Raw genomic sequence first — 1,061,349 nt, forward strand, 5'->3', positions numbered from 1 at the left:
AAACTTGTTGAGCTAACCTTTTTAATAGATATAAAACATCTAGTTGTCAGTAAATGTGTATTTTATTTTAAAGTGGCCTCGCCTAATAAACTAAATATTTTGCCAGTTCATTAATTTTATTTTGTATTGTGTGTCTATAGGTCTTTCTTTTCTTAGAATTAAAACTTTTTTTCTCAACTCTAACTTTTTTTTTTTTCAGGGCCTTACTAGAAGCAACTCAGTCTCCTGTTGTGTTTTGTCACAATGACTGTCAAGAAGGTAAATGCTGGTTGATTTAGTTGGATCTCTTTCTAAATTGAGTTGTTTCAGTTAAGTTTAGTACAGTTTTTACTGCGTATTTTTTATACAGAAAGCAGAAACTTTTGCATTAGTTTTGCTGGCCCTTTGTAGCTGAGCTGCTCGGTGGTCATATGGGTACAGAAATGCCCTTGAAAAAGACATATATGACGAGCAGGGTCATGTTTTGGGCTGTTTTATTCAACTGACCAACAATTTATTCTGCCTTCCGTATAAACATGCACTTTTCAATTAGTTGATCCTGTAGGTTTTAGTTAAGGGGAAACGTCACCACCAAGCGTCTTATATTCCTGTGAGGGGGAAATGGACTGGATAATTTAAAATGCTTAAAATGTGCTTGAAGGCTATTCGTCTCATTGCTTTTAGGAGAGCAGGTTTGCCCTTACCCAGTAAATTATTTGATTCTGGCAACATCAACTTCCACCTGGGTACCTGCACTTATAATAAACTTTTGTGCATAACTCAGTAGTAGACAAACGTTGGTAGGTGGATTAAAAATACTTCTCTGGTCCTCCCCTTCTGTCTCCTTGTTTCATAATCTGGTCATTCAGTTTTCTGGTAAATATAATTACATGCGTTTCTAGCAGTCTATGCAGAGGTTAGGATGGAAGACAAACCGAGATACTCAGACGGGCCATAATGTCTTTAATAGTGGTGGTACTGCTATTTCTAGTGAGGAAATTGGGAGCAGCACCTTCTGTGTTCTAGGTTTTTCTTTTTTCTTCTGTGCATTGTATGGGAAGACTACACATCTAGGCTCCAACCACTAGCTCAGGGACTATTGACAATTGGGGTGATCGCCTGCAGAGTGAAGAACCACTAATATTGCAGGACACATGTTGTATACTGATTGTTTCTTTATGAAGGCATGTCCTAAAAAGTTCCCTGTAAAAGTGCAGGTATACTTTTATGATGTAAATGATAGGTGGGTTACATCACTGTCACAGCTTGTTGTCGCTTAATGTGCCATCTTATTTATTTATTTATTTTTTTTGCACATTTTCTGTATTTCCAGGAAATATCCTTTTATTGGATGGAAGGGAGAATTCTGAAAAGCAAAAACTAATGCTTATCGATTTCGAATACAGCAGTTACAATTATAGGTAGGTTAAGGCTTCACTGAATGGAATGCCTCAAGTCTGTGGAAGAATTTTCCAGCAATTCATGACACAATATATGTTTGCCATTTCTCTTTGGATTGATTTAGACTTAAGTGATCAGTTCATCACACAGCACCAAGTGTTAAAAATCCACTACTTTATGGATTACCCATTTACGGCTGTGATGCCTCATTACCAGATGGAGAACATTTTACCCTATATTAGCCTTGCTACAGCTTATGTTCATGTGGAATAAGTTGAATCACAGCATAGGCTTTTGGAACCTGGTGTGTTAATCTTAAAAATGCATTCTGAATGCTGCCACTACATTATAAAAAATATTTCATATGAACTGGCTCTCTCTCGGCAGCATGTGTAGAGTCCCAGTAGTCCATCTTCTAATAGGGAAATTGTGGGGAGGAGAGGAAGAGTGCATGAAGGTAACCCTATGATGCCATTTGCAATCAGTAGCATTCAGTAAACAGTCTACACCAGGATGTTACAAATAAAGTGTAAACACATGATTCCTAAAGTGTATCCCCAGAGGTTTTCCTAGAGAAAAATTAGCAGCGTCTACCTGGCGGTTTAGTGCCTTGTTCTTGTTCCTATGTTTATTTTGGGAATAGCCCTCTTTGCTTTAAACTCCAGTCTATACATTGATATGGGTCCTCTCAGTTTCCCAGGACCCTGTAGAGTAGCATCATTAAACGTGTTAGTTACTCTACTTTAAGCAGCTTAGTCTCAGAGCTGCCTTTGCGCAGGTTTTGGTGATGCTTGCATGCGGTGATCAGATTACAGCTCTGCACGTTTGCTAAATAATCCATTCCATGAAACAAGCCCTTAAGAGCCTTTCACCCCCTCTGCTTTTCAGCTGTTGACCATTCATCATCTGTGTCGTTCTAATGGCCTACTGTAATTATATTTAGTTGTCTGACTGCTAACAATCGCGTGCCTCTTTCCTTTATAGGGGATTTGACATTGGCAATCATTTTTGTGAATGGATTTATGATTATACCTATCAGAATTTCCCTTTTTTCAAAGCAAACTTTTCAAACTATCCCACAAAGAAACAGCAGGTAACTATTTTGGCTTCTGCTAAGGCAAAGTTTTTTAAAAAAATTTTCTCCATTAAACTTATTGCTCTACTTTTTTTTTCTTTTTCTCCTCTAGCTTCACTTTATATCTAGTTATATGGCAGAATTTCAACCTGGTTTTGAAAATCTAAGCAATGAAGAGAGAAGTATAGTTGAGAATGAAATGCTAATTGAAATTAACAGGTAAGTGTTGTGTACATTAGTTTTGAAATTGTGTGCTACTTTTTTGACTAATCCCATTTCATTTGGGTTTCCCTATAAGCTTTAAGAAAATCAAAGCTTCTTGTAATTTCAAATACTGTTTTTGTGGATTATCCAAGAAATTTCAATATTTTTTTTTTTTTTCCCCAACACAAAGAAAATAAATACATGCATGCATACATAAACTTCCATCCCATTCCCCCCAACACTTCCACCATACCTGATGAATTAACCACAAGGTTGTCAGATTGCCCGGGTACAATAAATCTATGGGCCTAGGGCGGCACGGTGGCTCAGTGGGTAACACTTCTGCCTTGCAGCACTGGGGTCCTGGGTTCGAATCCCACCCAGGTCAACATCTGCAAAGAGTTTGTATGTTCTCTCCGTGTTTGCGTGGGTTTCCTCCGGGTACTCCGGTTTCCTCCCACACTCCAAAACATACTGTTAGGTTGTTTAGATTGTGAGCCCCAGGGGGACAGGGACCAATTTGACATGCTTGTGCAGCGCTACGTAATCTGTGTGCGCTATATAAATAAAGAATTATTATTATTATTATGGCCAATAAAGATGTAGGCCCCAACAAATGTTGCAATATCCGTCCCGATGAACCCCTTTGTGTTCCCTCCTCCCAGCCCTTAAAATGCTGAAGCTGAACCGCAAGAAAGTATGCCTGGGGATTGGGTACAGCCAGACCACCCTCATCCATAGGGAGCAGTAAAGTTTCTAGCTTTATTCTCAGGACTACTTGTCCCCAGATGAAGTTTCTGAACATATGATTAACGGTTTGAAACCTATACTAAGGAATCCAAATGGGGGGTCAGTTCAGTTTTTCACACAAGTTTTTGATCAGTTTTTTTCCCCCCACAGTAAAAAGTAATGTTTGTTTTTTCTTTGAACTCTGAGATGTAAGCAGGTGCCATACCTTTCTCACTGATCCATTGCCAATTAGTTTTTGGTGCTTTCCCATAGACTTGTATGCAGTAATTTTTCCGGCATGCCACTTGCCAAAGCAGTGCATGCTGAGTTTCCCACACATTAGAAAAATGTGTGTATGTGGGGAGAATTCACATCTGACAAACCATTTGAATACAATGGGTCAGGGTCCAATGCAAGTACCACGTGTCAGAAATGTGTGTTCGTGTTAAAGGAGCCCAAGTGTTATCTAGAAATGGCACATGCATACTAAATGATTATGTATCTTTTGTTTTGTTTAGATTTGCTCTTGCTTCCCATTTCTTCTGGGGTTTGTGGTCTATTGTTCAAGCAAAAATCTCATCTATTGAGTTTGGGTATATGGTGAGTTACTTTTTTTTTCCCTTAACAATGCATCAGAAGACTTATTTTACAGAAATATGACTATAGCTTGTATATCTACACACATCTGTTTGCTGCATCCAGATTTTGCTAGAGTTGGCAATGACTTTTTTGACTGTTGCCTAGTAGAGATAAGTGGAGCCATACTTTAGGCATTCATGCATGTTGTTGCCTGTCGGCTTGACTGACATAAATGGCCTGTTGAATAATAAAGGCAGATTTCTTAATGAGATTATACCAAAACCATTTTGGTTGGGAGCATTGGCTCTGTGTCATGAACATCACAAAGTATTTGTGTAAGAATGGATACACAGCCCATCTGAACAAACCTCTGGACTGTAATGGTGTGTACATTACAGTAGCTAGCATCTATTGTTGCTCAACGTTCCCTAGTTCATACTTGTGTAAAATTTGTATTAATTTCTTTTTTGTTTGGCCAGGAATATGCCATGGCGAGGTTTGAAGCCTATTTTCTACATAAGAAGAAGTTAGGACTGTGAGTCGACCTGCATGGAAAAATGACCCAGCTTTAAAACATTTCAGTACCAAGTTCTTCTGTAAAACATCCTTCAAATGAATCACGTGGGATGTTGGCAGAGTATTTTGAACCCGTAATGTGAGTCCGTATCATTTGGATCTGAGCACAAAGGGGCAGCCACCTGCTCTACTGTATAACAATGGATTCTATCGATTTATTAGGTTGCTGAGGGCTGCGATTTGTTGTAGCGCCTCTGATTCCACTTCATGGATTGAACGGACAGTTTTTTTTTTTGTTTTGTTTTTTTTTTTCAATGCAATTTCTCTTTGAAAATCATGACAATGTAATAAGTGTTATTTAGTCTCTAAACTTGTGAATGTATATACTGTAAAATGGTTTACTATTTTGTAGTAGTAAGATTTTTTTTTTTTTTCCCCACTTTGCACACATTCCTGCTTTTAAGACACATCTGGTCATTGTTCTATGTATTTTTTTTTTTTTTGCGCTTGGCCATGTTTACCACTAATATGGCTGTCAAATACATAAAGTCCAATGTCCTCTTTTAAGATTGGAAATGGCTAAACAGGGTTTCTTGCTGCAAGGGATGCTTAAAAAATCGACTAGACTATCATCTTGACTTTTCTAATGAGGCAACTAAAAATGTGATCCACTGAATGTCACATGTATAATATTAGAGTGGGCAGCTTGTTATATAGTATTAGTCACATAAAAGGGAAAGTCTGCAACGATACTGCACATTTTACAAAAAGTTACATGCTGTAGTGTATAGTAATACACTAGATAAGTTTAACATGACTTTTGTGATTCTATATGCCAAATACTTGCAGAGTAAGCTTAAATAACAAATGATCACTGTTGGTGTTAAAGGGGTTGTCCAGTGCCGATGCTATGGTTATCCCCGCCACATGTCGACTTTATTTATCATTGTCCTTTGGTGTCGTGTGTTACATGCCTTAACAACACCACTGAGCCTGTAATTGGTTACATGACAGTCTATTTTTTTTTTTTTTTTTATTTTATGGCATTTTATTTTCTTTAATGCCTCAAACCCTCATCTGTCCATTGGTTGTCTGGTATTCCAGCTAATGCCTACTGACATGGATATGGTTGAGCTGCAATATTGGCTGTACCCTACGAACAGGTTTTCTTTTTTTTTTAGAAGATCGTGACAATGTATTTCAAGTCCTGGACAACCCCTTTAATTCTCAGTATAAAGTAAATTCCACAATAAGATGGTTGGTCAGTAAATGGCTGGACCGTGTCATTGCTTTTTTATTTTAGTTTTTTTTTCTCATTTATAAAAAAATGTGAAGTAAATATATTTAGACAATTGATTCTTTATGAGAATTCCTTTAATGAATCTCTCAGTGGGGTTGTGATGCTGGTACCAATTAAAGAAATACTATGTATTGATATTAACATACTAAATTGATTTAACAATGTGATCAACTTCCTAAAAAAAATACCATTTATGGGTAGGATTTAGTAATGCATAAACCCTACAGGCACACTTAGTGTGTTGGGAACATGCAGACACATACTGTGAGCGGAAGTTGTCCAAACTGTGCTGAAAGAGCATGACATGTATTCCAACCACAGGTCTATCCTGTTTGCTGCTTCCCTAATGTGATTTATGATGCTGTAGCACACTAAAACACTATGAACTAATAATTAGATTTTTAGAGCTTGTTTACACACATGTATTTATGTTCATATACACTTTTTTTTTTTTTGGCAAAGGCTATAGGTTTCCTTTTTCCTCCAGTGTGGAGAGGATATACGTTCATATGCTCATGTAAATAAGTGCTTTTTTAAATCTATGGTCGGAATACAAAAGTTAAATTTTTATGTTTTCGCTTTGTGTGTAATGTAAAACAAAATGGCCTTGCACTTTTTTATTTTACATCTAATGTAAAAGCTGTATTTTTATAATAAAATATATTGATGGTTACTGTCTTTATTTAAAAAAAAAAACGTCTAACTTAGTTTTTTGTTTCAATAATTTGAGCAATATGCATCTGTTTAAAATGGTGACCTGTAGTTTTCATATATGGCTGCACAGCAATAGATTTTCCACGGTGTGGGGGAGACACTGCTTTCCACATCATGACTGGGTTCTATAGACCTCCATTGGGACTGATCTGCCTGCAAACTGTGTAGCCATATCACTGCCCCCCCCCCATGTGGGCATTTAATTGGGGCTTTAGTATGATTCAAACAGGCCTTCGCCCCATCCCCCCCCCCTCTCTCACCTCTCATGCATGAACCTCTGCTACAGGCTTCGGTTGACCATATCGCATCTCTCGGCAGATAATTCGGTCTGCAAAGTCCTGCTTCTTCTACAGCATAGCTGTCCCCAAGGACAGGAAACCTGAGACTATAAGCGCACAACTCCTCGCCCCCCGTCCTCAGTGGTTTCCTCTCCCTGAGTAGTGCAGGGAATTTGGGGTGCTGATTAAACTGTTATATTACCAGTCATGGCCATCTGGGGGGGGGGGGGGGTTGTGAGTGTGCATGCTCACGCAGAGAACCTGGCTTCCGGTTTGGAAGTAAAGACTCGCGTCACCAGGTCTCAACACTGGGATTTTAAAAATGTGTGCAGATGCTGTACACTCCATGGCTTTGGGTGCCCGAGTACAAAAACCCACTTAGCTTATTGCCCTCAAGTCCGATGTGGTGTAGTTTTGTGTTAAAACCAGCGAACAGAAATTTGGTGGCTTTTCAAAAGAACGCAGGCAACAGCCTTAGGTTCTGGGTGTCCTAAGAATCCCTCGAATAACAAAAAAAGCTGAATAGGCTATGCAGTAATCTCTGATGGTAAATACTTTGGCCCTATTTAAGAAGATCTTTTAGAAAAAGTGGCAAGAGGATTTACTTCTAAAGTATCCTTACCAATTCATTATAAGTCCTCTCAGCCCATTTGCTGGCAGTCCTTGCCTCAGTGAAAGGGTATATAAGATGGGGGGTGGGGAAGGGAGGCTCCTCCATAGTCTAGGATTCTTTTTTTGGTCAGCACCAGATTCGTACAGAAAGCCCAGTTCTCAATGACACAAGAGGTCCTGTGGGAGGGAGGCTGTCAGTTTTTTTTCCAGGAGTGGGAGAAAAATTCAAATGGGTTCTACCACAAAGGAGGGCTTAGTTTTGGATCTTTTTCCCTTCCTCAAGACTAAAAAATTGCTTTGGTAGACTCTCAAAAGAAAGATGCCATACTGTTTCTACACTTCTTGCAAAATGAGTCTTCAAGTAAAAACCTTGGCCTACTTATCTGGGATAAACACTATTTGGCTGATCAGTAGGGGTCTCGGCAATTAGACCCCTTACAGATCATGAAAACGAGCAGTCCGATGGGGTCAGACTAATGCATGACCATTCTGATCCATTAATCTCTATGAAGATGATGGAAAGTGGAGATGATGGAAGTGCTGCCACTGATCTGCAAGTTTGGAGGCCAGATGCTTGCTTCATGGCTTACACATTTGAAAGAGATTCTTATGATGACTATTAGATCCCTGCAATGTTCTGCAACCTTAGAGCTATTATATTTGGTCTGTTGAAATGATTTATAAAATATTGTCAACTTTTACTTTTTTGCTGGTGTTTCTGGGAAAACCCCTTTAAAGCCCAATGGAAAATTAACCTCTATACTGATTTCTAATACCAAAGTTCAAAATGGAAACCCTAAGGTCCACTGTGAACTTATTGTATCAAAATTGTTTCGTGGCGTCAGTGGATTTACTCAGCTGCTATTGTCGTTGGTTAATTTTTTGGATCAGGACCTAGCATTCCATCTTTGGATTGTCCAATTCATCAAGACTGCTGTTAGAATTCTATGGCTAGGTCCTGAGTTCCCCCGTGGGACCTATCTCCTGTCCTGGAAGTCCTTTCCAGGCCGCCCTGAGCCTACTTGGGATACTACGGACAAACTCTTGACATTAACCCCTGAAGGACGCAGCCATTTTGTAGCTTAAGACTCAGCCCTGTTGTTTGTAATCAGACTTGTGTCTCTTTTATATGTTTAACTTTTGAACACTGTTACTTATCAAAACTATTCTGAGGTTTGTTTTTTTTTCTCCCCTCACGTGTTGTACTTCATTTTGGTGGTAAATTGTGGCTGATAAGTTTTTGCTTTTATTTACAAAAAAAGAGAAAACAATGAATTTTTTGAAAAATTTGCCATTATCATTGCATTTTCAGGCCGTTTTACCACCAAAATAAGTTGCTGAATAACATTTTCCCATATGTATCTTGCATTTTCATAATTTTTGAAATGTCTGGATAATTTATTTTGTCTCACGGCTTACAAATTGAATATATCTAATTATTATACAGATACAGATATACCCATTATTATATCTGTACCCTACAAACTGCTTTTAGGAAGATTGTTAACCCCTTGAGATCTTCATAGTAATTCAATCTAAATGGAGGTGAAATTTGGTCAAATTTTGTCAGTTATACGTTCATTTAGCCCTAAAATTGACACATTTCCAAAAAAAAAAACTCTTACAATTTGTTATGCAATTTCTCCCCATAGAGACCCCCCACATGTGACCGTTACTTGTTTTATGGGCGCACACCGAGGCGCAGAAGGGAATAAGCGTCCCGCAGATGCTAGGGTTTTCTCATTGGCTCCTCTTGTTGGCTAAAATTTTTTAGCTTTTTTGCTATTGTTTCCACATGATGGCATTTTTTTGCAGGATGTGATGCTTTTTCCATTTACCATTTTGAGGTTGGTATCCCCCTATTGTTGAAAATTTATGAACTTCTTTTCGGTGCAGGAGTAGGTGTTTTTGTGTGTTCATTGAGTAGCCCAATTATCATGTTTTCTTTATTCTATGGGTCAATACAATTACAGGGATACCATACTTGAATATTTTTTTTTTTCTTACATTTTACTAAATTTGCCAAATAAAACCCTAATGTTGGCAAAAATCTATCATGTTTGCATCGCCGTCTTCTAAGTGCCATAACATTTTTGGCTATGGAGCTGGTTAATGGCTTGTTTTGTGCAGGACATGTTGTAATTTGCAACATTATCCTTCCGGAGTACATATGTTTTTTAAATGTGCATATGTAGATGTCTGTTACAATATCTGCTCAAGGTAAGTTCATGAAAAATGTCCAATAAGCGGTTTTGACCTGTTTTTGGGGAAAAATAAAAGAGCTAGTGCCTCTTCTATTAGAATAGCTAGGTGGATTAGATTAACTATTCAAACTGCTTACTCTTCTGGCAGTCTCCCTCCCCCTTCGGTTCTTTATGCCCATTCAACTAGAGCCATGGTAGCTTCATGGGCAGAGTTTAGGGAGGCCCCACAAATCGGATTTGTAGGCCTATTACCTGGTCTACACTGCATATATTCTTCAAGCACTATAGTTTGGAATAATATTTATTATCCCTAAGTATGTTAATATCTATAATTATTTCTGTTCATATTTTCTTGTAGCTTTTTCCTGTGCATTCTTTTGTGAATATTTAAACTTGGCTCTCGACAGTCTATGTAATCCACTGAGGCAGGTGGGGAGGAGTTGGGCTTTTATAGTCTCAGATCCCTGGGGGCGCACCCTCTTTTGGTGACTACTGTTTTTCCTGAGCCACTCCCCAATACACTGATAAGTGTGTTTCTTCTTCCATGTGTGTGGGTAAAATCTCTTGGTATCTATTGACCTCCAGTGTAGTGTGCCTGTGAGGTTCAGACAGAAGATGAGTCAACCAGTGCCCCATTGCATAGTCTGAATGTAGTAGTTTTAACATAAATGTTAAAGCGAACCTGTCACGTGTGACCTAATTTTCACTAAAGACATTTGCATTAAATCTGTAATGGACTTCTGCAACCTATGTCTTTCTGCCTTTTCTAAGCTTTCACATTACAATATAATTGTGTCTTTCAACTTACTTTTCACCATAAAAAAAAAACCCTGTTAAGTCCCAGGGGTCAAGCTTTGGTTTGCATGCATATTAAAAAAAAAACAAAAAACATGACATGTCTGTGCTGCAGACTCCTCATCTCTCAGCCCCCACCTTCGTGCTCCTGTACTGCTCCTCCAAAGCCAACACCTGGAACTTAAAGGGGTACTCCAATTTCAGCAATGAAATGTTACTGTTTGTATACTGAAAAGTTATGCAATTTTCCTATATACTTTCTGTATCAATTCCTCACAGTTTCCAGGATCTCTGCTTGCTGTCCTTCTATAGAAATCTTGATTGTTTTTTTTTCCTGTGGACAGAAATCTGACCTTGGTCACACAGGTGCACGGCTCCTTATAACACACAGATCGGATTTATCTCTATGATATTAACGAGCCATGCACCTGTGTTACCATGGTTAGATTTCTGTCCACTGGAAGTAAACTTAGAAGCTTTTATAGAATGACAGCAAGCAGAGATCTTGAAAACCATGAGGTTTTGTAATCAGTGTAATGCAAATGCTTAAAGAAAGCAGAAATACATGACACTGTCCCTCATAGACGCCTGATGGGTAAAAAAGGTATATTGGTTTGGCTGAAATTATTTACAATTGGATTGAAAACCGGAGGATCCAGAGATTTGTGGTCAATGATTCCTACTCGGAATGGTCACCAGTGGTGTAGCCCAGGGTTCTGTGCTTGGCCCACTACTATTTAATATATTTATTAATGATATAGAGGTAGGAATTAATAGCACCGTGTCTATTTTTACAGATAACACCAAACTGTGTAGTGTAATACAGTCCATGGAGGATGTTCATAGGCTGCAGGGTGACTTGGACAAACCCAGTGTTTGGTCATCCACTTGGCAAATGAGGTTCAATGTGTATAAATGTAAGGTTATGCACCCGGGGGCTAATAATCCACAGGCAAAATATGTCCTTGGGGGAGTAAATCTGGGAGAGTCCCTCGTTGAGATGGACCTGGGGGTACTAGTAGATCATAAATTGAATAACAGCATTCAATGTCAATCAGCTGCCTCTAAAGCCAGCAAGTTCTTGTCATGTAACAAAAGTGGTATGGACTCTTGTGATAGGGATGTAATATTACCACTATACAAGGCATTGGTTCTGCCTCACCTGGAATATGCTGTCCAGTTCTGGGCACCGGTCCATAAAAAAAGATGCCCTGGAGCTGGAGAGGGTTCAACGAAGAGCTAGAAAAATGATAAGGGGTATGGAGGGTCTCAGTTATGAGGAAAGATTTAAAACAACTTGATTTATTTAGTCTGGAAAAGAGATGACTACGAGGGGACATGATTAATTTATATAAATATATGAATGGTCCATACAAAAAATATGGTGGTAAGTTGTTTCAGATTAAATCAAATCAAAAGATGAGGGGGCACTGTCTCCGTCTGGAGAAAACAAGGTTTAATCACCAGAGGTCACAGGGCTTTTTACTATGAGAACTGTCAATCTGTGGAATAGCCTGCCTCAGGCGCTAGTCACAGCAGGGACAGCAGAAAGTTTCAAGAAGGGTCTAGATGCGTTTTTACACCTAAATAACATTGATGGTTATGTTATATAGAATTGTTTCCCATAAATCTCTTCCTCATCCAATCCCTTCCCTTCCTTGGTTGAACTTGATGGACATGTGTCTTTTTTCAACCGTATAAACTATGATAGTATGATACATACTTGCAATGCAGTTGTAATGGGCTTACGTAACTGAGGTCCATGGTGACAGGTTCCCTTTAACACTAATATGATTAGGCAGATCTCCTCTCCTCAGCTATAGTACCTAAAAGTAACCTATTAGAAATGTGAGGGCAGTGTCATGACCCAGTGTCTAATCAATTCTATACTTCGGGGGGACAGTGTAAAATATAAACTTTATAGATGAATGTGTGTGTGTACAACATGGTTATTACATCTTTTTTAATGCTGCTTCCAAATTCTGGTGAACCTCTGGGTTGTGCCATCAACACTTAGCCTAGTTAGGTGTAGAGCAGTGATAAGCTGAGCAAATGCTTAAGCAATCCTTTACCGAAAGACAATATGTGCCCTTTGAATGTTCTGTGACAGGGAAATGAAACCGTTAGTAACATGAAAATCTGCAGCTCATGCCCTTGGCTACTGAAATGCCCTCCTGCCAGAAAAGGATTAGTGGGTACAAGACTGAAATTATGTGTCAAGTAATTATGCAAAGTGTTCTTTTACAGAATGTTCAGGCATGCCTGTTATATTTCATTAACGTCAACACAACTTGTCGTCTATCTTAATATGCTTAACTCCTGCTCACTCCTAAGTGAGGTTTTTTACAGAGATTGCTAAGGGGCCTTTGGCTAGACTACCATTGCAGTGTATGATTCAAGTGATGTATTGGCAGGCCACAACTCAGTTAATGGAATATGGAAAGGGTTCATGGGCTGTGCCCTCTTTATTCGAGAGGGGTGCTTGCTGCATATTGCATCAAATACCCACCGGTGATATATAATAGGAGACATAAGACTCCCTAGGGCAGTGATAGCAAACCTTTTGGTGGCCGAGTGCCCAAACTGCAAGCCAAAACCCCCCTTATTTTTTGCAAAGTGCCAACCACAAATGAAAGCAGTAACTTATTGCTCCCTGTTCTTCAACAACTTTCGATCGTATTGGCCTCCTGAGGACAAGATGGAAAATTTGCATCATTTTAGCTTCATTCCAGTGTCCCTCTGCACACAGAGAATCGTGGGGCCAGCAGAAGATCCTCCAAAGATAATTCGGCCCTATCTACTCATTCTCCCTCTTCCTAAAGTTCCAAGCAGCGAAGTAAGTATCACTTTAATATAGGACCGAAAGCAGCATCTTTTAAGTTGCTTGGAACTGCAGGAAGAGGAACTGCAGGTGCCCACAGAAAGGCTCTGAGTGCTACCTCTGGCACCTGCGACATAGGTTTGCCACCACTGCCCTAGGGTTAAAGTCCTCTAAGGGGTCTAAACAATAGTTAAAAAAAATGAAGTCTGTTCCTGGAAACACTACTATCGGCACTGATCGCATTGCTTCTCTTTCTCCATAGGTTAGTTGCATGAATGTTCGTTCTATGTTTTATAATGATTTATGCCTATGCACTGCTGTGGTAATATACTCCATTGTATTAACTCTCATTAATCACCTCTGCAGCAAGAATGAAATTACTGTTTTAACCATGATGCTCTTTATCGTTCACTCAATAAACAAGTTTAACTCCTCTTGGACCGCCCGCTGACTTTAGACGTCGGTGGGCACAGGTCCGTAGTCTGCAGCGACGTCTTTAGACGTCACTGCAGTTATCTACTGCTCCCACGCTTATCGTGGGAGCAGGTCCTAGTCTCCGGTTGTCAGAGACACCCAGGGTCCCTAGGGAGAAGTGGTTTATTACTGCTTTTCCCTTTTCTGCTCCTCACAGCATCATGCTGAAGTAGCGTGATGCATAGAGGAGTGAATTAACCATTAAAACCAACCTTTTTTAGCATTTATAATTAGTCCATTTTGTAGTGTTTATGTGCACAATGTTATAGAACATTTATCTCATTGATTACCTTTTTTTTAATGTTTTAAATCTTGCACCAATCTCTATGCAGTTTAAAGAAAACCTGTAAACCCCCCCCCCCCCCTACACACTCGCGCAGTAACTATTAGATGTCTTTACACATGCTCCACTCTATCTGTGGGATTAGAGAAACCACTATTCTAAAAACACTTTTAGAACTTTTAGTTCTAGAACTCCCAAACTCCTCATAAATATGTTACCAAATTGTGCTACTAAACATGTCAGATTTTCTGGCAAAAAAGCCCCACTCGCTAATGTTAACTATACCTTTCTTATGTTATTTAAAGCAAATCTGTCAACAGCAACCACAAAACACACAGTACATTTTAAATGTCTTTATACATGATCCACTGATGCCTCTATCCATGGGATTAGAGCCACTATTCTTCTAAGGACTTTTATAGATTTCCTCTGTTCCAGTCATGGAGGTGGGGAGCTTTAGAATATAGTCAAGCTACCTTGCCTCCTTACTGACGCTGACATTGCTAACCCAGGTGAAGAGAATTCCTGAAGATGGGGTGAGGAGAAAGGTTGATTTCTCTTCACATAGTCAGTGTCACTCTACACCCCCTTTCTGAGGCAGCTGTTAATCATGTAGTAGAACCAAGTCACACAGAGCCACTGTTTCTTTCACCTCCTAATCATTTCTCTTCAGCCGAGTTAGCAGTGTCGGGGTCAGTGAGAAAGTGGGGTAGCTTCACTATATGCTGAAGCTCCCCCACCTCCATGACTGGAACAGAGAAAATCTATAAAAGTCCTTAGAAGAATAGTGGCTCTAATCCCATGGATAGAGGCATCAGTGGATCATGTATAAAGACATACTAGGGCAGATTTACTTACCCGGTCCATTCGCGATCCAGCGCTGCGTTCTCTGTGGAGGATTCGGGTCTTCCGGCGATTCACTAAGGCAGTTCCTCCAACCAGAGTTCACAATCCTATTCCTGGCAAAGGTAAGCGCGTGTGTAGCAACACTTTTTTTTTTTAAATGCGACGGTTTCTCCGAATCCGTCGGGTTTTCGTTCGGCCACACCCCCCAATTTCCGTCATGTGCGCGCCGGCGCACTTTGTAGTTTATAGTTAACATTAGCGAGTGGGACTTTTTTTGCCGGAAAATCTGACATGTTTATTAGCACAATTTGGTGACACATTTATGTTTTGGAGTTCTCGAACTGCAAAAGTGGTGCGGCCTTGGAAAATGGGCATTCCTTTACTGTGAAAAGTCCCTGAAATTATGAGAGTGTACACTCAAGTATAAGCCAAGGCCCCTAATTTTACTACAAATAACTTGACTTGAGTCACAGCCTTCCACAGCAATGTAATACCCAAGAGACTTCCCTCACTTAAAAAAATCTCAGGCAACCTGCCCACTTAATGAAATCCCTCATGCAACTTTTGCCAACAATGAAATACCCCTGCAGCCCCCCAAGTAATGAAATGAGTGTCCATACTACAAATAAAGCCCACTTATTTACTAAAAAGTGTCAACATGGCTTTTTTATTCCTCCCTGCTCTGTCACATCTTTCAATCGTATTGGCATACTGCAGACACCAACGAAGTATAAAGGAAGGTAAAATATATGTTAATATAATTTAGCTACCCTTCATTTTCCCCTGAATTGTGGGGCCCAGAGAAGAAGGTCCAATGATAGTCCTGCCCCGTGCACATCTCCTTGCTCTTTCTGCAGTCCCAAAGAGCCAAGGATGCATCAAAATTAAATAGCACTGAGCACAGTACATCCTGGTTTTCCTCAGACTGCAGGAGGAGGCCTTGAGTCCTGTCTGTAATGGGGGTAACAACTCAGTCCCACAGAGAGGGCTTTCAATGCCACCTCTGGCACGCATGCCATAGGTTTGCCACGACTGACCTCGGAGATTTCAAATGGTTTGATCACTTACATAGGCAATAATCGGATGCTGTGTACTAAACTGTCAGTGTAAAACTTTTAGGCTTCACCAGCCACCTAGGTCCTGTGCCAGATGTGGTCATAAAAAAGTACATATGTGTAACAACCGTGCCAAAGCCTGAACTATAGCTAAGGTTGCTGCTGTATTGGAACACCCAGTTCGGTACACATCGGAAATCGTCGGATATCCCAATGATAGTGCGGTCCGTGGACCCTTAGTGAATGAGCCCTTATATCCTCCTCACAAGGAGGATTGGTATGTAGCTTGTTCAGGTCACACTACCCTAAGGCCCTTATCATAACTCCCCAACAACAGGGTGCGAAATGTACATCGGGGTGTCCAGACTCAAGGCTTCCTCCTGTGATCCAAGACAGCCAAGGACGTGCTATGCCCAGCCCTATTTTAAAGCGACATCCTTGGCTGCCAGGACTACAGGAGGAGCGAGACGGTATGGATAGAGACAGATTGTCATTGGAGCTCCTGCCCTGGGTCCCCTGATTCTTCCTCTTCAGGGGACCCTGGAGAGAAGCTACTATCCAATTTTCTCCATCATCTTTCTATTGTATTGGTGAACTCAGGACACAAACACGATTAAGACCTGTGATACAGCAGGGATCAATATGTTACTGCTTAAATTGTCATTTTGGCACTTTATGACATATAAGTGGGTTTTGGTTGTAGTTTGGGCACTCTGTCACCAAAAGGTTCGTCATCACTGATATAGTAAGCATTCAGAATTTTCAGAATTTTCGTGATATGTATATGTTCAATGATTGTTTGTATTTTCTGCTTTTTGGATTTGTTATTGTCGTAAAATTTAAAAAAAAAATGAAAAAAACTTCAGTGCAGGGCTCCCCAGCGTCATGAACTTGCACAACTAATTTGCATCTCACTTTGAAGTTAAAGGGGTTGTCCGAGTTTTGAAAAAAAAACTATATGTGGCCGGGAGCGGGCTGCCTAAAACAATAAAGCTGTACTTACCTTCTGGTGCCCTCTGGTGCCCTCTGTCGCATTCAGCTTCCGACCTTCCAGCATTGTGTATGGGGGCCGGAAGCTTGTCGGGTCCGGCCGGAAGCTGAATGCAGCGCTCCTCTGGCGGCCATGTTTGTTTACATGGTGCCTGGAATGGAGCGACAGCAGCGCTGGATACCGGAGGGCACCGGAAGGTAAGTACATCTTTATTGTTTTAGGCAGCCCGCTCCCGGCCACATATATTTTTTTTTCAAAACTCGGACAACCCCTTTAATGTTTTGGAGGATGCATTTACACCTGCCCATAAAAGGAATGCAATCTGCAAAGGTACTAGTAGTGGTGAATAGGTTAATTTCGGCTGTTGGTACTTGACCTGGGTTGATGTGACTTTGTAACTGATCTTTGTACTGAGCTTGTTTTTTTTAGATTTTATTTGCTTTTAATTTCCAGTTTCACAATTGATACATATCCAAAATACTTTCAATTCATATTAACATTGAATTATGCCCACTCATTTATTTTTTATCAGTTCTTTAGTAATGGATTCAGTTCTTGTACTCTATTTATGTAGTGATTTGGTTTCTTGCGCTGTATTTATGTGTTGAGCTTAGTTTGGGTAAAAATGATAGCTTGATTCAAGTGATTTATTACAACCTTGTTGAAATCATGTACTCACCTTGTTTCTGTTACGGTATTTATGTTATGAATTTGGTTCTGTATTTATGATATTGCCTTGTTTCTGGTGCAGTGTTAATGTACTAAGCTTGGTTCTGGTGTTTTATTCATGTTTAGGGCTCGGTTCGTGTGTTGTGTATATGCTATAAACTTGGTTCTGGTTATGTATTTATAAAAATTATTTCAATTCTGGTGCTGTACTTATGTTCTTATATTTATTTATGAGCTTGGTAGAGGGCAACTTGTTTCATTTCCATGTGTGTTTGACCAGAGTTTCACATAGTCCTGGACTTTTTGTTTGGAAAGTTTTTGTGACGATACAAAATCACAGCTAACACAATATTTGCTGCCTTTTCACTCTCATCACTGAAAGTATGAAAACTGGATCGTAACAACAGGAATCTTTCAAAGGAATTGACCATACAAAACTGCAGACATTGTTAGGTAGCAGTACTATAGAGCTATGCAATCATACTTTTATGTGTGCTGTTATCAGGGCCGGCGCCAACACTGGGCATACCATGTAAGCGGCCCACAGAAGGCTGTACATAAGGAATTCATGGGAGGTGAGAGGGGCTTTATATAAAATAATCATATGGGGGCTGTATATAAAATAATCCATGAGGATGCTGATTGGTATGATAAGCTTTGAAATATTTTATGGAACAGGAGACTGTTTTAGTTTCTGAATTTTTAATACCACCACGTGAGTTCACTGCAAAGGAGGGGCCCACTGAGGCTGCGTCGCCAAGGGGCCTACTGAAACCTGGAGCCCACCCTGGGTCTTATTAGTAGCAAGCCTCAAAAGTAGAAAATTTAGAACTTTGAAAATTTCCATTTTTTTTCCCAATATTTAAAACAAAAGATATCAACCAAATTTTTAAAGTAATTTTAAGTACAATGTGTTATGAGAGAAAAATCTCCAATTTTCCAGGATAGAATTAAGCGTTCCAAAGCTATAACCACTTATAGTGTCACAGGGCAGATTTGAGAAATGGGGCTGTGTCCTTGAGTCCTGAAGGAACAACTTGTTACACTAATACCTCGTATTTGTGAAAGGCAAAATACCCTATCTGACACTCCAGGCAGTGTTGAATAAATGTATTGCTGTTGGGACTAACACATTTATAAACATCCAGGTTTTCAGCTTGTGCAATGGCTCTGGGTGGGTCTCTCATCCTATGGAGCTCTTGAACGTTGGAGCATTTAACGACTAACAGACCCTCCTTTCTCTCCTTAGTAACTGCTCTAGTGTTGAACCATAATCTAGCTGCAGCTCTTACTCATAGCTGAAGGACATGACTAGAGCACCTGCAGGAGCTGGAGACCTGGATTATGAATTTACTGGATTTCATTATACAACTCTACGGGACTGCTACCTACCACTAACTGCAGTTTTGCATGGTCAAAAAACGCTAACAGATTCATTTTAAAGAGGCTTTACAATGCGACTTCATCAGGGCCCAACCCAGCCAGGCAGATTTTTCTGTTCACATTTTTTACCAATATGTATATTATCTTATACCACTACGCCCTGTGATCAGGACGCCTTCTATGATGTTTGGATTTGTATTTACATACTGAAAATTTTTTGATCCTTGTGTATGGTGTCAGATGTCAGTTGGCAGGTGTTCATATGAGCCAGGTCTGTATAATGTTACCTATTGTATAGTGCCACACTCATCATTACACGGGGTAAGTTCATTGATATTTTGATTTTGTTGGGGGCTGTTTTATAGATTGGTGCAACTTTACCTGCTAAACTCCTACAGGCTGGGGGTGGTGGATCACACTGGACGGGACTCACAAAATCCATATTTGAATGTGTACTTACTTCTGCACTTTTAATTGTTTTTAGATGTCACATGTATTTGGGTTTTTTTGCAATAAAGATGTTGGGGCAGATTTGCAAAAAGTGTCCTAAGGTTAGACAGTGTAGAGTTAGACTAGACTCATAAAAGTCACCAGATTTATAAAAGTGTCTAATGCTGGATGATAAATCTGTCCTAGTAAAGTGTGTCTAGTCGTACTCTGCACCTCCTATTAGTTGGCTTACTTTACGACAGAAAGTTAGGACAAAATTCTGTTGGATCAGCTTTTTTTTTTGGCGCACTGACCTTTTTGGTTCGATGCCATGCCCCCTTTTCACACCTCTTTTGTCGAGCTAGTTGTAGGAGAGCCAGAAAACTGTCTAAAACTGTGTGGTGCAAACACTTTTAAAGCAAACTACGACAGAATTCTGTTGTTGACAGATTAATAAATGTCCCCCATTATTTTCACTGTGTCACTTGTGTCCGTTATAGCACACCTCTTTTCAGAAATGTTATAGAATAAAGAACATCCTGTTATTACGCAAATCCAAGCTGCCCTATGAGAGGAATCATATTCACATGGTCCATTGCAGTGTAGAATTTCAAGAATGCAACACACCAGCCTGGAATCTAATCACAGAGAGGCCAGATTGTTCTTACCAGACATAAACAAACTTATTAAGGGATTTGAGTAGAATTTCAGTTATATGAATATTTTATTCTCAGGACTGATTTTGAAGATAGGTATGTGCTTTTCATATTAAAATGAGTGTTAAAATACTGAAGGATCGACCCTGGAAAAACTAGGAACCCCATTTAAGGGCTTGATTTTGACATAGAAAAATCTTTATAATACTAATTCCATTTATTACAATAGAAGGGAAATCATTGCTGCTCACATGTTGTATGTTCAGCTATAAACTGCACACAAATTCCTACTGATGAATTGGAGACGCTTTACATAACTGACTCAAGAACAAAACTGTGTCAAATCTATTCTGTTTTCCCGAGGCTTTTTTTTCCAGCACAAATGTTACCCTATACAGGCAGTCCCCGGGTTACATACAAGATATTATCATTCTATTTCCAGACAAATTTTTTTTTTTGTGACAATTCGGGTTTCAACATTTTTTGCTGTAATTGGACCAAGGATTATCAATAAAGCTTCATTACAGGCACCTTACAGCTGATCATTGCAACCTGGGACTATAGTAACATCCAGAGAGCTTCACCAGAGGGCACAGGGGGCAGACGGGTCCGTCTTTAACTAGGGGTCATCTGTAAGTCAAGTGTCCTTAAGAAGGGGGCTGTCTGTAGTTGTTTAAAATCAAAGTCAAGTTTAGGGTCTCCTTGCTTTTTCACTAGTTACTGTAACATTGCAGAATGACCTCAAACATTAATAATTACCTATTGTACAGTTAGAAGTGAATCTCAGTCCATAACAAGAAATGTTGCCAGCATAGAATTTTTGTAATATTTGTGATTGTGATTGTTTTTTCATAAGAAAACATTGATCTTCTCAGTCATGGCAATCTGGTGCTATTGTACTGTAGATTGCTTTCTGAAACAGATATGGTTTTCCAAATCACATCCAAAGTCATATCAAATAAGCATAGAAACGTTTCTTTCTGCTTTAGATGAACCACTTTTAGAGGTTGAAGACTCTTTTAGGCTTTAGTATCATATTGAAGAAAATACATGTAGTCCCCGACTTAAGGACACCTGACTTACAGACGGACCTCTCTGCACACGGTGACCTCTGGTGAAGCTCTCTGGATGCTTTACTTTAGTCCCAGGCTGCAGTGATCTGCTGTAAGGTGTCTGTAATGAAGCTACATTGATCATCCTTTTTCCCCATGACAGCACAAAATTTTAAAAACTGGATTGTCACAGGGACAAATTTTTTTTATCTGCATTTAAAATTAAAAAATATGCCTGTTCCGACTTACATGCAAATTCAACTTAAGAACAAACCAAAAGAACCTATCTTGTACATAACCAGTGGACTTCCTGCATCACATCTTTCAAATCACATCAGTATTCTCTTTCTGTAAGCTCCAGAAATGGAGATACAGTTCAGTTAAACCCTTAACGACTATATCAGTTCTAGGGAAAGGGGGGTGATTTTCACTGAAGTTATTTTTAACTTTTTTAACAATTTTTTTATTACTTTTTAATTTTTGTTTTAACTGTTTTTAAGGCCCCCGAGGGCACTTTAACCCTAGACTTTCTGATTGATCTTACCCTATTCTGCCATACTACAGTATGGCAGTATATGTGAATTTTGCACATCATCTGTTGTTACAATAGGTACAAAGTACAAAGGTTGTTTAGATTAACAGCTGCAGTAGAAATGAGCCATTTTAGACTGGTTCTGCTGCAGTTTGTATCACTGCAGACATTTCACGTTGATTCAATCACATGTGTCTTCAGCCTATGCCTTCCTGCGCACACCATGTGACACAAACAGTGGTCCACGGACCCGCCGATGACAGTTGAAAAAGAGTCACAAATCCGGGCAGGAATAGGACTGACTACTGGGCAGTCGGCTCATGTTTGGGGTCCTGTGCATGAGCTGATAGAATTGAATTGGGACATGTGCTAGTGGTTGAAACAATAACTATCACACATCCTAAATTCATGTGCATGAGACCTAAGGAAAGTTTATTGTATCAATATATTTATTACCAGTTGTCTGGTATCAATACATTGAAAAGCATTTAGAATTAGCAGCATTTTTAAAAAGCCTCGGGAGGTTTTGGGAGTTACTACATTCTCATGCAATTGCTTTAAACTATTTTTGGAGCACAATAATAATAATCATTTTTGGGTGTAAGGATATTTTAAATTGTAAAACAAATGCTAAGCTACAGGGGATACAGTTCTGCGCACCAGGACGAAAACCAGTTTTCTGTGTTAAAACATGTTTTGCAGTGATCACAGCAATGTTTTACTGACATTTGAGGGATGTGTTCTTTCGTGCTATGTTTTGTGAACATTGACCTAAAAGAGTGGAATAACATAAGGTACTATTGATTTATGCACATCTATCTATGCTTGTAAAAACAAGAATGTTTTCCACAGCATTATTTGAAAGCGTTTTTTTTTTGAAGAGCAGAATAAAATAATTTCAGCATGTCAGGAATAGCTTTGCCACCAAGTTTTATTTCCAATAATTAAAACAGTATATAAACTAGAAATCGACCACTAAGGAGTCCATAAAAAGTACCTGAAGATGGCTACATCTACTTTTCTTTACATAAACTTGAAGAAGGCTTTCTCTACAATGCTATTTTTTATTGTATGGTCTGTTTTGGAACTGGAGTGTGCAAACAAATGGATGAAGTGATCAGAAAGGCCGCTGGTGTAGTTGGCTCTAAACTTGAATGCTTTACCAGTGTGAATGAAATGAGGGAGTTTAGGAAATTTAAAGTGGTATTCCCATAAAGACAAGATGCTGAAATAAATTCTGGATAACAAAATAACACATTCTCTAATTCATTGTTATTAACAGAAATACAGCATTTTACAGATAAAATTCAAACCTGTCTCTATCAGTCCTGGTCTGTACAATTTTGGTTACCGCTGGATCCGACCATAAATCTTCTATCTTTTACGGTTGGGCACACCAGATTCTTCTATTGTACTGCTTCTCCTACCTGCAGGATGCAGTGAGCTCCCTGCCCAACCCCACCTCCCCCTTTGCAAGACAAGCTTAAACGTAGCCACACACATACACTTCCTGACGGCAAGCAGCAGCATGCACAGACTTACTCTGCAAGCTTCAGGAAAGATAAGGTCTTTTTAGCTGGTGAAGGAGGCATATTGCAGAGCTGACTGTGTGTATGAGATATAGTGTGTGCTATAGGTGAGTTAGCAGAGTGTCATTGTGTGTTATATCCATCTCATGGATCCCTTCATCTTTGATCTGTCTCATCACTCTTTTTCTATAGGCAGATACTAGTGAATGTTCAGAAGCTAAATAAAAGTGTAGATAAACCCTGTATTTTGGTCATCTAAGCACATTGTCAGCACACAGGGATCACAATGTGTATGTTTAGAGAGTCCACCCACACTCTGGAATGTTACAATGACCATGACAGAGTGATAGGAGCTAAAACATCAATAAAACTGAGTGAAATTGTAAAGTAAGGGGGTTAACATTGTAGAAATTTCTTTCATGGGCAAACTTCTTTTCCGTTCTGTTTCAACTTTGTACTCCATCCACTCCAAAAGCCATGTGAGGGTAAAATTGTACTTTTCACTGCAATAAACTGGGAATACATGGGATATTGCTGAATAAGATGCCTCTCCAGCTAAAAGCTACACAGCCCTTGGTTGACACGGGTGCCCCTGCGACCCATGTCTTGGGTCACAGGTGCACCCGTGTGCCCCTTCATGTCCCGGCAGCCTGGCCATGGCGCCTCTCACATCTCCCTGCTCCAGCGATAACTTCTGTGCTTCGGTACGTGCGTCCCAGCTCCCTAATGCTTGGACGTGCCGGCTCGACGAGATTTAAAGGGCCAGCGCACAGCTAATGGCTTCACTGTACAAGTGTCGTAGGTATGGCACATGCGCAGTGAAGCCGAGATACTGGCTGCATCGCAAAAGTAGGCACCAGTGCGGGATCTTATTATTTGAGCCCGTTGTATTTAAGTATAAAAGTTTATTTATTGTCACGCTTGCTCCCGCGACCCTTATCACTGGTCACATGCTCACCAATGCCCCTTGCTGCCCGCCGGTGCCATGCTCACGCCACTTACCCGTCCTCGCTTCGGGCCCGGCTCCAGCATTCCACCGCGGACAAAGTTGCACCTGTGCAACGACCAGGTGGCACCACGCCGCAGCAAGTCCAACTCGCTTTGCGGCAGGCTCTGCTGAAAACCGGGTGCCACTTAGACTCCTGTCCCACGTGTCGGCTTACGTCATCGTTCGCAGTGGTCCAGTGGGTCCATTACTCCTGGAGCCTGACATTTATTTGTATTTTTTATACATATTAAGACTTCAAAAAGGTCGATTTAGGACCCTAAACCACAGGTCCCTGAGGAACTGTAGTTGGTTTAGAGTTCCAAATCGACCTGACAGCTCTTCTTTATAGACCTAACCAGCAGAAGCCCTAAATTAAGCTTTTTTCTCTACTATATTTTGAAGATTGCAGCACAAATGATGGGTAGAGGTGAAATTTAGTATAAGAGGTACATTTCACATCCATTTTTGCTGTGGTGTTTTTGAAAATGTTTCTCCAACACTCTAACTTTTTTACTTAATGAAGCACTGTTAAATATTTTTTTTTTTTAAAGTGTGTTTGTATTTTAAACCACTAGCCAATTGACTTTCTTTTGACTATTTTGAGGTCAAAATGTCAAATGTCATTGTCATATGGTTAATAAAACACATATTAAAACAAGTGTGAGTTATTTAACAGATGACTGTAAGCTGTAAAATGAAGTGACACTTGCAGAACCTGCTAATGACCGCCAAATTCCAGTAATTTTCCAGGCGTGAGAAAAGGCACTTCCACTGGGTGTTATCAAAGAAGATAAGACATTGTTATAATGGAATGGCTGCAAACACCGTAACACTACAACACATTGTGTTTCAAAGTACAAGGTTTGGAATATTTTCACAGCGGGCAACGTACAAGACGGAAAGCCATTTATCACCAGAGAATATTTAAAAGGAAGGATGTAACTATGCTATTATTTACACAGAAATCACAGATCTACTAGAAAACTAGTGTATTAGTAATCTGGAAAGTACAGCTAATATCTGCAGTGCAGAGAGTTCATAGGAGAGGCAGGAATATGGAGGCCAGTATGATTGGACTTTGCCAGGAGAGGATTGGTCAGTTTGAAGAAGGTGGTCGAATAGTTTAGAGTGGTGTTATAGGGCCAATTAGGTTCAAGGCTCCTCAAGATTTTCAGATGGCGAGTGTACTCAAATGAGACAGGGACCATGTCCCGCATTAAAAAATAGATTCAGGCCGATTTTTTCGAGGTTGGGTGAACCAATGAGAGTGTGCATACCAAAACATAGGTTAGAAAGGTTATAGTAGCTTTAATTATATAAAATAGGCATAAAAAAGCTGAGTGGATATGTGTATGGACGATTGTATTGATCTGTATACAGGGTGTAGGTATATAGATATATGCATATAGGTATATTTATAATGTTCTTTATTTACATACTCATCCTTTTTCCTTATAAAATGTTCAATTTGCTCCATTTTTCTGGGATGTTGCAGTGGCCATATTGGCGGATATAGGGTCCTTTAAGTTGGTGGAAATTGGTGGGGAGATGGAATCACAGGGCATGGCCCACCTCCAATTTTATAGTGTGAACAGTTTTATTGGTCATGAGCATTGTGGAGATTCAAGATAATGAGGCAGAGCCTCTTATTGTAGTTTTGGTTCCACCCAACCAGTTGGTGGTAAAGACACAACAGTTATTGTTTGGTGTTTGACCTTTTTGGAACTTCAAGGACCATCTTCTGTTATTGCTTGCATTAAAAAAATTGTACATTATATTGTGGTTGTTAATAAATTATTTGGCTGCTGTGGCCAAACCATTCTAAAGAAATTCTTGTTGTGTCTTTTATGGGAGAGGGGAATAAGGGAGGAGGAAAAAAATAGTGGGCAGCTTTGGATGCTGGTCACAGTGGTGACTGAGTCGGTAATAACTAGTCATGTACAGCATCAGGTTTGTCCCTGTGCCCCAGAAACCCTACGAACATTTACATCACCATTACAGGATAGTTTTCAGCTCTGCCCCCTTGCTAAAATCTACCTTTCTCATATAGATCCATTTAACATTTCATGAGGAGTTAGGCCTAAAACCTGTTATCCAAAAAGTATTTATCATGTTATTTTGGTAATGTCATGGGATAATTGTTTTAATATTTTGATAGATCGGGTATTTGGGATGCAGGGATACCTAACATGTTCTTGATTTTATTTATTTATTTGTATATATGTTCTAGGGAAAGGAGGGCAATTTAAACCTTTAAACATTTAAAAAAAAAACTTTAACCCTTGTGGGTCTGTTTGCTCAGACAGTATACTGCAATTATACTTTCCTGTTGTATATTGTGCACATGCTGGTGATCTGTAACAGTGTGCCTCTGGGGCACTGTTACAGATCTACCTGAGTGACAGGCCTAGGAGTCACTATGAGACTTCAAGCTGTCATGGCGATCAATCATCTAAGATGGCGGTGTCCTCCGGCGGCACTGTCAGATGCAACTGATTGCTGGCAGTTAAGGGCAGGTGCCAGCTGATTAATAATGTATGGAGAGAAGTCAGCCCTTTAGCTCTCTTCATTCTATCCTTAAGATTACAAGGCGAAAATTGTGTACATGGCACCAGATTCATAAATATGGTTGTTGTTCACAAACTTTGGAAAGAGCTAAATGTCTCCCCCATTCTTCATGGCAGACAGACACAAAACACCTGATACACTGTTCTAATACCAGGTGGCCTTGCTTTGTCGGCCCATTAGTCTCTGGATGACAGGATGATGAAAATGACAGTTGTACTCCCAACTTCAGAAACTAGATACAAATGGTAAATTTGATTTGAGACACTAGATCCGGATACACCATGCAACCTGAGGAAATTGTAAATAAAGAGAGTGGCTAATTCCTTGTAATTAGGCAGTTTCTCAAACAACATAACTTTCAGGTGACATGAACATGTTACAGGTATCGTTATTACTGGTGCATTGTTATTGGCAGCCTTTACCCACTGTACATGCGAAGACTGGAAATTAATTCCCATGTATTTACCTACAGAAAGATGCATTGTGGACACGGTAAAGGGTACCTACAATGTTTTGTTTTTAACCACAGTAACAAATGTTTAACATGGAACAAGAGGACTGTGTAGAAAGTGCTGCATACAGAAATGCTGCATATGCTATACTTATCACTGTGTGCCTCCATGCTGGCTTCAAGGGCCCACTGACACTTTTGGCCCTTTCTCTCATTGCATGGTGCTTTTGGATTAATGGAAAAAAGATCATCATCATCATCATCTGATGGTAGAAAATGGGGCACATTTACTTACCTGGTCCTGCGTTGTACGACGAGGATTCGGGTCCAACGCAATTCACTAAGGTTGTGCGTCAAATTTCCTGCAGGTGTCGCTTCCGCGCTTAGGTCAGACGGAGTTCACCTTCTTCTTCCTGGTGCATGTGATTGCGGGATCTTGCAACACATTTAGTTTTTTAAATTCCGTGGTTTTTCGGAATCCATCGGGTTGTCCGACAGCCACACCCCCAATTTCGGTCGTGTGCAAGCCGGCGCCGATGCGCCACAATCCGATCGTGTGAGCCAAAAACCCAGTCCAATTTGGCGCAAAACGAAAATATTCGGGAAATCGGGGTCCGTGGACCCTTAGTAAGTGTGCCTAATGAGTTGCCAATAGTGGATTTTATGTTACTGGAAATGCCTTCCTGTTCACCTGTGAGATGTTTCTCACTCTGACAGATAGTTTGGCACTGTATTTCCATTGAAGGTCTTTGCGTCCATTCACACCTGTTGATATGCATCTTTCTGACTATATTTATACAAACCATTGTCTCAGACATCAGTAATCTGAGTCTACTCCTGAGGTAGTAACTTTAGACAAAAAAAAATGTTCTGGAATTCTAGGGAGAGAACCTACCAGAGCAATTTGGGCCAAGAAACCAACTACAAGACCTTGTGGACCTTTGGTTGCAGCTCTATGTAAACATTTATAACTACTTAGAGATGAGCACATAAGACTTATTTCGGATTAGGGCAAGTATATAATAAATTTTTCTTTTTACATGAACATGGAAGGAAAAACTAGAGGGCAATTTAGAAGTCTTAGTACCTGTGGGTGATGTCTGTATTTTTATGTTTAATCATTAAAACCAATGTGGTATATGCTTGTACTTTGAGCCCTCATTGACAACTGGACATGATTTCGAAATTTGGCCTTTGAAGATTTTCTTCAGACAAACACTAAGGCCCCATTCACACAACCATCGGGGGAATGTATGTACGTGCCATTCACACGTGTGGCACTGTACCGCTTTGTACACGGGGAAAAGATAGGACATATCCTATCTTTCGCAATGTTATGGCGCCGTGCACCATGCATCGCTATAGAGAGGGGAGAGGTGCAACACAACAAGATGAATGTTTATATCCGATTGCTGTTTTTAGCTTTTGAATGCGGAAACTATAAGCTAAAGCTGTAGTTCTTGTAGAGTTTAATCTGTTCATTGTTCAGAGCAGTCAAGAAAAAAATATATTCCTTGAATACAAATAACACATTCACATGTACATTTTTTTCTCAAGCATGTGTCTGTGGAATGTAAATATATACTGTGAAAGTAATAGGAACATATTTTTCAAGGCGTATATTTTTCTCAGAGGAAACATGGGGAACAGAACTGCTGAACTCTGCCTGAGGAATGTGAAATAAACAGACCTTGTTGTGGGAATTTAAAGCCCTTGGGTCAGTGAGAGGGGCCCAGGCTTGATTTCTAAAGCTGAAGTTAAGGTTCTGAGTAGGTTCTTTAAGTAGTCTTGAAATGCATACATCCTTCCTGGAATAAATTATAAGTCTTTTGTAGTTTTGATTCTTAGCAAAGTCAAACTATTTATGAGGACATGCAAACATGTTTCCCCTTGCTGGTATATCTAAGTAATCTGATGTAAACATTGGAGGAACCTTCAGTAAGTATAATTGTCACTGGAATTTAATAAAGGAATGTCAGAAGTTAAAACGTGCTAAGATTTCCACAGGTTCCTAAAAGGAAATGTGGTCATCCAAGCAGAAATAATTTATGTTTATCTATGCTGAGTTCTCTTCAGAGACCAAGGGATATACAGGCTCATAGTACATCTATAGACTATTTGAGAGCTGCGAAGGGCCAAACACAACAAAGTAGTACAGCAGATAGGTGATTGATTCTGCCCCATCAGTAATTTATATTATGTAAACATGGGCTTCCACCTATCATAATGATATGTTAAATATTTTTCATATATTTTATGTTCTTTAAGCATTGATGGATTACTTGTGTAATGTAGGACTTTACTGGTCCTACAAAGTGAGAGACACTCTTTTATAAATACCTTCCATGCTAGTCCACTTACTTAAAGGGGTATTTCCCATGAAGACAAGTTTCTTAAATGTACTCAGGATAACAAAATAACACATTCTCTAACTCAATGTTGTTAACATAAATATAGTACAGGCAGTCCCCGGGTTACATACAAGATAGGGTCTGTAGGTTTGTGCTTAAGTTGAGTTTGTATGTAAGTCGGAACTGTATGTTTTATCATTGTTATCCCAGCCAGGACTTTTTTGGTCTTTGTGACAATTGGATTTTAAAAATGTTGGTTTGTCATAAGAATCAATATTAACACTAAAGCTTCATTACAGACACATTTGATAACTGTTACAGCTGATCATTGTAGCCTAGAACTAAAGTACAATAAATTACCAATATCCAGGGGTCCGTTTGTAACTAGGGGTCATATGTAAGTGGAGTGTTCTTAAGTAGGGAACCGCCTGTAATTCCAACCTGTCTCTATCAGTCCTGGTGTACACAATTTTGGTTTCCCCTAGACCCGATCCTGTATTTTCTGACTTTAGGGTCGGCAGCCATCTTGCCTGACGCTTCACTGAGGTCGAGCTCTCACACACTGACACAGACACTAACTTCCTGTCGGCATTTACACATGTGAGGAGTGTAAAGCTACAGGCTACAAGCAGATAAGTTCTTTATCCAGGGCAGAGGTAGGGAAGTATATAGTAGAGCCCACAGTATGAAATGGCTTTGATAGCAGAGGGGAGAAAGTCATGTGTAATATGCATCTCATGGATATAGTCATCTCTCATCTCTGATCTGTCTCATCTCTCTTTCCGAGTGTCAGATACTAGTACAATGTTAAGAAACAAAATGAAAGTGTATGCAAACCTTGTACCCTGATTATCTAACCACATTGTCAGGACATAGAACTAGAAAGATCAGGAAGTGCCTTCTTAGAGAATCTTTGCCCATACTCTGGTATTTAACACTGACCATCACTGAGAAATAGGAGCTTAAACATCAATAAAACTGACTAAAATTGTAAAGTAAGGGGTTAAAAATTATCACTATGGCATTGAAATTTGAGAATTTTCTTTCATGGGCAAATCCCTTTAAAGAAGTGCTGTGAGGTGTATTTGGGACCCTAAATTCCATATGGAACAGGGGTTTGGGGTACCAATACAACCTGTTTATTATTGTTGCGTGGCCTGAGTGAAAACAAACATTAATAATACCTAGCTATGAGTCTGATGAAGCACATCGGACTCACATGAGCAGATCCCACACTGGCGCCTTGTCTTGCAATAGATATATATATATATATCTATAGGGGGCTGGCTGGCTGTATACTATATGGGGCTGGCTGGCTGTATACTACTTGGGGCTGGCTGTATACTACATGGGGCTGGCTGTATACTAGTTGGGGCTGGCTGTATACTATACCCTCAGCTTATATTTGAGTCTACAGGTTTTCCCATTTTTTGGTGGTAAAATTAGGGGTCTTGGCTTATACTCGGGTCAGCTTACTCGAGTATGGTGCATTACAGAATATAAACAGTCATATGGAAAAATAGGAGTGAGTCTATATTAGGAATCCAGATGTTAATGTTTTAAAAAGTGACAATTTTCCAAATTAGATTTGTGTCCTCAAAAATATGAAAAACTAGCAAGCCCAAAAGAGACAGGTACATATTTACACACTAAAGACAAATGACCCACATGATCTGGAAGATGCAAACTGCTTGATAATTACCTGGTAGTATTTTATACATTTCTGCTGACAAGTTCCCTTTCAAGCACACTGAGCGTGTGAATTTTTAGAATTATCCAAAAGAAGACAGGCATTAAGTTTTCAACATCAGTGAAGCCTCTCTATGCTGAGGGAGCGAGGCCAGGAAACTGTTTAAGCTGTGTAGGCAACAGTTTTAATAAAGGAAGGAGTAGCAGCTCCTCTGTTGTAGTCCAGTGAATCAACTCTCTTCTCTTTATTCATCAGAAAAATATGCAACGTTTAATAATAATTCCTTTATTTATATAGCACACACAGCTTACCAAATCCATCCCTGACCCCAATGGGGTTCACAATGTCATCAACCTACCAGTATGTTCTGGAGTGTGGGAGAAAACCCATGCAAACACAGAGAGAACATACAAACTCTTTGCAGATGTTGACCCTGGGACTTGATGGTATGGTAGTGCTGCTGCATCTTCCTTTATTGCATCTTTCTGGATCTATTTAACTGGGATCTTCCTGCTGTGGGCACTCATCATGATGTAAAAAGGTCCAGATTGGGCAGATTTGGAATCAGTTCCACACCTTGTGTTGTATTAGGACAGTGATGGCGAACCTTTTAGGGACCAAGTACAACCCATACCCACCTGTTTATCACAAAGTGCTATCACAATTTATTCCATAACTTATTGCGCTGTTGTGACTTTCAATCGTATCAGTTTTCCGAGGACACCAATACAATAAATAAGAGGACCAATCCTTCCTGTTCCCCAAAACAGGAAGACATTTTTGCCTAAAGAAGGAGCACCAGTGGTAATTCTGATCTGTCCACACCTTCCCACTCCTCCTGTAGTCCCAGGCAGCATTGTTACTTTATAATAACATTGAGCGTGACAAGTCCTGGGCTGTATGGGAGTGCAAGTAGATACCTCTTTAGTGATGGCCTGGGTGCCCAGAGAGAGGGCTCTGCGTGCCACCTCTGGCACCCGTGCCATAGGTTGGCCACCACTGTTTTAGGAGAAGCACCAAAAACTCTCTGAAATGCCTTCTGACACATTTATCAATGCTTTTAGACCATTGTTTTGACACTTTCCTGACTTTCCCAACAAGGAAAAGGGTGTGCGACCTACTGTAAAGAGGGTGCGTGAAAAATAGTCTTTGTGCCAAAATTACCAGCTAAAAGCAGATCTAAAATAGACAGTATTAAACTGCACCAGGATTCATCATCACAATGGTTAGCTATTACAATGGTTAGCTCTTGCATTTTGAACAATAGGACAATAGGAAATATCTGGCGGAGGTGGACTTTCCTACATTGTCCAAGGAACTTGCTGCCCCCTTGCTAATGGCCCCCATACATTGGAAGTGGAGGTTATTCTTCTAATAAAACCCATTGAAACTAAATAATAACCAATCTCTGGACCCAGACTGACTGCTCAAGGTGGTCTATGATAAATATAGAGACTATTTTCTTATACATTTATTGCACATATGTCTCAGTCTGAGAGAAGGTTTCGCCAGAGTCACTCAATGATGCCACGATAGTGTTGTAGTTGAAACCTGTTGAGGACCTCATTCATTCCCTAACTAAACCCTTACTATAAGCTGATTATTGTAATCTTTGCTTCTAGGAACAATGTAATTGTTCCATTGTACACCTTGATCAGAAGTTAATCTACCTCTTCTTATATCAAGATTGAGAAGGTAATTGATCAGCTGGGACAGAAGAGTGATTGGGAATGGGTTTTGCCGAAGTATTTCATTCAGTTGAATGCCACGTTTCCTGGTGTGTCTGCAGTGTTTTGATTTAAGGCACAAAGTTCTGTCCCTGGGTTAGTACCCTATACCAATTGCCTAAAAGCTGATTAATGGAGAATTGTCTAAAATCAGAGTCAAAGCACAGTCTCCAAAATTTCTAGTATCCAAAGGATATTGTGGGGATGACCCTCACAGAATTTTATCTATGTTACAGATTAAAATGTACACACTAAATTGTGATACTTTTTACACTGGGTACCAATTCTTAACATCATTTTTGCCATTGTTTACCACTGAACACTTTAATGTTGATACTGGAAAGTAACCAGCGCACAGGTTAACCTTTAAGGTGTGTTAGGTGGCTAAATTGCTTTTTACATTTTAAAGCTGTGATGGCTGAGATTCCCCTTTGATGAAACACTGCACTCACACACTTGGAGGGGGCAGAGGGCTGGTTGGAGCCAGGAGTGTGTTGTATAGGGCATCTACTGTACTTACTCTTTATGTATTGTCCTCATTCTCGGAGCTATAACAGCAATTTATCTTGGACTAAACCTGGTTTTGCATTTGCCTTTAGTTTATAGAACAGTTTCCCTCTCCCCTCATCTATTTCTAAATTACCTTCTCTTTAGTGTGTATAAAACGCATGCCCCGAGATATCTCAACGCTCACTTGATCGTGCAGAAGGTGGAGAGCACCCTCTTGAGGATGGTTATTAAATGGAAGGAACATATCCACACTCTGGAAGATAATCTGACTCCAGATTTATTGGCATCACATTTTAGGCTGTCCCCATCAATAAATTAAAACCCAATTGTATATAGTACAACAAGTAGAATGAGGAAGATGTAGTTTCTGAGATGCTAGGGGTGGATTTCTGGTGTATGTGTTTGTTCTGCCCACCCCATTGAGTTATTGAGTGCATTGCGGTGCACTTTTTGTTAGATCTTGCTTTCGTTCTTTTGCTCTCTGAAGAGGAAATGGCACTTTGGGGGACATTTATCAGGAGTGGTGAGCCAAAACTGCCTGTAATTGTGATTACTTTCCCCTTCACACCATCTCTACTGGTGCAAAGGGGGCACCAGTATGTGGCAGAGTACCCAATGCATAAGTGCTCACATAGCCTGCAAACATTCACCCAATGTTGCCACCAGTGCAGGGGAACAGGCAGGGCTAAATCTAGGGTTTTTGCTGACTGTGGCGAAAATTAAAATTAAAATAAGCAGCTCCCGTATTTTATAATATACAACCCCCTTTAAAGGAAACCTACCACTTGAAGTGGCAGGTTTCAGATGGAAATACCGAGCACCAGCTCAGGGTGAGCTGGTGGCGGAGCTTGTTTTTGTTAGTGTTTTAAACCGCTGTCTTGCGGTTTAAAACACTAAAACCGCAAAAATCCGCTGTCATCCCCGGGGTCTGCCAGTGCCCCGGGGATACGCAGCTTCTTCCGGGAGCCAGGTTCTCCCTTCTGGCAGGACCCGGCTGTGACACACTGGGCATGTGCAGCAGATGTGGCACATAATACAGTGTACTACATCTATACATCCTAATACATTAGGTGAAGAAGTGCTTTGACAAGCGATCAGAGGATCGCTTGTTCAAGCCAACCTGTAAAAAAAAAAGTTAACACTTCATATAAACATTAATAAAAATAATTAATTAAAGTTCAAGTCCCCTAAACACAAACATTCCCTATACATATCCAATAAAGTAAAAAAAAAAAAAAAAAAAAAAAAAAAACACTAAATCACCAGAAAAAAGCAACATATTTGGTATCTCCGCAACAATCTGTACAATAACTCAGTAACATTACTGGATCCGCTTGGTGAGCGCCGTAAAAACGAAACCCGAAAAACTTTAATTCGCTTTACAAAACGGTTCTAAAAAGTGATTAAAAAAAAAAGTTATGAACGCCAAAATGGTATCACTGAAAAGAACAACTCAACACGCAAAAAATGAGCCCTAAAATAGCTGTCAACTGAAAAATATTAGCGTTATATCTCCATAAAATGGCGATACAAAAATAAATGAGATTTTATCTGTATTAGTTTTAATTCAGTAAAATTGTAAAAATATATAAAAATAACTATATAAATGAGGTATCACCATAACCGTAGTGATCCATAGAATAAAGTTAATGTTATTTTTATGGAACGGGGAATGACCCCAAAATAATACAAGAAGAAAGGAAATCAAAATTTTCAATTTTTTTTCCTACATATCGATGAGCTAATGACCCACTTAAATGAAGTATTGGTAAAGTATCTAATTTCGCAAAAAATAAGCCCTTATTTGTCCAAATTTCCCAAAAAATAAAGATTGTATAGCCAATAAAAAAAGGACAAGGCATAATCTGCTCTGAATGGCGCAGCTTCCCTTCGATGCCCTGGGGTGTGCCCATACAGCAGGTTACCACCACATATGAGGTATTGTTACACTCAGGAGAAATTGGGTATAAAACTTTGTGGACAGTTTTGGTATTTTATCGACTGAGAATTTGTATATGTTTTGAAAAACACATTCATTTAGCCAAAAAAATTTACATTTCAAAATTGCATCCGATCTGGTTTTATCCCCTGTAAAATAATTAAAGGGTTAACAACCTTGATGAAAGTTGTTTTACATACACTAAGGGGTGTAGTTTTTATGATGGGGTTTTACTTTTATTTAGGCCTCTTAAAGTGACTTGAAATCTAAGCAAATCCTACAAAAGCGTGATTTTGTGTTTTTATGACAATTTGAGAAATTGTAACCAAAGTTCAAAGCCCCATAACATGTTACAAAAATGAGAGAATGCATAAAAAACCATGGATACATAAAGCAGACATTCGGTTAATGTTATCAAGTTTTTTTGCTGTTATTACTACGTATGGAAAAAGTAGGAAATTTTCAATTTCAAAAATCGAGACTTTTTCCAAATTTTCACCAAATATCTGTTTTTTTTATAAATAAACACAACACACACCACCAAAATTTTTAAACTAACGCGAAGTACAAAGTGTCACGAAAAAACAATTTCAAAATCACTTGGATATGTTAAAGCGTTCCAAAGTTTTAACCACTTATAGTCACACAGGGCAGATGGAAAAAAATGGACCGTGTCAGGAAGATGAAAAGTGGCTGCAACGGTAAGGGTTTAAATAATATGAAGCTCCCTTATTATGATGTACAGCCCCCCTTATATTACATACAGCCCCCATTATTATATAGTTCCCTTTCTAATATATACTGCCCCCCTTTCTTATATATGGCCCACTATTCTATTATATACAGCCCCACTATTCTATTATATACAGCCCCTCTGTCAGCACCAGTCCAGAAAATGCGCAACCACAACCAGACTTAGCGCTAGCTGTCAGACTATGTAAGTGGTGGCGAACTCACCCTGCGACGTCCCTGCGGACTAAGGCCCTGCCTAAAGCAGATAAACCACCCTGATAAGGGTGAACCCACTATCAGGAACCTAACCTACAACAGGACAGGGGACACTTACTTTGTCTGGCAGCTGCTGGATGGTGGAGCGGACAGGTAACGGAAATACAGGTATAGACCAATGTTCACACTGGTGCACAGAAACCAACTAAAGACTGAACAGGTAACCGGAATACAGGAATAGACCAGTATTCACACTGGTGCACAGAATACAAACACAGGACTGAGACAGGGACAGATATATACAGGTCTTCAGGCAGATAATCACAGGTCAGATCCAGATACAGATACAGGCAGGATATACAAAGGTCAGGTCAAGATCAAACGGGTTATATACAGGTCAGGAACAGATCAAGATCAAGCGGGTATGTATATAGGTCAGGTACAGATACAGGCAGACAAACAGAGACAGGTAAAACTGAACTAGATACACAGGTAAGACAAGACTCAAAATAACCAGCAAGCCTGATGGATACAGGTACAGGCGGGCTATACACAGGACAGACTCAAAATAACCAGCCAGGTAAGATGGGAATGGGCAGGTATATAAAGCCGATCCCAGACACGCCCCCAGCAGCACACTGGAGGAACTGTCCATCAGGCCAGTAACCCTTGCTGCGCAGGACAGAAATGCAAGGAGCCGGGTGTGGCTCAGTTAATCCAAACACAAGAATATGCCACAGTTCACACACAACTAAACGCCTCTATTCCGCCAACTGCGGATAGAGCGACATTCAGGCACGGACGTTACACCCTCTTTTATTATATATACAGCCCCCCGTTTTCTATTATATACGGCCCCCCGTTTTCTATTATATAAGCCTCCCCGTTTTCTATTATACACAGCCTCCCTTTTATAAAAATAATAAAGCAATCAACTCACCTCGACTCCTGTCACACTCCCCCGCCGGTGTTCGCGTCCTCTTCCCGGGTCTTTTAATGCCTTGTGCTCTGTGAAGGGACGCAGGGACGTCATCCTTTAATTGTTTTGGATTTTCTGAATTAAATCACATTGGGGCACATTTACTTACCCGGTTCAGTCGCGATCCAGTGGCGGGTTCTCCGACGCTGATTCGGGTCCGGCCGGGATTCACTAAGGTCAGTGCGCCGATATCAACTAGGTTTCGCTGCTGCGCCGAGGTCTGCTGGAGTTCACCGGAGTTCACCTTCTATTTCTTGGTGCAGGTAAGTGCGTGTCAAGCCACACTTTTTTTTTTAATACCACGGTTTTTCCGAATCCGTCGGGTTTTCCGACAGCCCTGCGCCCCGCTTTCCGTCGCATGCAACCCGGCTGAAATATGATCGGCGCAAATCGGAAATCGTTGGGATACCCGACGGATTTGCACGATTCGGATCCTTAGTAAATGAGCCCCATTATTTTCCATTATATGAGCTGCTATTCTTTGGCTGCTCTGTCATTTTATTTGCTTATGATTAGCTTTGTTTGCATTATCTGGTTTGTTATATTTTGAGGTGCTTGATACGTAAAGTGTATGTTGCATTAATGTTCAGTGTCCTTGCGCTGTGGTGTAATGTTTTTACATGTCACATTACCTCTTATGCACATGTATTTTGTTACATATTTTTCTTCTTCCATAAACATAGATTAAGAAAATATGGATAATATACAATGAAATAATATTAACATAATGAATGATCTTAGGCCAGATAGTTGTTTTTCATCACTTAGGAGAATGATATTTTGGGATCTGGTTAAAGGCCTTGTATGAGTTTTTATGGGTACTATTTTATCTCTCTTGATTTAGGAAAAAAGATTTGGCACTATCTGTAGAAAGAAGGAACCTGTGCAGAGCCCAGGCTTCTATGTTTTGCGTCCATTCTGAAAGATTAAGTCAGTGACACAAAACCCTCAGTATTTTGACACTTCTATTCTCCTTTTTTTTGTCCAAATTTTTGTTGCACATTTAGAACAGCAAAAAACAGGTCTACCAACTTCTTAATGTCACAGGTGTTTCCCCAAACCATATCGCGAGTCGTGGGCTCACCCGTGCTCCTCTTACCGCGCTTGCGTGCCGCTAGCACTTCTCACCGCCCCCGGCTCCTGTTCCATCCTCTTAGGCCGTGCGCGTGCGTTCCCGACTCCAAGGGTGCGCGTGCTGGCTTCAGAAGATTTAAAGGGCCAGCGTGGGGTTATTTGGCGCTGCCCATTTCCTGGGAAACTATTTAAGTCTGCCTCTTCCTGCAAGCCCTGCCGGATCTTTGTGCATAGAGCCCTAGAGAAAGCTGTGTTTAATGCCTTGCACTATTTCTGTAAATACCCGTTTTGACCCCGGTTCCGTTTCTGACTTCGATCCTCTGCTGCCTGCCCTTACCTGTTGCTACGTCTCTGACTTTGATCCAGTGCTGCCCGTCCTGACCTCCTGCCTGTCCCCGACAATGAGATTGCCTGCCATTTCTGTACCTCGACTTTGACTGCCTCTGTGGACAAGTCATGCCTGTGGAATGACCTGGTGATACCACGCTGCAGTAAGTCCAACCCACTTTGCGGCGGGCTCTGGTGAAAACCGAGTGCCACTTAGACTCCGGTCCCAGTTGCGGCTTGTGTCATCGTTCACAGTGGTTCAGAGGATCCACTACCTCTGAGCCTGACAGTAAGATCCGGCCATGGATCCCGCTGACGTCCTGTTTCCCATCTGCACCCAGCTCCAGGTCCCGACTTTTTTGGACTCTGGTTCTGCGGGGAACTTTGTGGATGCCGTCTTGGTCTCCCGGCACCACATTCCTGTGATCCTTCTCGACAAGCCTTTGGTTATCTCCTCGGTCAGCGGACAAATCCTCTCTGATCCGCTCCGATACCACACAGAGCCGATATCCATGCAAGTTGGTGCTATGCATGGAGAGACTGTCCTTCTTGGTGTTGCAACGCTCTACCTCCTCCCTCCTGCTAGGTCTTCCATGGTTACAGCTCCATGCACCCGTCCTTAATTGGGAGACGGGGGAGATTCTCCGTTGGGGACCAGACTGCCAATTCGTTGCATGAAAGTTCCTCATACTGTGCCAGTCATGCTCTCTTCCATGCTCCACAAGTCTCTGGAGGGTCTTCCATCCTGCTACCAGGACTTTGCAGACGTCAAAGAAGTAGAGACCTAACCTCCACAGCATCCCTACAATTTCCCTATTGATCTGCTGCTGGGTAGTTCTCCTCCTCGGGGTCGGGTGTATCCGCTTTCTGTGCCTGCGACAGCAGCCATGTCAGACTACATTAAAGAGAACCTGCAAAGGGGTTTTATACATAAAACCTCTTCACCGGCTAGTGCAGGCTTCTTCTTTGTGACCAAAAAGGATGGGTCACTCCGTCCATGTATTGACTAACAAGATAACAGTTAAGAACCGCTACCCCCTGCTGTTGATCACAGAACTTTTTGATCGCTTGTGCGGCTCCAAGAATTTCTCCAAGCTGGACCTACGTGGGGCCTACAACCTCATCCGGATCCGCAAGGCTGACTAATGGAAGACAGCGTTTAACACTCGTGATGATCATTTTGAGTACTTTGTAATGCCATTTGGACTTTGTAATGCTCCAGCTGTCTTCCAGGACTTGGTCAATGATATCTTCCAAGACCTGCTGTATACGTGTGTCATAGTCTACCTTGACGACATTTTCGTGTTCTCCCCTGACCTCTACACCAAGCTCGAGAAGTGTCAGTTCCACCAACAAAGTCTACCTTTCCTTGGTTACATTATCTCCGACAAAGGTCTTCAAATGGATCCAGCTAAACTGTCTGCGGTTCTGCAGTGGCCTTGTCCAGAAGGCCTCCGAGCCATCCAAAGGTTCCTAGGCTTCTCAAACTACTATCGGCAATTCATTCCACAATTCTCTACTCTGGTGTATCCCATTGTGGCGCTCACCAAGAAGGGTTCCAATTAGAGATGAGCGAACACACTCGTCCGAGCTTGATGCTCGTTCGAGCATTAGCATACTAGAAACTGCTCGTTGCTCGGACGAGTATTTCGCCAGCTCGAGAAAATGGCATCTCCCGCCGTTTTGATTTTTGGCGGCCAGAAACAGAGCCAATCACAAGCCAGGAGACTCTGCACTCCACCCAGCATGACGTGGTACCCTTACACATCGATAGCAGTGGTTGGCTGGCCTGATCAGGTGACCCTGGAATAGACTAGCCCTGCTCGGATCATTCTCTGTCTGGATGCCGTTAGGGAGAGAGCTGCTGCTGGTCAGGAAAAATGTTAGGGTGTTCTATTAGAATAGTGTTAGGCAGGAGTGATTCTACAAGAACCCAACAGCGCTTCTTAGGGCTACAATAACGTTATATTTTTTTTAATTTGCTTGTGACTGGGCTTGCTGGCACTAGTAGTGCAGCTAGTACCATATTGTGAGGAATTTGCAGGGAGACTTGCGACCGTTGTGTTTAGCTCTTAGTGACACACATATCCATCTCAAACACCTAAGTGGGACAATTTATTAGGGGTTTGATTTGAATTAGGCACAGTCTGCTGATTTATTTTTTTTTACGTTTATTTACTTTTATAACTCAAAGTCATCTGGCATAGCAGTGTGCTTTCAGTGTAGGCTAGAAAATAGCCATAGGAGAACCCCAACGGCTTACTTAGGCCTACAATAGCGTTATATTTTACTTTTTTTTGTTTGCTTGTGGCTGGGCTTGCTGGCACTAGTAGTGCAGCTAGTACCATATTGTGAGGAATTTGCAGGGAGACTTGCGACCGTTGTGTTTAGCTCTTAGTGACACACATATCCATCTCAAACACCTAAGTGGGACAATTTATTAGGGGTTTGATTTGAATTAGGCACAGTCTGCTGATTTTTTTTTTTTATAACTCAAAGTCATCAGGCACAGCACAAAATCCAGTTGTGTGCTGTCAGTGTAGGTTAGAAACTAGCCATAGCAATAGGATAGCATCGTTTTGTTTAAAAAAAAAAAAAAAAAACAACCACAAAAAAACAAAAAACAAAAAAAATTTACAGTTTACACTTTAATTTAGAAAATGTTTAACCCGAGGGCTAGGGGTAGAGGACGAGGGCGTGGACGTGGGCGTCCAAGTACTGCAGGGGTCAGAGGCCGTGGTCCTGGGCGGGGTGAGACACCACCTGCTGATGAGGGAGCAGGGGAACGCCGCAGAGCTACACTCCCTAGGTTCATGTCTCAAGTTACTGGGACTCGTGGTAGAGCACTGTTGAGGCCAGAACAGTGCGAACAGGTGATGTCGTGGATTGCGGACAATGCTTCTAGCCATTTGTCCACCAGTCAGTCTTCCACGCAGTCCACCCATGTCACCGAAATCAGCACTCCTCCAGCTCCTCCACCACAGCCTCCTTCCCCCCAGTCTGCCCCCTCCCAGGAAAATTTGGCATTTGAACCGGCATACTCTGAGGAACTGTTTTCTGGACCCTTCCCAGAGTCACAAACCACTTGTCCGGTTGCTGCTGAGCTATTTTCCGATGCCCAGGTTTTCCAGTCTGTGGGTGATGATGACATTATTGACGTAGTGGAAGAAGTGTGTAAAGATGTGTCGGACAATGAGGAGACACGGTTGTCAGACAGTGGTGAAGTTGTTGTCAGGGCAGGAAGTCCGAGGGGGGAGCAGACTGAGGGATCGGAGGATGATGAGGTGACAGACCCAAGCTGGGTTGATAGGCCGGGTGAACACAGTGCTTCTGAGATGGAGGCGAGTCCTATACCAGAACAGGTTGGAAGAGGCAGTGGTGGGGCCAGACAGAGAGGCAGGGCCAGAGCTGGTGCATCAGCGCCAAATGTTTCCCGTAGTCAAGCTCCCGTGGCGAGGACTAGATTTTCAGAAGTCTGGAGGTTCTTTAAAGAAACACCGGATGACCGACGGACTGTGGTGTGCAACCTGTGCCAAACCAGGATCAGCAGGTGTTCCACCACTACTAGCTTAACTACCACCAGTATGCGCAGGCATATGAATGCTAAACACCCCACTCAATGGCACCAAGCCCGTTCACCTCCGGCCGGGCACACCACTGCTCCTTCCCCTGTGTCATCTGCTAGTCAGCCCCCTGCCCAGGACCCTGGCCCAAACACCTCTTCGCCTCCACGATCCTCCACAGCATCCACCAGTGTTCAGCTCTCCATACCCCAGACGCTGGAGCGCAAAAGGAAGTATAGTGCAACCCACCCACACGCCCAAGCCCTCAACGTCCACATCTCCAAACTGCTTAGCCTGGAGATGCTGTTCTATAGGCTGGTAGAGACCGAGGCCTTTCGAAACCTCATGGCGGCGGCCGCCCCTCGGTATTCGGTCCCCAGCCGCCACTACTTTTCCCGATGTGCCATCCCAGCCCTGCACAAGCACGTGTCAGACAAAATCATCCGTGCCCTGACCAACGCCGTTTCTGACAAGGTCCACCTGACCATGGACACGTGGACGAGTGCTGCCGGGCAGGGCCACTATATATATAGCTAACGGCACCTTGGATTAACTTGGTGGAGGCTGGGACCGAGTCTGACCCTGGTGCTGGTCATATACTGCCGACGCCGAGGATTGCAGGACCTACCTCGGTCCAGGTCTCTCAGGCCTACTATGCCTCCTCCTCCTCCCACCCCTCCTCCACCTCCTCCTCCGAATTACCATCCATGGGCATGGCGCCATCAGGTGGTAGCTATAGGCACAGCAGCAGTGCCGTCGCTAAGCGACAGAAGGCGGAGCTCAAACTGCTGAGCCTAGGCGATAAAAGGCACACCGCCCAAGAGCCATTACAGGGCATCACGGCGCAGACTGATCTGTGGCTGGCACCGCTGAACCTGAACCAGGCATGGTTGTGTGTGACAACGGCCGAAACCTGGTGGCGGCTCTGCAACTCGGCAGACTGACACATGTGCCATGCCTGGCCGATGTGTTAAATCTCATAGTTCAGCGTTTCCTCAAGACATACCCCAATCTGTCTGATTTACTCACGAAGGTGCGCCGCATCTGTGCGCATTTCAGGAAGTCCAGCACAGATGCTGCCACTCTCAGGGCAGCGCAGCGCCGCCTCCAACTGCCCGCTCACCGACTGTTGTGCGACGTGCCCACGAGGTGGAATTCAACATTAACCATGTTATCCAGAGTTTACCAGCAGCGCAGAGCGATTGTAGACTGCCAGATGTCAACTTCCACCAGAACTGGTAGTCAGGTCAGTCAGCTTCCTCAAGTCTACAATGAGGAGTGGACGTGGATATCTGATATCTGTCAGGTGCTGAGTAACTTTGAGGAGTCAACACAGATAATCAGTGGCGATGCCGCCATCATCAGCCTCGCCATCCCGCTGCTTGGCCTGTTGAAAAACTCTCTGGTCAGCATGAAGTCAGAAGCTTTGTGCTCGTCACAAGAGACTGGGGAAGAAGATTCCCTTGTTGATAGCCAAAGCACCCTCAGTTCTGTTTCTCAGCGCATATCAGAGGAGGTGGAGGAGGATGAGGAGGAAGAGGAGGAGAATGTTGGCGAGACAGAAGAGGGGACCATTGTTGAGTCCTTCACTGTTCAGCGTGTATGGGCAGAAGAAGAGGAGTTGGAGGAGTTGGAGGAGGAGGAAATGGAGAGTCAGGCCAGTGAGGGGAGTGAATTCTTGTGCGTTGGTACAGATTTCATGCTAGGCTGCCTATCCCGTGACCCTCGCGTTCAAAGAATTTATTCCAGCACCGATTACTGGGTATTCACTCTCCTGGACCCACGGTACAAGCAAAATCTTTCCACTCTCATCCCATGAGAGGAAAGGAGTGTGAGAATGCATGAATACCAGCAGGCCCTGGTGCACAAGCTGAAACAGTATTTCCCTTCTGACAGCGCTAGCGGCAGAGGGCGTACTTCTGCGGGACAAGTAGCGAGGGAGAGTAGGCGAGCAGGCAGCTTGTCCAGCACTGGCAGGGGTACGCTTTACAAGGCCTTTGCCAGTTTTATGTCACCCCAGCAAGACACTGTCACCTGTCCCCAGTCTTGGCAGAGTAGGGCTGATCTTTACAGAAAGATGGTGAGGGAGTACGTAGCTGACCATACCCTCATCCTAAATAATCACACAGCTCCCTACAACTACTGGGTTTCAAAGCTGGACATGTGGCATGAACTGGCGCTGTACGCCTTGGAGGTTCTTGCCTGCCCTGCCGCTAGGGTGTTGTCCGAGCGTGTTTTTAGTGCAGCTGGTGGCATCATCACCGATAAGCGTACACGCCTGTCGACTGACAGCGCTGACAGGCTTCAAGATGAATAAAGCCTGGATTTCTCAGGATTTCCATTCTCCACCAGGTGAAAGAAGCTCAACCTGAATAATTTATGCACTCCTCCTCCTCATTTTCCTCCTTCTCCTCCTCTTTGTACACTAAAGCAGAGGAAACTGGCTATTTTTTGCCAGGGCCAACTGGCTCTAGCTATAGTACTATGTATTTAATTTTTCTGGAGGGCCACCTACCCGGTCCTCTGTTTTAAACAATTTTTGGGAGTGCCACATACAGGCACTCAATCTATTTAATTTTTCTGGAGGACCACCTACCTGCTCCTCTGGTTTGAAAACTTTTTTGGACTACCACATACAGGCACTCAATCTATTTAATTTTTCTGGAGGACCACCTACCTGCTCCTCTGGTTTGAAAACTTTTTTGGACTGCCACATACAGGCACTCAATCTATTTAATTTTTCTGGAGGACCACCTACCTGCTCCTCTGGTTCGAAAACTTTTTTGGACTGCCACATACAGGCACTATCCAAATTAAATTGTCTCCATAGCAGCCTCCACACGTCGTCTTTTTAGCTGCCTCCACACGTTGTCCATATAGCTGCCTCCATACATCGTCCCCTTATCAAACGAGCTCTGTCAGGCAAAATTTTGGGTTGTTTTCATGGCTTCCACATCAAACTTGTTAACTTTGTCGCCACCCTGTTGTGTTATCCACAAAATATACTGGCAAACTTTTACCATTTACCGATATTATTTCAGCGCTTCCTGCGCATCTGTTTACATTCCCCTCACCCGCCATAACCCAAACTTATAAGAACACTACTACACTTGATCTTATACAAAAGGTTCTTAGAAGTGCTGTTTGGGGAGTAGCCTAGAGACAGGGGCTTGGATTAGCGAAAGCTCGCCTGGCAGTGGAGCGCCAGCTCCATCTCAAGATCCAACTAACATAGTTTTAACTGCAGCACCTTTAATCTACTACTAGTTCACTGCCTCCATAAATCCTCCCCTTATCAAACGAGCTGTGTCAGGCAGAATTTTGGGTTGATTTCATGGCTTCCACATCAAACTTGTTAACTTTGTCGCCACCCTGCTATGTTATCCACAAAATATACTGGCAAACTTTTATCATTTACCGATATTATTTCAGCGCTTCTTGCGCATCTGTTTACATTACCCTCACCCGCCATAACCCAAACTTATAAGAACACTACTACACTTGATCTTATACAAAAGGTTCTTAGAAGTGCTGTTTGGGGAGTAGCCTAGAGACAGGGGCTTGGATTGGCAAAAGCTCGCCTGGCAGCGGAGCGCCAGCTCCATCCCAAGATCCAACTAACATAGTTTTAACTGCAGCACCTTTAATCTACTACTAGTTCACTGCCTCCATACGTGGTCCCCTTATCAAACGAGCTGTGTCAGGCAGAATTTTGGGTTGTTTTCATGTTGCTTCCATGTTAACTTTGTCGCCACCCTGCTGTGTTATCCACAAAATATACTGGCAAACTTTTATCATGTACCGATATTATTTGAGCGCTTCTTGCTCACCTCCTTTGGTTCCTCTCTGCCACCCATTGGTTTGAAGCCTGAGTCCATTTAGGGTATGTCGCCATGCCACTCTCTAGCCTGCTGCCGCTGCCTCTGCATGCTGTCCCCTATAGTGTCAGGGTCAATTATTGGATGTTTTAGATGCTATCTAGCTTCATTCTGTCACTCTGTCATGGCCATGCTGTTGCCCATAATTTTGGCATAATGGTGCGATTATGCAGCCTCAGAGGCATCCATGCATGCTGCCCCTGCTGTTTCCTGTCCATTTCCGTGGTGTTTCCATCCTTTTCTGAGGTTCCCAGGTGTTTGGCCAAGCTTCCCTGTGCAGAGCCTTGGTCCCCTTGAAAAATGCTCGAGTCTCCCATTGACTTCAATGGGGCTCGTTATTCGAGACGAGCACTCGAGCATCGGGAAAAGTTAGTCTCGAATAACGAGTACCCGAGCATTTTAGTGCTCGCTCATCTCTAGCTATGAACAATCCATTCTAAATTAAAATACTATGCCCTGAAAGAATGTAATGAAGATAATAATGTATAATGTGCACTGTACATCCAAGATTAAGTGTATATGTTCTCTAACAGACAATCGTTGTAAATAATAGAGACTTTACACACTTTCACATTGTTTCACAGTTGTTGCAACATTTTAAAGGAAACCTACCACTTGAAGTGGCAGGTTTAAGAAGAAAACACCGAGCACCAGCTCATGCGGTTTTGAATAACCGATACATTAAAATTGCGGTTTAAAACTCACCGCGTCCTGGATACATACTCACGTTGCTCCTCCCCTCAACTGATGCAAAGGAGGGAGCAGCCACAGTTTGGATGCCACACCTCCTGGAGGCGTGACCTGGCAGCTTACTCCGCTGTGGCCGCGCCATCTTGGGAATGGCGGAAGTCTGCCACTCCACTCCCGACGTCAGGCCAGCTTTGAGTGAGATGCACCGTGGAACGATCCAGCATATCCATGTGAGTATTTGCTTTGTAAAATAAGTAAGCTTGAAAAGACACAATGGCTATACGGGAAGTTTTAAAGTGGAGATTTAAAGAGGACCTTTCACCACCTCACTTATATGGAGATTAGCATGCCATTCAGTAGGGGCTGCTACATAGATTCACGTTATTAGTCCCGAAATGTGACCATTACAATCTGTGTTTGGTCAGAGAGGAGGAGCTGGGGCTGGAGCTGGGGGCGTGTCTTATGCTAATCTTCTCTCATACTGTCAGTCGTGAGATGTAATTTCTCTATGTGTATCTAAAATCCTCATAAATGTGATGCAAACGCTGCGTGAGCGTAAACATGACACAAAAGTGTAAAAGTAAACGTAATTCAAACGCCACATAAGAGTAAACGTGACACAAACGGCTAGTAAGTGTAAACGTGATGCAAGCGCGGCGTAAGTGTAAACGTGATGCAAGCGCGGCGTAAGTTTAAATGTGATGCAAATGCAGAATAAGTGTAACCGTGATACAAACGGCGCGTGACCATGCCGCAAGGGCTGTGTAAGTGTAGCTGTGCTGCAACCGCTGCGTAAATGTAACCATGCCGCAAGCGCTGGGTAAGCATAACCGTGATGCAAATGCCGCATAAGCATAACCGTGACGCGAATGCTGCGTAAATGTAACCGTGACGCAAATGCCGCATAAGCGTATCCATGACGTAAATGCCACATAAGCACAAATGTGACGCAAATGCCGGATAAGCGCAAACGTGACGCAAGTGGCGTGTAAGTGTAAATGTGATGCAAAGGCCTCGTAAACGTAATGCAAACGGCGTGTAAACGTGATGCAAATGTTGCGTAAGCATAACCGTGATGCAAACGCCGCGTAAGTGTATGCATAACGCAAACGCCACATAAGCGCAAACGGGATGCAAGCAGCGTGTAAGCGTAAATGTGACGCAAATGCCTCATAAAAGTGATGCAAACGGTGCATACACGTGATGCAAATGCTGCGTAAGCATAAATGTGACGCAAACGCCTTGTAAATGTGAGGCAAAAGGCGCGTAAACATGATGCAAATGCTGCAAAAGCATAACCGTGACACAAACGCCACATAAGCGCAAACGTGACGCAAGCGCTGCATAAGCGCAAACGTGACGCAAGTGGCGTGTAAGCGTAAATGTGATGCAAATGCCTTATAAACGTGATGCAAACGGTGCATACACATGATGCAAATGCTGCGTTAACGTAAATGTGCCACAAACGCCTCATTTACATGATGCAATTGGCGTGTAAACGTGATGCAAAGCTCCACACTCTATGATTGTGCCTCTCCATGGCTTACCATGTTTCCTCCACCTCCACTCATTGTACCACTCTGTGGGCTCCTGCTGCTACTGCCACCCCCACATTCTGTTATTGTGCCACTGTCTAACCTCCTGCTGCTGCTGCTGCCGCCGCAAGCTCCACACTCTATGATTGTGCCACTCTGTTGCTTACCCTGTTGCCACCACCTCCACTCTGTCATTGTGCCACTTTCTGACCTGCTGCTGCCGCCACCTCAACACTCAAATTCAAGTTGAAAATTTCAAACTTCAAATTAATTTCAAACTTCAAATCCATTTCAAACTTTGCCACTGTGCTACACTGTGGCCTACCATGTTGCTGCCACCTAAAGAATTTGTCATTTTGCTACATTCTGACCTCCTGCTGCTGCTGCCACCTCCACAGTCTTTGTCATTGTGCCACTACCTACACACTGATAAATTCACAAGAAAAGATGTGCCATATTAACCCAAAAAATTACTTTATTCATACAAAAAAACAACAAAGACCAGACATGGAATATAAAAACATTTAAAAAGTGTAGCAAGCTACACTAGAAACTCAGTGTGGTGAGTAGGATATGCTCACCAACATCGATCCCTGATTGCACTAATCTTAAGGGTGTCTGCTCAAAAGTAAGCACAACATAAGAAACAAAGATGGAACATCCCTAACCTGCACAATTCAGTAAATTCAAAAAGATACATGCAATGGTACACAAATCAGTATAATGAATGGAAATCAATACAGTGTATACTTAACACAGCCAAGGCATAATAACCCCAATATCCATCCTGTGTAGGAAACCTAAAACCAGTGTGGCTGTGAGCAGGGGAGCAAAACACCCAAGCAACCAGGGAACATGCGTGTCCACCCTATGCGTTCCGTCACTCACGGTGACTACATCAGGGGAAGTGAAGACTAGGAGTTTCAATGGCGCTTTTATGTGCATATGTTGGGGGCGTGACTCACCCACCCGCGACATCCATCTCACCTGTGTAACTAAGTACGGCATACCGTTAGTTTCCGGTGGATTGCCTCTGGATGAGCGCGTTCAGAGGACTTGCTGTGTATTGCGCATGCGCCAAAGCCGAACAAAGTAAGTATCAAAGCGCATGCGCTCATAACGCAATGTTATTGGTAAAGGATACTCTAAGTGCCGGCGATACAATTGTAACATAGTGTCAGTTCACACTCTGCATAATTTAAGAGACGCCAATAGAAAATTAGATGGTAACAAACATTAAAGATTATTATAAAGTGCTACATAGAGACTGATAACCTCTTTGTAGTGAAGTGTTTGCATCAAAAGCGACGTCAGATGCACCATTCCTACGTAAAATTTTTTAATAATAATAAAGAGGTGAAAAACAATAGCACGAAATAAATAATAGTGTATAAAATAGATATTTTAAAAATACATTTAATTCATAATATTACTATGTAGAAAATGAGAGTATATGCATCAAGCAGCAACCAATATGGTGCAAGACATCTAGAAATTCATCAGGTGAGCAAAATATCTGGACTGCTACCAGCAAGAATGCACTATTAAGTGTCCACAGTCACAGAGTGAAAAACATGAAAAAGGTACATTACAATGAAAGTGTGCTCAAAAGCATAACGTTACAAATAGAGATGAGCGAGCACTAAAATGCTCGGGTACTCGTTATTCGAGACAAACTTTTCCCGATGCTCGAGTGCTCGTCTCGAATAACGAGCCCCATTGAAGTCAATGGGAGACTCGAGCATTTTTCAAGGGGACCAAGGCTCTGCACAGGGAAGCTTGGCCAAACACCTGGGAACCTCAGAAAAGGATGGAAACACCACGGAAATGGACAGGAAACAGCAGGGGCAGCATGCATGGATGCCTCTGAGGCTGCTTAATCGCACCATTATGTAAAAATTATGGGCAACAGCATGGCCATGACAGAGTGACCGAATGAGGCTAGATAGCATCTAAAACATGCAATAATTGACCCTGACACTATAGGGGACGGCATGCAGAGGCAGTGGCAGGCTAGAGAGTGTCATGGCGACATACCCTAAATGGACTCAGGTTTCACCAAAGGAGGTGAAATGATTTCCTATGTGAACAAAAGGTTGACGGTATATTTAGTCGATAACACAGCATGGTGGCGACATAGTGACCAAGTTCCATAACGTATCTGGTAAAACACCCGAAAAATGAGCCTGACACAGCTCTTTTGATAAGGGGACGACATGTGGAGGCAGCCATGGAGACGACTTCCATGATTAAGAGCGACAGTATGGGGCATTCATATTGCGCTGCTATGATTGCAACTTCAGGTCTCCAGCATGGCGGCAACAGATGGGCCGAGTTCCACTATGTATCTGGTGAAACACCTGAAAATTCTGCCTGACACAGCTCGTTTTATAAGGGGACGATGTATGGAGGCAGTGAACTAGTAGTAGATTAAAGGTGCTGCAGTTAAAACTATGTTAGTTGGATCTTGGGATGGAGCTGACGCTCCGCTGCCAGGCGAGCTTTCGCCTATCCAAGCCCCTGTCTCTCGGCTACTCCCCAAACAGCACTTCTAAGAACCTTTTGTATAAGATCAAGTGTAGTAGCGTTCTTATAAGTTTGGGATATGGCGGGTGAGGGGAATGTAAACAGATGCGCAAGAAGCGCTGAAATAATATCGGTAAATGATAAAAGTTTGCCAGTATATTTTGTGGATTACACAGCAGGGTGGCGACAAAGTTAACAAGTTTGATGTGGAATCCATGAAAACAACCCAAAATTCTGCCTGACACAGTTCGTTTGATAAGGAGACCATGTATGGAGGCAGCTATATGGACGACTTTTGGAGGCAGCTATGGCGATGACGTGTGGAGGTAGCAATGGAGACAACGTGTGGAGCCAGCTAAAAAGACGACATGTGGAGGCTGCTATGGAGACAATTTAATTCGGATAGTGCCTGTATGTGGCAGTCCAAAAAAGTTTTCAAACCAGAGGAGCAGGTAGGTGGTCCTCCAGAAAAATTAAATAAATTGAGTGCCTGTATGTGGCAGTCCAAAAAAGTTTTCAAACCAGAGGACCGGGTAGGTGGTCCTCCAGAAAAATTAAATACATAGAGTACTATAGCTAGAGCCAGTTGGCCCTGGCAAAAAATAGCCAGTTTCCTCTGCTTTAATGTACAAAGAGGAGGAGAAGGAGGACAATGAGGAGGAGGAGTGCATACATTATTCAGGTTGAGCTTCTTTCACCTGGTGGAGAATGAAAATCCGGAGAAATCCAGGCTTTATTCATCTTGATAATCGTCAGCCTGTCAGCGCTGTCAGTCGACAGGCGTGTACGCTTATCGGTGATGATGCCACCAGCTGCACTGAAAACCCGCTCGGACAACACGCTAGCGGCAGGGCAGGCAAGAACCTCCAAGGCGTACAGCGCCAGTTCGTGCCACATGTCCAGCTTTGAAACCCAGTAGTTGTAGGGAGCTGTGTGATCATTTAGGACGATGGTATGGTCAGCTAAGTACTCCCTCACCATCTTTCTGTAAAGATCAGCCCTACTCTGCCGAGACTGGGGACAGGTGACAGTGTCTTGCTGGGGTGACATAAAACTGGCAAAGGCCTTGTAAAGCGTACCCCTGCCAGTGCTGAAAAAGCTGCCTGCTCGCCCACTCTCCCTCGCTACTTGGCCTGCAGAAGTACGCCCTCTGCCGCTAGCGCTGTCAGAAGGGAAATACTGTTTCAGGTTGTGCACCAGGGCCTGCTGGTATTCATGCATTCTCACACTCCTTTCCACTCCAGGGATGAGAGTGGAAAGACTTTGCTTGTACCGTGGTTCCAGGAGAGTGAATACCCAGTAATCGGTGCTGGAATAAATTCTTTGAACGTGAGGGTCACGGGATAGGCAGCCTAGCATGAAATCTGCCATATGCGCCAGAGTCCCAACGGGGAAGAATTCACTCCCCTCACTGGCCTGACTGCCCATTTCCTCCTCCTCCAACTCCTCCAACTCCTCTTCTTCTGCCCATATACGCTGAACAGTGAAGGACTGAACAATGGTCCCCTCTTCTGTCTCGCCAACATTCTCCTCCTCTTCCTCCTCATCCTCCTCCACCTCCTCCGATATGCGCTGAGAAACAGACCTAAGGGTGCTTTGGCTATCAACAAGGGAATCTTCTTCCCCCGTCTCTTGTGACGAGCGCAAAGCTTCCGACTTCATGCTGACCAGAGAGTTTTTCAACAGGCCAAGCAGCGGGATGGTGAGGCTGATGATGGCGGCATCGCCACTGACCATCTGTGTTGACTCCTCAAAGTTACTCAGCACCTGACAGATATCAGACATCCACGTCCACTCCTCATTGTAGACTTGAGGAAGCTGACTGACCTGACTACCAGTTCTGGTGGAAGTTGACATCTGGCAGTCTATAATCGCTCTGTGCTGCTGGTAAACTCTGGATAACATGGTTAATGTTGAATTCCGCCTTGTGGGCACGTCACACAACAGTCGGTGAGCGGGCAGTTGGAGGCGGCACTGCCCTGAGAGTGGCAGCATCTGTGCTGGACTTCCTGAAATGCGCACAGATGCGGCGCACCTTCATGAGCAAATCAGACAGATTGGGGTATGTCTTGAGGAAACGCTGAACTATGAGATTTAACACATGGGCCAGGCATGGCACATGTGTCAGTCTGCCGAGTTGCAGAGCCGCCACCAGGTTACGGCCGTTGTCACACACAACCATGCCTGGTTTCAGGTTCAGCGGTGCCAGCCACAGATCGGTCTGCGCCGTGATGCCCTGTAATAGCTCTTGGGCGGTGTGCCTTTTATCACCTAGGCTCAGCAGTTTGAGCACCGCCTGCTGTCGTTTAACGACGGCACTGCTGCTGTGCCTAGAGCTACCGACTGATGGCGCCATGCCCACGGATGGTAATTCGGAGGAGGAGGGGTGGGAGGAGGAGGAGGCATAGTAGGCCTTTGAGACCTGGACCGAGGTAGGCCCTGCAATCCTTGGCGTCGGCAGTATATGAGCAGCCCAAGGGTCAGACTCGGTCCCAGCCTCCACCAAGTTAACCCAATCTGCCGTCAGCGATATATAGTGGCCCTGCCCGGCAGCACATGTCCACGTGTCCGTGGTCAGGTGGACCTTGTCAGAAACGGCGTTGGTCAGGGCACGGATGATGTTCTCTGACTCGTGCTTGTGCAGGGCTGGGACGGCACATCGGGAAAAGTAGTGGCGGCTGGGGACCGAATACCGAGGGGCGGCCGCCGCCATGAGGTTTGAAAGGCCTCGGTCTCTACCAGCCTATAGGGCAGCATCTCCAGGCTAAGCAACTTGGAGATGTGGACGTTGAGGGCTTGGGCGTGTGGGTGGGTTGAGCTATACTTCCTTTTGCGATCCAGCGTCTGGGGTATGGAGAGCTGAACGCTGGTGGATGCTGTGGAGGATCGTGGAGGCGAAGATGGGGTTTTCGCATGGGAGGTGTTTGGGCCGTGGTCCTGGGCAGGGGGCTGACTAGCAGATGACACAGGGGAAGGAGCATTGGTGTGCCCAGCCGGAGGTGAACGGGCTTGGTGCCATTGAGTGGGGTGTTTAGCATTCATATGCCTGCGCATACTGGTGGTAGTTAAGCTAGTAGTGGTGGAACCCCCGCTGATCCTGGTTTGGCAAAGGTTGCATACCACAGTCCGTCGGTCATCTGGTGTTTCTTTAAAGAACCTCCAGACTTCTGAAAATCTAGCCCTCGCCATGGGGGCTTGACAACGGGCAACATTTGGCGCTGATGCACCAGCTCTGGCCCTGCCTCTCCATCTGGCCCCACCACTGCCTCTTCCAACCTCTTCTGCTATAGGACTCGCCTCCGTCTCAGAAGCACTGTGTTCACCCAGCCTATCAACCCAGCTTGGGTCTGTCACCTCATCATCCTCCGATCTCTCAGTCTGCTCCCCCCTCGGACTTCCTGCCCTGACAACAACTTCACCACTGTCTGACAACCGTGTCTCCTCATCGTCCGACACCTCTTTACACACGTCAATAATGTCATCATCACCCACAGACTGCGACCGGTGGAAAACCTGGGCATCGGAAAATTGCTCAGCAGCAACCGGACAAGTGGTTTGTGACTGTGGGAAGGGTCCAGAAAACAGTTCCTCAGAGTATGCCGGTTCAAATGCCAAATTTTGCTGGGAGGGGGCAGACTGGGGGGAAGGAGGCTGAGGTGGAGGAGCTGGAGGAGTGCTGATTTCGGTGACATGTGTTTTTTGTGTTTTTTTTTAAACAAAACGATGCTATCCTATTGCTATGGCTAGTTTCTAACCTACACTGACAGCACACAACTGGATTTTGTGCTGTGCCAGGTGACTTTGAATTATAAGAGAAATAAACGTAAAAAAATAAATAAATCAGCAGACTGTGCCTAATTCAAATCAAACCCCTAATAAATTGTCCCACTTCGGTGTTTGAGGTGGATATGTGTGTCACTAAGAGCTAAATACAACGGTAGCAAGTCTCCCAGCAAATTCCTCACAATATGGTACTAGCTGCACTACTAATGCCAGCAAGCCCAGCCACAAGCAAATAAAAAAAAAAAGGAAAATATAACGCTATTGTAGGCCTAAATAAGACGTTGGGGTTCTCCTATGGCTATTTTCTAGCCCACACTCAAAGCACACTGCTTTGGCAGATTACTGTGTGTTCTAAAAAGAAATAAACGTAAAAAAGTGCAGAGTCTCCTGGCTTGTGATTGGCTCAGTTTCTGGCCGCCAAAAAGCAAAACGGCGGGAGATGCCATTTTCTCGAGCTGGCGAAATACTCGTCCGAGCAACGAGCAGTTTCGAGTACGCTAATGCTCGAACGAGCATCAAGCTCGGACGAGTATGTTCGCTCATCTCTAGTTACAAATAATGAAAGAGTGTGATCGGATTACATGTGTGGACTAGCAAAGAATAAACTTAGTTATATACAAAGATATGTCATGGATGGTAGGTAAGTAGAACCTATGCAAATAGACAAGAGTGTCACTCGAGAAACATTAAAATCTATATATGTGACGCACGCGCAATAGGCCAAGGTGGCCACAGCCCTCCACATGAAGCACACCTTGACTGTAAAATAGTCAGAAGGTGCTGCAATAGTATATAAGGTGCCGCAGGCGGGTGCCCCCACACATATGCACAAATGCCAAAAAAATAAAGGGGAGTTAGTCAGGTCAAGGCTTTAGTATTAACAATGCAAGTGCTAAATATATGCAACAAAGACATATGCATAATCAACAAAGAGGGATGAAGTTGATCCACTCTGGTTATTCTCGATGTCAGAAAGTGGTCTGAAACTTGATCCACATACACACAGTCATTGTGCCACTCTGTGGCCTACCCGGTTGCTGCCACCTCCACACTGTCATTGTGCCAATTTGTGGCCTCTTGCTGCTGCCGCCACCTCCGCACTCTATCATTGTGCCACTCTGTGGACTACCATGTTTCCGCCACCTCCACAGCGTTCTTCCGTATGAGCTCTCTGCAGCCAGGAAATATCTGTTTTTAATGTGATTCGTCATGATTCGATTCGGGTCAATTTAAATTTTTTTTAAAAAATTCGGCAAATTGGGTCGAACCAAATTTCAACCAATTCGCCCATCTCTAATGATAGGTATTGCCGAGTCTCAATAAAAGTTATCAAAAGCCAGTGCAGTCCTCAATATGGTAACCTTGAAAACGTCATCTCATCTAGCAAAAACCAAACACAGCTCTGTACAATTAGAGGTAGAAGATGGCAAAATAAAGAATTTTTTTTTTTTTTACAAGAGGTTTAAATCTTTGTAAATGTATGAAAACATTATAAAACCTCTATAAATGTGGTATTATCGTGATTGTACCGACCCAAAGAATAAACGAGACATGTCATCGTACCGACCCAAAGAATAAAGGAGACATGTAATTTGGGAACAAAGTGAAAGCCGTAAAAATACAAGCCCACAAGAAAATGGCATGAATTGATTTTTTTTACCAATTTTGCTGCATTTGGATTTTTTTTCCCTCTTCCCAGTACACTGCATGTGATATTAAATACTGTCACTGTGAATTGCAATTTGTTATGCAAAAACAAGAGCTCACATAGCTCTTTACATGAAAAAATAATAACGTTATAGATATTTGAGGGTGGGGAGTAAAAAATTAAGACTCAGAAAACAAAAAAGCCTGGTTGTTAAGGATCTAGAGAGGCAGAGGCAGCACTGGAGCTGCTTAAGATCCTCTTAATGCTTGAGGAATTGGGTGTCCATTGTCCCTTCTTCTTAGATTGAGGTCTCATAGACACAAGAAGGAGAGAGGAGCATTGAGGTAGGCAAATACCCCGTGGGTCATGGCAGGAGTTTAGCCCATGTGTATCCTACTCCGCCATGTTAGCCTGCTCTGCCACGTACTGTGTTAGCCAGTTGAAAAAATTCCTGTTGCTTTTGATAGGTCAAATAAAGTCACCTTCTTGTGATTGTGATACCTTTTAATGGCTAACTGAAATATATATATATATATATATATATATATATATATATATATATATATATATATATATGTTATAGGCAAGCAAGCTTTCAGGATATCTTAGGTCCCTTCATCAGGCATGGTATAACAGACTTGAGAGGAGAAGAGAGTTTGTCCAATGGGAACAATACCACCCATTTGTCACATAAAATGTAACTTTTATTTCTGATTTGCTTAAAAAGAGATGGATCAGAGATCATTCAACTATAAGTGAAATTTTAAAACTAACAGACAGTAGTGCACAGTGAATGAGACATTAGGAATATGGGGCATATAGGGCAAATAGTCATAGGTCCTATCAGGTATAAGGCTATGTATGAGCTGTCCGGACCATCGGTTTGTTTCCCAGCTGGGTAACCTCACCCCAATGTGACCCCTCAAGCCTCCTGTATGTAAGCTATGGTAAGGCACATTCAGAGCCCAACATCATTTCTATTACATAGCCTCAACCAGCTAAGGGGAGGAGGGGGGGTGGGGGGGGTGGAAATAAGGGAGGATTCCTACATCTTGCCCTATAGTTGGTCTCCAGTCATTCCATCACACATACAAATTGTATAGTCGCTGATTTGCGAAACGCTTTGGCACACTGCTGAATCTAAAATGGTAGAGTGAGAACTAGCCCCCCCCCCCGACATGTTTCGCCACTAAACGTGGCGTCCTCAGGGGTACCGGGGCTATAATATATTATAGCCACTAAATGTGGCTTCCTCAGGGGTACCGGAGCTATAGCCCCGGTACCCCTGAGGACGCCACATTTAGTGGCGAAACATGTCGGGGGGGCTAGTTCGCACTCTACCATTTTAGATTCAGCAGTGTGCTAAAGCGTTTCGCAAATCAGCGAATATATAATTTGTATGTGTGATGGAATGACTGGGACCAACTATAGGGCAAGATATAGGAATCCTCCCTTATTCCCCCCTCCCCTCCTTCCCTTAGCTAGTTGAGGCTATGTAATAGAAATGATGTTGGGCTCTGAATGTGCCTTACCATAGCTTACATACAGGAGGCTTGAGGGGTCACATTGGAGTGAGGTTACCCAGCTGGGAAACAAACCGATGGTCCGGACAGCTCATACATAGCCTTATACCTGATAGGACCTATGACTATTTGCCCTATATGCCCCATATTCCTAATGTCTCATTCACTGTGCACTATTGTCTGTTAGTTTTAAAATTTCACTTATAGTTGAATGATCTCTGATCCATCTCTTTTAAGCAAATCAGAAATAAAAGTTACATTTTATGTGACAAATGGGTGGTATTGTCCCCATTGGACAAACTCTCTTCTCCTCTCGATACTGAATATAATATACACCCAGTCACTCCGGTCATAATAGGTAGCTTTATTATTAGAGATGAGCGAACATACTCGTCCGAGCTTGATGCTCGTTCGAGCATTAGCGCACTCGAAACTGCTCGTTGCTCGGACAAATACTTCGCCAGCTCGAGAAAATGGCAGCTCCCGCCGTTTTGCTTTTTGGCGGCCAGAAACAGAGCCAATCACAAGCCAGGAGACTCTGCACTCCACCCAGCATGATGTGGCACCCTTACACGTCGATAGCAGTGGTTGGCTGGCCTGATCAGGTGACCCTGGAATAGACTAGCCCCTGCCCGCGCTGCTCGGATCATTCTCTGTCTGGATGCCGCTAGGGAGAGAGCTGCTGCTGGTCAGGGAAAGCGTTAGGGTGTTATATTAGAATAGTGTTTGGCAGGAGTGATTCTACAAGAACCCAACAGCCCTTCTTAGGGCTAAAATAACGTTTTATTTTACTTTTTTTTGGTTTGCCTGTGGCTGGGCTTGCTGCCATTAGTAGTGCAGCTAGTACCATATTGTGAGTAATTTGCAGGGAGACTTGCAACCGTTGTGTTTAGCTCTTAGTGACACACATATCCACCTCAAACACCGAAGTGGGACAATTTATTAGGGGTTTGATTTGAATTAGGCAGAGTCTGCTGATTTATTTTTTTTTTACGTTTATTTCTTTTTATAACTCAAAGTCATCTGGCAAAGCAGTGTGCTTTCAGTGTAGGCTAGAAAATAGCCATAGGAGAACCCCAACGGCTTATTTAGGCCTACAATAGCGTTATATTTTCCTTTTTTTTGGTTTGCTTGTGTCTGGGCTTGCTGCCATTAGTAGTGCAGCTAGTACCATATTGTGAGTAATTTGCAGGGAGACTTGCTACCGTTGTGTTTAGCTCTTAGTGACACACATATCCACCTCAAACACCGAAGTGGGACAATTTATTAGGGGTTTGATTTGAATTAGGCACAGTCTGCTGATTTATTTTTTTTTTACATTTATTTCTTTTTATAACTCAAAGTCATCTGGCAAAGCAGTGTGCTTTCAGTATAGGCTAGAAAATAGCCATAGGAGAACCCCAACGGCTTATTTAGGCCTACAATAGCGTTATATTTTCCTTTTTTTTGGTTTGCTTGTGGCTGGGCTTGCTGCCATTTGTAGTGCAGCTATCACCATATTGTGAGTAATTTGCAGGGAGACTTGCTACCGTTGTGTTTAGCTCTTAGGGACACACATATCCACCTCAAACACCGAAGTGGGACAATTTATTAGGGGTTTGATTTGAATTAGGCAGAGTCTGCTGATTTATTTTTTTTTACTTTTATTTCTTTTTATAGCTCAAAGTCATCAGGCACAGCACAAAATCCAGTTGTGTGCTGTCAGTGTAGGTTAGAAACTAGCCATAGCAATAGGATAGCATCGTTTTGTTTAAAAAAAAAACAATTTTTTAAAGTTTACACTTTAATTTGGAAAATGTTTAACCGGAAGGCTAGGGGTAAAGGACGAGGGCATGGACGTGGGCGTCCAACTACTGCAGGAGTCACAGGCTGTGGTCCTGGGCGGAGTGAGACACCATCTGCTGATGAGGGAGCAGGGGAACGCCGCAGACTTACACTCCCTAGGTTCATCATGTCTCAAGGCCAGAACAGTGCGAAGAGGTGATGTCGTGGATTGCGGACAATGCTTCTAGCCATTTGTCCACCAGTCAGTCTTCCACGCAGTCCACCCATGTCACCGAAATCAGCACTCCTCCAGCTCCTCCACCTCAGCATCCTTCCCCCCAGTCTCCCCCTCCCAGCAAAATTTGGCATTTGAACCGGCATACTCTGAGGAACTGTTTTCTGGACCCTTCCCACAGTCACAAACCACTTGTCCGGTTGCTGCTGAACTATTTTCCGATGCCCAGGTTTTCCACCGGTCGCAGTCTGTGGGTGATGATGACATTATTGACGTAGTGGAAGAAGTGTGTAAAGAGGTGTCGGACGATGAGGAGACACGGTTGTCAGATAGTGGGGAAGTTGTTGTCAGGGCAGGAAGTCCGAGGAGGGAGAAGACTGAGGGATCGGAGGATGATGAGGTGACAGACCCAAGCTGGGTTGATAGGCCGAGTGAACACAGTGCTTCTGAGCTGGAGGCGAGTCCTATAGCAGAACAGGTTGGAAGAGGCAGTGGTGGGGCCAGACGGAGAGGCAGGGCCAGAGCTGGTGCATCAGCGCCAAATGTTTCCCGTAGTCAAGCTCCCGTGGCGAGGGCTAGATTTTCAGAAGTCTGGAGGTTCTTTAATGGTGCAACCTGTGCCAAACCAGGATCAGCAGGGGTTCCACCACTACTAGCTTAACTACCACCAGTATGCGCAGGCATATGAATGCTAAACACCCCACTCAATGGCACCAAGCCCGTTCACCTCCGGTCGGGCACACCACTGCTCCTTCCCCTGTGTCATCTGCTAGTCAGCCCCCTGCCCAGGACCCCGGCCGAAACACCTGTGAAAACCCCATCTTCGCCTCCACGATCCTCCACAGCATCCGCCAGCGTTCAGCTCTCCATACCCCAGACGCTGGAGCGCAAAAGGAAGTATAGTGCAACCAACCCACATGCCCCAGCCCTCAACGTCCACATCTCCAAACTGCTTAGCCTGCAGATGCTGCCCTATAGGCTGCTAGAGACCGAGGCCTTTCGAAACCTCATGGCAGCGGCCGCCCCTCGGTATTCGGTCCCCAGCCGCTACTACTTTTCCCGATGTGCCGTCCCAGCCCTGCACAAGCACGTTTCAGACAACATCATCCAACACCAACGCCATTTCTGACAAGGTCCAGCTGACCATGGACACGTGGACGAGTGCTGCCGGGCAGGGCCACTATATATTGCTGACGGCACATTGGGTTAACTTGGTGGAGGCTGGGACCAAGTCTGACCCTTTGGCTGGTCATATACTGCCGACGCCGAGGATTGCGGGGCCTACCTTGGTCCAGGTCTCTCAGGCCTACGATACCTCCTACTCCTCCCACCCCTCCTTTACCTCCTCTTCCGAACTACCATCCGTGGGCATGGCGCCATCAGTCGCTAGCTCTAGGCACAGCAGCAGTGCCGTCGCTAAGCGACAGCAGGTGGTGCTCAAACTGCTGAGCCTAGGCGATAAAAGGCACTCCGCCCAAGAGCTATTACAGGGCATCACGGCGCAGACTGATCTGTGGCTGGCACCGCTGAACCTGAAGCCAGGCATGGTTGTGTGTGACAACGGCCGTAACCTGGTTGCGGCTCTGCAACTTGGCAGACTGACATGCCTGGCCCATGTGTTAAATCTCATAGTTCAGCGTTCCCGAAAGACTTACCCCAATCTGTCTGATTTGCTCACGAAGGTGCGCCGCATCTGTGCGCATTTCAGGAAGTCCAGCACAGATGCTGCCACTCTCAGGGCAGCGCAGCGCCGCCTCCAACTGCCCACTCACCGACTGTTGTGCGACGTGCCCACGAGGTGGAATTCAACATTAACCATGTTATCCAGAGTTTACCAGCAGCGCAGAGCGATTGTAGACTGCCAGATGTCAACTTCCACCAGAACTGGTAGTCAGGTCAGTCAGCTTCCTCAAGTCTACAATGAGGAGTGGACGTGGATGTCTGATATCTGTCAGGTGCTGAGTAACTTTGAGGAGTCAACACAGATGGTCAGTGGCAATGCCGCCATCATCAGCCTCACCATCCCGCTGCTTGGCCTGTTGAAAAACTCTCTGGTCAGCATGAAGTCGGAAGCTTTGCGCTTGTCACAAGAGACGGGGGAAGAAGATTCCCTTGTTGATAGTCAAAGCACCCTTAGGTCTGTTTCTCAGCGCATATCGGAGGAGGTGGAGGGGGATGAGGAGGAAGATGAGGAGAATGTTGGCGAGACAGAAGAGGGGACCATTGTTCAGTCCTTCACTGTTCAGCGTATATGGGCAGAAGAAGAGGAGTTGGAGGAGGAGGAAATGGACAGTCAGGCCAGTGAGGGGAGTGAATTCTTCCCCGTTGGGACTCTGGCGCATATGGCAGATTTCATGCTAGGCTGCCTATCCCGTGACCCTCGCGTTCAAAGAATTTATTCCAGCACCGATTACTGGGTATTCACTCTCCTGGACCCACGGTACAAGCAAAATCTTTCCACTCTCATCCCTGGAGAGGAAAGGAGTGTGAGAATGCATGAATACCAGCAGGCCCTGGTGCACAAGCTGAAACAGTATTTCCCTTCTGACAGCGCTAGCGGCAGAGGGCGTACTTCTGCGGGACAAGTAGCGAGGGAGAGTAGGCGAGCAGGCAGCTTGTCCAGCACTGGCAGGGGTACGCTTTACAAGGCCTTTGCCAGTTTTATGTCACCCCAGCAAGACACTGTCACCTGTCCCCAGTCTCGGCAGAGTAGGGCTGATCTTTACAGAAAGATGGTGAGGGAGTACATAGCTGACCATACCATCGTCCTAAATGACCACACAGCTCCCTACAACCTATGGGTTTCAAAGCTGGACATGTGGCACGAACTGGCGCTGTATGCCTTGGAGGTTCTTGCCTGCCCTGCCGCTAGCGTGTTGTCCGAGCGGGTTTTCAGTACAGCTTGTGGCATTATCACTAATAAGCGTACACGCCTGACAGCGCTGACAGGCTGACGATTATCAAGATGAATAAAGCCTGGATTTCTCCAGATTTTCATTCTTCACCAGGTGAAAGAAGCTCAACCTGAATAATGTATGCACTCCTCCTCCTCATTGTCCTCCTTCTCCTCCTCTTTGTACACTAAAGCAGAGGAAACTGGCTATTTTTGGCCAGGACCAACTGGCTCTAGCTATAGTACTCTATGTATTTAATTTTTCTGGAGGGCCACCTACCCGGTCCTCTGTTTTAAACAATTTTTGGGAGTGCCATATACAGGCACTCAATATATTTAATTTTTCTGGAGGACCACCTACCTGCTCCTCTGGTTTGAAAACTTTTTTGGACTGCCACATACAGGCACTCAATTTATTTAATTCTACTGGAGGACCACCTACCTGCTCCTCTGGTTTGAAAACTTTTTTGGACTGCCACATACAGGCACTATCCACATTAAATTGTCTCCATAGCTGCCTCCACAGGTCGTCTCCATTGCTACCTCCACACGTCATCTCCATAGCTGACTCCAAAAGTCGTCCATACAGCTGCCTCCATACATGGTCCCCTTTTCAAACGAACTGTGTCAGGCAAAATTTTTGGTTGTTTTCATGGCTTCCACATCAAACTTGTTAACTTTGTCGCCACCCTGCTGTGTAATCCACAAAATATACTGGCAAACTTTTATCATTTACCGATATTATTTCAGCGCTTCTTGCGCATCTGTTTACATTCCCCTCACTTGCCATAACCCAAACTTATAAGAACACTACTACACTTGATCTTATACAAAAGGTTCTTAGAAGTGCTGTTTGGGGAGTAGCCTAGAGACAGGGGCTTGGATTGGCGAAAGCTCGCCTGGCAGCGGAGCGCCAGCTCCATCCCAAGATCCAACTAACATAGTTTTAACTGCAGCACCTTTAATCTACTTCTAGTTCACTGCCTCCATACATGGTCCCCTTATCAAACGAGCTGCGTCAGGCAGAATTTAGGGTTGTTTTCATGGCTTCCACATCAAACTTGTTAACTTTGTTGCCACCCTGCTGTGTAATCCACAAAATATACTGGCAAACTTTTATCATTTACCGTTATTATTTCAGCGCTTCTTGCGCATCTGTTTACATTCCCCTCACCCGCCATAACCCAAACTTATAAGAACACTACTACACTTGATCTTATACAAAAGGTTCTTAGAAGTGCTGTTTGGGGAGTAGCCGAGAGACAGGGGCTTGGATAGGCGAAAGCTCGCCTGGCAACGGAGCGCCAGCTCCATCCCAAGATTCAACTAACCTAGTTTTTACTGCAGCACCTTTAATCTACTACTAGTTCACTGCCTCCACACATCGTCCCCTTATCAAACAAGCTGTGTCAGGCAGAATTTTCAGGTGTTTCACCAGATACATAGTGGAACTCGGCCCATCTGTCACCGCCATGCTGGAGACCTGAAGTTGCAATCATAGCAGCGCAATATGGATGCCCAATACTGTCGCTCTTAATCATGGAACCATTTCCGAAAAAACAATTAAAAATAGAACCACTATGCTATTCCATTATTCCTAGGTGAAATATTCAAACGACCCGGCCTGCTTTGAAAATTATAATTTTTTCAAAGTAAACGCTTCTGGCCCCCAGGCTTATTTTGGGTCGGGAGGAGCCGAGAGACAGGGGCTTGGACAGGCGAAAGCTCGCCTGGCAGTGGACCGCCAGCTCCATCCCAAGATTAGGCAGCCTCAGAGGCATCCATGCATGCTGCCCCTGCTGTTTCCTGTCCATTTTGCCTCCACGATCCTCCACAGCGTCCACCAATGTCTCCATGCGCAACTTTCAACTCTCTATACCCCAGACGCTGGAGCACGAAAGGATATGCAACACATCACCCCCTTATCAAACGAGCTGTGTCAGGCAGAATTTTCAGATGTTTCACCAGATACATAGTGGAACTCGGCCCATCTGTCGCCGCCATGCTGGAGACCTGAAGTTGCAATCATAGCAGTGCAATATGAATGCCCCATACTGTCGCTCTTAATCATGGAAGTCGTCTCCATGGCTGCCTCCACAAGTCGTCCCCTTATCAAAACAGCTGTGTCAGGCTCATTTTTCGGGTGTTTCACCAGATACGTTATGGAACTTGGTCACTATGTCGACACCATGCTGTGTTATCGACTAAATATACCGTCAACCTTTTGTTCACATAGGAAATCATTTCAGCACTTCTTGCTCACCTCCTTTGGTGAAGCCTGAGTCCATTTAGGGTATGTCACCATGACACTCTCTAGCCTGCTGCCGCTGCCTCTGCATGCCGTCCCCTATAGTGTCAGGGTCAATTATTGCATGTTTTAGATGCTATCTAGCCTCATTGGGTCACTCTGTCATGGCCATGCTGTTGCCCATAATTTTGGCATAATGGTACGATTAAGCAGCCTCAGAGGCATCCATGCATGCTGCCCCTGCTGTTTCCTGTCCATTTCCGTGGTGTTTCCATCCTTTTCTGAGGTTCCCAGGTGTTTGGCCAAGCTTCCCTGTGCAGAGCCTTGGTCCCCTTGAAAAATGCTTGAGTCTCCCATTGACTTCAATGGGGCTCGTTATTCGAGACGAGCACTCGAGCATCGGGAAAAGTTTGTACATTTATTATCTTTCTTGTATAACAGACTTGACACTGATCTTATACACCATGGACAGAGAAGAAATGCAAACAAAATGTAAACAGAAAAAGGACAATAGCAATAACAAAGTTGAGACAGCAGGTCCTTAATTAGATGACTTGGGCAGTGTGATGGTTTAATGACTCCAAGTTAAAGTGTAATGGCAGACAATACAGACACACAAATACAATACAGACAAACAAACACAATAAGGCGAGGTATACAATCCGAGTCAGGATTAGTGGGGAATAACAATAACCAAATCACAATCCAAATAGAGTAGTCGCGACACCGACAGAAATCAGAATCCAGAACTAGAGAATGCAAGAGAAGTTGAAACACAGCAAGATAGCAGTTTGACCATCAAGGAGTCAAGGCTAAACTGGTGGAAGGAGCAAGCAATTACAGATCCACAGTGTTAACTTTTGCAAGACAGAACCAGTGAGGGGAGTGGCAGACATCAGGTCAGACAGTCATTGAAACTAGCACAGACTGCAGGATGACAAAAAACTCTGTGTCTCCTTATCCTACCAGCACGGATAAAGGAGACAGAAAGCGCAGACGTGACATAAAGACTCTGGAGTCTCTGATGACCCATTATCTCAAGATAACATCGGTTAGAGGTTGTAGTGGGCCATGTATCCCTTTGATAGACATTTTAAAAATTAGGAAAACATAAAGCAGACATATGGGAAATGTTAGTTAGTAACTAATTTGGTTGTTAAATTTTTCACCATATTTTCATTTCTCCAATAAATAAATGTGAAACACATCTACCAAGATGTACCCCAGACATGAAGTACAACATGTCACAAAAAACAATATTTAAATTACTTTGGAAAGTTAAAGTGATCAAAGTTATAACCATTTAAAGTGACACAATGGTTGAGCCTTAAAATATAAACCGGCTTTGTCCTAAAGGGGTTAACAAAAATACTGAATTTCACTGATGAGATTTCAACCTGTTTCTATCAGTCCTGGTGTTTAGATTTTAGTTGTCTCCGGACACAACCATAAACAACTGACTATAGTATGAATGTCTACTGTTGTAGTGAAGGGGGAGGGGCAGGAGGCAGAGAGCACTACAGACCAACACTTCCTGTATAGCACCATGCATCGGAGACAGCAGCAGCTTTACAGACAAGATAAGGTATTGATCCGAGGGGAGAGGGAGCAAAGCAGTGCTGACTGTGTGTTTTATAGATGAGGTTGCAGTGTGTTATTGTGTCTTTTAAAGATTATATCGTTTTATATAGATTACCTTTCTCATCTTTCGTTTTTTTATGTGTCCAATACTAGTAGAATGTTCATAAGCTAAATTAAAGTGTAGATAAACCCTGTACCATGTGTGGGGAATTGCTCTAGTAGATGCTTTGTAGCAGTGCAGGAAGCAGGGACACATGCAAAGTGCAAACCAAGTGTTTTATTCACACTTCTTTGTCAAAACACAAATTCAGCGTGGCTAAGGCACATACAAAATAAACCCTGCCCGGCTGGGCACTGCCTATTACAACAATAACAACTAACTATACATGTACCAGGCTGCCAGGCACTTGAACAGCAGAATATCAGGAGACACTCAGTTACCTTTGCTGTGTGAACACAGTCCAGCCTTCCACTCTCGGGGTAGTGCCTCACCTACTGCTTCTGGCCTGCAGTGTAAATCAGGTTCTAACGAGGTCTGTGACCCGCACCTGTGGGGTATACAGAAACCCAGGACCGAAGCTGGGAGTTAGTGCAGACAAATCCAGGGCTTTTACCATGTACCTTTTATCTGCTTGTAGGACAGATAGAGGTTCTCCCAAACAACACCTCTTACTTTCTCACACATTATAATCTACACAGATTGTCAGTACACAGCATCTCATAACACAGAGGAAGCTGAATTTTACACTGAGAGATAGGATCAAAAACAGCAATAAACTGACTAAAATTTTAAACTAAGGGGTTAAAAATGATCTTTATTGCATAAGTATTACCAGGGGTTTAAAATTTGAGAACTTTCTTTCATGGGCAAACCCCTTTAACACATAGTTGGGTCCTCTTAAATACATTGTAAAAGGCCACTCCACCAGGCAGAAAATCTATTTTGTGCTAGTTGAGCAATGATTTGATCTCTGCCATAGGGAACACCGCTTAGGGTGGATACCTCTATAGACAGTAAATCATACTAAAGAAGGGGCATAAAGAAAACTGAGTATTAAAACACTGGACATAAAGAAGAAGAAGCGCTTAGTAAATCAATCTGTAGGGTTCATAGGCCCGTTATTAGGATTTGCATGATGAAATTTCTAGTATTTTACACTTGCTGAATGATGTGAAATTGAAAAGGTAGGCTAATATACTGCAGAGATACTTGATACTTGCTAAACAAGACGCAAAAGAAATAGCAACTTTAAATCTACTCAATATGACTCAAAATCACACTTTAATCAAAAACATCTGGTTGAGAAAGATTTATGCATGATATGGCTATTAAATATATTGTTTATAGGGCAATTCAACTACAAAAAATAATGCGGAAGAATTTAAACTGTCACTGAACAATCCATTCGGTATAAAGCACCCCTGCGACTGTTTATTCCATCTACACCGATAGGAATGGGAGTTTACTCCAGAAACAAAGGACTCTACCCTAATTACAAACTGCTTGGATAACTCAGTAAGTATTAATCTCTGTAAATACTGATAATATGGAATATTAATAAGCGGGCTATTTTATTAGTTTTATACATTTATAATTTGTCAATCATGTTATTATTCTTTCATGTATACCTTGTTTTCAATAAAGCTTTTAAAGGACATCTATTATCAGTTTACATAACAACTGTCCACCAGGAGGGGATTCGAACCCATGCATGTAGAGGCCAAAGGATTAGCAGTCCATCACCTTAAACACTTGGCCACTTCGTTCTGGTGAGCGCCGTTATTCCCTTTGACAAACACCGAAATAAAGTGTACCTAGTCGGTGCCTGCAGAGTTTTGCTGAGAAGATCCAAGAAGATGCATGGAAAACCCTTGAAAGGTGGACCTATGCTAAGGGATGCCAAACCATTTCCAGACATCCCTGGCATGTCTTCCATCCATCTATTCTGCCTTATGCATGGAAAGCAGAGCAGGTAACAATTCTTGCTTTGCTAAGAAGCGACTCAATCACCTATGGAACCGCAAACCTCTAGCTCTCCACAAAGTTCCAGCTGCTATTGTCGTCTGCAAATTTGTCGGTGTGGATGCCTTTTTGGAAGCCTGAAAGCTTCATCCTTTTACAAGTTGCTGCCAAGTATGGAACAGAACTCCAGCACCGTTTGGGCCCTTAAAGAAAGCAGTGGAAAACGACTGCGGATAAAGGGACACACCTCAGTTGTCTACCTAGTATCTTCCTTCCTTTTTCCAGCCCTGAAAAGAAAAACCATGAAGGTTTGAGCCACCTCATCAGGTCATGAAAGGTTGCAGGAATTGGAAACATCCAATAGCAGTGGCGTTTTTTTTAAGCTGCACAGCTGTGCCAGCTTTGCCATCACAAGGCGCTGTGGCTTAGTTGGTTGAAGCGCCTGTCTAGTAAACAGGAGATCCTGAGTTTGAATCTCAGCAGTGCCTTTCTTTTTTCTCTTTTGAGCTTCTGAAGCAAACCAAAAAAAAGTTATTCGCTCACGTCTGACATCTTACTTGTCTTTCACATAGTCCTAAGGAAGACCAGGTAATGAAAGCAAAAAAAGATGGGGCTAGAGGTGGGGCGCTAAACTAGCCTCATCTCGGTGGAGTGTCTACACCAGAAATGCCAAAATTAACTGATTCGACTTGCACCATAAGGCAAAATTACCCTTCCAAATTTCATGCTTATTGTCCAGAATAAGAGACGCGTTTCGGGAGTATTCCCTTCATCAGACTGAAAAAACATGGACAGTGATAGCTGTAGTGGTGAGGAGACTATAAAGCCACATAATTAGCATAAGCAGGGAGTGGTAGAGCAATTCAGCCAATTAGATTAGACATAATAGTAAACAGCATCAGCATGGAAAAAAGGAAACACCTGGTAATGCAGAGTAAACTTACGTGTATAGTCAGACTCTATGCGATGGTGTGGGGATATAAACAATGAAGTAGATGCCCTGCCTTAATGATAGAAACGACTTAAGTGTTTTCTTGGGCACAGTTTGAACACAAAACATTAAAAGGATCCCTATATACATTACTGCAGGAAAAAAACCCCAATCATGACCGGAGGGTCCAAGCACGACTAGGAGTAGCCGTACAAAACAGACAAAAAATAGAAGTACAATAAGAGAATAAAATGCTATATATCCTAAAGACGAATTTTCAAAAAAAAGGGAGTAAGCATGATTACAGTACCCCTATTTGTCTCTGTACCCAGCCCTCCATTTACCTGACTTACTAGATAAACTAGAACAAGTCATGATGCTATATACCAGTATATATTTTGTGCTTTTGACACCTGGCATTATCTGTCTCCTTGGTTTGCCCACTGTTCATCGAGATCGCCCCATTTTTTATCACATTCTATGTACTTTTCATATCACCTTTTCCTTTTCACTGTCACTGCACCATTATTGGTGACTTTTTTAATGTTTAATTATGCTAGGATAATATTAACATACAGGCATGATTGTCGAGAGGGAGGACAGCAATCCACACTTATCCCTTCAGGGATTTGGTGCCCGCAGCCAGAAGTCCAGGCGTTCAGGACTTCAAAAATGGCTCATTGGAAGGAGGAAGCCACAGCACCGAAGAGTAAAATATGAAGAAATCTTTATTGGTGCATCATCAAGGTATAAAACAGCGACGTTTCGATTCTAATGCGAATCTTTTTCAAGCATAAAAAGCATGACCAAAACAAACATATATATAGGGAAATTAGTGATGACATCATTTCCTATAGTGACGTAAACAGAGTTTAAAAGTGCATATTTATTATATAAATTCATATATACATAGTTTTAACAAGAAGTATAAATAGATTATAACAATCCAAGGTGCAATTTATTGTGCAATACAGTATAGAACAGAGAAGTATAGGGCCGTAATCAAAGCTCTACAGGTGTATCTCATTAGTGACGCAAAAAAAAAGGTCCTCAATACGATCGGGGCCGACTGCCCCCACTACGCATGCGTGGTTATTGTGGTAGTCAAGACAACTTCCTTCCTTCATTTTCAGTTTCTTTGCCGGCTTTGTTTGTCCCGATCATGTGATCTATAATCACGTGACCCGAGCCTCGGACACGTGACCCTCTGAACATCAGAGGGGACGACGATTGTAATACCAGCATCAACAACATATTAGGTAAGTATATTATACGAATATATTGCAAAAAGGACCACAAGTATCTGGAGCAATTAGACAATGTATATCGATAATCAACCAATATTTAAACAGTATCTTTATGTGTAATGTCCATATAATCCCCACATCCGGAGGTCTATCAATTGTATATCATAATTTAAAACTGTCACGTATTAGTATCGGATGGCACATCCATGTATCCCCACAACAGAAAAATAATTTACCATAAAAAGATATAATAAACTCGGAGGTCCACTCATCCATCTCATAGATTCCATTCCGATTTATTGAGTACCATAGGGGATTTATAACGTACATTGAATATTAAAGCCAAATTTTAGCCAGATCATATAGATCAGTATGTGTAACCCCTCAATGTTTGGTACCAAATAGAAGAAACCGATCAAACCACACATAACAGACATATATAAATAAATTCGTGAGGACACCGTAGGAGTATATCACTACTTGGGTCGACCAATAGGTCCAAAACAATATATCTGTCCGGGTGTGGTATAATAGATCATCATATAATAGTTCTTTCAACATAGACATACATGCACCTCCATGCTATAAAAAAATCAAAAATCAAAACCAAAGGAGAGAAAAAAAGGGGGGGGTTTTAAATTGATGTGCCATACTGGTACCTGAAACACGTAACAGTCTCTATCTAGGAAGGGGATGGAACCACATAAGGAAGTAGAAGAGTGTCAGATATCGATCTATGAGGTAATAAGTTCATATGATATGTCTGGAAAAAAACATATACAGGTGATTAGGTATGTGAGTATAGTGTAAAATCATTTCGCATAAAAACAAAGGAGCATAATAATCCGATGGTCACTGAGAATAATAGTTTAAATCGGTCAGAAGAAACTTATTTGGTACGGACAAGATGCATATATCCCTCAGGAGAGCCTAAATAACCCCTCCCATCTTGAATTCCCTGTTTAGCCCATTGGGTTCAAGTGAGTCCAATTCATAAATCCATCTCAGTTCAAGTCGTTTTAATGATCTTTCCCTATCGCCTCCTCTACGATGTTTCTGTACTCCGTCTATAATCCGAAATCGGAGTTGTGAGACGTGGTGATGGTTCTTGAGAAAGTGGTCTGGAAGGGGTAGATCTGTTTTACCAGTTCTAATTGTCGATTTGTGTTGATTTATGCGCATGCGACACTCTTGTGTAGTCTCGCCTACGTATAGGTAACCACATGGGCATTGGATTAAGTAAATAACAAATTTAGAGGTACATGTAAAGTGTTGCTTAATGTGATATCTCCTACCCGTACGAGGGTGACAGAATGTGTCTCCTTTTAACATGTTATTACAATTACAGCAGTTTAAACATGGAAAACTGCCAGTTTTCCCATTAGTTAACTGGCCCAGACCTGCACAGATATCAGCATGCACTAGACGATCCCCAAGATTTTTTGGTCTCCTATATGCCATAATCGGAGGATTTTGAAACTCTGTTATGTTTGGTAAGGAGTCCCTGACAATTGACCAATTATTCCTCAAGATGTTTGCCACTTTATTGCTTAAGGAGCAAAAGGTGGATATGAATGGAATTCTATTGGATGTTGTTCTTTTCTTGTTTTTTGGTTGTAAGAGTGTATACCTTTCACAGTCTCTGACCCTTTTTCTTGTATGGCCCAGAAGTGGTCGTGGATAACCTCTTTTTTCAAATTTTGCGCACATCTCATCAAGTCGTGGATCAACCCTATCTTCATCGGCGACAATCCTTCTCACTCTCAGTAGCTGGCTATAGGGAAGAGATTCAAGCATGTTACGTGGGTGATTACTGTGAAATGACAATAGACTATTCTTGTCGGTTGTCTTTGTATACAAATCAGTGGTTAGGTGGTTACCCTGAATTTTAACCACAGTGTCCAGGAATTGTAAATATTCCTTGGATCTAACCATTGTAAATTGTAACTCCGGAATGTGTAAGTTAATCTCTTCAGCGAACTCCAGTAACTCACCCTCGCTACCCCTCCACAAGAAGAATATGTCATCTATGTACCTCATCCAGCCCCCCACATTGTGGAAGTGGCTGGATGGGTACACAAACCTCTCTTCAAACCAGGCCATAAAGATATTCGCATATGTGGGTGCAACATTCGACCCCATGGCGACGCCACGCTTTTGAATATAGAAATCTGTTTGGAAAAGAAAGTAATTATACTGTAAAACTATTTCTAAAAGAGAAATAATAAATTCCTTGCCATTATCATCAAGTGTCCAGTCACGTATGGTTTCAGCTACCGCTCTTACCCCTTTCTCATGGTCAATACTGGTATATAGAGATACTACGTCAAAAGATACCAACATATCATTGTTGCCAACATCCAGTGTGTCAATTTTGTTAATAAAGTCTGTAGTGTCCCGAACATATGAACGTGTAGAGATAGCAGCTTTTCTAAGTATCTTATCTAAAAACCGGGATAGTGGAGAGAGGATAGACCCCATCCCTGCCACTATTGGTCTACCTGGCGGGTTTTTAAGGTCTTTATGGATTTTAGGGAGTAAGTATAGCACAGGTGTGACTGGATGCTGTGTCAGGAGGAATGAGTGTAGTTTCTTATCTATCAGATCTGTAGCAAATGCGTGGTCTACCAAAATCTTAATTTTCTTAAGGATATCAAATTTCGGATCATGAGTGCATCTCACATATATGTCTGGATCATTTAGTTGGCGCATCGCTTCCTGGACATACTGGGCAGTGTCCATCACCACGATCGCTCCGCCCTTATCGGCCGGTTTGATCGTAAGGTGATGGGCACCGGCCAGCCTGCCCAGGGCATCAATCTCATCAGAGGTCATATTGGGACGAACCAACGTCTGGGTAGCCTCATGTTTCAATGCATCAAACTTGTTTTTTACAATTTGAACATATGTTTCAATACCTCTATTAGTTTGGGGTGGCTGAAATTCGCTTGGGTTAGCAAGTCCCACCCGTTCAGAGCTAAAGGTACAGGTGGATTTCTGTGGAATTTGTAAAACCTCCATAGACAGATTAGAGACACTTGTAGAGGTGGGTACAATGGAAACATCATCGGGGATAACAGTAGTATTTCTGACATCAGATTGATGTACCTTGATGATGCACCAATAAAGATTTCTTCATATTTTACTCTTCGGTGCTGTGGCTTCCTCCTTCCAATACAGGCATGATTGTCATTCAATTTCCCCATTGACTATGCCTCCGTCGATCTATTATTACTTCCGTTATATTGATCAGATATAGCATAATTATGGCGATCTCGATGTTACACCGGCATTCCTATTAACATTGTTTTAATGCTTGCTTTGTTGCTATGTTGCTAAACAACGAGCGCGTCACTGAGGGCGTTCACCTCTTCGCGGCTCATGTGTCACATGACCGGCGTGTTACCGGAAGTCGACCTATAAGAGGGACAGCCCCAGAGACGTGCCTTTGTAGGCTTGAAAAAGCGCCACACAGGCGCGAAACGGCCCGTCGCTTGCCGCGGTCTGCACCATGTCCACGTCTATACTCTGTGTATCCGAATAAACTTTCTGCACGAATCCGGTGAGTGCCGCCTTTTGCTATTTCTACTACAGTGATGGTGTGGGGATGCCGACACCTGCGCAGTAAGGAGGCAGACTGGCGCGCGACCGGGAAAAAAGTGGCGCATGCGCCTAGGGGAGAGCCGGAGTGTGGTGGAGCGCCTGCGCACATCGGCTCGCATCCCGGCCAAGCCGTGAAGTAGTGCGCATGCGCGGTTGTATAGGGAGAAAATATATAGCTGCTGTTTGCCAAGAGTAATATGCCTGCGTGCAAGGGGGAAATTTGTATATTGGCAGGCTGCCCAGTGTTGTATTTGCAACATCGAATGCTTGTGGGTTACACAAATAGTTAAGCCAATAATGAACAGGATGAATATATGGATAAATAGATAACTATCACCATAAAGAAAATATTAAATAATAACGTCTAATAGACATTCGATAGGATCGCATAATTGGTGATAAAATATAAAGTGATACAGATAAAAAAATATTGAATGATATAGAGATGCTAAAATACAATATATAGACATATGACAATTTCCCATGAGGTAGATCGAAAAAGATATCATACATAAAAGATAAAAATAGTAAAAATAATAAATATATAAAATAGATGAACAGATGATATTAAATAAATAATTTAGCATAGTGATTAGGGCAGGTAAAACTAAACCATGTTTATGGTCGGAGATATAATATATAAAAAGGTAAAAATATAATAATATAATATAATATTGGATAAACCATATGTATAGGACCGATGAAATGTGATATTAAGAACTAGTATGATAAACATACTATACACCAATATTCCACACAACCTTGGTATCCATGCCGTTTCACAGTACCTCAGTAAAGATCCCGATATGCCGGTTATTCAAAGCAATTTCATCACTAGGGCCATCGCTTTCATTTTAGAACATAACTTTTTCTCCTTTCTTGATAAAATTTATTTACAACGGAGGGGCACTGCCATGGGCAGTAAATGTGCACCAAGTTACGCAAATCTATTTGTAGGACTCTTCGAAGAGCAGAATATTTATACCCATGAATTATTCAAAAACTAAATTTATCATTTAGAAGGGCAGTAAGGAAGAAGCTGTTGATTTTATCAGAGACATTAATGAGAACGAATGGTGCCTGAGCTTTACCTCTAACATTACATCTAATGAAGCTGAGTTTTTGGATATTGTAGTCTACCATAAAGAAGGTAAAGTGTATACTAAAACACACTTCAAAACTGTTGACAGCAATAGTTATCTCAATTTTTCAAGTAATCATTTTAAAAAATTGAAAACCAATATTCCATACGGTCAGTTTAAGAGAATAAGACGAAATTGCACCACCACCGAAGATTTTAACATACAGAGCAGACAGGTTCAGAGCCAAAGGCTACCCCGCAAGACTTATCACAACAGCACACAGTAAAGCGGGTGCCCTTACACAACGTGAGTGTTTGTTACCTTCAAAGAGGGGAAATACTAATGATTCCGTTGCGATCAACTTTATAACCACCTATTCCAATGATGGTCTAGTAATTCGAAAAATCCTCCAAAAACACTGGGACCTTTTATTGCATGACCAATATCTTAATGACATTATTCCTAAGAACCCGAGACTGACGTTCAGAAGACCCCGTACCGTTAGAAATATATTGGCCCGAGTCGCCTGCGCACTCAAACAACAGTCCAACCCTCCTTTTTTCCCCGTACTATAGGCAGTTTCATACAAGTGCAACCATACCCTGTGTAAATGCTGCGAAAAAATTACACACAGAAGAACGAGCTTTCAGTCAAACACAACTGGAGAAACGTTTGAGATAAAAAGTTTTCTCAATTGTAGCACAGACTATGTGATCTATATGATAGAGTGCACATGCAAGCTGCAATATTTAGGACGCACTATACAGCCATTAAGGGAAAGGCTCAACAAACACAGTGTCAGGATCAGTGGATCCTCTGGACCACCGCGGGAGATGGAACTAGCCGACACCTGGGACCGGAATCCAAGTGGCACCTGGTTTTCACCAGAGCCCGCCGCAAAGCGGGTTGGACTTGCTGAGGCAGGATACCACCGGGTTGTTCCCAGGTGTGACCAGCCCGTGGTGGCAGCCGAGGTCGAGGTACCTTAGCAGAAGACAGTCTCGTAGTCAGGTCCAGGCTCGGGGTCAGGGCAGGCGGCAGAGATGCGAGGTCAAATCCAAATCCGCGGTCAGCAACGGGAGGTCCAGGCAGGTGGGAACGGGAACACAGGCACATGGAACACAGCAACACGGAGGAACTCGGGTAACACAGGACTCGGGAGCGGAGACACACAGGAACGCAGGAATACACAGGAACGCAGATTATCACCAGGAAGCTTTCTCTTAGTCTGTGAGGCACAAAGATCCGGCAGGGAACACAGGAAGAGGCAGGATTCTTAAAGGTGAGGTGTTCAGCCAGTGCACCAATTAGCGGTGCGCTGGCCCTTTAAATTTCCGGAAGGAGCCCCGCGCGCGCCCTAGGAGGCGGGGACGCGTGTGCGCACGGCAGTCCGGGCACGAGCAGGAGCCGTGAGAGGTGAGTGAGACCGGGCAGCAGCGGGGGCACACGGAGGAGCACGGATGCGCCCGCGATCCGAGACTGGGATCGCGGGAGCACCCGTGACAGTACCCCCCCCTTCGGCCTCCCTCTCTTCTTGGGCCCGAGAAAACGTTGGAGCAGGCTCTTGTCCAGGATGTTATCCTCTGGCTCCCAAGATCTCTCCTCAGGACCAAATCCTTTCCAGTCTACCAGAAACAACCGCCTACCTCTCACTGTCTTAGTATCCAGGATCTCCTTCACCTCGAAGACATCGGTGGAATCAGCTTGTGGTGCCGGTGGAGGAGTAATTTGTCGGTTGAAGCGGTTGAAGATGACTGGCTTAAGGAGAGAAACGTGAAAAGAGTTAGGAATGCGCATGCTGGGAGGCAGACGCAACTTGTAAGCCACCGGGTTGATGCGGCTGAGAATTTCAAATGGACCCAAGAAGCTGTAGCTGGGGATCTTCAACCGAACATACTTGGCGGACAGCCAGACCCTGTCACCAGGAGCTAAAACAGGAAATGGTCGGCGTCCTTTGTCTGCTTGACGCTTGGTCTGAGCTGTAGCTTGGAGCAATGAGGTGTGGACTTGCTCCCAGATGGCTTTCAGATCACGTACCAGGTCCTCCACCGCAGGAACATCTGCAGACATGGGTAACGGAAGAGGAGGCCGAGGATGCAGTCCGTAGTTAATAAAAAAGGGAGCAGAACCAGCAGAAGTGGAGTCCAGGTGTAACGGGTCACACAGACAACGGAACTAAAAGTCTCTATGGGAAGAGTCCGGAGGGAGGAGTCTGTGGACCAGTGGACCCTCTGGTCCACCGCAGGAGATGGTATGAGGCCTGCGGTGGCAGCCAAGGTACAGGGAAGTGCAGGAAACAGTCCAAGCCTGGGATGACAGCAGCAACACAGAGGAACACTGGTAACGCTGGCACGGACTGTAGACACAGCTGGACTGGAACCCTGGAGGGCACAGCAGGAAGCGTATGGGAACGCTGGAGACGGGAAACACGGAGGCGTCTGGAAATGCTGGAAGACAGGACACACCAGGAGCGTATGGGAACGCTGGAGACACACAGAAACACAGGAAAGCGCCTGGAAACGCTAGTGGGCTTTCTATTCCACAGGAACGACTTAGGGAAGCCTGGCATGGAAACCATAGGAGATCCTAGGAGAAGATCCGGCAGGGAGAGAAGGGAGGTGGCGGATTATAAGGGCGAGCCGGATTAGCAGGAGCCAATCAGGAGGACGCTGGCCCTTTAAGGCATGAGAAGTCCGCGCGCGCGCCCTCTAGTGGTGAGAGCGTGCGGCTGCAGGCAAGGAGGCGTTCGGCCTACACGCCGGAAGCCGGAGCACAGACAGGTGCCAGGAGAGGTAAGTGAGGTCAGGGAGACGGGGACCGGCAGGCAGCGGAGCACGGGTGTACCCGCGATCCGCGACATGGATAGCGGGAGCACCCGTGACAGTACCCCCCCCTTTAGGGCCCCTCTTCTCTTCTTCTTCAGCCTCTTCTTTCGCCTCCTCCAATTCATCTCGGTGACGGAACACCTAAGGAGAAAAGCAGAAACAGCACAAACTTGCATAGACTCCTCTGCAAGCAGTACAACCAGAGGCTGAAGTGGCTCTTGGGGGGCCGGAGCAGCACTGGGAAGCTGCGGAGGCAGGAGCGGCTCTTGGAAAGCTGGAACAGCTTTAGGAAGCTGCGGAGGCTGGAGCGGCTCTTGGAAGCTGGAGGCCAGAGTGGCTTCTAGGAAAGCCGGAGAATCTGGAGCGGTCACTGGGAAGGCCGGTGGAGACACTGGAGCGACCTCTGGGAAGGCCGGTGGAGACACTGGAGCGACCTCTGGGAAGACCAGTGGAAACACTGGAGCGACCTCTGGGAAGGCCGGTGGAGACACTGGAGCGACCTCTGGGAAGGCCGGTGGAGACACTGGAGCGACCTCTGGGAAGGCCGGTGGAGACACTGGAGCGACCTCTGGGAAGGCCGGTGGAGACACTGGAGCGACCTCTGGGAAGGCCGGTGGAGACACTGGAGCGACCTCTGGGAAGGCCGGAGGCTCTGGAGCGGCTTCTGGAAAAGCCGGAGGAGAACTTGGAAGCGGTGGAAGCATGGCGGCCGGCTGGAGTGGTTCTTGGAAAACCGGATTAGAGCTTGGAAGCTGAGGAAGCACGGCGGCCGGCTTTTGGAACACCGGAGCCAAGCGAGGCCGACATGGAAGCCGGACTTGTGGTTGCTGGCAATCAAACAGCTGCAGAGGCATAGAGGCAGGCTGGAGTGGCTCTTGGAAAGCCGGAGCAGCACTGAGAAGCTGCGGAAGTAGAGTCTGCGGTAGCCGGGAGTCTGTCGGAGCAGGGTGGTAACCCCGTTCAGATCCTTTCTCCAAGAAAAAATCAGTTGAGACTGCTGGGAGAGGACCTCTGCCAGCAATTGGTCTGAGTCATTAGAACAGTCCATGTCCTTGACGGGATCCGTGGCCTTGGCAGGGTCCATGGCCGGATCTTGCTGTAACGGGTCACACAGACAACGGAACTAAAAGTCTCTATGGGAAGAGTCCGGAGGGAGGAGTCTGTGGACTAGTGGACCCTCTGGACCACCGCGGGAGATGGTATGAGGCCCGCGGTGGCAGCCAAGGTACAGGGAAGTGCAGGAAACAGTCCAAGCCTGGGATGACAGCAGCAACACAGAGGAACACTGGTAACGCTGGCACGGACTGTAGACACAGCTGGACTGGAACCCTGGAAGGCACAGCAGGAAGCGTATGGGAACGCTGGAGACGGAAAACACGGAGGCGTCTGGAAATGCTGGAAGACAGGACACACCAGGAGCGTATGGGAACGCTGGAGACACACAGAAACACAGGAAAGCGTCTGGAAACGCTAGTGTGCTTTCTCTTCCACAGGAACGGCTTAGGGAAGCCTGCCATGGAAACCATAGGAGATCCTAGGAGAAGATCCGGCAGGGAGAGAAGGGAGGTGGCGGATTATAAGGGCGAGCCGGATTAGCAGGAGCCAATCGGGAGGACGCTGGCCCTTTAAGGCTTGAGAAGTCCACGCGCGCGCCCTCTAGTGGTGAGAGCGTGCGGCTGCAGTCAAGGAGGCGTTCGGCCTACACGCCGGGAGCCGGAGCACAGACAGGAGCCAGGAGAGGTAAGTGAGGGCAGGGAGACGGGGACCGGCAGGCAGCGGAGCACGGGTGTACCCGCGATCCGCGACATGGATCGCGGGAGCACCCGTGACACCAAGGAATTGTAAGAGAACTCCGTCCATGGTAGGAGAGAGGCCCAGTCGTCCTGACGGGCAGAGACAAAGTGGCGGAGATAGCAACCTAAAGTCTGATTCACCCTCTCCACTTGGCCGTTAGTCTGTGGGTGATAGGCAGAAGAGAAGTCCAAGTTCACCTGCAACTGGTTGCACAGAGATCTCCAGAATTTGGACACAAACTAAACTCCTCGATCCGAGACGATGTGCCGAGGGAGACCATGAAGCCGGAAAATATGCTGGAAGAAGAGGCTGGCGAGACGTGGAGCAGAAGGCAAACCTGGTAGAGGGACAAAGTGGGTCAGTCACCACCCAGATAACGGTGTTGCCAGAAGATGGCGGCAGATCTGTAACAAAGTCCATAGCCACATGAGACCATGGGCTGGTAGGCACGGGTAACGGCAACAGAAGACCAGCAGGTTTTAGTCGTGAGGGCTTGTTGCGGGCACAAGAGGCACAGGAACCCACAAAATCCCGAACGTCCTTGACCAAATCAGGCCACCAATAGAATCGGGAAATTAAGGCCACAGAGCGCTGCACCCCAGGGTGCCCAGCCACACGAGAGGAATGTCCCCAGGTCAGGATCTTCTTTCGGAGACCAGGTCGCACATAAGTCTTGCCGGGAGGCAGCTGCCGGAGGTCCACTGGCGCGGCAAGCACAAGTCTCTCTGGAGGAACAATATGCCTCGGAGCAGAGTCCTCCCCCATAACATCAGAAGCACTGGACAAGGCATCACCCTTTATGTTTTTCTCTGCAGGACGAAAATGGATTCGGAAGTCAAAGCGAGAAAAGAAGAGGGACCACCGGGCTTGACGTGGATTCAAACGCTGAGCCGTCTGCAGATACTGAAGGTTTTTGTGGTTCGTGAAAATGCTGACTGGAAAACGGGCTCCCTCCAGCAGATGGCGCCACTCCTCCAAAGCCAGCTTGATGGCTAGAAGCTCCCGATCTCCAATGGAAGAAACCACAAGTGAGTGTTCGTCCCCTGGGACCCTTCTGGGTAAGCACTGCCCCAGCGCCCACGGAGGAGGCATCAACCTCCACCTGGACCGGCTTTTCAGTATCCGGTCGGGTAAGGACTGCAGCGGAGGAAAAGGCAGTTTTTAATTTCGTGAAGGCTTCTTCTGCCGCTGGTGGCCAGACACGGGGATTAGCACCCTTTTTCTTAAGCGCCACCATCGGCGCTACCAGAGATGAGAAATGTGGGATAAATTGTCTATAATATTTAGCAAAGTCCAGAAATCTTTGTATAGCTCGCAGTCCCACTGGGCGTGGCCACTGAAGAACCGCAGATAACTTGGCAGGATCCATCTGCAAACCTTTATCAGAAATTATGTAGCTGAGGAACGGAAGGCTCTTCTGAAAACTGGCACTTCTCCAGCTTGGCATAGAGGTGGTTCTTCCTGAGGCGGCTGAGAACTTGCCGTACATGAGACTGGTGGGACTCCAAATCGGCAGAATACACAAGGATGTCATCCAGATAAACCACAACACAACTGTACAATAAGTCCTGGAAAATATCATTCACAAAGTCCTGGAAAACGGCTGGCGCATTACAAAGTCCGAAGGGCATAACTAGATCTTCAAAATGCCCATCACGGGTGTTAAAGGCGGTCACCCTTCCTGATGCGGATGAGGTTGTAGGCCCCACGAAGATCCAATTTGGAAAAAATTCTTGCACCCCGCAGACAATCAAATAGCTCCGTGATAAGCGGCAGAGGATAGCAATTCTTAACGGTGACCTTGTTAAGACCGCGATAGTCAATACAGGGGCGGAGAGAGACATCCTTTTTAGCGACATAAAAGAAACCAGCACCAGCTGGAGAGGAGGATTTGCGGATGAAACCTCTTTGCAGATTTTCCTTAACATATTCCGACATAGCGGCTGTCTCAGGAACCGAGAGCGGATACACCAGACCCCGTGGTGGAGAAGATCCAGGCAGCAGATCAATGGGACAATCATAGGGACGATGTGGAGGAAGGGTCTCGGCTTGTTTTTTTAGAAAACACATCTGCAAAGTCCCAGTACGCAGCTGGAAGTCCCTCCAGAGGCTTGGGAAACAAGGTAGCAGTCCCGATAGGGAGCGGAAGTGGAACCGTCATGCAGCGTGAGGAACAATCCGGACCCCAACGGAGAATCTCCCCAGAAGACCAGTCCAGAACAGGGGCATGATGCTGCAACCAGGGGAGACCCAGCAGGAGAGTGGAAGTGCACTGTGGCAGCACAAAAAAGGAGAGTCTCTCTTTATGTAATGCTCCAACTTGAAGGAGCAGGGGTTCAGTGCGAAACCAGATGGGCACGGAGAGAATCTGGCCACTGATTGAGGCAATGGACAAGGGCTTCTCAAGGCGAACCACCGGGAAGTGATGCAGGGCGACCTGTGCAGCATCTACAAAGTTCGCTGTGGAGCCCGAATCCAGGAAAGCGGAAACCTGGACCGGAGTACCGGTGCCAATGCTGAGGAGCACGGGGAGAATCAAGCGTGGAGAAGCTTTATTCACACCTAGGGACGCTTCTCCTGAGAAGCCTAGGTGCTGGCGTTTCCCGGGCATTGGGGACGTACAGGACAGGTCCCGAGGAAGTGCTGTGGGCTGGCACAAAACATGCACAAGTTCTCCTGACATCGTCTGGAACGCTCTTGTAGAGTGAGCCGGGTTCGGTCAACCTGCATGGGTTCCTCAGTAGAAGATTCAGGTGGGAGCTGGAGCGGCCTTTGGAAGACTGGTGCCAGGCGAGGAAGGCGTCTATAACACGGCCTTGGGGATACTCAGAGCGTAGTTCCTCAGCGCGCTCCTTAAACCGAACGTCAATTCGAGTAGCCAAGGTGATGAGGCCACTCAGGGTAGATGGAAGGTCCCGAGCTGCCAGAGCGTTCTTGACCTGCGCAGAGAGCCCTTTCTTAAATGTAGCGATGAGGGCTGCATCTTTCCAAGCAAGTTCGGAAGCCAGGGTGCGGAATTGAACTGTGTACTCTCCCACAGATGAGTTGCCCTGACGCAGGTTCAACAATGCAGACTCCGCAGAGGAGGCTCGTGCTGGTACCTCAAAGACTGACAGAAACGCGGTGAGGCTAGACATAACCGGGTCGTCTCTGTCCCAAAGCGGAGTAGCCCAGGCCAGGGCTTTCCCGGAAAGAAGGCTGAGGACAAATGCCACCTTGGACCGCTCTGTGGCAAATTGCGACGGCATGAGTTCTATGTGCAAGGAGCACTGGGTTATGAAGCCCCTGCACATCTTGGGAGCTCCATAATACTTGCCGGGCAACGAGAGGCGTAACCTGGGTTCAGCAGCAGGAAGATAAGCCGGGGTAGCAGGAGTCTCAGCGGCCGCTTCAGGAGACTGTTGCTGATGCTGGGTAGCTAGTAGCTGTTGTAGCATGGCGGTGACTTGCTCTAGCTGGTTCCGCTGTGCTGCAATCTGCTGGGACTGGTGGATCACGATGGTGGCGAGATCAGGCTGACTGGGAGGAGGAGCCTCGGCGGGATCCATGGCCGGATCTTACTGTCAGGATCAGTGGATCCTCTGGACCACCGCGGGAGATGGAACTAGCCGACACCTGGGACCGGAATCCAAGTGGCACCTGGTTTTCACCAGAGCCCGCCGCAAAGCGGGTTGGACATGCTGTGGCAGGATACCACCGGGTCGTTCCCAGGTGTGACCAGCCCGCGGTGGCAGCCGAGGTCGAGGTACCTTAGCAGAAGACCGTCTCGTAGTCAGGTCCAGGCTCGGGGTCAGGGCAGGCGGCAGAGATGCGAGGTCAAATCCAAATCCGGGGTCAGCAACGGGAGGTCCAGGCAGGTGGGAACGGGAACACAGGCACACGGAACACAGCAACATGGAGGAACTCGGGTAACACAGGACTCGGGAGCGGAGACACACAGGAACGCAGGAATACACAGGAATGCAGATAATCACCAGGAAGCTTTCTCTTAGGCTGTGAGGCACAAAGATCCGGCAGAGAACACAGGAAGAGGCAGGATTCTTAAAGGTGAGGTGTTCAGCCAGTGCACCAATTAGTGGTGTGCTGGCCCTTTAAATTTTCGGAAGGAGCCACGCGTGCACCCTAGGAGGCGGGGACGCGCACGCACGGCAGTCCGGGCAAGAGCAGGAGCCGTGAGAAGTGAGTGAGACCGGGCAGCAGCGGGGGCACACGGAGGAGCACGGATGCGCCCGCGATCCAAGACAGGGATCGCGGGAGCACCCGTGACACACAGATCCAATATCACAAATGGTTTCTGCCAACATAGTGTGTCCAGACATGCCGCAGTACATCACAATAAAAATTATAAATAATTCACAATTACGCCTATAGAACAAATCAACCCCTCTGCTCCCCAACGTTTCAACAAACTCAAACATCGCGAAATGTACTGGATCTTTAAACTACACACTTTAGTTCCCGCTGGACTCAATGAGAGTTTGGAACATGTATTCTAAACGTCAGTATTTGGATAATTCCTTATTGTGTTTTCCCCCCTTTTTCCCCCCCCTTGTTTATCATACTAGTTCTTAATATCACATTTCATCGGTCCTATACATATGGTTTATCCAATATTATATTATATTATTATATTTTTTCCTTTTTATATATTATATCTCCGACCATAAACATGGTTCAGTTTTACCTGCCCTGATCACTATACTAAATTATTTATCTAATATCATCTGTTCATCTATTTTATATATTTATTATTTTTACTATTTTTATCTTTTATGTATGATATCTTTTTCGATCTACCTCATGGGAAATTGTCATATGTCTCTATATTGTATTTTAGCATCTCTATATCATTCAATATTTTTTTATCTATATCACTTTATATTTTATCACCAATTATGCGATCCTATCGAATGTCTATTAGTCATTATTATTTAATATTTTCTTTATGGTGATAGTTATCTATTTATCCATATATTCATCCTGTTCATTATTGGCTTAACTATTTGTGTAACCCACAAGCATTCGATGTTGCAAATACACCACTACAGCTATCACTGTCCATGTTTTTTCAGTCTGATGAAGGGAATACTCCTGAAACGCATCACTTATTCTGGACAATAAGGTCTTATTTTTATTTATTTATTCATTTATTACCGCATGAAATTTGTAAGTGTTATTTTTATCCTCAATAAAACGTCCTTTGCCTTATGGTGCAAGTCGAATCAGTTAATTTTGGCATTTCTGGTGTAGACACTCCACCGAGATAAGGCTAGTTTAGCGCCCCACCTCTATCCCCATCTTTTTTTGCTTTCATTACCTGAACTACTACCGGTCCATTTCCGTGGGCACCGGCTTCTCTGGGGACTGTGGAGCTGCAGGAACGACCTGGACTGTGAGGATTTCCCTTTGGATTGTACATTGCATACCACCAAGTGGTAAACAGGTGAGCAGTATTGCTTACCCTTCACATAAGGGTTGTTGTTCTCTCTTTTTCTCTTTTTGAATATACTAAGGTAGACCAGTCAGGGGATCTAGAATCAGTACCAGCTAAAGGCTGCAGGGACAAAGAGGCCTTCATCTTCATGAGAAAGCCGAGGATGCCATCAAGCATGAAAAATAAAAAGAGTGGACTTAACCCGTTGATATGCCACATAACAAATATGAGTCTTTCCAAGTTTTAATATGAGCCGTCTTGAGAGGTCACAGTTAATGTCCACCGTGGAGGGGACAATCACTGCTTGTCCAGTAAAAAGAGGATTAGCAAACGAAAATTTCTGCTTGAACAAAGCCGAAGAAATATACGAGGATGGGTTTCGAACCAATGCATGCAGAGCACAATGGATTAGCAGTCCATCGCCTTAACCACTCATGAGTGCCGTTGTTCCCTTTGACAAACTCCCAAACAAAGTGTACCTAGTCGGTGCCTGCAGAGTTTTGCTGATCGGTCATGGGCTGAGTGGGTCATACCTCGCCTCCTACAGTAAGTAATGCCTCAAGAAGATGCATGGAAAACCCTTGAAAGGTGGACCTATGCTAAGGGATGCCAAACCATTTCCAGACATCCCTGGCATGTCTTGCATCCATCTATTCTGCCTTATGCATGGAAAGCAGAGCAGGTAACAATTCTTGCTCTGCTAAGAAGCGGCTCAATCACCTATGGAACCACAAACCTCTAGCTCTCCACGAAGTTCCAGCTGCTATTGTCATCTGCAAATTTATCGGTGTGGATGCCTTTTTCAAAAAGTTTTTGCTTTTCTAATAGTCATGACTGAAAGCTTCATCCTTTTACAAGTTGCTGCCAAGTAGAGATGGGCGAATTTGTTAAAATTCGTTTCGTCCCGATTTGGCAAATTTTTCGGAAAAATTTGATTCAACCCGAATCGAATCAAAACGAATCGTGTTAAAAAACAGGCATTTCCTGGCTGAAGAGAGACTGTAAAGTGTTGTAGAATGTTGTGCCAGGCTTAAATATGCATAGGGAGCGTGGTTTGGTCTTCAAACAATGCTGTATTTTAGTATGACACGCATATGACAGCCGCGGCTCTTAGAATCGCTTCACTCTTCACTTCCATGTGCACTTACATAGGCCAGCTTCCCCAAATAAGCGAAGCGGGAACGCAGTCTGACAAGGTTACGTCTGTGCCAGCTCGAAAGGACCGAGCTGAGGGCCAAGATCCCACTATAACATCAAAGAGTGTACTCTTTTTACACTGACATCAGATGATTCCATAGATTGCGACAGAACCTGTTCTGTTAAACGCGGATACATGTGGAAAGCCCCCCAAAAGAGTGCAGAGGATGTCAGCAGTAATTTTGCATTGACGTCACTTTTGATCATTTTGCCCTTCTTTTCACGCGTCAGTGTCCTCTTTCAATCGGTCAATAATCCATCAGTATTGCTAAAGCCAAAAACAAACAGGAGTTGATCTAGAATAGAGATGAGCAGCAAATGGGATACTTGCATGTCCTCTGTGTTCTGTATCCACTCCTGCTTTTAGCTATCAATCCTGAAGCTTTTCATCCTTCTGACAGATGAAATGAAGGGGAAAACCAAACATAGTGGCAACATCATAGAGTGATGGAGGGTGAAAACAGCATTATGGAAATCACAGGGTGTTCCAGGGGACAGCGGTCAGTTGGCAGCAGCATGAGTAGGCTGTAGAGGGCACAATGACAAATTATGGAGGTTGCAGAAACATGGTAGGCCACAAAGTGGCACAATGATAAGAATGTGGAGGTGGCGGCAGCAGAAGCAGAAGCAGGAGCCCACAGGTGGCAGCAACATGGTGGCAGCAACAGGGATAGCCACAGAGTGGCACAATGATTTAGTGTGGAGGTGGCATCAGCAGCAGGATCCCACAGGTGGCAGCAACATGGTGGCAGTAACAGGAAAAGCCACAGAGTGGCACAATTATATGGTGTGGGGGCGGCATCAGCAGCAGCAGCAGCAACAGGAGGCCACAAAGTGGCACAATGATAAGAGTGTGGAGGTGGTGACAGAAGAAGCAGCAGCAGGATCCCACAGGTGGCAGCAACATGGTGGCAGTAACAGGAAAAGCCACAGAGTGGCACAATTATATGGTGTGGGGGTGGCATCAGCAGCAGCAGCAGCAACAGGAGGCCACAAAGTGGCACAATGATAAGAGTGTGGAGGTGGCGACAGAAGAAGCAGCAGCAGGAGTCCACAGGTGTCAGCAACATGGTGGCAGCAACAGGGAAAGCCACAGAGTGGCACAATGATATAGTGTGGAGGTGGCATCAGCAGCAGCAACAAGAGGCCACAAAGTGGCACAATGATAAGAGTGTGGAGGTGACGACAGAAGAAGCAGCAGCAGGAGTCCACAGGTGTCAGCAACATGGTGGCAGCAACAGGGAAAGCCACAGAGTGGCACAATGATATCGTGTGAAGGTGGCATCAGAAGCAGCAGGAGCCTGCAGAGTGGCACAATGATATAGTGTGAAAGTGACATCAGAAGCAGCAGCAGGAGCCTGCAGAGTGGCACAATGGTATATTGTGAAGGTGGCATCAGAAGCCTGCAGAGTGGCACAATGATATAGTGTGAAGGTGGCATCAGAAGCAGCAGGAGCCTGCAGAGTGGCACAATGATATAGTGCAACGGTGGCATCAATAGCAGCAGCAGCAGGAGCCAGCAGAGAGGCACGATGATATAGTGTGAAGGCGGCATCAGAAGCAGCAGGAGCCTGCAGAGTGGCACAATAATATAGTGCATGGTGGCATCAGTAGCAGCAGCAGCAGGAGCCCACAAAGTGGCACAATGATATAGTGTGAAGGTGGCATCAGTAGCAGCAGCAGGAGGAGCCCACAGAGTGGCACAATGATATAGTGTGTTGGTGGCATCAGCAGCAGCAACAGGAGGCCACAAAGTGGCACAATGATAAGAGTGTGGAGGTGGCAACAGAAGAAGCAGCAGCAGGAGTCCACAGGTGTCAGCAACATGGTGGCAGCAACAGGGAAAACCACAGAGTGGCACAATGATATCGTGTGAAGGTGGCATCAGAAGCAGCAGGAGCCTGCAGAGTGGCACAATGATATAGTGTGAAGGTGGCATCAGAAGCAGCAGCAGCAGGAGCCTGCAGAGTGGAACAATGATATAGTGTGAAGGTGGCATCAGAAGCAGCAGGAGCATGCAGAGTGGCACAATGATATAGTGTGAAGGTGGCATGAGAAGCAGCAAGAGCCTGCAGAGTGGTACAATGATATAGTGCATTGGTGGCATCAGTAGCAGCAGCAGGAGCCCACAGAGTGGCACGATGATATAGTGTGAAGGTGGCATCAGAAGCAGCAGGAGCCTGCAGAGTGGCACAATGATATAGTGCATGGTTATTTACGACTCTGTAAATAACCCCCTCAGATCTACAATTAATAAATGTCAAAATATCGATGTTTTCACTTTTGACATTGGAGGTAAATTTACAGGTTTTAATAAAAGGGCACGCAGTGCAGCCGCTACAGCGATATGTGCCCTTCATAATATGTCGCTCAAGCCAAGTGCCTTGTCTGGATGGAATAAAGTGACTATGGACTAGGCGGTCCCGTAGGGTCTGACCCCTTCTATATGTGATGGACGGAGAGGGTCCTACAACATCCTTAATGTCAGGATCCATATGTAGGATATCCCAATGCCTAGTTACAATATCACTTGCTGCTCGGGCCCCGTTATTGAAAGTCATAATGAGTCTAATCTGAGCATCACTTTCTGTGCGTGTCTTCGTCTCCAACAGGTCTGTACGATTTTGTGCCAATGCAAATCTATAGGCTTTTTTCAACACCCAATCAGGATAGCCCTGATGTCTAAATCTCAATCGTAGATCATCGGCTTGTCTTTTAAATGTTTGATCACTGGAGCAGTTACGTCTCAGACGTAATTATTGACCGCGCGGTATGCCACGTTTAAGAGGGAAGGGGTGGCTGCTCTCCCACCTGAGCAACGAATTTGTGGCCGTTTGTTTACGGTACACCTCTGTTTCCAGTGGTCCAGCTGGATGTCTAGATATCCTAACATCCAAAAAAGCAAGACTTTCAGATTGGGTCTCAAAAGTGAACGTCAGGCCTATCAGATTGTGATTAAGACTCTGCACATAAGATTTAAAGGTTTCTTCCGTACCGTTCAATACGATAGAAATATCGTCGATATAGCGCAGCCAGATGTCAATGGCTGCGCTGATGGGATCCGGGGAATCGGAGAAAACCACAGTCTCCTCCCACCAGCCAAGGAGCAAGTTGGCATAGGTTGGCGCACAAGGCCAACCCATTGCCGTGCCCCTGAGCTGGTGGTAATAATGACTGTTAAAGAGGAAAACATTGCTCTTTAGACAGAATTCTAATGTTTTTAAAATGAATTCGTTATGTCTTTGGAATTGTGTCCCTCTTGAGCGTAAGTAGTGGGCAATTGCTGTAATGCCTGCAGGATGTGGTATTGGTATTGAGGAGTACAGAGCCTCCACATCTATACTCCCCAATATGGTACCTTACTGTAGATGGATGCCCTCCAGGTGGCGTAGAAGATCTGGTGATTCCCTAATATAAGAAGGGAGGGCTGTTACAAAGGGACGGAGGACTTTGTCCAAATAAATTCCTAGGTTCTGTGTCAAACTGTCTACTACTGACACAATTGGTCGTCCCTTAAGGGGATTATACCCCTTATGGACCTTAGGGAGTGCATAAAAGGTAGCCATCACAGGGGTAGGGGGCAAAAGGAACTTATATTTGTTATCATCTATTATACCATCACGTTTGGCCTCTAGCAGGATTTTTCCAAGTTCTTTTACATAAGTGGGAGTAGGGTCGGTCGGTAGAATCTCATAGGATGATCTATCCGTTAGGAGATCAGTACATAGTTTGCAATAGTCTGAACTGTTCATCACTACAGTGTTACCCCCCTTGTCCGATGGTTTTATGGTCAAATTTTTATTTTTTTCAAGAGTGATCAGTGCGGTCATTTCTTCTTTCGTACAATTAAATGGTACATGGGGGGCATCCATGGTTTTGATATCATCTGTAACTAATCTTAGAAATACATCTATCGGTGAGATGTCCATAAGTGGAGGAGGTTTTTTGCTTTTAGTTTTAAGGTCTGTAAACGGTCCCTTCCCGTTGACCACAGGTAGTTCTTCTGCAAGATCAAATAACAATCTTACATCCGGTAGAAGATCAACTGGTATCCCAAGATCTCTACTTTCTTTCTTGGCCTGATTAGCAAAATATTTCCTCCACTTAATTTTCCTGACAAATAGATGCAAGTCTTTAATAAAATTAAATTTATCAAAGTTTGAACTTGGGGCAAAGGAAAGACCCTTCTGTAATAAAGTGGTTTCGGACGGGGTAAGTGTGTGTTGGGAGAGATTTATTATCTGGGTGTTGTTGGGTGGTTGTCCCTTGGTCCTTAACTGGTAGGGGTGTTCTAAAAAATCGGAAGTGCCTGCTTGGCGACCCCTAGATTGGCCCCTCCCTCTTCCTCTCCCCCTAGTTTTACGTGAAGTTTGTTTCACCGAGGTGTCTGTATCGGAATAATCCGTCTCGGTCGAGGATAAATCAGTGTCAGTCATCCCTTTTGTGCTGATAGAGGTGTACACTTTATTGTCCCTAAAGTCCTGGAGGTCTCTCAGGAATTGTCTATGTTTCCTGTCTTTTAGATGATATTGAAAACGTTCAATAGTAGTCTTTGTCTTAAACTCAGGTTCGTTCTCAAATTTTCTAGTTAGTTCGATTTGTTCAGTCAGTTTACACTCTAAAGTAGTCAGAGTTACCTTCTCCACTTCGAGGAGGATTTGCATCAACCTTAATGAGCTTTCCGTTGCCTCTTTCTCCCATTTTTTCATTACTGATGTGCTACGGCATCTCTTTGCTGGTAGCAAAATAAGTCGTAGACCTCTGGGAACAACTTTGTTTTTGATGTAATTATCGAGAGATTGGATCTCCCACCAGGAGGTGATTTTTTCTTTGTACAGTTTAGTAAGTTCCTTAAAAGCTGTGTTAAAAGTAGGTGTATATCTCTTCTGTGTAAATTCCCTCTCAGAGAAGAAGCAGCAGCAGGAGCCCGCAGAGTGGCACAATCATATAGTGTGAAGGTGGCATCAGAAACAGCAGCAGCAGGAGCCCGCAGAGTTGCACAATGATATAGTGTGAAGGTGGCATCAGAAGCAGCAGCAGGAGCCCGCAGAGTGGCACAATCATATAGTGTGAAGGTGGCATCAGAAGCAGCAGCAGGAGCCCGCAGAGTGGCACAATGATATAGTGTGAAGGCAGCATCAGAAGCAGCAGCAGGAGCCCGCAGAGTGGCACAATGATATAGTGTGAAGGTGGCATCAGAAGCAGCAGCAGGAGCCCACAGAGTGGCACAATCATATAGTGTGAAGGTGGCATCAGAAGCAGCAGGAGCCTGCAGAGTGGCACCATGATATAGTGTGGAGGTGGCGGACAATTCCAGTCCCTGGTAAAGATGGTAGGAGGCAGATGGTGCAGCTAGCAGTAGATGTGTGGCATCAGGCGGGTTGCAGCATCAGAATAGTAGCTGAGGCAGGTAGTTAGAACCCCGACTCATTTCTCAACGTTTGGAGGAGGTGTCATGGCTGATCTAATCTGATACATTAGGCATGGGTGAGTTGAAATCCTGGCCGATCCAAGCCTGATTCATCTTGACAAAGGTCAGTCTCTCCACATTACGGGTGGACAAGCGGGTTCTCCTTGTAGTAACGATGGCCCCCGCCGCACTGAACACCCACTCTGATGCCACAATACTGGCCGGGCAGGACAGCTTCTCTACTGCAAACTCTGCAAGTTGCTGCCACGCATCATGTTTGGCTGCCCAGTAGTCCATGGGATCCTCTACCTCAGGTGGTAAAGTGCTGTCCAAGTAGGCCACCACCTGCTGGTGCAGGGTCTGCTTCATGTCCTGCTGCTGCTGCTGGTGGCGGCTACCCTCCTCACTAGGCGGGTGAAGGAAATTGCTCATTAAGGAATCCAGACTTAAGTGACTGTTGATGGAACTGCTACTGCTCCTACCCCCCCAGTTCCCCACAGCAGCCGTGGTAGTCGTAGGTGAGCAATGACTGCCAGGAATCCCCCGGTCAGACCTGACAGAGGATGGACAATGGCGCACATAGGCAGCGGCCAACTGTGTGCTCAGTATTTCTCTATAGTATGCCAGTTGTTCCTTCCTCTCAGCAGCGGGAAAAAAGTCACCCATTTTGGACCGGTAACGAGGGTCCAAGAGGCTGGAGAGCCAAAAGTCATCCCTATGTCAGATGTTGACTATTCGGCTGTCACTAGTTAGGTCACTGAGGGACTCCCGGTCTCCATAACCACAGTATACTGCCACAGTGCTTCTGGATCATCTGCCTCGTCTTCTACCTCCTCCGCATGCTCCTGCTCCTCCTCTCCTGTCACTTGAGTAGAAAAACCACAAATTGCACCAGACTCTGCTTGTGCTCCAATGTCCTCCTCCTCCTCTTCCAGTTCAGCCCCCACCGGAATCATGTGGCCATGAGATGTAGTCTCCACTTCTCCAGTGCCCTGACTAACAGATTTTGCAGCATGAGTTCCAGGACATGAAGCAGTGGAATGACGTTATTATGTTATGTTTAGCGCGGACACCATGTTCCTCCCATTGTCTGTCACCATGGTTCCAATTTTCTTTTGTCGCGGAGAAAGCCACACATTGATTTCTTCTTGCATGGCGCGGAGCAGTTCCTCCCCTGTGTGACTTCGTTCGCCCAGGCAAACCATGTAGAACTGCGTGACACTGCTGTGCCCTGCACATGTGGTATGATGGAACAGCACTTGTGGAGGCTGAGGTGGTGGTGGAGAAGGCGGAGGCGGACACTGGCGCAGGAGCAGCAGTTTAACAACAGGAGGAGAAAGCGCCGTCTCTCGTGGAAGTTGTTGGTGTGGCTGAGCGGGAAGCACATTCACCCAGTGGGCCGTAAAGGATATATACTGGCCCTGACCATAATTACAGCTCCACACGTCCGCGCTGTCGTGCACCTTGGAATAAACTGATAAGCTCAAGGACTGGCCCACCTTCAGTTGTACTTATTGGTGAAGGGCTGGCACAGCCGTTTTGGGAAAAAAATTGCGGCTTGGAACTCTCCACCTCGGTTCGGCACAAGCCATTAGTTCTCTGAAGGGTGCAGAGTCCAAGACTAGGAAAGGGAGAGACTGCAATACCAACAACTTCGACAAGAGCATGGTCAGCTTCTGCACCTTAGGATGGCTGGACGCATAGGGGCAGATTTACTTACCCGGTCCATTCGCGATCCAGCAGCGCGTTCTCTGCGGTGGATTCGGGTCCGGCCGGGATTCATTAAGGCAGTTCCTCCGACGTCCACCAGGTGGTGCTGCTGCACTGAAGAGCATCGGAACGCACTCAAGTTCACCGGCCTATTCCTAGTGAAGGTAAGTGCAAGCTCCGCGACACTTTTCTATTTTTAAATGCGGCGGTTTTTCCGAATCAGTCGGGTTTTCATTCGGCCACGCCCCCTGATTACCATTGCGTGCATGCCAGCGCCGATGCGCCACAATCAGATCGCGTGCGCGCAAATCCCGGGGCAAATGAGGGGAAATCGGCGCAAATCAGAAATAGTCTGGTAAAACGTCGGGAAAAACCGAATCGGGCACTTAGTAAATGACCCCCATAGAGTTGTCTTTTTGTAATCGCCTCGCTCAACGACTGCTGGTGCCATGCGTAGCGAGGAGCAGGAGCATCTGAACCGGGAGATGTTGTCAAAGACAAACAGCTCCCTTTGGCCGAGGTGCTGGAGCCTTGACTTGCTGAAACAGCATGTGTGCCACTAGCTTCTGCTGCTGTTGCTGCACCTGCAGGATGGACTGTATCTGACACCCTTTTCTCCCAGGCCACTGGATGGTGACGCTGCATATGTTTGCGCAGGGCCGTGGTGCCAAGGTTAGCTCCCTGGCCACGCTTCACTTTCTGCCCGCAGATACGATATATACCCACGCTCGGCTCTTCTCGTTTCTTTACAAAAAACTGCCACACCGCTGAGGTGGTAATTTTACCGCCAACACTCTACACTGAGTGACTACTACTGCCGCTGCCTCGCTGAGCCCCTGTGCCACTGCTTATTTGGGCCTGCGAATCGGGATTTGTACCCCGCGGACGTTTGGCTCCCGTCCTCGCACTGCTGCCACCCTGCTGACTCACAGCCACAGTAGCGACTTGCTGCCTGCTCCGCAAGCTGACACTCTCTTCGCCCGACGATGATGAATCCCCTGCTACACCCGGCTCCCAAGTGTGATCGGCTACATCATCGTCAATTTGCGTTTCCCGGTCACTGCTACTCTCCTCACCGATGTCAGTATGCACAGACTGCCTACTGCAGGAAGCAGCGGAAGTCTGCCCCACCTCTTCACTGCAAAGCAGCTGCTGACTGTCCTCAAACACTTCGTCCTCGCTGAATAGTGGCGCTGAGCCCAGACCACCTAGTAGCTCTCTGGCTGCGGGAAAGGAACAGGACAGAGCCTGGTTGAGGACAGGTGAGGGCCGCTGACCTGCTCCTGGGCCATGCCAACTAATTGTTGTATCAGAGGAACCTACGGACTCTGGGCTGGGGTTGTCAGATTTTATATTTGAGGAATTGGATGACCTAGTCAACCATTCAACAACCTTTGGGTTGTTGATCAACACACTGCCACTAGATGACAACAGCAGTTCTGGCCTCACAGAGTCACTCCTGCTGCGACATCCCCTTACTGTGCTGCCACCTCTGCCTGCTCCACCTGCCACCTTTCTGTCTGACATAGTGGTTTATAAACTATGTGGATTTCACAAGTAAATCTGGCTGTAAACTAGAGCCCCCAAAAGGTATTGCAATGTGCGTTATACAGAAACCCCACAACTGACAGTGTAATTTCAGCGACAATCACTGTATAAACTATGTGGATTTCACAAGTAAATCTGGCTATAAACTAGAGCCCCCAAAAGGTATTGCAATGTGCGTTATACAGATACCCCACAACTGACAGTGTAATTTCAGCGAAAATCACTGTATAAACTATGTGGATTTTACATGTAAATCTGGCTGTAAACTAGAGCCCCCAAAAGGTATTGCAATGTGCGTTATACAGATAACCCACAACTGACAGCTCACTACTGCAGATGCATGCATATTTGGGGTATACAGATCCCCCTTAGAAAACAGCGAGGGATTTCAGAAAGAATTGCACAGCACAAGTGTGAAGTGCTGAGATAGAAAATGGCTGGGTTTTATAGGGCTGTGTGACGTCACATAAGCCTGCCGGTCACTGATTGGCTTACAGGTCTGCAGATGTCATCGGGGGTGTTCCTTTCTCCTTCCCAGAGTTCTCTGCCCCATGTAAAACGTTGTTGTCACGCCAATTTAGTAGAAACATGAGGGGAAAAAAAACAACTTCATTCCCTCGAATCAGCATAAACTTCGGCTTCGCGCAAATCGATTTTTTCCTGAAATTCTAACCGAAGTTAGAATTGATTCGCCCATTTCTACTGCCAAGTATGGAACAGACCTCAAGTACTGTGTGGGCCCTTAAAGAAAGCAGTGGAAAACGACTGCGGATAAAGGGACACACCTCAGTTGTCTACCTAGTATCTGCTCACCTTCCTTTTTCCAGCCCTGAAAAGAAAAACCATGAAGGTTTGAGACACCCCATCAGGTCATGAAAGGTTGCAGGAATTGGAAACATCCAATAGCAGTGGCGTTTTTTTTAGCTGCACAGCAGTGCCGGCTTTGCCATCACAAGGCGCTGTGGCTTTGTTGGTTAAAGCGCCTGTCTAGTAAACAGGAGATCCTGAGTTCGAATCTCAGCAGTGTCTTTCTTTCTTCTCTTTTGAGCTTCTGAAGCAAACCAAAAAAAAGTTATTCGCTCACGTCTGACATCTTACTTGTCTTTCACACAGTCCTAAGGTAGACCAGTCAGGGGATCTGGAATCAGTACCAGCTAAAGGCTGCAAAGGACAAAGAGGCCTTCATCTTCATGAGAAGGCTGAGGATGCCATCAAGCATGAAAAATTAATAGAGTTGACTTAACTAGAGTTGAGCGAACATACTCGTTCGAGCATTAGCGTACTCGAAACTGCTCGTTGCTCGGACGAATACTTCGCCCGCTCGAGAAAATGGCATCTCCCGACATTTTGCTTTTTGGCGGCCAGAAACAGAGCCAATCACAAGCCAGGAGACTCTGCACTCCACCCAGCATGACGTGGTACCCTTACACGTCGATAGCAGTGGTTGGCTGGCCAGATCAGGTGACCCTGGAATAGACTAGCCCCTGCCTGCGCTGTGTCTGGATGCCGCTAGGGAGAGAGCTGCTGCTGGTCAGGGAAAGCGTTAGGCTGTTCTATTAGAATAGTGTTAGGCAGGAGTGATTCAACAAGAACCCAACAGCCCTTCTTAGGGCTACAATAACGTTATACATTTTTTTTTTTTATTTGCAGCTAGTACCATATTGTGAGGAATTTGCAGGGGGACTTGCTACCGTTGTGTTTAGCTCTTAGTGACACACATATCCACCTCAAACACCAAAGTGGGACAATTTATTAGGGGTTTTATTTCAATTAGGCACAGTCTGCCAGTTTCTTTTTATTTTACGTTTATTTTTTGCTAACTCAGCGTCATCTCATCTGGCATAGCAGTGTGCTTTCATACTTGGCTAGAAAATAGCCATAGGAGAATCCAAACGGCTTACTTAGGCCTACAATAGCGTTATATATTTTATTTCTGGTTGATCTGCTGGTGGCTGGCCTTGCTGTAGTGCATCTACTACCATATTGTGAGGAATTTGCAGTGAGACTTGCGACCGTTGTGTTTAGCGCTTAGTGACGCACATATCCATCGCAAAGACCGAAGTGGGACAATTTATTAGGGGTTGGATTTCAATTAGGCACAGTCTGCCATTTACTTTTTATTTTACGTTTATTTTTTGATAACTCAGCGTCATCTCATCTGGCATAGCAGTGTGCTTTCATAGTTGGCTAGAAAATAGCCATAGGAGAATCCAAACAGCTTACTTAGGCCTACAATAGCGTTATATATTTTATTTCTGGTTGATCTGCTGGTGGCTGGCCTTGCTGTAGTGCATCTACTACCATATTGTGAGGAATTTGCAGTGAGACTTGCGACCGTTGTGTTTAGCGCTTAGTGACGCACATATCCATCGCAAAGACCGAAGTGGGACAATTTATTAGGGGTTGGATTTCAATTAGGCACAGTCTGCCATTTACTTTTAATTTTACGTTTATTTTTTGATAACTCAGCGTCATCTCATCTGGCATAGCAGTGTGCTTTCATAGTTGGCTAGAAAATAGCCATAGGAGAATCCAAACGGCTTACTTAGGCCTACAATAGCGTTATATGTTTTATTTCTGGTTGATCTGCTGGTGGCTGGCCTTGCTGTAGTGAATCTACTACCATATTGTGAGGAATTTGCAGTGAGACTTGCGACCGTTGTGTTTAGCGCTTAGTGACGCACATATCCATTGCAAAGACCGAAGTGGGACAATTTATTAGGGGTTGGATTTCAATTAGGCACAGTCTGCCATTTACTTTTTATTTTACGTTTATTTTTTCATAACTCAGCGTCATCTCATCTGGCATAGCAGTGTGCTTTCATACTTGGCTAGAAAATAGCCATAGCAATAGGATAGCATCGTTTGGTTTTAAAAACTAAAAAACACAAAAAAAAACCACAAAAAAAAAGTAAAAAAAAAAATTAAAGTTATAACTTTCATTTTCAAAATGTTTAACCCGGGGGCTAGGGGTAGAGGACGAGGGCGGGGACGTGGGCGTCCAACTACTGCAGGGGTCAGAGGCCGTGGTCCTGGGCGGGGTGAGACACCACCTGCTGATGAGGGAGCAGGGGAACGCCGCAGAGCTACACTCCCTAGGTTCATGTCTGAAGTTACTGGGACTCGTGGTAGAGCACTGTTGAGGCCAGAACAGTGCGAACAGGTGATGTCGTGGATTGCCGACAATGCTTCGAGCAATTTGTCCACCAGTCAGTCTTCCACGCAGTCCACCCATGTCACCGAAATCGGCACTCCTCCAGCTCCTGCACCTCAGCCTCCCCCCCCCCCCCAGTCTGCCCCCTCCCAGGAAAATTTGGCATTTGAACCGGCATACTCTGAGGAACTGTTTTCTGGACCCTTCCCACACTCACAAACCACTTGTCCAGTTGCTGCTGAGCAATTTTCCGATGCCCAGGTTTTCCACCAGTCGCAGTCTGTGGGTGATGATGACCTTCTTGACGTAGTGGAAGAAGTGTGTAAAGAGGTGTCCGACGATGAGGAGGCACGGTTGTCAGACAGTGGTGAAGTTGTTGTCAGGGCAGGAAGTCCGAGGGGGGAGCAGACTGAGGGATCGGAGGATGATGAGGTGTGCAACCTTTGCCAAACCAGGATCAGCAGGGGTTCCACCACTACTAGCTTAACTACCACCAGTATGCGCAGGCATATGAATGCTAAAGACCCCACTCAGTGGCACCAAGCCCGTTCACCTCCGGCCATGCACACCACTGCTCCTTCCCCTGTGTCAGCTGATAGTCAGCCCCCTGCCCAGGACCCTGGCCCAAAAACCCCATCGCCGCCTCCACGATCCTCCACAGCATCCACCAGTGTTCAGCTCTCCATACCACAGACGCTGGAGCGGAAAAGGAAATATAGTGCAACCCACCCGCACGCCCAAGCCCTTAATGTCCACATCTCCAGATTGCTTAGCCTGGAGATGCTGCCCTATAGGCTGGTAGAGACCGAGGCCTTTCGCAACCGCATGGCGGCGGCCGCCCCTCGGTATTCGGTCCCCAGCCGCCACTACTTTTCCCGATGTGCCGTCCCAGCCCTGCACCAGCACGTATCAGACAACATCATCCGTGCCCTGACCAACGCCGATTCTGACAAGGTCCACCTGACCACGGACACGTGGACGAGTGCTGCCGGGCAGGGCCACTATATATCTCTGACGGCACATTGGGTTAACTTGGTGGAGGCTGGGACCGAGTCTGACCCTGCGGCTGGTCATATACTGCCGACGCCGAGGATTGCGGGGCCTACCTCGGTCCAGGTCTTTCAGGCCTACTATGCCTCCTACTCCCACCCCTCCTCCACCTCCTCCTCCGAACTACCATCCGTGGGCATGGCGCCATCAGTCGCTAGCTCTAGGCACAGCAGCAGTGCCGTCGCTAAGCGACAGCAGGAGGTGCTCAAACTGCTGAGCCTAGGCGATAAAAGGCACACCGCCCAAGAACGATTACAGGGCATCACGGCGCAGACTGATCTGTGGCTGGCACCGCTGAACCTGAAGCCAGGCATGGTTGTGTGTGACAACGGCCGTAACCTGGTGGCGGCTCTGCAACTCGGCAGACTGACACATGTGCCATGCCTGGCCCATGTGTTAAATCTGATAGTTCAGCGTTTCCTCAAGACATACCCCAATCTGTCTGATTTGCTCACGAAGGTGCGCCGCATCTGTGCGCATTTCAGGAAGTCCAGCACAGATGCTGCCACTCTCAGGGCAGCGCAGCGCCGCCTCCAACTGCCCGCTCACCGACTGTTGTGCAACATGCCCACGAGGTGGAATTCAACATTAACCATGTTATCCAGAGTTTACCAGCAGCGCAGAGCGATTGTAGACTGCCAGATGTCAACTTCCACCAGAACTGGTAGTCAGGTCAGTCAGCTTCCTCAAGTCTACAATGAGGAGTGGACGTGGATGTCTGATATCTGTCAGGTGCTGAGTAACTTCGAGGAGTCAACACAGATGGTCAGTGGCGATGCCGCCATCATCAGCCTCACCATCCCGCTGCTTGGCCTGTTGAAAAACTCTCTGATCAGCATGAAGTCGGAAGCTTTGCGCTCGTCACAAGAGACGGGGAAAGAAGATTCCCTTGTTGATAGCCAAAGCACCCTCAGGTCTGTTTCTCAGCGCATATCGGAGGAGGTGGAGGAGGATGAGGAGGAAGAGGAGGAGAATGTTGGTGAGACACAAGAGGGGACCATTGTTCAGTCCTTCACTGTTCAGCGTGTATGGGCAGAAGAAGAGGAGTTGGAGGAGTTGGAGGAGGAGGAAATGGACAGTCAGGCCAGTGAGGGGAGTGAATTCTTGCGCGTTGGGACTCTGGCGCATATGGCAGATTTCATGCTAAGCTGCCTATCCCGTGACCCTCGCGTTCAAAGAATTTATTCCAGCACCGATTACTGGGTATTCACTCTCCTGGACCCACGGTACAAGCAAAATCTTTCCACTCTCATCCCTGGAGAGGAAAGGAGTGTGAGAATGCATGAATACCAGCAGGCCCTGGTGCACAAGCTGAAACAGTATTTCCCTTCTGACAGCGCTAGCGGCAGAGGGCGTACTTCTGCGGGACAAGTAGCGAGGGAGAGTAGGCGACCAGGCAGCTTGTCCAGCACTGGCAGGGGTACGCTTTACAAGGCCTTTGCCAGTTTTATGTCACCCCAGCAAGACACTGTCACCTGTCCCCAGTCTCGGCAGAGTAGGGCTGATCTTTACAGAAAGATGGTGAGGGAGTACGTAGCTGACCATACCATCGTCCTAAATGATCACACAGCTCCCTACAACTACTGGGTTTCAAAGCTGGACATGTGGCACGAACTGGCGCTGTACGCCTTGGAGGTTCTTGCCTGCCCTGCCGCTAGCGTGTTGTCCGAGCGGGTTTTCAGTGAAGCTGGTGGCATCATCACCGATAAGCGTACACGCCTGTCGACTGACAGCGCTGACAGGCTGACGCTTATCAAGATGAATAAAGCCTGGATTTCTCCGCATTTCCATTCTCCACCAGGTGAAAGAAGCTGAACCTGAATAATGTATGCACTCCTCCTCCTCATTGTCCTCCTTCTCCTCCTCTTTGTACACTAAAACAGAGGAGACTGGCTATTTTTTTGCCAGGGCCAACTGGCTCTGGCTATAGTACTCTATGTATTTAATTTTTCTGGAGGGCCAACTACCCTGTCCTCTGTTTTAAAAATTTTTGGGAGTGCCACATACAGGCACTCAATCTATGTAATTTTTCTGGAGGACCAGCTACCTGCTCCTCTGGTTTGAAAACTTTTTTGGACTGCCACATACAGGCACTCAATTTATTTAATCTTTTTGGAGGACCAGCTACCTGCTCCTCTGCTTTGAAAACTTTTTTGGACTGCCACATACAGGCATTCAATCTATATAATTTTTCTGGAGGACCAGCTACCTGCTCCTCTGTTTTGAAAACTTTTTTGGACTGCCACATACAGGCACTCAATTTATTTAATCTTTTTGGAGGACCAGCTACCTGCTCCTCTGGTTTGAAAACGTTTTTGGACTGCCACATACAGGCACTCAATCTATGTAATTTTTCTGGAGGACCAGCTACCTGCTCCTCTGGTTTGAAAACTTTTTTGGACTGCCACATACAGGCACTCAATCTATGTAATTTTTCTGGAGGACCAGCTACCTGCTCCTCTGGTTTGAAAACTTTTTTGGACTGCCACATACAGGCACTCAATCTATGTAATTTTTCTGGAGGACCAGCTACCTGCTCCTCTGGTTTGAAAACTTTTTTGGACTGCCACATACAGGCACTATCCAAATTAAATTGTCTCCATAGCAGCCTCCACACGTCGTCTTTGTAGCTGCCTTCACACGTTGTCTCCATTGCTACCTCCACACGTCATCGCCATAGCTGCCTCCAAAAGTAGTCCATATAGCTGCCTCCATACATGGTCCCCTTATCAAACGAGCTGTGTCAGGCAGACTTTTGGATTGTTTTCATGGCTTCCATGTTAACTTTGTCGCCACCCTGCTGTGTAATCCACAAAATATACTGGCAAACTTTTATCATTTACCAATATTATTTCAGTGCTTCTTGCGCATCTGTTTACATTCCCCTCACCCGCCAGAACCCAAACTTATAAGAACGCTACTACACTTGATCTTATACAAAAGGTTCTTAGAAGTGCTGTTTGCGGAGTAGCCTAGAGACAGGGGCTTGGATTGGCGAAAGCTCGCCTGGCAGCGGAGCGCCAGCTCCATCCCAAGATCCAACTAACATAGTTTTAACTGCAGCACCTTTAATCTACTACTAGTTCACTGCCTCCATACATGGTCCCCTTATCAAACGAGCTGTGTCAGGCAGAATTTTGGGTTGTTTTCATGGCTTCCACATCAAACTTGTTAACTTTGTTGCCACCCTGCTGTGTAATCCACAAAATATACTGGCAAACTTTTATCATTTACCGATATTATTTCAGCGCTTCTTGCGCATCTGTTTACATTCCCCTCACCTGCCAGAACCCAAACTTATAAGAACGCTACTACACTTGATCTTATACAAAAGGTTCTTAGAAGTGCTGTTTGCGGAGTAGCCTAGAGACAGGGGCTTGGATTGGCGAAAGCTCGCCTGGCAGCGGAGCGCCAGCTCCATCCCAAGATCCAACTAACATAGTTTTAACTGCAGCACCTTTAATCTACTACTAGTTCACTGCCTCCATACATGGTCCCCTTATCAAACGAGCTGTGTCAGGCAGAATTTTGGGTTGTTTTCATGGCTTCCACATCAAACTTGTTAACTTTGTCGCCACCCTGCTGTGTAATCCACAAAATATACTGGCAAACTTTTATCATTTACCGATATTATTTGAGCGCTTCTTGCTCACCTCCTTTGGTTCCTCTCTGCCACCCACTGATTTTAAGCCTGAGTCCATTTGGGGTATGTTGCCAAGACACTCTCTAGCCTGCCGCTGCTGCCGCTGCCTCGGCATAGTCCCCTATAGTGTCAGGGTCAATTATTGGATGTTTTAGATGCTATCTAGCCTCATTCGGTCACTCTGTCATTGCCAAGCTGTTGCCCATACTTTTGGCATAATGGTGCGATTAAGCAGCCTCAGAGGCATCCATGCATGCTGCCCCTGCTGTTTCCTGTCCATTTCCGTGGTGTTTCCATCCTTTTCTGAGGTTCCCAGGTGCTTGGCCAAGCTTCCCTGTGCAGAGCCTTGGTCCCCTTGAAAAATGCTCGAGTCTCCCATTGACTTCAATGGGGCTCGTTATTCGAGACGAGCACTCGAGCATCGGGAAAAGTTCGTCTCGAATAACGAGTACCCGAGCATTTTAGTGCTCGCTCATCTCTAATGGACACTACATACTACTAAGATACCTGCGACAACTCCACAGTGACAAAAGTTTAGTAGGTCCCTTGATATATACTACCTCCTTATACACTAGACATTCACAATTCACGCCCAACCTATTGTGAATTAATTTCGGTAAAATGAATAATTGTAACAACTGTTATGTCCCGTTGCTCCCTATACCCCTCCATTATTTCATAAGGGGCGCCACATAACGGGCACTGAACTTTCCAGAAATAATTGAAATTTCCATCTTGGACTCCATTGCACATCATATTTGGAAACCACCTGTATGTTCAAAATGCTCATTTCACCACGTGTATTACACTACACCACATATTACAACTTGCTATATTCCCCAAGGGGTCTACATTCAACAATTAGGGTCACTTTTCGGGTTTTCCTCTGTTTTGGTACCACTACGGCTCTCCAAATGTATCCTGACACATGTGAAGGATTTCTTGCAAATTTGGCCTCTAAAAGACAAACATCCCTCTTTTCCTCTACTGTGCGCCCATAAAGCATTTTATATGCACATGTGGGGTACTTCTACACTCGGGAGAAATAGTTTTACACCTTTTTTGGGGTTATTTAATATATTATCCCTTGTGGCTTACATAAATTAGGGGTAAAGTGACATTTATAGGAAAATTTTCACCTTTTTAATGATTAGGGCCTAATTGGATCATTCACCTGTAGGGGCAAATACATATATTACACATTGCAAAATTCTCTAAGGGGTGTGCATTTAAAGATTAGGGTCACTTTTCGGATTCTTCTCTGTTTTATACCACTAGGGTTCTCCAAATGCATGTCAAACATTACTGTTAAATTTGGCTTCTAAAAGGCAAACATTCCCCTTTCCTTTTACTGTGCGCCCATACAACATTTTATATACACATGTGGGGTACTTCTACACTTGAGAGAAATAGGTTTACACATTTTGGGGGGTTATTACAATTTTTTTTATCCCTTGTGGCTATATAAAATTAGGAGTAAAATGACCTTTATAAGAAAATGTTCACCTTTTATCTATTTAAGTCCTAATTAAATCAAACACCTTTACGGACAAATACACATATTACACCTTGCTAAATTCTCTACGGGGTGTGCTTGTTGGGGTTACGCTCTGTTTTGGTACCACTATGGCTCTCTAAATGCATCCTGACATATGTAAAGGATGTCTGTCAAATTTGGCTTCTAAAAGGCCAACGCCCCTCTTTCCTTTCTGAGCTTCACTGCGTACCCATACAACATTTTATTTGCATGTGTGGGGCAATTTTATACTCGGGAGAAATGCTAGTACACATTTTTTGGGGTTGTTTCATCTTTAATGCCTTATGGGATACAAACATTAGCTGTAAAAGTGACTTTTTTGGGAAAATGTTCACCTTTTTCCTTTTAGGGACCTAATTGAAGCAAACACCTGTAGGGGAAAATACACATATTACACCTTGCTGAATTCTCCAAAGGGTGCACTTTACAAAATGGTGACACTTGTTGGGGTTCCCCTCTGTTTTGGTACCACTAGGGCTCTCCAAATGCATCCTGACACATGTAAAGGATGATTGTCAAATCTGGCTTCTAAAAGGCCAACGGCCCTCTTTCCCTTCTGAGCCCTACTGTGTACCCATACAACACTTTATATGCAAAAGTGGTGCAGTTCTGTGCTTAGGAGAAATAGTTATACACATTTATGGGGTTGTTTCATCTTTTATCCCTTGTGGCTTACAAAAATTTGGGGTAAAAGTGACTTTTTTGAGAAAATTTTCACCTTTTTTCCCTTTTGGGGCCTAATTGAATCAAACACCTGTTGGGGAAAATACACAAATTACACGTTGCTAAACTCTCCAAGGGGTGTACTTTCCAAAATGGTGTCTCATGTTGGGGCTTTCCTCTGTTTTGGTACCATTATGGCTCTCCAAATGGATCCTGACACATGAAAATTTTTTCAGCCATATTTGCCCTGCAAAAATGAAACAACGCACTTTCCATTCCAAGTGCCCCCATGTGCCCGCAAAGCAGGGTACAGTGACAAAATGGGTACTGGCATACACAAGCGGAATTGCCCTCAACATTTTAAAATGCATTTTCCTTTTTAACCCATTGTGAAGGTGCAAATTTTAGTGTTCAATGAATCTATAGTGAGATAAAATTACATTTCTCTAATTTCACTTTCATTTATCTTTCACCCTCATGAAACGCTCAAAGGGTTAACAAAATTCCCAAAGGTTGTTTTGAATATTTTGAGGGGTGTAGTTTCTAAAATGGTGTCATTGTGGGGGTTTTCTGTCATGTGGGCCTTATAAAGTCACTTCTAACTAAATTGACCCTCCAAAAGTAGGTTTTGATGATTTTCGTGAAAATCTGAAAAATTGCACCTAAAGTTATAAGCCTCCTAACATCCTAAATAAAGGAAAAGATGTTTGAAAAATGATGCCAAGTTAAAGCAGACATATGGAAAATGTTAGTTATCAAGTTATTTTAGTGATATGACCAACTTTACAAAAAGTAGAAAATTTTGAATTTGGAAAACATTGTTTTTCACAAAATTTTTGCCAAATTTCCATTTATTTCATAAATAAATACTAAATATATTGATTAAATTTCTAAACCAGCATGAAGTACAATGTGTCACGAAAAAAACAGTCTCAAAATCAACTGGATATGTTAAAGCGTTCCAAAGTTATAACCACTTAAATAGACACATGTCAGATTTTAAAAAATGGGCCGTGTCAGGAAGGTGAAAAGTGGCTTCAGCGTTAAGGGGTTAAAGAAAGCAGTGGAAAACGACTGCGGATAAAGGGACACACCTCAGTTGTCTACCTAGTATCTGCTCACCTTCCTTTTTCCAGCCCTGAAAAGAAAAACCATGAAGGTTTGAGCCACCCCATCAGGTCATGAAAGGTTGCAGGAATTGGTAACATCCAATAGCAATGGCGTTATTTTTAAGCTGCACAGCTGTGCCAGCTTTGCCATCACAAGGCGCTGTGGCTTAGTTGGTTAAAGCGCCTGTCTAATAAACAGGAGATCCTGAGTTCGAATCTCAGTAGTGCCTTTCTTTCTTCTCTTTTGAGCTTCTGAAGCAAACCAAAAAAAAGTTATTCGCTCACGTCTGACATCTTACTTGTCTTTCACACAGCCCTAAGGTAGACCAGTCAGGGGATCTAGAATCAGTACCAGCTAAAGGCTGCAAAGGACAAAGAGGCCTTCATCTTCATGAGAAGGCCGAGGATGCCATCAAGCATGAAAAATAAAAAGAGTGGACTTAACCCGTTGATATGCCACGTAACTTGTATGCCACATAACAAATATGCGTCTTTCCTAGCTTTAATAAGAGCCGTCTTGAGAGGTCACAGTTAAAGTCCACCATGGAGGGGACAATCACTGCTTGTCCAGTAAAAAGAGGATTAGCAAACAAAGATTTCAGCTTGGACAAAGCAGAAGAAATCGACGAGGATGGGATTCAAACCCATGCATGCGGAGCACAATGGATTAGCAGTCCATCACCTTAACCACTCGGCCACCTCGTCCTGGTGAGCGCCGTGGTTCCCTTTGACAAACTCCCAAACAAAGTGTGCCTAGTCGGTGCCTGCAGAGTTTTGCTGATCGGTCATGGGCTGAGTGGGTCATACCTTGCCTCCTACAGTAAGTAATGCCTCAAGAAGATGCATGGAAAACCCTTGAAAGGTGGACCTATGCTAAGGGATGCCAAACCATTTCCAGACATCCCTGGCATGTCTTCCATCCATCTATTCTGCCTTATGCATGGAAAGCAGAGCAGGTAACAATTCTTGCTCTGCTAAGAAGCGGCTCAATCACCTATGGAACCGCAAACCTCTAGCTCTCCACGAAGTTCCAGCTGCTATTGTCGTCTGCAAATTTGTCGGTGTGGATGCCTTTTTCAAAAAGTTTTTGCTTTTCTAATTGTCATGACTGAAAGCTTCATCCTTTTACAAGTTGCTGCCAAGTATGGAACAGAACTCCAGTACCGTGTGGGCCCTTAAAGAAAGCAGTGGAAAACGACTGCGGATAAAGGGACACACCTCAGTTGTCTACCTAGTATCTGCTTACCTTCCTTTTTCCAGCCCTGAAAAGAAAAACCATGAAGGTTTGAGCCACCTCATCAGGTCATGAAAGGTTGCAGGAATTGGAAACATCCAATAGCAGTGGCGTTTTTTTTAAGCTGCACAGCTGTGCCAACTTTGCCATCACAAGGCGCTGTGGCTTAGTTGGTTAAAGCACCTGTCTAGTAAACAAGAGATCCTGAGTTCGAATCTCAGCAGTGCCTTTCTTTCTTCTCTTTTGAGCTTCTGAAGCAAACCAAAAAAAAGTTATTCGCTCACGTCTCACATCTTACTTGTCTTTCACACAGTCCTAAGGTAGACCAGTCAGGGGATCTAGAATCAGTACCAGCTAAAGGCTGCAAAGGACAAAGAGGCCTTCATTTTCATGAGAAGGCCGAGGATGCCATCAAGCATGAAAAATAAAAAGAGTGGACTTAACCCGTTGATATGCCACGTAACTTGTGTGCCACATAACAAATATGCGTCTTTCCTAGCTTTAATAAGAGCCGTCTTGAGAGGTCACAGTTAAAGTCCACCATGGAGGGGACAATCACTGCTTGTCCAGTGAAAAGAGGACTAGCAAACAAAGATTTCAGCTTGGACGAAGCAGAAGAAATCGACGAGGATGGGATTCAAACCCATGCATGCAGAGCACAATGGATTAGCAGTCCATCGCCTTAACCACTCGGCCACCTCATCCTGGTGAGCGCCATGGTTCCCTTTGACAAACTTCCAAACAAAGTGTGTCTAGTCGGTGCCTGCAGAGTTTTGCTGATCGGTCATGGGCTGAGTGGGTCATACCTCGCCTCCTACAGTAAGTAATGCCTCAAGAAGATGCATGGAAAACCCTTGAAAGGTGGACCTATGCTAAGGGATGCCAAACCATTTCCAGACATCCCTGGCATGTCTTCCATCCATCTATTCTGCCTTATGCATGGAAAGCAGAGCAGGTAACAATTCTTGCTCTGCTAAGAAGCGGCTCAATCACCTATGGAACCGCAAACCTCTAGCTCTCCACGAAGTTCCAGCTGCTATTGTCGTCTGCAAATTTGTCGGTGTGGATGTCTTTTTCAAAAAGTTTTTGCTTTTCTAATTGTCATGACTGAAAGCTTCATCCTTTTACAAGTTGCTGCCAAGTATGGAACAGAACTCCAGTACCGTGTGGGCCCTTAAAGAAAGCAGTGGAAAACGACTGCGGATAAAGGGACACACCTCAGTTGTCTACCTAGTATCTGCTCACCTTCCTTTTTCCAGCCCTGAAAAGAAAAACCATGAAGGTTTGAGACACCCCATCAGGTCATGAAAGGTTGCAGGAATTATGGGGCGTGGCCTGACTGAGCAGCGAGACGGACGCACATCCCTGAGCTCCGTCTCAATACCTTCAGAAGCTACTAAAATGCAGCACCCTCACCGCTCTTTTTTGCCAAAAACCCCTCACCACTGAAGGGAGATGGTCACCAGGCGCAAAGCGTCCAAACCGGGACCGAAAAAACTCACGGACTTCTTCCCGGGAGGTAGCACACGCAGCAGCGGCTCTTCCCGCCACTCCGGAGGGTCTTCTCCCTCAGGTTCCAGCACCGCCAACTCCAGGAGTGGGAGAAGTCCACCACTCTCCAGCCGCACGGATGCAGGGGAGAAGACAGGAGAGGAGAGAGGCCTAATTTCACCGAGAAGCAGCCCGGGAAGTCAATGCTTGGAACAACGGGCCCAATCCAAGATGGCGCCGAGAGAGTGTGCCGAGGCGGGAACAAACGATTACCAGAGATCCCCAGCTAACAGCCCGGCAAAGCAGCGCCCGAGACTTGAGATACAAGGGGTAAGCACACCTTTACTTACCTCAGACATCGGGGGAGATATATTAGACCCTTTTGCAAACATACATCCCACTGGCCAGGCCGCATCAGAGTCCTTTATGAAAGATATGATGGTGCGACTGTGGGGATCTTTTCAAGCTGACATGGCATCATTAGCCCATAAACTGGACTCCTCAATGGAGGAATTAGGAGGGAGAGTTGACCATGTAGAAAGCAAAATGGGAGAACTAATAGGATCCCACAATGAACTAGTGGACGGTCATTATCAACTGGAGGAAGAAGTACAAGTGCTCAGGAATAAGCTATCTGACCTGGAAGACCGCAACAGGCGGAATAATGTTAAATTTAGGGGGATCCCTGAATCGGTAACCCAAAAAGAGCTTAAGCAGTACATTGCTAAACTAATAAAAGATCTACTACCTGACTTGCCAGATCAGGATTTGATTATCGACAGGGCACACAGATTGCCTAGACCTAAAAATATACCAGAAGAGACCCCGAGGGATTCTATAATAAGAATGCATTTCTACCATGCAAAAGAAGCTCTCATGTTGTCAGCTCGTGAATTAAAAGAATTACCAGCTCCATATGAAGAAATACATCTTTACGCTGACCTATCACAGGCAACTCTCCAGACAAGAAGGCAGTTCCACACGATCACCACGACCCTCCGGGAAGCAGGAGTTCAATACAGATGGGGATACCCAACAAAGCTCTTAATACATAAAGAAGGAAGGCTGGTGATAATCCGAAATCCGGAAGAAGGGGTTACTATGCTCAACACCCTAGGATTGAAAATAAAAGCCACAAAAGAGAACACAACGAGGAAAGGTCCGAGCCAAGTGCAGCAGGAATGGCAGGAGATGCGGCGAGGAAGATGAAGCCTATATATGAAGGTTGGTCGTAATAGCAGGCGAACTTTGTTTCCTCAGACAAAAGGCAGGAAGTGCATTAGAAATCTGCCTAATAGAACTTTCTTAATGCTGAGTGGAATATCACTCGGAGTTATAGTTATGTTTGTTAATTATTCTGTTATATGCTATGCTAAGGGGACACAATCTGAACTAATATCAGTTTGGGACTATGTCACTTAAAATAAGATCTATAAATGTCAAGGGACTAAATGTACCTTATAAAAGATATGCGTTTTGGAAGGATGCAATATCAGCACACGCGGATGTCCTGTTTGCCCAGGAAACTCATTTTAAGAGCCAAAAAGCTCCCAAAATGACACATAAAAATTTCCAGCCAATTGACCTAAAAAAACAGCTGGGGTCTTGATAGCTATCAAAGACTCAGTGGTTTTTAAGGAATTAGAAGTAATTTTAGATCCAAACGGCAGATATGCCATCCTAGTGTGCGAAATCAATAAAGCTATCTTTACGATGGTTAATGTGTATGCACCCAACACATCACAGATTAGATTCATAAACAAGTTAATAAAAAAAAATAGGAAGATACAAAAAGGCAACTTATTAATTGGAGGAGACTTCAACTTAATCCCTCATAATACCTTAGACACCACAGCCATAAGACAACGTACATCACAGACTCTAGGACCATGGATTCACTCCTAGGAACTATACGACACATTTAGATGTATGAATGCAAGTTCAAAAGAATTTACCTTTTACTCACCTAGACATCACTCCTTTTCTCGCATAGACCTTTTCCTCACAGGCAGAAACACCCTATCAATGGTTAAAGCGTCTGAAATTCATACAACCTCTTTGTCAGACCACTCACCTATCACGGTAGAGCTAATACCTTACCCATTAACCACAAACCCCAGACCGTGGCGAAATAACACCTTTTTAATGTCCCTCCCGAGTCAGAAGGAGCAAATTAAAACAGAACTAGTAGAATATTTTAAAATCAACGATACACCAGAGGTGGATATTTTTTCCCTATGGTCGCTTCACAAACTAAATATCAGTGCATTTATGAAAGAACAAGCGGCAAGACACCGTAGAAAGAAAGAGGCACAACTAACTAATGTAATAAAACAACTGGAGGCCACCGAGCAGCTGCTATTAGTAAGCCAAACACATGCACTGCAGGATAAACTGTTCTCATTGAGACAAGAAATAAGATCTCTTATGATAGGGGAATATGATAAGATGCTAACAAGCAGAAAAGCAACACACTACGCAGCATACAATAAACCTACTAGATTAATGGCTAACAAAGTCAAACCTAAGGCCGCAAAATCAAGAATTGCCTCCATCACAAGGGTGCAGGGGCGTAACGGCATGACGTAGCACGCAGCACGTCACGCTGCACAGCCGCCCTCCACACCTCCCGTTCCCCCACGCTGACCTGGCCCTTGGACCCGGCTCGGGACGGGAAGGGAGGACCCGGGCTTGCCCGCCCTGCCCCGCGGCGGTAGCAGCACCGCCGGGCATGCTGATTTTTTTTAGCCACGGCGCTCACCATTGAAGGAGGCTGGCCGCTCGCGGCACATCTTTGGCGCATCTTTGGCGCTCAGGCGCCGAAACAGCTGGGCGCCTGCACGGCTATGTGAGCTGAGCTGGGAGGACTGAGAAGACGAGCGGGGATCTGACGAAGTCCGGTGGGGGATGCAAGCTGACCCGGAGGAGGGCGTTCTGAGATCGCGGCCGAGGCGGTGTGGCTGGTGTGCTATCCTGGGTGTCGGCGTGACCGGAGACAAAGGCTACAAGAAGTTCGTCGTGTTTGGTCCCTGCTCTTCAAGCCTGTGATGACTGCATTCTGAAGCCGTTCGTTTAGATGGGTGAGATGTACCTGGCCTGAGATGTCGGCCGCTCGCAGCAGTTCGTTTGGATGGGTGAGATGTACCTGGCCCTAACCTTCCTCTCCCATGTATTAAGCTGACTGCATATGGTACTAACTCTGCCTTTTTTCTAACCAACTTAACATCTGCATGACTTCTGCCTGCTATCTCTTTGCCATTTGTCCGCTATACGTCAGCCATTTGTACCCCTTTACCTAACTTTTTTAACATTGTCAGTCGCAAGCTATATCTCTGCAACTGCTTCCCACGGGGATAACATGCTATCAAGATCGCAGAAGATAAACTAATAACCACAACGTGGCATTTGTGTTATACTAACTCCGCACACAAAACTTTCTAACAATTGGACAATCCATTGGGGTGAACGGACCCTGCTTTTGGTTATGCCTGCCTTTTAGGACTCGTTTTCCTGGCTTGCAGAACATTCTGTGTTTTTCGATTAATCTAAATCTCTTTTGGTTTCAGCTTTCTATATTGCTTGCTATTTTTCAGTGGCTTGTATCTCGCCTACCGTACCAATTTAATACTGATCATTGTCAATCGTGCAGTATATGTTGTGATACCGTTAGGTTGCTGTATTTGGGTCCTTGGTTATTTGCCCAGTGGTATAATACTTTGGTTTAGAGGGTATTTATTTTGATATCAGGTATGCCTCCTAAAAATACCTCAAGGAAGTCCTTGGGGGCAGCCTCCCCCAAGGAGAAAGAGAAAGGAGGGGCTAAAGGAGACAATTCCACAAAGTTGGATAAATTATGGAAATCCCCCCCAGTTAAAACACGTACAGGTTCGACTATACAGAAAAATCCTGAAAATGAGGCTCAAGACCCCAAAAATAAACCACAAGGCTCGAGATTGGCTACGGTAGAGGGGGAGGAACAGGACGGGGACGAGTCAAATATGGGGGGAGAAAACGTAATGTTAAAAGAGATCTTAGACTCCATAAAAACATGCAACGCAGCAATACTGGGTCTGACAAATCAGGTTGGGGCCTTGAGAGGAGATGTCTCTCTTATGAGAGAAGAGCTGAATAGGGTAAGAGATAAACAAAAAACAGCAGAAGACAAAATTATTAATATTGAGAAGGAGAAGGAAAAAATCACCTCCCGTCTGGAGGTAGAGAATAAGGCCCTTAAAGGAAAAATTGCGGATATGGAGGACCGCTCAAGAAGAGCCAACCTAAGACTAATAGGGGTTCCAGAAAAAGCTGAGGGGGAGAACCCTGTAAGTTATATTAAAGAATGGTTCTTGAAGGAAATAGGGAAGGAGCATCTCTCCCCGCATTTTGACATTGAGCGGGCTCACAGAATCCCGGCAGGTCCCTATATTCCGGGGAATACTCCCCGCACCCTTATTTGTAAAACGTTACTCTCGAGAGATCGGGATATGATATTGAAACGGGCACGTGATTTAAAAGTTCTATCAATCCAAGGGGCTAAAGTTGCAATATACCCGGACTTTTCTAAGGACACCCTCCAGAAGAGGAAGAGTTTTCTGGAGGTGAAAAAAAGGTTGAGAGACAAGGGAATCATTTATTCATTAATGTTTCCGGCCAAATTAAAAATTATTTTTCAAGGCCAGTCCCAGTTTTTTAGTACGCCAGAACAAGTCTCGGACTGGTTAGATCTTAAGGGACTATGAATATGGATATTTAGGCCATCATATCTTGTTTCAGGTCAGCAATGGGGGGGATGGGGGTGAGGGGGGGGCGGGAAAGTGGCTGAAGTAGGTAGAGTTGTACTACGGTAGAACAGGTGGGGGGATTTGGGGAGGGAGGGATGATCCGATGCTGGGGATGTTGTTTGGTCGCTATGTGGTTTTTTTCTTTTTTTTTTTCTTTTTTTTTTTTCTTCTCTTTTTTTTTTCCCTTTTGGGTCTGTTCGTGCTCCTTTTCCCCCGTCTTTTGTGTAGATATAATATATGGGTACTAGGTTTATATTATGGAACATAAGAGGTTTAAAAGATCGCCTGAAACGCTGCATTATTTTTGATTATATTGTTAAACAACTACCAGCAATCGTTATTTTATTGGAGACACATCTCGATAAGGAATCTTTGGCTCTTGTAGAAAGGAGGTGGGCCAGTCAGGCGTATAATTCAGTTTTTTCATCATTTTCTAGAGGAGTCTCCATCCTGGTGCATAGATCAGTTGGTTTCCAAGTATTAGAAGCAAGGTGTGATCCAGACGGAAGATATGTATTTTTGTTAGGTATACTAGATGGCATTAAATGTGTTGTGGCAGGAGTCTATATACCTCCCCCCTTTAGATATGACGTCCTGATAAGTCTACTACGGTTTATGGAAAAGGTGGGTGATTGCCCGGTTCTGGTCCTTGGTGACTTTAATGCTGTTATGTCGGATAAGAAAGATCGTATAGGGAAAAAAAACCCGGCAAGTATAGAGAAGGGAGACACCCCCTTCGCTAGGTTTTGCCAGGAAGTGGGTTGGAGAGATGTGTGGAGATCTTTAAAGGGGGATCAACCGATATTTTCATGTTACAATCGCTCCCATAATACTTTTTCCCGGATTGACTTAGCGTTGGCTAATGATCTTGCCATCGATTGGGTGGGGAAAATTCGGTACGATAACCGTTCCATCTCTGATCACTCCCCGTTGGTTCTTGAGTTGTTCGGATCTGGGAAACCTGCTCTTAAGTTCTGGAAGCTCAATGCGCATTGGTTAGTGCTATTGACAGACGAGGATAAAATCAAGGAAGAGATATGTAGATTTATTGCGATGAATAGAACCGGGGCCAACCTTGGGTTAATGTGGGACGCTTTGAAATCCTTTCTTAGAGGGATATTAAATTCAGAAATTATATACCTGAGTAAGCAATGGGCCAGAAAGGAGAGGCTATTAAAAAAGGAGGTAAAAGAAAAAGAGGGGGCCTTTCTAGAGTGCGGCTCGAGAGAGCGGCACGATAGCTTTATTAGGGTACAAGAGGAATATAATAGACTTATGGCAGATAAGGCGACGCAGAAACTATTTTTTTTGGATCAGAGGGCACATTGTGAGAGTGGGGTACCCTCAAAGGGGCTTTTGCAGAAAGTTAAAAAACAACAGGAGGAAAATAGAATAACAGCCATTAAAAATAATTTTGGGGACATAACTTCTAATGCCGAGGAGATTAGAGATACTTTTTTAAAATTCTTTCAAGGTATTTACTCCTCAGATTTGGAGGTGTCAATAGGGGACATAAGACACTTTCTAGATAATATTCAATTCCCTTCTCTCTCGAGGGAAAGGTCAGATGTGCTATCGTGCCCTATTACGAGTGCAGAGCTTGAGGAGTCCCTCGCATCCTCCAGACGTAATTCCGCCCTGGGACTGGATGGGCTTCCCCTAGAAATTTATAGTAGATTTGGTTCTATTCTTCTACCTCTTATGGTGGAGATTTGGGAATCTGCGCAAAGGGAGGGTAGGTTGCCAGATTCGTGGTATGAGGCAAGTATAGTGCTGATCCAAAAAAAAAATAAAGACCCATTGGAAGCGGAATCTTATAGACCGATCTCGCTTATTAATGCTGATGCCAAGCTGGTGGCCAAATTAATGTCAAATAGATTAAAAGAGTTTGCGCCAGTACTGATACATGAAGACCAATGTGGTTTTCTGACTGGTCGTCAGAGTAAGACCAATATAAGACGGCTCTTCGCGGGTCTGCAGATGGGCCGGGGTGGGTCGCGCTCCATCCTGTCACTGGATGCCTCTAAGGCCTTTGATAGGGTGGAGTGGGACTTCCTCTGGGAGGTCTTGTATAGATTTGGGTTGGGTGCCCCGTTCGTGGATTGGGTCAGACTTTTTTATAAGTCCACGAGGGTCTGTATTAAGGTCAATAGCGACTTCTCCCCTTTTTTTACACTGTCTAGGGGTACTAGGCAGGGATGCCCCCTGTCCCCGTTGTTATTTGCGTTCTTTATAGAACCTCTAGCAATAAAACTTAGGGCAGACAGGGAGATAGAGGGGGGAGGATTAGCTGGTTTCGAGGATAAGATAATGCTATATGCTGATGATGTTCTCCTATTCCTCAAAGACTCCGAAATATCGGCCCCAAAAGCCCTGAAGGTCATTCAGGAATATGGCAGATTTTCAGGCTTTCAGATAAATACCCATAAGTCGATTTTGGTCCCTTTGGATGATGACCCTCATCCCAATTATTTGCAGTCTGAACTGAAGGTCTCCTCGTCATGTGAATATCTCGGCTTAAAGTTCACGGCCAAGGTTGATGATTATATTACTCTAAATCTTGTTCCCTTATTAACAAAAATAAAAAATAAGGTGAATACATGGAATATGCTACCACTAAATCGTGCAGAGAGAGTTATACTTATAAAGAGTGTATTGCTACCTCAAATATTATATGTATTATCTAATTCTCCTTGTTGGATAGGTAAGAGATGGTTTGGGTTTATTCGTGCGATTTTAAATAAACTACTTTGGGGGAGAAAAAGGGTGCGCATTAAACAAGAAACTTTAATGCTTAATAAGGAAAGGGGCGGTCTTTCGCTCCCATCCTTCTATCATTATTTTTTGGCGGCACAGACCCAGTTTATCTTGGAAAACAGACAGTCTAACATATTCCATGCGATTACTTTGCAGTTGGAGCGAAGATTTGATTCAATGCTGGCTCTATTGGAGTCAGGCCAATTGAAGTGCCTTAACGTTAAAAGATTCCCCTTGGCACGGTTATTGGAGTATACTTGGAGAGATCTTAGGAGTTTATTCGGCATTAAGGGAGGATTTAAATTTACTCCTCTGTGGGGTAACCTTAACTTTTCGGAGCTAGCTAAAATGGAAGATGTTGGGTTTTGGGAAAGAAAGGGGATTAAGTCCTAGGAGCAGTTGGAAGAAGATGGGACATTGCCCTCCTTTCAGGATTGGTGCCTTAGGGATATTTTGGAGGAAAGGGATTTTCTTAGGTATTGCCAAATTGTGCACGCATATAGGAAAGAATTACATCATGATAGGTTCACGATACACTTAGGGGGTAAATTTACGGAATTATTAGATTTAGATGTATCACAACTTAATTTAGCAAGTATTTATTGTCGACTTAGGTCTATTATAGACCAGAAGTTTAGTCATGTTACTCAATTGAAATGGTCAAACCAGGTCGGTTTTATCACTGTGGCACAATGGCGAGATATTTATAAGAATGTGGTCAGATCAACGATCAATTTAAATCACAGATGCACACAACTACACATATTATATAGAATTTATTTTTCACCATATTTAATGTTTAAAATTGGTTTAAGTGAAAATTCTAACTGTAGGAGGTGTAACTGTTCCCAAGCCGATATCCTACATGTTTTATGGGACTGTCCGAAGATCAACCCTTATTGGGAGGAGATATTCAGGAGATTAGAGGATCAGCTTCAATGCTCTTTCCCGCGTGTCGCCACCTTTGGGGTCCTGGGCCTGCTCCCGATTTCCTTAGATGATAGATTAAAAAGTGACTTGGCCTTGAAGATTATCTTCCTCGCAAGACTAGTATTAGTCAAACATTGGTTAGATGATAAGTCCCCAACAGTGAATGAATGGAATAATTTAGTTAATCGTATAAAATCATACGAATGTGCGTACGAGAAACGTTATAGGAAGGGCAGCAGACTTAAGGATATTTGGAATCAGTGGAGTTTATAGAGGTTTTCTCTGTACTCCACTGTGTATCTACTGTGTCCTCTCAGCGTCTCCAGCATCGGTAGAGGGTGGGGAGGGAGGGGGGGTTTGGGGGGGGATTATGCTTATTGATTTTTGGACATTCTTTGCGATAGGATGATGGCTCTTAATATGATGTTATTTACAACATGACATGTAATGATTCAATGTATTTTGGATTTTGTGTGATATTGCAAAAGATGTCTTGTAACATGTATGGATAACTGATAATATAAAAATAAAAATATAATAAAAAAAAAAAAAAAGAATTGCCTCCATTCAAGACCTAAAAAACCCGTCTGTCCACGTTACTCACCCGTTGGACATAGCAAATAGTTTTAGCGCTTACTATAGCCAGCTCTATAATCTTAAAGATGATCCCAATACCCCTCAACCCACAACAGATTCAATTACCTCCTTTTTGGAGAAGCTAAAACTTCCATCCCTTTCGGTAACTCAACTAGAGGAGTTAAATTCTCCATTCACAGAGGAGGAATTAGGGAAAATCATAACGAAAGCGAAAAGACAAAAGGCCCCGGGCCCAGATGGCCTAAGTAATGAATACTACCAGAATTTTAAAGATACTCTCTTACCCTACCTCCCAAAAATATTCAACAAAGCAAGCAACATGGGGGCCCTTCCCCCTGAGATGCTCCAGGCCACAATAGTGACAATCCCCAAACCTGGGAAATCAACGCAAAACACAGCCAACTACAGGCCGATTTCACTCTTAAATTGTGATACCAAACTTTATGCTAAGGCCATAGCACAAAGATTACTCCTCATTCTCCCCAATTTAGTACACAATGACCAAGTAGGTTTCACTACTGGTTGGCAAGCTCCAGATGGAACAAGAAGAATGGTGACCTTGATGTCAGTGATGGAGACCTCTCGAGCGCCTTCTCTGCTCCTTACTCTGGATGCAGAGAAGGCGTTCGACAGGATTAATTGGCAATTTGCCTTCTCTACGCTCCACAAATTCGGTTTCTCAGGACATATTCTATCGGCGATCCAATCTCTATATAGTAAACCATCAGCTAGGGTGTTGGCAAACGGAGTGCTATCAGCAGTGGCGTACCGACCGCGGTCGCAGCGGTCGCCATTGAGACCGGGCCCATCGGACGGGGGGGCCCGGGCGACTGTCTCAATGGCGACCGCGGTCGGTACGCCACTGGCAGTCGGGCAGGAGCCTCCGTCCGTCCGGACAGGAAGCTCCTGCCCGTCACTGAATAGTGCTCGATGCGGCAGTAAGCGGCCGCTCGAGCACTATACTGGAGCGATGTGGCCGGAAGACAACCCCGGCGCACATCGCTCCATGAACTGGGATGCGCGGCTGCGTGATGACGTCATCACGCGGCCGCGCACCCCTTCCTGCCCGCCCGCGGCAAGAGGATAGAAGACGCGGGACCCGCTGCCAGAGGTGAGTATAGGTTTTTTTTTAAATGGGGCTTATTGTATAATTAATTAATTGTGTGTGTCTGTGGGGGAAATATAATAATTAATTGTGGGGGGGGGGGGGGGGAGAATGTGTAATAATTCATTATGGGGGGAGAGTATATTTAATTATTCATTGTGGGGGGATAGAATATGTAATAATTCATTATGGAGGGAGAGTATATGTAATAATTCATTGTGGGGGGATAGAATATGTAATAATTCATTATGGAGGGAGAGTATATGTTATAATTCATTGTGGGGGGATAGAATATGTAATAATTCATTATTGGGGGAGAGTATATTTAATAATTCATTGTGGGGGCAGAATATGTAATAATTCATTGTGGGGGGCAGAATATGTAATTATTCATTGTGTGGGGGGCAGAATATGTAATAATTGTGGGGGGGCAGAATATTTAATAATTCATTGTGGGGGGAGAGAATATTAAATAATTAATTGTGGGGGGCAGAATATGTAATAATCACTGAAATATCGGTTAGCAGAAAGGGTGTTGAGGGTTTTTTTTACGTATAATTGGGGGGGGGCCCCATTAGGAATTTTGTCCCGGGGCCCAGTGGACTCTAGTTACGCCACTGGCTATCAGCCCCTTTCACTATCACCAATGGGACGAGACAAGGGTGCCCCTTGTCCCCTTTAATATTCACTCTTATTATGGAACCATTTGCAGAAACCATAAGGATGAACCTTGAGATAAAAGGCATCCCCGTAGGGGGTAGACAGCATAAAATAGGTCTCTTTGCGGATGACACAATACTAGCTATTACAAATCCGTTACAATCACTCAGGGAAATCACCAAAACAATCCAACAATTCGGACAAGCTTCATACTATAAAATTAATGAATCTAAATCGTCCATCCTAGGGTTTCACATTGACCCCATACTTAAACCCCAAATACAAATAGAATTCCCCTTCCAATGGGCTAAGACGACCATCCCTTACCTCGGTATCCATCTAACCTCCCCGTTAAATAAAATGGCAGAAACAAATATTAACCCACTACTACAAAACCTCCAAAAAGAGTTGGATGTGATGCATAAAAAAGAATTCTCATGGCTGGGCAGAATGGTCATGTATAAAATGATGATCCTCCCTAAAATCCTGTATTTTTTTAGAACACTAACGATACCTATTCCCATAGCACTTCTGAATAAGCTGCAGAATCAACTTATGTCCTTTATTTGGGGAAAATCCAAGCTAAGAGTAGCATGTAATATTCTCCAGGCCACAAGGCTAGAAGGAGGCATGGGAGTTCCCAACCTTAAAGCATATTATTACGCTTCCATTATCAAACAAATAAAGCCATGGTAGTCACACACCTCAGCCTCTAGTTGGCCAGAAATGGACAAGGAGCTGAACAGTAACAGACCCTTACGCTGCCTTCTCCTGGCCCAATCACTTCCGAAACCACCACCTCTCCTAGACCCCCATCCCTAAGATTGTCAGTCATAGCTTGGAGATATTTATTAAAAGAAACAAAACAAAGTACAGAAACCTCAAACATAGACATACCTCTTCAAACATTAAACCTGTGCTACGATCATATCCCACACAAAAAGCTCAGGGAGCTAGGAATTATGGGAATCTCTGATCTTATAGAAAACCATGAAATACTGAGCACCAAAGATATAATGGAAAAGTTTGCCATTCCTGCCAAATATGGTATATACATATCCCAACTAAGAGAACTCATACATAAAAATAGATTACATGAGATAAGTATTCCCACAGTCCTACACAATTACCTACATAAGGAAGGTTGCAAAGATTTCCATTCCACAAGGCCCATTTATGAAATACTAGTTGGGGGAGGCAGACAGGAGGAGAAAAAAGCACACATGCTTAAATGGGAGAAAGAACTGAAAGCAGAATATGAATACAAGCACTGGATTAAAGCGTTCAGATGGGGTAGCTCTGCATCAAAATGTACCAGTCTCACAGAAGTGCATTACAAATGCCTGACCAGATGGTACCAAACACCGACTAAGATAGCAAAAATCTTCCCAGGTAGTACAGATTTATGCTGGAGAGAATGCGGACACAAAGGCACGCTCCTACATATATTCTGGGATTGTCCCAAGATCAAAACCCTCTGGAATGAAGCGTTTACACTGATATACACATTGACAGGGACACAGATACCGAAAGAACCTCATAGAGCAATTTTACTAATGGAATTAGAAGAGATGAAGATTCAACATCGCAAACTCACAGCACACATTCTTCTCACTGCCAAACTATTAATAGCCAGGAAATGGAAATCAGTAACAACGTTGGGTTTACAAGATCTAAAGGAACTTTTAGATCATCAATGTACTTATGAAAAAATTTACGCCATAAGGATTGGCAAACTCCAAACCTTTTTCAAGGTATGGGATCCATGGCTGAGAGTATACCCTACATCCACATAAATAATGCCAATCAGCCCTTGACATTTTACCCTGTCATTTACCACACTTAGTATATCAGGTGTGACATCCTACTCTATATTCTAAGAGAGTCCCCGAAGTAACTTAGCAGAAGTTTTGGAAAAAATTTTAAAGTTATGGTTGTGTTATAAGAAGTTAAACTTGACTGCTTTATAAAGCACATATTTCTTACTTTGAAAGTAACATTACTTTATTTGCTTAGAATTGTTAAAACTGAAAAAAAAAATGTAAAACGAGTCCATGCAAATGTGATGACTAAATTTATGTAATATGCCTTATTTCTGACTCAATAAAAAGAATTGAAAAAAAAAAAAAAAAAAAAAAGGTTGCAGGAATTAAAAACATCCAATAGCAGTGGCGTTTTTTTTAAGCTGCACAGCTGTGCCAGCTTTGCCATCACAAGGCGCTGTGGCTTAGTTGGTTAAAGCGCCTGTCTAGTAAACAGGAGATCCTGAGTTCGAATCTCAGCAGTGCCTTTCTTTCTTCTCTTTTGAGCTTCTGAAGCAAACCAAAAAAAAGTTTTTCGCTCACGTCTGACATCTTACTTGTCTTTCACACAGTCCTAAGGTAGACCAGTCAGGGGATCTAGAATCAGTACCAGCTAAAGGCTGCAAAGGACAAAGAGGCCTTCATCTTCATGAGAAGGCCGAGGATGCCATCAAGCATGAAAAATAAAAAGAGTGGACTTAACCCGTTGATATGCCACGTAACTTGTATGCCACACAACAAATATGCGTCTTTCCTAGCTTTAATAAGAGCCGTCTTGAGAGGTCACAGTTAAAGTCCACCATGGAGGGGACAATCACTGCTTGTCCAGTAAAAAGAGGATTAGCAAACAAAGATTTCAGCTTGGACGAAGCAGAAGAAATCGACGAGGATGGGATTCGAACCCATGCATGCAGAGCACAATGGATTAGCAGTCCATCGCCTCAACCACTCGGCCACCTCGTCCTGGTGAGCACGTGGTTCCCTTTGACAAACTCCCAAACAAAGTGTGCCTAGTCGGTGCCTGCAGAGTTTTGCTGATCGGTCATGGGCTGAGTGGGTCATACCTCGCCTCCTACAGTAAGTAATGCCTCAAGAAGATGCATGGAAAACCCTTGAAAGGTGGACCTATGCTAAGGGATGCCAAACCATTTCCAGACATTCCTGGCATGTCATCCATCCATCTATTCTGCCTTATGCATGGAAAGCAGAGCAGGTAACAATTCTTGCTCTTCTAAGAAGCGGCTCAATCACCTATGGAACCGCAAACCTCTAGCTCTCCACGAAGTTCCAGCTGCTATTGTCGTCTGCAAATTTGTCGGTGTGGATGCCTTTTTCAAAAAGTTTTTGCTTTTCTAATTGTCATGACTGAAAGCTTCATCCTTTTACAAGTTGCTGCCAAGTATGGAACAGAACTCCAGTACCGTGTGGGCACTTAAAGAAAGCAGTGGAAAACGACTGCGGATAAAGGGACACACCTCAGTTGTCTACCTAGTATCTGCTCACCTTCCTTTTTCCAGCCCTGAAAAAAAAAGCCATGAAGGTTTGAGCCACCCCATCAGGTCATGAAAGGTTGCAGGAATTGGAAACATCCAATAGCAGTGGCGTTTTTTTTAAGCTGTACAGCTGTGCCAGCTTTGCCATCACAAGGCGCTGTGGCTTAGTTGGTTAAAGCGCCTGTCTAGTAAACAGGAGATCCTGAGTTCGAATCTCAGCACTGCCTTTCTTTCTTCTCTTTTGAGCTTCTGAAGCAAACCAAAAAAAAGTTATTCGCTCACGTCTGACATCTTACTTGTCTTTCACACAGTCCTAAGGTAGACCAGTCAGGGGATCTAGAATCAGTACCAGCTAAAGGCTGCAAAGGACAAAGAGGCCTTCATCTTCATGAGAAGGCCGAGGATGCCATCAAGCATGAAAAATAAAAAGAGTGGACTTAACCCGTTGATATGCCACGTAACTTGTATGCCACACAACAAATATGCGTCTTTCCTAGCTTTAATAAGAGCCGTCTTGAGAGGTCACAGTTAAAGTCCACCATGGAGGGGCCAATCACTGCTTGTCCAGTAAAAAGAGGATTAGCAAACAAAGATTTCAGCTTGGACGAAGCAGAAGAAATCGACAAGGATGGGATTCGAACCCATGCATGCAGAGCACAATGGATTAGCAGTCCATCGCCTTAAGCACTCGGCCACCTCGTCCTAGTGAGCGCCGTGGTTCCCTTTGACAAACTCCCAAACAAAGTGTGCCTAGTCGGTGCCTGCAGAGTTTTGCTGATCGGTCATGGGCTGAGTGGGTCATACCTCGCCTCCTACAGTAAGTAATGCCTCAAGAAGATGCATGGAAAACCCTTGAAAGGTGGACCTATGCTAAGGGATGCCAAGCCATTTCCAGACATCCCTGGCATGTCTTCCATCCATCTATTCTGCCTTATGCATGGAAAGCAGAGCAGGTAACAATTCTTGCTCTGCTAAGAAGCGGCTCAATCACCTATGGAACCGCAAACCTCTAGCTCTCCACGAAGTTCCAGCTGCTATTGTCGTCTGCAAATTTGTCGGTGTGGATGCCTTTTTCAAAAAGTTTTTGCTTTTCTAATTGTCATGACTGAAAGCTTCATCCTTTTACAAGTTGCTGCCAAGTATGGAACAGAACTCCAGTACCGTGTGGGCCCTTAAAGAAAGCAGTGGAAAACGACTGCGGATAAAGGGACACACCTCGGTTGTCTACCTAGTATCTGCTCACCTTCCTTTTTCCAGCCCTGAAAAGAAAAACCATGAAGGTTTGAGCCACCCCATCAGGTCATGAAAGGTTGCAGGAATTGGAAACATCCGATAGCAGTGGCGTTTTTTTTAAGCTGCACAGCTGTGCCAGCTTTGCCATCACAAGGCGCTATGGCTTAGTTGGTTAAAGCGCCTGTCTAGTAAACAGGAGATCCTGAGTTCGAATCTCAGCAGTGCCTTTCTTTCTTCTCTTTTGAGCTTCTGAAGCAAACCAAAAAAAAGTTATTCGCTCACGTCTGACATCTTACTTGTCTTTCACACAGTCCTAAGGTAGACCAGTCAGGGGATCTAGAATCAGTACCAGCTAAAGGCTGCAAAGGACAAAGAGGCCTTCATCTTCATGAGAAGGCCGAGGATGCCATCAAGCATGAAAAATAAAAAGAGTGGACTTAACCCGTTGATATGCCACGTAACTTGTATGCCACACAACAAATATGCGTCTTTCCTAGCTTTAATAAGAGCCGTCTTGAGAGGTCACAGTTAAAGTCCACCATGGAGGGGCCAATCACTGCTTGTCCAGTAAAAAGAGGATTAGCAAACAAAGATTTCAGCCTTGACGAAGCAGAAGAAATCCACGAGGATGGGATTCGAACCCATGCATGCAGAGCACAAAGGATTAGCAGTCCATCGCCTTAACCACTCGGCCACCTCGTCCTGGTGAGCGCCGTGGTTCCCTTTGACAAACTCCCAAACAAAGTGTGCCTAGTCGGTGCCTGCAGAGTTTTGCTGATCGGTCATGGGCTGAGTGGGTCATACCTCGCCTCCTACAGTAAGTAATGCCTCAAGAAGATGCATGGAAAACCCTTGAAAGGTGGACCTATGCTAAGGGATGCCAAACCATTTCCAGACATCCCTGGCATGTCTTCCATCCATCTATTCTGCCTTATGCATGGAAAGCAGAGCAGGTAACAATTCTTGCTCTGCTAAGAAGCGGCTCAATCACCTATGGAACCGCAAACCTCTAGCTCTCCACGAAGTTCCAGCTGCTATTGTCGTCTGCAAATTTGTCGGTGTGGATGCCTTTTTCAAAAAGTTTTTGCTTTTCTAATTGTCATGACTGAAAGCTTCATCCTTTTACAAGTTGCTGCCAAGTATGGAACAGAACTCCAGTACCGTGTGGGCCCTTAAAGAAAGCAGTGGAAAACGACTGCGGATAAAGGGACACACCTCAGTTGTCTACCTAGTATCTGCTCACCTTCCTTTTTCCAGCCCTGAAAAGAAAAACCATGAAGGTTTGAGCCACCCCATCAGGTCATGAAAGGTTGCAGGAATTGGAAACATCCGATAGCAGTGGCGTTTTTTTTAAGCTGCACAGCTGTGCCAGCTTTGCCATCACAAGGCGCTGTGGCTTAGTTGGTTAAAGCGCCTGTCTAGTAAACAGGAGATCCTGAGTTCGAATCTCAGCAGTGCCTTTCTTTCTTCTCTTTTGAGCTTCTGAAGCAAACCAAAAAAAAGTTATTCGCTCACGTCTGACATCTTACTTGTCTTTCACACAGTCCTAAGGTAGACCAGTCAGGGGATCTAGAATCAGTACCAGCTAAAGGCTGCAAAGGACAAAGAGGCCTTCATCTTCATGAGAAGGCCGAGGATGCCATCAAGCATGAAAAATAAAAAGAGTGGACTTAACCCGTTGATATGCCACGTAACTTGTATGCCACACAACAAATATGCGTCTTTCCTAGCTTTAATAAGAGCCGTCTTGAGAGGTCACAGTTAAAGTCCACCATGGAGGGGCCAATCACTGCTTGTCCAGTAAAAAGAGGATTAGCAAACAAAGATTTCAGCTTGGACAAAGCAGAAGAAATCGACGAGGATGGGATTCGAACCCATGCATGCAGAGCACAATGGATTAGCAGTCCATCGCCTTAACCACTCGGCCACCTCGTCCTGGTGAGCGCCGTGGTTCCCTTTGACAAACTCCCAAACAAAGTGTGCCTAGTCGGTGCCTGCAGAGTTTTGCTGATCGGTCATGGGCTGAGTGGGTCATACCTCGCCTCCTACAGTAAGTAATGCCTCAAGAAGATGCATGGAAAACCCTTGAAAGGTGGACCTATGCTAAGGGATGCCAAACCATTTCCAGACATCCCTGGCATGTCTTCCATCCATCTATTCTGCCTTATGCATGGAAAGCAGAGCAGGTAACAATTCTTGCTCTGCTAAGAAGCGGCTCAATCACCTATGGAACCGCAAACCTCTAGCTCTCCACGAAGTTCCAGCTGCTATTGTCGTCTGCAAATTTGTCGGTGTGGATGCCTTTTTCAAAAAGTTTTTGCTTTTCTAATTGTCATGACTGAAAGCTTCATCCTTTTACAAGTTGCTGCCAAGTATGGAACAGAACTCCAGTACCGTGTGGGCCCTTAAAGAAAGCAGTGGAAAACGACTGCGGATAAAGGGACACACCTCAGTTGTCTACCTAGTATCTGCTCACCTTCCTTTTTCCAGCCCTGAAAAGAAAAACCATGAAGGTTTGAGCCACCCCATCAGGTCATGAAAGGTTGCAGGAATTGGAAACATCCGATAGCAGTGGCGTTTTTTTTAAGCTGCACAGCTGTGCCAGCTTCGCCATCACAAGGCGCTGTGGCTTAGTTGGTTAAAGCGCCTGTCTAGTAAACAGGAGATCTTGAGTTTGAATCTCAGCAGTGCCTTTCTTTCTTCTCTTTTGAGCTTCTGAAGCAAACCAAAAAAAAGTTATTCGCTCACGTCTGACATCTTACTTGTCTTTCACACAGTCCTAAGGTAGACCAGTCAGGGGATCTAGAATCAGTACCAGCTAAAGGCTGCAAAGGACAAAGAGGCCTTCATCTTCATGAGAAGGCCGAGGATGCCATCAAGCATGAAAAATAAAAAGAGTGGACTTAACCCGTTGATATGCCACGTAACTTGTATGCCACACAACAAATATGCGTCTTTCCTAGCTTTAATAAGAGCCGTCTTGAGAGGTCACAGTTAAAGTCCACCATGGAGGGGCCAATCACTGCTTGTCCAGTAAAAAGAGGATTAGCAAACAAAGATTTCAGCTTGGACGAAGCAGAAGAAATCGACGAGGATGGGATTCGAACCCATGCATGCAGAGCACAATGGATTAGCAGTCCATCGCCTTAACCACTCGGCCACCTCGTCCTGGTGAGCGCCGTGGTTCCCTTTGACAAACTCCCAAACAAAGTGTGCCTAGTCGGTGCCTGCAGAGTTTTGCTGATCGGTCATGGGCTGAGTGGGTCATACCTCGCCTCCTACAGTAAGTAATGCCTCAAGAAGATGCATGGAAAACCCTTGAAAGGTGGACCTATGCTAAGGGATGCCAAACCATTTCCAGACATCCCTGGCATGTCTTCCATCCATCTATTCTGCCTTATGCATGGAAAGCAGAGCAGGTAACAATTCTTGCTCTGCTAAGAAGCGGCTCAATCACCTATGGAACCGCAAACCTCTAGCTCTCCACGAAGTTCCAGCTGCTATTGCCGTCTGCAAATTTGTCGGTGTGGATGCCTTTTTCAAAAAGTTTTTGCTTTTCTAATTGTCATGACTGAAAGCTTCATCCTTTTACAAGTTGCTGCCAAGTATGGAACAGAACTCCAGTACCGTGTGGGCCCTTAAAGAAAGCAGTGGAAAACGACTGCGGATAAAGGGACACACCTCAGTTGTCTACCTAGTATCTGCTCACCTTCCTTTTTCCAGCCCTGAAAAGAAAAACCATGAAGGTTTGAGCCACCCCATCAGGTCATGAAAGGTTGCAGGAATTGGAAACATCCGATAGCAGTGGCGTTTTTTTTAAGCTGCACAGCTGTGCCAGGTTTGCCATCACAAGGCGCTGTGGCTTAGTTGGTTAAAGCGCCTGTCTAGTAAACAGCAGATCCTGAGTTCGAATCTCAGCAGTGCCTTTCTTTCTTCTCTTTTGAGCTTCTGAAGCAAACCAAAAAAAAGTTATTCGCTCACGTCTGACATCTTACTTGTCTTTCACACAGTCCTAAGGTAGACCAGTCAGGGGATCTAGAATCAGTACCAGCTAAAGGCTGCAAAGGACAAAGAGGCCTTCATCTTCATGAGAAGGCCGAGGATGCCATCAAGCATGAAAAATAAAAAGAGTGGACTTAACCCGTTGATATGCCACGTAACTTGTATGCCACACAACAAATATGCGTCTTTCCTAGCTTTAATAAGAGCCGTCTTGAGAGGTCACAGTTAAAGTCCACCATGGAGGGGCCAATCACTGCTTGTCCAGTAAAAAGAGGATTAGCAAACAAAGATTTCAGCTTGGACGAAGCAGAAGAAATCGACGAGGATGGGATTCGAACCCATGCATGCAGAGCACAATGGATTAGCAGTCCATCGCCTTAACCACTCGGCCACCTCGTCCTGGTGAGCGCCGTGGTTCCCTTTGACAAACTCCCAAACAAAGTGTGCCTAGTCGGTGCCTGCAGAGTTTTGCTGATCGGTCATGGGCTGAGTGGGTCATACCTCGCCTCCTACAGTAAGTAATGCCTCAAGAAGATGCATGGAAAACCCTTGAAAGGTGGACCTATGCTAAGGGATGCCAAACCATTTCCAGACATCCCTGGCATGTCTTCCATCCATCTATTCTGCCTTATGCATGGAAAGCAGAGCAGGTAACAATTCTTGCTCTGCTAAGAAGCGGCTCAATCACCTATGGAACCGCAAACCTCTAGCTCTCCACGAAGTTCCAGCTGCTATTGTCGTCTGCAAATTTGTCGGTGAGGATGCCTTTTTCAAAAAGTTTTTGCTTTTCTAATTGTCATGACTGAAAGCTTCATCCTTTTACAAGTTGCTGCCAAGTATGGAACAGAACTCCAGTACCGTGTGGGCCCTTAAAGAAAGCAGTGGAAAACGACTGCGGATAAAGGGACACACCTCAGTTGTCTACCTAGTATCTGCTCACCTTCCTTTTTCCAGCCCTGAAAAGAAAAACCATGAAGGTTTGAGCCACCCCATCAGGTCATGAAAGGTTGCAGGAATTGGAAACATCCGATAGCAGTGGCATTTTTTTTAAGCTGCACAGCTGTGCCAGCTTTGCCATCACAAGGCGCTGTGGCTTAGTTGGTTAAAGCGCCTGTCTAGTAAACAGGAGATCCTGAGTTCGAATCTCAGCAGTGCCTTTCTTTCTTCTCTTTTGAGCTTCTGAAGCAAACCACAAAAAAGTTATTCGCTCACGTCTGACATCTTACTTGTCTTTCACACAGTCCTAAGGTAGACCAGTCAGGGGATCTAGAATCAGTACCAGCTAAAGGCTGCAAAGGACAAAGAGGCCTTCATCTTCATGAGAAGGCCGAGGATGCCATCAAGCATGAAAAATAAAAAGAGTGGACTTAACCCGTTGATATGCCACGTAACTTGTATGCCACACAACAAATATGCGTCTTTCCTAGCTTTAATAAGAGCCGTCTTGAGAGGTCACAGTTAAAGTCCACCATGGAGGGGCCAATCACTGCTTGTCCAGTAAAAAGAGGATTAGCAAACAAAGATTTCAGCTTGGACGAAGCAGAAGAAATCGAAGCGCCGTGGTTCCCTTTGACAAACTCCCAAACAAAGTGTGCCTAGTCGGTGCCTGCAGAGTTTTGCTGATCGGTCATGGGCTGAGTGGGTCATACCTCGCCTCCTACAGTAAGTAATGCCTCAAGAAGATGCATGGAAAACCCTTGAAAGGTGGACCTATGCTAAGGGATGCCAAACCATTTCCAGACATCCCTGGCATGTCTTCCATCCATCTTTTCTGCCTTATGCATGGAAAGCAGAGCAGGTAACAATTCTTGCTCTGCTAAGAAGCGGCTCAATCACCTATGGAACCGCAAACCTCTAGCTCTCCACGAAGTTCCAGCTGCTAATGTCATCTGCAAATTTGTCGGTGTGGATGCCTTTTTCAAAAAGTTTTTGCTTTTCTAATTGTCATGACTGAAAGCTTCATCCTTTTACAAGTTGCTGCCAAGTATGGAACAGAACTCCAGTACCGTGTGGGCCCTTAAAGAAAGCAGTGGAAAACGACTGCGGATAAAGGGACACACCTCAGTTGTCTACCTAGTATCTGCTCACCTTCCTTTTTCCAGCCCTGAAAAGAAAAACCATGAAGGTTTGAGCCACCCCATCAGGTCATGAAAGGTTGCAGGAATTGGAAACATCCGATAGCAGTGGCGTTTTTTTTAAGCTGCACAGCTGTGCCAGCTTTGCCATCACAAGGCGCTGTGGCTTAGTTGGTTAAAGCGCCTGTCTAGTAAACAGGAGATCCTGAGTTCGAATCTCAGCAGTGCCTTTCTTTCTTCTCTTTTGAGCTTCTGAAGCAAACCAAAAAAAAGTTATTCGCTCACGTCTGACATCTTACTTGTCTTTCACACAGTCCTAAGGTAGACCAGTCAGGGGATCTAGAATCAGTACCAGCTAAAGGCTGCAAAGGACAAAGAGGCCTTCATCTTCATGAGAAGGCCGAGGATGCCATCAAGCATGAAAAATAAAAAGAGTGGACTTAACCCGTTGATATGCCACGTAACTTGTATGCCACACAACAAATATGCGTCTTTCCTAGCTTTAATAAGAGCCGTCTTGAGAGGTCACAGTTAAAGTCCACCATGGAGGGGCCAATCACTGCTTGTCCAGTAAAAAGAGGATTAGCAAACAAAGATTTCAGCTTGGACGAAGCAGAAGAAATCGACGAGGATGGGATTCGAACCCATGCATGCAGAGCACAATGGATTAGCAGTCCATCGCCTTAACCACTCGGCCACCTCGTCCTGGTGAGCGCCGTGGTTCCCTTTGACAAACTCCCAAACAAAGTGTGCCTAGTCGGTGCCTGCAGAGTTTTGCTGATCGGTCATGGGCTGAGTGGGTCATACCTCGCCTCCTACAGTAAGTAATGCCTCAAGAAGATGCATGGAAAACCCTTGAAAGGTGGACCTATGCTAAGGGATGCCAAACCATTTCCAGACATCCCTGGCATGTCTTCCATCCATCTATTCTGCCTTATGCATGGAAAGCAGAGCAGGTAACAATTCTTGCTCTGCTAAGAAGCGGCTCAATCACCTATGGAACCGCAAACCTCTAGCTCTCCACGAAGTTCCAGCTGCTATTGTCGTCTGCAAATTTGTCGGTGTGGATGCCTTTTTCAAAAAGTTTTTGCTTTTCTAATTGTCATGACTGAAAGCTTCATCCTTTTACAAGTTGCTGCCAAGTATGGAACAGAACTCCAGTACCGTGTGGGCCCTTAAAGAAAGCAGTGGAAAACGACTGCGGATAAAGGGACACACCTCAGTTGTCTACCTAGTATCTGCTCACCTTCCTTTTTCCAGCCCTGAAAAGAAAAACCATGAAGGTTTGAGCCACCCCATCAGGTCATGAAAGGTTGCAGGAATTGGAAACATCCGATAGCAGTGGCGTTTTTTTTAAGCTGCACAGCTGTGCCAGCTTTGCCATCACAAGGCGCTGTGGCTTAGTTGGTTAAAGCGCCTGTCTAGTAAACAGGAGATCCTGAGTTCGAATCTCAGCAGTGCCTTTCTTTCTTCTCTTTTGAGCTTCTGAAGCAAACCAAAAAAAAGTTATTCGCTCACGTCTGACATCTTACTTGTCTTTCACACAGTCCTAAGGTAGACCAGTCAGGGGATCTAGAATCAGTACCAGCTAAAGGCTGCAAAGGACAAAGAGGCCTTCATCTTCATGAGAAGGCCGAGGATGCCATCAAGCATGAAAAATAAAAAGAGTGGACTTAACCCGTTGATATGCCACGTAACTTGTATGCCACACAACAAATATGCGTCTTTCCTAGCTTTAATAAGAGCCGTCTTGAGAGGTCACAGTTAAAGTCCACCATGGAGGGGCCAATCACTGCTTGTCCAGTAAAAAGAGGATTAGCAAACAAAGATTTCAGCTTGGACGAAGCAGAAGAAATCGACAAGGATGGGATTCGAACCCATGCATGCAGAGCACAATGGATTAGCAGTCCATCGCCTTAACCACTCGGCCACCTCGTCCTGGTGAGCGCCGTGGTTCCCTTTGACAAACTCCCAAACAAAGTGTGCCTAGTCGGTGCCTGCAGAGTTTTGCTGATCGGTCATGGGCTGAGTGGGTCATACCTCGCCTCCTACAGTAAGTAATGCCTCAAGAAGATGCATGGAAAACCCTTGAAAGGTGGACCTATGCTAAGGGATGCCAAACCATTTCCAGACATCCCTGGCATGTCTTCCATCCATCTATTCTGCCTTATGCATGGAAAGCAGAGCAGGTAACAATTCTTGCTCTGCTAAGAAGCGGCTCAATCACCTATGGAACCGCAAACCTCTAGCTCTCCACGAAGTTCCAGCTGCTATTGTCGTCTGCAAATTTGTCGGTGTGGATGCCTTTTTCAAAAAGTTTTTGCTTTTCTAATTGTCATGACTGAAAGCTTCATCCTTTTACAAGTTGCTGCCAAGTATGGAACAGAACTCCAGTACCGTGTGGGCCCTTAAAGAAAGCAGTGGAAAACGACTGCGGATAAAGGGACACACCTCAGTTGTCTACCTAGTATCTGCTCACCTTCCTTTTTCCAGCCCTGAAAAGAAAAACCATGAAGGTTTGAGCCACCCCATCAGGTCATGAAAGGTTGCAGGAATTGGAAACATCCGATAGCAGTGGCGTTTTTTTTAAGCTGCACAGCTGTGCCAGCTTTGCCATCACAAGGCGCTGTGGCTTACTTGGTTAAAGCGCCTGTCTAGTAAACAGGAGATCCTGAGTTCGAATCTCAGCAGTGCCTTTCTTTCTTCTCTTTTGAGCTTCTGAAGCAAACCAAAAAAAAGTTATTCGCTCACGTCTGACATCTTACTTGTCTTTCACACAGTCCTAAGGTAGACCAGTCAGGGGATCTAGAATCAGTACCAGCTAAAGGCTGCAAAGGACAAAGAGGCCTTCATCTTCATGAGAAGGCCGAGGATGCCATCAAGCATGAAAAATAAAAAGAGTGGACTTAACCCGTTGATATGCCACGTAACTTGTATGCCACACAACAAATATGCGTCTTTCCTAGCTTTAATAAGAGCCGTCTTGAGAGGTCACAGTTAAAGTCCACCATGGAGGGGACAATCACTGATTGTCCAGTAAAAAGAGGATTAGCAAACAAAGATTTCAGCTTGGACGAAGCAGAAGAAATCGACGAGGATGGGATTCGAACCCATGCATGCAGAGCACAATGAATTAGCAGTCCATCGCCTTAACCACTCGGCCACCTCGTCCTGGTGAGCGCCGTGGTTCCCTTTGACAAACTCCCAAACAAAGTGTGCCTAGTCGGTGCCTGCAGAGTTTTGCTGATCGGTCATGGGCTGAGTGGGTCATACCTCGCCTCCTTCAGTAAGTAATGCCTCAAGAAGATGCATGGAAAACCCTTGAAAGGTGGACCTTTGCCAAACCATTTCCAGACATCCAGACACCTTTGCCAAACCATTTCCAGACATCCCTGGCATGTCTTCCATCCATCTATTCTGCCTTATGCATGGAAAGCAGAGCAGGTAACAATTCTTGCTCTGCTAAGAAGCGGCTCAATCACCTATGGAACCGCAAACCTCTAGCTCTCCACGAAGTTCCAGCTGCTATTGTCGTCTGCAAATTTGTCGGTGTGGATGCCTTTTTCAAAAAGTTTTTGCTTTTCTAATTGTCATGACTGAAAGCTTTATCCTTTTACAAGTTGCTGCCAAGTATGGAACAGAACTCCAGTACCGTGTGGGCCCTTAAAGAAAGCAGTGGAAAACGACTGCGGATAAAGGGACACACCTCAGTTGTCTACCTAGTATCTGCTCACCTTCCTTTTTCCAGCCCTGAAAAGAAAAACCATGAAGGTTTGAGCCACCCCATCAGGTCATGAAAGGTTGCAGGAATTGGAAACATCCGATAGCAGTGGCGTTTTTTTTAAGCTGCACAGCTGTGCCAGCTTTGCCATCACAAGGCGCTGTGGCTTAGTTGGTTAAAGCGCCTGTCTAGTAAACAGGAGATCCTGAGTTCGAATCTCAGCAGTGCCTTTCTTTCTTCTCTTTTGAGCTTCTGAAGCAAACCAAAAAAAAGTTATTCGCTCACGTCTGACATCTTACTTGTCTTTCACACAGTCCTAAGGTAGACCAGTCAGGGGATCTAGAATCAGTACCAGCTAAAGGCTGCAAAGGACAAAGAGGCCTTCATCTTCATGAGAAGGCCGAGGATGCCATCAAGCATGAAAAATAAAAAGAGTGGACTTAACCCGTTGATATGCCACGTAACTTGTATGCCACACAACAAATATGCGTCTTTCCTAGCTTTAATAAGAGCCGTCTTGAGAGGTCACAGTTAAAGTCCACCATGGAGGGGACAATCACTGCTTGTCCAGTAAAAAGAGGATTAGCAAACAAAGATTTCAGCTTGGACGAAGCAGAAGAAATCGACGAGGATGGGACTCGAACCCATGCATGCAGAGCACAATGGATTAGCAGTTCATCGCCTTAACCACTCGGCCACCTCGTCCTGGTGAGCGCTGTGGTTCCCTTTGACAAACTCCCAAACAAAGTGTGCCTAGTCGGTGCCTGCAGAGTTTTGCTGATCGGTCATGGGCTGAGTGGGTCATACCTCGCCTCCTTCAGTAAGTAATGCCTCAAGAAGATGCATGGAAAACCCTTGAAAGGTGGACCTATGCTAAGGGATGCCAAACCATTTCCAGACATCCCTGGCATGTCTTCCATCCATCTATTCTGCCTTATGCATGGAAAGCAGAGCAGGTAACAATTCTTGCTCTGCTAAGAAGCGGCTCAATCACCTATGGAACCGCAAACCTCTAGCTCTCCACGAAGTTCCAGCTGCTATTGTCGTCTGCAAATTTGTCGGTGTGGATGCCTTTTTCAAAAAGTTTTTGCTTTTCTAATTGTCATGACTGAAAGCTTCATCCTTTTACAAGTTGCTGCCAAGTATGGAACAGAACTCCAGTACCGTGTGGGCCCTTAAAGAAAGCAGTGGAAAACGACTGCGGATAAAGGGACACACCTCAGTTGTCTACCTAGTATCTGCTCACCTTCCTTTTTCCAGCCCTGAAAAGAAAAACCATGAAGGTTTGAGCCACCCCATCAGGTCATGAAAGGTTGCAGGAATTGGAAACATCCGATAGCAGTGGCGTTTTTTTTAAGCTGCACAGCTGTGCCAGCTTTGCCATCACAAGGCGCTGTGGCTTAGTTGGTTAAAGCGCCTGTCTAGTAAACAGGAGATCCTGAGTTCGAATCTCAGCAGTGCCTTTCTTTCTTCTCTTTTGAGCTTCTGAAGCAAACCAAAAAAAAGTTATTCGCTCACGTCTGACATCTTACTTGTCTTTCACACAGTCCTAAGGTAGACCAGTCAGGGGATCTAGAATCAGTACCAGCTAAAGGCTGCAAAGGACAAAGAGGCCTTCATCTTCATGAGAAGGCCGAGGATGCCATCAAGCATGAAAAATAAAAAGAGTGGACATAACCCGTTGATATGCCACGTAACTTGTATGCCACACAACAAATATGCGTCTTTCCTAGCTTTAATAAGAGCCGTCTTGAGAGGTCACAGTTAAAGTCCACCATGGAGGGGACAATCACTGCTTGTCCAGTAAAAAGAGGATTAGCAAACAAAGATTTCAGCTTGGACTAAGCAGAAGAAATCGACAAGGATGGGATTCGAACCCATGCATGCAGAGCACAATGGATTAGCAGTCCATCGCCTTAACCACTCGGCCACCTCGTCCTGGTAACCGCCGTGGTTCCCTTTGACAAACTCCCAAACAAAGTGTGCCTAGTCGGTGCCTGCAAAGTTTTACTGATCGGTCATGGGCTGAGTGGGTCATACCTCGCCTCCTACAGTAAGTAATGCCTCAAGAAGATGCATGGAAAACCCTTGAAAGGTGGACCTATGCTAAGGGATGCCAAACCATTTCCAGACATCCCTGGCATGTCTTCCATCCATCTATTCTGCCTTATGCATGGAAAGCAGAGCAGGTAACAATTCTTGCTCTGCTAAGAAGCGGCTCAATCACCTATGGAACCGCAAACCTCTAGCTCTCCACGAAGTTCCAGCTGCTATTGTCGTCTGCAAATTTGTCGGTGTGGATGCCTTTTTCAAAAAGTTTTTGCTTTTCTAATTGTCATGACTGAAAACTTCATCCTTTTACAAGTTGCTGCCAAGTATGGAACAGAACTCCAGTACCGTGTGGGCCCTTAAAGAAAGCAGTGGAAAACGACTGCGGATAAAGGGACACACCTCAGTTGTCTACCTAGTATCTGCTCACCTTCCTTTTTCCAGCCCTGAAAAGAAAAACCATGAAGGTTTGAGCCACCCCATCAGGTCATGAAAGGTTGCAGGAATTGGAAACATCCGATAGCAGTGGCGTTTTTTTTAAGCTGCACAGCTGTGCCAGCTTTGCCATCACAAGGCGCTGTGGCTTAGTTGGTTAAAGCGCCTGTCTAGTAAACAGGAGATCCTGAGTTCGAATCTCAGCAGTGCCTTTCTTTCTTCTCTTTTGAGCTTCTGAAGCAAACCAAAAAAAAGTTATTCGCTCACGTCTGACATCTTACTTGTCTTTCACACAGTCCTAAGGTAGACCAGTCAGGGGATCTAGAATCAGTACCAGCTAAAGGCTGCAAAGGACAAAGAGGCCTTCATCTTCATGAGAAGGCCGAGGATGCCATCAAGCATGAAAAATAAAAAGAGTGGACTTAACCCGTTGATATGCCACGTAACTTGTATGCCGCACAACAAATATGCGTCTTTCCTAGCTTTAATAAGAGCCATCTTGAGAGGTCACAGTTAAAGTCCACCATGGAGGGGACAATCACTGCTTGTCCAGTAAAAAGAGGATTAGCAAACAAAGATTTCAGCTTGGACGAAGCAGAAGAAATCGACAAGGATGGGATTCGAACCCATGCATGCAGAGCACAATGGATTAGCAGTTCATCGCCTTAACCACTCGGCCACCTCGTCCTGGTGAGTGCTGTGGTTCCCTTTGACAAACTCCCAAACAAAGTGTGCCTAGTCGGTGCCTGCAGAGTTTTGCTGATCGGTCATGGGCTGAGTGGGTCATACCTCGCCTCCTTCAGTAAGTAATGCCTCAAGAAGATGCATGGAAAACCCTTGAAAGGTGGACCTATGCTAAGGGATGCCAAACCATTTCCAGACATCCCTGGCATGTCTTCCATCCATCTATTCTGCCTTATGCATGGAAAGCAGAGCAGGTAACAATTCTTGCTCTGCTAAGAAGCGGCTCAATCACCTATGGAACCGCAAACCTCTAGCTCTCCACGAAGTTCCAGCTGCTATTGTCGTCTGCAAATTTGTCGGTGTGGATGCCTTTTTCAAAAAGTTTTTGCTTTTCTAATTGTCATGACTGAAAGCTTTATCCTTTTACAAGTTGCTGCCAAGTATGGAACAGAACTCCAGTACCGTGTGGGCCCTTAAAGAAAGCAGTGGAAAACGACTGCGGATAAAGGGACACACCTCAGTTGTCTACCTAGTATCTGCTCACCTTCCTTTTTCCAGCCCTGAAAAGAAAAACCATGAAGGTTTGAGCCACCCCATCAGGTCATGAAAGGTTGCAAGAATTGGAAACATCCGATAGCAGTGGTGTTTTTTTTAAGCTGCACAGCTGTGCCAGCTTTGCCATCACAAGGCGCTGTGGCTTAGTTGGTTAAAGTGCCTGTCTAGTAAACAGGAGATCCTGAGTTCGAATCTCAGCAGTGCCTTTCTTTCTTCTCTTTTGAGCTTCTGAAGCAAACCAAAAAAAAGTTATTCGCTCACGTCTGACATCTTACTTGTCTTTCACACAGTCCTAAGGTAGACCAGTCAGGGGATCTAGAATCAGTACCAGCTAAAGGCTGCAAAGGACAAAGATGCCTTCATCTTCATGAGAAGGCCGAGGATGCCATCAAGCATGAAAAATAAAAAGAGTGGACTTAACCCGTTGATATGCCACGTAACTTGTATGCCACACAACAAATATGCGTCTTTCCTAGCTTTAATAAGAGCCGTCTTGAGAGGTCACAGTTAAAGTCCACCATGGAGGGGACAATCACTGCTTGTCCAGTAAAAAGAGGATTAGCAAACAAAGATTTCAGCTTGGACGAAGCAGAAGAAATCGACGAGGATGGGATTCGAACCCATGCATGCAGAGCACAATGGATTAGCAGTCCATCGCCTTAACCACTCAGCCACCTCGTCCTGGTAAGCGCCGTGGTTCCCTTTGACAAACTCCCAAACAAAGTGTGCCTAGTCGGTGCCTGCAAAGTTTTACTGATCGGTCATGGGCTGAGTGGGTCATACCTCGCCTCCTACAGTAAGTAATGCCTCAAGAAGATGCATGGAAAACCCTTGAAAGGTGGACCTATGCTAAGGGATGCCAAACCATTTCCAGACATCCCTGGCATGTCTTCCATCCATCTATTCTGCCTTATGCATGGAAAGCAGAGCAGGTAACAATTCTTGCTCTGCTAAGAAGCGGCTCAATCACCTATGGAACCGCAAACCTCTAGCTCTCCACGAAGTTCCAGCTGCTATTGTCGTCTGCAAATTTGTCGGTGTGGATGCCTTTTTCAAAAAGTTTTTGCTTTTCTAATTGTCATGACTGAAAGCTTCATCCTTTTACAAGTTGCTGCCAAGTATGGAACAGAACTCCAGTACCGTGTGGGCCCTTAAAGAAAGCAGTGGAAAACGACTGCGGATAAAGGGACACACCTCAGTTGTCTACCTAGTATCTGCTCACCTTCCTTTTTCCAGCCCTGAAAAGAAAAACCATGAAGGTTTGAGCCACCCCATCAGGTCATGAAAGGTTGCAGGAATTGGAAACATCCGATAGCAGTGGCGTTTTTTTTAAGCTGCACAGCTGTGCCAGCTTTGCCATCACAAGGCGCTGTGGCTTAGTTGGTTAAAGCGCCTGTCTAGTAAACAGGAGATCCTGAGTTCGAATCTCAGCAGTGCCTTTCTTTCTTCTCTTTTGAGCTTCTGAAGCAAACCAAAAAAAAGTTATTCGCTCACGTCTGACATCTTACTTGTCTTTCACACAGTCCTAAGGTAGACCAGTCAGGGGATCTAGAATCAGTACCAGCTAAAGGCTGCAAAGGACAAAGAGGCCTTCATCTTCATGAGAAGGCCGAGGATGCCATCAAGCATGAAAAATAAAAAGAGTGGACTTAACCCGTTGATATGCCACGTAACTTGTATGCCACACAACAAATATGCGTCTTTCCTAGCTTTAATAAGAGCCATCTTGAGAGGTCACAGTTAAATTCCACCATGGAGGGGACAATCACTGCTTGTCCAGTAAAAAGAGGATTAGCAAACAAAGATTTCAGCTTGGACGAAGCAGAAGAAATCGACGAGGATGGGATTCGAACCCATGCATGCAGAGCACAATGGATTAGCAGTTCATCGCCTTAACCACTCGGCCACCTCGTCCTGGTGAGCGCTCTGGTTCCCTTTGACAAACTCCCAAACAAAGTGTGCCTAGTCGGTGCCTGCAGAGTTTTGCTGATCGGTCATGGGCTGAGTGGGTCATACCTCGCCTCCTTCAGTAAGTAATGCCTCAAGAAGATGCATGGAAAACCCTTGAAAGGTGGACCTATGCTAAGGGATGCCAAACCATTTCCAGACATCCCTGGCATGTCTTCCATCCATCTATTCTGCCTTATGCATGGAAAGCAGAGCAGGTAACAATTCTTGCTCTGCTAAGAAGCGGCTCAATCACCTATGGAACCGCAAACCTCTAGCTCTCCACGAAGTTCCAGCTGCTATTGTCGTCTGCAAATTTGTCGGTGTGGATGCCTTTTTCAAAAAGTTTTTGCTTTTCTAATTGTCATGACTGAAAGCTTCATCCTTTTACAAGTTGCTGCCAAGTATGGAACAGAACTCCAGTACCGTGTGGGCCCTTAAAGAAAGCAGTGGAAAACGACTGCGGATAAAGGGACACACCTCAGTTGTCTACCTAGTATCTGCTCACCTTCCTTTTTCCAGCCCTGAAAAGAAAAACCATGAAGGTTTGAGCCACCCCATCAGGTCATGAAAGGTTGCAGGAATTGGAAACATCCGATAGCAGTGGCGTTTTTTTTAAGCTGCACAGCTGTGCCAGCTTTGCCATCACAAGGCGCTGTGGCTTAGTTGGTTAAAGCGCCTGTCTAGTAAACAGGAGATCCTGAGTTCGAATCTCAGCAGTGCCTTTCTTTCTTCTCTTTTGAGCTTCTGAAGCAAACCAAAAAAAAGTTATTCGCTCACGTCTGACATCTTACTTGTCTTTCACACAGTCCTAAGGTAGACCAGTCAGGGGATCTAGAATCAGTACCAGCTAAAGGCTGCAAAGGACAAAGAGGCCTTCATCTTCATGAGAAGGCCGAGGATGCCATCAAGCATGAAAAATAAAAAGAGTGGACTTAACCCGTTGATATGCCACGTAACTTGTATGCCACACAACAAATATGCGTCTTTCCTAGCTTTAATAAGAGCCGTCTTGAGAGGTCACAGTTAAAGTCCACCATGGAGGGGACAATCACTGCTTGTCCAGTAAAAAGAGGATTAGCAAACAAAGATTTCAGCTTGGACGAAGCAGAAGAAATCGACGAGGATGGGATTCGAACCCATGCATGCAGAGCACAATGGATTAGCAGTCCATCGCCTTAACCACTCGGCCACCTCGTCCTGGTGAGCACTGTGGTTCCCTTTGACAAACTCCCAAACAAAGTGTGCCTAGTCGGTGCCTGCAAAGTTTTACTGATCTGTCATGGGCTGAGTGGGTCATACCTCGCCTCCTACAGTAAGTAATGCCTCAAGAAGATGCATGGAAAACCCTTGAAAGGTGGACCTATGCTAAGGGATGCCAAACCATTTCCAGACATCCCTGGCATGTCTTCCATCCATCTATTCTGCCTTATGCATGGAAAGCAGAGCAGGTAACAATTCTTGCTCTGCTAAGAAGCGGCTCAATCACCTATGGAACCGCAAACCTCTAGCTCTCCACGAAGTTCCAGCTGCTATTGTCGTCTGCAAATTTGTCGGTGTGGATGCCTTTTTCAAAAAGTTTTTGCTTTTCTAATTGTCATGACTGAAAGCTTCATCCTTTTACAAGTTGCTGCCAAGTATGGAACAGAACTCCAGTACCGTGTGGGCCCTTAAAGAAAGCAGTGGAAAACGACTGCGGATAAAGGGACACACCTCAGTTGTCTACCTAGTATCTGCTCACCTTCCTTTTTCCAGCCCTGAAAAGAAAAACCATGAAGGTTTGAGCCACCCCATCAGGTCATGAAAGGTTGCAGGAATTGGAAACATCCGATAGCAGTGGTGTTTTTTTTAAGCTGCACAGCTGTGCCAGCTTTGCCATCACAAGGCGCTCTGGCTTAGTTGGTTAAAGCGCCTGTCTAGTAAACAGGAGATCCTGAGTTTGAATCTCAGCAGTGCCTTTCTTTCTTCTCTTTTGAGCTTCTGAAGCAAACCAAAAAAAAGTTATTCGCTCACGTCTGACATCTTACTTGTCTTTCACACAGTCCTAAGGTAGACCAGTCAGGGGATCTAGAATCAGTACCAGCTAAAGGCTGCAAAGGACAAAGAGGCCTTCATCTTCATGAGAAGGCCGAGGATGCCATCAAGCATGAAAAATAAAAAGAGTGGACTTAACCCGTTGATATGCCACGTAACTTGTATGCCACACAACAAATATGCGTCTTTCCTAGCTTTAATAAGAGCCGTCTTGAGAGGTCACAGTTAAAGTCCACCATGGAGGGGACAATCACTGATTGTCCAGTAAAAAGAGGATTAGCAAACAAAGATTTCAGCTTGGACGAAGCAGAAGAAATCGACGAGGATGGGATTCGAACCCATGCATGCAGAGCACAATGGATTAGCAGTCCATCGCCTTAACCACTCGGCCACCTCGTCCTGGTGAGCGCCGTGGTTCCCTTTGACAAACTCCGAAACAAAGTGTGCCTAGTCGGTGCCTGCAGAGTTTTGCTGATCGGTCATGGGCTGAGTGGGTCATACCTCGCCTCCTACAGTAAGTAATGCCTCAAGAAGATGCATGGAAAACCCTTGAAAGGTGGACCTATGCTAAGGGATGCCAAACCATTTCCAGACATCCCTGGCATGTCTTCCATCCATCTATTCTGCCTTATGCATGGAAAGCAGAGCAGGTAACAATTCTTGCTCTGCTAAGAAGCGGCTCAATCACCTATGGAACCGCAAACCTCTAGCTCTCCACGAAGTTCCAGCTGCTATTGTCGGCTGCAAATTTGTCGGTGTGGATGCCTTTTTCAAAAAGTTTTTGCTTTTCTAATTGTCATGACTGAAAGCTTTATCCTTTTACAAGTTGCTGCCAAGTATGGAACAGAACTCCAGTACCGTGTGGGCCCTTAAAGAAAGCAGTGGAAAACGACTGCGGATAAAGGGACACACCTCAGTTGTCTACCTAGTATCTGCTCACCTTCCTTTTTCCAGTCCTGAAAAGAAAAACCATGAAGGTTTGAGCCACCCCATCAGGTCATGAAAGGTTGCAGGAATTGGAAACATCCGATAGCAGTGGCGTTTTTTTTAAGCTGCACAGCTGTGCCAGCTTTGCCATCACAAGGCGCTGTGGCTTAGTTGGTTAAAGCGCCTGTCTAGTAAACAGGAGATCCTGAGTTCGAATCTCAGCAGTGCCTTTCTTTCTTCTCTTTTGAGCTTCTGAAGCAAACCAAAAAAAAGTTATTCGCTCACGTCTGACATCTTACTTGTCTTTCACACAGTCCTAAGGTAGACCAGTCAGGGGATCTAGAATCAGTACCAGCTAAAGGCTGCAAAGGACAAAGAGGCCTTCATCTTCATGAGAAGGCCGAGGATGCCATCAAGCATGAAAAATAAAAAGAGTGGACATAACCCGTTGATATGCCACGTAACTTGTATGCCACACAACAAATATGCGTCTTTCCTAGCTTTAATAAGAGCCGTCTTGAGAGGTCACAGTTAAAGTCCACCATGGAGGGGACAATCACTGCTTGTCCAGTAAAAAGAGGATTAGCAAACAAAGATTTCAGCTTGGACTAAGCAGAAGAAATCGACGAGGATGGGATTCGAACCCATGCATGCAGAGCACAATGGATTAGCAGTCCATCGCCTTAACCAATCGGCTACCTCGTCCTGGTAAGCGCCGTGGTTCCCTTTGACAAACTCCCAAACAAAGTGTGCCTAGTCGGTGCCTGCAAAGTTTTACTGATCGGTCATGGGCTGAGTGGGTCATACCTCGCCTCCTACAGTAAGTAATGCCTCAAGAAGATGCATGGAAAACCCTTGAAAGGTGGACCTATGCTAAGGGATGCCAAACCATTTCCAGACATCCCTGGCATGTCTTCCATCCATCTATTCTGCCTTATGCATGGAAAGCAGAGCAGGTAACAATTCTTGTTCTGCTAAGAAGCAGCTCAATCACCTATGGAACCGCAAACCTCTAGCTCTCCATGAAGTTCCAGCTGCTAGTGTCGTCTGCAAATTTGTCGGTGTGGATGCCTTTTTCAAAAAGTTTTTGCTTTTCTAATTGTCATGACTGAAAGCTTCATCCTTTTACAAGTTGCTGCCAAGTATGGAACAGAACTCCAGTACCGTGTGGGCCCTTAAAGAAAGCAGTGGAAAACGACTGCGGATAAAGGGACACACCTCAGTTGTCTACCTAGTATCTGCTCACCTTCCTTTTTCCAGCCCTGAAAAGAAAAACCATGAAGGTTTGAGCCACCCCATCAGGTCATGAAAGGTTGCAGGAATTGGAAACATCCGATAGCAGTGGCGTTTTTTTTAAGCTGCACAGCTGTGCCAGCTTTGCCATCACAAGGCGCTCTGGCTTAGTTGGTTAAAGCGCCTGTCTAGTAAACAGGAGATCCTGAGTTCGAATCTCAGCAGTGCCTTTCTTTCTTCTCTTTTGAGCTTCTGAAGCAAACCAAAAAAAAGTTATTCGCTCACGTCTGACATCTTACTTGTCTTTCACACAGTCCTAAGGTAGACCAGTCAGGGGATCTAGAATCAGTACCAGCTAAAGGCTGCAAAGGACAAAGAGGCCTTCATCTTCATGAGAAGGCCGAGGATGCCATCAAGCATGAAAAATAAAAAGAGTGGACTTAACCCGTTGATATGCCACGTAACTTGTATGCCACACAACAAATATGCGTCTTTCCTAGCTTTAATAAGAGCCGTCTTGAGAGGTCACAGTTAAAGTCCACCATGGAGGGGACAATCACTGATTGTCCAGTAAAAAGAGGATTAGCAAACAAAGATTTCAGCTTGGACGAAGCAGAAGAAACCGACGAGGATGGGATTCGAACCCATGCATGCAGAGCACAATGGATTAGCAGTCCATCGCCTTAACCACTCGGCCACCTCATCCTGGTGAGCGCCGTGGTTTCCTTTGACAAACTCCGAAACAAAGTGTGCCTAGTCGGTGCCTGCAGAGTTTTGCTGATCGGTCATGGGCTGAGTGGGTCATACCTCGCCTCCTACAGTAAGTAATGCCTCAAGAAGATGCATGGAAAACCCTTGAAAGGTGGACCTATGCTAAGGGATGCCAAACCATTTCCAGACATCCCTGGCATGTCTTCCATCCATCTATTCTGCCTTATGCATGGAAAGCAGAGCAGGTAACAATTCTTGCTCTGCTAAGAAGCGGCTCAATCACCTATGGAACCGCAAACCTCTAGCTCTCCACGAAGTTCCAGCTGCTATTGTCGTCTGCAAATTTGTCGGTGTGGATGCCTTTTTCAAAAAGTTTTTGCTTTTCTAATTGTCATGACTGAAAGCTTCATCCTTTTACAAGTTGCTGCCAAGTATGGAACAGAACTCCAGTACCGTGTGGGCCCTTAAAGAAAGCAGTGGAAAACGACTGCGGATAAAGGGACACACCTCAGTTGTCTACCTAGTATCTGCTCACCTTCCTTTTTCCAGCCCTGAAAAGAAAAACCATGAAGGTTTGAGCCACCCCATCAGGTCATGAAAGGTTGCAGGAATTGGAAACATCCGATAGCAGTGGTGTTTTTTTTAAGCTGCACAGCTGTGCCAGCTTTGCCATCACAAGGCGCTCTGGCTTAGTTGGTTAAAGCGCCTGTCTAGTAAACAGGAGATCCTGAGTTTGAATCTCAGCAGTGCCTTTCTTTCTTCTCTTTTGAGCTTCTGAAGCAAACCAAAAAAAAGTTATTCGCTCACGTCTGACATCTTACTTGTCTTTCACACAGTCCTAAGGTAGACCAGTCAGGGGATCTAGAATCAGTACCAGCTAAAGGCTGCAAAGGACAAAGAGGCCTTCATCTTCATGAGAAGGCCGAGGATGCCATCAAGCATGAAAAATAAAAAGAGTGGACTTAACCCGTTGATATGCCACGTAACTTGTATGCCACACAACAAATATGCGTCTTTCCTAGCTTTAATAAGAGCCGTCTTGAGAGGTCACAGTTAAAGTCCACCATGGAGGGGACAATCACTGATTGTCCAGTAAAAAGAGGATTAGCAAACAAAGATTTCAGCTTGGACGAAGCAGAAGAAATCGACGAGGATGGGATTCGAACCCATGCATGCAGAGCACAAAGGATTAGCAGTCCATCGCCTTAACCACTCGGCCACCTCGTCCTGGTGAGCGCCGTGGTTCCCTTTGACAAACTCCGAAACAAAGTGTGCCTAGTCGGTGCCTGCAGAGTTTTGCTGATCGGTCATGGGCTGAGTGGGTCATACCTCGCCTCCTACAGTAAGTAATGCCTCAAGAAGATGCATGGAAAACCCTTGAAAGGTGGACCTATGCTAAGGGATGCCAAACCATTTCCAGACATCCCTGGCATGTCTTCCATCCATCTATTCTGCCTTATGCATGGAAAGCAGAGCAGGTAACAATTCTTGCTCTGCTAAGTAGCGGCTCGATCACCTATGGAACTGCAAACCTCTAGCTCTCCACGAAGTTCCAGCTGCTATTGTCGGCTGCAAATTTGTCGGTGTGGATGCCTTTTTCAAAAAGTTTTTGCTTTTCTAATTGTCATGACTGAAAGCTTTATCCTTTTACAAGTTGCTGCCAAGTATGGAACAGAACTCCAGTACCGTGTGGGCCCTTAAAGAAAGCAGTGGAAAACGACTGCGGATAAAGGGACACACCTCAGTTGTCTACCTAGTATCTGCTCACCTTCCTTTTTCCAGCCCTGAAAAGAAAAACCATGAAGGTTTGAGCCACCCCATCAGGTCATGAAAGGTTGCAGGAATTGGAAACATCCGATAGCAGTGGCGTTTTTTTTAAGCTGCACAGCTGTGCCAGCTTTGCCATCACAAGGCGCTGTGGCTTAGTTGGTTAAAGCGCCTGTCTAGTAAACAGGAGATCCTGAGTTCGAATCTCAGCAGTGCCTTTCTTTCTTCTCTTTTGAGCTTCTGAAGCAAACCAAAAAAAAGTTATTCGCTCACGTCTGACATCTTACTTGTCTTTCACACAGTCCTAAGGTAGACCAGTCAGGGGATCTAGAATCAGTACCAGCTAAAGGCTGCAAAGGACAAAGAGGCCTTCATCTTCATGAGAAGGCCGAGGATGCCATCAAGCATGAAAAATAAAAAGAGTGGACATAACCCGTTGATATGCCACGTAACTTGTATGCCACACAACAAATATGCGTCTTTCCTAGCTTTAATAAGAGCCGTCTTGAGAGGTCACAGTTAAAGTCCACCATGGAGGGGACAATCACTGCTTGTCCAGTAAAAAGAGGATTAGCAAACAAAGATTTCAGCTTGGACTAAGCAGAAGAAATCGACGAGGATGGGATTCGAACCCATGCATGCAGAGCACAATGGATTAGCAGTCCATCGCCTTAACCACTCGGCCACCTCGTCCTGGTAAGTGCCGTGGTTCCCTTTGACAAACTCCCAAACAAAGTGTGCCTAGTCGGTGCCTGCAAAGTTTTACTGATCGGTCATGGGCTGAGTGGGTCATACCTCGCCTCCTACAGTAAGTAATGCCTCAAGAAGATGCATGGAAAACCCTTGAAAGGTGGACCTATGCTAAGGGATGCCAAACCATTTCCAGACATCCCTGGCATGTCTTCCATCCATCTATTCTGCCTTATGCATGGAAAGCAGAGCAGGTAACAATTCTTGCTCTGCTAAGAAGCGGCTCAATCACCTATGGAACCGCAAACCTCTAGCTCTCCACGAAGTTCCAGCTGCTATTGTCGTCTGCAAATTTGTCGGTGTGGATGCCTTTTTCAAAAAGTTTATGCTTTTCTAATTGTCATGACTGAAAGCTTCATCCTTTTACAAGTTGCTGCCAAGTATGGAACAGAACTCCAGTACCGTGTGGGCCCTTAAAGAAAGCAGTGGAAAACGACTGCGGATAAAGGGACACACCTCAGTTGTCTACCTAGTATCTGCTCACCTTCCTTTTTCCAGCCCTGAAAAGAAAAACCATGAAGGTTTGAGCCACCCCATCAGGTCATGAAAGGTTGCAGGAATTGGAAACATCCGATAGCAGTGGTGTTTTTTTTAAGCTGCACAGCTGTGCCAGCTTTGCCATCACAAGGCGCTCTGGCTTAGTTGGTTAAAGCGCCTGTCTAGTAAACAGGAGATCCTGAGTTTGAATCTCAGCAGTGCCTTTCTTTCTTCTCTTTTGAGCTTCTGAAGCAAACCAAAAAAAAGTTATTCGCTCACGTCTGACATCTTACTTGTCTTTCACACAGTCCTAAGGTAGACCAGTCAGGGGATCTAGAATCAGTACCAGCTAAAGGCTGCAAAGGACAAAGAGGCCTTCATCTTCATGAGAAGGCCGAGGATGCCATCAAGCATGAAAAATAAAAAGAGTGGACTTAACCCGTTGATATGCCACGTAACTTGTATGCCACACAACAAATATGCGTCTTTCCTAGCTTTAATAAGAGCCGTCTTGAGAGGTCACAGTTAAAGTCCACCATGGAGGGGACAATCACTGATTGTCCAGTAAAAAGAGGATTAGCAAACAAAGATTTCAGCTTGGACGAAGCAGAAGAAATCGACGAGGATGGGATTCGAACCCATGCATGCAGAGCACAATGGATTAGCAGTCCATCGCCTTAACCACTCGGCCACCTCGTCCTGGTGAGCGCCGTGGTTCCCTTTGACAAACTCCGAAACAAAGTGTGCCTAGTCGGTGCCTGCAGAGTTTTGCTGATCGGTCATGGGCTGAGTGGGTCATACCTCGCCTCCTACAGTAAGTAATGCCTCAAGAAGATGCATGGAAAACCCTTGAAAGGTGGACCTATGCTAAGGGATGCCAAACCATTTCCAGACATCCCTGGCATGTCTTCCATCCATCTATTCTGCCTTATGCATGGAAAGCAGAGCAGGTAACAATTCTTCCTCTGCTAAGTAGCGGCTCGATCACCTATGGAACCGCAAACCTCTAGCTCTCCACGAAGTTCCAGCTGCTATTGTCGGCTGCAAATTTGTCGGTGTGGATGCCTTTTTCAAAAAGTTTTTGCTTTTCTAATTGTCATGACTGAAAGCTTTATCCTTTTACAAGTTGCTGCCAAGTATGGAACAGAACTCCAGTACCGTGTGGGCCCTTAAAGAAAGCAGTGGAAAACGACTGCGGATAAAGGGACACACCTCAGTTGTCTACCTAGTATCTGCTCACCTTCCTTTTTCCAGCCCTGAAAAGAAAAACCATGAAGGTTTGAGCCACCCCATCAGGTCATGAAAGGTTGCAGGAATTGGAAACATCCGATAGCAGTGGCGTTTTTTTTAAGCTGCACAGCTGTGCCAGCTTTGCCATCACAAGGCGCTGTGGCTTAGTTGGTTAAAGCGCCTGTCTAGTAAACAGGAGATCCTGAGTTCGAATCTCAGCAGTGCCTTTCTTTCTTCTCTTTTGAGCTTCTGAAGCAAACCAAAAAAAAGTTATTCGCTCACGTCTGACATCTTACTTGTCTTTCACACAGTCCTAAGGTAGACCAGTCAGGGGATCTAGAATCAGTACCAGCTAAAGGCTGCAAAGGACAAAGAGGCCTTCATCTTCATGAAAAGGCCGAGGATGCCATCAAGCATGAAAAATAAAAAGAGTGGACATAACCCGTTGATATGCCACGTAACTTGTATGCCACACAACAAATATGCGTCTTTCCTAGCTTTAATAAGAGCCGTCTTGAGAGGTCACAGTTAAAGTCCACCATGGAGGGGACAATCACTGCTTGTCCAGTAAAAAGAGGATTAGCAAACAAAGATTTCAGCTTGGACTAAGCAGAAGAAATCGACGAGGATGGGATTCGAACCCATGCATGCAGAGCACAATGGATTAGCAGTCCATCGCCTTAACCACTCGGCCACCTCGTCCTGGTAAGTGCCGTGGTTCCCTTTGACAAACTCCCAAACAAAGTGTGCCTAGTCGGTGCCTGCAAAGTTTTACTGATCGGTCATGGGCTGAGTGGGTCATACCTCGCCTCCTACAGTAAGTAATGCCTCAAGAAGATGCATGGAAAACCCTTGAAAGGTGGACCTATGCTAAGGGATGCCAAACCATTTCCAGACATCCCTGGCATGTCTTCCATCCATCTATTCTGCCTTATGCATGGAAAGCAGAGCAGGTAACAATTCTTGCTCTGCTAAGAAGCGGCTCAATCACCTATGGAACCGCAAACCTCTAGCTCTCCACGAAGTTCCAGCTGCTATTGTCGTCTGCAAATTTGTCGGTGTGGATGCCTTTTTCAAAAAGTTTTTGCTTTTCTAATTGTCATGACTGAAAGCTTCATCCTTTTACAAGTTGCTGCCAAGTATGGAACAGAACTCCAGTACCGTGTGGGCCCTTAAAGAAAGCAGTGGAAAACGACTGCGGATAAAGGGACACACCTCAGTTGTCTACCTAGTATCTGCTCACCTTCCTTTTTCCAGCCCTGAAAAGAAAAACCATGAAGGTTTGAGCCACCCCATCAGGTCATGAAAGGTTGCAGGAATTGGAAACATCCGATAGCAGTGGTGTTTTTTTTAAGCTGCACAGCTGTGCCAGCTTTGCCATCACAAGGCGCTCTGGCTTAGTTGGTTAAAGCGCCTGTCTAGTAAACAGGAGATCCTGAGTTTGAATCTCAGCAGTGCCTTTCTTTCTTCTCTTTTGAGCTTCTGAAGCAAACCAAAAAAAAGTTATTCGCTCACGTCTGACATCTTACTTGTCTTTCACACAGTCCTAAGGTAGACCAGTCAGGGGATCTAGAATCAGTACCAGCTAAAGGCTGCAAAGGACAAAGAGGCCTTCATCTTCATGAGAAGGCCGAGGATGCCATCAAGCATGAAAAATAAAAAGAGTGGACTTAACCCGTTGATATGCCACGTAACTTGTATGCCACACAACAAATATGCGTCTTTCCTAGCTTTAATAAGAGCCGTCTTGAGAGGTCACAGTTAAAGTCCACCATGGAGGGGACAATCACTGATTGTCCAGTAAAAAGAGGATTAGCAAACAAAGATTTCAGCTTGGACGAAGCAGAAGAAATCGACGAGGATGGGATTCGAACCCATGCATGCAGAGCACAATGGATTAGCAGTCCATCGCCTTAACCACTCGGCCACCTCGTCCTGGTGAGCGCCGTGGTTCCCTTTGACAAACTCCGAAACAAAGTGTGCCTAGTCGGTGCCTGCAGAGTTTTGCTGATCGGTCATGGGCTGAGTGGGTCATACCTCGCCTCCTACAGTAAGTAATGCCTCAAGAAGATGCATGGAAAACCCTTGAAAGGTGGACCTATGCTAAGGGATGCCAAACCATTTCCAGACATCCCTGGCATGTCTTCCATCCATCTATTCTGCCTTATGCATGGAAAGCAGAGCAGGTAACAATTCTTCCTCTGCTAAGTAGCGGCTCGATCACCTATGGAACCGCAAACCTCTAGCTCTCCACGAAGTTCCAGCTGCTATTGTCGGCTGCAAATTTGTCGGTGTGGATGCCTTTTTCAAAAAGTTTTTGCTTTTCTAATTGTCATGACTGAAAGCTTTATCCTTTTACAAGTTGCTGCCAAGTATGGAACAGAACTCCAGTACCGTGTGGGCCCTTAAAGAAAGCAGTGGAAAACGACTGCGGATAAAGGGACACACCTCAGTTGTCTACCTAGTATCTGCTCACCTTCCTTTTTCCAGCCCTGAAAAGAAAAACCATGAAGGTTTGAGCCACCCCATCAGGTCATGAAAGGTTGCAGGAATTGGAAACATCCGATAGCAGTGGCGTTTTTTTTAAGCTGCACAGCTGTGCCAGCTTTGCCATCACAAGGCGCTGTGGCTTAGTTGGTTAAAGCGCCTGTCTAGTAAACAGGAGATCCTGAGTTCGAATCTCAGCAGTGCCTTTCTTTCTTCTCTTTTGAGCTTCTGAAGCAAACCAAAAAAAAGTTATTCGCTCACGTCTGACATCTTACTTGTCTTTCACACAGTCCTAAGGTAGACCAGTCAGGGGATCTAGAATCAGTACCAGCTAAAGGCTGCAAAGGACAAAGAGGCCTTCATCTTCATGAGAAGGCCGAGGATGCCATCAAGCATGAAAAATAAAAAGAGTGGACATAACCCGTTGATATGCCACGTAACTTGTATGCCACACAACAAATATGCGTCTTTCCTAGCTTTAATAAGAGCCGTCTTGAGAGGTCACAGTTAAAGTCCACCATGGAGGGGACAATCACTGCTTGTCCAGTAAAAAGAGGATTAGCAAACAAAGATTTCAGCTTGGACTAAGCAGAAGAAATCGACGAGGATGGGATTCGAACCCATGCATGCAGAGCACAATGGATTAGCAGTCCATCGCCTTAACCACTCGGCCACCTCGTCCTGGTAAGTGCCGTGGTTCCCTTTGACAAACTCCCAAACAAAGTGTGCCTAGTCGGTGCCTGCAAAGTTTTACTGATCGGTCATGGGCTGAGTGGGTCATACCTCGCCTCCTACAGTAAGTAATGCCTCAAGAAGATGCATGGAAAACCCTTGAAAGGTGGACCTATGCTAAGGGATGCCAAACCATTTCCAGACATCCCTGGCATGTCTTCCATCCATCTATTCTGCCTTATGCATGGAAAGCAGAGCAGGTAACAATTCTTGCTCTGCTAAGAAGCGGCTCAATCACCTATGGAACCGCAAACCTCTAGCTCTCCACGAAGTTCCAGCTGCTATTGTCGTCTGCAAATTTGTCGGTGTGGATGCCTTTTTCAAAAAGTTTTTGCTTTTCTAATTGTCATGACTGAAAGCTTCATCCTTTTACAAGTTGCTGCCAAGTATTGAACAGAACTCCAGTACCGTGTGGGCCCTTAAAGAAAGCAGTGGAAAACGACTGCGGATAAAGGGACACACCTCAGTTGTCTACCTAGTATCTGCTCACCTTCCTTTTTCCAGCCCTGAAAAGAAAAACTATGAAGGTTTGAGCCACCCCATCAGGTCATGAAAGGTTGCAGGAATTGGAAACATCCGATAGCAGTGGTGTTTTTTTTAAGCTGCACAGCTGTGCCAGCTTTGCCATCACAAGGCGCTCTGGCTTAGTTGGTTAAAGCGCCTGTCTAGTAAACAGGAGATCCTGAGTTTGAATCTCAGCAGTGCCTTTCTTTCTTCTCTTTTGAGCTTCTGAAGCAAACCAAAAAAAAGTTATTCGCTCACGTCTGACATCTTACTTGTCTTTCACACAGTCCTAAGGTAGACCAGTCAGGGGATCTAGAATCAGTACCAGCTAAAGGCTGCAAAGGACAAAGAGGCCTTCATCTTCATGAGAAGGCCGAGGATGCCATCAAGCATGAAAAATAAAAAGAGTGGACTTAAGCCGTTGATATGCCACGTAACTTGTATGCCACACAACAAATATGCGTCTTTCCTAGCTTTAATAAGAGCCGTCTTGAGAGGTCACAGTTAAAGTCCACCATGGAGGGGACAATCACTGATTGTCCAGTAAAAAGAGGATTAGCAAACAAAGATTTCAGCTTGGACGAAGCAGAAGAAATCGACAAGGATGGGATTCGAACCCATGCATGCAGAGCACAATGGATTAGCAGTCCATCGCCTTAACCACTCGGCCACCTCGTCCTGGTGAGCGACGTGGTTCCCTTTGACAAACTCCCAAACAAAGTGTGCCTAGTCGGTGCCTGCAGAGTTTTGCTGATCGGTCATGGGCTGAGTGGGTCATACCTCGCCTCCTTCAGTAAGTAATGCCTCAAGAAGATGCATGGAAAACCCTTGAAAGGTGGACCTATGCTAAGGGATGCCAAACCATTTCCAGACATCCCTGGCATGTCTTCCATCCATCTATTCTGCCTTATGCATGGAAAGCAGAGCAGGTAACAATTCTTGCTCTGCTAAGAAGCGGCTCAATCACCTATGGAACCGCAAACCTCTAGCTCTCCACGAAGTTCCAGCTGCTATTGTCGTCTGCAAATTTGTCGGTGTGGATGCCTTTTTCAAAAAGTTTTTGCTTTTCTAATTGTCATGACTGAAAGCTTCATCCTTTTACAAGTTGCTGCCAAGTATGGAACAGAACTCCAGTACCGTGTGGGCCCTTAAAGAAAGCAGTGGAAAACGACTGCGGATAAAGGGACACACCTCAGTTGTCTACCTAGTATCTGCTCACCTTCCTTTTTCCAGCCCTGAAAAGAAAAACCATGAAGGTTTGAGCCACCCCATCAGGTCATGAAAGGTTGCAGGAATTGGAAACATCCGATAGCAGTGGCGTTTTTTTTAAGCTGCACAGCTGTGCCAGCTTTGCCATCACAAGGCGCTGTGGCTTAGTTGGTTAAAGCGCCTGTCTAGTAAACAGGAGATCCTGAGTTCGAATCTCAGCAGTGCCTTTCTTTCTTCTCTTTTGAGCTTCTGAAGCAAACCAAAAAAAAGTTATTCGCTCACGTCTGACATCTTACTTGTCTTTCACACAGTCCTAAGGTAGACCAGTCAGGGGATCTAGAATCAGTACCAGCTAAAGGCTGCAAAGGACAAAGAGGCCTTCATCTTCATGAGAAGGCCGAGGATGCCATCAAGCATGAAAAATAAAAAGAGTGGACTTAACCCGTTGATATGCCACGTAACTTGTATGCCACACAACAAATATGCGTCTTTCCTAGCTTTAATAAGAGCCGTCTTGAGAGGTCACAGTTAAAGTCCACCATGGAGGGGACAATCACTGATTGTCCAGTAAAAAGAGGATTAGCAAACAAAGATTTCAGCTTGGACGAAGCAGAAGAAATCGACGAGGATGGGATTCGAACCCATGCATACAGAGCACAATGGATTAGCAGTCCATCGCCTTAACCACTCGGCCACCTCGTCCTGGTGAGAGCCGTGGTTCCCTTTGACAAACTCCCAAACAAAGTGTGCCTAGTCGGTGCCTGCAGAGTTTTGCTGATCGGTCATGGGCTGAGTGGGTCATACCTCGCCTCCTACAGTAAGTAATGCCTCAAGAAGATGCATGGAAAACCCTTGAAAGGTGGACCTATGCTAAGGGATGTCAAACCATTTCCAGACATCCCTGGCATGTCTTCCATCCATCTATTCTGCCTTATGCATGGAAAGCAGAGCAGGTAACAATTCTTGCTCTGCTAAGAAGCGGCTCAATCACCTATGGAACCGCAAACCTCTAGCTCTCCACGAAGTTCCAGCTGCTATTGTCGTCTGCAAATTTGTCGGTGTGGATGCTTTTTTCAAAAAGTTTTTGCTTTTCTAATTGTCATGACTGAAAGCTTCATCCTTTTACAAGTTGCTGCCAAGTATGGAACAGAACTCCAGTACCGTGTGGGCCCTTAAAGAAAGCAGTGGAAAACGACTGCGGATAAAGGGACACACCTCAGTTGTCTACCTAGTATCTGCTCACCTTCCTTTTTCCAGCCCTGAAAAGAAAAACCATGAAGGTTTGAGCCACCCCATCAGGTCATGAAAGGTTGCAGGAATTGGAAACATCCGATAGCAGTGGCGTTTTTTTTAAGCTGCACAGCTGTGCCAGCTTTGCACTCACAAGGCGCTGTGGCTTAGTTGGTTAAAGCGCCTGTCTAGTAAACAGGAGATCCTGAGTTTGAATCTCAGCAGTGCCTTTCTTTCTTCTCTTTTGAGCTTCTGAAGCAAACCAAAAAAAAGTTATTCGCTCACGTCTGACATCTTACTTGTCTTTCACACAGTCCTAAGGTAGACCAGTCAGGGGATCTAGAATCAGTACCAGCTAAAGGCTGCAAAGGACAAAGAGGCCTTCATCTTCATGAGAAGGCCGAGGATGCCATCAAGCATGAAAAATAAAAAGAGTGGACTTAACCCGTTGATATGCCACGTAACTTGTATGCCACACAACAAATATGCGTCTTTCCTAGCTTTAATAAGAGCCGTCTTGAGAGGTCACAGTTAAAGTCCACCATGGAGGGGACAATCACTGCTTGTCCAGTAAAAAGAGGATTAGTAAACAAAGATTTCAGCTTGGACGAAGCAGAAGAAATCAACAAGGATGGGATTCGAACCCATGCATGCAGAGCACAATGGATTAGCAGTCCATCACCTTAACCACTCGGCCACCTCGTCCTGGTGAGCGCCATGGTTCCCTTTGACAAACTCCCAAACAAAGTGTGCCTAGTCGGTGCCTGCAGAGTTTTGCTGATCGGTCATGGGCTGAGTGGGTCATACCTCGCCTCCTACAGTAATTAATGCCTCAAGAAGATGCATGGAAAACCCTTGAAAGGTGGACCTATGCTAAGGGATGCCAAACCATTTCCAGACATCCCTGGCATGTCTTCCATCCATCTATTCTGCCTTATGCATGGAAAGCAGAGCAGGTAACAATTCTTGCTCTGCTAAGAAGCGGCTCAATCACCTATGGAACCGCAAACCTCTAGCTCTCCACGAAGTTCCAGCTGCTATTGTCGTCTGCAAATTTGTCGGTGTGGATGCCTTTTTCAAAAAGTTTTTGCTTTTCTAATTGTCATGACTGAAAGCTTCATCCTTTTACAAGTTGCTGCCAAGTATGGAACAGAACTCCAGTACCGTGTGGGCCCTTAAAGAAAGCAGTGGAAAACGACTGCGGATAAAGGGACACACCTCAGTTGTCTACCTAGTATCTGCTCACCTTCCTTTTTCCAGCCCTGAAAAGAAAAACCATGAAGGTTTGAGCCACCCCATCAGGTCATGAAAGGTTGCAGGAATTGGAAACATCCGATAGCAGTGGCGTTTTTTTTAAGCTGCACAGCTGTGCCAGCTTTGCACTCACAAGGCGCTGTGGCTTAGTTGGTTAAAGCGCCTGTCTAGTAAACAGGAGATCCTGAGTTCGAATCTCAGCAGTGCCTTTCTTTCTTCTCTTTTGAGCTTCTGAAGCAAACCAAAAAAAAGTTATTCGCTCACGTCTGACATCTTACTTGTCTTTCACACAGTCCTAAGGTAGACCAGTCAGGGGATCTAGAATCAGTACCAGCTAAAGGCTGCAAAGGACAAAGAGGCCTTCATCTTCATGAGAAGGCCGAGGATGCCATCAAGCATGAAAAATAAAAAGAGTGGACTTAACCCGTTGATATGCCACGTAACTTGTATGCCACACAACAAATATGCGTCTTTCCTAGCTTTAATAAGAGCCGTCTTGAGAGGTCACAGTTAAAGTCCACCATGGAGGGGACAATCACTGCTTGTCCAGTAAAAAGAGGATTAGCAAACAAAGATTTCAGCTTGGACGAAGCAGAAGAAATCGACGAGGATGGGATTCGAACCCATGCATGCAGAGCACAATGGATTAGCAGCCCATCGCCTTAACCACTCGGCCACCTCGTCCTGGTGAGCGCCGTGGTTCCCTTTGCCAAACTCCCAAACAAAGTGTGCCTAGTCGGTGCCTGCAGAGTTTTGCTGATCGGTCATGGGCTGAGTGGGTCATACCTCGCCTCCTACAGTAAGTAATGCCTCAAGAAGATGCATGGAAAACCCTTGAAAGGTGGACCTATGCTAAGGGATGCCAAACCATTTCCAGACATCCCTGGCATGTCTTCCATCCATCTATTCTGCCTTATGCATGGAAAGCAGAGCAGGTAACAATTCTTGCTCTGCTAAGAAGCGGCTCAATCACCTATGGAACCGCAAACCTCTAGCTCTCCACGAAGTTCCAGCTGCTATTGTCGTCTGCAAATTTGTCGGTGTGGATGCCTTTTTCAAAAAGTTTTTGCTTTTCTAATTGTCATGACTGAAAGCTTCATCCTTTTACAAGTTGCTGCCAAGTATGGAACAGAACTCCAGTACCGTGTGGGCCCTTAAAGAAAGCAGTGGAAAACGACTGCGGATAAAGGGACACACCTCAGTTGTCTACCTAGTATCTGCTCACCTTCCTTTTTCCAGCCCTGAAAAGAAAAACCATGAAGGTTTGAGCCACCCCATCAGGTCATGAAAGGTTGCAGGAATTGGAAACATCCGATAGCAGTGGCGTTTTTTTTAAGCTGCACAGCTGTGCCAGCTTTGCCCTCACAAGGCGCTGTGGCTTAGTTGGTTAAAGCGCCTGTCTAGTAAACAGGAGATCCTGAGTTCGAATCTCAGCAGTGCCTTTCTTTCTTCTCTTTTGAGCTTCTGAAGCAAACCAAAAAAAAGTTATTCGCTCACGTCTGACATCTTACTTGTCTTTCACACAGTCCTAAGGTAGACCAGTCAGGGGATCTAGAATCAGTACCAGCTAAAGGCTGCAAAGGACAAAGAGGCCTTCATCTTCATGAGAAGGCCGAGGATGCCATCAAGCATGAAAAATAAAAAGAGTGGACTTAACCCGTTGATATGCCACGTAACTTGTATGCCACACAACAAATATGCGTCTTTCCTAGCTTTAATAAGAGCCGTCTTGAGAGGTCACAGTTAAAGTCCACCATGGAGGGGACAATCACTGCTTGTCCAGTAAAAAGAGGATTAGCAAACAAAGATTTCAGCTTGGACAAAGCAGAAGAAATCGACGAGGATGGGATTCGAACCCATGCATGCAGAGCACAATGGATTAGCAGTCCATCGCCTTAACCACTCGGCCACCTCGTCCTGGTGAGCGCCTTGGTTCCCTTTGCCAAACTCCCAAACAAAGTGTGCCTAGTCGGTGCCTGCAGAGTTTTGCTGATCGGTCATGGGCTGAGTGGGTCATACCTCGCCTCCTACAGTAAGTAATGCCTCAAGAAGATGCATGGAAAACCCTTGAAAGGTGGACCTATGCTAAGGGATGCCAAACCATTTCCAGACATCCCTGGCATGTCTTCCATCCATCTATTCTGCCTTATGCATGGAAAGCAGAGCAGGTAACAATTCTTGCTCTGCTAAGAAGCGGCTCAATCACCTATGGAACCGCAAACCTCTAGCTCTCCACGAAGTTCCAGCTGCTATTGTCGTCTGCAAATTTGTCGGTGTGGATGCCTTTTTCAAAAAGTTTTTGCTTTTCTAATTGTCATGACTGAAAGCTTCATCCTTTTACAAGTTGCTGCCAAGTATGGAACAGAACTCCAGTACCATGTGGGCCCTTAAAGAAAGCAGTGGAAAACGACTGCGGATAAAGGGACACACCTCAGTTGTCTACCTAGTATCTGCTCACCTTCCTTTTTCCAGCCCTGAAAAGAAAAACCATGAAGGTTTGAGCCACCCCATCAGGTCATGAAAGGTTGCAGGAATTGGAAACATCCGATAGCAGTGGCGTTTTTTTTAAGCTGCACAGCTGTGCCAGCTTTGCCCTCACAAGGCGCTGTGGCTTAGTTGGCTAAAGCGCCTGTCTAGTAAACAGGAGATCCTGAGTTCGAATCTCAGCAGTGCCTTTCTTTCTTCTCTTTTGAGCTTCTGAAGCAAACCAAAAAAAAGTTATTCGCTCACGTCTGACATCTTACTTGTCTTTCACACAGTCCTAAGGTAGACCAGTCAGGGGATCTAGAATCAGTACCAGCTAAAGGCTGCAAAGGACAAAGAGGCCTTCATCTTCATGAGAAGGCCGAGGATGCCATCAAGCATGAAAAATAAAAAGAGTGGACTTAACCCGTTGATATGCCACGTAACTTGTATGCCACACAACAAATATGCGTCTTTCCTAGCTTTAATAAGAGCCGTCTTGAGAGGTCACAGTTAAAGTCCACCATGGAGGGGCCAATCACTGCTTGTCCAGTAAAAAGAGGATTAGCAAACAAAGATTTCAGCTTGGACGAAGCAGAAGAAATCGACGAGGATGGGATTCGAACCCATGCATGCAGAGCACAATGGATTAGCAGTCCATCGCCTTAACCACTCGGCCACCTCGTCCTGGTGAGCGCCGTGGTTCCCTTTGCCAAACTCCCAAACAAAGTGTGCCTAGTCGGTGCCTGCAGAGTTTTGCTGATCGGTCATGGGCTGAGTGGGTCATACCTCGCCTCCTACAGTAAGTAATGCCTCAAGAAGATGCATGGAAAACCCTTGAAAGGTGGACCTATGCTAAGGGATGCCAAACCATTTCCAGACATCCCTGGCATGTCTTCCATCCATCTATTCTGCCTTATGCATGGAAAGCAGAGCAGGTAACAATTCTTGCTCTGCTAAGAAGCGGCTCAATCACCTATGGAACCGCAAACCTCTAGCTCTCCACGAAGTTCCAGCTGCTATTGTCGTCTGCAAATTTGTCGGTGTGGATGCCTTTTTCAAAAAGTTTTTGCTTTTCTAATTGTCATGACTGAAAGCTTCATCCTTTTACAAGTTGCTGCCAAGTATGGAACAGAACTCCAGTACCGTGTGGGCCCTTAAAGAAAGCAGTGGAAAACGACTGCGGATAAAGGGACACACCTCAGTTGTCTACCTAGTATCTGCTCACCTTCCTTTTTCCAGCCCTGAAAAGAAAAACCATGAAGGTTTGAGCCACCCCATCAGGTCATGAAAGGTTGCAGGAATTGGAAACATCCGATAGCAGTGGCGTTTTTTTTAAGCTGCACAGCTGTGCCAGCTTTGCCCTCACAAGGCGCTGTGGCTTAGTTGGTTAAAGCGCCTGTCTAGTAAACAGGAGATCCTGAGTTCGAATCTCAGCAGTGCCTTTCTTTCTTCTCTTTTGAGCTTCTGAAGCAAACCACAAAAAAGTTATTCGCTCACGTCTGACATCTTACTTGTCTTTCACACAGTCCTAAGGTAGACCAGTCAGGGGATCTAGAATCAGTACCAGCTAAAGGCTGCAAAGGACAAAGAGGCCTTCATCTTCATGAGAAGGCCGAGGATGCCATCAAGCATGAAAAATAAAAAGAGTGGACTTAACCCGTTGATATGCCACGTAACTTGTATGCCACACAACAAATATGCGTCTTTCCTAGCTTTAATAAGAGCCGTCTTGAGAGGTCACAGTTAAAGTCCACCATGGAGGGGACAATCACTGCTTGTCCATTAAAAAGAGGAGTAGCAAACAAAGATTTCAGCTCGGACGAAGCAGAAGAAATCGACGAGGATGGGATTCGAACACATGCATGCAGAGCACAATGGATTAGCATTCCATCGCCTTAACCACTCGGCCACCTCGTCCTGGTGAGCGCCGTGGTTCCCTTTGCCAAACTCCCAAACAAAGTGTGCCTAGTCGGTGCCTGCAGAGTTTTGCTGATCGGTCATGGGCTGAGTGGGTCATACCTCGCCTCCTACAGTAAGTAATGCCTCAAGAAGATGCATGGAAAACCCTTGAAAGGTGGACCTATGCTAAGGGATGCCAAACCATTTCCAGACATCCCTGGCATGTCTTCCATCCATCTATTCTGCCTTATGCATGGAAAGCAGAGCAGGTAACAATTCTTGCTCTGCTAAGAAGCGGCTCAATCACCTATGGAACCGCAAACCTCTAGCTCTCCACGAAGTTCCAGCTGCTATTGTCGTCTGCAAATTTGTCGGTGTGGATGCCTTTTTCAAAAAGTTTTTGCTTTTCTAATTGTCATGACTGAAAGCTTCATCCTTTTACAAGTTGCTGCCAAGTATGGAACAGAACTCCAGTACCGTGTGGGCCCTTAAAGAAAGCAGTGGAAAACGACTGCGGATAAAGGGACACACCTCAGTTGTCTACCTAGTATCTGCTCACCTTCCTTTTTCCAGCCCTGAAAAGAAAAACCATGAAGGTTTGAGCCACCCCATCAGGTCATGAAAGGTTGCAGGAATTGGAAACATCCGATAGCAGTGGCGTTTTTTTTAAGCTGCACAGCTGTGCCAGCGTTGCCCTCACAAGGCGCTGTGGCTTAGTTGGTTAAAGCGCCTGTCTAGTAAACAGGAGATCCTGAGTTCGAATCTCAGCAGTGCCTTTCTTTCTTCTCTTTTGAGCTTCTGAAGCAAACCAAAAAAAAGTTATTCGCTCACGTCTGACATCTTACTTGTCTTTCACACAGTCCTAAGGTAGACCAGTCAGGGGATCTAGAATCAGTACCAGCTAAAGGCTGCAAAGGACAAAGAGGCCTTCATCTTCATGAGAAGGCCGAGGATGCCATCAAGCATGAAAAATAAAAAGAGTGGACTTAACCCGTTGATATGCCACGTAACTTGTATGCCACACAACAAATATGCGTCTTTCCTAGCTTTAATAAGAGCCGTCTTGAGAGGTCACAGTTAAAGTCCACCATGGAGGGGACAATCACTGCTTGTCCAGTAAAAAGAGGATTAGCAAACAAAGATTTCAGCTTGGACGAAGCAGAAGAAATCGACGAGGATGGGATTCGAACCCATGCATGCAAAGCACAATGGATTAGCAGTCCATCGCCTTAACCACTCGGCCACCTCGTCCTGGTGAGCGCCGTGGTTCCCTTTGCCAAACTCCCAAACAAAGTGTGCCTAGTCGGTGCCTGCAGAGTTTTGCTGATCGGTCATGGGCTGAGTGGGTCATACCTCGCCTCCTACAGTAAGTAATGCCTCAAGAAGATGCATGGAAAACCCTTAAAAGGTGGACCTATGCTAAGGGATGCCAAACCATTTCCAGACATCCCTGGCATGTCTTCCATCCATCTATTCTGCCTTATGCATGGAAAGCAGAGCAGGTAACAATTCTTGCTCTGCTAAGAAGCGGCTCAATCACCTATGGAACCGCAAACCTCTAGCTCTCCACGAAGTTCCAGCTGCTATTGTCGTCTGCAAATTTGTCGGTGTGGATGCCTTTTTCAAAAAGTTTTTGCTTTTCTAATTGTCATGACTGAAAGCTTCATCCTTTTACAAGTTGCTGCCAAGTATGGAACAGAACTCCAGTACCGTGTGGGCCCTTAAAGAAAGCAGTGGAAAACGACTGCGGATAAAGGGACACACCTCAGTTGTCTACCTAGTATCTGCTCACCTTCCTTTTTCCAGCCCTGAAAAGAAAAACCATGAAGGTTTGAGCCACCCCATCAGGTCATGAAAGGTTGCAGGAATTGGAAACATCCGATAGCAGTGGCGTTTTTTTTAAGCTGCACAGCTGTGCCAGCTTTGCCCTCACAAGGTGCTGTGGCTTAGTTGGTTAAAGCGCCTGTCTAGTAAACAGGAGATCCTGAGTTCGAATCTCAGCAGTGCCTTTCTTTCTTCTCTTTTGAGCTTCTGAAGCAAACCAAAAAAAAGTTATTCGCTCAAGTCTGACATCTTACTTGTCTTTCACACAGTCCTAAGGTAGACCAGTCAGGGGATCTAGAATCAGTACCAGCTAAAGGCTGCAAAGGACAAAGAGGCCTTCATCTTCATGAGAAGGCCGAGGATGCCATCAAGCATGAAAAATAAAAAGAGTGGACTTAACCCGTTGATATGCCACGTAACTTGTATGCCACACAACAAATATGCGTCTTTCCTAGCTTTAATAAGAGCCGTCTTGAGAGGTCACAGTTAAAGTCCACCATGGAGGGGACAATCACTGCTTGTCCAGTAAAAAGAGGATTAGCAAACAAAGATTTCAGCTTGGACGAAGCAGAAGAAATCGACGAGGATGGGATTTGAACCCATGCATGCAGAGCACAATGGATTAGCAGTCCATCGCCTTAACCACTCGGCCACCTCGTCCTGGTGAGCGCCGTGGTTCCCTTTGCCAAACTCCCAAACAAAGTGTGCCTAGTCGGTGCCTGCAGAGTTTTGCTGATCGGTCATGGGCTGAGTGGGTCATACCTCGCCTCCTACAGTAATTAATGCCTCAAGAAGATGCATGGAAAACCCTTGAAAGGTGGACCTATGCTAAGGGATGCCAAACCATTTCCAGACATCCTTGGCATGTCTTCCATCCATCTATTCTGCCTTATGCATGGAAAGCAGAGCAGGTAACAATTCTTGCTCTGCTAAGAAGCGGCTCAATCACCTATGGAACCGCAAACCTCTAGCTCTCCACGAAGTTCCAGCTGCTATTGTCGTCTGCAAATTTGTCGGTGTGGATGCCTTTTTCAAAAAGTTTTTGCTTTTCTAATTGTCATGACTGAAAGCTTCATCCTTTTACAAGTTGCTGCCAAGTATGGAACAGAACTCCAGTACCGTGTGGGCCCTTAAAGAAAGCAGTGGAAAACGACTGCGGATAAAGGGACACACCTCAGTTGTCTACCTAGTATCTGCTCACCTTCCTTTTTCCAGCCCTGAAAAGAAAAACCATGAAGGTTTGAGCCACCCCATCAGGTCATGAAAGGTTGCAGGAATTGGAAACATCCGATAGCAGTGGCGTTTTTTTTTAAGCTGCACAGCTGTGCCAGCTTTGCCCTCACAAGGCGCTGTGGCTTAGTTGGTTAAAGCGCCTGTCTAGTAAACAGGAGATCCTGAGTTCGAATCTCAGCAGTGCCTTTCTTTCTTCTCTTTTGAGCTTCTGAAGCAAACCAAAAAAAAGTTATTCGCTCACGTCTGACATCTTACTTGTCTTTCACACAGTCCTAAGGTAGACCAGTCAGGGGATCTAGAATCAGTACCAGCTAAAGGCTGCAAAGGACAAAGAGGCCTTCATCTTCATGAGAAGGCCGAGGATGCCATCAAGCATGAAAAATAAAAAGAGTGGACTTAACCCGTTGATATGCCACGTAACTTGTATGCCACACAACAAATATGCGTCTTTCCTAGCTTTAATAAGAGCCGTCTTGAGAGGTCACAGTTAAAGTCCACCATGGAGGGGACAATCACTGCTTGTCCAGTAAAAAGAGGATTAGCAAACAAAGATTTCAGCTTGGACGAAGCAGAAGAAATCGACGAGGATGGGATTCGAACCCATGCATGCAGAGCACAATGGATTAGCAGTCTATCGCCCTAACCACTCGGCCACCTCGTCCTGGTGAGCGCCGTGGTTCCCTTTGACAAACTCCCAAACAAAGTGTGCCTAGTCGGTGCCTGCAGAGTTTTGCTGATCGGTCATGGGCTGAGTGGGTCATACCTCGCCTCCTATAGTAAGTAATGCCTCAAGAAGATGCATGGAAAACCCTTGAAAGGTGGACCTATGCTAAGGGATGCCAAACCATTTCCAGACATCCCTGGCATGTCTTCCATCCATCTATTCTGCCTTATGCATGGAAAGCAGAGCAGGTAACAATTCTTGCTCTGCTAAGAAGCGGCTCAATCACCTATGGAACCGCAAACCTCTAGCTCTCCACGAAGTTCCAGCTGCTATTGTCGTCTGCAAATTTGTCGGTGTGGATGCCTTTTTCAAAAAGTTTTTGCTTTTCTAATTGTCATGACTGAAAGCTTCATCCTTTTACAAGTTGCTGCCAAGTATGGAACAGAACTCCAGTACCGTGTGGGCCCTTAAAGAAAGCAGTGGAAAACGACTGCGGATAAAGGGACACACCTCAGTTGTCTACCTAGTATCTGCTCACCTTCCTTTTTCCAGCCCTGAAAAGAAAAACCATGAAGGTTTGAGCCACCCCATCAGGTCATGAAAGGTTGCAGGAATTGGAAACATCCGATAGCAGTGGCGTTTTTTTTAAGCTGCACAGCTGTGCCAGCTTTGCCCTCACAAGGTGCTGTGGCTTAGTTGGTTAAAGCGCCTGTCTAGTAAACAGGAGATCCTGAGTTCGAATCTCAGCAGTGCCTTTCTTTCTTCTCTTTTGAGCTTCTGAAGCAAACCAAAAAAAAGTTATTCGCTCAAGTCTGACATCTTACTTGTCTTTCACACAGTCCTAAGGTAGACCAGTCAGGGGATCTAGAATCAGTACCAGCTAAAGGCTGCAAAGGACAAAGAGGCCTTCATCTTCATGAGAAGGCCGAGGATGCCATCAAGCATGAAAAATAAAAAGAGTGGACTTAACCCGTTGATATGCCACGTAACTTGTATGCCACACAACAAATATGCGTCTTTCCTAGCTTTAATAAGAGCCGTCTTGAGAGGTCACAGTTAAAGTCCACCATGGAGGGGACAATCACTGCTTGTCCAGTAAAAAGAGGATTAGCAAAGAAAGATTTCAGCTTGGACGAAGCAGAAGAAATCGACGAGGATGGGATTCGAACCCATGCATGCAGAGCACAATGGATTAGCAGTCCATCGCCTTAACCACTCGGCCACCTCGTCCTGGTGAGCGCCGTGGTTCCCTTTGCCAAACTCCCAAACAAAGTGTGCCTAGTCGGTGCCTGCAGAGTTTTGCTGATCGGTCATGGGCTGAGTGGGTCATACCTCGCCTCCTACAGTAATTAATGCCTCAAGAAGATGCATGGAAAACCCTTGAAAGGTGGACCTATGCTAAGGGATGCCAAACCATTTCCAGACATCCTTGGCATGTCTTCCATCCATCTATTCTGCCTTATGCATGGAAAGCAGAGCAGGTAACAATTCTTGCTCTGCTAAGAAGCGGCTCAATCACCTATGGAACCGCAAACCTCTAGCTCTCCACGAAGTTCCAGCTGCTATTGTCGTCTGCAAATTTGTCGGTGTGGATGCCTTTTTCAAAAAGTTTTTGCTTTTCTAATTGTCATGACTGAAAGCTTCATCCTTTTACAAGTTGCTGCCAAGTATGGAACAGAACTCCAGTACCGTGTGGGCCCTTAAAGAAAGCAGTGGAAAACGACTGCGGATAAAGGGACACACCTCAGTTGTCTACCTAGTATCTGCTCACCTTCCTTTTTCCAGCCCTGAAAAGAAAAACCATGAAGGTTTGAGCCACCCCATCAGGTCATTCATGAAAGGTTGCAGGAATTGGAAACATCCGATAGCAGTGGCGTTTTTTTTAAGCTGCACAGCTGTGCCAGCTTTGCCCTCACAAGGCGCTGTGGCTTAGTTGGTTAAAGCGCCTGTCTAGTAAACAGGAGATCCTGAGTTCGAATCTCAGCAGTGCCTTTCTTTCTTCTCTTTTGAGCTTCTGAAGCAAACCAAAAAAAAGTTATTCGCTCACGTCTGACATCTTACTTGTCTTTCACACAGTCCTAAGGTAGACCAGTCAGGGGATCTAGAATCAGTACCAGCTAAAGGCTGCAAAGGACAAAGAGGCCTTCATCTTCATGAGAAGGCCGAGGATGCCATCAAGCATGAAAAATAAAAAGAGTGGACTTAACCCGTTGATATGCCACGTAACTTGTATGCCACACAACAAATATGCGTCTTTCCTAGCTTTAATAAGAGCCGTCTTGAGAGGTCACAGTTAAAGTCCACCATGGAGGGGACAATCACTGCTTGTCCATTAAAAAGAGGATTAGCAAACAAAGATTTCAGCTTGGACGAAGCAGAAGAAATCGACGAGGATGGGATTCGAACCCATGCATGCAGAGCACAATGGATTAGCATTCCATCGCCTTAACCACTCGGCCACCTCGCCCTGGTGAGCGCCGTGGTTCCCTTTGCCAAACTCCCAAACAAAGTGTGCCTAGTCGGTGCCTGCAGAGTTTTGCTGATCGGTCATGGGCTGAGTGGGTCATACCTCGCCTCCTACAGTAAGTAATGCCTCAAGAAGATGCATGGAAAACCCTTGAAAGGTGGACCTATGCTAAGGGATGCCAAACCATTTCCAGACATCCCTGGCATGTCTTCCATCCATCTATTCTGCCTTATGCATGGAAAGCAGAGCAGGTAACAATTCTTGCTCTGCTAAGAAGCGGCTCAATCACCTATGGAACCGCAAACCTCTAGCTCTCCACGAAGTTCCAGCTGCTATTGTCGTCTGCAAATTTGTCGGTGTGGATGCCTTTTTCAAAAAGTTTTTGCTTTTCTAATTGTCATGACTGAAAGCTTCATCCTTTTACAAGTTGCTGCCAAGTATGGAACAGAACTCCAGTACCGTGTGGGCCCTTAAAGAAAGCAGTGGAAAACGACTGCGGATAAAGGGACACACCTCAGTTGTCTACCTAGTATCTGCTCACCTTCCTTTTTCCAGCCCTGAAAAGAAAAACCATGAAGGTTTGAGCCACCCCATCAGGTCATGAAAGGTTGCAGGAATTGGAAACATCCGATAGCAGTGGCGTTTTTTTTTAAGCTGCACAGCTGTGCCAGCTTTGCCCTCACAAGGCGCTGTGGCTTAGTTGGTTAAAGCGCCTGTCTAGTAAACAGGAGATCCTGAGTTCGAATCTCAGCAGTGCCTTTCTTTCTTCTCTTTTGAGCTTCTGAAGCAAACCAAAAAAAAGTTATTCGCTCACGTCTGACATCTTACTTGTCTTTCACACAGTCCTAAGGTAGACCAGTCAGGGGATCTAGAATCAGTACCAGCTAAAGGCTGCAAAGGACAAAGAGGCCTTCATCTTCATGAGAAGGCCGAGGATGCCATCAAGCATGAAAAATAAAAAGAGTGGACTTAACCCGTTGATATGCCACGTAACTTGTATGCCACACAACAAATATGCGTCTTTCCTAGCTTTAATAAGAGCCGTCTTGAGAGGTCACAGTTAAAGTCCACCATGGAGGGGACAATCACTGCTTGTCCAGTAAAAAGAGGATTAGCAAACAAAGATTTCAGCTTGGACGAAGCAGAAGAAATCGACGAGGATGGGATTCGAACCCATGCATGCAGAGCACAATGGATTAGCAGTCCATCGCCTTAACCACTCGGCCACCTCGTCCTGGTGAGCGCCGTGGTTCCCTTTGCCAAACTCCCAAACAAAGTGTGCCTAGTCAGTGCCTGCAGAGTTTTGCTGATCGGTCATGGGCTGAGTGGGTCATACCTCGCCTCCTACAGTAAGTAATGCCTCAAGAAGATGCATGGAAAACCCTTGAAAGGTGGACCTATGCTAAGGGATGCCAAACCATTTCCAGACATCCCTGGCATGTCTTCCATCCATCTATTCTGCCTTATGCATGGAAAGCAGAGCAGGTAACAATTCTTGCTCTGCTAAGAAGCGGCTCAATCACCTATGGAACCGCAAACCTCTAGCTCTCCACGAAGTTCCAGCTGCTATTGTCGTCTGCAAATTTGTCGGTGTGGATGCCTTTTTCAAAAAGTTTTTGCTTTTCTAATTGTCATGACTGAAAGCTTCATCCTTTTACAAGTTGCTGCCAAGTATGGAACAGAACTCCAGTACCGTGTGGGCCCTTAAAGAAAGCAGTGGAAAACGACTGCGGATAAAGGGACACACCTCAGTTGTCTACCTAGTATCTGCTCACCTTCCTTTTTCCAGCCCTGAAAAGAAAAACCATGAAGGTTTGAGCCACCCCATCAGGTCATGAAAGGTTGCAGGAATTGGAAACATCCATAGCAGTGGCGTTTTTTTTTAAGCTGCACAGCTGTGCCAGCTTTGCCCTCACAAGGCGCTGTGGCTTAGTTGGTTAAAGCGCCTGTCCAGTAAAAAGAGGATTAGCAAACAAAGATTTCAGCTTGGACGAAGCAGAAGAAATCGACGAGGATGGGATTCGAACCCATGCATGCAGAGCACAATGGATTAGCAGTCCATCGCCTTAACCACTCGGCCACCTCGTCCTGGTGAGCGCCGTGGTTCCCTTTGCCAAACTCCCAAACAAAGTGTGCCTAGTCGGTGCCTGCAGAGTTTTGCTGATCGGTCATGGGCTGAGTGGGTCATACCTCGCCTCCTACAGTAAGTAATGCCTCAAGAAGATGCATGGAAAACCCTTGAAAGGTGGACCTATGCTAAGGGATGCCAAACCATTTCCAGACATCCCTGGCATGTCTTCCATCCATCTATTCTGCCTTATGCATGGAAAGCAGAGCAGGTAACAATTCTTGCTCTGCTAAGAAGCGGCTCAATCACCTATGGAACCGCAAACCTCTAGCTCTCCACGAAGTTCCAGCTGCTATTGTCGTCTGCAAATTTGTCGGTGTGGATGCCTTTTTCAAAAAGTTTTTGCTTTTCTAATTGTCATGACTGAAAGCTTCATCCTTTTACAAGTTGCTGCCAAGTATGGAACAGAACTCCAGTACCGTGTGGGCCCTTAAAGAAAGCAGTGGAAAACGACTGCGGATAAAGGGACACACCTCAGTTGTCTACCTAGTATCTGCTCACCTTCCTTTTTCCAGCCCTGAAAAGAAAAACCATGAAGGTTTGAGCCACCCCATCAGGTCATGAAAGGTTGCAGGAATTGGAAACATCCGATAGCAGTGGCGTTTTTTTTTAAGCTGCACAGCTGTGCCAGCTTTGCCCTCACAAGGCGCTGTGGCTTAGTTGGTTAAAGCGCCTGTCTAGTAAACAGGAGATCCTGAGTTCGAATCTCAGCAGTGCCTTTCTTTCTTCTCTTTTGAGCTTCTGAAGCAAACCAAAAAAAAGTTATTCGCTCACGTCTGACATCTTACTTGTCTTTCACACAGTCCTAAGGTAGACCAGTCAGGGGATCTAGAATCAGTACCAGCTAAAGGCTGCAAAGGACAAAGAGGCCTTCATCTTCATGAGAAGGCCGAGGATGCCATCAAGCATGAAAAATAAAAAGAGTGGACTTAACCCGTTGATATGCCACGTAACTTGTATGCCACACAACAAATATGCGTCTTTCCTAGCTTTAATAAGAGCCGTCTTGAGAGGTCACAGTTAAAGTCCACCATGGAGGGGACAATCACTGCTTGTCCAGTAAAAAGAGGATTAGCAAACAAAGATTTCAGCTTGGACGAAGCAGAAGAAATCGACGAGGATGGGATTCGAACCCATGCATGCAGAGCACAATGGATTAGCAGTCCATCGCCTTAACCACTCGGCCACCTCGTCCTGGTGAGCGCCGCGGTTCCCTTTGCCAAACTCCCAAACAAAGTGTGCCTAGTCGGTGCCTGCAGAGTTTTGCTGATCGGTCATGGGCTGAGTGGGTCATACCTCGCCTCCTACAGTAAGTAATGCCTCAAGAAGATGCATGGAAAACCCTTGAAAGGTGGACCTATGCTAAGGGATGCCAAACCATTTCCAGACATCCCTGGCATGTCTTCCATCCATCTATTCTGCCTTATGCATGGAAAGCAGAGCAGGTAACAATTCTTGCTCTGCTAAGAAGCGGCTCAATCACCTATGGAACCGCAAACCTCTAGCTCTCCACGAAGTTCCAGCTGCTATTGTCGTCTGCAAATTTGTCGGTGTGGATGCCTTTTTCAAAAAGTTTTTGCTTTTCTAATTGTCATGACTGAAAGCTTCATCCTTTTACAAGTTGCTGCCAAGTATGGAACAGAACTCCAGTACCGTGTGGGCCCTTAAAGAAAGCAGTGGAAAACGACTGCGGATAAAGGGACACACCTCAGTTGTCTACCTAGTATCTGCTCACCTTCCTTTTTCCAGCCCTGAAAAGAAAAACCATGAAGGTTTGAGCCACCCCATCAGGTCATGAAAGGTTGCAGGAATTGGAAACATCCATAGCAGTGGCGTTTTTTTTTAAGCTGCACAGCTGTGCCAGCTTTGCCCTCACAAGGCGCTGTGGCTTAGTTGGTTAAAGCGCCTGTCTAGTAAACAGGAGATCCTGAGTTCGAATCTCAGCAGTGCCTTTCTTTCTTCTCTTTTGAGCTTCTGAAGCAAACCAAAAAAAAGTTATTCGCTCACGTCTGACATCTTACTTGTCTTTCACACAGTCCTAAGGTAGACCAGTCAGGGGATCTAGAATCAGTACCAGCTAAAGGCTGCAAAGGACAAAGAGGCCTTCATCTTCATGAGAAGGCCGAGGATGCCATCAAGCATGAAAAATAAAAAGAGTGGACTTAACCCGTTGATATGCCACGTAACTTGTATGCCACACAACAAATATGCGTCTTTCCTAGCTTTAATAAGAGCCGTCTTGAGAGGTCACAGTTAAAGTCCACCATGGAGGGGACAATCACTGCTTGTCCAGTAAAAAGAGGATTAGCAAACAAAGATTTCAGCTTGGACGAAGCAGAAGAAATCGACGAGGATGGGATTCGAACCCATGCATGCAGAGCACAATGGATTAGCAGTCCATCGCCTTAACCACTCGGCCACCTCGTCCTGGTGAGCGCCGCGGTTCCCTTTGCCAAACTCCCAAACAAAGTGTGCCTAGTCGGTGCCTGCAGAGTTTTGCTGATCGGTCATGGGCTGAGTGGGTCATACCTCGCCTCCTACAGTAAGTAATGCCTCAAGAAGATGCATGGAAAACCCTTGAAAGGTGGACCTATGCTAAGGGATGCCAAACCATTTCCAGACATCCCTGGCATGTCTTCCATCCATCTATTCTGCCTTATGCATGGAAAGCAGAGCAGGTAACAATTCTTGCTCTGCTAAGAAGCGGCTCAATCACCTATGGAACCGCAAACCTCTAGCTCTCCACGAAGTTCCAGCTGCTATTGTCGTCTGCAAATTTGTCGGTGTGGATGCCTTTTTCAAAAAGTTTTTGCTTTTCTAATTGTCATGACTGAAAGCTTCATCCTTTTACAAGTTGCTGCCAAGTATGGAACAGAACTCCAGTACCGTGTGGGCCCTTAAAGAAAGCAGTGGAAAACGACTGCGGATAAAGGGACACACCTCAGTTGTCTACCTAGTATCTGCTCACCTTCCTTTTTCCAGCCCTGAAAAGAAAAACCATGAAGGTTTGAGCCACCCCATCAGGTCATGAAAGGTTGCAGGAATTGGAAACATCCGATAGCAGTGGCGTTTTTTTTTAAGCTGCACAGCTGTGCCAGCTTTGCCCTCACAAGGCGCTGTGGCTTAGTTGGTTAAAGCGCCTGTCTAGTAAACAGGAGATCCTGAGTTCGAATCTCAGCAGTGCCTTTCTTTCTTCTCTTTTGAGCTTCTGAAGCAAACCAAAAAAAAGTTATTCGCTCACGTCTGACATCTTACTTGTCTTTCACACAGTCCTAAGGTAGACCAGTCAGGGGATCTAGAATCAGTACCAGCTAAAGGCTGCAAAGGACAAAGAGGCCTTCATCTTCATGAGAAGGCCGAGGATGCCATCAAGCATGAAAAATAAAAAGAGTGGACTTAACCCGTTGATATGCCACGTAACTTGTATGCCACACAACAAATATGCGTCTTTCCTAGCTTTAATAAGAGCCGTCTTGAGAGGTCACAGTTAAAGTCCACCATGGAGGGGACAATCACTGCTTGTCCAGTAAAAAGAGGATTAGCAAACAAAGATTTCAGCTTGGACGAAGCAGAAGAAATCGACGAGGATGGGATTCGAACCCATGCATGCAGAGCACAATGGATTAGCAGTCCATCGCCTTAACCACTCGGCCACCTCGTCCTGGTGAGCGCCGCGGTTCCCTTTGCCAAACTCCCAAACAAAGTGTGCCTAGTCGGTGCCTGCAGAGTTTTGCTGATCGGTCATGGGCTGAGTGGGTCATACCTCGCCTCCTACAGTAAGTAATGCCTCAAGAAGATGCATGGAAAACCCTTGAAAGGTGGACCTATGCTAAGGGATGCCAAACCATTTCCAGACATCCCTGGCATGTCTTCCATCCATCTATTCTGCCTTATGCATGGAAAGCAGAGCAGGTAACAATTCTTGCTCTGCTAAGAAGCGGCTCAATCACCTATGGAACCGCAAACCTCTAGCTCTCCACGAAGTTCCAGCTGCTATTGTCGTCTGCAAATTTGTCGGTGTGGATGCCTTTTTCAAAAAGTTTTTGCTTTTCTAATTGTCATGACTGAAAGCTTCATCCTTTTACAAGTTGCTGCCAAGTATGGAACAGAACTCCAGTACCGTGTGGGCCCTTAAAGAAAGCAGTGGAAAACGACTGCGGATAAAGGGACACACCTCAGTTGTCTACCTAGTATCTGCTCACCTTCCTTTTTCCAGCCCTGAAAAGAAAAACCATGAAGGTTTGAGCCACCCCATCAGGTCATGAAAGGTTGCAGGAATTGGAAACATCCGATAGCAGTGGCGTTTTTTTTTAAGCTGCACAGCTGTGCCAGCTTTGCCCTCACAAGGCGCTGTGGCTTAGTTGGTTAAAGCGCCTGTCTAGTAAACAGGAGATCCTGAGTTCGAATCTCAGCAGTGCCTTTCTTTCTTCTCTTTTGAGCTTCTGAAGCAAACCAAAAAAAAGTTATTCGCTCACGTCTGACATCTTACTTGTCTTTCACACAGTCCTAAGGTAGACCAGTCAGGGGATCTAGAATCAGTACCAGCTAAAGGCTGCAAAGGACAAAGAGGCCTTCATCTTCATGAGAAGGCCGAGGATGCCATCAAGCATGAAAAATAAAAAGAGTGGACTTAACCCGTTGATATGCCACGTAACTTGTATGCCACACAACAAATATGCGTCTTTCCTAGCTTTAATAAGAGCCGTCTTGAGAGGTCACAGTTAAAGTCCACCATGGAGGGGACAATCACTGCTTGTCCAGTAAAAAGAGGATTAGCAAACAAAGATTTCAGCTTGGACGAAGCAGAAGAAATCGACGAGGATGGGATTCGAACCCATGCATGCAGAGCACAATGGATTAGCAGTCCATCGCCTTAACCACTCGGCCACCTCGTCCTGGTGAGCGCTGTGGTTCCCTTTGACAAACTCCCAAACAAAGTGTGCCTAGTCGGTGCCTGCAGAGTTTTGCTGATCGGTCATGGGCTGAGTGGGTCATACCTCGCCTCCTACAGTAAGTAATGCCTCAAGAAGATGCATGGAAAACCCTTGAAAGGTGGACCTATGCTAAGGGATGCCAAACCATTTCCAGACATCCCTGGCATGTCTTCCATCCATCTATTCTGCCTTATGCATGGAAAGCAGAGCAGGTAACAATTCTTGCTCTGCTAAGAAGCGGCTCAATCACCTATGGAACCGCAAACCTCTAGCTCTCCACGAAGTTCCAGCTGCTATTGTCGTCTGCAAATTTGTCGGTGTGGATGCCTTTTTCAAAAAGTTTTTGCTTTTCTAATTGTCATGACTGAAAGCTTCATCCTTTTACAAGTTGCTGCCAAGTATGGAACAGAACTCCAGTACTGTGTGGGCCCTTAAAGAAAGCAGTGGAAAACGACTGCGGATAAAGGGACACACCTCAGTTGTCTACCTAGTATCTGCTCACCTTCCTTTTTCCAGCCCTGAAAAGAAAAACCATGAAGGTTTGAGCCACCCCATCAGGTCATGAAAGGTTGCAGGAATTGGAAACATCCGATAGCAGTGGCGTTTTTTTTAAGCTGCACAGCTGTGCCAGCTTTGCCCTCACAAGGCGCTGTGGCTTAGTTGGTTAAAGCGCCTGTCTAGTAAACAGGAGATCCTGAGTTCGAATCTCAGCAGTGCCTTTCTTTCTTCTCTTTTGAGCTTCTGAAGCAAACCAAAAAAAAGTTATTCGCTCACGTCTGACATCTTACTTGTCTTTCACACAGTCCTAAGGTAGACCAGTCAGGGGATCTAGAATCAGTACCAGCTAAAGGCTGCAAAGGACAAAGAGGCCTTCATCTTCATGAGAAGGCAGAGGATGCCATCAAGCATGAAAAATAAAAAGAGTGGACTTAACCCGTTGATATGCCACGTAACTTGTATGCCACACAACAAATATGCGTCTTTCCTAGCTTTAATAAGAGCCGTCTTGAGAGGTCACAGTTAAAGTCCACCATGGAGGGGACAATCACTGCTTGTCCAGTAAAAAGAGGATTAGCAAACAAAGATTTCAGCTTGGACGAAGCAGAAGAAATCGACGAGGATGGGATTCGAACCCATGCATGCAGAGCACAATGGATTAGCAGTCCATCGCCTTAACCACTCGGCCACCTCGCCCTGGTGAGCGCCGTGGTTCCCTTTGACAAACTCCCAAACAAAGTGTGCCTAGTCGGTGCCTGCAGAGTTTTGCTGATCGGTCATGGGCTGAGTGGGTCATACCTCGCCTCCTACAGTAAGTAATGCCTCAAGAAGATGGATGGAAAACCCTTGAAAGGTGGACCTATGCTAAGGGATGCCAAACCATTTCCAGACATCCCTGGCATGTCTTCCATCCATCTATTCTGCCTTATGCATGGAAAGCAGAGCAGGTAACAATTCTTGCTCTGCTAAGAAGCGGCTCAATCACCTATGGAACCGCAAACCTCTAGCTCTCCACGAAGTTCCAGCTGCTATTGTCGTCTGCAAATTTGTCGGTGTGGATGCCTTTTTCAAAAAGTTTTTGCTTTTCTAATTGTCATGACTGAAAGCTTCATCCTTTTACAAGTTGCTGCCAAGTATGGAACAGAACTCCAGTACCGTGTGGGCCCTTAAAGAAAGCAGTGGAAAACGACTGCGGATAAAGGGACACACCTCAGTTGTCTACCTAGTATCTGCTCACCTTCCTTTTTCCAGCCCTGAAAAGAAAAACCATGAAGGTTTGAGCCACCCCATCAGGTCATGAAAGGTTGCAGGAATTGGAAACATCCGATAGCAGTGGCGTTTTTTTTAAGCTGCACAGCTGTGCCAGCTTTGCCCTCACAAGGCGCTGTGGCTTAGTTGGTTAAAGCGCCTGTCTAGTAAACAGGAGATCCTGAGTTCGAATCTCAGCAGTGCCTTTCTTTCTTCTCTTTTGAGCTTCTGAAGCAAACCAAAAAAAAGTTATTCGCTCACGTCTGACATCTTACTTGTCTTTCACACAGTCCTAAGGTAGACCAGTCAGGGGATCTAGAATCAGTACCAGCTAAAGGCTGCAAAGGACAAAGAGGCCTTCATCTTCATGAGAAGGCCGAGGATGCCATCAAGCATGAAAAATAAAAAGAGTGGACTTAACCCGTTGATATGCCACGTAACTTGTATGCCACACAACAAATATGCGTCTTTCCTAGCTTTAATAAGAGCCGTCTTGAGAGGTCACAGTTAAAGTCCACCATGGAGGGGACAATCACTGCTTGTCCAGTAAAAAGAGGATTAGCAAACAAAGATTTCAGCTTGGACGAAGCAGAAGAAATCGACGAGGATGGGATTCGAACCCATGCATGCAGAGCACAATGGATTAGCAGTCCATCGCCTTAACCACTCGGCCACCTCGCCCTGGTGAGCGCCGTGGTTCCCTTTGACAAACTCCCAAACAAAGTGTGCCTAGTCGGTGCCTGCAGAGTTTTGCTGATCGGTCATGGGCTGAGTGGGTCATACCTCGCCTCCTACAGTAAGTAATGCCTCAAGAAGATGCATGGAAAACCCTTGAAAGGTGGACCTATGCTAAGGGATGCCAAACCATTTCCAGACATCCCTGGCATGTCTTCCATCCATCTATTCTGCCTTATGCATGGAAAGCAGAGCAGGTAACAATTCTTGCTCTGCTAAGAAGCGGCTCAATCACCTATGGAACCGCAAACCTCTAGCTCTCCACGAAGTTCCAGCTGCTATTGTCGTCTGCAAATTTGTCGGTGTGGATGCCTTTTTCAAAAAGTTTTTGCTTTTCTAATTGTCATGACTGAAAGCTTCATCCTTTTACAAGTTGCTGCCAAGTATGGAACAGAACTCCAGTACCGTGTGGGCCCTTAAAGAAAGCAGTGGAAAACGACTGCGGATAAAGGGACACACCTCAGTTGTCTACCTAGTATCTGCTCACCTTCCTTTTTCCAGCCCTGAAAAGAAAAACCATGAAGGTTTGAGCCACCCCATCAGGTCATGAAAGGTTGCAGGAATTGGAAACATCCGATAGCAGTGGCGTTTTTTTTAAGCTGCACAGCTGTGCCAGCTTTGCCCTCACAAGGCGCTGTGGCTTAGTTGGTTAAAGCGCCTGTCTAGTAAACAGGAGATCCTGAGTTCGAATCTCAGCAGTGCCTTTCTTTCTTCTCTTTTGAGCTTCTGAAGCAAACCAAAAAAAAGTTATTCGCTCACGTCTGACATCTTACTTGTCTTTCACACAGTCCTAAGGTAGACCAGTCAGGGGATCTAGAATCAGTACCAGCTAAAGGCTGCAAAGGACAAAGAGGCCTTCATCTTCATGAGAAGGCCGAGGATGCCATCAAGCATGAAAAATAAAAAGAGTGGACTTAACCCGTTGATATGCCACGTAACTTGCATGCCACACAACAAATATGCGTCTTTCCTAGCTTTAATAAGAGCCGTCTTGAGAGGTCACAGTTAAAGTCCACCATGGAGGGGACAATCACTGCTTGTCCAGTAAAAAGAGGATTAGCAAACAAAGATTTCAGCTTGGACGAAGCAGAAGAAATCGACGAGGATGGGATTCGAACCCATGCATGCAGAGCACAATGGATTAGCAGTCCATCGCCTTAACCACTCGGCCACCTCGCCCTGGTGAGCGCCGTGGTTCCCTTTGACAAACTCCCAAACAAAGTGTGCCTAGTCGGTGCCTGCAGAGTTTTGCTGATCGGTCATGGGCTGAGTGGGTCATACCTCGCCTCCTACAGTAAGTAATGCCTCAAGAAGATGCATGGAAAACCCTTGAAAGGTGGACCTATGCTAAGGGATGCCAAACCATTTCCAGACATCCCTGGCATGTCTTCCATCCATCTATTCTGCCTTATGCATGGAAAGCAGAGCAGGTAACAATTCTTGCTCTGCTAAGAAGCGGCTCAATCACCTATGGAACCGCAAACCTCTAGCTCTCCACGAAGTTCCAGCTGCTATTGTCGTCTGCAAATTTGTCGGTGTGGATGCCTTTTTCAAAAAGTTTTTGCTTTTCTAATTGTCATGACTGAAAGCTTCATCCTTTTACAAGTTGCTGCCAAGTATGGAACAGAACTCCAGTACCGTGTGGGCCCTTAAAGAAAGCAGTGGAAAACGACTGCGGATAAAGGGACACACCTCAGTTGTCTACCTAGTATCTGCTCACCTTCCTTTTTCCAGCCCTGAAAAGAAAAACCATGAAGGTTTGAGCCACCCCATCAGGTCATGAAAGGTTGCAGGAATTGGAAACATCCGATAGCAGTGGCGTTTTTTTTAAGCTGCACAGCTGTGCCAGCTTTGCCCTCACAAGGCGCTGTGGCTTAGTTGGTTAAAGCGCCTGTCTAGTAAACAGGAGATCCTGAGTTCGAATCTCAGCAGTGCCTTTCTTTCTTCTCTTTTGAGCTTCTGAAGCAAACCAAAAAAAAGTTATTCGCTCACGTTTGACATCTTACTTGTCTTTCACACAGTCCTAAGGTAGACCAGTCAGGGGATCTAGAATCAGTACCAGCTAAAGGCTGCAAAGGACAAAGAGGCCTTCATCTTCATGAGAAGGCCGAGGATGCCATCAAGCATGAAAAATAAAAAGAGTGGACTTAACCCGTTGATATGCCACGTAACTTGTATGCCACACAACAAATATGCGTCTTTCCTAGCTTTAATAAGAGCCGTCTTGAGAGGTCACAGTTAAAGTCCACCATGGAGGGGACAATCACTGCTTGTCCAGTAAAAAGAGGATTAGCAAACAAAGATTTCAGCTTGGACGAAGCAGAAGAAATCGACGAGGATGGGATTCGAACCCATGCATGCAGAGCACAATGGATTAGCAGTCCATCGCCTTAACCACTCGGCCACCTCGCCCTGGTGAGCGCCGTGGTTCCCTTTGACAAACTCCCAAACAAAGTGTGCCTAGTCGGTGCCTGCAGAGTTTTGCTGATCGGTCATGGGCTGAGTGGGTCATACCTCGCCTCCTACAGTAAGTAATGCCTCAAGAAGATGCATGGAAAACCCTTGAAAGGTGGACCTATGCTAAGGGATGCCAAACCATTTCCAGACATCCCTGGCATGTCTTCCATCCATCTATTCTGCCTTATGCATGGAAAGCAGAGCAGGTAACAATTCTTGCTCTGCTAAGAAGCGGCTCAATCACCTATGGAACCGCAAACCTCTAGCTCTCCACGAAGTTCCAGCTGCTATTGTCGTCTGCAAATTTGTCGGTGTGGATGCCTTTTTCAAAATGTTTTTGCTTTTCTAATTGTCATGACTGAAAGCTTCATCCTTTTACAAGTTGCTGCCAAGTATGGAACAGAACTCCAGTACCGTGTGGGCCCTTAAAGAAAGCAGTGGAAAACGACTGCAGATAAAGGGACACACCTCAGTTGTCTACCTAGTATCTGCTCACCTTCCTTTTTGCAGCCCTGAAAAGAAAAACCATGAAGGTTTGAGCCACCCCATCAGGTCATGAAAGGTTGCAGGAATTGGAAACATCCGATAGCAGTGGCGTTTTTTTTAAGCTGCACAGCTGTGCCAGCGTTGCCCTCATAAGGCGCTGTGGCTTAGTTGGTTAAAGCGCCTGTCTAGTAAACAGGAGATCCTGAGTTCAAATCTCAGCAGTGCCTTTCTTTCTTCTCTTTTGAGCTTCTGAAGCAAACCAAAAAAAAGTTATTCGCTCACGTCTGACATCTTACTTGTCTTTCACACAGTCCTAAGGTAGACCAGTCAGGGGATCTAGAATCAGTACCAGCTAAAGGCTGCAAAGGACAAAGAGGCCTTCATCTTCATGAGAAGGCCGAGGATGCCATCAAGCATGAAAAATAAAAAGAGTGGACTTAACCCGTTGATATGCCACGTAACTTGTATGCCACACAACAAATATGCGTCTTTCCTAGCTTTAATAAGAGCCGTCTTGAGAGGTCACAGTTAAAGTCCACCATGGAGGGGACAATCACTGCTTGTCCAGTAAAAAGAGGATTAGCAAACAAAGATTTCAGCTTGGACGAAGCAGAAGAAATCGACGAGGATGGGATTCGAACCCATGCATGCAGAGCACAATGGATTAGCAGTCCATCGGCTTAACCACTCGGCCACCTCGCCCTGGTGAGCGCCGTGGTTCCCTTTGACAAACTCCCAAACAAAGTGTGCCTAGTCGGTGCCTGCAGAGTTTTGCTGATCGGTCATGGGCTGAGTGGGTCATACCTCGCCTCCTACAGTAAGTAATGCCTCAAGAAGATGCATGGAAAACCCTTGAAAGGTGGACCTATGCTAAGGGATGCCAAACCATTTCCAGACATCCCTGGCATGTCTTCCATCCATCTATTCTGCCTTATGCATGGAAAGCAGAGCAGGTAACAATTCTTGCTCTGCTAAGAAGCGGCTCAATCACCTATGGAACCGCAAACCTCTAGCTCTCCACGAAGTTCCAGCTGCTATTGTCGTCTGCAAATTTGTCGGTGTGGATGCCTTTTTCAAAAAGTTTTTGCTTTTCTAATTGTCATGACTGAAAGCTTCATCCTTTTACAAGTTGCTGCCAAGTATGGAACAGAACTCCAGTACCGTGTGGGCCCTTAAAGAAAGCAGTGGAAAACGACTGCGGATAAAGGGACACACCTCAGTTGTCTACCTAGTATCTGCTCACCTTCCTTTTTGCAGCCCTGAAAAGAAAAACCATGAAGGTTTGAGCCACCCCATCAGGTCATGAAAGGTTGCAGGAATTGGAAACATCCGATAGCAGTGGCGTTTTTTTTTAAGCTGCACAGCTGTGCCAGCTTTGCCCTCACAAGGCGCTGTGGCTTAGTTGGTTAAAGCGCCTGTCTAGTAAACAGGAGATCCTGAGTTCGAATCTCAGCAGTGCCTTTCTTTCTTCTCTTTTGAGCTTCTGAAGCAAACCAAAAAAAAGTTATTCGCTCACGTCTGACATCTTACTTGTCTTTCACACAGTCCTAAGGTAGACCAGTCAGGGGATCTAGAATCAGTACCAGCTAAAGGCTGCAAAGGACAAAGAGGCCTTCATCTTCATGAGAAGGCCGAGGATGCCATCAAGCATGAAAAATAAAAAGAGTGGACTTAACCCGTTGATAAGCCACGTAACTTGTATGCCACACAACAAATATGCGTCTTTCCTAGCTTTAATAAGAGCCGTCTTGAGAGGTCACAGTTAAAGTCCACCATGGAGGGGACAATCACTGCTTGTCCAGTAAAAAGAGGATTAGCAAACAAAGATTTCAGCTTGGACGAAGCAGAAGAAATCGACGAGGATGGGATTCGAACCCATGCATGGATTCTGCCTTATGCATGGAAAGCAGAGCAGGTAACAATTCTTGCTCTGCTAAGAAGCGGCTCAATCACCTATGGAACCGCAAACCTCTAGCTCTCCACGAAGTTCCAGCTGCTATTGTCGTCTGCAAATTTGTCGGTGTGGATGCCTTTTTCAAAAAGTTTTTGCTTTTCTAATTGTCATGACTGAAAGCTTCATCCTTTTACAAGTTGCTGCCAAGTATGGAACAGAACTCCAGTACCGTGTGGGCCCTTAAAGAAAGCAGTGGAAAACGACTGCGGATAAAGGGACACACCTCAGTTGTCTACCTAGTATCTGCTCACCTTCCTTTTTGCAGCCCTGAAAAGAAAAACCATGAAGGTTTGAGCCACCCCATCAGGTCATGAAAGGTTGCAGGAATTGGAAACATCCGATAGCAGTGGCGTTTTTTTTTAAGCTGCACAGCTGTGCCAGCTTTGCCCTCACAAGGCGCTGTGGCTTAGTTGGTTAAAGCGCCTGTCTAGTAAACAGGAGATCCTGAGTTCGAATCTCAGCAGTGCCTTTCTTTCTTCTCTTTTGAGCTTCTGAAGCAAACCAAAAAAAAGTTATTCGCTCACGTCTGACATCTTACTTGTCTTTCACACAGTCCTAAGGTAGACCAGTCAGGGGATCTAGAATCAGTACCAGCTAAAGGCTGCAAAGGACAAAGAGGCCTTCATCTTCATGAGAAGGCCGAGGATGCCATCAAGCATGAAAAATAAAAAGAGTGGACTTAACCCGTTGATATGCCACGTAACTTGTATGCCACACAACAAATATGCGTCTTTCCTAGCTTTAATAAGAGCCGTCTTGAGAGGTCACAGTTAAAGTCCACCATGGAGGGGACAATCACTGCTTGTCCAGTAAAAAGAGGATTAGCAAACAAAGATTTCAGCTTGGACGAAGCAGAAGAAATCGACGAGGATGGGATTCGAACCCATGCATGCAGAGCACAATGGATTAGCAGTCCATCGCCTTAACCACTCGGCCACCTCGCCCTGGTGAGCGCCGTGGTTCCCTTTGCCAAACTCCCAAACAAAGTGTGCCTAGTCGGTGCCTGCAGAGTTTTGCTGATCGGTCATGGGTTGAGTGGGTCATACCTCGCCTCCTACAGTAAGTAATGCCTCAAGAAGATGCATGGAAAACCCTTGAAAGGTGGACCTATGCTAAGGGATGCCAAACCATTTCCAGACATCCCTGGCATGTCTTCCATCCATCTATTCTGCCTTATGCATGGAAAGCAGAGCAGGTAACAATTCTTGCTCTGCTAAGAAGCGGCTCAATCACCTATGGAACCGCAAACCTCTAGCTCTCCACGAAGTTCCAGCTGCTATTGTCGTCTGCAAATTTGTCGGTGTGGATGCCTTTTTCAAAAAGTTTTTGCTTTTCTAATTGTCATGACTGAAAGCTTCATCCTTTTACAAGTTGCTGCCAAGTATGGAACAGAACTCCAGTACCGTGTGGGCCCTTAAAGAAAGCAGTGGAAAACGACTGCGGATAAAGGGACACACCTCAGTTGTCTACCTAGTATCTGCTCACCTTCCTTTTTGCAGCCCTGAAAAGAAAAACCATGAAGGTTTGAGCCACCCCATCAGGTCATGAAAGGTTGCAGGAATTGGAAACATCCGATAGCAGTGGCGTTTTTTTTTAAGCTGCACAGCTGTGCCAGCTTTGCCCTCACAAGGCGCTGTGGCTTAGTTGGTTAAAGCGCCTGTCTAGTAAACAGGAGATCCTGAGTTCGAATCTCAGCAGTGCCTTTCTTTCTTCTCTTTTGAGCTTCTGAAGCAAACCAAAAAAAAGTTATTCGCTCACGTCTGACATCTTACTTGTCTTTCACACAGTCCTAAGGTAGACCAGTCAGGGGATCTAGAATCAGTACCAGCTAAAGGCTGCAAAGGACAAAGAGGCCTTCATCTTCATGAGAAGGCCGAGGATGCCATCAAGCATGAAAAATAAAAAGAGTGGACTTAACCCGTTGATATGCCACGTAACTTGTATGCCACACAACAAATATGCGTCTTTCCTAGCTTTAATAAGAGCCGTCTTGAGAGGTCACAGTTAAAGTCCACCATGGAGGGGACAATCACTGCTTGTCCAGTAAAAAGAGGATTAGCAAACAAAGATTTCAGCTTGGACGAAGCAGAAGAAATCGACGAGGATGGGATTCGAACCCATGCATGCAGAGCACAATGGATTAGCAGTCCATCACCTTAACCACTCGGCCACCTCGCCCTGGTGAGCGCCATGGTTCCCTTTGACAAACTCCCAAACAAAGTGTGCCTAGTCGGTGCCTGCAGAGTTTTGCTGATCGGTCATGGGCTGAGTGGGTCATACCTCGCCTCCTACAGTAAGTAATGCCTCAAGAAGATGCATGGAAAACCCTTGAAAGGTGGACCTATGCTAAGGGATGCCAAACCATTTCCAGACATCCCTGGCATGTCTTCCATCCATCTATTCTGCCTTATGCATGGAAAGCAGAGCAGGTAACAATTCTTGCTCTGCTAAGAAGCAGCTCAATCACCTATGGAACCGCAAACCTCTAGCTCTCCACGAAGTTCCAGCTGCTATTGTCGTCTGCAAATTTGTCGGTGTGGATGCCTTTTTCAAAAAGTTTTTGCTTTTCTAATTGTCATGACTGAAAGCTTCATCCTTTTACAAGTTGCTGCCAAGTATGGAACAGAACTCCAGTACCGTGTGGGCCCTTAAAGAAAGCAGTGGAAAACGACTGCGGATAAAGGGACACACCTCAGTTGTCTACCTAGTATCTGCTCACCTTCCTTTTTGCAGCCCTGAAAAGAAAAACCATGAAGGTTTGAGCCACCCCATCAGGTCATGAAAGGTTGCAGGAATTGGAAACATCCGATAGCAGTGGCGTTTTTTTTAAGCTGCACAGCTGTGCCAGCTTTGCCCTCACAAGGCGCTGTGGCTTAGTTGGTTAAAGCGCCTGTCTAGTAAACAGGAGATCCTGAGTTCGAATCTCAGCAGTGCCTTTCTTTCTTCTCTTTTGAGCTTCTGAAGCAAACCAAAAAAAAGTTATTCGCTCACGTCTGACATCTTACTTGTCTTTCACACAGTCCTAAGGTAGACCAGTCAGGGGATCTAGAATCAGTACCAGCTAAAGGCTGCAAAGGACAAAGAGGCCTTCATCTTCATGAGAAGGCCGAGGATGCCATCAAGCATGAAAAATAAAAAGAGTGGACTTAACCCGTTGATATGCCACGTAACTTGTATGCCACACAACAAATATGCGTCTTTCCTAGCTTTAATAAGAGCCGTCTTGAGAGGTCACAGTTAAAGTCCACCATGGAGGGGACAATCACTGCTTGTCCAGTAAAAAGAGGATTAGCAAACAAAGATTTCAGCTTGGACGAAGCAGAAGAAATCGACGAGGATGGGATTCGAACCCATGCATGCAGAGCACAATGGATTAGCAGTCCATCGCCTTAACCACTCGGCCACCTCGCCCTGGTGAGCGTCGTGGTTCCCTTTGACAAACTCCCAAACAAAGTGTGCCTAGTCGGTGCCTGCAGAGTTTTGCTGATCGGTCATGGGCTGAGTGGGTCATACCTCGCCTCCTACAGTAAGTAATGCCTCAAGAAGATGCATGGAAAACCCTTGAAAGGTGGACCTATGCTAAGGGATGCCAAACCATTTCCAGACATCCCTGGCATGTCTTCCATCCATCTATTCTGCCTTATGCATGGAAAGCAGAGCAGGTAACAATTCTTGCTCTGCTAAGAAGCGGCTCAATCACCTATGGAACCGCAAACCTCTAGCTCTCCACGAAGTTCCAGCTGCTATTGTCGTCTGCAAATTTGTCGGTGTGGATGCCTTTTTCAAAAAGTTTTTGCTTTTCTAATTGTCATGACTGAAAGCTTCATCCTTTTACAAGTTGCTGCCAAGTATGGAACAGAACTCCAGTACCGTGTGGGCCCTTAAAGAAAGCAGTGGAAAACGACTGCGGATAAAGGGACACACCTCAGTTGTCTACCTAGTATCTGCTCACCTTCCTTTTTGCAGCCCTGAAAAGAAAAACCATGAAGGTTTGAGCCACCCCATCAGGTCATGAAAGGTTGCAGGAATTGGAAACATCCGATAGCAGTGGCGTTTTTTTTAAGCTGCACAGCTGTGCCAGCTTTGCCCTCACAAGGCGCTGTGGCTTAGTTGGTTAAAGCGCCTGTCTAGTAAACAGGAGATCCTGAGTTCGAATCTCAGCAGTGCCTTTCTTTCTTCTCTTTTGAGCTTCTGAAGCAAACCAAAAAAAAGTTATTCGCTCACGTCTGACATCTTACTTGTCTTTCACACAGTCCTAAGGTAGACCAGTCAGGGGATCTAGAATCAGTACCAGCTAAAGGCTGCAAAGGACAAAGAGGCCTTCATCTTCATGAGAAGGCCGAGGATGCCATCAAGCATGAAAAATAAAAAGAGTGGACTTAACCCGTTGATATGCCACGTAACTTGGATGCCACACAACAAATATGCGTCTTTCCTAGCTTTAATAAGAGCCGTCTTGAGAGGTCACAGTTAAAGTCCACCATGGAGGGGACAATCACTGCTTGTCCAGTAAAAAGAGGATTAGCAAACAAAGATTTCAGCTTGGACGAAGCAGAAGAAATTGACGAGGATGGGATTCGAACCCATGCATGCAGAGCACAATGGATTAGCAGTCCATCGCCTTAACCACTCGGCCACCTCGCCCTGGTGAGCGCCGTGGTTCCCTTTGACAAACTCCCAAACAAAGTGTGCCTAGTCGGTGCCTGCAGAGTTTTGCTGATCGGTCATGGGCTGAGTGGGTCATACCTCGCCTCCTACAGTAAGTAATGCCTCAAGAAGATGCATGGAAAACCCTTGAAAGGTGGACCTATGCTAAGGGATGCCAAACCATTTCCAGACATCCCTGGCATGTCTTCCATCCATCTATTCTGCCTTATGCATGGAAAGCAGAGCAGGTAACAATTCTTGCTCTGCTAAGAAGCGGCTCAATCACCTATGGAACCGCAAACCTCTAGCTCTCCACGAAGTTCCAGCTGCTATTGTCGTCTGCAAATTTGTCGGTGTGGATGCCTTTTTCAAAAAGTTTTTGCTTTTCTAATTGTCATGACTGAAAGCTTCATCCTTTTACAAGTTGCTGCCAAGTATGGAACAGAACTCCAGTACCGTGTGGGCCCTTAAAGAAAGCAGTGGAAAACGACTGCGGATAAAGGGACACACCTCAGTTGTCTACCTAGTATCTGCTCACCTTCCTTTTTCCAGCCCTGAAAAGAAAAACCATGAAGGTTTGAGCCACCCCATCAGGTCATGAAAGGTTGCAGGAATTGGAAACATCCGATAGCAGTGGCGTTTTTTTTAAGCTGCACAGCTGTGCCAGCTTTGCCCTCACAAGGCGCTGTGGCTTAGTTGGTTAAAGCGCCTGTCTAGTAAACAGGAGATCCTGAGTTCGAATCTCAGCAGTGCCTTTCATTCTTCTCTTTTGAGCTTCTGAAGCAAACCAAAAAAAAGTTATTCGCTCACGTCTGACATCTTACTTGTCTTTCACACAGTCCTAAGGTAGACCAGTCAGGGGATCTAGAATCAGTACCAGCTAAAGGCTGCAAAGGACAAAGAGGCCTTCATCTTCATGAGAAGGCCGAGGATGCCATCAAGCATGAAAAATAAAAAGAGTGGACTTAACCCGTTGATATGCCACGTAACTTGTATGCCACACAACAAATATGCGTCTTTCCTAGCTTTAATAAGAGCCGTCTTGAGAGGTCACAGTTAAAGTCCACCATGGAGGGGACAATCACTGCTTGTCCAGTAAAAAGAGGATTAGCAAACAAAGATTTCAGCTTGGACGAAGCAGAAGAAATTGACGAGGATGGGATTCGAACCCATGCATGCAGAGCACAATGGATTAGCAGTCCATCGCCTTAACCACTCGGCCACCTCGCCCTGGTGAGCGCCGTGGTTCCCTTTGACAAACTCCCAAACAAAGTGTGCCTAGTCGGTGCCTGCAGAGTTTTGCTGATCGGTCATGGGCTGAGTGGGTCATACCTCGCCTCCTACAGTAAGTAATGCCTCAAGAAGATGCATGGAAAACCCTTGAAAGGTGGACCTATGCTAAGGGATGCCAAACCATTTCCAGACATCCCTGGCATGTCTTCCATCCATCTATTCTGCCTTATGCATGGAAAGCAGAGCAGGTAACAATTCTTGCTCTGCTAAGAAGCGGCTCAATCACCTATGGAACCGCAAACCTCTAGCTCTCCACGAAGTTCCAGCTGCTATTGTCGTCTGCAAATTTGTCGGTGTGGATGCCTTTTTCAAAAAGTTTTTGCTTTTCTAATTGTCATGACTGAAAGCTTCATCCTTTTACAAGTTGCTGCCAAGTATGGAACAGAACTCCAGTACCGTGTGGGCCCTTAAAGAAAGCAGTGGAAAACGACTGCGGATAAAGGGACACACCTCAGTTGTCTACCTAGTATCTGCTCACCTTCCTTTTTCCAGCCCTGAAAAGAAAAACCATGAAGGTTTGAGCCACCCCATCAGGTCATGAAAGGTTGCAGGAATTGGAAACATCCGATAGCAGTGGCGTTTTTTTTAAGCTGCACAGCTGTGCCAGCTTTGCCCTCACAAGGCGCTGTGGCTTAGTTGGTTAAAGCGCCTGTCTAGTAAACAGGAGATCCTGAGTTCGAATCTCAGCAGTGCCTTTCTTTCTTCTCTTTTGAGCTTCTGAAGCAAACCAAAAAAAAGTTATTCGCTCACGTCTGACATCTTACTTGTCTTTCACACAGTCCTAAGGTAGACCAGTCAGGGGATCTAGAATCAGTACCAGCTAAAGGCTGCAAAGGACAAAGAGGCCTTCATCTTCATGAGAAGGCCGAGGATGCCATCAAGCATGAAAAATAAAAAGAGTGGACTTAACCCGTTGATATGCCACGTAACTTGTATGCCACACAACAAATATGCGTCTTTCCTAGCTTTAATAAGAGCCGTCTTGAGAGGTCACAGTTAAAGTCCACCATGGAGGGGACAATCACTGCTTGTCCAGTAAAAAGAGGATTAGCAAACAAAGATTTCAGCTTGGACGAAGCAGAAGAAATCGACGAGGATGGGATTCGAACCCATGCATGCAGAGCACAATGGATTAGCAGTCCATCGGCTTAACCACTCGGCCACCTCGCCCTGGTGAGCGCCGTGGTTCCCTTTGACAAACTCCCAAACAAAGTGTGCCTAGTCGGTGCCTGCAGAGTTTTGCTGATCGGTCATGGGCTGAGTGGGTCATACCTCGCCTCCTACAGTAAGTAATGCCTCAAGAAGATGCATGGAAAACCCTTGAAAGGTGGACCTATGCTAAGGGATGCCAAACCATTTCCAGACATCCCTGGCATGTCTTCCATCCATCTATTCTGCCTTATGCATGGAAAGCAGAGCAGGTAACAATTCTTGCTCTGCTAAGAAGCGGCTCAATCACCTATGGAACCGCAAACCTCTAGCTCTCCACGAAGTTCCAGCTGCTATTGTCGTCTGCAAATTTGTCGGTGTGGATGCCTTTTTCAAAAAGTTTTTGCTTTTCTAATTGTCATGACTGAAAGCTTCATCCTTTTACAAGTTGCTGCCAAGTATGGAACAGAACTCCAGTACCGTGTGGGCCCTTAAAGAAAGCAGTGGAAAACGACTGCGGATAAAGGGACACACCTCAGTTGTCTACCTAGTATCTGCTCACCTTCCTTTTTGCAGCCCTGAAAAGAAAAACCATGAAGGTTTGAGCCACCCCATCAGGTCATGAAAGGTTGCAGGAATTGGAAACATCCGATAGCAGTGGCGTTTTTTTTAAGCTGCACAGCTGTGCCAGCTTTGCCCTCACAAGGCGCTGTGGCTTAGTTGATTAAAGCGCCTGTCTAGTAAACAGGAGATCCTGAGTTCGAATCTCAGCAGTGCCTTTCTTTCTTCTCTTTTGAGCTTCTGAAGCAAACCAAAAAAAAGTTATTCGCTCACGTCTGACATCTTACTTGTCTTTCACACAGTCCTAAGGTAGACCAGTCAGGGGATCTAGAATCAGTACCAGCTAAAGGCTGCAAAGGACAAAGAGGCCTTCATCTTCATGAGAAGGCCGAGGATGCCATCAAGCATGAAAAATAAAAAGAGTGGACTTAACCCGTTGATATGCCACGTAACTTGTATGCCACACAACAAATATGCGTCTTTCCTAGCTTTAATAAGAGCCGTCTTGAGAGGTCACAGTTAAAGTCCACCATGGAGGGGACAATCACTGCTTGTCCAGTAAAAAGAGGATTAGCAAACAAAGATTAGCAGAAGAAATCGACGAGGATGGGATTCGAACCCATGCATGCAGAGCACAATGGATTAGCAGTCCATCGGCTTAACCACTCGGCCACCTCGCCCTGGTGAGCGCCGTGGTTCCCTTTGACAAACTCCCAAACAAAGTGTGCCTAGTCGGTGCCTGCAGAGTTTTGCTGATCGGTCATGGGCTGAGTGGGTCATACCTCGCCTCCTACAGTAAGTAATGCCTCAAGAAGATGCATGGAAAACCCTTGAAAGGTGGACCTATGCTAAGGGATGCCAAACCATTTCCAGACATCCCTGGCATGTCTTCCATCCATCTATTCTGCCTTATGCATGGAAAGCAGAGCAGGTAACAATTCTTGCTCTGCTAAGAAGCGGCTCAATCACCTATGGAACCGCAAACCTCTAGCTCTCCACGAAGTTCCAGCTGCTATTGTCGTCTGCAAATTTGTCGGTGTGGATGCCTTTTTCAAAAAGTTTTTGCTTTTCTAATTGTCATGACTGAAAGCTTCATCCTTTTACAAGTTGCTGCCAAGTATGGAACAGAACTCCAGTACCGTGTGGGCCCTTAAAGAAAGCAGTGGAAAACGACTGCGGATAAAGGGACACACCTCAGTTGTCTACCTAGTATCTGCTCACCTTCCTTTTTGCAGCCCTGAAAAGAAAAACCATGAAGGTTTGAGCCACCCCATCAGGTCATGAAAGGTTGCAGGAATTGGAAACATCCGATAGCAGTGGCGTTTTTTTTAAGCTGCACAGCTGTGCCAGCTTTGCCCTCACAAGGCGCTGTGGCTTAGTTGGTTAAAGCGCCTGTCTAGTAAACAGGAGATCCTGAGTTCGAATCTCAGCAGTGCCTTTCTTTCTTCTCTTTTGAGCTTCTGAAGCAAACCAAAAAAAAGTTATTCGCTCACGTCTGACATCTTACTTGTCTTTCACACAGTCCTAAGGTAGACCAGTCAGGGGATCTAGAATCAGTACCAGCTAAAGGCTGCAAAGGACAAAGAGGCCTTCATCTTCATGAGAAGGCCGAGGATGCCATCAAGCATGAAAAATAAAAAGAGTGGACTTAACCCGTTGATATTCCACGTAACTTGTATGCCACACAACAAATATGCGTCTTTCCTAGCTTTAATAAGAGCCGTCTTGAGAGGTCACAGTTAAAGTCCACCATGGAGGGGACAATCACTGCTTGTCCAGTAAAAAGAGGATTAGCAAACAAAGATTTCAGCTTGGACGAAGCAGAAGAAATCGACGAGGATGGGATTCGAACCCATGCATGCAGAGCACAATGGATTAGCAGTCCATCGGCTTAACCACTCGGCCACCTCGCCCTGGTGAGCGCTGTTGTTCCCTTTGACAAACTCCCAAACAAAGTGTGCCTAGTCGGTGCCTGCAGAGTTTTGCTGATCGGTCATGGGCTGAGTGGGTCATACCTCGCCTCCTACAGTAAGTAATGCCTCAAGAAGATGCATGGAAAACCCTTGAAAGGTGGACCTATGCTAAGGGATGCCAAACCATTTCCAGACATCCCTGGCATGTCTTCCATCCATCTATTCTGCCTTATGCATGGAAAGCAGAGCAGGTAACAATTCTTGCTCTGCTAAGAAGCGGCTCAATCACCTATGGAACCGCAAACCTCTAGCTCTCCACGAAGTTCCAGCTGCTATTGTCGTCTGCAAATTTGTCGGTGTGGATGCCTTTTTCAAAAAGTTTTTGCTTTTCTAATTGTCATGACTGAAAGCTTCATCCTTTTACAAGTTGCTGCCAAGTATGGAACAGAACTCCAGTACCGTGTGGGCCCTTAAAGAAAGCAGTGGAAAACGACTGCGGATAAAGGGACACACCTCAGTTGTCTACCTAGTATCTGCTCACCTTCCTTTTTGCAGCCCTGAAAAGAAAAACCATGAAGGTTTGAGCCACCCCATCAGGTCATGAAAGGTTGCAGGAATTGGAAACATCCGATAGCAGTGGCGTTTTTTTTTAAGCTGCACAGCTGTGCCAGCTTTGCCCTCACAAGGCGCTGTGGCTTAGTTGGTTAAAGCGCCTGTCTAGTAAACAGGAGATCCTGAGTTCGAATCTCAGCAGTGCCTTTCTTTCTTCTCTTTTGAGCTTCTGAAGCAAACCAAAAAAAAGTTATTCGCTCACGTCTGACATCTTACTTGTCTTTCACACAGTCCTAAGGTAGACCAGTCAGGGGATCTAGAATCAGTACCAGCTAAAGGCTGCAAAGGACAAAGAGGCCTTCATCTTCATGAGAAGGCCGAGGATGCCATCAAGCATGAAAAATAAAAAGAGTGGACTTAACCCGTTGATAAGCCACGTAACTTGTATGCCACACAACAAATATGCGTCTTTCCTAGCTTTAATAAGAGCCGTCTTGAGAGGTCACAGTTAAAGTCCACCATGGAGGGGACAATCACTGCTTGTCCAGTAAAAAGAGGATTAGCAAACAAAGATTTCAGCTTGGACGAAGCAGAAGAAATCGACGAGGATGGGATTCGAACCCATGCATGCAGAGCACAATGGATTAGCAGTCCATCGCCTTAACCACTCGGCCACCTCGCCCTGGTGAGCGCCGTGGTTCCCTTTGACAAACTCCCAAACAAAGTGTGCCTAGTCGGTGCCTGCAGAGTTTTGCTGATCGGTCATGGGCTGAGTGGGTCATACCTCGCCTCCTACAGTAAGTAATGCCTCAAGAAGATGCATGGAAAACCCTTGAAAGGTGGACCTATGCTAAGGGATGCCAAACCATTTCCAGACATCCCTGGCATGTCTTCCATCCATCTATTCTGCCTTATGCATGGAAAGCAGAGCAGGTAACAATTCTTGCTCTGCTAAGAAGCGGCTCAATCACCTATGGAACCGCAAACCTCTAGCTCTCCACGAAGTTCCAGCTGCTATTGTCGTCTGCAAATTTGTCGGTGTGGATGCCTTTTTCAAAAAGTTTTTGCTTTTCTAATTGTCATGACTGAAAGCTTCATCCTTTTACAAGTTGCTGCCAAGTATGGAACAGAACTCCAGTACCGTGTGGGCCCTTAAAGAAAGCAGTGGAAAACGACTGCGGATAAAGGGACACACCTCAGTTGTCTACCTAGTATCTGCTCACCTTCCTTTTTGCAGCCCTGAAAAGAAAAACCATGAAGGTTTGAGCCACCCCATCAGGTCATGAAAGGTTGCAGGAATTGGAAACATCCGATAGCAGTGGCGTTTTTTTTTAAGCTGCACAGCTGTGCCAGCTTTGCCCTCACAAGGCGCTGTGGCTTAGTTGGTTAAAGCGCCTGTCTAGTAAACAGGAGATCCTGAGTTCGAATCTCAGCAGTGCCTTTCTTTCTTCTCTTTTGAGCTTCTGAAGCAAACCAAAAAAAAGTTATTCGCTCACGTCTGACATCTTACTTGTCTTTCACACAGTCCTAAGGTAGACCAGTCAGGGGATCTAGAATCAGTACCAGCTAAAGGCTGCAAAGGACAAAGAGGCCTTCATCTTCATGAGAAGGCCGAGGATGCCATCAAGCATGAAAAATAAAAAGAGTGGACTTAACCCGTTGATATGCCACGTAACTTGTATGCCACACAACAAATATGCGTCTTTCCTAGCTTTAATAAGAGCCGTCTTGAGAGGTCACAGTTAAAGTCCACCATGGAGGGGACAATCACTGCTTGTCCAGTAAAAAGAGGATTAGCAAACAAAGATTTCAGCTTGGACGAAGCAGAAGAAATCGACGAGGATGGGATTCAAACCCATGCATGCAGAGCACAATGGATTAGCAGTCCATCGCCTTAACCACTCGGCCACCTCGCCCTGGTGAGCGCCGTGGTTCCCTTTGCCAAACTCCCAAACAAAGTGTGCCTAGTCGGTGCCTGCAGAGTTTTGCTGATCGGTCATGGGTTGAGTGGGTCATACCTCGCCTCCTACAGTAAGTAATGCCTCAAGAAGATGCATGGAAAACCCTTGAAAGGTGGACCTATGCTAAGGGATGCCAAACCATTTCCAGACATCCCTGGCATGTCTTCCATCCATCTATTCTGCCTTATGCATGGAAAGCAGAGCAGGTAACAATTCTTGCTCTGCTAAGAAGCGGCTCAATCACCTATGGAACCGCAAACCTCTAGCTCTCCACGAAGTTCCAGCTGCTATTGTCGTCTGCAAATTTGTCGGTGTGGATGCCTTTTTCAAAAAGTTTTTGCTTTTCTAATTGTCATGACTGAAAGCTTCATCCTTTTACAAGTTGCTGCCAAGTATGGAACAGAACTCCAGTACCGTGTGGGCCCTTAAAGAAAGCAGTGGAAAACGACTGCGGATAAAGGGACACACCTCAGTTGTCTACCTAGTATCTGCTCACCTTCCTTTTTGCAGCCCTGAAAAGAAAAACCATGAAGGTTTGAGCCACCCCATCAGGTCATGAAAGGTTGCAGGAATTGGAAACATCCGATAGCAGTGGCGTTTTTTTTTAAGCTGCACAGCTGTGCCAGCTTTGCCCTCACAAGGCGCTGTGGCTTAGTTGGTTAAAGCGCCTGTCTAGTAAACAGGAGATCCTGAGTTCGAATCTCAGCAGTGCCTTTCTTTCTTCTCTTTTGAGCTTCTGAAGCAAACCAAAAAAAAGTTATTCGCTCACGTCTGACATCTTACTTGTCTTTCACACAGTCCTAAGGTAGACCAGTCAGGGGATCTAGAATCAGTACCAGCTAAAGGCTGCAAAGGACAAAGAGGCCTTCATCTTCATGAGAAGGCCGAGGATGCCATCAAGCATGAAAAATAAAAAGAGTGGACTTAACCCGTTGATATGCCACGTAACTTGTATGCCACACAACAAATATGCGTCTTTCCTAGCTTTAATAAGAGCCGTCTTGAGAGGTCACAGTTAAAGTCCACCATGGAGGGGACAATCACTGCTTGTCCAGTAAAAAGAGGATTAGCAAACAAAGATTTCAGCTTGGACGAAGCAGAAGAAATCGACGAGGATGGGATTCGAACCCATGCATGCAGAGCACAATGGATTAGCAGTCCATCACCTTAACCACTCGGCCACCTCGCCCTGGTGAGCGCCATGGTTCCCTTTGACAAACTCCCAAACAAAGTGTGCCTAGTCGGTGCCTGCAGAGTTTTGCTGATCGGTCATGGGCTGAGTGGGTCATACCTCGCCTCCTACAGTAAGTAATGCCTCAAGAAGATGCATGGAAAACCCTTGAAAGGTGGACCTATGCTAAGGGATGCCAAACCATTTCCAGACATCCCTGGCATGTCTTCCATCCATCTATTCTGCCTTATGCATGGAAAGCAGAGCAGGTAACAATTCTTGCTCTGCTAAGAAGCAGCTCAATCACCTATGGAACCGCAAACCTCTAGCTCTCCACGAAGTTCCAGCTGCTATTGTCGTCTGCAAATTTGTCGGTGTGGATGCCTTTTTCAAAAAGTTTTTGCTTTTCTAATTGTCATGACTGAAAGCTTCATCCTTTTACAAGTTGCTGCCAAGTATGGAACAGAACTCCAGTACCGTGTGGGCCCTTAAAGAAAGCAGTGGAAAACGACTGCGGATAAAGGGACACACCTCAGTTGTCTACCTAGTATCTGCTCACCTTCCTTTTTGCAGCCCTGAAAAGAAAAACCATGAAGGTTTGAGCCACCCCATCAGGTCATGAAAGGTTGCAGGAATTGGAAACATCCGATAGCAGTGGCGTTTTTTTTAAGCTGCACAGCTGTGCCAGCTTTGCCCTCACAAGGCGCTGTGGCTTAGTTGGTTAAAGCGCCTGTCTAGTAAACAGGAGATCCTGAGTTCGAATCTCAGCAGTGCCTTTCTTTCTTCTCTTTTGAGCTTCTGAAGCAAACCAAAAAAAAGTTATTCGCTCACGTCTGACATCTTACTTGTCTTTCACACAGTCCTAAGGTAGACCAGTCAGGGGATCTAGAATCAGTACCAGCTAAAGGCTGCAAAGGACAAAGAGGCCTTCATCTTCATGAGAAGGCCGAGGATGCCATCAAGCATGAAAAATAAAAAGAGTGGACTTAACCCGTTGATATGCCACGTAACTTGTATGCCACACAACAAATATGCGTCTTTCCTAGCTTTAATAAGAGCCGTCTTGAGAGGTCACAGTTAAAGTCCACCATGGAGGGGACAATCACTGCTTGTCCAGTAAAAAGAGGATTAGCAAACAAAGATTTCAGCTTGGACGAAGCAGAAGAAATCGACGAGGATGGGATTCGAACCCATGCATGCAGAGCACAATGGATTAGCAGTCCATCGCCTTAACCACTCGGCCACCTCGCCCTGGTGAGCGTCGTGGTTCCCTTTGACAAACTCCCAAACAAAGTGTGCCTAGTCGGTGCCTGCAGAGTTTTGCTGATCGGTCATGGGCTGAGTGGGTCATACCTCGCCTCCTACAGTAAGTAATGCCTCAAGAAGATGCATGGAAAACCCTTGAAAGGTGGACCTATGCTAAGGGATGCCAAACCATTTCCAGACATCCCTGGCATGTCTTCCATCCATCTATTCTGCCTTATGCATGGAAAGCAGAGCAGGTAACAATTCTTGCTCTGCTAAGAAGCGGCTCAATCACCTATGGAACCGCAAACCTCTAGCTCTCCACGAAGTTCCAGCTGCTATTGTCGTCTGCAAATTTGTCGGTGTGGATGCCTTTTTCAAAAAGTTTTTGCTTTTCTAATTGTCATGACTGAAAGCTTCATCCTTTTACAAGTTGCTGCCAAGTATGGAACAGAACTCCAGTACCGTGTGGGCCCTTAAAGAAAGCAGTGGAAAACGACTGCGGATAAAGGGACACACCTCAGTTGTCTACCTAGTATCTGCTCACCTTCCTTTTTGCAGCCCTGAAAAGAAAAACCATGAAGGTTTGAGCCACCCCATCAGGTCATGAAAGGTTGCAGGAATTGGAAACATCCGATAGCAGTGGCGTTTTTTTTAAGCTGCACAGCTGTGCCAGCTTTGCCCTCACAAGGCGCTGTGGCTTAGTTGGTTAAAGCGCCTGTCTAGTAAACAGGAGATCCTGAGTTCGAATCTCAGCAGTGCCTTTCTTTCTTCTCTTTTGAGCTTCTGAAGCAAACCAAAAAAAAGTTATTCGCTCACGTCTGACATCTTACTTGTCTTTCACACAGTCCTAAGGTAGACCAGTCAGGGGATCTAGAATCAGTACCAGCTAAAGGCTGCAAAGGACAAAGAGGCCTTCATCTTCATGAGAAGGCCGAGGATGCCATCAAGCATGAAAAATAAAAAGAGTGGACTTAACCCGTTGATATGCCACGTAACTTGGATGCCACACAACAAATATGCGTCTTTCCTAGCTTTAATAAGAGCCGTCTTGAGAGGTCACAGTTAAAGTCCACCATGGAGGGGACAATCACTGCTTGTCCAGTAAAAAGAGGATTAGCAAACAAAGATTTCAGCTTGGACGAAGCAGAAGAAATTGACGAGGATGGGATTCGAACCCATGCATGCAGAGCACAATGGATTAGCAGTCCATCGCCTTAACCACTCGGCCACCTCGCCCTGGTGAGCGCCGTGGTTCCCTTTGACAAACTCCCAAACAAAGTGTGCCTAGTCGGTGCCTGCAGAGTTTTGCTGATCGGTCATGGGCTGAGTGGGTCATACCTCGCCTCCTACAGTAAGTAATGCCTCAAGAAGATGCATGGAAAACCCTTGAAAGGTGGACCTATGCTAAGGGATGCCAAACCATTTCCAGACATCCCTGGCATGTCTTCCATCCATCTATTCTGCCTTATGCATGGAAAGCAGAGCAGGTAACAATTCTTGCTCTGCTAAGAAGCGGCTCAATCACCTATGGAACCGCAAACCTCTAGCTCTCCACGAAGTTCCAGCTGCTATTGTCGTCTGCAAATTTGTCGGTGTGGATGCCTTTTTCAAAAAGTTTTTGCTTTTCTAATTGTCATGACTGAAAGCTTCATCCTTTTACAAGTTGCTGCCAAGTATGGAACAGAACTCCAGTACCGTGTGGGCCCTTAAAGAAAGCAGTGGAAAACGACTGCGGATAAAGGGACACACCTCAGTTGTCTACCTAGTATCTGCTCACCTTCCTTTTTCCAGCCCTGAAAAGAAAAACCATGAAGGTTTGAGCCACCCCATCAGGTCATGAAAGGTTGCAGGAATTGGAAACATCCGATAGCAGTGGCGTTTTTTTTAAGCTGCACAGCTGTGCCAGCTTTGCCCTCACAAGGCGCTGTGGCTTAGTTGGTTAAAGCGCCTGTCTAGTAAACAGGAGATCCTGAGTTCGAATCTCAGCAGTGCCTTTCATTCTTCTCTTTTGAGCTTCTGAAGCAAACCAAAAAAAAGTTATTCGCTCACGTCTGACATCTTACTTGTCTTTCACACAGTCCTAAGGTAGACCAGTCAGGGGATCTAGAATCAGTACCAGCTAAAGGCTGCAAAGGACAAAGAGGCCTTCATCTTCATGAGAAGGCCGAGGATGCCATCAAGCATGAAAAATAAAAAGAGTGGACTTAACCCGTTGATATGCCACGTAACTTGTATGCCACACAACAAATATGCGTCTTTCCTAGCTTTAATAAGAGCCGTCTTGAGAGGTCACAGTTAAAGTCCACCATGGAGGGGACAATCACTGCTTGTCCAGTAAAAAGAGGATTAGCAAACAAAGATTTCAGCTTGGACGAAGCAGAAGAAATTGACGAGGATGGGATTCGAACCCATGCATGCAGAGCACAATGGATTAGCAGTCCATCGCCTTAACCACTCGGCCACCTCGCCCTGGTGAGCGCCGTGGTTCCCTTTGACAAACTCCCAAACAAAGTGTGCCTAGTCGGTGCCTGCAGAGTTTTGCTGATCGGTCATGGGCTGAGTGGGTCATACCTCGCCTCCTACAGTAAGTAATGCCTCAAGAAGATGCATGGAAAACCCTTGAAAGGTGGACCTATGCTAAGGGATGCCAAACCATTTCCAGACATCCCTGGCATGTCTTCCATCCATCTATTCTGCCTTATGCATGGAAAGCAGAGCAGGTAACAATTCTTGCTCTGCTAAGAAGCGGCTCAATCACCTATGGAACCGCAAACCTCTAGCTCTCCACGAAGTTCCAGCTGCTATTGTCGTCTGCAAATTTGTCGGTGTGGATGCCTTTTTCAAAAAGTTTTTGCTTTTCTAATTGTCATGACTGAAAGCTTCATCCTTTTACAAGTTGCTGCCAAGTATGGAACAGAACTCCAGTACCGTGTGGGCCCTTAAAGAAAGCAGTGGAAAACGACTGCGGATAAAGGGACACACCTCAGTTGTCTACCTAGTATCTGCTCACCTTCCTTTTTCCAGCCCTGAAAAGAAAAACCATGAAGGTTTGAGCCACCCCATCAGGTCATGAAAGGTTGCAGGAATTGGAAACATCCGATAGCAGTGGCGTTTTTTTTAAGCTGCACAGCTGTGCCAGCTTTGCCCTCACAAGGCGCTGTGGCTTAGTTGGTTAAAGCGCCTGTCTAGTAAACAGGAGATCCTGAGTTCGAATCTCAGCAGTGCCTTTCTTTCTTCTCTTTTGAGCTTCTGAAGCAAACCAAAAAAAAGTTATTCGCTCACGTCTGACATCTTACTTGTCTTTCACACAGTCCTAAGGTAGACCAGTCAGGGGATCTAGAATCAGTACCAGCTAAAGGCTGCAAAGGACAAAGAGGCCTTCATCTTCATGAGAAGGCCGAGGATGCCATCAAGCATGAAAAATAAAAAGAGTGGACTTAACCCGTTGATATGCCACGTAACTTGTATGCCACACAACAAATATGCGTCTTTCCTAGCTTTAATAAGAGCCGTCTTGAGAGGTCACAGTTAAAGTCCACCATGGAGGGGACAATCACTGCTTGTCCAGTAAAAAGAGGATTAGCAAACAAAGATTTCAGCTTGGACGAAGCAGAAGAAATCGACGAGGATGGGATTCGAACCCATGCATGCAGAGCACAATGGATTAGCAGTCCATCGCCTTAACCACTCGGCCACCTCGCCCTGGTGAGCGCCGTGGTTCCCTTTGACAAACTCCCAAACAAAGTGTGCCTAGTCGGTGCCTGCAGAGTTTTGCTGATCGGTCATGGGCTGAGTGGGTCATACCTCGCCTCCTACAGTAAGTAATGCCTCAAGAAGATGCATGGAAAACCCTTGAAAGGTGGACCTATGCTAAGGGATGCCAAACCATTTCCAGACATCCCTGGCATGTCTTCCATCCATCTATTCTGCCTTATGCATGGAAAGCAGAGCAGGTAACAATTCTTGCTCTGCTAAGAAGCGGCTCAATCACCTATGGAACCGCAAACCTCTAGCTCTCCACGAAGTTCCAGCTGCTATTGTCGTCTGCAAATTTGTCGGTGTGGATGCCTTTTTCAAAAAGTTTTTGCTTTTCTAATTGTCATGACTGAAAGCTTCATCCTTTTACAAGTTGCTGCCAAGTATGGAACAGAACTCCAGTACCGTGTGGGCCCTTAAAGAAAGCAGTGGAAAACGACTGCGGATAAAGGGACACACCTCAGTTGTCTACCTAGTATCTGCTCACCTTCCTTTTTGCAGCCCTGAAAAGAAAAACCATGAAGGTTTGAGCCACCCCATCAGGTCATGAAAGGTTGCAGGAATTGGAAACATCCGATAGCAGTGGCGTTTTTTTTAAGCTGCACAGCTGTGCCAGCTTTGCCCTCACAAGGCGCTGTGGCTTAGTTGGTTAAAGCGCCTGTCTAGTAAACAGGAGATCCTTAATTCGAATCTCAGCAGTGCCTTTCTTTCTTCTCTTTTGAGCTTCTGAAGCAAACCAAAAAAAAGTTATTCGCTCACGTCTGACATCTTACTTGTCTTTCACACAGTCCTAAGGTAGACCAGTCAGGGGATCTAGAATCAGTACCAGCTAAAGGCTGCAAAGGACAAAGAGGCCTTCATCTTCATGAGAAGGCCGAGGATGCCATCAAGCATGAAAAATAAAAAGAGTGGACTTAACCCGTTGATATGCCACGTAACTTGTATGCCACACAACAAATATGCGTCTTTCCTAGCTTTAATAAGAGCCGTCTTGAGAGGTCACAGTTAAAGTCCACCATGGAGGGGACAATCACTGCTTGTCCAGTAAAAAGAGGATTAGCAAACAAAGATTTCAGCTTGGACGAAGCAGAAGAAATCGACGAGGATGGGATTCGAACCCATGCATGCAGAGCACAATGGATTAGCAGTCCATCGGCTTAACCACTCGGCCACCTCGCCCTGGTGAGCGCCGTGGTTCCCTTTGACAAACTCCCAAACAAAGTGTGCCTAGTCGGTGCCTGCAGAGTTTTGCTGATCGGTCATGGGCTGAGTGGGTCATACCTCGCCTCCTACAGTAAGTAATGCCTCAAGAAGATGCATGGAAAACCCTTGAAAGGTGGACCTATGCTAAGGGATGCCAAACCATTTCCAGACATCCCTGGCATGTCTTCCATCCATCTATTCTGCCTTATGCATGGAAAGCAGAGCAGGTAACAATTCTTGCTCTGCTAAGAAGCGGCTCAATCACCTATGGAACCGCAAACCTCTAGCTCTCCACGAAGTTCCAGCTGCTATTGTCGTCTGCAAATTTGTCGGTGTGGATGCCTTTTTCAAAAAGTTTTTGCTTTTCTAATTGTCATGACTGAAAGCTTCATCCTTTTACAAGTTGCTGCCAAGTATGGAACAGAACTCCAGTACCGTGTGGGCCCTTAAAGAAAGCAGTGGAAAACGACTGCGGATAAAGGGACACACCTCAGTTGTCTACCTAGTATCTGCTCACCTTCCTTTTTGCAGCCCTGAAAAGAAAAACCATGAAGGTTTGAGCCACCCCATCAGGTCATGAAAGGTTGCAGGAATTGGAAACATCCGATAGCAGTGGCGTTTTTTTTAAGCTGCACAGCTGTGCCAGCTTTGCCCTCACAAGGCGCTGTGGCTTAGTTGATTAAAGCGCCTGTCTAGTAAACAGGAGATCCTGAGTTCGAATCTCAGCAGTGCCTTTCTTTCTTCTCTTTTGAGCTTCTGAAGCAAACCAAAAAAAAGTTATTCGCTCACGTCTGACATCTTACTTGTCTTTCACACAGTCCTAAGGTAGACCAGTCAGGGGATCTAGAATCAGTACCAGCTAAAGGCTGCAAAGGACAAAGAGGCCTTCATCTTCATGAGAAGGCCGAGGATGCCATCAAGCATGAAAAATAAAAAGAGTGGACTTAACCCGTTGATATGCCACGTAACTTGTATGCCACACAACAAATATGCGTCTTTCCTAGCTTTAATAAGAGCCGTCTTGAGAGGTCACAGTTAAAGTCCACCATGGAGGGGACAATCACTGCTTGTCCAGTAAAAAGAGGATTAGCAAACAAAGATTTCAGCTTGGACGAAGCAGAAGAAATCGACGAGGATGGGATTCGAACCCATGCATGCAGAGCACAATGGATTAGCAGTCCATCGGCTTAACCACTCGGCCACCTCGCCCTGGTGAGCGCCGTGGTTCCCTTTGACAAACTCCCAAACAAAGTGTGCCTAGTCGGTGCCTGCAGAGTTTTGCTGATCGGTCATGGGCTGAGTGGGTCATACCTCGCCTCCTACAGTAAGTAATGCCTCAAGAAGATGCATGGAAAACCCTTGAAAGGTGGACCTATGCTAAGGGATGCCAAACCATTTCCAGACATCCCTGGCATGTCTTCCATCCATCTATTCTGCCTTATGCATGGAAAGCAGAGCAGGTAACAATTCTTGCTCTGCTAAGAAGCGGCTCAATCACCTATGGAACCGCAAACCTCTAGCTCTCCACGAAGTTCCAGCTGCTATTGTCGTCTGCAAATTTGTCGGTGTGGATGCCTTTTTCAAAAAGTTTTTGCTTTTCTAATTGTCATGACTGAAAGCTTCATCCTTTTACAAGTTGCTGCCAAGTATGGAACAGAACTCCAGTACCGTGTGGGCCCTTAAAGAAAGCAGTGGAAAACGACTGCGGATAAAGGGACACACCTCAGTTGTCTACCTAGTATCTGCTCACCTTCCTTTTTGCAGCCCTGAAAAGAAAAACCATGAAGGTTTGAGCCACCCCATCAGGTCATGAAAGGTTGCAGGAATTGGAAACATCCGATAGCAGTGGCGTTTTTTTTTAAGCTGCACAGCTGTGCCAGCTTTGCCCTCACAAGGCGCTGTGGCTTAGTTGGTTAAAGCGCCTGTCTAGTAAACAGGAGATCCTGAGTTCGAATCTCAGCAGTGCCTTTCTTTCTTCTCTTTTGAGCTTCTGAAGCAAACCAAAAAAAAGTTATTCGCTCACGTCTGACATCTTACTTGTCTTTCACACAGTCCTAAGGTAGACCAGTCAGGGGATCTAGAATCAGTACCAGCTAAAGGCTGCAAAGGACAAAGAGGCCTTCATCTTCATGAGAAGGCCGAGGATGCCATCAAGCATGAAAAATAAAAAGAGTGGACTTAACCCGTTGATATGCCACGTAACTTGTATGCCACACAACAAATATGCGTCTTTCCTAGCTTTAATAAGAGCCGTCTTGAGAGGTCACAGTTAAAGTCCACCATGGAGGGGACAATCACTGCTTGTCCAGTAAAAAGAGGATTAGCAAACAAAGATTTCAGCTTGGACGAAGCAGAAGAAATCGACGAGGATGGGATTCGAACCCATGCATGCAGAGCACAATGGATTAGCAGTCCATCGCCTTAACCACTCGGCCACCTCGCCCTGGTGAGCGCCGTGGTTCCCTTTGCCAAACTCCCAAACAAAGTGTGCCTAGTCGGTGCCTGCAGAGTTTTGCTGATCGGTCATGGGTTGAGTGGGTCATACCTCGCCTCCTACAGTAAGTAATGCCTCAAGAAGATGCATGGAAAACCCTTGAAAGGTGGACCTATGCTAAGGGATGCCAAACCATTTCCAGACATCCCTGGCATGTCTTCCATCCATCTATTCTGCCTTATGCATGGAAAGCAGAGCAGGTAACAATTCTTGCTCTGCTAAGAAGCGGCTCAATCACCTATGGAACCGCAAACCTCTAGCTCTCCACGAAGTTCCAGCTGCTATTGTCGTCTGCAAATTTGTCGGTGTGGATGCCTTTTTCAAAAAGTTTTTGCTTTTCTAATTGTCATGACTGAAAGCTTCATCCTTTTACAAGTTGCTGCCAAGTATGGAACAGAACTCCAGTACCGTGTGGGCCCTTAAAGAAAGCAGTGGAAAACGACTGCGGATAAAGGGACACACCTCAGTTGTCTACCTAGTGTCTGCTCACCTTCCTTTTTGCAGCCCTGAAAAGAAAAACCATGAAGGTTTGAGCCACCCCATCAGGTCATGAAAGGTTGCAGGAATTGGAAACATCCGATAGCAGTGGCGTTTTTTTTTAAGCTGCACAGCTGTGCCAGCTTTGCCGTCACAAGGCGCTGTGGCTTAGTTGGTTAAAGCGCCTGTCTAGTAATCAGGAGATCCTGAGTTCGAATCTCAGCAGTGCCTTTCTTTCTTCTCTTTTGAGCTTCTGAAGCAAACCAAAAAAAAGTTATTCGCTCACGTCTGACATCTTACTTGTCTTTCACACAGTCCTAAGGTAGACCAGTCAGGGGATCTAGAATCAGTACCAGCTAAAGGCTGCAAAGGACAAAGAGGCCTTCATCTTCATGAGAAGGCCGAGGATGCCATCAAGCATGAAAAATAAAAAGAGTGGACTTAACCCGTTGATATGCCACGTAACTTGTATGCCACACAACAAATATGCGTCTTTCCTAGCTTTAATAAGAGCCGTCTTGAGAGGTCACAGTTAAAGTCCACCATGGAGGGGACAATCACTGCTTGTCCAGTAAAAAGAGGATTAGCAAACAAAGATTTCAGCTTGGACGAAGCAGAAGAAATCGACGAGGATGGGATTCGAACCCATGCATGCAGAGCACAATGGATTAGCAGTCCATCACCTTAACCACTCGGCCACCTCGCCCTGGTGAGCGCCGTGGTTCCCTTTGACAAACTCCCAAACAAAGTGTGCCTAGTCGGTGCCTGCAGAGTTTTGCTGATCGGTCATGGGCTGAGTGGGTCATACCTCGCCTCCTACAGTAAGTAATGCCTCAAGAAGATGCATGGAAAACCCTTGAAAGGTGGACCTATGCTAAGGGATGCCAAACCATTTCCAGACATCCCTGGCATGTCTTCCATCCATCTATTCTGCCTTATGCATGGAAAGCAGAGCAGGTAACAATTCTTGCTCTGCTAAGAAGCGGCTCAATCACCTATGGAACCGCAAACCTCTAGCTCTCCACGAAGTTCCAGCTGCTATTGTCGTCTGCAAATTTGTCGGTGTGGATGCCTTTTTCAAAAAGTTTTTGCTTTTCTAATTGTCATGACTGAAAGCTTCATCCTTTTACAAGTTGCTGCCAAGTATGGAACAGAACTCCAGTACCGTGTGGGCCCTTAAAGAAAGCAGTGGAAAACGACTGCGGATAAAGGGACACACCTCAGTTGTCTACCTAGTATCTGCTCACCTTCCTTTTTCCAGCCCTGAAAAGAAAAACCATGAAGGTTTGAGCCACCCCATCAGGTCATGAAAGGTTGCAGGAATTGGAAACATCCGATAGCAGTGGCGTTTTTTTTAAGCTGCACAGCTGTGCCAGCTTTGCCCTCACAAGGCGCTGTGGCTTAGTTGGTTAAAGCGCCTGTCTAGTAAACAGGAGATCCTGAGTTCGAATCTCAGCAGTGCCTTTCTTTCTTCTCTTTTGAGTTTCTGAAGCAAACCAAAAAAAAGTTATTCGCTCACGTCTGACATCTTACTTGTCTTTCACACAGTCCTAAGGTAGACCAATCAGGGGATCTAGAATCAGTACCAGCTAAAGGCTGCAAAGGACAAAGAGGCCTTCATCTTCATGAGAAGGCCGAGGATGCCATCAAGCATGAAAAATAAAAAGAGTGGACTTAACCCGTTGATATGCCACGTAACTTGTATGCCACACAACAAATATGCGTCTTTCCTAGCTTTAATAAGAGCCGTCTTGAGAGGTCACAGTTAAAGTCCACCATGGAGGGGACAATCACTGCTTGTCCAGTAAAAAGAGGATTAGCAAACAAAGATTTCAGCTTGGACGAAGCAGAAGAAATCGACGAGGATGGGATTCGAACCCATGCATGCAGAGCACAATGGATTAGCAGTCCATCGCCTTAACCACTCGGCCACCTCGCCCTGGTGAGCGCCGTGGTTCCCTTTGACAAACTCCCAAACAAAGTGTGCCTAGTCGGTGCCTGCAGAGTTTTGCTGATCGGTCATGGGCTGAGTGGGTCATACCTCGCCTCCTACAGTAAGTAATGCCTCAAGAAGATGGATGGAAAACCCTTGAAAGGTGGACCTATGCTAAGGGATGCCAAACCATTTCCAGACATCCCTGGCATGTCTTCCATCCATCTATTCTGCCTTATGCATGGAAAGCAGAGCAGGTAACAATTCTTGCTCTGCTAAGAAGCGGCTCAATCACCTATGGAACCGCAAACCTCTAGCTCTCCACGAAGTTCCAGCTGCTATTGTCGTCTGCAAATTTGTCGGTGTGGATGCCTTTTTCAAAAAGTTTTTGCTTTTCTAATTGTCATGACTGAAAGCTTCATCCTTTTACAAGTTGCTGCCAAGTATGGAACAGAACTCCAGTACCGTGTGGGCCCTTAAAGAAAGCAGTGGAAAACGACTGCGGATAAAGGGACACACCTCAGTTGTCTACCTAGTATCTGCTCACCTTCCTTTTTCCAGCCCTGAAAAGAAAAACCATGAAGGTTTGAGCCACCCCATCAGGTCATGAAAGGTTGCAGGAATTGGAAACATCCGATAGCAGTGGCGTTTTTTTTAAGCTGCACAGCTGTGCATGCTTTGCCCTCACAAGGCGCTGTGGCTTAGTTGGTTAAAGCGCCTGTCTAGTAAACAGGAGATCCTGAGTTTGAATCTCAGCAGTGCCTTTCTTTCTTCTCTTTTGAGCTTCTGAAGCAAACCAAAAAAAAGTTATTCGCTCACGTCTGACATCTTACTTGTCTTTCACACAGTCCTAAGGTAGACCAGTCAGGGGATCTAGAATCAGTACCAGCTAAAGGCTGCAAAGGACAAAGAGGCCTTCATCTTCATGAGAAGGCCGAGGATGCCATCAAGCATGAAAAATAAAAAGAGTGGACTTAACCCGTTGATATGCCACGTAACTTGTATGCCACACAACAAATATGCGTCTTTCCTAGCTTTAATAAGAGCCGTCTTGAGAGGTCACAGTTAAAGTCCACCATGGAGGGGACAATCACTGCTTGTCCAGTAAAAAGAGGATTAGCAAACAAAGATTTCAGCTTGGACGAAGCAGAAGAAATCGACGAGGATGGGATTCGAACCCATGCATGCAGAGCACAATGGATTAGCAGTCCATCGCCTTAACCACTCGGCCACCTCGCCCTGGTGAGCGCCGTGGTTCCCTTTGACAAACTCCCAAACAAAGTGTGCCTAGTCGGTGCCTGCAGAGTTTTGCTGATCGGTCATGGGCTGAGTGGGTCATACCTCGCCTCCTACAGTAAGTAATGCCTCAAGAAGATGCATGGAAAACCCTTGAAAGGTGGACCTATGCTAAGGGATGCCAAACCATTTCCAGACATCCCTGGCATGTCTTCCATCCATCTATTCTGCCTTATGCATGGAAAGCAGAGCAGGTAACAATTCTTGCTCTGCTAAGAAGCGGCTCAATCACCTATGGAACCGCAAACCTCTAGCTCTCCACGAAGTTCCAGCTGCTATTGTCGTCTGCAAATTTGTCGGTGTGGATGCCTTTTTCAAAAAGTTTTTGCTTTTCTAATTGTCATGACTGAAAGCTTAATCCTTTTACAAGTTGCTGCCAAGTATGGAACAGAACTCCAGTACCGTGTGGGCCCTTAAAGAAAGCAGTGGAAAACGACTGCGGATAAAGGGACACACCTCAGTTGTCTACCTAGTATCTGCTCACCTTCCTTTTTCCAGCCCTGAAAAGAAAAACCATGAAGGTTTGAGCCACCCCATCAGGTCATGAAAGGTTGCAGGAATTGGAAACATCCGATAGCAGTGGCGTTTTTTTTAAGCTGCACAGCTGTGCATGCTTTGCCCTCACAAGGCGCTGTGGCTTAGTTGGTTAAAGCGCCTGTCTAGTAAACAGGAGATCCTGAGTTTGAATCTCAGCAGTGCCTTTCTTTCTTCTCTTTTGAGCTTCTGAAGCAAACCAAAAAAAAGTTATTCGCTCACGTCTGACATCTTACTTGTCTTTCACACAGTCCTAAGGTAGACCAGTCAGGGGATCTAGAATCAGTACCAGCTAAAGGCTGCAAAGGACAAAGAGGCCTTCATCTTCATGAGAAGGCCGAGGATGCCATCAAGCATGAAAAATAAAAAGAGTGGACTTAACCCGTTGATATGCCACGTAACTTGTATGCCACACAACAAATATGCGTCTTTCCTAGCTTTAATAAGAGCCGTCTTGAGAGGTCACAGTTAAAGTCCACCATGGAGGGGACAATCACTGCTTGTCCAGTAAAAAGAGGATTAGCAAACAAAGATTTCAGCTTGGACGAAGCAGAAGAAATCGACGAGGATGGGATTCGAACCCATGCATGCAGAGCACAATGGATTAGCAGTCCATCGCCTTAACCACTCGGCCACCTCGCCCTGGTGAGCGCCGTGGTTCCCTTTGACAAACTCCCAAACAAAGTGTGCCTAGTCGGTGCCTGCAGAGTTTTGCTGATCGGTCATGGGCTGAGTGGGTCATACCTCGCCTCCTACAGTAAGTAATGCCTCAAGAAGATGCATGGAAAACCCTTGAAAGGTGGACCTATGCTAAGGGATGCCAAACCATTTCCAGACATCCCTGGCATGTCTTCCATCCATCTATTCTGCCTTATGCATGGAAAGCAGAGCAGGTAACAATTCTTGCTCTGCTAAGAAGCGGCTCAATCACCTATGGAACCGCAAACCTCTAGCTCTCCACGAAGTTCCAGCTGCTATTGTCTGCTGCAAATTTGTCGGTGTGGATGCCTTTTTCAAAAAGTTTTTGCTTTTCTAATTGTCATGACTGAAAGCTTCATCCTTTTACAAGTTGCTGCCAAGTATGGAACAGAACTCCAGTACCGTGTGGGCCCTTAAAGAAAGCAGTGGAAAACGACTGCGGATAAGGGGACACACCTCAGTTGTCTACCTAGTATCTGCTCACCTTCCTTTTTCCAGCCCTGAAAAGAAAAACCATGAAGGTTTGAGCCACCCCATCAGGTCATGAAAGGTTGCAGGAATTGGAAACATCCGATAGCAGTGGCGTTTTTTTTAAGCTGCACAGCTGTGCCAGCTTTGCCCTCACAAGGCGCTGTGGCTTAGTTGGTTAAAGCGCCTGTCTAGTAAACAGGAGATCCTGAGTTCGAATCTCAGCAGTGCCTTTCTTTCTTCTCTTTTGAGCTTCTGAAGCAAACCAAAAAAAAGTTATTCGCTCACGTCTGACATCTTACTTGTCTTTCACACAGTCCTAAGGTAGACCAATCAGGGGATCTAGAATCAGTACCAGCTAAAGGCTGCAAAGGACAAAGAGGCCTTCATCTTCATGAGAAGGCCGAGGATGCCATCAAGCATGAAAAATAAAAAGAGTGGACTTAACCCGTTGATATGCCACGTAACTTGTATGCCACACAACAAATATGCGTCTTTCCTAGCTTTAATAAGAGCCGTCTTGAGAGGTCACAGTTAAAGTCCACCATGGAGGGGACAATCACTGCTTGTCCAGTAAAAAGAGGATTAGCAAACAAAGATTTCAGCTTGGACGAAGCAGAAGAAATCGACAAGGATGGGATTCGAACCCATGCATGCAGAGCACAATGGATTAGCAGTCCATCACCTTAACCACTCGGCCACCTCGCCCTGGTGAGCGCCGTGGTTCCCTTTGACAAACTCCCAAACAAAGTGTGCCTAGTCGGTGCCTGCAGAGTTTTGCTGATCGGTCATGGGCTGAGTGGGTCATACCTCGCCTCCTACAGTAAGTAATGCCTCAAGAAGATGCATGGAAAACCCTTGAAAGGTGGACCTATGCTAAGGGATGCCAAACCATTTCCAGACATCCCTGGCATGTCTTCCATCCATCTATTCTGCCTTATGCATGGAAAGCAGAGCAGGTAACAATTCTTGCTCTGCTAAGAAGCGGCTCAATCACCTATGGAACCGCAAACCTCTAGCTCTCCACGAAGTTCCAGCTGCTATTGTCGTCTGCAAATTTGTCGGTGTGGATGCCTTTTTCAAAAAGTTTTTGCTTTTCTAATTGTCATGACTGAAAGCTTCATCCTTTTACAAGTTGCTGCCAAGTATGGAACAGAACTCCAGTACCGTGTGGGCCCTTAAAGAAAGCAGTGGAAAACGACTGCGGATAAAGGGACACACCTCAGTTGTCTACCTAGTATCTGCTCACCTTCCTTTTTCCAGCCCTGAAAAGAAAAATCATGAAGGTTTGAGCCACCCCATCAGGTCATGAAAGGTTGCAGGAATTGGAAACATCCGATAGCAGTGGCGTTTTTTTTAAGCTGCACAGCTGTGCCAGCTTTGCCCTCACAAGGCGCTGTGGCTTAGTTGGTTAAAGCGCCTGTCTAGTAAACAGGAGATCCTGAGTTCGAATCTCAGCAGTGCCTTTCTTTCTTCTCTTTTGAGCTTCTGAAGCAAACCAAAAAAAAGTTATTCGCTCACGTCTGACATCTTACTTGTCTTTCACACAGTCCTAAGGTAGACCAGTCAGGGGATCTAGAATCAGTACCAGCTAAAGGCTGCAAAGGACAAAGAGGCCTTCATCTTCATGAGAAGGCCGAGGATGCCATCAAGCATGAAAAATAAAAAGAGTGGACTTAACCCGTTGATATGACACGTAACTTGTATGCCACACAACAAATATGCGTCTTTCCTAGCTTTAATAAGAGCCGTCTTGAGAGGTCACAGTTAAAGTCCACCATGGAGGGGACAATCACTGCTTGTCCAGTAAAAAGAGGATTAGCAAACAAAGATTTCAGCTTGGACGAAGCAGAAGAAATCGACGAGGATGGGATTTGAACCCATGCATGCAGAGCACAATGGATTAGCAGTCCATCGCCTTAACCACTCGGCCACCTCGCCCTGGTGAGCGCCGTGGTTCCCTTTGACAAACTCCCAAACAAAGTGTGCCTAGTCGGTGCCTGCAGAGTTTTGCTGATCGGTCATGGGCTGAGTGGGTCATACCTCGCCTCCTACAGTAAGTAATGCCTCAAGAAGATGGATGGAAAACCCTTGAAAGGTGGACCTATGCTAAGGGATGCCAAACCATTTCCAGACATCCCTGGCATGTCTTCCATCCATCTATTCTGCCTTATGCATGGAAAGCAGAGCAGGTAACAATTCTTGCTCTGCTAAGAAGCGGCTCAATCACCTATGGAACCGCAAACCTCTAGCTCTCCACGAAGTTCCAGCTGCTATTGTCGTCTGCAAATTTGTCGGTGTGGATGCCTTTTTCAAAAAGTTTTTGCTTTTCTAATTGTCATGACTGAAAGCTTCATCCTTTTACAAGTTGCTGCCAAGTATGGAACAGAACTCCAGTACCGTGTGGGCCCTTAAAGAAAGCAGTGGAAAACGACTGCGGATAAAGGGACACACCTCAGTTGTCTACCTAGTATCTGCTCACCTTCCTTTTTCCAGCCCTGAAAAGAAAAACCATGAAGGTTTGAGCCACCCCATCAGGTCATGAAAGGTTGCAGGAATTGGAAACATCCGATAGCAGTGGCGTTTTTTTTAAGCTGCACAGCTGTGCCAGCTTTGCCCTCACAAGGCGCTGTGGCTTAGTTGGTTAAAGCGCCTGTCTAGTAAACAGGAGATCCTGAGTTCGAATCTCAGCAGTGCCTTTCTTTCTTCTCTTTTGAGCTTCTGAAGCAAACCAAAAAAAAGTTATTCGCTCACGTCTGACATCTTACTTGTCTTTCACACAGTCCTAAGGTAGACCAGTCAGGGGATCTAGAATCAGTACCAGCTAAAGGCTGCAAAGGACAAAGAGGCCTTCATCTTCATGAGAAGGCCGAGGATGCCATCAAGCATGAAAAATAAAAAGAGTGGACTTAACCCGTTGATATGCCACGTAACTTGTATGCCACACAACAAATATGCGTCTTTCCTAGCTTTAATAAGAGCCGTCTTGAGAGGTCACAGTTAAAGTCCACCATGGAGGGGACAATCACTGCTTGTCCAGTAAAAAGAGGATTAGCAAACAAAGATTTCAGCTTGGACGAAGCAGAAGAAATCGACGAGGATGGGATTTGAACCCATGCATGCAGAGCACAATGGATTAGCAGTCCATCGCCTTAACCACTCGGCCACCTCGCCCTGGCGAGCGCCGTGGTTCCCTTTGACAAACTCCCAAACAAAGTGTGCCTAGTCGGTGCCTGCAGAGTTTTGCTGATCGGTCATGGGCTGAGTGGGTCATACCTCGCCTCCTACAGTAAGTAATGCCTCAAGAAGATGCATGGAAAACCCTTGAAAGGTGGACCTATGCTAAGGGATGCCAAACCATTTCCAGACATCCCTGGCATGTCTTCCATCCATCTATTCTGCCTTATGCATGGAAAGCAGAGCAGGTAACAATTCTTGCTCTGCTAAGAAGCGGCTCAATCACCTATGGAACCGCAAACCTCTAGCTCTCCACGAAGTTCCAGCTGCTATTGTCGTCTGCAAATTTGTCGGTGTGGATGCCTTTTTCAAAAAGTTTTTGCTTTTCTAATTGTCATGACTGAAAGCTTCATCCTTTTACAAGTTGCTGCCAAGTATGGAACAGAACTCCAGTACCGTGTGGGCCCTTAAAGAAAGCAGTGGAAAACGACTGCGGATAAAGGGACACACCTCAGTTGTCTACCTAGTATCTGCTCACCTTCCTTTTTGCAGCCCTGAAAAGAAAAACCATGAAGGTTTGAGCCACCCCATCAGGTCATGAAAGGTTGCAGGAATTGGAAACATCCGATAGCAGTGGCGTTTTTTTTAAGCTGCACAGCTGTGCCAGCTTTGCCCTCACAAGGCGCTGTGGCTTAGTTGGTTAAAGCGCCTGTCTAGTAAACAGGAGATCCTGAGTTCGAATCTCAGCAGTGCCTTTCTTTCTTCTCTTTTGAGCTTCTGAAGCAAACCAAAAAAAAGTTATTCGCTCACGTCTGACATCTTACTTGTCTTTCACACAGTCCTAAGGTAGACCAGTCAGGGGATCTAGAATCAGTACCAGCTAAAGGCTGCAAAGGACAAAGAGGCCTTCATCTTCATGAGAAGGCCGAGGATGCCATCAAGCATGAAAAATAAAAAGAGTGGACTTAACCCGTTGATATGCCACGTAACTTGTATGCCACACAACAAATATGCGTCTTTCCTAGCTTTAATAAGAGCCGTTTTGAGAGGTCACAGTTAAAGTCCACCATGGAGGGGACAATCACTGCTTGTCCAGTAAAAAGAGGATTAGCAAACAAAGATTTCAGCTTGGACGAAGCAGAAGAAATCGACGAGGATGGGATTCGAACCCATGCATGCAGAGCACAATGGATTAGCAGTCCATCGCCTTAACCACTCGGCCACCTCGCCCTGGTGAGCGCCGTGGTTCCCTTTGACAAACTCCCAAACAAAGTGTGCCTAGTCGGTGCCTGCAGAGTTTTGCTGATCGGTCATGGGCTGAGTGGGTCATACCTCGCCTCCTACAGTAAGTAATGCCTCAAGAAGATGCATGGAAAACCCTTGAAAGGTGGACCTATGCTAAGGGATGCCAAACCATTTCCAGACATCCCTGGCATGTCTTCCATCCATCTATTCTGCCTTATGCATGGAAAGCAGAGCAGGTAACAATTCTTGCTCTGCTAAGAAGCGGCTCAATCACCTATGGAACCGCAAACCTCTAGCTCTCCACGAAGTTCCAGCTGCTATTGTCGTCTGCAAATTTGTCGGTGTGGATGCCTTTTTCAAAAAGTTTTTGCTTTTCTAATTGTCATGACTGAAAGCTTCATCCTTTTACAAGTTGCTGCCAAGTATGGAACAGAACTCCAGTACCGTGTGGGCCCTTAAAGAAAGCAGTGGAAAACGACTGCGGATAAAGGGACACACCTCAGTTGTCTACCTAGTATCTGCTCACCTTCCTTTTTCCAGCCCTGAAAAGAAAAACCATGAAGGTTTGAGCCACCCCATCAGGTCATGAAAGGTTGCAGGAATTGGAAACATCCGATAGCAGTGGCGTTTTTTTTAAGCTGCACAGCTGTGCCAGCTTTGCCCTCACAAGGCGCTGTGGCTTAGTTGGTTAAAGCGCCTGTCTAGTAAACAGGAGATCCTGAGTTCGAATCTCAGCAGTGCCTTTCTTTCTTCTCTTTTGAGCTTCTGAAGCAAACCAAAAAAAAGTTATTCGCTCACGTCTGACATCTTACTTGTCTTTCACACAGTCCTAAGGTAGACCAGTCAGGGGATCTAGAATCAGTACCAGCTAAAGGCTGCAAAGGACAAAGAGGCCTTCATCTTCATGAGAAGGCCGAGGATGCCATCAAGCATGAAAAATAAAAAGAGTGGACTTAACCCGTTGATATGCCACGTAACTTGTATGCCACACAACAAATATGCGTCTTTCCTAGCTTTAATAAGAGCCGTCTTGAGAGGTCACAGTTAAAGTCAACCATGGAGGGGACAATCACTGCTTGTCCAGTAAAAAGAGCATTAGCAAACAAAGATTTCAGCTTGGACGAAGCAGAAGAAATCGACGAGGATGAGATTCGAACCCATGCATGCAGAGCACAATGGATTAGCAGTCCATCGCCTTAACCACTCGGCCACCTCGCCCTGGTGAGCGCCGTGGTTCCCTTTGACAAACTCCCAAACAAAGTGTGCCTAGTCGGTGCCTGCAGAGTTTTGCTGATCGGTCATGGGCTGAGTGGGTCATACCTCGCCTCCTACAGTAAGTAATGCCTCAAGAAGATGCATGGAAAACCCTTGAAAGGTGGACCTATGCTAAGGGATGCCAAACCATTTCCAGACATCCCTGGCATGTCTTCCATCCATCTATTCTGCCTTATGCATGGAAAGCAGAGCAGGTAACAATTCTTGCTCTGCTAAGAAGCGGCTCAATCACCTATGGAACCGCAAACCTCTAGCTCTCCACGAAGTTCCAGCTGCTATTGTCGTCTGCAAATTTGTCGGTGTGGATGCCTTTTTCAAAAAGTTTTTGCTTTTCTAATTGTCATGACTGAAAGCTTCATCCTTTTACAAGTTGCTGCCAAGTATGGAACAGAACTCCAGTACCGTGTAGGCCCTTAAAGAAAGCAGTGGAAAACGACTGCGGATAAAGGGACACACCTCAGTTGTCTACCTAGTATCTGCTCACCTTCCTTTTTCCAGCCCTGAAAAGAAAAACCATGAAGGTTTGAGCCACCCCATCAGGTCATGAAAGGTTGCAGGAATTGGAAACATCCGATAGCAGTGGCGTTTTTTTAAGCTGCACAGCTGTGCCAGCTTTGCCATCACAAGGCGCTGTGGCTTAGTTGGTTAAAGCGCCTGTCTAGTAAACAGGAGATCCTGAGTTCGAATCTCAGCAGTGCCTTTCTTTCTTCTCTTTTGAGCTTCTGAAGCAAACCAAAAAAAAGTTATTCGCTCACGTCTGACATCTTACTTGTCTTTCACACAGTCCTAAGGTAGACCAGTCAGGGGATCTAGAATCAGTACCAGCTAAAGGCTGCAAAGGACAAAGAGGCCTTCATCTTCATGAGAAGGCCGAGGATGCCATCAAGCATGAAAAATAAAAAGAGTGGACTTAACCCGTTGATATGCCACGTAACTTGTATGCCACACAACAAATATGCGTCTTTCCTAGCTTTAATAAGAGCCGTCTTGAGAGGTCACAGTTAAAGTCCACCATGGAGGGGACAATCACTGCTTGTCCAGTAAAAAGAGGATTAGCAAACAAAGATTTCAGCTTGGACGAAGCAGAAGAAATCGACGAGGATGGGATTCGAACCCATGCATGCAGAGCACAATGGATTAGCAGTCCATCGCCTTAACCACTCGGCCACCTCGCCCTGGTGAGCGCCGTGGTTCCCTTTGACAAACTCCCAAACAAAGTGTGCCTAGTCGGTGCCTGCAGAGTTTTGCTGATCGGTCATGGGCTGAGTGGGTCATACCTCGCCTCCTACAGTAAGTAATACCTCAAGAAGATGCATGGAAAACCCTTGAAAGGTGGACCTATGCTAAGGGATGCCAAACCATTTCCAGACATCCCTGGCATGTCTTCCTTCCATCCATCTATTCTGCCTTATGCATGGAAAGCAGAGCAGGTAACAATTCTTGCTCTGCTAAGAAGCGGCTCAATCACCTATGGAACCGCAAACCTCTAGCTCTCCACGAAGTTCCAGCTGCTATTGTCGTCTGCAAATTTGTCGGTGTGGATGCCTTTTTCAAAAAGTTTTTGCTTTTCTAATTGTCATGACTGAAAGCTTCATCCTTTTACAAGTTGCTGCCAAGTATGGAACAGAACTCCAGTACCGTGTGGGCCCTTAAAGAAAGCAGTGGAAAACGACTGCGGATAAAGGGACACACCTCAGTTGTCTACCTAGTATCTGCTCACCTTCATTTTTCCAGCCCTGAAAAGAAAAACCATGAAGGTTTGAGCCACCCCATCAGGTCATGAAAGGTTGCAGGAATTGGAAACATCCGATAGCAGTGGCGTTTTTTTTAAGCTGCACAGCTGTGCCAGCTTTGCCATCACAAGGTGCTGTGGCTTAGTTGGTTAAAGCGCCTGTCTAGTAAACAGGAGATCCTGAGTTCGAATCTCAGCAGTGCCTTTCTTTCTTCTCTTTTGAGCTTCTGAAGCAAACCAAAAAAAAGTTATTCGCTCACGTCTGACATCTTACTTGTCTTTCACACAATCCTAAGGTAGACCAGTCAGGGGATCTAGAATCAGTACCAGCTAAAGGCTGCAAAGGACAAAGAGGCCTTCATCTTCATGAGAAGGCCGAGGATGCCATCAAGCATGAAAAATAAAAAGAGTGGACTTAACCCGTTGATATGCCACGTAACTTTTATGCCACACAACAAATATGCATCTTTCCTAGCTTTAATAAGAGCCGTCTTGAGAGGTCACAGTTAAAGTCCACCATGGAGGGGACAATCACTGCTTGTCCAGTAAAAAGAGGATTAGCAAACAAAGATTTCAGCTTGGACGAAGCAGAAGAAATTGACGAGGATGGGATTCGAACCCATGCGTGCAGAGCACAATGGATTAGCAGTCCATCGCCTTAACCACACTGCCACCTCGCCCTGGTGAGCGCCGTGGTTCCCTTTGACAAACTCCCAAACAAAGTGTGCCTAGTCGGTGCCTGCAGAGTTTTGCTGATCGGTCATGGGCTGAGTGGGTCATACCTCGCCTCCTACAGTAAGTAATGCCTCAAGAAGATGCATGGAAAACCCTTGAAAGGTGGACCTATGCTAAGGGATGCCAAACCATTTCCAGACATCCCTTGCATGTCTTCCTTCCATCCATCTATTCTGCCTTATGCATGGAAAGCAGAGCAGGTAACAATTCTTGCTCTGCTAAGAAGCGGCTCAATCACCTATGGAACCGCAAACCTCTAGCTCTCCACGAAGTTCCAGCTGCTATTGTCGTCTGCAAATTTGTCGGTGTGGATGCCTTTTTCAAAAAGTTTTTGCTTTTCTAATTGTCATGACTGAAAGCTTCATCCTTTTACAAGTTGCTGCCAAGTATGGAACAGAACTCCAGTACCGTGTGGGCCCTTAAAGAAAGCAGTGGAAAACGACTGCGGATAAAGGGACACACCTCAGTTGTCTACCTAGTATCTGCTCACCTTCCTTTTTCCAGCCCTGAAAAGAAAAACCATGAAGGTTTGAGCCACCCCATCAGGTCATGAAAGGTTGCAGGAATTGGAAACATCCGATAGCAGTGGCGTTTTTTTTCAGCTGCACAGCTGTGCCAGCTTTGCAATCACAAGGCGCTGTGGCTTAGTTGGTTAAAGCGCCTGTCTAGTAAACAGGAGATCCTGAGTTCGAATCTCAGCAGTGCCTTTCTTTCTTCTCTTTTGAGCTTCTGAAGCAAACCAAAAAAAAGTTATTCGCTCACGTCTGACATCTTACTTGTCTTTCACACAGTCCTAAGGTAGACCAGTCAGGGGATCTAGAATCAGTACCAGCTAAAGGCTGCAAAGGACAAAGAGGCCTTCATCTTCATGAGAAGGCCGAGGATGCCATCAAGCATGAAAAATAAAAAGAGTGGACTTAACCCGTTGATATGCCACGTAACTTGTATGCCACCCAACAAATATGCGTCTTTCCTAGCTTTAATAAGAGCCGTCTTGAGAGGTCACAGTTAAAGTCCACCATGGAGGGGACAATCACTGCTTGTCCAGTAAAAAGAGGATTAGCAAACAAAGATTTCAGCTTGGCCGAAGCAGAAGAAATCGACGAGGATGGGATTCGAACCCATGCATGCAGAGCACAATGGATTAGCAGTCCATTGCCTTAACCACTCGGCCACCTCGTCCTGGTGAGCGCCGTGGTTCCCTTTGACAAACTCCCAAACAAAGTGTGCCTAGTCGGTGCCTGCAGAGTTTTGCTGATCGGTCATGGGCTGAGTGGGTCATACCTCGCCTCCTACAGTAAGTAATGCCTCAAGAAGATGCATGGAAAACCCTTGAAAGGTGGACCTATGCTAAGGGATGCCAAACCATTTCCAGACATCCCTGGCATGTCTTCCATCCATCTATTCTGCCTTATGCATGGAAAGCAGAGCAGGTAACAATTCTTGCTCTGCTAAGAAGCGGCTCAATCACCTATGGAACCGCAAACCTCTAGCTCTCCACGAAGTTCCAGCTGCTATTGTCGTCTGCAAATTTGTCGGTGTGGATGCCTTTTTCAAAAAGTTTTTGCTTTTCTAATTGTCATGACTGAAAGCTTCATCCTTTTACAAGTTGCTGCCAAGTATGGAACAGAACTCCAGTACCGTGTGGGCCCTTAAAGAAAGCAGTGGAAAACGACTGCGGATAAAGGGACACACCTCAGTTGTCTACCTAGTATCTGCTCACCTTCCTTTTTCCAGCCCTGAAAAGAAAAACCATGAAGGTTTGAGCCACCCCATCAGGTCATGAAAGGTTGCAGGAATTGGAAATATCCGATAGCAGTGGCGTTTTTTTTAAGCTGCACAGCTGTGCCAGCTTTGCCATTACAAGGCGCTGTGGCTTAGTTGGTTAAAGCGCCTGTCTAGTAAACAGGAGATCCTGAGTTCGAATCTCAGCAGTGCTTTTCTTTCTTCTCTTTTGAGCTTCTGAAGCAAACCAAAAAAAAGTTATTAGCTCACGTCTGACATCTTACTTGTCTTTCACACAGTCCTAAGGTAGACCAGTCAGGGGATCTAGAATCAGTACCAGCTAAAGGCTGCAAAGGACAAAGAGGCCTTCATCTTCATGAGAAGGCCGAGGATGCCATCAAGCATGAAAAATAAAAAGAGTGGACTTAACCCGTTGATATACCACGTAACTTGTATGCCACACAACAAATATGCGTCTTTCCTAGCTTTAATAAGAGCCGTCTTGAGAGGTCACAGTTAAAGTCCACCATGGAGGGGACAATCACTGCTTGTCCAGTAAAAAGAGGATTAGCAAACAAAGATTTCAGCTTGGACGAAGCAGAAGAAATCGACGAGGATGGGATTCGAACCCATGCATGCAGAGCACAATGGATTAGCAGTCCATGGCCTTAACCACTCGGCCACCTCGTCCTGGTGAGCGCCGTGGTTCCCTTTGACAAACTCCCAAACAAAGTGTGCCTAGTCGGTGCCTGCAGAGTTTTGCTGATCGGTCATGGGCTGAGTGGGTCATACCTCGCCTCCTACAGTAAGTAATGCCTCAAGAAGATGCATGGAAAACCCTTGAAAGGTGGACCTATGCTAAGGGATGCCAAACCATTTCCAGACATCCCTGGCATGTCTTCCATCCATCTATTCTGCCTTATGCATGGAAAGCAGAGCAGGTAACAATTCTTGCTCTGCTAAGAAGCGGCTCAATCACCTATGGAACCGCAAACCTCTAGCTCTCCACGAAGTTCCAGCTGCTATTGTCGTCTGCAAATTTGTCGGTGTGGATGCCTTTTTCAAAAAGTTTTTGCTTTTCTAATTGTCATGACTGAAAGCTTCATCCTTTTACAAGTTGCTGCCAAGTATGGAACAGAACTCCAGTACCGTGTGGGCCCTTAAAGAAAGCAGTGGAAAACGACTGCGGATAAAGGGACACACCTCAGTTGTCTACCTAGTATCTGCTCACCTTCCTTTTTCCAGCCCTGAAAAGAAAAACCATGAAGGTTTGAGCCACCCCATCAGGTCATGAAAGGTTGCAGGAATTGGAAACATCCGATAGCAGTAGCGTTTTTTTTAAGCTGCACAGCTGTGCCAGCTTTGCCATCACAAGGCGCTGTGGCTTAGTTGGTTAAAGCGCCTGTCTAGTAAACAGGAGATCCTGAGTTCGGATCTCAGCAGTGCCTTTCTTTCTTCTCTTTTGAGCTTCTGAAGCAAACCAAAAAAAAGTTATTCGCTCACGTCTGACATCTTACTTGTCTTTCACACAGTCCTAAGGTAGACCAGTCAGGGGATCTAGAATCAGTACCAGCTAAAGGCTTCAAAGGACAAAGAGGCCTTCATCTTCATGAGAAGGCCGAGGATGCCATCAAGCATGAAAAATAAAAAGAGTGGACTTAACCCGTTGATATGCCACGTAACTTGTATGCCACACAACAAATATGCATCTTTCCTAGCTTTAATAAGAGCCGTCTTGAGAGGTCACAGTTAAAGTCCACCATGGAGGGGACAATCACTGCTTGTCCAGTAAAAAGAGGATTAGCAAACAAAGATTTCAGCTTGGACGAAGCAGAAGAAATCGACGAGGATGGGATTCGAACCCATGCATGCAGAGCACAATGGATTAGCAGTCCACCGCCTTAACCACTCGGCCACCTCGCCCTGGTGAGCGCCATGGTTCCCTTTGACAAACTCCCAAACAAAGTGTGCCTAGTCGGTGCCTGCAGAGTTTTGCTGATCGGTCATGGGCTGAGTGGGTCATACCTCGCCTCCTACAGTAAGTAATGCCTCAAGAAGATGCATGGAAAACCCTTGAAAGGTGGACCTATGCTAAGGGATGCCAAACCATTTCCAGACATCCCTGGCATGTCTTCCTTCCATCCATCTATTCTGCCTTATGCATGGAAAGCAGAGCAGGTAACAATTCTTGCTCTGCTAAGAAGCGGCTCAATCACCTATGGAACCGCAAACCTCTAGCTCTCCACGAAGTTCCAGCTGCTATTGTCGTCTGCAAATTTGTCGGTGTGGATGCCTTTTTCAAAAAGTTTTTGCTTTTCTAATTGTCATGACTGAAAGCTTCATCCTTTTACAAGTTGCTGCCAAGTATGGAACAGAACTCCAGTACCGTGTGGGCCCTTAAAGAAAGCAGTGGAAAACGACTGCGGATAAAGGGACACACCTCAGTTGTCTACCTAGTATCTGCTCACCTTCCTTTTTCCAGCCCTGAAAAGAAAAACCATGAAGGTTTGAGCCACCCCATCAGGTCATGAAAGGTTGCAGGAATTGGAAACATCCGATAGCAGTGGCGTTTTTTTTAAGCTGCACAGCTGTGCCAGCTTTGCCATCACAAGGCGCTGTGGCTTAGTTGGTTAAAGCGCCTGTCTAGTAAACAGGAGATCCTGAGTTCGAATCTCAGCAGTGCCTTTCTTTCTTCTCTTTTGAGCTTCTGAAGCAAACCAAAAAAAAGTTATTCGCTCACGTCTGACATCTTACTTGTCTTTCACACAGTCCTAAGGTAGACCAGTCAGGGGATCTAGAATCAGTACCAGCTGAAGGCTGCAAAGGACAAAGAGGCCTTCATCTTCATGAGAAGGCCGAGGATGCCATCAAGCATGAAAAATAAAAAGAGTGGACTTAACCCGTTGATATGCCACGTAACTTGTATGCCACCCAACAAATATGCGTCTTTCCTAGCTTTAATAAGAGCCGTCTTGAGAGGTCACAGTTAAAGTCCACCATGGAGGGGACAATCACTGCTTGTCCAGTAAAAAGAGGATTAGCAAACAAAGATTTAAGCTTGGACGAAGCAGAAGAAATTGACGAGGATGGGATTCGAACCCATGCATGCAGAGCACAATGGATTAGTAGTCCATCGCCTTAACCACTCGGCCACCTCGTCCTGGTGAGCGCCGTCTTTCCCTTTGACAAACTCCCAAACAAAGTGTGCCTAGTCGGTGCCTGCAGAGTTTTGCTGATCGGTCATGGGCTGAGTGGGTCATACCTCGCCTCCTACAGTAAGTAATGCCTCAAGAAGATGCATGGAAAACCCTTGAAAGGTGGACCTATGCTAAGGGATGCCAAACCATTTCCAGACATCCCTGGCATTTCTTCCATCCATCTATTCTGCCTTATGCATGGAAAGCAGAGCAGGTAACAATTCTTGCTCTGCTAAGAAGCGGCTCAATCACCTATGGAACCGCAAACCTCTAGCTCTCCACGAAGTTCCAGCTGCTATTGTCGTCTGCAAATTTGTCGGTGTGGATGCCTTTTTCAAAAAGTTTTTGCTTTTCTAATTGTCATGACTGAAAGCTTCATCCTTTTACAAGTTGCTGCCAAGTATGGAACAGAACTCCAGTACCGTGTGGGCCCTTAAAGAAAGCAGTGGAAAACGACTGCGGATAAAGGGACACACCTCAGTTGTCTACCTAGTATCTGCTCACCTTCCTTTTTCCAGCCCTGAAAAGAAAAACCATGAAGGTTTGAGCCACCCCATCAGGTCATGAAAGGTTGCAGGAATTGGAAACATCCGTTAGCAGTGGCGTTTTTTTTAAGCTGCACAGCTGTGCCAGCTTTGCCATCACAAGGCGCTGTGGCTTAGTTGGTTAAAGCGCCTGTCTAGTAAACAGGAGATCCTGAGTTCGAATCTCAGCAGTGCCTTTCTTTCTTCTCTTTTGAGCTTCTGAAGCAAACCAAAAAAAAGTTATTCGCTCACGTCTGACATCTTACTTGTCTTTCACACAGTCCTAAGGTAGACCAGTCAGGGGATCTAGAATCAGTACCAGCTAAAGGCTGCAAAGGACAAAGAGGCCTTCATCTTCATGAGAAGGCCGAGGATGCCATCAAGCATGAAAAATAAAAAGAGTGGACTTAACCCGTTGATATGCCACGTAACTTGTATGCCACACAACAAATATGCGTCTTTCCTAGCTTTAATAAGAGCCGTCTTGAGAGGTCACAGTTAAAGTCCACCATGGAGGGGACAATCACTGCTTGTCCAGTAAAAAGAGGATTAGCAAACAAAGATTTCAGCTTGGACGAAGCAGAAGAAATCGACGATGATGGGGTTCGAACCCATGCATGCAGAGCACAATGGATTAGCAGTCCATCGCCTTAACCACTCGGCCACCTCGTCCTGGTGAGCGCCGTGGTTCCCTTTGACAAACTACCAAACAAAGTGTGCCTAGTCGGTGCCTGCAGAGTTTTGCTGATCGGTCATGGGCTGAGTGGGTCATACCTCGCCTCCTACAGTAATTAATGCCTCAAGAAGATGCATGGAAAACCCTTGAAAGGTGGACCTATGCTAAGGGATGCCAAACCATTTCCTGACATCCCTGGCATGTCTTCCATCCATCTATTCTGCCTTATGCATGGAAAGCAGAGCAGGTAACAATTCTTGCTCTGCTAAGAAGCGGCTCAATCACCTATGGAACCGCAAACCTCTAGCTCTCCACGAAGTTCCAGCTGCTATTGTCGTCTGCAAATTTGTCGGTGTGGATGCCTTTTTCAAAAAGTTTTTGCTTTTCTAATTGTCATGACTGAAAGCTTCATCCTTTTACAAGTTGCTGCCAAGTATGGAACAGAACTCCAGTACCGTGTGGGCCCTTAAAGAAAGCAGTGGAAAACGACTGCGGATAAAGGGACACACCTCAGTTGTCTACCTAGTATCTGCTCACCTTCCTTTTTCCAGCCCTGAAAAGAAAAACCATGAAGGTTTGAGCCACCCCATCAGGTCATGAAAGGTTGCAGGAATTGGAAACATCCGATAGCAGTGGCGTTTTTTTTAAGCTGCACAGCTGTGCCAGCTTTGCCATCACAAGGCGCTGTGGCTTAGTTGGTTAAAGCGCCTGTCTAGTAAACAGGAGATCCTGAGTTCGAATCTCAGCAGTGCCTTTCTTTCTTCTCTTTTGAGCTTCTGAAGCAAACCAAAAAAAAGTTATTCGCTCACGTCTGACATCTTACTTGTCTTTCACACAGTCCTAAGGTAGACCAGTCAGGGGATCTAGAATCAGTACCAGCTAAAGGCTGCAAAGGACAAAGAGGCCTTCATCTTCATGAGAAGGCCGAGGATGCCATCAAGCATGAAAAATAAAAAGAGTGGACTTAACCCGTTGATATGCCACGTAACTTGTATGCCACCCAACAAATATGCGTCTTTGCTAGCTTTAATAAGAGCCGTCTTGAGAGGTCACAGTTAAAGTCCACCATGGAGGGGACAATCACTGCTTGTCCAGTAAAAAGAGGATTAGCAAACAAAGATTTCAGCTTGGACGAAGCAGAAGAAAGCGACGAGGATGGGATTCGAACCCATGCATGCAGAGCACAATGGATTAGCAGTCCATCGCCTTAACCACTCGGCCACCTCGTCCTGGTGAGCGCCGTGGTTCCCTTTGACAAACTCCCAAACAAAGTGTGCCTAGTCGGTGCCTGCAGAGTTTTGCTGATCGGTCATGGGCTGAGTGGGTCATACCTCGCCTCCTACAGTAAGTAATGCCTCAAGAAGATGCATGGAAAACCCTTGAAAGGTGGACCTATGCTAAGGGATGCCAAACCATTTCCTGACATCCCTGGCATGTCTTCCATCCATCTATTCTGCCTTATGCATGGAAAGCAGAGCAGGTAACAATTCTTGCTCTGCTAAGAAGCGGCTCAATCACCTATGGAACCGCAAACCTCTAGCTCTCCACGAAGTTCCAGCTGCTATTGTCGTCTGCAAATTTGTCGGTGTGGATGCCTTTTTCAAAAAGTTTTTGCTTTTCTAATTGTCATGACTGAAAGCTTCATCCTTTTACAAGTTGCTGCCAAGTATGGAACAGAACTCCAGTACCGTGTGGGCCCTTAAAGAAAGCAGTGGAAAACGACTGCGGATAAAGGGACACACCTCAGTTGTCTACCTAGTATCTGCTCACCTTCCTTTTTCCAGCCCTGAAAAGAAAAACCATGAAGGTTTGAGCCACCCCATCAGGTCATGAAAGGTTGCAGGAATTGGAAACATCCGATAGCAGTGGCGTTTTTTTTAAGCTGCACAGCTGTGCCAGCTTTGCCATCACAAGGCACTGTGGCTTAGTTGGTTAAAGCGCCTGTCTAGTAAACAGGAGATCCTGAGTTCGAATCTCAGCAGTGCCTTTCTTTCTTCTCTTTTGAGCTTCTGAAGCAAACCAAAAAAAAGTTATTCGCTCACGTCTGACATCTTACTTGTCTTTCACACAGTCCTAAGGTAGACCAGTCAGGGGATCTAGAATCAGTACCAGCTAAAGGCTGCAAAGGACAAAGAGGCCTTCATCTTCATGAGAAGGCCGAGGATGCCATCAAGCATGAAAAATAAAAAGAGTGGACTTAACCCGTTGATATGCCACGTAACTTGTATGCCACCCAACAAATATGCGTCTTTCCTAGCTTTAATAAGAGCCGTCTTGAGAGGTCACAGTTAAAGTCCACCATGGAGGGGACAATCACTGCTTGTCCAGTAAAAAGAGGATTAGCAAACAAAGATTTCAGCTTGGACGAAGCAGAAGAAATCAACGAGGATGGGATTCGAACCCATGCATGCAGAGCACAATGGATTAGCAGTCCATCGCCTTAACCACTCAGCCACCTCGTCCTGGTGAGCGCCGTGGTTCCCTTTGACAAACTCCCAAACAAAGTGTGCCTAGTCGGTGCCTGCAGAGTTTTGCTGATCGGTCATGGGCTGAGTGGGTCATACCTCGCCTCCTACAGTAAGTAATGCCTCAAGAAGATGCATGGAAAACCCTTGAAAGGTGGACCTATGCTAAGGGATGCCAAACCATTTCCAGACATCCCTGGCATGTCTTCCATCCATCTATTCTGCCTTATGCATGGAAAGCAGAGCAGGTAACAATTCTTGCTCTGCTAAGAAGCGGCTCAATCACCTATGGAACCGCAAACCTCTAGCTCTCCACGAAGTTCCAGCTGCTATTGTCGTCTGCAAATTTGTCGGTGTGGATGCCTTTTTCAAAAAGTTTTTGCTTTTCTAATTGTCATGACTGAAAGCTTCATCCTTTTACAAGTTGCTGCCAAGTATGGAACAGAACTCCAGTACCGTGTGGGCCCTTAAAGAAAGCAGTGGAAAACGACTGCGGATAAAGGGACACACCTCAGTTGTCTACCTAGTATCTGCTCACCTTCCTTTTTCCAGCCCTGAAAAGAAAAACCATGATGGTTTGAGCCACCCCATCAGGTCATGAAAGGTTGCAGGAATTGGAAACATCCGATAGCAGTGGCGTTTTTTTTAAGCTGCACAGCTGTGCCAGCTTTGCCATCACAAGGCGCTGTGGCTTAGTTGGTTAAAGCGCCTGTCTAGTAAACAGGAGATCCTGAGTTCGAATCTCAGCAGTGCCTTTCTTTCTTCTCTTTTGAGCTTCTGAAGCAAACCAAAAAAAAGTTATTCGCTCACGTCTGACATCTTACTTGTCTTTCACACAGTCCTAAGGTAGACCAGTCAGGGGATCTAGAATCAGTACCAGCTAAAGGCTGCAAAGGACAAAGAGGCCTTCATCTTCATGAGAAGGCCGAGGATGCCATCAAGCATGAAAAATAAAAAGAGTGGACTTAACCCGTTGATATGCCACGTAACTTGTATGCCACCCAACAAATATGCGTCTTTCCTAGCTTTAATAAGAGCCGTCTTGAGAGGTCACAGTTAAAGTCCACCATGGAGGGGACAATCACTGCTTGTCCAGTAAAAAGAGGATTAGCAAACAAAGATTTCAGCTTGGACGAAGCAGAAGAAATCGACGAGGATGGGATTCGAACCCATGCATGCAGAGCACAATGGATTAGCAGTCCATCGCCTTAACCACTCGGCCACCTCGTCCTGGTGAGCGCCGTGGTTCCCTTTGACAAACTCCCAAACAAAGTGTGCCTAGTCGGTGCCTGCAGAGTTTTGCTGATCGGTCATGGGCTGAGTGGGTCATACCTCGCCTCCTACAGTAAGTAATGCCTCAAGAAGATGCATGGAAAACCCTTGAAAGGTGGACCTATGCTAAGGGATGCCAAACCATTTCCAGACATCCCTGGCATGTCTTCCATCCATCTATTCTGCCTTATGCATGGAAAGCAGAGCAGGTAACAATTCTTGCTCTGCTAAGAAGCGGCTCAATCACCTATGGAACCGCAAACCTCTAGCTCTCCACGAAGTTCCAGCTGCTATTGTCGTCTGCAAATTTGTCGGTGTGGATGCCTTTTTCAAAAAGTTTTTGCTTTTCTAATTGTCATGACTGAAAGCTTCATCCTTTTACAAGTTGCTGCCAAGTATGGAACAGAACTCCAGTACCGTGTGGGCCCTTAAAGAAAGCAGTGGAAAACGACTGCGGATAAAGGGACACACCTCAGTTGTCTACCTAGTATCTGCTCACCTTCCTTTTTCCAGCCCTGAAAAGAAAAACCATGAAGGTTTGAGCCACCCCATCAGGTCATGAAAGGTTGCAGGAATTGGAAACATCCGATAGCAGTGGCGTTTTTTTTCAGCTGCACAGCTGTGCCAGCTTTGCCATCACAAGGCGCTGTGGCTTAGTTGGTTAAAGCACCTGTCTAGTAAACAGGAGATCCTGAGTTCGAATCTCAGCAGTGCCTTTCTTTCTTCTCTTTTGAGCTTCTGAAGCAAACCAAAAAAAAGTTATTCGCTCACGTCTGACATCTTACTTGTCTTTCACACAGTCCTAAGGTAGACCAGTCAGGGGATCTAGAATCAGTACCAGCTAAAGGCTGCAAAGGACAAAGAGGCCTTCATCTTCATGAGAAGGCCGAGGATGCCATCAAGCATGAAAAATAAAAAGAGTGGACTTAACCCGTTGATATGCCACGTAACTTGTATGCCACCCAACAAATATGCGTCTTTCCTAGCTTTAATAAGAGCCGTCTTGAGAGGTCACAGTTAAAGTCCACCATGGAGGGGACAATCACTGCTTGTCCAGTAAAAAGAGGATTAGCAAACAAAGATTTCAGCTTGGACAAAGCAGAAGAAATCGACGAGGATGGGATTCGAACCCATGCATGCAGAGCACAATGGATTAGCAGTCCATCGCCTTAACCACTCGGCCACCTCGTCCTGGTGAGCGCCGTGGTTCCCTTTGACAAACTCCCAAACAAAGTGTGCCTAGTCGGTGCCTGCAGAGTTTTGCTGATCGGTCATGGGCTGAGTGGGTCATACCTCGCCTCCTACAGTAAGTAATGCCTCAAGAAGATGCATGGAAAACCCTTGAAAGGTGGACCTATGCTAAGGGATGCCAAACCATTTCCAGACATCCCTGGCATGTCTTCCATCCATCTATTCTGCCTTATGCATGGAAAGCAGAGCAGGTAACAATTCTTGCTCTGCTAAGAAGCGGCTCAATCACCTATGGAACCGCAAACCTCTAGCTCTCCACGAAGTTCCAGCTGCTATTGTCGTCTGCAAATTTGTCGGTGTGGATGCCTTTTTCAAAAAGTTTTTGCTTTTCTAATTGTCATGACTGAAAGCTTCATCCTTTTACAAGTTGCTGCCAAGTATGGAACAGAACTCCAGTACCGTGTGGGCCCTTAAAGAAAGCAGTGGAAAACGACTGCGGATAAAGGGACACACCTCAGTTGTCTACCTAGTATCTGCTCACCTTCCTTTTTCCAGCCCTGAAAAGAAAAACCATGAAGGTTTGAGCCACCCCATCAGGTCATGAAAGGTTGCAGGAATTGGAAACATCCGATAGCAGTGGCGTTTTTTTTCAGCTGCACAGCTGTGCCAGCTTTGCCATCACAAGGCGCTGTGGCTTAGTTGGTTAAAGCGCCTGTCTAGTAAACAGGAGATCCTGAGTTCGAATCTCAGCAGTGCCTTTCTTTCTTCTCTTTTGAGCTTCTGAAGCAAACCAAAAAAAAGTTATTCGCTCACGTCTGACATCTTACTTGTCTTTCACACAGTCCTAAGGTAGACCAGTCAGGGGATCTAGAATCAGTACCAGCTAAAGGCTGCAAAGGACAAAGAGGCCTTCATCTTCATGAGAAGGCCGAGGATGCCATCAAGCATGAAAAATAAAAAGAGTGGACTTAACCCGTTGATATGCCACGTAACTTGTATGCCACCCAACAAATATGCGTCTTTCCTAGCTTTAATAAGAGCCGTCTTGAGAGGTCACAGTTAAAGTCCACCATGGAGGGGACAATCACTGCTTGTCCAGTAAAAAGAGGATTAGCAAACAAAGATTTCAGCTTGGACGAAGCAGAAGAAATCAACGAGGATGGGATTCGAACCCATGCATGCAGAGCACAATGGATTAGCAGTCCATCGCCTTAACCACTCGGCCACCTCGTCCTGGTGAGCGCCGTGGTTCCCTTTGACAAACTCCCAAACAAAGTGTGCCTAGTCGGTGCCTGCAGAGTTTTGCTGATCGGTCATGGGCTGAGTGGGTCATACCTCGCCTCCTACAGTAAGTAATGCCTCAAGAAGATGCATGGAAAACCCTTGAAAGGTGGACCTATGCTAAGGGATGCCAAACCATTTCCAGACATCCCTGGCATGTCTTCCATCCATCTATTCTGCCTTATGCATGGAAAGCAGAGCAGGTAACAATTCTTGCTCTGCTAAGAAGCGGCTCAATCACCTATGGAACCGCAAACCTCTAGCTCTCCACGAAGTTCTAGCTGCTATTGTCGTCTGCAAATTTGTCGGTGTGGATGCCTTTTTCAAAAAGTTTTTGCTTTTCTAATTGTCATGACTGAAAGCTTCATCCTTTTACAAGTTGCTGCCAAGTATGGAACAGAACTCCAGTACCGTGTGGGCCCTTAAAGAAAGCAGTGGAAAACGACTGCGGATAAAGGGACACACCTCAGTTGTCTACCTAGTATCTGCTCACCTTCCTTTTTCCAGCCCTGAAAAGAAAAACCATGAAGGTTTGAGCCACCCCATCAGGTCATGAAAGGTTGCAGGAATTGGAAACATCCGATAGCAGTGGCGTTTTTTTTAAGCTGCACAGCTGTGCCAGCTTTGCCGTCACAAGGCGCTGTGGCTTAGTTGGTTAAAGCGCCTGTCTAGTAAACAGGAGATCCTGAGTTCGAATCTCAGCAGTGCCTTTCTTTCTTCTCTTTTGAGCTTCTGAAGCAAACCAAAAAAAAGTTATTCGCTCACGTCTGACATCTTACTTGTCTTTCACACAGTCCTAAGGTAGACCAGTCAGGGGATCTAGAATCAGTACCAGCTAAAGGCTGCAAAGGACAAAGAGGCCTTCATCTTCATGAGAAGGCCGAGGATGCCATCAAGCATGAAAAATAAAAAGAGTGGACTTAACCCGTTGATATGCCACGTAACTTGTATGCCACCCAACAAATATGCGTCTTTCCTAGCTTTAATAAGAGCCGTCTTGAGAGGTCACAGTTAAAGTCCACCATGGAGGGGACAATCACTGCTTGTCCAGTAAAAAGAGGATTAGCAAACAAAGATTTCAGCTTGGACGAAGCAGAAGAAATCGACGAGGATGGGATTCGAACCCATGCATGCAGAGCACAATGGATTAGCAGTCCATCGCCTTAACCACTCGGCCACCTCGTCCTGGTGAGCGCCGTGGTTCCCTTTGACAAACTCCCAAACAAAGTGTGCCTAGTCGGTGCCTGCAGAGTTTTGCTGATCGGTCATGGGCTGAGTGGGTCATACCTCGCCTCCTACAGTAAGTAATGCCTCAAGAAGATGCATGGAAAACCCTTGAAAGGTGGACCTATGCTAAGGGATGCCAAACCATTTCCAGACATCCCTGGCATGTCTTCCATCCATCTATTCTGCCTTATGCATGGAAAGCAGAGCAGGTAACAATTCTTGCTCTGCTAAGAAGCGGCTCAATCACCTATGGAACCGCAAACCTCTAGCTCTCCACGAAGTTCCAGCTGCTATTGTCGTCTGCAAATTTGTCGGTGTGGATGCCTTTTTCAAAAAGTTTTTGCTTTTCTAATTGTCATGACTGAAAGCTTCATCCTTTTACAAGTTGCTGCCAAGTATGGAACAGAACTCCAGTACCGTGTGGGCCCTTAAAGAAAGCAGTGGAAAACGACTGCGGATAAAGGGACACACCTCAGTTGTCTACCTAGTATCTGCTCACCTTCCTTTTTCCAGCCCTGAAAAGAAAAACCATGAAGGTTTGAGCCACCCCATCAGGTCATGAAAGGTTGCAGGAATTGGAAACATCCGATAGCAGTGGCGTTTTTTTTCAGCTGCACAGCTGTGCCAACTTTGCCATCACAAGGCGCTGTGGCTTAGTTGGTTAAAGCGCCTGTCTAGTAAACAGGAGATCCTGAGTTCGAATCTCAGCAGTGCCTTTCTTTCTTCTCTTTTGAGCTTCTGAAGCAAACCAAAAAAAAGTTATTCGCTCACGTCTGACATCTTACTTGTCTTTCACACAGTCCTAAGGTAGACCAGTCAGGGGATCTAGAATCAGTACCAGCTAAAGGCTGCAAAGGACAAAGAGGCCTTCATCTTCATGAGAAGGCCGAGGATGCCATCAAGCATGAAAAATAAAAAGAGTGGACTTAACCCGTTGATATGCCACGTAACTTGTATGCCACCCAACAAATATGCGTCTTTCCTAGCTTTAATAAGAGCCGTCTTGAGAGGTCACAGTTAAAGTCCACCATGGAGGGGACAATCACTGCTTGTCCAGTAAAAAGAGGATTAGCAAACAAAGATTTCAGCTTGGACGAAGCAGAAGAAATCGACGAGGATGGGATTCGAACCCATGCATGCAGAGCACAATGGATTAGCAGTCCATCGCCTTAACCACTCGGCCACCTCGTCCTGGTGAGCACCGTGGTTCCCTTTGACAAACTCACAAACAAAGTGTGCCTAGTCGGTGCCTGCAGAGTTTTGCTGATCGGTCATGGGCTGAGTGGGTCATACCTCGCCTCCTACAGTAAGTAATGCCTCAAGAAGATGCATGGAAAACCCTTGAAAGGTGGACCTATGCTAAGGGATGCCAAACCATTTCCAGACATCCCTGGCATGTCTTCCATCCATCTATTCTGCCTTATGCATGGAAAGCAGAGCAGGTAACAATTCTTGCTCTGCTAAGAAGCGGCTCAATCACCTATGGAACCGCAAACCTCTAGCTCTCCACGAAGTTCTAGCTGCTATTGTCGTCTGCAAATTTGTCGGTGTGGATGCCTTTTTCAAAAAGTTTTTGCTTTTCTAATTGTCATGACTGAAAGCTTCATCCTTTTACAAGTTGCTGCCAAGTATGGAACAGAACTCCAGTACCGTGTGGGCCCTTAAAGAAAGCAGTGGAAAACGACTGCGGATAAAGGGACACACCTCAGTTGTCTACCTAGTATCTGCTCACCTTCCTTTTTCCAGCCCTGAAAAGAAAAACCATGAAGGTTTGAGCCACCCCATCAGGTCATGAAAGGTTGCAGGAATTGGAAACATCCGATAGCAGTGGCGTTTTTTTTCAGCTGCACAGCTGTGCCAGCTTTGCCATCACAAGGCGCTGTGGCTTAGTTGGTTAAAGCGCCTGTCTAGTAAACAGGAGATCCTGAGTTCGAATCTCAGCAGTGCCTTTCTTTCTTCTCTTTTGAGCTTCTGAAGCAAACCAAAAAAAAGTTATTCGCTCACGTCTGACATCTTACTTGTCTTTCACACAGTCCTAAGGTAGACCAGTCAGGGGATCTAGAATCAGTACCAGCTAAAGGCTGCAAAGGACAAAGAGGCCTTCATCTTCATGAGAAGGCCGAGGATGCCATCAAGCATGAAAAATAAAAAGAGTGGACTTAACCCGTTGATATGCCACGTAACTTGTATGCCACCCAACAAATATGCGTCTTTCCTAGCTTTAATAAGAGCCGTCTTGAGAGGTCACAGTTAAAGTCCACCATGGAGGGGACAATCACTGCTTGTCCAGTAAAAAGAGGATTAGCAAACAAAGATTTCAGCTTGGACGAAGCAGAAGAAATCGACGAGGATGGGATTCGAACCCATGCATGCAGAGCACAATGGATTAGCAGTCCATCGCCTTAACCACTCGGCCACCTCGTCCTGGTGAGCGCCGTGGTTCCCTTTGACAAACTCACAAACAAAGTGTGCCTAGTCGGTGCCTGCAGAGTTTTGCTGATCGGTCATGGGCTGAGTGGGTCATACCTCGCCTCCTACAGTAAGTAATGCCTCAAGAAGATGCATGGAAAACCCTTGAAAGGTGGACCTATGCTAAGGGATGCCAAACCATTTCCAGACATCCCTGGCATGTCTTCCATCCATCTATTCTGCCTTATGCATGGAAAGCAGAGCAGGTAACAATTCTTGCTCTGCTAAGAAGCGGCTCAATCACCTATGGAACCGCAAACCTCTAGCTCTCCACGAAGTTCTAGCTGCTATTGTCGTCTGCAAATTTGTCGGTGTGGATGCCTTTTTCAAAAAGTTTTTGCTTTTCTAATTGTCATGACTGAAAGCTTCATCCTTTTACAAGTTGCTGCCAAGTATGGAACAGAACTCCAGTACCGTGTGGGCCCTTAAAGAAAGCAGTGGAAAACGACTGCGGATAAAGGGACACACCTCAGTTGTCTACCTAGTATCTGCTCACCTTCCTTTTTCCAGCCCTGAAAAGAAAAACCATGAAGGTTTGAGCCACCCCATCAGGTCATGAAAGGTTGCAGGAATTGGAAACATCCGATAGCAGTGGCGTTTTTTTTAAGCTGCACAGCTGTGCCAGCTTTGCCATCACAAGGCGCTGTGGCTTAGTTGGTTAAAGCGCCTGTCTAGTAAACAGGAGATCCTGAGTTTGAATCTCAGCAGTGCCTTTCTTTCTTCTCTTTTGAGCTTCTGAAGCAAACCAAAAAAAAGTTATTCGCTCACGTCTGACATCTTACTTGTCTTTCACACAGTCCTAAGGTAGACCAGTCAGAGGATCTAGAATCAGTACCAGCTAAAGGCTGCAAAGGACAAAGAGGCCTTCATCTTCATGAGAAGGCCGAGGATGCCATCAAGCATGAAAAATAAAAAGAGTGGACTTAACCCGTTGATATGCCACGTAACTTGTATGCCACCCAACAAATATGCGTCTTTCCTAGCTTTAATAAGAGCCGTCTTGAGAGGTCACAGTTAAAGTCCACCATGGAGGGGACAATCACTGCTTGTCCAGTAAAAAGAGGATTAGCAAACAAAGATTTCAGCTTGGACGAAGCAGAAGAAATCGACGAGGATGGGATTCGAACCCATGCATGCAGAGCACAATGGATTAGCAGTCCATCGCCTTAACCACTCGGCCACCTCGTCCTGGTGAGCGCCGTGGTTCCCTTTGACAAACTCCCAAACAAAGTGTGCCTAGTCGGTGCCTGCAGAGTTTTGCTGATCGGTCATGGGCTGAGTGGGTCATACCTCGCCTCCTACAGTAAGTAATGCCTCAAGAAGATGCATGGAAAACCCTTGAAAGGTGGACCTATGCTAAGGGATGCCAAACCATTTCCAGACATCCCTGGCATGTCTTCCATCCATCTATTCTGCCTTATGCATGGAAAGCAGAGCAGGTAACAATTCTTGCTCTGCTAAGAAGCGGCTCAATCACCTATGGAACCGCAAACCTCTAGCTCTCCACGAAGTTCCAGCTGCTATTGTCGTCTGCAAATTTGTCGGTGTGGATGCCTTTTTCAAAAAGTTTTTGCTTTTCTAATTGTCATGACTGAAAGCTTCATCCTTTTACAAGTTGCTGCCAAGTATGGAACAGAACTCCAGTACCGTGTGGGCCCTTAAAGAAAGCAGTGGAAAACGACTGCGGATAAAGGGACACACCTCAGTTGTCTACCTAGTATCTGCTCACCTTCCTTTTTCCAGCCCTGAAAAGAAAAACCATGAAGGTTTGAGCCACCCCATCAGGTCATGAAAGGTTGCAGGAATTGGAAACATCCGATAGCAGTGGCGTTTTTTTTCAGCTGCACAGCTGTGCCAGCTTTGCCATCACAAGGCGCTGTGGCTTAGTTGGTTAAAGCGCCTGTCTAGTAAACAGGAGATCCTGAGTTCGAATCTCAGCAGTGCCTTTCTTTCTTCTCTTTTGAGCTTCTGAAGCAAACCAAAAAAAAGTTATTCGCTCACGTCTGACATCTTACTTGTCTTTCACACAGTCCTAAGGTAGACCAGTCAGGGGATCTAGAATCAGTACCAGCTAAAGGCTGCAAAGGACAAAGAGGCCTTCATCTTCATGAGAAGGCCGAGGATGCCATCAAGCATGAAAAATAAAAAGAGTGGACTTAACCCGTTGATATGCCACGTAACTTGGATGCCACACAACAAATATGCGTCTTTCCTAGCTTTAATAAGAGCCGTCTTGAGAGGTCACAGTTAAAGTCCACCATGGAGGCGACAATCACTGCTTGTCCAGTAAAAAGAGGATTAGCAAACAAAGATTTCAGCTTGGACGAAGCAGAAGAAATCGACGAGGATGGGATTCGAACCCATGCATGCAGAGCACAATGGATTAGCAGTCCATCGCCTTAACCACTCGGCCACCTCGTCCTGGTGAGCGCCGTGGTTCCCTTTGACAAACTCCCAAACAAAGTGTGCCTAGTCGGTGCCTGCAGAGTTTTGCTGATCGGTCATGGGCTGAGTGGGTCATACCTCGCCTCCTACAGTAAGTAATGCCTCAAGAAGATGCATGGAAAACCCTTGAAAGGTGGACCTATGCTAAGGGATGCCAAACCATTTCCAGACATCCCTGGCATGTCTTCCATCCATCTATTCTGCCTTATGCATGGAAAGCAGAGCAGGTAACAATTCTTGCTCTGCTAAGAAGCGGCTCAATCACCTATGGAACCGCAAACCTCTAGCTCTCCACGAAGTTCCAGCTGCTATTGTCGTCTGCAAATTTGTCGGTGTGGATGCCTTTTTCAAAAAGTTTTTGCTTTTCTAATTGTCATTACTGAAAGCTTCATCCTTTTACAAGTTGCTGCCAAGTATGGAACAGAACTCCAGTACCGTGTGGGCCCTTAAAGAAAGCAGTGGAAAACGACTGCGGATAAAGGGACACACCTCAGTTGTCTACCTAGTATCTGCTCACCTTCCTTTTTCCAGCCCTGAAAAGAAAAACCATGAAGGTTTGAGCCACCCCATCAGGTCATGAAAGGTTGCAGGAATTGGAAACATCCGATAGCAGTGGCGTTTTTTTTCAGCTGCACAGCTGTGCCAGCTTTGCCATCACAAGGCGCTGTGGCTTAGTTGGTTAAAGCGCCTGTCTAGTAAACAGGAGATCCTGAGTTCGAATCTCAGCAGTGCCTTTCTTTCTTCTCTTTTGAGCTTCTGAAGCAAACCAAAAAAAAGTTATTCGCTCACGTCTGACATCTTACTTGTCTTTCACACAGTCCTAAGGTAGACCAGTCAGGGGATCTAGAATCAGTACCAGCTAAAGGCTGCAAAGGACAAAGAGGCCTTCATCTTCATGAGAAGGCCGAGGATGCCATCAAGCATGAAAAATAAAAAGAGTGGACTTAACCCGTTGATATGCCACGTAACTTGGATGCCACACAACAAATATGCGTCTTTCCTAGCTTTAATAAGAGCCGTCTTGAGAGGTCACAGTTAAAGTCCACCATGGAGGCGACAATCACTGCTTGTCCAGTAAAAAGAGGATTAGCAAACAAAGATTTCAGCTTGGACGAAGCAGAAGAAATCGACGAGGATAGGATTCGAACCCATGCATGCAGAGCACAATGGATTAGCAGTCCATCGCCTTAACCACTCGGCCACCTCGTCCTGGTGAGCGCCGTGGTTCCCTTTGACAAACTCCCAAACAAAGTGTGCCTAGTCGGTGCCTGCAGAGTTTTGCTGATCGGTCATGGGCTGAGTGGGTCATACCTCGCCTCCTACAGTAAGTAATGCCTCAAGAAGATGCATGGAAAACCCTTGAAAGGTGGACCTATGCTAAGGGATGCCAAACCATTTCCAGACATCCCTGGCATGTCTTCCATCCATCTATTCTGCCTTATGCATGGAAAGCAGAGCAGGTAACAATTCTTGCTCTGCTAAGAAGCGGCTCAATCACCTATGGAACCGCAAACCTCTAGCTCTCCACGAAGTTCCAGCTGCTATTGTCGTCTGCAAATTTGTCGGTGTGGATGCCTTTTTCAAAAAGTTTTTGCTTTTCTAATTGTCATTACTGAAAGCTTCATCCTTTTACAAGTTGCTGCCAAGTATGGAACAGAACTCCAGTACCGTGTGGGCCCTTAAAGAAAGCAGTGGAAAACGACTGCGGATAAAGGGACACACCTCAGTTGTCTACCTAGTATCTGCTCACCTTCCTTTTTCCAGCCCTGAAAAGAAAAACCATGAAGGTTTGAGCCACCCCATCAGGTCATGAAAGGTTGCAGGAATTGGAAACATCCGATAGCAGTGGCGTTTTTTTTCAGCTGCACAGCTGTGCCAGCTTTGCCATCACAAGGCGCTGTGGCTTAGTTGGTTAAAGCGCCTGTCTAGTAAACAGGAGATCCTGAGTTCGAATCTCAGCAGTGCCTCTCTTTTGAGCTTCTGAAGCAAACCAAAAAAAAGTTATTCGCTCACGTCTGACATCTTACTTGTCTTTCACACAGTCCTAAGGTAGACCAGTCAGGGGATCTAGAATCAGTACCAGCTAAAGGCTGCAAAGGACAAAGAGGCCTTCATCTTCATGAGAAGGCCGAGAATGCCATCAAGCATGAAAAATAAAAAGAGTGGACTTAACCCGTTGATATGCCACGTAACTTGTATGCCACCCAACAAATATGCGTCTTTCCTAGCTTTAATAAGAGCCGTCTTGAGAGGTCACAGTTAAAGTCCACCATGGAGGGGACAATCACTGCTTGTCCAGTAAAAAGAGGATTAGCAAACAAAGATTTCAGCTTGGACGAAGCAGAAGAAATCGACGAGGATGGGATTCGAACCCATGCATGCAGAGCACAATGGATTAGCAGTCCATCGCCTTAACCACTCGGCCACCTCGTCCTGGTGAGCGCCGTGGTTCCCTTTGACAAACTCCCAAACAAAGTGTGCCTAGTCGAAGCCTGCAGAGTTTTGCTGATCGGTCATGGGCTGAGTGGGTCATACCTCGCCTCCTACAGTAAGTAATGCCTCAAGAAGATGCATGGAAAACCCTTGAAAGGTGGACCTATGCTAAGGGATGCCAAACCATTTCCAGACATCCCTGGCATGTCTTCCATCCATCTATTCTGCCTTATGCATGGAAAGCAGAGCAGGTAACAATTCTTGCTCTGCTAAGAAGCGGCTCAATCACCTATGGAACCGCAAACCTCTAGCTCTCCACGAAGTTCCAGCTGCTATTGTCGTCTGCAAATTTGTCGGTGTGGATGCCTTTTTCAAAAAGTTTTTGCTTTTCTAATTGTCATGACTGAAAGCTTCATCCTTTTACAAGTTGCTGCCAAGTATGGAACAGAACTCCAGTACCGTGTGGGCCCTTAAAGAAAGCAGTGGAAAACGACTGCGGATAAAGGGACACACCTCAGTTGTCTACCTAGTATCTGCTCACCTTCCTTTTTCCAGCCCTGAAAAGAAAAACCATGAAGGTTTGAGCCACCCCATCAGGTCATGAAAGGTTGCAGGAATTGGAAACATCCGATAGCAGTGGCGTTTTTTTTCAGCTGCACAGCTGTGCCAGCTTTGCCATCACAAGGCGCTGTGGCTTAGTTGGTTAAAGCGCCTGTCTAGTAAACAGGAGATCCTGAGTTCGAATCTCAGCAGTGCCTTTCTTTCTTCTCTTTTGAGCTTCTGAAGCAAACCAAAAAAAAGTTATTCGCTCACGTCTGACATCTTACTTGTCTTTCACACAGTCCTAAGGTAGACCAGTCAGGGGATCTAGAATCAGTACCAGCTAAAGGCTGCAAAGGACAAAGAGGCCTTCATCTTCATGAGAAGGCCGAGGATGCCATCAAGCATGAAAAATAAAAAGAGTGGACTTAACCCGTTGATATGCCACGTAACTTGTATGCCACCCAACAAATATGCGTCTTTCCTAGCTTTAATAAGAGCCGTCTTGAGAGGTCACAGTTAAAGTCCACCATGGAGGGGACAATCACTGCTTGTCCAGTAAAAAGAGGATTAGCAAACAAAGATTTCAGCTTGGACGAAGCAGAAGAAATCGACGAGGATGGGATTCGAACCCATGCATGCAGAGCACAATGGATTAGCAGTCCATGGCCTTAACCACTCGGCCACCTCGTCCTGGTGAGCGCCGTGGTTCCCTTTGACAAACTCCCAAACAAAGTGTGCCTAGTCGGTGCCTGCAGAGTTTTGCTGATCGGTCATGGGCTGAGTGGGTCATACCTCGCCTCCTACAGTAAGTAATGCCTCAAGAAGATGCATGGAAAACCCTTGAAAGGTGGACCTATGCTAAGGGATGCCAAACCATTTCCAGACATCCCTGGCATGTCTTCCATCCATCTATTCTGCCTTATGCATGGAAAGCAGAGCAGGTAACAATTCTTGCTCTGCTAAGAAGCGGCTCAATCACCTATGGAACCGCAAACCTCTAGCTCTCCATGAAGTTCCAGCTGCTATTGTCGTCTGCAAATTTGTGGATGCCTTTTTCAAAAAGTTTTTGCTTTTCTAATTGTCATGACTGAAAGCTTCATCCTTTTACAAGTTGCTGCCAAGTATTGAACAGAACTCCAGTACCGTGTGGGCCCTTAAAGAAAGCAGTGGAAAACGACTGCGGATAAAGGGACACACCTCAGTTGTCTACCTAGTATCTGCTCACCTTCCTTTTTCCAGCCCTGAAAAGAAAAACCATGAAGGTTTGAGCCACCCCATCAGGTCATGAAAGGTTGCAGGAATTGGAAACATCCGATAGCAGTGACGTTTTTTTTCAGCTGCACAGCTGTGCCAGCTTTGCCATCACAAGGCGCTGTGGCTTAGTTGGTTAAAGCGCCTGTCTAGTAAACAGGAGATCCTGAGTTCGAATCTCAGCAGTGCCTCTCTTTTGAGCTTCTGAAGCAAACCAAAAAAAAGTTATTCGCTCACGTCTGACATCTTACTTGTCTTTCACACAGTCCTAAGGTAGACCAGTCAGGGGATCTAGAATCAGTACCAGCTAAAGGCTGCAAAGGACAAAGAGGCCTTCATCTTCATGAGAAGGCCGAGGATGCCATCAAGCATGAAAAATAAAAAGAGTGGACTTAACCCGTTGATATGCCACGTAACTTGGATGCCACACAACAAATATGCGTCTTTCCTAGCTTTAATAAGAGCCGTCTTGAGAGGTCACAGTTAAAGTCCACCATGGAGGCGACAATCACTGCTTGTCCAGTAAAAAGAGGATTAGCAAACAAAGATTTCAGCTTGGACGAAGCAGAAGAAATCGACGAGGATGGGATTCGAACCCATGCATGCAGAGCACAATGGATTAGCAGTCCATCGCCTTAACCACTCGGCCACCTCGTCCTGGTGAGCGCCGTGGTTCCCTTTGACAAACTCCCAAACAAAGTGTGCCTAGTCGGTGCCTGCAGAGTTTTGCTGATCGGTCATGGGCTGAGTGGGTCATACCTCGCCTCCTACAGTAAGTAATGCCTCAAGAAGATGCATGGAAAACCCTTGAAAGGTGGACCTATGCTAAGGGATGCCAAACCATTTCCAGACATCCCTGGCATGTCTTCCATCCATCTATTCTGCCTTATGCATGGAAAGCAGAGCAGGTAACAATTCTTGCTCTGCTAAGAAGCGGCTCAATCACCTATGGAACCGCAAACCTCTAGCTCTCCACGAAGTTCCAGCTGCTATTGTCGTCTGCAAATTTGTCGGTGTGGATGCCTTTTTCAAAAAGTTTTTGCTTTTCTAATTGTCATGACTGAAAGCTTCATCCTTTTACAAGTTGCTGCCAAGTATGGAACAGAACTCCAGTACCGTGTGGGCCCTTAAAGAAAGCAGTGGAAAACGACTGCGGATAAAGGGACACACCTCAGTTGTCTACCTAGTATCTGCTCACCTTCCTTTTTCCAGCCCTGAAAAGAAAAACCATGAAGGTTTGAGCCACCCCATCAGGTCATGAAAGGTTGCAGGAATTGGAAACATCCGATAGCAGTGGCGTTTTTTTTCAGCTGCACAGCTGTGCCAGCTTTGCCATCACAAGGCGCTGTGGCTTAGTTGGTTAAAGCGCCTGTCTAGTAAACAGGAGATCCTGAGTTCGAATCTCAGCAGTGCCTCTCTTTTGAGCTTCTGAAGCAAACCAAAAAAAAGTTATTCGCTCACGTCTGACATCTTACTTGTCTTTCACACAGTCCTAAGGTAGACCAGTCAGGGGATCTAGAATCAGTACCAGCTAAAGGCTGCAAAGGACAAAGAGGCCTTCATCTTCATGAGAAGGCCGAGGATGCCATCAAGCATGAAAAATAAAAAGAGTGGACTTAACCCGTTGATATGCCACGTAACTTGGATGCCACACAACAAATATGCGTCTTTCCTAGCTTTAATAAGAGCCGTCTTGAGAGGTCACAGTTAAAGTCCACCATGGAGGCGACAATCACTGCTTGTCCAGTAAAAAGAGGATTAGCAAACAAAGATTTCAGCTTGGACGAAGCAGAAGAAATCGACGAGGATGGGATTCAAACCCATGCATGCAGAGCACAATGGATTAGCAGTCCATCACCTTAACCACTCGGCCACCTCGTCCTGGTGAGCGCCGTGGTTCCCTTTGACAAACTCCCAAACAAAGTGTGCCTAGTCGGTGCCTGCAGAGTTTTGCTGATCGGTCATGGGCTGAGTGGGTCATACCTCGCCTCCTACAGTAAGTAATGCCTCAAGAAGATGCATGGAAAACCCTTGAAAGGTGGACCTATGCTAAGGGATGCCAAACCATTTCCAGACATCCCTGGCATGTCTTCCATCCATCTATTCTGCCTTATGCATGGAAAGCAGAGCAGGTAACAATTCTTGCTCTGCTAAGAAGCGGCTCAATCACCTATGGAACCGCAAACCTCTAGCTCTCCACGAAGTTCCAGCTGCTATTGTCGTCTGCAAATTTGTCGGTGTGGATGCCTTTTTCAAAAAGTTTTTGCTTTTCTAATTGTCATGACTGAAAGCTTCATCCTTTTACAAGTTGCTGCCAAGTATGGAACAGAACTCCAGTACCGTGTGGGCCCTTAAAGAAAGCAGTGGAAAACGACTGCGGATAAAGGGACACACCTCAGTTGTCTACCTAGTATCTGCTCACCTTCCTTTTTCCAGCCCTGAAAAGAAAAACCATGAAGGTTTGAGCCACCCCATCAGGTCATGAAAGGTTGCAGGAATTGGAAACATCCGATAGCAGTGGCGTTTTTTTTCAGCTGCACAGCTGTGCCAGCTTTGCCATCAGAAGGCGCTGTGGCTTAGTTGGTTAAAGCGCCTGTCTAGTAAACAGGAGATCCTGAGTTCGAATCTCAGCAGTGCCTCTCTTTTGAGCTTCTGAAGCAAACCAAAAAAAAGTTATTCGCTCACGTCTGACATCTTACTTGTCTTTCACACAGTCCTAAGGTAGACCAGTCAGGGGATCTAGAATCAGTACCAGCTAAAGGCTGCAAAGGACAAAGAGGCCTTCATCTTCATGAGAAGGCCGAGGATGCCATCAAGCATGAAAAATAAAAAGAGTGGACTTAACCCGTTGATATGCCACGTAACTTGTATGCCACCCAACAAATATGCGTCTTTCCTAGCTTTAATAAGAGCCGTCTTGAGAGGTCACAGTTAAAGTCCACCATGGAGGGGACAATCACTGCTTGTCCAGTAAAAAGAGGATTAGCAAACAAAGATTTCAGCTTGGACGAAGCAGAAGAAATCGACGAGGATGGGATTCGAACCCATGCATGCAGAGCACAATGGATTAGCAGTCCATGGCCTTAACCACTCGGCCACCTCGTCCTGGTGAGCGCCGTGGTTCCCTTTGACAAACTCCCAAACAAAGTGTGCCTAGTCGGTGCCTGCAGAGTTTTGCTGATCGGTCATGGGCTGAGTGGGTCATACCTCGCCTCCTACAGTAAGTAATGCCTCAAGAAGATGCATGGAAAACCCTTGAAAGGTGGACCTATGCTAAGGGATGCCAAACCATTTCCAGACATCCCTGGCATGTCTTCCATCCATCTATTCTGCCTTATGCATGGAAAGCAGAGCAGGTAACAATTCTTGCTCTGCTAAGAAGCGGCTCAATCACCTATGGAACCGCAAACCTCTAGCTCTCCACGAAGTTCCAGCTGCTATTGTCGTCTGCAAATTTGTCGGTGTGGATGCCTTTTTCAAAAAGTTTTTGCTTTTCTAATTGTCATGACTGAAAGCTTCATCCTTTTACAAGTTGCTGCCAAGTATGGAACAGAATTCCAGTACCGTGTGGGCCCTTAAAGAAAGCAGTGGAAAACGACTGCGGATAAAGGGACACACCTCAGTTGTCTACCTAGTATCTGCTCACCTTCCTTTTTCCAGCCCTGAAAAGAAAAACCATGAAGGTTTGAGCCACCCCATCAGGTCATGAAAGGTTGCAGGAATTGGAAACATCCGATAGCAGTGGCGTTTTTTTTCAGCTGCACAGCTGTGCCAGCTTTGCCTTCACAAGGCGCTGTGGCTTAGTTGGTTAAAGCGCCTGTCTAGTAAACAGGAGATCCTGAGTTCGAATCTCAGCAGTGCCTTTCTTTCTTCTCTTTTGAGCTTCTGAAGCAAACCAAAAAAAAGTTATTCGCTCACGTCTGACATCTTACTTGTCTTTCACACAGTCCTAAGGTAGACCAGTCAGGGGATCTAGAATCAGTACCAGCTAAAGGCTGCAAAGGACAAAGAGGCCTTCATCTTCATGAGAAGGCCGAGGATGCCATCAAGCATGAAAAATAAAAAGAGTGGACTTAACCCGTTGATATGCCACGTAACTTGTATGCCACCCAACAAATATGCGTCTTTCCTAGCTTTAATAAGAGCCGTCTTGAGAGGTCACAGTTAAAGTCCACCATGGAGGGGACAATCACTGCTTGTCCAGTAAAAAGAGGATTAGCAAACAAAGATTTCAGCTTGGACGAAGCAGAAGAAATCGACGAGGATGGGATTCGAACCCATGCATGCAGAGCACAATGGATTAGCAGTCCATCGCCTTAACCACTCGGCCACCTCGTCCTGGTGAGCGCCGTGGTTCCCTTTGACAAACTCACAAACAAAGTGTGCCTAGTCGGTGCCTGCAGAGTTTTGCTGATCGGTCATGGGCTGAGTGGGTCATACCTCGCCTCCTACAGTAAGTAATGCCTCAAGAAGATGCATGGAAAACCCTTGAAAGGTGGACCTATGCTAAGGGATGCCAAACCATTTCCAGACATCCCTGGCATGTCTTCCATCCATCTATTCTGCCTTATGCATGGAAAGCAGAGCAGGTAACAATTCTTGCTCTGCTAAGAAGCGGCTCAATCACCTATGGAACCGCAAACCTCTAGCTCTCCACGAAGTTCTAGCTGCTATTGTCGTCTGCAAATTTGTCGGTGTGGATGCCTTTTTCAAAAAGTTTTTGCTTTTCTAATTGTCATGACTGAAAGCTTCATCCTTTTACAAGTTGCTGCCAAGTATGGAACAGAACTCCAGTACCGTGTGGGCCCTTAAAGAAAGCAGTGGAAAACGACTGCGGATAAAGGGACACACCTCAGTTGTCTACCTAGTATCTGCTCACCTTCCTTTTTCCAGCCCTGAAAAGAAAAACCATGAAGGTTTGAGCCACCCCATCAGGTCATGAAAGGTTGCAGGAATTGGAAACATCCGATAGCAGTGGCGTTTTTTTTAAGATGCACAGCTGTGCCAGCTTTGCCATCACAAGGCGCTGTGGCTTAGTTGGTTAAAGCGCCTGTCTAGTAAACAGGAGATCCTGAGTTCGAATCTCAGCAGTGCCTTTCTTTCTTCTCTTTTGAGCTTCTGAAGCAAACCAAAAAAAAGTTATTCGCTCACGTCTGACATCTTACTTGTCTTTCATACAGTCCTAAGGTAGACCAGTCAGGGGATCTAGAATCAGTACCAGCTAAAGGCTGCAAAGGACAAAGAGGCCTTCATCTTCATGAGAAGGCCGAGGATGCCATCAAGCATGAAAAATAAAAAGAGTGGACTTAACCCGTTGATATGCCACGTAACTTGTATGCCACCCAACAAATATGCGTCTTTCCTAGCTTTAATAAGAGCCGTCTTGAGAGGTCACAGTTAAAGTCCACCATGGAGGGGACAATCACTGCTTGTCCAGTAAAAAGAGGATTAGCAAACAAAGATTTCAGCTTGGACGAAGCAGAAGAAATCGACGAGGATGGGATTCGAACCCATGCATGCAGAGCACAATGGATTAGCAGTCCATCGCCTTAACCACTCGGCCACCTCGTCCTGGTGAGCGCTGTGGTTCCCTTTGACAAACTCACAAACAAAGTGTGCCTAGTCGGTGCCTGCAGAGTTTTGCTGATCGGTCATGGGCTGAGTGGGTCATACCTCGCCTCCTACAGTAAGTAATGCCTCAAGAAGATGCATGGAAAACCCTTGAAAGGTGGACCTATGCTAAGGGATGCCAAACCATTTCCAGACATCCCTGGCATGTCTTCCATCCATCTATTCTGCCTTATGCATGGAAAGCAGAGCAGGTAACAATTCTTGCTCTGCTAAGAAGCGGCTCAATCACCTATGGAACCGCAAACCTCTAGCTCTCCACGAAGTTCCAGCTGCTATTGTCGTCTGCAAATTTGTCGGTGTGGATGCCTTTTTCAAAAAGTTTTTGCTTTTCTAATTGTCATGACTGAAAGCTTCATCCTTTTACAAGTTGCTGCCAAGTATGGAACAGAACTCCAGTACCGTGTGGGCCCTTAAAGAAAGCAGTGGAAAACGACTGCGGATAAAGGGACACACCTCAGTTGTCTACCTAGTATCTGCTCACCTTCCTTTTTCCAGCCCTGAAAAGAAAAACCATGAAGGTTTGAGCCACCCCATCAGGTCATGAAAGGTTGCAGGAATTGGAAACATCCGATAGCAGTGGCGTTTTTTTTCAGCTGCACAGCTGTGCCAGCTTTGCCATCACAAGGCGCTGTGGCTTAGTTGGTTAAAGCGCCTGTCTAGTAAACAGGAGATCCTGAGTTCGAATCTCAGCAGTGCCTTTCTTTCTTCTCTTTTGAGCTTCTGAAGCAAACCAAAAAAAAGTTATTCGCTCACGTCTGACATCTTACTTGTCTTTCACACAGTCCTAAGGTAGACCAGTCAGGGGATCTAGAATCAGTACCAGCTAAAGGCTGCAAAGGACAAAGAGGCCTTCATCTTCATGAGAAGGCCGAGGATGCCATCAAGCATGAAAAATAAAAAGAGTGGACTTAACCCGTTGATATGCCACGTAACTTGTATGCCACCCAACAAATATGCGTCTTTCCTAGCTTTAATAAGAGCCGTCTTGAGAGGTCACAGTTAAAGTCCACCATGGAGGGGACAATCACTGCTTGTCCAGTAAAAAGAGGATTAGCAAACAAAGATTTCAGCTTGGACGAAGCAGAAGAAATCGACGAGGATGGGATTCGAACCCATGCATGCAGAGCACAATGGATTAGCAGTCCATCGCCTTAACCACTCGGCCACCTCGTCCTGGTGAGCGCCGTGGTTCCCTTTGACAAACTCCCAAACAAAGTGTGCCTAGTCGGTGCCTGCAGAGTTTTGCTGATCGGTCATGGGCTGAGTGGGTCATACCTCGCCTCCTACAGTAAGTAATGCCTCAAGAAGATGCATGGAAAACCCTTGAAAGGTGGACCTATGCTAAGGGATGCCAAACCATTTCCAGACATCCCTGGCATGTCTTCCATCCATCTATTCTGCCTTATGCATGGAAAGCAGAGCAGGTAACAATTCTTGCTCTGCTAAGAAGCGGCTCAATCACCTATGGAACCACAAACCTCTAGCTCTCCACGAAGTTCCAGCTGCTATTGTCGTCTGCAAATTTGTCGGTGTGGATGCCTTTTTCAAAAAGTTTTTGCTTTTCTAATTGTCATGACTGAAAGCTTCATCCTTTTACAAGTTGCTGCCAAGTATGGAACAGAACTCCAGTACCGTGTAGGCCCTTAAAGAAAGCAGTGGAAAACGACTGCGGATAAAGGGACACACCTCAGTTGTCTACCTAGTATCTGCTCACCTTCCTTTTTCCAGCCCTGAAAAGAAAAACCATGAAGGTATGAGCCACCCCATCAGGTCATGAAAGGTTGCAGGAATTGGAAACATCCGATAGCAGTGGCGTTTTTTTTAAGCTGCACAGCTGTGCCAGCTTTGCCCTCACAAGGCGCTGTGGCTTAGTTGGTTAAAGCGCCTGTCTAGTAAACAGGAGATCCTGAGTTCGAATCTCAGCAGTGCCTTTCTTTCTTCTCTTTTGAGCTTCTGAAGCAAACCAAAAAAAAGTTATTCGCTCACGTCTGACATCTTACTTGTCTTTCACACAGTCCTAAGGTAGACCAGTCAGGGGATCTAGAATCAGTACCAGCTAAAGGCTGCAAAGGACAAAGAGGCCTTCATCTTCATGAGAAGGCCGAGGATGCCATCAAGCATGAAAAATAAAAAGAGTGGACTTAACCCGTTGATATGCCACGTAACTTGTATGCCACACAACAAATATGCGTCTTTCCTAGCTTTAATAAGAGCCGTCTTGAGAGGTCACAGTTAAAGTCAACCATGGAGGGGACAATCACTGCTTGTCCAGTAAAAAGAGGATTAGCAAACAAAGATTTCAGCTTGGACGAAGCAGAAGAAATCGACGAGGATGAGATTCGAACCCATGCATGCAGAGCACAATGGATTAGCAGTCCATCGCCTTAACCACTCGGCCACCTCGCCCTGGTGAGCGCCGTGGTTCCCTTTGACAAACTCCCAAACAAAGTGTGCCTAGTCGGTGCCTGCAGAGTTTTGCTGATCGGTCATGGGCTGAGTGGGTCATACCTCGCCTCCTACAGTAAGTAATGCCTCAAGAAGATGCATGGAAAACCCTTGAAAGGTGGACCTATGCTAAGGGATGCCAAACCATTTCCAGACATCCCTGGCATGTCTTCCATCCATCTATTCTGCCTTATGCATGGAAAGCAGAGCAGGTAACAATTCTTGCTCTGCTAAGAAGCAGCTCAATCACCTATGGAACCGCAAACCTCTAGCTCTCCACGAAGTTCCAGCTGCTATTGTCGTCTGCAAATTTGTCGGTGTGGATGCCTTTTTCAAAAAGTTTTTGCTTTTCTAATTGTCATGACTGAAAGCTTCATCCTTTTACAAGTTGCTGCCAAGTATGGAACAGAACTCCAGTACCGTGTAGGCCCTTAAAGAAAGCAGTGGAAAACGACTGCGGATAAAGGGACACACCTCAGTTGTCTACCTAGTATCTGCTCACCTTCCTTTTTCCAGCCCTGAAAAGAAAAACCATGAAGGTTTGAGCCACCCCATCAGGTCATGAAAGGTTGCAGGAATTGGAAACATCCGATAGCAGTGGCGTTTTTTTTAAGCTGCACAGCTGTGCCAGCTCTGCCATCACAAGGCGCTGTGGCTTAGTTGGTTAAAGTGCCTGTCTAGTAAACAGGAGATCCTGAGTTCGAATCTCAGCAGTGCCTTTCTTTCTTCTCTTTTGAGCTTCTGAAGCAAACCAAAAAAAAGTTATTCGCTCACGTCTGACATCTTACTTGTCTTTCACACAGTCCTAAGGTAGACCAGTCAGGGGATCTAGAATCAGTACCAGCTAAAGGCTTCAAAGGACAAAGAGGCCTTCATCTTCATGAGAAGGCCGAGGATGCCATCAAGCATGAAAAATAAAAAGAGTGGACTTAACCCGTTGATATGCCACGTAACTTGTATGCCACACAACAAATATGCATCTTTCCTAGCTTTAATAAGAGCCGTCTTGAGAGGTCACAGTTAAAGTCCACCATGGAGGGGACAATCACTGCTTGTCCAGTAAAAAGAGGATTAGCAAACAAAGATTTCAGCTTGGACGAAGCAGAAGAAATCGACGAGGATGGGATTCGAACCCATGCATGCAGAGCACAATGGATTAGCAGTCCATCGCCTTAACCACTCGGCCACCTCGCCCTGGTGAGCGCCGTGGTTCCCTTTGACAAACTCCCAAACAAAGTGTGCCTAGTCGGTGCCTGCAGAGTTTTGCTGATCGGTCATGGGCTGAGTGGGTCATACCTCGCCTCCTACAGTAAGTAATACCTCAAGAAGATGCATGGAAAACCCTTGAAAGGTGGACCTATGCTAAGGGATGCCAAACCATTTCCAGACATCCCTGGCATGTCTTCCTTCCATCCATCTATTCTGCCTTATGCATGGAAAGCAGAGCAGGTAACAATTCTTGCTCTGCTAAGAAGCGGCTCAATCACCTATGGAACCGCAAACCTCTAGCTCTCCACGAAGTTCCAGCTGCTATTGTCGTCTGCAAATTTGTCGGTGTGGATGCCTTTTTCAAAAAGTTTTTGCTTTTCTAATTGTCATGACTGAAAGCTTCATCCTTTTACAAGTTGCTGCCAAGTATGGAACAGAACTCCAGTACCGTGTGGGCCCTTAAAGAAAGCAGTGGAAAACGACTGCGGATAAAGGGACACACCTCAGTTGTCTACCTAGTATCTGCTCACCTTCATTTTTCCAGCCCTGAAAAGAAAAACCATGAAGGTTTGAGCCACCCCATCAGGTCATGAAAGGTTGCAGGAATTGGAAACATCCGATAGCAGTGGCGTTTTTTTTAAGCTGCACAGCTGTGCCAGCTTTGCCATCACAAGGTGCTGTGGCTTAGTTGGTTAAAGCGCCTGTCTAGTAAACAGGAGCTCCTGAGTTCGAATCTCAGCAGTGCCTTTCTTTCTTCTCTTTTGAGCTTCTGAAGCAAACCAAAAAAAAGTTATTCGCTCACGTCTGACATCTTACTTGTCTTTCACACAATCCTAAGGTAGACCAGTCAGGGGATCTAGAATCAGTACCAGCTAAAGGCTGCAAAGGACAAAGAGGCCTTCATCTTCATGAGAAGGCCGAGGATGCCATCAAGCATGAAAAATAAAAAGAGTGGACTTAACCCGTTGATATGCCACGTAACTTGTATGCCACACAACAAATATGCATCTTTCCTAGCTTTAATAAGAGCCGTCTTGAGAGGTCACAGTTAAAGTCCACCATGGAGGGGACAATCACTGCTTGTCCAGTAAAAAGAGGATTAGCAAACAAAGATTTCAGCTTGGACGAAGCAGAAGAAATTGACGAGGATGGGATTCGAACCCATGCATGCAGAGCACAATGGATTAGCAGTCCATCGCCTTAACCACTCGGCCACCTCGCCCTGGTGAGCGCCGTGGTTCCCTTTGACAAACTCCCAAACAAAGTGTGCCTAGTCGGTGCCTGCAGAGTTTTGCTGATCGGTCATGGGCTGAGTGGGTCATACCTCGCCTCCTACAGTAAGTAATGCCTCAAGAAGATGCATGGAAAACCCTTGAAAGGTGGACCTATGCTAAGGGATGCCAAACCATTTCCAGACATCCCTGGCATGTCTTCCATCCATCTATTCTGCCTTATGCATGGAAAGCAGAGCAGGTAACAATTCTTGCTCTGCTAAGAAGCGGCTCAATCACCTATGGAACCGCAAACCTCTAGCTCTCCACGAAGTTCCAGCTGCTATTGTCGTCTGCAAATTTGTCGGTGTGGATGCCTTTTTCAAAAAGTTTTTGCTTTTCTAATTGTCATGACTGAAAGCTTCATCCTTTTACAAGTTGCTGCCAAGTATGGAACAGAACTCCAGTACCGTGTGGGCCCTTAAAGAAAGCAGTGGAAAACGACTGCGGATAAAGGGACACACCTCAGTTGTCTACCTAGTATCTGCTCACCTTCCTTTTTCCAGCCCTGAAAAGAAAAACCATGAAGGTTTGAGCCACCCCATCAGGTCATGAAAGGTTGCATGAATTGGAAACATCCGATAGCAGTGGCGTTTTTTTTAAGCTGCACAGCTGTGCCAGCTTTGCCATCACAAGGCGCTGTGGCTTAGTTGGTTAAAGTGCCTGTCTAGTAAACAGGAGATCCTGAGTTCGAATCTCAGCAGTGCCTTTCTTTCTTCTCTTTTGAGCTTCTGAAGCAAACCAAAAAAAAGTTATTCGCTCACGTCTGACATCTTACTTGTCTTTCACACAGTCCTAAGGTAGACCAGTCAGGGGATCTAGAATCAGTACCAGCTAAAGGCTGCAAAGGACAAAGAGGCCTTCATCTTCATGAGAAGGCCGAGGATGCCATCAAGCATGAAAAATAAAAAGAGTGGACTTAACCCGTTGATATGCCACGTAACTTGTATGCCACACAACAAATATGCGTCTTTCCTAGCTTTAATAAGAGCCGTCTTGAGAGGTCACAGTTAAAGTCCACCATGGAGGGGACAATCACTGCTTGTCCAGTAAAAAGAGGATTAGCAAACAAAGATTTCAGCTTGGACGAAGCAGAAGAAATCGACGAGGATGGGATTCGAACCCATGCATGCAGAGCACAATGGATTAGCAGTCCATCGCCTTAACCACTCGGCCACCTCGTCCTGGTGAGCGCCGTGGTTCCCTTTGACAAACTCCCAAACAAAGTGTGCCTAGTCGGTGCCTGCAGAGTTTTGCTGATCGGTCATGGGCTGAGTGGGTCATACCTCGCCTCCTACAGTAAGTAATGCCTCAAGAAGATGCATGGAAAACCCTTGAAAGGTGGACCTATGCTAAGGGATGCCAAACCATTTCCAGACATCCCTGGCATGTCTTCCATCCATCTATTCTGCCTTATGCATGGAAAGCAGAGCAGGTAACAATTCTTGCTCTGCTAAGAAGCGGCTCAATCACCTATGGAACCGCAAACCTCTAGCTCTCCACGAAGTTCCAGCTGCTATTGTCGTCTGCAAATTTGTCGGTGTGGATGCCTTTTTCAAAAAGTTTTTGCTTTTCTAATTGTCATGACTGAAAGCTTCATCCTTTTACAAGTTGCTGCCAAGTATGGAACAGAACTCCAGTACCGTGTGGGCCCTTAAAGAAAGCAGTGGAAAACGACTGCGGATAAAGGGACACACCTCAGTTGTCTACCTAGTATCTGCTCACCTTCCTTTTTCCAGCCCTGAAAAGAAAAACCATGAAGGTTTGAGCCACCCCATCAGGTCATGAAAGGTTGCAGGAATTGGAAACATCCAATAGCAGTGGCGTTTTTTTTAAGCTGCACAGCTGTGCCAGCTTTGCCCTCACAAGGCGCTGTGGCTTAGTTGGTTAAAGCGCCTGTCTAGTAAACAGGAGATCCTGAGTTCAAATCTCAGCAGTGCCTTTCTTTCTTCTCTTTTGAGCTTCTGAAGCAAACCAAAAAAAAGTTATTCGCTCACGTCTGACATCTTACTTGTCTTTCACACAGTCCTAAGGTAGACCAGTCAGGGGATCTAGAATCAGTACCAGCTAAAGGCTGCAAAGGACAAAGAGGCCTTCATCTTCATGAGAAGGCCGAGGATGCCATCAAGCATGAAAAATAAAAAGAGTGGACTTAACCCGTGGATATGCCACATAACTTGTATGCCACACAACAAATATGCGTCTTTCCTAGCTTTAATAAGAGCCGTCTTGAGAGGTCACAGTTAAAGTCCACCATGGAGGGGACAATCACTGCTTGTCCAGTAAAAAGAGGATTAGCAAACAAAGATTTCAGCTTGGACGAAGCAGAAGAAATCGACGAGGATGGGATTCGAACCCATGCATGCAGAGCACAATGGATTAGCAGTCCATCGCCTTAACCACACTGCCACCTCGCCCTGGTGAGCGCCGTGGTTCCCTTTGACAAACTCCCAAACAAAGTGTGCCTAGTCGGTGCCTGCAGAGTTTTGCTGATCGGTCATGGGCTGAGTGGGTCATACCTCGCCTCCTACAGTAAGTAATGCCTCAAGAAGATGCATGGAAAACCCTTGAAAGGTGGACCTATGCTAAGGGATGCCAAACCATTTCCAGACATCCCTGGCATGTCTTCCTTCCATCCATCTATTCTGCCTTATGCATGGAAAGCAGAGCAGGTAACAATTCTTGCTCTGCTAAGAAGCGGCTCAATCACCTATGGAACCGCAAACCTCTAGCTCTCCACGAAGTTCCAGCTGCTATTGTCGTCTGCAAATTTGTCGGTGTGGATGCCTTTTTCAAAAAGTTTTTGCTTTTCTAATTGTCATGACTGAAAGCTTCATCCTTTTACAAGTTGCTGCCAAGTATGGAACAGAACTCCAGTACCGTGTGGGCCCTTAAAGAAAGCAGTGGAAAACGACTGCGGATAAAGGGACACACCTCAGTTGTCTACCTAGTATCTGCTCACCTTCCTTTTTCCAGCCCTGAAAAGAAAAACCATGAAGGTTTGAGCCACCCCATCAGGTCATGAAAGGTTGCAGGAATTGGAAACATCCGATAGCAGTGGCGTTTTTTTTCAGCTGCACAGCTGTGCCAGCTTTGCCCTCACAAGGCGCTGTGGCTTAGTTGGTTAAAGCGCCTGTCTAGTAAACAGGAGATCCTGAGTTCGAATCTCAGCAGTGCCTTTCTTTCTTCTCTTTTGAGCTTCTGAAGCAAACCAAAAAAAAGTTATTCGCTCACGTCTGACATCTTACTTGTCTTTCACACAGTCCTAAGGTAGACCAGTCAGGGGATCTAGAATCAGTACCAGCTAAAGGCTGCAAAGGACAAAGAGGCCTTCATCTTCATGAGAAGGCCGAGGATGCCATCAAGCATGAAAAATAAAAAGAGTGGACTTAACCCGTTGATATGCCACGTAACTTGTATGCCACCCAACAAATATGCGTCTTTCCTAGCTTTAATAAGAGCCGTCTTGAGAGGTCACAGTTAAAGTCCACCATGGAGGGGACAATCACTGCTTGTCCAGTAAAAAGAGGATTAGCAAACAAAGATTTCAGCTTGGACGAAGCAGAAGAAATCGACGAGGATGGGATTCGAACCCATGCATGCAGAGCACAATGGATTAGCAGTCCATTGCCTTAACCACTCGGCCACCTCGTCCTGGTGAGCGCCGTGGTTCCCTTTGACAAACTCCCAAACAAAGTGTGCCTAGTCGGTGCCTGCAGAGTTTTGCTGATCGGTCATGGGCTGAGTGGGTCATACCTCGCCTCCTACAGTAAGTAATGCCTCAAGAAGATGCATGGAAAACCCTTGAAAGGTGGACCTATGCTAAGGGATGCCAAACCATTTCCAGACATCCCTGGCATGTCTTCCATCCATCTATTCTGCCTTATGCATGGAAAGCAGAGCAGGTAACAATTCTTGCTCTGCTAAGAAGCGGCTCAATCACCTATGGAACCGCAAACCTCTAGCTCTCCACGAAGTTCCAGCTGCTATTGTCGTCTGCAAATTTGTCGGTGTGGATGCCTTTTTCAAAAAGTTTTTGCTTTTCTAATTGTCATGACTGAAAGCTTCATCCTTTTACAAGTTGCTGCCAAGTATGGAACAGAACTCCAGTACCGTGTGGGCCCTTAAAGAAAGCAGTGGAAAACGACTGCGGATAAAGGGACACACCTCAGTTGTCTACCTAGTATCTGCTCACCTTCCTTTTTCCAGCCCTGAAAAGAAAAACCATGAAGGTTTGAGCCACCCCATCAGGTCATGAAAGGTTGCAGGAATTGGAAACATCCGATAGCAGTGGCGTTTTTTTTCAGCTGCACAGCTGTGCCAGCTTTGCCATCACAAGGCGCTGTGGCTTAGTTGGTTAAAGCGCCTGTCTAGTAAACAGGAGATCCTGAGTTTGAATCTCAGCAGTGCCTCTCTTTTGAGCTTCTGAAGCAAACCAAAAAAAAGTTATTCGCTCACGTCTGACATCTTACTTGTCTTTCACACAGTCCTAAGGTAGACCAGTCAGGGGATCTAGAATCAGTACCAGCTAAAGGCTGCAAAGGACACAGAGGCCTTCATCTTCATGAGAAGGCCGAGGATGCCATCAAGCATGAAAAATAAAAAGAGTGGACTTAACCCGTTGATATGCCACGTAACTTGGATGCCACACAACAAATATGCGTCTTTCCTAGCTTTAATAAGAGCCGTCTTGAGAGGTCACAGTTAAAGTCCACCATGGAGGGGACAATCACTGCTTGTCCAGTAAAAAGAGGATTAGCAAACAAAGATTTCAGCTTGGACGAAGCAGAAGAAATCGACGAGGATGGGATTCGAACCCATGCATGCAGAGCACAATGGATTAGCAGTCCATCGCCTTAACCACTCGGCCACCTCGTCCTGGTGAGCGCCGTGGTTCCCTTTGACAAACTCCCAAACAAAGTGTGCCTAGTCGGTGCCTGCAGAGTTTTGCTGATCGGTCATGGGCTGAGTGGGTCATACCTCGCCTCCTACAGTAAGTAATGCCTCAAGAAGATGCATGGAAAACCCTTGAAAGGTGGACGTATGCTAAGGGATGCCAAACCATTTCCAGACATCCCTGGCATGTCTTCCATCCATCTATTCTGCCTTATGCATGGAAAGCAGAGCAGGTAACAATTCTTGCTCTGCTAAGAAGCGGCTCAATCACCTATGGAACCGCAAACCTCTAGCTCTCCACGAAGTTCCAGCTGCTATTGTCGTCTGCAAATTTGTCGGTGTGGATGCCTTTTTCAAAAAGTTTTTGCTTTTCTAATTGTCATGACTGAAAGCTTCATCCTTTTACAAGTTGCTGCCAAGTATGGAACAGAACTCCAGTACCGTGTGGGCCCTTAAAGAAAGCAGTGGAAAACGACTGCGGATAAAGGGACACACCTCAGTTGTCTACCTAGTATCTGCTCACCTTCCTTTTTCCAGCCCTGAAAAGAAAAACCATGAAGGTTTGAGCCACCCCATCAGGTCATGAAAGGTTGCAGGAATTGGAAACATCTGATAGCAGTGGCGTTTTTTTTCAGCTGCACAGCTGTGCCAGCTTTGCCATCACAAGGCGCTGTGGCTTAGTTGGTTAAAGCGCCTGTCTAGTAAACAGGAGATCCTGAGTTCGAATCTTAGCAGTGCCTTTCTTTCTTCTCTTTTGAGCTTCTGAAGCAAACCAAAAAAAAGTTATTCGCTCACGTCTGACATCTTACTTGTCTTTCACACAGTCCTAAGGTAGACCAGTCAGGGGATCTAGAATCAGTACCAGCTAAAGGCTGCAAAGGACAAAGAGGCCTTCATCTTCATGAGAAGGCCGAGGATGCCATCAAGCATGAAAAATAAAAAGAGTGGACTTAACCCGTTGATATGCCACGTAACTTGTATGCCACCCAACAAATATGCGTCTTTCCTAGCTTTAATAAGAGCCGTCTTGAGAGGTCACAGTTAAAGTCCACCATGGAGGGGACAATCACTGCTTGTCCAGTAAAAAGAGGATTAGCAAACAAAGATTTCAGCTTGGACGAAGCAGAAGAAATCGACGAGGATGGGATTCGAACCCATGCATGCAGAGCACAATGGATTAGCAGTCCATCGCCTTAACCACTCGGCCACCTCGCCCTGGTGAGCGCCATGGTTCCCTTTGACAAACTCCCAAACAAAGTGTGCCTAGTCGGTGCCTGCAGAGTTTTGCTGATCGGTCATGGGCTGAGTGGGTCATACCTCGCCTCCTACAGTAAGTAATGCCTCAAGAAGATGCATGGAAAACCCTTGAAAGGTGGACCTATGCTAAGGGATGCCAAACCATTTCCAGACATCCCTGGCATGTCTTCCATCCATCTATTCTGCCTTATGCATGGAAAGCAGAGCAGGTAACAATTCTTGCTCTGCTAAGAAGCGGCTCAATCACCTATGGAACCGCAAACCTCTAGCTCTCCACGAAGTTCCAGCTGCTATTGTCGTCTGCAAATTTGTCGGTGTGGATGCCTTTTTCAAAAAGTTTTTGCTTTTCTAATTGTCATGACTGAAAGCTTCATCCTTTTACAAGTTGCTGCCAAGTATGGAACAGAACTCCAGTACCGTGTGGGCCCTTAAAGAAAGCAGTGGAAAACGACTGCGGATAAAGGGACACACCTCAGTTGTCTACCTAGTATCTGCTCACCTTCCTTTTTCCAGCCCTGAAAAGAAAAACCATGAAGGTTTGAGCCACCCCATCAGGTCATGAAAGGTTGCAGGAATTGGAAACATCTGATAGCAGTGGCGTTTTTTTTCAGCTGCACAGCTGTGCCAGCTTTGCCATCACAAGGCGCTGTGGCTTAGTTGGTTAAAGCGCCTGTCTAGTAAACAGGAGATCCTGAGTTCGAATCTTAGCAGTGCCTTTCTTTCTTCTCTTTTGAGCTTCTGAAGCAAACCAAAAAAAAGTTATTCGCTCACGTCTGACATCTTACTTGTCTTTCACACAGTCCTAAGGTAGACCAGTCAGGGGATCTAGAATCAGTACCAGCTAAAGGCTGCAAAGGACAAAGAGGCCTTCATCTTCATGAGAAGGCCGAGGATGCCATCAAGCATGAAAAATAAAAAGAGTGGACTTAACCCGTTGATATGCCACGTAACTTGTATGCCACCCAACAAATATGCGTCTTTCCTAGCTTTAATAAGAGCCGTCTTGAGAGGTCACAGTTAAAGTCCACCATGGAGGGGACAATCACTGCTTGTCCAGTAAATAGAGGATTAGCAAACAAAGATTTCAGCTTGGACGAAGCAGAAGAAATCGACGAGGATGGGATTCAAACCCATGCATGCAGAGCACAATGGATTAGCAGTCCATTGCCTTAACCACTCGGCCACCTCGCCCTGGTGAGCGCCATGGTTCCCTTTGACAAACTCCCAAACAAAGTGTGCCTAGTCGGTGCCTGCAGAGTTTTGCTGATCGGTCATGGGCTGAGTGGGTCATACCTCGCCTCCTACAGTAAGTAATGCCTCAAGAAGATGCATGGAAAACCCTTGAAAGGTGGACCTATGCTAAGGGATGCCAAACCATTTCCAGACATCCCTGGCATGTCTTCCATCCATCTATTCTGCCTTATGCATGGAAAGCAGAGCAGGTAACAATTCTTGCTCTGCTAAGAAGCGGCTCAATCACCTATGGAACCGCAAACCTCTAGCTCTCCACGAAGTTCCAGCTGCTATTGTCGTCTGCAAATTTGTCGGTGTGGATGCCTTTTTCAAAAAGTTTTTGCTTTTCTAATTGTCATGACTGAAAGCTTCATCCTTTTACAAGTTGCTGCCAAGTATGGAACAGAACTCCAGTACCGTGTGGGCCCTTAAAGAAAGCAGTGGAAAACGACTGCGGATAAAGGGACACACCTCAGTTGTCTACCTAGTATCTGCTCACCTTCCTTTTTCCAGCCCTGAAAAGAAAAACCATGAAGGTTTGAGCCACCCCATCAGGTCATGAAAGGTTGCAGGAATTGGAAACATCCGATAGCAGTGGCGTTTTTTTTAAGCTGCACAGCTGTGCCAGCTTTGCCATTACAAGGCGCTGTGGCTTAGTTGGTTAAAGCGCCTGTCTAGTAAACAGGAGATCCTGAGTTCGAATCTCAGCAGTGCTTTTCTTTCTTCTCTTTTGAGCTTCTGAAGCAAACCAAAAAAAAGTTATTCGCTCACGTCTGACATCTTACTTGTCTTTCACACAGTCCTAAGGTAGACCAGTCAGGGGATCTAGAATCAGTACCAGCTAAAGGCTGCAAAGGACAAAGAGGCCTTCATCTTCATGAGAAGGCCGAGGATGCCATCAAGCATGAAAAATAAAAAGAGTGGACTTAACCCGTTGATATGCCACGTAACTTGTATGCCACCCAACAAATATGCGTCTTTCCTAGCTTTAATAAGAGCCGTCTTGAGAGGTCACAGTTAAAGTCCACCATGGAGGGGACAATCACTGCTTGTCCAGTAAAAAGAGGATTAGCAAACAAAGATTTCAGCTTGGACGAAGCAGAAGAAATCGACGAGGATGGGATTCGAACCCATGCATGCAGAGCACAATGGATTAGCAGTCCATCGCCTTAACCACTCGGCCACCTCGTCCTGGTGAGCGCCGTGGTTCCCTTTGACAAACTCCCAAACAAAGTGTGCCTAGTCGGTGCCTGCAGAGTTTTGCTGATCGGTCATGGGCTGAGTGGGTCATACCTCGCCTCCTACAGTAAGTAATGCCTCAAGAAGATGCATGGAAAACCCTTGAAAGGTGGACCTATGCTAAGGGATGCCAAACCATTTCCTGACATCCCTGGCATGTCTTCCTTCCATCCATCTATTCTGCCTTATGCATGGAAAGCAGAGCAGGTAACAATTCTTGCTCTGCTAAGAAGCGGCTCAATCACCTATGGAACCGCAAACCTCTAGCTCTCCACGAAGTTCCAGCTGCTATTGTCGTCTGCAAATTTGTCGGTGTGGATGCCTTTTTCAAAAAGTTTTTGCTTTTCTAATTGTCATGACTGAAAGCTTCATCCTTTTACAAGTTGCTGCCAAGAATGGAACAGAACTCCAGTACCGTGTGGGCCCTTAAAGAAAGCAGTGGAAAACGACTGCGGATAAAGGGACACACCTCAGTTGTCTACCTAGTATCTGCTCACCTTCCTTTTTCCAGCCCTGAAAAGAAAAACCATGAAGGTTTGAGCCACCCCATCAGGTCATGAAAGGTTGCAGGAATTGGAAACATCCGATAGCAGTGGCGTTTTTTTTAAGCTGCACAGCTGTGCCAGCTTTGCCATCACAAGGCGCTGTGGCTTAGTTGGTTAAAGCGCCTGTCTAGTAAACAGGAGATCCTGAGTTCGAATCTCAGCAGTGCCTTTCTTTCTTCTCTTTTGAGCTTCTGAAGCAAACCAAAAAAAAGTTATTCGCTCACGTCTGACATCTTACTTGTCTTTCACACAGTCCTAAGGTAGACCAGTCAGGGGATCTAGAATCAGTACCAGCTAAAGGCTGCAAAGGACAAAGAGGCCTTCATCTTCATGAGAAGGCCGAGGATGCCATCAAGCATGAAAAATAAAAAGAGTGGACTTAACCCGTTGATATGCCACGTAACTTGTATGCCACACAACAAATATGCGTCTTTCCTAGCTTTAATAAGAGCCGTCTTGAGAGGTCACAGTTAAAGTCCACCATGGAGGGGACAATCACTGCTTGTCCAGTAAAAAGAGGATTAGCAAACAAAGATTTCAACTTGGACGAAGCAGAAGAAATCGACGAGGATGGGATTCGAACCCATGCATGCAGAGCACAATGGATTAGCAGTCCATCGCCTTAACCACTCGGCCACCTCGCCCTGGTGAGCGCCGTGGTTCCCTTTGACAAACTCCCAAACAAAGTGTGCCTAGTCGGTGCCTGCAGAGTTTTGCTGATCGGTCATGGGCTGAGTGGGTCATACCTCGCCTCCTACAGTAAGTAATGCCTCAAGAAGATGCATGGAAAACCCTTGAAAGGTGGACCTATGCTAAGGGATGCCAAACCATTTCCAGACATCCCTGGCATGTCTTCCTTCCATCCATCTATTCTGCCTTATGCATGGAAAGCAGAGCAGGTAACAATTCTTGCTCTGCTAAGAAGCGGCTCAATCACCTATGGAACCGCAAACCTCTAGCTCTCCACGAAGTTCCAGCTGCTATTGTCGTCTGCAAATTTGTCGGTGTGGATGCCTTTTTCAAAAAGTTTTTGCTTTTCTAATTGTCATGACTGAAAGCTTCATCCTTTTACAAGTTGCTGCCAAGTATGGAACAGAACTCCAGTACCGTGTGGGCCCTTAAAGAAAGCAGTGGAAAACGACTGCGGATAAAGGGACACACCTCAGTTGTCTACCTAGTATCTGCTCACCTTCCTTTTTCCAGCCCTGAAAAGAAAAACCATGAAGGTTTGAGCCACCCCATCAGGTCATGAAAGGTTGCAGGAATTGGAAACATCCGATAGCAGTGGCGTTTTTTTTAAGCTGCACAGCTGTGCCAGCTTTGCCATCACAAGGCGCTGTGGCTTAGTTGGTTAAAGCGCCTGTCTAGTAAACAGGAGATCCTGAGTTCGAATCTCAGCAGTGCCTTTTTTTCTTCTCTTTTGAGCTGCTGAAGCAAACCAAAAAAAAGTTATTCGCTCACGTCTGACATCTTACTTGTCTTTCACACAGTCCTAAGGTAGACCAGTCAGGGGATCTAGAATCAGTACCAGCTAAAGGCTGCAAAGGACAAAGAGGCCTTCATCTTCATGAGAAGGCCGAGGATGCCATCAAGCATGAAAAATAAAAAGAGTGGACTTAACCCGTTGATATGCCACGTAACTTGTATGCCACACAACAAATATGCATCTTTCCTAGCTTTAATAAGAGCCGTCTTGAGAGGTCACAGTTAAAGTCCACCATGGAGGGGACAATCACTGCTTGTCCAGTAAAAAGAGGATTAGCAAACAAAGATTTCAGCTTGGACGAAGCAGAAGAAATTGACGAGGATGGGATTCGAACCCATGCATGCAGAGCACAATGGATTAGCAGTCCATCGCCTTAACCACTCGGCCACCTCGCCCTGGTGAGCGCCGTGGTTCCCTTTGACAAACTCCCAAACAAAGTGTGCCTAGTCGTTGCCTGCAGAGTTTTGCTGATCGGTCATGGGCTGAGTGGGTCATACCTCACCTCCTACAGTAAGTAATGCCTCAAGAAGATGCATGGAAAACCCTTGAAAGGTGGACCTATGCTAAGGGATGCCAAACCATTTCCAGACATCCCTGGCATGTCTTCCATCCATCTATTCTGCCTTATGCATGGAAAGCAGAGCAGGTAACAATTCTTGCTCTGCTAAGAAGCGGCTCAATCACCTATGGAACCGCAAACCTCTAGCTCTCCACGAAGTTCCAGCTGCTATTGTCGTCTGCAAATTTGTCGGTGTGGATGCCTTTTTCAAAAAGTTTTTGCTTTTCTAATTGTCATGACTGAAAGCTTCATCCTTTTACAAGTTGCTGCCAAGTATGGAACAGAACTCCAGTACCGTGTGGGCCCTTAAAGAAAGCAGTGGAAAACGACTGCGGATAAAGGGACACACCTCAGTTGTCTACCTAGTATCTGCTCACCTTCCTTTTTCCAGCCCTGAAAAGAAAAACCATGAAGGTTTGAGCCACCCCATCAGGTCATGAAAGGTTGCAGGAATTGGAAACATCCGATAGCAGTGGCGTTTTTTTTAAGCTGCACAGCTGTGCCAGCTTTGCCATCACAAGGCGCTGTGGCTTAGTTGGTTAAAGCGCCTGTCTAGTAAACAGGAGATCCTGAGTTCGAATCTCAGCAGTGCCTTTCTTTCTTCTCTTTTGAGCTTCTGAAGCAAACCAAAAAAAAGTTATTCGCTCACGTCTGACATCTTACTTGTCTTTCACACAGTCCTAAGGTAGACCAGTCAGGGGATCTAGAATCAGTACCAGCTAAAGGCTGCAAAGGACAAAGAGGCCTTCATCTTCATGAGAAGGCCGAGGATGCCATCAAGCATGAAAAATAAAAAGAGTGGACTTAACCCGTTGATATGCCACGTAACTTGTATGCCACACAACAAATATGCATCTTTCCTAGCTTTAATAAGAGCCGTCTTGAGAGGTCACAGTTAAAGTCCACCATGGAGGGGACAATCACTGCTTGTCCAGTAAAAAGAGGATTAGCAAACAAAGATTTCAGCTTGGACGAAGCAGAAGAAATCGACGAGGATGGGATTCGAACCCATGCATGCAGAGCACAATGGATTAGCAGTCCATCGCCTTAACCACTCGGCCACCTCGCCCTGGTGAGCGCCGTGGTTCCCTTTGACAAACTCCCAAACAAAGTGTGCCTAGTCGTTGCCTGCAGAGTTTTGCTGATCGGTCATGGGCTGAGTGGGTCATACCTCACCTCCTACAGTAAGTAATGCCTCAAGAAGATGCATGGAAAACCCTTGAAAGGTGGACCTATGCTAAGGGATGCCAAACCATTTCCAGACATCCCTGGCATGTCTTCCATCCATCTATTCTGCCTTATGCATGGAAAGCAGAGCAGGTAACAATTCTTGCTCTGCTAAGAAGAGGCTCAATCACCTATGGAACCGCAAACCTCTAGCTCTCCACGAAGTTCCAGCTGCTATTGTCGTCTGCAAATTTGTCGGTGTGGATGCCTTTTTCAAAAAGTTTTTGCTTTTCTAATTGTCATGACTGAAAGCTTCATCCTTTTACAAGTTGCTGCCAAGTATGGAACAGAACTCCAGTACCGTGTGGGCCCTTAAAGAAAGCAGTGGAAAACGACTGCGGATAAAGGGACACACCTCAGTTGTCTACCTAGTATCTGCTCACCTTCCTTTTTCCAGCCCTGAAAAGAAAAACCATGAAGGTTTGAGCCACCCCATCAGGTCATGAAAGGTTGCAGGAATTGGAAACATCCGATAGCAGTGGCGTTTTTTTTAAGCTGCACAGCTGTGCCAGCTTTGCCATCACAAGGCGTTGTGGCTTAGTTGGTTAAAGCGCCTGTCTAGTAAACAGGAGATCCTGAGTTCGAATCTCAGCAGTGCCTTTCTTTCTTCTCTTTTGAGCTTCTGAAGCAAACCAAAAAAAAGTTATTCGCTCACGTCTGACATCTTACTTGTCTTTCACACAGTCCTAAGGTAGACCAGTCAGGGGATCTAGAATCAGTACCAGCTAAAGGCTGCAAAGGACAAAGAGGCCTTCATCTTCATGAGAAGGCCGAGGATGCCATCAAGCATGAAAAATAAAAAGAGTGGACTTAACCCGTTGATATGCCACGTAACTTGTATGCCACACAACAAATATGCGTCTTTCCTAGCTTTAATAAGAGCCGTCTTGAGAGGTCACAGTTAAAGTCCACCATGGAGGGGACAATCACTGCTTGTCCAGTAAAAAGAGGATTAGCAAACAAAGATTTCAGCTTGGACGAAGCAGAAGAAATCGACGATGATGGGGTTCGAACCCATGCATGCAGAGCACAATGGATTAGCAGTCCATCGCCTTAACCACTCGGCCACCTCGTCCTGGTGAGCGCCGTGGTTCCCTTTGACAAACTACCAAACAAAGTGTGCCTAGTCGGTGCCTGCAGAGTTTTGCTGATCGGTCATGGGCTGAGTGGGTCATACCTCGCCTCCTACAGTAAGTAATGCCTCAAGAAGATGCATGGAAAACCCTTGAAAGGTGGACCTATGCTAAGGGATGCCAAACCATTTCCTGACATCCCTGGCATGTCTTCCATCCATCTATTCTGCCTTATGCATGGAAAGCAGAGCAGGTAACAATTCTTGCTCTGCTAAGAAGCGGCTCAATCACCTATGGAACCGCAAACCTCTAGCTCTCCACGAAGTTCCAGCTGCTATTGTCGTCTGCAAATTTGTCGGTGTGGATGCCTTTTTCAAAAAGTTTTTGCTTTTCTAATTGTCATGACTGAAAGCTTCATCCTTTTACAAGTTGCTGCCAAGTATGGAACAGAACTCCAGTACCGTGTGGGCCCTTAAAGAAAGCAGTGGAAAACGACTGCGGATAAAGGGACACACCTCAGTTGTCTACCTAGTATCTGCTCACCTTCCTTTTTCCAGCCCTGAAAAGAAAAACCATGAAGGTTTGAGCCACCCCATCAGGTCATGAAAGGTTGCAGGAATTGGAAACATCCGATAGCAGTGGCGTTTTTTTTAAGCTGCACAGCTGTGCCAGCTTTGCCATCACAAGGTGCTGTGGCTTAGTTGGTTAAAGCGCCTGTCTAGTAAACAGGAGATCCTGAGTTCGAATCTCAGCAGTGCCTTTCTTTCTTCTCTTTTGAGCTTCTGAAGCAAACCAAAAAAAAGTTATTCGCTCACGTCTGACATCTTACTTGTCTTTCACACAGTCCTAAGGTAGACCAGTCAGGGGATCTAGAATCAGTACCAGCTAAAGGCTGCAAAGGACAAAGAGGCCTTCATCTTCATGAGAAGGCCGAGGATGCCATCAAGCATGAAAAATAAAAAGAGTGGACTTAACCCGTTGATATGCCACGTAACTTGTATGCCACCCAACAAATATGCGTCTTTCCTAGCTTTAATAAGAGCCGTCTTGAGAGGTCACAGTTAAAGTCCACCATGGAGGGGACAATCACTGCTTGTCCAGTAAAAAGAGGATTAGCAAACAAAGATTTCAGCTTGGACGAAGCAGAAGAAATCGACGAGGATGGGATTCGAACCCATGCATGCAGAGCACAATGGATTAGCAGTCCATCGCCTTAACCACTCGGCCACCTCGTCCTGGTGAGCGCCGTGGTTCCCTTTGACAAACTCCCAAACAAAGTGTGCCTAGTCGGTGCCTGCAGAGTTTTGCTGATCGGTCATGGGCTGAGTGGGTCATACCTCGCCTCCTACAGTAAGTAATGCCTCAAGAAGATGCATGGAAAACCCTTGAAAGGTGGACCTATGCTAAGGGATGCCAAACCATTTCCTGACATCCCTGGCATGTCTTCCATCCATCTATTCTGCCTTATGCATGGAAAGCAGAGCAGGTAACAATTCTTGCTCTGCTAAGAAGCGGCTCAATCACCTATGGAACCGCAAACCTCTAGCTCTCCACGAAGTTCCAGCTGCTATTGTCGTCTGCAAATTTGTCGGTGTGGATGCCTTTTTCAAAAAGTTTTTGCTTTTCTAATTGTCATGACTGAAAGCTTCATCCTTTTACAAGTTGCTGCCAAGTATGGAACAGAACTCCAGTACCGTGTGGGCCCTTAAAGAAAGCAGTGGAAAACGACTGCGGATAAAGGGACACACCTCAGTTGTCTACCTAGTATCTGCTCACCTTCCTTTTTCCAGCCCTGAAAAGAAAAACCATGAAGGTTTGAGCCACCCCATCAGGTCATGAAAGGTTGCAGGAATTGGAAACATCCGATAGCAGTGGCGTTTTTTTAAAGCTGCACAGCTGTGCCAGCTTTGCCATCACAAGGCACTGTGGCTTAGTTGGTTAAAGCGCCTGTCTAGTAAACAGGAGATCCTGAGTTCGAATCTCAGCAGTGCCTTTCTTTCTTCTCTTTTGAGCTTCTGAAGCAAACCAAAAAAAAGTTATTCGCTCACGTCTGACATCTTACTTGTCTTTCACACAGTCCTAAGGTAGACCAGTCAGGGGATCTAGAATCAGTACCAGCTAAAGGCTGCAAAGGACAAAGAGGCCTTCATCTTCATGAGAAGGCCGAGGATGCCATCAAGCATGAAAAATAAAAAGAGTGGACTTAACCCGTTGATATGCCACGTAACTTGTATGCCACCCAACAAATATGCGTCTTTCCTAGCTTTAATAAGAGCCGTCTTGAGAGGTCACAGTTAAAGTCCACCATGGAGGGGACAATCACTGCTTGTCCAGTAAAAAGAGGATTAGCAAACAAAGATTTCAGCTTGGACGAAGCAGAAGAAATCGACGAGGATGGGATTCGAACCCATGCATGCAGAGCACAATGGATTAGCAGTCCATCGCCTTAACCACTCGGCCACCTCGTCCTGGTGAGCGCCGTGGTTCCCTTTGACAAACTCCCAAACAAAGTGTGCCTAGTCGGTGCCTGCAGAGTTTTGCTGATCGGTCATGGGCTGAGTGGGTCATGCCTCGCCTCCTACAGTAAGTAATGCCTCAAGAAGATGCATGGAAAACCCTTGAAAGGTGGACCTATGCTAAGGGATGCCAAACCATTTCCAGACATCCCTGGCATGTCTTCCATCCATCTATTCTGCCTTATGCATGGAAAGCAGAGCAGGTAACAATTCTTGCTCTGCTAAGAAGCTGCTCAATCACCTATGGAACCGCAAACCTCTAGCTCTCCACGAAGTTCCAGCTGCTATTGTCGTCTGCAAATTTGTCGGTGTGGATGCCTTTTTCAAAAAGTTTTTGCTTTTCTAATTGTCATGACTGAAAGCTTCATCCTTTTACAAGTTGCTGCCAAGTATGGAACAGAACTCCAGTACCGTGTGGGCCCTTAAAGAAAGCAGTGGAAAACGACTGCGGATAAAGGGACACACCTCAGTTGTCTACCTAGTATCTGCTCACCTTCCTTTTTCCAGCCCTGAAAAGAAAAACCATGAAGGTTTGAGCCACCCCATCAGGTCATGAAAGGTTGCAGGAATTGGAAACATCCGATAGCAGTGGCGTTTTTTTTAAGCTGCACAGCTGTGCCAGCTTTGCCATTACAAGGCGCTGTGGCTTAGTTGGTTAAAGCGCCTGTCTAGTAAACAGGAGATCCTGAGTTCGAATCTCAGCAGTGCTTTTCTTTCTTCTCTTTTGAGCTTCTGAAGCAAACCAAAAAAAAGTTATTCGCTCACGTCTGACATCTTACTTGTCTTTCACACAGTCCTAAGGTAGACCAGTCAGGGGATCTAGAATCAGTACCAGCTAAAGGCTGCAAAGGACAAAGAGGCCTTCATCTTCATGAGAAGGCCGAGGATGCCATCAAGCATGAAAAATAAAAAGAGTGGACTTAACCCGTTGATATGCCACGTAACTTGTATGCCACCCAACAAATATGCGTCTTTCCTAGCTTTAATAAGAGCCGTCTTGAGAGGTCACAGTTAAAGTCCACCATGGAGGGGACAATCACTGCTTGTCCAGTAAAAAGAGGATTAGCAAACAAAGATTTCAGCTTGGACGAAGCAGAAGAAATCGACGAGGATGGGATTCGAACACATGCATGCAGAGCACAATGGATTAGCAGTCCATGGCCTTAACCACTCGGCCACCTCGTCCTGGTGAGCGCCGTGGTTCCCTTTGACAAACTCCCAAACAAAGTGTGCCTAGTCGGTGCCTGCAGAGTTTTGCTGATCGGTCATGGGCTGAGTGGGTCATACCTCGCCTCCTACAGTAAGTAATGCCTCAAGAAGATGCATGGAAAACCCTTGAAAGGTGGACCTATGCTAAGGGATGCCAAACCATTTCCAGACATCCCTGGCATGTCTTCCATCCATCTATTCTGCCTTATGCATGGAAAGCAGAGCAGGTAACAATTCTTGCTCTGCTAAGAAGCGGCTCAATCACCTATGGAACCGCAAACCTCTAGCTCTCCACGAAGTTCCAGCTGCTATTGTCGTCTGCAAATTTGTCAGTGTGGATGCCTTTTTCAAAAAGTTTTTGCTTTTCTAATTGTCATGACTGAAAGCTTCATCCTTTTACAAGTTGCTGCCAAGTATGGAACAGAACTCCAGTACCGTGTGGGCCCTTAAAGAAAGCAGTGGAAAACGACTGCGGATAAAGGGACACACCTCAGTTGTCTACCTAGTATCTGCTCACCTTCCTTTTTCCAGCCCTGAAAAGAAAAACCATGAAGGTTTGAGCCACCCCATCAGGTCATGAAAGGTTGCAGGAATTGGAAACATCCGATAGCAGTGGCGTTTTTTTTCAGCTGCACAGCTGTGCCAGCTTTGCCATCACAAGGCGCTGTGGCTTAGTTGGTTAAAGCGCCTGTCTAGTAAACAGGAGATCCTGAGTTCGAATCTCAGCAGTGCCTCTCTTTTGAGCTTCTGAAGCAAACCAAAAAAAAGTTATTCGCTCACGTCTGACATCTTACTTGTCTTTCACACAGTCCTAAGGTAGACCAGTCAGGGGATCTAGAATCAGTACCAGCTAAAGGCTGCAAAGGACAAAGAGGCCTTCATCTTCATGAGAAGGCCGAGGATGTCATCAAGCATGAAAAATAAAAAGAGTGGACTTAACCCGTTGATATGCCACGTAACTTGGATGCCACACAACAAATATGCGTCTTTCCTAGCTTTAATAAGAGCCGTCTTGAGAGGTCACAGTTAAAGTCCACCATGGAGGCGACAATCACTGCTTGTCCAGTAAAAAGAGGATTAGCAAACAAAGATTTCAGCTTGGACGAAGCAGAAGAAATCGACGAGGATGGGATTTGAACCCATGCATGCAGAGCACAATGGATTAGCAGTCCATCGCCTTAACCACTCGGCCACCTCGTCCTGGTGAGCGCCGTGGTTCCCTTTGACAAACTCCCAAACAAAGTGTGCCTAGTCGGTGCCTGCAGAGTTTTGCTGATCGGTCATGGGCTGAGTGGGTCATACCTCGCCTCCTACAGTAAGTAATGCCTCAAGAAGATGCATGGAAAAACCCTTGAAAGGTGGACCTATGCTAAGGGATGCCAAACCATTTCCAGACATCCCTGGCATGTCTTCCATCCATCTATTCTGCCTTATGCATGGAAAGCAGAGCAGGTAACAATTCTTGCTCTGCTAAGAAGCGGCTCAATCACCTATGGAACCGCAAACCTCTAGCTCTCCACGAAGTTCCAGCTGCTATTGTCGTCTGCAAATTTGTCGGTGTGGATGCCTTTTTCAAAAAGTTTTTGCTTTTCTAATTGTCATGACTGAAAGCTTCATCCTTTTACAAGTTGCTGCCAAGTATGGAACAGAACTCCAGTACCGTGTGGGCCCTTAAAGAAAGCAGTGGAAAACGACTGCGGATAAAGGGACACACCTCAGTTGTCTACCTAGTATCTGCTCACCTTCCTTTTTCCAGCCCTGAAAAGAAAAACCATGAAGGTTTGAGCCACCCCATCAGGTCATGAAAGGTTGCAGGAATTGGAAACATCCGATAGCAGTGGCGTTTTTTTTCAGCTGCACAGCTGTGCCAGCTTTGCCATCACAAGGCGCTGTGGCTTAGTTGGTTAAAGCACCTGTCTAGTAAACAGGAGATCCTGAGTTCGAATCTCAGCAGTGCCTTTCTTTCTTCTCTTTTGAGCTTCTGAAGCAAACCAAAAAAAAGTTATTCGCTCACGTCTGACATCTTACTTGTCTTTCACACAGTCCTAAGGTAGACCAGTCAGGGGATCTAGAATCAGTACCAGCTAAAGGCTGCAAAGGACAAAGAGGCCTTCATCTTCATGAGAAGGCCGAGGATGCCATCAAGCATGAAAAATAAAAAGAGTGGACTTAACCCGTTGATATGCCACGTAACTTGTATGCCACCCAACAAATATGCGTCTTTCCTAGCTTTAATAAGAGCCGTCTTGAGAGGTCACAGTTAAAGTCCACCATGGAGGGGACAATCACTGCTTGTCCAGTAAAAAGAGGATTAGCAAACAAAGATTTCAGCTTGGACAAAGCAGAAGAAATCGACGAGGATGGGATTCGAACCCATGCATGCAGAGCACAATGGATTAGCAGTCCATCGCCTTAACCACTCGGCCACCTCGTCCTGGTGAGCGCCGTGGTTCCCTTTGACAAACTCACAAACAAAGTGTGCCTAGTCGGTGCCTGCAGAGTTTTGCTGATCGGTCATGGGCTGAGTGGGTCATACCTCGCCTCCTACAGTAAGTAATGCCTCAAGAAGATGCATGGAAAACCCTTGAAAGGTGGACCTATGCTAAGGGATGCCAAACCATTTCCAGACATCCCTGGCATGTCTTCCATCCATCTATTCTGCCTTATGCATGGAAAGCAGAGCAGGTAACAATTCTTGCTCTGCTAAGAAGCGGCTCAATCACCTATGGAACCGCAAACCTCTAGCTCTCCACGAAGTTCCAGCTGCTATTGTCGTCTGCAAATTTGTCGGTGTGGATGCCTTTTTCAAAAAGTTTTTGCTTTTCTAATTGTCATGACTGAAAGCTTCATCCTTTTACAAGTTGCTGCCAAGTATGGAACAGAACTCCAGTACCGTGTGGGCCCTTAAAGAAAGCAGTGGAAAACGACTGCGGATAAAGGGACACACCTCAGTTGTCTACCTAGTATCTGCTCACCTTCCTTTTTCCAGCCCTGAAAAGAAAAACCATGAAGGTTTGAGCCATCCCATCAGGTCATGAAAGGTTGCAGGAATTGGAAACATCCGATAGCAGTGGCGTTTTTTTTCAGCTGCACAGCTGTGCCAGCTTTGCCATCACAAGGCGCTGTGGCTTAGTTGGTTAAAGCGCCTGTCTAGTAAACAGGAGATCCTGAGTTCGAATCTCAGCAGTGCCTTTCTTTCTTCTCTTTTGAGCTTCTGAAGCAAACCAAAAAAAAGTTATTCGCTCACGTCTGACATCTTACTTGTCTTTCACACAGTCCTAAGGTAGACCAGTCAGGGGATCTAGAATCAGTACCAGCTAAAGGCTGCAAAGGACAAAGAGGCCTTCATCTTCATGAGAAGGCCGAGGATGCCATCAAGCATGAAAAATAAAAAGAGTGGACTTAACCCGTTGATATGCCACGTAACTTGTATGCCACCCAACAAATATGCGTCTTTCCTAGCTTTAATAAGAGCCGTCTTGAGAGGTCACAGTTAAAGTCCACCATGGAGGGGACAATCACTGCTTGTCCAGTAAAAAGAGGATTAGCAAACAAAGATTTCAGCTTGGACGAAGCAGAAGAAATCGACGAGGATGGGATTCGAACCCATGCATGCAGAGCACAATGGATTAGCAGTCCATCGCCTTAACCACTCGGCCACCTCGTCCTGGTGAGCGCCGTGGTTCCCTTTGACAAACTCACAAACAAAGTGTGCCTAGTCGGTGCCTGCAGAGTTTTGCTGATCGGTCATGGGCTGAGTGGGTCATACCTCGCCTCCTACAGTAAGTAATGCCTCAAGAAGATGCATGGAAAACCCTTGAAAGGTGGACCTATGCTAAGGGATGCCAAACCATTTCCAGACATCCCTGGCATGTCTTCCATCCATCTATTCTGCCTTATGCATGGAAAGCAGAGCAGGTAACAATTCTTGCTCTGCTAAGAAGCGGCTCAATCACCTATGGAACCGCAAACCTCTAGCTCTCCACGAAGTTCTAGCTGCTATTGTCGTCTGCAAATTTGTCGGTGTGGATGCCTTTTTCAAAAAGTTTTTGCTTTTCTAATTGTCATGACTGAAAGCTTCATCCTTTTACAAGTTGCTGCCAAGTATGGAACAGAACTCCAGTACCGTGTGGGCCCTTAAAGAAAGCAGTGGAAAACGACTGCGGATAAAGGGACACACCTCAGTTGTCTACCTAGTATCTGCTCACCTTCCTTTTTCCAGCCCTGAAAAGAAAAACCATGAAGGTTTGAGCCACCCCATCAGGTCATGAAAGGTTGCAGGAATTGGAAACATCCGATAGCAGTGGCGTTTTTTTTAAGCTGCACAGCTGTGCCAGCTTTGCCATCACAAGGCGCTGTGGCTTAGTTGGTTAAAGCGCCTGTCTAGTAAACAGGAGATCCTGAGTTCGAATCTCAGCAGTGCCTCTCTTTTGAGCTTCTGAAGCAAACCAAAAAAAAGTTATTCGCTCACGTCTGACATCTTACTTGTCTTTCACACAGTCCTAAGGTAGACCAGTCAGGGGATCTAGAATCAGTACCAGCTAAAGGCTGCAAAGGACAAAGAGGCCTTCATCTTCATGAGAAGGCCGAGGATGCCATCAAGCATGAAAAATAAAAAGAGTGGACTTAACCCGTTGATATGCCACGTAACTTGTATGCCACCCAACAAATATGCGTCTTTCCTAGCTTTAATAAGAGCCGTCTTGAGAGGTCACAGTTAAAGTCCACCATGGAGGGGACAATCACTGCTTGTCCAGTAAAAAGAGGATTAGCAAACAAAGATTTCAGCTTGGACGAAGCAGAAGAAATCGACGAGGATGGGATTCAAACCCATGCATGCAGAGCACAATGGATTAGCAGTCCATCGCCTTAACCACTCGGCCACCTCGTCCTGGTGAGCGCCGTGGTTCCCTTTGACAAACTCACAAACAAAGTGTGCCTAGTCGGTGCCTGCAGAGTTTTGCTGATCGGTCATGGGCTGAGTGGGTCATACCTCGCCTCCTACAGTAAGTAATGCCTCAAGAAGATGCATGGAAAACCCTTGAAAGGTGGACCTATGCTAAGGGATGCCAAACCATTTCCAGACATCCCTGGCATGTCTTCCATCCATCTATTCTGCCTTATGCATGGAAAGCAGAGCAGGTAACAATTCTTGCTCTGCTAAGAAGCGGCTCAATCACCTATGGAACCGCAAACCTCTAGCTCTCCACGAAGTTCCAGCTGCTATTGTCGTCTGCAAATTTGTCGGTGTGGATGCCTTTTTCAAAAAGTTTTTGCTTTTCTAATTGTCATGACTGAAAGCTTCATCCTTTTACAAGTTGCTGCCAAGTATGGAACAGAACTCCAGTACCGTGTGGGCCCTTAAAGAAAGCAGTGGAAAACGACTGCGGATAAAGGGACACACCTCAGTTGTCTACCTAGTATCTGCTCACCTTCCTTTTTCCAGCCCTGAAAAGAAAAACCATGAAGGTTTGAGCCACCCCATCAGGTCATGAAAGGTTGCAGGAATTGGAAACATCCGATAGCAGTGGCGTTTTTTTTCAGCTGCACAGCTGTGCCAGCTTTGCCATAACAAGGCGCTGTGGCTTAGTTGGTTAAAGCACCTGTCTAGTAAACAGGAGATCCTGAGTTCGAATCTCAGCAGTGCCTTTCTTTCTTCTCTTTTGAGCTTCTGAAGCAAACCAAAAAAAAGTTATTCGCTCACGTCTGACATCTTACTTGTCTTTCACACAGTCCTAAGGTAGACCAGTCAGGGGATCTAGAATCAGTACCAGCTAAAGGCTGCAAAGGACAAAGAGGCCTTCATCTTCATGAGAAGGCCGAGGATGCCATCAAGCATGAAAAATAAAAAGAGTGGACTTAACCCGTTGATATGCCACGTAACTTGTATGCCACCCAACAAATATGCGTCTTTCCTAGCTTTAATAAGAGCCGTCTTGAGAGGTCACAGTTAAAGTCCACCATGGAGGGGACAATCACTGCTTGTCCAGTAAAAAGAGGATTAGCAAACAAAGATTTCAGCTTGGACAAAGCAGAAGAAATCGACGAGGATGGGATTCGAACCCATGCATGCAGAGCACAATGGATTAGCAGTCCATCGCCTTAACCACTCGGCCACCTCGTCCTGGTGAGCGCCGTGGTTCCCTTTGACAAACTCACAAACAAAGTGTGCCTAGTCGGTGCCTGCAGAGTTTTGCTGATCGGTCATGGGCTGAGTGGGTCATACCTCGCCTCCTACAGTAAGTAATGCCTCAAGAAGATGCATGGAAAACCCTTGAAAGGTGGACCTATGCTAAGGGATGCCAAACCATTTCCAGACATCCCTGGCATGTCTTCCATCCATCTATTCTGCCTTATGCATGGAAAGCAGAGCAGGTAACAATTCTTGCTCTGCTAAGAAGCGGCTCAATCACCTATGGAACCGCAAACCTCTAGCTCTCCACGAAGTTCCAGCTGCTATTGTCGTCTGCAAATTTGTCGGTGTGGATGCCTTTTTCAAAAAGTTTTTGCTTTTCTAATTGTCATGACTGAAAGCTTCATCCTTTTACAAGTTGCTGCCAAGTATGGAACAGAACTCCAGTACCGTGTGGGCCCTTAAAGAAAGCAGTGGAAAACGACTGCGGATAAAGGGACACACCTCAGTTGTCTACCTAGTATCTGCTCACCTTCCTTTTTCCAGCCCTGAAAAGAAAAACCATGAAGGTTTGAGCCACCCCATCAGGTCATGAAAGGTTGCAGGAATTGGAAACATCCGATAGCAGTGGCGTTTTTTTTCAGCTGCACAGCTGTGCCAGCTTTGCCATCACAAGGCGCTGTGGCTTAGTTGGTTAAAGCGCCTGTCTAGTAAACAGGAGATCCTGAGTTCGAATCTCAGCAGTGCCTTTCTTTCTTCTCTTTTGAGCTTCTGAAGCAAACCAAAAAAAAGTTATTCGCTCACGTCTGACATCTTACTTGTCTTTCACACAGTCCTAAGGTAGACCAGTCAGGGGATCTAGAATCAGTACCAGCTAAAGGCTGCAAAGGACAAAGAGGCCTTCATCTTCATGAGAAGGCCGAGGATGCCATCAAGCATGAAAAATAAAAAGAGTGGACTTAACCCGTTGATATGCCACGTAACTTGTATGCCACCCAACAAATATGCGTCTTTCCTAGCTTTAATAAGAGCCGTCTTGAGAGGTCACAGTTAAAGTCCACCATGGAGGGGACAATCACTGCTTGTCCAGTAAAAAGAGGATTAGCAAACAAAGATTTCAGCTTGGACGAAGCAGAAGAAATCGACGAGGATGGGATTCGAACCCATGCATGCAGAGCACAATGGATTAGCAGTCCATCGCCTTAACCACTCGGCCACCTCGTCCTGGTGAGCGCCGTGGTTCCCTTTGACAAACTCACAAACAAAGTGTGCCTAGTCGGTGCCTGCAGAGTTTTGCTGATCGGTCATGGGCTGAGTGGGTCATACCTCGCCTCCTACAGTAAGTAATGCCTCAAGAAGATGCATGGAAAACCCTTGAAAGGTGGACCTATGCTAAGGGATGCCAAACCATTTCCAGACATCCCTGGCATGTCTTCCATCCATCTATTCTGCCTTATGCATGGAAAGCAGAGCAGGTAACAATTCTTGCTCTGCTAAGAAGCGGCTCAATCACCTATGGAACCGCAAACCTCTAGCTCTCCACGAAGTTCCAGCTGCTATTGTCGTCTGCAAATTTGTCGGTGTGGATGCCTTTTTCAAAAAGTTTTTGCTTTTCTAATTGTCATGACTGAAAGCTTCATCCTTTTACAAGTTGCTGCCAAGTATGGAACAGAACTCCAGTACCGTGTGGGCCCTTAAAGAAAGCAGTGGAAAACGACTGCGGATAAAGGGACACACCTCAGTTGTCTACCTAGTATCTGCTCACCTTCCTTTTTCCAGCCCTGAAAAGAAAAACCATGAAGGTTTGAGCCACCCCATCAGGTCATGAAAGGTTGCAGGAATTGGAAACATCCGATAGCAGTGGCGTTTTTTTTCAGCTGCACAGCTGTGCCAGCTTTGCCATCACAAGGCGCTGTGGCTTAGTTGGTTAAAGCGCCTGTCTAGTAAACAGGAGATCCTGAGTTCGAATCTCAGCAGTGCCTTTCTTTCTTCTCTTTTGAGCTTCTGAAGCAAACCAAAAAAAAGTTATTCGCTCACGTCTGACATCTTACTTGTCTTTCACACAGTCCTAAGGTAGACCAGTCAGGGGATCTAGAATCAGTACCAGCTAAAGGCTGCAAAGGACAAAGAGGCCTTCATCTTCATGAGAAGGCCGAGGATGCCATCAAGCATGAAAAATAAAAAGAGTGGACTTAACCCGTTGATATGCCACGTAACTTGTATGCCACCCAACAAATATGCGTCTTTCCTAGCTTTAATAAGAGCCGTCTTGAGAGGTCACAGTTAAAGTCCACCATGGAGGGGACAATCACTGCTTGTCCAGTAAAAAGAGGATTAGCAAACAAAGATTTCAGCTTGGACGAAGCAGAAGAAATCGACGAGGATGGGATTCGAACCCATGCATGCAGAGCACAATGGATTAGCAGTCCATGGCCTTAACCACTCGGCCACCTCGTCCTGGTGAGCGCCGTGGTTCCCTTTGACAAACTCCCAAACAAAGTGTGCCTAGTCGGTGCCTGCAGAGTTTTGCTGATCGGTCATGGGCTGAGTGGGTCATACCTCGCCTCCTACAGTAAGTAATGCCTCAAGAAGATGGATGGAAAACCCTTGAAAGGTGGACCTATGCTAAGGGATGCCAAACCATTTCCAGACATCCCTGGCATGTCTTCCATCCATCTATTCTGCCTTATGCATGGAAAGCAGAGCAGGTAACAATTCTTGCTCTGCTAAGAAGCGGCTCAATCACCTATGGAACCGCAAACCTCTAGCTCTCCACGAAGTTCCAGCTGCTATTGTCGTCTGCAAATTTGTCGGTGTGGATGCCTTTTTCAAAAAGTTTTTGCTTTTCTAATTGTCATGACTGAAAGCTTCATCCTTTTACAAGTTGCTGCCAAGTATGGAACAGAACTCCAGTACCGTGTGGGCCCTTAAAGAAAGCAGTGGAAAACGACTGCGGATAAAGGGACACACCTCAGTTGTCTACCTAGTATCTGCTCACCTTCCTTTTTCCAGCCCTGAAAAGAAAAACCATGAAGGTTTGAGCCACCCCATCAGGTCATGAAAGGTTGCAGGAATTGGAAACATCGGATAGCAGTGGCGTTTTTTTTCAGCTGCACAGCTGTGCCAGCTTTGCCATCACAAGGCGCTGTGGCTTAGTTGGTTAAAGCGCCTGTCTAGTAAACAGGAGATCCTGAGTTCGAATCTCAGCAGTGCCTCTCTTTTGAGCTTCTGAAGCAAACCAAAAAAAAGTTATTCGCTCACGTCTGACATCTTACTTGTCTTTCACACAGTCCTAAGGTAGACCAGTCAGGGGATCTAGAATCAGTACCAGCTAAAGGCTGCAAAGGACAAAGAGGCCTTCATCTTCATGAGAAGGCCGAGGATGCCATCAAGCATGAAAAATAAAAAGAGTGGACTTAACCCGTTGATATGCCACGTAACTTGGATGCCACACAACAAATATGCGTCTTTCCTAGCTTTAATAAGAGCCGTCTTGAGAGGTCACAGTTAAAGTCCACCATGGAGGCGACAATCACTGCTTGTCCAGTAAAAAGAGGATTAGCAAACAAAGATTTCAGCTTGGACGAAGCAGAAGAAATCGACGAGGATGGGATTCGAACCCATGCATGCAGAGCACAATGGATTAGCAGTCCATCGCCTTAACCACTCGGCCACCTCGTCCTGGTGAGCGCCGTGGTTCCCTTTGACAAACTCCCAAACAAAGTGTGCCTAGTCGGTGCCTGCAGAGTTTTGCTGATCGGTCATGGGCTGAGTGGGTCATACCTCGCCTCCTACAGTAAGTAATGCCTCAAGAAGATGCATGGAAAACCCTTGAAAGGTGGACCTATGCTAAGGGATGCCAAACCATTTCCAGACATCCCTGGCATGTCTTCCATCCATCTATTCTGCCTTATGCATGGAAAGCAGAGCAGGTAACAATTCTTGCTCTGCTAAGAAGCGGCTCAATCACCTATGGAACCGCAAACCTCTAGCTCTCCACGAAGTTCCAGCTGCTATTGTCGTCTGCAAATTTGTCGGTGTGGATGCCTTTTTCAAAAAGTTTTTGCTTTTCTAATTGTCATGACTGAAAGCTTCATCCTTTTACAAGTTGCTGCCAAGTATGGAACAGAACTCCAGTACCGTGTGGGCCCTTAAAGAAAGCAGTGGAAAACGACTGCGGATAAAGGGACACACCTCAGTTGTCTACCTAGTATCTGCTCACCTTCCTTTTTCCAGCCCTGAAAAGAAAAACCATGAAGGTTTGAGCCACCCCATCAGGTCATGAAAGGTTGCAGGAATTGGAAACATCCGATAGCAGTGGCGTTTTTTTTCAGCTGCACAGCTGTGCCAGCTTTGCCATCACAAGGCGCTGTGGCTTAGTTGGTTAAAGCGCCTGTCTAGTAAACAGGAGATCCTGAGTTTGAATCTCAGCAGTGCCTTTCTTTCTTCTCTTTTGAGCTTCTGAAGCAAACCAAAAAAAAGTTATTCGCTCACGTCTGACATCTTACTTGTCTTTCACACAGTCCTAAGGTAGACCAGTCAGGGGATCTAGAATCAGTACCAGCTAAAGGCTGCAAAGGACAAAGAGGCCTTCATCTTCATGAGAAGGCCGAGGATGCCATCAAGCATGAAAAATAAAAAGAGTGGACTTAACCCGTTGATATGCCACGTAACTTGTATGCCACCCAACAAATATGCGTCTTTCCTAGCTTTAATAAGAGCCGTCTTGAGAGGTCACAGTTAAAGTCCACCATGGAGGGGACAATCACTGCTTGTCCAGTAAAAAGAGGATTAGCAAACAAAGATTTCAGCTTGGACGAAGCAGAAGAAATCGACGAGGATGGGATTCGAACCCATGCATGCAGAGCACAATGGATTAGCAGTCCATCGCCTTAACCACTCGGCCACCTCGTCCTGGTGAGCGCCGTGGTTCCCTTTGACAAACTTCCAAACAAAGTGTGCCTAGTCGGTGCCTGCAGAGTTTTGCTGATCGGTCATGGGCTGAGTGGGTCATACCTCGCCTCCTACAGTAAGCAATGCCTCAAGAAGATGCATGGAAAACCCTTGAAAGGTGGACCTATGCTAAGGGATGCCAAACCATTTCCAGACATCCCTGGCATGTCTTCCATCCATCTATTCTGCCTTATGCATGGAAAGCAGAGCAGGTAACAATTCTTGCTCTGCTAAGAAGCGGCTCAATCACCTATGGAACCGCAAACCTCTAGCTCTCCACGAAGTTCCAGCTGCTATTGTCGTCTGCAAATTTGTCGGTGTGGATGCCTTTTTCAAAAAGTTTTTGCTTTTCTAATTGTCATGACTGAAAGCTTCATCCTTTTACAAGTTGCTGCCAAGTATGGAACAGAACTCCAGTACCGTGTGGGCCCTTAAAGAAAGCAGTGGAAAACGACTGCGGATAAAGGGACACACCTCAGTTGTCTACCTAGTATCTGCTCACCTTCCTTTTTCCAACCCTGAAAAGAAAAACCATGAAGGTTTGAGCCACCCCATCAGGTCATGAAAGGTTGCAGGAATTGGAAACATCCGATAGCAGTGGCGTTTTTTTTCAGCTGCACAGCTGTGCCAGCTTTGCCATCACAAGGCGCTGTGGCTTAGTTGGTTAAAGCGCCTGTCTAGTAAACAGGAGATCCTGAGTTCGAATCTCAGCAGTGCCTTTCTTTCTTCTCTTTTGAGCTTCTGAAGCAAACCAAAAAAAAGTTATTCGCTCACGTCTGACATCTTACTTGTCTTTCACACAGTCCTAAGGTAGACCAGTCAGGGGATCTAGAATCAGTACCAGCTAAAGGCTGCAAAGGACAAAGAGGCCTTCATCTTCATGAGAAGGCCGAGGATGCCATCAAGCATGAAAAATAAAAAGAGTGGACTTAACCCGTTGATATGCCACGTAACTTGTATGCCACCCAACAAATATGCGTCTTTCCTAGCTTTAATAAGAGCCGTCTTGAGAGGTCACAGTTAAAGTCCACCATGGAGGGGACAATCACTGCTTGTCCAGTAAAAAGAGGATTAGCAAACAAAGATTTCAGCTTGGACGAAGCAGAAGAAATCGACGAGGATGGGATTCGAACCCATGCATGCAGAGCACAATGGATTAGCAGTCCATGGCCTTAACCACTTGGCCACCTCGTCCTGGTGAGCGCCGTGGTTCCCTTTGACAAACTCCCAAACAAAGTGTGCCTAGTCGGTGCCTGCAGAGTTTTGCTGATCGGTCATGGGCTGAGTGGGTCATACCTCGCCTCCTACAGTAAGTAATGCCTCAAGAAGATGCATGGAAAACCCTTGAAAGGTGGACCTATGCTAAGGGATGCCAAACCATTTCCAGACATCCCTGGCATGTCTTCCATCCATCTATTCTGCCTTATGCATGGAAAGCAGAGCAGGTAACAATTCTTGCTCTGCTAAGAAGCGGCTCAATCACCTATGGAACCGCAAACCTCTAGCTCTCCACGAAGTTCCAGCTGCTATTGTCGTCTGCAAATTTGTCGGTGTGGATGCCTTTTTCAAAAAGTTTTTGCTTTTCTAATTGTCATGACTGAAAGCTTCATCCTTTTACAAGTTGCTGCCAAGTATGGAACAGAACTCCAGTACCGTGTGGGCCCTTAAAGAAAGCAGTGGAAAACGACTGCGGATAAAGGGACACACCTCAGTTGTCTACCTAGTATCTGCTCACCTTCCTTTTTCCAGCCCTGAAAAGAAAAACCATGAAGGTTTGAGCCACCCCATCAGGTCATGAAAGGTTGCAGGAATTGGAAACATCCGATAGCAGTGGCGTTTTTTTTCAGCTGCACAGCTGTGCCAGCTTTGCCATCACAAGGCGCTGTGGCTTAGTTGGTTAAAGCGCCTGTCTAGTAAACAGGAGATCCTGAGTTTGAATCTCAGCAGTGCCTTTCTTTCTTCTCTTTTGAGCTTCTGAAGCAAACCAAAAAAAAGTTATTCGCTCACGTCTGACATCTTACTTGTCTTTCACACAGTCCTAAGGTAGACCAGTCAGGGGATCTAGAATCAGTACCAGCTAAAGGCTGCAAAGGACAAAGAGGCCTTCATCTTCATGAGAAGGCCGAGGATGCCATCAAGCATGAAAAATAAAAAGAGTGGACTTAACCCGTTGATATGCCACGTAACTTGTATGCCACCCAACAAATATGCGTCTTTCCTAGCTTTAATAAGAGCCGTCTTGAGAGGTCACAGTTAAAGTCCACCATGGAGGGGACAATCACTGCTTGTCCAGTAAAAAGAGGATTAGCAAACAAAGATTTCAGCTTGGACGAAGCAGAAGAAATCAACGAGGATGGGATTCGAACCCATGCATGCAGAGCACAATGGATTAGCAGTCCATCGCCTTAACCACTCGGCCACCTCGTCCTGGTGAGCGCCGTGGTTCCCTTTGACAAACTCCCAAACAAAGTGTGCCTAGTCGGTGCCTGCAGAGTTTTGCTGATCGGTCATGGGCTGAGTGGGTCATACCTCGCCTCCTACAGTAAGTAATGCCTCAAGAAGATGCATGGAAAACCCTTGAAAGGTGGACCTATGCTAAGGGATGCCAAACCATTTCCAGACATCCCTGGCATGTCTTCCATCCATCTATTCTGCCTTATGCATGGAAAGCAGAGCAGGTAACAATTCTTGCTCTGCTAAGAAGCGGCTCAATCACCTATGGAACCGCAAACCTCTAGCTCTCCACGAAGTTCTAGCTGCTATTGTCGTCTGCAAATTTGTCGGTGTGGATGCCTTTTTCAAAAAGTTTTTGCTTTTCTAATTGTCATGACTGAAAGCTTCATCCTTTTACAAGTTGCTGCCAAGTATGGAACAGAACTCCAGTACCGTGTGGGCCCTTAAAGAAAGCAGTGGAAAACGACTGCGGATAAAGGGACACACCTCAGTTGTCTACCTAGTATCTGCTCACCTTCCTTTTTCCAGCCCTGAAAAGAAAAACCATGAAGGTTTGAGCCACCCCATCAGGTCATGAAAGGTTGCAGGAATTGGAAACATCCGATAGTAGTGGCGTTTTTTTTTAGCTGCACAGCTGTGCCAGCTTTGCCATCACAAGGCGCTGTAGCTCAGTTGGTTAAAGCGCCTGTCTAGTAAACAGGAGATCCTGAGTTCGAATCTCAGCAGTGCCTTTCTTTCTTCTCTTTTGAGCTTCTGAAGCAAACCAAAAAAAAGTTATTCGCTCACGTCTGACATCTTACTTGTCTTTCACACAGTCCTAAGGTAGACCAGTCAGGGGATCTAGAATCAGTACCAGCTAAAGGCTGCAAAGGACAAAGAGGCCTTCATCTTCATGAGAAGGCCGAGGATGCCATCAAGCATGAAAAATAAAAAGAGTGGACTTAACCCGTTGATATGCCACGTAACTTGTATGCCACCCAACAAATATGCGTCTTTCCTAGCTTTAATAAGAGCCGTCTTGAGAGGTCACAGTTAAAGTCCACCATGGAGGGGACAATCACTGCTTGTCCAGTAAAAAGAGGATTAGCAAACAAAGATTTCAGCTTGGACGAAGCAGAAGAAATCGACGAGGATGGGATTCGAACCCATGCATGCAGAGCACAATGGATTAGCAGTCCATCGCCTTAACCACTCGGCCACCTCGTCCTGGTGAGCGCCGTGGTTCCCTTTGACAAACTCCCAAACAAAGTGTGCCTAGTCGGTGCCTGCAGAGTTTTGCTGATCGGTCATGGGCTGAGTGGGTCATACCTCGCCTCCTACAGTAAGTAATGCCTCAAGAAGATGCATGGAAAACCCTTGAAAGGTGGACCTATGCTAAGGGATGCCAAACCATTTCCAGACATCCCTGGCATGTCTTCCATCCATCTATTCTGCCTTATGCATGGAAAGCAGAGCAGGTAACAATTCTTGCTCTGCTAAGAAGCGGCTCAATCACCTATGGAACCGCAAACCTCTAGCTCTCCACGAAGTTCCAGCTGCTATTGTCGTCTGCAAATTTGTCGGTGTGGATGCCTTTTTCAAAAAGTTTTTGCTTTTCTAATTGTCATGACTGAAAGCTTCATCCTTTTACAAGTTGCTGCCAAGTATGGAACAGAACTCCAGTACCGTGTGGGCCCTTAAAGAAAGCAGTGGAAAACGACTGCGGATAAAGGGACACACCTCAGTTGTCTACCTAGTATCTGCTCACCTTCCTTTTTCCAGCCCTGAAAAGAAAAACCATGAAGGTTTGAGCCACCCCATCAGGTCATGAAAGGTTGCAGGAATTGGAAACATCCGATAGCAGTGGCGTTTTTTTTCAGCTGCACAGCTGTGCCAGCTTTGCCATCACAAGGCGCTGTGGCTTAGTTGGTTAAAGCGCCTGTCTAGTAAACAGGAGATCCTGAGTTCGAATCTCAGCAGTGCCTTTCTTTCTTCTCTTTTGAGCTTCTGAAGCAAACCAAAAAAAAGTTATTCGCTCACGTCTGACATCTTACTTGTCTTTCACACAGTCCTAAGGTAGACCAGTCAGGGGATCTAGAATCAGTACCAGCTAAAGGCTGCAAAGGACAAAGAGGCCTTCATCTTCATGAGAAGGCCGAGGATGCCATCAAGCATGAAAAATAAAAAGAGTGGACTTAACCCGTTGATATGCCACGTAACTTGTATGCCACCCAACAAATATGCGTCTTTCCTAGCTTTAATAAGAGCCGTCTTGAGAGGTCACAGTTAAAGTCCACCATGGAGGGGACAATCACTGCTTGTCCAGTAAAAAGAGGATTAGCAAACAAAGATTTCAGCTTGGACGAAGCAGAAGAAATCGACGAGGATGGGATTCGAACCCATGCATGCAGAGCACAATGGATTAGCAGTCCATCGCCTTAACCACTCGGCCACCTCGTCCTGGTGAGCGCCGTGGTTCCCTTTGACAAACTCACAAACAAAGTGTGCCTAGTCGGTGCCTGCAGAGTTTTGCTGATCGGTCATGGGCTGAGTGGGTCATACCTCGCCTCCTACAGTAAGTAGTGCCTCAAGAAGATGCATGGAAAACCCTTGAAAGGTGGACCTATGCTAAGGGATGCCAAACCATTTCCAGACATCCCTGGCATGTCTTCCATCCATCTATTCTGCCTTATGCATGGAAAGCAGAGCAGGTAACAATTCTTGCTCTGCTAAGAAGCGGCTCAATCACCTATGGAACCGCAAACCTCTAGCTCTCCACGAAGTTCCAGCTGCTATTGTCGTCTGCAAATTTGTCGGTGTGGATGCCTTTTTCAAAAAGTTTTTGCTTTTCTAATTGTCATGACTTAAAGCTTCATCCTTTTACAAGTTGCTGCCAAGTATGGAACAGAACTCCAGTACCGTGTGGGCCCTTAAAGAAAGCAGTGGAAAACGACTGCGGATAAAGGGACACACCTCAGTTGTCTACCTAGTATCTGCTCACCTTCCTTTTTCCAGCCCTGAAAAGAAAAACCATGAAGGTTTGAGCCACCCCATCAGGTCATGAAAGGTTGCAGGAATTGGAAACATCCGATAGCAGTGGCGTTTTTTTTCAGCTGCACAGCTGTGCCAGCTTTGCCATCACAAGGCGCTGTGGCTTAGTTGGTTAAAGCGCCTGTCTAGTAAACAGGAGATCCTGAGTTCGAATCTCAGCAGTGCCTCTCTTTTGAGCTTCTGAAGCAAACCAAAAAAAAGTTATTCGCTCACGTCTGACATCTTACTTGTCTTTCACACAGTCCTAAGGTAGACCAGTCAGGGGATCTAGAATCAGTACCAGCTAAAGGCTGCAAAGGACAAAGAGGCCTTCATCTTCATGAGAAGGCCGAGGATGCCATCAAGCATGAAAAATAAAAAGAGTGGACTTAACCCGTTGATATGCCACGTAACTTGTATGCCACACAACAAATATGCGTCTTTCCTAGCTTTAATAAGAGCCGTCTTGAGAGGTCACAGTTAAAGTCCACCATGGAGGCGACAATCACTGCTTGTCCAGTAAAAAGAGGATTAGCAAACAAAGATTTCAGCTTGGACGAAGCAGAAGAAATCGACGAGGATGGGATTCGAACCCATGCATGCAGAGCACAATGGATTAGCAGTCCATCGCCTTAACCACTCGGCCACCTCGTCCTGGTGAGCGCCGTGGTTCCCTTTGACAAACTCCCAAACAAAGTGTGCCTAGTCGGTGCCTGCAGAGTTTTGCTGATCGGTCATGGGCTGAGTGGGTCATACCTCGCCTCCTACAGTAAGTAATGCCTCAAGAAGATGCATGGAAAACCCTTGAAAGGTGGACCTATGCTAAGGGATGCCAAACCATTTCCAGACATCCCTGGCATGTCTTCCATCCATCTATTCTGCCTTATGCATGGAAAGCAGAGCAGGTAACAATTCTTGCTCTGCTAAGAAGCGGCTCAATCACCTATGGAACCGCAAACCTCTAGCTCTCCACGAAGTTCCAGCTGCTATTGTCGTCTGCAAATTTGTCGGTGTGGATGCCTTTTTCAAAAAGTTTTTGCTTTTCTAATTGTCATGACTGAAAGCTTCATCCTTTTACAAGTTGCTGCCAAGTATGGAACAGAACTCCAGTACCGTGTGGGCCCTTAAAGAAAGCAGTGGAAAACGACTGCGGATAAAGGGACACACCTCAGTTGTCTACCTAGTATCTGCTCACCTTCCTTTTTCCAGCCCTGAAAAGAAAAACCATGAAGGTTTGAGCCACCCCATCAGGTCATGAAAGGTTGCAGGAATTGGAAACATCCGATAGCAGTGGCGGTTTTTTTCAGCTGCACAGCTGTGCCAGCTTTGCCATCACAAGGCGCTGTGGCTTAGTTGGTTAAAGCGCCTGTCTAGTAAACAGGAGATCCTGAGTTCGAATCTCAGCAGTGCCTTTCTTTCTTCTCTTTTGAGCTTCTGAAGCAAACCAAAAAAAAGTTATTCGCTCACGTCTGACATCTTACTTGTCTTTCACACAGTCCTAAGGTAGACCAGTCAGGGGATCTAGAATCAGTACCAGCTAAAGGCTGCAAAGGACAAAGAGGCCTTCATCTTCATGAGAAGGCCGAGGATGCCATCAAGCATGAAAAATAAAAAGAGTGGACTTAACCCGTTGATATGCCACGTAACTTGTATGCCACCCAACAAATATGCGTCTTTCCTAGCTTTAATAAGAGCCGTCTTGAGAGGTCACAGTTAAAGTCCACCATGGAGGGGACAATCACTGCTTGTCCAGTAAAAAGAGGATTAGCAAACAAAGATTTCAGCTTGGACGAAGCAGAAGAAATCGACGAGGATGGGATTCGAACCCATGCATGCAGAGCACAATGGATTAGCAGTCCATGGCCTTAACCACTCGGCCACCTCGTCCTGGTGAGCGCCGTGGTTCCCTTTGACAAACTCCCAAACAAAGTGTGCCTAGTCGGTGCCTGCAGAGTTTTGCTGATCGGTCATGGGCTGAGTGGGTCATACCTCGCCTCCTACAGTAAGTAATGCCTCAAGAAGATGCATGGAAAACCCTTGAAAGGTGGACCTATGCTAAGGGATGCCAAACCATTTCCAGACATCCCTGGCATGTCTTCCATCCATCTATTCTGCCTTATGCATGGAAAGCAGAGCAGGTAACAATTCTTGCTCTGCTAAGAAGCGGCTCAATCACCTATGGAACCGCAAACCTCTAGCTCTCCACGAAGTTCCAGCTGCTATTGTCGTCTGCAAATTTGTCGGTGTGGATGCCTTTTTCAAAAAGTTTTTGCTTTTCTAATTGTCATGACTGAAAGCTTCATCCTTTTACAAGTTGCTGCCAAGTATGGAACAGAACTCCAGTACCGTGTGGGCCCTTAAAGAAAGCAGTGGAAAACGACTGCGGATAAAGGGACACACCTCAGTTGTCTACCTAGTATCTGCTCACCTTCCTTTTTCCAGCCCTGAAAAGAAAAACCATGAAGGTTTGAGCCACCCCATCAGGTCATGAAAGGTTGCAGGAATTGGAAACATCCGATAGCAGTGGCGTTTTTTTTCAGCTGCACAGCTGTGCCAGCTTTGCCATCACAAGGCGCTGTGGCTTAGTTGGTTAAAGCGCCTGTCTAGTAAACAGGAGATCCTGAGTTCGAATCTCAGCAGTGCCTTTCTTTCTTCTCTTTTGAGCTTCTGAAGCAAACCAAAAAAAAGTTATTCGCTCACGTCTGACATCTTACTTGTCTTTCACACAGTCCTAAGGTAGACCAGTCAGGGGATCTAGAATCAGTACCAGCTAAAGGCTGCAAAGGACAAAGAGGCCTTCATCTTCATGAGAAGGCAGAGGATGCCATCAAGCATGAAAAATAAAAAGAGTGGACTTAACCCGTTTATATGCCACGTAACTTGTATGCCACCCAACAAATATGCGTCTTTCCTAGCTTTAATAAGAGCCGTCTTGAGAGGTCACAGTTAAAGTCCACCATGGAGGGGACAATCACTGCTTGTCCAGTAAAAAGAGGATTAGCAAACAAAGATTTCAGCTTGGACGAAGCAGAAGAAATCGACGAGGATGGGATTCAAACCCATGCATGCAGAGCACAATGGATTAGCAGTCCATCGCCTTAACCACTCGGCCACCTCGTCCTGGTGAGCGCCGTGGTTCCCTTTGACAAACTCCCAAACAAAGTGTGCCTAGTCGGTGCCTGCAGAGTTTTGCTGATCGGTCATGGGCTGAGTGGGTCATACCTCGCCTCCTACAGTAAGTAATGCCTCAAGAAGATGCATGGAAAACCCTTGAAAGGTGGACCTATGCTAAGGGATGCCAAACCATTTCCAGACATCCCTGGCATGTCTTCCATCCATCTATTCTGCCTTATGCATGGAAAGCAGAGCAGGTAACAATTCTTGCTCTGCTAAGAAGCGGCTCAATCACCTATGGAACCGCAAACCTCTAGCTCTCCACGAAGTTCCAGCTGCTATTGTCGTCTGCAAATTTGTCGGTGTGGATGCCTTTTTCAAAAAGTTTTTGCTTTTCTAATTGTCATGACTGAAAGCTTCATCCTTTTACAAGTTGCTGCCAAGTATGGAACAGAACTCCAGTACCGTGTGGGCCCTTAAAGAAAGCAGTGGAAAACGACTGCGGATAAAGGGACACACCTCAGTTGTCTACCTAGTATCTGCTCACCTTCCTTTTTCCAGCCCTGAAAAGAAAAACCATGAAGGTTTGAGCCACCCCATCAGGTCATGAAAGGTTGCAGGAATTGGAAACATCCGATAGCAGTGGCGTTTTTTTTCAGCTGCACAGCTGTGCCAGCTTTGCCATCACAAGGCGCTGTGGCTTAGTTGGTTAAAGCGCCTGTCTAGTAAACAGGAGATCCTGAGTTCGAATCTCAGCAGTGCCTTTCTTTCTTCTCTTTTGAGCTTCTGAAGCAAACCAAAAAAAAGTTATTCGCTCACGTCTGACATCTTACTTGTCTTTCACACAGTCCTAAGGTAGACCAGTCAGGGGATCTAGAATCAGTACCAGCTAAAGGCTGCAAAGGACAAAGAGGCCTTCATCTTCATGAGAAGGCCGAGGATGCCATCAAGCATGAAAAATAAAAAGAGTGGACTTAACCCGTTGATATGCCACGTAACTTGTATGCCACCCAACAAATATGCGTCTTTCCTAGCTTTAATAAGAGCCGTCTTGAGAGGTCACAGTTAAAGTCCACCATGGAGGGGACAATCACTGCTTGTCCAGTAAAAAGAGGATTAGCAAACAAAGATTTCAGCTTGGACGAAGCAGAAGAAATCGACGAGGATGGGATTCGAACCCATGCATGCAGAGCACAATGGATTAGCAGTCCATGGCCTTAACCACTCGGCCACCTCGTCCTGGTGAGCGCCGTGGTTCCCTTTGACAAACTCCCAAACAAAGTGTGCCTAGTCGGTGCCTGCAGAGTTTTGCTGATCGGTCATGGGCTGAGTGGGTCATACCTCGCCTCCTACAGTAAGTAATGCCTCAAGAAGATGCATGGAAAACCCTTGAAAGGTGGACCTATGCTAAGGGATGCCAAACCATTTCCAGACATCCCTGGCATGTCTTCCATCCATCTATTCTGCCTTATGCATGGAAAGCAGAGCAGGTAACAATTCTTGCTCTGCTAAGAAGCGGCTCAATCACCTATGGAACCGCAAACCTCTAGCTCTCCACGAAGTTCCAGCTGCTATTGTCGTCTGCAAATTTGTCGGTGTGGATGCCTTTTTCAAAAAGTTTTTGCTTTTCTAATTGTCATGACTGAAAGCTTCATCCTTTTACAAGTTGCTGCCAAGTATGGAACAGAACTCCAGTACCGTGTGGGCCCTTAAAGAAAGCAGTGGAAAACGACTGCGGATAAAGGGACACACCTCAGTTGTCTACCTAGTATCTGCTCACCTTCCTTTTTCCAGCCCTGAAAAGAAAAACCATGAAGGTTTGAGCCACCCCATCAGGTCATGAAAGGTTGCAGGAATTGGAAACATCCGATAGCAGTGGCGTTTTTTTTAAGCTGCACAGCTGTGCCAGCTTTGCCATCACAAGGCGCTGTGGCTTAGTTGGTTAAAGCGCCTGTCTAGTAAACAGGAGATCCTGAGTTCGAATCTCAGCAGTGCCTTTCTTTCTTCTCTTTTGAGCTTCTGAAGCAAACCAAAAAAAAGTTATTCGCTCACGTCTGACATCTTACTTGTCTTTCACACAGTCCTAAGGTAGACCAGTCAGGGGATCTAGAATCAGTACCAGCTAAAGGCTGCAAAGGACAAAGAGGCCTTCATCTTCATGAGAAGGCCGAGGATGCCATCAAGCATGAAAAATAAAAAGAGTGGACTTAACCCGTTGATATGCCACGTAACTTGTATGCCACCCAACAAATATGCGTCTTTCCTAGCTTTAATAAGAGCCGTCTTGAGAGGTCACAGTTAAAGTTCACCATGGAGGGGACAATCACTGCTTGTCCAGTAAAAAGAGGATTAGCAAACAAAGATTTCAGCTTGGACGAAGCAGAAGAAATCGACGAGGATGGGATTCGAACCCATGCATGCAGAGCACAATGGATTAGCAGTCCATCGCCTTAACCACTCGGCCACCTCGTCCTGGTGAGCGCCGTGGTTCCCTTTGACAAACTCCCAAACAAAGTGTGCCTAGTCGGTGCCTGCAGAGTTTTGCTGATCGGTCATGGGCTGAGTGGGTCATACCTCGCCTCCTACAGTAAGTAATGCCTCAAGAAGATGCATGGAAAACCCTTGAAAGGTGGACCTATGCTAAGGGATGCCAAACCATTTCCAGACATCCCTGGCATGTCTTCCATCCATCTATTCTGCCTTATGCATGGAAAGCAGAGCAGGTAACAATTCTTGCTCTGCTAAGAAGCGGCTCAATCACCTATGGAACCGCAAACCTCTAGCTCTCCACGAAGTTCCAGCTGCTATTGTCGTCTGCAAATTTGTCGGTGTGGATGCCTTTTTCAAAAAGTTTTTGCTTTTCTAATTGTCATGACTGAAAGCTTCATCCTTTTACAAGTTGCTGCCAAGTATGGAACAGAACTCCAGTACCGTGTGGGCCCTTAAAGAAAGCAGTGGAAAACGACTGCGGATAAAGGGACACACCTCAGTTGTCTACCTAGTATCTGCTCACCTTCCTTTTTCCAGCCCTGAAAAGAAAAACCATGAAGGTTTGAGCCACCCCATCAGGTCATGAAAGGTTGCAGGAATTGGAAACATCCGATAGCAGTGGCGTTTTTTTTCAGCTGCACAGCTGTGCCAGCTTTGCCATCACAAGGCGCTGTGGCTTAGTTGGTTAAAGCGCCTGTCTAGTAAACAGGAGATCCTGAGTTCGAATCTCAGCAGTGCCTTTCTTTCTTCTCTTTTGAGCTTCTGAAGCAAACCAAAAAAAAGTTATTCGCTCACGTCTGACATCTTACTTGTCTTTCACACAGTCCTAAGGTAGACCAGTCAGGGGATCTAGAATCAGTACCAGCTAAAGGCTGCAAAGGACAAAGAGGCCTTCATCTTCATGAGAAGGCAGAGGATGCCATCAAGCATGAAAAATAAAAAGAGTGGACTTAACCCGTTGATATGCCACGTAACTTGTATGCCACCCAACAAATATGCGTCTTTCCTAGCTTTAATAAGAGCCGTCTTGAGAGGTCACAGTTAAAGTCCACCATGGAGGGGACAATCACTGCTTGTCCAGTAAAAAGAGGATTAGCAAACAAAGATTTCAGCTTGGACGAAGCAGAAGAAATCGACGAGGATGGGATTCAAACCCATGCATGCAGAGCACAATGGATTAGCAGTCCATCGCCTTAACCACTCGGCCACCTCGTCCTGGTGAGCGCCGTGGTTCCCTTTGACAAACTCCCAAACAAAGTGTGCCTAGTCGGTGCCTGCAGAGTTTTGCTGATCGGTCATGGGCTGAGTGGGTCATACCTCGCCTCCTACAGTAAGTAATGCCTCAAGAAGATGCATGGAAAACCCTTGAAAGGTGGACCTATGCTAAGGGATGCCAAACCATTTCCAGACATCCCTGGCATGTCTTCCATCCATCTATTCTGCCTTATGCATGGAAAGCAGAGCAGGTAACAATTCTTGCTCTGCTAAGAAGCGGCTCAATCACCTATGGAACCGCAAACCTCTAGCTCTCCACGAAGTTCCAGCTGCTATTGTCGTCTGCAAATTTGTCGGTGTGGATGCCTTTTTCAAAAAGTTTTTGCTTTTCTAATTGTCATGACTGAAAGCTTCATCCTTTTACAAGTTGCTGCCAAGTATGGAACAGAACTCCAGTACCGTGTGGGCCCTTAAAGAAAGCAGTGGAAAACGACTGCGGATAAAGGGACACACCTCAGTTGTCTACCTAGTATCTGCTCACCTTCCTTTTTCCAGCCCTGAAAAGAAAAACCATGAAGGTTTGAGCCACCCCATCAGGTCATGAAAGGTTGCAGGAATTGGAAACATCCGATAGCAGTGGCGTTTTTTTTCAGCTGCACAGCTGTGCCAGCTTTGCCATCACAAGGCGCTGTGGCTTAGTTGGTTAAAGCGCCTGTCTAGTAAACAGGAGATCCTGAGTTCGAATCTCAGCAGTGCCTTTCTTTCTTCTCTTTTGAGCTTCTGAAGCAAACCAAAAAAAAGTTATTCGCTCACGTCTGACATCTTACTTGTCTTTCACACAGTCCTAAGGTAGACCAGTCAGGGGATCTAGAATCAGTACCAGCTAAAGGCTGCAAAGGACAAAGAGGCCTTCATCTTCATGAGAAGGCCGAGGATGCCATCAAGCATGAAAAATAAAAAGAGTGGACTTAACCCGTTGATATGCCACGTAACTTGTATGCCACCCAACAAATATGCGTCTTTCCTAGCTTTAATAAGAGCCGTCTTGAGAGGTCACAGTTAAAGTCCACCATGGAGGGGACAATCACTGCTTGTCCAGTAAAAAGAGGATTAGCAAACAAAGATTTCAGCTTGGACGAAGCAGAAGAAATCGACGAGGATGGGATTCGAACCCATGCATGCAGAGCACAATGGATTAGCAGTCCATGGCCTTAACCACTCGGCCACCTCGTCCTGGTGAGCGCCGTGGTTCCCTTTGACAAACTCCCAAACAAAGTGTGCCTAGTCGGTGCCTGCAGAGTTTTGCTGATCGGTCATGGGCTGAGTGGGTCATACCTCGCCTCCTACAGTAAGTAATGCCTCAAGAAGATGCATGGAAAACCCTTGAAAGGTGGACCTATGCTAAGGGATGCCAAACCATTTCCAGACATCCCTGGCATGTCTTCCATCCATCTATTCTGCCTTATGCATGGAAAGCAGAGCAGGTAACAATTCTTGCTCTGCTAAGAAGCGGCTCAATCACCTATGGAACCGCAAACCTCTAGCTCTCCACGAAGTTCCAGCTGCTATTGTCGTCTGCAAATTTGTCGGTGTGGATGCCTTTTTCAAAAAGTTTTTGCTTTTCTAATTGTCATGACTGAAAGCTTCATCCTTTTACAAGTTGCTGCCAAGTATGGAACAGAACTCCAGTACCGTGTGGGCCCTTAAAGAAAGCAGTGGAAAACGACTGCGGATAAAGGGACACACCTCAGTTGTCTACCTAGTATCTGCTCACCTTCCTTTTTCCAGCCCTGAAAAGAAAAACCATGAAGGTTTGAGCCACCCCATCAGGTCATGAAAGGTTGCAGGAATTGGAAACATCCGATAGCAGTGGCGTTTTTTTTAAGCTGCACAGCTGTGCCAGCTTTGCCATCACAAGGCGCTGTGGCTTAGTTGGTTAAAGCGCCTGTCTAGTAAACAGGAGATCCTGAGTTCGAATCTCAGCAGTGCCTTTCTTTCTTCTCTTTTGAGCTTCTGAAGCAAACCAAAAAAAAGTTATTCGCTCACGTCTGACATCTTACTTGTCTTTCACACAGTCCTAAGGTAGACCAGTCAGGGGATCTAGAATCAGTACCAGCTAAAGGCTGCAAAGGACAAAGAGGCCTTCATCTTCATGAGAAGGCCGAGGATGCCATCAAGCATGAAAAATAAAAAGAGTGGACTTAACCCGTTGATATGCCACGTAACTTGTATGCCACCCAACAAATATGCGTCTTTCCTAGCTTTAATAAGAGCCGTCTTGAGAGGTCACAGTTAAAGTTCACCATGGAGGGGACAATCACTGCTTGTCCAGTAAAAAGAGGATTAGCAAACAAAGATTTCAGCTTGGACGAAGCAGAAGAAATCGACGAGGATGGGATTCGAACCCATGCATGCAGAGCACAATGGATTAGCAGTCCATCGCCTTAACCACTCGGCCACCTCGTCCTGGTGAGCGCCGTGGTTCCCTTTGACAAACTCCCAAACAAAGTGTGCCTAGTCGGTGCCTGCAGAGTTTTGCTGATCGGTCATGGGCTGAGTGGGTCATACCTCGCCTCCTACAGTAAGTAATGCCTCAAGAAGATGCATGGAAAACCCTTGAAAGGTGGACCTATGCTAAGGGATGCCAAACCATTTCCAGACATCCCTGGCATGTCTTCCATCCATCTATTCTGCCTTATGCATGGAAAGCAGAGCAGGTAACAATTCTTGCTCTGCTAAGAAGCGGCTCAATCACCTATGGAACCGCAAACCTCTAGCTCTCCACGAAGTTCCAGCTGCTATTGTCGTCTGCAAATTTGTCGGTGTGGATGCCTTTTTCAAAAAGTTTTTGCTTTTCTAATTGTCATGACTGAAAGCTTCATCCTTTTACAAGTTGCTGCCAAGTATGGAACAGAACTCCAGTACCGTGTGGGCCCTTAAAGAAAGCAGTGGAAAACGACTGCGGATAAAGGGACACACCTCAGTTGTCTACCTAGTATCTGCTCACCTTCCTTTTTCCAGCCCTGAAAAGAAAAACCATGAAGGTTTGAGCCACCCCATCAGGTCATGAAAGGTTGCAGGAATTGGAAACATCCGATAGCAGTGGCGTTTTTTTTCAGCTGCACAGCTGTGCCAGCTTTGCCATCACAAGGCGCTGTGGCTTAGTTGGTTAAAGCGCCTGTCTAGTAAACAGGAGATCCTGAGTTCGAATCTCAGCAGTGCCTTTCTTTCTTCTCTTTTGAGCTTCTGAAGCAAACCAAAAAAAAGTTATTCGCTCACGTCTGACATCTTACTTGTCTTTCACACAGTCCTAAGGTAGACCAGTCAGGGGATCTAGAATCAGTACCAGCTAAAGGCTGCAAAGGACAAAGAGGCCTTCATCTTCATGAGAAGGCAGAGGATGCCATCAAGCATGAAAAATAAAAAGAGTGGACTTAACCCGTTGATATGCCACGTAACTTGTATGCCACCCAACAAATATGCGTCTTTCCTAGCTTTAATAAGAGCCGTCTTGAGAGGTCACAGTTAAAGTCCACCATGGAGGGGACAATCACTGCTTGTCCAGTAAAAAGAGGATTAGCAAACAAAGATTTCAGCTTGGACGAAGCAGAAGAAATCGACGAGGATGGGATTCAAACCCATGCATGCAGAGCACAATGGATTAGCAGTCCATCGCCTTAACCACTCGGCCACCTCGTCCTGGTGAGCGCCGTGGTTCCCTTTGACAAACTCCCAAACAAAGTGTGCCTAGTCGGTGCCTGCAGAGTTTTGCTGATCGGTCATGGGCTGAGTGGGTCATACCTCGCCTCCTACAGTAAGTAATGCCTCAAGAAGATGCATGGAAAACCCTTGAAAGGTGGACCTATGCTAAGGGATGCCAAACCATTTCCAGACATCCCTGGCATGTCTTCCATCCATCTATTCTGCCTTATGCATGGAAAGCAGAGCAGGTAACAATTCTTGCTCTGCTAAGAAGCGGCTCAATCACCTATGGAACCGCAAACCTCTAGCTCTCCACGAAGTTCCAGCTGCTATTGTCGTCTGCAAATTTGTCGGTGTGGATGCCTTTTTCAAAAAGTTTTTGCTTTTCTAATTGTCATGACTGAAAGCTTCATCCTTTTACAAGTTGCTGCCAAGTATGGAACAGAACTCCAGTACCGTGTGGGCCCTTAAAGAAAGCAGTGGAAAACGACTGCGGATAAAGGGACACACCTCAGTTGTCTACCTAGTATCTGCTCACCTTCCTTTTTCCAGCCCTGAAAAGAAAAACCATGAAGGTTTGAGCCACCCCATCAGGTCATGAAAGGTTGCAGGAATTGGAAACATCCGATAGCAGTGGCGTTTTTTTTCAGCTGCACAGCTGTGCCAGCTTTGCCATCACAAGGCGCTGTGGCTTAGTTGGTTAAAGCGCCTGTCTAGTAAACAGGAGATCCTGAGTTCGAATCTCAGCAGTGCCTTTCTTTCTTCTCTTTTGAGCTTCTGAAGCAAACCAAAAAAAAGTTATTCGCTCACGTCTGACATCTTACTTGTCTTTCACACAGTCCTAAGGTAGACCAGTCAGGGGATCTAGAATCAGTACCAGCTAAAGGCTGCAAAGGACAAAGAGGCCTTCATCTTCATGAGAAGGCCGAGGATGCCATCAAGCATGAAAAATAAAAAGAGTGGACTTAACCCGTTGATATGCCACGTAACTTGTATGCCACCCAACAAATATGCGTCTTTCCTAGCTTTAATAAGAGCCGTCTTGAGAGGTCACAGTTAAAGTCCACCATGGAGGGGACAATCACTGCTTGTCCAGTAAAAAGAGGATTAGCAAACAAAGATTTCAGCTTGGACGAAGCAGAAGAAATCGACGAGGATGGGATTCGAACCCATGCATGCAGAGCACAATGGATTAGCAGTCCATGGCCTTAACCACTCGGCCACCTCGTCCTGGTGAGCGCCGTGGTTCCCTTTGACAAACTCCCAAACAAAGTGTGCCTAGTCGGTGCCTGCAGAGTTTTGCTGATCGGTCATGGGCTGAGTGGGTCATACCTCGCCTCCTACAGTAAGTAATGCCTCAAGAAGATGCATGGAAAACCCTTGAAAGGTGGACCTATGCTAAGGGATGCCAAACCATTTCCAGACATCCCTGGCATGTCTTCCATCCATCTATTCTGCCTTATGCATGGAAAGCAGAGCAGGTAACAATTCTTGCTCTGCTAAGAAGCGGCTCAATCACCTATGGAACCGCAAACCTCTAGCTCTCCACGAAGTTCCAGCTGCTATTGTCGTCTGCAAATTTGTCGGTGTGGATGCCTTTTTCAAAAAGTTTTTGCTTTTCTAATTGTCATGACTGAAAGCTTCATCCTTTTACAAGTTGCTGCCAAGTATGGAACAGAACTCCAGTACCGTGTGGGCCCTTAAAGAAAGCAGTGGAAAACGACTGCGGATAAAGGGACACACCTCAGTTGTCTACCTAGTATCTGCTCACCTTCCTTTTTCCAGCCCTGAAAAGAAAAACCATGAAGGTTTGAGCCACCCCATCAGGTCATGAAAGGTTGCAGGAATTGGAAACATCCGATAGCAGTGGCGTTTTTTTTAAGCTGCACAGCTGTGCCAGCTTTGCCATCACAAGGCGCTGTGGCTTAGTTGGTTAAAGCGCCTGTCTAGTAAACAGGAGATCCTGAGTTCGAATCTCAGCAGTGCCTTTCTTTCTTCTCTTTTGAGCTTCTGAAGCAAACCAAAAAAAAGTTATTCGCTCACGTCTGACATCTTACTTGTCTTTCACACAGTCCTAAGGTAGACCAGTCAGGGGATCTAGAATCAGTACCAGCTAAAGGCTGCAAAGGACAAAGAGGCCTTCATCTTCATGAGAAGGCCGAGGATGCCATCAAGCATGAAAAATAAAAAGAGTGGACTTAACCCGTTGATATGCCACGTAACTTGTATGCCACCCAACAAATATGCGTCTTTCCTAGCTTTAATAAGAGCCGTCTTGAGAGGTCACAGTTAAAGTTCACCATGGAGGGGACAATCACTGCTTGTCCAGTAAAAAGAGGATTAGCAAACAAAGATTTCAGCTTGGACGAAGCAGAAGAAATCGACGAGGATGGGATTCGAACCCATGCATGCAGAGCACAATGGATTAGCAGTCCATCGCCTTAACCACTCGGCCACCTCGTCCTGGTGAGCGCCGTGGTTCCCTTTGACAAACTCCCAAACAAAGTGTGCCTAGTCGGTGCCTGCAGAGTTTTGCTGATCGGTCATGGGCTGAGTGGGTCATACCTCGCCTCCTACAGTAAGTAATGCCTCAAGAAGATGCATGGAAAACCCTTGAAAGGTGGACCTATGCTAAGGGATGCCAAACCATTTCCAGACATCCCTGGCATGTCTTCCATCCATCTATTCTGCCTTATGCATGGAAAGCAGAGCAGGTAACAATTCTTGCTCTGCTAAGAAGCGGCTCAATCACCTATGGAACCGCAAACCTCTAGCTCTCCACGAAGTTCCAGCTGCTATTGTCGTCTGCAAATTTGTCGGTGTGGATGCCTTTTTCAAAAAGTTTTTGCTTTTCTAATTGTCATGACTGAAAGCTTCATCCTTTTACAAGTTGCTGCCAAGTATGGAACAGAACTCCAGTACCGTGTGGGCCCTTAAAGAAAGCAGTGGAAAACGACTGCGGATAAAGGGACACACCTCAGTTGTCTACCTAGTATCTGCTCACCTTCCTTTTTCCAGCCCTGAAAAGAAAAACCATGAAGGTTTGAGCCACCCCATCAGGTCATGAAAGGTTGCAGGAATTGGAAACATCCGATAGCAGTGGCGTTTTTTTTCAGCTGCACAGCTGTGCCAGCTTTGCCATCACAAGGCGCTGTGGCTTAGTTGGTTAAAGCGCCTGTCTAGTAAACAGGAGATCCTGAGTTCGAATCTCAGCAGTGCCTTTCTTTCTTCTCTTTTGAGCTTCTGAAGCAAACCAAAAAAAAGTTATTCGCTCACGTCTGACATCTTACTTGTCTTTCATACAGTCCTAAGGTAGACCAGTCAGGGGATCTAGAATCAGTACCAGCTAAAGGCTGCAAAGGACAAAGAGGCCTTCATCTTCATGAGAAGGCCGAGGATGCCATCAAGCATGAAAAATAAAAAGAGTGGACTTAACCCGTTGATATGCCACGTAACTTGTATGCCACCCAACAAATATGCGTCTTTCCTAGCTTTAATAAGAGCCGTCTTGAGAGGTCACAGTTAAAGTCCACCATGGAGGGGACAATCACTGCTTGTCCAGTAAAAAGAGGATTAGCAAACAAAGATTTCAGCTTGGACGAAGCAGAAGAAATCGACGAGGATGGGATTCGAACCCATGCATGCAGAGCACAATGGATTAGCAGCCCATCGCCTTAACCACTCGGCCACCTAGTCCTGGTGAGCGCCGTGGTTCCCTTTGACAAACTCACAAACAAAGTGTGCCTAGTCGGTGCCTGCAGAGTTTTGCTGATCGGTCATGGGCTGAGTGGGTCATACCTCGCCTCCTACAGTAAGTAATGCCTCAAGAAGATGCATGGAAAACCCTTGAAAGGTGGACCTATGCTAAGGGATGCCAAACCATTTCCAGACATCCCTGGCATGTCTTCCATCCATCTATTCTGCCTTATGCATGGAAAGCAGAGCAGGTAACAATTCTTGCTCTGCTAAGAAGCGGCTCAATCACCTATGGAACCGCAAACCTCTAGCTCTCCACGAAGTTCCAGCTGCTATTGTCGTCTGCAAATTTGTCGGTGTGGATGCCTTTTTCAAAAAGTTTTTGCTTTTCTAATTGTCATGACTGAAAGCTTCATCCTTTTACAAGTTGCTGCCAAGTATGGAACAGAACTCCAGTACCGTGTGGGCCCTTAAAGAAAGCAGTGGAAAACGACTGCGGATAAAGGGACACACCTCAGTTGTCTACCTAGTATCTGCTCACCTTCCTTTTTCCAGCCCTGAAAAGAAAAACCATGAAGGTTTGAGCCACCCCATCAGGTCATGAAAGGTTGCAGGAATTGGAAACATCCGATAGCAGTGGCGTTTTTTTTCAGCTGCACAGCTGTGCCAGGTTTGCCATCACAAGGCGCTGTGGCTTAGTTGGTTAAAGCGCCTGTCTAGTAAACAGGAGATCCTGAGTTCGAATCTCAGCAGTGCCTTTCTTTCTTCTCTTTTGAGCTTCTGAAGCAAACCAAAAAAAAGTTATTCGCTCACGTCTGACATCTTACTTGTCTTTCACACAGTCCTAAGGTAGACCAGTCAGGGGATCTAGAATCAGTACCAGCTAAAGGCTGCAAAGGACAAAGAGGCCTTCATCTTCATGAGAAGGCCGAGGATGCCATCAAGCATGAAAAATAAAAAGAGTGGACTTAACCCGTTGATATGCCACGTAACTTGTATGCCACCCAACAAATATGCGTCTTTCCTAGCTTTAATAAGAGCCGTCTTGAGAGGTCACAGTTAAAGTCCACCATGGAGGGGACAATCACTGCTTGTCCAGTAAAAAGAGGATTAGCAAACAAAGATTTCAGCTTGGACGAAGCAGAAGAAATCGACGAGGATGGGATTCGAACCCATGCATGCAGAGCACAATGGATTAGCAGTCCATCGCCTTAACCACTCGGCCACCTCGTCCTGGTGAGCGCCGTGGTTCCCTTTGACAAACTCCCAAACAAAGTGTGCCTAGTCGGTGCCTGCAGAGTTTTGCTGATCGGTCATGGGCTGAGTGGGTCATACCTCGCCTCCTACAGTAAGTAATGCCTCAAGAAGATGCATGGAAAACCCTTGAAAGGTGGACCTATGCTAAGGGATGCCAAACCATTTCCAGACATCCCTGGCATGTCTTCCATCCATCTATTCTGCCTTATGCATGGAAAGCAGAGCAGGTAACAATTCTTGCTCTGCTAAGAAGCGGCTCAATCACCTATGGAACCGCAAACCTCTAGCTCTCCACGAAGTTCCAGCTGCTATTGTCGTCTGCAAATTTGTCGGTGTGGATGCCTTTTTCAAAAAGTTTTTGCTTTTCTAATTGTCATGACTGAAAGCTTCATCCTTTTACAAGTTGCTGCCAAGTATGGAACAGAACTCCAGTACCGTGTGGGCCCTTAAAGAAAGCAGTGGAAAACGACTGCGGATAAAGGGACACACCTCAGTTGTCTACCTAGTATCTGCTCACCTTCCTTTTTCCAGCCCTGAAAAGAAAAACCATGAAGGTTTGAGCCACCCCATCAGGTCATGAAAGGTTGCAGGAATTGGAAACATCCGATAGCAGTGGCGTTTTTTTTCAGCTGCACAGCTGTGCCAGCTTTGCCATCACAAGGCGCTGTGGCTTAGTTGGTTAAAGCGCCTGTCTAGTAAACAGGAGATCCTGAGTTCGAATCTCAGCAGTGCCTTTCTTTCTTCTCTTTTGAGCTTCTGAAGCAAACCAAAAAAAAGTTATTCGCTCACGTCTGACATCTTACTTGTCTTTCACACAGTCCTAAGGTAGACCAGTCAGGGGATCTAGAATCAGTACCAGCTAAAGGCTGCAAAGGACAAAGAGGCCTTCATCTTCATGAGAAGGCCGAGGATGCCATCAAGCATGAAAAATAAAAAGAGTGGACTTAACCCGTTGATATGCCACGTAACTTGTATGCCACCCAACAAATATGCGTCTTTCCTAGCTTTAATAAGAGCCGTCTTGAGAGGTCACAGTTAAAGTCCACCATGGAGGGGACAATCACTGCTTGTCCAGTAAAAAGAGGATTAGCAAACAAAGATTTCAGCTTGGACGAAGCAGAAGAAATCGACGAGGATGGGATTCGAACCCATGCATGCAGAGCACAATGGATTAGCAGTCCATGGCCTTAACCACTCGGCCACCTCGTCCTGGTGAGCGCCGTGGTTCCCTTTGACAAACTCCCAAACAAAGTGTGCCTAGTCGGTGCCTGCAGAGTTTTGCTGATCGGTCATGGGCTGAGTGGGTCATACCTCGCCTCCTACAGTAAGTAATGCCTCAAGAAGATGCATGGAAAACCCTTGAAAGGTGGACCTATGCTAAGGGATGCCAAACCATTTCCAGACATCCCTGGCATGTCTTCCATCCATCTATTCTGCCTTATGCATGGAAAGCAGAGCAGGTAACAATTCTTGCTCTGCTAAGAAGCGGCTCAATCACCTATGGAACCGCAAACCTCTAGCTCTCCACGAAGTTCCAGCTGCTATTGTCGTCTGCAAATTTGTCGGTGTGGATGCCTTTTTCAAAAAGTTTTTGCTTTTCTAATTGTCATGACTGAAAGCTTCATCCTTTTACAAGTTGCTGCCAAGTATGGAACAGAACTCCAGTACCGTGTGGGCCCTTAAAGAAAGCAGTGGAAAACGACTGCGGATAAAGGGACACACCTCAGTTGTCTACCTAGTATCTGCTCACCTTCCTTTTTCCAGCCCTGAAAAGAAAAACCATGAAGGTTTGAGCCACCCCATCAGGTCATGAAAGGTTGCAGGAATTGGAAACATCCGATAGCAGTGGCGTTTTTTTTCAGCTGCACAGCTGTGCCAGCTTTGCCATCACAAGGCGCTGTGGCTTAGTTGGTTAAAGCGCCTGTCTAGTAAACAGGAGATCCTGAGTTCGAATCTCAGCAGTGCCTTTCTTTCTTCTCTTTTGAGCTTCTGAAGCAAACCAAAAAAAAGTTATTCGCTCACGTCTGACATCTTACTTGTCTTTCATACAGTCCTAAGGTAGACCAGTCAGGGGATCTAGAATCAGTACCAGCTAAAGGCTGCAAAGGACAAAGAGGCCTTCATCTTCATGAGAAGGCCGAGGATGCCATCAAGCATGAAAAATAAAAAGAGTGGACTTAACCCGTTGATATGCCACGTAACTTGTATGCCACCCAACAAATATGCGTCTTTCCTAGCTTTAATAAGAGCCGTCTTGAGAGGTCACAGTTAAAGTCCACCATGGAGGGGACAATCACTGCTTGTCCAGTAAAAAGAGGATTAGCAAACAAAGATTTCAGCTTGGACGAAGCAGAAGAAATCGACGAGGATGGGATTCGAACCCATGCATGCAGAGCACAATGGATTAGCAGTCCATCGCCTTAACCACTCGGCCACCTAGTCCTGGTGAGCGCCGTGGTTCCCTTTGACAAACTCACAAACAAAGTGTGCCTAGTCGGTGCCTGCAGAGTTTTGCTGATCGGTCATGGGCTGAGTGGGTCATACCTCGCCTCCTACAGTAAGTAATGCCTCAAGAAGATGCATGGAAAACCCTTGAAAGGTGGACCTATGCTAAGGGATGCCAAACCATTTCCAGACATCCCTGGCATGTCTTCCATCCATCTATTCTGCCTTATGCATGGAAAGCAGAGCAGGTAACAATTCTTGCTCTGCTAAGAAGCGGCTCAATCACCTATGGAACCGCAAACCTCTAGCTCTCCACGAAGTTCCAGCTGCTATTGTCGTCTGCAAATTTGTCGGTGTGGATGCCTTTTTCAAAAAGTTTTTGCTTTTCTAATTGTCATGACTGAAAGCTTCATCCTTTTACAAGTTGCTGCCAAGTATGGAACAGAACTCCAGTACCGTGTGGGCCCTTAAAGAAAGCAGTGGAAAACGACTGCGGATAAAGGGACACACCTCAGTTGTCTACCTAGTATCTGCTCACCTTCCTTTTTCCAGCCCTGAAAAGAAAAACCATGAAGGTTTGAGCCACCCCATCAGGTCATGAAAGGTTGCAGGAATTGGAAACATCCGATAGCAGTGGCGTTTTTTTTCAGCTGCACAGCTGTGCCAGGTTTGCCATCACAAGGCGCTGTGGCTTAGTTGGTTAAAGCGCCTGTCTAGTAAACAGGAGATCCTGAGTTCGAATCTCAGCAGTGCCTTTCTTTCTTCTCTTTTGAGCTTCTGAAGCAAACCAAAAAAAAGTTATTCGCTCACGTCTGACATCTTACTTGTCTTTCACACAGTCCTAAGGTAGACCAGTCAGGGGATCTAGAATCAGTACCAGCTAAAGGCTGCAAAGGACAAAGAGGCCTTCATCTTCATGAGAAGGCCGAGGATGCCATCAAGCATGAAAAATAAAAAGAGTGGACTTAACCCGTTGATATGCCACGTAACTTGTATGCCACCCAACAAATATGCGTCTTTCCTAGCTTTAATAAGAGCCGTCTTGAGAGGTCACAGTTAAAGTCCACCATGGAGGGGACAATCACTGCTTGTCCAGTAAAAAGAGGATTAGCAAACAAAGATTTCAGCTTGGACGAAGCAGAAGAAATCGACGAGGATGGGATTCGAACCCATGCATGCAGAGCACAATGGATTAGCAGTCCATCGCCTTAACCACTCGGCCACCTCGTCCTGGTGAGCGCCGTGGTTCCCTTTGACAAACTCACAAACAAAGTGTGCCTAGTCGGTGCCTGCAGAGTTTTGCTGATCGGTCATGGGCTGAGTGGGTCATACCTCGCCTCCTACAGTAAGTAATGCCTCAAGAAGATGCATGGAAAACCCTTGAAAGGTGGACCTATGCTAAGGGATGCCAAACCATTTCCAGACATCCCTGGCATGTCTTCCATCCATCTATTCTGCCTTATGCATGGAAAGCAGAGCAGGTAACAATTCTTGCTCTGCTAAGAAGCGGCTCAATCACCTATGGAACCACAAACCTCTAGCTCTCCACGAAGTTCCAGCTGCTATTGTCGTCTGCAAATTTGTCGGTGTGGATGCCTTTTTCAAAAAGTTTTTGCTTTTCTAATTGTCATGACTGAAAGCTTCATCCTTTTACAAGTTGCTGCCAAGTATGGAACAGAACTCCAGTACCGTGTAGGCCCTTAAAGAAAGCAGTGGAAAACGACTGCGGATAAAGGGACACACCTCAGTTGTCTACCTAGTATCTGCTCACCTTCTTTTTTCCAGCCCTGAAAAGAAAAACCATGAAGGTTTGAGCCACCCCATCAGGTCATGAAAGGTTGCAGGAATTGGAAACATCCGATAGCAGTGGCGTTTTTTTTCAGCTGCACAGCTGTGCCAGCTTTGCCATCACAAGGCGCTGTGGCTTAGTTGGTTAAAGCGCCTGTCTAGTAAACAGGAGATCCTGAGTTCGAATCTCAGCAGTGCCTTTCTTTCTTCTCTTTTGAGCTTCTGAAGCAAACCAAAAAAAAGTTATTCGCTCACGTCTGACATCTTACTTGTCTTTCACACAGTCCTAAGGTAGACCAGTCAGGGGATCTAGAATCAGTACCAGCTAAAGGCTGCAAAGGACAAAGAGGCCTTCATCTTCATGAGAAGGCCGAGGATGCCATCAAGCATGAAAAATAAAAAGAGTGGACTTAACCCGTTGATATGCCACGTAACTTGTATGCCACCCAACAAATATGCGTCTTTCCTAGCTTTAATAAGAGCCGTCTTGAGAGGTCACAGTTAAAGTCCACCATGGAGGGGACAATCACTGCTTGTCCAGTAAAAAGAGGATTAGCAAACAAAGATTTCAGCTTGGACGAAGCAGAAGAAATGGACGAGGATGGGATTCGAACCCATGCATGCAGAGCACAATGGATTAGCAGTCCATCGCCTTAACCACTCAGCCACCTCGTCCTGGTGAGCGCCGTGGTTCCCTTTGACAAACTCCCAAACAAAGTGTGCCTAGTCGGTGCCTGCAGAGTTTTGCTGATCGGTCATGGGCTGAGTGGGTCATACCTCGCCTCCTACAGTAAGTAATGCCTCAAGAAGATGCATGGAAAACCCTTGAAAGGTGGACCTATGCTAAGGGATGCCAAACCATTTCCAGACATCCCTGGCATGTCTTCCATCCATCTATTCTGCCTTATGCATGGAAAGCAGAGCAGGTAACAATTCTTGCTCTGCTAAGAAGCGGCTCAATCACCTATGGAACCGCAAACCTCTAGCTCTCCACGAAGTTCCAGCTGCTATTGTCGTCTGCAAATTTGTCGGTGTGGATGCCTTTTTCAAAAAGTTTTTGCTTTTCTAATTGTCATGACTGAAAGCTTCATCCTTTTACAAGTTGCTGCCAAGTATGGAACAGAACTCCAGTACCGTGTGGGCCCTTAAAGAAAGCAGTGGAAAACGACTGCGGATAAAGGGACACACCTCAGTTGTCTACCTAGTATCTGCTCACCTTCCTTTTTCCAGCCCTGAAAAGAAAAACCATGAAGGTTTGAGCCACCCCATCAGGTCATGAAAGGTTGCAGGAATTGGAAACATCCGATAGCAGTGGCGTTTTTTTTCAGCTGCACAGCTGTGCCAGCTTTGCCCTCACAAGGCGCTGTGGCTTAGTTGGTTAAAGCGCCTGTCTAGTAAACAGGAGATCCTGAGTTCGAATCTCAGCAGTGCCTTTCTTTCTTCTCTTTTGAGCTTCTGAAGCAAACCAAAAAAAAGTTATTCGCTCACGTCTGACATCTTACTTGTCTTTCACACAGTCCTAAGGTAGACCAGTCAGGGGATCTAGAATCAGTACCAGCTAAAGGCTGCAAAGGACAAAGAGGCCTTCATCTTCATGAGAAGGCCGAGGATGCCATCAAGCATGAAAAATAAAAAGAGTGGACTTAACCCGTTGATATGCCACGTAACTTGTATGCCACCCAACAAATATGCGTCTTTCCTAGCTTTAATAAGAGCCGTCTTGAGAGGTCACAGTTAAAGTCCACCATGGAGGGGACAATCACTGCTTGTCCAGTAAAAAGAGGATTAGCAAACAAAGATTTCAGCTTGGACGAAGCAGAAGAAATCGACGAGGATGGGATTCGAACCCATGCATGCAGAGCACAATGGATTAGCAGTCCATCGCCTTAACCACTCGGCCACCTCGTCCTGGTGAGCGCCATGGTTCCCTTTGACAAACTCTCAAACAAAGTGTGCCTAGTCGGTGCCTGCAGAGTTTTGCTGATCGGTCATGGGCTGAGTGGGTCATACCTCGCCTCCTACAGTAAGTAATGCCTCAAGAAGATGCATGGAAAACCCTTGAAAGGTGGACCTATGCTAAGGGATGCCAAACCATTTCCAGACATCCCTGGCATGTCTTCCATCCATCTATTCTGCCTTATGCATGGAAAGCAGAGCAGGTAACAATTCTTGCTCTGCTAAGAAGCGGCTCAATCACCTATGGAACCGCAAACCTCTAGCTCTCCACGAAGTTCCAGCTGCTATTGTCGTCTGCAAATTTGTCGGTGTGGATGCCTTTTTCAAAAAGTTTTTGCTTTTCTAATTGTCATGACTGAAAGCTTCATCCTTTTACAAGTTGCTGCCAAGTATGGAACAGAACTCCAGTACCGTGTGGGCCCTTAAAGAAAGCAGTGGAAAACGACTGCGGATAAAGGGACACACCTCAGTTGTCTACCTAGTATCTGCTCACCTTCCTTTTTCCAGCCCTGAAAAGAAAAACCATGAAGGTTTGAGCCACCCCATCAGGTCATGAAAGGTTGCAGGAATTGGAAACATCCGATAGCAGTGGCGTTTTTTTTCAGCTGCACAGCTGTGCCAGGTTTGCCATCACAAGGCGCTGTGGCTTAGTTGGTTAAAGCGCCTGTCTAGTAAACAGGAGATCCTGAGTTCGAATCTCAGCAGTGCCTTTCTTTCTTCTCTTTTGAGCTTCTGAAGCAAACCAAAAAAAAGTTATTCGCTCACGTCTGACATCTTACTTGTCTTTCACACAGTCCTAAGGTAGACCAGTCAGGGGATCTAGAATCAGTACCAGCTAAAGGCTGCAAAGGACAAAGAGGCCTTCATCTTCATGAGAAGGCCGAGGATGCCATCAAGCATGAAAAATAAAAAGAGTGGACTTAACCCGTTGATATGCCACGTAACTTGTATGCCACCCAACAAATATGCGTCTTTCCTAGCTTTAATAAGAGCCGTCTTGAGAGGTCACAGTTAAAGTCCACCATGGAGGGGACAATCACTGCTTGTCCAGTAAAAAGAGGATTAGCAAACAAAGATTTCAGCTTGGACGAAGCAGAAGAAATCGACGAGGATGGGATTCGAACCCATGCATGCAGAGCACAATGGATTAGCAGTCCATCGCCTTAACCACTCGGCCACCTCGTCCTGGTGAGCGCCATGGTTCCCTTTGACAAACTCTCAAACAAAGTGTGCCTAGTCGGTGCCTGCAGAGTTTTGCTGATCGGTCATGGGCTGAGTGGGTCATACCTCGCCTCCTACAGTAAGTAATGCCTCAAGAAGATGCATGGAAAACCCTTGAAAGGTGGACCTATGCTAAGGGATGCCAAACCATTTCCAGACATCCCTGGCATGTCTTCCATCCATCTATTCTGCCTTATGCATGGAAAGCAGAGCAGGTAACAATTCTTGCTCTGCTAAGAAGCGGCTCAATCACCTATGGAACCGCAAACCTCTAGCTCTCCACGAAGTTCCAGCTGCTATTGTCGTCTGCAAATTTGTCGGTGTGGATGCCTTTTTCAAAAAGTTTTTGCTTTTCTAATTGTCATGACTGAAAGCTTCATCCTTTTACAAGTTGCTGCCAAGTATGGAACAGAACTCCAGTACCGTGTAGGCCCTTGAAGAAAGCAGTGGAAAACGACTGCGGATAAAGGGACACACCTCAGTTGTCTACCTAGTATCTGCTCACCTTCCTTTTTCCAGCCCTGAAAAGAAAAACCATGAAGGTTTGAGCCACCCCATCAGGTCATGAAAGGTTGCAGGAATTGGAAACATCCGATAGCAGTGGCGTTTTTTTTCAGCTGCACAGCTGTGCCAGCTTTGCCATCACAAGGCGCTGTGGCTTAGTTGGTTAAAGCGCCTGTCTAGTAAACAGGAGATCCTGAGTTCGAATCTCAGCAGTGCCTTTCTTTCTTCTCTTTTGAGCTTCTGAAGCAAACCAAAAAAAAGTTATTCGCTCACGTCTGACATCTTACTTGTCTTTCACACAGTCCTAAGGTAGACCAGTCAGGGGATCTAGAATCAGTACCAGCTAAAGGCTGCAAAGGACAAAGAGGCCTTCATCTTCATGAGAAGGCCGAGGATGCCATCAAGCATGAAAAATAAAAAGAGTGGACTTAACCCGTTGATATGCCACGTAACTTGTATGCCACCCAACAAATATGCGTCTTTCCTAGCTTTAATAAGAGCCGTCTTGAGAGGTCACAGTTAAAGTCCACCATGGAGGGGACAATCACTGCTTGTCCAGTAAAAAGAGGATTAGCAAACAAAGATTTCAGCTTGGACGAAGCAGAAGAAATCGACGAGGATGGGATTCGAACCCATGCATGCAGAGCACAATGGATTAGCAGTCCATCGCCTTAACCACTCGGCCACCTCGTCCTGGTGAGCGCCGTGGTTCCCTTTGACAAACTCCCAAACAAAGTGTGCCTAGTCGGTGCCTGCAGAGTTTTGCTGATCGGTCATGGGCTGAGTGGGTCATACCTCGCCTCCTACAGTAAGTAATGCCTCAAGAAGATGCATGGAAAACCCTTGAAAGGTGGACCTATGCTAAGGGATGCCAAACCATTTCCAGACATCCCTGGCATGTCTTCCATCCATCTATTCTGCCTTATGCATGGAAAGCAGAGCAGGTAACAATTCTTGCTCTGCTAAGAAGCGGCTCAATCACCTATGGAACCGCAAACCTCTAGCTCTCCACGAAGTTCCAGCTGCTATTGTCGTCTGCAAATTTGTCGGTGTGGATGCCTTTTTCAAAAAGTTTTTGCTTTTCTAATTGTCATGACTGAAAGCTTCATCCTTTTACAAGTTGCTGCCAAGTATGGAACAGAACTCCAGTACCGTGTGGGCCCTTAAAGAAAGCAGTGGAAAACGACTGCGGATAAAGGGACACACCTCAGTTGTCTACCTAGTATCTGCTCACCTTCCTTTTTCCAGCCCTGAAAAGAAAAACCATGAAGGTTTGAGCCACCCCATCAGGTCATGAAAGGTTGCAGGAATTGGAAACATCCGATAGCAGTGGCGTTTTTTTTAAGCTGCACAGCTGTGCCAGCTTTGCCCTCACAAGGCGCTGTGGCTTAGTTGGTTAAAGCGCCTGTCTAGTAAACAGGAGATCCTGAGTTCGAATCTCAGCAGTGCCTTTCTTTCTTCTCTTTTGAGCTTCTGAAGCAAACCAAAAAAAAGTTATTCGCTCACGTCTGACATCTTACTTGTCTTTCACACAGTCCTAAGGTAGACCAGTCAGGGGATCTAGAATCAGTACCAGCTAAAGGCTGCAAAGGACAAAGAGGCCTTCATCTTCATGAGAAGGCCGAGGATGCCATCAAGCATGAAAAATAAAAAGAGTGGACTTAACCCGTTGATATGCCACGTAACTTGTATGCCACCCAACAAATATGCGTCTTTCCTAGCTTTAATAAGAGCCGTCTTGAGAGGTCACAGTTAAAGTCCACCATGGAGGGGACAATCACTGCTTGTCCAGTAAAAAGAGGATTAGCAAACAAAGATTTCAGCTTGGACGAAGCAGAAGAAATCGACGAGGATGGGATTCGAACCCATGCATGCAGAGCACAATGGATTAGCAGTCCATCGCCTTAACCACTCGGCCACCTCGTCCTGGTGAGCGCCGTGGTTCCCTTTGACAAACTCCCAAACAAAGTGTGCCTAGTCGGTGCCTGCAGAGTTTTGCTGATCGGTCATGGGCTGAGTGGGTCATACCTCGCCTCCTACAGTAAGTAATGCCTCAAGAAGATGCATGGAAAACCCTTGAAAGGTGGACCTATGCTAAGGGATGCCAAACCATTTCCAGACATCCCTGGCATGTCTTCCATCCATCTATTCTGCCTTATGCATGGAAAGCAGAGCAGGTAACAATTCTTGCTCTGCTAAGAAGCGGCTCAATCACCTATGGAACCGCAAACCTCTAGCTCTCCACGAAGTTCCAGCTGCTATTGTCGTCTGCAAATTTGTCGGTGTGGATGCCTTTTTCAAAAAGTTTTTGCTTTTCTAATTGTCATGACTGAAAGCTTCATCCTTTTACAAGTTGCTGCCAAGTATGGAACAGAACTCCAGTACCGTGTGGGCCCTTAAAGAAAGCAGTGGAAAACGACTGCGGATAAAGGGACACACCTCAGTTGTCTACCTAGTATCTGCTCACCTTCCTTTTTCCAGCCCTGAAAAGAAAAACCATGAAGGTTTGAGCCACCCCATCAGGTCATGAAAGGTTGCAGGAATTGGAAACATCCGATAGCAGTGGCGTTTTTTTTAAGCTGCACAGCTGTGCCAGCTTTGCCCTCACAAGGCGCTGTGGCTTAGTTGGTTAAAGCGCCTGTCTAGTAAACAGGAGATCCTGAGTTCGAATCTCAGCAGTGCCTTTCTTTCTTCTCTTTTGAGCTTCTGAAGCAAACCAAAAAAAAGTTATTCGCTCACGTCTGACATCTTACTTGTCTTTCACACAGTCCTAAGGTAGACCAGTCAGGGGATCTAGAATCAGTACCAGCTAAAGGCTGCAAAGGACAAAGAGGCCTTCATCTTCATGAGAAGGCCGAGGATGCCATCAAGCATGAAAAATAAAAAGAGTGGACTTAACCCGTTGATATGCCACGTAACTTGTATGCCACACAACAAATATGCGTCTTTCCTAGCTTTAATAAGAGCCGTCTTGAGAGGTCACAGTTAAAGTCCACCATGGAGGGGACAATCACTGCTTGTCCAGTAAAAAGAGGATTAGCAAACAAAGATTTCAGCTTGGACGAAGCAGAAGAAATCGACGAGGATGGGATTCGAACCCATGCATGCAGAGCACAATGGATTAGCAGTCCATCGCCTTAACCACTCGGCCACCTCGTCCTGGTGAGCGCCGTGGTTCCCTTTGACAAACTCCCAAACAAAGTGTCCCTAGTCGGTGCCTGCAGAGTTTTGCTGATCGGTCATGGGCTGAGTGGGTCATACCTCGCCTCCTACAGTAAGTAATGCCTCAAGAAGATGCATGGAAAACCCTTGAAAGGTGGACCTATGCTAAGGGATGCCAAACCATTTCCAGACATCCCTGGCATGTCTTCCATCCATCTATTCTGCCTTATGCATGGAAAGCAGAGCAGGTAACAATTCTTGCTCTGCTAAGAAGCGGCTCAATCACCTATGGAACCGCAAACCTCTAGCTCTCCACGAAGTTCCAGCTGCTATTGTCGTCTGCAAATTTGTCGGTGTGGATGCCTTTTTCAAAAAGTTTTTGCTTTTCTAATTGTCATGACTGAAAGCTTCATCCTTTTACAAGTTGCTGCCAAGTATGAAACAGAACTCCAGTACCGTGTGGGCCCTTAAAGAAAGCAGTGGAAAACGACTGCGGATAAAGGGACACACCTCAGTTGTCTACCTAGTATCTGCTCACCTTCCTTTTTCCAGCCCTGAAAAGAAAAACCATGAAGGTTTGAGCCACCCCATCAGGTCATGAAAGGTTGCAGGAATTGGAAACATCCGATAGCAGTGGCGTTTTTTTTAAGCTGCACAGCTGTGCCAGCTTTGCCATCACAAGGCGCTGTGGCTTAGTTGGTTAAAGCGCCTGTCTAGTAAACAGGAGATCCTGAGTTCGAATCTCAGCAGTGCCTTTCTTTCTTCTCTTTTGAGCTTCTGAAGCAAACCAAAAAAAAGTTATTCGCTCACGTCTGACATCTTACTTGTCTTTCACACAGTCCTAAGGTAGACCAGTCAGGGGATCTAGAATCAGTACCAGCTAAAGGCTGCAAAGGACAAAGAGGCCTTCATCTTCATGAGAAGGCCGAGGATGCCATCAAGCATGAAAAATAAAAAGAGTGGACTTAACCCGTTGATATGCCACGTAACTTGTATGCCACCCAACAAATATGCATCTTTCCTAGCTTTAATAAGAGCCGTCTTGAGAGGTCACAGTTAAAGTCCACCATGGAGGGGACAATCACTGCTTGTCCAGTAAAAAGAGGATTAGCAAACAAAGATTTCAGCTTGGACGAAGCAGAAGAAATCGACGAGGATGGGATTCAAACCCATGCATGCAGAGCACAATGGATTAGCAGTCCATCGCCTTAACCACTCGGCCACCTCGTCCTGGTGAGCGCCGTGGTTCCCTCTGACAAACTCCCAAACAAAGTGTGCCTAGTCGGTGCCTGCAGAGTTTTGCTGATCGGTCATGGGCTGAGTGGGTCATACCTCGCCTCCTACAGTAAGTAATGCCTCAAGAAGATGCATGGAAAACCCTTGAAAGGTGGACCTATGCTAAGGGATGCCAAACCATTTCCAGACATCCCTGGCATGTCTTCCATCCATCTATTCTGCCTTATGCATGGAAAGCAGAGCAGGTAACAATTCTTGCTCTGCTAAGAAGCGGCTCAATCACCTATGGAACCGCAAACCTCTAGCTCTCCACGAAGTTCCAGCTGCTATTGTCGTCTGCAAATTTGTCGGTGTGGATGCCTTTTTCAAAAAGTTTTTGCTTTTCTAATTGTCATGACTGAAAGCTTCATCCTTTTACAAGTTGCTGCCAAGTATGGAACAGAACTCCAGTACCGTGTGGGCCCTTAAAGAAAGCAGTGGAAAACGACTGCGGATAAAGGGACACACCTCAGTTGTCTACCTAGTATCTGCTCACCTTCCTTTTTCCAGCCCTGAAAAGAAAAACCATGAAGGTTTGAGCCACCCCATCAGGTCATGAAAGGTTGCAGGAATTGGAAACATCCGATAGCAGTGGCGTTTTTTTTAAGCTGCACAGCTGTGCCAGCTTTGCCCTCACAAGGCGCTGTGGCTTAGTTGGTTAAAGCGCCTGTCTAGTAAACAGGAGATCCTGAGTTCGAATCTCAGCAGTGCCTTTCTTTCTTCTCTTTTGAGCTTCTGAAGCAAACCAAAAAAAAGTTATTCGCTCACGTCTGACATCTTACTTGTCTTTCACACAGTCCTAAGGTAGACCAGTCAGGGGATCTAGAATCAGTACCAGCTAAAGGCTGCAAAGGACAAAGAGGCCTTCATCTTCATGAGAAGGCCGAGGATGCCATCAAGCATGAAAAATAAAGAGTGGACTTAACCCGTTGATATGCCACGTAACTTGTATGCCACCCAACAAATATGCGTCTTTCCTAGCTTTAATAAGAGCCGTCTTGAGAGGTCACAGTTAAAGTCCACCATGGAGGGGACAATCACTGCTTGTCCAGTAAAAAGAGGATTAGCAAACAAAGATTTCAGCTTGGACGAAGCAGAAGAAATCGACGAGGATGGGATTCGAACCCATGCATGCAGAGCACAATGGATTAGCAGTCCATCGCCTTAACCACTCGGCCACCTCGTCCTGGTGAGCGCCATGGTTCCCTTTGCCAAACTCCCAAACAAAGTGTGCCTAGTCGGTGCCTGCAGAGTTTTGCTGATCGGTCATGGGCTGAGTGGGTCATACCTCGCCTCCTACAGTAAGTAATGCCTCAAGAAGATGCATGGAAAACCCTTGAAAGGTGGACCTATGCTAAGGGATGCCAAACCATTTCCAGACATCCCTGGCATGTCTTCCATCCATCTATTCTGCCTTATGCATGGAAAGCAGAGCAGGTAACAATTCTTGCTCTGCTAAGAAGCGGCTAAATCACCTATGGAACCGCAAACCTCTAGCTCTCCACGAAGTTCCAGCTGCTATTGTCGTCTGCAAATTTGTCGGTGTGGATGCCTTTTTCAAAAAGTTTTTGCTTTTCTAATTGTCATGACTGAAAGCTTCATCCTTTTACAAGTTGCTGCCAAGTATGGAACAGAACTCCAGTTCCGTGTGGGCCCTTAAAGAAAGCAGTGGAAAACGACTGCGGATAAAGGGACACACCTCAGTTGTCTACCTAGTATCTGCTCACCTTCCTTTTTCCAGCCCTGAAAAGAAAAACCATGAAGGTTTGAGCCACCCCATCAGGTCATGAAAGGTTGCAGGAATTGGAAACATCCGATAGCAGTGGCGTTTTTTTTAAGCTGCACAGCTGTGCCAGCTTTGCCCTCACAAGGCGCTGTGGCTTAGTTGGTTAAAGCGCCTGTCTAGTAAACAGGAGATCCTGAGTTCGAATCTCAGCAGTGCCTTTCTTTCTTCTCTTTTGAGCTTCTGAAGCAAACCAAAAAAAAGTTATTCGCTCACGTCTGACATCTTACTTGTCTTTCACACAGTCCTAAGGTAGACCAGTCAGGGGATCTAGAATCAGTACCAGCTAAAGGCTGCAAAGGACAAAGAGGCCTTCATCTTCATGAGAAGGCCGAGGATGCCATCAAGCATGAAAAATAAAAAGAGTGGACTTAACCCGTTGATATGCCACGTAAATTGTATGCCACCCAACAAATATGCGTCTTTCCTAGCTTTAATAAGAGCCGTCTTGAGAGGTCACAGTTAAAGTCCACCATGGAGGGGACAATCACTGCTTGTCCAGTAAAAAGAGGATTAGCAAACAAAGATTTCAGCTTGGACGAAGCAGAAGAAATCGACGAGGATGGGATTCGAACCCATGCATGCAGAGCACAATGGATTAGCAGTCCATCGCCTTAACCACTCGGCCACCTCGTCCTGGTGAGCGCTGTGGTTCCCTTTGACAAACTCACAAACAAAGTGTGCCTAGTCGGTGCCTGCAGAGTTTTGCTGATCGGTCATGGGCTGAGTGGGTCATACCTCGCCTCCTACAGTAAGTAATGCCTCAAGAAGATGCATGGAAAACCCTTGAAAGGTGGACCTATGCTAAGGGATGCCAAACCATTTCCAGACATCCCTGGCATGTCTTCCATCCATCTATTCTGCCTTATGCATGGAAAGCAGAGCAGGTAACAATTCTTGCTCTGCTAAGAAGCGGCTCAATCACCTATGGAACCGCAAACCTCTAGCTCTCCACGAAGTTCCAGCTGCTATTGTCGTCTGCAAATTTGTCGGTGTGGATGCCTTTTTCAAAAAGTTTTTGCTTTTCTAATTGTCATGACTGAAAGCTTCATCCTTTTACAAGTTGCTGCCAAGTATGGAACAGAACTCCAGTACCGTGTGGGCCCTTAAAGAAAGCAGTGGAAAACGACTGCGGATAAAGGGACACACCTCAGTTGTCTACCTAGTATCTGCTCACCTTCCTTTTTCCAGCCCTGAAAAGAAAAACCATGAAGGTTTGAGCCACCCCATCAGGTCATGAAAGGTTGCAGGAATTGGAAACATCCGATAGCAGTGGCGTTTTTTTAAAGCTGCACAGCTGTGCCAGCTTTGCCCTCACAAGGCGCTGTGGCTTAGTTGGTTAAAGCGCCTGTCTAGTAAACAGGAGATCCTGAGTTCGAATCTCAGCAGTGCCTTTCTTTCTTCTCTTTTGAGCTTCTGAAGCAAACCAAAAAAAAGTTATTCGCTCACGTCTGACATCTTACTTGTCTTTCACACAGTCCTAAGGTAGACCAGTCAGGGGATCTAGAATCAGTACCAGCTAAAGGCTGCAAAGGACAAAGAGGCCTTCATCTTCATGAGAAGGCCGAGGATGCCATCAAGCATGAAAAATAAAAAGAGTGGACTTAACCCGTTGATATGCCACGTAACTTGTATGCCACCCAACAAATATGCGTCTTTCCTAGCTTTAATAAGAGCCGTCTTGAGAGGTCACAGTTAAAGTCCACCATGGAGGGGACAATCACTGCTTGTCCAGTAAAAAGAGGATTAGCAAACAAAGATTTCAGCTTGGACGAAGCAGAAGAAATCGACGAGGATGGGATTCGAACCCATGCATGCAGAGCACAATGGATTAGCAGTCCATCGCCTTAACCACTCGGCCACAGAGTCCTGGTGAGCGCCGTGGTTCCCTTTGACAAACTCACAAACAAAGTGTGCCTAGTCGGTGCCTGCAGAGTTTTGCTGATCGGTCATGGGCTGAGTAGGTCATACCTCGCCTCCTACAGTAAGTAATGCCTCAAGAAGATGCATGGAAAACCCTTGAAAGGTGGACCTATGCTAAGGGATGCCAAACCATTTCCAGACATCCCTGGCATGTCTTCCATCCATCTATTCTGCCTTATGCATGGAAAGCAGAGCAGGTAACAATTCTTGCTCTGCTAAGAAGCGGCTCAATCACCTATGGAACCGCAAACCTCTAGCTCTCCACGAAGTTCCAGCTGCTATTGTCGTCTGCAAATTTGTCGGTGTGGATGCCTTTTTCAAAAAGTTTTTGCTTTTCTAATTGTCATGACTGAAAGCTTCATGCTTTTACAAGTTGCTGCCAAGTATGGAACAGAACTCCAGTACCGTGTGGGCCCTTAAAGAAAGCAGTGGAAAACGACTGCGGGTAAAGGGACACACCTCAGTTGTTTACCTAGTATCTGCTCACCTTCCTTTTTCCAGCCCTGAAAAGAAAAACCATGAAGGTTTGAGCCACCCCATCAGGTCATGAAAGGTTGCAGGAATTGGAAACATCCGATAGCAGTGGCGTTTTTTTTAAGCTGCACAGCTGTGCCAGCTTTGCCCTCACAAGGCGCTGTGGCTTAGTTGGTTAAAGCGCCTGTCTAGTAAACAGGAGATCCTGAGTTCGAATCTCAGCAGTGCCTTTCTTTCTTCTCTTTTGAGCTTCTGAAGCAAACCAAAAAAAAGTTATTCGCTCACGTCTGACATCTTACTTGTCTTTCACACAGTCCTAAGGTAGACCAGTCAGGGGATCTAGAATCAGTACCAGCTAAAGGCTGCAAAGGACAAAGAGGCCTTCATCTTCATGAGAAGGCCGAGGATGCCATCAAGCATGAAAAATAAAAAGAGTGGACTTAACCCGTTGATATGCCACGTAACTTGTATGCCACACAACAAATATGCGTCTTTCCTAGCTTTAATAAGAGCCGTCTTGAGAGGTCACAGTTAAAGTCCACCATGGAGGGGACAATCACTGCTTGTCCAGTAAAAAGAGGATTAGCAAACAAAGATTTCAGCTTGGACGAAGCAGAAGAAATCGACGAGGATGGGATTCGAACCCATGCGTGCAGAGCACAATGGATTAGCAGTCCATCGCCTTAACCACACTGCCACCTCGTCCTGGTGAGCGCCGTGGTTCCCTTTGACAAACTACCAAACAAAGTGTGCCTAGTCGGTGCCTGCAAAGTTTTACTGATCGGTCATGGGCTGAGTGGGTCATACCTCGCCTCCTACAGTAAGTAATGCCTCAAGAAGATGCATGGAAAACCCTTGAAAGGTGGACCTATGCTAAGGGATGCCAAACCATTTCCAGACATCCCTGGCATGTCTTCCATCCATCTATTCTGCCTTATGCATGGAAAGCAGAGCAGGTAACAATTCTTGCTCTGCTAAGAAGCGGCTCAATCACCTATGGAACCGCAAACCTCTAGCTCTCCACGAAGTTCCAGCTGCTATTGTCGTCTGCAAATTTGTCGGTGTGGATGCCTTTTTCAAAAAGTTTTTGCTTTTCTAATTGTCATGACTGAAAGCTTCATCCTTTTACAAGTTGCTGCCAAGTATGGAACAGAACTCCAGTACCGTGTGGGCCCTTAAAGAAAGCAGTGGAAAACGACTGCGGATAAAGGGACACACCTCAGTTGTCTACCTAGTATCTGCTCACCTTCCTTTTTCCAGCCCTGAAAAGAAAAACCATGAAGGGTTGAGCCACCCCATCAGGTCATGAAAGGTTGCAGGAATTGGAAACATCCGATAGCAGTGGCGTTTTTTTTTAAGCTGCACAGCTGTGCCAGCTTTGCCATCACAAGGCGCTGTGGCTTAGTTGGTTAAAGCGCCTGTCTAGTAAACAGGAGATCCTGAGTTCGAATCTCAGCAGTGGGTTTCTTTCTTCTCTTTTGAGCTTCTGAAGCAAACCAAAAAAAAGTTATTCGCTCACGTCTGACATCTTACTTGTCTTTCACACAGTCCTAAGGTAGACCAGTCAGGGGATCTAGAATCAGTACCAGCTAAAGGCTGCAAAGGACAAAGAGGCCTTCATCTTCATGAGAAGGCCGAGGATGCCATCAAGCATGAAAAATAAAAAGAGTGGACTTAACCCGTTGATATGCCACGTAACTTGTATGCCACACAACAAATATGCATCTTTCCTAGCTTTTATAAGAGCCGTCTTGAGAGGTCACAGTTAAAGTCCACCATGGAGGGGACAATCACTGCTTGTCCAGTAAAAAGAGGATTAGCAAACAAAGATTTCAGCTTGGACGAAGCAGAAGAAATCGACGAGGATGGGATTCGAACCCATGCATGCAGAGCACAATGGATTAGCAGTCCATCGCCTTAACCACTCGGCCACCTCGTCCTGGTGAGTGCCGTGGTTCCCTTTGACAAACTCCATAACAAAGTGTGCCTAGTCGGTGCCTGCAGAGTTTTGCTGATCGGTCATGGGCTGAGTGGGTCATACCTCGCCTCCTACAGTAAGTAATGCCTCAAGAAGATGCATGGAAAACCCTTGAAAGGTGGACCTATGCTAAGGGATGCCAAACCATTTCCAGACATCCCTGGCATGTCTTCCATCCATCTATTCTGCCTTATGCATGGAAAGCAGAGCAGGTAACAATTCTTGCTCTGCTAAGAAGCGGCTCAATCACCTATGGAACCGCAAACCTCTAGCTCTCCACGAAGTTCCAGCTGCTATTGTCGTCTGCAAATTTGTCGGTGTGGATGCCTTTTTCAAAAAGTTTTTGCTTTTCTAATTGTCATGACTGAAAGCTTCATCCTTTTACAAGTTGCTGCCAAGTATGGAACAGAACTCCAGTACCGTGTGGGCCCTTAAAGAAAGCAGTGGAAAACGACTGCGGATAAAGGGACGCACCTCAGTTGTCTACCTAGTATCTGCTCACCTTCCTTTTTCCAGCCCTGAAAAGAAAAACCATGAAGGTTTGAGCCACCCCATCAGGTCATGAAAGGTTGCAGGAATTGGAAACATCCGATAGCAGTGGCGTTTTTTTTCAGCTGCACAGCTGTGCCAGCTTTGCCCTCACAAGGCGCTGTGGCTTAGTTGGTTAAAGCGCCTGTCTAGTAAACAGGAGATCCTGAGTTCGAATCTCAGCAGTGCCTTTCTTTCTTCTCTTTTGAGCTTCTGAAGCAAACCAAAAAAAAGTTATTCGCTCACGTCTGACATCTTACTTGTCTTTCACACAGTCCTAAGGTAGACCAGTCAGGGGATCTAGAATCAGTACCAGCTAAAGGCTGCAAAGGACAAAGAGGCCTTCATCTTCATGAGAAGGCCGAGGATGCCATCAAGCATGAAAAATAAAAAGAGTGGACTTAACCCGTTGATATGCCACGTAACTTGTATGCCACACAACAAATATGCGTCTTTCCTAGCTTTAATAAGAGCCGTCTTGAGAGGTCACAGTTAAAGTCCACCATGGAGGGGACAATCACTGCTTGTCCAGTAAAAAGAGGATTAGCAAACAAAGATTTCAGCTTGGACGAAGCAGAAGAAATCGACGAGGGTGGGATTTGAATAGAGATGAGCGAACATGCTCGTCCGAGCTTGATGCTCGGTCGAGCATTAGGGTACTCGAGACGGCTCGTTGCTCGGACGAGTATTTCCCCTGCTCGAGATCGAGCATTTAATTAAAAAAAACACAGTGAAGAACAATAAAGAATAGAATAAAAACAGTGAACACAGGATCATTTAAGATAAAAACACAGTGCAGAACACAGTGCAGAATAGATTACAGATGTTCGGCACATCTGCTTACTTGTCGGGAGATACGCGCGGAACGGCGCGAACAAAATAGCATGTGAAGAACAATATATATGTGTGAAGAACACATTGCAGATGTATTTAAACATCTGCAATGTGTTCTTCACACACATATATATTGTTCTTCACATGCTATTTTGTTCGCGCCGCTCCGCGCGTATCTCCCGACAAGTAAGCAGATGTGCCGAACATCTGTAATCTATTCTGCACTGTGTTCTGCACTGTGTTTTTATCTTAAATGATCCTGTGTTCACTGTTTTTATTCTATTCTTCACTGTTCTTTACATCTGCTAACTTGTCGGGAGATAATATACGCGCGGAACAGTGAAGAATAGATCGCAGATGTTTGCAAATTATCAGAAGACATTATTTTTCAATTAAATAACACATTTTATTCCTGAACCATGGTCCCTTTGAAAAATGCTCGGGTCTCCCATTGACTTCAATGGGGCTCGTTACTCGAAACGAGCACTCGAGCATCTGGAAATGTTCGGCTCGAGTAACGAGCACCCGAGCATTTTAGTGCTCGCTCATCTCTAGATTTGAACCCATGCATGCAGAGCACAATGGATTAGCAGTCCATCGCCTTAACCACTCGGCCACCTCGTCCTGGTGAGCGCCGTGGTTCCCTTTGCCAAACTCCCAAACAAAGTGTGCCTAGTCGGTGCCTGCAGAGTTTTGCTGATCGGTCATGGGCTGAGTGGGTCATACCTCGCCTCCTACAGTAAGTAATGCCTCAAGAAGATGCATGGAAAACCCTTGAAAGGTGGACCTATGCTAAGGGATGCCAAACCATTTCCAGACATCCCTGGCATGTCTTCCATCCATCTATTCTGCCTTATGCATGGAAAGCAGAGCAGGTAACAATTCTTGCTCTGCTAAGAAGCGGCTCAATCACCTATGGAACCGCAAACCTCTAGCTCTCCACGAAGTTCCAGCTGCTATTGTCGTCTGCAAATTTGTCGGTGTGGATGCCTTTTTCAAAAAGTTTTTGCTTTTCTAATTGTCATGACTGAAAGCTTCATCCTTTTACAAGTTGCTGCCAAGTATGGAACAGAACTCCAGTACCGTGTGGGCCCTTAAAGAAAGCAGTGGAAAACGACTGCGGATAAAGGGACACACCTCAGTTGTCTACCTAGTATCTGCTCACCTTCCTTTTTCCAGCCCTGAAAAGAAAAACCATGAAGGTTTGAGCCACCCCATCAGGTCATGAAAGGTTGCAGGAATTGGAAACATCCGATAGCAGTGGCGTTTTTTTTAAGCTGCACAGCTGTGCCAGCTTTGCCCTCACAAGGCGCTGTGGCTTAGTTGGTTAAAGCGCCTGTCTAGTAAACAGGAGATCCTGAGTTCGAATCTCAGCAATGCCTTTCTTTCTTCTCTTTTGAGCTTCTGAAGCAAACCAAAAAAAAGTTATTCGCTCACGTCTGACATCTTACTTGTCTTTCACACAGTCCTAAGGTAGACCAGTCAGGGGATCTAGAATCAGTACCAGCTAAAGGCTGCAAAGGACAAAGAGGCCTTCATCTTCATGAGAAGGCCGAGGATGCCATCAAGCATGAAAAATAAAAAGAGTGGACTTAACCCGTTGATATGCCACGTAACTTGTATGCCACCCAACAAATATGCGTCTTTCCTAGCTTTAATAAGAGCCGTCTTGAGAGGTCACAGTTAAAGTCCACCATGGAGGGGACAATCACTGCTTGTCCAGTAAAAAGAGGATTAGCAAACAAAGATTTCAGCTTGGACGAAGCAGAAGAAATCGACGAGGATGGGATTCGAACCCATGCATGCAGAGCACAATGGATTAGCAGTCCATCGCCTTAACCACTCGGCCACCTCGTCCTGGTGAGCGCCGTGGTTCCCTTTGACAAACTCACAAACAAAGTGTGCCTAGTCGGTGCCTGCAGAGTTTTGCTGATTGGTCATGGGCTGAGTGGGTCATACCTCGCCTCCTACAGTAAGTAATGCCTCAAGAAGATGCATGGAAAACCCTTGAAAGGTGGACCTATGCTAAGGGATGCCAAACCATTTCCAGACATCCCTGGCATGTCTTCCATCCATCTATTCTGCCTTATGCATGGAAAGCAGAGCAGGTAACAATTCTTGCTCTGCTAAGAAGCGGCTCAATCACCTATGGAACCGCAAACCTCTAGCTCTCCACGAAGTTCCAGCTGCTATTGTCGTCTGCAAATTTGTCGGTGTGGATGCCTTTTTCAAAAAGTTTTTGCTTTTCTAATTGTCATGACTGAAAGCTTCATCCTTTTACAAGTTGCTGCCAAGTATGGAACAGAACTCCAGTACCGTGTGGGCCCTTAAAGAAAGCAGTGGAAAACGACTGCGGATAAAGGGACACACCTCAGTTGTCTACCTAGTATCTGCTCACCTTCCTTTTTCCAGCCCTGAAAAGAAAAACCATGAAGGTTTGAGCCACCCCATCAGGTCATGAAAGGTTGCAGGAATTGGAAACATCCGATAGCAGTGGCGTTTCTTTTAAGCTGCACAGCTGTGCCAGCTTTGCCCTCACAAGGCGCTGTGGCTTAGTTGGTTAAAGCGCCTGTCTAGTAAACAGGAGATCCTGAGTTCGAATCTCAGCAGTGCCTTTCTTTCTTCTCTTTTGAGCTTCTGAAGCAAACCAAAAAAAAGTTATTCGCTCACGTCTGACATCTTACTTGTCTTTCACACAGTCCTAAGGTAGACCAGTCAGGGGATCTAGAATCAGTACCAGCTAAAGGCTGCAAAGGACAAAGAGGCCTTCATCTTCATGAGAAGGCCGAGGATGCCATCAAGCATGAAAAATAAAAAGAGTGGACTTAACCCGTTGATATGCCACATAACTTGTATGCCACACAACAAATATGCGTCTTTCCTAGCTTTAATAAGAGCCGTCTTGAGAGGTCACAGTTAAAGTCCACCATGGAGGGGACAATCACTGCTTGTCCAGTAAAAAGAGGATTAGCAAACAAAGATTTCAGCTTGGACGAAGCAGAAGAAATCGACGAGGATGGGATTCGAACCCATGCGTGCAGAGCACAATGGATTAGCAGTCCATCGCCTTAACCACACTGCCACCTCGTCCTGGTGAGCGCCGTGGTTCCCTTTGACAAACTCCCAAACAAAGTGTGCCTAGTCGGTGCCTGCAAAGTTTTACTGATCGGTCATAGGCTGAGTGGGTCATACCTCGCCTCCTACAGTAAGTAATGCCTCAAGAAGATGCATGGAAAACCCTTGAAAGGTGGACCTATGCTAAGGGATGCCAAACCATTTCCAGACATCCCTGGCATGTCTTCCATCCATCTATTCTGCCTTATGCATGGAAAGCAGAGCAGGTAACAATTCTTGCTCTGCTAAGAAGCGGCTCAATCACCTATGGAACCGCAAACCTCTAGCTCTCCACGAAGTTCCAGCTGCTATTGTCGTCTGCAAATTTGTCGGTGTGGATGCCTTTTTCAAAAAGTTTTTGCTTTTCTAATTGTCATGACTGAAAGCTTCATCCTTTTACAAGTTGCTGCCAAGTATGGAACAGAACTCCAGTACCGTGTGGGCCCTTAAAGAAAGCAGTGGAAAACGACTGCGGATAAAGGGACACACCTCAGTTGTCTACCTAGTATCTGCTCACCTTCCTTTTTCCAGCCCTGAAAAGAAAAACCATGAAGGGTTGAGCCACCCCATCAGGTCATGAAAGGTTGCAGGAATTGGAAACATCCGATAGCAGTGGCGTTTTTTTTTAAGCTGCACAGCTGTGCCAGCTTTGCCATCACAAGGCGCTGTGGCTTAGTTGGTTAAAGCGCCTGTCTAGTAAACAGGAGATCCTGAGTTCGAATCTCAGCAGTGGGTTTCTTTCTTCTCTTTTGAGCTTCTGAAGCAAACCAAAAAAAAGTTATTCGCTCACGTCTGACATCTTACTTGTCTTTCACACAGTCCTAAGGTAGACCAGTCAGGGGATCTAGAATCAGTACCAGCTAAAGGCTGCAAAGGACAAAGAGGCCTTCATCTTCATGAGAAGGCCGAGGATGCCATCAAGCATGAAAAATAAAAAGAGTGGACTTAACCCGTTGATATGCCACGTAACTTGTATGCCACACAACAAATATGCATCTTTCCTAGCTTTAATAAGAGCCGTCTTGAGAGGTCACAGTTAAAGTCCACCATGGAGGGGACAATCACTGCTTGTCCAGTAAAAAGAGGATTAGCAAACAAAGATTTCAGCTTGGACGAAGCAGAAGAAATCGACGAGGATGGGATTCGAACCCATGCATGCAGAGCACAATGGATTAGCAGTCCATCGCCTTAACCACTCGGCCACCTCGTCCTGGTGAGTGCCGTGGTTCCCTTTGACAAACTCCCAAACAAAGTGTGCCTAGTCCGTGCTTGCAGAGTTTTGCTGATCGGTCATGGGCTGAGTGGGTCATACCTCGCCTCCTACAGTAAGTAATGCCTCAAGAAGATGCATGGAAAACCCTTGAAAGGTGGACCTATGCTAAGGGATGCCAAACCATTTCCAGACATCCCTGGCATGTCTTCCATCCATCTATTCTGCCTTATGCATGGAAAGCAGAGCAGGTAACAATTCTTGCTCTGCTAAGAAGCGGCTCAATCACCTATGGAACCGCAAACCTCTAGCTCTCCACGAAGTTCCAGCTGCTATTGTCGTCTGCAAATTTGTCGGTGTGGATGCCTTTTTCAAAAAGTTTTTGCTTTTCTAATTGTCATGACTGAAAGCTTCATCCTTTTACAAGTTGCTGCCAAGTATGGAACAGAACTCCAGTACCGTGTGGGCCCTTAAAGAAAGCAGTGGAAAACGACTGCAGATAAAGGGACGCACCTCAGTTGTCTACCTAGTATCTGCTCACCTTCCTTTTTCCAGCCCTGAAAAGAAAAACCATGAAGGTTTGAGCCACCCCATCAGGTCATGAAAGGTTGCAGGAATTGGAAACATCCGATAGCAGTGGCGTTTTTTTTAAGCTGCACAGCTGTGCCCTCACAAGGCGCTGTGGCGTAGTTGGTTAAAGCGCCTGTCTAGTAAACAGGAGATCCTGAGTTCGAATCTCAGCAGTGCCTTTCTTTCTTCTCTTTTGAGCTTCTGAAGCAAACCAAAAAAAAGTTATTCGCTCACGTCTGACATCTTACTTGTCTTTCACACAGTCCTAAGGTAGACCAGTCAGGGGATCTAGAATCAGTACCAGCTAAAGGCTGCAAAGGACAAAGAGGCCTTCATCTTCATGAGAAGGCCGAGGATGCCATCAAGCATGAAAAATAAAAAGAGTGGACTTAACCCGTTGATATGCCACGTAACTTGTATGCCACACAACAAATATGCGTCTTTCCTAGCTTTAATAAGAGCCGTCTTGAGAGGTCACAGTTAAAGTCCACCATGGAGGGGACAATCACTGCTTGTCCAGTAAAAAGAGGATTAGCAAAAAAAAATTTCAGCTTGGACGAAGCAGAAGAAATCGACGAGGATGGGATTCGAAGCGGCTCAATCACCTATGGAACCGCAAACCTCTAGCTCTCCATGAAGTTCCAGCTGCTATTGTCGTCTGCAAATTTGTCGGTGTGGATGCCTTTTTCAAAAAGTTTTTGCTTTTCTAATTGTCATGACTGAAAGCTTCATCCTTTTACAAGTTGCTGCCAAGTATGGAACAGAACTCCAGTACCGTGTGGGCCCTTAAAGAAAGCAGTGGAAAACGACTGCGGATAAAGGGACACACCTCAGTTGTCTACCTAGTATCTGCTCACCTTCCTTTTTCCAGCCCTGAAAAGAAAAACCATGAAGGTTTGAGCCACCCCATCAGGTCATGAAAGGTTGCAGGAATTGGAAACATCCGATAGCAGTGGCGTTTTTTTTAAGCTGCACAGCTGTGCCAGCTTTGCCATCACAAGGCGCTGTGGCTTAGTTGGTTAAAGTGCCTGTCTAGTAAACAGGAGATCCTGAGTTCGAATCTCAGCAGTGGGTTTCTTTCTTCTCTTTTGAGCTTCTGAAGCAAACCAAAAAAAAGTTATTCGCTCACGTCTGACATCTTACTTGTCTTTCACACAGTCCTAAGGTAGACCAGTCAGGGGATCTAGAATCAGTACCAGCTAAAGGCTGCAAAGGACAAAGAGGCCTTCATCTTCATGAGAAGGCCGAGGATGCCATCAAGCATGAAAAATAAAAAGAGTGGACTTAACCCGTTGATATGCCACGTAACTTGTATGCCACACAACAAATATGCGTCTTTCCTAGCTTTAATAAGAGCCGTCTTGAGAGGTCACAGTTAAAGTCCACCATGGAGGGGACAATCACTGCTTGTCCAGTAAAAAGAGGATTAGCAAACAAAGATTTCAGCTTGGACGAAGCAGAAGAAATCGACGAGGATGGGATTCAAACCCATGCATGCAGAGCACAATGGATTAGCAGTCCATCGCCTTAACCACTCGGCCACCTCGTCCTGGTGAGCGCCGTGGTTCCCTTTGACAAACTCTCAAACAAAGTGTGCCTAGTCGGTGCCTGCAGAGTTTTGCTGATCGGTCATGGGCTGAGTGGGTCATACCTCGCCTCCTACAGTAAGTAATGCCTCAAGAAGATGCATGGAAAACCCTTGAAAGGTGGACCTATGCTAAGGGATGCCAAACCATTTCCAGACATCCCTGGCATGTCTTCCATCCATCTATTCTGCCTTATGCATGGAAAGCAGAGCAGGTAACAATTCTTGCTCTGCTAAGAAGCGGCTCAATCTAGCTCTCCACGAAGTTCCAGCTGCTATTGTCGTCTGCAAATTTGTCGGTGTGGATGCCTTTTTCAAAAAGTTTTTGCTTTTCTAATTGTCATGACTGAAAGCTTCATCCTTTTACAAGTTGCTGCCAAGTATGGAACAGAACTCCAGTACCGTGTGGGCCCTTAAAGAAAGCAGTGGAAAACGACTGCGGATAAAGGGACACACCTCAGTTGTCTACCTAGTATCTGCTCACCTTCCTTTTTCCAGCCCTGAAAAGAAAAACCATGAAGGTTTGAGCCACCCCATCAGGTCATGAAAGGTTGCAGGAATTGGAAACATCCGATAGCAGTGGCGTTTTTTTTAAGCTGCACAGCTGTGCCAGCTTTGCCCTCACAAGGCGCTGTGGCTTAGTTGGTTAAAGCGCCTGTCTAGTAAACAGGAGATCCTGAGTTCGAATCTCAGCAGTGCCTTTCTTTCTTCTCTTTTGAGCTTCTGAAGCAAACCAAAAAAAAGTTATTCGCTCACGTCTGACATCTTACTTGTCTTTCACACAGTCCTAAGGTAGACCAGTCAGGGGATCTAGAATCAGTACCAGCTAAAGGCTGCAAAGGACAAAGAGGCCTTCATCTTCATGAGAAGGCCGAGGATGCCATCAAGCATGAAAAATTAAAAGAGTGGACTTAACCCGTTGATATGCCACGTAACTTGTATGCCACCCAACAAATATGCGTCTTTCCTAGCTTTAATAAGAGCCGTCTTGAGAGGTCACAGTTAAAGTCCACCATGGAGGGGACAATCACTGCTTGTCCAGTAAAAAGAGGATTAGCAAACAAAGATTTCAGCTTGGACGAAGCAGAAGAAATCGACGAGGATGGGATTCAAACCCATGCATGCAGAGCACAATGGATTAGCAGTCCATCGCCTTAACCACTCAGCCACCTCGTCCTGGTGAGCACCGTGGTTCCCTTTGACAAACTCCCAAACAAAGTGTGCCTAGTCGGTGCCTGCAGAGTTTTGCTGATCGGTCATGGGCTGAGTGGGTCATACCTCGCCTCCTACAGTAAGTAATGTCTCAAGAAGATGCATGGAAAACCCTTGAAAGGTGGACCTATGCTAAGGGATGCCAAACCATTTCCAGACATCCCTGGCATGTCTTCCATCCATCTATTCTGCCTTATGCATGGAAAGCAGAGCAGGTAACAATTCTTGCTCTGCTAAGAAGCGGCTCAATCACCTATGGAACCGCAAACCTCTAGCTCTCCACGAAGTTCCAGCTGCTATTGTCGTCTGCAAATTTGTCGGTGTGGATGCCTTTTTCAAAAAGTTTTTGCTTTTCTAATTGTCATGACTGAAAGCTTCATCCTTTTACAAGTTGCTGCCAAGTATGGAACAGAACTCCAGTACCGTGTAGGCCCTTAAAGAAAGCAGTGGAAAACGACTGCGGATAAAGGGACACACCTCAGTTGTCTACCTAGTATCTGCTCACCTTCCTTTTTCCAGCCCTGAAAAGAAAAACCATGAAGGTTTGAGCCACCCCATCAGGTCATGAAAGGTTGCAGGAATTGGAAACATCCGATAGCAGTGGCGTTTTTTTTCAGCTGCACAGCTGTGCCAGCTTTGCCATCACAAGGCGCTGTGGCTTAGTTGGTTAAAGCGCCTGTCTAGTAAACAGGAGATCCTGAGTTCGAATCTCAGCAGTGCCTTTCTTTCTTCTCTTTTGAGCTTCTGAAGCAAACCAAAAAAAAGTTATTCGCTCACGTCTGACATCTTACTTGTCTTTCACACAGTCCTAAGGTAGACCAGTCAGGGGATCTAGAATCAGTACCAGCTAAAGGCTGCAAAGGACAAAGAGGCCTTCATCTTCATGAGAAGGCCGAGGATGCCATCAAGCATGAAAAATAAAAAGAGTGGACTTAACCCGTTGATATGCCACGTAACTTGTATGCCACACAACAAATATGCGTCTTTCCTAGCTTTAATAAGAGCCGTCTTGAGAGGTCACAGTTAAAGTCCACCATGGAGGGGACAATCACTGCTTGTCCAGTAAAAAGAGGATTAGCAAACAAAGATTTCAGCTTGGACGAAGCAGAAGAAATCGACGAGGATGGGATTCGAACCCATGCATGCAGAGCACAATGGATTAGCAGTCCATCGCCTTAACCACTCGGCCACCTCGTCCTGGTGAGCGCCGTGGTTCCCTTTGACAAACTCCCAAACAAAGTGTGCCTAGTCGGTGCCTGCAGAGTTTTGCTGATCGGTCATGGGCTGAGTGGGTCATACCTCGCCTCCTACAGTAAGTAATGCCTCAAGAAGATGCATGGAAAACCCTTGAAAGGTGGACCTATGCTAAGGGATGCCAAACCATTTCCAGACATCCCTGGCATGTCTTCCATCCATCTATTCTGCCTTATGCATGGAAAGCAGAGCAGGTAACAATTCTTGCTCTGCTAAGAAGCCGCTCAATCACCTATGGAACCGCAAACCTCTAGCTCTCCACGAAGTTCCAGCTGCTATTGTCGTCTGCAAATTTGTCGGTGTGGATGCCTTTTTCAAAAAGTTTTTGCTTTTCTAATTGTCATGACTGAAAGCTTCATCCTTTTACAAGTTGCTGCCAAGTATGGAACAGAACTCCAGTACCGTGTGGGCCCTTAAAGAAAGCAGTGGAAAACGACTGCGGATAAAGGGACACACCTCAGTTGTCTACCTAGTATCTGCTCACCTTCCTTTTTCCAGCCCTGAAAAGAAAAACCATGAAGGTTTGAGCCACCCCATCAGGTCATGAAAGGTTGCAGGAATTGGAAACATCCGATAGCAGTGGCGTTTTTTTTAAGCTGCACAGCTGTGCCAGCTTTGCCCTCACAAGGCGCTGTGGCTTAGTTGGTTAAAGCGCCTGTCTAGTAAACAGGAGATCCTGAGTTCGAATCTCAGCAGTGCCTTTCTTTCTTCTCTTTTGAGCTTCTGAAGCAAACCAAAAAAAAGTTATTCGCTCACGTCTGACATCTTACTTGTCTTTCACACAGTCCTAAGGTAGACCAGTCAGGGGATCTAGAATCAGTACCAGCTAAAGGCTGCAAAGGACAAAGAGGCCTTCATCTTCATGAGAAGGCCGAGGATGCCATCAAGCATGAAAAATAAAAAGAGTGGACTTAACCCGTTGATATGCCACGTAACTTGTATGCCACCCAACAAATATGCATCTTTCCTAGCTTTAATAAGAGCCGTCTTGAGAGGTCACAGTTAAAGTCCACCATGGAGGGGACAATCACTGCTTGTCCAGTAAAAAGAGGATTAGCAAACAAAGATTTCAGCTTGGACGAAGCAGAAGAAATCGACGAGGATGGGATTCAAACCCATGCATGCAGAGCACAATGGATTAGCAGTCCATCGCCTTAACCACTCGGCCACCTCGTCCTGGTGAGCGCCGTGGTTCCCTTTGACAAACTCCCAAACAAAGTGTGCCTAGTCGGTGCCTGCAGAGTTTTGCTGATCGGTCATGGGCTGAGTGGGTCATACCTCGCCTCCTACAGTAAGTAATGCCTCAAGAAGATGCATGGAAAACCCTTGAAAGGTGGACCTATGCTAAGGGATGCCAAACCATTTCCAGACATCCCTGGCATGTCTTCCATCCATCTATTCTGCCTTATGCATGGAAAGCAGAGCAGGTAACAATTCTTGCTCTGCTAAGAAGCGGCTCAATCACCTATGGAACCGCAAACCTCTAGCTCTCCACGAAGTTCCAGCTGCTATTGTCGTCTGCAAATTTGTCGGTGTGGATGCCTTTTTCAAAAAGTTTTTGCTTTTCTAATTGTCATGACTGAAAGCTTCATCCTTTTACAAGTTGCTGCCAAGTATGGAACAGAACTCCAGTACCGTGTGGGCCCTTAAAGAAAGCAGTGGAAAACGACTGCGGATAAAGGGACGCACCTCAGTTGTCTACCTAGTATCTGCTCACCTTCCTTTTTCCAGCCCTGAAAAGAAAAACCATGAAGGTTTGAGCCACCCCATCAGGTCATGAAAGGTTGCAGGAATTGGAAACATCCGATAGCAGTGGCGTTTTTTTTCAGCTGCACAGCTGTGCCAGCTTTGCCCTCACAAGGCGCTGTGGCTTAGTTGGTTAAAGCGCCTGTCTAGTAAACAGGAGATCCTGAGTTCGAATCTCAGCAGTGCCTTTCTTTCTTCTCTTTTGAGCTTCTGAAGCAAACCAAAAAAAAGTTATTCGCTCACGTCTGACATCTTACTTGTCTTTCACACAGTCCTAAGGTAGACCAGTCAGGGGATCTAGAATCAGTACCAGCTAAAGGCTGCAAAGGACAAAGAGGCCTTCATCTTCATGAGAAGGCCGAGGATGCCATCAAGCATGAAAAATAAAGAGTGGACTTAACCCGTTGATATGCCACGTAACTTGTATGCCACCCAACAAATATGCGTCTTTCCTAGCTTTAATAAGAGCCGTCTTGAGAGGTCACAGTTAAAGTCCACCATGGAGGGGTCAATCACTGCTTGTCCAGTAAAAAGAGGATTAGCAAACAAAGATTTCAGCTTGGACGAAGCAGAAGAAATCGACGAGGATGGGATTCGAACCCATGCATGCAGAGCACAATGGATTAGCAGTCCATCGCCTTAACCACTCGGCCACCTCGTCCTGGTGAGCGCCATGGTTCCCTTTGCCAAACTCCCAAACAAAGTGTGCCTAGTCGGTGCCTGCAGAGTTTTGCTGATCGGTCATGGGCTGAGTGGGTCATACCTCGCCTCCTACAGTAAGTAATGCCTCAAGAAGATGCATGGAAAACCCTTGAAAGGTGGACCTATGCTAAGGGATGCCAAACCATTTCCAGACATCCCTGGCATGTCTTCCATCCATCTATTCTGCCTTATGCATGGAAAGCAGAGCAGGTAACAATTCTTGCTCTGCTAAGAAGCGGCTAAATCACCTATGGAACCGCAAACCTCTAGCTCTCCACGAAGTTCCAGCTGCTATTGTCGTCTGCAAATTTGTCGGTGTGGATGCCTTTTTCAAAAAGTTTTTGCTTTTCTAATTGTCATGACTGAAAGCTTCATCCTTTTACAAGTTGCTGCCAAGTATGGAACAGAACTCCAGTACCGTGTGGGCCCTTAAAGAAAGCAGTGGAAAACGACTGCGGATAAAGGGACACACCTCAGTTGTCTACCTAGTATCTGCTCACCTTCCTTTTTCCAGCCCTGAAAAGAAAAACCATGAAGGTTTGAGCCACCCCATCAGGTCATGAAAGGTTGCAGGAATTGGAAACATCCGATAGCAGTGGCGTTTTTTTTAAGCTGCACAGCTGTGCCAGCTTTGCCCTCACAAGGCGCTGTGGCTTAGTTGGTTAAAGCGCCTGTCTAGTAAACAGGAGATCCTGAGTTCGAATCTCAGCAGTGCCTTTCTTTCTTCTCTTTTGAGCTTCTGAAGCAAACCAAAAAAAAGTTATTCGCTCACGTCTGACATCTTACTTGTCTTTCACACAGTCCTAAGGTAGACCAGTCAGGGGATCTAGAATCAGTACCAGCTAAAGGCTGCAAAGGACAAAGAGGCCTTCATCTTCATGAGAAGGCCGAGGATGCCATCAAGCATGAAAAATAAAAAGAGTGGACTTAACCCGTTGATATGCCACGTAAATTGTATGCCACCCAACAAATATGCGTCTTTCCTAGCTTTAATAAGAGCCGTCTTGAGAGGTCACAGTTAAAGTCCACCATGGAGGGGACAATCACTGCTTGTCCAGTAAAAAGAGGATTAGCAAACAAAGATTTCAGCTTGGACGAAGCAGAAGAAATCGACGAGGATGGGATTCGAACCCATGCATGCAGAGCACAATGGATTAGCAGTCCATCGCCTTAACCACTCGGCCACCTCGTCCTGGTGAGCGCTGTGGTTCCCTTTGACAAACTCACAAACAAAGTGTGCCTAGTCGGTGCCTGCAGAGTTTTGCTGATCGGTCATGGGCTGAGTGGGTCATACCTCGCCTCCTACAGTAAGTAATGCCTCAAGAAGATGCATGGAAAACCCTTGAAAGGTGGACCTATGCTAAGGGATGCCAAACCATTTCCAGACATCCCTGGCATGTCTTCCATCCATCTATTCTGCCTTATGCATGGAAAGCAGAGCAGGTAACAATTCTTGCTCTGCTAAGAAGCGGCTCAATCACCTATGGAACCGCAAACCTCTAGCTCTCCACGAAGTTCCAGCTGCTATTGTCGTCTGCAAATTTGTCGGTGTGGATGCCTTTTTCAAAAAGTTTTTGCTTTTCTAATTGTCATGACTGAAAGCTTCATCCTTTTACAAGTTGCTGCCAAGTATGGAACAGAACTCCAGTACCGTGTGGGCCCTTAAAGAAAGCAGTGGAAAACGACTGCGGATAAAGGGACACGCCTCAGTTGTCTACCTAGTATCTGCTCACCTTCCTTTTTCCAGCCCTGAAAAGAAAAACCATGAAGGTTTGAGCCACCCCATCAGGTCATGAAAGGTTGCAGGAATTGGAAACATCCGATAGCAGTGGCGTTTTTTTTAAGCTGCACAGCTGTGCCAGCTTTGCCCTCACAAGGCGCTGTGGCTTAGTTGGTTAAAGCGCCTGTCTAGTAAACAGGAGATCCTGAGTTCGAATCTCAGCAGTGCCTTTCTTTCTTCTCTTTTGAGCTTCTGAAGCAAACCAAAAAAAAGTTATTCGCTCACGTCTGACATCTTACTTGTCTTTCACACAGTCCTAAGGTAGACCAGTCAGGGGATCTAGAATCAGTACCAGCTAAAGGCTGCAAAGGACAAAGAGGCCTTCATCTTCATGAGAAGGCCGAGGATGCCATCAAGCATGAAAAATAAAAAGAGTGGACTTAACCCGTTGATATGCCACGTAACTTGTATGCCACACAACAAATATGCGTCTTTCCTAGCTTTAATAAGAGCCGTCTTGAGAGGTCACAGTTAAAGTCCACCATGGAGGGGACAATCACTGCTTGTCCAGTAAAAAGAGGATTAGCAAACAAAGATTTCAGCTTGGACGAAGCAGAAGAAATCGACGAGGATGGGATTCGAACCCATGCATGCAGAGCACAATGGATTAGCAGTCCATCGCCTTAACCACTCGGCCACAGAGTCCTGGTGAGCGCCGTGGTTCCCTTTGACAAACTCCCAAACAAAGTGTGCCTAGTCGGTGCCTGCAGAGTTTTGCTGATCGGTCATGGGCTGAGTGGGTCATACCTCGCCTCCTACAGTAAGTAATGCCTCAAGAAGATGCATGGAAAACCCTTGAAAGGTGGACCTATGCTAAGGGATGCCAAACCATTTCCAGACATCCCTGGCATGTCTTCCATCCATCCATTCTGCCTTATGCATGGAAAGCAGAGCAGGTAACAATTCTTGCTCTGCTAAGAAGCGGCTCAATCACCTATGGAACCGCAAACCTCTAGCTCTCCACGAAGTTCCAGCTGCTATTGTCGTCTGCAAATTTGTCGGTGTGGATGCCTTTTTCAAAAAGTTTTTGCTTTTCTAATTGTCATGACTGAAAGCTTCATGCTTTTACAAGTTGCTGCCAAGTATGGAACAGAACTCCAGTACCGTGTGGGCCCTTAAAGAAAGCAGTGGAAAACGACTGCGGGTAAAGGGACACACCTCAGTTGTCTACCTAGTATCTGCTCACCTTCCTTTTTCCAGCCCTGAAAAGAAAAACCATGAAGGTTTGAGCCACCCCATCAGGTCATGAAAGGTTGCAGGAATTGGAAACATCCGATAGCAGTGGCGTTTTTTTTAAGCTGCACAGCTGTGCCAGCTTTGCCCTCACAAGGCGCTGTGGCTTAGTTGGTTAAAGCGCCTGTCTAGTAAACAGGAGATCCTGAGTTCGAATCTCAGCAGTGCCGTTCTTTCTTCTCTTTTGAGCTTCTGAAGCAAACCAAAAAAAAGTTATTCGCTCACGTCTGACATCTTACTTGTCTTTCACACAGTCCTAAGGTAGACCAGTCAGGGGATCTAGAATCAGTACCAGCTAAAGGCTGCAAAGGACAAAGAGGCCTTCATCTTCATGAGAAGGCCGAGGATGCCATCAAGCATGAAAAATAAAAAGAGTGGACTTAACCCGTTGATATGCCACGTAACTTGTATGCCACACAACAAATATGCGTCTTTCCTAGCTTTAATAAGAGCCGTCTTGAGAGGTCACAGTTAAAGTCCACCATGGAGGGGACAATCACTGCTTGTCCAGTAAAAAGAGGATTAGCAAACAAAGATTTCAGCTTGGACGAAGCAGAAGAAATCGACGAGGATGGGATTCGAACCCATGCGTGCAGAGCACAATGGATTAGCAGTCCATCGCCTTAACCACACTGCCACCTCGTCCTGGTGAGCGCCGTGGTTCCCTTTGACAAACTACCAAACAAAGTGTGCCTAGTCGGTGCCTGCAAAGTTTTACTGATCGGTCATGGGCTGAGTGGGTCATACCTCGCCTCCTACAGTAAGTAATGCCTCAAGAAGATGCATGGAAAACCCTTGAAAGGTGGACCTATGCTAAGGGATGCCAAACCATTTCCAGACATCCCTGGCATGTCTTCCATCCATCTATTCTGCCTTATGCATGGAAAGCAGAGCAGGTAACAATTCTTGCTCTGCTAAGAAGCGGCTCAATCACCTATGGAACCGCAAACCTCTAGCTCTCCACGAAGTTCCAGCTGCTATTGTCGTCTGCAAATTTGTCGGTGTGGATGCCTTTTTCAAAAAGTTTTTGCTTTTCTAATTGTCATGACTGAAAGCTTCATCCTTTTACAAGTTGCTGCCAAGTATGGAACAGAACTCCAGTACCGTGTGGGCCCTTAAAGAAAGCAGTGGAAAACGACTGCGGATAAAGGGACACACCTCAGTTGTCTACCTAGTATCTGCTCACCTTCCTTTTTCCAGCCCTGAAAAGAAAAACCATGAAGGGTTGAGCCACCCCATCAGGTCATGAAAGGTTGCAGGAATTGGAAACATCCGATAGCAGTGGCGTTTTTTTTTAAGCTGCACAGCTGTGCCAGCTTTGCCATCACAAGGCGCTGTGGCTTAGTTGGTTAAAGCGCCTGTCTAGTAAACAGGAGATCCTGAGTTCGAATCTCAGCAGTGGGTTTCTTTCTTCTCTTTTGAGCTTCTGAAGCAAACCAAAAAAAAGTTATTCGCTCACGTCTGACATCTTACTTGTCTTTCACACAGTCCTAAGGTAGACCAGTCAGGGGATCTAGAATCAGTACCAGCTAAAGGCTGCAAAGGACAAAGAGGCCTTCATCTTCATGAGAAGGCCGAGGATGCCATCAAGCATGAAAAATAAAAAGAGTGGACTTAACCCGTTGATATGCCACGTAACTTGTATGCCACACAACAAATATGCATCTTTCCTAGCTTTTATAAGAGCCGTCTTGAGAGGTCACAGTTAAAGTCCACCATGGAGGGGACAATCACTGCTTGTCCAGTAAAAAGAGGATTAGCAAACAAAGATTTCAGCTTGGACGAAGCAGAAGAAATCGACGAGGATGGGATTCGAACCCATGCATGCAGAGCACAATGGATTAGCAGTCCATCGCCTTAACCACTCGGCCACCTCGTCCTGGTGAGCGCCGTGGTTCCCTTTGACAAACTCCCAAACAAAGTGTGCCTAGTCGGTGCCTGCAGAGTTTTGCTGATCGGTCATGGGCTGAGTGGGTCATACCTCGCCTCCTACAGTAAGTAATGCCTCAAGAAGATGCATGGAAAACCCTTGAAAGGTGGACCTATGCTAAGGGATGCCAAACCATTTCCAGACATCCCTGGCATGTCTTCCATCCATCTATTCTGCCTTATGCATGGAAAGCAGAGCAGGTAACAATTCTTGCTCTGCTAAGAAGCCGCTCAATCACCTATGGAACCGCAAACCTCTAGCTCTCCACGAAGTTCCAGCTGCTATTGTCGTCTGCAAATTTGTCGGTGTGGATGCCTTTTTCAAAAAGTTTTTGCTTTTCTAATTGTCATGACTGAAAGCTTCATCCTTTTACAAGTTGCTGCCAAGTATGGAACAGAACTCCAGTACCGTGTGGGCCCTTAAAGAAAGCAGTGGAAAACGACTGCGGATAAAGGGACGCACCTCAGTTGTCTACCTAGTATCTGCTCACCTTCCTTTTTCCAGCCCTGAAAAGAAAAACCATGAAGGTTTGAGCCACCCCATCAGGTCATGAAAGGTTGCAGGAATTGGAAACATCCGATAGCAGTGGCGTTTTTTTTCAGCTGCACAGCTGTGCCAGCTTGGCCCTCACAAGGCGCTGTGGCTTAGTTGGTTAAAGCGCCTGTCTAGTAAACAGGAGATCCTGAGTTCGAATCTCAGCAGTGCCTTTCTTTCTTCTCTTTTGAGCTTCTGAAGCAAACCAAAAAAAAGTTATTCGCTCACGTCTGACATCTTACTTGTCTTTCACACAGTCCTAAGGTAGACCAGTCAGGGGATCTAGAATCAGTACCAGCTAAAGGCTGCAAAGGACAAAGAGGCCTTCATCTTCATGAGAAGGCCGAGGATGCCATCAAGCATGAAAAATAAAAAGAGTGGACTTAACCCGTTGATATGCCACGTAACTTGTATGCCACACAACAAATATGCGTCTTTCCTAGCTTTAATAAGAGCCGTCTTGAGAGGTCACAGTTAAAGTCCACCATGGAGGGGACAATCACTGCTTGTCCAGTAAAAAGAGGATTAGCAAACAAAGATTTCAGCTTGGACGAAGCAGAAGAAATCGACGAGGATGGGATTCGAACCCATGCGTGCAGAGCACAATGGATTAGCAGTCCATCGCCTTAACCACACTGCCACCTCGTCCTGGTGAGCGCCGTGGTTCCCTTTGACAAACTCCCAAACAAAGTGTGCCTAGTCGGTGCCTGCAAAGTTTTACTGATCGGTCATAGGCTGAGTGGGTCATACCTCGCCTCCTACAGTAAGTAATGCCTCAAGAAGATGCATGGAAAACCCTTGAAAGGTGGACCTATGCTAAGGGATGCCAAACCATTTCCAGACATCCCTGGCATGTCTTCCATCCATCTATTCTGCCTTATGCATGGAAAGCAGAGCAGGTAACAATTCTTGCTCTGCTAAGAAGCGGCTCAATCACCTATGGAACCGCAAACCTCTAGCTCTCCACGAAGTTCCAGCTGCTATTGTCGTCTGCAAATTTGTCGGTGTGGATGCCTTTTTCAAAAAGTTTTTGCTTTTCTAATTGTCATGACTGAAAGCTTCATCCTTTTACAAGTTGCTGCCAAGTATGGAACAGAACTCCAGTACCGTGTGGGCCCTTAAAGAAAGCAGTGGAAAACGACTGCGGATAAAGGGACACACCTCAGTTGTCTACCTAGTATCTGCTCACCTTCCTTTTTCCAGCCCTGAAAAGAAAAACCATGAAGGGTTGAGCCACCCCATCAGGTCATGAAAGGTTGCAGGAATTGGAAACATCCGATAGCAGTGGCGTTTTTTTTTAAGCTGCACAGCTGTGCCAGCTTTGCCATCACAAGGCGCTGTGGCTTAGTTGGTTAAAGCGCCTGTCTAGTAAACAGGAGATCCTGAGTTCGAATCTCAGCAGTGGGTTTCTTTCTTCTCTTTTGAGCTTCTGAAGCAAACCAAAAAAAAGTTATTCGCTCACGTCTGACATCTTACTTGTCTTTCACACAGTCCTAAGGTAGAACAGTCAGGGGATCTAGAATCAGTACCAGCTAAAGGCTGCAAAGGACAAAGAGGCCTTCATCTTCATGAGAAGGCCGAGGATGCCATCAAGCATGAAAAATAAAAAGAGTGGACTTAACCCGTTGATATGCCACGTAACTTGTATGCCACACAACAAATATGCATCTTTCCTAGCTTTTATAAGAGCCGTCTTGAGAGGTCACAGTTAAAGTCCACCATGGAGGGGACAATCACTGCTTGTCCAGTAAAAAGAGGATTAGCAAACAAAGATTTCAGCTTGGACGAAGCAGAAGAAATCGACGAGGATGGGATTCGAACCCATGCATGCAGAGCACAATGGATTAGCAGTCCATCGCCTTAACCACTCGGCCACCTCGTCCTGGTGAGCGCCGTGGTTCCCTTTGACAAACTCTCAAACAAAGTGTGCCTAGTCGGTGCCTGCAGAGTTTTGCTGATCGGTCATGGGCTGAGTGGGTCATACCTCGCCTCCTACAGTAATTAATGCTTTAAGAAGATGCATGGAAAACCCTTGAAAGGTGGACCTATGCTAAGGGATGCCAAACCATTTCCAGACATCCCTGGCATGTCTTCCATCCATCTATTCTGCCTTATGCATGGAAAGCAGAGCAGGTAACAATTCTTGCTCTGCTAAGAAGCGGCTCAATCACCTATGGAACCGCAAACCTCTAGCTCTCCACGAAGTTCCAGCTGCTATTGTCGTCTGCAAATTTGTCGGTGTGGATGCCTTTTTCAAAAAGTTTTTGCTTTTCTAATTGTCATGACTGAAAGCTTCATCCTTTTACAAGTTGCTGCCAAGTATGGAACAGAACTCCAGTACCGTGTGGGCCCTTAAAGAAAGCAGTGGAAAACGACTGCGGATAAAGGGACACACCTCAGTTGTCTACCTAGTATCTGCTCACCTTCCTTTTTCCAGCCCTGAAAAGAAAAACCATGAAGGTTTGAGCCACCCCATCAGGTCATGAAAGGTTGCAGGAATTGGAAACATCCGATAGCAGTGGCGTTTTTTTTAAGCTGCACAGCTGTGCCAGCTTTGCCATCACAAGGCGCTGTGGCTTAGTTGGTTAAAGTGCCTGTCTAGTAAACAGGAGATCCTGAGTTCGAATCTCAGCAGTGGGTTTCTTTCTTCTCTTTTGAGCTTCTGAAGCAAACCAAAAAAAAGTTATTCGCTCACGTCTGACATCTTACTTGTCTTTCACACAGTCCTAAGGTAGACCAGTCAGGGGATCTAGAATCAGTACCAGCTAAAGGCTGCAAAGGACAAAGAGGCCTTCATCTTCATGAGAAGGCCGAGGATGCCATCAAGCATGAAAAATAAAAAGAGTGGACTTAACCCGTTGATATGCCACGTAACTTGTATGCCACACAACAAATATGCGTCTTTCCTAGCTTTAATAAGAGCCGTCTTGAGAGGTCACAGTTAAAGTCCACCATGGAGGGGACAATCACTGCTTGTCCAGTAAAAAGAGGATTAGCAAACAAAGATTTCAGCTTGGACGAAGCAGAAGAAATCGACGAGGATGGGATTCGAACCCATGCATGCAGAGCACAATGGATTAGCAGTCCATCGCCTTAACCACTCGGCCACCTCGTCCTGGTGAGCGCCGTGGTTCCCTTTGACAAACTCTCAAACAAAGTGTGCCTAGTCGGTGCCTGCAGAGTTTTGCTGATCGGTCATGGGCTGAGTGGGTCATACCTCGCCTCCTACAGTAAGTAATGCCTCAAGAAGATGCATGGAAAACCCTTGAAAGGTGGACCTATGCTAAGGGATGCCAAATCATTTCCAGACATCCCTGGCATGTCTTCCATCCATCTATTCTGCCTTATGCATGGAAAGCAGAGCAGGTAACAATTCTTGCTCTGCTAAGAAGCGGCTCAATCACCTATGGAACCGCAAACCTCTAGCTCTCCACGAAGTTCCAGCTGCTATTGTCGTCTGCAAATTTGTCGGTGTGGATGCCTTTTTCAAAAAGTTTTTGCTTTTCTAATTGTCATGACTGAAAGCTTCATCCTTTTACAAGTTGCTGCCAAGTATGGAACAGAACTCCAGTACCGTGTGGGCCCTTAAAGAAAGCAGTGGAAAACGACTGCGGATAAAGGGACACACCTCAGTTGTCTACCTAGTATCTGCTCACATTCCTTTTTCCAGCCCTGAAAAGAAAAACCATGAAGGTTTGAGCCACCCCATCAGGTCATGAAAGGTTGCAGGAATTGGAAACATCCGATAGCAGTGGCGTTTTTTTTAAGCTGCACAGCTGTGCCAGATTTGCCATCACAAGGCGCTGTGGCTTAGTTGGTTAAAGCGCCTGTCTAGTAAACAGGAGATCCTGAGTTCGAATCTCAGCAGTGGGTTTCTTTCTTCTCTTTTGAGCTTCTGAAGCAAACCAAAAAAAAGTTATTCGCTCACGTCTGACATCTTACTTGTCTTTCACACAGTCCTAAGGTAGACCAGTCAGGGGATCTAGAATCAGTACCAGCTAAAGGCTGCAAAGGACAAAGAGGCCTTCATCTTCATGAGAAGGCCGAGGATGCCATCAAGCATGAAAAATAAAAAGAGTGGACTTAACCCGTTGATATGCCACGTAACTTGTATGCCACACAACAAATATGCATCTTTCCTAGCTTTTATAAGAGCCGTCTTGAGAGGTCACAGTTAAAGTCCACCATGGAGGGGACAATCACTGCTTGTCCAGTAAAAAGAGGATTAGCAAACAAAGATTTCAGCTTGGACGAAGCAGAAGAAATCGACGAGGATGGGATTCGAACCCATGCATGCAGAGCACAATGGATTAGCAGTCCATCGCCTTAACCACTCGGCCACCTCGTCCTGGTGAGCGCCGTGGTTCCCTTTGACAAACTCTCAAACAAAGAGTGCCTAGTCGGTGCCTGCAGAGTTTTGCTGATCGGTCATGGGCTGAGTGGGTCATACCTCTCCTCCTACAGTAATTAATGCTTTAAGAAGATGCATGGAAAACCCTTGAAAGGTGGACCTATGCTAAGGGATGCCAAACCATTTCCAGACATCCCTGGCATGTCTTCCATCCATCTATTCTGCCTTATGCATGGAAAGCAGAGCAGGTAACAATTCTTGCTCTGCTAAGAAGCGGCTCAATCACCTATGGAACCGCAAACCTCTAGCTCTCCACGAAGTTCCAGCTGCTATTGTCGTCTGCAAATTTGTCGGTGTGGATGCCTTTTTCAAAAAGTTTTTGCTTTTCTAATTGTCATGACTGAAAGCTTCATCCTTTTACAAGTTGCTGCCAAGTATGGAACAGAACTCCAGTACCGTGTGGGCCCTTAAAGAAAGCAGTGGAAAACGACTGCGGATAAAGGGACACACCTCAGTTGTCTACATAGTATCTGCTCACCTTCCTTTTTCCAGCCCTGAAAAGAAAAACCATGAAGGTTTGAGCCACCCCATCAGGTCATGAAAGGTTGCAGGAATTGGAAACATCCGATAGCAGTGGCGTTTTTTTTAAGCTGCACAGCTGTGCCAGCTTTGCCATCACAAGGCGCTGTGGCTTAGTTGGTTAAAGTGCCTGTCTAGTAAACAGGAGATCCTGAGTTCGAATCTCAGCAGTGGGTTTCTTTCTTCTCTTTTGAGCTTCTGAAGCAAACCAAAAAAAAGTTATTCGCTCACGTCTGACATCTTACTTGTCTTTCACACAGTCCTAAGGTAGACCAGTCAGGGGATCTAGAATCAGTACCAGCTAAAGGCTGCAAAGGACAAAGAGGCCTTCATCTTCATGAGAAGGCCGAGGATGCCATCAAGCATGAAAAATAAAAAGAGTGGACTTAACCCGTTGATATGCCACGTAACTTGTATGCCACACAACAAATATGCGTCTTTCCTAGCTTTAATAAGAGCCGTCTTGAGAGGTCACAGTTAAAGTCCACCATGGAGGGGACAATCACTGCTTGTCCAGTAAAAAGAGGATTAGCAAACAAAGATTTCAGCTTGGACGAAGCAGAAGAAATCGACGAGGATGGGATTCAAACCCATGCATGCAGAGCACAATGGATTAGCAGTCCATCGCCTTAACCACTCGGCCACCTCGTCCTGGTGAGCGCCGTGGTTCCCTTTGACAAACTCTCAAACAAAGTGTGCCTAGTCGGTGCCTGCAGAGTTTTGCTGATCGGTCATGGGCTGAGTGGGTCATACCTCGCCTCCTACAGTAAGTAATGCCTCAAGAAGATGCATGGAAAACCCTTGAAAGGTGGACCTATGCTAAGGGATGCCAAACCATTTCCAGACATCCCTGGCATGTCTTCCATCCATCTATTCTGCCTTATGCATGGAAAGCAGAGCAGGTAACAATTCTTGCTCTGCTAAGAAGCGGCTCAATCACCTATGGAACCGCAAACCTCTAGCTCTCCACGAAGTTCCAGCTGCTATTGTCGTCTGCAAATTTGTCGGTGTGGATGCCTTTTTCAAAAAGTTTTTGCTTTTCTAATTGTCATGACTGAAAGCTTCATCCTTTTACAAGTTGCTGCCAAGTATGGAACAGAACTCCAGTACCGTGTGGGCCCTTAAAGAAAGCAGTGGAAAACGACTGCGGATAAAGGGACACACCTCAGTTGTCTACCTAGTATCTGCTCACATTCCTTTTTCCAGCCCTGAAAAGAAAAACCATGAAGGTTTGAGCCACCCCATCAGGTCATGAAAGGTTGCAGGAATTGGAAACATCCGATAGCAGTGGCGTTTTTTTTAAGCTGCACAGCTGTGCCAGCTTTGCCATCACAAGGCGCTGTGGCTTAGTTGGTTAAAGCGCCTGTCTAGTAAACAGGAGATCCTGAGTTTGAATCTCAGCAGTGCCTTTCTTTCTTCTCTTTTGAGCTTCTGAAGCAAACCAAAAAAAAGTTATTCGCTCACGTCTGACATCTTACTTGTCTTTCACACAGTCCTAAGGTAGACCAGTCAGGGGATCTAGAATCAGTACCAGCTAAAGGCTGCAAAGGACAAAGAGGCCTTCATCTTCATGAGAAGGCCGAGGATGCCATCAAGCATGAAAAATAAAAAGAGTGGACTTAACCCGTTGATATGCCACGTAACTTGTATGCCACACAACAAATATGCGTCTTTCCTAGCTTTAATAAGAGCCGTCTTGAGAGGTCACAGTTAAAGTCCACCATGGAGGGGACAATCACTGCTTGTCCAGTAAAAAGAGGATTAGCAAACAAAGATTTCAGCTTGGACGAAGCAGAAGAAATCGACGAGGATGGGATTCGAACCCATGCATGCAGAGCACAATGGATTAGCAGTCCATCGCCTTAACCACTCGGCCACCTCGTCCTGGTTAGCGCCGTGGTTCCCTTTGACAAACTCCCAAACAAAGTGTGCCTAGTCGGTGCCTGCAAAGTTTTACTGATCGGTCATGGGCTGAGTGGGTCATACCTCGCCTCCTACAGTAAGTAATGCCTCAAGAAGATGCATGGAAAACCCTTGAAAGGTGGACCTATGCTAAGGGATGCCAAACCATTTCCAGACATCCCTGGCATGTCTTCCATCCATCTATTCTGCCTTATGCATGGAAAGCAGAGCAGGTAACAATTCTTGCTCTGCTAAGAAGCGGCTCAATCACCTATGGAACCGCAAACCTCTAGCTCTCCACGAAGTTCCAGCTGCTATTGTCGTCTGCAAATTTGTCGGTGTGGATGCCTTTTTCAAAAAGTTTTTGCTTTTCTAATTGTCATGACTGAAAGCTTCATCCTTTTACAAGTTGCTGCCAAGTATGGAACAGAACTCCAGTACCGTGTGGGCCCTTAAAGAAAGCAGTGGAAAACGACTGCGGATAAAGGGACACACCTCAGTTGTCTACCTAGTATCTGCTCACATTCCTTTTTCCAGCCCTGAAAAGAAAAACCATGAAGGTTTGAGCCACCCCATCAGGTCATGAAAGGTTGCAGGAATTGGAAACATTCGATAGCAGTGGCGTTTTTTTTAAGCTGCACAGCTGTGCCAGCTTTGCCATCACAAGGCGCTGTGGCTTAGTTGGTTAAAGCGCCTGTCTAGTAAACAGGAGATCCTGAGTTTGAATCTCAGCAGTGCCTTTCTTTCTTCTCTTTTGAGCTTCTGAAGCAAACCAAAAAAAAGTTATTCGCTCACGTCTGACATCTTACTTGTCTTTCACACAGTCCTAAGGTAGACCAGTCAGGGGATCTAGAATCAGTACCAGCTAAAGGCTGCAAAGGACAAAGAGGCCTTCATCTTCATGAGAAGGCCGAGGATGCCATCAAGCATGAAAAATAAAAAGAGTGGACTTAACCCGTTGATATGCCACGTAACTTGTATGCCACACAACAAATATGCGTCTTTCCTAGCTTTAATAAGAGCCGTCTTGAGAGGTCACAGTTAAAGTCCACCATGGAGGGGACAATCACTGCTTGTCCAGTAAAAAGAGGATTAGCAAACAAAGATTTCAGCTTGGACGAAGCAGAAGAAATCGACGAGGATGGGATTCGAACCCATGCATGCAGAGCACAATGGATTAGCAGTCCATCGCCTTAACCACTCGGCCACCTCGTCCTGGTGAGCGCCGTGGTTCCCTTTGACAAACTCCCAAACAAAGTGTGCCTAGTCGGTGCCTGCAAAGTTTTACTGATCGGTCATGGGCTGAGTGGGTCGTACCTCGCCTCCTACAGTAAGTAATGCCTCAAGAAGATGCATGGAAAACCCTTGAAAGGTGGACCTATGCTAAGGGATGCCAAACCATTTCCAGACATCCCTGGCATGTCTTCCATCCATCTATTCTGCCTTATGCATGGAAAGCAGAGCAGGTAACAATTCTTGCTCTGCTAAGAAGCGGCTCAATCACCTATGGAACCGCAAACCTCTAGCTCTCCACGAAGTTCCAGCTGCTATTGTCGTCTGCAAATTTGTCGGTGTGGATGCCTTTTTCAAAAAGTTTTTGCTTTTCTAATTGTTATGACTGAAAGCTTCATCCTTTTACAAGTTGCTGCCAAGTATGGAACAGAACTCCAGTACCGTGTGGGCCCTTAAAGAAAGCAGTGGAAAACGACTGCGGATAAAGGGACACACCTCAGTTGTCTACCTAGTATCTGCTCACCTTCCTTTTTCCAGCCCTGAAAAGAAAAACCATGAAGGTTTGAGCCACCCCATCAGGTCATGAAAGGTTGCAGGAATTGGAAACATCCGATAGCAGTGGCGTTTTTTTTAAGCTGCACAGCTGTGCCAGCTTTGCCATCACAAGGCGCTGTGGCTTAGTTGGTTAAAGCGCCTGTCTAGTAAACAGGAGATCCTGAGTTCGAATCTCAGCAGTGGGTTTCTTTCTTCTCTTTTGAGCTTCTGAAGCAAACCAAAAAAAAGTTATTCGCTCACGTCTGACATCTTACTTGTCTTTTACACAGTCCTAAGGTAGACCAGTCAGGGGATCTAGAATCAGTACCAGCTAAAGGCTGCAAAGGACAAAGAGGCCTTCATCTTCATGAGAAGGCCGAGGATGCCATCAAGCATGAAAAATAAAAAGAGTGGACTTAACCCGTTGATATGCCACGGAACTTGTATGCCACACAACAAATATGCGTCTTTCCTAGCTTTAATAAGAGCCGTCTTGAGAGGTCACAGTTAAAGTCCACCATGGAGGGGACAATCACTGCTTGTCCAGTAAAAAGAGGATTAGCAAACAAAGATTTCAGCTTGGACGAAGCAGAAGAAATCGACAAGGATGGGATTCGAACCCATGCATGCAGAGCACAATGGATTAGCAGTCCATCGCCTTAACCACTCGGCCACCTCGTCCTGGTGAGCGCCGTGGTTCCCTTTGACAAACTCTCAAACAAAGTGTGCCTAGTCGGTGCCTGCAGAGTTTTGCTGATCGGTCATGGGCTGAGTGGGTCATACCTCGCCTCCTACAGTAAGTAATGCCTCAAGAAGATGCATGGAAAACCCTTGAAAGGTGGACCTATGCTAAGGGATGCCAAATCATTTCCAGACATCCCTGGCATGTCTTCCATCCATCTATTCTGCCTTATGCATGGAAAGCAGAGCAGGTAACAATTCTTGCTCTGCTAAGAAGCGGCTCAATCACCTATGGAACCGCAAACCTCTAGCTCTCCACGAAGTTCCAGCTGCTATTGTCGTCTGCAAATTTGTCGGTGTGGATGCCTTTTTCAAAAAGTTTTTGCTTTTCTAATTGTCATGACTGAAAGCTTCATCCTTTTACAAGTTGCTGCCAAGTATGGAACAGAACTCCAGTACCGTGTGGGCCCTTAAAGAAAGCAGTGGAAAACGACTGCGGATAAAGGGACACACCTCAGTTGTCTACCTAGTATCTGCTCACCTTCCTTTTTCCAGCCCTGAAAAGAAAAACCATGAAGGTTTGAGCCACCCCATCAGGTCATGAAAGGTTGCAGGAATTGCAAAACATCCGATAGCAGTGGCGTTTTTTTTAAGCTGCACAGCTGTGCCAGCTTTGCCATCACAAGGCGCTGTGGCTTAGTTGGTTAAAGCGCCTGTCTAGTAAACAGGAGATCCTGAGTTCGAATCTCAGCAGTGCCTTTCTTTCTTCTCTTTTGAGCTTCTGAAGCAAACCAAAAAAAAGTTATTCGCTCACGTCTGACATCTTACTTGTCTTTCACACAGTCCTAAGGTAGACCAGTCAGGGGATCTAGAATCAGTACCAGCTAAAGGCTGCAAAGGACAGAGAGGCCTTCATCTTCATGAGAAGGCCGAGGATGCCATCAAGCATGAAAAATAAAAAGAGTGGACTTAACCCGTTGATATGCCACGTAACTTGTATGCCACACAACAAATATGCGTCTTTCCTAGCTTTAATAAGAGCCGTCTTGAGAGGTCACAGTTAAAGTCCACCATGGAGGGGACAATCACTGCTTGTCCAGTAAAAAGAGGATTAGCAAACAAAGATTTCAGCTTGGACGAAGCAGAAGAAATCGACGAGGATGGGATTCAAAACCATGCATGCAGAGCACAATGGATTAGCAGTCCATCGCCTTAACCACTCGGCCACCTCGTCCTGGTGAGCGCAGTGGTTCCCTTTGACAAACTCTCAAACAAAGTGTGCCTAGTCGGTGCCTGCAGAGTTTTGCTGATCGGTCATGGGCTGAGTGGGTCATACCTCGCCTCCTACAGTAAGTAATGCCTCAAGAAGATGCATGGAAAACCCTTGAAAGGTGGACCTATGCTAAGGGATGCCAAACCATTTCCAGACATCCCTGGCATGTCTTCCATCCATCTATTCTGCCTTTTGCATGGAAAGCAGAGCAGGTAACAATTCTTGCTCTGCTAAGAAGCGGCTCAATCACCTATGGAACCGCAAACCTCTAGCTCTCCACGAAGTTCCAGCTGCTATTGTCGTCTGCAAATTTGTCGGTGTGGATGCCTTTTTCAAAAAGTTTTTGCTTTTCTAATTGTCATGACTGAAAGCTTCATCCTTTTACAAGTTGCTGCCAAGTATGGAACAGAACTCCAGTACCGTGTGGGCCCTTAAAGAAAGCAGTGGAAAACGACTGCGGATAAAGGGACACACCTCAGTTGTCTACCTAGTATCTGCTCACCTTCCTTTTTCCAGCCCTGAAAAGAAAAACCATGAAGGTTTGAGCCACCCCATCAGGTCATGAAAGGTTGCAGGAATTGGAAACATCCGATAGCAGTGGCGTTTTTTTTAAGCTGCACAGCTGTGCCAGCTTTTCCCTCACAAGGCGCTGTGGCTTAGTTGGTTAAAGCGCCTGTCTAGTAAACAGGAGATCCTGAGTTCGAATCTCAGCAGTGCCTTTCTTTCTTCTCTTTTGAGCTTCTGAAGCAAACCAAAAAAAAGTTATTCGCTCACGTCTGACATCTTACTTGTCTTTCACACAGTCCTAAGGTAGACCAGTCAGGGGATCTAGAATCAGTACCAGCTAAAGGCTGCAAAGGACAAAGAGGCCTTCATCTTCATGAGAAGGCCGAGGATGCCATCAAGCATGAAAAATAAAAAGAGTGGACTTAACCCGTTGATATGCCACGTAACTTGTATGCCACACAACAAATATGCGTCTTTCCTAGCTTTAATAAGAGCCGTCTTGAGAGGTCACAGTTAAAGTCCACCATGGAGGGGACAATCACTGCTTGTCCAGTAAAAAGAGGATTAGCAAACAAAGATTTCAGCTTGGACGAAGCAGAAGAAATCGACGAGGATGGGATTCGAACCCATGCATGCAGAGCACAATGGATTAGCAGTCCATCGCCTTAACCACTCGGCCACCTCGTCCTGGTGAGCGCCATGGTTCCCTTTGACAAACTCCCAAACAAAGTGTGCCTAGTCGGTGCCTGCAAAGTTTTACTGATCGGTCATGGGCTGAGTGGGTCATACCTCGCCTCCTACAGTAAGTAATGCCTCAAGAAGATGCATGGAAAACCCTTGAAAGGTGGACCTATGCTAAGGGATGCCAAACCATTTCCAGACATCCCTGGCATGTCTTCCATCCATCTATTCTGCCTTATGCATGGAAAGCAGAGCAGGTAACAATTCTTGCTCTGCTAAGAAGCGGCTCAATCACCTATGGAACCGCAAACCTCTAGCTCTCCACGAAGTTCCAGCTGCTATTGTCGTCTGCAAATTTGTCGGTGTGGATGCCTTTTTCAAAAAGTTTTTGCTTTTCTAATTGTCATGACTGAAAGCTTCATCCTTTTACAAGTTGCTGCCAAGTATGGAACAGAACTCCAGTACCGTGTGGGCCCTTAAAGAAAGCAGTGGAAAACGACTGCGGATAAAGGGACACACCTCAGTTGTCTACCTAGTATCTGCTCACCTTCCTTTTTCCAGCCCTGAAAAGAAAAACCATGAAGGTTTGAGCCACCCCATCAGGTCATGAAAGGTTGCAGGAATTGGAAACATCCGATAGCAGTGGCGTTTTTTTTAAGCTGCACAGCTGTGCCAGCTTTGCCATCACAAGGCGCTGTGGCTTAGTTGGTTAAAGCGCCTGTCTAGTAAACAGGAGATCCTGAGCTCGAATCTCAGCAGTGCCTTTCTTTCTTCTCTTTTGAGCTTCTGAAGCAAACCAAAAAAAAGTTATTCGCTCACGTCTGACATCTTACTTGTCTTTCACACAGTCCTAAGGTAGACCAGTCAGGGGATCTAGAATCAGTACCAGCTAAAGGCTGCAAAGGACAAAGAGGCCTTCATCTTCATGAGAAGGCCGAGGATGCCATCAAGCATGAAAAATAAAAAGAGTGGACTTAACCCGTTGATATGCCACGTAACTTGTATGCCACACAACAAATATGCGTCTTTCCTAGCTTTAATAAGAGCCGTCTTGAGAGGTCACAGTTAAAGTCCACCATGGAGGGGACAATCACTGCTTGTCCAGTAAAAAGAGGATTAGCAAACAAAGATTTCAGCTTGGACGAAGCAGAAGAAATCAACGAGGATGGGATTCAAACCCATGCATGCAGAGCACAATGGATTAGCAGTCCATCGCCTTAACCACTCGGCCACCTCGTCCTGGTGAGCGCCGTGGTTCCCTTTGACAAACTCTCAAACAAAGTGTGCCTAGTCGGTGCCTGCAGAGTTTTGCTGATCGGTCATGGGCTGAGTGGGTCATACCTCGCCTCCTACAGTAAGTAATGCCTCAAGAAGATGCATGGAAAACCCTTGAAAGGTGGACCTATGCTAAGGGATGCCAAACCATTTCCAGACATCCCTGGCATGTCTTCCATCCATCTATTCTGCCTTATGCATGGAAAGCAGAGCAGGTAACAATTCTTGCTCTGCTAAGAAGCGGCTCAATCACCTATGGAACCGCAAACCTCTAGCTCTCCACGAAGTTCCAGCTGCTATTGTCGTCTGCAAATTTGTCGGTGTGGATGCCTTTTTCAAAAAGTTTTTGCTTTTCTAATTGTCATGACTGAAAGCTTCATCCTTTTACAAGTTGCTGCCAAGTATGGAACAGAACTCCAGTACCGTGTGGGCCCTTAAAGAAAGCAGTGGAAAACGACTGCGGATAAAGGGACACACCTCAGTTGTCTACCTAGTATCTGCTCACATTCCTTTTTCCAGCCCTGAAAAGAAAAACCATGAAGGTTTGAGCCACCCCATCAGGTCATGAAAGGTTGCAGGAATTGGAAACATCCGATAGCAGTGGCGTTTTTTTTAAGCTGCACAGCTGTGCCAGCTATGCCATCACAAGGCGCTGTGGCTTAGTTGGTTAAAGCGCCTGTCTAGTAAACAGGAGATCCTGAGTTCGAATCTCAGCAGTGCCTTTCTTTCTTCTCTTTTGAGCTTCTGAAGCAAACCAAAAAAAAGTTATTCGCTCACGTCTGACATCTTACTTGTCTTTCACACAGTCCTAAGGTAGACCAGTCAGGGGATCTAGAATCAGTACCAGCTAAAGGCTGCAAAGGACAAAGAGGCCTTCATCTTCATGAGAAGGCCGAGGATGCCATCAAGCATGAAAAATAAAAAGAGTGGACTTAACCCGTTGATATGCCACGTAACTTGTATGCCACACAACAAATATGCGTCTTTCCTAGCTTTAATAAGAGCCGTCTTGAGAGGTCACAGTTAAAGTCCACCATGGAGGGGACAATCACTGCTTGTCCAGTAAAAAGAGGATTAGCAAACAAAGATTTCAGCTTGGACGAAGCAGAAGAAATCGACGAGGATGGGATTCGAACCCATGCATGCAGAGCACAATGGATTAGCAGTCCATCGCCTTAACCACTCGGCCACCTCGTCCTGGTGAGCGCCATGGTTCCCTTTGACAAACTCCCAAACAAAGTGTGCCTAGTCGGTGCCTGCAAAGTTTTACTGATCGGTCATGGGCTGAGTGGGTCATACCTCGCCTCCTACAGTAAGTAATGCCTCAAGAAGATGCATGGAAAACCCTTGAAAGGTGGACCTATGCTAAGGGATGCCAAACCATTTCCAGACATCCCTGGCATGTCTTCCATCCATCTATTCTGCCTTATGCATGGAAAGCAGAGCAGGTAACAATTCTTGCTCTGCTAAGAAGCGGCTCAATCACCTATGGAACCGCAAACCTCTAGCTCTCCACGAAGTTCCAGCTGCTATTGTCGTCTGCAAATTTGTCGGTGTGGATGCCTTTTTCAAAAAGTTTTTGCTTTTCTAATTGTCATGACTGAAAGCTTCAACCTTTTACAAGTTGCTGCCAAGTATGGAACAGAACTCCAGTACCGTGTGGGCCCTTAAAGAAAGCAGTGGAAAACGACTGCGGATAAAGGGACACACCTCAGTTGTCTACCTAGTATCTGCTCACCTTCCTTTTTCCAGCCCTGAAAAGAAAAACCATGAAGGTTTGAGCCACCCCATCAGGTCATGAAAGGTTGCAGGAATTGGAAACATCCGATAGCAGTGGCGTTTTTTTTAAGCTGCACAGCTGTGCCAGCTTTGCCATCACAAGGCGCTGTGGCTTAGTTTGTTAAAGCGCCTGTCTAGTAAACAGGAGATCCTGAGTTCGAATCTCAGCAGTGGGTTTCTTTCTTCTCTTTTGAGCTTCTGAAGCAAACCAAAAAAAAGTTATTCGCTCACGTCTGACATCTTACTTGTCTTTCACACAGTCCTAAGGTAGACCAGTCAGGGGATCTAGAATCAGTACCAGCTAAAGGCTGCAAAGGACAAAGAGGCCTTCATCTTCATTAGAAGGCCGAGGATGCCATCAAGCATGAAAAATAAAAAGAGTGGACTTAACCCGTTGATATGCCACGTAACTTGTATGCCACACAACAAATATGCGTCTTTCCTAGCTTTAATAAGAGCCGTCTTGAGAGGTCACAGTTAAAGTCCACCATGGAGGGGACAATCACTGCTTGTCCAGTAAAAAGAGGATTAGCAAACAAAGATTTCAGCTTGGACGAAGCAGAAGAAATCAACGAGGATGGGATTCAAACCCATGCATGCAGAGCACAATGGATTAACAGTCCATCGCCTTAACCACTCGGCCACCTCGTCCTGGTGAGCGCCGTGGTTCCCTTTGACAAACTCTCAAACAAAGTGTGCCTAGTCGGTGCCTGCAGAGTTTTGCTGATCGGTCATGGGCTGAGTGGGTCATACCTCGCCTCCTACAGTAAGTAATGCCTCAAGAAGATGCATGGAAAACCCTTGAAAGGTGGACCTATGCTAAGGGATGCCAAACCATTTCCAGACATCCCTGGCATGTCTTCCATCCATCTATTCTGCCTTATGCATGGAAAGCAGAGCAGGTAACAATTCTTGCTCTGCTAAGAAGCGGCTCAATCACCTATGGAACCGCAAACCTCTAGCTCTCCACGAAGTTCCAGCTGCTATTGTCGTCTGCAAATTTGTCGGTGTGGATGCCTTTTTCAAAAAGTTTTTGCTTTTCTAATTGTCATGACTGAAAGCTTCATCCTTTTACAAGTTGCTGCCAAGTATGGAACAGAACTCCAGTACCGTGTGGGCCCTTAAAGAAAGCAGTGGAAAACGACTGCGGATAAAGGGACACACCTCAGTTGTCTACCTAGTATCTGCTCACATTCCTTTTTCCAGCCCTGAAAAGAAAAACCATGAAGGTTTGAGCCACCCCATCAGGTCATGAAAGGTTGCAGGAATTGGAAACATCCGATAGCAGTGGCGTTTTTTTTAAGCTGCACAGCTGTGCCAGCTTTGCCATCACAAGGCGCTGTGGCTTAGTTGGTTAAAGCGCCTGTCTAGTAAACAGGAGATCCTGAGTTCGAATCTCAGCAGTGCCTTTCTTTCTTCTCTTTTGAGCTTCTGAAGCAAACCAAAAAAAAGTTATTCGCTCACGTCTGACATCTTACTTGTCTTTCACACAGTCCTAAGGTAGACCAGTCAGGGGATCTAGAATCAGTACCAGCTAAAGGCTGCAAAGGACAAAGAGGCCTTCATCTTCATGAGAAGGCCGAGGATGCCATCAAGCATGAAAAATAAAAAGAGTGGACTTAACCCGTTGATATGCCACGTAACTTGTATGCCACACAACAAATATGCGTCTTTCCTAGCTTTAATAAGAGCCGTCTTGAGAGGTCACAGTTAAAGTCCACCATGGAGGGGACAATCACTGCTTGTCCAGTAAAAAGAGGATTAGCAAACAAAGATTTCAGCTTGGACGAAGCAGAAGAAATCGACGAGGATGGGATTCGAACCCATGCATGCAGAGCACAATGGATTAGCAGTCCATCGCCTTAACCACTCGGCCACCTCGTCCTGGTGAGCGCCATGGTTCCCTTTGACAAACTCCCAAACAAAGTGTGCCTAGTCGGTGCCTGCAAAGTTTTACTGATCGGTCATGGGCTGAGTGGGTCATACCTCGCCTCCTACAGTAAGTAATGCCTCAAGAAGATGCATGGAAAACCCTTGAAAGGTGGACCTATGCTAAGGGATGCCAAACCATTTCCAGACATCCCTGGCATGTCTTCCATCCATCTATTCTGCCTTATGCATGGAAAGCAGAGCAGGTAACAATTCTTGCTCTGCTAAGAAGCGGCTCAATCACCTATGGAACCGCAAACCTCTAGCTCTCCACGAAGTTCCAGCTGCTATTGTCGTCTGCAAATTTGTCGGTGTGGATGCCTTTTTCAAAAAGTTTTTGCTTTTCTAATTGTCATGACTGAAAGCTTCATCCTTTTACAAGTTGCTGCCAAGTATGGAACAGAACTCCAGTACCGTGTGGGCCCTTAAAGAAAGCAGTGGAAAACGACTGCGGATAAAGGGACACACCTCAGTTGTCTACCTAGTATCTGCTCACCTTCCTTTTTCCAGCCCTGAAAAGAAAAACCATGAAGGTTTGAGCCACCCCATCAGGTCATGAAAGGTTGCAGGAATTGGAAACATCCGATAGCAGTGGCGTTTTTTTTAAGCTGCACAGCTGTGCCAGCTTTGCCATCACAAGGCGCTGTGGCTTAGTTTGTTAAAGCGCCTGTCTAGTAAACAGGAGATCCTGAGTTCGAATCTCAGCAGTGGGTTTCTTTCTTCTCTTTTGAGCTTCTGAAGCAAACCAAAAAAAAGTTATTCGCTCACGTCTGACATCTTACTTGTCTTTCACACAGTCCTAAGGTAGACCAGTCAGGGGATCTAGAATCAGTACCAGCTAAAGGCTGCAAAGGACAAAGAGGCCTTCATCTTCATGAGAAGGCCGAGGATGCCATCAAGCATGAAAAATAAAAAGAGTGGACTTAACCCGTTGATATGCCACGTAACTTGTATGCCACACAACAAATATGCGTCTTTCCTAGCTTTAATAAGAGCCGTCTTGAGAGGTCACAGTTAAAGTCCACCATGGAGGGGACAATCACTGCTTGTCCAGTAAAAAGAGGATTAGCAAACAAAGATTTCAGCTTGGACGAAGCAGAAGAAATCAACGAGGATGGGATTCAAACCCATGCATGCAGAGCACAATGGATTAACAGTCCATCGCCTTAACCACTCGGCCACCTCGTCCTGGTGAGCGCCGTGGTTCCCTTTGACAAACTCTCAAACAAAGTGTGCCTAGTCGGTGCCTGCAGAGTTTTGCTGATCGGTCATGGGCTGAGTGGGTCATACCTCGCCTCCTACAGTAAGTAATGCCTCAAGAAGATGCATGGAAAACCCTTGAAAGGTGGACCTATGCTAAGGGATGCCAAACCATTTCCAGACATCCCTGGCATGTCTTCCATCCATCTATTCTGCCTTATGCATGGAAAGCAGAGCAGGTAACAATTCTTGCTCTGCTAAGAAGCGGCTCAATCACCTATGGAACCGCAAACCTCTAGCTCTCCACGAAGTTCCAGCTGCTATTGTCGTCTGCAAATTTGTCGGTGTGGATGCCTTTTTCAAAAAGTTTTTGCTTTTCTAATTGTCATGACTGAAAGCTTCATCCTTTTACAAGTTGCTGCCAAGTATGGAACAGAACTCCAGTACCGTGTGGGCCCTTAAAGAAAGCAGTGGAAAACGACTGCGGATAAAGGGACACACCTCAGTTGTCTACCTAGTATCTGCTCACATTCCTTTTTCCAGCCCTGAAAAGAAAAACCATGAAGGTTTGAGCCACCCCATCAGGTCATGAAAGGTTGCAGGAATTGGAAACATCCGATAGCAGTGGCGTTTTTTTTAAGCTGCACAGCTGTGCCAGCTTTGCCATCACAAGGCGCTGTGGCTTAGTTGGTTAAAGCGCCTGTCTAGTAAACAGGAGATCCTGAGTTCGAATCTCAGCAGTGCCTTTCTTTCTTCTCTTTTGAGCTTCTGAAGCAAACCAAAAAAAAGTTATTCGCTCACGTCTGACATCTTACTTGTCTTTCACACAGTCCTAAGGTAGACCAGTCAGGGGATCTAGAATCAGTACCAGCTAAAGGCTGCAAAGGACAAAGAGGCCTTCATCTTCATGAGAAGGCCGAGGATGCCATCAAGCATGAAAAATAAAAAGAGTGGACTTAACCCGTTGATATGCCACGTAACTTGTATGCCACACAACAAATATGCGTCTTTCCTAGCTTTAATAAGAGCCGTCTTGAGAGGTCACAGTTAAAGTCCACCATGGAGGGGACAATCACTGCTTGTCCAGTAAAAAGAGGATTAGCAAACAAAGATTTCAGCTTGGACGAAGCAGAAGAAATCGACGAGGATGGGATTCGAACCCATGCATGCAGAGCACAATGGATTAGCAGTCCATCGCCTTAACCACTCGGCCACCTCGTCCTGGTGAGCGCCATGGTTCCCTTTGACAAACTCCCAAACAAAGTGTGCCTAGTCGGTGCCTGCAAAGTTTTACTGATCGGTCATGGGCTGAGTGGGTCATACCTCGCCTCCTACAGTAAGTAATGCCTCAAGAAGATGCATGGAAAACCCTTGAAAGGTGGACCTATGCTAAGGGATGCCAAACCATTTCCAGACATCCCTGGCATGTCTTCCATCCATCTATTCTGCCTTATGCATGGAAAGCAGAGCAGGTAACAATTCTTGCTCTGCTAAGAAGCGGCTCAATCACCTATGGAACCGCAAACCTCTAGCTCTCCACGAAGTTCCAGCTGCTATTGTCGTCTGCAAATTTGTCGGTGTGGATGCCTTTTTCAAAAAGTTTTTGCTTTTCTAATTGTCATGACTGAAAGCTTCATCCTTTTACAAGTTGCTGCCAAGTATGGAACAGAACTCCAGTACCGTGTGGGCCCTTAAAGAAAGCAGTGGAAAACGACTGCGGATAAAGGGACACACCTCAGTTGTCTACCTAGTATCTGCTCACCTTCCTTTTTCCAGCCCTGAAAAGAAAAACCATGAAGGTTTGAGCCACCCCATCAGGTCATGAAAGGTTGCAGGAATTGGAAACATCCGATAGCAGTGGCGTTTTTTTTAAGCTGCACAGCTGTGCCAGCTTTGCCATCACAAGGCGCTGTGGCTTAGTTGGTTAAAGCGCCTGTCTAGTAAACAGGAGATCCTGAGTTCGAATCTCAGCAGTGCCTTTCTTTCTTCTCTTTTGAGCTTCTGAAGCAAACCAAAAAAAAGTTATTCGCTCACGTCTGACATCTTACTTGTCTTTCACACAGTCCTAAGGTAGACCAGTCAGGGGATCTAGAATCAGTACCAGCTAAAGGCTGCAAAGGACAAAGAGGCCTTCATCTTCATGAGAAGGCCGAGGATGCCATCAAGCATGAAAAATAAAAAGAGTGGACTTAACCCGTTGATATGCCACGTAACTTGTATGCCACACAACAAATATGCGTCTTTCCTAGCTTTAATAAGAGCCGTCTTGAGAGGTCACAGTTAAAGTCCACCATGGAGGGGACAATCACTGCTTGTCCAGTAAAAAGAGGATTAGCAAACAAAGATTTCAGCTTGGACGAAGCAGAAGAAATCAACGAGGATGGGATTCAAACCCATGCATGCAGAGCACAATGGATTAGCAGTCCATCGCCTTAACCACTCGGCCACCTCGTCCTGGTGAGCGCCGTGGTTCCCTTTGACAAACTCTCAAACAAAGTGTGCCTAGTCGGTGCCTGCAGAGTTTTGCTGATCGGTCATGGGCTGAGTGGGTCATACCTCGCCTCCTACAGTAAGTAATGCCTCAAGAAGATGCATGGAAAACCCTTGAAAGGTGGACCTATGCTAAGGGATGCCAAACCATTTCCAGACATCCCTGGCATGTCTTCCATCCATCTATTCTGCCTTATGCATGGAAAGCAGAGCAGGTAACAATTCTTGCTCTGCTAAGAAGCGGCTCAATCACCTATGGAACCGCAAACCTCTAGCTCTCCACGAAGTTCCAGCTGCTATTGTCGTCTGCAAATTTGTCGGTGTGGATGCCTTTTTCAAAAAGTTTTTGCTTTTCTAATTGTCATGACTGAAAGCTTCATCCTTTTACAAGTTGCTGCCAAGTATGGAACAGAACTCCAGTACCGTGTGGGCCCTTAAAGAAAGCAGTGGAAAACGACTGCGGATAAAGGGACACACCTCAGTTGTCTACCTAGTATCTGCTCACCTTCCTTTTTCCAGCCCTGAAAAGAAAAACCATGAAGGTTTGAGCCACCCCATCAGGTCATGAAAGGTTGCAGGAATTGGAAACATCCGATAGCAGTGGCGTTTTTTTTAAGCTGCACAGCTGTGCCAGCTTTGCCATCACAAGGCGCTGTGGCTTAGTTGGTTAAAGCGCCTGTCTAGTAAACAGGAGATCCTGAGTTCGAATCTCAGCAGTGCCTTTCTTTCTTCTCTTTTGAGCTTCTGAAGCAAACCAAAAAAAAGTTATTCGCTCACGTCTGACATCTTACTTGTCTTTCACACAGTCCTAAGGTAGACCAGTCAGGGGATCTAGAATCAGTACCAGCTAAAGGCTGCAAAGGACAAAGAGGCCTTCATCTTCATGAGAAGGCCGAGGATGCCATCAAGCATGAAAAATAAAAAGAGTGGACTTAACCCGTTGATATGCCACGTAACTTGTATGCCACACAACAAATATGCGTCTTTCCTAGCTTTAATAAGAGCCGTCTTGAGAGGTCACAGTTAAAGTCCACCATGGAGGGGACAATCACTGCTTGTCCAGTAAAAAGAGGATTAGCAAACAAAGATTTCAGCTTGGACGAAGCAGAAGAAATCGACGAGGATGGGATTCGAACCCATGCATGCAGAGCACAATGGATTAGCAGTCCATCGCCTTAACCACTCGGCCACCTCGTCCTGGTGAGTGCCATGGTTCCCTTTGACAAACTCCCAAACAAAGTGTGCCTAGTCGGTGCCTGCAAAGTTTTACTGATCGGTCATGGGCTGAGTGGGTCATACCTCGCCTCCTACAGTAAGTAATGCCTCAAGAAGATGCATGGAAAACCCTTGAAAGGTGGACCTATGCTAAGGGATGCCAAACCATTTCCAGACATCCCTGGCATGTCTTCCATCCATCTATTCTGCCTTATGCATGGAAAGCAGAGCAGGTAACAATTCTTGCTCTGCTAAGAAGCGGCTCAATCACCTATGGAACCGCAAACCTCTAGCTCTCCACGAAGTTCCAGCTGCTATTGTCGTCTGCAAATTTGTCGGTGTGGATGCCTTTTTCAAAAAGTTTTTGCTTTTCTAATTGTCATGACTGAAAGCTTCATCCTTTTACAAGTTGCTGCCAAGTATGGAACAGAACTCCAGTACCGTGTGGGCCCTTAAAGAAAGCAGTGAAAAACGACTGCGGATAAAGGGACACACCTCAGTTGTCTACCTAGTATCTGCTCACCTTCCTTTTTCCAGCCCTGAAAAGAAAAACCATGAAGGTTTGAGCCACCCCATCAGGTCATGAAAGGTTGCAGGAATTGGAAACATCCGATAGCAGTGGCGTTCTTTTTAAGCTGCACAGCTGTGCCAGCTTTGCCATCACAAGGCGCTGTGGCTTAGTTGGTTAAAGCGCCTGTCTAGTAAACAGGAGATCCTGAGTTCGAATCTCAGCAGTGGGTTTCTTTCTTCTCTTTTGAGCTTCTGAAGCAAACCAAAAAAAAGTTATTCGCTCACGTCTGACATCTTACTTGTCTTTCACACAGTCCTAAGGTAGACCAGTCAGGGGATCTAGAATCAGTACCAGCTAAAGGCTGCAAAGGACAAAGAGGCCTTCATCTTCATGAGAAGGCCGAGGATGCCATCAAGCATGAAAAATAAAAAGAGTGGACTTAACCCGTTGATATGCCACGTAACTTGTATGCCACACAACAAATATGCGTCTTTCCTAGCTTTAATAAGAGCCGTCTTGAGAGGTCACAGTTAAAGTCCACCATGGAGGGGACAATCACTGCTTGTCCAGTAAAAAGAGGATTAGCAAACAAAGATTTCAGCTTGGACGAAGCAGAAGAAATCGACGAGGATGGGATTCAAACCCATGCATGCAGAGCACAATGGATTAGCAGTCCATCGCCTTAACCACTCGGCCACCTCGTCCTGGTGAGCGCCGTGGTTCCCTTTGACAAACTCTCAAACAAAGTGTGCCTAGTCGGTGCCTGCAGAGTTTTGCTGATCGGTCATGGGCTGAGTGGGTCATACCTCGCCTCCTACAGTAAGTAATGCCTCAAGAAGATGCATGGAAAACCCTTGAAAGGTGGACCTATGCTAAGGGATGCCAAACCATTTCCAGACATCCCTGGCATGTCTTCCATCCATCTATTCTGCCTTATGCATGGAAAGCAGAGCAGGTAACAATTCTTGCTCTGCTAAGAAGCGGCTCAATCACCTATGGAACCGCAAACCTCTAGCTCTCCACGAAGTTCCAGCTGCTATTGTCGTTTGCAAATTTGTCGGTGTGGATGCCTTTTTCAAAAAGTTTTTGCTTTTCTAATTGTCATGACTGAAAGCTTCATCCTTTTACAAGTTGCTGCCAAGTATGGAACAGAACTCCAGTACCGTGTGGGCCCTTAAAGAAAGCAGTGGAAAACGACTGCGGATAAAGGGACATACCTCAGTTGTCTACCTAGTATCTGCTCACCTTCCTTTTTCCAGCCCTGAAAAGAAAAACCATGAAGGTTTGAGCCACCCCATCAGGTCATGAAAGGTTGCAGGAATTGGAAACATCCGATAGCAGTGGCGTTTTTTTTAAGCTGCACAGCTGTGCCAGCTTTGCCCTCACAAGGCGCTGTGGCTTAGTTGGTTAAAGCGCCTGTCTAGTAAACAGGAGATCCTGAGTTCGAATCTCAGCAGTGCCTTTCTTTCTTCTCTTTTGAGCTTCTGAAGCAAACCAAAAAAAAGTTATTCGCTCACGTCTGACATCTTACTTGTCTTTCACACAGTCCTAAGGTAGACCAGTCAGGGGATCTAGAATCAGTACCAGCTAAAGGCTGCAAAGGACAAAGAGGCCTTCATCTTCATGAGAAGGCCGAGGATGCCATAAAGCATGAAAAATAAAAAGAGTGGACTTAACCCGTTGATATGCCACGTAACTTGTATGCCACCCAACAAATATGCGTCTTTCCTAGCTTTAATAAGAGCCGTCTTGAGAGGTCACAGTTAAAGTCCACCATGGAGGGGACAATCACTGCTTGTCCAGTAAAAAGAGGATTAGCAAACAAAGATTTCAGCTTGGACGAAGCAGAAGAAATCGACGAGGATGGGATTCGAACCCATGCATGCAGAGCACAATGGATTAGCAGTCCATCGCCTTAACCACTCGGCCACCTCGTCCTGGTGAGCACCGTGGTTCCCTTTGACAAACTTCCAAACAAAGTGTGCCTAGTCGGTGCCTGCAGAGTTTTGCTGATCGGTCATGGGCTGAGTGGGTCATACCTCGCCTCCTACAGTAAGTAATGCCTCAAGAAGATGCATGGAAAACCCTTGAAAGGTGGACCTATGCTAAGGGATGCCAAACCATTTCCAGACATCCCTGGCATGTCTTCCATCCATCTATTCTGCCTTATGCATGGAAAGCAGAGCAGGTAACAATTCTTGCTCTGCTAAGAAGCGGCTCAATCACCTATGGAACCACAAACCTCTAGCTCTCCACGAAGTTCCAGCTGCTATTGTCGTCTGCAAATTTGTCGGTGTGGATGCCTTTTTCAAAAAGTTTTTGCTTTTCTAATTGTCATGACTGAAAGCTTCATCCTTTTACAAGTTGCTGCCAAGTATGGAACAGAACTCCAGTACCGTGTGGGCCCTTAAAGAAAGCAGTGGAAAACGACTGCGGATAAAGGGACACACCTCAGTTGTCTACCTAGTATCTGCTCACCTTCCTTTTTCCAGCCCTGAAAAGAAAAACCATGAAGGTTTGAGCCACCCCATCAGGTCATGAAAGGTTGCAGGAATTGGAAACATCCGATAGCAGTGGCGTTTTTTTTAAGCTGCACAGCTGTGCCAGCTTTTCCCTCACAAGGCGCTGTGGCTTAGTTGGTTAAAGCGCCTGTCTAGTAAACAGGAGATCCTGAGTTCGAATCTCAGCAGTGCCTTTCTTTCTTCTCTTTTGAGCTTCTGAAGCAAACCAAAAAAAAGTTATTCGCTCACGTCTGACATCTTACTTGTCTTTCACACAGTCCTAAGGTAGACCAGTCAGGGGATCTAGAATCAGTACCAGCTAAAGGCTGCAAAGGACAAAGAGGCCTTCATCTTCATGAGAAGGCCGAGGATGCCATCAAGCATGAAAAATAAAAAGAGTGGACTTAACCCGTTGATATGCCACGTAACTTGTATGCCACACAACAAATATGCGTCTTTCCTAGCTTTAATAAGAGCCGTCTTGAGAGGTCACAGTTAAAGTCCACCATGGAGGGGACAATCACTGCTTGTCCAGTAAAAAGAGGATTAGCAAACAAAGATTTCAGCTTGGACGAAGCAGAAGAAATCGACGAGGATGGGATTCGAACCCATGCATGCAGAGCACAATGGATTAGCAGTCCATCGGCTTAACCACTCGGCCACCTCGTCCTGGTGAGCGCCGTGGTTCCCTTTGACAAACTCTCAAACAAAGTGTGCCTAGTCGGTGCCTGCAGAGTTTTGCTGATCGGTCATGGGCTGAGTGGGTCATACCTCGCCTCCTACAGTAAGTAATGCCTCAAGAAGATGCATGGAAAACCCTTGAAAGGTGGACCTATGCTAAGGGATGCCAAACCATTTCCAGACATCCCTGGCATGTCTTCCATCCATCTATTCTGCCTTATGCATGGAAAGCAGAGCAGGTAACAATTCTTGCTCTGCTAAGAAGCGGCTCAATCACCTATGGAACCGCAAACCTCTAGCTCTCCACGAAGTTCCAGCTGCTATTGTCGTCTGCAAATTTGTCGGTGTGGATGCCTTTTTCAAAAAGTTTTTGCTTTTCTAATTGTCATGACTGAAAGCTTCATCCTTTTACAAGTTGCTGCCAAGTATGGAACAGAACTCCAGTACCGTGTGGGCCCTTAAAGAAAGCAGTGGAAAACGACTGCGGATAAAGGGACACACCTCAGTTGTCTACCTAGTATCTGCTCACATTCCTTTTTCCAGCCCTGAAAAGAAAAACCATGAAGGTTTGAGCCACCCCATCAGGTCATGAAAGGTTGCAGGAATTGGAAACATCCGATAGCAGTGGCGTTTTTTTTAAGCTGCACAGCTGTGCCAGCTTTGCCCTCACAAGGCGCTGTGGCTTAGTTGGTTAAAGCGCCTGTCTAGTAAACAGGAGATCCTGAGTTTGAATCTCAGCAGTGCCTTTCTTTCTTCTCTTTTGAGCTTCTGAAGCAAACCAAAAAAAAGTTATTCGCTCACGTCTGACATCTTACTTGTCTTTCACACAGTCCTAAGGTAGACCAGTCAGGGGATCTAGAATCAGTACCAGCTAAAGGCTGCAAAGGACAAAGAGGCCTTCATCTTCATGAGAAGGCCGAGGATGCCATCAAGCATGAAAAATAAAAAGAGTGGACTTAACCCGTTGATATGCCACGTAACTTGTATGCCACACAACAAATATGCGTCTTTCCTAGCTTTAATAAGAGCCGTCTTGAGAGGTCACAGTTAAAGTCCACCATGGAGGGGACAATCACTGCTTGTCCAGTAAAAAGAGGATTAGCAAACAAAGATTTCAGCTTGGACGAAGCAGAAGAAATCGACGAGGATGGGATTCGAACCCATGCATGCAGAGCACAATGGATTAGCAGTCCATCGCCTTAACCACTCGGCCACCTCGTCCTGGTGAGCGCCGTGGTTCCCTTTGACAAACTCCCAAACAAAGTGTGCCTAGTCGGTGCCTGCAAAGTTTTACTGATCGGTCATGGGCTGAGTGGGTCATACCTCGCCTCCTACAGTAAGTAATGCCTCAAGAAGATGCATGGAAAACCCTTGAAAGGTGGACCTATGCTAAGGGATGCCAAACCATTTCCAGACATCCCTGGCATGTCTTCCATCCATCTATTCTGCCTTATGCATGGAAAGCAGAGCAGGTAACAATTCTTGCTCTGCTAAGAAGCGGCTCAATCACCTATGGAACCGCAAACCTCTAGCTCTCCACGAAGTTCCAGCTGCTATTGTCGTTTGCAAATTTGTCGGTGTGGATGCCTTTTTCAAAAAGTTTTTGCTTTTCTAATTGTCATGACTGAAAGCTTCATCCTTTTACAAGTTGCTGCCAAGTATGGAACAGAACTCCAGTACCGTGTGGGCCCTTAAAGAAAGCAGTGGAAAACGACTGCGGATAAAGGGACATACCTCAGTTGTCTACCTAGTATCTGCTCACCTTCCTTTTTCCAGCCCTGAAAAGAAAAACCATGAAGGTTTGAGCCACCCCATCAGGTCATGAAAGGTTGCAGGAATTGGAAACATCCGATAGCAGTGGCGTTTTTTTTAAGCTGCACAGCTGTGCCAGCTTTGCCCTCACAAGGCGCTGTGGCTTAGTTGGTTAAAGCGCCTGTCTAGTAAACAGGAGATCCTGAGTTCGAATCTCAGCAGTGCCTTTCTTTCTTCTCTTTTGAGCTTCTGAAGCAAACCAAAAAAAAGTTATTCGCTCACGTCTGACATCTTACTTGTCTTTCACACAGTCCTAAGGTAGACCAGTCAGGGGATCTAGAATCAGTACCAGCTAAAGGCTGCAAAGGACAAAGAGGCCTTCATCTTCATGAGAAGGCCGAGGATGCCATAAAGCATGAAAAATAAAAAGAGTGGACTTAACCCGTTGATATGCCACGTAACTTGTATGCCACCCAACAAATATGCGTCTTTCCTAGCTTTAATAAGAGCCGTCTTGAGAGGTCACAGTTAAAGTCCACCATGGAGGGGACAATCACTGCTTGTCCAGTAAAAAGAGGATTAGCAAACAAAGATTTCAGCTTGGACGAAGCAGAAGAAATCGACGAGGATGGGATTCGAACCCATGCATGCAGAGCACAATGGATTAGCAGTCCATCGCCTTAACCACTCGGCCACCTCGTCCTGGTGAGCACCGTGGTTCCCTTTGACAAACTCCCAAACAAAGTGTGCCTAGTCGGTGCCTGCAGAGTTTTGCTGATCGGTCATGGGCTGAGTGGGTCATACCTCGCCTCCTACAGTAAGTAATGCCTCAAGAAGATGCATGGAAAACCCTTGAAAGGTGGACCTATGCTAAGGGATGCCAAACCATTTCCAGACATCCCTGGCATGTCTTCCATCCATCTATTCTGCCTTATGCATGGAAAGCAGAGCAGGTAACAATTCTTGCTCTGCTAAGAAGCGGCTCAATCACCTATGGAACCACAAACCTCTAGCTCTCCACGAAGTTCCAGCTGCTATTGTCGTCTTCAAATTTGTCGGTGTGGATGTCTTTTTCAAAAAGTTTTTGCTTTTCTAATTGTCATGACTGAAAGCTTCATCCTTTTACAAGTTGCTGCCAAGTATGGAACAGAACTCCAGTACCGTGTGGGCCCTTAAAGAAAGCAGTGGAAAACGACTGCGGATAAAGGGACACACCTCAGTTGTCTACCTAGTATCTGCTCACCTTCCTTTTTCCAGCCCTGAAAAGAAAAACCATGAAGGTTTGAGCCACCCCATCAGGTCATGAAAGGTTGCAGGAATTGGAAACATCCGATAGCAGTGGCGTTTTTTTTAAGCTGCACAGCTGTGCCAGCTTTGCCATCACAAGGCGCTGTGGCTTAGTTGCTTAAAGCGCCTGTCTAGTAAACAGGAGATCCTGAGTTCGAATCTCAGCAGGGGGTTTCTTTCTTCTCTTTTGAGCTTCTGAAGCAAACCAAAAAAGAGTTATTCGCTCACGTCTGACATCTTACTTGTCTTTCACACAGTCCTAAGGTAGACCAGTCAGGGGATCTAGAATCAGTACCAGCTAAAGGCTGCAAAGGACAAAGAGGCCTTCATCTTCATGAGAAGGCCGAGGATGCCATCAAGCATGAAAAATAAAAAGAGTGGACTTAACCCGTTGATATGCCACGTAACTTGTATGCCACACAACAAATATGCATCTTTCCTAGCTTTTATAAGAGCCGTCTTGAGAGGTCACAGTTAAAGTCCACCATGGAGGGGACAATCACTGCTTGTCCAGTAAAAAGAGGATTAGCAAACAAAGATTTCAGCTTGGACGAAGCAGAAGAAATCGACGAGGATGGGATTCGAACCCATGCATGCAGAGCACAATGGATTAGCAGTCCATCGCCTTAACCACTCGGCCACCTCGTCCTGGTGAGCGCCGTGGTTCCCTTTGACAAACTCCCAAACAAAGTGTGCCTAGTCGGTGCCTGCAGAGTTTTGCTGATCGGTCATGGGCTGAGTGGGTCATACCTCGCCTCCTACAGTAAGTAATGCCTCAAGAAGATGCATGGAAAACCCTTGAAAGGTGGACCTATGCTAAGGGATGCCAAACCATTTCCAGACATCCCTGGCATGTCTTCCATCCATCTATTCTGCCTTATGCATGGAAAGCAGAGCAGGTAACAATTCTTGCTCTGCTAAGAAGCGGCTCAATCACCTATGGAACCGCAAACCTCTAGCTCTCCACAAAGTTCTAGCTGCTATTGTCGTCTGCAAATTTGTCGGTGTGGATGCCTTTTTCAAAAAGTTTTTGCTTTTCTAATTGTCATGACTGAAAGCTTCATCCTTTTACAAGTTGCTGCCAAGTATGGAACAGAACTCCAGTACCGTGTGGGCCCTTAAAGAAAGCAGTGGAAAACGACTGCGGATAAAGGGACACACCTCAGTTGTCTACCTAGTATCTGCTCACCTTCCTTTTTCCAGCCCTGAAAAGAAAAACCATGAAGGTTTGAGCCACCCCATCAGGTCATGAAAGGTTGCAGGAATTGGAAACATCCGATAGCAGTGGCGTTTTTTTTAAGCTGCACAGCTGTGCCAGCTTTGCCATCACAAGGCGCTGTGGCTTAGTTGGTTAAAGCGCCTGTCTAGTAAACAGGAGATCCTGAGTTCGAATCTCAGCAGTGGGTTTCTTTCTTCTCTTTTGAGCTTCTGAAGCAAACCAAAAAAAAGTTATTCGCTCACGTCTGACATCTTACTTGTCTTTCACACAGTCCTAAGGTAGACCAGTCAGGGGATCTAGAATCAGTACCAGCTAAAGGCTGCAAAGGACAAAGAGGCCTTCATCTTCATGAGAAGGCCGAGGATGCCATCAAGCATGAAAAATAAAAAGAGTGGACTTAACCCGTTGATATGCCACGTAACTTGTATGCCACACAACAAATATGCATCTTTCCTAGCTTTTATAAGAGCCGTCTTGAGAGGTCACAGTTAAAGTCCACCATGGAGGGGACAATCACTGCTTGTCCAGTAAAAAGAGGATTAGCAAACAAAGATTTCAGCTTGGACGAAGCAGAAGAAATCGACGAGGATGGGATTCGAACCCATGCATGCAGAGCCCAATGGATTAGCAGTCCATCGCCTTAACCACTCGGCCACCTCGTCCTGGTGAGCGCCGTGGTTCCCTTTGACAAACTCCCAAACAAAGTGTGCCTAGTCGGTGCCTGCAGAGTTTTGCTGATCGGTCATGGGCTGAGTGGGTCATACCTCGCCTCCTACAGTAAGTAATGCCTCAAGAAGATGCATGGAAAACCCTTGAAAGGTGGACCTATGCTAAGAGATGCCAAACCATTTCCAGACATCCCTGGCATGTCTTCCATCCATCTATTCTGCCTTATGCATGGAAAGCAGAGCAGGTAACAATTCTTGCTCTGCTAAGAAGCGGCTCAATCACCTATGGAACCGCAAACCTCTAGCTCTCCACAAAGTTCCAGCTGCTATTGTCGTCTGCAAATTTGTCGGTGTGGATGCCTTTTTCAAAAAGTTTTTGCTTTTCTAATTGTCATGACTGAAAGCTTCATCCTTTTACAAGTTGCTGCCAAGTATGGAACAGAACTCCAGTACCGTGTGGGCCCTTAAAGAAAGCAGTGGAAAACGACTGCGGATAAAGGGACACACCTCAGTTGTCTACCTAGTATCTGCTCACCTTCCTTTTTCCAGCCCTGAAAAGAAAAACCATGAATGTTTGAGCCACCCCATCAGGTCATGAAAGGTTGCAGGAATTGGAAACATCCGATAGCAGTGGCGTTTTTTTTAAGCTGCACAGCTGTGCCAGCTTTGCCATCACAAGGCGCTGTGGCTTAGTTGGTTAAAGCGCCTGTCTAGTAAACAGGAGATCCTGAGTTCGAATCTCAGCAGTGGGTTTCTTTCTTCTCTTTTGAGCTTCTGAAGCAAACCAAAAAAAAGTTATTCGCTCACGTCTAACATCTTACTTGTCTTTCACACAGTCCTAAGGTAGACCAGTCAGGGGATCTAGAATCAGTACCAGCTAAAGGCTGCAAAGGACAAAGAGGCCTTCATCTTCATGAGAAGGCCGAGGATGCCATCAAGCATGAAAAATAAAAAGAGTGGACTTAACCCGTTGATATGCCACGTAACTTGTATGCCACACAACAAATATGCATCTTTCCTAGCTTTTATAAGAGCCGTCTTGAGAGGTCACAGTTAAAGTCCACCATGGAGGGGACAATCACTGCTTGTCCAGTAAAAAGAGGATTAGCAAACAAAGATTTCAGCTTGGACGAAGCAGAAGAAATCGACGAGGATGGGATTCGAACCCATGCATGCAGAGCACAATGGATTAGCAGTCCATCGCCTTAACCACTCGGCCACCTCGTCCTGGTGAGCGCCTTGGTTCCCTTTGACAAACTCCCAAACAAAGTGTGCCTAGTCGGTGCCTGCAGAGTTTTGCTGATCGGTCATGGGCTGAGTGGGTCATACCTCGCCTCCTACAGTAAGTAATGCCTCAAGAAGATGCATGGAAAACCCTTGAAAGGTGGACCTATGCTAAGGGATGCCAAACCATTTCCAGACATCCCTGGCATGTCTTCCATCCATCTATTCTGCCTTATGCATGGAAAGCAGAGCAGGTAACAATTCTTGCTCTGCTAAGAAGCGGCTCAATCACCTATGGAACCGCAAACCTCTAGCTCTCCACGAAGTTCCAGCTGCTATTGTCGTCTGCAAATTTGTCGGTGTGGATGCCTTTTTCAAAAAGTTTTTGCTTTTCTAATTGTCATGACTGAAAGCTTCATCCTTTTACAAGTTGCTGCCATTATGGAACAGAACTCCAGTACCGTGTGGGCCCTTAAAGAAAGCAGTGGAAAACGACTGCGGATAAAGGGACACACCTCAGTTGTCTACCTAGTATCTGCTCACCTTCCTTTTTCCAGCCCTGAAAAGAAAAACCATGAAGGTTTGAGCCACCCCATCAGGTCATGAAAAGTTGCAGGAATTGGAAACATCCGATAGCAGTGGCGTTTTTTTTTAGCTGCACAGCTGTGCCAGCTTTGCTATCACAAGGCGCTGTGGCTTAGTTGGTTAAAGCACCAGTCTAGTAAACAGGAGATCCTGAGTTCGAATCTCAGCAGTGCCTTTCTTTCTTCTCTTTTGAGCTTCTGAAGCAAACCAAAAAAAAGTTATTCGCTCACGTCTGACATCTTACTTGTCTTTCACACAGTCCTAAGGTAGACCAGTCAGGGGATCTAGAATCAGTACCAGCTAAAGGCTGCAAAGGACAAAGAGGCCTTCATCTTCATGAGAAGGCCGAGGATGCCATCAAGCATGAAAAATAAAAAGAGTGGACTTAACCCGTTGATATGCCACGTAACTTGTATGCCACACAACAAATATGCGTCTTTCCTAGCTTTAATAAGAGCCGTCTTGAGAGGTCACAGTTAAAGTCCACCATGGAGGGGACAATCACTGCTTGTCCAGTAAAAAGAGGATTAGCAAACAAAGATTTCAGCTTGGACGAAGCAGAAGAAATCGACGAGGATGGGATTCGAACCCATGCATGCAGAGCACAATGGATTAGCAGTCCATCGCCTTAACCACTCGGCCACCTCGTCCTGGTGAGCGCCATGGTTCCCTTTGACAAACTCCCAAACAAAGTGTGCCTAGTCGGTGCCTGCAAAGTTTTACTGATCGGTCATGGGCTGAGTGGGTCATACCTCGCCTCCTACAGTAAGTAATGCCTCAAGAAGATGCATGGAAAACCCTTGAAAGGTGGACCTATGCTAAGGGATGCCAAACCATTTCCAGACATCCCTGGCATGTCTTCCATCCATCTATTCTGCCTTATGCATGGAAAGCAGAGCAGGTAACAATTCTTGCTCTGCTAAGAAGCGGCTCAATCACCTATGGAACCGCAAACCTCTAGCTCTCCACGAAGTTCCAGCTGCTATTGTCGTCTGCAAATTTGTCGGTGTGGATGCCTTTTTCAAAAAGTTTTTGCTTTTCTAATTGTCATGACTGAAAGCTTCATCCTTTTACAAGTTGCTGCCAAGTATGGTACAGAACTCCAGTACCGTGTGGGCCCTTAAAGAAAGCAGTGGAAAACGACTGCGGATAAAGGGACACACCTCAGTTGTCTACCTAGTATCTGCTCACCTTCCTTTTTCCAGCCCTGAAAAGAAAAACCATGAAGGTTTGAGCCACCCCATCAGGTCATGAAAGTTTGCAGGAATTGGAAACATCCGATAGCAGTGGCGTTTTTTTTAAGCTGCACAGCTGTGCCAGCTTTGCCATCACAAGGCGCTGTGGCTTAGTTGGTTAAAGCACCTGTCTAGTAAACAGGAGATCCTGAGTTCGAATCTCAGCAGTGCCTTTCTTTCTTCTCTTTTGAGCTTCTGAAGCAAACCAAAAAAAAGTTATTCGCTCACGTCTGACATCTTACTTGTCTTTCACACAGTCCTAAGGTAGACCAGTCAGGGGATCTAGAATCAGTTCCAGCTAAAGGCTGCAAAGGACAAAGAGGCCTTCATCTTCATGAGAAGGCCGAGGATGCCATCAAGCATGAAAAATAAAAAGAGTGGACTTAACCCGTTGATATGCCACGTAACTTGTATGCCACACAACAAATATGCGTCTTTCCTAGCTTTAATAAGAGCCGTCTTGAGAGGTCACAGTTAAAGTCCACCATGGAGGGGACAATCACTGCTTGTCCAGTAAAAAGAGGATTAGCAAACAAAGATTTCAGCTTGGACGAAGCAGAAGAAATCGACGAGGATGGGATTCGAACCCATGCATGCAGAGCACAATGGATTAGCAGTCCATCGCCTTAACCACTCGGCCACCTCGTCCTGGTGAGCGCCGTGGTTCCCTTTGACAAACTCCCAAACAAAGTGTGCCTAGTCGGTGCCTGCAAAGTTTTACTGATCGGTCATGGGCTGAGTGGGTCATACCTCGCCTCCTACAGTAAGTAATGCCTCAAGAAGATGCATGGAAAACCCTTGAAAGGTGGACCTATGCTAAGGGATGCCAAACCATTTCCAGACATCCCTGGCATGTCTTCCATCCATCTATTCTGCCTTATGCATGGAAAGCAGAGCAGGTAACAATTCTTGCTCTGCTAAGAAGCGGCTCAATCACCTATGGAACCGCAAACCTCTAGCTCTCCACGAAGTTCCAGCTGCTATTGTCGTCTGCAAATTTGTCGGTGTGGATGCCTTTTTCAAAAAGTTTTTGCTTTTCTAATTGTCATGACTGAAAGCTTCATCCTTTTACAAGTTGCTGCCAAGTATGGAACAGAACTCCAGTACCGTGTGGGCCCTTAAAGAAAGCAGTGGAAAACGACTGCGGATAAAGGGACACACCTCAGTTGTCTACCTAGTATCTGCTCACATTCCTTTTTCCAGCCCTGAAAAGAAAAACCATGAAGGTTTGAGCCACCCCATCAGGTCATGAAAGGTTGCAGGAATTGGAAACATCCGATAGCAGTGGCGTTTTTTTTAAGCTGCACAGCTGTGCCAGCTTTGCCATCACAAGGCGCTGTGGCTTAGTTGGTTAAAGCACCTGTCTAGTAAACAGGAGATCCTGAGTTCGAATCTCAGCAGTGGGTTTCTTTCTTCTCTTTTGAGCTTCTGAAGCAAACCAAAAAAAAGTTATTCGCTCACGTCTGACATCTTACTTGTCTTTCACACAGTCCTAAGGTAGACCAGTCAGGGGATCTAGAATCAGTACCAGCTAAAGGCTGCAAAGGACAAAGAGGCCTTCATCTTCATGAGAAGGCCGAGGATGCCATCAAGCATGAAAAATAAAAAGAGTGGACTTAACCCGTTGATATGCCACGTAACTTGTATGCCACACAACAAATATGCATCTTTCCTAGCTTTTATAAGAGCCGTCTTGAGAGGTCACAGTTAAAGTCCACCATGGAGGGGACAATCACTGCTTGTCCAGTAAAAAGAGGATTAGCAAACAAAGATTTCAGCTTGGACGAAGCAGAAGAAATCGACGAGGATGGGATTCGAACCCATGCATGCAGAGCACAATGGATTAGCAGTCCATCGCCTTAACCACTCGGCCACCTCGTCCTGGTGAGCGCCGTGGTTCCCTTTGACAAACTCCCAAACAAAGTGTGCCTAGTCGGTGCCTGCAAAGTTTTACTGATCGGTCATGGGCTGAGTGGGTCATACCTCGCCTCCTACAGTAAGTAATGCCTCAAGAAGATGCATGGAAAACCCTTGAAAGGTGGACCTATGCTAAGGGATGCCAAACCATTTCCAGACATCCCTGGCATGTCTTCCATCCATCTATTCTGCCTTATGCATGGAAAGCAGAGCAGGTAACAATTCTTGCTCTGCTAAGAAGCGGCTCAATCACCTATGGAACCGCAAACCTCTAGCTCTCCACGAAGTTCCAGCTGCTATTGTCGTCTGCAAATTTGTCGGTGTGGATGCCTTTTTCAAAAAGTTTTTGCTTTTCTAATTGTCATGACTGAAAGCTTCATCCTTTTACAAGTTGCTGCCAAGTATGGAACAGAACTCCAGTACCGTGTGGGCCCTTAAAGAAAGCAGTGGAAAACGACTGCGGATAAAGGGACACACCTCAGTTGTCTACCTAGTATCTGCTCACATTCCTTTTTCCAGCCCTTAAAAGAAAAACCATGAAGGTTTGAGCCACCCCATCAGGTCATGAAAGGTTGCAGGAATTGGAAACATCCGATAGCAGTGGCGTTTTTTTTAAGCTGCACAGCTGTGCCAGCTTTGCCATCACAAGGCGCTGTGGCTTAGTTGGTTAAAGCGCCTGTCTAGTAAACAGGAGATCCTGAGTTCGAATCTAAGCAGTGCCTTTCTTTCTTCTCTTTTGAGCTTCTGAAGCAAACCAAAAAAAAGTTATTCGCTCACGTCTGACATCTTACTTGTCTTTCACACAGTCCTAAGGTAGACCAGTCAGGGGATCTAGAATCAGTACCAGCTAAAGGCTGCAAAGGACAAAGAGGCCTTCATCTTCATGAGAAGGCCGAGGATGCCATCAAGCATGAAAAATAAAAAGAGTGGACTTAACCCGTTTATATGCCACGTAACTTGTATGCCACACAACAAATATGCGTCTTTCCTAGCTTTAATAAGAGCCGTCTTGAGAGGTCACAGTTAAAGTCCACCATGGAGGGGACAATCACTGCTTGTCCAGTAAAAAGAGGATTAGCAAACAAAGATTTCAGCTTGGACGAAGCAGAAGAAATCGACGAGGATGGGATTCGAACCCTTGCATGCAGAGCACAATGGATTAGCAGTCCATCGCCTTAACCACTCGGCCACCTCGTCCTGGTGAGTGCCGTGGTTCGCTTTGACAAACTCCCAAACAAAGTGTGCCTAGTCGGTGCCTGCAGAGTTTTGCTGAACGGTCATGGGCTGAGTGGGTCATACCTCGCCTCCTACAGTAAGTAATGCCTCAAGAAGATGCATGGAAAACCCTTGAAAGGTGGACCTATGCTAAGGGATGCCAAACCATTTCCAGACATCCCTGGCATGTCTTCCATCCATCTATTCTGCCTTATGCATGGAAAGCAGAGCAGGTAACAATTCTTGCTCTGCTAAGAAGCGGCTCAATCACCTATGGAACCGCAAACCTCTAGCTCTCCACGAAGTTCCAGCTGCTATTGTCGTCTGCAAATTTGTCGGTGTGGATGCCTTTTTCAAAAAGTTTTTGCTTTTCTAATTGTCATGACTGAAAGCTTCATCCTTTTACAAGTTGCTGCCAAGTATGGAACAGAACTCCAGTACCGTGTGGGCCCTTAAAGAAAGCAGTGGAAAACGACTGCGGATAAAGGGACACACCTCAGTTGTCTACCTAGTATCTGCTCACCTTCCTTTTTCCAGCCCTGAAAAGAAAAACCATGAAGGTTTGAGCCACCCCATCAGGTCATGAAAGGTTGCAGGAATTGGAAACATCCGATAGCAGTGGCGTTTTTTTTAAGCTGCACAGCTGTGCCAGCTTTGCCATCACAAGGCGCTGTGGCTTAGTTGGTTAAAGCGCCTGTCTAGTAAACAGGAGATCCTGAGTTCGAATCTCAGCAGTGCCTTTCTTTCTTCTCTTTTGAGCTTCTGAAGCAAACCAAAAAAAAGTTATTCGCTCACGTCTGACATCTTACTTGTCTTTCACACAGTCCTAAGGTAGACCAGTCAGGGGATCTAGAATCAGTACCAGCTAAAGGCTGCAAAGGACAAAGAGGCCTTCATCTTCATGAGAAGGCCGAGGATGCCATCAAGCATGAAAAATAAAAAGAGTGGACTTAACCCGTTGATATGCCACGTAACTTGTATGCCACACAACAAATATGCATCTTTCCTAGCTTTTATAAGAGCCGTCTTGAGAGGTCACAGTTAAAGTCCACCATGGAGGGGACAATCACTGCTTGTCCAGTAAAAAGAGGATTAGCAAACAAAGATTTCAGCTTGGACGAAGCAGAAGAAATCGACGAGGATGGGATTCGAACCCATGCATGCAGAGCACAATGGATTAGCAGTCCATCGCCTTAACCACTCGGCCACCTCGTCCTGGTGAGCGCCGTGGTTCCCTTTGACAAACTCCCAAACAAAGTGTGCCTAGTCGGTGCCTGCAGAGTTTTGCTGATCGGTCATGGGCTGAGTGGGTCATACCTCGCCTCCTACAGTAAGTAATGCCTCAAGAAGATGCATGGAAAACCCTTGAAAGGTGGACCTATGCTAAGGGATGCCAAACCATTTCCAGACATCCCTGGCATGTCTTCCATCCATCTATTCTGCCTTATGCATGGAAAGCAGAGCAGGTAACAATTCTTGCTCTGCTAAGAAGCGGCTCAATCACCTATGGAACCGCAAACCTCTAGCTCTCCACGAAGTTCCAGCTGCTATTGTCGTCTGCAAATTTGTCGGTGTGGATGCCTTTTTCAAAAAGTTTTTGCTTTTCTAATTGTCATGACTGAAAGCTTCATCCTTTTACAAGTTGCTGCCAAGTATGGAACAGAACTCCAGTACCGTGTGGGCCCTTAAAGAAAGCAGTGGAAAACGACTGCGGACAAAGGGACACACCTCAGTTGTCTACCTAGTATCTGCTCACCTTCCTTTTTCCAGCCCTGAAAAGAAAAACCATGAAGGTTTGAGCCACCCCATCAGGTCATGAAAGGTTGCAGGAATTGGAAACATCCGATAGCAGTGGCGTTTTTTTTAAGCTGCACAGCTGTGCCAGCTTTGCCATCACAAGGCGCTGTGGCTTAGTTGGTTAAAGTGCCTGTCTAGTAAACAGGAGATCCTGAGTTCGAATCTCAGCAGTGGGTTTCTTTCTTCTCTTTTGAGCTTCTGAAGCAAACCAAAAAAAAGTTATTCGCTCACGTCTGACATCTTACTTGTCTTTCACACAGTCCTAAGGTAGACCAGTCAGGGGATCTAGAATCAGTACCAGCTAAAGGCTGCAAAGGACAAAGAGGCCTTCATCTTCATGAGAAGGCCGAGGATGCCATCAAGCATGAAAAATAAAAAGAGTGGACTTAACCCGTTGATATGCCACGTAACTTGTATGCCACACAACAAATATGCATCTTTCCTAGCTTTTATAAGAGCCGTCTTGAGAGGTCACAGTTAAAGTCCACCATGGAGGGGACAATCACTGCTTGTCCAGTAAAAAGAGGATTAGCAAACAAAGATTTCAGCTTGGACGAAGCAGAAGAAATCGACGAGGATGGGATTCGAACCCATGCATGCAGAGCACAATGGATTAGCAGTCCATCGCCTTAACCACTCGGCCACCTCGTCCTGGTGAGCGCCGTGGTTCCCTTTGACAAACTCCCAAACAAAGTGTGCCTAGTCGGTGCCTGCAGAGTTTTGCTGATCGGTCATGGGCTGAGTGGGTCATACCTCGCCTCCTACAGTAAGTAATGCCTCAAGAAGATGCATGGAAAACCCTTGAAAGGTGGACCTATGCTAAGGGATGCCAAACCATTTCCAGACATCCCTGGCATGTCTTCCATCCATCTATTCTGCCTTATGCATGGAAAGCAGAGCAGGTAACAATTCTTGCTCTGCTAAGAAGCGGCTCAATCACCTATGGAACCGCAAACCTCTAGCTCTCCACAAAGTTCCAGCTGCTATTGTCGTCTGCAAATTTGTCGGTGTGGATGCCTTTTTCAAAAAGTTTTTGCTTTTCTAATTGTCATGACTGAAAGCTTCATCCTTTTACAAGTTGCTGCCAAGTATGGAACAGAACTCCAGTACCGTGTGGGCCCTTAAAGAAAGCAGTGGAAAACGACTGCGGATAAAGGGACACACCTCAGTTGTCTACCTAGTATCTGCTCACCTTCCTTTTTCCAGCCCTGAAAAGAAAAACCATGAATGTTTGAGCCACCCCATCAGGTCATGAAAGGTTGCAGGAATTGGAAACATCCGATAGCAGTGGCGTTTTTTTTAAGCTGCACAGCTGTGCCAGCTTTGCCATCACAAGGCGCTGTGGCTTAGTTGGTTAAAGTGCCTGTCTAGTAAACAGGAGATCCTGAGTTCGAATCTCAGCAGTGGGTTTCTTTCTTCTCTTTTGAGCTTCTGAAGCAAACCAAAAAAAAGTTATTCGCTCACGTCTGACATCTTACTTGTCTTTCACACAGTCCTAAGGTAGACCAGTCAGGGGATCTAGAATCAGTACCAGCTAAAGGCTGCAAAGGACAAAGAGGCCTTCATCTTCATGAGAAGGCCGAGGATGCCATCAAGCATGAAAAATAAAAAGAGTGGACTTAACCCGTTGATATGCCACGTAACTTGTATGCCACACAACAAATATGCATCTTTCCTAGCTTTTATAAGAGCCGTCTTGAGAGGTCACAGTTAAAGTCCACCATGGAGGGGACAATCACTGCTTGTCCGGTAAAAAGAGGATTAGCAAACAAAGATTTCAGCTTGGACGAAGCAGAAGAAATCGACAAGGATGGGATTCGAACCCATGCATGCAGAGCACAATGGATTAGCAGTCCATCGCCTTAACCACTCGGCCACCTCGTCCTGGTGAGCGCCGTGGTTCCCTTTGACAAACTCCCAAACAAAGTGTGCCTAGTCGGTGCCTGCAAAGTTTTACTGATCGGTCATGGGCTGAGTGGGTCATACCTCGCCTCCTACAGTAAGTAATGCCTCAAGAAGATGCATGGAAAACCCTTGAAAGGTGGACCTATGCTAAGGGATGCCAAACCATTTCCAGACATCCCTGGCATGTCTTCCATCCATCTATTCTGCCTTATGCATGGAAAGCAGAGCAGGTAACAATTCTTGCTCTGCTAAGAAGCGGCTCAATCACCTATGGAACCGCAAACCTCTAGCTCTCCACGAAGTTCCAGCTGCTATTGTCGTCTGCAAATTTGTCGGTGTGGATGCCTTTTTCAAAAAGTTTTTGCTTTTCTAATTGTCATGACTGAAAGCTTCATCCTTTTACAAGTTGCTGCCAAGTATGGAACAGAACTCCAGTACCGTGTGGGCCCTTAAAGAAAGCAGTGGAAAACGACTGCGGATAAAGGGACACACCTCAGTTGTCTACCTAGTATCTGCTCACCTTCCTTTTTCCAGCCCTGAAAAGAAAAACCATGAATGTTTGAGCCACCCCATCAGGTCATGAAAGGTTGCAGGAATTGGAAACATTTAATAGCAGTGGCGTTTTTTTTAAGCTGCACAGCTGTGCCAGCTTTGCCATCACAAGGCGCTGTGGCTTAGTTGGTTAACGCGCCTGTCTAGTAAACAGGAGATCCTGAGTTCGAATCTCAGCAGTGCCTTTCTTTCTTCTCTTTTGAGCTTCTGAAGCAAACCAAAAAAAAGTTATTCGCTCACGTCTGACATCTTACTTGTCTTTCACACAGTCCTAAGGTAGACCAGTCAGGGGATCTAGAATCAGTACCAGCTAAAGGCTGCAAAGGACAAAGAGGCCTTCATCTTCATGAGAAGGCCGAGGATGCCATCAAGCATGAAAAATAAAAAGAGTGGACTTAACCCGTTGATATGCCACGTAACTTGTATGCCACACAACAAATATGCGTCTTTCCTAGCTTTAATAAGAGCCGTCTTGAGAGGTCACAGTTAAAGTCCACCATGGAGGGGACAATCACTGCTTGTCCAGTAAAAAGAGGAATAGCAAACAAAGATTTCAGCTTGGACGAAGCAGAAGAAATCGACGAGGATGGGATTCGAACCCATGCATGCAGAGCACAATGGATTAGCAGTCCATCGCCTTAACCACTCGGCCACCTCGTCCTGGTGAGCGCCTTGGTTCCCTTTGACAAACTCCCAAACAAAGTGTGCCTAGTCGGTGCCTGCAAAGTTTTACTGATCGGTCATGGGCTGAGTGGGTCCTACCTCGCCTCCTACAGTAAGTAATGCCTCAAGAAGATGCATGGAAAACCCTTGAAAGGTGGACCTATGCTAAGGGATGCCAAACCATTTCCAGACATCCCTGGCATGTCTTCCATCCATCTATTCTGCCTTATGCATGGAAAGCAGAGCAGGTAACAATTCTTGCTCTGCTAAGAAGCGGCTCAATCACCTATGGAACCGCAAACCTCTAGCTCTCCACGAAGTTCCAGCTGCTATTGTCGTCTGCAAATTTGTCGGTGCGGATGCCTTTTTCAAAAAGTTTTTGCTTTTCTAATTGTCATGACTGAAAGCTTCATCCTTTTACAAGTTGCTGCCAAGTATGGAACAGAACTCCAGTACCGTGTGGGCCCTTAAAGAAAGCAGTGGAAAACGACTGCGGATAAAGGGACACACCTCAGTTGTCTACCTAGTATCTGCTCACCTTCCTTTTTCCAGCCCTGAAAAGAAAAACCATGAAGGTTTGAGCCACCCCATCAGGTCATGAAAGGTTGCAGGAATTGGAAACATCCGATAGCAGTGGCGTTTTTTTTAAGCTGCACAGCTGTGCCAGCTTTGCCATCACAAGGCGCTGTGGCTTAGTTGGTTAAAGCGCCTGTCTAGTAAACAGGAGATCCTGAGTTCGAATCTCAGCAGTGCCTTTCTTTCTTCTCTTTTGAGCTTCTGAAGCAAACCAAAAAAAAGTTATTCGCTCACGTCTGACATCTTACTTGTCTTTCACACAGTCCTAAGGTAGACCAGTCAGGGGATCTAGAATCAGTACCAGCTAAAGGCTGCAAAGGACAAAGAGGCCTTCATCTTCATGAGAAGGCCGAGGATGCCATCAAGCATGAAAAATAAAAAGAGTGGACTTAACCCGTTGATATGCCACGTAACTTGTATGCCACACAACAAATATGCGTCTTTCCTAGCTTTTATAAGAGCCGTCTTGAGAGTTCACAGTTAAAGTCCACCATGGAGGGGACAATCACTGCTTGTCCAGTAAAAAGAGGATTAGCAAACAAAGATTTCAGCTTGGACGAAGCAGAAGAAATCGACGAGGATGGGATTCGAACCCATGCATGCAGAGCACAATGGATTAGCAGTCCATCGCCTTAACCACTCGGCCACCTCGTCCTGGTGAGCGCTGTGGTTCCCTTTGACAAACTCCCAAACAAAGTGTGCCTAGTCGGTGCCTGCAGAGTTTTGCTGATCGGTCATGGGCTGAGTGGGTCATACCTCGCCTCCTACAGTAAGTAATGCCTCAAGAAGATGCATGGAAAACCCTTGAAAGGTGGACCTATGCTAAGGGATGCCAAACCATTTCCAGACATCCCTGCCATGTCTTCCATCCATCTATTCTGCCTTATGCATGGAAAGCAGAGCAGGTAACAATTCTTGCTCTGCTAAGAAGCGGCTCAATCACCTATGGAACCGCAAACCTCTAGCTCTCCACGAAGTTCCAGCTGCTATTGTCGTCTGCAAATTTGTCGGTGTGGATGCCTTTTTCAAAAAGTTTTTGCTTTTCTAATTGTCATGACTGAAAGCTTCATCCTTTTACAAGTTGCTGCCAAGTATGGAACAGAACTCCAGTACCGTGTGGGCCCTTAAAGAAAGCAGTGGAAAACGACTGCGGACAAAGGGACACACCTCAGTTGTCTACCTAGTATCTGCTCACCTTCCTTTTTCCAGCCCTGAAAAGAAAAACCATGAAGGTTTGAGCCACCCCATCAGGTCATGAAAGGTTGCAGGAATTGGAAACATCCGATAGCAGTGGCGTTTTTTTTAAGCTGCACAGCTGTGCCAGCTTTGCCATCACAAGGCGCTGTGGCTTAGTTGGTTAAAGCGCCTGTCTAGTAAACAGGAGATCCTGAGTTCGAATCTCAGCAGTGCCTTTCTTTCTTCTCTTTTGAGCTTCTGAAGCAAACCAAAAAAAAGTTATTCGCTCACGTCTGACATCTTACTTGTCTTTCACACAGTCCTAAGGTAGACCAGTCAGGGGATCTAGAATCAGTACCAGCTAAAGGCTGCAAAGGACAAAGAGGCCTTCATCTTCATGAGAAGGCCGAGGATGCCATCAACCATGAAAAATAAAAAGAGTGGACTTAACCCGTTGATATGCCACGTAACTTGTATGCCACACAACAAATATGCGTCTTTCCTAGCTTTAATAAGAGCCGTCTTGAGAGGTCACAGTTAAAGTCCACCATGGAGGGGACAATCACTGCTTGTCCAGTAAAAAGAGGATTAGCAAACAAAGATTTCAGCTTGGACGAAGCAGAAGAAATCGACAAGGATGGGATTCGAACCCATGCATGCAGAGCACAATGGATTAGCAGTCCATCGCCTTAACCACTCGGCCACCTCGTCCTGGTGAGCGCCGTGGTTCCCTTTGACAAACTCCCAAACAAAGTGTGCCTAGTCGGTGCCTGCAAAGTTTTACTGATCGGTCATGGGCTGAGTGGGTCATACCTCGCCTCCTACAGTAAGTAATGCCTCAAGAAGATGCATGGAAAACCCTTGAAAGGTGGACCTATGCTAAGGGATGCCAAACCATTTCCAGACATCCCTGGCATGTCTTCCATCCATCTATTCTGCCTTATGCATGGAAAGCAGAGCAGGTAACAATTCTTGCTCTGCTAAGAAGCGGCTCAATCACCTATGGAACCGCAAACCTCTAGCTCTCCACGAAGTTCCAGCTGCTATTGTCGTCTGCAAATTTGTCGGTGTGGATGCCTTTTTCAAAAAGTTTTTGCTTTTCTAATTGTCATGACTGAAAGCTTCATCCTTTTACAAGTTGCTGCCAAGTATGGAACAGAACTCCAGTACCGTGTGGGCCCTTAAAGAAAGCAGTGGAAAACGACTGCGGATAAAGGGACACACCTCAGTTGTCTACCTAGTATCTGCTCACCTTCCTTTTTCCAGCCCTGAAAAGAAAAACCATGAAGGTTTGAGCCACCCCATCAGGTCATGAAAGGTTGCAGGAATTGGAAACATCCGATAGCAGTGGCGTTTTTTTTAAGCTGCACAGCTGTGCCAGCTTTGCCATCACAAGGCGCTGTGGCTTAGTTGGTTAAAGCACCTGTCTAGTAAACAGGAGATCCTGAGTTCGAATCTCAGCAGTGCATTTCTTTCTTCTCTTTTGAGCTTCTGAAGCAAACCAAAAAAAAGTTATTCGCTCACATCTGACATCTTACTTGTCTTTCACACAGTCCTAAGGTAGACCAGTCAGGGGATCTAGAATCAGTACCAGCTAAAGGCTGCAAAGGACAAAGAGGCCTTCATCTTCATGAGAAGGCCGAGGATGCCATCAAGCATGAAAAATAAAAAGAGTGGACTTAACCCGTTGATATGCCACGTAACTTGTATGCCACACAACAAATATGCGTCTTTCCTAGCTTTAATAAGAGCCGTCTTGAGAGGTCACAGTTAAAGTCCACCATGGAGGGGACAATCACTGCTTGTCCAGTAAAAAGAGGATTAGCAAACAAAGATTTCAGCTTGGACGAAGCAGAAGAAATCGACGAGGATGGGATTCGAACCCATGCATGCAGAGCACAATGGATTAGCAGTCCATCGCCTTAACCACTCGGCCACCTCGTCCTGGTGAGCGCCTTGGTTCCCTTTGACAAACTCCCAAACAAAGTGTGCCTAGTCGGTGCCTGCAAAGTTTTACTGATCGGTCATGGGCTGAGTGGGTCCTACCTCGCCTCCTACAGTAAGTAATGCCTCAAGAAGATGCATGGAAAACCCTTGAAAGGTGGACCTATGCTAAGGGATGCCAAACCATTTCCAGACATCCCTGGCATGTCTTCCATCCATCTATTCTGCCTTATGCATGGAAAGCAGAGCAGGTAACAATTCTTGCTCTGCTAAGAAGCGGCTCAATCACCTATGGAACCGCAAACCTCTAGCTCTCCACGAAGTTCCAGCTGCTATTGTCGTCTGCAAATTTGTCGGTGTGGATGCCTTTTTCAAAAAGTTTTTGCTTTTCTAATTGTCATGACTGAAAGCGTCATCCTTTTACAAGTTGCTGCCAAGTATGGAACAGAACTCCAGTACCGTGTGGGCCCTTAAAGAAAGCAGTGGAAAACGACTGCGGATAAAGGGACACACCTCAGTTGTCTACCTAGTATCTGCTCACCTTCCTTTTTCCAGCCCTGAAAAGAAAAACCATGAAGGTTTGAGCCACCCCATCAGGTCATGAAAGGTTGCAGGAATTGGAAACATCCGATAGCAGTGGCGTTTTTTTTAAGCTGCACAGCTGTGCCAGCTTTGCCATCACAAGGCGCTGTGGCTTAGTTGGTTAAAGCGCCTGTCTAGTAAACAGGAGATCCTGAGTTCGAATCTCAGCAGTGCCTTTCTTTCTTCTCTTTTGAGCTTCTGAAGCAAACCAAAAAAAAGTTATTCGCTCACGTCTGACATCTTACTTGTCTTTCACACAGTCCTAAGGTAGACCAGTCAGGGGATCTAGAATCAGTACCAGCTAAAGGCTGCAAAGGACAAAGAGGCCTTCATCTTCATGAGAAGGCCGAGGATGCCCTCAAGCATGAAAAATAAAAAGAGTGGACTTAACCCGTTGATATGCCACGTAACTTGTATGCCACACAACAAATATGCGTCTTTCCTAGCTTTAATAAGAGCCGTCTTGAGAGTTCACAGTTAAAGTCCACCATGGAGGGGACAATCACTGCTTGTCCAGTAAAAAGAGGATTAGCAAACAAAGATTTCAGCTTGGACGAAGCAGAAGAAATCGACGAGGATGGGATTCGAACCCATGCATGCAGAGCACAATGGATTAGCAGTCCATCGCCTTAACCACTCGGCCACCTCGTCCTGGTGAGCGCCGTGGTTCCCTTTGACAAACTCCCAAACAAAGTGTGCCTAGTCGGTGCCTGCAAAGTTTTACTGATCGGTCATGGGCTGAGTGGGTCCTACCTCGCCTCCTACAGTAAGTAATGCCTCAAGAAGATGCATGGAAAACCCTTGAAAGGTGGACCTATGCTAAGGGATGCCAAACCATTTCCAGACATCCCTGGCATGTCTTCCATCCATCTATTCTGCCTTATGCATGGAAAGCAGAGCAGGTAACAATTCTTGCTCTGCTAAGAAGCGGCTCAATCACCTATGGAACCGCAAACCTCTAGCTCTCCACGAAGTTCCAGCTGCTATTGTCGTCTGCAAATTTGTCGGTGTGGATGCCTTTTTCAAAAAGTTTTTGCTTTTCTAATTGTCATGACTGAAAGCGTCATCCTTTTACAAGTTGCTGCCAAGTATGGAACAGAACTCCAGTACCGTGTGGGCCCTTAAAGAAAGCAGTGGAAAACGACTGCGGATAAAGGGACACACCTCAGTTGTCTACCTAGTATCTGCTCACCTTCCTTTTTCCAGCCCTGAAAAGAAAAACCATGAAGGTTTGAGCCACCCCATCAGGTCATGAAAGGTTGCAGGAATTGGAAACATCCGATAGCAGTGGCGTTTTTTTTAAGCTGCACAGCTGTGCCAGATTTGCCATCACAAGGCGCTGTGGCTTAGTTGGTTAAAGCGCCTGTCTAGTAAACAGGAGATCCTGAGTTCGAATCTCAGCAGTGCCTTTCTTTCTTCTCTTTTGAGCTTCTGAAGCAAACCAAAAAAAAGTTATTCGCTCACGTCTGACATCTTACTTGTCTTTCACACAGTCCTAAGGTAGACCAGTCAGGGGATCTAGAATCAGTACCAGCTAAAGGCTGCAAAGGACAAAGAGGCCTTCATCTTCATGAGAAGGCCGAGGATGCCCTCAAGCATGAAAAATAAAAAGAGTGGACTTAACCCGTTGATATGCCACGTAACTTGTATGCCACACAACAAATATGCGTCTTTCCTAGCTTTAATAAGAGCCGTCTTGAGAGTTCACAGTTAAAGTCCACCATGGAGGGGACAATCACTGCTTGTCCAGTAAAAAGAGGATTAGCAAACAAAGATTTCAGCTTGGACGAAGCAGAAGAAATCGACGAGGATGGGATTCGAACCCATGCATGCAGAGCACAATGGATTAGCAGTCCATCGCCTTAACCACTCGGCCACCTCGTCCTGGTGAGCGCCGTGGTTCCCTTTGACAAACTCCCAAACAAAGTGTGCCTAGTCGGTGCCTGCAGAGTTTTGCTGATCGGTCATGGGCTGAGTGGGTCATACCTCGCCTCCTACAGTAAGTAATGCCTCAAGAAGATGCATGGAAAACCCTTGAAAGGTGGACCTATGCTAAGGGATGCCAAACCATTTCCAGACATCCCTGGCATGTCTTCCATCCATCTATTCTGCCTTATGCATGGAAAGCAGAGCAGGTAACAATTCTTGCTCTGCTAAGAAGCGGCTCAATCACCTATGGAACCGCAAACCTCTAGCTCTCCACGAAGTTCCAGCTGCTATTGTCGTCTGCAAATTTGTCGGTGTGGATGCCTTTTTCAAAAAGTTTTTGCTTTTCTAATTGTCATGACTGAAAGCTTCATCCTTTTACAAGTTGCTGCCAAGTATGGAACAGAACTCCAGTACCGTGTGGGCCCTTAAAGAAAGCAGTGGAAAACGACTGCGGATAAAGGGACACACCTCAGTTGTCTACCTAGTATCTGCTCACCTTCCTTTTTCCAGCCCTGAAAAGAAAAACCATGAAGGTTTGAGCCACCCCATCAGGTCATGAAAGGTTGCAGGAATTGGAAACATCCGATAGCAGTGGCGTTTTTTTTAAGCTGCACAGCTGTGCCAGCTTTGCCATCACAAGGCGCTGTGGCTTAGTTGGTTAAAGCACCTGTCTAGTAAACAGGAGATCCTGAGTTCGAATCTCAGCAGTGCATTTCTTTCTTCTCTTTTGAGCTTCTGAAGCAAACCAAAAGAAAGTTATTCGCTCACATCTGACATCTTACTTGTCTTTCACACAGTCCTAAGGTAGACCAGTCAGGGGATCTAGAATCAGTACCAGCTAAAGGCTGCAAAGGACAAAGAGGCCTTCATCTTCATGAGAAGGCCGAGGATGCCATCAAGCATGAAAAATAAAAAGAGTGGACTTAACCCGTTGATATGCCACGTAACTTGTATGCCACACAACAAATATGCGTCTTTCCTAGCTTTAATAGGAGCCGTCTTGAGAGGTCACAGTTAAAGTCCACCATGGAGGGGACAATCACTGCTTGTCCAGTAAAAAGAGGATTAGCAAACAAAGATTTCAGCTTGGACGAAGCAGAAGAAATCGACGAGGATGGGAATCGAACCCATGCATGCAGAGCACAATGGATTAGCAGTCCATCGCCTTAACCACTCGGCCACCTCGTCCTGGTGAGCGCCTTGGTTCCCTTTGACAAACTCCCAAACAAAGTGTGCCTAGTCGGTGCCTGCAAAGTTTTACTGATCGGTCATGGGCTGAGTGGGTCCTACCTCGCCTCCTACAGTAAGTAATGCCTCAAGAAGATGCATGGAAAACCCTTGAAAGGTGGACCTATGCTAAGGGATGCCAAACCATTTCCAGACATCCCTGGCATGTCTTCCATCCATCTATTCTGCCTTATGCATGGAAAGCAGAGCAGGTAACAATTCTTGCTCTGCTAAGAAGCGGCTCAATCACCTATGGAACCGCAAACCTCTAGCTCTCCACGAAGTTCCAGCTGCTATTGTCGTCTGCAAATTTGTCGGTGTGGATGCCTTTTTCAAAAAGTTTTTGCTTTTCTAATTGTCATGACTGAAAGCGTCATCCTTTTACAAGTTGCTGCCAAGTATGGAACAGAACTCCAGTACCGTGTGGGCCCTTAAAGAAAGCAGTGGAAAACGACTGCGGATAAAGGGACACACCTCAGTTGTCTACCTAGTATCTGCTCACCTTCCTTTTTCCAGCCCTGAAAAGAAAAACCATGAAGGTTTGAGCCACCCCATCAGGTCATGAAAGGTTGCAGGAATTGGAAACATCCGATAGCAGTGGCGTTTTTTTTAAGCTGCACAGCTGTGCCAGCTTTGCCATCACAAGGCGCTGTGGCTTAGTTGGTTAAAGCGCCTGTCTAGTAAACAGGAGATCCTGAGTTCGAATCTCAGCAGTGCCTTTCTTTCTTCTCTTTTGAGCTTCTGAAGCAAACCAAAAAAAAGTTATTCGCTCACGTCTGACATCTTACTTGTCTTTCACACAGTCCTAAGGTAGACCAGTCAGGGGATCTAGAATCAGTACCAGCTAAAGGCTGCAAAGGACAAAGAGGCCTTCATCTTCATGAGAAGGCCGAGGATGCCCTCAAGCATGAAAAATAAAAAGAGTGGACTTAACCCGTTGATATGCCACGTAACTTGTATGCCACACAACAAATATGCGTCTTTCCTAGCTTTAATAAGAGCCGTCTTGAGAGTTCACAGTTAAAGTCCACCATGGAGGGGACAATCACTGCTTGTCCAGTAAAAAGAGGATTAGCAAACAAAGATTTCAGCTTGGACGAAGCAGAAGAAATCGACGAGGATGGGATTCGAACCCATGCATGCAGAGCACAATGGATTAGCAGTCCATCGCCTTAACCACTCGGCCACCTCGTCCTGGTGAGCGCCGTGGTTCCCTTTGACAAACTCCCAAACAAAGTGTGCCTAGTCGGTGCCTGCAAAGTTTTACTGATCGGTCATGGGCTGAGTGGGTCCTACCTCGCCTCCTACAGTAAGTAATGCCTCAAGAAGATGCATGGAAAACCCTTGAAAGGTGGACCTATGCTAAGGGATGCCAAACCATTTCCAGACATCCCTGGCATGTCTTCCATCCATCTATTCTGCCTTATGCATGGAAAGCAGAGCAGGTAACAATTCTTGCTCTGCTAAGAAGCGGCTCAATCACCTATGGAACCGCAAACCTCTAGCTCTCCACGAAGTTCCAGCTGCTATTGTCGTCTGCAAATTTGTCGGTGTGGATGCCTTTTTCAAAAAGTTTTTGCTTTTCTAATTGTCATGACTGAAAGCGTCATCCTTTTACAAGTTGCTGCCAAGTATGGAACAGAACTCCAGTACCGTGTGGGCCCTTAAAGAAAGCAGTGGAAAACGACTGCGGATAAAGGGACACACCTCAGTTGTCTACCTAGTATCTGCTCACCTTCCTTTTTCCAGCCCTGAAAAGAAAAACCATGAAGGTTTGAGCCACCCCATCAGGTCATGAAAGGTTGCAGGAATTGGAAACATCCGATAGCAGTGGCGTTTTTTTTAAGCTGCACAGCTGTGCCAGCTTTGCCATCACAAGGCGCTGTGGCTTAGTTGGTTAACGCGCCTGTCTAGTAAACAGGAGATCCTGAGTTCGAATCTCAGCAGTGCCTTTCTTTCTTCTCTTTTGAGCTTCTGAAGCAAACCAAAAAAAAGTTATTCGCTCACGTCTGACATCTTACTTGTCTTTCACACAGTCCTAAGGTAGACCAGTCAGGGGATCTAGAATCAGTACCAGCTAAAGGCTGCAAAGGACAAAGAGGCCTTCATCTTCATGAGAAGGCCGAGGATGCCATCAAGCATGAAAAATAAAAAGAGTGGACTTAACCCGTTGATATGCCACGTAACTTGTATGCCACACAACAAATATGCATCTTTCCTAGCTTTTATAAGAGCCGTCTTGAGAGGTCACAGTTAAAGTCCACCATGGAGGGGACAATCACTGCTTGTCCAGTAAAAAGAGGATTAGCAAACAAAGATTTCAGCTTGGACGAAGCAGAAGAAATCGACGAGGATGGGATTCGAACCCATGCATGCAGAGCACAATGGATTAGCAGTCCATCGCCTTAACCACTCGGCCACCTCGTCCTGGTGAGCACCGTGGTTCCCTTTGACAAACTCTCAAACAAAGTGTGCCTAGTCGGTGCCTGCAGAGTTTTGCTGATCGGTCATGGGCTGAGTGTGTCATACCTCGCCTCCTACAGTAAGTAATGCCTCAAGAAGATGCATGGAAAACCCTTGAAAGGTGGACCTATGCTAAGGGATGCCAAACCATTTCCAGACATCCCTGGCATGTCTTCCATCCATCTATTCTGCCTTATGCATGGAAAGCAGAGCAGGTAACAATTCTTGCTCTGCTAAGAAGCGGCTCAATCACCTATGGAACCGCAAACCTCTAGCTCTCCACGAAGTTCCAGCTGCTATTGTCGTCTGCAAATTTGTCGGTGTGGATGCCTTTTTCAAAAAGTTTTTGCTTTTCTAATTGTCATGACTGAAAGCTTCATCCTTTTACAAGTTGCTGCCAAGTATGGAACAGAACTCCAGTACCATGTGGGCCCTTAAAGAAAGCAGTGGAAAACGACTGCGGATAAAGGGACACACCTCAGTTGTCTACCTAGTATCTGCTCACCTTCCTTTTTCCAGCCCTGAAAAGAAAAACCATGAAGGTTTGAGCCACCCCATCAGGTCATGAAAGGTTGCAGGAATTGGAAACATTTAATAGCAGTGGCGTTTTTTTTAAGCTGCACAGCTGTGCCAGCTTTGCCATCACAAGGCGCTGTGGCTTAGTTGGTTAACGCGCCTGTCTAGTAAACAGGAGATCCTGAGTTCGAATCTCAGCAGTGCCTTTCTTTCTTCTCTTTTGAGCTTCTGAAGCAAACCAAAAAAAAGTTATTCGCTCACGTCTGACATCTTACTTGTCTTTCACACAGTCCTAAGGTAGACCAGTCAGGGGATCTAGAATCAGTACCAGCTAAAGGCTGCAAAGGACAAAGAGGCCTTCATCTTCATGAGAAGGCCGAGGATGCCATCAAGCATGAAAAATAAAAAGAGTGGACTTAACCCGTTGATATGCCACGTAACTTGTATGCCACACAACAAATATGCATCTTTCCTAGCTTTTATAAGAGCCGTCTTGAGAGGTCACAGTTAAAGTCCACCATGGAGGGGACAATCACTGCTTGTCCAGTAAAAAGAGGATTAGCAAACAAAGATTTCAGCTTGGACGAAGCAGAAGAAATCGACGAGGATGGGATTCGAACCCATGCATGCAGAGCACAATGGATTAGCAGTCCATCGCCTTAACCACTCGGCCACCTCGTCCTGGTGAGCGCCGTGGTTCCCTTTGACAAACTCTCAAACAAAGTGTGCCTAGTCGGTGCCTGCAGAGTTTTGCTGATCGGTCATGGGCTGAGTGTGTCATACCTCGCCTCCTACAGTAAGTAATGCCTCAAGAAGATGCATGGAAAACCCTTGAAAGGTGGACCTATGCTAAGGGATGCCAAACCATTTCCAGACATCCCTGGCATGTCTTCCATCCATCTATTCTGCCTTATGCATGGAAAGCAGAGCAGGTAACAATTCTTGCTCTGCTAAGAAGCGGCTCAATCACCTATGGAACCGCAAACCTCTAGCTCTCCACGAAGTTCCAGCTGCTATTGTCGTCTGCAAATTTGTCGGTGTGGATGCCTTTTTCAAAAAGTTTTTGCTTTTCTAATTGTCATGACTGAAAGCTTCATCCTTTTACAAGTTGCTGCCAAGTATGGAACAGAACTCCAGTACCGTGTGGGCCCTTAAAGAAAGCAGTGGAAAACGACTGCGGATAAAGGGACACACCTCAGTTGTCTACCTAGTATCTGCTCACCTTCCTTTTTCCAGCCCTGAAAAGAAAAACCATGAAGGTTTGAGCCACCCCATCAGGTCATGAAAGGTTGCAGGAATTGGAAACATCCGATAGCAGTGGCGTTTTTTTTAAGCTGCACAGCTGTGCCAGCTTTGCCATCACAAGGCGCTGTGGCTTAGTTGGTTAAAGCGCCTGTCTAGTAAACAGGAGATCCTGAGTTCGAATCTCAGCAGTGCCTTTCTTTCTTCTCTTTTGAGCTTCTGAAGCAAACCAAAAAAAAGTTATTCGCTCACGTCTGACATCTTACTTGTCTTTCACACAGTCCTAAGGTAGACCAGTCAGGGGATCTAGAATCAGTACCAGCTAAAGGCTGCAAAGGACAAAGAGGCCTTCATCTTCATGAGAAGGCCGAGGATGCCATCAAGCATGAAAAATAAAAAAAGTGGACTTAACCCGTTGATATGCCACGTAACTTGTATGCCACACAACAAATATGCGTCTTTCCTAGCTTTAATAAGAGCCGTCTTGAGAGGTCACAGTTAAAGTCCACCATGGAGGGGACAATCACTGCTTGTCCAGTAAAAAGAGGATTAGCAAACAAAGATTTCAGCTTGGACGAAGCAGAAGAAATCGACGAGGATGGGATTCGAACCCATGCATGCAGAGCACAATGGATTAGCAGTCCATCGCCTTAACCACTCGGCCACCTCGTCCTGGTGAGCGCCTTGGTTCCCTTTGACAAACTCCCAAACAAAGTGTGCCTAGTCGGTGCCTGCAAAGTTTTACTGATCGGTCATGGGCTGAGTGGGTCCTACCTCGCCTCCTACAGTAAGTAATGCCTCAAGAAGATGCATGGAAAACCCTTGAAAGGTGGACCTATGCTAAGGGATACCAAACCATTTCCAGACATCCCTGGCATGTCTTCCATCCATCTATTCTGCCTTATGCATGGAAAGCAGAGCAGGTAACAATTCTTGCTCTGCTAAGAAGCGGCTCAATCACCTATGGAACCGCAAACCTCTAGCTCTCCACGAAGTTCCAGCTGCTATTGTCGTCTGCAAATTTGTCGGTGTGGATGCCTTTTTCAAAACGTTTTTGCTTTTCTAATTGTCATGACTGAAAGCTTCATCCTTTTACAAGTTGCTGCCAAGTATGGAACAGAACTCCAGTACCGTGTGGGCCCTTAAAGAAAGCAGTGGAAAACGACTGCGGATAAAGGGACACACCTCAGTTGTCTACCTAGTATCTGCTCACCTTCCTTTTTCCAGCCCTGAAAAGAAAAACCATGAAGGTTTGAGCCACCCCATCAGGTCATGAAAGGTTGCAGGAATTGGAAACATCCGATAGCAGTGGCGTTTTTTTTAAGCTGCACAGCTGTGCCAGCTTTGCCATCACAAGGCGCTGTGGCTTAGTTGGTTAAAGCGCCTGTCTAGTAAACAGGAGATCCTGAGTTCGAATCTCAGCAGTGCCTTTCTTTCTTCTCTTTTGAGCTTCTGAAGCAAACCAAAAAAAAGTTATTCGCTCACGTCTGACATCTTACTTGTCTTTCACACAGTCCTAAGGTAGACCAGTCAGGGGATCTAGAATCAGTACCAGCTAAAGGCTGCAAAGGACAAAGAGGCCTTCATCTTCATGAGAAGGCCGAGGATGCCATCAAGCATGAAAAATAAAAAGAGTGGACTTAACCCGTTGATATGCCACGTAACTTGTATGCCACACAACAAATATGCGTCTTTCCTAGCTTTAATAAGAGCCGTCTTGAGAGGTCACAGTTAAAGTCCACCATGGAGGGGACAATCACTGCTTGTCCAGTAAAAAGAGGATTAGCAAACAAAGATTTCAGCTTGGACGAAGCAGAAGAAATCGACGAGGATGGGATTCGAACCCATGCATGCAGAGCACAATGGATTAGCAGTCCATCGCCTTAACCACTCGGCCACCTCGTCCTGGTGAGCGCCGTGGTTCCCTTTGACAAACTCCCAAACAAAGTGTGCCTAGTCGGTGCCTGCAGAGTTTTGCTGATCGGTCATGGGCTGAGTGGGTCATACCTCGCCTCCTACAGTAAGTAATGCCTCAAGAAGATGCATGGAAAACCCTTGAAAGGTGGACCTATGCTAAGGGATGCCAAACCATTTCCAGACATCCCTGGCATGTCTTCCATCCATCTATTCTGCCTTATGCATGGAAAGCAGAGCAGGTAACAATTCTTGCTCTGCTAAGAAGCGGCTCAATCACCTATGGAACCGCAAACCTCTAGCTCTCCACGAAGTTCCAGCTGCTATTGTCGTCTGCAAATTTGTCGGTGTGGATGCCTTTTTCAAAAAGTTTTTGCTTTTCTAATTGTCATGACTGAAAGCTTCATCCTTTTACAAGTTGCTGCCAAGTATGGAACAGAACTCCAGTATCGTGTGGGCCCTTAAAGAAAGCAGTGGAAAACGACTGCGGATAAAGGGACACACCTCAGTTGTCTACCTAGTATCTGCTCACCTTCCTTTTTCCAGCCCTGAAAAGAAAAACCATGAAGGTTTGAGCCACCCCATCAGGTCATGAAGGGTTGCAGGAATTGGAAACATCCGATAGCAGTGGCGTTTTTTTTAAGCTGCACAGCTGTGCCAGCTTTGCCATCACAAGGCGCTGTGGCTTAGTTGGTTAAAGCGCCTGTCTAGTAAACAGGAGATCCTGAGTTCGAATCTCAGCAGTGCCTTTCTTTCTTCTCTTTTGAGCTTCTGAAGCAAACCAAAAAAAAGTTATTCGCTCACGTCTGACATCTTACTTGTCTTTCACACAGTCCTAAGGTAGACCATTCAGGGGATCTAGAATCAGTACCAGCTAAAGGCTGCAAAGGACAAAGAGGCCTTCATCTTCATGAGAAGGCCGAGGATGCCATCAAGCATGAAAAATAAAAAGAGTGGACTTAACCCGTTGATATGCCACGTAACTTGTATGCCACACAACAAATATGCGTCTTTCCTAGCTTTAATAAGAGCCGTCTTGAGAGGTCACAGTTAAAGTCCACCATGGAGGGGACAATCACTGCTTGTCCAGTAAAAAGAGGATTAGCAAACAAAGATTTCAGCTTGGACGAAGCAGAAGAAATCGACGAGGATGGGATTCGAACCCATGCATGCAGAGCACAATGGATTAGCAGTCATCGCCTTAACCACTCGGCCACCTCGTCCTGGTGAGCGCCGTGATTCCCTTTGACAAACTCCCAAACAAAGTGTGCCTAGTCGGTGCCTGCAGAGTTTTGCTGATCGGTCATGGGCTGAGTGGGTCATACCTCGCCTCCTACAGTAAGTAATGCCTCAAGAAGATGCATGGAAAACCCTTGAAAGGTGGACCTATGCTAAGGGATGCCAAACCATTTCCAGACTTCCCTGGCATGTCTTCCATCCATCTATTCTGCCTTATGCATGGAAAGCAGAGCAGGTAACAATTCTTGCTCTGCTAAGAAGCGGCTCAATCACCTATGGAACCGCAAACCTCTAGCTCTCCACGAAGTTCCAGCTGCTATTGTCGTCTGCAAATTTGTCGGTGTGGATGCCTTTTTCAAAAAGTTTTTGCTTTTCTAATTGTCATGACTGAAAGCTTCATCCTTTTACAAGTTGCTGCCAAGTATGGAACAGAACTCCAGTACCGTGTGGGCCCTTAAAGAAAGCAGTGGAAAACGACTGCGGATAAAGGGACACACCTCAGTTGTCTACCTAGTATCTGCTCACCTTCCTTTTTCCAGCCCTGAAAAGAAAAACCATGAAGGTTTGAGCCACCCCATCAGGTCATGAAAGGTTGCAGGAATTGGAAACATCCGATAGCAGTGGCGTTTTTTTTAAGCTGCACAGCTGTGCCAGCTTTGCCATCACGAGGCGCTGTGGCTTAGTTGGTTAAAGCGCCTGTCTAGTAAACAGGAGATCCTGAGTTCGAATCTCAGCAGTGCCTTTCTTTCTTCTCTTTTGAGCTTCTGAAGCAAACCAAAAAAAAGTTATTCGCTCACGTCTGACATCTTACTTGTCTTTCACACAGTCCTAAGGTAGACCAGTCAGGGGATCTAGAATCAGTACCAGCTAAAGGCTGCAAAGGACAAAGAGGCCTTCATCTTCATGAGAAGGCCGAGGATGCCATCAAGCATGAAAAATAAAAAGAGTGGACTTAACCCGTTGATATGCCACGTAACTTGTATGCCACACAACAAATATGCGTCTTTCCTAGCTTTAATAAGAGCCGTCTTGAGAGGTCACAGTTAAAGTCCACCATGGAGGGGACAATCACTGCTTGTCCAGTAAAAAGAGGATTAGCAAACAAAGATTTCAGCTTGGACGAAGCAGAAGAAATCGACGAGGATGGGATTCGAACCCATGCATGCAGAGCACAATGGATTAGCAGTCCATCGCCTTAACCACTCGGCCACCTCGTCCTGGTGAGCGCCGTGGTTCCCTTTGACAAACTCCCAAACAAAGTGTGCCTAGTCGGTGCCTGCAGAGTTTTGCTGATCGGTCATGGGCTGAGTGGGTCATACCTCGCCTCCTACAGTAATTAATGCCTCAAGAAGATGCATGGAAAACCCTTGAAAGGTGGACCTATGCTAAGGGATGCCAAACCATTTCCAGACTTCCCTGGCATGTCTTCCATCCATCTATTCTGCCTTATGCATGGAAAGCAGAGCAGGTAACAATTCTTGCTCTGCTAAGAAGCGGCTCAATCACCTATGGAACCGCAAACCTCTAGCTCTCCACGAAGTTCCAGCTGCTATTGTCTTCTGCAAATTTGTCGGTGTGGATGCCTTTTTCAAAAAGTTTTTGCTTTTCTAATTGTCATGACTGAAAGCTTCATCCTTTTACAAGTTGCTGCCAAGTATGGAACAGAACTCCAGTATCGTGTGGGCCCTTAAAGAAAGCAGTGGAAAACGACTGCGGATAAAGGGACACACCTCAGTTGTCTACCTAGTATCTGCTCACCTTCCTTTTTCCAGCCCTGAAAAGAAAAACCATGAAGGTTTGAGCCACCCCATCAGGTCATGAAGGGTTGCAGGAATTGGAAACATCCGATAGCAGTGGCGTTTTTTTAAGCTGCACAGCTGTGCCAGCTTTGCCATCACAAGGCGCTGTGGCTTAGTTGGTTAAAGCGCCTGTCTAGTAAACAGGAGATCCTGAGTTCGAATCTCAGCAGTGCATTTCTTTCTTCACTTTTGAGCTTCTGAAGCAAACCAAAAAAAAGTTATTCGCTCACGTCTGACATCTTACTTGTCTTTCACACAGTCCTAAGGTAGACCAGTCAGGGGATCTAGAATCAGTACCAGCTAAAGGCTGCAAAGGACAAAGAGGCCTTCATCTTCATGAGAAGGCCGAGGATGCCATCAAGCATGAAAAATAAAAAGAGTGGACTTAACCCGTTGATATGCCACGTAACTTGTATGCCACACAACAAATATGCGTCTTTCTTGGCTTTAATAAGAGCCGTCTTGAGAGGTCACAGTTAAAGTCCACCATGGAGGGGACAATCACTGCTTGTCCAGTAAAAAGAGGATTAGCAAACAAAGATTTCAGCTTGGACGAAGCAGAAGAAATCGACGAGGATGGGATTCGAACCCATGCATGCAGAGCACAATGGATTAGCAGTCCATCGCCTTAACCACTCGGCCACCTCGTCCTGGTGAGCGCCGTGGTTCCCTTTGACAAACTCCCAAACAAAGTGTGCCTAGTCGGTGCCTGCAGAGTTTTGCTGATCGGTCATGGGCTGAGTGGGTCATACCTCGCCTCCTACAGTAAGTAATGCCTCAAGAAGATGCATGGAAAACCCTTGAAAGGTGGACCTATGCTAAGGGATGCCAAACCATTTCCAGACTTCCCTGGCATGTCTTCCATCCATCTATTCTGCCTTATGCATGGAAAGCAGAGCAGGTAACAATTCTTGCTCTGCTAAGAAGCGGCTCAATCACCTATGGAACCGCAAACCTCTAGCTCTCCACGAAGTTCCAGCTGCTATTGTCGTCTGCAAATTTGTCGGTGTGGATGCCTTTTTCAAAAAGTTTTTGCTTTTCTAATTGTCATGACTGAAAGCTTCATCCTTTTACAAGTTGCTGCCAAGTATGGAACAGAACTCCAGTATCGTGTGGGCCCTTAAAGAAAGCAGTGGAAAACGACTGCGGATAAAGGGACACACCTCAGTTGTCTACCTAGTATCTGCTCACCTTCCTTTTTCCAGCCCTGAAAAGAAAAACCATGAAGGTTTGAGCCACCCCATCAGGTCATGAAGGGTTGCAGGAATTGGAAACATCCGATAGCAGTGGCGTTTTTTTTAAGCTGCACAGCTGTGCCAGCTTTGCCATCACAAGGCGCTGTGGCTTAGTTGGTTAAAGCGCCTGTCTAGTAAACAGGAGATCCTGAGTTCGAATCTCAGCAGTGCCTTTCTTTCTTCTCTTTTGAGCTTCTGAAGCAAACCAAAAAAAAGTTATTCGCTCACGTCTGACATCTTACTTGTCTTTCACACAGTCCTAAGGTAGACCAGTCAGGGGATCTAGAATCAGTACCAGCTAAAGGCTGCAAAGGACAAAGAGGCCTTCATCTTCATGAGAAGGCCGAGGATGCCATCAAGCATGAAAAATAAAAAGAGTGGACTTAACCCGTTATTTTGCCACGTAACTTGTATGCCACACAACAAATATGCGTCTTTCCTAGCTTTAATAAGAGCCGTCTTGAGAGGTCACAGTTAAAGTCCACCATGGAGGGGACAATCACTGCTTGTCCAGTAAAAAGAGGATTAGCAAACAAAGATTTCAGCTTGGACGAAGCAGAAGAAATCGATGAGGATGGGATTCGAACCCATGCATGCAGAGCACAATGGATTAGCAGTCCATCGCCTTAACCACTCGGCCACCTCGTCCTGGTTTGCGCCGTGGTTCCCTTTGACAAACTCCCAAACAAAGTGTGCCTAGTCGGTGCCTGCAGAGTTTTGCTGATCGGTCATGGGCTGAGTGGGTCATACCTCGCCTCCTACAGTAAGTAATGCCTCAAGAAGATGCATGGAAAACCCTTGAAAGGTGGACCTATGCTAAGGGATGCCAAACCATTTCCAGACATCCCTGGCATGTCTTCCATCCATCTATTCTGCCTTATGCATGGAAAGCAGAGCAGGTAACAATTCTTGCTCTGCTAAGAAGCGGCTCAATCACCTATGGAACCGCAAACCTCTAGCTCTCCACGAAGTTCCAGCTGCTATTGTCCTCTGCAAATTTGTCGGTGTGGATGCCTTTTTCAAAAAGTTTTTGCTTTTCTAATTGTCATGACTGAAAGCTTCATCCTTTTACAAGTTGCTGCCAAGTATGGAACAGAACTCCAGTACCGCGTGGGCCCTTAAAGAAAACAGTGGAAAACGACTGCGGATAAAGGGACACACCTCAGTTGTCTACCTAGTATCTGCTCACCTTCCTTTTTCCAGCCCTGAAAAGAAAAACCATGAAGGTTTGAGCCACCCCATCAGGTCATGAAAGGTTGCAGGAATTGGAAACATCCGATAGCAGTGGCGTTTTTTTTAAGCTGCACAGCTGTGCCAGCTTTGCCATCACAAGGCGCTGTGGCTTAGTTGGTTAAAGTGCCTGTCTAGTAAACAGGAGATCCTGAGTTCGAATCTCAGCAGTGCCTTTCTTTCTTCTCTTTTGAGCTTCTGAAGCAAACCAAAAAAAAGTTATTCGCTCACGTCTGACATCTTACTTGTCTTTCACACAGTCCTAAGGTAGACCAGTCAGGGGATCTAGAATCAGTACCAGCTAAAGGCTGCAAAGGACAAAGAGGCCTTCATCTTCATGAGAAGGCTGAGGATGCCATCAAGCATGAAAAATAAAAAGAGTGGACTTAACCCGTTGATATGCCACGTAACTTGTATGCCACACAACAAATATGCGTCTTTCCTAGCTTTAATAAGAGCCGTCTTGAGAGGTCACAGTTAAAGTCCACCATGGAGGGGACAATCACTGCTTGTCCAGTAAAAAGAGGATTAGCAAACAAAGATTTCAGCTTGGACGAAGCAGAAGAAATCGACGAGGATGGGATTCGAACCCATGCATGCAGAGCACAATGGATTAGCAGTCCATCGCCTTAACCACTCGGCCACCTCGTCCTGGTGAGCGCCGTGGTTCCCTTTGACAAACTCCCAAACAAAGTGTGCCTAGTCGGTGCCTGCAGAGTTTTGCTGATCGGTCATGGGCTGAGTGGGTCATACCTCGCCTCCTACAGTAAGTAATGCCTCAAGAAGATGCATGGAAAACCCTTGAAAGGTGGACCTATGCTAAGGGATGCCAAACCATTTCCAGACATCCCTGGCATGTCTTCCATCCATCTATTCTGCCTTATGCATGGAAAGCAGAGCAGGTAACAATTCTTGCTCTGCTAAGGAGCGGCTCAATCACCTATGGAACCGCAAACCTCTAGCTCTCCACGAAGTTCCAGCTGCTATTGTCCTCTGCAAATTTGTCGGTGTGGATGCCTTTTTCAAAAAGTTTTTGCTTTTCTTATTGTCATGACTGAAAGCTTCATCCTTTTACAAGTTGCTGCCAAGTATGGAACAGAACTCCAGTACCGTGTGGGCCCTTAAAGAAAGCAGTGGAAAATGACTGCGGATAAAGGGACACACCTCAGTTGTCTACCTAGTATCTGCTCACCTTCCTTTTTCCAGCCCTGAAAAGAAAAACCATGAAGGTTTGAGCCACCCCATCAGGTTAATGAAAGGTTGCAGGAATTGGAAACATCCGATAGCAGTGGCGTTTTTTTTAAGCTGCACAGCTGTGCCAGCTTTGCCATCACAAGGCGCTGTGGCTTAGTTGGTTAAAGCGCCTGTCTAGTAAACAGGAGATCCTGAGTTCGAATCTCAGCAGTGCCTTTCTTTCTTCTCTTTTGAGCTTCTGAAGCAAACCAAAAAAAAGTTATTCGCTCACGTCTGACATCTTACTTGTCTTTCACACAGTCCAAAGGTAGACCAGTCAGGGGATCTAGAATCAGTACCAGCTAAAGGCTGCAAAGGACAAAGAGGCCTTCATCTTCATGAGAAGGCCGAGGATGCCATCAAGCATGAAAAATAAAAAGAGTGGACTTAACCCGTTGATATGCCACGTAACTTGTATGCCACACAACAAATATGCGTCTTTCCTAGCTTTAATAAGAGCCGTCTTGAGAGGTCACAGTTAAAGTCCACCATGGAGGGGACAATCACTGCTTGTCCAGTAAAAAGAGGATTAGCAAACAAAGATTTCAGCTTGGACGAAGCAGAAGAAATCGACGAGGATGGGATTCGAACCCATGCATGCAGAGCACAATGGATTAGCAGTCCATCGCCTTAACCACTCGGCCACCTCGTCCTGGTGAGCGCCGTGGTTCCCTTTGACAAACTCCCAAACAAAGTGTGCCCAGTCGTTGCCTGCAGAGTTTTGCTGATCGGTCATGGGCTGAGTGGGTCATACCTCGCCTCCTACAGTAAGTAATGCCTCAAGAAGATGCATGGAAAACCCTTGAAAGGTGGACCTATGCTAAGGGATGCCAAACCATTTCCAGACATCCCTGGCATGTCTTCCATCCATCTATTCTGCCTTATGCATGGAAAGCAGAGCAGGTAACAATTCTTGCTCTGCTAAGAAGCGGCTCAATCACCTATGGAACCGCAAACCTCTAGCTCTCCACGAAGTTCCAGCTGCTATTGTCGTCTGCAAATTTGTCGGTGTGGATGCCTTTTTCAAAAAGTTTTTGCTTTTCTAATTGTCATGACTGAAAGCTTCATCCTTTTACAAGTTGCTGCCAAGTATGGAACAGAACTCCAGTACCGTGTGGGCCCTTAAAGAAAGCAGTGGAAAACGACTGCGGATAAAGGGACACACCTCAGTTGTCTACCTAGTATCTGCTCACCTTCCTTTTTCCATCCCTGAAAAGAAAAACCATGAAGGTTTGAGCCACCCCATCAGGTCATGAAAGGTTGCAGGAATTGGAAACATCCGATAGCAGTGGCGTTTTTTTTAAGCTGCACAGCTGTGCCAGCTTTGCCATCACAAGGCGCTGTGGCTTAGTTGGTTAAAGCGCCTGTCTAGTCAACAGGAGATCCTGAGTTCGAATCTCAGCAGTGCCTTTCTTTCTTCTCTTTTGAGCTTCTGAAGCAAACCAAAAAAAAGTTATTCGCTCACGTCTGACATCTTACTTGTCTTTCACACAGTCCTAAGGTAGACCAGTCAGGGGATCTAGAATCAGTACCAGCTAAAGGCTGCAAAGGACAAAGAGGCCTTCATCTTCATGAGAAGGCCGAGGATGCCATCAAGCATGAAAAATAAAAAGAGTGGACTTAACCCGTTGATATGCCACGTAACTTGTATGCCACACAACAAATATGCGTCTTTCCTAGCTTTAATAAGAGCGTCTTGAGAGGTCACAGTTAAAGTCCACCATGGAGGGGACAATCACTGCTTGTCCAGTAAAAAGAGGATTAGCAAACAAAGATTTCAGCTTGGACGAAGCAGAAGAAATCGACGAGGATGGGATTCGAACCCATGCATGCAGAGCACAATGGATTAGCAGTCCATCGCCTTAACCACTCGGCCACCTCGTCCTGGTGAGCGCCGTGGTTCCCTTTGACAAACTCCCAAACAAAGTGTGCCCAGTCGTTGCCTGCAGAGTTTTGCTGATCGGTCATGGGCTGAGTGGGTCATACCTCGCCTCCTACAGTAAGTAATGCCTCAAGAAGATGCATGGAAAACCCTTGAAAGGTGGACCTATGCTAAGGGATGCCAAACCATTTCCAGACATCCCTGGCATGTCTTCCATCCATCTATTCTGCCTTATGCATGGAAAGCAGAGCAGGTAACAATTCTTGCTCTGCTAAGAAGCGGCTCAATCACCTATGGAACCGCAAACCTCTAGCTCTCCACGAAGTTCCAGCTGCTATTGTCCTCTGCAAATTTGTCGGTGTGGATGCCTTTTTCAAAAAGTTTTTGCTTTTCTAATTGTCATGACTGAAAGCTTCATCCTTTTACAAGTTGCTGCCAAGTATGGAACAGAACTCCAGTACCGTGTGGGCCCTTAAAGAAAGCAGTGGAAAACGACTGCGGATAAAGGGACACACCTCAGTTGTCTACCTAGTATCTGCTCACATTCCTTTTTCCAGCCCTGAAAAGAAAAACCATGAAGGTTTGAGCCACCCCATCAGGTCATGAAAGGTTGCAGGAATTGGAAACATCCGATAGCAGTGGCATTTTTTTTAAGCTGCACAGCTGTGCCAGCTTTGCCATCACAAGGCGCTGTGGCTTAGTTGGTTAAAGCACCTGTCTAGTAAACAGGAGATCCTGAGTTCGAATCTCAGCAGTGCCTTTCTTTCTTCTCTTTTTTTTCAACAATAAGTTTTTATTGAAATTTTTTTAGTATAGTATATACATTAAACATAAGCAGAGAGTATCATGGGTGATCGCAGTCACTCTATTCCTTAAGACAAGCATGTTATACACAGTGATATAGATTAAGATGGTGTTTCAAGTGTACATTATGTTCAGCAGTTATCGCTCTTGTTGCTGAGTGCATTGCATAGACCACGTCGAATTTCAAAGATAAAGAATAAAGAATAAGAACGTCTATACTGCTATCTTATTCCTCCGAAGAGAATATGTCTATCGCGTCCCTTACTTGTCTCTGCATTTTATGTATCTCTATACTCTCATTTAACACTTGTAGTATAACAGAACATTCATAATATCAACCTTGGTAACATTATGCTCTTGTGTTTCTGGGCAGTATCCTAAGCGCATATCCCAGTGAATGGGCGGCGCGAGGGGTGAGGTGGGGGGGTGTTTGTTTTTCCTCTAAATCCTAATGTGTGCTACGTGTCCAGTCCAGGAGTCCCAGATCTCCTGTAATTTGGTTATAGTACCATTTCCCCATGCAATAGTTTTCTCATAGCTATATGTGACATTAATCTCTTTATGTAGATCACCTATAGTGGGTACCGTAGTGCTCTTCCAATTTCGAGCTAATATTAGTTTTGCCATGGTAAGTATTTTGCTTACCAAGATTCTATGGGATTTATGCATTCCACTTAAATCTAATGACAACAAAGCTATAGCTAGGTTGCCTTTGATTGTTTTCCCTACCAGGGAGGATAATAAATGAAATGTATCTATCCAATATTTCTGTATATAAGGGCACTCCCAAAAAATGTGTGCCAGGGTACCCTTTAGACCGCACCCTCTCCAGCATCTATCTGTAGTTTGTGGGAATATGTTGTGTAGTATATCAGGTGTTCTATACCATCGCAAGAGAACTTTAGTTGCTACTTCTATATGCGTTATGCATGCGAGTGCTTTGGCATTTATCGCTATGGCGCTCACCCATTCTTCTTCTGATATTGATCTTTGCAAGGCTCTCTCCCAGCTTTTATATGGGTGTGATTTATGAAAGAGTCTGGTTTGTGAGATCATATCATAGTATATGCGTAAGTTTTGTGATTGCTTCCGGATTTGGTCTAAAAGTCCATGGTGGAATAATTGCTTTATGTTTCTGTATTTCCTAGTGTAGTGCTGGATACGTGTTTTTGTGAAGTTGTCTATGTGTGTGGATTCTAACACCTGTTTGATATTGTTCATTCCTTTACTTTCCCATGATATAGTCTGGATATCTGGAATACTCATCTTAGCTATATCCAGGCTTATGGAGCTAGTATCTACTTGGGTTGGGCTACCAATTAGTTTGTGGGTTGTTCGCCATATTTCTACTGAGGTTTTGGTTAGGGGGGAAGTTAATGGTGGGTATGGGTTGTTTGTGAAGGCTATTGACGTCAAAGACGTAAGTTTTAGTGGTAAGGCAAGATATTTCTCTATTTGGAGCCATGGCTTATCCGTTTGGTCTTGATACCAACAAGACATCTGTTTGATGCTTGATGCTAAATAGTAGTGATATATGTTAGGTAATCCTATTCCACCCACTAGTCTGTGTTTGTATAATATAGCTTTATTCAGTCGGGGTGGTTTATTGGCCCACACGTATTTTGTGAGAGCTGCTTGCATGGAGATAAAAAAGCTTCTGGGAACCTGGACTGGAAGCGTGTTGAAAAGATAAAGCAACCTGGGCAATAATAACATTTTAAAAGCTGCTATTCTTCCTAGCCACGAGACTTCAGTTTTAGATAGTCTTAACATTTCCCCTTTGACAGATTCCAACAGCGGAACATAGTTCTGTTTATATATAGAGTTAAAAGGGGTGGATATGGAGGTTCCTAGATATGTTATTTTCTGAGATTGCCAATCAAACTTGTATTTTTCTTTCATGGCATATTGTGTTTCTTCATCTATATTCAGGGGGAGGGCCTGAGTTTTTTGTGTGTTTAGTTTATAGAGAGAGAGCCTGCCAAAGTGGTTTATGAGCTCCATCGCTGCTTCTAAGGATCTCTCTGGATCTGCCAGGGTGAGAATTATATCATCTGCATATAGTGATATAGTGTGATATTGGCCTCCTATCTCCACTCCCTTAATCCGACTATCCATTCTGAGAAGTTGTGCTAATGGTTCAATGGAGAGAATAAATACTAAAGGGGACAGGGGACACCCCTGTCTAGTTCCATTGGTTATTTCAAATGTGTCAGATATGGTTCCATTTACAAAAACCCTAGCTGAGGGGGAGGAATATAACGCTTTAATAGCATCCAATATACTTCCGGTTATACCCATTTCCTCAAGTGCCGAGAAGGCGAATGACCATTGTACTCGGTCAAACGCCTTCTCAGCATCCAAAGCCAACATGACTGTCGGAGTCCCTTTCTTTTCTACAAAATGTTGTATATTTAAAATTCTCCTCGTGTTGTCCTGGGCCAACCGCCCCTTTACGAATCCTGTTTGATCGGCCTTAATTAGATTGGGGATCATCGGTGCCAATCTCCATGCTAATAGCTTTGCATAAATTTTCAGGTCTGAATTTAGTAATGATATGGGTCTGAAGTTTTGTGGGATATTTGATGCTTTCCCCGGTTTAGGGATTGTGACCACTAATGCTTCTTGGTTTTCTGATGGAAGGACACCTGTTTGCATTGCATTCTGCATAGCTTGGCACAATGGGGACATGAAAATGTGTTGAAATATTTTATAGAATTCATTGCGAATTCCATCTGGGCCTGGAGCTTTCCCTGCTGGCAGTGAGTTAATGATTTTGGAGACTTCCTCAGATGTAATGGGTTTGTTCAGTGAGTCTAATTGTTCTGGTGTTAGCTTGGGTAATTTAGCAGATCTCAAAAAGGATCTAATTTCTGTTAACTCCGGTTCAGCCGTAAAAGGGTCTTGTTTTAGATTATATAGTGAGGAGTAAAACTCTTTAAATCTATTGGCGATATCCCTAGAGCCATATAATTTAGACTTGCCATCCTTTTGTAGCATGTATGGAATTCTAGTTTGCGTTTGTTTGGCCTTCAGTTTTGCCGCTAGTAATTTCCCTGCCTTATTTCCTTGTGCATAATGTTGTGTTTTGGTTTTCCTCAATTTGAACTCATAGGCATGTAACAAAAGGTGTTGTAGTTTATGTCGTACTTCCATCAGTTGGGTAGCTATTGCAGGAGATGGGGATATTTTGTTAGAGGACTCCAATGTTTGTAGTTTACTAAGGAGGTTAGATATTTCTTGTGATCTGATTTTTTTATCAATGTGACCATATTTTCTTAGAATGCCTCTCACAAACATCTTATATGCGTTCCAGAAAATCTCAGGTTTTACTGAGCCCTCATTAAATTTTATGAATTCTCTCATATCCCTTTCTATTAGTGGTCTGTATTTAGTATGTGACATAATATACGTATTGCTCCTCCACATGAAGGCTCGAGGCTGGTCGTCTTGTTCTGCCAAGGTTAATGTAATCGCGGCATGATCCGACCATTTTATAATTTCAATTGTAGCTGCTGTAGCTAATGGCAATATTTGTCTGTCCACTAGGAATAAGTCTATGCGGGAGTAACTGTTATGGACTGCAGAATGGAAAGAGTAGTCTCGTTCTGTGGTGTGTAGTATCCTCCACACATCATATAACTCTGCTTTCCAGATCCAGTTATTTAAACAGTATCGCTTAGAAAACGCTAAGGGGGTACAATCTATGGAGGAGTCTGGAATACCATTGAAATCTCCGCAGAACACAGTGCGACCTTGCTTCACAGTTTCGACCAGCCTTAAGACCTTCTGGAGGAAACCCTGTTGTCCTTTATTAAGAGCATTAATATTTACGATTGTATGTTGGACATTATTCAATGTTCCCACAAAAATAATATACCTTCCTTTAGTATCTAGTAGCACTTTCTCCTCATGTACTGCCACATTATTTTTTATCATTAGCATCACTCCCCTTTTTTTGGTATTGAAATGGGAATGGTATATCAAAGGGAATCCTGGATGTGAGATACGGTGCGCATCTTTTGAAATCAGGTGCGTTTCCTGAGCACAAAATATGTCACATGCAAGATTTTTTGTTTCAGACCACAGGTATGATCTCTTTTGTGGGGTGTTTAATCCTTTAACATTTAGTGAAGCAAATTTAAGAACCATCTTACTTCGTTTTATATATATTCTTATCCCTCAGGCACTTTATGCATATACATCGGATCAGTAGGAGTTTCGCTACCTTATTTCTTAAGAGGTTCCCCCCTCCCCCTGCCCCCCTGTTTTGAACATACACATCCCAAAAACCAAGTGAGTAAACAGTAACAAAAATCAAAAGAGCACTATGCACTCTAGAAAAGGATATAACGCGCACCCAATGGTGCGGGATCAGGGTACCAGTCATGTAGAGGCCGGTTCCAGTGAAAGAGAGGATTCTCCATCCTCCAGGGCAAACAATCCATTCATCTGCAATCCCTCTTCTTCCTCTGCTGCCATTCTGCTTCCAGCGGTGGCTTCTGCTTCTCTTTTGGAGGATCTGCTACCACTTGCACATTCCAACGACTCAGGAGAGCTTTGCCTTCTTCCAGATTGTGTATGATGTAGGTTTTATTATCTCTGGAGATGATGAGACGTGTAGGGAACCCCCATTTGTAGGCGAGTTGCTTATCACGTAGAGCTTTTGTTATCGGGAGTAATGACCTGCGATGTTGTAGGGTTGCAGCTGATAGGTCAGCATATATCGCCAGATTGTGATATGGGGCTGGTAGCTGGGCTATCTTCCTTGCAGCTAGCATTATGCGATCCTTTGTTTGGTAAAAATGGATCCTGGCAAGGACATCCCTCGGGATATTTTCCGGCAGGTGGCTTGGTCTCGGTACCCTGTGTATTCTATCTACTGCCATCTCTTGTGCTGTTATGTCTGGAAGAAGGATTTTCATTAGTTGATGTAGGTACTGCATTAAATCTTTGGGGGAGATAGACTCTGGTATACCTCGCAGCTTAATGTTGTTTCTCCGAGATCTATCCTCTAGATCCGCCACTTTTGCTCTCAACTGTGTCATCTCATCTTCTAGCTCATAGTGTGCGTCTATTAACTCGTTGTGGGAAGACACAACATCCCCCATTTTATTTTCAATGTGGTCTACTCTGCTGCCTAGGTGTGTTACAGATTCCTGTAATGGTCTTACGAGCTGTGCCACATCGTCTTTAAATGTGCGTCTTAATATCAATAACATGCCCCTCATAGAGGCCTCGGTTATACTTGCATCTGAGGCTGGTAAATTGTCAAAGATATCAGAGTTCTCACCTTCTGCCTCGTTTTTCTTTGGGCTTTGTTCTGGGGAGTTCTCACTGCCACTATCCGACCAGAGTCGCGGTTTCTGTTTTGCGGGACTTCCACTTTGTGAAGATGGCGCCGAGCGTGGTGATGAGCGGGAGGAGGTCAATGGCGGGAAATGGTCTGCTATGGCTTCTCCTGCGCCTATGGTATACCCGTCGGTCTCCGCTATCTCCGCTGCTCCAGCCAGTCGGGGCAGCGACGGGGCTGAGCTCGTTCTCCGCAATTCCGCGGGACTCTGACTTTGCGACTCCGGAGGAGGTTGAGATGCTGTTACCATCTGCGCACATGTCCCATCGCCATGTTGGATAGGGTCCCGGTCTGCGGCGCCAAAGAACTCCGTAAGTTTTCGTGGTTTCGCCCCTTGCTTTTTCCTTTTGGTCACCATGGTAGGTATTCCACCTCTTCCCCTGCTAGGATCGTCAACTTTTGTGCTTTGTTAGTCGCTTTGGGCCCTGTTCTCGGAGCGGAGCTCAGCTAGTGTGCGACCATTCACTCCGGCTGCCTAGCCACGCCCCTCTTTCTTCTCTTTTTTTTAGCTTCTGAAGCAAACCAAAAAAAAGTTATTCGCTCACGTCTGACATCTTACTTGTCTTTCACACAGTCCTAAGGTAGACCAGTCAGGGGATCTAGAATCAGTACCAGCTAAAGGCTGCAAAGGACAAAGAGGCCTTCATCTTCATGAGAAGGCCGAGGATGCCATCAAGCATGAAAAATAAAAAGAGTGGACTTAACCCGTTGATATGCCACGTAACTTGTATGCCACACAACAAATATGCGTCTTTCCTAGCTTTAATAAGAGCCGTCTTGAGAGGTCACAGTTAAAGTCCACCATGGAGGGGACAATCACTGCTTGTCCAGTAAAAAGAGGATTAGCAAACAAAGATTTCAGCTTGGACGAAGCAGAAGAAATCGACGAGGATGGGATTCGAACCCATGCATGCAGAGCACAATGGATTAGCAGTCCATCGCCTTAACCACTCGGCCACCTCGTCCTGGTGAGCGCCGTGGTTCCCTTTGACAAACTCCCAAACAAAGTGTGCCTAGTCGGTGCCTGCAGAGTTTTGCTGATCGGTCATGGGCTGAGTGGGTCATACCTCGCCTCCTACAGTAAGTAATGCCTCAAGAAGATGCATGGAAAACCCTTGAAAGGTGGACCTATGCTAAGGGATGCCAAACCATTTCCAGACTTCCCTGGCATGTCTTCCATCCATCTATTCTGCCTTATGCATGGAAAGCAGAGCAGGTAACAATTCTTGCTCTGCTAAGAAGCGGCTCAATCACCTATGGAACCGCAAACCTCTAGCTCTCCACGAAGTTCCAGCTGCTATTGTCGTCTGCAAATTTGTCGGTGTGGATGCCTTTTTCAAAAAGTTTTTGCTTTTCTAATTGTCATGACTGAAAGCTTCATCCTTTTACAAGTTGCTGCCAAGTATGGAACAGAACTCCAGTACCGTGTGGGCCCTTAAAGAAAGCAGTGGAAAACGACTGCGGATAAAGGGACACACCTCAGTTGTCTACCTAGTATCTGCTCACCTTCCTTTTTCCAGCCCTGAAAAGAAAAACCATGAAGGTTTGAGCCACCCCATCAGGTCATGAAAGGTTGCAGGAATTGGAAACATCCGATAGCAGTGGCGTTTTTTTTAAGCTGCACAGCTGTGCCAGCTTTGCCATCACAAGGCGCTGTGGCTTAGTTGGTTAAAGCGCCTGTCTAGTAAACAGGAGATCCTGAGTTCGAATCTCAGCAGTGCCTTTCTTTCTTCTCTTTTGAGCTTCTGAAGCAAACCAAAAAAAAGTTATTCGCTCACGTCTGACATCTTACTTGTCTTTCACACAGTCCTAAGGTAGACCAGTCAGGGGATCTAGAATCAGTACCAGCTAAAGGCTGCAAAGGACAAAGAGGCCTTCATCTTCATGAGAAGGCCGAGGATGCCATCAAGCATGAAAAATAAAAAGAGTGGACTTAACCCGTTGATATGCCACGTAACTTGTATGCCACACAACAAATATGCGTCTTTCCTAGCTTTAATAAGAGCCGTCTTGAGAGGTCACAGTTAAAGTCCACCATGGAGGGGACAATCACTGCTTGTCCAGTAAAAAGAGGATTAGCAAACAAAGATTTCAGCTTGGACGAAGCAGAAGAAATCGACGAGGATGGGATTCGAACCCATGCATGCAGAGCACAATGGATTAGCAGTCCATCGCCTTAACCACTCGGCCACCTCGTCCTGGTGAGCGCCGTGGTTCCCTTTGACAAACTCCCAAACAAAGTGTGCCTAGTCGGTGCCTGCAGAGTTTTGCTGATCGGTCATGGGCTGAGTGGGTCATACCTCGCCTCCTACAGTAAGTAATGCCTCAAGAAGATGCATGGAAAACCCTTGAAAGGTGGACCTATGCTAAGGGATGCCAAACCATTTCCAGACATCCCTGGCATGTCTTCCATCCATCTATTCTGCCTTATGCATGGAAAGCAGAGCAGGTAACAATTCTTGCTCTGCTAAGAAGCGGCTCAATCACCTATGGAACCGCAAACCTCTAGCTCTCCACGAAGTTCCAGCTGCTATTGTCGTCTGCAAATTTGTCGGTGTGGATGCCTTTTTCAAAAAGTTTTTGCTTTTCTAATTGTCATGACTGAAAGCTTCATCCTTTTACAAGTTGCTGCCAAGTATGGAACAGAACTCCAGTACCGTGTGGGCCCTTAAAGAAAGCAGTGGAAAACGACTGCGGATAAAGGGACACACCTCAGTTGTCTACCTAGTATCTGCTCACCTTCCTTTTTCCAGCCCTGAAAAGAAAAACCATGAAGGTTTGAGCCACCCCATCAGGTCATGAAAGGTTGCAGGAATTGGAAACATCCGATAGCAGTGGCGTTTTTTTTAAGCTGCACAGCTGTGCCAGCTTTGCCATCACAAGGTGCTGTGGCTTAGTTGGTTAACGCGCCTGTCTAGTAAACAGGAGATCCTGAGTTTGAATCTCAGCAGTGCCTTTCTTTCTTCTCTTTTGAGCTTCTGAAGCAAACCAAAAAAAAGTTATTCGCTCACATCTGACATCTTACTTGTCTTTCACACAGTCCTAAGGTAGACCAGTCAGGGGATCTAGAATCAGTACCAGCTAAAGGCTGCAAAGGACAAAGAGGCCTTCATCTTCATGAGAAGGCCGAGGATGCCATCAAGCATGAAAAATAAAAAGAGTGGACTTAACCCGTTGATATGCCACGTAACTTGTATGCCACACAACAAATATGCGTCTTTCCTAGCTTTAATAAGAGCCGTCTTGAGAGGTCACAGTTAAAGTCCACCATGGAGGGGACAATCACTGCTTGTCCAGTAAAAAGAGGATTAGCAAACAAAGATTTCAGCTTGGACGAAGCAGAAGAAATCGACGAGGATGGGATTCGAACCCATGCATGCAGAGCACAATGGATTAGCAGTCCATCGCCTTAACCACTCGGCCACCTCGTCCTGGTGAGCGCCGTGGTTCCCTTTGACAAACTCCCAAACAAAGTGTGCCTAGTCGGTGCCTGCAGAGTTTTGCTGATCGGTCATGGGCTGAGTGGGTCATACCTCGCCTCCTACAGTAAGTAATGCCTCAAGAAGATGCATGGAAAACCCTTGAAAGGTGGACCTATGCTAAGGGATGCCAAACCATTTCCAGACATCCCTGGCATGTCTTCCATCCATCTATTCTGCCTTATGCATGGAAAGCAGAGCAGGTAACAATTCTTGCTCTGCTAAGAAGCGGCTCAATCACCTATGGAACCGCAAACCTCTAGCTCTCCACGAAGTTCCAGCTGCTATTGTCGTCTGCAAATTTGTCGGTGTGGATGCCTTTTTCAAAAAGTTTTTGCTTTTCTAATTGTCATGACTGAAAGCTTCATCCTTTTACAAGTTGCTGCCAAGTATGGAACAGAACTCCAGTACCGTGTGGGCCCTTAAAGAAAGCAGTGGAAAACGACTGCGGATAAAGGGACACACCTCAGTTGTCTACCTAGTATCTGCTCACCTTCCTTTTTCCAGCCCTGAAAAGAAAAACCATGAAGGTTTGAGCCACCCCATCAGGTCATGAAAGGTTGCAGGAATTGGAAACATCCGATAGCAGTGGCGTTTTTTTTAAGCTGCACAGCTGTGCCAGCTTTGCCATCACAAGGCGCTGTGGCTTAGTTGGTTAAAGCGCCTGTCTAGTAAACAGGAGATCCTGAGTTCGAATCTCAGCAGTGCCTTTCTTTCTTCTCTTTTGAGCTTCTGAAGCAAACCAAAAAAAAGTTATTCGCTCACGTCTGACATCTTACTTGTCTTTCACACAGTCCTAAGGTAGACCAGTCAGGGGATCTAGAATCAGTACCAGCTAAAGGCTGCAAAGGACAAAGAGGCCTTCATCTTCATGAGAAGGCCGAGGATGCCATCAAGCATGAAAAATAAAAAGAGTGGACTTAACCCGTTGATATGCCACGTAACTTGTATGCCACACAACAAATATGCGTCTTTCCTAGCTTTAATAAGAGCCGTCTTGAGAGGTCACAGTTAAAGTCCACCATGGAGGGGACAATCACTGCTTGTCCAGTAAAAAGAGGATTAGCAAACAAAGATTTCAGCTTGGACGAAGCAGAAGAAATCGACGAGGATGGGATTCGAACCCATGCATGCAGAGCACAATGGATTAGCAGTCCATCGCCTTAACCACTCGGCCACCTCGTCCTGGTGAGCGCCGTGGTTCCCTTTGACAAACTCCCAAACAAAGTGTGCCTAGTCGGTGCCTGCAGAGTTTTGCTGATCGGTCATGGGCTGAGTGGGTCATACCTCGCCTCCTACAGTAAGTAATGCCTCAAGAAGATGCATGGAAAACCCTTGAAAGGTGGACCTATGCTAAGGGATGCCAAACCATTTCCAGACATCCCTGGCATGTCTTCCATCCATCTATTCTGCCTTATGCATGGAAAGCAGAGCAGGTAACAATTCTTGCTCTGCTAAGAAGCGGCTCAATCACCTATGGAACCGCAAACCTCTAGCTCTCCACGAAGTTCCAGCTGCTATTGTCGTCTGCAAATTTGTCGGTGTGGATGCCTTTTTCAAAAAGTTTTTGCTTTTCTAATTGTCATGACTGAAAGCTTCATCCTTTTACAAGTTGCTGCCAAGTATGGAACAGAACTCCAGTACCGTGTGGGCCCTTAAAGAAAGCAGTGGAAAACGACTGCGGATAAAGGGACACACCTCAGTTGTCTACCTAGTATCTGCTCACCTTCCTTTTTCCAGCCCTGAAAAGAAAAACCATGAAGGTTTGAGCCACCCCATCAGGTCATGAAAGGTTGCAGGAATTGGAAACATTTAATAGCAGTGGCGTTTTTTTTAAGCTGCACAGCTGTGCCAGCTTTGCCATCACAAGGCGCTGTGGCTTAGTTGGTTAACGCGCCTGTCTAGTAAACAGGCGATCCTGAGTTCGAATCTCAGCAGTGCCTTTCTTTCTTCTCTTTTGAGCTTCTGAAGCAAACCAAAAAAAAGTTATTCGCTCACGTCTGACATCTTACTTGTCTTTCACACAGTCCTAAGGTAGACCAGTCAGGGGATCTAGAATCAGTACCAGCTAAAGGCTGCAAAGGACAAAGAGGCCTTCATCTTCATGAGAAGGCCGAGGATGCCATCAAGCATGAAAAATAAAAAGAGTGGACTTAACCCGTTGATATGCCACGTAACTTGTATGCCACACAACAAATATGCATCTTTCCTAGCTTTTATAAGAGCCGTCTTGAGAGGTCACAGTTAAAGTCCACCATGGAGGGGACAATCACTGCTTGTCCAGTAAAAAGAGGATTAGCAAACAAAGATTTCAGCTTGGACGAAGCAGAAGAAATCGACGAGGATGGGATTCGAACCCATGCATGCAGAGCACAATGGATTAGCAGTCCATCGCCTTAACCACTCGGCCACCTCGTCCTGGTGAGCGCCGTGGTTCCCTTTGACAAACTCTCAAACAAAGTGTGCCTAGTCGGTGCCTGCAGAGTTTTGCTGATCGGTCATGGGCTGAGTGTGTCATACCTCGCCTCCTACAGTAAGTAATGCCTCAAGAAGATGCATGGAAAACCCTTGAAAGGTGGACCTATGCTAAGGGATGCCAAACCATTTCCAGACATCCCTGGCATGTCTTCCATCCATCTATTCTGCCTTATGCATGGAAAGCAGAGCAGGTAACAATTCTTGCTCTGCTAAGAAGCGGCTCAATCACCTATGGAACCGCAAACCTCTAGCTCTCCACGAAGTTCCAGCTGCTATTGTCGTCTGCAAATTTGTCGGTGTGGATGCCTTTTTCAAAAAGTTTTTGCTTTTCTAATTGTCATGACTGAAAGCTTCATCCTTTTACAAGTTGCTGCCAAGTATGGAACAGAACTCCAGTACCGTGTGGGCCCTTAAAGAAAGCAGTGGAAAACGACTGCGGATAAAGGGACACACCTCAGTTGTCTACCTAGTATCTGCTCACCTTCCTTTTTCCAGCCCTGAAAAGAAAAACCATGAAGGTTTGAGCCACCCCATCAGGTCATGAAAGGTTGCAGGAATTGGAAACATCCGATAGCAGTGGCGTTTTTTTTAAGCTGCACAGCTGTGCCAGCTTTGCCATCACAAGGCGCTGTGGCTTAGTTGGTTAAAGCGCCTGTCTAGTAAACAGGAGATCCTGAGTTCGAATCTCAGCAGTGCCTTTCTTTCTTCTCTTTTGAGCTTCTGAAGCAAACCAAAAAAAAGTTATTCGCTCACGTCTGACATCTTACTTGTCTTTCACACAGTCCTAAGGTAGACCAGTCAGGGGATCTAGAATCAGTACCAGCTAAAGGCTGCAAAGGACAAAGAGGCCTTCATCTTCATGAGAAGGCCGAGGATGCCATCAAGCATGAAAAATAAAAAGAGTGGACTTAACCCGTTGATATGCCACGTAACTTGTATGCCACACAACAAATATGCGTCTTTCCTAGCTTTAATAAGAGCCGTCTTGAGAGGTCACAGTTAAAGTCCACCATGGAGGGGACAATCACTGCTTGTCCAGTAAAAAGAGGATTAGCAAACAAAGATTTCAGCTTGGACGAAGCAGAAGAAATCGACGAGGATGGGATTCGAACCCATGCATGCAGAGCACAATGGATTAGCAGTCCATCGCCTTAACCACTCGGCCACCTCGTCCTGGTGAGCGCCGTGGTTCCCTTTGACAAACTCCCAAACAAAGTGTGCCTAGTCGGTGCCTGCAGAGTTTTGCTGATCGGTCATGGGCTGAGTGGGTCATACCTCGCCTCCTACAGTAAGTAATGCCTCAAGAAGATGCATGGAAAACCCTTGAAAGGTGGACCTATGCTAAGGGATGCCAAACCATTTCCAGACATCCCTGGCATGTCTTCCATCCATCTATTCTGCCTTATGCATGGAAAGCAGAGCAGGTAACAATTCTTGCTCTGCTAAGAAGCGGCTCAATCACCTATGGAACCGCAAACCTCTAGCTCTCCACGAAGTTCCAGCTGCTATTGTCGTCTGCAAATTTGTCGGTGTGGATGCCTTTTTCAAAAAGTTTTTGCTTTTCTAATTGTCATGACTGAAAGCTTCATCCTTTTACAAGTTGCTGCCAAGTATGGAACAGAACTCCAGTACCGTGTGGGCCCTTAAAGAAAGCAGTGGAAAACGACTGCGGATAAAGGGACACACCTCAGTTGTCTACCTAGTATCTGCTCACCTTCCTTTTTCCAGCCCTGAAAAGAAAAACCATGAAGGTTTGAGCCACCCCATCAGGTCATGAAAGGTTGCAGGAATTGGAAACATTTAATAGCAGTGGCGTTTTTTTTAAGCTGCACAGCTGTGCCAGCTTTGCCATCACAAGGCGCTGTGGCTTAGTTGGTTAACGCGCCTGTCTAGTAAACAGGCGATCCTGAGTTCGAATCTCAGCAGTGCCTTTCTTTCTTCTCTTTTGAGCTTCTGAAGCAAACCAAAAAAAAGTTATTCGCTCACGTCTGACATCTTACTTGTCTTTCACACAGTCCTAAGGTAGACCAGTCAGGGGATCTAGAATCAGTACCAGCTAAAGGCTGCAAAGGACAAAGAGGCCTTCATCTTCATGAGAAGGCCGAGGATGCCATCAAGCATGAAAAATAAAAAGAGTGGACTTAACCCGTTGATATGCCACGTAACTTGTATGCCACACAACAAATATGCATCTTTCCTAGCTTTTATAAGAGCCGTCTTGAGAGGTCACAGTTAAAGTCCACCATGGAGGGGACAATCACTGCTTGTCCAGTAAAAAGAGGATTAGCAAACAAAGATTTCAGCTTGGACGAAGCAGAAGAAATCGACGAGGATGGGATTCGAACCCATGCATGCAGAGCACAATGGATTAGCAGTCCATCGCCTTAACCACTCGGCCACCTCGTCCTGGTGAGCGCCGTGGTTCCCTTTGACAAACTCTCAAACAAAGTGTGCCTAGTCGGTGCCTGCAGAGTTTTGCTGATCGGTCATGGGCTGAGTGTGTCATACCTCGCCTCCTACAGTAAGTAATGCCTCAAGAAGATGCATGGAAAACCCTTGAAAGGTGGACCTATGCTAAGGGATGCCAAACCATTTCCAGACATCCCTGGCATGTCTTCCATCCATCTATTCTGCCTTATGCATGGAAAGCAGAGCAGGTAACAATTCTTGCTCTGCTAAGAAGCGGCTCAATCACCTATGGAACCGCAAACCTCTAGCTCTCCACGAAGTTCCAGCTGCTATTGTCGTCTGCAAATTTGTCGGTGTGGATGCCTTTTTCAAAAAGTTTTTGCTTTTCTAATTGTCATGACTGAAAGCTTCATCCTTTTACAAGTTGCTGCCAAGTATGGAACAGAACTCCAGTACCGTGTGGGCCCTTAAAGAAAGCAGTGGAAAACGACTGCGGATAAAGGGACACACCTCAGTTGTCTACCTAGTATCTGCTCACCTTCCTTTTTCCAGCCCTGAAAAGAAAAACCATGAAGGTTTGAGCCACCCCATCAGGTCATGAAAGGTTGCAGGAATTGGAAACATCTGATAGCAGTGGCGTTTTTTTTAAGCTGCACAGCTGTGCCAGCTTTGCCATCACAAGGCGCTGTGGCTTAGTTGGTTAAAGCGCCTGTCTAGTAAACAGGAGATCCTGAGTTCGAATCTCAGCAGTGCCTTTCTTTCTTCTCTTTTGAGCTTCTGAAGCAAACCAAAAAAAAGTTATTCGCTCACGTCTGACATCTTACTTGTCTTTCACACAGTCCTAAGGTAGACCAGTCAGGGGATCTAGAATCAGTACCAGCTAAAGGCTGCAAAGGACAAAGAGGCCTTCATCTTCATGAGAAGGCCGAGGATGCCATCAAGCATGAAAAATAAAAAGAGTGGACTTAACCCGTTGATATGCCACGTAACTTGTATGCCACACAACAAATATGCATCTTTCCTAGCTTTTATAAGAGCCGTCTTGAGAGGTCACAGTTAAAGTCCACCATGGAGGGGACAATCACTGCTTGTCCAGTAAAAAGAGGATTAGCAAACAAAGATTTCAGCTTGGACGAAGGAGAAGAAATCGACGAGGATGGGATTCGAACCCATGCATGCAGAGCACAATGGATTAGCAGTCCATCGCCTTAACCACTCGGCCACCTCGTCCTGGTGAGCGCCGTGGTTCCCTTTGACAAACTCTCAAACAAAGTGTGCCTAGTCGGTGCTTGCAGAGTTTTGCTGATCGGTCATGGGCTGAGTGTGTATTACCTCGCCTCCTACAGTAAGTAATGCCTCAAGAAGATGCATGGAAAACCCTTGAAAGGTGGACCTATGCTAAGGGATGCCAAACCATTTCCAGACATCCCTGGCATGTCTTCCATCCATCTATTCTGCCTTATGCATGGAAAGCAGAGCAGGTAACAATTCTTGCTCTGCTAAGAAGCGGCTCAATCACCTATGGAACCGCAAACCTCTAGCTCTCCACGAAGTTCCAGCTGCTATTGTCGTCTGCAAATTTGTCGGTGTGGATGCCTTTTTCAAAAAGTTTTTGCTTTTCTAATTGTCATGACTGAAAGCTTCATCCTTTTACAAGTTGCTGCCAAGTATGGAACAGAACTCCAGTACCGTGTGGGCCCTTAAAGAAAGCAGTGGAAAACGACTGCGGATAAAGGGACACACCTCAGTTGTCTACCTAGTATCTGCTCACCTTCCTTTTTCCAGCCCTGAAAAGAAAAACCATGAAGGTTTGAGCCACCCCATCAGGTCATGAAAGGTTGCAGGAATTGGAAACATCCGATAGCAGTGGCGTTTTTTTTAAGCTGCACAGCTGTGCCAGCTTTGCCATCACAAGGCGCTGTGGCTTAGTTGGTTAAAGCGCCTGTCTAGTAAACAGGAGATCCTGAGTTCGAATCTCAGCAGTGCCTTTCTTTCTTCTCTTTTGAGCTTCTGAAGCAAACCAAAAAAAAGTTATTCGCTCACGTCTGACATCTTACTTGTCTTTCACACAGTCCTAAGGTAGACCAGTCAGGGGATCTAGAATCAGTACCAGCTAAAGGCTGCAAAGGACAAAGAGGCCTTCATCTTCATGAGAAGGCCGAGGATGCCATCAAGCATGAAAAATAAAAAGAGTGGACTTAACCCGTTGATATGCCACGTAACTTGTATGCCACACAACAAATATGCGTCTTTCCTAGCTTTAATAAGAGCCGTCTTGAGAGGTCACAGTTAAAGTCCACCATGGAGGGGACAATCACTGCTTGTCCAGTAAAAAGAGGATTAGCAAACAAAGATTTCAGCTTGGACGAAGCAGAAGAAATCGACGAGGATGGGATTCGAACCCATGCATGCAGAGCACAATGGATTAGCAGTCCATCGCCTTAACCACTCGGCCACCTCGTCCTGGTGAGCGCCTTGGTTCCCTTTGACAAACTCCCAAACAAAGTGTGCCTAGTCGGTGCCTGCAAAGTTTTACTGATCGGTCATGGGCTGAGTGGGTCCTACCTCGCCTCCTACAGTAAGTAATGCCTCAAGAAGATGCATGGAAAACCCTTGAAAGGTGGACCTATGCTAAGGGATACCAAACCATTTCCAGACATCCCTGGCATGTCTTCCATCCATCTATTCTGCCTTATGCATGGAAAGCAGAGCAGGTAACAATTCTTGCTCTGCTAAGAAGCGGCTCAATCACCTATGGAACCGCAAACCTCTAGCTCTCCACGAAGTTCCAGCTGCTATTGTCGTCTGCAAATTTGTCGGTGTGGATGCCTTTTTCAAAAAGTTTTTGCTTTTCTAATTGTCATGACTGAAAGCTTCATCCTTTTACAAGTTGCTGCCAAGTATGGAACAGAACTCCAGTACCGTGTGGGCCCTTAAAGAAAGCAGTGGAAAACGACTGCGGATAAAGGGACACACCTCAGTTGTCTACCTAGTATCTGCTCACCTTCCTTTTTCCAGCCCTGAAAAGAAAAACCATGAAGGTTTGAGCCACCCCATCAGGTCATGAAAGGTTGCAGGAATTGGAAACATCCGATAGCAGTGGCGTTTTTTTTAAGCTGCACAGCTGTGCCAGCTTTGCCATCACAAGGCGCTGTGGCTTAGTTGGTTAAAGCGCCTGTCTAGTAAACAGGAGATCCTGAGTTCGAATCTCAGCAGTGCCTTTCTTTCTTCTCTTTTGAGCTTCTGAAGCAAACCAAAAAAAAGTTATTCGCTCACGTCTGACATCTTACTTGTCTTTCACACAGTCCTAAGGTAGACCAGTCAGGGGATCTAGAATCAGTACCAGCTAAAGGCTGCAAAGGACAAAGAGGCCTTCATCTTCATGAGAAGGCCGAGGATGCCATCAAGCATGAAAAATAAAAAGAGTGGACTTAACCCGTTGATATGCCACGTAACTTGTATGCCACACAACAAATATGCATCTTTCCTAGCTTTTATAAGAGCCGTCTTGAGAGGTCACAGTTAAAGTCCACCATGGAGGGGACAATCACTGCTTGTCCAGTAAAAAGAGGATTAGCAAACAAAGATTTCAGCTTGGACGAAGCAGAAGAAATCGACGAGGATGGGATTCGAACCCATGCATGCAGAGCACAATGGATTAGCAGTCCATCGCCTTAACCACTCGGCCACCTCGTCCTGGTGAGCGCCGTGGTTCCCTTTGACAAACTCTCAAACAAAGTGTGCCTAGTCGGTGCCTGCAGAGTTTTGCTGATCGGTCATGGGCTGAGTGTGTATTACCTCGCCTCCTACAGTAAGTAATGCCTCAAGAAGATGCATGGAAAACCCTTGAAAGGTGGACCTATGCTAAGGGATGCCAAACCATTTCCAAACATCCCTGGCATGTCTTCCATCCATCTATTCTGCCTTATGCATGGAAAGCAGAGCAGGTAACAATTCTTGCTCTGCTAAGAAGCGGCTCAATCACCTATGGAACCGCAAACCTCTAGCTCTCCACGAAGTTCCAGCTGCTATTGTCGTCTGCAAATTTGTCGGTGTGGATGCCTTTTTCAAAAAGTTTTTGCTTTTCTAATTGTCATGACTGAAAGCTTCATCCTTTTACAAGTTGCTGCCAAGTATGGAACAGAACTCCAGTACCGTGTGGGCCCTTAAAGAAAGCAGTGGAAAACGACTGCGGATAAAGGGACACACCTCAGTTGTCTACCTAGTATCTGCTCACCTTCCTTTTTCCAGCCCTGAAAAGAAAAACCATGAAGGTTTGAGCCACCCCATCAGGTCATGAAAGGTTGCAGGAATTGGAAACATCCGATAGCAGTGGCGTTTTTTTTAAGCTGCACAGCTGTGCCAGCTTTGCCATCACAAGGCGCTGTGGCTTAGTTGGTTAAAGCGCCTGTCTAGTAAACAGGAGATCCTGAGTTCGAATCTCAGCAGTGCCTTTCTTTCTTCTCTTTTGAGCTTCTGAAGCAAACCAAAAAAAAGTTATTCGCTCACGTCTGACATCTTACTTGTCTTTCACACAGTCCTAAGGTAGACCAGTCAGGGGATCTAGAATCAGTACCAGCTAAAGGCTGCAAAGGACAAAGAGGCCTTCATCTTCATGAGAAGGCCGAGGATGCCATCAAGCATGAAAAATAAAAAGAGTGGACTTAACCCGTTGATATGCCACGTAACTTGTATGCCACACAACAAATATGCATCTTTCCTAGCTTTTATAAGAGCCGTCTTGAGAGGTCACAGTTAAAGTCCACCATGGAGGGGACAATCACTGCTTGTCCAGTAAAAAGAGGATTAGCAAACAAAGATTTCAGCTTGGACGAAGGAGAAGAAATCGACGAGGATGGGATTCGAACCCATGCATGCAGAGCACAATGGATTAGCAGTCCATCGCCTTAACCACTCGGCCACCTCGTCCTGGTGAGCGCCGTGGTTCCCTTTGACAAACTCTCAAACAAAGTGTGCCTAGTCGGTGCTTGCAGAGTTTTGCTGATCGGTCATGGGCTGAGTGTGTATTACCTCGCCTCCTACAGTAAGTAATGCCTCAAGAAGATGCATGGAAAACCCTTGAAAGGTGGACCTATGCTAAGGGATGCCAAACCATTTCCAGACATCCCTGGCATGTCTTCCATCCATCTATTCTGCCTTATGCATGGAAAGCAGAGCAGGTAACAATTCTTGCTCTGCTAAGAAGCGGCTCAATCACCTATGGAACCGCAAACCTCTAGCTCTCCACGAAGTTCCAGCTGCTATTGTCGTCTGCAAATTTGTCGGTGTGGATGCCTTTTTCAAAAAGTTTTTGCTTTTCTAATTGTCATGACTGAAAGCTTCATCCTTTTACAAGTTGCTGCCAAGTATGGAACAGAACTCCAGTACCGTGTGGGCCCTTAAAGAAAGCAGTGGAAAACGACTGCGGATAAAGGGACACACCTCAGTTGTCTACCTAGTATCTGCTCACCTTCCTTTTTCCAGCCCTGAAAAGAAAAACCATGAAGGTTTGAGCCACCCCATCAGGTCATGAAAGGTTGCAGGAATTGGAAACATCCGATAGCAGTGGCGTTTTTTTTAAGCTGCACAGCTGTGCCAGCTTTGCCATCACAAGGCGCTGTGGCTTAGTTGGTTAAAGCGCCTGTCTAGTAAACAGGAGATCCTGAGTTCGAATCTCAGCAGTGCCTTTCTTTCTTCTCTTTTGAGCTTCTGAAGCAAACCAAAAAAAAGTTATTCGCTCACGTCTGACATCTTACTTGTCTTTCACACAGTCCTAAGGTAGACCAGTCAGGGGATCTAGAATCAGTACCAGCTAAAGGCTGCAAAGGACAAAGAGGCCTTCATCTTCATGAGAAGGCCGAGGATGCCATCAAGCATGAAAAATAAAAAGAGTGGACTTAACCCGTTGATATGCCACGTAACTTGTATGCCACACAACAAATATGCGTCTTTCCTAGCTTTAATAAGAGCCGTCTTGAGAGGTCACAGTTAAAGTCCACCATGGAGGGGACAATCACTGCTTGTCCAGTAAAAAGAGGATTAGCAAACAAAGATTTCAGCTTGGACGAAGCAGAAGAAATCGACGAGGATGGGATTCGAACCCATGCATGCAGAGCACAATGGATTAGCAGTCCATCGCCTTAACCACTCGGCCACCTCGTCCTGGTGAGCGCCTTGGTTCCCTTTGACAAACTCCCAAACAAAGTGTGCCTAGTCGGTGCCTGCAAAGTTTTACTGATCGGTCATGGGCTGAGTGGGTCCTACCTCGCCTCCTACAGTAAGTAATGCCTCAAGAAGATGCATGGAAAACCCTTGAAAGGTGGACCTATGCTAAGGGATACCAAACCATTTCCAGACATCCCTGGCATGTCTTCCATCCATCTATTCTGCCTTATGCATGGAAAGCAGAGCAGGTAACAATTCTTGCTCTGCTAAGAAGCGGCTCAATCACCTATGGAACCGCAAACCTCTAGCTCTCCACGAAGTTCCAGCTGCTATTGTCGTCTGCAAATTTGTCGGTGTGGATGCCTTTTTCAAAAAGTTTTTGCTTTTCTAATTGTCATGACTGAAAGCTTCATCCTTTTACAAGTTGCTGCCAAGTATGGAACAGAACTCCAGTACCGTGTGGGCCCTTAAAGAAAGCAGTGGAAAACGACTGCGGATAAAGGGACACACCTCAGTTGTCTACCTAGTATCTGCTCACCTTCCTTTTTCCAGCCCTGAAAAGAAAAACCATGAAGGTTTGAGCCACCCCATCAGGTCATGAAAGGTTGCAGGAATTGGAAACATCCGATAGCAGTGGCGTTTTTTTTAAGCTGCACAGCTGTGCCAGCTTTGCCATCACAAGGCGCTGTGGCTTAGTTGGTTAAAGCGCCTGTCTAGTAAACAGGAGATCCTGAGTTCGAATCTCAGCAGTGCCTTTCTTTCTTCTCTTTTGAGCTTCTGAAGCAAACCAAAAAAAAGTTATTCGCTCACGTCTGACATCTTACTTGTCTTTCACACAGTCCTAAGGTAGACCAGTCAGGGGATCTAGAATCAGTACCAGCTAAAGGCTGCAAAGGACAAAGAGGCCTTCATCTTCATGAGAAGGCCGAGGATGCCATCAAGCATGAAAAATAAAAAGAGTGGACTTAACCCGTTGATATGCCACGTAACTTGTATGCCACACAACAAATATGCATCTTTCCTAGCTTTTATAAGAGCCGTCTTGAGAGGTCACAGTTAAAGTCCACCATGGAGGGGACAATCACTGCTTGTCCAGTAAAAAGAGGATTAGCAAACAAAGATTTCAGCTTGGACGAAGCAGAAGAAATCGACGAGGATGGGATTCGAACCCATGCATGCAGAGCACAATGGATTAGCAGTCCATCGCCTTAACCACTCGGCCACCTCGTCCTGGTGAGCGCCGTGGTTCCCTTTGACAAACTCTCAAACAAAGTGTGCCTAGTCGGTGCCTGCAGAGTTTTGCTGATCGGTCATGGGCTGAGTGTGTATTACCTCGCCTCCTACAGTAAGTAATGCCTCAAGAAGATGCATGGAAAACCCTTGAAAGGTGGACCTATGCTAAGGGATGCCAAACCATTTCCAGACATCCCTGGCATGTCTTCCATCCATCTATTCTGCCTTATGCATGGAAAGCAGAGCAGGTAACAATTCTTGCTCTGCTAAGAAGCGGCTCAATCACCTATGGAACCGCAAACCTCTAGCTCTCCACGAAGTTCCAGCTGCTATTGTCGTCTGCAAATTTGTCGGTGTGGATGCCTTTTTCAAAAAGTTTTTGCTTTTCTAATTGTCATGACTGAAAGCTTCATCCTTTTACAAGTTGCTGCCAAGTATGGAACAGAACTCCAGTACCGTGTGGGCCCTTAAAGAAAGCAGTGGAAAACGACTGCGGATAAAGGGACACACCTCAGTTGTCTACCTAGTATCTGCTCACCTTCCTTTTTCCAGCCCTGAAAAGAAAAACCATGAAGGTTTGAGCCACCCCATCAGGTCATGAAAGGTTGCAGGAATTGGAAACATCCGATAGCAGTGGCGTTTTTTTTAAGCTGCACAGCTGTGCCAGCTTTGCCATCACAAGGCGCTGTGGCTTAGTTGGTTAAAGCGCCTGTCTAGTAAACAGGAGATCCTGAGTTCGAATCTCAGCAGTGCCTTTCTTTCTTCTCTTTTGAGCTTCTGAAGCAAACCAAAAAAAAGTTATTCGCTCACGTCTGACATCTTACTTGTCTTTCACACAGTCCTAAGGTAGACCAGTCAGGGGATCTAGAATCAGTACCAGCTAAAGGCTGCAAAGGACAAAGAGGCCTTCATCTTCATGAGAAGGCCGAGGATGCCATCAAGCATGAAAAATAAAAAGAGTGGACTTAACCCGTTGATATGCCACGTAACTTGTATGCCACACAACAAATATGCGTCTTTCCTAGCTTTAATAAGAGCCGTCTTGAGAGGTCACAGTTAAAGTCCACCATGGAGGGGACAATCACTGCTTGTCCAGTAAAAAGAGGATTAGCAAACAAAGATTTCAGCTTGGACGAAGCAGAAGAAATCGACGAGGATGGGATTCGAACCCATGCATGCAGAGCACAATGGATTAGCAGTCCATCGCCTTAACCACTCGGCCACCTCGTCCTGGTGAGCGCCTTGGTTCCCTTTGACAAACTCCCAAACAAAGTGTGCCTAGTCGGTGCCTGCAAAGTTTTACTGATCGGTCATGGGCTGAGTGGGTCCTACCTCGCCTCCTACAGTAAGTAATGCCTCAAGAAGATGCATGGAAAACCCTTGAAAGGTGGACCTATGCTAAGGGATACCAAACCATTTCCAGACATCCCTGGCATGTCTTCCATCCATCTTTTCTGCCTTATGCATGGAAAGCAGAGCAGGTAACAATTCTTGCTCTGCTAAGAAGCGGCTCAATCACCTATGGAACCGCAAACCTCTAGCTCTCCACGAAGTTCCAGCTGCTATTGTCGTCTGCAAATTTGTCGGTGTGGATGCCTTTTTCAAAAAGTTTTTGCTTTTCTAATTGTCATGACTGAAAGCTTCATCCTTTTACAAGTTGCTGCCAAGTATGGAACAGAACTCCAGTACCGTGTGGGCCCTTAAAGAAAGCAGTGGAAAACGACTGCGGATAAAGGGACACACCTCAGTTGTCTACCTAGTATCTGCTCACCTTCCTTTTTCCAGCCCTGAAAAGAAAAACCATGAAGGTTTGAGCCACCCCATCAGGTCATGAAAGGTTGCAGGAATTGGAAACATCCGATAGCAGTGGCGTTTTTTTTAAGCTGCACAGCTGTGCCAGCTTTGCCCTCACAAGGCGCTGTGGCTTAGTTGGTTAAAGCGCCTGTCTAGTAAACAGGAGATCCTGAGTTCGAATCTCAGCAGTGCCTTTCTTTCTTCTCTTTTGAGCTTCTGAAGCAAACCAAAAAAAAGTTATTCGCTCACGTCTGACATCTTACTTGTCTTTCACACAGTCCTAAGGTAGACCAGTCAGGGGATCTAGAATCAGTACCAGCTAAAGGCTGCAAAGGACAAAGAGGCCTTCATCTTCATGAGAAGGCCGAGGATGCCATCAAGCATGAAAAATAAAAAGAGTGGACTTAACCCGTTGATATGCCACGTAACTTGTATGCCACACAACAAATATGCGTCTTTCCTAGCTTTAATAAGAGCCGTCTTGAGAGTTCACAGTTAAAGTCCACCATGGAGGGGACAATCACTGCTTGTCCAGTAAAAAGAGGATTAGCAAACAAAGATTTCAGCTTGGACGAAGCAGAAGAAATCGACGAGGATGGGATTCGAACCCATGCATGCAGAGCACAATGGATTAGCAGTCCATCGCCTTAACCACTCGGCCACCTCGTCCTGGTGAGCGCCGTGGTTCCCTTTGACAAACTCCCAAACAAAGTGTGCCTAGTCGGTGCCTGCAGAGTTTTGCTGATCGGTCATGGGCTGAGTGGGTCATACCTCGCCTCCTACAGTAAGTAATGCCTCAAGAAGATGCATGGAAAACCCTTGAAAGGTGGACCTATGCTAAGGGATGCCAAACCATTTCCAGACATCCCTGGCATGTCTTCCATCCATCTATTCTGCCTTATGCATGGAAAGCAGAGCAGGTAACAATTCTTGCTCTGCAAAGAAGCGGCTCAATCACCTATGGAACCGCAAACCTCTAGCTCTCCACGAAGTTCCAGCTGCTATTGTCGTCTGCAAATTTGTCGGTGTGGATGCCTTTTTCAAAAAGTTTTTGCTTTTCTAATTGTCATGACTGAAAGCTTCATCCTTTTACAAGTTGCTGCCAAGTATGGAACAGAACTCCAGTACCGTGTGGGCCCTTAAAGAAAGCAGTGGAAAACGACTGCGGATAAAGGGACACACCTCAGTTGTCTACCTAGTATCTGCTCACCTTCCTTTTTCCAGCCCTGAAAAGAAAAACCATGAAGGTTTGAGCCACCCCATCAGGTCATGAAAGGTTGCAGGAATTGGAAACATCCGATAGCAGTGGCGTTTTTTTTAAGCTGCACAGCTGTGCCAGCTTTGCCATCACACGGCGCTGTGGCTTAGTTGGTTAAAGCGCCTGTCTAGTAAACAGGAGATCCTGAGTTTGAATCTCAGCAGTGCCTTTCTTTCTTCTCTTTTGAGCTTCTGAAGCAAACCAAAAAAAAGTTATTCGCTCACGTCTGACATCTTACTTGTCTTTCACACAGTCCTAAGGTAGACCAGTCAGGGGATCTAGAATCAGTACCAGCTAAAGGCTGCAAAGGACAAAGAGGCCTTCATCTTCATGAGAAGGCCGAGGATGCCATCAAGCATGAAAAATAAAAAGAGTGGACTTAACCCGTTGATATGCCACGTAACTTGTATGCCACACAACAAATATGCGTCTTTCCTAGCTTTAATAAGAGCCGTCTTGAGAGGTCACAGTTAAAGTCCACCATGGAGGGGACAATCACTGCTTGTCCAGTAAAAAGAGGATTAGCAAACAAAGATTTCAGCTTGGACGAAGCAGAAGAAATCGACGAGGATGGGATTCGAACCCATGCATGCAGAGCACAATGGATTAGCAGTCCATCGCCTTAACCACTCGGCCACCTCGTCCTGGTGAGCGCCGTGGTTCCCTTTGACAAACTCCCAAACAAAGTGTGCCTAGTCGGTGCCTGCAGAGTTTTGCTGATCGGTCATGGGCTGAGTGGGTCATACCTCGCCTCCTACAGTAAGTAATGCCTCAAGAAGATGCATGGAAAACCCTTGAAAGGTGGACCTATGCTAAGGGATGCCAAACCATTTCCAGACTTCCCTGGCATGTCTTCCATCCATCTATTCTGCCTTATGCATGGAAAGCAGAGCAGGTAACAATTCTTGCTCTGCTAAGAAGCGGCTCAATCACCTATGGAACCGCAAACCTCTAGCTCTCCACGAAGTTCCAGCTGCTATTGTCGTCTGCAAATTTGTCGGTGTGGATGCCTTTTTCAAAAAGTTTTTGCTTTTCTAATTGTCATGACTGAAAGCTTCATCCTTTTACAAGTTGCTGCCAAGTATGGAACAGAACTCCAGTACCGTGTGGGCCCTTAAAGAAAGCAGTGGAAAACGACTGCGGATAAAGGGACACACCTCAGTTGTCTACCTAGTATCTGCTCACCTTCCTTTTTCCAGCCCTGAAAAGAAAAACCATGAAGGTTTGAGCCACCCCATCAGGTCATGAAAGGTTGCAGGAATTGGAAACATCCGATAGCAGTGGCGTTTTTTTTAAGCTGCACAGCTGTGCCAGCATTGCCATCACAAGGCGCTGTGGCTTAGTTGGTTAAAGCGCCTGTCTAGTAAACAGGAGATCCTGAGTTCGAATCTCAGCAGTGGGTTTCTTTCTTCTCTTTTGAGCTTCTGAAGCAAACCAAAAAAAAGTTATTCGCTCACGTCTGACATCTTACTTGTCTTTCACACAGTCCTAAGGTAGACCAGTCAGGGGATCTAGAATCAGTACCAGCTAAAGGCTGCAAAGGACAAAGAGGCCTTCATCTTCATGAGAAGGCCGAGGATGCCATCAAGCATGAAAAATAAAAAGAGTGGACTTAACCCGTTGATATGCCACGTAACTTGTATGCCACACAACAAATATGCGTCTTTCCTAGCTTTAATAAGAGCCGTCTTGAGAGGTCACAGTTAAAGTCCACCATGGAGGGGACAATCACTGCTTGTCCAGTAAAAAGAGGATTAGCAAACAAAGATTTCAGCTTGGACAAAGCAGAAGAAATCGACGAGGATGGGATTCGAACCCATGCATGCAGAGCACAATGGATTAGTAGTCCATCGCCTTAACCACTCGGCCACCTCGTCCTGGTGAGCGCCGTGGTTCCCTTTGACAAACTCCCAAACAAAGTGTGCCTAGTCGGTGCCTGCAGAGTTTTGCTGATCGGTCATGGGCTGAGTGGGTCATACCTCGCCTCCTACAGTAAGTAATGCCTCAAGAAGATGCATGGAAAACCCTTGAAAGGTGGACCTATGCTAAGGGATGCCAAACCATTTCCAGACTTCCCTGGCATGTCTTCCATCCATCTATTCTGCCTTATGCATGGAAAGCAGAGCAGGTAACAATTCTTGCTCTGCTAAGAAGCGGCTCAATCACCTATGGAACCGCAAACCTCTAGCTCTCCACGAAGTTCCAGCTGCTATTGTCGTCTGCAAATTTGTCGGTGTGGATGCCTTTTTCAAAAAGTTTTTGCTTTTCTAATTGTCATGACTGAAAGCTTCATCCTTTTACAAGTTGCTGCCAAGTATGGAACAGAACTCCAGTATCGTGTGGGCCCTTAAAGAAAGCAGTGGAAAACGACTGCGGATAAAGGGACACACCTCAGTTGTCTACCTAGTATCTGCTCACCTTCCTTTTTCCAGCCCTGAAAAGAAAAACCATGAAGGTTTGAGCCACCCCATCAGGTCATGAAGGGTTGCAGGAATTGGAAACATCCGATAGCAGTGGCGTTTTTTTTAAGCTGCACAGCTGTGCCAGCTTTGCCATCACAAGGCGCTGTGGCTTAGTTGGTTAAAGCGCCTGTCTAGTAAACAGGAGATCCTGAGTTCGAATCTCAGCAGTGCCTTTCTTTCTTCTCTTTTGAGCTTCTGAAGCAAACCAAAAAAAAGTTATTCGCTCACGTCTGACATCTTACTTGTCTTTCACACAGTCCTAAGGTAGACCAGTCAGGGGATCTAGAATCAGTACCAGCTAAAGGCTGCAAAGGACAAAGAGGCCTTCATCTTCATGAGAAGGCCGAGGATGCCATCAAGCATGAAAAATAAAAAGAGTGGACTTAACCCGTTGATATGCCACGTAACTTGTATGCCACACAACAAATATGCGTCTTTCCTAGCTTTAATAAGAGCCGTCTTGAGAGGTCACAGTTAAAGTCCACCATGGAGGGGACAATCACTGCTTGTCCAGTAAAAAGAGGATTAGCAAACAAAGATTTCAGCTTGGACGAAGCAGAAGAAATCGACGAGGATGGGATTCGAACCCATGCATGCAGAGCACAATGGATTAGCAGTCATCGCCTTAACCACTCGGCCACCTCGTCCTGGTGAGCGCCGTGATTCCCTTTGACAAACTCCCAAACAAAGTGTGCCTAGTCGGTGCCTGCAGAGTTTTGCTGATCGGTCATGGGCTGAGTGGGTCATACCTCGCCTCCTACAGTAAGTAATGCCTCAAGAAGATGCATGGAAAACCCTTGAAAGGTGGACCTATGCTAAGGGATGCCAAACCATTTCCAGACTTCCCTGGCATGTCTTCCATCCATCTATTCTGCCTTATGCATGGAAAGCAGAGCAGGTAACAATTCTTGCTCTGCTAAGAAGCGGCTCAATCACCTATGGAACCGCAAACCTCTAGCTCTCCACGAAGTTCCAGCTGCTATTGTCGTCTGCAAATTTGTCGGTGTGGATGCCTTTTTCAAAAAGTTTTTGCTTTTCTAATTGTCATGACTGAAAGCTTCATCCTTTTACAAGTTGCTGCCAAGTATGGAACAGAACTCCAGTACCGTGTGGGCCCTTAAAGAAAGCAGTGGAAAACGACTGCGGATAAAGGGACACACCTCAGTTGTCTACCTAGTATCTGCTCACCTTCCTTTTTCCAGCCCTGAAAAGAAAAACCATGAAGGTTTGAGCCACCCCATCAGGTCATGAAAGGTTGCAGGAATTGGAAACATCCGATAGCAGTGGCGTTTTTTTTAAGCTGCACAGCTGTGCCAGCTTTGCCATCACAAGGCGCTGTGGCTTAGTTGGTTAAAGCGCCTGTCTAGTAAACAGGAGATCCTGAGTTCGAATCTCAGCAGTGCCTTTCTTTCTTCTCTTTTGAGCTTCTGAAGCAAACCAAAAAAAAGTTATTCGCTCACGTCTGACATCTTACTTGTCTTTCACACAGTCCTAAGGTAGACCAGTCAGGGGATCTAGAATCAGTACCAGCTAAAGGCTGCAAAGGACAAAGAGGCCTTCATCTTCATGAGAAGGCCGAGGATGCCATCAAGCATGAAAAATAAAAAGAGTGGACTTAACCCGTTGATATGCCACGTAACTTGTATGCCACACAACAAATATGCGTCTTTCCTAGCTTTAATAAGAGCCGTCTTGAGAGGTCACAGTTAAAGTCCACCATGGAGGGGACAATCACTGCTTGTCCAGTAAAAAGAGGATTAGCAAACAAAGATTTCAGCTTGGACGAAGCAGAAGAAATCGACGAGGATGGGATTCGAACCCATGCATGCAGAGCACAATGGATTAGCAGTCCATCGCCTTAACCACTCGGCCACCTCGTCCTGGTGAGCGCCGTGGTTCCCTTTGACAAACTCCCAAATAAAGTGTGCCTAGTCGGTGCCTGCAGAGTTTTGCTGATCGGTCATGGGCTGAGTGGGTCATACCTCGCCTCCTACAGTAAGTAATGCCTCAAGAAGATGCATGGAAAACCCTTGAAAGGTGGACCTATGCTAAGGGATGCCAAACCATTTCCAGACTTCCCTGGCATGTCTTCCATCCATCTATTCTGCCTTATGCATGGAAAGCAGAGCAGGTAACAATTCTTGCTCTGCTAAGAAGCGGCTCAATCACCTATGGAACCGCAAACCTCTAGCTCTCCACGAAGTTCCAGCTGCTATTGTCTTCTGCAAATTTGTCGGTGTGGATGCCTTTTTCAAAAAGTTTTTGCTTTTCTAATTGTCATGACTGAAAGCTTCATCCTTTTACAAGTTGCTGCCAAGTATGGAACAGAACTCCAGTATCGTGTGGGCCCTTAAAGAAAGCAGTGGAAAACGACTGCGGATAAAGGGACACACCTCAGTTGTCTACCTAGTATCTGCTCACCTTCCTTTTTCCAGCCCTGAAAAGAAAAACCATGAAGGTTTGAGCCACCCCATCAGGTCATGAAGGGTTGCAGGAATTGGAAACATCCGATAGCAGTGGCGTTTTTTTAAGCTGCACAGCTGTGCCAGCTTTGCCATCACAAGGCGCTGTGGCTTAGTTGGTTAAAGCGCCTGTCTAGTAAACAGGAGATCCTGAGTTCGAATCTCAGCAGTGCCTTTCTTTCTTCTCTTTTTTTTTTTTTTTTTTTTTTTTTTTTTTGATTTTTAAAAGTTTTTATTGAGAAATTTTTAACATAACATATCAAAAAGCAGGGAAGGAGGAAGGTATACTCGCAGGTATCCCCTCTTATCCCGACAGTGTAATTTATACAAACTTGCTCTACATGAATCACCTGCTGAGCAGAATATTTCACATTAAACTTTTCATATATAGTAAAAGTGAGATCTTGTCATAAGAGGGGGGGGTTGGAGGAGGGGTGGGGGGGGAGGGTTAAAAGAGGAGGGGGGGAAGGGGGGGGGGAGAGGGAGGGGGATACAGATGTCAGATCTAATGTAACATAAGTTATTCAACGTAAGTTATTTATCAGGAACTAGGTATAGACCACTATGGGATCTTATGTCCAGAGATTTAGTTGTAATCAGAGTACAAGGGTTAAACTGTAAGCAATATAGCTGTCAGTGTAAGTATCTACTCGGCAGAAATGCCAATATTAAGAAAAAGAATTTTGGAAGATCCTAGGTCAAGATGGATTGAAAGGCAAGTACCTCAATTTGTATAGTTTTATACTAGTTTCCTAAAATCGCGCCATGGGGCCCATAGTTTTATAAATGTATCATGTTTTCTATCCGACCAGCTCGTTAATTCTTCTAATCTGCACATCTGATCTACTTTGTTTAGCCATTCTGGAATTGTAGGGGGGATTTTACTAAGCCAGTGAAGAGGAATAAGCAGTTTGGCTGTTTGGACTAAGGTTGTGGCCAGGTTATGTTTGCCTGGGGTCCAGGTTTTGTTAGGTAACCAAAGAAGTACACTACTTGGAGTGAGGTGCAAGGTTTGAGAGCAGATTTGATTGGTGATTCTAGAAACATCATTCCAGAACTTCTGGATACTTGGGCAGTACCAAAAGATGTGGGCATGTGACCCATTTTTATTTCCGCATCTCCAACAGTCCTCATTAGAGGATAGACCCATCTGCTTAAGAGTTTTTGGGGTTCTGTACCACCTAGTCATTAGTTTATATGAATTCTCCTGCACTCTCACACAATTGGAGAATCCATGTGAATTTTTATGTATTTTAGAGATTTCATCATTACTAAATGTGACACTTAAGTCTTTTTCCCAGTTAGCAACATAATCAGGTTTTACGTCACCCAAAGACTCTTCTAGTAATTTGTTATAGATAAAGGAGATCAGACCCTTAGGTTTAATTGGTTTACACATCGTTTCCTCAGTCCATGTTAATTCCTTAGGGTTATATGGTTTGGCAGATATTTGTCTCACAAAATTGTTTAATTCTAGCTTATGTAAAAAATGTAGATCAGGTAAAAGATTATTTAGGTATGTCAATAATTCCTCTTGATTCCCTAATTTTTCCATTATCTTCCCTGTTGGGATATGTTCTAGTCTAGCCCAAATACCAGGTATGTTGTTAGAATGTGGTCTTATATGATAAGGGAGTAGGCGAGCTGGCATTGCCGGCGATGGAGAAGAAAAAAGAGAGGTGTTGTTTCTTATAACAGTTAACGTGCCCCTAGTCAATAAGTTGTCTATCGTTTCACCCTGATTCTGAGTGAGTCCCCACGCCCACGCTAACTGGGAGTCTGTGGTATTCTTAAGCTCAATGTCTACCCCTATGTGTCTACCCAGAGGAGAATTAATCTGGCACCATCTCTTAATGTGGACTGCCGTATAATATAGTAGAGGATCTGGGAGCCCTATACCCCCCTTCCTCCTCTGTTGAGTAAGTCTTTTGTAAGTCACTCTGGCCCTTTTACCTTGCCATAGGAATCTACGGAAGGATGCCTGAACTAATTGGAAGAAGTGCTTCGGGACATATAGAGGTAACATTTGGAGCAAATAAAGTAGCTTTGGCATAATGTACGTTTTTAGGAGGTTTTTCCTACCCATCCATGAGACAAAGGGGATTTTCAAAGATGTCAGATGTTGATCGATTGCTCTCAGAAGAGTTTTGTAGTTAGAATCAAAAAGATTTGTTGGGTCTCTAGTGATTTTTATCCCAAGGTATTTAATATAGTCGGGTTGCCACTTGAAAGGAAATTTCTTTTGTAAATCCGAAATTAAAGCACCATGGGCTGTGATGTTCAGTGCCTCTGATTTAGTAAAATTAATTTTAAAATTAGAGAGCGTGCCAAACTCTTGGAATAATTTCATTACGTGTGGGAAGGCCTCTTTGGGATTGGTGATGAGTAATAGAAGATCATCGGCGAACGCCGCATTAAGGTGGGTTGTGTTTCCCACTTTCAATCCTTTTATATTTGGATATTCTCTCAGGGCTTGGAGTAGCGTTTCCATTATTAGGACAAACAATGCTGGGGAGAGGGGGCAGCCTTGTCTCGTTCCCTTTTTGATTGAAAAGGGAGCAGAGAAATGGTTATTTACTCTAACTCTCGCATTAGGACGGGAATATAGAACCATTACTGAGTTTATAAATTGTTGAGGCAGCCCGAATTTCTCTAGAGTGGCAGTCATATAATCCCAATTAATCCTATCAAATGCCTTCTCGGCATCTGTGCCGAGAAGGATTAGAGGAATTCTATGTTTTTTAGCATGGGAAATAGCATGTATTATTCTAGTAGAGTTCTGGTTGCCTTCCCTCCCTGGGACGAACCCCGTCTGTTCAGCATCAATTAAGTATGGTAGCACTTTATTCAGGCGTGTGGAAAGAATTTTAGCCCAAATTTTTGCATCGACGTTAATAAGTGATATCGGGCGATAACTGCTGCATTGTTCAGGATCTTTCCCTTCCTTGGGTATTACTGTAATAATAGCCTCCAGAGCTTGTGCTGGTAGGGGGGCCCCTTTCATCAACGCATTGCACCAATCTGTTAGATATGGTAGCAGAACATGCGCCAGCTTGCGATAATAGAAAATCGGAAGCCCATCTGGTCCAGGTGTTTTGTGTAATGGTAAGGAGTTTAGGATTTTTTCTACCTCCTCTTTCGTAACTGGCCTAATTAAGTCTTCTAAGTCAGACTGTGCTACTGTGGGTAATTTGAGCTTGTTCAAAAATAAATGGATAGCCTCTTTGGTTTGGGTACTATTTGGTGGGTAGTGAGGTGTCAAATTATATAGATTCTCATAGTAGCGTCTAAACTCTTCGGCAATTTCTAGAGTTTTGTCAGTGCTTTTGGTGGGGGATTGGGCAATACTAGAGATTAAAGATGTAGCTTTTTGCTTTTTTATCAAAAGCGTCATCAGTTTGTTACCCTTGTCGCCATGGGCATAATGCCTGAATTTGGCATATAAGTATCCCTTAGCTGCTTTAGCATTTAGTATGTCCGCTAGTTTGCTTCTTTCAGAGCAGAGTTCTGAATATACAGAATCCCTTTTAGATTTTTTAAAAGTGGCTTCTAACTTGTAAATTTTGGCTAAGATTTCGTCTAATACTCTCGCTTTCTCTTTCTTATAATGTGCACCCAATGCCCTGAACTCTCCCCCAATAAAAACTTTGTGTGCTTGCCAATTAATCTGTATGGACGTATCCTCCGCAATATTTCTTTCGAAATAGGAGCTAAGTTTGTCGCTTATTACTTTGACTTTTTCTTCAGAGTCTAATAAAGACTCGTTTAGTCTCCAATTACCTGCTGGAGGAGGCAGTGATTGTATGCATATGGAGAATGATATAGGTGCATGGTCAGAGACCGTGATTGAACCTATTTCTGTCTTACTGATATAGTCAATGCAATTATCAGTAACAAACAAGTAATCTAGTCGTTGGAATGAATGATGCACTCTTGAATAAAAGGAGTAGTCCTTCTCTGAAGGGTGCATGAGTCTCCAAGTATCGACTAGAGAGAGAGTATATAGCGTTTTTGTGAGACTAGCCAGAGTTCTTTGTGAGTGTACTGATTTATTAGTGGATGAATCCAGCAATGGATTAATTGTAAGGTTCAAGTCACCTCCCACAATCCAGATTCCTTCTGCGAAGGTGTGTAGTTTCTCAAGTGTGTCCTTAATCCAATTCACTTGATTAACATTGGGGGCATATAAATTGGCAAGTGTAATTTTGGTTGAACCCATTTTACCAAGTATAAATAAAAAGCGTCCTTCTGGATCTTGATAGGTTGATATATGTTTAAATGGAACTTTTTTACTAATAGCAATGGTGACACCTCTTTTTGCCTGAGTGTGACAGCTGTGAAACCATTGGTTAAAATAACGTAAGGGTAAGTTTGGTAGTTTGTTGCACTTGAAGTGCGATTCTTGAAAAAAGCAAATATCTGAGCCCATTTTCCTAACTAGAGTAAAAATTTGTGACCGTTTTTGGGGTATGTTTAGACCCTTGACATTAAATGAAGATATTTTAAAAATCGTCATTATTCCTGATATATTCTGCAAGAGTTTCAAAATCTATATGATTACTTAAAGTTCTTCTCCCAGTGACATCTGTGGGGTTTGGGGGTGTAGGCGTGGAACAATTAAATGTAAAACAACCCATTGGATAACAAGTGACAAAAAATACAATAGTCAATGCCAGGGTAACCTCGTGTACCAACATCTATAGTATCTTTCCAGTATTGAAAAAGTGATAAAGTCCGCTCACTCTCTCCACTAATACGGAGGGAGGTAAGGGGAGGAGGGGGGAGATCTAGTGTCCTGATCGAGGTGGAAATTGTATGACCCATCAGGAGACTACAGCTGAGAGGGGGGGGGGGGTTTACTGAGTAACTAGCGATTGTTATCTTGTATGATAAGAGAGGACCACTTAATGTTTGGATGTGTAAATCCAATAAACTGTGGTAAGTCTGTTGAAAACCACCGATAAAGTTCTAAGTGTTACTAAACAGAACTAGCGCGTAATACATCTTAACTACATATGTTAAGGGCAACATGGTTAAACAGTAAGGTCATTTCTGTGACAGACAGTACATCACCCTTAGTGCACTTGAGGAGAGAAAACTTGACGCATCTGTGAGGCTTTTTTCACCCTTGGTGACTTCTTAGAACCCGCTACTGACCACTGCTGGAGTTGCGGAAGGTCAGGAAGGTCCATTAAATGTTCCGGTACCGCGTGCCAGGATTGAATCTCCAGGGGGTTGATATCAAGAATGTCCCAGGCTTGTGGAAGATCCTCTGGGGTTCTTATGGTTCCTCTTTTCCCTCTAAATTGGAAGGTAAGTCCGAATGGATAAAGCCAGCGGAATAGGATTTTATGATGTTTTAAATAGTCCGTTAGCGGTTTCAATATTCTCCTCTTGTTCAGTGTGGAAGAGGAAAGGTCCTGGAAAAGGGTAATCTTGTCTCCTTTGAAGACGAAATCTCCTCTCTCTCGTGCTGCTTTCAAAATGGCCGCCGTATCTACATAGCTCAGCAAACCACAGATAACATCCCTTGGGGGATCATCTTGTTTAGGAGCAGGTCTTAGGGCTCTATGAATACGTTCTATCTGAATAGAATTCACTCTTTCAGGAGATAGGAGATCAGCGAAGATTTCTAACGCAAATTTTTGCAGATCTTCATAGAGTATAGACTCAGGGATCCCCTTAATTCTAATGTTTTTGCGTCTGCTGCGGTTCTCTTGGTCCTCTAGCAATGAGAACGCAGTGTTGATTGCCCTTAATTGCGCTTTGTAACCTTCCTCCATTGCAGCACTGTGGGTAATAATGGTTTCCTGAGTCTCTTCTAGGGCTTCTACTCTTCTCCCTATTTGTTTGAACTCTGCTTTGAGCTCTGCAAGCTCTTTGGCTACAGGGGTAAGAGCTTGGAATAGGGTTTTCTTAAGAAAAGCTCTGGAGAGAGGTACCTCTGATGGTGCAGCAAAATCGCTGTTGCCTGCCACACTTTCTAGGTCCGACTCGTCTGGAGCGTCGGATTCGCGCGCTTCCTCCCGCGCCATATTGCGTCCCAGGGCCGGCGGTGTTATGAGCTTCTTTTTGAGGAATTTATCCAGGTCTCCCTGGCTTTTCCTCGCTCTAGGGGTTTCCAGTTTGTCCCCGGTTCTCTCCTTATTCGGTTTGCCCATCTCAGCTGGAAGAAGACTGCTGCTATATGCTGGATCAAACAACTCCACAGCGGGAGCTCACTCACATGCGGCCGTCTCGCTCAACGGTCAGGCTCCGCCCCCCTTTCTTTCTTCTCTTTTGAGCTTCTGAAGCAAACCAAAAAAAAGTTATTCGCTCACGTCTGACATCTTACTTGTCTTTCACACAGTCCTAAGGTAGACCAGTCAGGGGATCTAGAATCAGTACCAGCTAAAGGCTGCAAAGGACAAAGAGGCCTTCATCTTCATGAGAAGGCCGAGGATGCCATCAAGCATGAAAAATAAAAAGAGTGGACTTAACCCGTTGATATGCCACGTAACTTGTATGCCACACAACAAATATGCGTCTTTCTTGGCTTTAATAAGAGCCGTCTTGAGAGGTCACAGTTAAAGTCCACCATGGAGGGGACAATCACTGCTTGTCCAGTAAAAAGAGGATTAGCAAACAAAGATTTCAGCTTGGACGAAGCAGAAGAAATCGACGAGGATGGGATTCGAACCCATGCATGCAGAGCACAATGGATTAGCAGTCCATCGCCTTAACCACTCGGCCACCTCGTCCTGGTGAGCGCCGTGGTTCCCTTTGACAAACTCCCAAACAAAGTGTGCCTAGTCGGTGCCTGCAGAGTTTTGCTGATCGGTCATGGGCTGAGTGGGTCATACCTCGCCTCCTACAGTAAGTAATGCCTCAAGAAGATGCATGGAAAACCCTTGAAAGGTGGACCTATGCTAAGGGATGCCAAACCATTTCCAGACTTCCCTGGCATGTCTTCCATCCATCTATTCTGCCTTATGCATGGAAAGCAGAGCAGGTAACAATTCTTGCTCTGCTAAGAAGCGGCTCAATCACCTATGGAACCGCAAACCTCTAGCTCTCCACGAAGTTCCAGCTGCTATTGTCGTCTGCAAATTTGTCGGTGTGGATGCCTTTTTCAAAAAGTTTTTGCTTTTCTAATTGTCATGACTGAAAGCTTCATCCTTTTACAAGTTGCTGCCAAGTATGGAACAGAACTCCAGTATCGTGTGGGCCCTTAAAGAAAGCAGTGGAAAACGACTGCGGATAAAGGGACACACCTCAGTTGTCTACCTAGTATCTGCTCACCTTCCTTTTTCCAGCCCTGAAAAGAAAAACCATGAAGGTTTGAGCCACCCCATCAGGTCATGAAGGGTTGCAGGAATTGGAAACATCCGATAGCAGTGGCGTTTTTTTTAAGCTGCACAGCTGTGCCAGCTTTGCCGTCACAAGGCGCTGTGGCTTAGTTGGTTAAAGCGCCTGTCTAGTAAACAGGAGATCCTGAGTTCGAATCTCAGCAGTGCCTTTCTTTCTTCTCTTTTGAGCTTCTGAAGCAAACCAAAAAAAAGTTATTCGCTCACGTCTGACATCTTACTTGTCTTTCACACAGTCCTAAGGTAGACCAGTCAGGGGATCTAGAATCAGTACCAGCTAAAGGCTGCAAAGGACAAAGAGGCCTTCATCTTCATGAGAAGGCCGAGGATGCCATCAAGCATGAAAAATAAAGAGTGGACTTAACCCGTTGATATGCCACGTAACTTGTATGCCACACAACAAATATGCGTCTTTCCTAGCTTTAACAAGAGCCGTCTTGAGAGGTCACAGTTAAAGTCCACCATGGAGGGGACAATCACTGCTTGTCCAGTAAAAAGAGGATTAGCAAACAAAGATTTCAGCTTGGACGAAGCAGAAGAAATCGACGAGGATGGGATTCGAACCCATGCATGCAGAGCACAATGGATTAGCAGTCCATCGCCTTAACCACTCGGCCACCTCGTCCTGGTGAGCACCGTGGTTCCCTTTGACAAACTCCCAAACAAAGTGTGCCTAGTCGGTGCCTGCAGAGTTTTGCTGATCGGTCATGGGCTGAGTGGGTCATACCTCGCCTCCTACAGTAAGTAATGCCTCAAGAAGATGCATGGAAAACCCTTGAAAGGTGGACCTATGCTAAGGGATGCCAAACCATTTCCAGACTTCCCTGGCATGTCTTCCATCCATCTATTCTGCCTTATGCATGGAAAGCAGAGCAGGTAACAATTCTTGCTCTGCTAAGAAGCGGCTCAATCACCTATGGAACCGCAAACCTCTAGCTCTCCACGAAGTTCCAGCTGCTATTGTCGTCTGCAAATTTGTCGGTGTGGATGCCTTTTTCAAAAAGTTTTTGCTTTTCTAATTGTCATGACTGAAAGCTTCATCCTTTTACAAGTTGCTGCCAAGTATGGAACAGAACTCCAGTACCGTGTGGGCCCTTAAAGAAAGCAGTGGAAAACGACTGCGGATAAAGGGACACACCTCAGTTGTCTACCTAGTATCTGCTCACCTTCCTTTTTCCAGCCCTGAAAAGAAAAACCATGAAGGTTTGAGCCACCCCATCAGGTCATGAAAGGTTGCAGGAATTGGAAACATCCGATAGCAGTGGCGTTTTTTTTAAGCTGCATAGCTGTGCCAGCTTTGCCATCACAAGGCGCTGTGGCTTAGTTGGTTAAAGCGCCTGTCTAGTAAACAGGAGATCCTGAGTTCGAATCTCAGCAGTGCCTTTCTTTCTTCTCTTTTGAGCTTCTGAAGCAAACCAAAAAAAAGTTATTCGCTCACGTCTGACATCTTACTTGTCTTTCACACAGTCCTAAGGTAGACCAGTCAGGGGATCTAGAATCAGTACCAGCTAAAGGCTGCAAAGGACAAAGAGGCCTTCATCTTCATGAGAAGGCCGAGGATGCCATCAAGCATGAAAAATAAAAAGAGTGGACTTAACCCGTTGATATGCCACGTAACTTGTATGCCACCCAACAAATATGCGTCTTTCCTAGCTTTAATAAGAGCCGTCTTGAGAGGTCACAGTTAAAGTCCACCATGGAGGGGACAATCACTGCTTGTCCAGTAAAAAGAGGATTAGCAAACAAAGATTTCAGCTTGGACGAAGCAGAAGAAATCGACGAGGATGGGATTCGAACCCATGCATGCAGAGCACAATGGATTAGCAGTCCATCGCCTTAACCACTCGGCCACCTCGTCCTGGTGAGCGCCGTGGTTCCCTTTGACAAACTCCCAAACAAAGTGTGCCTAGTCGGTGCCTGCAGAGTTTTGCTGATCGGTCATGGGCTGAGTGGGTCATACCTCGCCTCCTACAGTAAGTAATGCCTCAAGAAGATGCATGGAAAACCCTTGAAAGGTGGACCTATGCTAAGGGATGCCAAACCATTTCCAGACATCCCTGGCATGTCTTCCATCCATCTATTCTGCCTTATGCATGGAAAGCAGAGCAGGTAACAATTCTTGCTCTGCTAAGAAGCGGCTCAATCACCTATGGAACCGCAAACCTCTAGCTCTCCACGAAGTTCCAGCTGCTATTGTCGTCTGCAAATTTGTCGGTGTGGATGCCTTTTTCAAAAAGTTTTTGCTTTTCTAATTGTCATGACTGAAAGCTTCATCCTTTTACAAGTTGCTGCCAAGTATGGAACAGAACTCCAGTACCGTGTGGGCCCTTAAAGAAAGCAGTGGAAAACGACTGCGGATAAAGGGACACACCTCAGTTGTCTACCTAGTATCTGCTCACCTTCCTTTTTCCAGCCCTGAAATGAAAAACCATGAAGGTTTGAGCCACCCCATCAGGTCATGAAAGGTTGCAGGAATTGGAAACATCCGATAGCAGTGGCGTTTTTTTTAAGCTGCACAGCTGTGCCAGCTTTGCCATCACAAGGCGCTGTGGCTTAGTTGGTTAAAGCGCCTGTCTAGTCAACAGGAGATCCTGAGTTCGAATCTCAGCAGTGCCTTTCTTTCTTCTCTTTTGAGCTTCTGAAGCAAACCAAAAAAAAGTTATTCGCTCACGTCTGACATCTTACTTGTCTTTCACACAGTCCTAAGGTAGACCAGTCAGGGGATCTAGAATCAGTACCAGCTAAAGGCTGCAAAGGACAAAGAGGCCTTCATCTTCATGAGAAGGCCGAGGATGCCATCAAGCATGAAAAATAAAAAGAGTGGACTTAACCCGTTGATATGCCACGTAACTTGTATGCCACACAACAAATATGCGTCTTTCCTAGCTTTAATAAGAGCCGTCTTGAGAGGTCACAGTTAAAGTCCACCATGGAGGGGACAATCACTGCTTGTCCAGTAAAAAGAGGATTAGCAAACAAAGATTTCAGCTTGGACGAAGCAGAAGAAATCGACGAGGATGGGATTCGAACCCATGCATGCAGAGCACAATGGATTAGCAGTCCATCGCCTTAACCACTCGGCCACCTCGCCCTGGTGAGTGCCGTGGTTCCCTTTGACAAACTCCCAAACAAAGTGTGCCTAGTCGGTGCCTGCAGAGTTTTGCTGATCGGTCATGGGCTGAGTGGGTCATACCTCGCCTCCTACAGTAAGTAATGCCTCCAGAAGATGCATGGAAAACCCTTGAAAGGTGGACCTATGCTAAGGGATGCCAAACCATTTCCAGACATCCCTGGCATGTCTTCCATCCATCTATTCTGCCTTATGCATGGAAAGCAGAGCAGGTAACAATTCTTGCTCTGCTAAGGAGCGGCTCAATCACCTATGGAACCGCAAACCTCTAGCTCTCCACGAAGTTCCAGCTGCTATTGTCCTCTGCAAATTTGTCGGTGTGGATGCCTTTTTCAAAAAGTTTTTGCTTTTCTAATTGTCATGACTGAAAGCTTCATCCTTTTACAAGTTGCTGCCAAGTATGGAACAGAACTCCAGTACCGTGTGGGCCCTTAAAGAAAGCAGTGGAAAATGACTGCGGATAAAGGGACACACCTCAGTTGTCTACCTAGTATCTGCTCACCTTCCTTTTTCCAGCCCTGAAAAGAAAAACCATGAAGGTTTGAGCCACCCCATCAGGTTAATGAAAGGTTGCAGGAATTGGAAACATCCGATAGCAGTGGCGTTTTTTTTAAGCTGCACAGCTGTGCCAGCTTTGCCATCACAAGGCGCTGTGGCTTAGTTGGTTAAAGCGCCTGTCTAGTAAACAGGAGATCCTGAGTTCGAATCTCAGCAGTGCCTTTCTTTCTTCTCTTTTGAGCTTCTGAAGCAAACCAAAAAAAAGTTATTCGCTCACGTCTGACATCTTACTTGTCTTTCACACAGTCCAAAGGTAGACCAGTCAGGGGATCTAGAATCAGTACCAGCTAAAGGCTGCAAAGGACAAAGAGGCCTTCATCTTCATGAGAAGGCCGAGGATGCCATCAAGCATGAAAAATAAAAAGAGTGGACTTAACCCGTTGATATGCCACGTAACTTGTATGCCACACAACAAATATGCGTCTTTCCTAGCTTTAATAAGAGCCGTCTTGAGAGGTCACAGTTAAAGTCCACCATGGAGGGGACAATCACTGCTTGTCCAGTAAAAAGAGGATTAGCAAACAAAGATTTCAGCTTGGACGAAGCAGAAGAAATCGACGAGGATGGGATTCGAACCCATGCATGCAGAGCACAATGGATTAGCAGTCCATCGCCTTAACCACTCGGCCACCTCGTCCTGGTGAGCGCCGTGGTTCCCTTTGACAAACTCCCAAACAAAGTGTGCCCAGTCGTTGCCTGCAGAGTTTTGCTGATCGGTCATGGGCTGAGTGGGTCATACCTCGCCTCCTACAGTAAGTAATGCCTCAAGAAGATGCATGGAAAACCCTTGAAAGGTGGACCTATGCTAAGGGATGCCAAACCATTTCCAGACATCCCTGGCATGTCTTCCATCCATCTATTCTGCCTTATGCATGGAAAGCAGAGCAGGTAACAATTCTTGCTCTGCTAAGAAGCGGCTCAATCACCTATGGAACCGCAAACCTCTAGCTCTCCACGAAGTTCCAGCTGCTATTGTCGTCTGCAAATTTGTCGGTGTGGATGCCTTTTTCAAAAAGTTTTTGCTTTTCTAATTGTCATGACTGAAAGCTTCATCCTTTTACAAGTTGCTGCCAAGTATGGAACAGAACTCCAGTACCGTGTGGGCCCTTAAAGAAAGCAGTGGAAAACGACTGCGGATAAAGGGACACACCTCAGTTGTCTACCTAGTATCTGCTCACCTTCCTTTTTCCATCCCTGAAAAGAAAAACCATGAAGGTTTGAGCCACCCCATCAGGTCATGAAAGGTTGCAGGAATTGGAAACATCCGATAGCAGTGGCGTTTTTTTTAAGCTGCACAGCTGTGCCAGCTTTGCCATCACAAGGCGCTGTGGCTTAGTTGGTTAAAGCGCCTGTCTAGTCAACAGGAGATCCTGAGTTCGAATCTCAGCAGTGCCTTTCTTTCTTCTCTTTTGAGCTTCTGAAGCAAACCAAAAAAAAGTTATTCGCTCACGTCTGACATCTTACTTGTCTTTCACACAGTCCTAAGGTAGACCAGTCAGGGGATCTAGAATCAGTACCAGCTAAAGGCTGCAAAGGACAAAGAGGCCTTCATCTTCATGAGAAGGCCGAGGATGCCATCAAGCATGAAAAATAAAAAGAGTGGACTTAACCCGTTGATATGCCACGTAACTTGTATGCCACACAACAAATATGCGTCTTTCCTAGCTTTAATAAGAGCCGTCTTGAGAGGTCACAGTTAAAGTCCACCATGGAGGGGACAATCACTGCTTGTCCAGTAAAAAGAGGATTAGCAAACAAAGATTTCAGCTTGGACGAAGCAGAAGAAATCGACGAGGATGGGATTCGAACCCATGCATGCAGAGCACAATGGATTAGCAGTCCATCGCCTTAACCACTCGGCCACCTCGCCCTGGTGAGTGCCGTGGTTCCCTTTGACAAACTCCCAAACAAAGTGTGCCTAGTCGGTGCCTGCAGAGTTTTGCTGATCGGTCATGGGCTGAGTGGGTCATACCTCGCCTCCTACAGTAAGTAATGCCTCAAGAAGATGCATGGAAAACCCTTGAAAGGTGGACCTATGCTAAGGGATGCCAAACCATTTCCAGACATCCCTGGCATGTCTTCCATCCATCTATTCTGCCTTATGCATGGAAAGCAGAGCAGGTAACAATTCTTGCTCTGCTAAGAAGCGGCTCAATCACCTATGGAACCGCAAACCTCTAGCTCTCCACGAAGTTCCAGCTGCTATTGTCGTCTGCAAATTTGTCGGTGTGGATGCCTTTTTCAAAAAGTTTTTGCTTTTCTAATTGTCATGACTGAAAGCTTCATCCTTTTACAAGTTGCTGCCAAGTATGGAACAGATCTCCAGTACCGTGTGGGCCCTTAAAGAAAGCAGTGGAAAACGACTGCGGATAAAGGGACACACCTCAGTTGTCTACCTAGTATCTGCTCACCTTCCTTTTTCCAGACCTGAAAAGAAAAACCATGAAGGTTTGAGCCACCCCATCAGGTCATGAAAGGTTGCAGGAATTGGAAACATCCAATAGCAGTGGCGTTTTTTTTAAGCTGCACAGCTGTGCCAGCTTTGCCATCACAAGGCGCTGTGGCTTAGTTGGTTAAAGCGCCTGTCTAGTAAACAGGAGATCCTGAGTTCGAATCTCAGCAGTGCCTTTCTTTCTTCTCTTTTGAGCTTCTGAAGCAAACCAAAAAAAAGTTATTCGCTCACGTCTGACATCTTACTTGTCTTTCACACAGTCCTAAGGTAGACCAGTCAGGGGATCTAGAATCAGTACCAGCTAAAGGCTGCAAAGGACAAAGAGGCCTTCATCTTCATGAGAAGGCCGAGGATGCCATCAAGCATGAAAAATAAAAAGAGTGGACTTAACCCGTTGATATGCCACGTAACTTGTATGCCACCCAACAAATATGCGTCTTTCCTAGCTTTAATAAGAGCCGTCTTGAGAGGTCACAGTTAAAGTCCACCATGGAGGGGACAATCACTGCTTGTCCAGTAAAAAGAGGATTAGCAAACAAAGATTTCAGCTTGGACGAAGCAGAAGAAATCGACGAGGATGGGATTCGAACCCATGCATGCAGAGCACAATGGATTAGCAGTCCATCGCCTTAACCACTCGGCCACCTCGTCCTGGTGAGCGCCGTGGTTCCCTTTGACAAACTCCCAAACAAAGTGTGCCCAGTCGTTGCCTGCAGAGTTTTGCTGATCGGTCATGGGCTGAGTGGGTCATACCTCGCCTCCTACAGTAAGTAATGCCTCAAGAAGATGCATGGAAAACCCTTGAAAGGTGGACCTATGCTAAGGGATGCCAAACCATTTCCAGACATCCCTGGCATGTCTTCCATCCATCTATTCTGCCTTATGCATGGAAAGCAGAGCAGGTAACAATTCTTGCTCTGCTAAGAAGCGGCTCAATCACCTATGGAACCGCAAACCTCTAGCTCTCCACGAAGTTCCAGCTGCTATTGTCGTCTGCAAATTTGTCGGTGTGGATGCCTTTTTCAAAAAGTTTTTGCTTTTCTAATTGTCATGACTGAAAGCTTCATCCTTTTACAAGTTGCTGCCAAGTATGGAACAGAACTCCAGTACCGTGTGGGCCCTTAAAGAAAGCAGTGGAAAACGACTGCGGATAAAGGGACACACCTCAGTTGTCTACCTAGTATCTGCTCACCTTCCTTTTTCCATCCCTGAAAAGAAAAACCATGAAGGTTTGAGCCACCCCATCAGGTCATGAAAGGTTGCAGGAATTGGAAACATCCGATAGCAGTGGCGTTTTTTTTAAGCTGCACAGCTGTGCCAGCTTTGCCATCACAAGGCGCTGTGGCTTAGTTGGTTAAAGCGCCTGTCTAGTCAACAGGAGATCCTGAGTTCGAATCTCAGCAGTGCCTTTCTTTCTTCTCTTTTGAGCTTCTGAAGCAAACCAAAAAAAAGTTATTCGCTCACGTCTGACATCTTACTTGTCTTTCACACAGTCCTAAGGTAGACCAGTCAGGGGATCTAGAATCAGTACCAGCTAAAGGCTGCAAAGGACAAAGAGGCCTTCATCTTCATGAGAAGGCCGAGGATGCCATCAAGCATGAAAAATAAAAAGAGTGGACTTAACCCGTTGATATGCCACGTAACTTGTATGCCACACAACAAATATGCGTCTTTCCTAGCTTTAATAAGAGCCGTCTTGAGAGGTCACAGTTAAAGTCCACCATGGAGGGGACAATCACTGCTTGTCCAGTAAAAAGAGGATTAGCAAACAAAGATTTCAGCTTGGACGAAGCAGAAGAAATCGACGAGGATGGGATTCGAACCCATGCATGCAGAGCACAATGGATTAGCAGTCCATCGCCTTAACCACTCGGCCACCTCGCCCTGGTGAGTGCCGTGGTTCCCTTTGACAAACTCCCAAACAAAGTGTGCCTAGTCGGTGCCTGCAGAGTTTTGCTGATCGGTCATGGGCTGAGTGGGTCATACCTCGCCTCCTACAGTAAGTAATGCCTCAAGAAGATGCATGGAAAACCCTTGAAAGGTGGACCTATGCTAAGGGATGCCAAACCATTTCCAGACATCCCTGGCATGTCTTCCATCCATCTATTCTGCCTTATGCATGGAAAGCAGAGCAGGTAACAATTCTTGCTCTGCTAAGAAGCGGCTCAATCACCTATGGAACCGCAAACCTCTAGCTCTCCACGAAGTTCCAGCTGCTATTGTCGTCTGCAAATTTGTCGGTGTGGATGCCTTTTTCAAAAAGTTTTTGCTTTTCTAATTGTCATGACTGAAAGCTTCATCCTTTTACAAGTTGCTGCCAAGTATGGAACAGAACTCCAGTACCGTGTGGGCTCTTAAAGAAAGCAGTGGAAAACGACTGCGGATAAAGGGACACACCTCAGTTGTCTACCTAGTATCTGCTCACCTTCCTTTTTCCAGCCCTGAAAAGAAAAACCATGAAGGTTTGAGCCACCCCATCAGGTCATGAAAGGTTGCAGGAATTGGAAACATCCGATAGCAGTGGCGTTTTTTTTAAGCTGCACAGCTGTGCCAGCTTTGCCATCACATGGCGCTGTGGCTTAGTTGGTTAAAGCGCCTGTCTAGTAAACAGGAGATCCTGAGTTCGAATCTCAGCAGTGCCTTTCTTTCTTCTCTTTTGAGCTTCTGAAGCAAACCAAAAAAAAGTTATTCGCTCACGTCTGACATCTTACTTGTCTTTCACACAGTCCTAAGGTAGACCAGTCAGGGGATCTAGAATCAGTACCAGCTAAAGGCTGCAAAGGACAAAGAGGCCTTCATCTTCATGAGAAGGCCGAGGATGCCATCAAGCATGAAAAATAAAAAGAGTGGACTTAACCCGTTGATATGCCACGTAACTTGTATGCCACCCAACAAATATGCGTCTTTCCTAGCTTTAATAAGAGCCGTCTTGAGAGGTCACAGTTAAAGTCCACCATGGAGGGGACAATCACTGCTTGTCCAGTAAAAAGAGGATTAGCAAACAAAGATTTCAGCTTGGACGAAGCAGAAGAAATCGACGAGGATGGGATTCGAACCCATGCATGCAGAGCACAATGGATTAGCAGTCCATCGCCTTAACCACTCGGCCACCTCGTCCTGGTGAGCGCCGTGGTTCCCTTTGACAAACTCCCAAACAAAGTGTGCCTAGTCGGTGCCTGCAGAGTTTTGCTGATCGGTCATGGGCTGAGTGGGTCATACCTCGCCTCCTACAGTAAGTAATGCCTCAAGAAGATGCATGGAAAACCCTTGAAAGGTGGACCTATGCTAAGGGATGCCAAACCATTTCCAGACATCCCTGGCATGTCTTCCATCCATCTATTCTGCCTTATGCATGGAAAGCAGAGCAGGTAACAATTCTTGCTCTGCTAAGAAGCGGCTCAATCACCTATGGAACCGCAAACCTCTAGCTCTCCACGAAGTTCCAGCTGCTATTGTCGTCTGCAAATTTGTCGGTGTGGATGCCTTTTTCAAAAAGTTTTTGCTTTTCTAATTGTCATGACTGAAAGCTTCATCCTTTTACAAGTTGCTGCCAAGTATGGAACAGAACTCCAGTACCGTGTGGGCCCTTAAAGAAAGCAGTGGAAAACGACTGCGGATAAAGGGACACACCTCAGTTGTCTACCTAGTATCTGCTCACCTTCCTTTTTGCAGCCCTGAAAAGAAAAACCATGAAGGTTTGAGCCACCCCATCAGGTCATGAAAGGTTGCAGGAATTGGAAACATCCAATAGCAGTGGCGTTTTTTTTAAGCTGCACAGCTGTGCCAGCTTTGCCATCACAAGGCGCTGTGGCTTAGTTGGTTAAAGCGCCTGTCTAGTAAACAGGAGATCCTGAGTTCGAATCTCAGCAGTGCCTTTCTTTCTTCTCTTTTGAGCTTCTGAAGCAAACCAAAAAAAAGTTATTCGCTCACGTCTGACATCTTACTTGTCTTTCACACAGTCCTAAGGTAGACCAGTCAGGGGATCTAGAATCAGTACCAGCTAAAGGCTGCAAAGGACAAAGAGGCCTTCATCTTCATGAGAAGGCCGAGGATGCCATCAAGCATGAAAAATAAAAAGAGTGGACTTAACCCGTTGATATGCCACGTAACTTGTATGCCACACAACAAATATGCATCTTTCCTAGCTTTAAAAAGAGCCGTCTTGAGAGGTCACAGTTAAAGTCCACCATGGAGGGGACAATCACTGCTTGTCCAGTAAAAAGAGGATTAGCAAACAAAAATTTCAGCTAGGACGAAGCAGAAGAAATCGACGAGGATGGGATTCGCACCCATGCATGCAGAGCACTATGGATTAGCAGTCCATCGCCTTAACCACTCGGCCACCTCGTCCCGGTGAGCGCCGTGGTTCCCTTTGACAAACTCCCAAACAAAGTGTGCCTAGTTGGTGCCTGCAGAGTTTTGCTGATCGGTCATGGGCTGAGTGGGTCATACCTCGCCTCCTACAGTAAGTAATGCCTCAAGAAGATGCATGGAAAACCCTTGAAAGGTGGACCTATGCTAAGGGATGCCAAACCATTTCCAGACATCCCTGGCATGTCTTCCATCCATCTATTCTGCCTTATGCATGGAAAGCAGAGCAGGTAACAATTCTTGCTCTGCTAAGAAGCGGCTCAATCACCTATGGAACCGCAAACCTCTAGCTCTCCACGAAGTTCCAGCTGCTATTGTCGTCTGCAAATTTGTCGGTGTGGATGCCTTTTTCAAAAAGTTTTTGCTTTTCTAATTGTCATGACTGAAAGCTTCATCCTTTTACAAGTTGCTGCCAAGTATGGAACAGAACTCCAATACCGTGTGGGCCCTTAAAGAAAGCAGTGGAAAACGACTGCGGATAAAGGGACACACCTCAGTTGTCTACCTAGTATCTGCTCACCTTCCTTTTTCCAGCCCTGAAAAGAAAAACCATGAAGGTTTGAGCCACCCCATCAGGTCATGAAAGGTTGCAGGAATTGGAAACATCCAATAGCAGTGGCGTTTTTTTTAAGCTGCACAGCTGTGCCAGCTTTGCCATCACAAGGCGCTGTGGCTTAGTTGGTTAAAGCGCCTGTCTAGTAAACAGGAGATCCTGAGTTCGAATCTCAGCAGTGCCTTTCTTTCTTCTCTTTTGAGCTTCTGAAGCAAACCCAAAAAAAGTTATTCGCTCACGTCTGACATCTTACTTGTCTTTCACACAGTCCTAAGGTAGACCAGTCAGGGGATCTAGAATCAGTACCAGCTAAAGGCTGCAAAGGACAAAGAGGCCTTCATCTTCATGAGAAGGCCGAGGATGCCATCAAGCATGAAAAATAAAAAGAGTGGACTTAACCCGTTGATATGCCACGTAACTTGTATGCCACACAACAAATATGCGTCTTTCCTAGCTTTAATAAGAGCCGTCTTGAGAGGTCACAGTTAAAGACCACCATGGAGGGGACAATCACTGCTTGTCCAGTAAAAAGAGGATTAGCAAACAAAGATTTCAGCTTGGACGAAGCAGAAGAAATCGACGAGGATGGGATTCGAACCCATGCATGCAGAGCACAATGGATTAGCAGTCCATCGCCTTAACCATTCGGCCACCTCGTCCTGGTGAGCGCCGTGGTTCCCTTTGACAAACTCCCAAACAAATTGTGCCTAGTCGGTGCCTGCAGAGTTTTGCTGATCGGTCATGGGCTGAGTGGGTCATACCTCGCCTCCTACAGTAAGTAATGCCTCAAGAAGATGCATGGAAAACCCTTGAAAGGTGGACCTATGCTAAGGGATGCCAAACCATTTCCAGACATCCCTGGCATGTCTTCCATCCATCTATTCTGCCTTATGCATGGAAAGCAGAGCAGGTAACAATTCTTGCTCTGCTAAGAAGCGGCTCAATCACCTATGGAACCGCAAACCTCTAGCTCTCCACGAAGTTCCAGCTGCTATTGTCGTCTGCAAATTTGTCGGTGTGGATGCCTTTTTCAAAAAGTTTTTGCTTTTCTAATTGTCATGACTGAAAGCTTCATCCTTTTACAAGTTGCTGCCAAGTATGGAACAGAACTCCAGTACCGTGTGGGCCCTTAAAGAAAGCAGTGGAAAACGACTGCGGATAAAGGGACACACCTCAGTTGTCTACCTAGTATCTGCTCACCTTCCTTTTTCCAGCCCTGAAAAGAAAAACCATGAAGGTTTGAGCCACCCCATCAGGTCATGAAAGGTTGCAGGAATTGGAAACATCCAATAGCAGTGGCGTTTTTTTTTAAGCTGCACAGCTGTGCCAGCTTTGCCATCACAAGGCGCTGTGGCTTAGTTGGTTAAAGCGCCTGTCTAGTAAACAGGAGATCCTGAGTTCGAATCTCAGCAGTGCCTTTCTTTCTTCTCTTTTGAGCTTCTGAAGCAAACCAAAAAAAAGTTATGCGCTCACGTCTGACATCTTACTTGTCTTTCACACAGTCCTAAGGTAGACCAGTCAGGGGATCTAGAATCAGTACCAGCTAAAGGCTGCAAAGGACAAAGAGGCCTTCATCTTCATGAGAAGGCCGAGGATGCCATCAAGCATGAAAAATAAAAAGAGTGGACTTAACCCGTTGATATGCCACGTAACTTGTATGCCACACAACAAATATGCATCTTTCCTAGCTTTTATAAGAGCCGTCTTGAGAGGTCACAGTTAAAGTACACCATGGAGGGGACAATCACTGCTTGTCCAGTAAAAAGAGGATTAGCAAACAAAGATTTCAGCTTGGACGAAGCAGAAGAAATCGACGAGGATGGGATTCGAACCCATGCATGCAGAGCACAATGGATTAGCAGTCCATCGCCTTAACCACTTGGCCACCTCGTCCAGGTGAGCGCCGTGGTTACCTTTGACAAACTCCCAAACAAAGTGTGCCTAGTCGGTGCCTGCAGAGTTTTGCTGATCGGTCATGGGCTGAGTGGGTCATACCTCGCCTCCTACAGTAAGTAATGCCTCAAGAAGATGCATGGAAAACCCTTGAAAGGTGGACCTATGCTAAGGGATGCCAAACCATTTCCAGACATCCCTGGCATGTCTTCCATCCATCTATTCTGCCTTATTCATGGAAAGCAGAGCAGGTAACAATTCTTGCTCTGCTAAGAAGCGGCTCAATCACCTATGGAACCGCAAACCTCTAGCTCTCCACGAAGTTCCAGCTGCTATTGTCGTCTGCAAATTTGTCGGTGTGGATGCCTTTTTCAAAAAGTTTTTGCTTTTCTAATTGTCATGACTGAAAGCTTCATCCTTTTACAAGTTGCTGCCAAGTATGGAACAGAACTCCAGTACCGTGTGGGCCCTTAAAGAAAGCAGTGGAAAACGACTGCGGATAAAGGGACACACCTCAGTTGTCTACCTAGTATCTGCTCACCTTCCTTTTTCCAGCCCTGAAAAGAAAAACCATGAAGGTTTGAGCCACCCCATCAGGTCATGAAAGGTTGCAGGAATTGGAAACATCCGATAGCAGTGGCGTTTTTTTTAAGCTGCACAGCTGTGCCAGCTTTGCCATCACAAGGCGCTGTGGCTTAGTTGGTTAAAGCGCCTGTCTAGTAAACAGGAGATCCTGAGTTCGAATCTCAGCAGTGCCTTTCTTTCTTCTCTTTTGAGCTTCTGAAGCAAACCAAAAAAAAGTTATTCGCTCACGTCTGACATCTTACTTGTCTTTCACACAGTCCTAAGGTAGACCAGTCAGGGGATCTAGAATCAGTACCAGCTAAAGGCTGCAAAGGACAAAGAGGCCTTCATCTTCATGAGAAGGCCGAGGATGCCATCAAGCATGAAAAATAAAAAGAGTGGACTTAACCCGTTGATATGCCACGTAACTTGTATGCCACACAACAAATATGCGTCTTTCCTAGCTTTAATAAGAGCTGTCTTGAGAGGTCACAGTTAAAGTCCACCATGGAGGGGACAATCACTGCTTGTCCAGTAAAAAGAGGATTAGCAAACAAAGATTTCAGCTTGGACGAAGCAGAAGAAATCGACGAGGATGGGATTCGAACCCATGCATGCAGAGCACAATGGATTAGCAGTCCATCGCCTTAACCACTCGGCCACCTCGTCCTGGTGAGTGCCATGGTTCCCTTTGACAAACTCCCAAACAAAGTGTGCCTAGTCGGTGCCTGCAGAGTTTTGCTGATCGGTCATGGGCTGAGTGGGTCATACCTCGCCTCCTACAGTAAGTAATGCCTCAAGAAGATGCATGGAAAACCCTTGAAAGGTGGACCTATGCTAAGGGATGCCAAACCATTTCCAGACATCCCTGGCATGTCTTCCATCCATCTATTCTGCCTTATGCATGGAAAGCAGAGCAGGTAACAATTCTTGCTCTGCTAAGAAGCGGCTCAATCACCTATGGAACCGCAAACCTCTAGCTCTCCACGAAGTTCCAGCTGCTATTGTCGTCTGCAAATTTGTCGGTGTGGATGCCTTTTTCAAAAAGTTTTTGCTTTTCTAATTGTCATGACTGAAAGCTTCATCCTTTTACAAGTTGCTGCCAAGTATGGAACAGAACTCCAGTACCGTGTGGGCCCTTAAAGAAAGCAGTGGAAAACGACTGCGGATAAAGGGACACACCTCAGTTGTCTACCTAGTATCTGCTCACCTTCCTTTTTCCAGCCCTGAAAAGAAAAACCATGAAGGTTTGAGCCACCCCATCAGGTCATGAAAGGTTGCAGGAATTGGAAACATCCGATAGCAGTGGCGTTTTTTTTAAGCTGCACAGCTGTGCCAGCTTTGCCATCACAAGGCGCTGTGGCTTAGTTGGTTAAAGCGCCTGTCTAGTAAACAGGAGATCCTGAGTTCGAATCTCAGTAGTGCCTTTCTTTCTTCTCTTTTGAGCTTCTGAAGCAAACCAAAAAAAAGTTATTCGCTCACGTCTGACATCTTACTTGTCTTTCACACAGTCCTAAGGTAGACCAGTCAGGGGATCTAGAATCAGTACCAGCTAAAGGCTGCAAAGGACAAAGAGGCCTTCATCTTCATGAGAAGGCCGAGGATGCCATCAAGCATGAAAAATAAAAAGAGTGGACTTAACCCGTTGATATGCCACGTAACTTGTATGCCACACAACAAATATGCGTCTTTCCTAGCTTTAATAAGAGCCGTCTTTAGAGGTCACAGTTAAAGTCCACCATGGAGGGGACAATCACTGCTTGTCCAGTAAAAAGAGGATTAGCAAACAAAGATTTCAGCTTGGTCGAAGCAGAAGAAATCGACAAGGATGGGATTCGAACCCATGCATGCAGAGCACAATGGATTAGCTGTCCATCGCCTTAACCACTCGGCCACCTCGTCCTGGTGAGTGCCGTGGTTCCCTTTGACAAACTCCCAAACAAAGTGTGCCTAGTCGGTGCCTGCAGAGTTTTGCTGATCGGTCATGGGCTGAGTGGGTCATACCTCGCCTCCTACAGTAAGTAATGCCTCAAGAAGATGCATGGAAAACCCTTGAAAGGTGGACCTATGCTAAGGGATGCCAAACCATTTCCAGACATCCCTGGCATGTCTTCCATCCATCTATTCTGCCTTATGCATGGAAAGCAGAGCAGGTAACAATTCTTGCTCTGCTAAGAAGCGGCTCAATCACCTATGGAACCGCAAACCTCTAGCTCTCCACGAAGTTCCAGCTGCTATTGTCGTCTGCAAATTTGTCGGTGTGGATGCCTTTTTCAAAAAGTTTTTGCTTTTCTAATTGTCATGACTGAAAGCTTCATCCTTTTACAAGTTGCTGCCAAGTATGGAACAGAACTCCAGTACCGTGTGGGCCCTTAAAGAAAGCAGTGGAAAACGACTGCGGATAAAGGGACACACCTCAGTTGTCTACCTAGTATCTGCTCACCTTCCTTTTTCCAGCCCTGAAAAGAAAAACCATGAAGGTTTGAGCCACCCCATCAGGTCATGAAAGGTTGCAGGAATTGGAAACATCCGATAGCAGTGGCGTTTTTTTTAAGCTGCACAGCTGTGCCAGCTTTGCCATCACAAGGCGCTGTGGCTTAGTTGGTTAAAGCGCCTGTCTAGTAAACAGGAGATCCTGAGTTCGAATCTCAGTAGTGCCTTTCTTTCTTCTCTTTTGAGCTTCTGAAGCAAACCAAAAAAAAGTTATTCGCTCACGTCTGACATCTTACTTGTCTTTCACACAGTCCTAAGGTAGACCAGTCAGGGGATCTAGAATCAGTACCAGCTAAAGGCTGCAAAGGACAAAGAGGCCTTCATCTTCATGAGAAGGCCGAGGATGCCATCAAGCATGAAAAATAAAAAGAGTGGACTTAACCCGTTGATATGCCACGTAACTTGTATGCCACACAACAAATATGCGTCTTTCCTAGCTTTAATAAGAGCCGTCTTTAGAGGTCACAGTTAAAGTCCACCATGGAGGGGACAATCACTGCTTGTCCAGTAAAAAGAGGATTAGCAAACAAAGATTTCAGCTTGTTCGAAGCAGAAGAAATCGACGAGGATGGGATTCGAACCCATGCATGCAGAGCACAATGGATTAGCAGTCCATCGCCTTAACCACTCGGCCACCTCGTCCTGGTGAGCGCCGTGGTTCCCTTTGACAAACTCCCAAACAAAGTGTGCCTAGTCGGTGCCTGCAAAGTTTTACTGATCGGTCATGGGCTGAGTGGGTCATACCTCGCCTCCTACAGTAAGTAATGCCTCAAGAAGATGCATGGAAAACCCTTGAAAGGTGGACCTATGCTAAGGGGTGCCAAACCATTTCCAGACATCCCTGGCATGTCTTCCATCCATCTATTCTGCCTTATGCATGGAAAGCAGAGCAGGTAACAATTCTTGCTCTGCTAAGAAGCGGCTCAATCACCTATGGAACCGCAAACCTCTAGCTCTCCACGAAGTTCCAGCTGCTATTGTCGTCTGCAAATTTGTCGGTGTGGATGCCTTTTTCAAAAAGTTTTTGCTTTTCTAATTGTCATGACTGAAAGCTTCATCCTTTTACAAGTTGCTGCCAAGTATGGAACAGAACTCCAGTACCGTGTGGGCCCTTAAAGAAAGCAGTGGAAAACGACTGCGGATAAAGGGACACACCTCAGTTGTCTACCTAGTATCTGCTCACCTTCCTTTTTCCAGCCCTGAAAAGAAAAACCATGAAGGTTTGAGCCACCCCATCAGGTCATGAAAGGTTGCAGGAATTGGAAACATCCGATAGCAGTGGCGTTTTTTTTAAGCTGCACAGCTGTGCCAGCTTTGCCATCACAAGGCGCTGTGGTTTAGTTGGTTAAAGCGCCTGTCTAGTAAACAGGAGATCCTGAGTTCGAATCTCAGCAGTGGGTTTCTTTCTTCTCTTTTGAGCTTCTGAAGCAAACCAAAAAAAAGTTATTCGCTCACATCTGACATCTTACTTGTCTTTCACACAGTCCTAAGGTAGACCAGTCAGGGGATCTAGAATCAGTACCAGCTAAAGGCTGCAAAGGACAAAGAGGCCTTCATCTTCATGAGAAGGCCGAGGATGCCATCAAGCATGAAAAATAAAAAGAGTGGACTTAACCCGTTGATATGCCACGTAACTTGTATGCCACACAACAAAAATGCATCTTTCCTAGCTTTTATAAGAGCCGTCTTGAGAGGTCACAGTTAAAGTCCACCATGGAGGGGACAATCACTGCTTGTCCAGTAAAAAGAGGATTAGCAAACAAAGATTTCAGCTTGGACGAAGCAGAAGAAATCGACGAGGATGGGATTCGAACCCATGCATGCAGAGCACAATGGATTAGCAGTCCATCGCCTTAACCACTCGGCCACCTCGTCCTGGTGAGCGCCGTGGTTCCCTTTGACAAACTCTCAAACAAAGTGTGCCTAGTCGGTGCCTGCAGAGTTTTGCTGATCGGTCATGGGCTGAGTGGGTCATACCTCGCCTCCTACAGTAAGTAATGCCTCAAGAAGATGCATGGAAAACCCTTGAAAGGTGGACCTATGCTAAGGGATGCCAAACCATTTCCAGACATTCCTGGCATGTCTTCCATCCATCTATTCTGCCTTATGCATGGAAAGCAGAGCAGGTAACAATTCTTGCTCTGCTAAGAAGCGGCTCAATCACCTATGGAACCGCAAACCTCTAGCTCTCCACGAAGTTCCAGCTGCTATTGTCGTCTGCAAATTTGTCGGTGTGGATGCCTTTTTCAAAAAGTTTTTGCTTTTCTAATTGTCATGACTGAAAGCTTCATCCTTTTACAAGTTGCTGCCAAGTATGGAACAGAACTCCAGTACCGTGTGGGCCCTTAAAGAAAGCAGTGGAAAACGACTGCGGATAAAGGGACACACCTCAGTTGTCTACCTAGTATCTGCTCACCTTCCTTTTTCCAGCCCTGAAAAGAAAAACCATGAAGGTTTGAGCCACCCCATCAGGTCATGAAAGGTTGCAGGAATTGGAAACATCCGATAGCAGTGGCGTTTTTTTTAAGCTGCACAGCTGTGCCAGCTTTGCCATCACAAGGCGCTGTGGCTTAGTTGGTTAAAGTGCCTGTCTAGTAAACAGGAGATCCTGAGTTCGAATCTCAGCAGTGGGTTTCTTTCTTATCTTTTGAGCTTCTGAAGCAAACCAAAAAAAAGTTATTCGCTCAAGTCTGACATCTTACTTGTCTTTCACACAGTCCTAAGGTAGACCAGTCAGGGGATCTAGAATCAGTACCAGCTAAAGGCTGCAAAGGACAAAGAGGCCTTCATCTTCATGAGAAGGCCGAGGATGCCATCAAGCATGAAAAATAAAAAGAGTGGACTTAACCCGTTGATATGCCACGTAACTTGTATGCCACACAACAAATATGCATCTTTCCTAGCTTTTATAAGAGCCGTCTTGAGAGGTCACAGTTAAAGTACACCATGGAGGGGACAATCACTGCTTGTCCAGTAAAAAGAGGATTAGCAAACAAAGATTTCAGCTTGGACGAAGCAGAAGAAATCGACGAGGATGGGATTCGAACCCATGCATGCAGAGCACAATGGATTAGCAGTCCATCGCCTTAACCACTTGGCCACCTCGTCCAGGTGAGCGCCGTGGTTACCTTTGACAAACTCCCAAACAAAGTGTGCCTAGTCGGTGCCTGCAGAGTTTTGCTGATCGGTCATGGGCTGAGTGGGTCATACCTCGCCTCCTACAGTAAGTAATGCCTCAAGAAGATGCATGGAAAACCCTTGAAAGGTGGACCTATGCTAAGGGATGCCAAACCATTTCCAGACATCCCTGGCATGTCTTCCATCCATCTATTCTGCCTTATTCATGGAAAGCAGAGCAGGTAACAATTCTTGCTCTGCTAAGAAGCGGCTCAATCACCTATGGAACCGCAAACCTCTAGCTCTCCACGAAGTTCCAGCTGCTATTGTCGTCTGCAAATTTGTCGGTGTGGATGCCTTTTTCAAAAAGTTTTTGCTTTTCTAATTGTCATGACTGAAAGCTTCATCCTTTTACAAGTTGCTGCCAAGTATGGAACAGAACTCCAGTACCGTGTGGGCCCTTAAAGAAAGCAGTGGAAAACGACTGCGGATAAAGGGACACACCTCAGTTGTCTACCTAGTATCTGCTCACCTTCCTTTTTCCAGCCCTGAAAAGAAAAACCATGAAGGTTTGAGCCACCCCATCAGGTCATGAAAGGTTGCAGGAATTGGAAACATCCGATAGCAGTGGCGTTTTTTTTAAGCTGCACAGCTGTGCCAGCTTTGCCATCACAAGGCGCTGTGGCTTAGTTGGTTAAAGCGCCTGTCTAGTAAACAGGAGATCCTGAGTTCGAATCTCAGCAGTGCCTTTCTTTCTTCTCTTTTGAGCTTCTGAAGCAAACCAAAAAAAAGTTATTCGCTCACGTCTGACATCTTACTTGTCTTTCACACAGTCCTAAGGTAGACCAGTCAGGGGATCTAGAATCAGTACCAGCTAAAGGCTGCAAAGGACAAAGAGGCCTTCATCTTCATGAGAAGGCCGAGGATGCCATCAAGCATGAAAAATAAAAAGAGTGGACTTAACCCGTTGATATGCCACGTAACTTGTATGCCACACAACAAATATGCGTCTTTCCTAGCTTTAATAAGAGCTGTCTTGAGAGGTCACAGTTAAAGTCCACCATGGAGGGGACAATCACTGCTTGTCCAGTAAAAAGAGGATTAGCAAACAAAGATTTCAGCTTGGACGAAGCAGAAGAAATCGACGAGGATGGGATTCGAACCCATGCATGCAGAGCACAATGGATTAGCAGTCCATCGCCTTAACCACTCGGCCACCTCGTCCTGGTGAGTGCCATGGTTCCCTTTGACAAACTCCCAAACAAAGTGTGCCTAGTCGGTGCCTGCAGAGTTTTGCTGATCGGTCATGGGCTGAGTGGGTCATACCTCGCCTCCTACAGTAAGTAATGCCTCAAGAAGATGCATGGAAAACCCTTGAAAGGTGGACCTATGCTAAGGGATGCCAAACCATTTCCAGACATCCCTGGCATGTCTTCCATCCATCTATTCTGCCTTATGCATGGAAAGCAGAGCAGGTAACAATTCTTGCTCTGCTAAGAAGCGGCTCAATCACCTATGGAACCGCAAACCTCTAGCTCTCCACGAAGTTCCAGCTGCTATTGTCGTCTGCAAATTTGTCGGTGTGGATGCCTTTTTCAAAAAGTTTTTGCTTTTCTAATTGTCATGACTGAAAGCTTCATCCTTTTACAAGTTGCTGCCAAGTATGGAACAGAACTCCAGTACCGTGTGGGCCCTTAAAGAAAGCAGTGGAAAACGACTGCGGATAAAGGGACACACCTCAGTTGTCTACCTAGTATCTGCTCACCTTCCTTTTTCCAGCCCTGAAAAGAAAAACCATGAAGGTTTGAGCCACCCCATCAGGTCATGAAAGGTTGCAGGAATTGGAAACATCCGATAGCAGTGGCGTTTTTTTTAAGCTGCACAGCTGTGCCAGCTTTGCCATCAGAAGGCGCTGTGGCTTAGTTGGTTAAAGCGCCTGTCTAGTAAACAGGAGATCCTGAGTTCGAATCTCAGTAGTGCCTTTCTTTCTTCTCTTTTGAGCTTCTGAAGCAAACCAAAAAAAAGTTATTCGCTCACGTCTGACATCTTACTTGTCTTTCACACAGTCCTAAGGTAGACCAGTCAGGGGATCTAGAATCAGTACCAGCTAAAGGCTGCAAAGGACAAAGAGGCCTTCATCTTCATGAGAAGGCCGAGGATGCCATCAAGCATGAAAAATAAAAAGAGTGGACTTAACCCGTTGATATGCCACGTAACTTGTATGCCACACAACAAATATGCGTCTTTCCTAGCTTTAATAAGAGCCGTCTTTAGAGGTCACAGTTAAAGTCCACCATGGAGGGGACAATCACTGCTTGTCCAGTAAAAAGAGGATTAGCAAACAAAGATTTCAGCTTGGTCGAAGCAGAAGAAATCGACAAGGATGGGATTCGAACCCATGCATGCAGAGCACAATGGATTAGCTGTCCATCGCCTTAACCACTCGGCCACCTCGTCCTGGTGAGTGCCGTGGTTCCCTTTGACAAACTCCCAAACAAAGTGTGCCTAGTCGGTGCCTGCAGAGTTTTGCTGATCGGTCATGGGCTGAGTGGGTCATACCTCGCCTCCTACAGTAAGTAATGCCTCAAGAAGATGCATGGAAAACCCTTGAAAGGTGGACCTATGCTAAGGGATGCCAAACCATTTCCAGACATCCCTGGCATGTCTTCCATCCATCTATTCTGCCTTATGCATGGAAAGCAGAGCAGGTAACAATTCTTGCTCTGCTAAGAAGCGGCTCAATCACCTATGGAACCGCAAACCTCTAGCTCTCCACGAAGTTCCAGCTGCTATTGTCGTCTGCAAATTTGTCGGTGTGGATGCCTTTTTCAAAAAGTTTTTGCTTTTCTAATTGTCATGACTGAAAGCTTCATCCTTTTACAAGTTGCTGCCAAGTATGGAACAGAACTCCAGTACCGTGTGGGCCCTTAAAGAAAGCAGTGGAAAACGACTGCGGATAAAGGGACACACCTCAGTTGTCTACCTAGTATCTGCTCACCTTCCTTTTTCCAGCCCTGAAAAGAAAAACCATGAAGGTTTGAGCCACCCCATCAGGTCATGAAAGGTTGCAGGAATTGGAAACATCCGATAGCAGTGGCGTTTTTTTTAAGCTGCACAGCTGTGCCAGCTTTGCCATCACAAGGCGCTGTGGCTTAGTTGGTTAAAGCGCCTGTCTAGTAAACAGGAGATCCTGAGTTCGAATCTCAGTAGTGCCTTTCTTTCTTCTCTTTTGAGCTTCTGAAGCAAACCAAAAAAAAGTTATTCGCTCACGTCTGACATCTTACTTGTCTTTCACACAGTCCTAAGGTAGACCAGTCAGGGGATCTAGAATCAGTACCAGCTAAAGGCTGCAAAGGACAAAGAGGCCTTCATCTTCATGAGAAGGCCGAGGATGCCATCAAGCATGAAAAATAAAAAGAGTGGACTTAACCCGTTGATATGCCACGTAACTTGTATGCCACACAACAAATATGCGTCTTTCCTAGCTTTAATAAGAGCCGTCTTTAGAGGTCACAGTTAAAGTCCACCATGGAGGGGACAATCACTGCTTGTCCAGTAAAAAGAGGATTAGCAAACAAAGATTTCAGCTTGGTCGAAGCAGAAGAAATCGACGAGGATGGGATTCGAACCCATGCATGCAGAGCACAATGGATTAGCAGTCCATCGCCTTAACCACTCGGCCACCTCGTCCTGGTGAGCGCCGTGGTTCCCTTTGACAAACTCCCAAACAAAGTGTGCCTAGTCGGTGCCTGCAAAGTTTTACTGATCGGTCATGGGCTGAGTGGGTCATACCTCGCCTCCTACAGTAAGTAATGCCTCAAGAAGATGCATGGAAAACCCTTGAAAGGTGGACCTATGCTAAGGGGTGCCAAACCATTTCCAGACATCCCTGGCATGTCTTCCATCCATCTATTCTGCCTTATGCATGGAAAGCAGAGCAGGTAACAATTCTTGCTCTGCTAAGAAGCGGCTCAATCACCTATGGAACCGCAAACCTCTAGCTCTCCACGAAGTTCCAGCTGCTATTGTCGTCTGCAAATTTGTCGGTGTGGATGCCTTTTTCAAAAAGTTTTTGCTTTTCTAATTGTCATGACTGAAAGCTTCATCCTTTTACAAGTTGCTGCCAAGTATGGAACAGAACTCCAGTACCGTGTGGGCCCTTAAAGAAAGCAGTGGAAAACGACTGCGGATAAAGGGACACACCTCAGTTGTCTACCTAGTATCTGCTCACCTTCTTTTTTCCAGCCCTGAAAAGAAAAACCATGAAGGTTTGAGCCACCCCATCAGGTCATGAAAGGTTGCAGGAATTGGAAACATCCGATAGCAGTGGCGTTTTTTTTAAGCTGCACAGCTGTGCCAGCTTTGCCATCACAAGGCGCTGTGGTTTAGTTGGTTAAAGCGCCTGTCTAGTAAACAGGAGATCCTGAGTTCGAATCTCAGCAGTGGGTTTCTTTCTTCTCTTTTGAGCTTCTGAAGCAAACCAAAAAAAAGTTATTCGCTCACATCTGACATCTTACTTGTCTTTCACACAGTCCTAAGGTAGACCAGTCAGGGGATCTAGAATCAGTACCAGCTAAAGGCTGCAAAGGACAAAGAGGCCTTCATCTTCATGAGAAGGCCGAGGATGCCATCAAGCATGAAAAATAAAAAGAGTGGACTTAACCCGTTGATATGCCACGTAACTTGTATGCCACACAACAAAAATGCATCTTTCCTAGCTTTTATAAGAGCCGTCTTGAGAGGTCACAGTTAAAGTCCACCATGGAGGGGACAATCACTGCTTGTCCAGTAAAAAGAGGATTAGCAAACAAAGATTTCAGCTTGGACGAAGCAGAAGAAACCGACGAGGATGGGATTCGAACCCATGCATGCAGAGCACAATGGATTAGCAGTCCATCGCCTTAACCACTCGGCCACCTCGTCCTGGTGAGCGCCGTGGTTCCCTTTGACAAACTCTCAAACAAAGTGTGCCTAGTCGGTGCCTGCAGAGTTTTGCTGATCGGTCATGGGCTGAGTGGGTCATACCTCGCCTCCTACAGTAAGTAATGCCTCAAGAAGATGCATGGAAAACCCTTGAAAGGTGGACCTATGCTAAGGGATGCCAAACCATTTCCAGACATTCCTGGCATGTCTTCCATCCATCTATTCTGCCTTATGCATGGAAAGCAGAGCAGGTAACAATTCTTGCTCTGCTAAGAAGCGGCTCAATCACCTATGGAACCGCAAACCTCTAGCTCTCCACGAAGTTCCAGCTGCTATTGTCGTCTGCAAATTTGTCGGTGTGGATGCCTTTTTCAAAAAGTTTTTGCTTTTCTAATTGTCATGACTGAAAGCTTCATCCTTTTACAAGTTGCTGCCAAGTATGGAACAGAACTCCAGTACCGTGTGGGCCCTTAAAGAAAGCAGTGGAAAACGACTGCGGATAAAGGGACACACCTCAGTTGTCTACCTAGTATCTGCTCACCTTCCTTTTTCCAGCCCTGAAAAGAAAAACCATGAAGGTTTGAGCCACCCCATCAGGTCATGAAAGGTTGCAGGAATTGGAAACATCCGATAGCAGTGGCGTTTTTTTTAAGCTGCACAGCTGTGCCAGCTTTGCCATAACAAGGCCCTGTGGCTTAGTTGGTTAAAGTGCCTGTCTAGTAAACAGGAGATCCTGAGTTCGAATCTCAGCAGTGGGTTTCTTTCTTATCTTTTGAGCTTCTGAAGCAAACCAAAAAAAAGTTATTCGCTCAAGTCTGACATCTTACTTGTCTTTCACACAGTCCTAAGGTAGACCAGTCAGGGGATCTAGAATCAGTACCAGCTAAAGGCTGCAAAGGACAAAGAGGCCTTCATCTTCATGAGAAGGCCGAGGATGCCATCAAGCATGAAAAATAAAAAGAGTGGACTTAACCCGTTGATATGCCACGTAACTTGTATGCCACCCAACAAATATGCATCTTTCCTAGCTTTTATAAGAGCCGTCTTGAGAGGTCACAGTTAAAGTACACCATGGAGGGGACAATCACTGCTTGTCCAGTAAAAAGAGGATTAGCAAACAAAGATTTCAGCTTGGACGAAGCAGAAGAAATCGACGAGGATGGGATTCGAACCCATGCATGCAGAGCACAATGGATTAGCAGTCCATCGCCTTAACCACTCGGCCACCTCGTCCTGGTGAGCGCCGTGGTTCCCTTTGACAAACTCCCAAACAAAGTGTGCCTAGTCGGTGCCTGCAGAGTTTTGCTGATCGGTCATGGGCTGAGTGGGTCATACCTCGCCTCCTACAGTAAGTAATGCCTCAAGAAGATGCATGGAAAACCCTTGAAAGGTGGACCTATGCTAAGGGATGCCAAACCATTTCCAGACATCCCTGGCATGTCTTCCATCCATCTATTCTGCCTTATGCATGGAAAGCAGAGCAGGTAACAATTCTTGCTCTGCTAAGAAGCGGCTCAATCACCTATGGAACCGCAAACCTCTAGCTCTCCACGAAGTTCCAGCTGCTATTGTCGTCTGCAAATTTGTCGGTGTGGATGCCTTTTTCAAAAAGTTTTTGCTTTTCTAATTGTCATGACTGAAAGCTTCATCCTTTTACAAGTTGCTGCCAAGTATGGAACAGAACTCCAGTACTGTGTGGGCCCTTAAAGAAAGCAGTGGAAAACGACTGCGGATAAAGGGACACACCTCAGTTGTCTACCTAGTATCTGCTCACCTTCCTTTTTCCAGCCCTGAAAAGAAAAACCATGAAGGTTTGAGCCACCCCATCAGGTCATGAAAGGTTGCAGGAATTGGAAACATCCGATAGCAGTGGCGTTTTTTTTAAGCTGCACAGCTGTGCCAGCTCTGCCATCACAAGGCGCTGTGGCTTAGTTGGTTAAAGCGCCTGTCTAGTAAACAGGAGATCCTGAGTTCGAATCTCAGCAGTGCCTTTCTTTCTTCTCTTTTGAGCTTCTGAAGCAAACCAAAAAAAAGTTATTCGCTCACGTCTGACATCTTACTTGTCTTTCACACAGTCCTAAGGTAGACCAGTCAGGGGATCTAGAATCAGTACCAGCTAAAGGCTGCAAAGGACAAAGAGGCCTTCATCTTCATGAGAAGGCCGAGGATGCCATCAAGCATGAAAAATAAAAAGAGTGGACTTAACCCGTTGATATGCCACGTAACTTGTATGCCACACAACAAATATGCGTCTTTCCTACCTTTAATAAGAGCCGTCTTGAGAGGTCACAGTTAAAGTCCACCATGGAGGGGACAATCACTGCTTGTCCAGTAAAAAGAGGATTAGCAAACAAAAATTTCAGCTTGGACGAAGCAGAAGAAATCGACGAGGATGGGATTCGAACCCATGCATGCAGAGCACAATGGATTAGCAGTCCATCGCCTTAACCACTCGGCCACCTCGTCCTGGTGAGCGCCGTGGTTCCCTTTGACAAACTCCCAAACAAAGTGTGCCTAGTCGGTGCCTGCAGAGTTTTGCTGATCGGTCATGGGCTGAGTGGGTCATACCTCGCCTCCTACAGTAAGTAATGCCTCAAGAAGATGCATGGAAAACCCTTGAAAGGTGGACCTATGCTAAGGGATGCCAAACCATTTCCAGACATCCCTGCCATGTCTTCCATCCATCTATTCTGCCTTATGCATGGAAAGCAGAGCAGGTAACAATTCTTGCTCTGCAAAGAAGCGGCTCAATCACCTATGGAACCGCAAACCTCTAGCTCTCCACGAAGTTCCAGCTGCTATTGTCGTCTGCAAATTTGTCGGTGTGGATGCCTTTTTCAAAAAGTTTTTGCTTTTCTAATTGTCATGACTGAAAGCTTCATCCTTTTACAAGTTGCTGCCAAGTATGGAACAGAACTCCAGTACCGTGTGGGCCCTTAAAGAAAGCAGTGGAAAACGACTGCGGATAAAGGGACACACCTCAGTTGTCTACCTAGTATCTGCTCACCTTCCTTTTTCCAGCCCTGAAAAGAAAAACCATGAAGGTTTGAGCCACCCCATCAGGTCATGAAAGGTTGCAGGAATTGGAAACATCCGATAGCAGTGGCGTTTTTTTTAAGCTGCACAGCTGTGCCAGCTTTGCCATCACAAGGCGCTGTGGCTTAGTTGGTTAAAGCACCTGTCTAGTAAACAGGAGATCCTGAGTTCGAATCTCAGCAGTGCCTTTCTTTCTTCTCTTTTGAGCTTCTGAAGCAAACCAAAAAAAAGTTATTCGCTCACGTCTGACATCTTACTTGTCTTTCACACAGTCCTAAGGTAGACCAGTCAGGGGATCTAGAATCAGTACCAGCTAAAGGCTGCAAAGGACAAAGAGGCCTTCATCTTCATGAGAAGGCCGAGGATGCCATCAAGCATGAAAAATAAAAAGAGTGGACTTAACCCATTGATATGCCACGTAACTTGTATGCCACACAACAAATATGCGTCTTTCCTAGCTTTAATAAGAGCCGTCTTGAGAGGTCACAGTTAAAGTCCACCATGGAGGGGACAATCACTGCTTGTCCAGTAAAAAGAGGATTAGCAAACAAAGATTTCAGCTTGGACGAAGCAGAAGAAATCGACGAGGATGGGATTCGAACCCATGCATGCAGAGCACAATGGATTAGCAGTCCATCGCCTTAACCACTCGGCCACCTCGTCCTGGTGAGCGCCGTGGTTCCCTTTGACAAACTCCCAAACAAAGTGTGCCTAGTCGGTGCCTGCAAAGTTTTACTGATCGGTCATGGGCTGAGTGGGTCATACCTCGCCTCCTACAGTAAGTAATGCCTCAAGAAGATGCATGGAAAACCCTTGAAAGGTGGACCTATGCTAAGGGATGCCAAACCATTTCCAGACATCCCTGGCATGTCTTCCATCCATCTATTCTGCCTTATGCATGGAAAGCAGAGCAGGTAACAATTCTTGCTCTGCTAAGAAGCGGCTCAATCACCTATGGAACCGCAAACCTCTAGCTCTCCACGAAGTTCCAGCTGCTATTGTCCTCTGCAAATTTGTCGGTGTGGATGCCTTTTTCAAAAAGTTTTTGCTTTTCTAATTGTCATGACTGAAAGCTTCATCCTTTTACAAGTTGCTGCCAAGTATGGAACAGAACTCCAGTACCGTGTGGGCCCTTAAAGAAAGCAGTGGAAAACGACTGCGGATAAAGGGACACACCTCAGTTGTCTACCTAGTATCTGCTCACATTCCTTTTTCCAGCCCTGAAAAGAAAAACCATGAAGGTTTGAGCCACCCCATCAGGTCATGAAAGGTTGCAGGAATTGGAAACATCCGATAGCAGTGGCATTTTTTTTAAGCTGCACAGCTGTGCCAGCTTTGCCATCACAAGGCGCTGTGGCTTAGTTGGTTAAAGCACCTGTCTAGTAAACAGGAGATCCTGAGTTCGAATCTCAGCAGTGCCTTTCTTTCTTCTCTTTTTTTTCAACAATAAGTTTTTATTGAAATTTTTTTAGTATAGTATATACATTAAACATAAGCAGAGAGTATCATGGGTGATCGCAGTCACTCTATTCCTTAAGACAAGCATGTTATACACAGTGATATAGATTAAGATGGTGTTTCAAGTGTACATTATGTTCAGCAGTTATCGCTCTTGTTGCTGAGTGCATTGCATAGACCACGTCGAATTTCAAAGATAAAGAATAAAGAATAAGAACGTCTATACTGCTATCTTATTCCTCCGAAGAGAATATGTCTATCGCGTCCCTTACTTGTCTCTGCATTTTATGTATCTCTATACTCTCATTTAACACTTGTAGTATAACAGAACATTCATAATATCAACCTTGGTAACATTATGCTCTTGTGTTTCTGGGCAGTATCCTAAGCGCATATCCCAGTGAATGGGCGGCGCGAGGGGTGAGGTGGGGGGGTGTTTGTTTTTCCTCTAAATCCTAATGTGTGCTACGTGTCCAGTCCAGGAGTCCCAGATCTCCTGTAATTTGGTTATAGTACCATTTCCCCATGCAATAGTTTTCTCATAGCTATATGTGACATTAATCTCTTTATGTAGATCACCTATAGTGGGTACCGTAGTGCTCTTCCAATTTCGAGCTAATATTAGTTTTGCCATGGTAAGTATTTTGCTTACCAAGATTCTATGGGATTTATGCATTCCACTTAAATCTAATGACAACAAAGCTATAGCTAGGTTGCCTTTGATTGTTTTCCCTACCAGGGAGGATAATAAATGAAATGTATCTATCCAATATTTCTGTATATAAGGGCACTCCCAAAAAATGTGTGCCAGGGTACCCTTTAGACCGCACCCTCTCCAGCATCTATCTGTAGTTTGTGGGAATATGTTGTGTAGTATATCAGGTGTTCTATACCATCGCAAGAGAACTTTAGTTGCTACTTCTATATGCGTTATGCATGCGAGTGCTTTGGCATTTATCGCTATGGCGCTCACCCATTCTTCTTCTGATATTGATCTTTGCAAGGCTCTCTCCCAGCTTTTATATGGGTGTGATTTATGAAAGAGTCTGGTTTGTGAGATCATATCATAGTATATGCGTAAGTTTTGTGATTGCTTCCGGATTTGGTCTAAAAGTCCATGGTGGAATAATTGCTTTATGTTTCTGTATTTCCTAGTGTAGTGCTGGATACGTGTTTTTGTGAAGTTGTCTATGTGTGTGGATTCTAACACCTGTTTGATATTGTTCATTCCTTTACTTTCCCATGATATAGTCTGGATATCTGGAATACTCATCTTAGCTATATCCAGGCTTATGGAGCTAGTATCTACTTGGGTTGGGCTACCAATTAGTTTGTGGGTTGTTCGCCATATTTCTACTGAGGTTTTGGTTAGGGGGGAAGTTAATGGTGGGTATGGGTTGTTTGTGAAGGCTATTGACGTCAAAGACGTAAGTTTTAGTGGTAAGGCAAGATATTTCTCTATTTGGAGCCATGGCTTATCCGTTTGGTCTTGATACCAACAAGACATCTGTTTGATGCTTGATGCTAAATAGTAGTGATATATGTTAGGTAATCCTATTCCACCCACTAGTCTGTGTTTGTATAATATAGCTTTATTCAGTCGGGGTGGTTTATTGGCCCACACGTATTTTGTGAGAGCTGCTTGCATGGAGATAAAAAAGCTTCTGGGAACCTGGACTGGAAGCGTGTTGAAAAGATAAAGCAACCTGGGCAATAATAACATTTTAAAAGCTGCTATTCTTCCTAGCCACGAGACTTCAGTTTTAGATAGTCTTAACATTTCCCCTTTGACAGATTCCAACAGCGGAACATAGTTCTGTTTATATATAGAGTTAAAAGGGGTGGATATGGAGGTTCCTAGATATGTTATTTTCTGAGATTGCCAATCAAACTTGTATTTTTCTTTCATGGCATATTGTGTTTCTTCATCTATATTCAGGGGGAGGGCCTGAGTTTTTTGTGTGTTTAGTTTATAGAGAGAGAGCCTGCCAAAGTGGTTTATGAGCTCCATCGCTGCTTCTAAGGATCTCTCTGGATCTGCCAGGGTGAGAATTATATCATCTGCATATAGTGATATAGTGTGATATTGGCCTCCTATCTCCACTCCCTTAATCCGACTATCCATTCTGAGAAGTTGTGCTAATGGTTCAATGGAGAGAATAAATACTAAAGGGGACAGGGGACACCCCTGTCTAGTTCCATTGGTTATTTCAAATGTGTCAGATATGGTTCCATTTACAAAAACCCTAGCTGAGGGGGAGGAATATAACGCTTTAATAGCATCCAATATACTTCCGGTTATACCCATTTCCTCAAGTGCCGAGAAGGCGAATGACCATTGTACTCGGTCAAACGCCTTCTCAGCATCCAAAGCCAACATGACTGTCGGAGTCCCTTTCTTTTCTACAAAATGTTGTATATTTAAAATTCTCCTCGTGTTGTCCTGGGCCAACCGCCCCTTTACGAATCCTGTTTGATCGGCCTTAATTAGATTGGGGATCATCGGTGCCAATCTCCATGCTAATAGCTTTGCATAAATTTTCAGGTCTGAATTTAGTAATGATATGGGTCTGAAGTTTTGGGGGATATTTGATGCTTTCCCCGGTTTAGGGATTGTGACCACTAATGCTTCTTGGTTTTCTGATGGAAGGACACCTGTTTGCATTGCATTCTGCATAGCTTGGCACAATGGGGACATGAAAATGTGTTGAAATATTTTATAGAATTCATTGCGAATTCCATCTGGGCCTGGAGCTTTCCCTGCTGGCAGTGAGTTAATGATTTTGGAGACTTCCTCAGATGTAATGGGTTTGTTCAGTGAGTCTAATTGTTCTGGTGTTAGCTTGGGTAATTTAGCAGATCTCAAAAAGGATCTAATTTCTGTTAACTCCGGTTCAGCCGTAAAAGGGTCTTGTTTTAGATTATATAGTGAGGAGTAAAACTCTTTAAATCTATTGGCGATATCCCTAGGGCCATATAATTTAGACTTGCCATCCTTTTGTAGCATGTATGGAATTCTAGTTTGCGTTTGTTTGGCCTTCAGTTTTGCCGCTAGTAATTTCCCTGCCTTATTTCCTTGTGCATAATGTTGTGTTTTGGTTTTCCTCAATTTGAACTCATAGGCATGTAACAAAAGGTGTTGTAGTTTATGTCGTACTTCCATCAGTTGGGTAGCTATTGCAGGAGATGGGGATATTTTGTTAGAGGACTCCAATGTTTGTAGTTTACTAAGGAGGTTAGATATTTCTTGTGATCTGATTTTTTTATCAATGTGACCATATTTTCTTAGAATGCCTCTCACAAACATCTTATATGCGTTCCAGAAAATCTCAGGTTTTACTGAGCCCTCATTAAATTTTATGAATTCTCTCATATCCCTTTCTATTAGTGGTCTGTATTTAGTATGTGACATAATATACGTATTGCTCCTCCACATGAAGGCTCGAGGCTGGTCGTCTTGTTCTGCCAAGGTTAATGTAATCGCGGCATGATCCGACCATTTTATAATTTCAATTGTAGCTGCTGTAGCTAATGGCAATATTTGTCTGTCCACTAGGAATAAGTCTATGCGGGAGTAACTGTTATGGACTGCAGAATGGAAAGAGTAGTCTCGTTCTGTGGTGTGTAGTATCCTCCACACATCATATAACTCTGCTTTCCAGATCCAGTTATTTAAACAGTATCGCTTAGAAAACGCTAAGGGGGTACAATCTATGGAGGAGTCTGGAATACTATTGAAATCTCCGCAGAACACAGTGCGACCTTGCTTCACAGTTTCGACCAGCCTTAAGACCTTCTGGAGGAAACCCTGTTGTCCTTTATTAAGAGCATAAATATTTACGATTGTATGTTGGACATTATTCAATGTTCCCACAAAAATAATATACCTTCCTTTAGTATCTAGTAGCACTTTCTCCTCATGTACTGCCACATTATTTTTTATCATTAGCATCACTCCCCTTTTTTTGGTATTGAAATGGGAATGGTATATCAAAGGGAATCCTGGATGTGAGATACGGTGCGCATCTTTTGAAATCAGGTGCGTTTCCTGAGCACAAAATATGTCACATGCAAGATTTTTTGTTTCAGACCACAGGTATGATCTCTTTTGTGGGGTGTTTAATCCTTTAACATTTAGTGAAGCAAATTTAAGAACCATCTTACTTCGTTTTATATATATTCTTATCCCTCAGGCACTTTATGCATATACATCGGATCAGTAGGAGTTTCGCTACCTTATTTCTTAAGAGGTTCCCCCCTCCCCCTGCCCCCCTGTTTTGAACATACACATCCCAAAAACCAAGTGAGTAAACAGTAACAAAAATCAAAAGAGCACTATGCACTCTAGAAAAGGATATAACGCGCACCCAATGGTGCGGGATCAGGGTACCAGTCATGTAGAGGCCGGTTCCAGTGAAAGAGAGGATTCTCCATCCTCCAGGGCAAACAATCCATTCATCTGCGATCCCTCTTCTTCCTCTGCTGCCATTCTGCTTCCAGCGGTGGCTTCTGCTTCTCTTTTGGAGGATCTGCTACCACTTGCACATTCCAACGACTCAGGAGAGCTTTGCCTTCTTCCAGATTGTGTATGATGTAGGTTTTATTATCTCTGGAGATGATGAGACGTGTAGGGAACCCCCATTTGTAGGCGAGTTGCTTATCACGTAGAGCTTTTGTTATCGGGAGTAATGACCTGCGATGTTGTAGGGTTGCAGCTGATAGGTCAGCATATATCGCCAGATTGTGATATGGGGCTGGTAGCTGGGCTATCTTCCTTGCAGCTAGCATTATGCGATCCTTTGTTTGGTAAAAATGGATCCTGGCAAGGACATCCCTCGGGATATTTTCCGGCAGGTGGCTTGGTCTCGGTACCCTGTGTATTCTATCTACTGCCATCTCTTGTGCTGTTATGTCTGGAAGAAGGATTTTCATTAGTTGATGTAGGTACTGCATTAAATCTTTGGGGGAGATAGACTCTGGTATACCTCGCAGCTTAATGTTGTTTCTCCGAGATCTATCCTCTAGATCCGCCACTTTTGCTCTCAACTGTGTCATCTCATCTTCTAGCTCATAGTGTGCGTCTATTAACTCGTTGTGGGAAGACACAACATCCCCCATTTTATTTTCAATGTGGTCTACTCTGCTGCCTAGGTGTGTTACAGATTCCTGTAATGGTCTTACGAGCTGTGCCACATCGTCTTTAAATGTGCGTCTTAATATCAATAACATGCCCCTCATAGAGGCCTCGGTTATACTTGCATCTGAGGCTGGTAAATTGTCAAAGATATCAGAGTTCTCACCTTCTGCCTCGTTTTTCTTTGGGCTTTGTTCTGGGGAGTTCTCACTGCCACTATCCGACCAGAGTCGCGGTTTCTGTTTTGCGGGACTTCCACTTTGTGAAGATGGCGCCGAGCGTGGTGATGAGCGGGAGGAGGTCAATGGCGGGAAATGGTCTGCTATGGCTTCTCCTGCGCCTATGGTATACCCGTCGGTCTCCGCTATCTCCGCTGCTCCAGCCAGTCGGGGCAGCGACGGGGCTGAGCTCGTTCTCCGCAATTCCGCGGGACTCTGACTTTGCGACTCCGGAGGAGGTTGAGATGCTGTTACCATCTGCGCACATGTCCCATCGCCATGTTGGATAGGGTCCCGGTCTGCGGCGCCAAAGAACTCCGTAAGTTTTCGTGGTTTCGCCCCTTGCTTTTTCCTTTTGGTCACCATGGTAGGTATTCCACCTCTTCCCCTGCTAGGATCGTCAACTTTTGTGCTTTGTTAGTCGCTTTGGGCCCTGTTCTCGGAGCGGAGCTCAGCTAGTGTGCGACCATTCACTCCGGCTGCCTAGCCACGCCCCTCTTTCTTCTCTTTTTTTTAGCTTCTGAAGCAAACCAAAAAAAAGTTATTCGCTCACGTCTGACATCTTACTTGTCTTTCACACAGTCCTAAGGTAGACCAGTCAGGGGATCTAGAATCAGTACCAGCTAAAGGCTGCAAAGGACAAAGAGGCCTTCATCTTCATGAGAAGGCCGAGGATGCCATCAAGCATGAAAAATAAAAAGAGTGGACTTAACCCGTTGATATGCCACGTAACTTGTATGCCACACAACAAATATGCGTCTTTCCTAGCTTTAATAAGAGCCGTCTTGAGAGGTCACAGTTAAAGTCCACCATGGAGGGGACAATCACTGCTTGTCCAGTAAAAAGAGGATTAGCAAACAAAGATTTCAGCTTGGACGAAGCAGAAGAAATCGACGAGGATGGGATTCGAACCCATGCATGCAGAGCACAATGGATTAGCAGTCCATCGCCTTAACCACTCGGCCACCTCGTCCTGGTGAGCGCCGTGGTTCCCTTTGACAAACTCCCAAACAAAGTGTGCCTAGTCGGTGCCTGCAGAGTTTTGCTGATCGGTCATGGGCTGAGTGGGTCATACCTCGCCTCCTACAGTAAGTAATGCCTCAAGAAGATGCATGGAAAACCCTTGAAAGGTGGACCTATGCTAAGGGATGCCAAACCATTTCCAGACATCCCTGGCATGTCTTCCATCCATCTATTCTGCCTTATGCATGGAAAGCAGAGCAGGTAACAATTCTTGCTCTGCTAAGAAGCGGCTCAATCACCTATGGAACCGCAAACCTCTAGCTCTCCACGAAGTTCCAGCTGCTATTGTCGTCTGCAAATTTGTTGGTGTGGATGCCTTTTTCAAAAAGTTTTTGCTTTTCTAATTGTCATGACTGAAAGCTTCATCCTTTTACAAGTTGCTGCCAAGTATGGAACAGAACTCCAGTACCGTGTGGGCCCTTAAAGAAAGCAGTGGAAAACGACTGCGGATAAAGGGACACACCTCAGTTGTCTACCTAGTATCTGCTCACCTTCCTTTTTCCAGCCCTGAAAAGAAAAACCATGAAGGTTTGAGCCACCCCATCAGGTCATGAAAGGTTGCAGGAATTGGAAACATCCGATAGCAGTGGCGTTTTTTTTAAGCTGCACAGCTGTGCCAGCTTTGCCATCACAAGGCGCTGTGGCTTAGTTGGTTAAAGCGCCTGTCTAGTAAACAGGAGATCCTGAGTTTGAATCTCAGCAGTGCCTTTCTTTCTTCTCTTTTGAGCTTCTGAAGCAAACCAAAAAAAAGTTATTCGCTCACGTCTGACATCTTACTTGTCTTTCACACAGTCCTAAGGTAGACCAGTCAGGGGATCTAGAATCAGTACCAGCTAAAGGCTGCAAAGGACAAAGAGGCCTTCATCTTCATGAGAAGGCCGAGGATGCCATCAAGCATGAAAAATAAAAAGAGTGGACTTAACCCGTTGATATGCCACGTAACTTGTATGCCGCACAACAAATATGCGTCTTTCCTAGCTTTAATAAGAGCCGTCTTGAGAGGTCACAGTTAAAGTCCACCATGGAGGGGACAATCACTGCTTGTCCAGTAAAAAGAGGATTAGCAAACAAAGATTTCAGCTTGGACGAAGCAGAAGAAATCGACGAGGATGGGATTCGAACCCATGCATGCAGAGCACAATGGATTAGCAGTCCATCGCCTTAACCACTCGGCCACCTCGTCCTGGTGAGCGCCGTGGTTCCCTTTGACAAACTCCCAAACAAAGTGTGCCTAGTCGGTGCCTGCAGAGTTTTGCTGATCGGTCATGGGCTGAGTGGGTCATACCTCGCCTCCTACAGTAAGTAATGCCTCAAGAAGATGCATGGAAAACCCTTGAAAGGTGGACCTATGCTAAGGGATGCCAAACCATTTCCAGACATCCCTGGCATGTCTTCCATCCATCTATTCTGCCTTATGCATGGAAAGCAGAGCAGGTAACAATTCTTGCTCTGCTAAGAAGCGGCTCAATCACCTATGGAACCGCAAACCTCTAGCTCTCCACGAAGTTCCAGCTGCTATTGTCGTCTGCAAATTTGTCGGTGTGGATGCCTTTTTCAAAAAGTTTTTGCTTTTCTAATTGTCATGACTGAAAGCTTCATCCTTTTACAAGTTGCTGCCAAGTATGGAACAGAACTCCAGTACCGTGTGGGCCCTTAAAGAAAGCAGTGGAAAACGACTGCGGATAAAGGGACACACCTCAGTTGTCTACCTAGTATCTGCTCACCTTCCTTTTTCCAGCCCTGAAAAGAAAAACCATGAAGGTTTGAGCCACCCCATCAGGTCATGAAAGGTTGCAGGAATTGGAAACATCCGATAGCAGTGGCGTTTTTTTTAAGCTGCACAGCTGTGCCAGCTTTGCCATCACAAGGCGCTGTGGCTTAGTTGGTTAAAGCGCCTGTCTAGTAAACAGGAGATCCTGAGTTTGAATCTCAGCAGTGCCTTTCTTTCTTCTCTTTTGAGCTTCTGAAGCAAACCAAAAAAAAGTTATTCGCTCACGTCTGACATCTTACTTGTCTTTCACACAGTCCTAAGGTAGACCAGTCAGGGGATCTAGAATCAGTACCAGCTAAAGGCTGCAAAGGACAAAGAGGCCTTCATCTTCATGAGAAGGCCGAGGATGCCATCAAGCATGAAAAATAAAAAGAGTGGACTTAACCCGTTGATATGCCACGTAACTTGTATGCCACACAACAAATATGCGTCTTTCCTAGCTTTAATAAGAGCCGTCTTGAGAGGTCACAGTTAAAGTCCACCATGGAGGGGACAATCACTGCTTGTCCAGTAAAAAGAGGATTAGCAAACAAAGATTTCAGCTTGGACGAAGCAGAAGAAATCGACGAGGATGGGATTCGAACCCATGCATGCAGAGCACAATGGATTAGCAGTCCATCGCCTTAACCACTCGGCCACCTCGTCCTGGTGAGCGCCGTGGTTCCCTTTGACAAACTCCCAAACAAAGTGTGCCTAGTCGGTGCCTGCAGAGTTTTGCTGATCGGTCATGGGCTGAGTGGGTCATACCTCGCCTCCTACAGTAAGTAATGCCTCAAGAAGATGCATGGAAAACCCTTGAAAGGTGGACCTATGCTAAGGGATGCCAAACCATTTCCAGACATCCCTGCCATGTCTTCCATCCATCTATTCTGCCTTATGCATGGAAAGCAGAGCAGGTAACAATTCTTGCTCTGCTAAGAAGCGGCTCAATCACCTATGGAACCGCAAACCTCTAGCTCTCCACGAAGTTCCAGCTGCTATTGTCGTCTGCAAATTTGTCGGTGTGGATGCCTTTTTCAAAAAGTTTTTGCTTTTCTAATTGTCATGACTGAAAGCTTCATCCTTTTACAAGTTGCTGCCAAGTATGGAACAGAACTCCAGTACCGTGTGGGCCCTTAAAGAAAGCAGTGGAAAACGACTGCGGATAAAGGGACACACCTCAGTTGTCTACCTAGTATCTGCTCACCTTCCTTTTTCCAGCCCTGAAAAGAAAAACCATGAAGGTTTGAGCCACCCCATCAGGTCATGAAAGGTTGCAGGAATTGGAAACATCCGATAGCAGTGGCGTTTTTTTTAAGCTGCACAGCTGTGCCAGCTTTGCCATCACAAGGCGCTGTGGCTTAGTTGGTTAAAGCACCTGTCTAGTAAACAGGAGATCCTGAGTTCGAATCTCAGCAGTGCCTTTCTTTCTTCACTTTTGAGCTTCTGAAGCAAACCAAAAAAAAGTTATTCGCTCACGTCTGACATCTTACTTGTCTTTCACACAGTCCTAAGGTAGACCAGTCAGGGGATCTAGAATCAGTACCAGCTAAAGGCTGCAAAGGACAAAGAGGCCTTCATCTTCATGAGAAGGCCGAGGATGCCATCAAGCATGAAAAATAAAAAGAGTGGACTTAACCCGTTGATATGCCACGTAACTTGTATGCCACACAACAAATATGCGTCTTTCCTAGCTTTAATAAGAGCCGTCTTGAGAGGTCACAGTTAAAGTCCACCATGGAGGGGACAATCACTGCTTGTCCAGTAAAAAGAGGATTAGCAAACAAAGATTTCAGCTTGGACGAAGCAGAAGAAATCGACGAGGATGGGATTCGAACCCATGCATGCAGAGCACAATGGATTAGCAGTCCATCGCCTTAACCACTCGGCCACCTCGTCCTGGTGAGCGCCGTGGTTCCCTTTGACAAACTCCCAAACAAAGTGTGCCTAGTCGGTGCCTGCAGAGTTTTGCTGATCGGTCATGGGCTGAGTGGGTCATACCTCGCCTCCTACAGTAAGTAATGCCTCAAGAAGATGCATGGAAAACCCTTGAAAGGTGGACCTATGCTAAGGGATGCCAAACCATTTCCAGACATCCCTGGCATGTCTTCCATCCATCTATTCTGCCTTATGCATGGAAAGCAGAGCAGGTAACAATTCTTGCTCTGCTAAGAAGCGGCTCAATCACCTATGGAACCGCAAACCTCTAGCTCTCCACGAAGTTCCAGCTGCTATTGTCGTCTGCAAATTTGTCGGTGTGGATGCCTTTTTCAAAAAGTTTTTGCTTTTCTAATTGTCATGACTGAAAGCTTCATCCTTTTACAAGTTGCTGCCAAGTATGGAACAGAACTCCAGTACCGTGTGGGCCCTTAAAGAAAGCAGTGGAAAACGACTGCGGATAAAGGGACACACCTCAGTTGTCTACCTAGTATCTGCTCACCTTCCTTTTTCCAGCCCTGAAAAGAAAAACCATGAAGGTTTGAGCCACCCCATCAGGTCATGAAAGGTTGCAGGAATTGGAAACATCCGATAGCAGTGGCGTTTTTTTTAAGCTGCACAGCTGTGCCAGCTTTGCCATCACAAGGCGCTGTGGCTTAGTTGGTTAAAGCACCTGTCTAGTAAACAGGAGATCCTGAGTTCGAATCTCAGCAGTGCCTCTCTTTTGAGCTTCTGAAGCAAACCAAAAAAAAGTTATTCGCTCACGTCTGACATCTTACTTGTCTTTCACACAGTCCTAAGGTAGACCAGTCAGGGGATCTAGAATCAGTACCAGCTAAAGGCTGCAAAGGACAAAGAGGCCTTCATCTTCATGAGAAGGCCGAGGATGCCATCAAGCATGAAAAATAAAAAGAGTGGACTTAACCCGTTGATATGCCACGTAACTTGTATGCCACACAACAAATATGCGTCTTTCCTAGCTTTAATAAGAGCCGTCTTGAGAGGTCACAGTTAAAGTCCACCATGGAGGGGACAATCACTGCTTGTCCAGTAAAAAGAGGATTAGCAAACAAAGATTTCAGCTTGGACGAAGCAGAAGAAATCGACGAGGATGGGATTCGAACCCATGCATGCAGAGCACAATGGATTAGCAGTCCATCGCCTTAACCACTCGGCCACCTCGTCCTGGTGAGCGCCGTGGTTCCCTTTGACAAACTCCCAAACAAAGTGTGCCTAGTCGGTGCCTGCAGAGTTTTGCTGATCGGTCATGGGCTGAGTGGGTCATACCTCGCCTCCTACAGTAAGTAATGCCTCAAGAAGATGCATGGAAAACCCTTGAAAGGTGGACCTATGCTAAGGGATGCCAAACCATTTCCAGACATCCCTGGCATGTCTTCCATCCATCTATTCTGCCTTATGCATGGAAAGCAGAGCAGGTAACAATTCTTGCTCTGCTAAGAAGCGGCTCAATCACCTATGGAACCGCAAACCTCTAGCTCTCCACGAAGTTCCAGCTGCTATTGTCGTCTGCAAATTTGTCGGCGTGGATGCCTTTTTCAAAAAGTTTTTGCTTTTCTAATTGTCATGACTGAAAGCTTCATCCTTTTATAAGTTGCTGCCAAGTATGGAACAGAACTCCAGTACCGTGTGGGCCCTTAAAGAAAGCAGTGGAAAACGACTGCGGATAAAGGGACACACCTCAGTTGTCTACCTAGTATCTGCTCACATTCCTTTTTCCAGCCCTGAAAAGAAAAACCATGAAGGTTTGAGCCACCCCATCAGGTCATGAAAGGTTGCAGGAATTGGAAACATCCGATAGCAGTGGCGTTTTTTTTAAGCTGCACAGCTGTGCCAGCTTTGCCATCACAAGGTGCTGTGGCTTAGTTGGTTAAAGCGCCTGTCTAGTAAACAGGAGATCCTGAGTTTGAATCTCAGCAGTGCCTTTCTTTCTTCTCTTTTGAGCTTCTGAAGCAAACCAAAAAAAAGTTATTCGCTCACGTCTGACATCTTACTTGTCTTTCACACAGTCCTAAGGTAGACCAGTCAGGGGATCTAGAATCAGTACCAGCTAAAGGCTGCAAAGGACAAAGAGGCCTTCATCTTCATGAGAAGGCCGAGAAGGCCGAGGATGCCATCAAGCATGAAAAATAAAAAGAGTGGACTTAACCCGTTGATATGCCACGTAACTTGTATGCCACACAACAAATATGCGTCTTTCCTAGCTTTAATAAGAGCCGTCTTGAGAGGTCACAGTTAAAGTCCACCATGGAGGGGACAATCACTGCTTGTCCAGTAAAAAGAGGATTAGCAAACAAAGATTTCAGCTTGGACGAAGCAGAAGAAATCGACGAGGATGGGATTCGAACCCATGCATGCAGAGCACAATGGATTAGCAGTCCATCGCCTTAACCACTCGGCCACCTCGTCCTGGTGAGCGCCGTGGTTCCCTTTGACAAACTCCCAAACAAAGTGTGCCTAGTCGGTGCCTGCAGAGTTTTGCTGATCGGTCATGGGCTGAGTGGGTCATACCTCGCCTCCTACAGTAAGTAATGCCTCAAGAAGATGCATGGAAAACCCTTGAAAGGTGGACCTATGCTAAGGGATGCCAAACCATTTCCAGACTTCCCTGGCATGTCTTCCATCCATCTATTCTGCCTTATGCATGGAAAGCAGAGCAGGTAACAATTCTTGCTCTGCTAAGAAGCGGCTCAATCACCTATGGAACCGCAAACCTCTAGCTCTCCACGAAGTTCCAGCTGCTATTGTCGTCTGCAAATTTGTCGGTGTGGATGCCTTTTTCAAAAAGTTTTTGCTTTTCTAATTGTCATGACTGAAAGCTTCATCCTTTTACAAGTTGCTGCCAAGTATGGAACAGAACTCCAGTACCGTGTGGGCCCTTAAAGAAAGCAGTGGAAAACGACTGCGGATAAAGGGACACACCTCAGTTTTCTACCTAGTATCTGCTCACCTTCCTTTTTCCAGCCCTGAAAAGAAAAACCATGAAGGTTTGAGCCACCCCATCAGGTCATGAAAGGTTGCAGGAATTGGAAACATCCGATAGCAGTGGCGTTTTTTTTAAGCTGCACAGCTGTGCCAGCTTTGCCATCACAAGGCGCTGTGGCTTAGTTGGTTAAAGCGCCTGTCTAGTAAACAGGAGATCCTGAGTTCGAATCTCAGCAGTGCCTTTCTTTCTTCTCTTTTGAGCTTCTGAAGCAAACCAAAAAAAAGTTATTCGCTCACGTCTGACATCTTACTTGTCTTTCACACAGTCCTAAGGTAGACCAGTCAGGGGATCTAGAATCAGTACCAGCTAAAGGCTGCAAAGGACAAAGAGGCCTTCATCTTCATGAGAAGGCCGAGGATGCCATCAAGCATGAAAAATAAAAAGAGTGGACTTAACCCGTTGATATGCCACGTAACTTGTATGCCACACAACAAATATGCGTCTTTCCTAGCTTTAATAAGAGCCGTCTTGAGAGGTCACAGTTAAAGTCCACCATGGAGGGGACAATCACTGCTTGTCCAGTAAAAAGAGGATTAGCAAACAAAGATTTCAGCTTGGACGAAGCAGAAGAAATCGACGAGGATGGGATTCGAACCCATGCATGCAGAGCACAATGGATTAGCAGTCCATCGCCTTAACCACTCGGCCACCTCGTCCTGGTGAGCGCCGTGGTTCCCTTTGACAAACTCCCAAACAAAGTGTGCCTAGTCGGTGCCTGCAGAGTTTTGCTGATCGGTCATGGGCTGAGTGGGTCATACCTCGCCTCCTACAGTAAGTAATGCCTCAAGAAGATGCATGGAAAACCCTTGAAAGGTGGACCTATGCTAAGGGATGCCAAACCATTTCCAGACTTCCCTGGCATGTCTTCCATCCATCTATTCTGCCTTATGCATGGAAAGCAGAGCAGGTAACAATTCTTGCTCTGCTAAGAAGCGGCTCAATCACCTATGGAACCGCAAACCTCTAGCTCTCCACGAAGTTCCAGCTGCTATTGTCGTCTGCAAATTTGTCGGTGTGGATGCCTTTTTCAAAAAGTTTTTGCTTTTCTAATTGTCATGACTGAAAGCTTCATCCTTTTACAAGTTGCTGCCAAGTATGGAACAGAACTCCAGTACCGTGTGGGCCCTTAAAGAAAGCAGTGGAAAATGACTGCGGATAAAGGGACACACCTCAGTTGTCTACCTAGTATCTGCTCACCTTCCTTTTTCCAGCCCTGAAAAGAAAAACCATGAAGGTTTGAGCCACCCCATCAGGTCATGAAAGGTTGCAGGAATTGGAAACATCCGATAGCAGTGGCGTTTTTTTTAAGCTGCACAGCTGTGCCAGCTTTGCCATCACAAGGCGCTGTGGCTTAGTTGGTTAAAGCGCCTGTCTAGTAAACAGGAGATCCTGAGTTCGAATCTCAGCAGTGCCTTTCTTTCTTCTCTTTTGAGCTTCTGAAGCAAACCAAAAAAAAGTTATTCGCTCACGTCTGACATCTTACTTGTCTTTCACACAGTCCTAAGGTAGACCAGTCAGGGGATCTAGAATCAGTACCAGCTAAAGGCTGCAAAGGACAAAGAGGCCTTCATCTTCATGAGAAGGCCGAGAAGGCCGAGCATGCCATCAAGCATGAAAAATAAAAAGAGTGGACTTAACCCGTTGATATGCCACGTAACTTGTATGCCACACAACAAATATGCGTCTTTCGTAGCTTTAATAAGAGCCGTCTTGAGAGGTCACAGTTAAAGTCCACCATGGAGGGGACAATCACTGCTTGTCCAGTAAAAAGAGGATTAGCAAACAAAGATTTCAGCTTGGACGAAGCAGAAGAAATCGACGAGGATGGGATTCGAACCCATGCATGCAGAGCACAATGGATTAGCAGTCCATCGCCTTAACCACTCGGCCACCTCGTCCTGGTGAGCGCCGTGGTTCCCTTTGACAAACTCCCAAACAAAGTGTGCCTAGTCGGTGCCTGCAGAGTTTTGCTGATCGGTCATGGGCTGAGTGGGTCATACCTCGCCTCCTACAGTAAGTAATGCCTCAAGAAGATGCATGGAAAACCCTTGAAAGGTGGACCTATGCTAAGGGATGCCAAACCATTTCCAGACATCCCTGGCATGTCTTCCATCCATCTATTCTGCCTTATGCATGGAAAGCAGAGCAGGTAACAATTCTTGCTCTGCTAAGAAGCGGCTCAATCACCTATGGAACCGCAAACCTCTAGCTCTCCACGAAGTTCCAGCTGCTATTGTCGTCTGCAAATTTGTCGGTGTGGATGCCTTTTTCAAAAAGTTTTTGCTTTTCTAATTGTCATGACTGAAAGCTTCATCCTTTTACAAGTTGCTGCCAAGTATGGAACAGAACTCCAGTACCGTGTGGGCCCTTAAAGAAAGCAGTGGAAAACGACTGCGGATAAAGGGACACACCTCAGTTGTCTACCTAGTATCTGCTCACCTTCCTTTTTCCAGCCCTGAAAAGAAAAACCATGAAGGTTTGAGCCACCCCATCAGGTCATGAAAGGTTGCAGGAATTGGAAACATCCGATAGCAGTGGCGTTTTTTTTAAGCTGCACAGCTGTGCCAGCTTTGCCATCACAAGGTGCTGTGGCTTAGTTGGTTAAAGCGCCTGTCTAGTAAACAGGAGATCCTGAGTTTGAATCTCAGCAGTGCCTTTCTTTCTTCTCTTTTGAGCTTCTGAAGCAAACCAAAAAAAAGTTATTCGCTCACGTCTGACATCTTACTTGTCTTTCACACAGTCCTAAGGTAGACCAGTCAGGGGATCTAGAATCAGTACCAGCTAAAGGCTGCAAAGGACAAAGAGGCCTTCATCTTCATGAGAAGGCCGAGGATGCCATCAAGCATGAAAAATAAAAAGAGTGGACTTAACCCGTTGATATGCCACGTAACTTGTATGCCACACAACAAATATGCGTCTTTCCTAGCTTTAATAAGAGCCGTCTTGAGAGGTCACAGTTAAAGTCCACCATGGAGGGGACAATCACTGCTTGTCCAGTAAAAAGAGGATTAGCAAACAAAGATTTCAGCTTGGACGAAGCAGAAGAAATCGACGAGGATGGGATTCGAACCCATGCATGCAGAGCACAATGGATTAGCAGTCCATCGCCTTAACCACTCGGCCACCTCGTCCTGGTGAGCGCCGTGGTTCCCTTTGACAAACTCCCAAACAAAGTGTGCCTAGTCGGTGCCTGCAGAGTTTTGCTGATCGGTCATGGGCTGAGTGGGTCATACCTCGCCTCCTACAGTAAGTAATGCCTCAAGAAGATGCATGGAAAACCCTTGAAAGGTGGACCTATGCTAAGGGATGCCAAACCATTTCCAGACATCCCTGGCATGTCTTCCATCCATCTATTCTGCCTTATGCATGGAAAGCAGAGCAGGTAACAATTCTTGCTCTGCTAAGAAGCGGCTCAATCACCTATGGAACCGCAAACCTCTAGCTCTCCACGAAGTTCCAGCTGCTATTGTCGTCTGCAAATTTGTCGGCGTGGATGCCTTTTTCAAAAAGTTTTTGCTTTTCTAATTGTCATGACTGAAAGCTTCATCCTTTTACAAGTTGCTGCCAAGTATGGAACAGAACTCCAGTACCGTGTGGGCCCTTAAAGAAAGCAGTGGAAAACGACTGCGGATAAAGGGACACACCTCAGTTGTCTACCTAGTATCTGCTCACATTCCTTTTTCCAGCCCTGAAAAGAAAAACCATGAAGGTTTGAGCCACCCCATCAGGTCATGAAAGGTTGCAGGAATTGGAAACATCCGATAGCAGTGGCGTTTTTTTTAAGCTGCACAGCTGTGCCAGCTTTGCCATCACAAGGTGCTGTGGCTTAGTTGGTTAAAGCGCCTGTCTAGTAAACAGGAGATCCTGAGTTTGAATCTCAGCAGTGCCTTTCTTTCTTCTCTTTTGAGCTTCTGAAGCAAACCAAAAAAAAGTTATTCGCTCACGTCTGACATCTTACTTGTCTTTCACACAGTCCTAAGGTAGACCAGTCAGGGGATCTAGAATCAGTACCAGCTAAAGGCTGCAAAGGACAAAGAGGCCTTCATCTTCATGAGAAGGCCGAGAAGGCCGAGGATGCCATCAAGCATGAAAAATAAAAAGAGTGGACTTAACCCGTTGATATGCCACGTAACTTGTATGCCACACAACAAATATGCGTCTTTCCTAGCTTTAATAAGAGCCGTCTTGAGAGGTCACAGTTAAAGTCCACCATGGAGGGGACAATCACTGCTTGTCCAGTAAAAAGAGGATTAGCAAACAAAGATTTCAGCTTGGACGAAGCAGAAGAAATCGACGAGGATGGGATTCGAACCCATGCATGCAGAGCACAATGGATTAGCAGTCCATCGCCTTAACCACTCGGCCACCTCGTCCTGGTGAGCGCCGTGGTTCCCTTTGACAAACTCCCAAACAAAGTGTGCCTAGTCGGTGCCTGCAGAGTTTTGCTGATCGGTCATGGGCTGAGTGGGTCATACCTCGCCTCCTACAGTAAGTAATGCCTCAAGAAGATGCATGGAAAACCCTTGAAAGGTGGACCTATGCTAAGGGATGCCAAACCATTTCCAGACATCCCTGGCATGTCTTCCATCCATCTATTCTGCCTTATGCATGGAAAGCAGAGCAGGTAACAATTCTTGCTCTGCTAAGAAGCGGCTCAATCACCTATGGAACCGCAAACCTCTAGCTCTCCACGAAGTTCCAGCTGCTATTGTCGTCTGCAAATTTGTCGGCGTGGATGCCTTTTTCAAAAAGTTTTTGCTTTTCTAATTGTCATGACTGAAAGCTTCATCCTTTTACAAGTTGCTGCCAAGTATGGAACAGAACTCCAGTACCGTGTGGGCCCTTAAAGAAAGCAGTGGAAAACGACTGCGGATAAAGGGACACACCTCAGTTGTCTACCTAGTATCTGCTCACATTCCTTTTTCCAGCCCTGAAAAGAAAAACCATGAAGGTTTGAGCCACCCCATCAGGTCATGAAAGGTTGCAGGAATTGGAAACATCCGATAGCAGTGGCGTTTTTTTTAAGCTGCACAGCTGTGCCAGCTTTGCCATCACCAGGTGCTGTGGCTTAGTTGGTTAAAGCGCCTGTCTAGTAAACAGGAGATCCTGAGTTTGAATCTCAGCAGTGCCTTTCTTTCTTCTCTTTTGAGCTTCTGAAGCAAACCAAAAAAAAGTTATTCGCTCACGTCTGACATCTTACTTGTCTTTCACACAGTCCTAAGGTAGACCAGTCAGGGGATCTAGAATCAGTACCAGCTAAAGGCTGCAAAGGACAAAGAGGCCTTCATCTTCATGAGAAGGCCGAGAAGGCCGAGGATGCCATCAAGCATGAAAAATAAAAAGAGTGGACTTAACCCGTTGATATGCCACGTAACTTGTATGCCACACAACAAATATGCGTCTTTCCTAGCTTTAATAAGAGCCGTCTTTAGAGGTCACAGTTAAAGTCCACCATGGAGGGGACAATCACTGCTTGTCCAGTAAAAAGAGGATTAGCAAACAAAGATTTCAGCTTGGTCGAAGCAGAAGAAATCGACAAGGATGGGATTCGAACCCATGCATGCAGAGCACAATGGATTAGCTGTCCATCGCCTTAACCACTCGGCCACCTCGTCCTGGTGAGTGCCGTGGTTCCCTTTGACAAACTCCCAAACAAAGTGTGCCTAGTCGGTGCCTGCAGAGTTTTGCTGATCGGTCATGGGCTGAGTGGGTCATACCTCGCCTCCTACAGTAAGTAATGCCTCAAGAAGATGCATGGAAAACCCTTGAAAGGTGGACCTATGCTAAGGGATGCCAAACCATTTCCAGACATCCCTGGCATGTCTTCCATCCATCTATTCTGCCTTATGCATGGAAAGCAGAGCAGGTAACAATTCTTGCTCTGCTAAGAAGCGGCTCAATCACCTATGGAACCGCAAACCTCTAGCTCTCCACGAAGTTCCAGCTGCTATTGTCGTCTGCAAATTTGTCGGTGTGGATGCCTTTTTCAAAAAGTTTTTGCTTTTCTAATTGTCATGACTGAAAGCTTCATCCTTTTACAAGTTGCTGCCAAGTATGGAACAGAACTCCAGTACCGTGTGGGCCCTTAAAGAAAGCAGTGGAAAACGACTGCGGATAAAGGGACACACCTCAGTTGTCTACCTAGTATCTGCTCACCTTCCTTTTTCCAGCCCTGAAAAGAAAAACCATGAAGGTTTGAGCCACCCCATCAGGTCATGAAAGGTTGCAGGAATTGGAAACATCCGATAGCAGTGGCGTTTTTTTTAAGCTGCACAGCTGTGCCAGCTTTGCCATCACAAGGCGCTGTGGCTTAGTTGGTTAAAGCGCCTGTCTAGTAAACAGGAGATCCTGAGTTCGAATCTCAGCAGTGCCTTTCTTTCTTCTCTTTTGAGCTTCTGAAGCAAACCAAAAAAAAGTTATTCGCTCACGTCTGACATCTTACTTGTCTTTCACACAGTCCTAAGGTAGACCAGTCAGGGGATCTAGAATCAGTACCAGCTAAAGGCTGCAAAGGACAAAGAGGCCTTCATCTTCATGAGAAGGCCGAGGATGCCATCAAGCATGAAAAATAAAAAGAGTGGACTTAACCCGTTGATATGCCACGTAACTTGTATGCCACACAACAAATATGCGTCTTTCCTAGCTTTAATAAGAGCCGTCTTGAGAGGTCACAGTTAAAGTCCACCATGGAGGGGACAATCACTGCTTGTCCAGTAAAAAGAGGATTAGCAAACAAAGATTTCAGCTTGGACGAAGCAGAAGAAATCGACGAGGATGGGATTCGAACCCATGCATGCAGAGCACAATGGATTAGCAGTCCATCGCCTTAACCACTCGGCCACCTCGTCCTGGTGAGCGCCGTGGTTCCCTTTGACAAACTCCCAAACAAAGTGTGCCTAGTCGGTGCCTGCAGAGTTTTGCTGATCGGTCATGGGCTGAGTGGGTCATACCTCGCCTCCTACAGTAAGTAATGCCTCAAGAAGATGCATGGAAAACCCTTGAAAGGTGGACCTATGCTAAGGGATGCCAAACCATTTCCAGACTTCCCTGGCATGTCTTCCATCCATCTATTCTGCCTTATGCATGGAAAGCAGAGCAGGTAACAATTCTTGCTCTGCTAAGAAGCGGCTCAATCACCTATGGAACCGCAAACCTCTAGCTCTCCACGAAGTTCCAGCTGCTATTGTCGTCTGCAAATTTGTCGGTGTGGATGCCTTTTTCAAAAAGTTTTTGCTTTTCTAATTGTCATGACTGAAAGCTTCATCCTTTTACAAGTTGCTGCCAAGTATGGAACAGAACTCCAGTACCGTGTGGGCCCTTAAAGAAAGCAGTGGAAAATGACTGCGGATAAAGGGACACACCTCAGTTGTCTACCTAGTATCTGCTCACCTTCCTTTTTCCAGCCCTGAAAAGAAAAACCATGAAGGTTTGAGCCACCCCATCAGGTCATGAAAGGTTGCAGGAATTGGAAACATCCGATAGCAGTGGCGTTTTTTTTAAGCTGCACAGCTGTGCCAGCTTTGCCATCACAAGGCGCTGTGGCTTAGTTGGTTAAAGCGCCTGTCTAGTAAACAGGAGATCCTGAGTTCGAATCTCAGCAGTGCCTTTCTTTCTTCTCTTTTGAGCTTCTGAAGCAAACCAAAAAAAAGTTATTCGCTCACGTCTGACATCTTACTTGTCTTTCACACAGTCCTAAGGTAGACCAGTCAGGGGATCTAGAATCAGTACCAGCTAAAGGCTGCAAAGGACAAAGAGGCCTTCATCTTCATGAGAAGGCCGAGAAGGCCGAGGATGCCATCAAGCATGAAAAATAAAAAGAGTGGACTTAACCCGTTGATATGCCACGTAACTTGTATGCCACACAACAAATATGCGTCTTTCGTAGCTTTAATAAGAGCCGTCTTGAGAGGTCACAGTTAAAGTCCACCATGGAGGGGACAATCACTGCTTGTCCAGTAAAAAGAGGATTAGCAAACAAAGATTTCAGCTTGGACGAAGCAGAAGAAATCGACGAGGATGGGATTCGAACCCATGCATGCAGAGCACAATGGATTAGCAGTCCATCGCCTTAACCACTCGGCCACCTCGTCCTGGTGAGCGCCGTGGTTCCCTTTGACAAACTCCCAAACAAAGTGTGCCTAGTCGGTGCCTGCAGAGTTTTGCTGATCGGTCATGGGCTGAGTGGGTCATACCTCGCCTCCTACAGTAAGTAATGCCTCAAGAAGATGCATGGAAAACCCTTGAAAGGTGGACCTATGCTAAGGGATGCCAAACCATTTCCAGACATCCCTGGCATGTCTTCCATCCATCTATTCTGCCTTATGCATGGAAAGCAGAGCAGGTAACAATTCTTGCTCTGCTAAGAAGCGGCTCAATCACCTATGGAACCGCAAACCTCTAGCTCTCCACGAAGTTCCAGCTGCTATTGTCGTCTGCAAATTTGTCGGTGTGGATGCCTTTTTCAAAAAGTTTTTGCTTTTCTAATTGTCATGACTGAAAGCTTCATCCTTTTACAAGTTGCTGCCAAGTATGGAACAGAACTCCAGTACCGTGTGGGCCCTTAAAGAAAGCAGTGGAAAACGACTGCGGATAAAGGGACACACCTCAGTTGTCTACCTAGTATCTGCTCACCTTCCTTTTTCCAGCCCTGAAAAGAAAAACCATGAAGGTTTGAGCCACCCCATCAGGTCATGAAAGGTTGCAGGAATTGGAAACATCCGATAGCAGTGGCGTTTTTTTTAAGCTGCACAGCTGTGCCAGCTTTGCCATCACAAGGTGCTGTGGCTTAGTTGGTTAAAGCGCCTGTCTAGTAAACAGGAGATCCTGAGTTTGAATCTCAGCAGTGCCTTTCTTTCTTCTCTTTTGAGCTTCTGAAGCAAACCAAAAAAAAGTTATTCGCTCACGTCTGACATCTTACTTGTCTTTCACACAGTCCTAAGGTAGACCAGTCAGGGGATCTAGAATCAGTACCAGCTAAAGGCTGCAAAGGACAAAGAGGCCTTCATCTTCATGAGAAGGCCGAGGATGCCATCAAGCATGAAAAATAAAAAGAGTGGACTTAACCCGTTGATATGCCACGTAACTTGTATGCCACACAACAAATATGCGTCTTTCCTAGCTTTAATAAGAGCCGTCTTGAGAGGTCACAGTTAAAGTCCACCATGGAGGGGACAATCACTGCTTGTCCAGTAAAAAGAGGATTAGCAAACAAAGATTTCAGCTTGGACGAAGCAGAAGAAATCGACGAGGATGGGATTCGAACCCATGCATGCAGAGCACAATGGATTAGCAGTCCATCGCCTTAACCACTCGGCCACCTCGTCCTGGTGAGCGCCGTGGTTCCCTTTGACAAACTCCCAAACAAAGTGTGCCTAGTCGGTGCCTGCAGAGTTTTGCTGATCGGTCATGGGCTGAGTGGGTCATACCTCGCCTCCTACAGTAAGTAATGCCTCAAGAAGATGCATGGAAAACCCTTGAAAGGTGGACCTATGCTAAGGGATGCCAAACCATTTCCAGACTTCCCTGGCATGTCTTCCATCCATCTATTCTGCCTTATGCATGGAAAGCAGAGCAGGTAACAATTCTTGCTCTGCTAAGAAGCGGCTCAATCACCTATGGAACCGCAAACCTCTAGCTCTCCACGAAGTTCCAGCTGCTATTGTCGTCTGCAAATTTGTCGGTGTGGATGCCTTTTTCAAAAAGTTTTTGCTTTTCTAATTGTCATGACTGAAAGCTTCATCCTTTTACAAGTTGCTGCCAAGTATGGAACAGAACTCCAGTACCGTGTGGGCCCTTAAAGAAAGCAGTGGAAAACGACTGCGGATAAAGGGACACACCTCAGTTGTCTACCTAGTATCTGCTCACCTTCCTTTTTCCAGCCCTGAAAAGAAAAACCATGAAGGTTTGAGCCACCCCATCAGGTCATGAAAGGTTGCAGGAATTGGAAACATCCGATAGCAGTGGCGTTTTTTTTAAGCTGCACAGCTGTGCCAGCTTTGCCATCACAAGGTGCTGTGGCTTAGTTGGTTAAAGCGCCTGTCTAGTAAACAGGAGATCCTGAGTTTGAATCTCAGCAGTGCCTTTCTTTCTTCTCTTTTGAGCTTCTGAAGCAAACCAAAAAAAAGTTATTCGCTCACGTCTGACATCTTACTTGTCTTTCACACAGTCCTAAGGTAGACCAGTCAGGGGATCTAGAATCAGTACCAGCTAAAGGCTGCAAAGGACAAAGAGGCCTTCATCTTCATGAGAAGGCCGAGGATGCCATCAAGCATGAAAAATAAAAAGAGTGGACTTAACCCGTTGATATGCCACGTAACTTGTATGCCACACAACAAATATGCGTCTTTCCTAGCTTTAATAAGAGCCGTCTTGAGAGGTCACAGTTAAAGTCCACCATGGAGGGGACAATCACTGCTTGTCCAGTAAAAAGAGGATTAGCAAACAAAGATTTCAGCTTGGACGAAGCAGAAGAAATCGACGAGGATGGGATTCGAACCCATGCATGCAGAGCACAATGGATTAGCAGTCCATCGCCTTAACCACTCGGCCACCTCGTCCTGGTGAGCGCCGTGGTTCCCTTTGACAAACTCCCAAACAAAGTGTGCCTAGTCGGTGCCTGCAGAGTTTTGCTGATCGGTCATGGGCTGAGTGGGTCATACCTCGCCTCCTACAGTAAGTAATGCCTCAAGAAGATGCATGGAAAACCCTTGAAAGGTGGACCTATGCTAAGGGATGCCAAACCATTTCCAGACATCCCTGGCATGTCTTCCATCCATCTATTCTGCCTTATGCATGGAAAGCAGAGCAGGTAACAATTCTTGCTCTGCTAAGAAGCGGCTCAATCACCTATGGAACCGCAAACCTCTAGCTCTCCACGAAGTTCCAGCTGCTATTGTCGTCTGCAAATTTGTCGGCGTGGATGCCTTTTTCAAAAAGTTTTTGCTTTTCTAATTGTCATGACTGAAAGCTTCATCCTTTTACAAGTTGCTGCCAAGTATGGAACAGAACTCCAGTACCGTGTGGGCCCTTAAAGAAAGCAGTGGAAAACGACTGCGGATAAAGGGACACACCTCAGTTGTCTACCTAGTATCTGCTCACATTCCTTTTTCCAGCCCTGAAAAGAAAAACCATGAAGGTTTGAGCCACCCCATCAGGTCATGAAAGGTTGCAGGAATTGGAAACATCCGATAGCAGTGGCGTTTTTTTTAAGCTGCACAGCTGTGCCAGCTTTGCCATCACCAGGTGCTGTGGCTTAGTTGGTTAAAGCGCCTGTCTAGTAAACAGGAGATCCTGAGTTTGAATCTCAGCAGTGCCTTTCTTTCTTCTCTTTTGAGCTTCTGAAGCAAACCAAAAAAAAGTTATTCGCTCACGTCTGACATCTTACTTGTCTTTCACACAGTCCTAAGGTAGACCAGTCAGGGGATCTAGAATCAGTACCAGCTAAAGGCTGCAAAGGACAAAGAGGCCTTCATCTTCATGAGAAGGCCGAGAAGGCCGAGGATGCCATCAAGCATGAAAAATAAAAAGAGTGGACTTAACCCGTTGATATGCCACGTAACTTGTATGCCACACAACAAATATGCGTCTTTCCTAGCTTTAATAAGAGCCGTCTTGAGAGGTCACAGTTAAAGTCCACCATGGAGGGGACAATCACTGCTTGTCCAGTAAAAAGAGGATTAGCAAACAAAGATTTCAGCTTGGACGAAGCAGAAGAAATCGACGAGGATGGGATTCGAACCCATGCATGCAGAGCACAATGGATTAGCAGTCCATCGCCTTAACCACTCGGCCACCTCGTCCTGGTGAGCGCCGTGGTTCCCTTTGACAAACTCCCAAACAAAGTGTGCCTAGTCGGTGCCTGCAGAGTTTTGCTGATCGGTCATGGGCTGAGTGGGTCATACCTCGCCTCCTACAGTAAGTAATGCCTCAAGAAGATGCATGGAAAACCCTTGAAAGGTGGACCTATGCTAAGGGATGCCAAACCATTTCCAGACTTCCCTGGCATGTCTTCCATCCATCTATTCTGCCTTATGCATGGAAAGCAGAGCAGGTAACAATTCTTGCTCTGCTAAGAAGCGGCTCAATCACCTATGGAACCGCAAACCTCTAGCTCTCCACGAAGTTCCAGCTGCTATTGTCGTCTGCAAATTTGTCGGTGTGGATGCCTTTTTCAAAAAGTTTTTGCTTTTCTAATTGTCATGACTGAAAGCTTCATCCTTTTACAAGTTGCTGCCAAGTATGGAACAGAACTCCAGTACCGTGTGGGCCCTTAAAGAAAGCAGTGGAAAACGACTGCGGATAAAGGGACACACCTCAGTTGTCTACCTAGTATCTGCTCACCTTCCTTTTTCCAGCCCTGAAAAGAAAAACCATGAAGGTTTGAGCCACCCCATCAGGTCATGAAAGGTTGCAGGAATTGGAAACATCCGATAGCAGTGGCGTTTTTTTTAAGCTGCACAGCTGTGCCAGCTTTGCCATCACAAGGCGCTGTGGCTTAGTTGGTTAAAGCGCCTGTCTAGTAAACAGGAGATCCTGAGTTCGAATCTCAGCAGTGCCTTTCTTTCTTCTCTTTTGAGCTTCTGAAGCAAACCAAAAAAAAGTTATTCGCTCACGTCTGACATCTTACTTGTCTTTCACACAGTCCTAAGGTAGACCAGTCAGGGGATCTAGAATCAGTACCAGCTAAAGGCTGCAAAGGACAAAGAGGCCTTCATCTTCATGAGAAGGCCGAGGATGCCATCAAGCATGAAAAATAAAAAGAGTGGACTTAACCCGTTGATATGCCACGTAACTTGTATGCCACACAACAAATATGCGTCTTTCCTAGCTTTAATAAGAGCCGTCTTGAGAGGTCACAGTTAAAGTCCACCATGGAGGGGACAATCACTGCTTGTCCAGTAAAAAGAGGATTAGCAAACAAAGATTTCAGCTTGGACGAAGCAGAAGAAATCGACGAGGATGGGATTCGAACCCATGCATGCAGAGCACAATGGATTAGCAGTCCATCGCCTTAACCACTCGGCCACCTCGTCCTGGTGAGCGCCGTGGTTCCCTTTGACAAACTCCCAAACAAAGTGTGCCTAGTCGGTGCCTGCAGAGTTTTGCTGATCGGTCATGGGCTGAGTGGGTCATACCTCGCCTCCTACAGTAAGTAATGCCTCAAGAAGATGCATGGAAAACCCTTGAAAGGTGGACCTATGCTAAGGGATGCCAAACCATTTCCAGACTTCCCTGGCATGTCTTCCATCCATCTATTCTGCCTTATGCATGGAAAGCAGAGCAGGTAACAATTCTTGCTCTGCTAAGAAGCGGCTCAATCACCTATGGAACCGCAAACCTCTAGCTCTCCACGAAGTTCCAGCTGCTATTGTCGTCTGCAAATTTTTCGGTGTGGATGCCTTTTTCAAAAAGTTTTTGCTTTTCTAATTGTCATGACTGAAAGCTTCATCCTTTTACAAGTTGCTGCCAAGTATGGAACAGAACTCCAGTACCGTGTGGGCCCTTAAAGAAAGCAGTGGAAAATGACTGCGGATAAAGGGACACACCTCAGTTGTCTACCTAGTATCTGCTCACCTTCCTTTTTCCAGCCCTGAAAAGAAAAACCATGAAGGTTTGAGCCACCCCATCAGGTCATGAAAGGTTGCAGGAATTGGAAACATCCGATAGCAGTGGCGTTTTTTTTAAGCTGCACAGCTGTGCCAGCTTTGCCATCACAAGGCGCTGTGGCTTAGTTGGTTAAAGCGCCTGTCTAGTAAACAGGAGATCCTGAGTTCGAATCTCAGCAGTGCCTTTCTTTCTTCTCTTTTGAGCTTCTGAAGCAAACCAAAAAAAAGTTATTCGCTCACGTCTGACATCTTACTTGTCTTTCACACAGTCCTAAGGTAGACCAGTCAGGGGATCTAGAATCAGTACCAGCTAAAGGCTGCAAAGGACAAAGAGGCCTTCATCTTCATGAGAAGGCCGAGAAGGCCGAGGATGCCATCAAGCATGAAAAATAAAAAGAGTGGACTTAACCCGTTGATATGCCACGTAACTTGTATGCCACACAACAAATATGCGTCTTTCGTAGCTTTAATAAGAGCCGTCTTGAGAGGTCACAGTTAAAGTCCACCATGGAGGGGACAATCACTGCTTGTCCAGTAAAAAGAGGATTAGCAAACAAAGATTTCAGCTTGGACGAAGCAGAAGAAATCGACGAGGATGGGATTCGAACCCATGCATGCAGAGCACAATGGATTAGCAGTCCATCGCCTTAACCACTCGGCCACCTCGTCCTGGTGAGCGCCGTGGTTCCCTTTGACAAACTCCCAAACAAAGTGTGCCTAGTCGGTGCCTGCAGAGTTTTGCTGATCGGTCATGGGCTGAGTGGGTCATACCTCGCCTCCTACAGTAAGTAATGCCTCAAGAAGATGCATGGAAAACCCTTGAAAGGTGGACCTATGCTAAGGGATGCCAAACCATTTCCAGACATCCCTGGCATGTCTTCCATCCATCTATTCTGCCTTATGCATGGAAAGCAGAGCAGGTAACAATTCTTGCTCTGCTAAGAAGCGGCTCAATCACCTATGGAACCGCAAACCTCTAGCTCTCCACGAAGTTCCAGCTGCTATTGTCGTCTGCAAATTTGTCGGTGTGGATGCCTTTTTCAAAAAGTTTTTGCTTTTCTAATTGTCATGACTGAAAGCTTCATCCTTTTACAAGTTGCTGCCAAGTATGGAACAGAACTCCAGTACCGTGTGGGCCCTTAAAGAAAGCAGTGGAAAACGACTGCGGATAAAGGGACACACCTCAGTTGTCTACCTAGTATCTGCTCACCTTCCTTTTTCCAGCCCTGAAAAGAAAAACCATGAAGGTTTGAGCCACCCCATCAGGTCATGAAAGGTTGCAGGAATTGGAAACATCCGATAGCAGTGGCGTTTTTTTTAAGCTGCACAGCTGTGCCAGCTTTGCCATCACAAGGTGCTGTGGCTTAGTTGGTTAAAGCGCCTGTCTAGTAAACAGGAGATCCTGAGTTTGAATCTCAGCAGTGCCTTTCTTTCTTCTCTTTTGAGCTTCTGAAGCAAACCAAAAAAAAGTTATTCGCTCACGTCTGACATCTTACTTGTCTTTCACACAGTCCTAAGGTAGACCAGTCAGGGGATCTAGAATCAGTACCAGCTAAAGGCTGCAAAGGACAAAGAGGCCTTCATCTTCATGAGAAGGCCGAGGATGCCATCAAGCATGAAAAATAAAAAGAGTGGACTTAACCCGTTGATATGCCACGTAACTTGTATGCCACACAACAAATATGCGTCTTTCGTAGCTTTAATAAGAGCCGTCTTGAGAGGTCACAGTTAAAGTCCACCATGGAGGGGACAATCACTGCTTGTCCAGTAAAAAGAGGATTAGCAAACAAAGATTTCAGCTTGGACGAAGCAGAAGAAATCGACGAGGATGGGATTCGAACCCATGCATGCAGAGCACAATGGATTAGCAGTCCATCGCCTTAACCACTCGGCCACCTCGTCCTGGTGAGCGCCGTGGTTCCCTTTGACAAACTCCCAAACAAAGTGTGCCTAGTCGGTGCCTGCAGAGTTTTGCTGATCGGTCATGGGCTGAGTGGGTCATACCTCGCCTCCTACAGTAAGTAATGCCTCAAGAAGATGCATGGAAAACCCTTGAAAGGTGGACCTATGCTAAGGGATGCCAAACCATTTCCAGACATCCCTGGCATGTCTTTCATCCATCTATTCTGCCTTATGCATGGAAAGCAGAGCAGGTAACAATTCTTGCTCTGCTAAGAAGCGGCTCAATCACCTATGGAACCGCAAACCTCTAGCTCTCCACGAAGTTCCAGCTGCTATTGTCGTCTGCAAATTTGTCGATGTGGATGCCTTTTTCAAAAAGTTTTTGCTTTTCTAATTGTCATGACTGAAAGCTTCATCCTTTTACAAGTTGCTGCCAAGTATGGAACAGAACTCCAGTACCGTGTGGGCCCTTAAAGAAAGCAGTGGAAAACGACTGCGGATAAAGGGACACACCTCAGTTGTCTACCTAGTATCTGCTCACCTTCCTTTTTCCAGCCCTGAAAAGAAAAACTATGAAGGTTTGAGCCACCCCATCAGGTCATGAAAGGTTGCAGGAATTGGAAACATCCGATAGCAGTGGCGTTTTTTTTAAGCTGCACAGCTGTGCCAGCTTTGCCATCACAAGGCGCTGTGGCTTAGTTGGTTAAAGCGCCTGTCTAGTAAACAGGAGATCCTGAGTTCGAATCTCAGCAGTGCCTTTCTTTCTTCTCTTTTGAGCTTCTGAAGCAAACCAAAAAAAAGTTATTCGCTCACGTCTGACATCTTACTTGTCTTTCACACAGTCCTAAGGTAGACCAGTCAGGGGATCTAGAATCAGTACCAGCTAAAGGCTGCAAAGGACAAAGAGGCCTTCATCTTCATGAGAAGGCCGAGGATGCCATCAAGCATGAAAAATAAAAAGAGTGGACTTAACCTGTTGATATGCCACGTAACTTGTATGCCACACAACAAATATGCGTCTTTCCTAGCTTTAATAAGAGCCGTCTTGAGAGGTCACAGTTAAAGTCCACCATGGAGGGGACAATCACTGCTTGTCCAGTAAAAAGAGGATTAACAAACAAAGATTTCAGCTTGGACGAAGCAGAAGAAATCGACGAGGATGGGATTCGAACCCATGCATGCAGAGCACAATGGATTAGCAGTCCATCGCCTTAACCACTCGGCCACCTCGTCCTGGTGAGCGCCGTGGTTCCCTTTGACAAACTCCCAAACAAAGTGTGCCTAGTCGGTGCCTGCAGAGTTTTGCTGATCGGTCATGGGCTGAGTGGGTCATACCTCGCCTCCTACAGTAAGTAATGCCTCAAGAAGATGCATGGAAAACCCTTGAAAGGTGGACCTATGCTAAGGGATGCCAAACCATTTCCAGACATCCCTGCCATGTCTTCCATCCATCTATTCTGCCTTATGCATGGAAAGCAGAGCAGGTAACAATTCTTGCTCTGCAAAGAAGCGGCTCAATCACCTATGGAACCGCAAACCTCTAGCTCTCCACGAAGTTCCAGCTGCTATTGTCGTCTGCAAATTTGTCGGTGTGGATGCCTTTTTCAAAAAGTTTTTGCTTTTCTAATTGTCATGACTGAAAGCTTCATCCTTTTACAAGTTGCTGCCAAGTATGGAACAGAACTCCAGTAACGTGTGGGCCCTTAACCCCATAGCGCAATAAGACGTACCCTTACGTCTTACTGCGCATGGGGGAGTATGAAGAGGGCTCACAGGCTGAGCCCTCTTCATACTCACCGGGCATTTGCTTCATAATGAAGCAAACGCCCGTCGCTAACACCCGCGATCGGTGCTTGCACCGATCGCGGGTGTTAACCCTTTGATTGCCGCCGGCAAAGCTGCCGGCGGCATTAAAGAGCCGGCGGCGCATGGGCGCCGCCATCTTGGCTCCGATCGTCACTGCCCGTGACGTCACCGGGGATCGGCGATCCGTTGCCATGACAGCCTGGGATCACACAAAGATCCCAGACCGTCAGGATCGAGGCTGTCTATTATAATGTGCGATCTGCACATTATAATAGATGGTATGCAAAATCCCCATATACTGCCATACTGTAGTATGGCAGTATATGGTAGGATCAATCAGACAACCTAGGGTTAAAGTACCCTAGGGAGTCTGTAAAATAGTAAAAAAAATAAATAAAAAAAAGTAAAAAAAAAAAAAATTATATTAAAAAAACATAAAAATTCAAATCACCCCCCTTTCCCTAGAACTGATATAAATATAAATAAACAGTAAAAATCATAAACACAATAGGTATCGCCGTGTCCGAAAATGCCCGATCTATCAAAATATAATAACCGTTTTTCACTGCGTTAAACCGCGTAGCGGAAAATAGCGCCCGAAGTCGCAAATGGCATTTTTTTGCCATTTTGAAAAATAGAAAAAATTCTATAAAAAGTGATCAAAATGTCAAACAGTCCTAAAAATAGAAGCGTTGAAAACGTCATCAGAAGTCGCAAAAAATGACACCAACCACAGCTCCATACACTAAAGTATGAAAAAGTTATTAGCGCAAGAACACGGCAAAATGAAGAATTTTTTTTCTGTACAGGAGGTTTTAATTTTTGTAAATGTATGAAAACATTATAAAACCTATACAAATTTGGTATCCCCGTGATCGTATTGACCCAATGAATGAAATAGACATGTCATTTGGGGTGCACAGTGAAAGCTGTAAAAACCAAGCCCACAAGAAATGGCGCAAATGTGTTTTTTCATCATTTTCACTGCATTTAGAATTTTTTTCCCGCTTCCCAGTACAGGGCATGGAATATTTAATACCATCGCTACGTAGTGCAATTTGTTACGCAGAAAATAAGCCATCATACAGCTCTGTACATGGAAAAATAAAAAAGTTCTAGATTTTTGAAGGTGGGGAGTGAAAAATAAAAACGCAAAAACGAAAAAGGGCCTGGTCCTTAAGGGGTTAAAGAAAGCAGTGGAAAACGACTGCGGATAAAGGGACACACCTCAGTTGTCTACCTAGTATCTGCTCACCTTCCTTTTTCCAGCCCTGAAAAGAAAAACCATGAAGGTTTGAGCCACCCCATCAGGTCATGAAAGGTTGCAGGAATTGGAAACATCCGATAGCAGTGGCGTTTTTTTTAAGCTGCACAGCTGTGCCAGCTTTGCCATCACAAGGCGCTGTGGCTTAGTTGGTTAAAGCGCCTGTCTAGTAAACAGGAGATCCTGAGTTCGAATCTCAGCAGTGCCTTTCTTTCTTCTCTTTTGAGCTTCTGAAGCAAACCAAAAAAAAGTTATTCGCTCACGTCTGACATCTTACTTGTCTTTCACACAGTCCTAAGGTAGACCAGTCAGGGGATCTAGAATCAGTACCAGCTAAAGGCTGCAAAGGACAAAGAGGCCTTCATCTTCATGAGAAGGCCGAGGATGCCATCAAGCATGAAAAATAAAAAGAGTGGACTTAACCCGTTGATATGCCACGTAACTTGTATGCCACACAACAAATATGCGTCTTTCCTAGCTTTAATAAGAGCCGTCTTGAGAGGTCACAGTTAAAGTCCACCATGGAGGGGACAATCACTGCTTGTCCAGTAAAAAGAGGATTAGCAAACAAAGATTTCAGCTTGGACGAAGCAGAAGAAATCGACGAGGATGGGATTCGAACCCATGCATGCAGAGCACAATGGATTAGCAGTCCATCGCCTTAACCACTCGGCCACCTCGTCCTGGTGAGCGCCGTGGTTCCCTTTGACAAACTCCCAAACAAAGTGTGCCTAGTCGGTGCCTGCAGAGTTTTGCTGATCGGTCATGGGCTGAGTGGGTCATACCTCGCCTCCTACAGTAAGTAATGCCTCAAGAAGATGCATGGAAAACCCTTGAAAGGTGGACCTATGCTAAGGGATGCCAAACCATTTCCAGACATCCCTGCCATGTCTTCCATCCATCTATTCTGCCTTATGCATGGAAAGCAGAGCAGGTAACAATTCTAGCTCTGCAAAGAAGCGGCTCAATCACCTATGGAACCGCAAACCTCTAGCTCTCCACGAAGTTCCAGCTGCTATTGTCGTCTGCAAATTTGTCGGTGTGGATGCCTTTTTCAAAAAGTTTTTGCTTTTCTAATTGTCATGACTGAAAGCTTCATCCTTTTACAAGTTGCTGCCAAGTATGGAACAGAACTCCAGTACCGTGTGGGCCCTTAAAGAAAGCAGGGGAAAACGACTGCGGATAAAGGGACACACCTCAGTTGTCTACCTAGTATCTGCTCACCTTCCTTTTTCCAGCCCTGAAAAGAAAAACCATGAAGGTTTGAGCCACCCCATCAGGTCATGAAAGGTTGCAGGAATTGGAAACATCCGATAGCAGTGGCGTTTTTTTTAAGCTGCACAGCTGTGCCAGCTTTGCCATCACAAGGCGCTGTGGCTTAGTTGGTTAAAGCGCCTGTCTAGTAAACAGGAGATCCTGAGTTCGAATCTCAGCAGTGCCTTTCTTTCTTCTCTTTTGAGCTTCTGAAGCAAACCAAAAAAAAGTTATTCACTCACGTCTGACATCTTACTTGTCTTTCACACAGTCCTAAGGTAGACCAGTCAGGGGATCTAGAATCAGTACCAGCTAAAGGCTGCAAAGGACAAAGAGGCCTTCATCTTCATGAGAAGGCCGAGGATGCCATCAAGCATGAAAAATAAAAAGAGTGGACTTAACCCGTTGATATGCCACGTAACTTGTATGCCACACAACAAATATGCGTCTTTCCTAGCTTTAATAAGAGCCGTCTTGAGAGGTCACAGTTAAAGTCCACCATGGAGGGGACAATCACTGCTTGTCCAGTAAAAAGAGGATTAGCAAACAAAGATTTCAGCTTGGACGAAGCAGAAGAAATCGACGAGGATGGGATTCGAACCCATGCATGCAGAGCACAATGGATTAGCAGTCCATCGCCTTAACCACTCGGCCACCTCGTCCTGGTGAGCGCCGTGGTTCCCTTTGACAAACTCCCAAACAAAGTGTGCCTAGTCGGTGCCTGCAGAGTTTTGCTGATCGGTCATGGGCTGAGTGGGTCATACCTCGCCTCCTACAGTAAGTAATGCCTCAAGAAGATGCATGGAAAACCCTTGAAAGGTGGACCTATGCTAAGGGATGCCAAACCATTTCCAGACATCCCTGCCATGTCTTCCATCCATCTATTCTGCCTTATGCATGGAAAGCAGAGCAGGTAACAATTCTTGCTCTGCAAAGAAGCGGCTCAATCACCTATGGAACCGCAAACCTCTAGCTCTCCACGAAGTTCCAGCTGCTATTGTCGTCTGTAAATTTGTCGGTGTGGATGCCTTTTTCAAAAAGTTTTTGCTTTTCTAATTGTCATGACTGAAAGCTTCATCCTTTTACAAGTTGCTGCCAAGTATGGAACAGAACTCCAGTACCGTGTGGGCCCTTAAAGAAAGCAGTGGAAAACGACTGCGGATAAAGGGACACACCTCAGTTGTCTACCTAGTATCTGCTCACCTTCCTTTTTCCAGCCCTGAAAAGAAAAACTATGAAGGTTTGAGCCACCCCATCAGGTCATGAAAGGTTGCAGGAATTGGAAACATCCGATAGCAGTGGCGTTTTTTTTAAGCTGCACAGCTGTGCCAGCTTTGCCATCACAAGGCGCTGTGGCTTAGTTGGTTAAAGCGCCTGTCTAGTAAACAGGAGATCCTGAGTTCGAATCTCAGCAGTGCCTTTCTTTCTTCTCTTTTGAGCTTCTGAAGCAAACCAAAAAAAAGTTATTCGCTCACGTCTGACATCTTACTTGTCTTTCACACAGTCCTAAGGTAGACCAGTCAGGGGATCTAGAATCAGTACCAGCTAAAGGCTGCAAAGGACAAAGAGGCCTTCATCTTCATGAGAAGGCCGAGGATGCCATCAAGCATGAAAAATAAAAAGAGTGGACTTAACCCGTTGATATGCCACGTAACTTGTATGCCACACAACAAATATGCGTCTTTCCTAGCTTTAATAAGAGCCGTCTCGAGAGGTCACAGTTAAAGTCCACCATGGAGGGGACAATCACTGCTTGTCCAGTAAAAAGAGGATTAGCAAACAAAGATTTCAGCTTGGACGAAGCAGAAGAAATCGACGAGGATGGGATTCGAACCCATGCATGCAGAGCACAATGGATTAGCAGTCCATCGCCTTAACCACTCGGCCACCTCGTCCTGGTGAGCGCCGTGGTTCCCTTTGACAAACTCCCAAAGAAAGTGTGCCTAGTCGGTGCCTGCAGAGTTTTGCTGATCGGTCATGGGCTGAGTGGGTCATACCTTGCCTCCTACAGTAAGTAATGCCTCAAGAAGATGCATGGAAAACCCTTGAAAGGTGGACCTATGCTAAGGGATGCCAAACCATTTCCAGACTTCCCTGGCATGTCTTCCATCCATCTATTCTGCCTTATGCATGGAAAGCAGAGCAGGTAACAATTCTTGCTTTGCTAAGAAGCGGCTCAATCACCTATGGAACCGCAAACCTCTAGCTCTCCACGAAGTTCCAGCTGCTATTGTCGTCTGCAAATTTGTCGGTGTGGATGCCTTTTTCAAAAAGTTTTTGCTTTTCTAATTGTCATGACTGAAAGCTTCATCCTTTTACAAGTTGCTGCCAAGTATGGAACAGAACTCCAGTACCGTGTGGGCCCTTAAAGAAAGCAGTGGAAAACGACTGCGGATAAAGGGACACACCTCAGTTGTCTACCTAGTATCTGCTCACCTTCCTTTTTCCAGCCCTGAAAAGAAAAACCATGAAGGTTTGAGCCACCCCATCAGGTCATGAAAGGTTGCAGGAATTGGAAACATCCGATAGCAGTGGCGTTTTTTTTAAGCTGCACAGCTGTGCCAGCTTTGCCATCACAAGGCGCTGTGGCTTAGTTGGTTAAAGCGCCTGTCTAGTAAACAGGAGATCCTGAGTTCGAATCTCAGCAGTGCCTTTCTTTCTTCTCTTTTGAGCTTCTGAAGCAAACCAAAAAAAAGTTATTCGCTCACGTCTGACATCTTACTTGTCTTTCACACAGTCCTAAGGTAGACCAGTCAGGGGATCTAGAATCAGTACCAGCTAAAGGCTGCAAAGGACAAAGAGGCCTTCATCTTCATGAGAAGGCCGAGGATGCCATCAAGCATGAAAAATAAAAAGAGTGGACTTAACCCGTTGATATGCCACGTAACTTGTATGCCACACAACAAATATGCGTCTTTCCTAGCTTTAATAAGAGCCGTCTTGAGAGGTCACAGTTAAAGTCCACCATGGAGGGGACAATCACTGCTTGTCCAGTAAAAAGAGGATTAGCAAACAAAGATTTCAGCTTGGACAAAGCAGAAGAAATCGACGGGGATGGGATTCGAACCCATGCATGCAGAGCACAATGGATTAGCAGTCCATCGCCTTAACCACTCGGCCACCTCGTCCTGGTGAGCGCCGTGGTTCCTTTGACAAACTCCCAAACAAAGTGTGCCTAGTCGGTGCCTGCAGAGTTTTGCTGATCGGTCATGGGCTGAGTGGGTCATACCTCGCCTCCTACAGTAAGTAATGCCTCAAGAAGATGCATGGAAAACCCTTGAAAGGTGGACCTATGATAAGGGATGCCAAACCATTTCCAGACATCCCTGCCATGTCTTCCATCCATCTATTCTGCCTTATGCATGGAAAGCAGAGCAGGTAACAATTCTTGCTCTGCAAAGAAGCGGCTCAATCACCTATGGAACCGCAAACCTCTAGCTCTCCACGAAGTTCCAGCTGCTATTGTCGTCTGCAAATTTGTCGGTGTGGATGCCTTTTTCAAAAAGTTTTTGCTTTTCTAATTGTCATGACTGAAAGCTTCATCCTTTTACAAGTTGCTGCCAAGTATGGAACAGAACTCCAGTACCGTGTGGGCCCTTAAAGAAAGCAGTGGAAAACGACTGCGGATAAAGGGACACACCTCAGTTGTCTACCTAGTATCTGCTCACCTTCCTTTTTCCAGCCCTGAAAAGAAAAACCATGAAGGTTTGAGCCACCCCATCAGGTCATGAAAGGTTGCAGGAATTGGAAACATCCGATAGCAGTGGCGTTTTTTTTAAGCTGCACAGCTGTGCCAGCTTTGCCATCACAAGGCGCTGTGGCTTAGTTGGTTAAAGCGCCTGTCTAGTAAACAGGAGATCCTGAGTTCGAATCTCAGCAGTGCCTTTCTTTCTTCTCTTTTGAGCTTCTGAAGCAAACCAAAAAAAAGTTATTCGCTCACGTCTGACATCTTACTTGTCTTTCACACAGTCCTAAGGTAGACCAGTCAGGGGATCTAGAATCAGTACCAGCTAAAGGCTGCAAAGGACAAAGAGGCCTTCATCTTCATGAGAAGGCCGAGGATGCCATCAAGCATGAAAAATAAAAAGAGTGGACTTAACCCGTTGATATGCCACGTAACTTGTATGCCACACAACAAATATGCGTCTTTCCTAGCTTTAATAAGAGCCGTCTTGAGAGGTCACAGTTAAAGTCCACCATGGAGGGGACAATCACTGCTTGTCCAGTAAAAAGAGGATTAGCAAACAAAGATTTCAGCTTGGACGAAGCAGAAGAAATCGACGAGGATGGGATTCGAACCCATGCATGCAGAGCACAATGGATTAGCAGTCCATCGCCTTAACCACTCGGCCACCTCGTCCTGGTGAGCGCCGTGGTTCCCTTTGACAAACTCCCAAACAAAGTGTGCCTAGTCGGTGCCTGCAGAGTTTTGCTGATCGGTCATGGGCTGAGTGGGTCATACCTCGCCTCCTACAGTAAGTAATGCCTCAAGAAGATGCATGGAAAACCCTTGAAAGGTGGACCTATGCTAAGGGATGCCAAACCATTTCCAGACTTCCCTGGCATGTCTTCCATCCATCTATTCTGCCTTATGCATGGAAAGCAGAGCAGGTAACAATTCTTGCTCTGCTAAGAAGCGGCTCAATCACCTATGGAACCGCAAACCTCTAGCTCTCCACGAAGTTCCAGCTGCTATTGTCGTCTGCAAATTTGTCGGTGTGGATGCCTTTTTCAAAAAGTTTTTGCTTTTCTAATTGTCATGACTGAAAGCTTCATCCTTTTACAAGTTGCTGCCAAGTATGGAACAGAACTCCAGTACCGTGTGGGCCCTTAAAGAAAGCAGTGGAAAACGACTGCGGATAAAGGGACACACCTCAGTTGTCTACCTAGTATCTGCTCACCTTCCTTTTTCCAGCCCTGAAAAGAAAAACCATGAAGGTTTGAGCCACCCCATCAGGTCATGAAAGGTTGCAGGAATTGGAAACATCCGATAGCAGTGGCGTTTTTTTTAAGCTGCACAGCTGTGCCAGCTTTGCCATCACAAGGCGCTGTGGCTTAGTTGGTTAAAGCGCCTGTCTAGTAAACAGGAGATCCTGAGTTCGAATCTCAGCAGTGCCTTTCTTTCTTCTCTTTTGAGCTTCTGAAGCAAACCAAAAAAAAGTTATTCGCTCACGTCTGACATCTTACTTGTCTTTCACACAGTCCTAAGGTAGACCAGTCAGGGGATCTAGAATCAGTACCAGCTAAAGGCTGCAAAGGACAAAGAGGCCTTCATCTTCATGAGAAGGCCGAGGATGCCATCAAGCATGAAAAATAAAAAGAGTGGACTTAACCCGTTGATATGCCACGTAACTTGTATGCCACACAACAAATATGCGTCTTTCCTAGCTTTAATAAGAGCCGTCTTGAGAGGTCACAGTTAAAGTCCACCATGGAGGGGACAATCACTGCTTGTCCAGTAAAAAGAGGATTAGCAAACAAAGATTTCAGCTTGGACGAAGCAGAAGAAATCGACGAGGATGGGATTCGAACCCATGCATGCAGAGCACAATGGATTAGCAGTCCATCGCCTTAACCACTCGGCCACCTCGTCCTGGTGAGCGCCGTGGTTCCCTTTGACAAACTCCCAAACAAAGTGTGCCTAGTCGGTGCCTGCAGAGTTTTGCTGATCGGTCATGGGCTGAGTGGGTCATACCTCGCCTCCTACAGTAAGTAATGCCTCAAGAAGATGCATGGAAAACCCTTGAAAGGTGGACCTATGCTAAGGGATGCCAAACCATTTCCAGACTTCCCTGGCATGTCTTCCATCCATCTATTCTGCCTTATGCATGGAAAGCAGAGCAGGTAACAATTCTTGCTCTGCTAAGAAGCGGCTCAATCACCTATGGAACCGCAAACCTCTAGCTCTCCACGAAGTTCCAGCTGCTATTGTCGTCTGCAAATTTGTCGGTGTGGATGCCTTTTTCAAAAAGTTTTTGCTTTTCTAATTGTCATGACTGAAAGCTTCATCCTTTTACAAGTTGCTGCCAAGTATGGAACAGAACTCCAGTACCGTGTGGGCCCTTAAAGAAAGCAGTGGAAAACGACTGCGGATAAAGGGACACACCTCAGTTGTCTACCTAGTATCTGCTCACCTTCCTTTTTCCAGCCCTGAAAAGAAAAACCATGAAGGTTTGAGCCACCCCATCAGGTCATGAAAGGTTGCAGGAATTGGAAACATCCGATAGCAGTGGCGTTTTTTTTAAGCTGCACAGCTGTGCCAGCTTTGCCATCACAAGGCGCTGTGGCTTAGTTGGTTAAAGCGCCTGTCTAGTAAACAGGAGATCCTGAGTTCGAATCTCAGCAGTGCCTTTCTTTCTTCTCTTTTGAGCTTCTGAAGCAAACCAAAAAAAAGTTATTCGCTCACGTCTGACATCTTACTTGTCTTTCACACAGTCCTAAGGTAGACCAGTCAGGGGATCTAGAATCAGTACCAGCTAAAGGCTGCAAAGGACAAAGAGGCCTTCATCTTCATGAGAAGGCCGAGGATGCCATCAAGCATGAAAAATAAAAAGAGTGGACTTAACCCGTTGATATGCCACGTAACTTGTATGCCACACAACAAATATGCGTCTTTCCTAGCTTTAATAAGAGCCGTCTTGAGAGGTCACAGTTAAAGTCCACCATGGAGGGGACAATCACTGCTTGTCCAGTAAAAAGAGGATTAGCAAACAAAGATTTCAGCTTGGACGAAGCAGAAGAAATCGACGAGGATGGGATTCGAACCCATGCATGCAGAGCACAATGGATTAGCAGTCCATCGCCTTAACCACTCGGCCACCTCGTCCTGGTGAGCGCCGTGGTTCCCTTTGACAAACTCCCAAACAAAGTGTGCCTAGTCGGTGCCTGCAGAGTTTTGCTGATCGGTCATGGGCTGAGTGGGTCATACCTCGCCTCCTACAGTAAGTAATGCCTCAAGAAGATGCATGGAAAACCCTTGAAAGGTGGACCTATGCTAAGGGATGCCAAACCATTTCCAGACTTCCCTGGCATGTCTTCCATCCATCTATTCTGCCTTATGCATGGAAAGCAGAGCAGGTAACAATTCTTGCTCTGCTAAGAAGCGGCTCAATCACCTATGGAACCGCAAACCTCTAGCTCTCCACGAAGTTCCAGCTGCTATTGTCGTCTGCAAATTTGTCGGTGTGGATGCCTTTTTCAAAAAGTTTTTGCTTTTCTAATTGTCATGACTGAAAGCTTCATCCTTTTACAAGTTGCTGCCAAGTATGGAACAGAACTCCAGTACCGTGTGGGCCCTTAAAGAAAGCAGTGGAAAACGACTGCGGATAAAGGGACACACCTCAGTTGTCTACCTAGTATCTGCTCACCTTCCTTTTTCCAGCCCTGAAAAGAAAAACCATGAAGGTTTGAGCCACCCCATCAGGTCATGAAAGGTTGCAGGAATTGGAAACATCCGATAGCAGTGGCGTTTTTTTTAAGCTGCACAGCTGTGCCAGCTTTGCCATCACAAGGCGCTGTGGCTTAGTTGGTTAAAGCGCCTGTCTAGTAAACAGGAGATCCTGAGTTCGAATCTCAGCAGTGCCTTTCTTTCTTCTCTTTTGAGCTTCTGAAGCAAACCAAAAAAAAGTTATTCGCTCACGTCTGACATCTTACTTGTCTTTCACACAGTCCTAAGGTAGACCAGTCAGGGGATCTAGAATCAGTACCAGCTAAAGGCTGCAAAGGACAAAGAGGCCTTCATCTTCATGAGAAGGCCGAGGATGCCATCAAGCATGAAAAATAAAAAGAGTGGACTTAACCCGTTGATATGCCACGTAACTTGTATGCCACACAACAAATATGCGTCTTTCCTAGCTTTAATAAGAGCCGTCTTGAGAGGTCACAGTTAAAGTCCACCATGGAGGGGACAATCACTGCTTGTCCAGTAAAAAGAGGATTAGCAAACAAAGATTTCAGCTTGGACGAAGCAGAAGAAATCGACGAGGATGGGATTCGAACCCATGCATGCAGAGCACAATGGATTAGCAGTCCATCGCCTTAACCACTCGGCCACCTCGTCCTGGTGAGCGCCGTGGTTCCCTTTGACAAACTCCCAAACAAAGTGTGCCTAGTCGGTGCCTGCAGAGTTTTGCTGATCGGTCATGGGCTGAGTGGGTCATACCTCGCCTCCTACAGTAAGTAATGCCTCAAGAAGATGCATGGAAAACCCTTGAAAGGTGGACCTATGCTAAGGGATGCCAAACCATTTCCAGACTTCCCTGGCATGTCTTCCATCCATCTATTCTGCCTTATGCATGGAAAGCAGAGCAGGTAACAATTCTTGCTCTGCTAAGAAGCGGCTCAATCACCTATGGAACCGCAAACCTCTAGCTCTCCACGAAGTTCCAGCTGCTATTGTCGTCTGCAAATTTGTCGGTGTGGATGCCTTTTTCAAAAAGTTTTTGCTTTTCTAATTGTCATGACTGAAAGCTTCATCCTTTTACAAGTTGCTGCCAAGTATGGAACAGAACTCCAGTACCGTGTGGGCCCTTAAAGAAAGCAGTGGAAAACGACTGCGGATAAAGGGACACACCTCAGTTGTCTACCTAGTATCTGCTCACCTTCCTTTTTCCAGCCCTGAAAAGAAAAACCATGAAGGTTTGAGCCACCCCATCAGGTCATGAAAGGTTGCAGGAATTGGAAACATCCGATAGCAGTGGCGTTTTTTTTAAGCTGCACAGCTGTGCCAGCTTTGCCATCACAAGGCGCTGTGGCTTAGTTGGTTAAAGCGCCTGTCTAGTAAACAGGAGATCCTGAGTTCGAATCTCAGCAGTGCCTTTCTTTCTTCTCTTTTGAGCTTCTGAAGCAAACCAAAAAAAAGTTATTCGCTCACGTCTGACATCTTACTTGTCTTTCACACAGTCCTAAGGTAGACCAGTCAGGGGATCTAGAATCAGTACCAGCTAAAGGCTGCAAAGGACAAAGAGGCCTTCATCTTCATGAGAAGGCCGAGGATGCCATCAAGCATGAAAAATAAAAAGAGTGGACTTAACCCGTTGATATGCCACGTAACTTGTATGCCACACAACAAATATGCGTCTTTCCTAGCTTTAATAAGAGCCGTCTTGAGAGGTCACAGTTAAAGTCCACCATGGAGGGGACAATCACTGCTTGTCCAGTAAAAAGAGGATTAGCAAACAAAGATTTCAGCTTGGACGAAGCAGAAGAAATCGACGAGGATGGGATTCGAACCCATGCATGCAGAGCACAATGGATTAGCAGTCCATCGCCTTAACCACTCGGCCACCTCGTCCTGGTGAGCGCCGTGGTTCCCTTTGACAAACTCCCAAACAAAGTGTGCCTAGTCGGTGCCTGCAGAGTTTTGCTGATCGGTCATGGGCTGAGTGGGTCATACCTCGCCTCCTACAGTAAGTAATGCCTCAAGAAGATGCATGGAAAACCCTTGAAAGGTGGACCTATGCTAAGGGATGCCAAACCATTTCCAGACTTCCCTGGCATGTCTTCCATCCATCTATTCTGCCTTATGCATGGAAAGCAGAGCAGGTAACAATTCTTGCTCTGCTAAGAAGCGGCTCAATCACCTATGGAACCGCAAACCTCTAGCTCTCCACGAAGTTCCAGCTGCTATTGTCGTCTGCAAATTTGTCGGTGTGGATGCCTTTTTCAAAAAGTTTTTGCTTTTCTAATTGTCATGACTGAAAGCTTCATCCTTTTACAAGTTGCTGCCAAGTATGGAACAGAACTCCAGTACCGTGTGGGCCCTTAAAGAAAGCAGTGGAAAACGACTGCGGATAAAGGGACACACCTCAGTTGTCTACCTAGTATCTGCTCACCTTCCTTTTTCCAGCCCTGAAAAGAAAAACCATGAAGGTTTGAGCCACCCCATCAGGTCATGAAAGGTTGCAGGAATTGGAAACATCCGATAGCAGTGGCGTTTTTTTTAAGCTGCACAGCTGTGCCAGCTTTGCCATCACAAGGCGCTGTGGCTTAGTTGGTTAAAGCGCCTGTCTAGTAAACAGGAGATCCTGAGTTCGAATCTCAGCAGTGCCTTTCTTTCTTCTCTTTTGAGCTTCTGAAGCAAACCAAAAAAAAGTTATTCGCTCACGTCTGACATCTTACTTGTCTTTCACACAGTCCTAAGGTAGACCAGTCAGGGGATCTAGAATCAGTACCAGCTAAAGGCTGCAAAGGACAAAGAGGCCTTCATCTTCATGAGAAGGCCGAGGATGCCATCAAGCATGAAAAATAAAAAGAGTGGACTTAACCCGTTGATATGCCACGTAACTTGTATGCCACACAACAAATATGCGTCTTTCCTAGCTTTAATAAGAGCCGTCTTGAGAGGTCACAGTTAAAGTCCACCATGGAGGGGACAATCACTGCTTGTCCAGTAAAAAGAGGATTAGCAAACAAAGATTTCAGCTTGGACGAAGCAGAAGAAATCGACGAGGATGGGATTCGAACCCATGCATGCAGAGCACAATGGATTAGCAGTCCATCGCCTTAACCACTCGGCCACCTCGTCCTGGTGAGCGCCGTGGTTCCCTTTGACAAACTCCCAAACAAAGTGTGCCTAGTCGGTGCCTGCAGAGTTTTGCTGATCGGTCATGGGCTGAGTGGGTCATACCTCGCCTCCTACAGTAAGTAATGCCTCAAGAAGATGCATGGAAAACCCTTGAAAGGTGGACCTATGCTAAGGGATGCCAAACCATTTCCAGACTTCCCTGGCATGTCTTCCATCCATCTATTCTGCCTTATGCATGGAAAGCAGAGCAGGTAACAATTCTTGCTCTGCTAAGAAGCGGCTCAATCACCTATGGAACCGCAAACCTCTAGCTCTCCACGAAGTTCCAGCTGCTATTGTCGTCTGCAAATTTGTCGGTGTGGATGCCTTTTTCAAAAAGTTTTTGCTTTTCTAATTGTCATGACTGAAAGCTTCATCCTTTTACAAGTTGCTGCCAAGTATGGAACAGAACTCCAGTACCGTGTGGGCCCTTAAAGAAAGCAGTGGAAAACGACTGCGGATAAAGGGACACACCTCAGTTGTCTACCTAGTATCTGCTCACCTTCCTTTTTCCAGCCCTGAAAAGAAAAACCATGAAGGTTTGAGCCACCCCATCAGGTCATGAAAGGTTGCAGGAATTGGAAACATCCGATAGCAGTGGCGTTTTTTTTAAGCTGCACAGCTGTGCCAGCTTTGCCATCACAAGGCGCTGTGGCTTAGTTGGTTAAAGCGCCTGTCTAGTAAACAGGAGATCCTGAGTTCGAATCTCAGCAGTGCCTTTCTTTCTTCTCTTTTGAGCTTCTGAAGCAAACCAAAAAAAAGTTATTCGCTCACGTCTGACATCTTACTTGTCTTTCACACAGTCCTAAGGTAGACCAGTCAGGGGATCTAGAATCAGTACCAGCTAAAGGCTGCAAAGGACAAAGAGGCCTTCATCTTCATGAGAAGGCCGAGGATGCCATCAAGCATGAAAAATAAAAAGAGTGGACTTAACCCGTTGATATGCCACGTAACTTGTATGCCACACAACAAATATGCGTCTTTCCTAGCTTTAATAAGAGCCGTCTTGAGAGGTCACAGTTAAAGTCCACCATGGAGGGGACAATCACTGCTTGTCCAGTAAAAAGAGGATTAGCAAACAAAGATTTCAGCTTGGACGAAGCAGAAGAAATCGACGAGGATGGGATTCGAACCCATGCATGCAGAGCACAATGGATTAGCAGTCCATCGCCTTAACCACTCGGCCACCTCGTCCTGGTGAGCGCCGTGGTTCCCTTTGACAAACTCCCAAACAAAGTGTGCCTAGTCGGTGCCTGCAGAGTTTTGCTGATCGGTCATGGGCTGAGTGGGTCATACCTCGCCTCCTACAGTAAGTAATGCCTCAAGAAGATGCATGGAAAACCCTTGAAAGGTGGACCTATGCTAAGGGATGCCAAACCATTTCCAGACTTCCCTGGCATGTCTTCCATCCATCTATTCTGCCTTATGCATGGAAAGCAGAGCAGGTAACAATTCTTGCTCTGCTAAGAAGCGGCTCAATCACCTATGGAACCGCAAACCTCTAGCTCTCCACGAAGTTCCAGCTGCTATTGTCGTCTGCAAATTTGTCGGTGTGGATGCCTTTTTCAAAAAGTTTTTGCTTTTCTAATTGTCATGACTGAAAGCTTCATCCTTTTACAAGTTGCTGCCAAGTATGGAACAGAACTCCAGTACCGTGTGGGCCCTTAAAGAAAGCAGTGGAAAACGACTGCGGATAAAGGGACACACCTCAGTTGTCTACCTAGTATCTGCTCACCTTCCTTTTTCCAGCCCTGAAAAGAAAAACCATGAAGGTTTGAGCCACCCCATCAGGTCATGAAAGGTTGCAGGAATTGGAAACATCCGATAGCAGTGGCGTTTTTTTTAAGCTGCACAGCTGTGCCAGCTTTGCCATCACAAGGCGCTGTGGCTTAGTTGGTTAAAGCGCCTGTCTAGTAAACAGGAGATCCTGAGTTCGAATCTCAGCAGTGCCTTTCTTTCTTCTCTTTTGAGCTTCTGAAGCAAACCAAAAAAAAGTTATTCGCTCACGTCTGACATCTTACTTGTCTTTCACACAGTCCTAAGGTAGACCAGTCAGGGGATCTAGAATCAGTACCAGCTAAAGGCTGCAAAGGACAAAGAGGCCTTCATCTTCATGAGAAGGCCGAGGATGCCATCAAGCATGAAAAATAAAAAGAGTGGACTTAACCCGTTGATATGCCACGTAACTTGTATGCCACACAACAAATATGCGTCTTTCCTAGCTTTAATAAGAGCCGTCTTGAGAGGTCACAGTTAAAGTCCACCATGGAGGGGACAATCACTGCTTGTCCAGTAAAAAGAGGATTAGCAAACAAAGATTTCAGCTTGGACGAAGCAGAAGAAATCGACGAGGATGGGATTCGAACCCATGCATGCAGAGCACAATGGATTAGCAGTCCATCGCCTTAACCACTCGGCCACCTCGTCCTGGTGAGCGCCGTGGTTCCCTTTGACAAACTCCCAAACAAAGTGTGCCTAGTCGGTGCCTGCAGAGTTTTGCTGATCGGTCATGGGCTGAGTGGGTCATACCTCGCCTCCTACAGTAAGTAATGCCTCAAGAAGATGCATGGAAAACCCTTGAAAGGTGGACCTATGCTAAGGGATGCCAAACCATTTCCAGACTTCCCTGGCATGTCTTCCATCCATCTATTCTGCCTTATGCATGGAAAGCAGAGCAGGTAACAATTCTTGCTCTGCTAAGAAGCGGCTCAATCACCTATGGAACCGCAAACCTCTAGCTCTCCACGAAGTTCCAGCTGCTATTGTCGTCTGCAAATTTGTCGGTGTGGATGCCTTTTTCAAAAAGTTTTTGCTTTTCTAATTGTCATGACTGAAAGCTTCATCCTTTTACAAGTTGCTGCCAAGTATGGAACAGAACTCCAGTACCGTGTGGGCCCTTAAAGAAAGCAGTGGAAAACGACTGCGGATAAAGGGACACACCTCAGTTGTCTACCTAGTATCTGCTCACCTTCCTTTTTCCAGCCCTGAAAAGAAAAACCATGAAGGTTTGAGCCACCCCATCAGGTCATGAAAGGTTGCAGGAATTGGAAACATCCGATAGCAGTGGCGTTTTTTTTAAGCTGCACAGCTGTGCCAGCTTTGCCATCACAAGGCGCTGTGGCTTAGTTGGTTAAAGCGCCTGTCTAGTAAACAGGAGATCCTGAGTTCGAATCTCAGCAGTGCCTTTCTTTCTTCTCTTTTGAGCTTCTGAAGCAAACCAAAAAAAAGTTATTCGCTCACGTCTGACATCTTACTTGTCTTTCACACAGTCCTAAGGTAGACCAGTCAGGGGATCTAGAATCAGTACCAGCTAAAGGCTGCAAAGGACAAAGAGGCCTTCATCTTCATGAGAAGGCCGAGGATGCCATCAAGCATGAAAAATAAAAAGAGTGGACTTAACCCGTTGATATGCCACGTAACTTGTATGCCACACAACAAATATGCGTCTTTCCTAGCTTTAATAAGAGCCGTCTTGAGAGGTCACAGTTAAAGTCCACCATGGAGGGGACAATCACTGCTTGTCCAGTAAAAAGAGGATTAGCAAACAAAGATTTCAGCTTGGACGAAGCAGAAGAAATCGACGAGGATGGGATTCGAACCCATGCATGCAGAGCACAATGGATTAGCAGTCCATCGCCTTAACCACTCGGCCACCTCGTCCTGGTGAGCGCCGTGGTTCCCTTTGACAAACTCCCAAACAAAGTGTGCCTAGTCGGTGCCTGCAGAGTTTTGCTGATCGGTCATGGGCTGAGTGGGTCATACCTCGCCTCCTACAGTAAGTAATGCCTCAAGAAGATGCATGGAAAACCCTTGAAAGGTGGACCTATGCTAAGGGATGCCAAACCATTTCCAGACTTCCCTGGCATGTCTTCCATCCATCTATTCTGCCTTATGCATGGAAAGCAGAGCAGGTAACAATTCTTGCTCTGCTAAGAAGCGGCTCAATCACCTATGGAACCGCAAACCTCTAGCTCTCCACGAAGTTCCAGCTGCTATTGTCGTCTGCAAATTTGTCGGTGTGGATGCCTTTTTCAAAAAGTTTTTGCTTTTCTAATTGTCATGACTGAAAGCTTCATCCTTTTACAAGTTGCTGCCAAGTATGGAACAGAACTCCAGTACCGTGTGGGCCCTTAAAGAAAGCAGTGGAAAACGACTGCGGATAAAGGGACACACCTCAGTTGTCTACCTAGTATCTGCTCACCTTCCTTTTTCCAGCCCTGAAAAGAAAAACCATGAAGGTTTGAGCCACCCCATCAGGTCATGAAAGGTTGCAGGAATTGGAAACATCCGATAGCAGTGGCGTTTTTTTTAAGCTGCACAGCTGTGCCAGCTTTGCCATCACAAGGCGCTGTGGCTTAGTTGGTTAAAGCGCCTGTCTAGTAAACAGGAGATCCTGAGTTCGAATCTCAGCAGTGCCTTTCTTTCTTCTCTTTTGAGCTTCTGAAGCAAACCAAAAAAAAGTTATTCGCTCACGTCTGACATCTTACTTGTCTTTCACACAGTCCTAAGGTAGACCAGTCAGGGGATCTAGAATCAGTACCAGCTAAAGGCTGCAAAGGACAAAGAGGCCTTCATCTTCATGAGAAGGCCGAGGATGCCATCAAGCATGAAAAATAAAAAGAGTGGACTTAACCCGTTGATATGCCACGTAACTTGTATGCCACACAACAAATATGCGTCTTTCCTAGCTTTAATAAGAGCCGTCTTGAGAGGTCACAGTTAAAGTCCACCATGGAGGGGACAATCACTGCTTGTCCAGTAAAAAGAGGATTAGCAAACAAAGATTTCAGCTTGGACGAAGCAGAAGAAATCGACGAGGATGGGATTCGAACCCATGCATGCAGAGCACAATGGATTAGCAGTCCATCGCCTTAACCACTCGGCCACCTCGTCCTGGTGAGCGCCGTGGTTCCCTTTGACAAACTCCCAAACAAAGTGTGCCTAGTCGGTGCCTGCAGAGTTTTGCTGATCGGTCATGGGCTGAGTGGGTCATACCTCGCCTCCTACAGTAAGTAATGCCTCAAGAAGATGCATGGAAAACCCTTGAAAGGTGGACCTATGCTAAGGGATGCCAAACCATTTCCAGACTTCCCTGGCATGTCTTCCATCCATCTATTCTGCCTTATGCATGGAAAGCAGAGCAGGTAACAATTCTTGCTCTGCTAAGAAGCGGCTCAATCACCTATGGAACCGCAAACCTCTAGCTCTCCACGAAGTTCCAGCTGCTATTGTCGTCTGCAAATTTGTCGGTGTGGATGCCTTTTTCAAAAAGTTTTTGCTTTTCTAATTGTCATGACTGAAAGCTTCATCCTTTTACAAGTTGCTGCCAAGTATGGAACAGAACTCCAGTACCGTGTGGGCCCTTAAAGAAAGCAGTGGAAAACGACTGCGGATAAAGGGACACACCTCAGTTGTCTACCTAGTATCTGCTCACCTTCCTTTTTCCAGCCCTGAAAAGAAAAACCATGAAGGTTTGAGCCACCCCATCAGGTCATGAAAGGTTGCAGGAATTGGAAACATCCGATAGCAGTGGCGTTTTTTTTAAGCTGCACAGCTGTGCCAGCTTTGCCATCACAAGGCGCTGTGGCTTAGTTGGTTAAAGCGCCTGTCTAGTAAACAGGAGATCCTGAGTTCGAATCTCAGCAGTGCCTTTCTTTCTTCTCTTTTGAGCTTCTGAAGCAAACCAAAAAAAAGTTATTCGCTCACGTCTGACATCTTACTTGTCTTTCACACAGTCCTAAGGTAGACCAGTCAGGGGATCTAGAATCAGTACCAGCTAAAGGCTGCAAAGGACAAAGAGGCCTTCATCTTCATGAGAAGGCCGAGGATGCCATCAAGCATGAAAAATAAAAAGAGTGGACTTAACCCGTTGATATGCCACGTAACTTGTATGCCACACAACAAATATGCGTCTTTCCTAGCTTTAATAAGAGCCGTCTTGAGAGGTCACAGTTAAAGTCCACCATGGAGGGGACAATCACTGCTTGTCCAGTAAAAAGAGGATTAGCAAACAAAGATTTCAGCTTGGACGAAGCAGAAGAAATCGACGAGGATGGGATTCGAACCCATGCATGCAGAGCACAATGGATTAGCAGTCCATCGCCTTAACCACTCGGCCACCTCGTCCTGGTGAGCGCCGTGGTTCCCTTTGACAAACTCCCAAACAAAGTGTGCCTAGTCGGTGCCTGCAGAGTTTTGCTGATCGGTCATGGGCTGAGTGGGTCATACCTCGCCTCCTACAGTAAGTAATGCCTCAAGAAGATGCATGGAAAACCCTTGAAAGGTGGACCTATGCTAAGGGATGCCAAACCATTTCCAGACTTCCCTGGCATGTCTTCCATCCATCTATTCTGCCTTATGCATGGAAAGCAGAGCAGGTAACAATTCTTGCTCTGCTAAGAAGCGGCTCAATCACCTATGGAACCGCAAACCTCTAGCTCTCCACGAAGTTCCAGCTGCTATTGTCGTCTGCAAATTTGTCGGTGTGGATGCCTTTTTCAAAAAGTTTTTGCTTTTCTAATTGTCATGACTGAAAGCTTCATCCTTTTACAAGTTGCTGCCAAGTATGGAACAGAACTCCAGTACCGTGTGGGCCCTTAAAGAAAGCAGTGGAAAACGACTGCGGATAAAGGGACACACCTCAGTTGTCTACCTAGTATCTGCTCACCTTCCTTTTTCCAGCCCTGAAAAGAAAAACCATGAAGGTTTGAGCCACCCCATCAGGTCATGAAAGGTTGCAGGAATTGGAAACATCCGATAGCAGTGGCGTTTTTTTTAAGCTGCACAGCTGTGCCAGCTTTGCCATCACAAGGCGCTGTGGCTTAGTTGGTTAAAGCGCCTGTCTAGTAAACAGGAGATCCTGAGTTCGAATCTCAGCAGTGCCTTTCTTTCTTCTCTTTTGAGCTTCTGAAGCAAACCAAAAAAAAGTTATTCGCTCACGTCTGACATCTTACTTGTCTTTCACACAGTCCTAAGGTAGACCAGTCAGGGGATCTAGAATCAGTACCAGCTAAAGGCTGCAAAGGACAAAGAGGCCTTCATCTTCATGAGAAGGCCGAGGATGCCATCAAGCATGAAAAATAAAAAGAGTGGACTTAACCCGTTGATATGCCACGTAACTTGTATGCCACACAACAAATATGCGTCTTTCCTAGCTTTAATAAGAGCCGTCTTGAGAGGTCACAGTTAAAGTCCACCATGGAGGGGACAATCACTGCTTGTCCAGTAAAAAGAGGATTAGCAAACAAAGATTTCAGCTTGGACGAAGCAGAAGAAATCGACGAGGATGGGATTCGAACCCATGCATGCAGAGCACAATGGATTAGCAGTCCATCGCCTTAACCACTCGGCCACCTCGTCCTGGTGAGCGCCGTGGTTCCCTTTGACAAACTCCCAAACAAAGTGTGCCTAGTCGGTGCCTGCAGAGTTTTGCTGATCGGTCATGGGCTGAGTGGGTCATACCTCGCCTCCTACAGTAAGTAATGCCTCAAGAAGATGCATGGAAAACCCTTGAAAGGTGGACCTATGCTAAGGGATGCCAAACCATTTCCAGACTTCCCTGGCATGTCTTCCATCCATCTATTCTGCCTTATGCATGGAAAGCAGAGCAGGTAACAATTCTTGCTCTGCTAAGAAGCGGCTCAATCACCTATGGAACCGCAAACCTCTAGCTCTCCACGAAGTTCCAGCTGCTATTGTCGTCTGCAAATTTGTCGGTGTGGATGCCTTTTTCAAAAAGTTTTTGCTTTTCTAATTGTCATGACTGAAAGCTTCATCCTTTTACAAGTTGCTGCCAAGTATGGAACAGAACTCCAGTACCGTGTGGGCCCTTAAAGAAAGCAGTGGAAAACGACTGCGGATAAAGGGACACACCTCAGTTGTCTACCTAGTATCTGCTCACCTTCCTTTTTCCAGCCCTGAAAAGAAAAACCATGAAGGTTTGAGCCACCCCATCAGGTCATGAAAGGTTGCAGGAATTGGAAACATCCGATAGCAGTGGCGTTTTTTTTAAGCTGCACAGCTGTGCCAGCTTTGCCATCACAAGGCGCTGTGGCTTAGTTGGTTAAAGCGCCTGTCTAGTAAACAGGAGATCCTGAGTTCGAATCTCAGCAGTGCCTTTCTTTCTTCTCTTTTGAGCTTCTGAAGCAAACCAAAAAAAAGTTATTCGCTCACGTCTGACATCTTACTTGTCTTTCACACAGTCCTAAGGTAGACCAGTCAGGGGATCTAGAATCAGTACCAGCTAAAGGCTGCAAAGGACAAAGAGGCCTTCATCTTCATGAGAAGGCCGAGGATGCCATCAAGCATGAAAAATAAAAAGAGTGGACTTAACCCGTTGATATGCCACGTAACTTGTATGCCACACAACAAATATGCGTCTTTCCTAGCTTTAATAAGAGCCGTCTTGAGAGGTCACAGTTAAAGTCCACCATGGAGGGGACAATCACTGCTTGTCCAGTAAAAAGAGGATTAGCAAACAAAGATTTCAGCTTGGACGAAGCAGAAGAAATCGACGAGGATGGGATTCGAACCCATGCATGCAGAGCACAATGGATTAGCAGTCCATCGCCTTAACCACTCGGCCACCTCGTCCTGGTGAGCGCCGTGGTTCCCTTTGACAAACTCCCAAACAAAGTGTGCCTAGTCGGTGCCTGCAGAGTTTTGCTGATCGGTCATGGGCTGAGTGGGTCATACCTCGCCTCCTACAGTAAGTAATGCCTCAAGAAGATGCATGGAAAACCCTTGAAAGGTGGACCTATGCTAAGGGATGCCAAACCATTTCCAGACTTCCCTGGCATGTCTTCCATCCATCTATTCTGCCTTATGCATGGAAAGCAGAGCAGGTAACAATTCTTGCTCTGCTAAGAAGCGGCTCAATCACCTATGGAACCGCAAACCTCTAGCTCTCCACGAAGTTCCAGCTGCTATTGTCGTCTGCAAATTTGTCGGTGTGGATGCCTTTTTCAAAAAGTTTTTGCTTTTCTAATTGTCATGACTGAAAGCTTCATCCTTTTACAAGTTGCTGCCAAGTATGGAACAGAACTCCAGTACCGTGTGGGCCCTTAAAGAAAGCAGTGGAAAACGACTGCGGATAAAGGGACACACCTCAGTTGTCTACCTAGTATCTGCTCACCTTCCTTTATCCAGCCCTGAAAAGAAAAACCATGAAGGTTTGAGCCACCCCATCAGGTCATGAAAGGTTGCAGGAATTGGAAACATCCGATAGCAGTGGCGTTTTTTTTAAGCTGCACAGCTGTGCCAGCTTTGCCATCACAAGGCGCTGTGGCTTAGTTGGTTAAAGCGCCTGTCTAGTAAACAGGAGATCCTGAGTTCGAATCTCAGCAGTGCCTTTCTTTCTTCTCTTTTGAGCTTCTGAAGCAAACCAAAAAAAAGTTATTCGCTCACGTCTGACATCTTACTTGTCTTTCACACAGTCCTAAGGTAGACCAGTCAGGGGATCTAGAATCAGTACCAGCTAAAGGCTGCAAAGGACAAAGAGGCCTTCATCTTCATGAGAAGGCCGAGGATGCCATCAAGCATGAAAAATAAAAAGAGTGGACTTAACCCGTTGATATGCCACGTAACTTGTATGCCACACAACAAATATGCGTCTTTCCTAGCTTTAATAAGAGCCGTCTTGAGAGGTCACAGTTAAAGTCCACCATGGAGGGGACAATCACTGCTTGTCCAGTAAAAAGAGGATTAGCAAACAAAGATTTCAGCTTGGACGAAGCAGAAGAAATCGACGAGGATGGGATTCGAACCCATGCATGCAGAGCACAATGGATTAGCAGTCCATCGCCTTAACCACTCGGCCACCTCGTCCTGGTGAGCGCCGTGGTTCCCTTTGACAAACTCCCAAACAAAGTGTGCCTAGTCGGTGCCTGCAGAGTTTTGCTGATCGGTCATGGGCTGAGTGGGTCATACCTCGCCTCCTACAGTAAGTAATGCCTCAAGAAGATGCATGGAAAACCCTTGAAAGGTGGACCTATGCTAAGGGATGCCAAACCATTTCCAGACTTCCCTGGCATGTCTTCCATCCATCTATTCTGCCTTATGCATGGAAAGCAGAGCAGGTAACAATTCTTGCTCTGCTAAGAAGCGGCTCAATCACCTATGGAACCGCAAACCTCTAGCTCTCCACGAAGTTCCAGCTGCTATTGTCGTCTGCAAATTTGTCGGTGTGGATGCCTTTTTCAAAAAGTTTTTGCTTTTCTAATTGTCATGACTGAAAGCTTCATCCTTTTACAAGTTGCTGCCAAGTATGGAACAGAACTCCAGTACCGTGTGGGCCCTTAAAGAAAGCAGTGGAAAACGACTGCGGATAAAGGGACACACCTCAGTTGTCTACCTAGTATCTGCTCACCTTCCTTTTTCCAGCCCTGAAAAGAAAAACCATGAAGGTTTGAGCCACCCCATCAGGTCATGAAAGGTTGCAGGAATTGGAAACATCCGATAGCAGTGGCGTTTTTTTTAAGCTGCACAGCTGTGCCAGCTTTGCCATCACAAGGCGCTGTGGCTTAGTTGGTTAAAGCGCCTGTCTAGTAAACAGGAGATCCTGAGTTCGAATCTCAGCAGTGCCTTTCTTTCTTCTCTTTTGAGCTTCTGAATCAAACCAAAAAAAAGTTATTCGCTCACGTCTGACATCTTACTTGTCTTTCACACAGTCCTAAGGTAGACCAGTCAGGGGATCTAGAATCAGTACCAGCTAAAGGCTGCAAAGGACAAAGAGGCCTTCATCTTCATGAGAAGGCCGAGGATGCCATCAAGCATGAAAAATAAAAAGAGTGGACTTAACCCGTTGATATGCCACGTAACTTGTATGCCACACAACAAATATGCGTCTTTCCTAGCTTTAATAAGAGCCGTCTTGAGAGGTCACAGTTAAAGTCCACCATGGAGGGGACAATCACTGCTTGTCCAGTAAAAAGAGGATTAGCAAACAAAGATTTCAGCTTGGACAAAGCAGAAGAAATCGACGGGGATGGGATTCGAACCCATGCATGCAGAGCACAATGGATTAGCAGTCCATCGCCTTAACCACTCGGCCACCTCGTCCTGGTGAGCGCCGTGGTTCCCTTTGACAAACTCCCAAACAAAGTGTGCCTAGTCGGTGCCTGCAGAGTTTTGCTGATCGGTCATGGGCTGAGTGGGTCATACCTCGCCTCCTACAGTAAGTAATGCCTCAAGAAGATGCATGGAAAACCCTTGAAAGGTGGACCTATGCTAAGGGATGCCAAACCATTTCCAGACATCCCTGCCATGTCTTCCATCCATCTATTCTGCCTTATGCATGGAAAGCAGAGCAGGTAACAATTCTTGCTCTGCAAAGAAGCGGCTCAATCACCTATGGAACCGCAAACCTCTAGCTCTCCACGAAGTTCCAGCTGCTATTGTCGTCTGCAAATTTGTCGGTGTGGATGCCTTTTTCAAAAAGTTTTTGCTTTTCTAATTGTCATGACTGAAAGCTTCATCCTTTTACAAGTTGCTGCCAAGTATGGAACAGAACTCCAGTACCGTGTGGGCCCTTAAAGAAAGCAGTGGAAAACGACTGCGGATAAAGGGACACACCTCAGTTGTCTACCTAGTATCTGCTCACCTTCCTTTTTCCAGCCCTGAAAAGAAAAACCATGAAGGTTTGAGCCACCCCATCAGGTCATGAAAGGTTGCAGGAATTGGAAACATCCGATGGCAGTGACGTTTTTTTTAAGCTGCACAGCTGTGCCGGCTTTGCCATCACAAGGCGCTGTGGCTTAGTTGGTTAAAGCGCCTGTCTAGTAAACAGGAGATCCTGAGTTCGAATCTCAGCAGTGCCTTTCTTTCTTCTCTTTTGAGCTTCTGAAGCAAACCAAAAAAAAGTTATTCGCTCACGTCTGACATCTTACTTGTCTTTCACACAGTCCTAAGGTAGACCAGTCAGGGGATCTAGAATCAGTACCAGCTAAAGGCTGCAAAGGACAAAGAGGCCTTCATCTTCATGAGAAGGCCGAGGATGCCATCAAGCATGAAAAATAAAAAGAGTGGACTTAACCCGTTGATATGCCACGTAACTTGTATGCCACACAACAAATATGCGTCTTTCCTAGCTTTAATAAGAGCCGTCTTGAGAGGTCACAGTTAAAGTCCACCATGGAGGGGACAATCACTGCTTGTCCAGTAAAAAGAGGATTAGCAAACAAAGATTTCAGCTTGGACGAAGCAGAAGAAATCGACGAGGATGGGATTCGAACCCATGCATGCAGAGCACAATGGATTAGCAGTCCATCGCCTTAACCACTCGGCCACCTCGTCCTGGTGAGCGCCGTGGTTCCCTTTGACAAACTCCCAAACAAAGTGTGCCTAGTCGGTGCCTGCAGAGTTTTGCTGATCGGTCATGGGCTGAGTGGGTCATACCTCGCCTCCTACAGTAAGTAATGCCTCAAGAAGATGCATGGAAAACCCTTGAAAGGTGGACCTATGCTAAGGGATGCCAAACCATTTCCAGACTTCCCTGGCATGTCTTCCATCCATCTATTCTGCCTTATGCATGGAAAGCAGAGCAGGTAACAATTCTTGCTCTGCTAAGAAGCGGCTCAATCACCTATGGAACCGCAAACCTCTAGCTCTCCACGAAGTTCCAGCTGCTATTGTCGTCTGCAAATTTGTCGGTGTGGATGCCTTTTTCAAAAAGTTTTTGCTTTTCTAATTGTCATGACTGAAAGCTTCATCCTTTTACAAGTTGCTGCCAAGTATGGAACAGAACTCCAGTACCGTGTGGGCCCTTAAAGAAAGCAGTGGAAAACGACTGCGGATAAAGGGACACACCTCAGTTGTCTACCTAGTATCTGCTCACCTTCCTTTTTCCAGCCCTGAAAAGAAAAACCATGAAGGTTTGAGCCACCCCATCAGGTCATGAAAGGTTGCAGGAATTGGAAACATCCGATAGCAGTGGCGTTTTTTTTAAGCTGCACAGCTGTGCCAGCTTTGCCATCACAAGGCGCTGTGGCTTAGTTGGTTAAAGTGCCTGTCTAGTAAACAGGAGATCCTGAGTTCAAATCTCAGCAGTGCCTTTCTTTCTTCTCTTTTGAGCTTCTGAAGCAAACCAAAAAAAAGTTATTCGCTCACGTCTGACATCTTACTTGTCTTTCACACAGTCCTAAGGTAGACCAGTCAGGGGATCTAGAATCAGTACCAGCTAAAGGCTGCAAAGGACAAAGAGGCCTTCATCTTCATGAGAAGGCCGAGGATGCCATCAAGCATGAAAAATAAAAAGAGTGGACTTAACCCGTTGATATGCCACGTAACTTGTATGCCACACAACAAATATGCGTCTTTCCTAGCTTTAATAAGAGCCGTCTTGAGAGGTCACAGTTAAAGTCCACCATGGAGGGGACAATCACTGCTTGTCCAGTAAAAAGAGGATTAGCAAACAAAGATTTCAGCTTGGACGAAGCAGAAGAAATCGACGAGGATGGGATTCGAACCCATGCATGCAGAGCACAATGGATTAGCAGTCCATCGCCTTAACCACTCGGCCACCTCGTCCTGGTGAGCGCCGTGGTTCCCTTTGACAAACTCCCAAACAAAGTGTGCCTAGTCGGTGCCTGCACAGTTTTGCTGATCGGTCATGGGCTGAGTGGGTCATACCTCGCCTCCTACAGTAAGTAATGCCTCAAGAAGATGCATGGAAAACCCTTGAAAGGTGGACCTATGCTAAGGAATGCCAAACCATTTCCAGACTTCCCTGGCATGTCTTCCATCCATCTATTCTGCCTTATGCATGGAAAGCAGAGCAGGTAACAATTCTTGCTCTGCTAAAAAGCGGCTCAATCACCTATGGAACCGCAAACCTCTAGCTCTCCACGAAGTTCCAGCTGCTATTGTCGTCTGCAAATTTGTCGGTGTGGATGCCTTTTTCAAAAAGTTTTTGCTTTTCTAATTGTCATGACTGAAAGCTTCATCCTTTTACAAGTTGCTGCCAAGTATGGAACAGAACTCCAGTACCGTGTGGGCCCTTAAAGAAAGCAGTGGAAAACGACTGCGGATAAAGGGACACACCTCAGTTGTCTACCTAGTATCTGCTCACCTTCCTTTTTCCAGCCCTGAAAAGAAAAACCATGAAGGTTTGAGCCACCCCATCAGGTCATGAAAGGTTGCAGGAATTGGAAACATCCGATAGCAGTGGCGTTTTTTTTAAGCTGCACAGCTGTGCCAGCTTTGCCATCACAAGGCGCTGTGGCTTAGTTGGTTAAAGCGCCTGTCTAGTAAACAGGAGATCCTGAGTTCGAATCTCAGCAGTGCCTTTCTTTCTTCTCTTTTGAGCTTCTGAAGCAAACCAAAAAAAAGTTATTCGCTCACGTCTGACATCTTACTTGTCTTTCACACAGTCCTAAGGTAGACCAGTCAGGGGATCTAGAATCAGTACCAGCTAAAGGCTGCAAAGGACAAAGAGGCCTTCATCTTCATGAGAAGGCCGAGGATGCCATCAAGCATGAAAAATAAAAAGAGTGGACTTAACCCGTTGATATGCCACGTAACTTGTATGCCACACAACAAATATGCGTCTTTCCTAGCTTTAATAAGAGCCGTCTTGAGAGGTCACAGTTAAAGTCCACCATGGAGGGGACAATCACTGCTTGTCCAGTAAAAAGAGGATTAGCAAACAAAGATTTCAGCTTGGACGAAGCAGAAGAAATCAACGAGGATGGGATTCGAACCCATGCATGCAGAGCACAATGGATTAGCAGTCCATCGCCTTAACCACTCGGCCACCTCGCCCTGGTGAGCGCCGTGGTTCCCTTTGACAAATTCCCAAACAAAGTGTGCCTAGTCGGTGCCTGCAGAGTTTTGCTGATAGGTCATGGGCTGAGTGGGTCATACCTCGCCTCCTACAGTAAGTAATGCCTCAAGAAGATGCATGGAAAACCCTTGAAAGGTGGACCTATGCTAAGGGATGCCAAACCATTTCCAGACTTCCCTGGCATGTCTTCCATCCATCTATTCTGCCTTATGCATGGAAAGCAGAGCAGATAACAATTCTTGCTCTGCTAAGAAGCGGCTCAATCACCTATGGAACCGCAAACCTCTAGCTCTCCACGAAGTTCCAGCTGCTATTGTCGTCTGCAAATTTGTCGGTGTGGATGCCTTTTTCAAAAAGTTTTTGCTTTTCTAATTGTCATGACTGAAAGCTTCATCCTTTTACAAGTTGCTGCCAAGTATGGAACAGAACTCCAGTACCGTGTGGGCCCTTAAAGAAAGCAGTGGAAAACGACTGCGGATAAAGGGACACACCTCAGTTGTCTACCTAGTATCTGCTCACCTTCCTTTTTCCAGCCCTGAAAAGAAAAACCATGAAGGTTTGAGCCACCCCATCAGGTCATGAAAGGTTGCAGGAATTGGAAACATCCGATAGCAGTGGCGTTTGCCATCACAAGGCGCTGTGGCTTAGTTGGTTAAAGCGCCTGTCTAGTAAACAGGAGATCTTGAGTTCAAATCTCAGCAGTGCCTTTCTTTCTTCTCTTTTGAGCTTCTGAAGCAAACCAAAAAAAAGTTATTCGCTCACGTCTGACATCTTACTTGTCTTTCACACAGTCCTAAGGTAGACCAGTCAGGGGATCTAGAATCAGTACCAGCTAAAGGCTGCAAAGGACAAAGAGGCCTTCATCTTCATGAGAAGGCCGAGGATGCCATCAAGCATGAAAAATAAAAAGAGTGGACTTAACCCGTTGATATGCCACGTAACTTGTATGCCACACAACAAATATGCGTCTTTCCTAGCTTTAATAAGAGCCGTCTTGAGAGGTCACAGTTAAAGTCCACCATGGAGGGGACAATCACTGCTTGTCCAGTAAAAAGAGGATTAGCAAACAAAGATTTCAGCTTGGACGAAGCAGAAGAAATCAACGAGGATGGGATTCAAACCCATGCATGCAGAGCACAATGGATTAGCAGTCCATCGCCTTAACCACTCGGCCACCTCATCCTGGTGAGCGCCGTGGTTCCCTTTGACAAACTCTCAAACAAAGTGTGCCTAGTCGGTGCCTGCAGAGTTTTGCTGATCGGTCATGGGCTGAGTGGGTCATACCTCGCCTCCTACAGTAAGTAATGCCTCAAGAAGATGCATGGAAAACCCTTGAAAGGTGGACCTATGCTAAGGGATGCCAAACCATTTCCAGACATCCCTGGCATGTCTTCCATCCATCTATTCTGCCTTATGCATGGAAAGCAGAGCAGGTAACAATTCTTGCTCTGCTAAGAAGCGGCTCAATCACCTATGGAACCGCAAACCTCTAGCTCTCCACGAAGTTCCAGCTGCTATTGTCGTCTGCAAATTTGTCGGTGTGGATGCCTTTTTCAAAAAGTTTTTGCTTTTCTAATTGTCATGACTGAAAGCTTCATCCTTTTACAAGTTGCTGCCAAGTATGGAACAGAACTCCAGTACCGTGTGGGCCCTTAAAGAAAGCAGTGGAAAACGACTGCGGATAAAGGGACACACCTCAGTTGTCTACCTAGTATCTGCTCACCTTCCTTTTTCCAGCCCTGAAAAGAAAAACCATGAAGGTTTGAGCCACCCCATCAGGTCATGAAAGGTTGCAGGAATTGGAAACATCCGATAGCAGTGGCGTTTGCCATCACAAGGCGCTGTGGCTTAGTTGGTTAAAGCGCCTGTCTAGTAAACAGGAGATCTTGAGTTCAAATCTCAGCAGTGCCTTTCTTTCTTCTCTTTTGAGCTTCTGAAGCAAACCAAAAAAAAGTTATTCGCTCACGTCTGACATCTTACTTGTCTTTCACACAGTCCTAAGGTAGACCAGTCAGGGGATCTAGAATCAGTACCAGCTAAAGGCTGCAAAGGACAAAGAGGCCTTCATCTTCATGAGAAGGCCGAGGATGCCATCAAGCATGAAAAATAAAAAGAGTGGACTTAACCCGTTGATATGCCACGTAACTTGTATGCCACACAACAAATATGCGTCTTTCCTAGCTTTAATAAGAGCCGTCTTGAGAGGTCACAGTTAAAGTCCACCATGGAGGGGACAATCACTGCTTGTCCAGTAAAAAGAGGATTAGCAAACAAAGATTTCAGCTTGGACGAAGCAGAAGAAATCAACGAGGATGGGATTCAAACCCATGCATGCAGAGCACAATGGATTAGCAGTCCATCGCCTTAACCACTCGGCCACCTCATCCTGGTGAGCGCCGTGGTTCCCTTTGACAAACTCTCAAACAAAGTGTGCCTAGTCGGTGCCTGCAGAGTTTTGCTGATCGGTCATGGGCTGAGTGGGTCATACCTCGCCTCCTACAGTAAGTAATGCCTCAAGAAGATGCATGGAAAACCCTTGAAAGGTGGACCTATGCTAAGGGATGCCAAACCATTTCCAGACATCCCTGGCATGTCTTCCATCCATCTATTCTGCCTTATGCATGGAAAGCAGAGCAGGTAACAATTCTTGCTCTGCTAAGAAGCGGCTCAATCACCTATGGAACCGCAAACCTCTAGCTCTCCACGAAGTTCCAGCTGCTATTGTCGTCTGCAAATTTGTCGGTGTGGATGCCTTTTTCAAAAAGTTTTTGCTTTTCTAATTGTCATGACTGAAAGCTTCATCCTTTTACAAGTTGCTGCCAAGTATGGAACAGAACTCCAGTACCGTGTGGGCCCTTAAAGAAAGCAGTGGAAAACGACTGCGGATAAAGGGACACACCTCAGTTGTCTACCTAGTATCTGCTCACCTTCCTTTTTCCAGCCCTGAAAAGAAAAACCATGAAGGTTTGAGCCACCCCATCAGGTCATGAAAGGTTGCAGGAATTGGAAACATCCGATAGCAGTGGCGTTTTTTTTAAGCTGCACAGCTGTGCCAGCTTTGCCATCACAAGGCGCTGTGGCTTAGTTGGTTAAAGCGCCTGTCTAGTAAACAGGAGATCCTGAGTTCGAATCTCAGCAGTGCCTTTCTTTCTTCTCTTTTGAGCTTCTGAAGCAAACCAAAAAAAAGTTATTCGCTCACGTCTGACATCTTACTTGTCTTTCACACAGTCCTAAGGTAGACCAGTCAGGGGATCTAGAATCAGTACCAGCTAAAGGCTGCAAAGGACAAAGAGGCCTTCATCTTCATGAGAAGGCCGAGGATGCCATCAAGCATGAAAAATAAAAAGAGTGGACTTAACCCGTTGATATGCCACGTAACTTGTATGCCACACAACAAATATGCGTCTTTCCTAGCTTTAATAAGAGCCGTCTTGAGAGGTCACAGTTAAAGTCCACCATGGAGGGGACAATCACTGCTTGTCCAGTAAAAAGAGGATTAGCAAACAAAGATTTCAGCTTGGACGAAGCAGAAGAAATCGACGAGGATGGGATTCGAACCCATGCATGCAGAGCACAATGGATTAGCAGTCCATCGCCTTAACCACTCGGCCACCTCGTCCTGGTGAGCGCCGTGGTTCCCTTTGACAAACTCCCAAACAAAGTGTGCCTAGTCGGTGCCTGCAGAGTTTTGCTGATCGGTCATGGGCTGAGTGGGTCATACCTCGCCTCCTACAGTAAGTAATGCCTCAAGAAGATGCATGGAAAACCCTTGAAAGGTGGACCTATGCTAAGGGATGCCAAACCATTTCCAGACATCCCTGGCATGTCTTCCATCCATCTATTCTGCCTTATGCATGGAAAGCAGAGCAGGTAACAATTCTTGCTCTGCTAAGAAGCGGCTCAATCACCTATGGAACCGCAAACCTCTAGCTCTCCACGAAGTTCCAGCTGCTATTGTCGTCTGCAAATTTGTCGGTGTGGATGCCTTTTTCAAAAAGTTTTTGCTTTTCTAATTGTCATGACTGAAAGCTTCATCCTTTTACAAGTTGCTGCCAAGTATGGAACAGAACTCCAGTACCGTGTGGGCCCTTAAAGAAAGCAGTGGAAAACGACTGCGGATAAAGGGACACACCTCAGTTGTCTACCTAGTATCTGCTCACCTTCCTTTTTCCAGCCCTGAAAAGAAAAACCATGAAGGTTTGAGCCACCCCATCAGGTCATGAAAGGTTGCAGGAATTGGAAACATCCGATAGCAGTGGCGTTTTTTTTAAGCTGCACAGCTGTGCCAGCTTTGCCATCACAAGGCGCTGTGGCTTAGTTGGTTAAAGCGCCTGTCTAGTAAACAGGAGATCCTGAGTTCGAATCTCAGCAGTGCCTTTCTTTCTTCTCTTTTGAGCTTCTGAAGCAAACCAAAAAAAAGTTATTCGCTCACGTCTGACATCTTACTTGTCTTTCACACAGTCCTAAGGTAGACCAGTCAGGGGATCTAGAATCAGTACCAGCTAAAGGCTGCAAAGGACAAAGAGGCCTTCATCTTCATGAGAAGGCCGAGGATGCCATCAAGCATGAAAAATAAAAAGAGTGGACTTAACCCGTTGATATGCCACGTAACTTGTATGCCACACAACAAATATGCGTCTTTCCTAGCTTTTATAAGAGCCGTCTTGAGAGGTCACAGTTAAAGTCCACCATGGAGGGGACAATCACTGCTTGTCCAGTAAAAAGAGGATTAGCAAACAAAGATTTCAGCTTGGACGAAGCAGAAGAAATCGACGAGGATGGGATTCGAACCCATGCATGCAGAGCACAATGGATTAGCAGTCCATCGCCTTAACCACTCGGCCACCTCGTCCTGGTGAGCGCTGTGGTTCCCTTTGACAAACTCCCAAACAAAGTGTGCCTAGTCGGTGCCTGCACAGTTTTGCTGATCGGTCATGGGCTGAGTGGGTCATACCTCGCCTCCTACAGTAAGTAATGCCTCAAGAAGATGCATGGAAAACCCTTGAAAGGTGGACCTATGCTTAGGGATGCCAAACCATTTCCAGACATCCCTGGCATGTCTTCCATCCATCTATTCTGCCTTATGCATGGAAAGCAGAGCAGGTAACAATTCTTGCTCTGCTAAGAAGCGGCTCAATCACCTATGGAACCGCAAACCTCTAGCTCTCCACGAAGTTCCAGCTGCTATTGTCGTCTGCAAATTTGTCGGTGTGGATGCCTTTTTCAAAAAGTTTTTGCTTTTCTAATTGTCATGACTGAAAGCTTCATCCTTTTACAAGTTGCTGCCAAGTATGGAACAGAACTCCAGTACCGTGTGGGCCCTTAAAGAAAGCAGTGGAAAACGACTGCGGATAAAGGGACACACCTCAGTTGTCTACCTAGTATCTGCTCACATTCCTTTTTCCAGCCCTGAAAAGAAAAACCATGAAGGTTTGAGCCACCCCATCAGGTCATGAAAGGTTGCAGGAATTGGAAACATCCGATAGCAGTGGCGTTTTTTTTAAGCTGCACAGCTGTGCCAGCTTTGCCATCACAAGGCGCTGTGGCTTAGTTGGTTAAAGCGCCTGTCTAGTAAACAGGAGATCCTGAGTTCGAATCTCAGCAGTGCCTTTCTTTCTTCTCTTTTGAGCTTCTGAAGCAAACCAAAAAAAAGTTATTCGCTCACGTCTGACATCTTACTTGTCTTTCACACAGTCCTAAGGTAGACCAGTCAGGGGATCTAGAATCAGTACCAGCTAAAGGCTGCAAAGGACAAAGAGGCCTTCATCTTCATGAGAAGGCCGAGGATGCCATCAAGCATGAAAAATAAAAAGAGTGGACTTAACCCGTTGATATGCCACGTAACTTGTATGCCACACAACAAATATGCGTCTTTCCTAGCTTCAATAAGAGCCGTCTTGAGAGGTCACAGTTAAAGTCCACCATGGAGGGGACAATCACTGCTTGTCCAGTAAAAAGAGGATTAGCAAACAAAGATTTCAGCTTGGACGAAGCAGAAGAAATCGACGAGGATGGGATTCGAACCCATGCATGCAGAGCACAATGGATTAGCAGTCCATCGCCTTAACCACTCGGCCACCTCGTCCTGGTGAGCACCGTGGTTCCCTTTGACAAACTCCCAAGCAAAGTGTGCTTAGTCGGTGCCTGCAGAATTTTGCTGATCGGTCATGGGCTGAGTGGGTCATACCTCGCCTCCTACAGTAAGTAATGCCTCAAGAAGATGCATGGAAAACCCGTGAAAGGTGGACCTATGCTAAGGGATGCCAAACCATTTCCAGACATCCCTGCCATGTCTTCCATCCATCTATTCTGCCTTATGCATGGAAAGCAGAGCAGGTAACAATTCTTGCTCTGCAAAGAAGCGGCTCAATCACCTATGGAACCGCAAACCTCTAGCTCTCCACGAAGTTCCAGCTGCTATTGTCGTCTGCAAATTTGTCGGTGTGGATGCCTTTTTCAAAAAGTTTTTGCTTTTCTAATTGTCATGACTGAAAGCTTCATCCTTTTACAAGTTGCTGCCAAGTATGGAACAGAACTCCAGTACCGTGTGGGCCCTTAAAGAAAGCAGTGGAAAACGACTGCGGATAAAGGGACACACCTCAGTTGTCTACCTAGTATCTGCTCACCTTCCTTTTTCCAGCCCTGAAAAGAAAAACCATGAAGGTTTGAGCCACCCCATCAGGTCATGAAAGGTTGCAGGAATTGGAAACATCCAATAGCAGTGGCGTTTTTTTTAAGCTGCACAGCTGTGCCAGCTTTGCCATCACAAGGCGCTGTGGCTTAGTTGGTTAAAGCGCCTGTCTAGTAAAGAGGAGATCCTGAGTTCGAATCTCAGCAGTGCCTTTCTTTCTTCTCTTTTGAGCTTCTGAAGCAAACCAAAAAAAAGTTATTCGCTCACGTCTGACATCTTACTTGTCTTTCACACAGTTCTAAGGTAGACCAGTCAGGGGATCTAGAATCAGTACCAGCTAAAGGCTGCAAAGGACAAAGAGGCCTTCATCTTCATGAGAAGGCCGAGGATGCCATCAAGCATGAAAAATAAAAAGAGTGGACTTAACCCGTTGATATGCCATGTAACTTGTATGCCACACAACAAATATGCGTCTTTCCTAGCTTTAATAAGAGCCGTCTTGAGAGGTCACAGTTAAAGTCCACCATGGAGGGGACAATCACTGCTTGTCCAGTAAAAAGAGGATTAGCAAACAAAGATTTCAGCTTGGACGAAGCAGAAGAAATCGACGAGGATGGGATTCGAACCCATGCATGCAGAGCACAATGGATTAGCAGTCCATCGCCTTAACCACTCGGCCACCTCGTCCTGGTGAGCGCCGTGGTTCCCTTTGACAAACTCTCAAACAAAGTGTGCCTAGTCGGTGCCTGCAGAGTTTTGCTGATCGGTCATGGGCTGAGTGGGTCATACCTCGCCTCCTACAGTAAGTAATGCCTCAAGAAGATGCATGGAAAACCCTTGAAAGGTGGACCTATGCTAAGGGATGCCAAACCATTTCCAGACATCCCTGGCATGTCTTCCATCCATCTATTCTGCCTTATGCATGGAAAGCAGAGCAGGTAACAATTCTTGCTCTGCTAAGAAGCGGCTCAATCACCTATGGAACCGCAAACCTCTAGCTCTCCACGAAGTTCCAGCTGCTATTGTCGTCTGCAAATTTGTCGGTGTGGATGCCTTTTTCAAAAAGTTTTTGCTTTTCTAATTGTCATGACTGAAAGCTTCATCCTTTTACAAGTTGCTGCCAAGTATGGAACAGAACTCCAGTACTGTGTGGGCCCTTAAAGAAAGCAGTGGAAAACGACTGCGGATAAAGGGACACACCTCAGTTGTCTACCTAGTATCTGCTCACCTTCCTTTTTCCAGCCCTGAAAAGAAAAACCATGAAGGTTTGAGCCACCCCATCAGGTCATGAAAGGTTGCAGGAATTGGAAACATCCGATAGCAGTGGCGTTTTTTTTAAGCTGCACAGCTGTGCCAGCTTTGCCATCACAAGGCGCTGTGGCTTAGTTGGTTAAAGCGCCTGTCTAGTAAACAGGAGATCCTGAGTTCAAATCTCAGCAGTGCCTTTCTTTCTTCTCTTTTGAGCTTCTGAAGCAAACCAAAAAAAAGTTATTCGCTCACGTCTGACATCTTACTTGTCTTTCACACAGTCCTAAGGTAGACCAGTCAGGGGATCTAGAATCAGTACCAGCTAAAGGCTGCAAAGGACAAAGAGGCCTTCATCTTCATGAGAAGGCCGAGGATGCCATCAAGCATGAAAAATAAAAAGAGTGGACTTAACCCGTTGATATGCCACGTAACTTGTATGCCACACAACAAATATGCGTCTTTCCTAGCTTTAATAAGAGCCGTCTTGAGAGGTCACAGTTAAAGTCCACCATGGAGGGGACAATAACTGCTTGTCCAGTAAAAAGAGGATTAGCAAACAAAGATTTCAGCTTGGACGAAGCAGAAGAAATCGACGAGGATGGGATTCGAACCCATGCATGCAGAGCACAATGGATTAGCAGTCCATCGCCTTAACCACTCGGCCACCTCGTCCTGGTGAGCACCGTGGTTCCCTTTGACAAACTCCCAAACAAAGTGTGCTTAGTCGGTGCCTGCAGAGTTTTGCTGATCGGTCATGGGCTGAGTGGGTCATACCTCGCCTCCTACAGTAAGTAATGCCTCAAGAAGATGCATGGAAAACCCTTGAAAGGTGGACCTATGCTAAGGGATGCCAAACCATTTCCAGACATCCCTGCCATGTCTTCCATCCATCTATTCTGCCTTATGCATGGAAAGCAGAGCAGGTAACAATTCTTGCTCTGCAAAGAAGCGGCTCAATCACCTATGGAACCGCAAACCTCTAGCTCTCCACGAAGTTCCAGCTGCTATTGTCGTCTGCAAATTTGTCGGTGTGGATGCCTTTTTCAAAAAGTTTTTGCTTTTCTAATTGTCATGACTGAAAGCTTCATCCTTTTACAAGTTGCTGCCAAGTATGGAACAGAACTCCAGTACCGTGTGGGCCCTTAAAGAAAGCAGTGGAAAACGACTGCGGATAAAGGGACACACCTCAGTTGTCTACCTAGTATCTGCTCACCTTCCTTTTTCCAGCCCTGAAAAGAAAAACCATGAAGGTTTGAGCCACCCCATCAGGTCATGAAAGGTTGCAGGAATTGGAAACATCCAATAGCAGTGGCGTTTTTTTTAAGCTGCACAGCTGTGCCAGCTTTGCCATCACAAGGCGCTGTGGCTTAGTTGGTTAAAGCGCCTGTCTAGTAAACAGGAGATCCTGAGTTCGAATCTCAGCAGTGCCTTTCTTTCTTCTCTTTTGAGCTTCTGAAGCAAACCAAAAAAAAGTTATTCGCTCACGTCTGACATCTTACTTGTCTTTCACACAGTCCTAAGGTAGACCAGTCAGGGGATCTAGAATCAGTACCAGCTAAAGGCTGCAAAGGACAAAGAGGGCTGCAAAGGACAAAGAGGCCTTCATCTTCATGAGAAGGCCGAGGATGCCATCAAGCATGAAAAATAAAAAGAGTGGACTTAACCCGTTGATATGCCATGTAACTTGTATGCCACACAACAAATATGCGTCTTTCCTAGCTTTAATAAGAGCCGTCTTGAGAGGTCACAGTTAAAGTCCACCATGGAGGGGACAATCACTGCTTGTCCAGTAAAAAGAGGATTAGCAAACAAAGATTTCAGCTTGGACGAAGCAGAAGAAATCGACGAGGATGGGATTCGAATCCATGCATGCAGAGCACAATGGATTAGCAGTCCATCGCCTTAACCACTCGGCCACCTCGTCCTGGTGAGCGCCGTGGTTCCCTTTGACAAACTCCCAAACAAAGTGTGCCTAGTCGGTGCCTGCAGAGTTTTGCTGATCGGTCATGGGCTGAGTGGGTCATACCTCGCCTCCTACAGTAAGTAATGCCTCAAGAAGATGCATGGAAAACCCTTGAAAGGTGGACCTATGCTAAGGGATGCCAAACCATTTCCAGACATCCCTGGCATGTCTTCCATCCATCTATTCTGCCTTATGCATGGAAAGCAGAGCAGGTAACAATTCTTGCTCTGCTAAGAAGCGGCTCAATCACCTATGGAACCGCAAACCTCTAGCTCTCCACGAAGTTCCAGCTGCTATTGTCGTCTGCAAATTTGTCGGTGTGGATGCCTTTTTCAAAAAGTTTTTGCTTTTCTAATTGTCATGACTGAAAGCTTCATCCTTTTACAAGTTGCTGCCAAGTATGGAACAGAACTCCAGTACCGTGTGGGCCCTTAAAGAAAGCAGTGGAAAACGACTGCGGATAAAGGGACACACCTCAGTTGTCTACCTAGTATCTGCTCACCTTCCTTTTTCCAGCCCTGAAAAGAAAAACCATGAAGGTTTGAGCCACCCCATCAGGTCATGAAAGGTTGCAGGAATTGGAAACATCCGATAGCAGTGGCGTTTTTTTTAAGCTGCACAGCTGTGCCAGCTTTGCCATCACAAGGCGCTGTGGCTTAGTTGGTTAAAGCGCCTGTCTAGTAAACAGGAGATCCTGAGTTCGAATCTCAGCAGTGCCTTTCTTTCTTCTCTTTTGAGCTTCTGAAGCAAACCAAAAAAAAGTTATTCGCTCACGTCTGACATCTTACTTGTCTTTCACACAGTCCTAAGGTAGACCAGTCAGGGGATCTAGAATCAGTACCAGCTAAAGGCTGCAAAGGACAAAGAGGCCTTCATCTTCATGAGAAGGCCGAGGATGCCATCAAGCATGAAAAATAAAAAGAGTGGACTTAACCCGTTGATATGCCACGTAACTTGTATGCCACACAACAAATATGCGTCTTTCCTAGCTTTAATAAGAGCCGTCTTGAGAGGTCACAGTTAAAGTCCACCATGGAGGGGACAATAACTGCTTGTCCAGTAAAAAGAGGATTAGCAAACAAAGATTTCAGCTTGGACGAAGCAGAAGAAATCGACGAGGATGGGATTCGAACCCATGCATGCAGAGCACAATGGATTAGCAGTCCATCGCCTTAACCACTCGGCCACCTCGTCCTGGTGAGCACCGTGGTTCCCTTTGACAAACTCCCAAACAAAGTGTGCTTAGTCGGTGCCTGCAGAGTTTTGCTGATCGGTCATGGGCTGAGTGGGTCATACCTCGCCTCCTACAGTAAGTAATGCCTCAAGAAGATGCATGGAAAACCCTTGAAAGGTGGACCTATGCTAAGGGATGCCAAACCATTTCCAGACATCCCTGCCATGTCTTCCATCCATCTATTCTGCCTTATGCATGGAAAGCAGAGCAGGTAACAATTCTTGCTCTGCAAAGAAGCGGCTCAATCACCTATGGAACCGCAAACCTCTAGCTCTCCACGAAGTTCCAGCTGCTATTGTCGTCTGCAAATTTGTCGGTGTGGATGCCTTTTTCAAAAAGTTTTTGCTTTTCTAATTGTCATGACTGAAAGCTTCATCCTTTTACAAGTTGCTGCCAAGTATGGAACAGAACTCCAGTACCGTGTGGGCCCTTAAAGAAAGCAGTGGAAAACGACTGCGGATAAAGGGACACACCTCAGTTGTCTACCTAGTATCTGCTCACCTTCCTTTTTCCAGCCCTGAAAAGAAAAACCATGAAGGTTTGAGCCACCCCATCAGGTCATGAAAGGTTGCAGGAATTGGAAACATCCAATAGCAGTGGCGTTTTTTTTAAGCTGCACAGCTGTGCCAGCTTTGCCATCACAAGGCGCTGTGGCTTAGTTGGTTAAAGCGTCTGTCTAGTAAACAGGAGATCCTGAGTTCGAATCTCAGCAGTGCCTTTCTTTCTTCTCTTTTGAGCTTCTGAAGCAAACCAAAAAAAAGTTATTCGCTCACGTCTGACATCTTACTTGTCTTTCACACAGTCCTAAGGTAGACCAGTCAGGGGATCTAGAATCAGTACCAGCTAAAGGCTGCAAAGGACAAAGAGGCCTTCATCTTCATGAGAAGGCCGAGGATGCCATCAAGCATGAAAAATAAAAAGAGTGGACTTAACCCGTTGATATGCCATGTAACTTGTATGCCACACAACAAATATGCGTCTTTCCTAGCTTTAATAAGAGCCGTCTTGAGAGGTCACAGTTAAAGTCCACCATGGAGGGGACAATCACTGCTTGTCCAGTAAAAAGAGGATTAGCAAACAAAGATTTCAGCTTGGACGAAGCAGAAGAAATCGACGAGGATGGGATTCGAACCCATGCATGCAGAGCACAATGGATTAGCAGTCCATCGCCTTAACCACTCGGCCACCTCGTCCTGGTGAGCGCCGTGGTTCCCTTTGACAAACTCCCAAACAAAGTGTGCCTAGTCGGTGCCTGCAGAGTTTTGCTGATCGGACATGGGCTGAGTGGGTCATACCTCGCCTCCTACAGTAAGTAATGCCTCAAGAAGATGCATGGAAAACCCTTGAAAGGTGGACCTATGCTAAGGGATGCCAAACCATTTCCAGACATCCCTGGCATGTCTTCCATCCATCTATTCTGCCTTATGCATGGAAAGCAGAGCAGGTAACAATTCTTGCTCTGCTAAGAAGCGGCTCAATCACCTATGGAACCGCAAACCTCTAGCTCTCCACGAAGTTCCAGCTGCTATTGTCGTCTGCAAATTTGTCGGTGTGGATGCCTTTTTCAAAAAGTTTTTGCTTTTCTAATTGTCATGACTGAAAGCTTCATCCTTTTACAAGTTGCTGCCAAGTATGGAACAGAACTCCAGTACCGTGTGGGCCCTTAAAGAAAGCAGTGGAAAACGACTGCGGATAAAGGGACACACCTCAGTTGTCTACCTAGTATCTGCTCACCTTCCTTTTTCCAGCCCTGAAAAGAAAAACCATGAAGGTTTGAGCCACCCCATCAGGTCATGAAAGGTTGCAGGAATTGGAAACATCCGATAGCAGTGGCGTTTTTTTTAAGCTGCACAGCTGTGCCAGCTTTGCCATCACAAGGCGCTGTGGCTTAGTTGGTTAAAGCGCCTGTCTAGTAAACAGGAGATCCTGAGTTCGAATCTCAGCAGTGCCTTTCTTTCTTCTCTTTTGAGCTTCTGAAGCAAACCAAAAAAAAGTTATTCGCTCACGTCTGACATCTTACTTGTCTTTCACACAGTCCTAAGGTAGACCAGTCAGGGGATCTAGAATCAGTACCAGCTAAAGGCTGCAAAGGACAAAGAGGCCTTCATCTTCATGAGAAGGCCGAGGATGCCATCAAGCATGAAAAATAAAAAGAGTGGACTTAACCCGTTGATATGCCACGTAACTTGTATGCCACACAACAAATATGCGTCTTTCCTAGCTTTAATAAGAGCCGTCTTGAGAGGTCACAGTTAAAGTCCACCATGGAGGGGACAATCACTGCTTGTCCAGTAAAAAGAGGATTAGCAAACAAAGATTTCAGCTTGGACGAAGCAGAAGAAATCGACGAGGATGGGATTCGAACCCATGCATGCAGAGCACAATGGATTAGCAGTCCATCGCCTTAACCACTCGGCCACCTCGTCCAGGTGAGCACCGTGGTTCCCTTTGACAAACTCCCAAACAAAGTGTGCTTAGTCGGTGCCTGCAGAGTTTTGCTGATCGGTCATGGGCTGAGTGGGTCATACCTCGCCTCCTACAGTAAGTAATGCCTCAAGAAGATGCATGGAAAACCCTTGAAAGGTGGACCTATGCTAAGGGATGCCAAACCATTTCCAGACATCCCTGCCATGTCTTCCATCCATCTATTCTGCCTTATGCATGGAAAGCAGAGCAGGTAACAATTCTTGCTCTGCAAAGAAGCGGCTCAATCACCTATGGAACCGCAAACCTCTAGCTCTCCACGAAGTTCCAGCTGCTATTGTCGTCTGCAAATTTGTCGGTGTGGATGCCTTTTTCAAAAAGTTTTTGCTTTTCTAATTGTCATGACTGAAAGCTTCATCCTTTTACAAGTTGCTGCCAAGTATGGAACAGAACTCCAGTACCGTGTGGGCCCTTAAAGAAAGCAGTGGAAAACGACTGCGGATAAAGGGACACACCTCAGTTGTCTACCTAGTATCTGCTCACCTTCCTTTTTCCAGCCCTGAAAAGAAAAACCATGAAGGTTTGAGCCACCCCATCAGGTCATGAAAGGTTGCAGGAATTGGAAACATCCGATAGCAGTGGCGTTTTTTTTAAGCTGCACAGCTGTGCCAGCTTTGCCATCACAAGGCGCTGTGGCTTAGTTGGTTAAAGCGCCTGTCTAGTAAACAGGAGATCCTGAGTTCGAATCTCCGCAGTGCCTTTCTTTCTTCTCTTTTGAGCTTCTGAAGCAAACCAAAAAAAAGTTATTCGCTCACGTCTGACATCTTACTTGTCTTTCACACAGTCCTAAGGTAGACCAGTCAGGGGATCTAGAATCAGTACCAGCTAAAGGCTGCAAAGGACAAAGAGGCCTTCATCTTCATGAGAAGGCCGAGGATGCCATCAAGCATGAAAAATAAAAAGAGTGGACTTAACCCGTTGATATGCCACGTAACTTGTATGCCACACAACAAATATGCGTCTTTCCTAGCTTTAATAAGAGCCGTCTTGAGAGGTCACAGTTAAAGTCCACCATGGAGGGGACAATCACTGCTTGTCCAGTAAAAAGAGGATTAGCAAACAAAGATTTCAGCTTGGACGAAGCAGAAGAAATCGACGAGGATGGGATTCGAACCCATGCATGCAGAGCACAATGGCTTAGCAGTCCATCGCCTTAACCACTCGGCCACCTCGTCCTGGTGAGCACCGTGGTTCCCTTTGACAAACTCCCAAACAAAGTGTGCTTAGTCGGTGCCTGCAGAGTTTTGCTGATCGGTCATGGGCTGAGTGGGTCATACCTCGCCTCCTACAGTAAGTAATGCCTCAAGAAGATGCATGGAAAACCCTTGAAAGGTGGACCTATGCTAAGGGATGCCAAACCATTTCCAGACATCCCTGCCATGTCTTCCATCCATCTATTCTGCCTTATGCATGGAAAGCAGAGCAGGTAACAATTCTTGCTCTGCAAAGAAGCGGCTCAATCACCTATGGAACCGCAAACCTCTAGCTCTCCACGAAGTTCCAGCTGCTATTGTCGTCTGCAAATTTGTCAGTGTGGATGCCTTTTTCAAAAAGTTTTTGCTTTTCTAATTGTCATGACTGAAAGCTTCATCCTTTTACAAGTTGCTGCCAAGTATGGAACAGAACTCCAGTACCGTGTGGGCCCTTAAAGAAAGCAGTGGAAAACGACTGCGGATAAAGGGACACACCTCAGTTGTCTACCTAGTATCTGCTCACCTTCCTTTTTCCAGCCCTGAAAAGAAAAACCATGAAGGTTTGAGCCACCCCATCAGGTCATGAAAGGTTGCAGGAATTGGAAACATCCAATAGCAGTGGCGTTTTTTTTAAGCTGCACAGCTGTGCCAGCTTTGCCATCACAAGGCGCTGTGGCTTAGTTGGTTAAAGCGCCTGTCTAGTAAACAGGAGATCCTGAGTTCGAATCTCAGCAGTGCCTTTCTTTCTTCTCTTTTGAGCTTCTGAAGCAAACCAAAAAAAAGTTATTCGCTCACGTCTGACATCTTACTTGTCTTTCACACAGTCCTAAGGTAGACCAGTCAGGGGATCTAGAATCAGTACCAGCTAAAGGCTGCAAAGGACAAAGAGGGCTGCAAAGGACAAAGAGGCCTTCATCTTCATGAGAAGGCCGAGGATGACATCAAGCATGAAAAATAAAAAGAGTGGACTTAACCCGTTGATATGCCATGTAACTTGTATGCCACACAACAAATATGCGTCTTTCCTAGCTTTAATAAGAGCCGTCTTGAGAGGTCACAGTTAAAGTCCACCATGGAGGGGACAATCACTGCTTGTCCAGTAAAAAGAGGATTAGCAAACAAAGATTTCAGCTTGGACGAAGCAGAAGAAATCGACGAGGATGGGATTCGAATCCATGCATGCAGAGCACAATGGATTAGCAGTCCATCGCCTTAACCACTCGGCCACCTCGTCCTGGTGAGCGCCGTGGTTCCCTTTGACAAACTCCCAAACAAAGTGTGCCTAGTCGGTGCCTGCAGAGTTTTGCTGATCGGTCATGGGCTGAGTGGGTCATACCTCGCCTCCTACAGTAAGTAATGCCTCAAGAAGATGCATGGAAAACCCTTGAAAGGTGGACCTATGCTAAGGGATGCCAAACCATTTCCAGACATCCCTGGCATGTCTTCCATCCATCTATTCTGCCTTATGCATGGAAAGCAGAGCAGGTAACAATTCTTGCTCTGCTAAGAAGCGGCTCAATCACCTATGGAACCGCAAACCTCTAGCTCTCCACGAAGTTCCAGCTGCTATTGTCGTCTGCAAATTTGTCGGTGTGGATGCCTTTTTCAAAAAGTTTTTGCTTTTCTAATTGTCATGACTGAAAGCTTCATCCTTTTACAAGTTGCTGCCAAGTATGGAACAGAACTCCAGTACCGTGTGGGCCCTTAAAGAAAGCAGTGGAAAACGACTGCGGATAAAGGGACACACCTCAGTTGTCTACCTAGTATCTGCTCACCTTCCTTTTTCCAGCCCTGAAAAGAAAAACCATGAAGGTTTGAGCCACCCCATCAGGTCATGAAAGGTTGCAGGAATTGGAAACATCCGATAGCAGTGGCGTTTTTTTTAAGCTGCACAGCTGTGCCAGCTTCGCCATCACAAGGCGCTGTGGCTTAGTTGGTTAAAGCGCCTGTCTAGTAAACAGGAGATCCTGAGTTCGAATCTCAGCAGTGCCTTTCTTTCTTCTCTTTTGAGCTTCTGAAGCAAACCAAAAAAAAGTTATTCGCTCACGTCTGACATCTTACTTGTCTTTCACACAGTCCTAAGGTAGACCAGTCAGGGGATCTAGAATCAGTACCAGCTAAAGGCTGCAAAGGACAAAGAGGCCTTCATCTTCATGAGAAGGCCGAGGATGCCATCAAGCATGAAAAATAAAAAGAGTGGACTTAACCCGTTGATATGCCACGTAACTTGTATGCCACACAACAAATATGCGTCTTTCCTAGCTTTAATAAGAGCCGTCTTGAGAGGTCACAGTTAAAGTCCACCATGGAGGGGACAATCACTGCTTGTCCAGTAAAAAGAGGATTAGCAAACAAAGATTTCAGCTTGGACGAAGCAGAAGAAATCGACGAGGATGGGATTCGAACCCATGCATGCAGAGCACAATGGATTAGCAGTCCATCGCCTTAACCACTCGGCCACCTCGTCCTGGTGAGCCTGTGGTTCCCTTTGACAAACTCCCAAACAAAGTGTGCTTAGTCGGTGCCTGCAGAGTTTTGCTGATCGGTCATGGGCTGAGTGGGTCATACCTCGCCTCCTACAGTAAGTAATGCCTCAAGAAGATGCATGGAAAACCCTTGAAAGGTGGACCTATGCTAAGGGATGCCAAACCATTTCCAGACATCCCTGCCATGTCTTCCATCCATCTATTCTGCCTTATGCATGGAAAGCAGAGCAGGTAACAATTCTTGCTCTGCAAAGAAGCGGCTCAATCACCTATGGAACCGCAAACCTCTAGCTCTCCACGAAGTTCCAGCTGCTATTGTCGTCTGCAAATTTGTCGGTGTGGATGCCTTTTTCAAAAAGTTTTTGCTTTTCTAATTGTCATGACTGAAAGCTTCATCCTTTTACAAGTTGCTGCCAAGTATGGAACAGAACTCCAGTACCGTGTGGGCCCTTAAAGAAAGCAGTGGAAAACGACTGCGGATAAAGGGACACACCTCAGTTGTCTACCTAGTATCTGCTCACCTTCCTTTTTCCAGCCCTGAAAAGAAAAACCATGAAGGTTTGAGCCACCCCATCAGGTCATGAAAGGTTGCAGGAATTGGAAACATGAAATAGCAGTGGCGTTTTTTTTAAGCTGCACAGCTGTGCCAGCTTTGCCATCACAAGGCGCTGTGGCTTAGTTGGTTAAAGCGCCTGTCTAGTAAACAGGAGATCCTGAGTTCGAATCTCAGCAGTGCCTTTCTTTCTTCTCTTTTGAGCTTCTGAAGCAAACCAAAAAAAAGTTATTCGCTCACGTCTGACATCTTACTTGTCTTTCACACAGTCCTAAGGTAGACCAGTCAGGGGATCTAGAATCAGTACCAGCTAAAGGCTGCAAAGGACAAAGAGGGCTGCAAAGGACAAAGAGGCCTTCATCTTCATGAGAAGGCCGAGGATGCCATCAAGCATGAAAAATAAAAAGAGTGGACTTAACCCGTTGATATGCCATGTAACTTGTATGCCACACAACAAATATGCGTCTTTCCTAGCTTTAATAAGAGCCGTCTTGAGAGGTCACAGTTAAAGTCCACCATGGAGGGGACAATCACTGCTTGTCCAGTAAAAAGAGGATTAGCAAACAAAGATTTCAGCTTGGACGAAGCAGAAGAAATCGACGAGGATGGGATTCGAATCCATGCATGCAGAGCACAATGGATTAGCAGTCCATCGCCTTAACCACTCGGCCACCTCGTCCTGGTGAGCGCCGTGGTTCCCTTTGACAAACTCCCAAACAAAGTGTGCCTAGTCGGTGCCTGCAGAGTTTTGCTGATCGGTCATGGGCTGAGTGGGTCATACCTCGCCTCCTACAGTAAGTAATGCCTCAAGAAGATGCATGGAAAACCCTTGAAAGGTGGACCTATGCTAAGGGACGCCAAACCATTTCCAGACATCCCTGGCATGTCTTCCATCCATCTATTCTGCCTTATGCATGGAAAGCAGAGCAGGTAACAATTCTTGCTCTGCTAAGAAGCGGCTCAATCACCTATGGAACCGCAAACCTCTAGCTCTCCACGAAGTTCCAGCTGCTATTGTCGTCTGCAAATTTGTCGGTGTGGATGCCTTTTTCAAAAAGTTTTTGCTTTTCTAATTGTCATGACTGAAAGCTTCATCCTTTTACAAGTTGCTGCCAAGTATGGAACAGAACTCCAGTACCGTGTGGGCCCTTAAAGAAAGCAGTGGAAAACGACTGCGGATAAAGGGACACACCTCAGTTGTCTACCTAGTATCTGCTCACCTTCCTTTTTCCAGCCCTGAAAAGAAAAACCATGAAGGTTTGAGCCACCCCATCAGGTCATGAAAGGTTGCAGGAATTGGAAACATCCGATAGCAGTGGCGTTTTTTTTAAGCTGCACAGCTGTGCCAGCTTTGCCATCACAAGGCGCTGTGGCTTAGTTGGTTAAAGCGCCTGTCTAGTAAACAGGAGATCCTGAGTTCGAATCTCAGCAGTGCCTTTCTTTCTTCTCTTTTGAGCTTCTGAAGCAAACCAAAAAAAAGTTATTCGCTCACGTCTGACATCTTACTTGTCTTTCACACAGTCCTAAGGTAGACCAGTCAGGGGATCTAGAATCAGTACCAGCTAAAGGCTGCAAAGGACAAAGAGGCCTTCATCTTCATGAGAAGGCCGAGGATGCCATCAAGCATGAAAAATAAAAAGAGTGGACTTAACCCGTTGATATGCCACGTAACTTGTATGCCACACAACAAATATGCGTCTTTCCTAGCTTTAATAAGAGCCGTCTTGAGAGGTCACAGTTAAAGTCCACCATGGAGGGGACAATAACTGCTTGTCCAGTAAAAAGAGGATTAGCAAACAAAGATTTCAGCTTGGACGAAGCAGAAGAAATCGACGAGGATGGGATTCGAACCCATGCATGCAGAGCACAATGGATTAGCAGTCCATCGCCTTAACCACTCGGCCACCTCGTCCTGGTGAGCACCGTGGTTCCCTTTGACAAACTCCCAAACAAAGTGTGCTTAGTCGGTGCCTGCAGAGTTTTGCTGATCGGTCATGGGCTGAGTGGGTCATACCTCGCCTCCTACAGTAAGTAATGCCTCAAGAAGATGCATGGAAAACCCTTGAAAGGTGGACCTATGCTAAGGGATGCCAAACCATTTCCAGACATCCCTGCCATGTCTTCCATCCATCTATTCTGCCTTATGCATGGAAAGCAGAGCAGGTAACAATTCTTGCTCTGCAAAGAAGCGGCTCAATCACCTATGGAACCGCAAACCTCTAGCTCTCCACGAAGTTCCAGCTGCTATTGTCGTCTGCAAATTTGTCGGTGTGGATGCCTTTTTCAAAAAGTTTTTGCTTTTCTAATTGTCATGACTGAAAGCTTCATCCTTTTACAAGTTGCTGCCAAGTATGGAACAGAACTCCAGTACCGTGTGGGCCCTTAAAGAAAGCAGTGGAAAACGACTGCGGATAAAGGGACACACCTCAGTTGTCTACCTAGTATCTGCTCACCTTCCTTTTTCCAGCCCTGAAAAGAAAAACCATGAAGGTTTGAGCCACCCCATCAGGTCATGAAAGGTTGCAGGAATTGGAAACATCCAATAGCAGTGGCGTTTTTTTTAAGCTGCACAGCTGTGCCAGCTTTGCCATCACAAGGCGCTGTGGCTTAGTTGGTTAAAGCGTCTGTCTAGTAAACAGGAGATCCTGAGTTCGAATCTCAGCAGTGCCTTTCTTTCTTCTCTTTTGAGCTTCTGAAGCAAACCAAAAAAAAGTTATTCGCTCACGTCTGACATCTTACTTGTCTTTCACACAGTCCTAAGGTAGACCAGTCAGGGGATCTAGAATCAGTACCAGCTAAAGGCTGCAAAGGACAAAGAGGCCTTCATCTTCATGAGAAGGCCGAGGATGCCATCAAGCATGAAAAATAAAAAGAGTGGACTTAACCCGTTGATATGCCATGTAACTTGTATGCCACACAACAAATATGCGTCTTTCCTAGCTTTAATAAGAGCCGTCTTGAGAGGTCACAGTTAAAGTCCACCATGGAGGGGACAATCACTGCTTGTCCAGTAAAAAGAGGATTAGCAAACAAAGATTTCAGCTTGGACGAAGCAGAAGAAATCGACGAGGATGGGATTCGAACCCATGCATGCAGAGCACAATGGATTAGCAGTCCATCGCCTTAACCACTCGGCCACCTCGTCCTGGTGAGCGCCGTGGTTCCCTTTGACAAACTCCCAAACAAAGTGTGCCTAGTCGGTGCCTGCAGAGTTTTGCTGATCGGACATGGGCTGAGTGGGTCATACCTCGCCTCCTACAGTAAGTAATGCCTCAAGAAGATGCATGGAAAACCCTTGAAAGGTGGACCTATGCTAAGGGATGCCAAACCATTTCCAGACATCCCTGGCATGTCTTCCATCCATCTATTCTGCCTTATGCATGGAAAGCAGAGCAGGTAACAATTCTTGCTCTGCTAAGAAGCGGCTCAATCACCTATGGAACCGCAAACCTCTAGCTCTCCACGAAGTTCCAGCTGCTATTGTCGTCTGCAAATTTGTCGGTGTGGATGCCTTTTTCAAAAAGTTTTTGCTTTTCTAATTGTCATGACTGAAAGCTTCATCCTTTTACAAGTTGCTGCCAAGTATGGAACAGAACTCCAGTACCGTGTGGGCCCTTAAAGAAAGCAGTGGAAAACGACTGCGGATAAAGGGACACACCTCAGTTGTCTACCTAGTATCTGCTCACCTTCCTTTTTCCAGCCCTGAAAAGAAAAACCATGAAGGTTTGAGCCACCCCATCAGGTCATGAAAGGTTGCAGGAATTGGAAACATCCGATAGCAGTGGCGTTTTTTTTAAGCTGCACAGCTGTGCCAGCTTTGCCATCACAAGGCGCTGTGGCTTAGTTGGTTAAAGCGCCTGTCTAGTAAACAGGAGATCCTGAGTTCGAATCTCAGCAGTGCCTTTCTTTCTTCTCTTTTGAGCTTCTGAAGCAAACCAAAAAAAAGTTATTCGCTCACGTCTGACATCTTACTTGTCTTTCACACAGTCCTAAGGTAGACCAGTCAGGGGATCTAGAATCAGTACCAGCTAAAGGCTGCAAAGGACAAAGAGGCCTTCATCTTCATGAGAAGGCCGAGGATGCCATCAAGCATGAAAAATAAAAAGAGTGGACTTAACCCGTTGATATGCCACGTAACTTGTATGCCACACAACAAATATGCGTCTTTCCTAGCTTTAATAAGAGCCGTCTTGAGAGGTCACAGTTAAAGTCCACCATGGAGGGGACAATCACTGCTTGTCCAGTAAAAAGAGGATTAGCAAACAAAGATTTCAGCTTGGACGAAGCAGAAGAAATCGACGAGGATGGGATTCGAACCCATGCATGCAGAGCACAATGGCTTAGCAGTCCATCGCCTTAACCACTCGGCCACCTCGTCCTGGTGAGCACCGTGGTTCCCTTTGACAAACTCCCAAACAAAGTGTGCTTAGTCGGTGCCTGCAGAGTTTTGCTGATCGGTCATGGGCTGAGTGGGTCATACCTCGCCTCCTACAGTAAGTAATGCCTCAAGAAGATGCATGGAAAACCCTTGAAAGGTGGACCTATGCTAAGGGATGCCAAACCATTTCCAGACATCCCTGCCATGTCTTCCATCCATCTATTCTGCCTTATGCATGGAAAGCAGAGCAGGTAACAATTCTTGCTCTGCAAAGAAGCGGCTCAATCACCTATGGAACCGCAAACCTCTAGCTCTCCACGAAGTTCCAGCTGCTATTGTCGTCTGCAAATTTGTCGGTGTGGATGCCTTTTTCAAAAAGTTTTTGCTTTTCTAATTGTCATGACTGAAAGCTTCATCCTTTTACAAGTTGCTGCCAAGTATGGAACAGAACTCCAGTACCGTGTGGGCCCTTAAAGAAAGCAGTGGAAAACGACTGCGGATAAAGGGACACACCTCAGTTGTCTACCTAGTATCTGCTCACCTTCCTTTTTCCAGCCCTGAAAAGAAAAACCATGAAGGTTTGAGCCACCCCATCAGGTCATGAAAGGTTGCAGGAATTGGAAACATCCAATAGCAGTGGCGTTTTTTTTAAGCTGCACAGCTGTGCCAGCTTTGCCATCACAAGGCGCTGTGGCTTAGTTGGTTAAAGCGCCTGTCTAGTAAACAGGAGATCCTGAGTTCGAATCTCAGCAGTGCCTTTCTTTCTTCTCTTTTGAGCTTCTGAAGCAAACCAAAAAAAAGTTATTCGCTCACGTCTGACATCTTACTTGTCTTTCACACAGTCCTAAGGTAGACCAGTCAGGGGATCTAGAATCAGTACCAGCTAAAGGCTGCAAAGGACAAAGAGGGCTGCAAAGGACAAAGAGGCCTTCATCTTCATGAGAAGGCCGAGGATGACATCAAGCATGAAAAATAAAAAGAGTGGACTTAACCCGTTGATATGCCATGTAACTTGTATGCCACACAACAAATATGCGTCTTTCCTAGCTTTAATAAGAGCCGTCTTGAGAGGTCACAGTTAAAGTCCACCATGGAGGGGACAATCACTGCTTGTCCAGTAAAAAGAGGATTAGCAAACAAAGATTTCAGCTTGGACGAAGCAGAAGAAATCGACGAGGATGGGATTCGAATCCATGCATGCAGAGCACAATGGATTAGCAGTCCATCGCCTTAACCACTCGGCCACCTCGTCCTGGTGAGCGCCGTGGTTCCCTTTGACAAACTCCCAAACAAAGTGTGCCTAGTCGGTGCCTGCAGAGTTTTGCTGATCGGTCATGGGCTGAGTGGGTCATACCTCGCCTCCTACAGTAAGTAATGCCTCAAGAAGATGCATGGAAAACCCTTGAAAGGTGGACCTATGCTAAGGGATGCCAAACCATTTCCAGACATCCCTGGCATGTCTTCCATCCATCTATTCTGCCTTATGCATGGAAAGCAGAGCAGGTAACAATTCTTGCTCTGCTAAGAAGCGGCTCAATCACCTATGGAACCGCAAACCTCTAGCTCTCCACGAAGTTCCAGCTGCTATTGTCGTCTGCAAATTTGTCGGTGTGGATGCCTTTTTCAAAAAGTTTTTGCTTTTCTAATTGTCATGACTGAAAGCTTCATCCTTTTACAAGTTGCTGCCAAGTATGGAACAGAACTCCAGTACCGTGTGGGCCCTTAAAGAAAGCAGTGGAAAACGACTGCGGATAAAGGGACACACCTCAGTTGTCTACCTAGTATCTGCTCACCTTCCTTTTTCCAGCCCTGAAAAGAAAAACCATGAAGGTTTGAGCCACCCCATCAGGTCATGAAAGGTTGCAGGAATTGGAAACATCCGATAGCAGTGGCGTTTTTTTTAAGCTGCACAGCTGTGCCAGCTTTGCCATCACAAGGCGCTGTGGCTTAGTTGGTTAAAGCGCCTGTCTAGTAAACAGGAGATCCTGAGTTCGAATCTCAGCAGTGCCTTTCTTTCTTCTCTTTTGAGCTTCTGAAGCAAACCAAAAAAAAGTTATTCGCTCACGTCTGACATCTTACTTGTCTTTCACACAGTCCTAAGGTAGACCAGTCAGGGGATCTAGAATCAGTACCAGCTAAAGGCTGCAAAGGACAAAGAGGCCTTCATCTTCATGAGAAGGCCGAGGATGCCATCAAGCATGAAAAATAAAAAGAGTGGACTTAACCCGTTGATATGCCACGTAACTTGTATGCCACACAACAAATATGCGTCTTTCCTAGCTTTAATAAGAGCCGTCTTGAGAGGTCACAGTTAAAGTCCACCATGGAGGGGACAATCACTGCTTGTCCAGTAAAAAGAGGATTAGCAAACAAAGATTTCAGCTTGGACGAAGCAGAAGAAATCGACGAGGATGGGATTCGAACCAATGCATGCAGAGCACAATGGATTAGCAGTCCATCGCCTTAACCACTCGGCCACCTCGTCCTGGTGAGCACCGTGGTTCCCTTTGACAAACTCCCAAACAAAGTGTGCTTAGTCGGTGCCTGCAGAGTTTTGCTGATCGGTCATGGGCTGAGTGGGTCATACCTCGCCTCCTACAGTAAGTAATGCCTCAAGAAGATGCATGGAAAACCCTTGAAAGGTGGACCTATGCTAAGGGATGCCAAACCATTTCCAGACATCCCTGCCATGTCTTCCATCCATCTATTCTGCCTTATGCATGGAAAGCAGAGCAGGTAACAATTCTTGCTCTGCAAAGAAGCGGCTCAATCACCTATGGAACCGCAAACCTCTAGCTCTCCACGAAGTTCCAGCTGCTATTGTCGTCTGCAAATTTGTCGGTGTGGATGCCTTTTTCAAAAAGTTTTTGCTTTTCTAATTGTCATGACTGAAAGCTTCATCCTTTTACAAGTTGCTGCCAAGTATGGAACAGAACTCCAGTACCGTGTGGGCCCTTAAAGAAAGCAGTGGAAAACGACTGCGGATAAAGGGACACACCTCAGTTGTCTACCTAGTATCTGCTCACCTTCCTTTTTCCAGCCCTGAAAAGAAAAACCATGAAGGTTTGAGCCACCCCATCAGGTCATGAAAGGTTGCAGGAATTGGAAACATGAAATAGCAGTGGCGTTTTTTTTAAGCTGCACAGCTGTGCCAGCTTTGCCATCACAAGGCGCTGTGGCTTAGTTGGTTAAAGCGCCTGTCTAGTAAACAGGAGATCCTGAGTTCGAATCTCAGCAGTGCCTTTCTTTCTTCTCTTTTGAGCTTCTGAAGCAAACCAAAAAAAAGTTATTCGCTCACGTCTGACATCTTACTTGTCTTTCACACAGTCCTAAGGTAGACCAGTCAGGGGATCTAGAATCAGTACCAGCTAAAGGCTGCAAAGGACAAAGAGGGCTGCAAAGGACAAAGAGGCCTTCATCTTCATGAGAAGGCCGAGGATGCCATCAAGCATGAAAAATAAAAAGAGTGGACTTAACCCGTTGATATGCCATGTAACTTGTATGCCACACAACAAATATGCGTCTTTCCTAGCTTTAATAAGAGCCGTCTTGAGAGGTCACAGTTAAAGTCCACCATGGAGGGGACAATCACTGCTTGTCCAGTAAAAAGAGGATTAGCAAACAAAGATTTCAGCTTGGACGAAGCAGAAGAAATCGACGAGGATGGGATTCGAATCCATGCATGCAGAGCACAATGGATTAGCAGTCCATCGCCTTAACCACTCGGCCACCTCGTCCTGGTGAGCGCCGTGGTTCCCTTTGACAAACTCCCAAACAAAGTGTGCCTAGTCGGTGCCTGCAGAGTTTTGCTGATCGGTCATGGGCTGAGTGGGTCATACCTCGCCTCCTACAGTAAGTAATGCCTCAAGAAGATGCATGGAAAACCCTTGAAAGGTGGACCTATGCTAAGGGACGCCAAACCATTTCCAGACATCCCTGGCATGTCTTCCATCCATCTATTCTGCCTTATGCATGGAAAGCAGAGCAGGTAACAATTCTTGCTCTGCTAAGAAGCGGCTCAATCACCTATGGAACCGCAAACCTCTAGCTCTCCACGAAGTTCCAGCTGCTATTGTCGTCTGCAAATTTGTCGGTGTGGATGCCTTTTTCAAAAAGTTTTTGCTTTTCTAATTGTCATGACTGAAAGCTTCATCCTTTTACAAGTTGCTGCCAAGTATGGAACAGAACTCCAGTACCGTGTGGGCCCTTAAAGAAAGCAGTGGAAAACGACTGCGGATAAAGGGACACACCTCAGTTGTCTACCTAGTATCTGCTCACCTTCCTTTTTCCAGCCCTGAAAAGAAAAACCATGAAGGTTTGAGCCACCCCATCAGGTCATGAAAGGTTGCAGGAATTGGAAACATCCGATAGCAGTGGCGTTTTTTTTAAGCTGCACAGCTGTGCCAGCTTTGCCATCACAAGGCGCTGTGGCTTAGTTGGTTAAAGCGCCTGTCTAGTAAACAGGAGATCCTGAGTTCGAATCTCAGCAGTGCCTTTCTTTCTTCTCTTTTGAGCTTCTGAAGCAAACCAAAAAAAAGTTATTCGCTCACGTCTGACATCTTACTTGTCTTTCACACAGTCCTAAGGTAGACCAGTCAGGGGATCTAGAATCAGTACCAGCTAAAGGCTGCAAAGGACAAAGAGGCCTTCATCTTCATGAGAAGGCCGAGGATGCCATCAAGCATGAAAAATAAAAAGAGTGGACTTAACCCGTTGATATGCCACGTAACTTGTATGCCACACAACAAATATGCGTCTTTCCTAGCTTTAATAAGAGCCGTCTTGAGAGGTCACAGTTAAAGTCCACCATGGAGGGGACAATCACTGCTTGTCCAGTAAAAAGAGGATTAGCAAACAAAGATTTCAGCTTGGACGAAGCAGAAGAAATCGACGAGGATGGGATTCGAACCCATGCATGCAGAGCACAATGGATTAGCAGTCCATCGCCTTAACCACTCGGCCACCTCGTCCTGGTGAGCACCGTGGTTCCCTTTGACAAACTCCCAAACAAAGTGTGCTTAGTCGGTGCCTGCAGAGTTTTGCTGATCGGTCATGGGCTGAGTGGGTCATACCTCGCCTCCTACAGTAAGTAATGCCTCAAGAAGATGCATGGAAAACCCTTGAAAGGTGGACCTATGCTAAGGGATGCCAAACCATTTCCAGACATCCCTGCCATGTCTTCCATCCATCTATTCTGCCTTATGCATGGAAAGCAGAGCAGGTAACAATTCTTGCTCTGCTAAGAAGCGGCTCAATCACCTATGGAACCGCAAACCTCTAGCTCTCCACGAAGTTCCAGCTGCTATTGTCGTCTGCAAATTTGTCGGTGTGGATGCCTTTTTCAAAAAGTTTTTGCTTTTCTAATTGTCATGACTGAAAGCTTCATCCTTTTACAAGTTGCTGCCAAGTATGGAACAGAACTCCAGTACCGTGTGGGCCCTTAAAGAAAGCAGTGGAAAACGACTGCGGATAAAGGGACACACCTCAGTTGTCTACCTAGTATCTGCTCACCTTCCTTTTTCCAGCCCTGAAAAGAAAAACCATGAAGGTTTGAGCCACCCCATCAGGTCATGAAAGGTTGCAGGAATTGGAAACATCCGATAGCAGTGGCGTTTTTTTTAAGCTGCACAGCTGTGCCAGCTTTGCCATCACAAGGCGCTGTGGCTTAGTTGGTTAAAGCGCCTGTCTAGTAAACAGGAGATCCTGAGTTCGAATCTCAGCAGTGCCTTTCTTTCTTCTCTTTTGAGCTTCTGAAGCAAACCAAAAAAAAGTTATTCGCTCACGTCTGACATCTTACTTGTCTTTCACACAGTCCAAAGGTAGACCAGTCAGGGGATCTAGAATCAGTACCAGCTAAAGGCTGCAAAGGACAAAGAGGCCTTCATCTTCATGAGAAGGCCGAGGATGCCATCAAGCATGAAAAATAAAAAGAGTGGACTTAACCCGTTGATATGCCACGTAACTTGTATGCCACACAACAAATATGCGTCTTTCCTAGCTTTAATAAGAGCCGTCTTGAGAGGTCACAGTTAAAGTCCACCATGGAGGGGACAATCACTGCTTGTCCAGTAAAAAGAGGATTAGCAAACAAAGATTTCAGCTTGGACGAAGCAGAAGAAATCGACGAGGATGGGATTCGAACCCATGCACGCAGAGCACAATGGATTAGCAGTCCATCGCCTTAACCACTCGGCCACCTCGTCCTGGTGAGCGCCGTTGTTCCCTTTGACAAACTCCCAAACAAAGTGTGCCTAGTCGGTGCCTGCAGAGTTTTGCTGATCTGTCAGGGGCTGAGTGGGTCATACCTCGCCTCCTACAGTAAGTAATGCCTCAAGAAGATGCATGGAAAACCCTTGAAAGGTGGACCTATGCTAAGGGATGCCAAACCATTTCCAGACATCCCTGGCATGTCTTCCATCCATCTATTCTGCCTTATGCATGGAAAGCAGAGCAGGTAACAATTCTTGCTCTGCTAAGAAGCGGCTCAATCACCTATGGAACCGCAAACCTCTAGCTCTCCACGAAGTTCCAGCTGCTATTGTCGTCTGCAAATTTGTCGGTGTGGATGCCTTTTTCAAAAAGTTTTTGCTTTTCTAATTGTCATGACTGAAAGCTTCATCCTTTTACAAGTTGCTGCCAAGTATGGAACAGAACTCCAGTACCGTGTGGGCCCTTAAAGAAAGCAGTGGAAAACGACTGCGGATAAAGGGACACACCTCAGTTGTCTACCTAGTATCTGCTCACCTTCCTTTTTCCAGCCCTGAAAAGAAAAACCATGAAGGTTTGAGCCACCCCATCAGGTCATGAAAGGTTGCAGGAATTGGAAACATCCGATAGCAGTGGCGTTTTTTTTAAGCTGCACAGCTGTGCCAGCTTTGCCATCACAAGGCGCTGTGGCTTAGTTGGTTAAAGCGCCTGTCTAGTAAACAGGAGATCCTGAGTTCGAATCTCAGCAGTGCCTTTCTTTCTTCTCTTTTGAGCTTCTGAAGCAAACCAAAAAAAAGTTATTCGCTCACGTCTGACATCTTACTTGTCTTTCACACAGTCCAAAGGTAGACCAGTCAGGGGATCTAGAATCAGTACCAGCTAAAGGCTGCAAAGGACAAAGAGGCCTTCATCTTCATGAGAAGGCCGAGGATGCCATCAAGCATGAAAAATAAAAAGAGTGGACTTAACCCGTTGATATGCCACGTAACTTGTATGCCACACAACAAATATGCGTCTTTCCTAGCTTTAATAAGAGCCGTCTTGAGAGGTCACAGTTAAAGTCCACCATGGAGGGGACAATCACTGCTTGTCCAGTAAAAAGAGGATTAGCAAACAAAGATTTCAGCTTGGACGAAGCAGAAGAAATCGACGAGGATGGGATTCGAACCCATGCACGCAGAGCACAATGGATTAGCAGTCCATCGCCTTAACCACTCGGCCACCTCGTCCTGGTGAGCGCCGTGGTTCCCTTTGACAAACTACCAAACAAAGTGTGCCTAGTCGGTGCCTGCAGAGTTTTGCTGATTGGTCATGGGCTGAGTGGGTCATACCTCGCCTCCTACAGTAAGTAATGCCTCAAGAAGATGCATGGAAAACCCTTGAAAGGTGGACCTATGCTAAGGGATGCCAAACCATTTCCAGACATCCCTGGCATGTCTTCCATCCATCTATTCTGCCTTATGCATGGAAAGCAGAGCAGGTAACAATTCTTGCTCTGCTAAGAAGCGGCTCAATCACCTATGGAACCGCAAACCTCTAGCTCTCCACGAAGTTCCAGCTGCTATTGTCGTCTGCAAATTTGTCGGTGTGGATGCCTTTTTCAAAAAGTTTTTGCTTTTCTAATTGTCATGACTGAAAGCTTCATCCTTTTACAAGTTGCTGCCAAGTATGGAACAGAACTCCAGTACCGTGTGGGCCCTTAAAGAAAGCAGTGGAAAACGACTGCGGATAAAGGGACACACCTCAGTTGTCTACCTAGTATCTGCTCACCTTCCTTTTTCCAGCCCTGAAAAGAAAAACCATGAAGGTTTGAGCCACCCCATCAGGTCATGAAAGGTTGCAGGAATTGGAAACATCCGATAGCAGTGGCGTTTTTTTTAAGCTGCACAGCTGTGCCAGCTTTGCCATCACAAGGCGCTGTGGCTTAGTTGGTTAAAGCGCCTGTCTAGTAAACAGGAGATCCTGAGTTCGAATCTCAGCAGTGCCTTTCTTTCTTCTCTTTTGAGCTTCTGAAGCAAACCAAAAAAAAGTTATTCGCTCACGTCTGACATCTTACTTGTCTTTCACACAGTCCAAAGGTAGACCAGTCAGGGGATCTAGAATCAGTACCAGCTAAAGGCTGCAAAGGACAAAGAGGCCTTCATCTTCATGAGAAGGCCGAGGATGCCATCAAGCATGAAAAATAAAAAGAGTGGACTTAACCCGTTGATATGCCACGTAACTTGTATGCCACACAACAAATATGCGTCTTTCCTAGCTTTAATAAGAGCCGTCTTGAGAGGTCACAGTTAAAGTCCACCATGGAGGGGACAATCACTGCTTGTCCAGTAAAAAGAGGATTAGCAAACAAAGATTTCAGCTTGGACGAAGCAGAAGAAATTGACGAGGATGGGATTCGAACCCATGCACGCAGAGCACAATGGATTAGCAGTCCATCGCCTTAACCACTCGGCCACCTCGTCCTGGTGAGCGCCGTGGTTCCCTTTGACAAACTCCCAAACAAAGTGTGCCTAGTCGGTGCCTGCAGAGTTTTGCTGATTGGTCATGGGCTGAGTGGGTCATACCTCGCCTCCTACAGTAAGTAATGCCTCAAGAAGATGCATGGAAAACCCTTGAAAGGTGGACCTATGCTAAGGGATGCCAAACCATTTCCAGACATCCCTGGCATGTCTTCCATCCATCTATTCTGCCTTATGCATGGAAAGCAGAGCAGGTAACAATTCTTGCTCTGCTAAGAAGCGGCTCAATCACCTATGGAACCGCAAACCTGTAGCTCTCCACGAAGTTCCAGCTGCTATTGTCGTCTGCAAATTTGTCGGTGTGGATGCCTTTTTCAAAAAGTTTTTGCTTTTCTAATTGTCATGACTGAAAGCTTCATCCTTTTACAAGTTGCTGCCAAGTATGGAACAGAACTCCAGTACCGTGTGGGCCCTTAAAGAAAGCAGTGGAAAACGACTGCGGATAAAGGGACACACCTCAGTTGTCTACCTAGTATCTGCTCACCTTCCTTTTTCCAGCCCTGAAAAGAAAAACCATGAAGGTTTGAGCCACCATATCAGGTCATGAAAGGTTGCAGGAATTGGAAACATCCGATAGCAGTGGCGTTTTTTTTAAGCTGCACAGCTGTGCCAGCTTTGCCATCACAAGGTGCTGTGGCTTAGTTGGTTAAAGCGCCTGTCTAGTAAACAGGAGATCCTGAGTTCGAATCTCAGCAGTGCCTTTCTTTCTTCTCTTTTGAGCTTCTGAAGCAAACCAAAAAAAAGTTATTCGCTCACGTCTGACATCTTACTTGTCTTTCACACAGTCCAAAGGTAGACCAGTCAGGGGATCTAGAATCAGTACCAGCTAAAGGCTGCAAAGGACAAAGAGGCCTTCATCTTCATGAGAAGGCCGAGGATGCCATCAAGCATGAAAAATAAAAAGAGTGGACTTAACAAGTTGATATGCCACGTAACTTGTATGCCACACAACAAATATGCGTCTTTCCTAGCTTTAATAAGAGCCGTCTTGAGAGGTCACAGTTAAAGTCCACCATGGAGGGGACAATCACTGCTTGTCCAGTAAAAAGAGGATTAGCAAACAAAGATTTCAGCTAGGACAAAGCAGAGGAAATCGACGAGGATGGGATTCGAACCCATGCATGCAGAGCACAATGGATTAGCAGTCCATCGCCTTAACCACTCGGCCACCTCGTCCCGGTGAGCGCCGTGGTTCCCTTTGACAAACTCCCAAACAAAGTGTGCCTAGTTGGTGCCTGCAGAGTTTTGCTGATCGGTCATGGGCTGAGTGGGTCATACCTCGCCTCCTACAGTAAGTAATGCCTCAAGAAGATGCATGGAAAACCCTTGAAAGGTGGACCTATGCTAAGGGATGCCAAACCATTTCCAGACATCCCTGGCATGTCTTCCATCCATCTATTCTGCCTTATGCATGGAAAGCAGAGCAGGTAACAATTCTTGCTCTGCTAAGAAGCGGCTCAATCACCTATGGAACCGCAAACCTCTAGCTCTCCACGAAGTTCCAGCTGCTATTGTCGTCTGCAAATTTGTCGGTGTGGATGCCTTTTTCAAAAAGTTTTTGCTTTTCTAATTGTCATGACTGAAAGCTTCATCCTTTTACAAGTTGCTGCCAAGTATGGAACAGAACTCCAGTACCGTGTGGGCCCTTAAAGAAAGCAGTGGAAAACGACTGCGGATAAAGGGACACACCTCAGTTGTCTACCTAGTATCTGCTCACCTTCCTTTTTCCAGCCCTGAAAAGAAAAACCATGAAGGTTTGAGCCACCCCATCAGGTCATGAAAGGTTGCAGGAATTGGAAACATCCAATAGCAGTGGCGTTTTTTTTAAGCTGCACAGCTGTGCCAGCTTTGCCATCACAAGGCGCTGTGGCTTAGTTGGTTAAAGCGCCTGTCTAGTAAACAGGAGATCCTGAGTTCGAATCTCAGCAGTGCCTTTCTTTCTTCTCTTTTGAGCTTCTGAAGCAAACCAAAAAAAAGTTATTCGCTCACGTCTGACATCTTACTTGTCTTTCACACAGTCCTAAGGTAGACCAGTCAGGGGATCTAGAATCAGTACCAGCTAAAGGCTGCAAAGGACAAAGAGGCCTTCATCTTCATGAGAAGGCCGAGGATGCCATCAAGCATGAAAAATAAAAAGAGTGGACGGGTTAACGTTGATATGCCACGTAACTTGTATGCCACACAACAAATATGCGTCTTTCCTAGCTTTAATAAGAGCCGTCTTGAGAGGTCACAGTTAAAGTCCACCATGGAGGGGACAATCACTGCTTGTCCAGTAAAAAGAGGATTAGCAAACAAAGATTTCAGCTTGGACGAAGCAGAAGAAATCGACGAGGATGGGATTCGAACCCATGCATGCAGAGCACAATGGATTAGCAGTCCATCGCCTTAACCACTCGGCCACCTCGTCCTGGTGAGCGCCGTGGTTCCCTTTGACAAACTCCCAAACAAAGTGTGCCTAGTCGGTGCCTGCAGAGTTTTGCTGATCGGTCATGGGCTGAGTGGGTCATACCTCGCCTCCTACAGTAAGTAATGCCTCAAGAAGATGCATGGAAAACCCTTGAAAGGTGGACCTATGCTAAGGGATGCCAAACCATTTCCAGACATCCCTGGCATGTCTTCCATCCATCTATTCTGCCTTATGCATGGAAAGCAGAGCAGGTAACAATTCTTGCTCTGCTAAGAAGCGGCTCAATCACCTATGGAACCGCAAACCTCTAGCTCTCCACGAAGTTCCAGCTGCTATTGTCGTCTGCAAATTTGTCGGTGTGGATGCCTTTTTCAAAAAGTTTTTGCTTTTCTAATTGTCATGACTGAAAGCTTCATCCTTTTACAAGTTGCTGCCAAGTATGGAACAGAACTCCAGTACCGTGTGGGCCCTTAAAGAAAGCAGTGGAAAACGACTGCGGATAAAGGGACACACCTCAGTTGTCTACCTAGTATCTGCTCACCTTCCTTTTTCCAGCCCTGAAAAGAAAAACCATGAAGGTTTGAGCCACCCCATCAGGTCATGAAAGGTTGCAGGAATTGGAAACATCCAATAGCAGTGGCGTTTTTTTTAAGCTGCACAGCTGTGCCAGCTTTGCCATCACAAGGCGCTGTGGCTTAGTTGGTTAAAGCGCCTGTCTAGTAAACAGGAGATCCTGAGTTTGAATCTCAGCAGCGCCTTTCTTTCTTCTCTTTTGAGCTTCTGAAGCAAACCAAAAAAAAGTTATTCGCTCACGTCTGACATCTTACTTGTCTTTCACACAGTCCTAAGGTAGACCAGTCAGGGGATCTAGAATCAGTACCAGCTAAAGGCTGCAAAGGACAAAGAGGCCTTCATCTTCATGAGAAGGCCGAGGATGCCATCAAGCATGAAAAATAAAAAGAGTGGACTTAACCCGTTGATATGCCACGTAACTTGTATGCCACACAACAAATATGCGTCTTTCCTAGCTTTAATAAGAGCCGTCTTGAGAGGTCACAGTTAAAGTCCACCATGGAGGGGACAATCACTGCTTGTCCAGTAAAAAGAGGATTAGCAAACAAAGATTTCAGCTAGGACGAAGCAGAGGAAATCGACGAGGATGGGATTCGAACCCATGCATGCAGAGCACAATGGATTAGCAGTCCATCGCCTTAACCACTCGGCCACCTCGTCCCGGTGAGCGCCGTGGTTCCCTTTGACACACTCCCAAACAAAGTGTGCCTAGTCGGTGCCTGCAGAGTTTTGCTGATCGGTCATGGGCTGAGTGGGTCATACCTCGCCTCCTACAGTAAGTAATGCCTCAAGAAGATGCATGGAAAACCCTTGAAAGGTGGACCTATGCTAAGGGATGCCAAACCATTTCCAGACATCCCTGGCATGTCTTCCATCCATCTATTCTGCCTTATGCATGGAAAGCAGAGCAGGTAACAATTCTTGCTCTGCTAAGAAGCGGCTCAATCACCTATGGAACCGCAAACCTCTAGCTCTCCACGAAGTTCCAGCTGCTATTGTCGTCTGCAAATTTGTCGGTGTGGATGCCTTTTTCAAAAAGTTTTTGCTTTTCTAATTGTCATGACTGAAAGCTTCATCCTTTTACAAGTTGCTGCCAAGTATGGAACAGAACTCCAATACCGTGTGGGCCCTTAAAGAAAGCAGTGGAAAACGACTGCGGATAAAGGGACACACCTCAGTTGTCTACCTAGTATCTGCTCACCTTCCTTTTTCCAGCCCTGAAAAGAAAAACCATGAAGGTTTGAGCCACCCCATCAGGTCATGAAAGGTTGCAGGAATTGGAAACATCCAATAGCAGTGGCGTTTTTTTTAAGCTGCACAGCTGTGCCAGCTTTGCCATCACAAGGCGCTGTGGCTTAGTTGGTTAAAGCGCCTGTCTAGTAAACAGGAGATCCTGAGTTCGAATCTCAGCAGTGCCTTTCTTTCTTCTCTTTTGAGCTTCTGAAGCAAACCAAAAAAAAGTTATTCGCTCACGTCTGACATCTTACTTGTCTTTCACACAGTCCTAAGGTAGACCAGTCAGGGGATCTAGAATCAGTACCAGCTAAAGGCTGCAAAGGACAAAGAGGCCTTCATCTTCATGAGAAGGCCGAGGATGCCATCAAGCATGAAAAATAAAAAGAGTGGACTTAACCCGTTGATATGCCACGTAACTTGTATGCCACACAACAAATATGCGTCTTTCCTAGCTTTAATAAGAGCCGTCTTGAGAGGTCACAGTTAAAGTCCACCATGGAGGGGACAATCACTGCTTGTCCAGTAAAAAGAGGATTAGCAAACAAAGATTTCAGCTTGGACGAAGCAGAAGAAATCGACGAGGATGGGATTCGAACCCATGCATGCAGAGCACAATGGATTAGCAGTCCATCGCCTTAACCACTCGGCCACCTCGTCCTGGTGAGCGCCGTGGTTCCCTTTGACAAACTCCCAAACAAAGTGTGCCTAGTCGGTGCCTGCAGAGTTTTGCTGATCGGTCATGGGCTGAGTGGGTCATACCTCGCCTCCTACAGTAAGTAATGCCTCAAGAAGATGCATGGAAAACCCTTGAAAGGTGGACCTATGCTAAGGGATGCCAAACCATTTCCAGACATCCCTGGCATGTCTTCCATCCATCTATTCTGCCTTATGCATGGAAAGCAGAGCAGGTAACAATTCTTGCTCTGCTAAGAAGCGGCTCAATCACCTATGGAACCGCAAACCTCTAGCTCTCCACGAAGTTCCAGCTGCTATTGTCGTCTGCAAATTTGTCGGTGTGGATGCCTTTTTCAAAAAGTTTTTGCTTTTCTAATTGTCATGACTGAAAGCTTCATCCTTTTACAAGTTGCTGCCAAGTATGGAACAGAACTCCAGTACCGTGTGGGCCCTTAAAGAAAGCAGTGGAAAACGACTGCGGATAAAGGGACACACCTCAGTTGTCTACCTAGTATCTGCTCACCTTCCTTTTTCCAGCCCTGAAAAGAAAAACCATGAAGGTTTGAGCCACCCCATCAGGTCATGAAAGGTTGCAGGAATTGGAAACATCCGATAGCAGTGGCGTTTTTTTTAAGCTGCACAGCTGTGCCAGCTTTGCCATCACAAGGCGCTGTGGCTTAGTTGGTTAAAGCGCCTGTCTAGTAAACAGGAGATCCTGAGTTCGAATCTCAGCAGTGCCTTTCTTTCTTCTCTTTTGAGCTTCTGAAGCAAACCAAAAAAAAGTTATTCGCTCACGTCTGACATCTTACTTGTCTTTCACACAGTCCTAAGGTAGACCAGTCAGGGGATCTAGAATCAGTACCAGCTAAAGGCTGCAAAGGACAAAGAGGCCTTCATCTTCATGAGAAGGCCGAGGATGCCATCAAGCATGAAAAATAAAAAGAGTGGACTTAACCCGTTGATATGCCACGTAACTTGTATGCCACACAACAAATATGCGTCTTTCCTAGCTTTAATAAGAGCCGTCTTGAGAGGTCACAGTTAAAGTCCACCATGGAGGGGACAATCACTGCTTGTCCAGTAAAAAGAGGATTAGCAAACAAAGATTTCAGCTTGGACGAAGCAGAAGAAATCGACGAGGATGGGATTCGAACCCATGCATGCAGAGCACAATGGATTAGCAGTCCATCGCCTTAACCACTCGGCCACCTCGTCCTGGTGAGCTCCGTGGTTCCCTTTGACAAACTCCCAAACAAAGTGTGCCTAGTCGGTGCCTGCAGAGTTTTGCTGATCGGTCATGGGCTGAGTGGGTCATACCTCGCCTCCTACAGTAAGTAATGCCTCAAGAAGATGCATGGAAAACCCTTGAAAGGTGGACCTATGCTAAGGGATGCCAAACCATTTCCAGACATCCCTGGCATGTCTTCCATCCATCTATTCTGCCTTATGCATGGAAAGCAGAGCAGGTAACAATTCTTGCTCTGCTAAGAAGCGGCTCAATCACCTATGGAACCGCAAACCTCTAGCTCTCCACGAAGTTCCAGCTGCTATTGTCGTCTGCAAATTTGTCGGTGTGGATGCCTTTTTCAAAAAGTTTTTGCTTTTCTAATTGTCATGACTGAAAGCTTCATCCTTTTACAAGTTGCTGCCAAGTATGGAACAGAACTCCAGTACCGTGTGGGCCCTTAAAGAAAGCAGTGGAAAACGACTGCGGATAAAGGGACACACCTCAGTTGTCTACCTAGTATCTGCTCACCTTCCTTTTTCCAGCCCTGAAAAGAAAAACCATGAAGGTTTGAGCCACCCCATCAGGTCATGAAAGGTTGCAGGAATTGGAAACATCCAATAGCAGTGGCGTTTTTTTTAAGCTGCACAGCTGTGCCAGCTTTGCCATCACAAGGCGCTGTGGCTTAGTTGGTTAAAGCGCCTGTCTAGTAAACAGGAGATCCTGAGTTCGAATCTCAGCAGTGCCTTTCTTTCTTCTCTTTTGAGCTTCTGAAGCAAACCAAAAAAAAGTTATTCGCTCACGTCTGACATCTTACTTGTCTTTCACACAGTCCTAAGGTAGACCAGTCAGGGGATCTAGAATCAGTACCAGCTAAAGGCTGCAAAGGACAAAGAGGCCTTCATCTTCATGAGAAGGCCGAGGATGCCATCAAGCATGAAAAATAAAAAGAGTGGACTTAACCCGTTGATATGCCACGTAACTTGTATGCCACACAACAAATATGCGTCTTTCCTAGCTTTAATAAGAGCCGTCTTGAGAGGTCACAGTTAAAGTCCACCATGGAGGGGACAATCACTGCTTGTCCAGTAAAAAGAGGATTAGCAAACAAAGATTTCAGCTAGGACAAAGCAGAGGAAATCGACGAGGATGGGATTCGAACCCATGCATGCAGAGCACAATGGATTAGCAGTCCATCGCCTTAACCACTCGGCCACCTCGTCCCGGTGAGCGCCGTGGTTCCCTTTGACAAACTCCCAAACAAAGTGTGCCTAGTTGGTGCCTGCAGAGTTTTGCTGATCGGTCATGGGCTGAGTGGGTCATACCTCGCCTCCTACAGTAAGTAATGCCTCAAGAAGATGCATGGAAAACCCTTGAAAGGTGGACCTATGCTAAGGGATGCCAAACCATTTCCAGACATCCCTGGCATGTCTTCCATCCATCTATTCTGCCTTATGCATGGAAAGCAGAGCAGGTAACAATTCTTGCTCTGCTAAGAAGCGGCTCAATCACCTATGGAACCGCAAACCTCTAGCTCTCCACGAAGTTCCAGCTGCTATTGTCGTCTGCAAATTTGTCGGTGTGGATGCCTTTTTCAAAAAGTTTTTGCTTTTCTAATTGTCATGACTGAAAGCTTCATCCTTTTACAAGTTGCTGCCAAGTATGGAACAGAACTCCAGTACCGTGTGGGCCCTTAAAGAAAGCAGTGGAAAACGACTGCGGATAAAGGGACACACCTCAGTTGTCTACCTAGTATCTGCTCACCTTCCTTTTTCCAGCCCTGAAAAGAAAAACCATGAAGGTTTGAGCCACCCCATCAGGTCATGAAAGGTTGCAGGAATTGGAAACATCCAATAGCAGTGGCGTTTTTTTTAAGCTGCACAGCTGTGCCAGCTTTGCCATCACAAGGCGCTGTGGCTTAGTTGGTTAAAGCGCCTGTCTAGTAAACAGGAGATCCTGAGTTCGAATCTCAGCAGTGCCTTTCTTTCTTCTCTTTTGAGCTTCTGAAGCAAACCAAAAAAAAGTTATTCGCTCACGTCTGACATCTTACTTGTCTTTCACACAGTCCTAAGGTAGACCAGTCAGGGGATCTAGAATCAGTACCAGCTAAAGGCTGCAAAGGACAAAGAGGCCTTCATCTTCATGAGAAGGCCGAGGATGCCATCAAGCATGAAAAATAAAAAGAGTGGACTTAACCCGTTGATATGCCACGTAACTTGTATGCCACACAACAAATATGCGTCTTTCCTAGCTTTAATAAGAGCCGTCTTGAGAGGTCACAGTTAAAGTCCACCATGGAGGGGACAATCACTGCTTGTCCAGTAAAAAGAGGATTAGCAAACAAAGATTTCAGCTTGGACGAAGCAGAAGAAATCGACGAGGATGGGATTCGAACCCATGCATGCAGAGCACAATGGATTAGCAGTCCATCGCCTTAACCACTCGGCCACCTCGTCCTGGTGAGCGCCGTGGTTCCCTTTGACAAACTCCCAAACAAAGTGTGCCTAGTCGGTGCCTGCAGAGTTTTGCTGATCGGTCATGGGCTGAGTGGGTCATACCTCGCCTCCTACAGTAAGTAATGCCTCAAGAAGATGCATGGAAAACCCTTGAAAGGTGGACCTATGCTAAGGGATGCCAAACCATTTCCAGACATCCCTGGCATGTCTTCCATCCATCTATTCTGCCTTATGCATGGAAAGCAGAGCAGGTAACAATTCTTGCTCTGCTAAGAAGCGGCTCAATCACCTATGGAACCGCAAACCTCTAGCTCTCCACGAAGTTCCAGCTGCTATTGTCGTCTGCAAATTTGTCGGTGTGGATGCCTTTTTCAAAAAGTTTTTGCTTTTCTAATTGTCATGACTGAAAGCTTCATCCTTTTACAAGTTGCTGCCAAGTATGGAACAGAACTCCAGTACCGTGTGGGCCCTTAAAGAAAGCAGTGGAAAACGACTGCGGATAAAGGGACACACCTCAGTTGTCTACCTAGTATCTGCTCACCTTCCTTTTTCCAGCCCTGAAAAGAAAAACCATGAAGGTTTGAGCCACCCCATCAGGTCATGAAAGGTTGCAGGAATTGGAAACATCCAATAGCAGTGGCGTTTTTTTTAAGCTGCACAGCTGTGCCAGCTTTGCCATCACAAGGCGCTGTGGCTTAGTTGGTTAAAGCGCCTGTCTAGTAAACAGGAGATCCTGAGTTCGAATCTCAGCAGTGCCTTTCTTTCTTCTCTTTTGAGCTTCTGAAGCAAACCAAAAAAAAGTTATTCGCTCACGTCTGACATCTTACTTGTCTTTCACACAGTCCTAAGGTAGACCAGTCAGGGGATCTAGAATCAGTACCAGCTAAAGGCTGCAAAGGACAAAGAGGCCTTCATCTTCATGAGAAGGCCGAGGATGCCATCAAGCATGAAAAATAAAAAGAGTGGACTTAACCCGTTGATATGCCACGTAACTTGTTAGCCACACAACAAATATGCGTCTTTCCTAGCTTTAATAAGAGCCGTCTTGAGAGGTCACAGTTAAAGTCCACCATGGAGGGGACAATCACTGCTTGTCCAGTAAAAAGAGGATTAGCAAACAAAGATTTCAGCTAGGACGAAGCAGAGGAAATCGACGAGGATGGGATTCGAACCCATGCATGCAGAGCACAATGGATTAGCAGTCCATCGCCTTAACCACTCGCCCACCTTGTCCCGGTGAGCGCCGTGGTTCCCTTTGACAAACTCCCAAACAAAGTGTGCCTAGTTGGTGCCTGCAGAGTTTTGCTGATCGGTCATGGGCTGAGTGGGTCATACCTCGCCTCCTACAGTAAGTAATGCCTCAAGAAGATGCATGGAAAACCCTTGAAAGGTGGACCTATGCTAAGGGATGCCAAACCATTTCCAGACATCCCTGGCATGTCTTCCATCCATCTATTCTGCCTTATGCATGGAAAGCAGAGCAGGTAACAATTCTTGCTCTGCTAAGAAGCGGCTCAATCACCTATGGAACCGCAAACCTCTAGCTCTCCACGAAGTTCCAGCTGCTATTGTCGTCTGCAAATTTGTCGGTGTGGATGCCTTTTTCAAAAAGTTTTTGCTTTTCTAATTGTCATGACTGAAAGCTTCATCCTTTTACAAGTTGCTGCCAAGTATGGAACAGAACTCCAGTACCGTGTGGGCCCTTAAAGAAAGCAGTGGAAAACGACTGCGGATAAAGGGACACACCTCAGTTGTCTACCTAGTATCTGCTCACCTTCCTTTTTTCAGCCCTGAAAAGAAAAACCATGAAGGTTTGAGCCACCCCATCAGGTCATGAAAGGTTGCAGGAATTGGAAACATCCAATAGCAGTGGCGTTTTTTTTAAGCTGCACAGCTGTGCCAGCTTTGCCATCACAAGGCGCTGTGGCTTAGTTGGTTAAAGCGCCTGTCTAGTAAACAGGAGATCCTGAGTTCGAATCTCAGCAGTGCCTTTCTTTCTTCTCTTTTGAGCTTCTGAAGCAAACCAAAAAAAAGTTATTCGCTCACGTCTGACATCTTACTTGTCTTTCACACAGTCCTAAGGTAGACCAGTCAGGGGATCTAGAATCAGTACCAGCTAAAGGCTGCAAAGGACAAAGAGGCCTTCATCTTCATGAGAAGGCCGAGGATGCCATCAAGCATGAAAAATAAAAAGAGTGGACTTAACCCGTTGATATGCCACGTAACTTGTATGCCACACAACAAATATGCGTCTTTCCTAGCTTTAATAAGAGCCGTCTTGAGAGGTCACAGTTAAAGTCCACCATGGAGGGGACAATCACTGCTTGTCCAGTAAAAAGAGGATTAGCAAACAAAGATTTCAGCTAGGACGAAGCAGAGGAAATCGACGAGGATGGGATTCGAACCCATGCATGCAGAGCACAATGGATTAGCAGTCCATCGCCTTAACCACTCGGCCACCTCGTCCCGGTGAGCGCCATGGTTCCCTTTGACAAACTCCCAAACAAAGTGTGCCTAGTTGGTGCCTGCAGAGTTTTGCTGATCGGTCATGGGCTGAGTGGGTCATACCTCGCCTCCTACAGTAAGTAATGCCTCAAGAAGATGCATGGAAAACCCTTGAAAGGTGGACCTATGCTAAGGGATGCCAAACCATTTCCAGACATCCCTGGCATGTCTTCCATCCATCTATTCTGCCTTATGCATGGAAAGCAGAGCAGGTAACAATTCTTGCTCTGCTAAGAAGCGGCTCAATCACCTATGGAACCGCAAACCTCTAGCTCTCCACGAAGTTCCAGCTGCTATTGTCGTCTGCAAATTTGTCGGTGTGGATGCCTTTTTCAAAAAGTTTTTGCTTTTCTAATTGTCATGACTGAAAGCTTCATCCTTTTACAAGTTGCTGCCAAGTATGGAACAGAACTCCAATACCGTGTGGGCCCTTAAAGAAAGCAGTGGAAAACGACTGCGGATAAAGGGACACACCTCAGTTGTCTACCTAGTATCTGCTCACCTTCCTTTTTCCAGCCCTGAAAAGAAAAACCATGAAGGTTTGAGCCACCCCATCAGGTCATGAAAGGTTGCAGGAATTGGAAACATCCAATAGCAGTGGCGTTTTTTTTAAGCTGCACAGCTGTGCCAGCTTTGCCATCACAAGGCGCTGTGGCTTAGTTGGTTAAAGCGCCTGTCTAGTAAACAGGAGATCCTGAGTTCGAATCTCAGCAGCGCCTTTCTTTCTTCTCTTTTGAGCTTCTGAAGCAAACCAAAAAAAAGTTATTCGCTCACGTCTGACATCTTACTTGTCTTTCACACAGTCCTAAGGTAGACCAGTCAGGGGATCTAGAATCAGTACCAGCTAAAGGCTGCAAAGGACAAAGAGGCCTTCATCTTCATGAGAAGGCCGAGGATGCCATCAAGCATGAAAAATAAAAAGAGTGGACTTAACCCGTTGATATGCCACGTAACTTGTATGCCACACAACAAATATGCGTCTTCCCTAGCTTTAATAAGAGCCGTCTTGAGAGGTCACAGTTAAAGGTCACAGTTAAAGTCCACCATGGAGGGAACAATCACTGCTTGTCCAGTAAAAAGAGGATTAGCAAACAAAGATTTCAGCTTGGACGAAGCAGAAGAAATCAACGAGGATGGGATTCAAACCCATGCATGCAGAGCACAATGGATTAGCAGTCCATCGCCTTAACCACTCGGCCACCTCGTCCTAGTGAGCGCCGTGGTTCCCTTTGACAAACTCCCAAACAAAGTGTGCCTAGTCGGTGCCTGCAGAGTTTTGCTGATCGGTCATGGGCTGAGTGGGTCATACCTCGCCTCCTACAGTAAGTAATGCCTCAAGAAGATGCATGGAAAACCCTTGAAAGGTGGACCTATGCTAAGGGATGCCAAACCATTTCCAGACATCCCTGGCATGTCTTCCATCCATCTATTCTGCCTTATGCATGGAAAGCAGAGCAGGTAACAATTCTTGCTCTGCTAAGAAGCGGCTCAATCACCTATGGAACCGCAAACCTCTAGCTCTCCACGAAGTTCCAGCTGCTATTGTCGTCTGCAAATTTGTCGGTGTGGATGCCTTTTTCAAAAAGTTTTTGCTTTTCTAATTGTCATGACTGAAAGCTTCATCCTTTTACAAGTTGCTGCCAAGTATGGAACAGAACTCCAATACCGTGTGGGCCCTTAAAGAAAGCAGTGGAAAACGACTGCGGATAAAGGGACACACCTCAGTTGTCTACCTAGTATCTGCTCACCTTCCTTTTTCCAGCCCTGAAAAGAAAAACCATGAAGGTTTGAGCCACCCCATCAGGTCATGAAAGGTTGCAGGAATTGGAAACATCCAATAGCAGTGGCGTTTTTTTTAAGCTGTACAGCTGTGCCAGCTTTGCTATCACAAGGCGCTGTGGCTTAGTTGGTTAAAGCGCCTGTCTAGTAAACAGGAGATCCTGAGTTCGAATCTCAGCAGTGCCTTTCTTTCTTCTCTTTTGAGCTTCTGAAGCAAACCAAAAAAAAGTTATTCGCTCACGTCTGACATCTTACTTGTCTTTCACACAGTCCTAAGGTAGACCAGTCAGGGGATCTAGAATCAGTACCAGCTAAAGGCTGCAAAGGACAAAGAGGCCTTCATCTTCATGAGAAGGCCGAGGATGCCATCAAGCATGAAAAATAAAAAGAGTGGACTTAACCCGTTGATATGCCACGTAACTTGTATGCCACACAACAAATATGCGTCTTTCCTAGCTTTAATAAGAGCCGTCTTGAGAGGTCACAGTTAAAGTCCACCATGGAGGGGACAATCACTGCTTGTCCAGTAAAAAGAGGATTAGCAAACAAAGATTTCAGCTTGGACGAAGCAGAAGAAATCGACGAGGATGGGATTCAAACCCATGCATGCAGAGCACAATGGATTAGCAGTCCATCGCCTTAACCACTCGGCCACCTCGTCCTGGTGAGCGCCGTGGTTCCCTTTGACAAACTCCCAAACAAAGTGTGCCTAGTCGGTGCCTGCAGAGTTTTGCTGATCGGTCATGGGCTGAGTGGGTCATACCTCGCCTCCTACAGTAAGTAATGCCTCAAGAAGATGCATGGAAAACCCTTGAAAGGTGGACCTATGCTAAGGGATGCCAAACCATTTCCAGACATCCCTGGCATGTCTTCCATCCATCTATTCTGCCTTATGCATGGAAAGCAGAGCAGGTAACAATTCTTGCTCTGCTAAGAAGCGGCTCAATCACCTATGGAACCGCAAACCTCTAGCTCTCCACGAAGTTCCAGCTGCTATTGTCGTCTGCAAATTTGTCGGTGTGGATGCCTTTTTCAAAAAGTTTTTGCTTTTCTAATTGTCATGACTGAAAGCTTCATCCTTTTACAAGTTGCTGCCAAGTATGGAACAGAACTCCAGTACCGTGTGGGCCCTTAAAGAAAGCAGTGGAAAACGACTGCGGATAAAGGGACACACCTCAGTTGTCTACCTAGTATCTGCTCACCTTCCTTTTTCCAGCCCTGAAAAGAAAAACCATGAAGGTTTGAGCCACCCCATCAGGTCATGAAAGGTTGCAGGAATTGGAAACATCCAATAGCAGTGGCGTTTTTTTTAAGCTGCACAGCTGTGCCAGCTTTACCATCACAAGGCGCTGTGGCTTAGTTGGTTAAAGTGCCTGTCTAGTAAACAGGAGATCCTGAGTTCGAATCTCAGCAGTGCCTTTCTTTCTTCTCTTTTGAGCTTCTGAAGCAAACCAAAAAAAAGTTATTCGCTCACGTCTGACATCTTACTTGTCTTTCACACAGTCCTAAGGTAGACCAGTCAGGGGATCTAGAATCAGTACCAGCTAAAGGCTGCAAAGGACAAAGAGGCCTTCATCTTCATGAGAAGGCCGAGGATGCCATCAAGCATGAAAAATAAAAAGAGTGGACTTAACCCGTTGATATGCCACGTAACTTGTATGCCACACAACAAATATGCGTCTTTCCTAGCTTTAATAAGAGCCGTCTTGAGAGGTCACAGTTAAAGTCCACCATGGAGGGGACAATCACTGCTTGTGCAGTAAAAAGAGGATTAGCAAACAAAGATTTCAGCTTGGACGAAGCAGAAGAAATCGACAAGGATGGGATTCGAACCCATGCATGCAGAGCACAATGGATTAGCAGTCCATCGCCTTAACCACTCGGCCACCTCGTCCTGGTGAGCGTCGTGGTTCCCTTTGACAAACTCCCAAACAAAGTGTGCCTAGTCGGTGCCTGCAGAGTTTTGCTGATCGGTCATGGGCTGAGTGGGTCATACCTCGCCTCCTACAGTAAGTAATGCCTCAAGAAGATGCATGGAAAACCCTTGAAAGGTGGACCTATGCTAAGGGATGCCAAACCATTTCCAGACATCCCTGGCATGTCTTCCATCCATCTATTCTGCCTTATGCATGGAAAGCAGAGCAGGTAACAATTCTTGCTCTGCTAAGAAGCGGCTCAATCACCTATGGAACCGCAAACCTCTAGCTCTCCACGAAGTTCCAGCTGCTATTGTCGTCTGCAAATTTGTCGGTGTGGATGCCTTTTTCAAAAAGTTTTTGCTTTTCTAATTGTCATGACTGAAAGCTTCATCCTTTTACAAGTTGCTGCCAAGTATGGAACAGAACTCCAGTACCGTGTGGGCCCTTAAAGAAAGCAGTGGAAAACGACTGCGGATAAAGGGACACACCTCAGTTGTCTACCTAGTATCTGCTCACCTTCCTTTTTCCAGCTCTGAAAAGAAAAACCATGAAGGTTTGAGCCACCCCATCAGGTCATGAAAGGTTGCAGGAATTGGAAACATCCAATAGCAGTGGCGTTTTTTTTAAGCTGCACAGCTGTGCCAGCTTTGTCATCACAAGGCGCTGTGGCTTAGTTGGTTAAAGCGCCTGTCTAGTAAACAGGAGATCCTGAGTTCGAATCTCAGCAGTGCCTTTCTTTCTTCTCTTTTGAGCTTCTGAAGCAAACCAAAAAAAAGTTATTCGCTCACGTCTGACATCTTACTTGTCTTTCACACAGTCCAAAGGTGGACCAGTCAGGGGATCTAGAATCAGTACCAGCTAAAGGCTGCAAAGGACAAAGAGGCCTTCATCTTCATGAGAAGGCCGAGGATGCCATCAAGCATGAAAAATAAAAAGAGTGGACTTGACCCGTTGATATGCCACGTAACTTGTATGCCACACAACAAATATGCGTCTTTCCTAGCTTTAATAAGAGCCGTCTTGAGAGGTCACAGTTAAAGTCCACCATGGAGGGGACAATCACTGCTTGTCCAGTAAAAAGAGGATTAGCAAACAAAGATTTCAGCTTGGACGAAGCAGAAGAAATCGACGAGGAAGGGATTCGAACCCATGCATGCAGAGCACAATGGATTAGCAGTCCATCGCCTTAACCACTCAGCCACCTCGTCCTGGTGAGCGCCGTGGTTCCCTTTGACAAGCTCCCAAACAAAGTGTGCCTAGTCGGTGCCTGCAGAGTTTTGCTGATCGGTCATGGGCTGAGTGGGTCATACCTCGCCTCCTACAGTAAGTAATGCCTCAAGAAGATGCATGGAAAACCCTTGAAAGGTGGACCTATGCTAAGGGATGCCAAACCATTTCCAGACATCCCTGGCATGTCTTCCATCCATCTATTCTGCCTTATGCATGGAAAGCAGAGCAGGTAACAATTCTTGCTCTGCTAAGAAGCGGCTCAATCACCTATGGAACCGCAAACCTCTAGCTCTCCACGAAGTTCCAGCTGCTATTGTCGTCTGCAAATTTGTCGGTGTGGATGCCTTTTTCAAAAAGTTTTTGCTTTTCTAATTGTCATGACTGAAAGCTTCATCCTTTTACAAGTTGCTGCCAAGTATGGAACAGAACTCCAGTACCGTGTGGGCCCTTAAAGAAAGCAGTGGAAAACGACTGCGGATAAAGGGACACACCTCAGTTGTCTACCTAGTATCTGCTCACCTTCCTTTTTCCAGCCCTGAAAAGAAAAACCATGAAGGTTTGAGCCACCCCATCAGGTCATGAAAGGTTGCAGGAATTGGAAACATCCAATAGCAGTGGCGTTTTTTTTAAGCTGCACAGCTGTGCCAGCTTTGCCATCACAAGGCGCTGTGGCTTAGTTGGTTAAAGTGCCTGTCTAGTAAACAGGAGATCCTGAGTTCGAATCTCAGCAGCGCCTTTCTTTCTTCTCTTTTGAGCTTCTGAAGCAAACCAAAAAAAAGTTATTCGCTCACGTCTGACATCTTACTTGTCTTTCACACAGTCCTAAGGTAGACCAGTCAGGGGATCTAGAATCAGTACCAGCTAAAGGCTGCAAAGGACAAAGAGGCCTTCATCTTCATGAGAAGGCCGAGGATGCCATCAAGCATGAAAAATAAAAAGAGTGGACTTAACCCGTTGATATGCCACGTAACTTGTATGCCACACAACAAATATGCGTCTTCCCTAGCTTTAATAAGAGCCGTCTTGAGAGGTCACAGTTAAAGGTCACAGTTAAAGTCCACCATGGAGGGAACAATCACTGCTTGTCCAGTAAAAAGAGGATTAGCAAACAAAGATTTCAGCTTGGACGAAGCAGAAGAAATCGACGAGGATGGGATTTGAACCCATGCATGCAGAGCACAATGGATTAGCAGTCCATCGCCTTAACCACTCGGCCACCTCGTCCTAGTGAGCGCCGTGGTTCCCTTTGACAAACTCCCAAACAAAGTGTGCCTAGTCGGTGCCTGCAGAGTTTTGCTGATCGGTCATGGGCTGAGTGGGTCATACCTCGCCTCCTACAGTAAGTAATGCCTCAAGAAGATGCATGGAAAACCCTTGAAAGGTGGACCTATGCTAAGGGATGCCAAACCATTTCCAGACATCCCTGGCATGTCTTCCATCCATCTATTCTGCCTTATGCATGGAAAGCAGAGCAGGTAACAATTCTTGCTCTGCTAAGAAGCGGCTCAATCACCTATGGAACCGCAAACCTCTAGCTCTCCACGAAGTTCCAGCTGCTATTGTCGTCTGCAAATTTGTCGGTGTGGATGCCTTTTTCAAAAAGTTTTTGCTTTTCTAATTGTCATGACTGAAAGCTTCATCCTTTTACAAGTTGCTGCCAAGTATGGAACAGAACTCCAATACCGTGTGGGCCCTTAAAGAAAGCAGTGGAAAACGACTGCGGATAAAGGGACACACCTCAGTTGTCTACCTAGTATCTGCTCACCTTCCTTTTTCCAGCCCTGAAAAGAAAAACCATGAAGGTTTGAGCCACCCCATCAGGTCATGAAAGGTTGCAGGAATTGGAAACATCCAATAGCAGTGGCGTTTTTTTTAAGCTGTACAGCTGTGCCAGCTTTGCTATCACAAGGCGCTGTGGCTTAGTTGGTTAAAGCGCCTGTCTAGTAAACAGGAGATCCTGAGTTTGAATCTCAGCAGTGCCTTTCTTTCTTCTCTTTTGAGCTTCTGAAGCAAACCAAAAAAAAGTTATTCGCTCACGTCTGACATCTTACTTGTCTTTCACACAGTCCTAAGGTAGACCAGTCAGGGGATCTAGAATCAGTACCAGCTAAAGGCTGCAAAGGACAAAGAGGCCTTCATCTTCATGAGAAGGCCGAGGATGCCATCAAGCATGAAAAATAAAAAGAGTGGACTTAACCCGTTGATATGCCACGTAACTTGTATGCCACACAACAAATATGCGTCTTTCCTAGCTTTAATAAGAGCCGTCTTGAGAGGTCACAGTTAAAGTCCACCATGGAGGGGACAATCACTGCTTGTCCAGTAAAAAGAGGATTAGCAAACAAAGATTTCAGCTTGGACGAAGCAGAAGAAATCGACGAGGATGGGATTCAAACCCATGCATGCAGAGCACAATGGATTAGCAGTCCATCGCCTTAACCACTCGGCCACCTCGTCCTGGTGAGCGCCGTGGTTCCCTTTGACAAACTCCCAAACAAAGTGTGCCTAGTCGGTGCCTGCAGAGTTTTGCTGATCGGTCATGGGCTGAGTGGGTCATACCTCGCCTCCTACAGTAAGTAATGCCTCAAGAAGATGCATGGAAAACCCTTGAAAGGTGGACCTATGCTAAGGGATGCCAAACCATTTCCAGACATCCCTGGCATGTCTTCCATCCATCTATTCTGCCTTATGCATGGAAAGCAGAGCAGGTAACAATTCTTGCTCTGCTAAGAAGCGGCTCAATCACCTATGGAACCGCAAACCTCTAGCTCTCCACGAAGTTCCAGCTGCTATTGTCGTCTGCAAATTTGTCGGTGTGGATGCCTTTTTCAAAAAGTTTTTGCTTTTCTAATTGTCATGACTGAAAGCTTCATCCTTTTACAAGTTGCTGCCAAGTATGGAACAGAACTCCAGTACCGTGTGGGCCCTTAAAGAAAGCAGTGGAAAACGACTGCGGATAAAGGGACACACCTCAGTTGTCTACCTAGTATCTGCTCACCTTCCTTTTTCCAGCCCTGAAAAGAAAAACCATGAAGGTTTGAGCCACCCCATCAGGTCATGAAAGGTTGCAGGAATTGGAAACATCCAATAGCAGTGGCGTTTTTTTTAAGCTGCACAGCTGTGCCAGCTTTGCCATCACAAGGCGCTGTGGCTTAGTTGGTTAAAGTGCCTGTCTAGTAAACAGGAGATCCTGAGTTCGAATCTCAGCAGTGCCTTTCTTTCTTCTCTTTTGAGCTTCTGAAGCAAACCAAAAAAAAGTTATTCGCTCACGTCTGACATCTTACTTGTCTTTCACACAGTCCTAAGGTAGACCAGTCAGGGGATCTAGAATCAGTACCAGCTAAAGGCTGCAAAGGACAAAGAGGCCTTCATCTTCATGAGAAGGCCGAGGATGCCATCAAGCATGAAAAATAAAAAGAGTGGACTTAACCCGTTGATATGCCACGTAACTTGTATGCCACACAACAAATATGCGTCTTTCCTAGCTTTAATAAGAGCCGTCTTGAGAGGTCACAGTTAAAGTCCACCATGGAGGGGACAATCACTGCTTGTGCAGTAAAAAGAGGATTAGCAAACAAAGATTTCAGCTTGGACGAAGCAGAAGAAATCGACAAGGATGGGATTCGAACCCATGCATGCAGAGCACAATGGATTAGCAGTCCATCGCCTTAACCACTCGGCCACCTCGTCCTGGTGAGCGTCGTGGTTCCCTTTGACAAACTCCCAAACAAAGTGTGCCTAGTCGGTGCCTGCAGAGTTTTGCTGATCGGTCATGGGCTGAGTGGGTCATACCTCGCCTCCTACAGTAAGTAATGCCTCAAGAAGATGCATGGAAAACCCTTGAAAGGTGGACCTATGCTAAGGGATGCCAAACCATTTCCAGACATCCCTGGCATGTCTTCCATCCATCTATTCTGCCTTATGCATGGAAAGCAGAGCAGGTAACAATTCTTGCTCTGCTAAGAAGCGGCTCAATCACCTATGGAACCGCAAACCTCTAGCTCTCCACGAAGTTCCAGCTGCTATTGTCGTCTGCAAATTTGTCGGTGTGGATGCCTTTTTCAAAAAGTTTTTGCTTTTCTAATTGTCATGACTGAAAGCTTCATCCTTTTACAAGTTGCTGCCAAGTATGGAACAGAACTCCAGTACCGTGTGGGCCCTTAAAGAAAGCAGTGGAAAACGACTGCGGATAAAGGGACACACCTCAGTTGTCTACCTAGTATCTGCTCACCTTCCTTTTTCCAGCCCTGAAAAGAAAAACCATGAAGGTTTGAGCCACCCCATCAGGTCATGAAAGGTTGCAGGAATTGGAAACATCCAATAGCAGTGGCGTTTTTTTTAAGCTGCACAGCTGTGCCAGCTTTGTCATCACAAGGCGCTGTGGCTTAGTTGGTTAAAGCGCCTGTCTAGTAAACAGGAGATCCTGAGTTCGAATCTCAGCAGTGCCTTTCTTTCTTCTCTTTTGAGCTTCTGAAGCAAACCAAAAAAAAGTTATTCGCTCACGTCTGACATCTTACTTGTCTTTCACACAGTCCAAAGGTGGACCAGTCAGGGGATCTAGAATCAGTACCAGCTAAAGGCTGCAAAGGACAAAGAGGCCTTCATCTTCATGAGAAGGCCGAGGATGCCATCAAGCATGAAAAATAAAAAGAGTGGACTTGACCCGTTGATATGCCACGTAACTTGTATGCCACACAACAAATATGCGTCTTTCCTAGCTTTAATAAGAGCCGTCTTGAGAGGTCACAGTTAAAGTCCACCATGGAGGGGACAATCACTGCTTGTCCAGTAAAAAGAGGATTAGCAAACAAAGATTTCAGCTTGGACGAAGCAGAAGAAATCGACGAGGAAGGGATTCGAACCCATGCATGCAGAGCACAATGGATTAGCAGTCCATCGCCTTAACCACTCAGCCACCTCGTCCTGGTGAGCGCCGTGGTTCCCTTTGACAAGCTCCCAAACAAAGTGTGCCTAGTCGGTGCCTGCAGAGTTTTGCTGATCGGTCATGGGCTGAGTGGGTCATACCTCGCCTCCTACAGTAAGTAATGCCTCAAGAAGATGCATGGAAAACCCTTGAAAGGTGGACCTATGCTAAGGGATGCCAAACCATTTCCAGACATCCCTGGCATGTCTTCCATCCATCTATTCTGCCTTATGCATGGAAAGCAGAGCAGGTAACAATTCTTGCTCTGCTAAGAAGCGGCTCAATCACCTATGGAACCGCAAACCTCTAGCTCTCCACGAAGTTCCAGCTGCTATTGTCGTCTGCAAATTTGTCGGTGTGGATGCCTTTTTCAAAAAGTTTTTGCTTTTCTAATTGTCATGACTGAAAGCTTCATCCTTTTACAAGTTGCTGCCAAGTATGGAACAGAACTCCAGTACCGTGTGGGCCCTTAAAGAAAGCAGTGGAAAACGACTGCGGATAAAGGGACACACCTCAGTTGTCTACCTAGTATCTGCTCACCTTCCTTTTTCCAGCCCTGAAAAGAAAAACCATGAAGGTTTGAGCCACCCCATCAGGTCATGAAAGGTTGCAGGAATTGGAAACATCCGATAGCAGTGGCGTTTTTTTTAAGCTGCACAGCTGTGCCAGCTTTGCCATCACAAGGCGCTGTGGCTTAGTTGGTTAAAGCGCCTGTCTAGTAAACAGGAGATCCTGAGTTCGAATCTCAGCAGTGCCTTTCTTACTTCTCTTTTGAGCTTCTGAAGCAAACCAAAAAAAAGTTATTCGCTCACGTCTGACATCTTACTTGTCTTTCACACAGTCCTAAGGTAGACCAGTCAGGGGATCTAGAATCAGTACCAGCTAAAGGCTGCAAAGGACAAAGAGGCCTTCATCTTCATGAGAAGGCCGAGGATGCCATCAAGCATGAAAAATAAAAAGAGTGGACTTGACCCGTTGATATGCCACGTAACTTGTATGCCACACAACAAATATGCGTCTTTCCTAGCTTTAATAAGAGCCGTCTTGAGAGGTCACAGTTAAAGTCCACCATGGAGGGGACAATCACTGCTTGTCCAGTAAAAAGAGGATTAGCAAACAAAGATTTCAGCTTGGACGAAGCAGAAGAAATCGACGAGGATGGGATTCGAACCCATGCATGCAGAGCACAATGGATTAGCAGTCCATCGCCTTAACCACTCGGCCACCTCGTCCTGGTGAGCGCCGTGGTTCCCTTTGACAAACTCCCAAACAAAGTGTGCCTAGTCGGTGCCTGCAGAGTTTTGCTGATCGGTCATGGGCTGAGTGGGTCATACCTCGCCTCCTACAGTAAGTAATGCCTCAAGAAGATGCATGGAAAACCCTTGAAAGGTGGACCTATGCTAAGGGATGCCAAATAGAGATGAGCGAGCACTAAAATGCTCGGGTACTCGTTATTCGAGACGAACTTTTCCCGATGCTCGAGTGCTCGTCTCGAATAACGAACCCCATTGAAGTCAATGGGAGACTCGAGCATTTTTCAAGGGGACCAAGGCTCTGCACAGGGAAGCTTGGCCAAACACCTGGGAACCTCAGAAAAGGATGGAAACACCACGGAAATGGACAGGAAACAGCAGGGGCAGCATGCATGGATGCCCCTGAGGCTGCTTAATCGCACCATTATGCCAAAATTATGGGCAACAGCATGGCCATGACAGAGTGACAGAATGAAGCTAGATAGCATCTAAAACATCCAATAATTGACCCTGACACTATAGGGGATGGCATGCAGAGGCAGCGGCAGCAGGCTAGAGAGTGGCATGGCGACATACCCTAAATGGACTCAGGCTTCAAACCAATGGGTGGCAGAGAGGAACCAAAGGAGGTGAGCAAGAAGCGCTCAAATAATATCGGTACATGATAAAAGTTTGCCAGTATATTTTGTGGATTACACAGCAGGGTGGCGACAAAGTTAACATGGAAGCCATGAAAACAACCCAAAATTCTGCCTGACACAGCTCGTTTGATAAGGGGACCATGTATGGAGGCAGTGAACTAGTAGTAGATTAAAGGTTCTGCAGTTAAAACTATGTTAGTTGGATCTTGGCATGGAGTTGGCGCTCCGCTGCCAGGCGAGCTTTCGCCAATCCAAGCCCCTGTCTCTAGGCTACTCCCCAAACAGCACTTCTAAGAACCTTTTGTATAAGATCAAGTGTAGTAGCGTTCTTATAAGTTTAGGATATGGCGGGTGAGGGGAATGTAAACAGATGCGCAAGAAGCGCTGAAATAATATTGGTAAATGATAAAAGTTTATTAGTATATTTTGTGGATAACACAGCTGGGTGGCGACAAAGTTAACAACTTTGATGTGGAATCCATGAAAACAACCCAAATTTCTGCCTGACACACCTCGTTTGATAAAGGGACGATGTATGGAGGCAGCTATATGGACGACTTTTGGAGGTAGCAATGGAGACAACGTGTGGAGGCTGCTATGGAGACAATTTAATTTGGATAGTGCCTGTATGTGGCAGTCCCAAAAATTTTTCAAACCAGAGGAGCAGGTAGGTGGCCCTCCAGAAAAATAGAATAGATTGAGTGCCTGTATGTGGCAGTCCCAAAAAGTTTTCAAACCAGAGGAGCAGGTAGGTGGCCCTCCAGAAAAATTGAATAGATTGAGTGCCTGTATGTGGCAGTCCCAAAAAGTTTTCAAACCAGAGGAGCAGGTAGGTGGCCCTCCAGAAAAATTGAATAGATTGAGTGCCTGTATGTGGCAGTCCCAAAAAGTTTTCAAACCAGAGGAGCAGGTAGGTGGCCCTCCAGAAAAATTGAATAGATTGAGTGCCTGTATGTGGCAGTCCCAAAAATTTTTCAAACCAGAGGAGCAGGTAGGTGGCCCTCCAGAAAATAGAATAGATTGAGTGCCTGTATGTGGCAGTCCCAAAAAGTTTTCAAACCAGAGGAGCAGGTAGGTGGCCCTCCAGAAAAATAGAATAGATTGAGTGCCTGTATGTGGCAGTCCCAAAAAGTTTTCAAACCAGAGGAGCAGGTAGGTGGCCCTCCAGAAAAATGGAATCGATTGAGTGCCTGTATGTGGCAGTCCCAAAAAGTTTTCAAACCAGAGGAGCAGGTAGGTGGCCCTCCAGAAAAATAGAATAGATTGAGTGCCTGTATGTGGCACTCCCAAAAATTGTTTAAAACAGAGGAACGGGTCGGTGGCCCTCCAGAAAAATTGAATAGATTGAGTGCCTGTATGTGGCACTCCCAAAAATTGTTTAAAACAGAGGACCGGGTCGGTGGCCCTCCAGAAAAATTAAATGCATAAAGTACTATAGCAAGAGCCAGTGGGCCCTGTCAAAAAATAGCCAGTTTCCTCTGCTTTACTGTACAAAGAGGAGGAGAAGGAGGGAAATGAGGAGGAGGAGGAGTGGATCAATTATTCAGGTTGAGCTTCCTTCACCTGGTGGAGATTGGAAATTATGAGAAATCCAGGCTTTATTCATCTTAATAAGCGTCAGCCTGTCAGCGCTGTCAGTCGACAGGCGTGTATGCTTATCGGTGATGATGCCACCAGCTGCACTGAAAACCCGCTCGGACAAGACGCTAGCGGCAGGGCAGGCAAGAACCTCCAAGGCGTACAGCGCCAGTTCGTGCCACATGTCCAGCTTTGAAACCCAGTAGTTGTAGGGAGCTGTGTGATCATTTAGGACGATGGTATGGTCAGCTACGTACTCCCTCACCATCTTTCTGTAAAGATCAGCCCTACTCTGCCGAGACTGGGGACAGGTGACAGTGTCTTGCTGGGGTGACATAAAGCTGGCAAAAGCCTTGTAAAGCGTACCCTTGCCAGTGCTGGACAAGCTGCCTGCTCGCCTACTCTCCCTCGCTACTTGTCCCGCAGAACTACGCACTCTGCCGCTAGCGCTGTCAGAAGGGAAATACTGTTTCAGCTTGTGCACCAGGGCCTGCTGGTATTCATGCATTCTCACACTCCTTTCCTCTGCAGGGATGAGAGTGGAAAGATTTTGCTTGTACCGTGGGTCCAGGAGAGTGAACACCCAGTAATCGGTGCTGGAATAAATTCTTTGAACGCGAGGGTCACGGGATAGGCAGCCTAGCATGAAATCTGCCATATGCGCCAGAGTACCAACGCGTAAGAATTCACTCCCCTCACTGGCCTGACTGTCCATTTCCTCCTCCTCCAACTCCTCCAACTCCTCTTCTTCTGCCCATACACGCTGAACAGTAAAGGACTCAACAATGGTCCCCTCTTGTGTCTCGCCAACATTCTCCTCCTCTTCCTCCTCATCCTCCTCCACCTCCACCTCCTCCGATATGCGCTGAGAAACAGACCTAAGGGTGCTTTGGCTATCAACAAGGGAATCTTCTTCCCCCGTCTCTTGTGACGAGCGCAAAGCTTCCGACTTCATGCTGATCAGAGAGTTTTTCAACAGGCCAAGCAGCGGGATGGTGAGGCTGATGATGGCGGCATCGCCACTGACCATCTGTGTTGACTCCTCAAAGTTACTCAGCACCTGACAGATATCAGACATCCACGTCCACTCCTCATTGTAGACTTGAGGAAGCTGACTGACCTGACTACCAGTTCTGGTGGAAGTTGACATCTGGCAGTCTACAATGGCTCGGCGCTGCTGGTAAACTCTGGATAACATGGTCAGTGTTGAATTCCACCTCGTGGGCACGTCGCACAACAGTCGGTGAGCGGGCAGTTGGAGGCGGCGCTGCGCTGCCCTGAGAGTGGCAGCATCTGTGCTGGACTTCCTGAAATGCGCACAGATGCGGCGCACCTTCGTGAGCAAATCTGACAGATTGGGGTATGTCTTGAGGAAACGCTGAACTATCAGATTTAACACATGGGCCAGGCATGGCACATGTGTCAGTCTGCCGAGTTGCAGAGCCGCCACCAGGTTACGGCCGTTGTCACACACAACCATGCCTGGCTTCAGGTTCAGCGGTGCCAGCCACAGATCAGTCTGTGATGCCCTGTAATAGCTCTTGGGCGGTGTGCCTTTTATCGCCTAGGCTCAGCAGTTTGAGCACCGCCTGCTGTCGCTTAGCAACGGCACTGCTGCTGTGCCTAGAGCTACCGACTGATGGCGCCGTGCCCACGGATGGTAGTTCGGAGGAGGAGGTGGAGGAGGGGTGGGAGGAGGAGGAGGCATAGTAGGCCTGAAACACCTGGACCGAGGTAGGCCCCGCAATCCTCGGCGTCGGCAGTATATGACCAGCCCCAGGGTCAGACTCGGTCCCAGCCTCCACCAAGTTAACCCAATGTGCCGTCAGCGATATATAGTGGCCCTGCCCGGCAGCACTCGTCCACGTGTCCGTGGTCAGGTGGACCTTGTCAGAAACGGCGTTGGTCAGGGCACGGGTGATGTTGTCTGACACGTGCTGGTGCAGGGCTGGGACGGCACATCGGGAAAAGTAGTGGCGGCTGGGGACCGAATACCGAGGGGCGGCCGCCGCCATGAGGTTGCGAAAGGCCTCGGTCTCTACTAGCCTATAGGGCAGCATCTCCAGGCTAAGCAATCTGGAGATGTGCACATTAAGGGCTTGGGCGTGCGGGTGGGTTGCACTATATTTGCGTTTCCGCTCCAGCGTCTGGGGTATGGAGAGCTGAACGCTGGTGGATGCTGTGGAGGATCGTGGAGGCGACGATGGGGTTTTTGTGGCAGGGTCCTGGGCAGGGGGCTGACTATCAGCTGACACAGGGGAAGGAGCAGTGGTGTGCACGGCCGGAGGTGAACGGGCTTGTTGCCACTGAGTGGGGTGTTTAGAATTCATATGCCTGCGCATACTGGTGGTAGTTAAGCTAGTAGTGGTGGAACCCCTGCTGAGCCTGGTTTGGCAAATGTTGCACACCACAGTCCGTCGGTCATCCGGTGTTTCCTTAAAGAACCTCCAGACTTCTGAAGATCTAGCCCTCGCCGCAAGAGCCCTCGCCACGGGAGCTTCACTAGTTGACACATTTGGCGCTGATGCACCAGCTCTGGCCCTGCCTCTCCGTCTGGCCCCACCACTGCCTCTTCCAACCTGTTCTGGTCGAGGACTCTCCTCCGTCTCAGAAGCACTGTGTTCACCCGGCCTCTCAACCCAGCTTGGGTCTGTCACCTCATCATCCTCCGATCCCTCAGTCTGCTCCCCCCTCGGACTTCCTGCCCTGACAACAACTTCCCCACTGTCTGACAACCGTGTCTCCTCATCGTCGGACACCTCTTTACACACTTCCACTACGTCAAGAAGGTCATCATCACCCACAGACTGTGACTGGTGGAAAACCTGGGCATCGGAAAATTGCTCAGCAGCAACCGGACAAGTGGTTTGTGACTGTGGGAAGGGTCCAGAAAACAGTTCCTCAGAGTATGCCGGTTCAAATGCCAAATTTTCCTTGGAGGGGGCAGACTGGGGGGGAGGAGGCTGAGGTGCAGGAGCTGGAGGAGTGGCGATTTCGGTGACATGGGTGGACTGCGTGGAAGACTGACTGGTGGACAAATTGCTCGAAGCATTGTCAGCAATCCACGACATCACCTGTTCGCACTGTTCTGGCCTCAACAGTGCTCTACCACGAGTCCCAGTAACTTCAGACATGAACCTAGGGAGTGTAGCTCTGCGGCGTTCCCCTGCTCCCTCATAAGCAGGTGGTGTCTCACCCCGGCCAGGACCACGGCCTCTGACCCCTGCAGTAGTTGGACGCCCACGTCCCCGCCCTCGTCCTCTACCCCTAGCCCTCGGGTTAAACATTTTTAAAATGAGAGTTATAGCTTTAATTTTTTTTTAACTTTCTTTTGTGTTTTTTTTTTTTTTTGTGTTTTTGAGTTTTTAAAACCAAACAATGCTATCCTATTGCTATGGCTATTTTCTAGCCAAGTATGAAAGCACACTACTATGCCAGATGAGATGACACCGAGTTATTAAACAAAATAAACGTAAAATAAAAAAGGACAAATGGCAGACTGTGCCTAATTGAAATCCAACCCCTACTAAATTTTCCCACTTCGGTCTTTGCAATGGATATGTGCGTCACTAAGCGCAAAACACAGCGGTCGCAAGTCTCACTACAAATTGCTCACAATTGGCTAGTAGATGCACTGCAGCAAGTACAGCCACCAGCAGATCAACCAGAAATCAAATATATAACGCTACTGTAGGCGTAAGCCGTTTGGATTCTCCTATGGCTATTTTCTAGCCAAGTATGAAAGCACACTACTATGCCAGATGAGATGACGCTGAGTTATTAAACAAAATAAACGTAAAATAAAAAAGGACAAATGGCAGACTGTGCCTAATTGAAATCCAACCCCTACTAAATTTTCCCACTTCGGTCTTTGCAATGGATATGTGCGTCACTAAGCGCAAAACACAGCGGTCGCAAGTCTCACTACAAATTGCTCACAATTGGCTAGTAGATGCACTGCAGCAAGTACAGCCACCAGCAGATCAACCAGAAATCAAATATATAACGCTACTGTAGGCGTAAGCCGTTTGGATTCTCCTATGGCTATTTTCTAGCCAAGTATGAAAGCACACTACTATGCCAGATGAGATGACGCTGAGTTATTAAACAAAATAAACGTAAAATAAAAAAGGACAAATGGCAGACTGTGCCTAATTGAAATCCAACCCCTACTAAATTTTCCCACTTCGGTCTTTGCAATGGCTATGTGCGTCACTAAGCGCAAAACACAGCGGTCGCAAGTCTCACTACAAATTGCTGACAATTGGCTAGTAGATGCACTGCAGCAAGTACAGCCACCAGCAGATCAACCAGAAATCAAATATATAACGCTACTGTAGGCGTAAGCCGTTTGGATTCTCCTATGGCTATTTTCTAGCCAAGTATGAAAGCACACTACTATGCCAGATGAGATGACGCTGAGTTATTAAACAAAATAAACGTAAAATAAAAAAGGACAAATGGCAGACTGTGCCTAATTGAAATCCAACCCCTACTAAATTTTCCCACTTCGGTCTTTGCAATGGATATGTGCGTCACTAAGCGCAAAACACAGCGGTCGCAAGTCTCACTACAAATTGCTCACAATTGGCTAGTAGATGCACTGCAGCAAGTACAGCCACCAGCAGATCAACCAGAAATCAAATATATAACGCTACTGTAGGCGTAAGCCGTTTGGATTCTCCTATGGCTATTTTCTAGCCAAGTATGAAAGCACACTACTATGCCAGATGAGATGACACTGAGTTATTAAACAAAATAAACGTAAAATAAAAAAGGAAAAATGGCAGACTGTGCCTAATTGAAATCCAACCCCTACTAAATTTTCCCACTTTGGTGTTTGAGGTGGATATGTGTGCCACTAAGAGCTAAACACAACGGTAGCAAGTCCCCCTGCTAATTCCTCACAAAATGGTACTAGATGCAAATAAAAAAAAAAAAAAGTAGAACGTTATTGTAGCCCTAAGAAGGGCTGTTGGGTTCTTGGAGAATCACTCCTGCCTAACAGTAAGCTAATAGAACACCCTAACGCTTTCCCTGACCAGCAGCAGCTCTCTCCCTAGCGGCATCCAGACACAGAATGATCCGAGCAGCGCGGGCAGCGGCTAGTCTATCCCAGGGTCACCTGATCTGGCCAGCCAACCACTGCTATCGACGTGTAAGGGTACCACGTCATGCTGGGTGGAGTGCAGAGTCTCCTGGCTTATGATTGGCTCTGTTTCTGGCCGCCAAAAAGCAAAACGGCGGGAGCTGCCATTTTCTCGAGCGGGCGAAGTATTCGTCCGAGCAACGAGCAGTTTCGAGTACGCTAATGCTCGAACGAGCATCAAGCTCGGACGAGCATGTTCGCTCATCTCTAATGCCAAACCATTTCCAGACATCCCTGGCATGTCTTCCATCCATCTATTCTGCCTTATGCATGGAAAGCAGAGCAGGTAACAATTCTTGCTCTGCTAAGAAGCGGCTCAATCACCTATGGAACCGCAAACCTCTAGCTCTCCACGAAGTTCCAGCTGCTATTGTCGTCTGCAAATTTGTCGGTGTGGATGCCTTTTTCAAAAAGTTTTTGCTTTTCTAATTGTCATGACTGAAAGCTTCATCCTTTTACAAGTTGCTGCCAAGTATGGAACAGAACTCCAGTACCGTGTGGGCCCTTAAAGAAAGCAGTGGAAAACGACTGCGGATAAAGGGACACACCTCAGTTGTCTACCTAGTATCTGCTCACCTTCCTTTTTCCAGCCCTGAAAAGAAAAACCATGAAGGTTTGAGCCACCCCATCAGGTCATGAAAGGTTGCAGGAATTGGAAACATCCGATAGCAGTGGCGTTTTTTTTAAGCTGCACAGCTGTGCCAGCTTTGCCATCACAAGGCGCTGTGGCTTAGTTGGTTAAAGCGCCTGTCTAGTAAACAGGAGATCCTGAGTTCGAATCTCAGCAGTGCCTTTCTTTCTTCTCTTTTGAGCTTCTGAAGCAAACCAAAAAAAAATTATTCGCTTACGTCTGACATCTTACTTGTCTTTCACACAGTCCAAAGGTAGACCAGTCAGGGGATCTAGAATCAGTACCAGCTAAAGGCTGCAAAGGACAAAGAGGCCTTCATCTTCATGAGAAGGCCGAGGATGCCATCAAGCATGAAAAATAAAAAGAGTGGACTTGACCCGTTGATATGCCACGTAACTTGTATGCCACACAACAAATATGCGTCTTTCCTAGCTTTAATAAGAGCCGTCTTGAGAGGTCACAGTTAAAGTCCACCATGGAGGGGACAATCACTGCTTGTCCAGTAAAAAGAGGATTAGCAAACAAAGATTTCAGCTTGGACGAAGCAGAAGAAATCGACGAGGATGGGATTCGAACCCATGCATGCAGAGCACAATGGATTAGCAGTCCATCGCCTTAACCACTCGGCCACCTCGTCCTGGTGAGCGCCGTGGTTCCCTTTGACAAACTCCCAAACAAAGTGTGCCTAGTCGGTGCCTGCAGAGTTTTGCTGATCGGTCATGGGCTGAGTGGGTCATACCTCGCCTCCTACAGTAAGTAATGCCTCAAGAAGATGCATGGAAAACCCTTGAAAGGTGGACCTATGCTAAGGGATGCCAAACCATTTCCAGACATCCCTGGCATGTCTTCCATCCATCTATTCTGCCTTATGCATGGAAAGCAGAGCAGGTAACAATTCTTGCTCTGCTAAGAAGCGGCTCAATCACCTATGGAACCGCAAACCTCTAGCTCTCCACGAAGTTCCAGCTGCTATTGTCGTCTGCAAATTTGTCGGTGTGGATGCCTTTTTCAAAAAGTTTTTGATTTTCTAATTGTCATGACTGAAAGCTTCATCCTTTTACAAGTTGCTGCCAAGTATGGAACAGAACTCCAGTACCGTGTGGGCCCTTAAAGAAAGCAGTGGAAAACGACTGCGGATGTGGGGGGCGTGGCCTGAGAGAGCTCCAGGACGGACGCACAAGCCTGAGCTCCGTCTGCTAAATCTCCAGCAAGCGACTTTCAAACCGGCTACCAGCGCTGAAGTGACCCTCCGAACCACCAAACCTCAGCGGAGATGGTCACAAAGAGGAAAACCGGCCGAACGGGACCCAAAAAGCTCTCGGAATTCAAACCGAGAAGAAATACCTGTGATGGCCCTACAGCCACGTGCTCCGGCAGTTCCTCACCTTCGGGCGCCGAAAGCAGCGACTCACCGAGAACGGAGACAATTAACCATCCAGGTACTCTTCTATCCCCAAACCAAAGAAATCGCTCCTTCTCAGAAGTGGTCTTGGGACAACTGTCCAACATCACCCCAAGCACACCAGCCGCAACGGGACTAGGATCCAAGATGGCGCCGAACACGAGGCAGACGCTGAGCCAACCCAGCACACCATCATCCAGCCCGGAGAAACAGAGACCTAGACTCTCATCTTCAGAGGTAAATCTATCCTTTACTCCACACTCCTCAATGACAGAAGAGCAAGACCCTTTATCCTCCATAAGCACAACTAAACAAGCTGCATCTGAGGACTTTATCAAAGAAATGCTATTAGCCTTCAGAGGCTCATTACAATCAGACATTGCTCTGTTAGCCCAAAGATTCAGCCAAAACATGGATGAAATAGGAGGAAGAGTGGATAAACTAGAACCTAAAATGGGAGAAATAACAGATTCACATAACGAGCTTATTGATGCTCATTACATGCTTGAAGATGAAGTATCTGCTATAAAAGACAAAATAGCAGACATAGAAGATAGAAGCAGAAGGAATAATATTAAATTCAGAGGCATTCCTGAGTCAATAGCCCAAACAGAACTTAACAATTATCTAGTAGAACTAATGAAATCTGTGCTACCAAATAGCTCTGTACAAGAATTAATAATAGACAGGGCACATCGTCTCCCAAGACCTAAAGGGTTACCTGAAGAATTACCAAGGGACACCATAGCACGCATCCATTTCTACCACATAAAAGAATCACTGATGAATACAACAAGAAGGATGAAATCCTTACCATCACCATATGAAAAGATCAACCTGTATGCAGATCTATCCCAAGCAACGCTACAGACAAGAAAACTTTTCAATCCAATAACCAATATCTTACGCAATTCCGGCATCTCTTACAAATGGGGATTCCCCACTAAGCTCCTAATTCACAAAGACGGAATTACCCATGCACTCAGAAAACCTGAAGATGGGATCCCTATGCTTCGTTCTTTTGGCATTGAAATACCTCCGGACCTATCATCAATGAAACAGAAGAATAAAAAACAAGTGGAGAAAGAGTGGAGTACCCAGCGCTGAAAGTATAACAAAGAACTCTGGAGAAACAAGAGGAGAAAACTCCAGGAGAACTTTTCCCCCCCAAGAAACAGGCACCTTACCAACCTGCCTGCCAGTTTGCTCATCCTGCATCTGAAATAAGTATAATTATAACTATTGTATTATGATAGTAGTTAACATATATGTTAAATTTTGTTCGTTTCAGTTAAGATTTATGTTACACAGAGAGATGACAAAGATATTCGGCTTATTATGTCACCATGTCACTTAAAATTTTATCTTTAAATACAAGAGGGCTCAATTCCCCTTATAAGAGGTCATCAATATGGAAAGATGCTTTGTCCTCGCAATCTGAGATTCTATGTCTTCAAGAGACGCACTTTGCAAAGGACAAAGCACCAACTTTCATACATAAAAAATACCCTTATATATACAATGCAAATGCAGCAAAAAAACACGCAGGAGTGTGCATAGCCTTAAAAGATACACTATCATTCAAGGAATTAGAAGAACATTTGGACAGTAGAGGAAGATTCATCATTCTAGTATGTGAAATAAATTCATATACAATCACACTGGTGAACCTTTATGCCCCAAATAAATCTCAAATACACTTTCTAAATAAACTTCATCGCAAAATTCAAAAAATTCAAAAAGGATGCTTAATTATGTGCGGAGACTTTAATATTATTCCAGACGCATCTCTAGACACTACCGCCCAAAGAACTAGAAACTCTCCGACCCTTAATATTTGGCTACAAAAACAGGGACTATATGACACCTTCAGATGTCTAAATGCTACCTCTAGAGAATATACATACTACTCACCCAGACACAGAACATTTTCAAGAATTGACCTGTTCTTGGTAGAAAGAAATTCACTAACACTGATCAAATCCTCAAACATTCAAACAGCTTCCTGGTCAGACCACTCCCCAATTTTTATGGAGATTAATCTATTCCCCAATGTAGAAAACCAAAAACAATGGAGGTGTAACACATTTCTATTAGGTTTACCCTCATATCAAGAGGCAGTCAAGGAAAACATCAAGGAATTTTTCAACATAAACAACGTAGAAAATATCAATCCCCTAGCACTTTGGACCAGCCATAAAATGTATATCAGAGGCATTATGAAAGGGCTAACATCCAAATACTACAAACAAAAAAACTTACAAATAAATAATACCCTCTCATGCATACAAGTCACCGAAAATTTATTACAAACTTCACCCACACCTCTGCTTCACAAACAACTATTTTCCTATAGACACAAACTCCATACTTTACTAATGGAAAATTATGACAAACAACTATTGTCCTGGAAATTAACACACTATATATCCTACAATAAGCCAAGTAAACTAATGGCAAAAAAAGTTAAAAAAACAATCCCAAAAACAAGAATTCCTTACCTAATCTCGCCTAAGGACTCAAAGACTCGGCTATCCCACCCCAAAGACATCTCCAACGCCTTTAAAGAATACTACGAGAAACTGTATAATCTTAAAGAAGGCCCCAACATAAACACACCAGATCCCACACAGATCAACGAATTCCTACAAAAAGTTCACCTCCCAAAACTGACAGACTCCCAACTCACTTCCTTAAACTCTCCCATCACAGAAACAGAATTAAACAATATCATACTACTTACAAAAAAACAAAAAGCCCCAGGCCCTGACGGACTCCCTAGTGAATATTATCAATATTGCAGGGACCAAATCCTTCCCCATATGACGAAAACCTTCAATCAGGCTATGATAGAAGGATTTCTCCCTACGGAAATGCTACAAGCCACAGTAGTAGCCATTCCTAAACCTAACAAAGAACCTAATACACCAGCTAACTTCCGCCCTATATCCCTTTTAAATTGCGACATCAAATTGTATGCCAAACTAATAGCCCAAAGACTTTTAGAAATCCTACCTAAACTTATCCATAACGATCAGGTCGGATTCACCAAAGGTAGACAGGCGCCAGACGGAACAAGGCGAATGATAGATCTAATAACAATTATGGAATCGTCTCGAATGCCTTCTCTGCTCCTCACCCTGGATGCAGAGAAGGCATTCGATAGGATCAATTGGGCTTTTGCATTCTCCACTTTAGAAAAATTTGGTTTCACAGGAAAAATACTAACTGCTATCAAAGCTTTATATGGCTCCCCATCAGCTAAAATATTAATAAATGGCTCGCTGTCCAATTCATTTTCTATCACCAATGGAACCCGTCAGGGATGCCCCCTTTCCTCACTTATATTTATTTTAAGCATAGAACCATTTGCAGAGCTTATAAGAACCCATCCTAATATAAAAGGTATCTCAGCAGGCGCAAGACAACATAAAATAGGATTATTTGCTGATGACACAATATTAACTCCCAATAACCCACTAACCTCACTCAGAGAAGTAATGAATATAATTAACACATTTGGAGCTATATCACATTACAGAGTTAATGCCAATAAATCCCTATTGCTAGGATTTAACATCTCACACACATTAAAAGCACAAATCACCCAAGAATTCCCTTTTCGTTGGGAAAAAGAAGCAGTTCCATACCTAGGAATTAAACTTTCAAACCCACTTAAACATCTAGCAAAAATTAATATGTTACACCTAATTCCCTCCCTACAAAAAGACCTAGAAGCCCTAAAGACTACTACACTATCATGGATGGGACGAATATTAATATATAAAATGTTGATTCTACCAAAAATACTATATCATTTTAGAACTATATCAACCCCTATCCCTAAAATATATATAACCAAACTTCAAAAACAAATGATATCATTTATATGGGGAAACAAAAAACCAAGAGTAGCAGCCAATATCCTATACTCCAATAAACTTAAAGGAGGACTAGGAGTGCCAAACCTACATAGATACAGAACAGTATTCCTGATACAACAAATAAAATCTTGGTGTATCCATACCCCAGCATACAGCTGGCCGTGCATAGAGGAAACTTTAAACAAAAATCGTCCTTTAATTCATCTACTACTAGCCCATACATTATTTCCAAAAATCCCTACACCAAAACCTCCAAGTCTAGCAGCATCTATCCAGGCCTGGAGGACATTATTAGAATTAAATCAACATAAATCTACTAAACACAACATTCAAATTCCTATCCAGGTACTGGAATACTTAATCAAAACCTTACACACTAGACCTCTCATGGAAAGAGAGTTAAAATTTGTCAACCAAATATCTCCAGATGGAAATACTATGTCAGTAAAAGATATAATGATCAAGTTCCACATCCCTGAAGAGTTAATGGGACCTATCGTCCAAATCAGAAGAACAACCATTAACTTCTCCTTACAAAACCCACAAATCCCAGATTGCATATACAACCTCATCTATAAACAAACCCAAGGCATACATAACTCTACAAAATTCTTATACGCAACTTTATCAGAAGACTATACAGCTGAACCCATTAAAGGTTCACATCTATTAAAATGGGAACAGGAATTAGGGATGCACTTCCCGTGGAATGAATGGAATGAAGCTTTTATGTGGGCTTCAAAGGCCTCCAAATGTGCAAACCTACGGGAAGTTCACCTGAAAATTCTTTCTAGATGGTATTACACTCCAACTCATTTAGCCAGAATATTCCCAGGTACACCGGATACCTGTTGGAGACAATGCGGACATAAGGGATCTTTAACACACATATTCTGGTCATGCCCAATCATCAAACGATTCTGGAGCGAAACTTTCAATACTATGTCCATATTAACAGAAACAAATATTCTCCCAGATAAAGCATTAGCTCTCCTGGGACTTGGAATTGGAAAAATCCCTACAAAACATAGGAAACTTGTAGGACATATCTTACAAGCTGCCAAATTGCTTCTAGCTAGAGCTTGGAAAAAAAACCAATCTCCATCCATTTCAGAACTACAGGAAATGCTCACCCAACATTGCCATCTAGAAAGAACCCTGGCTCTTAGAAATAGAACAATTAAATCACATTACATAATGTGGGACCCTTGGTACAAAATTACCGATATATAACTGGAGATAACCCTATAAAACATTAATTCTAGCTTCTCTTTACTAAAACCAGCCCGTACTTAAGGATAGAAATGGTACATAAAGAATACAGACCGCCAAAAATCTCTCTGAAAGTTTTGTTACTATGTTATTATGTTGATGTTATAAAATCTTGATAATAATATCTCGTTATTTACTCTACTGTAAACATTCCAAATACCTTACATGGAAACAACTGTTATAAGGATAATATATTTGAAATCGAGTCTATTATGGAAATGTTAAATGTATGTAACTATGCAATTTTGACTCAATAAAAAATATTTAAAGAGAGAAAACGACTGCGGATAAAGGGACACACCTCAGTTGTCTACCTAGTATCTGCTCACCTTCCTTTTTCCAGCCCTGAAAAGAAAAACCATGAAGGTTTGAGCCACCCCATCAGGTCATGAAAGGTTGCAGGAATTGGAAACATCCAATAGCAGTGGCGTTTTTTTTAAGCTGCACAGCTGTGCCAGCTTTGCCATCACAAGGCGCTGTGGCTTAGTTGGTTAAAGCGCCTGTCTAGTAAACAGGAGATCCTGAGTTCGAATCTCAGCAGTGCCTTTCTTTCTTCTCTTTTGAGCTTCTGAAGCAAACCAAAAAAAAGTTATTCGCTCACGTCTGACATCTTACTTGTCTTTCACACAGTCCTAAGGTAGACCAGTCAGGGGATCTAGAATCAGTACCAGCTAAAGGCTGCAAAGGACAAAGAGGCCTTCATCTTCATGAGAAGGGCGAGGATGCCATCAAGCATGAAAAATAAAAAGAGTGGACTTAACCCGTTGATATGCCACGTAACTTGTATGCCACACAACAAATATGCATCTTTCCTAGCTTTAATAAGAGCCGTCTTGAGAGGTCACAGTTAAAGTCCACCATGGAGGGGACAATCACTGCTTGTCCAGTAAAAAGAGGATTAGCAAACAAAGATTTCAGCTTGGACGAAGCAGAAGAAATCGACGAGGATGGGATTCGAACCCATGCATGCAGAGCACAATGGATTAGCAGTCCATCGCCTTAACCACTCGGCCACCTCGTCCTGGTGAGCGCCTTGGTTCCCTTTGACAAACTCCCAAACAAAGTGTGCCTAGTCGGTGCCTACAGAGTTTTGCTGATCGGTCATGGGCTGAGTGGGTCATACCTCGCCTCCTACAGTAAGTAATGCCTCAAGAAGATGCATGGAAAACCCTTGAAAGGAGGACCTATGCTAAGGGATGCCAAACCATTTCCAGACATCCCTGGCATGTCTTCCATCCATCTATTCTGCCTTATGCATGGAAAGCAGAGCAGGTAACAATTCTTGCTCTGCTAAGAAGCGGCTCAATCACCTATGGAACCGCAAACCTCTAGCTCTCCACGAAGTTCCAGCTGCTATTGTCGTCTGCAAATTTGTCGGTGTGGATGCCTTTTTCAAAAAGTTTTTGCTTTTCTAATTGTCATGACTGAAAGCTTCATCCTTTTACAAGTTGCTGCCAAGTATGGAACAGAACTCCAGTACCGTGTGGGCCCTTAAAGAAAGCAGTGGAAAACGACTGCGGATAAAGGGACACACCTCAGTTACCTACCTAGTATCTGCTCACCTTCCTTTTTCCAGCCCTGAAAAGAAAAACCATGAAGGTTTGAGCCACCCCATCAGGTCATGAAAGGTTGCAGGAATTGGAAACATCCGATAGCAGTGGCGTTTTTTTTAAGCTGCACAGCTGTGCCAGCTTTGCCATCACAAGACGCTGTGTCTTAGTTGGTTAAAGCGCCTGTCTAGTAAACAGGAGATCCTGAGTTCGAATCTCAGCAGTGCCTTTCTTTCTTCTCTTTTGAGCTTCTGAAGCAAACCAAATAAAAGTTATTCGCTCACGTCTGACATCTTACTTGTCTTTCACACAGTCCTAAGGTAGACCAGTCAGGGGATCTAGAATCAGTACCAGCTAAAGGCTGCAAAGCACAAAGAGGCCTTCATCTTCATGAGAAGGCCGAGGATGCCATCAAGCATGAAAAATAAAAAGAGTGGACTTAACCCGTTGATATGCCACGTAACTTGTATGCCACACAACAAATATGCGTCTTTCCTAGCTTTAATAAGAGCCGTCTTGAGAGGTCACAGTTAAAGTCCACCATGGAGGGGACAATCACTGCTTGTCCAGTAAAAAGAGGATTAGCAAACAAAGATTTCAGCTTGGACGAAGCAGAAGAAATCGACGAGGATGGGATTCAAACCCATGCAAGCAGAGCACAATGGATTAGCAGTCCATCGCCTTAACCACTCGGCCACCTCGTCCTGGTGAGCGCCGTGGTTCCCTTTGACAAACTCCCAAACAAAGTGTGCCTAGTCGGTGCCTGCAGAGTTTTGCTGATCGGTCATGGGCTGAGTGGGTCATACCTCGCCTCCTACAGTAAGTAATGCCTCAAGAAGATGCATGGAAAACCCTTGAAAGGTGGACCTATGCTAAGGGATGCCAAACCATTTCCAGACATCCCTGGCATGTCTTCCATCCATCTATTCTGCCTTATGCATGGAAAGCAGAGCAGGTAACAATTCTTGCTCTGCTAAGAAGCAGCTCAATCACCTATGGAACCGCAAACCTCTAGCTCTCCACGAAGTTCCAGCTGCTATTGTCGTCTGCAAATTTGTCGGTGTGGATGCCTTTTTCAAAAAGTTTTTGCTTTTCTAATTGTCATGACTGAAAGCTTCATCCTTTTACAAGTTGCTGCCAAGTATGGAACAGAACTCCAGTACCGTGTGGGCCCTTAAAGAAAGCAGTGGAAAACGACTGCGGATAAAGGGACACACCTCAGTTGTCTACCTAGTATCTGCTCACCTTCCTTTTTCCAGCCCTGAAAAGAAAAACCATGAAGGTTTGAGCCACCCCATCAGGTCATGAAAGGTTGCAGGAATTGGAAACATCCGATAGCAGTGGCGTTTTTTTTAAGCTGCACAGCTGTGCCAGCTTTGCCATCACAAGGCGCTGTGGCTTAGTTGGTTAAAGCGCCTGTCTAGTAAACAGGAGATCCTGAGTTCGAATCTCAGCAGTGCCTTTCTTTCTTCTCTTTTGAGCTTCTGAAGCAAACCAAAAAAAAGTTATTCGCTCACGTCTGACATCTTACTTGTCTTTCACACAGTCCTAAGGTAGACCAGTCAGGGGATCTAGAATCAGTACCAGCTAAAGGCTGCAAAGGACAAAGAGGCCTTCATCTTCATGAGAAGGGCGAGGATGCCATCAAGCATGAAAAATAAAAAGAGTGGACTTAACCCGTTGATATGCCACGTAACTTGTATGCCACACAACAAATATGCGTCTTTCCTAGCTTTAATAAGAGCCGTCTTGAGAGGTCACAGTTAAAGTCCATCATGGAGGGGACAATCACTGCTTGTCCAGTAAAAAGAGGATTAGCAAACAAAGATTTCAGCTTGGACGAAGCAGAAGAAATCGACGAGGATGGGATTCGAACCCATGCATGCAGAGCACAATGGATTAGCAGTCCATCGCCTTAACCACTCGGCCACCTCGTCCTGGTGAGCGCCGTGGTTCCCTTTGACAAACTACCAAACAAAGTGTGCCTAGTCGGTGCCTGCAGAGTTTTGCTGATCGGTCATGGGCTGAGTGGGTCATACCTCGCCTCCTACAGTAAGTAATGCCTCAAGAAGATGCATGGAAAACCCTTGAAAGGAGGACCTATGCTAAGGGATGCCAAACCATTTCCAGACATCCCTGGCATGTCTTCCATCCATCTATTCTGCCTTATGCATGGAAAGCAGAGCAGGTAACAATTCTTGCTCTGCTAAGAAGCGGCTCAATCACCTATGGAACCGCAAACCTCTAGCTCTCCACGAAGTTCCAGCTGCTATTGTCGTCTGCAAATTTGTCGGTGTGGATGCCTTTTTCAAAAAGTTTTTGCTTTTCTAATTGTCATGACTGAAAGCTTCATCCTTTTACAAGTTGCTGCCAAGTATGGAACAGAACTCCAGTACCGTGTGGGCCCTTAAAGAAAGCAGTGGAAAACGACTGCGGATAAAGGGACACACCTCAGTTGTCTACCTAGTATCTGCTCACCTTCCTTTTTCCAGCCCTGAAAAGAAAAACCATGAAGGTTTGAGCCACCCCATCAGGTCATGAAAGGTTGCAGGAATTGGAAACATCCGATAGCAGTGGCGTTTTTTTTAAGCTGCACAGCTGTGCCAGCTTTGCCATCACAAGACGCTGTGGCTTAGTTGGTTAAAGCGCCTGTCTAGTAAACAGGAGATCCTGAGTTTGAATCTCAGCATTGCCTTTCTTTCTTCTCTTTTGAGCTTCTGAAGCAAACCAAAAAAAAGTTATTCGCTCACGTCTGACATCTTACTTGTCTTTCACACAGTCCTAAGGTAGACCAGTCAGGGGATCTAGAATCAGTACCAGCTAAAGGCTGCAAAGGACAAAGAGGCCTTCATCTTCATGAGAAGGGCGAGGATGCCATCAAGCATGAAAAATAAAAAGAGTGGACTTAACCCGTTGATATGCCACGTAACTTGTATGCCACACAACAAATATGCGTCTTTCCTAGCTTTAATAAGAGCCGTCTTGAGAGGTCACAGTTAAAGTCCACCATGGAGGGGACAATCACTGCTTGTCCAGTAAAAAGAGGATTAGCAAACAAAGATTTCAGCTTGGACGAAGCAGAAGAAATCAACGAGGATGGGATTCGAACCCATGCATGCAGAGCACAATGGATTAGCAGTCCATCGCCTTAACCACTCGGCCACCTCGTCCTGGTGAGCGCCGTGGTTCCCTTTGACAAACTCCCAAACAAAGTGTGCCTAGTCGGTGCCTGCAGAGTTTTGCTGATCGGTCATGGGCTGAGTGGGTCATACCTCGCCTCCTACAGTAAGTAATGCCTCAAGAAGATGCATGGAAAACCCTTGAAAGGAGGACCTATGCTAAGGGATGCCAAACCATTTCCAGACATCCCTGGCATGTCTTCCATCCATCTATTCTGCCTTATGCATGGAAAGCAGAGCAGGTAACAATTCTTGCTCTGCTAAGAAGCGGCTCAATCACCTATGGAACCGCAAACCTCTAGCTCTCCACGAAGTTCCAGCTGCTATTGTCGTCTGCAAATTTGTCGGTGTGGATGCCTTTTTCAAAAAGTTTTTGCTTTTCTAATTGTCATGACTGAAAGCTTCATCCTTTTACAAGTTGCTGCCAAGTATGGAACAGAACTCCAGTACCGTGTGGGCCCTTAAAGAAAGCAGTGGAAAACGACTGCGGATAAAGGGACACACCTCAGTTGTCTACCTAGTATCTGCTCACCTTCCTTTTTCCAGCCCTGAAAAGAAAAACCATGAAGGTTTGAGCCACCCCATCAGGTCATGAAAGGTTGCAGGAATTGGAAACATCCGATAGCAGTGGCGTTTTTTTTAAGCTGCACAGCTGTGCCAGCTTTGCCATCACAAGGCGCTGTGGCTTAGTTGGTTAAAGCGCCTGTCTAGTAAACAGGAGATCCTGAGTTCGAATCTCAGCAGTGCCTTTCTTTCTTCTCTTTTGAGCTTTGGAAGCAAACCAAAAAAAAGTTGTTCGCTCACGTCTGACATCTTACTTGTCTTTCACACAGTCCTAAGGTAGACCAGTCAGGGGATCTAGAATCAGTACCAGCTAAAGGCTGCAAAGGACAAAGAGGCCTTCATCTTCATGAGAAGGCCGAGGATGCCATCAAGCATGAAAAATAAAAAGAGTGGACTTAACCCGTTGATATGCCACGTAACTTGTATGCCACACAACAAATATGCGTCTTTCCTAGCTTTAATAAGAGCCGTCTTGAGAGGTCACAGTTAAAGTCCACCATGGAGGGGACAATCACTGCTTGTCCAGTAAAAAGAGGATTAGCAAACAAAGATTTCAGCTTGGACGAAGCAGAAGAAATCGACGAGGATGGGATTCGAACCCATGCATGCAGAGCACAATGGATTAGCAGTCCATCGCCTTAACCACTCGGTCACCTCGTCCTGGTGAGCGCCGTGGTTCCCTTTGACAAACTCCCAAACAAAGTGTGCCTAGTCGGTGCCTGCAGAGTTTTGCTGATCGGTCATGGGCTGAGTGGGTCATACCTCGCCTCCTACAGTAAGTAATGCCTCAAGAAGATGCATGGAAAACCCTTGAAAGGAGGACCTATGCTAAGGGATGCCAAACCATTTCTAGACATCCCTGGCATGTCTTCCATCCATCTATTCTGCCTTATGCATGGAAAGCAGAGCAGGTAACAATTCTTGCTCTGCTAAGAAGCGGCTCAATCACCTATGGAACCGCAAACCTCTAGCTCTCCACGAAGTTCCAGCTGCTATTGTCGTCTGCAAATTTGTCGGTGTGGATGCCTTTTTCAAAAAGTTTTTGCTTTTCTAATTGTCATGACTGAAAGCTTCATCCTTTTACAAGTTGCTGCCAAGTATGGAACAGAACTCCAGTACCGTGTGGGCCCTTAAAGAAAGCAGTGGAAAACGACTGCGGATAAAGGGACACACCTCAGTTGTCTACCTAGTATCTGCTCACCTTCCTTTTTCCAGCCCTGAAAAGAAAAACCATGAAGGTTTGAGCCACCCCATCAGGTCATGAAAGGTTGCAGGAATTGGAAACATCCGATAGCAGTGGCGTTTTTTTTAAGCTGCACAGCTGTGCCAGCTTTGCCATCACAAGGCGCTGTGGCTTAGTTGGTTAAAGCGCCTGTCTAGTAAACAGGAGATCCTGAGTTCGAATCTCAGCAGTGCCTTTCTTTCTTCTCTTTTGAGCTTTGGAAGCAAACCAAAAAAAAGTTATTCGCTCACGTCTGACATCTTACTTGTCTTTCACACAGTCCTTAGGTAGACCAGTCAGGGGATCTAGAATCAGTACCAGCTAAAGGCTGCAAAGGACAAAGAGGCCTTCATCTTCATGAGAAGGCCGAGGAGGCCATCAAGCATGAAAAATAAAAAGAGTGGACTTAACCCGTTGATATGCCACGTAACTTGTATGCCACACAACAAATATGCGTCTTTCCTAGCTTTAATAAGAGCCGTCTTGAGAGGTCACAGTTAAAGTCCACCATGGAGGGGACAATCACTGCTTGTCCAGTAAAAAGAGGATTAGCAAACAAAGATTTCAGCTTGGACGAAGCAGAAGAAATCGACGAGGATGGGATTCGAACCCATGCATGCAGAGCACAATGGATTAGCAGTCCATCGCCTTAACCACTCGGCCACCTCGTCCTGGTGAGCGCCGTGGTTCCCTTTGACAAACTCCCAAACAAAGTGTGCCTAGTCGGTGCCTGCAGAGTTTTGCTGATCGGTCATGGGCTGAGTGGGTCATACCTCGCCTCCTACAGTAAGTAATGCCTCAAGAAGATGCATGGAAAACCCTTGAAAGGAGGACCTATGCTAAGGGATGCCAAACCATTTCCAGACATCCCTGGCATGTCTTCCATCCATCTATTCTGCCTTATGCATGGAAAGCAGAGCAGGTAACAATTCTTGCTCTGCTAAGAAGCGGCTCAATCACCTATGGAACCGCAAACCTCTAGCTCTCCACGAAGTTCCAGCTGCTATTGTCGTCTGCAAATTTGTCGGTGTGGATGCCTTTTTCAAAAAGTTTTTGCTTTTCTAATTGTCATGACTGAAAGCTTCATCCTTTTACAAGTTGCTGCCAAGTATGGAACAGAACTCCAGTACCGTGTGGGCCCTTAAAGAAAGCAGTGGAAAACGACTGCGGATAAAGGGACACACCTCAGTTGTCTACCTAGTATTTGCTCACCTTCTTTTTTCCAGCCCTGAAAAGAAAAACCATGAAGGTTTGAGCCACCCCATCAGGTCATGAAAGGTTGCAGGAATTGGAAACATCCGATAGCAGTGGCGTTTTTTTTAAGCTGCACAGCTGTGCCAGCTTTGCCATCACAAGGCGTTGTGGCTTAGTTGGTTAAAGCGCCTGTCTAGTAAACAGGAGATCCTGAGTTCGAATCTCAGCAGTGCCTTTCTTTCTTCTCTTTTGAGCTTCTGAAGCAAACCAAAAAAAAGTTATTCGCTCACGTCTGACATCTTACTTGTCTTTCACACAGTCCTAAGGTAGACCAGTCAGGGGATCTAGAATCAGTACCAGCTAAAGGCTGCAAAGGACAAAGAGGCCTTCATCTTCATGAGAAGGGCGAGGATGCCATCAAGCATGAAAAATAAAAAGAGTGGACTTAACCCGTTGATATGCCACGTAACTTGTATGCCACACAACAAATATGCGTCTTTTCTAGCTTTAATAAGAGCCGTCTTGAGAGGTCACAGTTAAAGTCCACCATGGAGGGGACAATCACTGCTTGTCCAGTAAAAAGAGGATTAGCAAACAAAGATTTCAGCTTGGACGAAGCAGAAGAAATCGACGAGGATGGGATTCGAACCCATGCATGCAGAGCACAATGGATTAGCAGTCCATCGCCTTAACCACTCGGCCACCTCGTCCTGGTGAGCGCCGTGGTTCCCTTTGACAAACTCCCAAACAAAGTGTGCCTAGTCGGTGCCTGCAGAGTTTTGCTGATCGGTCATGGGCTGAGTGGGTCATACCTCACCTCCTACAGTAAGTAATGCCTCAAGAAGATGCATGGAAAACCCTTGAAAGGTGGACCTATGCTAAGGGATGCCAAACCATTTCCAGACATCCCTGGCATGTCTTCCATCCATCTATTCTGCCTTATGCATGGAAAGCAGAGCAGGTAACAATTCTTGCTCTGCTAAGAAGCGGCTCAATCACCTATGGAACCGCAAACCTCTAGCTCTCCACGAAGTTCCAGCTGCTATTGTCGTCTGCAAATTTGTCGGTGTGGATGCCTTTTTCAAAAAGTTTTTGCTTTTCTAAATGTCATGACTGAAAGCTTCATCCTTTTACAAGTTGCTGCCAAGTATGGAACAGAACTCCAGTACCGTGTGGGCCCTTAAAGAAAGCAGTGGAAAACGACTGCGGATAAAGGGACACACCTCAGTTGTCTACCTAGTATCTGCTCACCTTCCTTTTTCCAGCCCTGAAAAGAAAAACCATGAAGGTTTGAGCCACCCCATCACGTCATGAAAGGTTGCAGGAATTGGAAACATCCGATAGCAGTGGCGTTTTTTTTAAGCTGCATAGCTGTGCCAGCTTTGCCATCACAAGGCGCTGTGGCTTAGTTGGTTAAAGCGCCTGTCTAGTAAACAGGAGATCCTGAGTTCGAATCTCAGCATTGCCTTTCTTTCTTCTCTTTTGAGCTTCTGAAGCAAACCAAAAAAAAGTTATTCGCTCATGTCTGACATCTTACTTGTCTTTCACACAGTCCTAAGGTAGACCAGTCAGGGGATCTAGAATCAGTACCAGCTAAAGGCTGCAAAGGACAAAGAGGCCTTCATCTTCATGAGAAGGGCAAGGATGCCATCAAGCATGAAAAATAAAAAGAGTGGACTTAACCCGTTGATATGCCACGTAACTTGTATGCCACACAACAAATATGCGTCTTTCCTAGCTTTAATAAGAGCCGTTTTGAGAGGTCACAGTTAAAGTCCACCATGGAGGGGACAATCACTGCTTGTCCAGTAAAAAGAGGATTAGCAAACAAAGATTTCAGCTTGGACGAAGCAGAAGAAATCGACAAGGATGGGATTCGAACCCATGCATGCAGAGCACAATGGATTAGCAGTCCATCGCCTTAACCACTCGGCCACCTCGTCCTGGTGAGCGCCTTGGTTCCCTTTGACAAACTCCCAAACAAAGTGTGCCTAGTCGGTGCCTGCAGAGTTTTGCTGATCGGTCATGGGCTGAGTGGGTCATACCTCGCCTCCTACAGTAAGTAATGCCTCAAGAAGATGCATGGAAAACCCTTGAAAGGAGGACCTATGCTAAGGGATGCCAAACCATTTCCAGACATCCCTGGCATGTCTTCCATCCATCTATTCTGCCTTATGCATGGAAAGCAGAGCAGGTAACAATTCTTGCTCTGCTAAGAAGCGGCTCAATCACCTATGGAACCGCAAACCTCTAGCTCTCCACGAAGTTCCAGCTGCTATTGTGGTCTGCAAATTTGTCGGTGTGGATGCCTTTTTCAAAAAGTTTTTGCTTTACTAATTGTCATGACTGAAAGCTTCATCCTTTTATAAGTTGCTGCCAAGTATGGAACAGAACTCCAGTACCGTGTGGGCCCTTAAAGAAAGCAGTGGAAAACGACTGCGGATAAAGGGACACACCTCAGTTGTCTACCTAGTATCTGCTCACCTTCCTTTTTCCAGCCCTGAAAAGAAAAACCATGAAGGTTTGAGCCACCCCATCAGGTCATGAAAGGTTGCAGGAATTGGAAACATCCGATAGCAGTGGCGTTTTTTTTAAGCTGCACAGCTGTGCCAGCTTTGCCATCACAAGACGCTGTGGCTTAGTTGGTTAAAGCGCCTGTCTAGTAAACAGGAGATCCTGAGTTCGAATCTCAGCAGTGCCTTTCTTTCTTCTCTTTTGAGCTTCTGAAGCAAACCAAAAAAAAGTTATTCGCTCACGTCTGACATCTTACTTGTCTTTCACACAGTCCTAAGGTAGACCAGTCAGGGGATCTAGAATCAGTACCAGCTAAAGGCTGCAAAGGACAAAGAGGCCTTCATCTTCATGAGAAGGCCGAGGATGCCATCAAGCATGAAAAATAAAAAGAGTGGACTTAACCCGTTGATATGCCACGTAACTTGTATGCCACACAACAAATATGCGTCTTTCCTAGCTTTAATAAGAGCCGTCTTGAGAGGTCACAGTTAAAGTCCACCATGCAGGGGACAATCACTGCTTGTCCAGTAAAAAGAGGATTAGCAAACAAAGATTTCAGCTTGGACGAAGCAGAAGAAATCGACGAGGATGGGATTCGAACCCATGCATGCAGAGCACAATGGATTAGCAGTCCATCGCCTTAACCACTCGGCCACCTCGTCCTGGTGAGCGCCGTGGTTCCCTTTGACAAACTCCCAAACAAAGTGTGCCTAGTCGGTGCCTGCAGAGTTTTGCTGATTGGTCATGGGCTGAGTAGGTCATACCTCGCCTCCTACAGTAAGTAATGCCTCAAGAAGATGCATGGAAAACCCTTGAAAGGTGGACCTATGCTAAGGGATGCCAAACCATTTCCAGACATCCCTGGCATGTCTTCCATCCATCTATTCTGCCTTATGCATGGAAAGCAGAGCAGGTAACAATTCTTGCTCTGCTAAGAAGCGGCTCAATCACCTATGGAACCGCAAACCTCTAGCTCTCCACGAAGTTCCAGCTGCTATTGTCGTCTGCAAATTTGTCGGTGTGGATGCCTTTTTCAAAAAGTTTTTGCTTTTCTAATTGTCATGACTGAAAGCTTCATCCTTTTACAAGTTGCTGCCAAGTATGGAACAGAACTCCAGTACCGTGTGGGCCCTTAAAGAAAGCAGTGGAAAACGACTGCGGATAAAGGGACACACCTCAGTTGTCTACCTAGTATCTGCTCACCTTCCTTTTTCCAGCCCTGAAAAGAAAAACCATGAAGGTTTGAGCCACCTCATCAGGTCATGAAAGGTTGCAGGAATTGGAAACATCCAATAGCAGTGGCGTTTTTTTAAGCTGCACAGCTGTGCCAGCTTTGCCATAACAAGGCGCTGTGGCTTAGTTGGTTAAAGCGCCTGTCTAGTAAACAGGAGATCCTGAGTTCGAATCTCAGCAGTGCCTTTCTTTCTTCTCTTTTGAGCTTCTGAAGCAAACCAAAAAAAAGTTATTCGCTCACGTCTGACATCTTACTTGTCTTTCACACAGTCCTAAGGTAGACCAGTCAGGGGATCTAAAATCAGTACCAGCTAAAGGCTGCAAAGGACAAAGAGGCCTTCATCTTCATGAGAAGGCCGAGGTTGCCATCAAGCATGAAAAATAAAAAGAGTGGACTTAACCCGTTGATATGCCACGTAACTTGTATGCCACACAACAAATATGCGTCTTTCCTAGCTTTAATAAGAGCCGTCTTGAGAGGTCACAGTTAAAGTCCACCATGGAGGGGACAATCACTGCTTGTCCAGTAAAAAGAGGATTAGCAAACAAAGATTTCAGCTTGGACGAAGCAGAAGAAATCGACGAGGATGGGATTCGAACCCATGCATGCAGCGCACAATGGATTAGCAGTCCATCGCCTTAACCACTCGGCCACCTCGTCCTGGTGAGCGCTGTGGTTCCCTTTGACAAACTCCCAAACAAAGTGTGCCTAGTAGGTGCCTGCAGAGTTTTGCTGATCGGTCATGGGCTGAGTGGGTCATACCTCGCCTCCTACAGTAAGTAATGCCTCAAGAAGATGCATGGAAAACCCTTGAAAGGTGGACCTATGCTAAGGGATGCCAAACCATTTCCAGACATCCCTGGCATGTCTTCCATCCATCTATTCTGCCTTATGCATGGAAAGCAGAGCAGGTAACAATTCTTGCTCTGCTAAGAAGCGGCTCAATCACCTATGGAACCGCAAACCTCTAGCTCTCCACGAAGTTCCAGCTGCTATTGTTGTCTGCAAATTTGTCGGTGTGGATGCCTTTTTCAAAAAGTTTTTGCTTTTCTAATTGTCATGACTGAAAGCTTCATCCTTTTACAAGTTGCTGCCAAGTATGGAACAGAACTCCAGTACCGTGTGGGCCCTTAAAGAAAGCAGTGGAAAACGACTGCGGATAAAGGGACACACCTCAGTTGTCTACCTAGTATCTGCTCACCTTCCTTTTTCCAGCCCTGAAAAGAAAAACCATGAAGGTTTGAGCCACCCCATCAGGTCATGAAAGGTTGAAGGAATTGGAAACATCCAATAGCAGTGGCGTTTTTTTTAAGCTGCACAGCTGTGCCAGCTTTGACATCGCAAGGCGTTGTGGCTTAGTTGGTTAAAGCGCCTGTCTAGTAAACAGGAGATCCTGAGTTCGAGTCTCAGCAGTGCCTTTCTTTCTTCTCTTTTGAGCTTCTGAAGCAAACCAAAAAAAAGTTATTCGCTCACGTCTGACATCTTACTTGTCTTTCACACAGTCCTAAGGTAGACCAGTCAGGGGATCTAGAATCAGTACCAGCTAAAGGCTGCAAAGGACAAAGAGGCCTTCATCTTCATGAGAAGGCCGAGGATGCCATCAAGCATGAAAAATAAAAAGAGTGGACTTAACCCGTTGATATGCCACGTAACTTGTATGCCACACAACAAATATGCGTCTTTCCTAGCTTTAATAAGAGCCGTCTTGAGAGGTCACAGTTAAAGTCCACCATGCAGGGGACAATCACTGCTTGTCCAGTAAAAAGAGGATTAGCAAACAAAGATTTCAGCTTGGACGAAGCAGAAGAAATCGACGAGGATGGGATTCGAACCCATGCATGCAGAGCACAATGGATTAGCAGTCCATCGCCTTAACCACTCGGCCACCTCGTCCTGGTGAGCGCCGTGGTTCCCTTTGACAAACTCCCAAACAAAGTGTGCCTAGTCGGTGCCTGCAGAGTTTTGCTGATCGGTCATGGGCTGAGTAGGTCATACCTCGCCTCCTACAGTAAGTAATGCCTCAAGAAGATGCATGGAAAACCCTTGAAAGGTGGACCTATGCTAAGGGATGCCAAACCATTTCCAGACATCCCTGGCATGTCTTCCATCCATCTATTCTGCCTTATGCATGGAAAGCAGAGCAGGTAACAATTCTTGCTCTGCTAAGAAGCGGCTCAATCACCTATGGAACCGCAAACCTCTAGCTCTCCACGAAGTTCCAGCTGCTATTGTCGTCTGCAAATTTGTCGGTGTGGATGCCTTTTTCAAAAAGTTTTTGCTTTTCTAATTGTCATGACTGAAAGCTTCATCCTTTTACAAGTTGCTGCCAAGTATGGAACAGAACTCCAGTACCGTGTGGGCCCTTAAAGAAAGCAGTGGAAAACGACTGCGGATAAAGGGACACACCTCAGTTGTCTACCTAGTATCTGCTCACCTTCCTTTTTCCAGCCCTGAAAAGAAAAACCATGAAGGTTTGAGCCACCCCATCAGGTCATGAAAGGTTGCAGGAATTGGAAACATCCGATAGCAGTGGCGTTTTTTTAAGCTGCACAGCTGTGCCAGCTTTGCCATAACAAGGCGCTGTGGCTTAGTTGGTTAAAGCGCCTGTCTAGTAAACAGGAGATCCTGAGTTCGAATCTCAGCAGTGCCTTTCTTTCTTCTCTTTTGAGCTTCTGAAGCAAACCAAAAAAAAGTTATTCGCTCACGTCTGACATCTTACTTGTCTTTCACACAGTCCTAAGGTAGACCAGTCAGGGGATCTAGAATCAGTACCAGCTAAAGGCTGCAAAGGACAAAGAGGCCTTCATCTTCATGAGAAGGCCGAGGATGCCATCAAGCATGAAAAATAAAAAGAGTGGACTTAACCCGTTGATATGCCACGTAACTTGTATGCCACACAACAAATATGCGTCTTTCCTAGCTTTAATAAGAGCCGTCTTGAGAGGTCACAGTTAAAGTCCACCATGCAGGGGACAATCACTGCTTGTCCAGTAAAAAGAGGATTAGCAAACAAAGATTTCAGCTTGGACGAAGCAGAAGAAATCGACGAGGATGGGATTCGAACCCATGCATGCAGAGCACAATGGATTAGCAGTCCATCGCCTTAACCACTCGGCCACCTCGTCCTGGTGAGCGCCGTGGTTCCCTTTGACAAACTCCCAAACAAAGTGTGCCTAGTCGGTGCCTGCAGAGTTTTGCTGATCGGTCATGGGCTGAGTAGGTCATACCTCGCCTCCTACAGTAAGTAATGCCTCAAGAAGATGCATGGAAAACCCTTGAAAGGTGGACCTATGCTAAGGGATGCCAAACCATTTCCAGACATCCCTGGCATGTCTTCCATCCATCTATTCTGCCTTATGCATGGAAAGCAGAGCAGGTAACAATTCTTGCTCTGCTAAGAAGCGGCTCAATCACCTATGGAACCGCAAACCTCTAGCTCTCCACGAAGTTCCAGCTGCTATTGTCGTCTGCAAATTTGTCGGTGTGGATGCCTTTTTCAAAAAGTTTTTGCTTTTCTAATTGTCATGACTGAAAGCTTCATCCTTTTACAAGTTGCTGCCAAGTATGGAACAGAACTCCAGTACCGTGTGGGCCCTTAAAGAAAGCAGTGGAAAACGACTGCGGATAAAGGGACACACCTCAGTTGTCTACCTAGTATCTGCTCACCTTCCTTTTTCCAGCCCTGAAAAGAAAAACCATGAAGGTTTGAGCCACCCCATCAGGTCATGAAAGGTTGCAGGAATTGGAAACATCCGATAGCAGTGGCGTTTTTTTAAGCTGCACAGCTGTGCCAGCTTTGCCATAACAAGGCGCTGTGGCTTAGTTGGTTAAAGCGCCTGTCTAGTAAACAGGAGATCCTGAGTTCGAATCTCAGCAGTGCCTTTCTTTCTTCTCTTTTGAGCTTCTGAAGCAAACCAAAAAAAAGTTATTCGCTCACGTCTGACATCTTACTTGTCTTTCACACAGTCCTAAGGTAGACCAGTCAGGGGATCTAAAATCAGTACCAGCTAAAGGCTGCAAAGGACAAAGAGGCCTTCATCTTCATGAGAAGGCCGAGGATGCCATCAAGCATGAAAAATAAAAAGAGTGGACTTAACCCGTTGATATGCCACGTAACTTGTATGCCACACAACAAATATGCGTCTTTCCTAGCTTTAATAAGAGCCGTCTTGAGAGGTCACAGTTAAAGTCCACCATGGAGGGGACAATCACTGCTTGTCCAGTAAAAAGAGGATTAGCAAACAAAGATTTCAGCTTGGACGAAGCAGAAGAAATCGACGAGGATGGGATTCGAACCCATGCATGCAGCGCACAATGGATTAGCAGTCCATCGCCTTAACCACTCGGCCACCTCGTCCTGGTGAGCGCCGCGGTTCCCTTTGACAAACTCCCAAACAAAGTGTGCCTAGTAGGTGCCTGCAGAGTTTTGCTGATCGGTCATGGGCTGAGTGGGTCATACCTCGCCTCCTACAGTAAGTAATGCCTCAAGAAGATGCATGGAAAACCCTTGAAAGGTGGACCTATGCTAAGGGATGCCAAACCATTTCCAGACATCCCTGGCATGTCTTCCATCCATCTATTCTGCCTTATGCATGGAAAGCAGAGCAGGTAACAATTCTTGCTCTGCTAAGAAGCGGCTCAATCACCTATGGAACCGCAAACCTCTAGCTCTCCACGAAGTTCCAGCTGCTATTGTCGTCTGCAAATTTGTCGGTGTGGATGCCTTTTTCAAAAAGTTTTTGCTTTTCTAATTGTCATGACTGAAAGCTTCATCCTTTTACAAGTTGCTGCCAAGTATGGAACAGAACTCCAGTACCGTGTGGGCCCTTAAAGAAAGCAGTGGAAAACGACTGCGGATAAAGGGACACACCTCAGTTGTCTACCTAGTATCTGCTCACCTTCCTTTTTCCAGCCCTGAAAAGAAAAACCATGAAGGTTTGAGCCACCCCATCAGGTCATGAAAGGTTGCAGGAATTGGAAACATCCAATAGCAGTGGCGTTTTTTTAAGCTGCACAGCTGTGCCAGCTTTGCCATCGCAAGGCGTTGTGGCTTAGTTGGTTAAAGCGCCTGTCTAGTAAACAGGAGATCCTGAGTTCGAGTCTCAGCAGTGCCTTTCTTTCTTCTCTTTTGAGCTTCTGAAGCAAACCAAAAAAAAGTTATTCGCTCACGTCTGACATCTTACTTGTCTTTCACACAGTCCTAAGGTAGACCAGTCAGGGGATCTAGAATCAGTACCAGCTAAAGGCTGCAAAGGACAAAGAGGCCTTCATCTTCATGAGAAGGCCGAGGATGCCATCAAGCATGAAAAATAAAAAGAGTGGACTTAACCCGTTGATATGCCACGTAACTTGTATGCCACACAACAAATATACGTCTTTCCTAGCTTTAATAAGAGCCGTCTTGAGAGGTCACAGTTAAAGTCCACCATGGAGGGGACAATCACTGCTTGTCCAGTAAAAAGAGGATTAGCAAACAAAGATTTCAGCTTGGACGAAGCAGAAGAAATCGACGAGGATGGGATTCGAACCCATGCATGCAGAGCACAATGGATTAGCAGTCCATCGCCTTAACCACTCGGCCACCTCGTCCTGGTGAGCGCCGTGGTTCCCTTTGAAAAACTCCCAAACAAAGTGTGCCTAGTCGGTGCCTGCAGAGTTTTGCTGATCGGTCATGGGCTGAGTGGGTCATACCTCGCCTCCTACAGTAAGTAATGCCTCAAGAAGATGCATGGAAAACCCTTGAAAGGTGGACCTATGCTAAGGGATGCCAAACCATTTCCAGACATCCCTGGCATGTCTTCCATCCATCTATTCTGCCTTATGCATGGAAAGCAGAGCAGGTAACAATTCTTGCTCTGCTAAGAAGCGGCTCAATCACCTATGGAACCGCAAACCTCTAGCTCTCCACGAAGTTCCAGCTGCTATTGTCGTCTGCAAATTTGTCGGTGTTGATGCCTTTTTCAAAAAGTTTTTGCTTTTCTAATTGTCATGACTGAAAGCTTCATCCTTTTACAAGTTGCTGCCAAGTATGGAACAGAACTCCAGTACCGTGTGGGCCCTTAAAGAAAGCAGTGGAAAACGACTGCGGATAAAGGGACACACCTCAGTTGTCTACCTAGTATCTGCTCACCTTCCTTTTTCCAGCCCTGAAAAGAAAAACCATGAAGGTTTGAGCCACCCCATCAGGTCATGAAAGGTTGCAGGAATTGGAAACATCCGATAGCAGTGGCGTTTTTTTTAAGCTGCACAGCTGTGCCAGCTTTGCCATCACAAGACGCTGTGGCTTAGTTGGTTAAAGCGCCTGTCTAGTAAACAGGAGATCCTGAGTTCGAATCTCAGCAGTGCCTTTCTTTCTTCTCTTTTGAGCTTCTGAAGCAAACCAAAAAAAAGTTATTCGCTCACGTCTGACATCTTAATTGTCTTTCACACAGTCCTAAGGTAGACCAGTCAGGGGATCTAGAATCAGTACCAGCTAAAGGCTGCAAAGGACAAAGAGGCCTTCATCTTCATGAGAAGGCCGAGGATGCCATCAAGCATGAAAAATAAAAAGAGTGGACTTAACCCGTTGATATGCCACGTAACTTGTATGCCACACAACAAATATGCGTCTTTCCTAGCTTTAATAAGAGCCGTCTTGAGAGGTCACAGTTAAAGTCCACCATGGAGGGGACAATCACTGCTTGTCCAGTAAAAAGAGGATTAGCAAACAAAGATTTCAGCTTGGACGAAGGAGAAGAAATCGACGAGGATGGGATTCGAACCCATGCATGCAGAGCACAATGGATTAGCAGTCCATCGCCTTAACCACTTGGCCACCTCGTCCTGGTGAGTGCCGTGGTTCCCTTTGACAAACTCCCAAACAAAGTGTGCCTAGTCGGTGCCTGCAGAGTTTTGCTGATCGGTCATGGGCTGAGTGGGTCATACCTCGCCTCCTACAGTAAGTAATGCCTCAAGAAGATGCATGGAAAACCCTTGAAAGGAGGACCTATGCTAAGGGATGCCAAACCATTTCCAGACATCCCTGGCATGTCTTCCATCCATCTATTCTGCCTTATGCATGGAAAGCAGAGCAGGTAACAATTCTTGCTCTGCTAAGAAGCGGCTCAATCACCTATGGAACCGCAAACCTCTAGCTCTCCACGAAGTTCCAGCTGCTATTGTCGTCTGCAAATTTGTCGGTGTGGATGCCTTTTTCAAAAAGTTTTTGCTTTTCTAATTGTCATGACTGAAAGCTTCATCCTTTTACAAGTTGCTGCCAAGTATGGAACAGAACTCCAGTACCGTGTGGGCCCTTAAAGAAAGCAGTGGAAAACGACTGAGGATAAAGGGACACACCTCAGTTGTCTACCTAGTATCTGCTCACCTTCCTTTTTCCAGCCCTGAAAAGAAAAACCATGAAGGTTTGAGCCACCCCATCAGGTCATGAAAGGTTGCAGGAATTGGAAACATCCGATAGCAGTGGCGTTTTTTTTAAGCTGCACAGCTGTGCCAGCTTTGCCATCGCAAGGCGCTGTGGCTTAGTTGGTTAAAGCGCCTGTCTAGTAAACAGGAGATCCTGAGTTCGAATCTCAGCAGTGCCTTTCTTTCTTCTCTTTTGAGCTTCTGAAGCAAACCAAAAAAAAGTTATTCGCTCACGTCTGACATCTTACTTGTCTTTCACACAGTCCTAAGGTAGACCAGTCAGGGGATCTAGAATCAGTACCAGCTAAAGGCTGCAAAGGACAAAGAGGCCTTCATCTTCATGAGAAGGCCGAGGATGCCATCAAGCATGAAAAATAAAAAAAGTGGACTTAACCCGTTGATATGCCACGTAACTTGTATGCCACACAACAAATATACGTCTTTCCTAGCTTTAATAAGAGCCGTCTTGAGAGGTCACAGTTAAAGTCCACCATGGAGGGGACAATCACTGCTTGTCCAGTAAAAAGAGGATTAGCAAACAAAGATTTCAGCTTGGACGAAGCAGAAGAAATCGACGAGGATGGGATTCGAACCCATGCATGCAGAGCACAATGGATTAGCAGTCCATCGCCTTAACCACTCGGCCACCTCGTCCTGGTGAGCGCCGTGGTTCCCTTTGACAAACTCCTAAACAAAGTGTGCCTAGCCGGTGCCTGCAGAGTTTTGCTGATCGGTCATGGGCTGAGTGGGTCATACCTCGCCTCCTACAGTAAGTAATGCCTCAAGAAGATGCATGGAAAACCCTTGAAAGGTGGACCTATGCTAAGGGATGCCAAACCATTTCCAGACATCCCTGGCATGTCTTCCATCCATCTATTCTGCCTTATGCATGGAAAGCAGAGCAGGTAACAATTCTTGCTCTGCTAAGAAGCGGCTCAATCACCTATGGAACCGCAAACCTCTAGCTCTCCACGAAGTTCCAGCTGCTATTGTCGTCTGCAAATTTGTCGGTGTGGATGCCTTTTTCAAAAAGTTTTTGCTTTTCTAATTGTCATGACTGAAAGCTTCATCCTTTTACAAGTTGCTGCCAAGTATGGAACAGAACTCCAGTACCGTGTGGGCCCTTAAAGAAAGCAGTGGAAAACGACTGCGGATAAAGGGACACACCTCAGTTGTCTACCTAGTATCTGCTCACCTTCCTTTTTCCAGCCCTGAAAAGAAAAACCATGAAGGTTTGAGCCACCCCATCAGGTCATGAAAGGTTGCAGGAATTGGAAACATCCGATAGCAGTGGCGTTTTTTTTAAGCTGCACAGCTGTGCCTGCTTTGCCATCGCAAGGCGCTGTGGCTTAGTTGGTTAAAGCGCCTGTCTAGTAAACAGGAGATCCTGAGTTCGAATCTCGGCAGTGCCTTTCTTTCTTCTCTTTTGAGCTTCTGAAGCAAACCAAAAAAAAGTTATTCGCTCACGTCTGACATCTTACTTGTCTTTCACACAGTCCAAAGGCAGACCAGTCAGGGGATCTAGAATCAGTACCAGCTAAAGGCTGCAAAGGACAAAGAGGCCTTCATCTTCATGAGAAGGCCGAGGATGCCATCAAGCATGAAAAATAAAAAGAGTGGACTTAACCCGTTGATATGCCACGTAACTTGTATGCCACACAACAAATATGCATCTTTCCTAGCTTTAATAAGAGCCGTCTTGAGAGGTCACAGTTAAAGTCCACCATGGAGGGGACAATCACTGCTTGTCCAGTAAAAAGAGGATTAGCAAACAAAGATTTCAGCTTGGACGAAGCAGAAGAAATCGACGAGGATGGGATTCGAACCCATGCATGCAGAGCACAATGGATTAGCAGTCCATCGCCTTAACCACTCGGCCACCTCGTCCTGGTGAGCGCCGTGGTTCCCTTTGACAAACTCCCAAACAAAGTGTGCCTAGTCGGTGCCTGCAGAGTTTTGCTGATCGGTCATGGGCTGAGTGGGTCATACCTCGCCTCCTACAGTAAGTAATGCCTCAAGAAGATGCATGGAAAACCCTTGAAAGGTGGACCTATGCTAAGGGATGCCAAACCATTTCCAGACATCCCTGGCATGTCTTCCATCCATCTATTCTGCCTTATGCATGGAAAGCAGAGCAGGTAACAATTCTTGCTCTGCTAAGAAGCGGCTCAATCACCTATGGAACCGCAAACCTCTAGCTCTCCACGAAGTTCCAGCTGCTATTGTCGTCTGCAAATTTGTCGGTGTGGATGCCTTTTTCAAAAAGTTTTTGCTTTTCTAATTGTCATGACTGAAAGCTTCATCCTTTTACAAGTTGCTGCCAAGTATGGAACAGAACTCCAGTACCGTGTGGGCCCTTAAAGAAAGCAGTGGAAAACGACTGCGGATAAAGGGACACACCTCAGTTGTCTACCTAGTATCTGCTCACCTTCCTTTTTCCAGCCCTGAAAAGAAAAACCATGAAGGTTTGAGCCACCCCATCAGGTCATGAAAGGTTGCAGGAATTGGAAACATCCGATAGCAGTGGCGTTTTTTTTAAGCTGCACAGCTGTGCCAGCTTTGCCATCACAAGGCGCTGTGGCTTAGTTGGTTAAAGCGCCTGTCTAGTAAACAGGAGATCCTGAGTTCGAATCTCGGCAGTGCCTTTCTTTCTTCTCTTTTGAGCTTCTGAAGCAAACCAAAAAAAAGTTATTCGCTCACGTCTGACATCTTACTTGTCTTTCACACAGTCCTAAGGTAGACCAGTCAGGGGATCTAGAATCAGTACCAGCTAAAGGCTGCAAAGGACAAAGAGGCCTTCATCTTCATGAGAAGGCCGAGGATGCCATCAAGCATGAAAAATAAAAAGAGTGGACTTAACCCGTTGATATGCCACACAACAAATATGCGTCTTTCCTAGCTTTAATAAGAGCCGTCTTGAGAGGTCACAGTTAAAGTCCACCATGGAGGGGACAATCACTGCTTGTCCAGTAAAAAGAGGATTAGCAAACAAAGATTTCAGCTTGGACGAAGCAGAAGAAATCGACGAGGATGGGATTCGAACCCATGCATGCAGAGCACAATGGATCAGCAGTCCATCGCCTTAACCACTCGGCCACCTCGTCCTGGTGAGCGCCGTGGTTCCCTTTGACAAACTCCCAAACAAAGTGTGCCTAGTCGGTGCCTGCAGAGTTTTGCTGATCGGTCATGGGCTGAGTGGGTCATACCTCGCCTCCTACAGTAAGTAATGCCTCAAGAAGATGCATGGAAAACCCTTGAAAGGTGGACCTATGCTAAGGGATGCCAAACCATTTCCAGACATCCCTGGCATGTCTTCCATCCATCTATTCTGCCTTATGCATGGAAAGCAGAGCAGGTAACAATTCTTGCTCTGCTAAGAAGCGGCTCAATCACCTATGGAACCGCAAACCTCTAGCTCTCCACGAAGTTCCAGCTGCTATTGTCGTCTGCAAATTTGTCGGTGTGGATGCCTTTTTCAAAAAGTTTTTGCTTTTCTAATTGTCATGACTGAAAGCTTCATCCTTTTACAAGTTGCTGCCAAGTATGGAACAGAACTCCAGTACCGTGTGGGCCCTTAAAGAAAGCAGTGGAAAACGACTGCGGATAAAGGGACACACCTCAGTTGTCTACCTAGTATCTGCTCACCTTCCTTTTTCCAGCCCTGAAAAGAAAAACCATGAAGGTTTGAGCCACCCCATCAGGTCATGAAAGGTTGCAGGAATTGGAAACATCCGATAGCAGTGGCGTTTTTTTTAAGCTGCACAGCTGTGCCAGCTTTGCCATCACAAGGCGCTGTGGCTTAGTTGGTTAAAGCGCCTGTCTAGTAAACAGGAGATCCTGAGTTCGAATCTCAGCAGTGCCTTTCTTTCTTCTCTTTTGAGCTTCTGAAGCAAACCAAAAAAAAGTTATTCGCTCACGTCTGACATCTTACTTGTCTTTCACACAGTCCAAAGGCAGACCAGTCAGGGGATCTAGAATCAGTACCAGCTAAAGGCTGCAAAGGACAAAGAGGCCTTCATCTTCATGAGAAGGCCGAGGATGCCATCAAGCATGAAAAATAAAAAGAGTGGACTTAACCCGTTGATATGCCACGTAACTTGTATGCCACACAACAAATATGCGTCTTTCCTAGCTTTAATAAGAGCCGTCTTGAGAGGTCACAGTTAAAGTCCACCATGGAGGGGACAATCACTGCTTGTCCAGTAAAAAGAGGATTAGCAAACAAAGATTTCAGCTTGGACGAAGCAGAAGAAATCGACGAGGATGGGATTCGAACCCATGCATGCAGAGCACAATGGATTAGCAGTCCATCTCCTTAACCACTCGGCCACCTCGTCCTGGTGAGCGCCGTGGTTCCCTTTGACAAACTCCCAAACAAAGTGTGCCTAGTCGGTGCCTGCAGAGTTTTGCTGATCGGTCATGGGCTGAGTGGGTCATACCTCGCCTCCTACAGTAAGTAATGCCTCAAGAAGATGCATGGAAAACCCTTGAAAGGTGGACCTATGCTAAGGGATGCCAAACCATTTCCAGACATCCCTGGCATGTCTTCCATCCATCTATTCTGCCTTATGCATGGAAAGCAGAGCAGGTAACAATTCTTGCTCTGCTAAGAAGCGGCTCAATCACCTATGGAACCGCAAACCTCTAGCTCTCCACGAAGTTCCAGCTGCTATTGTCGTCTGCAAATTTGTCGGTGTGGATGCCTTTTTCAAAAAGTTTTTGCTTTTCTAATTGTCATGACTGAAAGCTTCATCCTTTTACAAGTTGCTGCCAAGTATGGAACAGAACTCCAGTACCGTGTGGGCCCTTAAAGAAAGCAGTGGAAAACGACTGCGGATAAAGGGACACACCTCAGTTGTCTACCTAGTATCTGCTCACCTTCCTTTTTCCAGCCCTGAAAAGAAAAACCATGAAGGTTTGAGCCACCCCATCAGGTCATGAAAGGTTGCAGGAATTGGAAACATCCGATAGCAGTGGCGTTTTTTTTAAGCTGCACAGCTGTGCCAGCTTTGCCATCACAAGGCGCTGTGGCTTAGTTGGTTAAAGCGCCTGTCTAGTAAACAGGAGATCCTGAGTTTGAATCTCGGCAGTGCCTTTCTTTCTTCTCTTTTGAGCTTCTGAAGCAAACCAAAAAAAAGTTATTCGCTCACGTCTGACATCTTACTTGTCTTTCACACAGTCCTAAGGTAGACCAGTCAGGGGATCTAGAATCAGTACCAGCTAAAGGCTGCAAAGGACAAAGAGGCCTTCATCTTCATGAGAAGGCCGAGGATGCCATCAAGCATGAAAAATAAAAAGAGTGGACTTAACCCGTTGATATGCCACGTAACTTGTATGCCACACAACAAATATGCGTCTTTCCTAGCTTTAATAAGAGCCGTCTTGAGAGGTCACAGTTAAAGTCCACCATGGAGGGGACAATCACTGCTTGTCCAGTAAAAAGAGGATTAGCAAACAAAGATTTCAGCTTGGACGAAGCAGAAGAAATCGACAAGGATGGGATTCGAACCCATGCATGCAGAGCACAATGGATTAGCAGTCCATCGCCTTAACCACTCGGCCACCTCGTCCTGGTGAGCGCCGTGGTTCCCTTTGACAAACTCCCAAACAAAGTGTGCCTAGTCGGTGCCTGCAGAGTTTTGCTGATCGGTCATGGGCTGAGTGGGTCATACCTCGCCTCCTACAGTAAGTAATGCCTCAAGAAGATGCATGGAAAACCCTTGAAAGGTGGACCTATGCTAAGGGATGCCAAACCATTTCCAGACATCCCTGGCATGTCTTCCATCCATCTATTCTGCCTTATGCATGGAAAGCAGAGCAGGTAACAATTCTTGCTCTGCTAAGAAGCGGCTCAATCACCTATGGAACCGCAAACCTCTAGCTCTCCACGAAGTTCCAGCTGCTATTGTCGTCTGCAAATTTGTCGGTGTGGATGCCTTTTTCAAAAAGTTTTTGCTTTTCTAATTGTCATGACTGAAAGCTTCATCCTTTTACAAGTTGCTGCCAAGTATGGAACAGAACTCCAGTACCGTGTGGGCCCTTAAAGAAAGCAGTGGAAAACGACTGCGGATAAAGGGACACACCTCAGTTGTCTACCTAGTATCTGCTCACCTTCCTTTTTCCAGCCCTGAAAAGAAAAACCATGAAGGTTTGAGCCACCCCATCAGGTCATGAAAGGTTGCAGGAATTGGAAACATCCGATAGCAGTGGCGTTTTTTTTAAGCTGCACAGCTGTGCCAGCTTTGCCATCACAAGGCGCTGTGGCTTAGTTGGTTAAAGCGCCTGTCTAGTAAACAGGAGATCCTGAGTTTGAATCTCGGCAGTGCCTTTCTTTCTTCTCTTTTGAGCTTCTGAAGCAAACCAAAAAAAAGTTATTCGCTCACGTCTGACATCTTACTTGTCTTTCACACAGTCCTAAGGTAGACCAGTCAGGGGATCTAGAATCAGTACCAGCTAAAGGCTGCAAAGGACAAAGAGGCCTTCATCTTCATGAGAAGGCCGAGGATGCCATCAAGCATGAAAAATAAAAAGAGTGGACTTAACCCGTTGATATGCCACGTAACTTGTATGCCACACAACAAATATGCGTCTTTCCTAGCTTTAATAAGAGCCGTCTTGAGAGGTCACAGTTAAAGTCCACCATGGAGGGGACAATCACTGCTTGTCCAGTAAAAAGAGGATTAGCAAACAAAGATTTCAGCTTGGACGAAGCAGAAGAAATCGACGAGGATGGGATTCGAACCCATGCATGCAGAGCACAATGGATTAGCAGTCCATCGCCTTAACCACTCGGCCACCTCGTCCTGGTGAGCGCCGTGGTTCCCTTTGACAAACTCCCAAACAAAGTGTGCCTAGTCGGTGCCTGCAGAGTTTTGCTGATCGGTCATGGGCTGAGTGGGTCATACCTCGCCTCCTACAGTAAGTAATGCCTCAAGAAGATGCATGGAAAACCCTTGAAAGGTGGACCTATGCTAAGGGATGCCAAACCATTTCCAGACATCCCTGGCATGTCTTCCATCCATCTATTCTGCCTTATGCATGGAAAGCAGAGCAGGTAACAATTCTTGCTCTGCTAAGAAGCGGCTCAATCACCTATGGAACCGCAAACCTCTAGCTCTCCACGAAGTTCCAGCTGCTATTGTCGTCTGCAAATTTGTCGGTGTGGATGCCTTTTTCAAAAAGTTTTTGCTTTTCTAATTGTCATGACTGAAAGCTTCATCCTTTTACAAGTTGCTGCCAAGTATGGAACAGAACTCCAGTACCGTGTGGGCCCTTAAAGAAAGCAGTGGAAAACGACTGCGGATAAAGGGACACACCTCAGTTGTCTACCTAGTATCTGCTCACCTTCCTTTTTCCAGCCCTGAAAAGAAAAACCATGAAGGTTTGAGCCACCCCATCAGGTCATGAAAGGTTGCAGGAATTGGAAACATCCGATAGCAGTGGCGTTTTTTTTAAGCTGCACAGCTGTGCCAGCTTTGCCATCACAAGGCGCTGTGGCTTAGTTGGTTAAAGCGCCTGTCTAGTAAACAGGAGATCCTGAGTTCGAATCTCGGCAGTGCCTTTCTTTCTTCTCTTTTGAGCTTCTGAAGCAAACCAAAAAAAAGTTATTCGCTCACGTCTGACATCTTACTTGTCTTTCACACAGTCCTAAGGTAGACCAGTCAGGGGATCTAGAATCAGTACCAGCTAAAGGCTGCAAAGGACAAAGAGGCCTTCATCTTCATGAGAAGGCCGAGGATGCCATCAAGCATGAAAAATAAAAAGAGTGGACTTAACCCGTTGATATGCCACGTAACTTGTATGCCACACAACAAATATGCGTCTTTCCTAGCTTTAATAAGAGCCGTCTTGAGAGGTCACAGTTAAAGTCCACCATGGAGGGGACAATCACTGCTTGTCCAGTAAAAAGAGGATTAGCAAACAAAGATTTCAGCTTGGACGAAGCAGAAGAAATCGACGAGGATGGGATTCGAACCCATGCATGCAGAGCACAATGGATTAGCAGTCCATCGCCTTAACCACTCGGCCACCTCGTCCTGGTGAGCGCCATGGTTCCCTTTGACAAACTCCCAAACAAAGTGTGCCTAGTCGGTGCCTGCAGAGTTTTGCTGATCGGTCATGGGCTGAGTGGGTCATACCTCGCCTCCTACAGTAAGTAATGCCTCAAGAAGATGCATGGAAAACCCTTGAAAGGTGGACCTATGCTAAGGGATGCCAAACCATTTCCAGACATCCCTGGCATGTCTTCCATCCATCTATTCTGCCTTATGCATGGAAAGCAGAGCAGGTAACAATTCTTGCTCTGCTAAGAAGCGGCTCAATCACCTATGGAACCGCAAACCTCTAGCTCTCCACGAAGTTCCAGCTGCTATTGTCGTCTGCAAATTTGTCGGTGTGGATGCCTTTTTCAAAAAGTTTTTGCTTTTCTAATTGTCATGACTGAAAGCTTCATCCTTTTACAAGTTGCTGCCAAGTATGGAACAGAACTCCAGTACCGTGTGGGCCCTTAAAGAAAGCAGTGGAAAACGACTGCGGATAAAGGGACACACCTCAGTTGTCTACCTAGTATCTGCTCACCTTCCTTTTTCCAGCCCTGAAAAGAAAAACCATGAAGGTTTGAGCCACCCCATCAGGTCATGAAAGGTTGCAGGAATTGGAAACATCCGATAGCAGTGGCGTTTTTTTTAAGCTGCACAGCTGTGCCAGCTTTGCCATCACAAGGCGCTGTGGCTTAGTTGGTTAAAGCGCCTGTCTAGTAAACAGGAGATCCTGAGTTCGAATCTCGGCAGTGCCTTTCTTTCTTCTCTTTTGAGCTTCTGAAGCAAACCAAAAAAAAGTTATTCGCTCACGTCTGACATCTTACTTGTCTTTCACACAGTCCAAAGGCAGACCAGTCAGGGGATCTAGAATCAGTACCAGCTAAAGGCTGCAAAGGACAAAGAGGCCTTCATCTTCATGAGAAGGCCGAGGATGCCATCAAGCATGAAAAATAAAAAGAGTGGACTTAACCCGTTGATATGCCACGTAACTTGTATGCCACACAACAAATATGCGTCTTTCCTAGCTTTAATAAGAGCCGTCTTGAGAGGTCACAGTTAAAGTCCACCATGGAGGGGACAATCACTGCTTGTCCAGTAAAAAGAGGATTAGCAAACAAAGATTTCAGCTTGGACGAAGCAGAAGAAATCGACGAGGATGGGATTCGAACCCATGCATGCAGAGCACAATGGATTAGCAGTCCATCGCCTTAACCACTCGGCCACCTCGTCCTGGTGAGCGCCGTGGTTCCCTTTGACAAACTCCCAAACAAAGTGTGCCTAGTCGGTGCCTGCAGAGTTTTGCTGATCGGTCATGGGCTGAGTGGGTCATACCTCGCCTCCTACAGTAAGTAATGCCTCAAGAAGATGCATGGAAAACCCTTGAAAGGTGGACCTATGCTAAGGGATGCCAAACCATTTCCAGACATCCCTGGCATGTCTTCCATCCATCTATTCTGCCTTATGCATGGAAAGCAGAGCAGGTAACAATTCTTGCTCTGCTAAGAAGCGGCTCAATCACCTATGGAACCGCAAACCTCTAGCTCTCCACGAAGTTCCAGCTGCTATTGTCGTCTGCAAATTTGTCGGTGTGGATGCCTTTTTCAAAAAGTTTTTGCTTTTCTAATTGTCATGACTGAAAGCTTCATCCTTTTACAAGTTGCTGCCAAGTATGGAACAGAACTCCAGTACCGTGTGGGCCCTTAAAGAAAGCAGTGGAAAACGACTGCGGATAAAGGGACACACCTCAGTTGTCTACCTAGTATCTGCTCACCTTCCTTTTTCCAGCCCTGAAAAGAAAAACCATGAAGGTTTGAGCCACCCCATCAGGTCATGAAAGGTTGCAGGAATTGGAAACATCCGATAGCAGTGGCGTTTTTTTTAAGCTGCACAGCTGTGCCAGCTTTGCCATCACAAGGCGCTGTGGCTTAGTTGGTTAAAGCGCCTGTCTAGTAAACAGGAGATCCTGAGTTCGAATCTCGGCAGTGCCTTTCTTTCTTCTCTTTTGAGCTTCTGAAGCAAACCAAAAAAAAGTTATTCGCTCACGTCTGACATCTTACTTGTCTTTCACACAGTCCTAAGGTAGACCAGTCAGGGGATCTAGAATCAGTACCAGCTAAAGGCTGCAAAGGACAAAGAGGCCTTCATCTTCATGAGAAGGCCGAGGATGCCATCAAGCATGAAAAATGAAAAGAGTGGACTTAACCCGTTGATATGCCACGTAACTTGTATGCCACACAACAAATATGCGTCTTTCCTAGCTTTAATAAGAGCCGTCTTGAGAGGTCACAGTTAAAGTCCACCATGGAGGGGACAATCACTGCTTGTCCAGTAAAAAGAGGATTAGCAAACAAAGATTTCAGCTTGGACGAAGCAGAAGAAATCGACGAGGATGGGATTCGAACCCATGCATGCAGAGCACAATGGATTAGCAGTCCATCGCCTTAACCACTCGGCCACCTCGTCCTGGTGAGCGCCGTGGTTCCCTTTGACAAACTCCCAAACAAAGTGTGCCTAGTCGGTGCCTGCAGAGTTTTGCTGATCGGTCATGGGCTGAGTGGGTCATACCTCGCCTCCTACAGTAAGTAATGCCTCAAGAAGATGCATGGAAAACCCTTGAAAGGTGGACCTATGCTAAGGGATGCCAAACCATTTCCAGACATCCCTGGCATGTCTTCCATCCATCTATTCTGCCTTATGCATGGAAAGCAGAGCAGGTAACAATTCTTGCTCTGCTAAGAAGCGGCTCAATCACCTATGGAACCGCAAACCTCTAGCTCTCCACGAAGTTCCAGCTGCTATTGTCGTCTGCAAATTTGTCGGTGTGGATGCCTTTTTCAAAAAGTTTTTGCTTTTCTAATTGTCATGACTGAAAGCTTCATCCTTTTACAAGTTGCTGCCAAGTATGGAACAGAACTCCAGTACCGTGTGGGCCCTTAAAGAAAGCAGTGGAAAACGACTGCGGATAAAGGGACACACCTCAGTTGTCTACCTAGTATCTGCTCACCTTCCTTTTTCCAGCCCTGAAAAGAAAAACCATGAAGGTTTGAGCCACCCCATCAGGTCATGAAAGGTTGCAGGAATTGGAAACATCCGATAGCAGTGGCGTTTTTTTTAAGCTGCACAGCTGTGCCAGCTTTGCCATCACAAGGCGCTGTGGCTTAGTTGGTTAAAGCGCCTGTCTAGTAAACAGGAGATCCTGAGTTCGAATCTCGGCAGTGCCTTTCTTTCTTCTCTTTTGAGCTTCTGAAGCAAACCAAAAAAAAGTTATTCGCTCACGTCTGACATCTTACTTGTCTTTCACACAGTCCTAAGGTAGACCAGTCAGGGGATCTAGAATCAGTACCAGCTAAAGGCTGCAAAGGACAAAGAGGCCTTCATCTTCATGAGAAGGCCGAGGATGCCATCAAGCATGAAAAATGAAAAGAGTGGACTTAACCCGTTGATATGCCACGTAACTTGTATGCCACACAACAAATATGCGTCTTTCCTAGCTTTAATAAGAGCCGTCTTGAGAGGTCACAGTTAAAGTCCACCATGGAGGGGACAATCACTGCTTGTCCAGTAAAAAGAGGATTAGCAAACAAAGATTTCAGCTTGGACGAAGCAGAAGAAATCGACGAGGATGGGATTCGAACCCATGCATGCAGAGCACAATGGATTAGCAGTCCATCGCCTTAACCACTCGGCCACCTCGTCCTGGTGAGCGCCGTGGTTCCCTTTGACAAACTCCCAAACAAAGTGTGCCTAGTCGGTGCCTGCAGAGTTTTGCTGATCGGTCATGGGCTGAGTGGGTCATACCTCGCCTCCTACAGTAAGTAATGCCTCAAGAAGATGCATGGAAAACCCTTGAAAGGTGGACCTATGCTAAGGGATGCCAAACCATTTCCAGACATCCCTGGCATGTCTTCCATCCATCTATTCTGCCTTATGCATGGAAAGCAGAGCAGGTAACAATTCTTGCTCTGCTAAGAAGCGGCTCAATCACCCATGGAACCGCAAACCTCTAGCTCTCCACGAAGTTCCAGCTGCTATTGTCGTCTGCAAATTTGTCGGTGTGGATGCCTTTTTCAAAAAGTTTTTGCTTTTCTAATTGTCATGACTGAAAGCTTCATCCTTTTACAAGTTGCTGCCAAGTATGGAACAGAACTCCAGTACCGTGTGGGCCCTTAAAGAAAGCAGTGGAAAACGACTGCGGATAAAGGGACACACCTCAGTTGTCTACCTAGTATCTGCTCACCTTCCTTTTTCCAGCCCTGAAAAGAAAAACCATGAAGGTTTGAGCCACCCCATCAGGTCATGAAAGGTTGCAGGAATTGGAAACATCCGATAGCAGTGGCGTTTTTTTTAAGCTGCACAGCTGTGCCAGCTTTGCCATCACAAGGCGCTGTGGCTTAGTTGGTTAAAGCGCCTGTCTAGTAAACAGGAGATCCTGAGTTCGAATCTCGGCAGTGCCTTTCTTTCTTCTCTTTTGAGCTTCTGAAGCAAACCAAAAAAAAGTTATTCGCTCACGTCTGACATCTTACTTGTCTTTCACACAGTCCTAAGGTAGACCAGTCAGGGGATCTAGAATCAGTACCAGCTAAAGGCTGCAAAGGACAAAGAGGCCTTCATCTTCATGAGAAGGCCGAGGATGCCATCAAGCATGAAAAATAAAAAGAGTGGACTTAACCCGTTGATATGCCACGTAACTTGTATGCCACACAACAAATATGCGTCTTTCCTAGCTTTAATAAGAGCCGTCTTGAGAGGTCACAGTTAAAGTCCACCATGGAGGGGACAATCACTGCTTGTCCAGTAAAAAGAGGATTAGCAAACAAAGATTTCAGCTTGGACGAAGCAGAAGAAATCAACGAGGATGGGATTCGAACCCATGCATGCAGAGCACAATGGATTAGCAGTCCATCGCCTTAACCACTCGGCCACCTCGTCCTGGTGAGCGCCGTGGTTCCCTTTGACAAACTCCCAAACAAAGTGTGCCTAGTCGGTGCCTGCAGCGTTTTGCTGATCGGTCATGGGCTGAGTGGGTCATACCTCGCCTCCTACAGTAAGTAATGCCTCAAGAAGATGCATGGAAAACCCTTGAAAGGTGGACCTATGCTAAGGGATGCCAAACCATTTCCAGACATCCCTGGCATGTCTTCCATCCATCTATTCTGCCTTATGCATGGAAAGCAGAGCAGGTAACAATTCTTGCTCTGCTAAGAAGCGGCTCAATCACCTATGGAACCGCAAACCTCTAGCTCTCCACGAAGTTCCAGCTGCTATTGTCGTCTGCAAATTTGTCGGTGTGGATGCCTTTTTCAAAAAGTTTTTGCTTTTCTAATTGTCATGACTGAAAGCTTCATCCTTTTACAAGTTGCTGCCAAGTATGGAACAGAACTCCAGTACCGTGTGGGCCCTTAAAGAAAGCAGTGGAAAACGACTGCGGATAAAGGGACACACCTCAGTTGTCTACCTAGTATCTGCTCACCTTCCTTTTTCAAGCCCTGAAAAGAAAAACCATGAAGGTTTGAGCCACCCCATCAGGTCATGAAAGGTTGCAGGAATTGGAAACATCCGATAGCAGTGGCGTTTTTTTTAAGCTGCACAGCTGTGCCAGCTTTGCCATCACAAGGCGCTGTGGCTTAGTTGGTTAAAGCGCCTGTCTAGTAAACAGGAGATCCTGAGTTCGAATCTCGGCAGTGCCTTTCTTTCTTCTCTTTTGAGCTTCTGAAGCAAACAAAAAAAAAGTTATTCGCTCACGTCTGACATCTTACTTGTCTTTCACACAGTCCTAAGGTAGACCAGTCAGGGGATCTAGAATCAGTACCAGCTAAAGGCTGCAAAGGACAAAGAGGCCTTCATCTTCATGAGAAGGCCGAGGATGCCATCAAGCATGAAAAATAAAAAGAGTGGACTTAACCCGTTGATATGCCACGTAACTTGTATGCCACACAACAAATATGCGTCTTTCCTAGCTTTAATAAGAGCCGTCTTGAGAGGTCACAGTTAAAGTCCACCATGGAGGGGACAATCACTGCTTGTCCAGTAAAAAGAGGATTAGCAAACAAAGATTTCAGCTTGGACGAAGCAGAAGAAATCGACGAGGATGGGATTCGAACCCATGCATGCAGAGCACAATGGATTAGCAGTCCATCGGCTTAACCACTCGGCCACCTCGTCCTGGTGAGCGTCGTGGTTCCCTTTGACAAACTCCCAAACAAAGTGTGCCTAGTCGGTGCCTGCAGAGTTTTGCTGATCGGTCATGGGCTGAGTGGGTCATACCTCGCCTCCTACAGTAAGTAATGCCTCAAGAAGATGCATGGAAAACCCTTGAAAGGTGGACCTATGCTAAGGGATGCCAAACCATTTCCAGACATCCCTGGCATGTCTTCCATCCATCTATTCTGCCTTATGCATGGAAAGCAGAGCAGGTAACAATTCTTGCTCTGCTAAGAAGCGGCTCAATCACCTATGGAACCGCAAACCTCTAGCTCTCCACGAAGTTCCAGCTGCTATTGTCGTCTGCAAATTTGTCGGTGTGGATGCCTTTTTCAAAAAGTTTTTGCTTTTCTAATTGTCATGACTGAAAGCTTCATCCTTTTACAAGTTGCTGCCAAGTATGGAACAGAACTCCAGTACCGTGTGGGCCCTTAAAGAAAGCAGTGGAAAACGACTGCGGATAAAGGGACACACCTCAGTTGTCTACCTAGTATCTGCTCACCTTCCTTTTTCCAGCCCTGAAAAGAAAAACCATGAAGGTTTGAGCCACCCCATCAGGTCATGAAAGGTTGCAGGAATTGGAAACATCCGATAGCAGTGGCGTTTTTTTTAAGCTGCACAGCTGTGCCAGCTTTGCCATCACAAGGCGCTGTGGCTTAGTTGGTTAAAGCGCCTGTCTAGTAAACAGGAGATCCTGAGTTCGAATCTCGGCAGTGCCTTTCTTTCTTCTCTTTTGAGCTTCTGAAGCAAACCAAAAAAAAGTTATTCGCTCACGTCTGACATCTTACTTGTCTTTCACACAGTCCTAAGGTAGACCAGTCAGGGGATCTAGAATCAGTACCAGCTAAAGGCTGCAAAGGACAAAGAGGCCTTCATCTTCATGAGAAGGCCGAGGATGCCATCAAGCATGAAAAATGAAAAGAGTGGACTTAACCCGTTGATATGCCACGTAACTTGTATGCCACACAACAAATATGCGTCTTTCCTAGCTTTAATAAGAGCCGTCTTGAGAGGTCACAGTTAAAGTCCACCATGGAGGGGACAATCACTGCTTGTCCAGTAAAAAGAGGATTAGCAAACAAAGATTTCAGCTTGGACGAAGCAGAAGAAATCGACGAGGATGGGATTCGAACCCATGCATGCAGAGCACAATGGATTAGCAGTCCATCGCCTTAACCACTCGGCCACCTCGTCCTGGTGAGCGCCGTGGTTCCCTTTGACAAACTCCCAAACAAAGTGTGCCTAGTCGGTGCCTGCAGAGTTTTGCTGATCGGTCATGGGCTGAGTGGGTCATACCTCGCCTCCTACAGTAAGTAATGCCTCAAGAAGATGCATGGAAAACCCTTGAAAGGTGGACCTATGCTAAGGGATGCCAAACCATTTCCAGACATCCCTGGCATGTCTTCCATCCATCTATTCTGCCTTATGCATGGAAAGCAGAGCAGGTAACAATTCTTGCTCTGCTAAGAAGCGGCTCAATCACCTATGGAACCGCAAACCTCTAGCTCTCCACGAAGTTCCAGCTGCTATTGTCGTCTGCAAATTTGTCGGTGTGGATGCCTTTTTCAAAAAGTTTTTGCTTTTCTAATTGTCATGACTGAAAGCTTCATCCTTTTACAAGTTGCTGCCAAGTATGGAACAGAACTCCAGTACCGTGTGGGCCCTTAAAGAAAGCAGTGGAAAACGACTGCGGATAAAGGGACACACCTCAGTTGTCTACCTAGTATCTGCTCACCTTCCTTTTTCAAGCCCTGAAAAGAAAAACCATGAAGGTTTGAGCCACCCCATCAGGTCATGAAAGGTTGCAGGAATTGGAAACATCCGATAGCAGTGGCGTTTTTTTTAAGCTGCACAGCTGTGCCAGCTTTGCCATCACAAGGCGCTGTGGCTTAGTTGGATAAAGCGCCTGTCTAGTAAACAGGAGATCCTGAGTTCGAATCTCGGCAGTGCCTTTCTTTCTTCTCTTTTGAGCTTCTGAAGCAAACCAAAAAAAAGTTATTCGCTCACGTCTGACATCTTACTTGTCTTTCACACAGTCCTAAGGTAGACCAGTCAGGGGATCTAGAATCAGTACCAGCTAAAGGCTGCAAAGGACAAAGAGGCCTTCATCTTCATGAGAAGGCCGAGGATGCCATCAAGCATGAAAAATGAAAAGAGTGGACTTAACCCGTTGATATGCCACGTAACTTGTATGCCACACAACAAATATGCGTCTTTCCTAGCTTTAATAAGAGCCGTCTTGAGAGGTCACAGTTAAAGTCCACCATGGAGGGGACAATCACTGCTTGTCCAGTAAAAAGAGGATTAGCAAACAAAGATTTCAGCTTGGACGAAGCAGAAGAAATCGACGAGGATGGGATTCGAACCCATGCATGCAGAGCACAATGGATTAGCAGTCCATCGCCTTAACCACTCGGCCACCTCGTCCTGGTGAGCGCCGTGGTTCCCTTTGACAAACTCCCAAACAAAGTGTGCCTAGTCGGTGCCTGCAGAGTTTTGCTGATCGGTCATGGGCTGAGTGGGTCATACCTCGCCTCCTACAGTAAGTAATGCCTCAAGAAGATGCATGGAAAACCCTTGAAAGGTGGACCTATGCTAAGGGATGCCAAACCATTTCCAGACATCCCTGGCATGTCTTCCATCCATCTATTCTGCCTTATGCATGGGAAGCAGAGCAGGTAACAATTCTTGCTCTGCTAAGAAGCGGCTCAATCACCTATGGAACCGCAAACCTCTAGCTCTCCACGAAGTTCCAGCTGCTATTGTCGTCTGCAAATTTGTCGGTGTGGATGCCTTTTTCAAAAAGTTTTTGCTTTTCTAATTGTCATGACTGAAAGCTTCATCCTTTTACAAGTTGCTGCCAAGTATGGAACAGAACTCCAGTACCGTGTGGGCCCTTAAAGAAAGCAGTGGAAAACGACTGCGGATAAAGGGACACACCTCAGTTGTCTACCTAGTATCTGCTCACCTTCCTTTTTCCAGCCCTGAAAAGAAAAACCATGAAGGTTTGAGCCACCCCATCAGGTCATGAAAGGTTGCAGGAATTGGAAACATCCGATAGCAGTGGCGTTTTTTTTAAGCTGCACAGCTGTGCCAGCTTTGCCATCACAAGGCGCTGTGGCTTAGTTGGTTAAAGCGCCTGTCTAGTAAACAGGAGATCCTGAGTTCGAATCTCGGCAGTGCCTTTCTTTCTTCTCTTTTGAGCTTCTGAAGCAAACCAAAAAAAAGTTATTCGCTCACGTCTGACATCTTACTTGTCTTTCACACAGTCCTAAGGTAGACCAGTCAGGGGATCTAGAATCAGTACCAGCTAAAGGCTGCAAAGGACAAAGAGGCCTTCATCTTCATGAGAAGGCCGAGGATGCCATCAAGCATGAAAAATAAAAAGAGTGGACTTAACCCGTTGATATGCCACGTAACTTGTATGCCACACAACAAATATGCGTCTTTCCTAGCTTTAATAAGAGCCGTCTTGAGAGGTCACAGTTAAAGTCCACCATGGAGGGGACAATCACTGCTTGTCCAGTAAAAAGAGGATTAGCAAACAAAGATTTCAGCTTGGACGAAGCAGAAGAAATCGACGAGGATGGGATTCGAACCCATGCATGCAGAGCACAATGGATTAGCAGTCCATCGCCTTAACCACTCGGCCACCTCGTCCTGGTGAGCGCCGTGGTTCCCTTTGACAAACTCCCAAACAAAGTGTGCCTAGTCGGTGCCTGCAGAGTTTTGCTGATCGGTCATGGGCTGAGTGGGTCATACCTCGCCTCCTACAGTAAGTAATGCCTCAAGAAGATGCATGGAAAACCCTTGAAAGGTGGACCTATGCTAAGGGATGCCAAACCATTTCCAGACATCCCTGGCATGTCTTCCATCCATCTATTCTGCCTTATGCATGGAAAGCAGAGCAGGTAACAATTCTTGCTCTGCTAAGAAGCGGCTCAATCACCTATGGAACCGCAAACCTCTAGCTCTCCACGAAGTTCCAGCTGCTATTGTCGTCTGCAAATTTGTCGGTGTGGATGCCTTTTTCAAAAAGTTTTTGCTTTTCTAATTGTCATGACTGAAAGCTTCATCCTTTTACAAGTTGCTGCCAAGTATGGAACAGAACTCCAGTACCGTGTGGGCCCTTAAAGAAAGCAGTGGAAAACGACTGCGGATAAAGGGACACACCTCAGTTGTCTACCTAGTATCTGCTCACCTTCCTTTTTCAAGCCCTGAAAAGAAAAACCATGAAGGTTTGAGCCACCCCATCAGGTCATGAAAGGTTGCAGGAATTGGAAACATCCGATAGCAGTGGCGTTTTTTTTAAGCTGCACAGCTGTGCCAACTTTGCCATCACAAGGCGCTGTGGCTTAGTTGGTTAAAGCGCCTGTCTAGTAAACAGGAGATCCTGAGTTCGAATCTCGGCAGTGCCTTTCTTTCTTCTCTTTTGAGCTTCTGAAGCAAACCAAAAAAAAGTTATTCGCTCACGTCTGACATCTTACTTGTCTTTCACACAGTCCTAAGGTAGACCAGTCAGGGGATCTAGAATCAGTACCAGCTAAAGGCTGCAAAGGACAAAGAGGCCTTCATCTTCATGAGAAGGCCGAGGATGCCATCAAGCATGAAAAATGAAAAGAGTGGACTTAACCCGTTGATATGCCACGTAACTTGTATGCCACACAACAAATATGCGTCTTTCCTAGCTTTAATAAGAGCCGTCTTGAGAGGTCACAGTTAAAGTCCACCATGGAGGGGACAATCACTGCTTGTCCAGTAAAAAGAGGATTAGCAAAGAAAGATTTCAGCTTGGACGAAGCAGAAGAAATCGACGAGGATGGGATTCGAACCCATGCATGCAGAGCACAATGGATTAGCAGTCCATCGCCTTAACCACTCGGCCACCTCGTCCTGGTGAGCGCCGTGGTTCCCTTTGACAAACTCCCAAACAAAGTGTGCCTAGTCGGTGCCTGCAGAGTTTTGCTGATCGGTCATGGGCTGAGTGGGTCATACCTCGCCTCCTACAGTAAGTAATGCCTCAAGAAGATGCATGGAAAACCCTTGAAAGGTGGACCTATGCTAAGGGATGCCAAACCATTTCCAGACATCCCTGGCATGTCTTCCATCCATCTATTCTGCCTTATGCATGGAAAGCAGAGCAGGTAACAATTCTTGCTCTGCTAAGAAGCGGCTCAATCACCTATGGAACCGCAAACCTCTAGCTCTCCACGAAGTTCCAGCTGCTATTGTCGTCTGCAAATTTGTCGGTGTGGATGCCTTTTTCAAAAAGTTTTTGCTTTTCTAATTGTCATGACTGAAAGCTTCATCCTTTTACAAGTTGCTGCCAAGTATGGAACAGAACTCCAGTACCGTGTGGGCCCTTAAAGAAAGCAGTGGAAAACGACTGCGGATAAAGGGACACACCTCAGTTGTCTACCTAGTATCTGCTCACCTTCCTTTTTCCAGCCCTGAAAAGAAAAACCATGAAGGTTTGAGCCACCCCATCAGGTCATGAAAGGTTGCAGGAATTGGAAACATCCGATAGCAGTGGCGTTTTTTTTAAGCTGCACAGCTGTGCCAGCTTTGCCATCACAAGGCGCTGTGGCTTAGTTGGTTAAAGCGCCTGTCTAGTAAACAGGAGATCCTGAGTTCGAATCTCGGCAGTGCCTTTCTTTCTTCTCTTTTGAGCTTCTGAAGCAAACCAAAAAAAAGTTATTCGCTCACGTCTGACATCTTACTTGTCTTTCACACAGTCCTAAGGTAGACCAGTCAGGGGATCTAGAATCAGTACCAGCTAAAGGCTGCAAAGGACAAAGAGGCCTTCATCTTCATGAGAAGGCCGAGGATGCCATCAAGCATGAAAAATGAAAAGAGTGGACTTAACCCGTTGATATGCCACGTAACTTGTATGCCACACAACAAATATGCGTCTTTCCTAGCTTTAATAAGAGCCGTCTTGAGAGGTCACAGTTAAAGTCCACCATGGAGGGGACAATCACTGCTTGTCCAGTAAAAAGAGGATTAGCAAACAAAGATTTCAGCTTGGACGAAGCAGAAGAAATCGACGAGGATGGGATTCGAACCCATGCATGCAGAGCACAATGGATTAGCAGTCCATCGCCTTAACCACTCGGCCACCTCGTCCTGGTGAGCGCCGTGGTTCCCTTTGACAAACTCCCAAACAAAGTGTGCCTAGTCGGTGCCTGCAGAGTTTTGCTGATCGGTCATGGGCTGAGTGGGTCATACCTCGCCTCCTACAGTAAGTAATGCCTCAAGAAGATGCATGGAAAACCCTTGAAAGGTGGACCTATGCTAAGGGATGCCAAACCATTTCCAGACATCCCTGGCATGTCTTCCATCCATCTATTCTGCCTTATGCATGGAAAGCAGAGCAGGTAACAATTCTTGCTCTGCTAAGAAGCGGCTCAATCACCTATGGAACCGCAAACCTCTAGCTCTCCACGAAGTTCCAGCTGCTATTGTCGTCTGCAAATTTGTCGGTGTGGATGCCTTTTTCAAAAAGTTTTTGCTTTTCTAATTGTCATGACTGAAAGCTTCATCCTTTTACAAGTTGCTGCCAAGTATGGAACAGAACTCCAGTACCGTGTGGGCCCTTAAAGAAAGCAGTGGAAAACGACTGCGGATAAAGGGACACACCTCAGTTGTCTACCTAGTATCTGCTCACCTTCCTTTTTCCAGCCCTGAAAAGAAAAACCATGAAGGTTTGAGCCACCCCATCAGGTCATGAAAGGTTGCAGGAATTGGAAACATCCGATAGCAGTGGCGTTTTTTTTAAGCTGCACAGCTGTGCCAGCTTTGCCATCACAAGGCGCTGTGGCTTAGTTGGTTAAAGCGCCTGTCTAGTAAACAGGAGATCCTGAGTTCGAATCTCGGCAGTGCCTTTCTTTCTTCTCTTTTGAGCTTCTGAAGCAAACCAAAAAAAAGTTATTCGCTCACGTCTGACATCTTACTTGTCTTTCACACAGTCCTAAGGTAGACCAGTCAGGGGATCTAGAATCAGTACCAGCTAAAGGCTGCAAAGGACAAAGAGGCCTTCATCTTCATGAGAAGGCCGAGGATGCCATCAAGCATGAAAAATAAAAAGAGTGGACTTAACCCGTTGATATGCCACGTAACTTGTATGCCACACAACAAATATGCGTCTTTCCTAGCTTTAATAAGAGCCGTCTTGAGAGGTCACAGTTAAAGTCCACCATGGAGGGGACAATCACTGCTTGTCCAGTAAAAAGAGGATTAGCAAACAAAGATTTCAGCTTGGACGAAGCAGAAGAAATCGACGAGGATGGGATTCGAACCCATGCATGCAGAGCACAATGGATTAGCAGTCCATCGCCTTAACCACTCGGCCACCTCGTCCTGGTGAGCGCCGTGGTTCCCTTTGACAAACTCCCAAACAAAGTGTGCCTAGTCGGTGCCTGCAGAGTTTTGCTGATCGGTCATGGGCTGAGTGGGTCATACCTCGCCTCCTACAGTAAGTAATGCCTCAAGAAGATGCATGGAAAACCCTTGAAAGGTGGACCTATGCTAAGGGATGCCAAACCATTTCCAGACATCCCTGGCATGTCTTCCATCCATCTATTCTGCCTTATGCATGGAAAGCAGAGCAGGTAACAATTCTTGCTCTGCTAAGAAGCGGCTCAATCACCTATGGAACCGCAAACCTCTAGCTCTCCACGAAGTTCCAGCTGCTATTGTCGTCTGCAAATTTGTCGGTGTGGATGCCTTTTTCAAAAAGTTTTTGCTTTTCTAATTGTCATGACTGAAAGCTTCATCCTTTTACAAGTTGCTGCCAAGTATGGAACAGAACTCCAGTACCGTGTGGGCCCTTAAAGAAAGCAGTGGAAAACGACTGCGGATAAAGGGACACACCTCAGTTGTCTACCTAGTATCTGCTCACCTTCCTTTTTCAAGCCCTGAAAAGAAAAACCATGAAGGTTTGAGCCACCCCATCAGGTCATGAAAGGTTGCAGGAATTGGAAACATCCGATAGCAGTGGCGTTTTTTTTAAGCTGCACAGCTGTGCCAGCTTTGCCATCACAAGGCGCTGTGGCTTAGTTGGTTAAAGCGCCTGTCTAGTAAACAGGAGATCCTGAGTTCGAATCTCGGCAGTGCCTTTCTTTCTTCTCTTTTGAGCTTCTGAAGCAAACCAAAAAAAAGTTATTCGCTCACGTCTGACATCTTACTTGTCTTTCACACAGTCCTAAGGTAGACCAGTCAGGGGATCTAGAATCAGTACCAGCTAAAGGCTGCAAAGGACAAAGAGGCCTTCATCTTCATGAGAAGGCCGAGGATGCCATCAAGCATGAAAAATGAAAAGAGTGGACTTAACCCGTTGATATGCCACGTAACTTGTATGCCACACAACAAATATGCGTCTTTCCTAGCTTTAATAAGAGCCGTCTTGAGAGGTCACAGTTAAAGTCCACCATGGAGGGGACAATCACTGCTTGTCCAGTAAAAAGAGGATTAGCAAACAAAGATTTCAGCTTGGACGAAGCAGAAGAAATCGACGAGGATGGGATTCGAACCCATGCATGCAGAGCACAATGGATTAGCAGTCCATCGCCTTAACCACTCGGCCACCTCGTCCTGGTGAGCGCCGTGGTTCCCTTTGACAAACTCCCAAACAAAGTGTGCCTAGTCGGTGCCTGCAGAGTTTTGCTGATCGGTCATGGGCTGAGTGGGTCATACCTCGCCTCCTACAGTAAGTAATGCCTCAAGAAGATGCATGGAAAACCCTTGAAAGGTGGACCTATGCTAAGGGATGCCAAACCATTTCCAGACATCCCTGGCATGTCTTCCATCCATCTATTCTGCCTTATGCATGGAAAGCAGAGCAGGTAACAATTCTTGCTCTGCTAAGAAGCGGCTCAATCACCTATGGAACCGCAAACCTCTAGCTCTCCACGAAGTTCCAGCTGCTATTGTCGTCTGCAAATTTGTCGGTGTGGATGCCTTTTTCAAAAAGTTTTTGCTTTTCTAATTGTCATGACTGAAAGCTTCATCCTTTTACAAGTTGCTGCCAAGTATGGAACAGAACTCCAGTACCGTGTGGGCCCTTAAAGAAAGCAGTGGAAAACGACTGCGGATAAAGGGACACACCTCAGTTGTCTACCTAGTATCTGCTCACCTTCCTTTTTCCAGCCCTGAAAAGAAAAACCATGAAGGTTTGAGCCACCCCATCAGGTCATGAAAGGTTGCAGGAATTGGAAACATCCGATAGCAGTGGCGTTTTTTTTAAGCTGCACAGCTGTGCCAGCTTTGCCATCACAAGGCGCTGTGGCTTAGTTGGTTAAAGCGCCTGTCTAGTAAACAGGAGATCCTGAGTTCGAATCTCGGCAGTGCCTTTCTTTCTTCTCTTTTGAGCTTCTGAAGCAAACCAAAAAAAAGTTATTCGCTCACGTCTGACATCTTACTTGTCTTTCACACAGTCCTAAGGTAGACCAGTCAGGGGATCTAGAATCAGTACTAGCTAAAGGCTGCAAAGGACAAAGAGGCCTTCATCTTCATGAGAAGGCTGAGGATGCCATCAAGCATGAAAAATAAAAAGAGTGGACTTAACCCGTTGATATGCCACATAACTTGTATGCCACACAACAAATATGCGTCTTTCCTAGCTTTAATAAGAGCCGTCTTGAGAGGTCACAGTTAAAGTCCACCATGGAGGGGACAATCACTGCTTGTCCAGTAAAAAGAGGATTAGCAAACAAAGATTTCAGCTTGGACGAAGCAGAAGAAATCGACGAGGATGGGATTCGAACCCATGCATGCAGAGCACAATGGATTAGCAGTCCATCGCCTTAACCACTCGGCCACCTCGTCCTGGTGAGCGCCGTGGTTCCCTTTGACAAACTCCCAAACAAAGTGTGCCTAGTCGGTGCCTGCAGAGTTTTGCTGATCGGTCATGGGCTGAGTGGGTCATACCTCGCCTCCTACAGTAAGTAATGCCTCAAGAAGATGCATGGAAAACCCTTGAAAGGTGGACCTATGCTAAGGGATGCCAAACCATTTCCAGACATCCCTGGCATGTCTTCCATCCATCTATTCTGCCTTATGCATGGAAAGCAGAGCAGGTAACAATTCTTGCTCTGCTAAGAAGCGGCTCAATCACCTATGGAACCGCAAACCTCTAGCTCTCCACGAAGTTCCAGCTGCTATTGTCGTCTGCAAATTTGTCGGTGTGGATGCCTTTTTCAAAAAGTTTTTGCTTTTCTAATTGTCATGACTGAAAGCTTCATCCTTTTACAAGTTGCTGCCAAGTATGGAACAGAACTCCAGTACCGTGTGGGCCCTTAACCCCTTAAGGACGCAGCCATTTTGTAGCTTAAGGCTCAGCCCGATTTTTTGGATTCTGACTTGCGTCTCTTTATACGGTTATAACTTTTGAACACTGTTACTTATCAAAGCGATTCTGAGATTGTTTTTTCCCCACATGTTGTACTTCATTTTAGTGGTAAATTTTGGCAGATAAGTTTTGCATTTATTTACAAAAAAAAAGAAAATCTGATAAATTTTTGGAAAAATTTGCCATTTTCGAAATTCAAAATCATTGCGTTTTCAGGCAGATCGATTTACCACCTAAATAAGTTGCTGAATAACATTTCCCATTTGTCTACTTTACATTTTCATAATTTCTGAAATGTTTGGATAATTTATTTTGATGTCACGCGGCTTGCAAATAGAATATCGCTTTTCCGGATTTTCAGAATTGACTATTTTGGGGATAAATACAGTTTGGAATGAAATTTTACATATTTAGCATCAAAACCCCCTATATAACCAACCCATTTTCGAATCTGCACCCCTCAAGCTATCAGAAACAGCTTTTACGAAGATTGTTAACCCCTTGAGATCTTCATAGTAATTGAATCAAAATGGAGGTGAAATTTAGAATGGTCATATTGTTCCCTTATACGTTCATTTAGCCCTAAAATTTACACATTTCCAAAAGATAAAAAGAGAAAACCCACCATACAATTTGTTCTGCAATTTCTCCTGAGTACAAAGACCCCCCACATGTGGCTGTGACTTGTGTTATGGGGGCACAACGAGGTGCAGAAGGGAAGGAGGGCGCTGCAGCTGCCAGGATTTTAGTTACCTCATTGGCCCCTTTTGAAGGCTATAAAATTTTCGCTTTTTTGTTATTGGGGCCATGTGATGCCATTTTTTTTGCGGGATGAGATGCTTTTTCCAATGTTACCATTTTGGGGTTTGTATCACCTATTGTTGAAAATTTAGGAACGTTTTTTGAGGACAGGAGTAGAAAAGCATCAATTCTGTACTGGATTTTTTACTTCTTTTTTTTTTGGTGTTCACCGTATAGACTAATAATCATGTTATCTTTATTCTATGGGTTGATACGATTACGGGGATACCAGACATGAATATATTTTCTTACGTTTTACTAAATTTGTCAAACAAAACCCTAATGTGGGGAAAAATCTATCATTTATGTATTGCCGTCTTCCAAGTGGCATAACTTTGTTACTTTTTTGGCTACGGAGCTGGTTGATGGCTTGTTTTTTGCGGGACATGTTGTACTTTGCACCAGTATCATGTCGCAGTACATATGGTTTTTTGATCACATTTTATAGCATTTTTTGTGGGATTGAAAAGGTAAAAATCATAATTTTTGGAGGGTTTATAACAGTTTTTTTTTACGGCGTTTATCGTGCGGGTTCAATAATGATTTACTTTTATTCTACGGGTTGTTACGGACACGGTGATACTATATATGTGGGGTTTGTGTTATGATTTAGACTTTTTTTTGAGCTATATGTCTCTTTATATGTTTTGGGGGTTTGGGGCATTTTTAGTGATTTATGACTTTATTTTTTTATTGAATAACTTTTTTTTTTACTTTTTCACTTTTATACCATGGGACATGAAGAAGCAATCATCTGATTGCTTCTTCATGATAATATTCTGCAATACTCATGTATTGCAGAGTATTATCAGTGTCAGCCTATACACTTGCATAGGCTGGCACTGTGCCAGTAAGATGACGTCACAGACGCCATCTTACTGGCAATTCTTGCAGGTAACTCTGGGGTCCAGATCGGACCCCAGAGTTACTATAGCAACGATCGGCGCACCCCGAAAACGGTTCGGGGGGGCCGATCGTGGGGGAAAGATCCCCCAGATACATGTTAGATGCCGCGGTCGCGCTGACCGCGGCATTTAACGGGTTAAGCACCCGCGATCGGAGACAACTCCGATCGCGGGTGTTACACTGGGGTGCCGGCTATTAGTTACAGCCGGCACCCCGTGTCTCCCGATGCCGGTTCGGCTCAGATCTTGAGCTGAACCGGCATCAGCTCAGCGTCCGATATATCGGACGCTGAGCGCTAAGTCGCTGCGCTCAGCGTCCGATATATCGGACGCTGAGCGTTAAGAGGTTAAAGAAAGCAGTGGAAAACGACTGCGGATAAAGGGACACACCTCAGTTGTCTACCTAGTATCTGCTCACCTTCCTTTTTCCAGCCCTGAAAAGAAAAACCATGAAGGTTTGAGCCACCCCATCAGGTCATGAAAGGTTGCAGGAATTGGAAACATCCGATAGCAGTGGCGTTTTTTTTAAGCTGCACAGCTGTGCCAGCTTTGCCATCACAAGGCGCTGTGGCTTAGTTGGTTAAAGCGCCTGTCTAGTAAACAGGAGATCCTGAGTTCGAATCTCGGCAGTGCCTTTCTTTCTTCTCTTTTGAGCTTCTGAAGCAAACCAAAAAAAAGTTATTCGCTCACGTCTGACATCTTACTTGTCTTTCACACAGTCCTAAGGTAGACCAGTCAGGGGATCTAGAATCAGTACCAGCTAAAGGCTGCAAAGGACAAAGAGGCCTTCATCTTCATGAGAAGGCCGAGGATGCCATCAAGCATGAAAAATAAAAAGAGTGGACTTAACCCGTTGATATGCCACGTAACTTGTATGCCACACAACAAATATGCGTCTTTCCTAGCTTTAATAAGAGCCGTCTTGAGAGGTCACAGTTAAAGTCCACCATGGAGGGGACAATCACTGCTTGTCCAGTAAAAAGAGGATTAGCAAACAAAGATTTCAGCTTGGACGAAGCAGAAGAAATCGACGAGGATGGGATTCGAACCCATGCATGCAGAGCACAATGGATTAGCAGTCCATCGCCTTAACCACTCGGCCACCTCGTCCGGGTGAGCGCCGTGGTTCCCTTTGACAAATTCCCAAACAAAGTGTGCCTAGTCGGTGCCTGCAGAGTTTTGCTGATCGGTCATGGGCTGAGTGGGTCATACCTCGCCTCCTACAGTAAGTAATGCCTCAAGAAGATGCATGGAAAACCCTTGAAAGGTGGACCTATGCTAAGGGATGCCAAACCATTTCCAGACATCCCTGGCATGTCTTCCATCCATCTATTCTGCCTTATGCATGGAAAGCAGAGCAGGTAACAATTCTTGCTCTGCTAAGAAGCGGCTCAATCACCTATGGAACCGCAAACCTCTAGCTCTCCACGAAGTTCCAGCTGCTATTGTCGTCTGCAAATTTGTCGGTGTGGATGCCTTTTTCAAAAAGTTTTTGCTTTTCTAATTGTCATGACTGAAAGCTTCATCCTTTTACAAGTTGCTGCCAAGTATGGAACAGAACTCCAGTACCGTGTGGGCCCTTAAAGAAAGCAGTGGAAAACGACTGCGGATAAAGGGACACACCTCAGTTGTCTACCTAGTATCTGCTCACCTTCCTTTTTCCAGCCCTGAAAAGAAAAACCATGAAGGTTTGAGCCACCCCATCAGGTCATGAAAGGTTGCAGGAATTGGAAACATCCGATAGCAGTGGCGTTTTTTTTAAGCTGCACAGCTGTGCCAGCTTTGCCATCACAAGGCGCTGTGGCTTAGTTGGTTAAAGCGCCTGTCTAGTAAACAGGAGATCCTGAGTTCGAATCTCGGCAGTGCCTTTCTTTCTTCTCTTTTGAGCTTCTGAAGCAAACCAAAAAAAAGTTATTCGCTCACGTCTGACATCTTACTTGTCTTTCACACAGTCCTAAGGTAGACCAGTCAGGGGATCTAGAATCAGTACCAGCTAAAGGCTGCAAAGGACAAAGAGGCCTTCATCTTCATGAGAAGGCCGAGGATGCCATCAAGCATGAAAAATAAAAAGAGTGGACTTAACCCGTTGATATGCCACGTAACTTGTATGCCACACAACAAATATGCGTCTTTCCTAGCTTTAATAAGAGCCGTCTTGAGAGGTCACAGTTAAAGTCCACCATGGAGGGGACAATCACTGCTTGTCCAGTAAAAAGAGGATTAGCAAACAAAGATTTCAGCTTGGACGAAGCAGAAGAAATCGACGAGGATGGGATTCGAACCCATGCATGCAGAGCACAATGGATTAGCAGTCCATCGCCTTAACCACTCGGCCACCTCGTCCTGGTGAGCGCCGTGGTTCCCTTTGACAAACTCCCAAACAAAGTGTGCCTAGTCGGTGCCTGCAGAGTTTTGCTGATCGGTCATGGGCTGAGTGGGTCATACCTCGCCTCCTACAGTAAGTAATGCCTCAAGAAGATGCATGGAAAACCCTTGAAAGGTGGACCTATGCTAAGGGATGCCAAACCATTTCCAGACATCCCTGGCATGTCTTCCATCCATCTATTCTGCCTTATGCATGGAAAGCAGAGCAGGTAACAATTCTTGCTCTGCTAAGAAGCGGCTCAATCACCTATGGAACCGCAAACCTCTAGCTCTCCACGAAGTTCCAGCTGCTATTGTCGTCTGCAAATTTGTCGGTGTGGATGCCTTTTTCAAAAAGTTTTTGCTTTTCTAATTGGCATGACTGAAAGCTTCATCCTTTTACAAGTTGCTGCCAAGTATGGAACAGAACTCCAGTACCGTGTGGGCCCTTAAAGAAAGCAGTGGAAAACGACTGCGGATAAAGGGACACACCTCAGTTGTCTACCTAGTATCTGCTCACCTTCCTTTTTCAAGCCCTGAAAAGAAAAACCATGAAGGTTTGAGCCACCCCATCAGGTCATGAAAGGTTGCAGGAATTGGAAACATCCGATAGCAGTGGCGTTTTTTTTAAGCTGCACAGCTGTGCCAGCTTTGCCACCACAAGGCGCTGTGGCTTAGTTGGTTAAAGCGCCTGTCTAGTAAACAGGAGATCCTGAGTTCGAATCTCGGCAGTGCCTTTCTTTCTTCTCTTTTGAGCTTCTGAAGCAAACCAAAAAAAAGTTATTCGCTCACGTCTGACATCTTACTTGTCTTTCACACAGTCCTAAGGTAGACCAGTCAGGGGATCTAGAATCAGTACCAGCTAAAGGCTGCAAAGGACAAAGAGGCCTTCATCTTCATGAGAAGGCCGAGGATGCCATCAAGCATGAAAAATGAAAAGAGTGGACTTAACCCGTTGATATGCCACGTAACTTGTATGCCACACAACAAATATGCGTCTTTCCTAGCTTTAATAAGAGCCGTCTTGAGAGGTCACAGTTAAAGTCCACCATGGAGGGGACAATCACTGCTTGTCCAGTAAAAAGAGGATTAGCAAACAAAGATTTCAGCTTGGACGAAGCAGAAGAAATCAACGAGGATGGGATTCGAACCCATGCATGCAGAGCACAATGGATTAGCAGTCCATCGCCTTAACCACTCGGCCACCTCGTCCTGGTGAGCGCCGTGGTTCCCTTTGACAAACTCCCAAACAAAGTGTGCCTAGTCGGTGCCTGCAGAGTTTTGCTGATCGGTCATGGGCTGAGTGGGTCATACCTCGCCTCCTACAGTAAGTAATGCCTCAAGAAGATGCATGGAAAACCCTTGAAAGGTGGACCTATGCTAAGGGATGCCAAACCATTTCCAGACATCCCTGGCATGTCTTCCATCCATCTATTCTGCCTTATGCATGGAAAGCAGAGCAGGTAACAATTCTTGCTCTGCTAAGAAGCGGCTCAATCACCTATGGAACCGCAAACCTCTAGCTCTCCACGAAGTTCCAGCTGCTATTGTCGTCTGCAAATTTGTCGGTGTGGATGCCTTTTTCAAAAAGTTTTTGCTTTTCTAATTGTCATGACTGAAAGCTTCATCCTTTTACAAGTTGCTGCCAAGTATGGAACAGAACTCCAGTACCGTGTGGGCCCTTAAAGAAAGCAGTGGAAAACGACTGCGGATAAAGGGACACACCTCAGTTGTCTACCTAGTATCTGCTCACCTTCCTTTTTCCAGCCCTGAAAAGAAAAACCATGAAGGTTTGAGCCACCCCATCAGGTCATGAAAGGTTGCAGGAATTGGAAACATCCGATAGCAGTGGCGTTTTTTTTAAGCTGCACAGCTGTGCCAGCTTTGCCATCACAAGGCGCTGTGGCTTAGTTGGTTAAAGCGCCTGTCTAGTAAACAGGAGATCCTGAGTTCGAATCTCGGCAGTGCCTTTCTTTCTTCTCTTTTGAGCTTCTGAAGCAAACCAAAAAAAAGTTATTCGCTCACGTCTGACATCTTACTTGTCTTTCACACAGTCCTAAGGTAGACCAGTCAGGGGATCTAGAATCAGTACCAGCTAAAGGCTGCAAAGGACAAAGAGGCCTTCATCTTCATGAGAAGGCCGAGGATGCCATCAAGCATGAAAAATAAAAAGAGTGGACTTAACCCGTTGATATGCCACGTAACTTGTATGCCACACAACAAATATGCGTCTTTCCTAGCTTTAATAAGAGCCGTCTTGAGAGGTCACAGTTAAAGTCCACCATGGAGGGGACAATCACTGCTTGTCCAGTAAAAAGAGGATTAGCAAACAAAGATTTCAGCTTGGACGAAGCAGAAGAAATCGACGAGGATGGGATTCGAACCCATGCATGCAGAGCACAATGGATTAGCAGTCCATCGCCTTAACCACTCGGCCACCTCGTCCTGGTGAGCGCCGTGGTTCCCTTTGACAAACTCCCAAACAAAGTGTGCCTAGTCGGTGCCTGCAGAGTTTTGCTGATCGGTCATGGGCTGAGTGGGTCATACCTCGCCTCCTACAGTAAGTAATGCCTCAAGAAGATGCATGGAAAACCCTTGAAAGGTGGACCTATGCTAAGGGATGCCAAACCATTTCCAGACATCCCTGGCATGTCTTCCATCCATCTATTCTGCCTTATGCATGGAAAGCAGAGCAGGTAACAATTCTTGCTCTGCTAAGAAGCGGCTCAATCACCTATGGAACCGCAAACCTCTAGCTCTCCACGAAGTTCCAGCTGCTATTGTCGTCTGCAAATTTGTCGGTGTGGATGCCTTTTTCAAAAAGTTTTTGCTTTTCTAATTGTCATGACTGAAAGCTTCATCCTTTTACAAGTTGCTGCCAAGTATGGAACAGAACTCCAGTACCGTGTGGGCCCTTAAAGAAAGCAGTGGAAAACGACTGCGGATAAAGGGACACACCTCAGTTGTCTACCTAGTATCTGCTCACCTTCCTTTTTCCAGCCCTGAAAAGAAAAACCATGAAGGTTTGAGCCACCCCATCAGGTCATGAAAGGTTGCAGGAATTGGAAACATCCGATAGCAGTGGCGTTTTTTTTAAGCTGCACAGCTGTGCCAGCTTTGCCATCACAAGGCGCTGTGGCTTAGTTGGTCAAAGCGCCTGTCTAGTAAACAGGAGATCCTGAGTTTGAATCTCGGCAGTGCCTTTCTTTCTTCTCTTTTGAGCTTCTGAAGCAAACCAAAAAAAAGTTATTCGCTCACGTCTGACATCTTACTTGTCTTTCACACAGTCCTAAGGTAGACCAGTCAGGGGATCTAGAATCAGTACTAGCTAAAGGCTGCAAAGGACAAAGAGGCCTTCATCTTCATGAGAAGGCTGAGGATGCCATCAAGCATGAAAAATAAAAAGAGTGGACTTAACCCGTTGATATGCCACGTAACTTGTATGCCACACAACAAATATGCGTCTTTCCTAGCTTTAATAAGAGCCGTCTTGAGAGGTCACAGTTAAAGTCCACCATGGAGGGGACAATCACTGCTTGTCCAGTAAAAAGAGGATTAGCAAACAAAGATTTCAGCTTGGACGAAGCAGAAGAAATCGACGAGGATGGGATTCGAACCCATGCATGCAGAGCACAATGGATTAGCAGTCCATCGCCTTAACCACTCGGCCACCTCGTCCGGGTGAGCGCCGTGGTTCCCTTTGACAAATTCCCAAACAAAGTGTGCCTAGTCGGTGCCTGCAGAGTTTTGCTGATCGGTCATGGGCTGAGTGGGTCATACCTCGCCTCCTACAGTAAGTAATGCCTCAAGAAGATGCATGGAAAACCCTTGAAAGGTGGACCTATGCTAAGGGATGCCAAACCATTTCCAGACATCCCTGGCATGTCTTCCATCCATCTATTCTGCCTTATGCATGGAAAGCAGAGCAGGTAACAATTCTTGCTCTGCTAAGAAGCGGCTCAATCACCTATGGAACCGCAAACCTCTAGCTCTCCACGAAGTTCCAGCTGCTATTGTCGTCTGCAAATTTGTCGGTGTGGATGCCTTTTTCAAAAAGTTTTTGCTTTTCTAATTGTCATGACTGAAAGCTTCATCCTTTTACAAGTTGCTGCCAAGTATGGAACAGAACTCCAGTACCGTGTGGGCCCTTAAAGAAAGCAGTGGAAAACGACTGCGGATAAAGGGACACACCTCAGTTGTCTACCTAGTATCTGCTCACCTTCCTTTTTCCAGCCCTGAAAAGAAAAACCATGAAGGTTTGAGCCACCCCATCAGGTCATGAAAGGTTGCAGGAATTGGAAACATCCGATAGCAGTGGCGTTTTTTTTAAGCTGCACAGCTGTGCCAGCTTTGCCATCACAAGGCGCTGTGGCTTAGTTGGTTAAAGCGCCTGTCTAGTAAACAGGAGATCCTGAGTTCGAATCTCGGCAGTGCCTTCCTTTCTTCTCTTTTGAGCTTCTGAAGCAAACCAAAAAAAAGTTATTCGCTCACGTCTGACATCTTACTTGTCTTTCACACAGTCCTAAGGTAGACCAGTCAGGGGATCTAGAATCAGTACCAGCTAAAGGCTGCAAAGGACAAAGAGGCCTTCATCTTCATGAGAAGGCCGAGGATGCCATCAAGCATGAAAAATAAAAAGAGTGGACTTAACCCGTTGATATGCCACGTAACTTGTATGCCACACAACAAATATGCGTCTTTCCTAGCTTTAATAAGAGCCGTCTTGAGAGGTCACAGTTAAAGTCCACCATGGAGGGGACAATCACTGCTTGTCCAGTAAAAAGAGGATTAGCAAACAAAGATTTCAGCTTGGACGAAGCAGAAGAAATCGACGAGGATGGGATTCGAACCCATGCATGCAGAGCACAATGGATTAGCAGTCCATCGCCTTAACCACTCGGCCTCCTCGTCCTGGTGAGCGCCGTGGTTCCCTTTGACAAACTCCCAAACAAAGTGTGCCTAGTCGGTGCCTGCAGAGTTTTGCTGATCGGTCATGGGCTGAGTGGGTCATACCTCGCCTCCTACAGTAAGTAATGCCTCAAGAAGATGCATGGAAAACCCTTGAAAGGTGGACCTATGCTAAGGGATGCCAAACCATTTCCAGACATCCCTGGCATGTCTTCCATCCATCTATTCTGCCTTATGCATGGAAAGCAGAGCAGGTAACAATTCTTGCTCTGCTAAGAAGCGGCTCAATCACCTATGGAACCGCAAACCTCTAGCTCTCCACGAAGTTCCAGCTGCTATTGTCGTCTGCAAATTTGTCGGTGTGGATGCCTTTTTCAAAAAGTTTTTGCTTTTCTAATTGTCATGACTGAAAGCTTCATCCTTTTACAAGTTGCTGCCAAGTATGGAACAGAACTCCAGTACCGTGTGGGCCCTTAAAGAAAGCAGTGGAAAACGACTGCGGATAAAGGGACACACCTCAGTTGTCTACCTAGTATCTGCTCACCTTCCTTTTTCCAGCCCTGAAAAGAAAAACCATGAAGGTTTGAGCCACCCCATCAGGTCATGAAAGGTTGCAGGAATTGGAAACATCCGATAGCAGTGGCGTTTTTTTTAAGCTGCACAGCTGTGCCAGCTTTGCCACCACAAGGCGCTGTGGCTTAGTTGGTTAAAGCGCCTGTCTAGTAAACAGGAGATCCTGAGTTCGAATCTCGGCAGTGCCTTTCTTTCTTCTCTTTTGAGCTTCTGAAGCAAACCAAAAAAAAGTTATTCGCTCACGTCTGACATCTTACTTGTCTTTCACACAGTCCTAAGGTAGACCAGTCAGGGGATCTAGAATCAGTACCAGCTAAAGGCTGCAAAGGACAAAGAGGCCTTCATCTTCATGAGAAGGCCGAGGATGCCATCAAGCATGAAAAATGAAAAGAGTGGACTTAACCCGTTGATATGCCACGTAACTTGTATGCCACACAACAAATATGCGTCTTTCCTAGCTTTAATAAGAGCCGTCTTGAGAGGTCACAGTTAAAGTCCACCATGGAGGGGACAATCACTGCTTGTCCAGTAAAAAGAGGATTAGCAAACAAAGATTTCAGCTTGGACGAAGCAGAAGAAATCGACGAGGATGGGATTCGAACCCATGCATGCAGAGCACAATGGATTAGCAGTCCATCGCCTTAACCACTCGGCCACCTCGTCCTGGTGAGCGCCGTGGTTCCCTTTGACAAACTCCCAAACAAAGTGTGCCTAGTCGGTGCCTGCAGAGTTTTGCTGATCGGTCATGGGCTGAGTGGGTCATACCTCGCCTCCTACAGTAAGTAATGCCTCAAGAAGATGCATGGAAAACCCTTGAAAGGTGGACCTATGCTAAGGGATGCCAAACCATTTCCAGACATCCCTGGCATGTCTTCCATCCATCTATTCTGCCTTATGCATGGAAAGCAGAGCAGGTAACAATTCTTGCTCTGCTAAGAAGCGGCTCAATCACCTATGGAACCGCAAACCTCTAGCTCTCCACGAAGTTCCAGCTGCTATTGTCGTCTGCAAATTTGTCGGTGTGGATGCCTTTTTCAAAAAGTTTTTGCTTTTCTAATTGTCATGACTGAAAGCTTCATCCTTTTACAAGTTGCTGCCAAGTATGGAACAGAACTCCAGTACCGTGTGGGCCCTTAAAGAAAGCAGTGGAAAACGACTGCGGATAAAGGGACACACCTCAGTTGTCTACCTAGTATCTGCTCACCTTCCTTTTTCCAGCCCTGAAAAGAAAAACCATGAAGGTTTGAGCCACCCCATCAGGTCATGAAATGTTGCAGGAATTGGAAACATCCGATAGCAGTGGCGTTTTTTTTAAGCTGCACAGCTGTGCCAGCTTTGCCATCACAAGGCGCTGTGGCTTAGTTGGTTAAAGCGCCTGTCTAGTAAACAGGAGATCCTGAGTTCGAATCTCGGCAGTGCCTTTCTTTCTTCTCTTTTGAGCTTCTGAAGCAAACCAAAAAAAAGTTATTCGCTCACGTCTGACATCTTACTTGTCTTTCACACAGTCCTAAGGTAGACCAGTCAGGGGATCTAGAATCAGTACCAGCTAAAGGCTGCAAAGGACAAAGAGGCCTTCATCTTCATGAGAAGGCCGAGGATGCCATCAAGCATGAAAAATAAAAAGAGTGGACTTAACCCGTTGATATGCCACGTAACTTGTATGCCACACAACAAATATGCGTCTTTCCTAGCTTTAATAAGAGCCGTCTTGAGAGGTCACAGTTAAAGTCCACCATGGAGGGGACAATCACTGCTTGTCCAGTAAAAAGAGGATTAGCAAACAAAGATTTCAGCTTGGACGAAGCAGAAGAAATCGACGAGGATGGGATTCGAACCCATGCATGCAGAGCACAATGGATTAGCAGTCCATCGCCTTAACCACTCGGCCACCTCGTCCTGGTGAGCGCCGTGGTTCCCTTTGACAAACTCCCAAACAAAGTGTGCCTAGTTGGTGCCTGCAGAGTTTTGCTGATCGGTCATGGGCTGAGTGGGTCATACCTCGCCTCCTACAGTAAGTAATGCCTCAAGAAGATGCATGGAAAACCCTTGAAAGGTGGACCTATGCTAAGGGATGCCAAACCATTTCCAGACATCCCTGGCATGTCTTCCATCCATCTATTCTGCCTTATGCATGGAAAGCAGAGCAGGTAACAATTCTTGCTCTGCTAAGAAGCGGCTCAATCACCTATGGAACCGCAAACCTCTAGCTCTCCACGAAGTTCCAGCTGCTATTGTCGTCTGCAAATTTGTCGGTGTGGATGCCTTTTTCAAAAAGTTTTTGCTTTTCTAATTGGCATGACTGAAAGCTTCATCCTTTTACAAGTTGCTGCCAAGTATGGAACAGAACTCCAGTACCGTGTGGGCCCTTAAAGAAAGCAGTGGAAAACGACTGCGGATAAAGGGACACACCTCAGTTGTCTACCTAGTATCTGCTCACCTTCCTTTTTCCAGCCCTGAAAAGAAAAACCATGAAGGTTTGAGCCACCCCATCAGGTCATGAAAGGTTGCAGGAATTGGAAACATCCGATAGCAGTGGCGTTTTTTTTAAGCTGCACAGCTGTGCCAGCTTTGCCATCACAAGGCGCTGTGGCTTAGTTGGTTAAAGCGCCTGTCTAGTAAACAGGAGATCCTGAGTTCGAATCTTGGCAGTGCCTTTCTTTCTTCTCTTTTGAGCTTCTGAAGCAAACCAAAAAAAAGTTATTCGCTCACGTCTGACATCTTACTTGTCTTTCACACAGTCCTAAGGTAGACCAGTCAGGGGATCTAGAATCAGTACTAGCTAAAGGCTGCAAAGGACAAAGAGGCCTTCATCTTCATGAGAAGGCTGAGGATGCCATCAAGCATGAAAAATAAAAAGAGTGGACTTAACCCGTTGATATGCCACGTAACTTGTATGCCACACAACAAATATGCGTCTTTCCTAGCTTTAATAAGAGCCGTCTTGAGAGGTCACAGTTAAAGTCCACCATGGAGGGGACAATCACTGCTTGTCCAGTAAAAAGAGGATTAGCAAACAAAGATTTCAGCTTGGACGAAGCAGAAGAAATCGACGAGGATGGGATTCGAACCCATGCATGCAGAGCACAATGGATTAGCAGTCCATCGCCTTAACCACTCGGCCACCTCGTCCGGGTGAGCGCTGTGGTTCCCTTTGACAAATTCCCAAACAAAGTGTGCCTAGTCGGTGCCTGCAGAGTTTTGCTGATCGGTCATGGGCTGAGTGGGTCATACCTCGCCTCCTACAGTAAGTAATGCCTCAAGAAGATGCATGGAAAACCCTTGAAAGGTGGACCTATGCTAAGGGATGCCAAACCATTTCCAGACATCCCTGGCATGTCTTCCATCCATCTATTCTGCCTTATGCATGGAAAGCAGAGCAGGTAACAATTCTTGCTCTGCTAAGAAGCGGCTCAATCACCTATGGAACCGCAAACCTCTAGCTCTCCACGAAGTTCCAGCTGCTATTGTCGTCTGCAAATTTGTCGGTGTGGATGCCTTTTTCAAAAAGTTTTTGCTTTTCTAATTGTCATGACTGAAAGCTTCATCCTTTTACAAGTTGCTGCCAAGTATGGAACAGAACTCCAGTACCGTGTGGGCCCTTAAAGAAAGCAGTGGAAAACGACTGCGGATAAAGGGACACACCTCAGTTGTCTACCTAGTATCTGCTCACCTTCCTTTTTCCAGCCCTGAAAAGAAAAACCATGAAGGTTTGAGCCACCCCATCAGGTCATGAAAGGTTGCAGGAATTGGAAACATCCGATAGCAGTGGCGTTTTTTTTAAGCTGCACAGCTGTGCCAGCTTTGCCATCACAAGGCGCTGTGGCTTAGTTGGTTAAAGCGCCTGTCTAGTAAACAGGAGATCCTGAGTTCGAATCTCGGCAGTGCCTTTCTTTCTTCTCTTTTGAGCTTCTGAAGCAAACCAAAAAAAAGTTATTCGCTCACGTCTGACATCTTACTTGTCTTTCACACAGTCCTAAGGTAGACCAGTCAGGGGATCTAGAATCAGTACCAGCTAAAGGCTGCAAAGGACAAAGAGGCCTTCATCTTCATGAGAAGGCCGAGGATGCCATCAAGCATGAAAAATAAAAAGAGTGGACTTAACCCGTTGATATGCCACGTAACTTGTATGCCACACAACAAATATGCGTCTTTCCTAGCTTTAATAAGAGCCGTCTTGAGAGGTCACAGTTAAAGTCCACCATGGAGGGGACAATCACTGCTTGTCCAGTAAAAAGAGGATTAGCAAACAAAGATTTCAGCTTGGACGAAGCAGAAGAAATCGACGAGGATGGGATTCGAACCCATGCATGCAGAGCACAATGGATTAGCAGTCCATCGCCTTAACCACTCGGCCACCTCGTCCTGGTGAGCGCCGTGGTTCCCTTTGACAAACTCCCAAACAAAGTGTGCCTAGTCGGTGCCTGCAGAGTTTTGCTGATCGGTCATGGGCTGAGTGGGTCATACCTCGCCTCCTACAGTAAGTAATGCCTCAAGAAGATGCATGGAAAACCCTTGAAAGGTGGACCTATGCTAAGGGATGCCAAACCATTTCCAGACATCCCTGGCATGTCTTCCATCCATCTATTCTGCCTTATGCATGGAAAGCAGAGCAGGTAACAATTCTTGCTCTGCTAAGAAGCGGCTCAATCACCTATGGAACCGCAAACCTCTAGCTCTCCACGAAGTTCCAGCTGCTATTGTCGTCTGCAAATTTGTCGGTGTGGATGCCTTTTTCAAAAAGTTTTTGCTTTTCTAATTGTCATGACTGAAAGCTTCATCCTTTTACAAGTTGCTGCCAAGTATGGAACAGAACTCCAGTACCGTGTGGGCCCTTAAAGAAAGCAGTGGAAAACGACTGCGGATAAAGGGACACACCTCAGTTGTCTACCTAGTATCTGCTCACCTTCCTTTTTCAAGCCCTGAAAAGAAAAACCATGAAGGTTTGAGCCACCCCATCAGGTCATGAAAGGTTGCAGGAATTGGAAACATCCGATAGCAGTGGCGTTTTTTTTAAGCTGCACAGCTGTGCCAGCTTTGCCATCACAAGGCGCTGTGGCTTAGTTGGTTAAAGCGCCTGTCTAGTAAACAGGAGATCCTGAGTTCGAATCTCGGCAGTGCCTTTCTTTCTTCTCTTTTGAGCTTCTGAAGCAAACCAAAAAAAAGTTATTCGCTCACGTCTGACATCTTACTTGTCTTTCACACAGTCCTAAGGTAGACCAGTCAGGGGATCTAGAATCAGTACCAGCTAAAGGCTGCAAAGGACAAAGAGGCCTTCATCTTCATGAGAAGGCCGAGGATGCCATCAAGCATGAAAAATAAAAAGAGTGGACTTAACCCGTTGATATGCCACGTAACTTGTATGCCACACAACAAATATGCGTCTTTCCTAGCTTTAATAAGAGCCGTCTTGAGAGGTCACAGTTAAAGTCCACCATGGAGGGGACAATCACTGCTTGTCCAGTAAAAAGAGGATTAGCAAACAAAGATTTCAGCTTGGACGAAGCAGAAGAAATCGACGAGGATGGGATTCGAACCCATGCATGCAGAGCACAATGGATTAGCAGTCCATCGCCTTAACCACTCGGCCACCTCGTCCTGGTGAGCGCCGTGGTTCCCTTTGACAAACTCCCAAACAAAGTGTGCCTAGTCGGTGCCTGCAGAGTTTTGCTGATCGGTCATGGGCTGAGTGGGTCATACCTCGCCTCCTACAGTAAGTAATGCCTCAAGAAGATGCATGGAAAACCCTTGAAAGGTGGACCTATGCTAAGGGATGCCAAACCATTTCCAGACATCCCTGGCATGTCTTCCATCCATCTATTCTGCCTTATGCATGGAAAGCAGAGCAGGTAACAATTCTTGCTCTGCTAAGAAGCGGCTCAATCACCTATGGAACCGCAAACCTCTAGCTCTCCACGAAGTTCCAGCTGCTATTGTCGTCTGCAAATTTGTCGGTGTGGATGCCTTTTTCAAAAAGTTTTTGCTTTTCTAATTGTCATGACTGAAAGCTTCATCCTTTTACAAGTTGCTGCCAAGTATGGAACAGAACTCCAGTACCGTGTGGGCCCTTAAAGAAAGCAGTGGAAAACGACTGCGGATAAAGGGACACACCTCAGTTGTCTACCTAGTATCTGCTCACCTTCCTTTTTCCAGCCCTGAAAAGAAAAACCATGAAGGTTTGAGCCACCCCATCAGGTCATGAAAGGTTGCAGGAATTGGAAACATCCGATAGCAGTGGCGTTTTTTTTAAGCTGCACAGCTGTGCCAGCTTTGCCACCACAAGGCGCTGTGGCTTAGTTGGTTAAAGCGCCTGTCTAGTAAACAGGAGATCCTGAGTTCGAATCTCGGCAGTGCCTTTCTTTCTTCTCTTTTGAGCTTCTGAAGCAAACCAAAAAAAAGTTATTCGCTCACGTCTGACATCTTACTTGTCTTTCACACAGTCCTAAGGTAGACCAGTCAGGGGATCTAGAATCAGTACCAGCTAAAGGCTGCAAAGGACAAAGAGGCCTTCATCTTCATGAGAAGGCCGAGGATGCCATCAAGCATGAAAAATGAAAAGAGTGGACTTAACCCGTTGATATGCCACGTAACTTGTATGCCACACAACAAATATGCGTCTTTCCTAGCTTTAATAAGAGCCGTCTTGAGAGGTCACAGTTAAAGTCCACCATGGAGGGGACAATCACTGCTTGTCCAGTAAAAAGAGGATTAGCAAAGAAAGATTTCAGCTTGGACGAAGCAGAAGAAATCGACGAGGATGGGATTCGAACCCATGCATGCAGAGCACAATGGATTAGCAGTCCATCGCCTTAACCACTCGGCCACCTCGTCCTGGTGAGCGCCGTGGTTCCCTTTGACAAACTCCCAAACAAAGTGTGCCTAGTCGGTGCCTGCAGAGTTTTGCTGATCGGTCATGGGCTGAGTGGGTCATACCTCGCCTCCTACAGTAAGTAATGCCTCAAGAAGATGCATGGAAAACCCTTGAAAGGTGGACCTATGCTAAGGGATGCCAAACCATTTCCAGACATCCCTGGCATGTCTTCCATCCATCTATTCTGCCTTATGCATGGAAAGCAGAGCAGGTAACAATTCTTGCTCTGCTAAGAAGCGGCTCAATCACCTATGGAACCGCAAACCTCTAGCTCTCCACGAAGTTCCAGCTGCTATTGTCGTCTGCAAATTTGTCGGTGTGGATGCCTTTTTCAAAAAGTTTTTGCTTTTCTAATTGTCATGACTGAAAGCTTCATCCTTTTACAAGTTGCTGCCAAGTATGGAACAGAACTCCAGTACCGTGTGGGCCCTTAAAGAAAGCAGTGGAAAACGACTGCGGATAAAGGGACACACCTCAGTTGTCTACCTAGTATCTGCTCACCTTCCTTTTTCCAGCCCTGAAAAGAAAAACCATGAAGGTTTGAGCCACCCCATCAGGTCATGAAAGGTTGCAGGAATTGGAAACATCCGATAGCAGTGGCGTTTTTTTTAAGCTGCACAGCTGTGCCAGCTTTGCCATCACAAGGCGCTGTGGCTTAGTTGGTTAAAGCGCCTGTCTAGTAAACAGGAGATCCTGAGTTCGAATCTCGGCAGTGCCTTTCTTTCTTCTCTTTTGAGCTTCTGAAGCAAACCAAAAAAAAGTTATTCGCTCACGTCTGACATCTTACTTGTCTTTCACACAGTCCTAAGGTAGACCAGTCAGGGGATCTAGAATCAGTACCAGCTAAAGGCTGCAAAGGACAAAGAGGCCTTCATCTTCATGAGAAGGCCGAGGATGCCATCAAGCATGAAAAATAAAAAGAGTGGACTTAACCCGTTGATATGCCACGTAACTTGTATGCCACACAACAAATATGCGTCTTTCCTAGCTTTAATAAGAGCCGTCTTGAGAGGTCACAGTTAAAGTCCACCCTGGAGGGGACAATCACTGCTTGTCCAGTAAAAAGAGGATTAGCAAACAAAGATTTCAGCTTGGACGAAGCAGAAGAAATCGACGAGGATGGGATTCGAACCCATGCATGCAGAGCACAATGGATTAGCAGTCCATCGCCTTAACCACTCGGCCACCTCGTCCTGGTGAGCGCCGTGGTTCCCTTTGACAAACTCCCAAACAAAGTGTGCCTAGTCGGTGCCTGCAGAGTTTTGCTGATCGGTCATGGGCTGAGTGGGTCATACCTCGCCTCCTACAGTAAGTAATGCCTCAAGAAGATGCATGGAAAACCCTTGAAAGGTGGACCTATGCTAAGGGATGCCAAACCATTTCCAGACATCCCTGGCATGTCTTCCATCCATCTATTCTGCCTTATGCATGGAAAGCAGAGCAGGTAACAATTCTTGCTCTGCTAAGAAGCGGCTCAATCACCTATGGAACCGCAAACCTCTAGCTCTCCACGAAGTTCCAGCTGCTATTGTCGTCTGCAAATTTGTCGGTGTGGATGCCTTTTTCAAAAAGTTTTTGCTTTTCTAATTGTCATGACTGAAAGCTTCATCCTTTTACAAGTTGCTGCCAAGTATGGAACAGAACTCCAGTACCGTGTGGGCCCTTAAAGAAAGCAGTGGAAAACGACTGCGGATAAAGGGACACACCTCAGTTGTCTACCTAGTATCTGCTCACCTTCCTTTTTCCAGCCCTGAAAAGAAAAACCATGAAGGTTTGAGCCACCCCATCAGGTCATGAAAGGTTGCAGGAATTGGAAACATCCGATAGCAGTGGCGTTTTTTTTAAGCTGCACAGCTGTGCCAGCTTTGCCATCACAAGGCGCTGTGGCTTAGTTGGTTAAAGCGCCTGTCTAGTAAACAGGAGATCCTGAGTTCGAATCTCGGCAGTGCCTTTCTTTCTTCTCTTTTGAGCTTCTGAAGCAAACCAAAAAAAAGTTATTCGCTCACGTCTGACATCTTACTTGTCTTTCACACAGTCCTAAGGTAGACCAGTCAGGGGATCTAGAATCAGTACCAGCTAAAGGCTGCAAAGGACAAAGAGGCCTTCATCTTCATGAGAAGGCCGAGGATGCCATCAAGCATGAAAAATAAAAAGAGTGGACTTAACCCGTTGATATGCCACGTAACTTGTATGCCACACAACAAATATGCGTCTTTCCTAGCTTTAATAAGAGCCGTCTTGAGAGGTCACAGTTAAAGTCCACCATGGAGGGGACAATCACTGCTTGTCCAGTAAAAAGAGGATTAGCAAACAAAGATTTCAGCTTGGACGAAGCAGAAGAAATCGACGAGGATGGGATTCGAACCCATGCATGCAGAGCACAATGGATTAGCAGTCCATCGCCTTAACCACTCGGCCACCTCGTCCTGGTGAGCGCCGTGGTTCCCTTTGACAAACTCCCAAACAAAGTGTGCCTAGTCGGTGCCTGCAGAGTTTTGCTGATCGGTCATGGGCTGAGTGGGTCATACCTCGCCTCCTACAGTAAGTAATGCCTCAAGAAGATGCATGGAAAACCCTTGAAAGGTGGACCTATGCTAAGGGATGCCAAACCATTTCCAGACATCCCTGGCATGTCTTCCATCCATCTATTCTGCCTTATGCATGGAAAGCAGAGCAGGTAACAATTCTTGCTCTGCTAAGAAGCGGCTCAATCACCTATGGAACCGCAAACCTCTAGCTCTCCACGAAGTTCCAGCTGCTATTGTCGTCTGCAAATTTGTCGGTGTGGATGCCTTTTTCAAAAAGTTTTTGCTTTTCTAATTGTCATGACTGAAAGCTTCATCCTTTTACAAGTTGCTGCCAAGTATGGAACAGAACTCCAGTACCGTGTGGGCCCTTAAAGAAAGCAGTGGAAAACGACTGCGGATAAAGGGACACACCTCAGTTGTCTACCTAGTATCTGCTCACCTTCCTTTTTCCAGCCCTGAAAAGAAAAACCATGAAGGTTTGAGCCACCCCATCAGGTCATGAAAGGTTGCAGGAATTGGAAACATCCGATAGCAGTGGCGTTTTTTTTAAGCTGCACAGCTGTGCCAGCTTTGCCATCACAAGGCGCTGTGGCTTAGTTGGTTAAAGCGCCTGTCTAGTAAACAGGAGATCCTGAGTTCGAATCTCGGCAGTGCCTTTCTTTCTTCTCTTTTGAGCTTCTGAAGCAAACCAAAAAAAAGTTATTCGCTCACGTCTGACATCTTACTTGTCTTTCACACAGTCCTAAGGTAGACCAGTCAGGGGATCTAGAATCAGTACCAGCTAAAGGCTGCAAAGGACAAAGAGGCCTTCATCTTCATGAGAAGGCCGAGGATGCCATCAAGCATGAAAAATAAAAAGAGTGGACTTAACCCGTTGATATGCCACGTAACTTGTATGCCACACAACAAATATGCGTCTTTCCTAGCTTTAATAAGAGCCGTCTTGAGAGGTCACAGTTAAAGTCCACCATGGAGGGGACAATCACTGCTTGTCCAGTAAAAAGAGGATTAGCAAACAAAGATTTCAGCTTGGACGAAGCAGAAGAAATCGACGAGGATGGGATTCGAACCCATGCATGCAGAGCACAATGGATTAGCAGTCCATCGCCTTAACCACTCGGCCACCTCGTCCTGGTGAGCGCCGTGGTTCCCTTTGACAAACTCCCAAACAAAGTGTGCCTAGTCGGTGCCTGCAGAGTTTTGCTGATCGGTCATGGGCTGAGTGGGTCATACCTCGCCTCCTACAGTAAGTAATGCCTCAAGAAGATGCATGGAAAACCCTTGAAAGGTGGACCTATGCTAAGGGATGCCAAACCATTTCCAGACATCCCTGGCATGTCTTCCATCCATCTATTCTGCCTTATGCATGGAAAGCAGAGCAGGTAACAATTCTTGCTCTGCTAAGAAGCGGCTCAATCACCTATGGAACCGCAAACCTCTAGCTCTCCACGAAGTTCCAGCTGCTATTGTCGTCTGCAAATTTGTCGGTGTGGATGCCTTTTTCAAAAAGTTTTTGCTTTTCTAATTGTCATGACTGAAAGCTTCATCCTTTTACAAGTTGCTGCCAAGTATGGAACAGAACTCCAGTACCGTGTGGGCCCTTAAAGAAAGCAGTGGAAAACGACTGCGGATAAAGGGACACACCTCAGTTGTCTACCTAGTATCTGCTCACCTTCCTTTTTCCAGCCCTGAAAAGAAAAACCATGAAGGTTTGAGCCACCCCATCAGGTCATGAAAGGTTGCAGGAATTGGAAACATCCGATAGCAGTGGCGTTTTTTTTAAGCTGCACAGCTGTGCCAGCTTTGCCATCACAAGGCGCTGTGGCTTAGTTGGTTAAAGCGCCTGTCTAGTAAACAGGAGATCCTGAGTTCGAATCTCGGCAGTGCCTTTCTTTCTTCTCTTTTGAGCTTCTGAAGCAAACCAAAAAAAAGTTATTCGCTCACGTCTGACATCTTACTTGTCTTTCACACAGTCCTAAGGTAGACCAGTCAGGGGATCTAGAATCAGTACCAGCTAAAGGCTGCAAAGGACAAAGAGGCCTTCATCTTCATGAGAAGGCCGAGGATGCCATCAAGCATGAAAAATAAAAAGAGTGGACTTAACCCGTTGATATGCCACGTAACTTGTATGCCACACAACAAATATGCGTCTTTCCTAGCTTTAATAAGAGCCGTCTTGAGAGGTCACAGTTAAAGTCCACCATGGAGGGGACAATCACTGCTTGTCCAGTAAAAAGAGGATTAGCAAACAAAGATTTCAGCTTGGACGAAGCAGAAGAAATCGACGAGGATGGGATTCGAACCCATGCATGCAGAGCACAATGGATTAGCAGTCCATCGCCTTAACCACTCGGCCACCTCGTCCTGGTGAGCGCCGTGGTTCCCTTTGACAAACTCCCAAACAAAGTGTGCCTAGTCGGTGCCTGCAGAGTTTTGCTGATCGGTCATGGGCTGAGTGGGTCATACCTCGCCTCCTACAGTAAGTAATGCCTCAAGAAGATGCATGGAAAACCCTTGAAAGGTGGACCTATGCTAAGGGATGCCAAACCATTTCCAGACATCCCTGGCATGTCTTCCATCCATCTATTCTGCCTTATGCATGGAAAGCAGAGCAGGTAACAATTCTTGCTCTGCTAAGAAGCGGCTCAATCACCTATGGAACCGCAAACCTCTAGCTCTCCACGAAGTTCCAGCTGCTATTGTCGTCTGCAAATTTGTCAGTGTGGATGCCTTTTTCAAAAAGTTTTTGCTTTTCTAATTGTCATGACTGAAAGCTTCATCCTTTTACAAGTTGCTGCCAAGTATGGAACAGAACTCCAGTACCGTGTGGGCCCTTAAAGAAAGCAGTGGAAAACGACTGCGGATAAAGGGACACACCTCAGTTGTCTACCTAGTATCTGCTCACCTTCCTTTTTCCAGCCCTGAAAAGAAAAACCATGAAGGTTTGAGCCACCCCATCAGGTCATGAAAGGTTGCAGGAATTGGAAACATCCGATAGCAGTGGCGTTTTTTTTAAGCTGCACAGCTGTGCCAGCTTTGCCATCACAAGGCGCTGTGGCTTAGTTGGTTAAAGCGCCTGTCTAGTAAACAGGAGATCCTGAGTTCGAATCTCGGCAGTGCCTTTCTTTCTTCTCTTTTGAGCTTCTGAAGCAAACCAAAAAAAAGTTATTCGCTCACGTCTGACATCTTACTTGTCTTTCACACAGTCCTAAGGTAGACCAGTCAGGGGATCTAGAATCAGTACCAGCTAAAGGCTGCAAAGGACAAAGAGGCCTTCATCTTCATGAGAAGGCCGAGGATGCCATCAAGCATGAAAAATGAAAAGAGTGGACTTAACCCGTTGATATGCCACGTAACTTGTATGCCACACAACAAATATGCGTCTTTCCTAGCTTTAATAAGAGCCGTCTTGAGAGGTCACAGTTAAAGTCCACCATGGAGGGGACAATCACTGCTTGTCCAGTAAAAAGAGGATTAGCAAAGAAAGATTTCAGCTTGGACGAAGCAGAAGAAATCGACGAGGATGGGATTCGAACCCATGCATGCAGAGCACAATGGATTAGCAGTCCATCGCCTTAACCACTCGGCCACCTCGTCCTGGTGAGCGCCGTGGTTCCCTTTGACAAACTCCCAAACAAAGTGTGCCTAGTCGGTGCCTGCAGAGTTTTGCTGATCGGTCATGGGCTGAGTGGGTCATACCTCGCCTCCTACAGTAAGTAATGCCTCAAGAAGATGCATGGAAAACCCTTGAAAGGTGGACCTATGCTAAGGGATGCCAAACCATTTCCAGACATCCCTGGCATGTCTTCCATCCATCTATTCTGCCTTATGCATGGAAAGCAGAGCAGGTAACAATTCTTGCTCTGCTAAGAAGCGGCTCAATCACCTATGGAACCGCAAACCTCTAGCTCTCCACGAAGTTCCAGCTGCTATTGTCGTCTGCAAATTTGTCGGTGTGGATGCCTTTTTCAAAAAGTTTTTGCTTTTCTAATTGTCATGACTGAAAGCTTCATCCTTTTACAAGTTGCTGCCAAGTATGGAACAGAACTCCAGTACCGTGTGGGCCCTTAAAGAAAGCAGTGGAAAACGACTGCGGATAAAGGGACACACCTCAGTTGTCTACCTAGTATCTGCTCACCTTCCTTTTTCCAGCCCTGAAAAGAAAAACCATGAAGGTTTGAGCCACCCCATCAGGTCATGAAAGGTTGCAGGAATTGGAAACATCCGATAGCAGTGGCGTTTTTTTTAAGCTGCACAGCTGTGCCAGCTTTGCCACCACAAGGCGCTGTGGCTTAGTTGGTTAAGGCGCCTGTCTAGTAAACAGGAGATCCTGAGTTCGAATCTCGGCAGTGCCTTTCTTTCTTCTCTTTTGAGCTTCTGAAGCAAACCAAAAAAAAGTTATTCGCTCACGTCTGACATCTTACTTGTCTTTCACACAGTCCTAAGGTAGACCAGTCAGGGGATCTAGAATCAGTACCAGCTAAAGGCTGCAAAGGACAAAGAGGCCTTCATCTTCATGAGAAGGCCGAGGATGCCATCAAGCATGAAAAATGAAAAGAGTGGACTTAACCCGTTGATATGCCACGTAACTTGTATGCCACACAACAAATATGCGTCTTTCCTAGCTTTAATAAGAGCCGTCTTGAGAGGTCACAGTTAAAGTCCACCATGGAGGGGACAATCACTGCTTGTCCAGTAAAAAGAGGATTAGCAAACAAAGATTTCAGCTTGGACGAAGCAGAAGAAATCGACGAGGATGGGATTCGAACCCATGCATGCAGAGCACAATGGATTAGCAGTCCATCGCCTTAACCACTCGGCCACCTCGTCCTGGTGAGCGCCGTGGTTCCCTTTGACAAACTCCCAAACAAAGTGTGCCTAGTCGGTGCCTGCAGAGTTTTGCTGATCGGTCATGGGCTGAGTGGGTCATACCTCGCCTCCTACAGTAAGTAATGCCTCAAGAAGATGCATGGAAAACCCTTGAAAGGTGGACCTATGCTAAGGGATGCCAAACCATTTCCAGACATCCCTGGCATGTCTTCCATCCATCTATTCTGCCTTATGCATGGAAAGCAGAGCAGGTAACAATTCTTGCTCTGCTAAGAAGCGGCTCAATCACCTATGGAACCGCAAACCTCTAGCTCTCCACGAAGTTCCAGCTGCTATTGTCGTCTGCAAATTTGTCGGTGTGGATGCCTTTTTCAAAAAGTTTTTGCTTTTCTAATTGTCATGACTGAAAGCTTCATCCTTTTACAAGTTGCTGCCAAGTATGGAACAGAACTCCAGTACCGTGTGGGCCCTTAAAGAAAGCAGTGGAAAACGACTGCGGATAAAGGGACACACCTCAGTTGTCTACCTAGTATCTGCTCACCTTCCTTTTTCCAGCCCTGAAAAGAAAAACCATGAAGGTTTGAGCCACCCCATCAGGTCATGAAAGGTTGCAGGAATTGGAAACATCCGATAGCAGTGGCGTTTTTTTTAAGCTGCACAGCTGTGCCAGCTTTGCCATCACAAGGCGCTGTGGCTTAGTTGGTTAAAGCGCCTGTCTAGTAAACAGGAGATCCTGAGTTCGAATCTCGGCAGTGCCTTTCTTTCTTCTCTTTTGAGCTTCTGAAGCAAACCAAAAAAAAGTTATTCGCTCACGTCTGACATCTTACTTGTCTTTCACACAGTCCTAAGGTAGACCAGTCAGGGGATCTAGAATCAGTACCAGCTAAAGGCTGCAAAGGACAAAGAGGCCTTCATCTTCATGAGAAGGCCGAGGATGCCATCAAGCATGAAAAATAAAAAGAGTGGACTTAACCCGTTGATATGCCACGTAACTTGTATGCCACACAACAAATATGCGTCTTTCCTAGCTTTAATAAGAGCCGTCTTGAGAGGTCACAGTTAAAGTCCACCATGGAGGGGACAATCACTGCTTGTCCAGTAAAAAGAGGATTAGCAAACAAAGATTTCAGCTTGGACGAAGCAGAAGAAATCGACGAGGATGGGATTCGAACCCATGCATGCAGAGCACAATGGATTAGCAGTCCATCGCCTTAACCACTCGGCCACCTCGTCCTGGTGAGCGCCGTGGTTCCCTTTGACAAACTCCCAAACAAAGTGTGCCTAGTCGGTGCCTGCAGAGTTTTGCTGATCGGTCATGGGCTGAGTGGGTCATACCTCGCCTCCTACAGTAAGTAATGCCTCAAGAAGATGCATGGAAAACCCTTGAAAGGTGGACCTATGCTAAGGGATGCCAAACCATTTCCAGACATCCCTGGCATGTCTTCCATCCATCTATTCTGCCTTATGCATGGAAAGCAGAGCAGGTAACAATTCTTGCTCTGCTAAGAAGCGGCTCAATCACCTATGGAACCGCAAACCTCTAGCTCTCCACGAAGTTCCAGCTGCTATTGTCGTCTGCAAATTTGTCGGTGTGGATGCCTTTTTCAAAAAGTTTTTGCTTTTCTAATTGTCATGACTGAAAGCTTCATCCTTTTACAAGTTGCTGCCAAGTATGGAACAGAACTCCAGTACCGTGTGGGCCCTTAAAGAAAGCAGTGGAAAACGACTGCGGATAAAGGGACACACCTCAGTTGTCTACCTAGTATCTGCTCACCTTCCTTTTTCCAGCCCTGAAAAGAAAAACCATGAAGGTTTGAGCCACCCCATCAGGTCATGAAAGGTTGCAGGAATTGGAAACATCCGATAGCAGTGGCGTTTTTTTTAAGCTGCACAGCTGTGCCAGCTTTGCCATCACAAGGCGCTGTGGCTTAGTTGGTTAAAGCGCCTGTCTAGTAAACAGGAGATCCTGAGTTCGAATCTCGGCAGTGCCTTTCTTTCTTCTCTTTTGAGCTTCTGAAGCAAACCAAAAAAAAGTTATTCGCTCACGTCTGACATCTTACTTGTCTTTCACACAGTCCTAAGGTAGACCAGTCAGGGGATCTAGAATCAGTACCAGCTAAAGGCTGCAAAGGACAAAGAGGCCTTCATCTTCATGAGAAGGCCGAGGATGCCATCAAGCATGAAAAATAAAAAGAGTGGACTTAACCCGTTGATATGCCACGTAACTTGTATGCCACACAACAAATATGCGTCTTTCCTAGCTTTAATAAGAGCCGTCTTGAGAGGTCACAGTTAAAGTCCACCATGGAGGGGACAATCACTGCTTGTCCAGTAAAAAGAGGATTAGCAAAGAAAGATTTCAGCTTGGACGAAGCAGAAGAAATCGACGAGGATGGGATTCGAACCCATGCATGCAGAGCACAATGGATTAGCAGTCCATCGCCTTAACCACTCGGCCACCTCGTCCTGGTGAGCGCCGTGGTTCCCTTTGACAAACTCCCAAACAAAGTGTGCCTAGTCGGTGCCTGCAGAGTTTTGCTGATCGGTCATGGGCTGAGTGGGTCATACCTCGCCTCCTACAGTAAGTAATGCCTCAAGAAGATGCATGGAAAACCCTTGAAAGGTGGACCTATGCTAAGGGATGCCAAACCATTTCCAGACATCCCTGGCATGTCTTCCATCCATCTATTCTGCCTTATGCATGGAAAGCAGAGCAGGTAACAATTCTTGCTCTGCTAAGAAGCGGCTCAATCACCTATGGACCCGCAAACCTCTAGCTCTCCACGAAGTTCCAGCTGCTATTGTCGTCTGCAAATTTGTCAGTGTGGATGCCTTTTTCAAAAAGTTTTTGCTTTTCTAATTGTCATGACTGAAAGCTTCATCCTTTTACAAGTTGCTGCCAAGTATGGAACAGAACTCCAGTACCGTGTGGGCCCTTAAAGAAAGCAGTGGAAAACGACTGCGGATAAAGGGACACACCTCAGTTGTCTACCTAGTATCTGCTCACCTTCCTTTTTCAAGCCCTGAAAAGAAAAACCATGAAGGTTTGAGCCACCCCATCAGGTCATGAAAGGTTGCAGGAATTGGAAACATCCGATAGCAGTGGCGTTTTTTTTAAGCTGCACAGCTGTGCCAGCTTTGCCATCACAAGGCGCTGTGGCTTAGTTGGTTAAAGCGCCTGTCTAGTAAACAGGAGATCCTGAGTTCGAATCTCGGCAGTGCCTTTCTTTCTTCTCTTTTGAGCTTCTGAAGCAAACCAAAAAAAAGTTATTCGCTCACGTCTGACATCTTACTTGTCTTTCACACAGTCCTAAGGTAGACCAGTCAGGGGATCTAGAATCAGTACCAGCTAAAGGCTGCAAAGGACAAAGAGGCCTTCATCTTCATGAGAAGGCCGAGGATGCCATCAAGCATGAAAAATGAAAAGAGTGGACTTAACCCGTTGATATGCCACGTAACTTGTATGCCACACAACAAATATGCGTCTTTCCTAGCTTTAATAAGAGCCGTCTTGAGAGGTCACAGTTAAAGTCCACCATGGAGGGGACAATCACTGCTTGTCCAGTAAAAAGAGGATTAGCAAAGAAAGATTTCAGCTTGGACGAAGCAGAAGAAATCGACGAGGATGGGATTCGAACCCATGCATGCAGAGCACAATGGATTAGCAGTCCATCGCCTTAACCACTCGGCCACCTCGTCCTGGTGAGCGCCGTGGTTCCCTTTGACAAACTCCCAAACAAAGTGTGCCTAGTCGGTGCCTGCAGAGTTTTGCTGATCGGTCATGGGCTGAGTGGGTCATACCTCGCCTCCTACAGTAAGTAATGCCTCAAGAAGATGCATGGAAAACCCTTGAAAGGTGGACCTATGCTAAGGGATGCCAAACCATTTCCAGACATCCCTGGCATGTCTTCCATCCATCTATTCTGCCTTATGCATGGAAAGCAGAGCAGGTAACAATTCTTGCTCTGCTAAGAAGCGGCTCAATCACCTATGGAACCGCAAACCTCTAGCTCTCCACGAAGTTCCAGCTGCTATTGTCGTCTGCAAATTTGTCGGTGTGGATGCCTTTTTCAAAAAGTTTTTGCTTTTCTAATTGTCATGACTGAAAGCTTCATCCTTTTACAAGTTGCTGCCAAGTATGGAACAGAACTCCAGTACCGTGTGGGCCCTTAAAGAAAGCAGTGGAAAACGACTGCGGATAAAGGGACACACCTCAGTTGTCTACCTAGTATCTGCTCACCTTCCTTTTTCCAGCCCTGAAAAGAAAAACCATGAAGGTTTGAGCCACCCCATCAGGTCATGAAAGGTTGCAGGAATTGGAAACATCCGATAGCAGTGGCGTTTTTTTTAAGCTGCACAGCTGTGCCAGCTTTGCCACCACAAGGCGCTGTGGCTTAGTTGGTTAAGGCGCCTGTCTAGTAAACAGGAGATCCTGAGTTCGAATCTCGGCAGTGCCTTTCTTTCTTCTCTTTTGAGCTTCTGAAGCAAACCAAAAAAAAGTTATTCGCTCACGTCTGACATCTTACTTGTCTTTCACACAGTCCTAAGGTAGACCAGTCAGGGGATCTAGAATCAGTACCAGCTAAAGGCTGCAAAGGACAAAGAGGCCTTCATCTTCATGAGAAGGCCGAGGATGCCATCAAGCATGAAAAATGAAAAGAGTGGACTTAACCCGTTGATATGCCACGTAACTTGTATGCCACACAACAAATATGCGTCTTTCCTAGCTTTAATAAGAGCCGTCTTGAGAGGTCACAGTTAAAGTCCACCATGGAGGGGACAATCACTGCTTGTCCAGTAAAAAGAGGATTAGCAAACAAAGATTTCAGCTTGGACGAAGCAGAAGAAATCGACGAGGATGGGATTCGAACCCATGCATGCAGAGCACAATGGATTAGCAGTCCATCGCCTTAACCACTCGGCCACCTCGTCCTGGTGAGCGCCGTGGTTCCCTTTGACAAACTCCCAAACAAAGTGTGCCTAGTCGGTGCCTGCAGAGTTTTGCTGATCGGTCATGGGCTGAGTGGGTCATACCTCGCCTCCTACAGTAAGTAATGCCTCAAGAAGATGCATGGAAAACCCTTGAAAGGTGGACCTATGCTAAGGGATGCCAAACCATTTCCAGACATCCCTGGCATGTCTTCCATCCATCTATTCTGCCTTATGCATGGAAAGCAGAGCAGGTAACAATTCTTGCTCTGCTAAGAAGCGGCTCAATCACCTATGGAACCGCAAACCTCTAGCTCTCCACGAAGTTCCAGCTGCTATTGTCGTCTGCAAATTTGTCGGTGTGGATGCCTTTTTCAAAAAGTTTTTGCTTTTCTAATTGTCATGACTGAAAGCTTCATCCTTTTACAAGTTGCTGCCAAGTATGGAACAGAACTCCAGTACCGTGTGGGCCCTTAAAGAAAGCAGTGGAAAACGACTGCGGATAAAGGGACACACCTCAGTTGTCTACCTAGTATCTGCTCACCTTCCTTTTTCCAGCCCTGAAAAGAAAAACCATGAAGGTTTGAGCCACCCCATCAGGTCATGAAAGGTTGCAGGAATTGGAAACATCCGATAGCAGTGGCGTTTATTTTAAGCTGCACAGCTGTGCCAGCTTTGCCATCACAAGGCGCTGTGGCTTAGTTGGTTAAAGCGCCTGTCTAGTAAACAGGAGATCCTGAGTTCGAATCTCGGCAGTGCCTTTCTTTCTTCTCTTTTGAGCTTCTGAAGCAAACCAAAAAAAAGTTATTCGCTCACGTCTGACATCTTACTTGTCTTTCACACAGTCCTAAGGTAGACCAGTCAGGGGATCTAGAATCAGTACCAGCTAAAGGCTGCAAAGGACAAAAAGGCCTTCATCTTCATGAGAAGGCCGAGGATGCCATCAAGCATGAAAAATAAAAAGAGTGGACTTAACCCGTTGATATGCCACGTAACTTGTATGCCACACAACAAATATGCGTCTTTCCTAGCTTTAATAAGAGCCGTCTTGAGAGGTCACAGTTAAAGTCCACCATGGAGGGGACAATCACTGCTTGTCCAGTAAAAAGAGGATTAGCAAAGAAAGATTTCAGCTTGGACGAAGCAGAAGAAATCGACGAGGATGGGATTCGAACCCATGCATGCAGAGCACAATGGATTAGCAGTCCATCGCCTTAACCACTCGGCCACCTCGTCCTGGTGAGCGCCGTGGTTCCCTTTGACAAACTCCCAAACAAAGTGTGCCTAGTCGGTGCCTGCAGAGTTTTGCTGATCGGTCATGGGCTGAGTGGGTCATACCTCGCCTCCTACAGTAAGTAATGCCTCAAGAAGATGCATGGAAAACCCTTGAAAGGTGGACCTATGCTAAGGGATGCCAAACCATTTCCAGACATCCCTGGCATGTCTTCCATCCATCTATTCTGCCTTATGCATGGAAAGCAGAGCAGGTAACAATTCTTGCTCTGCTAAGAAGCGGCTCAATCACCTATGGAACCGCAAACCTCTAGCTCTCCACGAAGTTCCAGCTGCTATTGTCATCTGCAAATTTGTCGGTGTGGATGCCTTTTTCAAAAAGTTTTTGCTTTTCTAATTGTCATGACTGAAAGCTTCATCCTTTTACAAGTTGCTGCCAAGTATGGAACAGAACTCCAGTACCGTGTGGGCCCTTAAAGAAAGCAGTGGAAAACGACTGCGGATAAAGGGACACACCTCAGTTGTCTACCTAGTATCTGCTCACCTTCCTTTTTCCAGCCCTGAAAAGAAAAACCATGAAGGTTTGAGCCACCCCATCAGGTCATGAAAGGTTGCAGGAATTGGAAACATCCGATAGCAGTGGCGTTTATTTTAAGCTGCACAGCTGTGCCAGCTTTGCCATCACAAGGCGCTGTGGCTTAGTTGGTTAAAGCGCCTGTCTAGTAAACAGGAGATCCTGAGTTCGAATCTCGGCAGTGCCTTTCTTTCTTCTCTTTTGAGCTTCTGAAGCAAACCAAAAAAAAGTTATTCGCTCACGTCTGACATCTTACTTGTCTTTCACACAGTCCTAAGGTAGACCAGTCAGGGGATCTAGAATCAGTACCAGCTAAAGGCTGCAAAGGACAAAAAGGCCTTCATCTTCATGAGAAGGCCGAGGATGCCATCAAGCATGAAAAATAAAAAGAGTGGACTTAACCCGTTGATATGCCACGTAACTTGTATGCCACACAACAAATATGCGTCTTTCCTAGCTTTAATAAGAGCCGTCTTGAGAGGTCACAGTTAAAGTCCACCATGGAGGGGACAATCACTGCTTGTCCAGTAAAAAGAGGATTAGCAAAGAAAGATTTCAGCTTGGACGAAGCAGAAGAAATCGACGAGGATGGGATTCGAACCCATGCATGCAGAGCACAATGGATTAGCAGTCCATCGCCTTAACCACTCGGCCACCTCGTCCTGGTGAGCGCCGTGGTTCCCTTTGACAAACTCCCAAACAAAGTGTGCCTAGTCGGTGCCTGCAGAGTTTTGCTGATCGGTCATGGCTGAGTGGGTCATACCTCGCCTCCTACAGTAAGTAATGCCTCAAGAAGATGCATGGAAAACCCTTGAAAGGTGGACCTATGCTAAGGGATGCCAAACCATTTCCAGACATCCCTGGCATGTCTTCCATCCATCTATTCTGCCTTATGCATGGAAAGCAGAGCAGGTAACAATTCTTGCTCTGCTAAGAAGCGGCTCAATCACCTATGGAACCGCAAACCTCTAGCTCTCCACGAAGTTCCAGCTGCTATTGTCGTCTGCAAATTTGTCGGTGTGGATGCCTTTTTCAAAAAGTTTTTGCTTTTCTAATTGTCATGACTGAAAGCTTCATCCTTTTACAAGTTGCTGCCAAGTATGGAACAGAACTCCAGTACCGTGTGGGCCCTTAAAGAAAGCAGTGGAAAACGACTGCGGATAAAGGGACACACCTCAGTTGTCTACCTAGTATCTGCTCACCTTCCTTTTTCCAGCCCTGAAAAGAAAAACCATGAAGGTTTGAGCCACCCCATCAGGTCATGAAAGGTTGCAGGAATTGGAAACATCCGATAGCAGTGGCGTTTTTTTTAAGCTGCACAGCTGTGCCAGCTTTGCCATCACAAGGCGCTGTGGCTTAGTTGGTTAAAGCGCCTGTCTAGTAAACAGGAGATCCTGAGTTCGAATCTCGGCAGTGCCTTTCTTTCTTCTCTTTTGAGCTTCTGAAGCAAACCAAAAAATAGTTATTCGCTCACGTCTGACATCTTACTTGTCTTTCACACAGTCCTAAGGTAGACCAGTCAGGGGATCTAGAATCAGTACCAGCTAAAGGCTGCAAAGGACAAAGAGGCCTTCATCTTCATGAGAAGGCCGAGGATGCCATCAAGCATGAAAAATAAAAAGAGTGGACTTAACCCGTTGATATGCCACGTAACTTGTATGCCACACAACAAATATGCGTCTTTCCTAGCTTTAATAAGAGCCGTCTTGAGAGGTCACAGTTAAAGTCCACCGTGGAGGGGACAATCACTGCTTGTCCAGTAAAAAGAGGATTAGCAAACAAAGATTTCAGCTTGGACGAAGCAGAAGAAATCGACGAGGATGGGATTCGAACCCATGCATGCAGAGCACAATGGATTAGCAGTCCATCGCCTTAACCACTCGGCCACCTCCTCCTGGTGAGCGCCGTGGTTCCCTTTGACAAACTCCCAAACAAAGTGTGCCTAGTCGGTGCCTGCAGAGTTTTGCTGATCGGTCATGGGCTGAGTGGGTCATACCTCGCCTCCTACAGTAAGTAATGCCTCAAGAAGATGCATGGAAAACCCTTGAAAGGTGGACCTATGCTAAGGGATGCCAAACCATTTCCAGACATCCCTGGCATGTCTTCCATCCATCTATTCTGCCTTATGCATGGAAAGCAGAGCAGGTAACAATTCTTGCTCTGCTAAGAAGCGGCTCAATCACCTATGGAACCGCAAACCTCTAGCTCTCCACGAAGTTCCAGCTGCTATTGTCATCTGCAAATTTGTCGGTGTGGATGCCTTTTTCAAAAAGTTTTTGCTTTTCTAATTGTCATGACTGAAAGCTTCATCCTTTTACAAGTTGCTGCCAAGTATGGAACAGAACTCCAGTACCGTGTGGGCCCTTAAAGAAAGCAGTGGAAAACGACTGTGGATAAAGGGACACACCTCAGTTGTCTACCTAGTATCTGCTCACCTTCCTTTTTCCAGCCCTGAAAAGAAAAACCATGAAGGTTTGAGCCACCCCATCAGGTCATGAAAGGTTGCAGGAATTGGAAACATCCGATAGCAGTGGCGTTTATTTTAAGCTGCACAGCTGTGCCAGCTTTGCCATCACAAGGCGCTGTGGCTTAGTTGGTTAAAGCGCCTGTCTAGTAAACAGGAGATCCTGAGTTCGAATCTCGGCAGTGCCTTTCTTTCTTCTCTTTTGAGCTTCTGAAGCAAACCAAAAAAAAGTTATTCGCTCACGTCTGACATCTTACTTGTCTTTCACACAGTCCTAAGGTAGACCAGTCAGGGGATCTAGAATCAGTACCAGCTAAAGGCTGCAAAGGACAAAAAGGCCTTCATCTTCATGAGAAGGCCGAGGATGCCATCAAGCATGAAAAATAAAAAGAGTGGACTTAACCCGTTGATATGCCACGTAACTTGTATGCCACACAACAAATATGCGTCTTTCCTAGCTTTAATAAGAGCCGTCTTGAGAGGTCACAGTTAAAGTCCACCATGGAGGGGACAATCACTGCTTGTCCAGTAAAAAGAGGATTAGCAAACAAAGATTTCAGCTTGGACGAAGCAGAAGAAATCGACGAGGATGGGATTCGAACCCATGCATGCAGAGCACAATGGATTAGCAGTCCATCGCCTTAACCACTCGGCCACCTCGTCCTGGTGAGCGCCGTGGTTCCCTTTGACAAACTCCCAAACAAAGTGTGCCTAGTCGGTGCCTGCAGAGTTTTGCTGATCGGTCATGGGCTGAGTGGGTCATACCTCGCCTCCTACAGTAAGTAATGCCTCAAGAAGATGCATGGAAAACCCTTGAAAGGTGGACCTATGCTAAGGGATGCCAAACCATTTCCAGACATCCCTGGCATGTCTTCCATCCATCTATTCTGCCTTATGCATGGAAAGCAGAGCAGGTAACAATTCTTGCTCTGCTAAGAAGCGGCTCAATCACCTATGGAACCGCAAACCTCTAGCTCTCCACGAAGTTCCAGCTGCTATTGTCGTCTGCAAATTTGTCGGTGTGGATGCCTTTTTCAAAAAGTTTTTGCTTTTCTAATTGTCATGACTGAAAGCTTCATCCTTTTACAAGTTGCTGCCAAGTATGGAACAGAACTCCAGTACCGTGTGGGCCCTTAAAGAAAGCAGTGGAAAACGACTGCGGATAAAGGGACACACCTCAGTTGTCTACCTAGTATCTGCTCACCTTCCTTTTTCCAGCCCTGAAAAGAAAAACCATGAAGGTTTGAGCCACCCCATCAGGTCATGAAAGGTTGCAGGAATTGGAAACATCCGATAGCAGTGGCGTTTTTTTTAAGCTGCACAGCTGTGCCAGCTTTGCCATCACAAGGCGCTGTGGCTTAGTTGGTTAAAGCGCCTGTCTAGTAAACAGGAGATCCTGAGTTCGAATCTCGGCAGTGCCTTTCTTTCTTCTCTTTTGAGCTTCTGAAGCAAACCAAAAAAAAGTTATTCGCTCACGTCTGACATCTTACTTGTCTTTCACACAGTCCTAAGGTAGACCAGTCAGGGGATCTAGAATCAGTACCAGCTAAAGGCTGCAAAGGACAAAGAGGCCTTCATCTTCATGAGAAGGCCGAGGATGCCATCAAGCATGAAAAATAAAAAGAGTGGACTTAACCCGTTGATATGCCACGTAACTTGTATGCCACACAACAAATATGCGTCTTTCCTAGCTTTAATAAGAGCCGTCTTGAGAGGTCACAGTTAAAGTCCACCATGGAGGGGACAATCACTGCTTGTCCAGTAAAAAGAGGATTAGCAAACAAAGATTTCAGCTTGGACGAAGCAGAAGAAATCGACGAGGATGGGATTCGAACCCATGCATGCAGAGCACAATGGATTAGCAGTCCATCGCCTTAACCACTCGGCCACCTCGTCCTGGTGAGCGCCGTGGTTCCCTTTGACAAACTCCCAAACAAAGTGTGCCTAGTCGGTGCCTGCAGAGTTTTGCTGATCGGTCATGGGCTGAGTGGGTCATACCTCGCCTCCTACAGTAAGTAATGCCTCAAGAAGATGCATGGAAAACCCTTGAAAGGTGGACCTATGCTAAGGGATGCCAAACCATTTCCAGACATCCCTGGCATGTCTTCCATCCATCTATTCTGCCTTATGCATGGAAAGCAGAGCAGGTAACAATTCTTGCTCTGCTAAGAAGCGGCTCAATCACCTATGGAACCGCAAACCTCTAGCTCTCCACGAAGTTCCAGCTGCTATTGTCGTCTGCAAATTTGTCGGTGTGGATGCCTTTTTCAAAAAGTTTTTGCTTTTCTAATTGTCATGACTGAAAGCTTCATCCTTTTACAAGTTGCTGCCAAGTATGGAACAGAACTCCAGTACCGTGTGGGCCCTTAAAGAAAGCAGTGGAAAACGACTGCGGATAAAGGGACACACCTCAGTTGTCTACCTAGTATCTGCTCACCTTCCTTTTTCCAGCCCTGAAAAGAAAAACCATGAAGGTTTGAGCCACCCCATCAGGTCATGAAAGGTTGCAGGAATTGGAAACATCCGATAGCAGTGGCGTTTTTTTTAAGCTGCACAGCTGTGCCAGCTTTGCCACCACAAGGCGCTGTGGCTTAGTTGGTTAAGGCGCCTGTCTAGTAAACAGGAGATCCTGAGTTCGAATCTCGGCAGTGCCTTTCTTTCTTCTCTTTTGAGCTTCTGAAGCAAACCAAAAAAAAGTTATTCGCTCACGTCTGACATCTTACTTGTCTTTCACACAGTCCTAAGGTAGACCAGTCAGGGGATCTAGAATCAGTACCAGCTAAAGGCTGCAAAGGACAAAGAGGCCTTCATCTTCATGAGAAGGCCGAGGATGCCATCAAGCATGAAAAATGAAAAGAGTGGACTTAACCCGTTGATATGCCACGTAACTTGTATGCCACACAACAAATATGCGTCTTTCCTAGCTTTAATAAGAGCCGTCTTGAGAGGTCACAGTTAAAGTCCACCATGGAGGGGACAATCACTGCTTGTCCAGTAAAAAGAGGATTAGCAAAGAAAGATTTCAGCTTGGACGAAGCAGAAGAAATCGACGAGGATGGGATTCGAACCCATGCATGCAGAGCACAATGGATTAGCAGTCCATCGCCTTAACCACTCGGCCACCTCGTCCTGGTGAGCGCCGTGGTTCCCTTTGACAAACTCCCAAACAAAGTGTGCCTAGTCGGTGCCTGCAGAGTTTTGCTGATCGGTCATGGGCTGAGTGGGTCATACCTCGCCTCCTACAGTAAGTAATGCCTCAAGAAGATGCATGGAAAACCCTTGAAAGGTGGACCTATGCTAAGGGATGCCAAACCATTTCCAGACATCCCTGGCATGTCTTCCATCCATCTATTCTGCCTTATGCATGGAAAGCAGAGCAGGTAACAATTCTTGCTCTGCTAAGAAGCGGCTCAATCACCTATGGAACCGCAAACCTCTAGCTCTCCACGAAGTTCCAGCTGCTATTGTCGTCTGCAAATTTGTCGGTGTGGATGCCTTTTTCAAAAAGTTTTTGCTTTTCTAATTGTCATGACTGAAAGCTTCATCCTTTTACAAGTTGCTGCCAAGTATGGAACAGAACTCCAGTACCGTGTGGGCCCTTAAAGAAAGCAGTGGAAAACGACTGCGGATAAAGGGACACACCTCAGTTGTCTACCTAGTATCTGCTCACCTTCCTTTTTCCAGCCCTGAAAAGAAAAACCATGAAGGTTTGAGCCACCCCATCAGGTCATGAAAGGTTGCAGGAATTGGAAACATCCGATAGCAGTGGCGTTTTTTTTAAGCTGCACAGCTGTGCCAGCTTTGCCACCACAAGGCGCTGTGGCTTAGGTGGTTAAGGCGCCTGTCTAGTAAACAGGAGATCCTGAGTTCGAATCTCGGCAGTGCCTTTCTTTCTTCTCTTTTGAGCTTCTGAAGCAAACCAAAAAAAAGTTATTCGCTCACGTCTGACATCTTACTTGTCTTTCACACAGTCCTAAGGTAGACCAGTCAGGGGATCTAGAATCAGTACCAGCTAAAGGCTGCAAAGGACAAAGAGGCCTTCATCTTCATGAGAAGGCCGAGGATGCCATCAAGCATGAAAAATGAAAAGAGTGGACTTAACCCGTTGATATGCCACGTAACTTGTATGCCACACAACAAATATGCGTCTTTCCTAGCTTTAATAAGAGCCGTCTTGAGAGGTCACAGTTAAAGTCCACCATGGAGGGGACAATCACTGCTTGTCCAGTAAAAAGAGGATTAGCAAAGAAAGATTTCAGCTTGGACGAAGCAGAAGAAATCGACGAGGATGGGATTCGAACCCATGCATGCAGAGCACAATGGATTAGCAGTCCATCGCCTTAACCACTCGGCCACCTCGTCCTGGTGAGCGCCGTGGTTCCCTTTGACAAACTCCCAAACAAAGTGTGCCTAGTCGGTGCCTGCAGAGTTTTGCTGATCGGTCATGGGCTGAGTGGGTCATACCTCGCCTCCTACAGTAAGTAATGCCTCAAGAAGATGCATGGAAAACCCTTGAAAGGTGGACCTATGCTAAGGGATGCCAAACCATTTCCAGACATCCCTGGCATGTCTTCCATCCATCTATTCTGCCTTATGCATGGAAAGCAGAGCAGGTAACAATTCTTGCTCTGCTAAGAAGCGGCTCAATCACCTATGGAACCGCAAACCTCTAGCTCTCCACGAAGTTCCAGCTGCTATTGTCGTCTGCAAATTTGTCGGTGTGGATGCCTTTTTCAAAAAGTTTTTGCTTTTCTAATTGTCATGACTGAAAGCTTCATCCTTTTACAAGTTGCTGCCAAGTATGGAACAGAACTCCAGTACCGTGTGGGCCCTTAAAGAAAGCAGTGGAAAACGACTGCGGATAAAGGGACACACCTCAGTTGTCTACCTAGTATCTGCTCACCTTCCTTTTTCCAGCCCTGAAAAGAAAAACCATGAAGGTTTGAGCCACCCCATCAGGTCATGAAAGGTTGCAGGAATTGGAAACATCCGATAGCAGTGGCGTTTTTTTTAAGCTGCACAGCTGTGCCAGCTTTGCCATCACAAGGCGCTGTGGCTTAGTTGGTTAAAGCGCCTGTCTAGTAAACAGGAGATCCTGAGTTCGAATCTCGGCAGTGCCTTTCTTTCTTCTCTTTTGAGCTTCTGAAGCAAACCAAAAAAAAGTTATTCGCTCACGTCTGACATCTTACTTGTCTTTCACACAGTCCTAAGGTAGACCAGTCAGGGGATCTAGAATCAGTACCAGCTAAAGGCTGCAAAGGACAAAGAGGCCTTCATCTTCATGAGAAGGCCGAGGATGCCATCAAGCATGAAAAATAAAAAGAGTGGACTTAACCCGTTGATATGCCACGTAACTTGTATGCCACACAACAAATATGCGTCTTTCCTAGCTTTAATAAGAGCCGTCTTGAGAGGTCACAGTTAAAGTCCACCATGGAGGGGACAATCACTGCTTGTCCAGTAAAAAGAGGATTAGCAAACAAAGATTTCAGCTTGGACGAAGCAGAAGAAATCGACGAGGATGGGATTCGAACCCATGCATGCAGAGCACAATGGATTAGCAGTCCATCGCCTTAACCACTCGGCCACCTCGTCCTGGTGAGCGCCGTGGTTCCCTTTGACAAACTCCCAAACAAAGTGTGCCTAGTCGGTGCCTGCAGAGTTTTGCTGATCGGTCATGGGCTGAGTGGGTCATACCTCGCCTCCTACAGTAAGTAATGCCTCAAGAAGATGCATGGAAAACCCTTGAAAGGTGGACCTATGCTAAGGGATGCCAAACCATTTCCAGACATCCCTGGCATGTCTTCCATCCATCTATTCTGCCTTATGCATGGAAAGCAGAGCAGGTAACAATTCTTGCTCTGCTAAGAAGCGGCTCAATCACCTATGGAACCGCAAACCTCTAGCTCTCCACGAAGTTCCAGCTGCTATTGTCGTCTGCAAATTTGTCGGTGTGGATGCCTTTTTCAAAAAGTTTTTGCTTTTCTAATTGTCATGACTGAAAGCTTCATCCTTTTACAAGTTGCTGCCAAGTATGGAACAGAACTCCAGTACCGTGTGGGCCCTTAAAGAAAGCAGTGGAAAACGACTGCGGATAAAGGGACACACCTCAGTTGTCTACCTAGTATCTGCTCACCTTCCTTTTTCCAGCCCTGAAAAGAAAAACCATGAAGGTTTGAGCCACCCCATCAGGTCATGAAAGGTTGCAGGAATTGGAAACATCCGATAGCAGTGGCGTTTTTTTTAAGCTGCACAGCTGTGCCAGCTTTGCCATCACAAGGCGCTGTGGCTTAGTTGGTTAAAGCGCCTGTCTAGTAAACAGGAGATCCTGAGTTCGAATCTCGGCAGTGCCTTTCTTTCTTCTCTTTTGAGCTTCTGAAGCAAACCAAAAAAAAGTTATTCGCTCACGTCTGACATCTTACTTGTCTTTCACACAGTCCTAAGGTAGACCAGTCAGGGGATCTAGAATCAGTACCAGCTAAAGGCTGCAAAGGACAAAGAGGCCTTCATCTTCATGAGAAGGCCGAGGATGCCATCAAGCATGAAAAATAAAAAGAGTGGACTTAACCCGTTGATATGCCACGTAACTTGTATGCCACACAACAAATATGCGTCTTTCCTAGCTTTAATAAGAGCCGTCTTGAGAGGTCACAGTTAAAGTCCACCATGGAGGGGACAATCACTGCTTGTCCAGTAAAAAGAGGATTAGCAAAGAAAGATTTCAGCTTGGACGAAGCAGAAGAAATCGACGAGGATGGGATTCGAACCCATGCATGCAGAGCACAATGGATTAGCAGTCCATCGCCTTAACCACTCGGCCACCTCGTCCTGGTGAGCGCCGTGGTTCCCTTTGACAAACTCCCAAACAAAGTGTGCCTAGTCGGTGCCTGCAGAGTTTTGCTGATCGGTCATGGGCTGAGTGGGTCATACCTCGCCTCCTACAGTAAGTAATGCCTCAAGAAGATGCATGGAAAACCCTTGAAAGGTGGACCTATGCTAAGGGATGCCAAACCATTTCCAGACATCCCTGGCATGTCTTCCATCCATCTATTCTGCCTTATGCATGGAAAGCAGAGCAGGTAACAATTCTTGCTCTGCTAAGAAGCGGCTCAATCACCTATGGAACCGCAAACCTCTAGCTCTCCACGAAGTTCCAGCTGCTATTGTCGTCTGCAAATTTGTCGGTGTGGATGCCTTTTTCAAAAAGTTTTTGCTTTTCTAATTGTCATGACTGAAAGCTTCATCCTTTTACAAGTTGCTGCCAAGTATGGAACAGAACTCCAGTACCGTGTGGGCCCTTAAAGAAAGCAGTGGAAAACGACTGCGGATAAAGGGACACACCTCAGTTGTCTACCTAGTATCTGCTCACCTTCCTTTTTCAAGCCCTGAAAAGAAAAACCATGAAGGTTTGAGCCACCCCATCAGGTCATGAAAGGTTGCAGGAATTGGAAACATCCGATAGCAGTGGCGTTTTTTTTAAGCTGCACAGCTGTGCCAGCTTTGCCATCACAAGGCGCTGTGGCTTAGTTGGTTAAAGCGCCTGTCTAGTAAACAGGAGATCCTGAGTTCGAATCTCGGCAGTGCCTTTCTTTCTTCTCTTTTGAGCTTCTGAAGCAAACCAAAAAAAAGTTATTCGCTCACGTCTGACATCTTACTTGTCTTTCACACAGTCCTAAGGTAGACCAGTCAGGGGATCTAGAATCAGTACCAGCTAAAGGCTGCAAAGGACAAAGAGGCCTTCATCTTCATGAGAAGGCCGAGGATGCCATCAAGCATGAAAAATGAAAAGAGTGGACTTAACCCGTTGATATGCCACGTAACTTGTATGCCACACAACAAATATGCGTCTTTCCTAGCTTTAATAAGAGCCGTCTTGAGAGGTCACAGTTAAAGTCCACCATGGAGGGGACAATCACTGCTTGTCCAGTAAAAAGAGGATTAGCAAAGAAAGATTTCAGCTTGGACGAAGCAGAAGAAATCGACGAGGATGGGATTCGAACCCATGCATGCAGAGCACAATGGATTAGCAGTCCATCGCCTTAACCACTCGGCCACCTCGTCCTGGTGAGCGCCGTGGTTCCCTTTGACAAACTCCCAAACAAAGTGTGCCTAGTCGGTGCCTGCAGAGTTTTGCTGATCGGTCATGAGCTGAGTGGGTCATACCTCGCCTCCTACAGTAAGTAATGCCTCAAGAAGATGCATGGAAAACCCTTGAAAGGTGGACCTATGCTAAGGGATGCCAAACCATTTCCAGACATCCCTGGCATGTCTTCCATCCATCTATTCTGCCTTATGCATGGAAAGCAGAGCAGGTAACAATTCTTGCTCTGCTAAGAAGCGGCTCAATCACCTATGGAACCGCAAACCTCTAGCTCTCCACGAAGTTCCAGCTGCTATTGTCGTCTGCAAATTTGTCGGTGTGGATGCCTTTTTCAAAAAGTTTTTGCTTTTCTAATTGTCATGACTGAAAGCTTCATCCTTTTACAAGTTGCTGCCAAGTATGGAACAGAACTCCAGTACCGTGTGGGCCCTTAAAGAAAGCAGTGGAAAACGACTGCGGATAAAGGGACACACCTCAGTTGTCTACCTAGTATCTGCTCACCTTCCTTTTTCAAGCCCTGAAAAGAAAAACCATGAAGGTTTGAGCCACCCCATCAGGTCATGAAAGGTTGCAGGAATTGGAAACATCCGATAGCAGTGGCGTTTTTTTTAAGCTGCACAGCTGTGCCAGCTTTGCCATCACAAGGCGCTGTGGCTTAGTTGGTTAAAGCGCCTGTCTAGTAAACAGGAGATCCTGAGTTCGAATCTCGGCAGTGCCTTTCTTTCTTCTCTTTTGAGCTTCTGAAGCAAACCAAAAAAAAGTTATTCGCTCACGTCTGACATCTTACTTGTCTTTCACACAGTCCTAAGGTAGACCAGTCAGGGGATCTAGAATCAGTACCAGCTAAAGGCTGCAAAGGACAAAGAGGCCTTCATCTTCATGAGAAGGCCGAGGATGCCATCAAGCATGAAAAATGAAAAGAGTGGACTTAACCCGTTGATATGCCACGTAACTTGTATGCCACACAACAAATATGCGTCTTTCCTAGCTTTAATAAGAGCCGTCTTGAGAGGTCACAGTTAAAGTCCACCATGGAGGGGACAATCACTGCTTGTCCAGTAAAAAGAGGATTAGCAAACAAAGATTTCAGCTTGGACGAAGCAGAAGAAATCGACGAGGATGGGATTCGAACCCATGCATGCAGAGCACAATGGATTAGCAGTCCATCGCCTTAACCACTCGGCCACCTCGTCCTGGTGAGCGCCGTGGTTCCCTTTGACAAACTCCCAAACAAAGTGTGCCTAGTCGGTGCCTGCAGAGTTTTGCTGATCGGTCATGGGCTGAGTGGGTCATACCTCGCCTCCTACAGTAAGTAATGCCTCAAGAAGATGCATGGAAAACCCTTGAAAGGTGGACCTATGCTAAGGGATGCCAAACCATTTCCAGACATCCCTGGCATGTCTTCCATCCATCTATTCTGCCTTATGCATGGAAAGCAGAGCAGGTAACAATTCTTGCTCTGCTAAGAAGCGGCTCAATCACCTATGGAACCGCAAACCTCTAGCTCTCCACGAAGTTCCAGCTGCTATTGTCGTCTGCAAATTTGTCGGTGTGGATGCCTTTTTCAAAAAGTTTTTGCTTTTCTAATTGTCATGACTGAAAGCTTCATCCTTTTACAAGTTGCTGCCAAGTATGGAACAGAACTCCAGTACCGTGTGGGCCCTTAAAGAAAGCAGTGGAAAACGACTGCGGATAAAGGGACACACCTCAGTTGTCTACCTAGTATCTGCTCACCTTCCTTTTTCCAGCCCTGAAAAGAAAAACCATGAAGGTTTGAGCCACCCCATCAGGTCATGAAAGGTTGCAGGAATTGGAAACATCCGATAGCAGTGGCGTTTATTTTAAGCTGCACAGCTGTGCCAGCTTTGCCATCACAAGGCGCTGTGGCTTAGTTGGTTAAAGCGCCTGTCTAGTAAACAGGAGATCCTGAGTTCGAATCTCGGCAGTGCCTTTCTTTCTTCTCTTTTGAGCTTCTGAAGCAAACCAAAAAAAAGTTATTCGCTCACGTCTGACATCTTACTTGTCTTTCACACAGTCCTAAGGTAGACCAGTCAGGGGATCTAGAATCAGTACCAGCTAAAGGCTGCAAAGGACAAAAAGGCCTTCATCTTCATGAGAAGGCCGAGGATGCCATCAAGCATGAAAAATAAAAAGAGTGGACTTAACCCGTTGATATGCCACGTAACTTGTATGCCACACAACAAATATGCGTCTTTCCTAGCTTTAATAAGAGCCGTCTTGAGAGGTCACAGTTAAAGTCCACCATGGAGGGGACAATCACTGCTTGTCCAGTAAAAAGAGGATTAGCAAAGAAAGATTTCAGCTTGGACGAAGCAGAAGAAATCGACGAGGATGGGATTCGAACCCATGCATGCAGAGCACAATGGATTAGCAGTCCATCGCCTTAACCACTCAGCCACCTCGTCCTGGTGAGCGCCGTGGTTCCCTTTGACAAACTCCCAAACAAAGTGTGCCTAGTCGGTGCCTGCAGAGTTTTGCTGATCGGTCATGGGCTGAGTGGGTCATACCTCGCCTCCTACAGTAAGTAATGCCTCAAGAAGATGCATGGAAAACCCTTGAAAGGTGGACCTATGCTAAGGGATGCCAAACCATTTCCAGACATCCCTGGCATGTCTTCCATCCATCTATTCTGCCTTATGCATGGAAAGCAGAGCAGGTAACAATTCTTGCTCTGCTAAGAAGCGGCTCAATCACCTATGGAACCGCAAACCTCTAGCTCTCCACGAAGTTCCAGCTGCTATTGTCGTCTGCAAATTTGTCGGTGTGGATGCCTTTTTCAAAAAGTTTTTGCTTTTCTAATTGTCATGACTGAAAGCTTCATCCTTTTACAAGTTGCTGCCAAGTATGGAACAGAACTCCAGTACCGTGTGGGCCCTTAAAGAAAGCAGTGGAAAACGACTGCGGATAAAGGGACACACCTCAGTTGTCTACCTAGTATCTGCTCACCTTCCTTTTTCCAGCCCTGAAAAGAAAAACCATGAAGGTTTGAGCCACCCCATCAGGTCATGAAAGGTTGCAGGAATTGGAAACATCCGATAGCAGTGGCGTTTTTTTTAAGCTGCACAGCTGTGCCAGCTTTGCCATCACAAGGCGCTGTGGCTTAGTTGGTTAAAGCGCCTGTCTAGTAAACAGGAGATCCTGAGTTCGAATCTCGGCAGTGCCTTTCTTTCTTCTCTTTTGAGCTTCTGAAGCAAACCAAAAAATAGTTATTCGCTCACGTCTGACATCTTACTTGTCTTTCACACAGTCCTAAGGTAGACCAGTCAGGGGATCTAGAATCAGTACCAGCTAAAGGCTGCAAAGGACAAAGAGGCCTTCATCTTCATGAGAAGGCCGAGGATGCCATCCAGCATGAAAAATAAAAAGAGTGGACTTAACCCGTTGATATGCCACGTAACTTGTATGCCACACAACAAATATGCGTCTTTCCTAGCTTTAATAAGAGCCATCTTGAGAGGTCACAGTTAAAGTCCACCGTGGAGGGGACAATCACTGCTTGTCCAGTAAAAAGAGGATTAGCAAACAAAGATTTCAGCTTGGACGAAGCAGAAGAAATCGACGAGGATGGGATTCGAACCCATGCATGCAGAGCACAATGGATTAGCAGTCCATCGCCTTAACCACTCGGCCACCTCATCCTGGTGAGCGCCGTGGTTCCCTTTGACAAACTCCCAAACAAAGTGTGCCTAGTCGGTGCCTGCAGAGTTTTGCTGATCGGTCATGGGCTGAGTGGGTCATACCTCGCCTCCTACAGTAAGTAATGCCTCAAGAAGATGCATGGAAAACCCTTGAAAGGTGGACCTATGCTAAGGGATGCCAAACCATTTCCAGACATCCCTGGCATGTCTTCCATCCATCTATTCTGCCTTATGCATGGAAAGCAGAGCAGGTAACAATTCTTGCTCTGCTAAGAAGCGGCTCAATCACCTATGGAACCGCAAACCTCTAGCTCTCCACGAAGTTCCAGCTGCTATTGTCGTCTGCAAATTTGTCGGTGTGGATGCCTTTTTCAAAAAGTTTTTGCTTTTCTAATTGTCATGACTGAAAGCTTCATCCTTTTACAAGTTGCTGCCAAGTATGGAACAGAACTCCAGTACCGTGTGGGCCCTTAAAGAAAGCAGTGGAAAACGACTGCGGATAAAGGGACACACCTCAGTTGTCTACCTAGTATCTGCTCACCTTCCTTTTTCCAGCCCTGAAAAGAAAAACCATGAAGGTTTGAGCCACCCCATCAGGTCATGAAAGGTTGCAGGAATTGGAAACATCCGATAGCAGTGGCGTTTTTTTTAAGCTGCACAGCTGTGCCAGCTTTGCCATCACAAGGCGCTGTGGCTTAGTTGGTTAAAGCGCCTGTCTAGTAAACAGGAGATCCTGAGTTCGAATCTCGGCAGTGCCTTTCTTTCTTCTCTTTTGAGCTTCTGAAGCAAACCAAAAAAAAGTTATTCGCTCACGTCTGACATCTTACTTGTCTTTCACACAGTCCTAAGGTAGACCAGTCAGGGGATCTAGAATCAGTACCAGCTAAAGGCTGCAAAGGACAAAGAGGCCTTCATCTTCATGAGAAGGCCGAGGATGCCATCAAGCATGAAAAATAAAAAGAGTGGACTTAACCCGTTGATATGCCACGTAACTTGTATGCCACACAACAAATATGCGTCTTTCCTAGCTTTAATAAGAGCCGTCTTGAGAGGTCACAGTTAAAGTCCACCATGGAGGGGACAATCACTGCTTGTCCAGTAAAAAGAGGATTAGCAAAGAAAGATTTCAGCTTGGACGAAGCAGAAGAAATCGACGAGGATGGGATTCGAACCCATGCATGCAGAGCACAATGGATTAGCAGTCCATCGCCTTAACCACTCGGCCACCTCGTCCTGGTGAGCGCCGTGGTTCCCTTTGACAAACTCCCAAACAAAGTGTGCCTAGTCGGTGCCTGCAGAGTTTTGCTGATCGGTCATGGGCTGAGTGGGTCATACCTCGCCTCCTACAGTAAGTAATGCCTCAAGAAGATGCATGGAAAACCCTTGAAAGGTGGACCTATGCTAAGGGATGCCAAACCATTTCCAGACATCCCTGGCATGTCTTCCATCCATCTATTCTGCCTTATGCATGGAAAGCAGAGCAGGTAACAATTCTTGCTCTGCTAAGAAGCGGCTCAATCACCTATGGAACCGCAAACCTCTAGCTCTCCACGAAGTTCCAGCTGCTATTGTCGTCTGCAAATTTGTCGGTGTGGATGCCTTTTTCAAAAAGTTTTTGCTTTTCTAATTGTCATGACTGAAAGCTTCATCCTTTTACAAGTTGCTGCCAAGTATGGAACAGAACTCCAGTACCGTGTGGGCCCTTAAAGAAAGCAGTGGAAAACGACTGCGGATAAAGGGACACACCTCAGTTGTCTACCTAGTATCTGCTCACCTTCCTTTTTCCAGCCCTGAAAAGAAAAACCATGAAGGTTTGAGCCACCCCATCAGGTCATGAAAGGTTGCAGGAATTGGAAACATCCGATAGCAGTGGCGTTTTTTTTAAGCTGCACAGCTGTGCCAGCTTTGCCATCACAAGGCGCTGTGGCTTAGTTGGTTAAAGCGCCTGTCTAGTAAACAGGAGATCCTGAGTTCGAATCTCGGCAGTGCCTTTCTTTCTTCTCTTTTGAGCTTCTGAAGCAAACCAAAAAATAGTTATTCGCTCACGTCTGACATCTTACTTGTCTTTCACACAGTCCTAAGGTAGACCAGTCAGGGGATCTAGAATCAGTACCAGCTAAAGGCTGCAAAGGACAAAGAGGCCTTCATCTTCATGAGAAGGCCGAGGATGCCATCCAGCATGAAAAATAAAAAGAGTGGACTTAACCCGTTGATATGCCACGTAACTTGTATGCCACACAACAAATATGCGTCTTTCCTAGCTTTAATAAGAGCCATCTTGAGAGGTCACAGTTAAAGTCCACCGTGGAGGGGACAATCACTGCTTGTCCAGTAAAAAGAGGATTAGCAAACAAAGATTTCAGCTTGGACGAAGCAGAAGAAATCGACGAGGATGGGATTCGAACCCATGCATGCAGAGCACAATGGATTAGCAGTCCATCGCCTTAACCACTCGGCCACCTCATCCTGGTGAGCGCCGTGGTTCCCTTTGACAAACTCCCAAACAAAGTGTGCCTAGTCGGTGCCTGCAGAGTTTTGCTGATCGGTCATGGGCTGAGTGGGTCATACCTCGCCTCCTACAGTAAGTAATGCCTCAAGAAGATGCATGGAAAACCCTTGAAAGGTGGACCTATGCTAAGGGATGCCAAACCATTTCCAGACATCCCTGGCATGTCTTCCATCCATCTATTCTGCCTTATGCATGGAAAGCAGAGCAGGTAACAATTCTTGCTCTGCTAAGAAGCGGCTCAATCACCTATGGAACCGCAAACCTCTAGCTCTCCACGAAGTTCCAGCTGCTATTGTCGTCTGCAAATTTGTCGGTGTGGATGCCTTTTTCAAAAAGTTTTTGCTTTTCTAATTGTCATGACTGAAAGCTTCATCCTTTTACAAGTTGCTGCCAAGTATGGAACAGAACTCCAGTACCGTGTGGGCCCTTAAAGAAAGCAGTGGAAAACGACTGCGGATAAAGGGACACACCTCAGTTGTCTACCTAGTATCTGCTCACCTTCCTTTTTCCAGCCCTGAAAAGAAAAACCATGAAGGTTTGAGCCACCCCATCAGGTCATGAAAGGTTGCAGGAATTGGAAACATCCGATAGCAGTGGCGTTTTTTTTAAGCTGCACAGCTGTGCCAGCTTTGCCATCACAAGGCGCTGTGGCTTAGTTGGTTAAAGCGCCTGTCTAGTAAACAGGAGATCCTGAGTTCGAATCTCGGCAGTGCCTTTCTTTCTTCTCTTTTGAGCTTCTGAAGCAAACCAAAAAAAAGTTATTCGCTCACGTCTGACATCTTACTTGTCTTTCACACAGTCCTAAGGTAGACCAGTCAGGGGATCTAGAATCAGTACCAGCTAAAGGCTGCAAAGGACAAAGAGGCCTTCATCTTCATGAGAAGGCCGAGGATGCCATCAAGCATGAAAAATAAAAAGAGTGGACTTAACCCGTTGATATGCCACGTAACTTGTATGCCACACAACAAATATGCGTCTTTCCTAGCTTTAATAAGAGCCGTCTTGAGAGGTCACAGTTAAAGTCCACCATGGAGGGGACAATCACTGCTTGTCCAGTAAAAAGAGGATTAGCAAACAAAGATTTCAGCTTGGACGAAGCAGAAGAAATCGACGAGGATGGGATTCGAACCCATGCATGCAGAGCACAATGGATTAGCAGTCCATCGCCTTAACCACTCGGCCACCTCGTCCTGGTGAGCGCCGTGGTTCCCTTTGACAAACTCCCAAACAAAGTGTGCCTAGTCGGTGCCTGCAGAGTTTTGCTGATCGGTCATGGGCTGAGTGGGTCATACCTCGCCTCCTACAGTAAGTAATGCCTCAAGAAGATGCATGGAAAACCCTTGAAAGGTGGACCTATGCTAAGGGATGCCAAACCATTTCCAGACATCCCTGGCATGTCTTCCATCCATCTATTCTGCCTTATGCATGGAAAGCAGAGCAGGTAACAATTCTTGCTCTGCTAAGAAGCGGCTCAATCACCTATGGAACCGCAAACCTCTAGCTCTCCACGAAGTTCCAGCTGCTATTGTCGTCTGCAAATTTGTCGGTGTGGATGCCTTTTTCAAAAAGTTTTTGCTTTTCTAATTGTCATGACTGAAAGCTTCATCCTTTTACAAGTTGCTGCCAAGTATGGAACAGAACTCCAGTACCGTGTGGGCCCTTAAAGAAAGCAGTGGAAAACGACTGCGGATAAAGGGACACACCTCAGTTGTCTACCTAGTATCTGCTCACCTTCCTTTTTCCAGCCCTGAAAAGAAAAACCATGAAGGTTTGAGCCACCCCATCAGGTCATGAAAGGTTGCAGGAATTGGAAACATCCGATAGCAGTGGCGTTTTTTTTAAGCTGCACAGCTGTGCCAGCTTTGCCATCACAAGGCGCTGTGGCTTAGTTGGTTAAAGCGCCTGTCTAGTAAACAGGAGATCCTGAGTTCGAATCTCGGCAGTGCCTTTCTTTCTTCTCTTTTGAGCTTCTGAAGCAAACCAAAAAAAAGTTATTCGCTCACGTCTGACATCTTACTTGTCTTTCACACAGTCCTAAGGTAGACCAGTCAGGGGATCTAGAATCAGTACCAGCTAAAGGCTGCAAAGGACAAAGAGGCCTTCATCTTCATGAGAAGGCCGAGGAAGCCATCAAGCATGAAAAATGAAAAGAGTGGACTTAACCCGTTGATATGCCACGTAACTTGTATGCCACACAACAAATATGCGTCTTTCCTAGCTTTAATAAGAGCCGTCTTGAGAGGTCACAGTTAAAGTCCACCATGGAGGGGACAATCACTGCTTGTCCAGTAAAAAGAGGATTAGCAAAGAAAGATTTCAGCTTGGACGAAGCAGAAGAAATCGACGAGGATGGGATTCGAACCCATGCATGCAGAGCACAATGGATTAGCAGTCCATCGCCTTAACCACTCGGCCACCTCGTCCTGGTGAGCGCCGTGGTTCCCTTTGACAAACTCCCAAACAAAGTGTGCCTAGTCGGTGCCTGCAGAGTTTTGCTGATCGGTCATGGGCTGAGTGGGTCATACCTCGCCTCCTACAGTAAGTAATGCCTCAAGAAGATGCATGGAAAACCCTTGAAAGGTGGACCTATGCTAAGGGATGCCAAACCATTTCCAGACATCCCTGGCATGTCTTCCATCCATCTATTCTGCCTTATGCATGGAAAGCAGAGCAGGTAACAATTCTTGCTCTGCTAAGAAGCGGCTCAATCACCTATGGAACCGCAAACCTCTAGCTCTCCACGAAGTTCCAGCTGCTATTGTCGTCTGCAAATTTGTCGGTGTGGATGCCTTTTTCAAAAAGTTTTTGCTTTTCTAATTGTCATGACTGAAAGCTTCATCCTTTTACAAGTTGCTGCCAAGTATGGAACAGAACTCCAGTACCGTGTGGGCCCTTAAAGAAAGCAGTGGAAAACGACTGCGGATAAAGGGACACACCTCAGTTGTCTACCTAGTATCTGCTCACCTTCCTTTTTCCAGCCCTGAAAAGAAAAACCATGAAGGTTTGAGCCACCCCATCAGGTCATGAAAGGTTGCAGGAATTGGAAACATCCGATAGCAGTGGCGTTTTTTTTAAGCTGCACAGCTGTGCCAGCTTTGCCATCACAAGGCGCTGTGGCTTAGTTGGTTAAAGCGCCTGTCTAGTAAACAGGAGATCCTGAGTTCGAATCTCGGCAGTGCCTTTCTTTCTTCTCTTTTGAGCTTCTGAAGCAAACCAAAAAAAAGTTATTCGCTCACGTCTGACATCTTACTTGTCTTTCACACAGTCCTAAGGTAGACCAGTCAGGGGATCTAGAATCAGTACCAGCTAAAGGCTGCAAAGGACAAAGAGGCCTTCATCTTCATGAGAAGGCCGAGGATGCCATCAAGCATGAAAAATGAAAAGAGTGGACTTAACCCGTTGATATGCCACGTAACTTGTATGCCACACAACAAATATGCGTCTTTCCTAGCTTTAATAAGAGCCGTCTTGAGAGGTCACAGTTAAAGTCCACCATGGAGGGGACAATCACTGCTTGTCCAGTAAAAAAAGGATTAGCAAACAAAGATTTCAGCTTGGACGAAGCAGAAGAAAGCGACGAGGATGGGATTCGAACCCATGCATGCAGAGCACAATGGATTAGCAGTCCATCGCCTTAACCACTCGGCCACCTCGTCCTGGTGAGCGCCGTGGTTCCCTTTGACAAACTCCCAAACAAAGTGTGCCTAGTCGGTGCCTGCAGAGTTTTGCTGATCGGTCATGGGCTGAGTGGGTCATACCTCGCCTCCTACAGTAAGTAATGCCTCAAGAAGATGCATGGAAAACCCTTGAAAGGTGGACCTATGCTAAGGGATGCCAAACCATTTCCAGACATCCCTGGCATGTCTTCCATCCATCTATTCTGCCTTATGCATGGAAAGCAGAGCAGGTAACAATTCTTGCTCTGCTAAGAAGCGGCTCAATCACCTATGGAACCGCAAACCTCTAGCTCTCCACGAAGTTCCAGCTGCTATTGTCGTCTGCAAATTTGTCGGTGTGGATGCCTTTTTCAAAAAGTTTTTGCTTTTCTAATTGTCATGACTGAAAGCTTCATCCTTTTACAAGTTGCTGCCAAGTATGGAACAGAACTCCAGTACCGTGTGGGCCCTTAAAGAAAGCAGTGGAAAACGACTGCGGATAAAGGGACACACCTCAGTTGTCTACCTAGTATCTGCTCACCTTCCTTTTTCCAGCCCTGAAAAGAAAAACCATGAAGGTTTGAGCCACCCCATCAGGTCATGAAAGGTTGCAGGAATTGGAAACATCCGATAGCAGTGGCGTTTATTTTAAGCTGCACAGCTGTGCCAGCTTTGCCATCACAAGGCGCTGTGGCTTAGTTGGTTAAAGCGCCTGTCTAGTAAACAGGAGATCCTGAGTTCGAATCTCAGCAGTGCCTTTCTTTCTTCTCTTTTGAGCTTCTGAAGCAAACCAAAAAAAAGTTATTCGCTCACGTCTGACATCTTACTTGTCTTTCACACAGTCCTAAGGTAGACCAGTCAGGGGATCTAGAATCAGTACCAGCTAAAGGCTGCAAAGGACAAAGAGGCCTTCATCTTCATGAGAAGGCCGAGGATGCCATCAAGCATGAAAAATAAAAAGAGTGGACTTAACCCGTTGATATGCCACGTAACTTGTATGCCACACAACAAATATGCGTCTTTCCTAGCTTTAATAAGAGCCGTCTTGAGAGGTCACAGTTAAAGTCCACCATGGAGGGGACAATCACTGCTTGTCCAGTAAAAAGAGGATTAGCAAACAAAGATTTCAGCTTGGACGAAGCAGAAGAAATCGACGAGGATGGGATTCGAACCCATGCATGCAGAGCACAATGGATTAGCAGTCCATCGCCTTAACCACTCGGCCACCTCGTCCTGGTGAGCGCCGTGGTTCCCTTTGACAAACTCCCAAACAAAGTGTGCCTAGTCGGTGCCTGCAGAGTTTTGCTGATCGGTCATGGGCTGAGTGGGTCATACCTCGCCTCCTACAGTAAGTAATGCCTCAAGAAGATGCATGGAAAACCCTTGAAAGGTGGACCTATGCTAAGGGATGCCAAACCATTTCCAGACATCCCTGGCATGTCTTCCATCCATCTATTCTGCCTTATGCATGGAAAGCAGAGCAGGTAACAATTCTTGCTCTGCTAAGAAGCGGCTCAATCACCTATGGAACCGCAAACCTCTAGCTCTCCACGAAGTTCCAGCTGCTATTGTCGTCTGCAAATTTGTCGGTGTGGATGCCTTTTTCAAAAAGTTTTTGCTTTTCTAATTGTCATGACTGAAAGCTTCATCCTTTTACAAGTTGCTGCCAAGTATGGAACAGAACTCCAGTACCGTGTGGGCCCTTAAAGAAAGCAGTGGAAAACGACTGCGGATAAAGGGACACACCTCAGTTGTCTACCTAGTATCTGCTCATCTTCCTTTTTCCAGCCCTGAAAAGAAAAACCATGAAGGTTTGAGCCACCCCATCAGGTCATGAAAGGTTGCAGGAATTGGAAACATCCGATAGCAGTGGCGTTTTTTTTAAGCTGCACAGCTGTGCCAGCTTTGCCATCACAAGGCGCTGTGGCTTAGTTGGTTAAAGCGCCTGTCTAGTAAACAGGAGATCCTGAGTTCGAATCTCGGCAGTGCCTTTCTTTCTTCTCTTTTGAGCTTCTGAAGCAAACCAAAAAATAGTTATTCGCTCACGTCTGACATCTTACTTGTCTTTCACACAGTCCTAAGGTAGACCAGTCAGGGGATCTAGAATCAGTACCAGCTAAAGGCTGCAAAGGACAAAGAGGCCTTCATCTTCATGAGAAGGCCGAGGATGCCATCAAGCATGAAAAATAAAAAGAGTGGACTTAACCCGTTGATATGCCACGTAACTTTTATGCCACACAACAAATATGCGTCTTTCCTAGCTTTAATAAGAGCCGTCTTGAGAGGTCACAGTTAAAGTCCACCATGGAGGGGACAATCACTGCTTGTCCAGTAAAAAGAGGATTAGCAAACAAAGATTTCAGCTTGGACGAAGCAGAAGAAATCGACGAGGATGGGATTCGAACCCATGCATGCAGAGCACAATGGATTAGCAGTCCATCGCCTTAACCACTCGGCCACCTCGTCCTGGTGAGCGCCGTGGTTCCCTTTGACAAACTCCCAAACAAAGTGTGCCTAGTCGGTGCCTGCAGAGTTTTGCTGATCGGTCATGGGCTGAGTGGGTCATACCTCGCCTCCTACAGTAAGTAATGCCTCAAGAAGATGCATGGAAAACCCTTGAAAGGTGGACCTATGCTAAGGGATGCCAAACCATTTCCAGACATCCCTGGCATGTCTTCCATCCATCTATTCTGCCTTATGCATGGAAAGCAGAGCAGGTAACAATTCTTGCTCTGCTAAGAAGCGGCTCAATCACCTATGGAACCGCAAACCTCTAGCTCTCCACGAAGTTCCAGCTGCTATTGTCGTCTGCAAATTTGTCGGTGTGGATGCCTTTTTCAAAAAGTTTTTGCTTTTCTAATTGTCATGACTGAAAGCTTCATCCTTTTACAAGTTGCTGCCAAGTATGGAACAGAACTCCAGTACCGTGTGGGCCCTTAAAGAAAGCAGTGGAAAACGACTGCGGATAAAGGGACACACCTCAGTTGTCTACCTAGTATCTGCTCACCTTCCTTTTTCCAGCCCTGAAAAGAAAAACCATGAAGGTTTGAGCCACCCCATCAGGTCATGAAAGGTTGCAGGAATTGGAAACATCCGATAGCAGTGGCGTTTATTTTAAGCTGCACAGCTGTGCCAGCTTTGCCATCACAAGGCGCTGTGGCTTAGTTGGTTAAAGCGCCTGTCTAGTAAACAGGAGATCCTGAGTTCGAATCTCGGCAGTGCCTTTCTTTCTTCTCTTTTGAGCTTCTGAAGCAAACCAAAAAAAAGTTATTCGCTCACGTCTGACATCTTACTTGTCTTTCACACAGTCCTAAGGTAGACCAGTCAGGGGATCTAGAATCAGTACCAGCTAAAGGCTGCAAAGGACAAAAAGGCCTTCATCTTCATGAGAAGGCCGAGGATGCCATCAAGCATGAAAAATAAAAAGAGTGGACTTAACCCGTTGATATGCCACGTAACTTGTATGCCACACAACAAATATGCGTCTTTCCTAGCTTTAATAAGAGCCGTCTTGAGAGGTCACAGTTAAAGTCCACCATGGAGGGGACAATCACTGCTTGTCCAGTAAAAAGAGGATTAGCAAACAAAGATTTCAGCTTGGACGAAGCAGAAGAAATCGACGAGGATGGGATTCGAACCCATGCATGCAGAGCACAATGGATTAGCAGTCCATCGCCTTAACCACTCGGCCACCTCGTCCTGGTGAGCGCCGTGGTTCCCTTTGACAAACTCCCAAACAAAGTGTGCCTAGTCGGTGCCTGCAGAGTTTTGCTGATCGGTCATGGGCTGAGTGGGTCATACCTCGCCTCCTACAGTAAGTAATGCCTCAAGAAGATGCATGGAAAACCCTTGAAAGGTGGACCTATGCTAAGGGATGCCAAACCATTTCCAGACATCCCTGGCATGTCTTCCATCCATCTATTCTGCCTTATGCATGGAAAGCAGAGCAGGTAACAATTCTTGCTCTGCTAAGAAGCGGCTCAATCACCTATGGAACCGCAAACCTCTAGCTCTCCACGAAGTTCCAGCTGCTATTGTCGTCTGCAAATTTGTCGGTGTGGATGCCTTTTTCAAAAAGTTTTTGCTTTTCTAATTGTCATGACTGAAAGCTTCATCCTTTTACAAGTTGCTGCCAAGTATGGAACAGAACTCCAGTACCGTGTGGGCCCTTAAAGAAAGCAGTGGAAAACGACTGCGGATAAAGGGACACACCTCAGTTGTCTACCTAGTATCTGCTCACCTTCCTTTTTCCAGCCCTGAAAAGAAAAACCATGAAGGTTTGAGCCACCCCATCAGGTCATGAAAGGTTGCAGGAATTGGAAACATCCGATAGCAGTGGCGTTTTTTTTAAGCTGCACAGCTGTGCCAGCTTTGCCATCACAAGGCGCTGTGGCTTAGTTGGTTAAAGCGCCTGTCTAGTAAACAGGAGATCCTGAGTTCGAATCTCGGCAGTGCCTTTCTTTCTTCTCTTTTGAGCTTCTGAAGCAAACCAAAAAATAGTTATTCGCTCACGTCTGACATCTTACTTGTCTTTCACACAGTCCTAAGGTAGACCAGTCAGGGGATCTAGAATCAGTACCAGCTAAAGGCTGCAAAGGACAAAGAGGCCTTCATCTTCATGAGAAGGCCGAGGATGCCATCAAGCATGAAAAATAAAAAGAGTGGACTTAACCCGTTGATATGCCACGTAACTTGTATGCCACACAACAAATATGCGTCTTTCCTAGCTTTAATAAGAGCCGTCTTGAGAGGTCACAGTTAAAGTCCACCGTGGAGGGGACAATCACTGCTTGTCCAGTAAAAAGAGGATTAGCAAACAAAGATTTCAGCTTGGACGAAGCAGAAGAAATCGACGAGGATGGGATTCGAACCCATGCATGCAGAGCACAATGGATTAGCAGTCCATCGCCTTAACCACTCGGCCACCTCGTCCTGGTGAGCGCCGTGGTTCCCTTTGACAAACTCCCAAACAAAGTGTGCCTAGTCGGTGCCTGCAGAGTTTTGCTGATCGGTCATGGGCTGAGTGGGTCATACCTCGCCTCCTACAGTAAGTAATGCCTCAAGAAGATGCATGGAAAACCCTTGAAAGGTGGACCTATGCTAAGGGATGCCAAACCATTTCCAGACATCCCTGGCATGTCTTCCATCCATCTATTCTGCCTTATGCATGGAAAGCAGAGCAGGTAACAATTCTTGCTCTGCTAAGAAGCGGCTCAATCACCTATGGAACCGCAAACCTCTAGCTCTCCACGAAGTTCCAGCTGCTATTGTCGTCTGCAAATTTGTCGGTGTGGATGCCTTTTTCAAAAAGTTTTTGCTTTTCTAATTGTCATGACTGAAAGCTTCATCCTTTTACAAGTTGCTGCCAAGTATGGAACAGAACTCCAGTACCGTGTGGGCCCTTAAAGAAAGCAGTGGAAAACGACTGCGGATAAAGGGACACACCTCAGTTGTCTACCTAGTATCTGCTCACCTTCCTTTTTCCAGCCCTGAAAAGAAAAACCATGAAGGTTTGAGCCACCCCATCAGGTCATGAAAGGTTGCAGGAATTGGAAACATCCGATAGCAGTGGCGTTTATTTTAAGCTGCACAGCTGTGCCAGCTTTGCCATCACAAGGCGCTGTGGCTTAGTTGGTTAAAGCGCCTGTCTAGTAAACAGGAGATCCTGAGTTCGAATCTCGGCAGTGCCTTTCTTTCTTCTCTTTTGAGCTTCTGAAGCAAACCAAAAAAAAGTTATTCGCTCACGTCTGACATCTTACTTGTCTTTCACACAGTCCTAAGGTAGACCAGTCAGGGGATCTAGAATCAGTACCAGCTAAAGGCTGCAAAGGACAAAAAGGCCTTCATCTTCATGAGAAGGCCGAGGATGCCATCAAGCATGAAAAATAAAAAGAGTGGACTTAACCCGTTGATATGCCACGTAACTTGTATGCCACACAACAAATATGCGTCTTTCCTAGCTTTAATAAGAGCCGTCTTGAGAGGTCACAGTTAAAGTCCACCATGGAGGGGACAATCACTGCTTGTCCAGTAAAAAGAGGATTAGCAAACAAAGATTTCAGCTTGGACGAAGCAGAAGAAATCGACGAGGATGGGATTCGAACCCATGCATGCAGAGCACAATGGATTAGCAGTCCATCGCCTTAACCACTCGGCCACCTCGTCCTGGTGAGCGCCGTGGTTCCCTTTGACAAACTCCCAAACAAAGTGTGCCTAGTCGGTGCCTGCAGAGTTTTGCTGATCGGTCATGGGCTGAGTGGGTCATACCTCGCCTCCTACAGTAAGTAATGCCTCAAGAAGATGCATGGAAAACCCTTGAAAGGTGGACCTATGCTAAGGGATGCCAAACCATTTCCAGACATCCCTGGCATGTCTTCCATCCATCTATTCTGCCTTATGCATGGAAAGCAGAGCAGGTAACAATTCTTGCTCTGCTAAGAAGCGGCTCAATCACCTATGGAACCGCAAACCTCTAGCTCTCCACGAAGTTCCAGCTGCTATTGTCGTCTGCAAATTTGTCGGTGTGGATGCCTTTTTCAAAAAGTTTTTGCTTTTCTAATTGTCATGACTGAAAGCTTCATCCTTTTACAAGTTGCTGCCAAGTATGGAACAGAACTCCAGTACCGTGTGGGCCCTTAAAGAAAGCAGTGGAAAACGACTGCGGATAAAGGGACACACCTCAGTTGTCTACCTAGTATCTGCTCACCTTCCTTTTTCCAGCCCTGAAAAGAAAAACCATGAAGGTTTGAGCCACCCCATCAGGTCATGAAAGGTTGCAGGAATTGGAAACATCCGATAGCAGTGGCGTTTTTTTTAAGCTGCACAGCTGTGCCAGCTTTGCCATCACAAGGCGCTGTGGCTTAGTTGGTTAAAGCGCCTGTCTAGTAAACAGGAGATCCTGAGTTCGAATCTCGGCAGTGCCTTTCTTTCTTCTCTTTTGAGCTTCTGAAGCAAACCAAAAAAAAGTTATTCGCTCACGTCTGACATCTTACTTGTCTTTCACACAGTCCTAAGGTAGACCAGTCAGGGGATCTAGAATCAGTACCAGCTAAAGGCTGCAAAGGACAAAGAGGCCTTCATCTTCATGAGAAGGCCGAGGATGCCATCAAGCATGAAAAATAAAAAGAGTGGACTTAACCCGTTGATATGCCACGTAACTTGTATGCCACACAACAAATATGCGTCTTTCCTAGCTTTAATAAGAGCCGTCTTGAGAGGTCACAGTTAAAGTCCACCATGGAGGGGACAATCACTGCTTGTCCAGTAAAAAGAGGATTAGCAAACAAAGATTTCAGCTTGGACGAAGCAGAAGAAATCGACGAGGATGGGATTCGAACCCATGCATGCAGAGCACAATGGATTAGCAGTCCATCGCCTTAACCACTCGGCCACCTCGTCCTGGTGAGCGCCGTGGTTCCCTTTGACAAACTCCCAAACAAAGTGTGCCTAGTCGGTGCCTGCAGAGTTTTGCTGATCGGTCATGGGCTGAGTGGGTCATACCTCGCCTCCTACAGTAAGTAATGCCTCAAGAAGATGCATGGAAAACCCTTGAAAGGTGGACCTATGCTAAGGGATGCCAAACCATTTCCAGACATCCCTGGCATGTCTTCCATCCATCTATTCTGCCTTATGCATGGAAAGCAGAGCAGGTAACAATTCTTGCTCTGCTAAGAAGCGGCTCAATCACCTATGGAACCGCAAACCTCTAGCTCTCCACGAAGTTCCAGCTGCTATTGTCGTCTGCAAATTTGTCGGTGTGGATGCCTTTTTCAAAAAGTTTTTGCTTTTCTAATTGTCATGACTGAAAGCTTCATCCTTTTACAAGTTGCTGCCAAGTATGGAACAGAACTCCAGTACCGTGTGGGCCCTTAAAGAAAGCAGTGGAAAACGACTGCGGATAAAGGGACACACCTCAGTTGTCTACCTAGTATCTGCTCACCTTCCTTTTTCCAGCCCTGAAAAGAAAAACCATGAAGGTTTGAGCCACCCCATCAGGTCATGAAAGGTTGCAGGAATTGGAAACATCCGATAGCAGTGGCGTTTTTTTTAAGCTGCACAGCTGTGCCAGCTTTGCCATCACAAGGCGCTGTGGCTTAGTTGGTTAAAGCGCCTGTCTAGTAAACAGGAGATCCTGAGTTCGAATCTCGGCAGTGCCTTTCTTTCTTCTCTTTTGAGCTTCTGAAGCAAACCAAAAAATAGTTATTCGCTCACGTCTGACATCTTACTTGTCTTTCACACAGTCCTAAGGTAGACCAGTCAGGGGATCTAGAATCAGTACCAGCTAAAGGCTGCAAAGGACAAAGAGGCCTTCATCTTCATGAGAAGGCCGAGGATGCCATCAAGCATGAAAAATAAAAAGAGTGGACTTAACCCGTTGATATGCCACGTAACTTGTATGCCACACAACAAATATGCGTCTTTCCTAGCTTTAATAAGAGCCGTCTTGAGAGGTCACAGTTAAAGTCCACCATGGAGGGGACAATCACTGCTTGTCCAGTAAAAAGAGGATTAGCAAACAAAGATTTCAGCTTGGACGAAGCAGAAGAAATCGACGAGGATGGGATTCGAACCCATGCATGCAGAGCACAATGGATTAGCAGTCCATCGCCTTAACCACTCGGCCACCTCGTCCTGGTGAGCGCCGTGGTTCCCTTTGACAAACTCCCAAACAAAGTGTGCCTAGTCGGTGCCTGCAGAGTTTTGCTGATCGGTCATGGGCTGAGTGGGTCATACCTCGCCTCCTACAGTAAGTAATGCCTCAAGAAGATGCATGGAAAACCCTTGAAAGGTGGACCTATGCTAAGGGATGCCAAACCATTTCCAGACATCCCTGGCATGTCTTCCATCCATCTATTCTGCCTTATGCATGGAAAGCAGAGCAGGTAACAATTCTTGCTCTGCTAAGAAGCGGCTCAATCACCTATGGAACCGCAAACCTCTAGCTCTCCACGAAGTTCCAGCTGCTATTGTCGTCTGCAAATTTGTCGGTGTGGATGCCTTTTTCAAAAAGTTTTTGCTTTTCTAATTGTCATGACTGAAAGCTTCATCCTTTTACAAGTTGCTGCCAAGTATGGAACAGAACTCCAGTACCGTGTGGGCCCTTAAAGAAAGCAGTGGAAAACGACTGCGGATAAAGGGACACACCTCAGTTGTCTACCTAGTATCTGCTCACCTTCCTTTTTCCAGCCCTGAAAAGAAAAACCATGAAGGTTTGAGCCACCCCATCAGGTCATGAAAGGTTGCAGGAATTGGAAACATCCGATAGCAGTGGCGTTTTTTTTAAGCTGCACAGCTGTGCCAGCTTTGCCATCACAAGGCGCTGTGGCTTAGTTGGTTAAAGCGCCTGTCTAGTAAACAGGAGATCCTGAGTTCGAATCTCGGCAGTGCCTTTCTTTCTTCTCTTTTGAGCTTCTGAAGCAAACCAAAAAATAGTTATTCGCTCACGTCTGACATCTTACTTGTCTTTCACACAGTCCTAAGGTAGACCAGTCAGGGGATCTAGAATCAGTACCAGCTAAAGGCTGCAAAGGACAAAGAGGCCTTCATCTTCATGAGAAGGCCGAGGATGCCATCAAGCATGAAAAATAAAAAGAGTGGACTTAACCCGTTGATATGCCACGTAACTTGTATGCCACACAACAAATATGCGTCTTTCCTAGCTTTAATAAGAGCCGTCTTGAGAGGTCACAGTTAAAGTCCACCATGGAGGGGACAATCACTGCTTGTCCAGTAAAAAGAGGATTAGCAAACAAAGATTTCAGCTTGGACGAAGCAGAAGAAATCGACGAGGATGGGATTCGAACCCATGCATGCAGAGCACAATGGATTAGCAGTCCATCGCCTTAACCACTCGGCCACCTCGTCCTGGTGAGCGCCGTGGTTCCCTTTGACAAACTCCCAAACAAAGTGTGCCTAGTCGGTGCCTGCAGAGTTTTGCTGATCGGTCATGGGCTGAGTGGGTCATACCTCGCCTCCTACAGTAAGTAATGCCTCAAGAAGATGCATGGAAAACCCTTGAAAGGTGGACCTATGCTAAGGGATGCCAAACCATTTCCAGACATCCCTGGCATGTCTTCCATCCATCTATTCTGCCTTATGCATGGAAAGCAGAGCAGGTAACAATTCTTGCTCTGCTAAGAAGCGGCTCAATCACCTATGGAACCGCAAACCTCTAGCTCTCCACGAAGTTCCAGCTGCTATTGTCGTCTGCAAATTTGTCGGTGTGGATGCCTTTTTCAAAAAGTTTTTGCTTTTCTAATTGTCATGACTGAAAGCTTCATCCTTTTACAAGTTGCTGCCAAGTATGGAACAGAACTCCAGTACCGTGTGGGCCCTTAAAGAAAGCAGTGGAAAACGACTGCGGATAAAGGGACACACCTCAGTTGTCTACCTAGTATCTGCTCACCTTCCTTTTTCCAGCCCTGAAAAGAAAAACCATGAAGGTTTGAGCCACCCCATCAGGTCATGAAAGGTTGCAGGAATTGGAAACATCCGATAGCAGTGGCGTTTTTTTTAAGCTGCACAGCTGTGCCAGCTTTGCCATCACAAGGCGCTGTGGCTTAGTTGGTTAAAGCGCCTGTCTAGTAAACAGGAGATCCTGAGTTCGAATCTCGGCAGTGCCTTTCTTTCTTCTCTTTTGAGCTTCTGAAGCAAACCAAAAAAAAGTTATTCGCTCACGTCTGACATCTTACTTGTCTTTCACACAGTCCTAAGGTAGACCAGTCAGGGGATCTAGAATCAGTACCAGCTAAAGGCTGCAAAGGACAAAGAGGCCTTCATCTTCATGAGAAGGCCGAGGATGCCATCAAGCATGAAAAATAAAAAGAGTGGACTTAACCCGTTGATATGCCACGTAACTTGTATGCCACACAACAAATATGCGTCTTTCCTAGCTTTAATAAGAGCCGTCTTGAGAGGTCACAGTTAAAGTCCACCATGGAGGGGACAATCACTGCTTGTCCAGTAAAAAGAGGATTAGCAAACAAAGATTTCAGTTTGGACGAAGCAGAAGAAATCGACGAGGATGGGATTCGAACCCATGCATGCAGAGCACAATGGATTAGCAGTCCATCGCCTTAACCACTCGGCCACCTCGTCCTGGTGAGCGCCGTGGTTCCCTTTGACAAACTCCCAAACAAAGTGTGCCTAGTCGGTGCCTGCAGAGTTTTGCTGATCGGTCATGGGCTGAGTGGGTCATACCTCGCCTCCTACAGTAAGTAATGCCTCAAGAAGATGCATGGAAAACCCTTGAAAGGTGGACCTATGCTAAGGGATGCCAAACCATTTCCAGACATCCCTGGCATGTCTTCCATCCATCTATTCTGCCTTATGCATGGAAAGCAGAGCAGGTAACAATTCTTGCTCTGCTAAGAAGCGGCTCAATCACCTATGGAACCGCAAACCTCTAGCTCTCCACGAAGTTCCAGCTGCTATTGTCGTCTGCAAATTTGTCGGTGTGGATGCCTTTTTCAAAAAGTTTTTGCTTTTCTAATTGTCATGACTGAAAGCTTCATCCTTTTACAAGTTGCTGCCAAGTATGGAACAGAACTCCAGTACCGTGTGGGCCCTTAAAGAAAGCAGTGGAAAACGACTGCGGATAAAGGGACACACCTCAGTTGTCTACCTAGTATCTGCTCACCTTCCTTTTTCCAGCCCTGAAAAGAAAAACCATGAAGGTTTGAGCCACCCCATCAGGTCATGAAAGGTTGCAGGAATTGGAAACATCCGATAGCAGTGGCGTTTTTTTTAAGCTGCACAGCTGTGCCAGCTTTGCCATCACAAGGCGCTGTGGCTTAGTTGGTTAAAGCGCCTGTCTAGTAAACGGGAGATCCTGAGTTCGAATCTCGGCAGTGCCTTTCTTTCTTCTCTTTTGAGCTTCTGAAGCAAACCAAAAAAAAGTTATTCGCTCACGTCTGACATCTTACTTGTCTTTCACACAGTCCTAAGGTAGACCAGTCAGGGGATCTAGAATCAGTACCAGCTAAAGGCTGCAAAGGACAAAGAGGCCTTCATCTTCATGAGAAGGCCGAGGATGCCATCAAGCATGAAAAATAAAAAGAGTGGACTTAACCCGTTGATATGCCACGTAACTTGTATGCCACACAACAAATATGCGTCTTTCCTAGCTTTAATAAGAGCCGTCTTGAGAGGTCACAGTTAAAGTCCACCATGGAGGGGACAATCACTGCTTGTCCAGTAAAAAGAGGATTAGCAAACAAAGATTTCAGCTTGGACGAAGCAGAAGAAATCGACGAGGATGGGATTCGAACCCATGCATGCAGAGCACAATGGATTAGCAGTCCATCGCCTTAACCACTCGGCCACCTCGTCCTGGTGAGCGCCGTGGTTCCCTTTGACAAACTCCCAAACAAAGTGTGCCTAGTCGGTGCCTGCAGAGTTTTGCTGATCGGTCATGGGCTGAGTGGGTCATACCTCGCCTCCTACAGTAAGTAATGCCTCAAGAAGATGCATGGAAAACCCTTGAAAGGTGGACCTATGCTAAGGGATGCCAAACCATTTCCAGACATCCCTGGCATGTCTTCCATCCATCTATTCTGCCTTATGCATGGAAAGCAGAGCAGGTAACAATTCTTGCTCTGCTAAGAAGCGGCTCAATCACCTATGGAACCGCAAACCTCTAGCTCTCCACGAAGTTCCAGCTGCTATTGTCGTCTGCAAATTTGTCGGTGTGGATGCCTTTTTCAAAAAGTTTTTGCTTTTCTAATTGTCATGACTGAAAGCTTCATCCTTTTACAAGTTGCTGCCAAGTATGGAACAGAACTCCAGTACCGTGTGGGCCCTTAAAGAAAGCAGTGGAAAACGACTGCGGATAAAGGGACACACCTCAGTTGTCTACCTAGTATCTGCTCACCTTCCTTTTTCCAGCCCTGAAAAGAAAAACCATGAAGGTTTGAGCCACCCCATCAGGTCATGAAAGGTTGCAGGAATTGGAAACATCCGATAGCAGTGGCGTTTTTTTTAAGCTGCACAGCTGTGCCAGCTTTGCCATCACAAGGCGCTGTGGCTTAGTTGGTTAAAGCGCCTGTCTAGTAAACGGGAGATCCTGAGTTCGAATCTCGGCAGTGCCTTTCTTTCTTCTCTTTTGAGCTTCTGAAGCAAACCAAAAAAAAGTTATTCGCTCACGTCTGACATCTTACTTGTCTTTCACACAGTCCTAAGGTAGACCAGTCAGGGGATCTAGAATCAGTACCAGCTAAAGGCTGCAAAGGACAAAGAGGCCTTCATCTTCATGAGAAGGCCGAGGATGCCATCAAGCATGAAAAATAAAAAGAGTGGACTTAACCCGTTGATATGCCACGTAACTTGTATGCCACACAACAAATATGCGTCTTTCCTAGCTTTAATAAGAGCCGTCTTGAGAGGTCACAGTTAAAGTCCACCATGGAGGGGACAATCACTGCTTGTCCAGTAAAAAGAGGATTAGCAAACAAAGATTTCAGCTTGGACGAAGCAGAAGAAATCGACGAGGATGGGATTCGAACCCATGCATGCAGAGCACAATGGATTAGCAGTCCATCGCCTTAACCACTCGGCCACCTCGTCCTGGTGAGCGCCGTGGTTCCCTTTGACAAACTCCCAAACAAAGTGTGCCTAGTCGGTGCCTGCAGAGTTTTGCTGATCGGTCATGGGCTGAGTGGGTCATACCTCACCTCCTACAGTAAGTAATGCCTCAAGAAGATGCATGGAAAACCCTTGAAAGGTGGACCTATGCTAAGGGATGCCAAACCATTTCCAGACATCCCTGGCATGTCTTCCATCCATCTATTCTGCCTTATGCATGGAAAGCAGAGCAGGTAACAATTCTTGCTCTGCTAAGAAGCGGCTCAATCACCTATGGAACCGCAAACCTCTAGCTCTCCACGAAGTTCCAGCTGCTATTGTCGTCTGCAAATTTGTCGGTGTGGATGCCTTTTTCAAAAAGTTTTTGCTTTTCTAATTGTCATGACTGAAAGCTTCATCCTTTTACAAGTTGCTGCCAAGTATGGAACAGAACTCCAGTACCGTGTGGGCCCTTAAAGAAAGCAGTGGAAAACGACTGCGGATAAAGGGACACACCTCAGTTGTCTACCTAGTATCTGCTCACCTTCCTTTTTCAAGCCCTGAAAAGAAAAACCATGAAGGTTTGAGCCACCCCATCAGGTCATGAAAGGTTGCAGGAATTGGAAACATCCGATAGCAGTGGCGTTTTTTTTAAGCTGCACAGCTGTGCCAGCTTTGCCATCACAAGGCGCTGTGGCTTAGTTGGTTAAAGCGCCTGTCTAGTAAACAGGAGATCCTGAGTTCGAATCTCGGCAGTGCCTTTCTTTCTTCTCTTTTGAGCTTCTGAAGCAAACCAAAAAAAAGTTATTCGCTCACGTCTGACATCTTACTTGTCTTTCACACAGTCCTAAGGTAGACCAGTCAGGGGATCTAGAATCAGTACCAGCTAAAGGCTGCAAAGGACAAAGAGGCCTTCATCTTCATGAGAAGGCCGAGGATGCCATCAAGCATGAAAAATGAAAAGAGTGGACTTAACCCGTTGATATGCCACGTAACTTGTATGCCACACAACAAATATGCGTCTTTCCTAGCTTTAATAAGAGCCGTCTTGAGAGGTCACAGTTAAAGTCCACCATGGAGGGGACAATCACTGCTTGTCCAGTAAAAAGAGGATTAGCAAACAAAGATTTCAGCTTGGAGGAAGCAGAAGAAATCGACGAGGATGGGATTCGAACCCATGCATGCAGAGCACAATGGATTAGCAGTCCATCGCCTTAACCACTCGGCCACCTCGTCCTGGTGAGCGCCGTGGTTCCCTTTGACAAACTCCCAAACAAAGTGTGCCTAGTCGGTGCCTGCAGAGTTTTGCTGATCGGTCATGGGCTGAGTGGGTCATACCTCGCCTCCTACAGTAAGTAATGCCTCAAGAAGATGCATGGAAAACCCTTGAAAGGTGGACCTATGCTAAGGGATGCCAAACCATTTCCAGACATCCCTGGCATGTCTTCCATCCATCTATTCTGCCTTATGCATGGAAAGCAGAGCAGGTAACAATTCTTGCTCTGCTAAGAAGCGGCTCAATCACCTATGGAACCGCAAACCTCTAGCTCTCCACGAAGTTCCAGCTGCTATTGTCGTCTGCAAATTTGTCGGTGTGGATGCCTTTTTCAAAAAGTTTTTGCTTTTCTAATTGTCATGACTGAAAGCTTCATCCTTTTACAAGTTGCTGCCAAGTATGGAACAGAACTCCAGTACCGTGTGGGCCCTTAAAGAAAGCAGTGGAAAACGACTGCGGATAAAGGGACACACCTCAGTTGTCTACCTAGTATCTGCTCACCTTCCTTTTTCCAGCCCTGAAAAGAAAAACCATGAAGGTTTGAGCCACCCCATCAGGTCATGAAAGGTTGCAGGAATTGGAAACATCCGATAGCAGTGGCGTTTTTTTTAAGCTGCACAGCTGTGCCAGTTTTTCCATCACAAGGCGCTGTGGCTTAGTTGGTTAAAGCGCCTGTCTAGTAAACAGGAGATCCTGAGTTCGAATCTCGGCAGTGCCTTTCTTTCTTCTCTTTTGAGCTTCTGAAGCAAACCAAAAAAAAGTTATTCGCTCACGTCTGACATCTTACTTGTCTTTCACACAGTCCTAAGGTAGACCAGTCAGGGGATCTAGAATCAGTACCAGCTAAAGGCTGCAAAGGACAAAGAGGCCTTCATCTTCATGAGAAGGCCGAGGATGCCATCAAGCATGAAAAATAAAAAGAGTGGACTTAACCCGTTGATATGCCACGTAACTTGTATGCCACACAACAAATATGCGTCTTTCCTAGCTTTAATAAGAGCCGTCTTGAGAGGTCACAGTTAAAGTCCACCATGGAGGGGACAATCACTGCTTGTCCAGTAAAAAGAGGATTAGCAAACAAAGATTTCAGCTTGGACGAAGCAGAAGAAATCGACGAGGATGGGATTCGAACCCATGCATGCAGAGCACAATGGATTAGCAGTCCATCGCCTTAACCACTCGGCCACCTCGTCCTGGTGAGCGCCGTGGTTCCCTTTGACAAACTCCCAAACAAAGTGTGCCTAGTCGGTGCCTGCAGAGTTTTGCTGATCGGTCATGGGCTGAGTGGGTCATACCTCGCCTCCTACAGTAAGTAATGCCTCAAGAAGATGCATGGAAAACCCTTGAAAGGTGGACCTATGCTAAGGGATGCCAAACCATTTCCAGACATCCCTGGCATGTCTTCCATCCATCTATTCTGCCTTATGCATGGAAAGCAGAGCAGGTAACAATTCTTGCTCTGCTAAGAAGCGGCTCAATCACCTATGGAACCGCAAACCTCTAGCTCTCCACGAAGTTCCAGCTGCTATTGTCGTCTGCAAATTTGTCGGTGTGGATGCCTTTTTCAAAAAGTTTTTGCTTTTCTAATTGTCATGACTGAAAGCTTCATCCTTTTACAAGTTGCTGCCAAGTATGGAACAGAACTCCAGTACCGTGTGGGCCCTTAAAGAAAGCAGTGGAAAACGACTGCGGATAAAGGGACACACCTCAGTTGTCTACCTAGTATCTGCTCACCTTCCTTTTTCCAGCCCTGAAAAGAAAAACCATGAAGGTTTGAGCCACCCCATCAGGTCATGAAAGGTTGCAGGAATTGGAAACATCCGATAGCAGTGGCGTTTTTTTTAAGCTGCACAGCTGTGCCAGCTTTGCCATCACAAGGCGCTGTGGCTTAGTTGGTTAAAGCGCCTGTCTAGTAAACGGGAGATCCTGAGTTCGAATCTCGGCAGTGCCTTTCTTTCTTCTCTTTTGAGCTTCTGAAGCAAACCAAAAAAAAGTTATTCGCTCACGTCTGACATCTTACTTGTCTTTCACACAGTCCTAAGGTAGACCAGTCAGGGGATCTAGAATCAGTACCAGCTAAAGGCTGCAAAGGACAAAGAGGCCTTCATCTTCATGAGAAGGCCGAGGATGCCATCAAGCATGAAAAATAAAAAGAGTGGACTTAACCCGTTGATATGCCACGTAACTTGTATGCCACACAACAAATATGCGTCTTTCCTAGCTTTAATAAGAGCCGTCTTGAGAGGTCACAGTTAAAGTCCACCATGGAGGGGACAATCACTGCTTGTCCAGTAAAAAGAGGATTAGCAAACAAAGATTTCAGCTTGGACGAAGCAGAAGAAATCGACGAGGATGGGATTCGAACCCATGCATGCAGAGCACAATGGATTAGCAGTCCATCGCCTTAACCACTCGGCCACCTCGTCCTGGTGAGCGCCGTGGTTCCCTTTGACAAACTCCCAAACAAAGTGTGCCTAGTCGGTGCCTGCAGAGTTTTGCTGATCGGTCATGGGCTGAGTGGGTCATACCTCGCCTCCTACAGTAAGTAATGCCTCAAGAAGATGCATGGAAAACCCTTGAAAGGTGGACCTATGCTAAGGGATGCCAAACCATTTCCAGACATCCCTGGCATGTCTTCCATCCATCTATTCTGCCTTATGCATGGAAAGCAGAGCAGGTAACAATTCTTGCTCTGCTAAGAAGCGGCTCAATCACCTATGGAACCGCAAACCTCTAGCTCTCCACGAAGTTCCAGCTGCTATTGTCGTCTGCAAATTTGTCGGTGTGGATGCCTTTTTCAAAAAGTTTTTGCTTTTCTAATTGTCATGACTGAAAGCTTCATCCTTTTACAAGTTGCTGCCAAGTATGGAACAGAACTCCAGTACCGTGTGGGCCCTTAAAGAAAGCAGTGGAAAACGACTGCGGATAAAGGGACACACCTCAGTTGTCTACCTAGTATCTGCTCACCTTCCTTTTTCAAGCCCTGAAAAGAAAAACCATGAAGGTTTGAGCCACCCCATCAGGTCATGAAAGGTTGCAGGAATTGGAAACATCCGATAGCAGTGGCGTTTTTTTTAAGCTGCACAGCTGTGCCAGCTTTGCCATCACAAGGCGCTGTGGCTTAGTTGGTTAAAGCGCCTGTCTAGTAAACAGGAGATCCTGAGTTCGAATCTCGGCAGTGCCTTTCTTTCTTCTCTTTTGAGCTTCTGAAGCAAACCAAAAAAAAGTTATTCGCTCACGTCTGACATCTTACTTGTCTTTCACACAGTCCTAAGGTAGACCAGTCAGGGGATCTAGAATCAGTACCAGCTAAAGGCTGCAAAGGACAAAGAGGCCTTCATCTTCATGAGAAGGCCGAGGATGCCATCAAGCATGAAAAATGAAAAGAGTGGACTTAACCCGTTGATATGCCACGTAACTTGTATGCCACACAACAAATATGCGTCTTTCCTAGCTTTAATAAGAGCCGTCTTGAGAGGTCACAGTTAAAGTCCACCATGGAGGGGACAATCACTGCTTGTCCAGTAAAAAGAGGATTAGCAAACAAAGATTTCAGCTTGGACGAAGCAGAAGAAATCGACGAGGATGGGATTCGAACCCATGCATGCAGAGCACAATGGATTAGCAGTCCATCGCCTTAACCACTCGGCCACCTCGTCCTGGTGAGCGCCGTGGTTCCCTTTGACAAACTCCCAAACAAAGTGTGCCTAGTCGGTGCCTGCAGAGTTTTGCTGATCGGTCATGGGCTGAGTGGGTCATACCTCGCCTCCTACAGTAAGTAATGCCTCAAGAAGATGCATGGAAAACCCTTGAAAGGTGGACCTATGCTAAGGGATGCCAAACCATTTCCAGACATCCCTGGCATGTCTTCCATCCATCTATTCTGCCTTATGCATGGAAAGCAGAGCAGGTAACAATTCTTGCTCTGCTAAGAAGCGGCTCAATCACCTATGGAACCGCAAACCTCTAGCTCTCCACGAAGTTCCAGCTGCTATTGTCGTCTGCAAATTTGTCGGTGTGGATGCCTTTTTCAAAAAGTTTTTGCTTTTCTAATTGTCATGACTGAAAGCTTCATCCTTTTACAAGTTGCTGCCAAGTATGGAACAGAACTCCAGTACCGTGTGGGCCCTTAAAGAAAGCAGTGGAAAACGACTGCGGATAAAGGGACACACCTCAGTTGTCTACCTAGTATCTGCTCACCTTCCTTTTTCCAGCCCTGAAAAGAAAAACCATGAAGGTTTGAGCCACCCCATCAGGTCATGAAAGGTTGCAGGAATTGGAAACATCCGATAGCAGTGGCGTTTTTTTTAAGCTGCACAGCTGTGCCAGCTTTGCCATCACAAGGCGCTGTGGCTTAGTTGGTTAAAGCGCCTGTCTAGTAAACAGGAGATCCTGAGTTTGAATCTCGGCAGTGCCTTTCTTTCTTCTCTTTTGAGCTTCTGAAGCAAACCAAAAAAAAGTTATTCGCTCACGTCTGACATCTTACTTGTCTTTCACACAGTCCTAAGGTAGACCAGTCAGGGGATCTAGAATCAGTACCAGCTAAAGGCTGCAAAGGACAAAGAGGCCTTCATCTTCATGAGAAGGCCGAGGATGCCATCAAGCATGAAAAATAAAAAGAGTGGACTTAACCCGTTGATATGCCACGTAACTTGTATGCCACACAACAAATATGCGTCTTTCCTAGCTTTAATAAGAGCCGTCTTGAGAGGTCACCGTTAAAGTCCACCATGGAGGGGACAATCACTGCTTGTCCAGTAAAAAGAGGATTAGCAAACAAAGATTTCAGCTTGGACGAAGCAGAAGAAATCGACAAGGATGGGATTCGAACCCATGCATGCAGAGCACAATGGATTAGCAGTCCATCGCCATAACCACTCGGCCACCTCGTCCTGGTGAGCGCCGTGGTTCCCTTTGACAAACTCCCAAACAAAGTGTGCCTAGTCGGTGCCTGCAGAGTTTTGCTGATCGGTCATGGGCTGAGTGGGTCATACCTCGCCTCCTACAGTAAGTAATGCCTCAAGAAGATGCATGGAAAACCCTTGAAAGGTGGACCTATGCTAAGGGATGCCAAACCATTTCCAGACATCCCTGGCATGTCTTCCATCCATCTATTCTGCCTTATGCATGGAAAGCAGAGCAGGTAACAATTCTTGCTCTGCTAAGAAGCGGCTCAATCACCTATGGAACCGCAAACCTCTAGCTCTCCACGAAGTTCCAGCTGCTATTGTCGTCTGCAAATTTGTCGGTGTGGATGCCTTTTTCAAAAAGTTTTTGCTTTTCTAATTGTCATGACTGAAAGCTTCATCCTTTTACAAGTTGCTGCCAAGTATGGAACAGAACTCCAGTACCGTGTGGGCCCTTAAAGAAAGCAGTGGAAAACGACTGCGGATAAAGGGACACACCTCAGTTGTCTACCTAGTATCTGCTCACCTTCCTTTTTCCAGCCCTGAAAAGAAAAACCATAAAGGTTTGAGCCACCCCATCAGGTCATGAAAGGTTGCAGGAATTGGAAACATCCGATAGCAGTGGCGTTTTTTTTAAGCTGCACAGCTGTGCCAGCTTTGCCATCACAAGGCGCTGTGGCTTAGTTGGTTAAAGCGCCTGTCTAGTAAACAGGAGATCCTGAGTTCGAATCTCGGCAGTGCCTTTCTTTCTTCTCTTTTGAGCTTCTGAAGCAAACCAAAAAAAAGTTATTCGCTCACGTCTGACATCTTACTTGTCTTTCACACAGTCCTAAGGTAGACCAGTCAGGGGATCTAGAATCAGTACCAGCTAAAGGCTGCAAAGGACAAAGAGGCCTTCATCTTCATGAGAAGGCCGAGGATGCCATCAAGCATGAAAAATGAAAAGAGTGGACTTAACCCGTTGATATGCCACGTAACTTGTATGCCACACAACAAATATGCGTCTTTCCTAGCTTTAATAAGAGCCGTCTTGAGAGGTCACAGTTAAAGTCCACCATGGAGGGGACAATCACTGCTTGTCCAGTAAAAAGAGGATTAGCAAACAAAAATTTCAGCTTGGACGAAGCAGAAGAAATCGACGAGGATGGGATTCGAACCCATGCATGCAGAGCACAATGGATTAGCAGTCCATCGCCTTAACCACTCGGCCACCTCGTCCTGGTGAGCGCCGTGGTTCCCTTTGACAAACTCCCAAACAAAGTGTGCCTAGTCGGTGCCTGCAGAGTTTTGCTGATCGGTCATGGGCTGAGTGGGTCATACCTCGCCTCCTACAGTAAGTAATGCCTCAAGAAGATGCATGGAAAACCCTTGAAAGGTGGACCTATGCTAAGGGATGCCAAACCATTTCCAGACATCCCTGGCATGTCTTCCATCCATCTATTCTGCCTTATGCATGGAAAGCAGAGCAGGTAACAATTCTTGCTCTGCTAAGAAGCGGCTCAATCACCTATGGAACCGCAAACCTCTAGCTCTCCACGAAGTTCCAGCTGCTATTGTCGTCTGCAAATTTGTCGGTGTAGATGCCTTTTTCAAAAAGTTTTTGCTTTTCTAATTGTCATGACTGAAAGCTTCATCCTTTTACAAGTTGCTGCCAAGTATGGAACAGAACTCCAGTACCGTGTGGGCCCTTAAAGAAAGCAGTGGAAAACGACTGCGGATAAAGGGACACACCTCAGTTGTCTACCTAGTATCTGCTCACCTTCCTTTTTCCAGCCCTGAAAAGAAAAACCATGAAGGTTTGAGCCACCCCATCAGGTCATGAAAGGTTGCAGGAATTGGAAACATCCGATAGCAGTGGCGTTTTTTTTAAGCTGCACAGCTGTGCCAGCTTTGCCATCACAAGGCGCTGTGGCTTAGTTGGTTAAAGCGCCTGTCTAGTAAACAGGAGATCCTGAGTTCGAATCTCGGCAGTGCCTTTCTTTCTTCTCTTTTGAGCTTCTGAAGCAAACCAAAAAAAAGTTATTCGCTCACGTCTGACATCTTACTTGTCTTTCACACAGTCCTAAGGTAGACCAGTCAGGGGATCTAGAATCAGTACCAGCTAAAGGCTGCAAAGGACAAAGAGGCCTTCATCTTCATGAGAAGGCCGAGGATGCCATCAAGCATGAAAAATAAAAAGAGTGGACTTAACCCGTTGATATGCCACGTAACTTGTATGCCACACAACAAATATGCGTCTTTCCTAGCTTTAATAAGAGCCGTCTTGAGAGGTCACAGTTAAAGTCCACCATGGAGGGGACAATCACTGCTTGTCCAGTAAAAAGAGGATTAGCAAACAAAGATTTCAGCTTGGACGAAGCAGAAGAAATCGACAAGGATGGGATTCGAACCCATGCATGCAGAGCACAATGGATTAGCAGTCCATCGCCTTAACCACTCGGCCACCTCGTCCTGGTGAGCGCCGTGGTTCCCTTTGACAAACTCCCAAACAAAGTGTGCCTAGTCGGTGCCTGCAGAGTTTTGCTGATCGGTCATGGGCTGAGTGGGTCATACCTCGCCTCCTACAGTAAGTAATGCCTCAAGAAGATGCATGGAAAACCCTTGAAAGGTGGACCTATGCTAAGGGATGCCAAACCATTTCCAGACATCCCTGGCATGTCTTCCATCCATCTATTCTGCCTTATGCATGGAAAGCAGAGCAGGTAACAATTCTTGCTCTGCTAAGAAGCGGCTCAATCACCTATGGAACCGCAAACCTCTAGCTCTCCACGAAGTTCCAGCTGCTATTGTCGTCTGCAAATTTGTCGGTGTGGATGCCTTTTTCAAAAAGTTTTTGCTTTTCTAATTGTCATGACTGAAAGCTTCATCCTTTTACAAGTTGCTGCCAAGTATGGAACAGAACTCCAGTACCGTGTGGGCCCTTAAAGAAAGCAGTGGAAAACGACTGCGGATAAAGGGACACACCTCAGTTGTCTACCTAGTATCTGCTCACCTTCCTTTTTCCAGCCCTGAAAAGAAAAACCATGAAGGTTTGAGCCACCCCATCAGGTCATGAAAGGTTGCAGGAATTGGAAACATCAGATAGCAGTGGCGTTTATTTTAAGCTGCACAGCTTTGCCAGCTTTGCCATCACAAGGCGCTGTGGCTTAGTTGGTTAAAGCGCCTGTCTAGTAAACAGGAGATCCTGAGTTCGAATCTCGGCAGTGCCTTTCTTTCTTCTCTTTTGAGCTTCTGAAGCAAACCAAAAAAAAGTTATTCGCTCACGTCTGACATCTTACTTGTCTTTCACACAGTCCTAAGGTAGACCAGTCAGGGGATCTAGAATCAGTACCAGCTAAAGGCTGCAAAGGACAAAGAGGCCTTCATCTTCATGAGAAGGCCGAGGATGCCATCAAGCATGAAAAATAAAAAGAGTGGACTTAACCCGTTGATATGCCACGTAACTTGTATGCCACACAACAAATATGCGTCTTTCCTAGCTTTAATAAAAGCCGTCTTGAGAGGTCACAGTTAAAGTCCACCATGGAGGGGAAAATCACTGCTTGTCTAGTAAAAAGAGGATTAGCAAACAAAGATTTCAGCTTGGACGAAGCAGAAGAAATCGACGAGGATGGGATTCGAACCCATGCATGCAGAGCACAATGGATTAGCAGTCCATCGCCTTAACCACTCGGCCACCTCGTCCTGGTGAGCGCCGTGGTTCCCTTTGACAAACTCCCAAACAAAGTGTGCCTAGTCGGTGCCTGCAGAGTTTTGCTGATCGGTCATGGGCTGAGTGGGTCATACCTCGCCTCCTACAGTAAGTAATGCCTCAAGAAGATGCATGGAAAACCCTTGAAAGGTGGACCTATGCTAAGGGATGCCAAACCATTTCCAGACATCCCTGGCATGTCTTCCATCCATCTATTCTGCCTTATGCATGGAAAGCAGAGCAGGTAACAATTCTTGCTCTGCTAAGAAGCGGCTCAATCACCTATGGAACCGCAAACCTCTAGCTCTCCACGAAGTTCCAGCTGCTATTGTCGTCTGCAAATTTGTCGGTGTAGATGCCTTTTTCAAAAAGTTTTTGCTTTTCTAATTGTCATGACTGAAAGCTTCATCCTTTTACAAGTTGCTGCCAAGTATGGAACAGAACTCCAGTACCGTGTGGGCCCTTAAAGAAAGCAGTGGAAAACGACTGCGGATAAAGGGACACACCTCAGTTGTCTACCTAGTATCTGCTCACCTTCCTTTTTCCAGCCCTGAAAAGAAAAACCATGAAGGTTTGAGCCACCCCATCAGGTCATGAAAGGTTGCAGGAATTGGAAACATCCGATAGCAGTGGCGTTTTTTTTAAGCTGCACAGCTGTGCCAGCTTTGCCATCACAAGGCGCTGTGGCTTAGTTGGTTAAAGCGCCTGTCTAGTAAACAGGAGATCCTGAGTTCGAATCTCGGCAGTGCCTTTCTTTCTTCTCTTTTGAGCTTCTGAAGCAAACCAAAAAAAAGTTATTCGCTCACGTCTGACATCTTACTTGTCTTTCACACAGTCCTAAGGTAGACCAGTCAGGGGATCTAGAATCAGTACCAGCTAAAGGCTGCAAAGGACAAAGAGGCCTTCATCTTCATGAGAAGGCCGAGGATGCCATCAAGCATGAAAAATAAAAAGAGTGGACTTAACCCGTTGATATGCCACGTAACTTGTATGCCACACAACAAATATGCGTCTTTCCTAGCTTTAATAAGAGCCGTCTTGAGAGGTCACAGTTAAAGTCCACCATGGAGGGGACAATCACTGCTTGTCCAGTAAAAAGAGGATTAGCAAACAAAGATTTCAGCTTGGACGAAGCAGAAGAAATCGACAAGGATGGGATTCGAACCCATGCATGCAGAGCACAATGGATTAGCAGTCCATCGCCTTAACCACTCGGCCACCTCGTCCTGGTGAGCGCCGTGGTTCCCTTTGACAAACTCCCAAACAAAGTGTGCCTAGTCGGTGCCTGCAGAGTTTTGCTGATCGGTCATGGGCTGAGTGGGTCATACCTCGCCTCCTACAGTAAGTAATGCCTCAAGAAGATGCATGGAAAACCCTTGAAAGGTGGACCTATGCTAAGGGATGCCAAACCATTTCCAGACATCCCTGGCATGTCTTCCATCCATCTATTCTGCCTTATGCATGGAAAGCAGAGCAGGTAACAATTCTTGCTCTGCTAAGAAGCGGCTCAATCACCTATGGAACCGCAAACCTCTAGCTCTCCACGAAGTTCCAGCTGCTATTGTCGTCTGCAAATTTGTCGGTGTGGATGCCTTTTTCAAAAAGTTTTTGCTTTTCTAATTGTCATGACTGAAAGCTTCATCCTTTTACAAGTTGCTGCCAAGTATGGAACAGAACTCCAGTACCGTGTGGGCCCTTAAAGAAAGCAGTGGAAAACGACTGCGGATAAAGGGACACACCTCAGTTGTCTACCTAGTATCTGCTCACCTTCCTTTTTCCAGCCCTGAAAAGAAAAACCATGAAGGTTTGAGCCACCCCATCAGGTCATGAAAGGTTGCAGGAATTGGAAACATCAGATAGCAGTGGCGTTTATTTTAAGCTGCACAGCTGTGCCAGCTTTGCCATCACAAGGCGCTGTGGCTTAGTTGGTTAAAGCGCCTGTCTAGTAAACAGGAGATCCTGAGTTCGAATCTCGGCAGTGCCTTTCTTTCTTCTCTTTTGAGCTTCTGAAGCAAACCAAAAAAAAGTTATTCGCTCACGTCTGACATCTTACTTGTCTTTCACACAGTCCTAAGGTAGACCAGTCAGGGGATCTAGAATCAGTACCAGCTAAAGGCTGCAAAGGACAAAGAGGCCTTCATCTTCATGAGAAGGCCGAGGATGCCATCAAGCATGAAAAATAAAAAGAGTGGACTTAACCCGTTGATATGCCACGTAACTTGTATGCCACACAACAAATATGCGTCTTTCCTAGCTTTAATAAAAGCCGTCTTGAGAGGTCACAGTTAAAGTCCACCATGGAGGGGAAAATCACTGCTTGTCTAGTAAAAAGAGGATTAGCAAACAAAGATTTCAGCTTGGACGAAGCAGAAGAAATCGACGAGGATGCGATTCGAACCCATGCATGCAGAGCACAATGGATTAGCAGTCCATCGCCTTAACCACTCGGCCACCTCGTCCTGGTGAGCGCCGTGGTTCCCTTTGACAAACTCCCATCAAAGTGTGCCTAGTCGGTGCCTGCAGAGTTTTGCTGATCGGTCATGGGCTGAGTGGGTCATACCTCGCCTCCTACAGTAAGTAATGCCTCAAGAAGATGCATGGAAAACCCTTGAAAGGTGGACCTATGCTAAGGGATGCCAAACCATTTCCAGACATCCCTGGCATGTCTTCCATCCATCTATTCTGCCTTATGCATGGAAAGCAGAGCAGGTAACAATTCTTGCTCTGCTAAGAAGCGGCTCAATCACCTATGGAACCGCAAACCTCTAGCTCTCCACGAAGTTCCAGCTGCTATTGTCGTCTGCAAATTTGTCGGTGTGGATGCCTTTTTCAAAAAGTTTTTGCTTTTCTAATTGTCATGACTGAAAGCTTCATCCTTTTACAAGTTGCTGCCAAGTATGGAACAGAACTCCAGTACCGTGTGGGCCCTTAAAGAAAGCAGTGGAAAACGACTGCGGATAAAGGGACACACCTCAGTTGTCTACCTAGTATCTGCTCACCTTCCTTTTTCCAGCCCTGAAAAGAAAAACCATGAAGGTTTGAGCCACCCCATCAGGTCATGAAAGGTTGCAGGAATTGGAAACATCCGATAGCAGTGGCGTTTTTTTTAAGCTGCACAGCTGTGCCAGTTTTTCCATCACAAGGCGCTGTGGCTTAGTTGGTTAAAGCGCCTGTCTAGTAAACAGGAGATCCTGAGTTCGAATCTCGGCAGTGCCTTTCTTTCTTCTCTTTTGAGCTTCTGAAGCAAACCAAAAAAAAGTTATTCGCTCACGTCTGACATCTTACTTGTCTTTCACACAGTCCTAAGGTAGACCAGTCAGGGGATCTAGAATCAGTACCAGCTAAAGGCTGCAAAGGACAAAGAGGCCTTCATCTTCATGAGAAGGCCGAGGATGCCATCAAGCATGAAAAATAAAAAGAGTGGACTTAACCCGTTGATATGCCACGTAACTTGTATGCCACACAACAAATATGCGTCTTTCCTAGCTTTAATAAGAGCCGTCTTGAGAGGTCACAGTTAAAGTCCACCATGGAGGGGACAATCACTGCTTGTCCAGTAAAAAGAGGATTAGCAAACAAAGATTTCAGCTTGGACGAAGCAGAAGAAATCAACGAGGATGGGATTCGAACCCATGCATGCAGAGCATAATGGATTAGCTGTCCATCGCCTTAACCACTCGGCCACCTCGTCCTGGTGAGCGCCGTGGTTCCCTTTGACAAACTCCCAAACAAAGTGTGCCTAGTCGGTGCCTGCAGAGTTTTGCTGATCGGTCATGGGCTGAGTGGGTCATACCTCGCCTCCTACAGTAAGTAATGCCTCAAGAAGATGCATGGAAAACCCTTGAAAGGTGGACCTATGCTAAGGGATGCCAAACCATTTCCAGACATCCCTGGCATGTCTTCCATCCATCTATTCTGCCTTATGCATGGAAAGCAGAGCAGGTAACAATTCTTGCTCTGCTAAGAAGCGGCTCAATCACCTATGGAACCGCAAACCTCTAGCTCTCCACGAAGTTCCAGCTGCTATTGTCGTCTGCAAATTTGTCGGTGTGGATGCCTTTTTCAAAAAGTTTTTGCTTTTCTAATTGTCATGACTGAAAGCTTCATCCTTTTACAAGTTGCTGCCAAGTATGGAACAGAACTCCAGTACCGTGTGGGCCCTTAAAGAAAGCAGTGGAAAACGACTGCGGATAAAGGGACACACCTCAGTTGTCTACCTAGTATCTGCTCACCTTCCTTTTTCCAGCCCTGAAAAGAAAAACCATGAAGGTTTGAGCCACCCCATCAGGTCATGAAAGGTTGCAGGAATTGGAAACATCAGATAGCAGTGGCGTTTATTTTAAGCTGCACAGCTGTGCCAGCTTTGCCATCACAAGGCGCTGTGGCTTAGTTGGTTAAAGCGCCTGTCTAGTAAACAGGAGATCCTGAGTTCGAATCTCGGCAGTGCCTTTCTTTCTTCTCTTTTGAGCTTCTGAAGCAAACCAAAAAAAAGTTATTCGCTCACGTCTGACATCTTACTTGTCTTTCACACAGTCCTAAGGTAGACCAGTCAGGGGATCTAGAATCAGTACCAGCTAAAGGCTGCAAAGGACAAAGAGGCCTTCATCTTCATGAGAAGGCCGAGGATGCCATCAAGCATGAAAAATAAAAAGAGTGGACTTAACCCGTTGATATGCCACGTAACTTGTATGCCACACAACAAATATGCGTCTTTCCTAGCTTTAATAAAAGCCGTCTTGAGAGGTCACAGTTAAAGTCCACCATGGAGGGGAAAATCACTGCTTGTCTAGTAAAAAGAGGATTAGCAAACAAAGATTTCAGCTTGGACGAAGCAGAAGAAATCGACGAGGATGCGATTCGAACCCATGCATGCAGAGCACAATGGATTAGCAGTCCATCGCCTTAACCACTCGGCCACCTCGTCCTGGTGAGCGCCGTGGTTCCCTTTGACAAACTCCCATCAAAGTGTGCCTAGTCGGTGCCTGCAGAGTTTTGCTGATCGGTCATGGGCTGAGTGGGTCATACCTCGCCTCCTACAGTAAGTAATGCCTCAAGAAGATGCATGGAAAACCCTTGAAAGGTGGACCTATGCTAAGGGATGCCAAACCATTTCCAGACATCCCTGGCATGTCTTCCATCCATCTATTCTGCCTTATGCATGGAAAGCAGAGCAGGTAACAATTCTTGCTCTGCTAAGAAGCGGCTCAATCACCTATGGAACCGCAAACCTCTAGCTCTCCACGAAGTTCCAGCTGCTATTGTCGTCTGCAAATTTGTCGGTGTGGATGCCTTTTTCAAAAAGTTTTTGCTTTTCTAATTGTCATGACTGAAAGCTTCATCCTTTTACAAGTTGCTGCCAAGTATGGAACAGAACTCCAGTACCGTGTGGGCCCTTAAAGAAAGCAGTGGAAAACGACTGCGGATAAAGGGACACACCTCAGTTGTCTACCTAGTATCTGCTCACCTTCCTTTTTCCAGCCCTGAAAAGAAAAACCATGAAGGTTTGAGCCACCCCATCAGGTCATGAAAGGTTGCAGGAATTGGAAACATCCGATAGCAGTGGCGTTTTTTTTAAGCTGCACAGCTGTGCCAGTTTTTCCATCACAAGGCGCTGTGGCTTAGTTGGTTAAAGCGCCTGTCTAGTAAACAGGAGATCCTGAGTTCGAATCTCGGCAGTGCCTTTCTTTCTTCTCTTTTGAGCTTCTGAAGCAAACCAAAAAAAAGTTATTCGCTCACGTCTGACATCTTACTTGTCTTTCACACAGTCCTAAGGTAGACCAGTCAGGGGATCTAGAATCAGTACCAGCTAAAGGCTGCAAAGGACAAAGAGGCCTTCATCTTCATGAGAAGGCCGAGGATGCCATCAAGCATGAAAAATAAAAAGAGTGGACTTAACCCGTTGATATGCCACGTAACTTGTATGCCACACAACAAATATGCGTCTTTCCTAGCTTTAATAAGAGCCGTCTTGAGAGGTCACAGTTAAAGTCCACCATGGAGGGGACAATCACTGCTTGTCCAGTAAAAAGAGGATTAGCAAACAAAGATTTCAGCTTGGACGAAGCAGAAGAAATCAACGAGGATGGGATTCGAACCCATGCATGCAGAGCATAATGGATTAGCTGTCCATCGCCTTAACCACTCGGCCACCTCGTCCTGGTGAGCGCCGTGGTTCCCTTTGACAAACTCCCAAACAAAGTGTGCCTAGTCGGTGCCTGCAGAGTTTTGCTGATCGGTCATGGGCTGAGTGGGTCATACCTCGCCTCCTACAGTAAGTAATGCCTCAAGAAGATGCATGGAAAACCCTTGAAAGGTGGACCTATGCTAAGGGATGCCAAACCATTTCCAGACATCCCTGGCATGTCTTCCATCCATCTATTCTGCCTTATGCATGGAAAGCAGAGCAGGTAACAATTCTTGCTCTGCTAAGAAGCGGCTCAATCACCTATGGAACCGCAAACCTCTAGCTCTCCACGAAGTTCCAGCTGCTATTGTCGTCTGCAAATTTGTCGGTGTGGATGCCTTTTTCAAAAAGTTTTTGCTTTTCTAATTGTCATGACTGAAAGCTTCATCCTTTTACAAGTTGCTGCCAAGTATGGAACAGAACTCCAGTACCGTGTGGGCCCTTAAAGAAAGCAGTGGAAAACGACTGCGGATAAAGGGACACACCTCAGTTGTCTACCTAGTATCTGCTCACCTTCCTTTTTCCAGCCCTGAAAAGAAAAACCATGAAGGTTTGAGCCACCCCATCAGGTCATGAAAGGTTGCAGGAATTGGAAACATCCGATAGCAGTGGCGTTTTTTTTAAGCTGCACAGCTGTGCCAGCTTTGCCATTACAAGGCGCTGTGGCTTAGTTGGTTAAAGCGCCTGTCTAGTAAACAGGAGATCCTGAGTTCGAATCTCGGCAGTGCCTATCTTTCTTCTCTTTTGAGCTTCTGAAGCAAACCAAAAAAAAGTTATTCGCTCACGTCTGACATCTTACTTGTCTTTCACACAGTCCTAAGGTAGACCAGTCACGGGATCTAGAATCAGTACCAGCTAAAGGCTGCAAAGGACAAAGAGGCCTTCATCTTCATGAGAAGGCCGAGGATGCCATCAAGCATGAAAAATAAAAAGAGTGGACTTAACCCGTTGATATGCCACGTAACTTGTATGCCACACAACAAATATGCGTCTCTCCTAGCTTTAATAAGAGCCGTCTTGAGAGGTCACAGTTAAAGTCCACCATGGAGGGGACAATCACTGCTTGTCCAGTAAAAAGAGGATTAGCAAACAAAGATTTCAGCTTGGACGAAGCAGAAGAAATCGACGAGGATGGGATTCGAACCCATGCATGCAGAGCACAATGGATTAGCTGTCCATCGCCTTAACCACTCGGCCACCTCGTCCTGGTGAGCGCCGTGGTTCCCTTTGACAAACTCCCAAACAAAGTGTGCCTAGTCGGTGCCTGCAGAGTTTTGCTGATCGGTCATGGGCTGAGTGGGTCATACCTCGCCTCCTACAGTAAGTAATGCCTCAAGAAGATGCATGGAAAACCCTTGAAAGGTGGACCTATGCTAAGGGATGCCAAACCATTTCCAGACATCCCTGGCATGTCTTCCATCCATCTATTCTGCCTTATGCAGGGAAAGCAGAGCAGGTAACAATTCTTGCTCTGCTAAGAAGCGGCTCAATCACCTATGGAACCGCAAACCTCTAGCTCTCCACGAAGTTCCAGCTGCTATTGTCGTCTGCAAATTTGTCGGTGTGGATGCCTTTTTCAAAAAGTTTTTGCTTTTCTAATTGTCATGACTGAAAGCTTCATCCTTTTACAAGTTGCTGCCAAGTATGGAACAGAACTCCAGTACCGTGTGGGCCCTTAAAGAAAGCAGTGGAAAACGACTGCGGATAAAGGGACACACCTCAGTTGTCTACCTAGTATCTGCTCACCTTCCTTTTTCCAGCCCTGAAAAGAAAAACCATGAAGGTTTGAGCCACCCCATCAGGTCATGAAAGGTTGCAGGAATTGGAAACATCCGATAGCAGTGGCGTTTTTTTTAAGCTGCACAGCTGTGCCAGCTTTGCCATCACAAGGCGCTGTGGCTTAGTTGGTTAAAGCGCCTGTCTAGTAAACAGGAGATCCTGAGTTCGAATCTCGGCAGTGCCTTTCTTTCTTCTCTTTTGAGCTTCTGAAGCAAACCAAAAAAAAGTTATTCGCTCACGTCTGACATCTTACTTGTCTTTCACACAGTCCTAAGGTAGACCAGTCAGGGGATCTAGAATCAGTACCAGCTAAAGGCTGCAAAGGACAAAGAGGCCTTCATCTTCATGAGAAGGCCGAGGATGCCATCAAGCATGAAAAATAAAAAGAGTGGACTTAACCCGTTGATATGCCACGTAACTTGTATGCCACACAACAAATATGCGTCTTTCCTAGCTTTAATAAGAGCCGTCTTGAGAGGTCACAGTTAAAGTCCACCATGGAGGGGACAATCACTGCTTGTCCAGTAAAAAGAGGATTAGCAAACAAAGATTTCAGCTTGGACGAAGCAGAAGAAATCGACGAGGATGGGATTCGAACCCATGCATGCAGAGCACAATGGATTAGCTGTCCATCGCCTTAACCACTCGGCCACCTCGTCCTGGTGAGCGCTGTGGTTCCCTTTGACAAACTCCCAAACAAAGTGTGCCTAGTCGGTGCCTGCAGAGTTTTGCTGATCGGTCATGGGCTGAGTGGGTCATACCTCGCCTCCTACAGTAAGTAATGCCTCAAGAAGATGCATGGAAAACCCTTGAAAGGTGGACCTATGCTAAGGGATGCCAAACCATTTCCAGACATCCCTGGCATGTCTTCCATCCATCTATTCTGCCTTATGCATGGAAAGCAGAGCAGGTAACAATTCTTGCTCTGCTAAGAAGCGGCTCAATCACCTATGGAACCGCAAACCTCTAGCTCTCCACGAAGTTCCAGCTGCTATTGTCGTCTGCAAATTTGTCGGTGTGGATGCCTTTTTCAAAAAGTTTTTGCTTTTCTAATTGTCATGACTGAAAGCTTCATCCTTTTACAAGTTGCTGCCAAGTATGGAACAGAACTCCAGTACCGTGTGGGCCCTTAAAGAAAGCAGTGGAAAACGACTGCGGATAAAGGGACACACCTCAGTTGTCTACCTAGTATCTGCTCACCTTCCTTTTTCCAGCCCTGAAAAGAAAAACCATGAAGGTTTGAGCCACCCCATCAGGTCATGAAAGGTTGCAGGAATTGGAAACATCCGATAGCAGTGGCGTTTTTTTTAAGCTGCACAGCTGTGCCAGCTTTGCCATCACAAGGCGCTGTGGCTTAGTTGGTTAAAGCGCCTGTCTAGTAAACAGGAGATCCTGAGTTCGAATCTCGGCAGTGCCTTTCTTTCTTCTCTTTTGAGCTTCTGAAGCAAACCAAAAAAAAGTTATTCGCTCACGTCTGACATCTTACTTGTCTTTCACACAGTCCTAAGGTAGACCAGTCAGGGGATCTAGAATCAGTACCAGCTAAAGGCTGCAAAGGACAAAGAGGCCTTCATCTTCATGAGAAGGCCGAGGATGCCATCAAGCATGAAAAATAAAAAGAGTGGACTTAACCCGTTGATATGCCACGTAACTTGTATGCCACACAACAAATATGCGTCTTTCCTAGCTTTAATAAGAGCCGTCTTGAGAGGTCACAGTTAAAGTCCACCATGGAGGGGACAATCACTGCTTGTCCAGTAAAAAGAGGATTAGCAAACAAAGATTTCAGCTTGGACGAAGCAGAAGAAATCGACGAGGATGGGATTCGAACCCATGCATGCAGAGCACAATGGATTAGCAGTCCATCGCCTTAACCACTCGGCCACCTCGTCCTGGTGAGCGCCGTGGTTCCCTTTGACAAACTCCCAAACAAAGTGTGCCTAGTCGGTGCCTGCAGAGTTTTGCTGATCGGTCATGGGCTGAGTGGGTCATACCTCGCCTCCTACAGTAAGTAATGCCTCAAGAAGATGCATGGAAAACCCTTGAAAGGTGGACCTATGCTAAGGGATGCCAAACCATTTCCAGACATCCCTGGCATGTCTTCCATCCATCTATTCTGCCTTATGCATGGAAAGCAGAGCAGGTAACAATTCTTGCTCTGCTAAGAAGCGGCTCAATCACCTATGGAACCGCAAACCTCTAGCTCTCCACGAAGTTCCAGCTGCTATTGTCGTCTGCAAATTTGTCGGTGTGGATGCCTTTTTCAAAAAGTTTTTGCTTTTCTAATTGTCATGACTGAAAGCTTCATCCTTTTACAAGTTGCTGCCAAGTATGGAACAGAACTCCAGTACCGTGTGGGCCCTTAAAGAAAGCAGTGGAAAACGACTGCGGATAAAGGGACACACCTCAGTTGTCTACCTAGTATCTGCTCACCTTCCTTTTTCCAGCCCTGAAAAGAAAAACCATGAAGGTTTGAGCCACCCCATCAGGTCATGAAAGGTTGCAGGAATTGGAAACATCCGATAGCAGTGGCGTTTTTTTTAAGCTGCACAGCTGTGCCAGCTTTGCCATCACAAGGCGCTGTGGCTTAGTTGGTTAAAGCGCCTGTCTAGTAAACAGGAGATCCTAAATTCGAATCTCAGCAGTGCCTTTCTTTCTTCTTTTTTGAGCTTCTGAAGCAAACCAAAAAAAAGTTATTCGCTCACGTCTGACATCTTACTTGTCTTTCACACAGTCCTAAGGTAGACCAGTCAGGGAATCTAGAATCAGTACCAGCTAAAGGCTGCAAAGGACAAAGAGGCCTTCATCTTCATGAGAAGGCCGAGGATGCCATCAAGCATGAAAAATAAAAAGAGTGGACTTAACCCGTTGATATGCCACGTAACTTGTATGCCACACAACAAATATGCGTCTTTCCTAGCTTTAATAAGAGCCGTCTTGAGAGGTCACAGTTAAAGTCCACCATGGAGGGGACAATCACTGCTTGTCCAGTAAAAAGAGGATTAGCAAACAAAGATTTCAGCTTGGACGAAGCAGAAGAAATCGACGAGGATGGGATTCGAACCCATGCATGCAGAGCACAATGGATTAGCTGTCCATCGCCTTAACCACTCGGCCACCTCGTCCTGGTGAGCGCCGTGGTTCCCTTTGACAAACTCCCAAACAAAGTGTGCCTAGTCGGTGCCTGCAGAGTTTTGCTGATCGGTCATGGGCTGAGTGGGTCATACCTCGCCTCCTACAGTAAGTAATGCCTCAAGAAGATGCATGGAAAACCTTTGAAAGGTGGACCTATGCTAAGGGATGCCAAACCATTTCCAGACATCCCTGGCATGTCTTCCATCCATCTATTCTGCCTTATGCATGGAAAGCAGAGCAGGTAACAATTCTTGCTCTGCTAAGAAGCGGCTCAATCACCTATGGAACCGCAAACCTCTAGCTCTCCACGAAGTTCCAGCTGCTATTGTCGTCTGCAAATTTGTCGGTGTGGATGCCTTTTTCAAAAAGTTTTTGCTTTTCTAATTGTCATGACTGAAAGCTTCATCCTTTTACAAGTTGCTGCCAAGTATGGAACAGAACTCCAGTACCGTGTGGGCCCTTAAAGAAAGCAGTGGAAAACGACTGCGGATAAAGGGACACACCTCAGTTGTCTACCTAGTATCTGCTCACCTTCCTTTTTCCAGCCCTGAAAAGAAAAACCATGAAGGTTTGAGCCACCCCATCAGGTCATGAAAGGTTGCAGGAATTGGAAACATCCGATAGCAGTGGCGTTTTTTTTAAGCTGCACAGCTGTGCCAGCTTTGCAATCACAAGGCGCTGTGGCTTAGTTGGTTAAAGCGCCTGTCTAGTAAACAGGAGATCCTGAGTTCGAATCTCGGCAGTGCCTTTCTTTCTTCTCTTTTGAGCTTCTGAAGCAAACCAAAAAAAAGTTATTCGCTCACGTCTGACATCTTACTTGTCTTTCACACAGTCCTAAGGTAGACCAGTCAGGGGATCTAGAATCAGTACCAGCTAAAGGCTGCAAAGGACAAAGAGGCCTTCATCTTCATGAGAAGGCCGAGGATGCCATCAAGCATGAAAAATAAAAAGAGTGGACTTAACCCGTTGATATGCCACGTAACTTGTATGCCACACAACAAATATGCGTCTTTCCTAGCTTTAATAAGAGCCGTCTTGAGAGGTCACAGTTAAAGTCCACCATGGAGGGGACAATCAGTGCTTGTCCAGTAAAAAGAGGATTAGCAAACAAAGATTTCAGCTTGGACGAAGCAGAAGAAATCGACGAGGATGGGATTCGAACCCATGCATGCAGAGCACAATGGATTAGGCGATGGACAATCACTGCTTGTCCAGTAAAAAGAGGATTAGAAAACAAAGATTTCAGCTTGGACGAAGCAGAAGAAATCGACGAGGATGGGATTCGAACCCATGCATGCAGAGCACAATGGATTAGGCGATGGACAATCACTGCTTGTCCAGTAAAAAGAGGATTAGCAAACAAAGATTTCAGCTTGGACGAAGCAGAAGAAATCGACGAGGATGGGATTCGAACCCATGCATGCAGAGCACAATGGATTAGTCCATCGCCTTAACCACTCGGCCACCTCGTCCTGGTGAGCGCTGTGGTTCCCTTTGACAAACTCCCAAACAAAGTGTGCCTAGTCGGTGCCTGCAGAGTTTTGCTGATCGGTCATGGGCTGAGTGGGTCATACCTCGCCTCCTACAGTAAGTAATGCCTCAAGAAGATGCATGGAAAACCCTTGAAAGGTGGACCTATGCTAAGGGATGCCAAACCATTTCCAGACATCCCTGGCATGTCTTCCATCCATCTATTCTGCCTTATGCATGGAAAGCAGAGCAGGTAACAATTCTTGCTCTGCTAAGAAGCGGCTCAATCACCTATGGAACCGCAAACCTCTAGCTCTCCACGAAGTTCCAGCTGCTATTGTCGTCTGCAAATTTGTCGGTGTGGATGCCTTTTTCAAAAAGTTTTTGCTTTTCTAATTGTCATGACTGAAAGCTTCATCCTTTTACAAGTTGCTGCCAAGTATGGAACAGAACTCCAGTACCGTGTGGGCCCTTAAAGAAAGCAGTGGAAAACGACTGCGGATAAAGGGACACACCTCAGTTGTCTACCTAGTATCTGCTCACCTTCCTTTTTCCAGCCCTGAAAAGAAAAACCATGAAGGTTTGAGCCACCCCATCAGGTCATGAAAGGTTGCAGGAATTGGAAACATCCGATAGCAGTGGCGTTTTTTTTAAGCTGCACAGCTGTGCCACCTTTGCCATCACAAGGCGCTGTGGCTTGGTTGGTTAAAGCGCCTGTCTAGTAAACAGGAGATCCTGAGTTCGAATCTCAGCAGTGCCTTTCTTTCTTCTTTTTTGAGCTTCTGAAGCAAACCAAAAAAAAGTTATTCGCTCACGTCTGACATCTTACTTGTCTTTCACACAGTCCTAAGGTAGACCAGTCAGGGGATCTAGAATCAGTACCAGCTAAAGGCTGCAAAGGACAAAGAGGCCTTCATCTTCATGAGAAGGCCGAGGATGCCATCAAGCATGAAAAATAAAAAGAGTGGACTTAACCCGTTGATATGCCACGTAACTTGTATGCCACACAACAAATATGCGTCTTTCCTAGCTTTAATAAGAGCCGTCTTGAGAGGTCACAGTTAAAGTCCACCATGGAGGGGACAATCACTGCTTGTCCAGTAAAAAGAGGATTAGCAAACAAAGATTTCAGCTTGGACGAAGCAGAAGAAATCAACGAGGATGGGATTCGAACCCATGCATGCAGAGCATAATGGATTAGCTGTCCATCGCCTTAACCACTCGGCCACCTCGTCCTGGTGAGCGCCGTGGTTCCCTTTGACAAACTCCCAAACAAAGTGTGCCTAGTCGGTGCCTGCAGAGTTTTGCTGATCGGTCATGGGCTGAGTGGGTCATACCTCGCCTCCTACAGTAAGTAATGCCTCAAGAAGATGCATGGAAAACCCTTGAAAGGTGGACCTATGCTAAGGGATGCCAAACCATTTCCAGACATCCCTGGCATGTCTTCCATCCATCTATTCTGCCTTATGCATGGAAAGCAGAGCAGGTAACAATTCTTGCTCTGCTAAGAAGCGGCTCAATCACCTATGGAACCGCAAACCTCTAGCTCTCCACGAAGTTCCAGCTGCTATTGTCGTCTGCAAATTTGTCGGTGTGGATGCCTTTTTCAAAAAGTTTTTGCTTTTCTAATTGTCATGACTGAAAGCTTCATCCTTTTACAAGTTGCTGCCAAGTATGGAACAGAACTCCAGTACCGTGTGGGCCCTTAAAGAAAGCAGTGGAAAACGACTGCGGATAAAGGGACACACCTCAGTTGTCTACCTAGTATCTGCTCACCTTCCTTTTTCCAGCCCTGAAAAGAAAAACCATGAAGGTTTGAGCCACCCCATCAGGTCATGAAAGGTTGCAGGAATTGGAAACATCCGATAGCAGTGGCGTTTTTTTTAAGCTGCACAGCTGTGCCAGCTTTGCCATTACAAGGCGCTGTGGCTTAGTTGGTTAAAGCGCCTGTCTAGTAAACAGGAGATCCTGAGTTCGAATCTCGGCAGTGCCTTTCTTTCTTCTCTTTTGAGCTTCTGAAGCAAACCAAAAAAAAGTTATTCGCTCACGTCTGACATCTTACTTGTCTTTCACACAGTCCTAAGGTAGACCAGTCACGGGATCTAGAATCAGTACCAGCTAAAGGCTGCAAAGGACAAAGAGGCCTTCATCTTCATGAGAAGGCCGAGGATGCCATCAAGCATGAAAAATAAAAAGAGTGGACTTAACCCGTTGATATGCCACGTAACTTGTATGCCACACAACAAATATGCGTCTCTCCTAGCTTTAATAAGAGCCGTCTTGAGAGGTCACAGTTAAAGTCCACCATGGAGGGGACAATCACTGCTTGTCCAGTAAAAAGAGGATTAGCAAACAAAGATTTCAGCTTGGACGAAGCAGAAGAAATCGACGAGGATGGGATTCGAACCCATGCATGCAGAGCACAATGGATTAGCTGTCCATCGCCTTAACCACTCGGCCACCTCGTCCTGGTGAGCGCCGTGGTTCCCTTTGACAAACTCCCAAACAAAGTGTGCCTAGTCGGTGCCTGCAGAGTTTTGCTGATCGGTCATGGGCTGAGTGGGTCATACCTCGCCTCCTACAGTAAGTAATGCCTCAAGAAGATGCATGGAAAACCCTTGAAAGGTGGACCTATGCTAAGGGATGCCAAACCATTTCCAGACATCCCTGGCATGTCTTCCATCCATCTATTCTGCCTTATGCAGGGAAAGCAGAGCAGGTAACAATTCTTGCTCTGCTAAGAAGCGGCTCAATCACCTATGGAACCGCAAACCTCTAGCTCTCCACGAAGTTCCAGCTGCTATTGTCGTCTGCAAATTTGTCGGTGTGGATGCCTTTTTCAAAAAGTTTTTGCTTTTCTAATTGTCATGACTGAAAGCTTCATCCTTTTACAAGTTGCTGCCAAGTATGGAACAGAACTCCAGTACCGTGTGGGCCCTTAAAGAAAGCAGTGGAAAACGACTGCGGATAAAGGGACACACCTCAGTTGTCTACCTAGTATCTGCTCACCTTCCTTTTTCCAGCCCTGAAAAGAAAAACCATGAAGGTTTGAGCCACCCCATCAGGTCATGAAAGGTTGCAGGAATTGGAAACATCCGATAGCAGTGGCGTTTTTTTTAAGCTGCACAGCTGTGCCAGCTTTGCCATCACAAGGCGCTGTGGCTTAGTTGGTTAAAGCGCCTGTCTAGTAAACAGGAGATCCTGAGTTCGAATCTCGGCAGTGCCTTTCTTTCTTCTCTTTTGAGCTTCTGAAGCAAACCAAAAAAAAGTTATTCGCTCACGTCTGACATCTTACTTGTCTTTCACACAGTCCTAAGGTAGACCAGTCAGGGGATCTAGAATCAGTACCAGCTAAAGGCTGCAAAGGACAAAGAGGCCTTCATCTTCATGAGAAGGCCGAGGATGCCATCAAGCATGAAAAATAAAAAGAGTGGACTTAACCCGTTGATATGCCACGTAACTTGTATGCCACACAACAAATATGCGTCTTTCCTAGCTTTAATAAGAGCCGTCTTGAGAGGTCACAGTTAAAGTCCACCATGGAGGGGACAATCACTGCTTGTCCAGTAAAAAGAGGATTAGCAAACAAAGATTTCAGCTTGGACGAAGCAGAAGAAATCGACGAGGATGGGATTCGAACCCATGCATGCAGAGCACAATGGATTAGCTGTCCATCGCCTTAACCACTCGGCCACCTCGTCCTGGTGAGCGCTGTGGTTCCCTTTGACAAACTCCCAAACAAAGTGTGCCTAGTCGGTGCCTGCAGAGTTTTGCTGATCGGTCATGGGCTGAGTGGGTCATACCTCGCCTCCTACAGTAAGTAATGCCTCAAGAAGATGCATGGAAAACCTTTGAAAGGTGGACCTATGCTAAGGGATGCCAAACCATTTCCAGACATCCCTGGCATGTCTTCCATCCATCTATTCTGCCTTATGCATGGAAAGCAGAGCAGGTAACAATTCTTGCTCTGCTAAGAAGCGGCTCAATCACCTATGGAACCGCAAACCTCTAGCTCTCCACGAAGTTCCAGCTGCTATTGTCGTCTGCAAATTTGTCGGTGTGGATGCCTTTTTCAAAAAGTTTTTGCTTTTCTAATTGTCATGACTGAAAGCTTCATCCTTTTACAAGTTGCTGCCAAGTATGGAACAGAACTCCAGTACCGTGTGGGCCCTTAAAGAAAGCAGTGGAAAACGACTGCGGATAAAGGGACACACCTCAGTTGTCTACCTAGTATCTGCTCACCTTCCTTTTTCCAGCCCTGAAAAGAAAAACCATGAAGGTTTGAGCCACCCCATCAGGTCATGAAAGGTTGCAGGAATTGGAAACATCCGATAGCAGTGGCGTTTTTTTTAAGCTGCACAGCTGTGCCAGCTTTGCCATCACAAGGCGCTGTGGCTTAGTTGGTTAAAGCGCCTGTCTAGTAAACAGGAGATCCTGAGTTCGAATCTCGGCAGTGCCTTTCTTTCTTCTCTTTTGAGCTTCTGAAGCAAACCAAAAAAAAGTTATTCGCTCACGTCTGACATCTTACTTGTCTTTCACACAGTCCTAAGGTAGACCAGTCAGGGGATCTAGAATCAGTACCAGCTAAAGGCTGCAAAGGACAAAGAGGCCTTCATCTTCATGAGAAGGCCGAGGATGCCATCAAGCATGAAAAATAAAAAGAGTGGACTTAACCCGTTGATATGCCACGTAACTTGTATGCCACACAACAAATATGCGTCTTTCCTAGCTTTAATAAGAGCCGTCTTGAGAGGTCACAGTTAAAGTCCACCATGGAGGGGACAATCACTGCTTGTCCAGTAAAAAGAGGATTAGCAAACAAAGATTTCAGCTTGGACGAAGCAGAAGAAATCGACGAGGATGGGATTCGAACCCATGCATGCAGAGCACAATGGATTAGCAGTCCATCGCCTTAACCACTCGGCCACCTCGTCCTGGTGAGCGCCGTGGTTCCCTTTGACAAACTCCCAAACAAAGTGTGCCTAGTCGGTGCCTGCAGAGTTTTGCTGATCGGTCATGGGCTGAGTGGGTCATACCTCGCCTCCTACAGTAAGTAATGCCTCAAGAAGATGCATGGAAAACCCTTGAAAGGTGGACCTATGCTAAGGGATGCCAAACCATTTCCAGACATCCCTGGCATGTCTTCCATCCATCTATTCTGCCTTATGCATGGAAAGCAGAGCAGGTAACAATTCTTGCTCTGCTAAGAAGCGGCTCAATCACCTATGGAACCGCAAACCTCTAGCTCTCCACGAAGTTCCAGCTGCTATTGTCGTCTGCAAATTTGTCGGTGTGGATGCCTTTTTCAAAAAGTTTTTGCTTTTCTAATTGTCATGACTGAAAGCTTCATCCTTTTACAAGTTGCTGCCAAGTATGGAACAGAACTCCAGTACCGTGTGGGCCCTTAAAGAAAGCAGTGGAAAACGACTGCGGATAAAGGGACACACCTCAGTTGTCTACCTAGTATCTGCTCACCTTCCTTTTTCCAGCCCTGAAAAGAAAAACCATGAAGGTTTGAGCCACCCCATCAGGTCATGAAAGGTTGCAGGAATTGGAAACATCCGATAGCAGTGGCGTTTTTTTTAAGCTGCACAGCTGTGCCAGCTTTGCCATCACAAGGCGCTGTGGCTTAGTTGGTTAAAGCGCCTGTCTAGTAAACAGGAGATCCTAAATTCGAATCTCAGCAGTGCCTTTCTTTCTTCTTTTTTGAGCTTCTGAAGCAAACCAAAAAAAAGTTATTCGCTCACGTCTGACATCTTACTTGTCTTTCACACAGTCCTAAGGTAGACCAGTCAGGGGATCTAGAATCAGTACCAGCTAAAGGCTGCAAAGGACAAAGAGGCCTTCATCTTCATGAGAAGGCCGAGGATGCCATCAAGCATGAAAAATAAAAAGAGTGGACTTAACCCGTTGATATGCCACGTAACTTGTATGCCACACAACAAATATGCGTCTTTCCTAGCTTTAATAAGAGCCGTCTTGAGAGGTCACAGTTAAAGTCCACCATGGAGGGGACAATCACTGCTTGTCCAGTAAAAAGAGGATTAGCAAACAAAGATTTCAGCTTGGACGAAGCAGAAGAAATCGACGAGGATGGGATTCGAACCCATGCATGCAGAGCACAATGGATTAGCAGTCCATCGCCTTAACCACTCGGCCACCTCGTCCTGGTGAGCGCCGTGGTTCCCTTTGACAAACTCCCAAACAAAGTGTGCCTAGTCGGTGCCTGCAGAGTTTTGCTGATCGGTCATGGGCTGAGTGGGTCATACCTCGCCTCCTACAGTAAGTAATGCCTCAAGAAGATGCATGGAAAACCCTTGAAAGGTGGACCTATGCTAAGGGATGCCAAACCATTTCCAGACATCCCTGGCATGTCTTCCATCCATCTATTCTGCCTTATGCATGGAAAGCAGAGCAGGTAACAATTCTTGCTCTGCTAAGAAGCGGCTCAATCACCTATGGAACCGCAAACCTCTAGCTCTCCACGAAGTTCCAGCTGCTATTGTCGTCTGCAAATTTGTCGGTGTGGATGCCTTTTTCAAAAAGTTTTTGCTTTTCTAATTGTCATGACTGAAAGCTTCATCCTTTTACAAGTTGCTGCCAAGTATGGAACAGAACTCCAGTACCGTGTGGGCCCTTAAAGAAAGCAGTGGAAAACGACTGCGGATAAAGGGACACACCTCAGTTGTCTACCTAGTATCTGCTCACCTTCCTTTTTCCAGCCCTGAAAAGAAAAACCATGAAGGTTTGAGCCACCCCATCAGGTCATGAAAGGTTGCAGGAATTGGAAACATCCGATAGCAGTGGCGTTTTTTTTAAGCTGCACAGCTGTGCCAGCTTTGCCATCACAAGGCGCTGTGGCTTAGTTGGTTAAAGCGCCTGTCTAGTAAACAGGAGATCCTGAGTTCGAATCTCGGCAGTGCCTTTCTTTCTTCTCTTTTGAGCTTCTGAAGCAAACCAAAAAAAAGTTATTCGCTCACGTCTGACATCTTACTTGTCTTTCACACAGTCCTAAGGTAGACCAGTCAGGGGATCTAGAATCAGTACCAGCTAAAGGCTGCAAAGGACAAAGAGGCCTTCATCTTCATGAGAAGGCCGAGGATGCCATCAAGCATGAAAAATAAAAAGAGTGGACTTAACCCGTTGATATGCCACGTAACTTGTATGCCACACAACAAATATGCGTCTTTCCTAGCTTTAATAAGAGCCGTCTTGAGAGGTCACAGTTAAAGTCCACCATGGAGGGGACAATCACTGCTTGTCCAGTAAAAAGAGGATTAGCAAACAAAGATTTCAGCTTGGACGAAGCAGAAGAAATCGACGAGGATGGGATTCGAACCCATGTATGCAGAGCACAATGGATTAGCAGTCCATCGCCTTAACCACTCGGCCACCTCGTCCTGGTGAGCGCTGTGGTTCCCTTTGACAAACTCCCAAACAAAGTGTGCCTAGTCGGTGCCTGCAGAGTTTTGCTGATCGGTCATGGGCTGAGTGGGTCATACCTCGCCTCCTACAGTAAGTAATGCCTCAAGAAGATGCATGGAAAACCCTTGAAAGGTGGACCTATGCTAAGGGATGCCAAACCATTTCCAGACATCCCTGGCATGTCTTCCATCCATCTATTCTGCCTTATGCATGGAAAGCAGAGCAGGTAACAATTCTTGCTCTGCTAAGAAGCGGCTCAATCACCTATGGAACCGCAAACCTCTAGCTCTCCACGAAGTTCCAGCTGCTATTGTCGTCTGCAAATTTGTCGGTGTGGATGCCTTTTTCAAAAAGTTTTTGCTTTTCTAATTGTCATGACTGAAAGCTTCATCCTTTTACAAGTTGCTGCCAAGTATGGAACAGAACTCCAGTACCGTGTGGGCCCTTAAAGAAAGCAGTGGAAAACGACTGCGGATAAAGGGACACACCTCAGTTGTCTACCTAGTATCTGCTCACCTTCCTTTTTCCAGCCCTGAAAAGAAAAACCATGAAGGTTTGAGCCACCCCATCAGGTCATGAAAGGTTGCAGGAATTGGAAACATCCGATAGCAGTGGCGTTTTTTTTAAGCTGCACAGCTGTGCCAGCTTTGCCATCACAAGGCGCTGTGGCTTAGTTGGTTAAAGCGCCTGTCTAGTAAACAGGAGATCCTAAATTCGAATCTCAGCAGTGCCTTTCTTTCTTCTTTTTTGAGCTTCTGAAGCAAACCAAAAAAAAGTTATTCGCTCACGTCTGACATCTTACTTGTCTTTCACACAGTCCTAAGGTAGACCAGTCAGGGGATCTAGAATCAGTACCAGCTAAAGGCTGCAAAGGACAAAGAGGCCTTCATCTTCATGAGAAGGCCGAGGATGCCATCAAGCATGAAAAATAAAAAGAGTGGACTTAACCCGTTGATATGCCACGTAACTTGTATGCCACACAACAAATATGCGTCTTTCCTAGCTTTAATAAGAGCCGTCTTGAGAGGTCACAGTTAAAGTCCACCATGGAGGGGACAATCACTGCTTGTCCAGTAAAAAGAGGATTAGCAAACAAAGATTTCAGCTTGGACGAAGCAGAAGAAATCGACGAGGATGGGATTCGAACCCATGCATGCAGAGCACAATGGATTAGCAGTCCATCGCCTTAACCACTCGGCCACCTCGTCCTGGTGAGCGCCGTGGTTCCCTTTGACAAACTCCCAAACAAAGTGTGCCTAGTCGGTGCCTGCAGAGTTTTGCTGATCGGTCATGGGCTGAGTGGGTCATACCTCGCCTCCTACAGTAAGTAATGCCTCAAGAAGATGCATGGAAAACCCTTGAAAGGTGGACCTATGCTAAGGGATGCCAAACCATTTCCAGACATCCCTGGCATGTCTTCCATCCATCTATTCTGCCTTATGCATGGAAAGCAGAGCAGGTAACAATTCTTGCTCTGCTAAGAAGCGGCTCAATCACCTATGGAACCGCAAACCTCTAGCTCTCCACGAAGTTCCAGCTGCTATTGTCGTCTGCAAATTTGTCGGTGTGGATGCCTTTTTCAAAAAGTTTTTGCTTTTCTAATTGTCATGACTGAAAGCTTCATCCTTTTACAAGTTGCTGCCAAGTATGGAACAGAACTCCAGTACCGTGTGGGCCCTTAAAGAAAGCAGTGGAAAACGACTGCGGATAAAGGGACACACCTCAGTTGTCTACCTAGTATCTGCTCACCTTCCTTTTTCCAGCCCTGAAAAGAAAAACCATGAAGGTTTGAGCCACCCCATCAGGTCATGAAAGGTTGCAGGAATTGGAAACATCCGATAGCAGTGGCGTTTTTTTTAAGCTGCACAGCTGTGCCAGCTTTGCCATCACAAGGCGCTGTGGCTTAGTTGGTTAAAGCGCCTGTCTAGTAAACAGGAGATCCTGAGTTCGAATCTCGGCAGTGCCTTTCTTTCTTCTCTTTTGAGCTTCTGAAGCAAACCAAAAAAAAGTTATTCGCTCACGTCTGACATCTTACTTGTCTTTCACACAGTCCTAAGGTAGACCAGTCAGGGGATCTAGAATCAGTACCAGCTAAAGGCTGCAAAGGACAAAGAGGCCTTCATCTTCATGAGAAGGCCGAGGATGCCATCAAGCATGAAAAATAAAAAGAGTGGACTTAACCCGTTGATATGCCACGTAACTTGTATGCCACACAACAAATATGCGTCTTTCCTAGCTTTAATAAGAGCCGTCTTGAGAGGTCACAGTTAAAGTCCACCATGGAGGGGACAATCACTGCTTGTCCAGTAAAAAGAGGATTAGCAAACAAAGATTTCAGCTTGGACGAAGCAGAAGAAATCGACGAGGATGGGATTCGAACCCATGTATGCAGAGCACAATGGATTAGCAGTCCATCGCCTTAACCACTCGGCCACCTCGTCCTGGTGAGCGCTGTGGTTCCCTTTGACAAACTCCCAAACAAAGTGTGCCTAGTCGGTGCCTGCAGAGTTTTGCTGATCGGTCATGGGATGAGTGGGTCATACCTCGCCTCCTACACTAAGTAATGCCTCAAGAAGATGCATGGAAAACCCTTGAAAGGTGGACCTATGCTAAGGGATGCCAAACCATTTCCAGACATCCCTGGCATGTCTTCCATCCATCTATTCTGCCTTATGCATGGAAAGCAGAGCAGGTAACAATTCTTGCTCTGCTAAGAAGCGGCTCAATCACCTATGGAACCGCAAACCTCTAGCTCTCCACGAAGTTCCAGCTGCTATTGTCGTCTGCAAATTTGTCGGTGTGGATGCCTTTTTCAAAAAGTTTTTGCTTTTCTAATTGTCATGACTGAAAGCTTCATCCTTTTACAAGTTGCTGCCAAGTATGGAACAGAACTCCAGTACCGTGTGGGCCCTTAAAGAAAGCAGTGGAAAACGACTGCGGATAAAGGGACACACCTCAGTTGTCTACCTAGTATCTGCTCACCTTCCTTTTTCCAGCCCTGAAAAGAAAAACCATGAAGGTTTGAGCCACCCCATCAGGTCATGAAAGGTTGCAGGAATTGGAAACATCCGATAGCAGTGGCGTTTTTTTTAAGCTGCACAGCTGTGCCAGCTTTGCCATCACAAGGCGCTGTGGCTTAGTTGGTTAAAGCGCCTGTCTAGTAAACAGGAGATCCTGAGTTCGAATCTCGGCAGTGCCTTTCTTTCTTCTCTTTTGAGCTTCTGAAGCAAACCAAAAAAAAGTTATTCGCTCACGTCTGACATCTTACTTGTCTTTCACACAGTCCTAAGGTAGACCAGTCAGGGGATCTAGAATCAGTACCAGCTAAAGGCTGCAAAGGACAAAGAGGCCTTCATCTTCATGAGAAGGCCGAGGATGCCATCAAGCATGAAAAATAAAAAGAGTGGACTTAACCCGTTGATATGCCACGTAACTTGTATGCCACACAACAAATATGCGTCTTTCCTAGCTTTAATAAGAGCCGTCTTGAGAGGTCACAGTTAAAGTCCACCATGGAGGGGACAATCACTGCTTGTCCAGTAAAAAGAGGATTAGCAAACAAAGATTTCAGCTTGGACGAAGCAGAAGAAATCGACGAGGATGGGATTCGAACCCATGCATGCAGAGCACAATGGATTAGCTGTCCATCGCCTTAACCACTCGGCCACCTCGTCCTGGTGAGCGCCGTGGTTCCCTTTGACAAACTCCCAAACAAAGTGTGCCTAGTCGGTGCCTGCAGAGTTTTGCTGATCGGTCATGGGCTGAGTGGGTCATACCTCGCCTCCTACAGTAAGTAATGCCTCAAGAAGATGCATGGAAAACCCTTGAAAGGTGGACCTATGCTAAGGGATGCCAAACCATTTCCAGACATCCCTGGCATGTCTTCCATCCATCTATTCTGCCTTATGCATGGAAAGCAGAGCAGGTAACAATTCTTGCTCTGCTAAGAAGCGGCTCAATCACCTATGGAACCGCAAACCTCTAGCTCTCCACGAAGTTCCAGCTGCTATTGTCGTCTGCAAATTTGTCGGTGTGGATGCCTTTTTCAAAAAGTTTTTGCTTTTCTAATTGTCATGACTGAAAGCTTCATCCTTTTACAAGTTGCTGCCAAGTATGGAACAGAACTCCAGTACCGTGTGGGCCCTTAAAGAAAGCAGTGGAAAACGACTGCGGATAAAGGGACACACCTCAGTTGTCTACCTAGTATCTGCTCACCTTCCTTTTTCCAGCCCTGAAAAGAAAAACCATGAAGGTTTGAGCCACCCCATCAGGTCATGAAAGGTTGCAGGAATTGGAAACATCCGATAGCAGTGGCGTTTTTTTTAAGCTGCACAGCTGTGCCAGCTTTGCCATCACAAGGCGCTGTGGCTTAGTTGGTTAAAGCGCCTGTCTAGTAAACAGGAGATCCTGAGTTCGAATCTCGGCAGTGCCTTTCTTTCTTCTCTTTTGAGCTTCTGAAGCAAACCAAAAAAAAGTTATTCGCTCACGTCTGACATCTTACTTGTCTTTCACACAGTCCTAAGGTAGACCAGTCAGGGGATCTAGAATCAGTACCAGCTAAAGGCTGCAAAGGACAAAGAGGCCTTCATCTTCATGAGAAGGCCGAGGATGCCATCAAGCATGAAAAATAAAAAGAGTGGACTTAACCCGTTGATATGCCACGTAACTTGTATGCCACACAACAAATATGCGTCTTTCCTAGCTTTAATAAGAGCCGTCTTGAGAGGTCACAGTTAAAGTCCACCATGGAGGGGACAATCACTGCTTGTCCAGTAAAAAGAGGATTAGCAAACAAAGATTTCAGCTTGGACGAAGCAGAAGAAATCGACGAGGATGGGATTCGAACCCATGCATGCAGAGCACAATGGATTAGCAGTCCATCGCCTTAACCACTCGGCCACCTCTTCCTGGTGAGCGCCGTGGTTCCCTTTGACAAACTCCCAAACAAAGTGTGCCTAGTCGGTGCCTGCAGAGTTTTGCTGATCGGTCATGGGCTGAGTGGGTCATACCTCGCCTCCTACAGTAAGTAATGCCTCAAGAAGATGCATGGAAAACCCTTGAAAGGTGGACCTATGCTAAGGGATGCCAAACCATTTCCAGACATCCCTGGCATGTCTTCCATCCATCTATTCTGCCTTATGCATGGAAAGCAGAGCAGGTAACAATTCTTGCTCTGCTAAGAAGCGGCTCAATCACCTATGGAACCGCAAACCTCTAGCTCTCCACGAAGTTCCAGCTGCTATTGTCGTCTGCAAATTTGTCGGTGTGGATGCCTTTTTCAAAAAGTTTTTGCTTTTCTAATTGTCATGACTGAAAGCTTCATCCTTTTACAAGTTGCTGCCAAGTATGGAACAGAACTCCAGTACCGTGTGGGCCCTTAAAGAAAGCAGTGGAAAACGACTGCGGATAAAGGGACACACCTCAGTTGTCTACCTAGTATCTGCTCACCTTCCTTTTTCCAGCCCTGAAAAGAAAAACCATGAAGGTTTGAGCCACCCCATCAGGTCATGAAAGGTTGCAGGAATTGGAAACATCCGATAGCAGTGGCGTTTTTTTTAAGCTGCACAGCTGTGCCAGCTTTGCCATCACAAGGCGCTGTGGCTTAGTTGGTTAAAGCGCCTGTCTAGTAAACAGGAGATCCTGAGTTCGAATCTCGGCAGTGCCTTTCTTTCTTCTCTTTTGAGCTTCTGAAGCAAACCAAAAAAAAGTTATTCGCTCACGTCTGACATCTTACTTGTCTTTCACACAGTCCTAAGGTAGACCAGTCAGGGGATCTAGAATCAGTACCAGCTAAAGGCTGCAAAGGACAAAGAGGCCTTCATCTTCATGAGAAGGCCGAGGATGCCATCAAGCATGAAAAATAAAAAGAGTGGACTTAACCCGTTGATATGCCACGTAACTTGTATGCCACACAACAAATATGCGTCTTTCCTAGCTTTAATAAGAGCCGTCTTGAGAGGTCACAGTTAAAGTCCACCATGGAGGGGACAATCACTGCTTGTCCAGTAAAAAGAGGATTAGCAAACAAAGATTTCAGCTTGGACGAAGCAGAAGAAATCGACGAGGATGGGATTCGAACCCATGCATGCAGAGCACAATGGATTAGCAGTCCATCGCCTTAACCACTCGGCCACCTCGTCCTGGTGAGCGCCGTGGTTCCCTTTGACAAACTCCCAAACAAAGTGTGCCTAGTCGGTGCCTGCAGAGTTTTGCTGATCGGTCATGGGCTGAGTGGGTCATACCTCGCCTCCTACAGTAAGTAATGCCTCAAGAAGATGCATGGAAAACCCTTGAAAGGTGGACCTATGCTAAGGGATGCCAAACCATTTCCAGACATCCCTGGCATGTCTTCCATCCATCTATTCTGCCTTATGCATGGAAAGCAGAGCAGGTAACAATTCTTGCTCTGCTAAGAAGCGGCTCAATCACCTATGGAACCGCAAACCTCTAGCTCTCCACGAAGTTCCAGCTGCTATTGTCGTCTGCAAATTTGTCGGTGTGGATGCCTTTTTCAAAAAGTTTTTGCTTTTCTAATTGTCATGACTGAAAGCTTCATCCTTTTACAAGTTGCTGCCAAGTATGGAACAGAACTCCAGTACCGTGTGGGCCCTTAAAGAAAGCAGTGGAAAACGACTGCAGATAAAGGGACACACCTCAGTTGTCTACCTAGTATCTGCTCACCTTCCTTTTTCCAGCCCTGAAAAGAAAAACCATGAAGGTTTGAGCCACCCCATCAGGTCATGAAAGGTTGCAGGAATTGGAAACATCCGATAGCAGTGGCGTTTTTTTTAAGCTGCACAGCTGTGCCAGCTTTGCCATCACAAGGCGCTGTGGCTTAGTTGGTTAAAGTGCCTGTCTAGTAAACAGGAGATCCTGAGTTCGAATCTCGGCAGTGCCTATCTTTCTTCTCTTTTGAGCTTCTGAAGCAAACCAAAAAAAAGTTATTCGCTCACGTCTGACATCTTACTTGTCTTTCACACAGTCCTAAGGTAGACCAGTCAGGGGATCTAGAATCAGTACCAGCTAAAGGCTGCAAAGGACAAAGAGGCCTTCATCTTCATGAGAAGGCCGAGGATGCCATAAAGCATGAAAAATAAAAAGAGTGGACTTAACCCGTTGATATGCCACGTAACTTGTATGCCACACAACAAATATGCGTCTTTCCTAGCTTTAATAAGAGCCATCTTGAGAGGTCACAGTTAAAGTCCACCATGGAGGGGACAATCACTGCTTGTCCAGTAAAAAGAGGATTAGCAAACAAAGATTTCAGCTTGGACGAAGCAGAAGAAATCGACGAGGATGGGATTTGAACCCATGCATGCAGAGCACAATGGATTAGCAGTCCATCGCCTTAACCACTCGGCCACCTCGTCCTGGTGAGCGCCGTGGTTCCCTTTGACAAACTCCCAAACAAAGTGTGCCTAGTCGGTGCCTGCAGAGTTTTGCTGATCGGTCATGGGCTGAGTGGGTCATACCTCGCCTCCTACAGTAAGTAATGCCTCAAGAAGATGCATGGAAAACCCTTGAAAGGTGGACCTATGCTAAGGGATGCCAAACCATTTCCAGACATCCCTGGCATGTCTTCCATCCATCTATTCTGCCTTATGCATGGAAAGCAGAGCAGGTAACAATTCTTGCTCTGCTAAGAAGCGGCTCAATCACCTATGGAACCGCAAACCTCTAGCTCTCCACGAAGTTCCAGCTGCTATTGTCGTCTGCAAATTTGTCGGTGTGGATGCCTTTTTCAAAAAGTTTTTGCTTTTCTAATTGTCATGACTGAAAGCTTCATCCTTTTACAAGTTGCTGCCAAGTATGGAACAGAACTCCAGTACCGTGTGGGCCCTTAAAGAAAGCAGTGGAAAACGACTGCGGATAAAGGGACACACCTCAGTTGTCTACCTAGTATCTGCTCACCTTCCTTTTTCCAGCCCTGAAAAGAAAAACCATGAAGGTTTGAGCCACCCCATCAGGTCATGAAAGGTTGCAGGAATTGGAAACATCCGATAGCAGTGGCGTTTTTTTTAAGCTGCACAGCTGTGCCAGCTTTGCCATCACAAGGCGCTGTGGCTTAGTTGGTTAAAGCGCCTGTCTAGTAAACAGGAGATCCTGAGTTCGAATCTCGGCAGTGCCTTTCTTTCTTCTCTTTTGAGCTTCTGAAGCAAACCAAAAAAAAGTTATTCGCTCACGTCTGACATCTTACTTGTCTTTCACACAGTCCTAAGGTAGACCAGTCAGGGGATCTAGAATCAGTACCAGCTAAAGGCTGCAAAGGACAAAGAGGCCTTCATCTTCATGAGAAGGCCGAGGATGCCATCAAGCATGAAAAATAAAAAGAGTGGACTTAACCCGTTGATATGCCACGTAACTTGTATGCCACACAACAAATATGCGTCTTTCCTAGCTTTAATAAGAGCCGTCTTGAGAGGTCACAGTTAAAGTCCACCATGGAGGGGACAATCACTGCTTGTCCAGTAAAAAGAGGATTAGCAAACAAAGATTTCAGCTTGGACGAAGCAGAAGAAATCGACGAGGATGGGATTCGAACCCATGCATGCAGAGCACAATGGATTAGCTGTCCATCGCCTTAACCACTCGGCCACCTCGTCCTGGTGAGCGCCGTGGTTCCCTTTGACAAACTCCCAAACAAAGTGTGCCTAGTCGGTGCCTGCAGAGTTTTGCTGATCGGTCATGGGCTGAGTGGGTCATACCTCGCCTCCTACAGTAAGTAATGCCTCAAGAAGATGCATGGAAAACCCTTGAAAGGTGGACCTATGCTAAGGGATGCCAAACCATTTCCAGACATCCCTGGCATGTCTTCCATCCATCTATTCTGCCTTATGCATGGAAAGCAGAGCAGGTAACAATTCTTGCTCTGCTAAGAAGCGGCTCAATCACCTATGGAACCGCAAACCTCTAGCTCTCCACGAAGTTCCAGCTGCTATTGTCGTCTGCAAATTTGTCGGTGTGGATGCCTTTTTCAAAAAGTTTTTGCTTTTCTAATTGTCATGACTGAAAGCTTCATCCTTTTACAAGTTGCTGCCAAGTATGGAACAGAACTCCAGTACCGTGTGGGCCCTTAAAGAAAGCAGTGGAAAACGACTGCGGATAAAGGGACACACCTCAGTTGTCTACCTAGTATCTGCTCACCTTCCTTTTTCCAGCCCTGAAAAGAAAAACCATGAAGGTTTGAGCCACCCCATCAGGTCATGAAAGGTTGCAGGAATTGGAAACATCCGATAGCAGTGGCGTTTTTTTTAAGCTGCACAGATGTGCCTGCTTTGCCATCACAAGGCGCTGTGGCTTAGTTGGTTAAAGCGCCTGTCTAGTAAACAGGAGATCCTGAGTTCGAATCTCGGCAGTGCCTTTCTTTCTTCTCTTTTGAGCTTCTGAAGCAAACCAAAAAAAAGTTATTCGCTCACGTCTGACATCTTACTTGTCTTTCACACAGTCCTAAGGTAGACCAGTCAGGGGATCTAGAATCAGTACCAGCTAAAGGCTGCAAAGGACAAAGAGGCCTTCATCTTCATGAGAAGGCCGAGGATGCCATCAAGCATGAAAAATAAAAAGAGTGGACTTAACCCGTTGATATGCCACGTAACTTGTATGCCACACAACAAATATGCGTCTTTCCTAGCTTTAATAAGAGCCGTCTTGAGAGGTCACAGTTAAAGTCCACCATGGAGGGGACAATCACTGCTTGTCCAGTAAAAAGAGGATTAGCAAACAAAGATTTCAGCTTGGACGAAGCAGAAGAAATCGACGAGGATGGGATTCGAACCCATGCATGCAGAGCACAATGGATTAGCAGTCCATCGCCTTAACCACTCGGCCACCTCGTCCTTGTGAGCGCTGTGGTTCCCTTTGACAAACTCCCAAACAAAGTGTGCCTAGTCGGTGCCTGCAGAGTTTTGCTGATCGGTCATGGGCTGAGTGGGTCATACCTCGCCTCCTACAGTAAGTAATGCCTCAAGAAGATGCATGGAAAACCCTTGAAAGGTGGACCTATGCTAAGGGATGCCAAACCATTTCCAGACATCCCTGGCATGTCTTCCATCCATCTATTCTGCCTTATGCATGGAAAGCAGAGCAGGTAACAATTCTTGCTCTGCTAAGAAGCGGCTCAATCACCTATGGAACCGCAAACCTCTAGCTCTCCATGAAGTTCCAGCTGCTATTGTCGTCTGCAAATTTGTCGGTGTGGATGCCTTTTTCAAAAAGTTTTTGCTTTTCTAATTGTCATGACTGAAAGCTTCATCCTTTTACAAGTTGCTGCCAAGTATGGAACAGAACTCCAGTACCGTGTGGGCCCTTAAAGAAAGCAGTGGAAAACGACTGCGGATAAAGGGACACACCTCAGTTGTCTACCTAGTATCTGCTCACCTTCCTTTTTCCAGCCCTGAAAAGAAAAACCATGAAGGTTTGAGCCACCCCATCAGGTCATGAAAGGTTGCAGGAATTGGAAACATCCGATAGCAGTGGCGTTTTTTTTAAGCTGCACAGCTGTGCCAGCTTTGCCATCACAAGGCGCTGTGGCTTAGTTGGTTAAAGCGCCTGTCTAGTAAACAGGAGATCCTGAGTTCGAATCTCAGCAGTGCCTTTCTTTCTTCTCTTTTGAGCTTCTGAAGCAAACCAAAAAAAAGTTATTCGCTCACGTCTGACATCTTACTTGTCTTTCACACAGTCCTAAGGTAGACCAGTCAGGGGATCTAGAATCAGTACCAGCTAAAGGCTGCAAAGGACAAAGAGGCCTTCATCTTCATGAGAAGGCCGAGGATGCCATCAAGCATGAAAAATAAAAAGAGTGGACTTAACCCGTTGATATGCCACGTAACTTGTATGCCACACAACAAATATGCGTCTTTCCTAGCTTTAATAAGAGCCGTCTTGAGAGGTCACAGTTAAAGTCCACCATGGAGGGGACAATCACTGCTTGTCCAGTAAAAAGAGGATTAGCAAACAAAGATTTCAGCTTGGACGAAGCAGAAGAAATCAACGAGGATGGGATTCGAACCCATGCATGCAGAGCACAATGGATTAGCTGTCCATCGCCTTAACCACTCGGCCACCTCGTCCTGGTGAGTGCCGTGGTTCCCTTTGACAAACTCCCAAACAAAGTGTGCCTAGTCGGTGCCTGCAGAGTTTTGCTGATCGGTCATGGGCTGAGTGGGTCATACCTCGCCTCCTACAGTAAGTAATGCCTCAAGAAGATGCATGGAAAACCCTTGAAAGGTGGACCTATGCTAAGGGATGCCAAACCATTTCCAGACATCCCTGGCATGTCTTCCATCCATCTATTCTGCCTTATGCATGGAAAGCAGAGCAGGTAACAATTCTTGCTCTGCTAAGAAGCGGCTCAATCACCTATGGAACCGCAAACCTCTAGCTCTCCACGAAGTTCCAGCTGCTATTGTGGTCTGCAAATTTGTCGGTGTGGATGCCTTTTTCAAAAAGTTTTTGCTTTTCTAATTGTCATGACTGAAAGCTTCATCCTTTTACAAGTTGCTGCCAAGTATGGAACAGAACTCCAGTACCGTGTGGGCCCTTAAAGAAAGCAGTGGAAAACGACTGCGGATAAAGGGACACACCTCAGTTGTCTACCTAGTATCTGCTCACCTTCCTTTTTCCAGCCCTGAAAAGAAAAACCATGAAGGTTTGAGCCACCCCATCAGGTCATGAAAGGTTGCAGGAATTGGAAACATCCGATAGCAGTGGCGTTTTTTTTAAGCTGCACAGCTGTGCCAGCTTTGCCATCACAAGGCGCTGTGGCTTAGTTGGTTAAAGTGCCTGTCTAGTAAACAGGAGATCCTGAGTTCGAATCTCGGCAGTGCCTATCTTTCTTCTCTTTTGAGCTTCTGAAGCAAACCAAAAAAAAGTTATTCGCTCACGTCTGACATCTTACTTGTCTTTCACACAGTCCTAAGGTAGACCAGTCAGGGGATCTAGAATCAGTACCAGCTAAAGGCTGCAAAGGACAAAGAGGCCTTCATCTTCATGAGAAGGCCGAGGATGCCATAAAGCATGAAAAATAAAAAGAGTGGACTTAACCCGTTGATATGCCACGTAACTTGTATGCCACACAACAAATATGCGTCTTTCCTAGCTTTAATAAGAGCCATCTTGAGAGGTCACAGTTAAAGTCCACCATGGAGGGGACAATCACTGCTTGTCCAGTAAAAAGAGGATTAGCAAACAAAGATTTCAGCTTGGACGAAGCAGAAGAAATCGACGAGGATGGGATTCGAACCCATGCATGCAGAGCACAATGGATTAGCTGTCCATCGCCTTAACCACTCGGCCACCTCGTCCTGGTGAGCGCCGTGGTTCCCTTTGACAAACTCCCAAACAAAGTGTGCCTAGTCGGTGCCTGCAGAGTTTTGCTGATCGGTCATGGGCTGAGTGGGTCATACCTCGCCTCCTACAGTAAGTAATGCCTCAAGAAGATGCATGGAAAACCCTTGAAAGGTGGACCTATGCTAAGGGATGCCAAACCATTTCCAGACATCCCTGGCATGTCTTCCATCCATCTATTCTGCCTTATGCATGGAAAGCAGAGCAGGTAACAATTCTTGCTCTGCTAAGAAGCGGCTCAATCACCTATGGAACCGCAAACCTCTAGCTCTCCACGAAGTTCCAGCTGCTATTGTCGTCTGCAAATTTGTCGGTGTGGATGCCTTTTTCAAAAAGTTTTTGCTTTTCTAATTGTCATGACTGAAAGCTTCATCCTTTTACAAGTTGCTGCCAAGTATGGAACAGAACTCCAGTACCGTGTGGGCCCTTAAAGAAAGCAGTGGAAAACGACTGCGGATAAAGGGACACACCTCAGTTGTCTACCTAGTATCTGCTCACCTTCCTTTTTCCAGCCCTGAAAAGAAAAACCATGAAGGTTTGAGCCACCCCATCAGGTCATGAAAGGTTGCAGGAATTGGAAACATCCGATAGCAGTGGCGTTTTTTTTAAGCTGCACAGCTGTGCCAGCTTTGCCATCACAAGGCGCTGTGGCTTAGTTGGTTAAAGCGCCTGTCTAGTAAACAGGAGATCCTGAGTTCGAATCTCGGCAGTGCCTTTCTTTCTTCTCTTTTGAGCTTCTGAAGCAAACCAAAAAAAAGTTATTCGCTCACGTCTGACATCTTACTTGTCTTTCACACAGTCCTAAGGTAGACCAGTCAGGGGATCTAGAATCAGTACCAGCTAAAGGCTGCAAAGGACAAAGAGGCCTTCATCTTCATGAGAAGGCCGAGGATGCCATCAAGCATGAAAAATAAAAAGAGTGGACTTAACCCGTTGATATGCCACGTAACTTGTATGCCACACAACAAATATGCGTCTTTCCTAGCTTTAATAAGAGCCGTCTTGAGAGGTCACAGTTAAAGTCCACCATGGAGGGGACAATCACTGCTTGTCCAGTAAAAAGAGGATTAGCAAACAAAGATTTCAGCTTGGACGAAGCAGAAGAAATCGACGAGGATGGGATTCGAACCCATGCATGCAGAGCACAATGGATTAGCAGTCCATCGCCTTAACCACTCGGCCACCTCGTCCTGGTGAGCGCCGTGGTTCCCTTTGACAAACTCCCAAACAAAGTGTGCCTAGTCGGTGCCTGCAGAGTTTTGCTGATCGGTCATGGGCTGAGTGGGTCATACCTCGCCTCCTACAGTAAGTAATGCCTCAAGAAGATGCATGGAAAACCCTTGAAAGGTGGACCTATGCTAAGGGATGCCAAACCATTTCCAGACATCCCTGGCATGTCTTCCATCCATCTATTCTGCCTTATGCATGGAAAGCAGAGCAGGTAACAATTCTTGCTCTGCTAAGAAGCGGCTCAATCACCTATGGAACCGCAAACCTCTAGCTCTCCACGAAGTTCCAGCTGCTATTGTCGTCTGCAAATTTGTCGGTGTGGATGCCTTTTTCAAAAAGTTTTTGCTTTTCTAATTGTCATGACTGAAAGCTTCATCCTTTTACAAGTTGCTGCCAAGTATGGAACAGAACTCCAGTACCGTGTGGGCCCTTAAAGAAAGCAGTGGAAAACGACTGCGGATAAAGGGACACACCTCAGTTGTCTACCTAGTATCTGCTCACCTTCCTTTTTCCAGCCCTGAAAAGAAAAACCATGAAGGTTTGAGCCACCCCATCAGGTCATGAAAGGTTGCAGGAATTGGAAACATCCGATAGCAGTGGCGTTTTTTTAAAGCTGCACAGCTGTGCCAGCTTTGCCATCACAAGGCGCTGTGGCTTCGTTGGTTAAAGCGCCTGTCTAGTAAACAGGAGATCCTGAGTTCGAATCTCGGCAGTGCCTTTCTTTCTTCTCTTTTGAGCTTCTGAAGCAAACCAAAAAAAAGTTATTCGCTCACGTCTGACATCTTACTTGTCTTTCACACAGTCCTAAGGTAGACCAGTCAGGGGATCTAGAATCAGTACCAGCTAAAGGCTGCAAAGGACAAAGAGGCCTTCATCTTCATGAGAAGGCCGAGGATGCCATCAAGCATGAAAAATAAAAAGAGTGGACTTAACCCGTTGATATGCCACGTAACTTGTATGCCACACAACAAATATGCGTCTTTCCTAGCTTTAATAAGAGCCGTCTTGAGAGGTCACAGTTAAAGTCCACCATGGAGGGGACAATCACTGCTTGTCCAGTAAAAAGAGGATTAGCAAACAAAGATTTCAGCTTGGACGAAGCAGAAGAAATCGACGAGGATGGGATTCGAACCCATGCATGCAGAGCACAATGGATTAGCAGTCCATCGCCTTAACCACTCGGCCACCTCGTCCTGGTGAGCGCCGTGGTTCCCTTTGACAAACTCCCAAACAAAGTGTGCCTAGTCGGTGCCTGCAGAGTTTTGCTGATCGGTCATGGGCTGAGTGGGTCATACCTCGCCTCCTACAGTAAGTAATGCCTCAAGAAGATGCATGGAAAACCCTTGAAAGGTGGACCTATGCTAAGGGATGCCAAACCATTTCCAGACATCCCTGGCATGTCTTCCATCCATCTATTCTGCCTTATGCATGGAAAGCAGAGCAGGTAACAATTCTTGCTCTGCTAAGAAGCGGCTCAATCACCTATGGAACCGCAAACCTCTAGCTCTCCACGAAGTTCCAGCTGCTATTGTCGTCTGCAAATTTGTCGGTGTGGATGCCTTTTTCAAAAAGTTTTTGCTTTTCTAATTGTCATGACTGAAAGCTTCATCCTTTTACAAGTTGCTGCCAAGTATGGAACAGAACTCCAGTACCGTGTGGGCCCTTAAAGAAAGCAGTGGAAAACGACTGCGGATAAAGGGACACACCTCAGTTGTCTACCTAGTATCTGCTCACCTTCCTTTTTCCAGCCCTGAAAAGAAAAACCATGAAGGTTTGAGCCACCCCATCAGGTCATGAAAGGTTGCAGGAATTGGAAACATCCGATAGCAGTGGCGTTTTTTTTAAGCTGCACAGCTGTGCCATCTTTGCCATCACAAGGCGCTGTGGCTTAGTTGGTTAAAGCGCCTGTCTAGTAAACAGGAGATCCTGAGTTCGAATCTCGGCAGTGCCTTCCTTTCTTCTCTTTTGAGCTTCTGAAGCAAACCAAAAAAAAGTTATTCGCTCACGTCTGACATCTTACTTGTCTTTCACACAGTCCTAAGGTAGACCAGTCAGGGGATCTAGAATCAGTACCAGCTAAAGGCTGCAAAGGACAAAGAGGCCTTCATCTTCATGAGAAGGCCGAGGATGCCATCAAGCATGAAAAATAAAAAGAGTGGACTTAACCCGTTGATATGCCACGTAACTTGTATGCCACACAACAAATATGCGTCTTTCCTAGCTTTAATAAGAGCCGTCTTGAGAGGTCACAGTTAAAGTCCACCATGGAGGGGACAATCACTGCTTGTCCAGTAAAAAGAGGATTAGCAAACAAAGATTTCAGCTTGGACGAAGCAGAAGAAATCGACGAGGATGGGATTCGAACCCATGCATGCAGAGCACAATGGATTAGCAGTCCATCGCCTTAACCACTCGGCCACCTCGTCCTGGTGAGCGCCGTGGTTCCCTTTGACAAACTCCCAAACAAAGTGTGCCTAGTCGGTGCCTGCAGAGTTTTGCTGATCGGTCATGGGATGAGTGGGTCATACCTCGCCTCCTACAGTAAGTAATGCCTCAAGAAGATGCATGGAAAACCCTTGAAAGGTGGACCTATGCTAAGGGATGCCAAACCATTTCCAGACATCCCTGGCATGTCTTCCATCCATCTATTCTGCCTTATGCATGGAAAGCAGAGCAGGTAACAATTCTTGCTCTGCTAAGAAGCGGCTCAATCACCTATGGAACCGCAAACCTCTAGCTCTCCACGAAGTTCCAGCTGCTATTGTCGTCTGCAAATTTGTCGGTGTGGATGCCTTTTTCAAAAAGTTTTTGCTTTTCTAATTGTCATGACTGAAAGCTTCATCCTTTTACAAGTTGCTGCCAAGTATGGAACAGAACTCCAGTACCGTGTGGGCCCTTAAAGAAAGCAGTGGAAAACGACTGCGGATAAAGGGACACACCTCAGTTGTCTACCTAGTATCTGCTCACCTTCCTTTTTCCAGCCCTGAAAAGAAAAACCATGAAGGTTTGAGCCACCCCATCAGGTCATGAAAGGTTGCAGGAATTGGAAACATCCGATAGCAGTGGCGTTTTTTTAAAGCTGCACAGCTGTGCCAGCTTTGCCATCACAAGGCGCTGTGGCTTCGTTGGTTAAAGCGCCTGTCTAGTAAACAGGAGATCCTGAGTTCGAATCTCGGCAGTGCCTTTCTTTCTTCTCTTTTGAGCTTCTGAAGCAAACCAAAAAAAAGTTATTCGCTCACGTCTGACATCTTACTTGTCTTTCACACAGTCCTAAGGTAGACCAGTCAGGGGATCTAGAATCAGTACCAGCTAAAGGCTGCAAAGGACAAAGAGGCCTTCATCTTCATGAGAAGGCCGAGGATGCCATCAAGCATGAAAAATAAAAAGAGTGGACTTAACCCGTTGATATGCCACGTAACTTGTATGCCACACAACAAATATGCGTCTTTCCTAGCTTTAATAAGAGCCGTCTTGAGAGGTCACAGTTAAAGTCCACCATGGAGGGGACAATCACTGCTTGTCCAGTAAAAAGAGGATTAGCAAACAAAGATTTCAGCTTGGACGAAGCAGAAGAAATCGACGAGGATGGGATTCGAACCCATGCATGCAGAGCACAATGGATTAGCAGTCCATCGCCTTAACCACTCGGCCACCTCGTCCTGGTGAGCGCCGTGGTTCCCTTTGACAAACTCCCAAACAAAGTGTGCCTAGTCGGTGCCTGCAGAGTTTTGCTGATCGGTCATGGGCTGAGTGGGTCATACCTCGCCTCCTACAGTAAGTAATGCCTCAAGAAGATGCATGGAAAACCCTTGAAAGGTGGACCTATGCTAAGGGATGCCAAACCATTTCCAGACATCCCTGGCATGTCTTCCATCCATCTATTCTGCCTTATGCATGGAAAGCAGAGCAGGTAACAATTCTTGCTCTGCTAAGAAGCGGCTCAATCACCTATGGAACCGCAAACCTCTAGCTCTCCACGAAGTTCCAGCTGCTATTGTCGTCTGCAAATTTGTCGGTGTGGATGCCTTTTTCAAAAAGTTTTTGCTTTTCTAATTGTCATGACTGAAAGCTTCATCCTTTTACAAGTTGCTGCCAAGTATGGAACAGAACTCCAGTACCGTGTGGGCCCTTAAAGAAAGCAGTGGAAAACGACTGCGGATAAAGGGACACACCTCAGTTGTCTACCTAGTATCTGCTCACCTTCCTTTTTCCAGCCCTGAAAAGAAAAACCATGAAGGTTTGAGCCACCCCATCAGGTCATGAAAGGTTGCAGGAATTGGAAACATCCGATAGCAGTGGCGTTTTTTTTAAGCTGCACAGCTGTGCCATCTTTGCCATCACAAGGCGCTGTGGCTTAGTTGGTTAAAGCGCCTGTCTAGTAAACAGGAGATCCTGAGTTCGAATCTCGGCAGTGCCTTCCTTTCTTCTCTTTTGAGCTTCTGAAGCAAACCAAAAAAAAGTTATTCGCTCACGTCTGACATCTTACTTGTCTTTCACACAGTCCTAAGGTAGACCAGTCAGGGGATCTAGAATCAGTACCAGCTAAAGGCTGCAAAGGACAAAGAGGCCTTCATCTTCATGAGAAGGCCGAGGATGCCATCAAGCATGAAAAATAAAAAGAGTGGACTTAACCCGTTGATATGCCACGTAACTTGTATGCCACACAACAAATATGCGTCTTTCCTAGCTTTAATAAGAGCCGTCTTGAGAGGTCACAGTTAAAGTCCACCATGGAGGGGACAATCACTGCTTGTCCAGTAAAAAGAGGATTAGCAAACAAAGATTTCAGCTTGGACGAAGCAGAAGAAATCCACGAGGATGGGATTCGAACCCATGCATGCAGAGCACAATGGATTAGCAGTCCATCGCCTTAACCACTCGGCCACCTCGTCCTGGTGAGCGCCGTGGTTCCCTTTGACAAACTCCCAAACAAAGTGTGCCTAGTCGGTGCCTGCAGAGTTTTGCTGATCGGTCATGGGATGAGTGGGTCATACCTCGCCTCCTACAGTAAGTAATGCCTCAAGAAGATGCATGGAAAACCCTTGAAAGGTGGACCTATGCTAAGGGATGCCAAACCATTTCCAGACATCCCTGGCATGTCTTCCATCCATCTATTCTGCCTTATGCATGGAAAGCAGAGCAGGTAACAATTCTTGCTCTGCTAAGAAGCGGCTCAATCACCTATGGAACCGCAAACCTCTAGCTCTCCACGAAGTTCCAGCTGCTATTGTCGTCTGCAAATTTGTCGGTGTGGATGCCTTTTTCAAAAAGTTTTTGCTTTTCTAATTGTCATGACTGAAAGCTTCATCCTTTTACAAGTTGCTGCCAAGTATGGAACAGAACTCCAGTACCGTGTGGGCCCTTAAAGAAAGCAGTGGAAAACGACTGCGGATAAAGGGACACACCTCAGTTGTCTACCTAGTATCTGCTCACCTTCCTTTTTCCAGCCCTGAAAAGAAAAACCATGAAGGTTTGAGCCACCCCATCAGGTCATGAAAGGTTGCAGGAATTGGAAACATCCGATAGCAGTGGCGTTTTTTTTAAGCTGCACAGCTGTGCCAGCTTTGCCATCACAAGGCGCTGTGGCTTAGTTGGTTAAAGCGCCTGTCTAGTAAACAGGAGATCCTGAGTTCGAATCTCGGCAGTGCCTTTCTTTCTTCTCTTTTGAGCTTCTGAAGCAAACCAAAAAAAAGTTATTCGCTCACGTCTGACATCTTACTTGTCTTTCACACAGTCCTAAGGTAGACCAGTCAGGGGATCTAGAATCAGTACCAGCTAAAGGCTGCAAAGGACAAAGAGGCCTTCATCTTCATGAGAAGGCCGAGGATGCCATCAAGCATGAAAAATAAAAAGAGTGGACTTAACCCGTTGATATGCCACGTAACTTGTATGCCACACAACAAATATGCGTCTTTCCTAGCTTTAATAAGAGCCGTCTTGAGAGGTCACAGTTAAAGTCCACCATGGAGGGGACAATCACTGCTTGTCCAGTAAAAAGAGGATTAGCAAACAAAGATTTCAGCTTGGACGAAGCAGAAGAAATCGACGAGGATGGGATTCGAACCCATGCATGCAGAGCACAATGGATTAGCTGTCCATCGCCTTAACCACTCGGCCACCTCGTCCTGGTGAGCGCCGTGGTTCCCTTTGACAAACTCCCAAACAAAGTGTGCCTAGTCGGTGCCTGCAGAGTTTTGCTGATCGGTCATGGGCTGAGTGGGTCATACCTCGCCTCCTACAGTAAGTAATGCCTCAAGAAGATGCATGGAAAACCCTTGAAAGGTGGACCTATGCTAAGGGATGCCAAACCATTTCCAGACATCCCTGGCATGTCTTCCATCCATCTATTCTGCCTTATGCATGGAAAGCAGAGCAGGTAACAATTCTTGCTCTGCTAAGAAGCGGCTCAATCACCTATGGAACCGCAAACCTCTAGCTCTCCACGAAGTTCCAGCTGCTATTGTCGTCTGCAAATTTGTCGGTGTGGATGCCTTTTTCAAAAAGTTTTTGCTTTTCTAATTGTCATGACTGAAAGCTTCATCCTTTTACAAGTTGCTGCCAAGTATGGAACAGAACTCCAGTACCGTGTGGGCCCTTAAAGAAAGCAGTGGAAAACGACTGCGGATAAAGGGACACACCTCAGTTGTCTACCTAGTATCTGCTCACCTTCCTTTTTCCAGCCCTGAAAAGAAAAACCATGAAGGTTTGAGCCACCCCATCAGGTCATGAAAGGTTGCAGGAATTGGAAACATCCGATAGCAGTGGCGTTTTTTTTAAGCTGCACAGCTGTGCCTGCTTTGCCATCACAAGGCGCTGTGGCTTAGTTGGTTAAAGCGCCTGTCTAGTAAACAGGAGATCCTGAGTTCGAATCTCGGCAGTGCCTTTCTTTCTTCTCTTTTGAGCTTCTGAAGCAAACCAAAAAAAAGTTATTCGCTCACGTCTGACATCTTACTTGTCTTTCACACAGTCCTAAGGTAGACCAGTCAGGGGATCTAGAATCAGTACCAGCTAAAGGCTGCAAAGGACAAAGAGGCCTTCATCTTCATGAGAAGGCCGAGGATGCCATCAAGCATGAAAAATAAAAAGAGTGGACTTAACCCGTTGATATGCCACGTAACTTGTATGCCACACAACAAATATGCGTCTTTCCTAGCTTTAATAAGAGCCGTCTTGAGAGGTCACAGTTAAAGTCCACCATGGAGGGGACAATCACTGCTTGTCCAGTAAAAAGAGGATTAGCAAACAAAGATTTCAGCTTGGACGAAGCAGAAGAAATCGACGAGGATGGGATTCGAACCCATGCATGCAGAGCACAATGGATTAGCAGTCCATCGCCTTAACCACTCGGCCACCTCGTCCTGGTGAGCGCCGTGGTTCCCTTTGACAAACTCCCAAACAAAGTGTGCCTAGTCGGTGCCTGCAGAGTTTTGCTGATCGGTCATGGGCTCAGTGGGTCATACCTCGCCTCCTACAGTAAGTAATGCCTCAAGAAGATGCATGGAAAACCCTTGAAAGGTGGACCTATGCTAAGGGATGCCAAACCATTTCCAGACATCCCTGGCATGTCTTCCATCCATCTATTCTGCCTTATGCATGGAAAGCAGAGCAGGTAACAATTCTTGCTCTGCTAAGAAGCGGCTCAATCACCTATGGAACCGCAAACCTCTAGCTCTCCACGAAGTTCCAGCTGCTATTGTCGTCTGCAAATTTGTCGGTGTGGATGCCTTTTTCAAAAAGTTTTTGCTTTTCTAATTGTCATGACTGAAAGCTTCATCCTTTTACAAGTTGCTGCCAAGTATGGAACAGAACTCCAGTACCGTGTGGGCCCTTAAAGAAAGCAGTGGAAAACGACTGCAGATAAAGGGACACACCTCAGTTGTCTACCTAGTATCTGCTCACCTTCCTTTTTCCAGCCCTGAAAAGAAAAACCATGAAGGTTTGAGCCACCCCATCAGGTCATGAAAGGTTGCAGGAATTGGAAACATCCGATAGCAGTGGCGTTTTTTTTAAGCTGCACAGCTGTGCCAGCTTTGCCATCACAAGGCGCTGTGGCTTAGTTGGTTAAAGCGCCTGTCTAGTAAACAGGAGAGCCTGAGTTCGAATCTCGGCAGTGCCTTTCTTTCTTCTCTTTTGAGCTTCTGAAGCAAACCAAAAAAAAGTTATTCGCTCACGTCTGACATCTTACTTGTCTTTCACACAGTCCTAAGGTAGACCAGTCAGGGGATCTAGAATCAGTACCAGCTAAAGGCTGCAAAGGACAAAGAGGCCTTCATCTTCATGAGAAGGCCGAGGATGCCATCAAGCATGAAAAATAAAAAGAGTGGACTTAACCCGTTGATATGCCACGTAACTTGTATGCCACACAACAAATATGCGTCTTTCCTAGCTTTAATAAGAGCCGTCTTGAGAGGTCACAGTTAAAGTCCACCATGGAGGGGACAATCACTGCTTGTCCAGTAAAAAGAGGATTAGCAAACAAAGATTTCAGCTTGGACGAAGCAGAAGAAATCGACGAGGATGGGATTCGAACCCATGCATGCAGAGCACAATGGATTAGCAGTCCATCGCCTTAACCACTCGGCCACCTCGTCCTGGTGAGCGCCGTGGTTCCCTTTGACAAACTCCCAAACAAAGTGTGCCTAGTCGGTGCCTGCAGAGTTTTGCTGATCGGTCATGGGCTGAGTGGGTCATACCTCGCCTCCTACAGTAAGTAATGCCTCAAGAAGATGCATGGAAAACCCTTGAAAGGTGGACCTATGCTAAGGGATGCCAAACCATTTCCAGACATCCCTGGCATGTCTTCCATCCATCTATTCTGCCTTATGCATGGAAAGCAGAGCAGGTAACAATTCTTGCTCTGCTAAGAAGCGGCTCAATCACCTATGGAACCGCAAACCTCTAGCTCTCCACGAAGTTCCAGCTGCTATTGTCGTCTGCAAATTTGTCGGTGTGGATGCCTTTTTCAAAAAGTTTTTGCTTTTCTAATTGTCATGACTGAAAGCTTCATCCTTTTACAAGTTGCTGCCAAGTATGGAACAGAACTCCAGTACCGTGTGGGCCCTTAAAGAAAGCAGTGGAAAACGACTGCGGATAAAGGGACACACCTCAGTTGTCTACCTAGTATCTGCTCACCTTCCTTTTTCCAGCCCTGAAAAGAAAAACCATGAAGGTTTGAGCCACCCCATCAGGTCATGAAAGGTTGCAGGAATTGGAAACATCCGATAGCAGTGGCGTTTTTTTTAAGCTGCACAGCTGTGCCAGCTTTGCCATCACAAGGCGCTGTGGCTTAGTTGGTTAAAGCGCCTGTCTAGTAAACAGGAGATCCTGAGTTCGAATCTCGGCAGTGCCTTTCTTTCTTCTCTTTTGAGCTTCTGAAGCAAACCAAAAAAAAGTTATTCGCTCACGTCTGACATCTTACTTGTCTTTCACACAGTCCTAAGGTAGACCAGTCAGGGGATCTAGAATCAGTACCAGCTAAAGGCTGCAAAGGACAAAGAGGCCTTCATCTTCATGAGAAGGCCGAGGATGCCATCAAGCATGAAAAATAAAAAGAGTGGACTTAACCCGTTGATATGCCACGTAACTTGTATGCCACACAACAAATATGCGTCTTTCCTAGCTTTAATAAGAGCCGTCTTGAGAGGTCACAGTTAAAGTCCACCATGGAGGGGACAATCACTGCTTGTCCAGTAAAAAGAGGATTAGCAAACAAAGATTTCAGCTTGGACGAAGCAGAAGAAATCGACGAGGATGGGATTCGAACCCATGCATGCAGAGCACAATGGATTAGCTGTCCATCGCCTTAACCACTCGGCCACCTCGTCCTGGTGAGCGCCGTGGTTCCCTTTGACAAACTCCCAAACAAAGTGTGCCTAGTCGGTGCCTGCAGAGTTTTGCTGATCGGTCATGGGCTGAGTGGGTCATACCTCGCCTCCTACAGTAAGTAATGCCTCAAGAAGATGCATGGAAAACCCTTGAAAGGTGGACCTATGCTAAGGGATGCCAAACCATTTCCAGACATCCCTGGCATGTCTTCCATCCATCTATTCTGCCTTATGCATGGAAAGCAGAGCAGGTAACAATTCTTGCTCTGCTAAGAAGCGGCTCAATCACCTATGGAACCGCAAACCTCTAGCTCTCCACGAAGTTCCAGCTGCTATTGTCGTCTGCAAATTTGTCGGTGTGGATGCCTTTTTCAAAAAGTTTTTGCTTTTCTAATTGTCATGACTGAAAGCTTCATCCTTTTACAAGTTGCTGCCAAGTATGGAACAGAACTCCAGTACCGTGTGGGCCCTTAAAGAAAGCAGTGGAAAACGACTGCGGATAAAGGGACACACCTCAGTTGTCTACCTAGTATCTGCTCACCTTCCTTTTTCCAGCCCTGAAAAGAAAAACCATGAAGGTTTGAGCCACCCCATCAGGTCATGAAAGGTTGCAGGAATTGGAAACATCCGATAGCAGTGGCGTTTTTTTTAAGCTGCACAGCTGTGCCTGCTTTGCCATCACAAGGCGCTGTGGCTTAGTTGGTTAAAGCGCCTGTCTAGTAAACAGGAGATCCTGAGTTCGAATCTCGGCAGTGCCTTTCTTTCTTCTCTTTTGAGCTTCTGAAGCAAACCAAAAAAAAGTTATTCGCTCACGTCTGACATCTTACTTGTCTTTCACACAGTCCTAAGGTAGACCAGTCAGGGGATCTAGAATCAGTACCAGCTAAAGGCTGCAAAGGACAAAGAGGCCTTCATCTTCATGAGAAGGCCGAGGATGCCATCAAGCATGAAAAATAAAAAGAGTGGACTTAACCCGTTGATATGCCACGTAACTTGTATGCCACACAACAAATATGCGTCTTTCCTAGCTTTAATAAGAGCCGTCTTGAGAGGTCACAGTTAAAGTCCACCATGGAGGGGACAATCACTGCTTGTCCAGTAAAAAGAGGATTAGCAAACAAAGATTTCAGCTTGGACGAAGCAGAAGAAATCGACGAGGATGGGATTCGAACCCATGCATGCAGAGCACAATGGATTAGCAGTCCATCGCCTTAACCACTCGGCCACCTCGTCCTGGTGAGCGCTGTGGTTCCCTTTGACAAACTCCCAAACAAAGTGTGCCTAGTCGGTGCCTGCAGAGTTTTGCTGATCGGTCATGGGCTGAGTGGGTCATACCTCGCCTCCTACAGTAAGTAATGCCTCAAGAAGATGCATGGAAAACCCTTGAAAGGTGGACCTATGCTAAGGGATGCCAAACCATTTCCAGACATCCCTGGCATGTCTTCCATCCATCTATTCTGCCTTATGCATGGAAAGCAGAGCAGGTAACAATTCTTGCTCTGCTAAGAAGCGGCTCAATCACCTATGGAACCGCAAACCTCTAGCTCTCCATGAAGTTCCAGCTGCTATTGTCGTCTGCAAATTTGTCGGTGTGGATGCCTTTTTCAAAAAGTTTTTGCTTTTCTAATTGTCATGACTGAAAGCTTCATCCTTTTACAAGTTGCTGCCAAGTATGGAACAGAACTCCAGTACCGTGTGGGCCCTTAAAGAAAGCAGTGGAAAACGACTGCGGATAAAGGGACACACCTCAGTTGTCTACCTAGTATCTGCTCACCTTCCTTTTTCCAGCCCTGAAAAGAAAAACCATGAAGGTTTGAGCCACCCCATCAGGTCATGAAAGGTTGCAGGAATTGGAAACATCCGATAGCAGTGGCGTTTTTTTTAAGCTGCACAGCTGTGCCAGCTTTGCCATCACAAGGCGCTGTGGCTTAGTTGGTTAAAGCGCCTGTCTAGTAAACAGGAGATCCTGAGTTCGAATCTCAGCAGTGCCTTTCTTTCTTCTCTTTTGAGCTTCTGAAGCAAACCAAAAAAAAGTTATTCGCTCACGTCTGACATCTTACTTGTCTTTCACACAGTCCTAAGGTAGACCAGTCAGGGGATCTAGAATCAGTACCAGCTAAAGGCTGCAAAGGACAAAGAGGCCTTCATCTTCATGAGAAGGCCGAGGATGCCATCAAGCATGAAAAATAAAAAGAGTGGACTTAACCCGTTGATATGCCACGTAACTTGTATGCCACACAACAAATATGCGTCTTTCCTAGCTTTAATAAGAGCCGTCTTGAGAGGTCACAGTTAAAGTCCACCATGGAGGGGACAATCACTGCTTGTCCAGTAAAAAGAGGATTAGCAAACAAAGATTTCAGCTTGGACGAAGCAGAAGAAATCAACGAGGATGGGATTCGAACCCATGCATGCAGAGCACAATGGATTAGCTGTCCATCGCCTTAACCACTCGGCCACCTCGTCCTGGTGAGTGCCGTGGTTCCCTTTGACAAACTCCCAAACAAATTGTGCCTAGTCGGTGCCTGCAGAGTTTTGCTGATCGGTCATGGGCTGAGTGGGTCATACCTCGCCTCCTACAGTAAGTAATGCCTCAAGAAGATGCATGGAAAACCCTTGAAAGGTGGACCTATGCTAAGGGATGCCAAACCATTTCCAGACATCCCTGGCATGTCTTCCATCCATCTATTCTGCCTTATGCATGGAAAGCAGAGCAGGTAACAATTCTTGCTCTGCTAAGAAGCGGCTCAATCACCTATGGAACCGCAAACCTCTAGCTCTCCACGAAGTTCCAGCTGCTATTGTGGTCTGCAAATTTGTCGGTGTGGATGCCTTTTTCAAAAAGTTTTTGCTTTTCTAATTGTCATGACTGAAAGCTTCATCCTTTTACAAGTTGCTGCCAAGTATGGAACAGAACTCCAGTACCGTGTGGGCCCTTAAAGAAAGCAGTGGAAAACGACTGCGGATAAAGGGACACACCTCAGTTGTCTACCTAGTATCTGCTCACCTTCCTTTTTCCAGCCCTGAAAAGAAAAACCATGAAGGTTTGAGCCACCCCATCAGGTCATGAAAGGTTGCAGGAATTGGAAACATCCGATAGCAGTGGCGTTTTTTTTAAGCTGCACAGCTGTGCCAGCTTTGCCATCACAAGGCGCTGTGGCTTAGTTGGTTAAAGTGCCTGTCTAGTAAACAGGAGATCCTGAGTTCGAATCTCGGCAGTGCCTATCTTTCTTCTCTTTTGAGCTTCTGAAGCAAACCAAAAAAAAGTTATTCGCTCACGTCTGACATCTTACTTGTCTTTCACACAGTCCTAAGGTAGACCAGTCAGGGGATCTAGAATCAGTACCAGCTAAAGGCTGCAAAGGACAAAGAGGCCTTCATCTTCATGAGAAGGCCGAGGATGCCATAAAGCATGAAAAATAAAAAGAGTGGACTTAACCCGTTGATATGCCACGTAACTTGTATGCGACACAACAAATATGCGTCTTTCCTAGCTTTAATAAGAGCCATCTTGAGAGGTCACAGTTAAAGTCCACCATGGAGGGGACAATCACTGCTTGTCCAGTAAAAAGAGGATTAGCAAACAAAGATTTCAGCTTGGACGAAGCAGAAGAAATCGACGAGGATGGGATTCGAACCCATGCATGCAGAGCACAATGGATTAGCTGTCCATCGCCTTAACCACTCGGCCACCTCGTCCTGGTGAGCGCCGTGGTTCCCTTTGACAAACTCCCAAACAAAGTGTGCCTAGTCGGTGCCTGCAGAGTTTTGCTGATCGGTCATGGGCTGAGTGGGTCATACCTCGCCTCCTACAGTAAGTAATGCCTCAAGAAGATGCATGGAAAACCCTTGAAAGGTGGACCTATGCTAAGGGATGCCAAACCATTTCCAGACATCCCTGGCATGTCTTCCATCCATCTATTCTGCCTTATGCATGGAAAGCAGAGCAGGTAACAATTCTTGCTCTGCTAAGAAGCGGCTCAATCACCTATGGAACCGCAAACCTCTAGCTCTCCACGAAGTTCCAGCTGCTATTGTCGTCTGCAAATTTGTCGGTGTGGATGCCTTTTTCAAAAAGTTTTTGCTTTTCTAATTGTCATGACTGAAAGCTTCATCCTTTTACAAGTTGCTGCCAAGTATGGAACAGAACTCCAGTACCGTGTGGGCCCTTAAAGAAAGCAGTGGAAAACGACTGCGGATAAAGGGACACACCTCAGTTGTCTACCTAGTATCTGCTCACCTTCCTTTTTCCAGCCCTGAAAAGAAAAACCATGAAGGTTTGAGCCACCCCATCAGGTCATGAAAGGTTGCAGGAATTGGAAACATCCGATAGCAGTGGCGTTTTTTTTAAGCTGCACAGCTGTGCCAGCTTTGCCATCACAAGGCGCTGTGGCTTAGTTGGTTAAAGCGCCTGTCTAGTAAACAGGAGATCCTGAGTTCGAATCTCAGCAGTGCCTTTCTTTCTTCTCTTTTGAGCTTCTGAAGCAAACCAAAAAAAAGTTATTCGCTCACGTCTGACATCTTACTTGTCTTTCACACAGTCCTAAGGTAGACCAGTCAGGGGATCTAGAATCAGTACCAGCTAAAGGCTGCAAAGGACAAAGAGGCCTTCATCTTCATGAGAAGGCCGAGGATGCCATCAAGCATGAAAAATAAAAAGAGTGGACTTAACCCGTTGATATGCCACGTAACTTGTATGCCACACAACAAATATGCGTCTTTCCTAGCTTTAATAAGAGCCGTCTTGAGAGGTCACAGTTAAAGTCCACCATGGAGGGGACAATCACTGCTTGTCCAGTAAAAAGAGGGTTAGCAAACAAAGATTTCAGCTTGGACGAAGCAGAAGAAATCGACGAGGATGGGATTCGAACCCATGCATGCAGAGCACAATTGATTAGCAGTCCATCGCCTTAACCACTCGGCCACCTCGTCCTGGTGAGCGCCGTGGTTCCCTTTGACAAACTCCCAAACAAAGTGTGCCTAGTCGGTGCCTGCAGAGTTTTGCTGATCGGTCATGGGCTGAGTGGGTCATACCTCGCCTCCTACAGTAAGTAATGCCTCAAGAAGATGCATGGAAAACCCTTGAAAGGTGGACCTATGCTAACGGATGCCAAACCATTTCCAGACATCCCTGGCATGTCTTCCATCCATCTATTCTGCCTTATGCATGGAAAGCAGAGCAGGTAACAATTCTTGCTCTGCTAAGAAGCGGCTCAATCACCTATGGAACCGCAAACCTCTAGCTCTCCACGAAGTTCCAGCTGCTATTGTCGTCTGCAAATTTGTCGGTGTGGATGCCTTTTTCAAAAAGTTTTTGCTTTTCTAATTGTCATGACTGAAAGCTTCATCCTTTTACAAGTTGCTGCCAAGTATGGAACAGAACTCCAGTACCGTGTGGGCCCTTAAAGAAAGCAGTGGAAAACGACTGCGGATAAAGGGACACACCTCAGTTGTCTACCTAGTATCTGCTCACCTTCCTTTTTCCAGCCCTGAAAAGAAAAACCATGAAGGTTTGAGCCACCCCATCAGGTCATGAAAGGTTGCAGGAATTGGAAACATCCGATAGCAGTGGCGTTTTTTTAAAGCTGCACAGCTGTGCCAGCTTTGCCATCACAAGGCGCTGTGGCTTCGTTGGTTAAAGCGCCTGTCTAGTAAACAGGAGATCCTGAGTTCGAATCTCGGCAGTGCCTTTCTTTCTTCTCTTTTGAGCTTCTGAAGCAAACCAAAAAAAAGTTATTCGCTCACGTCTGACATCTTACTTGTCTTTCACACAGTCCTAAGGTAGACCAGTCAGGGGATCTAGAATCAGTACCAGCTAAAGGCTGCAAAGGACAAAGAGGCCTTCATCTTCATGAGAAGGCCGAGGATGCCATCAAGCATGAAAAATAAAAAGAGTGGACTTAACCCGTTGATATGCCACGTAACTTGTATGCCACACAACAAATATGCGTCTTTCCTAGCTTTAATAAGAGCCGTCTTGAGAGGTCACAGTTAAAGTCCACCATGGAGGGGACAATCACTGCTTGTCCAGTAAAAAGAGGATTAGCAAACAAAGATTTCAGCTTGGACGAAGCAGAAGAAATCGACGAGGATGGGATTCGAACCCATGCATGCAGAGCACAATGGATTAGCAGTCCATCGCCTTAACCACTCGGCCACCTCGTCCTGGTGAGCGCCGTGGTTCCCTTTGACAAACTCCCAAACAAAGTGTGCCTAGTCGGTGCCTGCAGAGTTTTGCTGATCGGTCATGGGCTGAGTGGGTCATACCTCGCCTCCTACAGTAAGTAATGCCTCAAGAAGATGCATGGAAAACCCTTGAAAGGTGGACCTATGCTAAGGGATGCCAAACCATTTCCAGACATCCCTGGCATGTCTTCCATCCATCTATTCTGCCTTATGCATGGAAAGCAGAGCAGGTAACAATTCTTGCTCTGCTAAGAAGCGGCTCAATCACCTATGGAACCGCAAACCTCTAGCTCTCCACGAAGTTCCAGCTGCTATTGTCGTCTGCAAATTTGTCGGTGTGGATGCCTTTTTCAAAAAGTTTTTGCTTTTCTAATTGTCATGACTGAAAGCTTCATCCTTTTACAAGTTGCTGCCAAGTATGGAACAGAACTCCAGTACCGTGTGGGCCCTTAAAGAAAGCAGTGGAAAACGACTGCGGATAAAGGGACACACCTCAGTTGTCTACCTAGTATCTGCTCACCTTCCTTTTTCCAGCCCTGAAAAGAAAAACCATGAAGGTTTGAGCCACCCCATCAGGTCATGAAAGGTTGCAGGAATTGGAAACATCCGATAGCAGTGGCGTTTTTTTTAAGCTGCACAGCTGTGCCAGCTTTGCCATCACAAGGCGCTGTGGCTTAGTTGGTTAAAGCGCCTGTCTAGTAAACAGGAGATCCTGAGTTCGAATCTCGGCAGTGCCTTTCTTTCTTCTCTTTTGAGCTTCTGAAGCAAACCAAAAAAAAGTTATTCGCTCACGTCTGACATCTTACTTGTCTTTCACACAGTCCTAAGGTAGACCAGTCAGGGGATCTAGAATCAGTACCAGCTAAAGGCTGCAAAGGACAAAGAGGCCTTCATCTTCATGAGAAGGCCGAGGATGCCATCAAGCATGAAAAATAAAAAGAGTGGACTTAACCCGTTGATATGCCACGTAACTTGTATGCCACACAACAAATATGCGTCTTTCCTAGCTTTAATAAGAGCCGTCTTGAGAGGTCACAGTTAAAGTCCACCATGGAGGGGACAATCACTGCTTGTCCAGTAAAAAGAGGATTAGCAAACAAAGATTTCAGCTTGGACGAAGCAGAAGAAATCGACGAGGATGGGATTCGAACCCATGCATGCAGAGCACAATGGATTAGCAGTCCATCGCCTTAACCACTCGGCCACCTCGTCCTGGTGAGCGCCGTGGTTCCCTTTGACAAACTCCCAAACAAAGTGTGCCTAGTCGGTGCCTGCAGAGTTTTGCTGATCGGTCATGGGCTGAGTGGGTCATACCTCGCCTCCTACAGTAAGTAATGCCTCAAGAAGATGCATGGAAAACCCTTGAAAGGTGGACCTATGCTAAGGGATGCCAAACCATTTCCAGACATCCCTGGCATGTCTTCCATCCATCTATTCTGCCTTATGCATGGAAAGCAGAGCAGGTAACAATTCTTGCTCTGCTAAGAAGCGGCTCAATCACCTATGGAACCGCAAACCTCTAGCTCTCCACGAAGTTCCAGCTGCTATTGTCGTCTGCAAATTTGTCGGTGTGGATGCCTTTTTCAAAAAGTTTTTGCTTTTCTAATTGTCATGACTGAAAGCTTCATCCTTTTACAAGTTGCTGCCAAGTATGGAACAGAACTCCAGTACCGTGTGGGCCCTTAAAGAAAGCAGTGGAAAACGACTGCGGATAAAGGGACACACCTCAGTTGTCTACCTAGTATCTGCTCACCTTCCTTTTTCCAGCCCTGAAAAGAAAAACCATGAAGGTTTGAGCCACCCCATCAGGTCATGAAAGGTTGCAGGAATTGGAAACATCCGATAGCAGTGGCGTTTTTTTTAAGCTGCACAGCTGTGCCAGCTTTGCCATCACAAGGCGCTGTGGCTTAGTTGGTTAAAGCGCCTGTCTAGTAAACAGGAGATCCTGAGTTCGAATCTCGGCAGTGCCTTTCTTTCTTCTCTTTTGAGCTTCTGAAGCAAACCAAAAAAAAGTTATTCGCTCACGTCTGACATCTTACTTGTCTTTCACACAGTCCTAAGGTAGACCAGTCAGGGGATCTAGAATCAGTACCAGCTAAAGGCTGCAAAGGACAAAGAGGCCTTCATCTTCATGAGAAGGCCGAGGATGCCATCAAGCATGAAAAATAAAAAGAGTGGACTTAACCCGTTGATATGCCACGTAACTTGTATGCCACACAACAAATATGCGTCTTTCCTAGCTTTAATAAGAGCCGTCTTGAGAGGTCACAGTTAAAGTCCACCATGGAGGGGACAATCACTGCTTGTCCAGTAAAAAGAGGATTAGCAAACAAAGATTTCAGCTTGGACGAAGCAGAAGAAATCGACGAGGATGGGATTCGAACCCATGCATGCAGAGCACAATGGATTAGCAGTCCATCGCCTTAACCACTCGGCCACCTCGTCCTGGTGAGCGCCGTGGTTCCCTTTGACAAACTCCCAAACAAAGTGTGCCTAGTCGGTGCCTGCAGAGTTTTGCTGATCGGTCATGGGCTCAGTGGGTCATACCTCGCCTCCTACAGTAAGTAATGCCTCAAGAAGATGCATGGAAAACCCTTGAAAGGTGGACCTATGCTAAGGGATGCCAAACCATTTCCAGACATCCCTGGCATGTCTTCCATCCATCTATTCTGCCTTATGCATGGAAAGCAGAGCAGGTAACAATTCTTGCTCTGCTAAGAAGCGGCTCAATCACCTATGGAACCGCAAACCTCTAGCTCTCCACGAAGTTCCAGCTGCTATTGTCGTCTGCAAATTTGTCGGTGTGGATGCCTTTTTCAAAAAGTTTTTGCTTTTCTAATTGTCATGACTGAAAGCTTCATCCTTTTACAAGTTGCTGCCAAGTATGGAACAGAACTCCAGTACCGTGTGGGCCCTTAAAGAAAGCAGTGGAAAACGACTGCGGATAAAGGGACACACCTCAGTTGTCTACCTAGTATCTGCTCACCTTCCTTTTTCCAGCCCTGAAAAGAAAAACCATGAAGGTTTGAGCCACCCCATCAGGTCATGAAAGGTTGCAGGAATTGGAAACATCCGATAGCAGTGGCGTTTTTTTTAAGCTGCACAGCTGTGCCATCTTTGCCATCACAAGGCGCTGTGGCTTAGTTGGTTAAAGCGCCTGTCTAGTAAACAGGAGATCCTGAGTTCGAATCTCGGCAGTGCCTTCCTTTCTTCTCTTTTGAGCTTCTGAAGCAAACCAAAAAAAAGTTATTCGCTCACGTCTGACATCTTACTTGTCTTTCACACAGTCCTAAGGTAGACCAGTCAGGGGATCTAGAATCAGTACCAGCTAAAGGCTGCAAAGGACAAAGAGGCCTCCATCTTCATGAGAAGGCCGAGGATGCCATCAAGCATGAAAAATAAAAAGAGTGGACTTAACCCGTTGATATGCCACGTAACTTGTATGCCACACAACAAATATGCGTCTTTCCTAGCTTTAATAAGAGCCGTCTTGAGAGGTCACAGTTAAAGTCCACCATGGAGGGGACAATCACTGCTTGTCCAGTAAAAAGAGGATTAGCAAACAAAGATTTCAGCTTGGACGAAGCAGAAGAAATCGACGAGGATGGGATTCGAACCCATGCATGCAGAGCACAATGGATTAGCTGTCCATCGCCTTAACCACTCGGCCACCTCGTCCTGGTGAGCGCCGTGGTTCCCTTTGACAAACTCCCAAACAAAGTGTGCCTAGTCGGTGCCTGCAGAGTTTTGCTGATCGGTCATGGGCTGAGTGGGTCATACCTCGCCTCCTACAGTAAGTAATGCCTCAAGAAGATGCATGGAAAACCCTTGAAAGGTGGACCTATGCTAAGGGATGCCAAACCATTTCCAGACATCCCTGGCATGTCTTCCATCCATCTATTCTGCCTTATGCATGGAAAGCAGAGCAGGTAACAATTCTTGCTCTGCTAAGAAGCGGCTCAATCACCTATGGAACCGCAAACCTCTAGCTCTCCACGAAGTTCCAGCTGCTATTGTCGTCTGCAAATTTGTCGGTGTGGATGCCTTTTTCAAAAAGTTTTTGCTTTTCTAATTGTCATGACTGAAAGCTTCATCCTTTTACAAGTTGCTGCCAAGTATGGAACAGAACTCCAGTACTGTGTGGGCCCTTAAAGAAAGCAGTGGAAAACGACTGCGGATAAAGGGACACACCTCAGTTGTCTACCTAGTATCTGCTCACCTTCCTTTTTCCAGCCCTGAAAAGAAAAACCATGAAGGTTTGAGCCACCCCATCAGGTCATGAAAGGTTGCAGGAATTGGAAACATCCGATAGCAGTGGCGTTTTTTTTAAGCTGCACAGCTGTGCCAGCTTTGCCATCACAAGGCGCTGTGGCTTAGTTGGTTAAAGCGCCTGTCTAGTAAACAGGAGATCCTGAGTTCGAATCTCGGCAGTGCCTTTCTTTCTTCTCTTTTGAGCTTCTGAAGCAAACCAAAAAAAAGTTATTCGCTCACGTCTGACATCTTACTTGTCTTTCACACAGTCCTAAGGTAGACCAGTCAGGGGATCTAGAATCAGTACCAGCTAAAGGCTGCAAAGGACAAAGAGGCCTTCATCTTCATGAGAAGGCCGAGGATGCCATCAAGCATGAAAAATAAAAAGAGTGGACTTAACCCGTTGATATGCCACGTAACTTGTATGCCACACAACAAATATGCGTCTTTCCTAGCTTTAATAAGAGCCGTCTTGAGAGGTCACAGTTAAAGTCCACCATGGAGGGGACAATCACTGCTTGTCCAGTAAAAAGAGGATTAGCAAACAAAGATTTCAGCTTGGACGAAGCAGAACAAATCGACGAGGATGGGATTCGAACCCATGCATGCAGAGCACAATGGATTAGCAGTCCATCGCCTTAACCACTCGGCCACCTCGTCCTGGTGAGCGCCGTGGTTCCCTTTGACAAACTCCCAAACAAAGTGTGTCTAGTCGGTGCCTGCAGAGTTTTGCTGATCGGTCATGGGCTGAGTGGGTCATACCTCGCCTCCTACAGTAAGTAATGCCTCAAGAAGATGCATGGAAAACCCTTGAAAGGTGGACCTATGCTAAGGGATGCCAAACCATTTCCAGACATCCCTGGCATGTCTTCCATCCATCTATTCTGCCTTATGCATGGAAAGCAGAGCAGGTAACAATTCTTGCTCTGCTAAGAAGCGGCTCAATCACCTATGGAACCGCAAACCTCTAGCTCTCCACGAAGTTCCAGCTGCTATTGTCGTCTGCAAATTTGTCGGTGTGGATGCCTTTTTCAAAAAGTTTTTGCTTTTCTAATTGTCATGACTGAAAGCTTCATCCTTTTACAAGTTGCTGCCAAGTATGGAACAGAACTCCAGTACCGTGTGGGCCCTTAAAGAAAGCAGTGGAAAACGACTGCGGATAAAGGGACACACCTCAGTTGTCTACCTAGTATCTGCTCACCTTCCTTTTTCCAGCCCTGAAAAGAAAAACCATGAAGGTTTGAGCCACCCCATCAGGTCATGAAAGGTTGCAGGAATTGGAAACATCCGATAGCAGTGGCGTTTTTTTTAAGCTGCACAGCTGTGCCAGCTTTGCCATCACAAGGCGCTGTGGCTTAGTTGGTTAAAGCGCCTGTCTAGTAAACAGGAGATCCTGAGTTCGAATCTCGGCAGTGCCTTTCTTTCTTCTCTTTTGAGCTTCTGAAGCAAACCAAAAAAAAGTTATTCGCTCACGTCTGACATCTTACTTGTCTTTCACACAGTCCTAAGGTAGACCAGTCAGGGGATCTAGAATCAGTACCAGCTAAAGGCTGCAAAGGACAAAGAGGCCTTCATCTTCATGAGAAGGCCGAGGATGCCATCAAGCATGAAAAATAAAAAGAGTGGACTTAACCCGTTGATATGCCACGTAACTTGTATGCCACACAACAAATATGCGTCTTTCCTAGCTTTAATAAGAGCCGTCTTGAGAGGTCACAGTTAAAGTCCACCATGGAGGGGACAATCACTGCTTGTCCAGTAAAAAGAGGATTAGCAAACAAAGATTTCAGCTTGGACGAAGCAGAAGAAATCGACGAGGATGGGATTCGAACCCATGCATGCAGAGCACAATGGATTAGCAGTCCATCGCCTTAACCACTCGGCCACCTCGTCCTGGTGAGCGCCGTGGTTCCCTTTGACAAACTCCCAAACAAAGTGTGCCTAGTCGGTGCCTGCAGAGTTTTGCTGATCGGTCATGGGCTCAGTGGGTCATACCTCGCCTCCTACAGTAAGTAATGCCTCAAGAAGATGCATGGAAAACCCTTGAAAGGTGGACCTATGCTAAGGGATGCCAAACCATTTCCAGACATCCCTGGCATGTCTTCCATCCATCTATTCTGCCTTATGCATGGAAAGCAGAGCAGGTAACAATTCTTGCTCTGCTAAGAAGCGGCTCAATCACCTATGGAACCGCAAACCTCTAGCTCTCCACGAAGTTCCAGCTGCTATTGTCGTCTGCAAATTTGTCGGTGTGGATGCCTTTTTCAAAAAGTTTTTGCTTTTCTAATTGTCATGACTGAAAGCTTCATCCTTTTACAAGTTGCTGCCAAGTATGGAACAGAACTCCAGTACCGTGTGGGCCCTTAAAGAAAGCAGTGGAAAACGACTGCGGATAAAGGGACACACCTCAGTTGTCTACCTAGTATCTGCTCACCTTCCTTTTTCCAGCCCTGAAAAGAAAAACCATGAAGGTTTGAGCCACCCCATCAGGTCATGAAAGGTTGCAGGAATTGGAAACATCCGATAGCAGTGGCGTTTTTTTTAAGCTGCACAGCTGTGCCATCTTTGCCATCACAAGGCGCTGTGGCTTAGTTGGTTAAAGCGCCTGTCTAGTAAACAGGAGATCCTGAGTTCGAATCTCGGCAGTGCCTTCCTTTCTTCTCTTTTGAGCTTCTGAAGCAAACCAAAAAAAAGTTATTCGCTCACGTCTGACATCTTACTTGTCTTTCACACAGTCCTAAGGTAGACCAGTCAGGGGATCTAGAATCAGTACCAGCTAAAGGCTGCAAAGGACAAAGAGGCCTCCATCTTCATGAGAAGGCCGAGGATGCCATCAAGCATGAAAAATAAAAAGAGTGGACTTAACCCGTTGATATGCCACGTAACTTGTATGCCACACAACAAATATGCGTCTTTCCTAGCTTTAATAAGAGCCGTCTTGAGAGGTCACAGTTAAAGTCCACCATGGAGGGGACAATCACTGCTTGTCCAGTAAAAAGAGGATTAGCAAACAAAGATTTCAGCTTGGACGAAGCAGAAGAAATCGACGAGGATGGGATTCGAACCCATGCATGCAGAGCACAATGGATTAGCTGTCCATCGCCTTAACCACTCGGCCACCTCGTCCTGGTGAGCGCCGTGGTTCCCTTTGACAAACTCCCAAACAAAGTGTGCCTAGTCGGTGCCTGCAGAGTTTTGCTGATCGGTCATGGGCTGAGTGGGTCATACCTCGCCTCCTACAGTAAGTAATGCCTCAAGAAGATGCATGGAAAACCCTTGAAAGGTGGACCTATGCTAAGGGATGCCAAACCATTTCCAGACATCCCTGGCATGTCTTCCATCCATCTATTCTGCCTTATGCATGGAAAGCAGAGCAGGTAACAATTCTTGCTCTGCTAAGAAGCGGCTCAATCACCTATGGAACCGCAAACCTCTAGCTCTCCACGAAGTTCCAGCTGCTATTGTCGTCTGCAAATTTGTCGGTGTGGATGCCTTTTTCAAAAAGTTTTTGCTTTTCTAATTGTCATGACTGAAAGCTTCATCCTTTTACAAGTTGCTGCCAAGTATGGAACAGAACTCCAGTACCGTGTGGGCCCTTAAAGAAAGCAGTGGAAAACGACTGCGGATAAAGGGACACACCTCAGTTGTCTACCTAGTATCTGCTCACCTTCCTTTTTCCAGCCCTGAAAAGAAAAACCATGAAGGTTTGAGCCACCCCATCAGGTCATGAAAGGTTGCAGGAATTGGAAACATCCGATAGCAGTGGCGTTTTTTTTAAGCTGCACAGCTGTGCCAGCTTTGCCATCACAAGGCGCTGTGGCTTAGTTGGTTAAAGCGCCTGTCTAGTAAACAGGAGATCCTGAGTTCGAATCTCGGCAGTGCCTTTCTTTCTTCTCTTTTGAGCTTCTGAAGCAAACCAAAAAAAAGTTATTCGCTCACGTCTGACATCTTACTTGTCTTTCACACAGTCCTAAGGTAGACCAGTCAGGGGATCTAGAATCAGTACCAGCTAAAGGCTGCAAAGGACAAAGAGGCCTTCATCTTCATGAGAAGGCCGAGGATGCCATCAAGCATGAAAAATAAAAAGAGTGGACTTAACCCGTTGATATGCCACGTAACTTGTATGCCACACAACAAATATGCGTCTTTCCTAGCTTTAATAAGAGCCGTCTTGAGAGGTCACAGTTAAAGTCCACCATGGAGGGGACAATCACTGCTTGTCCAGTAAAAAGAGGATTAGCAAACAAAGATTTCAGCTTGGACGAAGCAGAACAAATCGACGAGGATGGGATTCGAACCCATGCATGCAGAGCACAATGGATTAGCAGTCCATCGCCTTAACCACTCGGCCACCTCGTCCTGGTGAGCGCCGTGGTTCCCTTTGACAAACTCCCAAACAAAGTGTGCCTAGTCGGTGCCTGCAGAGTTTTGCTGATCGGTCATGGGCTGAGTGGGTCATACCTCGCCTCCTACAGTAAGTAATGCCTCAAGAAGATGCATGGAAAACCCTTGAAAGGTGGACCTATGCTAAGGGATGCCAAACCATTTCCAGACATCCCTGGCATGTCTTCCATCCATCTATTCTGCCTTATGCATGGAAAGCAGAGCAGGTAACAATTCTTGCTCTGCTAAGAAGCGGCTCAATCACCTATGGAACCGCAAACCTCTAGCTCTCCACGAAGTTCCAGCTGCTATTGTCGTCTGCAAATTTGTCGGTGTGGATGCCTTTTTCAAAAAGTTTTTGCTTTTCTAATTGTCATGACTGAAAGCTTCATCCTTTTACAAGTTGCTGCCAAGTATGGAACAGAACTCCAGTACCGTGTGGGCCCTTAAAGAAAGCAGTGGAAAACGACTGCGGATAAAGGGACACACCTCAGTTGACTACCTAGTATCTGCTCACCTTCCTTTTTCCAGCCCTGAAAAGAAAAACCATGAAGGTTTGAGCCACCCCATCAGGTCATGAAAGGTTGCAGGAATTGGAAACATCCGATAGCAGTGGCGTTTTTTTTAAGCTGCACAGCTGTGCCAGCTTTGCCACCACAAGGCGCTGTGGCTTAGTTGGTTAAAGCGCCTGTCTAGTAAACAGGAGATCCTGAGTTCGAATCTCGGCAGTGCCTTTCTTTCTTCTCTTTTGAGCTTCTGAAGCAAACCAAAAAAAAGTTATTCGCTCACGTCTGACATCTTACTTGTCTTTCACACAGTCCTAAGGTAGACCAGTCAGGGGATCTAGAATCAGTACCAGCTAAAGGCTGCAAAGGACAAAGAGGCCTTCATCTTCATGAGAAGGCCGAGGATGCCATCAAGCATGAAAAATAAAAAGAGTGGACTTAACCCGTTGATATGCCACGTAACTTGTATGCCACACAACAAATATGCGTCTTTCCTAGCTTTAATAAGAGCCGTCTTGAGAGGTCACAGTTAAAGTCCACCATGGAGGGGACAATCACTGCTTGTCCAGTAAAAAGAGGATTAGCAAACAAAGATTTCAGCTTGGACGAAGCAGAAGAAATCGACGAGGATGGGATTCGAACCCATGCATGCAGAGCACAATGGATTAGCAGTCCATCGCCTTAACCACTCGGCCACCTCGTCCTGGTGAGCGCCGTGGTTCCCTTTGACAAACTCCCAAACAAAGTGTGCCTAGTCGGTGCCTGCAGAGTTTTGCTGATCGGTCATGGGCTCAGTGGGTCATACCTCGCCTCCTACAGTAAGTAATGCCTCAAGAAGATGCATGGAAAACCCTTGAAAGGTGGACCTATGCTAAGGGATGCCAAACCATTTCCAGACATCCCTGGCATGTCTTCCATCCATCTATTCTGCCTTATGCATGGAAAGCAGAGCAGGTAACAATTCTTGCTCTGCTAAGAAGCGGCTCAATCACCTATGGAACCGCAAACCTCTAGCTCTCCACGAAGTTCCAGCTGCTATTGTCGTCTGCAAATTTGTCGGTGTGGATGCCTTTTTCAAAAAGTTTTTGCTTTTCTAATTGTCATGACTGAAAGCTTCATCCTTTTACAAGTTGCTGCCAAGTATGGAACAGAACTCCAGTACCGTGTGGGCCCTTAAAGAAAGCAGTGGAAAACGACTGCGGATAAAGGGACACACCTCAGTTGTCTACCTAGTATCTGCTCACCTTCCTTTTTCCAGCCCTGAAAAGAAAAACCATGAAGGTTTGAGCCACCCCATCAGGTCATGAAAGGTTGCAGGAATTGGAAACATCCGATAGCAGTGGCGTTTTTTTTAAGCTGCACAGCTGTGCCATCTTTGCCATCACAAGGCGCTGTGGCTTAGTTGGTTAAAGCGCCTGTCTAGTAAACAGGAGATCCTGAGTTCGAATCTCGGCAGTGCCTTCCTTTCTTCTCTTTTGAGCTTCTGAAGCAAACCAAAAAAAAGTTATTCGCTCACGTCTGACATCTTACTTGTCTTTCACACAGTCCTAAGGTAGACCAGTCAGGGGATCTAGAATCAGTACCAGCTAAAGGCTGCAAAGGACAAAGAGGCCTCCATCTTCATGAGAAGGCCGAGGATGCCATCAAGCATGAAAAATAAAAAGAGTGGACTTAACCCGTTGATATGCCACGTAACTTGTATGCCACACAACAAATATGCGTCTTTCCTAGCTTTAATAAGAGCCGTCTTGAGAGGTCACAGTTAAAGTCCACCATGGAGGGGACAATCACTGCTTGTCCAGTAAAAAGAGGATTAGCAAACAAAGATTTCAGCTTGGACGAAGCAGAAGAAATCGACGAGGATGGGATTCGAACCCATGCATGCAGAGCACAATGGATTAGCTGTCCATCGCCTTAACCACTCGGCCACCTCGTCCTGGTGAGCGCCGTGGTTCCCTTTGACAAACTCCCAAACAAAGTGTGCCTAGTCGGTGCCTGCAGAGTTTTGCTGATCGGTCATGGGCTGAGTGGGTCATACCTCGCCTCCTACAGTAAGTAATGCCTCAAGAAGATGCATGGAAAACCCTTGAAAGGTGGACCTATGCTAAGGGATGCCAAACCATTTCCAGACATCCCTGGCATGTCTTCCATCCATCTATTCTGCCTTATGCATGGAAAGCAGAGCAGGTAACAATTCTTGCTCTGCTAAGAAGCGGCTCAATCACCTATGGAACCGCAAACCTCTAGCTCTCCACGAAGTTCCAGCTGCTATTGTCGTCTGCAAATTTGTCGGTGTGGATGCCTTTTTCAAAAAGTTTTTGCTTTTCTAATTGTCATGACTGAAAGCTTCATCCTTTTACAAGTTGCTGCCAAGTATGGAACAGAACTCCAGTACTGTGTGGGCCCTTAAAGAAAGCAGTGGAAAACGACTGCGGATAAAGGGACACACCTCAGTTGTCTACCTAGTATCTGCTCACCTTCCTTTTTCCAGCCCTGAAAAGAAAAACCATGAAGGTTTGAGCCACCCCATCAGGTCATGAAAGGTTGCAGGAATTGGAAACATCCGATAGCAGTGGCGTTTTTTTTAAGCTGCACAGCTGTGCCAGCTTTGCCATCACAAGGCGCTGTGGCTTAGTTGGTTAAAGCGCCTGTCTAGTAAACAGGAGATCCTGAGTTCGAATCTCGGCAGTGCCTTTCTTTCTTCTCTTTTGAGCTTCTGAAGCAAACCAAAAAAAAGTTATTCGCTCACGTCTGACATCTTACTTGTCTTTCACACAGTCCTAAGGTAGACCAGTCAGGGGATCTAGAATCAGTACCAGCTAAAGGCTGCAAAGGACAAAGAGGCCTTCATCTTCATGAGAAGGCCGAGGATGCCATCAAGCATGAAAAATAAAAAGAGTGGACTTAACCCGTTGATATGCCACGTAACTTGTATGCCACACAACAAATATGCGTCTTTCCTAGCTTTAATAAGAGCCGTCTTGAGAGGTCACAGTTAAAGTCCACCATGGAGGGGACAATCACTGCTTGTCCAGTAAAAAGAGGATTAGCAAACAAAGATTTCAGCTTGGACGAAGCAGAACAAATCGACGAGGATGGGATTCGAACCCATGCATGCAGAGCACAATGGATTAGCAGTCCATCGCCTTAACCACTCGGCCACCTCGTCCTGGTGAGCGCCGTGGTTCCCTTTGACAAACTCCCAAACAAAGTGTGTCTAGTCGGTGCCTGCAGAGTTTTGCTGATCGGTCATGGGCTGAGTGGGTCATACCTCGCCTCCTACAGTAAGTAATGCCTCAAGAAGATGCATGGAAAACCCTTGAAAGGTGGACCTATGCTAAGGGATGCCAAACCATTTCCAGACATCCCTGGCATGTCTTCCATCCATCTATTCTGCCTTATGCATGGAAAGCAGAGCAGGTAACAATTCTTGCTCTGCTAAGAAGCGGCTCAATCACCTATGGAACCGCAAACCTCTAGCTCTCCACGAAGTTCCAGCTGCTATTGTCGTCTGCAAATTTGTCGGTGTGGATGCCTTTTTCAAAAAGTTTTTGCTTTTCTAATTGTCATGACTGAAAGCTTCATCCTTTTACAAGTTGCTGCCAAGTATGGAACAGAACTCCAGTACCGTGTGGGCCCTTAAAGAAAGCAGTGGAAAACGACTGCGGATAAAGGGACACACCTCAGTTGTCTACCTAGTATCTGCTCACCTTCCTTTTTCCAGCCCTGAAAAGAAAAACCATGAAGGTTTGAGCCACCCCATCAGGTCATGAAAGGTTGCAGGAATTGGAAACATCCGATAGCAGTGGCGTTTTTTTTAAGCTGCACAGCTGTGCCAGCTTTGCCATCACAAGGCGCTGTGGCTTAGTTGGTTAAAGCGCCTGTCTAGTAAACAGGAGATCCTGAGTTCGAATCTCGGCAGTGCCTTTCTTTCTTCTCTTTTGAGCTTCTGAAGCAAACCAAAAAAAAGTTATTCGCTCACGTCTGACATCTTACTTGTCTTTCACACAGTCCTAAGGTAGACCAGTCAGGGGATCTAGAATCAGTACCAGCTAAAGGCTGCAAAGGACAAAGAGGCCTTCATCTTCATGAGAAGGCCGAGGATGCCATCAAGCATGAAAAATAAAAAGAGTGGACTTAACCCGTTGATATGCCACGTAACTTGTATGCCACACAACAAATATGCGTCTTTCCTAGCTTTAATAAGAGCCGTCTTGAGAGGTCACAGTTAAAGTCCACCATGGAGGGGACAATCACTGCTTGTCCAGTAAAAAGAGGATTAGCAAACAAAGATTTCAGCTTGGACGAAGCAGAAGAAATCGACGAGGATGGGATTCGAACCCATGCATGCAGAGCACAATGGATTAGCAGTCCATCGCCTTAACCACTCGGCCACCTCGTCCTGGTGAGCGCCGTGGTTCCCTTTGACAAACTCCCAAACAAAGTGTGCCTAGTCGGTGCCTGCAGAGTTTTGCTGATCGGTCATGGGCTCAGTGGGTCATACCTCGCCTCCTACAGTAAGTAATGCCTCAAGAAGATGCATGGAAAACCCTTGAAAGGTGGACCTATGCTAAGGGATGCCAAACCATTTCCAGACATCCCTGGCATGTCTTCCATCCATCTATTCTGCCTTATGCATGGAAAGCAGAGCAGGTAACAATTCTTGCTCTGCTAAGAAGCGGCTCAATCACCTATGGAACCGCAAACCTCTAGCTCTCCACGAAGTTCCAGCTGCTATTGTCGTCTGCAAATTTGTCGGTGTGGATGCCTTTTTCAAAAAGTTTTTGCTTTTCTAATTGTCATGACTGAAAGCTTCATCCTTTTACAAGTTGCTGCCAAGTATGGAACAGAACTCCAGTACCGTGTGGGCCCTTAAAGAAAGCAGTGGAAAACGACTGCGGATAAAGGGACACACCTCAGTTGTCTACCTAGTATCTGCTCACCTTCCTTTTTCCAGCCCTGAAAAGAAAAACCATGAAGGTTTGAGCCACCCCATCAGGTCATGAAAGGTTGCAGGAATTGGAAACATCCGATAGCAGTGGCGTTTTTTTTAAGCTGCACAGCTGTGCCATCTTTGCCATCACAAGGCGCTGTGGCTTAGTTGGTTAAAGCGCCTGTCTAGTAAACAGGAGATCCTGAGTTCGAATCTCGGCAGTGCCTTCCTTTCTTCTCTTTTGAGCTTCTGAAGCAAACCAAAAAAAAGTTATTCGCTCACGTCTGACATCTTACTTGTCTTTCACACAGTCCTAAGGTAGACCAGTCAGGGGATCTAGAATCAGTACCAGCTAAAGGCTGCAAAGGACAAAGAGGCCTCCATCTTCATGAGAAGGCCGAGGATGCCATCAAGCATGAAAAATAAAAAGAGTGGACTTAACCCGTTGATATGCCACGTAACTTGTATGCCACACAACAAATATGCGTCTTTCCTAGCTTTAATAAGAGCCGTCTTGAGAGGTCACAGTTAAAGTCCACCATGGAGGGGACAATCACTGCTTGTCCAGTAAAAAGAGGATTAGCAAACAAAGATTTCAGCTTGGACGAAGCAGAAGAAATCGACGAGGATGGGATTCGAACCCATGCATGCAGAGCACAATGGATTAGCTGTCCATCGCCTTAACCACTCGGCCACCTCGTCCTGGTGAGCGCCGTGGTTCCCTTTGACAAACTCCCAAACAAAGTGTGCCTAGTCGGTGCCTGCAGAGTTTTGCTGATCGGTCATGGGCTGAGTGGGTCATACCTCGCCTCCTACAGTAAGTAATGCCTCAAGAAGATGCATGGAAAACCCTTGAAAGGTGGACCTATGCTAAGGGATGCCAAACCATTTCCAGACATCCCTGGCATGTCTTCCATCCATCTATTCTGCCTTATGCATGGAAAGCAGAGCAGGTAACAATTCTTGCTCTGCTAAGAAGCGGCTCAATCACCTATGGAACCGCAAACCTCTAGCTCTCCACGAAGTTCCAGCTGCTATTGTCGTCTGCAAATTTGTCGGTGTGGATGCCTTTTTCAAAAAGTTTTTGCTTTTCTAATTGTCATGACTGAAAGCTTCATCCTTTTACAAGTTGCTGCCAAGTATGGAACAGAACTCCAGTACCGTGTGGGCCCTTAAAGAAAGCAGTGGAAAACGACTGCGGATAAAGGGACACACCTCAGTTGTCTACCTAGTATCTGCTCACCTTCCTTTTTCCAGCCCTGAAAAGAAAAACCATGAAGGTTTGAGCCACCCCATCAGGTCATGAAAGGTTGCAGGAATTGGAAACATCCGATAGCAGTGGCGTTTTTTTTAAGCTGCACAGCTGTGCCAGCTTTGCCATCACAAGGCGCTGTGGCTTAGTTGGTTAAAGCGCCTGTCTAGTAAACAGGAGATCCTGAGTTCGAATCTCGGCAGTGCCTTTCTTTCTTCTCTTTTGAGCTTCTGAAGCAAACCAAAAAAAAGTTATTCGCTCACGTCTGACATCTTACTTGTCTTTCACACAGTCCTAAGGTAGACCAGTCAGGGGATCTAGAATCAGTACCAGCTAAAGGCTGCAAAGGACAAAGAGGCCTTCATCTTCATGAGAAGGCCGAGGATGCCATCAAGCATGAAAAATAAAAAGAGTGGACTTAACCCGTTGATATGCCACGTAACTTGTATGCCACACAACAAATATGCGTCTTTCCTAGCTTTAATAAGAGCCGTCTTGAGAGGTCACAGTTAAAGTCCACCATGGAGGGGACAATCACTGCTTGTCCAGTAAAAAGAGGATTAGCAAACAAAGATTTCAGCTTGGACGAAGCAGAACAAATCGACGAGGATGGGATTCGAACCCATGCATGCAGAGCACAATGGATTAGCAGTCCATCGCCTTAACCACTCGGCCACCTCGTCCTGGTGAGCGCCGTGGTTCCCTTTGACAAACTCCCAAACAAAGTGTGCCTAGTCGGTGCCTGCAGAGTTTTGCTGATCGGTCATGGGCTGAGTGGGTCATACCTCGCCTCCTACAGTAAGTAATGCCTCAAGAAGATGCATGGAAAACCCTTGAAAGGTGGACCTATGCTAAGGGATGCCAAACCATTTCCAGACATCCCTGGCATGTCTTCCATCCATCTATTCTGCCTTATGCATGGAAAGCAGAGCAGGTAACAATTCTTGCTCTGCTAAGAAGCGGCTCAATCACCTATGGAACCGCAAACCTCTAGCTCTCCACGAAGTTCCAGCTGCTATTGTCGTCTGCAAATTTGTCGGTGTGGATGCCTTTTTCAAAAAGTTTTTGCTTTTCTAATTGTCATGACTGAAAGCTTCATCCTTTTACAAGTTGCTGCCAAGTATGGAACAGAACTCCAGTACCGTGTGGGCCCTTAAAGAAAGCAGTGGAAAACGACTGCGGATAAAGGGACACACCTCAGTTGACTACCTAGTATCTGCTCACCTTCCTTTTTCCAGCCCTGAAAAGAAAAACCATGAAGGTTTGAGCCACCCCATCAGGTCATGAAAGGTTGCAGGAATTGGAAACATCCGATAGCAGTGGCGTTTTTTTTAAGCTGCACAGCTGTGCCAGCTTTGCCACCACAAGGCGCTGTGGCTTAGTTGGTTAAAGCGCCTGTCTAGTAAACAGGAGATCCTGAGTTCGAATCTCGGCAGTGCCTTTCTTTCTTCTCTTTTGAGCTTCTGAAGCAAACCAAAAAAAAGTTATTCGCTCACGTCTGACATCTTACTTGTCTTTCACACAGTCCTAAGGTAGACCAGTCAGGGGATCTAGAATCAGTACCAGCTAAAGGCTGCAAAGGACAAAGAGGCCTTCATCTTCATGAGAAGGCCGAGGATGCCATCAAGCATGAAAAATAAAAAGAATGGACTTAACCCGTTGATATGCCACGTAACTTGTATGCCACACAACAAATATGCGTCTTTCCTAGCTTTAATAAGAGCCGTCTTGAGAGGTCACAGTTAAAGTCCACCATGGAGGGGACAATCACTGCTTGTCCAGTAAAAAGAGGATTAGCAAACAAAGATTTCAGCTTGGACGAAGCAGAAGAAATCGCCGAGGATGGGATTCGAACCCATGCATGCAGAGCACAATGGATTAGCTGTCCATCGCCTTAACCACTCGGCCACCTCGTCCTGGTGAGCGCCGTGGTTCCCTTTGACAAACTCCCAAACAAAGTGTGCCTAGTCGGTGCCTGCAGAGTTTTGCTGATCGGTCATGGGCTGAGTGGGTCATACCTCGCCTCCTACAGTAAGTAATGCCTCAAGAAGATGCATGGAAAACCCTTGAAAGGTGGACCTATGCTAAGGGATGCCAAACCATTTCCAGACATCCCTGGCATGTCTTCCATCCATCTATTCTGCCTTATGCATGGAAAGCAGAGCAGGTAACAATTCTTGCTCTGCTAAGAAGCGGCTCAATCACCTATGGAACCGCAAACCTCTAGCTCTCCACGAAGTTCCAGCTGCTATTGTCGTCTGCAAATTTGTCGGTGTGGATGCCTTTTTCAAAAAGTTTTTGCTTTTCTAATTGTCATGACTGAAAGCTTCATCCTTTTACAAGTTGCTGCCAAGTATGGAACAGAACTCCAGTACCGTGTGGGCCCTTAAAGAAAGCAGTGGAAAACGACTGCGGATAAAGGGACACACCTCAGTTGTCTACCTAGTATCTGCTCACCTTCCTTTTTCCAGCCCTGAAAAGAAAAACCATGAAGGTTTGAGCCACCCCATCAGGTCATGAAAGGTTGCAGGAATTGGAAACATCCGATAGCAGTGGCGTTTTTTTTAAGCTGCACAGCTGTGCCAGCTTTGCCATCACAAGGCGCTGTGGCTTAGTTGGTTAAAGCGCCTGTCTAGTAAACAGGAGATCCTGAGTTCGAATCTCGGCAGTGCCTTTCTTTCTTCTCTTTTGAGCTTCTGAAGCAAACCAAAAAAAAGTTATTCGCTCACGTCTGACATCTTACTTGTCTTTCACACAGTCCTAAGGTAGACCAGTCAGGGGATCTAGAATCAGTACCAGCTAAAGGCTGCAAAGGACAAAGAGGCCTTCATCTTCATGAGAAGGCCGAGGATGCCATCAAGCATGAAAAATAAAAAGAGTGGACTTAACCCGTTGATATGCCACGTAACTTGTATGCCACACAACAAATATGCGTCTTTCCTAGCTTTAATAAGAGCCGTCTTGAGAGGTCACAGTTAAAGTCCACCATGGAGGGGACAATCACTGCTTGTCCAGTAAAAAGAGGATTAGCAAACAAAGATTTCAGCTTGGACGAAGCAGAAGAAATCGACGAGGATGGGATTCGAACCCATGCATGCAGAGCACAATGGATTAGCTGTCCATCACCTTAACCACTCGGCCACCTCGTCCTGGTGAGCGCCGTGGTTCCCTTTGACAAACTCCCAAACAAAGTGTGCCTAGTCGGTGCCTGCAGAGTTTTGCTGATCGGTCATGGGCTGAGTGGGTCATACCTCGCCTCCTACAGTAAGTAATGCCTCAAGAAGATGCATGGAAAACCCTTGAAAGGTGGACCTATGCTAAGGGATGCCAAACCATTTCCAGACATCCCTGGCATGTCTTCCATCCATCTATTCTGCCTTATGCAGGGAAAGCAGAGCAGGTAACAATTCTTGCTCTGCTAAGAAGCGGCTCAATCACCTATGGAATCGCAAACCTCTAGCTCTCCACGAAGTTCCAGCTGCTATTGTCGTCTGCAAATTTGTCGGTGTGGATGCCTTTTTCAAAAAGTTTTTGCTTTTCTAATTGTCATGACTGAAAGCTTCATCCTTTTACAAGTTGCTGCCAAGTATGGAACAGAACTCCAGTACCGTGTGGGCCCTTAAAGAAAGCAGTGGAAAACGACTGCGAATAAAGGGACACACCTCAGTTGTCTACCTAGTATCTGCTCACCTTCCTTTTTCCAGCCCTGAAAAGAAAAACCATGAAGGTTTGAGCCACCCCATCAGGTCATGAAAGGTTGCAGGAATTGGAAACATCCGATAGCAGTGGCGTTTTTTTTAAGCTGCACAGCTGTGCCAGCTTTGCCATCACAAGGCGCTGTGGCTTAGTTGGTTAAAGTGCCTGTCTAGTAAACAGGAGATCCTGAGTTCGAATCTCGGCAGTGCCTTTCTTTCTTCTCTTTTGAGCTTCTGAAGCAAACCAAAAAAAAGTTATTCGCTCACGTCTGACATCTTACTTGTCTTTCACACAGTCCTAAGGTAGACCAGTCAGGGGATCTAGAATCAGTACCAGCTAAAGGCTGCAAAGGACAAAGAGGCCTTCATCTTCATGAGAAGGCCGAGGATGCCATCAAGCATGAAAAATAAAAAGAGTGGACTTAACCCGTTGATATGCCACGTAACTTGTATGCCACACAACAAATATGCGTCTTTCCTAGCTTTAATAAGAGCCGTCTTGAGAGGTCACAGTTAAAGTCCACCATGGAGGGGACAATCACTGCTTGTCCAGTAAAAAGAGGATTAGCAAACAAAGATTTCAGCTTGGACGAAGCAGAAGAAATCGACGAGGATGGGATTCGAACCCATGCATGCAGAGCACAATGGATTAGCAGTCCATCGCCTTAACCACTCGGCCACCTCGTCCTGGTGAGCGCCGTGGTTCCCTTTGACAAACTCCCAAACAAAGTGTGCCTAGTCGGTGCCTGCAGAGTTTTGCTGATCGGTCATGGGCTGAGTGGGTCATACCTCGCCTCCTACAGTAAGTAATGCCTCAAGAAGATGCATGGAAAACCCTTGAAAGGTGGACCTATGCTAAGGGATGCCAAACCATTTCCAGACATCCCTGGCATGTCTTCCATCCATCTATTCTGCCTTATGCATGGAAAGCAGAGCAGGTAACAATTCTTGCTCTGCTAAGAAGCGGCTCAATCACCTATGGAACCGCAAACCTCTAGCTCTCCACGAAGTTCCAGCTGCTATTGTCGTCTGCAAATTTGTCGGTGCGGATGCCTTTTTCAAAAAGTTTTTGCTTTTCTAATTGTCATGACTGAAAGCTTCATCCTTTTACAAGTTGCTGCCAAGTATGGAACAGAACTCCAGTACCGTGTGGGCCCTTAAAGAAAGCAGTGGAAAACGACTGCGGATAAAGGGACACACCTCAGTTGTCTACCTAGTATCTGCTCACCTTCCTTTTTCCAGCCCTGAAAAGAAAAACCATGAAGGTTTGAGCCACCCCATCAGGTCATGAAAGGTTGCAGGAATTGGAAACATCCGATAGCAGTGGCGTTTTTTTTAAGCTGCACAGCTGTGCCAGCTTTGCCATCACAAGGCGCTGTGGCTTAGTTGGTTAAAGCGCCTGTCTAGTAAACAGGAGATCCTGAGTTCGAATCTCGGCAGTGCCTCTCTTTTGAGCTTCTGAAGCAAACCAAAAAAAAGTTATTCGCTCACGTCTGACATCTTACTTGTCTTTCACACAGTCCTAAGGTAGACCAGTCAGGGGATCTAGAATCAGTACCAGCTAAAGGCTGCAAAGGACAAAGAGGCCTTCATCTTCATGAGAAGGCCGAGGATGCCATCAAGCATGAAAAATAAAAAGAGTGGACTTAACCCGTTGATATGCCACGTAACTTGTATGCCACACAACAAATATGCGTCTTTCCTAGCTTTAATAAGAGCCGTCTTGAGAGGTCACAGTTAAAGTCCACCATGGAGGGGACAATCACTGCTTGTCCAGTAAAAAGAGGATTAGCAAACAAAGATTTCAGCTTGGACGAAGCAGAAGAAATCGACGAGGATGGGATTCGAACCCATGCATGCAGAGCACAATGGATTAGCAGTCCATCGCCTTAACCACTCGGCCACCTCGTCCTGGTGAGCGCCGTGGTTCCCTTTGACAAACTCCCAAACAAAGTGTGCCTAGTCGGTGCCTGCAGAGTTTTGCTGATCGGTCATGGGCTGAGTGGGTCATACCTCGCCTCCTACAGTAAGTAATGCCTCAAGAAGATGCATGGAAAACCCTTGAAAGGTGGACCTATGCTAAGGGATGCCAAACCATTTCCAGACATCCCTGGCATGTCTTCCATCCATCTATTCTGCCTTATGCATGGAAAGCAGAGCAGGTAACAATTCTTGCTCTGCTAAGAAGCGGCTCAATCACCTATGGAACCGCAAACCTCTAGCTCTCCACGAAGTTCCAGCTGCTATTGTCGTCTGCAAATTTGTCGGTGTGGATGCCTTTTTCAAAAAGTTTTTGCTTTTCTAATTGTCATGACTGAAAGCTTCATCCTTTTACAAGTTGCTGCCAAGTATGGAACAGAACTCCAGTACCGTGTGGGCCCTTAAAGAAAGCAGTGGAAAACGACTGCGGATAAAGGGACACACCTCAGTTGTCTACCTAGTATCTGCTCACCTTCCTTTTTCCAGCCCTGAAAAGAAAAACCATGAAGGTTTGAGCCACCCCATCAGGTCATGAAAGGTTGCAGGAATTGGAAACATCCGATAGCAGTGGCGTTTTTTTTAAGCTGCACAGCTGTGCCAGCTTTGCCATCACAAGGCGCTGTGGCTTAGTTGGTTAAAGCGCCTGTCTAGTAAACAGGAGATCCTGAGTTCGAATCTCGGCAGTGCCTTTCTTTCTTCTCTTTTGAGCTTCTGAAGCAAACCAAAAAAAAGTTATTCGCTCACGTCTGACATCTTACTTGTCTTTCACACAGTCCTAAGGTAGACCAGTCAGGGGATCTAGAATCAGTACCAGCTAAAGGCTGCAAAGGACAAAGAGGCCTTCATCTTCATGAGAAGGCCGAGGATGCCATCAAGCATGAAAAATAAAAAGAGTGGACTTAACCCGTTGATATGCCACGTAACTTGTATGCCACACAACAAATATGCGTCTTTCCTAGCTTTAATAAGAGCCGTCTTGAGAGGTCACAGTTAAAGTCCACCATGGAGGGGACAATCACTGCTTGTCCAGTAAAAAGAGGATTAGCAAACAAAGATTTCAGCTTGGACGAAGCAGAAGAAATCGACGAGGATGGGATTCGAACCCATGCATGCAGAGCACAATGGATTAGCTGTCCATCGCCTTAACCACTCGGCCACCTCGTCCTGGTGAGCGCCGTGGTTCCCTTTGACAAACTCCCAAACAAAGTGTGCCTAGTCGGTGCCTGCAGAGTTTTGCTGATCGGTCATGGGCTGAGTGGGTCATACCTCGCCTCCTACAGTAAGTAATGCCTCAAGAAGATGCATGGAAAACCCTTGAAAGGTGGACCTATGCTAAGGGATGCCAAACCATTTCCAGACATCCCTGGCATGTCTTCCATCCATCTATTCTGCCTTATGCAGGGAAAGCAGAGCAGGTAACAATTCTTGCTCTGCTAAGAAGCGGCTCAATCACCTATGGAATCGCAAACCTCTAGCTCTCCACGAAGTTCCAGCTGCTATTGTCGTCTGCAAATTTGTCGGTGTGGATGCCTTTTTCAAAAAGTTTTTGCTTTTCTAATTGTCATGACTGAAAGCTTCATCCTTTTACAAGTTGCTGCCAAGTATGGAACAGAACTCCAGTACCGTGTGGGCCCTTAAAGAAAGCAGTGGAAAACGACTGCAAATAAAGGGACACACCTCAGTTGTCTACCTAGTATCTGCTCACCTTCCTTTTTCCAGCCCTGAAAAGAAAAACCATGAAGGTTTGAGCCACCCCATCAGGTCATGAAAGGTTGCAGGAATTGGAAACATCCGATAGCAGTGGCGTTTTTTTTAAGCTGCACAGCTGTGCCAGCTTTGCCATCACAAGGCGCTGTGGCTTAGTTGGTTAAAGCGCCTGTCTAGTAAACAGGAGATCCTGAGTTCGAATCTCGGCAGTGCCTTTCTTTCTTCTCTTTTGAGCTTCTGAAGCAAACCAAAAAAAAGTTATTCGCTCACGTCTGACATCTTACTTGTCTTTCACACAGTCCTAAGGTAGACCAGTCAGGGGATCTAGAATCAGTACCAGCTAAAGGCTGCAAAGGACAAAGAGGCCTTCATCTTCATGAGAAGGCCGAGGATGCCATCAAGCATGAAAAATAAAAAGAGTGGACTTAACCCGTTGATATGCCACGTAACTTGTATGCCACACAACAAATATGCGTCTTTCCTAGCTTTAATAAGAGCCGTCTTGAGAGGTCACAGTTAAAGTCCACCATGGAGGGGACAATCACTGCTTGTCCAGTAAAAAGAGGATTAGCAAACAAAGATTTCAGCTTGGACGAAGCAGAAGAAATCGACGAGGATGGGATTCGAACCCATGCATGCAGAGCACAATGGATTAGCAGTCCATCGCCTTAACCACTCGGCCACCTCGTCCTGGTGAGCGCCGTGGTTCCCTTTGACAAACTCCCAAACAAAGTGTGCCTAGTCGGTGCCTGCAGAGTTTTGCTGATCGGTCATGGGCTGAGTGGGTCATACCTCGCCTCCTACAGTAAGTAATGCCTCAAGAAGATGCATGGAAAACCCTTGAAAGGTGGACCTATGCTAAGGGATGCCAAACCATTTCCAGACATCCCTGGCATGTCTTCCATCCATCTATTCTGCCTTATGCATGGAAAGCAGAGCAGGTAACAATTCTTGCTCTGCTAAGAAGCGGCTCAATCACCTATGGAACCGCAAACCTCTAGCTCTCCACGAAGTTCCAGCTGCTATTGTCGTCTGCAAATTTGTCGGTGTGGATGCCTTTTTCAAAAAGTTTTTGCTTTTCTAATTGTCATGACTGAAAGCTTCATCCTTTTACAAGTTGCTGCCAAGTATGGAACAGAACTCCAGTACCGTGTGGGCCCTTAAAGAAAGCAGTGGAAAACGACTGCGGATAAAGGGACACACCTCAGTTGTCTACCTAGTATCTGCTCACCTTCCTTTTTCCAGCCCTGAAAAGAAAAACCATGAAGGTTTGAGCCACCCCATCAGGTCATGAAAGGTTGCAGGAATTGGAAACATCCGATAGCAGTGGCGTTTTTTTTAAGCTGCACAGCTGTGCCAGCTTTGCCATCACAAGGCGCTGTGGCTTAGTTGGTTAAAGCGCCTGTCTAGTAAACAGGAGATCCTGAGTTCGAATCTCGGCAGTGCCTATCTTTCTTCTCTTTTGAGCTTCTGAAGCAAACCAAAAAAAAGTTATTCGCTCACGTCTGACATCTTACTTGTCTTTCACACAGTCCTAAGGTAGACCAGTCAGGGGATCTAGAATCAGTACCAGCTAAAGGCTGCAAAGGACAAAGAGGCCTTCATCTTCATGAGAAGGCCGAGGATGCCATCAAGCATGAAAAATAAAAAGAGTGGACTTAACCCGTTGATATGCCACGTAACTTGTATGCCACACAACAAATATGCGTCTTTCCTAGCTTTAATAAGAGCCGTCTTGAGAGGTCACAGTTAAAGTCCACCATGGAGGGGACAATCACTGCTTGTCCAGTAAAAAGAGGATTAGCAAACAAAGATTTCAGCTTGGACGAAGCAGAAGAAATCGACGAGGATGGGATTCGAACCCATGCATGCAGAGCACAATGGATTAGCAGTCCATCGCCTTAACCACTCGGCCACCTCGTCCTGGTGAGCGCCGTGGTTCCCTTTGACAAACTCCCAAACAAAGTGTGCCTAGTCGGTGCCTGCAGAGTTTTGCTGATCGGTCATGGGCTGAGTGGGTCATACCTCGCCTCCTACAGTAAGTAATGCCTCAAGAAGATGCATGGAAAACCCTTGAAAGGTGGACCTATGCTAAGGGATGCCAAACCATTTCCAGACATCCCTGGCATGTCTTCCATCCATCTATTCTGCCTTATGCATGGAAAGCAGAGCAGGTAACAATTCTTGCTCTGCTAAGAAGCGGCTCAATCACCTATGGAACCGCAAACCTCTAGCTCTCCACGAAGTTCCAGCTGCTATTGTCGTCTGCAAATTTGTCGGTGTGGATGCCTTTTTCAAAAAGTTTTTGCTTTTCTAATTGTCATGACTGAAAGCTTCATCCTTTTACAAGTTGCTGCCAAGTATGGAACAGAACTCCAGTACCGTGTGGGCCCTTAAAGAAAGCAGTGGAAAACGACTGCGGATAAAGGGACACACCTCAGTTGTCTACCTAGTATCTGCTCACCTTCCTTTTTCCAGCCCTGAAAAGAAAAACCATGAAGGTTTGAGCCACCCCATCAGGTCATGAAAGGTTGCAGGAATTGGAAACATCCGATAGCAGTGGCGTTTTTTTTAAGCTGCACAGCTGTGCCAGCTTTGCCATCACAAGGCGCTGTGGCTTAGTTGGTTAAAGCGCCTGTCTAGTAAACAGGAGATCCTGAGTTCGAATCTCGGCAGTGCCTTTCTTTCTTCTCTTTTGAGCTTCTGAAGCAAACCAAAAAAAAGTTATTCGCTCACGTCTGACATCTTACTTGTCTTTCACACAGTCCTAAGGTAGACCAGTCAGGGGATCTAGAATCAGTACCAGCTAAAGGCTGCAAAGGACAAAGAGGCCTTCATCTTCATGAGAAGGCCGAGGATGCCATCAAGCATGAAAAATAAAAAGAGTGGACTTAACCCGTTGATATGCCACGTAACTTGTATGCCACACAACAAATATGCGTCTTTCCTAGCTTTAATAAGAGCCGTCTTGAGAGGTCACAGTTAAAGTCCACCATGGAGGGGACAATCACTGCTTGTCCAGTAAAAAGAGGATTAGCAAACAAAGATTTCAGCTTGGACGAAGCAGAAGAAATCGACGAGGATGGGATTCGAACCCATGCATGCAGAGCACAATGGATTAGCAGTCCATCGCCTTAACCACTCGGCCACCTCGTCCTGGTGAGCGCCGTGGTTCCCTTTGACAAACTCCCAAACAAAGTGTGCCTAGTCGGTGCCTGCAGAGTTTTGCTGATCGGTCATGGGCTGAGTGGGTCATACCTCGCCTCCTACAGTAAGTAATGCCTCAAGAAGATGCATGGAAAACCCTTGAAAGGTGGACCTATGCTAAGGGATGCCAAACCATTTCCAGACATCCCTGGCATGTCTTCCATCCATCTATTCTGCCTTATGCATGGAAAGCAGAGCAGGTAACAATTCTTGCTCTGCTAAGAAGCGGCTCAATCACCTATGGAACCGCAAACCTCTAGCTCTCCACGAAGTTCCAGCTGCTATTGTCGTCTGCAAATTTGTCGGTGTGGATGCCTTTTTCAAAAAGTTTTTGCTTTTCTAATTGTCATGACTGAAAGCTTCATCCTTTTACAAGTTGCTGCCAAGTATGGAACAGAACTCCAGTACCGTGTGGGCCCTTAAAGAAAGCAGTGGAAAACGACTGCGGATAAAGGGACACACCTCAGTTGTCTACCTAGTATCTGCTCACCTTCCTTTTTCCAGCCCTGAAAAGAAAAACCATGAAGGTTTGAGCCACCCCATCAGGTCATGAAAGGTTGCAGGAATTGGAAACATCCGATAGCAGTGGCGTTTTTTTTAAGCTGCACAGCTGTGCCAGCTTTGCCATCACAAGGCGCTGTGGCTTAGTTGGTTAAAGCGCCTGTCTAGTAAACAGGAGATCCTGAGTTCGAATCTCGGCAGTGCCTTTCTTTCTTCTCTTTTGAGCTTCTGAAGCAAACCAAAAAAAAGTTATTCGCTCACGTCTGACATCTTACTTGTCTTTCACACAGTCCTAAGGTAGACCAGTCAGGGGATCTAGAATCAGTACCAGCTAAAGGCTGCAAAGGACAAAGAGGCCTTCATCTTCATGAGAAGGCCGAGGATGCCATCAAGCATGAAAAATAAAAAGAGTGGACTTAACCCGTTGATATGCCACGTAACTTGTATGCCACACAACAAATATGCGTCTTTCCTAGCTTTAATAAGAGCCGTCTTGAGAGGTCACAGTTAAAGTCCACCATGGAGGGGACAATCACTGCTTGTCCAGTAAAAAGAGGATTAGCAAACAAAGATTTCAGCTTGGACGAAGCAGAAGAAATCGACGAGGATGGGATTCGAACCCATGCATGCAGAGCACAATGGATTAGCAGTCCATCGCCTTAACCACTCGGCCACCTCGTCCTGGTGAGCGCCGTGGTTCCCTTTGACAAACTCCCAAACAAAGTGTGCCTAGTCGGTGCCTGCAGAGTTTTGCTGATCGGTCATGGGCTGAGTGGGTCATACCTCGCCTCCTACAGTAAGTAATGCCTCAAGAAGATGCATGGAAAACCCTTGAAAGGTGGACCTATGCTAAGGGATGCCAAACCATTTCCAGACATCCCTGGCATGTCTTCCATCCATCTATTCTGCCTTATGCATGGAAAGCAGAGCAGGTAACAATTCTTGCTCTGCTAAGAAGCGGCTCAATCACCTTTGGAACCGCAAACCTCTAGCTCTCCACGAAGTTCCAGCTGCTATTGTCGTCTGCAAATTTGTCGGTGTGGATGCCTTTTTCAAAAAGTTTTTGCTTTTCTAATTGTCATGACTGAAAGCTTCATCCTTTTACAAGTTGCTGCCAAGTATGGAACAGAACTCCAGTACCGTGTGGGCCCTTAAAGAAAGCAGTGGAAAACGACTGCGGATAAAGGGACACACCTCAGTTGTCTACCTAGTATCTGCTCACCTTCCTTTTTCCAGCCCTGAAAAGAAAAACCATGAAGGTTTGAGCCACCCCATCAGGTCATGAAAGGTTGCAGGAATTGGAAACATCCGATAGCAGTGGCGTTTTTTTTAAGCTGCACAGCTGTGCCAGCTTTGCCATCACAAGGCGCTGTGGCTTAGTTGGTTAAAGCGCCTGTCTAGTAAACAGGAGATCCTGAGTTCGAATCTCGGCAGTGCCTTTCTTTCTTCTCTTTTGAGCTTCTGAAGCAAACCAAAAAAAAGTTATTCGCTCACGTCTGACATCTTACTTGTCTTTCACACAGTCCTAAGGTAGACCAGTCAGGGGATCTAGAATCAGTACCAGCTAAAGGCTGCAAAGGACAAAGAGGCCTTCATCTTCATGAGAAGGCCGAGGATGCCATCAAGCATGAAAAATAAAAAGAGTGGACTTAACCCGTTGATATGCCACGTAACTTGTATGCCACACAACAAATATGCGTCTTTCCTAGCTTTAATAAGAGCCGTCTTGAGAGGTCACAGTTAAAGTCCACCATGGAGGGGACAATCACTGCTTGTCCAGTAAAAAGAGGATTAGCAAACAAAGATTTCAGCTTGGACGAAGCAGAAGAAATCGACGAGGATGGGATTCGAACCCATGCATGCAGAGCACAATGGATTAGCAGTCCATCGCCTTAACCACTCGGCCACCTCGTCCTGGTGAGCGCCGTGGTTCCCTTTGACAAACTCCCAAACAAAGTGTGCCTAGTCGGTGCCTGCAGAGTTTTGCTGATCGGTCATGGGCTCAGTGGGTCATACCTCGCCTCCTACAGTAAGTAATGCCTCAAGAAGATGCATGGAAAACCCTTGAAAGGTGGACCTATGCTAAGGGATGCCAAACCATTTCCAGACATCCCTGGCATGTCTTCCATCCATCTATTCTGCCTTATGCATGGAAAGCAGAGCAGGTAACAATTCTTGCTCTGCTAAGAAGCGGCTCAATCACCTATGGAACCGCAAACCTCTAGCTCTCCACGAAGTTCCAGCTGCTATTGTCGTCTGCAAATTTGTCGGTGTGGATGCCTTTTTCAAAAAGTTTTTGCTTTTCTAATTGTCATGACTGAAAGCTTCATCCTTTTACAAGTTGCTGCCAAGTATGGAACAGAACTCCAGTACCGTGTGGGCCCTTAAAGAAAGCAGTGGAAAACGACTGCGGATAAAGGGACACACCTCAGTTGTCTACCTAGTATCTGCTCACCTTCCTTTTTCCAGCCCTGAAAAGAAAAACCATGAAGGTTTGAGCCACCCCATCAGGTCATGAAAGGTTGCAGGAATTGGAAACATCCGATAGCAGTGGCGTTTTTTTTAAGCTGCACAGCTGTGCCAGCTTTGCCATCACAAGGCGCTGTGGCTTAGTTGGTTAAAGCGCCTGTCTAGTAAACAGGAGATCCTGAGTTCGAATCTCGGCAGTGCCTTTCTTTCTTCTCTTTTGAGCTTCTGAAGCAAACCAAAAAAAAGTTATTCGCTCACGTCTGACATCTTACTTGTCTTTCACACAGTCCTAAGGTAGACCAGTCAGGGGATCTAGAATCAGTACCAGCTAAAGGCTGCAAAGGACAAAGAGGCCTTCATCTTCATGAGAAGGCCGAGGATGCCATCAAGCATGAAAAATAAAAAGAGTGGACTTAACCCGTTGATATGCCACGTAACTTGTATGCCACACAACAAATATGCGTCTTTCCTAGCTTTAATAAGAGCCGTCTTGAGAGGTCACAGTTAAAGTCCACCATGGAGGGGACAATCACTGCTTGTCCAGTAAAAAGAGGATTAGCAAACAAAGATTTCAGCTTGGACGAAGCAGAAGAAATCGACGAGGATGGGATTCGAACCCATGCATGCAGAGCACAATGGATTAGCAGTCCATCGCCTTAACCACTCGGCCACCTCGTCCTGGTGAGCGCCGTGGTTCCCTTTGACAAACTCCCAAACAAAGTGTGCCTAGTCGGTGCCTGCAGAGTTTTGCTGATCGGTCATGGGCTGAGTGGGTCATACCTCGCCTCCTACAGTAAGTAATGCCTCAAGAAGATGCATGGAAAACCCTTGAAAGGTGGACCTATGCTAAGGGATGCCAAACCATTTCCAGACATCCCTGGCATGTCTTCCATCCATCTATTCTGCCTTATGCATGGAAAGCAGAGCAGGTAACAATTCTTGCTCTGCTAAGAAGCGGCTCAATCACCTATGGAACCGCAAACCTCTAGCTCTCCACGAAGTTCCAGCTGCTATTGTCGTCTGCAAATTTGTCGGTGTGGATGCCTTTTTCAAAAAGTTTTTGCTTTTCTAATTGTCATGACTGAAAGCTTCATCCTTTTACAAGTTGCTGCCAAGTATGGAACAGAACTCCAGTACCGTGTGGGCCCTTAAAGAAAGCAGTGGAAAACGACTGCGGATAAAGGGACACACCTCAGTTGTCTACCTAGTATCTGCTCACCTTCCTTTTTCCAGCCCTGAAAAGAAAAACCATGAAGGTTTGAGCCACCCCATCAGGTCATGAAAGGTTGCAGGAATTGGAAACATCCGATAGCAGTGGCGTTTTTTTTAAGCTGCACAGCTGTGCCAGCTTTGCCATCACAAGGCGCTGTGGCTTAGTTGGTTAAAGCGCCTGTCTAGTAAACAGGAGATCCTGAGTTCGAATCTCGGCAGTGCCTTTCTTTCTTCTCTTTTGAGCTTCTGAAGCAAACCAAAAAAAAGTTATTCGCTCACGTCTGACATCTTACTTGTCTTTCACACAGTCCTAAGGTAGACCAGTCAGGGGATCTAGAATCAGTACCAGCTAAAGGCTGCAAAGGACAAAGAGGCCTTCATCTTCATGAGAAGGCCGAGGATGCCATCAAGCATGAAAAATAAAAAGAGTGGACTTAACCCGTTGATATGCCACGTAACTTGTATGCCACACAACAAATATGCGTCTTTCCTAGCTTTAATAAGAGCCGTCTTGAGAGGTCACAGTTAAAGTCCACCATGGAGGGGACAATCACTGCTTGTCCAGTAAAAAGAGGATTAGCAAACAAAGATTTCAGCTTGGACGAAGCAGAAGAAATCGACGAGGATGGGATTCGAACCCATGCATGCAGAGCACAATGGATTAGCAGTCCATCGCCTTAACCACTCGGCCACCTCGTCCTGGTGAGCGCCGTGGTTCCCTTTGACAAACTCCCAAACAAAGTGTGCCTAGTCGGTGCCTGCAGAGTTTTGCTGATCGGTCATGGGCTGAGTGGGTCATACCTCGCCTCCTACAGTAAGTAATGCCTCAAGAAGATGCATGGAAAACCCTTGAAAGGTGGACCTATGCTAAGGGATGCCAAACCATTTCCAGACATCCCTGGCATGTCTTCCATCCATCTATTCTGCCTTATGCATGGAAAGCAGAGCAGGTAACAATTCTTGCTCTGCTAAGAAGCGGCTCAATCACCTTTGGAACCGCAAACCTCTAGCTCTCCACGAAGTTCCAGCTGCTATTGTCGTCTGCAAATTTGTCGGTGTGGATGCCTTTTTCAAAAAGTTTTTGCTTTTCTAATTGTCATGACTGAAAGCTTCATCCTTTTACAAGTTGCTGCCAAGTATGGAACAGAACTCCAGTACCGTGTGGGCCCTTAAAGAAAGCAGTGGAAAACGACTGCGGATAAAGGGACACACCTCAGTTGTCTACCTAGTATCTGCTCACCTTCCTTTTTCCAGCCCTGAAAAGAAAAACCATGAAGGTTTGAGCCACCCCATCAGGTCATGAAAGGTTGCAGGAATTGGAAACATCCGATAGCAGTGGCGTTTTTTTTAAGCTGCACAGCTGTGCCAGCTTTGCCATCACAAGGCGCTGTGGCTTAGTTGGTTAAAGCGCCTGTCTAGTAAACAGGAGATCCTGAGTTCGAATCTCGGCAGTGCCTTTCTTTCTTCTCTTTTGAGCTTCTGAAGCAAACCAAAAAAAAGTTATTCGCTCACGTCTGACATCTTACTTGTCTTTCACACAGTCCTAAGGTAGACCAGTCAGGGGATCTAGAATCAGTACCAGCTAAAGGCTGCAAAGGACAAAGAGGCCTTCATCTTCATGAGAAGGCCGAGGATGCCATCAAGCATGAAAAATAAAAAGAGTGGACTTAACCCGTTGATATGCCACGTAACTTGTATGCCACACAACAAATATGCGTCTTTCCTAGCTTTAATAAGAGCCGTCTTGAGAGGTCACAGTTAAAGTCCACCATGGAGGGGACAATCACTGCTTGTCCAGTAAAAAGAGGATTAGCAAACAAAGATTTCAGCTTGGACGAAGCAGAAGAAATCGACGAGGATGGGATTCGAACCCATGCATGCAGAGCACAATGGATTAGCAGTCCATCGCCTTAACCACTCGGCCACCTCGTCCTGGTGAGCGCCGTGGTTCCCTTTGACAAACTCCCAAACAAAGTGTGCCTAGTCGGTGCCTGCAGAGTTTTGCTGATCGGTCATGGGCTCAGTGGGTCATACCTCGCCTCCTACAGTAAGTAATGCCTCAAGAAGATGCATGGAAAACCCTTGAAAGGTGGACCTATGCTAAGGGATGCCAAACCATTTCCAGACATCCCTGGCATGTCTTCCATCCATCTATTCTGCCTTATGCATGGAAAGCAGAGCAGGTAACAATTCTTGCTCTGCTAAGAAGCGGCTCAATCACCTATGGAACCGCAAACCTCTAGCTCTCCACGAAGTTCCAGCTGCTATTGTCGTCTGCAAATTTGTCGGTGTGGATGCCTTTTTCAAAAAGTTTTTGCTTTTCTAATTGTCATGACTGAAAGCTTCATCCTTTTACAAGTTGCTGCCAAGTATGGAACAGAACTCCAGTACCGTGTGGGCCCTTAAAGAAAGCAGTGGAAAACGACTGCGGATAAAGGGACACACCTCAGTTGTCTACCTAGTATCTGCTCACCTTCCTTTTTCCAGCCCTGAAAAGAAAAACCATGAAGGTTTGAGCCACCCCATCAGGTCATGAAAGGTTGCAGGAATTGGAAACATCCGATAGCAGTGGCGTTTTTTTTAAGCTGCACAGCTGTGCCAGCTTTGCCATCACAAGGCGCTGTGGCTTAGTTGGTTAAAGCGCCTGTCTAGTAAACAGGAGATCCTGAGTTCGAATCTCGGCAGTGCCTTTCTTTCTTCTCTTTTGAGCTTCTGAAGCAAACCAAAAAAAAGTTATTCGCTCACGTCTGACATCTTACTTGTCTTTCACACAGTCCTAAGGTAGACCAGTCAGGGGATCTAGAATCAGTACCAGCTAAAGGCTGCAAAGGACAAAGAGGCCTTCATCTTCATGAGAAGGCCGAGGATGCCATCAAGCATGAAAAATAAAAAGAGTGGACTTAACCCGTTGATATGCCACGTAACTTGTATGCCACACAACAAATATGCGTCTTTCCTAGCTTTAATAAGAGCCGTCTTGAGAGGTCACAGTTAAAGTCCACCATGGAGGGGACAATCACTGCTTGTCCAGTAAAAAGAGGATTAGCAAACAAAGATTTCAGCTTGGACGAAGCAGAAGAAATCGACGAGGATGGGATTCGAACCCATGCATGCAGAGCACAATGGATTAGCAGTCCATCGCCTTAACCACTCGGCCACCTCGTCCTGGTGAGCGCCGTGGTTCCCTTTGACAAACTCCCAAACAAAGTGTGCCTAGTCGGTGCCTGCAGAGTTTTGCTGATCGGTCATGGGCTGAGTGGGTCATACCTCGCCTCCTACAGTAAGTAATGCCTCAAGAAGATGCATGGAAAACCCTTGAAAGGTGGACCTATGCTAAGGGATGCCAAACCATTTCCAGACATCCCTGGCATGTCTTCCATCCATCTATTCTGCCTTATGCATGGAAAGCAGAGCAGGTAACAATTCTTGCTCTGCTAAGAAGCGGCTCAATCACCTATGGAACCGCAAACCTCTAGCTCTCCACGAAGTTCCAGCTGCTATTGTCGTCTGCAAATTTGTCGGTGTGGATGCCTTTTTCAAAAAGTTTTTGCTTTTCTAATTGTCATGACTGAAAGCTTCATCCTTTTACAAGTTGCTGCCAAGTATGGAACAGAACTCCAGTACCGTGTGGGCCCTTAAAGAAAGCAGTGGAAAACGACTGCGGATAAAGGGACACACCTCAGTTGTCTACCTAGTATCTGCTCACCTTCCTTTTTCCAGCCCTGAAAAGAAAAACCATGAAGGTTTGAGCCACCCCATCAGGTCATGAAAGGTTGCAGGAATTGGAAACATCCGATAGCAGTGGCGTTTTTTTTAAGCTGCACAGCTGTGCCAGCTTTGCCATCACAAGGCGCTGTGGCTTAGTTGGTTAAAGCGCCTGTCTAGTAAACAGGAGATCCTGAGTTCGAATCTCGGCAGTGCCTTTCTTTCTTCTCTTTTGAGCTTCTGAAGCAAACCAAAAAAAAGTTATTCGCTCACGTCTGACATCTTACTTGTCTTTCACACAGTCCTAAGGTAGACCAGTCAGGGGATCTAGAATCAGTACCAGCTAAAGGCTGCAAAGGACAAAGAGGCCTTCATCTTCATGAGAAGGCCGAGGATGCCATCAAGCATGAAAAATAAAAAGAGTGGACTTAACCCGTTGATATGCCACGTAACTTGTATGCCACACAACAAATATGCGTCTTTCCTAGCTTTAATAAGAGCCGTCTTGAGAGGTCACAGTTAAAGTCCACCATGGAGGGGACAATCACTGCTTGTCCAGTAAAAAGAGGATTAGCAAACAAAGATTTCAGCTTGGACGAAGCAGAAGAAATCGACGAGGATGGGATTCGAACCCATGCATGCAGAGCACAATGGATTAGCAGTCCATCGCCTTAACCACTCGGCCACCTCGTCCTGGTGAGCGCCGTGGTTCCCTTTGACAAACTCCCAAACAAAGTGTGCCTAGTCGGTGCCTGCAGAGTTTTGCTGATCGGTCATGGGCTCAGTGGGTCATACCTCGCCTCCTACAGTAAGTAATGCCTCAAGAAGATGCATGGAAAACCCTTGAAAGGTGGACCTATGCTAAGGGATGCCAAACCATTTCCAGACATCCCTGGCATGTCTTCCATCCATCTATTCTGCCTTATGCATGGAAAGCAGAGCAGGTAACAATTCTTGCTCTGCTAAGAAGCGGCTCAATCACCTATGGAACCGCAAACCTCTAGCTCTCCACGAAGTTCCAGCTGCTATTGTCGTCTGCAAATTTGTCGGTGTGGATGCCTTTTTCAAAAAGTTTTTGCTTTTCTAATTGTCATGACTGAAAGCTTCATCCTTTTACAAGTTGCTGCCAAGTATGGAACAGAACTCCAGTACCGTGTGGGCCCTTAAAGAAAGCAGTGGAAAACGACTGCGGATAAAGGGACACACCTCAGTTGTCTACCTAGTATCTGCTCACCTTCCTTTTTCCAGCCCTGAAAAGAAAAACCATGAAGGTTTGAGCCACCCCATCAGGTCATGAAAGGTTGCAGGAATTGGAAACATCCGATAGCAGTGGCGTTTTTTTTAAGCTGCACAGCTGTGCCAGCTTTGCCATCACAAGGCGCTGTGGCTTAGTTGGTTAAAGCGCCTGTCTAGTAAACAGGAGATCCTGAGTTCGAATCTCGGCAGTGCCTTTCTTTCTTCTCTTTTGAGCTTCTGAAGCAAACCAAAAAAAAGTTATTCGCTCACGTCTGACATCTTACTTGTCTTTCACACAGTCCTAAGGTAGACCAGTCAGGGGATCTAGAATCAGTACCAGCTAAAGGCTGCAAAGGACAAAGAGGCCTTCATCTTCATGAGAAGGCCGAGGATGCCATCAAGCATGAAAAATAAAAAGAGTGGACTTAACCCGTTGATATGCCACGTAACTTGTATGCCACACAACAAATATGCGTCTTTCCTAGCTTTAATAAGAGCCGTCTTGAGAGGTCACAGTTAAAGTCCACCATGGAGGGGACAATCACTGCTTGTCCAGTAAAAAGAGGATTAGCAAACAAAGATTTCAGCTTGGACGAAGCAGAAGAAATCGACGAGGATGGGATTCGAACCCATGCATGCAGAGCACAATGGATTAGCAGTCCATCGCCTTAACCACTCGGCCACCTCGTCCTGGTGAGCGCCGTGGTTCCCTTTGACAAACTCCCAAACAAAGTGTGCCTAGTCGGTGCCTGCAGAGTTTTGCTGATCGGTCATGGGCTCAGTGGGTCATACCTCGCCTCCTACAGTAAGTAATGCCTCAAGAAGATGCATGGAAAACCCTTGAAAGGTGGACCTATGCTAAGGGATGCCAAACCATTTCCAGACATCCCTGGCATGTCTTCCATCCATCTATTCTGCCTTATGCATGGAAAGCAGAGCAGGTAACAATTCTTGCTCTGCTAAGAAGCGGCTCAATCACCTATGGAACCGCAAACCTCTAGCTCTCCACGAAGTTCCAGCTGCTATTGTCGTCTGCAAATTTGTCGGTGTGGATGCCTTTTTCAAAAAGTTTTTGCTTTTCTAATTGTCATGACTGAAAGCTTCATCCTTTTACAAGTTGCTGCCAAGTATGGAACAGAACTCCAGTACCGTGTGGGCCCTTAAAGAAAGCAGTGGAAAACGACTGCGGATAAAGGGACACACCTCAGTTGTCTACCTAGTATCTGCTCACCTTCCTTTTTCCAGCCCTGAAAAGAAAAACCATGAAGGTTTGAGCCACCCCATCAGGTCATGAAAGGTTGCAGGAATTGGAAACATCCGATAGCAGTGGCGTTTTTTTTAAGCTGCACAGCTGTGCCAGCTTTGCCATCACAAGGCGCTGTGGCTTAGTTGGTTAAAGCGCCTGTCTAGTAAACAGGAGATCCTGAGTTCGAATCTCGGCAGTGCCTTTCTTTCTTCTCTTTTGAGCTTCTGAAGCAAACCAAAAAAAAGTTATTCGCTCACGTCTGACATCTTACTTGTCTTTCACACAGTCCTAAGGTAGACCAGTCAGGGGATCTAGAATCAGTACCAGCTAAAGGCTGCAAAGGACAAAGAGGCCTTCATCTTCATGAGAAGGCCGAGGATGCCATCAAGCATGAAAAATAAAAAGAGTGGACTTAACCCGTTGATATGCCACGTAACTTGTATGCCACACAACAAATATGCGTCTTTCCTAGCTTTAATAAGAGCCGTCTTGAGAGGTCACAGTTAAAGTCCACCATGGAGGGGACAATCACTGCTTGTCCAGTAAAAAGAGGATTAGCAAACAAAGATTTCAGCTTGGACGAAGCAGAAGAAATCGACGAGGATGGGATTCGAACCCATGCATGCAGAGCACAATGGATTAGCAGTCCATCGCCTTAACCACTCGGCCACCTCGTCCTGGTGAGCGCCGTGGTTCCCTTTGACAAACTCCCAAACAAAGTGTGCCTAGTCGGTGCCTGCAGAGTTTTGCTGATCGGTCATGGGCTGAGTGGGTCATACCTCGCCTCCTACAGTAAGTAATGCCTCAAGAAGATGCATGGAAAACCCTTGAAAGGTGGACCTATGCTAAGGGATGCCAAACCATTTCCAGACATCCCTGGCATGTCTTCCATCCATCTATTCTGCCTTATGCATGGAAAGCAGAGCAGGTAACAATTCTTGCTCTGCTAAGAAGCGGCTCAATCACCTATGGAACCGCAAACCTCTAGCTCTCCACGAAGTTCCAGCTGCTATTGTCGTCTGCAAATTTGTCGGTGTGGATGCCTTTTTCAAAAAGTTTTTGCTTTTCTAATTGTCATGACTGAAAGCTTCATCCTTTTACAAGTTGCTGCCAAGTATGGAACAGAACTCCAGTACCGTGTGGGCCCTTAAAGAAAGCAGTGGAAAACGACTGCGGATAAAGGGACACACCTCAGTTGTCTACCTAGTATCTGCTCACCTTCCTTTTTCCAGCCCTGAAAAGAAAAACCATGAAGGTTTGAGCCACCCCATCAGGTCATGAAAGGTTGCAGGAATTGGAAACATCCGATAGCAGTGGCGTTTTTTTTAAGCTGCACAGCTGTGCCAGCTTTGCCATCACAAGGCGCTGTGGCTTAGTTGGTTAAAGCGCCTGTCTAGTAAACAGGAGATCCTGAGTTCGAATCTCGGCAGTGCCTTTCTTTCTTCTCTTTTGAGCTTCTGAAGCAAACCAAAAAAAAGTTATTCGCTCACGTCTGACATCTTACTTGTCTTTCACACAGTCCTAAGGTAGACCAGTCAGGGGATCTAGAATCAGTACCAGCTAAAGGCTGCAAAGGACAAAGAGGCCTTCATCTTCATGAGAAGGCCGAGGATGCCATCAAGCATGAAAAATAAAAAGAGTGGACTTAACCCGTTGATATGCCACGTAACTTGTATGCCACACAACAAATATGCGTCTTTCCTAGCTTTAATAAGAGCCGTCTTGAGAGGTCACAGTTAAAGTCCACCATGGAGGGGACAATCACTGCTTGTCCAGTAAAAAGAGGATTAGCAAACAAAGATTTCAGCTTGGACGAAGCAGAAGAAATCGACGAGGATGGGATTCGAACCCATGCATGCAGAGCACAATGGATTAGCAGTCCATCGCCTTAACCACTCGGCCACCTCGTCCTGGTGAGCGCCGTGGTTCCCTTTGACAAACTCCCAAACAAAGTGTGCCTAGTCGGTGCCTGCAGAGTTTTGCTGATCGGTCATGGGCTCAGTGGGTCATACCTCGCCTCCTACAGTAAGTAATGCCTCAAGAAGATGCATGGAAAACCCTTGAAAGGTGGACCTATGCTAAGGGATGCCAAACCATTTCCAGACATCCCTGGCATGTCTTCCATCCATCTATTCTGCCTTATGCATGGAAAGCAGAGCAGGTAACAATTCTTGCTCTGCTAAGAAGCGGCTCAATCACCTATGGAACCGCAAACCTCTAGCTCTCCACGAAGTTCCAGCTGCTATTGTCGTCTGCAAATTTGTCGGTGTGGATGCCTTTTTCAAAAAGTTTTTGCTTTTCTAATTGTCATGACTGAAAGCTTCATCCTTTTACAAGTTGCTGCCAAGTATGGAACAGAACTCCAGTACCGTGTGGGCCCTTAAAGAAAGCAGTGGAAAACGACTGCGGATAAAGGGACACACCTCAGTTGTCTACCTAGTATCTGCTCACCTTCCTTTTTCCAGCCCTGAAAAGAAAAACCATGAAGGTTTGAGCCACCCCATCAGGTCATGAAAGGTTGCAGGAATTGGAAACATCCGATAGCAGTGGCGTTTTTTTTAAGCTGCACAGCTGTGCCAGCTTTGCCATCACAAGGCGCTGTGGCTTAGTTGGTTAAAGCGCCTGTCTAGTAAACAGGAGATCCTGAGTTCGAATCTCGGCAGTGCCTTTCTTTCTTCTCTTTTGAGCTTCTGAAGCAAACCAAAAAAAAGTTATTCGCTCACGTCTGACATCTTACTTGTCTTTCACACAGTCCTAAGGTAGACCAGTCAGGGGATCTAGAATCAGTACCAGCTAAAGGCTGCAAAGGACAAAGAGGCCTTCATCTTCATGAGAAGGCCGAGGATGCCATCAAGCATGAAAAATAAAAAGAGTGGACTTAACCCGTTGATATGCCACGTAACTTGTATGCCACACAACAAATATGCGTCTTTCCTAGCTTTAATAAGAGCCGTCTTGAGAGGTCACAGTTAAAGTCCACCATGGAGGGGACAATCACTGCTTGTCCAGTAAAAAGAGGATTAGCAAACAAAGATTTCAGCTTGGACGAAGCAGAAGAAATCGACGAGGATGGTATTCGAACCCATGCATGCAGAGCACAATGGATTAGCAGTCCATCGCCTTAACCACTCGGCCACCTCGTCCTGGTGAGCGCCGTGGTTCCCTTTGACAAACTCCCAAACAAAGTGTGCGTAGTCGGTGCCTGCAGAGTTTTGCTGATCGGTCATGGGCTCAGTGGGTCATACCTCGCCTCCTACAGTAAGTAATGCCTCAAGAAGATGCATGGAAAACCCTTGAAAGGTGGACCTATGCTAAGGGATGCCAAACCATTTCCAGACATCCCTGGCATGTCTTCCATCCATCTATTCTGCCTTATGCATGGAAAGCAGAGCAGGTAACAATTCTTGCTCTGCTAAGAAGCGGCTCAATCACCTATGGAACCGCAAACCTCTAGCTCTCCACGAAGTTCCAGCTGCTATTGTCGTCTGCAAATTTGTCGGTGTGGATGCCTTTTTCAAAAAGTTTTTGCTTTTCTAATTGTCATGACTGAAAGCTTCATCCTTTTACAAGTTGCTGCCAAGTATGGAACAGAACTCCAGTACCGTGTGGGCCCTTAAAGAAAGCAGTGGAAAACGACTGCGGATAAAGGGACACACCTCAGTTGTCTACCTAGTATCTGCTCACCTTCCTTTTTCCAGCCCTGAAAAGAAAAACCATGAAGGTTTGAGCCACCCCATCAGGTCATGAAAGGTTGCAGGAATTGGAAACATCCGATAGCAGTGGCGTTTTTTTTAAGCTGCACAGCTGTGCCAGCTTTGCCATCACAAGGCGCTGTGGCTTAGTTGGTTAAAGCGCCTGTCTAGTAAACAGGAGATCCTGAGTTCGAATCTCGGCAGTGCCTTTCTTTCTTCTCTTTTGAGCTTCTGAAGCAAACCAAAAAAAAGTTATTCGCTCACGTCTGACATCTTACTTGTCTTTCACACAGTCCTAAGGTAGACCAGTCAGGGGATCTAGAATCAGTACCAGCTAAAGGCTGCAAAGGACAAAGAGGCCTTCATCTTCATGAGAAGGCCGAGGATGCCATCAAGCATGAAAAATAAAAAGAGTGGACTTAACCCGTTGATATGCCACGTAACTTGTATGCCACACAACAAATATGCGTCTTTCCTAGCTTTAATAAGAGCCGTCTTGAGAGGTCACAGTTAAAGTCCACCATGGAGGGGACAATCACTGCTTGTCCAGTAAAAAGAGGATTAGCAAACAAAGATTTCAGCTTGGACGAAGCAGAAGAAATCGACGAGGATGGGATTCGAACCCATGCATGCAGAGCACAATGGATTAGCAGTCCATCGCCTTAACCACTCGGCCACCTCGTCCTGGTGAGCGCCGTGGTTCCCTTTGACAAACTCCCAAACAAAGTGTGCCTAGTCGGTGCCTGCAGAGTTTTGCTGATCGGTCATGGGCTGAGTGGGTCATACCTCGCCTCCTACAGTAAGTAATGCCTCAAGAAGATGCATGGAAAACCCTTGAAAGGTGGACCTATGCTAAGGGATGCCAAACCATTTCCAGACATCCCTGGCATGTCTTCCATCCATCTATTCTGCCTTATGCATGGAAAGCAGAGCAGGTAACAATTCTTGCTCTGCTAAGAAGCGGCTCAATCACCTATGGAACCGCAAACCTCTAGCTCTCCACGAAGTTCCAGCTGCTATTGTCGTCTGCAAATTTGTCGGTGTGGATGCCTTTTTCAAAAAGTTTTTGCTTTTCTAATTGTCATGACTGAAAGCTTCATCCTTTTACAAGTTGCTGCCAAGTATGGAACAGAACTCCAGTACCGTGTGGGCCCTTAAAGAAAGCAGTGGAAAACGACTGCGGATAAAGGGACACACCTCAGTTGTCTACCTAGTATCTGCTCACCTTCCTTTTTCCAGCCCTGAAAAGAAAAACCATGAAGGTTTGAGCCACCCCATCAGGTCATGAAAGGTTGCAGGAATTGGAAACATCCGATAGCAGTGGCGTTTTTTTTAAGCTGCACAGCTGTGCCAGCTTTGCCGTCACAAGGCGCTGTGGCTTAGTTGGTTAAAGCGCCTGTCTAGTAAACAGGAGATCCTGAGTTCGAATCTCGGCAGTGCCTTTCTTTCTTCTCTTTTGAGCTTCTGAAGCAAACCAAAAAAAAGTTATTCGCTCACGTCTGACATCTTACTTGTCTTTCACACAGTCCTAAGGTAGACCAGTCAGGGGATCTAGAATCAGTACCAGCTAAAGGCTGCAAAGGACAAAAAGGCCTTCATCTTCATGAGAAGGCCGAGGATGCCATCAAGCATGAAAAATAAAAAGAGTGGACTTAACCCGTTGATATGCCACGTAACTTGTATGCCACACAACAAATATGCGTCTTTCCTAGCTTTAATAAGAGCCGTCTTGAGAGGTCACAGTTAAAGTCCACCATGGAGGGGACAATCACTGCTTGTCCAGTAAAAAGAGGATTAGCAAACAAAGATTTCAGCTTGGACGAAGCAGAAGAAATCGACGAGGATGGGATTCGAACCCATGCATGCAGAGCACAATGGATTAGCAGTCCATCGCCTTAACCACTCGGCCACCTCGTCCTGGTGAGTGCCGTGGTTCCCTTTGACAAACTCCCAAACAAAGTGTGCCTAGTCGGTGCCTGCAGAGTTTTGCTGATCGGTCATGGGCTGAGTGGGCCATACCTCGCCTCCTACAGTAAGTAATGCCTCAAGAAGATGCATGGAAAACCCTTGAAAGGTGGACCTATGCTAAGGGATGCCAAACCATTTCCAGACATCCCTGGCATGTCTTCCATCCATCTATTCTGCCTTATGCATGGAAAGCAGAGCAGGTAACAATTCTTGCTCTGCTAAGAAGCGGCTCAATCACCTATGGAACCGCAAACCTCTAGCTCTCCACGAAGTTCCAGCTGCTATTGTCGTCTGCAAATTTGTCGGTGTGGATGCCTTTTTCAAAAAGTTTTTGCTTTTCTAATTGTCATGACTGAAAGCTTCATCCTTTTACAAGTTGCTGCCAAGTATGGAACAGAACTCCAGTACCGTGTGGGCCCTTAAAGAAAGCAGTGGAAAACGACTGCGGATAAAGGGACACACCTCAGTTGTCTACCTAGTATCTGCTCACCTTCCTTTTTCCAGCCCTGAAAAGAAAAACCATGAAGGTTTGAGCCACCCCATCAGGTCATGAAAGGTTGCAGGAATTGGAAACATCCGATAGCAGTGGCGTTTTTTTTAAGCTGCACAGCTGTGCCAGCTTTGCCATCACAAGGCGCTGTGGCTTAGTTGGTTAAAGAGCCTGTCTAGTAAACAGGAGATCCTGAGTTCGAATCTCGGCAGTGCCTTTCTTTCTTCTCTTTTGAGCTTCTGAAGCAAACCAAAAAAAAGTTATTCGCTCACGTCTGACATCTTACTTGTCTTTCACACAGTCCTAAGGTAGACCAGTCAGGGGATCTAGAATCAGTACCAGCTAAAGGCTGCAAAGGACAAAGAGGCCTTCATCTTCATGAGAAGGCCGAGGATGCCATCAAGCATGAAAAATAAAAAGAGTGGACTTAGCCCGTTGATATGCCACGTAACTTGTATGCCACACAACAAATATGCGTCTTTCCTAGCTTTAATAAGAGCCGTCTTGAGAGGTCACAGTTAAAGTCCACCATGGAGGGGACAATCACTGCTTGTCCAGTAAAAAGAGGATTAGCAAACAAAGATTTCAGCTTGGACGAAGCAGAAGAAATCGACGAGGATGGGATTCGAACCCATGCATGCAGAGCACAATGGATTAGCAGTCCATCGCCTTAACCACTCGGCCACCTCGTCCTGGTGAGCGCCGTGGTTCCCTTTCACAAACTCCCAAACAAAGTGTGCCTAGTCGGTGCCTGCAGAGTTTTGCTGATCGGTCATGGGCTGAGTGGGTCATACCTCGCCTCCTACAGTAAGTAATGCCTCAAGAAGATGCATGGAAAACCCTTGAAAGGTGGACCTATGCTAAGGGATGCCAAACCATTTCCAGACATCCCTGGCATGTCTTCCATCCATCTATTCTGCCTTATGCATGGAAAGCAGAGCAGGTAACAATTCTTGCTCTGCTAAGAAGCGGCTCAATCACCTATGGAACCGCAAACCTCTAGCTCTCCACGAAGTTCCAGCTGCTATTGTCGTCTGCAAATTTGTCGGTGTGGATGCCTTTTTCAAAAAGTTTTTGCTTTTCTAATTGTCATGACTGAAAGCTTCATCCTTTTACAAGTTGCTGCCAAGTATGGAACAGAACTCCAGTACCGTGTGGGCCCTTAAAGAAAGCAGTGGAAAACGACTGCGGATAAAGGGACACACCTCAGTTGTCTACCTAGTATCTGCTCACCTTCCTTTTTCCAGCCCTGAAAAGAAAAACCATGAAGGTTTGAGCCACCCCATCAGGTCATGAAAGGTTGCAGGAATTGGAAACATCCGATAGCAGTGGCGTTTTTTTTAAGCTGCACAGCTGTGCCAGCTTTGCCATCACAAGGCGCTGTGGCTTAGTTGGTTAAAGCGCCTGTCTAGTAAACAGGAGATCCTGAGTTCGAATCTCGGCAGTGCCTTTCTTTCTTCTCTTTTGAGCTTCTGAAGCAAACCAAAAAAAAGTTATTCGCTCACGTCTGACATCTTACTTGTCTTTCACACAGTCCTAAGGTAGACCAGTCAGGGGATCTAGAATCAGTACCAGCTAAAGGCTGCAAAGGACAAAGAGGCCTTCATCTTCATGAGAAGGCCGAGGATGCCATCAAGCATGAAAAATAAAAAGAGTGGACTTAACCCGTTGATATGCCACGTAACTTGTATGCCACACAACAAATATGCGTCTTTCCTAGCTTTAATAAGAGCCGTCTTGAGAGGTCACAGTTAAAGTCCACCATGGAGGGGACAATCACTGCTTGTCCAGTAAAAAGAGGATTAGCAAACAAAGATTTAAGCTTGGACGAAGCAGAAGAAAACCACGAGGATGGGATTCGAACCCATGCATGCAGAGCACAATGGATTAGCAGTCCATCGCCTTAACCACTCGGCCACCTCGTCCAGGTGAGCGCCGTGGTTCCCTTTGACAAACTCCCAAACAAAGTGTGCCTAGTCAGTGCCTGCAGAGTTTTGCTGATCGGTCATGGGCTGAGTGGGTCATACCTCGCCTCCTACAGTAAGTAATGCCTCAAGAAGATGCATGGAAAACCCTTGAAAGGTGGACCTATGCTAAGGGATGCCAAACCATTTCCAGACATCCCTGGCATGTCTTCCATCCATCTATTCTGCCTTATGCATGGAAAGCAGAGCAGGTAACAATTCTTGCTCTGCTAAGAAGCGGCTCAATCACCTATGGAACCGCAAACCTCTAGCTCTCCACGAAGTTCCAGCTGCTATTGTCGTCTGCAAATGTGTCGGTGTGGATGCCTTTTTCAAAAAGTTTTTGCTTTTCTAATTGTCATGACTGAAAGCTTCATCCTTTTACAAGTTGCTGCCAAGTATGGAACAGAACTCCAGTACCGTGTGGGCCCTTAAAGAAAGCAGTGGAAAACGACTGCGGATAAAGGGACACACCTCAGTTGTCTACCTAGTATCTGCTCACCTTCCTTTTTCCAGCCCTGAAAAGAAAAACCATGAAGGTTTGAGCCACCCCATCAGGTCATGAAAGGTTGCAGGAATTGGAAACATCCGATAGCAGTGGCGTTTTTTTTAAGCTGCACAGCTGTGCCAGCTTTACCATCACAAGGCGCTGTGGCTTAGTTGGTTGAAGCGCCTGTCTAGTAAACAGGAGATCCTGAGTTCGAATCTCAGCAGTGCCTTTCTTTCTTCTCTTTTGAGCTTCTGAAGCAAACCAAAAAAAAGTTATTCGCTCACGTCTGACATCTTACTTGTCTTTCACACAGTCCTAAGGTAGACCAGTCAGGGGATCTAGAATCAGTACCAGCTAAAGGCTGCAAAGGACAAAGAGGCCTTCATCTTCATGAGAAGGCCGAGGATGCCATCAAGCATGAAAAATAAAAAGAGTGGACTTAACCCGTTGATATGCCACGTAACTTGTATGCCACACAACAAATATGCGTCTTTCCTAGCTTTAATAAGAGCCGTCTTGAGAGGTCACAGTTAAAGTCCACCATGGAGGGGACAATCACTGCTTGTCCAGTAAAAAGAGGATTAGCAAACAAAGATTTCAGCTTGGACGAAGCAGAAGAAATCGACGAGGATGGGATTCGAACCCATGCATGCAGAGCACAATGGATTAGCTGTCCATCGCCTTAACCACTCGGCCACCTCGTCCTGGTGAGCGCCGTGGTTCCCTTTGACAAACTCCCAAACAAAGTGTGCCTAGTCGGTGCCTGCAGAGTTTTGCTGATCGGTCATGGGCTGAGTGGGTCATACCTCGCCTCCTACAGTAAGTAATGCCTCAAGAAGATGCATGGAAAACCCTTGAAAGGTGGACCTATGCTAAGGGATGCCAAACCATTTCCAGACATCCCTGGCATGTCTTCCATCCATCTATTCTGCCTTATGCATGGAAAGCAGAGCAGGTAACAATTCTTGCTCTGCTAAGAAGCGGCTCAATCACCTATGGAACCGCAAACCTCTAGCTCTCCACGAAGTTCCAGCTGCTATTGTCGTCTGCAAATTTGTCGGTGTGGATGCCTTTTTCAAAAAGTTTTTGCTTTTCTAATTGTCATGACTGAAAGCTTCATCCTTTTACAAGTTGCTGCCAAGTATGGAACAGAACTCCAGTACCGTGTGGGCCCTTAAAGAAAGCAGTGGAAAACGACTGCGGATAAAGGGACACACCTCAGTTGTCTACCTAGTATCTGCTCACCTTCCTTTTTCCAGCCCTGAAAAGAAAAACCATGAAGGTTTGAGCCACCCCATCAGGTCATGAAAGGTTGCAGGAATTGGAAACATCCAATAGCAGTGGCGTTTTTTTTAAGCTGCACAGCTGTGCCAGCTTTGCCATCACAAGGCGCTGTGGCTTAGATGGTTAAAGCGCCCGTCTAGTAAACAGGAGATCCTGAGTTCGAATCTCAGCAGTGCCTTTCTTTCTTCTCTTTTGAGCTTCTGAAGCAAACCAAAAAAAAGTTATTCGCTCACGTCTGACATCTTACTTGTCTTTCACACAGTCCTAAGGTAGACCAGTCAGGGGATCTAGAATCAGTACCAGCTAAAGCCTGCAAAGGACAAAGAGGCCTTCATCTTCATGAGAAGGCCGAGGATGCCATCAAGCATGAAAAATAAAAAGAGTGGACTTAACCCGTTGATATGCCACGTAACTTGTATGCCACACAACAAATATGCGTCTTTCCTAGCTTTAATAAGAGCCGTCTTGAGAGGTCACAGTTAAAGTCCACCATGGAGGGGACAATCACTGCTTGTCCAGTAAAAAGAGGATTAGCAAACAAAGATTTCAGCTTGGACGAAGCAGAAGAAATCAACAAGGATGGGATTCGAACCCATGCATGCAGAGCACAATGGATTAGCAGTCCATCGCCTTAACCACTCGGCCACCTCGTCCAGGTGAGCGCCGTGGTTCCCTTTGACAAACTCCCAAACAAAGTGTGCCTAGTCGGTGCCTGCAGAGTTTTGCTGATCGGTCATGGGCTAAGTGGGTCATACCTCGCCTCCTACAGTAAGTAATGCCTCAAGAAGATGCATGGAAAACCCTTGAAAGGTGGACCTATGCTAAGGGATGCCAAACCATTTCCAGACATCCCTGGCATGTCTTCCATCCATCTATTCTGCCTTATGCATGGAAAGCAGAGCAGGTAACAATTCTTGCTCTGCTAAGAAGCGGCTCAATCACCTATGGAACCGCAAACCTCTAGCTCTCCACGAAGTTCCAGCTGCTATTGTCGTCTGCAAATGTGTCGGTGTGGATGCCTTTTTCAAAAAGTTTTTGCTTTTCTAATTGTCATGACTGAAAGCTTCATCCTTTTACAAGTTGCTGCCAAGTATGGAACAGAACTCCAGTACCGTGTGGGCCCTTAAAGAAAGCAGTGGAAAACGACTGCGGATAAAGGGACACACCTCAGTTGTCTACCTAGTATCTGCTCACCTTCCTTTTTCCAGCCCTGAAAAGAAAAACCATGAAGGTTTGAGCCACCCCATCAGGTCATGAAAGGTTGCAGGAATTGGAAACATCCGATAGCAGTGGCGTTTTTTTTAAGCTGCACAGCTGTGCCAGCTGTGCCATCTCAAGGCGCTGTGGCTTAGTTGGTTAAAGCGCCTGTCTAGTAAACAGGAGATCCTGAGTTCGAATCTCAGCAGTGCCTTTCTTTCTTCTCTTTTGAGCTTCTGAAGCAAACCAAAAAAAAGTTATTCGCTCACGTCTGACATCTTACTTGTCTTTCACACAGTCCAAAGGTAGACCAGTCAGGGGATCTAGAATCAGTACCAGCTAAAGGCTGCAAAGGACAAAGAGGCCTTCATCTTCATGAGAAAACCGAGGATGCCATCAAGCATGAAAAATAAAAAGAGTGGACTTAACCCGTTGATATGCCACGTAACTTGTATGCCACACAACAAATATGCCTCTTTCCTAGCTTTAATAAGAGCCGTCTTGAGAGGTCACAGTTAAAGTCTACCATGGAGGGGACAATCACTGCTTGTCCAGTAAAAAGAGGATTAGCAAACAAAGATTTCAGCTTGGACGAAGCAGAAGAAATCGACGAGGATGGGATTCGAACCCATGCATGCAGAGCACAATGCATTAGCATTCCATCGCCTTAACCACTCGGCCACCTCGTCCAGGTGAGCGCCGTGGTTCCCTTTGACAAACTCCCAAACAAAGTGTGCCTAGTCGGTGCCTGCAGAGTTTTGCTGATCGGTCATGGGCTGAGTGGGTCATACCTCGCCTCCTACAGTAAGTAATGCCTCAAGAAGATGCATGGAAAACCCTTGAAAGGTGGACCTATGCTAAGGGATGCCAAACCATTTCCAGACATCCCTGGCATGTCTTCCATCCATCTATTCTGCCTTATGCATGGAAAGCAGAGCAGGTAACAATTCTTGCTCTGCTAAGAAGCGGCTCAATCACCTATGGAACCGCAAACCTCTAGCTCTCCACGAAGTTCCAGCTGCTATTGTCGTCTGCAAATTTGTCGGTGTGGATGCCTTTTTCAAAAAGTTTTTGCTTTTCTAATTGTCATGACTGAAAGCTTCATCCTTTTACAAGTTGCTGCCAAGTATGGAACAGAACTCCAGTACCGTGTGGGCCCTTAAAGAAAGCAGTGGAAAACGACTGCGGATAAAGGGACACACCTCAGTTGTCTACCTAGTATCTGCTCACCTTCCTTTTTCCAGCCCTGAAAAGAAAAACCATGAAGGTTTGAGCCACCCCATCAGGTCATGAAAGGTTGCAGGAATTGGAAACATCCTAAAGCAGTGGCGTTTTTTTTAAGCTGCACAGCTGTGCCAGCTTTGCCATCACAAGGCGCTGTGGCTTAGTTGGTTAAAGCGCCTGTCTAGTAAACAGGAGATCCTGAGTTCGAATCTCAGCAGTGCCTTTCTTTCTTCTCTTTTGAGCTTCTGAAGCAAACCAAAAAAAAGTTATTCGCTCACGTCTGACATCTTACTTGTCTTTCACACAGTCCTAAGGTAGACCAGTCAGGGGATCTAGAATCAGTACCAGCTAAAGGCTGCTTAGGACAAAGAGGCCTTCATCTTCATGAGAAGGCCGAGGATGCCATCAAGCATGAAAAATAAAAAGAGTGGACTTAACCCGTTGATATGCCACGTAACTTGTATGCCACACAACAAATATGCGTCTTTCCTAGCTTTAATAAGAGCCGTCTTGAGAGGTCACAGTTAAAGTCCACCATGGAGGGGACAATCACTGCTTGTCCAGTAAAAAGAGGATTAGCAAACAAAGATTTCAGCTTGGACGAAGCAGAAGAAATCGACGAGGATGGGATTCGAACCCATGCATGCAGAGCACAATGGATTAGCAGTCCATCGCCTTAACCACTCGGCCACCTCGTCCCGGTGAGCGCCGTGGTTCCCTTTGACAAACTCCCAAACAAAGTGTGCCTAGTCGGTGCCTGCAGAGTTTTGCTGATCGGTCATGGGCTGAGTGGGTCATACCTCGCCTCCTACAGTAAGTAATGCCTCAAGAAGATGCATGGAAAACCCTTGAAAGGTGGACCTATGCTAAGGGATGCCAAACCATTTCCAGACATCCCTGGCATGTCTTCCATCCATCTATTCTGCCTTATGCATGGAAAGCAGAGCAGGTAACAATTCTTGCTCTGCTAAGAAGCGGCTCAATCACCTATGGAACCGCAAACCTCTAGCTCTCCACGAAGTTCCAGCTGCTATTGTAGTCTGCAAATTTGTCGGTGTGGATGCCTTTTTCAAAAAGTTTTTGCTTTTCTAATTGTCATGACTGAAAGCTTCATCCTTTTACAAGTTGCTGCCAAGTATGGAACAGAACTCCAGTACCGTGTGGGCCCTTAAAGAAAGCAGTGGAAAACGACTGCGGATAAAGGGACACACCTCAGTTGTCTACCTAGTATCTGCTCACCTTCCTTTTTCCAGCCCTGAAAAGAAAAACCATGAAGGTTTGAGCCACCCCATCAGGTCATGAAAGGTTGCAGGAATTGGAAACATCCAATAGCAGTGGCATTTTTTTTAAGCTGCACAGCTGTGCCAGCGTTTCCATCACAAGGCGCTGTGGCTTAGTTGGTTAAAGCGCCTGTCTAGTAAACAGGAGATCCTGAGTTCGAATCTCAGCAGTGCCTTTCTTTCTTCTCTTTTGAGCTTCTGAAGCAAACCAAAAAAAAGTTATTCGCTCACGTCTGACATCTTACTTGTCTTTCACACAGTCCTAAGGTAGACCAGTCAGGGGATCTAGAATCAGTACCAGCTAATGGCTGCGAAGGACAAAGAGGCCTTCATCTTCATGAGAAGGCCGAGGATGCCATCAAGCATGAAAAATAAAAAGAGTGGACTTAACCCGTTGATACGCCACGTAACTTGTATGCCACACAACAAATATGCGTCTTTCCTAGCTTTAATAAGAGCCGTCTTGAGAGGTCACAGTTAAAGTCCACCATGGAGGGGACAATCACTGCTTGTCCAGTAAAAAGAGGATTAGCAAACAAAGATTTCAGCTTGGACGAAGCAGAAGAAATCGACGAGGATGGGATTCGAACCCATGCATGCAGAGCACAATGGATTAGCAGTCCATCGCCTTAACCACTCGGCCACCTCGTCCAGGTGAGCGCCGTGGTTCCCTTTGACAAACTCCCAAACAAAGTGTGCCTAGTCGGTGCCTGCAGAGTTTTGCTGATCGGTCATGGGCTGAGTGGGTCATACCTCGCCTCCTACAGTAAGTAATGCCTCAAGAAGATGCATGGAAAACCCTTGAAAGGTGGACCTATGCTAAGGGATGCCAAACCATTTCCAGACATCCCTGGCATGTCTTCCATCCATCTATTCTGCCTTATGCATGGAAAGCAGAGCAGGTAACAATTCTTGCTCTGCTAAGAAGCGGCTCAATCACCTATGGAACCGCAAACCTCTAGCTCTCCACGAAGTTCCAGCTGCTATTGTCGTCTGCAAATTTGTCGGTGTGGATGCCTTTTTCAAAAAGTTTTTGCTTTTCTAATTGTCATGACTGAAAGCTTCATCCTTTTACAAGTTGCTGCCAAGTATGGAACAGAACTCCAGTACCGTGTGGGCCCTTAAAGAAAGCAGTGGAAAACGACTGCGGATAAAGGGACACACCTCAGTTGTCTACCTAGTATCTGCTCACCTTCCTTTTTCCAACCCTGAAAAGAAAAACCATGAAGGTTTGAGCCACCCCATCAGGTCATGAAAGGTTGCAGGAATTGGAAACATCCAATAGCAGTGGCGTTTTTTTTAAGCTGCACAGCTGTGCCAGCGTTGCCATCACATGGCGCTGTGGCTTAGTTGGTTAAAGCGCCCGTCTAGTAAACAGGAGATCCTGAGTTCGAATCTCAGCAGTGCCTTTCTTTCTTCTCTTTTGAGCTTCTGAAGCAAACCAAAAAAAAGTTATTCGCTCACGTCTGACATCTTACTTGTCTTTCACACAGTCCTAAGGTAGACCAGTCAGGGGATCTAGAATCAGTACCAGCTAAAGGCTTCAAAGGACAAAGAGGCCTTCATCTTCATGAGAAGGCCGAGGATGCCATCAAGCATGAAAAATAAAAAGAGTGGACTTAACCCGTTGATATGCCACGTAACTTGTATGCCACACAACAAATATGCGTCTTTCCTAGCTTTAATAAGAGCCGTCTTGAGAGGTCACAGTTAAAGTCCACCATGGAGGGGACAATCACTGCTTGTCCAGTAAAAAGAGGATTAGCAAACAAAGATTTCAGCTTGGACGAAGCAGAAGAAATCGATGAGGATGGGATTCGAACCCATGCATGCAGAGCACAATGGATTAGCAGTCCATCGCCTTAACCACTCGGCCACCTCGTCCCGGTGAGCGCCGTGGTTCCCTTTGACAAACTCCCAAACAAAGTGTGCCTAGTCGGTGCCTGCAGAGTTTTGCTGATCGGTCATGGGCTGAGTGGGTCATACCTCGCCTCCTACAGTAAGTAATGCCTCAAGAAGATGCATGGAAAACCCTTGAAAGGTGGACCTATGCTAAGGGATGCCAAACCATTTCCAGACATCCCTGGCATGTCTTCCATCCATCTATTCTGCCTTATGCATGGAAAGCAGAGCAGGTAACAATTCTTGCTCTGCTAAGAAGCGGCTCAATCACCTATGGAACCGCAAACCTCTAGCTCTCCACGAAGTTCCAGCTGCTATTGTCGTCTGCAAATTTGTCGGTGTGGATGCCTTTTTCAAAAAGTTTTTGCTTTTCTAATTGTCATGACTGAAAGCTTCATCCTTTTACAAGTTGCTGCCAAGTATGGAACAGAACTCCAGTACCGTGTGGGCCCTTAAAGAAAGCAGTGGAAAACGACTGCGGATAAAGGGACACACCTCAGTTGTCTACCTAGTATCTGCTCACCTTCCTTTTTCCAGCCCTGAAAAGAAAAACCATGAAGGTTTGAGCCACCCCATCAGGTCATGAAAGGTTGCAGGAATTGGAAACATCCAATAGCAGTGGCGTTTTTTTTAAGCTGCACAGCTGTGCCAGCGTTGCCATCACAAGGCGCTGTGGCTTAGTTGGTTAAAGCGCCCGTCTAGTAAACAGGAGATCCTGAGTTCGAATCTCAGCAGTGCCTTTCTTTCTTCTCTTTTGAGCTTCTGAAGCAAACCAAAAAAAAGTTATTCGCTCACGTCTGACATCTTACTTGTCTTTCACACAGTCCTAAGGTAGACCAGTCAGGGGATCTAGAATCAGTACCAGCTAAAGGCTGCAAAGGACAAAGAGGCCTTCATCTTTACGAGAAGGCCGAGGATGCCATCAAGCATGAAAAATAAAAAGAGTGGACTTAACCCGTTGATATGCCACGTAACTTGTATGCCACACAACAAATATGCGTCTTTCCTAGCTTTAATAAGAGCCATCTTGAGAGGTCACAGTTAAAGTCCACCATGGAGGGGACAATCACTGCTTGTCCAGTAAAAAGAGGATTAGCAAACAAAGATTTCAGCTTGGACGAAGCAGAAGAAATCGACGAGGATGGGATTCGAACCCATGCATGCAGAGCACAATGGATTAGCAGTCCATCACCTTAACCACTCGGCCACCTCGTCCTGGTGAGCGCCGTGGTTCCCTTTGACAAACTCCCAAACAAAGTGTGCCTAGTCGGTGCCTGCAGAGTTTTGCTGATCGGTCATGGGCTGAGTGGGTCATACCTCGCCTCCTACAGTAAGTAATGCCTCAAGAAGATGCATGGAAAACCCTTGAAAGGTGGACCTATGCTAAGGGATGCCAAACCATTTCCAGACATCCCTGGCATGTCTTCCATCCATCTATTCTGCCTTATGCATGGAAAGCAGAGCAGGTAACAATTCTTGCTCTGCTAAGAAGCGGCTCAATCACCTATGGAACCGCAAACCTCTAGCTCTCCACGAAGTTCCAGCTGCTATTGTCGTCTGCAAATTTGTCGGTGTGGATGCCTTTTTCAAAAAGTTTTTGCTTTTCTAATTGTCATGACTGAAAGCTTCATCCTTTTACAAGTTGCTGCCAAGTATGGAACAGAACTCCAGTACCGTGTGGGCCCTTAAAGAAAGCAGTGGAAAACGACTGCGGATAAAGGGACACACCTCAGTTGTCTACCTAGTATCTGCTCACCTTCCTTTTTCCAGCCCTGAAAAGAAAAACCATGAAGGTTTGAGCCACCCCATCAGGTCATGAAAGGTTGCAGGAATTGGAAACATCCGATAGCAGTGGCGTTTTTTTTAAGCTGCACAGCTGTGCCAGCTTTGCCATCACAAGGCGCTGTGGCTTAGTTGGTTAAAGTGCCTGTCTAGTAAACAGGAGATCCTGAGTTCGAATCTCAGCAGTGCCTTTCTTTCTTCTCTTTTGAGCTTCTGAAGCAAACCAAAAAAAAGTTATTCGCTCACGTCTGACATCTTACTTGTCTTTCACACAGTCCTAAGGTAGACCAGTCAGGGGATCTAGAATCAGTACCAGCTAAAGGCTGCAAAGGACAAAGAGGCCTTCATCTTCATGAGAAGGCCGAGGATGCCATCAAGCATGAAAAATAAAAAGAGTGGACTTAACCCGTTGATATGCCACGTAACTTGTATGCCACACAACAAATATGCGTCTTTCCGAGCTTTAATAAGAGCCGTCTTGAGAGGTCACAGTTAAAGTCCACCATGGAGGGGACAATCACTGCTTGTCCAGTAAAAAGAGGATTAGCAAACAAAGATTTCAGCTTAGACGAAGCAGAAGAAATCGACGAGGATGGGATTCGAACCCATGCATGCAGAGCACAATGGATTAGCAGTCCATCGCCTTAACCACTCGGCCACCTCGTCCTGGTGAGCGCCGTGGTTCCCTTTGACAAACTCCCAAACAAAGTGTGCCTAGTCGGTGCCTGCAGAGTTTTGCTGATCGGTCATGGGCTGAGTGGGTCATACCTCGCCTCCTACAGTAAGTAATGCCTCAAGAAGATGCATGGAAAACCCTTGAAAGGTGGACCTATGCTAAGGGATGCCAAACCATTTCCAGACATCCCTGGCATGTCTTCCATCCATCTATTCTGCCTTATGCATGGAAAGCAGAGCAGGTAACAATTCTTGCTCTGCTAAGAAGCGGCTCAATCACCTATGGAACCGCAAACCTCTAGCTCTCCACGAAGTTCCAGCTGCTATTGTCGTCTGCAAATTTGTCGGTGTGGATGCCTTTTTCAAAAAGTTTTTGCTTTTCTAATTGTCATGACTGAAAGCTTCATCCTTTTACAAGTTGCTGCCAAGTATGGAACAGAACTCCAGTACCGTGTGGGCCCTTAAAGAAAGCAGTGGAAAACGACTGCGGATAAAGGGACACACCTCAGTTGTCTACCTAGTATCTGCTCACCTTCCTTTTTCCAGCCCTGAAAAGAAAAACCATGAAGGTTTGAGCCACCCCATCAGGTCATGAAAGGTTGCAGGAATTGGAAACATCCGATAGCAGTGGCGTTTTTTTTAAGCTGCACAGCTGTGCCAGCTTTGCCATCACAAGGCGCTGTGGCTTAGTTGGTTAAAGCGCCTGTCTAGTAAACAGGAGATCCTGAGTTCGAATCTCAGCAGTGCCTTTCTTTCTTCTCTTTTGAGCTTCTGAAGCAAACCAAAAAAAAGTTATTCGCTCACGTCTGACATCTTACTTGTCTTTCACACAGTCCAAAGGTAGACCAGTCAGGGGATCTAGAATCAGTACCAGCTAAAGGCTGCAAAGGACAAAGAGGCCTTCATCTTCATGAGAAGGCCGAGGATGCCATCAAGCATGAAAAATAAAAAGAGTGGACTTAACCCGTTGATATGCCACGTAACTTGTATGCCACACAACAAATATGCGTCTTTCCTAGCTTTAATAAGAGCCGTCTTGAGAGGTCACAGTTAAAGTCCACCATGGAGGGGACAATCACTGCTTGTCCAGTAAAAAGAGGATTAGCAAACAAAGATTTCAGCTTGGACGAAGCAGAAGAAATCAACGAGGATGGGATTCGAACCCATGCATGCAGAGCACAATGGATTAGCAGTCCATCGCCTTAACCACTCGGCCACCTCGTCCCGGTGAGCGCCGTGGTTCCCTTTGACAAACTCCCAAACAAAGTGTGCCTAGTCGGTGCCTGCAGAGTTTTGCTGATCGGTCATGGGCTGAGTGGGTCATACCTCGCCTCCTACAGTAAGTAATGCCTCAAGAAGATGCATGGAAAACCCTTGAAAGGTGGACCTATGCTAAGGGATGCCAAACCATTTCCAGACATCCCTGGCATGTCTTCCATCCATCTATTCTGCCTTATGCATGGAAAGCAGAGCAGGTAACAATTCTTGCTCTGCTAAGAAGCGGCTCAATCACCTATGGAACCGCAAACCTCTAGCTCTCCACGAAGTTCCAGCTGCTATTGTCGTCTGCAAATTTGTCGGTGTGGATGCCTTTTTCAAAAAGTTTTTGCTTTTCTAATTGTCATGACTGAAAGCTTCATCCTTTTACAAGTTGCTGCCAAGTATGGAACAGAACTCCAGTACCGTGTGGGCCCTTAAAGAAAGCAGTGGAAAACGACTGCGGATAAAGGGACACACCTCAGTTGTCTACCTAGTATCTGCTCACCTTCCTTTTTCCAGCCCTGAAAAGAAAAACCGTGAAGGTTTGAGCCACCCCATCAGGTCATGAAAGGTTGCAGGAATTGGAAACATCCGATAGCAGTGGCGTTTTTTTTAAGCTGCACAGCTGTGCCAGCTTTGCCATCACAAGGCGCTGTGGCTTAGTTGGTTAAAGCGCCTGTCTAGTAAACAGGAGATCCTGAGTTCGAATCTCAGCAGTGCCTTTCTTTCTTCTCTTTTGAGCTTCTGAAGCAAACCAAAAAAAAGTTATTCGCTCACGTCTGACATCTTACTTGTCTTTCACACAGTCCAAAGGTAGACCAGTCAGGGGATCTAGAATCAGTACCAGCTAAAGGCTGCAAAGGACAAAGAGGCCTTCATCTTCATGAGAAGGCCGAGGATGCCATCAAGCATGAAAAATAAAAAGAGTGGACTTAACCCGTTGATATGCCACGTAACTTGTATGCCACACAACAAATATGCGTCTTTCCTAGCTTTAATAAGAGCCGTCTTGAGAGGTCACAGTTAAAGTCCACCATGGAGGGGACAATCACTGCTTGTCCAGTAAAAAGAGGATTAGCAAACAAAGATTTCAGCTTGGACGAAGCAGAAGAAATCGACGAGGATGGGATTCGAACCCATGCATGCAGAGCACAATGGATTAGCAGTCCATCGCCTTAACCACTCGGCCACCTCGTCCTGGTAAGCGCCGTGGTTCCCTTTGACAAACTCCCAAACAAAGTGTGCCTAGTCGGTGCCTGCAGAGTTTTGCTGATCGGTCATGGGCTGAGTGGGTCATACCTCGCCTCCTACAGTAAGTAATGCCTCAAGAAGATGCATGGAAAACCCTTGAAAGGTGGACCTATGCTAAGGGATGCCAAACCATTTCCAGACATCCTTGGCATGTCTTCCATCCATCTATTCTGCCTTATGCATGGAAAGCAGAGCAGGTAACAATTCTTGCTCTGCTAAGAAGCGGCTCAATCACCTATGGAACCGCAAACCTCTAGCTCTCCACGAAGTTCCAGCTGCTATTGTCGTCTGCAAATTTGTCGGTGTGGATGCCTTTTTCAAAAAGTTTTTGCTTTTCTAATTGTCATGACTGAAAGCTTCATCCTTTTACAAGTTGCTGCCAAGTATGGAACAGAACTCCAGTACCGTGTGGGCCCTTAAAGAAAGCAGTGGAAAACGACTGTGGATAAAGGGACACACCTCAGTTGTCTACCTAGTATCTGCTCACCTTCCTTTTTCCAGCCCTGAAAAGAAAAACCATGAAGGTTTGAGCCACCCCATCAGGTCATGAAAGGTTGCAGGAATTGGAAACATCCGATAGCAGTGGCGTTTTTTTTAAGCTGCACAGCTGTGCCAGCTTTGCCATCACAAGGCGCTGTGGCTTAGTTGGTTAAAGCGCCTGTCTAGTAAACAGGAGATCCTGAGTTCGAATCTCAGCAGTGCCTTTCTTTCTTCTCTTTTGAGCTTCTGAAGCAAACCAAAAAAAAGTTATTCGCTCACGTCTAACATCTTACTTGTCTTTCACACAGTCCAAAGGTAGACCAGTCAGGGGATCTAGAATCAGTACCAGCTAAAGGCTGCAAAGGACAAAGAGGCCTTCATCTTCATGAGAAGGCCGAGGATGCCATCAAGCATGAAAAATAAAAAGAGTGGACTTAACCCGTTGATATGCCACGTAACTTGTATGCCACACAACAAATATGCGTCTTTCCTAGCTTTAATAAGAGCCGTCTTGAGAGGTCACAGTTAAAGTCCACCATGGAGGGGACAATCACTGCTTGTCCAGTAAAAAGAGGATTAGCAAACAAAGATTTCAGCTAGGACGAAGCAGAAGAAATCAACGAGGATGGGATTCGAACCCATGCATGCAGAGCACAATGGATTAGCAGTCCATCGCCTTAACCACACGGCCACCTCGTCCCGGTGAGCGCCGTGGTTCCCTTTGACAAACTCCCAAACAAAGTGTGCCTAGTCGGTGCCTGCAGAGTTTTGCTGATCGGTCATGGGCTGAGTGGGTCATACCTCGCCTCCTACAGTAAGTAATGCCTCAAGAAGATGCATGGAAAACCCTTGAAAGGTGGACCTATGCTAAGGGATGCCAAACCATTTCCAGACATCCCTGGCATGTCTTCCATCCATCTATTCTGCCTTATGCATGGAAAGCAGAGCAGGTAACAATTCTTGCTCTGCTAAGAAGCGGCTCAATCACCTATGGAACCGCAAACCTCTAGCTCTCCACGAAGTTCCAGCTGCTATTGTCGTCTGCAAATTTGTCGGTGTGGATGCCTTTTTCAAAAAGTTTTTGCTTTTCTAATTGTCATGACTGAAAGCTTCATCCTTTTACAAGTTGCTGCCAAGTATGGAACAGAACTCCAGTACCGTGTGGGCCCTTAAAGAAAGCAGTGGAAAACGACTGCGGATAAAGGGACACACCTCAGTTGTCTACCTAGTATCTGCTCACCTTCCTTTTTCCAGCCCTGAAAAGAAAAACCGTGAAGGTTTGAGCCACCCCATCAGGTCATGAAAGGTTGCAGGAATTGGAAACATCCGATAGCAGTGGCGTTTTTTTTAAGCTGCACAGCTGTGCCTGCTTTGCCATCACAAGGCGCTGTGGCTTAGTTGGTTAAAGCGCCTGTCTAGTAAACAGGAGATCCTGAGTTTGAATCTCAGCAGTGCCTTTCTTTCTTCTCTTTTGAGCTTCTGAAGCAAACCAAAAAAAAGTTATTCGCTCACGTCTGACATCTTACTTGTCTTTCACACAGTCCAAAGGTAGACCAGTCAGGGGATCTAGAATCAGTACCAGCTAAAGGCTGCAAAGGACAAAGAGGCCTTCATCTTCATGAGAAGGCCGAGGATGCCATCAAGCATGAAAAATAAAAAGAGTGGACTTAACCCGTTGATATGCCACGTAACTTGTATGCCACACAACAAATATGCGTCTTTCCTAGCTTTAATAAGAGCCGTCTTGAGAGGTCACAGTTAAAGTCCACCATGGAGGGGACAATCACTGCTTGTCCAGTAAAAAGAGGATTAGCAAACAAAGATTTCAGCTTGGACGAAGCAGAAGAAATCGACGAGGATGGGATTCGAACCCATGCATGCAGAGCACAATGGATTAGCAGTCCATCACCTTAACCACTCGGCCACCTCGTCCCGGTGAGCGCCGTGGTTCCCTTTGACAAACTCCCAAACAAAGTGTGCCTAGTCGGTGCCTGCAGAGTTTTGCTGATCGGTCATGGGTTGAGTGGGTCATACCTCGCCTCCTACAGTAAGTAATGCCTCAAGAAGATGCATGGAAAACCCTTGAAAGGTGGACCTATGCTAAGGGATGCCAAACCATTTCCAGACATCCCTGGCATGTCTTCCATCCATCTATTCTGCCTTATGCATGGAAAGCAGAGCAGGTAACAATTCTTGCTCTGCTAAGAAGCGGCTCAATCACCTATGGAACCGCAAACCTCTAGCTCTCCACGAAGTTCCAGCTGCTATTGTCGTCTGCAAATTTGTCGGTGTGGATGCCTTTTTCAAAAAGTTTTTGCTTTTCTAATTGTCATGACTGAAAGCTTCATCCTTTTACAAGTTGCTGCCAAGTATGGAACAGAACTCCAGTACCGTGTGGGCCCTTAAAGAAAGCAGTGGAAAACGACTGCGGATAAAGGGACACACCTCAGTTGTCTACCTAGTATCTGCTCACCTTCCTTTTTCCAGCCCTGAAAAGAAAAACCATGAAGGTTTGAGCCACCCCATCAGGTCATGAAAGGTTGCAGGAATTGGAAACATCCGATAGCAGTGGCGTTTTTTTTAAGCTGCACAGCTGTGCCAGCTTTGCCATCACAAGGCGCTGTGGCTTAGTTGGTTAAAGCGCCTGTCTAGTAAACAGGAGATCCTGAGTTCGAATCTCAGCAGTGCCTTTCTTTCTTCTCTTTTGAGCTTCTGAAGCAAACCAAAAAAAAGTTATTCGCTCACGTCTGACATCTTACTTGTCTTTCACACAGTCCAAAGGTAGACCAGTCAGGGGATCTAGAATCAGTACCAGCTAAAGGCTGCAAAGGACAAAGAGGCCTTCATCTTCATGAGAAGGCCGAGGATGCCATCAAGCATGAAAAATAAAAAGAGTGGACTTAACCCGTTGATATGCCACGTAACTTGTATGCCACACAACAAATATGCGTCTTTCCTAGCTTTAATAAGAGCCGTCTTGAGAGGTCACAGTTAAAGTCCACCATGGAGGGGACAATCACTGCTTGTCCAGTAAAAAGAGGATTAGCAAACAAAGATTTCAGCTTGGACGAAGCAGAAGAAATCAACGAGGATGGGATTCGAACCCATGCATGCAGAGCACAATGGATTAGCAGTCCATCGCCTTAACCACACGGCCACCTCGTCCCGGTGAGCGCCGTGGTTCCCTTTGACAAACTCCCAAACAAAGTGTGCCTAGTCGGTGCCTGCAGAGTTTTGCTGATCGGTCATGGGCTGAGTGGGTCATACCTCGCCTCCTACAGTAAGTAATGCCTCAAGAAGATGCATGGAAAACCCTTGAAAGGTGGACCTATGCTAAGGGATGCCAAACCATTTCCAGACATCCCTGGCATGTCTTCCATCCATCTATTCTGCCTTATGCATGGAAAGCAGAGCAGGTAACAATTCTTGCTCTGCTAAGAAGCGGCTCAATCACCTATGGAACCGCAAACCTCTAGCTCTCCACGAAGTTCCAGCTGCTATTGTCGTCTGCAAATTTGTCGGTGTGGATGCCTTTTTCAAAAAGTTTTTGCTTTTCTAATTGTCATGACTGAAAGCTTCATCCTTTTACAAGTTGCTGCCAAGTATGGAACAGAACTCCAGTACCGTGTGGGCCCTTAAAGAAAGCAGTGGAAAACGACTGCGGATAAAGGGACACACCTCAGTTGTCTACCTAGTATCTGCTCACCTTCCTTTTTCCAGCCCTGAAAAGAAAAACCGTGAAGGTTTGAGCCACCCCATCAGGTCATGAAAGGTTGCAGGAATTGGAAACATCCGATAGCAGTGGCGTTTTTTTTAAGCTGCACAGCTGTGCCAGCTTTGCCATCACAAGGCGCTGTGGCTTAGTTGGTTAAAGCGCCTGTCTAGTAAACAGGAGATCCTGAGTTTGAATCTCAGCAGTGCCTTTCTTTCTTCTCTTTTGAGCTTCTGAAGCAAACCAAAAAAAAGTTATTCGCTCACGTCTGACATCTTACTTGTCTTTCACACAGTCCAAAGGTAGACCAGTCAGGGGATCTAGAATCAGTACCAGCTAAAGGCTGCAAAGGACAAAGAGGCCTTCATCTTCATGAGAAGGCCGAGGATGCCATCAAGCATGAAAAATAAAAAGAGTGGACTTAACCCGTTGATATGCCACGTAACTTGTATGCCACACAACAAATATGCGTCTTTCCTAGCTTTAATAAGAGCCGTCTTGAGAGGTCACAGTTAAAGTCCACCATGGAGGGGACAATCACTGCTTGTCCAGTAAAAAGAGGATTAGCAAACAAAGATTTCAGCTTGGACGAAGCAGAAGAAATCGACGAGGATGGGATTCGAACCCATGCATGCAGAGCACAATGGATTAGCAGTCCATCACCTTAACCACTCGGCCACCTCGTCCCGGTGAGCGCCGTGGTTCCCTTTGACAAACTCCCAAACAAAGTGTGCCTAGTCGGTGCCTGCAGAGTTTTGCTGATCGGTCATGGGCTGAGTGGGTCATACCTCGCCTCCTACAGTAAGTAATGCCTCAAGAAGATGCATGGAAAACCCTTGAAAGGTGGACCTATGCTAAGGGATGCCAAACCATTTCCAGACATCCCTGGCATGTCTTCCATCCATCTATTCTGCCTTATGCATGGAAAGCAGAGCAGGTAACAATTCTTGCTCTGCTAAGAAGCGGCTCAATCACCTATGGAACCGCAAACCTCTAGCTCTCCACGAAGTTCCAGCTGCTATTGTCGTCTGCAAATTTGTCGGTGTGGATGCCTTTTTCAAAAAGTTTTTGCTTTTCTAATTGTCATGACTGAAAGCTTCATCCTTTTACAAGTTGCTGCCAAGTATGGAACAGAACTCCAGTACCGTGTGGGCCCTTAAAGAAAGCAGTGGAAAACGACTGCGGATAAAGGGACACACCTCAGTTGTCTACCTAGTATCTGCTCACCTTCCTTTTTCCAGCCCTGAAAAGAAAAACCATGAAGGTTTGAGCCACCCCATCAGGTCATGAAAGGTTGCAGGAATTGGAAACATCCGATAGCAGTGGCGTTTTTTTTAAGCTGCACAGCTGTGCCAGCTTTGCCATCACAAGGCGCTGTGGCTTAGTTGGTTAAAGCGCCTGTCTAGTAAACAGGAGATCCTGAGTTCGAATCTCAGCAGTGCCTTTCTTTCTTCTCTTTTGAGCTTCTGAAGCAAACCAAAAAAAAGTTATTCGCTCACGTCTGACATCTTACTTGTCTTTCACACAGTCCAAAGGTAGACCAGTCAGGGGATCTAGAATCAGTACCAGCTAAAGGCTGCAAAGGACAAAGAGGCCTTCATCTTCATGAGAAGGCCGAGGATGCCATCAAGCATGAAAAATAAAAAGAGTGGACTTAACCCGTTGATATGCCACGTAACTTGTATGCCACACAACAAATATGCGTCTTTCCTAGCTTTAATAAGAGCCGTCTTGAGAGGTCACAGTTAAAGTCCACCATGGAGGGGACAATCACTGCTTGTCCAGTAAAAAGAGGATTAGCAAACAAAGATTTCAGCTTGGACGAAGCAGAAGAAATCAACGAGGATGGGATTCGAACCCATGCATGCAGAGCACAATGGATTAGCAGTCCATCGCCTTAACCACACGGCCACCTCGTCCCGGTGAGCGCCGTGGTTCCCTTTGACAAACTCCCAAACAAAGTGTGCCTAGTCGGTGCCTGCAGAGTTTTGCTGATCGGTCATGGGCTGAGTGGGTCATACCTCGCCTCCTACAGTAAGTAATGCCTCAAGAAGATGCATGGAAAACCCTTGAAAGGTGGACCTATGCTAAGGGATGCCAAACCATTTCCAGACATCCCTGGCATGTCTTCCATCCATCTATTCTGCCTTATGCATGGAAAGCAGAGCAGGTAACAATTCTTGCTCTGCTAAGAAGCGGCTCAATCACCTATGGAACCGCAAACCTCTAGCTCTCCACGAAGTTCCAGCTGCTATTGTCGTCTGCAAATTTGTCGGTGTGGATGCCTTTTTCAAAAAGTTTTTGCTTTTCTAATTGTCATGACTGAAAGCTTCATCCTTTTACAAGTTGCTGCCAAGTATGGAACAGAACTCCAGTACCGTGTGGGCCCTTAAAGAAAGCAGTGGAAAACGACTGCGGATAAAGGGACACACCTCAGTTGTCTACCTAGTATCTGCTCACCTTCCTTTTTCCAGCCCTGAAAAGAAAAACCGTGAAGGTTTGAGCCACCCCATCAGGTCATGAAAGGTTGCAGGAATTGGAAACATCCGATAGCAGTGGCGTTTTTTTTAAGCTGCACAGCTGTGCCAGCTTTGCCATCACAAGGCGCTGTGGCTTAGTTGGTTAAAGCGCCTGTCTAGTAAACAGGAGATCCTGAGTTTGAATCTCAGCAGTGCCTTTCTTTCTTCTCTTTTGAGCTTCTGAAGCAAACCAAAAAAAAGTTATTCGCTCACGTCTGACATCTTACTTGTCTTTCACACAGTCCAAAGGTAGACCAGTCAGGGGATCTAGAATCAGTACCAGCTAAAGGCTGCAAAGGACAAAGAGGCCTTCATCTTCATGAGAAGGCCGAGGATGCCATCAAGCATGAAAAATAAAAAGAGTGGACTTAACCCGTTGATATGCCACGTAACTTGTATGCCACACAACAAATATGCGTCTTTCCTAGCTTTAATAAGAGCCGTCTTGAGAGGTCACAGTTAAAGTCCACCATGGAGGGGACAATCACTGCTTGTCCAGTAAAAAGAGGATTAGCAAACAAAGATTTCAGCTTGGACGAAGCAGAAGAAATCGACGAGGATGGGATTCGAACCCATGCATGCAGAGCACAATGGATTAGCAGTCCATCACCTTAACCACTCGGCCACCTCGTCCCGGTGAGCGCCGTGGTTCCCTTTGACAAACTCCCAAACAAAGTGTGCCTAGTCGGTGCCTGCAGAGTTTTGCTGATCGGTCATGGGCTGAGTGGGTCATACCTCGCCTCCTACAGTAAGTAATGCCTCAAGAAGATGCATGGAAAACCCTTGAAAGGTGGACCTATGCTAAGGGATGCCAAACCATTTCCAGACATCCCTGGCATGTCTTCCATCCATCTATTCTGCCTTATGCATGGAAAGCAGAGCAGGTAACAATTCTTGCTCTGCTAAGAAGCGGCTCAATCACCTATGGAACCGCAAACCTCTAGCTCTCCACGAAGTTCCAGCTGCTATTGTCGTCTGCAAATTTGTCGGTGTGGATGCCTTTTTCAAAAAGTTTTTGCTTTTCTAATTGTCATGACTGAAAGCTTCATCCTTTTACAAGTTGCTGCCAAGTATGGAACAGAACTCCAGTACCGTGTGGGCCCTTAAAGAAAGCAGTGGAAAACGACTGCGGATAAAGGGACACACCTCAGTTGTCTACCTAGTATCTGCTCACCTTCCTTTTTCCAGCCCTGAAAAGAAAAACCATGAAGGTTTGAGCCACCCCATCAGGTCATGAAAGGTTGCAGGAATTGGAAACATCCGATAGCAGTGGCGTTTTTTTTAAGCTGCACAGCTGTGCCAGCTTTGCCATCACAAGGCGCTGTGGCTTAGTTGGTTAAAGCGCCTGTCTAGTAAACAGGAGATCCTGAGTTCGAATCTCAGCAGTGCCTTTCTTTCTTCTCTTTTGAGCTTCTGAAGCAAACCAAAAAAAAGTTATTCGCTCACGTCTGACATCTTACTTGTCTTTCACACAGTCCAAAGGTAGACCAGTCAGGGGATCTAGAATCAGTACCAGCTAAAGGCTGCAAAGGACAAAGAGGCCTTCATCTTCATGAGAAGGCCGAGGATGCCATCAAGCATGAAAAATAAAAAGAGTGGACTTAACCCGTTGATATGCCACGTAACTTGTATGCCACACAACAAATATGCGTCTTTCCTAGCTTTAATAAGAGCCGTCTTGAGAGGTCACAGTTAAAGTCCACCATGGAGGGGACAATCACTGCTTGTCCAGTAAAAAGAGGATTAGCAAACAAAGATTTCAGCTTGGACGAAGCAGAAGAAATCAACGAGGATGGGATTCGAACCCATGCATGCAGAGCACAATGGATTAGCAGTCCATCGCCTTAACCACACGGCCACCTCGTCCCGGTGAGCGCCGTGGTTCCCTTTGACAAACTCCCAAACAAAGTGTGCCTAGTCGGTGCCTGCAGAGTTTTGCTGATCGGTCATGGGCTGAGTGGGTCATACCTCGCCTCCTACAGTAAGTAATGCCTCAAGAAGATGCATGGAAAACCCTTGAAAGGTGGACCTATGCTAAGGGATGCCAAACCATTTCCAGACATCCCTGGCATGTCTTTCATCCATCTATTCTGCCTTATGCATGGAAAGCAGAGCAGGTAACAATTCTTGCTCTGCTAAGAAGCGGCTCAATCACCTATGGAACCGCAAACCTCTAGCTCTCCACGAAGTTCCAGCTGCTATTGTCGTCTGCAAATTTGTCGGTGTGGATGCCTTTTTCAAAAAGTTTTTGCTTTTCTAATTGTCATGACTGAAAGCTTCATCCTTTTACAAGTTGCTGCCAAGTATGGAACAGAACTCCAGTACCGTGTGGGCCCTTAAAGAAAGCAGTGGAAAACGACTGCGGATAAAGGGACACACCTCAGTTGTCTACCTAGTATCTGCTCACCTTCCTTTTTCCAGCCCTGAAAAGAAAAACCGTGAAGGTTTGAGCCACCCCATCAGGTCATGAAAGGTTGCAGGAATTGGAAACATCCGATAGCAGTGGCGTTTTTTTTAAGCTGCACAGCTGTGCCAGCTTTGCCATCACAAGGCGCTGTGGCTTAGTTGGTTAAAGCGCCTGTCTAGTAAACAGGAGATCCTGAGTTTGAATCTCAGCAGTGCCTTTCTTTCTTCTCTTTTGAGCTTCTGAAGCAAACCAAAAAAAAGTTATTCGCTCACGTCTGACATCTTACTTGTCTTTCACACAGTCCAAAGGTAGACCAGTCAGGGGATCTAGAATCAGTACCAGCTAAAGGCTGCAAAGGACAAAGAGGCCTTCATCTTCATGAGAAGGCCGAGGATGCCATCAAGCATGAAAAATAAAAAGAGTGGACTTAACCCGTTGATATGCCACGTAACTTGTATGCCACACAACAAATATGCGTCTTTCCTAGCTTTAATAAGAGCCGTCTTGAGAGGTCACAGTTAAAGTCCACCATGGAGGGGACAATCACTGCTTGTCCAGTAAAAAGAGGATTAGCAAACAAAGATTTCAGCTTGGACGAAGCAGAAGAAATCGACGAGGATGGGATTCGAACCCATGCATGCAGAGCACAATGGATTAGCAGTCCATCACCTTAACCACTCGGCCACCTCGTCCCGGTGAGCGCCGTGGTTCCCTTTGACAAACTCCCAAACAAAGTGTGCCTAGTCGGTGCCTGCAGAGTTTTGCTGATCGGTCATGGGCTGAGTGGGTCATACCTCGCCTCCTACAGTAAGTAATGCCTCAAGAAGATGCATGGAAAACCCTTGAAAGGTGGACCTATGCTAAGGGATGCCAAACCATTTCCAGACATCCCTGGCATGTCTTCCATCCATCTATTCTGCCTTATGCATGGAAAGCAGAGCAGGTAACAATTCTTGCTCTGCTAAGAAGCGGCTCAATCACCTATGGAACCGCAAACCTCTAGCTCTCCACGAAGTTCCAGCTGCTATTGTCGTCTGCAAATTTGTCGGTGTGGATGCCTTTTTCAAAAAGTTTTTGCTTTTCTAATTGTCATGACTGAAAGCTTCATCCTTTTACAAGTTGCTGCCAAGTATGGAACAGAACTCCAGTACCGTGTGGGCCCTTAAAGAAAGCAGTGGAAAACGACTGCGGATAAAGGGACACACCTCAGTTGTCTACCTAGTATCTGCTCACCTTCCTTTTTCCAGCCCTGAAAAGAAAAACCATGAAGGTTTGAGCCACCCCATCAGGTCATGAAAGGTTGCAGGAATTGGAAACATCCGATAGCAGTGGCGTTTTTTTTAAGCTGCACAGCTGTGCCAGCTTTGCCATCACAAGGCGCTGTGGCTTAGTTGGTTAAAGCGCCTGTCTAGTAAACAGGAGATCCTGAGTTCGAATCTCAGCAGTGCCTTTCTTTCTTCTCTTTTGAGCTTCTGAAGCAAACCAAAAAAAAGTTATTCGCTCACGTCTGACATCTTACTTGTCTTTCACACAGTCCAAAGGTAGACCAGTCAGGGGATCTAGAATCAGTACCAGCTAAAGGCTGCAAAGGACAAAGAGGCCTTCATCTTCATGAGAAGGCCGAGGATGCCATCAAGCATGAAAAATAAAAAGAGTGGACTTAACCCGTTGATATGCCACGTAACTTGTATGCCACACAACAAATATGCGTCTTTCCTAGCTTTAATAAGAGCCGTCTTGAGAGGTCACAGTTAAAGTCCACCATGGAGGGGACAATCACTGCTTGTCCAGTAAAAAGAGGATTAGCAAACAAAGATTTCAGCTTGGACGAAGCAGAAGAAATCAACGAGGATGGGATTCAAACCCATGCATGCAGAGCACAATGGATTAGCAGTCCATCGCCTTAACCACACGGCCACCTCGTCCCGGTGAGCGCCGTGGTTCCCTTTGACAAACTCCCAAACAAAGTGTGCCTAGTCGGTGCCTGCAGAGTTTTGCTGATCGGTCATGGGCTGAGTGGGTCATACCTCGCCTCCTACAGTAAGTAATGCCTCAAGAAGATGCATGGAAAACCCTTAAAAGGTGGACCTATGCTAAGGGATGCCAAACCATTTCCAGACATCCCTGGCATGTCTTCCATCCATCTATTCTGCCTTATGCATGGAAAGCAGAGCAGGTAACAATTCTTGCTCTGCTAAGAAGCGGCTCAATCACCTATGGAACCGCAAACCTCTAGCTCTCCACGAAGTTCCAGCTGCTATTGTCGTCTGCAAATTTGTCGGTGTGGATGCCTTTTTCAAAAAGTTTTTGCTTTTCTAATTGTCATGACTGAAAGCTTCATCCTTTTACAAGTTGCTGCCAAGTATGGAACAGAACTCCAGTACCGTGTGGGCCCTTAAAGAAAGCAGTGGAAAACGACTGCGGATAAAGGGACACACCTCAGTTGTCTACCTAGTATCTGCTCACCTTCCTTTTTCCAGCCCTGAAAAGAAAAACCGTGAAGGTTTGAGCCACCCCATCAGGTCATGAAAGGTTGCAGGAATTGGAAACATCCGATAGCAGTGGCGTTTTTTTTAAGCTGCACAGCTGTGCCAGCTTTGCCATCACAAGGCGCTGTGGCTTAGTTGGTTAAAGCGCCTGTCTAGTAAACAGGAGATCCTGAGTTCGAATCTCAGCAGTGCCTTTCTTTCTTCTCTTTTGAGCTTCTGAAGCAAACCAAAAAAAAGTTATTCGCTCACGTCTGACATCTTACTTGTCTTTCACACAGTCCAAAGGTAGACCAGTCAGGGGATCTAGAATCAGTACCAGCTAAAGGCTGCAAAGGACAAAGAGGCCTTCATCTTCATGAGAAGGCCGAGGATGCCATCAAGCATGAAAAATAAAAAGAGTGGACTTAACCCGTTGATATGCCACGTAACTTGTATGCCACACAACAAATATGCGTCTTTCCTAGCTTTAATAAGAGCCGTCTTGAGAGGTCACAGTTAAAGTCCACCATGGAGGGGACAATCACTGCTTGTCCAGTAAAAAGAGGATTAGCAAACAAAGATTTCAGCTTGGACGAAGCAGAAGAAATCGACGAGGATGGGATTCGAACCCATGCATGCAGAGCACAATGGATTAGCAGTCCATCGCCTTAACCACTCGGCCACCTCGTCCTGGTGAGCGCCGTGGTTCCCTTTGACAAACTCCCAAACAAAGTGTGCCTAGTCGGTGCCTGCAGAGTTTTGCTGATCGGTCATGGGCTGAGTGGGTCATACCTCGCCTCCTACAGTAAGTAATGCCTCAAGAAGATGCATGGAAAACCCTTGAAAGGTGGACCTATGCTAAGGGATGCCAAACCATTTCCAGACATCCCTGGCATGTCTTCCATCCATCTATTCTGCCTTATGCATGGAAAGCAGAGCAGGTAACAATTCTTGCTCTGCTAAGAAGCGGCTCAATCACCTATGGAACCGCAAACCTCTAGCTCTCCACGAAGTTCCAGCTGCTATTGTCGTCTGCAAATTTGTCGGTGTGGATGCCTTTTTCAAAAAGTTTTTGCTTTTCTAATTGTCATGACTGAAAGCTTCATCCTTTTACAAGTTGCTGCCAAGTATGGAACAGAACTCCAGTACCGTGTGGGCCCTTAAAGAAAGCAGTGGAAAACGACTGCGGATAAAGGGACACACCTCAGTTGTCTACCTAGTATCTGCTCACCTTCCTTTTTCCAGCCCTGAAAAGAAAAACCGTGAAGGTTTGAGCCACCCCATCAGGTCATGAAAGATTGCAGGAATTGGAAACATCCGATAGCAGTGGCGTTTTTTTTAAGCTGCACAGCTGTGCCAGCTTTGCCATCACAAGGCGCTGTGGCTTAGTTGGTTAAAGCGCCTGTCTAGTAAACAGGAGATCCTGAGTTCGAATCTCAGCAGTGCCTTTCTTTCTTCTCTTTTGAGCTTCTGAAGCAAACCAAAAAAAAGTTATTCGCTCACGTCTGACATCTTACTTGTCTTTCACACAGTCCAAAGGTAGACCAGTCAGGGGATCTAGAATCAGTACCAGCTAAAGGCTGCAAAGGACAAAGAGGCCTTCATCTTCATGAGAAGGCCGAGGATGCCATCAAGCATGAAAAATAAAAAGAGTGGACTTAACCCGTTGATATGCCACGTAACTTGTATGCCACACAACAAATATGCGTCTTTCCTAGCTTTAATAAGAGCCGTTTTGAGAGGTCACAGTTAAAGTCCACCATGGAGGGGACAATCACTGCTTGTCCAGTAAAAAGAGGATTAGCAAACAAAGATTTCAGCTTGGACGAAGCAGAAGAAATCGACGAGGATGGGATTCGAACCCATGCATGCAGAGCACAATGGATTAGCAGTCCATCGCCTTAACCACTCGGCCACCTTGTCCTGGTGAGCGCCGTGGTTCCCTTTGACAAACTCCCAAACAAAGTGTGCCTAGTCGGTGCCTGCAGAGTTTTGCTGATCGGTCATGGGCTGAGTGGGTCATACCTCGCCTCCTACAGTAAGTAATGCCTCAAGAAGATGCATGGAAAACCCTTGAAAGGTGGACCTATGCTTAGGGATGCCAAACCATTTCCAGACATCCCTGGCATGTCTTCCATCCATCTATTCTGCCTTATGCATGGAAAGCAGAGCAGGTAACAATTCTTGCTCTGCTAAGAAGCGGCTCAATCACCTATGGAACCGCAAACCTCTAGCTCTCCACGAAGTTCCAGCTGCTATTGTCGTCTGCAAATTTGTCGGTGTGGATGCCTTTTTCAAAAAGTTTTTGCTTTTCTAATTGTCATGACTGAAAGCTTCATCCTTTTACAAGTTGCTGCCAAGTATGGAACAGAACTCCAGTACCGTGTGGGCCCTTAAAGAAAGCAGTGGAAAACGACTGCGGATAAAGGGACACACCTCAGTTGTCTACCTAGTATCTGCTCACCTTCCTTTTTCCAGCCCTGAAAAGAAAAACCATGAAGGTTTGAGCCACCCCATCAGGTCATGAAAGGTTGCAGGAATTGGAAACATCCGATAGCAGTGGCGTTTTTTTTAAGCTGCACAGCTGTGCCAGCTTTGCCATCACAAGGCGCTGTGGCTTAGTTGGTTAAAGCGCCTGTCTAGTAAACAGGAGATCCTGAGTTCGAATCTCAGCAGTGCCTTTCTTTCTTCTCTTTTGAGCTTCTGAAGCAAACCAAAAAAAAGTTATTCGCTCACGTCTGACATCTTACTTGTCTTTCACACAGTCCAAAGGTAGACCAGTCAGGGGATCTAGAATCAGTACCAGCTAAAGGCTGCAAAGGACAAAGAGGCCTTCATCTTCATGAGAAGGCCGAGGATGCCATCAAGCATGAAAAATAAAAAGAGTGGACTTAACCCGTTGATATGCCACGTAACTTGTATGCCACACAACAAATATGCGTCTTTCCTAGCTTTAATAAGAGCCGTCTTGAGAGGTCACAGTTAAAGTCCACCATGGAGGGGACAATCACTGCTTGTCCAGTAAAAAGAGGATTAGCAAACAAAGATTTCAGCTTGGACGAAGCAGAAGAAATCAACGAGGATGGGATTCGAACCCATGCATGCAGAGCACAATGGATTAGCAGTCCATCGCCTTAACCACTCGGCCACCTCGTCCTGGTAGGTTCCCTTTAACAAACTCCCAAACAAAGTGTGCCTAGTCGGTGCCTGCAGAGTTTTGCTGATCGGTCATGGGCTGAGTGGGTCATACCTCGCCTCCTACAGTAAGTAATGCCTCAAGAAGATGCATGGAAAACCCTTGAAAGGTGGACCTATGCTAAGGGATGCCAAACCATTTCCAGACATCCCTGGCATGTCTTCCATCCATCTATTCTGCCTTATGCATGGAAAGCAGAGCAGGTAACAATTCTTGCTCTGCTAAGAAGCGGCTCAATCACCTATGGAACCGCAAACCTCTAGCTCTCCACGAAGTTCCAGCTGCTATTGTCGTCTGCAAATTTGTCGGTGTGGATGCCTTTTTCAAAAAGTTTTTGCTTTTCTAATTGTCATGACTGAAAGCTTCATCCTTTTACAAGTTGCTGCCAAGTATGGAACAGAACTCCAGTACCGTGTGGGCCCTTAAAGAAAGCAGTGGAAAACGACTGCGGATAAAGGGACACACCTCAGTTGTCTAACTAGTATCTGCTCACCTTCCTTTTTCCAGCCCTGAAAAGAAAAACCGTGAAGGTTTGAGCCACCCCATCAGGTCATGAAAGGTTGCAGGAATTGGAAACATCCGATAGCAGTGGCGTTTTTTTTAAGCTGCACAGCTGTGCCAGCTTTGCCATCACAAGGCGCTGTGGCTTAGTTGGTTAAAGCGCCTGTCTAGTAAACAGGAGATCCTGAGTTCGAATCTCAGCAGTGCCTTTCTTTCTTCTCTTTTGAGCTTCTGAAGCAAACCAAAAAAAAGTTATTCGCTCACGTCTGACATCTTACTTGTCTTTCACACAGTCCTAAGGTAGACCAGTCAGGGGATCTAGAATCAGTACCAGCTAAAGGCTGCAAAGGACAAAGAGGCCTTCATCTTCATGAGAAGGCCGAGGATGCCATCAAGCATGAAAAATAAAAAGAGTGGACTTAACCCGTTGATATGCCACGTAACTTGTATGCCACACAACAAATATGCGTCTTTCCTAGCTTTAATAAGAGCCGTCTTGAGAGGTCACAGTTAAAGTCCACCATGGAGGGGACAATCACTGCTTGTCCAGTAAAAAGAGGATTAGCAAACAAAGATTTCAGCTTGGACGAAGCAGAAGAAATCGACGAGGATGGGATTCGAACCCATGCATGCAGAGCACAATGGATTAGCAGTCCATCGCCTTAACCACTCGGCCACCTCGTCCTGGTGAGCGCCGTGGTTCCCTTTGACAAACTTCCAAACAAAGTGTGCCTAGTCGGTGCCTGCAGAGTTTTGCTGATCGGTCATGGGCTGAGTGGGTCATACCTCGCCTCCTACAGTAAGTAATGCCTCAAGAAGATGCATGGAAAACCCTTGAAAGGTGGACCTATGCTAAGGGATGCCAAACCATTTCCAGACATCCCTGGCATGTCTTCCATCCATCTATTCTGCCTTATGCATGGAAAGCAGAGCAGGTAACAATTCTTGCTCTGCTAAGAAGCGGCTCAATCACCTATGGAACCGCAAACCTCTAGCTCTCCACGAAGTTCCAGCTGCTATTGTTGTCTGCAAATTTGTCGGTGTGGATGCCTTTTTCAAAAAGTTTTTGCTTTTCTAATTGTCATGACTGAAAGCTTCATCCTTTTACAAGTTGCTGCCAAGTATGGAACAGAACTCCAGTACCGTGTGGGCCCTTAAAGAAAGCAGTGGAAAACGACTGCGGATAAAGGGACACACCTCAGTTGTCTACCTAGTATCTGCTCACCTTCCTTTTTCCAGCCCTGAAAAGAAAAACCGTGAAGGTTTGAGCCACCCCATCAGGTCATGAAAGGTTGCAGGAATTGGAAACATCCGATAGCAGTGGCGTTTTTTTTAAGCTGCACAGCTGTGCCAGCTTTGCCATCACAAGGCGCTGTGGCTTAGTTGGTTAAAGCGCCTGTCTAGTAAACAGGAGATCCTGAGTTCGAATCTCAGCAGTGCCTTTCTTTCTTCTCTTTTGAGCTTCTGAAGCAAACCAAAAAAAAGTTATTCGCTCACGTCTGACATCTTACTTGTCTTTCACACAGTCCAAAGGTAGACCAGTCAGGGGATCTAGAATCAGTACCAGCTAAAGGCTGCAAAGGACAAAGAGGCCTTCATCTTCATGAGAAGGCCGAGGATGCCATCAAGCATGAAAAATAAAAAGAGTGGACTTAACCCGTTGATATGCCACGTAACTTGTATGCCACACAACAAATATGCGTCTTTCCTAGCTTTAATAAGAGCCGTCTTGAGAGGTCACAGTTAAAGTCCACCATGGAGGGGACAATCACTGCTTGTCCAGTAAAAAGAGGATTAGCAAACAAAGATTTCAGCTTGGACGAAGCAGAAGAAATCGACGAGGATGGGATTCGAACCCATGCATGCAGAGCACAATGGATTAGCAGTCCATCGCCTTAACCACTCGGCCACCTCGTCCTGGTGAGCGCCGTGGTTCCCTTTGACAAACTTCCAAACAAAGTGTGCCTAGTCGGTGCCTGCAGAGTTTTGCTGATCGGTCATGGGCTGAGTGGGTCATACCTCGCCTCCTACAGTAAGTAATGCCTCAAGAAGATGCATGGAAAACCCTTGAAAGGTGGACCTATGCTAAGGGATGCCAAACCATTTCCAGACATCCCTGGCATGTCTTCCATCCATCTATTCTGCCTTATGCATGGAAAGCAGAGCAGGTAACAATTCTTGCTCTGCTAAGAAGCGGCTCAATCACCTATGGAACCGCAAACCTCTAGCTCTCCACGAAGTTCCAGCTGCTATTGTTGTCTGCAAATTTGTCGGTGTGGATGCCTTTTTCAAAAAGTTTTTGCTTTTCTAATTGTCATGACTGAAAGCTTCATCCTTTTACAAGTTGCTGCCAAGTATGGAACAGAACTCCAGTACCGTGTGGGCCCTTAAAGAAAGCAGTGGAAAACGACTGCGGATAAAGGGACACACCTCAGTTGTCTACCTAGTATCTGCTCACCTTCCTTTTTCCAGCCCTGAAAAGAAAAACCGTGAAGGTTTGAGCCACCCCATCAGGTCATGAAAGGTTGCAGGAATTGGAAACATCCGATAGCAGTGGCGTTTTTTTTAAGCTGCACAGCTGTGCCAGCTTTGCCATCACAAGGCGCTGTGGCTTAGTTGGTTAAAGCGCCTGTCTAGTAAACAGGAGATCCTGAGTTCGAATCTCAGCAGTGCCTTTCTTTCTTCTCTTTTGAGCTTCTGAAGCAAACCAAAAAAAAGTTATTCGCTCACGTCTGACATCTTACTTGTCTTTCACACAGTCCAAAGGTAGACCAGTCAGGGGATCTAGAATCAGTACCAGCTAAAGGCTGCAAAGGACAAAGAGGCCTTCATCTTCATGAGAAGGCCGAGGATGCCATCAAGCATGAAAAATAAAAAGAGTGGACTTAACCCGTTGATATGCCACGTAACTTGTATGCCACACAACAAATATGCGTCTTTCCTAGCTTTAATAAGAGCTGTCTTGAGAGGTCACAGTTAAAGTCCACCATGGAGGGGACAATCACTGCTTGTCCAGTAAAAAGAGGATTAGCAAACAAAGATTTCAGCTTGGACGAAGCAGAAGAAATCGACGAGGATGGGATTCGAACCCATGCATGCAGAGCACAATGGATTAGCAGTCCATCGCCTTAACCACTCGGCCACCTCGTCCTGGTGAGCGCCGTGGTTCCCTTTGACAAACTTCCAAACAAAGTGTGCCTAGTCGGTGCCTGCAGAGTTTTGCTGATCGGTCATGGGCTGAGTGGGTCATACCTCGCCTCCTACAGTAAGTAATGCCTCAAGAAGATGCATGGAAAACCCTTGAAAGGTGGACCTATGCTAAGGGATGCCAAACCATTTCCAGACATCCCTGGCATGTCTTCCATCCATCTATTCTGCCTTATGCATGGAAAGCAGAGCAGGTAACAATTCTTGCTCTGCTAAGAAGCGGCTCAATCACCTATGGAACCGCAAACCTCTAGCTCTCCACGAGGTTCCAGCTGCTATTGTCGTCTGCAAATTTGTCGGTGTGGATGCCTTTTTCAAAAAGTTTTTGCTTTTCTAATTGTCATGACTGAAAGCTTCATCCTTTTACAAGTTGCTGCCAAGTATGGAACAGAACTCCAGTACCGTGTGGGCCCTTAAAGAAAGCAGTGGAAAACGACTGCGGATAAAGGGACACACCTCAGTTGTCTACCTAGTATCTGCTCACCTTCCTTTTTCCAGCCCTGAAAAGAAAAACCGTGAAGGTTTGAGCCACCCCATCAGGTCATGAAAGGTTGCAGGAATTGGAAACATCCAATAGCAGTGGCATTTTTTTTAAGCTGCACAGCTGTGCCAGCTTTGCCATCACAAGGCGCTGTGGCTTAGTTGGTTAAAGCGCCTGTCTAGTAAACAGGAGATCCTGAGTTCGAATCTCAGCAGTGCCTTTCCTTCTTCTCTTTTGAGCTTCTGAAGCAAACCAAAAAAAAGTTATTCGCTCACGTCTGACATCTTACTTGTCTTTCACACAGTCCAAAGGTAGACCAGTAAGGGGATCTAGAATCAGTACCAGCTAAAGGCTGCAAAGGACAAAGAGGCCTTCATCTTCATGAGAAGGCCGAGGATGCCATCAAGCATGAAAAATAAAAAGAGTGGACTTAACCCGTTGATATGCCACGTAACTTGTATGCCACACAACAAATATGCGTCTTTCCTAGCTTTAATAAGAGCCGTCTTGAGAGGTCACAGTTAAAGTCCACCATGGAGGGGACAATCACTGCTTGTCCAGTAAAAAGAGGATTAGCAAACAAAGATTTCAGCTTGGACGAAGCAGAAGAAATCGACGAGGATGGGATTCGAACCCATGCATGCAGAGCACAATGGATTAGCAGTCCATCGCCTTAACCACTCGGCCACCTCGTCCTGGTGAGCGCCGTGGTTCCCTTTGACAAACTCCCAAACAAAGTGTGCCTAGTCGGTGCCTGCAGAGTTTTGCTGATCGGTCATGGGCTGAGTGGGTCATACCTCGCCTCCTACAGTAAGTAATGCCTCAAGAAGATGCATGGAAAACCCTTGAAAGGTGGACCTATGCTAAGGGATGCCAAACCATTTCCAGACATCCCTGGCATGTCTTCCATCCATCTATTCTGCCTTATGCATGGAAAGCAGAGCAGGTAACAATTCTTGCTCTGCTAAGAAGCGGCTCAATCACCTATGGAACCGCAAACCTCTAGCTCTCCACGAAGTTCCAGCTGCTATTGTCGTCTGCAAATTTGTCAGTGTGGATGCCTTTTTCAAAAAGTTTTTGCTTTTCTAATTGTCATGACTGAAAGCTTCATCCTTTTACAAGTTGCTGCCAAGTATGGAACAGAACTCCAGTACCGTGTGGGCCCTTAAAGAAAGCAGTGGAAAACGACTGCGGATAAAGGGACACACCTCAGTTGTCTAACTAGTATCTGCTCACCTTCCTTTTTCCAGCCCTGAAAAGAAAAACCGTGAAGGTTTGAGCCACCCCATCAGGTCATGAAAGGTTGCAGGAATTGGAAACATCCGATAGCAGTGGCGTTTTTTTTAAGCTGCACAGCTGTGCCAGCTTTGCCATCACAAGGCGCTGTGGCTTAGTTGGTTAAAGCGCCTGTCTAGTAAACAGGAGATCCTGAGTTCGAATCTCAGCAGTGCCTTTCTTTCTTCTCTTTTGAGCTTCTGAAGCAAACCAAAAAAAAGTTATTCGCTCACGTCTGACATCTTACTTGTCTTTCACACAGTCCAAAGGTAGACCAGTCAGGGGATCTAGAATCAGTACCAGCTAAAGGCTGCAAAGGACAAAGAGGCCTTCATCTTCATGAGAAGGCCGAGGATGCCATCAAGCATGAAAAATAAAAAGAGTGGACTTAACCCGTTGATATGCCATGTAACTTGTATGCCACACAACAAATATGCGTCTTTCCTAGCTTTAATAAGAGCCGTCTTGAGAGGTCACAGTTAAAGTCCACCATGGAGGGGACAATCACTGCTTGTCCAGTAAAAAGAGGATTAGCAAACAAAGATTTCAGCTTGGACGAAGCAGAAGAAATCGACGAGGATGGGATTCGAACCCATGCATGCAGAGCACAATGGATTAGCAGTCCATCGCCTTAACCACTCGGCCACCTCGTCCTGGTGAGCGCCGTGGTTCCCTTTGACAAACTTCCAAACAAAGTGTGCCTAGTCGGTGCCTGCAGAGTTTTGCTGATCGGTCATGGGCTGAGTGGGTCATACCTCGCCTCCTACAGTAAGTAATGCCTCAAGAAGATGCATGGAAAACCCTTGAAAGGTGGACCTATGCTAAGGGATGCCAAACCATTTCCAGACATCCCTGGCATGTCTTCCATCCATCTATTCTGCCTTATGCATGGAAAGCAGAGCAGGTAACAATTCTTGCTCTGCTAAGAAGCGGCTCAATCACCTATGGAACCGCAAACCTCTAGCTCTCCACGAAGTTCCAGCTGCTATTGTTGTCTGCAAATTTGTCGGTGTGGATGCCTTTTTCAAAAAGTTTTTGCTTTTCTAATTGTCATGACTGAAAGCTTCATCCTTTTACAAGTTGCTGCCAAGTATGGAACAGAACTCCAGTACCGTGTGGGCCCTTAAAGAAAGCAGTGGAAAACGACTGCGGATAAAGGGACACACCTCAGTTGTCTACCTAGTATCTGCTCACCTTCCTTTTTCCAGCCCTGAAAAGAAAAACCGTGAAGGTTTGAGCCACCCCATCAGGTCATGAAAGGTTGCAGGAATTGGAAACATCCGATAGCAGTGGCGTTTTTTTTAAGCTGCACAGCTGTGCCAGCTTTGCCATCACAAGGCGCTGTGGCTTAGTTGGTTAAAGCGCCTGTCTAGTAAACAGGAGATCCTGAGTTCGAATCTCAGCAGTGCCTTTCTTTCTTCTCTTTTGAGCTTCTGAAGCAAACCAAAAAAAAGTTATTCGCTCACGTCTGACATCTTACTTGTCTTTCACACAGTCCAAAGGTAGACCAGTCAGGGGATCTAGAATCAGTACCAGCTAAAGGCTGCAAAGGACAAAGAGGCCTTCATCTTCATGAGAAGGCCGAGGATGCCATCAAGCATGAAAAATAAAAAGAGTGGACTTAACCCGTTGATATGCCACGTAACTTGTATGCCACACAACAAATATGCGTCTTTCCTAGCTTTAATAAGAGCCGTCTTGAGAGGTCACAGTTAAAGTCCACCATGGAGGGGACAATCACTGCTTGTCCAGTAAAAAGAGGATTAGCAAACAAAGATTTCAGCTTGGACGAAGCAGAAGAAATCGACGAGGATGGGATTCGAACCCATGCATGCAGAGCACAATGGATTAGCAGTCCATCGCCTTAACCACTCAGCCACCTCGTCCTGGTGAGCGCCGTGGTTCCCTTTGACAAACTTCCAAACAAAGTGTGCCTAGTCGGTGCCTGCAGAGTTTTGCTGATCGGTCATGGGCTGAGTGGGTCATACCTCGCCTCCTACAGTAAGTAATGCCTCAAGAAGATGCATGGAAAACCCTTGAAAGGTGGACCTATGCTAAGGGATGCCAAACCATTTCCAGACATCCCTGGCATGTCTTCCATCCATCTATTCTGCCTTATGCATGGAAAGCAGAGCAGGTAACAATTCTTGCTCTGCTAAGAAGCGGCTCAATCACCTATGGAACCGCAAACCTCTAGCTCTCCACGAAGTTCCAGCTGCTATTGTTGTCTGCAAATTTGTCGGTGTGGATGCCTTTTTCAAAAAGTTTTTGCTTTTCTAATTGTCATGACTGAAAGCTTCATCCTTTTACAAGTTGCTGCCAAGTATGGAACAGAACTCCAGTACCGTGTGGGCCCTTAAAGAAAGCAGTGGAAAACGACTGCGGATAAAGGGACACACCTCAGTTGTCTACCTAGTATCTGCTCACCTTCCTTTTTCCAGCCCTGAAAAGAAAAACCGTGAAGGTTTGAGCCACCCCATCAGGTCATGAAAGGTTGCAGGAATTGGAAACATCCGATAGCAGTGGCGTTTTTTTTAAGCTGCACAGCTGTGCCAGCTTTGCCATCACAAGGCGCTGTGGCTTAGTTGGTTAAAGCGCCTGTCTAGTAAACAGGAGATCCTGAGTTCGAATCTCAGCAGTGCCTTTCTTTCTTCTCTTTTGAGCTTCTGAAGCAAACCAAAAAAAAGTTATTCGCTCACGTCTGACATCTTACTTGTCTTTCACACAGTCCAAAGGTAGACCAGTCAGGGGATCTAGAATCAGTACCAGCTAAAGGCTGCAAAGGACAAAGAGGCCTTCATCTTCATGAGAAGGCCGAGGATGCCATCAAGCATGAAAAATAAAAAGAGTGGACTTAACCCGTTGATATGCCACGTAACTTGTATGCCACACAACAAATATGCGTCTTTCCTAGCTTTAATAAGAGCCGTCTTGAGAGGTCACAGTTAAAGTCCACCATGGAGGGGACAATCACTGCTTGTCCAGTAAAAAGAGGATTAGCAAACAAAGATTTCAGCTTGGACGAAGCAGAAGAAATCGACGAGGATGGGATTCGAACCCATGCATGCAGAGCACAATGGATTAGCAGTCCATCGCCTTAACCACTCGGCCACCTCGTCCTGGTGAGCGCCGTGGTTCCCTTTGACAAACTTCCAAACAAAGTGTGCCTAGTCGGTGCCTGCAGAGTTTTGCTGATCGGTCATGGGCTGAGTGGGTCATACCTCGCCTCCTACAGTAAGTAATGCCTCAAGAAGATGCATGGAAAACCCTTGAAAGGTGGACCTATGCTAAGGGATGCCAAACCATTTCCAGACATCCCTGGCATGTCTTCCATCCATCTATTCTGCCTTATGCATGGAAAGCAGAGCAGGTAACAATTCTTGCTCTGCTAAGAAGCGGCTCAATCACCTATGGAACCGCAAACCTCTAGCTCTCCACGAAGTTCCAGCTGCTATTGTCGTCTGCAAATTTGTCGGTGTGGATGCCTTTTTCAAAAAGTTTTTGCTTTTCTAATTGTCATGACTGAAAGCTTCATCCTTTTACAAGTTGCTGCCAAGTATGGAACAGAACTCCAGTACCGTGTGGGCCCTTAAAGAAAGCAGTGGAAAACGACTGCGGATAAAGGGACACACCTCAGTTGTCTACCTAGTATCTGCTCACCTTCCTTTTTCCAGCCCTGAAAAGAAAAACCGTGAAGGTTTGAGCCACCCCATCAGGTCATGAAAGGTTGCAGGAATTGGAAACATCCAATAGCAGTGGCATTTTTTTTAAGCTGCACAGCTGTGCCAGCTTTGCCATCACAAGGCGCTGTGGCTTAGTTGGTTAAAGCGCCTGTCTAGTAAACAGGAGATCCTGAGTTCGAATCTCAGCAGTGCCTTTCTTTCTTCTCTTTTGAGCTTCTGAAGCAAACCAAAAAAAAGTTATTCGCTCACGTCTGACATCTTACTTGTCTTTCACACAGTCCAAAGGTAGACCAGTAAGGGGATCTAGAATCAGTACCAGCTAAAGGCTGCAAAGGACAAAGAGGCCTTCATCTTCATGAGAAGGCCGAGGATGCCATCAAGCATGAAAAATAAAAAGAGTGGACTTAACCCGTTGATATGCCACGTAACTTGTATGCCACACAACAAATATGCGTCTTTCCTAGCTTTAATAAGAGCCGTCTTGAGAGGTCACAGTTAAAGTCCACCATGGAGGGGACAATCACTGCTTGTCCAGTAAAAAGAGGATTAGCAAACAAAGATTTCAGCTTGGACGAAGCAGAAGAAATCGACGAGGATGGGATTCGAACCCATGCATGCAGAGCACAATGGATTAGCAGTCCATCGCCTTAACCACTCGGCCACCTCGTCCTGGTGAGCGCCGTGGTTCCCTTTGACAAACTCCCAAACAAAGTGTGCCTAGTCGGTGCCTGCAGAGTTTTGCTGATCGGTCATGGGCTGAGTGGGTCATACCTCGCCTCCTACAGTAAGTAATGCCTCAAGAAGATGCATGGAAAACCCTTGAAAGGTGGACCTATGCTAAGGGATGCCAAACCATTTCCAGACATCCCTGGCATGTCTTCCATCCATCTATTCTGCCTTATGCATGGAAAGCAGAGCAGGTAACAATTCTTGCTCTGCTAAGAAGCGGCTCAATCACCTATGGAACCGCAAACCTCTAGCTCTCCACGAAGTTCCAGCTGCTATTGTCGTCTGCAAATTTGTCGGTGTGGATGCCTTTTTCAAAAAGTTTTTGCTTTTCTAATTGTCATGACTGAAAGCTTCATCCTTTTACAAGTTGCTGCCAAGTATGGAACAGAACTCCAGTACCGTGTGGGCCCTTAAAGAAAGCAGTGGAAAACGACTGCGGATAAAGGGACACACCTCAGTTGTCTACCTAGTATCTGCTCACCTTCCTTTTTCCAGCCCTGAAAAGAAAAACCATGAAGGTTTGAGCCACCCCATCAGGTCATGAAAGGTTGCAGGAATTGGAAACATCCGATAGCAGTGGCGTTTTTTTTAAGCTGCACAGCTGTGCCAGCTTTGCCATCACAAGGCGCTGTGGCTTAGTTGGTTAAAGCGCCTGTCTAGTAAACAGGAGATCCTGAGTTCGAATCTCAGCAGTGCCTTTCTTTCTTCTCTTTTGAGCTTCTGAAGCAAACCAAAAAAAAGTTATTCGCTCACGTCTGACATCTTACTTGTCTTTCACACAGTCCAAAGGTAGACCAGTCAGGGGATCTAGAATCAGTACCAGCTAAAGGCTGCAAAGGACAAAGAGGCCTTCATCTTCATGAGAAGGCCGAGGATGCCATCAAGCATGAAAAATAAAAAGAGTGGACTTAACCCGTTGATATGCCACGTAACTTGTATGCCACACAGCAAATATGCGTCTTTCCTAGCTTTAATAAGAGCTGTCTTGAGAGGTCACAGTTAAAGTCCACCATGGAGGGGACAATCACTGCTTGTCCAGTAAAAGAGGATTAGCAAACAAAGATTTCAGCTTGGAAGAAGCAGAAGAAATCGACGAGGATGGGATTCGAACCCATGCATGCAGAGCACAATGGATTAGCAGTCCATCGCCTTAACCACTCGGCCACCTCGTCCTGGTGAGCGCCATGGTTCCCTATGACAAACTCCCAAACAAAGTGTGCCTAGTCGGTGCCTGCAGAGTTTTGCTGATCGGTCATGGGCTGAGTGGGTCATACCTCGCCTCCCACAGTAAGTAATGCCTCAAGAAGATGCATGGAAAACCCTTGAAAGGTGGACCTATGCTAAGGGATGCCAAACCATTTCCAGACATCCCTGGCATGTCTTCCATCCATCTATTCTGCCTTATGCATGGAAAGCAGAGCAGGTAACAATTCTTGCTCTGCTAAGAAGCGGCTCAATCACCTATGGAACCGCAAACCTCTAGCTCTCCACGAAGTTCCAGCTGCTATTGTCGTCTGCAAATTTGTCGGTGTGGATGCCTTTTTCAAAAAGTTTTTGCTTTTCTAATTGTCATGACTGAAAGCTTCATCCTTTTACAAGTTGCTGCCAAGTATGGAACAGAACTCCAGTACCGTGTGGGCCCTTAAAGAAAGCAGTGGAAAACGACTGCGGATAAAGGGACACACCTCAGTTGTCTACCTAGTATCTGCTCACCTTCCTTTTTCCAGCCCTGAAAAGAAAAACCATGAAGGTTTGAGCCACCCCATCAGGTCATGAAAGGTTGCAGGAATTGAAAACATCGATAGCAGTGGCGTTTTTTTTAAGCTGCACAGCTGTGCCAGCTTTGCCATCACAAGGCCCTGTGGCTTAGTTGGTTAAAGCGCCTGTCTAGTAAACAGGAGATCCTGAGTTCGAATCTCAGCAGTGCCTTTCTTTCTTCTCTTTTGAGCTTCTGAAGCAAACCAAAAAAAAGTTATTCGCTCACGTCTGACATCTTACTTGTCTTTCACACAGTCCAAAGGTAGACCAGTCAGGGGATCTAGAATCAGTACCAGCTAAAGGCTGCAAAGGACAAAGAGGCCTTCATCTTCATGAGAAGGCCGAGGATGCCATCAAGCATGAAAAATAAAAAGAGTGGACTTAACCCGTTGATATGCCACGTAACTTGTATGCCACACAACAAATATGCGTCTTTCCTAGCTTTAATAAGAGCCGTCTTGAGAGGTCACAGTTAAAGTCTACCATGGAGGGGACAATCACTGCTTGTCCAGTAAAAAGAGGATTAGCAAACAAAGATTTCAGCTTGGACGAAGGAGAAGAAATCAACGAGGATGGGATTCGAACCCATGCATGCAGAGCACAATGGATTAGCAGTCCATCGCCTTAACCACTCGGCCACCTCGTCCTGGTGAGTGCCGTGGTTCCCTTTGACAAACTCCCAAACAAAGTGTGCCTAGTCGGTGCCTGCAGAGTTTTGCTGATCGGTCATGGGCTGAGTGGGTCATACCTCGCCTCCTACAGTAAGTAATGCCTCAAGAAGATGCATGGAAAACCCTTGAAAGGTGGACCTATGCTAAGGGATGCCAAACCATTTCCAGACATCCCTGGCATGTCTTCCATCCATCTATTCTGCCTTATGCATGGAAAGCAGAGCAGGCAACAATTCTTGCTCTGCTAAGAAGCGGCTCAATCACCTATGGAACCGCAAACCTCTAGCTCTCCACGAAGTTCCAGCTGCTATTGTCGTCTGCAAATTTGTCGGTGTGGATGCCTTTTTCAAAAAGTTTTTGCTTTTCTAATTGTCATGACTGAAAGCTTCATCCTTTTACAAGTTGCTGCCAAGTATGGAACAGAACTCCAGTACCGTGTGGGCCCTTAAAGAAGGCAGTGGAAAACGACTGCGGATAAAGGGACACAACTCAGTTGTCTACCTAGTATCTGATCACCTTCCTTATTCCAGCCCTGAAAAGAAAAACCATGAAGGTTTGAGCCACCCCATCAGGTCATGAAAGGTTGCAGGAATTGGAAACATCCGATAGCAGTGGCGTTTTTTTTAAGCTGCACAGCTGTGCCAGCTTTGCCATCACAAGGCGCTGTGGCTTAGTTGGTTAAAGCGCCTGTCTAGTAAACAGGAGATCCTGAGTTCGAATCTCAGCAGTGCCTTTCTTTCTTCTCTTTTGAGCTTCTGAAGCAAACCAAAAAAAAGTTATTCGCTCACGTCTGACATCTTACTTGTCTTTCACACAGTCCTAAGGTAGACCAGTCAGGGGGTCTAGAATCAGTACCAGCTAAAGGCTGCAAAGGACAAAGAGGCCTTCATCTTCATGAGAAGGCCGAGGATGCCATCAAGCATGAAAAATAAAAAGAGTGGACTTAACCCGTTGATATGCCACGTAACTTGTATGCCACACAACAAATATGCGTCTTTCCTAGCTTTAATAAGAGCCGTCTTGAGAGGTCACAGTTAAAGTCCACCATGGAGGGGACAATCACTGCTTGTCCAGTAAAAAGAGGATTAGCAAACAAAGATTTCAGCTTGGACGAAGCAGAAGAAATCGACGAGGATGGGATTCGAACCCATGCATGCAGAGCACAATGGATTAGCAGTCCATCGCCTTAACCACTCGGCCACCTCGTCATGGTGAGCGCCGTGGTTCCCTTTGACAAACTCCCAAACAAAGTGTGCCTAGTCGGTGCCTGCAGAGTTTTGCTGATCGGTCATGGGCTGAGTGGGTCATACCTCGCCTCCTACAGTAAGTAATGCCTCAAGAAGATGCATGGAAAACCCTTGAAAGGTGGACCTATGCTAAGGGATACCAAACCATTTCCAGACATCCCTGGCATGTCTTCCATCCATCTATTCTGCCTTATGCATGGAAAGCAGAGCAGGTAACAATTCTTGCTCTGCTAAGAAGCGGCTCAATCACCTATGGAACCGCAAACCTCTAGCTCTCCACGAAGTTCCAGCTGCTATTGTCGTCTGCAAATTTGTCGGTGTGGATGCCTTTTTCAAAAAGTTTTTGCTTTTCTAATTGTCATGACTGAAAGCTTCATCCTTTTACAAGTTGCTGCCAAGTATGGAACAGAACTCCAGTACCGTGTGGGCCCTTAAAGAAAGCAGTGGAAAACGACTGCGGATAAAGGGACACACCTCAGTTGTCTACCTAGTATCTGCTCACCTTCCTTTTTCCAGCCCTGAAAAGAAAAACCATGAAGGTTTGAGCCACCCCATCAGGTCATGAAAGGTTGCAGGAATTGGAAACATCCGATAGCAGTGGCGTTTTTTTTAAGCTGCACAGCTGTGCCAGCTTTGCCATCACAAGGCGCTGTGGCTTAGTTGGTTAAAGCGCCTGTCTAGTAAACAGGAGATCCTGAGTTCGAATCTCAGCAGTGCCTTTCTTTCTTCTCTTTTGAGCTTCTGAAGCAAACCAAAAAAAAGTTATTCGCTCACTTCTGACATCTTACTTGTCTTTCACACAGTCCTAAGGTAGACCAGTCAGGGGGTCTAGAATCAGTACCAGCTAAAGGCTGCAAAGGACAAAGAGGCCTTCATCTTCATGAGAAGGCCGAGGATGCCATCAAGCATGAAAAATAAAAAGAGTGGACTTAACCCGTTGATATGCCACGTAACTTGTATGCCACACAACAAATATGCGTCTTTCCTAGCTTTAATAAGAGCCGTCTTGAGAGGTCACAGTTAAAGTCCACCATGGAGGGGACAATCACTGCTTGTCCAGTAAAAAGAGGATTAGCAAACAAAGATTTCAGCTTGGACGAAGCAGAAGAAATCGACGAGGATGGGATTCGAACCCATGCATGCAGAGCACAATGGATTAGCAGTCCATCGCCTTAACCACTCGGCCACCTCGTCCTGGTGAGCGCCGTGGTTCCCTTTGACAAACTCCCAAACAAAGTGTGCCTAGTCGGTGCCTGCAGAGTTTTGCTGATCGGTCATGGGCTGAGTGGGTCATACCTCGCCTCCTACAGTAAGTAATGCCTCAAGAAGATGCATGGAAAACCCTTGAAAGGTGGACCTATGCTAAGGGATGCCAAACCATTTCCAGACATCCCTGGCATGTCTTCCATCCATCTATTCTGCCTTATGCATGGAAAGCAGAGCAGGTAACAATTCTTGCTCTGCTAAGAAGCGGCTCAATCACCTATGGAACCGCAAACCTCTAGCTCTCCACGAAGTTCCAGCTGCTATTGTCGTCTGCAAATTTGTCGGTGTGGATGCCTTTTTCAAAAAGTTTTTGCTTTTCTAATTGTCATGACTGAAAGCTTCATCCTTTTACAAGTTGCTGCCAAGTATGGAACAGAACTCCAGTACCGTGTGGGCCCTTAAAGAAAGCAGTGGAAAACGACTGCGGATAAAGGGACACACCTCAGTTGTCTACCTAGTATCTGCTCACCTTCCTTTTTCCAGCCCTGAAAAGAAAAACCATGAAGGTTTGAGCCACCCCATCAGGTCATGAAAGGTTGCAGGAATTGGAAACATCCGATAGCAGTGGCGTTTTTTTTAAGCTGCACAGCTGTGCCAGCTTTGCCATCACAAGGCGCTGTGGCTTAGTTGGTTAAAGCGCCTGTCTAGTAAACAGGAGATCCTGAGTTCGAATCTCAGCAGTGCCTTTCTTTCTTCTCTTTTGAGCTTCTGAAGCAAACCAAAAAAAAGTTATTCGCTCACGTCTGACATCTTACTTGTCTTTCACACAGTCCAAAGGTAGACCAGTCAGAGGGTCTAGAATCAGTACCAGCTAAAGGCTGCAAAGGACAAAGAGGCCTTCATCTTCATGAGAAGGCCGAGGATGCCATCAAGCATGAAAAATAAAAAGAGTGGACTTAACCCGTTGATATGCCACGTAACTTGTATGCCACACAACAAATATGCGTCTTTCCTAGCTTTAATAAGAGCCGTCTTGAGAGGTCACAGTTAAAGTCCACCACGGAGGGGACAATCACTGCTTGTCCAGTAAAAAGAGGATTAGCAAACAAAGATTTCAGCTTGGACAAAGCAGAAGAAATCGACGAGGATGGGATTCGAACCCATGCATGCAGAGCACAATGGATTAGCAGTCCATCGCCTTAACCACTCGGCCACCTCGACCTGGGGAGCGCCGTGGTTCCCTTTGACAAACTCCCAAACAAAGTGTGCCTAGTCGGTGCCTGCAGAGTTTTGCTGATCGGTCATGGGCTGAGTGGGTCATACCTCGCCTCCTACAGTAAGTAATGCCTCAAGAAGATGCATGGAAAACCCTTGAAAGGTGGACCTATGCTAAGGGATGCCAAACCATTTCCAGACATCCCTGGCATGTCTTCCATCCATCTATTCTGCCTTATGCATGGAAAGCAGAGCAGGTAACAATTCTTGCTCTGCTAAGAAGCGGCTCAATCACCTATGGAACCGCAAACCTCTAGCTCTCCACGAAGTTCCAGCTGCTATTGTCGTCTGCAAATTTGTCGGTGTGGATGCCTTTTTCAAAAAGTTTTGCTTTTCTAATTGTCATGACTGAAAGCTTCATCCTTTTACAAGTTGCTGCCAAGTATGGAACAGAACTCCAGTACCGTGTGGGCCCTTAAAGAAAGCAGTGGAAAACGACTGCGGATAAAGGGACACACCTCAGTTGTCTACCTAGTATCTGCTCACCTTCCTTTTTCCAGCCCTGAAAAGAAAAACCATGAAGGTTTGAGCCACCCCATCAGGTCATGAAAGGTTGCAGGAATTGGAAACATCCGATAGCAGTGGCGTTTTTTTAAAGCTGCTCAGCTGTGCCAGCTTTGCCATCACAAGGCGCTGTGGCTTAGTTGGTTAAAGCGCCTGTCTAGTAAACAGGAGATCCTGAGTTCGAATCTCAGCAGTGCCTTTCTTTCTTCTCTTTTGAGCTTCTGAAGCAAACCAAAAAAAAGTTATTCGCTCACGTCTGACATCTTACTTGTCTTTCACACAGTCCAAAGGTAGACCAGTCAGGGGATCTAGAATCAGTACCAGCTAAAGGCTGCAAAGGACAAAGAGGCCTTCATCTTCATGAGAAGGCCGAGGATGCCATCAAGCATGAAAAATAAAAAGAGTGGACTTAACCCGTTGATATGCCACGTAACTTGTATGCCACACAACAAATATGCGTCTTTCCTAGCTTTAATAAGAGCCGTCTTGAGAGGTCACAGTTAAAGTCCACCATGGAGGGGACAATCACTGCTTGTCCAGTAAAAAGAGGATTAGCAAACAAAGATTTCAGCTTGGACGAAGCAGAAGAAATCGACGAGGATGGGATTCGAACCCATGCATGCAGAGCACAATGGATTAGCAGTCCATCGCCTTAACCACTCGGCCACCTCGTCCTGGTGAGCGCCGTGGTTCCCTTTGACAAACTCCCAAACAAAGTGTGCCTAGTCGGTGCCTGCAGAGTTTTGCTGATCGGTCATGGGCTGAGTGGGTCATACCTCGCCTCCTACAGTAAGTAATGCCTCAAGAAGATGCATGGAAAACCCTTGAAAGGTCGACCTATGCTAAGGGATGCCAAACCATTTCCAGACATCCCTGGCATGTCTTCCATCCATCTATTCTTCCTTATGCATGGAAAGCAGAGCAGGTAACAATTCTTGCTCTGCTAAGAAGCGGCTCAATCACCTATGGAACCGCAAACCTCTAGCTCTCCACAAAGTTCCAGCTGCTATTGTCGTCTGCAAATTTGTCGGTGTGGATGCCTTTTTCAAAAAGTTTTTGCTTTTCTAATTGTCATGACTGAAAGCTTCATCCTTTTACAAGTTGCTGCCAAGTATGGAACAGAACTCCAGTACCGTGTGGGCCCTTAAAGAAAGCAGTGGAAAACGACTGCGGATAAAGGGACACACCTCAGTTGTCTACCTAGTATCTGCTCACCTTCCTTTTTCCAGCCCTGAAAAGAAAAACCATGAAGGTTTGAGCCACCCCATCAGGTCATGAAAGGTTGCAGGAATTGGAAACATCCGATAGCAGTGGCGTTTTTTTTAAGCTGCACAGCTGTGCCAGCTTTGCCATCACAAGGCGCTGTGGCTTAGTTGGTTAAAGCGCCTGTCTAGTAAACAGGAGATCCTGAGTTCGAATCTCAGCAGTGCCTTTCTTTCTTCTCTTTTGAGCTTCTGAAGCAAACCAAAAAAAAGTTATTCGCTCACGTCTGACATCTTACTTGTCTTTCACACAGTCCAAAGGTAGACCAGTCAGGGGATCTAGAATCAGTACCAGCTAAAGGCTGCAAAGGACAAAGAGGCCTTCATCTTCATGAGAAGGCCGAGGATGCCATCAAGCATGAAAAATAAAAAGAGTGGACTTAACCCGTTGATATGCCACGTAACTTGTATGCCACACAACAAATATGCGTCTTTCCTAGCTTTAATAAGAGCCGTCTTGAGAGGTCACAGTTAAAGTCCACCATGGAGGGGACAATCACTGCTTGTCCAGTAAAAAGAGGATTAGCAAACAAAGATTTCAGCTTGGACAAAGCAGAAGAAATCGACGAGGATGGGATTCGAACCCATGCATGCAGAGCACAATGGATTAGCAGTCCATCGCCTTAACCACTCGGCCACCTCGTCCTGGTGAGCGCCGTGGTTCCCTTTGACAAACTCCCAAACAAAGTGTGCCTAGTCGGTGCCTGCAGAGTTTTGCTGATCGGTCATGGGCTGAGTGGGTCATACCTCGCCTCCTCCAGTAAGTAATGCCTCAAGAAGATGCATGGAAAACCCTTGAAAGGTCGACCTATGCTAAGGGATGCCAAACCATTTCCAGACATCCCTGGCATGTCTTCCATCCATCTATTCTGCCTTATGCATGGAAAGCAGAGCAGGTAACAATTCTTGCTCTGCTAAGAAGCGGCTCAATCACCTATGGAACCGCAAACCTCTAGCTCTCCACGAAGTTCCAGCTGCTATTGTCGTCTGCAAATTTGTCGGTGTGGATGCCTTTTTCAAAAAGTTTTTGCTTTTCTAATTGTCATGACTGAAAGCTTCATCCTTTTACAAGTTGCTGCCAAGTATGGAACAGAACTCCAGTACCGTGTGGGCCCTTAAAGAAAGCAGTGGAAAACGACTGCGGATAAAGGGACACACCTCAGTTGTCTACCTAGTATCTGCTCACCTTCCTTTTTCCAGCCCTGAAAAGAAAAACCATGAAGGTTTGAGCCATCCCATCAGGTCATGAAAGGTTGCAGGAATTGGAAACATCCGATAGCAGTGGCGTTTTTTTTAAGCTGCACAGCTGTGCCAGCTTTGCCATCACAATGCGCTGTGGCTTAGTTGGTTAAAGCGCCTGTCTAGTAAACAGGAGATCCTGTGTTCGAATCTCAGCAGTGCCTTTCTTTCTTCTCTTTTGAGCTTCTGAAGCAAACCAAAAAAAAGTTATTCGCTCACGTCTGACATCTTACTTGTCTTTCACACAGTCCAAAGGTAGACCAGTCAGGGGGTCTATAATCAGTACCAGCTAAAGGCTGCAAAGGACAAAGAGGCCTTCATCTTCATGAGAAGGCCGAGGATGCCATCAAGCATGAAAAATAAAAATAGTGGACTTAACCCGTTGATATGCCACGTAACTTGTATGCCACACAACAAATATGCGTCTTTCCTAGCATTAAAAAGAGCCGTCTTGAGAGGTCACAGTTAAAGTCCACCATGGAGGGGACAATCACTGCTTGTCCAGTAAAAAGAGGATTAGCAAACAAAGATTTCAGCTTGGACAAAGGAGAAGAAATCGACGAGGATGGGATTCGAACCCATGCATGCAGAGCACAATGGATTAGCAGTCCATCGCCTTAACCACTCGGCCACCTCGTCCTGGTGGGCGCCGTGGTTCCCTTTGACAAACTCCCAAACAAAGTGTGCCTAGTCGGTGCCTGCAGAGTTTTGCTGATCGGTCATGGGCTGAGTGGGTCATACCTCGCCTCCTACAGTAAGTAATGCCTCAAGAAGATGCATGGAAAACCCTTGAAAGGTGGACCTATGCTAAGGGATGCCAAACCATTTCCAGACATCCCTGGCATGTCTTCCATCCATCTATTCTGCCTTATGCATTGAAAGCAGAGCAGGTAACAATTCTTGCTCTGCTAAGAAGCGGCTCAATCACCTATGGAACCGCAAACCTCTAGCTCTCCACGAAGTTCCAGCTGCTATTGTCGTCTGCAAATTTGTCGGTGTGGATGCCTTTTTCAAAAAGTTTTTGCTTTTCTAATTGTCATGACTGAAAGCTTCATCCTTTTACAAGTTGCTGCCAAGTATGGAACAGAACTCCAGTACCGTGTGGGCCCTTAAAGAAAGCAGTGGAAAACGACTGCGGATAAAGGGACACACCTCAGTTGTCTACCTAGTATCTGCTCACCTTCCTTTTTCCAGCCCTGAAAAGAAAAACCATGAAGGTTTGAGCCACCCCATCAGGTCATGAAAGGTTGCAGGAATTGGAAACATCCAATAGCAGTGGCGTTTTTTTTAAGCTGCACAGCTGTGCCAGCTTTGCCATCACAAGGCGCTGTGGCTTAGTTGGTTAAAGCGCCTGTCTAGTAAACAGGAGATCCTGAGTTCGAATCTCAGCAGTGCCTTTCTTTCTTCTCTTTTGAGCTTCTGAAGCAAACCAAAAAAAAGTTATTCGCTCACGTCTGACATCTTACTTGTCTTTCACACAGTCCAAAGGTAGACCAGTCAGGGGATCTAGAATCAGTACCAGCTAAAGGCTGCAAAGGACAAAGAGGCCTTCATCTTCATGAGAAGGCCGAGGATGCCATCAAGCATGAAAAATAAAAAGAGTGGACTTAACCCGTTGATATGCCACGTAACTTGTATGCCACACAACAAATATGCGTCTTTCCTAGCTTTAATAAGAGCCGTCTTGAGAGGTCACAGTTAAAGTCCACCATGGAGGGGACAATCACTGCTTGTCCAGTAAAAAGAGGATTAGCAAACAAAGATTTCAGCTTGGACGAAGCAGAAGAAATCGACGAGGATGGGATTCGAACCCATGCATGCAGAGCACAATGGATTAGCAGTCCATCGCCTTAACCACTCGGCCACCTCGTCCTGGTGAGCGCCGTGGTTCCCTTTGACAAACTCCCAAACAAAGTGTGCCTAGTCGGTGCCTGCAGAGTTTTGCTGATCGGTCATGGGCTGAGTGGGTCATACCTCGCCTCCTACAGTAAGTAATGCCTCAAGAAGATGCATGGAAAACCCTTGAAAGGTGGACCTATGCTAAGGGATGCCAAACCATTTCCAGACATCCCTGGCATGTCTTCCATCCATCTATTCTGCCTTATGCATGGAAAGCAGAGCAGGTAACAATTCTTGCTCTGCTAAGAAGCGGCTCAATCACCTATGGAACCGCAAACCTCTAGCTCTCCACGAAGTTCCAGCTGCTATTGTCGTCTGCAAATTTGTCGGTGTGGATGCCTTTTTCAAAAAGTTTTTGCTTTTCTAATTGTCATGACTGAAAGCTTCATCCTTTTACAAGTTGCTGCCAAGTATGGAACAGAACTCCAGTACCATGTGGGCCCTTAAAGAAAGCAGTGGAAAACGACTGCGGATAAAGGGACACACCTCAGTTGTCTACCTAGTATCTGCTCACCTTCCTTTTTCCAGCCCTGAAAAGAAAAACCATGAATGTTTGAGCCACCCCATCAGGTCATGAAAGGTTGCAGGAATTGGAAACATCCAATAGCAGTGGCGTTTTTTTTAAGGTGCACAGCTGTGCCAGCTTTGCCATCACAAGGCGCTGTGGCTTAGTTGGGTAAAGCGCCTGTCTAGTAAACAGGAGATCCTGAGTTCGAATCTCAGCAGTGCCTTTCTTTCTTCTCTTTTGAGCTTCTGAAGCAAACCAAAAAAAAGTTATTCGCTCACGTCTGACATCTTACTTGTCTTTCACACAGTCCTAAGGTAGACCAGTCAGGGGATCTAGAATCAGTACCAGCTAAAGGCTGCAAAGGACAAAGAGGCCTTCATCTTCATGAGAAGGCCGAGGATGCCATCAAGCATGAAAAATAAAAAGAGTGGACTTAACCCGTTGATATGCCACGTAACTTGTATGCCACACAACAAATATGCGTCTTACCTAGCTTTACTAAGAGCCGTCTTGAGAGGTCACAGTTAAAGTCCACCATGGAGGGGACAATCACTGCTTGTCCAGTAAAAAGAGGATTAGCAAACAAAGATTTCAGCTTGGACGAAGCAGAAGAAATCGACAAGGATGGGATTCGAACCCATGCATGCAGAGCACAATGGATTAGCAGTCCATCGCCTTAACCACTCGGCCACCTCGTCCTGGTGAGCGAAGTGGTTCCCTTTGACAAACTTCCAAACAAAGTGTGCCTAGTCGGTGCCTGCAGAGTTTTGCTGATCGGTCATGGGCTGAGTGGGTCATACCTCGCCTCCTACAGTAAGTAATGCCTCAAGAAGATGCATGGAAAACCCTTGAAAGGTGAACCTATGCTAAGGGATGCCAAACCATTTCCAGACATCCCTGGCATGTCTTCCATCCATCTATTCTGCCTTATGCATGGAAAGCAGAGCAGGTAACAATTCTTGCTCTGCTAAGAAGCGGCTCAATCACCTATGGAACCGCAAACCTCTAGCTCTCCACGAAGTTCCAGCTGCTATTGTCGTCTGCAAATTTGTCGGTGTGGATGCCTTTTTCAAAAAGTTTTTGCTTTTCTAATTGTCATGACTGAAAGCTTCATCCTTTTACAAGTTGCTGCCAAGTATGGAACAGAACTCCAGTACCGTGTGGGCCCTTAAAGAAAGCAGTGGAAAACGACTGCGGATAAAGGGACACACCTCAGTTGTCTACCTAGTATCTGCTCACCTTCCTTTTTCCAGCCCTGAAAAGAAAAACCAGGAAGGTTTGAGCCACCCCATCAGGTCATGAAAGGTTGCAGGAATTGAAAACATCCGATAGCAGTGGCGTTTTTTTTAAGCTGCACAGCTGTGCCAGCTTTGCCATCACAAGGCGCTGTGGCTTAGTTGGTTAAAGCGCCTGTCTAGTAAACAGGAGATCCTGAGTTCGAATCTCAGCAGTGCCTTTCTTTCTTCTCTTTTGAGCTTCTGAAGCAAACCAAAAAAAAGTTATTCGCTCACGTCTGACATCTTACTTGTCTTTCACACAGTCCTAAGGTAGACCAGTCAGGGGATCTAGAATCAGTACCAGCTAAAGGCTGCAAAGGACAAAGAGGCCTTCATCTTCATGAGAAGGCCGAGGATGCCATCAAGCATGAAAAATAAAAAGAGTGGACTTAACCCGTTGATATGCCACGTAACTTGTATGCCACACAACAAATATGCGTCTTTCCTAGCTTTAATAAGAGCCGTCTTGAGAGGTCACAGTTAAAGTCCACCATGGAGGGGACAATCACTGCTTGTCCAGTAAAAAGAGGATTAGCAAACAAAGATTTCAGCTTGGCTGAAGCAGAAGAAATCGACGAGGATGGGATTCGAACCCATGCATGCAGAGCACAATGGATTAGCAGTCCATCGCCTTAACCACTCGGCCACCTCGTCCTGGTGAGCGCCGTGGTTCCCTTTGACAAACTCCCAAACAAAGTGTGCCTAGTCGGTGCCTGCAGAGTTTTGCTGATCGGTCATGGGCTGAGTGGGTCATACCTCGCCTCCTACAGTAAGTAATGCCTCAAGAAGATGCATGGAAAACCCTTGAAAGGTGGACCTATGCTAAGGGATGCCAAACCATTTCCAGACATCCCTGGCATGTCTTCCATCCATCTATTCTGCCTTATGCATGGAAAGCAGAGCAGGTAACAATTCTTGCTCTGCTAAGAAGCGGCTCAATCACCTATGGAACCGCAAACCTCTAGCTCTCCACGAAGTTCCAGCTGCTATTGTCGTCTGCAAATTTGTCGGTGTGGATGCCTTTTTCAAAAAGCTTTTGCTTTTCTAATTGTCATGACTGAAAGCTTCATCCTTTTACAAGTTGCTGCCAAGTATGGAACAGAACTCCAGTACCGTGTGGGCCCTTAAAGAAAGCAGTGGAAAACGACTGCGGATAAAGGGACACACCTCAGTTGTCTACCTAGTATCTGCTCACCTTCCTTTTTCCAGCCCTGAAAAGAAAAACCATGAAGGTTTGAGCCACCCCATCAGGTCATGAAAGGTTGCAGGAATTGGAAACATCCGATAGCAGTGGCGTTTTTTTTAAGCTGCACAGCTGTGCCAGCTTTGCCATCACAAGGCGCTGTGGCTTAGTTGGTTAAAGTGCCTGTCTAGTAAACAGGAGATCCTGAGTTCGAATCTCAGCAGTGCCTTTCTTTCTTCTCTTTTGAGCTTCTGAAGCAAACCAAAAAAAAGTTATTCGCTCACGTCTGACATCTTACTTGTCTTTCACACAGTCCAAAGGTAGACCAGTCAGGGGATCTAGAATCAGTACCAGCTAAAGGCTGCAAAGGACAAAGAGGCCTTCATCTTCATGAGAAGGCCGAGGATGCCATCAAGCATGAAAAATAAAAAGAGTGGACTTAACCCGTTGATATGCCACGTAACTTGTATGCCACACAGCAAATATGCGTCTTTCCTAGCTTTAATAAGAGCCGTCTTGAGAGGTCACAGTTAAAGTCCACCATGGAGGGGACAATCACTGCTTGTCCAGTAAAAAGAGGATTAGCAAACAAAGATTTCAGCTTGGACGAAGCAGAAGAAATCGACGAGGATGGGATTCGAACCCATGCATGCAGAGCACAATGGATTAGCAGTCCATCGCCTTAACCACTCGGCCACCTCGTCCTGGTGAGCGCCGTGGTTCCCTTTGACAAACTCCCAAACAAAGTGTGCCTAGTCGGTGCCTGCAGAGTTTTGCTGATCGGTCATGGGCTGAGTGGGTCATACCTCGCCTCCTACAGTAAGTAATGCCTCAAGAAGATGCATGGAAAACCCTTGAAAGGTGGACCTATGCTAAGGGATGCCAAACCATTTCCAGACATCCCTGGCATGTCTTCCATCCATCTATTCTGCCTTATGCATGGAAAGCAGAGCAGGTAACAATTCTTGCTCTGCTAAGAAGCGGCTCAATCACCTATGGAACCGCAAACCTCTAGCTCTCCACGAAGTTCCAGCTGCTATTGTCGTCTGCAAATTTGTCGGTGTGGATGCCTTTTTCAAAAAGTTTTTGCTTTTCTAATTGTCATGACTGAAAGCTTCATCCTTTTACAAGTTGCTGCCAAGTATGGAACAGAACTCCAGTACCGTGTGGGCCCTTAAAGAAAGCAGTGGAAAACGACTGCGGATAAAGGGACACACCTCAGTTGTCTACCTAGTATCTGCTCACCTTCCTTTTTCCAGCCCTGAAAAGAAAAACCATGAAGGTTTGAGCCACCCCATCAGGTCATGAAAGGTTGCAGGAATTGAAAACATCGATAGCAGTGGCGTTTTTTTTAAGCTGCACAGCTGTGCCAGCTTTGCCATCACAAGGCCCTGTGGCTTAGTTGGTTAAAGCGCCTGTCTAGTAAACAGGAGATCCTGAGTTCGAATCTCAGCAGTGCCTTTCTTTCTTCTCTTTTGAGCTTCTGAAGCAAACCAAAAAAAAGTTATTCGCTCACGTCTGACATCTTACTTGTCTTTCACACAGTCCAAAGGTAGACCAGTCAGGGGATCTAGAATCAGTACCAGCTAAAGGCTGCAAAGGACAAAGAGGCCTTCATCTTCATGAGAAGGCCGAGGATGCCATCAAGCATGAAAAATAAAAAGAGTGGACTTAACCCGTTGATATGCCACGTAACTTGTATGCCACACAACAAATATGCGTCTTTCCTAGCTTTAATAAGAGCCGTCTTGAGAGGTCACAGTTAAAGTCTACCATGGAGGGGACAATCACTGCTTGTCCAGTAAAAAGAGGATTAGCAAACAAAGATTTCAGCTTGGACGAAGGAGAAGAAATCAACGAGGATGGGATTCGAACCCATGCATGCAGAGCACAATGGATTAGCAGTCCATCGCCTTAACCACTCGGCCACCTCGTCCTGGTGAGCGCCGTGGTTCCCTTTGACAAACTCCCAAACAAAGTGTGCCTAGTCGGTGCCTGCAGAGTTTTGCTGATCGGTCATGGGCTGAGTGGGTCATACCTCGCCTCCTACAGTAAGTAATGCCTCAAGAAGATGCATGGAAAACCCTTGAAAGGTGGACCTATGCTAAGGGATGCCAAACCATTTCCAGACATCCCTGGCATGTCTTCCATCCATCTATTCTGCCTTATGCATGGAAAGCAGAGCAGGCAACAATTCTTGCTCTGCTAAGAAGCGGCTCAATCACCTATGGAACCGCAAACCTCTAGCTCTCCACGAAGTTCCAGCTGCTATTGTCGTCTGCAAATTTGTCGGTGTGGATGCCTTTTTCAAAAAGTTTTTGCTTTTCTAATTGTCATGACTGAAAGCTTCATCCTTTTACAAGTTGCTGCCAAGTATGGAACAGAACTCCAGTACCGTGTGGGCCCTTAAAGAAAGCAGTGGAAAACGACTGCGGATAAAGGGACACACCTCAGTTGTCTACCTAGTATCTGCTCACCTTCCTTTTTCCAGCCCTGAAAAGAAAAACCATGAAGGTTTGAGCCACCCCATCAGGTCATGAAAGGTTGCAGGAATTGGAAACATCCGATAGCAGTGGCGTTTTTTTTAAGCTGCACAGCTGTGCCAGCTTTGCCATCACAAGGCGCTGTGGCTTAGTTGGTTAAAGCGCCTGTCTAGTAAACAGGAGATCCTGAGTTCGAATCTCAGCAGTGCCTTTCTTTCTTCTCTTTTGAGCTTCTGAAGCAAACCAAAAAAAAGTTATTCGCTCACGTCTGACATCTTACTTGTCTTTCACACAGTCCTAAGGTAGACCAGTCAGGGGGTCTAGAATCAGTACCAGCTAAAGGCTGCAAAGGACAAAGAGGCCTTCATCTTCATGAGAAGGCCGAGGATGCCATCAAGCATGAAAAATAAAAAGAGTGGACTTAACCCGTTGATATGCCACGTAACTTGTATGCCACACAACAAATATGCGTCTTTCCTAGCATTAATAAGAGCCGTCTTGAGAGGTCACAGTTAAAGTCCACCATGGAGGGGACAATCACTGCTTGTCCAGTAAAAAGAGGATTAGCAAACAAAGATTTCAGCTTGGACAAAGCAGAAGAAATCGACGAGGATGGGATTCGAACCCATGCATGCAGAGCACAATGGATTAGCAGTCCATCGCCTTAACCACTCGGCCACCTCGTCCTGGTGAGCGCCGTGGTTCCCTTTGACAAACTCCCAAACAAAGTGTGCCTAGTCGGTGCCTGCAGAGTTTTGCTGATCGGTCATGGGCTGAGTGGGTCATACCTCGCCTCCTACAGTAAGTAATGCCTCAAGAAGATGCATGGAAAACCCTTGAAAGGTGGACCTATGCTAAGGGATGCCAAACCATTTCCAGACATCCCTGGCATGTCTTCCATCCATCTATTCTGCCTTATGCATGGAAAGCAGAGCAGGTAACAATTCTTGCTCTGCTAAGAAGCGGCTCAATCACCTATGGAACCGCAAACCTCTAGCTCTCCACGAAGTTCCAGCTGCTATTGTCGTCTGCAAATTTGTCGGTGTGGATGCCTTTTTCAAAAAGTTTTTGCTTTTCTAATTGTCATGACTGAAAGCTTCATCCTTTTACAAGTTGCTGCCAAGTATGGAACAGAACTCCAGTACCGTGTGGGCCCTTAAAGAAAGCAGTGGAAAACGACTGCGGATAAAGGGACACACCTCAGTTGTCTACCTAGTATCTGCTCACCTTCCTTTTTCCAGCCCTGAAAAGAAAAACCATGAAGGTTTGAGCCACCCCATCAGGTCATGAAAGGTTGCAGGAATTGGAAACATCCGATAGCAGTGGCGTTTTTTTTAAGCTGCACAGCTGTGCCAGCTTTGCCATCACAATGCGCTGTGGCTTAGTTGGTTAAAGCGCCTGTCTAGTAAACAGGAGATCCTGTGTTCGAATCTCAGCAGTGCCTTTCTTTCTTCTCTTTTGAGCTTCTGAAGCAAACCAAAAAAAAGTTATTCGCTCACGTCTGACATCTTACTTGTCTTTCACACAGTCCAAAGGTAGACCAGTCAGGGGGTCTATAATCAGTACCAGCTAAAGGCTGCAAAGGACAAAGAGGCCTTCATCTTCATGAGAAGGCCGAGGATGCCATCAAGCATGAAAAATAAAAATAGTGGACTTAACCCGTTGATATGCCACGTAACTTGTATGCCACACAACAAATATGCGTCTTTCCTAGCATTAAAAAGAGCCGTCTTGAGAGGTCACAGTTAAAGTCCACCATGGAGGGGACAATCACTGCTTGTCCAGTAAAAAGAGGATTAGCAAACAAAGATTTCAGCTTGGACAAAGGAGAAGAAATCGACGAGGATGGGATTCGAACCCATGCATGCAGAGCACAATGGATTAGCAGTCCATCGCCTTAACCACTCGGCCACCTCGTCCTGGTGGGCGCCGTGGTTCCCTTTGACAAACTCCCAAACAAAGTGTGCCTAGTCGGTGCCTGCAGAGTTTTGCTGATCGGTCATGGGCTGAGTGGGTCATACCTCGCCTCCTACAGTAAGTAATGCCTCAAGAAGATGCATGGAAAACCCTTGAAAGGTGGACCTATGCTAAGGGATGCCAAACCATTTCCAGACATCCCTGGCATGTCTTCCATCCATCTATTCTGCCTTATGCATTGAAAGCAGAGCAGGTAACAATTCTTGCTCTGCTAAGAAGCGGCTCAATCACCTATGGAACCGCAAACCTCTAGCTCTCCACGAAGTTCCAGCTGCTATTGTCGTCTGCAAATTTGTCGGTGTGGATGCCTTTTTCAAAAAGTTTTTGCTTTTCTAATTGTCATGACTGAAAGCTTCATCCTTTTACAAGTTGCTGCCAAGTATGGAACAGAACTCCAGTACCGTGTGGGCCCTTAAAGAAAGCAGTGGAAAACGACTGCGGATAAAGGGACACACCTCAGTTGTCTACCTAGTATCTGCTCACCTTCCTTTTTCCAGCCCTGAAAAGAAAAACCATGAAGGTTTGAGCCACCCCATCAGGTCATGAAAGGTTGCAGGAATTGGAAACATCCAATAGCAGTGGCGTTTTTTTTAAGCTGCACAGCTGTGCCAGCTTTGCCATCACAAGGCGCTGTGGCTTAGTTGGTTAAAGCGCCTGTCTAGTAAACAGGAGATCCTGAGTTCGAATCTCAGCAGTGCCTTTCTTTCTTCTCTTTTGAGCTTCTGAAGCAAACCAAAAAAAAGTTATTCGCTCACGTCTGACATCTTACTTGTCTTTCACACAGTCCAAAGGTAGACCAGTCAGGGGATCTAGAATCAGTACCAGCTAAAGGCTGCAAAGGACAAAGAGGCCTTCATCTTCATGAGAAGGCCGAGGATGCCATCAAGCATGAAAAATAAAAAGAGTGGACTTAACCCGTTGATATGCCACGTAACTTGTATGCCACACAACAAATATGCGTCTTTCCTAGCTTTAATAAGAGCCGTCTTGAGAGGTCACAGTTAAAGTCCACCATGGAGGGGACAATCACTGCTTGTCCAGTAAAAAGAGGATTAGCAAACAAAGATTTCAGCTTGGACGAAGCAGAAGAAATCGACGAGGATGGGATTCGAACCCATGCATGCAGAGCACAATGGATTAGCAGTCCATCGCCTTAACCACTCGGCCACCTCGTCCTGGTGAGCGCCGTGGTTCCCTTTGACAAACTCCCAAACAAAGTGTGCCTAGTCGGTGCCTGCAGAGTTTTGCTGATCGGTCATGGGCTGAGTGGGTCATACCTCGCCTCCTACAGTAAGTAATGCCTCAAGAAGATGCATGGAAAACCCTTGAAAGGTGGACCTATGCTAAGGGATGCCAAACCATTTCCAGACATCCCTGGCATGTCTTCCATCCATCTATTCTGCCTTATGCATGGAAAGCAGAGCAGGTAACAATTCTTGCTCTGCTAAGAAGCGGCTCAATCACCTATGGAACCGCAAACCTCTAGCTCTCCACGAAGTTCCAGCTGCTATTGTCGTCTGCAAATTTGTCGGTGTGGATGCCTTTTTCAAAAAGTTTTTGCTTTTCTAATTGTCATGACTGAAAGCTTCATCCTTTTACAAGTTGCTGCCAAGTATGGAACAGAACTCCAGTACCATGTGGGCCCTTAAAGAAAGCAGTGGAAAACGACTGCGGATAAAGGGACACACCTCAGTTGTCTACCTAGTATCTGCTCACCTTCCTTTTTCCAGCCCTGAAAAGAAAAACCATGAATGTTTGAGCCACCCCATCAGGTCATGAAAGGTTGCAGGAATTGGAAACATCCAATAGCAGTGGCGTTTTTTTTAAGGTGCACAGCTGTGCCAGCTTTGCCATCACAAGGCGCTGTGGCTTAGTTGGTTAAAGCGCCTGTCTAGTAAACAGGAGATCCTGAGTTCGAATCTCAGCAGTGCCTTTCTTTCTTCTCTTTTGAGCTTCTGAAGCAAACCAAAAAAAAGTTATTCGCTCACGTCTGACATCTTACTTGTCTTTCACACAGTCCTAAGGTAGACCAGTCAGGGGATCTAGAATCAGTACCAGCTAAAGGCTGCAAAGGACAAAGAGGCCTTCATCTTCATGAGAAGGCCGAGGATGCCATCAAGCATGAAAAATAAAAAGAGTGGACTTAACCCGTTGATATGCCACGTAACTTGTATGCCACACAACAAATATGCGTCTTACCTAGCTTTACTAAGAGCCGTCTTGAGAGGTCACAGTTAAAGTCCACCATGGAGGGGACAATCACTGCTTGTCCAGTAAAAAGAGGATTAGCAAACAAAGATTTCAGCTTGGACGAAGCAGAAGAAATCGACAAGGATGGGATTCGAACCCATGCATGCAGAGCACAATGGATTAGCAGTCCATCGCCTTAACCACTCGGCCACCTCGTCCTGGTGAGCGAAGTGGTTCCCTTTGACAAACTTCCAAACAAAGTGTGCCTAGTCGGTGCCTGCAGAGTTTTGCTGATCGGTCATGGGCTGAGTGGGTCATACCTCGCCTCCTACAGTAAGTAATGCCTCAAGAAGATGCATGGAAAACCCTTGAAAGGTGAACCTATGCTAAGGGATGCCAAACCATTTCCAGACATCCCTGGCATGTCTTCCATCCATCTATTCTGCCTTATGCATGGAAAGCAGAGCAGGTAACAATTCTTGCTCTGCTAAGAAGCGGCTCAATCACCTATGGAACCGCAAACCTCTAGCTCTCCACGAAGTTCCAGCTGCTATTGTCGTCTGCAAATTTGTCGGTGTGGATGCCTTTTTCAAAAAGTTTTTGCTTTTCTAATTGTCATGACTGAAAGCTTCATCCTTTTACAAGTTGCTGCCAAGTATGGAACAGAACTCCAGTACCGTGTGGGCCCTTAAAGAAAGCAGTGGAAAACGACTGCGGATAAAGGGACACACCTCAGTTGTCTACCTAGTATCTGCTCACCTTCCTTTTTCCAGCCCTGAAAAGAAAAACCAGGAAGGTTTGAGCCACCCCATCAGGTCATGAAAGGTTGCAGGAATTGAAAACATCCGATAGCAGTGGCGTTTTTTTTAAGCTGCACAGCTGTGCCAGCTTTGCCATCACAAGGCGCTGTGGCTTAGTTGGTTAAAGCGCCTGTCTAGTAAACAGGAGATCCTGAGTTCGAATCTCAGCAGTGCCTTTCTTTCTTCTCTTTTGAGCTTCTGAAGCAAACCAAAAAAAAGTTATTCGCTCACGTCTGACATCTTACTTGTCTTTCACACAGTCCTAAGGTAGACCAGTCAGGGGATCTAGAATCAGTACCAGCTAAAGGCTGCAAAGGACAAAGAGGCCTTCATCTTCATGAGAAGGCCGAGGATGCCATCAAGCATGAAAAATAAAAAGAGTGGACTTAACCCGTTGATATGCCACGTAACTTGTATGCCACACAACAAATATGCGTCTTTCCTAGCTTTAATAAGAGCCGTCTTGAGAGGTCACAGTTAAAGTCCACCATGGAGGGGACAATCACTGCTTGTCCAGTAAAAAGAGGATTAGCAAACAAAGATTTCAGCTTGGCTGAAGCAGAAGAAATCGACGAGGATGGGATTCGAACCCATGCATGCAGAGCACAATGGATTAGCAGTCCATCGCCTTAACCACTCGGCCACCTCGTCCTGGTGAGCGCCGTGGTTCCCTTTGACAAACTCCCAAACAAAGTGTGCCTAGTCGGTGCCTGCAGAGTTTTGCTGATCGGTCATGGGCTGAGTGGGTCATACCTCGCCTCCTACAGTAAGTAATGCCTCAAGAAGATGCATGGAAAACCCTTGAAAGGTGGACCTATGCTAAGGGATGCCAAACCATTTCCAGACATCCCTGGCATGTCTTCCATCCATCTATTCTGCCTTATGCATGGAAAGCAGAGCAGGTAACAATTCTTGCTCTGCTAAGAAGCGGCTCAATCACCTATGGAACCGCAAACCTCTAGCTCTCCACGAAGTTCCAGCTGCTATTGTCGTCTGCAAATTTGTCGGTGTGGATGCCTTTTTCAAAAAGCTTTTGCTTTTCTAATTGTCATGACTGAAAGCTTCATCCTTTTACAAGTTGCTGCCAAGTATGGAACAGAACTCCAGTACCGTGTGGGCCCTTAAAGAAAGCAGTGGAAAACGACTGCGGATAAAGGGACACACCTCAGTTGTCTACCTAGTATCTGCTCACCTTCCTTTTTCCAGCCCTGAAAAGAAAAACCATGAAGGTTTGAGCCACCCCATCAGGTCATGAAAGGTTGCAGGAATTGGAAACATCCGATAGCAGTGGCGTTTTTTTTAAGCTGCACAGCTGTGCCAGCTTTGCCATCACAAGGCGCTGTGGCTTAGTTGGTTAAAGTGCCTGTCTAGTAAACAGGAGATCCTGAGTTCGAATCTCAGCAGTGCCTTTCTTTCTTCTCTTTTGAGCTTCTGAAGCAAACCAAAAAAAAGTTATTCGCTCACGTCTGACATCTTACTTGTCTTTCACACAGTCCAAAGGTAGACCAGTCAGGGGATCTAGAATCAGTACCAGCTAAAGGCTGCAAAGGACAAAGAGGCCTTCATCTTCATGAGAAGGCCGAGGATGCCATCAAGCATGAAAAATAAAAAGAGTGGACTTAACCCGTTGATATGCCACGTAACTTGTATGCCACACAGCAAATATGCGTCTTTCCTAGCTTTAATAAGAGCCGTCTTGAGAGGTCACAGTTAAAGTCCACCATGGAGGGGACAATCACTGCTTGTCCAGTAAAAAGAGGATTAGCAAACAAAGATTTCAGCTTGGACGAAGCAGAAGAAATCGACGAGGATGGGATTCGAACCCATGCATGCAGAGCACAATGGATTAGCAGTCCATCGCCTTAACCACTCGGCCACCTCGTCCTGGTGAGCGCCGTGGTTCCCTTTGACAAACTCCCAAACAAAGTGTGCCTAGTCGGTGCCTGCAGAGTTTTGCTGATCGGTCATGGGCTGAGTGGGTCATACCTCGCCTCCTACAGTAAGTAATGCCTCAAGAAGATGCATGGAAAACCCTTGAAAGGTGGACCTATGCTAAGGGATGCCAAACCATTTCCAGACATCCCTGGCATGTCTTCCATCCATCTATTCTGCCTTATGCATGGAAAGCAGAGCAGGTAACAATTCTTGCTCTGCTAAGAAGCGGCTCAATCACCTATGGAACCGCAAACCTCTAGCTCTCCACGAAGTTCCAGCTGCTATTGTCGTCTGCAAATTTGTCGGTGTGGATGCCTTTTTCAAAAAGTTTTTGCTTTTCTAATTGTCATGACTGAAAGCTTCATCCTTTTACAAGTTGCTGCCAAGTATGGAACAGAACTCCAGTACCGTGTGGGCCCTTAAAGAAAGCAGTGGAAAACGACTGCGGATAAAGGGACACACCTCAGTTGTCTACCTAGTATCTGCTCACCTTCCTTTTTCCAGCCCTGAAAAGAAAAACCATGAAGGTTTGAGCCACCCCATCAGGTCATGAAAGGTTGCAGGAATTGAAAACATCGATAGCAGTGGCGTTTTTTTTAAGCTGCACAGCTGTGCCAGCTTTGCCATCACAAGGCCCTGTGGCTTAGTTGGTTAAAGCGCCTGTCTAGTAAACAGGAGATCCTGAGTTCGAATCTCAGCAGTGCCTTTCTTTCTTCTCTTTTGAGCTTCTGAAGCAAACCAAAAAAAAGTTATTCGCTCACGTCTGACATCTTACTTGTCTTTCACACAGTCCAAAGGTAGACCAGTCAGGGGATCTAGAATCAGTACCAGCTAAAGGCTGCAAAGGACAAAGAGGCCTTCATCTTCATGAGAAGGCCGAGGATGCCATCAAGCATGAAAAATAAAAAGAGTGGACTTAACCCGTTGATATGCCACGTAACTTGTATGCCACACAACAAATATGCGTCTTTCCTAGCTTTAATAAGAGCCGTCTTGAGAGGTCACAGTTAAAGTCTACCATGGAGGGGACAATCACTGCTTGTCCAGTAAAAAGAGGATTAGCAAACAAAGATTTCAGCTTGGACGAAGGAGAAGAAATCAACGAGGATGGGATTCGAACCCATGCATGCAGAGCACAATGGATTAGCAGTCCATCGCCTTAACCACTCGGCCACCTCGTCCTGGTGAGCGCCGTGGTTCCCTTTGACAAACTCCCAAACAAAGTGTGCCTAGTCGGTGCCTGCAGAGTTTTGCTGATCGGTCATGGGCTGAGTGGGTCATACCTCGCCTCCTACAGTAAGTAATGCCTCAAGAAGATGCATGGAAAACCCTTGAAAGGTGGACCTATGCTAAGGGATGCCAAACCATTTCCAGACATCCCTGGCATGTCTTCCATCCATCTATTCTGCCTTATGCATGGAAAGCAGAGCAGGCAACAATTCTTGCTCTGCTAAGAAGCGGCTCAATCACCTATGGAACCGCAAACCTCTAGCTCTCCACGAAGTTCCAGCTGCTATTGTCGTCTGCAAATTTGTCGGTGTGGATGCCTTTTTCAAAAAGTTTTTGCTTTTCTAATTGTCATGACTGAAAGCTTCATCCTTTTACAAGTTGCTGCCAAGTATGGAACAGAACTCCAGTACCGTGTGGGCCCTTAAAGAAAGCAGTGGAAAACGACTGCGGATAAAGGGACACACCTCAGTTGTCTACCTAGTATCTGCTCACCTTCCTTTTTCCAGCCCTGAAAAGAAAAACCATGAAGGTTTGAGCCACCCCATCAGGTCATGAAAGGTTGCAGGAATTGGAAACATCCGATAGCAGTGGCGTTTTTTTTAAGCTGCACAGCTGTGCCAGCTTTGCCATCACAAGGCGCTGTGGCTTAGTTGGTTAAAGCGCCTGTCTAGTAAACAGGAGATCCTGAGTTCGAATCTCAGCAGTGCCTTTCTTTCTTCTCTTTTGAGCTTCTGAAGCAAACCAAAAAAAAGTTATTCGCTCACGTCTGACATCTTACTTGTCTTTCACACAGTCCTAAGGTAGACCAGTCAGGGGGTCTAGAATCAGTACCAGCTAAAGGCTGCAAAGGACAAAGAGGCCTTCATCTTCATGAGAAGGCCGAGGATGCCATCAAGCATGAAAAATAAAAAGAGTGGACTTAACCCGTTGATATGCCACGTAACTTGTATGCCACACAACAAATATGCGTCTTTCCTAGCATTAATAAGAGCCGTCTTGAGAGGTCACAGTTAAAGTCCACCATGGAGGGGACAATCACTGCTTGTCCAGTAAAAAGAGGATTAGCAAACAAAGATTTCAGCTTGGACAAAGCAGAAGAAATCGACGAGGATGGGATTCGAACCCATGCATGCAGAGCACAATGGATTAGCAGTCCATCGCCTTAACCACTCGGCCACCTCGTCCTGGTGAGCGCCGTGGTTCCCTTTGACAAACTCCCAAACAAAGTGTGCCTAGTCGGTGCCTGCAGAGTTTTGCTGATCGGTCATGGGCTGAGTGGGTCATACCTCGCCTCCTACAGTAAGTAATGCCTCAAGAAGATGCATGGAAAACCCTTGAAAGGTGGACCTATGCTAAGGGATGCCAAACCATTTCCAGACATCCCTGGCATGTCTTCCATCCATCTATTCTGCCTTATGCATGGAAAGCAGAGCAGGTAACAATTCTTGCTCTGCTAAGAAGCGGCTCAATCACCTATGGAACCGCAAACCTCTAGCTCTCCACGAAGTTCCAGCTGCTATTGTCGTCTGCAAATTTGTCGGTGTGGATGCCTTTTTCAAAAAGTTTTTGCTTTTCTAATTGTCATGACTGAAAGCTTCATCCTTTTACAAGTTGCTGCCAAGTATGGAACAGAACTCCAGTACCGTGTGGGCCCTTAAAGAAAGCAGTGGAAAACGACTGCGGATAAAGGGACACACCTCAGTTGTCTACCTAGTATCTGCTCACCTTCCTTTTTCCAGCCCTGAAAAGAAAAACCATGAAGGTTTGAGCCACCCCATCAGGTCATGAAAGGTTGCAGGAATTGGAAACATCCGATAGCAGTGGCGTTTTTTTTAAGCTGCACAGCTGTGCCAGCTTTGCCATCACAATGCGCTGTGGCTTAGTTGGTTAAAGCGCCTGTCTAGTAAACAGGAGATCCTGTGTTCGAATCTCAGCAGTGCCTTTCTTTCTTCTCTTTTGAGCTTCTGAAGCAAACCAAAAAAAAGTTATTCGCTCACGTCTGACATCTTACTTGTCTTTCACACAGTCCAAAGGTAGACCAGTCAGGGGGTCTATAATCAGTACCAGCTAAAGGCTGCAAAGGACAAAGAGGCCTTCATCTTCATGAGAAGGCCGAGGATGCCATCAAGCATGAAAAATAAAAATAGTGGACTTAACCCGTTGATATGCCACGTAACTTGTATGCCACACAACAAATATGCGTCTTTCCTAGCATTAAAAAGAGCCGTCTTGAGAGGTCACAGTTAAAGTCCACCATGGAGGGGACAATCACTGCTTGTCCAGTAAAAAGAGGATTAGCAAACAAAGATTTCAGCTTGGACAAAGGAGAAGATATCGACGAGGATGGGATTCGAACCCATGCATGCAGAGCACAATGGATTAGCAGTCCATCGCCTTAACCACTCGGCCACCTCGTCCTGGTGGGCGCCGTGGTTCCCTTTGACAAACTCCCAAACAAAGTGTGCCTAGTCGGTGCCTGCAGAGTTTTGCTGATCGGTCATGGGCTGAGTGGGTCATACCTCGCCTCCTACAGTAAGTAATGCCTCAAGAAGATGCATGGAAAACCCTTGAAAGGTGGACCTATGCTAAGGGATGCCAAACCATTTCCAGACATCCCTGGCATGTCTTCCATCCATCTATTCTGCCTTATGCATTGAAAGCAGAGCAGGTAACAATTCTTGCTCTGCTAAGAAGCGGCTCAATCACCTATGGAACCGCAAACCTCTAGCTCTCCACGAAGTTCCAGCTGCTATTGTCGTCTGCAAATTTGTCGGTGTGGATGCCTTTTTCAAAAAGTTTTTGCTTTTCTAATTGTCATGACTGAAAGCTTCATCCTTTTACAAGTTGCTGCCAAGTATGGAACAGAACTCCAGTACCGTGTGGGCCCTTAAAGAAAGCAGTGGAAAACGACTGCGGATAAAGGGACACACCTCAGTTGTCTACCTAGTATCTGCTCACCTTCCTTTTTCCAGCCCTGAAAAGAAAAACCATGAAGGTTTGAGCCACCCCATCAGGTCATGAAAGGTTGCAGGAATTGGAAACATCCAATAGCAGTGGCGTTTTTTTTAAGCTGCACAGCTGTGCCAGCTTTGCCATCACAAGGCGCTGTGGCTTAGTTGGTTAAAGCGCCTGTCTAGTAAACAGGAGATCCTGAGTTCGAATCTCAGCAGTGCCTTTCTTTCTTCTCTTTTGAGCTTCTGAAGCAAACCAAAAAAAAGTTATTCGCTCACGTCTGACATCTTACTTGTCTTTCACACAGTCCAAAGGTAGACCAGTCAGGGGATCTAGAATCAGTACCAGCTAAAGGCTGCAAAGGACAAAGAGGCCTTCATCTTCATGAGAAGGCCGAGGATGCCATCAAGCATGAAAAATAAAAAGAGTGGACTTAACCCGTTGATATGCCACGTAACTTGTATGCCACACAACAAATATGCGTCTTTCCTAGCTTTAATAAGAGCCGTCTTGAGAGGTCACAGTTAAAGTCCACCATGGAGGGGACAATCACTGCTTGTCCAGTAAAAAGAGGATTAGCAAACAAAGATTTCAGCTTGGACGAAGCAGAAGAAATCGACGAGGATGGGATTCGAACCCATGCATGCAGAGCACAATGGATTAGCAGTCCATCGCCTTAACCACTCGGCCACCTCGTCCTGGTGAGCGCCGTGGTTCCCTTTGACAAACTCCCAAACAAAGTGTGCCTAGTCGGTGCCTGCAGAGTTTTGCTGATCGGTCATGGGCTGAGTGGGTCATACCTCGCCTCCTACAGTAAGTAATGCCTCAAGAAGATGCATGGAAAACCCTTGAAAGGTGGACCTATGCTAAGGGATGCCAAACCATTTCCAGACATCCCTGGCATGTCTTCCATCCATCTATTCTGCCTTATGCATGGAAAGCAGAGCAGGTAACAATTCTTGCTCTGCTAAGAAGCGGCTCAATCACCTATGGAACCGCAAACCTCTAGCTCTCCACGAAGTTCCAGCTGCTATTGTCGTCTGCAAATTTGTCGGTGTGGATGCCTTTTTCAAAAAGTTTTTGCTTTTCTAATTGTCATGACTGAAAGCTTCATCCTTTTACAAGTTGCTGCCAAGTATGGAACAGAACTCCAGTACCATGTGGGCCCTTAAAGAAAGCAGTGGAAAACGACTGCGGATAAAGGGACACACCTCAGTTGTCTACCTAGTATCTGCTCACCTTCCTTTTTCCAGCCCTGAAAAGAAAAACCATGAATGTTTGAGCCACCCCATCAGGTCATGAAAGGTTGCAGGAATTGGAAACATCCAATAGCAGTGGCGTTTTTTTTAAGGTGCACAGCTGTGCCAGCTTTGCCATCACAAGGCGCTGTGGCTTAGTTGGTTAAAGCGCCTGTCTAGTAAACAGGAGATCCTGAGTTCGAATCTCAGCAGTGCCTTTCTTTCTTCTCTTTTGAGCTTCTGAAGCAAACCAAAAAAAAGTTATTCGCTCACGTCTGACATCTTACTTGTCTTTCACACAGTCCTAAGGTAGACCAGTCAGGGGATCTAGAATCAGTACCAGCTAAAGGCTGCAAAGGACAAAGAGGCCTTCATCTTCATGAGAAGGCCGAGGATGCCATCAAGCATGAAAAATAAAAAGAGTGGACTTAACCCGTTGATATGCCACGTAACTTGTATGCCACACAACAAATATGCGTCTTACCTAGCTTTACTAAGAGCCGTCTTGAGAGGTCACAGTTAAAGTCCACCATGGAGGGGACAATCACTGCTTGTCCAGTAAAAAGAGGATTAGCAAACAAAGATTTCAGCTTGGACGAAGCAGAAGAAATCGACAAGGATGGGATTCGAACCCATGCATGCAGAGCACAATGGATTAGCAGTCCATCGCCTTAACCACTCGGCCACCTCGTCCTGGTGAGCGAAGTGGTTCCCTTTGACAAACTTCCAAACAAAGTGTGCCTAGTCGGTGCCTGCAGAGTTTTGCTGATCGGTCATGGGCTGAGTGGGTCATACCTCGCCTCCTACAGTAAGTAATGCCTCAAGAAGATGCATGGAAAACCCTTGAAAGGTGAACCTATGCTAAGGGATGCCAAACCATTTCCAGACATCCCTGGCATGTCTTCCATCCATCTATTCTGCCTTATGCATGGAAAGCAGAGCAGGTAACAATTCTTGCTCTGCTAAGAAGCGGCTCAATCACCTATGGAACCGCAAACCTCTAGCTCTCCACGAAGTTCCAGCTGCTATTGTCGTCTGCAAATTTGTCGGTGTGGATGCCTTTTTCAAAAAGTTTTTGCTTTTCTAATTGTCATGACTGAAAGCTTCATCCTTTTACAAGTTGCTGCCAAGTATGGAACAGAACTCCAGTACCGTGTGGGCCCTTAAAGAAAGCAGTGGAAAACGACTGCGGATAAAGGGACACACCTCAGTTGTCTACCTAGTATCTGCTCACCTTCCTTTTTCCAGCCCTGAAAAGAAAAACCAGGAAGGTTTGAGCCACCCCATCAGGTCATGAAAGGTTGCAGGAATTGAAAACATCCGATAGCAGTGGCGTTTTTTTTAAGCTGCACAGCTGTGCCAGCTTTGCCATCACAAGGCGCTGTGGCTTAGTTGGTTAAAGCGCCTGTCTAGTAAACAGGAGATCCTGAGTTCGAATCTCAGCAGTGCCTTTCTTTCTTCTCTTTTGAGCTTCTGAAGCAAACCAAAAAAAAGTTATTCGCTCACGTCTGACATCTTACTTGTCTTTCACACAGTCCTAAGGTAGACCAGTCAGGGGATCTAGAATCAGTACCAGCTAAAGGCTGCAAAGGACAAAGAGGCCTTCATCTTCATGAGAAGGCCGAGGATGCCATCAAGCATGAAAAATAAAAAGAGTGGACTTAACCCGTTGATATGCCACGTAACTTGTATGCCACACAACAAATATGCGTCTTTCCTAGCTTTAATAAGAGCCGTCTTGAGAGGTCACAGTTAAAGTCCACCATGGAGGGGACAATCACTGCTTGTCCAGTAAAAAGAGGATTAGCAAACAAAGATTTCAGCTTGGCTGAAGCAGAAGAAATCGACGAGGATGGGATTCGAACCCATGCATGCAGAGCACAATGGATTAGCAGTCCATCGCCTTAACCACTCGGCCACCTCGTCCTGGTGAGCGCCGTGGTTCCCTTTGACAAACTCCCAAACAAAGTGTGCCTAGTCGGTGCCTGCAGAGTTTTGCTGATCGGTCATGGGCTGAGTGGGTCATACCTCGCCTCCTACAGTAAGTAATGCCTCAAGAAGATGCATGGAAAACCCTTGAAAGGTGGACCTATGCTAAGGGATGCCAAACCATTTCCAGACATCCCTGGCATGTCTTCCATCCATCTATTCTGCCTTATGCATGGAAAGCAGAGCAGGTAACAATTCTTGCTCTGCTAAGAAGCGGCTCAATCACCTATGGAACCGCAAACCTCTAGCTCTCCACGAAGTTCCAGCTGCTATTGTCGTCTGCAAATTTGTCGGTGTGGATGCCTTTTTCAAAAAGCTTTTGCTTTTCTAATTGTCATGACTGAAAGCTTCATCCTTTTACAAGTTGCTGCCAAGTATGGAACAGAACTCCAGTACCGTGTGGGCCCTTAAAGAAAGCAGTGGAAAACGACTGCGGATAAAGGGACACACCTCAGTTGTCTACCTAGTATCTGCTCACCTTCCTTTTTCCAGCCCTGAAAAGAAAAACCATGAAGGTTTGAGCCACCCCATCAGGTCATGAAAGGTTGCAGGAATTGGAAACATCCGATAGCAGTGGCGTTTTTTTTAAGCTGCACAGCTGTGCCAGCTTTGCCATCACAAGGCGCTGTGGCTTAGTTGGTTAAAGTGCCTGTCTAGTAAACAGGAGATCCTGAGTTCGAATCTCAGCAGTGCCTTTCTTTCTTCTCTTTTGAGCTTCTGAAGCAAACCAAAAAAAAGTTATTCGCTCACGTCTGACATCTTACTTGTCTTTCACACAGTCCAAAGGTAGACCAGTCAGGGGATCTAGAATCAGTACCAGCTAAAGGCTGCAAAGGACAAAGAGGCCTTCATCTTCATGAGAAGGCCGAGGATGCCATCAAGCATGAAAAATAAAAAGAGTGGACTTAACCCGTTGATATGCCACGTAACTTGTATGCCACACAGCAAATATGCGTCTTTCCTAGCTTTAATAAGAGCCGTCTTGAGAGGTCACAGTTAAAGTCCACCATGGAGGGGACAATCACTGCTTGTCCAGTAAAAGAGGATTAGCAAACAAAGATTTCAGCTTGGACGAAGCAGAAGAAATCGACGAGGATGGGATTCGAACCCATGCATGCAGAGCACAATGGATTAGCAGTCCATCGCCTTAACCACTCGGCCACCTCGTCCTGGTGAGCGCCGTGGTTCCCTTTGACAAACTCCCAAACAAAGTGTGCCTAGTCGGTGCCTGCAGAGTTTTGCTGATCGGTCATGGGCTGAGTGGGTCATACCTCGCCTCCTACAGTAAGTAATGCCTCAAGAAGATGCATGGAAAACCCTTGAAAGGTGGACCTATGCTAAGGGATGCCAAACCATTTCCAGACATCCCTGGCATGTCTTCCATCCATCTATTCTGCCTTATGCATGGAAAGCAGAGCAGGTAACAATTCTTGCTCTGCTAAGAAGCGGCTCAATCACCTATGGAACCGCAAACCTCTAGCTCTCCACGAAGTTCCAGCTGCTATTGTCGTCTGCAAATTTGTCGGTGTGGATGCCTTTTTCAAAAAGTTTTTGCTTTTCTAATTGTCATGACTGAAAGCTTCATCCTTTTACAAGTTGCTGCCAAGTATGGAACAGAACTCCAGTACCGTGTGGGCCCTTAAAGAAAGCAGTGGAAAACGACTGCGGATAAAGGGACACACCTCAGTTGTCTACCTAGTATCTGCTCACCTTCCTTTTTCCAGCCCTGAAAAGAAAAACCATGAAGGTTTGAGCCACCCCATCAGGTCATGAAAGGTTGCAGGAATTGAAAACATCGATAGCAGTGGCGTTTTTTTTAAGCTGCACAGCTGTGCCAGCTTTGCCATCACAAGGCCCTGTGGCTTAGTTGGTTAAAGCGCCTGTCTAATAAACAGGAGATCCTGAGTTCGAATCTCAGCAGTGCCTTTCTTTCTTCTCTTTTGAGCTTCTGAAGCAAACCAAAAAAAAGTTATTCGCTCACGTCTGACATCTTACTTGTCTTTCACACAGTCCAAAGGTAGACCAGTCAGGGGATCTAGAATCAGTACCAGCTAAAGGCTGCAAAGGACAAAGAGGCCTTCATCTTCATGAGAAGGCCGAGGATGCCATCAAGCATGAAAAATAAAAAGAGTGGACTTAACCCGTTGATATGCCACGTAACTTGTATGCCACACAACAAATATGCGTCTTTCCTAGCTTTAATAAGAGCCGTCTTGAGAGGTCACAGTTAAAGTCTACCATGGAGGGGACAATCACTGCTTGTCCAGTAAAAAGAGGATTAGCAAACAAAGATTTCAGCTTGGACGAAGGAGAAGAAATCAACGAGGATGGGATTCGAACCCATGCATGCAGAGCACAATGGATTAGCAGTCCATCGCCTTAACCACTCGGCCACCTCGTCCTGGTGAGCGCCGTGGTTCCCTTTGACAAACTCCCAAACAAAGTGTGCCTAGTCGGTGCCTGCAGAGTTTTGCTGATCGGTCATGGGCTGAGTGGGTCATACCTCGCCTCCTACAGTAAGTAATGCCTCAAGAAGATGCATGGAAAACCCTTGAAAGGTGGACCTATGCTAAGGGATGCCAAACCATTTCCAGACATCCCTGGCATGTCTTCCATCCATCTATTCTGCCTTATGCATGGAAAGCAGAGCAGGCAACAATTCTTGCTCTGCTAAGAAGCGGCTCAATCACCTATGGAACCGCAAACCTCTAGCTCTCCACGAAGTTCCAGCTGCTATTGTCGTCTGCAAATTTGTCGGTGTGGATGCCTTTTTCAAAAAGTTTTTGCTTTTCTAATTGTCATGACTGAAAGCTTCATCCTTTTACAAGTTGCTGCCAAGTATGGAACAGAACTCCAGTACCGTGTGGGCCCTTAAAGAAAGCAGTGGAAAACGACTGCGGATAAAGGGACACACCTCAGTTGTCTACCTAGTATCTGCTCACCTTCCTTTTTCCAGCCCTGAAAAGAAAAACCATGAAGGTTTGAGCCACCCCATCAGGTCATGAAAGGTTGCAGGAATTGGAAACATCCGATAGCAGTGGCGTTTTTTTTAAGCTGCACAGCTGTTCCAGCTTTGCCATCACAAGGCGCTGTGGCTTAGTTGGTTAAAGCGCCTGTCTAGTAAACAGGAGATCCTGAGTTCGAATCTCAGCAGTGCCTTTCTTTCTTCTCTTTTGAGCTTCTGAAGCAAACCAAAAAAAAGTTATTCGCTCACGTCTGACATCTTACTTGTCTTTCACACAGTCCTAAGGTAGACCAGTCAGGGGGTCTAGAATCAGTACCAGCTAAAGGCTGCAAAGGACAAAGAGGCCTTCATCTTCATGAGAAGGCCGAGGATGCCATCAAGCATGAAAAATAAAAAGAGTGGACTTAACCCGTTGATATGCCACGTAACTTGTATGCCACACAACAAATATGCGTCTTTCCTAGCTTTAATAAGAGCCGTCTTGAGAGGTCACAGTTAAAGTCCACCATGGAGGGGACAATCACTGCTTGTCCAGTAAAAAGAGGATTAGCAAACAAAGATTTCAGCTTGGACGAAGCAGAAGAAATCGACGATGATGGGATTCGAACCCATGCATGCAGAGCACAATGGATTAGCAGTCCATCGCCTTAACCACTCGGCCACCTCGTCATGGTGAGCGCCGTGGTTCCCTTTGACAAACTCCCAAACAAAGTGTGCCTAGTCGGTGCCTGCAGAGTTTTGCTGATCGGTCATGGGCTGAGTGGGTCATACCTCGCCTCCTACAGTAAGTAATGCCTCAAGAAGATGCATGGAAAACCCTTGAAAGGTGGACCTATGCTAAGGGATACCAAACCATTTCCAGACATCCCTGGCATGTCTTCCATCCATCTATTCTGCCTTATGCATGGAAAGCAGAGCAGGTAACAATTCTTGCTCTGCTAAGAAGCGGCTCAATCACCTATGGAACCGCAAACCTCTAGCTCTCCACGAAGTTCCAGCTGCTATTGTCGTCTGCAAATTTGTCGGTGTGGATGCCTTTTTCAAAAAGTTTTTGCTTTTCTAATTGTCATGACTGAAAGCTTCATCCTTTTACAAGTTGCTGCCAAGTATGGAACAGAACTCCAGTACCGTGTGGGCCCTTAAAGAAAGCAGTGGAAAACGACTGCGGATAAAGGGACACACCTCAGTTGTCTACCTAGTATCTGCTCACCTTCCTTTTTCCAGCCCTGAAAAGAAAAACCATGAAGGTTTGAGCCACCCCATCAGGTCATGAAAGGTTGCAGGAATTGGAAACATCCGATAGCAGTGGCGTTTTTTTTAAGCTGCACAGCTGTGCCAGCTTTGCCATCACAAGGCGCTGTGGCTTAGTTGGTTAAAGCGCCTGTCTAGTAAACAGGAGATCCTGAGTTCGAATCTCAGCAGTGCCTTTCTTTCTTCTCTTTTGAGCTTCTGAAGCAAACCAAAAAAAAGTTATTCGCTCACTTCTGACATCTTACTTGTCTTTCACACAGTCCTAAGGTAGACCAGTCAGGGGGTCTAGAATCAGTACCAGCTAAAGGCTGCAAAGGACAAAGAGGCCTTCATCTTCATGAGAAGGCCGAGGATGCCATCAAGCATGAAAAATAAAAAGAGTGGACTTAACCCGTTGATATGCCACGTAACTTGTATGCCACACAACAAATATGCGTCTTTCCTAGCTTTAATAAGAGCCGTCTTGAGAGGTCACAGTTAAAGTCCACCATGGAGGGGACAATCACTGCTTGTCCAGTAAAAAGAGGATTAGCAAACAAAGATTTCAGCTTGGACGAAGCAGAAGAAATCGACGAGGATGGGATTCGAACCCATGCATGCAGAGCACAATGGATTAGCAGTCCATCGCCTTAACCACTCGGCCACCTCGTCCTGGTGAGCGCCGTGGTTCCCTTTGACAAACTCCCAAACAAAGTGTGCCTAGTCGGTGCCTGCAGAGTTTTGCTGATCGGTCATGGGCTGAGTGGGTCATACCTCGCCTCCTACAGTAAGTAATGCCTCAAGAAGATGCATGGAAAACCCTTGAAAGGTGGACCTATGCTAAGGGATGCCAAACCATTTCCAGACATCCCTGGCATGTCTTCCATCCATCTATTCTGCCTTATGCATGGAAAGCAGAGCAGGTAACAATTCTTGCTCTGCTAAGAAGCGGCTCAATCACCTATGGAACCGCAAACCTCTAGCTCTCCACGAAGTTCCAGCTGCTATTGTCGTCTGCAAATTTGTCGGTGTGGATGCCTTTTTCAAAAAGTTTTTGCTTTTCTAATTGTCATGACTGAAAGCTTCATCCTTTTACAAGTTGCTGCCAAGTATGGAACAGAACTCCAGTACCGTGTGGGCCCTTAAAGAAAGCAGTGGAAAACGACTGCGGATAAAGGGACACACCTCAGTTGTCTACCTAGTATCTGCTCACCTTCCTTTTTCCAGCCCTGAAAAGAAAAACCATGAAGGTTTGAGCCACCCCATCAGGTCATGAAAGGTTGCAGGAATTGGAAACATCCGATAGCAGTGGCGTTTTTTTTAAGCTGCACAGCTGTGCCAGCTTTGCCATCACAAGGCGCTGTGGCTTAGTTGGTTAAAGCGCCTGTCTAGTAAACAGGAGATCCTGAGTTCGAATCTCAGCAGTGCCTTTCTTTCTTCTCTTTTGAGCTTCTGAAGCAAACCAAAAAAAAGTTATTCGCTCACGTCTGACATCTTACTTGTCTTTCACACAGTCCAAAGATAGACCAGTCAGAGGGTCTAGAATCAGTACCAGCTAAAGGCTGCAAAGGACAAAGAGGCCTTCATCTTCATGAGAAGGCCGAGGATGCCATCAAGCATGAAAAATAAAAAGAGTGGACTTAACCCGTTGATATGCCACGTAACTTGTATGCCACACAACGAATATGCGTCTTTCCTAGCTTTAATAAGAGCCGTCTTGAGAGGTCACAGTTAAAGTCCACCATGGAGGGGACAATCACTGCTTGTCCAGTAAAAAGAGGATTAGCAAACAAAGATTTCAGCTTGGACGAAGGAGAAGAAATCAACGAGGATGGGATTCGAACCCATGCATGCAGAGCACAATGGATTAGCAGTCCATCGCCTTAACCACTCGGCCACCTCGTCCTGGTGAGCGCCGTGGTTCCCTTTGACAAACTCCCAAACAAAGTGTGCCTAGTCGGTGCCTGCAGAGTTTTGCTGATCGGTCATGGGCTGAGTGGGTCATACCTCGCCTCCTACAGTAAGTAATGCCTCAAGAAGATGCATGGAAAACCCTTGAAAGGTGGACCTATGCTAAGGGATGCCAAACCATTTCCAGACATCCCTGGCATGTCTTCCATCCATCTATTCTGCCTTATGCATGGAAAGCAGAGCAGGCAACAATTCTTGCTCTGCTAAGAAGCGGCTCAATCACCTATGGAACCGCAAACCTCTAGCTCTCCACGAAGTTCCAGCTGCTATTGTCGTCTGCAAATTTGTCGGTGTGGATGCCTTTTTCAAAAAGTTTTTGCTTTTCTAATTGTCATGACTGAAAGCTTCATCCTTTTACAAGTTGCTGCCAAGTATGGAACAGAACTCCAGTACCGTGTGGGCCCTTAAAGAAAGCAGTGGAAAACGACTGCGGATAAAGGGACACACCTCAGTTGTCTACCTAGTATCTGCTCACCTTCCTTTTTCCAGCCCTGAAAAGAAAAACCATGAAGGTTTGAGCCACCCCATCAGGTCATGAAAGGTTGCAGGAATTGGAAACATCCGATAGCAGTGGCGTTTTTTTTAAGCTGCACAGCTGTGCCAGCTTTGCCATCACAAGGCGCTGTGGCTTAGTTGGTTAAAGCGCCTGTCTAGTAAACAGGAGATCCTGAGTTCGAATCTCAGCAGTGCCTTTCTTTCTTCTCTTTTGAGCTTCTGAAGCAAACCAAAAAAAAGTTATTCGCTCACGTCTGACATCTTACTTGTCTTTCACACAGTCCTAAGGTAGACCAGTCAGGGGGTCTAGAATCAGTACCAGCTAAAGGCTGCAAAGGACAAAGAGGCCTTCATCTTCATGAGAAGGCCGAGGATGCCATCAAGCATGAAAAATAAAAAGAGTGGACTTAACCCGTTGATATGCCACGTAACTTGTATGCCACACAACAAATATGCGTCTTTCCTAGCTTTAATAAGAGCCGTCTTGAGAGGTCACAGTTAAAGTCCACCATGGAGGGGACAATCACTGCTTGTCCAGTAAAAAGAGGATTAGCAAACAAAGATTTCAGCTTGGACGAAGCAGAAGAAATCGACGAGGATGGGATTCGAACCCATGCATGCAGAGCACAATGGATTAGCAGTCCATCGCCTTAACCACTCGGCCACCTCGTCATGGTGAGCGCCGTGGTTCCCTTTGACAAACTCCCAAACAAAGTGTGCCTAGTCGGTGCCTGCAGAGTTTTGCTGATCGGTCATGGGCTGAGTGGGTCATACCTCGCCTCCTACAGTAAGTAATGCCTCAAGAAGATGCATGGAAAACCCTTGAAAGGTGGACCTATGCTAAGGGATACCAAACCATTTCCAGACATCCCTGGCATGTCTTCCATCCATCTATTCTGCCTTATGCATGGAAAGCAGAGCAGGTAACAATTCTTGCTCTGCTAAGAAGCGGCTCAATCACCTATGGAACCGCAAACCTCTAGCTCTCCACGAAGTTCCAGCTGCTATTGTCGTCTGCAAATTTGTCGGTGTGGATGCCTTTTTCAAAAAGTTTTTGCTTTTCTAATTGTCATGACTGAAAGCTTCATCCTTTTACAAGTTGCTGCCAAGTATGGAACAGAACTCCAGTACCGTGTGGGCCCTTAAAGAAAGCAGTGGAAAACGACTGCGGATAAAGGGACACACCTCAGTTGTCTACCTAGTATCTGCTCACCTTCCTTTTTCCAGCCCTGAAAAGAAAAACCATGAAGGTTTGAGCCACCCCATCAGGTCATGAAAGGTTGCAGGAATTGGAAACATCCGATAGCAGTGGCGTTTTTTTTAAGCTGCACAGCTGTGCCAGCTTTGCCATCACAAGGCGCTGTGGCTTAGTTGGTTAAAGCGCCTGTCTAGTAAACAGGAGATCCTGAGTTCGAATCTCAGCAGTGCCTTTCTTTCTTCTCTTTTGAGCTTCTGAAGCAAACCAAAAATAAGTTATTCGCTCACTTCTGACATCTTACTTGTCTTTCACACAGTCCTAAGGTAGACCAGTCAGGGGGTCTAGAATCAGTACCAGCTAAAGGCTGCAAAGGACAAAGAGGCCTTCATCTTCATGAGAAGGCCGAGGATGCCATCAAGCATGAAAAATAAAAAGAGTGGACTTAACCCGTTGATATGCCACGTAACTTGTATGCCACACAACAAATATGCGTCTTTCCTAGCTTTAATAAGAGCCGTCTTGAGAGGTCACAGTTAAAGTCCACCATGGAGGGGACAATCACTGCTTGTCCAGTAAAAAGAGGATTAGCAAACAAAGATTTCAGCTTGGACGAAGCAGAAGAAATCGACGAGGATGGGATTCGAACCCATGCATGCAGAGCACAATGGATTAGCAGTCCATCGCCTTAACCACTCGGCCACCTCGTCCTGGTGAGCGCCGTGGTTCCCTTTGACAAACTCCCAAACAAAGTGTGCCTAGTCGGTGCCTGCAGAGTTTTGCTGATCGGTCATGGGCTGAGTGGGTCATACCTCGCCTCCTACAGTAAGTAATGCCTCAAGAAGATGCATGGAAAACCCTTGAAAGGTGGACCTATGCTAAGGGATGCCAAACCATTTCCAGACATCCCTGGCATGTCTTCCATCCATCTATTCTGCCTTATGCATGGAAAGCAGAGCAGGTAACAATTCTTGCTCTGCTAAGAAGCGGCTCAATCACCTATGGAACCGCAAACCTCTAGCTCTCCACGAAGTTCCAGCTGCTATTGTCGTCTGCAAATTTGTCGGTGTGGATGCCTTTTTCAAAAAGTTTTTGCTTTTCTAATTGTCATGACTGAAAGCTTCATCCTTTTACAAGTTGCTGCCAAGTATGGAACAGAACTCCAGTACCGTGTGGGCCCTTAAAGAAAGCAGTGGAAAACGACTGCGGATAAAGGGACACACCTCAGTTGTCTACCTAGTATCTGCTCACCTTCCTTTTTCCAGCCCTGAAAAGAAAAACCATGAAGGTTTGAGCCACCCCATCAGGTCATGAAAGGTTGCAGGAATTGGAAACATCCGATAGCAGTGGCGTTTTTTTTAAGCTGCACAGCTGTGCCAGCTTTGCCATCACGAGGCGCTGTGGCTTAGTTGGTTAAAGCGCCTGTCTAGTAAACAGGAGATCCTGAGTTCGAATCTCAGCAGTGCCTTTCTTTCTTCTCTTTTGAGCTTCTGAAGCAAACCAAAAAAAAGTTATTCGCTCACGTCTGACATCTTACTTGTCTTTCACACAGTCCTAAGGTAGACCAGTCAGGGGATCTAGAATCAGTACCAGCTAAAGGCTGCAAAGGACAAAGAGGCCTTCATCTTCATGAGAAGGCCGAGGATGCCATCAAGCATGAAAAATAAAAAGAGTGGACTTAACCCGTTGATATGCCACGTAACTTGTATGCCACACAACAAATATGCGTCTTTCCTAGCTTTAATAAGAGCCGTCTTGAGAGGTCACAGTTAAAGTCCACCATGGAGGGGACAATCACTGCTTGTCCAGTAAAAAGAGGATTAGCAAACAAAGATTTCAGCTTGGACGAAGCAGAAGAAATCGACGAGGATGGGATTCGAACCCATGCATGCAGAGCACAATGGATTAGCAGTCCATCGCCTTAACCACTCGGCCACCTCGTCCTGGTGAGCGCCGTGGTTCCCTTTGACAAACTCCCAAACAAAGTGTGCCTAGTCGGTGCCTGCAGAGTTTTGCTGATTGGTCATGGGCTGAGTGGGTCATACCTCGCCTCCTACAGTAAGTAATGCCTCAAGAAGATGCATGGAAAACCCTTGAAAGGTGGACCTATGCTAAGGGATGCCAAACCATTTCCAGACATCCCTGGCATGTCTTCCATCCATCTATTCTGCCTTATGCATGGAAAGCAGAGCAGGTAACAATTCTTGCTCTGCTAAGAAGCGGCTCAATCACCTATGGAACCGCAAACCTCTAGCTCTCCACGAAGTTCCAGCTGCTATTGTCGTCTGCAAATTTGTCGGTGTGGATGCCTTTTTCAAAAAGTTTTTGCTTTTCTAATTGTCATGACTGAAAGCTTCATCCTTTTACAAGTTGCTGCCAAGTATGGAACAGAACTCCAGTACCGTGTGGGCCCTTAAAGAAAGCAGTGGAAAACGACTGCGGATAAAGGGACACACCTCAGTTGTCTACCTAGTATCTGCTCACCTTCCTTTTTCCTGCCCTGAAAAGAAAAACCATGAAGGTTTGAGCCACCCCATCAGGTCATGAAAGGTTGCAGGAATTGGAAACATCCGATAGCAGTGGCGTTTTTTTTAAGCTGCACAGCTGTGCCAGCTTTGCCATCACAAGGCGCTGTGGCTTAGTTGGTTAAAGCGCCTGTCTAGTAAACAGGAGATCCTGAGTTCGAATCTCAGCAGTGCCTTTCTTTCTTCTCTTTTGAGCTTCTGAAGCAAACCAAAAAAAAGTTATTCGCTCACGTCTGACATCTTACTTGTCTTTCACACAGTCCAAAGGTAGACCAGTCAGGGGATCTAGAATCAGTACCAGCTAAAGGCTGCAAAGGACAAAGAGGCCTTCATCTTCATGAGAAGGCCGAGGATGCCATCAAGCATGAAAAATAAAAAGAGTGGACTTAACCCGTTGATATGCCACGTAACTTGTATGCCACACAACAAATATGCGTCTTTCCTAGCTTTAATAAGAGCCGTCTTGAGAGGTCACAGTTAAAGTCCACCATGGAGGGGACAATCACTGCTTGTCCAGTAAAAAGAGGATTAGCAAACAAAGATTTCAGCTTGGACAAAGCAGAAGAAATCGACGAGGATGGGATTCGAACCCATGCATGCAGAGCACAATGGATTAGCAGTCCATCGCCTTAACCACTCGGCCACCTCGTCCTGGTGAGCGCCGTGGTTCCCTTTGACAAACTCCCAAACAAAGTGTGCCTAGTCGGTGCCTGCAGAGTTTTGCTGATCGGTCATGGGCTGAGTGGGTCATACCTCGCCTCCTCCAGTAAGTAATGCCTCAAGAAGATGCATGGAAAACCCTTGAAAGGTGGACCTATGCTAAGGGATGCCAAACCATTTCCAGACATCCCTGGCATGTCTTCCATCCATCTATTCTGCCTTATGCATGGAAAGCAGAGCAGGTAACAATTCTTGCTCTGCTAAGAAGCGGCTCAATCACCTATGGAACCGCAAACCTCTAGCTCTCCACGAAGTTCCAGCTGCTATTGTCGTCTGCAAATTTGTCGGTGTGGATGCCTTTTTCAAAAAGTTTTTGCTTTTCTAATTGTCATGACTGAAAGCTTCATCCTTTTACAAGTTGCTGCCAAGTATGGAACAGAACTCCAGTACCGTGTGGGCCCTTAAAGAAAGCAGTGGAAAACGACTGCGGATAAAGGGACACACCTCAGTTGTCTACCTAGTATCTGCTCACCTTCCTTTTTCCAGCCCTGAAAAGAAAAACCATGAAGGTTTGAGCCACCCCATCAGGTCATGAAAGGTTGCAGGAATTGGAAACATCCGATAGCAGTGGCGTTTTTTTTAAGCTGCACAGCTGTGCCAGCTTTGCCATCACAAGGCGCTGTGGCTTAGTTGGTTAAAGCGCCTGTCTAGTAAACAGGAGATCCTGAGTTCGAATCTCAGCAGTGCCTTTCTTTCTTCTCTTTTGAGCTTCTGAAGCAAACCAAAAAAAAGTTATTCGCTCACGTCTGACATCTTACTTGTCTTTCACACAGTCCAAAGGTAGACCAGTCAGGGGATCTAGAATCAGTACCAGCTAAAGGCTGCAAAGGACAAAGAGGCCTTCATCTTCATGAGAAGGCCGAGGATGCCATCAAGCATGAAAAATAAAAAGAGTGGACTTAACCCGTTGATATGCCACGTAACTTGTATGCCACACAACAAATATGCGTCTTTCCTAGCTTTAATAAGAGCCGTCTTGAGAGGTCACAGTTAAAGTCCACCATGGAGGGGACAATCACTGCTTGTCCAGTAAAAAGAGGATTAGCAAACAAAGATTTCAGCTTGGACAAAGCAGAAGAAATCGACGAGGATGGGATTCGAACCCATGCATGCAGAGCACAATGGATTAGCAGTCCATCGCCTTAACCACTCGGCCACCTCGTCCTGGTGAGTGCCGTGGTTCCCTTTGACAAACTCCCAAACAAAGTGTGCCTAGTCGGTGCCTGCAGAGTTTTGCTGATCGGTCATGGGCTGAGTGGGTCATACCTCGCCTCCTACAGTAAGTAATGCCTCAAGAAGATGCATGGAAAACCCTTGAAAGGTGGACCTATGCTAAGGGATGCCAAACCATTTCCAGACATCCCTGGCATGTCTTCCATCCATCTATTCTGCCTTATGCATGGAAAGCAGAGCAGGTAACAATTCTTGCTCTGCTAAGAAGCGGCTCAATCACCTATGGAACCGCAAACCTCTAGCTCTCCACGAAGTTCCAGCTGCTATTGTCGTCTGCAAATTTGTCGGTGTGGATGCCTTTTTCAAAAAGTTTTTGCTTTTCTAATTGTCATGACTGAAAGCTTCATCCTTTTACAAGTTGCTGCCAAGTATGGAACAGAACTCCAGTACCGTGTGGGCCCTTAAAGAAAGCAGTGGAAAACGACTGCGGATAAAGGGACACACCTCAGTTGTCTACCTAGTATCTGCTCACCTTCCTTTTTCCAGCCCTGAAAAGAAAAACCATGAAGGTTTGAGCCACCCCATCAGGTCATGAAAGGTTGCAGGAATTGGAAACATCCGATAGCAGTGGCGTTTTTTTTAAGCTGCACAGCTGTGCCAGCTTTGCCATCACAAGGCGCTGTGGCTTAGTTGGTTAAAGCGCCTGTCTAGTAAACAGGAGATCCTGAGTTCGAATCTCAGCAGTGCCTTTCTTTCTTCTCTTTTGAGCTTCTGAAGCAAACCAAAAAAAAGTTATTCGCTCACGTCTGACATCTTACTTGTCTTTCACACAGTCCAAAGGTAGACCAGTCAGGGGATCTAGAATCAGTACCAGCTAAAGGCTGCAAAGGACAAAGAGGCCTTCATCTTCATGAGAAGGCCGAGGATGCCATCAAGCATGAAAAATAAAAAGAGTGGACTTAACCCGTTGATATGCCACGTAACTTGTATGCCACACAACAAATATGCGTCTTTCCTAGCTTTAATAAGAGCCGTCTTGAGAGGTCACAGTTAAAGTCCACCATGGAGGGGACAATCACTGCTTGTCCAGTAAAAAGAGGATTAGCAAACAAAGATTTCAGCTTGGACAAAGCAGAAGAAATCGACGAGGATGGGATTCGAACCCATGCATGCAGAGCACAATGGATTAGCAGTCCATCGCCTTAACCACTCGGCCACCTCGTCCTGGTGAGCGCCGTGGTTCCCTTTGACAAACTCCCAAACAAAGTGTGCCTAGTCGGTGCCTGCAGAGTTTTGCTGATCGGTCATGGGCTGAGTGGGTCATACCTCGCCTCCTACAGTAAGTAATGCCTCAAGAAGATGCATGGAAAACCCTTGAAAGGTGGACCTATGCTAAGGGATGCCAAACCATTTCCAGACATCCCTGGCATGTCTTCCATCCATCTATTCTGCCTTATGCATGGAAAGCAGAGCAGGTAACAATTCTTGCTCTGCTAAGAAGCGGCTCAATCACCTATGGAACCGCAAACCTCTAGCTCTCCACGAAGTTCCAGCTGCTATTGTCGTCTGCAAATTTGTCGGTGTGGATGCCTTTTTCAAAAAGTTTTTGCTTTTCTAATTGTCATGACTGAAAGCTTCATCCTTTTACAAGTTGCTGCCAAGTATGGAACAGAACTCCAGTACCGTGTGGGCCCTTAAAGAAAGCAGTGGAAAACGACTGCGGATAAAGGGACACACCTCAGTTGTCTACCTAGTATCTGCTCACCTTCCTTTTTCCTGCCCTGAAAAGAAAAACCATGAAGGTTTGAGCCACCCCATCAGGTCATGAAAGGTTGCAGGAATTGGAAACATCCGATAGCAGTGGCGTTTTTTTTAAGCTGCACAGCTGTGCCAGCTTTGCCATCACAAGGCGCTGTGGCTTAGTTGGTTAAAGCGCCTGTCTAGTAAACAGGAGATCCTGAGTTCGAATCTCAGCAGTGCCTTTCTTTCTTCTCTTTTGAGCTTCTGAAGCAAACCAAAAAAAAGTTATTCGCTCACGTCTGACATCTTACTTGTCTTTCACACAGTCCAAAGGTAGACCAGTCAGGGGATCTAGAATCAGTACCAGCTAAAGGCTGCAAAGGACAAAGAGGCCTTCATCTTCATGAGAAGGCCGAGGATGCCATCAAGCATGAAAAATAAAAAGAGTGGACTTAACCCGTTGATATGCCACGTAACTTGTATGCCACACAACAAATATGCGTCTTTCCTAGCATTAATAAGAGCCGTCTTGAGAGGTCACAGTTAAAGTCCACCATGGAGGGGACAATCACTGCTTGTCCAGTAAAAAGAGGATTAGCAAACAAAGATTTCAGCTTGGACAAAGCAGAAGAAATCGACGAGGATGGGATTCGAACCCATGCATGCAGAGCACAATGGATTAGCAGTCCATCGCCTTAACCACTCGGCCACCTCGTCCTGGTGAGCACCGTGGTTCCCTTTGACAAACTCCCAAACAAAGTGTGCCTAGTTGGTGCCTGCAGAGTTTTGCTGATCGGTCATGGGCTGAGTGGGTCATACCTCGCCTCCTCCAGTAAGTAATGCCTCAAGAAGATGCATGGAAAACCCTTGAAAGGTGGACCTATGCTAAGGGATGCCAAACCATTTCCAGACATCCCTGGCATGTCTTCCATCCATCTATTCTGCCTTATGCATGGAAAGCAGAGCAGGTAACAATTCTTGCTCTGCTAAGAAGCGGCTCAATCACCTATGGAACCGCAAACCTCTAGCTCTCCACGAAGTTCCAGCTGCTATTGTCGTCTGCAAATTTGTCGGTGTGGATGCCTTTTTCAAAAAGTTTTTGCTTTTCTAATTGTCATGACTGAAAGCTTCATCCTTTTACAAGTTGCTGCCAAGTATGGAACAGAACTCCAGTACCGTGTGGGCCCTTAAAGAAAGCAGTGGAAAACGACTGCGGATAAAGGGACACACCTCAGTTGTCTACCTAGTATCTGCTCACCTTCCTTTTTCCAGCCCTGAAAAGAAAAACCATGAAGGTTTGAGCCACCCCATCAGGTCATGAAAGGTTGCAGGAATTGGAAACATCCGATAGCAGTGGCGTTTTTTTTAAGCTGCACAGCTGTGCCAGCTTTGCCATCACAAGGCGCTGTGGCTTAGTTGGTTAAAGCGCCTGTCTAGTAAACAGGAGATCCTGAGTTCGAATCTCAGCAGTGCCTTTCTTTCTTCTCTTTTGAGCTTCTGAAGCAAACCAAAAAAAAGTTATTCGCTCACGTCTGACATCTTACTTGTCTTTCACACAGTCCTAAGGTAGACCAGTCAGGGGGTCTAGAATCAGTACCAGCTAAAGGCTGCAAAGGACAAAGAGGCCTTCATCTTCATGAGAAGGCCGAGGATGCCATCAAGCATGAAAAATAAAAAGAGTGGACTTAACCCGTTGATATGCCACGTAACTTGTATGCCACACAACAAATATGCGTCTTTCCTAGCATTAATAAGAGCCGTCTTGAGAGGTCACAGTTAAAGTCCACCATGGAGGGGACAATCACTGCTTGTCCAGTAAAAAGAGGATTAGCAAACAAAGATTTCAGCTTGGACAAAGCAGAAGAAATCGACGAGGATGGGATTCGAACCCATGCATGCAGAGCACAATGGATTAGCAGTCCATCGCCTTAACCACTCGGCCACCTCGTCCTGGTGAGCGCCGTGGTTCCCTTTGACAAACTCCCAAACAAAGTGTGCCTAGTCGGTGCCTGCAGAGTTTTGCTGATCGGTCATGGGCTGAGTGGGTCATACCTCGCCTCCTCCAGTAAGTAATGCCTCAAGAAGATGCATGGAAAACCCTTGAAAGGTGGACCTATGCTAAGGGATGCCAAACCATTTCCAGACATCCCTGGCATGTCTTCCATCCATCTATTCTGCCTTATGCATGGAAAGCAGAGCAGGTAACAATTCTTGCTCTGCTAAGAAGCGGCTCAATCACCTATGGAACCGCAAACCTCTAGCTCTCCACGAAGTTCCAGCTGCTATTGTCGTCTGCAAATTTGTCGGTGTGGATGCCTTTTTCAAAAAGTTTTTGCTTTTCTAATTGTCATGACTGAAAGCTTCATCCTTTTACAAGTTGCTGCCAAGTATGGAACAGAACTCCAGTACCGTGTGGGCCCTTAAAGAAAGCAGTGGAAAACGACTGCGGATAAAGGGACACACCTCAGTTGTCTACCTAGTATCTGCTCACCTTCCTTTTTCCAGCCCTGAAAAGAAAAACCATGAAGGTTTGAGCCACCCCATCAGGTCATGAAAGGTTGCAGGAATTGGAAACATCCGATAGCAGTGGCGTTTTTTTTAAGCTGCACAGCTGTGCCAGCTTTGCCATCACAATGCGCTGTGGCTTAGTTGGTTAAAGCGCCTGTCTAGTAAACAGGAGATCCTGTGTTCGAATCTCAGCAGTGCCTTTCTTTCTTCTCTTTTGAGCTTCTGAAGCAAACCAAAAAAAAGTTATTCGCTCACGTCTGACATCTTACTTGTCTTTCACACAGTCCAAAGGTAGACCAGTCAGGGGGTCTATAATCAGTACCAGCTAAAGGCTGCAAAGGACAAAGAGGCCTTCATCTTCATGAGAAGGCCGAGGATGCCATCAAGCATGAAAAATAAAAATAGTGGACTTAACCCGTTGATATGCCACGTAACTTGTATGCCACACAACAAATATGCGTCTTTCCTAGCATTAATAAGAGCCGTCTTGAGAGGTCACAGTTAAAGTCCACCATGGAGGGGACAATCACTGCTTGTCCAGTAAAAAGAGGATTAGCAAACAAAGATTTCAGCTTGGACAAAGGAGAAGAAATCGACGAGGATGGGATTCGAACCCATGCATGCAGAGCACAATGGATTAGCAGTCCATCGCCTTAACCACTCGGCCACCTCGTCCTGGTGGGCGCCGTGGTTCCCTTTGACAAACTCCCAAACAAAGTGTGCCTAGTCGGTGCCTGCAGAGTTTTGCTGATCGGTCATGGGCTGAGTGGGTCATACCTCGCCTCCTACAGTAAGTAATGCCTCAAGAAGATGCATGGAAAACCCTTGAAAGGTGGACCTATGCTAAGGGATGCCAAACCATTTCCAGACATCCCTGGCATGTCTTCCATCCATCTATTCTGCCTTATGCATTGAAAGCAGAGCAGGTAACAATTCTTGCTCTGCTAAGAAGCGGCTCAATCACCTATGGAACCGCAAACCTCTAGCTCTCCACGAAGTTCCAGCTGCTATTGTCGTCTGCAAATTTGTCGGTGTGGATGCCTTTTTCAAAAAGTTTTTGCTTTTCTAATTGTCATGACTGAAAGCTTCATCCTTTTACAAGTTGCTGCCAAGTATGGAACAGAACTCCAGTACCGTGTGGGCCCTTAAAGAAAGCAGTGGAAAACGACTGCGGATAAAGGGACACACCTCAGTTGTCTACCTAGTATCTGCTCACCTTCCTTTTTCCAGCCCTGAAAAGAAAAACCATGAAGGTTTGAGCCACCCCATCAGGTCATGAAAGGTTGCAGGAATTGGAAACATCCAATAGCAGTGGCGTTTTTTTTAAGCTGCACAGCTGTGCCAGCTTTGCCATCACAAGGCGCTGTGGCTTAGTTGGTTAAAGCGCCTGTCTAGAAAACAGGAGATCCTGAGTTCGAATCTCAGCAGTGCCTTTCTTTCTTCTCTTTTGAGCTTCTGAAGCAAACCAAAAAAAAGTTATTCGCTCACGTCTGACATCTTACTTGTCTTTCACACAGTCCAAAGGTAGACCAGTCAGGGGATCTAGAATCAGTACCAGCTAAAGGCTGCAAAGGACAAAGAGGCCTTCATCTTCATGAGAAGGCCGAGGATGCCATCAAGCATGAAAAATAAAAAGAGTGGACTTAACCCGTTGATATGCCACGTAACTTGTATGCCACACAACAAATATGCGTCTTTCCTAGCTTTAATAAGAGCCGTCTTGAGAGGTCACAGTTAAAGTCCACCATGGAGGGGACAATCACTGCTTGTCCAGTAAAAAGAGGATTAGCAAACAAAGATTTCAGCTTGGACGAAGCAGAAGAAATCGACGAGGATGGGATTCGAACCCATGCATGCAGAGCACAATGGATTAGCAGTCCATCGCCTTAACCACTCGGCCACCTCGTCCTGGTGAGCGAAGTGGTTCCCTTTGACAAACTTCCAAACAAAGTGTGCCTAGTCGGTGCCTGCAGAGTTTTGCTGATCGGTCATGGGCTGAGTGGGTCATACCTCGCCTCCTACAGTAAGTAATGCCTCAAGAAGATGCATGGAAAACCCTTGAAAGGTGAACCTATGCTAAGGGATGCCAAACCATTTCCAGACATCCCTGGCATGTCTTCCATCCATCTATTCTGCCTTATGCATGGAAAGCAGAGCAGGTAACAATTCTTGCTCTGCTAAGAAGCGGCTCAATCACCTATGGAACCGCAAACCTCTAGCTCTCCACGAAGTTCCAGCTGCTATTGTCGTCTGCAAATTTGTCGGTGTGGATGCCTTTTTCAAAAAGTTTTTGCTTTTCTAATTGTCATGACTGAAAGCTTCATCCTTTTACAAGTTGCTGCCAAGTATGGAACAGAACTCCAGTACCGTGTGGGCCCTTAAAGAAAGCAGTGGAAAACGACTGCGGATAAAGGGACACACCTCAGTTGTCTACCTAGTATCTGCTCACCTTCCTTTTTCCAGCCCTGAAAAGAAAAACCATGAAGGTTTGAGCCACCCCATCAGGTCATGAAAGGTTGCAGGAATTGAAAACATCCGATAGCAGTGGCGTTTTTTTTAAGCTGCACAGCTGTGCCAGCTTTGCCATCACAAGGCGCTGTGGCTTAGTTGGTTAAAGCGCCTGTCTAGTAAACAGGAGATCCTGAGTTCGAATCTCAGCAGTGCCTTTCTTTCTTCTCTTTTGAGCTTCTGAAGCAAACCAAAAAAAAGTTATTCGCTCACGTCTGACATCTTACTTGTCTTTCACACAGTCCTAAGGTAGACCAGTCAGGGGATCTAGAATCAGTACCAGCTAAAGGCTGCAAAGGACAAAGAGGCCTTCATCTTCATGAGAAGGCCGAGGATGCCATCAAGCATGAAAAATAAAAAGAGTGGACTTAACCCGTTGATATGCCACGTAACTTGTATGCCACACAACAAATATGCGTCTTTCCTAGCTTTAATAAAAGCCGTCTTGAGAGGTCACAGTTAACGTCCACAATGGAGGGGACAATCACTGCTTGTTCAGTAAAAAGTCTGCATGCAAATAAAGATTTCAGCTTGGACGAAGCAGAAGAAATCGACGAGGATCGGATTCAAACCCATGCATGCAGAGCACAATGGATTAGCAGTCCATCGCCTTAACCACTCGGCCACCTCGTCCTGGTGAGCACCGTGGTTCCCTTTGACAAACTCCCAAACAAAGTGTGCCTAGTCGGTGCCTGCAGAGTTTTGCTGATCGGTCATGGGCTGAGTGGGTCATACCTCGCCTCCTACAGTAAGTAATGCCTCAAGAAGATGCATGGAAAACCCTTGAAAGGTGGACCTATGCTAAGGGATGCCAAACCATTTCCAGACATCCCTGGCATGTCTTCCATCCATCTATTCTGCCTTATGCATGGAAAGCAGAGCAGGTAACAATTCTTGCTCTGCTAAGAAGCGGCTCAATCACCTATGGAACCGCAAACCTCTAGCTCTCCACGAAGTTCCAGCTGCTATTGTCGTCTGCAAATTTGTCGGTGTGGATGCCTTTTTCAAAAAGTTTTTGCTTTTCTAATTGTCATGACTGAAAGCTTCATCCTTTTACAAGTTGCTGCGAAGTATGGAACAGAACTCCAGTACCGTGTGGGCCCTTAAAGAAAGCAGTGGAAAACGACTGCGGATAAAGGGACACACCTCAGTTGTCTACCTAGTATCTGTTCACCCTCTTTTTTCCAGCCCTGAAAAGAAAAACCATGAAGGTTTGAGCCACCCCATCAGGTCATGAAAGGTTGCAGGAATTAGAAACATCCAATAGCATTGGCATTTTTTTTAAGCTGCACAGCTGTGCCAGCTTTGCCCTCACAAGGCGCTGTGGCTTAGTTGGTTAAAGCGCCTGTCTAGTAAACAGGAGATCCTGAGTTCGAATCTCAGCAGTGCCTTTCTTTCTTCTCTTTTGAGCTTCTGAAGCAAACCAAAAAAAAGTTATTCGCTCACGTCTGACATCTTACTTGTGTTTCACACAGTCCTAAGGTAGACCAGTCAGGGGATCTAGAATCAGTACCAGCTAAAGGCTGCAAAGGACAAAGAGGCCTTCATCTTCATGAGAAGGCCGAGGATGCCATCAAGCATGAAAAATAAAAAGAGTGGACTTAACCCGTTGATATGCCACGTAACTTGTATGCCACACAACAAATATGCATCTTTCCTAGCTTTAATAAGAGCCGTCTTGAGAGGTCACAGTTAAAGTCCACCATGGAGGGGACAATCACTGCTTGTCCAGTAAAAAGAGGATTAGCAAACAAAGATTTCAGCTTGGACGAAGCAGAAGAAATCGACGAGGATGGGATTCGAACCCATGCATGCTGAGCACAATGGATTAGCAGTCCATCGCCTTAACCACTCGGCCACCTCGTCCTGGTGAGCGCCGTGGTTCCCTTTGACAAACTCCCAAACAAAGTGTGCCTAGTCGGTGCCTGCAGAGTTTTGCTGATCGGTCATGGGCTGAGTGGGTCATACCTCGCCTCCTACAGTAAGTAATGCCTCAAGAAGATGCATGGAAAACCCTTGAAAGGTGGACCTATGCTAAGGGATGCCAAACCATTTCCAGACATCCCTGGCATGTCTTCCATCCATCTATTCTGCCTTATGCATGGAAAGCAGAGCAGGTAACAATTCTTGCTCTGCTAAGAAGCGGCTCAATCACCTATGGAACCGCAAACCTCTAGCTCTCCACGAAGTTCCAGCTGCTATTGTCGTCTGCAAATTTGTCGGTGTGGATGCCTTTTTCAAAAAGTTTTTGCTTTTCTAATTGTCATGACTGAAAGCTTCATCCTTTTACAAGTTGCTGCCAAGTATGGAACAGAACTCCAGTACCGTGTGGGCCCTTAAAGAAAGCAGTGGAAAACGACTGCGGATAAAGGGACACACCTCAGTTGTCTACCTAGTATCTGCTCACCTTCCTTTTTCCAGCCCTGAAAAGAAAAACCATGAAGGTTTGAGCCACCCCATCAGGTCATGAAAGGTTGCAGGAATTGGAAACATCCGATAGCAGTGGCGTTTTTTTTAAGCTGCACAGCTGTGCCAGCTTTGCCATCACAAGGCGCTGTGGCTTAGTTGGTTAAAGCGCCTGTCTAGTAAACAGGAGATCCTGAGTTCGAATCTCAGCAGTGCCTTTCTTTCTTCTCTTTTGAGCTTCTGAAGCAAACCAAAAAGAAGTTATTCCCTCACGTCTGACATCTTACTTGTCTTTCACACAGTCCTAAGGTAGACCAGTCAGGGGATCTAGAATCAGTACCAGCTAAAGGCTGCAAAGGACAAAGAGGCCTTCATCTTCATGAGAAGGCCGAGGATGCCATCAAGCATGAAAAATAAAAAGAGTGGACTTAACCCGTTGATATGCCACGTAACTTGTATGCCACACAACAAATATGCGTCTTTCCTAGCTTTAATAAGAGCCGTCTTGAGAGGTCACAGTTAAAGTCCACCATGGAGGGGACAATCACTGCTTGTCCAGTAAAAAGAGGATTAGCAAACAAAGATTTCAGCTTGGACGAAGCAGAAGAAATCGACGAGGATGGGATTCGAACCCATGCATGCTGAGCACAATGGATTAGCAGTCCATCGCCTTAACCACTCGGCCACCTCGTCCTGGTGAGCACCGTGGTTCCCTTTGACAAACTCCCAAACAAAGTGTGCCTAGTCGGTGCCTGCAGAGTTTTGCTGATCGGTCATGGGCTGAGTGGGTCATACCTCGCCTCCTACAGTAAGTAATGCCTCAAGAAGATGCATGGAAAACCCTTGAAAGGTGGACCTATGCTAAGGGATGCCAAACCATTTCCAGACATCCCTGGCATGTCTTCCATCCATCTATTCTGCCTTATGCATGGAAAGCAGAGCAGGTAACAATTCTTGCTCTGCTAAGAAGCGGCTCAATCACCTATGGAACCGCAAACCTCTAGCTCTCCACGAAGTTCCAGCTGCTATTGTCGTCTGCAAATTTGTCGGTGTGGATGCCTTTTCCAAAAAGTTTTTGCTTTTCTAATTGTCATGACTGAAAGCTTCATCCTTTTACAAGTTGCTGCCAAGTATGGAACAGAACTCCAGTACCGTGTGGGCCCTTAAAGAAAGCAGTGGAAAACGACTGCGGATAAAGGGACACACCTCAGTTGTCTACCTAGTATCTGCTCACCTTCCTTTTTCCAGCCCTGAAAAGAAAAACCATGAAGGTTTGAGCCAGCCCATCAGGTCATGAAAGGTTGCAGGAATTGGAAACATCCGATAGCAGTGGCGTTTTTTTTAAGCTGCACAGCTGTGCCAGCTTTGCCATCACAAGGCGCTGTGGCTTAGTTTTTTTAAAGCGCCTGTCTAGTAAACAGGAGATCCTGAGTTCGAATCTCAGCAGTGCCTTTCTTTCTTCTCTTTTGAGCTTCTGAAGCAAACCAAAAAAAAGTTATTCGCTCACGTCTGACATCTTACTTGTCTTTCACACAGTCCTAAGGTAGACCAGTCAGGGGATCTAGAATCAGTACCAGCTAAAGGCTGCAAAGGACAAAGAGGCCTTCATCTTCATGAGAAGGCCGAGGATGCCATCAAGCATGAAAAATAAAAAGAGTGGACTTAACCCGTTGATATGCCACGTAACTTGTATGCCACACAACAAATATGCGTCTTTCCTAGCTTTAATAAGAGCCGTCTTGAGAGGTCACAGTTAAAGTCCACCATGGAGGGGACAATCACTGCTTGTCCAGTAAAAAGAGGATTAGCAAACAAAGATTTCAGCTTGGACGAAGCAGAAGAAATCGACGAGGATGGGATTCGAACCCATGCATGCTGAGCACAATGGATTAGCAGTCCATCGCCTTAACCACTCGGCCACCTCGTCCTGGTGAGCGCCGTGGTTCCCTTTGACAAACTCCCAAACAAAGTGTGCCTAGTCGGTGCCTGCAGAGTTTTGCTGATTGGTCATGGGCTGAGTGGGTCATACCTCGCCTCCTACAGTAAGTAATGCCTCAAGAAGATGCATGGAAAACCCTTGAAAGGTGGACCTATGCTAAGGGATGCCAAACCATTTCCAGACATCCCTGGCATGTCTTCCATCCATCTATTCTGCCTTATGCATGGAAAGCAGAGCAGGTAACAATTCTTGCTCTGCTAAGAAGCGGCTCAATCACCTATGGAACCGCAAACCTCTAGCTCTCCACGAAGTTCCAGCTGCTATTGTCGTCTGCAAATTTGTCGGTGTGGATGCCTTTTTCAAAAAGTTTTTGCTTTTCTAATTGTCATGACTGAAAGCTTCATCCTTTTACAAGTTGCTGCCAAGTATGGAACAGAACTCCAGTACCGTGTGGGCCATTAAAGAAAGCAGTGGAAAACGACTGCGGATAAAGGGACACACCTCAGTTGTCTACCTAGTATCTGCTCACCTTCCTTTTTCCAGCCCTGAAAAGAAAAACCATGAAGGTTTGAGCCACCCCATCAGGTCATGAAAGGTTGCAGGAATTGGAAACATCCGATAGCAGTGGCGTTTTTTTTAAGCTGCACAGCTGTGCCAGCTTTGCCATCACAAGGCGCTGTGGCTTAGTTGGTTAAAGCGCCTGTCTAGTAAACAGGAGATCCTGAGTTCGAATCTCAGCAGTGCCTTTCTTTCTTCTCTTTTGAGCTTCTGAAGCAAACCAAAAAAAAGTTATTCGCTCACGTCTGACATCTTACTTGTGTTTCACACAGTCCTAAGGTAGACCAGTCAGGGGATCTAGAATCAGTACCAGCTAAAGGCTGCAAAGGACAAAGAGGCCTTCATCTTCATGAGAAGGCCGAGGATGCCATCAAGCATGAAAAATAAAAAGAGTGGACTTAACCCGTTGATATGCCACGTAACTTGTATGCCACACAACAAATATGCGTCTTTCCTAGCTTTAATAAGAGCCGTCTTGAGAGGTCACAGTTAAAGTCCACCATGGAGGGGACAATCACTGCTTGTCCAGTAAAAAGAGGATTAGCAAACAAAGATTTCAGCTTGGACGAAGCAGAAGAAATCGACGAGGATGGGATTCGAACCCATGCATGCAGAGCACAATGGATTAGCAGTCCATCGCCTTAACCACTCGGCCACCTCGTCCTGGTGAGTGCCGTGGTTCCCTTTGACAAACTCCCAAACAAAGTGTGCCTAGTCGGTGCCTGCAGAGTTTTGCTGATTGGTCATGAGCTGAGTGGGTCATACCTCGCCTCCTACAGTAAGTAATGCCTCAAGAAGATGCATGGAAAACCCTTGAAAGGTGGACCTATGCTAAGGGATGCCAAACCATTTCCAGACATCCCTGGCATGTCTTCCATCCATCTATTCTGCCTTATGCATGGAAAGCAGAGCAGGTAACAATTCTTGCTCTGCTAAGAAGCGGCTCAATCACCTATGGAACCGCAAACCTCTAGCTCTCCACGAAGTTCCAGCTGCTATTGTCGTCTGCAAATTTGTCAGTGTGGATGCCTTTTTCAAAAAGTTTTTGCTTTTCTAATTGTCATGACTGAAAGCTTCATCCTTTTACAAGTTGCTGCCAAGTATGGAACAGAACTCCAGTACCGTGTGGGCCCTTAAAGAAAGCAGTGGAAAACGACTGCGGATAAAGGGACACACCTCAGTTGTCTACCTAGTATCTGCTCACCTTCCTTTTTCCAGCCCTGAACAGAAAAACCATGAAGGTTTAAGCCACCCCATCAGGTCATGAAAGGTTGCAGGAATTGGAAACATCCAATAGCAGTGGCGTTTTTTTTAAGCTGCACAGCTGTGCCAGCTTTGCCATCACAAGGCGCTGTGGCTTAGTTGGTTAAAGCGCCTGTCTAGTAAACAGGAGATCCTGAGTTTGAATCTCAGCAGTGCCTTTCTTTCTTCTCTTTTGAGCTTCTGAAGCAAACCAAAAAAAAGTTATTCGCTCACATCTGACATCTTACTTGTCTTTCACACAGTCCTAAGGTAGACCAGTCAGGGGATCTAGAATCAGTACCAGCTAAAGGCTGCTTAGGACAAAGAGGCCTTCATCTTCATGAGAAGGCCGAGGATGCCATCAAGCATGAAAAATAAAAAGAGTGGACTTAACCCGTTGATATGCCACGTAATTTGTATGCCACACAACAAATATGCGTCTTTCCTAGCTTTAATAAGAGCCGTCTTGAGAGATCACAATTAAAGTCCACCATGGAGGGGACAATCACTGCTTGTCCAGTAAAAAGAGGATTAGCAAACAAAGATTTCAGCTTGGACGAAGCAGAAGAAATCGACGAGGATGGGATTCGAACCCATGCATGCAGAGCACAATGGATTAGCAGTCCATCGCCTTAACCACTCGGCCACCTCGTCCTGGTGAGCGCCGTGGTTCCCTTTGACAAACTCCCAAACAAAGTGTGCCTAGTCGGTGCCTGCAGAGTTTTGCTGATCGGTCATGGGCTGAGTGGGTCATACCTCGCCTCCTACAGTAAGTAATGCCTCAAGAAGATGCATGGAAAACCCTTGAAAGGTGGACCTATGCTAAGGGATGCCAAACCATTTCCAGACATCCCTGGCATGTCTTCCATCCATCTATTCTGCCTTATGCATGGAAAGCAGAGCAGGTAACAATTCTTGCTCTGCTAAGTAGCGGCTCAATAACCTATGGAACCGCAAACCTCTAGCTCTCCACGAAGTTCCAGCTGCTATTGTCGTCTGCAAATTTGTCGGTGTGAATGCCTTTTTCAAAAAGTTTTTGCTTTTCTAATTGTCATGACTGAAAGCTTCATCCTTTTACAAGTTGCTGCCAAGTATGGAACAGAACTCCAGTACCGTGTGGGCCCTTAAAGAAAGCAGTGGAAAACGACTGCGGATAAAGGGACACACCTCAGTTGTCTACCTAGTATCTGCTCACCTTCCTTTCTCCAACCATAAAAAGAAAAACCATGAAGGTTTGAGTCACCCCATCAGGTCATGAAAGGTTGCAGGAATTGGAAACATCCAATAGCAGTGGCGTTTTTTTTTAAGCTGCACAGCTGTGCCTGCTTTGCCAGCACAAGCCGCTGTGGCTTAGTTGGTTAAAGCGCCTGTCTAGTAAACAGGAGATCCTGAGTTCGAATCTCAGCAGTGCCTTTCTTTCTTCTCTTTTGAGCTTCTGAAGCAAACCAAAAAAAAGTTTTTCGCTCATGTCTGACATCTTACTTGTCTTTCACACAGTCCTAAGGTAGACCAGTCAGGGGATCTAGAATCAGTACCAGCTAAAGGCTGCGTAGGACAAAGAAGCCTTCATCTTCATGAGAAGGCCGAGGATGCCATCTCACATGAAAAATAAAAAGAGTGGACTTAACCCGTTGATATGCCACGTAACTTGTATGCCACATAACAAATATGCGTCTTTCCTAGCTTTAATAAGAGCCGTCTTGAGAGGTCACAGTTGAAGTCCACCATGGAGGGGACAATCACTGCTTGTCTAGTAAAAAGAGGATTAGCAAACAAAGATTTCAGCTTGGACGAAGCAGAAGAAATCGACGAGGATGGGATTCGAACCCATGCATGCAGAGCACAATGGATTAGCAGTCCATCGCCTTAACCACTCGGCCACCTCGTCCTGGTGAGCGCCGTGGTTCCCTTTGACAAACTCCCAAACAAAGTGTGCCTAGTCGGTGCCTGCAGAGTTTTGCTGATCGGTCATGGGCTGAGTGGGTCATACCTCGCCTCCTACAGTAAGTAATGCCTCAAGAAGATGCATGGAAAACCCTTGAAAGGTGGACCTATGCTAAGGGATGCCAAACCATTTCCAGACATCCCTGGCATGTCTTCCATCCATCTATTCTGCCTTATGCATGGAAAGCAGAGCAGGTAACAATTCTTGCTCTGCTAAGAAGCGGCTCAATCACCTATGGAACCGCAAACCTCTAGCTCTCCACGAAGTTCCAGCTGCTATTGTCGTCTGCAAATTTGTCGGTGTGGATGCCTTTTTCAAAAAGTATTTGCTTTTCTTATTGTCATAACTGAAAGCTTCATCCTTTTACAAGTTGCTGCCAAGTATGGAACAGAACTCCAGTACCGTGTGGGCCCTTAAAGAAAGCAGTGGAAAATGACTGCGGATAAAGGGACACACCTCAGTTGTCTACCTATTATCTGCTCACCTTCCTTTTTCCAGCCCTGAAAAGAAAAACCATGAAGGTTTGAGACACCCCATCAGGTCATGAAAGGTTGCAGGAATTGGAAACATCCAATAGCAGTGGCGTTTTTTTAAGCTGCACAGCTGTGCCAGCTTTGCCATCACAAGGCGCTGTGGCTTAGTTGGTTAAAGCGCCTGTCTAGTAAACAGGAGATCCTGAGTTTGAATCTCAGCAGTGCCTTTCTTTTTTCTCTTTTGAGCTTCTGAAGCAAACCAAAAAAAAGTTATTCGCTCACGTCTGACATCTTACTTGTCTTTCACACAGTCCTAAGGTAGACCAGTCAGGGGATCTAGAATCAGTACCAGCTAAAGGCTGCTTAGGACAAAGAGGCCTTCATCTTCATGAGAAGGCCGAGGATGCCATCAAGTATGAAAAATAAAAAGAGTGGACTTAACCCGTTGATATGCCACGTAACTTGCATGCCACATAACAAATATGCATCTTTCCTAGCTTTAATAAGAGCCGTCTTGAGAGGTCACAGTTAAAGTCCACCATGGAGGGGACAATCACTGCTTGTCCAGTAAAAAGAGGATTAGCAAACAAAGATTTCAGCTTGGACGAAGCAGAAGAAATCGACGAGGATGGGATTCGAACCCATGCATGCAGAGCACAATGGATTAGCAGTCCATCGCCTTAACCACTCGGCCACCTCGTCCTGGTGAGCGCTGTGGTTCCCTTTGACAAACTCCCAAACAAAGTGTGCCTAGTCGGTGCCTGCAGAGTTTTGCTGATCGGTCATGGGCTGAGTGGGTCATACCTCGCCTCCTACAGTAAGTAATGCCTCAAGAAGATGCATGGAAAACCCTTGAAAGGTGGACCTATGCTAAGGGATGCCAAACCATTTCCAGACATCCCTGGCATGTCTTCCATCCATCTATTCTGCCTTATGCATGGAAAGCAGAGCAGGTAACAATTCTTGCTCTGCTAAGAAGCGGCTCAATCACCTATGGAACCGCAAACCTCTAGCTCTCCACGAAGTTCCAGCTGCTATTGTCGTCTGCAAATTTGTCAGTGTGGATGCCTTTTTCAAAAAGTTTTTGCTTTTCTAATTGTCATAACTGAAAGCTTCATCCTTTTACAAGTTGCTGCCAAGTATGGAACAGAACTCCAGTACCGTGTGGGCCCTTAAAGAAAGCAGTGGAAAACGACTGCGGATAAAGGGACACACCTCAGTTGTCTACCTAGTATCTGCTCACCTTCCTTTTTCCAGCCCGGAACAGAAAAACCATGAAGGTTTAAGCCACCCCATCAGGTCATGAAAGGTTGCAGGAATTGGAAACATCCAATAGCAGTGGCGTTTTTTTTAAGCTGCACAGCTGTGCCAGCTTCGCCATCACAAGGCGCTGTGGCTTAGTTGGTTAAAGCGCCTGTCTAGTAAACAGGAGATCCTGAGTTCGAATCTCAGCAGTCCCTTTCTTTCTTCTCTTTTGAGCTTCTGAAGCAAACCAAAAAAAAGTTATTCGCTCACGTCTGACATCTTACTTGTGTTTCACACAGTCCTAAGGTAGACCAGTCAGGGGATCTAGAATCAGTACCAGCTAAAGGCTGCAAAGGACAAAGAGGCCTTCATCTTCATGAGAAGGCCGAGGATGCCATCAAGCATGAAAAATAAAAAGAGTGGACTTAACCCGTTGATATGCCACGTAACTTGTATGCCACACAACAAATATGCGTCTTTCCTAGCTTTAATAAGAGCCGTCTTGAGAGGTCACAGTTAAAGTCCACCATGGAGGGGACAATCACTGCTTGTCCAGTAAAAAGAGGATTAGCAAACAAAGATTTCAGCTTGGACGAAGCAGAAGAAATCGACGAGGATGGGATTCGAACCCATGCATGCAGAGCACAATGGATTAGCAGTCCATCGCCTTAACCACTCGGCCACCTCGTCCTGGTGAGCGCTGTGGTTCCCTTTGACAAACTCCCAACCAAAGTGTGCCTAGTCGGTGCCTGCAGAGTTTTGCTGATCGGTCATGGGCTGAGTGGGTCATACCTCGCCTCCTACAGTAAGTAATGCCTCAAGAAGATGCATGGAAAACCCTTGAAAGGTGGACCTATGCTAAGGGATGCCAAACCATTTCCAGACATCCCTGGCATGTCTTCCATCCATCTATTCTGCCTTATGCATGGAAAGCAGAGCAGGTAACAATTCTTGCTCTGCTAAGAAGCGGCTCAATCACCTATGGAACCGCAAACCTCTAGCTCTCCACGAAGTTCCAGCTGCTATTGTCGTCTACAAATTTGTCGGTGTGGATGCCTTTTTCAAAAAGTTTTTGCTTTTCTAATTGTCATGACTGAAAGCTTCATCCTTTTACAAGTTGCTGCCATGTATGGAACAGAACTCCAGTACCGTGTGGGCCCTTAAAGAAAGCAGTGGAAAACGATTGCGGATAAAGGGACACACCTCAGTTGTCTACCTAGTATCTGCTCACCTTCCTTTTTCCAGCCCTGAAAAGAAAAACCATGAAGGTTTGAGCCACCCCATCAGGTCATGAAAGGTTGCAGGAATTGGAAACATCCAATAGCAGTGGCGTTTTTTGTAAGCTGCACAGCTGTGCCAGCTTTGCCATCACAAGGCGTTGTGGCTTAGTTGGTTAAAGCGCCTGTCTAGTAAACAGGAGATCCTGAGTTTGAATCTCAGCAGTGCCTTTCTTTCTTCTCTTTTGAGCTTCTGAAGCAAACCAAAAAAAAGTTATTCGCTCACATCTGACATCTTACTTGTCTTTCACACAGTCCTAAGGTAGACCAGTCAGGGGATCTAGAATCAGTACCAGCTAAAGGCTGCTTAGGACAAAGAGGCCTTCATCTTCATGAGAAGGCCGAGGATGCCATCAAGCATGAAAAATAAAAAGAGTGGACTTAACCCGTTGATATGCCACGTAATTTGTATGCCACACAACAAATATGCGTCTTTCCTAGCTTTAATAAGAGCCGTCTTGAGAGATCACAGTTAAAGTCCACCATGGAGGGGACAATCACTGCTTGTCCAGTAAAAAGAGGATTAGCAAACAAAGATTTCAGCTTGGACGAAGCAGAAGAAATCGACGAGGATGGGATTCGAACCCATGCATGCAGAGCACAATGGATTAGCAGTCCATCGCCTTAACCACTCGGCCACCTCGTCCTGGTGAGCGCCGTGGTTCCCTTTGACAAACTCCCAAACAAAGTGTGCCTAGTCGGTGCCTGCAGAGTTTTGCTGATCGGTCATGGGCTGAGTGGGTCATACCTCGCCTCCTACAGTAAGTAATGCCTCAAGAAGATGCATGGAAAACCCTTGAAAGGTGGACCTATGCTAAGGGATGCCAAACCATTTCCAGACATCCCTGGCATGTCTTCCATCCATCTATTCTGCCTTATGCATGGAAAGCAGAGCAGGTAACAATTCTTGCTCTGCTAAGTAGCGGCTCAATAACCTATGGAACCGCAAACCTCTAGCTCTCCACGAAGTTCCAGCTGCTATTGTCGTCTGCAAATTTGTCGGTGTGAATGCCTTTTTCAAAAAGTTTTTGCTTTTCTAATTGTCATGACTGAAAGCTTCATCCTTTTACAAGTTGCTGCCAAGTATGGAACAGAACTCCAGTACCGTGTGGGCCCTTAAAGAAAGCAGTGGAAAACGACTGCGGATAAAGGGACACACCTCAGTTGTCTACCTAGTATCTGCTCACCTTCCTTTCTCCAACCATAAAAAGAAAAACCATGAAGGTTTGAGTCACCCCATCAGGTCATGAAAGGTTGCAGGAATTGGAAACATCCAATAGCAGTGGCGTTTTTTTTTAAGCTGCACAGCTGTGCCTGCTTTGCCAGCACAAGCCGCTGTGGCTTAGTTGGTTAAAGCGCCTGTCTAGTAAACAGGAGATCCTGAGTTCGAATCTCAGCAGTGCCTTTCTTTCTTCTCTTTTGAGCTTCTGAAGCAAACCAAAAAAAAGTTTTTCGCTCATGTCTGACATCTTACTTGTCTTTCACACAGTCCTAAGGTAGACCAGTCAGGGGATCTAGAATCAGTACCAGCTAAAGGCTGCGTAGGACAAAGAAGCCTTCATCTTCATGAGAAGGCCAAGGATGCCATCTCACATGAAAAATAAAAAGAGTGGACTTAACCCGTTGATATGCCACGTAACTTGTATGCCACATAACAAATATGCGTCTTTCCTAGCTTTAATAAGAGCCGTCTTGAGAGGTCACAGTTGAAGTCCACCATGGAGGGGACAATCACTGCTTGTCTAGTAAAAAGAGGATTAGCAAACAAAGATTTCAGCTTGGACGAAGCAGAAGAAATCGACGAGGATGGGATTCGAACCCATGCATGCAGAGCACAATGGATTAGCAGTCCATCGCCTTAACCACTCGGCCACCTCGTCCTGGTGAGCGCCGTAGTTCCCTTTGACAAACTCCCAAACAAAGTGTGCCTAGTCGGTGCCTGCAGAGTTTTGCTGATCGGTCATGGGCTGAGTGGGTCATACCTCGCCTCCTACAGTAAGTAATGCCTCAAGAAGATGCATGGAAAACCCTTGAAAGGTGGACCTATGCTAAGGGATGCCAAACCATTTCCAGACATCCCTGGCATGTCTTCCATCCATCTATTCTGCCTTATGCATGGAAAGCAGAGCAGGTAACAATTCTTGCTCTGCTAAGAAGCGGCTCAATCACCTATGGAACCGCAAACCTCTAGCTCTCCACGAAGTTCCAGCTGCTATTGTCGTCTGCAAATTTGTCGGTGTGGATGCCTTTTTCAAAAAGTATTTGCTTTTCTTATTGTCATAACTGAAAGCTTCATCCTTTTACAAGTTGCTGCCAAGTATGGAACAGAACTCCAGTACCGTGTGGGCCCTTAAAGAAAGCAGTGGAAAATGACTGCGGATAAAGGGACACACCTCAGTTGTCTACCTATTATCTGCTCACCTTCCTTTTTCCAGCCCTGAAAAGAAAAACCATGAAGGTTTGAGACACCCCATCAGGTCATGAAAGGTTGCAGGAATTGGAAACATCCGATAGCAGTGGCGTTTTTTTTAAGCTGCACAGCTGTGCCAGCTTTGCCCTCACAAGGCGCTGTGGCTTAGTTGGTTAAAGCGCCTGTCTAGTAAACAGGAGATCCTGAGTTCGAATCTCAGCAGTGCCTTTCTTTCTTCTCTTTTGAGCTTCTGAAGCAAACCAAAAAAAAGTTATTCGCTCACGTCTGACATCTTACTTGTCTTTCACACAGTCCTAAGGTAGACCAGTCAGGGGATCTAGAATCAGTACCAGCTAAAGGCTGCAAAGGACAAAGAGGCCTTCATCTTCATGAGAAGGCCGAGGATGCCATCAAGCATGAAAAATAAAAAGAGTGGACTTAACCCGTTGATATGCCACGTAACTTGTATGCCACCCAACAAATATGCGTCTTTCCTAGCTTTAATAAGAGCCGTCTTGAGAGGTCACAGTTAAAGTCCACCATGGAGGGGACAATCACTGCTTGTCCAGTAAAAAGAGGATTAGCAAACAAAGATTTCAGCTTGGACGAAGCAGAAGAAATCGACGAGGATGGGATTCGAACCCATGCATGCAGAGCACAATGGATTAGCAGTCCATCGCCTTAACCACTCGGCCACAGAGTCCAGGTGAGCGCCGTGGTTCCCTTTGACAAACTCACAAACAAAGTGTGCCTAGTCGGTGCCTGCAGAGTTTTGCTGATCGGTCATGGGCTGAGTAGGTCATACCTCGCCTCCTACAGTAAGTAATGCCTCAAGAAGATGCATGGAAAACCCTTGAAAGGTGGACCTATGCTAAGGGATGCCAAACCATTTCCAGACATCCCTGGCATGTCTTCCATCCATCTATTCTGCCTTATGCATGGAAAGCAGAGCAGGTAACAATTCTTGCTCTGCTAAGAAGCGGCTCAATCACCTATGGAACCGCAAACCTCTAGCTCTCCACGAAGTTCCAGCTGCTATTGTCGTCTGCAAATTTGTCGGTGTGGATGCCTTTTTCAAAAAGTTTTTGCTTTTCTAATTGTCATGACTGAAAGCTTCATGCTTTTACAAGTTGCTGCCAAGTATGGAACAGAACTCCAGTACCGTGTGGGCCCTTAAAGAAAGCAGTGGAAAACGACTGCGGGTAAAGGGACACACCTCAGTTGTCTACCTAGTATCTGCTCACCTTCCTTTTTCCAGCCCTGAAAAGAAAAACCATGAAGGTTTGAGCCACCCCATCAGGTCATGAAAGGTTGCAGGAATTGGAAACATCCGATAGCAGTGGCGTTTTTTTTAAGCTGCACAGCTGTGCCAGCTTTGCCCTCACAAGGCGCTGTGGCTTAGTTGGTTAAAGCGCCTGTCTAGTAAACAGGAGATCCTGAGTTCGAATCTCAGCAGTGCCTTTCTTTCTTCTCTTTTGAGCTTCTGAAGCAAACCAAAAAAAAGTTATTCGCTCACGTCTGACATCTTACTTGTCTTTCACACAGTCCTAAGGTAGACCAGTCAGGGGATCTAGAATCAGTACCAGCTAAAGGCTGCAAAGGACAAAGAGGCCTTCATCTTCATGAGAAGGCCGAGGATGCCATCAAGCATGAAAAATAAAAAGAGTGGACTTAACCCGTTGATATGCCACGTAACTTGTATGCCACACAACAAATATGCGTCTTTCCTAGCTTTAATAAGAGCCGTCTTGAGAGGTCACAGTTAAAGTCCACCATGGAGGGGACAATCACTGCTTGTCCAGTAAAAAGAGGATTAGCAAACAAAGATTTCAGCTTGGACGAAGCAGAAGAAATCGACGAGGATGGGATTCGAACCCATGCGTGCAGAGCACAATGGATTAGCAGTCCATCGCCTTAACCACACTGCCACCTCGTCCTGGTGAGCGCCGTGGTTCCCTTTGACAAACTACCAAACAAAGTGTGCCTAGTCGGTGCCTGCAAAGTTTTACTGATCGGTCATGGGCTGAGTGGGTCATACCTCGCCTCCTACAGTAAGTAATGCCTCAAGAAGATGCATGGAAAACCCTTGAAAGGTGGACCTATGCTAAGGGATGCCAAACCATTTCCAGACATCCCTGGCATGTCTTCCATCCATCTATTCTGCCTTATGCATGGAAAGCAGAGCAGGTAACAATTCTTGCTCTGCTAAGAAGCGGCTCAATCACCTATGGAACCGCAAACCTCTAGCTCTCCACGAAGTTCCAGCTGCTATTGTCGTCTGCAAATTTGTCGGTGTGGATGCCTTTTTCAAAAAGTTTTTGCTTTTCTAATTGTCATGACTGAAAGCTTCATCCTTTTACAAGTTGCTGCCAAGTATGGAACAGAACTCCAGTACCGTGTGGGCCCTTAAAGAAAGCAGTGGAAAACGACTGCGGATAAAGGGACACACCTCAGTTGTCTACCTAGTATCTGCTCACCTTCCTTTTTCCAGCCCTGAAAAGAAAAACCATGAAGGGTTGAGCCACCCCATCAGGTCATGAAAGGTTGCAGGAATTGGAAACATCCGATAGCAGTGGCGTTTTTTTTTAAGCTGCACAGCTGTGCCAGCTTTGCCATCACAAGGCGCTGTGGCTTAGTTGGTTAAAGCGCCTGTCTAGTAAACAGGAGATCCTGAGTTTGAATCTCAGCAGTGCCTTTCTTTTTTCTCTTTTGAGCTTCTGAAGCAAACCAAAAAAAAGTTATTCGCTCACGTCTGACATCTTACTTGTCTTTCACACAGTCCTAAGGTAGACCAGTCAGGGGATCTAGAATCAGTACCAGCTAAAGGCTGCTTAGGACAAAGAGGCCTTCATCTTCATGAGAAGGCCGAGGATGCCATCAAGTATGAAAAATAAAAAGAGTGGACTTAACCCGTTGATATGCCACGTAACTTGCATGCCACATAACAAATATGCATCTTTCCTAGCTTTAATAAGAGCCGTCTTGAGAGGTCACAGTTAAAGTCCACCATGGAGGGGACAATCACTGCTTGTCCAGTAAAAAGAGGATTAGCAAACAAAGATTTCAGCTTGGACGAAGCAGAAGAAATCGACGAGGATGGGATTCGAACCCATGCATGCAGAGCACAATGGATTAGCAGTCCATCGCCTTAACCACTCGGCCACCTCGTCCTGGTGAGCGCTGTGGTTCCCTTTGACAAACTCCCAAACAAAGTGTGCCTAGTCGGTGCCTGCAGAGTTTTGCTGATCGGTCATGGGCTGAGTGGGTCATACCTCGCCTCCTACAGTAAGTAATGCCTCAAGAAGATGCATGGAAAACCCTTGAAAGGTGGACCTATGCTAAGGGATGCCAAACCATTTCCAGACATCCCTGGCATGTCTTCCATCCATCTATTCTGCCTTATGCATGGAAAGCAGAGCAGGTAACAATTCTTGCTCTGCTAAGAAGCGGCTCAATCACCTATGGAACCGCAAACCTCTAGCTCTCCACGAAGTTCCAGCTGCTATTGTCGTCTGCAAATTTGTCGGTGTGGATGCCTTTTTCAAAAAGTTTTTGCTTTTCTAATTGTCATGACTGAAAGCTTCATCCTTTTACAAGTTGCTGCCAAGTATGGAACAGAACTCCAGTACCGTGTGGGCCCTTAAAGAAAGCAGTGGAAAATGACTGCGGATAAAGGGACACACCTCAGTTGTCTACCTATTATCTGCTCACCTTCCTTTTTCCAGCCCTGAAAAGAAAAACCATGAAGGTTTGAGACACCCCATCAGGTCATGAAAGGTTGCAGGAATTGGAAACATCCAATAGCAGTGGCGTTTTTTTTAAGCTGCACAGCTGTGCCAGCTTTGCCATCACAAGGCGCTGTGGCTTAGTTGGTTAAAGCGCCTGTCTAGTAAACAGGAGATCCTGAGTTCGAATCTCAGCAGTGCCTTTCTTTCTTCTCTTTTGAGCTTCTGAAGCAAACCAAAAAAAAGTTATTCGCTCACGTCTGACATCTTACTTGTCTTTCACACAGTCCTAAGGTAGACCAGTCAGGGGATCTAGAATCAGTACCAGCTAAAGGCTGCTTAGGACAAAGAGGCCTTCATCTTCATGAGAAGGCCGAGGATGCCATCAAGCATGAAAAATAAAAAGAGTGGACTTAACCCGTTGATATGCCACGTAACTTGTATGCCACATAACAAATATGCGTCTTTCCTAGCTTTAATAAGAGCCGTCTTGAGAGGTCACAGTTAAAGTCCACCATGGAGGGGACAATCACTGCTTGTCCAGTAAAAAGAGGATTAGCAAACAAAGATTTCAGCTTGGACGAAGCAGAAGAAATTGATGAGGATGGGATTCGAACCCATGCATGCAGAGCACAATGGATTAGCAGTCCATCGCCTTAACCACTCGGCCACCTCGTCCTGGTGAGCGCCGTGGTTCCCTTTGACAAACTCCCAAACAAAGTGTGCCTAGTCGGTGCCTGCAGAGTTTTGCTGATCGGTCATGGGCTGAGTGGGTCATACCTCGCCTCCTACAGTAAGTAATGCCTCAAGAAGATGCATGGAAAACCCTTGAAAGGTGGACCTATGCTAAGGGATGCCAAACCATTTCCAGACATCCCTGGCATGTCTTCCATCCATCTATTCTGCCTTATGCATGGAAAGCAGAGCAGGTAACAATTCTTGCTCTGCTAAGAAGCGGCTCAATCACCTATGGAACCGCAAACCTCTAGCTCTCCACGAAGTTCCAGCTGCTATTGTCGTCTGCAAATTTGTCGGTGTGGATGCCTTTTTCAAAAAGTTTTTGCTTTTCTAATTGTCATGACTGAAAGCTTCATCCTTTTACAAGTTGCTGCCAAGTATGGAACAGAACTCCAGTACCGTGTGGGCCCTTAAAGAAAGCAGTGGAAAATGACTGCGGATAAAGGGACACACCTCAGTTGTCTACCTATTATCTGCTCACCTTCCTTTTTCCAGCCCTGAAAAGAAAAACCATGAAGGTTTGAGACACCCCATCAGGTCATGAAAGGTTGCAGGAATTGGAAACATCCAATAGCAGTGGCGTTTTTTTTAAGCTGCACAGCTGTGCCAGCTTTGCCATCACAAGGCGCTGTGGCTTAGTTGGTTAAAGCGCCTGTCTAGTAAACAGGAGATCCTGAGTTCGAATCTCAGCAGTGCCTTTCTTTCTTCTCTTTTGAGCTTCTGAAGCAAACCAAAAAAAAGTTATTCGCTCACGTCTGACATCTTACTTGTCTTTCACACAGTCCTAAGGTAGACCAGTCAGGGGATCTAGAATCAGTACCAGCTAAAGGCTGCTTAGGACAAAGAGGCCTTCATCTTCATGAGAAGGCCGAGGATGCCATCAAGCATGAAAAATAAAAAGAGTGGACTTAACCCGTTGATATGCCACGTAACTTGTATGCCACATAACAAATATGCGTCTTTCCTAGCTTTAATAAGAGCCGTCTTGAGAGGTCACAGTTAAAGTCCACCATGGAGGGGACAATCACTGCTTGTCCAGTAAAAAGAGGATTAGCAAACAAAGATTTCAGCTTGGACGAAGCAGAAGAAATCGACGAGGATGGGATTCGAACCCATGCATGCAGAGCACAATGGATTAGCAGTTCATCGCCTTAACCACTCGGCCACCTCGTCCTTGTGAGCACCGTGGTTCCCTTTGACAAACTCCCAAACAAAGTGTGCCTAGTCGGTGCCTGCAGAGTTTTGCTGATCGGTCATGGGCTGAGTGGGTCATACCTCGCCTCCTACAGTAATAATGCCTCAAGAAGATGCATGGAAAACCCTTGAAAGGTGGACCTATGCTAAGGGATGCCAAACCATTTCCAGACATCCCTGGCATGTCTTCCATCCATCTATTCTGCCTTATGCATGGAAAGCAGAGCAGGTAACAATTCTTGCTCTGCTAAGAAGTGGCTCAATCACCTATGGAACCGCAAACCTCTAGCTCTCCACGAAGTTCCAGCTGCTATTGTCGTTTGCGAATTTGTCGGTGTGGATGCCTTTTTCAAAAAGTTTTTGCTTTTCTAATTGTCATGACTGAAAGCTTCATCCTTTTACAAGTTGCTGCCAAGTATGGAACAGAACTCCAGTACCGTGTGGGCCCTTAAAGAAAGCAGTGGAAAACGACTGCGGATAAAGGGACACACCTCAGTTGTCTACCTAGTATCTGCTCACCTTCCTTTTTCCAGCCCTGAAAAGAAAAACCATGAAGGTTTGAGCCACCCCATCAGGTCATGAAAGGTTGCAGGAATTGGAAACATCAAATAGCAGTGGCGTTTTTTTTAAGCTGCACAGCTGTGCCAGCTTTGCCATCACAAGGCGCTGTGGCTTAGTTGGTTAAAGCGCCTGTCTAGTAAACAGGAGATCCTGAGTTCGAATCTCAGCAGTGCCTTTCTTTCTTCTCTTTTGAGCTTCTGAAGCAAACCAAAAAAAAGCTTTTCGCTCATGTCTGACATCTTACTTGTCTTTCACACAGTCCTAAGGTAGACCAGTTAGGGGATCTACAATCAATACCAGCTAAAGGCTGCAAAGGACAAAGAGGCCTTCATCTTCATGAGAAGGCCGAGGATGCCATCAAGCATGAAAAATAAAAAGAGTGGACTTAACCCGTTGATATGCCACGTAACTTGTATGCCACATAACAAATATGCATCTTTCCTAGCTTTACTAAGAGCGGTCTTGAGAGGTCACAGTTAAAGTCCACCATGGAGGGGACAATCACTGCTTGTCCAGTAAAAAGAGGATTAGCAAACAAAGATTTCAGCTTGGAAGAAGCAGAAGAAATCGACAAGGATGGGATTCGAACCCATGCATGCAGAGCACAATGGATTAGCAGTCCATCACCTTAACCACTTGGCCACCTCGTCCTGGTGAGCGCCGTGGTTCCCTTTGACAAACTCCCAAACAAAGTGTGCCTAGTCGGTGCCTGCAGAGTTTTGCTGATCGGTCATGGGCTGAGTGGGTCATACCTCGCCTCCTACAGTAAGTAATGCCTCAAGAAGATGCATGGAAAACCCTTGAAAGGTGGACCTATGCTAAGGGATGCCAAACCATTTCCAGACATCCCTGGCATGTCTTCCATCCATCTATTCTGCCTTATGCATGGAAAGCAGAGCAGGTAACAATTCTTGCTCTGCTAAGAAGCGGCTCAATCACCTATGGAACCGCAAACCTCTAGCTCTCCACGAAGTTCCAGCTGCTATAGTCGTCTGCAAATTTGTCGGTGTGGATGCCTTTTTCAAAAAGTTTTTGCTTTTCTAATTGTCATGACTGAAAGCTTCATCCTTTTACAAGTTGCTGCCAAGTATGGAACAGAACTCCAGTACCGTGTGGGCCATTAAAGAAAGCAGTGGAAAACGACTGCGGATAAAGGGACACACCTCAGTTGTCTACCTAGTATCTGCTCACCTTCCTTTTTCCAGCCCTGAAAAGAAAAACCATGAAGGTTTGAGCCACCCCATCAGGTCATGAAAGGTTGCAGGAATTGGAAACATCCGATAGCAGTGGCGTTTTTTTTAAGCTGCACAGCTGTGCCAGCTTTGCCATCACAAGGCGCTGTGGCTTAGTTGGTTAAAGCGCCTGTCTAGTAAACAGGAGATCCTGAGTTCGAATCTCAGCAGTGCCTTTCTTTCTTCTCTTTTGAGCTTCTGAAGCAAACCAAAAAAAAGTTATTCGCTCACGTCTGACATCTTACTTGTCTTTCACACAGTCCTAAGGTAGACCAGTCAGGGGATCTAGAATCAGTACCAGCTAAAGGCTGCTTAGGACTGCTTCATGAGAAGGCCGAGGATGCCATCAAGCATGAAAAATAAAAAGAGTGGACTTAACCCGTTGATATGCCACGTAACTTGTATGCCACACAACAAATATGCGTCTTTCCTAGCTTTAATAAGAGCCGTCTTGAGAGGTCACAGTTAAAGTCCACCATGGAGGGGACAATCACTGCTTGTCCAGTAAAAAGAGGATTAGCAAACAAAGATTTCAGCTTGGACGAAGCAGAAGAAATCGACGAGGATGGGATTCGAACCCATGCATGCTGAGTACAATGGATTAGCAGTCCATCGCCTTAACCACTCGGCCACCTCGTCCTGGTGAGCGCCGTGGTTCCCTTTGACAAACTCCCAAACAAAGTGTGCCTTGTCGGTGCCTGCAGAGTTTTGCTTATTGGTCATGGGCTGAGTGGGTCATACCTCGCCTCCTACAGTAAGTAATGCCTCAAGAAGATGCATGGAAAACCCTTGAAAGGTGGACCTATGCTAAGGGATGCCAAACCATTTCCAGACATCCCTGGCATGTCTTCCATCCATCTATTCTGCCTTATGCATGGAAAGCAGAGCAGGTAACAATTCTTGCTCTGCTAAGAAGCGGCTCAATCACCTATGGAACCGCAAACCTCTAGCTCTCCACGAAGTTCCAGCTGCTATTGTCGTCTGCAAATTTGTCGGTGTGGATGCCTTTTTCAAAAAGTTTTTGCTTTTCTAATTGTCATGACTGAAAGCTTCATCCTTTTACAAGTTGCTGCCAAGTATGGAACAGAACTCCAGTACCGTGTGGGCCATTAAAGAAAGCAGTGGAAAACGACTGCGGATAAAGGGACACACCTCAGTTGTCTACCTAGTATCTGCTCACCTTCCTTTTTCCAGCCCTGAAAAGAAAAACCATGAAGGTTTGAGCCACCCAATCAGGTCATGAAAGGTTGCAGGAATTGGAAACATCCGATAGCAGTGGCGTTTTTTTTAAGCTGCACAGCTGTGCCAGCTTTGCCATCACAAGGCGCTGTGGCTTAGTTGGTTAAAGCGCCTGTCTAGTAAACAGGAGATCCTGAGTTCGAATCTCAGCAGTGCCTTTCTTTCTTCTCTTTTGAGCTTCTGAAGCAAACCAAAAAAAAGTTATTCGCTCACGTCTGACATCTTACTTGTGTTTCACACAGTCCTAAGGTAGACCAGTCAGGGGATCTAGAATCAGTACCAGCTAAAGGCTGCAAAGGACAAAGAGGCCTTCATCTTCATGAGAAGGCCGAGGATGCCATCAAGCATGAAAAATAAAAAGAGTGGACTTAACCCGTTGATATGCCACGTAACTTGTATGCCACACAACAAATATGCGTCTTTCCTAGCTTTAATAAGAGCCGTCTTGAGAGGTCACAGTTAAAGTCCACCATGGAGGGGACAATCACTGCTTGTCCAGTAAAAAGAGGATTAGCAAACAAAGATTTCAGCTTGGACGAAGCAGAAGAAATCGACGAGGATGGGATTCGAACCCATGCATGCAGAGCACAATGGATTAGCAGTCCATCGCCTTAACCACTCGGCCACCTCGTCCTGGTGAGCGCCGTGGTTCCCTTTGACAAACTCCCAAACAAAGTGTGCCTAGTCGGTGCCTGCAGAGTTTTGCTGATTGGTCATGGGCTGAGTGGGTCATACCTCGCCTCCTACAGTAAGTAATGCCTCAAGAAGATGCATGGAAAACCCTTGAAAGGTGGACCTATGCTAAGGGTTGCCAAACCATTTCCAGACATCCCTGGCATGTCTTCCATCCATCTATTCTGCCTTATGCATGGAAAGCAGAGCAGGTAACAATTCTTGCTCTGCTAAGAAGCGGCTCAATCACCTATGGAACCGCAAACCTCTAGCTCTCCACGAAGTTCCAGCTGCTATTGTCGTCTGCAAATTTGTCAGTGTGGATGCCTTTTTCAAAAAGTTTTTGCTTTTCTAATTGTCATGACTGAAAGCTTCATCCTTTTACAAGTTGCTGCCAAGTATGGAACAGAACTCCAGTACCGTGTGGGCCCTTAAAGAAAGCAGTGGAAAACGACTGCGGATAAAGGGACACACCTCAGTTGTCTACCTAGTATCTGCTCACCTTCCTTTTTCCAGCCCTGAACAGAAAAACCATGAAGGTTTAAGCCACCCCATCAGGTCATGAAAGGTTGCAGGAATTGGAAACATCCAATAGCAGTGGCGTTTTTTTTAAGCTGCACAGCTGTGCCAGCTTTGCCATCACAAGGCGCTGTGGCTTAGTTGGTTAAAGCGCCTGTCTAGTAAACAGGAGATCCTGAGTTCGAATCTCAGCAGTGCCTTTCTTTCTTCTCTTTTGAGCTTCTGAAGCAAACCAAAAAAAAGTTATTCGCTCACGTCTGACATCTTACTTGTCTTTCACACAGTCCTAAGGTAGACCAGTCAGGGGATCTAGAATCAGTACCAGCTAAAGGCTGCAAAGGACAAAGAGGCCTTCATCTTCATGAGAAGGCCGAGGATGCCATCAAGCATGAAAAATAAAAAGAGTGGACTTAACCCGTTGATATGCCACGTAACTTGTATGCCACACAACAAATATGCGTCTTTCCTAGCTTTAATAAGAGCCGTCTTGAGAGGTCACAGTTAAAGTCCACCATGGAGGGGACAATCACTGCTTGTCCAGTAAAAAGAGGATTAGCAAACAAAGATTTCAGCTTGGACGAAGCAGAAGAAATCGACGAGGATGGGATTCGAACCCATGCATGCAGAGCACAATGGATTAGCAGTCCATCGCCTTAACCACTCGGCCACCTCGTCCTGGTGAGCGCCGTGGTTCCCTTTGACAAACTCCCAAACAAAGTGTGCCTAGTCGGTGCCTGCAGAGTTTTGCTGATTGGTCATGGGCTGAGTGGGTCATACCTCGCCTCCTACAGTAAGTAATGCCTCAAGAAGATGCATGGAAAACCCTTCAAAGGTGGACCTATGCTAAGGGATGCCAAACCATTTCCAGACATCCCTGGCATGTCTTCCATCCATCTATTCTGCCTTATGCATGGAAAGCAGAGCAGGTAACAATTCTTGCTCTGCTAAGAAGCGGCTCAATCACCTATGGAACCGCAAACCTCTAGCTCTCCACGAAGTTCCAGCTGCTATTGTCGTCTGCAAATTTGTCAGTGTGGATGCCTTTTTCAAAAAGTTTTTGCTTTTCTAATTGTCATGACTGAAAGCTTCATCCTTTTACAAGTTGCTGCCAAGTATGGAACAGTACTCCAGTACCGTGTGGGCCCTTAAAGAAAGCAGTGGAAAACGACTGCGGATAAAGGGACACACCTCAGTTGTCTACCTAGTATCTGCTCACCTTCCTTTTTCCAGCCCTGAACAGAAAAACCATGAAGGTTTAAGCCACCCCATCAGGTCATGAAAGGTTGCAGGAATTGGAAACATCCAATAGCAGTGGCGTTTTTTTTAAGCTGCACAGCTGTGTCAGCTTTGCCATCACAAGGCGCTGTGGCTTAGTTGGTTAAAGCGCCTGTCTAGTAAACAGGAGATCCTGAGTTCAAATCTCAGCAGTGCCTTTCTTTCTTCTCTTTTGAGCTTCTGAAGCAAACCAAAAAAAAGTTATTCGCTCACGTCTGACATCTTACTTGTCTTTCACACAGTCCTAAGGTAGACCAGTCAGGGGATCTAGAATCAGTACCAGCTAAAGGCTGCAAAGGACAAAGAGGCCTTCATCTTCATGAGAAGGCCGAGGATGCCATCAAGCATGAAAAATAAAAAGAGTGGACTTAACCCGTTGATATGCCACGTAACTTGTATGCCACACAACAAATATGCGTCTTTCCTAGCTTTAATAAGAGCCGTCTTGAGAGGTCACAGTTAAAGTCCACCATGGAGGGGACAATCACTGCTTGTCCAGTAAAAAGAGGATTAGCAAACAAAGATTTCAGCTTGGACAAAGCAGAAGAAATCGACGAGGATGGGATTCGAACCCATGCATGCAGAGCACAATGGATTAGCAGTCCATCGCCTTAACCACTCGGCCACCTCGTCCTGGTGAGCGCCGTGGTTCCCTTTGACAAACTCCCAAACAAAGTGTGCCTAGTCGGTGCCTGCAGAGTTTTGCTGATTGGTCATGGGCTGAGTGGGTCATACCTCGCCTCCTACAGTAAGTAATGCCTCAAGAAGATGCATGAAAAACCCTTGAAAGGTGGACCTATGCTAAGGGATGCCAAACCATTTCCAGACATCCCTGGCATGTCTTCCATCCATCTATTCTGCCTTATGCATGGGAAGCAGAGCAGGTAACAATTCTTGCTCTGCTAAGAAGCGGCTCAATCACCTATGGAACCGCAAACCTCTAGCTCTCCACGAAGTTCCAGCTGCTATTGTCGTCTGCAAATTTGTCAGTGTGGATGCCTTTTTCAAAAAGTTTTTGCTTTTCTAATTGTCATAACTGAAAGCTTCATCCTTTTACAAGTTGCTGCCAAGTATGGAACAGAACTCCAGTACCGTGTGGGCCCTTAAAGAAAGCAGTGGAAAACGACTGCGGATAAAGGGACACACCTCAGTTGTCTACCTAGTATCTGCTCACCTTCCTTTTTCCAGCCCGGAACAGAAAAACCATGAAGGTTTAAGCGACCCCATCAGGTCATGAAAGGTTGCAGGAATTGGAAACATCCAATAGCAGTGGCGTTTTTTTTAAGCTGCACAGCTGTGACAGCTTTGCCATCACAAGGCGCTGTGGCTTAGTTGGTTAAAGCGCCTGTCTAGTAAACAGGAGATCCTGAGTTCGAATCTCAGCAGTCCCTTTCTTTCTTCTCTTTTGAGCTTCTGAAGCAAACCAAAAAAAAGTTATTCGCTCACGTCTGACATCTTACTTGTCTTTCACACAGTCCTAAGGTAGACCAGTCAGGGGATCTAGAATCAGTACCAGCTAAAGGCTGCAAAGGACAAAGAGGCCTTCATCTTCATGAGAAGGCCGAGGATGCCATCAAGCATGAAAAATAAAAAGAGTGGACTTAACCCGTTGATATGCCACGTAACTTGTATGCCACACAACAAATATGCGTCTTTCCTAGCTTTAATAAGAGCCGTCTTGAGAGGTCACAGTTAAAGTCCGCCATGGAGGGGACAATCACTGCTTGTCCAGTAAAAAGAGGATTAGCAAACAAAGATTTCAGCTTGGACGAAGCAGAAGAAATCGACGAGGATGGGATTCGAACCCATGCATGCAGAGCACAATGGATTAGCAGTCCATCGCCTTAACCACTCGGCCACCTCGTCCTGGTGAGCGCCCTGGTTCCCTTTGACAAACTCCCAACCAAAGTGTGCCTAGTCGGTGCCTGCAGAGTTTTGCTGATCGGTCATGGGCTGAGTGGGTCATACCTCGCCTCCTACAGTAAGTAATGCCTCAAGAAGATGCATGGAAAACCCTTGAAAGGTGGACCTATGCTAAGGGATGCCAAACCATTTCCAGACATCCCTGGCATGTCTTCCATCCATCTATTCTGCCTTATGCATGGAAAGCAGAGCAGGTAACAATTCTTGCTCTGCTAAGAAGCGGCTCAATCACCTATGGAACCGCAAACCTCTAGCTCTCCACGAAGTTCCAGCTGCTATTGTCGTCTACAAATTTGTCGGTGTGGATGCCTTTTTCAAAAAGTTTTTGCTTTTCTAATTGTCATGACTGAAAGCTTCATCCTTTTACAAGTTGCTGCCATGTATGGAACAGAACTCCAGTACCGTGTGGGCCCTTAAAGAAAGCAGTGGAAAACGATTGCGGATAAAGGGACACACCTCAGTTGTCTACCTAGTATCTGCTCACCTTCCTTTTTCCAGCCCTGAAAAGAAAAACCATGAAGGTTTGAGCCACCCCATCAGGTCATGAAAGGTTGCAGGAATTGGAAACATCCAATAGCAGTGGCGTTTTTTGTAAGCTGCACAGCTGTGCCAGCTTTGCCATCACAAGGCGTTGTGGCTTAGTTGGTTAAAGCGCCTGTCTAGTAAACAGGAGATCCTGAGTTTGAATCTCAGCAGTGCCTTTCTTTCTTCTCTTTTGAGCTTCTGAAGCAAACCAAAAAAAAGTTATTCGCTCACATCTGACATCTTACTTGTCTTTCACACAGTCCTAAGGTAGACCAGTCAGGGGATCTAGAATCAGTACCAGCTAAAGGCTGCTTAGGACAAAGAGGCCTTCATCTTCATGAGAAGGCCGAGGATGCCATCAAGCATGAAAAATAAAAAGAGTGGACTTAACCCGTTGATATGCCACGTAATTTGTATGCCACACAACAAATATGCGTCTTTCCTAGCTTTAATAAGAGCCGTCTTGAGAGATCACAGTTAAAGTCCACCATGGAGGGGACAATCACTGCTTGTCCAGTAAAAAGAGGATTAGCAAACAAAGATTTCAGCTTGGACGAAGCAGAAGAAATCGACGAGGATGGGATTCGAACCCATGCATGCAGAGCACAATGGATTAGCAGTCCATCGCCTTAACCACTCGGCCACCTCGTCCTGGTGAGCGCCGTGGTTCCCTTTGACAAACTCCCAAACAAAGTGTGCCTAGTCGGTGCCTGCAGAGTTTTGCTGATCGGTCATGGGCTGAGTGGGTCATACCTCGCCTCCTACAGTAAGTAATGCCTCAAGAAGATGCATGGAAAACCCTTGAAAGGTGGACCTATGCTAAGGGATGCCAAACCATTTCCAGACATCCCTGGCATGTCTTCCATCCATCTATTCTGCCTTATGCATGGAAAGCAGAGCAGGTAACAATTCTTGCTCTGCTAAGTAGCGGCTCAATAACCTATGGAACCGCAAACCTCTAGCTCTCCACGAAGTTCCAGCTGCTATTGTCGTCTGCAAATTTGTCGGTGTGAATGCCTTTTTCAAAAAGTTTTTGCTTTTCTAATTGTCATGACTGAAAGCTTCATCCTTTTACAAGTTGCTGCCAAGTATGGAACAGAACTCCAGTACCGTGTGGGCCCTTAAAGAAAGCAGTGGAAAACGACTGCGGATAAAGGGACACACCTCAGTTGTCTACCTAGTATATGCTCACCTTCCTTTCTCCAACCATAAAAAGAAAAACCATGAAGGTTTGAGTCACCCTATCAGGTCATGAAAGGTTGCAGGAATTGGAAACATCCAATAGCAGTGGCGTTTTTTTTAAGCTGCACAGCTGTGCCAGCTTTGCCAGCACAAGCCGCTGTGGCTTAGTTGGTTAAAGCGCCTGTCTAGTAAACAGGAGATCCTGAGTTCGAATCTCAGCAGTGCCTTTCTTTCTTCTCTTTTGAGCTTCTGAAGCAAACCAAAAAAAAGTTTTTCGCTCATGTCTGACATCTTACTTGTCTTTCACACAGTCCTAAGGTAGACCAGTCAGGGGATCTAGAATCAGTACCAGCTAAAGGCTGCGTAGGACAAAGAAGCCTTCATCTTCATGAGAAGGCCGAGGATGCCATCTCACATGAAAAATAAAAAGAGTGGACTTAACCCGTTGATATGCCACGTAACTTGTATGCCACATAACAAATATGCGTCTTTCCTAGCTTTAATAAGAGCCGTCTTGAAAGGTCACAGTTGAAGTCCACCATGGAGGGGACAATCACTGCTTGTCTAGTAAAAAGAGGATTAGCAAACAAAGATTTCAGCTTGGACGAAGCAGAAGAAATCGACGAGGATGGGATTCGAACCCATGCATGCAGAGCACAATGGATTAGCAGTCCATCGCCTTAACCACTCGGCCACCTCGTCCTGGTGAGCGCCGTGGTTCCCTTTGACAAACTCCCAAACAAAGTGTGCCTAGTCGGTGCCTGCAGAGTTTTGCTGATCGGTCATGGGCTGAGTGGGTCATACCTCGCCTCCTACAGTAATAATGCCTCAAGAAGATGCATGGAAAACCCTTGAAAGGTGGACCTATGCTAAGGGATGCCAAACCATTTCCAGACATCCCTGGCATGTCTTCCATCCATCTATTCTGCCTTATGCATGGAAAGCAGAGCAGGTAACAATTCTTGCTCTGCTAAGAAGCGGCTCAATCACCTATGGAACCGCAAACCTCTAGCTCTCCACGAAGTTCCAGCTGCTATTGTCGTCTGCAAATTTGTCGGTGTGGATGCCTTTTTCAAAAAGTATTTGCTTTTCTTATTGTCATAACTGAAAGCTTCATCCTTTTACAAGTTGCTGCCAAGTATGGAACAGAACTCCAGTACCGTGTGGGCCCTTAAAGAAAGCAGTGGAAAATGACTGCGGATAAAGGGACACACCTCAGTTGTCTACCTATTATCTGCTCACCTTCCTTTTTCCAGCCCTGAAAAGAAAAACCATGAAGGTTTGAGACACCCCATCAGGTCATGAAAGGTTGCAGGAATTGGAAACATCCAATAGCAGTGGCGTTTTTTTAAGCTGCACAGCTGTGCCATCACAAGGCGCTGTGGCTTAGTTGGTTAAAGCGCCTGTCTAGTAAACAGGAGATCCTGAGTTTGAATCTCAGCAGTGCCTTTCTTTTTTCTCTTTTGAGCTTCTGAAGCAAACCAAAAAAAAGTTATTCGCTCACGTCTGACATCTTACTTGTCTTTCACACAGTCCTAAGGTAGACCAGTCAGGGGATCTAGAATCAGTACCAGCTAAAGGCTGCTTAGGACAAAGAGGCCTTCATCTTCATGAGAAGGCCGAGGATGCCATCAAGCATGAAAAATAAAAAGAGTGGACTTAACCCGTTGATATGCCACGTAACTTGTATGCCACATAACAAATATGCGTCTTTCCTAGCTTTAATAAGAGCCGTCTTGAGAGGTCACAGTTAAAGTCCACCATGGAGGGGACAATCACTGCTTGTCCAGTAAAAAGAGGATTAGCAAACAAAGATTTCAGCTTGGACGAAGCAGAAGAAATCGACGAGGATGGGATTCGAACCCATGCATGCAGAGCACAATGGATTAGCAGTCCATCGCCTTAACCACTCGGCCACCTCGTCCTGGTGAGCGCCGTGGTTCCCTTTGACAAACTCCCAAACAAAGTGTGCCTAGTCGGTGCCTGCAGAGTTTTGCTGATCGGTCATGGGCTGAGTGGGTCATACCTCGCCTCCTACAGTAATAATGCCTCAAGAAGATGCATGGAAAACCCTTGAAAGGTGGACCTATGCTAAGGGATGCCAAACCATTTCCAGACATCCCTGGCATGTCTTCCATCCATCTATTCTGCCTTATGCATGGAAAGCAGAGCAGGTAACAATTCTTGCTCTGCTAAGAAGTGGCTCAATCACCTATGGAACCGCAAACCTCTAGCTCTCCACGAAGTTCCAGCTGCTATTGTCGTTTGCGAATTTGTCGGTGTGGATGCCTTTTTCAAAAAGTTTTTGCTTTTCTAATTGTCATGACTGAAAGCTTCATCCTTTTACAAGTTGCTGCCAAGTATGGAACAGAACTCCAGTACCGTGTGGGCCCTTAAAGAAAGCAGTGGAAAACGACTGCGGATAAAGGGACACACCTCAGTTGTCTACCTAGTATCTGCTCACCTTCCTTTTTCCAGCCCTGAAAAGAAAAACCATGAAGGTTTGAGCCACCCCATCAGGTCATGAAAGGTTGCAGGAATTGGAAACATCAAATAGCAGTGGCGTTTTTTTTAAGCTGCACAGCTGTGCCAGCTTTGCCATCACAAGGCGCTGTGGCTTAGTTGGTTAAAGCGCCTGTCTAGTAAACAGGAGATCCTGAGTTCGAATCTCAGCAGTGCCTTTCTTTCTTCTCTTTTGAGCTTCTGAAGCAAACCAAAAAAAAGTTTTTCGCTCATGTCTGACATCTTACTTGTCTTTCACACAGTCCTAAGGTAGACCAGTTAGGGGATCTACAATCAATACCAGCTAAAGGCTGCAAAGGACAAAGAGGCCTTCATCTTCATGAGAAGGCCGAGGATGCCATCAAGCATGAAAAATAAAAAGAGTGGACTTAACCCGTTGATATGCCACGTAACTTGTATGCCACATAACAAATATGCATCTTTCCTAGCTTTACTAAGAGCGGTCTTGAGAGGTCACAGTTAAAGTCCACCATGGAGGGGACAATCACTGCTTGTCCAGTAAAAAGAGGATTAGCAAACAAAGATTTCAGCTTGGAAGAAGCAGAAGAAATCGACAAGGATGGGATTCGAACCCATGCATGCAGAGCACAATGGATTAGCAGTCCATCACCTTAACCACTTGGCCACCTCGTCCTGGTGAGCGCCGTGGTTCCCTTTGACAAACTCCCAAACAAAGTGTGCCTAGTCGGTGCCTGCAGAGTTTTGCTGATCGGTCATGGGCTGAGTGGGTCATACCTCGCCTCCTACAGTAAGTAATGCCTCAAGAAGATGCATGGAAAACCCTTGAAAGGTGGACCTATGCTAAGGGATGCCAAACCATTTCCAGACATCCCTGGCATGTCTTCCATCCATCTATTCTGCCTTATGCATGGAAAGCAGAGCAGGTAACAATTCTTGCTCTGCTAAGAAGCGGCTCAATCACCTATGGAACCGCAAACCTCTAGCTCTCCACGAAGTTCCAGCTGCTATAGTCGTCTGCAAATTTGTCGGTGTGGATGCCTTTTTCAAAAAGTTTTTGCTTTTCTAATTGTCATGACTGAAAGCTTCATCCTTTTACAAGTTGCTGACAAGTATGGAACAGAACTCCAATACCGTGTGGGCCCTTAAAGAAAGCAGTGGAAAACGACTGCGGATAAAGGGACACACCTCAGTTGTCTACCTAGTATCTGCTCACCTTCCTTTTTCCAGCCCTGAAAAGAAAAACCATGAAGGTTTGAGCCACCCCATCAGGTCATGAAAGGTTGCAGGAATTGGAAACATCCAATAGCAGTGGCGTTTTTTTTAAGCTGCACAGCTGTGCCAGCTTTGCCATCACAAGGCGCTGTGGCTTAGTTGGTTAAAGCGCCTGTCTAGTAAACAGGAGATCCTGAGTTTGAATCTCAGCAGTGCCTTTCTTTCTTCTCTTTTGAGCTTCTGAAGCAAACCAAAAAAAAGTTATTCGCTCACGTCTGACATCTTACTTGTCTTTCACACAGTCCTAAGGTAGACCAGTCAGGGGATCTAGAATCAGTACCAGCTAAAGGCTGCAAAGGACAAAGAGGCCTTCATCTTCATGAGGAGGCCGAGGATGCCATCAAGCATGAAAAATAAAAAGAGTGGACTTAACCCGTTGATATGCCACGTAACTTGTATGCCACATAACAAATATGCGTCTTTCCTAGCTTTAATAAGAGCCGTCTTGAGAGGTCACAGTTAAAGTCCACCATGGAGGGGACAATCACTGCTTGTCCAGTAAAAAGAGGATTAGCAAACAAAGATTTCAACTTGGACGAAGCAGAAGAAATCGACGAGGATGGGATTCGAACCCATGCATGCAGAGCACAATGGATTAGCAGTTTATCGCCTTAACCACTCAGCCACCTCGTCCTGGTGAGCGCCATGGTTCCCTTTGACAAACTCCCAAACAAAGTGTGCCTAGTCGGTGCCTGCAGAGTTTTGCTGATCGGTCATGGGCTGAGTGGGTCATACCTCGCCTCCTACAGTAAGTAATGCCTCAAGAAGATGCATGGAAAACCCTTGAAAGGTGGACCTATGCTAAGGGATGCCAAACCATTTCCAGACATCCCTGGCATGTCTTCCATCCATCTATTCTGCCTTATGCATGGAAAGCAGAGCAGGTAACAATTCTTGCTCTGCTAAGAAGCGGCTCAATCACCTATGGAACCGCAAACCTCTAGCTCTCCACGAAGTTCCAGCTGCTATTGTCGTCTGCAAATTTGTCGGTGTGGATGCCTTTTTCAAAAAGTTTTTGCTTTTCTAATTGTCATGACTGAAAGCTTCATCCTTTTACAAGTTGCTGCCAAGTATGGAACAGAACTCCAGTACCGTGTGGGCCCTTAAAGAAAGCAGTGGAAAACGACTGCGGATAAAGGGACACACCTCAGTTGTCTACCTAGTATCTGCTCACCTTCCTTTTTCCAGCCCTGAAAAGAAAAACCATGAAGGTTTGAGCCACCCCATCAGGCCATGAAAGGTTGCAGGAATTGGAAACATCCAATAGCAGTGGCGTTTTTTTTAAGCTGCACAGCTGTGCCAGCTTTGCCATCACAAGGCGCTGTGGCTTAGTTGGTTAAAGCGCCTGTCTAGTAAACAGGTAGATCCTGAGTTTGAATCACAGCAGTGCCTTTCTTTCTTCTCTTTTGAGCTTCTGAAGCAAACCAAAAAAAAGTTATTCGCTCACGTCTGACATCTTACTTGTCTTTCACACAGTCCTAAGGTAGACCAGTCAGGGGATCTAGAATCAGTACCAGCTAAAGGCTGCTTAGGACAAAGAGGCCTTCATCTTCATGAGAAGGCCGAGGATGCCATCAAGCATGAAAAATAAAAAGAGTGGGCTTAACCCGTTGATATGCCACGTAACTTGTATGCCACTCAACAAATATGCGTCTTTCCTAGCTTTAATAAGAGCCGTCTTGAGAGGTCACAGTTAAAGTCCACCATGGAGGGGACAATCACTACTTGTCCAGTAAAAAGCGGATTAGCAAACAAAGATTTCAGCTTGGACGAAGCAGAAGAAATCGACGAGGATGGGATTTGAACCCATGCATGCAGAGCACAATGGATTAGCAGTCCATCGCCTTAACCACTCAGCCACCTCGTCCTGGTGAGCGCCGTGGTTCCCTTTGACAAACTCCCAAACAAAGTGTGCCTAGTCGGTACCTGCAGAGTTTTGCTGATCGGTCATTGGCTGAGTGGGTCATACCTCGCCTCCTACAGTAAGTAATGCCTCAAGAAGATGCATGGAAAACCCTTGAAAGGTGGACCTATGCTAAGGGATGCCAAACCATTTCCAGACATCCCTGGCATGTCTTCCATCCATCTATTCTGCCTTATGCATGGAAAGCAGAGCAGGTAACAATTCTTGCTCTGCTAAGAAGCGGCTCAATCACCTATGGAACCGCAAACCTCTAGCTCTCCACGAGGTTCCAGCTGCTATTGTCGTCTGCAAATTTGTCGGTGTGGATGCCTTTTTCAAAAAGTTTTTGCTTTTCTAATTGTCATGACTGAAAGCTTCATCCTTTTACAAGTTGCTGCCAAGTATGGAACAGAACTCCAGTACCGTGTGGGCCCTTAAAGAAAGCAGTGGAAAACGACTGCAGATAAAGGGACACACCTCAGTTGTCTACCTAGTATATGCTCACCTTCCTTTTTCCAGCCCTGAAAAGAAAATCCATGAAGGTTTGAGCCACCCCATCAGGTCATGAAAGGTTGCAGGAATTGGAAACATCCAATAGCAGTGGCGTTTTTTTTAAGCTGCACAGCTGTGCCAGCTTTGCCATCACAAGGCGCTGTGGCTTAGTTGTTTAAAGCGCCTGTCTAGTAAACAGTAAATCCTGAGTTTGAATCTCAGCAGTGCATTTCTTTCTTCTCTTTTGAGCTTCTGAAGCAAACCAAAAAAAGTTATTCGCTCACGTCCGACATCTTACTTGTCTTTCACACAGTCCTAAGGTAGACCAGTCAGGGGATCTAGAATCAGTACCAGCTAAAGGCTGCAAAGGACAAAGAGGCCTTCATCTTCATGAGAAGGCCGAGGATGCCATCAAGCATGAAAAATAAAAAGAGTGGACTTAACCCGTTGATATGCCACATAACAAATATGCGTCTTTCCTAGCTTTAATAAGAGCCGTCTTGAGAGGTCACAGTTAAAGTCCACCATGGAGGGGACAATCACTGCTTTTCCAGTAAAAAGAGGATTAGCAAACAAAGATTTCAGCTTGGACGAAGCAGAAGAAATCGACGAGGATGGGATACAAACACATGCATGCAGAGCACAATGGATTAGCAGTCCATCGCCTTAACCACTCGGCCACCTCGTCCTGGTGAGCGCCATGGTTCCCTTTGACAAACTCCCAAACAAAGTGTGCCTAGTCGGTGCCTGCAGAGTTTTGCTGATCGGTCATGGGCTGAGTGGGTCATACCTCGCCTCCTACAGTAAGTAATGCCTCAAGAAGATGCATGGAAAACCCTTGAAAGGTGGACCTATGCTAAGGGATGAAAAACCATTTCCAGACATCCCTGGCATGTCTTCCATCCATCTATTCTGCCTTATGCATGGAAAGCAGAGCAGGTAACAATTCTTGCTCTGCTAAGAAGCGGCTCAATCACCTATGGAACCGCAAACCTCTAGCTCTCCACGAAGTTCCAGCTGCTATTGTCGTCTGAAAATTTGTCGGTGTGGATGCCTTTTTCAAAAAGTTTTTGCTTTTCTAATTGTCATGACTGAAAGCTTCATCCTTTTACAAGTTGCTGCCAAGTATGGAACAGAACTCCAGTACCGTGTGGGCCCTTAAAGAAAGCAGTGGAAAACGACTGCGGATAAAGGGACACACCTCAGTTGTCTACCTAGTATCTGCTCACCTTCCTTTTTCCAGCCCTGAAAAGAAAAACCATGAAGGTTTGAGCCACCCCATCAGGTCATGAAAGGTTGCAGGAATTGGAAACATCCAATAGCAGTGGCGTTTTTTTTAAGCTGCACAGCTGTGCCAGCTTTGCTATCACAAGGCGTTGTGGCTTAGTTGGTTAAAGCGCCTGTCTAGTAAACAGGAGATCCTGAGTTTGAATCTCAGCAGTGCCTTTCTTTCTTCTCTTTTGAGCTTCTGAAGCAAACCAAAAAAAAGTTATTCGCTCACGTCTGACATCTTACTTGTCTTTCACACAGTCCTAAGGTAGACCAGTCAGGGGATCTAGAATCAGTACCAGCTAAAGGCTGCAAAGGACAAAGAGGCCTTCATCTTCATGAGAAGGCCGAGGATGCCATCAAGCATGAAAAATAAAAAGAGTGGACTTAACCCGTTGATATGCCACGTAACTTGTATGCCACATAACAAATATGCGTCTTTCCTAGCTTTACTAAGAGCCGTCTTGAGAGGTCACAGTTAAAGTCCACCATGGACGGGACAATCACTGCTTGTCCAGTAAAAAGAGGATTAGCAAACAAAGATTTCAGCTTGGAAGAAGCAAAAGAAATCGACAAGGGTGGGATTCGAACCCATGCATGCAGAGCATAATGGATTAGCAGTCCATCGCCTTAACCACTCAGCCACCTCGTCCTGGTGAGCGCCTTGGTTCCCTTTGACAAACTGCCAAACAAAGTGTGCCTAGTCGGTGCCTGCAGAGTTTTGCTGATCGGTCATGGGCTGGGTTGGTCATACCGCGCCTCCTACAGTAAGTAATGCCTCAAGAAGATGCATGGAAAACCCTTGAAAGGTGGACCTATGCTAAGGGATGCCAAACCATTTCCAGACATCCCTGGCATGTCTTCCATCCATCTATTCTGCCTTATGCATGGAAAGCAGAGCAGGTAACAATTCTTGCTCTGCTAAGAAGCGGCTCAATCACCTATGGAACCGCAAACCTCTAGCTCTCCACGAAGTTCCAGCTGCTATTGTCGTCTGCAAATTTGTGGATGCCTTTTTCAAAAAGTTTTTGCTTTTCTAATTGTCATGACTGAAAGCTTCATCCTTTTACAAGTTGCTGCCAAGTATGGAACAGAACTCCAGTACCGTGTGGGCCCTTAAAGAAAGCAGTGGAAAACGACTGCGGATAAAGGGACACACCTCAGTTGTCTACCTAGTATCTGCTCACCTTCCTTTTTCCAGCCCTGAAAAGAAAAACCATGAAGGTTTGAGCCACCTCATCAGGTCAAGAAAGGTTGCAGGAATTGGAAACATCCAATAGCAGTGGCGTTTTTTTTAAGCTGCACAGCTGTGCCAGCTTTGCCATCACAAGGTGCTGTGGCTTAGTTGGTTAAAGCGCCTGTCTAGTAAACAGGAGATCCTGAGTTCGAATCTCAGCAGTGCCTTTCTTTCTTCTCTTTTGAGCTTCTGAAGCAAACCAAAAAAAGGTTATTCGCTCACGTCTGACATCTTACTTGTCTTTCACACAGTCCTAAGGTAGACCAGTCAGGGGATCTAGAATCAGTACCAGCTAAAGGCTGCAAAGGACAAAGAGGCCTTCATCTTCATGAGAAGGCCGAGGATGCCATCAAGCATGAAAAATAAAAAGAGTGGACTTAACCCGTTGATATGCCACGTAACTTGTATGCCACATAACAAATATGCGTCTTTCCTAGCTTTAATAAGAGCCGTCTTGAGAGGTCACAGTTAAAGTCCACCATGGAGGGGACAATCACTGCTTGTCCAGTAAAAAGAGGATTAGCAAACAAAGATTTCAGCTTGGATGTAGCAGAAAAAATCGACGAGGATGGGATTCGAATCCATGCATGCAGAGCACAATGGATTAGCAGTCCATTGCCTTAACCACTCGGCCACCTCGTCCTGGTGAGCGCCGTGGTTCCCTTTGACAAACTTCCAAACAAAGTGTGCCTAGTCGGTGCCTGCAGAGTTTTGCTGATCGGTCATGGGCTGAGTGGGTCATACCTCGCCTCCTACAGTAAGTAATGCCTCAAGAAGATGCATGGAAAACCCTTGAAAGGTGGACCTATGCTAAGGGATGCCAAACCATTTCCAGACATCCCTGGCATGTCTTCCATCCATCTATTCTGCCTTATGCATGGAAAGCAGAGCAGGTAACAATTCTTGCTCTGCTAAGAAGCGGCTCAATCACCTATGGAACCGCAAACCTCTAGCTCTCCACGAAGTTCCAGCTGCTATAGTCGTCTGCAAATTTGTCGGTGTGGATGCCTTTTTCAAAAAGTTTTTGCTTTTCTAATTGTCATGACTGAAAGCTTCATCCTTTTACAAGTTGCTGCCAAGTATGGAACAGAACTCCAGTACCGTGTGGGCCCTTAAAGAAAGCAGTGGAAAACGACTGCGGATAAAGGGACACACCTCAGTTGTCTACCTAGTATCTGCTCACCTTCCTTTTTCCAGCCCTGAAAAGAAAAACCATGAAGGTTTGAGCCACCCCATCAGGTCATGAAAGGTTGCAGGAATTGGAAACATCCAATAGCAGTGGCGTTTTTTTTATGCTGCACAGCTGTGCCAGCTTTGCCATCACAAGGTGCTGTGGCTTAGTTGGTTAAAGCGCCTGTCTAGTTTACAGGAGATCCTGAGTTCGAATCTCAGCAGTGCCTTTCTTTCTTCTCTTTTGAGCTTCTGAAGCAAACCAAAAAAAAGTTATTCGCTCACGTCTGACATCTTACTTGTCTTTCACACAGTCCTAAGGTAGACCAGTCAGGGGATCTAGAATCAGTACCAGCTAAAGGCTGCAAAGGCCAAAGAGGCCTTCATCTTCATGAGAAGGCCGAGGATGCCATCAAGCATGAAAAATAAAAAGAGTGGACTTAACCCGTTGATATGCCACGTAACTTGTATGCCACATAACAAATATGCGTCTTTCCTAGCTTTAATAAGAGCCGTCTTGAGAGGTCACAGTTAAAGTCCACCATGGAGGGGACAATCACTGCTTGTCCAGTAAAAAGAGGATTAGCAAACAAAGATTTCAGCTTGGATGAAGCAGAAAAAATCGACGAGGATGGGATTCGAATCCATGCATGCAGAGCACAATGGATTAGCAGTCCATTGCCTTAACCACTCGGCCACCTCGTCCTGGTGAGCACCGTGGTTCCCTTTGACAAACTTCCAAACAAAGTGTGCCTAGTCGGTGCCTGCAGAGTTTTGCTGATCGGTCATGGGCTGAGTGGGTCATACCTCGCCTCCTACAGTAAGTAATGCCTCAAGAAGATGCATGGAAAACCCTTGAAAGGTGGACCTATGCTAAGGGATGCCAAACCATTTCCAGACATCCCTGGCATGTCTTCCATCCATCTATTCTGCCTTATGCATGGAAAGCAGAGCAGGTAACAATTCTTGCTCTGCTAAGAAGCGGCTCAATCACCTATGGAACCGCAAACCTCTAGCTCTCCACGAAGTTCCAGCTGCTATAGTCGTCTGCAAATTTGTCGGTGTGGATGCCTTTTTCAAAAAGTTTTTGCTTTTCTAATTGTCATGACTGAAAGCTTCATCCTTTTACAAGTTGCTGCCAAGTATGGAACAGAACTCCAGTACCATGTGGGCCCTTAAAGAAAGCAGTGGAAAACGACTGCAGATAAAGGGACACACCTCAGTTGTCTACCTAGTATCTGCTCACCTTCCTTTTTCCAGCCCTGAAAAGAAAAACCATGAAGGTTTGAGCCACCCCATCAGGTCATGAAAGGTTGCAGGAATTGGAAACATCCAATAGCAGTGGCGTTTTTTTTATGCTGCACAGCTGTGCCAGCTTTGCCATCACAAGGTGCTGTGGCTTAGTTGGTTAAAGCGCCTGTCTAGTTTACAGGAGATCCTGAGTTCAAATCTCAGCAGTGCCTTTCTTTCTTCTCTTTTGAGCTTCTGAAGCAAACCAAAAAAAAGTTATTCGCTCACGTCTGACATCTTACTTGTCTTTCACACAGTCCTAAGGTAGACCAGTCAGGGGATCTAGAATCAGTACCAGCTAAAGGCTGCAAAGGACAAAGAGGCCTTCATCTTCATGAGAAGGCCGAGGATGCCATCAAGCATGAAAAATTAAAAGAGTGGACTTAACCCGTTGATATGCCACGTAACTTGTATGCCACATAACAAATATGCGTCTTTCCTAGTTTTAATAAGAGCCGTCCTGAGAGGTCACAGTTAATGTCCACCATGGAGGGGACAATCACTGCTTGTCCAGTAAAAAGAGGATTAGCAAACGAAAATTTCAGCTTGGACGAAGCCGATGAAATCGACAAGGATGGGATTCGAGCCCATGCATGCAGAGCTCAATGGATTAGCAGTCCATCGCCTTAAATGCTCAGGCATCTTACCCTTGTGACTGCTGAGTTGTGAGATACTGTCCCTCAGCCTCTTCTTCCTGTTTTTCAACCCCAGTGTCAGCTATCATCCTCCTATCTTCCTCTAGCAGCCTACTTCTGTCCTCCAGCTCCCCTGTCCTCTATCCTCCTCCTGTGTCCTCCGGCCTCCACCTGTCCGCCAGCCTCCACCTATAGCCTCCCCTGTTCTCTATTCTCCTTCGTCCACCAGCCTCCTCCTCCTGTGTCCCCAGCAGCCTCCTCCTGTCCCCCAGCAGCTTCCTCCAGTCTCCAACTCCCTCCTGTTTTCTATCCTTCTCCTCTACTTATTTTTGCCTCCCATCCCCGGTATTTAAAAAAAAACCCTGTTTCTTACGTTACCTCGTTCCCTTGCTGCAGTCATTTCTTCTCCCGGGCTCCAACTAACTCACGGAGGGTGCGGCTGGGGAATGGAGCTACCTCATCACATGACTCATGCATCCCGCCTCCTCCTGGTTCCGATGGTCTGCATGGGACGAGGAGGAGGCGGGACAAACCAGAGGAGGTGGGGAGAACCTGGGACATTCTCCCAGGTACCTGTGACGGCGGGACAGAGCCCAAGAACTGGAACTGTCCAGCAAAATCTGGGATGGTTGGGAGGTATACTTACAACCCCATACATCCCATCAGAGAAGGTTTGTCCTGCTCAGCCGAATCCTCCCATCTACTCCTTCCCATGTCCCATTCCTCTACTCAGAATGTTATGTAAGTGACATCCTCAGCCTCCTAACATTAACAAACTGTACACCATACATATATATATAATCACATGAAATCACAGCAAGCTATTTTTATATAAAAAATTTATTGATTTTACAAAACACAGACACAAACACACATATATAAATGAAGTCATTTACATCTCATTCATGTTCAAAATCCCAGAGTATCAAATAATAGTCTGAATTCAAATATATCCACATACTAGTGAATTCATTAGAAATACACCAGCATATATATGTGATATCAACACTCCATATCCCTTTCTCCCTATCCCCCCCCCCCCTTTAACTGCCTGGCAGAAGGGCAACAATAAAAAAACACAGAATAAATAATTAGAATGTCAAAGGTCCCAAATTCCAGTTTTTATCTATTTCCATTTTTCCCCAGGTTCTAGCCCATTTCTTTATCGTACCCTTTTTTCCGCTTGGTTTTTTTCATATTGTTCAACCATTTCTGAATCTTCAAAGTCTTACCACTATTACTACCCCATTTTCGTCTGTCCTGCTGCCCATCCTGGCGAGAGGTATGTGCCGGGACATCAGCTCTGTCTGCATTCTTTGATGTGATATATAGAGAAAAAAGTGTAAACACAGTTCAAGCTAAATAACAATTGACCAAAGATAAAAGCAGAGTGTGATAATAATATTACTCCTCCACAGTTTGTTTGTTGTATATATATTTTTTTTTTTATTCTTTCTTTGTGTTGTTTCATTCTCCCTGTTATAAATCATTAGGCTCTATTTGTTTAAGATCAGCCAGAAGATGAGCCTGGCAGGGTGGTTATAAAACCCCAGGGAGTCTATGCTTGATCAGAGAAGCATGGTCTTCCTAAGTGGTAAAATTAACACCTCTCGGCCAGAGTAGTCTAGTTAGTGGGGGATGAAAAGAAGCCACAGACTGCATGTTTTTCCCTCCAGATTCAGACAAAGGGGAATATCATAGCTGTCCATAACTGGGACATAATTCATAATTATAGGTCCCAAGTTACACAGGACAGTTATGGGGTCTAGACACACTCCTGGTCTGAAAATCAGAACATTAGCTGCAATGGAAGGCAGCCAATAGCAGAACACCCCTGATATTAGGCTAAGACACCCCGAGTTTGGTATGGGGTTAATGGGAATAACATGCCCGTTTGGTTGGAAGCCATGGCACAATTGTGCCATCTCCCAATCAAAAGTTATGGGGTTCTGATAAAAACCCAGACCCAAAAAGTAGCTCACTGATGGGAGGGGGATAGAAAAATCCCCCTCACAGTGACATCACAGCCAGGGGTGGGGGTCAAAAATCACCTGGGCTTAAATTAATGAAGCAGCCACATAGTAGTGTTCAGTCTGGGTGACTCTATGACAATAGAAGGCTGGATCGATGCTTATGCCCTGTCCTCGGGCCAAAGAATTTCTTCCTATTTCACTAGCAAGAATTTTTTGTTTCCTCTTCTCCCATAACTGTTTGTAAGTATTGTATGTGTATTGTTTTAATCCTTTTTTTTTTATTTTATCTGACAATTGAATTATTTGAGTGTACTGCATTTTTATGTAAATTAAAACTTTTTAATAAGCCTCTGCTTGTAGCCTTAAAGAATCTGAGTCTCTAAAGGGAATCACGTTACCAGAGGTCATTATTAGCATAGTCCATGTATTAAGCGATTGCATGTTCTGTGTGAATTTATAATTGTAATATCGTGTAAGTAGTGAGTGCATGTGCTGAGTTATCATCAGGGTGCATTGTCTGTGTGGTTGAGGTGCCTACGGCCTTCTTTGAGCAAGTAACTCGTGGGTGGTGGCAGTGTGGCTGGGGCGGAAATTCTGTGGAGTAAATTTAGCGTAAGGACGCCATTTTGTGGAAGTGGGCGGAGCTTAAGGGCTAAATTCTGGGACTCCATAGAGTAGGTATCCCCGTGTGTGAACTCCGGTGAGTCGGGTTCGTGACAGATTGGTGGCATAGCGGTGGGATAGTGTATAATTTTTTATTACACTGTTAAGGCTTTAAGTGTTTGGTTTAAGCAATTAACCCTTTCACTTAAGGGCTGAAGTATTCCTAATACTACAGTCCACAAGCAAGAGACTCAGTGCACTCAAAACTTGTCAGTCAATATACATACGTACAAAACAGTTCCCCTCCCCCTCTTTTCTTTTCTATCTTTTGTTTGCTTAGTGAGACCACTGCTACGATGGCAGAGGTATACAGAAACAGATCCAAGGCTGATCTGCTGACTCTCTGTGCGGAGAGAGGGCTAATAACAACGGGCCAGAACAAGGCGGAGATAATTCAAACGCTGGTGGCGTTTGATGTGCAGTCCCATCCTTCTGCGGAACCGGACCAGGGACCTCCAGCCTCAGAGGAACCGATAGGAGATGTCCTGCAGCAACCGGCTGGGCATGGCGGCGCCAGCGGTATGGACACTTCTTTTTCTCTAATTCTCCAGCAGATTGGTGACTGTGATCCTAGCCTTAGGATACAGCTGTTGATGCAAGAACGGGAGAGACAAGCAAAGCGTGAATTTGCTGAACGCCAAACAGCGCTGGAAGCTGCCCGAGCAGAGAGGGCGGCTGAGGAACGTAGATGTGAGTTTGCTGAACCCCAAGCAGAGCGGGAGCATGAGCTGCAGATGGCCCAGATACAGCTCCAACAACAGCAAAGAACTTCACCATCATCACAGAGTGCGTCCATGGACAGTGTTTCTTTTAGGCCCTGCCTGGATCGTTTTCCTGTCCTGGAGAATGATGCGGACCTGGATGTCTTTTTGCAAGGATTTGAGAGGGTCTGCAGGCAATTTCAACTGCCGCCTGCTGAATGGGCCCGATACCTTACCCCTGGACTTAAAGGCAAAGCACTGGAGGCATTTGTAGCCTTACCTGCCTCTGTGGAGCACGATTATGAGGCTATCAAAAGGGCTCTGATACAGCGTTTTAACCTCACTCCAGAGGTATACAGGGAGCGTTTCCGTACTGTCAGGCGGACAGATACGGATAGCTATGCCGAGTTTGCCAGGAAACTGCTAAACCTGGTGAAACAATGGTCCAGAGGATGGGGTGTGACCACTCTAGAGGAGATGGATGACCTGATCGCCATGGACCAATTTATTCACACCTGTACAGCGGAGGTGCGACAGTTCATACGAGAACGGGAGCCAAAATCCTTGGAAAAGGCTGCCCAGCTGGCAGATGTGTTTGCTGCCAGCAGAGTGCCCGAGGCACGGAAACCTGCAGCCGCAGGATGGAAGGGGGGTAAGCCCCCTGTTAACTCTTCTACAGTTGCCCACAAAGCTTCTGGGGCATCCCCTTCTTCGTCATTTAAGCCAGCAGGAGACCAACGCAGGTGTTTTGTTTGCAACCGATCGGGGCACATCAGCATTACATGCCCAGAGAAGAGGAAGACTACCCCTTTGCCCAAACCAACATCGTCTTCACCATCTGTTTTGTTTGTGGGTGGGAGTAAGCGGGGGGTTGGTGACAACCTACAGGAGGTTACTGTGGGTGACAATGTCACAATGGGGTTGAGGGACACTGGTGCAGAGATGACCCTTGTGCACCCCTCACTTGTCAAGCCGGAGGATCTGATCCCAGGACGGACTCTTACAGTTGCTGGAGTTGGAGGCCTCACCCCTGCATTGCCCATGGCCCGGGTGTACCTGGATTGGGGGGCGGGGAGAGGGATGACAGACGTGGGTGTAACGGATAAAATTCCCACTAATGTGTTGCTGGGGACCGACCTGGGCCGTCTGGTCTCTAGATATGTAATCCAGGATGCCAATGAGGACACAGGCATCCCTGGTGCCCCACGTGAGTTAACATCTGATATTGTTGGGACTGTGCTTACTGTAGACTGTGACGATGATACATCATGTGATATTGTTGAAATGTGTAGTAACCATTTACCTGTTTCTAACCTAGCTTTTAATGCCATAGACCATGAATGTGAACATAGTAATGATGTAGAGTTTAACTGTGTTAATAATGTGGCTAAGAGTGGTAGTATGTTAACACCCACAGCTCTGCGCCAAAAGCTGGAGTGTGGTGTGTCCGTGTCCGCTGTAACTCGCAGTCGGAGTCTTCAGGAAGCTCACTGTTGCCTGAGTCCTGAACCTCCTGCTGTCCGGGTTACAGAGGAACAGGAGCAGACTGACAGCCTGTCACCAGTGGCTGAGACCAGTCAAGGGGTTAAACTATTAACCAGTACAGAGTCAGAGCGTCGCCAGTTTCTGGACGCACTGCACTCAGATGAGAGTCTACACAAGCTACGTGAGAGGGCTGGTCAGACCCCTGAGGAGGGGGACAAGGAATGTATTACATGGGACCAGGGTAGGCTATATAGACAGAGCCTTCACACTGACCCCCAGCAGGATGTATCCCTTGATAGGCAACTGGTGGTACCTCGCCCTTTCCGGGAGCAGCTTTTGAGAGTTGCCCACGAGATACCACTAGCAGGCCATCTGGGGATAAGTAAAACCAAAAGTCGACTCAAGCAGAATTTCTTTTGGCCCAATATGGGGAATGATGTGGCGGAATACTGCCGTTCCTGTATAGTATGTCAAAGGGTGGGGAAGGCCGGCCAGGTCCAGCGAGCACCCCTCATCCCTTTACCCATAATTGAGGAGCCTTTCCAGAGAATTGCTGTTGACATTGTAGGCCCTGTGAATGTCACCAGCAGCTCAGGTAAACGCTTCATCCTGACGGTTGTGGATTATGCCACACGTTACCCAGAGGCCGTGGCATTGTCATCCATCCGGGCTGACAAGGTGGCAGATGCGCTCCTCACTATATTCTCTCGGGTAGGGTTCCCCAGAGAGATGCTCACAGATCAGGGGACCCAGTTTATGTCTCACCTTATGCAGTGCCTCTGTAAGAAAATACAGGTGCAGCACTTGGTAGCCAGTCCTTATCACCCGCAGACCAATGGACTCTGCGAGCGGTTTAATGGGACCCTCAAACAGATGCTCCGGACGTTTGCGGATACCCATGGGAAGGACTGGGATCGTTATCTACCACACCTGCTATTCGCTTACAGAGAGGTACCGCAGGCATCGACTGGATTCTCTCCCTTTGAGCTTCTCTATGGCAGGAAGGTACGGGGCCCACTAGATCTCATGAAGGAATCATGGGAGGGAGAATTAGGGTCACCAGAGGTCTCTGTGGTTGACTATGTTCTGAAGTTCAGGGACAGACTGCAGGCATTGACAGGGATGGTGCAGGAGAACCTGACTCAAGCCCAGGCCGACCAGAAACGGTGGTATGACAGGAACGCCAGGGAGAGAGTGTATGAGGTGGGCCAGAAGGTGTGGGTCCTGATCCCCACTACCCAAAACAAACTCCAAGCTGCGTGGGAAGGCCCATATCCCATTCATCAACGCCTAAATGACGTGAACTATGTAGTCACGATCGACCATGTTCGCAAGAAGCACAAGGTTTTTCATGTCAACATGATCAAGGCTCATCATGATAGGGATACGTGCGTCCTGCCAGTTTGCAGTATACCAGAGGAGGGAGAACGGGAGGCCTTGCCTGACTTAGTGGCATCCGCACAGGAGGGAGGGTCCATTGAGGATGCAATAGTCAGCGCCCAGCTGTCTGGATCTCAGAAATCCCAGCTGAGAAAGACACTCAACCCATACCTTGACATTTTCACCGGTAAACCAGGAAAAACCCCACTAGCCTCTCATCACGTAGACACGGGGGGACACCCACCAGTCAGACAGGGTGCATATCGGGTTTCTACAGAAGTAAGGGTTGACATTAAGAGGGAGGTGGAGGAAATGCTGGGACTGGGGGTGATCCAAGAGTCTCAAAGTGCGTGGGCATCACCTGTGGTGCTTGTCCCCAAAAAGGACAAGACCACACGCTTCTGTGTGGACTACAGGAAGCTAAACAGCATCACAGTTTTTGACGCTTACCCAATGCCCCGCATAGATGAGCTTTTGGATCAACTCGCCAGCGCCCAGTATATCACCATCATGGATTTAAGTAGGGGGTATTGGCAGATTCCCATGACAGTGGAGGCACAGGAAAAGTCCGCCTTCATCACCCCCTTTGGACTATATGAGTTTAAAGTCATGCCCTTTGGCATGAAGAATGCCCCTGCCACATTCCAGCGCTTGGTGAACAAACTGCTAAGTAAGTCTGAAGGGTTTGCTGTGGCATACCTGGATGATATTGCAGTGTTTAGCCAGACTTGGGAGGAGCACTTGACACACCTGTCACAGGTGCTCAAGCGCCTCCGGGAAGCCGGTCTCACCATCAAGCCTGGGAAGTGTCAGATAGGCATGTCTGAGGTGCAATACCTAGGACACCTGGTAGGTGGGGGGACACTTAAGCCCGATCCAGGGAAAGTAGAGGCCATTGCAAATTGGCCTACCCCCAAAACAAAGAAACAGGTGATGTCAGCTGGACTGCCGATTGTGAGCGGTCCATGGCGGCTCTGAAATTGGCTCTGACTAGCTCTCCAGTCTTACAGAGTCCAGATTTCAGCCGCAAGTTCGTAGTCCAGACTGACGCCAGCGCCTATGGCTTGGGTGCGGTACTCAGCCAGGTCAACCCAGAGGGAGATGAGCACCCCATCCTATACCTAAGCAGGAAACTCTTACCCAGGGAGGTGGTCTATGCCACCATAGAAAAAGAATGCCTTGCCATTGTGTGGGCCCTACAGAAACTACAGCCCTACTTATATGGCCGAAAGTTCACCGTGGTAACGGACCACAACCCTCTCAGTTGGCTTCACCGGGTATCTGGGGATAACGGAAAGCTGCTGAGATGGAGTCTAGGCCTACAGCAATGTGACTTTACCATTCAACACAAGAAGGGCAGTGAACATGGGAATGCGGACGGGTTGTCACGGCAGGGAGAGCTGGAGGACAATGGCTTGGGATATTGATTAGAATATCAAAATCCCATGCCATATCTCTGGAGGGAGGTGTGATAATAATATTACTCCTCCACAGTTTGTTTGTTGTATATATATATTTTTTTTTTATTCTTTCTTTGTGTTGTTTCATTCTCCCTGTTATAAATCATTAGGCTCTATTTGTTTAAGATCAGCCAGAAGATGAGCCTGGCAGGGTGGTTATAAAACCCCAGGGAGTCTATGCTTGATCAGAGAAGCATGGTCTTCCTAAGTGGTAAAATTAACACCTCTCGGCCAGAGTAGTCTAGTTAGTGGGGGATGAAAAGAAGCCACAGACTGCATGTTTTTCCCTCCAGATTCAGACAAAGGGGAATATCATAGCTGTCCATAACTGGGACATAATTCATAATTATAGGTCCCAAGTTACACAGGACAGTTATGGGGTCTAGACACACTCCTGGTCTGAAAATCAGAACATTAGCTGCAATGGAAGGCAGCCAATAGCAGAACACCCCTGATATTAGGCTAAGACACCCCGAGTTTGGTATGGGGTTAATGGGAATAACATGCCCGTTTGGTTGGAAGCCATGGCACAATTGTGCCATCTCCCAATCAAAAGTTATGGGGTTCTGATAAAAACCCAGACCCAAAAAGTAGCTCACTGATGGGAGGGGGATAGAAAAATCCCCCTCACAGTGACATCACAGCCAGGGGTGGGGGTCAAAAATCACCTGGGCTTAAATTAATGAAGCAGCCACATAGTAGTGTTCAGTCTGGGTGACTCTATGACAATAGAAGGCTGGATCGATGCTTATGCCCTGTCCTCGGGCCAAAGAATTTCTTCCTATTTCACTAGCAAGAATTTTTTGTTTCCTCTTCTCCCATAACTGTTTGTAAGTATTGTATGTGTATTGTTTTAATCCTTTTTTTTTTATTTTATCTGACAATTGAATTATTTGAGTGTACTGCATTTTTATGTAAATTAAAACTTTTTAATAAGCCTCTGCTTGTAGCCTTAAAGAATCTGAGTCTCTAAAGGGAATCACGTTACCAGAGGTCATTATTAGCATAGTCCATGTAGTAAGCGATTGCATGTTCTGTGTGAATTTATAATTGTAATATCGTGTAAGTAGTGAGTGCATGTGCTGAGTTATCATCAGGGTGCATTATCTGTGTGGTTGAGGTGCCTACGGCCTTCTTTGAGCAAGTAACTCGTGGGTGGTAGCAGTGTGGCTGGGGCGGAAATTCTGTGGAGTAAATTTAGCGTAAGGACGCCATTTTGTGGAAGTGGGCGGAGCTTAAGGGCTAAATTCTGGGACTCCATAGAGTAGGTATCCCCGTGTGTGAACTCCGGTGAGTCGGGTTCGTGACACAGAGCTATCAATGTAAAAACACTGAGATTGTCTGTGTTAGCAATTAATACATATCATGAATCAAATATATGATAAAATAAGTGATAAATATATCACATCTGGACAGTTGAGCTGCTGCAATAAACCTGACATCCAGTACTGTATGCTGTAATGGATGATGGCAAAGGATTGGGAGAAGAATAAATCAGGCTGGAACCGCGCTGCTCAGTTTTCAATGTTTAATTCAAAATCACAATGGACAACGCGTTTCGGAAGCGGAACGCCTCCTTCATCAGGTCCGAAAAAACACAGTTTCTATAACAGAAAGTGAGTAAAAAAAAGATTCTGACGGGTCATAACAGTATAGGACATAATATGGATACATGATTAGTACAAAGACAAATAAAAAATAACGATAGGTAAAATGTATGCAGGAAATTTTTAGTATAGCCATAGCTTCAAATAAATGTATACAATGGAAGGGTCCATAGATGGAAATACACAAATGGAAGGATATAAATAAACAAATGGATAGATAAATAAATAAATATAGGCCACATGATGCTAAGAATAAAAAATGGAACGTATACACTCACCGGCCACTTTATTGGGTACACCATGCTAGTAACGGGTTGGACCCCCTTTTGCCTTCAGAACTGCCTCAATTCTTCGTGGCATAGATTCAACAAGGTGCTGGAAGCATTCCTCAGAGATTTTGGTCCATATTGACATGATGGCATCACACAGTTGCCGCAGATTTGTCGGCTGCGCATCCATGATGCGAATCTCCCGTTCCACCACATCCCAAAGATGCTCTATTGGATTGAGATCTGGTGACTGTGGAGGCCATTTGAGTACAGTGAACTCATTGTCATGTTCAAGAAACCAGTCTGAGATGATTCCAGCTTTATGACGTGGCGCTTTATCCTGCTGAAAGTAGCCATCAGATGTTGGGTACATTGTGGTCATAAAGGGATGGACATGGTCAGCAACAATACTCAGGTAGGCTGTGGCGTTGCAACGATGCTCAATTGGTACCAAGGGGCCCAAAGAGTGCCAAGAAAATATTCCCCACACCATGACACCACCACCACCAGCCTGAACCGTTGATACAAGGCAGGATGGATCCATGCTTTCATGTTGTTGACGCCAAATTCTGACCCTACCATCCGAATGTCGCAGCAGAAACCGAGACTCATCAGACCAGGCAACGTTTTTCCAATCTTCTACTGTCCAATTTCTATGAGCTTGTGCAAATTGTAGCCTCAGTTTCCTGTTCTTAGCTGAAAGGAGTGGCACCCGGTGTGGTCTTCTGCTGCTGTAGCCCATCTGCCTCAAAGTTCGACGTACTGTGCATTCAGAGATGCTCTTCTGTCTACCTTTTTTTTTTTTTTTTTTCTTTACTTTGAATCAAACAGTTTATTAAGAGATTACCTTGTAAACATATATCAAATATGATGGCATATTTTACCATATATAACATAACAATTCCTTAGCCCCCCCCACCCCCCATCCCTACCCAAAAAATAAATAAATAAATAAATAAAGATTACTGTGTCTCCTCTTCTCCCTCTCTCTCCCCGCTGTACCACCATCCCCATAAGCGTATATCTCATCTTAATATTGCACATTCCTCCCTACTAAAGTTTTGATTGATCCAAGATTGCCATGAGAGCTTAAACCTTTCATATCCTCTTTTACTTCCCTTCAATTTCATTTGAGCCTCTGCCAGAATCGTGTTATTAACCACTCTTTTCCATAACATAACATTGGGGGGGTCTTTTGGCATCCATTTTTTAATAACACTAAATCTTGCCAAGGATAACAATTTCTTTATAACATATCCCTTGTTATGTAATGTTACATTTTCCAAAAGGCCCAGAATGCACCCGTGGAAAGAAAATGGTAAATCTACCTCCATGTATTTATTAATTTCATCAATAACAGAGCCCCAGAACTTATGTGTCTGTGTGCAAAACCACAAAATATGAATGTCATCGGTTTCTCGCATACCACACTTGTTGCAACTATACACCTTTGGACCAAACTTAGATAGTATTTTAGGGGTGAAATAGAGTCTGTGTAGTATAAATATATGGGATAACCGCTGAGCCGGTATCTTGAATAACTTATTTGCATCCCCCATAATTATGTTCCATTGAGATTCACTCAGTTCCCCCACTACTTCTGTCCACTTATGCATAATTCTTTTTTTGTTGTCTCTTTTTTCGGATATTGGCCAGAACCGGAGTAAACTTTTACTCTTAAACTTGGTCCCCATCATTGTCTGCATCACTATCAATAATGGTGGAAGTGGCTGCATAACTTTTTGCGACTTCTCCACTGTTTGCCACCAGTGGAGAATTTGTAGGTATGTATAAAGACATGAATCATCTAACCCAAATTGCTCCTGAATACTGTTAAAAGTTTTTAACCGTCCATTATCGAAAATCGGATACATGTATTTAATACCTTTGTCTATCCATTTTATATAATTAACCACCGGAACCCGCCATTTCCTATTTTCCCACATAGGAGTATACTGGTTATACCCCTTCATTTTTGTTATCTTCTGGAGCTCCCTCCAGACTTGAAGCATTAATTGGAAGGTATATTTGGGGGGACCCCTTTTAGATAATTCCCAGTGTTCCGCCTCTAGAATTTCCCAGATATCATAATTGAGGTTAGAATGGGTCTTTTTACCCACAAGACTATGGGGGTTGGAATCCCATGTAGACAGATATTTAGCTTGAGCTATTATATAATGGGCTCGCATATCCGGAATTCCAAATCCCCCTTTTCCTATGGGTAACGTCATTCTTTCCATCTTTAGGCGTGGCTGCTTCCCCCTCCAAGCCAGCTCTGCAAACAAACTTTCTATGATTTTAAAAATCTTATCTGGAACTATTATTGGAGATGCTGTTAAAACATAGAGTAACTTCGGAAGTAGTATCATATTGATGAGAGCAATTCTCCCTAGCATGTTAATCGGTAACTTTTTCCACAACTGAACTTTTTTCCTAATCTCACCTATAATTGGGATGATGTTTTTATCTATAAATTCCGTAATGTCCTCTGAAATATTAATCCCTAAATACCTGGTACTTTCCCCCTTACTGATATTTACTACATTCTTTGGAGCAAAGGAACCTGGATGGTCAATAGGAAGCCAGGCGGATTTGTGCCAGTTTATGCCCAGGCCAGAGAATCGCCCATACTCCTCAAAAATCCCGAATACTTTATCAATTGAACCATGGGTTCCCAGGTAAAGAAGAACGTCGTCCGCGTACAAGGAAATTTTTTCTTGGGTATCCCCCAGTCTAAAGCCTACAACACTTTGATTCTGTCTGATCTTGCAAGCCAATGGTTCCATAGCGATAGCGAATAGGAGAGGGGATAACGGGCATCCCTGTCTGGAACCTCTTCCAAGCCTAAATGGCCTTGAAATTTCCCCATTTACTAAGACCCGTGCCAATGGCTCCTCATACAAAAGTTTTACCCATGAGATAAATTGGGCTCCACAGCCCATTTTCTCCAGTGTACACCAGAGAAAGGACCATTCGAGGGTGTCAAAAGCTCGGGAGGCATCCAAAAACAACAGGGACCTATGACCAGGGCCAGATGGTTCCATCTGCATATTTAAAAATAACCTCCTTATATTATCAAATGTCGAGCCTCCAGGCATAAAACCTTTTTGGTCCGGATGAATAATCTCTCCAATTATTTTTTTAAGTCTTTCTGCCAGCACCTTGGCAAGCAGTTTGTTATCAACATTTATTAACGAGATGGGACGATATGAGTCCACTTTTCGCTTATCTTTATCTGTTTTTTTAATTAAGACTATCAATGCCTCCCTCATAGATGGAGGGAGAGATCCACTTTGAAGAGAATGATTCCAAATCTCAATCAAGTGGTCCAGCAATTCATCCTTATATAACATATAAAATTCAAACGGGATCCCATCCAGCCCTGGTGCACTGCCCCCCGCTGCTCGCGATAACACCCCCAGCACTTCCGATCGCGATATTTCCTGGTCCAATAGATCTTTCCCTATCTCTGAGATCTTGGGAATTATAGTATCCACAAAATAACTCTCCAAATCCGCCCGTGAATTGCTACTTTTTGAGGTATACAATTCTTCATAGTATTTTATAAAATGTTCTAGGATCTGTACTGGGTCATCCGTCATACTCCCATCAGGTCTTTCAATGATGGTAATGAGTTCTTTTTCCTTATCTGCTTTGACTAATTTAGCCAACATCTTACCCGATACATTAGCTTCCAGATACCCTCTTCTGGCCTGTGCAGAAACCCTTCGATCCGCCTGTAATTTAATCAGGTCCGTATAACACAATTGGGCCTCTTCCCAAGCCCGTCTGTTCTCATCAGAGGGGTTATTAATAAATTAGTTTTCCAATCTTTCTACCTGTGCTTCCAACTCCCGCATCACCTTGTTTTCCTTCTTTTTATAGTAGCACACCTGGGATTTATATTCTCCTCTCATAAAGGCCTTAGCTGTGTCCCATATCATTTCCTCCGTGGCTGTGCCCTTATTGGAACTAAAAAACCTATTTATTTCATTCACAAACTGATCCTGTTTCCCTAGTAAATTTAACCAAAAAGGAGATATCCTAATAGCCCTAGAACTTCGTGATTTATCTTTTTCTAGTGTTATGACTAAAGGTGAATGGTCAGAGACCCCCCTTTTCCCATACACCACCTTCTTAACTAACTGTGCAGCCTTACTATTTAAAAAAGCCATATCCAGACGTGAAAAAACCATGTGCGAACCCGAAAAACAAGAATATACACGTTTATTAGGATTATGTGCCCGCCAGGCCTCAATCCATTTAAAATTTTCCACCATTCCTGACAGTGTTGAATTCCTGTGTGAAGACCTACATCCTTGTGTAACCTGAAATGTATCTAGGTGATAATCCAAAACAGTGTTAAAATCCCCTATCATCAAAATAAGTGGATCCTCCCATACAGAGCAAAAAGTGTAAAATGTTGTTATTATATTTGATGAGTATGGTGGAGGGATATATATATTTGCAATAGCCCATTTTCTCCCTTCCAAAGTCCCATAAATAAAAATATATCTACCTTCCGTGTCTATTGTGACCTTTTCTTGTTCAAAGTGACAATCTCTGTGAAATAAAAGGGATACCCCTCTAGAATAAGCAGAGCAAACGGAGTGATAACCTATCCCTATGCAACTTTTTTTTAATTACATCCACTTTGTCCTGTACAAGGTGTGTTTCTTGAAGAGCTATTATATCAGGACGATGGCAATTAATTAAGTCCCAGACTGCTACCCGTTTTTGTGGGGATCCTAAACCTCTGACATTCCAAGATAATATTTTCATGAACTTATACATTTCTTAGTCTGTAAATCATAAGGAGTAACCAGGGGAGGGGGAAGGCCAGATTGTGTCAGCTTTAGAAAGTACCATAAAGGAGAATATCCATCCCACCTGGGAGATCAAATGGGGACCGCCAGCGAGGGGGAGGAGGGAGAGACAGCAAAAAAAAAAAAAAAAACCCAAGTACCCCCCCCCCTACCATCCGTCTCCTCTGCCTTCTGCACCCTAAGGAACAGGGCAAAGCTGAGACTCTCAACCTATGCATCCCTAAGCCCCTCCCCACCCCAACCAGAGCATTAATTTCTTAATTCCTAATTCCCCCCAAGAACAATTCAACTGATATTGTGATTAAACCAGTCCATCGCTTCGTCAGGTGCGTCAAAAAATAACGTCTTGTCTTTCCATATAATTCGGAGTCTAGCTGGAAATAATACTGAATATGCAATATTCTTCTGTCTTAATTTATTTTTTATCTCCATGAAGCCCTTTCTCATCTTTTGAGTCTCATTAGCGTAGTCCGGGAAGATTTTTACCAGATGACTCTTAAATTCTAATTTCTCTATCTTTCTTAGTTTACGCAGGATGAGGTCCCTATCTTTTGAGACTATCAACTTTAATAATATTGGGCGGGGGTAACCCCCCACCACTGGGACTCTCCCGGGTACTCTGTGGGCCCTTTCAATGAAGGAGGGGAAGGTGGCAAAACCCTCTCCTAGTAGCTCATTAAACCAGTTTTCCATAAATTTAATGGGGTCTTTCCCTTCTGCCCCTTCCGGGAATCCTAAGCATCTAAGGTTTGCTCAACGAGAGCGATTCTCCAAATCGATAATTTTCTTTTTTTGCTCTTCACACCTAGATTTTAATGTTCGCATTTCCGTTTTCATCTCATTCTGCGCATCTTCTAGGTCAGAGACTCTAGTTTCTACTTGGTCAAATCTTGCCTCATGCTTACGTAAATCCGAACTCATCCGGACCAGCTCCTCTTGGAACTGGCCCACATCCTTTGTTAAGACCCTTATTGCCCTATTGCACTGCATAATTGCCTCATAGATTTCAGTCTGAGACGGGGGTAGTGGATCCCCACTAACCCCCACAGTTTCTAGACCCTCTGGCTGCTCCTGAGTATGAGATTTTCCCGTACCCGTGCTATCATCATCCATCAGAACTGAAGCTTTCTCCTGTTGAGCGGTCTCTATTAGGACTATATTTTCTATATCACACCTCTCTTCGTCACACCCTTCCCCCTCCTTCATGCTCTTTTTTGTACCTGTCAATGCACTCCCACCACTTTTTGGAGATAGAGCGAATTTATCTAGTTTTCTTGAGGCATTTTCCCTTACTTTTTCTACTCTTTTCTGATTTTTGGGGGTTTTTATTGGGGAGGACACCGGTGTACTACTCGCACCCTTTTTTTTTACATTAGGTCGAGTCATCTTGGCTAGAAGGGTGTACTGATCTTACCAGGAAAATTGTATTTCTTTAATCAACGTTTTAAAACAGATTATCTTGGCAGAAAAACTTGTATTTCCACAACGCCCTGTTTTTGAGCTCAGCTCTTGTAATAAGATTTAAGTGATTACACAGGGACGTGTTTCACACAGGTTCACCCCAGTCTAGCCTAGTTGGTACATGATCATAATACTGGCAGAGAGATAGTGGTCTGTCATAGGCAATTTACCTTGGTTGTAACGTGTGGCGATTTGAGTCACTGTTGCCTTTCTATCAGCTCGAACCAGTCTGCCCATTCTCCTCTGACCTCTGGCATCAACAAGGCATTTCCGCCCACAGAACTGCCGCTCACTGGATGTTTTTTCTTTTTCAGACCATTCTCTGTAAACCCTAGAGATGGTTGTGTGTGAAAATCCCAGTAGATCAGCAGTTTCTGAAATACTCAGACCAGCCCTTCTGGCACCAACAACCATGTCACGTTCAAAGGCACTCAAATCACCTTTCTTCCCCATACTGATGCTCGGTTTGAACTGCAGGAGATTGTCTTGACCATGTCTACATGCCTAAATGCACTGAGTTGCCGCCATGTGATTGGCTGATTATAAATTAAGTGTTAACGAGCAGTTGGACAGGTGTACTTAATAAACTGGCCGGTGAGTGTATATAAATGATTAAAATACAAAGAAGGGAAATAGGAACTATAATCTGATAAAAGAGGCACTGAGGCACGTATGTGGGTACCTTTAGGGCAGACAGCTGTCAAGGAAAAAGCGATTCTGTAGAGACGAGATAAAGCAGGACAAATATTGAGGATAGTCTGCAGAGTAAATGAGTTGTATATGTGGCAGGCAAGAAAGCGATGAAGCACAAAGGAGGAAAGAGTACTTACATAGATGGAAGCGCAAGCCTGCGTGGACGCTGTGTTTAACCTCCCTGCCGGCTTTGCGGGGGATTTAAATGGGAGCATGCGCAGTCGGAATGAGTGGAGTCGTGCCTAGAGTTACGACCACGCATGTGTATATGTGTGTAGACACGCATGTGCAGTTCACAAAGATAACCCGGGACCGGAGTTCTCAGCAGGATAGAAGTGTGAAGCGGATGTCACCGCTGCATAGTCGGAGGGTGAGTATAAGATGGAGAACTAATCTGGAGAGGTTTTATTAATATACTAGGAGACATGCAGATATAGGTAGTACTTAAAAAGAAATGGACAGAATGAAAAAATGGACAAATGAATAGTACTAATACATGAATGCTAGGGGATTTGGAGAAACTGTGATCTGTATTCTAGGAGTATGGAAAAGAGAAGGAATTGTGAGAGATGGGAAGCAGAGTGGTAATGTGACCTAGTATAAATAGTAGGAGTATGGGGGAGTTTAGTTCTATCGTAGATCATAAGGGATAAGAACATGTTCAGATATTTAAAGGTGATGATGGAGATAAGATGTAAGGTGCTTGAGGTAGGGGTGCAACTTAGATTCGTTGTAGGGATTCATTAAGTCCATATGGGCACATTGTATTTAATTTGAATATCCAGAAGTTCTCTCTTTTGATGAGCTGTGATAAACGGTCTGGGTGATCCTTAGGGATCTGCTCAATGGGAAGGAGGGAGAGGTGGCTGATATTGTTATTGTGATGTTGGTGACAGTGTCGTGAGACGCTGTGGAGTTGAAAGCCACTCTTGATTTTACTTCTGTGGGTATTCATTCTTTCCCTTAATGCTTGTGTTGTTCTGCCTACATATTGAAACGGACATGGACATTGGAGAAGATAAATAACATAGTCTGATGAACAGTTAAGAAAGGTGGTGATTTCAAATGTTTCACCTGTGGCAGTGGAACGGAAAGATTGTGTGTGGTGTAAAATAATGTTGCACGTGAGACATCTAGTGCTACTGCACTTAAAACTCCCTTTTAGATGCTGGAAAAAAGAGGGTTTATTTCATCTAGTGTTGTTTGAATTTTCGATCTGTCAGATTTTTGTAGGAGCTACAATGATTTTGAGAGTGAGTTGTGGATGGGGTGGAATAAACCCCTTTAGATGGGGATCCTTACGGAGAACAGGCCAATATTTTGATAGCACGGTTTTAATGGTCTTATGATCTGATGTAAACGTGGTGATAAAATTTGGCCCTCTGTCCCCAATATGGTCTACCTTTTTTTTGTCGGCATCAGAGAGAGATTTTTCATCTTTAAATATGCGTCTTTTATAATGTCTTGTGGGTAGCTTTTTTCGTTGAACCGATTGTTTATAAAACGTGGTATCTTCTGTGCAGTTTTTTCTCATCCGTTTAAATTGGCTATACGGAACATTCGTAAGCCAACTCTTGCGATGTGCACTGTCGAATTCCAAAAAAATGTTGACGTCCACTTGTTTGAAATATGTGGATGTAGATAAGCCATTTTGTTTTTCGTTAACTGATATGAGAAGAACGAGAAATTCGATCTGAGTTGCGGAAAAGTTGAGGGTAAGGTTAATTCCCCATGTGTTAGAATTGATTTCATTGACAAAGTCAATGATCTCTTGTTCACAGCCATCCCAAATAATTAGGATATCATCAATGTACCTCTTGAAAAGTACAATTTTGTCTGAAAAATGGGTGTTTTTGCTCATCAGGGTTGTTTTGAACTCACCCATGTAAATGTTTGCATAGCTCGGGGCGAAGCGTGTACCCATCGCCGTTCCTCGTTTTTTTCTGGAAGAGATCTTTCTGAAAGGCAAATACATTATGTTCAAAGATAAACCAGATACTCTGAATGAGGAAATCCGTTTGGGAAGAGGGCAAATCTGGGTCTCTTTGGAGGGTGCTTTGTACCGCATCCAGCCCTTATCTGTGTGTGATATTTGTATACAATGAAGTCACATCGAGAGTAAAGAGTTTCATAGAGGGTCTCCAGACAAAGTTTTCTAACTCCAGGATTAGTTGGGAGGAGTCCCTTAAATATGTGGGTAGCTTCTTGACATACAGCTGTAGGAAATTATCTACATACTCCGGCAGGTTGCATGTCAGGGAGTTGACCCCTGCAATGATGGGCCTTCCTGGTGGGCAGTTGGGGTTCTTATGTATTTTAGGAAGGTAGTAGAAGAGGGCCATCCTTGGGTTGGTGGGAAGGATAAAGTCTTTCTCGGATTTGTTCAGAATACCTTTGCTGTATGCCTCCATTACAAAGGACCTAAGGGTTTCCAAATGTTCGATACTCGGATCTGAGGTCAACTTTTGATAATATTCTTGATCAGAAAGAATTCTGTAGCTCTCTTCAAGATAATCCTTTCTGTTGAGTATGACCGTTCCACCGCCTTTATCTGCGGGTTTGATCATAAGGTCAGGATTAGACCTTAGTTCTCTCAGTGCCCTTCTCTCTGGCTGGGTTAGGTTGTTCTTTGTGTTTACTCTTTTTGGTCTCTGCAGGGACCTGAAATCCGAGGCAACCATAGAGTAGAAAGTATCAATATGTGGTCCTTTGCTATGCGTGGGATAAAATTTTGAGGGTGGATGTAACGGAGTATGGATAAATGGGTCTTCTTGAGGCTCTTGATCCGGCTAACTTTTTGCCTGATCGATGGCAAAATGTCTGAGAGTGAGTTTTCTGATGTAGCTATTCAGATCCATAAATAGGTCAAATTCTTTAGACTTTGTGGTGGGGCAGAAGGACAGGCCTTTACTCAATAAATTGGACTCAGCTTCTGATAGTGTATGGCAGTGGTGGCGAACCTATGGCACGGGTGCCAGAGGTGGCACTCAGAGCGCTCTATATGGGCACCCTTGCAATCACCCCAGGGCAGGGTTCACCAGACAGGACTCAAGGCCTCTTGCAGTCCCAGGCAGCCAAGGACCCTAGAAGGAAGCTACAATGATAATCCAAACTTCTTCTCCTTCTTTCTAGTGTATTGGTGTCCTCAGGTGCCTATACAATTTAAACATGTGAAAGAGAAGGGAGTAATAAGTTACTGCTTAAATTGTGGCATTGACACTTTGCAAAAAATACGTGGGGTTTGGTTGAAGTTTGGGCACTCTGTGTCAAAAAGGTTTGTCATCACTGGTGTATGGAAGAGAGGTTGAAAATTTTTACTAATTTTGGGGTGATGGTGGTGTCCGCTGTTAATTTTTCTCTTTTACTTTTTTCCCTCTTCTCTTCCCTCTGGTCCTTCTTTTCTTTTTATCCTCAAAGTTTGTGGTGCGAAGATTGAAAATGTGGCTTTCGGACTCTCGATAGCTGGGAGAATTACTTCCGTTATTTGTAAAGGGGGATCCTTCTGCACCGGAGGAAGGTCTAAAAAAGATGGCAACATGCTGTTTGATAATGTTTAGCTGGTCACGTGGGTATTGACGGAGTTCTCATCGGTAGTTGGTGGTTCAACCTCCTCATGAATGGTGTATATAGAGAGTGTGCTCACGTTTGTATCCGGTTGTTCCGAAATGGGAAGTGATCGATCTGATGGGTCTTTTTGAGTTGAAGTTAGAGAAGGAGGGGAAGGGTGCAACGTTGTGGGTGTACCGATATGGAGATTGGAGGGCACTTTTATTGGAACTGAGGCCATGGTAATGGGAATGGTAACAAAGGAGATCCCGGCACTCGCAAAAAATATGCAAAATGTGTTTTATTGTAAGATCAACTTACAGCATGTTGTGCAGGGACACAAAAACGGCCAAAAATGGCTGGGAGGACATTAGGCTGGGAGGTAATATGTGTAGTGGTTACAGTGCCTTGTGTGGGTGAGTCGGTACCTACCTCTACATCTGGTCCCCAACATCTATGGGCATTGTTAGCATATTCAGAACGGTCCCCAGTGAGTTTTTTTGAAAATAAGATTTTGTTCAAAGGCTCTAAGACGGTGTGAAGTGGATATTATAAAGAGAATGATAGTGGGGGGGGTGTGAAAAAAGATTCCAAATCCTGTCTGATTTGATCAATGGAGAGAGTAATGGATTCTACGATAGAGGATCTTTTAGTGATGAGTCTCCTCAAAATGCCCTTAGAAAATTCTTGCATGTATAGTTCCCATTTCATAGAGAACGTGGAATCGTTAGGGAAGGTGGATTGAAATGGTAGTCTAAGACCCCTGGGTGCAATGTTTTCCCTAAAGTATACTTTCAGGAAAGCTCCCCGTGTACCCATCTGGGACCAATTATATAAAAGAGAATATTAGGGTAGGCACCCATTCATTACATTATGCTACTATGTATATATTGTTAACATCATGTAGTCTATATTTATTTATCCAACCATTTGTTTATTTATAAACCAAAATGTGTATCTCAGCACTATCCCAATACTGTTACCGGACTATTATGGGTAATAGATGTGCTGGCGGCCAATTACAGGTGCCTATCTGTAATAATGGAAAATGGTCAAGAAAAAATATATATAGAGCCGAGCACCTATCTATACTCAATTGACGATATAAGTGTGTATAGTATTGAACATATTTAATATTAAAATATTATTAAAACATTATATTTCAGAATTGCACACAATATCATTCACATATGACATAGAAATGTGCTATATATTTTAGATCTCAGGCGGGGCTAAGATCTAAAATATATAGCACATTTCTATGTCATATGTGAATGATATTGTGTGCAATTCTGAAATATGTTTTAATAATATTTTAATATTAAACCCTTATCACCGACACTAGTTTTCAGCTCAATGACCAGACTCGATTTCTCAAATCTGACATGTCTCATGATAATTGGTTATAACTTCGGAACGCTTTAACATATCCTGGTGATTTTGAGAATATTTTCTCGTGATACATTGTACTTCATGTTAGTTGTAAAATGTAAGTGATAAGTTTTGCGATTCGTTCTGAAAAAAAGTGAAAATTTGGCAAAAGTTTGTAAAAATTTTCCAAGTTTGAAATGTTCTGCTTTCCAGACAGGAAGTAAAACTACCCAAAAAGCTTGATAATTAACATTTACGGAATGTCTGCTTTATGTTGAGATGATATTTTATGCATCCTCTCATTTTTCTAGGATGTTATGAGGCGCAGAACTTTAGGTGCGATTTTTCTCATTTTCATGAAAATTGCCAAAACTCACATTTTGAGGGACAACTCAGCTTTCAAGTGACTTTGAAAGGCCTAAATAATAGTAAAACCACATAAATTACCCCACTATAGAAACTTCACCCCTCAACGTATGTAAAACAACTTCTATTAAGTCCATTAACCCTTTAAGTGTTTTACATGGGTTAAAACAATATGGACCTGCGATTTAGAAACTATGGAATTTTTTTGGAAAATACATTCATTTAGGCCAAACTGACAGTTTCAGAATAAATTAAATGATGAAACACACTGCAACGTTTGATGCCCAATTCCTCCCGAGTGTACTGATATCCCATATGTGGTGGTAAACTTCTGTACGGGCGCACGGCCGAGTATAGAATGAATGGAGGCGCCATTCACAGCAGATTTGTATTGTCACATTGTACAACCTATACATTTTTATTTTTTTTGGTAATGCAAACATATGAGGGCTTATTTTTTACAGGATGAGATACAATGTATGGATAATTCATTTTGGGGGTCTAAAGCTTATTCATGAGATTTTATTAACTATTTCAAGGGGGACACAAACAAAATCATCAATTTTTTTTTTGGATTTTTAGTATTCCCCCCCCCCCCCCCGGCTAACCGGAACATAAAAATAATATTTTATCTTTATTCTCTGGTTCACTACGATTGCGGTGATACCTCATATATATAGTTTTTCCTATCTTTGCTCAATTTTCCTGAGCAAAACCAATATTGGAAAATATCGCTTTGTTTTTATAATTGACAACTTTTTAGGGCCATAACTTCTGTATTTTTCTGTTGTCAGACCTCGTTGAGGGCTTATTTTTTGCGAAAAGAGTTGTTCTTTTCAGTCGTATCATATTTGGGAACGTAACTTTTTTTGATCATTTTTTAGAACATTTTTTGTGATGGTGTTTGATGAAAAATTGTATATTACGGGAAATTTTCGAGTTTTTTTTTTACGTCATTCACCAAGCGGGTTCAAGATTGATTTAGATTTATTGTACAGATTGATACGGACGCGGTGATACCAAATATCTACGTGTTTTTGTGTTTTATATACTTTATTTGCATTTTATGTGTAACTGGGGAGATTATGGGACTTTTATTTTATTTATTTATTTATTTATTTAATTATATAATAAAATGATTTTATCTTTTTTTTTTTACTTTTTTACATTTTCTACTTCTTGGCTTGAACAAGCGATTGTCCGATCGCTTATTCAAGCCTTTATACTGCAATACACTTGTACTGCATGCTCAGTTACTTACAGCCGGGTCCTGCCAGGAAGGCAGAACCCGGCGGGTAGAGGAGCTGAAAGCCCCGGGTCACTCGTCGGAACCCGGGGCTGCGGCAGGAGGGATCGGATCCCCCGGTAAGCACACCGGGGGGGTCCGATCCACGCAGGACACGCTTACAGGGGGTTAAACACCCGGGATCGGAGTTTTTTACGATCCGGGGTGTTAGTGGCGGGTCTGGGCTGTAAGATCACAGCCCGACACCGGCACCAGCGAGACCCGGTGTCCCGAAATCTTCTTCTGACGCGCCGCCATAGAAAGGCGTACGCGTCAGATTAACCCCTTAACGCTGAAGCCACTTTTCACCTTCCTGACACGGACCATTTTTTAAAATCTGACATGTGTCTATTTAAGTGGTTATAACTTTGGAACGCTTTAACATATCCAGTTGATTTTGAGATTGTTTTTTCGTGACACATTGTACTTCATGCTGGTTGAGAAATTTAATAAATATATTTAGTATTTATTTATGAAATAAATGGAAATTTGGCAAAAATTTTGAAAAAAACAATGTTTTCCAAATTCAAAATTTTCTACTTTTTGGAAAGTTGGTCATATCACTAAAATAACTTGATAACTAACATTTTCCATATGTCTGCTTTAACTTGGCATCATTTTTCAAACATCTTTTCCTTTATTTTGGATGTTAGGAGGCTTATAACTTTAGGTGCAATTTTTCAGATTTTCACGAAAATCATCAAAACCTACTTTTGGAGGGTCAATTTAGTTAGAAGTGACTTTATAAGGCCCACATGACAGAAACCCCCCACAAATGACACCATTTTAGAAACTACACCCCTCAAAATATTCAAAACAACCTTTGGGAATTTTGTTAACCCTTTGAGCGTTTCATGAGCGTGAAAGATAAATGAAAGTGAAATTAGAGAAATGTAATTTTATCTTACTATAGATTTATTGAACACTAAAATTTGCACCTTCACAATGGGTTAAAAAGGAAAATGCATTTTACAATGTTGAGGGCAATTCCTCTTGAGTATGCCAATACCCATTTTGTCACTGTACCCTGCTGTACGGGCACAGGGGGGCACTTGGAATGGAAAGAGCGTTGTTTCGTTTTTGCAGGGTAAATATGGCTGAAAAAGTTTACATGTGTCAGGATGCATTTGGAGAGCCATAGTGGTACCAAAACAGAGGAAAGCCCCAACATGAGACACCATTTTGGAAAGTACACCCCTTGGAGAGTTTAGCAAGGTGTAATTTGTGTATTTTCCCCAACAGGTGTTTGATTCAATTAGGCCCCAAAAGGGAAAAAAGGTGAAAATTTTCTAGAAAAAGTCACTTTTACCCCAAATTTTTGTAAGTCACAAGGGATAAAAGATGAAACAACCCCATAAATGTGTAAAACTATTTCTCCTAAGCACAGAACTGCACCACTTTTGCATATAAAGTGTTGTATGGGTGCAAAGTAGGGCTCAGAAGGGAAAGAGGGGCTTTGGCCTTTTAGAAGCCAGATTTAACAATCATCCTTTACATGTGTCAGGATGCATTTGGAGAGCCCTAGTGGTACCAAAACAGAGGGGAACCCCAACAAGTGTCACCATTTTGGAAAGTTCACCCTTTGGAGAATTCAGAAAGGTGTAATATGTGTATTTACTAGAGATGAGCGAACACTAAAATGCTCGGGTACTCGTTATTCGAGACGAACTTTTCCCGATGCTCGAGTGCTCGTCTCGAATAACGAACCCCATTGAAGTCAATGGGAGACTCGAGCATTTTTCAAGGGGACCAAGGCTCTGCACAGGGAAGCTTGGCCAAACACCTGGGAACCTCAGAAAAGGATGGAAACACCACGGAAATGGACAGGAAACAGCAGGGGCAGCATGCATGGATGCCTCTGAGGCTGCCTAATCGCACCATTATGCCAAAATTATGGGCAACAGCATGGCCATGACAGAGTGACAGAATGAAGCTAGATAGCATCTAAAACATCCAATAATTGACCCTGACACTATAGGGGACGGCATGCAGAGGCAGCGGCAGCAGCGGCAGGCTAGAGAGTGGCATGGCGACATACCCTAAATGGACTCAGGCTTCAAACCAATGGGTGGCAGAGAGGAACCAAAGGAGGTGAGCAAGAAGCGCTCAAATAATATCGCTACATGATAAAAGTTTGCCAGTATATTTTGTGGATTACACAGCAGGGTGGCGACAAAGTTAACATGGAAGCCATGAAAACAACCCCAAATTCTGCCTGACACAGCTCGTTTGATAAGGGGACCATGTATGCTTACAGTTCATGCCAGTCGCTGCACTTGCTGCCAGTCTCCTTTCGAATAGTTTAAAATAATAATAACCCTCATCCATAAAGCTCTGTATAATGCTGCACCCCCCTACCTCTCCTCTCTTATCTCAGTCTATCGCCCAACCCGTGCTCTTAGATCCGCCAGTGATCTTAGATTAACCTCTAACCTAGTGCGGACCTCCCACTCGCGTCTCCAAGACTTCTCTAGAGCTGCACCAATTCTATGGAATGCTCTGCCCCGGACTATCAGACTAATACCTAACCTCCAAAGTTTCAAACGTGCTCTTAAAACCCATTTCTTTAGGCAAGCCTATAACACTCATTAACTGCATGAAGTTTTAACTCTTCTACTAACCCGTCCTGTGTCGTCCTCCCATCTGTTATCCAGCAACCAACAGGCACCAGACTTCTCTGCAGTCCCATTCACCCTGGACCTGGTATATAAGATGACGGCTGAGTGTTTCAAGCGACAGCAATTCCATTTATTATATTTTTTTCTATTCCCTAAGAAGAATGGCTTGACCATTAAATATTCTTTTACCTCGTGTTACCCCATCATCTTCATAAACCGTAAGCTCTGGCGAGCAGGGACCTCACTCCTGTTGTTCCATACAAATGTTGTGCTCTGTTACATTACATTTGTATTTGTTTCCTATGATTTGTAAAGCGCTGCAGAATATGATGACGCTATATAAATAAAGATTATTATTATTATGGAGGCAGTGAACTAGTAGTAGATTAAAGGTGCTGCAACTATGTTAGTTGGATCTTGTGATGGAGCTGGCGCTCTGCAGCCAGGCGAGCTTTCGCCAATCCAAGCCCCTGTTTCTAGGCTACTCCCCAAACAGCACTTCTAAGAACCTTTTGTATAAGATCAAGTGTAGTAGCGTTCTTATAAGTTTAGGATATGCCGGGTGAGGGGAATGTAAACAGATGCGCAAGAAGCGCATGATGCGCATGGAGCTGGCGCTCCGCTGCCAGGCGAGCTTTCGCCAATCCAAGCCCCTGTCTCTAGGCTACTCCCCAAACAGCACTTCTAAGAACCTTTTGTATAAGATCAAGTGTAGTAGCGTTCTTATAAGTTTAGGATATGCCGGGTGAGGGGAATGTAAACAGATGCGCAAGAAGCGCATGATGCGCATGGAGCTGGCGCTCCGCTGCCAGGCGAGCTTTCGCCAATCCAAGCCCCTGTCTCTAGGCTACTCCCCAAACAGCACTTCTAAGAACCTTTTGTATAAGATCAAGTGTAGTAGCGTTCTTATAAGTTTAGGATATGCCGGGTGAGGGGAATGTAAACAGATGCGCAAGAAGCGCTGAAATAATATCCCTAAATGGTAAAAGTTTGCCAGTATATTTTGTGGATAACACAGCAGGGTGGCGACAAAGTTAACAACTTTGATGTGGAATCCATGAAAACAACCCAAATTTCTGCCTGACACACCTCGTTTGATAAAGGGACGATGTATGGAGGCAGCTATATGGACGACTTTTGGAGGTAGCAATGGAGACAACGTGTGGAGGCTGCTATGGAGACAATTTAATTTGGATAGTGCCTGTATGTGGCAGTCCCAAACATTTTTCAAACCAGAGGAGCAGGTAGGTGGCCCTCCAGTAAAATGGAATAGATTGAGTGCCTGTATGTGGCAGTCCCAAAAATGTTTCAAACCAGAGGAGCAGGTAGGTGGCCCTCCAGTAAAATGGAATAGATTGAGTGCCTGTATGTGGCAGTCCCAAAAATGTTTCAAACCAGAGGAGCAGGTAGGTGGCCCTCCAGTAAAATGGAATAGATTGAGTGCCTGTATGTGGCAGTCCCAAAAATTCTTCAAACCAGAGGAGCAGGTAGGTGGCCCTCCAGTAAAATGGAATAGATTGAGTGCCTGTATGTGGCAGTCCCAAAAATTCTTCAAACCAGAGGAGCAGGTAGGTGGCCCTGCAGTAAAATGGAATAGATTGAGTGCCTGTATGTGGCAGTCCCAAAAATGTTTCAAACCAGAGGAGCAGGTAGGTGGCCCTCCAGTAAAATGGAATAGATTGAGTGCCTGTATGTGGCAGTCCCAAAAATTGTTCAAACCAGAGGAGCAGGTAGGTGGCCCTGCAGTAAAATGGAATAGATTGAGTGCCTGTATGTGGCAGTCCCAAAAATTGTTCAAACCAGAGGAGCAGGTAGGTGGCCCTGCAGTAAAATGGAATAGATTGAGTGCCTGTATGTGGCAGTCCCAAAAATGTTTCAAACCAGAGGAGCAGGTAGGTGGCCCTCCAGTAAAATGGAATAGATTGAGTGCCTGTATGTGGCAGTCCCAAAAATTTTTTAAAACAGAGGACCGGGTAGGTGGCCCTCCAGAAAAATGGAATAGATTGAGTGCCTGTATGTGGCACTCACAAAAATTGTTTCAAACAGAGGACCGGGTAGGTGGCCCTCCAGAAAAATTAAATGCATGAAGTACTATAGCAAGAGCCAGTGGGCCCTGTCAAAAAATAGCCATTTTCCTCTGCTTTACTGTACAAAGAGGAGGAGAAGGAGGAAAATGAGGAGGAGGAGGAGGAGTGGATCAATTATTCAGGTTGAGCTTCCTTCACCTGGTGGAGATTGGAAATTCTGAGAAATCCAGCCTTTATTCATTTTAATAAGCGTCAGCCTGTCAGCGCTGTCAGTCGACAGGCGTGTACGCTTATCGGTGATGATGCCACCAGCTGCACTGAAAACCCGCTCGGACAAGACGCTAGCGGCAGGGCAGGCAAGAACCTCCAAGGCGTACAGCGCCAGTTCGTGCCACATGTCCAGCTTTGAAACCCAGTAGTTGTAGGGAGCTGTGTGATCATTTAGGACGATGGTATGGTCAGCTACGTACTCCCTCACCATCTTTCTGTAAAGATCAGCCCTACTCTGCCGAGACTGGGGACAGGTGACAGTGTCTTGCTGGGGTGACATAAAGCTGGCAAAAGCCTTGTAAAGCGTACCCTTGCCAGTGCTGGACAAGCTGCCTGCTCGCCTACTCTCCCTCGCTACTTGTCCCGCAGAACTACGCACTCTGCCGCTAGCGCTGTCAGAAGGGAAATACTGTTTCAGCTTGTGCACCAGGGCCTGCTGGTATTCATGCATTCTCACACTCCTTTCCTCTGCAGGGATGAGAGTGGAAAGATTTTGCTTGTACCGTGGGTCCAGGAGAGTGAACACCCAGTAATCGGTGCTGGAATAAATTCTTTGAACGCGAGGGTCACGGGATAGGCAGCCTAGCATGAAATCTGCCATATGCGCCAGAGTACCAACGCGTAAGAATTCACTCCCCTCACTGGCCTGACTGTCCATTTCCTCCTCCTCCAACTCCTCTTCTTCTGCCCATACACGCTGAACAGTGAAGGACTCAACAATGGTCCCCTCTTGTGTCTCGCCAACATTCTCCTCCTCTTCCTCCTCATCCTCCTCCACCTCCACCTCCTCCGATATGCGCTGAGAAACAGACCTCAGGGTGCTTTGGCTATCAACAAGGGAATATTCTTCCCCCGTCTCTTGTGACGAGCGCAAAGCTTCCGACTTCATGCTGACCAGAGAGTTTTTCAACAGGCCACGCAGCGGGATGGTGAGGCTGATGTTGGCGGCATCGCCACTGACCATCTGTGTTGACTCCTCAAAGTTACTCAGCACCTGACAGATATCAGACATCCACGTCCACTCCTCATTGTAGACTTGAGGAAGCTGACTGACCTGACTACCAGTTCTGGTGGAAGTTGACATCTGGCAGTCTACAATCGCTCTGCGCTGCTGGTAAACTCTGGATAACATGGTCAGTGTTGAATTCCACCTCGTGGGCACGTCGCACAACAGTCGGTGAGCGGGCAGTTGGAGGCGGCGCTGCGCTGCCCTGAGAGTGGCAGCATCTGGGCTGGACTTCCTGAAATGCGCACAGATGCGGCGCACCTTCGTGAGCAAATCAGACAGATTGGGGTATGTCTTGAGGAAACGCTGCACTATCAGATTTAACACATGGGCCAGGCATGGCACATGTGTCAGTCTGCCGAGTTGCAGAGCCGCCACCAGGTTACGGCCGTTGTCACACACAACCATTCCCGGCTTGAGGTTCAGCGGTGCCAGCCACAGATCAGTCTGCGCCGTGATGCCCTGTAATAGCTCTTGGGCGGTGTGCCTTTTGTCGCCTAGGCTCAGCAGTTTGAGCACCGCCTGCTGTCGCTTAGCGACGGCACTGCTGCTGTGCCTAGAGCTACCGACTGATGGCGCCGTGCCCACGGATGGTAGTTCGGAGGAGGAGGTGGAGGAGGGGTGGGAGGAGGAGGAGGCATAGTAGGCCTGAAACACCTGGACCGAGGTAGGCCCCGCAATCCTCGGCGTCGGCAGTATATGAGCAGCCCCAGGGTCAGACTCGGTCCCAGCCTCCACCAAGTTAACCCAATGTGCCGTCAGCGATATATAGTGGCCCTGCCCGGCAGCACTCGTCCACGTGTCCGTGGTCAGGTGGACCTTGTCAGAAACGGCGTTGGTCAGGGCACGGATGATGTTGTCTGACACGTGCTGGTGCAGGGCTGGGACGGCACATCGGGAAAAGTAGTGGCGGCTGGGGACCGAATACCGAGGGGCGGCCGCCGCCATGAGGTTGCGAAAGGCCTCGGTCTCTACTAGCCTATAGGGCAGCATCTCCAGGCTAAGCAATCTGGAGATGTGCACATTAAGGGCTTGGGCGTGCGGGTGGGTTGCACTATATTTGCGTTTCCGCTCCAGCGTCTGGGGTATGGAGAGCTGAACGCTGGTGGATGCTGTGGAGGATCGTGGAGGCGACGATGGGGTTTTTGTGCCAGGGTCCTGGGCAGGGGGCTGACTAGCAGCTGACACAGGGGAAGGAGCAGTGGTGTGCACGGCCGGAGGTGAACGGGCTTGTTGCCACTGAGTGGGGTGCTTAGCATTCATATGCCTGCGCATACTGGTGGTAGTTAAGCTAGTAGTGGTGGAACCCCTGCTGAGCCTGGTTTGGCAAATGTTGCACACCACAGTCCGTCGGTCATCCGGTGTTTCCTTAAAGAACCTCCACACTTCTGAAGATCTAGCCCTCGCCGCAAGAGCCCTCACCACGGGAGCTTCACTAGTTGACAGTGGCGCTGATGCACCAGCTCTGGCCCTGCCTCTCCGTCTGGCCCCACCACTGCCTCTTCCAACCTGTTCAGGTCGAGGACTCTCCTCCGTCTCAGAAGCACTGTGTTCACCCGGCCTCTCAACCCAGCTTGGGTCTGTCACCTCATCATCCTCCGATCCCTCAGTCTGCTCCCCCCTCGGACTTCCTGCCCTGACAACAACTTCCCCACTGTCTGACAACCGTGTCTCCTCATCGTCGGACACCTCTTTACACACTTCCACTACGTCAAGAAGGTCATCATCACCCACAGACTGTGACTGGTGGAAAACCTGGGCATCGGAAAATTGCTCAGCAGCAACCGGACAAGTGGTTTGTGACTGTGGGAAGGGTCCAGAAAACAGTTCCTCAGAGTATGCCGGTTCAAATGGCAAATTTTCCTGGGAGGGGGCAGACTGGGGGGGAGGAGGCTGAGGTGCAGGAGCTGGAGGAGTGGGGATTTCGGTGACATGGGTGGACTGCGTGGAAGACTGACTGGTGGTGGACAAATTGCTCGAAGCATTGTCAGCAATCCACGACATCACCTGTTCGCACTGTTCTGGCCTCAACAGTGCTCTACCACGAGTCCCAGTAACTTCAGACATGAACCTAGGGAGTGTAGCTCTGCGGCGTTCCCCTGCTCCCTCATCAGCAGGTGGTGTCTCACCCCGCCCAGGACCACGGCCTCTGACCCCTGCAGTAGTTGGACGCCCACGTCCCCGCCCTCGTCCTCTACCCCTAGCCCTCGGGTTAAACATTTTTAAAATGAGAGTTATAACTTTTTTTTTTTTTTTACTTCTTTTTGTTTTTTTTTGTGTTTTTTTGTGTTTTTTTTTTTTTTTTGTGTTTTTTGTTTTTTTTTGAGTTTTTAAAACCAAACAATCCTATCCTATTGCTATGGCTATTTTCTAGCCAAGTATCAAAGGAAGCACACTACTATGCCAGATGAGATGACACTGAGTTAGTGCCTAATAGAAATCCAACCCCTACTGAATTTTGCCACTTCGGCCTTTGCTATGGATATGTGCGCCACTAAGCGCAGAACACAGCGGTCGCAAGTCTCACTACAAATTGCTCAGAATTGGCAAGTACATGCACTGCAGAAACTACAGCCACCAGCAGATCAACCAGAAATCAAATATATAGAACGCTACTGTAGGCTTCAAGAAGCTGTTTGTATTCTCCTATGGCTATTTTCTAGCCAAGTATCAAAGGAAGCACACTACTATGCCAGATGAGATGACACTGAGTTATTGCCTAATAGAAATCCAACCCCTACTGAATTTTGCCACTTCGGCCTTTGCTATGGATATGTGCGCCACTAAGCGCAGAACACAGCGGTCGCAAGTCTCACTACAAATTGCTCAGAATTGGCAAGTACATGCACTGCAGAAACTACAGCCACCAGCAGATCAACCAGAAATCAAATATATAGAACGCTACTGTAGGCTTCAAGAAGCTGTTTGTATTCTCCTATGGCTATTTTCTAGCCAAGTATCAAAGGAAGCACACTACTATGCCAGATGAGATGACACTGAGCTATTGCCTAATAGAAATCCAACCCCTACTGAATTTTGCCACTTCGGCCTTTGCTATGGATATGTGCGCCACTAAGCGCAGAACACAGCGGTCGCAAGTCTCACTACAAATTGCTCAGAATTGGCAAGTACATGCACTGCAGAAACTACAGCCACCAGCAGATCAACCAGAAATCAAATATATAGAACGCTACTGTAGGCTTCAAGAAGCTGTTTGTATTCTCCTATGGCTATTTTCTAGCCAAGTATCAAAGGAAGCACACTACTATGCCAGATGAGATGACACTGAGTTATTGCCTAATAGAAATCCAACCCCTACTGAATTTTGCCACTTCGGCCTTTGCTATGGATATGTGCGCCACTAAGCGCAGAACACAGCGGTCGCAAGTCTCACTACAAATTGCTCAGAATTGGCAAGTACATGCACTGCAGAAACTACAGCCACCAGCAGATCAACCAGAAATCAAATATATAGAACGCTACTGTAGGCTTCAAGAAGCTGTTTGTATTCTCCTATGGCTATTTTCTAGCCAAGTATCAAAGGAAGCACACTACTATGCCAGATGAGATGACACTGAGTTATTGCCTAATAGAAATCCAACCCCTACTGAATTTTGCCACTTCGGCCTTTGCTATGGATATGTGCGCCACTAAGCGCAGAACACAGCGGTCGCAAGTCTCACTACAAATTGCTCAGAATTGGCAAGTACATGCACTGCAGAAACTACAGCCACCAGCAGATCAACCAGAAATCAAATATATAGAACGCTACTGTAGGCTTCAAGAAGCTGTTTGTATTCTCCTATGGCTATTTTCTAGCCAAGTATCAAAGGAAGCACACTACTATGCCAGATGAGATGACACTGAGTTATTGCCTAATAGAAATCCAACCCCTACTGAATTTTGCCACTTCGGCCTTTGCTATGGATATGTGCGCCACTAAGCGCAGAACACAGCGGTCGCAAGTCTCACTACAAATTGCTCAGAATTGGCAAGTACATGCACTGCAGAAACTACAGCCACCAGCAGATCAACCAGAAATCAAATATATAGAACGCTACTGTAGGCTTCAAGAAGCTGTTTGTATTCTCCTATGGCTATTTTCTAGCCAAGTATCAAAGGAAGCACACTACTATGCCAGATGAGATGACACTGAGTTATTGCCTAATAGAAATCCAACCCCTACTGAATTTTGCCACTTCGGCCTTTGCTATGGATATGTGCGCCACTAAGCGCAGAACACAGCGGTCGCAAGTCTCACTACAAATTGCTCAGAATTGGCAAGTACATGCACTGCAGAAACTACAGCCACCAGCAGATCAACCAGAAATCAAATATATAGAACGCTACTGTAGGCTTCAAGAAGCTGTTTGTATTCTCCTATGGCTATTTTCTAGCCAAGTATCAAAGGAAGCACACTACTATGCCAGATGAGATGACACTGAGTTATTGCCTAATAGAAATCCAACCCCTACTGAATTTTGCCACTTCGGCCTTTGCTATGGATATGTGCGCCACTAAGCGCAGAACACAGCGGTCGCAAGTCTCACTACAAATTGCTCAGAATTGGCAAGTACATGCACTGCAGAAACTACAGCCACCAGCAGATCAACCAGAAATCAAATATATAGAACGCTACTGTAGGCTTCAAGAAGCTGTTTGTATTCTCCTATGGCTATTTTCTAGCCAAGTATCAAAGGAAGCACACTACTATGCCAGATGAGATGACACTGAGTTATTGCCTAATAGAAATCCAACCCCTACTGAATTTTCCCACTTCGGTCTTTGCTATGGATATGTGTGCCACTAAGAGCTAAACACAACGGTAGCAAGTCCCCCTGCTAATTCCTCACAAAATGGTAATAGATGCAAATTAAAATAAAAAAAGTAGAACGTTATTGTAGCCCTAAGAAGGGCTGTTGGGTTCTTTGAGAATCACTCCTGCCTAACAGTAAGCTAATAGAACACCCTAACGCTTTCCCTGACCAGCAGCAGCTCTCTCCCTAGCGGCATCCAGAGACAGAATGATCCGAGCAGCGCGGCCAGCGGCTAGTCTATCCCAGGGTCACCTGATCTGGCCAGCCAACCACTGCTATCGACGTGTAAGGGTACCACGTCATGCTGGGTGGAGTGCAGAGTCTCCTGGCTTGTGATTGGCTCTGTTTCTGGCCGCCAAAAAGCAAAACGGCGGGAGCTGCCATTTTCTCGAGCGGGCGAAGTATTCGTCCGAGTAACGAGCAGTTTCGAGTACCCTAATGCTCGACCGAGCATCAAGCTCGGACGAGCATGTTCGCTCATCTCTAGTATTTACCCCTACAGGTGTTTGCTTCAATTAGGTCCCTAAAAGGAAAAAGGTGAACATTTTCCCAAAAAAGTCACTTTTACGGCTAATTTTTGTATCCCATAAGGCATTAAAGATGAAACAACCCCAAAAAATGTGTACTAGCATTTCTCCCGAGTATAAAATTGCCCCACACATGCAAATAAAATGTTGTATGGGTACGCAGTGAAGCTCAGAAGGGAAAGAGGGGCGTTGGCCTTTTAGAAGCCAAATTTGACAGACATCCTTTACATATGTCAGGATGCATTTAGAGAGCCGTAGTGGTACCAAAACAGAGGGGAACCCCAACAAGTATCACCATTTTGGAAAGCACACCCCTTAGAGAATTTAGCAAGGTGTAATATGTGTATTTGTCCGTAAAGGTGTTTGATTTAATTAGGACTTAAATAGATAAAAGGTGAACATTTTCTTATAAAGGTCATTTTACTCCTAATTTTATATAGCCACAAGGGATAAAAAAAATGTAATAACCCCTCAAAATGTGTAAACCTATTTCTCTCGAGTGTAGAAGTACCCCACATGTGTATATAAAATGTTGTATGGGCGCACAGTAAAAGGAAAGGGGAATGTTTGCCTTTTAGAAGCCAAATTTGACAGAAATGTTTGACATGCATTTGGAGAACCCTAGTGGTATAAAACAGATAAGAATCCGAAAAGTGACCCTAATCTTTGAATGCACACCCCTTAGAGAATTTTGCAATGTGTAATATATGTATTTGCCCCTACATGTGAATGATCCAATTAGGCCCGAATCATTAAAAAGGTGAAAATTTTCCTATAAATGTCACTTTACCCCTAATTTATGTAAGCCACAAGGGATAATATATTAAATAACCCCAAAAAGGTGTAAAACTATTTCTCCCGAGTGTAGAAGTACCCCACATGTGCATATAAAATGCTTTATGGGCGCACAGTAGAGGAAAAGAGGGATGTTTGTCTTTTAGAGGCCAAATTTGTAAGAAATCCTTCACATGTGTCAGGATACATTTGGAGAGATGTAGTGGTACCAAAACAGAGGAAAACCCGAAAAGTGACCCTAATTGTTGAATGTACACCCCTTGGGGAATATAGCAAGGTGTAATATGTGGTGTAGTGTAATACACGTGGCGAAATGAGCATTTTGAACATATAGGTGGTTTCCAAATATGATGTGCAATGGAGTCCGAGATGGAAATTGCAATTATTTTTGGAAAGTTCAGTGCCCGTTATGTGGCGCCCCTTATGAAATAATGGAGGGGTATAGGGAGCAACGGGACATAACAGTTGTTACAATTATTCATTTTACCGAAATTAATTCACAATAGGTTGGGCGTGAATTGTGAATGTTTAGTGTATAAGGAGGTAGAATAGACCAGGGGACCAACTAAACTTTTGTCACTCTGGAGGTGTCGCAGGTCTCTTAGTAGTATGTAGTGTCCATCCTAACTCCTCTTTTGGAACAGACTCTTTATTGAGTCCTACCATTAGAAGCAGCAGAATTCACCGGGAAATGCTGTCCTGGCAAAACACAGGAACATCTAAACCAGAGGTACTGGGGCCCCGTCCTTCTTGTCCCAATATTAGTTTCCTAATATCTTCCTCTTGAAAACAGAGAAATGATACGGCAGGACATGCACATTGGAACAGCTCGTAGGAGTTGTACAGCATAATCTGTACAATGTGCACGGCCAGCACTTTTGTACCATATCTTGGTTTTTCGTAGGGAAATTATCGCCAAGTGTTGCTCTTATTCACCCTAGCGATGCCCATTGTGACGAATATTGCTGCTTTTGGCTGGACCATATCGACCAGCAAATAGCGACAAACATGGACAGAGGGGGGCAACAAAACCCCTCTGGACCGCAAGGCAAAATTGGTGGCTGTCAGGAACAGCCGCCACCCTGCCCCGATCACCGTGTCTATAGACATGGTGACCGGTATTACTGACGTCATAAGTAAATTCGCTGCTATCGGCTCGTCTGAATTGATGAGCCAATAGCAGCGATAATAAACTGGGGGTGTGTGGGGGGGACGTAACCCTTCTGGTCCATGGGGCAGGATGGATGGCTGTCAGGAACAGCCGCCGTCTTACCCCGATCAGTGAACAGCCGCCGTCTTACCCTGACCGGTGTTGGAAAGTCACTACCCGCCGCACCGTTCTATAACAACGCTCGTTGGGAATAGGCTATACAATCTTTATTTATTTTTTTAAGCAATTTAGACAAATAAGGGCTTATTTTTTGCGAGACGAGATGCACTGTAAAAAAAACCTTAATTTTAGTGGGTTTTTAGCTTATTGAAGAAATTTTATTAACTTTTTACGTGTGGAGGAAAATAAAATCATCAATTCTTGTTTTGGATTTTTAGCATTTTTTTGGGGGGTTGTTCACTGTAGCATAACAATAATATATTATCTTTATTCTACGGATCACTACGATTACGGTGATACCTCATTTATATAGTTTTATTTATATTTGTCCAATTTTATTGAAGGAAAACTAGAATAGAAAAAATTGCATTTGTTTTAGTATTGCCATTTTTATAGTGGCATAATTATAGTATTTTTTGGTTTACGGAGCTGGTTGTAAGCTTATTTTTTGCGTGACAAGTTGCTCTTTTTATCGGTATCATTTTGGTGCTTGTAACTTTTTCGGATCAATTTTTAGAACATTTTTTGTAAAGCAATTTGATAAAAAGTTTTAATTTTTGGCAAGTTTTTGGTTTTTTTTTTTACCACGTTCACCGAGCGGGTCCAATTATGATTAGAATTTATTGTACAGATTGTTACGGACGCGGCGATACCAAATAAGTGGGGTTTTTTCGTGATTTAGTGTTTTTTATACTTCATTACTTGTGTAAAGGGAAATGTGATGTTTGGGGGGACTTTCACTTTCTTTTATTATTTATTTTTACTGTAAAAAACCTTTATTTATTTATTTTTCCTTTTTTTACAGTTAATGACATCTAAGCTTGAACAAGTGATCTTCTGATCACTTGTTCAAGCTTTTTTACAGGTTACACAGTGCAATACAGATGTATTGCACTGTGTAATGTAAGACACTGAGCATGCTGCGCATGCCCAGTGTCTTACAGCCGGGTCCTGCCAGGAGGCACGGACCCGGCACCGAGAAGAGGATCGCGCAGCCCCGGGCACCGGCAGTCCCGGGGCTGCGATCGGAGGAGCGGACCCCCCCGGTAAGCGCCGCGGGGGGGTCCGATTCGGATTTAAACAACTTTAAATGCCTCTGACACGCCGCGGTCAGCGCGACCGCGGCGTGTTAGGGGTTAACACCCGCGATCGGAGAAATCTCCGATCGCGGGTGTTAGAGGCGGGTGTCAGCTATAACATATAGCCGACACCCGCAGCTTCTGGCCCCGGCTCCGTTCAGGAGCCGGGGCCAGAAGCTTGACGTAATAATACTGCATTTTGCGGGAACGCACCTCCCGCGATGCAGTACTATTACGTCAAATGTCGGGAAGGGGTTAAGTACCCTTAATGACCGCCGTAAAAAGCCGATAGGGCGGTCATTAAGGGGTTAAATATGTTCAATACTATACACACTTATATCGTCAATTGAGTATAGATAGGTGCTCGGCTCTATATATATTTTTTCTTGACCGTTTTCCATTATTACACCTGTAATTGGCCGCCAGCACATCTATTATCCATAATAGTCCGGTAACAGTATTGGGATAGTGCTGAGATACACATTTTGGTTTATATTCACATTTGTGCCTATACTCTCTAGCACTCCCATTTTCTGTAACTGCACCCTTTAAGAAAGACAGTATGAATTTATGGCATTTTCTAGAAGAAAAACAAAAGTTGATAGATAAATTTTCTTTTACCGTACCTGAAGATGGGGCCCAAGTTAAGACATCGGAACCCCTCACTAACAACGATAAAAAAAACATATCAGAAAAATATAGAACATTAGAAAAATTACTATGTAAAACATGAAGACAGACATGGGAGATCAAAACTTTACAACACTACATAACTAATGATTTAGTCCCTAAAGGTCTTAGATTAATTAAAACTCCATCAAACGATTTAAGAGATGAAGAATTTGATCTAAGATGGAATAAAACTTTACACAATTTTTCAAAGGATATAGTCAAATTGATTATTGATAGGAGACAATTTTTGATCATACACCTAGATGACCAAATTAACAGTATAAAACAAGAAATTAACACCTTTAAAGTTGATGACACGACACAAAAATATGAAACAAGTATCTGAAGAAATCTAGATAAAATAGAAAAGGAGATCATATCTAGAAAAACCAAAAAATTCAAATGGCTATGTGGGCAACAGAATCTAACTGGTACGAATACATCTAAAAATCCCACTCTCCAATACATGGTTCGCACCAAAAACCGATATTCCCCATTACAGGATACTTTTTTAGAACAAAGTAATTTGGGGCAACAACTGGAAAACAGACCATCGAATCGAGACCCATCACATCCTTACACACAAAAAACGCAAACTCACGAACCCCATTACTCCAGGTCACGCCATCACTCACAACACAAATATTAAATCAGGACATCATCTCCGCATCACCACAACACTGCATATCCAACACGAACACACCAACATTACTCACCACATATTCACACTCCGACACGGCAAACCAGACCAAATTATCTTCCCCATTCAACACGTCGCACACATCAATCCACACAACACCCTCACAAATATCCCAATCCGTCATACCCACAACAGACCACAATCCATTCCACTAACAATAATGCACCTCCCCCGAAGTCACAAACATCTTCCCAATCTATACCTTCCCATTCCACCACAGGTTATTTCAATTCACATTTGAAGCAAAATTCCCAGAGGAACATCACCGAACTTCTCCCCAACCCACATTGACAACCACAACAAGACAAATCCGACAAACAGAACAAATTGAACATACCAGCCCTCACACAGTTTTGGCCATCCTTCAACAGAAAAAGAGGATTCGAAGAGGAGGATGCAGATTCAATGCCAAAAGAAAAAGTAGGAAAAAATCAACAATAGAAGGCTCTGCCATCTATAATCTAAGCTCTACCCCACTAACGGATACCCATATAAAATTATTGAATAAAGGGTTGAAATATGCCCCTTCGAAAACCCTTGATAAATTCCAAGTATATATTGGAATCGAAAAATATATCCGAAACCTGTGTCTTAAAAAGTATTTCCAAAAAAATCCAATTACGTCAGACACCACAATACCCAATACATACGTACATACAGATTTGAAGTTAAAATCGAAAATCTTTCTGCGCCAATAAATAGGATCAGAAATGACGACTTTCAAACAAATGGTCGATACAGACATTAGGAAATGTAAATCCTCACATTTCAATAATCTCTCAAAGGCAGAAATTCGTGGGATCAAAGAATTACAGCAAAATGCCCACATCCCGATACGCCCAGCCGACAAAGGCGGGGGTATCATGGTGATGGACACAGATAAATACAATCTGTAATGCGAGAGACAATTAAACGACACATCAGTCTATAGAAAATTAAAAGCAGATCCTACAACACAATTTGAAAAAGAACTAGAAACCTTGGCCAGTTCAGCACTTGCTAAAGGTATTCTAACACAATCAGAATACAAATTTATCATAAATGCTAACTACCATATTCCCATTTTTATTGTATTCCCAAAATACATAAAAACGATAAAGATCCCCCAGGTCGTCCCATTGTATGGGGAATCGAATCACTTACCTCAAATCTATTACAATATATCGACCAATTTCTTCAACCTTATGTCATACAGACATGGAGGTACATCAAAGATACTACACAAATAGTAAAAATCCTAGAAAACCTACAGTGGCAACCCATCTGGACATTAGTCACATTAGATGTGACGTCATTATATACATGTATTGACCACAAAAAGGGAGTAGAAGCCACCAAGTATCACTTTAATAAGTCGAACCTTCTACATGAAGACCAGATCAAATTTTTGCTTGACAGTAACTCATAACTATTTTTTCTTCAATTCACAGTTTTTTCTGCAGTGTTTAGGTACAGCCATGGGGACCAGATTCGTGCCCAGTTATGCCAATATATTTATGGCTCATTGGGAAGATCAATACATTCAACCCCTACTGGGCGCGAGTCTGTTCCTCTGGCAAAGATATATTAACGATATCATATGTATTTGGAATGGGACCCATGAAGACCTCACATCATTTATACACTCACTTGATGATAATGAACTTAACCTTCGTTTCACCCCCCAAGATCAGTTCCCAACAAATATAATTCCTAGATCTTCTTATTTCAGTTGACAACACCAGATTATGTTGCAGCACCTTCAAAAAACCCACAGCTAAAAATGGCTATATCGTTTTTGATAGCTGTCACTTACCACAGTGGTTAATGAATGTCCCATACGGACAATATAGACGTATTAGGAGACATTGTACCAATATAGAGACCTTTGAAGAAGAAGCTGTGGCCCTTACAGAACAATACTTACAAAAACAATATCCCAAACCCCTATTACTACTTATCTTGGGAGAAGGCTCCCAACTTGGGCATACAGATAGCCCCAACAGTAAAAACAACCACACATAACAACAAGTCTACATCTATGACGTGGCTATCATTAAAAGGTTTTTTCCACTGTGGCAGATGTATGTGTTGCAGAGCCACCTATTTTGACCGTAAAACAACTTCTTTACTATACCAACGATTTTTCTTTCCTAATCGATGAAGCACTCACTTGTAACAGTTCTAGAGTGATAAACATGATAGAATGTCCATGTAAGAAACAATATATAGGCAGAACCAGTAGAAAATTAAAAGAAAGGATTGGAGAACATTTTAGAAATATAAGATCAGGGTTTGAACATCACAGCTTATCTTTACACTACAAAAAATATCATAATTGTGACCCCCAAACACACAAAATTCAGTGCCATTCACGCAGTGACACGAGATTGGGGGGGGGGGGGACTTCACAGCTAAAATGTCAAGGTCTGAATCAAAAATGATATATAATTGTGATACCATCATCCCGAAGGGATTAAATGCAGAGTTGGAACTATTTGGGTTTCTATGATTATACTCCAATTACCTTTAAGTTTACCACATATGGATGTCAGGCTGCTTTCCAGCACACCGATGTCAGTTGTGAACACGATTCCTCTTTCTACCGAGTTCTACACTGATCATTTCTGGTCACTGTCTTCATTATGTGATTATTTATGTTATTATTGTTTTAAAGCTCAGTAAACAAAGAACGTCCCATTACAACTACAGATAGTAATGAGTTAATAGTCACCATCGGACTATTGACACCATAAACAATCTTTCTAGGTTGCAATATACTGTTTAATTAGACTCTGGTGCGTATTCCATCAGCTGTTGAACCTTATGTGACTATATACCAATAACAATGTTTAGTTTATATGACCAATGTATAAGATATAGTGGGTAGACCCACTGGAACATATATAGTACTTTCTCTTTTCCTTTTTGATATTGATCTATTGAATAACGCAAGTGTTAAATATTTCACAATTAGTTCGTTCAATTCGACATTTTTGTCTTGGATACATCAAATAATGTAGGGGTTTAACACTTTACAAATACTCTACAGCCGTTAGGATCACATTAGTATATCAACAATAGACAGTAATATACACTCACCGGCCACTTTATTAGGTACACCTGTCCAACTGCTCGTTAACGCTTAATTTTCTTCTCAGCCAATCACATGGCGGCAACTCAGTGCATTTAGGCATGTAGACATGGTCAAGACAATCTCCTGCAGTTCAAACCGAGCATCAGTATGGGGAAGAAAGGTGATTTGAGTGCCTTTGAACGTGGCATGGTTGTTGGTGCCAGAAGGGCTGGTCTGAGTATTTCAGAAACTGCTGATCTACTGGGATATTCACGCACAACCATCTCTAGGGTTTACAGACAATGGTCCGAAAAAGAAAAAACATCCAGTGAGCGGCAGTTCTGTGGGCGGAAATGCCTTGTTAATGCCAGAGGTCAGAGGAGAATGGGCAGACTGGTTCGAGCTGATAGAAAGGCAACAGTGACTCAAATAGCCACCCGTTACAACCAAGGTAGGCAGAAGAGCATCTCTGAACGCACAGTACGTCGAACTTTGAGGCAGATGGGCTACAGCGACAGAAGACCACACCGGGTGCCACTCCTTTCAGCTAAGAACAGGAAACTGAGGCTACAATTTGCACAAGCTCATCGAAATTGGACAGTAGAAGATTGGAAAAACGTTGCCTGGTCTGACGAGTCTCGATTTCTGCTGCGACATTCGGATGGTAAGGTCAGAATTTGGCATCAACAACATGAAAGCATGGATCCATCCTGCCTTGTATCAACGGTTCAGGCTGGTGGTGGTGGTGTCATGATGTGGGGAATATTTTCTTGGCACTCTTTGGGCCCCTTGGTACCAATTGAGCATCGTTGCAACGCCACAGCCTACCTGAGTATTGTTGCTGACCATGTCCATCCCTTTATGACCACAATGTACCCAACATCTGATGGCTACTTTCAGCAGGATAATGCGCCATGTCATAAAGCTGGAATCATCTCAGACTGGTTTCTTGAATGACAATGAGTTCACTGTACTCAAATGGCCTCCACAGTCACCAGATCTCAATCCAATAGAGCATCTTTGGGATGTGGTGGAACGGGAGATTCGCATCATGGATGCGCAGCCGACAAATCTGCGGCAACTGTGTGATGCCATCATGTCAATATGGACCAAAATCTCTGAGGAATGCTTCCAGCACCTTGTTGAATCTCTGCCACGAAGAATTGAGGCAGTTCTGAAGGCAAAAGGGGGTCCAACCCGTTACTAGCATGGTGTGCCTAATAAAGTGGCCGGTGAGTGTAATGAGTAATGTAAAGGTTAAACCTTTATATCAATAATATAATGAGTAATGTAAAGGTTAAACACTTCCCAATGATAAATCAAAAAGTTTATATTGCTAAATTCACGCATTTCCACTTGTATTCATTCACCTGTATCATCGGTTCCTTTGTATTTAAAGGGGTATTCTCATCTGGGCACTTACATTCAGTTTCATTAATCTGCCATATATAAACATTTCTTCAATTGGATGTTATTAAAAAAAATGTTCCTGTGTGAAGATAATTTCTCATAAATATAACCATGTTGTCCCTTAGAAACGAGATAGCTTCCTCGGATACGGCCACGTCTGATAGATTGAGTGCACAAAGAAACAAAAGGTTATTGTATATAAAATGTCCGGGAGTTACTGCATGTCCTACAGCCGCCCTGTGGTAATGATCGCTTAATCCTGGTGGTTTGGCAGGACCTTATAGCGCAAGTCTGGCCACCGCTGCCAGAGTATGACGTGGTCGTATCCGGGGAAGCCATCTCGTTTCTAAGGGACAGAATAACTACATTTATGAGAAATTATCTTCACACAGGAACATTTTTTTTAATAACATCCAATTGAAGAAATTTTTACATATGGCAAATGAATTTAATTAAATGTAAATGCCCAGATGGGAATACCCCTTTAATTCCATTATGTAAACAACCATTGTTAACTATGAACATCGTTAAAGATCCAGGCCGGGTTTTAGCTCCTTTTTTGTATAAAACAGGCAACCTAGGCGATTAACTAACATTCAGCTACTGATGAAAAATCCAAGAGGAGGCTTTGAAACGCGTTTAGAAATTTTATTCTAAGTAACTTTTTTTGATGGTGACCGTGGAGATCAACGCCAGAAAAAGAGGACATTTTATTATATGAAGCATCTAAGACAACTTTAACCCTTTCAGGACCTATGTCGAAAATGCATGTCCAAGTCGGGTGCACGTTCCGGCACCGGGACGTGCATTTTCGTCATCCATTTAAATCGCCACCGTGTGTAAACACACGGTGACAACACTGTGACATCGGCTGTCATAGACAGCCGAGTGTCACAGGCATCGGTGCAGGGACCAATCACAGCGCTCCCTGTCCGGCGATCGCTATGATTGGTCAGTGACGTCACTCCGACCAATCATAGCTGTATCCTGTGAGAGGAGGCTGGAATACAGCTCCGATCTCGTCATTTCAGTCAGAATTGTGGATGAGATCGGAGCTGTGTCTGCTGAGCCTCCTCTCAGAACGAAACTTTGTTGCAGTGTGCCCCACAGAGTTCGATTAACCCCTTAGTGTGCCCCCCTCATATTCACCAGCTCTTCCAGTTACATTGTCCAGTGATACCGTGATTGCGCCTGTCAGTGACCTGCGTCCATATAGTGTCCAGTGATACTGTGATTGCTCCTGTCACTGACCAGCGTCCATATAGTGTCCAGTAATAATACCGTGATTGCTCCTGTCTCTGACCAGCGTCCATATAGTGTCCAGTAATAATACCGTGATTGCTCCTGTCACTGACCAGCGTCCATATAGTGTCCAGTGATACCGTGATTGCTCCTGTCACTGACCAGCGTCCATATAGTGTCCAGTGATACCGTGATTGCTCCTGTCACTGACCAGCGTCCATATAGTGTCCAGTAATAATACCGTGATTGCTCCTGTCACTGACCAGCGTCCATATAGTGTCCAGTGATACCGTGATTGCTCCTGTCACTGACCAGCATCCATATAGTGTCCAGTGATACCGTGATTGCTCCTGTCAGTGACCAGCGTCCATATAGTGTCCAGTAATAATACCGTGATTGCTCCTATCACTGACCAGCGTCCATATAGTGTCCAGTGATACCGTGATTGCTCCTGTCACTGACCAGCGTCCATAGTGTCCAGTGATACCGTGATTGCTCCTGTCACTTACCAGCGTCCATATAGTGTCCAGTAATAATACAGTGATTGCTCCTGTCACTTACCAGCGTCCATAGTGTCCAGTAATAATACAGTGATTGCTCCTGTCACTGACCAGCATCCATATAGTGTCCAGTGATACCGTGATTGCTCCTGTCAGTGACCTGCGTCCATATAGTGTCCAGTAATAATACAGTGATTGCTCCTGTCTCTGACCAGCGTCCATATAGTGTCCAGTAATAATACCGTGATTGCTCCTGTCACTGACCAGCGTCCATATAGTGTCCAGTGATACCGTGATTGCTCCTGTCACTGACCAGCGTCCATATAGTGTCCAGTGATACCGTGATTGCTCCTGTCACTGACCAGCATCCATATAGTGTCCAGTGATACCGTGATTGCTCCTGTCAGTGACCTGCGTCCATATAGTGTCCAGTAATAATACAGTGATTGCTCCTGTCACTGACCAGTGTCCATATAGTGTCCAGTGATACCGTGATTGCTCCTGTCACTGACCAGCGTCCATATAGTGTCCAGTAATAATACCGTGATTGCTCCTGTCACTGACCAGCATCCATATAGTGTCCAGTTATACCGTGATTGCTCCTGTCACTTACCAGCGTCCATATAGTGTCCAGTAATAATACCGTGATTGCTCCTGTCACTGAATATTAGTTACTAGTTGTTGTTTGTTACCTAAAAGAAAAAAAAGCTACAAAAAAAAAAGAATAAAATATAATATTTTTTTTTTTTTTTACAGCTATACAGTTGTAGTTCTAGGTATAGATATACACTTTGTGAATATGTCTCAAAGAATGGCACAGCGGATGTTTACTGCAGAAGAAGCCTATGCTATGATCTGTTCAGACACAGATACCACAAGTGAAATTGATGATGAACTTTTCGTTCCTTCATCGTCATCTAGTGACAGCGATGAGCCAGTAGCAATGCGCTCCAGGCTGAGCGAAAGTCAGCCAAGTACTAGCAGTAATGACCCAGACTGGCTGTCCGCAGAATCATATGCCCCACAAATTCCAGATTTTGTTTCTGTGCCGGCGTTAAGATAGACACCACAGGTTATTGTGAGGCAGATTTTTTTAAGTTCTTCTTTTCAGAAGATTTAATAAATCTAATAGTCCAACAAACAAATGTGTACGCCGCTCAATTTTTGGCTACACACCCTGAATCACTTTATGTTCGTGATAACATGTGGAAGCCAGTTGACCAGGCAGAAATGCTGATATTTTGGGGCCTTCTTTTGAATATGGGCCTTGTAAAAAAGCCAACAATCAGATCATACTGGTCAACCGATGTATTGTACGACACCCCTATGTATCGGGACGTGATGCCACGCAAACGCTTCGAGGCTATAATGCGCTTCATTCATTACAGTGACAACTCATTATGTCCCCCAGCAAGTGACCCGAGCTATGATCGGCTATTTAAAATTAGGCCTCTCGTGAAGCATTTTAATTTAAAATTTGCAGAGGTATATATGCCTGAAAAAAATTTGGCTATTGACGAATCCCTGGTGTTGTTCAAGGGGAGATTAAAATTCAGACAATATTTCCCAAGCAAGAGAGCCAAATATGGCATGAAAGTTTATAAAGTCTGTGAAAGCAACAGTGGCTTTACCCACCATTTTCGGGTATACGAGGGAAAAGATTCAAAAATTAATCCTCCTGAATGTCCCCCCAACCGTAATGTTAGCGGCCGAATACTTTGGGACCTAATTCACCCACTGTTGGACAAGGGGTATCACTTGTTTGTTGATAATTTTTATACAAGTATGCCCCTGTTTAGAGCCCTTTTCCAAAAAAATACTGTGGCTTGTGGCACCATCACACGCAAAAAGGCCTTCCAAAGGCACTGGTCAATTTTAAATTAATAGCCGGGGAATGCAAAGCTCTTTGCAATGATCATTTATTGCTGGTAAAATACAGAGATAAAAAGGATGTGCATGTGCTAACCACCATTCATGCTAATGAGAGCAGCCCTGTTCCTGTCCGTGGTAGAAATGCCACCACTTCAAAACCTCTCTGCATACAACAATATAATAAGAACATGGGAGGGGTAGACCTTGCGGATCAAATGCTGCAGCCCTACAGCGCAGTTAGGAAGTCCAAGGTCTGGTACAAGAAACTGGCTATTAATCTGGTGCAAATGGCCCTGTACAATTCATTTGTCATTTACATAAAGACCGGCCACCAGGGATCTTACCTGGACTACCAGGAAAAAGTAATAAAAAATTTAATTTTTGGAGACCTGGGTAGCGAAGCAAGGGCTACAACATCAAGTGATGCCAGCAGTATAGTTGCAGGACAGCACTTCCCATCCCAAGTCCCACCAACTGCAAAAAAGGCCCGTCCTCAAAAAAGATGCCGTGTCTGCTATAAAAATGGGATTAGGAAGGACACTGGTTATCAGTGCATGACATGCCATGACCAACCAGGGCTATGCATTCATAAATGTTTCCGCAAATACCATACCTCACTAGAATATTAATTTTTTTTATTGAGTCATTCAGAAATGTCCACATATTTATGCCGTGCCCCCACTTCACATTTATTGGCCCCTTCAAAATTAAAATTCTCATTATACCTCTAGATAAATATTATGCGGATTGTAAAAATTGGGTTCCATTTCCTTACTCAAAACTCACAAAAGTAACTAGGTTGGGAATATAAGGTTTCCACACTGATGTGTCTTCTAAAGGGATTCTATAATTCACTTGCTCAATTCCTCTGCCAGGAAGATGGGACCTGTAATTCATTGCAGCCGGAATTGTGGCTAGAAAAGCTAAAATGCGCTCCTTCCATTGTAGGCCCTGCCAATTGTCCAAAAAGCAGATAATGGCCATGTTGAGTGCATTTTTCATCATGGAAGACACTAAAATATTAAATCTGGGAACCATTTTGGCAATTCTCTTTATTTTGAGCCAAAATAAACTGTCCCAAATGTGAGATATCGCTGAAAATAATGAAAATTTTAAATTTTCATATTTGCTTTGCATTAATTCTGAAAAAAATGGTAAGGTCTAAATACATGATAATCCCATATATATGGACCAAAAAGGGTGCAGTATCCAAAACGGGATCACTTCTGGGGGATTTCTGGGATCTTCATTACCAAATTTCTCTTCTAATGGTGGATAGGGTCTAGAATTGGTTGCAGCCTGAATTGTTGCCAGAAAAGCTCAAATGCGCTCCTTCCATTGTAGGCCCTGCCAATTGTCCAAAAAGCAGATGATGGCCATGTTGAGTGCATTTTTCGGCACAGAAGGAACAGTGAAATACAATTTGAAGACCATTTTCTCAGTTTCCTTTACTCCATGTGACATATTGTGATTAATTATAGGAGAAAATTGCATTTTTAACCAAAAATTGCCAATTTTTGCAAGTTTTAAAAAGTAAGAATAAATCATATGAATTTAATTTTATCACTAAATGATAAATCAACATGTTACAAAAAAGACCCCACCAGAATGACTTGGATATGTTAAAATGTTGCAGAGTTATTCCATAAAGTATCCACATACTCCAGATTTTCAAAATCTTGCAAGGTCCTTAAGGTGCAATCACTATGGGTCCTTAAGGGGTTAAACAAGTGCTAATATTTATTTGTCCTTACGGGATTACCTCCGCTTTGCTGTGGATTTAGACTACTGGGAGACACACTGGTTGGGACACGGCAGACACGGTCCCACCAGGTACAGCGGGCTCGCGCATGTGTACAACGACTTACAGGATGCCGAGTCAAGACGATCGCTCCCACGCGCAACGTCCGTAGCGGCTGGCTTCAAGAACCCTGGAATAATAGCTGGTTGAAACCGTGAGTGCAATATCTGACGTTTACCTCACAGTAGCAAGTATAAGCTTGCACAAAAATCTATGACAAAAACCAAGTGCTACCCCAATACATTGTATTGACTTTATACACTATACAAGCCTGCGCTAATCTTCAACCACCAGTCGCCACTTGTATGACATACATAGATCGTCATCATTTTTCATTTTTTCCGCATGTGGACATTAACAACTATACCGATAATTGTCCATTCAGCACCCGTTAGCGTCCTCCACGAATATACCTCCATTTGTTATACATTTTTATCTTTTCAAACACAATTATTTTTGGGAAGAATTGTGCACTTGGGCCCTACAGTGCTTTTCTTACCCCCCTTTTTTAGCCCAGCCTGAGATCTAAAATATATAGCACATTTCTATGTCATATGTGAATGATATTGTGTGCAATTCTGAAATATGTTTTAATAATATTTTAATATTAAATATGTTCAATACTATACACACTTACATCATCAATTGAGTATAGATAGGTGCTCGGCTCTATATATATTGTTTCCCGATTTTTTTATTTATATCCATCCTTTTGTGTATGTCCATCTATGGACCCTTCCATTGTATACATTTATTTGAAGCTATGGTTATACTAAAATTTCCTGCATATATTTTATATATTTTATCTGACCATTTTACCTATCGTTATTTTTTATTTGTCTTTGTACTAATCATGTATCCATATTATGTCCTATACTGTTATCTTTTATTGTACTTTCTGTTATAGAAACTGTGTTTTTTCGGACCTGATGGAGGAGGTGTTCCGCTTCCGAAACGCATTGTCCATTGTGATTTTGAATTAAACATCGAAAAGTGAGCAGCGCGGTTCCAGCCTGATTTTTTCTTCTCCCAATCGTTTGCATTCTTTGATTACAGCAATAGTGCAGAAAGTCGGCAGCTCCCTCTCCTCTGCACCATCACTGTTCCTCTGCTCAAATAAAAAAACACACTAACCTTTTTATGTTCCCACAAAGCAGCTCCTCTCTCCTATGCTTTGGCAGGTGATGACATCATCACGTCATCTCTCCCCGCTCACTATTACACACAGCAGAAGCAGGGGAGGAAGGAGTTGCTGCGGGGAATGTGGAAAGCTGAGTTTGTTTTCTATTTTACTGTGGGGGTACAATAAGATGGGGAGCTGATAGGGGAGCACAATAACAGGAGGAGCTTTTAGGGGGAGTTAGAATAACAGAGGCTGTTGCTGGGGGGGGGGTCAAAATAACAGAGGCAGTTGCTGGGGGGGGGGCAGAATAACAGGGGGAGCTGCTGGTGAGGGGCACAATATGTGGGGACCTGCTGGGGGGTCAATAAGAGAAGCTACAACGTTGAGTGGGAGCTTAGGGGGCAAAATGTAAGGGAGAGATGAAGGGCACTAAGAGGGCAGACAAAAGGCGGGCTTATGTCCATCTTTCTCTAACAAAGTTGGAAATGATGATTTTAGCAGTCAGGAGGCCATGGATAGCAAATATAAGATGATCAGTCACAGTGCCCCTGGTTTACCATGTTGGATTATGATGGTAGATTCACTTTTATACATTGTTCTCTTATCTGACTGAAGTATTGGCGGTAAAATTCCTCTGCCCTGTACCATCACCCCCACACTACCTGTTCTCACCCTTCCAGCCAGAGTCACAAATCTGCTGGTAAAAGAGGCAGTCTGCTCTCTTGTTTCTGTGCTTGGAGATTTTTCTCGATACTGTTGCACAGTATACAGGGACCCCAGTGTCACAATACAAAGTAACGCGGGCGCGTTTATTTTTTCTCACAGAGAGGATCCTTCTAAGGACGTTCAAACCACCCGCTTCTAGGGACAAGCAACGGTCTGCCGGTCGTGACGTCACCACCCCGCCCATGTTCCTCCGTGCATAGGAATGTAGGCGGAGCCGGGCAGAAGCGGGCGTGGCCTGGGTGGCCGTCCCGTCGCGGCAGTGCGGGGTGTGTGGTGACGTTGCATGTGCGGTGTGCTGATCCATTTTGTGTGACATTGTATGATTCACACTGCTCTGCACTGAGAACGTAGACTCTGGACTCTGCTCTGGTGATGTGACTCTCAATGTCGGCTGCCGTCTCTGTGAGCAGTCCTCAGCAGGGAAGGGGTGAGTAGCGCTGTCACTGAGTGCTATAGTGAGGTGTATTGGGGCACCATGATAGAGGTGTCCTGTCACATGACTGTGTGCCTGGAGGAGCATGTCCACATTATGTAGAATGTAAACCAGCACATGGCTACAACTTCACAAGTCAATGGACAAAACTTTGTGTGCATATATATGGGGACGTCACCGGGGTTCCCCTTTACACGGATTGAAGATGGGGTGAACCGGTATTTACATGACCCCACTATTGCCTTTTCCAAGGACTGGGTGTTCCTGAGAATTGACCCCCTCAAAGATGTCACTATTAACCACTTAAGATCCGTTCATGATCACTGTCAGGCTTAGGCTTCCTTTCCTTTGTACGAATACACCGGAAGGATTCCCAGTATGTCCTCAAATAGTAGGGCAGGAGCACATCCTACTGTATGCACATAGAATGGGATATGTTCTCCGCAGCTTCTCCTGCTTTCCAGAAACAAACATATGCCACTGATTTGCTGCTGCCGGTGACTGGGGAACTTCGCACAGCGGAGGCCGGGGATGGATACCATACAGTAGCTTTTAATGGCCTCCCCTAAACCTCTACAGCTTTTTTTAGCAGGAGAGCAGTCTTCTGCGCTTTATTATCAAGTGTTTCTTGCTGGATGCTAGTTATACTGAGCAGATGAATGTAGGTTAATTAGTCTATATAAGGCTAAATGCCCACAACCAAGCTCATTCTCAGCATAAGGTCTGTTTTTAATGGTTATCTGCACACTACAAGAAAATGAGAACATGTGTTAGCCGTATTTTCTACAGCTAGGAGACGTCTTCATTTGCTTCTGTGGGCTGTGAATACCTGAGACGCTAAAGATAGAGCAGGTCCTATTGCTGGCCGTGTTCACATTTTTTTGCAGTTATTTTCAGTGGTCACAGACACGTGCGTGGTCCTTACCCACGAATGGGATATAAACAGGCGTCCACAGATGATTATGCATTCCTCCGCAATTCACTAAGATTGTGCGCCCGATTTCCTGCATGTGTCGCTTCCCCTCTCCGGTCCGACAGAGTTCACCTTCTTCTTCCTGGTGCATGTAAGTGCATTGTCTTTCGACACAATTCGAATCCTAAATCCCGCACTCAGTCCGAATCAGTCGGATCGTCCGATGGCACGCCCCCAGATGCACAGGTGAACAGGTCAGGTTAGTGAAAGGAACATGCTATGGAGGAATGTGATACTTTGGGAGTTGGAAGGGCATTCCAGAGAATTCAAGCAGCTTAGGAGAAGCCCTGGAGAAGTTTGGATTAAATAAATTAATCTTTGATAGTTGGCAGAGGTAGGGCGAAAGACCGAGATTAGAGAAGAGTGGTAGGGAAGTGCAGCTATGTGCAGAGCTTTATTAATGAGGGTGATAAGTTGTATCTGTATTCAGAATGTGACAGGACTTATCTTTGGCCAAAAGGAGTATTTTAGATTACTTTTAGCATAAAATAGAAATTCCTGAACCAGTATGCCATTTGTGTATCCTGTAAACAGAACCATAAAGACATCATATACCTGCTCATTATTGGCACCATAGTTTCCTTCTTATAATGTATGCCATGGTCTAGTAGCTGCACCATTTAATGTATAGCTAGAAGGCAGTTTGCTGGAGGATGGATTTCCCTTTCTGCTAAATGTACAGAACTGGTTTTGAAAAAGTTAAAAGGAAACCTCATTACAAGTTCTTCCTGTTCCCCTTTGCAATAGTTAGAAAACGAGAATTTGCATAGACAGGTCACCTTTATTTTCCTCTTTTATCCCTAATGTGGCTCTGAATTACAGTACTGTTACTATTTTTACTACTGTAAAATGGGATTAATAAAAGCATAAGCTGGCCGAGCAAAAAATTGCATCTTACTTATCTCTGTATACTAAAATATGAAAAAGTTACTGGTGTCAGAATAAGGCAACATGGAGGATCATTTGTTTTTATTTGAAAATATACTCGGGTATAAGCTGTGAAAATGTATTGACTCCAGTGTAGCCTAGGGTGGGAAATGCTTTGATCACAGTCTCCCCTCACTAATGAAATGCCCCATGAAGACTCCCCTCACTAGCCGCAGCCCCTCGTTATGTGAAAAAAAACAGTGGGGCAGATTTATAAAAAGTGTCCTAAGGTTAGACAGTGCAGAGTTAGACTAGACAGTATTAATCTGCACCAGATTTATAAAAGTGTCTAATGCTGAATGATAAATCTGTCCTAGTAAAGTGTGTCTAGTCGTACTCAGCACCTCCTTAGTTGGCTTACTTTATGCCAGAAAGTTAGGACACGATTCTATCAGGTTAGCAGCGTTTCTGGTGCACAAACATTTTTGGCGCAAGATCACGCCTCCTTTTCTGAGGCCACGCCCTTTTGTCAAGCTAGTCATTGGAGAGCCAGAAAACTGTCTAAAAACCTTTATAAATGAGGTGCAGACAGGTTTTTTTTTTTAGTGCAACCTACGACAGAATTTTGTCGAGGACAGATTAATAAATCTCCCCATAGTACTTACCTCCGGAACTCCTCATATCTCCTCTTCCCTCTCAGCTTTGTGTGTAATAGCGCGGATGGGAACGCGTCCATGCACTCTGCCCGCGCACACACTATGATGTCATCAGGCGGTAACACCACTGTGTCATAGTGTGATCAGGTAGAGCGCATAGACCTCTCTCTAGAGGAAGCCAAGAGGGAAGAGGAGATGCGGGGAGCTACTATTAAAGTTGTTTACCCAAAAAGGACATTTATTCCCTATCCACAGGATTGAGCATAAATGTCTGATCGTGGTGGATATGACTGGAAGGACCCCTTGCAATCAACAAAACATGGGACCATATGTCTCCTTAGCTGCCCTGCTATTCTGACATCTGATGTTGACTTGTCAGAACTTTGCCAGATGTTTTTATAGTCGTCTAAGTAGTTTGTGGTTTGTAGGGTGAAATCCTCTGCACAATTGACTTCAATAGGACTTGTGTGTGACGTGTGTGTGAGCTTTATAAGTCACATATGAGTTCTCTCTCTTAGAATCTTCTAGCTGCTCCTCACCATCCTCAGGGCCCATTTAGTAGATAGAACTACTCCCATAGTTTAGCTGTCATAAAATATTTCATATGAACTTCTCCCAGAGACTGGATGCGTGTTCAGAACACATAGCCGGCAGACTGCATTCTAGAAAGCTGCCGATGACTAATTCTATCTTGTTCCATCTGGTGAATCATCAAGTTGGGCAGTGCTCCAATTGGTCTTGTTGTAATAAATTTAGGAAGATTATTTACATGCAGGATCAGTGAAGAAAAAAATCTAGTCTGATTGATCACCTTCGCAGTCAACTTTTAAGGAAAGTGATTGACCAGCTTTAAAATAGTGACAAATTCTGCTATTTCTTTGGTTTTAAGGGTGCGTTCATATGTGGCGTTAATGCAACAACAGCTGAAAAGAGGAGATAAAGGCAACATTGGGGGTCATTTACTAAGGGCCCGAATCGCGTTTTCCCGATGTGTTACCCGAATATTTCCGATTTGCGCCGATTGTACCTGAATTGCCCCGGGATTGTGTCGCACGCGATCGGATTGTGGCGCATCGGCGCCGGCATGCACGCGACGGAAATCGGGGGGCGTGGCTGAACGAAAACCAGACGTATTCGGAAAAACCGCCGCATTTAAATACCGAAAAAGTGTCGCTTGGGGAGCGCTTACCTTCACCTGGTCCGAGGTGGTGCATTCCGGCGCGTTGAGATGATTTTCAACGCAGCAGCGCCACCTAGTGGACGGCGGAGGAACTGCCTTCATGAATCCCGGCCGGACCCGAATCCAGAGCAGAGAACGCGCCGCTGGATCGCGAATGGGCCGGGTAAGTAAATCTGCCCCATTGTCTTTAAAATGCATGCTTTAACACATTGTTAACTCACGCTAACACAGTGTTAACAAACAAAAAATGTTGACAGCAATGTAATCAGGCAAAACTCCTCTTCTCATTGAAACTACAGAAGTAATTCCTAGCTCCAGCATGTTGGTTAATAAAGGTGTACTTGTAGTACTGTTCAATGGTTTTTTACTCTCCCCTTCACTCAACCCAGCTCCTAGGGGAGGGAGGGGGCCTGTTAGTAAATAATAGTATAGTATCTTATGGCGTCTGTGCCTATTCAAAATATTGCAGATTCCATCCCAAATATCTGACCGATTCCCTCAATACCAGGACAGTTCAGGTATCACTATGCTTAGACATGTAACTACCTCAAGGACCTGGGTCCATAAGGGAGTCGCAATTTAATAGTGATTACCGTACATACTTGAGTATAAGCCGAGTTTTTCAGCACATAAATTGTGCTGGAAAAACCTAACTCAGCTTATACTCGAGTCTTTCCAACAACCCCTGCAGGTCCTCTTCTTGCTTCGGATGATCCGGTGCCTCTTCGGGTCTTCTCGCAATGCCGGTGGCTCACAAACAATTACGTCGGCATGTGGCACACAAATTGCATGCGAAAGTTCCCAGTCCGTGTATACGGGCCCATGTGCTGGTCAGGTCCAGTGGACGGAGCACAATGCACTGATTCCTTTAGGGATTCCTTGCATCATACATAAATATGATTAACGATTGTCGCTTAAAACAACTAGAGATAGCGCTGGCTGATGCTCTGTCTATTGCATAATGGGATTGATTACAAGTACCTTGATAAGTATCTGATTACGATATGATACCATAGTCCGAAATTTTTTTGTACACAGTGCCTAGGCATATTGTTACAGTTGGGGATACATACGATTACGTACAAGTTACTTATAGGGATACAGATACGCTAACTTGCACGTTGCATAAGGACAACAGCCTACTTTGGTTTGCTTGTTTTTATTATTTGCATAGTTAGTTACGTAGTTATTTACATACAATATAGACATATATGATTATATTGGGGAGGTGACTGAGACTGTATGGCGGGGGTTCTCCTGTACCTAGACCAGAACTTCATGCATTTCGGCATCAAGATCAGATGCTGTGTGCAGTCAGGTTTCGGCACTCTAGTGCACCTGAAGCCTTGCACTTCAATGTAGCGTGGTGTCTGGGTCCCTATCAGGCCCGTACTGGTGCTCTGGCTCGGCATTGACATTTGTAGGGCAATTACTTATACCAGTAATATTGGTACCAGTGGGCACAGTGGTTCGGTACAGAAAGCAATACCCAAGTTGACCGCCGTTCCTGTCAATGCCTTTAAATTCCCCATCATATTGTCCAGCGAAAGATTATATACTGTGTGTGAGGACAAAATGTGCACCCATTCTGTGTCGTTGGATACAAGCTAAGTGTTATCTGCGCTATTCTCTAACATTATTTTCTTGATGTTTATGTAAATGTAAACATATTCTGCCGAGGGATAATTTTACCTCCTAACAGTCCACGTCCCCTATGGGACTTATAGTCCTTGCAACTACCTCAGATATTAACACACTAGAGCTGAAAAAGTTAAAATACATTCACCCAATCAGTATGTGGAGTGCGGAGGCAACTGGAACAGGGTTAAAAATCCATGAAGACAATGCCATTCATTATATTCAAACCCAGGACCCCAGAAGTAGAATGTAAGATGAAAGTCTTTATAGAAGTGATTGTGTGTTTGCCTAGTAGGTAGGATACCAGTGCAGATGGGTGTGAGCATATACAAGGTAAACAAAGCAAGACCTGGCAAAACAGGAGGAGTTAAGAGCTGACACAAGCTTGTCCTTTCAATTCACTTCTAGTAGCTTACACAATGCATTCAAAATAGCTTCCTCTAGAAATCAAAATATATTGGCCTATGATCAGAGCTGCAACATAATCAAAACAAAACTGAGTGCTTTACAGCTTACAGTATATACTCAAGTATAAGTAGAACCGAGTATAAGCCGAGACCCCTAATTTTAACACAAACTGGGAAAAACTTTTGACTCAAGTATAAGCTGAGGGTGGGAAATGCATTGGTCACAGCCCCCCCAGTATATAGCCTGCCAGCCCCTGTGGTATATAGCCTGCCAGCCCCCTGTGGTATATAGCCTGCCAGCCCCCTGTGGTATATAGCCTGTCTGCCCCCTCCCCCCCCCCCCCCAGTATATAGCCTGCCAGCCTCTGCAGTAAATAACCTGCCAGCCCCTGCGGTCTATAGCCTGCCAGCCCCTGCCCCCAATATAATGCCTGTAGGAAAAAAACAAAATGTGTGCTCACTTCCGATGAAACACCCCCCCCCCCCCTCCTCTTCCATCGGCTCGGTGTCCCCGCGTGGTCCCTTGCAGGCACCAGGACGTCAGCTGCACGCTGACATTCTACTATGTGCATCGGCATCTGCAAACACTATGATGTCAGCATGGGGCTGACGTCATGGTGCCCACGGAGACATGGAGCTGATGCCGGAGCTGCAATGGATAGAAGAGGAAGATGCATAGGGAATATCAGCTCACCTTCCCATTATTTTCGCCATGTGTGACGGAAAAGGCACGGGCCACCTTGTTGCTTAGGTGCATTTAAATCCATAGAATGAGGTCACAGTCCAGCCATAGTTTTCAGCTTCACACATCTCTATTCAAAGGTACACCATTGACAATTCATAAACGTCTACGTGTTTCAGGTGGATCACCCACCTTTAATCACGACAAACCTATAAATATAACACAAACACTGCAAGTTTAAAACCCCCGCCAATTTGAATAATATTCATGATGGGGAGTGGATACTGGACCGTGACCTCATTCTATGGATAGAAGAGGACCTGCCGGGGAAGGGGGCGTCGGAAGGTGAGTACACTTTTTTTTTTTTCTCTCGACTTTTGGCTAAAACAATGGTCAGGAGATGTCAAAATTATGTAGCCTTCCTTATACAGGAGAATTCGACTTTGGACCTGATCTCCCCACCATCTTAGAGGCCTCCAATAAAAAGAAGGGCTTTCCACAACCCAAACAAGCACAGAGAAGACCTTCCTTTTGTGACTTCAATGATAAAAAACAATGGAATTACTGGGCTGTCACAGAGATGCAAACCATTCCGGCTTGGTTGCGATGTTACCCACAGGTGTTCTTCAGGGTCCCTGGCCTCCTGCAATAAAAAAAACAGGTTCTCCAACTTCAGAGAACTAAAGGCTGTGGGGGAAATTCAAAATCGAAAAATCCATCAGACAACTTCATAACAGTGGCCTACATGTATCTTTAACGGGGCACCCGCTCCCAGACCCTTCGGTATCTGTCAAAGAAGATATTCATTTGTGCAGAAAACAAAGTTCTTTCCCAAAGAGTGGAGCATCTCAGTGGAATAAACAACGTCTTGGTAGATTTCCTAAGCAGGAATATAATAGAACTCCATCAATGGTGTCTAAACAACTAAGTTTTTAGTTGTTAACTCCGTTAATATCAACATGGGACCAACCACAACTGGATCTGTTTGCCACCAGTAAAAATACAAAAAAAACAGACACTTTCTTTTCCAACAACTTGTATGCCTTCAGTCACCAATGGAAAAAAAATTCTTCAAACATTGAGAAAGGGACAAAAGAAAAACTGGTTTCCAGTTTTAAAGAAGATGGCCTTGGAAGATCCAATTCTTTTAGGCAAGACCTTCAATATCAGGGACCAACCACATCCAGAGATGAATCAGATATGTGCTTGGGTCCTGAAGGGTCAATGTTTAGAGCCAAGGGCCTTTCAGAAGAATTTATCTCCACTTTTAACTCTACTCGGACACCCGCTGACTTTAGGCATTAGCGGGCACAGGTCTGGAGTGTGCAGCGACGTCATTGCTGTTTTTTAATGCTCCAGCCTATGGAAGCAGGACCGTCATTGACACCTGCAGACCCTAGGGAGAAGGGAGATGTGGTTTATTACTGCTTCTCGCTCCTCACAGCATCGCACTGAAGTACCCAAATATATAGAGGAGCAGAGGTGTCACTGCTCCCGGCTCTATAGACTCGGTGGTCACGTGATTAGACCAGACCCAGTACAGCTCTGTTCAGCATCACCAATGACAGGTGGTCATTTCCCCCTTATAGACTCTTATAGATGCCCCAGTTACAGGGGGAAACTTGTAAAAGAATAAAGTAAATTTTAAAAAGGTTAAGATTTCCCCCAGGGGTTTTTCATGACCTCATTGAGGACTGTGAGACACTGAAGGGGTTAACTGTGGATGGGTGGTATGTTTCCCCTGGGTTTTCCTATTATGCAAGGCCTTAAAGGGGTATTCTCGCCTGGGCATTCACATTCAGCTTGATAAATCTGCAATATATAAACATTTCTTCAATTAGATGTTCTTAAAAAAAATATTCCTGTGTGAAGATAATTTCTCATAAATGTAGTCATGTTGTCCCTTAGAAACGAGATAGCTTCCTCGGATACGGCCACGTCTGCTGGAGGGATTGCACAAAGAAACAAATTGTTTTTGTATATGAAATATCCGGGATTTACTACATATTGCACAGCCGTCCTGTGGTAATGATTTCTGAATCCAGGAGGTCAGACAAGACTCAATAGCTCATGTCTGGCCACCGCTGACAGAGTCTGACGTGGTCGTAACTGAGGAAGCCATCTCGTTTCTAAGGGACAGAATGGCTAAATTTATGAGAAATTATCTTCACACAGGAACATTTTTTTAATAACATCCAATTGAAGAAATGTTTATAAATGGAAGATTAGTGAAACTGAATGTGAATGCCCAGGCGAGAATACCCCTTTAATGCTGAGGTTGTGTTGTCCAGCACCTTGGACACAGGTGGTGGGAGCAGCCTAATCAGGCTGCATAAAGCTGCTGAGCAGAGCTGAGAGCGGTTGGCTCTGAAAGGAGGCTGGAGTGCGCTGGTATTTGCTGTACTCTGACATTTATAATTTCTGGGTTTGCATTTTGTGCTGTACTGTAGTTGGTGCATCTAGGATACCGGTTACTAATGTGGCCCCTTAAAGTTGAGCAGTATGAAAATGTGGCTCTTGGACCAATAAATGTTGCTCACCCCTGACCTTAATCCTTAGATCAGGAATAGAACAGACATTTAAAGTAAATTTCAAAATGTTTCCAATTTATTATATGTTTGTGGAGTCGGACCATTTTATCATGACTCTGCAACTCCACAGCCCTGTTTTTTTCACTGAGAATAAAAGTATTCAATAAAACTAACATTATTATTTCAAATTCTCATTTTGTGACTACTTATCGATCAGGGCTGCAAACTCCTGTACAGCCTGCATGTTGATAATGCTCAATATTTGTACACTGAGTTTGGTTCTGGTGCTGTATGTTTGTAGTGAGCTTTGTTCTAGGGCTGTATTCATGTAGTGAACTTGATAATGCATTTATGTACAGAACTTGGTTTTAGTGCTGTATTTATATACTGAGCCTGGTTTTGGAGCTGTTTTTATGTATTGGGCTTGGTTCTTGTGCTGTGTTTTTGGTGAGGACTTTGTTGTATGTGATGTAACTTCTTGATCTTTGTAGTTAACAAATACATAGCTATTTGTTTATGAATGAGAGCACATAGATTTATGACTCATTAGTCATTATTAGGTAGAGTATTGTGTGTAGTGAGATTTTTCCATGCAGTCAAAAAAGACACATATAAACCAGCCCTGCATGTAGAAGGTATGTATACTGTATATAATTGTACTGTGCTCCTCCTGCTCTGTAATATGTTACTTGCAGATCAGACTACATTTCGATGCTTATCAGTAAAACTTACTATAAAGATTTTGGTTTACCTGACTCCAAAGAGTACAATTTTACAATTCTGCCACTAGAGGATAAATATTTCTTTGCTCCTAGTTATGATTTTAGGTAACCACCGAAAACTAAAGGTGTTCTGAATGTTCCTACCTTTAGCCTAATAATAATAATCTTATTATATAGCGCCATCAAATTCCGTAGCGCTTTATAAATCATAGGGGACATATACAATTATAGTACTACATTACAAACATTCATATGGAACAATAGGAGTGAGGGCCCTGCTCACAAGAGCTTACAGTCTATGAAGCCTATACTGTTAATACAAAATGGCCAATAAATTACTATTTTTATGTTAGCAGATCATATACTGATAGATGACTTGCACCTGAATATTATATATAATATGTGTGTGTGTGTGTGTGTGTGTGTGTGTGTGTGTGGGTGTATATTTCAGTATCATCAAATTATTGTGATTGTGAAAATAGATTTCTTCACTTTCATCATTACAGAATGCAGTCACTAAAGTATTTCCGCACAGAAGTGGTGTAATGAAAATCTCCACCAAGACTGATAAGAAACAGCAAAGTGCCGTATTAAAAATGCTTTCTCTTTGTGTATGGCATGTATTCACACTAATAGCTTGTTTACCCAAGGTTTGCATGACCTTATGTAATCCAGTCCTTGGGGGAGATTTATCAGGGGTTGTGTGCAGTTTTCTGGTGTACATGCCCTGAAATAATTGCAATTACTAGCGAACCCCCAGTAATTGTGATCATTTCCCCCTCTATATCACCTCCATGCCAAGTAGGCATGGAGCATTCCAGGATTGTGCCTATGTACTCGTTACACCCTGCAAACTTTCATGAGTAAAAGTCAGCAAGCTGCGGTGCAGTTCTACACCAGCACAGCCACCCTGCAAAATACCGTATATAAGTATAAGCTGAGTTTTCAGCACAATTTTTGTGCAGAAAATTCCCCATTCGGCTTATACTCTAGTGTATTAAAAAAAATTGCGTACTCACCTTTCCGACGCCAGGTCTTCTTCTTTCTTCATGTGCCCCCAGCCAACTGCAGGTCAGTGACAGATCTGTGTGCACGGCTCGGCAGCGGAAAGGTGAGTACTTAATTTTTTTTTAATGTGCTGGACAAACTGGGGGCTGGCAGGCTATATACTATACGGGCTAGCTATATTCTCCATGGGGCTGGCTGGCTATATTCTCCAGGGGGCTGGCTGGCTATATTCTCCTGGGTGCTGGCTGTCGATTTACTACATGCGGCTGGCTACATACCACAGGGGGCTGGCTGGCTACATACCACAGGGGGCTGGCTACATACCACATGGGGCTGGCTAGCTACATACCACAGCGGGCTGGCTGGCTACATACCACAGCGGGCTGGCTGGCTACATACCACAGCGGGCTGGCTGGCTACATACCACAGCGGGCTGGCTGGCTACATACCACAGCGGGCTGGCTGGCTACATACCACAGAGGGCTGGCTGGCTACATACCACAGAGGGCTGGCTAGCTATATACCACATGGGGCTGGCTATATACCACAGAGGGCTGGCTGGCTATATACCACAGCGGGCTGGCTGACTATACTACATGGGGCGGGCTGGCTGACTATATACTACATGGGGCGGGCTGGCTGACTATATACTACATGGGGCGGGCTGGCTGACTATATACTACATGGGGCGGGCTGGCTGACTATATACTACATGGGGCGGGCTGGCTGACTATATACTACATGGGGCGGGCTGGCTGACTATATACTACATGGGGCGGGCTGGCTGACTATATACTACATGGGGCGGGCTGGCTGACTATATACTACATGGGGCAGGCTGGCTGACTATATACTACATACGGCTGGCTATATACTACATTGGGCAGGCTGGCTGGCTATATACGATATGGGGCGGGCTGGCTATATACTATATGAGGTGGCTGGCTATATACTAAAGGGGGATAACTGGATATATTCACCAGGAGTATGGCTAGCTATATACTAATGGGGGCTGGCTATTTACTAAAGGGGACTGTCTGGCTATATACTAAAGGGGACTGTCTGGCTATATACTACAGGGGACTGTCTGGCTATATACTACAGGGGACTGTCTGGCTATATACTACAGGGGACTGTCTGGCTATATACTACAGGGGACTGTCTGGCTATATACTACAGGGGACTGTCTGGCTATATACTACAGGGGACTGTCTGGCTATATACTACAGGGGACTGTCTGGCTATATACTACAGGGGACTGTCTGGCTATATACTACAGGGGACTGTCTGGCTATATACTACAGGGGACTGTCTGGCTATATACTACAGGGGCTGGGTATATACCACTGGAGGCTGGCCGGCTATATCCTGTGGAGGCTATGACCAATGCCTTTCCCACTCTTATACTCGAGTCAATAGTTTTTCCCAGTTTTTGGTGGTAAAATTAGGTTCCTCGGCTTATACTCAAGTACATACAGTACATCAGGAGCTCCGTGATGTATGTACTTTATCATGGGTGCACAATAAATGTCCCCCTTTATTTGTGTCCTTAGTTGCCTCTTAAAAGCTGCAGTAACATATTGAGGCACATTTGTCATCTGACAGGACAGCTTTTTTTTTAAGCTCTATACATGACATTTTCATATCAGATTTATTACAGTGGCTTAATAAATGTGGCATATAAGGGGTAACTGTTTGGAGCAAATATGCGACTTTTTGAATACAAAGTTGCCAAACCAAAAGTTGCTGTCTCCCCAATGTGCCTATGTGTACAGATGGTTTCTTCTTTGGCTAGAAAACCTGAATCTGAAGATCCAATTTAAAGCAACTCTTATGAAAGCTGCAAATCCTATAAAAAGTTATCAGCCAAAGCATTTTTTTTTTCAGAAAAAGAATACTAGTGAAATGGCCATTAAAGGAAACCTACCATTGGCTTTTATGCATTATGAACCTAACATACCTTGCAAATGCTGTAACATATATTGTTAAATCCCTGAACTGAGTGGTTTTGCTAAAAAAAACGATTATAAAATTATGATAAATAGGTTCTGTAGCTCCTGTGGCTGCCCCGGCGCTTCTCCTCTTACCCTAATTATCCACTGCTTCAGCCTTGTCCTGCCCAGCATAAGCAGAGAATATGTCACCACTGTATTATCACTTACAGGTAGAAGTAATCAATTGCTGCACCATCCTGCAGCTGCTGTGTATGCGTCATCCAGCTCATGTTAATTAGTCCTGTCTGGACAGTTCAGGAAGCTTTTTTATGTAAGGCAGCCAGTCTGCACCCAGCTTACCTGAATTTTATAATTGTCCTGTATTTTATAATAGTTTTTTAAGTAAAACCACTCTGTTCAGAGATTCAACAAGATATCTTTCTGCATCAGTGTAATTACAGGATTCTCAAGGCATGTTTGTTTCATAATGCATAAAAACAAACGGAAGATTTCCTTTAACCCCTTCCCGACGCGCGCCGTACTAGTACGGCGCGCGCCGGGTCCCGGTGCATGGAGAGGGCTCGCGGGCTGAGCGCTCTCCATAGCCGGTAAGTCTTTGCTGCATATTACAGCAAAGGCTTACCGGTAACACCCGCGATCGGTGCTAGCACCGATCGCGGGTGCTTTCGCGGCGATCGCCGCCAGCAATGCTGCCGGAGGCTCCAAAAAGATAGCGGCGCCCATGCGGGGAGCGGTGATCCATTGCCATGACAGCTTCGGGTCTCACGAAGGCCCGAAGCAGTCTCGTTTTAACCCATTCATTACAATGTGCTATCAGCACATTGTAATGAATGAGGAGTAAAATCCCCATATACTGCCATATTGCAGTATGGCAGTATATGGTAGGATCGATCAGACAACCTAGGGTTAAAGTACCCTAGGGAGTCTGAAAAATAGTAAAAGTAAAAGTAAAAAAAAGTTTTAAAAAAAAAAATTATAATAAAAAACCCAAAAATTCAAATCACCCCCCTTTCCCTAGAACTGATATTAATATTAATAAACAGTGAAAATCATAAACACATTAGGTATCACCGCGTCCGAAAATGTCCGATCTATCAAAATATAATTACGGTTTTTCACTGCGTTTAACCCCGTAACGGAAAATAGCGTCCAAAGTCAAAAATGGCATTTTTTTGCCATTTTGGAAAATATTAAAAAATTTATAAAAAGTGATCAAAAGGTCGCACAGTCCTAAAAATGATGGCAATGAAAACGCCATCAAAAGTCGCAAAAAATGACACCACCCACAGCTCCGTACACCAAAGTATGAAAAAGTTATTGCCGCCAGAAGATGGCAAAATCAAAAAAAAAAATTTTGTACAGGAGGTTTTAATTTTTTTAAATGTATGAAAACATTATAAAACCTATACAAATTTGGTATCCACGTGATTGTACCGACCCAAAGAATAAATTAGACATGTCATTTGTGGCACACAGTGAAAGCTGTAAAATCAGAGCCCACAAGAAAGTGTTGCAAATGTGTTTTTTCACCATTTTTACTGCATTTGGAATTTTTTTCCCGCTTCCCAGTACGCGCCATGGAATATTGAATACCGTCACTACGAAGTGCAATTTGCCATAAAGTGCAATTTGCCAAAATAAGCCATAACAGAGCTCTTTATGTGGAAAAATAAAAAAGTTATAGATTTTTGAAGGTGGGGAGTGAAAAATGGAAGTGAAAAAATTAAAAAAGGCCAAGTCGTTAAGGGGTTAAAGGGAATCTTTCATGCAAAATAACCCACATCCCCCATCAAACTTAGTGTAACCGTCATTTCAAAAAACTTTTGATATGTTGTAGGGCAGGTAATTTTAAGCCCTTTTGCATTTGGATTAGTTACTGGAATCCTGCTCCTTCCTCTTGTATTCTGCAGACTTCCCCAAGATGGCAGTAATCTCTCAGATGTCTTCAGAAAGGAGCAGAGACTACAACCCCCCTCCCTGCTCTCAGCTGATTACCTCACACTGCCCCAGCAGTCAGTCATGTGCAGGGAGAAGCCCAAACTAATGTAGTGACCAAACACCTAAACTCTCATCTCTCCCTCAGCTTTCCCTACACTTGTGTATAAACACATCCACACAGACAGAAACTGCAGCCCCCCCTCCCCCAGAGAGAGATAGATAGATAGATAGATATAGTTAGATAGGAGATAGATGATGGATAGATATAGATAGATGGATAGATAGATAGGAGATAGATATAGATATATAATTCAAAAAACCGGCAGCACTCCAAGATAGTGTCCAAATTGACGGGGTGTCTTTATTCCATGTGCAGCCGGTTTTTTTAATTATATATTGGGGCTCTCGCGCCAGAGAGCATCTGGACTCTGCACCCACCAGGATTTCTGTGCTGCTCTGAATTTTCGGTTTCTAGGAGATAGATATAAGATAGATAGATACATGACATGATAGATAGATATGGATAGAAAGATAGGAGATAGATAGATAACTTGTGATGAGGTGACAGGAGGCAGGTTCCGCCCCTCCATCTTGCTGTTTGTAAGTTTTTTTGAGAGCTGGAATACATGGTTGCTATACGCCAAAAAAGGTACTAAATGAGGACCGAGAGGCAAAATACTCCCAGGTGATTTATGTATTTTTTTTTTTTTTTTGCTCAGAAATGACGGTTACACTTTGAAGTTACGTTTTGTTGTTTAAATTTCCAATGCACAATCATCCTCCCCCGCCTTACGTTAGCTACGCCCACTCTTTCATCCGGCCATCCTTCTTTTGCTGATGTCATCCGGACATTCTCCCTATGACTGGTGAGGCAGTTCTCCGATGTTCTTCCAGCTGCTTCCTGAAATAGATTGCATATGTACAATTCAATGATGAAGCTGCCGAAAGCTATAGGTAAAATATGCAGGCGCGATGATGAGAGGAGACTGATTTGCACATTTTTCTGCAAATCCAGAACAGGGAGCTGAAAAATCCTCTGAAGATCTTCTCTCTTTTCTAAATTGTAGTCATAGATTGTAAGGTCTTGCAAGCAGGGACCTCCTTCCTATTGTGTCATCTGACCATATGATTTTTCTTCAATGCTTATTATTTCTACCCCAGGGTCTGTAAAGCGCTGTGGAATATGATGGCGCTCTATAAATAATGATTTGTTATTATCTAACATACTAACAAGGCCTGTCTCGAAAGAAAACCAGAGGTGGCCTCCTTTACAAGTACTTGGAGCATATTCTTAGCACACAGTACAAATATGTGGAAAGCCTGTTAGCTGTGCCAATCGCAACATGTGGGCTGTGCCACCCAGAAACTAAACATCATTATCGCAGAACATATGGCTGGACCCTCTTTGAGAGACACATCAAGACAGGTCCAAGTTTTTGAATGCATTTTTGGAAAGCAGAATCGGACCCCATAAAAAAACAGATGGATTTAAATTCTGACTTTCTTAAAAACTGCATAAAAAGCCTATAAGGCAGTTCCTGTGTTATGTTTGCAAGTATTCTTCCGTCAATATGACCCATCCATAGACACCACCTACCTGCCAGCTCTTTTATGCTACCCTCAAAGCCAGGAGAACACTGCCCTGTCTGTACTGTATGCTGTCCAGCCAAGATGTGGGTGCTGATCTCATTAACATTAAAGTTATGTCTGCATTGGCTGATACACTATGGAAATCATTATTTTCTTATCAACCCAGCTGTAGTGTAAGACAGTGAATCAGGGGTATTGACCACCTATTAATTATCTATGCACGTGATGACTAAACCATGGCACACGGGCCAGAGATGGCACTCACAGCCCCCTCTCAGGTTTCTGGTGGGAAAGGCTTCTTTGACCCGCATGCCACTTGGGAAGTGGGAGAGTCGGGCAAGCAGGGCTTGAAAACCTTGCCCATCAGATTAATTATAGTCTCCACTGGAAAACCGTGTGGACTATAGCAAAAAAAGACTTCTGGCAGGGTGCCAGTTTGGCTTACAAAGTTCATTTTCTGGGGATATTAACTATGTATTTTTTAACTAAAAACAGTGGGCAAGAGTTAGTACAGTGCTATGGGAATCTGTCATTAGGTTTATTAGTGAAAATCTGTTGACAGGTTCCCTTTAAGATGAGATAAATTTATCAACCAGAAAGGGTAAAAACCCTAATGTGGTCACTTATCTCATACTTGGCCTGGTAAACCATCTCTTCAGAAAGTGGAAGCTGCAGGTCACATGACCCCTGGGCAGCAGGACTTGGAACTTTCTAACGGTTGCAGTTAGTACTGTATGCACGTCCCTCCACAATAACTTATCCTATACAAGTGGTTGGAGGGGTGTGCTTAACTGCACTGTCAACACTTTTGAAGAATCTTACCCATTGGGGCAGATTTTCTTACCCGGTCCATTCGCGATCCAGCGGCGGGTTCTCCGGCACCGATTCGTGTCTTTCAGCGATTCACTAAGGTAGTGCGCCCGAAGTCCACCAGGTGTCCCTGTTGCGCTGAAGTCCGCAAAGGTCCGCCGGAGCTCACCAAGCTAGGCTGGGTGCAGGTAAGTGTGTGTCAAGCGACACATTTTTTTTTTTTTTTTTTAATACGGCGATTTTTCCAAATCCGTCGGGTTTTCCGACGGCCACGCCCCCCGATTTACGCCGCGTGCATGCCGCCGCCGATGTGCCACAATCCGATCGCGTGCGCCAAAAACCCAGGGCAATTCAGGGAAAAATTGTAATAATCGGGAAACACGTTGGAAAATCGCAATTCGGGCCCATAGTAAATTACCCCCATTGTGTTTAGTAATGTTGTTTCTGCTTATAAACAAGAATGATTATTGGTAGATGTGGATTTGTCAGGAAAAATATTGAGAAGCGTCTCGTGTCCAAAGGCTTTTACATTAGACGTTTTGCCAAATGCTTCTAATATTTATCTGAATGCTTCACCGGTCAGTGATTCCTGACGTATTCCCACATGTCAATGCCAGTGATACTTTGGCTATGTTCTCATATGACATATTTGTTGGCAATATTTGATCCCAACATAGAGTACAATACAATTGAATGTTATTTTACCAAAAAAAAAATGGATCCACAGAGAGCTTTATATTTCACAAATTCTTTTTTTTTTTCCAAGGAAACAGCTGTACTGAGCCCTAATTCTAGAACTGTTGTTTTATCAAGGCATTTATATCATGGATGGATATTCAAGGGCAGCTTAACATTTTATAAAATGCCTATAGAGTGAAAGCTATATATAGCGTGTGCTCTGCAGACAGCTGTGCTATAGGAGACAGTTGTGAAAATATCAGCGACCTTCAGTGTGTTTTTATGTGGATTTATTTTTAATGTCTCAAGGTCCTCCTGACATTTGTATCCAGTGATAGTGTAGTGACCTTTTGTATGCTGTACAAAGAGATCTTTAACCCCTTAAGGACCAGACCCTTTTTCGGTCTTTCATTTTCATATTTTCTGAATGGGTTAAAACCTGCGATCGGTACTAGCACAGGTGTTTGCTCCTTTTGTGAGGCAAACACCTGGTGAGTATGAAGAGGGCTCAGCCCGTGAGCTCACTTCATACTCCCCCTAACGTTACAAGATGTACAGTATTGTCTTTTTGCGTTATAGGGTTAAATATACAGCTGACATGAAATCAGAATAACTTTATAACGTTCCTGTTTTAGGTCAATTAGGACTACCAAAATTATTTCTATTTGCTAAATTACAGAATAATGAAAGAAAGAATTTTAAGGCATTTTTATTACTTTCTGCAAAGTCAAATAAGTACCGTACATACATTTCATTAGTATTTGGTACCATTTCCCTGTATGACCTTGTATGATTTGAGACTGAAAAAATAGCCATGTAGCTCTCATCCAATTTTCCACTTCAGTAACGGAAGCTCTAGCAGGGGTCGTTTTAGTGATGATAATGGAGGGCCAATTGCAAGTGTTAACTGGGCCTAAAAACCACTGCTGGAAGTTGCCTTTACAATTACTGACCAATGATTTCCCAGGTATAACCCATGGTTGACAATGGGGGCTGCTCATGTTAGCGCAAGCTACATATGGACTGGCATTGTCATGTTGAGAAACATCTCCTGGGACACTCTTGAGATATGGCCATACTACTGGTTTCACAAACAAATATATGGTATTGGCATAGCCATAATTGCAATGCTCAGCTGTTAATGTGCCTACAAAGTGAAGCCTTGAGCAGTGTGACTACCAAGCTAACAGTAATAGGACTTTGTGACAGTCACTTGTGAAGGTCTTTTCTTTGCCCATTTGGTCTCCATTTTTTGACTGTCATTTCACAAAAGCGGAATTCGTCACCAAAGAGCATCGGTCTCTGTTCAAGACTATGTTGTCATCTTACCCTACATCATGATAGCCACGGAGAGCAAGTGGCAAGAGGTCAACAGAACACTTTTTAGCTGGATGTTATCAGCCGGTGTTGTGCAAGCACCTTTCGAAGTTTCTTCTAGCTGTACCTTTTGCTCTCACTCCAGGTTGTTGTGATGTGCAATGTGGAAGATCTTTGTCTACACATGTTGGGGCTCATTTACTAAGGGTCCAAGGAGCACATTTTCATCAGATTTCCCATCGATTTCCGTTTTGCCCCGGATTGCCCCAGGATGTTGGCGCACGCGACCGGAATTTGGGGCATAGGCGCCAGCTTACATGTGACAGGAACCGGGAGGCATGGTCGTTGGACAACCCGACAGATTCGGACAACGTGCAAGATTTAACATTTAGAATTGTGTTGCAAGACACGCACTTACATGCATCGGGGAGAAGAAGGTGAACTCAGGCGGACCTCGGTGCGGAAGCGACGGATGCAGGATCTCGGGGGCACGATCTTAGTGAGTCGCGGCAGACCCGAATCCTCGTCGGACAACGCACCACGGGATCGCGACAGGACCGGGTAAGTAAATCTGCCCTGTTGTGATCTGACAGAGTGATACATTTTGGTGTTTCAGTGAATGTATTCTGTGGCTCTAAGTTTAGAAGTGATAGGTGGAACAATGACAGTGATGATAGAACAAGACTTTGCCCGATTTTCAAGGGTTTCATTGTGGCTCTTTTTCCCCTTCCATATGCCACATCTAAGAGCTAGGTGCTTTGCAACACCTTTTTATTCCTCAGTGTGCATAACTATGTGGCTTTTTGCTGTTTCAGTGTTGAGCAGTGGAATTTGTAAGCTAAACAATTTGCTAATTTACCACAGAACATCACTGATTGGTTAAGTCCAACAACACCTTCTGGGTGGGTTGTGCAGACCTGATCTTCCTATAAAAATGGACCCTGTCAGCATTGCATATACAGAAGAGTGTTATGCATTGATTGATTGATTATCACAATGTATGTAAATTATTGTTTTTTAAATTATAAGTTTTTTATAGGTCTATTATGGTGCTCGGAAACAGACACTTGCTGTGAATGACAGAATCCAACCACCATGTGGAAGACTCTCGTACTCCTGTGGTCAGTGAACCTGTGCCTGTCTGACAGCAGAATTAAGATCTCAGTAGACAATGCTGTACCCCCGCTGGAGGATTCTGGGATCAGTTATGAGGTTGAATGCAGACAGATCTGCAGGGAAAGCTTGTCCACAGGTAAGTCTTTACACTTGCATATCTTTTCATGATTGCAGATGTCTTTTCTACATTTTGGAATATAAGGGACACACATTATTTTATTATTATTTCCCTCAATATTTCTAAAGAACAAATCCACTTGAATCTGTTGGGTCGGCTCAGGTGGAATCTTTTTAGTCCCACTGAAATTCTGCATGGACAAGCACTGTGACCAACTCACTCAACGCGTTGTACAGTGGCTGCTCTTGATATTGTAGATCAGCACCATTTACTTAACAGCCATTAGCAAGATGTCCTGTGAATTAGGATCAACATTTACCTTTTACGAAACCCATTGAGACAGGATTGACACAGCAGATGTGTCACATCAGAAAGGACATTACTTTCTTATCCAAAAGTAGCAGGAACTGAAAACTAATAACCATAGTTCTTATTGGGGGCTGAATTAAAAGACATCTACCACCAGAATGACGGATTGTAAACCAAGCACACTTACATGCTGGTGTGTTCCCCCTCTGCCACAATCTGGGCATTTTTGGATTCATATGCCCTTGTTTTTACAAAAAAAAAAAGACAGTAGCCTCCTGTGTTCCGCCTACCAATCAATCTTCAGCGTGCAGCTTTTAAGCCGGTTTCGCGGATGAGCACACAACTCCTCATAGCTGTGCACAGAAGATGGATTTGTAGGCGGATTGTAGGAGGCTACTGGGGTGTAGAGTAGCTGCGTTGTGTAGCCTTGCACCGGCTACTCCACGCCCAAGTAGCCTCTTTAGTAAATTTGCATACAAGTGGTCCCTTAAGGACACCCGACTTACAGACGACCGCTAGTTATAGACGGACCCCTGAAGCTTTACTGATAATCCTTGGTCCCATTGAAGCTAAAATTTTAAAAATCCAATTGTCACTGGGGCAAAAAAAAAATTTTTGTCTGGAGCTACAATCATAGATATACAGTTTCGACTTACATACAAATTCAACTTAAGAACAAACAGATGGGACCCTATCTTGTACGTAACCCGGGGACCGCCTGTATTAGGGCCATTAAAAATTATAAAAGATTTGGTAGACTAAAGGATTAGCCTTAAAAAGGGATACCCTACCATTGATTAAAGGGAACCTGCCCCCGTATCTACCGTAATAGGTAGATCCGTGTTGTCAAGTTTCCTTTACGACTGGCACATTTTGCCAGAGTAGGAAATATTAGAATTTCTAAGAGGTTCAGGCATTTCTGTTATTACGGCACCCGAATGTAAACTTTACACTGGCGCAGCCTACAGCAAATTTAGTGGGCAGGGTATCCCTTCCCAGCCCTGTGCCCCATCCCTTTCAAATTTATAAAGGCAGCAAGCAGCCATTATCTGGTTAATACAATCCATATTACCCAACACCCACGGGTCGGGAAGTAAGAGCTCTTTTTACGGAGACTTTGCCAATTTAGGCCAGTTTACATTTTGTATATTTGGATATTTTCCAGACACTACCTGCATCATAGATCTAAAGCTAGGGAGGTCACTAACCCTAAGATCAGGAAGCGTATAATACAGATGTCATTATGTTATTTTTCTTGGCATTCATACTACACAAGTCTTTTAGTACCCGGCTCCTTCCTTCTTTCTGAATGTATCCTCTTGCAGAAGTTGAATTTGCAGTAGCATCACATTATCAAATGCTATATATGGATATTTCCAATCCGGATCAACTATGTTTACATTTCCTAAAAGTCCACTCCCCTGTTCCCTCTACTTATTGACTAAGGACATTTTTCTTCTAAGAGATCTGAATGTGTTTGGGACTGAACAAGTCAGCATCCAGGATTTCTGATGATGATGGATTATATGTAAGACTGCAGCTTTCAGGAATATATATTAACGCTCTATGGCGCATTGTCTACAGCAGTTTATACCAGCACTATTGATAATAAAGTGAGACGGGGCTGAAATCAGGACAACATGTCAGGTCACTGCTGCCACAAAGGTGTCCAAATTGTTTGTACAGGAAGGGGGAGATTTTAGGAAATGTACAGTGGGTACACGTCTCAGAAACCCAGACTCGAGTTTTTCCAAATCATTGTAATTATAGACATGACCTGCCCATGTGTTTTCAAGGGAGTGTCCATTTTATTTTTTATTTATTAAAAGAATAGATATTCTATACATTAATTTTTTGCTGTATGGTTTTTTTTTATACCTGGGCACGATTACCAATAGAAACAATTGTAAATACATGTTTTTGTGGACAACCTCTTTTATTACATTTGACTTATCTGAGACAAAATATTCTCTCCTCATTTTCACGTGACTTTGGAGGAAATTTGTTATCGGTAAACGAGCAAGATTTCAAATTTAAGAGGAGATTCTTGAAAGGACCTTTGATACCCTACCTGAGGGTGCTAGTAGCTTAAAGAGAACCCGTCATGCAAAATAACCCCCCTAAACTAAATATATTTTCATAAACTGCCATTAGAGAGCATTGCCTCTATTCCTTCATTGTCCCTCTACATGCCTGTAAACCTAAGCAATGAGGTCCTAAAGCTGTATGCAAATGACCTGTGAAATGTCCAATGAAGCATTAGCATATTCAAGCTGTCCACTTTATTCATGAGTGGGAGGCACAGCCACGCTCCCAGTGCATGACTGACAGCCTGTATAATGGAGTTAGGCTGTATAATGATGTGCTTCCTGGTGCTGGTGGCCACGCCTCCTGCAGCCTGTCTGTGCATGTGTGTGTATATAGGAGAGATACAGCAGCTCCAGGCTGCAGCCATGTTACAGCAGAACATGTCAGATTCATGTGTAGCTGATGTCTGTGTCTCTCACCTGTATATTAGGAGGATGCAGCATGTCAGCAGATGCAGCACACACACTAGCAATGCTTACTATACATTACACACAGACATGAGCAGGGGGAGGAGAGGGGAGGGGGAACAGGGGTGACATCACTGCCTCTGACCATGTGACCAGCCTCATTTACATGATAAAAAATAGATGATTTTACAATGAATGATGTATGAAATAACTAGATAAAGGCTGGGATGGGATCCTTGTGAGCTGCTCCAACAGCGGTAGTGACAGGACTAGTGACACAGACCTGATGACAGGTGTCCTTTAAAGGGGTAAAAGATGGTGACAGAGTCCCTTTAACAGGAACCTGTCAGTTAAATTAACCCCCCAAAACTAGGTATATTTTCATAAACTGCCATTAGAAAGCATTACCCCTATTTTTTCCCTTTATAGGCCTGTAAACTTGAAAGTTCAGTTCCTATAGCTGTATGCAGATGACCTTGGGTGAGTCCAGTGAGTGTGGGGTGAGTCCAGTCCTGCTCATTCATGAATCTCCTACACAGCCACGCCTTCCAGGAGTTAAAGGGAACCCGTCACCACTATTTTCACAAATACAGGTAGTGGCAGGTTCCTATAGAGCTCTAGTAACTATCTGACACCCTGCTTGTAGCTAAAAGTAGTTTCCCTCAGATCCCCATAAAATCAGAGTTATAATCTTGCCTGGTATCTATGCAGCTTTGGAGCGAGTCCACGGGGGGGGGGTTAGTCTGTGACCAGGGTGACATCATCAAAGGTCCTTGAGCTACTTAATATGAAAACTGTACCCCATGTACATATCTGACCACATATAACAATCACAGTAGCCTCCATGGACTTCTACTCCTCTCCATTCAGGCTGCAGTGATTTCATGTGATAAAATATGCTGCGATTTCATGACATATATGCTTAGTGTACAGTTCCTAATGCAACAAAAGGTATAGGACCTGCGATGATGTCACCCTGGTCACATGACATTATAGCAGCATACAGATATAGGGATGGGGAGGAGCTGCTGGATTCAGCCCGAGGAGGCCACGCCCACCTGGACTCACTGTAGCCATGCTTAGTTACCAGTTAAAATTATAAAGTTCAATATATGGGAATCTCAGGGGAATATTTTTTAGCTACAAGCAGGGTGTCAAATAGTTACTAGAGCTCTATAGGAACCTGTCACTACCTGTATTTATGAAAATAGTGGTGACGGGTTCCCTTTAAGTGACAGTCCATATGATGATCCAAGATGCAGAGCTCTCTGTAGTCCTTGTGCTGGCCGTGCCTTCCCCGCATAGTGTGAGGGTGAGTTCACACGTTCAGTTTTTCAGATGCAGTTTTTGAAGCCAAAAGCAGGTGTGGATCACAATGGGTGAGGACTTGTCATTGAGAGAAGCGGCTGGTCCTCTTTTTGTAGCTGCACTGCTGGCTTGGACATCGAAAATTGCATCTAAAAATCTTAACATTTTGAAGAAATCAGGTGATGCCTTTGTATAGGGAAAGGGAGGTCAGGTACTTGCGTAACTGCTGTCCCAAGAGAGATTCAGAATCTGATGAATGAAAATGACTACTAATGCAATGCAATACTTTACATTACACACAGAAATGAGTCTTTCCCTGACCTAACTTCCTCAGTTTATTGCAAATTCTCATTTGCATAATAAAGAAAAAGATAATTTAAGAGCAATTAATTTATGGGTGAATGAGATAAAGGTTGGGATGGAATCCTTTAAGAAAGCCCAAGCAATGCCTGAAATGTATTGGTCTGCTGCTTTACCAGCCATAAGAGAGAAAGGTTGTATGGTCAGTTAGGGCATATCTGATGCGTCTATGTATTCAATGGGGACCTTGTGGCCACTGCACTGACTTGTTGCTCCAGTGATAGGAGCTCATTGCTAGTGGTGAGAGAAGATGCTCCTGTGATGGTCCGACTGGATTATTAAAATTTTGTCATCAACCAGCTCATATTTTAATTGTCAACTGGGTTGAGGTTTTTATTTTTTATATATGGTAAAGTTCTCTTGTGTTTTAAAACTGGATCCTGATCATTTTAAAATTTGTATTTCCATTTTTTTTTAGCAGATCTTAATTGCAGCAAATCTTTGATGCTCAACAAGTGGTGTGAGATAATGCTGTGCAACAGATTATGCCACACAACTACATCTGGAAAGCTCACAGATCCGTCTTTAGGTAAGTTTTGTTGTCAACTTTTTGCCATTATTTTACGTAGATGGAAACCTCCCTTGAGCTATTAAAAGGACTCCATCACCAGTTTTTACCAAACTACCAGAACCCTTAGTTACAGGGAGAGATATCCTTTATCCAATTTCCTTTTTTTTGTGAAATCTTACCAGTTTAATTATAATTTAAAAAAACCTCCTCCAAAGTCGTGTGAAATTGAGCAGACAAGAGTTGTCTTTTGCTTGAGATGAGTAACTTTTAGAGACTATAGAAGGAGCATCAATTAAGGTGCCTTTATCGTGAGCTCTTTGGTACTTGGAACCATGCTACAGAACTGGAGGACTGGCCGTTTACCCTTTATTGTAGCAGCCTTTGCTTGTGTTTTAAACTCCCCACTTTAAAAAAGTCAGAATTTTTTTTTATTCTTTATTTTTGCAGTCTCATATGAAGGCGGGACAGATTGTGGCATTATATAATATTCCATTAATTGTGCTAGAAAGTACATTAAAGTGCATTCCTTTTCAGGTGTATGCAGTCTTGAAGGGAAAGTAATACACAAATGCCTCCATAGGGTGCTGCCTTCTGTAAGGTAGCTTTAGATCAATGCCCGACTTTCAAGGAGTTTTTTTAAAAACCAATTCTGAAAAATGGCCCCACACATACAACAAACTCTACTGTGAACAGTTGGAAGTCTCAGGTGTGCTTTGTTCTGAGGTGGATCCTGTAACTAAAAAACTGTTGATGTATTGCATATAATCTCATTATTTATCCTTTTGAAAGTAATTTGGTATTTTATTTCTCTGACCAACAGATATAAAATATTTAAAGAAAAGAAGAAAAAGGAATGTAAAACCAAAATCTAAAGGAAAGAAACCTGGTAAAAGGACAGTACCGGATAGAACTACCCAAACTGTCACAACACCTGAACCAATCATTTGGGAGATAACTGGTAGTGAAAATCAAGTAAAAGAAACTAACATAACCCCTGCTACAACTGAAGACAAATCCACAACTAGTATAAAACCTAAAGCAAAAGAAACTAGCACAAGCCTAGAGGAAGCAGTAATAGCTCCTGCGACAACACAAGTCCCAACCACAACTAGTATAAAACCGACAGCAAAAGAAACTAATCTAAGCCTAGAGGAAGCAGTAATAGCCCCTGCAACAACAGAAGTCCCAACCACAACTAGCATAAAACCGACAGCAAAAGAAACTAACCTAAGCCTAGAGGAAGCAGTAACAACTGAAGTCACAACCACAACTAGTATAAAACCTACAACAAAACAAAGTAACACAAGCACAGAGAAAGCAAAAGCAGCTACTACTACAACTGAAGACACAACCACTACCAGTATAAAAACTACAGCAAAACAATCTCCTGAAGTCGTTCTTACAAGTTCTCTAAAAAACCCAAACCGTACAGAATTAGTAGTTACAGAACCCACAAAAAAATCTATTCTCACCTTAAAACCAACAGATACAAGTAATCAGCTTGAAAAAACTGAAAAACCTGCTCCTCCTTTAACTCCAACCATGGTACCAATAGTCACTGAAAGCCCTGGGACAACTGTGGAACCTCTCATGCCAACTCAGTCATTACAAAGCACCAAAGAGCCTTCACCAGCCACCACTGCGGAACTAAAGACTACAAAGAGTGCAATAACACAAGATCTAGATCTATTGAAACCAGCAACCACACAAACTACCCCAAAGTCAACAACCCAAAAGACAACTGTTCTGGAAACTACCACCCTTCTTCCCCTTCCTACCACAATGTTGACGACAACAAATTCACCTAATGAACCTACCTCTACTACCAAACCAGGAATTGCATTCCCATCAACCGGCAGTAACCCAACCACAAGCAAAACATCGAAAGGAGAATCTAATGTCTTGACCTCTACAATGAAATCTACCGAATCCTCCTTCAAGGATGGCGTCCAAAAATCAGATGAAGACGTTATTGTTATTGTTGCCGAGGAGGTCACAAAACGTGTCCAGAACACCAGCTTTCTGCTGGCAGTGCTGCTGCTGGGAAACCTCTTCTTTCTAGCGGTTATTGTGCTCTTCATGCTTCAGGCTTATGAGAGCTACAAGAAGAAAGACTATACCCAAGTAGACTATTTAATAAATGGGATGTACGCTGATTCGGAGATGTAAATGGACAGTGTTAAGTCCAAATATACAGAAGATATTGACTATTCGCTATTTTTTTTACTCTTCTACCATTGGCACATTTATGTGTAGTAAGTGGCCAGATTATGTTGCCGCAACTTTCACACTCCAAATGGAAATAGAAGTGCAGCAAATGTGTGATAAAGGCTGAGACCTAATCAGGACTTTCAGGTTTATAATAATAATCATGTTCTTTAGCATATTTTTTTTTAAATGTATTTGATAGAGTATTCATATGAGAATAGCATCAAAATCGTATACTATGCCTCGCAGGGTCCATCGCCGCAGAGAACGGCACAAGATGGCTGCATCTTACTAGGGTAGTAAATAACTCCTGCTAATTTGTGATGACGATTTCCATTGGTAAGAATACACATAAGTATGTATGTTGGTATTCAAAGCTGAATCTTGTCATTTCCCAAGGTATAAAAAGCAAACTAGGTTAGGTCTTTCTCTGCAGAATTTGGTATAAAATACACAAGCATAAACCGGAGACACTAACTCATAGATCAGGCACTGATACTGTGGTAATCTTCTTTGTTATATATAAAACTCTGCTAATGAAGCAGAAGGGCTTTGGGGGGGGGGGGGGGGCTTGACAGAAACCCTCTGTGCTCTAGCTTCACAATCTGTTACACTGTGCAGTAGCACGTGCCTCTCCCATTTTGTAAGATTACAGCAGGGAGAGGGGAAGTGCCAATGGAACAGGGGGAGGGGAGACATGCTCCTGCAGAGTATAACAGCCTTTGAAGCCAAAGCATCGGGGGCCTCTGGTAAGGCCCTCTCAGAGCCATTCTGTCTCATTGGAGGCAGGGTTGGCTCCAGGTTTCAGTAAGTCCTTTGGTAACGGAGCCTCAGTTGGCACCTCCTTTGTACTAAAACAGCCTCCTTTTCTCTAAAATATGCCTAAGTTTATTATCCCATACAGCCCCCTCATGGTTATTTTATATACGGCCCCTTTTTCCCCTATGGATTCATTAGAAACACATCCTTATGTACAGGTTTATGTGTCCTCCCCCCCCCTGCCAACAGCTCTGGCCCCTGGCACATATCCAGGTATTCCCAGTGCTGGCGCCGGCCCTGATTGGAGGCCACGGTTAACAAATAAAAAGGAATTAGCACAATCGCTTTGTGTGGGCCTAGGAGTTAGGCTTGGTTTATTATGACCACCAGTGCTGAAATGCTGCCAAAGGGGGTGAAGCCAGAGCCTAGTAGGGCGCTGTTAACCCCCCTCCCCCTTCAACTTGGTTAAATAAATATAAAAGTGGTTTTATTAAGAACAAGCAGGCTAATATCCCTGATAAAGGGATGCCTTCTATAAACCATAAAAGCACTGGATAATTTAAAGGCATTGGCTTTCCTGTCTTTTACCTCATCAGCCAGAGATTCCTGTCCATAAAATGGCCGCAGATAGAGGGTCATGTGATCTCTAACTGGCAATTGTCCATGGACAGATAGATCACATGACCCTCTATCTGCAGCCATTTTATGGACAGGAATCTCTGGCTGATGAGGTAGAAAACAGAAGGCTTCACTTTACATAACAAGAAAGCAGAGCCGAGCTATTAATAGCTGTACATTGGTAAATTACCTTATTCCTTCCCCCTACACTTACACACACATTACAAAAACATGAGGTAAAGTTGCCAACCCCTTTTAAGTGGGAGAATTCCTTTAAATTTTACCTGATGCACACAAATTATGCCTGCGCGCAACTCTATTACCATATGTAAACAAAACTTTGCTCTTTTGGGCGGCAAACAGTAGGTCTGTGGTCTGTTGTTTGCACCCTGTATGTCATGGGCTCGCATGTTGCTGCCCAGACCACAAACACAGGCAGAAATCTGAGTATTTTTCTTTATTGTGTAACTTGGGCAGTCTCACACAGTGCCATGAAAACCACAACCAGTAGAAATGCTGTATTATTCGTACTATAAGGCGCCCAAAAAATCCTTTAATTTTCTCAGAAATCAAAGGTGCGTCTTATAGTCCAGTGCGCCTTATATATGAACCGTACTTACAGACACCAGCTGCCTTGAACTGTGCACAGGTCTGCCACCTGCTGGTCATTCATCCTCATAATCAGGTGTGCCTTATAATCCGGTGCGCCTTATTTATGAACCTAGATGTTTTAGCAGGCCTTATAGTCAGAAAAATACGCTAAATCCTGCTAGCTGTAGCTACAATGGACGTGCCTTAGGCAGAGCTTTAGTATGACAACTATATGTATCTTTTTCAGCGGCCTACAGAGGAGTTGCATATAAACTGGCACCCGGCGTTTCATCAAATGCGCATCAACATATTCACCACTACAGCTGACAAGAGACTTCAAATGTCAGTATAGGTATAAAGGACAGAATTATACTTTCTTATAGGCACTTATATGTTTAGCTCATAGAACTATATCAAACACTGCTTGTTGGAAAGCAGCCTTACATTCATACGTTGAAACGGTTCTGTAGTCTTTGGTGTTGATCCACCTATGATGAATAGCACTTTACGTATATGAAGCACAGTGGAATACAGCAACACTAATGATGCAAAAAGGATAACAAAATTAACGTCGGTGGCATTGACTTCTGAAACTCGTGGACAGTAAAAAATAACCCAATAGACTTTTAAAGGAGTTGTCGGGAATACAATTTTGTTTTAAAATATGGAGGGGAAGGCTTTAAAAATAACAGTCCCCTGTAAAGCCGAGGGGCTGCCTGTCTCTGGCAGACTGTGAGGTGATGGCTGTAGCAGGGAAAGCGGATGTGCAAACAAGATAAATTTTATTATTTCATCAATATACAAAGATAAAAACATTTAAAAACCCAAAAAATGGGAAAAAGAACACAATGGTCTCTCCTCAGAGAAATATTTCATATATGTACAACCAACAATGGATAACAAGGCTGCTAAATATAAAGGTGTAAAAATATGCACAAAATCACATGTAATAAGGTGCAAAGTGCCTAGGCTGAATACATACAAAGGTTCTTGGACTATGTGCTGTGTGGTGTACTAGACAAGTAGAGACAGTGTCTCAATGCAAGGTGTTTACATGTTATGAGATCAAAAAAACAAAACATAGATAAGGTGCTGCGTGCAAAAAAAATAGCAGCTAGTGGTGTAGATACACAATTCAAGTAGATACAATAAAGCAGTACATCACATTATATTACCTAATGTAGAGCATGAAGAGGAGAGACCACAAACTTCCCCTGAGGAAGCCCGCCAGACGGGCGATACGCGTGGGGCGTTTGTGGTCTCTCCTCTTCATGCTCTACATTAGGTAATATAATGTGATGTACTGCTTTATTGTATCTACTTGAATTGTGTATCTACACCACTAGCTGCTATTTTTTTTGCACGCAGCACCTTATCTATGTTTTGTTTTTTTGATCTCATAACATGTAAACACCTTGCATTGAGACACTGTCTCTACTTGTCTAGTACACCACACAGCACATAGTCCAAGAACCTTTGTATGTATTCAGCCTAGGCACTTTGCACCTTATTACATGTGATTTTGTGCATATTTTTACACCTTTATATTTAGCAGCCTTGTTATCCATTGTTGGTTGTACATATATGAAATATTTCTCTGAGGAGAGACCATTGTGTTCTTTTTCCCATTTTTTGGGTTTTTAAATGTTTTTATCTTTGTATATTGATGAAATAATAAAATTTATCTTGTTTGCACATCCGCTTTCCCTCTCTTTTCTAAAGTATCATTATTTGGATGTGTTATTTGTCTATTGCATTATTTTCCCCTCTCAAATCTTGCTTGATGGCTGTAGCAGGTGCGCAGCTGTTCCACAGTTAAACGGGAGCTCGGAGAGAGGCGAGTGTAAGCTCTTTATTGTTTTTAAAGCCCCCCTCTAACCATGTATTTAAAAAATTGTATTCCCAGACAACCACTTTCAGCAATGTATGTATATCGCTGATATAAATCTTCCCTGAACAAGTTTGGGTTTTGCTTTCATTATTTTCAGTCTTTGTTATTGGTCATCAGTTTAGTAAAAATATCGCCAAACTCAAAGATTACTTTCTAAAAAAAATAATACCATATATAATATCATATTTTGCATCCAGTTTAAAATAGAAAGCACCAAACTATTTTGTTTGTTTATTTTTACTGCAACTTTGATGTGAAATGTGGTTCAGGATGGATATTTCTGTAAAATGCCAATCCAGTGAACAAATTGTAAAAATTAAAAAAAGTAATTAAGATGGTACTAGGACAAAATCCGATAAGACAAACTTTTTATTTCTCAAGTATCTTCCAAGTACACATTAGTCAGTATGTTTACTGATTGTTATGTCTATGTGCCATTACAAGCCATATGTTTTATTTTATTTTTTTAATAAATTCTAAAGAAATAAAAACATGAAATTAATAAAATGATCTAAATATTATGAAGACTTGTTATTTCACAGTCCACACTTGCCCGGTATAAAGCATTTGAGGAAAGGCTACTGCTGTTGTGGTTAGGCTACAACCAATTTTGCTACAACCTTTGCCAGAAGAATTCTAGGAGACTACACCAGTCAAAGTCTGGAAACGAGCCTGAGGAGGCCATGCCACTCCCCCCCCCCCCCCCCCCCACACACACACACACACACACAGACAGACACACACACATTGACCTGCTATAGATATCCTTGGATACAAGGTAAAATTACAAAGATGATTTATGGAGATCTGAGGGAACAATTTTTAGCCAAAAGAAGGGTGTTAGTTAATAGGGCTCTATGTGAACCTGTCACTAGCTGTATTTTTGATAAATGTGGTGGCAGGTTCCCTTTAAGTATTTATGCCTATAAAACTCTCTATAGACCTCAGTGAGTCAGTTCTAGACACAGGTTGCACTTACATTTTTCCAGAAGGATAATACTCCTCTCACCATTTTTGAGTACTATTTTAGCGGAGGAGAAGTATATTTTTAATAACACAAATTCTGTAAATAGTGGTATTAGACAGATATTTAGGCAAGAAAATCATTACAGCCTCTGTTTTCTGTGCTTAAATAACCAATTGAGACCGTTATGTACAGGTATGTAACTTTGCATCATTAATAAAGGATTTTTTTTGTCGGGTTACCCGAATATTACTTTTTGTCTCCTCTGAAATTTAAACCTGCCCAGACTATGGCCAATGCCTTAGATCCCCCCTGTCCAGATCATGACCGATTCCTGAGACCCCCCTGTCTGACGCTGGACATGCAGTACGACTGAATCTGTTGACCTTCTACTGGGCCACGAGCTGCAGCTGTGAAAAGATGGAGTAAAACGGTCTGTACAAGCGTCTATAATGCTTGTACAGGCATTAATGCAACCTCTGGCTCCAGACTTAACACACATTCATGATCGTGTGGGTTAGTGTTATACTGTGCATTTCTCTGACAAAGCTAGGGGCAGCACAGTTAGAGGTTTGTAACTGAGCTTCTTTTTATGAAGGAAAGAACAAGATCTGCCAGAGGGAGTCTGGAAAGGATGTATGGACAAATAAATGAGAACTGGCTGGATAAAAGACTTCATTACCACGGGAAGCAGATAGGGGCTGGATGTCATTGCTGAGAAAGATTCAGCTGAAGGCTACTGCAAACTCAATTTCTATACAACAAAGCTGCTTATAATGTGATGAATCCTAACTACAAAATACCCATTCTATTTTCAGCCAAACTTTTTTTTTTCCTAATATGGTATTGCCATGTGTCTGCTCCAGTGGTATGCATTATAGATGACACTTGTGGGGGCTTCCGTTAGGTGGGGCTTCATTAAGGAAACCATTTGGCCAAATTCCTAGTCGTGAATGGAGTTTATTTTGTGAAAATGTTGTACACCTTGTGGTGCACAATTAAAACGAACCCATAAAACATTTTACCATTTTTAACATTGCCACACGTACTATCATAGTTTATACGGTTGAAAAAAGACACTTGACCATCAAGTTCAACCAAGGAAGGGAAGGAATTGGATGAAGAAGAGATTTATGCGAAAAAAATTTATATAACATAACCATCAATGTTATTTAGGTGTAGAAAGGCATCCAGACCCTTCTTGAAGCTCTCCGCTGTCCCTGCTGTGACCAGTGCCTGAGGCAGGCTATTCCACAGATTGACAGTTCTCATAGTAAAAAAGCCCTGTGACCTCTGGTGATTAAATCTTGACAGTGCAGCTGGAGACAGTGCCCCCTCGTCTTTGATTTGATTTAATCTGAAACAACTTACCACCATATTTTTTGTATGGACCATTCATATATTTATATAAATTAATCATGTCCCCTCGTAGTCGTCTCTTTTCCAGACTAAATAAATCTAGTTGTATTAATCTTTCCTCATAACTGAGACCCTCCATACCCCTTATCATTTTTGTTGCTCTTCATTGAACCCTCTCCAGCTTCAGGGCCTCCTTTTTATGGACCGGTGCCCAGAACTGGACAGCATATTGCAGGTGAGGCCGAACCAATGCCTTGTATAGTGGTAATATTCACTTTTGATACATGACAAGATCCTACTGGCTTTAGAGGCAGATGATTGACATTGCATGCTTTTATTTAATTTACTCCCCAAGGACATATTTTGCCTTTGGATTATTAACCCCCAGGTGCATAACCTTACATTTATCCACATTGAACCTTATTTGCCAAGTGGATGACCAAACATTCAGTTTGTCCAAGTCACCCTGCAGCCTATGAACATCCTCCATAGACTGTATTACACTACACAGCTTGGTGTTATCTGTAAAAATAGACACAGTGCTATTAATTCTATATAATTAATAAATATATTAAATAGTAGTGGGCCAAGCACAGAACCCTGAGGTACACCACTCATAACTGGTGACCATTCCGAGTAGGAATCATTGACCACAACTCTCTGGATACGATCCTTCAGCCAGTTCTCAATCCAATTGCAAATTATTCCTGCCAAACCAATAGCCCTAATTTTACCCATCAGGCGTCTATGAGGGACAGTGTCAAATGCCTTTGCAAAGTCCAAGAACACAATGGGGCACATTTACTTACCCGGTCCTGTCGCGATCCAGTGGCACATTCTCAGTCGAGGATTCGGGTCTTTCGGCGATTCACTAAGGTAGTGCACCCAATGTCCACCAAGTGTTGCTGCTGCGCTGAAGTTCGCTGGAGTTCACAATCCTATTCCTGGTGCAGGTAAGCGCCTGTCAAGCGACAAATTTTATTTTTTTATTTCGCGTTTTTTCCGAGTCAGTTGGGTTCTCCGACGGCCACGCCCCCCGATTTCCGCCGCATGCATGCCGGCGCCGTTGCGCCACAATCCAATCGTGTGCGCCAAAAACCCGGGGTAATTCAGGGAAAGATGGCGCAAATCGGTAATATTCGGGTAACCCGACAAAAAATAGCGATTCTGGCCCTTAGTAAATGACCCCCAATATCCACAGCAGCTCCTCCATCCAGGCATCTGCTCACCTCTTCATAGAAGCAGATCATAATAAATGCAGCACAGCAAAATTCACCACAAAACCCGAACCACAATTCTATTGCACCCTTGTAGGGTTCTCTCCTTCAAAAATATCCGTCATCTGTTGAGGACTTTTCTCATTTCAAAGGATAGCTAACATCAGTGGCTGATTAAGGGCACTATAAGCCCTGGGCTGTGTAAACCTTGTGGGTCCCCATCATTATTTTTATTTCAATCAATTTTTTATTGACTTGAAGGAGGACAAAGAGGAAGCTTCCCAGATATCTAGGTATCTTCCTAATTACCTAAAATGTGTTTCTTTACAGTGGATTCACACATTGTGGGAATTTCTGTGGATTCATGGAAGAATTTCCTGTAGTTGCAAGTAAAATAATTTCCTGTAGGTGGTGCCATAATCCTTGTTCAGAGGAATCTCCTCTGAAACGAGCGTCGGGTATCGTGTCTTGTGTCAGTCCCCTCTAGCCGCTTATTATTTTTTGCGGTACTTGTTTTGCAATGTAAGTGTGGCATACCACAATCTATAGATATCTCACTCTAAGTAAAACAGTAAAAAAAAAGTTTAACCAAAAAGTGTAAATAAAAAAGTAATAAAATAAAGTTCTCCTAATGCCCCATCACAAAAAGTGAAAATGACAACAAAACACTACATATTTGGTATCATAAAAATTATGATAATTTCACATAACCTCATAAAAAAGCGATAAAAAGTGATCAAAAAGTAATATTTACCCTGAAATTATACCAATATAAAAACAGATTGTCCCACAAAAAACAAGCTCTAAAACAGCTCCATATATAAAAAAAATAAAAATGTTATGCTTTTTAGAACATGTGATGCAAAACAAGCAAATTTCTCAACAAATGAGTTTTAAATTGTGCAAAACAAGGCAACCATTAAAAAGCCATATGGGATATCGCCGTTATCGTGGTAACCTATAGAATAAAGATAACATATTATTTTTATGGTACAGTGAACTGCCTTCAAAGAATACACTAAAAACCCTAGACCAGAATTAATGATTTTCTTAACCTCTCCAAGAAAGAGTTAATAAATTCTCATCAATGAACTATTGAACCCCCATAAGTGATGCACCTGAAAAGCAAATCTCATCCCAGAAATAATAAGCCCCCATATGTCCATGTTACAAACAAAATAAGCATTTTATAGCCTGTAACTCTGATCTGGATGGCGCCTCCTTCCCTTATATGCCCGGCCGTGTGCCCATACAGCAGTTTACCAACTCATATGGGGTATTGGCATGCTCGGGAGAAATTGGGTATTAAAACTTTTTGGAGCTTTTTGTCATTTAATCCGTTGTGAATTTTTAATTTTGGGCCAAACTTAATGTATTGTCCACAAAAATTACAAATTGCAAACTTCTTAACCCCTTAATTACTTGGCTCTTTATAGTTTTTGTGTTCCCATTTTTTGCTGCCCACCTTTAAAAATCTATAAATTCCTTATTTTTCCATGTACAGGGCTGTGTTAGGGCTTGTTTACAGCATAACAAATTGCACTTCGTAGTGACAGTGTTTTATATTCCAGACCATGTACAGGGAAGCTGGGAAAAAAAAATCCAAATGCAGTGAAATTGGTGAAAAAATGCATTTGCGCCATTTTCTTGTGGGCTTGGATTTTACCACTTTCACTGTGCACCCAATATGAAATGTCTACTTTATTCTTTTGGTCGGTATGATCATAGCCATACCAAATTTTTATAGGTTTTACAATGTTTTCATATAGTTACAAATATTAAAACCACCTGTACAAAAAAAAAATCATTTTTCATACTACAGTGTACAGGCGGTCCCCTACTTAAGAACACCCGACTTACAGACGACCCCTAGTTACAAACGGACCTCTGGTAATTGGTAATTTTCTGTACTTTAGCCCTAGACTACAATAATCAGCTATAACAGTTATCAGAGGTGTCTGGAATTAAGCTTCATTGTTAATCCTGGTTCTGAGCACAACCCAACATTTTTAAAATCCAATTGTCACAGAGACCCCAAAAAATCTGTCTGGAGTTACAATGATAAAGTATACGGTTCCGACTTACATACAAATTCACCTAAAGAACAAACCTACAGACCCTATCTTGTACGTAACCCGGGGACTGCCTGTACAGAACTGTGTGTGGTGTCATTTTTTGTGACTTTTGATGACATTTTCAATGCTACCTTTTGGAGGACTGTACGGCCTTTTGATCACTATTTAATTTTTTATATTTAGCAAAGTGCCATTTTTGACTTTTGGCATTATTTTCTATTACAGGGTTAAATGTCGGGAATAACCGTTATTATATTTTGATAGATTGGACATACCTAACATGTTTATGATTTTTAAAACCGACTTGTGCCCGGAAATTAGGACTTTAGTACTACTCTATATCCTTAATCTTAGGCCGCATTCACACAATCATATGGGGGATGTATGTATGGCTGCAAGCAAGAAATGTCCACCTCAGATGCCCCCTTAAATGAAATGTCCACCGCAGATGCCCCCTCTATTGAAACCTCTGCCTCAGATGCCCCTTTTAATAAAATGTCCACCGTTGTTCTTTGTATAGTAACCAATCCCCACTTCTCAATGACCTCACAGGGGGCGTCGATCGAATTGAATATGGCAGGGATTTAAATGCCTCCAGCAGCTTTCCCAGAGGCATTTACATGATTTACCCCCACTGGCAATCAAGTGTGTTGCCGGTGAGTGTTTGGTCTAATATGCAGCAAACACCTACCTGGTATGGAGAGGGCTCAGCCTTGAGTCCTCTCTGTCCTCCTGCTCCCAATGACATTGGATCATTCAGAGATCCTCACTGAACTTCTGGAGTGAGTTTGCTGCACTTAAGTGCCCCCACTTTTCAGTTTATTATCTTTTACAAAAGTTTTCCAATAAATTCTGTTCCACATCACAATTGTTTCTCACTTATTGTTGATTCTTTACCAAAAAAATTACAATTTTATATCTTTATGTTTGAAGCCTGAAATGTGGCAAAAGATAAAAAAGATCAAGGGGGCCGAATACTTTTGCATGGCACTGTACAGTACAGACCAAAAGTTTGGACACACCTTCTCATTCAAAGAATTTTCTGTAATTTCATGACTATAAAAATTGTAGACTCACACTGAAGGCATCAAAACTATGAATTAACACATGTGGAATTATATCCTTAACAAAGAAGTGTGAAACAACTGAAAATATGTCTTATATTCTAGGTTCTTCTAGTAACCACCTTTTTCTTTGATTACTGCTTTGCACACTCTTGGCTTCTCTTGATGAGGTAGGGTAGCCTCTTAGACTCATTAGCATACTTTTAAAAGATGATTTTAGAAGGAAGGAGGCCAGAGATAAAACTAAAATAAGATTACGGCAATCACAGGGCCTGGTTTATCATGATGGATTTTGATGGTAGATTTCCTTTAAAGGTGTTTCAATATGAAAAAAACCTCCAGGGGGCTGGAGTAAGAAAAAAACCACGTACTTGCATTCTAGCTCATTATTTCTGTGTAACTCCGGTACTTCCAGATATGTGCCCTGCACACAACCGGAAGAGCCAGTGGATTACAGGACCTGGATCTTCTTGGACACAGGATGTCACTTACACATCTTGGGCTGTCTCCTGGTTCAATGACACCATTAGTTGAGGAATGAAGAATGTCCCATGGCCAACCAAAACCTCTGGTCAGATGCAGGGCCCAAAACAGGAAGTACTGGAGTAACACGGGTATCGGGAGCTGGAACAAGGTAAGTATGTGGGTTTTTTTCCTAACCGCAGCACCATGTAAAATCCCTTTAAATGTTATAGAATGCCATAAATCCATGCGTCACATATAAATTTTTCAAAATCAATATTAAAATAAAAGACCTTTACTCTTCAATGTTCCTATTTTGCTATTTATTTTACATTATACAGTGGTACACGTGGCACTTATATACAAACTTCATTTACCATGATGGAAAGAAACCAGATGACTTGCACTAAACCCTCCATGGGAATGTTAAACAAAGTTCATTAATTTTATGTTCATTAAAATTTTCCAACTGTCTTCCAGTTCTGTTCTTCCCAGGAGCGTTATTGGACTGTGTTGAAGCAGCTGCCGTCTCTAGCTGTGATCTCTTGTTCATGTTTGCAAAGGGAGTTCAGACTTTTCTTGATTTGAGAAGGAAGATACACAAAGGATGATGCAAACAGACAATTACTTAAGCAAATTAACTATTTTGGTGCCAGACACTCATAAAAACATATATTTTTGTCCGTGGAGACAGTTGCAGGGTAACAATTTGAACAATAAACCCAACAATAGCTGGCATGCTGTATATCTAAATCCAGAGGTCTTAGTCTAGGAAAATACTGAAAAGAGTTATGTGGATGCTCCTTTGGTAGAATACCCCAGTGATACATCATACCCGTTCTTACTATACAATGTCTATGTCTACCATTTTATGGCTACATATAAAATAGAGCTCTAATTCGGCTATGTGAACGGAGCCATACCTGAGATCAGAGTTTGATACCCGTGAAAAAAAAAACGGTATGTATTTTCCATAAGAATACTCTAGGAAGAATAAGTAGTGCCCATTATCGATTAATCTGAGTAAAGGGAACATGTCACCAGGTTTTTCCCTCTTTTATGTGAAATCTTGCTTGTTTACCTATAAATCTACCCCAAAGTGAAAATGAGTAGAGAAGAATCATACTTTGCCTGAGAGTCAAGTTTAGAGGCTGCAATGAATTGTATCACTTCAGTAGCCCCAATCTTTGGTTCTATATATATCTCATCTTTCAGGAATCGCATGAGGATTTCGGTTCTACAAAACTGGAGATACAGACCCTAATTTATCTTTACCTTATCCCTTTATGCTTTCTAAACTGTTAAATCTTATCTAGTTAATATGTAAATTTTCCAGAGAGGCTACTAGGGTGTGGAGCAGTGTTTCTGGTCAATGGGAGCAGAGGCTACTCTCGCCCGAATAGTCTCTGCAATCTCTCCCTACCTGTGCGCCCTCAGTGCACTCCTGCTGCTGCTCCTGCTGTTCGGTGCTCCATCAGAGCCCTGCACATGTGCAGTAGCTCAGGCATCAGTGTAAACAGGATCACTGCTCTATGTATGCGTGTCTGTACTGAGGCTATCACTGAGCGGAGAGGCTATTCCACGTCTCAGTAGCCTCTCTAGGAAAATGTACATAATAACTAGATAATTAAGCTTAGTTTAGAAAGCACAAGCAGACAGTTGGAGGGCCAGACTAAAGTTTAAAAAAAAAAAAATCCTCTGTACACTGCACACATTTTTTTTTAGATAAACATGTCCCCCTCATTTATGTCCCCCTTATAATAAACATGTCCCCATTTATGTCCTCATTATAAACATGTCCCCCTCATGGTATAATGTCCCCCTCCCCTCATGCATGCATGGGGGATAAAACATACTTGGAAGTCCACTTCTTAATTGCTCGTTTTCTAAATCTGATGTACATGTTGCTTAACTTTAATTAATATTATAATTGTCAGGATACAGTTGACACTTATACAGTGGTGTAACTAGAAGCTGATGGGCCCCAGTGCAAAGTCTGTGCCAGGCCCACGACTATAATGTATGGTTTATAGTAATAGTCTTCTCATATGGGAAAGTGACACCATAAGGGCCCCTAAACCTCTTGTGCCCGGGTGCGACCGCAACCTCTGCACCCCCTCAAGTTACGCCCTTGCACTTATAGATGGGACAAATAGACCACCATTTAGGGTGAGTTCTGGGACTGCATTTGTCAGGCTGTCATGGGTGCTCCTGCAACCCATGTCCAAGGTCACATGTGCACCTATGTGCCTCCCTGTGCCCCTGGATTGTGTCTGCAGCCTCACTTACCTTCCCTGGCTCCAGCGGCGAACCCACACTCCAGAGTGTGTGTCCCCGCCTCCTAGTGTGCCAGCTCTGCAAGATTTAAAGGGCCAGCGAGCCGATAATCGGCAACGGCTGGCCATCTGCCCTGATAAATTGCCAGCCCCTTTCTGTGTCCCCTGCCTGATCTTTGAAGCTTGTGCCCTATGTCCTCTGCATTTATAGTGATTTCCCATTGTGATCTCAATTCCGTTCCTGACTTCACTTCCGTGCTGCCTGTCCTGACTCTGTCCACGACTCCATCTCTGCCTCACAATTCTGCATTTCGCCTTGGCCACCATCACGGACAAAGTAGCACCTGTGGAGCGTCCTGGTGGTACCACGCCACGGCAAGTCACAGCGGGCTCTGGTGAAAACCGGGTGCCACTTAGACTCCGCTCCCAGGTGTCGTCTTACGTCATAGTCCGTGGTGGGTCATTGGGTCAACTACCCCTGAATCCTGACACAGGCCAGAAGTCTTTTTTAGGTGATGTTTTGTCTATTAGGGTGTAATAGGGTGAGCATCATCCTACATCCTTTGAACCTTCACCTGACCTATGATTCCACCTACTTTATACCCATAGACCTTCACAGCTCAGTTGATATTTTGTGGCACTGTAATTATCCAGTAATTTTGATATATTTCTAAGTGAAAGTTACGTTTTACTCAATTACTACCGCACCAATGTTTATTTGTCTGACTGCAGCCTAATTGTGGGAATGTGAAAACAACACTTGAATTTGGAACAGTTGGACTGGTTTCTACTTAGTTTAGATTTTGTCTTTTTCATTAATATGCTTAATATTATTTGCAGTTTTTTTCTCATGTATTGCTACTTTTACATGTTTTGACAAGAGCATCGATTGAGGAAAAGAGATCAAGTTTAGAGGGATAGAAATGTAAATGAAAGTTAACATAGCAGACAGATAAGCATGCATGATATCATATATGCTGAAGCCATTGTAGACCATGTCTCTTTCAGGACAGCTGTGTTACGTTGCCAAGCTGCAGTCTACATAAATAGACAACATAGCAACATAATTAAAACAAACAGGCGCACAACGATAGTACTAAAATAATTACAATGTCAATCACACCACACAGTGTCAAAAAGAGCCCTATGTAGGGAGAGCAGTACAAGAAAATCTGGTGGAATCATATCTCTAACAATAGAAGTTTGTCGGACAGAAAGTTTGGTTTATGCAGGAGACTTTCTAGAGTCTATTCTGCTACATAGTCATGAATTCATGTTTAAAGATAATTCGTCAACTATTTCTTTAGGATCAAAAAATATGTATGACAAATATCAATGAATATGGATGAGAGTAAACTATTAACATACATGTCCCATTAATGTGTTTCTGACCTTTCCCAAGTTAATGATCAGGTATAGTCCATTACACTGAATGCTCTTCTGGTCATGGGAAACATAATCTAATAGTTGACAAACATTGGCGCTTATTTACTAAGGTCCAGCTGCCGCATTTTCGTCTGGTTTTTCCGACGTTTTCAGGGATCGCGCCGGGGATTGCGTCGCATGCAAACAGATTGTGTCGCAATCGCATCGGCTTTCACGTAACAGAAATCGGGGGGGCAGGGGAAAAAGACGATCCGACGGATTTGGACAACGCGCGGGATTTAACAAATCAATTTGTGTCGTAACCAATGCACTTATATACATCGGGAGGAAGATGGTGAACTCCGGCAGACCTGATCGGGGAAGCGACACATGCAGGAATTTGGGCACACGATCTTCATGAATCACGGCAGATGGGCATTCCGGCGGACAACGCACCTCGGGGATCGTGTAGGGACCAGGTAAGTAAATGCACCCTATTGTCTTGAAAACAAGTCTCTAGCCCCCAGCAAAATTGAGAACGGTCCTCCTTATAGATTGTAGCCGTCACAAGCCCCTTCTGTCTTCCACATTTACTATATTTCTATTATTATTGCCTTATATGTTCATCATCAGTGAGAAACAGTTTGCGCTCCATGACATCATAGAGTGGCAAAGGTAGTTACACATACCGACGTTCTGTCGATACGGCCTATATCCGAAATAACCCTTAAATTGACCTAGCAGTATATTGTCCTGCAGATTAACATCTGTAAGATCATGTCTCTTTCATGGCCCAGCTTGGTGGCCTCATTCCGAAAATCAACTATGAAGTGAGATGTAAATTGGTTGTTTAAAGTCAAGGAGGCAAAGAGTTTATCACTGAAGTCAAGCTCTCCCCACCTCAGAAAGTGCCTTCTGCTGTGATTGATGGTCTTGCATTCAGGCACATCACTTATCATCTCCCCAGTAGTCTGTGGCATGATGTCAATCACAGCAGAGGGGTATTCTGAAGTGGAGAGAGCTTAACTTTAGTGCTAAACTCCATCTGCCATCTGTATCTAAGGATGCCTTTTAGGCCTAGAGACTAAAGCCAGTTACCCCAGTCCTACAAGGTGTGTAGCTCTAGTTAGTTGGGCGGCATGGTGGATGAGTGAGTAGCACTTCTACCTTGCAGCGCTGGGGTCCTGGGTTCAAATCCCACCCGGGTCAACATCTGCAAAGAGTTTGTAATTTCTCTCTATGTTTGCGTGGGTTTCCTCTAGTTTTGTCCCACACTCCAAAACATACTGTCAAGTTGCTTAGATTGTGAGCCCCATGGGGACAGGGACCAATTTAACATACTTTGTGCAGCGCTGCGTAATCTGTGTGCGCTATATAAATAAAGAATTTAATTTATTTAGTGTTAAACTGCCCTACAATCAGGAAGCTTGTCCACTATGTTTGCATCATCCCACTTTTTATTTTTATTTTATTTTTAGTTCTACTTATTGTCCATTTTTAGCTGACACCAGTTATATCCGTCTATGGTTTTAATCAGGTAAATTTACCGGTAGTTCTATTTTGTAATGAGCAATTTGGGCCAAATTCGAGTTCTTCCGAATACTTGGAAAAGTTGTGGCTGTGGACCCGGACTTTGTAACGAACTTGAACCTGAACACAAACTCTATCAAAATCAATGGGGACCTGAATTTTAGCAGCCAAAAATGTCTGTAAAATGGAGGTAGTAAGGGCTAGAAGGCTGAACAATGCAGTTGCCCTGACTAAAATGGGCTGGGGAAGATACTTTAAATAATAACATAACATAAAAATTTTTTAAAAAAATTTATTGTCTCTAGAAGACGGTATGAGTAGTAAATCTACCAAATTCAATTTCAGACCTGCTCATCACTAGTTGTATCAGGTCAGGTCTCTGGAGGCAATTTTAAACTGAAGCCCATTGATCTGCATGCTCATTCTAGTCTTAAGCAGCGAGTACATCAGTGTGTAACACCTAATCTTTGTTTTTTTTCTGGCTGGAAACTGGAAGTTGGCACCTTTCTGGGCATCTGTTGTGATTGCAAATCGTTCCTAAGCTATTGACACTGCTAATTTTTACATTCACCAGTTGCAGCTTCCTGATCACTAATCCTTGTCCTTGTTCCAGATGTTTCTCAGCATTCTGTGACTTTCTACCTGCTTTTATTTTAATGTTTTTTACTTTTATTAATACACACCTTGCTGTGTCCATTATTTGATTGGCAAGTGCTGATCAGTAACATATTTCAATGTTTGACATCTGTGATGATTTTTTGGCTCACCACGCCCCTCTCCATAGAGAAACATGGCACATGGCGCCGTATTCCGGGGAAAGATAGGACATGTCCCACCAATTGTTGGCCTATGGGGGATGTTTTCCGACATAAATATATACTGTATATACTCGAGTATAAGCTGACCCGAATATAAGTAAAGGTACCTAATTTTAACACAAAAAACTGGGAAAACCTATTGACTCGAGTATAAGGCTAGGGTGCAAAATGCATTGGTCACAGACTTCACCCAGTATATAGCCTGCCAGCACATGTCGTCCAGGTGTATAGCCAGCAGCCCCCTAGTATATAGTTAGTCCCTGCCCCCTAGTATATAGCCAGCGCCTGCCCCTAGTATATAGCCAGTGCCTGCCCCTAGTATATAGCCAGTAGCCCCCTGCCCCAGTATATACTGAGCAGTCCGTGTCCCCAAGTAGCCAGCAGCCCACTAGTCTATAACCAGCCTCCTACCCCCTAGTATTTAGCCAACAGCTCCCTTGTAAACAGCCAGCAGCCCCCTTGTATATATATTCTGATGGCAGTGTACACACTTTGATGTCAGCAAGTGGCTGACATCATGGTGTGTGCGACGCAGCACGCAGGGATCCATCGGAAAGGTGAGTTTTTCAGCACTTTTTTGTAGGGTATGTAAATATATAGGGTATGTAGGGTATAGGGTATAGGGCAGTGATGGCGAACCTTTTAGGGACCAAGTGCCGAAACTACAAGCGAAAGCCACATATTTTTCACAACGGGCCAAATGTCAATTTAAAGTAACAGGTTTCAAACGTATTGGCGCCCTGAGGACACCAATACAGGAGAAAGAAGGAGAAATTCATATTATTATTGTAGTTTCCCTCTAAAGTCCCCTTAACAAGATGAATCACAGGTCCAGCGAAGGGGCTACAATGATAATGAAGCTCAGTCCACACCTCCTTGATTCAGGTCTTGAGTCCTGAATGGAGACCTTTGTTCTGGGTGATGGCCTGGGTGCCCAAAGAGAGGCACCCGTGCCATAGGTTCACCACCACTGGTATAGGGTATGTAAATTCTTTGATAGTTTTTCAGGATCGCTCCGCTGGGACAGGGATTTAGAAGGGGATTGTGTCGCACGTGATCGGATTTTGGCGCATCGGCGCCGGCTTTCAAATTGGGGGGGCAGGCCGTCGGACGACCCGACTGATTCGGACTAAGCACGGGATTTAACATTTAAATTGTGTTACAAGACATGTACTTACATACACCGGGAAGAAGATGGCGAACTCCAGCGGACCTGAGCGGGGAACGACACATGCAGGATATCGAGTGCGCAATGTAAGTGAATCGCGGCACAGTGTAACGTACCGCGGGGAATGTAAATGGTATGACAGATATGTAAAAGTTCCCCAATGTCCCATTCCTCCATAATCCCTTCTCCTTCTCATCAGTGATGAGGGACCCTTAAGAAGGCGCCCCAGGACAATTGTTGAGCCCCCAAGTGATCCTTTATGGACCTCACCTTCTAAAAATTTTGAGGAATTTATTTTGAGACAGATTATGTTACGGTAGAACATAATGTGCATACCCTAAACTGACCCACAACCCCTGTCGCCTACCTAATAAACCTTGTAAATCCTAATGGTTAGGGACTTCTGGTCGATAATTCCTATACTGAATGGGTGAACAAAAAAGATGATAACACAAAGGGACAACAGCAGAGAAAACAGACAGAACTGGGTCAAATCCTAAATGGCGGTGAAGTACTTATTTGAGAGACAAGAGAAAGTTGAGTAAATGTAGTAGAGGTCGGAAACACAGAATAGCAATAGCAAGAGAAATGGACAACAAGTGTCAGAGGACTAAAATTAACAAGCAACTGGTGAAGATACTGGGCGGACATATAAGGATAAAATGGACAACAGCGGAAATTCAACCATTGTCTGGTTTCTTTTACAACTGTTCTAGACTTATTTGTCCTAGAGGAGACTTATTAGTCCCAGTTTCAACTGAGACAAATACTCTAGTCTCAAAAAATAGTAAAGGGAACCAGACAACATGGTGATAGATTACCCCCAGTGGGTTCTGACAGAAGACCTCACAATAAAAAAAATAAACCAATATTTTCAACAGCACTTGAATTTACCTCACTGTAATGAGGCCACACTAACATTTTTTCACTATAACAATACTATAGTTATAACAATCACTATAGCAATTGTCAATACCCACTTCAAAATGACCCATCATTTGACCACCAGTCTGATGAGGTATAAACCCCCAAAAGATTAATTTTTATAGACGAGTCACTTATACTTCTAAAAGGCAAGCTGATGTCCCCCTCCCCACTGCCCACCCTAGAAGTTAGTGGTTGTGTGGAGAATTAGCGCACTCACTGCTGGATCAGGGTTACCACCTTTACATGGATATTACTATCTATGACTACATTAACAATCCACTCTTCTACTTCCTTCACTTCCAGAGTTACTTTAGCAAGTGGCACTTTAAAAAAAACAATGCCCCAATGGCCCCAATGCCCCCAAGCCAGAATGCATCCTGGTCTCCACTACTAAACCAAGTATTTGGGTGAGGTTGATTTTTCATATCAAATGTTAAAACCGAACAGTCCGACAAGGAAAACTAAGGTGTGGTATAAAAAGATGACCGTGCACATTGTATAGATGGCACTTTACAGCTCTTACATGCTATTTGAACGTGCAGATGAGTCATTTAATGAGGCTCACAAAATGATGAGGCTCACCAAATGACAGCTTGCCTTTCAAAGTTTAGATTCCTTGGCTGAGCTTGGTGTGTGTTCTGTGAAAAGCTGCATGATGTCTTCTTGAAGCTAATGTGTGTCAGTTGTGTATTGAATAATGGACTGCTGAGCCAGTCATCTGCTGGGGAGATATCCAGGAACTTGCTCTTCCTCTAGCGAAGTTGCTGGTTCCACTTATCTCTTGGCATTTGTTGTTTGTATGGCTCCAGGGGTAGTGGACCCACTGGACCACCGCGGAGGATGTTATAAGCCGACACCTGGGTTGGACTTGCTGCGGCAAGGTACCACCTGGTTATTCCACAGGTGTGACTTTGTCTGCGGTGGCAGCCAAGACGAGGAACAAAAATGACAGACAGAATTGTGGTCTGGGACAGGCAGGAAGTCGAGACAGGCAGCATAGGATCAACGTCAGGAACAAAGCAGGAGGTCAGGGCAGGCAGAACAGGTACAGCACTGGGGTCACAAGCTTTCTCAATGGCATAAGCATGAAGATCCGGCAGGGAATGCTGGGAGAGACTGGCTTTTATGCAATTTCCAGGGGACGGCCAGCACCAATCACTGGTGCATTAACCCTTAAAATCTTTGAGCGTCGGTGAGCACACGTCCTAGGAGGTAGGGATGCAAGCACCGGGATGCTGGAGCCAGATCGAGGACAGGTAAGTGGCACCAGCGTGGCACCGGCAGGCCGAAAGGGGCTTTGGTGAGCCCACGACCCGCAATATGGGTTACGGAAGCACCCCTGACATTGTTCTTCTTCTGCTTGTACTGTATTGCTGTATATTCTGACGTTTGATACAAATTTGACTATTACTTTGCTTATTGATTCTGTACCTTGCCACCATCTTTGTATGATCACGTTTTCCTGACTACTCTTTTTGTCACTCGTTGCTCATTTTTCATCTGTTCTGAGCACTATCTCAGAGTAGAGAATGTTGACAAGATCTCATCTGTGGCTAGTACAGTCGTGAAAATTAAGTTGGGTCAGGGGTCGTGGGCGCCTGCACCTCTTTCTCTTCCTTGTCACCTTTTTCTTCTCAGCAAGACAACCTCAAATTTATTTATTTAATTACTTTCCAAAGACCGAAAGAATCTTCACATAAGGACTCCAAATTTTTATCTAATGTTATTATTATGATATTAATTACCCAGATCACGTTTACACTGATTGAAACTTTGTTACATAGTAATATGTAAGTAATGCAGCATCTTACCATTGCCTCAGACATACAGTAACATCAATTTGGCTACAACTTCCGAACTACACCAACTAGAGTAGTGTCATTTCAAACATGACAATCTTCCCTTACATTTCCCACAAGGATTGTGTTCCTAATTCCAGTTCCACAAACATGGATATATCAACTGTTTACTTTCATATACAGCTGCCCTTCCTGACTTTAAAGGGGTATTCCCACAAAGACAAGTTTCTTATATGTACTCAGGATAACAAAATAACACATTTTTTAATTCACTGTTATTGACAAAAATACAGAATTTCACAAATATAAGTCCAACTTGTCTCTATCAGTCCTGCTGTACACAATTTCAGTTACCCCTAGACACGACCCTGTAACTTCTGACTTCAGGGTCGGGTGGCTGCTGTCTTGGATTTCTGTGTGAGATCCTGCAGCTAAGTTTATGTGTCTTTCTGCTCTGAGCCTCTAGCAATGCCCCCTGCAGTGCAGCACGGAGCTCACTTATCACTTCCTGTTAGCACATCGTGAGCACAGAGACTACAAGGAGATAGGTGATCCGGGGATGCAGGCACGCTGTCACGGGTGCTCACGTGACCCATATCACGGGTCGTGGACTCACCTGTGCTCCTCCGTGTACACTAATCCCGGTACTCCGGCCGTGCATGCATCCCTGCTTCAGAAAATTTAAAGAGCCAGCCCACCATTAATTGGCGCTGGCCATTTCCTAGAATTCTATATAAGCTTGCCTCTCCCTGCACACCCTGCCCGATCTTTGTGCCTAGTGTCTCTGAGAAAGCTATTTCATGCCATTTGCTGTGTTTCCGAATTCCTGTTGTGACCCTGGTTCCGTTAATGACTCTGATCCCGTGCTGCCTATCCTGACCTACTGCTACGACCCCGACTCCAGTCCTGTGCTGCCTGTCTCAACCTTCTGCCTGTCCCCAACCACAAGTTTGCCTCACTATTCGGTACTTCGCCTTGGCCTCCACCACAAACAAAGTCGTACCTGCGGAACGACCTGGTGCTACCATGCCATGGGCTCTTGTGAAAACTGGGTACCACTTAGACCGCGATCCCAGGTGTCAGCTTAAATCATCACCCGTGGTGGTACAGAGGATCCACTACCACTGATCCTGACACACACATCTGTGAGATGTAAAAGTGTAAAAGTCTGTCAGCCTCTGTATAATATAACTCTTATGCATCTCATCTCTGATCTGTCTTATCTTTCTATCTGTCAGTGCCTTAGTACAATGTCAGAAGCCAGATGAAAGTGTATTTACACCTAGATGGATCATGATGGGGCTTATTTACAAAAGGTTGCGGATTGCATTTTCGTCGGACTGTTCAGTGTTTATGGGATTTGCGCAGCTTTGACAGGTATTTAACAGGGGTTTGCGCTGGGATTGTGTCGCACGCGATCCAATTGTGGTGGTGCTGCACTGGCTTTCATGCGACAGAAGTCGGAGGTTGTGCCGTCAGATGATCCGACTGATTCCGACTGAGAGCAAGATTTAAGATTCAAATTATGTCGCAAGACCAAGCACTTACATACATCAGGAAGAAGAAGGTAAACTGCGGCAGACCTGAGCGGGGAAGCGACCGTGCAGGATATCGGGTGCGTAATCTAAGTGAATCGCGGCAGAGTGCATTATTGTCGGAAAATGCACTTTCTGTGAACTCTTCCGGACGGGTAAGTAAATTTGCAACTTAGAGTGTCCCGCCCACTCAGCGCATAGAGCTGAGCACTGAGCAGCATAGGGAGTGATAAGAGCTAAAACAGCAAAAAAACTGAGTAAAATTATCTTTATTATGTTAACATCACTAAGGGATTGAGACGTGGATATCTCCATGTCTCAGACACCTAGAAGCGCAGTCTGACAGATGAAGGCAGCATGGGATGCACTGGCTACAAGCAGCTACATGGACAAGAGGCAGCTAATTTATGGAGAGTGCCATAGATATATATGAGAAATTGGGGCCAATGATTCTAAAGGCACCAGAGAAACGAGATGATGATATTTTATTTGAAGTTTTTTTTCATGAATAAATGTGTAATCAATAATAAACCCCAAGAAAAGAATGGGGTAAATTTACTAAGGGCCGTGCTCCAGTTTTCTGTCAGACTTTGCGCTCTCTTTCTAGTGCATACTGCTTGTACATCCAATGTTAAAGGTGCACCAAAAAAAGTGGCACACTTTGTCGCGGCAGTTCTGAAGGCAGCAGATTCATGCAGAACGTGCGCCAGAAATCCTGAATCTGGCACTCTGCACTATACACAGGGAAACTGCACATAGTGCTGTTCTTAGATCTATACTTGATATCTATTACTTCATTCATTCTGGAATAGTTTATATACTGAATAGCACACTCTCCACATTGAGGGGGCAGTGGGGGACAATACTGGGGGCTATGGGGGACATTACTGGGGGCGGTGGGGAAATTTCTGGGGGCTGTGGGGGAGATTACTGGGGGCTGTGGGGGACAATACTGGGGGCACATTACTGGGCGGCAATGGGGATATTGCTGGGGGCTCTGGGGGACATTACTGGGGATGTGGGGAACATAAATCAGGGCTGTGGGGGACATTACTGGGGGTTATGGTGACATTAATTGGGGCTGTGGGGACATTTGTTTGTGTGTGCTGTGGGGAAATTTCTTACTGGCCCCGTGATCTAGATTATCATTGGGGCTCCCCGGCCTGCATCCCCAATAGCACCAAAGATCAGGGTGAGGCTGGGCCCACCAGTGGCCCTCAACACACGGCAGTAAGGCAGGGGCCTCTGTCAGTCCGGACTGGAAGCTCCTGCCTGTCATTGTCATAGTGCTCAAAGCAGCCGGAAACGTCCACTCGAGTAATTTTTATGGTGCCGGATGACAACCCTGGCGCGCATCACACTCTGAACCAGGATGCACGGCCATGTGATGATGTCATCATGCGGCAGCACAATCTTTCCAGTCTAATAGAAGAAGATAGAAGACACAGGAGCAGAAGTAAGTACATGAAAAAGAGTGGGGGCCCAATATATAAAATAATTAATGCGGGGACGAGCAGCATATTAAATAATTCATTGAGGGGGGGCCCAATGTATAAAATAGTTCACATGTGTAGTATATTAAATAATTCATTGAGGGGGCAGTATATAAAATTAATTGGGGGTCCAGTATATTAAATAAAATAAATGGGAGGGAAGTATATAAAATTTATGGTGCGTCCCAGTATATAAAAAAAATAGATGGCCTAGCATATAAAATTCATACGGGGGAGGCAGTATATAAAATTCATGGAGTGCCCGAGTATATAATATACATGAGGAGACCAGTATATAAAATTCAAGGGGGGAGGCAAATGCAGAGAGCTTAATATTGAAAATATATGGGGGGGGGGGGGGGTGACACAGTACAGTAAATACAATATATGGGGGAGGCAGTATAAATAAAATAATATGGGAAATTAAAAGGAATCTGTCAACAAGGAGCACACCAGTGCAGCATAATGGGGCAGATTTACTTACCCGTCCTGCAAGATCCTCGAGGTGCGTCCCCCGATCCCCGCGATTCACCACGAGCGTGCACCCGATGTCCTGCATCTGTCGCTTCCCCCGATCAGGTCTGCCGGAGTTCACCTTCTACTTCCTGGTGCATGTAAATGCTTGGTCTTGCGACACAAATTCAAGGTAAAATCCTGCAGCTTGTCCAAATCCGTCGGATTGTCCGAAGGCCGGCCTCAAGACTTCTGCTGCATGAAAGCCGGCGCGAAGAGCAAAAATCCGATCGCGTGCAACGTTTTTAATGTTTGGAATTAATTGTGTGGTGTATTTATTGATGAAATAAAGTTTTGTACATCATTGCCTATACACACTTTCGTTGGTCTTTCTTGTGTGTTGGTTAAACTTTACATTGAGTAGTACTTTATATTTTACAGCTGTGCAGGTTCCTCTGCTGCAGAGTTGGAATGGGATGATCCTTACCACACAGATTTAACCCCTTCCTGCACCTTGATGTAACTCTATATAGAGTAACGTCATGGTGATCGCCCGGGCTCAGAAGCTAAGCCCCAGAGATCCCCATGGGAGCCCGATAGCCCGATATACGCAGTCTTAGTGCCCACGGCATCTATAGGGCATTACCGAGACAATAGCGCCCTCATTGCTGTGGCATCCCTGAGTTCCGATGAAGCTAACAGTGCTGATGTCAGCCTAAGTTAGAATGTATAGGCTGACTATGTAATATGCTGCAATACAGCCCAAAAACAAAACAAGTGTTACGCCCATTGTTACATGGTGATCCAAATACAAGAGACTTTCTCACAAAATGAGTTCTATATTCTGCAAAATAAGTTAACCATAAAAAGCTATATAGATGGATATCATTGTAATCATGATAACCCATAGAAAACAAAAATTAATGATTTTCTCAACCACCACCAATAAAGAGTTAATAAAATCTAATTATTAGCTATTGAACCACCCAAATGATGTACCTTAAAAGTGGATCTCATCCGCAAAAAATGAATCCCCCATATGTCCAAATTACAAAAAAATAAACATTTTATAGCCTGTAAAATGTGACAATGCAGATCTGTTCTGAATGGTGCTCCTTCCGTGAGCCCATACAGCAGTTTACCAGTACATATGGAGCATCCTCATACCCGGGAGAAATTGGGTATCTAACTTTGTGGAGTTTTTCATCATTTAATACTTTGTGATGGTTTCATTTTTGGCGAAAATCTACAATTATAAAGTATACAGTTTCGACTTATATACTTATATACATACTTATATACAAATTCAACTTAAGAACAAACCTATGGAACCTATCTTGTACGTAACCCTGGGACTTCCTGTATTTAAGGAGTGCCCGCGCCACATTTGTGTAGCACACGACAGTCTTGTGGCGTGACTGCACTTTTCTTCAAGCAGCATAAATTTCTGCACTAAAATGGGTGATCTGGTGGTCAGTTGGACAGTGCTCCAGATTTAACATGCAGAGTCCAACAGAAGTGTGGCGCATGGTCCATGTTAAAGATGCACAAAAAAAGTGGTGCGTCCCGTAGGAGCAGTGGAGGGGGCTCCAGATTCAGGAAGAGTAGTAGAAATCCTGAATCTCTGCACATACTGGGACACATTTACTTACCCGGTCCAGCGGGGATCCCAAAAGTGAACTGTGCCATGATTCAAGAAGATCATGCGCCCAATTTCTTGAATGTGTCACTCCCAGCTCAGGTCCGTCAGCGTTCACCATCTTCCTCCCGATGTATGTAAGTACATGGCTTGCGACACAATTTTTAAGTAAAATCCTGCGGTTTGTGTCTCATGAAAGCCGACGCGATTGGGACATAATCCAATCGCGTGCGTCACAATCCCCTTCTAAATGCGGCGCATATTGAAAAAGGTCGGAATATCCAGTGAGTATCCGCTGTTTTGGATTGTTTAAATGCACGGTGGTGTTTGTATAATAACAATATGGCGGTAAAGATCATCAATAGAGATGAGCGAACATGCTCGTCCGAGCTTGATGCTCGTTCGAGCATTAGCGTACTCGAAACTGCTCGTTGCTCGGACGAATACTTTGCCCGCTCGAGAAAATGGCAGCTCCCGCCGTTTTGCTTTTTGGCGGCCAGAAACAGAGCCAATCACAAGCCAGGAGACTCTGCACTCCACCCAGCATGACGTGGTACCCTTACACGTCGATAGCAGTGGTTGGCTGGCCAGATCAGGTGACCCTGGGATAGACTAGCCGCTGCCTGCGCTGCTCGGATCATTCTGTGTCTGGATGCCGCTAGGGAGAGAGCTGCTGCTGGTCAGGGAAAGCGTTAGGGTGTTCTATTAGCTTACTGTTAGGCAGGAGTGATTCTCCAAGAACCCAACAGCCCTTCTTAGGGCTACAATAACGTTCTACTTTTTTTTTTTTTATTTGCATCTAGTACCATTTTGTGAGGAATTAGCAGGGGGACTTGCTACCGTTGTGTTTAGCTCTTAGTGGCACACATATCCACCTCAAACACCAAAGTGGGAAAATTTAGTAGGGGTTGGATTTCAATTAGGCACAGTCTGCCATTTTTCCTTTTTTATTTTACGTTTATTTTGTTTAATAACTCAGTGTCATCTCATCTGGCATAGTAGTGTGCTTTCATACTTGGCTAGAAAATAGCCATAGGAGAATCCAAACGGCTTACGCCTACAGTAGCGTTATATATTTGATTTCTGGTTGATCTGCTGGTGGCTGTACTTGCTGCAGTGCATCTACTAGCCAATTGTGAGCAATTTGTAGTGAGACTTGCGACCGCTGTGTTTTGCGCTTAGTGACGCACATATCCATTGCAAAGACCGAAGTGGGAAAATTTAGTAGGGGTTGGATTTCAATTAGGCACAGTCTGCCATTTGTCCTTTTTTATTTTACGTTTATTTTGTTTAATAACTCAGCGTCATCTCATCTGGCATAGTAGTGTGCTTTCATACTTGGCTAGAAAATAGCCATAGGAGAATCCAAACGGCTTACGCCTACAGTAGCGTTATATATTTGATTTCTGGTTGATCTGCTGGTGGCTGTACTTGCTGCAGTGCATCTACTAGCCAATTGTGAGCAATTTGTAGTGAGACTTGCGACCGCTGTGTTTTGCGCTTAGTGACGCACATATCCATTGCAAAGACCGAAGTGGGAAAATTTAGTAGGGGTTGGATTTCAATTAGGCACAGTCTGCCATTTGTCCTTTTTTATTTTACGTTTATTTTGTTTAATAACTCAGCGTCATCTCATCTGGCATAGTAGTGTGCTTTCATACTTGGCTAGAAAATAGCCATAGGAGAATCCAAACGGCTTACGCCTACAGTAGCGTTATATATTTGATTTCTGGTTGATCTGCTGGTGGCTGTACTTGCTGCAGTGCATCTACTAGCCAATTGTGAGCAATTTGTAGTGAGACTTGCGACCGCTGTGTTTTGCGCTTAGTGACGCACATATCCATTGCAAAGACCGAAGTGGGAAAATTTAGTAGGGGTTGGATTTCATTTAGGCACAGTCTGCCATTTGTCCTTTTTTATTTTACGTTTATTTTGTTTAATAACTCAGCGTCATCTCATCTGGCATAGTAGTGTGCTTTCATACTTGGCTAGAAAATAGCCATAGGAGAATCCAAACGGCTTACGCCTACAGTAGCGTTATATATTTGATTTCTGGTTGATCTGCTGGTGGCTGTACTTGCTGCAGTGCATCTACTAGCCAATTGTGAGCAATTTGTAGTGAGACTTGCGACCGCTGGGTTTTGCGCTTAGTGACGCACATATCCATTGCAAAGACCGAAGTGGGAAAATTTAGTAGGGGTTGGATTTCAATTAGGCACAGTCTGCCATTTGTCCTTTTTTATTTTACGTTTATTTTGTTTAATAACTCAGCGTCATCTCATCTGGCATAGTAGTGTGCTTTCATACTTGGCTAGAAAATAGCCATAGGAGAATCCAAACGGCTTACGCCTACAGTAGCGTTATATATTTGATTTCTGGTTGATCTGCTGGTGGCTGTACTTGCTGCAGTGCATCTACTAGCCAATTGTGAGCAATTTGTAGTGAGACTTGCGACCGCTGTGTTTTGCGCTTAGTGACGCACATATCCATTGCAAAGACCGAAGTGGGAAAATTTAGTAGGGGTTGGATTTCAATTAGGCACAGTCTGCCATTTGTCCTTGTTTATTTTACGTTTATTTTGTTTAATAACTCAGCGTCATCTCATCTGGCATAGTAGTGTGCTTTCATACTTGGCTAGAAAATAGCCATAGGAGAATCCAAACGGCTTACGCCTACAGTAGCGTTATATATTTGATTTCTGGTTGATCTGCTGGTGGCTGTACTTGCTGCAGTGCATCTACTAGCCAATTGTGAGCAATTTGTAGTGAGACTTGCGACCGCTGTGTTTTGCGCTTAGTGACGCACATATCCATTGCAAAGACCGAAGTGGGAAAATTTAGTAGGGGTTGGATTTCAATTAGGCACAGTCTGCCATTTGTCCTTTTTTATTTTACGTTTATTTTGTTTAATAACTCAGTGTCATCTCATCTGGCATAGCAGTGTGCTTTCATACTTGGCTAGAAAATAGCCATAGCAATAGGATAGCATTGTTTGGTTTTAAAAACTCAAAAACACAAAAAAAAAAAAAACACAAAAAAAAGTTAAAAAAAAATTAAAGCTATAACTCTCATTTTAAAAATGTTTAACCCGAGGGCTAGGGGTAGAGGACGAGGGCGGGGACGTGGGCGTCCAACTACTGCAGGGGTCAGAGGCCGTGGTCCTGGCCGGGGTGAGACACCACCTGCTTATGAGGGAGCAGGGGAACGCCGCAGAGCTACACTCCCTAGGTTCATGTCTGAAGTTACTGGGACTCGTGGTAGAGCACTGTTGAGGCCAGAACAGTGCGAACAGGTGATGTCGTGGATTGCTGACAATGCTTCGAGCAATTTGTCCACCAGTCAGTCTTCCACGCAGTCCACCCATGTCACCGAAATCGCCACTCCTCCAGCTCCTGCACCTCAGCCTCCTCCCCCCCAGTCTGCCCCCTCCCAGGAAAATTTGGCATTTGAACCGGCATACTCTGAGGAACTGTTTTCTGGACCCTTCCCACAGTCACAAACCACTTGTCCGGTTGCTGCTGAGCAATTTTCCGATGCCCAGGTTTTCCACCAGTCACAGTCTGTGGGTGATGATGACCTTCTTGACGTAGTGGAAGTGTGTAAAGAGGTGTCCGACGATGAGGAGACACGGTTGTCAGACAGTGGGGAAGTTGTTGTCAGGGCAGGAAGTCCGAGGGGGGAGCAGACTGAGGGATCGGAGGATGATGAGGTGACAGACCCAAGCTGGGTTGAGAGGCCGGGTGAACACAGTGCTTCTGAGACGGAGGAGAGTCCTCGACCAGAACAGGTTGGAAGAGGCAGTGGTGGGGCCAGACGGAGAGGCAGGGCCAGAGCTGGTGCATCAGCGCCAAATGTGTCAACTAGTGAAGCTCCCGTGGCGAGGGCTCTTGCGGCGAGGGCTAGATCTTCAGAAGTCTGGAGGTTCTTTAAGGAAACACCGGATGACCGACGGACTGTGGTGTGCAACATTTGCCAAACCAGGCTCAGCAGGGGTTCCACCACTACTAGCTTAACTACCACCAGTATGCGCAGGCATATGAATGCTAAACACCCCACTCAGTGGCAACAAGCCCGTTCACCTCCGGCCGTGCACACCACTGCTCCTTCCCCTGTGTCAGCTGATAGTCAGCCCCCTGCCCAGGACCCTGCCACAAAAACCCCATCGTCGCCTCCACGATCCTCCACAGCATCCACCAGCGTTCAGCTCTCCATACCCCAGACGCTGGAGCGGAAACGCAAATATAGTGCAACCCACCCGCACGCCCAAGCCCTTAATGTGCACATCTCCAGATTGCTTAGCCTGGAGATGCTGCCCTATAGGCTAGTAGAGACCGAGGCCTTTCGCAACCTCATGGCGGCGGCCGCCCCTCGGTATTCGGTCCCCAGCCGCCACTACTTTTCCCGATGTGCCGTCCCAGCCCTGCACCAGCACGTGTCAGACAACATCACCCGTGCCCTGACCAACGCCATTTCTGACAAGGTCCACCTGACCACGGACACGTGGACGAGTGCTGCCGGGCAGGGCCACTATATATCGCTGACGGCACATTGGGTTAACTTGGTGGAGGCTGGGACCGAGTCTGACCCTGGGGCTGGTCATATACTGCCGACGCCGAGGATTGCGGGGCCTACCTCGGTCCAGGTGTTTCAGGCCTACTATGCCTCCTCCTCCTCCCACCCCTCCTCCACCTCCTCCTCCGAACTACCATCCGTGGGCACGGCGCCATCAGTCGGTAGCTCTAGGCACAGCAGCAGTGCCGTTGCTAAGCGACAGCAGGTGGTGCTCAAACTGCTGAGCCTAGGCGATAAAAGGCACACCGCCCAAGAGCTATTACAGGGCATCACGGCGCAGACTGATCTGTGGCTGGCACCGCTGAACCTGAAGCCAGGCATGGTTGTGTGTGACAACGGCCGTAACCTGGTGGCGGCTCTGCAACTCGGCAGACTGACACATGTGCCATGCCTGGCCCATGTGTTAAATCTGATAGTTCAGCGTTTCCTCAAGACATACCCCAATCTGTCAGATTTGCTCACGAAGGTGCGCCGCATCTGTGCTCATTTCAGGAAGTCCAGCACAGATGCTGCCACTCTCAGGGCAGCGCAGCGCCGCCTCCAACTGCCCGCTCACCGACTGTTGTGCGACGTGCCCACGAGGTGGAATTCAACACTGACCATGTTATCCAGAGTTTACCAGCAGCGCCGAGCCATTGTAGACTGCCAGATGTCAACTTCCACCAGAACTGGTAGTCAGGTCAGTCAGCTTCCTCAAGTCTACAATGAGGAGTGGACGTGGATGTCTGATATCTGTCAGGTGCTGAGTAACTTTGAGGAGTCAACACAGATGGTCAGTGGCGATGCCGCCATCATCAGCCTCACCATCCCGCTGCTTGGCCTGTTGAAAAACTCTCTGATCAGCATGAAGTCGGAAGCTTTGCGCTCGTCACAAGAGACGGGGGAAGAAGATTCCCTTGTTGATAGCCAAAGCACCCTTAGGTCTGTTTCTCAGCGCATATCGGAGGAGGTGGAGGTGGAGGAGGATGAGGAGGAAGAGGAGGAGAATGTTGGCGAGACACAAGAGGGGACCATTGTTGAGTCCTTCACTGTTCAGCGTGTATGGGCAGAAGAAGAGGAGTTGGAGGAGTTGGAGGAGGAGGAAATGGACAGTCAGGCCAGTGAGGGGAGTGAATTCTTACGCGTTGGTACTCTGGCGCATATGGCAGATTTCATGCTAGGCTGCCTATCCCGTGACCCTCGCGTTCAAAGAATTTATTCCAGCACCGATTACTGGGTGTTCACTCTCCTGGACCCACGGTACAAGCAAAATCTTTCCACTCTCATCCCTGCAGAGGAAAGGAGTGTGAGAATGCATGAATACCAGCAGGCCCTGGTTCACAAGCTGAAACAGTATTTCCCTTCTGACAGCGCTAGCGGCAGAGTGCGTAGTTCTGCGGGACAAGTAGCGAGGGAGAGTAGGCGAGCAGGCAGCTTGTCCAGCACTGGCAAGGGTACGCTTTACAAGGCTTTTGCCAGCTTTATGTCACCCCAGCAAGACACTGTCACCTGTCCCCAGTCTCGGCAGAGTAGGGCTGATCTTTACAGAAAGATGGTGAGGGAGTACGTAGCTGACCATACCATCGTCCTAAATGATCACACAGCTCCCTACAACTACTGGGTTTCAAAGCTGGACATGTGGCACGAACTGGCGCTGTACGCCTTGGAGGTTCTTGCCTGCCCTGCCGCTAGCGTCTTGTCCGAGCGGGTTTTCAGTGCAGCTGGTGGCATCATCACCGATAAGCGTACACGCCTGTCGACTGACAGCGCTGACAGGCTGACGCTTATTAAGATGAATAAAGCCTGGATTTCTCATAATTTCCAATCTCCACCAGGTGAAGGAAGCTCAACCTGAATAATTGATCCACTCCTCCTCCTCCTCATTTTCCTCCTTCTCCTCCTCTTTGTACAGTAAAGCAGAGGAAACTGGCTATTTTTTGACAGGGCCCACTGGCTCTAGCTATAGTACTTTATGCATTTAATTTTTCTGGAGGGCCACCGACCCGGTCCTCTGTTTTAAACAATTTTTGGGAGTGCCACATACAGGCACTCAATCTATTCAATTTTTCTGGAGGGCCACCTACCTGCTCCTCTGGTTTGAAAACTTTTTGGGACTGCCACATACAGGCACTCAATCGATTCAATTTTTCTGGAGGGCGACCTACCTGCTCCTCTGGTTTGAAAACTTTTTGGGACTGCCACATACAGGCACTCAATCTATTCTATTTTTCTGGAGGGCCACCTACCTGCTCCTCTGGTTTGAAAACTTTTTGGGACTGCCACATACAGGCACTCAATCGATTCCATTTTTCTGGAGGGCCACCTACCTGCTCCTCTGGTTTGAAAACTTTTTGGGACTGCCACATACAGGCACTCAATCGATTCCATTTTTCTGGAGGGCCACCTACCTGCTCCTCTGGTTTGAAAACTTTTTGGGACTGCCACATACAGGCACTCAATCGATTCCATTTTTCTGGAGGGCCACCTACCTGCTCCTCTGGTTTGAAAACTTTTTGGGACTGCCACATACAGGCACTCAATCGATTCCATTTTTCTGGAGGGCCACCTACCTGCTCCTCTGGTTTGAAAACTTTTTGGGACTGCCACATACAGGCACTCAATCGATTCAATTTTTCTGGAGGGCCACCTACCTGCTCCTCTGGTTTGAAAACTTTTTGGGACTGCCACATACAGGCACTCAATCTATTCTATTTTTCTGGAGGGCCACCTACCTGCTCCTCTGGTTTGAAAACTTTTTGGGACTGCCACATACAGGCACTCAATCTATTCTATTTTTCTGGAGGGCCACCTACCTGCTCCTCTGGTTTGAAAAATTTTTGGGACTGCCACATACAGGCACTATCCAAATTAAATTGTCTCCATAGCAGCCTCCACACGTTGTCTCCATTGCTACCTCCAAAAGTCGTCCATATAGCTGCCTCCATACATCGTCCCTTTATCAAACGAGGTGTGTCAGGCAGAAATTTGGGTTGTTTTCATGGATTCCACATCAAAGTTGTTAACTTTGTCGCCACCCAGCTGTGTTATCCACAAAATATACTAATAAACTTTTATCATTTACCAATATTATTTCAGCGCTTCTTGCGCATCTGTTTACATTCCCCTCACCCGCCATATCCCAAACTTATAAGAACGCTACTACACTTGATCTTATACAAAAGGTTCTTAGAAGTGCTGTTTGGGGAGTAGCCTAGAGACAGGGGCTTGGATTGGTGAAAGCTCGCCTGGCTGCGGAGCGCCAGCTCCATCCCAAGATCCAACTAACATAGTTTTAACTGCAGCACCTTTAATCTACTACTAGTTCACTGCCTCCATAATAATAATAATAATCTTTATTTATATAGCGCCATCATATTCCGTAGCGCTTTACAAATCATAGGAAACAAATACAAATGTAATGTAACAGAGCACAACATTTGTATGGAACAACAGGAGTGAGGTCCCTCCTCGCCAGAGCTTACGGTTTATGAAGATGATGGGGTAACACGAGGTAAAAGAATATTTAATGGTCAAGCCATTCTTCTTAGGGAATAGAACAAAATATAATAAATGGAATTGCTGTCGCTTGAACCACTCAGCCGTCATCTTATATACCAGGTCCAGGGTGAATGGGACTGTAGAGAAGTCTGGTGCCTGTTGGTTGCTGGATAACAGATGGGAGGACGACACAGGACGGGTTAGTAGAAGAGTTAAAACTTCATGCAGTTAATGAGTGTTATAGGCTTGCCTAAAGAAATGGGTTTTAAGAGCACGTTTGAAACTTTGGAGGTTAGGTATTAGTCTGATAGTCCAGGGCAGAGCATTCCATAGAATTGGTGCAGCTCTAGAGAAGTCTTGGAGACGCGAGTGGGAGGTCCGCACTAGGGTAGAGGTTAATCTAAGATCACTGGCGGATCTAAGAGCACGGGTTGGGCGATAGACTGAGATAAGAGAGGAGATGTAGGGGGGTGCAGCATTATACAGAGCTTTATGGATGAGGGTTATTATTTTAAACTATTCGAAAGGAGACTGGCAGCCAGTGCAGCTACTGGCATGAACTGTAAGCATACATGGTCCCCTTATCAAACGAGCTGTGTCAGGCAGAATTTTGGGTTGTTTTCATGGCTTCCACAACAAACTTGTTAACTTTGTCGCCACCCTGCTGTGTAATCCACAAAAAATACTGGCAAACTTTTATCATTTACCGATATTATTTCAGCGCTTCTTGCGCATCTGTTTACATTCCCCTCACCCGCCATATCCTAAACTTATAAGAACGCTACTACACTTGATCTTATACAAAAGGTTCTTAGAAGTGCTGTTTGGGGAGTAGCCTAGAGACAGGGGCTTGGATTGGCGAAAGCTCGCCTGGCAGCGGAGCGCCAGCTCCATGCCAAGATCCAACTAACATAGTTTTAACTGCAGCACCTTTAATCTACTACTAGTTCACTGCCTCCATACATGGTCCCCTTATCAAACGAGCTGTGTCAGGCAGAATTTTGGGTTGTTTTCATGGCTTCCATGTTAACTTTGTCGCCACCCTGCTGTGTAATCCACAAAATATACTGGCAAACTTTTATCATGTACCGATATTATTTGAGCGCTTCTTGCTCACCTCCTTTGGTTCCTCTCTGCCACCCATTGGTTTGAAGCCTGAGTCCATTTAGGGTATGTCGCCATGACACTCTCTAGCCTGCCGCTGCTGCCTCTGCATGCCGTCCCCTATAGTGTCAGGGTCAATTATTGGATGTTTTAGATGCTATCTAGCTTCATTCTGTCACTCTGTCATGGCCATGCTGTTGCCCATAATTTTGGCATAATGGTGCGATTATGCAGCCTCAGAGGCATCCATGCATGCTGCCCCTGCTGTTTCCTGTCCATTTCCGTGGTGTTTCCATCCTTTTCTGAGGTTCCCAGGTGTTTGGCCAAGCTTCCCTGTGCAGAGCCTTGGTCCCCTTGAAAAATGCTCGAGTCTCCCATTGACTTCAATGGGGTTCGTTATTTGAGACGAGCACTCGAGCATCGGGAAAAGTTCGTCTCGAATAACGAGTACCCAAGCATTTTAGTGCTCGCTCATCTCTAATCATCAATAATACTGGTAATACTGGTCTGTGTATAGAGTTTTGTGTTCATTATCACTACGTTGGTATTTTCTTAGTGTTGTGGTAAAGCTGTGGTTCGCGGTTTGGAGGGATCATTTAGATATTGTAGCTGTATTGTTTGTAATATTGGTCTAATGGTCATTTTATTTGGTAACAGTGTTGTGGTATTATTTGGTAACAGTATGAAGTGATCATTATTTGGTTTGTCATGGACCAATATTGGAATTGGTTTAGTAAAGTTAAGAATTTATGAACCAATCTAAAACTAATATTTCTTTTCACATATATTGTTGTGAGAGGGGGCCCTGCATCAGCTGCCGAGCTGGGGGGCCCCATCTGTTTTGATCGTTTAAATGCCAGGCAAACGCCATGTGTGAGCACAGCCTTACACATGGCGATGCCAGGGCTAATGGAGAAGATAAAGAACGACTACAGTCCTAGGACATGTCGCCTGCAGGAGCTGGATGTAACAAGTAGGGGCTTTTTTCTGTGTTGTCTGCAGCTATAGATACAGTCAGTAAAGTTGTTATTGGCACAACCAAATGTGAGATATAGGAGTAAGCATTACTGAACGTGCTATACACATGCATTGGGGCCTGGGTCCCGGATCTTTTACCACCCTAGCAACGCACCTGATTGTACTGTAGTATCACTTTACACTAGTGTAACAGTTTTTGTTTACATTTTAGTCTATCACAATCCATTTGTAAATCAGTATTACTCCATACTCCAAAGGTTCAGATTTGTTACGAAATACCTTGCAAATAATTCCTATGCTGCAACTTCTTCTAGCATCGTTCCAACAGCAAACAAAGTATTATATCTAGGAGTGCCAATACAAATGAAGCTCAACATCAAAGCTTGAAAAAATAATTCATAAGGTTCTCAAAGTCATTAAAGTTTTGCCAGACAAACAACACATTTAATTAGTAAACAGACATCTAGACATATTTAATCTGGCAGCACATCCTGCCTCTCTGGCTTTACTGCCTCAGGGTGTAATGCCGCTTTCAAGAGCAAGCCCTCAAGGCCTCCAGTTCTGGTAACTTGGCTGCAGTTGCTTCTGGGAAATAGTACGATCTGACTTATTGTATTGTATGTATTATTATATGTGAACTGTTTCTCTATTTATAACATATGGTATGAAGCCCTAAACAGTACAAAATGGGTCTGAAAGTGCCACAATCCTACAGGCTGTGTCTGGTATTAAAGCTAAATACCATTCCAACTCCTAGGGGCACATTTACTTGCCCGGTCCTGTGGTGATCCCCAAGGTGCGTTGTCCGACGAGGATGAAGTCTGGCGCGATTCACTAAGATCGTGCGCCCGATATCCTGCATGTGTTGCTTCCCTGCTGAGGTCCGCCGGAGTTCACCTTCTTCTTCCCGGTAGATGTGAGTGCATGTCTTGCGACACAATTTGAATTTTAAATCACGCGCTTAGTCCAAATCAGTCGGACACGATCCCCCCCCCGATTTGTTTTGCATGAAAGTCAGCGCGACTGCGCCAAAATCCGATCAAGCACGCCAAAAAACCCTGTCAGGAAACACAACGGAAATGCGGTCCGCGGATCCTTAGTAAATGTGCCCCATAGTTTGAGGGATAAATGATCGCTTCCTTGTGTTGCAATTTATGTAGAATCAGCTGCACTATTCATGGATTTCATCATTTTTGGAAGACATTTTATTTTTTTCATTGTATTTTATTATTAGATGGGTTTAAAAAGTTATATGTGGCTGGGGGGAGCTACAGCATGAGTTTCAATCTGTAGCAGGTGCGCAGCAGTGGTTGGGGCAGTGCAGCAGCTGACCAGGAGCGCCAGAGGAGATGAGTATAAGATGTGTATTGTTTATATAGCCCTCCAAGCCGTATATAATTTTTTAAAATCCCATTTAACCCCTTTTTATTGTAAAGGGGAAGTTGTTCTTTAGCATTGTAGCAGAAGAAGATTGCAACAGAGAGTGCAAGCTGTAAGTAGGGCAGGGCAGTATATAAGAGTTCAGATGATCTCATGTGAATGTACCCTTGTTGGACAAAGTTTTATATTAAAAAAAAAAACAATACATTCTAAAATAAAAAGTTGAAAAATAAAAACCACCAAACACAAAATTAGCTGCCCCTTTAAAAATATAAAATCACAAACATTATGTACTCCAACACCTCTACCAACCCAGGCTATAAAACAATACAGTAGCATTTATCATGTATGACAAAAGGCTGGAAAAAATAAACCAAAAACTTTTTTTTGGCCCAATGACATTTTGTAATCATCCATCATACAAAACAATTATATTAATTGCGATCAAAAGCTTTATGAACTTCAAGTGTATACAATTAAAATAAAATCTATGGGTCGTTTGTAAAAAATTAGACTTCACACAGCCACATTGACAAAAAATTTCTTGGAGGGCTTGGACGGTGGGTATGCAAATTATTTTTTTTCCCCTACAAGTATTTTGTTATGCAAAGGAAGGTCATTTAAAAAAGAAATCCTATAAATGTACAGTCAAGGTGTATTGAGCCAGAGAAAAAAGTGTTTATGTTATTTAGGTTGAACGATAAATACAAAAAAATTTTATAAGGAAAAAACATCAGATTTGCTTAATTTTTTAAAATATACTGCAGAGAAAGGGTAAGGTCCCATTAATACGAACATATGTATATTAAACATATGTATAATACGGCCGTCAATATTTTGGCCGTACATACACACCCCATAGTTGTCATAGTCTCACCATACCGTAAAAATAGAACATGTGCTATCTTTGGCTGTAAGGACGGCTGTGCTGCACTATTTCCTATGGAGAGAGGAGGAGTGAGCAGTGCTCATCCCTCCTCCTCCCCAGCGTGCCCGACATGTGCCCGCCTGGCCAAGGAATAAAATTATTCTGGGGGCCCACCACTAAACCTTTAGAAAAGTTGCCTCCAAATTGTTGTCTTCTGATGGGTTCTTTTGGGTTTTAATATTAAGCCCTGGCCCATGAAAGGAAAGGTCGATGCTAACTATAGTCAAAAACTACAACTCTTCAATACAGATAAAACCATTCTGGTCAAAACACAGGAATATAATTTTATTGGTGAAAATCTAATTAAAAATAATGTAGTTGATGCCCCCTCGCAATCCATCTGAGCACTCTCAAAGGAAGTCTGTCTGTACTTTTGACCACGCAGATCTGCAGTGTTAGGTAGGAGCCCTGGAAGACTATGTAAATAGTCTTTTGTGTATTTACAGTAGTTTGCACTTACACAAAGGAAATGTAAGACCTCTTTAGTTAGACCTTTATCTTACAACAAAAGTCTAAGGCCCTAGCGAGAAGATAATAACATTGCCTTCATCCGCATTTTGCATTATTTCAGTACTTTATATAAGTTTAGTTCACATTACCTACTCGCTGGGAGCCGCATGTGGTGAATCCCCGGGGAGTGGCAGCTGCAGCTTATGTCAGTCTCCGCCAAACTCATGCAACTCCCTCACTCCTCCCCACTTTCTGTCAGGGGAGGGAGGGGGATGGTGTGAAGTAGAGAAGGAATCACACTAATATAATCAGTGGGATCTTTGGGATTATGAGGAGACACAGGCTGCAGCTGACCCCACCGACCCACGACTCATCATATTGTGCTGTCACAGAGCCAGGTAATGTGAATGAAACATATAAAGTACTGAAAGTATTCAGAATGCTAACAAAGGCATTTTTAAAATCAGCATAGCCTAGGCTATAGGAACCTGTCACCAGCTAAAAATGACATTCCTGGTGACAGGATCACTTTAAGATATATGTGATCTTAAGTGGAGTGTGGGGCATTTTCATCCATTAGAACAGAGACACCCCATTGGTTGTACTGTCAACAGGGCTAAGGGAACACAGATATGTGTTAGATCTAAAAACTCTATTTTCTCTAAATCATTATGAAATAACAGGTACAACATGTCTCCCGTAATACATTTAACCAACATCTTTACAACCAAATTTATTTGTACCTACCCCTGATCCTTTGCTTCTTGAGCACAATAACTGTACATCCCATTTTTGGCATGATTACTGGAACATGCAATGAGTATTGTCTGATATGGTTTAAAGGGTAAATATATTACTTGGTCTGAATGCTTGCAGTTTCCAATTACCCTTTATCAGAGGACAGAAATAATAGTCGTTCTGCCTGGTCTGGTACATTAATAAATACCTCTTCAAAGTTTACAACCGATTTACCTAGCATGGAATTACCTTCCTAAAAGCAACGACCATACATTTCCTTAATCCCCAGCAATCAGCAATCCTTTCACATGTAGGGTCATGTATTGTTCCATCTTTGCAGGTGTTCTTACTCCAGTAAAATGATAGAGAGGAACGGAAAAAATACAAGAGGTTTCAATACATGGATCGCTTTTCTGAAATTAGATTAATTGGCTCTGAGAAAATGCCTTTTATGTTACGTATTGTTCCATTATGTGGATTTACTCTGCTTGTTACAGCTTTCTGATGATAATTAATTAGTCCCTTTAATAACTTATTTACAGTGAATCTAACAAATCCACTAGAGGACTTTCTATCTATCAGGAACAACTTTTGATTATTGTTTGTACTGATTTGTTTGTTGTTTGTTTTCTATTTTTTATTTTAACCACTTCCCGTCTATGCCCTTTTTCAATTTTGCATTTCCATTTTTTCCCCCTCATTTAAAAATTCATAGCTTTTTTATTTTTCCCTTAACAGAGCTTTATGAAGGATTCTTTTTTGAAGGCTTCCCAGTGGGGGTATTTAATATTCCATGCCGTGTACTGAGATGTAGGGAAAAAATTTCACATGCTGTGAAAAAAAACATTTGTGTCAGTTTCTTCGTGGGCATTGTCTTAACAGCTTACATTGTACAATCTAAATGACACCTCCTCTTTATTCTTTTGGTATGGATATGATCACGAGGATCCCAAATTTAGATTTTATTAGGCTTAACCCCTTCACACTCTTTTTTTTATAGAAGTACCGTGCAAGTCAAAGTTAAAATTAGTTTGCCATCATGAACCCCTTAAGGACCTAGCTCATTTTCACCTTAAAGGGCATCTACCACCAGTTGAAACACTGTATGCAAATAAGTGTTATTGAAGCCTGGAGCCCCTTAGGCTCATTTGCATACAATCTTTCATCCTAGTAATAGATGTCCTTTAAGGACCCAGCCGATCTTTCAACTGCCATGTGTCACTATATGCAATTATAACTATAGAATGCTATAAATTAACAAAGTGATTTTCAGAAAGCTTTGTTGTGACATTTTGTACTTCACCTTAGTGGTATATTTTGTTTGAAATGTTTTGCATCTATTTATAAAAAAAATCGAAAAGTGGGTGAAAGTTTAGCGATTTTCTAATTTCTAAATGTTATGCTCATCATACAGTTAGTTTAAAGGAAACCTACCACTTAAAAGTGGTAGGTTTAGACACATATACATGGCACCAGCTCAGGGTGAGCTGGTGCCAGAGCATATTTTTGTTAGGGGTACAAAGCCCCTATCGCCGTTTTAGAAGTTATATTAACTTATAACTCGGCGCACCACACTTGGGCACGGCACGTCACCGATCTCTCCGGCACACGCGCGCCTGCGCAACTTAGCACGGCCTGTTTCCCCGTGCTAAGTTGCGCAGGCGCGCGTGTGCCGGAGAGCTCTGTGACGTCACCGGATCTCCAGCACGTTAGAATCCGGCGCACGCACGGGCACGCGCATGGTGCGCCGTGCCCAAGTGCGGTGCGCCGAGTTATAAGTTAATATAACTTATAAAACGGCGATAGGGGCTTTGTTCCCCTAACAAAAATATGCTCTGGCACCAGCTCAGGGCACCAGCCCATGTATATGTGTCTAAACCTACCACTTGTAAGTGGTAGGTTTCCTTTAACTTTTTTTTGTTGTGGATCCATCCTGCCTTGTATCAACGGTTCAGGCTGGTGGTAGTGGTGTCATGCTGTGGGGAATATTTTCTTGGCACTCTTTGGGCCCCTTGGTACCAATTGAGCATCGTTGCAACGCCACAGCCTACCTGAGTATTGTTGCTGACCATGTCCATCCCTTTATGACCACAATGTACCCAACATCTGATGGCTACTTTCAGTAGGATAATGCGCCATGTCATAAAGCTGGAATCATCTCAGACTGGTTTCTTGAACATGACAATGAGTTCAATGTACTCAAATGGGCCCCACAGTCACCAGATCTCAATCCAATAGAGCATCTTTGGGATGTGGTGGAACGGGAGATTCGCATCATGGATGTGCAGCCGACAAATCTGCGGCAACTGTGTGATTTCATCATGTCAATATGGACCAAAATCTCTGAGGAATGCTTCCAGCACCTTGTTGAGTCTATGCCACAAAGAATTGAGGCAGTTCTAAAGGCAAAAGGGGGTCCAACCCGTTACTAGCATGGTGTACCTAATAAAGTGGCCGGTGAGTGTAATAACTTACTGAGTTATAACTTAGTGAGTTATAACTTACTCTTGCATCCTGACAAAATCCTGGGGTAGTCACAGTGGTTGGGCTTTGGTTTGGATGCATTTCAAAAAACAACATGGGACTTGTCTGTTACTCACTCCTCAGAGCTTGGCCCCCACCTTTGTGCTCCTGTACAGCTCCACCTCCTGATCCTTCTCAGAGGTTACAGCCTGGTCAGCCTGGCATCAGTGGGGGAGGGACAGAGCTGTACAGGAGCGCAAACATGGAGGCAGCCTGCAACTCAGACAAGTCATGTGTTGTTTTTTGAAATACATGCAAACCAAAGTCCAGCCCCTGTGACTACCCCAGGATTTTGTCAGGGTGCAAGGTAAGTTATAACACACAATTATATTGTAATGAAAATGCTTAGAAAAGGCATCTTTGCGCTGCAGGTGTCATGGGCTTTTACAATCTGTCTTTAGTGAAAATGAGGTCCCTGGTGACAGGTTCCCTTTAAAGAATGGACATGGGCAAAGCTTCAGAGATGTCTCTCTTCCATATTAGGAAAAGAGTGTCTATTAATCATTTATAGCATTTAATGTTGGTTGTCCAGTGGGAGGAAGTGTAGATGGATAGGGATTTGAACCGACCCATAAACCAATTTGCATAGCTGGGTGCAGCTTGAGTCCTCATCACGGTTCCACATTGCTTGTAATACAATTGGTCGTGAAATGAAAAGACATTGGGGCACATTTATTAATAGTGAGACAAATGCACTACGCACAGTATGCCTCACTGATGCGCAGAGTATACCAGATTAATGAAGAGTGAACAATAATCAGGTGCACCCATATGCATGAGCTCTGTACAACAAGCTGCACTAAATTTCATCCATTGAGACATAAAAGTTATATTCAAAAATTGTACATTGAATCAAGAATACATCATCATCATCAGAAATTAACACAATACATCTGTCACATCTGCGCTTGCTGTCTCCTCTATCCGTGCTGGTCAGATTAGGAGACACTGAGTTCTTTGTCATCCTGCAGTCTGAACTAGGTTCTAGTGACTGTCTGACCTGATGTCTGCCACACCCCTCACTCTGATTCTGTCTTGCAAGAATTAACACTGTAGACCTGTAATTGCTTGCTCCTTCCACTTCCCTAGAAGTGTCCAGTTTAGCCTTGACTCCTTGCTGGTCAAACTGCTATCTTTCTGTGTTCTCTTGTATTCTATAGTTTCTGGTTTCTGATCTCTTGCCTGTGTCTTGACTACTCTATTTGGATTGTGATTTGGTTATTGTTATTCCCCACTGTTCCTGACTCGTATTGTATACCTTGCCTTATTGTGTTTGTTTGTCAATATTGTTATGTGTTCACACCTAACACCCAGGGAGGGATCATCCGTTTAGGGGGGACCCAATTAGTAGTTAGGGACAGATTGGGGGTCTCAGTGCCAGGGCTCACTGTCCTTGTTTGTGTCCTGCCATTACAACATCATTACAAAATACATGTCCAATCACGTATTATGATTATGGGGGCGTAGGCAAAATTGAGGTATGTGACTAACTACCTCAGCAGATGTGAGGTATCAGTAAGTCCTGGCAATTTGTCCCAAAATTAAACAGAAACATGGTATTTTTGGGAATTGCTTTGACCTTAATAGAGTCAAAAGTAAATAATTAGAAAAGCTATGGCAAACATAGATATGTGCAATCCTATATCCCAAAACTATCAGTTATGAGAAAGAAGATGCTTCCTGTCATCCCATAATGATAGGAAGTAAAAATACTTATAAGTTTTATAATCAATGATAACAAGAATACAATAATTAAATACATACTGTAGAATTATTCCATATCATTCCTCCCTGTGATAATATACAATTATCACACTTAATTCAAAATTTAACACCTTTTAATAAGCCCGTTCGACATTTCCAAGTGTATGTTGTCAGTCATTTCTTCATCGTTATCGCCTGATACGGTGAGGGCGGGCACATCTACTGGAGCCACAGCTTTGCAAGAACAAGTTATGACCCATTTAATTGTTTTGACCATAAGCCCAAGTTCAATACAGATCAAAGAGATTTGCAAAAACAGTTTTTTTATATTCCTTAAAAACTTTCTTTAAGATCTGGGGCTTTGTGAAGATGTACTTGGCCTCTATATAGTTATAGTGCGGGTGCAATTATTTGATGGATACCTCTGTGGCCTGCCATAGGATAATCTAGGACAAGCGTATGTTGGTTTAACCCCTAAGTGACGCGGCCTGAAAAGGCTCTAATGATGGGCATTTTTTGCGCATTTTTGTAAGCAATGGTTTATGGGCCTTAACTTTTCTTTTTTGCATGCTACCTTAAAACTTTTGGTGGTGTTTTTTTTTGGGACACAAAGGGGCACATTTACTAAGGGTCGGCAGACCCCATTTTCGTTGGGTTTTCCGACTTTTTCCGTTTTGCACTACATTTAACTGGGGGTTTTGGCGCACATAATCAGATTTTGGGCGCAATCGCGCCGACTTTCTTGTGACACAAATCGGGGACGTGGCCGCCAGACAACCCGACTGCATCGGACTAAGCGCGGGATTTAACATTCAAAATTGTGTTGCAAGCCAAGCACTGACATGCACCGGGAAGAAGATGGTGAACTCCGGTGGACGTCAGCGCACGATCTTAGTGAATCGCGGCAGCTCCGAATCCTCGACGGACAACGCACCTCGGGGATCGTGATGGCACAGGTAAGTAAATGTGCCCCATAGAGCTGGTTAAAACAAAATAAAAGTTTACTTTTTTCATTTATATTCTTATTTGGGGGTTAAAAGTGGAAAAAAGTATTTTCTTAATTTTCGTAATTTATAGTACATATTTTTTTCAAATTTTCTAATTACCTTATATACTCGAGTATAAGCCTAGTTTTTCAGCACAAAAAATGTGCTGAAAACACCAAACTCGGCTTATACTCGAGTCAAAAAAATAAATATATCTAAACTCACCTTTCCGGCGACCCCTGTATATCTTCTGTGCGATCTGTCCGGCAGGGTCTGGCAGGCTATATACACTGGGGCAGGGTCTGGCAGGCTATATACACTGGGGCAGGGGCTGGCTGGCTATATACACTGGGGAGGCTGTGACCAATGCATTTCCCACCCTCGGCTTATACTCGAGTCAATAGGTTTTCCCAGTATTTTGTGGTAAAATTAGGGGCCTCGGCTTATACTCGGGTCGGCTTATACTCGAGTATATACGGTAACTCAAAATTAATATTATTAATGAATTTGGTCGTTTTGATATATAATATGTATTGTCTCAGGGAAACAGGGCGACTATGGAGGTGTTTTTTGTAGTGTAGCTAGATTTTTTTTTTAAAAAAGGGGAAATGTCAATGTATTTTTATGAATATTTATTAATATTTTTTGTGTGTATTTTTCATTAATATTTACCACATGAGGTCATAAAAGACCCCTGGGGGACATTTTCCCTTTTTTTCAAGTTTTACTTTTATTATTTTTCTTTTCCCCTGTAACTGAGGCATATATAAGAGCCTCAGAGGGTGCTGATGGTCTAATTAGACCCAGCAATTTTGATTAACCCCTTTAAACCCAGGGGTCATGTGACCGCCGAGTCCATAGAGCCGTCTGCGGTGCCGGCTCTGCTCCACTGTGGATCGTGCTACTCCAGCGCGATGCTGTGAGGAGTGGAGAAGGGAGAAGCGGTAATAAACTGCATCTCCCTTCTCCGAGACACTAGGGGACCTGGTTCTGCTCCTGCGCTAGCCGCAGGCGGTCCGTCAGTGGGCGATCCAAAACAGGTTAAGGCTACATTCACACGAACGTATGGGGGACGTATATACGGCCGACGTATATACGGCCGATATACGTCCCCCATACACTCCTATGAGCGCACGGCACCCTACGGGAGCGGTACGGTGCAGCACACGTGCGGCACCGTACCGTTCCGTACCCGGGAAAAAGATAGGACATGTCCTATCTTTTCCCGTAATACGGGGCCGTGCGCTATAGGTTGCTATGGAGAGGGGCGGGGGTGAGCTGCGCTCACCTCCTCCTCCTCTCCCCGTACACTGCCGTTGCCCGCTACGGTACGGTACGGGCGGGCAACGGCAGTGTGAATATAGCCTAAGACTTTAAAATCTGATTTGATTGTTCAGAATGTCAATAGCACCAAAATATCATAAGTGAAATTAAACAGTACTAATTTTCAAAAAGCATTGTGCATTTCTTGTTCATTGTGAATACAGTACTGCTTTTGCAGATGAATTAATATTCCATGCTAAAAGCCAATTATAGTATGATATTTTTTCAGATTTGACCAAAGTATATAAGGGGTTTAGTGGCTTTATGGTTTTGAGAGAAATCTGTCATCCCACCTGGTGAAATTTGAGCTCATATTCTGAATTACAGTTTTCTTACACCTGCATAGCCAGATATCCAATTCTCTTTTTCGCTTTTATCACAAGAGGCTCCTGCCTAATTATTCATCATATAAGTATGCTGTGAAACCAATACCTTATTACCCAGACCCTCCAACATGATCAGTGCATACTTTTCTCTATTTTCAAATGTCTTTATTACATTCATTTTATTCTCAAATAAAAATAATTATAGACCCTAAACATGTTCTCATCTTTCAGGTTGTTATAATATACAAAAAGCTATTAAGTAGGTTTAGAAAGCTTAGTGACATCCAGAATAGCAGCATAACTGCTTCTTCATTCTTACCCCACAGATTTATATTCAATTTTTAACAAAAGTGGAGAAAAAGTGATTGAATTATCATTGAACACAAATTTAGCTGCAGTGTAAGCGGCAGGCAGCATGTTAAAATATAGCAGATTAAATTATAGTTTTATATATAATTTATATTTTCTATATTTAAATATCTGTTGTTTCTCTGCCTAGAAGTCAGGCCGCCGAGGAATGAGGAATATGTATACAGGAATATGTATGCATATTTTAAGGGAACACTAAAATAACACATACTAGATCTGAATAAATGAAATATTCTCATTGAATACTTTGTTCTGTAAAAAGTTGAATGGGCTGACAACAAAATCCCAAAAAAAAAATCATCAATGGAAATCAAATTTATTAACCAATGGAGGCCTGGATTTGGAGTCACCCACACAATTAGAGTGGAAAAACACACTACAGGCTGATCCAACTTTGATGTAATTTCCGTAAAACAAGACCAAATGAGGCTCAGTATTGTGTATGGCCTCCATGTGCCTGTATGACCTCCCTACAATACCTCGGCATGCTCCTGATGAGGCTCAGTAGTGTGTGTGGCCTCCATGTGCCTGTATGACCTCTCTACAATGCCTCGGCATGCTCCTGATGAGGCTTAGTAGTGTGTGTGGCCTCCATGTGCCTGTATGACCTCCCTACAATGCCTCGGCATGCTCCTGATGAGGTTGCGGATGGTCTCCTGAGTGATCTCCTCCCAGACCTCGACTAAAGCATCCGCCAACTCCTGGACAGTCTGTGATGCAACATGACGTTAGTGAATGGAGAGGAGGTAGGCTGGGTAGTGGCCCTCCTACAGCCCCCTTCCTGTCTCCTGATGTACTGGCCTGTCTCCTGGTAGCGCCTCCAGCTTTTGGACACTACCAAAGAGACACAGCAAACCTTCTTGCCACAGCGCACATTGATGTGCTATCCTGGATGAGCTGCACTACCTGAGCCACTTGTGTGGGTTGTAGAGTTTGTCTCATGCTACCACGAGTGTGAAAGCACCACCAACATTGTCCAAAACATCATCTAGAAAGCATAGGTACCGAGAGGTGGTCTGTGCTTCCCACCTGCAGAACCACTCCTTTATTGAGTGTATCTTGCTAATTGCCTATAAAATTGATTTTCAATCAGTGTTGCTGTCTAAGTGGACAGTATGATTTCACAGAAGTTTGATTTACTTGGAGTTATATTTTGTGTTCCCTTTATTTTTTTGAGCAGTGTATAGAGTATACATATGTATTTCAAGTTATTTCTGATAAAGGTGGCTCCACAAACTACTGATTAATGGATGGTACTTTTCACATATGGCTTTTCCATTTTGGCTCCATTTATTTTAACACTTAATGACGGGGAGTAATTTCGTATATGTTTTTCTTCTACTTAGGTCGTATTTACTTAATTTTCTGATCTGCCCAGTACATCATATGAAATATAAAATATTGCTAATAGGAAGTAAATTGGGGGAGATGTATCAATCTCTCTACACCAGAAAAGTGGAGTAATTTGCACCTAAAATGCCTTTTGCCCCATTTATTGAAGGTTTTAGACAATTTTTAGGTAGTTTGTCTGACTCCTCTCAAAAAGGGGAATTAAAAGGGCGGTCGGGTCTCACAGAAAATAGCCTGGGCGCCAGACAAGCAACTAATGGAAGGTGCAAAGTACAACTCTCCAGTCTTATTCGCCACCAGATTGATCATCCAGCATCAGACACCGGGAATAATCTGGTGCAGCAGAGATCTGTCTAGTCCTTCTCTGCACTGGTCTGAACACCCACACATTAATACATCTCCCCCATTGTGTCTTGCAACAAATACACACATTTGTCATGTCGGGAAGGAGTTAATGCAGCTTTGTAATTGTAGACACCATAAACATCAAAGGATTCAATCCAGGCAAAGTCTGTAGGTGTGACATAGGAAAGAAATAGGAAGTTACTATTTGTAACAAGTTTTGTTGTATCAGCTTCCTACCCTTGACTACCTACCCTTTGTGTTACCTGTTTTTCTTTATGTAAATAAAACATGTTTTATATTTTCAACCTAATGTTTTGTCTCCTGTGATTGTATTTAAATAAGGATCACTGTGGATTTAGGAAGGAAATGTCTAGTATATCAATACATTTTACAGGGGTTTGTTTTTTGAAGCTCTGTGACACAAAATTCATTATCACTTTATGTTTAACATCTTCATTAATAAATGCAGTTATGAATGATTTTGACTAAACATAGAAAAAAAACTGATCACATCATGATGAAATTACATGAAACTTGTACAGAGAGTGAGAGAAGAGGAAGTGTCATAGCGTTCATGTTTTTACATTTGTGGTTATTTAACCGCCTTTGGATGCTCCATCTAACTAGAGATGAGCGAACACACTCGTCCGAGCTTGATGCTCGTTCGAGCATTAGCGTACTCGAAACTGCTCGTTGCTCGGAAGAGTATTTCGCCAGCTCGAGAAAATGGCATCTCCCACCGTTTTAATTTTTGGCGGCCAGAAACAGAGCCAATCACAATCCAGGAGACTCTGCACTCCACCCAGCATGACGTGGTACCCTTACACGTCGATAGCAGTGGTTGGCTGGCCTGATCAGGTGACCCTGGAATTGACTAGCCCCTGCCCGCGCTGTTCGCATCATTCTCTGTCTGGATATCGTTAGGGAGAGAGCTGCTGCTGCTGCAGGGATAGGGTTAGGGTGTTCTATTAGAGTAGTGTTAGGCAGGAGTGATTCTACAAGAACCCAACAGCCCTTGTGGCTGGGCTTGATGGCACTAGTAGTGCAGCTAGTACCATATTGTGACGAATTTGCAGGAAGATTTGCAAACGTTATTTATGGCTCTTAGTGACACACATACCCATCTCAAACACCTAAGTGGGACAATTTATTAGGGGTTTGATTAAATTAGGCACAGTCTGACAATTTTTTTTTTTCAAAAGTGAAAGTCACAGCACAAAATCCTTTTGTGTGCTGTCAGTGGTGCAAATGCAATTTCATCTAGCTTAGTCTGCCTGCTACTGTTTAGCAAGCTAGTCTCCAGAAATCCCAATCCTCATTCTCTCTGCCTGTGAAGCATACTGTACGTCACGTGTGGCGTAATCTAATACGGTTTTTGTTTACATGAGTACCGGGACATTCAGCAATCCGCATTTCAGTTTGCTTTCTGATTTCTTCTGCGTGTTTCATTCATAAAGAAAAAAAAAAAAAGCCTGCCGCTGCTGCTGCCTCTGCATGGGTCAATTATTGGGTGTTTTAGATGCTATCATCGCCATGCTGTTGCCCATAATTGTGGCATAATGGTGTGATTAAGCAGCCTCAGAGGCATCCATGCATGCTGCCCCTGCTGTTTCCTGTCCATTTCCGTGGTGTTTCCATACTTTTCTGAGGTTTCCAGGTGTTTGGCCAAGCTTCCCTCTGCAGAGACTTGGTCCCCTTGAAAAATGCTCAAGTCTCCCATTGACTTCAATGCATTGAGCATCGGAAAAGACTCGAATAACGAGCACTCGAGCATTTTGTGATATTCCCCCGTCCCTCTGAATACAACAGGAATTGCACTATTGCACTATAACCTGTGTCTGTGTCAGGCCTGTTCTGTACATTCTATAGGTAGAGCACAGGATTGTCCCATGGAGGCCCACTCACTCGCCTGTCACGCCCCCTTCACACTCCGCTGCACCCACTTGTCGTGCAGGTGGCATAAAGGGGCTAATAATTGCAATTCCTGGGATTATTTCATGGCATAAAAGCCTTGATAAATGCCTCCCTCAGCCCCAATAGCTGAAAGCTTAACTATATGTGCATATAAGTAATTAAGATAAATTCTATTAAATTCTACGGAAGGGATTGATTCTGGAATTGTTCTATATGGTTTACCCAATGCCCCCTTTCCCCAGTCTTTACTGCCTGCTTCTGGACCTTTTGATACACAGGAAAAGACTATTTATCCAATCACTGACATCTGTATTGACCTCCCCCACACAGTGATTGGTTGAGTAGTATTGCGTGAATACCCAGACAACTAAATAGTGAAAGTTCTGAGAAACCTGAAAGATGTTTAGTTTCTCAATTGATTATTTTGTTTTATAACTATGTGCTAAAAATGTTTTCAACTTTACTGGATTTTTACCCTATGCTTGATCAGATTTTACACATAAATACTTCCCACACCTGGACGTTGTAGTATAGTGCTTTAAAGCAGGAGCCCAGGATATAGTAACAGTGGGGCTCCTGCTACAGTGGCCGCTGTCGGTATACTCACCAATCGCAGCTATTTAACCCCTTAAACACTGCGGTCAGTAACATGCACAATGTCTAAGACACTCTGTACAGCTCTCCCCCATCATCACCACCCCAACGCCATGATCGGAGGGTGCCAATCAGGGTGTTGCACCTTCTATTCTTCTCCTGGGACAAAGTAAAAAAGAAAGTGAAAAATGTTTAAAAAAAATAAAATAAAAAATAAATAAAACACATAATACTCCTTTACTCCATACACTCCATTTATTATCATTTAAAAAATAAAACAATTAATTAAATCCCCCACATTTGGTATCACTGCAATCGTACGGCCCTGATCGATAAATATAATCTATTATTTAACCCATTTAGTGCCATTAAAAAAAACCAACAAATTGTGTAAAAATGGTGTGTTTTTGTCACATGGTTTAAAAAGAAAGTTACAAAAAAGGATCAAAAAGCTGCACAATCCCTAAATTGGTGCCAAGAAAAATTACAGCTCATGATGCAATAAAAAAGCCCTCAACTAACTCTGTCACGACTATATGAAGATGATGATGCAAAAACAAATAATTTTTTATAGAATAGCGTTTTTATTGTATAACACGAGCAAAAACATAGGAATATAAATTAGGCATCTTCTGAATTGTAATAACTTGCAGAATAAAGATAACATTTGCAACTTGTTTCACAAAAAACAAGCTCTTAACCAACGACATATATGGAAAAATAAAAAAAATGATGGCTTTTAGAATTAAAAAAAGTCAAAAGACTCCTGAAGGGGTTATTATATAACATTGCTGTTAGTAAACTCCTCGCCTAATGTAATTCAAGTTTTTGGAATAGCTTCTACTTTGAGTGTTTGATAAAAAGTTGATAACTACACTGAAGTTATATGTTGCCAATGTTGTCTATTCATTATTATAATTATAATAATTCTGTATTTCTATAGCTCCATCATATTCTGCAGCGCTTTACATATCATGTGGTACAAATGATGATCAAAGAGCACAAGTTGGGCTATAGAACGAAATGAGGGATGCTAGAGATTATGGGGCTCATTTACTAAGGGTCCCGTGGACCGCACTTTCATCGGTCATCCAGATGATTTCCGTTTGCGCCGCTGGGACAGGGAATTAAAAGGGGTTTATGGCGCACAAAATCAGATTTTGGCACAATCGTGCCGGCATTCATGCAACACAAATCTGGGGGGGAGGTGGCCGTCTAATGATCCAACGGATTCGGACAAACCGCGGGATTTAACTTCAAAATTGTGTCACAAGCCAATCACTTACAAGCACCAGGAAGAAGAAGTTGAACTCTGTCGGCCTTATAGGGGAAGCGGCACATGCAGGATATCGGGCATACAATCTTCATGAATCGCGGCAGAGTTCATCCTCGTCGGACAGTCTGGATCGGAGATCACGGAGCGCCCGGGTAAGTAAATAAGCCCCTATATTCTATTACTCTATACCTAAAATTAGGACATCATCAATCCAATTGTGTATATGTGATCTGTAGAAATCCATATTTGCAAGCGTTTCTTTCTCTTTTTGGAAAATACAGAATAGATGCTGAAGTGAATGTCCTACAACTCTGCTCTAAGGACTCTTAAAGGGTTTTTTTTTTTTTTTTTGGCAGAAAGCAGCCATGTTGTCCAAACCTTGGGCAACCCCCTTTAATCTATGACAA

General features: G+C 45.6%; 2 protein-coding genes and 726 non-coding genes across 731 annotated transcripts in view; 363 read left to right on the plus strand and 365 right to left on the minus strand.

Annotated features, from left to right (window-relative positions):
• Positions 1-6,471, plus strand: part of CHKA (choline kinase alpha) — a 20,529-nt gene extending 14,058 nt beyond the window's left edge. For both annotated transcript variants that reach the window (XM_072117986.1, XM_072117988.1), the window contains 6 exons: positions 200-258; positions 1,313-1,400; positions 2,365-2,473; positions 2,568-2,674; positions 3,907-3,988; positions 4,447-6,471. In XM_072117986.1, coding sequence (XP_071974087.1) covers positions 200-258; positions 1,313-1,400; positions 2,365-2,473; positions 2,568-2,674; positions 3,907-3,988; positions 4,447-4,506 — 505 coding nt within the window. In that variant the 3' untranslated portion in view covers positions 4,507-6,471. The remainder of the gene's footprint in view (positions 1-199; positions 259-1,312; positions 1,401-2,364; positions 2,474-2,567; positions 2,675-3,906; positions 3,989-4,446) is intronic.
• A 115,725-nt stretch (positions 6,472-122,196) lies between these two features.
• Positions 122,197-122,270, plus strand: TRNAT-AGU (transfer RNA threonine (anticodon AGU)). The gene has a single exon. It is a non-coding gene; the product is annotated as a tRNA-Thr (tRNA).
• A 3,624-nt stretch (positions 122,271-125,894) lies between these two features.
• TRNAT-AGU (transfer RNA threonine (anticodon AGU)) lies at positions 125,895-125,968 on the plus strand. Its single transcript has one exon. It is a non-coding gene; the product is annotated as a tRNA-Thr (tRNA).
• A 393-nt stretch (positions 125,969-126,361) lies between these two features.
• On the minus strand, positions 126,362-126,443 carry TRNAS-GCU (transfer RNA serine (anticodon GCU)). Its single transcript has one exon. It is a non-coding gene; the product is annotated as a tRNA-Ser (tRNA).
• A 1,151-nt stretch (positions 126,444-127,594) lies between these two features.
• TRNAS-GCU (transfer RNA serine (anticodon GCU)) lies at positions 127,595-127,676 on the minus strand. Its single transcript has one exon. It is a non-coding gene; the product is annotated as a tRNA-Ser (tRNA).
• Positions 127,677-128,827: 1,151 nt separating this feature from the next.
• Positions 128,828-128,909, minus strand: TRNAS-GCU (transfer RNA serine (anticodon GCU)). The gene has a single exon. It is a non-coding gene; the product is annotated as a tRNA-Ser (tRNA).
• A 684-nt stretch (positions 128,910-129,593) lies between these two features.
• On the plus strand, positions 129,594-129,667 carry TRNAT-AGU (transfer RNA threonine (anticodon AGU)). The gene has a single exon. It is a non-coding gene; the product is annotated as a tRNA-Thr (tRNA).
• A 1,074-nt stretch (positions 129,668-130,741) lies between these two features.
• Positions 130,742-130,815, plus strand: TRNAT-AGU (transfer RNA threonine (anticodon AGU)). Its single transcript has one exon. It is a non-coding gene; the product is annotated as a tRNA-Thr (tRNA).
• Positions 130,816-131,208: 393 nt separating this feature from the next.
• Positions 131,209-131,290, minus strand: TRNAS-GCU (transfer RNA serine (anticodon GCU)). The gene has a single exon. It is a non-coding gene; the product is annotated as a tRNA-Ser (tRNA).
• Positions 131,291-131,974: 684 nt separating this feature from the next.
• On the plus strand, positions 131,975-132,048 carry TRNAT-AGU (transfer RNA threonine (anticodon AGU)). The gene has a single exon. It is a non-coding gene; the product is annotated as a tRNA-Thr (tRNA).
• A 2,414-nt stretch (positions 132,049-134,462) lies between these two features.
• TRNAT-AGU (transfer RNA threonine (anticodon AGU)) lies at positions 134,463-134,536 on the plus strand. Its single transcript has one exon. It is a non-coding gene; the product is annotated as a tRNA-Thr (tRNA).
• A 1,159-nt stretch (positions 134,537-135,695) lies between these two features.
• TRNAT-AGU (transfer RNA threonine (anticodon AGU)) lies at positions 135,696-135,769 on the plus strand. The gene has a single exon. It is a non-coding gene; the product is annotated as a tRNA-Thr (tRNA).
• A 1,159-nt stretch (positions 135,770-136,928) lies between these two features.
• TRNAT-AGU (transfer RNA threonine (anticodon AGU)) lies at positions 136,929-137,002 on the plus strand. The gene has a single exon. It is a non-coding gene; the product is annotated as a tRNA-Thr (tRNA).
• A 1,159-nt stretch (positions 137,003-138,161) lies between these two features.
• On the plus strand, positions 138,162-138,235 carry TRNAT-AGU (transfer RNA threonine (anticodon AGU)). The gene has a single exon. It is a non-coding gene; the product is annotated as a tRNA-Thr (tRNA).
• Positions 138,236-139,394: 1,159 nt separating this feature from the next.
• On the plus strand, positions 139,395-139,468 carry TRNAT-AGU (transfer RNA threonine (anticodon AGU)). Its single transcript has one exon. It is a non-coding gene; the product is annotated as a tRNA-Thr (tRNA).
• Positions 139,469-140,627: 1,159 nt separating this feature from the next.
• TRNAT-AGU (transfer RNA threonine (anticodon AGU)) lies at positions 140,628-140,701 on the plus strand. Its single transcript has one exon. It is a non-coding gene; the product is annotated as a tRNA-Thr (tRNA).
• Positions 140,702-141,094: 393 nt separating this feature from the next.
• On the minus strand, positions 141,095-141,176 carry TRNAS-GCU (transfer RNA serine (anticodon GCU)). Its single transcript has one exon. It is a non-coding gene; the product is annotated as a tRNA-Ser (tRNA).
• A 1,151-nt stretch (positions 141,177-142,327) lies between these two features.
• On the minus strand, positions 142,328-142,409 carry TRNAS-GCU (transfer RNA serine (anticodon GCU)). Its single transcript has one exon. It is a non-coding gene; the product is annotated as a tRNA-Ser (tRNA).
• A 684-nt stretch (positions 142,410-143,093) lies between these two features.
• Positions 143,094-143,167, plus strand: TRNAT-AGU (transfer RNA threonine (anticodon AGU)). Its single transcript has one exon. It is a non-coding gene; the product is annotated as a tRNA-Thr (tRNA).
• Positions 143,168-146,792: 3,625 nt separating this feature from the next.
• On the plus strand, positions 146,793-146,866 carry TRNAT-AGU (transfer RNA threonine (anticodon AGU)). Its single transcript has one exon. It is a non-coding gene; the product is annotated as a tRNA-Thr (tRNA).
• A 393-nt stretch (positions 146,867-147,259) lies between these two features.
• On the minus strand, positions 147,260-147,341 carry TRNAS-GCU (transfer RNA serine (anticodon GCU)). Its single transcript has one exon. It is a non-coding gene; the product is annotated as a tRNA-Ser (tRNA).
• Positions 147,342-148,492: 1,151 nt separating this feature from the next.
• On the minus strand, positions 148,493-148,574 carry TRNAS-GCU (transfer RNA serine (anticodon GCU)). The gene has a single exon. It is a non-coding gene; the product is annotated as a tRNA-Ser (tRNA).
• Positions 148,575-149,258: 684 nt separating this feature from the next.
• On the plus strand, positions 149,259-149,332 carry TRNAT-AGU (transfer RNA threonine (anticodon AGU)). Its single transcript has one exon. It is a non-coding gene; the product is annotated as a tRNA-Thr (tRNA).
• Positions 149,333-149,725: 393 nt separating this feature from the next.
• TRNAS-GCU (transfer RNA serine (anticodon GCU)) lies at positions 149,726-149,807 on the minus strand. The gene has a single exon. It is a non-coding gene; the product is annotated as a tRNA-Ser (tRNA).
• A 1,151-nt stretch (positions 149,808-150,958) lies between these two features.
• TRNAS-GCU (transfer RNA serine (anticodon GCU)) lies at positions 150,959-151,040 on the minus strand. Its single transcript has one exon. It is a non-coding gene; the product is annotated as a tRNA-Ser (tRNA).
• A 684-nt stretch (positions 151,041-151,724) lies between these two features.
• TRNAT-AGU (transfer RNA threonine (anticodon AGU)) lies at positions 151,725-151,798 on the plus strand. Its single transcript has one exon. It is a non-coding gene; the product is annotated as a tRNA-Thr (tRNA).
• Positions 151,799-152,191: 393 nt separating this feature from the next.
• TRNAS-GCU (transfer RNA serine (anticodon GCU)) lies at positions 152,192-152,273 on the minus strand. The gene has a single exon. It is a non-coding gene; the product is annotated as a tRNA-Ser (tRNA).
• A 1,917-nt stretch (positions 152,274-154,190) lies between these two features.
• Positions 154,191-154,264, plus strand: TRNAT-AGU (transfer RNA threonine (anticodon AGU)). Its single transcript has one exon. It is a non-coding gene; the product is annotated as a tRNA-Thr (tRNA).
• Positions 154,265-156,656: 2,392 nt separating this feature from the next.
• TRNAT-AGU (transfer RNA threonine (anticodon AGU)) lies at positions 156,657-156,730 on the plus strand. Its single transcript has one exon. It is a non-coding gene; the product is annotated as a tRNA-Thr (tRNA).
• A 1,159-nt stretch (positions 156,731-157,889) lies between these two features.
• TRNAT-AGU (transfer RNA threonine (anticodon AGU)) lies at positions 157,890-157,963 on the plus strand. Its single transcript has one exon. It is a non-coding gene; the product is annotated as a tRNA-Thr (tRNA).
• Positions 157,964-158,356: 393 nt separating this feature from the next.
• TRNAS-GCU (transfer RNA serine (anticodon GCU)) lies at positions 158,357-158,438 on the minus strand. The gene has a single exon. It is a non-coding gene; the product is annotated as a tRNA-Ser (tRNA).
• Positions 158,439-159,589: 1,151 nt separating this feature from the next.
• Positions 159,590-159,671, minus strand: TRNAS-GCU (transfer RNA serine (anticodon GCU)). Its single transcript has one exon. It is a non-coding gene; the product is annotated as a tRNA-Ser (tRNA).
• Positions 159,672-160,355: 684 nt separating this feature from the next.
• On the plus strand, positions 160,356-160,429 carry TRNAT-AGU (transfer RNA threonine (anticodon AGU)). Its single transcript has one exon. It is a non-coding gene; the product is annotated as a tRNA-Thr (tRNA).
• Positions 160,430-161,588: 1,159 nt separating this feature from the next.
• On the plus strand, positions 161,589-161,662 carry TRNAT-AGU (transfer RNA threonine (anticodon AGU)). The gene has a single exon. It is a non-coding gene; the product is annotated as a tRNA-Thr (tRNA).
• Positions 161,663-162,055: 393 nt separating this feature from the next.
• Positions 162,056-162,137, minus strand: TRNAS-GCU (transfer RNA serine (anticodon GCU)). The gene has a single exon. It is a non-coding gene; the product is annotated as a tRNA-Ser (tRNA).
• Positions 162,138-164,055: 1,918 nt separating this feature from the next.
• Positions 164,056-164,129, plus strand: TRNAT-AGU (transfer RNA threonine (anticodon AGU)). The gene has a single exon. It is a non-coding gene; the product is annotated as a tRNA-Thr (tRNA).
• Positions 164,130-165,755: 1,626 nt separating this feature from the next.
• On the minus strand, positions 165,756-165,837 carry TRNAS-GCU (transfer RNA serine (anticodon GCU)). Its single transcript has one exon. It is a non-coding gene; the product is annotated as a tRNA-Ser (tRNA).
• A 688-nt stretch (positions 165,838-166,525) lies between these two features.
• Positions 166,526-166,599, plus strand: TRNAT-AGU (transfer RNA threonine (anticodon AGU)). The gene has a single exon. It is a non-coding gene; the product is annotated as a tRNA-Thr (tRNA).
• A 1,160-nt stretch (positions 166,600-167,759) lies between these two features.
• On the plus strand, positions 167,760-167,833 carry TRNAT-AGU (transfer RNA threonine (anticodon AGU)). The gene has a single exon. It is a non-coding gene; the product is annotated as a tRNA-Thr (tRNA).
• Positions 167,834-168,226: 393 nt separating this feature from the next.
• Positions 168,227-168,308, minus strand: TRNAS-GCU (transfer RNA serine (anticodon GCU)). The gene has a single exon. It is a non-coding gene; the product is annotated as a tRNA-Ser (tRNA).
• Positions 168,309-169,080: 772 nt separating this feature from the next.
• TRNAS-GCU (transfer RNA serine (anticodon GCU)) lies at positions 169,081-169,162 on the minus strand. The gene has a single exon. It is a non-coding gene; the product is annotated as a tRNA-Ser (tRNA).
• Positions 169,163-169,847: 685 nt separating this feature from the next.
• Positions 169,848-169,921, plus strand: TRNAT-AGU (transfer RNA threonine (anticodon AGU)). The gene has a single exon. It is a non-coding gene; the product is annotated as a tRNA-Thr (tRNA).
• A 393-nt stretch (positions 169,922-170,314) lies between these two features.
• On the minus strand, positions 170,315-170,396 carry TRNAS-GCU (transfer RNA serine (anticodon GCU)). The gene has a single exon. It is a non-coding gene; the product is annotated as a tRNA-Ser (tRNA).
• A 684-nt stretch (positions 170,397-171,080) lies between these two features.
• Positions 171,081-171,154, plus strand: TRNAT-AGU (transfer RNA threonine (anticodon AGU)). The gene has a single exon. It is a non-coding gene; the product is annotated as a tRNA-Thr (tRNA).
• A 393-nt stretch (positions 171,155-171,547) lies between these two features.
• On the minus strand, positions 171,548-171,629 carry TRNAS-GCU (transfer RNA serine (anticodon GCU)). The gene has a single exon. It is a non-coding gene; the product is annotated as a tRNA-Ser (tRNA).
• Positions 171,630-172,314: 685 nt separating this feature from the next.
• Positions 172,315-172,388, plus strand: TRNAT-AGU (transfer RNA threonine (anticodon AGU)). Its single transcript has one exon. It is a non-coding gene; the product is annotated as a tRNA-Thr (tRNA).
• A 393-nt stretch (positions 172,389-172,781) lies between these two features.
• On the minus strand, positions 172,782-172,863 carry TRNAS-GCU (transfer RNA serine (anticodon GCU)). Its single transcript has one exon. It is a non-coding gene; the product is annotated as a tRNA-Ser (tRNA).
• A 685-nt stretch (positions 172,864-173,548) lies between these two features.
• Positions 173,549-173,622, plus strand: TRNAT-AGU (transfer RNA threonine (anticodon AGU)). The gene has a single exon. It is a non-coding gene; the product is annotated as a tRNA-Thr (tRNA).
• A 393-nt stretch (positions 173,623-174,015) lies between these two features.
• Positions 174,016-174,097, minus strand: TRNAS-GCU (transfer RNA serine (anticodon GCU)). The gene has a single exon. It is a non-coding gene; the product is annotated as a tRNA-Ser (tRNA).
• A 684-nt stretch (positions 174,098-174,781) lies between these two features.
• On the plus strand, positions 174,782-174,855 carry TRNAT-AGU (transfer RNA threonine (anticodon AGU)). The gene has a single exon. It is a non-coding gene; the product is annotated as a tRNA-Thr (tRNA).
• A 393-nt stretch (positions 174,856-175,248) lies between these two features.
• TRNAS-GCU (transfer RNA serine (anticodon GCU)) lies at positions 175,249-175,330 on the minus strand. The gene has a single exon. It is a non-coding gene; the product is annotated as a tRNA-Ser (tRNA).
• A 684-nt stretch (positions 175,331-176,014) lies between these two features.
• Positions 176,015-176,088, plus strand: TRNAT-AGU (transfer RNA threonine (anticodon AGU)). The gene has a single exon. It is a non-coding gene; the product is annotated as a tRNA-Thr (tRNA).
• A 393-nt stretch (positions 176,089-176,481) lies between these two features.
• TRNAS-GCU (transfer RNA serine (anticodon GCU)) lies at positions 176,482-176,563 on the minus strand. The gene has a single exon. It is a non-coding gene; the product is annotated as a tRNA-Ser (tRNA).
• Positions 176,564-177,247: 684 nt separating this feature from the next.
• On the plus strand, positions 177,248-177,321 carry TRNAT-AGU (transfer RNA threonine (anticodon AGU)). The gene has a single exon. It is a non-coding gene; the product is annotated as a tRNA-Thr (tRNA).
• Positions 177,322-177,714: 393 nt separating this feature from the next.
• On the minus strand, positions 177,715-177,796 carry TRNAS-GCU (transfer RNA serine (anticodon GCU)). The gene has a single exon. It is a non-coding gene; the product is annotated as a tRNA-Ser (tRNA).
• Positions 177,797-178,480: 684 nt separating this feature from the next.
• TRNAT-AGU (transfer RNA threonine (anticodon AGU)) lies at positions 178,481-178,554 on the plus strand. The gene has a single exon. It is a non-coding gene; the product is annotated as a tRNA-Thr (tRNA).
• A 393-nt stretch (positions 178,555-178,947) lies between these two features.
• TRNAS-GCU (transfer RNA serine (anticodon GCU)) lies at positions 178,948-179,029 on the minus strand. Its single transcript has one exon. It is a non-coding gene; the product is annotated as a tRNA-Ser (tRNA).
• A 684-nt stretch (positions 179,030-179,713) lies between these two features.
• TRNAT-AGU (transfer RNA threonine (anticodon AGU)) lies at positions 179,714-179,787 on the plus strand. The gene has a single exon. It is a non-coding gene; the product is annotated as a tRNA-Thr (tRNA).
• Positions 179,788-180,947: 1,160 nt separating this feature from the next.
• TRNAT-AGU (transfer RNA threonine (anticodon AGU)) lies at positions 180,948-181,021 on the plus strand. The gene has a single exon. It is a non-coding gene; the product is annotated as a tRNA-Thr (tRNA).
• Positions 181,022-181,909: 888 nt separating this feature from the next.
• TRNAT-AGU (transfer RNA threonine (anticodon AGU)) lies at positions 181,910-181,983 on the plus strand. The gene has a single exon. It is a non-coding gene; the product is annotated as a tRNA-Thr (tRNA).
• Positions 181,984-182,376: 393 nt separating this feature from the next.
• TRNAS-GCU (transfer RNA serine (anticodon GCU)) lies at positions 182,377-182,458 on the minus strand. Its single transcript has one exon. It is a non-coding gene; the product is annotated as a tRNA-Ser (tRNA).
• A 685-nt stretch (positions 182,459-183,143) lies between these two features.
• TRNAT-AGU (transfer RNA threonine (anticodon AGU)) lies at positions 183,144-183,217 on the plus strand. Its single transcript has one exon. It is a non-coding gene; the product is annotated as a tRNA-Thr (tRNA).
• Positions 183,218-184,376: 1,159 nt separating this feature from the next.
• On the plus strand, positions 184,377-184,450 carry TRNAT-AGU (transfer RNA threonine (anticodon AGU)). Its single transcript has one exon. It is a non-coding gene; the product is annotated as a tRNA-Thr (tRNA).
• Positions 184,451-184,843: 393 nt separating this feature from the next.
• On the minus strand, positions 184,844-184,925 carry TRNAS-GCU (transfer RNA serine (anticodon GCU)). The gene has a single exon. It is a non-coding gene; the product is annotated as a tRNA-Ser (tRNA).
• Positions 184,926-185,609: 684 nt separating this feature from the next.
• On the plus strand, positions 185,610-185,683 carry TRNAT-AGU (transfer RNA threonine (anticodon AGU)). The gene has a single exon. It is a non-coding gene; the product is annotated as a tRNA-Thr (tRNA).
• Positions 185,684-186,076: 393 nt separating this feature from the next.
• TRNAS-GCU (transfer RNA serine (anticodon GCU)) lies at positions 186,077-186,158 on the minus strand. Its single transcript has one exon. It is a non-coding gene; the product is annotated as a tRNA-Ser (tRNA).
• Positions 186,159-186,842: 684 nt separating this feature from the next.
• TRNAT-AGU (transfer RNA threonine (anticodon AGU)) lies at positions 186,843-186,916 on the plus strand. The gene has a single exon. It is a non-coding gene; the product is annotated as a tRNA-Thr (tRNA).
• Positions 186,917-187,309: 393 nt separating this feature from the next.
• TRNAS-GCU (transfer RNA serine (anticodon GCU)) lies at positions 187,310-187,391 on the minus strand. The gene has a single exon. It is a non-coding gene; the product is annotated as a tRNA-Ser (tRNA).
• A 684-nt stretch (positions 187,392-188,075) lies between these two features.
• Positions 188,076-188,149, plus strand: TRNAT-AGU (transfer RNA threonine (anticodon AGU)). The gene has a single exon. It is a non-coding gene; the product is annotated as a tRNA-Thr (tRNA).
• Positions 188,150-190,528: 2,379 nt separating this feature from the next.
• On the plus strand, positions 190,529-190,602 carry TRNAT-AGU (transfer RNA threonine (anticodon AGU)). Its single transcript has one exon. It is a non-coding gene; the product is annotated as a tRNA-Thr (tRNA).
• A 1,160-nt stretch (positions 190,603-191,762) lies between these two features.
• TRNAT-AGU (transfer RNA threonine (anticodon AGU)) lies at positions 191,763-191,836 on the plus strand. Its single transcript has one exon. It is a non-coding gene; the product is annotated as a tRNA-Thr (tRNA).
• A 393-nt stretch (positions 191,837-192,229) lies between these two features.
• TRNAS-GCU (transfer RNA serine (anticodon GCU)) lies at positions 192,230-192,311 on the minus strand. The gene has a single exon. It is a non-coding gene; the product is annotated as a tRNA-Ser (tRNA).
• A 685-nt stretch (positions 192,312-192,996) lies between these two features.
• Positions 192,997-193,070, plus strand: TRNAT-AGU (transfer RNA threonine (anticodon AGU)). The gene has a single exon. It is a non-coding gene; the product is annotated as a tRNA-Thr (tRNA).
• A 1,160-nt stretch (positions 193,071-194,230) lies between these two features.
• TRNAT-AGU (transfer RNA threonine (anticodon AGU)) lies at positions 194,231-194,304 on the plus strand. Its single transcript has one exon. It is a non-coding gene; the product is annotated as a tRNA-Thr (tRNA).
• Positions 194,305-195,463: 1,159 nt separating this feature from the next.
• On the plus strand, positions 195,464-195,537 carry TRNAT-AGU (transfer RNA threonine (anticodon AGU)). The gene has a single exon. It is a non-coding gene; the product is annotated as a tRNA-Thr (tRNA).
• Positions 195,538-195,930: 393 nt separating this feature from the next.
• On the minus strand, positions 195,931-196,012 carry TRNAS-GCU (transfer RNA serine (anticodon GCU)). Its single transcript has one exon. It is a non-coding gene; the product is annotated as a tRNA-Ser (tRNA).
• Positions 196,013-196,696: 684 nt separating this feature from the next.
• On the plus strand, positions 196,697-196,770 carry TRNAT-AGU (transfer RNA threonine (anticodon AGU)). Its single transcript has one exon. It is a non-coding gene; the product is annotated as a tRNA-Thr (tRNA).
• A 393-nt stretch (positions 196,771-197,163) lies between these two features.
• TRNAS-GCU (transfer RNA serine (anticodon GCU)) lies at positions 197,164-197,245 on the minus strand. The gene has a single exon. It is a non-coding gene; the product is annotated as a tRNA-Ser (tRNA).
• Positions 197,246-197,929: 684 nt separating this feature from the next.
• Positions 197,930-198,003, plus strand: TRNAT-AGU (transfer RNA threonine (anticodon AGU)). The gene has a single exon. It is a non-coding gene; the product is annotated as a tRNA-Thr (tRNA).
• Positions 198,004-198,396: 393 nt separating this feature from the next.
• Positions 198,397-198,478, minus strand: TRNAS-GCU (transfer RNA serine (anticodon GCU)). The gene has a single exon. It is a non-coding gene; the product is annotated as a tRNA-Ser (tRNA).
• A 684-nt stretch (positions 198,479-199,162) lies between these two features.
• TRNAT-AGU (transfer RNA threonine (anticodon AGU)) lies at positions 199,163-199,236 on the plus strand. Its single transcript has one exon. It is a non-coding gene; the product is annotated as a tRNA-Thr (tRNA).
• Positions 199,237-199,629: 393 nt separating this feature from the next.
• TRNAS-GCU (transfer RNA serine (anticodon GCU)) lies at positions 199,630-199,711 on the minus strand. The gene has a single exon. It is a non-coding gene; the product is annotated as a tRNA-Ser (tRNA).
• A 3,151-nt stretch (positions 199,712-202,862) lies between these two features.
• Positions 202,863-202,936, plus strand: TRNAT-AGU (transfer RNA threonine (anticodon AGU)). The gene has a single exon. It is a non-coding gene; the product is annotated as a tRNA-Thr (tRNA).
• Positions 202,937-203,329: 393 nt separating this feature from the next.
• TRNAS-GCU (transfer RNA serine (anticodon GCU)) lies at positions 203,330-203,411 on the minus strand. Its single transcript has one exon. It is a non-coding gene; the product is annotated as a tRNA-Ser (tRNA).
• A 685-nt stretch (positions 203,412-204,096) lies between these two features.
• On the plus strand, positions 204,097-204,170 carry TRNAT-AGU (transfer RNA threonine (anticodon AGU)). The gene has a single exon. It is a non-coding gene; the product is annotated as a tRNA-Thr (tRNA).
• A 1,159-nt stretch (positions 204,171-205,329) lies between these two features.
• On the plus strand, positions 205,330-205,403 carry TRNAT-AGU (transfer RNA threonine (anticodon AGU)). The gene has a single exon. It is a non-coding gene; the product is annotated as a tRNA-Thr (tRNA).
• Positions 205,404-205,796: 393 nt separating this feature from the next.
• TRNAS-GCU (transfer RNA serine (anticodon GCU)) lies at positions 205,797-205,878 on the minus strand. Its single transcript has one exon. It is a non-coding gene; the product is annotated as a tRNA-Ser (tRNA).
• A 1,151-nt stretch (positions 205,879-207,029) lies between these two features.
• On the minus strand, positions 207,030-207,111 carry TRNAS-GCU (transfer RNA serine (anticodon GCU)). The gene has a single exon. It is a non-coding gene; the product is annotated as a tRNA-Ser (tRNA).
• A 1,151-nt stretch (positions 207,112-208,262) lies between these two features.
• TRNAS-GCU (transfer RNA serine (anticodon GCU)) lies at positions 208,263-208,344 on the minus strand. The gene has a single exon. It is a non-coding gene; the product is annotated as a tRNA-Ser (tRNA).
• A 684-nt stretch (positions 208,345-209,028) lies between these two features.
• On the plus strand, positions 209,029-209,102 carry TRNAT-AGU (transfer RNA threonine (anticodon AGU)). Its single transcript has one exon. It is a non-coding gene; the product is annotated as a tRNA-Thr (tRNA).
• A 1,159-nt stretch (positions 209,103-210,261) lies between these two features.
• TRNAT-AGU (transfer RNA threonine (anticodon AGU)) lies at positions 210,262-210,335 on the plus strand. Its single transcript has one exon. It is a non-coding gene; the product is annotated as a tRNA-Thr (tRNA).
• Positions 210,336-211,494: 1,159 nt separating this feature from the next.
• On the plus strand, positions 211,495-211,568 carry TRNAT-AGU (transfer RNA threonine (anticodon AGU)). The gene has a single exon. It is a non-coding gene; the product is annotated as a tRNA-Thr (tRNA).
• Positions 211,569-212,727: 1,159 nt separating this feature from the next.
• TRNAT-AGU (transfer RNA threonine (anticodon AGU)) lies at positions 212,728-212,801 on the plus strand. The gene has a single exon. It is a non-coding gene; the product is annotated as a tRNA-Thr (tRNA).
• Positions 212,802-213,194: 393 nt separating this feature from the next.
• TRNAS-GCU (transfer RNA serine (anticodon GCU)) lies at positions 213,195-213,276 on the minus strand. Its single transcript has one exon. It is a non-coding gene; the product is annotated as a tRNA-Ser (tRNA).
• A 684-nt stretch (positions 213,277-213,960) lies between these two features.
• Positions 213,961-214,034, plus strand: TRNAT-AGU (transfer RNA threonine (anticodon AGU)). The gene has a single exon. It is a non-coding gene; the product is annotated as a tRNA-Thr (tRNA).
• Positions 214,035-215,192: 1,158 nt separating this feature from the next.
• On the plus strand, positions 215,193-215,266 carry TRNAT-AGU (transfer RNA threonine (anticodon AGU)). The gene has a single exon. It is a non-coding gene; the product is annotated as a tRNA-Thr (tRNA).
• Positions 215,267-215,659: 393 nt separating this feature from the next.
• Positions 215,660-215,741, minus strand: TRNAS-GCU (transfer RNA serine (anticodon GCU)). Its single transcript has one exon. It is a non-coding gene; the product is annotated as a tRNA-Ser (tRNA).
• A 1,925-nt stretch (positions 215,742-217,666) lies between these two features.
• TRNAT-AGU (transfer RNA threonine (anticodon AGU)) lies at positions 217,667-217,740 on the plus strand. The gene has a single exon. It is a non-coding gene; the product is annotated as a tRNA-Thr (tRNA).
• A 2,859-nt stretch (positions 217,741-220,599) lies between these two features.
• On the minus strand, positions 220,600-220,681 carry TRNAS-GCU (transfer RNA serine (anticodon GCU)). Its single transcript has one exon. It is a non-coding gene; the product is annotated as a tRNA-Ser (tRNA).
• A 688-nt stretch (positions 220,682-221,369) lies between these two features.
• On the plus strand, positions 221,370-221,443 carry TRNAT-AGU (transfer RNA threonine (anticodon AGU)). The gene has a single exon. It is a non-coding gene; the product is annotated as a tRNA-Thr (tRNA).
• Positions 221,444-221,836: 393 nt separating this feature from the next.
• On the minus strand, positions 221,837-221,918 carry TRNAS-ACU (transfer RNA serine (anticodon ACU)). The gene has a single exon. It is a non-coding gene; the product is annotated as a tRNA-Ser (tRNA).
• A 684-nt stretch (positions 221,919-222,602) lies between these two features.
• On the plus strand, positions 222,603-222,676 carry TRNAT-AGU (transfer RNA threonine (anticodon AGU)). The gene has a single exon. It is a non-coding gene; the product is annotated as a tRNA-Thr (tRNA).
• Positions 222,677-223,835: 1,159 nt separating this feature from the next.
• Positions 223,836-223,909, plus strand: TRNAT-AGU (transfer RNA threonine (anticodon AGU)). Its single transcript has one exon. It is a non-coding gene; the product is annotated as a tRNA-Thr (tRNA).
• Positions 223,910-224,302: 393 nt separating this feature from the next.
• On the minus strand, positions 224,303-224,384 carry TRNAS-GCU (transfer RNA serine (anticodon GCU)). Its single transcript has one exon. It is a non-coding gene; the product is annotated as a tRNA-Ser (tRNA).
• Positions 224,385-225,068: 684 nt separating this feature from the next.
• On the plus strand, positions 225,069-225,142 carry TRNAT-AGU (transfer RNA threonine (anticodon AGU)). Its single transcript has one exon. It is a non-coding gene; the product is annotated as a tRNA-Thr (tRNA).
• A 1,159-nt stretch (positions 225,143-226,301) lies between these two features.
• TRNAT-AGU (transfer RNA threonine (anticodon AGU)) lies at positions 226,302-226,375 on the plus strand. Its single transcript has one exon. It is a non-coding gene; the product is annotated as a tRNA-Thr (tRNA).
• Positions 226,376-226,768: 393 nt separating this feature from the next.
• Positions 226,769-226,850, minus strand: TRNAS-GCU (transfer RNA serine (anticodon GCU)). The gene has a single exon. It is a non-coding gene; the product is annotated as a tRNA-Ser (tRNA).
• Positions 226,851-227,534: 684 nt separating this feature from the next.
• On the plus strand, positions 227,535-227,608 carry TRNAT-AGU (transfer RNA threonine (anticodon AGU)). The gene has a single exon. It is a non-coding gene; the product is annotated as a tRNA-Thr (tRNA).
• Positions 227,609-228,001: 393 nt separating this feature from the next.
• On the minus strand, positions 228,002-228,083 carry TRNAS-GCU (transfer RNA serine (anticodon GCU)). The gene has a single exon. It is a non-coding gene; the product is annotated as a tRNA-Ser (tRNA).
• A 684-nt stretch (positions 228,084-228,767) lies between these two features.
• On the plus strand, positions 228,768-228,841 carry TRNAT-AGU (transfer RNA threonine (anticodon AGU)). Its single transcript has one exon. It is a non-coding gene; the product is annotated as a tRNA-Thr (tRNA).
• A 1,159-nt stretch (positions 228,842-230,000) lies between these two features.
• TRNAT-AGU (transfer RNA threonine (anticodon AGU)) lies at positions 230,001-230,074 on the plus strand. Its single transcript has one exon. It is a non-coding gene; the product is annotated as a tRNA-Thr (tRNA).
• A 393-nt stretch (positions 230,075-230,467) lies between these two features.
• TRNAS-GCU (transfer RNA serine (anticodon GCU)) lies at positions 230,468-230,549 on the minus strand. The gene has a single exon. It is a non-coding gene; the product is annotated as a tRNA-Ser (tRNA).
• A 684-nt stretch (positions 230,550-231,233) lies between these two features.
• TRNAT-AGU (transfer RNA threonine (anticodon AGU)) lies at positions 231,234-231,307 on the plus strand. The gene has a single exon. It is a non-coding gene; the product is annotated as a tRNA-Thr (tRNA).
• Positions 231,308-231,700: 393 nt separating this feature from the next.
• On the minus strand, positions 231,701-231,782 carry TRNAS-GCU (transfer RNA serine (anticodon GCU)). Its single transcript has one exon. It is a non-coding gene; the product is annotated as a tRNA-Ser (tRNA).
• Positions 231,783-232,466: 684 nt separating this feature from the next.
• TRNAT-AGU (transfer RNA threonine (anticodon AGU)) lies at positions 232,467-232,540 on the plus strand. Its single transcript has one exon. It is a non-coding gene; the product is annotated as a tRNA-Thr (tRNA).
• Positions 232,541-232,933: 393 nt separating this feature from the next.
• Positions 232,934-233,015, minus strand: TRNAS-GCU (transfer RNA serine (anticodon GCU)). Its single transcript has one exon. It is a non-coding gene; the product is annotated as a tRNA-Ser (tRNA).
• Positions 233,016-234,166: 1,151 nt separating this feature from the next.
• TRNAS-GCU (transfer RNA serine (anticodon GCU)) lies at positions 234,167-234,248 on the minus strand. The gene has a single exon. It is a non-coding gene; the product is annotated as a tRNA-Ser (tRNA).
• Positions 234,249-234,932: 684 nt separating this feature from the next.
• TRNAT-AGU (transfer RNA threonine (anticodon AGU)) lies at positions 234,933-235,006 on the plus strand. Its single transcript has one exon. It is a non-coding gene; the product is annotated as a tRNA-Thr (tRNA).
• Positions 235,007-235,399: 393 nt separating this feature from the next.
• On the minus strand, positions 235,400-235,481 carry TRNAS-GCU (transfer RNA serine (anticodon GCU)). Its single transcript has one exon. It is a non-coding gene; the product is annotated as a tRNA-Ser (tRNA).
• Positions 235,482-236,165: 684 nt separating this feature from the next.
• TRNAT-AGU (transfer RNA threonine (anticodon AGU)) lies at positions 236,166-236,239 on the plus strand. Its single transcript has one exon. It is a non-coding gene; the product is annotated as a tRNA-Thr (tRNA).
• Positions 236,240-237,398: 1,159 nt separating this feature from the next.
• Positions 237,399-237,472, plus strand: TRNAT-AGU (transfer RNA threonine (anticodon AGU)). Its single transcript has one exon. It is a non-coding gene; the product is annotated as a tRNA-Thr (tRNA).
• A 384-nt stretch (positions 237,473-237,856) lies between these two features.
• On the minus strand, positions 237,857-237,938 carry TRNAS-GCU (transfer RNA serine (anticodon GCU)). Its single transcript has one exon. It is a non-coding gene; the product is annotated as a tRNA-Ser (tRNA).
• A 684-nt stretch (positions 237,939-238,622) lies between these two features.
• On the plus strand, positions 238,623-238,696 carry TRNAT-AGU (transfer RNA threonine (anticodon AGU)). The gene has a single exon. It is a non-coding gene; the product is annotated as a tRNA-Thr (tRNA).
• Positions 238,697-239,849: 1,153 nt separating this feature from the next.
• TRNAT-AGU (transfer RNA threonine (anticodon AGU)) lies at positions 239,850-239,923 on the plus strand. The gene has a single exon. It is a non-coding gene; the product is annotated as a tRNA-Thr (tRNA).
• A 384-nt stretch (positions 239,924-240,307) lies between these two features.
• Positions 240,308-240,389, minus strand: TRNAS-GCU (transfer RNA serine (anticodon GCU)). The gene has a single exon. It is a non-coding gene; the product is annotated as a tRNA-Ser (tRNA).
• A 684-nt stretch (positions 240,390-241,073) lies between these two features.
• TRNAT-AGU (transfer RNA threonine (anticodon AGU)) lies at positions 241,074-241,147 on the plus strand. Its single transcript has one exon. It is a non-coding gene; the product is annotated as a tRNA-Thr (tRNA).
• Positions 241,148-242,297: 1,150 nt separating this feature from the next.
• On the plus strand, positions 242,298-242,371 carry TRNAT-AGU (transfer RNA threonine (anticodon AGU)). Its single transcript has one exon. It is a non-coding gene; the product is annotated as a tRNA-Thr (tRNA).
• A 1,150-nt stretch (positions 242,372-243,521) lies between these two features.
• Positions 243,522-243,595, plus strand: TRNAT-AGU (transfer RNA threonine (anticodon AGU)). The gene has a single exon. It is a non-coding gene; the product is annotated as a tRNA-Thr (tRNA).
• A 393-nt stretch (positions 243,596-243,988) lies between these two features.
• On the minus strand, positions 243,989-244,070 carry TRNAS-GCU (transfer RNA serine (anticodon GCU)). The gene has a single exon. It is a non-coding gene; the product is annotated as a tRNA-Ser (tRNA).
• A 684-nt stretch (positions 244,071-244,754) lies between these two features.
• TRNAT-AGU (transfer RNA threonine (anticodon AGU)) lies at positions 244,755-244,828 on the plus strand. Its single transcript has one exon. It is a non-coding gene; the product is annotated as a tRNA-Thr (tRNA).
• A 393-nt stretch (positions 244,829-245,221) lies between these two features.
• Positions 245,222-245,303, minus strand: TRNAS-GCU (transfer RNA serine (anticodon GCU)). The gene has a single exon. It is a non-coding gene; the product is annotated as a tRNA-Ser (tRNA).
• Positions 245,304-245,987: 684 nt separating this feature from the next.
• TRNAT-AGU (transfer RNA threonine (anticodon AGU)) lies at positions 245,988-246,061 on the plus strand. The gene has a single exon. It is a non-coding gene; the product is annotated as a tRNA-Thr (tRNA).
• A 393-nt stretch (positions 246,062-246,454) lies between these two features.
• On the minus strand, positions 246,455-246,536 carry TRNAS-GCU (transfer RNA serine (anticodon GCU)). The gene has a single exon. It is a non-coding gene; the product is annotated as a tRNA-Ser (tRNA).
• Positions 246,537-247,220: 684 nt separating this feature from the next.
• TRNAT-AGU (transfer RNA threonine (anticodon AGU)) lies at positions 247,221-247,294 on the plus strand. The gene has a single exon. It is a non-coding gene; the product is annotated as a tRNA-Thr (tRNA).
• Positions 247,295-248,453: 1,159 nt separating this feature from the next.
• On the plus strand, positions 248,454-248,527 carry TRNAT-AGU (transfer RNA threonine (anticodon AGU)). The gene has a single exon. It is a non-coding gene; the product is annotated as a tRNA-Thr (tRNA).
• Positions 248,528-248,920: 393 nt separating this feature from the next.
• On the minus strand, positions 248,921-249,002 carry TRNAS-GCU (transfer RNA serine (anticodon GCU)). Its single transcript has one exon. It is a non-coding gene; the product is annotated as a tRNA-Ser (tRNA).
• Positions 249,003-250,157: 1,155 nt separating this feature from the next.
• Positions 250,158-250,239, minus strand: TRNAS-GCU (transfer RNA serine (anticodon GCU)). The gene has a single exon. It is a non-coding gene; the product is annotated as a tRNA-Ser (tRNA).
• Positions 250,240-250,923: 684 nt separating this feature from the next.
• On the plus strand, positions 250,924-250,997 carry TRNAT-AGU (transfer RNA threonine (anticodon AGU)). The gene has a single exon. It is a non-coding gene; the product is annotated as a tRNA-Thr (tRNA).
• Positions 250,998-251,390: 393 nt separating this feature from the next.
• TRNAS-GCU (transfer RNA serine (anticodon GCU)) lies at positions 251,391-251,472 on the minus strand. The gene has a single exon. It is a non-coding gene; the product is annotated as a tRNA-Ser (tRNA).
• A 684-nt stretch (positions 251,473-252,156) lies between these two features.
• On the plus strand, positions 252,157-252,230 carry TRNAT-AGU (transfer RNA threonine (anticodon AGU)). Its single transcript has one exon. It is a non-coding gene; the product is annotated as a tRNA-Thr (tRNA).
• Positions 252,231-253,393: 1,163 nt separating this feature from the next.
• TRNAT-AGU (transfer RNA threonine (anticodon AGU)) lies at positions 253,394-253,467 on the plus strand. Its single transcript has one exon. It is a non-coding gene; the product is annotated as a tRNA-Thr (tRNA).
• Positions 253,468-255,084: 1,617 nt separating this feature from the next.
• On the minus strand, positions 255,085-255,166 carry TRNAS-GCU (transfer RNA serine (anticodon GCU)). The gene has a single exon. It is a non-coding gene; the product is annotated as a tRNA-Ser (tRNA).
• A 1,151-nt stretch (positions 255,167-256,317) lies between these two features.
• On the minus strand, positions 256,318-256,399 carry TRNAS-GCU (transfer RNA serine (anticodon GCU)). The gene has a single exon. It is a non-coding gene; the product is annotated as a tRNA-Ser (tRNA).
• A 2,384-nt stretch (positions 256,400-258,783) lies between these two features.
• TRNAS-GCU (transfer RNA serine (anticodon GCU)) lies at positions 258,784-258,865 on the minus strand. The gene has a single exon. It is a non-coding gene; the product is annotated as a tRNA-Ser (tRNA).
• A 688-nt stretch (positions 258,866-259,553) lies between these two features.
• Positions 259,554-259,627, plus strand: TRNAT-AGU (transfer RNA threonine (anticodon AGU)). Its single transcript has one exon. It is a non-coding gene; the product is annotated as a tRNA-Thr (tRNA).
• Positions 259,628-260,020: 393 nt separating this feature from the next.
• Positions 260,021-260,102, minus strand: TRNAS-GCU (transfer RNA serine (anticodon GCU)). Its single transcript has one exon. It is a non-coding gene; the product is annotated as a tRNA-Ser (tRNA).
• Positions 260,103-260,790: 688 nt separating this feature from the next.
• On the plus strand, positions 260,791-260,864 carry TRNAT-AGU (transfer RNA threonine (anticodon AGU)). Its single transcript has one exon. It is a non-coding gene; the product is annotated as a tRNA-Thr (tRNA).
• Positions 260,865-261,257: 393 nt separating this feature from the next.
• TRNAS-GCU (transfer RNA serine (anticodon GCU)) lies at positions 261,258-261,339 on the minus strand. Its single transcript has one exon. It is a non-coding gene; the product is annotated as a tRNA-Ser (tRNA).
• A 684-nt stretch (positions 261,340-262,023) lies between these two features.
• TRNAT-AGU (transfer RNA threonine (anticodon AGU)) lies at positions 262,024-262,097 on the plus strand. The gene has a single exon. It is a non-coding gene; the product is annotated as a tRNA-Thr (tRNA).
• Positions 262,098-262,490: 393 nt separating this feature from the next.
• TRNAS-GCU (transfer RNA serine (anticodon GCU)) lies at positions 262,491-262,572 on the minus strand. Its single transcript has one exon. It is a non-coding gene; the product is annotated as a tRNA-Ser (tRNA).
• A 2,384-nt stretch (positions 262,573-264,956) lies between these two features.
• On the minus strand, positions 264,957-265,038 carry TRNAS-GCU (transfer RNA serine (anticodon GCU)). The gene has a single exon. It is a non-coding gene; the product is annotated as a tRNA-Ser (tRNA).
• Positions 265,039-265,722: 684 nt separating this feature from the next.
• TRNAT-AGU (transfer RNA threonine (anticodon AGU)) lies at positions 265,723-265,796 on the plus strand. Its single transcript has one exon. It is a non-coding gene; the product is annotated as a tRNA-Thr (tRNA).
• Positions 265,797-266,189: 393 nt separating this feature from the next.
• On the minus strand, positions 266,190-266,271 carry TRNAS-GCU (transfer RNA serine (anticodon GCU)). Its single transcript has one exon. It is a non-coding gene; the product is annotated as a tRNA-Ser (tRNA).
• Positions 266,272-268,188: 1,917 nt separating this feature from the next.
• Positions 268,189-268,262, plus strand: TRNAT-AGU (transfer RNA threonine (anticodon AGU)). Its single transcript has one exon. It is a non-coding gene; the product is annotated as a tRNA-Thr (tRNA).
• A 1,151-nt stretch (positions 268,263-269,413) lies between these two features.
• TRNAT-AGU (transfer RNA threonine (anticodon AGU)) lies at positions 269,414-269,487 on the plus strand. The gene has a single exon. It is a non-coding gene; the product is annotated as a tRNA-Thr (tRNA).
• A 393-nt stretch (positions 269,488-269,880) lies between these two features.
• TRNAS-GCU (transfer RNA serine (anticodon GCU)) lies at positions 269,881-269,962 on the minus strand. The gene has a single exon. It is a non-coding gene; the product is annotated as a tRNA-Ser (tRNA).
• Positions 269,963-270,646: 684 nt separating this feature from the next.
• On the plus strand, positions 270,647-270,720 carry TRNAT-AGU (transfer RNA threonine (anticodon AGU)). The gene has a single exon. It is a non-coding gene; the product is annotated as a tRNA-Thr (tRNA).
• Positions 270,721-271,113: 393 nt separating this feature from the next.
• TRNAS-GCU (transfer RNA serine (anticodon GCU)) lies at positions 271,114-271,195 on the minus strand. The gene has a single exon. It is a non-coding gene; the product is annotated as a tRNA-Ser (tRNA).
• Positions 271,196-271,879: 684 nt separating this feature from the next.
• On the plus strand, positions 271,880-271,953 carry TRNAT-AGU (transfer RNA threonine (anticodon AGU)). The gene has a single exon. It is a non-coding gene; the product is annotated as a tRNA-Thr (tRNA).
• A 1,150-nt stretch (positions 271,954-273,103) lies between these two features.
• Positions 273,104-273,177, plus strand: TRNAT-AGU (transfer RNA threonine (anticodon AGU)). The gene has a single exon. It is a non-coding gene; the product is annotated as a tRNA-Thr (tRNA).
• Positions 273,178-273,570: 393 nt separating this feature from the next.
• TRNAS-GCU (transfer RNA serine (anticodon GCU)) lies at positions 273,571-273,652 on the minus strand. The gene has a single exon. It is a non-coding gene; the product is annotated as a tRNA-Ser (tRNA).
• Positions 273,653-274,336: 684 nt separating this feature from the next.
• Positions 274,337-274,410, plus strand: TRNAT-AGU (transfer RNA threonine (anticodon AGU)). Its single transcript has one exon. It is a non-coding gene; the product is annotated as a tRNA-Thr (tRNA).
• A 393-nt stretch (positions 274,411-274,803) lies between these two features.
• Positions 274,804-274,885, minus strand: TRNAS-GCU (transfer RNA serine (anticodon GCU)). Its single transcript has one exon. It is a non-coding gene; the product is annotated as a tRNA-Ser (tRNA).
• Positions 274,886-275,569: 684 nt separating this feature from the next.
• Positions 275,570-275,643, plus strand: TRNAT-AGU (transfer RNA threonine (anticodon AGU)). The gene has a single exon. It is a non-coding gene; the product is annotated as a tRNA-Thr (tRNA).
• A 1,159-nt stretch (positions 275,644-276,802) lies between these two features.
• TRNAT-AGU (transfer RNA threonine (anticodon AGU)) lies at positions 276,803-276,876 on the plus strand. The gene has a single exon. It is a non-coding gene; the product is annotated as a tRNA-Thr (tRNA).
• Positions 276,877-277,260: 384 nt separating this feature from the next.
• Positions 277,261-277,342, minus strand: TRNAS-GCU (transfer RNA serine (anticodon GCU)). The gene has a single exon. It is a non-coding gene; the product is annotated as a tRNA-Ser (tRNA).
• Positions 277,343-278,493: 1,151 nt separating this feature from the next.
• On the minus strand, positions 278,494-278,575 carry TRNAS-GCU (transfer RNA serine (anticodon GCU)). The gene has a single exon. It is a non-coding gene; the product is annotated as a tRNA-Ser (tRNA).
• A 684-nt stretch (positions 278,576-279,259) lies between these two features.
• On the plus strand, positions 279,260-279,333 carry TRNAT-AGU (transfer RNA threonine (anticodon AGU)). The gene has a single exon. It is a non-coding gene; the product is annotated as a tRNA-Thr (tRNA).
• Positions 279,334-281,725: 2,392 nt separating this feature from the next.
• TRNAT-AGU (transfer RNA threonine (anticodon AGU)) lies at positions 281,726-281,799 on the plus strand. The gene has a single exon. It is a non-coding gene; the product is annotated as a tRNA-Thr (tRNA).
• A 393-nt stretch (positions 281,800-282,192) lies between these two features.
• TRNAS-GCU (transfer RNA serine (anticodon GCU)) lies at positions 282,193-282,274 on the minus strand. The gene has a single exon. It is a non-coding gene; the product is annotated as a tRNA-Ser (tRNA).
• A 684-nt stretch (positions 282,275-282,958) lies between these two features.
• Positions 282,959-283,032, plus strand: TRNAT-AGU (transfer RNA threonine (anticodon AGU)). Its single transcript has one exon. It is a non-coding gene; the product is annotated as a tRNA-Thr (tRNA).
• Positions 283,033-283,425: 393 nt separating this feature from the next.
• Positions 283,426-283,507, minus strand: TRNAS-GCU (transfer RNA serine (anticodon GCU)). The gene has a single exon. It is a non-coding gene; the product is annotated as a tRNA-Ser (tRNA).
• Positions 283,508-284,191: 684 nt separating this feature from the next.
• TRNAT-AGU (transfer RNA threonine (anticodon AGU)) lies at positions 284,192-284,265 on the plus strand. The gene has a single exon. It is a non-coding gene; the product is annotated as a tRNA-Thr (tRNA).
• A 384-nt stretch (positions 284,266-284,649) lies between these two features.
• TRNAS-GCU (transfer RNA serine (anticodon GCU)) lies at positions 284,650-284,731 on the minus strand. Its single transcript has one exon. It is a non-coding gene; the product is annotated as a tRNA-Ser (tRNA).
• A 684-nt stretch (positions 284,732-285,415) lies between these two features.
• Positions 285,416-285,489, plus strand: TRNAT-AGU (transfer RNA threonine (anticodon AGU)). The gene has a single exon. It is a non-coding gene; the product is annotated as a tRNA-Thr (tRNA).
• A 1,159-nt stretch (positions 285,490-286,648) lies between these two features.
• On the plus strand, positions 286,649-286,722 carry TRNAT-AGU (transfer RNA threonine (anticodon AGU)). The gene has a single exon. It is a non-coding gene; the product is annotated as a tRNA-Thr (tRNA).
• A 1,159-nt stretch (positions 286,723-287,881) lies between these two features.
• TRNAT-AGU (transfer RNA threonine (anticodon AGU)) lies at positions 287,882-287,955 on the plus strand. The gene has a single exon. It is a non-coding gene; the product is annotated as a tRNA-Thr (tRNA).
• Positions 287,956-289,114: 1,159 nt separating this feature from the next.
• On the plus strand, positions 289,115-289,188 carry TRNAT-AGU (transfer RNA threonine (anticodon AGU)). The gene has a single exon. It is a non-coding gene; the product is annotated as a tRNA-Thr (tRNA).
• A 393-nt stretch (positions 289,189-289,581) lies between these two features.
• On the minus strand, positions 289,582-289,663 carry TRNAS-GCU (transfer RNA serine (anticodon GCU)). The gene has a single exon. It is a non-coding gene; the product is annotated as a tRNA-Ser (tRNA).
• Positions 289,664-290,347: 684 nt separating this feature from the next.
• TRNAT-AGU (transfer RNA threonine (anticodon AGU)) lies at positions 290,348-290,421 on the plus strand. The gene has a single exon. It is a non-coding gene; the product is annotated as a tRNA-Thr (tRNA).
• A 1,159-nt stretch (positions 290,422-291,580) lies between these two features.
• Positions 291,581-291,654, plus strand: TRNAT-AGU (transfer RNA threonine (anticodon AGU)). Its single transcript has one exon. It is a non-coding gene; the product is annotated as a tRNA-Thr (tRNA).
• Positions 291,655-292,813: 1,159 nt separating this feature from the next.
• On the plus strand, positions 292,814-292,887 carry TRNAT-AGU (transfer RNA threonine (anticodon AGU)). The gene has a single exon. It is a non-coding gene; the product is annotated as a tRNA-Thr (tRNA).
• Positions 292,888-293,280: 393 nt separating this feature from the next.
• On the minus strand, positions 293,281-293,362 carry TRNAS-GCU (transfer RNA serine (anticodon GCU)). The gene has a single exon. It is a non-coding gene; the product is annotated as a tRNA-Ser (tRNA).
• Positions 293,363-294,046: 684 nt separating this feature from the next.
• TRNAT-AGU (transfer RNA threonine (anticodon AGU)) lies at positions 294,047-294,120 on the plus strand. Its single transcript has one exon. It is a non-coding gene; the product is annotated as a tRNA-Thr (tRNA).
• A 1,159-nt stretch (positions 294,121-295,279) lies between these two features.
• Positions 295,280-295,353, plus strand: TRNAT-AGU (transfer RNA threonine (anticodon AGU)). Its single transcript has one exon. It is a non-coding gene; the product is annotated as a tRNA-Thr (tRNA).
• Positions 295,354-296,512: 1,159 nt separating this feature from the next.
• TRNAT-AGU (transfer RNA threonine (anticodon AGU)) lies at positions 296,513-296,586 on the plus strand. Its single transcript has one exon. It is a non-coding gene; the product is annotated as a tRNA-Thr (tRNA).
• Positions 296,587-296,979: 393 nt separating this feature from the next.
• On the minus strand, positions 296,980-297,061 carry TRNAS-GCU (transfer RNA serine (anticodon GCU)). Its single transcript has one exon. It is a non-coding gene; the product is annotated as a tRNA-Ser (tRNA).
• Positions 297,062-297,745: 684 nt separating this feature from the next.
• Positions 297,746-297,819, plus strand: TRNAT-AGU (transfer RNA threonine (anticodon AGU)). The gene has a single exon. It is a non-coding gene; the product is annotated as a tRNA-Thr (tRNA).
• A 1,159-nt stretch (positions 297,820-298,978) lies between these two features.
• Positions 298,979-299,052, plus strand: TRNAT-AGU (transfer RNA threonine (anticodon AGU)). The gene has a single exon. It is a non-coding gene; the product is annotated as a tRNA-Thr (tRNA).
• Positions 299,053-299,445: 393 nt separating this feature from the next.
• Positions 299,446-299,527, minus strand: TRNAS-GCU (transfer RNA serine (anticodon GCU)). Its single transcript has one exon. It is a non-coding gene; the product is annotated as a tRNA-Ser (tRNA).
• Positions 299,528-300,211: 684 nt separating this feature from the next.
• TRNAT-AGU (transfer RNA threonine (anticodon AGU)) lies at positions 300,212-300,285 on the plus strand. Its single transcript has one exon. It is a non-coding gene; the product is annotated as a tRNA-Thr (tRNA).
• Positions 300,286-301,444: 1,159 nt separating this feature from the next.
• Positions 301,445-301,518, plus strand: TRNAT-AGU (transfer RNA threonine (anticodon AGU)). The gene has a single exon. It is a non-coding gene; the product is annotated as a tRNA-Thr (tRNA).
• Positions 301,519-302,677: 1,159 nt separating this feature from the next.
• On the plus strand, positions 302,678-302,751 carry TRNAT-AGU (transfer RNA threonine (anticodon AGU)). The gene has a single exon. It is a non-coding gene; the product is annotated as a tRNA-Thr (tRNA).
• A 393-nt stretch (positions 302,752-303,144) lies between these two features.
• Positions 303,145-303,226, minus strand: TRNAS-GCU (transfer RNA serine (anticodon GCU)). The gene has a single exon. It is a non-coding gene; the product is annotated as a tRNA-Ser (tRNA).
• Positions 303,227-303,910: 684 nt separating this feature from the next.
• On the plus strand, positions 303,911-303,984 carry TRNAT-AGU (transfer RNA threonine (anticodon AGU)). Its single transcript has one exon. It is a non-coding gene; the product is annotated as a tRNA-Thr (tRNA).
• Positions 303,985-305,143: 1,159 nt separating this feature from the next.
• TRNAT-AGU (transfer RNA threonine (anticodon AGU)) lies at positions 305,144-305,217 on the plus strand. The gene has a single exon. It is a non-coding gene; the product is annotated as a tRNA-Thr (tRNA).
• Positions 305,218-305,610: 393 nt separating this feature from the next.
• On the minus strand, positions 305,611-305,692 carry TRNAS-GCU (transfer RNA serine (anticodon GCU)). Its single transcript has one exon. It is a non-coding gene; the product is annotated as a tRNA-Ser (tRNA).
• A 684-nt stretch (positions 305,693-306,376) lies between these two features.
• Positions 306,377-306,450, plus strand: TRNAT-AGU (transfer RNA threonine (anticodon AGU)). The gene has a single exon. It is a non-coding gene; the product is annotated as a tRNA-Thr (tRNA).
• A 393-nt stretch (positions 306,451-306,843) lies between these two features.
• On the minus strand, positions 306,844-306,925 carry TRNAS-GCU (transfer RNA serine (anticodon GCU)). Its single transcript has one exon. It is a non-coding gene; the product is annotated as a tRNA-Ser (tRNA).
• Positions 306,926-307,609: 684 nt separating this feature from the next.
• TRNAT-AGU (transfer RNA threonine (anticodon AGU)) lies at positions 307,610-307,683 on the plus strand. Its single transcript has one exon. It is a non-coding gene; the product is annotated as a tRNA-Thr (tRNA).
• Positions 307,684-308,076: 393 nt separating this feature from the next.
• TRNAS-GCU (transfer RNA serine (anticodon GCU)) lies at positions 308,077-308,158 on the minus strand. Its single transcript has one exon. It is a non-coding gene; the product is annotated as a tRNA-Ser (tRNA).
• A 684-nt stretch (positions 308,159-308,842) lies between these two features.
• Positions 308,843-308,916, plus strand: TRNAT-AGU (transfer RNA threonine (anticodon AGU)). Its single transcript has one exon. It is a non-coding gene; the product is annotated as a tRNA-Thr (tRNA).
• A 393-nt stretch (positions 308,917-309,309) lies between these two features.
• Positions 309,310-309,391, minus strand: TRNAS-GCU (transfer RNA serine (anticodon GCU)). Its single transcript has one exon. It is a non-coding gene; the product is annotated as a tRNA-Ser (tRNA).
• Positions 309,392-310,075: 684 nt separating this feature from the next.
• TRNAT-AGU (transfer RNA threonine (anticodon AGU)) lies at positions 310,076-310,149 on the plus strand. Its single transcript has one exon. It is a non-coding gene; the product is annotated as a tRNA-Thr (tRNA).
• Positions 310,150-310,542: 393 nt separating this feature from the next.
• Positions 310,543-310,624, minus strand: TRNAS-GCU (transfer RNA serine (anticodon GCU)). Its single transcript has one exon. It is a non-coding gene; the product is annotated as a tRNA-Ser (tRNA).
• Positions 310,625-311,308: 684 nt separating this feature from the next.
• On the plus strand, positions 311,309-311,382 carry TRNAT-AGU (transfer RNA threonine (anticodon AGU)). The gene has a single exon. It is a non-coding gene; the product is annotated as a tRNA-Thr (tRNA).
• A 1,159-nt stretch (positions 311,383-312,541) lies between these two features.
• On the plus strand, positions 312,542-312,615 carry TRNAT-AGU (transfer RNA threonine (anticodon AGU)). Its single transcript has one exon. It is a non-coding gene; the product is annotated as a tRNA-Thr (tRNA).
• Positions 312,616-313,006: 391 nt separating this feature from the next.
• Positions 313,007-313,088, minus strand: TRNAS-GCU (transfer RNA serine (anticodon GCU)). Its single transcript has one exon. It is a non-coding gene; the product is annotated as a tRNA-Ser (tRNA).
• A 684-nt stretch (positions 313,089-313,772) lies between these two features.
• Positions 313,773-313,846, plus strand: TRNAT-AGU (transfer RNA threonine (anticodon AGU)). The gene has a single exon. It is a non-coding gene; the product is annotated as a tRNA-Thr (tRNA).
• Positions 313,847-314,239: 393 nt separating this feature from the next.
• TRNAS-GCU (transfer RNA serine (anticodon GCU)) lies at positions 314,240-314,321 on the minus strand. The gene has a single exon. It is a non-coding gene; the product is annotated as a tRNA-Ser (tRNA).
• A 684-nt stretch (positions 314,322-315,005) lies between these two features.
• On the plus strand, positions 315,006-315,079 carry TRNAT-AGU (transfer RNA threonine (anticodon AGU)). Its single transcript has one exon. It is a non-coding gene; the product is annotated as a tRNA-Thr (tRNA).
• Positions 315,080-316,238: 1,159 nt separating this feature from the next.
• TRNAT-AGU (transfer RNA threonine (anticodon AGU)) lies at positions 316,239-316,312 on the plus strand. The gene has a single exon. It is a non-coding gene; the product is annotated as a tRNA-Thr (tRNA).
• Positions 316,313-317,939: 1,627 nt separating this feature from the next.
• On the minus strand, positions 317,940-318,021 carry TRNAS-GCU (transfer RNA serine (anticodon GCU)). The gene has a single exon. It is a non-coding gene; the product is annotated as a tRNA-Ser (tRNA).
• A 684-nt stretch (positions 318,022-318,705) lies between these two features.
• TRNAT-AGU (transfer RNA threonine (anticodon AGU)) lies at positions 318,706-318,779 on the plus strand. Its single transcript has one exon. It is a non-coding gene; the product is annotated as a tRNA-Thr (tRNA).
• A 2,418-nt stretch (positions 318,780-321,197) lies between these two features.
• TRNAS-GCU (transfer RNA serine (anticodon GCU)) lies at positions 321,198-321,279 on the minus strand. The gene has a single exon. It is a non-coding gene; the product is annotated as a tRNA-Ser (tRNA).
• Positions 321,280-321,963: 684 nt separating this feature from the next.
• TRNAT-AGU (transfer RNA threonine (anticodon AGU)) lies at positions 321,964-322,037 on the plus strand. The gene has a single exon. It is a non-coding gene; the product is annotated as a tRNA-Thr (tRNA).
• Positions 322,038-323,664: 1,627 nt separating this feature from the next.
• On the minus strand, positions 323,665-323,746 carry TRNAS-GCU (transfer RNA serine (anticodon GCU)). Its single transcript has one exon. It is a non-coding gene; the product is annotated as a tRNA-Ser (tRNA).
• A 2,782-nt stretch (positions 323,747-326,528) lies between these two features.
• TRNAT-AGU (transfer RNA threonine (anticodon AGU)) lies at positions 326,529-326,602 on the plus strand. The gene has a single exon. It is a non-coding gene; the product is annotated as a tRNA-Thr (tRNA).
• A 1,159-nt stretch (positions 326,603-327,761) lies between these two features.
• TRNAT-AGU (transfer RNA threonine (anticodon AGU)) lies at positions 327,762-327,835 on the plus strand. The gene has a single exon. It is a non-coding gene; the product is annotated as a tRNA-Thr (tRNA).
• A 393-nt stretch (positions 327,836-328,228) lies between these two features.
• On the minus strand, positions 328,229-328,310 carry TRNAS-GCU (transfer RNA serine (anticodon GCU)). The gene has a single exon. It is a non-coding gene; the product is annotated as a tRNA-Ser (tRNA).
• A 684-nt stretch (positions 328,311-328,994) lies between these two features.
• Positions 328,995-329,068, plus strand: TRNAT-AGU (transfer RNA threonine (anticodon AGU)). Its single transcript has one exon. It is a non-coding gene; the product is annotated as a tRNA-Thr (tRNA).
• Positions 329,069-330,227: 1,159 nt separating this feature from the next.
• On the plus strand, positions 330,228-330,301 carry TRNAT-AGU (transfer RNA threonine (anticodon AGU)). Its single transcript has one exon. It is a non-coding gene; the product is annotated as a tRNA-Thr (tRNA).
• Positions 330,302-330,692: 391 nt separating this feature from the next.
• On the minus strand, positions 330,693-330,774 carry TRNAS-GCU (transfer RNA serine (anticodon GCU)). The gene has a single exon. It is a non-coding gene; the product is annotated as a tRNA-Ser (tRNA).
• Positions 330,775-331,458: 684 nt separating this feature from the next.
• On the plus strand, positions 331,459-331,532 carry TRNAT-AGU (transfer RNA threonine (anticodon AGU)). Its single transcript has one exon. It is a non-coding gene; the product is annotated as a tRNA-Thr (tRNA).
• Positions 331,533-331,925: 393 nt separating this feature from the next.
• Positions 331,926-332,007, minus strand: TRNAS-GCU (transfer RNA serine (anticodon GCU)). Its single transcript has one exon. It is a non-coding gene; the product is annotated as a tRNA-Ser (tRNA).
• Positions 332,008-332,691: 684 nt separating this feature from the next.
• Positions 332,692-332,765, plus strand: TRNAT-AGU (transfer RNA threonine (anticodon AGU)). The gene has a single exon. It is a non-coding gene; the product is annotated as a tRNA-Thr (tRNA).
• Positions 332,766-333,924: 1,159 nt separating this feature from the next.
• Positions 333,925-333,998, plus strand: TRNAT-AGU (transfer RNA threonine (anticodon AGU)). Its single transcript has one exon. It is a non-coding gene; the product is annotated as a tRNA-Thr (tRNA).
• Positions 333,999-335,625: 1,627 nt separating this feature from the next.
• TRNAS-GCU (transfer RNA serine (anticodon GCU)) lies at positions 335,626-335,707 on the minus strand. The gene has a single exon. It is a non-coding gene; the product is annotated as a tRNA-Ser (tRNA).
• Positions 335,708-336,391: 684 nt separating this feature from the next.
• TRNAT-AGU (transfer RNA threonine (anticodon AGU)) lies at positions 336,392-336,465 on the plus strand. The gene has a single exon. It is a non-coding gene; the product is annotated as a tRNA-Thr (tRNA).
• A 1,627-nt stretch (positions 336,466-338,092) lies between these two features.
• Positions 338,093-338,174, minus strand: TRNAS-GCU (transfer RNA serine (anticodon GCU)). Its single transcript has one exon. It is a non-coding gene; the product is annotated as a tRNA-Ser (tRNA).
• Positions 338,175-339,325: 1,151 nt separating this feature from the next.
• TRNAS-GCU (transfer RNA serine (anticodon GCU)) lies at positions 339,326-339,407 on the minus strand. Its single transcript has one exon. It is a non-coding gene; the product is annotated as a tRNA-Ser (tRNA).
• Positions 339,408-340,558: 1,151 nt separating this feature from the next.
• On the minus strand, positions 340,559-340,640 carry TRNAS-GCU (transfer RNA serine (anticodon GCU)). The gene has a single exon. It is a non-coding gene; the product is annotated as a tRNA-Ser (tRNA).
• Positions 340,641-343,024: 2,384 nt separating this feature from the next.
• On the minus strand, positions 343,025-343,106 carry TRNAS-GCU (transfer RNA serine (anticodon GCU)). Its single transcript has one exon. It is a non-coding gene; the product is annotated as a tRNA-Ser (tRNA).
• Positions 343,107-344,257: 1,151 nt separating this feature from the next.
• On the minus strand, positions 344,258-344,339 carry TRNAS-GCU (transfer RNA serine (anticodon GCU)). The gene has a single exon. It is a non-coding gene; the product is annotated as a tRNA-Ser (tRNA).
• A 1,918-nt stretch (positions 344,340-346,257) lies between these two features.
• Positions 346,258-346,331, plus strand: TRNAT-AGU (transfer RNA threonine (anticodon AGU)). Its single transcript has one exon. It is a non-coding gene; the product is annotated as a tRNA-Thr (tRNA).
• Positions 346,332-347,490: 1,159 nt separating this feature from the next.
• On the plus strand, positions 347,491-347,564 carry TRNAT-AGU (transfer RNA threonine (anticodon AGU)). The gene has a single exon. It is a non-coding gene; the product is annotated as a tRNA-Thr (tRNA).
• A 393-nt stretch (positions 347,565-347,957) lies between these two features.
• On the minus strand, positions 347,958-348,039 carry TRNAS-GCU (transfer RNA serine (anticodon GCU)). Its single transcript has one exon. It is a non-coding gene; the product is annotated as a tRNA-Ser (tRNA).
• Positions 348,040-349,956: 1,917 nt separating this feature from the next.
• On the plus strand, positions 349,957-350,030 carry TRNAT-AGU (transfer RNA threonine (anticodon AGU)). Its single transcript has one exon. It is a non-coding gene; the product is annotated as a tRNA-Thr (tRNA).
• Positions 350,031-350,423: 393 nt separating this feature from the next.
• On the minus strand, positions 350,424-350,505 carry TRNAS-GCU (transfer RNA serine (anticodon GCU)). Its single transcript has one exon. It is a non-coding gene; the product is annotated as a tRNA-Ser (tRNA).
• Positions 350,506-352,422: 1,917 nt separating this feature from the next.
• Positions 352,423-352,496, plus strand: TRNAT-AGU (transfer RNA threonine (anticodon AGU)). Its single transcript has one exon. It is a non-coding gene; the product is annotated as a tRNA-Thr (tRNA).
• Positions 352,497-352,889: 393 nt separating this feature from the next.
• TRNAS-GCU (transfer RNA serine (anticodon GCU)) lies at positions 352,890-352,971 on the minus strand. The gene has a single exon. It is a non-coding gene; the product is annotated as a tRNA-Ser (tRNA).
• A 1,917-nt stretch (positions 352,972-354,888) lies between these two features.
• TRNAT-AGU (transfer RNA threonine (anticodon AGU)) lies at positions 354,889-354,962 on the plus strand. The gene has a single exon. It is a non-coding gene; the product is annotated as a tRNA-Thr (tRNA).
• A 393-nt stretch (positions 354,963-355,355) lies between these two features.
• Positions 355,356-355,437, minus strand: TRNAS-GCU (transfer RNA serine (anticodon GCU)). Its single transcript has one exon. It is a non-coding gene; the product is annotated as a tRNA-Ser (tRNA).
• A 684-nt stretch (positions 355,438-356,121) lies between these two features.
• On the plus strand, positions 356,122-356,195 carry TRNAT-AGU (transfer RNA threonine (anticodon AGU)). Its single transcript has one exon. It is a non-coding gene; the product is annotated as a tRNA-Thr (tRNA).
• Positions 356,196-357,354: 1,159 nt separating this feature from the next.
• TRNAT-AGU (transfer RNA threonine (anticodon AGU)) lies at positions 357,355-357,428 on the plus strand. The gene has a single exon. It is a non-coding gene; the product is annotated as a tRNA-Thr (tRNA).
• A 393-nt stretch (positions 357,429-357,821) lies between these two features.
• Positions 357,822-357,903, minus strand: TRNAS-GCU (transfer RNA serine (anticodon GCU)). Its single transcript has one exon. It is a non-coding gene; the product is annotated as a tRNA-Ser (tRNA).
• Positions 357,904-359,820: 1,917 nt separating this feature from the next.
• On the plus strand, positions 359,821-359,894 carry TRNAT-AGU (transfer RNA threonine (anticodon AGU)). The gene has a single exon. It is a non-coding gene; the product is annotated as a tRNA-Thr (tRNA).
• A 393-nt stretch (positions 359,895-360,287) lies between these two features.
• TRNAS-GCU (transfer RNA serine (anticodon GCU)) lies at positions 360,288-360,369 on the minus strand. The gene has a single exon. It is a non-coding gene; the product is annotated as a tRNA-Ser (tRNA).
• Positions 360,370-361,053: 684 nt separating this feature from the next.
• Positions 361,054-361,127, plus strand: TRNAT-AGU (transfer RNA threonine (anticodon AGU)). Its single transcript has one exon. It is a non-coding gene; the product is annotated as a tRNA-Thr (tRNA).
• A 1,626-nt stretch (positions 361,128-362,753) lies between these two features.
• On the minus strand, positions 362,754-362,835 carry TRNAS-GCU (transfer RNA serine (anticodon GCU)). The gene has a single exon. It is a non-coding gene; the product is annotated as a tRNA-Ser (tRNA).
• A 684-nt stretch (positions 362,836-363,519) lies between these two features.
• On the plus strand, positions 363,520-363,593 carry TRNAT-AGU (transfer RNA threonine (anticodon AGU)). The gene has a single exon. It is a non-coding gene; the product is annotated as a tRNA-Thr (tRNA).
• A 393-nt stretch (positions 363,594-363,986) lies between these two features.
• On the minus strand, positions 363,987-364,068 carry TRNAS-GCU (transfer RNA serine (anticodon GCU)). Its single transcript has one exon. It is a non-coding gene; the product is annotated as a tRNA-Ser (tRNA).
• Positions 364,069-365,219: 1,151 nt separating this feature from the next.
• On the minus strand, positions 365,220-365,301 carry TRNAS-GCU (transfer RNA serine (anticodon GCU)). Its single transcript has one exon. It is a non-coding gene; the product is annotated as a tRNA-Ser (tRNA).
• Positions 365,302-367,685: 2,384 nt separating this feature from the next.
• On the minus strand, positions 367,686-367,767 carry TRNAS-GCU (transfer RNA serine (anticodon GCU)). Its single transcript has one exon. It is a non-coding gene; the product is annotated as a tRNA-Ser (tRNA).
• Positions 367,768-368,917: 1,150 nt separating this feature from the next.
• On the minus strand, positions 368,918-368,999 carry TRNAS-GCU (transfer RNA serine (anticodon GCU)). The gene has a single exon. It is a non-coding gene; the product is annotated as a tRNA-Ser (tRNA).
• A 684-nt stretch (positions 369,000-369,683) lies between these two features.
• TRNAT-AGU (transfer RNA threonine (anticodon AGU)) lies at positions 369,684-369,757 on the plus strand. Its single transcript has one exon. It is a non-coding gene; the product is annotated as a tRNA-Thr (tRNA).
• A 393-nt stretch (positions 369,758-370,150) lies between these two features.
• TRNAS-GCU (transfer RNA serine (anticodon GCU)) lies at positions 370,151-370,232 on the minus strand. Its single transcript has one exon. It is a non-coding gene; the product is annotated as a tRNA-Ser (tRNA).
• A 1,151-nt stretch (positions 370,233-371,383) lies between these two features.
• On the minus strand, positions 371,384-371,465 carry TRNAS-GCU (transfer RNA serine (anticodon GCU)). Its single transcript has one exon. It is a non-coding gene; the product is annotated as a tRNA-Ser (tRNA).
• Positions 371,466-373,382: 1,917 nt separating this feature from the next.
• On the plus strand, positions 373,383-373,456 carry TRNAT-AGU (transfer RNA threonine (anticodon AGU)). Its single transcript has one exon. It is a non-coding gene; the product is annotated as a tRNA-Thr (tRNA).
• A 393-nt stretch (positions 373,457-373,849) lies between these two features.
• TRNAS-GCU (transfer RNA serine (anticodon GCU)) lies at positions 373,850-373,931 on the minus strand. The gene has a single exon. It is a non-coding gene; the product is annotated as a tRNA-Ser (tRNA).
• A 1,151-nt stretch (positions 373,932-375,082) lies between these two features.
• Positions 375,083-375,164, minus strand: TRNAS-GCU (transfer RNA serine (anticodon GCU)). The gene has a single exon. It is a non-coding gene; the product is annotated as a tRNA-Ser (tRNA).
• A 2,384-nt stretch (positions 375,165-377,548) lies between these two features.
• Positions 377,549-377,630, minus strand: TRNAS-GCU (transfer RNA serine (anticodon GCU)). Its single transcript has one exon. It is a non-coding gene; the product is annotated as a tRNA-Ser (tRNA).
• Positions 377,631-378,314: 684 nt separating this feature from the next.
• Positions 378,315-378,388, plus strand: TRNAT-AGU (transfer RNA threonine (anticodon AGU)). Its single transcript has one exon. It is a non-coding gene; the product is annotated as a tRNA-Thr (tRNA).
• A 393-nt stretch (positions 378,389-378,781) lies between these two features.
• Positions 378,782-378,863, minus strand: TRNAS-GCU (transfer RNA serine (anticodon GCU)). The gene has a single exon. It is a non-coding gene; the product is annotated as a tRNA-Ser (tRNA).
• A 684-nt stretch (positions 378,864-379,547) lies between these two features.
• Positions 379,548-379,621, plus strand: TRNAT-AGU (transfer RNA threonine (anticodon AGU)). Its single transcript has one exon. It is a non-coding gene; the product is annotated as a tRNA-Thr (tRNA).
• A 1,626-nt stretch (positions 379,622-381,247) lies between these two features.
• Positions 381,248-381,329, minus strand: TRNAS-GCU (transfer RNA serine (anticodon GCU)). The gene has a single exon. It is a non-coding gene; the product is annotated as a tRNA-Ser (tRNA).
• A 684-nt stretch (positions 381,330-382,013) lies between these two features.
• TRNAT-AGU (transfer RNA threonine (anticodon AGU)) lies at positions 382,014-382,087 on the plus strand. Its single transcript has one exon. It is a non-coding gene; the product is annotated as a tRNA-Thr (tRNA).
• Positions 382,088-382,480: 393 nt separating this feature from the next.
• Positions 382,481-382,562, minus strand: TRNAS-GCU (transfer RNA serine (anticodon GCU)). Its single transcript has one exon. It is a non-coding gene; the product is annotated as a tRNA-Ser (tRNA).
• A 684-nt stretch (positions 382,563-383,246) lies between these two features.
• On the plus strand, positions 383,247-383,320 carry TRNAT-AGU (transfer RNA threonine (anticodon AGU)). The gene has a single exon. It is a non-coding gene; the product is annotated as a tRNA-Thr (tRNA).
• Positions 383,321-383,713: 393 nt separating this feature from the next.
• On the minus strand, positions 383,714-383,795 carry TRNAS-GCU (transfer RNA serine (anticodon GCU)). Its single transcript has one exon. It is a non-coding gene; the product is annotated as a tRNA-Ser (tRNA).
• Positions 383,796-384,946: 1,151 nt separating this feature from the next.
• Positions 384,947-385,028, minus strand: TRNAS-GCU (transfer RNA serine (anticodon GCU)). Its single transcript has one exon. It is a non-coding gene; the product is annotated as a tRNA-Ser (tRNA).
• Positions 385,029-385,712: 684 nt separating this feature from the next.
• TRNAT-AGU (transfer RNA threonine (anticodon AGU)) lies at positions 385,713-385,786 on the plus strand. The gene has a single exon. It is a non-coding gene; the product is annotated as a tRNA-Thr (tRNA).
• A 393-nt stretch (positions 385,787-386,179) lies between these two features.
• TRNAS-GCU (transfer RNA serine (anticodon GCU)) lies at positions 386,180-386,261 on the minus strand. The gene has a single exon. It is a non-coding gene; the product is annotated as a tRNA-Ser (tRNA).
• Positions 386,262-387,412: 1,151 nt separating this feature from the next.
• Positions 387,413-387,494, minus strand: TRNAS-GCU (transfer RNA serine (anticodon GCU)). Its single transcript has one exon. It is a non-coding gene; the product is annotated as a tRNA-Ser (tRNA).
• Positions 387,495-388,645: 1,151 nt separating this feature from the next.
• TRNAS-GCU (transfer RNA serine (anticodon GCU)) lies at positions 388,646-388,727 on the minus strand. Its single transcript has one exon. It is a non-coding gene; the product is annotated as a tRNA-Ser (tRNA).
• Positions 388,728-389,411: 684 nt separating this feature from the next.
• On the plus strand, positions 389,412-389,485 carry TRNAT-AGU (transfer RNA threonine (anticodon AGU)). The gene has a single exon. It is a non-coding gene; the product is annotated as a tRNA-Thr (tRNA).
• Positions 389,486-389,878: 393 nt separating this feature from the next.
• TRNAS-GCU (transfer RNA serine (anticodon GCU)) lies at positions 389,879-389,960 on the minus strand. Its single transcript has one exon. It is a non-coding gene; the product is annotated as a tRNA-Ser (tRNA).
• A 684-nt stretch (positions 389,961-390,644) lies between these two features.
• On the plus strand, positions 390,645-390,718 carry TRNAT-AGU (transfer RNA threonine (anticodon AGU)). The gene has a single exon. It is a non-coding gene; the product is annotated as a tRNA-Thr (tRNA).
• A 393-nt stretch (positions 390,719-391,111) lies between these two features.
• Positions 391,112-391,193, minus strand: TRNAS-GCU (transfer RNA serine (anticodon GCU)). The gene has a single exon. It is a non-coding gene; the product is annotated as a tRNA-Ser (tRNA).
• Positions 391,194-391,877: 684 nt separating this feature from the next.
• On the plus strand, positions 391,878-391,951 carry TRNAT-AGU (transfer RNA threonine (anticodon AGU)). Its single transcript has one exon. It is a non-coding gene; the product is annotated as a tRNA-Thr (tRNA).
• A 1,158-nt stretch (positions 391,952-393,109) lies between these two features.
• Positions 393,110-393,183, plus strand: TRNAT-AGU (transfer RNA threonine (anticodon AGU)). The gene has a single exon. It is a non-coding gene; the product is annotated as a tRNA-Thr (tRNA).
• A 393-nt stretch (positions 393,184-393,576) lies between these two features.
• Positions 393,577-393,658, minus strand: TRNAS-GCU (transfer RNA serine (anticodon GCU)). The gene has a single exon. It is a non-coding gene; the product is annotated as a tRNA-Ser (tRNA).
• A 1,150-nt stretch (positions 393,659-394,808) lies between these two features.
• TRNAS-GCU (transfer RNA serine (anticodon GCU)) lies at positions 394,809-394,890 on the minus strand. The gene has a single exon. It is a non-coding gene; the product is annotated as a tRNA-Ser (tRNA).
• Positions 394,891-395,574: 684 nt separating this feature from the next.
• On the plus strand, positions 395,575-395,648 carry TRNAT-AGU (transfer RNA threonine (anticodon AGU)). Its single transcript has one exon. It is a non-coding gene; the product is annotated as a tRNA-Thr (tRNA).
• Positions 395,649-396,807: 1,159 nt separating this feature from the next.
• On the plus strand, positions 396,808-396,881 carry TRNAT-AGU (transfer RNA threonine (anticodon AGU)). The gene has a single exon. It is a non-coding gene; the product is annotated as a tRNA-Thr (tRNA).
• Positions 396,882-397,274: 393 nt separating this feature from the next.
• TRNAS-GCU (transfer RNA serine (anticodon GCU)) lies at positions 397,275-397,356 on the minus strand. Its single transcript has one exon. It is a non-coding gene; the product is annotated as a tRNA-Ser (tRNA).
• A 685-nt stretch (positions 397,357-398,041) lies between these two features.
• On the plus strand, positions 398,042-398,115 carry TRNAT-AGU (transfer RNA threonine (anticodon AGU)). Its single transcript has one exon. It is a non-coding gene; the product is annotated as a tRNA-Thr (tRNA).
• A 393-nt stretch (positions 398,116-398,508) lies between these two features.
• TRNAS-GCU (transfer RNA serine (anticodon GCU)) lies at positions 398,509-398,590 on the minus strand. The gene has a single exon. It is a non-coding gene; the product is annotated as a tRNA-Ser (tRNA).
• Positions 398,591-399,740: 1,150 nt separating this feature from the next.
• TRNAS-GCU (transfer RNA serine (anticodon GCU)) lies at positions 399,741-399,822 on the minus strand. Its single transcript has one exon. It is a non-coding gene; the product is annotated as a tRNA-Ser (tRNA).
• Positions 399,823-400,506: 684 nt separating this feature from the next.
• On the plus strand, positions 400,507-400,580 carry TRNAT-AGU (transfer RNA threonine (anticodon AGU)). Its single transcript has one exon. It is a non-coding gene; the product is annotated as a tRNA-Thr (tRNA).
• Positions 400,581-406,860: 6,280 nt separating this feature from the next.
• Positions 406,861-406,942, minus strand: TRNAS-GCU (transfer RNA serine (anticodon GCU)). The gene has a single exon. It is a non-coding gene; the product is annotated as a tRNA-Ser (tRNA).
• A 684-nt stretch (positions 406,943-407,626) lies between these two features.
• TRNAT-AGU (transfer RNA threonine (anticodon AGU)) lies at positions 407,627-407,700 on the plus strand. Its single transcript has one exon. It is a non-coding gene; the product is annotated as a tRNA-Thr (tRNA).
• A 393-nt stretch (positions 407,701-408,093) lies between these two features.
• On the minus strand, positions 408,094-408,175 carry TRNAS-GCU (transfer RNA serine (anticodon GCU)). Its single transcript has one exon. It is a non-coding gene; the product is annotated as a tRNA-Ser (tRNA).
• Positions 408,176-409,326: 1,151 nt separating this feature from the next.
• Positions 409,327-409,408, minus strand: TRNAS-GCU (transfer RNA serine (anticodon GCU)). Its single transcript has one exon. It is a non-coding gene; the product is annotated as a tRNA-Ser (tRNA).
• Positions 409,409-410,092: 684 nt separating this feature from the next.
• On the plus strand, positions 410,093-410,166 carry TRNAT-AGU (transfer RNA threonine (anticodon AGU)). The gene has a single exon. It is a non-coding gene; the product is annotated as a tRNA-Thr (tRNA).
• Positions 410,167-410,559: 393 nt separating this feature from the next.
• Positions 410,560-410,641, minus strand: TRNAS-GCU (transfer RNA serine (anticodon GCU)). Its single transcript has one exon. It is a non-coding gene; the product is annotated as a tRNA-Ser (tRNA).
• A 1,151-nt stretch (positions 410,642-411,792) lies between these two features.
• TRNAS-GCU (transfer RNA serine (anticodon GCU)) lies at positions 411,793-411,874 on the minus strand. Its single transcript has one exon. It is a non-coding gene; the product is annotated as a tRNA-Ser (tRNA).
• Positions 411,875-412,558: 684 nt separating this feature from the next.
• Positions 412,559-412,632, plus strand: TRNAT-AGU (transfer RNA threonine (anticodon AGU)). The gene has a single exon. It is a non-coding gene; the product is annotated as a tRNA-Thr (tRNA).
• A 393-nt stretch (positions 412,633-413,025) lies between these two features.
• On the minus strand, positions 413,026-413,107 carry TRNAS-GCU (transfer RNA serine (anticodon GCU)). Its single transcript has one exon. It is a non-coding gene; the product is annotated as a tRNA-Ser (tRNA).
• Positions 413,108-414,258: 1,151 nt separating this feature from the next.
• TRNAS-GCU (transfer RNA serine (anticodon GCU)) lies at positions 414,259-414,340 on the minus strand. The gene has a single exon. It is a non-coding gene; the product is annotated as a tRNA-Ser (tRNA).
• Positions 414,341-415,024: 684 nt separating this feature from the next.
• TRNAT-AGU (transfer RNA threonine (anticodon AGU)) lies at positions 415,025-415,098 on the plus strand. Its single transcript has one exon. It is a non-coding gene; the product is annotated as a tRNA-Thr (tRNA).
• Positions 415,099-415,491: 393 nt separating this feature from the next.
• Positions 415,492-415,573, minus strand: TRNAS-GCU (transfer RNA serine (anticodon GCU)). Its single transcript has one exon. It is a non-coding gene; the product is annotated as a tRNA-Ser (tRNA).
• Positions 415,574-416,257: 684 nt separating this feature from the next.
• TRNAT-AGU (transfer RNA threonine (anticodon AGU)) lies at positions 416,258-416,331 on the plus strand. The gene has a single exon. It is a non-coding gene; the product is annotated as a tRNA-Thr (tRNA).
• Positions 416,332-416,724: 393 nt separating this feature from the next.
• TRNAS-GCU (transfer RNA serine (anticodon GCU)) lies at positions 416,725-416,806 on the minus strand. The gene has a single exon. It is a non-coding gene; the product is annotated as a tRNA-Ser (tRNA).
• A 684-nt stretch (positions 416,807-417,490) lies between these two features.
• Positions 417,491-417,564, plus strand: TRNAT-AGU (transfer RNA threonine (anticodon AGU)). The gene has a single exon. It is a non-coding gene; the product is annotated as a tRNA-Thr (tRNA).
• A 393-nt stretch (positions 417,565-417,957) lies between these two features.
• TRNAS-GCU (transfer RNA serine (anticodon GCU)) lies at positions 417,958-418,039 on the minus strand. The gene has a single exon. It is a non-coding gene; the product is annotated as a tRNA-Ser (tRNA).
• Positions 418,040-418,723: 684 nt separating this feature from the next.
• TRNAT-AGU (transfer RNA threonine (anticodon AGU)) lies at positions 418,724-418,797 on the plus strand. The gene has a single exon. It is a non-coding gene; the product is annotated as a tRNA-Thr (tRNA).
• A 393-nt stretch (positions 418,798-419,190) lies between these two features.
• TRNAS-GCU (transfer RNA serine (anticodon GCU)) lies at positions 419,191-419,272 on the minus strand. The gene has a single exon. It is a non-coding gene; the product is annotated as a tRNA-Ser (tRNA).
• A 684-nt stretch (positions 419,273-419,956) lies between these two features.
• On the plus strand, positions 419,957-420,030 carry TRNAT-AGU (transfer RNA threonine (anticodon AGU)). Its single transcript has one exon. It is a non-coding gene; the product is annotated as a tRNA-Thr (tRNA).
• Positions 420,031-420,423: 393 nt separating this feature from the next.
• On the minus strand, positions 420,424-420,505 carry TRNAS-GCU (transfer RNA serine (anticodon GCU)). Its single transcript has one exon. It is a non-coding gene; the product is annotated as a tRNA-Ser (tRNA).
• Positions 420,506-421,189: 684 nt separating this feature from the next.
• On the plus strand, positions 421,190-421,263 carry TRNAT-AGU (transfer RNA threonine (anticodon AGU)). The gene has a single exon. It is a non-coding gene; the product is annotated as a tRNA-Thr (tRNA).
• Positions 421,264-421,656: 393 nt separating this feature from the next.
• On the minus strand, positions 421,657-421,738 carry TRNAS-GCU (transfer RNA serine (anticodon GCU)). The gene has a single exon. It is a non-coding gene; the product is annotated as a tRNA-Ser (tRNA).
• Positions 421,739-422,422: 684 nt separating this feature from the next.
• On the plus strand, positions 422,423-422,496 carry TRNAT-AGU (transfer RNA threonine (anticodon AGU)). Its single transcript has one exon. It is a non-coding gene; the product is annotated as a tRNA-Thr (tRNA).
• A 393-nt stretch (positions 422,497-422,889) lies between these two features.
• Positions 422,890-422,971, minus strand: TRNAS-GCU (transfer RNA serine (anticodon GCU)). Its single transcript has one exon. It is a non-coding gene; the product is annotated as a tRNA-Ser (tRNA).
• A 684-nt stretch (positions 422,972-423,655) lies between these two features.
• TRNAT-AGU (transfer RNA threonine (anticodon AGU)) lies at positions 423,656-423,729 on the plus strand. Its single transcript has one exon. It is a non-coding gene; the product is annotated as a tRNA-Thr (tRNA).
• Positions 423,730-424,122: 393 nt separating this feature from the next.
• Positions 424,123-424,204, minus strand: TRNAS-GCU (transfer RNA serine (anticodon GCU)). The gene has a single exon. It is a non-coding gene; the product is annotated as a tRNA-Ser (tRNA).
• A 1,151-nt stretch (positions 424,205-425,355) lies between these two features.
• TRNAS-GCU (transfer RNA serine (anticodon GCU)) lies at positions 425,356-425,437 on the minus strand. Its single transcript has one exon. It is a non-coding gene; the product is annotated as a tRNA-Ser (tRNA).
• A 1,151-nt stretch (positions 425,438-426,588) lies between these two features.
• Positions 426,589-426,670, minus strand: TRNAS-ACU (transfer RNA serine (anticodon ACU)). The gene has a single exon. It is a non-coding gene; the product is annotated as a tRNA-Ser (tRNA).
• Positions 426,671-427,354: 684 nt separating this feature from the next.
• On the plus strand, positions 427,355-427,428 carry TRNAT-AGU (transfer RNA threonine (anticodon AGU)). Its single transcript has one exon. It is a non-coding gene; the product is annotated as a tRNA-Thr (tRNA).
• Positions 427,429-428,586: 1,158 nt separating this feature from the next.
• Positions 428,587-428,660, plus strand: TRNAT-AGU (transfer RNA threonine (anticodon AGU)). The gene has a single exon. It is a non-coding gene; the product is annotated as a tRNA-Thr (tRNA).
• Positions 428,661-429,053: 393 nt separating this feature from the next.
• Positions 429,054-429,135, minus strand: TRNAS-GCU (transfer RNA serine (anticodon GCU)). Its single transcript has one exon. It is a non-coding gene; the product is annotated as a tRNA-Ser (tRNA).
• Positions 429,136-429,818: 683 nt separating this feature from the next.
• Positions 429,819-429,892, plus strand: TRNAT-AGU (transfer RNA threonine (anticodon AGU)). Its single transcript has one exon. It is a non-coding gene; the product is annotated as a tRNA-Thr (tRNA).
• Positions 429,893-436,375: 6,483 nt separating this feature from the next.
• On the minus strand, positions 436,376-436,457 carry TRNAS-GCU (transfer RNA serine (anticodon GCU)). Its single transcript has one exon. It is a non-coding gene; the product is annotated as a tRNA-Ser (tRNA).
• Positions 436,458-437,141: 684 nt separating this feature from the next.
• Positions 437,142-437,215, plus strand: TRNAT-AGU (transfer RNA threonine (anticodon AGU)). Its single transcript has one exon. It is a non-coding gene; the product is annotated as a tRNA-Thr (tRNA).
• Positions 437,216-437,606: 391 nt separating this feature from the next.
• Positions 437,607-437,688, minus strand: TRNAS-GCU (transfer RNA serine (anticodon GCU)). Its single transcript has one exon. It is a non-coding gene; the product is annotated as a tRNA-Ser (tRNA).
• A 684-nt stretch (positions 437,689-438,372) lies between these two features.
• On the plus strand, positions 438,373-438,446 carry TRNAT-AGU (transfer RNA threonine (anticodon AGU)). The gene has a single exon. It is a non-coding gene; the product is annotated as a tRNA-Thr (tRNA).
• A 393-nt stretch (positions 438,447-438,839) lies between these two features.
• TRNAS-GCU (transfer RNA serine (anticodon GCU)) lies at positions 438,840-438,921 on the minus strand. Its single transcript has one exon. It is a non-coding gene; the product is annotated as a tRNA-Ser (tRNA).
• Positions 438,922-440,072: 1,151 nt separating this feature from the next.
• Positions 440,073-440,154, minus strand: TRNAS-GCU (transfer RNA serine (anticodon GCU)). The gene has a single exon. It is a non-coding gene; the product is annotated as a tRNA-Ser (tRNA).
• A 685-nt stretch (positions 440,155-440,839) lies between these two features.
• On the plus strand, positions 440,840-440,913 carry TRNAT-AGU (transfer RNA threonine (anticodon AGU)). Its single transcript has one exon. It is a non-coding gene; the product is annotated as a tRNA-Thr (tRNA).
• A 393-nt stretch (positions 440,914-441,306) lies between these two features.
• On the minus strand, positions 441,307-441,388 carry TRNAS-GCU (transfer RNA serine (anticodon GCU)). The gene has a single exon. It is a non-coding gene; the product is annotated as a tRNA-Ser (tRNA).
• Positions 441,389-442,539: 1,151 nt separating this feature from the next.
• On the minus strand, positions 442,540-442,621 carry TRNAS-GCU (transfer RNA serine (anticodon GCU)). The gene has a single exon. It is a non-coding gene; the product is annotated as a tRNA-Ser (tRNA).
• A 684-nt stretch (positions 442,622-443,305) lies between these two features.
• Positions 443,306-443,379, plus strand: TRNAT-AGU (transfer RNA threonine (anticodon AGU)). The gene has a single exon. It is a non-coding gene; the product is annotated as a tRNA-Thr (tRNA).
• Positions 443,380-443,772: 393 nt separating this feature from the next.
• TRNAS-GCU (transfer RNA serine (anticodon GCU)) lies at positions 443,773-443,854 on the minus strand. Its single transcript has one exon. It is a non-coding gene; the product is annotated as a tRNA-Ser (tRNA).
• A 1,151-nt stretch (positions 443,855-445,005) lies between these two features.
• TRNAS-GCU (transfer RNA serine (anticodon GCU)) lies at positions 445,006-445,087 on the minus strand. The gene has a single exon. It is a non-coding gene; the product is annotated as a tRNA-Ser (tRNA).
• A 684-nt stretch (positions 445,088-445,771) lies between these two features.
• Positions 445,772-445,845, plus strand: TRNAT-AGU (transfer RNA threonine (anticodon AGU)). Its single transcript has one exon. It is a non-coding gene; the product is annotated as a tRNA-Thr (tRNA).
• A 393-nt stretch (positions 445,846-446,238) lies between these two features.
• On the minus strand, positions 446,239-446,320 carry TRNAS-GCU (transfer RNA serine (anticodon GCU)). The gene has a single exon. It is a non-coding gene; the product is annotated as a tRNA-Ser (tRNA).
• Positions 446,321-447,004: 684 nt separating this feature from the next.
• On the plus strand, positions 447,005-447,078 carry TRNAT-AGU (transfer RNA threonine (anticodon AGU)). The gene has a single exon. It is a non-coding gene; the product is annotated as a tRNA-Thr (tRNA).
• Positions 447,079-448,237: 1,159 nt separating this feature from the next.
• TRNAT-AGU (transfer RNA threonine (anticodon AGU)) lies at positions 448,238-448,311 on the plus strand. The gene has a single exon. It is a non-coding gene; the product is annotated as a tRNA-Thr (tRNA).
• A 1,160-nt stretch (positions 448,312-449,471) lies between these two features.
• Positions 449,472-449,545, plus strand: TRNAT-AGU (transfer RNA threonine (anticodon AGU)). The gene has a single exon. It is a non-coding gene; the product is annotated as a tRNA-Thr (tRNA).
• A 1,159-nt stretch (positions 449,546-450,704) lies between these two features.
• On the plus strand, positions 450,705-450,778 carry TRNAT-AGU (transfer RNA threonine (anticodon AGU)). Its single transcript has one exon. It is a non-coding gene; the product is annotated as a tRNA-Thr (tRNA).
• Positions 450,779-451,171: 393 nt separating this feature from the next.
• Positions 451,172-451,253, minus strand: TRNAS-GCU (transfer RNA serine (anticodon GCU)). The gene has a single exon. It is a non-coding gene; the product is annotated as a tRNA-Ser (tRNA).
• A 2,384-nt stretch (positions 451,254-453,637) lies between these two features.
• On the minus strand, positions 453,638-453,719 carry TRNAS-GCU (transfer RNA serine (anticodon GCU)). Its single transcript has one exon. It is a non-coding gene; the product is annotated as a tRNA-Ser (tRNA).
• A 1,151-nt stretch (positions 453,720-454,870) lies between these two features.
• On the minus strand, positions 454,871-454,952 carry TRNAS-GCU (transfer RNA serine (anticodon GCU)). Its single transcript has one exon. It is a non-coding gene; the product is annotated as a tRNA-Ser (tRNA).
• Positions 454,953-456,869: 1,917 nt separating this feature from the next.
• Positions 456,870-456,943, plus strand: TRNAT-AGU (transfer RNA threonine (anticodon AGU)). Its single transcript has one exon. It is a non-coding gene; the product is annotated as a tRNA-Thr (tRNA).
• A 393-nt stretch (positions 456,944-457,336) lies between these two features.
• TRNAS-GCU (transfer RNA serine (anticodon GCU)) lies at positions 457,337-457,418 on the minus strand. Its single transcript has one exon. It is a non-coding gene; the product is annotated as a tRNA-Ser (tRNA).
• A 2,384-nt stretch (positions 457,419-459,802) lies between these two features.
• On the minus strand, positions 459,803-459,884 carry TRNAS-GCU (transfer RNA serine (anticodon GCU)). The gene has a single exon. It is a non-coding gene; the product is annotated as a tRNA-Ser (tRNA).
• A 1,151-nt stretch (positions 459,885-461,035) lies between these two features.
• Positions 461,036-461,117, minus strand: TRNAS-GCU (transfer RNA serine (anticodon GCU)). Its single transcript has one exon. It is a non-coding gene; the product is annotated as a tRNA-Ser (tRNA).
• Positions 461,118-462,268: 1,151 nt separating this feature from the next.
• TRNAS-GCU (transfer RNA serine (anticodon GCU)) lies at positions 462,269-462,350 on the minus strand. Its single transcript has one exon. It is a non-coding gene; the product is annotated as a tRNA-Ser (tRNA).
• Positions 462,351-463,034: 684 nt separating this feature from the next.
• TRNAT-AGU (transfer RNA threonine (anticodon AGU)) lies at positions 463,035-463,108 on the plus strand. The gene has a single exon. It is a non-coding gene; the product is annotated as a tRNA-Thr (tRNA).
• A 393-nt stretch (positions 463,109-463,501) lies between these two features.
• TRNAS-GCU (transfer RNA serine (anticodon GCU)) lies at positions 463,502-463,583 on the minus strand. Its single transcript has one exon. It is a non-coding gene; the product is annotated as a tRNA-Ser (tRNA).
• A 684-nt stretch (positions 463,584-464,267) lies between these two features.
• On the plus strand, positions 464,268-464,341 carry TRNAT-AGU (transfer RNA threonine (anticodon AGU)). The gene has a single exon. It is a non-coding gene; the product is annotated as a tRNA-Thr (tRNA).
• A 393-nt stretch (positions 464,342-464,734) lies between these two features.
• TRNAS-GCU (transfer RNA serine (anticodon GCU)) lies at positions 464,735-464,816 on the minus strand. Its single transcript has one exon. It is a non-coding gene; the product is annotated as a tRNA-Ser (tRNA).
• Positions 464,817-465,500: 684 nt separating this feature from the next.
• Positions 465,501-465,574, plus strand: TRNAT-AGU (transfer RNA threonine (anticodon AGU)). Its single transcript has one exon. It is a non-coding gene; the product is annotated as a tRNA-Thr (tRNA).
• A 6,280-nt stretch (positions 465,575-471,854) lies between these two features.
• On the minus strand, positions 471,855-471,936 carry TRNAS-GCU (transfer RNA serine (anticodon GCU)). The gene has a single exon. It is a non-coding gene; the product is annotated as a tRNA-Ser (tRNA).
• A 1,151-nt stretch (positions 471,937-473,087) lies between these two features.
• Positions 473,088-473,169, minus strand: TRNAS-GCU (transfer RNA serine (anticodon GCU)). The gene has a single exon. It is a non-coding gene; the product is annotated as a tRNA-Ser (tRNA).
• A 1,151-nt stretch (positions 473,170-474,320) lies between these two features.
• Positions 474,321-474,402, minus strand: TRNAS-GCU (transfer RNA serine (anticodon GCU)). The gene has a single exon. It is a non-coding gene; the product is annotated as a tRNA-Ser (tRNA).
• A 684-nt stretch (positions 474,403-475,086) lies between these two features.
• On the plus strand, positions 475,087-475,160 carry TRNAT-AGU (transfer RNA threonine (anticodon AGU)). The gene has a single exon. It is a non-coding gene; the product is annotated as a tRNA-Thr (tRNA).
• Positions 475,161-475,553: 393 nt separating this feature from the next.
• Positions 475,554-475,635, minus strand: TRNAS-GCU (transfer RNA serine (anticodon GCU)). The gene has a single exon. It is a non-coding gene; the product is annotated as a tRNA-Ser (tRNA).
• A 684-nt stretch (positions 475,636-476,319) lies between these two features.
• Positions 476,320-476,393, plus strand: TRNAT-AGU (transfer RNA threonine (anticodon AGU)). The gene has a single exon. It is a non-coding gene; the product is annotated as a tRNA-Thr (tRNA).
• Positions 476,394-476,777: 384 nt separating this feature from the next.
• Positions 476,778-476,859, minus strand: TRNAS-GCU (transfer RNA serine (anticodon GCU)). Its single transcript has one exon. It is a non-coding gene; the product is annotated as a tRNA-Ser (tRNA).
• A 1,160-nt stretch (positions 476,860-478,019) lies between these two features.
• Positions 478,020-478,101, minus strand: TRNAS-GCU (transfer RNA serine (anticodon GCU)). Its single transcript has one exon. It is a non-coding gene; the product is annotated as a tRNA-Ser (tRNA).
• A 684-nt stretch (positions 478,102-478,785) lies between these two features.
• TRNAT-AGU (transfer RNA threonine (anticodon AGU)) lies at positions 478,786-478,859 on the plus strand. Its single transcript has one exon. It is a non-coding gene; the product is annotated as a tRNA-Thr (tRNA).
• Positions 478,860-479,252: 393 nt separating this feature from the next.
• On the minus strand, positions 479,253-479,334 carry TRNAS-GCU (transfer RNA serine (anticodon GCU)). The gene has a single exon. It is a non-coding gene; the product is annotated as a tRNA-Ser (tRNA).
• Positions 479,335-480,018: 684 nt separating this feature from the next.
• Positions 480,019-480,092, plus strand: TRNAT-AGU (transfer RNA threonine (anticodon AGU)). The gene has a single exon. It is a non-coding gene; the product is annotated as a tRNA-Thr (tRNA).
• A 402-nt stretch (positions 480,093-480,494) lies between these two features.
• Positions 480,495-480,576, minus strand: TRNAS-GCU (transfer RNA serine (anticodon GCU)). The gene has a single exon. It is a non-coding gene; the product is annotated as a tRNA-Ser (tRNA).
• A 1,151-nt stretch (positions 480,577-481,727) lies between these two features.
• Positions 481,728-481,809, minus strand: TRNAS-GCU (transfer RNA serine (anticodon GCU)). The gene has a single exon. It is a non-coding gene; the product is annotated as a tRNA-Ser (tRNA).
• A 1,160-nt stretch (positions 481,810-482,969) lies between these two features.
• Positions 482,970-483,051, minus strand: TRNAS-GCU (transfer RNA serine (anticodon GCU)). The gene has a single exon. It is a non-coding gene; the product is annotated as a tRNA-Ser (tRNA).
• Positions 483,052-484,977: 1,926 nt separating this feature from the next.
• On the plus strand, positions 484,978-485,051 carry TRNAT-AGU (transfer RNA threonine (anticodon AGU)). The gene has a single exon. It is a non-coding gene; the product is annotated as a tRNA-Thr (tRNA).
• A 393-nt stretch (positions 485,052-485,444) lies between these two features.
• On the minus strand, positions 485,445-485,526 carry TRNAS-GCU (transfer RNA serine (anticodon GCU)). The gene has a single exon. It is a non-coding gene; the product is annotated as a tRNA-Ser (tRNA).
• A 684-nt stretch (positions 485,527-486,210) lies between these two features.
• TRNAT-AGU (transfer RNA threonine (anticodon AGU)) lies at positions 486,211-486,284 on the plus strand. The gene has a single exon. It is a non-coding gene; the product is annotated as a tRNA-Thr (tRNA).
• Positions 486,285-486,686: 402 nt separating this feature from the next.
• On the minus strand, positions 486,687-486,768 carry TRNAS-GCU (transfer RNA serine (anticodon GCU)). Its single transcript has one exon. It is a non-coding gene; the product is annotated as a tRNA-Ser (tRNA).
• Positions 486,769-487,919: 1,151 nt separating this feature from the next.
• On the minus strand, positions 487,920-488,001 carry TRNAS-GCU (transfer RNA serine (anticodon GCU)). Its single transcript has one exon. It is a non-coding gene; the product is annotated as a tRNA-Ser (tRNA).
• Positions 488,002-489,152: 1,151 nt separating this feature from the next.
• Positions 489,153-489,234, minus strand: TRNAS-GCU (transfer RNA serine (anticodon GCU)). Its single transcript has one exon. It is a non-coding gene; the product is annotated as a tRNA-Ser (tRNA).
• A 1,160-nt stretch (positions 489,235-490,394) lies between these two features.
• Positions 490,395-490,476, minus strand: TRNAS-GCU (transfer RNA serine (anticodon GCU)). Its single transcript has one exon. It is a non-coding gene; the product is annotated as a tRNA-Ser (tRNA).
• A 684-nt stretch (positions 490,477-491,160) lies between these two features.
• Positions 491,161-491,234, plus strand: TRNAT-AGU (transfer RNA threonine (anticodon AGU)). Its single transcript has one exon. It is a non-coding gene; the product is annotated as a tRNA-Thr (tRNA).
• Positions 491,235-491,627: 393 nt separating this feature from the next.
• TRNAS-GCU (transfer RNA serine (anticodon GCU)) lies at positions 491,628-491,709 on the minus strand. Its single transcript has one exon. It is a non-coding gene; the product is annotated as a tRNA-Ser (tRNA).
• A 684-nt stretch (positions 491,710-492,393) lies between these two features.
• TRNAT-AGU (transfer RNA threonine (anticodon AGU)) lies at positions 492,394-492,467 on the plus strand. Its single transcript has one exon. It is a non-coding gene; the product is annotated as a tRNA-Thr (tRNA).
• A 402-nt stretch (positions 492,468-492,869) lies between these two features.
• TRNAS-GCU (transfer RNA serine (anticodon GCU)) lies at positions 492,870-492,951 on the minus strand. The gene has a single exon. It is a non-coding gene; the product is annotated as a tRNA-Ser (tRNA).
• Positions 492,952-494,102: 1,151 nt separating this feature from the next.
• On the minus strand, positions 494,103-494,184 carry TRNAS-GCU (transfer RNA serine (anticodon GCU)). Its single transcript has one exon. It is a non-coding gene; the product is annotated as a tRNA-Ser (tRNA).
• Positions 494,185-494,868: 684 nt separating this feature from the next.
• TRNAT-AGU (transfer RNA threonine (anticodon AGU)) lies at positions 494,869-494,942 on the plus strand. The gene has a single exon. It is a non-coding gene; the product is annotated as a tRNA-Thr (tRNA).
• Positions 494,943-495,335: 393 nt separating this feature from the next.
• TRNAS-GCU (transfer RNA serine (anticodon GCU)) lies at positions 495,336-495,417 on the minus strand. Its single transcript has one exon. It is a non-coding gene; the product is annotated as a tRNA-Ser (tRNA).
• Positions 495,418-497,388: 1,971 nt separating this feature from the next.
• TRNAT-AGU (transfer RNA threonine (anticodon AGU)) lies at positions 497,389-497,462 on the plus strand. Its single transcript has one exon. It is a non-coding gene; the product is annotated as a tRNA-Thr (tRNA).
• Positions 497,463-497,855: 393 nt separating this feature from the next.
• On the minus strand, positions 497,856-497,937 carry TRNAS-GCU (transfer RNA serine (anticodon GCU)). The gene has a single exon. It is a non-coding gene; the product is annotated as a tRNA-Ser (tRNA).
• Positions 497,938-498,621: 684 nt separating this feature from the next.
• On the plus strand, positions 498,622-498,695 carry TRNAT-AGU (transfer RNA threonine (anticodon AGU)). The gene has a single exon. It is a non-coding gene; the product is annotated as a tRNA-Thr (tRNA).
• A 393-nt stretch (positions 498,696-499,088) lies between these two features.
• TRNAS-GCU (transfer RNA serine (anticodon GCU)) lies at positions 499,089-499,170 on the minus strand. The gene has a single exon. It is a non-coding gene; the product is annotated as a tRNA-Ser (tRNA).
• Positions 499,171-499,854: 684 nt separating this feature from the next.
• On the plus strand, positions 499,855-499,928 carry TRNAT-AGU (transfer RNA threonine (anticodon AGU)). Its single transcript has one exon. It is a non-coding gene; the product is annotated as a tRNA-Thr (tRNA).
• Positions 499,929-500,321: 393 nt separating this feature from the next.
• TRNAS-GCU (transfer RNA serine (anticodon GCU)) lies at positions 500,322-500,403 on the minus strand. Its single transcript has one exon. It is a non-coding gene; the product is annotated as a tRNA-Ser (tRNA).
• Positions 500,404-501,087: 684 nt separating this feature from the next.
• On the plus strand, positions 501,088-501,161 carry TRNAT-AGU (transfer RNA threonine (anticodon AGU)). Its single transcript has one exon. It is a non-coding gene; the product is annotated as a tRNA-Thr (tRNA).
• Positions 501,162-502,319: 1,158 nt separating this feature from the next.
• On the plus strand, positions 502,320-502,393 carry TRNAT-AGU (transfer RNA threonine (anticodon AGU)). The gene has a single exon. It is a non-coding gene; the product is annotated as a tRNA-Thr (tRNA).
• Positions 502,394-502,786: 393 nt separating this feature from the next.
• On the minus strand, positions 502,787-502,868 carry TRNAS-GCU (transfer RNA serine (anticodon GCU)). Its single transcript has one exon. It is a non-coding gene; the product is annotated as a tRNA-Ser (tRNA).
• A 684-nt stretch (positions 502,869-503,552) lies between these two features.
• Positions 503,553-503,626, plus strand: TRNAT-AGU (transfer RNA threonine (anticodon AGU)). The gene has a single exon. It is a non-coding gene; the product is annotated as a tRNA-Thr (tRNA).
• A 393-nt stretch (positions 503,627-504,019) lies between these two features.
• On the minus strand, positions 504,020-504,101 carry TRNAS-GCU (transfer RNA serine (anticodon GCU)). Its single transcript has one exon. It is a non-coding gene; the product is annotated as a tRNA-Ser (tRNA).
• Positions 504,102-504,785: 684 nt separating this feature from the next.
• TRNAT-AGU (transfer RNA threonine (anticodon AGU)) lies at positions 504,786-504,859 on the plus strand. Its single transcript has one exon. It is a non-coding gene; the product is annotated as a tRNA-Thr (tRNA).
• Positions 504,860-505,252: 393 nt separating this feature from the next.
• TRNAS-GCU (transfer RNA serine (anticodon GCU)) lies at positions 505,253-505,334 on the minus strand. Its single transcript has one exon. It is a non-coding gene; the product is annotated as a tRNA-Ser (tRNA).
• Positions 505,335-506,018: 684 nt separating this feature from the next.
• TRNAT-AGU (transfer RNA threonine (anticodon AGU)) lies at positions 506,019-506,092 on the plus strand. Its single transcript has one exon. It is a non-coding gene; the product is annotated as a tRNA-Thr (tRNA).
• A 393-nt stretch (positions 506,093-506,485) lies between these two features.
• TRNAS-GCU (transfer RNA serine (anticodon GCU)) lies at positions 506,486-506,567 on the minus strand. Its single transcript has one exon. It is a non-coding gene; the product is annotated as a tRNA-Ser (tRNA).
• Positions 506,568-507,251: 684 nt separating this feature from the next.
• TRNAT-AGU (transfer RNA threonine (anticodon AGU)) lies at positions 507,252-507,325 on the plus strand. The gene has a single exon. It is a non-coding gene; the product is annotated as a tRNA-Thr (tRNA).
• A 393-nt stretch (positions 507,326-507,718) lies between these two features.
• TRNAS-GCU (transfer RNA serine (anticodon GCU)) lies at positions 507,719-507,800 on the minus strand. The gene has a single exon. It is a non-coding gene; the product is annotated as a tRNA-Ser (tRNA).
• Positions 507,801-508,484: 684 nt separating this feature from the next.
• Positions 508,485-508,558, plus strand: TRNAT-AGU (transfer RNA threonine (anticodon AGU)). Its single transcript has one exon. It is a non-coding gene; the product is annotated as a tRNA-Thr (tRNA).
• Positions 508,559-508,951: 393 nt separating this feature from the next.
• On the minus strand, positions 508,952-509,033 carry TRNAS-GCU (transfer RNA serine (anticodon GCU)). Its single transcript has one exon. It is a non-coding gene; the product is annotated as a tRNA-Ser (tRNA).
• Positions 509,034-509,717: 684 nt separating this feature from the next.
• Positions 509,718-509,791, plus strand: TRNAT-AGU (transfer RNA threonine (anticodon AGU)). The gene has a single exon. It is a non-coding gene; the product is annotated as a tRNA-Thr (tRNA).
• Positions 509,792-510,184: 393 nt separating this feature from the next.
• Positions 510,185-510,266, minus strand: TRNAS-GCU (transfer RNA serine (anticodon GCU)). The gene has a single exon. It is a non-coding gene; the product is annotated as a tRNA-Ser (tRNA).
• A 684-nt stretch (positions 510,267-510,950) lies between these two features.
• Positions 510,951-511,024, plus strand: TRNAT-AGU (transfer RNA threonine (anticodon AGU)). The gene has a single exon. It is a non-coding gene; the product is annotated as a tRNA-Thr (tRNA).
• A 393-nt stretch (positions 511,025-511,417) lies between these two features.
• TRNAS-GCU (transfer RNA serine (anticodon GCU)) lies at positions 511,418-511,499 on the minus strand. Its single transcript has one exon. It is a non-coding gene; the product is annotated as a tRNA-Ser (tRNA).
• Positions 511,500-512,183: 684 nt separating this feature from the next.
• TRNAT-AGU (transfer RNA threonine (anticodon AGU)) lies at positions 512,184-512,257 on the plus strand. Its single transcript has one exon. It is a non-coding gene; the product is annotated as a tRNA-Thr (tRNA).
• A 393-nt stretch (positions 512,258-512,650) lies between these two features.
• TRNAS-GCU (transfer RNA serine (anticodon GCU)) lies at positions 512,651-512,732 on the minus strand. Its single transcript has one exon. It is a non-coding gene; the product is annotated as a tRNA-Ser (tRNA).
• A 684-nt stretch (positions 512,733-513,416) lies between these two features.
• Positions 513,417-513,490, plus strand: TRNAT-AGU (transfer RNA threonine (anticodon AGU)). The gene has a single exon. It is a non-coding gene; the product is annotated as a tRNA-Thr (tRNA).
• Positions 513,491-513,883: 393 nt separating this feature from the next.
• On the minus strand, positions 513,884-513,965 carry TRNAS-GCU (transfer RNA serine (anticodon GCU)). Its single transcript has one exon. It is a non-coding gene; the product is annotated as a tRNA-Ser (tRNA).
• Positions 513,966-514,649: 684 nt separating this feature from the next.
• Positions 514,650-514,723, plus strand: TRNAT-AGU (transfer RNA threonine (anticodon AGU)). The gene has a single exon. It is a non-coding gene; the product is annotated as a tRNA-Thr (tRNA).
• A 393-nt stretch (positions 514,724-515,116) lies between these two features.
• TRNAS-GCU (transfer RNA serine (anticodon GCU)) lies at positions 515,117-515,198 on the minus strand. Its single transcript has one exon. It is a non-coding gene; the product is annotated as a tRNA-Ser (tRNA).
• A 684-nt stretch (positions 515,199-515,882) lies between these two features.
• Positions 515,883-515,956, plus strand: TRNAT-AGU (transfer RNA threonine (anticodon AGU)). The gene has a single exon. It is a non-coding gene; the product is annotated as a tRNA-Thr (tRNA).
• Positions 515,957-516,349: 393 nt separating this feature from the next.
• Positions 516,350-516,431, minus strand: TRNAS-GCU (transfer RNA serine (anticodon GCU)). The gene has a single exon. It is a non-coding gene; the product is annotated as a tRNA-Ser (tRNA).
• A 684-nt stretch (positions 516,432-517,115) lies between these two features.
• On the plus strand, positions 517,116-517,189 carry TRNAT-AGU (transfer RNA threonine (anticodon AGU)). The gene has a single exon. It is a non-coding gene; the product is annotated as a tRNA-Thr (tRNA).
• Positions 517,190-517,582: 393 nt separating this feature from the next.
• On the minus strand, positions 517,583-517,664 carry TRNAS-GCU (transfer RNA serine (anticodon GCU)). Its single transcript has one exon. It is a non-coding gene; the product is annotated as a tRNA-Ser (tRNA).
• Positions 517,665-518,348: 684 nt separating this feature from the next.
• TRNAT-AGU (transfer RNA threonine (anticodon AGU)) lies at positions 518,349-518,422 on the plus strand. The gene has a single exon. It is a non-coding gene; the product is annotated as a tRNA-Thr (tRNA).
• Positions 518,423-518,815: 393 nt separating this feature from the next.
• On the minus strand, positions 518,816-518,897 carry TRNAS-GCU (transfer RNA serine (anticodon GCU)). The gene has a single exon. It is a non-coding gene; the product is annotated as a tRNA-Ser (tRNA).
• Positions 518,898-519,581: 684 nt separating this feature from the next.
• Positions 519,582-519,655, plus strand: TRNAT-AGU (transfer RNA threonine (anticodon AGU)). The gene has a single exon. It is a non-coding gene; the product is annotated as a tRNA-Thr (tRNA).
• A 1,159-nt stretch (positions 519,656-520,814) lies between these two features.
• Positions 520,815-520,888, plus strand: TRNAT-AGU (transfer RNA threonine (anticodon AGU)). The gene has a single exon. It is a non-coding gene; the product is annotated as a tRNA-Thr (tRNA).
• Positions 520,889-521,281: 393 nt separating this feature from the next.
• TRNAS-GCU (transfer RNA serine (anticodon GCU)) lies at positions 521,282-521,363 on the minus strand. The gene has a single exon. It is a non-coding gene; the product is annotated as a tRNA-Ser (tRNA).
• A 1,151-nt stretch (positions 521,364-522,514) lies between these two features.
• On the minus strand, positions 522,515-522,596 carry TRNAS-GCU (transfer RNA serine (anticodon GCU)). Its single transcript has one exon. It is a non-coding gene; the product is annotated as a tRNA-Ser (tRNA).
• A 684-nt stretch (positions 522,597-523,280) lies between these two features.
• On the plus strand, positions 523,281-523,354 carry TRNAT-AGU (transfer RNA threonine (anticodon AGU)). Its single transcript has one exon. It is a non-coding gene; the product is annotated as a tRNA-Thr (tRNA).
• Positions 523,355-526,921: 3,567 nt separating this feature from the next.
• On the plus strand, positions 526,922-526,995 carry TRNAT-AGU (transfer RNA threonine (anticodon AGU)). The gene has a single exon. It is a non-coding gene; the product is annotated as a tRNA-Thr (tRNA).
• Positions 526,996-527,388: 393 nt separating this feature from the next.
• Positions 527,389-527,470, minus strand: TRNAS-GCU (transfer RNA serine (anticodon GCU)). The gene has a single exon. It is a non-coding gene; the product is annotated as a tRNA-Ser (tRNA).
• A 684-nt stretch (positions 527,471-528,154) lies between these two features.
• Positions 528,155-528,228, plus strand: TRNAT-AGU (transfer RNA threonine (anticodon AGU)). The gene has a single exon. It is a non-coding gene; the product is annotated as a tRNA-Thr (tRNA).
• Positions 528,229-528,621: 393 nt separating this feature from the next.
• On the minus strand, positions 528,622-528,703 carry TRNAS-GCU (transfer RNA serine (anticodon GCU)). Its single transcript has one exon. It is a non-coding gene; the product is annotated as a tRNA-Ser (tRNA).
• A 684-nt stretch (positions 528,704-529,387) lies between these two features.
• Positions 529,388-529,461, plus strand: TRNAT-AGU (transfer RNA threonine (anticodon AGU)). Its single transcript has one exon. It is a non-coding gene; the product is annotated as a tRNA-Thr (tRNA).
• Positions 529,462-529,854: 393 nt separating this feature from the next.
• Positions 529,855-529,936, minus strand: TRNAS-GCU (transfer RNA serine (anticodon GCU)). The gene has a single exon. It is a non-coding gene; the product is annotated as a tRNA-Ser (tRNA).
• Positions 529,937-531,087: 1,151 nt separating this feature from the next.
• On the minus strand, positions 531,088-531,169 carry TRNAS-GCU (transfer RNA serine (anticodon GCU)). The gene has a single exon. It is a non-coding gene; the product is annotated as a tRNA-Ser (tRNA).
• Positions 531,170-531,853: 684 nt separating this feature from the next.
• TRNAT-AGU (transfer RNA threonine (anticodon AGU)) lies at positions 531,854-531,927 on the plus strand. The gene has a single exon. It is a non-coding gene; the product is annotated as a tRNA-Thr (tRNA).
• A 393-nt stretch (positions 531,928-532,320) lies between these two features.
• On the minus strand, positions 532,321-532,402 carry TRNAS-GCU (transfer RNA serine (anticodon GCU)). Its single transcript has one exon. It is a non-coding gene; the product is annotated as a tRNA-Ser (tRNA).
• A 684-nt stretch (positions 532,403-533,086) lies between these two features.
• Positions 533,087-533,160, plus strand: TRNAT-AGU (transfer RNA threonine (anticodon AGU)). Its single transcript has one exon. It is a non-coding gene; the product is annotated as a tRNA-Thr (tRNA).
• A 1,178-nt stretch (positions 533,161-534,338) lies between these two features.
• TRNAT-AGU (transfer RNA threonine (anticodon AGU)) lies at positions 534,339-534,412 on the plus strand. The gene has a single exon. It is a non-coding gene; the product is annotated as a tRNA-Thr (tRNA).
• Positions 534,413-534,805: 393 nt separating this feature from the next.
• Positions 534,806-534,887, minus strand: TRNAS-GCU (transfer RNA serine (anticodon GCU)). Its single transcript has one exon. It is a non-coding gene; the product is annotated as a tRNA-Ser (tRNA).
• Positions 534,888-535,571: 684 nt separating this feature from the next.
• Positions 535,572-535,645, plus strand: TRNAT-AGU (transfer RNA threonine (anticodon AGU)). Its single transcript has one exon. It is a non-coding gene; the product is annotated as a tRNA-Thr (tRNA).
• Positions 535,646-536,038: 393 nt separating this feature from the next.
• On the minus strand, positions 536,039-536,120 carry TRNAS-GCU (transfer RNA serine (anticodon GCU)). Its single transcript has one exon. It is a non-coding gene; the product is annotated as a tRNA-Ser (tRNA).
• Positions 536,121-536,804: 684 nt separating this feature from the next.
• Positions 536,805-536,878, plus strand: TRNAT-AGU (transfer RNA threonine (anticodon AGU)). The gene has a single exon. It is a non-coding gene; the product is annotated as a tRNA-Thr (tRNA).
• Positions 536,879-537,271: 393 nt separating this feature from the next.
• On the minus strand, positions 537,272-537,353 carry TRNAS-GCU (transfer RNA serine (anticodon GCU)). Its single transcript has one exon. It is a non-coding gene; the product is annotated as a tRNA-Ser (tRNA).
• Positions 537,354-539,270: 1,917 nt separating this feature from the next.
• TRNAT-AGU (transfer RNA threonine (anticodon AGU)) lies at positions 539,271-539,344 on the plus strand. The gene has a single exon. It is a non-coding gene; the product is annotated as a tRNA-Thr (tRNA).
• A 1,178-nt stretch (positions 539,345-540,522) lies between these two features.
• Positions 540,523-540,596, plus strand: TRNAT-AGU (transfer RNA threonine (anticodon AGU)). Its single transcript has one exon. It is a non-coding gene; the product is annotated as a tRNA-Thr (tRNA).
• A 393-nt stretch (positions 540,597-540,989) lies between these two features.
• On the minus strand, positions 540,990-541,071 carry TRNAS-GCU (transfer RNA serine (anticodon GCU)). The gene has a single exon. It is a non-coding gene; the product is annotated as a tRNA-Ser (tRNA).
• Positions 541,072-541,754: 683 nt separating this feature from the next.
• On the plus strand, positions 541,755-541,828 carry TRNAT-AGU (transfer RNA threonine (anticodon AGU)). Its single transcript has one exon. It is a non-coding gene; the product is annotated as a tRNA-Thr (tRNA).
• Positions 541,829-543,006: 1,178 nt separating this feature from the next.
• On the plus strand, positions 543,007-543,080 carry TRNAT-AGU (transfer RNA threonine (anticodon AGU)). The gene has a single exon. It is a non-coding gene; the product is annotated as a tRNA-Thr (tRNA).
• A 393-nt stretch (positions 543,081-543,473) lies between these two features.
• Positions 543,474-543,555, minus strand: TRNAS-GCU (transfer RNA serine (anticodon GCU)). Its single transcript has one exon. It is a non-coding gene; the product is annotated as a tRNA-Ser (tRNA).
• A 684-nt stretch (positions 543,556-544,239) lies between these two features.
• TRNAT-AGU (transfer RNA threonine (anticodon AGU)) lies at positions 544,240-544,313 on the plus strand. Its single transcript has one exon. It is a non-coding gene; the product is annotated as a tRNA-Thr (tRNA).
• A 393-nt stretch (positions 544,314-544,706) lies between these two features.
• Positions 544,707-544,788, minus strand: TRNAS-GCU (transfer RNA serine (anticodon GCU)). Its single transcript has one exon. It is a non-coding gene; the product is annotated as a tRNA-Ser (tRNA).
• A 684-nt stretch (positions 544,789-545,472) lies between these two features.
• TRNAT-AGU (transfer RNA threonine (anticodon AGU)) lies at positions 545,473-545,546 on the plus strand. Its single transcript has one exon. It is a non-coding gene; the product is annotated as a tRNA-Thr (tRNA).
• A 1,159-nt stretch (positions 545,547-546,705) lies between these two features.
• On the plus strand, positions 546,706-546,779 carry TRNAT-AGU (transfer RNA threonine (anticodon AGU)). Its single transcript has one exon. It is a non-coding gene; the product is annotated as a tRNA-Thr (tRNA).
• A 1,178-nt stretch (positions 546,780-547,957) lies between these two features.
• On the plus strand, positions 547,958-548,031 carry TRNAT-AGU (transfer RNA threonine (anticodon AGU)). The gene has a single exon. It is a non-coding gene; the product is annotated as a tRNA-Thr (tRNA).
• A 1,159-nt stretch (positions 548,032-549,190) lies between these two features.
• On the plus strand, positions 549,191-549,264 carry TRNAT-AGU (transfer RNA threonine (anticodon AGU)). The gene has a single exon. It is a non-coding gene; the product is annotated as a tRNA-Thr (tRNA).
• A 1,178-nt stretch (positions 549,265-550,442) lies between these two features.
• On the plus strand, positions 550,443-550,516 carry TRNAT-AGU (transfer RNA threonine (anticodon AGU)). Its single transcript has one exon. It is a non-coding gene; the product is annotated as a tRNA-Thr (tRNA).
• Positions 550,517-550,909: 393 nt separating this feature from the next.
• On the minus strand, positions 550,910-550,991 carry TRNAS-GCU (transfer RNA serine (anticodon GCU)). Its single transcript has one exon. It is a non-coding gene; the product is annotated as a tRNA-Ser (tRNA).
• A 684-nt stretch (positions 550,992-551,675) lies between these two features.
• TRNAT-AGU (transfer RNA threonine (anticodon AGU)) lies at positions 551,676-551,749 on the plus strand. Its single transcript has one exon. It is a non-coding gene; the product is annotated as a tRNA-Thr (tRNA).
• A 1,159-nt stretch (positions 551,750-552,908) lies between these two features.
• Positions 552,909-552,982, plus strand: TRNAT-AGU (transfer RNA threonine (anticodon AGU)). The gene has a single exon. It is a non-coding gene; the product is annotated as a tRNA-Thr (tRNA).
• A 1,159-nt stretch (positions 552,983-554,141) lies between these two features.
• Positions 554,142-554,215, plus strand: TRNAT-AGU (transfer RNA threonine (anticodon AGU)). The gene has a single exon. It is a non-coding gene; the product is annotated as a tRNA-Thr (tRNA).
• A 1,626-nt stretch (positions 554,216-555,841) lies between these two features.
• On the minus strand, positions 555,842-555,923 carry TRNAS-GCU (transfer RNA serine (anticodon GCU)). Its single transcript has one exon. It is a non-coding gene; the product is annotated as a tRNA-Ser (tRNA).
• Positions 555,924-556,607: 684 nt separating this feature from the next.
• Positions 556,608-556,681, plus strand: TRNAT-AGU (transfer RNA threonine (anticodon AGU)). The gene has a single exon. It is a non-coding gene; the product is annotated as a tRNA-Thr (tRNA).
• A 394-nt stretch (positions 556,682-557,075) lies between these two features.
• TRNAS-GCU (transfer RNA serine (anticodon GCU)) lies at positions 557,076-557,157 on the minus strand. The gene has a single exon. It is a non-coding gene; the product is annotated as a tRNA-Ser (tRNA).
• Positions 557,158-558,308: 1,151 nt separating this feature from the next.
• On the minus strand, positions 558,309-558,390 carry TRNAS-GCU (transfer RNA serine (anticodon GCU)). The gene has a single exon. It is a non-coding gene; the product is annotated as a tRNA-Ser (tRNA).
• Positions 558,391-559,074: 684 nt separating this feature from the next.
• Positions 559,075-559,148, plus strand: TRNAT-AGU (transfer RNA threonine (anticodon AGU)). The gene has a single exon. It is a non-coding gene; the product is annotated as a tRNA-Thr (tRNA).
• A 393-nt stretch (positions 559,149-559,541) lies between these two features.
• On the minus strand, positions 559,542-559,623 carry TRNAS-GCU (transfer RNA serine (anticodon GCU)). Its single transcript has one exon. It is a non-coding gene; the product is annotated as a tRNA-Ser (tRNA).
• Positions 559,624-560,307: 684 nt separating this feature from the next.
• TRNAT-AGU (transfer RNA threonine (anticodon AGU)) lies at positions 560,308-560,381 on the plus strand. The gene has a single exon. It is a non-coding gene; the product is annotated as a tRNA-Thr (tRNA).
• Positions 560,382-560,774: 393 nt separating this feature from the next.
• Positions 560,775-560,856, minus strand: TRNAS-GCU (transfer RNA serine (anticodon GCU)). Its single transcript has one exon. It is a non-coding gene; the product is annotated as a tRNA-Ser (tRNA).
• Positions 560,857-561,540: 684 nt separating this feature from the next.
• On the plus strand, positions 561,541-561,614 carry TRNAT-AGU (transfer RNA threonine (anticodon AGU)). Its single transcript has one exon. It is a non-coding gene; the product is annotated as a tRNA-Thr (tRNA).
• A 393-nt stretch (positions 561,615-562,007) lies between these two features.
• On the minus strand, positions 562,008-562,089 carry TRNAS-GCU (transfer RNA serine (anticodon GCU)). Its single transcript has one exon. It is a non-coding gene; the product is annotated as a tRNA-Ser (tRNA).
• Positions 562,090-562,773: 684 nt separating this feature from the next.
• Positions 562,774-562,847, plus strand: TRNAT-AGU (transfer RNA threonine (anticodon AGU)). Its single transcript has one exon. It is a non-coding gene; the product is annotated as a tRNA-Thr (tRNA).
• A 393-nt stretch (positions 562,848-563,240) lies between these two features.
• TRNAS-GCU (transfer RNA serine (anticodon GCU)) lies at positions 563,241-563,322 on the minus strand. The gene has a single exon. It is a non-coding gene; the product is annotated as a tRNA-Ser (tRNA).
• A 684-nt stretch (positions 563,323-564,006) lies between these two features.
• TRNAT-AGU (transfer RNA threonine (anticodon AGU)) lies at positions 564,007-564,080 on the plus strand. The gene has a single exon. It is a non-coding gene; the product is annotated as a tRNA-Thr (tRNA).
• Positions 564,081-565,239: 1,159 nt separating this feature from the next.
• On the plus strand, positions 565,240-565,313 carry TRNAT-AGU (transfer RNA threonine (anticodon AGU)). Its single transcript has one exon. It is a non-coding gene; the product is annotated as a tRNA-Thr (tRNA).
• A 393-nt stretch (positions 565,314-565,706) lies between these two features.
• On the minus strand, positions 565,707-565,788 carry TRNAS-GCU (transfer RNA serine (anticodon GCU)). The gene has a single exon. It is a non-coding gene; the product is annotated as a tRNA-Ser (tRNA).
• A 684-nt stretch (positions 565,789-566,472) lies between these two features.
• TRNAT-AGU (transfer RNA threonine (anticodon AGU)) lies at positions 566,473-566,546 on the plus strand. Its single transcript has one exon. It is a non-coding gene; the product is annotated as a tRNA-Thr (tRNA).
• A 1,172-nt stretch (positions 566,547-567,718) lies between these two features.
• On the plus strand, positions 567,719-567,792 carry TRNAT-AGU (transfer RNA threonine (anticodon AGU)). The gene has a single exon. It is a non-coding gene; the product is annotated as a tRNA-Thr (tRNA).
• A 1,159-nt stretch (positions 567,793-568,951) lies between these two features.
• Positions 568,952-569,025, plus strand: TRNAT-AGU (transfer RNA threonine (anticodon AGU)). The gene has a single exon. It is a non-coding gene; the product is annotated as a tRNA-Thr (tRNA).
• A 1,159-nt stretch (positions 569,026-570,184) lies between these two features.
• Positions 570,185-570,258, plus strand: TRNAT-AGU (transfer RNA threonine (anticodon AGU)). The gene has a single exon. It is a non-coding gene; the product is annotated as a tRNA-Thr (tRNA).
• Positions 570,259-571,417: 1,159 nt separating this feature from the next.
• Positions 571,418-571,491, plus strand: TRNAT-AGU (transfer RNA threonine (anticodon AGU)). The gene has a single exon. It is a non-coding gene; the product is annotated as a tRNA-Thr (tRNA).
• Positions 571,492-573,896: 2,405 nt separating this feature from the next.
• On the plus strand, positions 573,897-573,970 carry TRNAT-AGU (transfer RNA threonine (anticodon AGU)). The gene has a single exon. It is a non-coding gene; the product is annotated as a tRNA-Thr (tRNA).
• A 1,159-nt stretch (positions 573,971-575,129) lies between these two features.
• TRNAT-AGU (transfer RNA threonine (anticodon AGU)) lies at positions 575,130-575,203 on the plus strand. The gene has a single exon. It is a non-coding gene; the product is annotated as a tRNA-Thr (tRNA).
• Positions 575,204-576,362: 1,159 nt separating this feature from the next.
• TRNAT-AGU (transfer RNA threonine (anticodon AGU)) lies at positions 576,363-576,436 on the plus strand. Its single transcript has one exon. It is a non-coding gene; the product is annotated as a tRNA-Thr (tRNA).
• Positions 576,437-576,829: 393 nt separating this feature from the next.
• Positions 576,830-576,911, minus strand: TRNAS-GCU (transfer RNA serine (anticodon GCU)). Its single transcript has one exon. It is a non-coding gene; the product is annotated as a tRNA-Ser (tRNA).
• Positions 576,912-585,019: 8,108 nt separating this feature from the next.
• Positions 585,020-585,093, plus strand: TRNAT-AGU (transfer RNA threonine (anticodon AGU)). Its single transcript has one exon. It is a non-coding gene; the product is annotated as a tRNA-Thr (tRNA).
• A 393-nt stretch (positions 585,094-585,486) lies between these two features.
• Positions 585,487-585,568, minus strand: TRNAS-GCU (transfer RNA serine (anticodon GCU)). Its single transcript has one exon. It is a non-coding gene; the product is annotated as a tRNA-Ser (tRNA).
• A 6,393-nt stretch (positions 585,569-591,961) lies between these two features.
• On the plus strand, positions 591,962-592,035 carry TRNAT-AGU (transfer RNA threonine (anticodon AGU)). The gene has a single exon. It is a non-coding gene; the product is annotated as a tRNA-Thr (tRNA).
• A 393-nt stretch (positions 592,036-592,428) lies between these two features.
• Positions 592,429-592,510, minus strand: TRNAS-GCU (transfer RNA serine (anticodon GCU)). The gene has a single exon. It is a non-coding gene; the product is annotated as a tRNA-Ser (tRNA).
• A 1,917-nt stretch (positions 592,511-594,427) lies between these two features.
• TRNAT-AGU (transfer RNA threonine (anticodon AGU)) lies at positions 594,428-594,501 on the plus strand. Its single transcript has one exon. It is a non-coding gene; the product is annotated as a tRNA-Thr (tRNA).
• Positions 594,502-594,894: 393 nt separating this feature from the next.
• On the minus strand, positions 594,895-594,976 carry TRNAS-GCU (transfer RNA serine (anticodon GCU)). Its single transcript has one exon. It is a non-coding gene; the product is annotated as a tRNA-Ser (tRNA).
• Positions 594,977-596,893: 1,917 nt separating this feature from the next.
• TRNAT-AGU (transfer RNA threonine (anticodon AGU)) lies at positions 596,894-596,967 on the plus strand. Its single transcript has one exon. It is a non-coding gene; the product is annotated as a tRNA-Thr (tRNA).
• A 1,159-nt stretch (positions 596,968-598,126) lies between these two features.
• On the plus strand, positions 598,127-598,200 carry TRNAT-AGU (transfer RNA threonine (anticodon AGU)). Its single transcript has one exon. It is a non-coding gene; the product is annotated as a tRNA-Thr (tRNA).
• A 393-nt stretch (positions 598,201-598,593) lies between these two features.
• TRNAS-GCU (transfer RNA serine (anticodon GCU)) lies at positions 598,594-598,675 on the minus strand. The gene has a single exon. It is a non-coding gene; the product is annotated as a tRNA-Ser (tRNA).
• Positions 598,676-599,826: 1,151 nt separating this feature from the next.
• Positions 599,827-599,908, minus strand: TRNAS-GCU (transfer RNA serine (anticodon GCU)). The gene has a single exon. It is a non-coding gene; the product is annotated as a tRNA-Ser (tRNA).
• Positions 599,909-602,292: 2,384 nt separating this feature from the next.
• TRNAS-GCU (transfer RNA serine (anticodon GCU)) lies at positions 602,293-602,374 on the minus strand. The gene has a single exon. It is a non-coding gene; the product is annotated as a tRNA-Ser (tRNA).
• A 683-nt stretch (positions 602,375-603,057) lies between these two features.
• On the plus strand, positions 603,058-603,131 carry TRNAT-AGU (transfer RNA threonine (anticodon AGU)). Its single transcript has one exon. It is a non-coding gene; the product is annotated as a tRNA-Thr (tRNA).
• A 1,626-nt stretch (positions 603,132-604,757) lies between these two features.
• TRNAS-GCU (transfer RNA serine (anticodon GCU)) lies at positions 604,758-604,839 on the minus strand. The gene has a single exon. It is a non-coding gene; the product is annotated as a tRNA-Ser (tRNA).
• A 683-nt stretch (positions 604,840-605,522) lies between these two features.
• TRNAT-AGU (transfer RNA threonine (anticodon AGU)) lies at positions 605,523-605,596 on the plus strand. Its single transcript has one exon. It is a non-coding gene; the product is annotated as a tRNA-Thr (tRNA).
• A 393-nt stretch (positions 605,597-605,989) lies between these two features.
• TRNAS-GCU (transfer RNA serine (anticodon GCU)) lies at positions 605,990-606,071 on the minus strand. The gene has a single exon. It is a non-coding gene; the product is annotated as a tRNA-Ser (tRNA).
• Positions 606,072-606,754: 683 nt separating this feature from the next.
• TRNAT-AGU (transfer RNA threonine (anticodon AGU)) lies at positions 606,755-606,828 on the plus strand. The gene has a single exon. It is a non-coding gene; the product is annotated as a tRNA-Thr (tRNA).
• A 1,625-nt stretch (positions 606,829-608,453) lies between these two features.
• Positions 608,454-608,535, minus strand: TRNAS-GCU (transfer RNA serine (anticodon GCU)). Its single transcript has one exon. It is a non-coding gene; the product is annotated as a tRNA-Ser (tRNA).
• A 1,917-nt stretch (positions 608,536-610,452) lies between these two features.
• On the plus strand, positions 610,453-610,526 carry TRNAT-AGU (transfer RNA threonine (anticodon AGU)). The gene has a single exon. It is a non-coding gene; the product is annotated as a tRNA-Thr (tRNA).
• Positions 610,527-610,919: 393 nt separating this feature from the next.
• On the minus strand, positions 610,920-611,001 carry TRNAS-GCU (transfer RNA serine (anticodon GCU)). Its single transcript has one exon. It is a non-coding gene; the product is annotated as a tRNA-Ser (tRNA).
• A 1,151-nt stretch (positions 611,002-612,152) lies between these two features.
• On the minus strand, positions 612,153-612,234 carry TRNAS-GCU (transfer RNA serine (anticodon GCU)). Its single transcript has one exon. It is a non-coding gene; the product is annotated as a tRNA-Ser (tRNA).
• Positions 612,235-614,135: 1,901 nt separating this feature from the next.
• TRNAT-AGU (transfer RNA threonine (anticodon AGU)) lies at positions 614,136-614,209 on the plus strand. The gene has a single exon. It is a non-coding gene; the product is annotated as a tRNA-Thr (tRNA).
• A 2,859-nt stretch (positions 614,210-617,068) lies between these two features.
• TRNAS-GCU (transfer RNA serine (anticodon GCU)) lies at positions 617,069-617,150 on the minus strand. The gene has a single exon. It is a non-coding gene; the product is annotated as a tRNA-Ser (tRNA).
• Positions 617,151-618,301: 1,151 nt separating this feature from the next.
• On the minus strand, positions 618,302-618,383 carry TRNAS-GCU (transfer RNA serine (anticodon GCU)). The gene has a single exon. It is a non-coding gene; the product is annotated as a tRNA-Ser (tRNA).
• Positions 618,384-619,534: 1,151 nt separating this feature from the next.
• Positions 619,535-619,616, minus strand: TRNAS-GCU (transfer RNA serine (anticodon GCU)). Its single transcript has one exon. It is a non-coding gene; the product is annotated as a tRNA-Ser (tRNA).
• A 1,151-nt stretch (positions 619,617-620,767) lies between these two features.
• On the minus strand, positions 620,768-620,849 carry TRNAS-GCU (transfer RNA serine (anticodon GCU)). The gene has a single exon. It is a non-coding gene; the product is annotated as a tRNA-Ser (tRNA).
• Positions 620,850-622,000: 1,151 nt separating this feature from the next.
• Positions 622,001-622,082, minus strand: TRNAS-GCU (transfer RNA serine (anticodon GCU)). Its single transcript has one exon. It is a non-coding gene; the product is annotated as a tRNA-Ser (tRNA).
• Positions 622,083-625,699: 3,617 nt separating this feature from the next.
• On the minus strand, positions 625,700-625,781 carry TRNAS-GCU (transfer RNA serine (anticodon GCU)). Its single transcript has one exon. It is a non-coding gene; the product is annotated as a tRNA-Ser (tRNA).
• A 1,151-nt stretch (positions 625,782-626,932) lies between these two features.
• On the minus strand, positions 626,933-627,014 carry TRNAS-GCU (transfer RNA serine (anticodon GCU)). Its single transcript has one exon. It is a non-coding gene; the product is annotated as a tRNA-Ser (tRNA).
• Positions 627,015-628,165: 1,151 nt separating this feature from the next.
• On the minus strand, positions 628,166-628,247 carry TRNAS-GCU (transfer RNA serine (anticodon GCU)). Its single transcript has one exon. It is a non-coding gene; the product is annotated as a tRNA-Ser (tRNA).
• A 1,151-nt stretch (positions 628,248-629,398) lies between these two features.
• Positions 629,399-629,480, minus strand: TRNAS-GCU (transfer RNA serine (anticodon GCU)). The gene has a single exon. It is a non-coding gene; the product is annotated as a tRNA-Ser (tRNA).
• Positions 629,481-630,631: 1,151 nt separating this feature from the next.
• Positions 630,632-630,713, minus strand: TRNAS-GCU (transfer RNA serine (anticodon GCU)). Its single transcript has one exon. It is a non-coding gene; the product is annotated as a tRNA-Ser (tRNA).
• Positions 630,714-631,864: 1,151 nt separating this feature from the next.
• TRNAS-GCU (transfer RNA serine (anticodon GCU)) lies at positions 631,865-631,946 on the minus strand. The gene has a single exon. It is a non-coding gene; the product is annotated as a tRNA-Ser (tRNA).
• A 1,151-nt stretch (positions 631,947-633,097) lies between these two features.
• On the minus strand, positions 633,098-633,179 carry TRNAS-GCU (transfer RNA serine (anticodon GCU)). Its single transcript has one exon. It is a non-coding gene; the product is annotated as a tRNA-Ser (tRNA).
• Positions 633,180-634,330: 1,151 nt separating this feature from the next.
• Positions 634,331-634,412, minus strand: TRNAS-GCU (transfer RNA serine (anticodon GCU)). Its single transcript has one exon. It is a non-coding gene; the product is annotated as a tRNA-Ser (tRNA).
• A 3,257-nt stretch (positions 634,413-637,669) lies between these two features.
• TRNAS-GCU (transfer RNA serine (anticodon GCU)) lies at positions 637,670-637,751 on the minus strand. Its single transcript has one exon. It is a non-coding gene; the product is annotated as a tRNA-Ser (tRNA).
• A 1,151-nt stretch (positions 637,752-638,902) lies between these two features.
• TRNAS-GCU (transfer RNA serine (anticodon GCU)) lies at positions 638,903-638,984 on the minus strand. The gene has a single exon. It is a non-coding gene; the product is annotated as a tRNA-Ser (tRNA).
• Positions 638,985-641,368: 2,384 nt separating this feature from the next.
• On the minus strand, positions 641,369-641,450 carry TRNAS-GCU (transfer RNA serine (anticodon GCU)). The gene has a single exon. It is a non-coding gene; the product is annotated as a tRNA-Ser (tRNA).
• A 1,151-nt stretch (positions 641,451-642,601) lies between these two features.
• TRNAS-GCU (transfer RNA serine (anticodon GCU)) lies at positions 642,602-642,683 on the minus strand. Its single transcript has one exon. It is a non-coding gene; the product is annotated as a tRNA-Ser (tRNA).
• Positions 642,684-645,067: 2,384 nt separating this feature from the next.
• Positions 645,068-645,149, minus strand: TRNAS-GCU (transfer RNA serine (anticodon GCU)). Its single transcript has one exon. It is a non-coding gene; the product is annotated as a tRNA-Ser (tRNA).
• A 1,151-nt stretch (positions 645,150-646,300) lies between these two features.
• Positions 646,301-646,382, minus strand: TRNAS-GCU (transfer RNA serine (anticodon GCU)). Its single transcript has one exon. It is a non-coding gene; the product is annotated as a tRNA-Ser (tRNA).
• A 1,151-nt stretch (positions 646,383-647,533) lies between these two features.
• On the minus strand, positions 647,534-647,615 carry TRNAS-GCU (transfer RNA serine (anticodon GCU)). The gene has a single exon. It is a non-coding gene; the product is annotated as a tRNA-Ser (tRNA).
• A 1,151-nt stretch (positions 647,616-648,766) lies between these two features.
• TRNAS-GCU (transfer RNA serine (anticodon GCU)) lies at positions 648,767-648,848 on the minus strand. The gene has a single exon. It is a non-coding gene; the product is annotated as a tRNA-Ser (tRNA).
• A 1,151-nt stretch (positions 648,849-649,999) lies between these two features.
• TRNAS-GCU (transfer RNA serine (anticodon GCU)) lies at positions 650,000-650,081 on the minus strand. The gene has a single exon. It is a non-coding gene; the product is annotated as a tRNA-Ser (tRNA).
• Positions 650,082-651,232: 1,151 nt separating this feature from the next.
• On the minus strand, positions 651,233-651,314 carry TRNAS-GCU (transfer RNA serine (anticodon GCU)). The gene has a single exon. It is a non-coding gene; the product is annotated as a tRNA-Ser (tRNA).
• A 1,151-nt stretch (positions 651,315-652,465) lies between these two features.
• TRNAS-GCU (transfer RNA serine (anticodon GCU)) lies at positions 652,466-652,547 on the minus strand. The gene has a single exon. It is a non-coding gene; the product is annotated as a tRNA-Ser (tRNA).
• A 1,151-nt stretch (positions 652,548-653,698) lies between these two features.
• On the minus strand, positions 653,699-653,780 carry TRNAS-GCU (transfer RNA serine (anticodon GCU)). Its single transcript has one exon. It is a non-coding gene; the product is annotated as a tRNA-Ser (tRNA).
• A 1,151-nt stretch (positions 653,781-654,931) lies between these two features.
• Positions 654,932-655,013, minus strand: TRNAS-GCU (transfer RNA serine (anticodon GCU)). The gene has a single exon. It is a non-coding gene; the product is annotated as a tRNA-Ser (tRNA).
• Positions 655,014-656,164: 1,151 nt separating this feature from the next.
• Positions 656,165-656,246, minus strand: TRNAS-GCU (transfer RNA serine (anticodon GCU)). Its single transcript has one exon. It is a non-coding gene; the product is annotated as a tRNA-Ser (tRNA).
• Positions 656,247-657,397: 1,151 nt separating this feature from the next.
• On the minus strand, positions 657,398-657,479 carry TRNAS-GCU (transfer RNA serine (anticodon GCU)). The gene has a single exon. It is a non-coding gene; the product is annotated as a tRNA-Ser (tRNA).
• Positions 657,480-658,630: 1,151 nt separating this feature from the next.
• Positions 658,631-658,712, minus strand: TRNAS-GCU (transfer RNA serine (anticodon GCU)). Its single transcript has one exon. It is a non-coding gene; the product is annotated as a tRNA-Ser (tRNA).
• Positions 658,713-659,863: 1,151 nt separating this feature from the next.
• TRNAS-GCU (transfer RNA serine (anticodon GCU)) lies at positions 659,864-659,945 on the minus strand. Its single transcript has one exon. It is a non-coding gene; the product is annotated as a tRNA-Ser (tRNA).
• Positions 659,946-661,096: 1,151 nt separating this feature from the next.
• TRNAS-GCU (transfer RNA serine (anticodon GCU)) lies at positions 661,097-661,178 on the minus strand. The gene has a single exon. It is a non-coding gene; the product is annotated as a tRNA-Ser (tRNA).
• Positions 661,179-662,329: 1,151 nt separating this feature from the next.
• TRNAS-GCU (transfer RNA serine (anticodon GCU)) lies at positions 662,330-662,411 on the minus strand. The gene has a single exon. It is a non-coding gene; the product is annotated as a tRNA-Ser (tRNA).
• Positions 662,412-663,562: 1,151 nt separating this feature from the next.
• TRNAS-GCU (transfer RNA serine (anticodon GCU)) lies at positions 663,563-663,644 on the minus strand. Its single transcript has one exon. It is a non-coding gene; the product is annotated as a tRNA-Ser (tRNA).
• Positions 663,645-664,795: 1,151 nt separating this feature from the next.
• Positions 664,796-664,877, minus strand: TRNAS-GCU (transfer RNA serine (anticodon GCU)). The gene has a single exon. It is a non-coding gene; the product is annotated as a tRNA-Ser (tRNA).
• Positions 664,878-666,028: 1,151 nt separating this feature from the next.
• Positions 666,029-666,110, minus strand: TRNAS-GCU (transfer RNA serine (anticodon GCU)). Its single transcript has one exon. It is a non-coding gene; the product is annotated as a tRNA-Ser (tRNA).
• Positions 666,111-668,493: 2,383 nt separating this feature from the next.
• TRNAS-GCU (transfer RNA serine (anticodon GCU)) lies at positions 668,494-668,575 on the minus strand. The gene has a single exon. It is a non-coding gene; the product is annotated as a tRNA-Ser (tRNA).
• A 1,151-nt stretch (positions 668,576-669,726) lies between these two features.
• On the minus strand, positions 669,727-669,808 carry TRNAS-GCU (transfer RNA serine (anticodon GCU)). The gene has a single exon. It is a non-coding gene; the product is annotated as a tRNA-Ser (tRNA).
• Positions 669,809-670,959: 1,151 nt separating this feature from the next.
• Positions 670,960-671,041, minus strand: TRNAS-GCU (transfer RNA serine (anticodon GCU)). The gene has a single exon. It is a non-coding gene; the product is annotated as a tRNA-Ser (tRNA).
• Positions 671,042-672,192: 1,151 nt separating this feature from the next.
• TRNAS-GCU (transfer RNA serine (anticodon GCU)) lies at positions 672,193-672,274 on the minus strand. Its single transcript has one exon. It is a non-coding gene; the product is annotated as a tRNA-Ser (tRNA).
• Positions 672,275-673,425: 1,151 nt separating this feature from the next.
• On the minus strand, positions 673,426-673,507 carry TRNAS-GCU (transfer RNA serine (anticodon GCU)). The gene has a single exon. It is a non-coding gene; the product is annotated as a tRNA-Ser (tRNA).
• Positions 673,508-674,658: 1,151 nt separating this feature from the next.
• TRNAS-GCU (transfer RNA serine (anticodon GCU)) lies at positions 674,659-674,740 on the minus strand. The gene has a single exon. It is a non-coding gene; the product is annotated as a tRNA-Ser (tRNA).
• A 1,151-nt stretch (positions 674,741-675,891) lies between these two features.
• On the minus strand, positions 675,892-675,973 carry TRNAS-GCU (transfer RNA serine (anticodon GCU)). Its single transcript has one exon. It is a non-coding gene; the product is annotated as a tRNA-Ser (tRNA).
• Positions 675,974-677,124: 1,151 nt separating this feature from the next.
• On the minus strand, positions 677,125-677,206 carry TRNAS-GCU (transfer RNA serine (anticodon GCU)). Its single transcript has one exon. It is a non-coding gene; the product is annotated as a tRNA-Ser (tRNA).
• A 3,617-nt stretch (positions 677,207-680,823) lies between these two features.
• Positions 680,824-680,905, minus strand: TRNAS-GCU (transfer RNA serine (anticodon GCU)). Its single transcript has one exon. It is a non-coding gene; the product is annotated as a tRNA-Ser (tRNA).
• Positions 680,906-683,289: 2,384 nt separating this feature from the next.
• On the minus strand, positions 683,290-683,371 carry TRNAS-GCU (transfer RNA serine (anticodon GCU)). The gene has a single exon. It is a non-coding gene; the product is annotated as a tRNA-Ser (tRNA).
• A 1,151-nt stretch (positions 683,372-684,522) lies between these two features.
• TRNAS-GCU (transfer RNA serine (anticodon GCU)) lies at positions 684,523-684,604 on the minus strand. The gene has a single exon. It is a non-coding gene; the product is annotated as a tRNA-Ser (tRNA).
• Positions 684,605-685,755: 1,151 nt separating this feature from the next.
• TRNAS-GCU (transfer RNA serine (anticodon GCU)) lies at positions 685,756-685,837 on the minus strand. Its single transcript has one exon. It is a non-coding gene; the product is annotated as a tRNA-Ser (tRNA).
• Positions 685,838-686,521: 684 nt separating this feature from the next.
• Positions 686,522-686,595, plus strand: TRNAT-AGU (transfer RNA threonine (anticodon AGU)). The gene has a single exon. It is a non-coding gene; the product is annotated as a tRNA-Thr (tRNA).
• A 393-nt stretch (positions 686,596-686,988) lies between these two features.
• Positions 686,989-687,070, minus strand: TRNAS-GCU (transfer RNA serine (anticodon GCU)). Its single transcript has one exon. It is a non-coding gene; the product is annotated as a tRNA-Ser (tRNA).
• Positions 687,071-688,221: 1,151 nt separating this feature from the next.
• On the minus strand, positions 688,222-688,303 carry TRNAS-GCU (transfer RNA serine (anticodon GCU)). Its single transcript has one exon. It is a non-coding gene; the product is annotated as a tRNA-Ser (tRNA).
• A 1,151-nt stretch (positions 688,304-689,454) lies between these two features.
• Positions 689,455-689,536, minus strand: TRNAS-GCU (transfer RNA serine (anticodon GCU)). Its single transcript has one exon. It is a non-coding gene; the product is annotated as a tRNA-Ser (tRNA).
• A 1,151-nt stretch (positions 689,537-690,687) lies between these two features.
• TRNAS-GCU (transfer RNA serine (anticodon GCU)) lies at positions 690,688-690,769 on the minus strand. The gene has a single exon. It is a non-coding gene; the product is annotated as a tRNA-Ser (tRNA).
• A 1,151-nt stretch (positions 690,770-691,920) lies between these two features.
• On the minus strand, positions 691,921-692,002 carry TRNAS-GCU (transfer RNA serine (anticodon GCU)). The gene has a single exon. It is a non-coding gene; the product is annotated as a tRNA-Ser (tRNA).
• A 1,151-nt stretch (positions 692,003-693,153) lies between these two features.
• TRNAS-GCU (transfer RNA serine (anticodon GCU)) lies at positions 693,154-693,235 on the minus strand. Its single transcript has one exon. It is a non-coding gene; the product is annotated as a tRNA-Ser (tRNA).
• A 1,151-nt stretch (positions 693,236-694,386) lies between these two features.
• TRNAS-GCU (transfer RNA serine (anticodon GCU)) lies at positions 694,387-694,468 on the minus strand. Its single transcript has one exon. It is a non-coding gene; the product is annotated as a tRNA-Ser (tRNA).
• Positions 694,469-695,619: 1,151 nt separating this feature from the next.
• Positions 695,620-695,701, minus strand: TRNAS-GCU (transfer RNA serine (anticodon GCU)). The gene has a single exon. It is a non-coding gene; the product is annotated as a tRNA-Ser (tRNA).
• Positions 695,702-696,852: 1,151 nt separating this feature from the next.
• Positions 696,853-696,934, minus strand: TRNAS-GCU (transfer RNA serine (anticodon GCU)). The gene has a single exon. It is a non-coding gene; the product is annotated as a tRNA-Ser (tRNA).
• A 1,151-nt stretch (positions 696,935-698,085) lies between these two features.
• Positions 698,086-698,167, minus strand: TRNAS-GCU (transfer RNA serine (anticodon GCU)). The gene has a single exon. It is a non-coding gene; the product is annotated as a tRNA-Ser (tRNA).
• A 1,151-nt stretch (positions 698,168-699,318) lies between these two features.
• Positions 699,319-699,400, minus strand: TRNAS-GCU (transfer RNA serine (anticodon GCU)). The gene has a single exon. It is a non-coding gene; the product is annotated as a tRNA-Ser (tRNA).
• A 1,151-nt stretch (positions 699,401-700,551) lies between these two features.
• TRNAS-GCU (transfer RNA serine (anticodon GCU)) lies at positions 700,552-700,633 on the minus strand. Its single transcript has one exon. It is a non-coding gene; the product is annotated as a tRNA-Ser (tRNA).
• Positions 700,634-701,784: 1,151 nt separating this feature from the next.
• TRNAS-GCU (transfer RNA serine (anticodon GCU)) lies at positions 701,785-701,866 on the minus strand. The gene has a single exon. It is a non-coding gene; the product is annotated as a tRNA-Ser (tRNA).
• A 1,151-nt stretch (positions 701,867-703,017) lies between these two features.
• Positions 703,018-703,099, minus strand: TRNAS-GCU (transfer RNA serine (anticodon GCU)). The gene has a single exon. It is a non-coding gene; the product is annotated as a tRNA-Ser (tRNA).
• A 1,151-nt stretch (positions 703,100-704,250) lies between these two features.
• On the minus strand, positions 704,251-704,332 carry TRNAS-GCU (transfer RNA serine (anticodon GCU)). Its single transcript has one exon. It is a non-coding gene; the product is annotated as a tRNA-Ser (tRNA).
• A 2,384-nt stretch (positions 704,333-706,716) lies between these two features.
• TRNAS-GCU (transfer RNA serine (anticodon GCU)) lies at positions 706,717-706,798 on the minus strand. The gene has a single exon. It is a non-coding gene; the product is annotated as a tRNA-Ser (tRNA).
• A 2,384-nt stretch (positions 706,799-709,182) lies between these two features.
• On the minus strand, positions 709,183-709,264 carry TRNAS-GCU (transfer RNA serine (anticodon GCU)). The gene has a single exon. It is a non-coding gene; the product is annotated as a tRNA-Ser (tRNA).
• A 9,780-nt stretch (positions 709,265-719,044) lies between these two features.
• TRNAS-GCU (transfer RNA serine (anticodon GCU)) lies at positions 719,045-719,126 on the minus strand. Its single transcript has one exon. It is a non-coding gene; the product is annotated as a tRNA-Ser (tRNA).
• A 7,565-nt stretch (positions 719,127-726,691) lies between these two features.
• On the minus strand, positions 726,692-726,773 carry TRNAS-GCU (transfer RNA serine (anticodon GCU)). The gene has a single exon. It is a non-coding gene; the product is annotated as a tRNA-Ser (tRNA).
• Positions 726,774-727,924: 1,151 nt separating this feature from the next.
• Positions 727,925-728,006, minus strand: TRNAS-GCU (transfer RNA serine (anticodon GCU)). Its single transcript has one exon. It is a non-coding gene; the product is annotated as a tRNA-Ser (tRNA).
• A 2,384-nt stretch (positions 728,007-730,390) lies between these two features.
• Positions 730,391-730,472, minus strand: TRNAS-GCU (transfer RNA serine (anticodon GCU)). Its single transcript has one exon. It is a non-coding gene; the product is annotated as a tRNA-Ser (tRNA).
• Positions 730,473-735,322: 4,850 nt separating this feature from the next.
• On the minus strand, positions 735,323-735,404 carry TRNAS-GCU (transfer RNA serine (anticodon GCU)). Its single transcript has one exon. It is a non-coding gene; the product is annotated as a tRNA-Ser (tRNA).
• Positions 735,405-739,021: 3,617 nt separating this feature from the next.
• Positions 739,022-739,103, minus strand: TRNAS-GCU (transfer RNA serine (anticodon GCU)). The gene has a single exon. It is a non-coding gene; the product is annotated as a tRNA-Ser (tRNA).
• A 684-nt stretch (positions 739,104-739,787) lies between these two features.
• Positions 739,788-739,861, plus strand: TRNAT-AGU (transfer RNA threonine (anticodon AGU)). Its single transcript has one exon. It is a non-coding gene; the product is annotated as a tRNA-Thr (tRNA).
• A 2,859-nt stretch (positions 739,862-742,720) lies between these two features.
• On the minus strand, positions 742,721-742,802 carry TRNAS-GCU (transfer RNA serine (anticodon GCU)). Its single transcript has one exon. It is a non-coding gene; the product is annotated as a tRNA-Ser (tRNA).
• A 1,151-nt stretch (positions 742,803-743,953) lies between these two features.
• TRNAS-GCU (transfer RNA serine (anticodon GCU)) lies at positions 743,954-744,035 on the minus strand. Its single transcript has one exon. It is a non-coding gene; the product is annotated as a tRNA-Ser (tRNA).
• A 1,151-nt stretch (positions 744,036-745,186) lies between these two features.
• On the minus strand, positions 745,187-745,268 carry TRNAS-GCU (transfer RNA serine (anticodon GCU)). Its single transcript has one exon. It is a non-coding gene; the product is annotated as a tRNA-Ser (tRNA).
• A 1,151-nt stretch (positions 745,269-746,419) lies between these two features.
• Positions 746,420-746,501, minus strand: TRNAS-GCU (transfer RNA serine (anticodon GCU)). The gene has a single exon. It is a non-coding gene; the product is annotated as a tRNA-Ser (tRNA).
• Positions 746,502-750,118: 3,617 nt separating this feature from the next.
• Positions 750,119-750,200, minus strand: TRNAS-GCU (transfer RNA serine (anticodon GCU)). The gene has a single exon. It is a non-coding gene; the product is annotated as a tRNA-Ser (tRNA).
• A 1,151-nt stretch (positions 750,201-751,351) lies between these two features.
• TRNAS-GCU (transfer RNA serine (anticodon GCU)) lies at positions 751,352-751,433 on the minus strand. The gene has a single exon. It is a non-coding gene; the product is annotated as a tRNA-Ser (tRNA).
• A 2,384-nt stretch (positions 751,434-753,817) lies between these two features.
• TRNAS-GCU (transfer RNA serine (anticodon GCU)) lies at positions 753,818-753,899 on the minus strand. The gene has a single exon. It is a non-coding gene; the product is annotated as a tRNA-Ser (tRNA).
• A 684-nt stretch (positions 753,900-754,583) lies between these two features.
• On the plus strand, positions 754,584-754,657 carry TRNAT-AGU (transfer RNA threonine (anticodon AGU)). The gene has a single exon. It is a non-coding gene; the product is annotated as a tRNA-Thr (tRNA).
• Positions 754,658-757,049: 2,392 nt separating this feature from the next.
• Positions 757,050-757,123, plus strand: TRNAT-AGU (transfer RNA threonine (anticodon AGU)). The gene has a single exon. It is a non-coding gene; the product is annotated as a tRNA-Thr (tRNA).
• Positions 757,124-758,749: 1,626 nt separating this feature from the next.
• On the minus strand, positions 758,750-758,831 carry TRNAS-GCU (transfer RNA serine (anticodon GCU)). Its single transcript has one exon. It is a non-coding gene; the product is annotated as a tRNA-Ser (tRNA).
• Positions 758,832-759,982: 1,151 nt separating this feature from the next.
• On the minus strand, positions 759,983-760,064 carry TRNAS-GCU (transfer RNA serine (anticodon GCU)). Its single transcript has one exon. It is a non-coding gene; the product is annotated as a tRNA-Ser (tRNA).
• Positions 760,065-761,215: 1,151 nt separating this feature from the next.
• TRNAS-GCU (transfer RNA serine (anticodon GCU)) lies at positions 761,216-761,297 on the minus strand. Its single transcript has one exon. It is a non-coding gene; the product is annotated as a tRNA-Ser (tRNA).
• A 2,384-nt stretch (positions 761,298-763,681) lies between these two features.
• On the minus strand, positions 763,682-763,763 carry TRNAS-GCU (transfer RNA serine (anticodon GCU)). The gene has a single exon. It is a non-coding gene; the product is annotated as a tRNA-Ser (tRNA).
• Positions 763,764-764,914: 1,151 nt separating this feature from the next.
• TRNAS-GCU (transfer RNA serine (anticodon GCU)) lies at positions 764,915-764,996 on the minus strand. The gene has a single exon. It is a non-coding gene; the product is annotated as a tRNA-Ser (tRNA).
• A 684-nt stretch (positions 764,997-765,680) lies between these two features.
• Positions 765,681-765,754, plus strand: TRNAT-AGU (transfer RNA threonine (anticodon AGU)). Its single transcript has one exon. It is a non-coding gene; the product is annotated as a tRNA-Thr (tRNA).
• A 1,159-nt stretch (positions 765,755-766,913) lies between these two features.
• On the plus strand, positions 766,914-766,987 carry TRNAT-AGU (transfer RNA threonine (anticodon AGU)). The gene has a single exon. It is a non-coding gene; the product is annotated as a tRNA-Thr (tRNA).
• A 393-nt stretch (positions 766,988-767,380) lies between these two features.
• TRNAS-GCU (transfer RNA serine (anticodon GCU)) lies at positions 767,381-767,462 on the minus strand. The gene has a single exon. It is a non-coding gene; the product is annotated as a tRNA-Ser (tRNA).
• Positions 767,463-768,146: 684 nt separating this feature from the next.
• Positions 768,147-768,220, plus strand: TRNAT-AGU (transfer RNA threonine (anticodon AGU)). Its single transcript has one exon. It is a non-coding gene; the product is annotated as a tRNA-Thr (tRNA).
• A 393-nt stretch (positions 768,221-768,613) lies between these two features.
• On the minus strand, positions 768,614-768,695 carry TRNAS-GCU (transfer RNA serine (anticodon GCU)). Its single transcript has one exon. It is a non-coding gene; the product is annotated as a tRNA-Ser (tRNA).
• Positions 768,696-769,379: 684 nt separating this feature from the next.
• Positions 769,380-769,453, plus strand: TRNAT-AGU (transfer RNA threonine (anticodon AGU)). The gene has a single exon. It is a non-coding gene; the product is annotated as a tRNA-Thr (tRNA).
• A 1,159-nt stretch (positions 769,454-770,612) lies between these two features.
• On the plus strand, positions 770,613-770,686 carry TRNAT-AGU (transfer RNA threonine (anticodon AGU)). Its single transcript has one exon. It is a non-coding gene; the product is annotated as a tRNA-Thr (tRNA).
• Positions 770,687-771,079: 393 nt separating this feature from the next.
• On the minus strand, positions 771,080-771,161 carry TRNAS-GCU (transfer RNA serine (anticodon GCU)). Its single transcript has one exon. It is a non-coding gene; the product is annotated as a tRNA-Ser (tRNA).
• A 684-nt stretch (positions 771,162-771,845) lies between these two features.
• On the plus strand, positions 771,846-771,919 carry TRNAT-AGU (transfer RNA threonine (anticodon AGU)). Its single transcript has one exon. It is a non-coding gene; the product is annotated as a tRNA-Thr (tRNA).
• A 393-nt stretch (positions 771,920-772,312) lies between these two features.
• Positions 772,313-772,394, minus strand: TRNAS-GCU (transfer RNA serine (anticodon GCU)). The gene has a single exon. It is a non-coding gene; the product is annotated as a tRNA-Ser (tRNA).
• A 684-nt stretch (positions 772,395-773,078) lies between these two features.
• On the plus strand, positions 773,079-773,152 carry TRNAT-AGU (transfer RNA threonine (anticodon AGU)). The gene has a single exon. It is a non-coding gene; the product is annotated as a tRNA-Thr (tRNA).
• A 1,159-nt stretch (positions 773,153-774,311) lies between these two features.
• TRNAT-AGU (transfer RNA threonine (anticodon AGU)) lies at positions 774,312-774,385 on the plus strand. The gene has a single exon. It is a non-coding gene; the product is annotated as a tRNA-Thr (tRNA).
• Positions 774,386-774,778: 393 nt separating this feature from the next.
• TRNAS-GCU (transfer RNA serine (anticodon GCU)) lies at positions 774,779-774,860 on the minus strand. The gene has a single exon. It is a non-coding gene; the product is annotated as a tRNA-Ser (tRNA).
• Positions 774,861-775,544: 684 nt separating this feature from the next.
• Positions 775,545-775,618, plus strand: TRNAT-AGU (transfer RNA threonine (anticodon AGU)). Its single transcript has one exon. It is a non-coding gene; the product is annotated as a tRNA-Thr (tRNA).
• Positions 775,619-776,777: 1,159 nt separating this feature from the next.
• On the plus strand, positions 776,778-776,851 carry TRNAT-AGU (transfer RNA threonine (anticodon AGU)). The gene has a single exon. It is a non-coding gene; the product is annotated as a tRNA-Thr (tRNA).
• Positions 776,852-778,477: 1,626 nt separating this feature from the next.
• Positions 778,478-778,559, minus strand: TRNAS-GCU (transfer RNA serine (anticodon GCU)). Its single transcript has one exon. It is a non-coding gene; the product is annotated as a tRNA-Ser (tRNA).
• Positions 778,560-779,243: 684 nt separating this feature from the next.
• On the plus strand, positions 779,244-779,317 carry TRNAT-AGU (transfer RNA threonine (anticodon AGU)). The gene has a single exon. It is a non-coding gene; the product is annotated as a tRNA-Thr (tRNA).
• A 384-nt stretch (positions 779,318-779,701) lies between these two features.
• On the minus strand, positions 779,702-779,783 carry TRNAS-GCU (transfer RNA serine (anticodon GCU)). Its single transcript has one exon. It is a non-coding gene; the product is annotated as a tRNA-Ser (tRNA).
• Positions 779,784-780,467: 684 nt separating this feature from the next.
• TRNAT-AGU (transfer RNA threonine (anticodon AGU)) lies at positions 780,468-780,541 on the plus strand. Its single transcript has one exon. It is a non-coding gene; the product is annotated as a tRNA-Thr (tRNA).
• A 1,159-nt stretch (positions 780,542-781,700) lies between these two features.
• TRNAT-AGU (transfer RNA threonine (anticodon AGU)) lies at positions 781,701-781,774 on the plus strand. The gene has a single exon. It is a non-coding gene; the product is annotated as a tRNA-Thr (tRNA).
• Positions 781,775-782,167: 393 nt separating this feature from the next.
• Positions 782,168-782,249, minus strand: TRNAS-GCU (transfer RNA serine (anticodon GCU)). The gene has a single exon. It is a non-coding gene; the product is annotated as a tRNA-Ser (tRNA).
• Positions 782,250-782,933: 684 nt separating this feature from the next.
• TRNAT-AGU (transfer RNA threonine (anticodon AGU)) lies at positions 782,934-783,007 on the plus strand. The gene has a single exon. It is a non-coding gene; the product is annotated as a tRNA-Thr (tRNA).
• Positions 783,008-783,400: 393 nt separating this feature from the next.
• On the minus strand, positions 783,401-783,482 carry TRNAS-GCU (transfer RNA serine (anticodon GCU)). Its single transcript has one exon. It is a non-coding gene; the product is annotated as a tRNA-Ser (tRNA).
• A 684-nt stretch (positions 783,483-784,166) lies between these two features.
• TRNAT-AGU (transfer RNA threonine (anticodon AGU)) lies at positions 784,167-784,240 on the plus strand. Its single transcript has one exon. It is a non-coding gene; the product is annotated as a tRNA-Thr (tRNA).
• Positions 784,241-784,633: 393 nt separating this feature from the next.
• TRNAS-GCU (transfer RNA serine (anticodon GCU)) lies at positions 784,634-784,715 on the minus strand. The gene has a single exon. It is a non-coding gene; the product is annotated as a tRNA-Ser (tRNA).
• Positions 784,716-785,399: 684 nt separating this feature from the next.
• TRNAT-AGU (transfer RNA threonine (anticodon AGU)) lies at positions 785,400-785,473 on the plus strand. Its single transcript has one exon. It is a non-coding gene; the product is annotated as a tRNA-Thr (tRNA).
• Positions 785,474-785,866: 393 nt separating this feature from the next.
• TRNAS-GCU (transfer RNA serine (anticodon GCU)) lies at positions 785,867-785,948 on the minus strand. Its single transcript has one exon. It is a non-coding gene; the product is annotated as a tRNA-Ser (tRNA).
• Positions 785,949-786,632: 684 nt separating this feature from the next.
• TRNAT-AGU (transfer RNA threonine (anticodon AGU)) lies at positions 786,633-786,706 on the plus strand. The gene has a single exon. It is a non-coding gene; the product is annotated as a tRNA-Thr (tRNA).
• A 393-nt stretch (positions 786,707-787,099) lies between these two features.
• Positions 787,100-787,181, minus strand: TRNAS-GCU (transfer RNA serine (anticodon GCU)). Its single transcript has one exon. It is a non-coding gene; the product is annotated as a tRNA-Ser (tRNA).
• Positions 787,182-787,865: 684 nt separating this feature from the next.
• On the plus strand, positions 787,866-787,939 carry TRNAT-AGU (transfer RNA threonine (anticodon AGU)). Its single transcript has one exon. It is a non-coding gene; the product is annotated as a tRNA-Thr (tRNA).
• A 393-nt stretch (positions 787,940-788,332) lies between these two features.
• On the minus strand, positions 788,333-788,414 carry TRNAS-GCU (transfer RNA serine (anticodon GCU)). The gene has a single exon. It is a non-coding gene; the product is annotated as a tRNA-Ser (tRNA).
• A 684-nt stretch (positions 788,415-789,098) lies between these two features.
• Positions 789,099-789,172, plus strand: TRNAT-AGU (transfer RNA threonine (anticodon AGU)). Its single transcript has one exon. It is a non-coding gene; the product is annotated as a tRNA-Thr (tRNA).
• A 393-nt stretch (positions 789,173-789,565) lies between these two features.
• On the minus strand, positions 789,566-789,647 carry TRNAS-GCU (transfer RNA serine (anticodon GCU)). Its single transcript has one exon. It is a non-coding gene; the product is annotated as a tRNA-Ser (tRNA).
• A 684-nt stretch (positions 789,648-790,331) lies between these two features.
• Positions 790,332-790,405, plus strand: TRNAT-AGU (transfer RNA threonine (anticodon AGU)). Its single transcript has one exon. It is a non-coding gene; the product is annotated as a tRNA-Thr (tRNA).
• Positions 790,406-790,798: 393 nt separating this feature from the next.
• Positions 790,799-790,880, minus strand: TRNAS-GCU (transfer RNA serine (anticodon GCU)). Its single transcript has one exon. It is a non-coding gene; the product is annotated as a tRNA-Ser (tRNA).
• A 684-nt stretch (positions 790,881-791,564) lies between these two features.
• TRNAT-AGU (transfer RNA threonine (anticodon AGU)) lies at positions 791,565-791,638 on the plus strand. The gene has a single exon. It is a non-coding gene; the product is annotated as a tRNA-Thr (tRNA).
• Positions 791,639-792,031: 393 nt separating this feature from the next.
• Positions 792,032-792,113, minus strand: TRNAS-GCU (transfer RNA serine (anticodon GCU)). The gene has a single exon. It is a non-coding gene; the product is annotated as a tRNA-Ser (tRNA).
• A 684-nt stretch (positions 792,114-792,797) lies between these two features.
• On the plus strand, positions 792,798-792,871 carry TRNAT-AGU (transfer RNA threonine (anticodon AGU)). The gene has a single exon. It is a non-coding gene; the product is annotated as a tRNA-Thr (tRNA).
• A 393-nt stretch (positions 792,872-793,264) lies between these two features.
• TRNAS-GCU (transfer RNA serine (anticodon GCU)) lies at positions 793,265-793,346 on the minus strand. The gene has a single exon. It is a non-coding gene; the product is annotated as a tRNA-Ser (tRNA).
• A 684-nt stretch (positions 793,347-794,030) lies between these two features.
• TRNAT-AGU (transfer RNA threonine (anticodon AGU)) lies at positions 794,031-794,104 on the plus strand. Its single transcript has one exon. It is a non-coding gene; the product is annotated as a tRNA-Thr (tRNA).
• A 393-nt stretch (positions 794,105-794,497) lies between these two features.
• On the minus strand, positions 794,498-794,579 carry TRNAS-GCU (transfer RNA serine (anticodon GCU)). The gene has a single exon. It is a non-coding gene; the product is annotated as a tRNA-Ser (tRNA).
• A 684-nt stretch (positions 794,580-795,263) lies between these two features.
• Positions 795,264-795,337, plus strand: TRNAT-AGU (transfer RNA threonine (anticodon AGU)). Its single transcript has one exon. It is a non-coding gene; the product is annotated as a tRNA-Thr (tRNA).
• Positions 795,338-795,730: 393 nt separating this feature from the next.
• TRNAS-GCU (transfer RNA serine (anticodon GCU)) lies at positions 795,731-795,812 on the minus strand. The gene has a single exon. It is a non-coding gene; the product is annotated as a tRNA-Ser (tRNA).
• Positions 795,813-796,496: 684 nt separating this feature from the next.
• Positions 796,497-796,570, plus strand: TRNAT-AGU (transfer RNA threonine (anticodon AGU)). The gene has a single exon. It is a non-coding gene; the product is annotated as a tRNA-Thr (tRNA).
• Positions 796,571-796,963: 393 nt separating this feature from the next.
• Positions 796,964-797,045, minus strand: TRNAS-GCU (transfer RNA serine (anticodon GCU)). The gene has a single exon. It is a non-coding gene; the product is annotated as a tRNA-Ser (tRNA).
• Positions 797,046-797,729: 684 nt separating this feature from the next.
• Positions 797,730-797,803, plus strand: TRNAT-AGU (transfer RNA threonine (anticodon AGU)). The gene has a single exon. It is a non-coding gene; the product is annotated as a tRNA-Thr (tRNA).
• A 1,159-nt stretch (positions 797,804-798,962) lies between these two features.
• On the plus strand, positions 798,963-799,036 carry TRNAT-AGU (transfer RNA threonine (anticodon AGU)). The gene has a single exon. It is a non-coding gene; the product is annotated as a tRNA-Thr (tRNA).
• A 393-nt stretch (positions 799,037-799,429) lies between these two features.
• TRNAS-GCU (transfer RNA serine (anticodon GCU)) lies at positions 799,430-799,511 on the minus strand. Its single transcript has one exon. It is a non-coding gene; the product is annotated as a tRNA-Ser (tRNA).
• A 684-nt stretch (positions 799,512-800,195) lies between these two features.
• TRNAT-AGU (transfer RNA threonine (anticodon AGU)) lies at positions 800,196-800,269 on the plus strand. Its single transcript has one exon. It is a non-coding gene; the product is annotated as a tRNA-Thr (tRNA).
• Positions 800,270-800,662: 393 nt separating this feature from the next.
• On the minus strand, positions 800,663-800,744 carry TRNAS-GCU (transfer RNA serine (anticodon GCU)). The gene has a single exon. It is a non-coding gene; the product is annotated as a tRNA-Ser (tRNA).
• Positions 800,745-801,895: 1,151 nt separating this feature from the next.
• On the minus strand, positions 801,896-801,977 carry TRNAS-GCU (transfer RNA serine (anticodon GCU)). The gene has a single exon. It is a non-coding gene; the product is annotated as a tRNA-Ser (tRNA).
• Positions 801,978-802,661: 684 nt separating this feature from the next.
• TRNAT-AGU (transfer RNA threonine (anticodon AGU)) lies at positions 802,662-802,735 on the plus strand. Its single transcript has one exon. It is a non-coding gene; the product is annotated as a tRNA-Thr (tRNA).
• Positions 802,736-806,360: 3,625 nt separating this feature from the next.
• Positions 806,361-806,434, plus strand: TRNAT-AGU (transfer RNA threonine (anticodon AGU)). The gene has a single exon. It is a non-coding gene; the product is annotated as a tRNA-Thr (tRNA).
• Positions 806,435-807,593: 1,159 nt separating this feature from the next.
• TRNAT-AGU (transfer RNA threonine (anticodon AGU)) lies at positions 807,594-807,667 on the plus strand. The gene has a single exon. It is a non-coding gene; the product is annotated as a tRNA-Thr (tRNA).
• Positions 807,668-808,060: 393 nt separating this feature from the next.
• Positions 808,061-808,142, minus strand: TRNAS-GCU (transfer RNA serine (anticodon GCU)). The gene has a single exon. It is a non-coding gene; the product is annotated as a tRNA-Ser (tRNA).
• A 684-nt stretch (positions 808,143-808,826) lies between these two features.
• On the plus strand, positions 808,827-808,900 carry TRNAT-AGU (transfer RNA threonine (anticodon AGU)). The gene has a single exon. It is a non-coding gene; the product is annotated as a tRNA-Thr (tRNA).
• A 393-nt stretch (positions 808,901-809,293) lies between these two features.
• Positions 809,294-809,375, minus strand: TRNAS-GCU (transfer RNA serine (anticodon GCU)). The gene has a single exon. It is a non-coding gene; the product is annotated as a tRNA-Ser (tRNA).
• A 3,150-nt stretch (positions 809,376-812,525) lies between these two features.
• Positions 812,526-812,599, plus strand: TRNAT-AGU (transfer RNA threonine (anticodon AGU)). Its single transcript has one exon. It is a non-coding gene; the product is annotated as a tRNA-Thr (tRNA).
• Positions 812,600-812,992: 393 nt separating this feature from the next.
• On the minus strand, positions 812,993-813,074 carry TRNAS-GCU (transfer RNA serine (anticodon GCU)). Its single transcript has one exon. It is a non-coding gene; the product is annotated as a tRNA-Ser (tRNA).
• A 684-nt stretch (positions 813,075-813,758) lies between these two features.
• On the plus strand, positions 813,759-813,832 carry TRNAT-AGU (transfer RNA threonine (anticodon AGU)). The gene has a single exon. It is a non-coding gene; the product is annotated as a tRNA-Thr (tRNA).
• Positions 813,833-814,991: 1,159 nt separating this feature from the next.
• Positions 814,992-815,065, plus strand: TRNAT-AGU (transfer RNA threonine (anticodon AGU)). The gene has a single exon. It is a non-coding gene; the product is annotated as a tRNA-Thr (tRNA).
• Positions 815,066-815,458: 393 nt separating this feature from the next.
• On the minus strand, positions 815,459-815,540 carry TRNAS-GCU (transfer RNA serine (anticodon GCU)). The gene has a single exon. It is a non-coding gene; the product is annotated as a tRNA-Ser (tRNA).
• Positions 815,541-816,224: 684 nt separating this feature from the next.
• Positions 816,225-816,298, plus strand: TRNAT-AGU (transfer RNA threonine (anticodon AGU)). Its single transcript has one exon. It is a non-coding gene; the product is annotated as a tRNA-Thr (tRNA).
• A 2,392-nt stretch (positions 816,299-818,690) lies between these two features.
• On the plus strand, positions 818,691-818,764 carry TRNAT-AGU (transfer RNA threonine (anticodon AGU)). The gene has a single exon. It is a non-coding gene; the product is annotated as a tRNA-Thr (tRNA).
• Positions 818,765-821,156: 2,392 nt separating this feature from the next.
• TRNAT-AGU (transfer RNA threonine (anticodon AGU)) lies at positions 821,157-821,230 on the plus strand. The gene has a single exon. It is a non-coding gene; the product is annotated as a tRNA-Thr (tRNA).
• Positions 821,231-823,622: 2,392 nt separating this feature from the next.
• Positions 823,623-823,696, plus strand: TRNAT-AGU (transfer RNA threonine (anticodon AGU)). Its single transcript has one exon. It is a non-coding gene; the product is annotated as a tRNA-Thr (tRNA).
• Positions 823,697-826,088: 2,392 nt separating this feature from the next.
• TRNAT-AGU (transfer RNA threonine (anticodon AGU)) lies at positions 826,089-826,162 on the plus strand. The gene has a single exon. It is a non-coding gene; the product is annotated as a tRNA-Thr (tRNA).
• Positions 826,163-827,321: 1,159 nt separating this feature from the next.
• Positions 827,322-827,395, plus strand: TRNAT-AGU (transfer RNA threonine (anticodon AGU)). The gene has a single exon. It is a non-coding gene; the product is annotated as a tRNA-Thr (tRNA).
• Positions 827,396-827,788: 393 nt separating this feature from the next.
• Positions 827,789-827,870, minus strand: TRNAS-GCU (transfer RNA serine (anticodon GCU)). Its single transcript has one exon. It is a non-coding gene; the product is annotated as a tRNA-Ser (tRNA).
• A 684-nt stretch (positions 827,871-828,554) lies between these two features.
• TRNAT-AGU (transfer RNA threonine (anticodon AGU)) lies at positions 828,555-828,628 on the plus strand. The gene has a single exon. It is a non-coding gene; the product is annotated as a tRNA-Thr (tRNA).
• Positions 828,629-829,787: 1,159 nt separating this feature from the next.
• TRNAT-AGU (transfer RNA threonine (anticodon AGU)) lies at positions 829,788-829,861 on the plus strand. The gene has a single exon. It is a non-coding gene; the product is annotated as a tRNA-Thr (tRNA).
• Positions 829,862-831,012: 1,151 nt separating this feature from the next.
• TRNAT-AGU (transfer RNA threonine (anticodon AGU)) lies at positions 831,013-831,086 on the plus strand. Its single transcript has one exon. It is a non-coding gene; the product is annotated as a tRNA-Thr (tRNA).
• A 393-nt stretch (positions 831,087-831,479) lies between these two features.
• On the minus strand, positions 831,480-831,561 carry TRNAS-GCU (transfer RNA serine (anticodon GCU)). The gene has a single exon. It is a non-coding gene; the product is annotated as a tRNA-Ser (tRNA).
• Positions 831,562-832,245: 684 nt separating this feature from the next.
• On the plus strand, positions 832,246-832,319 carry TRNAT-AGU (transfer RNA threonine (anticodon AGU)). The gene has a single exon. It is a non-coding gene; the product is annotated as a tRNA-Thr (tRNA).
• Positions 832,320-832,712: 393 nt separating this feature from the next.
• On the minus strand, positions 832,713-832,794 carry TRNAS-GCU (transfer RNA serine (anticodon GCU)). The gene has a single exon. It is a non-coding gene; the product is annotated as a tRNA-Ser (tRNA).
• A 684-nt stretch (positions 832,795-833,478) lies between these two features.
• On the plus strand, positions 833,479-833,552 carry TRNAT-AGU (transfer RNA threonine (anticodon AGU)). The gene has a single exon. It is a non-coding gene; the product is annotated as a tRNA-Thr (tRNA).
• Positions 833,553-833,945: 393 nt separating this feature from the next.
• On the minus strand, positions 833,946-834,027 carry TRNAS-GCU (transfer RNA serine (anticodon GCU)). The gene has a single exon. It is a non-coding gene; the product is annotated as a tRNA-Ser (tRNA).
• Positions 834,028-834,711: 684 nt separating this feature from the next.
• On the plus strand, positions 834,712-834,785 carry TRNAT-AGU (transfer RNA threonine (anticodon AGU)). The gene has a single exon. It is a non-coding gene; the product is annotated as a tRNA-Thr (tRNA).
• Positions 834,786-835,178: 393 nt separating this feature from the next.
• On the minus strand, positions 835,179-835,260 carry TRNAS-GCU (transfer RNA serine (anticodon GCU)). Its single transcript has one exon. It is a non-coding gene; the product is annotated as a tRNA-Ser (tRNA).
• Positions 835,261-835,944: 684 nt separating this feature from the next.
• Positions 835,945-836,018, plus strand: TRNAT-AGU (transfer RNA threonine (anticodon AGU)). The gene has a single exon. It is a non-coding gene; the product is annotated as a tRNA-Thr (tRNA).
• Positions 836,019-836,411: 393 nt separating this feature from the next.
• On the minus strand, positions 836,412-836,493 carry TRNAS-GCU (transfer RNA serine (anticodon GCU)). Its single transcript has one exon. It is a non-coding gene; the product is annotated as a tRNA-Ser (tRNA).
• A 684-nt stretch (positions 836,494-837,177) lies between these two features.
• Positions 837,178-837,251, plus strand: TRNAT-AGU (transfer RNA threonine (anticodon AGU)). Its single transcript has one exon. It is a non-coding gene; the product is annotated as a tRNA-Thr (tRNA).
• Positions 837,252-838,410: 1,159 nt separating this feature from the next.
• TRNAT-AGU (transfer RNA threonine (anticodon AGU)) lies at positions 838,411-838,484 on the plus strand. Its single transcript has one exon. It is a non-coding gene; the product is annotated as a tRNA-Thr (tRNA).
• A 393-nt stretch (positions 838,485-838,877) lies between these two features.
• TRNAS-GCU (transfer RNA serine (anticodon GCU)) lies at positions 838,878-838,959 on the minus strand. The gene has a single exon. It is a non-coding gene; the product is annotated as a tRNA-Ser (tRNA).
• Positions 838,960-839,643: 684 nt separating this feature from the next.
• TRNAT-AGU (transfer RNA threonine (anticodon AGU)) lies at positions 839,644-839,717 on the plus strand. Its single transcript has one exon. It is a non-coding gene; the product is annotated as a tRNA-Thr (tRNA).
• A 393-nt stretch (positions 839,718-840,110) lies between these two features.
• Positions 840,111-840,192, minus strand: TRNAS-GCU (transfer RNA serine (anticodon GCU)). The gene has a single exon. It is a non-coding gene; the product is annotated as a tRNA-Ser (tRNA).
• Positions 840,193-840,876: 684 nt separating this feature from the next.
• Positions 840,877-840,950, plus strand: TRNAT-AGU (transfer RNA threonine (anticodon AGU)). Its single transcript has one exon. It is a non-coding gene; the product is annotated as a tRNA-Thr (tRNA).
• A 392-nt stretch (positions 840,951-841,342) lies between these two features.
• TRNAS-GCU (transfer RNA serine (anticodon GCU)) lies at positions 841,343-841,424 on the minus strand. The gene has a single exon. It is a non-coding gene; the product is annotated as a tRNA-Ser (tRNA).
• A 1,916-nt stretch (positions 841,425-843,340) lies between these two features.
• On the plus strand, positions 843,341-843,414 carry TRNAT-AGU (transfer RNA threonine (anticodon AGU)). The gene has a single exon. It is a non-coding gene; the product is annotated as a tRNA-Thr (tRNA).
• A 393-nt stretch (positions 843,415-843,807) lies between these two features.
• TRNAS-GCU (transfer RNA serine (anticodon GCU)) lies at positions 843,808-843,889 on the minus strand. The gene has a single exon. It is a non-coding gene; the product is annotated as a tRNA-Ser (tRNA).
• Positions 843,890-844,573: 684 nt separating this feature from the next.
• On the plus strand, positions 844,574-844,647 carry TRNAT-AGU (transfer RNA threonine (anticodon AGU)). The gene has a single exon. It is a non-coding gene; the product is annotated as a tRNA-Thr (tRNA).
• Positions 844,648-845,040: 393 nt separating this feature from the next.
• On the minus strand, positions 845,041-845,122 carry TRNAS-GCU (transfer RNA serine (anticodon GCU)). Its single transcript has one exon. It is a non-coding gene; the product is annotated as a tRNA-Ser (tRNA).
• A 684-nt stretch (positions 845,123-845,806) lies between these two features.
• On the plus strand, positions 845,807-845,880 carry TRNAT-AGU (transfer RNA threonine (anticodon AGU)). Its single transcript has one exon. It is a non-coding gene; the product is annotated as a tRNA-Thr (tRNA).
• A 1,158-nt stretch (positions 845,881-847,038) lies between these two features.
• Positions 847,039-847,112, plus strand: TRNAT-AGU (transfer RNA threonine (anticodon AGU)). Its single transcript has one exon. It is a non-coding gene; the product is annotated as a tRNA-Thr (tRNA).
• A 393-nt stretch (positions 847,113-847,505) lies between these two features.
• Positions 847,506-847,587, minus strand: TRNAS-GCU (transfer RNA serine (anticodon GCU)). The gene has a single exon. It is a non-coding gene; the product is annotated as a tRNA-Ser (tRNA).
• Positions 847,588-848,271: 684 nt separating this feature from the next.
• On the plus strand, positions 848,272-848,345 carry TRNAT-AGU (transfer RNA threonine (anticodon AGU)). The gene has a single exon. It is a non-coding gene; the product is annotated as a tRNA-Thr (tRNA).
• Positions 848,346-848,738: 393 nt separating this feature from the next.
• Positions 848,739-848,820, minus strand: TRNAS-GCU (transfer RNA serine (anticodon GCU)). Its single transcript has one exon. It is a non-coding gene; the product is annotated as a tRNA-Ser (tRNA).
• A 1,151-nt stretch (positions 848,821-849,971) lies between these two features.
• On the minus strand, positions 849,972-850,053 carry TRNAS-GCU (transfer RNA serine (anticodon GCU)). Its single transcript has one exon. It is a non-coding gene; the product is annotated as a tRNA-Ser (tRNA).
• Positions 850,054-850,737: 684 nt separating this feature from the next.
• TRNAT-AGU (transfer RNA threonine (anticodon AGU)) lies at positions 850,738-850,811 on the plus strand. Its single transcript has one exon. It is a non-coding gene; the product is annotated as a tRNA-Thr (tRNA).
• Positions 850,812-851,204: 393 nt separating this feature from the next.
• Positions 851,205-851,286, minus strand: TRNAS-GCU (transfer RNA serine (anticodon GCU)). The gene has a single exon. It is a non-coding gene; the product is annotated as a tRNA-Ser (tRNA).
• A 1,917-nt stretch (positions 851,287-853,203) lies between these two features.
• On the plus strand, positions 853,204-853,277 carry TRNAT-AGU (transfer RNA threonine (anticodon AGU)). The gene has a single exon. It is a non-coding gene; the product is annotated as a tRNA-Thr (tRNA).
• Positions 853,278-853,670: 393 nt separating this feature from the next.
• Positions 853,671-853,752, minus strand: TRNAS-GCU (transfer RNA serine (anticodon GCU)). The gene has a single exon. It is a non-coding gene; the product is annotated as a tRNA-Ser (tRNA).
• A 684-nt stretch (positions 853,753-854,436) lies between these two features.
• TRNAT-AGU (transfer RNA threonine (anticodon AGU)) lies at positions 854,437-854,510 on the plus strand. Its single transcript has one exon. It is a non-coding gene; the product is annotated as a tRNA-Thr (tRNA).
• A 393-nt stretch (positions 854,511-854,903) lies between these two features.
• On the minus strand, positions 854,904-854,985 carry TRNAS-GCU (transfer RNA serine (anticodon GCU)). The gene has a single exon. It is a non-coding gene; the product is annotated as a tRNA-Ser (tRNA).
• Positions 854,986-856,901: 1,916 nt separating this feature from the next.
• On the plus strand, positions 856,902-856,975 carry TRNAT-AGU (transfer RNA threonine (anticodon AGU)). The gene has a single exon. It is a non-coding gene; the product is annotated as a tRNA-Thr (tRNA).
• Positions 856,976-857,368: 393 nt separating this feature from the next.
• TRNAS-GCU (transfer RNA serine (anticodon GCU)) lies at positions 857,369-857,450 on the minus strand. The gene has a single exon. It is a non-coding gene; the product is annotated as a tRNA-Ser (tRNA).
• A 1,151-nt stretch (positions 857,451-858,601) lies between these two features.
• Positions 858,602-858,683, minus strand: TRNAS-GCU (transfer RNA serine (anticodon GCU)). The gene has a single exon. It is a non-coding gene; the product is annotated as a tRNA-Ser (tRNA).
• A 684-nt stretch (positions 858,684-859,367) lies between these two features.
• TRNAT-AGU (transfer RNA threonine (anticodon AGU)) lies at positions 859,368-859,441 on the plus strand. The gene has a single exon. It is a non-coding gene; the product is annotated as a tRNA-Thr (tRNA).
• Positions 859,442-859,834: 393 nt separating this feature from the next.
• On the minus strand, positions 859,835-859,916 carry TRNAS-GCU (transfer RNA serine (anticodon GCU)). Its single transcript has one exon. It is a non-coding gene; the product is annotated as a tRNA-Ser (tRNA).
• A 684-nt stretch (positions 859,917-860,600) lies between these two features.
• TRNAT-AGU (transfer RNA threonine (anticodon AGU)) lies at positions 860,601-860,674 on the plus strand. Its single transcript has one exon. It is a non-coding gene; the product is annotated as a tRNA-Thr (tRNA).
• A 1,159-nt stretch (positions 860,675-861,833) lies between these two features.
• On the plus strand, positions 861,834-861,907 carry TRNAT-AGU (transfer RNA threonine (anticodon AGU)). Its single transcript has one exon. It is a non-coding gene; the product is annotated as a tRNA-Thr (tRNA).
• A 1,159-nt stretch (positions 861,908-863,066) lies between these two features.
• On the plus strand, positions 863,067-863,140 carry TRNAT-AGU (transfer RNA threonine (anticodon AGU)). Its single transcript has one exon. It is a non-coding gene; the product is annotated as a tRNA-Thr (tRNA).
• Positions 863,141-865,531: 2,391 nt separating this feature from the next.
• TRNAT-AGU (transfer RNA threonine (anticodon AGU)) lies at positions 865,532-865,605 on the plus strand. Its single transcript has one exon. It is a non-coding gene; the product is annotated as a tRNA-Thr (tRNA).
• A 2,392-nt stretch (positions 865,606-867,997) lies between these two features.
• TRNAT-AGU (transfer RNA threonine (anticodon AGU)) lies at positions 867,998-868,071 on the plus strand. Its single transcript has one exon. It is a non-coding gene; the product is annotated as a tRNA-Thr (tRNA).
• A 1,159-nt stretch (positions 868,072-869,230) lies between these two features.
• Positions 869,231-869,304, plus strand: TRNAT-AGU (transfer RNA threonine (anticodon AGU)). The gene has a single exon. It is a non-coding gene; the product is annotated as a tRNA-Thr (tRNA).
• A 1,159-nt stretch (positions 869,305-870,463) lies between these two features.
• On the plus strand, positions 870,464-870,537 carry TRNAT-AGU (transfer RNA threonine (anticodon AGU)). The gene has a single exon. It is a non-coding gene; the product is annotated as a tRNA-Thr (tRNA).
• Positions 870,538-871,696: 1,159 nt separating this feature from the next.
• On the plus strand, positions 871,697-871,770 carry TRNAT-AGU (transfer RNA threonine (anticodon AGU)). The gene has a single exon. It is a non-coding gene; the product is annotated as a tRNA-Thr (tRNA).
• Positions 871,771-874,160: 2,390 nt separating this feature from the next.
• On the plus strand, positions 874,161-874,234 carry TRNAT-AGU (transfer RNA threonine (anticodon AGU)). Its single transcript has one exon. It is a non-coding gene; the product is annotated as a tRNA-Thr (tRNA).
• A 1,159-nt stretch (positions 874,235-875,393) lies between these two features.
• Positions 875,394-875,467, plus strand: TRNAT-AGU (transfer RNA threonine (anticodon AGU)). The gene has a single exon. It is a non-coding gene; the product is annotated as a tRNA-Thr (tRNA).
• A 1,159-nt stretch (positions 875,468-876,626) lies between these two features.
• Positions 876,627-876,700, plus strand: TRNAT-AGU (transfer RNA threonine (anticodon AGU)). Its single transcript has one exon. It is a non-coding gene; the product is annotated as a tRNA-Thr (tRNA).
• A 1,159-nt stretch (positions 876,701-877,859) lies between these two features.
• On the plus strand, positions 877,860-877,933 carry TRNAT-AGU (transfer RNA threonine (anticodon AGU)). The gene has a single exon. It is a non-coding gene; the product is annotated as a tRNA-Thr (tRNA).
• Positions 877,934-879,092: 1,159 nt separating this feature from the next.
• TRNAT-AGU (transfer RNA threonine (anticodon AGU)) lies at positions 879,093-879,166 on the plus strand. Its single transcript has one exon. It is a non-coding gene; the product is annotated as a tRNA-Thr (tRNA).
• Positions 879,167-880,325: 1,159 nt separating this feature from the next.
• TRNAT-AGU (transfer RNA threonine (anticodon AGU)) lies at positions 880,326-880,399 on the plus strand. Its single transcript has one exon. It is a non-coding gene; the product is annotated as a tRNA-Thr (tRNA).
• A 1,159-nt stretch (positions 880,400-881,558) lies between these two features.
• Positions 881,559-881,632, plus strand: TRNAT-AGU (transfer RNA threonine (anticodon AGU)). The gene has a single exon. It is a non-coding gene; the product is annotated as a tRNA-Thr (tRNA).
• Positions 881,633-882,791: 1,159 nt separating this feature from the next.
• Positions 882,792-882,865, plus strand: TRNAT-AGU (transfer RNA threonine (anticodon AGU)). The gene has a single exon. It is a non-coding gene; the product is annotated as a tRNA-Thr (tRNA).
• A 1,159-nt stretch (positions 882,866-884,024) lies between these two features.
• Positions 884,025-884,098, plus strand: TRNAT-AGU (transfer RNA threonine (anticodon AGU)). Its single transcript has one exon. It is a non-coding gene; the product is annotated as a tRNA-Thr (tRNA).
• Positions 884,099-885,257: 1,159 nt separating this feature from the next.
• Positions 885,258-885,331, plus strand: TRNAT-AGU (transfer RNA threonine (anticodon AGU)). Its single transcript has one exon. It is a non-coding gene; the product is annotated as a tRNA-Thr (tRNA).
• A 1,159-nt stretch (positions 885,332-886,490) lies between these two features.
• TRNAT-AGU (transfer RNA threonine (anticodon AGU)) lies at positions 886,491-886,564 on the plus strand. The gene has a single exon. It is a non-coding gene; the product is annotated as a tRNA-Thr (tRNA).
• A 3,625-nt stretch (positions 886,565-890,189) lies between these two features.
• Positions 890,190-890,263, plus strand: TRNAT-AGU (transfer RNA threonine (anticodon AGU)). The gene has a single exon. It is a non-coding gene; the product is annotated as a tRNA-Thr (tRNA).
• A 1,159-nt stretch (positions 890,264-891,422) lies between these two features.
• TRNAT-AGU (transfer RNA threonine (anticodon AGU)) lies at positions 891,423-891,496 on the plus strand. Its single transcript has one exon. It is a non-coding gene; the product is annotated as a tRNA-Thr (tRNA).
• A 1,159-nt stretch (positions 891,497-892,655) lies between these two features.
• On the plus strand, positions 892,656-892,729 carry TRNAT-AGU (transfer RNA threonine (anticodon AGU)). Its single transcript has one exon. It is a non-coding gene; the product is annotated as a tRNA-Thr (tRNA).
• Positions 892,730-895,122: 2,393 nt separating this feature from the next.
• TRNAT-AGU (transfer RNA threonine (anticodon AGU)) lies at positions 895,123-895,196 on the plus strand. The gene has a single exon. It is a non-coding gene; the product is annotated as a tRNA-Thr (tRNA).
• Positions 895,197-903,754: 8,558 nt separating this feature from the next.
• TRNAT-AGU (transfer RNA threonine (anticodon AGU)) lies at positions 903,755-903,828 on the plus strand. The gene has a single exon. It is a non-coding gene; the product is annotated as a tRNA-Thr (tRNA).
• A 1,159-nt stretch (positions 903,829-904,987) lies between these two features.
• On the plus strand, positions 904,988-905,061 carry TRNAT-AGU (transfer RNA threonine (anticodon AGU)). The gene has a single exon. It is a non-coding gene; the product is annotated as a tRNA-Thr (tRNA).
• Positions 905,062-907,454: 2,393 nt separating this feature from the next.
• Positions 907,455-907,528, plus strand: TRNAT-AGU (transfer RNA threonine (anticodon AGU)). Its single transcript has one exon. It is a non-coding gene; the product is annotated as a tRNA-Thr (tRNA).
• Positions 907,529-908,687: 1,159 nt separating this feature from the next.
• On the plus strand, positions 908,688-908,761 carry TRNAT-AGU (transfer RNA threonine (anticodon AGU)). Its single transcript has one exon. It is a non-coding gene; the product is annotated as a tRNA-Thr (tRNA).
• Positions 908,762-909,919: 1,158 nt separating this feature from the next.
• TRNAT-AGU (transfer RNA threonine (anticodon AGU)) lies at positions 909,920-909,993 on the plus strand. Its single transcript has one exon. It is a non-coding gene; the product is annotated as a tRNA-Thr (tRNA).
• A 1,159-nt stretch (positions 909,994-911,152) lies between these two features.
• TRNAT-AGU (transfer RNA threonine (anticodon AGU)) lies at positions 911,153-911,226 on the plus strand. Its single transcript has one exon. It is a non-coding gene; the product is annotated as a tRNA-Thr (tRNA).
• A 1,147-nt stretch (positions 911,227-912,373) lies between these two features.
• TRNAT-AGU (transfer RNA threonine (anticodon AGU)) lies at positions 912,374-912,447 on the plus strand. The gene has a single exon. It is a non-coding gene; the product is annotated as a tRNA-Thr (tRNA).
• Positions 912,448-913,606: 1,159 nt separating this feature from the next.
• TRNAT-AGU (transfer RNA threonine (anticodon AGU)) lies at positions 913,607-913,680 on the plus strand. Its single transcript has one exon. It is a non-coding gene; the product is annotated as a tRNA-Thr (tRNA).
• A 1,159-nt stretch (positions 913,681-914,839) lies between these two features.
• On the plus strand, positions 914,840-914,913 carry TRNAT-AGU (transfer RNA threonine (anticodon AGU)). Its single transcript has one exon. It is a non-coding gene; the product is annotated as a tRNA-Thr (tRNA).
• A 6,079-nt stretch (positions 914,914-920,992) lies between these two features.
• TRNAT-AGU (transfer RNA threonine (anticodon AGU)) lies at positions 920,993-921,066 on the plus strand. Its single transcript has one exon. It is a non-coding gene; the product is annotated as a tRNA-Thr (tRNA).
• A 59,897-nt stretch (positions 921,067-980,963) lies between these two features.
• C7H11orf24 (chromosome 7 C11orf24 homolog) lies at positions 980,964-1,009,979 on the plus strand. Of its 3 annotated transcripts, none has more exons than XM_072117990.1 (4): positions 980,964-981,220; positions 1,001,208-1,001,430; positions 1,006,303-1,006,413; positions 1,007,216-1,009,979. In XM_072117990.1, the coding sequence occupies exons 2-4, from the start codon at positions 1,001,274-1,001,276 to the stop codon at positions 1,008,562-1,008,564; spliced, it is 1,617 nt and encodes a 538-aa protein (XP_071974091.1). In that variant the 5' UTR covers positions 980,964-981,220; positions 1,001,208-1,001,273; the 3' UTR covers positions 1,008,565-1,009,979. The 3 variants fall into 3 exon arrangements, with proteins under 3 accessions (XP_071974091.1, XP_071974092.1, XP_071974090.1); XM_072117991.1 differs by having other exon boundaries at positions 1,001,218-1,001,430; positions 1,006,306-1,006,413; XM_072117989.1 differs by having other exon boundaries at positions 980,968-981,220; positions 1,001,218-1,001,430.
• The last annotated feature ends 51,370 nt before the right edge of the window (positions 1,009,980-1,061,349 follow it).

This window comes from Engystomops pustulosus, chromosome 7 (assembly GCF_040894005.1).
Source record: "Engystomops pustulosus chromosome 7, aEngPut4.maternal, whole genome shotgun sequence".
NCBI classification, from domain to species: domain Eukaryota; kingdom Metazoa; phylum Chordata; class Amphibia; order Anura; family Leptodactylidae; genus Engystomops; species Engystomops pustulosus.

Bases quoted from the DNA above. Each gene is read 5' to 3' on its own strand.
- C7H11orf24 (XM_072117990.1), top strand. From the start codon at position 1,001,274: ATGTGGAAGACTCTCGTACTCCTGTGGTCAGTGAACCTGTGCCTGTCT. The intron at 1,001,431-1,006,302 runs GTAAGTCTTTAC...ATTTTTTTTTAG, and splicing joins CAGGGAAAGCTTGTCCACAG to CAGATCTTAATTGCAGCAAA. The intron at 1,006,414-1,007,215 runs GTAAGTTTTGTT...TCTGACCAACAG, and splicing joins GCTCACAGATCCGTCTTTAG to ATATAAAATATTTAAAGAAA.